The 1,124,497-nt window shown below is 43.0% G+C and overlaps 36 protein-coding genes, 3 long non-coding RNA genes and 1 other non-coding gene across 145 annotated transcripts; 20 read left to right on the top strand and 20 right to left on the bottom strand.

The window, feature by feature from the left end:
• Window positions 1-8,039: 8,039 nt before the first annotated feature.
• LOC100876533 (band 7 protein AGAP004871) lies at window positions 8,040-69,631 on the bottom strand. 6 transcript variants are annotated; one of them, XR_013040142.1, is made up of 7 exons: window positions 16,387-16,775; window positions 15,317-15,625; window positions 14,126-14,306; window positions 12,179-12,340; window positions 9,885-10,030; window positions 9,554-9,773; window positions 8,040-9,167 (listed from the first exon to the last, which is right to left on the bottom strand). XR_013040142.1 is itself a non-coding variant. In XM_076538209.1 (7 exons), the coding sequence occupies exons 2-6, from the start codon at window positions 15,501-15,503 to the stop codon at window positions 9,558-9,560; spliced, it is 912 nt and encodes a 303-aa protein (XP_076394324.1). In that variant the 5' UTR covers window positions 15,504-15,526; window positions 69,542-69,631; the 3' UTR covers window positions 8,040-9,167; window positions 9,554-9,557. The 6 variants fall into 6 exon arrangements, 5 of the variants coding, with proteins under 5 accessions (XP_076394324.1, XP_076394320.1, XP_076394321.1 ...); XM_076538209.1 differs by lacking the exon at window positions 16,387-16,775 and adding an exon at window positions 69,542-69,631 and having other exon boundaries at window positions 9,885-10,050; window positions 15,317-15,526; XM_076538205.1 differs by having other exon boundaries at window positions 9,885-10,050; window positions 16,387-16,771.
• LOC100875262 (LHFPL tetraspan subfamily member 6 protein) lies at window positions 46,646-65,935 on the top strand. 2 transcript variants are annotated; one of them, XM_012281273.2, is made up of 5 exons: window positions 46,646-47,638; window positions 53,609-53,727; window positions 55,745-55,920; window positions 58,714-58,809; window positions 59,407-65,935. In XM_012281273.2, exons 1-5 carry the CDS (start codon window positions 47,549-47,551, stop codon window positions 59,538-59,540), a joined length of 615 nt encoding a protein of 204 aa, XP_012136663.1. In that variant the 5' UTR covers window positions 46,646-47,548; the 3' UTR covers window positions 59,541-65,935. The 2 variants fall into 2 exon arrangements, with proteins under 2 accessions (XP_012136663.1, XP_012136662.1); XM_012281272.2 differs by having other exon boundaries at window positions 46,647-47,638; window positions 58,711-58,809.
• Window positions 69,632-157,749: 88,118 nt separating the features above from the next.
• LOC105662004 (uncharacterized) lies at window positions 157,750-160,170 on the top strand. 3 transcript variants are annotated; one of them, XM_076538025.1, is made up of 4 exons: window positions 157,754-158,295; window positions 158,943-159,326; window positions 159,404-159,643; window positions 159,705-160,170. In XM_076538025.1, the coding sequence occupies exons 1-2, from the start codon at window positions 158,088-158,090 to the stop codon at window positions 159,200-159,202; spliced, it is 468 nt and encodes a 155-aa protein (XP_076394140.1). In that variant the 5' UTR covers window positions 157,754-158,087; the 3' UTR covers window positions 159,203-159,326; window positions 159,404-159,643; window positions 159,705-160,170. The 3 variants fall into 3 exon arrangements, with proteins under 3 accessions (XP_076394139.1, XP_076394140.1, XP_012136787.1); XM_076538024.1 differs by lacking the exon at window positions 159,705-160,170 and having other exon boundaries at window positions 157,750-158,295; window positions 158,943-159,331; window positions 159,404-159,683; XM_012281397.2 differs by lacking the exon at window positions 159,705-160,170 and having other exon boundaries at window positions 159,404-159,683.
• Window positions 160,171-164,675: 4,505 nt separating this feature from the next.
• Ras85D (ras-like protein 1) lies at window positions 164,676-172,130 on the top strand. Of its 2 annotated transcripts, none has more exons than XM_076538427.1 (5): window positions 164,676-164,808; window positions 165,494-165,688; window positions 165,767-165,906; window positions 165,992-166,204; window positions 166,274-172,130. In XM_076538427.1, the coding sequence occupies exons 2-5, from the start codon at window positions 165,556-165,558 to the stop codon at window positions 166,376-166,378; spliced, it is 591 nt and encodes a 196-aa protein (XP_076394542.1). In that variant the 5' UTR covers window positions 164,676-164,808; window positions 165,494-165,555; the 3' UTR covers window positions 166,379-172,130. The 2 variants fall into 2 exon arrangements, with proteins under 2 accessions (XP_076394542.1, XP_076394541.1); XM_076538426.1 differs by having other exon boundaries at window positions 164,691-165,237.
• vap (RAS p21 protein activator vap) lies at window positions 168,882-174,087 on the bottom strand. 3 transcript variants are annotated; one of them, XM_076538424.1, is made up of 16 exons: window positions 173,659-174,084; window positions 173,365-173,436; window positions 172,995-173,176; window positions 172,695-172,876; window positions 172,214-172,611; window positions 171,984-172,129; window positions 171,583-171,916; window positions 171,050-171,393; window positions 170,791-170,982; window positions 170,560-170,709; window positions 170,437-170,485; window positions 170,136-170,354; window positions 169,838-170,070; window positions 169,616-169,757; window positions 169,392-169,532; window positions 168,882-169,313 (listed from the first exon to the last, which is right to left on the bottom strand). In XM_076538424.1, the coding sequence occupies exons 2-16, from the start codon at window positions 173,383-173,385 to the stop codon at window positions 169,236-169,238; spliced, it is 2,811 nt and encodes a 936-aa protein (XP_076394539.1). In that variant the 5' UTR covers window positions 173,386-173,436; window positions 173,659-174,084; the 3' UTR covers window positions 168,882-169,235. The 3 variants fall into 3 exon arrangements, with proteins under 3 accessions (XP_076394539.1, XP_003701494.1, XP_012136671.1); XM_003701446.3 differs by lacking the exon at window positions 173,365-173,436 and having other exon boundaries at window positions 173,659-174,083; XM_012281281.2 differs by lacking the exons at window positions 168,882-169,313; window positions 169,392-169,532; window positions 173,365-173,436 and having other exon boundaries at window positions 169,618-169,757; window positions 169,833-170,070; window positions 173,659-174,087.
• A 293-nt stretch (window positions 174,088-174,380) lies between these two features.
• Window positions 174,381-175,401, top strand: ksh (transmembrane protein 167A-like protein ksh). The gene is made up of 3 exons (XM_003701447.3): window positions 174,381-174,821; window positions 174,972-175,087; window positions 175,175-175,401. Exons 1-3 carry the CDS (start codon window positions 174,819-174,821, stop codon window positions 175,278-175,280), a joined length of 225 nt encoding a protein of 74 aa, XP_003701495.1. The 5' UTR covers window positions 174,381-174,818; the 3' UTR covers window positions 175,281-175,401.
• Window positions 175,402-175,456: 55 nt separating this feature from the next.
• LOC100876754 (lachesin) lies at window positions 175,457-211,645 on the bottom strand. Of its 2 annotated transcripts, none has more exons than XM_012281282.2 (9): window positions 211,432-211,645; window positions 207,437-207,564; window positions 191,842-191,939; window positions 182,785-183,031; window positions 180,882-181,055; window positions 179,449-179,577; window positions 178,886-179,021; window positions 178,580-178,737; window positions 175,457-178,100 (listed from the first exon to the last, which is right to left on the bottom strand). In XM_012281282.2, the coding sequence occupies exons 2-9, from the start codon at window positions 207,561-207,563 to the stop codon at window positions 177,775-177,777; spliced, it is 1,395 nt and encodes a 464-aa protein (XP_012136672.1). In that variant the 5' UTR covers window position 207,564; window positions 211,432-211,645; the 3' UTR covers window positions 175,457-177,774. The 2 variants fall into 2 exon arrangements, with proteins under 2 accessions (XP_012136672.1, XP_076394540.1); XM_076538425.1 differs by lacking the exon at window positions 211,432-211,645 and adding an exon at window positions 208,539-209,565.
• Window positions 211,646-229,947: 18,302 nt separating this feature from the next.
• CSP2 (chemosensory protein 2) lies at window positions 229,948-236,055 on the bottom strand. The gene is made up of 3 exons (XM_003701448.3): window positions 235,720-236,055; window positions 231,377-231,566; window positions 229,948-230,565 (listed from the first exon to the last, which is right to left on the bottom strand). Exons 1-3 carry the CDS (start codon window positions 235,735-235,737, stop codon window positions 230,420-230,422), a joined length of 354 nt encoding a protein of 117 aa, XP_003701496.1. The 5' UTR covers window positions 235,738-236,055; the 3' UTR covers window positions 229,948-230,419.
• Window positions 236,056-240,660: 4,605 nt separating this feature from the next.
• On the top strand, window positions 240,661-247,442 carry pygo (pygopus family PHD finger). Of its 2 annotated transcripts, none has more exons than XM_012281285.2 (5): window positions 240,661-240,980; window positions 241,589-241,886; window positions 241,943-242,962; window positions 243,039-243,184; window positions 245,895-247,442. In XM_012281285.2, the coding sequence occupies exons 2-5, from the start codon at window positions 241,671-241,673 to the stop codon at window positions 245,905-245,907; spliced, it is 1,395 nt and encodes a 464-aa protein (XP_012136675.1). In that variant the 5' UTR covers window positions 240,661-240,980; window positions 241,589-241,670; the 3' UTR covers window positions 245,908-247,442. The 2 variants fall into 2 exon arrangements, with proteins under 2 accessions (XP_012136675.1, XP_012136674.1); XM_012281284.2 differs by having other exon boundaries at window positions 240,662-240,980; window positions 243,275-247,442.
• LOC100876864 (tubulin polyglutamylase TTLL13-like) lies at window positions 247,433-251,330 on the bottom strand. 4 transcript variants are annotated; one of them, XM_076538346.1, is made up of 12 exons: window positions 250,731-251,330; window positions 250,537-250,624; window positions 250,181-250,471; window positions 249,951-250,107; window positions 249,779-249,879; window positions 249,593-249,733; window positions 249,292-249,517; window positions 249,030-249,211; window positions 248,731-248,965; window positions 248,509-248,664; window positions 248,103-248,448; window positions 247,433-247,986 (listed from the first exon to the last, which is right to left on the bottom strand). In XM_076538346.1, exons 1-12 carry the CDS (start codon window positions 251,008-251,010, stop codon window positions 247,787-247,789), a joined length of 2,403 nt encoding a protein of 800 aa, XP_076394461.1. In that variant the 5' UTR covers window positions 251,011-251,330; the 3' UTR covers window positions 247,433-247,786. The 4 variants fall into 4 exon arrangements, with proteins under 4 accessions (XP_076394461.1, XP_012136679.2, XP_076394463.1 ...); XM_012281289.2 differs by having other exon boundaries at window positions 249,593-249,721; XM_076538348.1 differs by having other exon boundaries at window positions 250,181-250,490; window positions 250,731-250,872.
• Window positions 251,331-251,376: 46 nt separating this feature from the next.
• Window positions 251,377-254,446, bottom strand: LOC105661996 (D-amino acid oxidase 2). The gene is made up of 7 exons (XM_012281288.2): window positions 252,898-254,446; window positions 252,404-252,616; window positions 252,076-252,301; window positions 251,947-252,014; window positions 251,764-251,881; window positions 251,594-251,695; window positions 251,377-251,530 (listed from the first exon to the last, which is right to left on the bottom strand). Exons 1-7 carry the CDS (start codon window positions 253,197-253,199, stop codon window positions 251,420-251,422), a joined length of 1,140 nt encoding a protein of 379 aa, XP_012136678.1. The 5' UTR covers window positions 253,200-254,446; the 3' UTR covers window positions 251,377-251,419.
• A 152-nt stretch (window positions 254,447-254,598) lies between these two features.
• Window positions 254,599-258,777, bottom strand: Ero1L (endoplasmic reticulum oxidoreductin-1-like protein). Of its 5 annotated transcripts, none has more exons than XM_012281295.2 (8): window positions 258,483-258,777; window positions 257,504-257,758; window positions 257,018-257,221; window positions 256,604-256,947; window positions 256,475-256,521; window positions 256,035-256,383; window positions 255,663-255,956; window positions 254,599-255,590 (listed from the first exon to the last, which is right to left on the bottom strand). In XM_012281295.2, exons 2-8 carry the CDS (start codon window positions 257,627-257,629, stop codon window positions 255,539-255,541), a joined length of 1,416 nt encoding a protein of 471 aa, XP_012136685.1. In that variant the 5' UTR covers window positions 257,630-257,758; window positions 258,483-258,777; the 3' UTR covers window positions 254,599-255,538. The 5 variants fall into 5 exon arrangements, with proteins under 5 accessions (XP_012136685.1, XP_012136681.1, XP_012136683.1 ...); XM_012281291.2 differs by lacking the exon at window positions 258,483-258,777 and adding an exon at window positions 258,196-258,404 and having other exon boundaries at window positions 257,504-257,882; XM_012281293.2 differs by lacking the exon at window positions 258,483-258,777 and adding an exon at window positions 258,196-258,404.
• A 1,862-nt stretch (window positions 258,778-260,639) lies between these two features.
• LOC100876976 (limbic system-associated membrane protein) lies at window positions 260,640-267,249 on the bottom strand. The gene is made up of 10 exons (XM_012281296.2): window positions 267,088-267,249; window positions 265,844-265,945; window positions 264,505-264,723; window positions 263,604-263,725; window positions 263,346-263,487; window positions 262,587-262,684; window positions 261,571-261,870; window positions 261,142-261,334; window positions 260,999-261,052; window positions 260,640-260,923 (listed from the first exon to the last, which is right to left on the bottom strand). The coding sequence occupies exons 1-10, from the start codon at window positions 267,125-267,127 to the stop codon at window positions 260,790-260,792; spliced, it is 1,404 nt and encodes a 467-aa protein (XP_012136686.1). The 5' UTR covers window positions 267,128-267,249; the 3' UTR covers window positions 260,640-260,789.
• A 13,856-nt stretch (window positions 267,250-281,105) lies between these two features.
• On the top strand, window positions 281,106-293,075 carry dcma (decima). Its single transcript, XM_003701452.3, has 5 exons — window positions 281,106-282,252; window positions 283,010-283,176; window positions 286,549-286,682; window positions 287,200-287,376; window positions 290,761-293,075. Exons 1-5 carry the CDS (start codon window positions 282,127-282,129, stop codon window positions 290,931-290,933), a joined length of 777 nt encoding a protein of 258 aa, XP_003701500.1. The 5' UTR covers window positions 281,106-282,126; the 3' UTR covers window positions 290,934-293,075.
• Window positions 293,076-293,357: 282 nt separating this feature from the next.
• On the top strand, window positions 293,358-294,614 carry ATPsynO (ATP synthase subunit O, mitochondrial). Its single transcript, XM_003701542.3, has 4 exons — window positions 293,358-293,506; window positions 293,684-293,728; window positions 293,871-293,981; window positions 294,056-294,614. Exons 1-4 carry the CDS (start codon window positions 293,486-293,488, stop codon window positions 294,500-294,502), a joined length of 624 nt encoding a protein of 207 aa, XP_003701590.1. The 5' UTR covers window positions 293,358-293,485; the 3' UTR covers window positions 294,503-294,614.
• A 99-nt stretch (window positions 294,615-294,713) lies between these two features.
• LOC100876158 (WD repeat-containing protein CG11141) lies at window positions 294,714-299,072 on the bottom strand. The gene is made up of 9 exons (XM_012281299.2): window positions 298,663-299,072; window positions 298,352-298,534; window positions 297,884-298,120; window positions 297,523-297,810; window positions 297,283-297,443; window positions 296,769-297,208; window positions 296,540-296,699; window positions 295,648-296,456; window positions 294,714-295,582 (listed from the first exon to the last, which is right to left on the bottom strand). Exons 3-9 carry the CDS (start codon window positions 298,106-298,108, stop codon window positions 295,494-295,496), a joined length of 2,172 nt encoding a protein of 723 aa, XP_012136689.1. The 5' UTR covers window positions 298,109-298,120; window positions 298,352-298,534; window positions 298,663-299,072; the 3' UTR covers window positions 294,714-295,493.
• Window positions 299,073-299,216: 144 nt separating this feature from the next.
• LOC100876389 (cofilin/actin-depolymerizing factor homolog) lies at window positions 299,217-309,818 on the bottom strand. 8 transcript variants are annotated; one of them, XM_076538120.1, is made up of 12 exons: window positions 309,618-309,818; window positions 309,003-309,261; window positions 308,490-308,894; window positions 308,167-308,407; window positions 307,355-308,081; window positions 307,006-307,273; window positions 304,579-306,926; window positions 303,947-304,178; window positions 302,413-302,611; window positions 301,769-302,119; window positions 301,134-301,263; window positions 299,948-300,174 (listed from the first exon to the last, which is right to left on the bottom strand). In XM_076538120.1, exons 1-7 carry the CDS (start codon window positions 309,696-309,698, stop codon window positions 306,820-306,822), a joined length of 2,088 nt encoding a protein of 695 aa, XP_076394235.1. In that variant the 5' UTR covers window positions 309,699-309,818; the 3' UTR covers window positions 299,948-300,174; window positions 301,134-301,263; window positions 301,769-302,119; window positions 302,413-302,611; window positions 303,947-304,178; window positions 304,579-306,819. The 8 variants fall into 8 exon arrangements, with proteins under 8 accessions (XP_003701502.1, XP_076394235.1, XP_076394236.1 ...); XM_076538121.1 differs by having other exon boundaries at window positions 301,769-302,078; XM_076538119.1 differs by having other exon boundaries at window positions 301,769-302,066.
• A 222-nt stretch (window positions 309,819-310,040) lies between these two features.
• On the top strand, window positions 310,041-318,264 carry LOC100877313 (uncharacterized). Of its 3 annotated transcripts, XM_012281312.2 has the most exons (15): window positions 310,041-310,770; window positions 310,894-311,047; window positions 311,531-312,156; window positions 312,239-312,415; window positions 312,483-312,844; window positions 312,926-313,192; window positions 313,261-313,623; window positions 313,695-313,938; window positions 314,012-314,220; window positions 314,298-314,436; window positions 314,516-314,772; window positions 314,840-315,002; window positions 315,082-315,254; window positions 315,352-315,403; window positions 316,198-318,264. In XM_012281312.2, the coding sequence occupies exons 1-14, from the start codon at window positions 310,282-310,284 to the stop codon at window positions 315,368-315,370; spliced, it is 3,642 nt and encodes a 1,213-aa protein (XP_012136702.2). In that variant the 5' UTR covers window positions 310,041-310,281; the 3' UTR covers window positions 315,371-315,403; window positions 316,198-318,264. The 3 variants fall into 3 exon arrangements, with proteins under 3 accessions (XP_012136702.2, XP_012136701.2, XP_012136700.2); XM_012281311.2 differs by lacking the exon at window positions 315,352-315,403 and having other exon boundaries at window positions 310,042-310,770; window positions 312,489-312,844; XM_012281310.2 differs by lacking the exon at window positions 315,352-315,403 and having other exon boundaries at window positions 310,043-310,770.
• Window positions 318,265-318,415: 151 nt separating this feature from the next.
• On the top strand, window positions 318,416-323,081 carry Mat89Ba (nucleolar protein 6 Mat89Ba). 3 transcript variants are annotated; one of them, XM_012281308.2, is made up of 12 exons: window positions 318,416-318,615; window positions 318,712-319,212; window positions 319,280-319,745; window positions 319,810-320,094; window positions 320,176-320,449; window positions 320,529-320,823; window positions 320,894-321,118; window positions 321,199-321,630; window positions 321,700-321,863; window positions 321,936-322,189; window positions 322,258-322,667; window positions 322,745-323,081. In XM_012281308.2, exons 1-12 carry the CDS (start codon window positions 318,607-318,609, stop codon window positions 322,988-322,990), a joined length of 3,561 nt encoding a protein of 1,186 aa, XP_012136698.2. In that variant the 5' UTR covers window positions 318,416-318,606; the 3' UTR covers window positions 322,991-323,081. The 3 variants fall into 3 exon arrangements, with proteins under 3 accessions (XP_012136698.2, XP_076394228.1, XP_076394229.1); XM_076538113.1 differs by having other exon boundaries at window positions 318,418-318,615; window positions 318,800-319,212; XM_076538114.1 differs by lacking the exon at window positions 318,416-318,615 and having other exon boundaries at window positions 319,106-319,212; window positions 319,280-319,312; window positions 319,395-319,745.
• A 113-nt stretch (window positions 323,082-323,194) lies between these two features.
• On the bottom strand, window positions 323,195-327,213 carry rha. 4 transcript variants are annotated; one of them, XM_012281306.2, is made up of 11 exons: window positions 326,868-327,213; window positions 326,542-326,689; window positions 326,215-326,470; window positions 325,472-326,140; window positions 325,094-325,401; window positions 324,773-325,016; window positions 324,583-324,703; window positions 324,400-324,503; window positions 324,039-324,320; window positions 323,648-323,976; window positions 323,195-323,578 (listed from the first exon to the last, which is right to left on the bottom strand). In XM_012281306.2, exons 1-11 carry the CDS (start codon window positions 326,917-326,919, stop codon window positions 323,248-323,250), a joined length of 2,844 nt encoding a protein of 947 aa, XP_012136696.1. In that variant the 5' UTR covers window positions 326,920-327,213; the 3' UTR covers window positions 323,195-323,247. The 4 variants fall into 4 exon arrangements, with proteins under 4 accessions (XP_012136696.1, XP_076394231.1, XP_076394230.1 ...); XM_076538116.1 differs by having other exon boundaries at window positions 325,472-325,591; XM_076538115.1 differs by having other exon boundaries at window positions 326,550-326,689.
• A 263-nt stretch (window positions 327,214-327,476) lies between these two features.
• Window positions 327,477-365,791, top strand: gish (casein kinase I gish). 12 transcript variants are annotated; one of them, XM_076538136.1, is made up of 11 exons: window positions 327,478-328,811; window positions 357,042-357,082; window positions 357,294-357,363; window positions 357,453-357,601; window positions 357,719-357,953; window positions 358,508-358,827; window positions 359,695-359,769; window positions 360,746-360,820; window positions 361,704-361,829; window positions 362,839-362,945; window positions 363,804-365,791. In XM_076538136.1, the coding sequence occupies exons 1-11, from the start codon at window positions 328,583-328,585 to the stop codon at window positions 363,871-363,873; spliced, it is 1,497 nt and encodes a 498-aa protein (XP_076394251.1). In that variant the 5' UTR covers window positions 327,478-328,582; the 3' UTR covers window positions 363,874-365,791. The 12 variants fall into 12 exon arrangements, with proteins under 12 accessions (XP_076394244.1, XP_076394251.1, XP_076394243.1 ...); XM_076538128.1 differs by lacking the exons at window positions 359,695-359,769; window positions 363,804-365,791 and adding an exon at window positions 363,236-363,422 and having other exon boundaries at window positions 327,478-328,175; window positions 328,571-328,811; XM_076538127.1 differs by lacking the exons at window positions 359,695-359,769; window positions 363,804-365,791 and adding an exon at window positions 363,236-363,422 and having other exon boundaries at window positions 327,478-328,175; window positions 328,550-328,811.
• On the bottom strand, window positions 329,119-334,792 carry LOC143265513 (uncharacterized). The gene is made up of 3 exons (XM_076538137.1): window positions 330,715-334,792; window positions 330,499-330,636; window positions 329,119-330,370 (listed from the first exon to the last, which is right to left on the bottom strand). Exons 1-3 carry the CDS (start codon window positions 330,872-330,874, stop codon window positions 330,360-330,362), a joined length of 309 nt encoding a protein of 102 aa, XP_076394252.1. The 5' UTR covers window positions 330,875-334,792; the 3' UTR covers window positions 329,119-330,359.
• Window positions 365,792-371,074: 5,283 nt separating the features above from the next.
• Window positions 371,075-372,669, bottom strand: LOC100877647 (uncharacterized). Its single transcript, XM_003701546.3, has 4 exons — window positions 372,210-372,669; window positions 371,976-372,141; window positions 371,623-371,826; window positions 371,075-371,558 (listed from the first exon to the last, which is right to left on the bottom strand). Exons 1-4 carry the CDS (start codon window positions 372,391-372,393, stop codon window positions 371,348-371,350), a joined length of 765 nt encoding a protein of 254 aa, XP_003701594.1. The 5' UTR covers window positions 372,394-372,669; the 3' UTR covers window positions 371,075-371,347.
• Window positions 372,670-377,995: 5,326 nt separating this feature from the next.
• Window positions 377,996-490,482, top strand: LOC100877762 (cell adhesion molecule Dscam2). 10 transcript variants are annotated; one of them, XM_076538255.1, is made up of 29 exons: window positions 377,999-378,331; window positions 421,225-421,545; window positions 428,585-428,746; window positions 430,099-430,248; window positions 435,864-435,981; window positions 441,288-441,531; window positions 442,611-442,815; window positions 449,092-449,388; window positions 450,138-450,248; window positions 450,412-450,570; window positions 455,324-455,734; window positions 468,594-468,713; window positions 470,085-470,264; window positions 470,712-470,859; window positions 471,638-471,936; window positions 476,817-476,965; window positions 477,124-477,278; window positions 477,789-477,970; window positions 479,937-480,242; window positions 482,174-482,470; window positions 483,283-483,418; window positions 483,484-483,611; window positions 484,896-485,324; window positions 485,532-485,816; window positions 487,708-487,844; window positions 487,920-487,994; window positions 488,861-489,113; window positions 489,225-489,315; window positions 489,784-490,482. In XM_076538255.1, exons 1-29 carry the CDS (start codon window positions 378,202-378,204, stop codon window positions 490,199-490,201), a joined length of 6,096 nt encoding a protein of 2,031 aa, XP_076394370.1. In that variant the 5' UTR covers window positions 377,999-378,201; the 3' UTR covers window positions 490,202-490,482. The 10 variants fall into 10 exon arrangements, 6 of the variants coding, with proteins under 6 accessions (XP_076394373.1, XP_076394372.1, XP_076394370.1 ...); XR_013040154.1 differs by lacking the exon at window positions 489,784-490,482 and having other exon boundaries at window positions 377,996-378,331; window positions 488,850-489,117; XM_076538258.1 differs by having other exon boundaries at window positions 377,997-378,331; window positions 487,708-487,994; window positions 488,861-489,117; window positions 489,784-489,923.
• A 1,415-nt stretch (window positions 490,483-491,897) lies between these two features.
• LOC100876720 (putative receptor-type tyrosine-protein phosphatase mosPTP-1) lies at window positions 491,898-781,749 on the bottom strand. Of its 9 annotated transcripts, none has more exons than XR_013040155.1 (20): window positions 781,196-781,745; window positions 667,196-667,489; window positions 551,026-551,149; window positions 525,001-525,182; window positions 517,465-517,652; window positions 517,240-517,354; window positions 505,014-505,214; window positions 504,389-504,669; window positions 503,550-503,806; window positions 502,120-502,415; window positions 500,511-500,731; window positions 500,299-500,424; window positions 500,037-500,209; window positions 499,672-499,963; window positions 499,433-499,604; window positions 499,228-499,352; window positions 498,880-499,157; window positions 498,661-498,796; window positions 497,948-498,510; window positions 491,898-497,850 (listed from the first exon to the last, which is right to left on the bottom strand). XR_013040155.1 is itself a non-coding variant. In XM_076538261.1 (20 exons), the coding sequence occupies exons 1-20, from the start codon at window positions 781,278-781,280 to the stop codon at window positions 497,771-497,773; spliced, it is 4,050 nt and encodes a 1,349-aa protein (XP_076394376.1). In that variant the 5' UTR covers window positions 781,281-781,749; the 3' UTR covers window positions 491,898-497,770. The 9 variants fall into 9 exon arrangements, 8 of the variants coding, with proteins under 8 accessions (XP_076394376.1, XP_076394377.1, XP_076394375.1 ...); XM_076538261.1 differs by having other exon boundaries at window positions 498,078-498,510; window positions 500,037-500,200; window positions 781,196-781,749; XM_076538262.1 differs by having other exon boundaries at window positions 498,078-498,510; window positions 502,120-502,391; window positions 781,196-781,749.
• Window positions 781,750-801,626: 19,877 nt separating this feature from the next.
• RyR (Ryanodine receptor) lies at window positions 801,627-834,812 on the top strand. Of its 26 annotated transcripts, none has more exons than XM_076538318.1 (62): window positions 801,627-801,797; window positions 804,402-804,764; window positions 809,225-809,329; window positions 809,944-810,042; window positions 810,833-810,847; window positions 811,600-811,677; window positions 811,737-811,812; window positions 811,893-812,005; window positions 812,067-812,266; window positions 812,428-812,610; window positions 812,679-812,850; window positions 812,922-813,091; window positions 813,248-813,372; window positions 813,442-813,812; window positions 813,881-814,212; window positions 814,273-815,381; window positions 815,451-815,659; window positions 816,588-816,687; window positions 817,703-817,901; window positions 817,970-818,343; window positions 818,412-818,643; window positions 818,713-818,733; window positions 818,823-818,967; window positions 819,075-819,370; window positions 819,454-819,987; window positions 820,104-820,336; window positions 820,414-820,516; window positions 820,581-820,751; window positions 820,926-821,041; window positions 821,111-821,656; window positions 821,728-822,546; window positions 822,601-822,755; window positions 822,817-822,988; window positions 823,195-823,215; window positions 823,303-823,580; window positions 823,648-823,868; window positions 823,934-823,957; window positions 824,214-824,304; window positions 824,377-824,693; window positions 824,767-825,070; window positions 825,130-825,283; window positions 825,352-826,143; window positions 826,213-827,231; window positions 827,294-827,665; window positions 827,782-827,894; window positions 828,314-828,407; window positions 828,480-828,725; window positions 828,864-828,887; window positions 829,311-829,331; window positions 829,401-829,812; window positions 829,883-830,287; window positions 830,350-830,566; window positions 830,624-831,482; window positions 831,589-831,788; window positions 831,869-832,112; window positions 832,195-832,482; window positions 832,549-832,835; window positions 832,938-832,998; window positions 833,079-833,357; window positions 833,426-833,582; window positions 833,647-833,812; window positions 833,875-834,812. In XM_076538318.1, exons 2-62 carry the CDS (start codon window positions 804,711-804,713, stop codon window positions 834,035-834,037), a joined length of 15,456 nt encoding a protein of 5,151 aa, XP_076394433.1. In that variant the 5' UTR covers window positions 801,627-801,797; window positions 804,402-804,710; the 3' UTR covers window positions 834,038-834,812. The 26 variants fall into 26 exon arrangements, with proteins under 26 accessions (XP_076394433.1, XP_076394444.1, XP_076394437.1 ...); XM_076538329.1 differs by lacking the exon at window positions 816,588-816,687 and adding an exon at window positions 816,068-816,167 and having other exon boundaries at window positions 818,823-818,931; XM_076538322.1 differs by lacking the exon at window positions 816,588-816,687 and adding an exon at window positions 816,068-816,167 and having other exon boundaries at window positions 820,596-820,751.
• Window positions 805,348-806,975, bottom strand: LOC143265541 (uncharacterized). The gene is made up of 2 exons (XM_076538344.1): window positions 806,815-806,975; window positions 805,348-806,043 (listed from the first exon to the last, which is right to left on the bottom strand). Exons 1-2 carry the CDS (start codon window positions 806,853-806,855, stop codon window positions 805,653-805,655), a joined length of 432 nt encoding a protein of 143 aa, XP_076394459.1. The 5' UTR covers window positions 806,856-806,975; the 3' UTR covers window positions 805,348-805,652.
• Window positions 834,813-834,963: 151 nt separating the features above from the next.
• LOC100876939 (solute carrier family 35 member F2) lies at window positions 834,964-839,240 on the top strand. 2 transcript variants are annotated; one of them, XM_003701460.3, is made up of 8 exons: window positions 834,964-835,409; window positions 835,869-835,978; window positions 836,074-836,267; window positions 836,831-836,993; window positions 837,232-837,388; window positions 837,456-837,666; window positions 837,807-837,934; window positions 838,480-839,240. In XM_003701460.3, the coding sequence occupies exons 1-8, from the start codon at window positions 835,222-835,224 to the stop codon at window positions 838,670-838,672; spliced, it is 1,344 nt and encodes a 447-aa protein (XP_003701508.3). In that variant the 5' UTR covers window positions 834,964-835,221; the 3' UTR covers window positions 838,673-839,240. The 2 variants fall into 2 exon arrangements, with proteins under 2 accessions (XP_003701508.3, XP_012136709.2); XM_012281319.2 differs by having other exon boundaries at window positions 838,465-839,240.
• Window positions 839,241-839,330: 90 nt separating this feature from the next.
• Window positions 839,331-845,172, top strand: Ctr9 (RNA polymerase-associated protein Ctr9). The gene is made up of 14 exons (XM_003701461.3): window positions 839,331-839,435; window positions 839,927-840,025; window positions 840,099-840,338; window positions 840,419-840,991; window positions 841,064-841,183; window positions 841,264-841,574; window positions 841,647-842,172; window positions 842,242-842,436; window positions 842,508-842,624; window positions 842,685-842,995; window positions 843,064-843,401; window positions 843,473-843,650; window positions 843,760-844,428; window positions 844,504-845,172. Exons 1-14 carry the CDS (start codon window positions 839,355-839,357, stop codon window positions 844,598-844,600), a joined length of 3,855 nt encoding a protein of 1,284 aa, XP_003701509.2. The 5' UTR covers window positions 839,331-839,354; the 3' UTR covers window positions 844,601-845,172.
• Window positions 845,173-854,924: 9,752 nt separating this feature from the next.
• Window positions 854,925-881,828, top strand: LOC100877875 (uncharacterized). Of its 3 annotated transcripts, none has more exons than XM_076537703.1 (9): window positions 854,929-855,234; window positions 864,573-864,815; window positions 865,419-866,139; window positions 867,904-868,055; window positions 868,737-868,983; window positions 871,001-871,222; window positions 872,416-872,611; window positions 873,493-874,749; window positions 881,132-881,828. In XM_076537703.1, the coding sequence occupies exons 2-8, from the start codon at window positions 864,591-864,593 to the stop codon at window positions 873,500-873,502; spliced, it is 1,773 nt and encodes a 590-aa protein (XP_076393818.1). In that variant the 5' UTR covers window positions 854,929-855,234; window positions 864,573-864,590; the 3' UTR covers window positions 873,503-874,749; window positions 881,132-881,828. The 3 variants fall into 3 exon arrangements, with proteins under 3 accessions (XP_076393819.1, XP_076393818.1, XP_076393817.1); XM_076537702.1 differs by having other exon boundaries at window positions 876,312-881,828; XM_076537704.1 differs by lacking the exon at window positions 872,416-872,611 and having other exon boundaries at window positions 854,925-855,234; window positions 876,312-881,828.
• A 10,270-nt stretch (window positions 881,829-892,098) lies between these two features.
• Window positions 892,099-908,804, top strand: LOC143265509 (uncharacterized). The gene is made up of 2 exons (XR_013040135.1): window positions 892,099-892,763; window positions 908,386-908,804. It is a non-coding gene; the product is annotated as an uncharacterized LOC143265509 (long non-coding RNA).
• Window positions 908,805-910,306: 1,502 nt separating this feature from the next.
• TRNAP-UGG (transfer RNA proline (anticodon UGG)) lies at window positions 910,307-910,378 on the top strand. The gene has a single exon. It is a non-coding gene; the product is annotated as a tRNA-Pro (tRNA).
• A 5,368-nt stretch (window positions 910,379-915,746) lies between these two features.
• LOC100877159 (uncharacterized) lies at window positions 915,747-917,342 on the bottom strand. Its single transcript, XM_003701462.3, has 2 exons — window positions 916,835-917,342; window positions 915,747-916,636 (listed from the first exon to the last, which is right to left on the bottom strand). The coding sequence occupies exons 1-2, from the start codon at window positions 917,091-917,093 to the stop codon at window positions 915,870-915,872; spliced, it is 1,026 nt and encodes a 341-aa protein (XP_003701510.1). The 5' UTR covers window positions 917,094-917,342; the 3' UTR covers window positions 915,747-915,869.
• A 12,714-nt stretch (window positions 917,343-930,056) lies between these two features.
• LOC100878100 (Germ cell nuclear acidic peptidase) lies at window positions 930,057-934,165 on the top strand. 3 transcript variants are annotated; one of them, XM_076538043.1, is made up of 11 exons: window positions 930,057-930,202; window positions 930,340-930,488; window positions 930,563-932,045; window positions 932,116-932,177; window positions 932,263-932,455; window positions 932,528-932,700; window positions 932,759-933,111; window positions 933,180-933,292; window positions 933,362-933,469; window positions 933,552-933,702; window positions 933,773-934,165. In XM_076538043.1, the coding sequence occupies exons 2-11, from the start codon at window positions 930,476-930,478 to the stop codon at window positions 933,845-933,847; spliced, it is 2,724 nt and encodes a 907-aa protein (XP_076394158.1). In that variant the 5' UTR covers window positions 930,057-930,202; window positions 930,340-930,475; the 3' UTR covers window positions 933,848-934,165. The 3 variants fall into 3 exon arrangements, with proteins under 3 accessions (XP_076394158.1, XP_012136730.2, XP_012136732.2); XM_012281340.2 differs by having other exon boundaries at window positions 933,552-934,165; XM_012281342.2 differs by having other exon boundaries at window positions 930,067-930,214; window positions 933,552-934,165.
• Window positions 934,166-935,009: 844 nt separating this feature from the next.
• Window positions 935,010-943,301, top strand: yem (yemanuclein). Of its 3 annotated transcripts, XM_076538042.1 has the most exons (12): window positions 935,010-935,375; window positions 937,195-937,314; window positions 937,387-937,488; window positions 937,703-937,972; window positions 938,044-938,200; window positions 938,318-938,750; window positions 938,814-938,975; window positions 939,059-939,139; window positions 939,919-940,032; window positions 940,119-940,313; window positions 940,401-940,819; window positions 941,085-941,225. In XM_076538042.1, the coding sequence occupies exons 1-12, from the start codon at window positions 935,181-935,183 to the stop codon at window positions 941,126-941,128; spliced, it is 2,292 nt and encodes a 763-aa protein (XP_076394157.1). In that variant the 5' UTR covers window positions 935,010-935,180; the 3' UTR covers window positions 941,129-941,225. The 3 variants fall into 3 exon arrangements, with proteins under 3 accessions (XP_076394157.1, XP_012136728.1, XP_012136729.1); XM_012281338.2 differs by having other exon boundaries at window positions 940,401-943,301; XM_012281339.2 differs by having other exon boundaries at window positions 935,204-935,375; window positions 937,837-937,972; window positions 940,401-943,301.
• A 655-nt stretch (window positions 943,302-943,956) lies between these two features.
• On the bottom strand, window positions 943,957-944,496 carry LOC105662000 (uncharacterized). Its single transcript, XR_001095350.2, has 2 exons — window positions 944,282-944,496; window positions 943,957-944,181 (listed from the first exon to the last, which is right to left on the bottom strand). It is a non-coding gene; the product is annotated as an uncharacterized LOC105662000 (long non-coding RNA).
• A 155-nt stretch (window positions 944,497-944,651) lies between these two features.
• REPTOR-BP (REPTOR-binding partner) lies at window positions 944,652-957,188 on the top strand. Of its 2 annotated transcripts, XM_012281336.2 has the most exons (5): window positions 949,343-949,440; window positions 953,080-953,116; window positions 953,348-953,441; window positions 954,814-954,935; window positions 955,791-957,188. In XM_012281336.2, exons 1-5 carry the CDS (start codon window positions 949,358-949,360, stop codon window positions 955,893-955,895), a joined length of 441 nt encoding a protein of 146 aa, XP_012136726.2. In that variant the 5' UTR covers window positions 949,343-949,357; the 3' UTR covers window positions 955,896-957,188. The 2 variants fall into 2 exon arrangements, with proteins under 2 accessions (XP_003701600.1, XP_012136726.2); XM_003701552.3 differs by lacking the exons at window positions 949,343-949,440; window positions 953,080-953,116 and adding an exon at window positions 944,652-944,840.
• On the bottom strand, window positions 945,187-945,813 carry LOC105661999 (uncharacterized). Its single transcript, XR_013040128.1, has 2 exons — window positions 945,584-945,813; window positions 945,187-945,297 (listed from the first exon to the last, which is right to left on the bottom strand). It is a non-coding gene; the product is annotated as an uncharacterized LOC105661999 (long non-coding RNA).
• A 3,789-nt stretch (window positions 957,189-960,977) lies between the features above and the next one.
• On the bottom strand, window positions 960,978-1,023,061 carry LOC100877469 (dipeptidase 1). Of its 11 annotated transcripts, none has more exons than XM_076538045.1 (12): window positions 1,019,796-1,023,061; window positions 1,018,785-1,018,990; window positions 1,016,639-1,018,270; window positions 1,002,302-1,002,455; window positions 992,572-992,704; window positions 988,079-988,229; window positions 985,580-985,649; window positions 975,808-975,984; window positions 975,624-975,738; window positions 972,999-973,074; window positions 966,291-966,426; window positions 960,978-962,951 (listed from the first exon to the last, which is right to left on the bottom strand). In XM_076538045.1, exons 3-12 carry the CDS (start codon window positions 1,016,761-1,016,763, stop codon window positions 962,835-962,837), a joined length of 1,254 nt encoding a protein of 417 aa, XP_076394160.1. In that variant the 5' UTR covers window positions 1,016,764-1,018,270; window positions 1,018,785-1,018,990; window positions 1,019,796-1,023,061; the 3' UTR covers window positions 960,978-962,834. The 11 variants fall into 11 exon arrangements, with proteins under 11 accessions (XP_076394160.1, XP_076394163.1, XP_076394159.1 ...); XM_076538048.1 differs by having other exon boundaries at window positions 1,019,900-1,023,061; XM_076538044.1 differs by lacking the exon at window positions 1,018,785-1,018,990.
• Window positions 1,023,062-1,030,532: 7,471 nt separating this feature from the next.
• Window positions 1,030,533-1,036,479, bottom strand: LOC105662001 (uncharacterized). The gene has a single exon (XM_012281343.2). It carries the CDS (start codon window positions 1,032,679-1,032,681, stop codon window positions 1,030,804-1,030,806), a length of 1,878 nt encoding a protein of 625 aa, XP_012136733.2. The 5' UTR covers window positions 1,032,682-1,036,479; the 3' UTR covers window positions 1,030,533-1,030,803.
• Window positions 1,036,480-1,124,497: the final 88,018 nt, after the last annotated feature.

The following is a 1,124,497-nucleotide window of genomic DNA, read 5'->3' as shown; positions in this document are numbered from 1 at the left end:
TGAACGCGTCGTTTGATTCTAAAAGCTCGCATTTCATTAGCGAAATGGATAACGAGCATTAACTCGAATTATGGAACAACGTTATTATTAGTTATGATAAATAAATGTATGGAATTTAAATTAATAAGCCTTAACACTGTTGCAGCATACGTTACACGTATCTGGTTGCGTGTGACTGTTACTAAAAGTGGGAAGTACAGGGATGGGGTTGCAGGGAGACTATAAATACGGTGGCAGATGTTTTAGGAAAATAAATAGTTCAAGTTGTCAAAGGAGAGAGTTGAATTTAATAGTTTCAATTTTATACATAAGTTTATTTTAACAGTGAATTAATATTTCGATTAAATGTTACAATTTAATACGTACAAGGTTTTCTTCATAAACGAGTACTGTACGGATTTAATGGAAATTCTATTGAAGAATTTAATTTCTTTACAAACTCGAAGAATACGAGCTTACAATGAATGTTGTGCATAAACATAGAATTTTCCTCACAACGACACTAATTGTAATACCATTATTTTGTGATGCGCGATACTACGGGATGACGTATGAAACATTATTCGAGGCAGAAATAATGTAAACGTCAACCGAAACGTTATTAATTACTACGACAATGTTCGTTTTAATAAAGCACATGGGGAAGTGGACATAAATGGTGTTTCAATTAATGACACGTTCGTCAAAACGTAACAGCACTTTACAAAGTCTCATTTTAATTGGATATTGATTCCACTAACGAAATGTTAAACTTCAAACGATATAACGTTCGTGACAGGTCCGCATTTAGCTCGTGAAAGCCACAATTGTGAATATCAAGCTTTACATTGGAGTGTCTCGCTAAATGACGATAATTCTTCGATTCTTTTGTTCGAACCTCTCAAAACGTTAAATGTCTGCAAATTAATCAAATTTATGCTGTATAATTGAAGAATTATCCACCGTATAATTTTAATGGTAATTAAAAAGGACACGATGTCAAAGTACAGTAATTAATTTAATAAAGTATATCGTGTTAGTTTTATATTTATGACATACTTCTTTTAATTAACGCGCATTTAAAAAAATGGCGCCACTAGCGCCATCTAGCGGTGAGCGATGACATTCGCGGAACAGAAAATTGCGTTTTTTTGCAAAATAAATAAGTTTCAGGTCGCATTCGCGTTAGTGAAGCGTTCTACAATCATAGCGTAACCAAAGTAATTGCTTTATAGTGTGTAGAAAGCTTTAAAACAGATTTTGGAAAATATTGCGTTTTATGGACATAGAAACACTATAGCCATCTAGCGGTAGAATGTAGGTACTAATCGAACTAAATTTTTGGTGCATTTACTGTAGTATATGATTTTTTCTACTTTTCTGAGCTTATAAGTTTTGTATGCAAGACTGGAACGTGTATGGTTAAAAATTTAATGAGAAAAGGTTTTACAATATTATCATCTACAATGTTCTAAGAATATCATCTCAGCGCCTGTCAGCTGCAACCTGCTGAACTACGATGTACGGCGGGTTGCATTTCCCACAGGCGTTAATTGTACATTAAGCGAGCATGTACTGTATGACATAGATAATGTCATATTTCATCATTTTTGTACGTGAAATGCATTTATATGTCTTTATTTGAACCATATTTACAATAGAAAATGTTTTGCGAGCTTTAATAAACAGAGACGGTAAAGCATCGCAGTAAAAAAGGAACAAAATTTAGTTCCATTAGTTCGCCCATTTCACCGCTAGATGGCTAAGCTTTTTTGTGTCCATAAATCGACGTTTTTTCAATTATCGATTTGAAAGCTCGGAGCAAATTTTAAAGCCACTATTCCGATGCAATTGTTATCACAGAAGGTTATATCAACGCGAGAAGCTCGAAAGTTTTATATTTTAGGAGAAAAACGTAATTTTTGATTTGGTTAGTTCGACCTCTCACCGCTAGATGGCGTCACCTGTACCGTTTTCGGAGCGGGCGCTACTTTCACATTGAAACAAATGTAAAAGCAAAGTTTACTCGACATTTGCAACTTATTAAATTGTTTATACAGCTATCTAAATTAACGACACGCAATGTAGATCAAAATCTACGCTTCATATTATCAAATGAAATAGATATGAATGTCCAAAGTTGATTAATCAGCAAAAGTTTTCATGGTTGTACCGAAATAAAATTTTCCAACACCAACATTTATTGCATTTGATTCATACTCCTTTCGCAATCGTTGACAGAACAATCACCGAATTATCTGAAACAATCGATCTCCGGTCTGACGAAGAATCTGTAATCAGTTTGCACGCAATTTATCGTCTAGGCGTAACTATAAAGTTAACCGGAGTTGAAAATGATTTACATTAACGAGAGTGAACGAGAGGTGGAGGTTTGGTAATTAACCTATTACCGGGCAAGCCAGTTTGCATGATAATTTTCAAAATCGATACGCAACATTCCTGCAGGCTACTGTCATATTCACGGTTCGGGCTGCAAACCGTAATCCACCGGTGGCCACGTCGTCGACCACGTGGAACAAGTTCAAGCCACCGGATCTCCCCAAATATCAATAATTGGACTCCGTGCAGGGTACGCCGCATTAATTATCGATCGGATCACCTCTCCTCGCTGGATGTCCGGCCCACTCGACGCGTCCGCTCCTTTCTGCTGCTCATCGAACGTCCGTTTTTACGCTCGCGAAATATCGCTTTGCGATTAGCCCAATTTAAGGCTTTCGATGTTTGGGAACTTTTCCATTTACAGATATGGGATTAGAAGTTTAAAATTTTTGAGTTTTGCATCTTCAAAAGTCTCGATGTACTCTCTAAATATTTCCCAGACTTTATCCACGAATTTCGTCTTATAAAAATTCTAGAAAAGGGCCAGGAAGAGTGTATGGAGGTCCTGTTTAAACCTCGGTTCACATTGATAAAGTCGTGCAATAGCTACACCCGTGCTGGCGGGTATAGGAATTCGTTGTTATTGGTGCCACGCTTAAAACAAACTTCATAAAGCCCTTTAAAAGCTGCATTGGCAGAGTACGATATTCAATCGTAACAGCACGGCGGGTAAAGCGCTACCATAGAATCGCTAAAGGCATAAAAATACCCAGGTGAACGTACTTCGAATACCATCGCCCTTTTCAAAGTTCCCCGTTCGATTTTTCAATTGATTTTTGAGCTTTTGTGGCATCGATTCTTTGGACGTGCCCCTTTGTCAGCTTTATTAATCGATGAAATTGATGAAAGCGGCAAGGAGTAATTTGTTCATTGATTTTCGTCAATATTGTGCTGCGTATCATGCGAAAGCTTTCAGGTAATTTTAGTTTTTTTTTTTTTACGTTTATGGAGTTTAGTTAGCCTTCCGACCACTGTTTTTCGATATTTCGCTTGATATTAAATTTCCTGTTTCAGTATTGCTTTCCGCGACGTTCTTTGCTCTATTTGAGCCAGGCAATAACGACGTTCCATAATTTTCATGCGTTTTCTTTCGTACTCGCGAGAATAGCCTTTTTCCGACGATGCAATTCGAGTCTGGGCTATCGAGGAAAAAGCAGAGAGAAATCTAATTCGATAAAAGGAATAGAAAATTCACAAAGCAGCGGTATTACAGGACGAGTATAATGCCTTCATGGTTTTACGATCGTAAGTACCGGTATAACGATCGGAATTTTCATTTTTTATTCATTCGAAAGGAACGGTCGATAGAAAGCGTTCATCGAACGTTCGCTCGGGAAGGTATGGATCGATGCATGAAATTTCTTCTTTGTTCGACGTGTCAAGATTTTCGACTCGATTTCGGTATTTCGACGAGGTGTGAGACGCTGTGTATAATTTGGTGGGCAGAAAGGAACACGACGGTAGACGAACTATCGCGGCTCTCTTCTATCGACTTTTATTCTCTGCAAGAGGCACCAAAATTTAATTACGGTACACCTGGTGCCTCTGATAAAGTGGAAGAGAAAAAATGTACGTGGTGGAAAGGAAGAGCCGTTGGAACGGTCCATTTCAAACATCCCATCCAGGATGAAGTTTCCAGAGGAGAGATCAAGAAAATAGACAAGTCGTGGAGTGGGAGCGATCGCGACGGAGAGAACGTTTGGAGTGCGTTCAAATCGTTCCAGCCCCGTTTCACTTCGCCTCGCCACCATCCCGTTTAATTCCTGCCTCGTCACTGCTGAAGCTCGCCGCTGCCAGTGGTTGTTGGCCGGCCTGAAAAAGCCTGCTGCGCGAACGTTGACGGCCATTCTCGTTCATCGGATGATCCTGGCTCGGGATAAATAATCGTCGTGGCGCGGGGAAGTGAAAGGAGTTTTTCGTACGTGGATACGGTAAGGTACGCCAAAGCTATTTCGTCCAGTCGTAATTCATATTTACGAGCAACGGGAGTTACGCCAACTATAAGAGGCTGCATAATGAAAGCCAGCGTGGCAGTAACACCCTACCCATCGACTTTTCTCCCCTAGCTCCAATTTCATTTTTACGAAACGCCCCCACGTTTTTTGTTCCTCTTCATTTTATGCCATGCGATTCGACTCGCGACCATAATTCTTCTATTCGCCACCGGAGATATATCTACCTTTTTGCGAATATTATCGCCCATTCTTTCGCTTAATTCTGAACGTTTCTAAACATTACGGATCTCTTAAAGGGACGCGTCGATTATACTCGAAGTAGATTGCAGGTTCTAGAGCGAACGAACAAAATATTTCACGAAATTTGAAAGGCTGCTGACGAGTCGAAGTTTCAACTTTTGTTCAATTTTCCTATAGTCTTCGATATCGGCAAGCTTTTTGCGATCGATAGCACTAAATCAACGAGGAGAGGACTTTAAAGTCTCGCGCCGCGCAGAAGCTTCGGGTCCATTCTCACGCGTCTTAAAGTCGCAATATTTCGTTGTTAGACATTAGGTATTAAGGGAACTCGTAAAAAGTAAGATTTGCAAGGACCGTATCATAAATCTGGCATAAATTTTGACTCGCCTCGAAATATCCCGAAGGGCTATGCGTTACCTCTCGTCTGTCTGCCAATTTCTTTTCCTTTATTTATGGGGTAGCTTTCTCTGTTCTGGAAGAACCGCAATTTGCAATTTGCTCGCACCGACTGGCTACCTTCTTATCGATACCGGACCCGGTCCGTTCGATTCTTCTGTTTCCGGAGTTGCAGAAGGCGATGCCCCGTTCGTGCCGCGAATCCCAATGCCGCGGGGAAATACGTCGACCGAGAAGGAATCTCTGCTGCCTCTGAAAACTCTTGAGGGAACGCCGAGCCAAGCGTTCCTTCCAACGGCTTTATTTCGATGTTCCAGAAATTCTCGATTCTTCCTCCTCCTTCCGGTTGTTTGTTTGTACAAAGTGAACTGCTAGGGGACTTCTTTACCGGTACCTGAATTCGGAACACTGCCACGGGTTTTCTCCGATTCCGTGCTTTTAATGGAACTATACAGAGAAACCTCTCTACGTTTTTCACCAAATAACTAATGCTTCGTTCCGTTACACGAAACACGATTACGCAGCGGTCTTTCCGCGGCTCCGCCTCTTTCCCGTACATCGAATCATTCGCTGCGCTCGTGGATCTTGTTTAACTCTTTTAAATCGCTGTTGGGGATAACTTGACACTTCGATTGTCAGCTCCGATGCGGTATGAAAGAACGACGACGGAATAACTATGACGGGAAGAAGTCGAGGGTGTTTAGGGACGAACGTTTCCGCGAACTTTTAATTGGCTCCATCGTTGGGAAAAAAGGGAAGAAATGGACAAGGTTGAGCTATATGGGAAGTCCCGGTCACGTCTCTTTCTTGCTCGATGCCATCGTGGAAGTTCGAGAAACGGTAGAGCCGAGAGATGGTCGGAAACATAAAACTCCAGACAGCATAACTCACCCATTTCTAGACTATCCCTCCGAGAAATTATTTCGAAGGTGGAGGAACGTTTCACGGCACGTGGTGGGAACCGGGCGAGAAAAAGATTGTCCGCTATCGCGAGCGTGTCTATGGGGATGCGCGAAAGATCCCTGGGACAGCTAAGTCTCTGTCCGTTGAAACATTAATCGTCTCTTTCGACAAATAAAGAGACGACGTTCGTTTATTTGCAGCAACGTTTTCGCCGAGGTAGCTCGAAGGTAGCTGGATTTGTCGTTGATCGGTACCGTTAATGCACCCACTGTTCCTTCGTCCCGTGCTTCGCCGATAAAATCGTTTGTCGATTTCTCATCGTAAACGAAAGCGAGTTATACCCTCGTTTTGCTCGATTTCGACCGTGAACGCAACACACCGGGGAACAAATAATTTTGTTCGATTTTACAACGAGAATTCTAAATTCCCTTGACGATCGAAGTTAGACGATACGTCGAAAAAGTTGCGCGTGTAATCCCGGCGAGCAAAGTAGCAGTTTGATCGTGTCAAATAATCTGATTAACGATCGAATAAACGAGCCTGTTGCGCTGTAACCGGGCTAACAGCTACCTATTATTTAGCCAGTCACGTCTTCGTCGGGGGATAAGCGAGGATGAACGTGATCATCCCTTAATTTCGTGAGGCAAAATTATTCTCCGGTGTACGGTATCTCATTTCCGTGGGATACACATCGAAACGCGTAACGATACGGTTAGTTGTACGTGATAACTCATCCGTGTCGGTGAAACCCGTACCCTTTAGTTGCCAGGCGATTCAAACACGGGGCTTGTTTTGTCGGTGGTTGACTTTAACCATTATTTCGAGCTCCGTACAAATTGTACACGATGTATTCGCTACTCTCGAAGGACCATTCCCTTTCTACGATATTTTATTCCGTTTCGAAACGAAAGATCGTATCACGAATCGAAGGGCGTCAATTTCGGAATTTGAAGGTTGCAGGTGAAATTCGCGTGGTCGAAGCAGCATCGTGCGCGAAACCATTAGGGTCCAGTTGGACGAAACGGTTGAAAACGGCGTCGTATCTTCTCGCCTGGCCGTCACCTCCACGGTTAATTTTCTCCGTGAAAAATTAGTCGACAGCGGAGGAGGGCAAAGGGGTGTACCGGGGATGGAAAGTTCGCGTCGAGTTCAGGCGAAATAAGTACGGCCGAAGAACGGGGTGAAAAGTTGGCTGCGCCGGCTACGAAGAGGGGGGAGGTTTGTAAAACGTGTACGTTCGTAGCAGTTTCGCGAGACGTGGGCGAGAAAAAGCGAGCAAAGTACGAAGGGAAAAGCGGGGTTGTAGGTTGGTGGCCTTGGTGGAATGAAAAAATTTTTAATTGCAACCGTAAGCCGACCTCGTCGCCGTCCGAGACGCGAGCGGCTGCTAATTATCGTCCAAGAAATTACGGGGTATTAAAGAGGCGAGTCGCGAACCTCGTCCCCGGGACAATGCTCGGCTCTGGGCTGGCTTTATTGTTCCCTCGTTGAATCACCGGAGATTCCTGGTCGCCGGATGTAATGCAAAAAACAAGCAGCACCCGTTTTCCACCAGTCAGCGATAACCACGATGAAAGTTATCGAATTCGTTGAATGCATACCCCGTGGTTCTCGTTGAAAGCGGTACGCTTTGCTTGACCCTTGTCTCTTTCGGTTTTCTCTTTTCGCATTCAGTATCCCGTGGCCCCTTTTCAAAAGGTGCTTCCAGCTACGACGATTCTCTCTTTAACGTATGATAATATTGCCTTTTTGCTCGGCTGCCTCGTTAATTTCCTCTGTCGTTTTCAATGGGAACATCCCTTTCCATCTATCTTGTTCGTGCGTTATCGCGGTGAAACGATGCTCGCTAAAATACCGATCTCCCGTTTCTACGCAAATTTCAATTCATCGCCTCGCGCTAACGAGCACGTAAGCTTTCGCGTATTTTGTCGTTTCGTGTCGTAGCTCGCGTCGGATGCCAAAAATACACGAACGCATTTCAAACGCCACCGCGTACCTTTAATTCCTCCAAAATCAAAGAATCTAGGGGATGTCTAGATGGATGGTTATACAAAAGTTTGCTCGCTTTAAAAGCCAGCATTTCTGAATGATACCGTCGACACTAATTAATCGTGAATCACAACCTCATTATAACGACTATTTGTTAAACGCCGTAAAAGAAACGTGTAACTTTATACGAGTTTTTATTTGACGAACATTCGGAATATACATAAGATACATTATAGAAAATCCTTCGAAGGTACGTCGATCATCGAATATATTTTCAAACGTACATGCTTTTACTTTCGAGACAATTTATTCGGAAAATCGTGTTTCACGGTTACATTTATCCTCGTGCTCGGTTTTGTTAGCGGAGCACAAGGATGAGTTGCCGTTCAAGTTGAACGCGAATGATCGACGAAACGTCGCTCTCCCGGTTATAAACGTAATTGCTGTGTATCTCGATGGTTATCTCTTTGACTGGATTACGAGTGTCCGTGTGACATTTCGCTGTAGTGAGTACGAATTAATTTCGCAGGCAAATATTTGAGCCAAAGGAATTAATATCCTGCGGGCTACCGTGTTTATTAATTACGCTCTTCAATATTAGTTTCTGCTGACGGAAACCGCGGAAGTACTCAATTTCCGGCAATTGCATCGTCGTATACAGTCACGCGTTTCATCGAACGCGAACATTTTTCGACGAAACGCTCGTTTCTGTATTATAGTCGGTCGAACGACATCGATTTGTTAAAAGTTTTGATCGCAAAGAAAATTCTAATCGAGTCTATCGTTGGTCGTCAAAACTTTCGAAAGTTGCTCGGATATTTGCATCGGATATCCTCTGCAACGAGAAGAGTGCCAAGGCAACGACGTTTATTTATTCGATTTCGAGCCCGTCACCGTAATCTCCGTGTTCACAATGAATTATCCCCTTTTCCTTTTATTTCTAACAGGATACTTCCTCGGAGTTTTTTCACGCAACGGCGGAAGCTGTTTAATCCTGGCTATGCCCATGTGTCGTGGCACGGTTAACAAGCGCCATAACTCATACAAGAATTTCCCGCGTAAATAATAGTCCGGGTTAAAGCTCCTCCGTTGTTTATAAAACATTCTACATACATTACCCTCTGGATATTTCGTTCTGTTAAAAACGGAAGGGAAAGCGGTACAGCTCCGGCCGAATTTAATAAAAATTGAAATTTATTCTCTCTGTTCGTTGCTTGTTCGTTCATTCGGCGTTTTACCGGAGAAAACGAGTTCGATTATTTTTAATTAAACGATTTCCTTCCCGATCAACACTCGTTCGATAACCTGTAATTAAAGTAGTCGTCTTATCGTTTGATCGGTAATTTCAATTAGTATATTTTCTTTGTACAGCGCGAGAACGTCAGATAAAACGTAGAAAACCAAGCCGAACAAATATGACAAGCGTGCGATTTGCACGGATGAAACACGTGGATGGGATGGGATCGTGAAATTTACTTAAAGGGAGGCACGCTTTGACGACCAGTAAGCTCGTCGAGTTCTGCTTACCAACATATCGGTTTCCGATCAAGTATATCTGCTAATCGATCAATCAAAGAGCCTGTAATTAACTCGACGTGCCGACCGAAGATCACGAAATTCCTTTTCTTCGCTCTCCGTACCGATTCGTGGCTAACGCGCGGCGATACGTAATTACATACGTAATTCCTCACCTTCCTACTTCGTTGCTTTAAACTTGTTCTTATCAGCTTCCGAATGAACCTTCAACTGCTTCGAAGGCAGCAGCTCCGGTGACGTTTGAGGAGTGTCCTGTATTTCCTTGGCATGGAAATTACTCGTGAAGAACGAAGCCAGAAATTCGACGGGCAGCGGAAAAATGATGGTCGAATTCTTTTCCGCGGAAATGTTGCTCAACGTTTGCAAATACCGCAGCTGGTTAACAAAAAATGATATCGCTGAGAGACTAATCGATTCCGAATCAGGCGAGGCAAATGTTCGTTAGAAATTACGAAGCTATCGTCGATGTTCGAGACTGGAACGTACCTGAAGGGCAGCTGGACTTAGGGAAATGACGTCGCTGGCCTCTTTCAGAGCTCGGGAAGCCAACATCTCTCCCTCCGCCGCAATCACTTTGGCCCGAGCCTCCCTTGTGGCTTCTGCCTCCGTCGCCATTGCTCGTTGCAACTGCACTGGCAGGCGAACGTCCTTTCTGAATCGAATATACCTTATAGTTTACTAGAAATTACCTAACTCGAGACTTATACCGTGACCTTAGAAAATTCGGCAACTTCGTGATCGCTGCTATATCAGTATTTTAAATGTGGACAATTTTCTTTTTTCTTGGAACAATATTTTTTCTCGTGATCCTAGAAGTACTTACAGTAAACCCCTTGAAAGTTATTATTCATTTATATCGCTTCGTGAAAAGGAGCTCCGAAGATTACGCATGCATGTTAAGCTTCAAAGGTAGCGTAAGCTCTTAAGCCCCGAACCAGTTATATTCGAGTAAAATAAAAATGTTCTCGCTGTGCTTTTCAAGTTTCCTCGTTCGCTAGACGTTGGTCATTTTTAAAACAACAAGACGCACGAGGGAGACGATATTTTACGGCGACGCGTACGTTGCCAAAATGCACTCCACTCTTCGGTAGAGGTGACAGAGGCATAAATAGACGTCCAACGTTACTTTCTACTCCTCGATCATTTCGGGATGCCTAATGTTTCTTGCATCGTTTTTTACTTCTACAGAACTAAACTTCGACGAGATTTATCGCGCAAGTTTCCCTGCAGAGCATGTATCAAAACGGGGGAAAAAATTGACTAAATTCGATCGACTATGCGTAAAGTCGTGTCGGGTTTCGATAGCCCTTTGGAACACCGGCAAAGAGCCTCTTTGAAAGGTACTCGAGCTTTCTTCAGCAGCCCGCGACTCTAGTGTCTGGCTAGTGCAACGCCTGTTCTCGTGAACATCGAGACCAAAGGGTTCTTCCTTTTTGGGGAGCCATCGAGAGTTCGCGGCTGCTCTCTAGTGTGCGCGCTTATGCGCCCTCACGTATAACCTCGTGCGTGAAAACTTTATTCTCTTTAATACTCGTATTTTTTTCAGAAAATAAACTCTGTAAAAACACGATATTAATTGCGATACGCAGCGACGGAAGTTTAGAGGAAAAATTTAGGACGCTATGAAAGCTACGAGGGTGAACTCGTATTTTAAATTTCAAATGCGACCATTCGCAATTGGAAATGATACGCGATTTCTACGATCGTAACTTCGTTCAAACTTCGACCTTTTCTTTCGTTCATAATTTTATAAAGTGCTCGCAATCAACTCTTTCGAACTTCTTGGTACATTAAATTTTCTGGACACGAAGAAAGCACGATTCGCGATCAATAAATATTCAAAAGATTTGGCAAGAGAAAACTGCTCGAGACAAAATAATTTGCCATTGAATTACTCGGTCGGATAGGAAAATTCAGTTCAAAAGCGAGGGTGGTTAAATACAATGTAGAGAATCATTCGCCGCGAGGAACAGCCAATCGATCGATCATCGCAACGAATGCTTGATGTATAAAAGCACGATAAATATCATTCTGCGCGAGAAAGAGCTTATCCTCGGCACGGAAAGCGTATCGTGCTCCATTGAACTTACTGGAAAGAATCGACGGTGAAATATAGCAGCGATCGAGACACGGTATCGACAGCCACGATGAAATCGTTCGAGCTTCACAATAGACACGATATTGCGGCAACTTCAAAAATTCCTGATCGCTGTCGCTTCTCGATCTATCTCGGCTTCGCTAGTAATTGTCTCTTTCATCCTTGCTCAGGTTCGATTCAACGTCGACTACTATATCCTGTATCATGGAACCGAGAACTTGATCGTGTTCGATGCCTGTGAACCGGAATTAATTCGTTTGCGGTGTTCAGAAGTCGGATTTTATGCTCGATTATACTCCTCTTCTATCCTGTACTACCGATCAAATATAAGAACAGTCTCTGGATTTATAAGTGGAGTATTTCTCATAATAATTTACACCGCTAGAAAAACTGAGAGCACGACATGTACAATCGCTGCTCCTTTCATGGCAGATTCTGCTGGAGGGTAGTTAATCTCGGAGACTAGTTAGTATCAGTCTAATGGAGTGATGGGTCATGTTCTGCTAGTCCATGTACCAAGAGCCCAAGGGTTCACGCGAGGGTGGATTTTTCCTACTAATTTAACGGTACAACCTAGATGTAAGCCCCTAAGACTGTAATATACTGGATCTTGATCGCGAGAACCTCTCTATATTATAACTCGTAAGGCAACTTTGGCAATTTTTCTGCGGTCGATACTTACATTTCTACGCGTTCGACCTTGACACCCCAAGGATCCGTGGCTTCGTCAAGAGACGTTTGCATAGTGTGCGAGATTGTTTCGCGTTCGGATAGGATCTCGGCCAAGTTCCTCGTTCCAAGGACCGTCCTCAGCGTACTGGCGGCCAACAGTCGAGTGGAATGACTGAAACGAGCAACGAGTTTGTTTGCGCTAAATTACACGGAATCTCGCGAATATCAGTGAAGTGGTTTTGAGAGAACAGTTTTTCCACCGTGGACGGAGGGCTGGAAACAAGAACGTCACAAATCATTTTCCCTCGTGACATTTCGTATTCAACCGAAGCATGAATACGAGTGTAACTTTAATTATTTCCTCGGCTTTTTCGCAATTGAACGTTGAGTCAACGTGGCCACTCTCGTTGTACGCCGGGAAATTTTCAGGTAACGGTATAATCCTAATTACTCGGAATTCGTTCATTTTTTAGCGTAATATTACTTGAAAGCCTCCTCTAAATGTCGGATTTTTTGAAATCAAACGATGTTTCGGATTACGCTTCTCACGATTTCAGCAAGCTTTATTTGCTTCTCGATCGGCTAGGAACGCTGTGCTGTTCAAATAACAGAAGCTTTTGGTTGAAAAGTTACACAACCAGAGATAGGAAAATTAATTGGTATATACAAATAGAACGGTCAGAGTTATTAAGGTTTCCATACGCATTTAATCAGATTTTTCAAAGCAACTCGGGGAAAGCTATCTCGACGAGATGAACTCTCGAAACGATCGCTTGTTAACATTTCAATAAAGCTGTTTTCGTCATTGAACGATTAAAGTACTTCAACTTTTAACTTTATACTCGTATAACCAGGGAAATTTGCCTGGTAAAATTTATTTCTGCTTTCAAAAAATCGGCTGGTTGATAACACGAAAATATAGAGGAATGGCTGGCAGTTAATTCCCAGGAAGGTTTTGTAAATTTTGCACTCTCGTGATTGTCAAATAAACTTTCAATTTTACGTTACGAAAAAAATGATCGACAATACTGCAGTCACGTTACTTTCGTCCCTGAATCGAGAGCAAATCGTGAACAATAATTCCGTCTGTTTTTTTTATTTTTTTTGTCACGAATGGTGCACTATTCATAGGCTCTCTCTTTAGTCACTCGTTACAAGATTCCACGTGCTGCAACTGAATTACATGAACGTAAGTTCGGAGTGAACATTAATTTGTTAAAGATGTGGTTTACTTTGACACGAAACTGAAAACGAAAAGTTGCACGCTTCATAGCGAAGACAGGCGTAAATATACACATTGGTGGTGCTCAAACGGTTAAACGTGCGATGATCGCGTTTTCTCTGAATCCTTTAGCCACGAACGAAGCGTGAAAAGCAACGGAAACGAGTGGTATAAGTGTTAGGGAGTTTTTCAACGAGCGGTAGCCGGACGTTCGCGACCCATTTGCATTACGCGAACGAAATCTCTGTTACGATAGCGTGTGCATTCCCTCGGACATTTTCTACTCTGTCTCCCAGGCGACGCATTAGCACGCTTGCATTCATTCCGTCGGGTTAAAAGGGAAACACGGTTACGGTATTACGGTTATTAAAAATTCTGCACGGTCTACGGTCGTACACGGATAAAATATTAGGTCGTTGCATCAAGTTTTGTTCCTCATTTTTTATATATAACGAAGACTTTTGCTTCTATAAAATTGACTCTTGTAAGTCTTACAAGTGTCGCAGATATTAAAACACGAGTTGAGAGAGACACGATCTTGGAGAACGTCGATAAATCCTCGTTAATGTTCTGTTCTTTGTCTTCTAAGTACATAAAATATTATTGGAAATTCATTTTTCCTCTGTCTATCCCACTGATATTTTTATTCAAAAATAAATATCAACGCCGAGGGATATTCGTTTAATTAAAAGTTCTACATTTTCAGTATCACGGAATGCAAAATATGTCGCTCACCTGTAATTAGCTATTTTAATTACGGCATTGAGTGGTTCTTTTATGCGATAATACACGACCGCGTCGACGCTCACTGTCACGGAGTCCTTGGTGAGGACTTCCTGTGGCGGGACGTCGAAAGACACCGTCCTCAGATCAACTCGGACACAGTTGTCCACGCATGGCATCACGAAAAATGTTCCTGTAACATGCATCGATTTCATCGTAACTATACTGTTCCGATCAATAAATTCAAATTTTCATCGCGCTTCGCAAATACAACATTTTCGCGTTTTAGTCACTGGGTGATCGAGGCAAAAAATATCCATTTTAATGAAATATTCGTTTTAATTAAATATCTCCTTTTATTAAACATGTTTACATTCGAACGCGTCCAAACATTATATTAATTTATATGTTACGCTCGTGATATACAGGTTAACTCAAAATTTAGAAACACAGAAATATAATTTGGTACAAAATTTTTGCTATGTAGTCCATGATTTTTCTTAGGCTTAAATTTTTTCTATTTTATTTTTTACGAGAATTTGATGTAAGCTTTTTGTAACGGGTCCTGAGGGACTGTGCCTCGATTTGGAAGATCGTGAAATTCGATTAGTTTGGTAAACGAAGGAACGTTCTAAAACAAATATGAACGAAAACGAGTAAACTATGGGATTGAAAAATAACAGTATTCGGTTGGAATATTCTGGACACCCTCTATTAGCGGTATTTATATAGATTCAATATAAAAAACAAATTTCCTTTGTTGCTCGCTCTGTCGACAAGTTTCAGGCGGTTATTAAATTTGCCTGTGTTCGTTGATTGAACATTATTGAGCAAACAGTTTTCATAAAAAATTTCATTCAAGTTCCGAATATTTTTCTGTGTGCGTCGAGTAATTTCTATTTCATGTGTAGCAATTTACGAAAAAAAAAATTAATTATAAGTTGGATTTTACAATTGTTCGTACATTTTAATCGCGCTGTCGTCAACAGAATGTAGAATCGTAAAATTTTTGAAATTGGCAGGACAAAAGAAAAAATGAGCGGCGATAAAAAATTATAGAATAATTCAAAGGGGAGTACCGTTACCACTTATTAAATTCGATAAAAGTTCCATTAAAAGCGTAGAACGAAGACGGCGGCGTAAGAATTGTTCCAAGAAGCGTATCTCGGAAATGAACGCGAAATTGCCTGGTCGTGTTTTTACCTGGTCCGCAAGCTGCGCCCTTCAAGCGTCCCATTCTGAACACGACAGCCCTTTCGTACTCCTGCACAACCTTGAACGTGAAGCACAGCGAGAACGGGAGGGTAACGAGCACCAGCAGAAAGGATCCTATGGTCGCAAGAATCTCGACGAATCTCGTCATAGTGCCAACTTTGTTCTCTTCCGCCATTTGCGACCCAGTCACCGTAGATTCTTCCGAGATCCCAACAAACAGTGTCAAGGAAAAGAAAATGAAAATGAAAACGCGAAATGGAGTTTGGAGATTGCTTTGCTTCCTCGATGGGTGGAACTCTACGCGAAACGTTCTAATTAATGGACGCTATACGGGGTGATTTGTCATTGGTTTATACGCTTAACGATTTCTTGCCCTCGGTCCCTTTTTGAGGGCGGCGCGTTGCAAAAGCAATCATGCAAAGACCTTTCGCTCGGATCCTCCTCGGTAAATTGCGCGTGAAATGGAACACGGCTGCCAGAAAAGTAATTCGCCTATCCTGTCTCTCTCGCGGACAGGCTTTCTCGTTAATTTCATCCCGCCGTGTTTCGACGCTTTCCGCGGTGTCTTTTCAAGTTTTTCCTCCATCTCGTATCGGAACTACATTTTTAGACGACGCGCGTTGGGATCAAACGGAACAATACATAACTGTTTTTTCCTTTGCAGCTTGGCGTATATCGGTCACAGATCGACGTAGAAATTGTAAATCGAGAATGCATGCGAATTTCAATTTTTCAACAGCAATTTAATGCATTGACCACCGCGTTAATTGCTTTGTATTTGGTTCGTTTAATTTCCGCGGAAACAATTCAACGAGGAAGTTAGTGGCGGATAAACAAAACATAGAACACCGGGCTGCATAGAAAATTACCAATTTAACATTGTTTGTGTCCCGAAATACAACAATCGATGTTGGTCGGCTACCGAGAACGATCCGTGTTCAATGGTTTCTGTGCGGAACATCGGTAAAAAGGAGTTCTATTTTTTCCGTTGTTCCAGCTTTTATAGAAGCCTTAACAATAGCAACGAGAGAAGGATATCGAGCAACGTGGTGTCTCACTGAACTCAACGAAGCATTCGATTCCACCACTGTCAGTTTTCGTGCATCCGTAGTGCACCATACCGCAAGCCACCAAAAAATTCCTTTACTCCTCTTCGTCTCTTCGGCCGGTGCTTTGATCGAGAGTTTTTTTACCACGCACGACGGAAGAAAAAGAAGAAAGAAATACTATTATATCTATTCTGCGATGTATTCGATTGTTCTAACCGCCTGATCGAGGTTGTCAGTATTGTTCGAAAGTCCGTGGCGTTCGATTGGCGAGAATTCGCGGAGCCATCGGAGGTCGGAGGAAACCCGGAGGCGAAGGAACTCGAGAATCCGTTCACGGTGGAGGCGATCGGGCTACTAAGGAACCGCGTGAATCTAGCTCGCGATTCGCCTACCATAATAGCAAGCAAGATTCGATCGAGGGCTCGATCGCGAGCGAACAGCCAGCCACGACGAGAGACGCGTCCGGCCAGCTGGCTGGATGTTACCACACGCACGACCGCACCACCGCAAACCTCTACCAAATTAACCGTCGTCGGGCATACGTACACGCTCGCTGTTTATGTACATAATGAGTAATTGCTCGATGCGGTCCGACGAAAAGCAGCATTCTTCCGTGGCCGTCGCCCTCGCGCGATAAATCCACGCTTCTTACCGTCCGTCGCTGTTTGCTTTCGAACTTGGAGGAACCTTGGGAGGAGCTAGCGATAGCTCGAAGAGTTACCAGGATGGAAGGAAGTTAAAGTCTAGGAAGGACTTACGAATCCCATTTGCGGACCGAGGGAGCCTATGCGGAACAAGATTTTATGTAGGCTGGGTAGATCCCTAGGGATGACTGTCTCCGCTCGTTCGTAGTTGATAAATTTTCAGATTTACAAAATTTCGAGCTTATGTAGGATGAAGAGGACAAGAAGGCGTGGGTTAAAATATGATGCTAATCCTTAGCGCTCGTAATAATTCAGGATAACGTGCGTCGTCCCGAATACGACTGTTTCCGTTGTTCCTGTGAAACGTGCTAATAGCCTCGTAATTCTTGATCGCTGGAGAATCTGTAAGCACGCGTGTTATGCAAGATGCGTTTCATCAGCAGAACCATTCAGCCTGACTCATCTCCTAATTGTTATTCTTAGAGACGTTGGTTTATGAACGTTCCGGTTTTATATACCGCGGTCTGCCTAGCCGTGTTATTAACAACACGGCCGCGTACAAACAATTTGTTCCCCGTTTCGCGAGCAACGTCGAACAGACTTCTCTTCTCCGACTCCTCTCTTTTTTCCCTTTCGGCGCTGTTTACGCGTCCGACTTTCGACGAGATTCTCGATCGAGGGATTTAACGAGCGGAACGCCGTCGTCTATTTTTTATTTCTTCGGTGCGATTACGAGATCGGTGAATGGCGATCAACTGTAATTTATCGGTAGGTCGAGGATCCCGATGTCGGGCGTCGGTACTCTCGTCAGCGACATCATTGTCATAATTATCATTAACGACGGCGTACACGGGATCGCAATTTGCCGACCGTTCGCAAATAGCTCGAAATAAAGTTCGTCGGTGCATGCAAATTAGTACAATCGCCTCGCTTACTGATATTTTAACGAAATAATTGGCACTTTGATACGTGGACGCTTCATCTGGTCCGGAAATTCCATGGAATTCGCGTTAAAACGTATAAAATTAACGATTCGTTTGATCGAGAAGAATACGTGCCAATTAATATTGCCGATGGTACAATTATTTCGCGTTATTTCGACTGGTCGTAACAATTCATTCCTACGGCTGCTAACGCGTTAATTGTAACGTTGAAAGCGGTAATGTTCACCAAATTGCGTTATAGTAATAGTATAATTATCGGTGGAAGATATTTCTATCTTTAGCGACGATATAACGCGAGGCTACTGTATCAGAATTTCGTTTTCTTTTTACTTGCACGAAGCGTAATTTATGGAGTTCGGTCGTCGTTATTCAAATTTGTCGAAGCATTTTTACCCAGGTTCAGCGATAACTTTTTTATAACACGATACAGAATCATCAGGTGAAGCTTTTTTTTCTCAGTTAAAAACTGAAAATTAAAAACTCGTTAGTCGTGATGGAACGATATTGTCCTCCGCGAAAGAGAGTAACCAGTGAATCGATCGGCGCGTACTTTAGTCTTTCAGGCAATACGAAATAGGTATTCCTGCCAATCGATCCTGTTCAAATTTGTTCGTATTCATGCGTATCGGGATCGTTACACTAATTAGTGTAATCATATATTCGCATCGTTGCACGTCTCACCGTAGATTTCAATGGACGAATTAAAAACACCGAAAATTGAAATATGCGCATGCATTACTCGGTAAAGCTCATCAACTTTACTAATTCGTCGAAAATTACGCTTCTCTATCTCGTCTTTTCATTCGCTTTTTAAAACCCGGTTTGCTTCGAGCAGGATTTAACTTTGTTAATCTTTTTAGTTCTTCGGCGGTCTGCTAATATCTGGACGTATCGATATCGTGTTTTTCGTGTATTCTACAAGGGAGTTTTCTAAGGTTCTTTGAGGCATACATTAACGTCCGCGAATGCGTGGTTTGGCGTTTGTGGGAGGCCTCGTAAACGTCAACATCCGGTTCCCCCGTCGCCTTTACGTTCAGTCCATTAATAATAATCAGCTACCGGATACACCCGTAAGCCGACGCTGCTTCTAATGGCTAAGAAGCTGCACGCCTAGATTACACGCGAGATAATGTCGTATTCGCTCGATGATAACCTCCTCTTGGGATGCCGCGCGATCGCATATGCGAATATTAAACTTGTTCACGACAGTCGCGACATAAAATATGGCTACGTCTAAAGTGGAGACATCGCAGTCGAAACAATATCGCGGATTTCGCGAGAGGCTCGGATTTCTTCGGTTTCGCTATGAAAATGTCTATGTACCAGACGACAGTTATTAATCGTGCAATCGGTTCATTTTGAAATTGGTATCCTGCATTATTAGCGCGACGAGTCAGGCTTGTTAGCCCACATTGCGATTCTGTCGGTTTGAAAGCACAGGCCATTACCACGAAATGTGTCACGTCAGAAGTTAGCTCGAAACAGCCTTCGCGTCTCCGTGACACGATAGGCGCAGAAACGGCGAATTAACGTTATTCTGCATTAAGTGCATTGATCCATCGATTTCGCTCGCTGCGATCCCCTGACAAACGTCTCCGAGTCCTCGCTTTCACCGCTCGTTACCTTTATGAGTTAGCATCCAGGCTGCCAGCGAGTTCTCGGTGAGTTAATTAACTCCCTGTTCGGAGTCCCGTAATTGATTGTGCGCTTTGATTATCGGTTGCCAATCGCGTTGACCGCAGACTGCGCGTCTGCTTTGACGATCCGCGAATACGATTAATACCAACACTGTGGCAGTAAGTGTCATAATACGAAATCGCTTCTAGACAGAAAATGTGTCGTTTTGGGAATGTCACCAAAGCCCTCGAGGTTGTCTCGTCTTTATCGACAGATATGTCGTTTGTATGAAGAACGGTGAAACTTTGTAGTATAGACGTATCGATAACGTTCCAAGTCAATTATAATAAAGGAAGAATTTGTAAGTCAAGAGGGATTCGACGCGTGAGAATTCCACACATGGTCATTCGGTGTGGCGATTTGGCGCGTGAAGTTTCGATACGCGGAGAATTGATGCGTAAAAATTCGATCCGTGGTAATTCCACACATGGTGTTTCGGTATATGAGGACTCGACGCGTGTAAATTCGATACGTGTACAAATAGTGATTCGAGGGAATTCAACACGCGGGGGTTTGACGCGTGCATGATGTGTATGATGACTCGACGAAATGAAATTCGACACGTGGTGATTCGATTTGCGAGAATTCGACGCGTGAGAATTTGATGCGTGACTTTCGGAGCGTATTGATTGCAAGCCTCAATAATATAAAATTCATTGATTTCCCAAAAACTTAAAGAAACCCTAGGAATATGAACAAACCGTATTGTTGATCTACATCTGTTAAGTAAGGGAATTGTAATCTATAGCGACGGCGACCTAGATCGCAAAGAATCTGATAAATCGTGAGCTTCGGTATGTCCGGTATCCCCGGGCGCGATAAATAACACGTTGTATCGATCTGATAGACTATGGAGCAATCGCGTATTGCATTCAGCTCCATGAATTCCATGGCTGGGAAGTTGTAACGTTGTTCGTAGCCGCGGCGGCGATTGTCGACGTTTAATAGATGCTCTGTATACATCCTGAACACCCTCTACGTGGGATTAGGATGCGGGTGCAACAACGTGGAGGGAGCGCCACTTCGAGGCAACGCGTCGTTCCATCGAAACGCAATCGGCCGCATTCGAAATAGCCGCATCGTGAACTCCACCGCGAAATGAGAATTAATTGTGTGCCGATAATAACGTAATCGCGGGGACAGTAACGGCTGGCCAACCGGGGCGCAATGCTTCCGAGCAGCGTTAATGGAATCAAAAATGGTACACTCGTCCGCGGTGATTGCGTTCATACCTAACCGTCATACAGTTTTCATTTCAAATTTTGTTTCCAGCATTCTGTACACTAATTATAATTATACGTCTGCAGCGTGGTATAACGCGACGACGGATTATCAGAGTTAATGACGATTAATTAGACTACGATATAATTGGAGAGTGACTTCTTGCAGATTGTGTAGGGAAAATATTAAAATTGCTTAATCGGCATAATACGGTTTAGACAGGCAACTAGTTTCGTCCATTCGGTGCGAATTTCACCGAGATTGTTTCGCTACGTGCATAATACAACGTGCGAGCATAATGTCCGTGATTATTCTAGCACGTTAAAGTTGCGCCTTGACGACGTACCACATGGTTCACTCCACTTTCGCAAGCTATGCCGTTTCGTTCGCTTCAACGTTTCACAATGCAATCTAGAGGCCGCTTTGTCTGGATCTTATTATTCCCATGAAATTTCAGGTCCCTCGTTACGAAGCAATTTATTCGACGGCTCGCGGGGAAACATTTTGATTCGCCGCTAATAAAGGACAACGAAATTACTCTCGTTTGGAGGTATTGTAGAACGACGACGTCTAAGAGCTGAAACGGTAAGTGTCTCCGTATTTACTTGACAGGGGGCTTCATCTTTCGACGAGAAACACGATGCAGCTTCATCGGCGTCCTTTTCTTATTATACACTGCCGATCAAAAGTGTCGGTCCGTTTGAAACGGAGCTTCAAATACAACGTTGTTATCGTTCCTCGACAAATGCTGATCTCGTTGTTCGAACTTTTTAACGCAGTGCTCTAACGGCTCTTCTAACTTTAACGAGTGTTGGAAGACTTATTCTAAAGTCGTGCAGACGCGTCAGATTAGGAGAAGCTAGCACGTAGAGACGCTGCATCGATTGGAAAGGGCGAAAAGCCAAGAACAGTGTAAATCCTGCGAAGCAAAGTACCTCCTGCCGGTGTGCACCGGCTATCCAGGGATCGGTGATCGGTGATTGACGACACGGCTGACGTTGGCTACGGAATCAAGCCAGCAGCCTCCGTTATATCCGTCCTGGTGTTTGTAGCTCGTGTGTACGCTCGTTCCTGCTAGAGTAAATCCGGAGGATAACTAGGTGTTACGGGAGAAGGAAACGAGCAGGAAGTTAGGGTGGCTCGTACGACGGCGATTCTTTAACCCTCCCTTGCTTGACTGCGTAAACTTTGCGGGCTACTAAATCCGGTGTTATGTAACCAAGGATAAGGGGTGGGGCGAGATTTATGCGGTTACAAGGGTTCTTCGAGCTGCGGCTTGTTATTTGTATTACATGATGGCGGTCGTGTCTTATGGTAAGACGGAGAGATCCATGAAACGAATAGAAGGGAGATAAAGCGTGTTTCGTACGGAATCTGCTAAAGCCAACTGGCGGTCTTTATTTTACATGCAAGGATAGTCGATTTAAACGACCTACGTCGTCTATTCGGGTCCAAACTTTTAAGAATAGTTTAGGGGGAGTCTAAGGGAAGCTTACGGAGAGTTTATAGAATAATCTACGCGTGTTTCTTCCTGTTCCTGGTACGTTTTCCTGGTTTACCCGAGTCTATATCGATAAACCGTTAATTCTACTCGCGTCGTGTTCGTGTCGATTTCATCCTCGAATCGTAGCTTTCACAAATTCCAGGAAAATGGCCTTTTAAGTAAGCGGCAGCTGTCAAGAAGGTAACGGGTATCGAATATGTTTAACATCGTCGAAACGCGTCACGGCGAAACGTGCTTGAATAGTAGACGCAACAGGTAGGCTTAAAAGAAGCATCGGCAACTGTACGAGAGTAATGGAAATTAACGATTTATTAAACCCCTGGTTTATATTATACTTCAACGCGTAGTACGAGCAACACTTTTTTGAATTATTCACGGTTTCGATAGAGCCGCATTTCCGTCGTTCGAATTATTGCCTCCTTACTCGAACCGAACATGTGTCGCATGATTGTTGGTATTTGCTTGTTTGCGAATATCAGAGGATCGCCATCTTCGAGATACATTCGGGAACGGCAGTGTGCAATAGCGGGAAGGGGTGAGAAAGCGTGGGTTAGCCAATGCGGTGATCCTGTGGGAGTACTTGAACCGTGATCACGTTGTTAACCCTCCTGTATCCTATCTCCATCCCTTCATCCTTCTACCACGGCCGTACGTCTTTCACGTACAGGCGCACCAGCATCTAAATTGTCCACTGTCTAGTGTTATCTGTCTTCCTCTTGTTTTTTCTCCCTCGACAACGTCGCTTGCGAAACCGTCGAATAAAGAATCGACCATTTAAATTCTCCAGAAACCGAGATTCTAAGTTTTCATTCGCTTTTAATCCCTCTACTTACCGTTCGTACATCGTGTATCACGCGTACACGCGCAAAACCAACATGCCAGTCGGTATATTCAGATCGCATAGAGACATCGACGATTGAATCGCGCGATTTGGGAATCGCATAATCAGATCTGAGGTGTACTGGCCGAAACACGCGCGTATTTTGATCAGCACGTGAGCATCGTGCACACATCGCAATATGGTGCTTGTCCGTCGAGATAATCATCTCGGAACGTTTGATGAGCAAATCACGCGCATGAACGTGTTCGGAAATAGAACCTTTTGCTGCCATAAGAAACCACTTTTCGATTGTATGCGACTGTGAACATTTTGGGGTTTATACAGGTTGCTTCAAAAGCAGAATATAGAGAATTTGTTCTCGAAATTCCGAGGCTAATTGGAGGTATAATCGAAAGCAAGCTGGAAGCGAGGTTGATTCGAAACAAGCAAATACCTTGAAAGGTATGTGCACGAGGTGCGGGCGTACGCTCGATCGGGTTCGAAATATCGCGCATGGCGGTGGCACGTCGAAAGGGAACTGGTCTGATACCATTATCGGCCACGAGGACTCGCAGCTCGTTAAGGATGATTCAAGATAATATTGGCCGGCTGACCATTCTACTAAACGTTTACAGGTCGATCGTCGAGCATTCACTGTGCCTGCCGATCTCGTCTAATGGCTGGTACGTGCTGTTCGTCGAGGATCTTCCGGTCAGGACGTGCCCGATAGCCGCCTCCTGCGTACCCGCTTTACATACGCGCTCGAGTATATCGTGTATCTTGTATCGACGAGGCGAAATTAGCGGTTAAAGCATCGAAATCGGCGCATCGGCCTATCGAACGCTTTACAACGTTCGAGTGTCCTCCAGAATGCGATTTATTACGATCCATCGCTATGTTTCGCTTGACGTGACTGACAAAGGTATACCATAAGCCGCGATAGCGTTACGATTCAGAAATTGAACAGAATTATTAATTAACGAACGATTCTCGTACGTACGAGCATTTCATACCGGATCGAGCGTTTCTACGGTTGAAATGTATTATTTCGAATACTCAATTAGGTATTCGATTTATTCGTCAATAATAACAGGAAGCCGGGTATAATTAAGCAGACAGATAGCGCGCCCAGCCGCGCCATCGGCGTTCCAACGAATTATAATAAATGTTGCACATCAGCGTCCCGCGTCGAAAACTTCTGATACAAGAAAATCGTACCGATATATCGACATGAAAATTTGAATAATTTTTAATATACGGACGAACGGTACGAGAAGCGAATGAAATTGGAATTTATTTTAATTATACGTCTGATTTTCGTGAACGCGAACTCGTGTGCCTGTAATTGACACCGTCGTCAGAGTTGCGAAGGTGTTTCTAAACTCTCGTTAGACTCCGGCTAGATATTCGCTAAGCTGTTCTCCGAGCGAATGTAGGTGTGCACGTCGGCGCCCATAAGCTCCTCGGTGGGCAGTTGATCTGCCCATCAGCGATCTAAACAACGTACGCTCGAGGGATCTGGTCGCGTCAGCGCGTTTCGAAATCTGGTTGGTCCAGTCGCGGCGAGTCACGAGGCTCGTTGCTGTTTCTGTCGCTTAATAACAATGGTTGGGCCTCGGTGTGGTCGACGGGTTGTCCAACTAGGCCGCAGAACGCAAAATCAACGGGTCACGTTGCACCGCGAACGCGGCTGGAATGCGATTTATGCAGCTGCACATCGAATGTCGTGGATATCCGTGATCGATTCCCCATGGCAGCTCGCGATAATAGCGCAATATTCAGCCAACGTACGCTACTTCCGCTCGCATTGTATCGTTCGATGTTATTATTTTAGCGACGAGATTGTATCGTCGTCTGGTTAATGTTATACAGAACGTGGACTATCATGTGCGAAGGGTTGGGCGTGTTTGCCGAAAGAAATCGGTATCGATACCGAGCATGTGCTATGTTATTCTATGCAAAATACGTCAACGAGTGTAAATTCGTAGTCGAATTGGATAGCGATCGAGGCTTGTCGAAAACAAAACTGTTTAAAGTATGTCGGATAGACGGTTGCGCCGTTCAGGTTATGCTTCCTGGATCGGAAAGTACGTATTTGTCGCCCGGGACGAAGCACGATTGACAAACAAATTAGCCAAAGTTGTTAGTCATGAGCGGCAAAAGTAACGAAAATATTTCATGACAAGGCTCGCCGAACGAGATAATTAGCGCGAGCTCGTCGCTGGTAGGCTAATCCCGTCCGAGGGGCGAACCTTGGTGGCCGTGCTTTGACGGTAAGCCCTGCACGTATTGCCCCAACAATACCGTTTCCTCTGTGTCGCATGCGAGAGCAGTAAATCGGAGAAAACCGGATTAACCAACACGCGCACCGTTTCCTCTCTTTACCGCTCCCGAAACTATCGCCGCAACTAACATCGTATAAAGGAACACTTCTCTGCCGTCAGTTTCAAAATTGCTTTGACCGACTGCCTTCCTATCTATAACGTTATGAAATTAACCGAATAGAACAGTGGTAGGCTAACGAACAAGACCGTGGTTAGTCACGGTTACGGTTCGAAATCATTAACGAAATTTACCGTCGTTTTCTTTTTGAAAATCGTTAGGGTCGCCGCAACGATGCCTGTACGCTCGACGAAGATAATGAATGAAATTCTCTTTCATTACCGGTACCGGGTCTCGTTAAATACGCTGGGACACTGGGGTTCAAAATTATAACAGAATTCAACAACGGTTGCAAGCAAATGGTCGGAACGAAAAGCGGCTCGGATTTACCACGTACTAGCCGCAATGATCTCGCGGTTCGTTTACGAACGACCTGCATTCGGCTATGCCGTATTTTTGCGCTGAAAAGCTACCAATCGTGATGGAGTTTATTATTATTCTCTTCATTCGATTAAACTTTCATTTCCATTGGTCAAATGAAATGAACTGCTGCGTACTTAAACGAATTTAAATCGATGACGTGCAGTACGTTCCGAAAAATCAACTTTGAAAATCGGGGCTGCAAACTCTTCGTATCTGAAAGGATCGAGAACGTTTCGATCCGTGATAAGTGATTTCGCTTTGGAGATAAGAACATAACTTGGAGTTATATCGTAGATTTGGCACTCTCGTTATTCCAGGTGATTACCGGTAGACTCTTTAAAAGCGAACTTAACGGGCACAGTTTGCGCGTCGACCTAATATGAAGAGAAAGAATTAAATTAGTAAAATTACACCCAGGGGCAGCCAATTCCAGCTGGGGAATCTACAAGTCAAACGAACTGCACCCTCCTCGATCTTTCTTTCGTTGCTTATATTCCCCGGAGAGTGATTTCTTCCCCTTTCTTGCCCCGACGAGATTAAGATTCCCTCACCTTACATTAACCCTCTTGACCCCGGTTCCTCGACTTCGACCTGTCTGCCCGGGTTATTAGCCCGGCGATATTCTTAGTTTGGGACTATGATTAAATTTTCAAGCGAACGACTCTTTCCTTTTCACCTTAACGCGGGCTTAATTTCTCCGAGGTACGATGTACTGTGCAGCTAACGCGTTAAACATTCGAAGACAGTTACGAGTACCTCGAAAGAGAATTCTAGCCAACTTGACGACGGCTAATTAGATATGTTAATTATTCAATTTCTTCGATCGTTCGATCTTTAACTCGAGTTTTCCTCGATTCAGATCGATAAATTCTATTAAGTCCGTTCGATTTGCTGAGTCACTTGTTCTTTCTACGTTGATAATCTGAAACGACGATATATCGAAGAAATCGGAAAGCGTGTAGGTGGTAATACACGTCGAGACGAGTATATCGATATTTAACGTGTCATAGGTTACCGGGTTAGTTTCAGAAAATATGACCAAAGAGAATTTCGTGTAGCGGGTTCGGTGTACCGCCGGTGAATAACGCTGTTAATACTTTCGTAGAGTGCATACGTCGCACATTTTACCTCGGACCATTTTATGATCGTGGATTCTTTAATTTAAACTTTACGACGACAACTTTGAAATTCACTCGTGCTGTAACCGGGGAAATCGATATCTTCTTTCTTGGAATTTTTGAAGCCGAGAGAATCGTGGAGCGAGAGAGAAAACGAGCGAGAAATAATATTTCCTTGTTCGTTTTGGTCGTAGGACGAACCGTGGTCACGGAATATCACGAAACGAGTAAAAATTCCGAGCTTACGAATAATTTATGGGAAGATTCCCTTTTCTGTCGTCGAACGAGCTCGCAAACTTTCCAACGTAGTTTGTTCTTCTTCGTCGAACCAGCAGGACACCGGGATGACCTAGCAACTTTGTAGCAGTTATTCGAAGATCGATGAGCGTGCAGTGAAACGCGACGAGGCGTTAATGCGATCAAAAGTGGAGCCGGCCGGATGTTCGCTGGACGGTGGATTCGTTAAAAACATGCTATTAATACGATAAACAGCGACGAATTGGTTTGTGCATTTACAACGGAGAGAAAAATGATTCGTTCGACGATGACTGCATGTTCTGATGGCACACTTTGATGTTTAAACGTTATTTCAGCATATTCCATTGAAATCGTTCCATTGTGCAAGCCGCGCGGACAATGGTCGATCACTTTGGCTCGATGAAATTACAGGATGCAAGTTAACTATTCACGCCGTTGTTATCAAACTGTTTCGTGATTCGAAAAAGTAGATCCCCATTCAGTCGAAATATCCAATAACACTGGTGAAATTAATTGCTTTTCATGGGTTGCGAGTGCTTTTGTTTGATGAATCGTAGCTGTTTGTTCTGCGAGGAATATTGCGTTTATCGTTTTTGAAATTTAAACCGATGGATAAACACGAACATAAACGTTGAAAACACTTCCGAAAACATGGATCCGACGGCTTCAGTAGTACGAGTACGCCGCAGGTCAGACGAGATCTTTCAACGTCTCGCGATTCTAATTGGCCCGTTTGATTCCACGTAGCCTAAATATAGCGGGAGGTTATCTTAATTCGATGAACGCTTCCCTGGAGGTTTGTAGGGAACGAGGGTGACCGAGACGAAGACAATTAACCGAGGAAGAACGGATTAATAGAAAAGACCGATTAAGAGGTGAAAGATTAAGAGGCGGGGTGTCCCCGAGTCCCAGTGTGTTTTCATTTGCTCGAATCACTCGTCATTCCGTAGTTAATCTTGGCCAACGAGTGAACAAGGGATGAACCCGTTGGCGCAACGGGGTCGTTAGTTTTAATCGTTTCACTGCTATTAGTTCGAGCCTCTTTCTCCGTCGCTTTTTCCTTCCTCTTCCGCTCCTTTTTTCCACCAAATCTTTTCAGTTGCCGAACTTCGACTCGACCATTCTCGCCTCCTTCCTTCTTTAAGTGCGTACTCTCTGGTGGCCGGGCTCAGACGACCTTATCGATGGCGGACATTAAACGTCCTTCGTCCCCGAGCAACGCCCGAATCCAACTCCGCGACACGAATTTCTCGAACTACGGAGCTCGATGGCACCCTACGGTATCGTTTTTCCTCGAAACGCGGACAACCGTGGATTCGGATCACGACAAATGTTATCGCCGAGTGGCTGACAAGTTGATTCTTTGGATGATAATATGACCGATTCGACCCGATGGGATGTAAGTTAACGCGTTCGAGCTGCATCGAAACGACGACAGCATATACGCTGCGAGAAAACTTGTTTCACGAGACTGTTATCGCGCACTCGGGTGCAATACAGGATTCCCTCGGTTAACAGAAAATATAGGATCTCCCTTGACACCCTTTGCCTCTCCAATGGAATATTCTACTCCGTAATTAAATATTCATCGTTGAATCTGTAGCTCGAGTCTTCCCTCTAAAAAGCCGATTATAATTAAGCTCGAATAAAAGTCCGCGTTAAGTTCAGCGAATGTTCGCGATTTATATTTCATACGCGTCTACGCCGTTCGATTTAATCGCCGCGAAACCCTCTTTCCCCTAGCTTTCTTTTCCCATTAAGCGGTCGCTATTAATGTTCGGGATAAAATCAAAGTACTTGCGGTACGTAATTTCGATTCGAAGCGATCGCGGTTACAGTCGCTGGCAGCTATCAAAATATATTCTCCAATTTCCCTCCACTCGATCGTAGATAACAAACGGTTAAAGCCGGTCGTTAAGAATTGAATTTTCAGTTACCGCGATGGATTTTATCGAACGATTCAGACAGCCGCGCAATTCAGTCGCGAAATTCTGATCTTGCGGAGGGTTGTTCCCGCTCGCAGACGGTAACAGCGAAGGGGAGAGAACGGCCTTGTATTTTTCTCGATTTCCGTATACACTCTGAACGCAACTATTTCACCGTTGTCTGTCACCGCCCCGCTAGTCTAGCCGCGGTCAGAATTTTCAACGTGCTTCAGCGGAAGAATAAAGCGGGAACGGTGCGTGTCGAACAAAGAGCGAGCACGCACGTTTTATTACCATTGTTGCAGCCCGGTCACGGTCAATCGTTCATTGCAATGTATTGATAACGGTTTTCCATCAGCGACGTATTCATATCTAGGTTATTCCGCGCTATTTCACCGATACCGGGTGAAATTGACTTTTCAACCGGGAACGAGAACAAAAATAAAAAAAGGAGATCAATCGTGTATGCGTTATCGTGTTTCGAGCAGCGAATTTTGGTCGCCCGAAGAAATTCGTGTTAGGATACGTTGAAGAACGATCCCGTGTACTCGAGGTGCAACGTACGCTTCTTTTGCCCGAGAACAGGATGAGAAAATTTTCATAGGTTACTTTTAAAACAAGTCATTCGACGAAGTTACGAAGATAATCAATGCATGCGCCGTAAATGAAATATTCCGTATATTGCGTCCTACACGATTACACGCCTCTCCTTATTAATTCAACTACACGCTGGTAACTTTAAACTTTATTTTCGCGAAACGGTGTTTCGCACACAGGTTAAAGCGTTTATCCCCTTAACTTTGCTGCAGTATGAAACGATAAAAGTTATCCAGCGCGAAGCATCGCCGACACAAGACACTTCCGCTAAATACCGTTCTTTATTCCGGCAAAAACTAGTGGATTTTTTTTCGTAACGCGACCGAAATCCACTCCGGGAGCAGAGAAGAGAATCCGTGGCTCGGGCATTGAAAGAAGGTAGCCGCGGTTAGAAGCATTTTAATGCAAATGCATGAACATCTGGGATTCCCGTTGCGGCGCCGCGACTGAATCACGCGGAAACGGAAGATAACATTCTCAAGGTAAGTCCTTCCTGCGGCTACAGCTTCACGCAAATGCGACTCGCTGAAATTCCACGAGCAACCCAGCGCGCGACCAGTCCCGGACCAAGCGTTTAACAGGCTGCATGAAAAATTCATGCACCTTTATCTGCCGTGGATTATGCTGCTGACCACGAACCTCGTTTCTACCGAGCTTCCGTATGCAACGTTTTTAACCTCGTTGTCTCTCTAAATTGAAACGCTTTATTAAATACAGACAGCACGAAAGAACAGTTGAACCGCTGCTCCTGCAATGGCCTTATCTTCGGTTTAAAACTAAACAATGATTTCTAAGTAAATCTACCTCACCCTTAAATGCTTCTATAGAGAATTAACGAATCTATCTGTCCAATTACTTTTTTATTATTCGAGGTTCACAGCGTTTGCCACTTTATTAAATTCTTGAGAAAGCAATTCGAGTCGAAACAACTAGCTACTCTTTTATGCATAACCTGCTACCGATATCAGCGCGCATTGCCGAATAATAATATCCCGTTGCGACAATTCTTTCCACCTGTATTGTATCCGTGGTGTAGATTCTACACGAATCGTAGGGGGTCGCCTAGAATATTAAATTGCCTGCTGAACAGCTTCTCGGCTTATTGGCTACGTCGAGACGCTGGCTGTCTTATTAACACGGCGAGATTCGACAGTCAGCTGCACGTTCAAGTCTGCATTCACCTTCGGGGAAGCTTCTTATTTATGCATTAAAGGTTCAACTTTTTTGCCCTACCTTTATCTTAAGATCATAAGCCGAATTTTCTGTTAAGTCTTTTTTTAGTAATAATAAAAGGAGATAAGATATTTAACTTTGCTAGTGTTACAGTCAGTATGCATCGATAGACGATCGACGATTTAATTCGTCCGAGCTAATTAGAGAGACAAACAAACGTCACGAAGGGAATGAATCGTTTTGCAGGCTAGTTTCTCTTGGCTACACGGTCGCCGTTCCTATTTGCAGCGACGAAAGTAAGCAGAAGAGATAGCCGATCCATCAGAGCGAGGAACATCCTGACGGCACCGCTACAAATCATAGCTCGTCGCCTCGTTTTCCTGTCTTTCCTCTCCGTGTTTCTCGTCTTTTCCCACAGCGAACTGAGAATCGAGAATCCAGAACGAGGAAAAGAGTGAAAAATGAAGGAGGACCAGGCGACAGAAGGAGAGAGAGAAGGCAAGAGACAGGACAGGACAATACCCTTGAGTTCCATCGTGACCAGCATTTTCGATTCGTCGCATAATTCATTTTTTCCCCTTCCCCTTTTTCAGCCTCGTCTCTTCTCGCGACGCCACCGGCAACCCCTGCTCTCTTTTTGCTCGTCTTGCCACCGCGGTTGGATGGTTTTTTCTATTTCTCTTTTTTTTTTATCAAGAGTGGCCTCCAGGACACGGTCGGAACGTTTTTCGAGGTATCGATCATTTTCGCACACGGGAAACCGCCAGGGATATTACGTCGGTGAAAATTTTCTTCCACTGTCGATGCTGCTTCGAAAATAATCCATCAGATTCTTTCGCGAACAACGTTTGATAGGATTTCTTATTCTCGGGGAGGGAATAAGAAATATAAAACACGGATTCCGGTTGACTGTCGAACGTTGAGAATTAATTTATTCCATTTTAAAAGTTGGTATACCAATCGAATTCAAGGATCATCGAGCTCGCGATATTCGTCGCTTTCTGTTGGTACAACAAGCACCGGAAATGTTACATATGTCCGTTAAAAGAGATCCACGGAAGCGTCCAAGCCAAGAAACGAGATAATATTTAGATAAGAAAGAGATACAATAGCAGGGGAAAATTGGCTGGGAAGCTCGGCGGTTAGTTCGAAGTTTCACCCAATTTCTTCGCGGTGTTTCCTTCTTACCGGCAACTTCTCTTTCGTTTTACCAAGAGGATCAGCGAAGAGAGATACGAGTCGTTTCCAACCGAGTCGAAAACTTTTCGCATCGCGGAATTCACCGTATTAATTATCGAGTTTATTTTGGTTGCCCATTAACAAACCGAGTTTACTGAAGATGTCGTCGTTAAAACTTGCTGCAGCCGACACTTACGGCTCGGTGTCCGTATTTTCAACTCCGCGTCTCGTAAACCACTCGAAAAATGTAACGAACTCCGCGAGGAACGATGCACAACTCGAGAATCATCGTTGACGTACGTACAATGATTTGTTTAGACGCTTTCAAATTATGACACCGAATTGCTGTGAGCTTTCAACGACGCATAGATGCTTCCCATTAATTTAAATTACGCGTTTCGAGCAGATTTATTTTGCATTGCCGCGCGGAATCTTTTATGTCCGTACACTGTCGATTATCCGCCTCGCGAACCTCGACATATAATTAAAACGGGTGATTAGCACAATCGCTCGTTCATCGTTGAGCGTTAAATCGCTACGCGTTATATGATTTATCTCAGCTCGCCTGTTATACGCAGAAATATACGATCGATGCAGTGAATTAGTGCTTTCGTTAATTATTGCTCGATAGCGAGAGGGATTAGGTGGTCCGCAAAGTCTCACCAGAGAAGTTATGCAAAATTTCGAGCAGAAAGGATTCGGGTATTAATTGGGGATATATCGACGGGCATTCTGTTTTCTATACATATAGATTTTTCAAATACAATTTCCGCGGATTAGGAGATCACGAGATTCGGTCGGTGATAGGATTCGGCAGGTAGGATTTAGTTTCTAATAGGATTTGCAACGGCATAGGATTTGGCTTTACGATTGTACCGGGTTCGCGTTGTAACGTTGCTTGGCCTGGCTGCTATAAGTAAGCCGATATATTCGGTTGCCTAGTTTGCGCGTAAAGCTCCAAGTTGTTCATCGATTAGCCAAACTTCATCGTTTTCGTACCACGGCTAATTAATCGCATTTTATATTTTGTAGACGACGGGATTTTTGATATTGTCACTGAATATGAAATATTCGAACCCTTTAGTACTCGGGAGGTCGATACTTGTCACTTCTCGCGAGTCCAGTAACTGCATACTTTCGAAAGATTGATGCTTCGATCATAAAGTTCGGCGAGAGGGTTGTTTCAGTAGCAGCAGCGGCGGAATATAGTGTTCGTCGTGGATACGAGGTCTTAAAAACATGTCACGATTTTCGACCGCGCTCTCGAGGATGGCACGAAACGAACGCTCTTCGAAAGTCATTTGCCGACGACGCGACTCTGCGATTCGACGACGGACAACCAAAGTTTTATCGCGAAATAAGTATTGTCGAAAGCCGGCGACCACGAATATCACGATTTCATTAAACATTCATAAAGCTCTACGCGTTCAAGTTTTTGCGACCCAGCAGTTTTCTCTCAGTTTCGACGAATACCGCGATACAGCAAACGCTTCGAAGAGTTTATTTTTTTAACCGCGCGCGAATTTCTGCAGGCTCTAGAAAGTGTCAGAGGCGTTCCAACGATTTTTACGATGGTCCTCGGGAGGACAATTATTTTGATCGCGAAACGGTGTTTCGCGAATTCGCGTTTGATCCTTTGTGCGCTTTGTTCGGCTGCTGCGTTCGATCTCGTGGACGTTCACGGTATATCCGGTGTAAAAACGGACAGTCATATCCGCCATGTTGCACCGCCGTATATTTGACCGTGGCACGATATTAATGTATCCAGCAGGTCGGAAGTTTTCTCGTGAAATCAGCAATAGACGAAACCCGGCAGCCATTTCCCTACGAGTATCCGGTTTTTATTAAACATTCATAGCTCTTTAGCGTTTCCGAGGCATCGTGGGAAATTCGTGCAGTTTTCTCGTCCTCTTCGTCCACGGAGCGTGAATCTATACGCTGGTTATGAATTATTGGTGGCACTTTCTGCTGCGAGCAGCGCGCTTCCGTTGTCGCGGATGAAACGTTCACCGGAGAAGATTAATTCGAATCAAAATTCATTTTTCACAGTTATTATTATTCTTACGCCCGTTACCTTTTCGGTTAATGCATATTCATGCGACTAAAAGCGGTCGATGATACGAAAACGCCGCGAAGCTTTTCCGAAAATATCGAACAAACCTATCGGTCATCGTTCATCACGGTCGATAAGCTAGTTCGTTATCGGGAGTTCGTTAATTATCCGAAGTGACTTAATTTTCGGGTCGCAATGGCTGGCTGGTCAACGCGCGTTCGAAAATAAATCGTATTCCAAACAGACGAAAACTCGCCGAAGAGAAAAAGCGGCGAGATACCATGAATATGGATCCGGAGAATCGAGAAACACCGTTGCTGCCATTGCTTGCACGAATCTTGGATACATTATACGAAAAGCTTCTTTCATCTTAACGAAGCGGTCGCTTATGGCCGAGAAAACATGGCAGTCTCTGGTTTCTATGCAAATCGAAATGCTCGAATTATCATATTGCACGTCCGCCAGAATAATCTTCCCTGAAGCTGGTTAAATTATGCGCCGGCGAAATTACGCGGGCATTCTCTGCGATTCCTGGCCACCGCCTGCAACCGACGAAATTATTAACGTGGTTCTGCCAGGATTTCCTTCGATTTCGGCGTCGTAATTTCGTCTCGCGTTTCAAATATATCCTCGTTACGATTTCTACTAGATACCTGCGGATCACCATCGACGAACGAACCTCTGTTTCGGTGGTCCCTTTTACGTTTTATTCCCAACAGTCCTCGACGTCGTCGTTTCATCTCGTTTTACGCGAACCTAGTCGCGTTACATTTCGCGAGTTTGCTCCACGGACGATCCTCTCCGATCTTTTTTTCCCCACCCACTTTTCACGCATTTTTATTCGCGGGTAGCTGCCGGATGGAACAGGGACTCAGTTTTATTCGGTCGTAAACAATATTTTTATTCCCTGACTCATCTGCGAAGAATACGTCCCTCGAAAGAGCAATTCTTCGGTCGACGGTTATCCCTCGGGAATCGAGGCTAGCTCGTTTCTCTACGTGCATCGAAAACGCTGCAACTCGTTAATCTTGCAACTTGGAAATGGGCTGAAGGATAACCAATGGCTGTGCTCCTTATTTTTCACGATCTCTACGCGCGCAACATAACAGTATTCAAAATTACTATTGCAGGATCGAAACTTCCATATTCCACGGGATGGGAACGTGGAAGCAGGGAAAATCGTAATTAGCGAATACTTGCTGCCCCAAATTCCTGTTTCCCAGAGATCCTATACGCGTATACAACGTTCCAGCATCTAAAATTATAAGCGTAGGTTTGGAACCCTCATTCCTCGGAAGGTGGGGCATGAACGCGAAGATAATGGCAACGACGGTCTCGCGAGTGGTTGCTTCGTCTAAGCATTGTTTTCGACTCGTACGCGAGAACGAGTGTACCAACGCGTTTATGCAGAAAATTTGAAAGTTTGGCTCGCGAGAAAAATTGATTTGGCATCGGAAGCCGAAGGGAGGTATCGGTAATTCGCGCGAATAGTTTAATCGGAAACTCGGTATCCGATATTTATCGAGTACTTACTCGTCTCGCGTCAGCGCCGAAGTTTAATACAAGCCGGTTTTCGAATCCAGAGGATGCAGTTTATGGTGTTGCGCGAGGACAAGGACAACGACGAGGCGAAGGTAAAGCAGATGCAGTGGTAGACGGTAAAGCGTCAATCTCGGGGAAAGTTTCGCTCGTTGAATCGGGAAATTTCGGTCACGTGTCCCTGGCAAGTTCCAGCTAGTTATCGAGAATCGAACACAATCGACCCCTGGGATATGTATATGCGTGCTACGTGGCCCAGCTTGTTCTGACACTTTGCCGATTAGTTGGATATATTCAAATTGTCAAGGAAGTTCTTGGTCCTAGCGCTGATCCGCTGTTTCAACGGTCAACCATTTATCGTCAAAGACGGCTTCGTTTCGATGCGATTCAATTCGCAAGCTTTGCCGAGCTTTCTTCCCTCCATTACCCTGCCGATTCCCAACGGTCGTCCATTCGTTCCCAACTTTGAACGGACTTGTCTCGATCGATTAACGAACTTTGCGGTAATATCGCGGGGTCGTGTCTGGTTCTGGGGAACATGTTAGTTAAGAAGAGTGAACGGACATCGGACACGGATATTTTTTGTGGCGACGATTTGCATGAAACCTTTAAAATTTTCACAACAAAGATAGCTGCCACCCTCGAATCGAGTCGAGTGGTTCGTTTATACAACGTAACTGGTTTCAATGTAGTTTCGGCGCATAAATTGGTGCCAGAGACTAATTTAAACTATGCAGCGTCTCTTACCGCACTGGGTTCTTCTGCAACGCGAGTATTGCACTTTCAAATGATATGGTAATCGCGAGCCAGAGTTATAACAATAATATTTCAAGAAACAGCGCAATGGTAAAAAAATTGAAATTTCAGTTTACGTGTTATTCCAGTTGGAATATCGGGATGTTATCGATAATTTTCCAGCAGAGAGCGTTACACGAGCAAGATACAACGAATTGCGTCGAAGCAATTTCTTTGTTTAATTTTTTCGTTTACACGAGCCCTTTGTTTACGACAACACTTTGTGAACTTTGTTAAAAAACGAACAAAAAGGAAATATCGATTAAAAAATCACCCGCTTCGTTTTACACGGTCCGCGTTTCTTTCAATGTCAACAACGCGTCGACAACGCAATCGACATTTTATCAACTAGTAAAATTGCGTTACGGCTGCAAGCTTGTTTTCGAGAGAAATCGAGGAGCGAGACACGTTAAGGAGAGTAGGCTATCTCGCGGTAAAGTAGCTACGTTTATCACCACTCAAAATGGCTTTATGGTCGGGCTCGAAAAGATTCGATTTAGCGCAAAACAAGGTTTATTTTATCGAAGCCGAAGAAAAAGCAGAAGGATATTCTTCGACGGCGTAAGATCGATTCCTTGCTCCGTCGAGCGTACCACGACGACGACGACGATGACGAAGACGACCAGAGCTTTTTTAGAGGATAGTAAAAGGTCGAGTGTCACTTGAACGACTCGTGAAATTCTCGGCTATTCGCGACACTTCGCGCCGAGCCGGTGGAAGATTTTTCCCAAAGCATACTGCAACAAGAATGTTCGCGCTTTGCGAGCAAGCAAAAGTGCCTCTTTAAAACACGAACAATTCCGTAATAAATGAAATTTAGTCGGTCTCGTTTCGTGTTTTCTTCTTCGACGCGACTCCCGTAGGAGCGTTCTTCCGAGGGGAAACGGCTTTCTCGTTAAAACGACAACTCTCCGCAGTAAAATGTCACGTATAGCTCGAAATCTCGCTCGACCAGTGCTAAATACTTTGATAAAACTTTAAACGATGAGCTTGAGTTACTGACTCGACCGAAACTTTCACGCTCTAGCATCTTACTCGGGAAAGTTTTTCGGTCAAATTCAACGGCAAGAATTTTCTCGGCATTCCCGCTGGAAACGCCATCGAAAAATGTTTTATCGAGTCGTTTTAATTTAATTTCGAATTAACCTCCCGCTCGAATGCGGATAAAATATTAACGGAAACGAATGTACATCTCCTTCGATCGTTCTGACTCGATTAATTTCGCAAACAATCGAGAAGTTTCAATGAAGCTCCGTGTTGGAATTTGTCGCAGCGATAGGTTAAAAGTAGAAAGAAGAGTAAGAGATCCCAGTGGATTGGACGGTAGTTTTCCAACGACAATGACGATTCTCGCAAACGAGGTGGAAAACGACGAGGCAAATAAAAGTCAAAGGCGGGAGATAAACGCCGTTGCTCGTTCGTTCGGGCGGACAACGTACGCGCGAGGAATTGCAACAAATCCCCGGGATAATTGTAATTGCCGGTTGCTCTTTGATTAAAGCGCGTACGGTAAACTGCGTCGGTGAACGAGTTCATTAGCATGCCGGGTTCACCGTCTAGGTCTCGTAGGTCTGACGGCGACGTCGTTGTTCCACGACGCCCACCTAATCTTCGCCGTTCCCTGTCCTGAACCGTAACTCCCTCCCGTCTTTCCATCGATCTTCGATAATTGCCACCGACCAATCCTCTCGATTACTTCGGAACGATTCATTTTTCTTTCAATAGTTTTTACTTTGCCCTTACTTTTATTTTATTTTCGATTTTATCTTTAATCAAAATTACATCTGCGCCCAACAGCTCTTCGAACACCCTACCTTTAAATCGTTTATTACGATAGAACGACATTTCATTCGTGCGAAGAAAATATCGAGGTGTTTTGAAGTTCGTTAAAGAAGTGGAAGAACGGTCAAGTTCCGGTCTGAATGTTAATTAAAGAATTCTTGACTCTCGTTAAAGAATGTACTCGATTTTCAGCAGACACCTGTACCGTTGCCAGGGAATCCTCTCCTCTAATCCAGTTTTTTTCTTCCATCCTGTCCCAGTATCCCCCGGCGTCGTCCGCTGATTTTCCTCGTTTTCCCTTGTTTGTATCGTTCGCGACGATTTTCTTAGATACGATTGCCTCTCATCTGACAATTGTTCTCGTTTGCGATCTCTATCGCAAGAAACGCGTTCACCCAACGATCTCTCCTTTTCTCCTTCGACGTCTTATTATTTTTTTCTCTTTTCGCTCGATGCGCAATTTTAATTAACTCCTTACCGTGTCCGTTCTTTTTCCTTGCCTCGAAGCCGGATACTCGTCGCAATTAAGACACCCTCCGAGGATAGCCAACTCCCACGTCGATTCGTTGCAAAATTAAGAGCCCGTTTTCCTTCGAGTCACTGCTTCGAGTAGTTAGTTAGCCGTGACTAGGATCGTTTCCCGTTTATCGATCTACGAACGATCGCTCGTTAACCTATCGAAAACACGTGTTACCCTGGTGGCTCGCGTGGCTGTCGGGTCACGCGAGGAAAAAGTGGATAATTAAACGTCCGCCGAGAATAAATTTTTCCGTCTGGACCAATTAGTCCAAGTCCGCCAAGCCGATGTATTTTTATCGGGAACGTTGCTTGTTTTTTCCGCTCGTTTCATGCCGGAATATACTTTCAACGACAACTTCTGTCTTCGTCCAGACGGAAAAGGCAGAGGAATATTCCTTAGAAGTCTATTTTAATCCGAGTTATCGATCTCCGATTAATTATAGAACAGCTATATTTTATTGGATCGATCGAATTACAGACGAATAATTAATCACTCACGGCTTATTATCGGTTTTCGATCAATAACAGCTAGTACCGGTTAGTCTATTAGCAGGTTTCTGTCGCGTAAGGCGTGAAAATTTTCACGAATCTTGGAGCGCATTAGACTTTGTCGTCCGTCGAGGAGAAATAATGGTTCTGAATGCGGAAGAGTTTTTCGAAACAATCGACGCGTAATTCGGAGGAATTCCCTTTCGTGGAGGTAGCAGGTGCGCCGCCGGGAAAACGAAACACGAAGACGAAAAAGCGAGGATGGATTCGGGGAATCGTTCGATCGAGAAGGCAACCGAGTCGTTCGAGGGAGTATAACGTTTACAGGACTGCGAGAAAAAGGAAAGAAACATCGGGGAGAAATAGGGGGATGGTAGCGCGAGTTATAGTTGGGTTAAACGCGTGTCCCCTCGTTTTCTTCCGTCCAAGTTCGCCGTCCTCGTCGAGCTCACGGGACGCTCGAAGGAATCGGAAAGTTCAGCACTGCCAGCAACTTGGCGAAACTGTATTTATTCACCGGCTTCTCGTCCCGTGATAAGGGTCTTTTCCTGGTTCACCGAGCAGCCGGACGAGAACCGGCTATATCCTGGCTCTGCTTTCTCCCTTCTAATAAACCCCTTCTTATCTCGAGCAGTTCGGACCGCTAGTCTTGCCTCGAAGCCGTGAGAAAACGGCAATAAAACTAGACTTCCCTGACCGTCCTCCGTCTCGACGGTATCGTCTCGGCCGCGCTTCCAAGACGGATGCGTTTTCTTCGCTGTTTCGCTGCACCTACAATCTCGGAGTTTGCGCGTCTTTCGGGCTCGATCGCGACCACTGCAACTTTCCTCGAGTTCGTAAAAGCGTGATCGTTAAAAGTTGCACGCGTGCACTGAAACAGTCCGGAGGATCGAGCATGTACCTACAAAAGTTAGCTGGATGGCACGGTAAAAGCTGTACAAATATCCGGGAAACACAGGAAACGGTAGCAGCTTGTCATTTCCGGTCTCGTAACGTCTAACGGGAAACGGGCCGCGAGTGCCCCACAGCGACTCTACCGCCGCTTTGATATTTTTATTGCACAGATGTCGAAAAAAAACTATAAATACAAACACGAATCTCTAGCCAAATGCATTTTCGACCGAATAGAGTATCGTTCGCCTCGGGATATCGACGCGTATTTTTGATTCGCGTTAAATTCTTAACTTTTTTTTAAATTGCGCAACATTTTAAAGATGCTTTTACGCATCCACGTTTGTAAAGATAATTGATAATTCTTTATGTTATTTCGTACGTAGCTTATGATGTCGTATCCGTTTATTCGCGACTACTCCTTTTCGAAATTCGCTTTCAGGTGGTTACCCGGTATTATCTGTCGCCGCTTACTTACCTGGCACAAAGTGCTTCGACAAAATTGGAGGATCCACGCGCAAGATTTGTCGGATGAAACAGAATACGAAAGTGCCAGCAATGAAACAACCTAAGGAATAGGGGCACCGCCGTGCTGATGGTTGCATGGCAAACGCGGCTTTAAACCGTTGCAGTCGTGAACGGGCCCTCTGGGAGCATCCACCGTGTTCTTGGAGACTCCTCTGGGCAAAGGGACTGTACCCTTTACGAGTAGCCATTAAGATAAATCTTGGCATACAGCATTTAACGAAACTGGGCACCAAAGGAACGATCCGACGTAACTCGGACGGAAGAATTCACTTTTAGGAACGAAGATTCGTATGCTACTTTCGAACGAACAAAGTTCGATAAATCGATCCACCTGCCTAGAACGTTTAGATCGATATTTAAAGGCAGCCTCGTGCCATCGATCGCCGATAAAGTTATCCAGTTCGATAAAGTCGTATCGCCCAGGAAGAACGATCGAAAAACTGATATTCCCGGTAGACGTTTTGTTCGATCGTAACGAGCGTAGACGTTTACAGGCAGACGAGCAGATGTTGCCGATCGTGTAGACCTCGATTTAGCTCGATTCACCGGAACAGAAGCGGCCGCTACTTGTTGACGTCGCTTTTCCGGAATCCTCGTCGAATTATGAATAATGGATGCAGAAGCCAGGGGTTGCGCGCGATTCTGTACCGAGGAAACTTCTTATCGTGACTGCTCCGACCGACTTCTTATCTCGAACGATGCACTCTTACGTCTCGAGCGGCTGTGTCGCAGACGTACCGTCCGTTTTTGTGCTTCTGCATCCTACGAATGAACATGTAGGTCAGCCAGATGTACCTCTTTAACGCGTTCACCGTTGCGATACTTGTGTCTTGCACTGTCCGCTAAGATTAGCTGAGCGTTATTTTAATTCGCCGGTGACATACAATGCTGGACGAAAGAAGAATGCTGCACCAGTGCTTTTTGCAATAAACATTTTATATCATGTTGTCGGTACGATTTAATATTCCAGGAATTCTGTTCAGTTTGAATACGGATATTCGATCGTTGATACACAAGTTTTGTTGCGTGGTACACAATTAACTTATTTTATGTAACACCGCTAACGAGGGAAAATAAAAGTACTAAATGCGGTGTATGTGTGAATATTATCACGAAAACATAATTAATCTTATTTTTGTCGAGCTAGTTCTTTCACCTGTTGCAGTCTTTTGAAGAAAATACGTGCTTCCTTGCTTTTGTGCTTGCCTTTGTTGCTTTTTTTTAATCTCGCGTGGTATATATATCTATGAAAAATTCACTACATTTGTAAAATACCCCTCCATAATTCTATTCGATTCGAATGTGTTCTCGAAACGACATTTTAAGATCGAAATAGCCCGGAATACGAACTCGTTTGCTCCATCGGTGCTTTTTAAAGAACGTTTCGGTTTATGAAAGTAACGCTGAACGAAACGTTGCACGCGATTCACGATATTCAGAAGGCAGCCATTGGAAAGTGTGTTGGAAACGTTATCGTTCCGATTGGACATTCGCCGGCGAGTCCTCGATGTTTGACCGGTCGTAAAAGTAAATCCCTGGCCGTAATCTGTTTCGGAAGATGGCGATTTCTCGCGGCAGCGTGGCACGCGATAAAGCAGTCGACTTTGTAAGACTCTATTTCACCGGGCGAACGAAGAACGGTGAAATGGAAGGAAAGGAAAGGAGTTTCTCACCTACACGGGCTATTGGCGAGAAAAGTAGCAACCGCAGCGAACTTCGCAACGTTAACTAACGAGAAACCGCCTTCAAAAGTTACTGCTTCAATAATCTCCATGACCATTTTCTCATATTTATAGGAACGCGTGTATCGTTTCCATTAGCACTCAGCTAATTGCTAGTTTGTTTCGTTTTCGATTTAAAAGAGCTTCGTGCACTTGTAGTTCCAACGTTATCTAAATAATATGTTAATACGAATAAACTGTACGATGTTATTTAAGTTCGATATTTTATAATATTTTTTAATGGGAGAAGATGCTCCTCGAACTCTACGCTCAGCAGTCGAAGTTATTTACATCGTTCCTTCGTCCATGCTGCGAGTACATTTAATTAATAAAAGTTAAGACGAAATAAAATTCTTTCCCACGGGACTTCCTTTTTGAGAGCGTCAGTTTTAAAAATGCAACGAACGAGGAAGTCCACAGCTCGAAGATAAAATGTTGAAATTATTATTCGTCTGCTCGTTTCATCGTCTGAATTTCGAAATAATTTTCCTGCGGTTTTTCATATAGTCCTTTCTGCGGTATCTATATAGTTCCGCCGGGTATAACATTTTATAAAAATTGTCTGAATAAAGTGGTGGTCGAACCGAAGTTACTCTTGTCGAGGGTTCACTTACGAACCGACGAGAATTAAATAGACACTTTACAAAGGGGTCGTGGGACGTTCGAGTAAAAATATGCTTAGCCAAACGAGACGAGGACCCGCGCCATTTCGACCACGTACCACGGGACAATGAAACTCGATGGAATTTACAGCGAAATGAGAGTTTTCTTTCGCAGAGACGATGTGACCGCGTCGCTCGAAAGAAGTACGAGCAAGGGTCAAAGAGTGCTTACGGTTCTCGCCTACCAGTCCGTGGAATAGAAACTTTTATTCCGTGCTGCGAAATGGAACGTAGCGTCGCGCCATTGTTACTCCGCTGTATCTCTTTCTGTTCGTTCGTACGGGACCTTCTATTTCTGATTCTTCTTCTTCGACACCGAACTTTCGACACTCTTTCGCCCTTTTCTTGTTCGCTGAATCTTCCAGGAATCTCTTCTGCTCTCTTTCTTACCTCTTCGATACCGCCTTTCTCCACGTTCACCTTTCTTCCTTTTGCCGTTCCCATTTCGATCTCTTCTACTAGCCTCTTCTGTTCTCTCTTTGGTCTTTGATCTTTGCTTTCCTTCCATTTTCGCGTTAACCAGAGAAACTTTGCTAAGATTCATCCCTCGTTACTCGCAGTTGGACGAGTCACTCTTTTGCGCAAATTGATTTTAAAGCGAGAACTTCCGAATTGGAGTGGTACGGGGGATGTTCTTCCTGAAAAGGTATCTTTTCACGTGGGCTCTTTCGCTATCGTTGATCAGTAAACAAACTATTCTCTGACTACGCGATACTGTGATTATCTAGCCTCTAATTTGAGCATGGTCTTCGACTCTAAAGGAAAGAGAAGATAAGCTTTAAGAGATCAGACGTCTTTAGTATTCAACAGAACTCCAAAATTTTAAGATCTTAGGAATATTGTTTCCTGTTTTTGTTTGTGGCTAAAAAAATTAAACTTCAGGAACGCGATTTAATTGGTGTTAATGGAGCGGTGCAGGGTATAAAGGTAAAATCTTTTCATAAAAGGCTTCTTAAGCTCCTTTTTAGCGGGTTAGATGCGGTAGTCAACGATGACAGAAAAAGTAACGAAAGGGAGAGCCGTCGAGGAAGAAAAAATGGGGAGAAAAACCGTGTACAGGGATTTGCCGGAAAAATTCGACGCTTGTCAGCTTTTCAATCGGTCACGTTGCTCGGCACCGTGTTACAACGTCAAAATATTGTTTCGGACAAGTCGCTTTGTTGAAACATCGGTGGCGTGCCGCGACTCTGAAAATAATGCATCGTTCGGTGCGCCGTAACTCGTGTTCCCTTTTGTTTCGGAAGCGTTTAACACACCGCGAGCTGCGAACCATTGCTCGTAAATAATCCGTCGCCGAGTTTACTGGATTTTGCTAAAAACTTCTAAAAATTTGACGAAAACGCTGAATAATGGGAAAGTTCTGAACGCGTAACAGAAGAAACGACATTCGCGATCGAACTTTCGTTCCCCTGTTCCATTTTGAGTTCCTTTATACTCCGGACACGTACGCGCTTAGGCTAAAAGGAGACTGAAAGAAGTTTGCTGTCGTTTGCTTTCGATTTTCCAATGTAACGAAAGTTACGCGTAACGCGTGCACATAGAGTGTACCTTTTACCTTTGATTAAAACCATGATCGTGAAAAGACATTGCTGTAACGGTGTACCACGATCGAGATTCCACGAGTTTCGCGTTAAACAGTCGAGAGGTTAAATTTGTAGAGCTTCTCGAAGTTCAGATTGTCAATTTCTTCGTCGATAAATCATTTAGCGTGTTAGGAGAACGTTGAGGAGTGCGACCTACCCCACGCGTCGCTCTCCTGGAGGTTTCTAACAAGTAAGAAGTCCAAACTTGTAAGATGCAGTGGCAACGGTGGACGGGTATTCGTGAGGCATAGCGGAACGGCGAAATTGAATTTTCTTTGTCCGTGTCGTGTTGCGTCCCGACGAGACCGAACTCGACTTTGTCAGAAAAAGTGTGGGTCGCACGAAATAACCATCTTTCGAAACGGAATAGCATGCTGAAATCTATAATATATTATATGTATAATAATGCATACTTCATCGGTGAAAAGAGGAACTGATTCGGGGAAACAAATTATGGTCGGTGAAGAGCCTAAAAGGCTATCCTTTCGACTTGCGATAACCAAATATCGGTTGCAAACGTCTTGAAGAAGTTACAGACGAAAAATATGACGCGCCATAAATTTAACCGTGGAAGATTCGAACGAATCTCGTAGATATTCTAAACTTGCACGAAATGCTGATTTATTATAAAAGTTGAAAAAGCAGGAAGATAAGCGAGTAGCCTCGATTCGCGAGAACTAGGGACGCTCGATCGATTAATAGGGAACTCTCTTTCAACTTTTGTCCGTTGAACAAGAGCTTGCAGCTTTGACGATGATTAAAGAGCTGCGAGCCATTAGTAGACACGGTAATGACGAGTACAAAAAAAAATTCTGTATAATTCTATCACGGACGGTCGGGTTTCCATCTTCGAAAGCCTCATTTCCGTGCATTTGCCGCGATCACAAGGCACGCGAACGACGGTTCGCGTAGACAAAACGGTAACGCGAAACCTACAGCGTTCGCGCCACGTCCGATCTCTATTGGCAGTGTGTCGTGCAACCCCGTGACACACGCTACGCTCTGCGAGTCGAAATTGCGCGCGTGTGAACGTGTCTACCGCTTTTTTTTCTTGTTTCCCTTCCTCTTTTTTCCCCGGGAATACAGAGCTTCGAGTTCTGCGCGACCAGCGTCCACGAGCTTTTTCCCGTACCGATTGGAGTGTCGAAGTTCGACGGAAAAACGGTGTCCGCGTAATTGGTAGGGAGTCGACCGTATGGGCATTGATGAAATACCAAACAAAAGAACGAAAAACGGAGCGTCTCAAAAAACATGCACAGGAAATATGCGCTGAAAAATATGAAAACTAGATTTTCGTAAAAGGGTACAAGATTAATCGGATTAGGTGTTCGATGCATGTCGGATCTCTCTCTCTCTGTGGTTTCCTTCAGGTTTCCCCACAACGAGGGTTGCCAGAAACGGAGGCGTAAATATATAGCTCGTGCTCGTTTGTTCTTGTCGTCGTTTCGGAGTAGCCGATTTCAAGATCATTTATCGTTCGATAAAACGTAAGAAGTAAGCTTATCAGCGGTCCTGCCCGTTAGCCGTGGACGAAATAAGATCGGCGGTGGAAAGCGAGTCGCGACGATATCGCAAGAAAAGCATCAACAGGTAGCAACAAGGACGGTGACTAGACGGTTGGCCATCTTAATTAGAGTTTTTCGAAAGAGTGGTCCGTGGGCAGGAAAGGTAGAAGCGATAGAAAATCAGAGGGAAGGATAGGAAAGGAGCGAAGCTACGTAAGGGCGCGGCGGTGGCAAGCGGGTGGCGGTGGAGCCGCAGCGGCCACAGCACGCGCACACATGTTCGCCAGATGGCAGAGGGTGGGAGGATACCGCGACGCGGAGCGGAGCGGACCGGCGACTCGCCGCACTCGGCGTAGCAGCGCGCATCGCGAAAGACGGTGGAAGCCGAAACTCTGTCGAAACGGTACGGTTCAGTCACAGTTTCGAAGCGGCGCCGAGCGAGTGACGGTTCACTCGGTCGCCTCTCCGTCCGCCTCTTCTTTACCTTCTCCTTCTTCCTCCTCTTTTTCTTGTTTTCGCGTCTTCTCGCGCCTTTCGTCTATAATTAAACCGTGGAAAGAAACGTTTCCTTTCGTCCGCCTTGTTCTCGCCGCGAGCAAAATGAAGCGGCGCACCGAATTCTTCTTCTCGAGTCGACGAACCAGTCAGTACGAGATTCTATAATTAACGGGACACTCGTGGCCACGCTTCGACCAGCCGAAACGACCCCGTTGCTCCTCGGGGAACATGCCTCCCGAGGATCTCGCGTACACCGCGGCGTGAACTCGTCCCGATCGGAAGCGGATAAACGGAGGATCGACACTGGAACAAGGATGGGTCGTTGATCGCGCCGACGGCGAACCTTGACCGTGAGTCGGTCCGTTCCGACACGCGAAGACCGACCCATTAACCGGCTCTATTTTCGTCTTGGCCTACGTCGCGCACAGTGCAACAGTGAATCGGCCGGAAAAGGTTTTCCTCCCGTAACGACTCGTGCGACGAAGCTGTAACGAGACTAGCCTGGTTCCATCGCGGTGCTCGACCCAATTACCCTCGAATTTTGTGTTCGCGCAAAGAGAGCCTGGCTTCGTGCTCCGCTGGAATCGAAGAGGAAGAACGAGTATATAAAAGTGGGTACCCTCTTGTACGAGTGCATTCGCGTTCGAGGATCGGCTGTGTTCGAGCGTTCGTTCGTCATGATCGAGTAGCAGCGAGATAAGAGGGAGAGAGATCGCGGAGGAACGCTTTTAAACCGATGAGATGACAGTGCTGTGCGTGCTGTGGGCGACTCTGTCCACCGTGGCATCGATCCTCGCCTGTTCCGGATTTTACCTGCCTTATTGGATTCAGGTGAGCGATTCGTGTTCCCTTTGATCGACGCGAAAACCGATCTAGCGCCGCCACGCCACTTCGTAGATCAACGAACACGGCCGCGTTCTAATTGCGGATCGTGGTTTATAGTTCAGCTCTCAGACTACAAGCTCCTTCCACCGTGCTTCTCTAACGAATCGAGTACGCTCGGTGTTGATCCTTAGTCATCGAAGACTGAAACATTAATATTTTCACGTTCACCGCTCTTTCGAACCATTCTTTTGTGGTTGGTTCTCTTTGTGATTGGGTTAAAGGGAGATCTCGACTAATCACGTTTAGTGCAAAGAGAAAACGAATCGAATAAAGGTTCGATACGTCGTTCGTTTATAGCTATATACAACACTGTTTTCTGTTTGTTCTGATTTTGCGACGAAAACCCTGGAACACTCCGTGTAACCTTTGATCATACATCGAATGAATCATCTCGATATGACATCTCTCTTTTGGTATTTCGTCTTTTTGGTAAAAAAGTTTCGACATAGTTGCAATTCGCTGATGGACCAAACTCGCGTCAACATCTCGCACGTACTAACTCGCAATCAGTCTGTTCGAAACGTCGCGCCAGCGAAAACGAAACGCCTACGGCGCGACAATGTTTCCTGTCGCGATGACGAATCAATCGTTCTCTGAAAATCGCTTTTGCAATCAGACGAGATCGGTGGCGGCGTTTCGTCGCGTCGTAATACCGCTACGAATTACCGCACTGTTCGTAAAACGAAATCGTTCCTCTTTGCTCGTTGTCCGCCACGGGTTTAAAAGTCTTACCACCAGCAAGATATTCGCTTCGCGTTCGAACGTTAAACGCCAGATGCGCTCGTTAATTAACGAGACGAGTCTGAGAGGAAACGCAGTCACGGCTAAAAGCGAATGAAACCAGAGGGGAGCAATAGCGAGAGCTGGTCCCGATAAAATCAAATTTCCAATATCAATCGTACCATGCACTGTCGGTCGAATTTCGCTGGCAATGCGTTCTGTAATTTAAACACCGGTCATTTGGTCGGATTAATAAACAGAATCGGGTAAATTGCTCATCGAACCGTAGCGTGAAACGAACTGCGTCTCGATTACGAGTTATACAACTGGGTCATTGAACGGAGAATTTTATAATTAATAATTTTCGATATCGCGATCTTCTTAATAACGTTTGCAGGTATATATCATAAATTACTGCATATTATGCTTGATAACAACCCCGGGAGTTAGATAACGTTCGGTGGTTAAATATTTTGTATAAGCTAAGCGTAGTACGTGGCAACTGGCGAATATCACGGTCTTCCCTACATCGATGTTTTCTTTAGTCTACTCGCTCAGGAAAATCGTTGGATCAAAGTAAATTAGGAATATCGTTAAAATGACCGACAGCTATCGAGGTCGACGAGTGGCCGCGTTCTCGCCCTTGCCTTTCGAGAGAAACGAGAGGATGAGCGTTTCGAGAAATAGAAAGGACTGCTATTTAAAGCACCTGCTCATAGAGAGGGTGCGTTGCAACGAGAGGTTAAAAAGACGTCGATGGTTTCCGATGTTCTTTGATAGCATCGAGCTTTCATCGAGCCGTTAGTTTCGCTCCATTGTCGTAAAACCGTACGACGTCGTTTTTGTTCGCGAACGAACGCGTTTAGAGGGGAGAAGCGGAGAAGAAAAGGAAAGAAGGGTTGACTCGTCGAAGGAGGTTAACAGGGCGAGTTTGCGTGGCGCGATGTTTGGCGAGACTCGGCGATCACGCGGAAAGGAAAACTTTTGGAAGGACGAGGATCGTTGTTCGGCGCGAGCGGTAAATCGACGCGAGGAGCTTCGACAATTCCGAAGCGTTTCTGGGCCGCGTCGCGAAACCGACAAGGACCGGCTCGAAAGCGTCGAAGCAACTTGGAAACTCTATCGCGAAAACGGCAACCTATATTAATGTCTCCGGGGATCCGGAAACGTTGCTCCGAGTAACATAGATCCAAAGAAACGTTAATAGGTTTCGAAGTTCTCCGCTCCGTTTCGAACTGCGAAAGACGAGCGCGCGCGCTTTCATCGCGACCCTGTCAGCTCGCCTGTTCGCGAGTTAGCGTCTGCAGCTCGTCCGCTCGTTCGATTGCCTCCATGCTAATAAAATTTTATCGACTTTCGGAGATACGTTTTTATACCGTCGGGTTATCGACGTTCCAATGAAAATATTTTCGATTCGCTTGTCCAACAAATTCTGCTAAACACGCGATTTCTCGACGCGAATCACCGACACGTTCTCGTAAAATCCGAACAACTACGGTGTCAGGTGATTGATGCTTCGTTGTCGCGTCATTATTCTATGGTATATTTATCTGCACGGTGAACTTTACACGATTACGTCGTCGTTACATAGCAACGAAGTTTCCGCTTTCCGACTTCCAGTCCACCGAACAACGGGACGGAACTCGGGAGCACGGAGTCCAAGACATTCTTCGCTAATTCTCTCCATTAGCTGCTGATTTTCTCTAGGTAATCGAGTGCGATCCCATTACGCGACCGCCTGTATATTTCAACGAACTAACGCGATTCCGAGGAAAAACATGGACTCGAGGAAACTGTTTGGCACGCGATCGTCTCCGAAAGTAGAAACTTTTATCTTCGTTGTATCTGTAAGAGTCGTCTCGAAAAACATACTTTGAAAGATGCAAAATCGGTAACTTTATCAGGAAAACTGGCGTGGCTGGAACAACCGTGCACCTTCTTTTATTCAAACGAATACGGTTTCCTCGCTTTACCTCGTTTCCTATTCAAAAATTCTTGAATCGGGAGATATTTCCTGATTCGGGTCTGTCGGTGATCCGCGCTAGGCCAATAGCCGTAGAAACGGGTATTGCCGAGTCGCGTGCCAAAGCGCGACATTAGCATGCTAATGAGCTCTGAAATTGGCAGATTATAAATTTTGCATAAAGCTGTTTATACGCTTTAGTCGCGGTGGAGCGCGTTTTCGGCCGGCCTCGTTACGACGCTGCGTTTAACGAACCATTCGCAACGGGTCAAACGAGAAACGACATTCAACAAGTGCACGCGAAAATGTTTCGCGGATCGCGCGAGTGATCGACGAACCTTTAATGACGAATTCCTATTTTCATAGGAACCGTTCGATTCATAAAGCGAAATGAAATGTAAACGCGTTTCCTGTTAAACGTTCAGCTCACGGTACCTGTCGGCCGATAACGCAGATATTTACACGGTATAATCGGTTAACTCGATGCGCGGAATATCCTGTTAACGGAGTAACGAAGCTGCGAGAGATCCCGGCTGTTGGACGAGTATCTGCGATTCGAAACAATAGGAAATAACTAGCTTGTCTGGCAAACTTGTGGACAGCGACGCGATTCATGGAAGTTGGCAGATAAGGGTGCACGGTTCACGCTCGCGGTTCAATAACCTATTTTGCAAATTTTCGAACCATTCGATAAAACGTAGCTTTCCGAACTTTTGTCGTTCGCGGTGCAAAAGTGTTTGACATCACCCTGGACTTAACTCTTTGTTTATTCGCGTACTTTTACAGCTTTTCGACGCATAGAATAGCGTCTGTGATTTAAAGCGTACAGTTTATAAAGCGGTTGGTTATTGCGCTAATCAATGAGTCAACAACCATGATTTACTCATTAGCTCAGATCAATGAAACATAATAATCGGAACATATATAGATCCAGCGGTAATCGTGTTCGGTGAACCCTAAACTTGGAATTGGTATAAGCGATATTTCGTCGTTGAATTACCCAACACTTATTTTAACGATCGCTACCGATAATATTCTGGAGCAATTTCCATCTTCAGAAGCACGGCGCGACGGCGCAGTTTCATTACGAAACCCAGAAGCTTCTTCGAGGGACAGAAAGAATAAATGGTCGATTATCGAGGGTCGGAGATAAATACCGTTTTAATTCCCGCCTCGTTATTCGCTTGGCGATCCTTTAGTACACGCCCCGGACCGAAAGTTTTGACCCAGTGGCTGGAAAGTTTGCTCGTTCTTCTTTAAGCATTAGAACGCAAGAAAAATCAATTTACGACTTCTCTTTCAGTTTCGAGCGTTCTCGAGGGATTCGAAAAGTCACCGTGAAACTGGGAACTTTAAATTGCTCGTCGGTTCGTTCGGCAGAGAGCGGAATCAAACGCGTTTACCTGCGCTGGCGAGCTCGTTAATCCGACGCAGGTAACGGACGCGAAAACAGTCGATGAATAATTTGGACGCCTAGCGTCCCGTGCACGAGAGTATCCGTCCCTTCGAAACGTATATCCTTCTCGAGCAGTCGAGCATGGAGCAAGGCCTTTAAATGGCTTTGAAAATACTCGAGTAGAAGGGATGAATAAATGCATAAGCGAATTTACATTTGCCATCCTACGTCGTCGCTTCTTCGCCGGTGTCCTACTGTGCGTGCGGCTTAACTCGCTAGTCCGGGAAAGCCAGTTGCGTTCGTTTAAGGAGAAATTTCGTCGGATGAACGCTTTTAACGCGTTCCCTTACTCCACTTTCTACACCGAAAACGAACACTTTGGCGCCTTCGTCGCTACGAGTCGATTTAAATTATTATTATTGTCCATTGTGTTAAGCGTTCCTTCGTTCGTGACTCGTTGGCGAGCTAGGATGAACTTTTAGTCGCATCGGGATTCTATGAATTTTCTTGGCGATTACAATTTTTTACTTTTTCTATAATTCTTGAGGAATTTGAAACCGGAACGCAGGCTTGAAAAATTCAGACGAATATTATGACAGACAAGGTACTGAGTTTCAGAAATTTAATTTTAAACTTCTATCTACCGAGCAAAGTTCGTAAAGTTCTACCTTCGACAACAAGCTTCTACAGAATGTTTGCAGAAGCGTGATAAGCAAATGAAAATAATTTACGATATTTGGTTGTAAAGTTGCGTGATAATTAGTCAAGACGTTTACGTAGCGACGTTTACCTAGTTACGAGAAGAGTGATTTTGCGACGATAAGCAAGTTTAATCGCCGAAGCTGCTTGACAAAGGCATGTTTCGGACAGCGCAGAGTTATCGTACGGAAGTTGCGTATTTTGGAAGTTGCGCGAGATCTTGCGACAGAGTACCTGTCTGGGTTTCGCGTTCAAGTGTTCTGGTGGCAAGTACCGAGAGTACCGCTATCATTTTATAGCATCTGTGCTAAAGGACTTCATCAGCGAGGCGTTTGATAGACCTTTGATATGGGAGTGTTTAGAGTTGGATTAGAGCGTGTGTACGCGTGAATAGATAGGTAACTTAAGGAAGCGGATGCAGATTGCTTCGCCGTTAGCGAATGTGGAGACTGTCGTAGTAATTGCGCGGAGTAAGTTCGAGATGAAATCGTCGAGATAGAAGACGACTCGAACGATTGTTCGAAAGGCGCTGATTTGGTTAATTGGCAGCGAACGACGGAAAATAGAGTGGCATCGCGGGGTAAATTGGTTTTATTCGGCGAACGATCGAATCGGCGGCAGTTCCGAAGAAGAACAATTCGGCCGGAAATTCTGTCGGACTTTGGAGCGTTTATCCCAGTGGGAAGCGGGGGCGCGCTTTTAGCAGGCTCGCGTGCAAGAAAGGCGTCTCGCGCGAGCGTCGCGCAACGACCATGGCTGCAAAACTTAATCTCTCGAGGAAGAAACTGCTTGGCACGGGGTCAACGGTTTTCTTCGTGGATCGAGTTCAAACGCAAAACCGTCTCGAATCCGGCGTACGAAGAGTAACGATCCATCTGCTTCTGTTCTTTCGAACCGAGTACCATTAACCCGGACCAAAATCCTCTCGAAAATCAGCGCGCAAAAGCAACCTATTCGCGACGAGATTCCTCCTTGAAATTTCACCGAAACTCGTCGCTTTGCGCTCGATCGCGAACTTTAGCAATGTAGAGAGACAGGGCTCTCGCGTCGCAATTCATTCGATCGAATCATTAATACAGCGCGGAAAAAACTCTTCTTTTGTCTCTCGTTTTGAACGCGCGCGTGTTTTGAATTTCAGGGACGACTTTTGGGAAAAGCGGACGCGTACTTTAGTTCCTTTCGACGTTGCAACTATCCACGGATAAGGGCGCCGAACGCCGCTCCCGAAATAGTGTACGAGTGCGCCAGGTATTCCAGGTACGTACATCGCATTTTTCCTCTTCTTAGAATCGTGAACGTTCGATCGCGTTATTTTCGTCGAGCTATTCGACACATTATTCGTCCATTAACTTCGCTGTCAAAGTATAAACTACTCGCCGCTTTTGAAGGTGCACGATACAAACACGGGAGCGTTTGATATTACATACTTCAATTTAGGCGCTTTGATGACAGGGAATGTGCTAGTTGAAAATTTGTAATTGCCTTTAGGGGAGAATGGTGGGTTCTCATTCGCGAATAAGTAACTTTTTAACAGATCAACGAAACGCATCGAGGTTCGCGGAGAAACTCGTACGGATTATTCGAAGCCAGTCTGGCGGAAAAGTTCAATTTCTCGGCACCTCTCTTCGATATTGCTTCCGTTCGCAAACGCGATCGACGATCGCCGAGTTAATTTCGTTCGCCGGGAACGCAAAGTTCCGTAGATTTTTTAACCGCGAAATAAGAATAATTCTCGATAAGAAATGACCGTAATAACCTTGACAAAGTTTCCGCGGCCCCTTACGCGTTTTTCCGCGAACTCGTAAAATATTAGCGAACTTTTGCCGAAGAATTTTAATTACGTATATTTCTTCCGTGCGATGAAACAGCCCCGTTCTTCTTGATTCGTTTCCATCGTAACAGCGCGACGGCGAAACGAGGAAATTTCAAATATAATTTCCGAGTAAATAAAGGCGCGCGCGTAAAAACGTTGTTTCCGCTGTTTCGACTCGGTATCAGGAAAATTTGTTTCGAACATTCGCCGATATCGCGTCGATATCGTTTGCTGATACAGGTTTTTTCGAACCCGAAACAGTCATGTTCGCGAAACAAATCGCGAGACTTAGATTGATCGCGCGGTCGTAAAATGTTTGCTGCAATTTTTTCGACGCTTGATCCGGTCAGATATTACGTAATGATTACCGAATTGACGTACAGCATTCGGTTACATAACGCGGGGCTCTACAGCATTTGGTTACACCGTGCGAGACAGCGTTCACCACGAATCTAACCACCGCGCTGTATGAAAGCGAGCCGTGTTACGTATTTCAATTATGGATCAAAGATACGAAACGCGCGAGCACACCGATTCGGTTTAGTTTGTTATCAACGCATGTACGTTTGATCAAAGCAGGGAAATTGAATGGAAATCACGCGATGAAATTACGGACGTTTCTTCGAATCGATATTTTGGCGCAATCATGTTTACCGAAAAGCAAAAAGCGGAGCGAAAATTAAAACTGCAGGGGAGTGATTCGCGGATATCGAACGTGAAATCGTAGTCGAGCGAAACGCAGGAATCGCGCGATTTGCTCGAAAATCACGGTAAAGGTTCGTTAATTCTGACACGTTTTTTTCGCACGGTGTTTACATTTCATCGGAAAAGCCGAGTGTGCCAAGCGTTGCTCGAAACCGTTCGCCGCGATACGACATTAAATTCGCGATAGATTCTTTTCTCTCGACTACGTACTACGAACTCTTGAATATTAATCAGATCTTCGTTTATTTCGATCATCGGATGAACGTTTGTTTTAATAATCTATCGCGGCACCTGCTACAAAATGTCCGAAAAGGTATTTCAAGCGGTAGATGCGAATATGGATTAATTCGTAGTATCAATTTCGTTTAAATAGGCATCGATCGAGTGACATTGTCCACGGGACAAGCGACGCGTACCGGAATTCGATTCGCAAATCCCTCGCAAAAGCTATTCGACCAGTCAATTACCGCGAATACAGCGACGCGAAATAATTGAAAGTCTTTTAGCATCGATCTTCGATTCCGTAGTCATATTCTATCGGGCGACCACGATTACAGAGCGATAAATAAACTCGGCTTGAGCGGCACCAGCGACCGGCTACAAAATTTAGTTTAACTTTCAATCAAAGTTACGGTTCAGCCCGGAAAGAGTTAATTTACGAGTTGAAATTGAATTTCCATGAAATTTTGTCTACAATATAGTTTAACGAACACACTCGGCGGTCGATGCTGTAACTGCGAAAATATTTGATTGCAGCTTTTGGGACATACCGAGTGGCTGGTGGCAGGCGAGCACCGTCACCATGGGAATCGGCGTCGCGATCGCCGTGATCGGGGCTTTAACTTTGCTCGCGGCTGCGTCGAGCTTTCTGCCACACATACTCAAAACACCCAAACACACGAGAGTTTTGGGTGCCTTGCAACTGCTCGCTGGTGAGTATCGCCCTTATCAGCTTTTCTTACCTAATCCTCGGAGCTTAGAGGCAGGGATTAGACGAGGCGAGATGAAAAGAAGAGGAGAGAACAAAATAACGCTCGGATAACGAGAGTGAAAAATGACGACGAGTATCGATTGGCTGTGCCGAAAGTCGGAGAAGTAGGACGCTTCGCGTGATGCTACCCTTTCGAGTATTCGTAATGACATCCGCTCCAAATGACGGACATTATTATAAAATCAATGAACGGTTCGACTAATTAATTTAATCTCGTGCAACGGCGAATCGCGTTAGTGATTTAGACCTTGTTACGGATTAACGAAACTCTCCGTGTTCGCTGCAATTTCCTAGGCAATTCGAGATTTATTCTCTTCCCTGGAGCATCATCGTGTTTCCTCTCTATTTCTCTCTCGTTTCTCTTTGCTGTTCAACGAAGTATCGAGCGGTGTATCGTTCGAGGTCGAGGCTCGTTGCACCGGCCGATTACGTTCCGCGCGTTTGAACGGCAAATAAAGCGCGAGCGGGTCAGCCGTTTTCGCAAAAGAATAAAAAGCTCGAAAGTATGCACGGTGAATCGCTTTCAACGCTCGTCGTTCCATCGTAAGATGCGACTGCTCGTAATAGAGCTCGAACATCGATTGCCGTCGCTGGAAATTTCATCGAATAATCCAAGATAAAAGAACGAAGCGCTGATTTACGTATTTAAAGTAATATCGTGTCCGAATCGTCGGAACTAAATAAACTTTTGCTTCATCGATTGAGCGCGGGACGAGATGCTTTAATAACGTACGAGTAGAGACTTTAACCCTCTTTGGGTCATTTACCTTGTTTCCCGTGGATTGGCGAACGGTTGCAGGCAATAACCGCGATCCTGGTGCGTCGAACAATCGAGCCAAGAGGATTGGCAACCGGGAACTAATAATAATTTCAGCATAGGAATATACTCGTAAGATATACGTGAACCCTGAGATAAAAGGGCAGGCAAATTTAGATATTAGATCGATAGAAGATATTTTCTTGTCAAAGAAATTCTAAGTGCAAAGTACTCGGGGCTTAATAAGTACTTTGGTAATACTCTACCGATATACGGCAGGTGATGGATCGATTAATTTCTTGTCAGACTCGAGAAGAAAGTTACGGTTACGATAAGATTCGTAATCGATGTTGCCTGGTTAATAGGCTGCGGCCGTTATACTCGCGGTAAACTTTACACCTTTGGTGTCTCGTCGTCGATTCGACGACAATGAGCCGAGCAACGGGCTCTGTGGCAAGTTTCGCGATAACTTTGGCGGTGAGTTTCAGTTTAGCTCGCATAATAGACGATACAATAGATTTCCTGACTAGGTTCTATCTACGATAGATCTATCGTCGTAGAACATCGGTTGCCAAATCGAATCACGAATTCGCTACGAGTTTCGCGTCTACTTCCTGTACTCGAACATTTCGTCTCACTATATCGCGAAGTATAAAACGTCGAAGAAAATAATTTTTAAGGATAGCTGTTCGGCTAGCGAGGATTCGGATGATAATTGACATTATCGTTATTACGTATTGAATGTATTCGAATAAGTAAAAAACGATTTTCCTAAAAAGGATTGACGATAATTATTTTAAAAGTGGTATTTGAAGGAGCGGTATAACGCGGCTGGGTCGAGTTTCAAACTTTTCCTACTTTCAGAACGATTCAGGGTTTAATCCCACAGTGTTATTTCAGCGTGGAGCTTAGTATCGTTCGAAAGCACGATAAAATTTAACCGTTTGCAAAGTTTCTCGAAAAGCGATACGGCTCGGATCGATCGAGAGCTAGGAAACGAGCGAACCAACGGGAAACGTTAATAGGAACGTCTGGTTGTTTGCGAAGCAATGGGAAGACACGAGGTTTCACGAGGACGGCTAGAGAACCGACTGTCCACAAAGAAAACGGATATTACTCGAATATCATTCTTCTTTCAAACGTTGACGTGTTCCATTTTCTCGTTCGCGTCGCTTTTCTACTCCCGACTCGTTGTGTTTAAAATAGCTTTCCACCAGCTGTCACTGTACATTCGTTATTATCGTATTAGCAAACCGGCACAAAGGATTTATCATTTTCTTATTTCCGATTAATCTCGGCCATTTTGTAGAAGACTAGTTGAAAACGTGCTGCCAAGAAGAAAACGTGTGGAACGTAGTCCTCGATAATAACGCGGCCGAAGAAAATGAAAAAGGAAGGTGGCTTTGCAACGATGGCTCCCGTTGTTCGTCGAAGCGACGATAACGCAAAGCACAACGAAGGCAAAACAACCCGATGAACGTAATCGGTGACGGTTGATGCTCCCGGTTATCCGAGCTAACGCGTCGACCGTGCACGGAATGCCTGGTATTCCGATGGACCGTTTGTTCGACGATTAACCCTTCCGGTACTGGTTGGAGGAAAATCGGGTGTTCATGTACTGTGTTACAAACTTTTCTTTCAAATAACATTTAAATTCGCGAGATCGTAAATCGCGTTTTATCGCATTATGCCATTGTTTCCGAACGGTAATCGTATTCGAACGATTACCTTAAATTAATCAGTGTCGAAAGAGGAAGAGTTCGATCGCGGTACGCCGCGGATTTTGATCGGTCGAACACCGGACGATTCGTTAATCGAAACGAGGCTCGAATTATATCGGCTTGATTTTCCAGCGGGTGTCGGGAGCGCAAGGAATTTCTGGTATTTCGTTGATCAAAAGCATCAAACTGTCCGCGGACGAAGAAAAAAATTGAAATTTACCATTAACCCTGTACCGCCATTTTCTCGTTACAGCAGTGATGATATGCGGCGGTCTGGTGATGTATCCCATAGGATGGGACAACCGGGAGGTACGGGAGTCCTGTGGGAAGGGTGCTAATGTATACAATCTCGGTGAGTATAGCTGCGAGCGCCGATTTAACGACTCCGGCGCTCTCCGAGAATTCTTACGATAGACGAGGAACGATTCTCCGTTTCACGGTACTTTTCATTTCTTTCGGCTGAATATCGCGAGGCATTCTATCGTCTAAGGCAATCTTTATAAAGTAAACATTGAAACTAAACGGTGAATAAACGTCGACGGTTTACTTTGAGGATGGAAATTTTTATTCGATCTTATTATTTCGGGAAAGTAGGCGTTTCAGAATTATTACTTTTGCGTGTATAGAAGGAAACGAGAGATCACTGGTACACAGTCTCACATGGCACACAATCTCTCACAAGACAGAAAGTTCGTTTCGGTTAGACACGCGAGTAGAGAACCTCGCTAGACATCAATTCTGAATGTTATAATAATAATTTTCGAACGGGATATAATTTTTCCGCGATGACGGCGAGTCACTTAACAGCGGACTCGCACGCGAGGGATTTTCAGCGAACGCGACGACGGTGTAACCGCGTAGCGACAGTTACACCGTAGATAACCGGAAGCGAAGCCGTGGAGAAGGGACGTGTCAAGGCGTTGACAGACGTATCTCGCATCTGTTTCAGGAAAGTGTTCCGTGTCGTGGTCAAGCCACCTGCTGGTAGGCTCGGTGGCGCTGTTAATGTTGTGCTTCGGATTGAGCTTCTGCGCGGCACGACACAAGCCGTCCAACCCACACACCGACCCCCTGCGCATTTGACAATCGAGATATTCCCAATCGATTCATGCCTACGCATCGCCGAAGACGACCAGCCTCTCCTTCGTGACGGACTGTTGATCGCCGTTCTCGTCACGAGCATCGAATCCACGAGCCTCGCCTCGCCTCGCCACCTACGCTCACGTGGGTATACACACGAAACACACGCGCACACACACATGCGTACACCTGCCCGAGGGCGCGAGTGCGTGCAGCGTCACACCACCCTTCGTCTACTCGCAGACGAATCTTTAAGGTCAGTTCATATCTACGGACATTGACGATGTCGAACGAACGCAGCGACGAACGCGACGTTTTTATCGGCAATCGTGAATTTTAAACACCGTATAGGTAAATAATATGTATTTATTGTACAGACGCGATAAGTTAGCCGAGGAACGGACTCATCTTTTCGAACACGATCGTGTAGACAGATTTTTTATAAATTACCGAACGAGTTAAGGAATATTTGCCTCCGACGTGGTTAATGTCTGTACGCGTGAACGAACCTTTATGTTTAGAACGTAAGAATAATTCAACAGGGAATTTGTCGCGCTCCGTGACGAATTTCATGTGTTCCCGCAGCGTGACTATGTCGCTTCGAGACAGACTACATCCTTAGACGAGAGGTAAACGAAATATTAGGGTAATTGGTTCGTTAACCCTTTAGGTACCTGTGCGTTACGACGGTGGTTTCCTTTCGAGACACGTTTCGGATGGCTTTTTTATTTTTATACCTTTGTTACTCGATGTCTTACCGTTCCAACCGCGCTATCGATCGAAAGTCTCAGTTACTCGTAGCTAATGGGTTAAATCGCCGAATCGAAAACTTTCTTGTAACATGTAACTTAAGGAGGACGAAATTTCGATCGTTCCGCGAATAGAAACCGTCGCGGTCGAGTCTAGATCGTACCATAAAGTTAAATCGTTAGTTCGAATCCTGTTGTCTTCCAAACTCCCCGTCTGCTCTTCGACGATGTTTCGTCGTGATTGTTAGCGTAATTGTTAAAACGATAGATGTTATTCGTAGTGTTTCCAATTTACCTGCATTTTGTCGATACTGTACGTGTCCCTTTTTTAATAACTCCATCCTTTACCGAACGTACACGCGTTTCAGGAATACGAATTTCTGTGTTATAATAACGCTAACCTCGATTCGTCGGAGATACGTGTTCCCGTTTTCCGTGTGGTTTTACCTTTTCGAGGGCAGCGATGGTTCGCGGTTAGGAGGTTCGCGTTAACCACTCTTCGCGTGTTATAATCGCGTTCGATAACTCTAGCGTTCGAATTCTCATTACTTAGCGAGCTTTAAATGAAAAAGCTCCGCGGCTGAAATTCGTTGAATACTTTCGGAGGATTAGAGACTCTCGCGATCGATTCTTCCGTCCTTTTGTCTCTGCCGAGCATCATTCGAGCCACTTGTTCAAGATTTTGCTGGGACCGTTATTTCTCTCGACACTTTCGACCGTACTTCGTTTCGACGGTTGCTTCGCCACCGAAGGAACAATCGTACCCATCTTTTTCACGGTGTCTCTTTGTTTACGTCCGTGAAATGATCCTCCTGATCTGTCGCGAACAGTTGTTTCGAGAGGGAATGGATTTTTCAAGCTTCCGCGGCGTGGTTTCCCGTGTTTTTCATTCGCAAAATATAGCTTGTCACGAAGGTCATCGGTGATCGATGCCTCGATCAACAGCTACAGCGAAAGATAGTACGATTCCGTGTCCGCTATTCAAAGTTGAAAAGGAACGGTACGGTGGTTGACGTTTTCGAGCTAAAATTCGAACGAATTTTCTCGGTAAAAAAAACGTTGAAATTCAAGATCGAATTAGCGAAGTCTCTAGAGGCTCGTTAGTGTAAAAGCCTAAACAAAAGGCAGGTCCGACCATTGAAAAGCCGTTCGTGACCGATTCGCAGTTAAAATAATGAATCGCGACGCGTCATCGACCCGTTTTCTAATTCGTGCGGCAGTCTTCTCGACGACCGCTGCACGATCGTAATTAAAATTACAATGGCATCAAGGAAAAATTGGGAACGCGTCGGGCTTAATTTTCGAGCGAGAGTACGGAAAACCAGCATTCCGCGAAGGTACTCGCATTGTCCGCGGTAAATCCGCCTTGCTGAAATCAGCCAAAAGAGACTTCGCGCATCGCCGATTCCTCGCGAACGCATTCGGCTGATCCAATTTCTATGCGCGTTTCGAATCCACCGTATCTCGGCGTTGTTCGTTCGCAGGAAAATAAAAGTGGAATATATTTTTGAAAATCAGTATCGGAAAGCGAAGCCAACAACGGTTTTCAATTTGCGCGAGATTCTTTTTTCGCTTTCGTATACGACAGACCTTCGAATACGGCATTGCATGCGGTGTAGAATCGGAAAATTTTCGAGCCGATGCTCGGTTTTTTAACGGAAGTTGGGTGTTGTTTGAAAAAAATAATTTTAATTACCGTGGCGGTAGCGCATAGTTCATAAAACGGGGTACGTAATCTTGCGCTGTAAGCGTTCCGTGGAAAACGCGATGTAGTCAGCGATTCGATTGTGTACGCAACGAGTACATTTCGCTAGAAAGCTGTCGGAGCGAAATGGTTAATTTTTTATTTCGTTTTGCTCGCAATCTAAAGGTATTGTTCGAATTGACGACTTTCCAGCGCGACGAGCGTTGGTAACTCGCGAAAACTCGCGCGGTTTTTCACGTTTTTGACGAAACAACGAGGATAATTTTATAGAAAATGTCGCTTCGCAACCGTTTCCTCGTTAGGCGGTCACACGAGATAGAAACGCGTGCTGGGACGAGCCCCTAAATCGCGAAAAGGTAGACCACGAGCACAATTAGTCGACGCGTGGCGTTAACGAGGCCAAGAAAAGGAAAAGCGAGGGTAGGAGGCGAGCTAGAAAGGTAGCAAGAGTCGCTTTTATGTCGGTGGTTTCCGTCTCGCGTTGGTCCACTCGACTCGGTCGAAAATTCAGCTCGTGCAAAGTAACACAGAGGGAAACGAGAGTGGACAGTGGATGGGGCGAGAGCGAAAGAGAGGCGAAAAGAGAGGCGAAAAGAGAGCGAGGAGAATAGGGGCCGCGGCTTTTAGCGATTTCACGAGATTTTCAAAGGCGCCGTTGTTTTTGCCGCGGTTCAGAGAAATCGCGTAACGCGCTTCGTGTTTCCCACTCGCTTTTCTTTCCCCGACTTTTTCTTTTCTTCCCTCTACTTTGTTGACAATTTTTATCCCCCGATTTTGCGGTCACGATTCGATGACTCGATTCTTTTCGCGTCCGTTTGTCGCAAAATCGACGTCGCTTTTTGCGACCCTTGTTTCGTCATTTGTCCACCGGACTCTTGTTTAGTGGACCGGAAATTCGTACAGCGATCGTGGATCCGTTTCTTTCCCGAGAAACGACACGCGTGTGACGGTGTTCGTCCTGAAAATTCTTACGCTCGACTTCCCGTTTCTAACTTTCGCGTCCCACCATTCAGGGTCTTCTTTTCACGTTCGTAGAAATATTTTTCCGATGAAAAAGCAATTCCTTTGGAACGATAGAAAAGGTGAGGATTAAGAATCGATCTAACGTCGATGTTCTCGAGATGCCGGGAAGAAAATATTCTTGGAAATCTTGCTCTACTCGCGAACGTCTCTGCGACTTGTTATTTTTCTTTCGCGATCGCGCTCTTACCGACTTCCGCCAACGTTCTCCGAAAGCTCGTCGAGCCATTTCTCTCGCTGCGAACGGGACAACAGTCGAGTTTGTTCTTCGACTAACGGACCCGTCGACGAGCGAACTCTTTGCAGACAAAAATAGTGACGAAATAACAGAGGATTATATAAAGCTTCAAATAATTGTATCGACTCGCGAACAGAGACGATCGTTGGATTTTATGACTCCGTTCAGTCGGCAAAAATGTATACAAAGCGTCCCGAATGTTAAAGCTCGATCTTCGGTTCTCTCGCCGCGAAAACGGAGTTTCGGATCGTAAATCGATAGCCTCGCTTTTCGATTCCTTTTGTCCCGAAGAATGCGTGCTCGCTGCTTTCAGAGCGTGCAGCTTTATCGAAACGTTCCGTGTAGCTCCTCAGAGTTTCGTGTCCGTAATTGGAACGTTACCGAAAATTCTCTTTGATCCGCGACGAATCTGTCGGATAGAATTTTGTCTTGACGAGAGACACTTTGCAGAGTTCCTCGAACATCGTATTTTCTCGCGCTGTTTTACAGCAGTCTCGCGACAGAATATTCAACGAGGCTGCGAGCGAAATTCGCGTCGATATTTCGAATTCCTTCCTGATATCATTCGACCTCGTTTTTCCGCGCCACGTCACGCGATACGAGTTTCACGGCGAACGGAAACGAACCTCCTAGGAATACCGGTACGAAACGCAATTTCGTAATAGTTCCCCTCTCGGTATATGGATTAAATTTTCCTTTGTTCGCGTTACGGAGTAGCGTGGTTTCTCAGCGGAGACAAGAGGCGCTACTACCCTTGAACCGTGCCAATCCGGTTCGATTTTCTTGCTCGTCTCGCGGTCCCGTTCGCGTCGACGATTAAATCAACCGCCCGAGGCGTACGCTTTGATTCTTTGAACGCTGTTTGACGGCATAGTCGACGCGTAAACGACACCGTTCGCGATCACCGATGTAATTTGCTCGCTTACTACGAGCCTTCAGAATTCTTCCTTAAAAGCGTACTTCGTTTCTCGGATCGACGCGACGGAGTCGAGATTTCTTCGCCAACCCTTTCATCTGAAGGAAAAATAATTTTCCACTAGCTGGTAGCGAGGGTTCATCGAATAATTATAAAGCGCGAAAAGATCGAGAGAGATTAGGATTACCGGCTCGACGATTGGCGATCGTTATCGTAAATTCGTGAGCCGCTCTTTGATACTTTGGGAAATAGCGTTAAATCGATTGAAACGGATTTGTAACCGTTCCGCTCGGTCCTTTGCTCCTAATTTGCATGTAAATTGCTATCCTTTCGGGGACACGAAAAACCTGGTGCTTGAATACATCGTCGACGATGAAGAACCTTCGTGAATTAACCCTTTCGCGACGGGGCTCGAGTAACCGCACAATTTCCTTTGTTACGTCCTACGATTTGTCGTCTTTGTTCGAAAGTTGGTCGCCACGCGTACACGTACAATCGAATTACGGTGAAATTGCAGTTCGACGCTCGTAAAAGTATCGTAAAAGGCTCGTCGTTTCTAAGCGCGAACAGATAGGCGATCATGTTTTAATTAAACGGTACGATCTAGATCGATCGAGGGCGGATCCGATCGAACTCGAAAACGAACCGCGTGTCGATGAATCGACGTTGGAGAAACGCTATTAGATGTAAATAACGGTAGCACCACCGAGCGAGTTGATAAAGCAGAAATAAATTTCGTTTGACGTCTGGAACGAGGTTCGATCGTTTCGCGTTGACGAGGGTTAACGAAAGAACAATAAAAACAACCGTACGAGCGCACGAAATTTGGCGATATTTTTTTAGAGAAACACGTATGTACGTTTTGACGAGAAGCGTTCGTTAATTACGCGCGATTCGTTCGTTTCTCGGTTCGATCGATGATTTTGGTGTTTGCGCGGGATTTCGACGACGCGAAACGTGGAACCAAAGTTTGCGATGGCAAATTTCGAAACTCGGCGTGACCGAGAAGGGGATCATTGTATCTCCGTGTGGTGTGTGCACGCGCGAGTGCAGCCGAATTTTATTCGATTAACCTGTTAACTACGGAGGTCGGATCAATTTGCCAACAAGAAGCGCGATGAAACGTTTACGCCGTGAATTTTTGTCTTTGACCCCTCTACGCAATCGCTTGTCACGTCGGTGACCCGTTAACCGAGTCGGACGACGCGTGAAAATTAATCAAGGCGATGAAGGATTTTTATTTATCGTTCGATCTTTATTGCGTCTCTATCGAGAAATAATTGCGACGCGCCGATATAAATTACGTAACGAGTTAATTAATCGTTGGATGCTTCTAGGATCAACAACCTTTATCGGATCGAAGCAATTACTCGGTTAACAGGTTAATAGTCGAATTTTGTACGATAAGAAACCATTTAGTAAATTGTGGACGCGACGTGCAAAAACTTGTGTACCAGTTCGGTGAGGTTAATTGCATCGTTACGCTTTAATCGAGAGGAAAATACAGTGTATTAGCATACGTCTACGTGCAAGATGAATGAACTCTTCTTCGCCCAATTTTTGTTACGGGAGCAAGAGAGTCGAGTTTTTTTCTCGTTGAAAAATGAGTCAGTTAACAGGTTAACGACAGCCGTCGAGAGCGGCGTGAACTTTACGAGTACACTCCCTTGTACATATAACTACTATACATGTACGTATAGCGCGTAAATATTGGACACGACGTAAATGTTACGTATTATTATATTTTATAATAAAACTGGAATAAACGAATCTCTGTCTTTTATTTCCCTCCGGCAACGCCGCTATCCGTGATAAACGCTTTATTTCACTTGCCTCGCTGTCCATACGCGCGACGTAATAATGCGACGCGTGAAAATCGACCGGGCCTTATGCGATCGCGAAAACGAGAGTGATTTATAAATTACGACGTTATCGATTCGACTCCAATTGCTAAGTTAACGGTTTCATGGGCGAAACGGTCGAGCGAACTTGGCTAAACGAAACGAAACGAATTCGAATCGATACGCGACTAATCCGCGACAATGCGTCGTTTGTATCGGAAACAAAAGGTACGCGATCCGAGGCAGGTGAAATTAATTGGCTGTCGCATCGCCGTGACCGTCCAACTACACGCGCCCCAACGAAAATCCAATAGTTTTCCATTTTTATCCGATCCATTGTCTTCGAAATTCGTCGAGAAGGGGTTGCCGTTCAACGACTCGAATCGAGAACAACTATTATTTCGCTGAATCGTAGCCATCGTTCTCGATGCTTTCTTTCTGTCTCTCTTTTTATTTCGAATACACGTTGTTTAATTGGAATCCGTTGCCGACGCTCCACACAATGGAGCGGCGTAAATATCGCGTTGCAAACGAGCGCGTCTCACGCGAGCAAACTTTACAATGAAATAATCCCTGAACGATGCCGAATCGATTTTTTTTGCCGCTCTCCTAACGCGCCGAAACAAAAAGGCGCCGCGAGAATAGCAATCGAGCGTTTTTAACGCTTTTCGAGATTCGCGGACGCGACTTCGAGGCAAAGACAAGCTACTCGACCGCCTAGGAAAAAGAGTCTTTAAACTTGAGATTTTTCCTCGAGTTACCTTCGAATGGACTCTCGGTGGTTTCAAAGAAAATCTCTTTCCTTCCTAGCTTCCTTTGTGAATGTTCCAACACTCGCTGGGAGAGTATCCTTGAAGGGAAAGCCTTTGTCCTTGGCGATCTTTGAACGCTTTCGCTGCTCTTACTCCTAGACGATCCGTATTTTACCTACCGAGTGCTTCTTCCAATATTTTCATATTACGTCTTTCGTCCCGTTCGATGGCTCAGAATTTATATGTTCCGCGATTGTAAATCATCGGTATTCGATGTTTATGAGAAAGGAGAATAAGTTACGAAGAGGAGAATACGCCGTATCGGGAAAAATTGCATCGAGTTTCGCCGACGGTTGCTAGGGTGTCGGCTTCATTTTGGTCCGACCATCGATACGGGGTTACGGACGACCTCTAAAACCAGCCATCTAATTATCCAGCGCGGCGCACTTAATTGCTGACTAGGGCGGCTGCGGTGTTCGGGTTAACTCGACGCTCGGTTTTCGAGGTTACGGTTTACGTTGCCGTTCCAAACGGATAAAGTTTCTTTTACAATAATTCCTATTATTTCCGTTCGCAGATCACCCATTGGACCATCGTTGGCTACCAATTATTTCGAACACGATCGGGTTTTTTTTTTTTGTAATTCAAACTCTTCACCCCTATGTTAAATTCACAGTGTCGAGGGCTCCCTCGTACAATGTTTCAAACGAAATTGCACAGATCGGGATCTCCGATTTTAATAAAAAATGTAAAACACGTAAGAGGATTCGTGGTACCGCAGGACGTCGAGGGTAAACGCTCTTACCTTCGACGTGGCGAGATATCGGGACGTCGTTTCGAACTCTCCGCTTGGCCGACGATAAATTTCTTCCCTGGCAACCTATGGAAAAAGCACGTCGAACGACCAGCCAACGAAAGAATGGGCTGACGTACAGCGATACACCCGAAAAAAAATTGCTGCCGCGATAAGAAGCTGTAAGGACGGGGAAAAAGGATGACGAAGAAGAAGCCGGGGAAAACGTGGACAGACGTGGATTAGCGAGGGAACACTTCAGGAAAGATTACGTCGATGAAAAACTCGATTTTTTTGGAAGACGTTCCTTTTTATCGCGCAAAAATAATTTCACTTCCAAATAAATTCGTTTTACTACATTTTTGCCGAAAGAAGCGCGTTCTTCTTACTTTACGGTTCTATAAAAATAAACCTTCGCGTAGATAAGACTTACTAAACCATTTTAATAAACAGTTCAATATCCAAGAAATTCAATAAATCGTAATATCTAGTTCTTTAAAATAAAACGATTACGAGAAAATTTTCTTGATTCGCTTTTGTTTGAAAGAATTAAGAACGGTGGAAAAAGTTGGGATCCGAAAGGCGATGAGCCCGAGTCTAGCAATCGAGGACAATCTACTTAACGTGTTCTCCGAAAGTTGGTAGGTCGTCTGACGTCTACGCGTGCTATCTACTTAAAGATTGTTCCTTCGGCGACACGAGGAAACAGCAAGAAATAGAAAGGCGCGATGCAAGTTCGACAGTCACCCTTTCCGTTGAATTCGTCTCGGTCGGTTTACTTGACTCGTATCTTCTTCCACGCGCATCACTCTGCTGCCTCGACTCGCGTTTCTCTCCTATTCAAATCGAATCGACTGGGAACTGGGAATAGTTGCGCTACTTCCTCTTTGATCCGCTTTTCAAGACGGTTCGCTGTTAAACCTTTCCCACGACGTTCCTATTTATTTGCGATTCCGTCTATATAGATACGATCGAAACAGTTCCTAACCGAAGGATATAAAACCGAGAGAGGGTAATTGGGTGTAGCTGCGTCGAGAAAATATCGCCTGAAAGGAGGAGGATTTAGAAAGGGTCATCGGCTCATCGGGATAACGTTCTATGAGCTCTTTTTCCTCGGCGACATAAATTTCCCGACACCTTTTCTCTCCTACTTATTTGCGATTCCGCTATCGAACGCGACTATTTCCGCTGGAATATAACGACCGATCGAATCGCTTTCCACTCGAACTTTATAACGTTTCTGTTGCGGAGCAATCGGGTAATACGTTTCCACTTATATTACGAGTACGTTCGACGAATACACGCGAAGAATTAACGAAGGAACAAGATACTCTTGGAACGAATCGAGTTTCGCTCCGCCCTGTCGCTCTTCCCTTCCGCCATTTCCTCTCGCTATTAAATAAATCTCTGCCGGTCTTCCTGTTGATCTTGGTCACTTTCCAACACCGGATGAACTTTTATCGCATAACAAAATACTCCGAACACTTTGGGTTTCGGTCAATTTCCAACATCGCCATGGAAGCGCTCTTTCGTTCGCGAAAGCTGCGATTCAGAAAATTCTTAAACGCAACAGGGACAATTTTTCTTCGCGGGATGAAAGACGCCCGACTAAAGGAGATTCATGCAGACCATTCGCGCCAGATAGTTTACAGTCACGGTACTATTATCGTAGACATTTTTTACGAAATAAAACGACCCACGTCGAACCGATGGAATCGATAGGATTCATTTGTCATGTCACAGCGGCATCATCGTACATCCTGTTTGTACAGAAGGATTCGAGGAGTAACCGAGGAACGCAAAGCGGACAAGCTCATTGGTAAAACCGACCGATGCAAAGTGGAAGCTTGACAGTTTGCTCCTGAATCTAGTTATCGCATCGCTAAGGAGATTCAAAGCCGGAATCTACGTGCGAAGTAGCACTTGTAGTTCGACGAGAAGGTCCGTTTTCCTTTCTCGATACCCTTTCCCGTTTACGTTTCGTTCTTACCGTTCGTCTTTTAACTTTCTTCGAGACCCTCGTTCCGTTTCGCTACCGTTCAGATCCATCTTCCTCTTATCCACGAATTCCGTTTGTCGCCAGATATCTGTACAGAGCGAAGAAATTGGTAAACTTACCGGTGTTCATGCAGCAGAGGGAAGAATAGGGCAGCGATGTCACGCGAAACAAAACACCGGCGTAACTGTTTTTCGCTTTAAAATTTAAATTACGCGGATTTACGTCGGCCACCGTTGAAATATGATAACCAAGCTGGCAGGCAAGGAGAAAGTCGTTTTAAGCGTATTTTTTCTCATTCCCTTGGATATTGTTTCAGTTGCTTTTGTTCCTCTCCCTCGGCTGTCCCGCGTTCTCCCCTGTCGGGGCATTCCTTCGGCGCTGTAATTTGCAAAGTTATCGAGCCGCGTTTTGCGAGGAGAACCGACTTCCCGTCAAGATCCGCGAGATAGCGGTATCGCGGTTTTTATTTCGCTTCATTTTCGTTTGTCCTCGAATTTCAATTTCTCGCTCGACGTACGCTGCGCGGTCGTTTCCTTGAATCGCTATTAAGTACCGCGCCGAGAGTCCTGATATTTCATTTAGTTAATCGTTATCGTCGACGTTCTTGATAGAAGAAGCAATTCCTAGCGACGTTCCGAAAATGAAACTTTTTATTCTCCGAGTTAATATATAAGTCGATATCTCTCGCGACGATCGTCGCGTAAAGAGCACGAATCGTTAGAGGTCAAATATTAATTGCTACCGGGAATTCGAATCACGTACGTTCTTGCCTCGCTGTACCGTGATTTAGTCGAAAAAGATACAAGATAATGGCCGTAGCAGAGAAAATCGTTTCTGGTGGTCGTTCAATTTTACTTCTCCGTTTTACATGACGCAGCAGGAAGTTGTTCTTATCTGGTCGGCAAGATCGTTACAATGTGGCGTTACCGTTATCCGTTATCGCGATACTTTTGCAGACGCAACGCGAGCACGCGTAAAGCTCGTTCGAAAATTCGCGCGGCAGCGTACGATAGTTCCGGTACGTTTCACGACAACCAAATAAACTCGACGAAACTGCGCAATCCGAACGCTCCTGACTGAATAAAATTCAACTGTTTACGACGCTCCGTACCGCTTAACAACAAAGCTATTCGGAGGGACAGTCATTTATCGAAAATCGATAGTTATCGTTCTCGTGGCAATTTCGGACATCAACGTCACGTTTTAGTTCTCTCCTTTTACGAGCCGAATTTATCATCCTACTGTCCGTTTGCGATGTTCACTTTTCCTTTAGCTCACCGAGTTCGATAACGTAATAAATGCGTTAACTGTAACGAGGGTCATCGATAACTGGCGCCACCGGGAGTACACCGTGCACTCGATCTTTCATCGTCCATCGCGAAGCAGAATAATAATTAGAAATTGAGAAACGAGCAAATATTTTCTACCGGTTCAAGTATTTCGAAGTCCGCGTGCTTTTACAGCTACTTCGTTGTAACGCGTCTTCGAAATTCTCGCAAAGAACCCGTACAAGCCCCGGACATTTGGAGGAAAAGGAAACTTGTTCCGAGATTTTCAGTGATAAAAGTTTTCGTTACATTCGACTCCCTTGAACGATTCCATCCGCTACGGATCCAAAGGTACCTTCGACACCTTCGCAACTACAACCATCTATCGAAACTGCTCCAAACAGCCATAGAATGGACCAGTAGCGGAAACGATCGCGATTTCCCGTTACGAAGGTGTTGCTACGTGACTGGATGGACGAAAATAGACGCAAAGGCTGAAACGTAGCTTCGCCGTCGTTGTCGCCGTCGCGAAGAGTCAGCAAGCGGGGTGATCGTGTTTTGACTCTGGGGGATGAATATTTGTTCAACTCGCCCCCAGGGAACGCGGCGTACGCTGCTATATGCCGGCTATAAATACTGCTTTGTATGCATGCTGGCTGAGAGGACCGCCAAGCACAGATAATAGGAAGGAAACCCGGAGAAGCTACTTTGTCCTAGCTCCTTCTATTCCTTGTCCGTTCCCTCTTCTTGTCCCGTCTCTTCCATCTCGCTCTGAGCCCCTTGCCCCTTATCCGGGCCACGGTATAACGACGTAATAGCGGTGGACCGGTCTTCGGGCTCGCAACAGCTATCCGCGTTCCCAAGAATAATTACCGACGTAACGACGACAAAGTCGAATAACTCGGCTAACAGAAATTGTTTCGATGCTTGCGGAAACTCGGAAAGTTGGTTGGATGGACGCTGGGATAGACGGACGGCTGCTGGGAACGCTAAGTTAACGGAATGGGAGCAGCTCTCGGCCGGAGAAGCTGTTTTGCTTCGTCCGCCAATTTCCAGCTTTCGTGGAAGGGATTTGTTACGCGGTGGATCGCGTTGTCGAGAATTTTCCGACTACGTACCGGCACAAAATTCACCGCTTAGCTGCGCGGAACCTTGTGCACCTTGCGGTGTCATTTAGGATGACAAGCTGTAAATATGTCCAACATGCAGAGTTTCTCGCGCTGAAATTAATGCACTCCAGTCAGTTTGAAGTTCGAGAGAAGTTTGGATGATACTTGCGAGAAGTTGCTTCGGTTTCCGGAACTTTTCGAGGGTCCTCGTTGGTTAGCGCTACGTTGTTGCGTGTAGAGCGATCGGTTTATTCGAAACAACGAGTTCGAAAGTCGCCTGGAATTCGTAATGAGCGGAGTGGAAATTGAGAAACGAAATTGATTTTCCGTCGTCGACTGCTAATTCTGTAAAACCGGTGACTTATAACGTTTCTGTCGCGACTCGTTCACCGACACGGATACGAGAGAGGATAGCTTAGCCACAGGGATGACCATTTATCGGAGGTTTAAGCTAACTACGCCGGACCGTTGGACTTGACTAGACTTCCAGCAGTAATTAGTAACTACGCGAACAGCGGCGAAGGAACGCGAGTTCGCGAACAGAAACTGCGAACGGAGAGGAAGGGACGTGACCCCGAAATATCGAGGCAGCTGGCGTAGTTGGCAGCGTGTCACGCCGTCGCGTTTCGACTTGAATCAAATCGAATCGAGTCGAATAACGTAACTAGGCCGCTCGATCGCATCGTTTTCCATCGAACCGATAAAATTACCGCCTCGCCGTCGCGACGGAATTAAGTCCTTTCAGCGGAGTCGTTCGACTGCGAGTGGACACCGATGAACGCTTACCGATGCTTTCCTTTATCGCTTCGCAAACGAGATATCGCAGCCGCATCGACGAACCAACGCAAACTGTAAATTTTCCCGTTCCTGTTTGCGTTAATTCGTTTCACGAAAAATTCAATTTATTCCGAATTAACGGGAGAATCGCTTTGCGCGAAAGCGCAGTATCAGAAAACGGCGGTAATTGCAAAGGTCGTCGCTTTAACGAACCTAGAGATATTGGTTCCGATACGTGCCTGTTGGAAATTTGTCAAGTCGAAAGAAACACCGAGAAAAAGAGAGGAATTTTCAATTCGATCGTTAAAAGGATAAGAGAAGAATGCGATTGTCAGACTGTCCAGTCAAGACGTGCTATGATTAACGAGTCTTTAACGCGGGCACGATTAACGCTCAACGTTTAATACAGGGTGGCTCGCGTTTCCTTCGGAGTGAACTCGCGTCTAAGAATAAATCGAGAATGGAGTCTGCGAAAATATAAAGTTGCGACGTAACGGACGAGCACGTTTCTGAACGCTTTTCGCGAAATCAAATTCTGCTACAAAGAAATTTGATTCTACAAAGTTACCTTGTTCTCGGTTGTTTCTGTGATCGCAGAAAATACTTTATTAATACGATCTTCTGTCGACAGTCCATTCAATGTACGACAGTTTCCATTCTAAAGCGAACACAGAAAATATTTTCTAACGGCGAGCTGTGACTCGTATGCAAAATTTTTTAATAAAAGCACACCGAAAGACTCGCGAACCGTCTGGTAAGAAGACTCGCGCGACGCGCGTGACATTCGTACCATAAACGAATTCGTGAAGCGATCGTATGCCCGACAAATTCCATCGGCGAAATTTGAATTTTATGTTGCTACGCTCCAACAGGTAGAATTCCGTTTTCGCCTATTGGCATTGCCAACATTCTTTTGTGCCAACTTTGACGAGATTGTTGTTCGACGCCTTCTCGAGAGCCCCCTTCGATTCCGATTTCCTCGATTCGGAATATCGCTTCGTCCTTTGTCAATTTATCCGCGCATCGAACGACCACGGAATCCGCGTCGAGTTTGACGCGCGTATCACGCCGATCAACGCGCAAACAAGCCTTGGGTATCCTTTTTAAAGCACGGTCGAATCTGGAGCACGACGCGTGGCGATCTGCCACTCCGACGATACGTAATGTATTTGTCCCGTTGTATTTCCGCGTCGAACAACATTTCTCCGAGAAAGTGTGCCAAGTACGCCTTAAAATGAAGCTTGTTTTATTCGAGAAATCCACGGCATATCAAAAATTCCACGGAAACGTGTCTCGTAGCTATCGATTGTTTACCATCGCGTATCCGTGACTTCCGTCGTCCCTGCTCCATTATTTCCGTCTCTTTCTGCTGAAACGTCGACGATATTTGACGATTTATCGGAGAGAAAGGTTTTCAATTATCGACGAAACAAGCTCTCCCGTTCTTTCGATCGCGACTTCGATACACCCTTTCTTCTTGTCCTTGTTGCGTTAACGGTTACGCGAAAGGGGGCGGATTTATTTTCAAATTAAAATCAATAACCACGCGGCTCGAGTTTATTGAAAGTCCGTGGCTTTTGTGCAATTTCGCAGAGCTTTGCTTTAATCCCACAGGACATGCCTTTGCTTCTCTTCCCCACTTCGACTCGTTCGCCTCTCTTCTCTATCGCTCGGCCGCGAGCCCTTTTTCTCCCTCGAGCCAGCCGTCGACTCGACTCATTTCCATTCCATCATCGTGCGATCATGGTCGCGTTTTGGAAAATTCGCCGGCAAATTAGACGGTGGTCGCTTCGTGCTCTCTTAACGGGAGTACGACGCGATCACGGAATACAAAGTGTCCTCTCGTCGAGAATGAACTTTTGCGGGACGTATCGATCGCGAAAGGAACACCTACAGACTGTGCGCTACCAAAATTTGAAGAGCAGAGATTCGGTGCTGAAAATTACGAAGGGCCAATGATCCTCGAACGTTCGAAATTCGAGCAATCGCGGAAAGAAGTTAATTCGCTCGGTAATAATTACGGTACCGCAATTACGCGTAACAGCTACGGCGAAATAATTATGTTTCTCGTCGCGTAAAAGATTCTTGTCTTTTGCGCGCGGTTCGAAGTCGTCGAAAGCACGACATTGTCCTTTGAAGAAGGTTACGCGGCTGGAATTTCTCCTCCTGGCGAGTTTTTGCTTGGCTCGCGAAACGCCGCGACACGCTTTGCCAAGAAGTTTCCCGTAAACTTAGGCAAACTCGTTACGATTCCCTTTCTTCAAATAGTCCCCTTTGACACGTTCATTTTCCGCTCGCTTTGAATTCCTTTTTAACGGCTCTTCTTCTCTTCGCGTCGCCGGCAACGACGCTCCTCAACATTTTTTTAACTTTCGACCGTACACCAACTTCGCGGCCTGTTTGCCTTTTTAATGTCCACTGTCGCCACAATATTCCCACGGTTTGCACCACCCTTTTACCTCGTCGCGAATCATTTTTAACAAGCTGTCTTGATTGCTCGCGTCTCGCCCGAGAGAAGAGAAAGGAATTATGCTTCGCGTTTACAAAAATTATTTTTACGTCGTACATACAGAAAGTTGAAAATTTCTACCCTTCGAATAAGAGATATCTTACGAACACGAAAATTTGTAAAATACGAGGAGCAGCATCCTTCGTATTAAAATTAGCACGCGTTTGATAACATACGAACCGAGGTAAGTTGAGTTTTGATAGTCGAGTTATAATTTTGTTCGCGTACCACCGGATGAAGGGTTTCCCGTTCGTTATCAATTTTAAACATTACGAAGTTCGAGATTTCAATTCCACTTCTGTATGTTCTAGCAGTGTTGCGGTACTACCATCGTACGCTCCCTGAGCTGGAATTGCTTGAAATGAAATTTAATATTTCACAAACAAACCAGTTGCGGCAGCGAGCGGAAGCGCTCGATCGCTGTTTATTCTACCATGATTGCCAACAATTTAACATAGCGCTTGAATAGCTTTTGATACGCGAGGAAAATCTTGGGGCGCGTAGAATTCGTCCGCGCGAAAACGGTCGCATCGATTCGACGAAAAGCAGTCGATGTCTTGTTCGAGACGAACAAGAAGCTTTGAAAAAACTGCTATACGCGGAAACGACCATCGTATTATTTATCGTTCCACGGTCCGTTGGGTCGACAGATCTTTGTTTTACATCGATGTTCCCGGCGTCTTCCAGCGTTCCTCGCAGCTTCCGGTTTCCGTATCGGATCCTGACCGGCAAAATCCGCCAACTATTTGTAATTTTCCGCTCGGTATGCCCCAGGAACTCCAACGTTTTCTGCCTCGCGTTCCCCGCGGTTGCCGACGCGGAAAACGCGGACACGTCCAAGATAAATCGTGGACAGTCTGCCGTTTTCCGGCTAAAGAAACGTCGACCTCTTCCGCCCGCTTTTCCCCTCGCGGCAAAGTATCTTCGACTCGGCAACGTTCGACGTGGCGATAACTCATCCACCTCGATGACGGGCTATCGTACCGTCGAAAGAACTACGTGTCCAACTTGAAACTGCATTTTCCCACGAATTTCGTTCCATCATTTTTACACGGACTGCCTCGAGACCCTTTCAGAATTTCGAATCTAGTCCCTGCATCGAGCTTCTTTCGAAATCCGTGAAATTCCTCTAGGATTTCTCTCTGCTCGGATTCTTTCGGTACGTATTGAACGCTTACAAAGGGTCGTATAAAAATAGGTTAATTCGGACAACTAAAACAGAAATATTTTGGCTCGCAGTAGAACGATTGATAGCATCGCGTTCGACATGGCTGAAGTCTCATTTCCGACGGAGAAATGGCAAGAATATGCACGGATATAGTCGAGCAGCGAGGAAAGGGCGACGGAAGTGGAAAATTCGTGACGGAAGGGATTAATTCGGCGAAGGTGCTCACGCGATCGATGCTCACCGCGTCATTTCCGGCTTTTTCCAGCAGCAACGGCCGGATATTAAACTTTCAGTGGATCGAATTTATAATCGACGCGGCGTAATTGCACGAAAATAGAAGCGGAGCAAAGATCGAAGACGTCGACGCGGTGGTCGAGACTGACGTCGCCGCGGCGACGTTGTCACCGATTTTCACGATTCTCCCCCGTGTACTTGGCTGCTCGTTAATTATTCAGCGACACCGCAGAATCGCGTGACGTCCGTATAATGGAAACGACCGAGATTGAACACCGTTACCGTCTGCCAGATTCGACCAGATTCGGCAAATCAGCCAACTTCCCCTCCTCGATAGAATAACTAATTCGAGCTTCGATCTTTCCCTCTTTTGTCCTTTCGAACGTGCATCCATGCATCGAACGATCTCGTTTTGAAACGCTTGTATCGCCAATCCGCTTTATTACGAAATTGTTTTGCCATCGAACATAAAATAATAATTACGTTATTCCACTGCGACGTAAATAATTACGAATCGGTTAAACGATACGCCGTGCTTCAAATTAATCAGATATAGTGGTTTCGTTCGCTCATTCGGCAAATTTACAAAAGTAACGGTGAAGAGCAATGCGCGTGAAACGGGTGCAATCGTTAGTTGTCAAACTCTGTTTTAATTTGTAGACAGAGAGAGAAGAGCACGTAAACGACCAGCGGTTCTGTATTGTTTATTTAAACGCTTTCAATTTGAAATCACCCGGCAACAAATCGCTGTCTGCTACAAGTTTTCACAAAGAATAACAACGCCGTTTACGTTTTCGGCGATGAAAATCGCTGACAATTTATTCGACAACTACTTTTTTTTACGAAAAAAAGAAGTCTCGACGGTCGAGACAGAAAACGCGATAAATTCGAGTGAAAGGTACGTCAACACTACGTTTCAAGAAAAAAGGAAAGAAATAACGTTGACGCAATTTTTCTTGCGTCTAACCAGAATCGACGAGCTCAGTGTCGACGTTTTACGATCGTTTCTCGATTGTCAGGCCATATGCCATTCGATGCAATCGGTATTGCTGACTCCGCGCAAGGATTTCGAAAATAGTTCCCATCATTTTCCATATCGTAGCGCGCGAGATACCTTGACGAACGGCTCCTGCGAATAGCACCTAACAATCTACGATTCTTCTAAAACCTCGTTTAGCGGAGAAATAACGTTTCTCTCTGTTCAACGATCAACAGAGGAAAACAAGATTGTTCTTAATTTTTCTCCAATTATCTTAAGTCGTTTAATTATCCGCTTAAATTATTCGATGCACGCTCGTTCATAGTATTCAATCGCGTTTCATGCGAGCACGCGTAATCCGCTTTGCAGCCACCGAATGCTTGATATTTCCGTCGAGACTTTCGCGAACTTCCGGCTTTCGAAGCAACATCCAAAACGACTGGAAAGTTTCCTCGCCGCCAGATGCGACGGATCATTCCACGAGAACGATCAACCAGGTAGTCGTTAATCAGGTCGCCGTAGAACCCGATGGCTTTTCGAAAATCCCTCAGAAATTCCGTGTATGGTACTCGATGAAACACGTGCGAGAAGTATGCGGTTTCTGGACTATGGCGAGTGTACAATCACGCCAAGGGGCAACGAAATTAAACTAACTCTCGAGTGTTTCGAATTGGGTTCCACTTTGTGAAAAGTTTGAATTTACTTAACCGTAGACGAAGGCCGATGCACTCTGAGCCACAAAAATAAATACGAAATTCTGCGCGAACTTGCTGCAGTCGTAACGCTCGATACTTTCAAACGCTACATTTTTACCGGGCCAACTTGATTATTTTCACCGGAGGTATTAGATTGTCGCGAATTAAATAACGTGCTGCGTTTTTGAAAAGATCAAAAATGTTCTTTCTTTGTTAAAAACCACCCGTAATATTCTTTCGGCAACGCGATAATTAATCGGCCGATAATTGCGAAGCAAAACATAATATCGAATTCAATACGTTCCGCCAACAGCGATTTTTAGGCTATATTATAGACCAGCAATTTCTCCGAATAATTGATTTCGCAAATTAATTACTTTTAGCATTATGCGAAGAGTGGGGCGTGATTTGCTATAAAATCAAAAGTACCACCGGCATTGATGTTCTCGTAAATTAATGGTAGCTGCATTTGCAATTTCAATCAGAACCCAGCTACCCTGTCGGGGGTGAAAATGATTCGATTCGGGACGCGATCTTTTCATCAACGACGAAAACGTAGAAACTAACTTTCAACCCGAGCGCTAATTTCCGTGCAATTATTCCGCTCCGCGGAGACGTTAATCGCGAGAACCATCAACGATTCATGAACGGAAAAAGGAATCGGGAATTAACCCTTCCACGATGATAAAACCCGCGCGTGGATCCGCATGAGCTTACTATCGACTGAAAACTCGATTCTGGAGTGTTTCGTAACACGTGGAATCTGTTACAGCGGTGAACGGGTGAGAATAACGAGAAAAAAGGTTATATCCATTCTCGTTCCTGGCATAATCGCTTTTAAACGATCACCGATGGTTCAAGAATCTGCTGAATTTCCTCCGCGAGGAAATTAATAAATTCAAAACGTTAAAAGATTTATGTCGCTCGAGAGATCTCCGTCGTCCTCGATCGACCCTAAATCGTTCGAGATTCCCGTACGAGCCGGTACTTTGCCTAGCAGATGCGAACGAACCACTGATCGAGGAGTTTCGCGCAAAAGACGACGCGTCGTCTTACTGCTGGCAAGTTTCTCCGCGAGTTGTTCGGTCCAGGAGGCTCCCGATGGAATTAGAGGCAACCCCTAAGATGGAAAGTTCTCCAACATCTGTGGAAGATCTAATTTTCTCATTGGAAGGGTGCAAAACGTTAATGGGATATCTCCGCTCGTTCTCGTAGCGAGTTTCAACGACTCGTACGAGCCTTTCGAACCAATGAGCTTTTCCACGGATTTGATTATACCGTCGACTTCGTCGTGTAAATGATACGAAGCTTGATTTAGACAACTTATCCATCCCTCCCGTGATAAGCGGACAATTACGGAGCATCTACGAACCAGCGATGTTTTACGAAAACGTTCGCGAGTGAGAAACACGAACGATCGATTTTAGCACGCTACAAACAAGTTGCCGGAGATTTTCAATCTTGTTTCTATGATTGCAACTTTTATCGCAATCGATGCTAGTAGAATATTTTGTGACCGTCTTTCGAATATTTCCTTTCATGTATTTCGCTGCAACGTTTCGTATTTTAACAATGTTCGTCCATCTAACAAAGCTGGCCTCTTCCCTTTTCTAATTTCCTTCGAAAAATCTCCTCGAACCGACCGCGGCCTCTACCGCATCCTATCCCGTTTCTCGGTCTCCGATGTCGTCGAGATCAAGTGGCTCGGCTCCTTCTTAGAGGTATCTGTTCCTTCCTTCCCTCGGCATTGCCTCGTAATGGAGTGCCTCCTTTGATACGTCTTCATTTGATATTCCCTTATTGTATCGCCAGTGCACGTACTGTAAGTCGCCAGATTTTTCGTTCTTTCAATCTCGGCTTTCTCTTTAGAGTTTTCATTTCCTCGTTTCCCCTTTCCCTCGATGCGCTCCGGATACGACAGACAGTCGGATAGTCGAGGGAAAAGACAAGACAGTCGTTTCCCGATTCTTTGTGTGTCCTCCGAAAGAGAAAAGATTTGCTCCGCGTCTGCCGGTCACGAAACCGAGCACGCGAAACGAATAGTTAAATAAACGAGAATTCGAGTCGCGAATTACCCATCTAAATTATCGTCTTAAAGCTGTGCGGCCGCGTAACGAAAAAGGAGCATCGCGTTAAACGAGAACGAACGAGAAATCGTAGAACCGTTCCGCGAAAGATAGTTCAAGGTTTCCATCGCGGATGAAATCGCGATTTCAAGGTCAACGAGTCAGACCACTATCCATCGAGGAAGTTTCGAGCAGCCTAGACGCTGGAAGTTCCGGGGTGCGAACCGAGGCCTTACGTTTGATTACACACGGTTGATTGTGAGGGGCTGCTACCCCCGACGCCAGTCAGTCTGGGAGCTGATCTTTTGTGAGACCGTGAAATTGCCAATCAAATATTCACGGCCGGTTGTTTAACTGCCGCAATAAAGAACAGACGGCGGGCTTCCACCATTCGCACGCCCGCTTTACACAGCTTTTCAGAGCGCGGGGCTTCAGCGTTGAAAGCGCGTACGAAGCGCGAGTGTTTACACGAAACCGACACCGGATGTTACATTCTCCGTGTCAAGGGGAAGCTTCTTGTCTCTTGATCCCCAATCGAACTTCAACTTTTCTCTCCTAGTATCGCGAACATCGACAAACTTCTACAGCTCTTCATTTTACAAAATCTGCTTCGCCGCGACGCGGAAGATACCGCTACGATATTGTTCCAAGTATCGATCATTGTAATCTCATCCAAACTTGTTAAACTTTCGCGATCGTAATTTCGATACGCGCGAGTAGTTTCGTCGTATTGCGAAATATCGTATCGTATCTTTAAACAATGCTTCAAATTAAACGGAACTTTTCTTCGTCGACGATCTCGAAAGTTCCTTCGGCGAAGTTTCCGTAACGGAAGGTTGGAATAAGGGTTTTTGTCGAGAAATATTCCGGGTTACGAGACAAGCAACGTCAGTGTCTAATTAGAATGGCGGATCATGTTTAATTCAAGAAAATAATCTCCTCCGATGGCGAGCGAAAATAAACCACCGGCTACAGAGTAATTTGATTCTTTAATCCTCTCGAAGTTCAACTTTCTTCTTCAATTTCACCCTCCTTGTCTCTGTCGCCCTTTCGGCTTGTTTCTCTCTAATTTGCCAAGTTTCGCGGATCAAGAAATTAGTAACCCGCTTGTCTCGTTATGAACGCAAGCTCCGGCACGAAACCCGAGACGCTTCGAATTGCGCGCGCTCGTAGTTTCAGCATAGCCGGCAAACACGATCAACACTCGTGTCGCGCGAAATCCACACTGCGAATCTTGCTCGTTAATTTTCGTCAAACGAGATCATCCTTCGTTTCCACGGTCGACCGAATAGGTTCGTAGCTGCGGAACAGCGGAACAAGAGGGACGCCGCTACGAGGAGGCACACCTTTGATACTTTCTTTCGCGCTTCTGCTTCTTTTCATTTATTTCCTTCTCTATTTAACGTGTATCGAAAACTCCTTTTCCTTTGCGGAACGTAGTTTGCTTGTTAGATTCGGACGATATTGACGTTTTGCTCGGGATATCGATTACCGTCTACTCGCGAAAAGAATATTTTAACGAGGTCGCGGAGATTTCGGCACAATTTCGTTTTTAAAAGCTACGATCTCACAGAGATATTTTCTTGTAATTTATTTTCCGAGTCAAGAAGGCTTCGTTATTAAAAAGTACGACACGAACGTAAAGTTTAATATTATTCCGCAAACGCATTGCAAACAAGGAAAACGCGAGAAGATGGTAGGAAAAGTTGTGGTAACATTTTCAATTGCTGCTCCGTCAACGAGAGCGAGCAAATAAGTAAGTTATACGGTCTTTGATGTACGAAAACGAAGAAAAGGGAGAGAAACCGCAAGAGATTCGAAGCGCCTGGAGGCAAGCAAACATTTGTTATGTTAATTCGACGCCGAGAGTTAATTTAAAAAGCAATTATTCGCGGTGAGTATAAACAATAAGGATGCAAAGCAAGATGCTCCGCGTTGGAACGAGGAGAAACGAGCCAACCGCTATTTATGCCGTTCCTTTTCGATTGTCCTCGCGCTAAGGGCACGCGCGTATTTAGATCAAGTGTACCCAGCAGCATCCAATTCCTTTCCATCTTCCATCTGTCCTGACCTCTGTTTCAGTCAGCTCTTTTCTCTCTGTTTGTGCTCGCGACTTTCTCACCATTTGCATACCTTTCACCGACGAAGAACGAGTAACGCGGCTTGTTGATTCTCTGACGGTTCGTTTGCTTACATGTTTGCGCGAGTACCCTTAAAAAACATTTCGATTGTGTGCTCTCGTTATATAACGAATTCAACCGCCTTATTACCTTCGCAAATGTCTCCAGCCTTGATTAAGTCGCGACAGAGATCCCTAGCGAGCGTTCGAAAAACGTTCTCGAAATCCTCTGCGCGTAAAAAGCAGAGAAAACTCGATGCAAAAACATTTTCATTCCTTCTATGACGCTTTGTGGCCCGAGATGCAAATTCCTACGATTTAACGAATGGTCTTAGAATGTATAGAAATTAGTAAGAAATTACGAAAAGACGGTAGAGAAGATCCTGCTACGTTCATTTTCTTGCTCTCTTCGCTACTCATCTCGGTGGTTAATTTTGCAAGGAAAGTGCTTTTCCGGAGATGGAGAGGAATTTCCTTTTCCTCCGACGATTATAAGAATCATCGCCGAACGGGAGAGATCGGTGGAAAGTTTTATACGCTCGTAAATTGGTTTACATCTTTTATAGGTAGGCAGAGACTTGTAATTTGATTTGCTCGTAAATCAGAGCAGGCTTACTGCTCGTTTCACCGTTTTATCGCCTCGAGTGGCCTACGTTTAATCGGATATTACAGAGTTTCATTCGCTGTATCGGTCACGTTAATGATTATCGTCCTCCTCGTATTCACGACCCCCTTTATCTATATACACTTGTATCTGCAAATTGCTTAAGAACCTACGTATAATTATACGGACAATTCGAAGCGACGAATCGAAGGGAAACAATAAACGAGTAAAGATCCACGTTCTTTATAAAATTTTCTCGACGTTGTTGCAGTCATCGCGGAAGCTCGTGAATGCGCTAAATGATAACTGGATCGAAAGCTCAGGAGAGCCTCGAACTGATAACTGTCTCCGAGTACTCTCTTTCGGTTACACGAGCATCGAGTTAAAAAATAACACGGCATAACCGTTGAAATGAAAATTTTCCAGCAACTTTCCAGCCAGTTTGTTAACGCGCGGATTCTGTCGCGGCGAACCGTCAAAATTAGAAAGTCTACGGCTGCGACGATATTAAATTATTTCGAGCGAGCGTGGTCTACAGCAGAGATATTCGAATCTGTTCTCGCGAAAGGGACGGAAACACGGTGAACACGCAAGCCCTGGTCGATTCAATTTCTTTTTCTTTCGTGTCAAACCGAAATCTAATAAAGGTGGATGCGAGTCGATTCGCAGTCCAATTAGGATCGTGCGCTATTTTCGCACCGGAGGCTGCTAATCGAACGAACCGAGGGATTAACCCGATTCGTCGATAACAAGCCAGTTCATTATCGACAGATTTAAGACGTCGTGGACAGTCATTTGGCAAATTGTTCGCAACCTTTTGACGATTAGAGGCTACCGCCGAGCAATTGATCAGAGAGTAAAAACAGGATGACTCGGCTTTATATCGGAACGAAATTCGCGGACGTTAATTGAACTTGCGTTTAAGTTCTTATCGCCGGAATCGTTTAGATAAAAGTTCGAATGACTGCGAGAGAAAATGGAAGATAGTGTACGAGCACGGAAAACGAAGAAGTTCGAGAGTTAGATAATGATTACCAGATTCGAGTGTCTACAGCGAAGAGTAACGTAAAAGTTAAGAGGAAGGCAACGCGTCACCGGAAGAGAGGAACGGGGAAAGAACGTAAAAGCAAAAAAGCTCGCGCAATCCGTTAATTGCGCTCATTCCGCGTTCGAATCGACCTCTTACTTTCCTGGGTTCTTTCGAGCCGACAGTTTCGACAAGACTGCTCGACGTTCACGTTTTATTTGCCGTTTCTTGTTGCATACGCGCATTTGTAAATCCGTTATACATTTTGCATTTTAGTCGCACTACACGTTTCGTACCTTTTACAACCGTGTGTTTCGCCACAAAAAATTACGTTCAAATAATCTTCTGTTCGGACTAGCGTATACCGGTTTTAATTGAAACGGAATTAAAAGAGAAGTACAAGCTATCCATCCATCTATCCTTTGTCAGATATTTCTCGCGACGGAATACACATTTTCCAATATTCGTGTACCGTCAATAGAGAGATCCGAAAGCGAGGTTTGCAGAATTTTTCCAGCAATTCGATTTACCGCTGAATCGACAACTTCCCTTCAAATTCCTCGCAGATCGCTGTAGCGACGTTTTACAAAATGGCAGTAACCATAGGATGCAAAGTTTGGCCATATAACGCGTAATGATACAACGCTCGTGGATTTAACTCGGGACGATCCTTCGAGTGTAGATTTAACGCGCAGAGATTTAACTCGTGGAAATCCAACACGGGGTGGTTGTTTAAGATCCGACGCGCACGAAACTAACGCGTGTAATTTAAGCGCGTGGAGATTTAACGAGCGGAAATTTAACGCGAGGGGATCCGACGCGTGGAAATTGGTGTAAACGGCGATAACGTAGCGGGAGTCCAGAGTATTCGGAAGAGCATTCGTCCGACACGTCCGTCGCATTAAATCTGTGTCGTCCTGTAGAGATCGATCAGTCGTTCGGCAATAAACTCCTGGTTACCTGTACAATAATCCAAGATATTCATTTGCGTTCTATTCATTCGGTACCTATCGAACAGTAATTCGGTTTCGATAGCGGTGACCAGAAGGTCGATACAAGCTGGTCAACGATTCCGATGCTGATCGTTTGCGGTCTATTCGACGATATCTTGCAGAACGGTGTCTGGTCGGGTCGTTTCTTGGTTGGCAAGCGAAGCACGTCTCGCGCTGTATCCACGAGTTAACGAAGCAGTCCGCACTTTCCCCAGACCCGAAGGAGAGCTGCTTCTGTCGCTAATTCTATGTATACACGGGGATCCGAAGGTCGGCTAGAAAGTGATGGGCAAACGTAGTTCGAAGGGACAACCGTAAGCTCGGTTTGCATCTAACTCGATCAAGCAAGCCGCGCAATCAGCAAATACGCCAGCGTCCAGGCGCCCGCAGCTTCCTAGCGTTCTACGCGTCGCGTCGCTGCGGTTCTGCTCTTTCAATCTACTCGCCGAACTTTCAGTTTGCGCATACGATCAGACAAGGTGACTGCGTCGATTTAATAATTCGCGTTAGAGAGTTTGTGCTCGTCAACGGATCGCTGAATACGGTTAACCGTAGAAACACGCGGTTCTACCTTTGACTCTATCTGGTCGCCTCGTGAAAAACGACTCGATGTAACGTTTTGAAAGATGTCGGTAGCGATAGTCGGTGATCGATAATTCGCACGATTTGCACGTTTACGCCGTCATTTAGAATTCGAGTATAATTTGCGCTTCGACCCGGCATTCATCGGTTCATTAAATAATTCTACCTCGATTTATCAAACGCTTCGTTTTTCTGCCCGCAGCGTATTCAACGTTGCTATCAATATTGCTGTGGTTTAGAAAGGCTGCCTCCGATTCGAATATTAATTTCGTTTCGTCGTTTGGCGAAAATTATTACCATTGACCATTGGACACGCGTGTTCAACTAACGGACATTCGTTTATTCGTAGTCGAGCCTTGATTAAAATTAACGCAAGAGGAAATTCGTTCGTATGCATATATTGTGTATAGATTAATTACAGGATTCCTCAAAAACTGTACACATTGGACGAAACGCGAAGCATTCGAATCGAAAGCGATCGCGGAGCTGCACGTCGTTTCGCAAACTAATAACTCCAATTGTTTTCGACGCGAGAATCGATTAGATTCTATGGCGAACGTTTGTTTTGAACCATCCTGTGTATACCATTACCCAATTTAATCACTGTTCGTACGTTAATTATTTCGAAAATCGCGAGGATCGATACGGCCGTATTCCGACGAATCGCACGGCATAGGCAGAAATTACCTGTTTCGGACGGAACACGACGGCCAATCGAGCTATTTATCAAATCGAAGATCGACCGGCAGAATAGCCGAGTAAAACTCGCGGGTAAACGAGTCGGACTGCGAGCGAAATGTGAAACAACTATTTGTAATTACGTTTCTTTCCACTCCATCTGCCAACCAACTAAACTTTCTGTTCTATGGACTGAATCGCGCTCGAGCCAACCACATGTTCTTTCCGGCTTCTCTTCTTTCTTTTACTTTCGAGCTTTTCTTCGTTCCATTGACCGTATCGTTTCAACTACTGATTACTTCGTAACAATGTTATTTACTTTTCTGATTCATCGCTTGCCTCCGATCTCGGGAAGACTCTTTATACGCTCTCTCTCTATCGAAGAAAACCTAAGTCGTTCATAATTCGACTAATATCGAAACGAGCAAACTTGCTAAAAATTAATTACGCAAAGTTTCGGGGATTAAAACTGTTTCGACCGGTGTGTTCGTAATCGATAAAATTGATTAAAACTCCTGTTCTCGGCTAATTCGAAATTAGAATCGCGAGGAGAAAACCGCTTACGAGGATCGGGAGCTTCTAGTCCGGAGCAAAATAACGTCAACGAAGCAGCTCGAGTTTCCCGACGGATAATAAGTTGCGATAAGTTGGCATCGCGGATGACAATGCCGATGGTTCGAAAGTTAGCGCGTGCAAGACTCGCGAGTCGAAAAGTAGTTAGCGAGAGTTTGCGCGAAAGCAATTTCGCGTGGTACACAGAGCGAGCGATGCATCCCGCGCGCACGTTCGATGGCTGCGCGTGTTTGCCGAATCTGCTTAGCGAGAGTTTTCGAGATCGTGCTCACGTAGCGTCGTTTGAACGTTGCCGGTGCACGCTCGTCGCGAGCCAACGATGACCCGCGCCGTAGCGAAACTCCAATTATCAAGGCAGTTCCTACACTGTCCCGAAAGCAGATCCCTTTGCCGCGATAAACACCGTTCCGGATATTTTAGCGTTTCCGTAGGTGTCGCGATCTCTCGCTATCGCCCCTCTCATTATCGTACAATTCCAGTATCGTCCTCGAGCCACACGCTATTATAAGCCCCTCTGTGTTGCGGTTGTTCTCGCTTCTATAAACCCGCCCGTTGCGATAACTTCCTTTTCATAAATTCTCTTGGCACGGACTATATTCTCTCGGTTTAAATCCCGTTTACGTTCACGCTAACACCTTGCTAACCCGAGTCGCCCAATTACCGTAGCTGGCTCAGGGTTCGGCGCCCATTTTCCTGCACCCTGTCGTCGTCGAACTACTTTAACGTCGATGAAGCGTTGTTTCTAGCGCGTGACTCTCGGTCAACCGTGTCGTCGCGAGTCTCGATGATTACGCGAGTGTCGCGACGCCAAAGGCAACTTGGACGACGAATCTCTCGAATCGAAAGAAAGTTTCGTGGCTTATCGAAGAACGAACGTCAGAAGATGATGCAACGGAGAGAAATTCTTTGGAGTTTGTACGAGAGACGACAGTGGAGGATGAGGCCGAGCTCTTGATACCTGGCCCGCGATCTTGCCTGCAGAAACAGTGAAACTTTTCAAGAGGGAGTAGTCTAAGTCGAAAGTGAAATACAACGTGGAAGAAGAACCCGAGTCGTGGATCGTCATACAACATCTATCGGAGATTGCTTATAGTACAGAGATCGTATGTCCCGGCACGAAATTCCTCTGCATGATAACATTTATGTACTTGGATATTTCGAGAAGAACTTAAGTATTTCTTCCAGAATTTGTTCGCGTTTGCAAGGCACGAGAGAATGATGTTTAACGCGAAATAATAGCGCAGCGAGTTATCGTGTGTTACGTCGTTACATCGAAGGCTGCACAACCGTGGTCGTGTCAAAGCGTTCTATCAACGAACGCTCATAATCGACTGTTTACGAACAGCGAGACGAGTATACGACGCACCGTGCGGCAATCTGTCAAACCGCTGTTGGCAACGCGTTATCAGTCAGATCGGCTAATAAGAGGCTTCTCCATTAATTTCCTAATGGAAATTCGTGTTAACCGCGTTGTTCTGAAACGTGACACGGGTTGTCCCAATCTGGTAGAGAAAGCGTGTCGTTGTTCAGGAATTTTTCCCACGGGTCGCGTGTACGGGAAAGCTTCCGTCGTTGCGATCGAGATTCCTCGTCAAATAAATCGGCCCGATAAAAATCGCACCGCTATTGTTTCGCCGTTTTTCTCGCTTTTTTTATAGAGAAACGAGAGAGTGCGGATGGAAAATGTCACAAGGTGAAATACGAAACTTCCGTAGACTGGCTCGTTTTTTTATTTTTTTTATTTCTCTTTTTTCTCGTACACGGTCCGCCACACTTCCGATTGCTATCGCTATTTATACGCTACGTGTAAAAATTTCAAGCCGTTAAAGAGAAAGTAGAGTAGGTGTCGATCGTTACCGTACCCGCTTTGACTCCACAAAGAAACGATATTAATCTCTTCGAACGCGATCTACTTAAAAGTACCTACGTTCTCAAACGGGTACTCGAGCTTTTTTCAACTTTTAACGACATCCTCGTTGCGTTTTGCGACTCTACGTCCGGTAAAAACAATTTGTCAGGGCGATTCGTGTACCGTAATCATTACGGCTAACGCGACGAGCAAAACGTAACGAGGATTTATCGAGAGTTTCGAGTTACTTCCTCCACGAAAAAGCGCCGCTCTCGCTCTTCGCGGAAGATAAAGATCGTCGCGAGTCCGCGAATCTCGAGTGTGTCCCCCCGCCTCTCCCGAGGTCGATGATTTACGATCGCCGGCGAACAGGAAACGCGATTATAGCTTCCAAATGAAAGGAATGTCGTCAGGTGGAAAGACGAATGATCTTCCCCGATACGAATCTAGCCGCTCACCATCGTGGAACTAATTTTTACGCCAGCGAACACCCTCCTCGCGTTCAACTCGGAAAGACATCGAGTCGCGGTAACGAATGTTAGACGAAAGTAATTTGACGAGCTTACGGAACTTCGGAAATTAGTTTACGATCGATAGCCTTCGAATTTTGTTTTCCATCCTGCCCCAATTTGTAGCGCGCGCATGTAATCGCTCGTCGGATGAACTACTTTTTTCGGAAGCACAGAAATTACGCGTCACGCGACGCGGATCGAACAGCACTTTGGAAGTTTCGAGTCGAGTGCGTTGGAGCTCTCGTACGAGCGATCTTGAGTAATCGAAACGAGTTTCGACGAAAAACGCGTGCAAGTTTTCGTCCGAATATGGCATCCATAAATTCACCGATCGATAACGAGAGAATTTGCGCGACAAACTTTCCGTCTGCGGTTTTGCCGGCGCCGTGATCGCAACGCGCTTCGTCTATTTTTCAACCGATTTAATTCCTTTTTTTATCCCGTCGATCGAGTTTCGGTCGTTAACGAAGCGGCCATTTCGATAGCGTATGCTTTCGTTCGTTTCCATTCGGAACTTTTACCTTCCATCGAATTATGCCATCGAGGAATTTCTTTGAACCTCGTCAAATACGCGAACCAAAGTAGCTTATTTTTAAAGCGACTAATGAACGCGTCCAAAGAGCTCTCTACCCCCGACTGTTTTATTTTTATTTCTTCTAATTGAGACGACGGCAGAATTCGAGCTGCTATCGGTCGGACGAGCAGCGAAGAGAAAATCTATAAAGTTAAATTAGTTGGACAGAGCACGCTTTACTTTCTTTCGGACATACGTTCCCGGTAGCTCCTCAAACGTTTTTCCTGTCCTCGAAACGGCAGTTCGTACGGATCGAAATGTCCTTAAACGTCTCGCCAAGAAATCTGAGACAATTTTTAGTTGAACCATTTTACGATCGAATTCCGACGGATGATATTTCGCGTTATGAAGTCGTCGCTAATTTTGTCGCGATACAATGAAACTTGATTGGACCGAATAACACCTCGTTAGATTGAATAACGTTTGATTGCGTCGATCAGCCGATCTTCTGACCGTTTGTTTTTTCAATAGTCCAGTGTTTCGCTTTACCGTTATAAATCGAGTACGTAGCGACTCGCGTTCATTCTCGAAGTCGGTAAATCTGCCAGGAAGGGAAGAAACCACGCGAAATAAACAATCGATGGCGCGTCTGCGAGCGAACGGAAAGGATAGGCGATCCGAAGAAAAGGAGCAGACTGTTCGATGCTTTGATCATTGTATCGAGGAATTTGGAGTTGATTAACTTCGATCGTAAGACCGTAGCTGGAAGCTACGTCGGCAATGGCCACGGTAAGTCTTTTCTTCGGGCTTTAGAAAGGCGTTCGAACGAACGAGCGGGAGGACGAGAGGGTTAGACGTCGTTTCTTAGCGATGCTTGCTTCGACGCTCTAACAAACACGTTCGTTTCGCGTTTTAAAGCAAACGTTAAACGCCTTCGCGAAACCTACAAAAGACTCGCGACAATGGCTTCCGCAAACAAAGAAGTCTCGAATCTGCTCAGACCACGATTCTTTAGTTCGTTTCTCTTCGGCTCCTCCGGTGATCGACTCTACGCTTCGATCGAAACTCTAGACGCACGGTTTTCAAATTTCGTACCAACGAATGTAGTCATATTTGCAAAGCGTTTAAACAATGATACATAATAATTAAAGTGTTTCTCTCGCTCCTGCAATTGTGCACTCATGTTCAATTCGACGACAAAATTAACGATAAAGATATTAATACTAGACTTAACATCGTTTACCGCGTATTAGTTCGTAATCCGCGAGACAGAACGCGATTATAATCGTCGAAGCGTCGATATTAGCGCACCCATTCGATGATATGACATCGCGAAACTGCCATCAGTTTGTTAATCAACGTTGCATCGAACCGTTTGCCGTTCGTTTCGGAATCAGCGGAATCATTACGAAGATTAATGTTGCTGACCTATTTAGCTTCCCGCGAAATGAGGAACGAGAACGAAATTATTGTGCGGAGCAATTGGAAGCGATCGTAACGAAATCTGAGGGATCGCCAAGAACATCTGAGCCGTCTACCTTTCAAATGGTAGAAGCACCATCGCAAAGTTAATAGAATTCGCGGGCCGCTCGAAGCTCCGAGTTAGAACCGGAGAAAAATCTCCCGCGATAAAAGTCAATGTGTCGGAAAGTGTCTTACCAACGGCGGAGAAAAACAAAGAGGAAGCAGCGGCAGACGTTTGCCAGGAGAAGAACGAGCAGACTGACGAAACTTTATTTTACCGCTTAAACCTACGAATCCCTTACAAATGTCCCACCATTAAGAGGCTGTTAACATGGCCCCCGCTTCTACCTTTAAACCGACCACTTTATTTCAGCGAATCTTGGAAATCGCAGAAAAGTTCTGTCGTAAAAAAATTGTTCGAGCAAGAAGTTTTCACCTTTGCCACGATAGGATGTGTGGGAATCGTGCGGGGACTCGTGGAAATTCTATACGTAGCGGTTGAACGCATAGGAAATGAACGCGTTAGGATCCAATATGAGGATCTAATGCCTAGCATTTCGGTGCGCGAGGGTCTAACGTGTAGCAATTCGATACGTGTCATTCCAACGCACGAGTACCTGACACGCGGTAAACCGATATGACAGTTGAACGCGTGTGAAAATTGGGCGCAACGATGACCATGTGCAGAATTTCGAAATTTCGCGGTGCAAACTTCTTTCCGCGGATATATCCCGAGGCAGTTAAAGGAGCGCATTATTTAAGAGGAGAGTGTAACGGTCCATGGAACCGTAGGAAAAAGGCTGAAGCGTAGGAGCGTTTGCAAGGTTCATGATCCAGCATCTGCGATCTTCAGCCGGTCGTGGACAGGAGAATGTTTACGAGTATCCGTAAAGCGGCTCGAGTCCGTCGTAGCAAGCTGCGTTTACAATGAAAATCCTCGTGATCTCGGGGTGTGTACACTAGAACGTTGTCGAATGGCGAAGGGTCTCGGAGAAAAGGAGGACAGCGGCGATATTTGGAATAAAAATAAAAGTCACTTTGTCCGGATGTAAAACCATTCTCGTCGCGCCGTCAAGGACCCCTATATTTCGTTCCCCTCGGTAAAAGGCGGCGTCCAGGCGGGCTCGCGCCTGCTCGTACGAGCTGCGGGTGTCGCAAATGCTCGACATTTTTTCCCGGCGACCCTTCCGAGAAGCGGGACGCGAGCATCGAGGAAAAATGTGCTGTTTTAGTGAAAAAGGACGGCCGGTAGCCGAGCATTAAGGTGGTTTATTTCATCGCTTAAGGCGCGCCTAGCCCCTTAACGGCTCGCCATTAAACCGATGTTAACATGGCTGCACCCCACGCCGACGCGACAGCTAGCAAAGGATTTTCTTGGCGGATAGCAGCGGAGAAGAAGCGGGCCGACCGATCGTAGCGCCGGTTTGTACGAGGAGAAGGCTTACAGACTCTCGTGGAGGGCCCTGAAGCTCGAACGGTGGCTTCATCGATCTCGTTAAATCTCCCCGCGTTACTTTGACCGTTTCTTTTTCCCTCCCGTTCGTCCTTGCTCGCCACTTGTAGGAACTCGCTTTCGCTCGACCGAGTTTTCTTGTCAGCCGACGACCAACAGCTTTTTCAAGCTTATAGACACCGAATCCAGATTCCGCCGCTGGCGATTCAATGGATTACACCCGGTCCGAGGAAAGTCTCTGTTTCTGCTTGTTCCCTTTGAACACGGTGTGCTCGTACGCAAACGTGTTTGCTAACCGTCTACCAAAACGGACGTAGAAATCGTTCGTGCCGGTGTAATAAACTCGCTCTGCTACGGTAAAGAACTAACCGTCGCTTTTGGCGGTAATCGTCTGGCCAGGATCGATTCGTTCTTTTCTGTTTGTTTCGTTGAAAATATCCGTTTACCGCCCGTGGCAGATTGTGATTCTCTCCGCATACCTAACGTACGTTACGCGCGAACAGCGAAGGAGATTTAAACGGCAAGTTCGAAAATCGATACTCGGCAGGTAAAACAAAAAGCTCGAAGTTGTCGGGAGATGAATTTCCAGTCGGTAGCGCGTGCGAAGTCGAGCAATGAACGTCGTTACACGTCGACGGTGCATAATCGACAAACTGCCATCATTATGAATCGTTCCGCGGGCAGCCGATAACGCCGTTTGATTAATAGACCGGCGGATAGTTAAAACTTCATCCACCGTGCTGAATATTCATGTCACGATCCTTTTTTCGCTCGGATCTTTTATTTCGCGAGTTACGTAGTCTGCCTCGCGGTTCGCCGGAGAACGATATCCCTGAATTCGTCTGCCAGAATATTCTTTCTATACGCTTTAGAAGCGTTTGGTAACCGGAACAAATGATAATACTGCACGGTACCTCTTAAACGTCGTTATTTTGGAACGAGATATAATAGGATTTAACGCGCGAAGATTCACCGTATAGCGATTCGGTTAACTCATTTTTATAAAAAAAACAAATACGAATGCTAAAGGTTATACCGACGATATAACGCGTAGCCACGGAATACTTGTAATATCGCTTTTACTGGATCTTTGTAATACATATCAGAATACGGGCTTCTGCTCGATAGTTCGTATAGTAGTAACTTTGCAGAAGTAACTTTGCCCGAACGATCAAGCATGTAGGAGGACTTTTACGAGCGAACGTTTCGTTCGCTTTTCATCGCGGCGAGCGAAACAGTGGTAAGCTAAGCTTATTCGGAGGATCTAAGAGGCTTCTGAAACTCCCACATTTCCCTGTATTTCCCGTCAGTCAAGCTAGGTGGTACATTAGTCGCTTGTCATCGTAAAACATAATATCGGCGAAGCAAATGTGCAGGGACGGATAGGTCGACCACGCTAGGCAGGTAGCTGCGGAAGCCGATACGCGCTGTCAGGAGTGGCTCGAATCCGCTGAAAATACGATGTAATACCGCGGATGGTTAGAATTTTTAATGCTCCCGTGCCTGTCGTAAAAGCAGGACATTTCGCGAGCTCGGTAAAAGTAAGGATTTCTCCTCTTGGATTTGAACGTCGCGCACGCTTCAAACGAGCCGGAATGACGAGCGAAACTGGCACGAACCTGTCTTTAAACGGTCTTAAAACGATTTCCCCGGAACGCGACAGAAATAACGAGACACTCCGGTAACTAACACGGTTTCTAGTAACGTTGATACCTGCTCTTCTCCGCCGAAAATGACCGATTCGTTTTCGATTCGACTAACTCTCTTTTCTTACTTTCTTACGACCGATTTATCTCTGTCTTTGCACGCTCATTTTCTTCGTATTTTATGAACCAACAACCTCCGTAAAATTACAAAATTCGCGTTACCGAGATTTTCCATTTGCGTTGTCGGATATCAAACGTGCGGAGTAACGTAGCCTCTCGAAATGAAAACGCTCGGTAAAAACTACCGTTACTTTTCCACAAAGGACACTCTGTTCCTTTGCATTCTTCAACAACGATAATTTTATCTCGGATAGAATAAAGCGCGGAAACTCTTCGTTTCTTTTTTGAGCTAACAAGAATTTTAATAAACGGAACCGACCAGGAGAGGAAAGATATCCGGCTCGAGTCTGCCCCTCGAACCACGGAGCTATCCGAATCCTCGTAACTACATTTTCATCGTTTACGCATCTAAGAAACGAACGTAGTACGGTAACGGAAGTGTTTCCAATTTCATCTTTCCCGCTGGGAAAATTAATAAGTTCCGCGAGGGTTATCGATGGTCTAGGAAATATCGGAGATAAACAGGGCAAAAAGCAACGCCAAAGCGTAACGAGAGCAACGTAATTAAAGTTTTCCTATAATCGACCGTTAAGGTAGAACTTTTTTCTGATTGTACAAGATAATAAGGCAACAACTCGTTCCGTAGTGCCTCTAAGATAAAAAAGGATTTATCCGCTTAATTTAAAAGGAACGAAATTTGAATCACGGGTTAAACGATGCAGAAGCGAGCTTGTTTAGGGAGAGGAACAATTTTGAAGTTTGGAAAAGCCGTTTTTCGCGCCGGCTTTCACCTGCCTCCATTCCCTTCCGGCTCGTTTCGTCCGTTCGTCTTTCATTTCCTGCGAGAGTCCTTTCTTTTCTAGGCACGGCCTTTGCTCGGAAGAAGTTTCGTTTGCGGAAACGTCGATCCAACATTCCTGAAATTAACTTTGTTCCAAGAGTTCCGTGAACGTGGCAGTCCGTGAAGTAACGATCTCGATGCCTCTGGATCCAAGGTCGCTAGCTACTAGAACCCCGTTGAGCTTCTTCCATGGTAACGCGCTAGAAACCGTGTGATTGATGAAGCATTGGATGAAACGTTATTAAGAATCCCGAGAGACGTCGCTGTAAACCGTTCTTTTCCTGGAAACTTGTTACAGCGAAGAAATGCGGCACAAATGAGACTCTTACGTTAGAGGAACCGGGGTGGACTCCCCTCAACCTAACTAGTACTTTTGTTTGGAGTGGCCCATTTGGGATATGCTTTCTCGAGTATTCCAGCTTGGGAATTTTCTTAAATGTTACTCCGAAGGTTAGAGTATGTTAGGACTAATCCGAGTCCTAACCGGGTACAGCAATGGTCAGGTAAATAGACGGTATTAACCGTGGAGAGAATAAAAGTCAAACAAGCAACAATCGGCGGAAAGATAAAGGCACAAAAAGCAAGTGGAAGTATAAGGACTGCTATAAACTTCGGGAAAATATTCCCGAAGGATTCGAAGGAAACAAACGCGCGATCTTTCGCGAAGCGCACGGACAATATTTAAATTTCAAACAATATCAAAGGGATTATCCCCCGAGATGGCCGATAGAAGGATGGAAGCAGTTTGCGTAGATCGCGTGGCACGCACGCACCTGTTGCAACGCCCGCGTTAAAAATGAAAGCTCGACAGAGACGGGCGCCTCTTTTTTTTTGACGAAAGCAAACATTGTTTCGAATCGTTTTCTCGGACCGGGAAACCGAAGGAAAAAGAGGAGCATAGGAAAGTCGTAATCTTTTTTACCGGAACGTTGGCAAGAGATCGGGGTGCGATTCTATTGATTTACGAGGGAAGTTGCTCGCGCAACCTTCAACTTCCTTTCTCGACTAGGTCTGCACGAGATGGGTTTCGAAATCGTATTAGGATTCCGTCTAGCAGCCGGAGGAGCTAACCCAGACCAGTCAGGCCGTCGTATGGATATTCCGCGTACCTTTGAGCCGAGGATTCTCGAGGAAGCAACGAGGGTTGTAATTTTTCTGCCAGCGCGAGCCACGCTGCTAGCATTCAAAGGAATCCCTTATGCGATAGGAGAGTCGGCAGCGCCGATATCCGATGGAAATATCGCTTTTCTCGCGCCAGTCTCGACCTCTTTCCCCTCAAACTTACCCGACGAGCCTTCTTCTCGCGGGATCTTCCGCCAGAAGCTCGTTTCTCCCGACGAAACCGACGTCTACCTTGGAAAAAGATAACAAATAGATACCGCAATTTTCTTTCTGCTCCCGCTGCCGAGTTCGCCCGGAAGAGTTTCCAGCCTCTGTGACAGGCAATTAACGAGCAGCTTGTTGCGTTACATGCTTTTAATCTTTTCTGACTCGGAGCGATGCAACTTTCTTGCGCGCTAAATCCTATCTATCGGGTATACGGACGCAACTACTTTGCTCATAAATACTGGTTTAGAATTTTATCCGTTAGCTGCTTCTTTTCTTCGACTCGCGAGAATAGGAGGAAAGAGTAACAAGGGAGGCCCGTAAAAATTTAGTCCGTCGGGAATCGAGGACGAACCGTTGAATTTTTTATCGCCAACGTAAGCACAGACCGATGAAGAAGTTGCTTTTCGACGTAACAAAAGTGCAACTTTGCTCTCGAGGGACCTTGGAATTTTCTCAGTCCTTTCTTCTCGCGTTCCAGATGAATTTCTTTACAGACGAAACGAAATTTAGCCCCGTCTCGACGACGCTGTCGTCCCTGTAATTTTAATAACGAGCGAAACAAATCCTCTCGCTCCGTTCGCGTTCCGATTTATACTCTCGTCTTACCTTCTAATCCGTTCAACGAGTTTACTCTTAACCAACCATCGTAGGAAAAGTCTTCTATCTCGTTATTTATTTAAAATCGTACGACTTTGCTCTACGGAATATTTGACGACTGCTCTCACAAGATAATATTACTCTACAGTAGAGTCAACCTAAATTATTAAACTTAGTAAAAGCATCGAACTACGTTTATTAGCGATAGAATTATTTTTTAATAGAAATTAATAGGAGTTCTCCGGTCGTCTACCACCTACTTTGGGAAAAGAGCGAATAACGATAAAACTGTAATTTAATCGTCGAGAGTCGACTGACGAAAAATAATGAAGCGGGAGCTATCAAAAGGTAAACACGAACGAGCGGATTTCAAAGGTTTTCGTCTACGCTGGAGCGTGTGGAACGAAGAGAAATATCGCGTTTAATCGTTGGTATTTCGCATAGCCGGAGAGAAAAAAGCGATTCGAGTTCCTTCGCAAAGCAGTATTTCATCGCGAGCTTCCTAGAAACGACTGGACTTCGCGAACGCGTGGAACATTTCCCCGGAGGCTGGATTCAATTTCGCCGACCGAGACACAGAGTTTTGCAGCCGTGGCTCTTCGAGCAGTCCGTAAACTCGTGCGCGAACGGGCCTCGGCCAATAAGACTCTGACGCGTCTCTTCCGAGACGAGAAGGAAGACATTAAGGTAAGCAAGTAGATAAGTCGACGGACGGCCAGACAGGTCGGCACTTTGAGGGGCTTCCTAGTTATTGGAAACGCGATTGGAAAATCGAGAATCGATTCGGGAAATCCGTGAATTAAGAAATACCGTGGGTGGCCGAAAGGAAAAAAAAATGTTCGCATGATCGGAAAGAAAGTCGATTTAAGGTAAGGAGATTTGTGCTGCGAAAGGAAATCGCCGACGAGAAAATTGATGGTGCAGAGAAAATCGCTGATAAGGGAACCGATGGCGTAAGAGAAATTGCCGATCGAAGAATTCACGGTGCAACGAGAAATCACGGCAGGACGATTGCGGAATAATCGCACGTAAAATTGCTACGAGTTACACTATCGCCGGGTTCCCACGCGTTCAATTCCTACGGGTTGAATATCCACGCGTCATATTGCCGCGCGTTGCATCCCTACGCGTCAAAACATTCCGTGTTCGATTTCTACGGCTGAAATAGCCACGTGTTGGATCTCCACGCGTTGGATTCCCAGAGGTGAGACGGCCACGTGTTGGATCCCCACGCGTTGGATCCACATATTTCATATCTAACCTAATTTCCATTATATCGTTAAACTACGAAAGGAAAGAAAGTTTTCTCGTTTCAGGTAGAGCATCGACTGTTTGGTTAAAAAGGTTAAATACGGATCCGTGTGTCGGTATACTCGAGAATCGAATGCGAAACGGCAGCACAAAGAAAGAGACGCAATTGGTAACGGCCATCGAGCCAGCATTCTTTCCTGTCCTACTTTCCTTCCTCGGTTCCGTGTTCTATTCCTCGAGAATTTTCTTCCGACGACGGACAAAGAACCGAGCGCTACTTCGCGATGTCATCAAAGAACTCTCAAGGCGGAACTTAAAATTTAAGTTGACCCCGGAATAAAAACAGCGGGACCCAGGGCCAAATTGCCGAGCGAAAGAGTTCTTGGAACAGCGAGGTACCTTCCGTCCTCTTTTCTTTCCCCGAATCGAAGCTGCGATAAAACTCGCGATTCAAAGGAAACTCCGTCGACGCGCATTCATACTCGTGAAACAAAAATCTGCCTGCAAAATTCGTCACGATGAATTGATAGGCTTTCGCGAAAGGGCACCGATTCTCTGGCGTTCGTTTTTTCCGGAAACAAGGAGGAAAAATTGATCGAGTACCGATTACGAATTCCGTTGTAACCTGAACACCGCCCTCCAAGTCACGCGCGTCAGTTGCTCTAACGCAACTGTCGAAAAAGCTCGTTTCACGGTACAGTTATCTCGTTCGCGTAAACGAGAAAGTTACATTCTCTTCTCAGATCTGTCATGTCGGGAACAACGACGGAAAGGACGACGATGACTCTGGAAATGGCTCTTCCGTTCTTTGACTAAACGAAACACGCTGGCTATTTCTCGCGCTTGTCGCCAAAGGGACATCCGCGATACCTGCATTTCTCGCGTTCCTATCCGTTCGTGCCAAGTTAATATTCTTGACAAAATATTTTGCGAAATAAACCCCTCTTAAGCGGCTCGTACCGTTGTACGTTGGACGATTAACCGCAAATTCTGTGCTACGATAAGTGCGAAACGAAGCTCGAAAATGTCTTGTTTCGCGGAACGCGCTGGTCGATGAAAAGCAAGGATCGAACGGAAAAAGTGACGAGTGGTTCGGCCTGGATTAAGAACACGCGAACGGTTTTCAGCCGGCTTACGGGGACGAATATCCCGGGTGAAAATGACAAACCGGCACATTAGCTCCATGAATTTCTTGCACGAGCGCGTTCCAACCGACACCGGTTCTACGACCATCTCGCGAAAGCTGCATTTGCGCAACGAGTTGTCCGTTGCATTGTTCAGCGAATGATTAGCGATGGCTTTAAGCGAGCCTCGGAGTTCGGACGTTTCTTTTAATGCCCATTTAACACCCGTCCGACGAAGTTTCTAACGTTTCTTAAGAGTGCTGGATAATTTCGCAAGCATCGCGAAACGAATAAAAAGAAAAGAGAGTTTTCTAAACGCAGAAATCCTTTGGTCCATTTTGTAGACGCTGAAAACTCATCTACGACCTTACAGGATGGTTTGGGTTCCGCGTACGTAGAGAGGAATGTATTTGAATCGTCATAAACTTCTCGTTTCATACGTTTCCTATATGGAGACACCTAGACGACCGTAAAATATTAAGTGGACGTCATAACCCATGGGATATTCAGTCGGGGTTCGGTACTTCGAAAAATATACTCGAATCGGTAAAAGTCAACGACGCGGAAGGGGAGCTCGATTCATTGCTCGAATTCGTCGCACGACCGTGTTTTGTTGGCCAGAGTTTTACTCGTCCCGTCGCGATACCATCTTCGAGACTGCGGTTTCTGGATTAACAGCTCGAAATTAGGACCGATGAAACGCATGGTGCAATCGATGCAAGAGAAAAGGATCAACCGCTAATATATTAAATCTGAATTTTACAATGCAATAAAAAAAATTAATGTGCTCGTTGCGTGAACAGCTCGATGCGTACCTTTAATCACGGTAAAAGATTTATCGACGATCATATACTGTCGAGTCTGCGAAAGTTTTCACGAACCACAAGGTGACAGACTCCCGTGCCGAGTAAAAGCAGCAACGGATCGATTCTCGGATAACAGGATGTTCGACAAAGTCGACGGTATAAAGGAAGATTGAAAAAGTCGGAAGTAGGGTGCCGTGTCACGGTGATTCCAAAATTGCGAGCTTTTTCGTTGCAAAGCACGACGTAAAGTACCGCCGGCAGACGCTTATTGACTGCTTGACGACGGTAATTCTCGGCACAGAGAGTGTACCGCTCGGAAGCAACATAGGCTGCTCTTATCGGGAATCTCCGGTGTGTCGGTAGAAACGGACGATGGGGAGGGAGGCCCGGAAGAAGGAAAGAAAACGTCAATATCTTTTGATTCGCTTCGAATGTGCGAGCATTGTGCGGCCACCGCTCGTAAAACGTCGAGCGGTTGCTCCTATAACTGTGACTTCGGCAATAAAGTGGCGGCAACGCGAACGTTACGTTATTGCGTTCTACGCGCCTTCCTTTTTCTTTCTTCGATTCCACCTTCTCGCGAGCATACCTCGCTATTGCTTCAACGTTTCATCCGTCAAATTTGCCAAATTATAGTGACTCTAATTATCAAGCGCAAAATGTTTTCGCTGCGACGGCAGAAAAAAAAGGTTTCTAAAACGTGTCTTCGGTAGAAGCGAGCCGTGTTGTCGGAGAAAACATTCGTTTACAAAGAGTCGGAAGGGATACAGCAGGGAGAAACAACGTTACGACGTTGTTTTATTTCCAATTGTAATCCGTCTTCGATAAATAAAACGAGGCCAGAAAAATACGGACATCGGTGCTTTTGTCCGTTTTCGTACGCCGAGCACGAATCTTGTTTATGTCATGTACGCTTTCCATTCCGATATCAGCGATATTTGTCAGTGTACTGTCCAGAATGGAGAAGCGATGCACGTATTTCTACGTGCATCGTGTTTCATCGAACACGATCACTTGACGCAGCCGTTCGTTTCTCTATTTTCGTCCGCCTCGTTCAGGTCCCTCCTTTAAACGCCGCTATTATACCTTCTTCTTTCCCTCGGTCGTTCGACAAATCGTTCACGTTTCCGAGCGCATTCCAACTAATCGCTGAATATCGAGAAACCGTCTCTCGTTGCTCTAGCGAATTTTTTACGCTCCGACGAACGTCCGACGTGTACCGACATTCGGTGCATTGTACGCGCACACATGCACGCGCGTGGTTGCGCTTTTGTGCACGCGAAACGCGCTTTTGAACGTTCAATTAATGACGCCGAAGAATGCCCGTGGGTTATGTATGGATATCTGGAAATCAACGGACACTGACGCGATCAATGAAACTATAAATTCGCTGACGTAATTAACCCGGTCGCGTAGACAGCTAGCGTAAATCAAACTCCATTACTGATTGATACGAACCGAAAATTAGAACCGTACAGTCGAAAAAAAGGTAATATCTTCATAAATTTAACGAGAAAGAAACGTGTAGGAACGAACGATATAATTCGACGAATTGAAACGACTCGTCGTAGGCAAACCGGAGAGAGACAAGAGGGTTATTTGCAACGTCCGCCGAAGCAGCGTGCGTTAAATGCAACGGGTTGGCTGACAGATGCAATTCGGCACGCACCGTCCGATGGGACTGACAGTTTTGTACGAGCACTCTCGAAATTGGTCGCCTAGCGAGAATCAAGCAGTAGCAACGCTATGAAGCGTCGTCCGGTAAGGAAAATCTACCGTCGGAAAAACCTGGCAAACATTTATATCCTCGTGCGTGACGCGTATTAATTTCTTTCGATGCGTCTTCGCGTCCTCCGATAAACGATCGAGTTGGCAGCATCGCTCGAGTGCAGTCGAGATCGATCATTAAGAATAACTTTTTGCTTTGCATCTTCGCGAGTTCTAGAAACGGGCAATAAATTTGTTTCGATCGGAGAAAAAGAAAGCCGTCTCTTTTATTCGTTGTACTGCTCCAACGAGAAGAGTGAAAATAAGCAACGAGAAACATATAAAAAGAGAGAATGACCGCGGTATCTCTGTCGGAATAAAATCGATCCGTTCCGCGTCGCGTTTTTGCTCCGTTTTAATGAACCGAAAGTGTGTTCGTCCTGATCCCTAGAAGAAAACGCGGATAATCTCTAGCCACGATACACCGATTCTACGTTTCTATCGAATTCTAAGTTCACTAATGCTCGACCTTAGACTAAACAGTTTATTTTGCGCGGATTCTGATCTCCCAAGATAACACGCAAACGTTTTCGTAATGGAAGTAAGATACTCGGCAGTTTGGAGCTGAAACGATCGTCTCGAATTTAGTCGAAGATAAGAACATCGGCGTAGAACAGAACATTCGGTTAATATCCTGTTATTCGTTGCAACGAAACTAAATGAAAATTTGTCGACCGTGACTTATAGCGTCGACCGATTTTGTTTTATTTTCACTCCGCGTGAAATTTCACCGTAGCTTCGGTCCTTTCAATTTTTGCTCGCGCGATGAAATACCGGCGTTATTAAACGGGAAATAAACGAGAAGAGACAAAAACTGGCGGCAGCGGGAGCTGGAGCGCAACTTTACGAAATTCGTGACCGGAGCAATAAAAGCAAACGCTGAAAATATATTATACATCTGTATTTGCGCGTGGTAGAGCGTCAGGTCGGTCTAGTAACGCAACAGGGATTAGAGTCGGTTATTATGTAAATTTGAACGCAATACCAGCTCGATTTCACTCCATTCCCTCTAACCACCTTACATCCGCTATTCCACGAGCCGCTCCTCCTAAACACTTATAAAATTATGCTACTCACCCTCCTTCCTTCTTCCCATCCTTTCTTCCTCCTTCATTCTTTTCCTGCTCTTTTTTACGACCCTTCTTCTCGTTCCCCAGCTTCTTTTTTTCTCCTTACGATTCTGCCGTCATCGCCGTTAACCCGAAAGAATGACTGTCATTTTCTCAGCGTTCCTCATTGGATTCGATTAAACCTAAGACACGAAGTTAATTCGAAGTCGCGCTCTTTTGCCTCGAGACTCCATTTTCTAAACGAATTAGACGAAGTATTTTCGTACTCGTAGTCGAAGGATCCGTTCGCAATTTTCTTCGGAATATATTACGTAAACCACTCAGAAACTGCTACTGTTTCTTATCTTCTATCAGAGTCATACCAGAGCTGCATTATCACGATCTTATTTGTTCGATGGCGATCGCGATAGTAGTTATTTCCTAAAGGTATTATCGAAGTATTCGAGTCCGACTAAATATTCTGGATCCCTTTGTTTCTCCGCGGTTAAATCTCCGGATGGTGTAGAGCGAGGTAAAAAATTCTTTCGTTAAAACTTCCAACCAAAGAAACTTTCTAGTTTATGGTACTGGCTTCGGTTTGTTAGCGGACCAACTTTCGTTTTCTCGGTTGAACCAAAGATACCTTTGTCGCGGTTTTACACGCCTCGAAAAGGCCTCTCGTGTTCTTCTCCGTCATCGTTGAAGCCTCTTTGTTCGAATACCAGGAAGCAACTCCTGCTACGTCGATGATTTTAACGATCCTTCTCGTCGACGTCTCGCGACTCGCGGTACGTTTCGATAAAATGGTGGCCTATCCGGTTTCCTGCCTCGCAACTTTCCATTCCGTCACGTGAACCGAAGCCGCAATTTCGTTTCACCGGATACGACGTCGCAGGAATAACACGCGAGTATGCTGATATCTCGAAAGAATCTCCGGCGAACGTCTATGGAGAACATGAAACGTTACTCTGGAATGCCAAGAAAAATTTCAATATTTCCGAGGCAAGCACGGTGTCGCTTCGAGCGGTTGCGATATCGTCTCATTCCTCGAAAGAAAACACAATGAACGATCTTTAACGGAGCTTTACGCTTCTTCCTCGAGGTTCTTGATCATCGTCGATTCGATCGTTTTCGAGCAATAAAATGCTCGTAGAGTCTTCAATCGCCCGAGGAAATCTGTCGCGAAAACTTGGAAACAGTTCGCGCAAATACTCGAGGCTCTCTCGATATTTTCGGAACAACGCGGATACAGTCGCAACTTCTGTGTATACACTGCACACGTTTACGTATTATTGCTTGCCGGTATCGGGTCTTATGCTCCGTTAGAGGCTCGAATATCGATTGATTCTTTCGCGAGACGGGTCTCGATTCACCGAACGGTTGACTTTCCTCGTAAATTCCGCTCCGTTTCTTTACGATAGATATCGCGCCTCTATTTTACAAAGCCTACGTTCGAACGCGAATAACAATTGCTCCGAATTTAATTTAATCGAAGAACGAAAACGTTAAATACATATATCGCTTCCTGGGAACCGAACACGAACTCTCTCACCCTTATTCTCGATCGAAGTCTTACAATATGGAGGGAATACGAGTTTCGCATAAATCTCCCGAAGCATGATAATCGACGGATGAATCAAGGCCGATCGACGATGGAAATTGTCACCGGTATAATTCCTGAGTTACGTTTACCGTAACCGTTGACGCGAAATTAAGCCAGCAGCTTCGTGGGAATTCAATTTTCCTTAATCGAGCTGGCTTGTCGATGTATTAATGTATTACCTCGCATTAAATCACAGCTCCCGATACACCGCGTGAAATTGAACGATGCGGTTCCGTTGGAATTTCGCGTGCGTACACTCTGTTGCAACGTAGGCTTCCCGCGGCTACGGACACGCGTGTAAACTCGACCCCTAATTCCATCATTTCTAAACAAACAAATTTCCAAATTTTCTCGTCTCTAATTTTCTATGGTCCCAAATGTCAAAGCTTAGTCCCAATGTCTGCAGACTTATAAATCACCTCGGTATTCTCAAACTTCTGAATCTCCGCATCTTTACATTCGTAGATTTCTTCACCTCCAGCTCCTTAATTTCTTAAATCTACGTGTTCCTAATAATCTCCAGAAATCGAGTGATCACCGGTTGTAATGCCTACCCGAGAATTTGCTGTTGACTGTACACGCGAAACACCCTAGGTTTCCTGCGTCGAGTTGTCAACGCGTTCAATTATGGCTTCGGCACAGAGGCTAATAACAGCCAAGAAAAATGAGGGAAACCTATTTGGTTCGGTACTGTGGCGTCGATCGATACACGGGTTGAGCGTGCGCGGCAATCAATTAATGTTTGACTCGACTTCGAGCCGCGATTTCAAATTGCGCGCAGACAAAGTCCTGAAAGGCTTCCTGCGATCCTTGTTTCCCCTGTTACTACGAACGCGAACGTTCTAGTCGATCGTTGGGAAGCCTCGTCGATGTATCAAAGTTTTCGCTTAATTATTATTATTCGATGGTCTCGACGAATGATCCGTGTTCAATTCGAAACGGTGGAAGGGTTTGTGGCTATGTTTCCGGAGCTTCGAAACTCTGTTTTTCTTACTGAGAAATCTAATAATATTATCGTTCCAACTACGAGTCGAATTACGCAATTCAAACAGCGAAGTTCTAGTGTTCCTCGAGAGAAAAAGGTGTCGAAAGAACTGGCGCTTGTCAATGTCGGTAAAAGCATTGAATAATTCGCGTCAAATAATCGTGCACTTTATTATAAATACGTAAAAAGCGTGTTGTTTAACGGACTCTCGTAGCAGCGGAAATGGAAGGATTTTGTTTGTATTTTTCACGATATTTTTAATAACATTTTGCGGAGGTGCGCTCTCGTAACAGTATTTTTCCGAGCGAAAATGTTCGCAAACGTCCAGCTTGAAACGCGTGCAATTTTTCGCAGCCTGGACCGCCATGAATTACGAATCCGATAGAATGGCCAGCATAAAACATGCGACAGCCAGATTATCGAGATAGCGCGAAATTAAAACTGCATAGCACGCTGAGAGTTCGTTACAATCGAAGATCCCGATCAAACGGGTAGCGGCATCGTACGTGATAGAAATCAGAAAGTATCGAGGTCTGGGGCCTAAAAATCGTGTTTTCCAATAATACCAATAACCAACCGATTCATCGAAATTGCCCGTATGTTGTATAGAGTCTGCGGGAATTCCTGATAGCTTTCGACGATGTTCCATCGTTTCTAGCGCGACGATATTTTCTATGAAATCACGGGAACCGGAAAAAAGAAATTGCACGGCACAGCGTGGTGTTAACCGAGCGATGTTTTTTCAACCACTGTGCGTCGCGAGTAATCGAGTTCTCTATGAAAAGTAAACTATGGCGCACCCTGCGTCGATCCTCCGCTCCGCTATCGCGGCAAAGTTTATTCGAGACTCGTCTATCTTCGAAAATGGTAAAAACCGATCGACGAGGATGAACGGAGCAGTTCATCCTTGACGCGACAACAACGTTGCAAAGAATCTCGAGTGGCGGATTTGCGAGCGTTACGCAACGAAACGCGTACACGAGGCACGCGCGTTAATCACCGAAGCGACAACACCATCGATAGGTGATCGGCAGGATAGCCATGATTATCAGCGAAACGTCGGTACGATTATCTTGAAAAGGTGAGCCAGTAATCACGCAAGAACAACGGTAATTAATGTCGAGGTTGAATTTACCGGTCCCAGTTGTTCGCTCGCATAAACGCTCGGAGCAAGACTCGATCGTACGTAGAAACTTTGTTACCGTTCCAACTTTAATCGAATAGAAATATCATTGTCGTGTTAGTTTGACCGTGAACGAGCGTTATTCGAGGCTAAATGGACACGGAACTAGAGAAGTTCTCGCGGTAGACAGATGAATATACGTCACTGGGCAACGGGTCCGGGTGTCCTCGTCGATCTAAACGGTCACGGATCCTACCTGCGTGGACGTACATAGCTACATAGGAAAACGGACACGGCACGATACGAAATGGAACGGGAGGAACGGAACACGGAGGACGAAACTCAATTTATCAGAAATTGGTAAATAGGTCGGTGGCGAGAGAGCGCGAGCGAGCCAGGGCTGCGCGGGACAGGGCAGGGTAAGGGGAATCGAGTGGCTGGAAGGGATGGCCACCGGGGACGTGACGTTGACGACCGCAAAACGAAAATCAGAAACTCCAATTTATCGTGGGAACAGCTAATTTCCCAGTTCTACCTCCCCCTTCCGTGTCTACCTTCAGTCTCGTACATCCACCCCCTATCCGACCGTTCGCGGAGCAAAGAACCAGCCTGTCCTGTCCCAGACACCCCTGATACACTTCGACCGATCCACGTCGGGTCCTTCTCCGTCGGATTCTTGCGGTAATTGGCAGACAGACTGTCATTGGATTTAACGATCGAACTATGGAATGTTCGACGCTCCGACACCGAATCTAGTTTTACTCTTCGCAAAACTTATTAGATGGTTGGACAGCACATCCGACATGTCCAACTTTATAGAAATTACTCCGTAAATGTACAGTCGATGAATTGCTTTCTATATCTGTCGCTGTTACGACGTAAACGGTACTTATAGTGACAAATCGGAAACGAAAATTAACTCGTGCTGGATGACACGATGTTTTCGTCGGCGTGGTCGCCTCGGCCAAAATTCCTTGAACACGATGACTTGATTTACCGCGAAACTGGCTGAATGTTCTATGCTCGAAATCCCGGTGTTGCCGTAGTACTTGCACGTAAATGAATTCACCTCGGATTTCAACGCTCCAGAACAACCGGTACTTCCATTTTGTCACCATTCTGTACACAGGATGTTCGTTCCCTCCCCTCTAGCGTTCTTGTCAACGATATTTTCGCCTTTTATTTCGCGACTCGATCGAACAGAGAGAATCAACGTTCGTCGCGTATTGGGCCGGCGTTTTATTTAAATAGAAGTTATATTTGTTCTCGAGAAGAAAAATAGCCGGCGGGTAAGAAGGCGAAGATAACGGCAACAGAAACGGAGAAACGCGATTTCTCCGCGAACGTCGTTCTAATTTGGTCGTTGCTAAGTTGTTTTACTCGTTTTATCGGCGAGATCGTTAACTAGAGAATAATTTACCGCAGGTGCTGAAGATGTTCGTTGGTTTATTTCGACCGTGAGATTACCCGATACGAGTATCTGTTGTATCTCGAAACCATACGGACGAGCTTCCGCAAAGATTCGCGAATTTATACTCTCGCGAAAATGATGGTGACCACCGTGGTACAATTAATTTCATGAGCGTGCTCGCAAATTAGTTTTTACCCGCTGGTCCGAACGTTGTTTTTATCGGAGTGCGCGGATGCGAGTACACAATTAGCGGAGAATTCGAGGCAATTAAGGCGTTATCGGTAGAGACACGCTCTGTCGAGAGACGCGAACAGAATCAAGTATGTACGTACGTAGGTATGTACGGTACGGCCGTGAAACGCTTCTTGGATGTCAAGCTCGAGGTAGAAGCGCGCAAACGCTTATTTTATGCATGATTGCCGGGTGAAACGTGGTCGTTTCAAAAGCCGAGAAGACGTCGGTGGGAATGAAAGGGAGGAAGCGAGAGAGGGCTTGGTCGGACGAGCGGGCGGGCAGATAGGCAGCGGGCAACTGGCAATGCATGTTATACGAGTATGCGACTGACAGTGCTCTCGACCGTGCAAGCTGGATGAAAAGCTCCTTCTGTCGCGACAAGGCTTTCCTTTGACCGTTTCGAAAAACGCCTTCGTCTTCCCTTTTCTTATCCGCTCGAATTCAAGGATTTTCTACCGCTTCTCGCATTTTTTCGCGCTGATAACTCGTCACCGAAGGCGACTCGATCGATCGGTCGACGAAATTGCATTACGGTTTTTGTAACGAGGTAAAAGGCGCTACTCCATTTTATGTCGTTAAAAGTAATCGAGGCCATAGATGAAAAATTACAACGAGGCGTTAAAAGTTGAAGAGATAAAAGGCCGTGTCGAGCGTGTTTCTTTGAGAGACGTCGATGAACGATCGGCTATAGAACGTTACACGTTCCCGTTAGTCGCCGGATATTAGCTTCGGTTACTTGGCTGCTTCGCTCTTTCCCCGTTTCACCGATAGCCCTCTCGATTTCGATTTCCAATCGTGGATTTTGTCACCGGACAAAGAACCTCGCGACGAACCGTGGACGATAGAACACGAATACCACCGACTGCTAACAATACGGACCGTTGTCCAAATGTTTTTATGCCTAACCGAGCGGCTGGAAATTGATCAGAAAATGGTTACCGGACGTCCAAAAGCTTCGCAGTGACGTCTCGCTGCGATTCCTCCAGGCTAAAAACCATAAATCTGGCTTTTTTCGATTTTTACACACAACCTTCGCGCTATTCATCCACGGCAAAGGGAAGGTTAATCTCGAAAAGAAGTCTTTTTCGCGGAGCAAACACGAACCAGAGTGCTCTCGACGATTGCACGAGTCCCCTTTTCTCTCTTTTCGCCGCTTTTTTTTTCTGGCAGCCTCCAAAGTACAATTAACGTTCTGGTTCTCGTTCTCGTAAAAGTGGTCCGTGTTAACGTTACCCGGATCGACTGTCGCTGCGAGATTCTCCAATTAACGAGCTTAATCAGAATGCGGTATCGTGGATAGCGCTCGTAATCGTTATCGTCGAAAAATATAGCGGTAACTAGCGCAACTTCTTTTGCGCGTTCTATCCTTTACACCACCGGATTCGAGCAAAATACTGTAAAACCGAGTAAAAACAGCCAAAGTTTCGCCTTAAAAAGAGAACGATGCGTTTTTGTTTCGCTCTCCGAAAATAAAGGAGTTAATAACGGTTACGTAGAGTTTATTAAAAAGAAAGCTTTCGAGCGTTGGATCATCCGATCGAAAGTTTGAAACTTGGCTGCGCGTTTCGGTTTAAAACGAGCCAAACTGTTGCCTCGTTGTATCGATTCGGAATAATCAAAAGCTCTGAGAGAAAATTCCTGGCAAAACGTGGACGAAGAAGATAGGCTTAGGGATTAATTGGTCGCACGATGCGAATTTATAGAGGAAGCTTTTCAATCGTAACACGCTACGGCTGTGGGGTAATAGTTGGCTACCGCGGCGCGATCGGCTATTTCGCGAACACAGGCCAATTAACTTTTTCATTAGAACGAACGTGGCCGGCCCGCATTTTGTTCTTTCTCCGAGCTCTCCGTCGAGTACCGACACTCCGAATTAACGAGCTTTCCAGACCGAGCATCCGCTGGATTTTTCTGCGTCGAACACGGTCGTCCGATTTAACGGCTCCTCGATTTAAAGCCAATTTTATTATTCGCCTTCGAATATGACAAATATTAAATTCCTTTATTATTACGACCAACGTTTTTCTTTTTCTTCCTATACAAAACCGATCTGAAATGAAAGATTGCACGGATTTAACGATAATGATCTATTGAGCGGTTTAAAAATTGACGAGCTTGATTGCGATGCATAGATCTCGCAGAGTCGAAGAATACTCGATGCGCGAAGGGTTTCGATTCGAACATCGGCTCCTTCGTCGATGCTCTTTAAGCTTCTTTAGTTTTCGAAAGAAACGCGTCCGTGCTGGCAAACAAACTGCCGTGCAACGAGCAAATGAAACAGGCTTGTAAACGAGAAAACGAGACAGCACGAGAAGAAGGAAAGACGGGCAACACCGTGAGGGGTTAGGGAAGGAAGATAGGAGCGAACGAGACGTACGAGGAAACTTTATGAGTTTATGAGAGTTTGCTGGAAGCCGGGGATGGGCCAGGAAGGAAAATAAGAGGCTTCTCTAACTATCTCCAACTACCGTCTCGTATCTTTTTCATTTACGCGCTGTTTACAACGCGTTGGGCATTACTTTTATCGCGCCACGAACACCACCCTCTGAGTTATTCCAACCCCCTGGGCTACACCGTCTCGAGCATTTTGTTACGAGCCGAACGAAAATAGGCCAGGAGAGGAAAGACGGTAAGTAGCGTGTTCCTTCGTACCGTCTTCGTGTACTTAACGGAATAACGATTACTAAATATAGGCAAAAACTTTCGAACAAGTCTAACAACTTCGATGATCGGCTTGGTACACGAATAAAGGGGCTTCTGTTTCAATTGGCGAGATCGTAAATCGCGTAAAAATATTTGCGTTCGATCAAATAAGCGAGCTACTTTCGCGAATGAAATTCTCGTTTTCTAAAACCGTATTCGAGGATAATTAGTATCGGAGAATAGGTTGGCGAATATAGAATCGATCGAACGTCGAACGATCATGGAACAAACGTTTAACGAACGAGCGTGCACGAGCGTGGCCGTGCAAGAGTGAATAATACGTTCGAAGTGCCAGCACGCAACGTATCTGTCGATGCAATTTATCAGGCAATCCGATTACATCGTCGAAATATTTTCACCGGGGCACCGCGCATTAATGCGGAATGTATGTGTCGGCCGTGATTCAATATCCGTCGATAAATATTACTCCTCGACGAGAGCTGTATTGCTTGAAAATTGAACGACCGTCGATACACATTAGCCATCCGGGAACACGATTATTATATAACCGTCCTCGTGTATTATCGACGCGCGATTCAAATCGATAACGAGTACACGGAACTATTCTGTTAATTCGTCGCGACGAAGAAGAAAAAACAAGGAAGAAGCGACGAAAGCCATTCCTCCGAGATATTATCGGGAAAAGTAATCAAAGTTCGAAGAATCTCCGAGCGAAGAAAGTTTCCGTCGACGGCGCATAGCGTGGCAGAGTTTGTGCAGAGAAAATTTTTCGAGTGTTTCAAATATAAATAAGCGGCAATTTGATCAATGAAAGAAGAGTATATCCCGATTCGTGATAGCGTATAGATTCGGGATTCGAATTAAATTGCCCTACGAGAGGCAACCGAGGGGGAAAAGTAACCGTGGAAAATCCGATAATCTCTGCTATCCGCAGCTTGAAAGAGGATTAGTATTTCTTCTTTATTCGTCTATAGAGGGAAGCTTTTCACCGTAAATCACAAATACTCGAACCTAGGTACAAATACGTTTAGGAGTTTCGTATCCTCGCCAAGGGACGTAGCTTTCGATTTTATTATTTACAAAGATCGTCCTCTAATCCCACTTTTATCCACCAAATACGGGGAATTAGACGGATAAATCCCAACCCCTGTCAATTTGCCGTCTCCCTGATTGCCAAACGAATAGTTTCGCCGATAGAGTCTAATCCACTCGGGCGTTTCTCAATTAACGCCTAAAACAGACGTTGATGCGAGTCAACCGCGGTGCACAGGTACGGCAGGTTTAATTAAATTTTGCAATATATATTACGTGATCCTTCGGGAACGCGCCAGGTAGATTGGATACAAGATGCATATCCCGTTTCACTCGTTACCCGTTCAACTAACGACACCTATCGAATTTAATTAGCTTCGACCGGAACGTTTTCCGCAATTCGGCTACTTCCTTCAAATATTCCATCCATCCGAACAATTAACGCGATAAACGTTCAAATATATTTGACGAATCGACAAATTTCTTCTTCCTCGATTTTTCCCTACGACGATTAAACAATCGTCGCGTGTAAATTCAGTGGAAATTGCGACAATGTCGTATCCTTGTCAGTCGATCGACGAAGTAGACGGTCGAGGGGGTTGAAAACGACGGAAGTATGGTTTGGAGGAGGATTTCCAAGTTGGAAGAATCTAACAAGGTCCGGAGCAAACGGCTCGGTCTTCCTCTCTGGTCGCTTGATCAATTAATCGTGTTGACATCTAGACGCGGAGAAGGAATCGATAGAGGTACAGATTCGTTCGGTGCCGAATGGTCGTTGATTTTCAAGCACGCTGGGGAAAAAGAACGACCTTGTATATTCCCTTTGACGAAAAATAATTTTAAGAAAAAAAATACACCGACTTCGAAATGCACTAAAAAGTATAAAATAATTTCTATTTCATTCAATCATACAATTACGTCACAGATATGAATGAAACCTATTTACTCGTTAGGTAGTGTATTAAATACATTTCAACCTTTTCGGAGGCGGCGCAAAATTAAAAGATTTTCTTGAACATGTCAACCTTTGCACAGCCGAACATAGGCAAAGCTTGTATAGCTATTTTTTTTTCTATACATATAACTCGACAGCACGCCGCGAAGTAGGTGTTAATGCGTATAGAATGGAACTATGGTCTATCTAGATTCATAGAGTATGCGACGAAAAGACTCGATCGCCGCATATACTATAAAGATAGAGCCCATCTGCCGCAAATTTGGTAATTCCCGCGTTGTGGGCTCCGTTTATAGGTTCTTAGATCCATGGCTTCCACATGCGAACGAAGTCGATTCAATTTCATTTATATCAGAAACGTTGCGAAATGAAGATGCAGTCGTTACATTTATGTATATTACCAGATATATCTATAATGGTTCGTATTCTTTTTCAGGATTTATTAATTTCCAATACGCCATACCACAGTCAACTGGTTATTGGCAGCAACGTTTACTGAGGTATTTTTAATTTTGCGCCGCCTCCGAAAAGGTTGAAATGTATTTAATACACTACCTAACGAGTAAATAGGTTTCATTCATATCTGTGACGTAATTGTATGATTGAATGAAATAGAAATTATTTTATACTTTTTAGTGCATTTCGAAGTCGGTGTATTTTTTTTCTTAAAATTATTTTATTTCACGCTTTTTAGTGGAATGGGGAGAATTTTATAGGATACTGTGAGATAGTTCTTCCGGGCTTTTTTTTTGTCCGCGTAAATGCCATGAACATAATTAAGTAAAAGACAACATGGATATTCGTTTTTCAATTTTTTTTTTTTATTAATTGTAAAATTGGTAAATATAATCGGCGATTGCATGTTGACTCATACACCACCAAAGGCACGGAGGCATACGTAGAATTCAATATACAGTATTCACTCCATAAATGTTAAAAAGATCTCTACCGTAAATGTTAAAATTGTATCCCCACTACTGGGGGATCCCCCTCGAAATCAGTCAAGAATGAAACAGGATCGGTCGCCGAAACGACGAGGATTGAATATCGGTGAGACACATACTAATGCAAGCAAAGGAAAAGATTGTAACTTTCTTATTTCTTACTATTTTTTTTTTCATGAAACTTTTACTCTTGATACTTTACTCTTGATATTTTACAAACATGATATAATTACGTTAACAATTGTGTGTGTAACGAGTGATTAAAGTTTTTAACATAAAAGAGGACGGCGAATAGAAAAGAGAGAGAAGCAGAAAGTTGACGCGTTCGGCAAACATGAAACACTCGTGCGTCTTCTGTCTTTTAAATTCAAAAATCAAAATTCTTTATTTTTGGGGTTTATCAATGAAGCTTTGATTATCGTATTCGTCTCGTTTTTCTGATTAAAATGGTACCAAACACGGTATAATTAAAATCATAATTACTTGTATAGCAAGCCTTTAGAAGGAATTCGCACCTCTACCGTAAATGTTACATCCCAAACTTTTATGGCTTGTTACATAAGTAATTACGATCGTAATCATATCGTGTTTGGTGTCATTTTAATCAGAAAAACGAGACAAATACGATGGTAAAAGTTCCATTGACGAAAAACCAAAAATAAAGAATTTTAATTTTTAAATTTAAAAGACACAACACGCACGAGTCTTTCATGTTTGCCGAACGCTCGAAACTCTATCCCTCTTTGTCTTTTGTATGGCTGTCTCTTTCTACGTTCGGCACACTACAAAGAATGTAGGACCTCTACCGTAAATGTACAATCGAGGCCGGCAAAAGTAACATTTACGGAGTGAATACTGTATTAGTAACAATAGTTTTTCGCTAATAACTCGAAAACTAAAGCTTCCCCTTAATTGCGGATAAGGAAAAAGTTGTTCAGAATCGTGCACCTGATAACATATTAAAAGGACATTAAAATCGTCCAAAGTTGATTTCAAAACTTTTCAACAATTTTTCGCTAATATCCCGAAAACTAAAGCTTTCCGCGAAATTTTTATATGAACAAAATTGTTCAGAATCATGTCCGTGATAAGATATTAAAAGCGCACTAAAATCGAGAAAAGTTTATTTCAAAAGTTGCCGGTTTTTTTGCAATAACAACACTTTGCAATTGAAAAATGAAAAATTTTTTGATAATGGTACCAATGGGGAGTCAGAACCTACCAGATGCAAAAGGTTTCGTTCCGATCGGTGCATCCAGCTAGGCGTAATAGGCGGGCACACATAGAAAATAAAAATAATAAAAAAAAAAAAAAAAAAAAAAAAAAATATACTGATCGAATTGAGTAACCTCCTCCTTTTTCGAAGTCGGTTAAAAAATAATCGTGAATACGCGATCAATTTAGATTGCGAACTTTTGTTTTCGATGTGCACGAACATCGACGTTTGTTCTGTAACTCTCTGTACGTTCCACCTTCGACAACTAAACGCGAGCATTGTTCGTAGACAGCTTTCCGCCTCGAACGTTTAATGGAAATTTTTACTACGAACAGACTTACTCGGAAACAAAAATTGGAAAACAATTGAGCAGCGAACAATATTTGACGAACGCAATCAGCCGGAGGGATTTGAACGCGCGTTGCGGTCAAAACTCGCCAATCGGTAAACGTTTATCCGCAAAATAAACCGAGAACGAACTGCTCGCATTTTATTATTCGCAGACGTTTCTATGCGGGGTGAACGGCTTTTATGCGAAATGTCGTGGATAAAAAGAGCAAAACCGTTACACGAAGTGTGCAAACGACGGAAACAAAAAGTGATTCAACGATTCGCGTTTGATAAAATTTCAGCAGTAACGCGGTTAAATTACAATCTCGTAGGTTGTACACGTTCACGCGTGTTCGTATTAAAGAATATCTCGTCAGAGTTATCGAACGAGTACGAAAAGTGAACACGAACGCTAGACACGCATCGCGTCGGCCATGAAATGATTAACCGGTTGAATTTGCACACCGGTATTCGTTGATAAAAATTCGCCCGAAACGCAACACCGTCGCTCTTCAAACATCAAAGGTACGAAGCAAATTCGAAGCGAACCGTGTTCATTAGCCGACATATTCAACATACCGATTCGTGTTAAAACGAGCGACGCGTGCCGATCTAACCTTTGCGCGACGATATAACGCGTACACGGTATTCTGTCCGACACGCTTCTATTAAAACGTACGCGGCTCGAAATTAAAATAAAAACGGTGCTAGTACGGGATGGCACGGACATTTTCTCTAACCGTGAAACGCGAAGACGCGAGAGAGTTCTATTGGTATCGATTCCCATCGATCGAACGACGACAAACTTCCTTCTAAACGTAATTTTCTTCTATTGGTTATCAAAGGAAAGAACGCCAGAGCTCGAGAGCGAACACGGAAGCTCGACGGTGAACCTGGCGTCGCAACGGTGCTGTTCTGTTTCCCATTGTACGATGAAGTAGTCGTAACAAGGATAGGTTTGTTGTCGGCATCGTTGAGAAGAACAGTATACAATAAACACGACTCTCTGTTTCCTCGTAAAGGTTTATTCCGTGTTTTATAAGCCAACCGCGAACGCTGCTACGCGTGTTCCAATTGCATTCGAAATTGGACTCGTTTGACGCGCTTATGAATTATTGAAAACGTTAAGAAAGGATTTTTTCATTCCATATTTTGGCGAAACGCGTTCGGTTGATCCTTGACAAATAATTGGTGAGGCGACCGACTCAGCGATCGACCCGTTTACTTTGCCTGGATACTACGAGGGAAATAAAGAAATAAAGAGAAAAGACGGAATCGTATTTCTGCTCGACGCGTGGATAAAAGCGTCTTGAAGTTTAAAAATGATTCTGTCGATCCGGCGACCAAGCACCGCGGGGGAGAAATCAATCTGCTCGTGGCTGTGTTTCAACGTTCACGGATTCATTTGTCGGTTTGCTAAGCGAAATTGCTTGCCGTTCGATAACCGACATTCATCGATTCCGTTGAATAACGATTCTATTAAAGTAAAGACTGCTGGTCGAAGAATGGCGATCAATGCGAAATGAAAATCGAGCGCTAGCTCGCGGCGAAGCGACAACGTTTCGAAGCTGGTCAGGTCCGAAATCCGGAGCTGCTTAATTAAACCGCACGAATTAAGCTATTACAAGAGCGACAACGGCCGAGGGGATGACTTTGTTTGTTCCGCGGAGTTATTCGCCGCGTCTCTAACGAGAGAGTCCTTTATTAACGTTTCATCGAGCAGATTTCTATTATATTCCGGGTTCCATTCGTTGTCGCGGAAGGGGATGGGCTTTAAACTTCTCGAAAGTTCACCTTCGTAAGCCACTCGCGCATCGAGAAATTCAGTTTCGCGACGAATTAACAGGCTAAAACGCTTATAAACGTTTTAGCCAAGTATATCTCATAAACGCGCGTGATCCTGTTTCAAATATTAGGTTGGTATATATTAAATGAACGGTGTCGGATGAGCCAAAGACTCGCGCAATTTCGTCACACTGAAGCATCGTATAATTTATGCCGTATCAATTTCGAGCTCGAAATTTAATGAAATTAACTACGCCGTTTTCTCGATGTTCTTTCGGCTAATAAATTATGCTAAACCGGCTTAATATTATGGTTATTATGTCAGATTTTTCGCTTTTTTTATATCAGCCATTTAACACGATACATCTACGACATAAAGTAGACGGAGTCGACGATGAAAACGTCTGTCGTGTCTTTCTTCTGCGGGTGCAACTACCATAATCGTAGCGAAAATCGGAGCAGCTCGAAATTGGCAAAAAGCATCGACGACAGCAACGTGGACAAGGGGTTTCGTGAATTTCACCAGCCGCAAGAACTTCTACCACGGCTTCTCGCAATCTTATCAACACCGCTTCTGGCCGGTAACAACGTACAAGGGTGAAAAAGAAGAAAGTCGAGAGGCTAAAGTGAACGAAGATTTACAATGTTCGTGGATCTTTGTGGCCGCCTTTGCTGAAAATACGAGGGAAACTGCTTGTCGCTAACAGATTATATGATTTTGCGACGAAGTACAGAGCTTTTCCGGCTAGACACGAAATAAATTATAAAGCTGTATTTTTAAACGACAGACGGATTTTATGAAACTTTTATTCGTCTCTGTCGCCACGTAAAACGGTCGACGGTGTATCGAACTGTTGTTTCACCGATTCAGCAAATAAAGGAAATCGCCTTGTTCAGTGAAATAAATGTGTAGTCGGAAAACAGATTCGTGAGACACAGTGTGTGATCACAGGTAATATTGATCGTTACACGCGTTCAAAATTCTCGTCGTAAACGACGTTATGGAGACCCATCGAACGCCCAATGGACGTATTAAAACGAAAAAAAATGGGGGGACGATGATGGATATTCGCGTAAGGCATATAAATCTGTAGTTACTTCGATTTTTCACTGTGCTCCGATGAACACGCATAGAGTTCGGTACGCGCGGCTAGTCCATGGACACGCGTGATGAATCGATTCGATATCGAGCACAATCATGAAAGATATCTAATAGGTTATTCTTTGATACGGTACCTCCCGGCTTTTTAATCGTTTATTTTACGTCGCAAATATCGTTCCGTCGTAATCGACGACGCAAGTACGACCGAAGGGGTTAAATTAATCAAAACGGTTAAGTATACTTATTTTGCATTCTGCAGTATCCGTTATAACACTCGATGCATTTGATTGGCACAAATTGAATCCATTAGCAAATTGAATCTGATGTGTATCAGATATACACACCAGGAGAGAGATCTCGAATTAGCTAATTGTACAATGTTCATTCCTTCGTGATACCGAACCGACATTCAGCCTCTCTTATTAACCGGTATCGCTGCCTTTCCTACTTCGACGTTTCGTCGATTGTCTATGGTTACCGGCGGTACAACGCAAACATTCGAAACACGAATATCCAATCTCTGATTGCTGGTATCCCAAAAATCCCTTTGAAGTTCATTTGCTACGAAATATTTGCACTTTTCTCAACGCGCAACGGTTTTGGAACACTCTGTACGTACAGGTGTTCGTATTCCCAAAGTTATACGCGCTGATTATACGGAAGTTACACCGGTCTGCTGACAACGCTGCTGTTTCGTGTTGACAAAGCGTCGCGTTTAGAACTGGACAAGTTTCAAAACATTGTAATTGACGGAGAGTTGATGACGAAATGCACATCTACGTGGAGAAATGCGCGTTTAGAGCGTGGTCGCGAGTGCCGGTACTCTTGGTCGCGGCCAGATTAAGCGTCACTTGCACGCCACTGCACTCGTGCTGACTCTCGTCCGACGCGAAAGAAACGTAATTGGACGAACGATAATTTATAGGCTGTTTTGAGTATGTCAGCGGCACATGCGCGCTACAACCACCTGCGCGAATTTCTTGATTTAGTATACCATTTGCGTGATATACACGGGCGTAAAACTTTTGCGTTTGCAGTTTGATTTACCATCGGCTGCCGTCGAAAATCTTTCGGCAATTCGAACGAATACTCGATTTAGAAAAATTTCAGGAGGACCGATCAGCGATCGGATTGACCGATGTACGACCACGCGAAAGAAACGTCGATCGCTGGGGAGTTTTTTTATGTACGTTTACCGATCGACGGTAAATTAGCGTAGTTTGTAATTGGTGCGACGATATCGAGACGTTCCTAAATACAATTCGACCAAAGAATTAATGCGGACCGATATACCGCGAATACCAGCCGCGTTTCGTGCGCGCACAATGTAATCCGTCTCGCGGATTTATTTTACAACCTACATCACCGAGGCGTACCGTTGGGATTTAGAAACGACCGCAGGATCCATCCATCAATTTATTTAATCCGATTACCCGTATCCTGTGTTCGTCATCGATCGCGGCACCGCGTGTCGTCGCAAATCGCATCGATTCCATGCAAAAATTATTACCTCGCCCCCTCGAAATGACGTACTTACACCAACTTTTCTCTGTTGCTATACCCCTTTCGCGTTGTTGATACAGCGAAACAAATTGATATCCCGTTTTCAGGCCAGTTTTTTCCCGAGGACCCCGCGGAATTAGCAAAAATCCGATCCGATTCGAATCGGTTCGGGACGAGAGAAACGTCGATGAATGAATAATTACGGATCGAAGCGTTCGAGGAATTTACGTGGCCTTCCGCGGCGAACGGAATATAACGAGAAGAACAAACGAACAAACTGAAAAAGGGAGAAGTGGGCAGAGGGGGCGAAATAAAAGTAGCGGCATTACAGAGAACGAGACCGTTTGTAAAATTCGTTATCTTGAAGCCCGAGGGTGGAGGGTAGCAGCCGTAATGCTTGTTTCATATTTATGAGGCAAGTTTTAGCATATTCAAAACATAAATTACTTTCAACGGCGTAAGTCAACCAGCCAATAAAATACTGGACCGGAGTTTATCTGCCAGGCTGCAGAATCGCGGCGGAACGGGCGAGGTGGAGAGGGGTAGAAGGTCGGTCGAGGGACAGAAACCTGAATTATGCAGGATCAGAAGGCACGGTGCGCCTGTGAGGAAGGTCCTCTCGTCGAGAGTATAGGACGTTTTCACGGGGAATCGTCTGACCGCTTTCCTTTTACAATGCAAATGCGACGGTAAACAACCGCGTCCCGCTCGCCTGTTCCCGATCGCGGCCGTTGATGGCCCGTTTGACACGCGGCACGAATTTCCTAGCCCGGCGCGACGCGTCCAGATGGACGACCAACATGGTAGAGGCTAGATTGCAAAATTTTCGAATGCATACGCTGCCTTCGAACGAATTACGCCCGGTCCCGTTACGCGTACGTGTACGCGTTTTGCTCGGCTCTTCGATTCTGCTCGTAATTACTCCGACTAGGAAACAGTCCGGTTACAATTCGGGACCGCGTCGCACGTTCGAATAAAATGCCCCACAGAACTGACCGAATTATTACACGGCTTTTTTTATGATCCCTGACTGTACCGAAAAGGTTCGTTTAAACGGAACACCAAATATCGTGGTATAATAGGATCCGAACAATTTGACGTTCTGGACAATCGCGCTTAAACCCGATCTCCGGATATTAATTTACAATTACTCGTATATTTATTCGCGCAAGAATAATATCCACTGCGTGAAATGATTGCATTTTATCGATTAACGATGCCTGATACGGGCAGTAATTAATGCGCACGAAATGACATATAGTTAATCGGACATTCGTGTTAGAAAGTTTCGGAGCGAAATGAAACTTTTACGCTTCCTGTGTAACAACGAAGGCGGATTATAACGAAAGGCTGGTTGGTACGAGTTGTATAGGAGTGTAAAAGTATGGAACGATTGAACGATCAGCGAAAGAGTTGGATATTTTGCATTGATTATAAGTTTAGTTTCGATAGGTACCCGTCGTAATTCGAAGTAGTTCGAATGGTGAAAATATTCCTCGAAGTTCTTCCGTTGAAAGTTCGCTATGAAATGAAATATCTGTTGGCGAGCTTCGGCAAATAACTAAAAAGTAGTCCAAATCGTGCCAGGAAGCTTATGCTACATTGAGCGGAAAATTACAAATGGTCGAACCGTACTCCCTGCAACTGGCAATGCCGCCGATCCTTTTTCTGTAACCGAGACCCGAAATAAACTGCTTAAGCTTACGCCTCGCGAACGCACCGCAATCCCCCTCGCCAATGATTAATTCCCGCTACGTTTTCCATTCTCGCTATCGGATCCCGTTTTCTTCGGAAACTCGTTCTTTGCAGCGATATCCAGCACTTGCTACCGTTCTGGGTCGAGTCCGTATCTCTTCCGAGAGACAATCCGCACAGCAACGTCCAGGAACGATCCCGTTCGAGGGAAATCGAGGAATTTCCATAGTCTCGAATCAGAATCGAAGCGGTAGCGTGTCTTCGAGCGGAATTAAACTAAGCTTAAGACTTAACGCGTTTCGACCTCTAAATCCGGCTTGGTGGCTCGATAATTCAACCCTCGCGACGAACCCGGCGTCGCTGTTTCGCGCCGAATAAATCCACCGCGCAAAAACAACCGACTCTCTGTCCTCCCTTTCCGTTTCTCTCGAGCCCTCTTCCACGATCGTTCTTTACTTTCCGTTTCTCTGCTTCTCTACGAGCAGTCGCGTCAAATCTTGCCAGCGTTTTGCATAATTTCTAGCTTCCGCGTTTCCGTTGGACATAACTCCGGCAAAGTATCTTGCCTCGCTTCCACGATACTCGTTGGATCGATTTACTTCGGAATGGAAACGTTCCACGATCAACGCTGCATTTTGTCGAACAAGTTCGCGCGAACGCAGGGCCACCACGGTACTTGCAAGAGCGACGCGAAGACGAAACGAAACCGCGACGAAATCGTGCCGGCACACGGTTTACGATCCCGATATCAATTTCATTGGATGGCTAGCTATCGGGTTTAACGATGTTGGATAAATCACACGGCGGTCACGGTAACCAGTTTACCTCCACGCACGCTTCCAGTCGGGGTAATTTACCGGGTATAAAGCTCGCGTCCGGTGAAACAAAGCACCGCGATGCTTACGGGAAGGAAACTTCATTTTCTTACATCCGGCCCACAGACAAACGACCTCGTTTATCACCGACTGACCTTTCGACCGTGATACCCGGCAGCACCGGTGCCGCAACACACTCGCAATTCGTCCAACTGTCCGCGCCAGCTTCCTCCTCTGCGCATTGCCGCGGGCTCTGCGGTTTCCTTTTTCTCTTTCGACTGCCTTTTCACCTTCGTTATCGACCGATTGCCAATCTCTCCTATCTAAATATTACCTCGCGCACTTTGCAACCGCTGTAACAATCGCTAACACCATTTTTCCCTCGATCGTGCATCCGTTCGTTGCCAACATCGTGATCTCGACACGTTTCTACCGGTACGATCGGTTTTCAAAATTCTGAACAACTAGAATTTCGAAACCTCGAAGCTTCGAAATTCCAAAGTAATTTTCTCAGCTCCGTATCCTCGTCAACAGCTGAACCGGTATAAATATCTCTGCGACGAGAATTTCCACGATTTCAATTGTTCTCCAAACCACGATGTGACTATCAAAAACCGAGATTACAACGATAATAGCTCACGAGGCAAGGATGCGTTAATCTGCGAGACACGTTGGAAGGAAAAGCGTAATCACTCATTCGCTGTGACACACGATGTTTCTTCGTTCGCTGGACAAAGCTATTGTACCTCGAGCACCAACAATCCTTCGTCGCAAAGCCAACGCGACATTCTCTCTGACGCTCTACGTCCGAAGCGAAAGAGACACAATGTGCTGGCAACTATGTCAGTCAGCCGAATGACTACGAGAATGACTGGTTTCGGTTCGTATAACGTGTCGTTCGGTTTACAACCGAACGTTCCTGTGTAACGCGAGCTTATACCGGATCCGGTATAAATTTCGACCTAAATCGATTCAATTTAACAGGCTAAACGAGACCAGCACATTTTCCAACCGTAACTGCGCGTTAATTCCGTCCAATGATTTTAAAATGTCCCTACAGAAAAATTCCCTGACAATAAAGTGTGGAGAACTTGAACGTATTTTCTATGCAGGGTAAAAATGTACTACAGGAGAGGCATAAGCGATCGGCCGCGAGCGTATGATCCTAAGAGGTGTACGTGGTGCGCGTGGTACCGTCTATACCCCGGTATATTATGCATTCGACGTCCGCGTAATAAACCGACACTACGTGTACGTACTCGAGGTGATCGTTCGATCGTCCGACAATAGTCGTAGCGCTGCGAGAACCGGCTTCTACCGCAATTACAGCAACAATGGGCCCGTTAATGTAAGCAGATTTGATTCGAGCCATTCGTATTATTTACTTCTACGATTGTTCGGGCCGAAACGCCGCAGGATCGACCGATAAATCGATTCGCGCAGCAATTCCAGCTTGCTTGGCTAATGGCGAGCAGGTTGCGAACGGCCGATTTTATCGGAATCCTATAAAGTCCACAGGGAACCTGGAGAATACATCCGACGAAGCATTCTGACAGATCGGTCCCGACTGATATTTTATACATTAGCGGGACTCTCTGGCACGTTGTAAATCAATTTTTGAACTGTCTCCTGAATCGAATTTAACCGTCTCCCCGGGATAGGAATAGCGACCGCAGACAAGACACGGAAACGCTTTTGAATACGAAAAGGATTCTTGTCGTCGAACCAGCCACCGGTTTCCGAGCCGCAAATGAGCAAGCTTTGCCGAACTGGCCACGTCTCTTTCACATTTCTACGTTACGCACCTGTCTTCGTTAACAGCGTTCTCTCGTTACGTTTATCTATATCTCCTATTATCATTTCGGACCAATTGTTAACGTTTTTACCTAACGAAAGATTTTACGCGGTTGATAATCGATGGGATTCCTATAACGATGGTACAGACATGATATTACGGTGACCCTCGTAGTAATAAGCTTACGGTTGACTAAAGACAAACGACGAGCAACCTTTAACCGTAGTCGTAGCACCGTCTCACGTGCACCGAAAGCTTTCAACAGATGGTGCTGCAGAATAACTACTGTACGTGACATGAAACTTTCACTGTTACTTAGCTACAAAAAAGCTCTGGCTCCTTCCATCCATCTTGTAATAGGAGCTCCGCGTCTTAAAACGGTTAATTCGTTCTATACGTGCAGGCAATGTATCAGACTCAAATTACGGACGTAGGAGCACGCGAAAACTGTAACGAGAGCGATATCGAGAGCAGGAAACGTGTAATTCGAAATATCCGATCGACGTATCGGGCGAGGTTCGTTATAACTCCTCGACGAGGGGTAGCAATATTCTGGAGGAAAAGTTTACAACCTAAAAGACGTGTTTCGCGCGATCTCGCGCGTCGAAATCCGTGATATTGTACGTCTGGAACGAGATCCCAACTCGTGAACCAGCGACATAGGCTAAACCTCGTTTAAGCTTCCGCAACCGAGCAAATCCGGGGCCTAAATTCGAATTCCCGATTACGTATCTCGTCTTCGCGGTTGTTTACGCGAAGATCCTCGATCATCCTGTAACCAGAATTTCCCGCGACAAGCGTAGAAAGGTGGTTGCGGAGAATAATGCAATAACACCCATGTACCATTAACAGAGTCTGTCTCGTTTACGGCTTTAGATAATTACTCGGCGCGTTTACTGTCGCGATGAAAATGACCGGATATTCGCTTTATTAAGCGTTATCGTTATTACTCGGAGAGTTACGTAAGCAGCGAATGGCCTCGGGAAACTGTCCGAAGGGTTACATTCGTGATTTCGATTACCGGTGAAGGCACGTCTGGAAGTTGCGAGAATTTTATCTTCCGAAACGAGGAAAATTCTATGCAACCACGAAGAACGATAGCCGTTAAGAAGAATCGAAGAAAAAAGCATCGTGGTTTATCGCGAATAGCTTCCGGGCCAGCTGGAATTTAATCCAAGGAAAGGTACGATGGAAGACAGAGAAAAGGGAAGATGGTTTAAACGAGCGAGCGGAGCACCGGTTCTCCTTTGGAATCTTCGAAAATCCAGCCATTCGTTTTTGGCCCGACAACACAACGTCGGTAAGTGGGTGTATATATAGCCGCGGCTTTGTCGAAAGAGAAGAAACGAGCGGAAAGAAAATGCCGCCTTTCGACCCACTTTCAATCCTATTTTCCTCCAACTATTCGCCCCTTTTCCATTAGCCAATTGTATTTCGAGTCGAACGAGCCTCGCCTAGAAATCCTCGCTCGCGTTTCTAATCGAATATTCCTCTTCGAGGCACGAATCGCGTTCGGATAAACGTTCAAAACGCTAACGAGTTAATCGTTGACACCTTTCTTTCGTTCGACGAAGCTGCGCGTTCGTTGGAAAAATGAGAGCGGTAGCTGGAGGCGGCTTAGGCGGAATTTAGGTGCGCCCAGAGATTAAAAGTTGGAAAATATAAATAAAACAGCTGGGGAGAGTTAATTAAATTTTACGTAACGCGATCGATCATAACCTCGTAAGAGTTACATAAACTCCGCGAGCTTTGATTATTCACGGTGGACACGGTTGAAATTTAGCGGAATTTCGACGGTTCTCGGCTGGTAGACGGCCTTATTTGGCCTTATTAAACACCGCTGTCACTGTTTCAACACCCTGTACATAGACTCGAAACGAAACGTGTACCTTGCAAGATAAATAACGTTCTCGTTTCGTCGTGGGCTAGATAAATAGGTTTTAATTTGGAGCTGCTCTGCAAAAGTTAAATTAAGCTACGTCAAACAATATTCTTCCTTACTATCTTTTCCTTTTTTTCCGTGATACCATTTCTGTTTGCTCGAGGCAGCTTACCGGTTTTAATTTCAAGTCGCTCGGATATAAAATGACGGAGTGTGTCGACACTTGGCAGTTTCATTTTTGCCTCTATGTTAGAACACTAATAAATCGTCGTTAACCTCTTGGCCCTTTGTAACGTCTGCCTTGCTAATTAACTTTGGGTTTAATACCGTATCTAGCAAACGTTTCCGACAAATTGAGTTCGTCGTCCTGGGAACAACGATTTTCCCGGCAAGCGATTATGCGAAACGACGAGCAGTCAAGGTTCCCGAAACTAAACTTCTCCTTTCTTATGAACTCAACTTTCCTCGTCAAACGATACTTTCCAAATTTTATTCGATTATTCTTTGTCGTAAAGGCGATTCATCGGCAAAGCGATCCGTAGTATTAAACCGGTAGTAAATTTCAAATATTAACAATATTTTGCGATCATTGCACTTTTTCCTATTTTATACCTTATTTATTCGATAAAGGCAAACTTCATTTGCAGTTTACGCAACGTCATTTTTATGAAACTGTTTCAATTTATCAAGGCAAAAGAGTGTTTCCCCTATAAAATTGTACTACAACGTTCTGAATAAATGGAAATTTGTTGGTTCCATATCTGGCGTGTACAGGGAATGCAAAACGAATTCCCAGTGCACCTCGACTAATTCTCTTTGTCTGTACCACGCTCGGTCTTGCAGCATAATTTCGAGAAGGACATCCTTTCGATTGACAAAAGGAAATCTGTAATTTCTCTCTCGGTTGTTGATAAATACCAATCAACGTTGCCACGCAGACTACAAATTTATTCTGTTGAAATATTTCGAGAACAAAGAATGTTGTAATTTGGAATAACGAAACGAAAAATCCTTGAAAATTTGATGGGGAAATAAGTGACGAAGAGATATTCGTAAAGCAGAAAAAAAGGGTTACGATTCAATTAATATTCCATCCAGGAACGCTATTTGAATTAATATTAGTTCGATGTTCGCAGATGCGATCTTCGCCGCGGGCTTGTCACGTTCTCTTCATCGAATGGCTCTCCCTCGTTTTATTTGGCGAAATTGAGAGACGAGAGCTCGAACGAGAATGGGAAAAAAAATCGAAAACGATGAAGATTTTCACTCGCGTAACTCGAAAATTTGAACGGGACGCGAGATAACGGGGCATTGATCGAGTCCTAACGATCCATCGAACGTTAATTTCATCTCGGTTGTCGGTTCTATTATTTTTTTTTCCGAGTGCTTCGATCGCGTCGGTTGTTGCTCGAAGACAAAATTTTCGCGGAGAAGCGACAGGCTATAATTTTAATCGGCCACTACATCAATATTCCCCCGCGAAAGGGAGAACGAATTTTCCGATTCAATTAATATTCTGTTCCGCCGGGTGATTTGAATGAAATTTATTTCGACGCTCGTCGATATCCCGTCTTCGATCTCGAGTCGTCACGTTCACCGTGAATCGCTTCTCGTTTCGTCGCTCGACCGATGAAAAATTAGAATTGCAAAGGTTCATCCGTGTCGCGATTGCGGGCATTATGAGAGAATACACCATCAAAGTTATCGCATCGAGAGAAGGATTTTTGCCTGACAAACACCGATAAACGAACTGTTTTTTTTTCCACGAGAACTAAAACAATAATTTCCGAAGATTACCTTTTTCGCTCGCGTAATAATTTGAAATCCACAGAAGTGGCCCTATTGTACGCCAGGGATTTATAACTAAGTTTCATTTTAAACCGCGGTTATAAAAATTCGAGAGGCGAGGGAATTATTCTCGCAGCGTGGAAACGTGAATCTGTAAGAACGAACGAGGTGAACCGTGAATTTGCCCCCGGGGCGCGAACGCGATGCGAGTAACGCACAGGGACGGTCGCGCGAAGATAGCGGAAACGCAGTGTACACAGTTTTAATTTTGCAAAGATTACGATCCGCAAATACGCGTTTACCAGTGGGGAGGCTGCGGTGTCAACGCGACACGGCTTAAAATATTTCAAGCAATTCATTGTCCGCGTTAACACTCGCGACGTAATTGGTATTAAGGACGGTCGGGTGAACGAAGTGACGATTAAATGAATATTCGATCGTACGAGGCGAACAAAGGGTGAAATTTCATTGATTCGCGGATGCTCGCCGCGTTTTCGTGTCGTCACGTTCGCCAGGAACTCGTCTCGATGAAGGCAGAGCGAAGCTTGGAGCACGAAGCACGGATCGGTCATCCGTCGTCGGTTCACGACGTGTGAACTGTAAATTGCGGCGGCGGTAGCCGCTCGAGAACGGTATTCCGCTCGAGTTCCTAATGCAAACGTAATCTAACTAAGGTCAGCGCGTGCTGCTTTGTAAGCCACCGGTGGTTCGGAATTAATGCTGGCCCCGCAACTCTCCGCTATTTCGCCGCTGTGTTACGAACCCCTACCGCGTATTTCCATTTCACCCTCGCCCGAAAAAAGAAACTACGTTCTCTCGCGACACGCTCCAAGACTGTTCGCGATTTGTTTCTTTCGATTCGACGTCGAGCGAACCAATGGATCGCTAACGAGATTCAGCGAGTAGTACAGCATCGTTTTAAAGAATGTCTGCGAGACAAAAAGATTACAGGACTTTGCGAAGGCTTGGCATATATCGTGACGAACGTCGAAATCGTATGGAAATTGATGTTACTTCGAGAGACCTTTTTAGCGACGTACCGTTATAGATCCTTTTGAGTTCGTAGATCGCGGCATCGACGTCGTTTCCTGAAACGTCGAAGGTTTCCGCGTATTAGGTTCGAATCTGCATTCCGACGACGGCGAGATTGAATCGCGGTAACCGCATTTCGGTTTTCGATTTCGTTTACCCGACCAGTCGACTCTGCGCGAGATTGACTAGTACGTTATCGAGAATTCGTGGCATCGCTACTCTTTTCCCCTTTAATCCCTTCGCCGATCCGACCCCTGTATACGAAACCATCGAGATGGAACGTTCGGATTATTCGAGATTATTTTCGCGATGGTATGCACAAGGATTTTCTATTATGCATATTACTCCGCGATGATACTTTCTCGGCTCTATTCTCGGTCCGTTGTTAGACAGATAAATGTTCTGGTAAATGTTGCGTTAACCGTGTGGAAAGGGAACGATGCTTCGAGGGAAAAGAACTCTTCGTTACGGTTCAACCGGTGGTTGTAAACCACGAAAATAATTGTATCTGCTCTTTCGACGAAACACAGAATTATCACGAGTCAGCTTTGTCCTATTTTTCCCTCTTTATTCTCGATGTTTTCCCTTGTAAGCTTCCGCCGCATTTATCTCGACGTTGGCGAAACAAAAATCTTCTCTGACGATACACAACGCTCTTTACGAGATACCGCAAACCATCTTACTTTGTAGACAATTTCGCGTTCTAAATTACGTAATTGGAATCTTTCGATCGCTCGTTGCCTCACCAGCTATTTATTTTAAACTCTACAAAGAGTTTACCGAAATAAAGATAGAAATATTTTGCAGCAGATCGTCGCGCGTTAAATCACCGCATGTGCTGGATTATCACGCACTGGATCATTAAGTACCGAAATTATCGCGCGTTCGAACACTACGCATATCGTAGATCACTGCACGTGGCAATTACTATGCGTTGGATCACCACGCATTAAATTGCCACGCGTTTATACATAACTTGGAGCAACAGTGTCTGGTTCGCACAGAACCGACTCGATTGTTCGTTTTCTTGACGACGCACGATGACATCCCAGTGCGCTCGGTTTCATCAATTTCGCCGCGTTCTCGCGTTTCGTCGGCTTCGAATCGAAACCGATGATGATTCACGGCAGATTTCTCAACCGTGAAATTCCAGCTAGCATTAAAACGTTAACACGCCGAGAGAGTAGCACGCGGTAAGATGCCTCTCGACTTTGCGGTTTCCCGTTGCAGAGAAACGCGGCTACTCCCATTACACCCGGCACGGAATTACCGTAAGCTGGTCGGTGATGTTTATAACTGTTACGGATTTAAGCCGCCGTTATATTCCGCCGAGCCTGAAGGGTTTCGAAATTTCACGAGCGGAACGTATCCTTTGACCGTATCACGGATTTAATACCCGCGACGATGTTACGTCGTTGCGGAATACGGCTGGGATAGCGAAATGTGTTTTAACGCGGATTAAAGGGAAATTAGGAGGCATTTTTCCGCTCCATGCGGCACGAATTCGTTCGATCGAGCGCCGACGAACGTTCGTCGAAGATTCGTTAATATAATTTTCCTGGTCGACGGCGATTCATCCGGATGCTCTCGACCAAATGAGCCGACCTTTGTTCCGCCGATACGCGTGAAAAATTCTGTGTTATTCTGGAAACGAGCGGAATCGAGCTACGACGGTAACCGTTTCGACATTTGTCTCCGAATAAATTTGCTAGATTTACAATAGTCGAGAAAAATTGAAAAAGAAGCAACGAGACGATTAATGATCAGCCAAAGACGGACGAGATCGCTTCCGCGATCGTCGGTTAATCGAACGAAAGATTTCAACCTGACTTCGTAGCTTCTAAATCGAATCTTTAATCGGACGTGGAAATCTCGAGCTAGTTTCCTCAAATTCCCAGCTGCATTCGACTCTTCGACGAAACCTTCGTGTTTTTCTCTTTTCGTTCGCCCCTTTTCGACCTCGTTTCCACCGCCGCTACGATCAGTCATTATTCGCCAGAAAACGAGCAGAATCGATTCGAATTAACGTTATCCCTTGCACGAAGCGAACTCTCCAAAGAAGCTCGAGCGAGAAGCATTATCGGCGAAACAACGAACAAAATTAAATAAAATAATGCATTACAAGGTACGATGTAGCTGGTGTTCCGGTTAATCGAAGGCGAATCTCTCTCGGGGCTTTTATTCGTTACGCCTTTACGCCAGTTTCCGTTCGACGAACTTCGCTTAATTTCCAGAGACTCGAATATTCGCTTCTACCCTCTCGACCTGATAGTTATAATTGTTATAACATGACGGCTGGATGATTACTCGAAACAGGTCGACGAAAGTTTCCGCGTTACATCGTTTACGGCGTAATCGTTCGAAACGAACGATTCAAACTTCTGGATCGTACAACTGGCTGGATTATTCCTATCTAGCAGAGGAGTATCCGATTTCGTTGTACAGAGTAACTCTGAACGGCGTTCAAAAAGTTTTAACTTGGCGGTATGTCGCCAAGAGATATCTCCAGGATTTTTACCTTTCAATTCCCCTCGCGGTCTAAATCAACCGGACACGTTTCGTAATTAGCTGAACGGATTAAATTTGCAGCGATAAACAGAGACGACCGTCAGGACAGTCGAGTGGCCGTTTTTCAAAACGACCGAGCACTCGATCCGACGGGGTTGAAAAGTTGTCGTCGTCCGCGTCAACGTTTAGGTTTTCGGTTGAAAACGATTTGGGAGAAGGAACTTTGGCGCAAAGTCTCTCGGCGATGGTTATTCGCTTTGAAAGGCAATCTACTAATGGAAGCGTGGAAAGAACGCTAATTCCGGCGTTACGTTGAACCGCGCGTAAAAGAAGCGTTTCGAAAGGCTGAAACGTACTTCGTCTAACTCCCGTTCGCGTTTCGGTCTCGAATCTTTTGGAAGAGGCGGCCTCTTTCCCGTTTAAACGTGTACGCTTTCGCGAATTAAACGAGATACAAGTGCGTAAATACTTGGCGGATAAGTGGCAGTTTATCGAAGCGCAACGAATACCGTTCCAACTTTAAAAATATTCTCGAGGATCATCGCGGAAGCGACGTATCGATAACTTGATTTTCGCTAGGTATTTCCAGTAACGATATCGATCTCTCGAATCCATTCGAACCATCGAGTTTACCCATCACTTCCGCCAGGTAGCTCATTTACGAGATACACAGAGAAGCTATCACGAACATCGCTTCCTTTGTCGACCATTCGACATCGATTGACGGTTTGTGGCAAATATCTGCCAGTAACGAGTACGTTCTACCTTTTACTCGGTTTTCAGACGGTTTGTTCTATCGTTCCGGTGATACGATAGCTGTATAAACATCGAATTTCGTCCGATTTTCCAATTTAATATTGGAAAATATTAAATTGCTCGGACAGAGCTCTGCACCGATTATTTATTGTATCGATACGCCGAAAGCCTGTTATGAAATTTAACGCGTCGATCATGGCGGGTGAAAGATCATCGATGACCGCTGCTCAAAATTTGTATAATCCAACATAGCTGCCTGTGTCTAATTTGCATTCGGGGATCCATGGATCCCCAATGAGGAAATAGCATTCCTCAAAATTCGTTCATTTACTTGATCACTTTTGGTACCAAGATAAATAGGACGATCAAGCTGTAACTATAAATACTGCTGCGTAAAGAAGTCGAGCACAAATTCAAAGATTCGATCTTATCAGCAAAATTTAGGAAGAGCGAATTGTGTACCCTTCGCGGAGAAAAGTTAGTTACGTTGCAAAGTACCTTGGAATAAGCTTATTCGGCTCGAAAGACAATATTTGTTGTTCGTTAAACAATTTGGCCGAAGGAACCCGAGGAAAATTAACAGAGCGAATAATAGTGCGATGTTAACTCGTTCAAACGATCGGGAGTAATTGCGGGGAATTTGGCAAAGCCTCGAAGTCGATCTTACAATGCAACCGTTCGCTGACCACCGACCGGAGAATAACTCGAGTTCGCTTCAAAATCGTACAGTTCCATTCCAAGCAACCATAGATAACGGACAATAGATAAGGACAATCGGAAGAGATTGCTCTATCCTGCAATTAACCGATCCTTATTACGCGCAAGTTACTTCGCGATTAATAGCACAGCAGGCTCAGGATAACCGCCACCGGCTATGCCCACATCGATTTCATTCTCTCCTCGCTGGGGACCACTTTGACCGCCGATAATTACTCACTCGCGAGTAACGATGGGAAACCGGTTCGATAAAATTCTCCAACGTAACGAAACGAATGATTTCCAAAAGGGAATTGTAGAGAACGCGCATTAATTCTCTCCGTTTTCTAAATGGCTGTTTTTATCGAAGATAACGTACAACGTTACCGACGATTTCTTTTTTTAAATCCGTATAAAACTCGAATCGGTGTTAAGTAACAGAACGAAATTATCGTATACAACGACGGCAAAGAGAATTCGATATTAATATGAATTACCAATAACCGAGAGCGTATCGTTGGTATTTGATAAACGTTTAATAAAAGCATTGGACGAACGTTTAATAAAAGCGATCCATTGGCGGTTAACCGAGGCCTCGCGGTTGACGCTGACAGCCAAAGTGTTAATCAAAGTTTCAAGCCGCGCTCAAACGCGTTTTACGACGCGAGCGAGATGTTCCGTCGACGAATAAACGAAATTCGGAATTTCGAGGGCGGCAGAGACGCTTTGCGCGCGGTCGCAAAGTCGACGCCGGAGAGCAAAGGATTAAGCCCGTTTAATGCTCGACGGTGAACACGAGTAGGCTCGGCGAAACGTAAAAGCGTTCCCGTAAAGTCGTCTTCCGTCGAGTCACGAACGGAGCCGCGCTCCTTTACATAGCGTCGGAAACATTGAGAAAAAGTCCAAGGAAAGAGGCGAGGAGGCGGGCGAAGAAAAAGACGATGAAAATAGAGGAGCGAGCCGAGAGAGGATGGCTTTAGAAGGCCACTCGCAAGATTTGCCAAGATTTACGTGCTCGGAATTCCCCGCATGAATGCTTCGAATGTAAGACATTCTTCGTACCTTCGAGCTGCCACGCTCCTGAAAACCTACCCCGCTTTGCGTCTACGCGTTTCACCTCCGCGATTCTCTTTCCTCGCGCATCGTCAAACATTCTGTGACGCGTGCAACTATCTCCTCCGTGTGTGCCAACCGGTGGAACGTGGCCCAATCTGTTATTTAGTTATTTGCGTTCGACGTACGTGTCGATTCTTTCGGAATATCGATCGAGCGTGCGCGACGGACAGCAAACGGTGGATCGTTGACCCGAGGAGGGTAAGCTGAAATCGAGCAATAACGCCACGAGTAGAATTAAACGCGTAGCGGCTGAGGTTGCTTGTTGTTCGGTGTCCGGGATTACCGTGGTCGTTAGGCCGAGAACGCTGTCGTAACTCGATTAATTTATACAGCCTCGAATCAAGACGCCCTCGTTACCAACGAGATACATTGCTCCGCCAAAGGGTACAAATTATGCGATTCTCTTACTAACCGTCGACGTAAAACCGCGTGCTCCCTCTTCTTTTATTCCGTCGTTACCGGTAGCGACGTTTATTGTTCTCGACTATTAACGCTGTGAGCGGAGCTTTACGTAAAACTGGAACAAGTGCAATTAAAATGCTACGCATACGCAATTACCGACTCTAAGAGAGCGCTCTCATAGTAGATAATCGATGAGCTAGTGCTACTCTCGTTTCATCGTGCGCGCAAGAATCTCGCCGGTATAACGAGCGTACACCGTACGGTTAACTTCTGCGTTTCGCTTTTCCGATATCAACTCCTCGAATAGCGAATAAGTCAACGTACCTATCAATTATTTTCCATCGTTCGAATCGATGAAAGTTTATCTCGCCGTTGGGATAAGATTTTCTATACGACTACCAACGCTCGAGAACCGCAGAGAAACGGTCCGCTGAATAGTAGGTCGGTGTGCGGATAATGATACAAAGCGAATCGCTCCAGCATGCAAGATAGAATCCCGGAGATAAATCTGAAGTGCGCGAGAGAGTCCGTGCCGAAATTATTATCGATCACGGATGGTAGCCGGTGGCCAGGAGGATTCAGGAGCAGGTCCAAGTTATTATTTGATAATACCCGCGGCTGTTAATGAAACCAGCTAGCTAAGCGCAACTGCTCGTCATGCTCGGCTCCTCGTTCGTGCCGCTACGTTACGAGGAACGTTATCACGGCAGGACGGAGAATCCTCCGCCAAGTCATAAACTTACCTAACTTCGACATGGTATCTTAGCCCGTAAATTGACCAAGAAGCCCGGACTAATTTTCATGCCCGTGCGAACCCCTTCCAGCCCTTCGCACGCGAACAGCCCGTGTAATCTCAGGGTTTTCCGGTTTGCCCGTGTTATCGCCTCGTTCCCAGCGGCTTAACAAACCCAGTCACCGTTCATTATTAACGTCTATGCACCTGCGCATGCAACTAATTGCTTGGAAACGAATCGAAACCTGCCAAGGCATTGTCTACGCAACCCTCGAATCCGTCGCGACCCCTCGAGCTTTCGACCCGTCGCGACTACCGCGTCCCGGCACTCAGCCGGCGAGCACACGATTTTATTTACAATTTTATCCGAAATTTAATAAGTAAGCCATCGTATGATCGATGGATTTGTGTCGTCAATTTTGCACGATTAAAGCGCAAATTGGGGCGGTAGAAACGTCGGTACTGCAAACGATTATCAAGTATACCGGCTATCAATTTTGCAATTTTACGCTTCGGTAGACTACTTCGAATTTGAATCGGCAGCGCAATTACATCGACATCCACTCGTACGCGTTTATTTTTCAATCGGTATTGTCCACGTTAAATCCGTAACGCAGTTATTCGTACGAAAGGGAACGCGTCGACCGAACCGATCGAGCAAACGGATCTCCTATTTTAGCCGTGTTTAACGAGAGGCCGGCCCGGGGGAAAATTAAGCGCAAATATTTTAAGCGTTACACGGCCCGTGAAAAAAGAGAATGCGCTCGCCTCCGGTCGACGAGGTTCGTGAATGGAAAAAACGAAAAGAATGGACCGACGTTCGCTGCGAGAAGAATAGGGGCGCGTTGCGATTCAGCGGTGCAGAGGCCGGAGCAGAAACGACCAACGACGGATCAACGTGCCCACGAACCATGGAAACGCCGAGCTGGACGAAGAACGAAGGCGTGAAAAGGGTAACGCGCCAGATATCGAACGGTCGATCCATTTTTTTCCCTTTTTGCCCGTCTTGCTGGAACATCGTCGTCGTCCTCGCTGTCCTGCCCAAGGATCGAAGATTAAAGTCTGACCACGAGCCAAACGTAATTACTTCGGTTCTCTTTCATCTTCGCTCTATCTATCGCCTTGGGCAAACTAGTAAGACCCTGCCGGGTCAACCCCTTTCTCTGAAGGCTCTTAAGCGCGACAGTTTATTTGCTCGGCTGCGGTTCCACCTGGAAAGCGCCGGAAGACTCTCGGGAGTCTTTGAGCGGGCCATCGGACCTTCAACGGACGCACGCGTTAACCCTTTGTGCGCTCACCTAATTTTATGGTTATTCCATTTCTTATCGCGTACCCTTCCTAACCAACCGCATTTACTCCTATGTAACGCGAGTCGCAATTCGTGTGTTTTCGATCTTCGAAGAATGAGAACAACGCCTAACAATGGAGACTAGGATAACCTAGGAAAAAGTCCAAACTACGGAAGACCTAGAGTATTTCAATCCCGACTTACGATCGACGTCCCGTACACAATGGACGATTTTTGTGGTATTTTTCTCTTCTTATCTTTCTCGCACGGTCCGTCCACTCGCGTTTCAATATTTGCTTGCCAAACACAAAAATTCTTCCTTTGTCTATATTTTGCCTATGTATACGTATATAGAGTTACTTTCCGAATCTTGTGAAAAGCATCGAGGATTTGTACTTCAAACCCGATCGGAATATCTTTCTCGGATTCACAATTTCTAACGTCTTTCTGGATACTGAAATGTCGAGGTTTTGATCCTTTGCAAGGCTCACAACGAAATTCCTTATTTATTCGATATTACGGATGTTGAAACACGTTCACTTTGCTCGGATTTGCATCGATCATGTATCTTTACTTGCTGTAGTCGCTAAAAACACCATCGTTATTTTAATTTTTATTCCTAGCAAAAGTATCGATTGTCTTGGAAGTTCTCGATTAGGTACTCGAAGATTTGTCTCGCTTCCATCGACACTTATTTCCTCCTAAACTAGGAAGTTCTGTACACTTTTCCTCTCTAAAGTTACCGAACGCATTCAGGTAAGGTTGCTGGCAAGGATTCGTTGCTCGAAACCCTATCCCATCTTTTCGTGGCTCTTTCCATCCCTCTTGTTTGTTCAAGAATAATGACCGGCAATCACGTTGAAAGCGAATGGCGGATCGCGTGGCTAGCATTCTCCGGTCGATGTAACGGTAGCTTTGTTCGACAGATTTTCATGCTCTATGTGATCGTACCGAAATGGAACTTAACCGACATTGTGGCTTCGCCCGAAACCGATTCGACGAACGAGTCTTTTAAAGGCTTACTTGGTTGGACGCGATTCGGACCGCGAGACGAGATCAAACGACGAATCCCTTTCGCGGTTACAGCAACCATCAAACGCGAAATGCGTTTAAATTCTTGAATCAATTACTCCTCATTTCCCTTCTCTGTAATACACGATTCGTTTCACAAAAGCGAGTTCTTTTGAAACCTGCCGGAGCGTCGACCAATTTTCCAGGATGAAGTTTGCCTTTTCTCCATATAATTACCTAAACTTTTAAACTATCCTCCCGATAACGATATTCCAAAACCGTACTGAAGGAGTCTTTTTCGCGTGGACATTTAGCCGGGGAGATCGCGTGGAATTTCTGCCGGATTTTTTACGCCACCTGTGAGAAATTTCGAAAGTCGACACTAGCGAGAAGCAGGTCCTGACCGACGCAGTTACCCGAAAGAGATCCTGCCATAAATTAAGACTAGGACGCGTCGCCATGGCCCAGAACTTTTCACGATAGGACACTTTGCGAGAAAAAGTCAGTCTCGCGAAAACAAGCAGCCAGTATTAGTCCGGGCGATATTATGAATCAGCGTTATACTTGGAAACAGGACAACCATAAATCCGCTACGAAATCGACTTTCACGACCTTAGAGAGAATCGTTAAACTTCTTTTACGTTTTCAGCTTGATTCTCCGTATCTTTATCCCAGTGCTCGCGTCCCATAGGATCGGGTATCAGCAATCGGAGGCCCGTTTGCGATGCTCCGAATTGACGATTCGATCGTTTGAACGGAACTACAACGGCTAGATCCAATTTCAATAGCGCACGCGATATCGAGACCACAACCGTGCACGAGCTCGCCAATTGCTTCGGCTTCTGCTTCTACTTCCCCCTAACCGTACACGATCCCCTTTAAAGGAACCACGGCGTATCCTCCTCTATCGATAGAACGCTAACCGCGAATTGAGATATACGAACCCGTTTTTCTCGTGTCACCGCCTCCTACTATCCGATTTTTGTCCCTTTTATCGATACACTTGTCCGACCCTGTTAACGCGGCCAAACTTCAAGATTGTGTGAAGAACGTTTGCGACCGGTTATCTCGCTCTAATTTCACGGATTCATTTCATCGAGTCCGTAAAACACGGTGGTCATACGAGGCAAAGGCAACCCAGAGATAGCTATTTTGCGCGAAACTGCCGACAAGGCAGCTGAATCTTTCAAAGGAAACCCGTGATTATGTTTTTTTTTATTTGATACGAAAAAAGCGACTACCTCATAGCCGTGTTTAACCGACATCGACTATCAAAACTGACGGGATTCATCCTCGAAACCGAATCGTTTCTTTCCCTCGGGGTAAATGCAATTTTCAATCTGTTTGAAATCCGTCGACTATTTTGAACTCTGTCGAACATTTTTTTGTCGCCACGAATCGAACCAGCCTGTTTCGCGCGAAACGTCTGATCGGCAAACTGTTATTTCGTTCGATTCCGCGTCGTTGATAGAGCGAGCAAAGGAAGAATCGATCGCTAGCTACGGATATTCGTGGCTCTCCGTTGGTTAATCGAAAGAGCAGTTATCGCCGGCGAAGTTTAAACGCGTCATTCTCGCTGGCAAGCAGCTGACAGTTTGCGCGGTACGGTAGGAAACTTCGTTGAACGCGAGCTATAGACCGCTTCCTTGATCGAGTGTCCGCCCGCACTGACGTTGATACATCAACTTGGGTTATATCAATACAGAAATTCGACCCTCCCTCCGTCGATAATTTCAGCCCTGAAACTTCTTCGAAGTTTTTATTACCCTATCGAGTTACTGAACGATAATTAAGAGCAAAAGTTAAAGTGTTAATTTCGGCCGATCGGATTTAAACCCGTTTTAGCGAAGAAAGCGCACGGAGCGTGTATTTACCGAAACTTTGGTGAAACAACGTGGCAGCGGAGCCAGCGAAAACAAGCAGAGACGAAAGAAGAAGAACGAGTATCATCCATCACCCACGAAACACGAGGAATCGTTTCGTGGTGTTGTCGTTGCTCGAGCAAATACCTTTTTCGGCGTTTCGCTGCATACGCGAGACTGAAACGGATTACCGCGAGTCCGACGAGAGGGTTAAGGAACGAGAAACGAAAAGGGACGGAAGGTACGGCCTAAGAACGAAGTAGAAAGGGTGAAGCGGAAGCGTACCAGCCGAGCCCCTAGCTTTCGATGCATCCCATTATGGAAATGCGACCTCTCGCGGCTCTTGAAAATTATGTTGATGTTATGCGGCCCACCCGTTCCTCGCGCATCGCACTCGACCACTGCTTTCTAGACGGCCTCGACCCTTTCATTCGATCCTTAGTGCAACCACCCTTCTCCAAGTTCCAGTTGAAAGCAGTTTTTTGGCTTATCTCGAATTCATCAAACGCGATTATCCTCTTCCCTGCTCTTCCGTTTTCGAAACATACCCTGTAACGTATCTTATCGCTTCTCCCGCTTATCATCGAAGATGTTACACCTTATGCGATCTAACAGAAGGTGATCTCGGTGCATGGAAATTTCCACGAATGGAATTTCTGCGCGTGGTGACACTTATGCACTGATAATCTAAAGCGCAGTGATGTCTACATGCGGTGGTTGCTATGCGCGGTATTGCGATTCGTAGCGATTCAATGCCGGATGATATAACGCGTAATAATTTAACGCGTCGGGTTATGACGCGCAGCGATCTAACGTGTCAAGATTTAACGAAGTTAGTTGGCTGTTGGTACCGTCGTCATTTTCGTTGTCATTCTCGTCGTGTTTCCGTCGCAATGTTTGCCACTCGAGAGTCGGAATTATGCTCTTAAACGGAATTATGACCACGAGTGGTACTAGGACACGTTTACACACGGAGGTTGAGCCGGCGGAGGCCGAGGAATGAAATACGGGGCTAGAAAACGCGACGGTTCACCGAAGGGAAAACGGGGAAAGACGGGAATCGAGGCTGGAGGATAGTTTCACCTCGGGAATTCCGTGTCAGGACAGCAGCGAGGATCCGGCACGAGCGATGGTGGCCGTGCATCACTCTTACGAAAGGAGCGACGATGTTATTTGTCTGCGAGACATTTTCAAAGTGGTTTTGTCGAAACGCGTCAATGAAAATTAATAGCGACTCGCTGCTGCGTTCGTTCGATCTTCATCCGCTAAGATTCTCTTATTTTTCAGCCAGCAACAGTGTCAACGGCATCGGCGAAAAAACCGCTCGAGCTTGTACTCGATTACTTACCTCTCGAACACGGTAAAATTTGACAACTCGTGTTTTCGAATAATCGTTGCTAAGAGTACGATTTCACGAGTCGATAGAATCGTATTTACCATACGTCATCGCTCGGGTATAGGGAAGAATCATGAACTGAATCACAATTAACCGGTTCGAAACGTTAATGCAGCTACCGTGCAATCGGCGCGGTTTGGATTCGACCATAATCGCGGACTCGACGACTCGTCGATAATATATAGCCCCATTTGCGAAAAGCCGGTTGCACCGATTTATTAATGCATCTACGTCCGTTCATGCCGTATAATCGATAAGATATACCGTCCCGAAATCGAGAACGTACATAATCCATTCTTGACTTCACGACCGCGTTAAATATTCAACGACGGACGAAAAATTGCGGCTGCCGGAAACAAAAAATAACCATCCCGTGGAAAAGTTCTCACGTTGGATATTGTGTGCAAAGTTTTCGCGTTTATCATTGCCGTGCTTCGTCGGTTTTGAAAACGAACTGCAGCGAAGAAAGAACTGCGACTTTATTACCCTCGGCTAAATTATCCGTAATTGTCTCCGCCGAGCTCGCCACTTGAAACATTCGACTATAAAAAAGACAACGAATCTTCGTGCTATATATAAGGAGAATATTTATTTTTTATTAACGCTGCTAGCCGTGAACTCCGCTAGAGTCCATTGTACGTTTTGCCCGGGCACACTGCAGAAAAGTAATTCCCGAGCGAGTACAGGAGGTCTCGGAATACCGCGAAAATTGCGATGATGGATATCAAACGGCGCGTAAGAAGTCGAAGCGTGAAAAAATCGGACTCGTAGGAAATTGACGCGCGAAGATTCGACGCGTGAATACTCGGTACATAAATATTCGACACGCGAGTGACTCGAAGCGTAGAGAGTCGATGCGTGAGGAATCGATGCATGAAAATTTGATGCGTGACAATCCTCCACGTACGATATATAACACTCAACGTTCAACAGAGAATTTGCGAGCACCGGTAGAGTACGCGAAATCCCGCGTGAAGAGAAGCTCGCTTAACCGGCAATAAAAATAGTAGCGTTATAGCAAAAATCCCCTGTATAAATAGAATTCGAAAAAAGATTTCCCAATTCGAATAACCCGTTAATTTGTTGGAAAGCCATCAAACAGATGGACGGAACGCGCGATGCGCGGTACGTTCACCGTAAATTAATCTCCGTAAGCAGCGGGGAGAATCGATCTCCCTTGTTTGCGCTTTTTTATCGCAGTCAGCAATATTATGACTGTCGGTTGTTGTTCCATCGCGCGAGCATCGAATTCGGGAGAGTAATAATGTTCCCGGCGACAAATACGTTGAATTATTTGCATCGAATATATCGCTTACCAATCTCGCCGACGAAATTTACGCAGGCAAAAATCTACGACCAACTCGTCGCGCGGCCACGCTCGTTTTTGTCACGACGATTCCTACGTTTTTCCTTCGCGTCGTTTTTTTTATTTTTTCCCGACCGTGTCAAACTATCGACAGGAAGTTTATACGCGAACGGGCGTGAGCTGTACCGCGTTCAATAACGCGGTTCCACAGAAAATATTCATGAGCCCGGCTCATCTGAAAGTCAAAAAATGGTCGCCGGAGTGAAAAGGCCGTTCGCGGCCTGCTGAAAGTGTTATACGACCGGTCGAAGGTACACGAGAGGAAATTTATTAAAAGTATAATAAGCTGGGTGACAGGGCGCGCTCGTTATACGAGCTTTACGTCTATTCGCTTCATCTTAAACGTTTTCAAAGAGAAACATCGAATACGTGACGAGGAATTTAACCGGCGACGTATATTGTTCTCGCGAGTTTTCTTCGCCGACATGAGCGCACTTCTTTATTCTCGAGAATCTTGCGCGAAACTGTAATCTCGAGTACGACTTCCGCGTCGGGGAAAAAACCGATGGCACAGAAACCGCGCGAGAAAATGAAAAACGAGAAGAAGGCAAATTAATTGGAAGTCCGTTACGACAAATTGCTTTTTCGATAATTCTCGCTTATTAAAAGAGCCAAGGAGTTAGGCGATTTGCTTCGTAGTCAATTTTGTCGCTCCTTTCCACCCTTGTTCTCTGTCGTAATTTCTGCTGGTCGTGAACTCTTGAAACAATGTACCCTTTGATCGGCGCCGCGTTCAACGCGGAATATCGCCTGTTATTATCCGTTATATTCGCGCTTGTTCTTAAGAGTTTCGCGAGTAATAAAGCACTCCCGAGTAAGTTATATACGGGCTACGAGAATAGAACGGGGTCGACGTTTCCTAAGATTTCTCGCTGGAAGTTTTCCCGTTTATAGGGCCGAAGGAAAATTACACGGGCAGCGTGGCAAGCGCGCTAAACGTTCCGCGTCGCCCTGGATGTACGGCGCGACGCGTAGCGTTTCCCGTTGAAAACACGCGACTGAAAAGACGCGAAGGTTACGACGTCAGCCACAGGGAAAATGCGAGGATGAGCAACGAGTTACGACTATGTATACTTCGAGCAACAGAACCGTGTAATTTTTCCCTCGGCGATATTCAACCGGAAACGGTAACCGGAGCAGTCGTACGGATTGAACGGAAACGAAGGAAACAATCGGATGAATATCCAAGAAATTAATAGGGCAAACGAAATGGACAAATTTGGAAAATATAAAGCTTAAATTAGTTTCACATAATACCGTCATAATCAATTCTTGTTCGTAATAATCGCGACATCTACCGAAACGCGATATTAAATTCATGACGTTCCCGTAAAATGTATTTCAATTTTTCCCCGAAAAATGGCATCAAAGGGAACCGAAAACTGGCAGCCAGCAGGATACCTTTTACTAGTTCGACGCTCTGCAATTAAACCGGCCAACCTCTGTGTCCTGCTATAGCGAAAAAAGCTAACGCTTTATCGAACGTACGAGGAACGCTCTAAAGCGAACCATCTGTTCTACGCAACCTACGTTTCGCATAGTTTTTCGAATTTTCAAACTTTTGCCATTGCACGATGGTAATTATCGTGGCACGAACGAACGGGCGCGTAGCTCGTGCGATAGCGGTTATACAGTCAGGTCAAGAGTTGAAGACAGCAACGGTGACAAATTCGAAAACGATTAACACCGGCCGCGCGACATCCTGCGCACCGTGACGCGCAAGTGTATCAGTCAGGGATGCACGCCTTCCCATAACCGCATATAATTAAAACGCGTTTAACCCTGGTTACGCTTGCACGAGGAAACCAGTGCTGGGACAGTTGGTGTCACGCGTGTATGCGGAAAAGCAAGAGAAAAATGACCGAGTGAATTACGCCGCGACCCGTCGAGAACACCGCGTGAATAATTACGTTGCGTAAAGTTTCGAAAATACGTTAATTAACTGCTTCTCGGGACACTTGGAACGATATTTACCGCGATGCTCGACTTACCGAGTCGATCGGTCGCATGTAGATTTTTGATTCTTCGCGCAAATCACCTTATAGTCGTACGAGCGTACATTAGTCGAATAAATACCGACAGAGCCGGTATTTTAGTACGACGTGCGCGATAATATCTACGCTCTTTCGTGGTACTATGCGATTCGACGATTCAGCAACATTCCAATAAAGAACCTTTAAAGCGGAAATCATTGCTTATCGCATTTTGTGCAGCCACATGGCAGACAATAGCCCGGCGAGTTACCGTGCCGTATGCACGAGCGACGAGATTGTACGATAATTCGCGAAAACCCGTTTATCAAATACGCGACTCGGCGTATTCGCTGTCTTCGAGTAATCACCTAATTCCATGCCCGTATTTTTACGAACAAATATTAGGGTTCTCCGATAAACGCGTGCTCTTTAAAAAATTGTAAAAAATGGAACATCGGCGTCAGAATTTCACATAGGTGCTTCCCGAAGAATGTTTCGAACGAGATAAAAACATAAACGCTGCCGCTGGAAATTACGAGGGCGAATTTTCTGACAGACGCTCGAAGTCGTAACTTTCGATATCCGATTAAACGATCCATTAAACGACAAGTAGCGCGCTCGTGCAACTTGGCCGCAAACTTACCGATAACTTAAGAACGACTTCTCCAACTAATCGCTGCTTTAAAATTACTGGCTGCGGGTTCGCGGAGTACGCATGCGGAGCTCGATCGCGCGAGGGCAGAGCTCGGCGATTGTCCGGCAACGAGGATAAATCGCAATTACAAGAGAATAAATTCGCGTCGCAACGTTCCGTCGCGTTAATCGCACCCGCGCAAGCTTAATCGTCCGTTCAAAATTTACATTTTTACGAGCGCTTACGTTTGTCGCTAGGTGCCCGCTTAAAAATAGAACCAGAGATGTACTTGATTACGTTTCTTGTAACGCGTGAAAAACGAGCATCGGTGTAACTAGGATTCTTATTCTCGTATATCTACGCGTTAAATTGCCACTGAATACTCGCGTATTCAGCGCGCATCCTGAAAGGACACATTCTGTCTCTTTGTTAGCAAACCGAAAAGTGTACGCGAGTAAACAACCGCCACTGTTTCGAGCAATCCCTTTAGTTGGTAGAAGCAACGCGTCGGGAGATTTATCCTGAAGCGTATACGGTGGACGGCTTAAGAGGGTGCAGGAATTCGTCTGCTGTTTCGGCTCCATCGTACTGGACGAGTTTCGATCACGCGCAACGGTCCAAGCCGAGCTAAACTCGGTCAGCAAAGGAACACGGCGAGAAAGGACCCTTCACTGTTACCCTTAACCTCGCAAACCCTGCGGATACCTAGGTGCACGATAGCGTTAGAACCATCTTCCGCTTCTCTGGCCCGTCCTTTTGCGCTTTGCGGTCGCTTCTATTCAACCTATTGGCCCTATACATTCGTATTTACTTTGTGTATCCGTGAGGTTTGCCAACGTCGTCCCAAGATCAGGGAGGATTTCACCTGGCAAATCTGTTATTTCAACGAACGCAAAGAGAGATTTAAGAGAAACGACAGCCGCGAAACAGTCGTGATTTCTCCTGAATATTCAGCTTCCCCGAGCGATCGAGGTGAATTTTTATTTTGTAGATTCGCTCTTTCATGGATCTTGTCAAACAGAGTGCAACGGATGAACGAAACGAATAGGTCTTCGCGGAATATTGAACGCGCTGGGGCCAATAAAAAAACTTTTGTCGGAATTTTTGCCGTCCCGATATTCATCGACGAGTCGCTTTATAGCGACGTCGTTATACGGCTATTATCGTTCTTATATTTACGCGCGTCCATTCCCAAATTGACCATTTTGCCACTGTCCTTTACCGCCGTAAACGAAATGTCTTGGGAGTTCATAATATTCGCCGAGCGTTCATCCATCATCGATAAGAACTAGCTGACGCTATCTGTTCGTGAAAATAATCTAGCGATTGCCAGCTCGCACCCTCCAGTAACCGTTTCTTTTTTCGGGAACACGCGGAAAAGGGAGAAACCGAATCGTCTACCGCAAATAGTCGAATGTTCTTCCGGAAATAAATCTGTCTCTTCCTGTGGGACTAAATCGGATTTATTTCCGTGGCCGTAACTTTGGTTGCAAGCGTGGATTCATATAGGTCACGCCCGTAAGTCTCCATAGTTTGGACGTCGCTTAAATCGCCAGGCCGCTGCGAGACTCCCGACAAAAGCGTCGGTTTCGTTGCTCGCACTCGAACGACGTCGATTATCCGTCCCGCGATTCGAAAACGAGCAGGCCGAACAACTCCTCGACTCCGCCGTCTCGCTCGGTCAACGTTTTCTTTTCGAGGAACGGCAGAACCGAAGGGTTTTCTTAACGAGCTCGTTATCCTCGGCTCATAATTATTTCGCGTGCTCCTAAAACGGTGGTTTTTTCTTTGAAACTCGGACGCCGTCGTTCAGGTTTTCCGCGCCAAAGCGAAACCGAATCGAGGAAACGAGAGCTCTCGAGAACCCATAGCGAAAAGATTGTTCCGAGCGGAAGCATCCGTCTTGGAAAAGCAAGGATTATGTCCTCGAGTGATCCCGTGTAAGAGCGTCATAAATTGGAGCGGTCGGTGTTGAAAGGAGTTGCCAACGAATGGCCGTACGAAATGTCCGCAATTTAGGTAATGTCCCATTATAATGCGCCCACGGACAATCCATGGATTCGTGGCGTATAAATAAAGTTCAAAGATGCTGATGTCCAGGCACGCTCGGTACCTTGCTTCCTCCCCTAGAGGAGCAACCGGGCCGTCGTGTACTTCGATAAATCAATGAAATTGCTGAACCGCGTCTCGAATTTATACTTGAGATAATATTCTCGTTTTCGGAGATGAGTTACGGCCGCGGCACGCTACCGATAAGAAGCTTTTTTTCTTCCCCACCGACTTACGACGATCGCGCTGTTTAACGACCCTCCGCATTCATCGTCGTGAATGCGAAAGCTGTTTCGCAAGATTATGCCGTCGCGATACCGACCGAATGTAATTTTAAACATCGCCCCATTTAATGCTTACACACGGCTTTCACGATACGTACGGATCAAATTACGGGGATCGTTACGGAGTATGACAAGTTGCTTGGTAACGAGACTCGGTATGCCTATAATTGGTTATTAACGCTTTCGACCGAGGAACATTCGTCGCGCGAATAAAACAAACAGAAAGGTGATTCGGTGATACGAATGGCGAAATCCGAAGATCGCGTTTAAACCGAGCATCGGTTCATCGTCGTTTTGTTTCGCAGTTCCATAAAATTCGCAGTTCTGGCCGAAACGAACGTGTTTATTCGGGCAAAGGTCCGAGTTCCGAATCGTTGACCCGAATTTACGGGCCTATGTTATTTCGAACGAGTAAAAAAAAAATTGGCAACGCGTTGAAATAAAATTTAATCTCCGACCTGTCCCGACGACTGGTCGCGTCAACTGTCCAGAATAAACTAAAATATAATTCTGTTGGTGACACGATGCGACTTCTTTTTCACAAACGCCGTTTGATACACGGCTTAAAGAGTGACAATTAACTACGTCCCGTACGCTATCCCGTATTCTCCCGTACGGGTTTATCGTAGATTCGCGAATGTCTCGCTTGCTGCACAAAATGGACCTCGCGATAAAATTATTTACGCGTTAAGCATTAAAAACTCTGCGGATTATCGCGCGAACAAGTTACGAGCGTGTCTAGTCGTACGAGCATTCTTCGAAGCACGAGTTTTTGCTTTTAGAAAGAGCTCGTATTCGTAAAAATTCCACCGGCTAGGAATGACAAAATGCAACGCGAAAAAGGTTTCGCGTGTTCTTCGTTCGAACGAGGGGTTAACTACGGTTAACGAGTTGAAACAAGTTTTGCATCGATCATCCTGAGATGGGTCCTGTAGCGACTACGTCAAAGTAAAGCACCGTGCAGCGTTAATGTCGTATCGGAAGCCTTATTGATCTTAATTAAGTGTCTCTATTTAATGGTCGAATATCGATTAGTCTAGGCTTTGTGTGTCCCTTCGTGGTGGGTCAACGATCCCTTCTTGCGAATTGCTGCGAATGATCGATGGCGAACGTCATCGGGGACCGACTACCGAGTGATTTATTGGTTGCGATCGGACCATCATAATAGGATGTCCCCGACTCGTCCTTTAGAGCACGTACTGTCTTCGTGCTCGTACATATTGAACGCTGATATTTATGAATTTCGTTGCATTTCACGACCTTTGAACTTGAAGGAACAAACAGAGGATCGATCGTCGATCGCGAATCTCCCACCCCATGCGCGATGTTGCGGTTACGCTGCATTCGCGTCGCGTTCTCGACTCGAAGTGTAGAAAGGTCCGAAGAAGGAGTCTGTGGTATCGAAATATAAAAAATTCCATCGATTCTAAAGGGTTGACACGCGTGTCTTACTGACAGGGGAATAACGCGTTAAAATGTTGCGTGATCGAATGCGAATTCGTGGAGGAACATTGTCGAAGATTTACTTCTCGAAAGGATCAGGGGACTCTACCTTCCGTTCTCCTTTAAACGACGCATGAAAATCGTTGTTACTTCGAGGTTGGTAGCCGTCGCGAGTTTCCAACGTATCGAGCGGAATCTGTTTAAAAGGTAGGAGGAAAGAAGAATTCCATCCTCGTGGAACTTTTCTCGTCTTTCGATGTTCCAAGCAAGTATGTCGCGGCAGCACCTTTTCTTCCAATATTCACCATCTGCATATGCGGCTTCGGCTGAGATACCGCGATCCAATTTGCATATACCACCGTCTATGCTCGTGATACACGCAGCGGAGAATCTAATGAAAATCTCGGACGACGATAAAGAAACAAGGTATAAAAAAGATCAGAGTACCGTCTGTATTATTCGCTGGCTTTTGCCGAGCTCTGGAAGCGACGTAAAAACGTTACGAAGAGTCAGCATGGTAATAGAGACAAGAGTTAGGTGCAATATCGAGCAGCGGACGTTAGAACGTTGGCGAGAATTAAAGGAGAAAAAGAAAGATCGCGAAAAATCGAACGGGAAGGTTTGTGAACTCGAGATACGATGGCGATACACTTACTTAAAGTATCATAAGTCACGGATATCGTTATCACGGTTCATCTCCTTATCTGTCGGGGATGGGGGAGACAAAGGGACGCGGAGGTCGAGAAAAAGCAATCAAGTTACGATCTCGAATTTCCTTTTTGCCACTACCGTTACGATATCGCGCCATATGTTACGTCCCAGCCATTTTTATCCCTCGACAGTTATCGATTATAGCTTGTAGCGTTATCTTCCTAATTCCTTTCGTTTCCCTTCGACCGATTTACCCTATCCCTCGTCCTTTGTACTTCTCTTTGCTCGACGTTCGATCTTCTCGAATCCTCGCTCGCGGTTAATCGAAATAAACTTCCGCCTTTAGAATCGGAAAGCTCCTTTCGAATTCAAATTTTATTTATTCTCGATGCATCGTTGCGTATGTAACCAATGCAGTTCGACGTTAATTCTATCGATATCCATGATCCGCGTGTACATCGAACAACTCGACGCGTGTCTATAGTAACCCTCTTCGCGCGATAATACGTATTATCTATTTAATATCAGTGACGGTAATTTACATCGTAATTAATAGGGTGGTCGATGTACCATCGGGAAAACGATCATCCTGGCAATATTCGAAGAGCAACAAACAACCGTCCTTTGCAACGCGATCGGTAGTATAATAGAATAAGCGGTACAACGGGCAACGATTCGTCAAATCCTGTCGATATTGAATTTCGTTAAATTTTGACAAATGCGCATAGGTTCGAGATCCCTTGACCCGACGATAAAAGGAATCGCGAGAGTAGGGTGTGAACGAGGTAGCCGAAAGAGACCCGGACACGATTTCCCACGTTGGCGATCCCTATTTTTCAAAAATTTCGACAGCATATGTTTCGCGCGTAAAACATACAAATTGCATTTGCTAGAAAAATCAGAGAACACGCGCGCTTATACAGAAGATAGTGCGAAAGATATAGCGGAAGAATGGACTATCTCTTTGCGATAAATATCAATAACGGCGTGTAAAGCGATAGGTTAATAAATTTGAATTTACTTCCGATGGGTAGATAAACTGGGTCAATGATTTCGATGTATCTCGGATAAGATGGCGATACAATCGTAGAGACAATCGCAGCGGAGCGGTTTCGAATCGTAGTCCCAGCAATAAATAAAGCCCGCGTCGAGAAGATCGCGCTGCTGAATTTATTCGCGGATTATCGCGTCGTTTCATTCGATCCTCTTTTTCCAGCGACGCGACGGTTTCCTCGCGTTTCCCTGGATAAGCTCGGAGCCGTCCAGGGCGTATATTAAAATTTGTCGACAGGAGGGCCGCGCAAAAAGAGGATAAAATTTAAGGGTCGCCGGACGCCGAGTTGGACATCGCACGCCCATTCAATTTGCCAACAAATTATCGATCGTTCCTGACCCCACCGCGCATCTATCATTCACGAGATCGAATTCGACGGAGGAAGCTTCTCCTTTTTTGCGAGAACCAACAATTTTCGGAAATCTGCCGACGCTTTCCGATCTTTCCGCTCTCTCGTTCCTGCGTCGCGCTGTTAAACGTCTGTTTCCTCTGAATTTAATGTTAAAGGCATCGGCCGGGAAAATATTTGAGACGTTCGAGTCAATATTTTATCTGCCCTTAATGGAAACTCTGCTTAAAAGTTACATATTTACCTCGTTTCTACGAGTACCGAAGGTTGAGAACGTATAATTAAAAATTAACTCCTCAAACATTGCCGTTCCCTTCCTTCCTTCGTGTCTGCAACATAACGACGGAATAATAAACTTATGTTCTAAATATTTAGAAAGCGTGTAAGAAAAGTGGTTATATGTACGTGACTATTCATCGCGAGCACTTCATCTTAGGCGACAGGATAGGATTAATAAGAAAGTATTGAACCGAACGTTCCGAACTGATAGATGTCCGCATAATTCATGACAGAATAAATCGAGCTCTTCCTGCCATCGGGACATCACCGCAAACTTTGTCGATCGAAATAACGTTTCGATAGGGAAGATAATTTTTCAGAGACGATCGATCCGACAGTCTCGCCATCGAATTTCATGCGAATTAAAAGCAGTAAAAAAAACCGCGGAATAAAACGGTTACCCGGCGACAGGATTAAAGGAAGAATTAATAGACAGCGGGATGCGTCGTCAAACTGACAGCTCATTTAGCCGGATACCCTGAACATTTTACGCTTCCAACGAGAACCGGCGACGACGAACCTCCACGCCCGCTCGTCTCCAGATTCCGTTTATCGATAGGCTAATTAAGGGTCGCGATAGAGCGTCGACTAAGTCGCCACTTCGATCGGACAAGCTCATAATGGATAATTACCGGTGGATCTACCGATGAAGCAGCAGCTAATTAACCGAACCTCCACGAAGTCAGACGCGTTCTTGCCGATGTCGTTTTCGCGTGTTTCGACGACGCGTCGCGACGCCGGAAGCGCAACGATCCCTCCTAGGTAACATCACGGTCGTAGGCTAAAATTTCTTTTCCTACCGTCTCGTTGTCGCGGTTCCTAATTGCAAAACCGTCCGTGTCTCGTCGCTAATTACCGCGTCAATTAGATGCAACGACATACTCGAGAATTAGAGGCGGCTAGGCGTGTTTAAAGTACGCAATTTTCTCGGCTGGTCGAGCGGGGATGGTTAGGGAGGACGGAATAACGGAGAGGGATGCGACTCGAGAGTCAACGGGCAAAGAGGACCCACCAAGACCTCCGAGGAGGCTCGTTATCCGTGTGTACTAGGCTTCAGACAAACAGCCTCATTTGTCACGCGCTGACCTCACAGCCCGACCTTCCTCCTTGCCTTTCTCTACCATTCTCTTCTCGCCTAGCCACCCCCGACCGTTACTGACAACCCAGTCACCCGACAACGTCAACGGCAGCGAAATCCAACGGCTTAAGCTTCGGCTGCTGCAACGTCTCTCGCTCGGATTTGACAAAAATATTTTACCTTCCTTTGTTCAACTTTCAAATTATTCCAAGTCTCCTTTCGACTTTCCTTCTTTGGAATTGTAACGTTACGAAGCAAAATAGTACATTTGTTGCATCGTAACGTAAACGGCGACGTTAATTATTAGACTAGTTCCGGTGTCGCGAAAAAAGAAGTAACAGTTCGTTTAATAAAAGGACGCGAAAGAATATGCTCGTTTTCGTGTCTCGAATCCGAACGAGTAGACGCAAAAATGAAACAAACTCTCGCCAGTATGGAGGCAAATGAAATTAGCTGTTGTCTGGTGAATTGTGGGGTAATTCGTGCGATATTCGTGCAAAATGCTGGCTCCATGGAGGATGATTGCAGTCGCGATGAAACACGAAGAACGAGGATCGTTAAGGGTGGCGACGGTAAAAGTGGTTTTACCCGCCACGTGTCCAACAACCGCTCATTTCGTGCGCGTTCGCCATCCACCGTAGAAAATAGCTTTGTCTCGAAATTTCCATAAAATTTCAAACCGAGGACGCGACGAACAGACCGTTCAAATTTTTGCCCAACTACTCGAGACTTCGTTGTTAATTCGTAACGGAAACGATTAAGAAAAATGACGAACGATCGCTGGTAACGGAAGTATCGGCGATTCTTCTAGCTCTGTTTTATCGAACAGTTCGCGGCGAACAATTACGAGAAACTAATTTCTTAAGCGCCGTGGAATATTCCAATTAAGCCAAAGTTCGTGTAATTGCCCAATAACGATGTTACGTTAAATACCGTTGACGACTCTTCGGAAGTTTCTTTCCATTCGCGAAACGTCGTCTCTGGTATCGATTAAAACGCGAACAAACTCATTTGTAAACTTGTAAATTCATGAAAACTTTGACCAGACAGAAACGCGACCCGCCGATAATGTTATCGCGGACTCGCTTTTCCGAGACACCGACCAACCGGAAATTAAAATATCCGTCTACAGTTTATATTCTGTATCGCGCATGTGTACTGCTCATTGTATTATCTCTTTCTCCCTTCTAAGCTATTCACTCGGAGTAAAATATCTCGACGAATAAATCGCGAAATGGGCATTGTAAAGCCTTCTATAGTTATAAGAACAATACGTTTAAAATTTAAAGAACGCGGAGTCGAGTACGTTCGAATAGTGGAGCTTTTTATTCGACGGTGATCGTGGCGCAGATATTCACCCTTTTTGTCCCGAATTTTTACTACATCGACGATACCTTTCTCCGACGACAATACAACTATGTTCTATGTTCGACTCTTTAAAGTTTTCATATTTTTAATAGATTCGCTATGAAAAAATCATTAGCGCCATGTTTATTAATTCGTACGTGCTAAAAGGATTTTCCGACAAATACGAATTATGCATCCGTTAGCTATTAATATTATAAACCCGATCGGTCATGAGCAACGTAACCCAGAGCATCGCGATACCGTACAATTCTGTTACGATATCGTTCGGCATCGGTGCAAACAGAGGCGGAATGCATTCGATAGGTTGAAACGGCATTAAACGCGTTTAGACGGAAACGCGTATGCAAAGTATACGGTTGGAAATGAAACGGTTCATTCGACGTAACGGTGTTCGAACGCGATCGAGTGATCGATGACCTGAAATTCCTCTAAACGATGCCGCACCACGGAATCGACGCTATACCGCGATAATGTATTAGGTTCTTGATTAAATTGATTCGATTGATCGGCAAACATATTTCAAGCGCGGCCGCTGTTCGCGGTAGCCCCCGCGGTGCTTTCGATTCGTAAATAAACGACGAGGAATGACAAACGTTGGTAATAATCTTGAGACAAGTGCATTTTTCAACTTTTAACTCGGAACGAACGGTCTCGTTACGAAGCACCGTTACGGTACCAAGACGTTGTCGTTGGGCGACTCGATAAATAAAAAATGCAAAGAGCAATCCACGTTATCTCGTTTCGTATTTGAATCTTACGATTGATATTTCGATCGAGCAACCATTCGCAACGGGAATCCTATTAATTGGTTTTCGATCGATAACCACCGACATCGGAAAGGTCCGTTAATAGGTTACAGATTGGTTCGGTATTCAGCCACGATTCCCAAGTGCGTATGCGTGATCCCGTGTATCTGATATTTCAAATCGCCTTTTTCCCCTCGAACCTTTCAGCTACGACATTAATTTCCGGCCACGAGCATACACGCACCGATGTAGATAATTAGCGAAACAAAAGATCGCCGCAATTAAAGCGATCGAATCTATAATACGATTATAACGAGCCTCGGTTACGGCACGATCATGCCGCATAATTATCGTTCGTAAACAATCCTTGGCATTAAACTATATCAGGATTTATAATCGGTACACGAACGTATCCGCCAACGCGTTTACTGGTTATTATTTGCTTCCCGCTAATTTATTTATCTCGGCTATTAGGACATAATGGAATTAAAGTCTGACTGCCGCAATTTACAGTGAACGTTAACGTAACACTCTGTTACGGAATATTATCGACGAAACGTGTTTGTTTCGACCGACAATGCGATGTTTGCGAAAAATGAAGATTCCAGGATGTTCGCGGTATATTACATCGCGTTCCACCGACGTATTATTCGATGATTTCGGCGCACGGGTCATTCGATGCACGTTGGATATTGAACCGCTGTATAATTAGCTCGATACGGCTTTGATCAATCCGGCTAAACGGAAGCAACACCGATAGATTAGATCACCGGTGCACTAACGAGCCGCGTTGAAAGGCGTGACAATTGTCTCGCCAGTACAGACACGAGCAAATCTGGCTTTTGATGTTTTACTTTTTGAGGGTTTCTGAGATTAAGAAGTGTACAACCTGCGTCGAAGACGAGCAACTCTTATTTTCGATACGCGAAGAGAATCGATGGCGAGACAAGTTCTGCCGAGCTAAAGTTTACAAAAGTACGGCGGACAAACAATTATTCTTCCACGGACGTCGGAATAACGTTAATTGCTCGTGTCAGGAAAAAGTTGGCGCGAAATTAGCGAGATCCGACGAAATTAAAGTGGCAACTTTGTTCTCTTTCCGTATATCTCATTAAAAATGTTTTGTGCTCGCGCCAACTCGCGCAACGATATTACGGTCAGCTCGTTAGCCGTCAAAATGGATGGCTACGTCGACGTACAATGACATTATACCCCGGAGATCCGCGGCTCGGTTAAATAAAGCTCGCTTATGTTTCGGCAAACTCAAGTGTTCAAAACGGACGAGCAGCGCGAAACTAAAACGAATAACCTTTCGGCTTCGAGTCGACGGAAAAATATTTAACGCGTTCTCGGCACGGGAAACTAACAATCGTTCCGCGATCGTTATTTTTAATTAAAAGCGTTTCTTCCGCGAAATCTGTGGAAACGCTGCTTTCTCGACGATGCGCATCAAACGGTTAACCGATTTAACGTCTTTCACCCAGTCGAACTTCAAACAACGACGTTAAATCAACTTCTAACGAAGGATTTCCGCTTAAACTGTTATGAAACAGAGCGGTTTCATCCGCGATATTAACATGCGAAAACGTTATCCTCGGCGCATGGCCAGCTATACCGTTGACCTCTATTACTGCGGTGCTGACGGTAGCAGTGGCCCGCGGCATTCAACGCGTTAAAAATTCACCGTTACAGTCTGCTGTTTTACATTATTTAACTTTAATCATATTCAAAATTACCACGGTGCATTAATTTCTTAAGTGCTTAACGAATTAAATCCGTGCGTGGCGATGAACGCGCATGGTCGTAACCACCGCCATCAAATATTTCGAAACGGGAAATACGGTGACCTTACGAGAGTCAATACGTTAATCTCGATAAAAGGTCCTCGAAAAAAGTTCTGCGTTTCGAGAAATCCGGTCGAATTAAAAAGTTTATAATGCGTAGGCGTTGTTTGTCCAACGAAACGAAGATAAAAGGGCAGGCGGAAAAAAAGAAATCATATTGGCCGGTCGAACGTCAGGAATCTCTGTATTTTGTATATTTGCTGGTAAAATATGAATCCATGCACTCAACGGGATGACACGAGGTTTTCGCGATGGATCATGGAAGAAAAGGGCCGCGAATACGAAACAATGGAACCACCGACGTCCGACCAGCTTTCACGGCATAGCCGTCTCGTGTCCAGAAGAAATTTTCCGACGAAAACAACGATTCTGTCCCTCTGTCGACCCTCGTCTCGCCTTTGGTCCCGTCTCTGCATCGCCAAGAAAGACCCCATAACGGTTCTTTCTCATTTACATCGTTCCTTCTTCCGCTTTCTTTGTGCTTCTATCTGCGAGTCGCGTCTTGTGTTTTCAACGCGGTAAGGAATGAAAAATATTAAGCGAACCGTGTCGTTTGCTCGTCCACGAACACGACGCTGGCTGAATTTGTTTGGCACGCGTTAAAAAGAAAGAGAGACAGATTTTATCGACAACGAGCAGGAGGAAACTTTGAAATTTCATCTTTCGGCGAGACGCCTCGCGTCGGGAAGGCGCTTTGATAGGAAAAGGAAAAGAAATATAAAGCGAAGACGACCGGGCTGAAACGATTACACGCGCACTCGTTGTAACGACTTAAACGAACTCCAAGCAGACCGTTAAATTCATCGAATTAATCCACCAATTACGCGAGAAATTGCGTTAGCCTGAAAAGTTTCCGAGAAAACCGAGCAGAGCGTGGCGAAGAATTTCATTTAAAAACCGATAATTCGATTGTAGTCGGTGGCCTGAACTTTGATCGCGAGATAATGAAGACGGAGAGAGGCACGTAGACGGAGAGACAGGGAGAGCGAGAGAGAGAGGGAAAAAATAGAAGGCGTAACAAAGTTGACTTCGTTAACAGATATCGCTTTTCAAGTCGACGACAAAGTAGTGACACACCGTTGCAAAATTACTTCCATCGCGGCGTAAATTTTAATTAAATACGCTTTTTAATACGGAAAAGTCATTCAGAGATGGCGGCCAGTCAGGCTAATTTAATTAATATTTTACACGTTGCGTCTCCGGAAAGCCGCGAGAGCCGAATACGGGAAATTTTGTCGCGAAAGGGCACGCGAATGCAATGCCCGCGATTCATTTATATTCTAGAATCTAATTTCCTGCCGACGGAACGGATCGATAAAGCGTTCTTCTATTTATTTAATATTTATTTGCGTCAACATTTGTATATTCGTGTTTACGGGCACTTGGCTAATATTTATTCGTTTGTCGTGTCCGTAATAAACGCAAAATGCTTTATACGTGTCCTGTCGGTATTCGTTACTTGCAATTAAAACTATTTCTGTCCTACGCGCGGTTCAAAAACTCTATATCGATCCATTAAACCTCTTCGTCGAGAACGTGTCTGGCATTTCTATACGTTTGCGCGTGAAATTATTCGTTGTAACGTTCGAACGTACCATAAATAGAATTAATTTTATTTACAACACCGTGTTTCGCGTTCCCGTGTTTCAGCGGTTACCGTCGTTTGCAACGTAAACGCTAAAAACATCGATAAACATTGATGAAAAGTTCTCCGATATCGTTCGAGGCTGTCGCGTCAGCGATTAATTCCCAGCCAGCATCCTAAACTCCGAAGAGCGTAATCTTGTATCGTTAATGCTAATCGCTAATCGACTCCGGCGTTCGAGGCAGAAAATCTCCTTGCTTTCCTTTTTCCCTAATAACCGAGTCAAGAACTTGTTCGATGAAAAAGTTCAATTCACGGAATCCAACGAAGGGAACATGGTCGTTAAACGAGAAGACGCGCTCGATCGAGGTCCCTTCAAATGTTTCGACAAAATGGCAACCGTTAGACTAGCCCCCAAATTGTAGAAGGAAATCCTCCGGATAAAAGGTAAAGAAGAAATCTACGGTAACATGACAAATAACCGATGCGATTGTCCGAAATGTCTTCATCGATCGTGTCCGCCTCCGCACGCGGAACCACCGTACGACGAACTAACGCAACAAATCGACGACAACATTTTATCCGTGAAAATACCGAAGCATAAAGGACATTTCCAGTCGGACGACTCTCAGGAACAAGAAAAGCGGAGTTTCGACTTCAATTGCGCCGACGAACAAGGTACAATGCGCTTTTCGTCTCTAATCTTGTACAAAGGGTTAGATAATCCGATAACGTCGCGAAATCGAACAAGAATAGCGACGTAAATCTACGCTATATTAATTATTAACGGTAGCCTTTTTACAAATAATTTTTTACAATACCTACACAGCTTTTCCATTTTCCACCGGAGATTTTACACGTACAGCGTACGAAACAATAACGCAAAAAATAAACAATCAGAGATTTATAGTTTATACGGAAACTCGCGAAATCCTGTTTGTTCGGACAAAGAACTCGTTGTTTGCGCTTCAGTCGGTAATTAATTTTCTCTGTGAAACTGCTGAAGCATACAACAGAGAAAAAAATAAAAGAGATCCTGTCCGAACAGAATTAAACCTAAAGCATGAAATATTCCTAAGAGCGTAAATAAGTATAAACAGTTGTTGCGAGATGGCAACGAAACGTACGAGCTGTCGAAACGATGTACTATCTCGAGTCCGATTTATCCAGCGATGCAAAAAAATAACCCTTTTGCTACGTTAATATTTGATGAAATACCCGCGTATAAAAATAAATTTCTTTGCTCGAATCGAAGCGACTACGGTAACAAAAGGGTTGAAATAAGAGGTGCGCGATGTAGTTAAAATATCGCGTTTGCGGTGCAGGGGAAAAATGTAAACCGGGTTGCACGAAAGTCCACGTGGTACCGGATCAGCAGCCGCCACCGAAGCGTCCCGCAGAAGAGATGCTGTTTTTGAGGAGCATAAGGCACACTTTGCCCAACGACGATCTAATGAACACGCTCGAAATTGAATTTAAGGCACCACGAAATTACATTCCTCTGCCCGAACTCGGCCCAACTCCACCCATAATTGTACCGAAGCAGAATATCAGATCGAGAAGAAGGCGCAAAAGGAAAAAGTAAGATTTCCCTCGCCTCGTTATGGGAACGCAATTACGCGCAGGGACAAAGTACGACTCGCGAACTTACTCGGGAATGTAAAGAGAGAGAGAAAAATTGGAGCAAACGCAATCTTCGAAGGAAGAAGGTAAGGTAACGCAAGCTTCCACTTTATACTCGACGGTTCAGCAGGGACAACGTATTCCGAGACGTCTACGGTTTTAGGGAAACAACCCTCTTTAAGGATTTCATTGGCTGGTAGACAGCCAAGTGTTCGGCAGTTTGTCGTAAGCGCAAGGGCACCCAGGAGGCCGAATAATGGAACGATAAATCACCGGCATTATATTCTTGCGCATCTTGGAGAACGATAAATCACATCGAAGGCATACGGACGCGTCGGTATTAAACGTTTTCGTAGCCATTGTCTTCCCTGACGCTGGCCAGAGATATTTTTTAATCCTCGCTGTACGTTTTATCCGCTTCGATAAATCGCTGATACGAATTACGAATATAACCTTTTTCCTAGCATTCCGAGAAACAGAGTACGACGCACAAATTGGCATTCGATAATCGGCGATGGCCTACGCGATTCGTTGCCGCGTTTAAGACCTATTATAGCGTTGCCTTAACCGGTTCAACGTATGGACCAACATTTGCACGGCTGGTGAAATTGCAATTACATGGTCCCCGGTATAGACGTTAACGTGGCGGGCTCATATTCGATCTTACCGCAAAACTGGTGGACCTAATTATTTCAGATGGCTCCGCTATTCCATTGATCAACGCTGTGATCGTGGCCAATTATTGCCCCGCTATCGGTCGTGGTTATCGTTCGAAATTAAACCAATATCGCGTTTCGGTATACGACGATGCAACTCCGACGAGTTCATCGACCAGAACGAAGTCTCGCCGAAATATGAAATTTTGATCGAATTCGGTGGAACGCGAAATAATTGAAATACGCGTTTATAATAAATATAAATTACTGATAATTTCGAGTACGATAATTTGCAGCGTTCGGGAACAGGAATCGATCGAATAATAATATGAAACTGCTTCTCGTCGTTGGCCGAGCTCCCTCCCTTATAAATATTTATTATGCGCAAACAGAAACGACGAGTTCTGCCAGAAACCACGCGACGAATTCGATCGTGAAAGCATTTGCTTGTACTTTAAACGATCTTCCCCGATGCGCTGTATAATTCAATAAAATTTGAATTTATCGCCGGCGATGTGTGCGCGCGTTCGCGTACCGCACCGATCCGGGCATTCTCGCTTACTCGAGGTGGAACGTCGCTCAAGATACAAATTCGGGCGACGCGGGTTCCCGTGATTTCGGTTATTCGAATTCCTCCTCCGTTCCGGCGAACTGGCCGAAAAACGAAAACAGACGTACGGATAAACGGTTATCGGTAGCCGACTGCGAATCCCCGGGTACAACGAGGCGAAATTTCGAAAAAATAGACATTCCCTATAGGGGATGAATACGTGCTCGAATCTGTATGTATGGTCGGAAGCAAGAGATCTGTGGAGTTTCGAAAGTGGAGGTCGAAGGGAAACGAAACGGAAGGAAACTCGATCCTATTCGATCCGGCTCGTTGTATTCGCCGAGTCGCGCGATAACCAACTTTATCCGGACACGAGATTTCTCGCAGAAAATACAGGTTTTTCCCAGTGATTCCATCGCGTGCCGGGAATACACCGGGGCTGAATTGACGTTTGACCAGCCCGTAGGCGATACGAATATATACCGTAAATACCTGCCTCGCCCACCTGCCTTTTGCCCCCTTTATTTTATTTATTTCACTCTTTTTCTCTTACCCTCCCCTCGATACCGAGTTCCTGCTACGTGCCTGGCAGAAATATTGCCTCATTGCGTTCCGTCTAGAAACGTATTTATGTTTATGGGACAGCAATCTCTTGCTTACCTCCGACTATACGCGGATACCGTACAACTTTTAACGCGTTGATTGCCACGGTATATTCCCTCGTGCATAACGCGTCGAGCGATAATATGAATTTCCATTATCAATTTAATATCCACGTTTCCGCTCTTCCTCCTGCCACCTTTCAACATCCAGTCAAATTTTTCTTTCGCTCCCTCGAAAGTATTCGATTCGTCTTTCGATTAAACGGAACTAGATATAGTTATAGAGGCGATAATGCTATCTCCGGGCTTAATACGCGCATGATTCACCTTCGAGCCGGCAGCGACGACAAATTTTCCCGAACAAACGCACGACTATGTGACTGGTAGCAACGTTGGACTTCGGTAAACAGATTAAACGCGGCCGTTCTGCGAGTCACGTAGGTGAGCATCAATTGTGTTCGTTATTAACGTAATCAGGTGCAGCTGAGCCGCGACGTGCGAATACGTTTCAACTCGGCCAGTTTACGCAAACGGTCACGAAACGTATCAATGTCATTGTATGCGCATCCGATATCGAACGCGTGCTTTCCTCGCCGCTTTACACGGGCGACGCTGAAAAACTCGTTAATTTTTATTTTCCATTCGTTCCGCTCGCGTCTGCCTTATTATCGAGTCGGCAACGAGCAAATTAAATTTCTCGGAGATCATCGCGCGTTAAACGACCTGACACGAAGTTACCGCTCTATGTTCGATTCGATTCGAGTTATCGTAACGTTGTCGTAAAAGCGAAACGCGGTAAAAGCGATTTCCCGCAAAGTGGTCTACAAACAACGAGACGAGGATTCCAGCGACTCGTGGACAGGATCGAATTCCGTGGCAGTTTTCCTTCTCGCGAATGAGCCGAGAGTCAACAAGAAGCGAGAAAAACGTGAAAGCTCGTCCGCGAGAATTGTAAGAGGGTAAAGAGTTTAAGCAGGCGGAAGGTTGTTTCGTTGAACGAGGACGCGGCGTCGTGTCGGAATTTCGGTCGAAAACGCTCCGAATCTTATGTACGCGAGGCATCGTGCTAGAGAAACTGCTATTTTCCTCCCTTATCCGCCGCTCTTTGCGCGATCCTATCCGAGAAAAGAAGACGAGAATAGAGAGGAGGGAAAGTTCTAACGCACGAGGTTACATTTGCATTTCTCGACGCTTAAGTCCGAGAACCGAGCCGACGTTATGCAAATCTTAATTCGCCTCACTGAAAAACTCGTAAAATTACCGAGCTTTCCCCTAATAAAGCCTCAAATTACTTGCACACCTTTCAACCCTTCCTCCGGTTACCTCGTCACCTTACCGAAAAAACAATTTCGCTCGATTGCTTTGTCGTGGTAACGATTACCATTACGGCAAACGATCGTTCTACCGACTCCGTGATATTAAAACGAAATTAGACTGTTCAAGGCGGTGCTCTTGCTTGCTACTCGCTGAATCGCTTTACGATTCCGAGGAGGGAATTTAGAAGTCTCGATATACTCTTGCTTAATCCACCCGCGTTTCACTCAACGTCTACAATCTCGAATAGCACGATGAGCGAGGGCACGTGAACTTAACTTGCTCATGGAATGCAGAATAGTTTCGAGACTTAACATCAGGGAATATTAACGATCCTAATAACAAATTGTTTTTTATTTTAAAAATTGAATTTGCTCACGCTACAAATAGTGCAGTTTATGGACTAAAAAATTGGATTCCATCTAGCGGCGAAACGGGTGAACTAAACCTAAAAAGTGAGGGTCCGAACACGCATATACGGAAAATAAAAAAATGAATATTTCGGCACTTTGACGACGTAGTATGGTTCCTGAGGCATTTAGAAACAAATTTCTATTAGGGTTTAATGCGTTTTGATGCCTAATAAAGCCAGAAAATGAATTTTTGTCGAATTCGGTCCAAAACGGCACAGGTGGCGCCATCTAGCGGCGAGCGGCGGAACTACGAAACACTAAAATTTCGATTTTCTCAAAAACTAGGGACTTTTTTGAAATTCTGAGATATACAAATTCTTCCTTGTCGCCTACGGAATCGAACGAATCTAATTATAGCTTGCTAGGACCATTATTAAAGAAAATAGAAAAATAGCCCATTTCATGGACTAAAAAATTGGCGTCCATCTAGCGGTGAAAGTTGGAACTACAAAAATAGAAAATCTCGATTTTCTCGAAAACTAGGGACTTTTCCAAAATTCTGAGATATACAAATTGTTCCTTGTGGCCTAAGGAATCGAACGAATCTAATTATAGCCTGCTAGGACCATTATTAAAGAAAATTAAAAAATTGTCATTTTATGGAGAAAATTTGTGGCGCCATCTAGCGACGAAACCGCGAACTAAACTGAAAAACGTATGTCCGAACACGCAGTAAAGGGTCAAATAAAAATTGATTTTCTGGGCTTAATAGGCAAAAAAATGAATAACTTATTCAACAAAAATTACTTTAAAAAGTCTAAGGAAGCATACCACGTCGTCAAAGTTGCGAAATATTACTTTTTATATTTTTCCCTAACGCGTGTACGGACATACGTTTTTTCAGTTTAGTTCGCAGTTTCGCCGCTAGACGGCGCCACAAATTTTCTCCATAAAATGACATTTTTTTTATTTTCTTTAATAATGGTCCTAGCAAGCTATAATTAGATTCGTTCGATTCCTTAGGCTATAAGGAACAATTTGTATATCTCAGAATTTTGGAAAAGTCCCTAGTTTTCGAGAAAATCGGGATTTTCTATTTTTGTAGTTCCAACTTTCACCGCTAGATGGACGCCAATTTTTTAGTCCATGAAATGGGCTATTTTTCTCTTTTCTTTAATAATGGTCCTAGCAAGCTATAATTAGATTCGTTCGATTCCGTAGGCGACAAGGAAGAATTTGTATATCTCAGAATTTCGAAAAAGTCCCTAGTTTTTGAGAAAATCGAAATTTTAGTGTTTCGTAGTTCCGCCGCTCGCCGCTAGATGGCGCCACCTGTACCGTTTTGGACCGAATTCGACAAAAATTGATTTTCTGGCTTTATTAGGCGTCAAAACGCATTAAACCCTAATAGAAATTTGTTTCTAAATGCCTCAGGAACCATACTACGTCGTCAAAGTGCCGAAATATTGCACTTTGCATGCGCAGTAGAATTGACATACAGTAGGTAATAGTGGATGCCAGAAGTACCTCCATTTTCTGCTTTGTTAGTTCCGCCGCAAGGCGTTAGATAATGCCCCCTATACTGTTTTCGAACCACTTCATTTAGTATCGATTTTTTTCAAGTTATTAGACGAAAATTATTTTAGAAAGCAGCCTGATTAATTTCAGAATATTTTCAAATTGTTATCAATATAAAAATTGTATTCGAGATTACACGAACCAAGCAACGTTCTCAAAGCGACTAATACGAAACCGCGTACATACGCTAGGCAATAAAACTAGAATTTCTTTTATGATTGGTTGGAAACAGAACTCCACTTGCTTTTAATTCCTATCTATAATCAAGCTTCGAATCATTTTGTATTTGAAATCATAATACTTGTAAAGTACATGTTATACAAGTTAACTTAAAATATATAGTGTTTTCAATTTTTTTTAATTTACTCCTATGAGTAGTTAGTGATTCTTTGCATATTGGCAGTACTGTTGCTTCTTTCCAGATGGTTTCTCCAGTGACTAATTCATAGTGGTAAAAGTCGGAAAAGTGTGCTTTAAAGCCGGTGCATGTTCCTGAAATGAATTTTTAAACTTTGGTAAGGTCATGAACGAAAACGGAAAAGATTTTGTGCTTGGACATCGTTTACTTTCATGTCGATAACGTTAAATGGTCTGTTCGATGTTTACTCGAGAACACACCTCCCGTTGAACTGTCGGTAATTTGGACAATTTCAAACGTTAAGTTTGTCTAATGTTACTTTTTCTCGTCAAATTGGGCCCCAAAAGATGCACATTGTAGGTTGTTTTACAATTATCCGTAATCATCAGTTACACCTACCCACATGTTTCCACGGTAGTGTTACTGGGTGTGCTTGCTTACCACTATCGTTCTGTTTTTAAGTTGTTAAGTCACCGTACATTACGCCAAAACGTACGGCGTTCATCGACGAATTAAAAATATAAATGACTTAAGGATCGTTCGTGCTAAAATTTGTACGAACTTGGCGAAAATTGTTGCTAACAGAGTACGTATTGATAACGATCTAGTCACAGAATTAATTTATCAAAATGATTCTGATGAATGACTCAACAAAGAATCATCGCTCGAAATTGTTCAGAATATATGGATCTTTTTTTATATTTATTGGATAAAGTAATCAAAATACACGAAGAATTGTTGCTTGTTAACTGTACATTAACTATTTCCTTTATTGAAGTTAACTGAACAACTTGCTTTACATTTCTGCATGTTTAAACAAATAATCAATTTTTATTTTGTAGATAAGAAGCAATTGTGACTTTAAGTTAAAACTTTTAGTTTAAATTGAAATTCAAATTACATAATGACAGAATATAAGCTTGTTGTTGTGGGAGCTGGAGGTGTTGGCAAGTCTGCACTGACGATTCAATTAATACAAAACCATTTTGTAGACGAATATGATCCCACTATCGAAGACTCTTATAGAAAACAGGTAGGTTTAATATTATCCAATGATTCAGTAAAGGATAGCTTATGAAGTCCATGATTCTATCAAATATTTTAAATTTAGGTAGTCATAGATGGGGAGACATGTCTTTTAGATATATTAGACACAGCTGGTCAAGAGGAATATAGTGCAATGAGAGACCAGTACATGAGAACAGGAGAAGGATTTTTATTAGTGTTTGCTGTAAATTCGGCTAAAAGTTTTGAAGTATGTGAACCCTCTTACACTTTCGGTAACTGCTATGTTCTTCTTAAAATGTGCATCAGAAGTTTGTACATGTCTCATATTATAGGATATAGCAACATATAGGGAACAAATAAAAAGAGTAAAAGACGCGGAAGAATCCATGGTGCCAATGGTATTGGTAGGAAATAAATGTGATCTTCAGCAGTCTTGGGCAGTAAATATGACACAAGCAAGAGAAGTTGCTCGTCAGTATGGTGTGCCTTTTGTTGAAACTTCTGCTAAGACGAGAATGGGAGTAGACGATGCTTTTTATACTTTGGTAAGTAACGTGTGTACATTTGTCAGCTTACAATGCTTTTATGCTGGGATTTATATTAATAAATTATAGGTGAGAGAAATTCGGAAAGACAAAGAACTTAGCGGTAAAGAGAAAAAGAGAGGTAAGAGGACAAGTAACTCCGGCCGTAGGAGACATCGATGCTGTTTATTTTAAATCGCTAAGAAACATTACCTTTCTCATTCGATACATTAATGCAAAAATAGATTGTAAAAATCATTAGATTATGTTCACTTTACACACATTTTTGCAGCTTCCTCTATAGAATATTGTCATAATTTACAAGCACAAGTTTTTCTATACATTGGGAGGGAAAAAAAATATGTAATAGCATTGTATATTATCGCGTACATTTTTACTCTTGAAGTTAAATTTCATAAAATTCATTGTTCAACAATCTGCCATATAACTCTTAATATTCCATTAGCAAAAAATTTTAACCCTTGATTGCATAAAATGGTCGGTATCGAAATATTTTCTAAACCATCCGCTTACCTCACTATTATTGTATGCATGAAAAAGTATTATCCAATGGAGGAATTGCATAGTTTTAGGTGTTGTGGATGGAAAATATGATACGTAACTCATTAAATGTAACGATTTACATCGTGCATATTTTTTACGTGCTTTATTCAGTTAGTCTAATATAGTTTTAAACGTATGTTTAATTAAATATATTTTCAATCTTTACTTTCTATACTCTACTACGCACAATGAAAAATTCCATTTACCTAATCCAGAGGATAACAAGTCATAGGACTCAAAGAAGTAAAATGTGGATAACTCATTTTGTGCTGTGATTAAATAATCTTAAGCATGCCATGCTAGTTAGGTATTACTATGATTAAGTATGCAATTTTAACGTAAATGCCTATTTACAAGTCTTAGAATACATAGGTTCAATCGCGTTTCCTTTTTTAGTGCAATTACAAAATGTATACTCAATACTCCTTTACATGAGAAACGAAATAAGCTTTTGCTTATATTGAAAATAAGATGTCGTTCATTTCTTTGAGAAAGTTCGTATACAATTATATTAGGTAAATCGGTAGGTACGAACTTATTTTAATTATAGTACACGAACGTAAATATCATTTTATATTAATCTGTTTTATCGTAGAATTAAAAGACAACATAACAATTATGATTTAAGAATTGTATTATATAAAAGTGATGTTGCGATTTACGTTGATATTTGAATGCTTAATTATGTCTCTTTATAATAAAGAGATGTCCCATCACACTCGTGTACTGGGTATTTGTCTTGTCGTATTCGTGAAATTAGTACAATTTAATGGTGATTGTACGACGAGAAATATGTAATTTCCAAAAGTTACAGATATCAATTGTAAACTCGCAGATATATACTTTGATATTTGTTCAGACAATAATCTGAATCGATAATGTATACAAAATTAAGTTTTTCTAGAAAATGATGTTGTATAGGAGATTTAGTATTCCACATCTCGGATTTGACTGAATTTTTAACAGTCAAGGGTTAAATACTTTGCTAAATGATCTAAATAGTACAATTTGCAAATATTCTTATATATGTAAACGCGCAAATTTGTAATACTAGCTTTTTCAAATATTAAAATTGTGTATATATAAAATTGCACAGCATAGGTGTTATTATGTAGTTCAAATTCGTAATAAAACTTTGTACAAAAAGTGTTCTTTATATTCATTCTATCTTGAATGATTATCTTTAAATATTAATTATAGGCCATCTATGCTGTTTGGTTTTATAATATTAAACTAAAAAGCGATTAAAAGATCATTGATTAATCAATTTTATTCTTCGAACGTTTCATATGAAAAAAAATTACTTTATCCAAATCAAACGGTCCTAAAATATTGAACAAGTAAATTTTTTAAATCAAAGTTTATGTATTCGCACATCATACGCAATTGAATATAATGTAAACTCTATTATTTGAAAGGATTAAAAAAAAGTTGGACGTATTCCTGTTACGTCTACACTTTTTATTCTTTTATTCAGAGTACATTATCAACTGAAATAAATATCATACAGGCATAACACACTAAGTACAAATTTAAAGCAATGTTTTTTTTTATTTGATAAACTTATTAAATATGTTAACTCAATTACGAAACATACCAGTAAAAACACAAGTGTAAAATAGTTATGAATATTTCGCAATAATGAATTTTCATGTTGACGAGTTTGATATAGCACTAATTTCTAAAAGTGGGGTATGAAATAAATTTATAATAATTCGGTATGTTTTATGCATCATTGAAATCAACCTTACTCTAAATGATACATTGATGAAGGTTACAAGACATTTTTATGTGTCTAATATTATTATTATGCATATGTATATGCATCTTAATTTTTTAACATGATAATATATATATTTTTGTTAAATTTTCTAAGAGTTTTTGTATTGATTAAAATTTTTACTTTAACATGACATTTTTCATTTAATATCGCAACGATACAAATGTAATAATTAGTTTATAAAATAATTGGAATTAATAAAAAAAACTCATTTATACACGTGTGAAATATTTCTTTCAACCTATTCCAAACAAGTTCACAGTTTTATCAATGACTGGGAAAGTTAATTAACACAGGAATTGATCAATATTTTCGAGTATTGAGGAATCGGGAAACTACATATGTACATACTCATTTTTGGTTTAGTTTGCATTTATTTTCGAGCACCTAAGTAAATATAAAATCGTTATACGCCTATATGATTCTGTATGTAACTATATCACTGTCATGTTACTGTTTACTATACGTATAAGCTAATTTCTAATTACATACGAAATGGTAAATGGTAGGCTTGTGTGTATACAGTAATGTATATGTATATATATGTATGTATATATACATATATATATATATATGGCACGTCAGTCTGTACGTTTAATTACTTAAACCACTTACGAGTAATTTATTAAATACTACCGTGTATCTGTCGTTAAATTTTATAAATTGTTTTGTTACGTTTGGCATTGTTCATGGCGAATGGTTTTAGCACTACCGTATCATTTCCATGTACTTTTGTTTATGTTTGCTTAACATTTCAGTCACGGTCACTAATTGTTTTATCGTTGGCTAAAAAAGCAAACATTTATCAATGAATCATTCGTCCGATTATCGCACGATATATCGATATTAAACCTGTACACGTACCTGTGACTTTGATAATGCTTGAAGTTCTTTTAAATGGGAAACACAAATGTGATGTAGCGTTGCCAAGTCTCGCGCTGTATCTGAAACACAACTCCTGTTCCTTGGATCGGCACCTTCCGATTCTGGTTTCTCGGTTACGTTCTACGGTACAATGAATTCGAATTATTTGAAAGCGAAATTTCGTATTCCGTCTCGTATAATTTAAAATAATGACAAGTACGTACAGATAACTGATCGAGAAAGACAACCATTCTCTCTTTATTCTTGAGAATAAACGGATTGACTACTTCCATGTAAGGTTCTTTACCGCCAAATTCTACTAAATTGGCCAAATTTTGTAAACATTTTGCAACCATTACTAGTGATCTATAAAATAATTTTTTCATAATTAGAGGATAATTTATATAATTATGAAGTTTCTTACGTTTAATATAAACCTACCCTACCTTGCGGCAGCTGGAGGTGGCGGTTCAGCTATTAAATTAAATGACCTAGGATTTAATATGGCAGGGCACAGTAGACGTAAAAATATAAATCCACTGACTACTCGCGTTCTGACTAGTCTTTCATGCGGCCATTTCGCAACAACTGCTCTTTGCAAACATCCACAAATATATCGCAAAGTTCGTGGACACGCGTCGGGACTCGTAAAAATGCTCAATGTCACTTCATCTAGGACCTAAAGTAATCCTCGTTGTAATTCGTAATTATTAATAATACTTTAGTCTCAAATTATTTACTTACCTGTAGTAAAAATTCTGCATTGCTACATGCATCTTCCGGAGAATCCATTTTTGTTGGATTTAATTCACAGCTTTGTTTACTTTCAATTAATTTTACTATAGTGTCACGTAATGCAGCTTTCAAAAACGAAGTACAAACTGATTTCATATATAAATCCATTAAAGTAGTTGTAAGGCTAGCAGCTCTAAACAGTGTTGGTGTTTCGTCTTCTTTGTCCACCTATATAAAATATGAAGTAAATTTAACAGAACTAGTGATATAATCAGTATCTTCTTTTACAATAAAAATACGAGTAACATACTTCTGCTTGATTCAGTGATCTTAAAAGGTCTGCCTCTTTTCTTTCATGCCTAAACATACATATTTTATATTATAATCAAACGTTCAACAAGAGTGCCATTAATCGTGACATTATTGTTTATACCTAAATATTCTAAGTAAACTATTTGCCAGGGGTACTCTATCCAAATGACACACATCTGCTAGCGCTCTAACCACATGTAGATCTGGGTCCAACAACAGTTGTTGTAACGGACTATATTCTTCAGGAGGCATCGCTAGATCATGCCGATATCTGCAACATTATAAATGCATAAAATGTTTAATGGTACTTGGGCTGACGAATTGACTACATGTAGTAAAATAATTCAATTACCTTATCCGTATTCGCAACACACCCCATTCACCTATTGGTGTAACTCCTGATAATGGATACCATTCGTCCATTTCTTCTCCGTTCGTTAAACTTGCCAATTCGACGGTTAATTCTGCAACTTCTGTATCCTTACTGCGTTTCCCCTTATTGTACAGTGTTAAAGAAAATGACATAACATCCGGTGGTACATCCCTGTTAAGTAATTTATAGTATGCATTATTCAAAGGTAAATGTTTTGAACGGTTAATCATATACATACTCTAAAATGAATTCTTCATCCCAAATTGGATGCAATCCAGTCTTAACCTTTGTACGAGCAACTTTTACATTGTTTAGAGCCACTATGATGAATGGATTTGGTACTAACTTATATGGAAGTCTATGCGCGTCTAAAATATGCAGATGTAACGAACGCAATTCACGAAGACGAGCAACCTTTGGAGCACGAGTAAGTTGTGATACACATAATGGTTTCAAGGCATTAATCCAGTCTAAAGCATTTTCTGAATTTGGAGCGGCCAAATATGTTATCGTGGCTAAACATGGTAAAGCACGTTCAACTAATTGAAAGCAATGAGGTCTATCGAATACGCTTTCATGAACCTAAAAGAACTACATCTCAGGAAGGAATCTTCATAATTTGATTGTTATCGCTATTTTGCTTAATGAATATCGTTTTGTTAATGTTAGTACAGTTTACAGTACCAAATACACATTTTTGACAAATCACAATTTGTTAATTTTTACGACTGACATACACAAGAGAAATTTCTAGTAATTCTTTCAACTTACCTGATACAAGTATGCGCAGCTTAAATCGATGAGACCCTTAGGTTTGGTCCTTTTTGGATTGTCATATAAGTATAAATGGGTATCTGTTGCATCTACCAAGAGTACAAAGTATAATGCTTTCCACTTTTTGTTCTTCTCCGATTTTTTTTCTAAATATCCTTGCATTTTAATTCCTTTATTTTTCTTTGCCCCAGACTGTTCACGACATTCCCTCAGAGTAGCATATATCTTTTCCGCGTGCTGTACTTCTCTGTTCACTCTTACGCTACCATCGGGTTCAGTTACCATTGCTTGAACCAGAGTATGTCCTTCTACTATCTGTTCTTTCCGATATCTACGATCACCGTTTAGTTAGAACACAGAAGTTTGAGAGTAACTTCATATTCACGAAAGTACCGTACCTATTTATAACAGCATCGAGACATTCAAAAGTTCGGCCGCCCATAAGATAGCGTACACCCTTTTTTTCGATTCTAAATCTTTGAATCTGATTGTTTATATGAAAGAAAAGCGAATAATCTCCGGGACTATTGTCTGAAGGTCTGACCTAATGAATATTTATTTTTAATTAATAATTAAACTAACAATGAAAAGTACTAAAAGAAGCAGAATCCATATACAAATAAATTACCAAGAAACTACCAGGTCCTGCTTTTACTAACATATCAACAGCTTCACTTTTTGTGACATTAGGATGAAACCAAGAGAACACAGTGTTAGGATCAATAGAGTCATCCAAATCTTCAACTAATTCACGGAAAATTAAGCCCTGTTCACCAGTTCTATGAGCGGTAACCCATAACCAACCATCTCCCATATCATTGTGTACAAAAAATATGTCACCCTTCTGGAAGCTCAACTCATCTGTGTCAGGCATTTTTGTATATGGTAGTATCGCGACTATCCGTTTTTTGTCATTTACTGGTTCAGGAGGTGGAGTAGGATGTATAAGTCTTTCTCTCTTTAAAAGATCCGAGCAATGGGTATAATATGCAACTAAATCTGATAAGCTATTGAATTGTCTGCCACCTACAATAAACAGACTAATTTGACTTATTCTGTAAATATATTATGACTGAAGACATTTATGCCTGAAATAATTGTTGCTATACCTATATAATAATCTCCACACACAGCTGTGATTCTAAAATGATTAATGCCAGTTCTTCCTAAGTAAGACAGTACATAACTTCCAGGTTTTCTGTCACTTTCACGCACTAGATAGCTACCCATTTTACTTGCATCCCACAGTCTTTCTTCTGCAGTAAATCTATCTAATCTACCATGATACCACCTATAAAACATGTGTATTAATAACTGATATTAATGAAAAATTAAAGCTTTGTTATAAATTTAATTAAACGTAATTTTTTCATCAATAATTGAAAGATTTTATTGGTATCAAGTCTCACTGATTTTCCGGAGGGGCTGTTAATAACGTTGCATTAGCGCTATCAGGTTCCTCTGTGTCTTGAATATCATCTGGTATATTCTCCAAAAATGGATCAAATTCATTTTCTGCATTCATGGATTCATTCTGTCCACCATCTTCACTACCAGTGCTAGGTGAACCACCTTTACTGTTATGATCCATCTGTGAATATAATTACATTAAAATAAATATTACTTATTTCAATTGAAAATATCTGAGAAGATTCTCAAAATATAATAAAAATAACAATAAACGGTATAGTAAAAAAACAAGATAAGTGCTTATATTTTATAGCATATAAGTATGTATTTTAAATATAACATATATTTCTGTCAACAAAACATAAGTACCATGTGTAAATATCTGTTCATAATGCTCTTGTGCTTACAATCGTTCCTCAATGATCACTTATACTGTGTAAACTAATTAAAAAACATTATCCGTAAACGATATCGCAAGTTCTTTTCATCGAAATATTTAAAAAAAAATAATTTGAAATTATTAGATATCTTAAAAACTGTGAAAGTAGACGTATATTTTTAAATATACAGTCACAATTAACTTCTCTTTGTTCTACGATCTACATTTTTACTGAGTGCGCGATAACAGATGAATAATCTCAGATGAATAATACCCGTAAGTACCTTAGCACTGTTCGACACGCTCGGACCTCCGCGCACAAATTCTGCCATTTCTGATTCGCACGCACTCCTTCATACACACGTTTATAAGAAAAATCAAATGTTAATTAAACGGCATCCGTTTTATTGCAATCCTGTTTGCTACGATTATTTACAAAAGAAAACTGTTATTGATACAAAATGTATTGACGTTTCTCGGCAGCCATTTTACTACTGCACGCGGCGACCGCAGAATACGGACAGACGATGAATCTTAACGTGTAAAAATTATAAATTGTATTAGGTACATGTTTGCAGTATATATTTGTAGAATGAATCATTCGTTAACCAATTCGAAATCAATGTTTTTTATTAATGCATTGAACGCGGTATGATTTACTTTAAAGCACTTTTATAAATAATACACCATCGACATCGACAATGCTACATAGAGATAGCTGAATGTCCCGGCAGTAATGATTTAAGAACTTTAATAATCATTATCGATGGTATTTGTGCGGTATAATGTTTTAATACGATTTACGATGAAAACTAAATATAATTTTTAATGCAAGATACGCGAATTAATATTTTGACTCATATAATTGCGCGTAAGTGCTAGTTACATTTTAAATTTTTTCGCTCATTGAATGTTAACCTTTCGAAATGGCGGAATTTGGTTTCGGCATATACTCGTTCCACGACAGATTATATTCAACACGCGCATGTCGGCTAACTTCAGTAGATTCTCGATCCTGTTTAGTGCTGCCACAATACTATATCTACATAGTAGACAAAATATACAAATAACAGGAAAAATAAAACTGAGGGATAAAATCGAGTGGAATCAAGTAGAAAGATATTTCGAACACTCACCGAATTCGCCACAGATTTTTTCAAATCCACTTTAAAGCTCGAATATCTCATATATAAGAAATATATAGAACGAAAAAATATAAAAAATAAAAGATTACTAGGTATATACATTCGACATCACGCATTGCTCTTGATTACACGTGTATTCAAACCAATCAAAGCTGTCAAGCACAAAATAAATAAAAACTTGTCGTCTCATGAGTACTATCTTCCATGTAACAAATAATACGTCAAACTGAATGTCACTGGGATTTAAATTACTTTTCTTATAATAAATTGCTACCACAATTGACGAATATTAAAACGTAATGGTAAGATCATCATTTTTATTATTTCATAGTTAGCAGTTTCAGTAAGATTTTAAATCATCGATAACATTATTATAACCTCTTCGTAGTTTAGAAAACTACACTTAGAATTTAAATAATTTGTTCTAATAATTATGTCGGGGGGACGTGCAGTCTGCCCTATTCAACTTCCAGAGTTTGTTGACAGTAATTTTATTACTGATATGCACGTGTACTTACGTTAGATCCATTGTGCCCAGCTTGTTGGACAAGAGGTTAGGAAAGGTTGGGTATGTATAAATAAATGTCAACTTCTCATAAATGCTTTTATTTAATGTATTTTTGGTATAATAATTTTAATGATATTCGTTACTTAGGTTGCAGGGCACTTTTTGGAAGTGTGCAAGAATCGGTGAAAGGAAGAGTCCATACGTGGCAATCTGTTGTGTTTTCATGGCTTTTAGTCTATTGTTTTGGACGTAAAGTTTACGTTGAAGCACAGAATCCTAAGAACTATATACATCAGTGATGTGCAACTGTATTTTAATTGTAAACATTATGGGCCTACACATAAATAAAGCACGTGTTTATTTATAAGGTTTAATTATTTGTTATTACATGACAAGAGTCCAATTTCATTGAAAATCAAAAAAGAATGAAACAACAGTTGCTACTTGCATGGTATGTTTTATTTGTCAACACGTTGTTTTTTTTTTTTCAAAGCTATATAATTATCCAATTTGAGCACATTTTCTCACCGTATTCTCATAATATATTTTTTTTCTATAAACAACAACATTTTCTTTTAATATAGTTATTGTAGAATCGTTATATTGAGCAGTGTGTTACGATATACAATATTTGTTAAATAGGTATATTTAACATACATGTGTGTGTTTTTTCTTATCTCGCGGATATGCTACTATTCCAATGATGGTAGATCACGCACCATGACTAAAAACTTGTACTCTGTAATATAAGATATTTACGGGAACGATTATATTAGTAGAAAGTTCTGACATCGCTGGTATGAAAAATTGTATCCGTTAAGGAGAATCAAGCCTTTCTACTAGCACCGTTTTTTGCATACGAATCCTAATTACAGAGTAAGATATGATTAACGGTATTGCGAGGAACATTGAAAAAAGATACAAAGCACAATCTACTAGGAACGCTTATTGTCGATTCTTTGAAAAGAAAGGAATATTCTCTTCGCAATTGTATCGCAAAAATGATGTACATGTTAAGATAACGCCTCGTTCGTGTATCGTTCAATGATAGAAATAAGCGACGCACATTGAATAACTCGGTAATTAATCTCGATAAGAGCAGACAAACATTCGTTAAAGCGTGTAACACGAAAAGAAGCTCGACCGTTTACGCTATCGAATAACAGTAAATTCCTCGCAGTCAACCACACCGGGTACGCTTATAATTGTGGTCTCGTTGAATCGTTGGCAATACAAGGTACGTTATTTGTCTACGTTAATTAAAAAAATACGTGAAATCAGAAAAGTAAGGTCTAGTATTTTTTCTAAAATATATAATTAGTACGGTACTATACGCCCTATGGATATGAATCTGACTTAGATATGATGTGTTAACGTTTGTTAAGATGCCACTTAACGATCTCGGTTATCGCGCCGTTAAATAAACGTATTATCTTATTATCCCTTACGTACAAATTAGTATGCTAATTATTTGTCTGCGTTCGAGTACAATCGAATAGTTGATTAAGGAGGGGTCGATTCGCGATTAGCCGCGAATCATGCAGAAAATCACGCGCAATGAACGGTTCAAGTAAATAAGAATCGTCACGATGTGTTATAAGGGATGTTCGTTTTGTGATCGCTGAAAATAATTCCGTGTTCCGATCAATCAATCGAAAGAATCGTTGTTGCATTTGTATATTAGCAAACGATGATGTATCGTGAAAAATGACACTCTTGGTGGCCCACTCGAGAATAGACACCCTGCATGTGTAAGGCTTTCGACGCTAACATTTATAAAACTTACCTCGCCACTTCTAATAACTCGACAAATCGGAAATGATCGTTTGTATCAATGAAAAAACTCTAGTTCCTCTTTCGTTCCTCGTTGATTAAAAAAATATTCGACAACGTTACATTCAGTCCAACTAAAGAACACATTTCGCTCACGACAATTATACTCTTTTCCCCGCGTTTGATAAACGGATAAAAGGGTCATAAAAAATACATTCGTAAGCATTTATCTTCTTAAAATTCGCAACAGTTTCGCCCGCGGTCCACCCCCGCGGCCAGAGATCGATTATTCTCGCTGTATCGTCGTGAGAAGCTTATCGTTCAACCACAAGTACACGGTATTAGCAAACAATGAAAAGAATATTTATAACGTACGCGTTTCGATAATTGCATTCACATTCACCCGACCATACTCATCAACTTTCTTTCTGCTAACAACATCGAATTATCTGCCGTTCGATGTTAACATGTTCACTACTGTCAAAACCGTGATATAGTAACGCTTTTCAATGCACACGCTTCATTGTTTCATTGTTCATCACTCGTCGCTCATCATTCAATGCTCACGGTTCATTGTTACCCAACGTACACTCGAGTATTGCATAGATTTCATGTTGCTAAGGACAGGTACGGGAGGTGTCTTTCACTATTTGCTTTTTAGTTTTCGAAAAAACCAAGAAGAGCTCGCGGCCTAGAGGCTCGGAAGGGGCTAAAGGCTAGGGAGAACCTAGTCAAAGAAAAGCATCGTTGCACGCAATTGTACTTGTGGTCTTGCCCTTCATCGTGTCGTTGAATGATCGCAATAAGAACTTCTCGCCGTTTCATTAAAACTTTCTAGTCGAGGTTCTTACTCTTCGTCGTATGTCATCGATATCTTCGACACGATGTACATCGTTCGATATTTTATCACGTTCCTTCGCATTTGACTGCATCGTTCGAAACCTCGACACGTTTCTTCTAGCCGATACAATTTATCATAGCCCGAGACAAATGAGCAAGCTTAACGCATAGATTCTTGTACCGCTGGTTTTCGCGTTCGTACTGCTTCGCGTGCTTGGGCTATCGCGATTTTGAAACACGTTTTTGTCTTTGATGAAAGGTGCTCGAGGATCCGCCGTGGTCGAGGTCGTCATGTGCTTATTGTAAACGATCCTCGCGGTGCTCTTCTGCATCGCTGGCGTGCTCATCTGGTGGAAGATTCGATTGATCGTCGTGACTTGAGCAAACTTCGATTTTCCTTTGCTCAACTTTTTCCAGCTAGCAGACGTGGCTCGGGTGGGTGGCGTTGCTCGCTCGATCTCTGAAAACAATTTAACCGAAGTGGTTACCCGAAAGGGGAACACTGTCTCGGTGGTTTAGAGATTTGCACGAAATTTCCATGATCGAAAGGCTATCGAGCGTAGTCGCAGACGAATCGTCTTTCATCCTTTTGTGGCCGGAAGCTGAATTTCTCTTCTCTTCTATTCTATTCTATTAAATTAATGCCGCGCGATCTGGTCAAACTCGTTACGTTCGCGCCAAGTCTATTAAACGATCACCAATCGTTTCTGTTCGAGACTTCATTTAGATCGAATAAATACGATAAAATTTCATTTGACGTGCGTTAGTTAATTCTTGACCGAATCGCTGCCCGATCTCGAAAGTACAAGGATTTTAATCGGAGAGTTCGTGACACAGCAAACGCACGGTCACGCGAGAAACAGCTAGTCACCGATATCGAGGCGTCAGTCAAGTCGAGAACGCGATATAATCGATGATAATAATAACGCGTTTGCTTACCGTACACTCTAACAATCGCTTCCGCTTTGCCCATGCTCGAGGACGCTGAACACGTGTACTCCCCTAAATCCGATTTTTCCAAATGCTTTATCTTCAACTCGCTCGTTGTCTTCCATTCCTCCTCCGGATGTGCCCGTTCGTCGATTTCGTATCTGCCGCTGCATTGACAAATCGTCTGATTTTAACGTTCGGAATACGTATGACATCGATTTTCTTTAGTCACGTGAGAATGTCAGGTCCCGTACCGAACAGACAAAGGGATAGGATCTTTGGATATTCGGATCGGAACAAAAGAACACTACGTACCCGCTCATGATAACTTGCTCCTTTCTAGTCCACAAGTTAATCGTCTTTGGATAAGCTTCGATCAAACAGATTAACGACACATCCTTTTCCAGAGGCGAGCCTAACAGCTGGTTGGGAACTTTTGCGCTTGGTGGAACTAGAATTACGATAGACAGAAACTGTTTCTCTCGATCGATCGACTTTTTCTACGACCCCTTGGCTACCACGCGTTATTCGGTACATCCGATTTATCGAATCGATGCTGTTCAAGAATCCCTTAAGGCAGGGCTGACCGGTGCGACAACAGCGTATTAAGCTATTGTCGTAGCCAAAGGGTTAATGGAACGTAAAGCAAACACAAATATTGTGGATATCGATTTCGTTCGGGTTTAAATTGAATCTCGCGAAGACGATAAGGACCTCTAAACACGAGTTTCCGAACGAAATCGAGAGTTTGTATCGAAACAAGAACATTCATTTAAGTTAACGGAATAATTAAAGTGGTTATGCATCATCGTTTAGCAGACATTGGCAATAATTTTAGGTAAAGTGTTATATAATAGACTGCGCGGAAGGATACTCACAGTTTACCCTTAGATAGACTCTCTTGCTGACTGCCGGAGGCACTTCGTTTCTAGCTATGCAAAGATACGCTCCCATTTGCCTCCTGTCTACCCTGGTTAATTCCAGCTTCTCACCGGACTGGTTGTCCACTGTAAAATCGCGCCTCGTATGAATATCTCGTTGAAAGCTCTCGCATACATATCGCTGGCCTTGCGCCAGCTTTCGCGCGTACACCAAATTACGCGCGAAATACGTCGTTTGCTCGTTAAAACTACGAGACCGCTGCCTATTACAACCCTAAATCTCATCTTTGGAAATCCTTTACATGACCGGTTAACGATTGCCTCGAGATCGATTTAAAGAACAACGAACCTAATCGCGCTACGAAACGCTGTTCATGGCGTAAACTCGAAACTTCGACACGTTAGGGGATGAAATTCCAAGCAGAATATTTCGAAAGTTGGTAAACACGTATCTGTTACGTCGTTACACCGTGTATTAACGTTTAATTATGCGTGCGCGTACGCGACGCTTTTGAAATCATGAAACGCTACGAATTACATTATAATCGACCGATCGCACGGCATAAATCACCGAGACATTTCGCGAGTTCGACAGAACGTGTCACGAGCTTAATGAGATCCATCGAAAATGGAAGATTCATTATTTGCGTTGACAGCTCGCGACCTCTCTACCAGTGGACCAATATTTTTGTTACAATACCGATCGTGTTCAAAATATTGTGCGTCGATTTATCAATACCGTACGAAAAATTGTTCCATTAACGAAGCTGTCGCTCGTTCAACGCAAAACCAGTCTGCTAGCAACGTTTTCCAGGAGCATCGAAAATCGACAAATTGCACGATACAATGGAAGGATCGCGTACGTAATGCAGCGCGTCGTAGAAAGATATTGGAAGCCGTAGTACGAACAAACTAATCTCTGTTTGATGAGACGTATCTCCAAACGTAATTGCTTCCGATTCTATGCTTCGCGTAGTTCCGCGAATTTACGACGTCTTCATGGTTCCGCTAAGCGGATCCCGATGGCGAATCGCCTCGCCTACATGCCTTGGATAATTACTTCACGCAGCTGGTTGAACTTCATTCAATCGACGATTCGAATTTTAATTATGGCAATCGATCGTTACGCGAAACCTATTCTCCGTCGACGCTCGCGATAAACACGAGTTCGCGATCGGTAATCGGAATTAAAATCCATGCCGAAAGGATCGAATAACTAATGTGTCTTCATCGATACCGATAAAATCGATCGAGTCAAAGCTGACCTGGTTTCGGCGGTTCGCCGTCGAAGCGCGATATTGAACGCGAGCCCGGTAGAATTTTTGAACGGCGACGAATTAATATAAAAAGGAGGAGAATCGAACGTTATTTGTCACCGGCAATGACGGTCGCGAGAGTTCTCGAGACGAGATAAAAATGTAATATCTTACCTGGTATCAGCGGATCGTGAAGACCCCTCATAAGTATGAAACCACTTTTCTCGCGTCGCCAGAGCACGCGAGGTGGCGGTCTTCCAGAGGCATTACACGAGAGGGTGGCGTTCTCACCCTCCAGAACGGAAACCTCACCCTCCGAGGTACCGAAACTGAGTATATCTGGCGGGACTGAAAGAAAAGAAACCGGTCGATCTGCTTTGTAAGCGATTATCTGGACAACGGGAACGTTATCCACTCGGCTAAGTTCAAACACGAGTTCCAGTTGGAGATTTTGAAACACGATGAACAGTGTATTCGCTTAGGGACGCGTCTGGATTCGCTGGTAGCAGGGATTGAAATTACAGACCGCAATGGAAATCGATCATGATCTTAACGGGTGAATTAGGGGGTTAGCGGTTAGCGATAGGACTAATTCGATGACATACTCGTTAATACCGATACGTATCAATCTCGGTGTTGGTATTGGTAAGACACGTTTGTCAATCTTCGCCTCGATAGAGACCGCGTTACGTCGTCGCGCGTTATATGGTCAAGCGTTAGATCGTCACGCGTCGCTGAGTCTCCCGTACTTCTGTTATGCATTCGGATAGGTCGATTATGTCGTTCTGTCACCAAACCCGTAATTAAGCTGTTATCGAATTTTCTCTGGGATACGCTACCAGTCGCGCGTTCCGATTAGTCTCGAATCGTTCTCGTCCCAAAAGCGTGTATCGATTTCGAACGAAAACGTATCTACGATATCGAAACCGTGACTGGTTTCGAGCTGAAACCTGCATGAAAATCAGTCCGACTCGTCTACCGGCACGTCTATCCGGACCGAAATCAGGTTAAAACGCCTGGCTCCGTAGGCAAATTAAACACCGGCTAACCCCCGGCCTCTGGCAAGAAACATTTTCGCGATGAAATCTCGTTTCTTTTGAAGAAGGCCACGCGGCGCGGACCATTTCAATTACGCCCGCTCTGCTTGGACAATATTCCGTTAGGCATGAAGGGATCGAGGGCCGAGTTTCGGTGGGATGGAAGAAAAAGAAAAAAAAGTGAAAACGGGACCTTTCCTGTGTTTGCTTACAAAGGAATTTCATTCCATTCGGTCCGATCGCCCTTTCGAGTTGAATACCCAGGCGGGCGTACGCACTCTCGATGAGTCCTTTTTCTACCCTATGCTGGTGTCCACGCACGCACGATACAACGGTCCTTGTATACGATACACACAGGAGAACGTATACTCCTTGTATAGGGTGTTGAACAAGTCGTGGTCGTAACACCGCCATAACTAATAGTTACTTATACGTATAAGTTCTTTTCTTCATTCCGCATACTTGACTCGTTAGGAGAACTAGGAATATCGGAACCTAGAGATACGAGAATCTATGGATCCGCAGATGTGGGTTCGCAGACATTAAGATTCAAGGATGTAGGAATTCGGAGATATATGTACCCGAGGATAGGAGGAATTTGTAGATATAGGACCCGGAGATACGGAGATCTTCAGGGATATAGAAATATACGTCCTGATATAGCGTTTTATTGATACAGCATAGAATTTCGATATGTTAACGAATCTCGCAAAGGTCCATCGTTATTTTGCCAACACCCTGTACGCGGAGAGAAGCATTGGGAGGATAGCAGAGGGAAATCGAGGTGGGATGAGACGGTGGTGAGTCGAGGGTGGAACGAATAGAAAGCAGGCGAGCAACGTAACGGTTACGGTCCGTTCTGGTGGGTCCCATTGAAACGTATTCTAGCGGCGAGGCGCGCATATTTTCCATCCCTTCTCGAGGTAGACTAATCGAAACCTGTGCGTGCATGCGTGCGTGCGTGACGTCTGTACGAGCGACCGCAAACAGCCGACCGTAGCCGGCCGTAGGAATGCGGTATAACGCGCAATTAGGCATACCTAGGACATCTACGCATCCCAGCTGGCTCAACATGGGCTTCGTATTCAGTTGGCACATGTAGCAGCCTCGGTCAGCTTGCCGGAGCGGGCGAATATGGAGCCGCGAAGTGGCTTCTTCCTCGTCCCTCGACTCGCTCTGATTCTTCGCTTTCGCATTCTCAAACGTGACGAGAAACCGAGACGATTGGGTCACCGTTCGCTGACCCATCGACAATATCGTCTGGTCCTCCATTCGTAGCCATCCCACCTGAGACAACCAATACAGTCTTTAATTTTTCATGAAAAACCTCGACTCGCTCCACCCTTCATTTTTCTCATAAATCCTCTTTTCCGTTCGCTTCATCCACGATGTCCCGAGTCCTCGATGAATTTATTCGAATTTTAGCGAAATTTCTACCTTCCTAAGCGGGATAACTCGTTATCCTGGAAATTCTCTGAATTTACCCGACGCGACGATGTTGCGCGCCGAAACGAGTGGCTATCTTTTTAGTTGGCAAAAGAATCCGCACCAATTAAAGAGTCGACGCTCTACCTCGAGACGTAACATTATCCAAAATGTAATACGATAAAATTGTGCTATAGTTAGTCCGTAAAGGCGATAATACTCGGAGAACTCGGATTTCCGTAAGAATTCGAAACTGGTAGCTTCCTTCCTAAGTGGCAAGGTACGAAGCCGAGCTCTGTGCCACTTAGACAGGCAATACCGTGCATACTTCCTTTCGTAAAGAACGCTCCTCCGATTCTAGTACTCGCGGGTAAAAAACGGAATTCGCCGGAAAGAAGAGGGCTCGAGCAAAGTTTTCGCTAATTCGACGCCGGCAGCCGTCGGTGTACGCTTATTTTTTTGCACGACCGGTAACAAGCAACCGAACCCCCCAGGAAAATTTCAAAAGTTTGCTTAGCCCCGACGCGGCGCCAAGTCTAGCGGCAAAAACCGGAGGGGGAAACAACAACAGTTTTAGTTGAAACAACGATACCGCGATAGAATTAATGGCCAACGGTCGGCGGCGTCGACGGCGGCGGTGGTGGAAGGCGTCGTAAAAATTGCGAGCCGATTTACGGCAGGAAGTATGCGTTCCAGAGCGAATGATCGGAGAGAAAGAGAAGAAAATTGCCGCGAGTGAAACGCGAACCGAGCGCTTTGCTCGCAAACGTTTAAACGGAAAATTTCTCGGCGAGGTGTCAATTTTACTCGTCGCCCGAGGCTGCTTCGCGAACGAACGCAAAATAAGACACCGTTTCCCAAACGATACGAAAACACCTCGAGCTATTAATCGGACCGCGTTTACATCGATCCGATGAAAAATAATAGAAAACAAAATCGTGGCTCGATACAGGTCGAAAACATTCGTCCTGGTAATTCCGTTAACGCGTTGATTGCTACCCAGGACATTGCTGACCTCCCTCGACGCGCGCTGCAACTTTTCACCCGACGTTTCAATTTCCACGAGAATCTTTTTATTCGCCTAATTAGAAATGTATCGGTAAACACGCGGAGAAATTCTTGATGCTTCGTGGTTTGTAAAATTAGCTATCGATTTTATCGCGAATCCAGCTTTCATCGGCGAATTCTGAAAAGTTTCAACGTGTCCCGCGCGCAAGTAAGCGGCTATTAGAGAGGTGCAGGAATGTTTTCGCAGGATACCGAACTTTGTTCGGAGCCACTTTTTACGATTCGAGGTCGGTTGTCTTTGCCCTCTGTTCGTGATGAACGTCCGGCAAACGATCGACTAATTAGAAACTAGGAGTCGAGCAGTCTCGCGTTTTTGCATGCTCGAACGACTACGCTGAAATTTTCTTCCCTCTGCTCGCCGAGCAAACTTTCAAAGCGCAGTTGAACTCGTTAAAACTCGTTGACGGCACAGGTGACGTTATTTTATATTATTTTCGCGTTTTTTAACGCGCCCGTACCATCTACACTGTTTACGCGCGACTACGTGGACACGTACGACCATATACCAGTAACCGAACTGCTCTCGATAACCACAGATTTGTATTTGCGCGAAACCATTCCACGAAACTACCCCCATGGTACCATGGTCAAGCTACCGTGTGCCATTTCACCCTTAACCCGTTCCACGGGCGTCGATGCTGTCGCCAAGTAATATCGATTTCGCGCAACTTATTCGAGTTTATCCGTTTTTTAGTTTTACGCCACACGCCCGGTATCTCCCTTTCGACGTTCAACGACATTTTCAAACTAGAAATTGTGGTTAGAGTATGTTACGGTATTCGCGAACAAAATCACGAAACTCGGACCAACGCGTGTACCGAAGTCTTTTAAAACGGATCGTAAAACTTTGCGGGACAAAACGAACAGAAAGATTCTCCGAAATTTTATTATCCAAACTTTCCGCGTTCAGTTACCATCGATCGAGTTTCGGAGAGCCCCGTTATAAATCTGCTCGATCAGCTGATCTGTTTGTTAAATTTAATCGGAATAATCGCGAGCATCGTTTTTAAATATTTCGCGTACGCGACAACATCGTTGTTCGCTGGAAAAGGTTGACACTCGAAAGAGCTGCGTCAAATCGTGAATTTTATATAAATTTACGCGAGTCCGCTCTGTACGAATCCTCTTTGTTTCCGGCGCGTTTTTGCCGCGCGTTTCCTCCTCGTGCGGCTTCGTTTCGTTAACGACGCGAAACAAAATAATTAAAGGAATTCCGTTAATTGTAGCGCCGTAAATATAAAAATGTGACAGATAGAGAGTAACGGTGCTCGTGTCCGTTTCGTTTGTACATTGGAAATCAAAAATGCTAGTAAATAAACGCGCGAAACGAACGCGCGTTATTTCAGCGTTTTTTATTTCGAAGATTAAAAGAAGATCCCTCAAAATGAACGACGGCGAAGTTGAAGACATATTCGTTGGGAACGTACGCGCTATCAGTATTTGAATTTTAGTCGCGAAATTCCTCGTGGAAATTCAATTCGCTCGTTTACTCGCAACTTTGCAACGCGACGTTGCTGATCAAAACTTCGCACCTTCCTGTCGGTGTCACGTCGTTTTCTCGGCACCGCCTTTCTCGAGAAATTCCTTTGACCTATTGTTGTGCTAACACGCGCGAGTTTAAGACGCCTCTATTTTTCTTCGCGAACGCCCACCAATTTCTTTTCCCTCGCGAGCTTCCTTTCGCGCAGCTTCGGTTAAGCGTTCATGAATACGTAACGTGGATTTTCCGCGTTTAAAAAAAAAGGAATTTCGAAAGAAAAGTTCTCGAACCGAGTTAAACCGAGAACAAATGTCTCGGTTCGTTGGGCCGGATCGTTCGATTCGGCGACGACTATTGTTCGCGTCTAGCTCTTTCGTCGAAAATTTAAATTATCACCAAGGAGATAAGAAATCGCTCGAGAAAATATGTTTGCCTACGATCGCGAGCAGAATGATGGAAGAATTATTCGTTCCGATCGGTTGACAAACTTATGTTCCTTGCTTATTTTCCCGGAGAGACGCTTCTCGTGTCCTCCTATTTCTGTTATACGGGTCCCAAACGATTTTTCTAAAGCTCCGGTCCATCCGTAAGAAGGAAAGAAGAAGGGACCTGAGAAAAGCCCCGAAGCTTTTAGCGTGTAGTCACCGTTTCATCCTGATAGAACCAGGCAAATCGGCAACGCTAAATCCCTCGTTCTTTATTCCGACTTTCTGGAAAAAATGAGAAAGGACGTTTCTCTGAAAAGCTACGTCGCGAGGATGCTGATCGACGAACGCGGTCATTTGCGCTAGCAGCGACTTCAAAGCGATCCTCTTCTCGTGCTCCGGCCTGGAAAAGACTTCTGGCGAGAGTCGAAAGATTTATGGCTTCCGAAACTTCATCGGACGTATTTTGATAGAGGTTTCTCGTGTGCCGAATGCCTAAAGAGTTATTACGTCAAAGAGAATATTGCGCCTGGCGTGGAAACATAAACGAAGACGTTTGAAGACCACGGTCGCTTTATTTCGAACGCGTACGAATCAAGATCGAGAGAATAGTTACTCGATTTCTCGCGCGACTCCCGGCGAGGGTGAGATGAGAAAGGAATAATAAAAGATCGAAGACGAGCGTTTCGACGGCACGATTGTAATCGTGGAATCGTGTTCTTATTCCCTTATTTATGACCGACAAAATCCTGCCCCCTCGCCACCCCACCCCTCTCCTGTCTACGATCGCGCATAAAAAGCTCGTAAAAGGCGAAAAAATACGAGACAACGATCGACCTTCTCGAGGGAAATAGTTTGCTGCGAGAATGAGAGAGGAGTGACCGTCGAAACGAAAATCGTCGAGTCCCATCAAGAAATGATCGTTTCGCGTCGCGAGATTTGCGATTCCTTTCTCGATTTTATCGAACGTTAGATACGCTCGTCACGTCGCATCGACGAGGTATTTTTCAAATTAACGAGCCGAGTTTCGAGAGAACGTGCGCGTTAAACGCAAGAACGTTAAACAGTGATCGTCGAAACTTTCAGCGTAATTTACAAAATATTTCGATGCCCTCGATCGTGGTATTTAAACGGTAAATAGATGGTTCTAAAGCACTCGGTCGTTAAAAAAGAATCGCAAGGAAACGTCGCGAAAGAGAGCGCTTTCAACGATTCCGCGGCACGTCGTTAACTGGTTTTAACGCCGATTCAATTTCCGCATCGAAATGACGAGTTCGATGACGATCAATCTTCCGGAAGACTGACGCGATGTTTGTAGGTTAAATAAAATAAATTAGCAGAGAAAACGTCACGTTTTATATCCGCGGATCAAATCATATTTCAAACGAGAATTTTAATTTTCCAAAATTATTCGAAATAATGGAGTGGAAACTGGTAAGAATGGAATTCGAGCTACGGGAAAAATGAACGAAAGATTTAATGGACTCGTCGAACGCCTGGAACGATTCGATCGCGAACTTTTCGTCACGCGACACGCGAGAGGACACGACACGGTGGATCGAAGTCCGACGATCGTTCATCTTGTCCTTTCGCGTGGATTCGCTTATGCCTTTCCATTCATGGCGTTCCATTTCTGATTAACGCCCGAGTCTCGTCGACGACGCCACGACTTTGGCAACTCCGTTCCATCGTTCGCTCTCCCGTCCCTACAGCCACTTCCTCGAGCTTCCCATCAAGCATCGATGAACCAGAGTATTTTCGGGTATATGGAGTCGCTGCCAGGCCGATCGAGGGAATGGGAACCAGAATGTACAGAGACAGAGAGAAGGAACTAGAGAGAGAGAGAGAGAGAATAGGAGGGGTTGATGTCGAGGAAACAGTGCCGAGACGAGGTTGGAGGGAAAGTCGGGAGGGGTTGGTAGCAGGAGAGACGATGGGTACGAGTTGGCCGGAGTGGTGTTTCCCCGGGGTAAGCATGAGCATATACTTGCCCGGGGCTTATTCAGACAAATCGGTGATTGCTGCGGAGGCGAGCGAAAGGGTAGCTCGCCACGCCATCGTTCCCTTTCCCTGTTACCACCGCCGCCACCGGAACCGCACGCCACCTTGTTGGAGTAACGAAGACTGAGGGGGTTTTAGCCTGAAATCCGCGATGGAGAGAACAAGAAAAGAGAACGACGAGAAAGATGGACGGATCGGGATAGAGGGGTAGCGAGTTTTGGGCGACGAGAGACGAGGAAAGTACCGAGAGTTGAAGAGGGACGAGAGGAAGTACCGCTGGATACAGAGACGAAGCGAGATCATCGGGGTTAGAAGGAAGAACCGCAGGATAGAAGGAGAGAGAAGAATGATTGTTTCCATGATTACAATAGAACGGAAGAGGAAAAGGGACGGGAGGCCTGGGTTAGTGGAAGGGTATGGGGAGCAATCTCTTAGCGCTAACGTAGATTCGTGGCCCAGGGTCTCTCGAAATATTACACCGGTGGGGTACAAGGGAGAGGGAGAGAGAGAAAGATAGACAGAGTCCGAACCTGGCCGATGCCCACCAGAGAATTTCGTAACTTTTGGGGATAATGTGTGTCAGCGGTCGACGCTGTTCCGGAATTTTAGCCAGAAGAAATTCTCGCGGTTCGTTATCCGCCGCGAGCTCGGGAACGCGCAAAGAGTACCAGCAGACCCGTACACCGGCGCCGATTCAATTTGCCAGCTTGCACGCGGCACGCGGCCCGTCAGACGTCCTCCGAGAACTGCTTCTAAAACCGTTCTAAGGCATCGACGATCATCCCTCGTTACGATCTCGTCTATTTTACGAAAACGCTAGACGATCTTCTTAATACGGTGAATAAACGAACGACGATCTCGAAAAGAGCCTGAATCCGCTAGAATCATTGGAATTACAGATGCTCGAACGGTTTGCCGACGGTAATAACCGAATAGAATAAAACGTTCGGAGGGAACGAATAGCGAGCGTTATGCTTTCTTAAAAGTTTCCGGTTCTTGGGACATTCTCACGGTGAACGGTGAACCGATCGAGAACGCGCGTAGAGATCTCGTGTAATCGTATGCAGCTCGAAATTATGCAAAATACATGGATCGGGAAACTTTTTATCGGATAAGAGGTTCGTTTCTTCGGGGATAGGTCGATCGTTATCCGAGGACTAGCGTTCGAACGAACCGTTATCTTTGTCGCCGAGGTAACGACTCTGCTGGCGACGTAATAGTTTCCGTTCTCGCTCTGCACAGAACAAACTGTTGTTCCTTCGTGACAAAGTGCTTGAGACATTATCGACGGTTCCCCAGAGAACGAAAGGATTCAAACGCGACCGATGATCCTTTCCGCTTTTCTTCCGCCTACGAGCTCTTCTTTGTCTTTCTTTCCCGTTCAAAAGTATTTTTTTTTTTTCTCCAGAAACTTTTCATCGGAATCTATTAAGAAACCCTTCGCCCTCGTCAATAGTTATCCCCGCGTTCGATCGTCCTTATCCAACGGAAAACGATCTTTCAAATTACTTTTTTATACAAATTCAGATCCATCGGATAACTCTCGAGCAAACAGAACACCCCCACGATTCGTCTGTTTCGTTGAAATTCAGACTTCGTCGCTTCGGAGCAGACGTTCCACGGGACTGTTCGGCATAATTGCTAGAGCCGTGATTTTTTCCACTCTTAGGTTTCCTTCGAATCGAACGCATGGAGATAGTTGGGACGATTCGAGCGCAAAGGAAATTGCTCGCATTATCGAAGCTGGAGACGCGCGCGCGTACGAATGATCGGTGTCGCATGACATCGTGTAACCCGATGCATGCGAGCATACAGGCAGACATACGGGATGCGCACGACGATCACTTCGGATTAATTACCAAGTGCAGCGTTATAGATAACGCGTAGGAGATGCGGGAATGGGCCGCGGGGCGCGGGGAAGCGCGATACGACGTTAAATTGAACCTTTCGTCGGGTTGATTCCTGCGGTGCCAATGGCACACCGGTTCAAGCTTGGCTAAAAGCAATTACCGGTGTCGGCCGTACGCGCGAGCACGTATCGCTCGTAGATACACGTCGGTGCACGTAAACACGCGGCAAGACACGAGGCTGCTACGCGCGATATAATATTGACTCGAGGGCCATCCTTCGGTCCACAAACGGCTTCGATCTCGACGATCTCGTAGGAAGGAGCTTACCTTGTGCTAATACCCAAGTCGATCGCTTTTTAACCCTGACTAAATTGCGCGAAACCGGCTTCTCCTGTCTATACATTTTTGTACTTTTCTGTAGAACGATCGCGGAAATATAGCACCAACGATCGATGATCCCGCTAAGCCGCGAAAAACATTCGAAACGATCAAAAGGAGAAAGCTATTAAGATAGCGTGACGTTTACGGACCGTCGAAGCTTACAGCTACGTGTATTCGTGCTGTTAGTGTACGCGTGATTATGTACTTTGACCGATGTAGACGGGTCATAGCGCTAGGCGGTGGCAGAGCTTAGACGCCGGCATAATTAGGGTCAACTCGATAGCGTACATATTCGGCTAGATATTTAGAGGAGCAACGTGAAAGCAGATATCACGGATCATCTTCCTAGTGGCAAGTCCGGGAAGTACCGTCACAACACAATTAGGTTAAGTGAGGCGCGGTAGAGTATTAGAGTATTATCCCTGTAAATGACACGGGCTTGGGTGCACGCGTTACTATTTACAGAGGGAAGTACTCGTTTCAAGATTTCACGCTGTTATCTGTCTTCTAGTCACCCGCTTTGCGTTTCCCGTGTACGGGAACGCTAAAGCGAAACAAATGCTGCCACTTTCCATCGGCGTAACTAGAATTTTTCTCCGGGCTTGATCCCCTAGCTCTACATCGTGCATTAACGAAATTTCAACATGTTTATTTCGAAACGTTTAAAGCACTCGATCAAAGCTCAGCTTTTTTGATATTGGTTTTCGCTCGTATTGGGTTCGAAAACACATAAAATTAATGAATATTTGAAAAATTATTCTCTGTGATTTCATAAATCGTCGCGATCTGTTTCGAAATGTTTAGCGATAAATATTTATTCGTAATTATCTGTTTGCGCCGGCGGAAATAATATATAGTATCGAAATTGGAAGTTGTCGGTAAAAGATGCTCGTAGATAAATAGACGACTCGACGCGTGTCCTCCACGCGAGGAGTTAATCACTCGCGGTGGAACGCCGCTTAATTTCGTCTCGTTACCCACCGCGAAGCTTTAATGAATTGTGTACCTGGCGGGAAGTTCCGCGAACCTCCACCACCTCCATCGAATTCTCCCCGGGCGTACAAAGTTTCGCTTTATTTCCAGCCGACGAACGAGAAGCGACTGGGAAGCTTTTGGACCGAGGACCCGTTCGAAAGTTATTCTGGAAGAAGGAGTTGAAGGGGACAGGAGAGTAGCGGACGAGGGAAGAGCGGGAAAAGAGAGGATCGAGGAAGAACGCGCAAAAAGACGCGAGTCAGTGACATCTGCCATGAGCACCCACGCGACCCATTTGTTTCCACGAGATTACCGAAATCTCGAATTCTCTTATCGCCCGGTGACCCGTGAACCCCCGAGCCCGTGAATTCGTGAAGCGGTCTCGCGGAGTATTCGTTTGCACGTACAACGCCGGTAAGCCAGCCTGGCTAATTAACGCGTTCCACGGCTCTTCCCGCTCTTCTTTCCTCGCGGAAAATTTAAATCCCTTACCTTGTAATTTCCTAGTTTCCGGATGGTGCACGGTAGAACGGCTTCCTTGCCGATGGCTGCGGTCACATTACCGATCGGTGCGGCGAAACTTGGCAAATCTGCAAAAAGAACCGACCACCATTTTTAACCGACTTCGAAAAAGGAGGAGGTTACTCAATTCGATCAGTATATTTTTTTTTTTTTTTTTTTTTTTTTTTATTATTTTTATTTTCTATGTGTGCCCGCCTATTACGCCTAGCTGAATGCACCGATCGGAACGAAACCTTTTGCATCTGGTAGGTTCTGACTCCCCATTGGTACCATTATCAAAAAATTTTTCATTTTTCAATTGCAAAGTGTTGTTATTGCAAAAAAACCGGCAACTTTTGAAATAAACTTTTCTCGATTTTAGTGCGCTTTTAATATCTTATCACGGACATGATTCTGAACAATTTTGTTCATATAAAAATTTCGCGGAAAGCTTTAGTTTTCGAGATATTAGCGAAAAATTGTTGAAAAGTTTTGAAATCAACTTTGGACGATTTTAATGTCCTTTTAATATGTTATCAGGGGCACGATTCGGAACAACTTTTTCCTTATCCGCAATTAAGGGGAAGCTTTAGTTTTTGAGTTATTAGCGAAAAACTATTGTTACTAATACAGTATTCACTCCGTAAATGTTACTTTTGCCGGTCTCGATTGTACATTTACGGTAGAGGTCCTACATTCTTTGTAGTGTGCCGAACGTAGAAAGAGACAGCCATACAAAAGACAAAGAGGGATAGAGTTTCGAGCGTTCGGCAAACATGAAAGACTGCGTGTTGTGTCTTTTAAATTTAAAAATTAAAATTCTTTATTTTTGGTTTTTTGTCAATGGAACTTTTACCATCGTATTTGTCTCGTTTTTCTGATTAAAATGACACCAAACACGATATGATTACGATCGTAATTACTTATGTAACAAGCCATAAAAGTTTGGGATGTAACATTTACGGTAGAGGTGCGAATTTCTTCTAAAGGCTTGCTATACAAGTAATTATGATTTTAATTATACCGTGTTTGGTACCATTTTAATCTTAATCAGAAAAACAAGACGAATACGATAATCAAAGCTTCATTGATGAAACCCCAAAAATAAAGAATTTTTATTTTTTAATTTAAAAGACAGAAGACGCACGAGTGTTTCACGTTTGCCGAACGCGTCAACCTTCTGCTTCTCTTTCTTTCCTATTCGCCGTCCTCTTTTATGTTAAAAACTTTAATCACTCGTTACACACACAATTGTTAACGTAATTATATCATGTTTGGTGTCATTTTAATCAGGAAATCTAGACAAATACAACAGTAAAAGTTTCATGAAAAAATAGTAAGAAATAAGAAAGTTACAATCTTTTCCTTTGCTTGCATTAGTTGTGTCTCACCGATATTCGATCCTCATCGTTTCGGCGACCGATCGTGTTTCATTCTTGACTGATTTCGAGGGGGATCCCCCAGTAGTGGGGATACAATTTTAACATTTACGGTAGAGATCTTTTTAACATTTACGGAGTGAATACTGTATATTGAATTCTACGTATGCCTCCGTGCCTCTGGTAGTGTATGAGTCAACATGCAATCGCCGATTTTATTTACCAATTTTACAACAATTAATAAAAAAAAAAAAATTGAAAAACGAATATCCATGTTGTCTTTTACTTAATTATGTTCATGGCATTTACGCGGACAAAAAAAAAGCCCGGAAGAACTGTCTCACAGTATCCTATAAAATTCTCCCCATTCCACTAAAAAGCGTGAAATAAAATAATTTTAAGAAAAAAAATACACCGACTTCGAAATGCACTAAAAAGTATAAAATAATTTCTATTTCATTCAATCATACAATTACGTCACAGATATGAATGAAACCTATTTACTCGTTAGGTAGTGTATTAAATACATTTCAACCTTTTCGGAGGCGGCGCAAAATTAAAAATACCTCAGTAAACGTTGCTGCCAATAATCAGTTGATTGTGGTATGGCGTATTGGAAATTAATAAATCCTGAGAAAGAATATGATTCATTATAGATATATCTGGGACTATACGTAAATGTAACGACTGCATCTTCATTTCGTAACGTTTCTGATATAAATGAAATTGAATCTACTTCTTTCGCGTGTGGAAGCCATGGATCTAAGAACCTATGAACGGAGCCCACGACGCGGGAATTACCAAATTTGCGGCAGATCGGCTCTATCTTTATAGAATATGCGGCGATCGAGTCTTTCCGTCGCATACTCTATGAATCTAGATAGACCATAGTTCCATTCTATACGCACTAACACCTACTTCGCGGCGTGCTGTCGAGTTATATATATAGAAAAAAAATAGCTATACAAGCTTTGCCTATGTTCGGCTGTCTAAAGGTTGACATGTTCAAGAAAATCTTTTAATTTTGCGCCGCCTCCGAAAAGGTTGAAATGTATTTAATACACTACCTAACGAGTAAATAGGTTTCATTCATATCTGTGACGTAATTGTATGATTGAATGAAATAGAAATTATTTTATACTTTTTAGTGCATTTCGAAGTCGGTGTATTTTTTTTCTTAAAATTATTTTATTGTGAATTGATTCTCGATTCTGTTAGCCGATCGTTCGACAACGATCGGGACGTGCTTAGCGTTGAAAATCGGGCGCATTATTCGCAGCCAGTGCGCCTCGAGATTTATGGCGCAAGTATATCATCTTGTTTGGCCGTTGAAAAATATCTCGCATCGTTTACAAAACGAACGAACGAACGGGAGCGTAGATTCGATAGCAGTGATTCGTTGCTCTCGTTAAAGCGTACGTGACGGCGCAATGACAGCGATTAACAGCTCGTTGCCGCGTATAATATCGAACACGGTCGCGAATGAAGCATAGTTTCAATTTCCCGTCAACGGATGCACTGTCACTGGCTAATGGCCAAAGATGATACGCCGTGGCGAGCATTATGTTAACCCGATAGATCGAGAACGCCGACAGAGAGAGGGAGAATTTTCCCGGTAAATACCCTTCGAAGACGCGATTCATCAACGAGGAAGAAGAAAGCGAGGATCGACCGATTCAATAGCACGCAATGCCTTCCTCTCTTTGTTCGTCGGTGAAGATAGCGCGGTTGTATCTCGGCTCCTATACTTTAATACGGGTTACCCGAATTCGAATACATGAGGGTGCTATTCAATAGAATGCACGCCGAAAGACGAGTATTCATCCTTCCTATATCGAGTCAAGGTTTCCGGTATGACTTTTGGCAAAAAGTAATTAAATGGAACGAGTATCGTTACAAACGGTAACCGTTGACGATCCCCACGAGCGATCAAGTTTCCAATACCCGTAGCCAATTATCCTCTCATTAATGATCCCATCGTTCCGTTTTTCAACCAAGCGACCCAAATATTTACAGAGTGTGTGATTTATCTGGGAACGTGTAAGTACCTTGACAAATGCGAACGACACGGTCAAACAATTCCTGAAAGAGCTGTAAGGTTGACCTTGCGATTATCTCGAACTTCAAAGGGCTTCGAGTGTTCATATTTTAAAACGGGGAAGATTTATTTTTTCGTGTCGCATCTGGCTTGCAGAATTCGATCTGCAGGAATCGCTCGGTCCTTCGACGATGACTCTGCCCGAGGACGCGTGTGCAGTCTCGCGGTTCAGCCGCGAACGTAATAAAAGAAAACTCGTGTCGTACAAGTTGTACCTGCCCTTTCTCTTCACGACAAAGACAGCTACGACGATAAGAATCTTTTTGCGTCTGCATAATATCATAATAACTATGTAAATCGGAACAGCGTACCAGCCCACAAACACAATCGGGCATTCGTATGCTAACTCTCTGTCCCTCCCTGTTTCCTACCACCCATGCCTCCATTTCACTTTGCCCGCCACTATATATACCTAACTGGTTACCTAACTCCGATAACGAGTTCAGTCCTCCGCGAGAGAGAGAGGAAGATAGTAGAAAAAAAGGACCATTCCACCACCTACTTTTCAAGCATTATCCATGCGAGCTACGCCGACGTCTAACAAATCTTCCGTTGCAAAAAGCATCCCTGCGAGTGTTAGCCTTCCCTTGGCACTGCCAGCAGGTATTTCGAGATCGAGGGTAGTTAAAAAAAAAGACAGAAAAGGACCATAAAAAAGGGAGCAAATTAAACGTATCCTGGACGAAACGGTGGTTATTATAAAAAAATAGGCGGTTTGGTTCGAGGACCGAAATGGGCGCTGCTCGAGTGTACCAGCGTCGAGCGTTCCTTCCGTGTGCCGACGTAAACGGGCCGGTGTTTTCGACGATTCGCGGGTATCGTGTTCGTGGCAACGCTCGCGTTTCGGCGAATGCGATTTTAATGAATTTAATAAGCGCCGTAAAATCCATTCGCAGTGACCGATAACGAGATCGGCGAAGCTATAAACGTTGCTCGCGAATACCTCCTCGTCCCTACGTCCGTTTTCGCGGAACCGATTCGATGCCGCGTTTATTAATCGTTAACGGTTATATAATTGCGCCTTCTGTGTCCATCGCGGCGGTAACTGGCTCTTGTTGTTCGTTGGCCGGTCTCGTTGACCCATTTTACACGCCGATTCCTACTTTTTGCGAATATTAACGCTCTCCGCGTATTATCTATCGGCTTGGCACGCTGAATTTATATTGTACCGTGGGGAAATGTAATTAAATTGATCGAATTACGCACGGCGAATTGCGATAAAAGTCGGTGTTATTATGAACGCGACCGATATATACGGCTGATACGAGATTAATTAAAACGACGGTCGCGTGCACGAGGATTGCTTTTCTACGGATGTAACCTGGTAATCTTTTATTCGACCGGAATACATTAGCGGTCCTCTTGTGTCGGTTTCGTCGGGCTCGTTCCACTTATTCCCGTAACTTTTGCAAACATTAATATCGTTCCTTCAATAAAAGAATGAAGTACTCTCTTCCCTGGATATCCCGTTCTTTTCTTTTTGTCTCGTCCCACCCCCTCCCTTCTGTCCCTTCGTTTTTCGTCGTTTTGGACTTTCGTCGTTTTGTCGAGGAGACGACACTGACAGGACAATTCTCGGATTTGCTCGTCAAACATGCCGGAGGATTTAATAAATGCAGCGTCTCGCTAAAGTTTCCCGATGAAACTTAAATATCCCTGAAACGCGAGCTACGGCTGAAGGAGGTCGCGAACGTGCCACAAAATCTCTATACTGTTCTTTCCGTCTACGTTCTCTCATTTTTTTTTGCCTTTTTCCCGTTTTTTCTTTTTTCATAAATTAATGTTCATTCATAGGGATAAAAATTTGCCGAGCTACGCCGCGCCGTGAGCAAAGGGAGGAGAAAAACGTTTGCTCTTTCGAAAGACAAAGTTGCCTTCCCTTGAAAGTCAAGCTACCTTCTGTACTCTCTTTCCACCACCCCTTATCTTCGAAGTTCGCTATTCTATTGTAATAACATGGAACTTTGTTAAACTCTCGTTCGAGGAAAATCTCAGTTGCCGTGGCTCTTCAACGTTAATGGCCGATTCAAGATACTCTTCCTGAGTTAACGCGAAACACATTGACCTACAGTTTTCCATTATCATTAGCTATTCTCGTTTCTCTGTTAAGTATCGTCACGGTTATCAATGAGAAATCGATCGAATTTAAAACATTTCAAACTTTCTAATCCGCCGTTAAATATCGATTGCCTTACGAAGGCTTCTTTATCGTTTGCCAATCTTACCGATTTTGAAATCTAGTCCTTACAATTACTGTCACGAAACTAACTTGGCAATATAACTTCTGATAACGTAACTGCGGAGATCTTCGTGGGTTTCTGAACCGTAGAACGATTAAAGAATGCAAAAATCTGTAGTATTATAACAAAAGTTTGCCTATCTCGAAAATGGAATAAACGATTCTTTCGACTTCTCTTCTGACGGCCAACTTAAAATTTCAATTTGCAGGACGTCTACATACGTTATCGTTCGCCGAAGAACATTTTCTTATTCCTTAATAAAGAATGTTTGCGATTCGAACGAATACGTGCTCAGTTTCTTTTCATGCAAAACGAAAAACACGAATTCTTCTTGCTCTCTCAAGAACGGTTCTTCATATTTTTATTCCGCCGCTACTAGCCGTTTCTCAGGCTGTCTTTCCACCGGAAAACGATTACGGTGTATCTTCCGGTGGAAATGGTGGCTACGCCGCGAAGTAAGAGAGTAATTTGTCGAAGGTATCTCTGCTGTAACGTACCGTAGTCCGCTGATATGTAGTTCGAAGAAAGACGAGCGTTTCATGGTAAAAATAGGGAGGAACGGAAGGATTCTTTATTCGCGTAAAGCGGCAGGACGCGCGGACATCACCGACAGGTAAAAACATTCTTTCTGTCGATTCGTCGTGACGCTCAGCGTCCGACAATGTCCATGAGATCGTTGAAATACGCGAAACGATATTTTAACACGTCGCCGAGGACGCGTCCCTGCTTTCATTGGACGATCCGATTCGATCTTAGGCTCATTTTTTCTATTTCCGTGACCGATCGTTTCCTTTGCAAAAATATCGTGGAAAAATTGACGAATTTACGAACAACGAGGTATATCCTTGGCGGTTCCACCCCTTGCTTCTCTTTCGGCGTTCGGTTTATTTTTGATCGTATTTACGAATATTCGTGTATCGATCGTATCGTATTTGTTCGCGATAAAAAAATGTATGAAAATATACAGGTACGCTTGTATTAACGTTAAAATCGAGGCAAGTGCTTCGTCTCTTCGCGTTCGTTTTATTCCGTTCATCCGATTCCGCGATACGCCAGATTGAAAGCGCTCGAACGTATTTCGTCGCGTCGAACAGCGTACCTATTATTAAGCGAGCGAAATGGAAAAACATTTTTGACGTTGAAATCGACGCTCGGTCTCGCCAAGGAAGAAACGTGAAATTCATCGAATTTCCGTTCCATTGTCAGGCGTTAAGAAGGACCTATCGACCACCCCAAACTACCGGTCACTTTCAGATATACACCTCGTTCTATTCGTGACCAGAAGCTCCCCTTACATCCTGCGACGATTCTAGCAAGTGATAAGCCAGCCACTCTAGACAGTCAGCTAAAAAGGCTAGAGGTATGTCCAAAAATTGGAGAAGGATCAGCGTCTGTCGGTGCAAGCAGCTACGCCAAATCTTAATATCGCCGGGATCCTAATTATGGTCGTTCGAGGCGCATCGTGGATAGCGAAATTCGTTTGGTAGTCTCTAGTCGCTAAGACGGCAGAGTGGAGATTGAATTATATTTCCGTTGGAATAATTTCGCCATAAAATAAAAGCGGCAGCTACGGAACCGGCGGGGCTAGTGCAATAGGCGCACCCACGCCTCCGAAACGATCCAGAGTTCGTCTCCTCCAGTTCTATTCCGTTTCCTCTTCCCTTCCTTTTCCTTTCTCGACTCTCGTTCGTTGGTCTCGGTTCGCACGGGCATTCAAGCCCGCTGCTTCCACTATTTTCCTCAGCGTTTCCTTATATTACATCCTAGATACGGCCGCGAGGACGATGCTGCCAGTTGAAAATTCCTTTCCTCTCCTGTTTCTGTCAGTGAATATCTTATCATAATAGCAGCGGCGCTGTTTTCTCGGGTCCGCCATGTCCAAAACTCTCGATCTTCCTTTCTCTCTGTTCTTCTCTGTTCCCGCTCTATTCTGCCCTTCTTTTTTACTTCAACCCTTTCTCTTCGAACGGCGGAAAAAACTGCCGAACCACCGTTCGCTCCGTTCAGCTTCGAAAATAAGCAGTTGCGACTCGATATCTTCGAGTATTGCCGTTCGCCGACGCAGCTGCAGCTCCGCGTTTTTCCATTCGATGCACACGATGCACCGTTGCCTCGCTCGATGGAACGTCGAAGCGTCTTCCGGTCGCGTCCCAGCGTCCATCGCTCGACTTTACGCTCGCGCTATTTCCAAACTTTCGTTGTCTAGATACGTATATATGCGATATCGCGCCATGTGGCTATCCACCGATATCGGTAGCGACTTCATTTTCGCCGAAACCGTTCGCTCTCGCCCCCTCAAATCCTATCGAAGGATCCTCCGCTTGATCCTTTTTGCAGGCGACGATTCCCTCCAAATATTTTCCGTTCCACGTACCTACGTACGCAGAGCGCTTAAATTGAATCGAGTTACGTTGTACTGGAATACGATATTCTGGGTAACGTTCCGTTAACAACGGTGTAGAATATCGTAAATTGTAGCCAAGTTTTTGGCTTATACCTTAAAAGCTAACGTCGAGCGACGATCGCGAGCAGAGTTATTCGACGTATTTCAATGTCACCGGAATTAAGCGTGTTATTTCTGTATAATTACCGTGTATCTGCCGAGGATGGAATAGGTCGGACGAAAATTCAAAGGGAACAGAAATTGGTTCCAAACGTAATATCGATGTTAATTTGAGATTTCAGGTGTCGTTTGGCTCGCGGTTTAACTTTAATCACGTTGTAAATTTCTTTCGTGTATCTTTCTTGATCGTCGTTATTTCTCCCGTCCTTTGTACTCGGCGTTATAATCTCCTTGATTCACGGCTTTTCGTTTAATCTGGCACTCACACTAACACGAACGATTACACCGTTCGCGTAGAAGATCGTTACGTGTTGTGTGCTTTAGGAAATATGTGAACAGATTAACCAGTACCTCACTTTACATTTGGTCTTAACATCGCGAATGATTTGAACAGCCGCCGCTCGGACGCGTTTCTGTAGGTTAAGGGTAAGCGTAAAGGGCTCTTGGTCGTGTGCTTTCAATTTTCAGAGAATCTAGGAAAGTTCGGAAAACTTTCCGTCGTTTGGATATGAAAAGTATAGAGAAACACGTTCGATATGCGATGTTGGAGATTACGAAGTCGAGTGAAAGCTTGCGGTAATTCTCCTGGTTACTACTGGGAAAATTACCGTCTCGAGTGATTTTACGCGTGATCCACGGTAGCGAACGCGTTCAAGAGTAAACGGCGAGCATGCGAGAAACGTTTATCGTGCAGGTAAAAGGGGCGTTAGGTCGTCGACTTTGAGAAAGTCAGCAGAACGTAAAGTCATTCTGACCGATCTGATAAATATTTTATTAATCCTGGTGGACCGTTCTTGCGGCTCGGTAAACGCTCGCTGCAACGGTCGAGCGTATTCCTGGTGGACCCAACGGGAGGATACCAAAGCGGATTATCGAAACGTCGCTCGAAGTCGAAGGAAAAGTTGCTCGCTCTTATCCAGATTCGTGGGACTTTAAATTCTCACGGCTCGAATCCCTGCCGAAACTTTTCTCCGCGACGAAGAACCGTAAATATATAACCCCGCACGCTCGTCCTCTCCTCTCCGCTCCTCGACTCTCGCCCCGACGCGTTCAAAGTCGCAAGCTGTTACACCGCGCGGCGCCCAGCGGCACCCAGCTGTCTCTTTCCCTCTCTGGGACCGCCACCCTCTTGGCGAGCGTGCTCCGGGGGTTGCCGGCGAGAGAGACGGGGCGAGTCGGAAAGCTCTCATCCGCGTAGAAACGTCGATGGTGCGGACTACGCCGCGATAATTCCATTTCCACGAATTCGAACTTTAATTAATCGAATTCGCGCCCATGTCTCCGGGATCTGTCCACCTCCCGACGCCGTGCACCTCCACCTTTCGCTCACCCACACCGTTGCGTCGCGACCAGGAGCTCCCGATCCCGGAAATTAGTAAGATCGCACATGCGGAACACGGAGGTTTCCTAACTGCACGATCACCCATTTAGCTAAGCGTATACGTACGGCTATTTGAACGCTGCGCCGAGCCGCGCCGCTCCGTGTGTACTCACGATTCGTGTCACGCTTCCTCGTCCCCTTAATACGTCGCAGCTAGCCGAGCACTCTTCGCGCAGAAGAGGATGAAAGAAGAAAAAAAGGTTTATTAAAGCCGAACCGGCGAATTTGCAACTAAATGCTCCTCGTTGGAACCGTTGCCTGCTGTCCCGACGCGCTGCTCCGACTTCAACGGATTGAAATCGGGATTAGTTTGCGGAGGCACGGAAATATTAGCGCGTTCCGACCCGTTGATTCGTTTCGAACGAAACGAAAATAGGAAACACCGAAGAACGGAGCTTCGAAGGAATAGACTTCGAACAAGGACTTCTGTACGATCAATCTCTCATTTGCTAACCTAATTTTTGTATATTTTTCTTAATCGAAAAACATTTTATCAGTGTTCCTTCCTGAGCTTTTAAAGCGTAGACAAATAATAGAAACAGGTTAGATTCGACGCAAAGGACAAAGTGGTCGAATAAGATCCGTATTTTCGTAGAATTCGTTGATCGACAACTCGAGGAAAAGATCTTGTTCGAGGACAAAAGAAATCGAGGGAGTAAGCGCGCGTACGTAGGTTGGGATCCGTTAAAGGAACTTTCGAAACTATTTGATAAAGGAGCAGCTCGGTACACCGAGCCGAAGCGAGATCAGCTGCAGCGCGTGAGCGGGAACACGAAATTGCGTTTAAAACTTTGGCCGTAGCCGCGCACAAGAGTGGCCGAGGCTCGCTGTAAGCTCGTCCCGATGTTCGAAAATGTTCGAGAGCTCGCGTCACTCGTGTTACACGCAACCCCCGATTCCACTCACGCCTCCTTTCCTACCTTCGACTTCTAATAACGTCGCTGTACACGTAAGGCCGCAGTGGAGCGTGTCCTTAAGACGTAAGAAAATTACAACCGGTACGCGAGTACGACATTGTAACTGCCTTCGCAACTACCCTCTCCTGCAGGCGCGCGTGCACGCTTCTCTACGCATTCCAGGTACGCGTGCTGCCACGTATCTGCGCATTGTTCGCTACTAATTAACATCAATCTCGTCGTCTTGTAACGCACGCTTTCTGCTCCTCCTTCTCCACCTCCAGCTGCTCTTGTCGTGCGGATGTTTGCGATATTAGCGTCGTCAGGTATGCGGGTACGAGCATGGTTTTGATACTTTGACGGTTTAATTGTGAGTTCCGGGCGAGGTAAACCGATCTGGCTCGATACGATATATCGAAGATCGGATATCCGCTTGGCAAACTATCCGTTTAATTCGAACGAGCTCTTTCGGAGTATTTTTAATAACGAACGTGCCGTGTTTGTTACTCGCGATATTCGAGAACACCGGGCGCAGAGTTTGTTAACTCTGCCGTTTAAAATCGTACGCTTCGACCAGAACACCCACACACGCGTGACGATTTAGCCTTCAAGTATCGAGGTGCCGAGCATTATAATAAAATAGTTCAAAATATACGCGAAACTATTTTATTTTTCAACGAAATTATCGTGGAAAGTGTTAAGAAAAACATAGATCAGGTTCTGTACGTAGTCTTCGAGATCACGTCGGTTAGGTTAACGCGTGACGATGCGACGATAGAGAAAATTTGATCGAATTCGCGTTCCTGAATAGAACGCTCGGCCGTAGAGAGGTCAGGACGTTTGCTCCAGCGAGTATGCAATAGGTACGCAATGCTCGGGAGTTGAACTATCAACCCACGGCCATTACGTAACTAAATTGCCCATCCGTTGTAAACGTTAACAGCAACACGCTGGATTTTTCTATGGCCTGTTGCTGGAATCCATATTCGCAGTCAACATATACCGGCACAGGCACGAGCCTGGGAACAACAGAGCTGGGAGTTTCGCGTTCGATAAAGCCGAATAAGACGATAATTGTTGGTCGTATAACACGCGGCTGAAACTATTGGAAACTCTAACCTCCTGATAAGACTAACAATATCCGAGTACTTTGTGAACCTGTATCGTCTCCTGGATAATCTTATGATGGATGAATTGTCCAAAGATTGAAAGTTTCACCCTTACGCCGGTAAATGAAGTTGTCCCCTTCGAGGAACGCAATTCCGTCGAGTCACCGTGACAATATTTATTTATTGGAACGAGAGTTCAACATCTATCAACGCGGTTAACGCTAACGCCTTAAAGTTAGCCGGAGCCAATATCCAAGGAGATAGACGCTTTCCCGGTAGTTTCTCCGTGACCAGAACTGAAATTCAAATGGGTCCTGGGTGGAAGATAAATCATCAAGGGGTGAACTGATTAATAAAGCTTCCCGCTAATCCATCGAATCGCGGCTCTCTTGGTTATAACGACTTTCCTTCGACTGGTCTCAACTTTGCGAATCTCTTGGATCCTCGAAGGTCGGCTCACAGTTTCCGCGTCTTTCTTGGAATCCACGACTTTTGTAATTTTACATTCCATTTCATATCGGGCAGAAAATTCAATTCGACAGCTTCGTCCCCAACGTATGCCGCTAAATTACTCGTTCTCGAAACGGAACCGGTATAAAAATGTCGATGATTTGAAAATGTCCGCGAAGAAAGGAAACGAGCTGGTTGCTCGATAAATCGACGCGAAATTAATGCGTTGCTTACGGAATGAAATTTTCACAAAAGGGTAAGGCAATCGATCGCGGGTGGCTAGCGTGTGGTGGCATTCGATCTCGGCGAAGGAGGCAGTCTGACAAAACGCTGCGGCGATTCGTTCGCCTGATATCCCATTTTCTTTCGTTCGACGGCGGAGAAGCGACCGAAAGGGTAAAGGTGGACGGGTGGTACGTTAGGGAAACGAACGCGTTAGTCGCGCATCGCACGCTGCTCTCCAGGGGTCACTTCGCATTCATAACCGGCTCCGTGCTGCTATGCTTACGGGATAAGATCGGCGTCGAGCTGGCGTGCACGCGAGCAAACCGCTTAAGCGGTAAACTTGTAAGTGGCGAAATAAAGTTAGAGGCTCCCTGCTACCGTGTCTGTGACAGTTTAATTAATATCTTTCATCCTCAAAGGAAAAACTTGCTGAAGTAACCGGCACGGGCCCTACCGAGAGCCCGGGGAGTTCAGCAACCGGGGCTGAGAGTCGAGGGTAGAGAAGCAAGTAGAACTACTTCAACTTCAGGGACATTCACCACCGTTCGTCGCCGTAGTCGTCGTTCGGTGGCCCCTCTCCTTTTCTTCTGCGTCTTTCTTCCATGGTTTGGTCGCGCTTTCCACGGAACTTGCTCGCTTTCCGTTTATTTTCAATGGTTTCCCGCGTCAACGAGTACGACACGAAACGCTTCGCGATGCCAGACTCGAATAATTTCACTCGAACGAAAGGGAACTCGTTGACTAATCTCGAACGGGTCTTTTCTGCGAAATTGTCCCGTTCTGGCAAGTTACGTCGCGAGTTTGTTCGAATCGTACGAGAGATCGAGTCAGCAGAGACCGCGATCATTCGATCAAAAGGTTCAAATGTTTTGCTGCGACTTCTTCGCGTTCGCTTCTTCGTTTTTAGTTCAACTTCGATGCGAGTTCGCGAGGTGGCGATGCTTTTAGATTTCTTTTCCATTTAAAACGTGTTATCGGTACAGAAATAAATAACAGGAGATGCAGTAGCTTTTCTCGTAAATTGTACACGCGCTATTTGTAGCAATTGTCGCGTTATTTGTTTCTTGAAACTCTTGTAACTTGACACGTTGGAAATAAACGTACACTAGAGACGGTGTTACTTATTCCCCTTGCTCCTCTCTTAGCAGAAAACACGAACAAAAGGTGTAGAAATTTTTACCGGTTGATCGTTTACGTACGGTTGTTGCGGCGATTAACGCGGTAAAATCTAAAAATTCGCCAGGGTAATTCGATATAATTATCGAGGAACGAGTTAAGTCGGCAAAAAAGTAATCATTTACGCGCGAAATTTACTCGAGCATTTAAATGTTACGGTTCCTCGACTACCATAATCACCGGTTCTTAACAAAAGGGTTGAACGGTCTCCATTCGTCTCTTGTTCTACCATTCCACGCTACTCATTTCTTATAACCGCGTTTCTGACCCCCGTTATCAGTCGTGTCTCACCCAGCCTTTATCTAGCAGCTCGGTCGACATACCATTGCCAACTTAGCACCTCTCGGAGGACATTATGTTCCCGTTACACAGCACCATCCTACTACGCTAAGATGCTACCTAGTTCCATTATGGCTGTGTACAATCGCTAACCGCTGCGGTAACCCCTTATCTGATCTCGTACCGTTACGCTTTCTACTTCCTCTCTAACGAGTAATCAACGAAACATCGTATTACGCTCGTAAATAGACCAGCGATACTTCGTGAAACGCGAACGTAATGGATTCCGTTTTTCTGGGGAAAACTTCCAGAAGAATGTATCCCTAATGATTTTCGGGATATAACAGGATACAATGCTCGTAATGTTGTTAAAGTTGATGAAGAAGGTGATGGAAAATTGGAAGGGCGTAAAATGAAGGTTCTCAACGACCACGAAAAACCTGGAAATTCTTCTCGAAATCGCTCAAACTTTGTTTCAAACGCAACATCTAGCTCGCGAAACTTTAAATTAAACTTAAGGTGTTTGCTGCGTTGCGGGGTATCGAAAGTTCCCGAAGAGATGAATCGATTGTTGCGCGTAATTAGAAACCATTGAACCGTGCAAGGAAAAGTGTCATGACAACGATCGAGGCCATCGTGTTTTCTTAATTGATTTAAAGCGTCCCCCGTCAAGCGTTCTATGAGCGGTCCAAGAACGAACGATAAACTCTTTGAAGCGACAATGCGAGAAATCTGCAAAGCAATCAGCAATTTTCTCTGAAACTCGCAAACGAATCATTTTGCTCGAAACGACGACAACACGGTTCGATTTCTCTGCTCCGTAGCACGTGATATTGCAGTTCACAGTGTTGGAACGCTTATTAAATTGTACATGTATCTGAGGAAAAAGAGCGAAACGTCAGAAACTGATTTCTCGTCGATAATATTTCTAATATGGAAACTAGAGTTTTATATCGCTTTCGAGATCGATTTTCAACGAGAAAGGTCATAATAATTTTCTACGCAAATCTTTTGATTTCAACTATTGACCATGTAAAATACAAAGCGAACAGAAACGGAACAAAAACCACGACTTTTGCGTTGTTCCACAAAAAACGTTTGGTGTACGAAATGTACGAAGCATGGATCTCGAAACGGGCTGAAGCCGAATGAAACCGCGATTAGGTAATTCGACCGATGCCCTGCGTCCGCGCGAAATCGCCCTGGTAATTAAACTCTTTGACGTGTGTACTTCGACGAGTTCGAGCGCCTGTGTGCCACCGTTCTCTCTTCCGCGGAAAAAGAAAAAATAAAGAGCGAGAGGGAGAGAAGAAAAAAGAACGGGACAAAGAGAAGAAAGGGGACAGAAAACGAGCAGAGAGAAAGAAGAGTGGAAAACGAAAAAAAAAAAAAAGAAAAACATGAAAATCGAACGAACGATAGAGGCGTCGTGGAAACGAAGAGTCCCTCGGGAATAATACGCGACTGGGCAACAGAGTCATCGGCTTCCGAAGTTTGGTCAAAGTTAGTTATCACCGATGCACACGCGAACTGCAGCCACGAAATCGTTTGCACGGTTACGTCTATTGTTGCTTACGGGGGAAAATTGTCGATTCGATTTAATGTAGTCTCGCGCGCGAAATTAATTTCCTTTTTCTTTTTCGGTAAGACAGGAATCGTGCGGAAAATAGTTCGCCCGGAGTTAGGATCATTTAGCGGTTGACCGAGTCCCGTTTCCTTTCGAGGCAGAAAACAATGCGTTTCGATCCGCGTACGCACGAAAACAAGTAGATGTGTAGTGGAAGGTGTACCTGGTAGCGTGGGATTCGTCGCAGAGGCGTCCTGGCGCACGGCGTTGCTGGTAATTGCAGCCCCGCCGAGATTGGTACTGTAGTCTTCGAGAAGTACGTAGCACAGTAATAGCCGTGCCACCCTCATTCTGCAAGAGGAAGAAAAAGAAACCTGAACAATAATAATGACTCCCACTCTTTCTCTATCTATTTCACCCCTTCCCTATTCTCCCTCTCCTTTAGCCATCACTCGCGCTACCCTCTTCGAAACTCCTCTAGCTGTTTGTTTCTTTCTCCCTGTACCGGCCGCCGCGCCGCGTCGATTCTTTTTTATCCCTTTTTTTCTTTTATTCCTGTTATTATTTGTTTCGGTGCTCTCCGTTTCTCGATCGATACATTTGTCAAGCGACGTACAAGCGGCTCCAAGTTCGCGCAATTTCACGTAATGTACGTGGCTACTCGGAAAGAGAGAGATCGGAACTTGCGGCTATCGGGACTTTGCTCGTACGTTTCTCGACTGTTCCTCTGGCCAAGGAAACGTGGAACAATGATCCTTTACGCCATTCTCGTAAATAACTATGCCGGCCGTTTAGAAAACCGTACACTTCAATCGCCCTGCCAGAACTTAGCGTCGATTAAACGCAAACTTTGTACAACACGATTCAGGGCACATCGAAAAATTCTTTAGAAATTCTCCTTGAAAATAAAAAGCCACGAGTCTTTCATCGTGCTCGGATCCGAAAAAATTGTAACGTACGCTTTAATTGTTTAATCGGTTTAGAAATTAGCGGTTCTTCATCGCTAACTACCAACGAAAGAGATTTTAAGTATAGAAGTTTTCGATTATGTTTATCATAGATGATTTACCGACACAATTTTCACGGGCTACATCCGTTTTGAAACGTTCTATATGCATGTACGCGTGTACGTATATGCGAAGGAGCAACTGTTCCCTCTTATTTACGACAGGACTAAATGAAAAGTCTTTCCTTCTTTGCCCCGTCTGCTCCAGCTTGCACCTAGTCCTCTGTTAAACGCGCCTTGTTTCTTTCCACCATAAGCACAGTCTTTCGCATGCTCGCACACCCTCCCACATACCATTATACGCTCACGAAAACCTTACCCTTCAAGCTTTTTCCTCCAGGCCAATGTCAGATTATAAGCTCTTTGTCTTATCTCGCTGACGACGAACGTGATAGATGGTTCCGCCGAGCTAAGGATCTAACGAATGATCCTTCGGCAAAAATCGGTCAAGACCTCCGTTGATTTTACGAGACAGTTGCACAAAGAACGATTCGAACCCACGGTATTCGTTACGCGGACAAACTCCATAGTACTCGAAACGTTTATATAAAGATATATGGACGTGCGCGAGAGCGGGCCGAGCACTTTTTTTGTCCGCGTCTCCAGAGCAGAAAAGGAGCAGAAATTCAACGTGCGGTAAAAGAGTTGACTGATCAATGCGTATTCCGATTGATTGCCGAGGAACACCTAATTCGTGACTCTACACCTGGTCCGGGCATCCCGATCGAATTTTATGAGATAGATCCGAAGGAAATCCGATTTTCATGCTGATTCGAAAGCTTTCCGTTCGGGCGATATAAGGATCGAAACGATGGAGATTTCACTTTTCGAGACGAAATTCCATTTCCGTGGCTCTTCCGTGTGTTTACCGCGACGAACTGTTTACCCGCAAACATTGTCTGTTCCGAAAAGAATCGCGCAAACGTTATGACCGATTTAAAAGGTTCGGAAATGCCTTGGCTGGCGGTTGCTTCCGCGTCAAATGCCAGAAAGAATGAACGTAATGACTTAGCCGTCGGCATTGTAGTGGAAATAAGTTGATTCGTGGATAGATTCTCTCGATTTCTTCCCTTAGAAATTGTCGTTCTTTAATAATTCGGTAATCCCGGGGAAAAAGGCGAAAAACTCCGGTTCCTCGTTAGGCTGGTGCGGCTTAAATTCCCCGTAGAACCGGTGATACGTTTGCCGACCGACAGAAGAAGGATAATCAGAGCGAAAATGCAAACTCGTAATTTTTCCGAGCATTCTTCGGGAACGAGAATCGTGGCGAGCATTAATTACAACGGCGTATTAGCGGGACCAAACGGTTCCTGGTTGATCGACGTCCGATCGATCGTTCCTTAATCGCGATGAATCGGATCACGTTCGATCGTTCTCTCTTCGCGATATCCTGCGCGAAATTCTTCTCGGATAGCGAACGATTTTATTCCGCGACGACAGAGATACTTCCTCTTATTTTTTTCTTTTACGAGAGACGTATTTCGTCGAATGTCGCGAAGATTTAATTTCTTTCTCTCGTTGAACCAATAGAAGAAACCGGTGCAGAGCCTCCTCGAGACGTGTACGCGATTATACGCTTTCGGAAAGATTTATTCGAACGATCGTTCCATTCGCTGAATCGTTTAGTCCTCCCCGTCTCTCCTGCTCTCTTTCATAATCCGAAGAATAATTTTGGAACACGGCGCTACGAAGGAGGCATGTATCATTTGCATACGTGTAGCTATGCAAATACGTGGCTATTCTCCGGAGAAACAGATTAATTATCTGGGATGTTCTTGAAAGGCAGTATCCGCTCTCGCGAAACAACCGCATCTGACTTTCTTCGTTTCTGATATTAAGTTGTTGCGGTGATGACCACCGAAAGTCTCGCACGATTTCGTGACATAAAAGTATCGCGAAGTACCGTTCGCGTTATACCGGTTAAAACTTTAATCTTCGACGAAAATGACTACGTAAACGTTTCATGAATATTCTCGACGCTTTCCCTGTCCAGATCGACTATAAACCAAACTGCACGGTTGTACATCGAAACATGCAATGGAAATATAAAAACGATTGATTCCCTAGATAGATCTTTGAATATCTGTTCGTCGTTTCTCGTTAGTTAAAGTAATTATTTTCTTCGAATTAACATGCAATGAAATACAAATAGTTCAGCAAGACCGACGATAGCGTGGAGCATCGACCGAATCGATTAATTTTCTTCCCGGAGTAGTTCAAAATTTAAAGTAAATATTGAAATGAGATTCCGGTATAAATTTCTCGAATACTTCGAATAAACAGCAAACCTAAGGCGCAACGTTTCAAGCGATATTAAAATTCATTCGGTATTGCCTGATAACGAATCCCTTTTCAGAGACGGATCTGTCAAAGACGACGACAAAGTCATTAGCTGCGAGCGCCAACGATGATCGGACTTCCGTGAAAATTACCTGTCTATCTTATTGTGGCTTCGTGATCACGTTTTCTCTCGTTCGAACGAAAAGAGATGCTCGAAAAGTGGTCGAAAACACGACGCCATTTCATTTGCGAATTTGCTCTTCGATAGGAATGGAAGGGAAACAAGGGCGGCCAATATTTTCGCGAATATCGAAAATTGAATTCACCTGCACGGATTATCGTCTATTCAATTTTCAAATTGTTATCGCAAAATCAATCTACGTCCGGTCATCACTGGCCGGTTGCGAAGCCCTTTCACGCGTACCTATGATCTTTATAATTCACTTGGAAATCTGCAGGTAATTCTTTTTAAAAACGTCACTGTGATATGTTACAAAATTGCTTAATTGCTAGAAATTATTAAAGCGAGCACGAAATTTTTCCATCTTTTTTTTTTTAATTTTATCCTTGCACGATGCTGTACTTGACTGGAAAATATACAGGGAGCGCCGATAAAATTTGTACATATTTCATAATCAACGTCAAACGTACGATTTTAATAAAAATATGACATCGAAGTCGGAGATCGTTTTGAGCTCGTGTATCAACGTAAAAGTAATATACACATTTTATTGGAATATTAATCAAGATACGACACTGAATCTCTAATAAAAATTTCATTGATTTTAGAATAGAGTTTCACGAACGATGATCTAAGGATCGATGGACACTCGCGTCACGTATCCATCGTTCGACATCGATCGCGAGATCGTTCGATCCCGTAGTTTTTCTCGAGCGAAACTTTTCTCAAAGCTCTCGTCCTAAGACATTACCTCGTGAGAAAAGTGTAGCATTATACTCGCGAACGAGCACGCCGTGTCATTCGTATATACCGTATTTTCCCTTTATATCGAAACGGCACTCCTCGTCGATAAAAAACAGCGAAAGTAAAAACTCGTTCGATTACGATCAGTTAGCAATGCTCGAAACGAGCGACGCGTTATGCTTCCGGCAACGGACGCATCCCCGGGCGTCGAGACGCGTGTACTGACGGCGTCGAGCTAGACGTCGAGCGTTGGACGCTTCGTGACGGGACGCTCGCCTCGCATGGCGCAGGTCCAGGACCTCCTGTCCCTTCTTCTTTCCTCTTTCCACCTTCTCTTCTTCTTCTCCTGTTCCTTCTTTTATCCTCTTTCTACCTTTTCCTCCCGTGGGTCTGTTCGTCGTGTTCGCGGATATAATATTCAATTTATTATGTAGCTTTGATGCACGCGGATCGTCGCCGACGAGGAAAAAGTAGAAGACGAACCACGAATGTATGAGATCCTTGGTTCGTCAGAAAATACTGGAAGGAAAAGAAGCAGCACGTGATCCTTCTTACGGCGAATCATTTCGTTGAAAACGATGTTGTTGATCGAGGGCGCGTTTGACCGTTCGTTGAAAAGCGTTTGATCTAGTTTTTTCAGTGGGCGACAGCTTGAAAGCTGATCGCGATGTCAAAAAGGAAAACACGGAGAAACCAGAGATAGAGATGTCTCGTGGGTTATGTATCAGACATGGCACGAGCACGCGACAACCGTTACCGCAGCTCGTTGAAACCGATCAGGTGGATTTAGATCGCAGATAATCTGGACAAATTGTCTCGTGTAGATAAATCGTTCTAACCACAAAAGTGTCTTTTCCTCAAAAAAAAAAATAATACCCCGCTGACGTTCTTTATTTTCCTACAAAACGTACCGGTAATTCTCGCGGTTGTTACTATAGGGATCATTCGCGCTATGTATCTTCTCGCGAGTCCTCCTCCACCTATCCATCCGAATATACACACATTCCGAGGAGAGTTTAACTATCCCCACGTCTGAGCCACGAATCTGCTAGCTAGCTTTACTGATGAACCTATTAGCAGACCCTGGACGAACGTACATCCATTCTCTTCTCCTATCAATTTACGAGTAGCTCAAGATTTATGAAGCTACTTATTGGTATTGTTACGGCAGCATTAAAGCCCTTTAGAGATCGTTTATTATTGGTTGCCCGAGTCGAGAATCGAATTTTTCTTTTATAATAGTCATGGTTCGATGACGTAATAAATTCCTATCTATTCCCGCGTTTAAGGCAGTGATTAACTAGACAGCATTAATAAACCAGTCTCCTCGGAAATCCTGGATAAAACATGGTTCTATCCCCTTTCGCCTTCTATTTGCCTCTCCTTTCGTACACGAGTATGAACTTGCAAAAAAATCAGAAGCATTTGACGAGCATTGTCAAACGATTCGGGACGTTCACCGATGGTTAATATTCTTCCTAGACTTAGGTTTAGAATCTAGTATCGAGCCTTCTTGCGTACGTTTACATAACCAATGAGATTGTTTTCGAAAGATCGCGACAATGTCAGCTAAGCGAGCACGGCACAGGACCACAGTATTTTCGAAGAAGAATTTGACCAATGGAAAGTTGATTTTTCGTGGTCGAGATGTCAGAGGAGAATGTTTGTTTTCTATATATGGGACTAATGGCGAGCAAACATTGACGGAAAGGATAACCGTTTTCGGGCCGGTCTGATCGTTTCGTTTGCAACGCGCGTTCACCTTGCGCTTTCCAACATTTTCGGTGCACCGCGCGGAAAAGCGTTAACGTCGTATTTGCCAATCATCGAATGTTTTACACGAAGGTAAACACTCGAGCGTTTCGCTCGAATTGCGCGCAAATTTTCGCTTTCAACGAGAGGCAAAACAGCCAGACAACCGCGCTGCTCCGACACTCGGACATCGAGTGAAAACGCCCTTGGAAAACTTGCGCGAAAGCAAACTCCCGGAAAAAAGGCGGTAAACGATCGTCGCTTCCCGCGTTTCGCCACTTTTCCACCTGCGAGTCGTGTCGAAAATTTCTGAGAAAAAAGCAACGGTCCTTGGAAACGTTGCACCTTCGGACGGCTCTTCAATTATGACAGTGAGAAAAAGTATACATTAAGGGGATTGCTCGGAGCTGCTGGAACAAGCGCATGCAGAACGCGCTGTAAAATTGCTGCTTAAGCTGCAGTAGGCGAAGATAAATGAAAAAGGTTTAGAAGCCGTGGCGAGAACGAAAAAAATCGCCTCGACGTTGGCATACCCGTGAAAAATTCCTGGCTGTGTCAAGACTGCATCGAGTTTGCGTAGCTCTTACGCGATCCAGGAAACGAACGCGCTAGAGTATAGCTTAAAATTTCGAAATTAATCGAGTACGAGCGCAGTAGTCTTCTTCCCTGACATAATCCGAGAGTCTACTGTCGCTCGAAAGTTAATACGCGTATTTCTTCCGATTTCAGTTTGCCGATTGTATACGACAACGTTCGCGATCCTGTGCAGTAACGCGGTAGTGGGCAGTGCTGCAGCCGTTAAAAAAAGATACGCGAATAACCGATACGAACAGCGACGACAAACTTTCAAACCGATATATAATAAAGTTAACTTTCAACGAATATTGGGAGAACATGTTACGTTTTGCAACACCAGTTACTAGCTGTGAAATTTGATTACTCCCAACTTTAACATTGTTTCCCGAATAAATTAATTTATATTATGTCGATAATTGAAGTCGCGAATTTCACAGTTGTCCGCGGTGTTTTTTTATCGAAGTTTATATAATTTTCTACACAAATAGTTATCACTAGTAGTTTCCTAACTCGCCATCGGATACGTCATCCGCAGTTATCCTTCAACGCGAATCCTGAACTAAATATTCTCCTAAATTCATAGTATAACATCGAAATAAACTAGCGAACTTTGGTAGCGTACACTGCTCTTCTTGCAGACGGAAAAAGGTCATATAAATATAACATCGCGAACTCGCACGGAGAAATAAAGTTGTAGAGAAAATCGTCGTGACATTAAACACGCTGTACATTCTAGTCGATCATAAATTTTATCGAATGCGGAGCCTTCCAAACCTCTGTGTAAATGCGAGTCTGCTCGTCGATACGCGTTTCTGTATCCGTAAAATTATTCTAGAATATGCATGTTTCCATCCGTGGCAGCGGGTAAAAATATTCCATCAACGATTAAAAAGCATGTACACAGGAGTTTCGAGAGAGGAGCACGGAACCTTCCGATTCTTTCTCCTTACTAAAAAGTGGCATTGTCCTTTGGACGCGAAACGGTCGATGCAGCTCGCGAGGCAAACCGACGCCAGAATCTACGGTATACAAACGCTTAAACGGTTTTGTTTTCCGTACGCGTTCGTATCGTGTGCCAGTGTGCGAGTTAAATGCCGCAGCGGATTATGACGGGACGCTTTTTGGACGCTAATCGCATTAACCGTTCAACGTTTACACGCTTACGCGGTGACGAATCGAACGCGGCTCTATATTCCGGCCTCGATACGAAAGTACGTTTCACGCGAAAAAAGCGAGAGAAAAATAGAGAAAATTCGTATTATCGGTCGAACGTTCTTAGCTTCGAAGCGGCGAAACGCATCAATGAAGCGAAGCAAAGTTCTTGGATAGCTGGCATAACGTGAAACGATATCTATTACACCACAAACAGTTTCTGCGACTAAGTTTTAACTAGCTCTATACTTTGCAGTATATACTATTACTTTACCACTGTTCGAACATTTCTATCGACCATTATTTCCCAAGTTCTGCCGGCGCTGGTGCTCCGATATAATTCCAGCTCGGATATAATGCAGACTCCAATATATTATCGACGATTACGTTATTAAACCTCGAATCTTTTCGATTCGATCGATTTTCCGAATCATTTGCACTTTGCCGATAACGAGAATAAAAAACGCGCCGGCAAGATTATTTACTTATTTCCCTGGGAATTCAACCTGGGAACGAGAACTAATCCCTTCAAAAAACATTACACCGACGACAATTCGTGAACGTGGCCCCCGACGGCTAAAACGAATCGTGTCGGCATGTAAATTCTCCCTGATGCATTGCGCCAAAGCATAATTCGATTTAGTCGAAATCCAAAATGGCTGTTGCGTTTCTGAAATCCGTGTAGTCGCGCGAATCACCGATGGAACGCGTGTCATTTTGCTAATTGTACATAGTGGCTACGATAAATTATTTAATCGGTTAAATCCTATTTTACACGTTGAATCTCGTGCCCGTTCGAAATCCCCTTGATTCCTGCCCCATTTTTCCATCGGTTGATAACAATCGAACGTATATCCTGCTACTAACGAGGCATGCACTTAATAATGCATTCTTCTTCCTACCAAAAAAAGAACGAACGAAAGCGATATTTCATTTTTTAACGATATCGCGTGCTTCTCTCCTACAAACTTTACCCAATTTGCAGCGCGTATCGCTTATCTCGTTTACGCCTCTCGATACATGCACGGTAGCCTCTCGTTATATTGTCACGGACGAGGTCGTTGGAACGAAAAATCGAAATTAACGATATATTGGATAGGCCTTTTACGTTGCAATTTAACGTACCCTACGAAGATTTATGAACCAACAAATTCTACTTGTTCGAATAATTCTTTGACAAAGTTCTCGTAGTCGAACCCTTCTGTACCTTAACCCAAAGATATCGCTATATGACAGCATTCTTCTCCTAAATTAATCCGAACGCGACATTGTCTTTTCGAGACTGTCGCCTCCGCCCTGAGCGAAGAGGCGGTTATCGCGGGAAGCGCAGGTGTCTCGAGTCTTGGTAGCGTTCCCTTCGCGAAAGGATCGTTCATCCGTTTCTTCGGTGTATCTCCCTGGAAAATTCGTTTATCGTACGCACGACGCACTAATGCCGTTGAAACTCGAAGCAGCCAATCTGTCGAGCTCGGTTGTACCGGCATCCATGCATACGCACACGGCGCATAGGAGGCAAACGTTTACGTATATTTCATAAAATACGTGACTCCGCGTATTTTCGCCGGCTTATCTTTGCCACCACACGTGTTACTCTGTCCACTACGGGTTCGAGCGTCCGTACGTGCGGCTACGTCGAAACGCGAGCGTGTGCTCATCCACGTATACACAGGGTGGCTTGTTAAATGACGCGTCCCATCCTTCGCGCCTTGACTTTGCGAATCGCCGCATTTCGAAAAGAGATCGTGAACTCGAGGTGTCTAGTAAATAACGAGAGAACTAGGAACCGTATTACGAGGCACGGCACGCGGTTGTAAAGGATAACGTTGTCGTTAGACAAACGGAAAGTACCTTCGCGAGTTTCAAAGATTTAGCATTATTTCGTCGCTGCTTCTAGCTACTTTGTTCCTCCGCTGCGCAACGAAAATGAAGGATTCAAAAATCGAGGAGTCGCTTTGAAGTTTCTGCCTACGGTGTATTCAAAATTAGACATTTGTACACGGAGTTGGTAGCATTTTCTGATTACAAGATCCAGTTACAAACGGAGTTGAAAATTTTCGAGCGAAACGGAGCATCTCGTTGGCGACAATGCGATACACGAAGAATCCTCCTTTGGACGATAGCACCGTTTTCGATTCAGGTTGTACATATGTGAAGGCGGCACGTGCTCGCTCCATCGACTTCCGTCGATCTCGATACACATCATACCTCCAGTCGCGTTCGAGATTAAACGCGGAGCTAAAACCCGATAGAAAGGCGATCCTATGTGTTTATGGGCATCGCCGAATGAATCCTCGAGGAGCGTAAAACCTACGAGCATTCTCGTCTTCCCCGGCAGCACATTTTACGAGTAATTTCCCGCGAGTCTCGAGTTTCCTCAGACACGACAGACACGAGACTTGCCCCCTTGTCCCGTTTTAAAAGACCGACACTCGGGGAAACTCGACGCCGGAAAACACCTTCCACGACTGAATACTAATTAGTATTTCAATTTCGTCTGCATTAATATTAAACCGAACCTCTGAAGGTGTTTCCCTCCGGTTGAAGTGGCATTAAAAAACTGGTCGAACGACAAATAGACCTTTTCCATTATTTTTTAATGAGCGCTCGGCGATTCATTTCAAAGCGTGCTCCGCGCCGTGCCACTTTATCCTCGTTGTTTCTTACGAGCGAATCGGTCGATTCAGCGGCAATTAAAACCTTTTGTCGCGTGTCCAGCGATATAATCACGTGTTAATCTCGCGACTGTAATTATCGCCCACGGACGAATCCGTTTCCCTTTGAAACGGAGAACGCGAGAATTGTCATGGACAAATTTTGTAAAGCTACGAGCACGTCGAGCGACCAGAAAAACGTTATAAAAATATTTTTAACAAATGCGGACAGGTGGTAGTTAACGCTCGATACCAGAAGACCCATAAGGTCCTTTTTATCGCGCGACCCTTAGCCTTATTCAACCGTGGTAGGATTCTCTCAGGCCAGAGAACGTAAGTGCCTACCGAAGGAAAATATCTGAGAAATTGTGCAGAAAGGATCAAGCTCGAAAAAACCAATAAAATGTTCTCGTCATAATATACGATCTTGCCTATTACAGAAACAAAACACGTGTGCACGCGTAGACGCTATATTTCTAATTGTCTATGTCTGCTCTCATTGCACCTACCTAGATCTGTACGTTCACGGATTTCTAAATCCGCGGGTTATACCTGTGAGCAAATTAAAATGTAAATTTCGCATGCGCGATTAAAATGTATGGTCAGCCTTGGCATAACGGTTTTCGCGATTTTTCAATTAGTGCGTAGTGCATTAACGAACGTTGAAGCGAGTCAATTAGAATCAATTAGATTAGAGGGAAAAATCAATGTAACTCGTGTACGCGGCGGATAGTCTAGGCTAATTAATGTAAATACGCGTGACGAGACGCGTTTGAACACGCGTGCAAGCAAACCGACAGGTCCGTGGCTACATGAGCGTTCATTTCCGGAAGTACTACATACGTGCTGGTGGTAATCCCGGGGCGAGATCGATGGTTTTAATCAAGAAAATGTCTCTCCGCATCATAGCTGGTGAGCAAATCTCTGGCGGTCATGTTTATTACGAATAAAAATAAAACACGCACAACATGGGATCCACCGGAAAAAGAGAATAATACGTTCCAACGGTACTGGATTAATATTCGAAGGCCCCGTTAGCCTGGTCTTCTGGTTTCCAGCCGCTGTTGCTACCGTTCGATCGAAGCCTACCAGCGGCAGGTTCGGGAGTGGTTCTACCGTTTTTTCACCGATACCTATCAAGGTTATTGGTACACGAAAATTTCTTTCGATACCACTACGCCAGACGGGCAAATCCTTCGTGAGATCATTTCAAGCCGTTCCAGCAGGGATTCAGCGCGTTGTTTCTCGCCACGCGAGACATCCTCCTACGTTCGTCGAGTGAAATCCTCGAGTCGCGTTTCACCGCGAAACAATGCTCGGCCTTGTTAATTAAAAATTTCAATCACACATATTAACAGCACGAGTTCTCAGCTTTCTCGCTTTCCACGATGCACGGTTACGCTCCTTCGTTCGCTCGCGACCTCGTACTTTCACATTTTCCATCGAGTAATAACAAAATTATCGTTGCTCGACGATCGCTTTAATAACCAAGCATGACCGTTGCAATTTTAACCTCGTTTTTATAACCGATTACCGATGTAACTGTTATCGTTGCTACTCCGCGAAAGTACAGCTTTTTAAATTGTACCCGTAGCATCGCCGCGCGTCGTGATTTAATCACAGTCGAGTGAAACGATAAACAATCGAAACAACGCGTTACAAGAGTAACTGGTGCGGCAACCGTGGCTGACTACGATCTACGAAATTCACTTGGCCAAAGCTTCGTATATTAACGTTGCCTACAGTCGAGAGGCGGTGCAAACGACTACGTTGACACCGACGCCGACGTCGACGAGCACGACGACGCCCCGTGCAATGACTTTGCAAGTATAACTTCGAAACGTCACGGTTGGAGAGAGAATACAAGAGGATATTTCGAGGTAGCATCCAAGGATGGTCGTGTCACCGTGGAAAATGGAAAATCGGACCTTTCAGACCACCTAATGGAATGCCTTGGCTTTTTACAGGAACCAGCGGTACACTTCAACCCTTTGATTTTCATTAAGACTCCTTTATTAAAATCTTTTGTACGTTCTACACAAATTATCGACATTCTCGTAAACGAAAGGAGGGTCTGCGGACGCTTTCGGAGGACCCGTTTAATTTGTCGCAAATGCATCGAGATTTTGGTCCGACTGTACATTGTATAAAAATGAAATAACGTTGAACTGTACCATCACGCAAATGCATTACGTAACGCGCAAATTACGAAAAACGGAATAAAACGTTGTTAAATGGCCGTTGTTGAATAGAAGATAGCAGGAAATAAGCACGAGCTTCTGAAACGAGACAAAAACTCAGCGAAACCGTGCATACAGGAACATATAGATATACACGGCGCTAAAGGTAGCACTTAATGATATTTGCGGGGACTATTGCCGACTGCTCGCTTTAAATGGCATTCAATGGTCGTCTGAAGAAAGCGTCAGCTCGTATGAACGCGCCGTTACCACGACAGAGGTAAAAAAATTAAAGAAGAGAGCCACTTAAGATCGAAATTGGTCAACTCACCAACCTTCCCGTGTCTTTTCTTCGAGATTGTTGCAACATCGTTTCGCAAATTGCACGCTCGTTTGCATCGTGGAAAATTCTTGAAATTGACCGTATAGAAGGATTTTCGTGCCCCACGATAGTAGAGAAACTTTCACGCAGGAACGCAAAAGTTGGTACGAAGAGAGACTTGCTCAGCCGGCAATATATCAAATGCTTCCCGTATAAATCAACGGAAACAAACATCGTTCGAAAGTCGGATCGATCGACGCAGACTGTCGCGAAAGGTGTTTTGACGCGTTTTAACCTACAACAATTTGAATACCCGTGAATTTCCATGTCTGGTCGGCCGATCGTTACGGGCGAACATATGTATGCTGACACGCTCGCTTCACGGGCAACGAGGAAGGGTACAATTACACCGATTGGAGCGCATAAAAATGCATGAAGTCACCGTGCGTGTAGTTTCTTGAAATTTTGCGGTGCAATGACATTGCACGTGGGCGACGCAGAGGATTCTGGTTGGTAAGCAACTGCGAACTACCGGTTATTTCGAGACACGATGGCTTCTTCCCCTAGATTCGATCGGAAGAAACGTTTCTTGGGTCGATCGTTTACGCTTATACCGGCGTACTTATGGAGAACACGATGCGACATTCTCGCGACGACTCGACAGTTTCATACACACACACACGTAGTCACGGATAGACGAAATAATACAGTTCTCCTCGTAGCCTGAATTCTCATCAGGTTATAACGCTTAGATCTTTTAAACCGCCCACTGGAAATGATGTCTATTACTCGAAAACTACTTTCTCAAACTGTATATAAAAATTTATCCTGAAGTAACTTGGAACTCGGGGAAGATAACAATTCTGAACTCGTAATCTCTTCTCGAGAAAAATAAAAATCAAGGCGTTTTATAACAACTACACCACGTATATTTGTAGTTTTACGACGTACCGAAATCTACGAAATAGACATAAATCATATAATCTATAAAATCTCATCGATCACGTCGACGAGTCAAAGTAAAAACGATCACGTCGCGAGCCATCCGATTTTTAAATCACGCGTTCAGCCCACGATACTAATTTTCTCAATATCTGTTTACATGTTTACCTCGTACTCCGTAGCATCTGACGCGCGTTCGGGAACATCTTAGGTTGTATGCGCATAGAATACCGAGCTAACACGGAGTATTTGGGAATTTGGCAGTGGCACCGAGGTATCACCCCTGTCTTCCCTCCCCTCCCCCTCCCGCCCCGCGTATGTATGAAGATCTAACAATGGGATTGCCACGACGATTATTAGCCGTGAATACCAAGAACGGGGAAATTGCACGGTAGGAGATCCCTCGGCGTGTCGCGTCGAGTAATATGATCCTTTCGACAGGAGCAAGGAAGGAACCTCCGACCTCCCTTACTTCCTCCTACCTCTCGATCCTTGTAACCTCGTTACGAGCAACTCTCGGAAGATGGGGAACGAATGTTCCCAGACACGATGCGTCGCCACTGATACGTGACGACATGTACCTCGTTCTCTCGATAATTACACCTCTGTAACGATTCCCCACTGTGTTTGGCGGATTTGATTATATAGCAAACGAAGATCGCCGGATTGGCAATTATCGAGAAGGATACCATAGGTAGTCAACCCTAGGTTATAATTTTCACCGAAAAAGCAAGCGATTGAATACGCGAATAACGACGTTAGACGTTGACAAAGTAACACGATGAAACACGGGAAAATAAAGGAAAGCTTGGCAGCGGAGTTATGGTGTAATAATCGTAGCTCGGAGATGCAGCGCGTGACGTTGTAGCAACTCGGAACAAGGACAAAGGAGAATGAATAAAAGAGAGCTTCTTATACGAGTGCTCGGTTTCGTTCAGATTGTAAATTCAATCAAGGATTCTAGACACCTCTGTGAATTTGTCGGCAGAGGAACAAGGGGTCAGTACAACCTAAATGCTGATAGAATCCGTTCGTAACAATGTACGCGTTGTTTCTCCGATCCAGTCGTGCGACTCAGGTGTAGTCGACCAGGTTCGCTGTGTTATCTATGCTCCTTGTAATTACATTTTGACGTTTCGAAAGGCTACCCCCTATGGCATAATCTAATATACGGTATAATGCAATTAGAGAGGCGCGCGTCTTGCAGGGAAATCTTGCCAGAAGGGAAGCGATAACGGCGGCACTCGTTCCATGGTTCGAAATTTTCGCCGTTCACGAACAGACGCCTTCGTGTCTGTCGGCTAAATTAAAAGATACGAGACTCGACAGAGCATAAGAGTGTCCGTTTTCCGCCGGAGGAAAAACTGCACTGTGAAATTTGAAACTATGGGTTACTTAAAAGCGGGAGAAGCACATCGCGTTAGAATTACTGCCGACGCCGCAAAGCCAGCCGAATTCCGCGGCACTTTCGTGGTTCGCAATTAACGAGATGGCTCTATTTCGTGGGCACAATACTACGGATCAAGCATAGGGTACGCAACTCCTGTCCGAAAGAGCGACACGTCCCACCCTTTCGGTGTTCGTTCTCTTCTTAACGTCGGACGTTTAACATTTGTTACACTTTGTCGCTTTCCCGCTGCTCGTGGCTGCTGCCGTTGCAGATCTGGTTAGCACACGGTAGCTCGTGGCGATAAAATAACTGCTCGATGGAGCGTCGAGGTGTCCGTGTCTGGTATACAGCCATAAGTGGCCACGCAATAAAGGGACCTCGCCTGGAAGAAATATGTGCCGTTATCGCTGATCTAGAGAAAACAGTGGTGTGTATCGATGCTGACTGGTCGTGAGTGTAAACAAGAGTTTGGAGGAAAAATCGATACGCGCGTTCCGAGAAGAATGATCGGTAACCGATCAGGAAGGCTTAAACGGTAGCAGACACGAGTCGAAGCGAGCGTCTCTAAATTTTGATCACGAGCACCGGATCCTTATCCTTCTTCCGGTTTCCGGGTTCCCATCCCGATCCATATCCTTCGATGCGATTGGATCGTCGATCTCGCGAAATCAAGTCTGTCCCGAAGTAATTTCGTGGCTGGATACCGAAGGAGCCGAGGGACCGAGAAAGAAGCTCGGCGTACGTTCGTCGAACGCGTAATGTATGCCGGATAATGTTCGTACCTTTACCGTTGCTCGGGTCGAGACGCGTAGCCACCTTCTTGGCCATTTCTAGCCCCTTTCTATCCTCTCTGGCATCCTCTTACCAGTCTCGCATTAATGCAAAGCGAGGACATGCAGCGAAGGCACGACGTAGGCTAGCCGAGGATGCTTCTTGCAAGAATAAGAGAACAGGATCGCTGGGGATGTCCCGGGATTCTGTCCTCTATCGATCTCTCGCGTATATAGACACTAACTTGTGCCCTCCGCAAGCCGTGCTATGTATCTGCCATATACATACACAGATCTCTCCGTCTCTCTTCGTTCTTCTCCTTTCCGTCTCTTTTTCCTCCCCACTACCCTCTTTCTCTTCTACCTTGTCTTCTTCTCTCCTCCTTCTCGCTCCCGTACACAATCGTCCGTCGTTCTCTTCGCGTCTCTTTTCATCCGGATCGCGCGTCTCTCTTGCTCCTCTCCTCTTCAACCCTCGACATCCCTGTCGGTTCAGCTGCCCCTCATTCATTTCCTCCCTCGCCGCTGTTCGCCTTCCTTTTCCCTCTCGCGACGGATTCCTAGCCCACACACACGCCCGCTGGCCCGCCCGCACGCTCGCGCGCGCCTGCACACGAAATTTGAACGCGTGTCTCCGCACGTTCGAGTTCGGAATCGGGGTAGGACGGGTGCAATTGGTCCACCCGAACATAACCACGCTTTCACCGCGAAAGAATGCGTTATGTGTACATAAACGGTTGTCGTAGAACGGACAGGAATGTCTTTGTGTTTAGCGCATTATTGAGAGGATGTGACACGCTTCCGGAAGTCCATCATATCCGTCGCGTCCGTCGTTATCGAAAATCAGCGGGCGGGAAAGATTCGGTGCACGTCACAACCGGCTGAGGGAGGATTCGGTTTCCCATGCTTAATCCTCTTCGACCGCGTCCATTAGCGTGACTTTAACGTAGCGATTCGATGGAAAAGTTGCCGGAGAGACGCGAACGTGAGTTTCCTATCCCGAACTATTTTGCAACCGTTAATCGCTTCGTCCCTTTACATTTTCTATCGAAGCAACCGTCGATCGCTTCGATCTCCGCCATATTAAAGAACGAATTCGCCTGCATATCGAACGCTTTGTTTGTTCGATTTCGTCAAAAGATTCAAAGCTTGAAAACGACTCGAAAATTAATGGAAAATAAAGTAACGAGGCTCTTCGACGGTTTCCGATTGCCGATAATCCCTCGTGACTGGATTGCCGTCGAACCGTTCGGTGACGAAGATGAATATTGACTTTACGAAGAAGTCCTGTTCGAAACGCGCACAAAGGCGCTTCACAATTATCGCGTTATTGAGAGATAGTCCCATTTTCCGCGAGTCCACGAGCTCCATTCTCGACTGTCTCCGACGGAAACTTGTAGCAAAGCTGGCATGTTCACCGGGGACCAGCTTATGGCACAGTCACGTTACCGGTAATACGGCGCAAAGTCGGCCCAAGGCTGAAAGCTTGCCGTTGAAGAATATCAACCAGTCCCACGGAGAGCGTAATCCTCCGCAAGATTTAACGTCCATCCGTTTATTTCTTTCGGAGCCCCCGTATAATTTGATTTCGCTACGTTTTTCGCGAGAAATGCATCTTGACCGATGATGATAAATATCCTCGAAAATATTCCACCGTAAATAGTTCTCGTCGCGCTCACCATCTCTACGAGGTATATCGTTTCGTCGTCAAACATTGAACCGCCATAAGTAAGTGATCGAGTACGATTCGTCGAACTATCCGTTGCTTGGCGTTAATGGAAACGGCTTTGAGAATTCACCGCAACGAAAATACCTGGTAATTAGGAGAGGTCGCGTTCGCCGAGCGAGTAGTATGGGACGGAATTGATCCGGCGTTACGAGCGGCTATCACGTGAAAGGCCACTCGTTCCCTATAGGACGGGGCAAAGAGTGGGGAATGGAGATTTTCTCCGTTGACACGACGATTTGTACGAGCAACAGGCAACTTTCATTAAGCCTTTTCGAGCCGGTACCCTCCTGCCGTCTCTCTCTTCCTTCCTGGACAAAGGCTGCGACCGGTAACCTTTCTCTATTCCTCTCGTTCTCTTTTCTCTTTACTTCTATCGCGCAGTCCCCTCGCCGCGTGTCGAAACGAGCCACATAATCGAGGCTCGTTATACAGGTTCATTCAAAACAGCCTCAACTTGATCCGAACGACCATTTTGTTTATTCCTTCGAAAAATGTACGTGCAAGTTTCTAACTTTCCTCGTCGATATAATCTATTCGACTACAGCTAATTTTGACAATCTTATTAATTAATTCTGACTCTTCTCCAGCATTCTTTTTTGTCCAGGACTGCTCGAAACGCATTCACGGATCTTATTTTATCGTAGACTATAGTCTTCGAATATTTTTCCTCGATTCGTATCAACTCTTAACAAGATTGCGTTACATTTTCTTTAGGTAATGAAATTTCTTCTTCAGTTGTGACGGTCGCTATAGCAGAGTGAGAGTCTCGGAATGAGAAATTTGTAAAAACTACGTTGAAAATGTGTTCATTTTTGAACCATTCTCTACGCAACGAAGAATCGCATTCGTGTCCGTATCAACGACAAAATGCATTTACGTGTGTTGGGGTCATTGGCGAGCGACGCGTCCCTATTCAAGCATTGCGAGCAACAAGAGCCAGCAGTAGCGTGTTGGAAACTACGCGAGGATACCTCGTTTATTCGAACCTCGTTAACATCGCGCCTTTAATTCTGTCCCCTGTTTTCGCTCCGACCGCTCTTCTCCTCTCGGAATTGTTCGAACGCAATTGCGACCGACGTCGAAATGCCCTGATCTTTATCGAACCACGTACCATTTAATTGTTCAACATTTTTCTCTAGTTCCGTTACTTCTAGCTTCTTCAATTTCATGCACCGTTCTTGAAAAGTCTGATCCAACAACGACGTTACGTCGTTGTTTTCTCGTTAACAAACCTGTATTCATTAACGTGAATCACGTTTACTCGTGAAACCAAGTAGAATCTTGATAAGAGGTTTACGTATGCGTAACACGGTTGACACTGACACTAATTACGAGATTGATTCGCGGTTACCAACTGTTTGATGCTGAAACGATGAGTAGCTACAATCCACGGAAATTGTTTTCCATTTTAAAGACCGTATGTATAGAAGTTCGACTTTCCATCTCCGAGCAGATATCGAATCGGTGATTTTATTCGTACACGAATCCAATTACTCCAGATCGTTTTGCGCCAACGAATAAAGCACAGAAATGAAAGTTTTATCGCGAAGAGGTTCTTTCTGGCGGTAGCATCAAGAAACGATTCGGAAACTTGTTTCTCTCCGTGTGTACATAAATATCGAGTAAAGCGCAGTCGTGTATGCCGTGACCGTTCGGTACGTGTGAAGACGCCAACTCCGTGCCAACCAAAGAAATCACTTGCGCCAGACTCCCTGTCCCATAACGTCTCCCTCTTGTCGGAAACTTCCTTTCGAAACTTCTTTTTCCGCGACTGCCCACCGTTCTTTGTTCCGTCTGCCATTTCCCCGTTATCGCTTGATTCTATGTACCAGCTGTCTTAAAGAAGACCAACTGGATAGAAGGACTAGTCTTTCGTTAGGTGTTATGCCGGTGCGCGGTAGATTAGACCACGTATTAGATCGCCGTATGCTGGTTCACCACGCATTTGATCATTACGCCTTAGATTACTATGTATGGGACCATCACGTATTAGATTATCACGTATTAGATTACCACGCGCGTGTTCACCACGTGTCGGATCATCGCGCGTTAAATTACTACGTCTTGAACTACCCGCTAGATTACCGCGCGCTGGATCGCTGCGCATCAGATTACCACGCGTTCCATCATCGCGCATTTCGTTATCACGCATTAGACAACGATACGTTCCATCATCGCGCGCTTCATCACCACGCACTGGATCATGCGAATCGTCATTTCCGTCATCGTATGTTCCATTACCGCGCGGCAGATCTCTCCGATCCCCTTCTAAACTGTTCGTAAACTCTTAGACTCCCAGTGAGCCCTCTCGGAGCAAACGTAGAAAAGTTTCTGCCCCGTACAGTTATCTGTACTCGAAACAGATTTAGGTCTCGCCCGCGTGTACATAATAACTGAAAGTTTAGGTCTATTCTCCATCGGTTAAAACGAGTTCCGCGGCACGATAGTCGATGGAATAGTAAAACGATGATCTCGGAAGATGAGGCGCGCATCGGGGAAAGTCAAGGAGCGGGTTCGTGATCTCTGCAACATTTTAACGACCTCGTGGATCCGGCGGAAAGAACGGGGACAGGCTAAGAATCGGTCGTTTCAGCTGGATCGTATAACGAGTTATAGGAGATGGGTCGCGATTCGAACGACCATAGGCAGCTACGCGACCCTATCAACTTTGTATCAACGACATTCGAGGCGGTTTTATTGTTACTTCGAAAAGGTGAACGTTTACACGCTGCGTACAAATATTCCGCGATGTGACGGTAGCAAACGGTGTAAAATTATACTAAGAACCAGCCTTTTATCGCTTTATTATGGTAACGTTCGATTCCGTTTCGGACTCCAAAGTAGTCGAACGTGAAAAGTCGTTTCGAGCTGATAGCTCTATTGTTACCTCTTCGATTCTTATAAACAACGATTTTATACGTCGCCTTTTCGAATCTCGTTTGGTGGGACAATAAATTCATTCTTCTTTAAGGCCGACTACGGCTCGCTTAAACTGTTATTTATTTACCTAACCTTCGCTTCTCCGGCGAGTTGTTTGCGAGTAGAGTCAAGCGGCGAACGAGCAATAAATTCAAAGAGGAACGCGCAAATATTATATGATCTATATGCTGGGTGTCATCTATGAGGTACCGAGAAAACAAACATTGATTCTCGACTCCCTCCGACGTGATTCAATATTTGTACTTGCCCGATGAAAGTGTATCAGCGCGTATCAATCAAGAAGAACAAACGCTCGTCGAAATGTACATGGCCGGATCTCGAAGGCATGGATCATCGTGACACCGTGTTCGATCTCTTTTGCTTGCCAATTATTCTCATTAATTACCGTAATCTTGTTAAATCACGCGAGTCTCTTTGAAACATACTTTACATACGTTCGTGTACATATACGTCTCTATTCTCGAAACCGAGGTTTTAACGCGAACAAAAATTCTGTTCCAAATTCTCCGCTTTCTAATTGAGTTTCTTTATAAATGATCCTCTCCCGGTAAAAACGCGCCAAGCCGGGCGTTTCAATTTCACTTTATTAAAAATGAAACTTCGCGTTGTCCTTATCAAATTAGCCGGACAATGATTCTTTTGTGCGCGCGTCAAAGTAACGATAACTTCTACCGTAATTACTTTCTACTTGTAACGAAAAGAAACGTTTTAAGTGCGGCTGGCCTACATATTTCTCGATCGAATCGATTTGGTAAATTGATTTTGCTTTAAATCGATCGAGCTACGTCATCAAGGATAACGAAATGACGGAATGGCAGAAAAAAATTCCTGACGCTCTATGTCCATTTGAATTCAATCAGTTCGAAACGCGGGTTATTCGATTCCGATCGAATCCTTGCGACAGGTTCGTAATATCGTCAACATCGAAATTAAATATAAACGAAGCGGAATAACGATGAATGGAGAAACGGGGCAGGAATTTCCATCGACGGTGGCACGATCCGACGTTGGAATTATAGTGCGGCTACAGATTCCTATAAATTTGCCAGCCTCTGCATACCTATATCGTTAATTAGCTGTTAAATAATTGGCAACTTGTTGATTGTCGTTAATTCTGGATGAAATTGAATAAATGGCACCGATACGCCACATTAACACTTTCACGCTCGCGAACTTCCGGTAACAAGTGATCGCGTGTTAAATATGGAATTGCTCGTTCCTTGGAAAATTGCATGACGACATCCTTTTGCTTCCAGAAACAGCCAGCGCTACTCCGTCATTGTCGTATCTAACATGTAGTCTGTTCTACCGATGTAACCCAGAAACATATATCCTTCGTACTCGACTACCACGGGATCCCGAAATTTTCATACTCTTGAAAATCCTTATAAATCAACGAGCGAGACAGCTGTGCTTGATTGGCATATTTTTTCTAAGGAAGCCAAATTCGCTGGTGACGCGAGCAAATTACGCTGGCACACGCCACCGTTTACTCTACTAATGCAAACCACGTAACGAAGAATGCAATTGCGTTGCGTAACAAGCCGGTGGTCTACTCTCGAAGAAAGTGAAACCGTGTGTGGCGTTTGACACGTAACGCGTCGCGTCGGTTAAAATGGAGAACGAACGACGGGAAACGTGCATTTACATACGAATGTATATGTATATCCACGGAAGCGGGAATTCAGACGTTATAAAACACTGGCTGTAGAAAGTTCCCCGTGCAGTTTACGGGTATAAAGCTATCTATTGTAATACACCGAAATTGAAAGCAGCCGAGACGCGGGAATAAAATATAAAATATGAATCCGGCTTATTACTTTGCCGCTACTTGCATCTACCGTTATTACTGTCTCCGCTTCTGACGTCACAGTCGTACAAGATTTTCTCTTTACTCTTTTCACAGTTCCGTGTTCAATTTTATTCGTCACTGTCGGTTTGTAGCTGCTTGTTCCGCGAATAACTGTCGATCATCACCGCGAATTCAATCGCCGTCGGTTTATCCGATCGCAGATTTAAAGAAAGATTTATATTATTCGTCCGGGCGCGTGGCATTTTCGTAACAGATTCCTTTATACGTACATGGTGGATCTTACAGTGTGTTAAATGATTTTGCGCCTTGTATACGGGAGAATAAACTTTATTGTATTGCGAGTATACCATCCTGTCAGGATGCATAAAATATTGCTTACAACGATCTTACAACGCGAATATGGATATTTAACCACGCGCGTAAAACAACGCGCGTCGTAAAAAATATTGACTCTACGATTCCTTCGGGAATGTGTAAAGGAAAACATAAGCGTACATCGGTTCTTAAGAAATAACGCCGATGCTGGATGCATCGATACGTTGGTAAATCGGAAAGCGATTCTATCGACGAATTTACCTAGTTCGAAAAACAGGTCGCACGATCCTAAAAGAAAGTGTCAACAATTTTGGTGAGAGTCCATAGTATATGCGAATGGTCGCGACTGCGTTAAACGACTATTCTAAACAGGTTTGCGTTTCCCTTCTCTCGGCCGCTTCTCTTTTTATCGAAGTATCTAGCATCGTCGTTTTCCTCGCAGCTGCTCCCATTATCCTTCGTCTTACGAAACTCCGGCATACTGCTGCACTATCTTCGACCACTCCTTTGGATAGGTTCGTTGAATGTGTGAAAGGACCTTCTTGATCTGTCGCGTTTCCTCAGGACTACATTGCGGGCAGGAGCCTCTCAAAACCAGCGGCGCTAAACCTGGATAACAACGATCGGGATGGTTAAATCGAATTCTGCCGGTAACTTTATAGAAATTTATCGGCAAAGTCTTCGAGGAAACACGCGGCCCTCGAAATACGGGTATAAATCCGATCTAAGCAATTCGATGACTCGCCGTCCCGAACAGAGTCTGCTAGAGTTCGCCACAAAATGGGGTTATTCCTCGACGAAGATCAATTTATCCCTCGAATCGAAGACAATAGCGATTCACGCGCGCAAGCTCTTATTTCTCGTCGTGCCCTTTGATTAAACCGACTCAAAAATCTGCAAACAATGGAAAGTTCGACGAGTTCCATGGCAACGCGAAACAAGATAGCGAAACTCTGAATCGATTCTGGTGACGCTGTTTGATTACACGAGTCGTCTCGAAAAGGAGGTGCGCGCTGTCGGAATTGCAACTGCAAATTTTACGCGGTGAAATAAATCGAAAAATTTTTTACCGCCTCATATTCCGAGTCTTTCAAAATGTGAACAATTTATAATTCAGTACGCGACTTCTGAGTCGACCTGTACAAACCTTGGACGATCCACTAATTATTCAGGTTGTACGTCGAGCAAAGAAAAACGCGATCTCTCACGGAGCAAACCTAAAGCGTGAAATAGATTCTTGCAACCTGCGCCATCGGCACTCGAATCTCGACGCACCGGGTTAATAGCGACCCGTTGACGTTCGCATCGTAAAGAAGATTTACGTCGCGACGTACATAGAAGGATGCAGTGTTTTTAATCTCGCACGCAGTCGAAAGGTTGTCCTCCCGATGGATTTACGCGACATCGTGTATGTACGTACTTTTTAAACGTCTCCCGACCGGGTCACAGGGAGCTTCTCCCAAAGCACATTTAAGCTGTCTCCTCAAGTAACGCTGATCGCTTAGGGCCATATTTACTTGCTCGTCGGAGACCCGTGATCTTCCTGTCTGTCCCACTTCCGATTCCGCCGTTACACTGCAGACAAGCAAAGCGCAGACGACCAATAGGAGCTGGAACATTGTTCGAGATAGTTAAATGCACGCTTTAAGTAAATAAAGGAGATGTCACGCTGAATATTCTCCGGAGAGGTGAAATGCTTTCTACGCGAGAGCATGCGAAAGCCTTAACAAAATACGCCAAAAAGTTTCGACGATGTCGAAAATGGCGCGATTCCCTTCGGGCCGACAATTTACTCACACTTTACGTGTTACACTATCGAGTATTAAATCGCCACGAGTTATCGCTCGCTAAATTTCCACGTGTTGAATCGTTACAAAGCGTTAAATTACCATACATTGAACCGCCAGAAACGCGATAACTTTTCCTCCCTTCGTTCTCTCTGAACAAAGGTAGTCTACATCGCTAAGAAGGCGAGGAGAACGACGTTCGACTGCACATAAAGGCAGCGACATCGTTGAAGGAAGTCGTTGACGATGTGGCGAACGCGAAAGAAACAATTTAAAAGTAAGCTCGTTAGGTGGTCGACGTGTAACTGCAACGAAACACCGGAAGCGTGTCGAAACGGACCAAGGGAGGCAAACAAACACGAAGTTGTCGAAAGTACGCGCACACGCCGTCGTTACTCACAGTGGTCGGTGCTTGTTTAGCCATGTTAGCTTTGGCGTGCTTCGCCAGGGTTGCGTTTAGCCGCTGTCTACGGCTAACCTTTCCTTATCCCTTGCCCCTTTCCCATCCAACATTCCTACATTTCGACCTTTGGACGCGTTACATCCCCCAATTTGCTTCTCCCATTTCCGTATACGCGATGTCTATTCTGTTATTATATCCGCTACCCCGTTTAACTTCCTTCTGTGGACTATCCTCCGCTGCATATAATTATCGCTTTCCCCTTTCTCGGGATACGCAAAATTTTGTGTCGGTTTAGAGGTAGAGTTGATCAATTAGTGACCAAATAGTACGATTCGAATAAATCAATCATTAGGAACTTTGCACGTGTATTCGTTTATGAACGCCCTGTAGATAAAACGGAACGAAAGCTGAAAAATTACGCGAACGAAAAGGCAAATGAAATCGTCGCAACGGATGAATCTATCGCTCGGTGTTCGAGCGTGTCACGCGTCGCCGATCACAAAACATCGTTCCTACGATCTGAACTTTCTTTTCGAAGCAATCGTAGAAACAATGCGGAGTAAAATGGGAAATAGTTCCAATCGAACGGCAGCTACTTGATAGTCGAACGTACCGTGTTTGAAAAGATCGTGCCCCGAGCGCAAACCCTCCTTTTTTTCATACTTTTGACACGCGGCTGTGGTCGATATTTCGAAAGTTCAATTTTATTTTCATCCCTCCGCGCTCCTCGAGTCCCTCTGCCCCTCTAACAATCGCATTCTGCTCGAAATTTCGCGTGCCGCAATCCGGAACACCTGCTCTTTCCCTTTTTTCTCCTCTCCATTATCGCTTCGATTCTTTCATTCGCCTCTGGCTCCGCTTCCGTCGAACCAAACGTCAAATTTCACTGGCGAGACCCGAGGGTACTTCGTACTCGACTCGAAAGAGACGTTTATACGTCTCTTCGACGCGTATGAGTTTCGAATAATTGATTCTGTCTCAAGAGAGAATTCGATTTGCTCGAACTCTTCTGGATGCGAGGCTACCCTTCTCCTCGCTAATCCCGACAACGTGTACTTTTAACGGGACAATCACCTCTAATCGTCTCGGCTCTACCTCGCTGATTTTCGAGTTTCGATTTGCCTGGCAGCGGGACACTAATAATCGTGGCGGTTCGGTAAATCACTAGGGTGCTGTATGTATTCACGCGCCAGGGATGATTTGTGGATCGAACGCGACCTACGATGTACGCACGCAAACCGCTTACTTCCGCAAACCGACGTGGATTAGAAGAATTATTGGCCGCTCTGAATGGCAAATCGGTGTGATGTAGATTTTATTGCCGTCTCGTTCGTTGTTACGAAAATAATTGTAAATGTTCTCGGCGCGATGATGAAATCCGCGAGAAACCGTATGCGGTACAAAGACGATTAATATTAGTTCATACGTCCGTCGTTTATACGTATTGCCTGTTCAGACTTTATCGCTCGTTCTCTTACGCGCGCCGGCTGAAGCACCATTTCCAAAAAGCTTATCAATAATTCATCACCTGCACTTTGACTGACAATTGGCCATATTCAGCTTCGTATAGTATTCGGCAAACTGTAATCTTCAAATTGATACAACGTTCCGTCGTGCACGTAATCTTCTAATCATAAATGTATTATCGAGTACTAACGTTTCATGCCCGTTCATACGAAGTTGAACGAAGCGAATTAACTTTGTTGTCGATATTTAAAGCTTACTGCAAAAACTGTTGGACCTCGTGTACGTTTAGTGCGTTAATTGTCGTCATAGTGAACGAATGATAATTCACCGCTTAAACGGGATGCGTGGAAAACTCGTATCGTTTGCAACCGTAATATTCCGTTATAGTTATCGGCAACTCGATCCCTCGCTCAGTAAACGATAAACAATAATTTACCGTTCGTATACGACCGATCGGAACGTTGCGCTATTTGCAGTTATTAAATTAATTTACAATCGTTTAGTTATCGACTCGTAATCGATGGATAACGATTACACGGTTCGTTGAATAAGCGTGCCGTATCGATGACCTCGACGTACTAACAAGAACCGGAGCTGGTCGACTCGAATAAGGAATAGTGTAAAATTGAATTATTCAACTGCCGCACTTGTTCTGCAATTTTAAATAAAACATCATTCAGCACGATATTGGCTCGCGTTGGACCACGCGTTGAAGGTCCACGTGTTCGATCACCATAAGTCGTACTATATCTTAATATAAAAAATGATCGAAGGCAGAAGCGAAGATCCCAAGTTCGAAGTAACGTGGATTGAGTCATAAGCCGAAGAAATCGTTTCGATCGGTTTGGTATTCTCTGCAGCCACTGTTTCAAAACCGTACGTACATACGTAATGGTACAATTGCGGCACACATGAGTTATAAACGGAGCCGATGTCGCCGATAAAAGTTCCGTTTCGATCGTTCCAAGGAAGCCGAGCTACGTGCCAGAATTTAATCGTTTCTTTTCGCTATCGACAAGGAGAAAATGACGGGACCGATTCTGTTCTTCGTAGAAAATAAACACGCTGAAACAGCTTCGTGATTTCATGGAATCTCACGGAAACGATCGAATTGCACCGATATTCCACTTCACGATGAAATAACTACGAATTCGTTGCCTCTTCGCGTTTATTAGCTTTTTAATATCGCAGGGATTTTTCTGCCGGTTCCGTGACCGATTTTTTCTTAAGAACCCTTGTCGTTTCACGAAACGTTCGTTCGAACGGTGAACAGTTAAGCTCCATAAAACTTGTCCCCGTATTACAATGCAGTGACGCTTTTCGCTCGTGTTTTTAAGAAACTTTCGTGAATGCAGCTGCATCCATCGCTTTAACGAGAATATTTTAGATCGAAGGTTATCGATGGAAATCCATTTATCTTCTTTTACGAGACATAATGTACATCGATAGAATAGAACAGACTTAACACGAAGCTGCAGCAATAATTTATCGAATCCTCGTAGGTTAGCAACCACGTGTCGAAGCAAGATAAACTGTAGTGTCGAACGTTTGCGAGAAAGTAGAAAAGGAAGTGAGCAGACTTCCTATTCCACTTAGCGCTTCGACCGTCGCGTAAACTCCGATATTATAGCGAGTGAAGTCTATTTCCCCTACACCGCCATTTTCTCCAAAGAAACCATACTCTGTAGTGTACCATTCTGAACATATACACTTCTTTCCCTAGAGAAAATTGCCCCACCGTTCTCTTCGATACCCGAAAAGTAATTCATGATGCGCTAAATTAATTTGTTCGATGAGCGAAAGTGTGTGGTTTAAAAATGAATCGGAGGACCATTCTAGTAAGCCCGGGTTATCCATCCTCGGCTTTCCAGGGTTAATTCGCATATCGACGGAAACCGCATGCACAAAAGCCGGTATTCAAAGTAGAGGGAGTCACGACAGAGGGTATCGAATTCGAGCGGGTCTCGTGACTCTGTCAACACGAAGTGAAGAAGGGTGGCAGACAAAAGAGAACCCCTCCGGATACAGCGAAACTTTAAATCACCGCGCGTACGTGTACACAGGGTGCGCTCGTATCTACCTGTTGCACGTTCGTCACTCACTCACCTTGATTGCCGAAGCCATGTCGAGAATGGTTGGTGTTCCTCCCGTTAACTCTTCGAGCAGCCACAAGGAAGAGAAGTAAAAAGAGAAAGAAGAAACGTGTCACGATCGAGGATGAATCGAACGAAACAGAGTTTACGGAGTGAAGGGACAGGAGTTGATTGTATGGTCGTGTGTCCTCTCGGCGCGAAATCTCGGAACACACTGGGCCCGAAAGTACGTTCGTGGCCTTTCCTCCCCTTCTTCACCCGATAAATACGAAAGTGTGTGTACACCGGCCGACGACTCGATGATATATACCTAACGGCGATTCACCGTCTTCGGGCAGCTCTCCGTGCACCGGCTGCTTACGAAGTAGGGGAAGCTTCGAAGCATGCATGAGTGTGCGCCGTTTTCTTCTTGCCCCTCGCTCTTACTCTCGTTAAACTTCCACCACGCGGTTACCACTTTCTTTGGCACTCCGCTCCGCTCCCTTCGAGTGGATCCACGCTCGAGCGTTCGCGCTTTTCAAACTCTTTCTTGACTTTAGAAGGCTTAAGAGCGCCGTCGAGAAACAAGAGATAAGAGGAAAAAAGGGAAAACGGAGGGAAAAAGAAAGTCAAACTTGAGGATTTATTTTTCTAATCTGATGCTCCATTTGCTTCTTTGAATTCGTATCGCGGAACCTTTAGTTTTTCGGTTAATCCGTTGACCCGACAATTTCGTTGCGCAAACGAGTTCGCAGTGATCATTGCAAAAACTGTGCGCGCTTAAAAACGTAAATCGACGTAAGAGGAACAGGAATTCGAAGCTTCCGAAGCGATTTATTCCCGCAAGAACATGAAAAAATTGTTGAGAGGTACAGAAAAGATCAACCTTAAACTCGATACTGGTTCAACGCGCCCCCTTCAATCTCCTCGACAAAACAGCAGTTCCGTCGTTCTTTTTTCTCCAGATTCTTCCTCATTTCCTCCCTATACATTCGATACACCTCCGACGATTCGAGGATCGTCTGTGCTCGACGGCGATCCTTTTTGCGGATCCGTGAACGGCGTTCAATTAACTTTTACGAGCGACAGCCTGCGTAATGACCTGTTTTCCCTCGTCCGTCGTTTTTATTCTTCTCCATGCTATTAATCATTGCAGGGCATCGTCCGCATCATCCTGGAGTAGAGGACGTATCGATCACGTCGCTCGTTAAAACGAGTTATATCCCGCGTTCTGTAACTAAATGCTTGTTCCGTTTCTCGATTCGTTTATTTTTCTTGCCTATGCCATCGGGAAATCTTGTACCGCCTACAATAATTTCCGCTGGAAATTGAAACGTGTTTGCTTCTGATCGAAAATGTACAATCGTAAACGAGACTCTGGAAAGATCGTGGGCCATCGGCGATCCCACCGTTGTCTCGCTTATAACTTTCTCAAAGTTATTCGATGGTAAACTGATAATTTCCAGGCTGTCATTAGGTTGTTCCTAGATCCTAGATTCTCTTCTGGTACTCCCATAACACGAATCGAACTGATCGTTTCTAAGAATCGAAAGAACAGTCGCTTACGGCTTGGAGAAAAGAGAAATCCCAACAAAGCCGTGGATTTAATGGACGATTGACTCGGTTACACTTTCGCGATCGAACGCGTATGTCCACCACGATATCCTCGCTGAATTGGTGTGAAACAAAATAAAAAATAGGAAACGATCAAGCAAAAAGAACGGCTAGGTGATCTGTCGTGAAATACGATTAAACTGTTCACCGAAGTGTGGAAGGGCAGAGCGAGAAGGAAAGAGTAACTAGGGGGGAAAAGTTGGACGCGATATCGGCACGAACGATAGGAAACTAAGGGGAAAATCATGCCTTGTATCGATAAAGATTACACGGTCCGGACTAGTCGATCTACTTTCGATCTGGCAGCTCGAAGCTTTCGCGGTGTCAAGGGGATTCCTCTGTCGATGCATCGAACGATCCACGTCCCCGTTTTTTTTTCTTCCCTATTTTTATTTCTTCCATTTCCTTCGTTTTTTATAGAGCCAGCTCTATTTCTTCTTTTTCACGTTCGCAGGGATCCGTTGTCCGGTGCCATTCGAATAGTCGTCCGTTTTGAAGGTGATCCGAGCGATCGGACGAAACGAATTCAACCGCGATGAGGACGAAGGAGAAATAAAGGATTGATATGGCTCATTGTCCTGTTGGTCACGTCGAACGATCCCTCGCGGACTGATTTCACCCCGCGGGCGGTTTATCCGATCATTTCGCGGCGAACCGTTTAAAATCATAATGGACCCTCTTTACCGTTTCCGCTCTCGTTTCTCTCATCGATAAGACGAATGATCGTTCGCGTCGCTCTTCGAACACGGGAATTTTACCTGGTGTATGAAGCTCGAAAACGATTCAACGATCTGGAACGGTTCTACGTTGCGCCACGAAAGTCACGGACGACCAAAAGCTGACCAAAATTTACACCAAAATTCGAGCGACCGTTTCGAAAGGGTGCTGGTTAGTCGGTAATTTCCCTACACGGTGAATCCTTAACTACCAGATAAACCTACCAGCTTGTGGGACGGACCAACCAAACCGAGCGGACTAAACGCGGAAAGGGACGGAGAGAACCAACCCCTTCTAACAAGGTTAATCTTCTTTTGAAAATATTTATGGTGGATGTGCCCTAAGTTTCTGCCAATAAACTGCTCTAACAATCGCTTTAGTCTTACGAAAACAAATATTACTTTTTTCTTGCTCAAAACAGTCTACGAAATTAGAAGCAATGTTTGTCGCTAAGCTTTTTCGACGATTTCCTACACGATCATAAACATGGGCAAACTAGAAATTCCAAGGCGAAAGTTCACGAGCACCCGTTCCGCTCGTTGAACCGTGCGCGTGTACATCGGTCGCTGGTTCCACGAGAGAAAGTGGGAAAAGTCGGAATCTCCGTCGTCGAATGTACATGAAGGAACATCGATTTCCTGGAAACGATTCGCTTGATCGTTCACCTCGAACATAAAGAACAAAGACCAGTCAAAGATCGTACGATTATCGTGCGAATACCCCGAAGGCTCGAATATCCTCGATTTCTCGCGACTTTTAGCATTCGGATCGAGAACGAGTACTTTACGCTATTCTATCGTTTTATTTGTATCAAATTGGATCCGTTCTCGAACTATCGTTCTAAATATTAAATCGTTACGCAACGCGTGTGAGACTTTTATCTCCGATCATGAACATGCAACGTAAATTTTCTACGCATGACGATAGAAAACGCGGCGAATGCTTAAGCATCGGGTCAAGGACGGTTTCTCTCGAGTCGTTTTCGTTTGCCATGCAACACGTAGCACCGCTTACGCCCTTAGTATTTGATGAGAAAATGACGAGAAACGCTCGACGGAGATTCGAAGCGTTTATGCGATTTACAGCTTGCGAAGATCGTGGACGAAATATAAGAAAGTACCCAATGATACAATTTGTTCCCGCTTATGGTCCATTAGATCGCTATGAAATATCAACACTTATTTGGTCCGATCATATCATTTTGTGTTGTACAGAGGGTCGTTGGCCTCCGAACTAACGTCCTGACATCCAGATTTATTATATCTCGCCAGACTATTCGATTCTTCCGAGAAAATGTTTGCCAGTGACACAGACTCCTTGTAATTCGCAAAAATCGCTCTTTCTTATTCGAGTCACGAATACACTCGACAGATTGATTGACATGCCGTATTTGCTTGGGATTGCTGCTATTTATGTCGTTCTCCGATTATCATGCTGTAAAAGCTTCCAATCCTTCGTCCTTTCTCCTTTTCTTTTTCTCTTGCGGGAGGCTGGTATTTGTTAAATGGGCACCTAAGGAAAGCGAGAATACAAAAACAGTGCAAGAAGGAACATTGATCATTGATTTTTCTCGAAGAGGATTTACTATTTTCCGTACGTTCGGACATTTGGACAAAAGAGTGGTGTCCTTTTGTTCGCGGGGTACACTTATCGAAATAAAAGTCGGCAAAGATAAGATACCTTAATCGCAGTTTCGCGAACTGTATTACGAGTAACTGCGAGCCAACTGTCCGCAGTAGATATGCGCGAAATCCATTTTCCAGTTGTTAAACCTTGCTAACTTGCTAATGTAACTCAAATAATTAAAGTGACGTGTACAGGCGCTACTCTGAGGTTACAGGGACAACTTCTGGATCCTAATGTGGATGGAAGATATAACGTGCGAAACTGGCTTGTAAAGTGGCGAGAGGGGAAGGGAGAAAGAGAGGGGGATGAGAATTTCAAGAGCGCGTAATAGCGCCGTCTAAGTAACGTATGTTCTAAAGTAAACTGCTCTATCTTGTACGAACTTCCATCTTGGAAGTCGCATCTCGAATTTAGAATTTTCTCTTTAAAAATGAATTCACTCGAAATTACTTGATCGTGTTTAATAGATCCGTTGCTTTAGCGTGGACTGCAATTATAGAGATAGGTTCATTAATATGCTTTCTTATTACTCTACGATCGTAACATACGTTTGTATGTTTAAATCATTATGTTACTTTTGAATATTTAAAAAACCTATTTCACTGCTGGAAGACTATGTTGGCGCGTGTACGCGCACGATTCAAGTACGATTCTCGCCGAAGTATGGCTGGAGAATCAGGGACTTTGAGGCTTTGAAATCTTTTAACTTTGGAACTGCAGAATTTTACATCTTCGAACCTCTGGAATTTTTAAAGTTTAGAACTTGGAGATTGTAAAACTCTCGAACTTTAGAATTTCGGAACTTTAAACTTTGGGGCTTCAGAACTTTGGAAATGTGGAAAATAACGTAAACGGTTGGATCGTGGCAAATTGTTGAAAGTGGACATCGATTTGTAAAAGTTTGGGAATTCCTGCCATAAAGAAAAATAGGTAAAGGACTATTATACAAGTTTCTGGTCCCGAAGGTGCAAGAATGCAATTGGTAACGCCATCTGCACGATGCATCGTGCAATATTCTCACGCGAACAATACAACTACAGGGACACGCGTAACGCGACAATGGCGACCTGAAAAGCTGGCGTGCGCTTCTTTGCTCTATATATTTTTGACATCTCACTAGTGTTTACCGTGCCCTTTTCGTATATTCGTGAATGTGAAAAACATTTGTGCCACCGTAAAATATGTGACTGATGAAGTGTAAAGATTAGAAACAAGAAATCGCATCGATCCAACCACTGAAGCTAGTTAGGTGCACGACACAATTCAATGGTGTTGGTCCCTGCCGAAAAAACGGGAAAGCCATGTACATGTCGATGCCTTGCCAACTATAATGCGCTGGTAAGCGTGCGAATTTTTCATATCTTGTGTGGCTTACACAGATTTTCAACCGTACACCCTTTATATATCGCTGAATCTAATAAATAGTTTAGAAAATCGTGTAGGTTAGGTTGGCCTGAGAAACGCATCGGCGGATTTTATTTTGCTCTCTTTCCAAGGGGTTGGCTATTTTTTTTACGTTACTTTTATCGTTTCGATCGTACCGTTGTTCAAGATCATGCATTATTTTTACGTAAACGATAATTATTCGAACAGGACAGACTGAAATATTTCTTATTTATATTAGCATACACAGTATAGTAACTTACAATCATGTATGTTTGTAAGCATGTATTTGTATTCATGTTGTTGTGAATGTAACATTATAAATATATTGTTGAAAGTAATAGCAACGAAATATATTAATAATAGAATTATCAAATGCTTTTGTTCAGTGTATTTGTATTCATTGATTTGTTTATATTTTCCCTCTTCTTCATTATCAATTTTTTAATTTGTTCAATGAAATAACATATTTTATCTGATCTAAATGTAATTAAAACGCCTAAAATAAAAGCTGTTATGACACAAATAATGAAACATAATATTTCCTTACTTGAAATTATCAGTGGGACACCAGTGGAAACTTATCGCCAAAATCTAGCGTGGTGCTGATACGGCATGGTAAAATAAGGGAAGCGAACGAAGGAGATGAGCCACAATATTGCAGGCATGCCACCCTTTGCAAGGATGCCTTTAGGGGGTATGGGTATGGGTGTGAACATGGGTCCTAGTGCCCCGCATCCTGAATCTTCTGGACACCCCCATCCTCCACCACCGCCACCTACTGGTGCCAATCCTAAAAAGAAGCGACGTACAAATGCTAATGTTGCTCAACCACCCCCTCAGCAACCTCCAACAGTGCAGGTAATTCTGATGATTAGTAATAAATGTTATGTTACTTACAAGATACACGTTTGCAGGATTTATTACCACCCCCTTTAACGGGTTATGGAGATACAATAGTAGCAAGCAACCCTTTTGACGACACACCGCCGCAAACAACGCAAACTCCTATGATGCATGGCGGACCACCCCACATGCACCCTCATCACCCGCATCATATGAGTGGCCCACCTATGAGAGGCATGAGTCCTCTAACTTCTATAGGTGGAATGAGCCCTATGATGCCTCATAGTATGGGTAGTATGAGCCCTATGGGAAATTCACCCATGACAAATCATATGAATCATATGGGAGCAATGTCTCCTATGAATCACGCGCCAATAGGTGGTATGAGCCCAATGAATAATATGGGCCCAAGTATGCCACCTGGCCCAATGAATACTATGAATAATCATATGAATATGAGTCACATGGGTAACTCTCAACTTAGTGGTCCACCTATGGGTAGTCCAATGAACAATATGAACAGTGGACCGATGGGTAGTCCTATGAATAACATGGGGCATAGCATGGGAAGTCCTATGGGTGGTCCATTAGGTTCCCCTATGAACACCATGGGTGGATCAAATCACATGCCCAATGGACCAATGAACATGAACAATATCAATAACCACATACCACCCAATAGCCCGTTAAACGGCCCATCCATGAACAGTGTAAACAGTCCATTAGGACATAATGGATCTCAACCGCATCCGAATCATATGGGAAATAATCTTAATAACTTAGGTAGGCCCATGAACGGACCTATGACAACCATGAGTTCCATGGTATCCAATAATATGAATATGAGTGGTCCAAACCAAATAAATAATATGAATATGGGTGGGCCACCAATGAACAATATGTCCAATATGAGTATTAATCATCACAATCAAATGAGTCACATGGGTGGTCCAATGGGCACAATGTCCAGTAATATGGGTGGTGGTCCACCAATGAGTCATCCCATAAATATGGGAGGTTCTATGCCACCTCATGGTTTCCAAGGTCCACCAGGAATGGGACCAAAACCAATGCCAGTTTCTGCGGGAAAGGTAAACCGATAACGTACGTTGTTAGCACAGTTCTAACATTAATATTAACTAACTTGAAATTTCTTGGCTGTTACAGATATATCCTCCAGATCAGCCTATGGTGTTTAACCCACAAAATCCTAATGCTCCGCCTATTTATCCTTGCGGAGTGTGTCACAAAGAAGTACACGACAACGACCAAGCGATTCTTTGCGAATCGGGTTGTAACTTCTGGTTTCACAGGTACGAAGAAGTTTGCTTTATTCCACACGTTCGATAGAAACAGATCTCTTCTGTTAACTTTTAACGTATACGATGGTAATTCTATTCTAGGGGATGCACAGGATTATCGGAAACTGCTTATCAATTATTAACGGCAGAAGTTTACGCGGAATGGGTGTGTGATAAGTGCTTGCAGTCAAAAAATATACCTTTGGTTAAATTCAAACCATAACAGTTCTTGACTCGTCGTATATGCGACGCACGAGTGACTCTTTGTTAGCGTTTACACCTTGTACACGCACACATGCGCGTGCGATTGCACACACATAAAAGTACATACGGCATACACTGATGCAAAATCGTGCGCGAAATCGTGCATATAATATAAACATGCGCTGTTTGTTAATATCTTAGCTTTAACTTGTTGAAATATTAGGATATCACTATGAGTCGTATCGATGAAGGAGGTGGCAAGAACAACATATGTTCGAAAGTTACGTTACTTTTTGACTCTGTTTGCGACAAGTGGATTCGCCTGTTTTAAAGGAGAAAATTATTTATAATTTGACTTTACGATTTATAAAGCCGGTGGTCTGTTTTTAATTACCGTGGTGACGATAAACGTGTTAAAAGTAAGCTCAAGACGTTTTTTAGCGAGAATTACGGAAAAAGTAGCAAAAAGCACACGCGTTAAAAAATATACAATGGTCGATGAACCTTATTCAATTTCTTACTATTAATTGCATTTAATTCGAAATTAAAAAAATAAACGTATTCGTAAAAAAGGGGATAATATATATAAATATATATATACAAATGGACGATACAAGCTGTTGGAACTGCATATTGATAGAAGATAAACCAACTACGTGCATTCTTTTTCTTTAGATTTGGTTAAACGTTCCTGATAATGTGTAGTTGATATAAAAAAAAAGAAGAAATTAACAATTGTATATTATTTTATAATATGTCTAATTATGTCGTTGTCATTTTATCATCGGGCTCGCCGCATTAAGTAAATCCAAAGGATCTATTGTAAATGCGCATGTAAGTATGTGCAAATCTAAACATGAACTTGAAACAATGTAAATTCTTCTCATAACGCTATTTGTATTTATCAAATGTTCATGTCTACCATCGAGTATCGGAATATGGGAAAGTTTCTAAATCTACTTCCTCGTATAATTCAATTATCATCGAAGTATTTTGGGTTTCCAAAAAGAAAAAGCGCTTTTGAGTGAGTCATGTATACACTCGTCGCATTGAACGCAGTACTTTTGTTCTGAAACGTTACATAAAAGTGTTGTGATTATTTTTTATAAACCATGGTCAGTTGAGTACTTTAAAAGTGTGTTAGCGTTACGATATATTCAAATTGTAAATAGAAATTCGAATACCGTATGTATAAAAATATTTCTCTCGTCGCGAGGATCAACCTAACGTTCGTGTGATAAGAAACGACACGAGAAAGAGAAAGAATTTATTTTCTTTTACCCACGCTCATATCTTGTTTCTTGCCATGGTTTATGCTGTTAATTAATTCAGTGCGAGCATGCGTAACTAACTTTGGAAAGAAAACAGTTGGAATTTATTTGACTGATCACTCGCAGGGTTCTTTGTACCTAAAGTCTCGCGACAAGCACGCAAAGAAACAAATTGGGTACAAACGTAATATAACGAAGTGTCAACGGAAAGATAAGTCGTGAAAACGCACGAAGTATTTCTATGTTTTGCAAATTGATAAAAACGTAAATTAAACTCAAGATACTTCGCGAAATGTATTAAACGGAGTCACGTGTTTAGTTGCAGTATCGAAATTTCTGCACTCGACACAGGTACACCTGCGAGTACATACATTTACATTCACGTTTTTTTTCGTCGAATTAAGATTCATCATCGTATCTGCCAGACTATTTTGGTGTCAGTTAACGTGTAACAGTATATTACGAAACAACAGAGAAGTATTATCGAAGTTAATTGATTAACGCAATTAAAGAAACAGAATAATTGAAATTCCGTCGGCAGCTAACGCAAAATTAACGAGTCCACGGATTGTATAGTTTTATATGCATATACATATATAATTATATAAAATATATGCAGTTATCATTTTACTATTTGACGCCTGTATGAAACGAACGACTGATTTCGAAAACTGAGTTCACAGTACTTTTCGGGATAACTAGTGATCTGCGAACAGAAGACCAAACTCAAATCTTTCCACGAGTAAAACCTGTCGTGTAGGGACAAGAAATTCTCTCTTCTATTCGAACTATGAATTTCTCAAAATTTGTTCTTCTCAAAAGTAAAAACATATCATTTCTTCAAATTTTATCGAAATGAGAATTCTGTAGATGTACCTAGAGTGTCCGCATATGTTATGGGAACAAAATTAAAATGGAGATACTCTTGGAAATATTTGATCCAACTAGTTATTGCACTCGTGATCTGTTTATTACGCGAAGCTTCGCATCTCTTTTACTGTAATCGTTTTTAATGAATATTATACATACACACACACACATACACACATGATCCTATAGCTACATAATGCTCATACTAGTATTACAACGAATAGAAATACCATTTTCACATATCTTCATTCTATATTTTGTCATTGTCATAGGATGGTCGAGGGGGAGGGGGGTTATTACACTCGGAGATCGTTAACCTTGCTTTATTTTTCTTTTTGTTTTTTCTCTCACTCTCACTCTCTTTCTCTCTATTACAGAAAATTCTATTAACGGGAATGCAGGGGATTAAGCGAATAACGAAATGAAAGATGTATGCTCTGCTCAACGGGATGGAAAAAGGATGCGCAACTATAGACGATTGCTAAGAGACTCGGATGGTTAAGGATAATCGTTTTTCTAGTACAAACGAACGAATCGTAATTTTAAGTAAACTACTAGTAGCGTCTATTTTTCAGAGATAACTTATATAAGTTGTATCGTTTACGAACAAAAACTGTTATGCGATCAGCGAAATCATGACGCACGCCTAAAATGATAAGTTAGAATATCTCTTGTTCTTTTATTCAAGTGACAAGTTTCTTCGATTACGTTTTTATTTCTTTTCACCGACAGCTTAATCCCTGTACAATTTTTTCGAAGCAAATGCATTTCATGGTTTTTTTTCTCACAAATTTTGTCGCTCATTTTCTATTCTTTCCATTCGTCATCGAGGAACGAAACGTTCTCTTGGAATTATCCAAAGCGATCTGTAAATCGAACGTTTTCTTTTATTTTACATCTTGACGTTTTGACTACCATGACATGTAAAATGTCTACATGGAAATGTAACTAATGGAATATTGATTGATAAAATTTTAATATGGTAGTCAAACTGTTGAAACGATCGTAGAATCTTGTGTTTATCGACTTTACTGTGTATATAAGTTATTTGAGAAACGATGCAACGCGTAGATAATTTGTTTTAGACGATCTGTAAATATAATCTCTGTATCGCCTTATCGAGTTGAGAACGCGTCGCGGTTATTAGCTTCTCTTCGTTTTCTTCTGCCTTAACCAACGCAACAGCAAAGAGGAATTTTGCAAGTCAATAGTACAGTTAGTTTTCCTTTTTCCTCCCTGGACAACCATTGTACCGAAATCAGGGGACTCGGTTACGACCCGAGGTTCATAGAAAACTTGAGAGCGTATCGACACTCGATTTGAAAGCATTATTACTTGATTATTACCATCATCATTACTATTATATTATGTTAGTTACTATTATTCTCATTACTGTATTATTACTTTGTACGAGATCAATATTTGTTATTGGTAACTGAATTCATTATTATATTCTAATATTATATACGATATACACGATTAATTTTAATGCTTATATGTATCGAATAAGCTGATTTTCAACGTGTTACGTTTCCTTTTCTCTTCGAAGGGAACACCGATTTGGTTAATCAGAAAATTGAGAAGAAAAGATTGAAATTATTTCGCGTACTAATACAAAAAAGAAGAAAGTTTGAACGTATTATGTGAGAAGTATACACGACGAATTGTTTATAGATTATTTTTTGTCATGTAAATACTGACATACATACATACGTACATACACATTATACTTATAGGTGTGTATGATCAAGGATAAAAAATTGTTATACATATATTAGAAATCAACGTACGTATGTCATTATTTCGATACACGATACAAATTGCGTGCGAAGATATCCTCGTTTTTCTGCAACGTGTACGTGTTCACTCATTGTACATATTTATATGGCACTTGAAATAACAAATCCATACCATGTTGATTTTTATATCGTTCTTGTATCCATTTATTAGGATTTTAGTGAGCTCTCCTTGTATGATATAACAATAAGTACGTCTATGCTGTACAATTGCGTGCAATCGCGTCACTCGGCGAACTTCTTATCTTAAAATCTTAGATCATTTAATAGGTAATAGTTTATTAATGACAATTTAACGTATCAAAAAAAGCTTCAACTTAATATTTATAAAAACGAATGATTAATTGATATCTAAAAACTATTGTTTCGATGAACAGTGACTTATATACGTTACAACAATTTGCAAATTACTTTCATCGTTGATTTAAATTCTCGTTACAATTGGTTTTTCTTTTTTTTTTAATTCGTTCATTTTAATCGTACGATTTGAACGAGTTAAGTTCTTCTCGTTTCTCAAGCGTGTGAAGTCGTACAATGTTCGACAAAGTACGAGCCACGTGTGCCTTCGTAATTCGAGCGCTTCTATCGTTCGAATTCAGATCCTGTACCCAAAATTTCTGCGGTATTTTTGGCCTGACGTAAACAGGTGCCTCGTTGCATGTCACTTGGAAATCTGTAAAAGATGAAAACCTTTTTTCGTGCTGGCAATCAACACCTTTCTCTTTATCTTCTCCCGGTAATCGAGAGAAGTCTACGTTGCACTCGAGTGTACTACGATAACCACTTTACTTGCATTCAGGCAAAACTGCGACGTATGATTCGACCATGGTTCGTATTTCGAATCTAGTTCGGGGTGCTGGTGAAAATGACACCTGTGCCTGCAGAAGTTCACGCCCTTGTTCTCGTCGTCCATGTAACCGAGTCTCCCGTACAATCCGTACTTCTTTTCGTCCACTGCGCGCAGTGTTCCATTCTTTTTCATTGCCATGTAAATTTGCTCCAGCATGCCGTAGCTCTTGATCAGGAAATCACGTTGAGCCAACGAAGTGACTCGCTCCCTTTCCTCCGACTCGCAAATGATCTCCGGCTCGAACGAATGGGAGGTGTTCGTGGCTGAATTAGTTTGCTTCTTCACCTAAATGGTTTCAAAACGTTACGATGTCAAAATCTACGTTGCTGTTTTAAGGAAACTAACGTTCGATAGATTTCTTTTTGCCACAATCGCAGATTTGCTCCTCTCTTGATTATTCGGAACGGCCGATTTCTTTTGGGCTTCCGAAGTGATTGCGGGCAATTTCGAATCGCTCCATTTTCCGCAAATCTTTTTACTCTCTTGTTCCTTTACTTTGTTCTGTAAATACAGTCGTATATCTCTCTCGTTCTAATTATTAAAGTTTACTTTGGTAACGCAACACACATCATTTTCTTCCTTTTGAGTTCGTGCCGCCTCTTCTCGGGCCCTGGACGCAATAGTATCTTGATACGCGGAGATGCCTGTCTGCTTAAAGAATGGCTGATACTTGTCACTGTCGGAACACGGATAGATCCTACGGAAATTACCCATATGATCGTCTTCCCACTTCAATTGCTTCTGCAGATGATCCTCTTCTAGTTTATCTGGTTTCGTCGGGCCGATCGTCGAATCGTTCAGGCTATATAGAACAAACGTTTTAAATCAACCTATCGTGAAAAAAACAGATCGTAGTCTGCAGATACCTGCTATCCTTGGAGGTTATTCCTTGTAGCAGTCTGTCTCTAACTCGTTTCCTATCTTCCTCGATGATTTTCTTCTTATCGCATTGTTGCAAGTTCAACATCTCGAAGGTGTCCGTCAGCAGACCCTCCTTTATGTCTTTGTCGATTTGCGCGTCCGTGTGAAAACTCGGCGAATGATTAACCTGACGTATTTCTCTTTTTATTTAAATTTTGTCTTTGCTTAAATTAACTACGCTGGTCTTATTGCTTTCAAGATCTTTACCTCCAAAAGATACGGCTTCAGTTTCCAATCGAGTAACACGTCGAAGCCCAACAGTTCGAAACACGCATACGTTTTATCGTGTGTCGGGAAGCACGTATGATAACTGTGCTTGAGAATAGGATACGCGGCTAGAATCGTTTTAATTATAATCTCGTCGATCTTGCGCCACAAATCATCCACGTTTATTTCTTTCAATTTCAACCACTTGTTCAAAGTCGATATTTTTCTATGTTATGAAATAAGAATTTCAAAGGACTTTTATTGAATTACGATGAAAGCAAGGACGATGGTAAATACCGACCTTTTGCTACCAATTTCATCGTCGATTACGTACATTCGACTGTGCTTGTTCACAGCATAGTTCGTCAAGTGCATGAACACGTTGGATGTATTGTGACCAGTCGGTTCTTTGTATCTGCTCGTGGCAAATCTGCAAACAATTCTTGAAATTGGATATGTAGGAAGAGTAAGAAATAAGGGAAACTACCTGGCGAGACCGTCGTTGTACACGTAAACTCTAAGGGGATCGCAGGAGGTAATCAGCGTATAGATACGAAGATCGAATTTGTAGCCGTCCACCAGAAAAGGCTACAGACACGAATGATCTTCACCAAAAAGGAGTACAAACGAATTGTTTAACGTTAAAATTGCTCGCGTACCCTAGCCACGTAAACCTGGCAAATCATACGTTCGGATGGTTTCACGTCTTTCAGATTTCTCGTCAAATAAATCCCACGACCTTGGCATCCCGTGTCTGGCTTGATGATAAAGGTTTTCGATCGTCTCAGCTTGGCGTAGGCCATCGCTTCTCCGTGACTGAAAACGTTTACCGTTACTCGTTTCAAAACGAGTTATCTCTCTCGAATTAATCCTCGAGTATTTTTCTTACTCTGCGGGAAAACACCAAGTTTTTGGGAAGAAGTTGTAGTCTTTGGGAAACAGCTTCAGCATACGATTCAAGTTTCTGGCAAGTAGGTCCTTCCTACAGATTTCCGTCATTCCAGGGAAATGATTCACCTTCTGATATCTCTTCATGTCTTTCGCTCGCTCTACACTCACGCTCAAGTCCGTCCAATACAGGTTCCAACTGCTGTCCTCGGTGACCTCCTTCATCCCGAAACGAGCCGCTACTCGTCTCACCACGTCGTACTTGCAGTTGCTCGTGCATATCGTCAGACATCTTTGCAATCGAAGAAAGTCTGTGTTATGCTCGTAATTTTCAGTGTCGCTGTAAACAAACTGTACCTTCGCTTTCTTTTCCGTTTCGTTTTACTCGCAATTCCGTCTGCTGTATCCTTTCGCGAATCTGCGTCTGTATCTCCGAAGGACAAATCTAGCAATCGGAAGAAAATATTACAACGATACGCGAATAAAGTACACATTCAATTTACATGTTCGCTCGATAGAATTTCAATAAGGCATTAGGTTAGAAACGGTACCTTTGTCATCTTTTTTATTCGCAAGATTTTTAGAAGCGCCAACGATTTCACGATGGCTTTTTGTAAAGTCGGTAAATGGAAGACTATTAGACGAGGTGTCGGAGACTACGAGCTTCTTGCATCGATTTCTGTACACGGTTTGACATGACCGTACTTCCGTGCTGGAATCGGACTCGCTGCTAGTCTCGCCGTTCGTCGGATGACTCTCCTTCGTGTCACTGGCTTCGAATTCGCGTACGACCATCAAAACACGTTTGTCATTGCGTTCGACGACGTTCATGACCGGTGTATTTCATTATTTTGAACGATCTGCCCTTGCATGGCGTCAATTTTGATCGTACGTCAAGCTAGACGCATCGTATTACCAATTTGACCGTAACCACAAAACGCGAAGCGAAGAGAAGAAGGAAGTGAAGTAAAATCAACGATGTTCAAGGTAAAAGAGTGATTGGACTGTGATCAATTTATTGGCAGAGGAAAAACCAAAACGCGATGGTATTTTACTTTCTGCCTCTCCCGAAATGGTTGGTCGCGTTTCACGCATCGCTCCTCTCCTCAATTGTTTTTTCAATTTCACGAGGGAACGGAACACAGAGGCGAAATAAATTCGAAAACGTGTGCGCACGATTTTAATTTACAATTCGAGTAAAAACCAATATTCAAATTTTATTACTTTCTGTTCTCAAATTTTACAAATTCGATTTTAATCCCGTCAAGTTTCGTAGGATCTTTACGACGTCTACGGCGCAACCCCAGCTCAAAGTTACTCCGCTTCCTCCGTGTCCATAGTTATGTATTACCTGAGAACATCGTGAAAATTGATCTAACAGCTCATCATTGAAACTTATCAAAGATATCCTTACCGTGATTTCTTTTCCTGTAGACGATTTATAAATTTCTGGTTCGAGGCGAACCTCCGGTCTTCCTGGTCGAAGACCGGCCCACTGCTTTATCACGGTAGCTTTCTGTAAAAGAACATATTAATTAATAACAATGTAAATAAACTAATACGTAGGAATAAATGAAATGCCACCTGCAGAGAGGGCATAATTTGGCAACATCCATCTCGAATAAACTTGAAGTCCTCCTCCCGTGGAGTGCAATCGTAATCATCTTCTTGATGCGTTCCACCAATTACAGTGCTATCAAAACTTTAGAAACAAAAAGAATATTATGTATCAATAAAAGGAAAATGCGGAAGAAAGTTTTATCATACTTTGGTATTATGTAGTTTCCGTCGTTGTCATGCACCAAGATCCCGTGCATTACCCAGGAAGCAGTCACCTGAAGCGAAGAGAAAGATGAAAAATGTTCCGATCGCGTTTCACCTACAAAGGCTACCAACCCTGGCAACTTGACCTCTGATAGGTATAACCGTGTTATCGCCAACGAGTTCACGTGCACCGAGACCGCTGCAATTTATTATCAAGTCATATCCTTGATCGATCAACTCGTCGAACGTATGAATGTTACTTTTTTTAAGCTTTCCACCAACTTTCTCAAACTGTTCCTTCAACCATGGCAGCAGAATGACGGGCTCGCAGGTGTAAGTGAGGAACAACCAACCGTCTCTAAAATAATAAAAAAATTGACATTATCATTCTTTCTATTTCATTGATCATAAAATAGCAAGAATAGGCATTCAAAGCTCCCTATCTTTACCAATACTGTACTTGTAATTCGACTTGTGTTCCTCGTTCAATCTCTCCAACTCTTTGACGGTCAGTCTGTGTGCGCCGTATGTCAACTTTATCCAATTGAGATCGGGAAATCCCTGGGAGTCGCTAATGACATGGTATACAGGTACCAAAGCAACTCCAGTTTCCCGGGACAAGCCTTCTTTCCATAATTTTTCCATCCACCGATGCGTGACTCCTCCCCAGCGTCTGTCAATGCATTAATGACATGTACACTCGAGTGCAACGCAAATTTTCTTTGGCTAAGTTTTGAGTGAGCCAAAGGGAAAGAGTCTAGAATCTAGGAAAAGTCTAAGAGGAATCAGGAAGAGTTCAAAGCACTTGAAATATGTGCTAAATACGGAGTCTGGTCAACTCGAAATAAACATTTGAAATTCATGATAAGGAAGGAAAGATAACAGCATGTTGCAGAGCGATAAAGACTGCTTTTAATTACGAGTCATTCGTACCTCAACTTTGAAAATACTTACAGTACTTTGTCAGGAGAAGTGGTACCGAGGAGGTAAGGACTCCAAAGTCCCGCACTCCCATCGCCAGTGGTGTCAGGTGAAAACTCATTCGCGAACACGTGTACGTCGAACATCGGAAAAGAATTTTTCACCGCTAAAGCGCTCGTCATCCCAATTACACCGGCACCAATTATCGCCACACGCATTTTGACAACGATTTTTATTGCTTCGGAAAGAGAATTTAATAAATCTGCCGTAAGCAACCGGAGGCAACTGCTCGTTAACTTCTCGCTTGGTGTCGCGATATCGTTGTGCGAGAACATAAAAAGAAACTGGATCGCTTGAATGATAACCCCATGTTCGATCAAGTTCTACAGATGGTCTAAGCAGAGACGCGAGTCCGCGAAGCTTTTATGAATCTCGTTTAAATTCGAACAAGGACGAATCGAGGATCATGTTGAACTCACGATACCACATATTTTTAGCATAATGCCCGTTCAAATCTCGGCAATAATTATGCTAAAATATGGGAATCGTGAAAATCATTGATCCTTCGAAGGAATTAACGTATCGAGGTCCAAACGATGATGGTCTCGTGTCGCACCGACGATAAACGGAGCATAATTCTTTAAATAACGTGTCTCAAAGGTCTTATACTCTGCTTACCGATGGCGCAACGCGTGATTTCATGCAGATCCCAACGATTATATTATGCAGATTTTATTCGATGCACCTTAAACGATCTATAGTACAAAGCAACGTGAACAAATTTTTTTTTAAACGATCTTTTCAAAGCGCGATCAGTCGACTGAGGACTGCACGAGTATCTGACTCTCAAGACGGCTGACCAAACTGCCTGATGACAGTTCATGATACAGAGTATTTGTTTACATCGCATACGAGTACCCTAGACATAATATAGCCCGGAAGTGCGATAAAGGGTGTAGGTGACAGAATAAAAAGCAAGAGATTGCATTCGTTTCTTCGAACTCGTTTTTCATTTATACACCTATATCAACCCCAGTAGATCGTCACTGTCAATTTAAATTTCGACTATTTCTATACATATGAAAGTCTTTCATTTGAAAATATACAGAAGCAATATTATCATCGAAATTATAGGAATAAATCAGTGTCTGGCCAAATGTTAGAATCTATACTGGTCGATGAATCATCCCCGAAACATCCTCAATGAGTCAACTTTAAATGAGTTTGAGGAACTTGTAAAGACTGAAAACATTCGTAGTATGCAATATATATTAACACATTACCTGACTTTGTAGTCGCCGATAAACGCTGCAAATTGAATATTATTAAAAGATTTAAAAAGTTATTTCAAAAAGTTAATCTGACAGAGATGTGTTAAGCATGATATCTTGAGAACGCGGTTCACCCTGAGAAGTCGCTTCGTCCCGCGATCTTCATCAACTCAAACCGTGTCAATTATTATAATTTGTAAAACTGAGAATGGAACTGATTTGAAATATCGAAGTACTCAGCTGTTTGAATATTACTGTCTGACAAAACACCAAAGCTTGACCACTGGAATGGCTGAGAATCTTTCTTTGTTACGCTGCAAAGCGTTCGATAGGTTCAGATAGCAGACACCTGAATGTCCGTTATCCGAGATTACTATTGAGGCGATGCATTGTTATTACATTCTACTTCACGTGCCAATGCCCCATTGAAAGGTGAAATATTACCAAAAATAAAAGAGACGAGTTTATTTCGTATTCCATAAATATAATTTGGCGGCAATAAATAGGGTTTACATGTATATACAATAATATTAGATATTTTATAAACTATAATTACTAGTATGGAAATTTAGTACATTGGTATTTTTTATTTTTTGTATATAAATTTATCGGAAAATAATGTAAAACTTTATGCTACCTATTTTCGTTATCGCAATAATATAAAATACTTGAAATAGAAGATCCTTACAAAACATACGTATTGTTATACAAAACTGGTTCACCCTGGACGATTTTTATAATTTACTTTATAGTTAATGGTCTGAACATAACTACTCCGATTCGACGTCTTGCGATATTCTTGATTAATCTGTTATGCTCAGAATAACATATTAGCAGTTACATCGAGTAATAATATTCCTTTTAAATTAAGGTTAATTTGGTTATTTTAAGTACGATGTTCTAAAGTTGCCATACTTAAGAAAGTAGCACGGATACAAATCGAAGCATTTTACTAATTCGATAAATGACAATAAAGTATAATTGAAACTGAAACTATTGTACATGTACTACTTTCAGGACTGGTATGAAAAGTTTTTCCCATAGACAAAATATTTATCACAGATGGAGTTGAAGTTACAGTTAAAATCGCAATAAAACTTTGACACAAAACAATTCATAAACGTAACAAATTTTACGTAATTATATGAATAACAAATTATATGTTACCGAGTATTAAATTGCTAGAGAGAATGCATAAACCCATTTAGGCATAGATCTTAGCAATTTTTATTGCGACTTTATATCGTATTTTTAATAACCGATGTAACATCTGTAAATGATTAATAGCTTGTATAAATCAGTGTCCCGATAAACTTCCTATATGTATAATTAATATACAAATTAATTTGTGTGATGTATTTTATTGTGTTATTTTAATTATCGCATTCCTAGCCATTACTTTACTATCTTATCATTTGCCTAAATTTATCCAGCTCGAAGATACTCTCCGACAACCTGTAAAATTAAATTGTAATTCACTCTTATATTTAAAGTATATAATAAAAAATTAGGGATCAGTCGACGTACCTTCCGAAAGCATTAATAAGAGCGACGATTTCGCTTCTTTCTAAGAAAAATTGTTTCTTGCTAAAGTGGTTTAACGTAGATTCCCATTTATCAAACTTTCCCGAGAATAAAATTTTCAATGCTGTACCCAAACCGTGCGTTTGAAGCTTTCCCCAAAGTTTACATTTATCGCATCCTACGCAATCCATTATACGAGATATATTCCTAAAATGTTGTCTAAATTGTTCTTTTAATAATTGAGCTTCATCTCCGCCAGTGAATAGAGCACTTTCATTAAAGTGTTCTGGAAATGATCTAAAAAAAGATTAGAATAACATATAAGCTGAACATAATTCTATCCAAATTATCATTTACAGATTTAATTAAACTTACTTAACAACAGATAGAATATCATTTATTGCTAAACGAGTATCCGCATCTTGTGCTTTATTACCGGTATAATATTCTTCCCTTTCTAAATACGGCGCCGCTTTAGCTAAAGCTCTTAATTCGAGCAAATAAGTAAAATACAAATTTTTTAACCAGTTTGGACCTTCACCTCCAGTTGTATCTGGAGCAAATCTCTTTTGAAATTCGTCTAAATTAGGACCCCATAGGCCACCAGGTACTATTTCTAAACTATCTTTAGAGGATAATAAATACTTTGCACATAAATGGATATTAATACTGGCATGAAGACCTGATATAACACGGTAGAATACTCTTTTCTCCAAACACATACCTAAAATTGTAATGATATATTGCATTCCTATATGCAAGCACATGTAGAGTAACATATATTATGAAGACAACACTACATAAAAGGATCTTACCATTTATTTTTGATGACTTGATGAAATTATGTGGTGAATTTTCAGGTCTGAAATTAAGCATAACATTTATCACTTATATTGCATTTCATAGAATTGCAAAAGAAAATATCAAACTCTAATTATACAAACCTAAAACAGTTTTCCATATAAATACTGCGCCATATCCTGTGAGCACTAGGTCCTTTATAGCCTGTATATCTTTCAGGATTTAGCAAAAGGTTCACGTATTCTCCAGGACTTGATTCTTTTACACAGAAATTATCTTGGGCATCATCATGCTGTTGCCACAATTCAAAATCTTTGTAATTTTCTAAACTAATGGTAGTGTTCAAGTAGCCAAGTTCTTTATTATGATCTTTAGCACTGTATAGACAATCGTCAAACTGAGAATAGGATTTATATTTATCTGCAGGACTTTCATTAAAGTGTATATTCCTCAAGACATCTCCTTTTAATCCATCTGGAATATCTTCCTGCAACAAGTGCTTTATGTTGTCATTCAAATATCTTAGAATACTATACATTAATATATTAATCACTTACATCTTGACAAGGCTGCACATGACAATACCGCATAGCACATTTGCTATCATCTGTCCAAAAAGGGCATTCTTGTTTTAAATTTACTTTATAAAAACGAAAATAATCTCTGACTAGAAGACTCTGAAGTCTTGGATAGATTTTCATGTTATTAAAGTAATCTACTGTATCTACATTGCAACTGCAGTCATCGATCGATCCTTTCAACTGAAAGTTTTATAAAGTAAAATATAAACTATTTCTTTATAAAAAAGAATACAAATATTATAAATACTAATTGCTATGATAAAAAGAAAGTGTGCGTAAGTTTATAACAAACACATACACAGTGTATTAAATAGCCTTAACAGACATATAATAATATACTATTTGCACAAGCATATAAGAAATACTACAATATGTCACTATGACAGTTCTGACATATCCTTGTAGGTTATGTTTATTTTTTCTAAAGAAACTTGAATAGCAAGAAAACAACAGAAACAATACCTTACAGAAGCACTGGTCGTGTTTTTCATTGTTCGTCCCAAAATAATTACAATACGCGATAGAAGGTAAAAATATAGTAAGCAATATTAATAGTCGAGACATGTTTTCACTGGGTTCAGTTCTCATGATAAAATTCACTGGTACACCTCAGTCACAGTTAGAAGTGATAATATACCACTGCGGTAAAATACGTTTCCCACTTTCGATAACATCAACCATCGACCGGACTACGTGCCACCAGGAACGTAAATCTTCCTGTTGAAAGCAAGTTCCATCGACACTTTCATTATATCTATCGATCAATGTTATACTATTTGTTGCAAGCAAATGTGTATGTACATATAGATTATTTATGTAAAAATGATGCTCTCTCCTTCGTCTAACAACAAATAAGTAAATCGGTATTACAAAGTATAATACACGTGTAACTATTGATGATACTTTCGACGACGTGACAGATATCACATTATCGCGAACCTAGTTCCGCTTATATTTTACAGTACAGTTATCTCAATATACGTCAATTTTGAAATGCAACATCGTGCGATAACTTGTGAAATAAGATATAAAATGATTCGAAAATCTCAGATATTAGCGGCGTATGACAAACTTTATAGACATACTTGATCAATTTCAAATTTGTTGCTATAGTTTTAATCTTGGTTTTTGGATGTAAAACATATTGCACTTACACAAAATTTCTGGGAACCTATCAAAATATATACGGTGTATTACCCTCTTATCAGCACTTCACATGAGATACAAATTTTGTTCCACGTGTACTTACAACATTCGATAATAGGACATAAATTATTTACATAATACGTATTTAAAAAATAGTGTTTAGCGGATGCTGTATATGACTACATAATAAATGGTAAAGTGTATGTTGGTAATTCTATTAAACTACTATATTAATTGTATATGTATTTGATTCGGAACATTATTTTAATAAATAAATAATAATCAAGTTAATTACAGTGTAATTAATATTTATATCCTGCTGCACCAACTAGAATAAGTCGATATTCCAATATGTGGGAAACTAACAAAAAACTGTTTGATTGTTTGCAAAACAGACGCATGATTCTTTTATTTTTCTTATTGAGCGAGCGAGTCGAAGGCGAGCGACGCTCTTATACTTGACTTTGCAACTTCTTTGTCCGTGTTTTTCTTTTGCACCACTCAACCAATTCTCATCAAATTTTGCACGCGCATGCGTATGTACATCCAGAGAGCCATAGAAAAAAAAATTTTAAATCGGACTTGCCACGGAGGAATAATCACCGGAAAAACTGATCCTCATAGACTTCAGCATTGCGATGCGTACATGAGCCGCCCCTGTCAATTCTACTGCACATGCAAGGTGCAATATTTCGGCACTTTGAGGACGTAGTATGGTTCCTGAGGCATTTAGAAACAAATTTCTATTAGGTTTTAATGCGTTTTGATGCCTAATAAAGCCAGAAAAGCAATTTTTGTCGAATTCGGTCGAAAACGGTACAGGTGGCGCCATCTAGCGGCGATCGGTGGAACTACGAAACACTAAAATTTCGATTTTCTCGAAAACTAGGGACTTTTCCGAAATTCTGAGATATACAAATTCTTCCTTGTCGCCTACGGAATCGGACGAATCTAATTATAGCTGGCTAGGACCATTATTAAAGAAAATAGAAAAATAGCCCATTTCATGGACTAAAAAATTGCCGTCCATCTAGCGGTGAAAGTTGGAACTACAAAAATAGAAAATCTCGATTTTCTCGAAAACTAGGGACTTTTTCGAAATTCTGAGATATACAAATTGTTCCTTGTGGCCTAAGGAATCGAACGAATCTAATTATAGTCTGCTAGGACCATTATTAAAGAAAATAAAAAAATTGTCATTTTATGGAGAAAATTTGTGGCGCCATCTAGCGGCGAAACTGCGAACTAAACTGAAAAAACGTATGTCCGAACACGCGTTAAGGAAAAATATAAAAAGTAATATTTCGCAACTTTGACGCCATAGTGTGCTTCCTTAGACATTTTAAAGCAATTTTTGTTAAATAAGTTAATCATTTTTTTGCCTATTAAGGCCAGAAAATCAATTTTTATTTGACCCTTTACTGCGTGTTGGGACATACGTTTTTGCAGTTTAGTTCGCAGTTTCGCCGCTAGATGGCGCCACAAATTTTCTCCATAAAATGACATTTTTTTTATTTTCTTTAATAAAGGTCCTAGCAGGCTATAATTAGATTCGTTCGATTCCTTAGGCCACAAGGAACAATTTGTATATCTCAGAATTTCGAAAAAGTCCCTAGTTTTCGAGAAAATCGAGATTTTCTATTTTTGTAGTTCCAACTTTCACCGCTAGATGGACGGCAATTTTTTAGTCCATGAAATGGGCTATTTTTCTATTTTCTTTAATAATGGTCCTAGCCAGCTATAATTAGATTCGTTCGATTCCGTAGGCGACAAGGAAGAATTTGTATATCTCAGAATTTCGGAAAAGTTCCTAGTTTTCGAGAAAATCGAAATTTTAGTGTTTCGTAGTTCCGCCGCTCGCCGCTAGATGGCGCCACCTGTACCGTTTTCGACCGAATTCGACAAAAATTGATTTTCTGGCTTTATTAGGCATCAAAACGCATTAAACCCTAATAAAAATTTGTTTCTAAATGCCTCAGGAACCATACTACGTCGTCAAAGTGCCGAAATATTGCACTTTGCATGCGTAGAATTGACATAGGTTGGTACGAGTGTATTGTTTTAAAACAGGAAAGAGATACGTGGCGCCATCTAGTGGGCGCCCGCCCGAACTAATGAAGCCGCAGTTTCAAATGTGTGTAGTTCACCCTGTTCGCCGGAGAGATGGCGCCACGGGTTCTATATATTTTTTTAATTTAATTAATATCGATTTTATTGGCTTAATTAACGTGAATATGCATCAAATTACATCAGAGAGTAAGAGTAATTAATTTCCGTGTCCTGGCGAAAAAAAATTTTCGACAGAAACCTTTTTATCTTTTTCATATCATCCCCTACTTTGCCAACCTGTGCATGTATATGCACATGTGTATATATATATGTTTTTTTTAATTAGAAACACTGCCTAAATAGATTTAGTATAGTTCGACATCGTCACTTAAAATAATGTATCTTAATATGTATGTTCAAATTTATTTACACTCTTAAAGCTTAACATTAAATGTTACGTTAGGAAAAATCCTAATATAGGATACACGCGATGTTCGCCTATCTGTTTATCCTTATTTCCTAAGACTACTTCAATCTATACGTATTAGATATTTTAGATATTTGTATTAAATACATATGATACAATCGTAAATGCTAACAGTATCATTATGTTTGCTTCTATGGTTGATGATCCACTTTCATCCGAGCCTAGGGGCGAATGTTGCGACATTGATGCCAGTTGCACGACTATAAAAATATTGTTTAACACACGTGTATAATCATATTTATGTATTGCTATAAATTGGACATTAAACGGCTTACCTGGTACAGTTTTATCCTCCTGTATCGCGTTCGTAATATAACTGTCTTGGTCCACTGCAACAAATTATATAGGTCACGAAAACGTGGAGAACGGGATAGTACCGTTTTCGAGACGTGGACGGTCACTTGTCTTTATTACTTACGAGCACCTTCCGTGGCGAATCGTATTATATCCGACGGTTTACTCCATCCGTAACGATTTTTCGACAAAACGAGCACCTCGTAATGCGTTGCTTCTTCCAGTCCCGTCAAGTTGAAAGAGTACGTGTGTATGAAACTGTTTCCATCACTGCCACTGGGTATGTACAAATTGTGCCATTGACCGGGAACTCCATTCTAAAGGGGAGTATTACGCGTGAAATGGATAGATGATAAACGTCCCAAATGTTACTCGATATTCGGATGATAAACGCTCACGACTATTCACTTAAAGAGTTTCACACGTTAGAGGAGATTCGATAGCACGATATGTTTCAAGTACTATCTCCTTTCGTTCAATACCAGATAATCGTTAAATCACGAAGAAGCTCGAACTGATTACGTTCGGCTGCAGCTTGGTATTAGAGTCTTACCATGTATTTACGAAACCTGAACTCGTATTGGACGATGGGGCTGTAACTGTAGACCTCCCAGACGAAATTGTACGAGGTCTTCGAGAGACTGTGCTTCTTCTTGAAGACGGCCGGATTCGCTATACCTGATAATTCGACCGCCGCCTCGGTGATTCCTAAGGAATTAGAAGCCCTGCATAGGTAGAATCCATAATCCGTCGTTCTGACGTTCCTTATCACTAAACTGTGATCACTTCCCGAGTTGTGCTTCACTATCCTCGACGAATACTTCACGCTTTTGTTGTTGAAATACCATTCCACCTACGGACAGTTTCTTAGCTTCACAATAATCCGACGACTTTTATATTTTCAGGTTTAAATCGGCTGTCTAGAGGGGGATCGTCGACGACACGACAACGAGACTCATATTTACTCTTCAACTATTCACGACTCTATAAATATTTCTTGATCATGAAATGTTTAGAAGAAAGCCGTATCAGCAACGAGGGTAGCAGGTACTTTTCGCGGAGAGAAGTATCGTCATGTACCTCGTGAATCAATTTGTCACGCGTTACCGGCTCTAACGGGATAACGCTGAGAAATTGTTCTGCGGAGAGGGTTAGCAAGGCTTTACCTAGTCCTTCGAAATTACGATGTCTCGTGTAAACTGATTTTCTAATTTATGGTGAACGATTAAGGTACTTAAGTGTCGATTCCCGAGTGGTTCGATATCTTCGATAGAGAAATAAGGTAATACGTTAACCGATGTGCCATCGCTTCCAGTACATTCAAACTCGATAAATCTGACTTGTTAGCCTTGCAATTTTTTTTCTATCGCATATACTTTCATTCAGCGAAATTGTAAATGCAACAGTGTTCATTTAAGAATGTTCTTTAAAACGAAATTGCCTGAGCAATAAATAATTACGACCCGAACAACGAAGATACCCTCGACTGTAGTGAAAACTTCATTCTGCGCGAACTACGTTCATTGTTGTTCGAACTGTTAATTACTAGCGTCTTGCAAAATTGCTCACCGTTGCCTCTGGCCAGGCAGTTACAGCGCAGTGTAACTGCACTCGTATCCCAGGGGGTGCATGCATCCAAGTCTTCGCCATCTCGATCCTGGGCTTAACTGAGCAATTCCCAATCGATCAATCGGCAAGATTGCGGAAACAGAAACGAGAATATATGTAGATCATGACGATTTTTTATTCTAGTCATCAATTAGTCAGGCAATTCTCTGGCAACGCACCGAAAACCTACTTCAATCGCCAAGCAAATAACTACGGACGTTTGTTCTCAGAGTCGAAGCATCCGACATTACTAACGATTAATACCTCGACAGTGTTAATTAAGAAATTATTTAAGACGATGAATCAGCTAATTACAGTCTGAACCTCGGCGAAATGAGCTGATGTCACTCGGTCAAAGCTCTCGACATGTCGCGCTGTTTCGTGATTTTCAATAGAAATACTAATCGGCTCGAGGAATAATTACCGTGCACAAACGATTTAAGTTACTCGAACATCGCGTAGTTACTATTAGATCGTACAGACATCTGCTCGGAATACTAAAGAGGCAGCTTCCTAATTTAATTAGAACCGTTTAAGCAGGATAGTGTAGGTTATTACTTCCGCACGCATGGGCAGGCATGCATAAAGTCGATTAAGTAGAACGTCAATGCATCAACAAGATGCTGCTGCACCTTTGCATAGTCGTAAGAAAATCAATGTTGTGCTAGTAACTCCTTGATCATCCAGAAGCTCCGAGAGCTTCGGTGTAAGTATACTTACATCTAACGAACAAATCTATGGTGGCCACAGCGGATTCGCCAACGTCGTTGTTCGCCACGCAAGTGTAGCGACCAGCATCGTTGGGGCTCTCGGCGTGAAATCGCAGACGTGATCTATCATACAAAAACGGTATTTCTCCATCCTGTGAACGAACGAACGTTTTCACTGTTTACGGTGCTCGATATTCCATGTGGAACTGAATCAACGCTACGTGACACGTGTCATCGCTTACAGGTTTGATGTTTCGACATCGTTTACCTTGTTCTTCCATGATATGATAGGGGTTGGCACACCTTTTGCCACACAAGCCATATCCACTTCCTCTCCCAAGTTCACTTCCAGTTTGCCGGACTCTGGCACCGGGTGGACACTGGGTGGATCTGCGAATAACGTTATCTCGAACATCGACTCTTTTATGTAATAACAATCGTGAAGTAGCATCGCAATTTAGCTTCTAATAATTCATTTGTGACACCACGTTTTCGTCCTCTTTGATAAATAACAGGAATAAAAGCGCAGAAACTGTGCGATATTCTAATGAAGAACTTCCCGACAAAAGCGCTTTGATAATTTTTCGAAATTAGATTTTTAATTATAAAGTACCGGAGGATTCTCGGCACAAAGTCCGACGGTGTTAATTAAACTCAAATCAAATACTCGTAAGGATAATACGATCTCGCGCGAACGTGTGTGTTACTTGACGGGAAAAGAGTTGGAATCCCACGAGGCACGAAAAACACCGCAAAATTCGATTCCACGTAGAGGTGGTCGTACCGGTGACTCTTTTTCTTATTTTTACGCGCAATGCCTGTGCGTTCACGAAATGGAACCGAAATCCTGGCGGCTGGAAAAACTCCGTGGAGGATTCCCGGACAGAGGAAACTTTCTTGAATTTGTTTGCGGAATGACGTACAGCTCGAAGGTATTCTCGAGTTATCCATAAATTCGCGGCGACAAAGACAATCAATAATCGTATTTAACTTGGCTCAAAAAACTTTCCCTTCTTTTTCTAGCGAGTGATTATTAATTAAACGTTTCTACTTAATTGATCCGTGTCTCGGTTTCGTGTCTCTAATCAATTCTGTTGGAATAAGTAATCGTACGGCTTGAGCACACAGGTCGAATTTGCAAGCATTATACGTAATTCTGACGTACTCACACATTACTTCGATCTCGTGTACTTGGGTTGCATATCCCCAGGGAGCTGGTCGAGACGCCTGGCACACATACTCCCCGGTATCGTTCCGTTTCACATGAGAAACCTCCAAGCTTCTGTTTGAGTACATTCTAACTCTTTCAGGTGGTACGTGTTGTGGTTCACCGCTGTCAGCCAAAAGGATGCCGTCTCTCCACCATCTCACCGTGGTTTGCACGTTGTCTGTGTACACGGATACGCAAAAATTTCGACTCTATTCGATACGAAAAAGTCTACGTTTATTCGCGAGCGAATTTATCAGGATTTATTCGGTTGACAGTGCTTTTGCAACCATTACAGTAAAATGATTTTTTGTCATCTCGTTTCTAATTTATTAAACGAAATTTTTTAAAACGAGCGTGGGAAGGTTCAGGAAATTTGAACTGCGACATTGTATCAGAGTAAGATTTAATGAACCTTAAACCGATAAGTAGCTGAACGTGTAACCGAGTATCTTTTGCCTGACCCAATTTAATGGTAATCCTAACTGGGATAGAACACCGAGGTCATAGTTCATCGAGGTAGGTTCGTGGTTCTAGAGAAATCCGAAAGGGTGAAGTGCTTAATCCCAAACAAGTCTTTAATCCGTGGAGATTCTACGATCGTCTTAGAGCGTGTACTTCGCCTGTCGTAGTTGCGACAAGGCAAAGTGAATAAATGACAGGCAATCCCGTTAGGCGAAATCACCGATGACAGCTCGATCGATTCTACAACATATTGTTTGCGTTCCGAGCTGACACACCTCGAGCCTAAACGAATGGACGTGTTCCTGTTTAGGAAATTAGCATCGATCGCTGTCCAAATTTGCCGCGTCCTTCTCGTTTCCCTCCGTCGCATAAATATTTAACGCTATCCCCGAGAATTATTCAGTAGCAAAATATTAGAAAAAGGCGCATAACGAAATCGATATCGATTCGAAGCATAAAAGTTATAAATGGATATCGTTTTCATTCGTTGTATCTCGTTTTCTTTCGCAAGCACAGAATTGTGTATCGCAATCCTGATGCAGGTGGTACAGTGAAACGGAAGGATCACTTTTACCTTATTACAAGTGAAAACGATCACGGCACAAGGTATCTAATGTTACACCATTGTTGCGGTTTACGAGATGCAACAGGTGATATTTGTTTGTAATAGATCTAAAGAGAGAATTAAGCTTTCTGCTGGTTTTTATACACCATCTATTTTCTGCCTGTCTATTTCCACTTAACTGGTTCAATCTTTATTAGCGATAATTGATCATACTCGACTGGATTCTTTTGTCGCAAACTTAATTTAAAAAATTTAGAAGTTGAAATCTTACCAAGATCCTCGACATAGCACGGAAGCAGAACCGTGTCGTTTTCAAAAGTCTTCACGGTTGTCGGGTAGCTTTTGAATCCACTGTTCACCGCTGCCCGACTTCCTGCAACAACGTACGAGTAATGCTTTTTAGATGATTTGCCAAGGGAGAGCTTAAGGGAAACCTGGGATTTCGGAAGAGTTAGTAAAGTTGAAGACAGTCTAGGAAATAAGCAGAGACACGGAATCGAGAGAACATGAAATTGTTTTGGCTAATTCAGGAAGGAGATTTTTTCTTTGACTAAAGCAGCTTTATTATTTCTCGATTACGAGAAACCTACAAACGTTGAACACGCTGGAGTTGCCGTTGAGAGAAGCAAGCGGAAGGAAATTCATTCGCTCCAATATTTCAGAGTTACTTAGTTTACATGTTCTGTCCGGCCACTGCATGTTGATTCTAACTCCGAGTGTAGGGTTACACGATGGTATTCGCTTTCTATTTTCTCGGGAATAGTGTAACTGCGCTTCCGTGTGCGGCATTCGCGAAAAGTCACATGCAGATCTCTTATGCATTATGTATATGCAATTTTCGCGCGGTGAAACGCCGACAGGTAAGCAAACGTTGTTACGATTTTCCTTGCCGCTCGGTCACCTTTGAAATTTCCCTTGCCGCGAGAAGTTGTCTCGTTCGAAGAAAACGCGGCAAACGGTTGGGGAAGCGACGATTACGATATACATCGCGATTTCTAACTTTTATCTGCTTATTTCTTTTCCTGGTTTTTAGAAAAATAGACGGAATTGAAAGTAAATTTCAATGGATTTAATAGGGAAAGTAGGGAATTGCAAAAGTTTACTGAGCACTTAAATTACAATCATTTTGTTACCGAGACAACGCGAATAATAAAAAAAAAGTGTATAGTTTGACCTGTTTCGAAAGTAACGCGAGCATGTGCATTCCGCTGTGTAAAAATTCTGTGACAAATAGGAATCCACAGGATCATGTCACAAAGAGTACACGTGTCAAGGATTTTATCAGACAGACGTTTGTTCAATTTCGATTATTGGCGTCAGCGAAAACACGTTTCTCTTTCTTTTGATAAAAAATGCAATTTCATCGAACCGGTAAGATGTATCGCGTCATCAAAAATAGACAAGTTTTCCTGTTTTTGGAGTCTTTTAAGTTCACGTCGGAGGTTGTATTTGGTCTCACGAAGAAACAGTATTTGGAATGAAGAACACGAATAGGATGCATCGACTTGTACTCACCTATGATAAAAATGCAAAGCATCCAACCGAAGAGCACCATTTTACAAAAACATAGATACGTTCCACCACCCTCGAATCACGAAATAAACGGAGAAGAGGAAACGATTCGGAATGATGTCGCGAAGCGCGCGAACTCTTCGACTTTTCACGAGACACTGATCTTGGGTTAAGATGGTGATCGTGTTCCTGCGATCTTAGCACGCACACGTGTGCACACGTACACGACGGTGCGCCCCCTCACGCACACTTGTCGTCATGAGTAATTATGTCCAGTTGTCCATTGTATGAATCAGGGATGCTCATACTGTGACCCACGGACACTGGCACATCCGTGGATATTTTTAGATGTTTTAAAAATTCATGTTGACAATATTTAGATCATCGATCGAGGAATTTTAATTAACTCGTAATGCAGTCTTAATTCGGTTACTTTAATATTTTCTAAAGATGCTTAACTTCACCAATTATTTTCGCATTACGATAGCGTTTCGAACGTTTCATATTTTTCAAGGAGGTAAACGTATGTAGATATTTGAGAATGGAACGTATACGGATATTTTAAGTAAGACGAAAACGAGGAAGAATTCTGTTGCAATTGAGAACCATCGTACCCTATTGCAATGCTACCACTATGTATACGTGCATAGGGTGTCCATCTACCAACACGAAAGGCATTCTTCTATAATTTGTTCAATTTACGCACCGACACGTACCATACATAGAGTCATTCATCGAGTTATCCATTAAATCGTTAATCTAATATGTGAATCGACGACCCGTTTTAAAAGCAGTCGACAAACCGTGCGTACCCTCATTCACGATTGTAAACAAATGAAAATGTCACTGTCAGTAGTTTATATGCATCTGACGGACAATGCACTCTAATGAAATAACTGTTATTGTTAGAGACCTCGAAATATATGTAACCAGCATTAAATATTGCAACTGATTTGAAGCGTTCTCGATAAAAAGTACGTGAAAATGGAAGAGATTGACGAAGGTGAAGCGAACGATAAAAAGGCAACCGCTTGGAGGTACTTTGAAGCAGAACCATGGGAAATTAACGAAACTTCTACATCGTGATTACGCGTAATCGCATTTTAATTTCCCTCTTCCCTGCGCTTTTCGAGTTATTGCTTCGGCGAGACTCCACGATAGGACGCTCTTAATCATTTAACGTAGTTTCGCGCCACAAAGTCCGCATCGCGTAACGAATAAAAAAATTTTATTTCTACTCAACGATAGCTGTCTGAGCTTTCTTCGTTCTTCGAGACGGGAACAACGAAATCACTCCGAGGAACGTTCGTTTTCAGAATCAGCCATGAGTGGCAGCTTGACCCCATCCGCCAACAATCCCAGGGATTTTATACTTCTGTTCCAGTAATAGCTTGAAACACAATTTCAACGAAAATTGTATTAAACGCTTCATTGTTCCGTCGAACTTTTCTTCCCTCTTACTGCTGAAAAATTCAACCTCTTTTATGATTGCCCCTTCTTACGTCTGTCAATGATAGATGTTTCCTAATTCCTTCGAAGGTCGCTTTAACAACGATCTCGTTTTCCTTCGCCCTTAAAAGAGTAAAGCGCCTCGTTGCAAAATAAGAAGATTCGTTTCTTGTTCGACAGTTCGATCAAGTTGCGCTTTTTGTATCGCAGATTAAATATTTAACGGTCCAGCGAACAGGAAGCTATTAATAGACCTTCCGTTGTTAGCGATTATGAAACGAAAACTAATTATCGAAGCCTTGATCGATAATTATTTGAACGGGAAAATTGAAATAAATCGAAGTTGTTGAGATAGACGCTCGTTAAGCGATAAGTGCATTCGGAAAGATGAGAGTCGAGAAATAAAGGCACAAAAGTAGCATTTGAAAGGACATATTGTGGTCTACTTAACTATCATTGTTGACCCATAGTGCGCTGTTGAAGCGCGTAACGAGCTGACTACTGTTTAGCTCGACGCTATATCAGCTAGAGTGAATTTCATTCGGATTTCAACGCGACTATCGAATCCATTCAATGTCTGAAAATAACGCGAAATTTACAGATGGTTTTGATAAACGTCGTTCAATGCTCACGATTCGTACGGACTGACAGATCTAAATTAGTTGTATATTTAAATCGTTTCGTGCAGAGTCGGATTCTACACGAAGAACTTTTATCATAATACAGCGTTTTATAGCGGGAAAAAATCTTTTAAAGTTCCTTGATCTTTCGGTGCTAAAGATAACCTTCCTAAAAAAGCATATCCTATTAAGGCTATTTAAATTTCTAATAGGCAACTCAAATTTCTATGAGTTTCTTTTTCGTTCGAAACACGCGATCGTTATACACACGTGAACCCACGAATACTGTGCCTTGACACAACACGCGAGTACGATAAAAAATGTCCAACAATAACCCACATTTTCTCAAAGCCAGGAGCTCGTCAACCGTCCATCTTAATTTACAATTCAAAGCTTTACTACCCCCCGATATTTTATGCAACGACATGAAAGTTTTCTGCGTGAGCGTGCACCGAAACCTTTTACGGTCATCCGCTTGGCCGTGTCCCGTCTGCTCCGAGACCTTTTTTCTATGTAAATGCGATAAAACAAGAAAACCACCACCGACCAAAGTATCACCCATTCGAAACTGCTTCGTGCTCCCTCGAAATCGGTTAGAATATTCCGATCCGCCGTCGTCGCGCGAAGGAATCGCTTTTCTACGATCCTTTCTTTCCTTGTTTTCGCGCGGTATTAATTTTCTCGCGAAACACTCGATTTAAAACGCAATTTTCTCCGCTACCGTTTTCCAGCCGATGGCTCGTCTTCGAAAGATCGTAAATATTCATGAACGCAATGAAATTCGTTCTTACAAAGTCTAGCCGCGTGAATATCGTTCCTCTTTCTCCTCTTTCGCGTGCCATTCACCAGCCGCTGACAAATTGTGCAAACCGCCCACGGCGACACGAGCTCTAGCTTTTTTTCTACTTCTCGCCCCCGAAAACAGAAGGAGGCGCTTGTCTCGCGCGAGCGATTCAACGAAGCGCTGTCCTGGAACCATGTTTGCGCACGGCTTTTCCAGCGAGTGCTCGCTTTTCGAACAGTTCGAGGATTCAGAGCGTGTCGTGATTTGTAAGCAGGGTACTTTTTCGGTCGTACCGAGTGTTTTCAGCAACCGGTGCTTATTTTCAGGATGCCATTGCAAAGGTCAGACTCAATTTATTAGACAGCTAACGAAATAAATATCTCTGCAGAAAATTTTAACAATACCGAGAATCAGCATTGCAAATAACTTCTTCAGAAGGCTAATAAAGAATAATCAAAATTCAAGGATCACTTTTTTGTTACTTATTTGGGTTACAATATTACGAATGTTCCATATAACTTGGAGGTTTTCCGTGTCTGAGATCTACAGCGTTTCTGAGAAGGAAGGTAATGCGTCGAAGATCGGGATTGGAATAAAAGTGACCGACAGTGCGTGAATACGAATAAAAGTGGTTGGAACCTCGAGAAAGAACGTAGGCGAGGATCAACAGGAAGCAGTTAAAAACTTGCGAAAGAATCGAACAAATAAAACTCTGAAACTGTTTTTAAATTGAAAATACTTGAAGAGTTTGAAAAGCTGTGCAACTACGGTATAACTGTTATGAAAGTAAGCGGCTACCTATCGAGTAACGCGTGCGAATTATTCCAAAGATATCGCAAGAGCTGAAATATACGGTAAAAGAGATACAAGGTATTGTAAATTCCTACAAAGCGACATTGCTTTCCGTCGATGTACGTGCGCCATTTAAAACGGAAGGGTTAAAGAACGTAAGGAGATATCCTGTGGCACGGACTTAAGCTTCTGAAGTGGCGAACGGGAAAGAGAAAACGAGCGAAAGAAGGAGCCAAAACGTAGGGGCGAGAATAATCTCTTCGAATCGTTTGCACTCGTGGTCGTGTCTGTGTGAATATGCTTAATCCAACGCGAAGAAGACACTTTGAGAGCGGTTCTCAATTATCTGATACACCCGACGAAGTAGCATAGAAGGCCTGTTAAGCTGATTGCAAAATCTGTTTACCGAGAGGTCAACGAATCCCAAATGTTTGTACGTTTCCCTGAGCTATTGAACGGCTTTTATGAAATTAATAAGCTCCGTGTACCGAGCGTTTCTGCTCGATACTCGATAAATTTTCCCCAAAACGTAAAGGAGCTGCTCTGTCATTAGCGTCCAAAGCAGCTTTAAGTCGACGCTGCTACGCGTCGTTTATCGTTCCGTTAACGCTTGCACTGAAAATTGTACGTTGTCATCTGGTATTCGTGCCAGACAGTGCAGACAGTGGCTAAAAACTCATGCTTTAATTAACGTTAATTTACTGAAGCGGTAACCCCAAGTGTACCATCGTCGGCTGTAGCATGTTTACGGAGGGCTCAAAGGAATATCTGCTAGTTAGGGTCGGAAATGGGATTAATTGCACAGGTCATGCTGGTATACCGGAAACTTTTTACACGCCGATTCGTAAGCGAACACGTTTAATTGTCACAAGTTGGATTAAAAGCACGATGCAACAAAACTCGCTTAATACCGTTAGACTAGCTGCTATTACTCTTGCAAGTTTATGTAACTCGTTTACCGCGAGTAACGTTGTCGGAAATTCGAAAGACAAAAGGAAAGGCAAAGGGATTTAAAAAAGAGTTCTCCGATTCGAGAACGATCGTTATTTTGCGAATCACCGTTGATTGCTCAAAGTTACGAGGGTGTTCGTGTGCGTGCAACGTCTCTCGAAATGTCGAGCTCGTTTATTCGATACGCAGTTTTATCTACGTGTTTGCGTGTGCTTTTGGAATTGCGGTCGACGAAATAAACGATACATCGTGTACGTAGTACGTGTAATGCGACTCGAAATATTGGTGTTACCACCTTGTACCGGGCAGAACGTTTAACCCGGAGCACTGATAAAATCTAGCTCTGCTGTTGGGTCGCGTTAATTCACGAGGACCAATTAATCCGTTACTTTTCTCCAAATATTTCACGCGTGGCTGAACTAACAGCCTCTCGTACCTCTAATTAATTCAATTTTTTGAATTCTAAGTACTTCGTCCTGGATCTCTTAGAGGACTCATTAGTAAGGATATACATGTAGGATGTACTAGCTTTAGACGTTGGAAAGTTTAAGTGGAAAGGAAGGAAGTTGGAGGTGAATGTAGGAGAAAGTTCAGGCAGGAAGCCATCTAGAGGCAAAGGAAGGTATTATACTAAAATTATGTGCTAATACTGTATTAATTAAAAATGTCCCATTCGTACTTGCACTTTTTACATCATATCGCGTATCATATAAAATAATCGATACACTTCCAGGAAAACGTTCACACAATTTTCTACGTAGTTTTTTATTAACAACGATGTTAACCGAAATATTTTCTACTTTACCGAGCTTTGAACACTCCTGTATATCAAGTATCGATTCGTATAGTTGAATGCTTTTTCGGGAAATAGACTTTCGATAGCAATTTTAACGATATTAGAGTGTGCGATAAAAAAAGTAAAATATGATCGACCTTTCTAGCTCGACTGCAGCTGATGATCAACGAATTCAATTAGTTCGTTTCTCGAAAGTTCCCGAAGCGTAAAAATTGCATATACGATCGGTAGCGCGGTTCTACGTACGTCTGTTATTGAATTCCTAATAATTCACCTAATAGTTCCGATAGTGGAATACGATACGAGACCGACATATTAATCAACGATAGCATTGTTTACGAGTAGGCTGCGTGGTCTCGAAATTCCGAGCGTATTTATTAATATTATTTATAGCGAATGTCCCGGGGGGATCATTAACGTTGCACTGCATTATACAGTACAACATTTGGAAAATGTTAACGAATACGTCGATAATTCATTATATTCAAAGTTCTTTTTATTAATTAAACTTCCTAAAGTTTTGCCGAGGTGAAAATCTCCTTACATACCCGGTCATTAAATGTCCAAAAGTATTCTAAAGTCCCATTTTTGGAAGGGCAATTTTCCAGCGATGAGAACTTCTTATCTTCATTGTTCATTCTAGCGAACTTCGGCACTCTCACCGCGAAGAAACTTTGAGTACCTTCGGTTCTTTTTGGCTTAGACAAGAAAGGGTTAATCTAGTTCTCCGAGAAGATCATAGACTTCTTTTTCGTTTATCTAGAGACGTTTCGTTCTGTGAGAGAATCGTAAGCTAATTAACTAATGAAAAGCGATATGTCAAAATCGAAATTTTAAGTACTCCAATGGTCGACGAGCAGGAATTAACGGTTGGACTGTTTGTAAAGCCACGAAACTACTTGTCCGAGTAAGTCAATGGTCCATTGAAGTCATGATGGCCGGATGATTAATCCGACGCTTTGCGATGGCCACGTTTGTCAGAGCAAGAGAGGCTTACGACATAATAAAGGCCAGATTACTATGGCAAATACAGTCCACTGTGCTGTAATCGTCAAAGAACAGTGTAAACGCGATATCTCTCTGCGTCCTTTGTGTTATAAAAGATACAATGGTGACGATAGAGATAAACATACTATTGTATCGTCAAGTCGTTGCGATTAAAATTTATTCAGAAAATTTTGTACGCGTTTGACTTCGTTATAAATAACACGGATTAATTAAGACACGCCTCGAACCTATAGGTGCTTTCATAAGCTGTGCAAACTGTTTAAAATCGTGCGTTTTAATTGCCGCTGAAAAATCATGGAGCATTCTTCACTTTCCACGGACTTATCATCGTCAGATCGTTGACTTTTATCACGACAAATTGAATCTTCGATGATTGTTCCAGGTTAAGTGGTGGTGCCGGGAAGTAACTCGAAAAGGTGCTATCGATCGTGAAAGGGAGGACAAGGCTGAACCATCGTGAAAATCCTCTGGAGAGACGCGTCCTTTTAGTCTTCAAAGTGTCCTTTTTTTACGAAATTCCAAAGAGCCTTCGGTTACTCCTGAATTTTTCCTGAATTGTTCAGGGAATCGAGCATCTTGTTCTAATATTCATACGTACGACAGTTCCAGCTGTGGCTTTTGAATTGGAAACGTTATCGCGTATAATTTATTACGGAATAACAGATTGTCGCAATTTGTATGGCCACATATTGAACCATCGCGCATTAAATTTCCACGCGTTGGCCCGTATGCATTAGATTTCGACGACCCACGACGACCACCGCAATATTAAACTCGTTGACCAACCTAATATATTAAATTCAGGAATGCTTTGACTTATAGGGATGTAACGAGAGTCTGAGATAAATTTAATTAAACTTGGTACAAAAGGAAAGACGATTCCAGGGCGAAAGGTGTACTAGAAATAACGAAGTCTTATACTTCCGGTGCGTGAATCGGTAATTGCAACGGTACAACGAATCGCTGAACAAAGTTAACGCGTAGCAGACCGACAGGCGTGAAGTCTCTTTGTACAATTAATCCGTTAACTAGAGAGATCTCTCAAACAAATTTGTCTCGGCTCGTCGAGGAAGATGGAAACGAAGTTGTCACGCTAACGCGGCACGAATATAACGACAAGACCGTCCCGTGCTCGCATCTTGAACCGGAAGCAGTCTCGTTTCGAGCACGGTTGCATAACTCTGATATGATTTTGTACGCGAGTTCCCAGCTGCTAATTAGCCACTCGTTTTCCTCGATTTCAGAAACAACGTGAACGTCGATTTAACTCGAACCCACGAGAAAACTAATTACGTATACGTGTTTCCGAACGATGAATATTGTCCAGGCACACTGGAAAGTGTCGGACACGGTTAATGTCACCGCGAAGGTCCTTCGAAATAATTTAATGTCGCACTGAGACGGTTCTTGCTACAATTATGCAGCATTTGTCCCCAGGAGAGCCACCGTGTAGCTGAAATAGCACGAGGTTTCCTTCGAGGATATCCTTCGACGTGCTTCTTCCTTGATTATTTATTCGCCCGTGATTATTACCTCGATCTTCGATTCTATTTTTCTCCTGATTTTCCTTCGTGCTTTTATGTACATCGAGGACGTAAACGCAAGATAAACAAGAGAAAATAATACTTTATGCATGCAACTTTTAAACTTTGCTTGTATGCTTACATCGAAGCGAAGGAACAGGATAAGCGAATGAAAATGTTCGGCGAAGATGGAAGTGGGAATCTGACAAGATTCGGAATTGTTGATAGGGTTAGGAAAGATCTAAGAAACAGAGTTTCTCGAACGCTGCAGGGCAGAGCTCAAAATGAAAACGGGAACGGACAAAGACGCGAATTGTACCAAGTTTACAACTTTAGTTTATTGGATTACAAGCTTACTCGCGTTGATGCCATTCGATAGTAGTATCATTATTCTTTTATGGTACACTTTTTTCCAAGCACTCCGTATCGAGGATATCTAACGCTTCTCGTCTTGATCCATTCCATTAGCGATCTTCCTTCGTGACCCTCCCTTTTCCGCTATTTCTTCGTGTTTCCATTTTATCTTAGATGCCTTCGTCGAAAGGTAAAACGTTGAATCGCGACGATGACCTTCCTTCTTACTCTCGATTGACCCACTGACACACAAATTTAAACCTGTTCCTTCGAGACGTGCGGATTGCGCCCTCTCCGTTCCACGGAAACTGAATTTCATAATTAAACATGTTTACTGAAGATTTGATGAATTTAATTTAATCTCGTAATTAAAGAGTAATTATATTCTCGGTATCAGTCGGTAACTTTTTATTTTCCACAACACGCTTTTGCTTTCTTTCTGCATATCTACGCTATAACTTGACTATTAACCTCCTCACGCTATCGTTTGTACCCGCGAACCTCGCACGCGTTAACCAAGTTCTTTCTTTCCTCGCACTTCTGCTTCGATCAATTTCAGTTTTTATTATTCGACGTAAAATTCATCGTTACAGTGCGACAGCTTTCCGGTATAGGCAATTCTCACGGCATCTGGAGCAGACAGAGACTTTCGCGAAACTTTCGACAAAGTATCGTCATCCATGCCACGTCATGCTTCCCTGCTTATTCTTCGTTGCCCTGTTTAACTCTTTCAGGCTCGAATAACGATCCGTCGTCATCCTCGCAAAGTGAAACTGTTGCATTTTGAGTAATTGCAATTTTGCGTTCGTCGCGTTGAAAAATCGATTAGATTGTGATAAAAGAATTAATACGTGTTAGTAAATTCTTAAACATCGACAATGCAGAAGTCTGAATCGCGAAAGGGGTCGATGATAAGATATGCAAATGTAATAAGTGGGACGAAATATGAAAAACTCGAGGAATTCCATTCGTATGGTATAATTAATTCTTTAGGACGAAATCAAGCCAATGCTCGTCGGTGGTGCTAAACGATAAGAGGATGACAGAGGTATCCTTTAATATATTCACGGAAAATTCACTGTGAAAACGTGTCCGCTCGTGGCTTATTCGATGCATATTAAATACGAGCAGATTCGTTCTTCTATTTGAGATTCGTGAATGTAAATTAAAAACGATAAAAGTAACGTGTGTTCCGCTTCCCATGGATTAATTATAGATCCTCCTACGTTCATCCCACTTTTACGTTGGAATTTAAACACGAATATTCTTTAATCTGCTCTGCGCCTCTGACGCTTTATAAAATCTTGCTAATAAAAAGTTCAAAGTATCGGGTTATTAGAATCCCTGTGAAAGCGCAACGATCCCCGAAAGTCTTCCGTGATCTCCTACAGCCCTCGGCGCAGGGAATCAACGAACTTTCATCGCGGATCCAAAGGTAAAGGAACTGGAGCAGTCAAAGTGGTCTACCAGAGCATTTTCAGATTTACATTTCCATTGTATGGCCCGTGAATCTCGATTATCGTTGACCGCTGTCCTGATTTTTAATGGATGCAAAACGAATGCATACATGCATAGCTGCATGCAAATCGTAAAACACGGCGTCGTCGCGTTTCGCTGAACGTTTGTGCGTCAGACTGGAAATCTAGATAATAATTTATTATTTGGTATGTCACTGTTCGCATTTGCAAAAGTCACGAGTCTGTTTATCGTGCTTGGTCCAAGTTCATCGCTCTTAAGATGCCGTCGATACCGTCCGATGTAAATGTAAATTGACATCTGGCAACGATGGATCGTACGTCAACGGTACGCCAGCACCGAAAATTAGGGCTGATATTAATAGACCCTGAGTGAATTATTACTGTTCCATCGTATACTGGTTGCGTGTATTACGCAAGGACATTGTGCGCTCATTCGAAGCCACCCAAAATTTCATCCATCCGAATCGTCGCGAAAAGCTTCCCGCTCGCGTTCATCAAATATTGTGCGATTAAACCGTTTCGAATTGTCCTCGGAGATACACGTGTTTATTAAAGATCGCGCGAATTTCAAATTTTCATCATATTCGTCACCGTGAAATATCTTGTTTTTTCACTTATGTCTGAATTTTACTTTTTCGTCACGGAGATCTTTCAATTTAATCTTCAAACCGTGCGTCGGTTTATCGAAAAAACAACTCTCACGAGAGGCCTAGCTTACGAAACGCAAACTCGGCCTTGCTACAACGACTGGAATTAATATTTGAGAGAGATATATGCTGTACCACAACTGGTACTCCGAAGGTTGAGTGTCTCTGTTCTGTGTCGGACGTTTATGACACGAAATTTGCTGCAGATATCCGTTTCCCCGAAAGAATAGAATCGCGGTATTTGCTTCTAAACTTGCCTCTCTGTTACGGTTGCCGTAGAATCCCCTTGATAGGATAATAAAACTCTGACACGTTTGTAAGTGGAAAACACGATGATAGCTTGTTCGAACTGTAATTAAACTTTGAAATATAAGCATACGCGGTTTTGTTAGTTAAAGCAAGATACATTGTGCAGCGCGCGATCGATTATAATCTACAGCCGTCGCTTTTGAGTTCTGAAATCAAGTAGTGTAGCCGAGAAAAGGTCAGACATTTAGCTCCTTGATACGAGAGTTTCATCTCAGAAATTGATTCCAGCCACGGTACCAAAGAATTTTTATTTTGGTGCTTTCAAGGATTGAAGATCACCAGCAGAAAGTAAGTAAATAGAAACATTTCGAGGAAGAGAAGATGAAACAAGCAGTTTCGCTTCGACGCAACTCTGCTTTTACGTATTCAGTGGATGCACGAGACCGTGTCTTTTCGTTAATTTGTTAAAATTACTCGCTTTTCACGAATAGAAGTAAATAATTAACCAATTATGTACACTGCTGCTCTCACAATGTTTAAACGTTCCAATTTATTCGAACAACGATCAATAACTCTGCTAGCGTAGTTAGACTCTTGTTATATGGTCATGAATGGGGCTGTAAATCCAACGCGTGACAATACAACGCGGAACAATTTATCGAGCAGTGTAACCTAAATGCAGTTCTTGAAAGAAATTCCTGAGTAAAAGAAAGCCACGGATCTTGCGCATGAACCTGATACAAGTATAAATTCGAAACTTCCTTTTATCTTATGTGACCAAAGATATATTTCCTGTCTTAACCCGGGGCTAAAAGAATCCCGATAATTCGGATAAAATGTGAAACCTGTCTGAACGTCGGTGAAAGAGGTGATTTTTTTGATCGAGGCAAAGTGAAGAATCGCGTCGGGTACTGTCGTAGAAAAGGATTCTTCTCCTCACATTTGACTTTTGCAAGCGCAGCTTGGCGATGATCGATGTCAAGAGTTCTTGTAGATTCTAAAATCGTGTTACGAATTTCGCTCGTTATGGAGACGGCGGCAAATCGAGAGAACGGTTTACCGTGTCGCGGACAAATGAAAGAAAATTGTGCAAATAGAGGTACAGGAGGCGAAAAGGATCGTAGCTAGCCAAGGACGAGCCACGAAAAATATTAATTATCGTTCCAATTAAAACTTCGACAAGATCGTTCCCGTTCCGCAATTAATCGTTACACCTCGCTAAATTAATTAAACGCTTTCGAAATAATCACAGCGAGTACCTCGTTCGGGGAAGTAATAGTTTTATCGACAAACGATCGATATTATACTAGGTGTTTTAAAACGAGAGAAAGTTTGGCCCCTCGAAATTTTCGCGATTATAAAAATTCTACGGAAACGATAACGATGATTCGAATCACGCTAAATTTACCTGTTGGTTAGGGGCATAGTGGTAAAACCAATTTCCGTGCTCTATTCACGCAGCATGCGGTGCGATTGGTTCATCGTGGTGCATTTAACTGGCGGCTATATTTAGCCCTCTGCTGATCGACCAATCCTTCGCGCAACAGTTCCATCGAAATTAACATTCACGCAACGAGCTACAACGCACTCGCATTTAAATGGACGATCTGCTTAAGCATAAACCTCAAATTTACCTTACAATACTCTCCCGATAACAAGATCTATATTTTTAACGTCTGATTTTTATCCCTCGGTCAGTTGATTGCGCCTGTTGCTACGTCCTCTGTTCTGTACATAGGTATACCTGTTACTCGTAAGATCAACCGTTTAGTTACTTTCAGTATCTTGAATCGGACCCGTATCGAGGACACGATCGCGAGTGATTACTCGCGGTTATTACATACACCATCTACCCTTTGATCGCGCGTTGATCGATCAAAGATTGTCATTTGCACTTTGATTCGAACCGCTATCATACGAAGCACGTACACCTTACAAAATCAGCACAGAGAGGTCATCGTTTAATCATGAATGTTTCATTTACCATTTACAACTTACTTCCTCAATCTCTAAAGTCGCAGTAGAACAAGTCGAACATCGAACACGAAACGTTACTGTTGTCGCGTGACAATTTGGTGAAGTTAAGCTCTATTCCCGTGTTATCACTCCACATTGTCGTTTTCATTACAGTGTACCATAATTAAAAGATCTTAACACCTTGATTGACGTAGCAAAGATTACCCTACGTGGTACTTTATGATCGCAATTATCCAAAATACGATCGTAGGCGTGTTGACCGGGCAGTAGTATGATCTCGAACTAGTCAGACAGTGGCATAAGAATGATAGACGAGATAATTATCTCTGTAAGCACGATTCAACTGCAACGTGTCACGATTCGAATGTTCCACATAATCGTTACATATTTTATTCGCAAATTCCTTGTTCGTGCATAAACTTCTGTGTATTTATTTCTGTGCTTTCCCGTTGTGACTTCCATGCAACGCTGAAGCATCTTTCATTAATGATACGAAATTCTCTGGATAATTGCTTCCTACGCGGAGTACGGAATTAACAATCCGGGGTTCATTTTAATCTAAAATTGGTTCATCAGGCTGAATAGTAATAACAGTAGAAGCACGATACTCGTCTCGAAATCGTTTAAATTTCTATCGTTTTCAAACGAGCATACGTCCGAGAGGCTGGAACTTTATCACTGGTTTCCAATTAGGTTTTATGACTGTGTTCGATCACGACGAACGCGTTCTGTTTGTCCAGAGACTCGGTGTTTCTTCGTGAAACAAACTCGCGGATCTTTTCTTCTTCGCACAAAAAGGTTCACGGTCATTTTCACCGCGTACACGATACGGCCGCGAAAGGAAAGGGGACAAAGTTTAAAGAGAGAAACAGATATCTGTTCGAATATTTTAAAGTTAATACACTAGCATACGAAGAATTAATTTTCCGATTCGATGCCTCAATTTGATAGCTCGAAATTGTTTATCGCGACTCAACAGGTAACTTTTAATTAAATTAAGCGCCGTTCGGATCAATATTTTTTTATTGTGTTTGCGTTCATTTTTATGAATAGGTCACGAATTTAATTTTATCGTTCGATTGTTCCACTAAATTAAGTTGGCGCGTAAACGCCTCGGAGGTGGGTGATAATCTACAAATTTCGTGTACTTAAATTAGTTCGAAAACAACGAAGGTAAACCGTGACGTTATAATAACAATCTAAATAGGTGCTCGACATCCTACGTGCTCCACGCTACGTGCAGAGGAGCACGCTGGTCCTTAGCAGGTTCCGTCTTACTACGTGTGTCCATTTCCAGTGTGTCGCAATTAACGTGTTAATAGCGAAGTACTCGATAAAGTCGAACGTCTGCCCACGCGTTCGCGAACAAGAGAGGGACGGTGGGTTAGAGAGACGAGACAGTAGTATAGTGGCAGAGCAAGTCAGACATGCGCTCTTAAGAAGAGAATCGCGGCAGTGAAAGAGCTCGAGAGCAAAACCCACGTTTCAGTTAGTCGCGTGTGCTGGCACCGCGCGCACATCGTTCGAAGGAAAGTCGGTGAACACAATGGCCACCGAAATCCTCGAGTTCGCGAACAATACCTTTTTTCCGACTATACTGTCCCACATAACGTGAACGCGTATTGTTTCCCCGTGAATCCGAGCGAGAAAAGATGAAGTCAGTGTCGAGAATCGGAAGGGACACATCGAACTCGAGTTACGATACCGGTAGGAATTCACGAAAGTGTTCTACCAGCCTGACTTTTACGAGATTCGTGCTGAGAATACTACGGTCTATTCATTGGCACATTTTACCCCGTCCCCGTAGCCAGAAGGAGTAACGCGACAATCGTTTTAATTGTCGTCGCTCGAACGTCTCGTAAATCTGTCGCTAATCTACTTTTAATGTTCGTGTAATGGTTGAACGAAGACGAACGGTGTTTTCGACAGTTTTCGGACTCACCGCTTAACGAAGAACAACGATCGTTCCGATTAAGGAGAAGCATTGTGTTCGTGCCACTTCAGTTCGTGCAATTGTATCTCAATTATATAGATCTTCTCGACCCACTAGCGAAATACACGTTTTTCTTTCTTTCCTTTAATGATTACCAATCTCTTTTGTTCCGAGAAGAGAAGTCTCGTAGAAGACTGCCGGTGTCGTAAAGTACAATTTTCATGCATAATCGAGTGCCATTTGCGCGAAGTATGCACGAAAATTCGTTGGCGGATCGTCGCGTTTATTCTAGCCATGATCCGAAGAAACGAATAACCTGTGTCGATACCGATGTTTAAAGTTCGTGTTCGTACTCGGTGCAATTCGGTGTTTCCTCGATCGCGTAATCAACGGCAAAGCAACATTTGCAAATATTGCCGGGCGATATTGTTAATTGCCTCGTGGCAATTAGCAATCAAAGGATACCCGCTCAAGCAAAATAATGACGGAATCGCCAATACCATCGGTCAGCAACACTCAGATCCAGACGCAAACCAATAACCAATCTCATACACAAATCCTAACTCAAGATGACAAGAGCGAGAAGACGGAAAAGGCTATTCTTCTGGTAAATTAGCGTTCACTTCGTAACTTTATTATTTTTACCAATTATGCGTAGCAGATTAATATAGTTCTATTTGCTTTCTTTCTATGAAATATACGAACGCTCGAAATATCCTTTAAAAAGTTTTTATTTCAGTCAAAGATGAATTGCTTGCTCGAAAGCAGCACGAAAGAGTTATCTTATCACATTTGTACTTTATTGTTTGCAAATGGTATTCTCTCTTCACGCTTCGCAACCAAAGGTTATCGTACTATCGTACATCTATCGGGAATATTAATCATTTGCCTTTGCAGTCGGTGATTAGGCATCTGTTCAGTGATTATTCAGTTTGAACGGTATTCGGTGAATACTGTCAGTTTACTACCTTAATCAAACAATCGAAGTCGGTAACGTATACGAATTATTAAAATAGCTGCACGTATAAATCTGCCTGTATTTCTTGATTCGCATTTTATTCGAATCTCTGATTACAACTTGCGCAGTCAATTTAGTAAGTTTTCTTTTCTTTCGTTAGCGAATGACTCTTATTAAATTAGCATAGAACAACGTGCATTCTATGCTCGAGGAAACAATCATTCGAATAAGCGGTTGTACCGTTTCACTCGGTTTATCGTTGGTATAATCATCGGTCACGTAACAAATTGCTCGGTTTATGATCACGGCGATGTTTAATCTCCGGTTTTGCGAATATCGCGGTACGGTTACACTCCGAAATCGAAGGAAAACGGGGTTAATTGCGCGTTTTGCTTTTATTTCGTAGCAAATTCAGGAGATCAACAACCAAGTGGCGCAATATCGTGATCTGCTGATAAACATCGGCCAGCCACGAGACTGTCCAGAACTACGGGAGAAAATTCGAAGATTACGACGAAATTGTGTGGACGCGTGTAAAAACGCGTCTCAGCTCATACTGCCACAAGTGCGAAGGTTTGTCCACTTTATTCCTCCGTTTAATACATTTCCAAGAACAACGAAACGATTAAGCTTGCTAATCGGTTACGAAAAACAGTAAGACACCGCAACACGGAACGGGAAAGAAGAAGAAAGGCGATACCGAACGATTGATTAACCAGTTTATGTCAATTACTCGGAATCGAGCGTCAGACGTAGGAACACATCAAACTCGAATTGCTTCCGGTTAATGAGATTCCAGTTAACGCGATAAATAGATTCCAATGATAAACGCCAGACCACCGTCGTGCACGCGTTTCTTCCCTGCCTGATGCCAGTTAACGACGAAGATTCATCTCGATGATACTCGAAAACCCGTTATCTTAGCTCGGAAATCCCTAAATAAAAGCTACTACCCCGCCTCCATTGTGCCAGAGGATTTATCAGACTTATTATGATCCCGTTTTTGTTCGGTAAATTACATCTTTTCAGCCGGGACACGAATCGATTCCTCGCGGACAAATTGTTGTCTTATTTTTTGTTATCGTCATCGTAAGGATAATGTTACGTCGGAAAATTACTTTTTGAGACTCTATTTTTGCTGACTAATAAAGATATAATGCATACGTGAAGGAATGTAACAACTGAAAAGTGAACACGCGAAGATGCAACGCATAGAAACTGCGTTGTATTTCTTATCGTAATTGAATTCTGTGCGAAGCACAGAAGAAGTAAACTAGAATCGGCCAAAGAAGAGAATAATAGTATCAAAAAAGTTGTATTGCTTGGAGACGTGTGCGGCAAAGAATGTTATCGATTCCGAGGTATCGGTTTCGTAGAGAAGCAAAAGTGAGCAAGGCTTGGTCTCCAAAGATTGTCATCGCGTTTTAAAACGAAAATTTTCTTACGGGAGTTTGCCCGTTCTGATGAAAAGCTAAATGTTTCATGAGCTCCTTTGCACGTTCTCGTTAATTCTTCTCTCCGGTGATTTACAACGAGAAAGTTGCTAGAGCCAGTTCGGATTCCCGGCTTGTTCGATGCAAATGCGCGTCGCACAATTTTCCACGAACTTCTTTGATAAGAAATCAAAGAAACCTCCCTGTGAATCGTATCCGATGGAATCACGAACGGATTCTCGTAATCTCAAGTCGTATCATGGAATGCCACGTATACGTTGGTTACATGATTAGTTACATAATTTTGCTTAATTGTAAAGGACCACCGCTTATACGCAAGACTCGCATCCCTCTCTATTCACGTAACATTGCCGCGTAAATTCTACTACGTTCCAAATGTCAAACACACGCTTATTGCGATTTAAACGTTGTTCGAACAATAATTCTACGCAAATCGAATCGTTTGGTTGTCGTGCCGTATAAACTTGTAAAAAGAGAAAAGGGGAAAAGTAATTATTCGAAGCGGAGGTCGAATTTCAAAGCGATTATCAACGATTTCCTGAAAACGCGTCGTTGAAACACGTAACGCTTTCAAATCTGTTTGATTTATCCCGTGTGCAATTTTTACCAATACTCTCGTGCGATATTACAGGCATATCATGCGCAACGTGCCTTACGAAATCACGCAACTTTTATATCGATTACACGGGCACGCGACACGAAACCGTCGTCTTGTTTCATGTTTTCGTAAAAAAAAAAAAGAAATCGGAGTATGTGGAGTAAGCTGTATTCCTTTTACGACGCCTCGAAATGGTTCCAACGATATCGCGCACGATTTTGCAGAAACGTTTATGCGAAAGTTACCTTCGAGCTTGCAATCAAAACCAGTCGCGCTTTTTCCATAAATTACAGGTTTCAACTTGCAGGACAGGGGTTGCTATTACGCGACAATCTATGGCTAGTTATTCCTGCTAACAGATAACGTGGAAATGAAATTTGACCAAGTTTTCTCGATAACAATCGGAGACTACGATAGAGTAGAAAATTAAACGGTAAACGCGAGCTGTCTCCGACACCTGCCATTAAACATGCTGGAAATCGATGTCTTCCACTTTCTAGCGTTTTATTAGATTTTTACGATACTAAATAATGCTTCTCGACTACGGACGATCAAACGCCAGGATAACGTCTTCCGTTTCGCTAATAAGTTTAATCTTTACTCGAAAACAAATATACGGTTTAATCAATTTCAATTTATTTCTTTTGTCCAGGGCTGTTTTTCAGTTAAAATGCACGAGCTGCTTTAACGATCTAACATTTTTTGTATATTTTACATCGTGGAAATTTTTATTGAAAGCTGAAATTCTTATTGAAAGCTGATAGAAGCCTTGCGATAAGGCGGATAAATGTTATTCGACGTCCCTTTGTCTCCGTCCACTTTCTGCACTTCTCCGTGCTCTGTTAAATTAATAGAACATTTTAATAATACGACGTTCAAACACTGCAGACTTTGTTACAACTCGGGAGGAAAAAATATCGTCGTCGGACTCGAACGGTGTCTTCCATAGATTCGACACTAGATTGTAAAAAAATTGAGAAAAAAAGTAAGAAAGAAAATTTTCCAGCCTCATAAGCTTCCAGAGACGAACGTTTGTTCCGCGATCATGACGTTATAATTCCGCGATCTTATGCTCGGTTTCTCCTTTCCGTACAAAAATAAAGGAAAATAAATGCCACAACCGCAAAGTAACACGAAACAGCCTCGTGACTAAATGAATCGGACTTCGTGTCGAGTTTACTGGAACGACATTAAATATTTCTCGTTCAACGAACGAAAGGATTAAAAGCGCCCCTTTAATACGTAAATCTTCTTTGTTCGTCGCAGAACAGTTACGATACGGTTGTTCGGGTTACTCCGTCGTTCGCGTGTTTACTCTAACCGTCGAACGACGAACGACCGGGTCAATTATGGGCCCAGACGTAGGAAACTTATACAAGAATGCCACGACCAAAATTAAGCTCTCAAATTTTTCAACGAGAAACGTTCGTGCATCGGAAAAGTAAGGAAATAGTAAAGATAAGGAAAAAGAAGTTAAGATCAAATTGAAACGCGAGCGTGATTTCCATACAAATTTATCGGCCGTATCGTTAGAAATTGCTTACCTAATTACTTGAAAGCGTGGATGACAGAGATGTATGGGTGACGACTGAATTTCCATGGGAATTCATCAGCCAGCTCGTTAGAACTTCTTTTGCTTACCTAATTAGAAAGCACCGTCTAATGAAACTTTCAAAGACTTCGACCTAGCAATTAACGTGTTGCATAAACTTTTGAGGATTCTGTCGAATTTTCTTAAATTATTGATAGCCAGGTTCAATTAGCTGAATAAACTACGAAATCGAGAGTTATCGACTGCGAAACGAAAATCTAACCGGATAAATAGCGAGGGAAATCTTTAACGAGAAAACTTGGTAGGCAAAAACTCGACGCGTGAACGATTTCTGATTTCAGAACTACGGATATCGGTATACCTGTGGACTGTCCCAATTTGATGCTGCTCTTTTACGTTGCTCAGTTATTTCTACGCGAACTGGGCAAAAGTAAAAAGCTCATTCGTAACGTACCCATGGACATGACCGAATACGGTAAGTTCAACGATTCTCTTTCGTTTTATTCGCGAAAGATATATCGAACGGTTACGTCCGGAGCGTTTCAATTAACCGAATTCTGCGGCTCTTTGCCTAACGAGGAATCTCCTATAAACCAATAAATTCACTTTTACCGAAAATCCGGTTACACGAGACATGTTACGCGTGACAATCGGATACGAGCTTGAAAAGGTTATACGAGGATTTTTCGATCGAAAGATCATTTTCGTCTTGCGTGATATGACTCGTGGAAATCCAATATATCGAGATCTAAAACGTCGAGATGCAACGGGTGGAAATTTGACGCACCAGATTCTACAAGTAGAGTTCGATCGCGCGAAATTTTTGCAAGTTCCAATGAAAATTCGACTTGGAAAAACATCAACGGATCGAACGCGTAACCAAATCGTAGAGATTTTATTGGATTGGATTTTCACCACGCATGAAAACTCGTAAAAATTCACCGCGTGACAATATAACGTTTGAGGTGAATTTTTGTGTACTCCCATTTCAGAAACCCGAACCGGCCCATCAAACATCGGCAACGTGATCTCGCAGATACTTCTGTGCAAACAGATCACGCCAAACTTCTACGAGGAGGAGCTGTGCAGCATCAAAAAAGATTCCGAGGAAATTCGAGGTTTGATCAACGAGCTGCAAGAGTTTATGCCCCAATCGGACGGCGATATAGGTACTGTCGTATTTCCGATGTCAGCGTTCATCGTCCTAGCAGGAATTTTATTTGGTGACAACTCGCTTGTCTCTCGTTCCGACCAATCCCGATCGAATTTAGTCCGATTACTCGCCTCGGGGATGATATTACAAACGCCATCGGTTATCGGGGCACAAAATACACGCTATCGTTCAACAAAATTTTCCCATCTATATCCTTTCGTATTTGCGAGATACGTATCTGACTTTTCTTTAGAAAGTTTACGACGAAGCTTCGGACAAGTATAAATCATGGCGCAGTTTTATGAAAATCGGTACGGGAAGATGAAAGTTTCATCTTTTACAGTGTGCATATATACGAAACGTTGAACAATTTGCCAGCGTTTTCACAACAGGATATATAGGTAACATCGAACAATTATCTTTTGAAGAGATAAAAGCCTTCGCTCGAACGGCCATTCTCTCAGAGAAATTAACTGTTTTGCAAGCGACAGAACGGAACAACGTTCGCGATACGTTTTCCAGTTGATTTTCCTCGAACGTAAACACCGCCGTTAATTCGATTAGCCGTTTCCGCGAACTCGCCGCTCTATTCAAACCCTAATGTCTCCTCCTCCCCCGATTTTTCTTTCGATTCTTCCCTTTTCCTATTCCTGTGTCTCCTCTGCCTCTTCTTCTCTATTCAACTGTCTCTAATCGGGTTACTCCAGAGGCCAAGGTCTGGATTTCAAAGGAGAACAGCTTCTCCGTCTTCGTCTATTTCACCCTCGTCCTGTCATACTTCGTCGCTCTTAAGTTCCCATTGATTCTACGGAACAAACGTATTACCTTCCGGCAGGATGAAGCTCGCTATAGGGTTACCCGATTCGACTCTCGGTCGGATAGTACACGGTGACCTTAATTATCTGTCGATATAACGAGCGAATTCGGATGCGTCCCCGTGGCCCCTTAAACGAACCATCGATATCGCCATGTATCTGCAACCTTGGATCCCGTAACCGGTAAATTCGAAACTTTGCACGCTTATCAAGGGAATAACAACAGAGAGAAAGAGAGAGAGGGTGGGAGGACGTGGAAGGAGAGAAATTCGAGCGACAGGATAGAAGAGAGAAAGATAGAGAGCAACGTTTGACATTGAACGCGAAACGGGTCAAGGTCGAGCGGAAACACGGACTTCCTTTTCCCTGTGTGTTACGAACGAGAAATTCACGCTTCAGAGAGAACGTACGCGCGCCACAGAGGAAAATAAAGGAATATAAAAAAGCAAGAAGAATCGTCCAACTTGTAGATAAAATTCCGAAAAGGACCGAGTCGAATGTTGTGTACGCGCTCGTCGAGAGAATTTGCTCGGGGAAAACGCGACGCTGAACCGGCGGAAGCGAACCGCGAATAAAAAGGAACACGCGCGGTTTATTTCGGATCGAATTCGAAGGGAACCAGTTTATCGGACGTGGTCTCGCGTGCAGCTTTTAAGGAATTCTTGAAAGGCGTTCGTGATAAGTTAGATATACAATGGGATAGCTTGAAACGAGCGTCATTGGTTCTGGAGTCTTGTTCGTTATAACGTACCTACTTCCAAACTCCCTGTCTGGGACGAAGTTACTTTTCCAATACAACGATTTAAACGATCTTATCGTTTCTACTAATATTCTCGACTGTCGCTATCTTTTCGATCGTGTAACCGAATTAAATTTGTGTCGACCAATGATCGATAGATTCGAATGATCGATTCGCCGAAGTAGAAAAATCAACGAAGAGCCAGACGTAGTCCAACCCGTGTTTACGTTTTTGTTCCCTGTAGATTATTTTGCCGAGCAAAATTGTTCGTTATAGAATTGATTCGTTATGGTGTACCCCACTATGTAACATCGTACACATACGAGTATAACGCATGCGTAACGCACACAAAACCGACAGGGAAATAAATATGTACAGGACGAAACGCGAGAGCATTATTTAACGTTAAACAGAGGCCGGGTCAAGGATAGATGGAAACGTGGAAAGCGGTTCCTGCGTTCCCTCCGTTCTTCACAGAAACGAGAATTCACCGGACACGGAAAAAGGGTGGGAAATCCAAAGGGGTGGAGAGGGAAATATGCTCGACCGTGGACCGATAAAGCGATTCGAGCCGCGATTCGCGAAACAATCTAGACGGACAAGGCCGAGCAAACCTTTTGCACCAGGTAAACCCACCGATGGTTCCACCTTTGTACTTCAAACGCGGTGCACCGGCTAGCCTGTATTCGTTCTTGTCCCGAATCCTCTGTTTGTCGCGACGAAATTAATATGTATGCAATAACGGCCACGTATCATCGACGTTCCGCGTGATATCGAGGTCAAGGACGAGAAGAATTCATTTTTGCGCTAATATCCAGCGATTTCTGTGATACGCGAAATGGTAACTCGTTCGAGACTATTAATCCCTCGGACGAAACCTCTATCTTGAACGACCGTGTTGCACTTAGAGCCGAATCGATCGTAATTCTGACGCGGTTAACGCGTTGATCGATATCAAAACAACGGTTCACGATCTTTTTACTCGATCCTCTTTGAAATTCATAGAACGTACTACTTTATCGCCAAGATTCTCGGCGTCGATGAAACCTCTCGTGATTTTATGACGATGCAAAAGTCGAACACGAAAGGGGCTCAACGAGGAGACGTCTCAATTTATTGCGGTCGCCGCATCGCAGGAGTTAAGTCGTCCTTTCATCGTGCTATGTCGCGGCTCGCATGATTTTTCCGTATTGCCGCACTTCTCCTGAAACGGTAACCACTTCCGCCAGCTGATAGACTAATTCGAAGTATATTGCACGCACGAGAAGGTTCAGGGTCGGGTTTCGTTACGATTTACCACGATATCTACTTCGCGATCGAGCTAGTAGTTACGCTCTTTTCGGTGTAATATCGTGACTCTCCTTCAGATCCTCCTCCTAGCAAATTCGCGTGGAACAGATAGAACGAATCTGGTCCGAGACAATCTGGGTCGCAAAAGGTTTAAGAATCACGCATTATCAGAGATGATCGATACGATCCAGCAATTAGAAAAGAATTCGATAAGATCGTAAAGAATAATATGCCCTGACCTCGTCTCGTTAAGCTAGGCCGTTATCAATTACGACATTATTTGATTTTTAATTTCGAGGGGAACATTAAAGAGAATCGCTCCAAACAGAGGCGTATTTGCTCGAGCTTCCGCTGAACGGAATTGCCATCCATTAAATAATTACGCAGCGAGGAGCAGCCAACTTAGCCTATCAACGTTCAGCAATGTCACCGTATCTTGTTCCATTAACTGAATTTTACCAAACGAAGTACAACCATCGAACTTATTAAAATGACGATATTCGATAAATGTTTCGTCGACGTGGTCAAAGCTAAGATTGTTTCTGTGCGTTTGCAGAAAAGTACACAGCCCTTCAAAGCGCCGGAACCAGAGGCAATCGTTTCAACGGAAGACGGACACATCGGTGGAATCAAAGCAACGACAGACCCAGTAGATCGGCTGGACAATCGTCCTACTTTCACGACGCTCTGAATCTTTTCTGTTGCACCGCGAGGGCCAACTACGTTTAACTTGCGTGTACATTTGTTTAAGTTCATTAGTATTCTAAGAAGCGTTCGACTTTCAAGTAAGTCTGAGTTCATCACGATTAATGAGCATCCGATTTCTACAACGGGAGCATTTTAACCCGTAGACTGGCACATTTTTTAAACGCAGTAAGTCCTCGATATTTTCTTGTTAGTTAACGCGATTTCGGTTGACGTGATTCGATTTGACGCCATTCGATAACGTGCTTCGGCCTCTCGGGCCTCTAGCGTAGGGAAATATTGAGTTTCTATCGTAAACGCTACCTTCTCGAATAAATTCGATTCTTGCCACGGGTTGGCGAGATCAAAGATTTCGTGAAAATGAAACCTAATAATAAATGATATAGAATATTATTTAGTTGGTATAATCGACACCGAGATATTTGAATAATAGTTGCCGTTGCAATAGTCTGTTTGAATAATAGAAACTCGTGATCGTACAAATGGTTCGAAATTTGGAGCACGAAATTCAACTATTATGTTCCTCGTTATACACGTATATTCGTATAATTAAACACTCCGCGATAGTTTTGATAACGAAAACTCGGTAGGAAGTTCAACTAATCAGATATTTAATAAAACTTCAACGGGTCGAGAAAAATATTCGCCGGTCTATGGATTAAATATCAATTGCGTTTCGTGATCACGGAGGATCTTGCATTCGACTAGTCGATTAGACGATAAGAACCTGATACAAGCTTTATTTAGTTAATAAGATACAGATCTATAAATATAGGTATATACATATTGTGCGGAGAATATTTTTTTAAACGACTTTCATTTACAGACAAATCGTTTAGAATTGAAGATGATCCAAATTAGTGATGCGATTACGTTCGCGTCAGTGATCGACCAATCAGAAAAAAACGAAGAAACTTTTAATTCTTCGATAAAATTGTTACGTGTATACCGGTCTCTCGTATCCATCGATTATCGACTATGTTTTAAAAGATGTCAATGCAAAAATAATTGTTTCTTAATTACTGGCAATAATATTCATGTTTTGTCCCTCGAAATTTGAATACCATGAATCTTTCTGAGAAATTGGGAGACACAAATGAATATAAATCTTTCACTGACGGTGTACATCGTGCAAGAAACTAAAGGAACGCATCACCTCGGAAAGTAGAAAGATAAACGATTGAATTAGAGATAAATTCAATAGAGGACCAAATTGATCTAGTGTCACTCGCTTGCAATAAAAGTGATGCGAGCGAATTGTTTTAACAGTGAAATTTCAATGATAATCAAACCTCGAGAATAATATTCTTTTACGTGTTGTAAATTATAATTGTATCATCCTTCATGATTTATTATGAAAATCTCTTGAGCTACATTACTCTTATGGTAAACGAGTGATGCGCGTATATACACGGTTTGTTTTAATGTTAAGTATATTGTTGTATGAATATTTGAGGAAAAAGAAATACATGTTCACACGAATGTATATCGTGTTAATTTTATGACCATGTATCGATAAGAGAATACTAATTCTGTTACTAATATATCGTTCATGATACGTTCATGATATGTTCATTTGCGCGTAGACGTATGTGGCGGGAATTAACACACTTACATATGCGCGGGTGCACGTATTCGCAGCACACAACTATTAACTTTTTAAAATATGTAGCATCGTTATTAACATTATATTAATGTTAACTAGAATGAAACAAGTAAATAATTATAAAGTAAATAACGACCAAGAACCTGGGAAAATCTTTAACATTATGAAATTTCTTTGTGATGAAAGTTTTGTATTTGTTGCGTTTGATTTATGTGTCATATCGAATAGACTATCAAATGTAATAAACAAATAAATAAATAATAGTAAATAAATCCATCAAATTGTCACGTATATCGTATCGAACAAGGACGGATAAAAGGAAACAACACATATCGGTTAATACTCTAATTGATGTTGCACAAAATAGCATGAAAGGTAATATATACACATAAATACTAACGATGTGTATAATTCTAAGCATACTGTCCACTTAACAAATGTTTCTACGTTTAATTAATTTAGAAATACGGAAGTACTACACAGCTTCTTTTTCGATAAAAGATATCATTGTACATTTCACCACGTTCGCAATATAATAAATGAATCGTTACATATTAAAATCTTATGTTTATTGACATACCTCGACAGTGGTATCTGCAAAATATTCCTTTTTCGTAATAGTTAACTTGAGACGCGGTATTTTCGGGTTAGCTGGTATCAACTGATGTTCAATATTATGGTAACACTTGAAATAAGAAACAAATGTGATTAAAATTATGCAGCAAATAAAAATTAATTAGCTATTAACAAACAAATCACTTTGTAATTTTACCCATTACTATGCAAATATAATTTTCCGCACTTTCAACTTGCTCCCTCTAGAGATGTCGCTTTTCAAATAACATATATATGTTTACCACCACAACTACACGAATCGTATGAAACAAGTCCATCTTACATAATGGTGAATGTGTAGAACCACATTTGTCGTTCTCGTATTTGATTAAAGTGCTGTTTGAAGTATAGAATCATGTCTTTTAGCAGAGTAATTGTAAGTAATATAAAATTCACTGGTTGTTACTTTGTTAATCTACAAGTAACGCGTGAATCAATCGTTTCAATTCTTTAGTAACAAAATAAAGTATTCTGACAATCCACTTATCGAATCTATAGATCGAAAATTCGGAAAACAACCTATAAAATTGATAAAATATATTTGATTTTTTAGGTAAGATCGTTCAGTAGCAGTCTTGCTACTCAACAAATGGTTAAGGTATATGAATTAACTTTATATTGCATGTAAAATTACATAACTTAAAATAACATCATTGATTTATGTTCTGGTTATCACGAATTTGATTGCTTAACGAAACTTGTTGGAAATACACTAACTTAATATTTCTGTACAATGTTAGCCTCCAATTCAAGTATTTGGAGTAGATGGAAGATATGCTACTGCGCTTTATTCAGCAGCTTCGAAACAAAAATCATTGAATGCTGTTGAAAAGGACCTGCTAAAATTTGAAGTATGTATAATATATATTGTATTTTATGTAGAAAGTGTTAAAGTTGTGTATTTAAAAATGTTATGTTATAATAGGGTCTTCTAAAAACTGATCAGAAATTGAATGAATTTGTGAAAGACCCAGCAATAAAAAGGAAAGATAAAGCAGAATCGCTTAAGGCAATTGGTTCCAAAATTAGTTTAAGTAAGGAAACTACAAATCTCTTGGCTTTACTTGCAGAAAATGGAAGACTTGGATATCTGAATAGTATAATTAATACGTTTAAATTATTAATGGCTGCTAACAGAGGTGAGGTTCCCTGTGAAGTAACTACTGCAAAACCACTTGATGCTGATATGAAAGCTAAGCTTGAGAAAGCTTTGAAAGGATTTTTAAGCAAAAATCAAAATATTTTGCTAACCACAAAGGTTGATCCTACCATTCTTGGGGGTATGATTATATCAGTGGGTGATAAATATGTAGATATGAGTGTTGCTACTAAAATTAAGAAATACAGTGACATTATTGCCACCACAGCGTGAACATCTTTTATAAAATTCAGTGAGAAAAAAAATAACCTATACATAGAGAGGTTAATATAGGTGATCATTAAATAACATGTACATCATTGAACAATAAATTATTTCAAACCCACTTGTTGTTAATAGAAGATTGTTTTTCATTTCTTGAAATTGTTTCATACATAAAATACCTTTATTTCATTTTACACGTGTAAGTAATAAAAATTAAGAATAAAGTATTGCTTTCTTTATTATCTAAGAATGTAATTTTTACCATTTTTTTCATATTTCAAATTAATACATAAATGTATCTGCATATAACAGTCAAATTTTTATAACATTAGCAAAAGCTGAAATATTGCAAAAGTATTCTTACTTAAAATATTAATTACAATTGTATTTGAAATTCGTGCCTGCATTTACAATGAAATTTACAATCTTTGGAGTGTTCGAAAAAATGTCTATTTTTGAGTACCATTCATGTGATAATAGAACGATTATACATATATCATTTTTACTTTCAAACGTGTATTTGCCACAAAAATGCAAATTGGAATGTTGCTTACTAATAATATAAACACAAAGTACATACATATTATTTAAAATGCGTAACAATACACAAATAATACTTGACATGGATAGATCTTATAAAAAATTTATCACAATTTCCCATTGAGGAAATAAAAAAAATTGATTAATTCAAAAAAGAGAACATTACAATAAAATTATGATTGCAATATTTTGCAATACACAATTAAAATAAATACTATTCATTGAACATGATTTTTTATGTTACTTTTAAAACATATTATGCTACAACAAGACTAGAAAATTCATTAAAATCTTAATTTTGTATATAGAAATGTATACATAATTATGCTTTGATTTCAGTGAAGATTCTATTATAAGATGTGCAAAAAAACTGAAGACACATCTATTTAAACTGTGTTATCCTTTTTAAATATTCATAAAAATTAAAGTAATTTTATCTAAGATAATTTGTTATTTTATCTTACATCGTAACGGAAAACATATCATTCTTGACTACAACCCAATCATCATCTTCAAGTGTAGTTGACAATATAGATTCTTTTGATAGAACTGAAAATATAAATATTCGTTTTTAAGTGGAAAGGTATATCGGCAGCTAATTTTTGTATACTTACTACGAAACTTAATTTCCAATTCGCGTCTATCCATATGTTGATTATTCGAATGTAACGAAGAATCATTTAATTTATCTTGCAGTAGCTTCTTCCTACATTCGCCTAAATCTTCTAACCTTTTTAACTCAGTTCGATAACTAACATCTTCGTCCCCAGACTCAGTTTCGGTATGATCACTATGTTCATTATATTCATTTTGCTCATTTTTGTCCTCTATTAAAGAATCATTGGAATGTGTTTTGCAATCAGCATTCGTAATTGTATCGGCAGACTGAGATACGTTTGAATTAGTAGTAGCAATTTGACTGCTTGTCTTATATTTCGATAAATCAAAATCCAAAACATCAGCTAAAAGTTTTTCTTTGTCTTCTACGTCACGTTGAATTGATTCAAGATTTCTATCGGTTCTTAGTATAAAATCATCGTCGATGCTGAGCGTAAGTAAATCAGAATGCGTTGTCTTTGCATCATTAGCATTTATCTTATCCTTATTAAAAACGGACGAATCATCGACGTCAGATAACGATGAACAATTCCCATTTCCATTCATCATTTTATTGCGTGATTTCTTAATTTTCCTCTCTGGAGTAAAAACAACGTCTTCAAATTCTTGTTGACTAATCTTTTCAAATATTTGTCTTCTATCATTGTATTTTCCATTCTGTTCGACATTTCTTCTTTCTGGAGTATCATTGTTATCTGTTGCATTTCTACGATCCGTCATGGATATAGTTGGAGGTATTTCTACAGCTTCTTCCGCATTTGCAACTGAAGTTGCATCAGTATCAGCAGTAACAACTGGTACAATACTATAAACAATTTTAAATAAAAAAAATATTTCCATATATAAAAGTACAGTTAAGAAAAACAAAACTTCATTCTGATACTTTACCCTACAGACTGAATAATATTGGTGGGTTTGATTTTATGAAAAGGAATAGCTGGCACTATTGTGCTTTCTTTCAACTTAGAAGTCAATTCCAATATACCATTAGTAACCGGTTTGCTAATTTCAGCGAACGATGAAAGTGGATCTAACGTAGTTTTCGCTTCTGTAAGTTAACATTTTCTTGAACTTAAACGGAAGATAGTTCGAGAAAATATTAAAATAAAAATCGTACCTGATGAGAAAATATTACTTTCAGGACAGTATGCAATACGTATAATATTTCTTTCACCTTCTAAAACAAATATTTCATCTTTCGTGCAAGCAACGTCGGTAACACGACGTAAATCCGTTACAACAGACGTTATAGCAATAGTCTGTGGATTTACTACATATATTACATCATCGCTATATGTAATTAGTAAATCGTCACAAAAAGCCAAAATAACACCGAATGTCGGTTCCCCGCGATTTCTTTTAGAACTTTCTGGTGCAGGATTCAAAAGTTCCACTTGTGTATGACCTGACCGAATGGCATCCTTAAAGATCAGTGTTTTCAAAACAGTTCCAGTTTTATCGGCTTGCCATAAACGTAATCCAGGTCTACTGGCATATATTACTAAATCTTGGCTATAATTTTGTCGGCAACCAAATACAGCACCTAATCTTCCTAATCTAAAGTATGTATATATTACATTATTATGTATCATCTTCCAAAAAATTTAATATTAATTTATTTTAATACTAACGTTTTCCGTTCTTTTTGACCAACTTGAGTCACTTTTCCATTCTCATTTCTATTAACTAATATTGTACGTAATGTTGTTGAAACCAATAATAAACCTTGTTGATAACTCAATTGTACTACTGCATACTTTTCATTTAATAATTCTGATGACTTTGACAAATGCTATTAAAAAATACAATAAAGAAAGATAATAAATTTGTAAACAATGTGTATTGGAATACTGTTTAATATTTATATATACCATGTAAAAATCAATTTCAGTAAGTACTACTAAACCATCCTGATCTCCACTAAATAATTTCATACCATTTTTAGACCATTCAACTGTAGTTACTGCACTATTATGCAAACCACTTATACTATATCTTTCTACCTGTTTTTTCTGTTTTGGTTTTAAGCTATCTGGTAATGAATCTGGTGGACTTTTAGGTATTTGAAATACAGTTACTACACCATGTTCACTACCAGCAGCAACCATATAATCTACAGTTGATATTACTTGAATACATGTGATTTTTGAATTAACATTCTGAAAAAATAAACATTATTTTATATCAACAGTATATATCATTGATTTAATAAAAATTTTGTTTCGATAATACCTCACACCTAAGCCTCTGGAGATCTTGTTTTTCTCTATCAAACCAATAAACTAATCCATGATTAGTTCCAATAGCTATAAATTCAGGCACTGCATCGATACAAGTAAAATTAATGTTATAGGTGAAAAGTCCAGTTTGAAGTTTTGCAGGTATTTGCTCAAGAAGCATAGCAAGAGGGGCCCATTCTCGCAAAGGACCTCCATCTTCACGCATAGGAGTTGTCATTATAAATATCACCTATACAATGATGTAGCTTCTTAATATATATGAGTACATAACATCTTATTAACTTATGAACTAAATATAATTTAAGGAATTTATAATTCTTTAAAATACTTCTTTTTCTTCAATAACATATACTGTCACATTACTAGCAGTGATAAACTATGTTATAATACGATTACAGGAAAAATATTAGATACTGTTCTGTTCAATAATTCATCGTTATAATAAAATGTATTGAATTACCTTTTTATTAAATGGTGTTTGTGAAAAAAGTTATAATACTATTGAATTATGTTTTCTCCATTATACTGTATACAATTATAATCTTTCATCGTGTATTATATTTCGAGCAATGTCATCTCACAATACTGTAATTTATAGCAAGATTGTATGTTACACGCCTTCATGTATCATAAACCACGTCACCTATAGAAAAGCACACATATGATTTCAACGAAAATCGTTAATTATAACATAAATAATACTCAAGACCATTTTGAATTATTAGTTGATATGTTATCAGAAAATAACTTTAAAAAAAAAAAACAAATTACCACAGATAAGCTGTAATAGACGTTACATTGGCAGTTTTAGACATTGCAATTTCCAGAAATCGTATACTAACGCGAGCCAATCGCATGCAAGCTTTTCTCATATATCGTATATTCATTGGCTCAATATAAACGATAGGCGTTCTCATCGTGCATTAAACGAACGTACACAGTATAATATTAAATCCCTTATCGTACTAATATCCCTTATACTGAAATACCGATTGTGAAAAAAAATCAGAATGTTTGTTATACCCATTATGGTTGAAAATAGATGGCGCTAGAAATCATATTTTTGGTTGAAATAAAAGTCTTGTCCATAAGAAAAAAGCAATGTATCTATTCAACATTAAATGTTTTAAAACGGAAGATGTTTAAAACCAAATTCAATATAAAGAATTATACAAAATAACCGAAGCAAAATTTATTTCATATATAAAACGATTACTTGACTTATGATATACAAACGACATTACTAATCACTTTTCTTCTATTACAAACCAAACAATTTCACGCAACGATAGGAAATATGGGACTTACTGGGATCTCACAAGAAGTCATTATGAAATGAATTTAATTTAAACATTATACAGCCGATGACAAAAATGTAATGCTTCCATTCTTACTGCCTGACTGGTTGTAAATTGTTATTCTTTTACAAGTATCTTATAATTATAATAATAGTATAATATTAATATTATATCAGACAGATTCACACAACGTTCGCAGTATGAAAAGTGTTTTTCCTTATATATTTTGTGTTTCTTTTACATTCCTTTCTGCTAATGTTTACGTTCCCCAATGACTAATACATGTAGCGCAAATACTTAGTAGTCTTTTTCGTTTAAACGTGAAAAATGTGTAAAAACGCGAACCTTCGACGCGATGGCGGTATAGAGCATTGTTTTGGGGAAGGGAATTTGCGTACTGTTTTTCACTTGATTTCTCTCATTAATATTAATAATTTTGGATTTGCTGAAATACTCCTAATTCCTGTCAGTGGCTCGGAGCTTCTCTTCAACAGCTTCTTCAGAAGCCTCTGAAAGGTCTGTTGCCTGTATATATTTTTGCACGCCGACTAAAGATTTTTTCAAAGCGTCGAAAGAACTGGAGTACAACATCTTCTTCTTAACTTTAGCCGTGTCAGGACACCACGACATTAAGAACAGTTTTTGCTTCTTTGATGCCTGAAAGATAGTAAATGACAATTTAATATTCCATGTATTGATCGATCATTATTTAATATGCATTATATGATAATCAAAATGTTACCTCGGAAGTACCCTGACACTGATGAGTATATTCGAAATCGTAAAGGCCATAGCGACATTCTCCACTACCACCCTTTTGCAAGTCTTCGAGGAAAGCGTCGTAAGCTGCGTCGCGAGGTCCGATGACTTCAACATCGATTTGCTTCTCGTCTTTAATGTAAAAGATTACATATCGATGCTTTTTGTCTTTTTTAATCTCCTCGTATGTTGTCTTACAAACATCGGCTACTGTTACACCGGATGCCTAAACAAAGAAAGAAACAGCAATTATTTTTCAATTCATTTACTATCAATTTCTTCAATCGAATATTCTCGTCATAAACGTCTGTGACAATGTCTTGTACAAGAAAAAATATTGTCTTTGCACGACTAGAAATACAAAATTTCAAGTGACATGCAATCAATACCATAAAGACGAAACAGATGTAATACTGAGTCATGAAATTGCATAATAACTCGATAAAAAGCTTGTTTATAAATAATCATACCTGTTGAAACTGATATCGACTCCACGTTATGGCAACTCTTTATACGATTTTATGAGACGTAATTGTGGTACATGAATAAAAACATAAAATTTCATTTAAATTTATCGCTTTTTGAATCTTATCGCCGTGATCATCACAATATCGATCCAAATATATATGCAATAGAGTTTTACGATATGATCCATGACAGGAATGTAAGATCAAAAATTGTGGAAAAGGAACGTATAATGATATAATGCGTGGCATTATAAGATGTGACGATACAACTTGACTATACATTATGCGACAATTTAACGCGTGGAGAGATGATGCACGGCGGTTTAGCGCGCGGAGATCCAACACGTAACGATCGAACCCTTAGTCGGTGAAACTTTACCATCACTCTTTCAAGATTTCATAATATATGATACAATGACATTATGTGCAAAAAGCTTGGTAAAGGATACAATGGTAAAATTTAACCCTTTGATCGTAGCAATTATCGCTTATCCTCCTATCTCAACTTCATTTCTTCGAATAAACAATATTTGTTTTCTTTTTTAATATCGGGAGAACATAGGTTAAGAACGTCGGACATGTTTCTCTGTATATTACGATATAACGACCGCTGGATACTAAAGAGGAGGCCGTGCCAGTATCAACACTATCAGTATTACGCGCGTCGTGTTAGTCTGGCCGTTTAAGCTTATTTCGCGGGCAAACGTAGGGGACGTACCGAAATAAAGTCTTCCCACGCACGAATCCGACGCTAAAAGAAATCCGACGTCCATTTCTAAAGTTATCTCTTGCTCTCGGGCACGTGCCACACGGTACGGAGGTCCGTTCGACTGCGTGTTTCTTCCACTCTGTGGAAATTTGTAAAATACGACCATGACACGACGCTCGGTTGAAGATCCTGCCCAGAGGGGGGTAGAAATGGAAGAGATATACTAACACACCATAGACGCGCGACTTGCACGCACGGTGAAAAGTTCGAAGTAGGATAGTTATTTTTGAAACGGCTTGCGTCTAAGATCAACGCTTTCGAATCGAAACTATTCAGATTGTAAAAAGGGCGTCCTTGTATTCCCAAGGAACACGAAGTTTTATCATTGTAAACAAGTTGCAAAATCGCTAAAATTAGTCGCATAAAATGTAATTCGATATTTCAAGTCAAAACGGATAGTTTGCCAGCGTGTGTCACTGTATAATTGTAAACTGTTATTCACAGCAATAAAAGGTCGGAGCACGATAGGCTTCCTTAGGAAAAATAATATAAAGGAAGAAGGCTATACATAGTAAATTTTGAAATTTTTAACACATGTATTTTACTTTTTATTAGCAGTATAAATATCGCTTATTTCTACTGACCGATGATTGTACACTATTTCCAAGCGAGTATTTCAGCGAGCAGTTTTGTCCACTCTGGTATAATGAACGTAAAGGTCGATTGGGGTGCAAAAGGGTCGACGAAAAGTGTAACGTGGTTGGAGGACAGCCAGTGGATGGAGGATGCAATTCCTCGGTCGATATTCTGACACGACGAGGGATGCCGGTTAGAGCCAGACTTGGCTCCCTCTAGGGCGTTGTTGTAAACGTCTCTTGTGTGTGGCACAAGGTCAAACGGAAGATGATTCACCGACGAAGAGCGATATGCTCGATTGTTTGACTGCCGAGAAAACTGGTCATTTACACGTACAATTTTATACGACACCTTTCGGTCTGCTCGTAAAAACAAAAATGCAAAAAAATAGTAAATATTTGGCACATGTCGCGAAAAAATAAGATGTACATGTTTACTAGACCTTGAGAAAAAACTACCGGAGAATACTGATTTCAGTTTTTAATTACCCAGATTTCTTTAATTCTTCCATATTTATTACGAAGACTTCGATCACGCAATTAGAGAGCGCGTTAACTGTCAATACGAACGAGGAAAAGCGATACGATGACGAATAAAAAAAACATCCAGCAAAATTAATCATCGTAATGTCGAAGATAATCAGCTTATTCACCATATTCGCAAAGGCGTCAGTGAACTTTGAGAGTCACTGGCCTGCAAGAACCGACCTCCTTACGGGCTCATTGAATTTTTCCCTCTCTACCAGAACTCTTGTAGTTCACTGTCATCCACAAAGCTAGAGAGGGGAGGGAGGGTTAGTTTCTCAAGGAAACCCAACTCTTCATTACCAAGGATACAGCGTCTATCGGCAACTAGCATAAATATTTAAAATGTATTCGGGGAATGGTAGTTACTACTTGTGCCAGTTTCGGGTGGCTAATTTTCTGTCGCCAATTTGCCGGAAACGGAACGCGACTACTACTTAATGAATTCTTCCGGAACTCTGATAAGTCTATCGCGTATAGGATTAATACGAATTCTAAAGAAAAAGATTGAACAATAACAATGCATCTGTCATCGTTCGTAACTATTAAATTATCTATGTACATGAAACAAAAGATAATCGTCTAATAGCACCCTTTCATACAAGAATTGTACAGTGCAATAGGTTTACTAATTTTGTAAATACTCTTATCTAAGTTCACAAACATATTTGATAATGATACTGTTTGCAATTATATACTAACTGGAAGGAATACGAAACACATATGCTTAAAAAGAAGAAATATGTACTGATGCAGTCGAACCGTAGTAACCGATCGATAATAAAATTCGATATTTCGACACCTTTTAAGATTGGAAGGAAATTTCAATCTGGCATAACGTACGTTTGTTATATAAATTTTTGGCAATTACGACGCAAATTCGAGAAATGTTCGAGCTGAAGACGAAATTGTATGACGATAATAGTACTTAAATATACTTTATACACTCCAATGTAATCGGTACTTAACAGATAGAACGGAAGCAAATAATCTTTACTCTGAAATTGTATTTAAAAATTGCACTATATACGCTATTACTTTTATTGAATATTTTGAAAAATTTGAACTGCATCAGTTAATAATCGAATCAGAACACGTGATATGAAACCTGAAAAAATAAATGAAGTAAGAATGTCCTAAGGAGCAAGCAGATTTTCTATTTTGTTATAATTAATTACTACGAATAACTAAAAGGAATTTATCGAATGAATTACCATACGGCGATATGTTACAACATAACTGCAAAATTCTACTTTTCCACGACGTACAATTTTCTCCCGTCACCAATCACAATTGCTGTTTGAAGTATTTGACTGTCGTATCGCGAAACTGGAAATGAATCATTCGTTTCCTGGAAGCAAGGAATCGCGATTGGCACGTAAAAATGCACCCTACACGAGAAGTGTTAATTTCCTTCTTTCGTTACTGCAAGTACGAAAATCAGTTGCATCGACAATTCCAAAGGAGAAGTCGAAGGCAACAAAATTGGTCGATTGGCGTGGCCAAAAGAAGAAAGCCGTCGTTCTCGCGGCGTATTGCCGGGATAGAAATGGCGACCGGCGCGTCTGCTTCGGCCATAACCACAAAGTAAGCCGTTTACCGGTTCCTGTAGGATTGCCGACATTTTTTCGTAGGTAGATACATGCACGATATGATATTTACCATTTTGCGATGTCGTAGCCAGTAAGAAGAATCACGTAAACAAGCACTTTAACCTACACTTTCACGAGAGGCTCGGTCTGGTGGAACTGGATAGGCGCAGTGTCCAGTCGCGGGGGTCGCGGCTCATAAACGAACGGGAAGGGAGGCTCCTCTCTCAGCCAGCTATCCGCGAATCCTGTATCCCTACGCCTGCGCGCGCGCACTCTGATTAACTCCGTCTTGATTGGCCGATCTATGATTAAGAAAAAGTCATGATCGTATATACAAGTACTTTTCTGGAGAAAATTCACTGATAAATCGTGTATTCCAGGGATGATATTCTTTTCGCGATAAATTAACGAATTACATTCGCATGGGTATGAATTTCGTTTTTGAGCCGGTAAGATTGTTCCAGTGCGCACGCGTCGTGCGATGCGGTCATGCCGATCGTTCATACACTGTTTAATTTCAATTGGAATATGCTTTTTCTTTAGGTTATCTTAAAAATAAGATTGTTCGGTAAGTTCCTCGATGCCCTAACATGGAAGTAAGATTGATTCTAGTAACAATAACGTGTTATTTATGTGAATTAATCATTGATGCGACCTGCCGGTCTTATTGACCAATCGTTGTGAGGGACATGGGGAAATTACCTTATATGGGCAGCGGCATGCAAGCGACCGCATACAGACGTCGCGCGTCGTTTCGTGCGCATGCTGCATGCTTTGCGTGCGCACGACGCGCAATACACTTGACAGTTTCAAAATACTCCGAACCGTGACAGCACGATATCGAATGGACAATAATCTTAACTCTATCGGTAAAAATTGAGGAATCATGAGTTCGAAATCACTGATAATTCCTGATATCGCAGATATTTAATCTTTACATGGACTAAAATAATATATAAAGATACGTTTGGTTGAACTAGAGTAAAATAAAAGTAGATTTATGCCCATATTGTATGTATATTATATTATTATAATACTGTTGTCAATTACACAGTTTGAAAGCATACTTGATACATTTAAAGAGTATTTTTAGCGTAATTAGTCTTAGATTATTGCTCTAATATTTAATGTACAATGTAATTAAATATTATTTTATAAGTAGAGTAATTTGTAAATTAAAATGTGTTGAACCATATATTTCACGTTGAAGCATAGTTGTTGTAATATTAATATATACTAGGAATAGTAAAAATATATTAGAACATATTTTGTAATTTATTTTGTTTAATATAAAAATCGAGTGTTATAAGTAATGTTTCTCAGTTCAGTTCCTACAAATAGTTTTACATAAAAAAATTGAAGTCTTAATTAGATCTTTGGAAAAAATCTAATTTATATGCTTAGAAGTTTTTAAACATATAAAATTTTGGTCACGCAAATAAAAATATGAATTCCTCTACAGTTTTTTTTTAATAATATACTGTTTAGATACATATATATACAATTTTGGCAAATGTATGAGTAACTGCAAATACATGTTTCACTTCAATAATTGGACAATCACTTCTACTTAGCATTGTATGAGTTATAGTTCACCAATTTACACAAGCATTTATGATTTTTACGGATAAGCTACTATATCTTGGATAAATAAAATCTCATATTAAAATGATATATTTTTATAGACAAATATTTATTTAATTTTATGAGCAGTTACTTTACTTATTAAAAGAATTATTTTTGTACTATTAATTTCAATGAAATCAATTTTACATCAGTATAAAAAATGCATACTTCTTAATAAAAAATATAGAATTTTATTTATTCAAGATATGATTATGTATTATAAGAAATATAACATTGTGAACAAATAGAAGATCCTGATAATATCTAACTTTTTTAGATATTAACAAAAATGATATTACTATGATAGAGTTTTTAAGTATTTACTCTACTTACGAGATTAAAAATAACAATAATTATTGATTACTAAACTGAAAAAATGTATGTATCTAAAAATATTTTTGTCGTTTTTCAATATATCTTATACATATATATAATCAGTTGAAAAGATGTATATATACATATAAGAGCGTATCAAGTTAGATTACTTGAACTGTATAGAGAATATGTACAACTTTTTATAGTAAAACATGTTTTGAAGCTTCTGAAGCCAAATTATATTGGCAGCAATATGCAACATGAATAACATTATCAGAACACTGCAAAAAATTGAAAAATACCTAGAAATATCATAATCTTCATGATGTTCTCATATAAAGCAATTAACTATAGTAAATATAACTTAGAAAAACACATTTTTATCCTTAATTTAAATTCGTATAGCTTTCATGTCTCTTTTGTCATGAGGTGGTCGCTTGTTAATGTTTATTTTAACGTACAGAACACAGAAAAATATTATAATAATATATGTAAATCATGATTAATATATTTATAACCGATATTGATTTTCATGATTAAAATTTCTAATTCAGTATTAATAAATCAGTAGTTTCGTATTTATACTTTTCCTTCAAAGATACAAGGAATAAGTATATTTTTAAAAAAGATAAAAAATTACGTTACTGAAATAGAACAAATGCAGTTACGAAGCTCTTAAATAATCCAAATTGTAATACTTTCTCTGCTTAAGTACTGTTTAATAGCGTTTCTCAAAAACATAAATGTTTTTATAAACGTTGTAATTGTATTCTTCCGTAAAGAATACAATAATTATGATGTTTTAACTAGAATTACATGGTAGGAACCACCTATATCCTTTCTAAAAGAAAGAGTCATTATTTATAATAACAAAAAAATAACGATATACGAGAACTATACATAAGCTAGTTTCTCAGTCAACTGTTACAAGATTTCATTTTTATCTTTACAATTAATCAGATCACCAAGAACTGATTTCCTTTTTCTAAAGTTAAAGAAACGTTAGATGAGCCCTCGCTTCTTTTTATAATCTTCTAAATTTAAAGATCGTCGAGGTCCTGTATCTTTAATATTACTAATAGGTTTTGGCAATACGCTAACAGGGTTGTCTGAAAAAGAAAAAATGCATATATGTAATATATGCTTTTTACATGTATGAAAATAAAAAATATTTCTTGTGTAACTTACTTGGAATTGGTACTTCCAAATCTATTGTAATATCAAAATCATGAGCATTAAATAAATCTTCGGTACTTTGTTTCTTCTTCGTCTCTTGTCCATTTTCTTTCTCGTTATTTGCTGTTATTGTTTCTGTTTGTTGAGGACTAGATTTATCGTTTACTGGAACGGTAGACGATACCTCTTCATCTTCAGGTTTAAAAACCATTCTTGGTTTTGTGCTTCTCCTAGTAAATGGATCATCTACTTTTTTACCCTTATTAGCTTTAACTTCCTCCTGTTATATGAAAAATGGATTAATTTCGTAAAATGAATATGTTTCAATTTTCATATAATTTAGTGTATACAACTTAATTACCATGATTGCTTTTTCTGCTTCTTCGACATTTTTCTTTCTATTACGATCGTTGATATAAGATATACTAGATATTGTTGCAGTACGCATTTTATCAAGTTCAGAAGCGCGTTCTTCGAGTTCACTTAATTCTTGATTAAGTCGACTGGCAGTTTCATCGTCCCCTCTACAGTTAGCTGCATCCCTTTCACGCATAAGCTGTGCTTTTTTCATCGCATAGTTATACGGAGTTTGTTTGAACCTTTCCTTTTCTCTTACTATTTTCTCGATATCTTCCTCTTTGAATTCATATACTAGAGCTTCTTTAATGTCTTTTAATTTTTGTTCAACTTCCTCAAACGTAGGCATCGATATTCCTTGCAAAGCACAAGTTTCTTTCCATTTGAAAAATTCAGATTCAGTAAATTCTTGATTGGATACAAACTCTAATCTAAATACACGTTCCTGTGCCCCATGTCTCAGTTTCAGTCCTTTGTTTGTTCTAGTACCACCTAGTTGGTAAATTTTCCCAGTTTCACAGACACCACTAATTTCAGCTACTCTATATACTGGTTTTCCATTGTTGTTTCCAATACCAATTCTAACGAAACAACCTTGCACTACTCTATCAAAGAATGGTAAGTGTACAAATCTTTCCATTTTATGACGAGATAATCTAATTTTATTAAGATCTTCCTTGGTACTGACATATACTGGTTTCTTCGGTTTTGCTCTGGTACTAGAGATAGATCTGCAAAATAATTTATTTGATTGTATTGAAATACAGCTGCTGACATTAAATTAATATTCTGAATAAGCAGGAAATAAATACTGACTTTTTGTCATTGTCAGAATCAGAATCCCTACTATCGCTTGAAGATGATCTACGGTGGGATGATGGCTTAGCCGTTTCTTCGTCTTCACCGCTGTCCGATGAACCACTATCGTCAGAATAAATATCTGACGCTTTAAGTTTTGTTTTATTTGCACCTCCTTTATGATCATCCTCCAACTCTTCTTCCTCCATATCCTTTGATTGTTGCTGCTGTTGCTCTATCCTCTGTTTTTCTTTCTCTTCTACAGAAGAAAAGATATCATATTCATATAAACACATCCTTTTTTAAAATAAATGTTATATTCATCTTCTTTGCCAAATTACCTCTTTCTTTCTTCTCCTCTCGCCTTGCTTTTAGAAGAGACATTGCATGGAATTTTTTATCCTGTTTTTCTTCTATTGTTTTTTTACGATCTTTACTTCGTTCTTTAGGATCTGGAGCTCTGTCAAGTTTTTTCTCTTCTACACCTTTTTCTTTCTTTCTTGACTCCTTCTGCTTTTTCAATTCCTGCTTTTTAGCCATCCTCAATTTCTTTTCAATTTCAAATCTTGTCTTCATAATTTCACGTTGTTCAATCCGTTTAAAAATTTCTTGTTCACGTTCTTTTTCAGTCATTTGAGCAAGTCTGGCCTGATCTTCTGCATCTCCCATTAATTTATCATCATAGCCATCATTAAATTCTTCTTGGCTAGAATCAGAAACACTAGCATCTGAATCTGATACCTCACCTGCAAATATAAAATAACTTTTTATCTTCATAAAGTTCTAAATATTAATACAATTATTAATTACTTATTTAAGTAATGAATGGAGTGACTGTGCATTTAAATAATTACCTTCTTCTGGTTCAGAGACCTTCTCAGGTTCCTTTTCACTAGCACTTTCTTCGCTACTAGATCTTGTCATCTTACGTTTATTTCTCTTGGTTGGTACTTTCTTCTTTTTATTTTTACCAGCTTTTGTACCCCAATCATCATCAGAATCTGATGTATCTGAATCATGTTTATTATCTTTTTTAGTGGGTCCAGTCTCTTCATTAGATTGAGAATCATCTTGAGCTTTGCCTTTCTTCTTTTTAGCAAGTGATAATAAATCCTAATTCAAGTTCACAGATTTGTAATTAAATTTCACATATTTTATATACATATATTAAATAAACTTACAACTACTAAAGTACAACTACTAAAATCATAAATTCCCAGTAATTGATCAGATGTTTCAAGTAAAAAACTGAGCGTCTATTATTTGAAACTTAACAGGTTATGTGAAATAATGTTCATTTCTATATTTTTTATAACATGAATGGGGGGTATTAGACTTATATCGACTTGAATAGTAATACTATGGAAACATGTCTATTTGACTTATGAGGCATACAAAATTAATAAAAAGTATAAAATGGAAATAATGTAAAATAACATGAGATTTTTATGTAAGGTTAGATCATTTACATTATCCAAATCTGAGCCACTTTCTGAAGCACTGCCACTACTATCAGAATCTATGAGAGCCTGATTCTTTCTCTTTGGCATCGTCACGAAAGTTTACAAACGGAGATCGTGAAAATTGCACGCCCTCCTAACAAAGATAAACCTAACGTCATGCAAGATACAATAAACTAGGAAGACCGCGTAGAACCGAAAACGTTAAGCATTAACACCAACAGTAGCATATAATACACCACCCATTTTAGTTACATGGCTCTGCAGTTGAACAAACAATTGACCATGTACTATTTATATACACATTTATTTGTACATATATGTGTGAAGAGAGTACTTGCTTTCCCTCGATAATTAGCAGCTATTTTATCATTATAATACATAATCATCTGAAACATTTAATTTTATTACATGTAGTAATATTGTATTTTGCACATTGGTAGTTGTGAATGTTGACACTTTTTGCCGTCAATGGCGTTTGATAGACGCACCTGTGTCGATGTGTCAGAAAATTTGATACTATATTGGCTTGTATATGACGTTACCTTCAAACAGTGAGATGTAATTATAGGAGTGGCATTTACGAATTAATTGTAATAGATAGTAGTGTTGTAGACAGCGTGACCATTCTAATTACGGATGTTTAAAATTGGAATATTCAGTAGCTGTGAATATGGAAGTAGAAAAGAATACCTCAAAACAGGTTGACACTCAACTCTCGACAAGTAATTCGGCGGAATTTAATAACAGCATTCAAAAAGATAACGAAAACATTGAAAATGTTGAGAATTCATTATCATCTTTAAAAAATGTAATGATTGAAACCGAAAAACATGAGGATACTACTATATATGCTCAACTGGATGATCCTGAAATTTATGTAAAAGATGTAGAAGATAATCGGATATTAACAAACGAAGAAGGCAAAGAATGTACTGAAAGCGAGGAGAAAGAATTCTCAGAAAATGCAACAGTTTCTAGGAACAATTGTAAGACTGAACAGTTAAACACAATGCCAGAAAATTCTACTGATGGACATGTATCCCAACCTCCATTAGCCTTTACAATTGATTTTGGCAATAAAGAAGTTGATACAACCAAGTATCAAAATTTATTTGAGAGATACAATGCTAGACATAAAAGAAATTTATCCACATCCAAGGTTGGTTTCATTGCTTCTTGAGAAAGCATTAAATAAAGTTATTAAAATATAAACACAGTGAAGTGATGAGAATGTAAAAAGTGATTTAATGTGCTGTAACTACAATCATAATTAAATTTTCAGGTAGAAATAAATACAAAAAAACCTGGTACTTTGGGCTCTTCAAATTTAATGCAAAAACAAAAAGTTTCTAGTACACATTCTGAGGGTTATTTTAGCAGCGAAGATGATACTAAGCGTAAAACAGATCAGTTGTCAGAGAAACTGAAGCAGCTAGGTAAATTTATTAACTTTTAATTTTTAGTTTCATGTATTGTGTTTTTAGTTGTTGTTATTAAGATACATTTTATCTCTCAGTAACACTTAAAACTACTTATTATCAGTAGTACAGTTCAGAGTTGTTTGTAATGAATACATTTAATATATAATTTTTTAAATAGTATTTGATCTTTTTACAATTATTAAAGACCAATTCCTTTTGAAGAAAAAATGATGTATAGTGGAAGACTATATATGTATTGTATGAGTCATGATGAAGTCATCTTCACTATGCTTTTTAATATTCTCCTCAAGTATTTCCAATATGTTCACAGTATGTAGGCCGCTAACTTTAATAATTTTTATATCATTTGTGAATTGGTAATAAAACTTCAGTTTGAATTAAAAGAAAAAGTATTGTTTTCTACTTATTTTATTTAAATATTTTTAGTTTATTATTAATTATTGTATTTTGTATAATCATATAAAATTTATGTTTCAGGTTCAAAATCATTTTTAAAATCATCTAATGCTTCAAAAAAATTTGAATTTACTGTAAAAGCATCAAATTTTCAAAATAAACAAGATACGATGACCAGATCTTTTGAGCAATCAAAGCAAAATAAATTTTCTCACAAAAATCTGTCCTTAGAACTTGGTAACACAGAAAAGACGAATACAGCATCTTACTGGGTTCCACAAAAATCAGCTACAATAAATGATTTAAGTCGAATTCAACTAAATAACTATGATGATGATACTGAAAAGATGTATACAAAGAATATTGACACAGCGGATGATTATGAACATATGTCTGATGTCTCAGAAAAAGTTTCCAATGTTAATTACGGACAACGTAAAAACGTTAACATAAAAGAACATAATTTATCCAGTGTAAGCTACACAATGGAAGTAAATCCAGATGATCCAACTGAGACGGATATAGATGTTTTTAATGTTAGTAATATTGATGGAGGATCAGATGGTGCAGTTAGTGAAGCAGGAACATATACAATCCATAAAGATTACACTGATGAAGAAAAAGCAAGAATGGATATTGATAAAGTATTCAGTGTAGGCGTTTTAACTGCAGATGAAAAAAGTGAAGCATGTATTCATAGTTTTAAGGTGAACTAATATTGTATTGATTATTTATTATTATTGGATGGAAGTTTTTATTATCATTAGTTAAAGCATTTTTCTTTTAAAGATGTGTGTCTCAAGAGATAATAATACATGGATATCAGAATGGGCCACGCAAGTTGCGGAACACAATTCTCTTCCATCTGGAATTGATGGATCAACTAGTTATACTCCACCGCTAAGTCCTTCCAAAATACCATCCCCTATTCATAGTAGATCTCAAAGACTGGCTCGTAGTCGCTATGTACGAATAATTTTTTATCTGTGACACTATTATAGTATCACATGTACATAATGACAAATACTTTTAGGAACAGAAAGATGGTAATTTAAATACAGAATCATACCTCAGAATAAGGGAAAGAATTGGTTTAATTTCGAACCAAAATGTAATGATTGATTCTGGGGGAGAATCAGATGATGATACCAGTAACAGTTACAATACACCTCCACAAAGTTCACAACAAACACCAGTGCATGGTTCTTTAGCAAGAAGAGGAAGCTTGTCTGAATCTCTTTTTAGAAGGATTAATACCAATGAAGCTCGAAAAAGTATTCGCAAATACTTAAACTTGAACAAATCAAAGACTGAGGATGCAGGTGCAGAATTAAGTAGTCCGTCCAAAGATTTTGCTTCCCTTCACATAGGAAGACGAAGTAGTTCCTTGGACAGGTAAAATACTACTTTTATACAATATATATTATGCATATATATTAATCATAAACCAAAAATGAATATTATTTTTTAACATAGGAGAGGATGTACATCTAATGTAACAGAATGTAATACGTCCAAAAAAAGTGGTGCAAAGTATTACCAAGATGATGAAATTAAATATCCAAATAGTCCTGTTTTAAGTCATTTAAGACCGTCTACACCAAAATTAACTAACAGTCCAATTGTAGCGCGTAAAACAGTTACGAAAATAGTTAATTCGCCAGTATTAGAAAGAACTAAACATTTAGCAAAATCTTCTCCTCAAGCTAAAAATATTGGGTATTTTACTTGTGTTGAAAATAGGTATGTATATAGAATAAAAATCATAAATACTTATATTTATTATAATACTAAACATTTTTTTTTTGAAGTCCATACATGTTAAGGAAATCTAATAGTACCGCAAGTTACCATGAAGGAAACGTTGGCTTTAATAATAAGGAAATGTTAATAAAAACTGACAGTGTTCTTCAAAATAGTCCAATTCTTCAACGTAACTTAAGTATCCAAAGATCATGTAGTAATGCAAATATTAGAAACATAAAATCACAAAGCCAATCATCTCGTCGTAGTAGTTTCAATAGTAGCGATATTGATAAAACATCTTCAGGAGGAAGATATCTCGCTGCTTCTGATAGCAGTAGCGAGGCCGGTGAACAACAAGCAAAGTCTTCGTTAGTTTCAGTATCTTCTGGAATTAAATTAAACCGAGCTTTTAGTATCAGAAGAGCTAGGTATTTAAATAATATGGCACCTGTACTAAGTGAAATATCAAACATTTCAAATTACGTTTTATAATGTACAGATTAAACTGTGAATCTGATACTACACCAAATACTACACCGGAAGAAAGGCGTAGAAGAGCACAAAGTGAAATAAAATCAACAACTACAACAAAACAACAAGGCTATCATAGAAGCCGTGCAAGTAATGTGAATACACATAATAAAGAGTCTGTCAAAAAATCAGAACTTCCAAAACCTAGAGCTGTATCAATATCAAGAACTGATAGTACTAGACTGAGTATGAGAGTGCCAAAATCAACTCATGTAAATAGTTTTATTCGGTTCCTGTATTACTTAAACGTATTTTACAGCTTCAGTAACTTCCAATATTTTATAGCATGCTTCCGTTGTACAACGTCCTAATCAAAAAACAACTAAAGATCAGAAATCTGGTAGAAGTAATTCAACATTAACTTCAAAAGAAGTGGAATTTCAAAATTGGAAAAGAAGAAAGAGTTACGATCCAATGAAAGCAGCTGCCGAAGGTAGAAAAAAATTAATAGATAATACAAAAAAGCATCACAGTACAGAAGATAGTTCAGGAAAGTAAGTATAATTTTAGAATACACTATTTTAAATCCTTGTTATTTACGAAAAAGTATTTCCAATTTGATTGTTTATAGTCATGATAATTCCGTATTACGATCGGCAAGTTTTCATGGAACTGGCGGTGCTCTTTCATTAACCAGTGAATGGTCTGACAACGAATTAAATATTGCTCAAAATGACCGTCACGTACCGCCACCATGCAGTCCACAGTTGGTAGGTATTCATATATGTGTATTTTTTAAATAAAATTCATGATGTTATAAATAATCGTTACTGATTTTTTAATGCACAGGAAAGCGATAGTGATTTAGAAACATCATATTACCTACAAACAACGCAAAATGTAGTATCAGCCATGTCAGCTCGTATAACTGTCTGTCATTCGCCTTTAATAGATTCAGATAATGAAAGCGATGAGGATACTAGTCATAGCCTACATAAAAGTGTACCAAAAACATTACATGAGCATACTGATACAGAAAGTAGTGACGATCGTCAGCCTAATGTACAGAGTACTGTTCCAAATACTAAATACAATAAAACACTTAGGTAAGAATTTACATATAATCAGTTAATATTATTAGTTAATACAGGCATTCTAAGAATTTATTTGTAGTTTGCGCAGAGCGCGGGTAGAATTACAACCTTCGAAATTGTCCACAAATGTAAATAAAAATAGATCAGTCGTGTACGATACCCGAGATAAATCTGAACCTACAACAGGTATTAGTAGAACTGATTCTGGGCGTTTTAGTATACGGTCAAGTAGAACCAATCCAGTATGTATTTCGATTTATACAGACCTACTTACATATAGAGTATAATATTTTTATTGTTTGTATACATTTCTTGTTTAAGGGATCTAAAGTAAAACCAAAAGATGCAAAAAAGTCTACAACGCCTAATGCAAGGGAGGTCGAAATGCAAAATTGGAAACGTCGTAAAAGTTATGATCCTATGAAAGCAGCAATGGAAGGGAGAAGAAAAGCAGGCTTAGCAAAAAAAAATGCGAATGCTAATCTTTCCCCAAGGTAAGCACATGTTCTTAAGCATTAATTTATAAAAGATTATATAACAAAATCTTTTATTCGGTTAATATAAAAAGTAATTATTTCAATATGTTGGTAGGACCGATAGCGATCGATAATCTAATGATACAGACCATCGATACAAGCAAGTGGTAGGAAAAAGACTTGTTTGACTTTGTGATATAGATTTTTTTAAGAGGTGGCATTGTAAAATGTAACTTTTGTTATCTTTTGTAGCCTCTTAAGGAAATCATATTGCAATAATACTGCTTTTTGATTTTAGTTTTTATATTAATCCATGCTAATGCACTATTAATCTATGAATACTATGGATGTTCGATTTGGAACAGAAAGTTAAATGAGAAGTACATTACTCTTCCAAGCATACAGTCTACAGTCCATATTATTCAATGTTTGTTTTCTAGTAAAATATACATATAATTATGCTTTAGTGAAGCAAATTATAAAAATAATGATTTATTTTTATTAAAATGATGTTATAAATTAAATGATTAGAAATTAAGTCAACTATAAACATTTTTTTTAAAAAATCTGAGTGTATCAATTACAGATTTCAGGTTAGTTTGTTGTGGCTTATTAATGTGGTACAGCTAGATTAATTTCTTATTTGTTCATTCGTTTGATTTGCATGATCTGAGAAAGAACCAAGCATACTGAAACATTTTTATCTGCACAGTTTTTGAGTATTTATTTCAGAAATTATAGTTGCTAAAATATTTAAATAAAGTGATATAAAATTCATGAAGCTATGTACACAGATACTATTATAAAAATTGAAAAATTAATTGAATTTTTTGCAGAATCTTCTGTTATACAGGAATAAAGCACCAGCATGTTAACATGTTATACATAATAATATGTTTAACTGGTTCTTTCTTCACAGATATTTGTAGTTTAAGAAAAATATTATTTACTTTGTTTTTAGTAATGTTGCAAGATCTCGCAGCTTCCATGGCTCTTCAGGATTCAGAGTCAGTGATTGGAGTGAAGAAGAATTGGCTATATCTGCAGATGAAACCACAGTTTGTTAAAGGGTCAAGTTATTGGTAATACTGTATAAATGAATCTAGTTATGAGAATTTTGATTACAACAATTAATGTATATAAAGGATAAGAAAATAATTCTTACAGAATTGCTCCATAAATAGTTCTATACACTTAGAATTAAATTAAATGCAGACGAATGTTAACAAAAAATCTTTTCTATATTAAAAGATTCTATTTTTTGCAACTTTTAATAGTAAGAAGCTATAGATTTATATGACTGTCAATGTTGTTCTAAGTTAAAATACCACTGTTTATGATTGAATATTCTTATATTTTAGCTTTTTTGTGACAATGTAAATTATCATTATGTATATTGGAATATGTTGTTTAGCATCAAATATTATAAGAATAGAAAAAGAGAAATACTAAAATCTTTTGGAAGTTGTGGTAAGAGGAAAGTAACTGCTATACATATATTTAGGGCCTAAAAATATTGAATACTAATAATTATACAAAATTATGTACGTAATTGGTTTGATTATAATTGGACCAATTATATAATAATGTAGGAATATAAATGTTTCTGCATCGTAGTTTTTATTATACAATCATTTTTCACTGTATCATTTGTTATAGAAATTTCTAAAGCTGATTTTTGGCTGTATCATATGCTCTCTAGTTCAATTAAAATTTTTTATTTCTTTATACACTATTATACACTATGTATCGTTGATAACGTTGCTAAATTATTAGTTTGTAATAAATACAGAATTATTGCTCGAGTATAGAGTAAAACAAATTTCCATGTATTAATATATAATATGTAAGAACTATTTGTGTTTTAATGTAAGTACATATTAACATATACGAAGAAAGAATGCTATTTGCTCTTGCAATGTGCAATAAATTAACATTTAATTATTTTTTATGTTCAGTAAATTAATAATCAATGTGATCATAAGATGCTTTAAGATGTTAGTCTGTATCAAAGTAATATTTTATTATCCAACATAATTATATGTCTTTCCATTAATTATGTAAATATTAGGAAACCATTTAAATTGATTATTAAAACAGATCTGTCTTGTATACTCGTTTAACGAGATTAATGCAGCTAATGCACTAATCACTGATCTGTACAATAATAGTAAAATAATATTAAACTCATTAGTATGTAATGATAATATTACCTAAGAGAAACATTTTAATGCACAGTGCGCAGTTTGTTTCTTTATTATAAATTTATCAATCATTTCAAATTCTGTAACATTTCGAATATTTGTTCTGACAATAGTTACTTGGATTTTTTACTGCATGATTTTTAAAATAAGTTATACTTGTAAGTGTAATAAATTAAAAAATCATGTTTGTTAATGCTTTAAAAAATATCAGATCTTCTGAAATATATAATTGCATATCACTGACAAAAGTTATGCAGTGAAAAGTATTATAAATACAACCCATAAAGGAAAGAAAAGTATTTAATAAAATGTAATATTGATCAATATTATTAAAAGTTCAGTTTTAAGAAAATTTTATTATTAACAATTGTACGTATCACACTTCATTATTATTGTTATTAGTACTATCACCGTCAAAATGTACTTGTAAATATCTCGTTTTAATAACTTGAGGTGCTGATTGTATAATTTGTTTATTTTAGTTTTTACAAACCCCACCAATCTATTCTATTGTTAAATATTTCATTACGAATAGAAATATTAACAACGAAGCGATATAATTTAGTTTTATGTGATTTGTATTTTTATTCTTAGATTGAAAATATAAAAATCCTTTTCGATATAAATATTTCTTCCAGATATGGTGCAAAACGAGTTACATAATAAGGCAGTATGTTTGTAAAACAGTTTCTAATGTCATACTACAAATATCTTTGGCGATAAATATTATGTATCACAGCTTGTTTAAGCATGAATATTTATTTCATGTTCTTCCTTTAAATAAAAAGTGGGCTTCCATTGTGAAGATCATTGTAATTTCAAAATAGTTATTTCCTATGTTAAGTTAATAACCCATTCTTTTTATTCTGTCATTGTTAATTAGAATAATTCGTCATAGTTGTAATTATTTTGAAAAAGGAAAGTGACGCAACAATAGTTCAAAAGAAAAGCGTGCGCACTAAAGCAAGTATTAATTGCTGAAAATTCCATTATGGCGCTACTATTGAAAATATGAAATCAGGTGGGTTCCAGGATGCACAGTGCACGTGGGTATACAATTTCAAAAAGTTATCATACGAAAGATTGACACGTGCTTTGATGTAAATATGTTATAAATTAATTTTGACGGATATTATATCAACAGTTTGAATAATTAAAGCTCCAACATGTATAAGGTACATTTAGTGTTTGTCAAAAATATAAGTATTATAATATTAATATAACCTTCAAATGCAATACAGCGTAACTTGTGTAAACGTCGGATATTTCAGGCAAATATAGATGATTTTTTAAGTCACTCTGACGATTCTGTATCTGAAAGTGCTCATAGTACTAATGATGAAATTCATCAAAATACAGATCAAGAAGACGAAGAAGATCTAGAAGATCTAGAAGATGAAGAAGATGAAGAAGATCAAGATGATCAATATGACCAAGAAGATGAAGAAAGAGCACAAATGGAAGAAATGGATGTACAAAATTATCATATGACATTGGATAAAAAGAAAAGAAAAGTTACAGATGATGATACAAATACTATATTAAAAAAAAAGCAAAAATTCAATAAAGATTTATATAAACCACCAACTGCAGAGGAATTAAATCAGCTCAGAGAGACAGAGAATTTATTCCATTCTAATTTATTCAGGTTACAGATAGAAGAAGTGTTAAATGAAGTTAAAGTTAAAGACAAGTACAAACATTTATTTAATGTGTGGTTTGAAGATTTTGAGAAAAATATAAAATTGATAAAAGAATCAAAGGAATATCAAGTATGTATTTTAGTATCATTGAAGGTTTATAAATTAAAATAGAATATATTATAATTTATGAGTTTAGTTTTCAGATCCAAAATTAAAGAAGAAATTAGATGTACGTATTCCTATGCCTAATGTTCCAGAAGATACAAAAGCAACATTTAAATTTCTGCAACCATCTAATATTGCTGTTATAGGATCTTATGCTATTGATACTACTATAAATTCAAATGTTACTGTAGATTTAACAATTGAGATGCCTTCTAAAATGTTTCACAAGCAAGATTATCAAAATTATAGATATCTAAAAAAGAAAGCAATATATTTGGCATATATAACATCTCATATCAGGGATAATATTGCTGAACACAAAAAATTTGTAGGAGATAATTTAAGGCCACTTTTGAAAATAGTTCCAACTGGAAAATTAGGTACAAAAGTCAATGTACTGATACATATATCAGTTCAAGAAGAAAGCTTCAAATTAAATAGATTCTTACCAGAGAAAAATAGTATTAGACCTGGGTGGTTTTTCAACACAGAGAGTGGTATGTTTTGAATATGTTATTGGTCTTTATATGATATATAACTTTCATAAATATCTTGTTGTAGGAACAGAGGATTTACCTCCAACACCATATTATAATTCCATAGTGCTTCACGATTTAACAGTGAAAATAAATTCAGAAAATATGAAAATAATAAAAGAATATCCTAATTTAAGGGATGGTATCATTTTGTTGAAAATATGGTTAGCTCAACGTGGACTAGGAAAAGGTTTTGAAGGTTTCAATGGATATATTGTAACAATGCTTGTTTTATACTTATTATCAATTAAAAAATTAAATACTTTTATGAGCAGTTATCAAGTAATCAGAAATGTGTGGAATTATTTAGGTATTGTACCTTTTAAACAAGTACAGTGGATAAACATTGATATGAGTATTATTATTAATAATTAACATTTTATATTACTAGCACAAGTTAATCTATATGAAACTGGAATAACAATGAATCAAGATGAAGATTGTAAAACAAGAATTTTAAATTATCACCAATATTATGAATGTGTATTTTTAGATAGTACTGGTTACTATAATATCACAGCTCACACACCTACAACTACTTATAAGTGGATACAGAGGGAGGCTGCACTTTGTTTAAATCATTTAGATACTGCACATGCTGATAGTTTTCAAGCACTTTTTATGAGAAAAGTACCATTTCATAGGGCATTTGATCATCTTATATGGTAATTAATTTTAAATGTTATAATTAAAGTATAGTGTTAAACTAACTTCTAAAAGAATAATAATAAAAAAAATATGTAGGTTTAAAGATACTCAAGTACTGAAAAACATAGTAGATATTAATTCAAGTCAAAATGATAAATTAAATTATGGGTCTAATTATCGAGCTCAAGCAATAAAAATTGTTTATAACATGCTAAAAGAAGGATTAAAAAATAGAGTATATCGGATTTGTGTGTTACCGAATGAAATTTCAGAATGGGACTGTACAGAAAAAAATGACAATGATATTGGGCAAATTTTTATGGGATTAGAATTGAACCCTGAATTTTGTTATAATATAGTTGAGAAGGGACCTGAAGCAAATTTACCAGAAGTAAGTGAATTATTTAAACACGAGCAAACAAAATCAAATTTTTTTCTATATATTGAATATTATATTCCAGGCAAATGAATTTAGAAAATTTTGGGGTAAGAAATCAGAATTACGTCGATTTCAAGATGGATCTATTCGTGAAGCAGTAGTTTGGTCAAAAGGAAAAACATTATCAGGGAAAAGACTAATTTGCAAAAAAATTGTAACTTATCTACTGACTAAAAAATTAAATTTTCTTAAAGACCAATTTATTTATATAGCAGACGAAATGGAAGAATTATTAAGATTGCCAAAGGTAACAATAGTAACTTCTGTCAACTCTTTCACTTGTGTAAATAAAAAAGAACATTGTATAAATTATAGTGTGATATTTAGGTCAAAATAACACATTTTGCATATGGCACAGGAGAAGAAGCTACATTAAGAGTGATAAATGTATTTAATGATCTTGAAAAAGAATTGATGTCTCTTAAAGATATTCCATTAGCTATACATGGAGTTCAGGGATGTAGTGCAGTTTTTCGATATACGGATACCTTTCCACCGCTAGCAACAGTTTATCGACCTGATCATCAATGTATTCAGAAAAATGAAAATTGTTTGATATTGAAATACGTATATAAAGCTCCTAAATACGTTTGCCCACTTGAAGTAAATCTGCAGCTATCAACTAGTGGAAAATGGCCTGATGATATCGAAGCTTTCAGGAAAACAAAAGCTGCTTTTCATATACAAATTGCAGAATGCCTTAGAAACCAATATAACTTAGTGTCAAGTGCAAATTTATCACACGTCGATGTATATAAGGTTAGTACAAGAAGGAGAATTTGTCATAATAAAGGTAATCAATTTGTAAAAAAGGGAATATTATTTTAGGAAGGATTTGTATTTCGATTGAGAGTAGCACACCAGAAAGAAATTGGTTGTCTAAAACAACAAATAACTGAGGATGGAGTAACAAAGTACAAAGACAATGAAGAATCAATCGAACTGGAAAATAATTTATTCGAACTGCCAAAACTAACTAGTGCTTTACATGGGTACGAATAATTTTTATAAATAATTTCTGTTTATATATATCTATAATCAAAATTATATTTTTCACATAATAGATTACATGTTCAGCAACCATCTTTTGGCGGAACCTGTTGTTTAGCGAAACGTTGGCTCTCTGCCCAATTATTGGATCATTCCCATATACCAGATGTAGTAGTTGATCTTCTTGTTGCTTCTATGTACTTAACTCCTGCACCATATGTGCCTACTCAAATGCCACAAGTAGCATTTTTGAGACTGTTAGAAATTTTTGCAAGGGGTCATTGGAATACAGATCCGGTTATTATTAATTTCAATAACGAAATGACAAGTGAGTATTTAAATAATAATATCATTGATTATTGTTTGTACTATTTATAACGTGACGTTTCATTGTAGGAGAAGAAATATTAGCTGTGGAAACGTTTTTCGGTTCATCTCGTAACTCTCTACCACCACTATTTATATCTACTCCTTATGACCAGCAAAGATCATTATGGACTAGAAAAGCACCAACTACTTTAATCTTAAATCGTATTACAGCACTAGCGAGGCAGTCTTTAAAATTATTTGAGGATCAGATTTTTTCAAAAGTTATATTGGATTGCAAACCTTTATTTAGGCCACCGCTCACAGAATATGATTGTCTAATAAATTTGAGACCAACTATGGTGCCAAGGAGGATGCAGGCAGTTGATCTTGACGACGAATATCCACTCCTTGATTGGCATCCGTACAGAAAGCACTCACAACAAAAGATACCAGTTGTGGATTTTGATCCTGTACAGTATTTCTTACGAGATCTTAGGGTAAATTACAACATCTTTGCATACATCCTATTGTTCTATAATTCTGATCGATCATTAAATGTATGTATTTTTTTCAGAATGGGTACGATGAATTTGCTTTATTTTTCTATGACACTTACGGTGGTACTACAATAGGAGTACTGTTGAAACCTTCAGCATTAGAAATTAAAGAATTTAAGGTATCAAACATTAATGGTCGAAAATGTAATGACGATGATCAATTAATTCTAAATGTTTCGGCAATGATTCAAGACTTTTACATTCTCGGAAAGGATCTGATTCAAACGATTGATATTCGATCAGACAAGTTTTCTTTAACTTGAACAATTTTGAAGTCATAAATATACAAAAATTAAATTTTGTATAATATAAAAAGCATGTTTACAACATAAAATAAATTTTTTTATCAATTAATTCACAATTTACTTACCATTTCTTCAATAAAATGGATCAGACAATTGATACTACTCGAACTTTTACGGAACACGACGATACCGTCCACAACAATATTAAAGAATTTTAACAAATTAGTTAATAAAGATATATTTCGTAATATATTACATATAAAAAAAATATGTAATTACTTCATCATTAAAGACCTTATCTCTGCATTTAATTTCATAATAACTGTATCATCGATTGTATAACTTCCTGTTTTTAGAAGAGAATTACGTTCTTCTAGTAACGCTTGAAGTCGTTTATCATATTCCTCCGATTTCTTTAATGTACTTTTATTACTGTTCGGCATAATTTTCGAATCTACCGAAGTTGGTGTAAATACTTGACAATACACGCCTTTGTCAGTAAAGGATGATTTGGGTTTAATAACGTCAATTTCTTTTTGAATTTCGCTCAATAAAACTTGGTCATTAGTCAAGGCATTAGAATCTGCAGACAATATCTCCTCTAAACTATATAAAATGTATCTCATTGTATTAATACATTTTATAATGTATTGAATATAAAAATTATATACTTACTCCAAGTTTTGCAATTGTTCCTTACTGCTTTTTATTTGAACTTGTCTAGCTTCTTGAAATTCTCTTCTCATGCAGTGCATTTCACGAACTGCCTTGGCCCATTGTTCTTTGAAAAAAGATTTATTTTCTTGTGCATTTTGTAATTTTTCTTCAAGAATTTTTAATTCTAGTAATAAGTTTGTAGTTTGATCTTGTGTTAAAGAACCTTTCTGATAACTTTCTAATTCTTCAGACTGCTTCATTACAGTCAGTTGTAATCTTTCATTTTCATTACTTAGTTGATCAATTTGTGCTTCTAGAGTTGTTTTTTTCTTCTCAAGAATGTCGATCTATAAACCATCAAAAGCATGTAATTCCTTAATCGGTATATAAATCAAATTCCTTTACAAACCTTTGTTGTAAGTTCTTCTTGCATTGAATGAAATGATTCTTTAAGTTTTTTTATGGTTGATTCATATCTACACTGTAAATCTTCGTTTGCTTTCACCAATTTAGTTTCCTTTTCAAGACTTTTTAATCTTCGTGTTTTTAAATCTTCTGTAGCATTACTTAAACTATTTGCAAGCATTTTACATTGATTAACACTACAAGCAAGTTTTGCTTCCAAATTTTCTTTATGTTTTTGCCATTCTTGACTCAGTAAATTTAAATGACGATCTTCCTTTCTTTTTAACTAAATTATTCAGAAAAATTATAAATGGTGAAAATCTTATACACAATCAAATTTTCATTTACTATACACATTTGTATACCTCAACTTTAAATATTTCCATTTGTCTTTCTTTCCACGTTTCTAACTCATCAACTATTTTATAAGCTAAACTATCATCTAAAATAGGAGGTCCTAAATATTCACCTAATGTATAAATATAAATTATACACATTAGAAAAGTCAAAAGTAAATAATATAAAAGTTTTTAGCATGAACTCCTTACTTTGTGCATTTTTTCCAATTCTATAATATGGACCACAATCCTCTAAATTTAGTAGAACGTCTAAATTGCCAACAATATTTTGTTCCATATCATATAATGGTACATCACATAAGTATTCAGCCTAAAATACATTGACTGAATTCTAATAAGAACATACAAATATATAATATTATTCTTTATGTCACATTACCTTATTTTGATAGAATAATTGTTTAATATCAACTATACTTTGGCATATACATATTTTCGAATTTCCTTCTTCTTTATGTATAGTGATTTTTGGTGGAAAAGATAGCAATAACTGTTTAATTTCATCTATTGCTGATATAAAATGTAATTTACATCCTATATCTTGTAACTTTATTTTCTCTCCCAAAGAAAATGGTATGTTGGGATAAAATGTTGATACAATTTCAGTTTTTGGGTGGTGAAGTCTGAGTTCAAAAAGAGGTATGTATTTAGATCAAATATATTCCCACAGATATACATAAGAAGCTGAATTGAATAATACCGAATTTCTGCAGCTTTTGTCACTAGCACAGGAGATCTTAATTTGATTGCTATAAATCGAATATTTAAACAATAACAGTGGTATGCTTCTACACTATTAGAGTAGTCATTAATATTAGAGGGCAGTACATCAGTTGATTGTGAACATGCAGTCTCAATGAACTGTTTTTTGTTAAATTCACAATTTAGAGATGGTTTATTTATATTGTTATATTTATTTGTAAAATTAACCAATGGAGCATCTGTGGAATATTTTCCAAAATCACCTGCAGGATTTCTGTGGCAATCTATTTCACTTGCATGCGATTTCTAAAATGACAGCAAAAAGAAATTGTTGTTCTTTATTTGCGAGATTATAATTTATTAACAAAAAACTTACTATTTGATTTAAATTAGTTTTCAGTTCTTTCATGGAATTAGGAACAAGAGAATCACTGATCATAGTATTAGCAGTCTCTGTTACTACATCTGTATTACCTCCTGCATATTGCAATTTTAGCTGCAAATCAAGATATGAATTTCTAGCTTTTGCATCATCAATTTCATTTTTTTTGCGCAAGTAACATCGTTGTTGTAAAATACTGCTACTACTTTCTGTGTTTTTGAGAAATTCTTCAATACTATCAGTAGGAACTAGCGGTTGTAAATTTACTTCTGATTCACCCAAAATATCTTCTTTATATTTCAGATATATAAACAAAAAAGGTTTTAACTCTAAATAATCTTTCAGGACTCTTAATGAACTTCTGATCCTTATTACAATTTTCTCATTAAGCACCCAAAGGTCTCCACAATCTTTTTTAGGTCGATTAAAGTACATATCATTTTCTAATAGTTTACACCAAAAATACAAATCATTGTTTATATCTGTGCAATTTGTTGGTAACAATGAATGTAAATTCATTGCAGATATAGCTTTGATACTCAATAAAAATAATTCATAACAAGTATTTATAGGACCCAATTGTATAAGACGTTCATCATGAAGCAAAACTGGAACTATTTTAGAAGATTCAGTTGTTTGTTGGTATAATTCTCTATCTTTTAACTGTAATTTTATATTTTTAATGAAGCATTTATAAATATTTGTGATATTATATATATTAATAACTAAGCATTTACCTCCAACTTGGAATTTAATGTTGCAGGTTCTCTATAACAAACACTTAAAGCCAAAAGTAATTCAGGTTTATGCATTTTAAAATGACCTCTGGACCCTACTAATTTATGCCAATTAGCTGATACAACAGAATCAGTATTTTTAGAAATAACTTGTGCAGATCGTAAATTAAGTAGGAGGTACCCTAATTTTTCTTTGCATTCTACACTTTTAACAGCAAAATACTCTATCTTTAACGGAACTTGCCCAGATCTCATTCTATAAAATAAAAACTATGCTTTAGAAATAACTATTTGCGCGCAATAACTATTTCATCATATTCAACATACTTTCGTACTTTCTTTTCATCAAGTTCCCATACCAAATCATAATTGTATTGAGGATTAGGGTCTGGTTCTATAATTTCAGTTTCTAAAGAATGTCCATTGAGTGTTGCAATGATTAACATGGGCAGTGAAATTTCTTCAAAACCCTTACCTAAAAAGTTAACAGAAAACATCATTTTATACCCAAATATATGTTATTAATATCCAAGAATATATTGGATTAATTTAATAGTTTTACTAAACATAGTAGAACGTGCAATTGATGTACAGTAGATAAACATGTTAAATTAATATTGTTATTACAATGTCAACTATGATATAAAATTTACCTTCTTTTATATTTAATATAATTCGAGTATCAAAATTTACGGATGACTGCATCGTATCGTAATATAATACACAAAAATACTACAAATAAATTCCATAAACATTTAACGAATATCAAAGAGGTCAGTAAAATTCAAACTGGTTGCTATGGAAACACAGGACTTAATGCGCCATTTAGAAATACAATGGATTAATTTAAGAAACGGTACAATCTCGGTCATAAATTATAAAAAAATGAAGTAGTTTTAAAATCGACGTATAGAAAAAATGTTGTAAATGCAATTATCATAGTATTTTCTTCCAACCCTTTTGAAATTTCAAATGAGCGCCAATGGTACGTCATTCAACATAGACGACGAATTAGTTACGCATAATTGCTCGATAATAATTAACAGATACTCGTGAAGGATCAATACATAAATCATTTCCATAACGTCATAGGCTTGTATGCTTTCTGCAAATAGTTTCAATATATTGAAAAAAGTAGACTTTTAAAATATTAAATAAATATGATTGTTCACAAGGGAGGGCGTTGTCGTCAACACGAAATTGAGAACGTGCCTTTAATTTCGTTTCGAGTTGGCAGCACTGTCGGCCTCGTAACAAATCTCACCCATGTCGAGTTGAGCGCGAGAGACAGAAGCGTGAGCTTGTACGTGATCGTTTGTCCGCGTTCGACGGATCTTTCAAATAGCGTGCGTGCGATCGGTAGACGGTAGACGATCAGAAAAAAGTACGTTCGTAAAATCAGTTAGGCAAGGGGCGGTCGGTAAAATCTCGGGAAGATAGACCGCGAGGGACAGCATTAATCCCCGGCCTTGTGTACGTACTGGCACACGATAGCCGATCGGGCATACTGGTGACACGACTGCGGATTTTCCTTAGTCAAGAGAGAACATACGAAGCTCGTAAAGCGCGTGTGCTCGTGTGCGTGTCACTGGGAAGAGTTCAGAGCCGCTTCGGCGGCGCTCCCAAATCTAACCGCAGAATCGAGTCTGCGGTGGTGAGTGGTGGTTTTATCGGAGCACGTCTCAAGTACGATCGCGATCGCACGCGGCGGGGTCGTTTGTAATGGAGGAGGTTTCGGAGTGTATTCCCGTACGACGGAACAGTGTCGGCGATGCACGCCGTATCGACTGAAACGCGATATTTATCTTTAACCATTCCTCCCGGCCGGCCGGGCGAAAGAGGCAGGTCGAAATTGGTATGGAATCGTCCAGGGTCCTCGACACTCGGAACACTCGCTCCCGTCTGTGATAAACCACTAGCCGTTTAGAAGGAGACAGAAGAAGGGAAAAGAAGAGATAGCTGTGCGTGTGTTTCGCGCGTGTTCTCGTCTGCCCTCTTCATCTCGTATTAAGTGTAAACATTTCCTGAAATCCGCTGCGAGGTTAGGATAGCATGGGGATTGATCCCCTGAAGGCATCGACCGACTCGCCGTGACACCTGCGACTCGCCGTACGGTGTTTGTGCGTGCGTGTATGTGCGTGCTTGTGTATGTATCCTCCCAGGAAGCCGTTGGAGTATTATTTCCACCGGTTACCGTCCAAGGGAAGACCAAAGAAGAAAATATGTCAAGAATGGGGATCGATCCCCGAGATAACGTACATTGTCGCTGTTAATCGACCGGGCACACGTCGGGAATTTTCATCGTTCATTCGAACCTTTCTGTCACGTTAAACAGACTATCTCTGCCGCGACACAGGACACTCGCAACATGCAGAAAAGAGACGGTAGGGATACTCGCGAGAAGGAGCACGCTCGTAGCTCCGAGCGTGAACAGGAAGCCACGAAGAGAACCTCTCGCGGTAGCGGTAATGCTGCCAGATCCAACGTGCATTCCTCAAGGCATAGTGACTCCTCCGCCCCCACTGTACTCATGGTCGGCCCCAATTTTCGTGTCGGCAAGAAAATTGGCTCTGGCAATTTCGGAGAACTTCGGCTAGGTGAGTCTTTCTTCTATTTCTTTTATCTATTTTTTTTTAATCTAACGTTTAACGTTCCTGCTCGATCGTGCACGTTTCGCGTTACGTGTAACGACACGCGTTGGGTCAACGGTTAATATCCGCGCGTGAAAGTGGCTTCTTTGACGGTAGATCGAACAAAATGGAGTGGCTCGAAATTTCTTTCTAACCTTTCGGAACTGTCGCGCTGCGGTAACGAACGGAACCTTAAAGCGAAATTTCCTTCCGATCGATCTCGATGGAATTCGTTTCAGCTGATCTCGCGACCGAGATCGTTCGTTTCGTTTCCTATGTTATCCGCGCATTCTTCCCTAGTTTTCTGTTTATCGCCGTTTCACGAATTGCGAAATATTTTTCGAATCGCTTCTGACGAATCTGTCTCGGTGTAAATTCGTAGATGCTTTTCGTACATGCTTCGAATGCATCGTTTATCATTAAATTTCGTGTCTTACGCGAGTGACGTAATTCTACGATAATTTTATATCGTTTATCTGTGTCGAGAGAGAGAGTATATCGAGTATACAGATGTTTATGTTGGCCGATTACGACTTTATTGCCCTGTATGTTTACGGTACCTTTAAATGGATGAATCATTTAACCCTTTTCACTTCGTCGGTTGTCACTCGACTGTTATTATTTTTTTTAACTAAATTGCGGCAATATTTTTCTACAAAAGAAAACAAGACCGAATTCTGCCAACTTGAAACGTTTTATATATAAAACATTTATGTCGCTATGCATCAACCTTTTAGTCTTGCACTAAACACTGTTTATGGTTGGATAGGAAAGCTATAGCTACGTAATGTGTAAGTTACATTACGACAGATAAATATTATCTATATAGGCAACTCGTATTTCTATGACGGAAACTCTTAACGGATTCTTTACTGTTACGGTGCAAATATCAATGTTTAGCACGGCATATTATTAGGAGAATGTTAAGTTTTCAATTTGCTATCTTGGATGTCGCTTTAGGATGTTAGCAGAAAAATTCTTAGAATTATAAAAATTCTTAGTTACAATGTAACTCGAAATGTAACGAAAGGAACGAATTTTTAAGCTACTCTAATTTTCTAATTTGGAACACGTCAATTAAGTATTCTGACCTATCTAACGGTTATACAACTAATGTAGAAACTACAAAGGTTTGTGTTCTCAAAGGAATCAAGTACTTAGGTGAGCCTTGCTCCTCAAGAAACTTGTATAACTATCGAAGTTTGGAAACCTTCCTCGATTTCGGTGTGTGGATTAAGCTCGAAGTTTCAGTGTTTCCGTATAGAGAAATAATGAAAAACCTTAATAAAGAAACTTGCACTTTCGCACGTTTATTTTCAAGAAATTTTTTGTGGTTCAGCTTCGAATCCGTAGTCAATATAAAAACTCAGTTCTTTTTTTAAAGAAACATAGTTTGCACGCAGCAGGTATAGACAGTATTTACCGTGTAAATATTACAGAAGAATCGAGTCTATGTCATCAAGGTATGCACTTTACTTTGAACTTCGAGTATAACATGTGTTGTCTCGTAAAGTGTTAGAATCCGTCTGAAATTGAAGAAGTATTAAAAGCTATTTAAAGGTGGTAATTCGCTGAGCGACAGTTATTAGCTCATTATCTTTCTGGTCTCTCAATTTCAGAACGTTTTCACTGTTATATAAAAGTATCAAAGTACCTGTTGACGATTTCACGATTTGTCTCGCAGGAAGCTTAATAAGCCACAGCTGCGAAGGAAAACTTTTGAACGATAGTATACGTCTGAGCAAAACATGAATTAAAGTTGTTCTTGTCGGGTCTCTTTTCCGTTGTCTTTCTAAAATCGTACACGATGCTATGGTAAATATAGCTTGCATCGCGGAACGTGTTTACACGTTATCGGTTGAATTATTACCCAACTGCAAGTGGTCTCTCGCGTTGTCCTTATCACTGTATCGCGCACAGTTGGCTGATATTTCAGAATTAAGACTGCTGTTCAACTTTCGCAAGCTGTCTATTCTACTCGAGCTCGTTTGAACGTCGAGACTACAAAATTTTAGCCTCTTGTGATTCATCCTCGAATGATCAGCCACGTGTGAATCCCCATTTAGTTCTTCTGCTTCGTCGGTTTAAAATCCCTCCGACAAATTCAGACCGCGCTCTGCCTTCTGTTCGAACGCTTTGCCATTCGACTAATGTCCCTTCTTTGTATACGCTTCTTATTACTGTTCCAGGATTTCGGTTTTCAAGCTCGTTTCTTTGTACAATTTTTACTTACAAACTCAGTCCTTTTCCAGTATCGATACCAATGTACAGCGTGGAGAAAATCAATTGGCGAAATTCCGAATTTCCAAAGGTTTTACTATGTTGCAATTTGTAGTGAAGTTTCTTTGATCTACAGAGTAGAGGACGTCTCGATAAAACTGATAACAGCAATTGCTCGGAAACGGGTAATCTATGTTTCGTGGTATTAGTAACAGGAAGCGCGATCGTTCGATTTTGATCGTTTTAACTACGGAAATACAGGGGAATCATGGACAATGCTTATCCAGGAAAATAGAAATTAACGGGGTGTCGTACGCGTTTAGTTAACGGTATTTACTCGGAGAAAAAGCTGTGGTTGTTAATAATAGTTGGTCCGGATACGCACGTGCTCGTATGCAATTACCAGCGGCGATTTTAATTTACGAGCGACAATAACTGCGGTACTAACGATTTAGCGACATTATCTCTCGATAAGTTAGCGCTACGAGAGGTCGGTTGCGTTTCGTAGCTCGGTTGTCGATGATATGACTCATTCTTAATATTGAAACGTTGTCGTACGATTGCACAGGCCTTTTTGTCGTTCGCGCTTACTACATAAGATCAGACTACACGACAACATCGTTTTCATTCCATTCGCTGAAACTCTGTATCGATTTGTGCACGGGCCAACTGGTCGGTATAAATAAAATCCATGATGTAGGACTTCCATAATTTATGATCCTGCATGAATTCGAACCACGTTCGTAATAATACCCCGAAGAAAGTGTCGTTTCCCGCTCGATCCTTGCGAAAATCGAAAAGTATACGATATTGCACTTAATGGCTGCTTCTTTTATTCTGTTCGCTTAGGCCTTTGTTATATCGAAACAGGTGTTATTCGGGAGAGCCAGAAAGATCAGGGGAGAGTCGAAATCCAGAGAAAGCCTGGAGCCCTAAAAGAGGTCAGGTTTTAAACTCGGATGATATCGGAACCAAGATGCGTCGATATCGTCGAATCGATGATTGCATCGATTGGGTTAGTGCCTGAGTCGCAGTTGCTTTACATTCGAACGATTTCATGGGTAGCAATAAAGGTGTATTAATACCGGTTGTTCTTGTTCGTGGACGTTTGTCGTTCGACTAAATCACTGAAGTGTGAAGCGTACGAATGCTTCTATCGATACTCTCGATACTACTTTTGTCCCCGGTGCAATTATTCGATTCTCGTAAGTTATAAACCGTGTTTCGATCGAGCCGTTTTGTGTAATACTTTATTCAACTTTCTTCTGCAACATACGTGTAACAAATAAGCTTCGTTATAATAGCACGTCAAGGTCGTATTTTTATAGATTTTAACCGATTGCACGTGGAATCTTGCTGAGTATCTTGTCGAGATTTCGCATTGTTTCATTGTGTTCACATTATGGATGATTAACGAGCAATTAACCGTTCATTATCTTAATGCAACGATTATAAAGAGAGACACGCTACCGATTCGTCCGCTATTCCATTAATACTAAGTGCAGTCTGGTACTTTGAATTCAGCGTTGCTACCTTTCATCGATGCATCGAATCAGCAATCGAACGGTCATTTCAACGCGTACAAAGTCTCACACCTTGCAGTGCAAAATTTCTTCCTTATCAATTCGAAAAATAAAGATTAATTTGTGTCATGGGAAAATACAAACTCGAAACGCGTATTATGCTAGGTAATTGGATTCTTATTCCTATAATATTCCTACAATTATAAAGACGCTTATCACTCAGCGTTGATCGATCAGACAATAACGACAACGACGAGGAGACGGTCATCGAAGTCGTGACTCGTTCGGCACGGAATGCAAAACCGATCGTCTTTGCGGGTCTCTCGAGCCACGTGGTGCCATTAACGTGTATCGCACACACTCGTGTTATCAGTTTATCACCTTCCTCGTTGCTTTGGACGACCGTAAATGCACTTAGCCGACTCCGATCCAAGACGTGGTCAATTGTTGCGTTTACCTGCAGCTCCTCGAATCGCTGTATTATCGGTCGGTGTACATCAAATTGCTCTCCGAACCAAATTCACCAACGTTTTCCACGGTGTCCGTTATAAAAACAATTTTACGAAACGCGTACACGCCTCGGCAATCTTTCGCGATACACGTACATATATTTTGCATCGGCCTCGATCGCGTGAACGCTTAGCGAAGTGTGTTCGCGTGGAATAACTCGAGGACGCGTTTATTGATTCAAGAGCGATGCACGACAGAGAAATCTCTGCTCTGTTAACGATCAGCCGATGCTGGCCACTGATTTTAGCTTTGGACGTTTTCAGTGTCGAGTAGTTCCAAGAATCTAACGTTACATCGAATGGAAACGGTGACGCGCGGCGATTTAACGCACGGAGACTCTCGACAGGCGTGGAGAATCGTTTGCAAAAGATTTTCTATACGTTCTACGGATCGAAAGGATTAATTCGATATTCCTGGTTGAGCCGCGCTGTTTTAATTGCATTTCGCAGTAATCTGTTTCATAGTCATTCGCGTAAAACCGGTCAAACGAAAATGGTAAAACGATTTTAATATCGATGTTCGTTAGCTGAGCTAGCTGTCGTTTATTTGGAACCTTGAGGAGCTCGTACGGAAACAGGAAGTACGAAATTCCAAACCGTAAGCCACAGAGTGGCGTACGTAAAACCGATCTTCCGGTCGTACCTGAGGGGGTCGATCCCGTCTGTTATTAGGTTCCCACGGTTACGTTCTAGGGAAATTGATCGAATCTTTTCGAGAAGAACTCGTTTCGAATTTATTTCTCTTCTGCACATACATTAATATTGCCGGTTGTAACGACCGAATCGAGGTTTCCTGTTTTCACGGTTTAATTGCTCCGTTCGAATAGACATTCTGTCGATTAATTCTGCTTTAATTTATTCACTGTCTATAATTGCGTAACTTTCCGAAGCTTCCCGTTCCGAACAGCGAAAGCGTTTATCTGGACTGGTAAACAGAAGCCAAGGAAATCGCGTCGATTTTCTCGAACTTATTTTGTTTTATGGCTTGTTCGTGTGTTTGCTTTCTGATTCGAGACAAGCAAACAGCTGCGAGCGTGTTAATCTTACGCGAACGGTTGTCAAATTACTCACGGTCTCAAATTTTCACTGTTTCAATCGAAGTACATCTTCAAAATTTATGTCGATGGGCGTTGATTCAACGTTATCACTTCTTTACAAGTATTCCAGCATTTCGAGTCGTAAGAAATTTACATAAAGGTCGATAATCGACTCTCCTTTTTCGACCCCGACGACGAACAACGTTAACCGTCGAACAGTCCTCCGCGATCCACTTTCCGAATACGGTAACGTTCCAAGTTCTCGGTCAGCTGATTCACTCCGGTTGGCCAGCTGACTCTCTTAATTTCCCCCATGGCGAACGAACGAGTGGTTGTCGCAGCAATTTTCCAGCGTGTTCGGTCGTCGCACCGTGACCGGTCCAATCCTTCAGGCATCGGTGTGAATTCGTAGCCGTGCACGGGAAACGTGGCTTCAACACAGAGCCGCGTTGCACGCACACCGTGTCGCGACGAGCTGTTCGAGGGCAGGTAGCAAGTACCTGTCTGCTCGCTCGACTCGTTGGCTCGAGTGACTCAGGAGAGAACCTGATGACTGCAAAGTGAAATGAACTCGGCCCCGGATCCGGCTAGACTAGCCGTACACCGTATAACGTCCTTTTAACGCCGCCTCGTTGCTGCCTGCCTGCCTGCTTGCTCGCTTTGCTCGTTTGCCTCTCACTCTCCTTATGTTTCTCCCTCTCTTTGTACCTGGCTTGTACGCCAGCTCGGCAACGGAAACGCGATATATTTTTAGACAGCCACTTCTTCGGCTACTCGGACTTGACCCACGCGGTATTAACGGTGTCAGGCGCGTGTTTGTACGCCAGTCCACTTGTTTGGTGGTCTTGCCCGCTGCTAATTACTTCTCGATCGCCTTCGGACGCTCGAGGTCGACCTTGCGTTACGAAAAACGCGCTGCATCCGGAGAGGATCGTTGGCAGATCATTGAGGAACCGGAGTTCTGAACGCATGGAGATCCTACACGCGCAGATCTAACGTATGAAGATCAAATGCGTGGAAATTCAGCGGGCGGAGATGTAATGGATGGAGATCTAGGGTATGAGGTTCAAACGCGTGAAAATTCAACGTTTGGAGGACCAAACGCGGAAATGCAACATGTGGAGATCTAACGTGTAGAGATTCGACGTATGAAGATCAAATGCGTGAAAATTCAGCATGCGGAGATCTGAAGGGTCGAAGGTCAAACATCGAAGATCTAGTATGCGATACATGACCCTCATGGACTATTTCTATATAGCCGAAACTGACCGATGAGAGAGTGTAGTACCTGTTATGCAACGGAGAGGGTGGAAAGAGATAAATCTAACTATCATCGAGCAATAAATTGAATTGATCGTTTACCAATCTATTCGTACTTCGTTCGAAGGTTCAACGACTGTATGATTGCGCGTTCCATGCGTATTTCCCGATGTTTTTGCAGCGCACGTCCGTGCGAAACCAGAAGGATGAGTGCACCGTCGAACACGCCTGTTTTGCAGTACACACATGATTTTGCAGGTAACGATGCGTCCCCTTACCGCCCAAATTTTTCGACCACGCTTCTGTTTATCGACTATTGTGATTGGATTTGTTATTTGCAACGGGGTTTCAAAGCGTGATGTAACGAACAAACTTTCGCTAATTAATTGCCTGTGTTCGAAAACAACTCGAGTGTTGTAACGTTAGCTGTTTATATCCAGAACCAGCGTGTTCAGGATACGCATCAAGCACGATCGTTCAATAAACGAATTTTTAATGAAAAAGCAGGGTGTACCTTTATTATTTACTGCGAAAGATCCAGTTAAAGTTCGTTGCATGAGCAATATATTCCGTAACATAAATTGTGGTAGTCTTCTTATTCTTTTTAAAGTAATCTAATCTTGACGTAATGAGTACAGGAGTAATTATAGGTTTTCTCTGGTGCATTTCAATTGGTTCGTGACATCTAAGACGCATTCATCTCGCAAGGCTTGCAGTAGCCGGAAAGTGCAAAGGGATTGCGTTGGAAACAGCTGTTGCAGAGGAGTGAAATTAAAGCGGACGAAGTTGCTACAGATCGTGGGATTTGTACGGGATAATTAGTTGCTATTTCTTGCGCATAATCTCTATTTTGTCAAGATCATCATGTATAATACAGTACTACCTCTTAAAAGCGTTCAACGAGGTCATCTTGGATAGTAATTAAAGATAGGGCGACATGCAATTTGTAATATAGAAATCTTTTAATTTTAATCTACTTTCGTATTAACTTATAAACATACTACAACTAAAAGCAACGCAAGAAAATATTTGTAAAATTAATTGTACGAGGGTGAGTCAGTCACGCAACGGGGAGACAAAAGCACCTCGTATGTAGAGGAGCACATACACGTTTGGAAGAGCACCTGGTAACAGAGCGAACAATTTCCAAGTTCTCATGGCAAACAGAATCGAAAGTCTAAGTCACTGAAGGAACAGGAATTCGAAAGTCCAAGTCATTGAGGAACAGGGAGCTGAAGGTCCGTATAGATCAGTTTCGCAAACAAGCAAACTGTATTATTGAAGTTTTGTCGGTGACTATCGTCGGTCCTCCATTTTCTGCGAATCCTGATTGCGCATTATCGTGCACGTGTAAAACGAAAGGCGTCAGCAAACAGCTTATGGCGTCAGAAGCGACGCAGAGAGCGTGGCGAACGGTTCTCTTTTGCTTTTCGCGCAGTTCCATCGGTTAACTTGTCCTTCTATCAGACCCGATGCTGCTGACAATGATTTATGCCTGGCCACGCGTATTGGCAGAGATTCCGCGGTTTTGTCGAGGCAGGTCGTTTCCACAGGAAAGTTGCTCTCGACCTTTGCGATTCGTCCTTTAATCCTCTCGACATTGAATATGAATTCAGTTCATCATTTTTCATATATATACATAGTCTACATCTTATAAGTCTTGTACCATCTCACTAGATTTTTTGCAAGATGTGATCTGTTTGGAAATACGAGTGTTTAGTCTCTTAACTAAAGAAAAGACTCGTAATTTATAGAAGGTTCTTTTAGCTTGAAGCGTAGATCATGATCGAATCGCTTGTAGGTGAGTCGTCCGATCGTTTGGAGCAATATAGACACTAACAGGAAGGCATAAATTTTTCTGAGGCTAGCCATTCAAGCTGAGTAGTGTCGTCTAATACATTCCAAGAAGCTTTGCTATTACCGCAGACTACTTGGCACGTTGGTGTCTCCTCTTCTTTATGACATAATCGGGGGAGAGAACGCGAGACGTCGGTGGATTTATCGTGCAGAGGTCGTTGCAAATACATAACGTTACGTTACAGAAACGATTACGCTTGTAATAATCTCGAGAAGCAAAGTGGCGGAACGTGATGGGAATGTACTGTGCAGAAGGTGTGCATTAGAAACAAAACGAAGAAGCTGTAGGGAGAACTTTATCGGTCAGAAGAATTTTATCCTCGAGCATTGATCGAATGTAAAATTGTCTAATTGAAAAAAGAGCTTTCGTACGAAGGTGATCAACGGAATCGAGATTCATAATGAAGTTTTAGGAGTGGAATTCGGAATAGGGTTTGAAGTAGAAGAATTCGACTACGAGAGAATGTGAATAGGTAATGTCGGGATTCGCTAAAATAAAACGGATGTCATCGGGATTTGAACCCGGGCTTTCGGAGTGTCAGCCAGTGCCATATTATCCACTTACGCCAACGCTGTCGACCTATATCGCCTCCTTTCACGATCCTTTTTAGACGGCAGAACCTCGATATTTTCCGGCTAGATAAAATCTAGGCAATTCACTCGGCTTGGCATTACATCATCTAAGTTTTTGAATACAAATTTTTGTAACAGGCGATTTTGACATTATAGTTGGAAGTTTTGCCTAGGTACCAAGTTTAATCTCGAAGAAAAAAGTAGGTCTTTCGTGCGTTGAGCTCTGATTAACGGGACTATCGTGCTCCGAACGAAAAAAGAATTAACGTTCCTCCCTCTGTGGTCGTTACTCTATTCTGCTGATATTTGTTGATTCGATCGATCGTTTCCGTTTTGTTTTCTATACGACTCGTGTATCGTTGCACTCGCATAGAATAATTCATAGGACAATACTTGGAAGTTATTCTGCACAGTTCATGACATCGGTTTTCCTTATCGAGAAAAATCTTTGAGCGAGATTCGAAGAGTGAACGAACAAAGAGGACCGACGTTCCGATATTTTCTTGTTCGCGCTTTTGAAACGTATGTTGTAACTTTGGTGGTAAATTTGAAAAGAATTTATGCATGCCGTTTGATCGAGTGATATACGGTCAATTGACATTCTTCACAATGTTGTAATATGTTGCAGTGACTCGGAACTCCGTTATCTACGTTTAAATTGACCAGTTACCGAAACGACCTTTGTTGCTTTACTCGCAAACATATATGAAAGATAATTTACTTCTACGAATATCTGTACTGACGGTACAAAGTTAAACAACTTCTTTATCTCTGTAGATCGATAAAAAATTGTTGTTCAATAGACTCTAGTTATATTGCCATAGTCGGTTATAACAGATTTTGGGGTAAATGTCTTCTTCTTTGAGAAGGTGGGTAGCAACAACGTGAAAAGATTTTCTAATTTTGAATACCTGCACGATAATTTCAATTTTATCTCTCGTTCCGCAAATATTTAACAGATGAACCTTTACAAAGAATGCGCGTTGATTTCTGTTATAAGGCAAGAGTTATAAGGCTGTTAGGTTATAAGCAATGAAATTAAATGTCTTATATGGTAACCTGTTCGTTTCTGTCGGATTGTAAAACGACCCTGGGAATCGCAAGCAAAAATGACGATATTTTGAACGTCCTTGTGAGTCATGCGAAACGATATCTGAATTTTTGTTGCAAGGCTTGTACCTGCGCGTATGCAGACGCTTAGCCGAAACGCGGTCCAAAAATACGACTCGATTTGAAATATTTTAGTATCCCGAGTCGCGAAATCTACCACGCTACTATTATTAGGCCGTAATAATAGAGGCTTCCTTGTATCCGTCTCTATTTTTCGGCCGTTCCTTCTCGTGGGAAGGTACGCCTTTCATTATCGCTCGGTTACGATAACGAGCGGTCGATACGAGCTCCTGTAAATTCGACAAGCGAGCAAATACTCGTAGCCGAGTTCGAATGAACGATTTCGAGGGAAAGGAAGCGAACAAAAGCGGCTGTTTTCGTTCGCTCATCGTCAAAGCTGTTGTTCGCGTTGTCAACAGGCGAATCGCTTTTTGCACACGCACATACACGCCTCGGAGAGCACATAATAGCGAGGTCTTCAACGATGGCCTCTTTAGCTGAAGTCGACCTCGACTTCTAAACGTGCACGCATAGAATTCTGGCTTACGAAGTCGTCAACCACCGCATTAATTTCTTTAATAGTACATTGATACCGGCGGAGCATTATTCGACGAAAGCATTCGCGGAAGAAGAGAAAGAAAATTAAGGCGGTCAGTGAAACACATGGATGTACGAGTAGTTAATCAGCTGATGTTTAATGCTCGAGGAGGACATGTAAACCCGGTGTACGCGATGTAAACTTTACCATTCGTTAATTCAAGCCTGTTTCTCGCATCTCCCGACCTTCGAATAATGTCATGGAAATGGAATCCTTCGAGGATTCCGAGGAAGCCGTCGATAAAGGCAACGATGAAGCAACCCTCTTCGGTTTTACTTTCTATTCTCGGTGTTTCGATAAATTGAAATGTTAATAAATAAAATCGATCCTTGGTGTTTCCAGTTCGTTGTCAGATCGAGTCTCATTTTCCCTTTGTCAAATACGACGCGAGATTTACTCGTATCGATCCTGAAGATACACCGAGGTCAAGAACTTCATTAGAAAGGCGCGATGACGTTATAACGTAAGGTCAAGCGCACCATTGTATTTGCAATCTTACCGTTGAAGTACTAATTTTCACGACTTCGACAGGTTTCTGTTGCATCTCGGATTTTCATGCTGTTTACGGACACCGATGTTGCACTCTATTTTCCTTCTAGCTCGTGACGTTTTCGCTCCGATGCTTTGCATACTATTTCCTTACACTCCGTCTCTTTTGTTCGTAGAAATTTTCTTTCCGTAAACGATGAATTATATAGCACGTCATTTAATTGTACTCCATTTATCTTTTATCTTTGAAAACGTAGATATCAACTTTCGCTTGTCATACTGCATGCGTCATAGGATGATTTTCTGATATCCTCTGTTTAAAAAGGAAAATAGAAAAGAGCGAATTTCATTCGAAAATTTTACGTAATACGTATAGTCCAGATAAGAGTTAGTCACCTCGGGCAGAAGTTGTTTCTTCTGAGATTCACATGTAATTAAATCGTTGGACTGCTCCCTAATTAGATCTCATCCCGCTATTCGAACACCCATCGTCTTATCAATCTGCATTTAATTAGCGTCACTGTCGCCCCATTACAAACATAATTAAGGGGGTTCGAGAAAACCAACGTTTAAAATCGATGGTTAACGAGAAAGGAGGGCTTGTTAACGCAATTTTGACGGTCAGTGTATTACAGTTCCTGATTTGTTCTTGCAACGAAAAACAAGGAACCGAAAGAATCACATATGGATAATTTCGAATAATCTCCGTATACCTCGTTACTTTATTCAACGCAATATCATTTACCGAACGATCTGATAACACGCGATGTTATCATACAGATTTCATGGCACAAATCATTAGATTGCCAATTTGATTTTCATTAATACTTAGAGATACTCTTGTATTAATATTTCATTCCGTTCTTTTCGAACTCGTGTATCAATTATGCAAACGAACGATTCATTGTACATACTTATGTCATGTTTCGATGTTAATTTCAAACGATTCCTATGCGTGCATAAATAACCAAGGCTAATGGTTCGTTTCGTGTATTATTAATTTGAAAATTCGTAACCGGTTAAACGTTTGGTAATCTATAATACTGCTCTATCTTGTCCGTAAAATCCGAAGCGTTCGCGGAAAAACTTGTACGAGAACTTGGCTCCGGGAAGATTGCGAATTACGAGGTTCGAGGTATCTTAAATTACCCTTGATTGCAGATTACACGGGGAAAGAGTTGTCGAAAGTAGGTAGATTACTCGTTAAAAAGATTTAGCCGGTAATTTTATTTAATAATGGCATCTGAAATTTAGACGTTACATGACCTTTTTTTGCGATATCCTTTTAATATTTTGCAGTGTCTGATCAAACATCTTTAATTCACTTGTCAACCGCCGTTATGATACACCGAAAATTTATAAATGCAAGATCGTTAATCGATAACGTATTCATAGTCGTTTCTCAATTATTCGCAAACGATTAGATTTGCCCAAAGCTTGCAATTTCTCTTAATGGCTTTTCCTCGACAGGATCCTCCTACGCTATTTCAGTGCCATTTCTCCGAGCATACCAGGCATAAATTATTTAGCGGTTTGATAATCCTAAACGTTGCCGAATACGCGTCGATATTAATCGAGCACGGCATAGAGCCAGATGGACAGCTTTTCGAATAGAGTCGAACACGTGCACTCGCTTAGAAGTCCCTAGTGTATTGAAACTCCAATTGAAATGTACACTTAGGTGTAACGTAGGTTTCCTCTGGCTAAGAATAAGTATAAAGGGAAGGCCACCTTCAGTTTTGAAAGGACTTTAGGACTGATAAAATTATTATCGATTTGTTATATCAGCGTCCCAAACCTACTAGAATCACGAGGTTTTTTTCGAGTGTCAACTGCGTTTGGAACGTAAAATTCCGAATGAAGGCCCGTTCTTAGAAGCGGCCTCCAGATTTCGCGAAGGTTTCGAGACGAGCAAATTCAGTGGCGTGAAAATTGGAGGAGCAGAAAAACACTCGAAAGCAAAGAGTGGGTGGTTAGAAAAAGATTCACGGTAGCTGTCGAAAAGTGGTTCTCGCGAACTTCCCGTTCGCGACGTATTCTTTTCGTACGACCCGGGGCTCCTGGCTGCACGTGCTGGTACCCTGACCTACATTTACACCTACGTCTAAGCCTGTGTCTACGACGGTCGATCGTTTGACCGTCCGGCGCCGATTGCCTGGCAACTGGGCGGTCTGATTTAATATTTTTGAAATTACCTCCCCGCTCTGGCCTACATTCTTCGCGGGTTTGCTCGTACGCTCGCGTGGCGCCACATTGAAAAAGTGTATTTCTGTCGTTCGCGCAGTTTAACGTCGCAAAGTCTGCATCGAACCTGTTGCTTCCGTTGTATCGACCGCCGCACGAACAAAAATGAGAAAGAATTATCGAACTAACGTTTGATCGACGTTCGTTGCGATCCGACGATATTCTTTCGGAGATTCTCGCTTTAAAAGAGCGATCGCTTATGGAGGGACACGATAATTTCCGTTGTCTTCGCGCTAAGTAACGACGAGTGCCGTTAAGTCGTGCCTGCACGTGCTATCCTTTTTAATTAATCGTTTCATTATACATTTATAGGACGAGTATCTTTCACACTCGAGCCTCCATCCAGGTCGTCGGCTCACGTTTTTATTTTTTGTTTTCTTTTCATTCATAGTAGCTGCTTCCTTTGATTTTTACGGAATATTGGCCAGGTAGTTCACGATCATTTACGTAACTAGGATTTTTACCGAGGTGTTCGCAATTTTACGTAACGAGAAGAATCTCGGTCCAAATAGTTTTTTATCACCGACTGTCCTTTTCGGTTTCGCAATTCTCTCTGGGCATGTCACGTCTGGACTGTTTCTCGGGAAAAGCGTTCTCCGTAATTACGAATTGTTATTCACACGGGATGCGAAAACATCCTTGCACCTTCTTTCGTCAAGATTATTTTCATTAATTACGTGACGCGAAGGAAACGTAGCTTCGAAGCGGATCGAAGCTCCGCGCGATAAACAGTGACTGCAAAGAAACTGGCGGAGAACGTGAATCGATAACTTCTTTCCCGTTTGTTGGCTTTTATACTCGCCACGCGAAACAATAACAGACCATTATTAAAATACACGTCCCAGTTAATGAAGTTACCGATGCAAACCATGAATTTCTGCTCCGTGTTTCCCAGTTCCTTGTAGAAGCCGTAAATACTTTCCTGCTGTTGCGGGGAGAAATGAAAACTGAAGGCAAAATTTTACCGATGCGGTAAAGAAACTCGGAAACTTTTCTTTTCAACTCGCTCCCAGTATTGTGCTTCCGTAGAAATATCAGGTATCCGTGCAGAGAGTCGGCGATGCACGGGACTTAGGCTTACCACTTTTGATTCGTCTCGAGACGATTCGATTCAACCGGCGCGAGTCAGATATGCTTTTGTTTATCGACCTAGTTAGAGTCCGGAAAGTTCCCAGATAAGCAACGTTTCGTCGTCTCGGTAACGTCACATCGCGACATTGAAATTGACTTTCGAGGAACATTAAAAGAGGCCACGGAAGATCGATAAATCGAACCTCGAGAAGCCCTCGGGTATCGTGTTCAACCGGGTTACAGACTCTGTTGATAGAAGGAATAATTACGGTAATGCGAAGTAATACGGATTAACGAAGACGACCCTCCGAGGATGTGTCTTCTATTTCGATATATTCTTTTGGCTCTATTTGGATCATCCATTATCGTTCTGGTAACATTCGATCTCACTTTCTCCCGGCTGCTCGATCCAGACGAACACGATATCGCCAACAGTAACTCGTGTCTCGAAGCTCTCGTTCGATCGTGTTGCAGATCGTAAACACCTGTTTCCTTTGTCCGTAAAAAGTTGCATTCACCTATCAGAAGCCGTGCTCCAAATTTGGAACGCGGCGTAATTTAACTTTGTAATACGAGGTGTTGCAAGCGGTTCGCGTGTTTTAGTTCGTAAGAATGCGAAGGACCTTATCTTAATTGGGACGTGAAATTATGAATGAAAAGTATGTTAGAATCGAGTCACCACAGATAGCTTTTGGTAAAGATCTAATCCTAATTATGTAAATAAGTTGACACCACATGTGGACATAATATGCGTTATGTTCTTTGTTCGCATACGGTGCATCGACCCACTGGGATTCCCACTGATTACCTGTCAGACGCACATCGATGGTTAACGCTTCGACAAGTTCTGCTAGAAAGTTTTGTCGGTCGAGTATTTCGCTTCGCTAGATCCTTAACTGTTCCAGACCAAATGACAAACTTTGCCATCTAATGGATCTAACAGATTGGTTACCCGATTTTGATACCGATTAACGTCACCGAGATATCTCATCTTCTTTCCCGCGAATCTAACTCGAGAGTAATTTCGTCGGGGTATTTATCGCGAACGCCTTTGAATCCGTCGAGTTTGATAACGCGATATCAACGGCTAATTGCTTTGGTATAAACGAGTTACCACTGTTACTAATTGGATCGTTTTAATTAACCGAGCATGCGTTTCGCGAATCTGTTCTATCGTGGAACGTTTCACAATACGCGCTTTGTATTTTGATCTTTGTAACGACTTCGTAAGCTGCGATATATCCGTTCCCGTACCTCATGATGTATGCGTAAGTTGTATCGAGACGCTCCGATCGTGTACATACGCGTCGATATCCGTTTAACGAGCAGAGTCTCACAATTTTCCTTTACAGCTACTTGTTCGAACGTTTCGCGTGTTTTCTTTTCGAATCGCACTCCGAGTACGCTTTATCGTCGGATTTGTACGTAGGGTAACATTGATTTGATAGGCCTTGGATGTCGTGCAGTGACCTGCTCGAGAATCTGAACAATTATCAAATACGTATGAATACACTCGTGACGACGGCACTCTAGCAGGTGCTTCGTCATCAATGAGATTACATCGATGTGAACAAAAAGTCTTTGCTCGGCTCTCTAAATCCTGTTTACCGGTAGGATGAAAAACACGATTTACACGGTGAATGACGTTAAACAAATTTTTTAAGTTCGTTACAACATTAGTCTTCCTTGGTCATCCAATTAATTCCGATATCGTGATTTGCTGCGATGAAATTTGAATCCCCGAAGCAGTATGCTAACATGTAGGTACACCGTGTGAGCGCAGTGTAGGTTTCATTTGGATAACGGTCAATTTTGGGAGAGGACCTTCGGTGGATGAAAAGTTCGAATATTCACCAACAATGGACGCAGAGCTTCTTTTCATCTACGTCGCTGCGTGTGGTTGCTACGTTGGATTTCATTTGTTGAAGCGAAACGAAAGAAAAGTAACGATTCAATTTAAGCTTTGTTGACGTTTCCTTTGCACAATTTCTGTATTTGTCGAAATCAAACTGGGAAAAACAATTTCCGTCATCCGTCTCGAACGTCCGTCATTTTTCGCTCGAATCGAATGGGAATCGCGAAAAATTGTGTTTGTTCCGCAACGGGCATCGATCAGCCACGGTCGAGCAACTATTTTCACGCGTCCAGCGTATCCCAGAAGCGCATTGAACCACATGATCCTAAGGATTCGGTTCGAAGATGTTCTGGGGCTTCGCCAACACGTGTTCTGGCAACTCTCAATATTCCTGAGAGACCGTTCAATGTCCTATCATCGAACAGTTCCTATTTTCCTTCATAAACTCGTAGCGTTTCCTGTCTCCAGTAAATCGAGCTACAAGTTTACCCGGATTCCCTCTGAATTGCACCTTCGTTCTTCTCGCGTATTTTCAAACACCGTGAAGCAATCACTTCGACGCCCTCTCAAATTTTCCCGATATATAAATTTCAATTTCAAAATCATACAAAATTGTATCCGTAGCGTAAACAGGTTAGATATAAAAGTGGATGCTCGAGTGGCCAATTACTCGTACAGGGGTGAAAATCACGGGTAAGCGTTCGAGTTGGGATGGCAAAAAAACGTTCTTTTTATCCCTGACACGGTGCCAGTGATGGCCAGAAAAGCCTGAAGAGGTCGGGTAGCGTGTGAACGGGGCTTCATGTGCCGCAGGAAGAAGCGCTAGAATAAGAGGCAGGGAAGGACGATATAGGAGAATACGTAGAGGAAGAGAGACGAACGCGGACGCGTAAGAGCGAAATGGGAAGTGCAACGCACAAAGTGCAACTCGGGCTACAACATGCACCGAAGACTCGTCTCGATCGTGACACCTGCGTGTCTATTTCTTTCTCTTTTCCCTTCGTGTTCAGTTCTTTCTTTCTTCGTTTTTCCTTTTTTCTTCTTCATCGTCAGCCACACTTTATGTTGGTTTGCGGCATTGCTCGCAGACAGCTGTCCCTGGTAACGGTCGGAGGGATCCTCGACGAGGGACTCTCAAGGTCCAACATCGGCTGCCACACTTTCCAAATTCTTTCTTTCCTTTCGTTCTCGCCCCAATCGCAAACTTCCAACGACTCAATCTTTCCAAGAACAATTCATTCTCCTTCCGCTTTAGTGATTTTCCAGGATAACGAGATTCTGCCACGTAAACTGTTTCGATTGTTCGCATGTCTAAATTTAAATTGACATGTTAACGCGGTTATTCGTTACAATTATGTCTAACTTGAAATAAGGGTTAAAGTCTCCTCTGTCTGAACAGTAAGGGGCTCGTTGCAAAAGGATACTTATGTAATTCGTAATCGATTTATGCCCGTGAAAGGGATCAATCGACCAGCGATCGATTCCCATAGAATCATTGCATACCTTCGCTCTTGCTAGACAACGGATACATTCGCAGTTGGCGCATTTAGACCTCATAGTGTCGCGTGAAACAATGTCACGATCGATCATATTCCCTCTTTACTAATGGAGATAGCCATTAGGTAACCGTTCGCTTTCGAATACTATCGATATTTGTTACAAATATCGGATACAATATAGTTCGATCGGTCTTAACCGTACCGTTCCAAGAAACTGTACCGTGGTCAAAAGGATTCTTACCGTCAAAGGAAGTTTAGAGCACAACGAATTTCAGTTGCAGCTGCGACAAAGCCTTGGTCGAGCGGAGGAACGGTCAAACGTTTCAACGAAATATATCCCTAATCAGGGATCCGATTAAATTGATACCCGTTAATGGTCTAAGCGGGATCGCTCGTTAAAATTAGTCGGATTTGTATCAGCTGGTTTGCTTGCTCGCGAACGCTTTATTTTGTGAAGTTTGTTTCGAGTTTTTCGAACGTTGAATGGAATTGCTAGTGACGTTTGTTTTTCTGGATTTAACGGAGCATCGATCGCACAATGAACGATCGCAAAAATCCAATTGTACTGAAAATTTACCGTCCAACTTTTTACAATGCCTAGCCCCTAGGACGATTCAGTTTATACGGCGACCCTTACATTTCCAGCCCGAGCTACCCCATTCTTCGCGACTCGATTCGCAACCTTGTTTCCTCGATGTTTTCCGAAAAACAAGATTCCATAAACTCGTGTTGACAACGTTTCGTCCAACAATGTGTCTTGCGGATTATATTTTTCTTTGTTTGGATCCTCTTTTCATCCGAACAATACCGCGCCAGGAATTCTCGAACGTTGCTGGATCGTAACGAGATCTCGTTAATTCTTATACTTATTTTAGAAGAACCCGTCGAAGGCGAGGAAGGAATCGAGTTACTTTCTTACGGAACGCAGTGTCACTCCCTCGTCGACAGAACTTGTTCGTACTTCGAAACGAGTTACGCATTGTTGCGTACCGGTAACTCTCTCAGCTCCGATTACCCTCGAAAAGTACATATAGCTGATAACGTCCCTTTCGTATCTCGGTTCTTCCCGTTACGAAATTTTCCAAAGCGTTCATCGAGTCGTCGCGTTATTAATTTCTGTCGAAATTTAAAAATTTGTCGAAGCACGAAAATACTTCGAGCGATATCCTTTGAAGTTTAACGAAGATAGAATCGGTAATTTGGGACGCGTTTCGAACGGCATCGAAATAAATGACACGTGCATGGTTGGGCGTAGGAAAAAGCGCAAGAGGGCGATAGCCGAGCAGGGTAGAAGGGGTAGAGAGGATCGAGGAGAGGATCGGTGAAACAGAGACAACGGGCCGAAGTGTGACCAACGTCCGATATGGAGTGGCACGCGTGCGTCGTTATTGCGGGTACAGGCCGACGATAGAGAGCCGACTCGAAACAGAAGAGGGGCCATCGATGAAGAGCGCGCGAAACAGCCTGAAAAGAGAGGCAAAAACAAAGGGACACGTCGATCGTGGGGAAGGGTTGGAGAAAGAGACAGACAGAGCCGAGCACACGCGTAGAAGGAACAACGAGGTACAAGGGTTGCACGAGCAAAAAGATGAGATTAAAAGAAGGGAGGGTGAAAAGAGGGTAAGGATCGAGAAAGAGGGTGAAAAAGAGAAAGACGAGGGTGGAATAGGCTCTGGTAGGCCGATCGATGGCAGCGATGTTGCCTCGCTCTCTCGTATAACGTTCTGCTTCGATTTTCTAGTCGCCGGAAGGCCGGGTCGACTCGGTTGCTCGGTCGTCCAGTCGGTTCGTGCTGGTTGCTTGATGGCTTTTGTAAGGCAGCTCGCCACGACTAGGTTAGAGGGTTAAAAGTGTCCGTTGCACGACTTCTCAACACGTGGTGCACCCTCAGACGCTTTGCCTTTGTATACGTTTTCGCTCGACGGTAAACGACGCGATTTTATCGTCACGAAAATTATCCTGGAAGTCACGTTCTCGTCGTCATTGTATTATTTAATATCGAATTCTTGGTGTTTCGTTGTCACGACATGGCTACCAATTTGATCATCGCGAAGTCATGCTGTCGACGCGTTGAATTTCTCGACATTAATTTCACGAAATTCCCTTTTTCACGGTGAACCAAACGTCGCGCGTCGCGGCCCACTTTTTCTTATTTTCTGCCACCGGCTCCCTATTCTACCTACTGCCTACCTACCTACCCACCAACCTACCTACCTACCTATCTTTGGCTCCGCTATGCACTGTTCTCGTCGTCCACTTCCTCGAGGTTATCGCTTGCCTGGAAAGTCGAATGCGTTCGTAGTAACACGTGCATCTCTGCTCTGGCCGTCTCGAGTCACGCTAGAACATAATTTTCCCTTTCACCGCCCACTTCTTTGTTATACCTTTTACGTCACGAGATCCCGTGTAGAGGTGGAGAAATATCGACAGTCGCGATCATTGATAATTGCCAATAGTTCGATGCCTAACTATCAATTATCCTCGATTACATTCAACAGTTATATCACCTTGTACCACGCGTCGCGTTGTCGTATACTTTTCGATCGTTTAAACTATCGATACGCTATTAATATACATCCGTTTGTATTCCCGTAAAGCGTTTCTTGTTTCTGGTCATTTGGTTTCTTCGATATCATCATTTGTCTTTTCTCCGTTATTCAGCGCTGGACTTGCATAATGTCGAAGCGGCGCTCGTTATTATTACGCTTTCGTGTCGTGCTTTAAAATAGCATTATCGTCGACGAGGGCTGAGAATATCGATTTTCTGAAACACGGTCAGGTTGAAGTTCGAAATCAAGCCGTGATTCGTACTCGAGAGTATTGTTTCGCTTTCGGAACAAACACTTATGAATCTTCGGAATTTAGTCAGTCGACGTTAGAATCGACGCTTCCGAAATACTTGGAGCTGTCGCTGGGTCTAACCTCCCGTTCAACGAGGACGTTTGCGCACCTTCGAAAATGGGAATCGTAGACGTCGTCTCCGTTAAGCTCCACAGTGACCTACTTTTACCGGTATCCTTTTCTTTTACATAATCTCGATACTCGATACCCGTTGTCCACGTCACATTGTTATGCATCGTGATTGTGTTTTTCAACGAAGCAAGCACAAATAAATGAAATTCCATTCTGAATATTTAAATACGAACGATCGAACGTTGCACTTTTTTTAGCCGTTTAGAAACAGCCTGTGCTGCAACGTCGGCTCGATTCTCTCGGCAGTCTGTCGTCGCCGTGATTTTTGTCTACCTGGAGTCTCGTTTGCACCGGTAAGACAGGTTATATCCAGCCAGACCGACGTCTCGATAAAATCCTTGCAGTAGCTTTCTGCGGGCCGATTCGATCGGTCATTTCTTCCATGCGAGTCGAATCACGCTTGCACGGGATTCGTCACGCTCGTAACCCCGTTTATACTGCGACTTTCTCGATCGTTTTCCTCCTCCTACGATTAATTGTTCGGTTTCTTTCTTCTTGCCAATTCCGAACCGATGTTGTTACACCGTCGTCCATTGCTAGTTCCTTCGAACTCTGTTCGAGATTATTTACCGAACAATTTTTCCTTCGAATTACTTCGAACGATCGATGCAACGCTTGAATATGTTTTCCTCGTGTGGCCAACAGGATCGACAAGAATATGTAAAGACCTTTTAAACGTCGTACCATCTTTTAAGGCGTCGAGCGACGTCAAGGGAGAGGCGTCTTTATCAGAAATCATTGTCCCGTCACAAATTGGATGGGACACGAAGCGTCGTTGCATTAATTACGCGAAAACCAGTGATTAATTGGACACACGGGTCGTCGACCTTAGCGTTCCGTAGGATGGTCCGAGTCATCGATGAATCTGGTTCTGGCATGCTGAACGTTGCGTCTTTCGCGTCACTGTGTACACGCGAAAACACGGGAATGTCCGCTCGGGTCGTCGAGTGCTCGACGATGATACTTTCCGCGAATTAATGCCTCAGCTTTGCGTAATCACAGCCCGCTAATACGCGCCACATTCGTCGCTCTAAAAACCTCGTCCATTCTTTGCAGTAGAACGATTTGTCGATGCGAGCGTAGAAGCTGACTGAAAAAAGTACTTTGTCGCCACGGGAAAATGTAACTTTCATGACTGTGAACTTTTCAAAAGAATCAAATTTGTCACGGTTCACGAATAGAAACGGTTGTCGGAAGAGTGTCTCTTCAAAGCTTGCAAATTCTCTGGGGAAAAGCGAATGACGATAAAAGGTCATTGCGAGCTTCCGTTTTGTATTTTTTCTTTGAGGCGGACGGACGTTCAACGATTCGAGTGCCATGGTAAAGTCGTAGCAAGCTCTTCGCGTTGCTGTACAATTTTACTTCCAGTCGAATATGACGCGAAGTTGAGTGACTGTCGGTCGACGGCGTGTTTGACAAATTTTTTGAAAAGTAATAGAGGATTGCCGAAGGAAAAATTTCGACCCAACACGATTTTCCAATAACGTCACGAACGAAAACGGAATATTGGTAATCGTCACGAGGAAATTACACGAAATTACATGCATACACACACAGGCGCTCGCGTACGATTTCAGTGCACGGCAATCGCGTGAGAGAACCGTAGGATATTTCGCTGATGGAGATCTATACGAACGGAAGAGTTACGATCGATACAATCTTTCGGGGCAAAATATAACGTTAACTCGCGATTGTATTTTCCGCGCGATGCAGCACGCGTCCTACCACCCTCTCTAAGAGAACACCTCTGCTTGTCCGGTTTATAGTCTTCCCAATATCCTGAATTATCTTCTTCTATGGTGCATCTCGTTGACCTCGCTATGACCTTCCATTGTGAATGCGGAATTACGAAACGAAAGTTTGCCTTGGATGTACCGTATGTAATGCAGCTGTTCCAGATATTCCTGTGCAAAGAAGCTCCTGGACTAATCTGTCTTCGTTAGCGCCAATTCATTTAGACGAGCCGCTTTCCATAAACCTTGCTTCCTGAGAAAAATATACGGTCTGCTCGGGGATGACAGACTTACTTCGATTAAGGGAAACGAAGGATCTGTACGCGTAATCTTTTAAGGAATTGAAATTGAGTTGCGCATTCGGAAATCGTGAAAACTGCCGAGTTCACGCGAGTCTGATTCCTGTCATTTTTGACTTTAATATCCGCCGTGCTCCGACGATCCTTTGTTTATTGTCCAGCATGGAATACCGCTTTTTTTTTTTCATTTCAAACGGTCGCTGAATAATGACTTCGATCGTAGAAAATATCTTATTCAAAAGCTTTGGCCGGTTGCCAGGATTTCTTTCGAACTTCCGGTGACGCGTTCACTTTCTATCGTTCGCCTTATCGTTGCATCGAAGTAACGATACATGGTATTAAGCGAACAAGTTTATTTTGAATTTCAGGATCATAGTTGCTGGCAATCTAGAGGTCCTGCGGAGCCCCGATCTGCTGGAAATAATTCTTGTCCATTAATCGAGTGAAATTTGCGAACCACAATCGTATTTCGATTCGTCGAACTGTTATATCGGCTCGATTTTTTTTGCGGTTTCTTTAAACCATTTATTCTGCGGCAAGTTCAACAGGCTTGCTTCGTTTTTGAGTATTTCATCCGACGATTTATTAGATTTTCCTACGCGCGTCTGCGAAACCTTTTTGCAACCGAATCGAACACGCGGCTTTTGTATGTTAGCCGGCTTCTGTGTTATTCGGTGGTCCATTTTGTGTCATGCATTTCGTCACGACTCACGTGTCCGGTATATCAAGAATGTTGCGAGTTGAAAAAAGTTTATTTATTTTCCGACGAGGTTTCAGAGAGGAAATCTTGGCATTACGACTACCGAGACATTTTGCGTCAAGATTTGTTGCTAGAAAAATACTCTATTGCGGAGGAAGATTACCGGTATCGATGTCTCGACATTCATTCGGTTATTTACGAGGAAAGCTCGATCGATCGGCTTTTCGCACGAGCAGTTCAAGCAGAATGGGGCGCAAGGAATTTTTCTCGCCCCGAGCATTTATCCATCGCTTCACTGGCCCTTTTATCAGTCAGTTTGAGCGAGGAACTCCAACCTGACTACGGAATAACTATCTACCTGTCGAACAAAATTACTCGCTTTTCATATTCGAGGATGATTTTCAATCCGTACGAGCCCATACATCCTTCGCGTGCTAGTTGAAAAATTGCGAGCTACAAAAAAGATCAGTCCGATATCCGATACGTGTCGCGTATCGACTCCTCTCGCAAATCTGAATACGATTTTCCACTAATCGGATCGAAAGATCCCTTATTAGCTACATTTTGCCTCGAGAAAGTAGATTATTCTTGGGGGAAAAAAAACATCGTTGAAAACAGGATTAAGGTAAAAATGTTTGTCATGTCAGTCAATTACAAATTTAATTTAGCCTCTCGCAAAGAGTATCTGGCACACGATGTTGATACTCGCGGTATAATCGATAAAGGGATACGTTTAATTCGAAAGCACCTCCGTTCGTTACGAGGCTTGTCGTCGTTGTCGAGTTGATATCTCGTGACGAGATATCGCGCGTCTTTACCTCGAAATCAATTTCCAAGCGTACGTACCTACGGCTGCAAACGCATCGTCTAATGGGCTTACTTCGAATCTAATTATCAAGCGCGTACACTTTACTCCGGGTCTAATTATCGGCGTGTTGCCGCGTCACAAAGGGTTGTGTACACGCTTTACGTGGACTGGGTCAAAGACGTCATGCGCCATAGGGAACGAACGAATCCGCGGTAAGTGGCAATTCCGATATACAGAGGTAACGGGTCTTTTGTCGAGCATCAAACTCCGACTCTGTACAGGGTGTTCGCCGATGAAAATTCTTGTTTTGTCGTGGGAACAATGGCTCTTTCAGTATTATTATACTTGACCTCGATCTCTTCCGTGAGCGCGTATTAATTTCAAATGCTCGCAACTCTGATACGGATTGGTTATTTCGTTCTTATTTATTGACACAAGCCGTTTCTACAAAACGGATAATCGCGATATTTCTCTTGCTTTTCGACCCGTTAACGCGCCGATGATCGTATAACGGTGCGAGCAGATAATCGGAGTTAAATCGTTTCCACTTGTTCATTGTCGATGCACCAGTCAAAACGTACAAATTGAAACTGTAAACCGTGCGGGTCTCTAAACAGCAAACACGCTAGATAACTCGCTTTCTCCAGCTTTCGTTTCGAGCTTCCACGATCGACATTACGTAAACCAGAAATTACGAAACGATCCAGGTCCAGTTTATTTTTCGTACGATTCGTAGAGCAATCTGCTTTCAAATTCGATCGACGATCGGTTCATTTACACGCCGGCAATTAATGCCCGTCCATCGTGCCCACCCACGCCATAACAGCGCTTCCCTGCTAATTGTGAATTAATGCTCGCATATTATCGACGAGCTTGTATTTTACAGCGCATCTTCTTGCCCGCTTGCTATTACGTGTAATTCGATTTAGCCGTTTACTCGAGCGAAAAGTTGTCAACCCGAGACCAAATTCGATTAACGATAACAGCGAAATGCCACGGATGGGGCAACAGACATTTTCTTCAGGATGTAAGTCTTTTGCCTCGCGAAAAAACTTGGGTCATCGATCAATTTTTAATTTATAACATTTCTGTTGTATCAGAGATAATCTTACTTTGGAGGTGAAAATATGTATGTTCTTCATACCACCAAATTAATTTTAAAAGAATCAATTTATCGCCTATTCAAGATTCGGAATTCACGGCCTATCGATAGGAAAATGGATAACCGCAATTTCCAAACGGGACTAATACAACGTTCATTTAGGCATCATTGTGTGTATAAACACGTTTGGTGCAGCTACGCATCCGGAATATTTCAGAGGATTTATCGTCCCGCCGTCTCTGGGAGTCGGCCTATTTTCGAGGACAAATCAATTTTTCCACGGTATTCGGAGTCGCCGTAATTTCCGCAGATCTTGCGGTTTCCTGTTGACATATTTTCCGTTGTCAGATATCTTCTTCGTGGAAGCGGATCGACGCTAAACTGTTTATGCAGAAAAAAGGATTGCCGGGAACAAGCATATGCGCTTTTGGGCGAATTCGGTTTTTACCTTTAGCCTCGTCATGACCCAGGTTACTCCTCTTTCTGACTTTGACTACACTTTATACGTATAAATTTCTACTTCGTGTTCTTTATTCATTGATCGTATAGAGGTACAGGAAATCATGAATAAGTGGACTTAATTTAAGGAAGTAAAAATCAACACGATATAAAAAACTGAATTATGCGGCGTTCGATCCACGATCGGTGACATAATTTTTCGTTCAAGACGCAGTTTCGCACGCGTGTACGACAGCGTCACGAGTGTGTCTCGTTCGTCCGTGTACATGCATTACGCTCGTCTCATGCAGCACGTGAGATCCGGCACTGATTCATCGTTGTGGCACACTCGTCAATTACATTCCGCTTAATCCATTCGCGATCCGCGCTGCTGCGATTCGAGATCTCTGTTCCAATTGTCGTCCGTTCTTAATCGCGCGAGTTCGCGTGAGCCCGATGACTTTATAGCGCGGTTAGCCCCTCCTGCTTCCTCGTCAATGTTTAACTGCTTTGGCTCCGACGATGTTCGCTAATCGCTAAGAGAGTCCAAACTTTGCACGATCGTGGAGGACATTAAAAGTAACGTTACCGCGGAATTGTCTGCACCGTTTTGAGGGAAAAATTTATTAATTACCTCCTCTTAGCTGTAGTCGGAATCACTAATTCGTTTATCTTGATGAAGCAGTAGAACTTTTTATGAATCAACACGTGTAGGTTTTCTTTTTAAGTAAGGATATTTTTATGACTCGAAAAGAGTTGCACTTGTTTCGGAGACTCATGCGAAATAAAAGTTAAACACGTGCGATAACTCTTTTATGAGAAATCAGCAGTCGTGAGATTATTCCTTTCTGCCTAAGCGATAACAGTTCTTACTAATCGCGTATCAAAAATTCTTAACCCGCTTGCATCGGACAGTGTCATAATGCGGTAAATTTGCCCGTATCGTACCACACGGATGACGACATACTCTGTCAAACTATGTAAAGTATTATTACGAACGATCTTCTCCAATTTCGTTTCAGGCGAGTGCGGTAATATTTCTGTTTAAAATTAATCCTGTAACGTTTACCAAATTTAACAAAGTTTCGCCGGTGAACCGAAATTCGATACCCTCCCTAAAACGAGATTCAATCGATGAAGAGCATCACGTGCAATTATTCAGTGGCGCTTTACGAAACTGGGAAATCACCCTGAATGCTTAGCAACGTGTTAACTTACTTCAGACATGAACGCTGTTTACATAGGCACCCGAGAAATTTGTACGCTATCGCAATTAGTAGTTGAAAGTGTAAACCCGAAGTTGCAGTTTCTTGGCTGCTTAATCGTTCGACCGTGGCAGTTAATATCGTCGAATAATTGGAAAGCTCGCGAGCAAGCTTTCAGTCGCGTCGACAAAGCAGTGTGTCCGTTTTTTGTACGTGATTATTTAATCGACGACAAGTTTCGGATATTTAAAAGTGGCTAAGTACTTTCGTTTTCGAGCGTTGGCTCTCCTCTCTGTTCTTTCTTCGTAGCCAAGAAACGGTGAGAGGTAGCGAGGTTTCGTGACGACACCGCAATTCTTGTCACGAAGCTGACGTTTATAAGCAGGGTATCTTTGTTCTCGCTGAAGTAACACGCATACGAATTCGGCCGATGACGAGTTTCCACGTAGCCTCGGTTATCTCGAAGCTTTGAACCCTGTAAATAGGCCTGTTACGGAAATCGTGCGTTAACTCTAGTTAAAATGTCGTTTCGCCAATATTGATAAACTAAAAATTGACGGGCACGGCTTTGTGCACGCTAATAATCAGCGACCATAATACCGCAACAACCGCACACGTAGTTAGCCCACAAATCTGGCCAATCCAATTTCTCACGGTGAAGTACAATCAACGGGGTTGCCCGATACGGAATTATCGCACGGTCACACGATTCCGTCAAAATGAAAGCGAACATAAAGAGATTAACGCGAAATTAACATCTTCTTTAACGGGTGAGTTATTTGGAAACGTGTAAACACTCTGAGCAATGTTAAAAAGAACTTGTTGACCAACCCAACATATTGCCAATACGAAATTTTCCGTCGTCGCAGCTCCGTCTGACGCGGTATCATAAGTCTATCGTATTAATAACACGAGACATCGGTCTCGGAGCTTAAATATGAATCCTCGTCTTCGCTAATTAGCGTTTTATGATGTCACGGTGTTAATGGGTTAAACATCGGGTGCTCGCGTACAAGCCAAACAAAGTATCGATTAAATAATGCAATCTGCATCGTGGAACACACATAGACGTTTTACCTTTTGTTCTGTTACAGGGAAGAACCTCTACAATAACGAGCATGTAGCAATTAAAATGGTGAGTTCATTAAAATTTGAAAGCAGTTACTTTCAACGATAAAAGTAAAAAAACGGGACACGCGGAAATCGTTTAATTGCCATTAACAATTTGACTTCGAGTTAAAGTTACTCAGGTCCCGAGAGAAACCTCGTTACGTGTCATTAACGCGACATAATCTTTCTGCCAGAGTACTGCTCTAACATTTTCTTTTGTTTGGTCACTTTCGCAGGAACCAATGAGGACGAAGGCGCCGCAGCTACACTTAGAATATGGATTTTACAAATTATTAGGTACACACGGTGAGTAACGAATTTATAACTTAACGAGCAATTCGATTCGTACGAAATGATATCTAATGTCTGGTTAACTTTTCTGTGGAATCGTGCAGAAGGTATACCGGAGGTATACTACTTTGGTCCATGTGGGAAATACAACGCTATCGTGATGGAACTTCTCGGACCTAGCCTGGAGGACCTGTTCGACCTCTGCGGTAGGAGGTTTACCCTGAAGACCGTTCTCAACATCGCCATACAACTTGTAAGTGGAATCGATCGATCACTTTCGACGAATATCCGCTCGTACAGGGATAGACTTTCGCGGTATACCAAAAATTTGCTCCCTTCTCGTACATTAATACCTTCCTTCTTTGCACAGCTTCATAGGATAGAATACGTTCATAGTCGACATTTGATCTACCGTGATATCAAGCCGGAAAACTTCCTAATAGGACGAAGCACAACCAAACGTGAGAAGATTATTCACATCATAGATTTTGGACTGGCCAAACAGTACATAGACTTGCAAACGAATAAACACATACCGTATCGGGAACACAAAAGCCTTACGGGCACGGCGCGTTACATGAGCATCAACACGCATTTTGGAAAAGGTAACTTTTACTTTATACGCTTAAGGCATTAACTTTGATCATAATTTTGGATAGGAACATAGATATCGCGAACAATGGGACGATCAACCGGTGTCGGACCATCTTGAAACTTAACCGCGTACAATAGGTCTACGTCCGGAGAAAGTTATAAGCGCGCATACGTTGACACGCTGTGTTTAATCCGCGATTTAGGCTCGTTTCGATTTTGCTCTAACCGTTGTCTAGCAAATATCTCTGATTGTTAGTTAACTCTCGGGGCGCTGAAACAGTGCCAATTAAAATTTAATTTTAGATTTTGACTCTTGATATATTCCGTTCGATTAAAAATTTCGACGTTGCATAGTCTCGTAAGTTTTGATCACGATTGGTCGAACGTTGTGAATTGCAAAGTATATATTTACGAAAGTTTAAGTACGGTTGCATCGCATGACGGAGGTTTAAATCGTAATTGAATTATCGAATTAGCAAAGTCTATTTCGCTCGTTGAACGATGATTTTAACGAAAAAGGATGGCAGACGATGCAAATGTGTTTTCTTTTTCTCTTTGCAATCAGAGCAGAGCAGAAGGGACGACTTGGAGGCGTTAGGACACATGTTCATGTACTTCCTGCGCGGTAGCCTTCCCTGGCAAGGACTGAAAGCGGACACGTTGAAAGAACGATATCAGAAAATCGGCGATACGAAGCGGAACACTCCGATCGAGGTACTCTGCGAAGGTCATCCCGAAGAAATGGCTACGTACTTGCGATACGTCCGTAGACTGGACTTCTTCGAGACGCCCGACTACGAGTACCTGAGGAACCTCTTCCATGACTTGTACGAGAAACGAGGCTTCGTCAACGACGGCGAATTCGATTGGACTGGCAAGACGATGGTGCGTGATCCATTGCTCAAATGACGGAGTATACATTCCTTTTTCTTTTTCTTCGTATCTTTTTGCAATGCATGCAAGAAAGGAAGACAGACTAATAGGAGAGTTCACGATGGTCAGATATGTCCTGGGACGAAACGTATCGTAAGAGTCGATATCGAGCCGACATCGGAGTTCTTTTTTTTTTCTTCTCTTAAATATCACAACGATTTCACTTCCATTATTAAAACGATGTACCATAATGTCGAGACTATTCTTAGCTTACGTAAATTAAAAGATTTTTACCAATATACACGAATATGGTTTCAATGAAGCGCTTCGAATATAAACAGACGGAGAAAGTTTCGAATCCTACAGATCTTGAAAGGTCTGAAACTCTTGAAATATTAATACTTGTCGAGAACGAAAAGCACGAAACATCCTACGCGTAATTGCTGACGGATAAAACGCGAAATTTTATGCAAACGCGCGTTCTTACATGGTTCTGAATGATTTATTTCGTTTACTCGTACGTACGTCTTTGCATCGTCTAGTATACTTATCGCGAACGCGTAAACTTTCGAGTCAAGAGTTTCTGGACTATCAAAAACTTTCAAGACTTTGGAGGTTCGGAAAAAATTCGGACCTCGAGGATGCTCGAATCGCTCGAGAGCTCGCAACAGGGAATTTCGAATATCCGACACTAGTTACACACGTAGCGTGCGCGATATGGTTTGCATCTGCCATAAAAAACTCCGAGATATCGTCTCTTCGGGGTAAGTAAGTCGTCCTGTGTATTCCTTCGGCGTCGTCTTCTCCGTCGTTTTGGTAAAAATCATATTTCACTTGACGATGTTTAACGTTTGCATGCTGCCCCCAATGTACCTCTAGCCATCCAACTTCGATCAACTTAGAGCTCTCAGGATGGCTCCTCCCTCTCACCTTGGCAAGACTAAATCCGATAAGGTGGGTGATACGTTACGCGAGCCTCCCATTTTATATTTTACCTTGTACGCGTGTTCAGACAGCTACTTTAATGAGAAACAAACTTTTCGTTAATGACAAAAGGATGCGGCTGCACCGATCTAGTTTTGTCTGAGAAGCGTATTCGTGCTCGAAAGAGTTCCTCGTAAAATTCACGGAACGATACTGGGAGCTTAAATAGAACCCTGTTTCGTGAAAAAAAAACGTGGAAAATGTTGTTTCATCCTCTGAAAATACGATGTCACATCTTGCTTCGACCGAGATTCGCATCAACTACATCCACCAGTACTGCACGAAATATTTGTGATCAGTACTTAGCACGTATATTTTTAACCTGCCACGCGTGTTACGTTCGATTGTTTTCATTTACACTCGCAGTAAGATTTTATCAGGATATTTATACGTTAGTATAGCCAGTGCATGCGGATCAATAATCCTTTACTCCGTTCTTGCTAAGTATTTTTCTAACCCTTTTCTAAAAAAAGAAAATTGAACGCTTTAACTATTATGATATGGATTTCTGATTACGTAGTTCGTACTTATATACTTGATTAAATTTACACCTACAGTTAACTAGATTGCTTTCTTCTTACAGCCTTAATACAGTAGACTTTCGTTATATTGCCACCTTCGCCAACGATGATCCATAGACGTAATATCGAAGAAGATCAGTTTATAGTTAATTCCGAGTACATTTCGTTGCTGTTATAACGAGAGTTTACTGTATACGTACATATTTGTATATGATTTTAATCCCTTTATTTCGATAAGAATATATGTTCTACCTCCCTGCAGTGTTGAAGAGCAGTGTTCGAAATAATAACGTTGAACTACCTTCAATTACCATTTTATTCCTGGTTCCAAGTATGTTATACAGAAATTCGTCTATTTGTGTATATATACGTATGTAGTAACGAAATTCACTTCTATAATGGAATATTTACGTTTCGTTTTTCAGTCAACGCCTGTCGGATCCATGCAGACTGGACAAGAAATTATCGTATCGCCGAATCGTGATCGGCATCCTTACAAGGTACGCCTATAAATATTTATAACCCTTTCTTTTTTTTCTTTTCGAAGAAAACGAGCATGAATGTGTGAAGCTTAGCTATTTCAAATAACAGCATGAGTATATACACCTCATTGGGTATACGGAATAGATTTATATTTTTTTAATATTTCTTTTAATCGGTCACGCGAGAAAGCTTGTCAAAATGAATCGAAACAATAATCGGGGAACAATTTATGATTCTAAAAAGTTACATTCCATAGTTTTTGTCCTTCTGAAAGATTCTGTTATATACACGATTTTGTTTCTTTGCGAAACATGGAAATCGTCGATGTGTAGGAATGCGATGATTTTGAGGAGGATATAGTCCTCACGGTGGATGAGGTTAACATCGAAATGCAAGGCAACTATGTAAGCCAACCAAATTTTTTAACGCGTTTTTCGTCTTTACTTCTTCATGCATGTCTTTTTATTTTATCGAAAGTCAACCGACGGTGTTCACGCGAATAAACCGATTTTTCTATTAAAACGTCGAGGTTGAATGCATGTATGAAGAAGTGACTTAGAACACACCGTATTTAAACATCCCCTTTTTGGCAATCCTCTAGTATCGTTTTTGTCATTGACGATCAATTTTAATGTAGCTAGTTGCGTATGTAGTTTACGAGTATGTATCATGGTAAATTGTAAGCGAAATTAGTCGGGAATATTTATTGCTATTCATTCACGTGTATATTGTGCACATCAACGTTAAACGATTCATCGTAAAGATGTATTCGCAAGGAAACTCGTTTTAGTATGATATGCGACAAGCGTGCATTAGGTGATATCTGACGAAATCTATTTGATAATTTTTGTTGATGTTTGGCGCATTGAAACTTGGACAATTTAGTGCTTGTTCCTTTAGGATGTGACAGGTCCAGGGGTGGGAGGCGGGAATGGTAAAGGGGTGGGAACCACGTGGCCAGATACTGTGAAGCAATCAGGAGCCGGTGGTACGTTGACGCCTGCTGATAGGCACGGTTCTGTGCAGGTGAGTCGACCTAGCGATCCTTGTGTCGTCCATTATCTGTCTATCTCTTATCTGTCCAATAAATCATTTTTCTTCTTTTCGAGTTCTGTCTGCGAAGTCCGTTTGGTTCGATCAAAAACTCCACGCGTTATCAATTATTTTCTTACGATATCAATTTATTTAAAACGATACTTTGGTGCTGTTTGTGAGAAGTTGATTATCGAGGGAGTTGTTCAAGATCTCTGTATTTCTTTGTGACTGACACGAGCACTTTGCATAAAAGTAAACGTCGATATCTGTTAAAATAAATCGTCGAGCGATATTACCTTTATGGTCGGGTATTTTGCTCGTTTTATAAAATCTCCGATTATGTTTCTGTTCGAAAAATAAAAAACAACGCATCCTTGTCCACTTCACCTATTCTCTCCCATTATTTTCCACTTTCATAGCCCAGATGATGTCCAGACGCGTCTGCAAGTAAACAGTTCGCTCTATTTCTAGACAAAGCATCAACGGATTATGGTCAGTTCGAAGTCGATGCGAATTGGTTTGTCGTGGCATGCGGACGTTTGTTTCGTTGATCGATTTACCTCTGATTCTGTTACTCTTCACTAATCCATCGTACCGCCATAATCGCGATCTGTTTTTCGGTTGACCGCGCTTTTCGAGCCTCGTAAATCATAACTCATACGTTGCGTTTTATCCAAGTGTAACATGTTAACCGAGTTGATTAGCCATGTTTTAGAGTTTTACTTCGTTTTGTATTAACAGTACCTCATGAATACAAAGTGCCGCTTGTCTCACGTAAATTTATGGTTTTAGCCCTTTCAGAGTAGAAACTTCTACGCGTGTATATACGTATATATGTTTATCACGTGTAGTTTTGTAGAACGTTGTATGTATATGTACATATTTTAAGTTCACGGTATACAAAATTCCATTGTTCGTTACATTTTTCTTCCGCTACTTTCAACTTTTATCATTTGTTTGTACGATTGAACGCATTAGTAACGATGTTTCGTGTATTTAGGTGGTGTCCTCGACGAACGGTGAATTAGCCAACGACGATCCTACTGCAGGACACTCGAATACACCGATTACAGCACCTCAAGAAGTGGACATGGTGGACGAAACCAAGTTAGTATTACAATTGCTTCATTAATTTCTTTCACCGATAGAGCACAGTCTTCCTACGTTGACATTAAAAAGATTAAGAATGTAGAGTAAAAGCGAACTTAACACTTTTGTAAATAGTGCATGCACTTAGAGATCTGCATCCGTAAATCATCGTGAATGACTTTCGCTAATGCGATAGGAGACGAATAGTACCTCATTGATCAAGTTATTGTTTCACTACCTCGATAGGACTTTATTATTTCTGCGTTATGCATGAATGTACGTTAAATATCCTGTCTATCCTCTTTCAGAAACAAGTGTTTGCCGACAAAAAAGCGTTGTCGTGGCTGTGGAAAGATCCTACGTCGAAGTTTATATCCTTCTACGTCCAACGTCGATCCTAGACAGATCCCTAAACCTGGTTTATTACTCAAACACGAGTGGTCATTGTAGAACTTCCTTCTATGCAATATAAAAAAAAATAATTTTCGATAACTATTCGATTGTACACGTATCATTTAATATCCTCTTCTTTCTTCTTCCATACCCTATGCACACGATATCGCATGAACTAGTATTCTGAAACTACTTAAAAATTATTTAGCTGACAGGGGTTGTATGATTTTTGGAATATACTACACTGAAACTGTACATTTATAAGGGATATATCGAATCATTGTTCCAAAAATAATACATTCCTCTTGGAAAGATCATCTGTTTTTCATGTTTGTTGATCCTGAATAATAAATATTATGTAGCAGATTGGTTCGAGAAAGCAAGCTCTCGACTTTGCCGCCGCTTTGGAATGTTTTGTCGTGGTTGCATGTTGGTGTCATAGCGTAAGGCGGTCAAAAAGAAGACGACTCTAAGTCCTATTAGTGTTTGCTTTATTTGCAGATGCTGTTGCTTCTTCAAACGGAAGAAGAAGAAAAGTGGAAGACAAAAGTGACTGTCTGTTATCGTCGATCTTAGGGGGGCAATACAGTGTGCGTGTAATAGTACAGGTGATGTTGGGAAACGTGTCGCGGCAGTGCGACTCTATAGAAGACGAGATGGTACCGTGGACAGAGAAGCTGCAGGCGATACGGAAAGTGAGGCCGTTACTTTGCTACGTGCCGGAAGTCGATCTGCTTCTCAGGATTCGGTGGTGAACGCCATCGTCACGATGTCATGCCGTCGACGTTATCAAATTAAACCACCATACAGCCATCGTTACTACTGCTACTACTATTGCTATTATTCTCATTATTATTATTATTATTATGATTATTATTATCATCACGATTAACTTTTGCTCTTCTTCTTTTTCCTCTTATTATTATTATTATTACGATTAATCTATTATTATTATTTTCATTATTTTATTATTATTATTATTACTACAATTATCATTGTCATTATCTGTACGATTATCGTTCAATGGTCCAACATCGTTGTCAATGTCGATGTTACCGATTATAATGCTGTAAACCTGTCACTGCTGATTGAGAAAAAAGAACAGTTGGATTGTTCAGTGCCGGCAAATCAGTCCACCTACGTGTGCATGCGGTAAAAGAAGGAATTGACGTGCCGATGGTGAAAGAACGTGTTTGTGCCTACGACTCTCTCTCGTCTTGTACCACACGGTGGCGCTCTCGAAACAACGCCGTTCATTGCTACGTGTATTACGATACACGTACTAAATCGTAAACGAATTGAGGCTGAGATTTCATTTTATTCGAAAAGAAAAGAAAATCTGTCCTGGATTAACGAGCGTAGCGTACTCCTGCTTCTATCGAAATTTCAACGTACAAAAACACGATTTGTCGAGATAGGGGCGACTGGAAAGGCATGAAACTGAAATGATAACACGTTTACGTATGCTTACTGGTAACATCGCGAGTACGAGAACGCATCGAGTGAGGCAAGGTATTTAAATTCCTAATCATGTTACATTTCGAATATTTCTTTCGTATATTGTTCGTTGAATAATCGAGTCTTAGATGGGCTTTCTTACGTACTCGAAGGTTCCGAATTTTTCTTTGTCTTTATCGAATGAAAAATCGATCAATGACACGTGTGTATTATTCTTTTTATGAATTTATAACAGTATTAAAGCTTTATCAGTAGGTAGCTACGAAGATCGTGCTGAAATCGCATTCATTATATTTTAGTTAATGTTCTTTCTTTTTTAACTATATTATTTTTCATTACGATTTTTTTACGCCTACACTGCCTATCGTTGTTCTACGTAAGTACACGATTATACGTGAAGTTAATCTACATTTGACTGTACATAAAATATATTCGAGAACTATTTTGCTACGAAGCCATACCGTACTTTATATTTCTTAGTATTTCCGTCAATCGTATATCATTTAACGAGCTTCGTGATACTTCGAGGTGGTTGTTCAAGCGTTTTGATCGATACACGAAGGGGAGGAACAAAGACGATTGTAATTTTGCACGCGGATCGATTTTTCGGTTTCATGCCTTCCGTGTAATTACCTTGTAAGAAAATGTTATACGTCGCAGAAGCAATTCAAATCACATTTTATATAACATATCGAATCAAAGAAAATGAAAAAAAGCATAAGGATTATTGTCTGTAGATTGTATTATCTACTCGAACATAGATCAACGAACGTATATGGTACGTGTCGATACAGTTGATCGTTGTTCTACAAAACGCGATGATTCAAAACAGTGTCTTGAATCAACACTTATCGTGTACGAGAGGACCCGTTTATTTCAGCGAAATTTTTTTATCCTTGGAACACGCGTGTAACACATAGATTAAACTATTTAGAAATGTAACGAAAAGAGAACCAAAGTATGCCTGTAATTGAATATATATTTACGTCAATATAGGTTTCATTTTAAAGCAATCGAATACTTTTATCGTCTGTGTTTAAACACTACGAACGAGAACAGAATTTTCCTTCGAACTACAGAAGTCAAGAAAAAGGGAAGAAAAATGTATAAAGAAAGTGATATCTAGCGTACAATACCGCGAACTTTCGTGGAAAATTTCGATGACTTACTACAATCCGCTCTCGTTATATAGCTACGGATCAGCTACGACAGAAAATTATTCAAATTCATAATATTTTAGATTGATCTAACGTTCAGCGTTTGACGGAAAATTGTCCAATTTATAGTGTATCAATATGCGTGAATGTAGCAATATATCGAGGGTCTACTGTAGTACATCCCACGAAGTAGCGAAATGTTATATACAAATTTCTATGGATGTTCTCGAAAAGACATTCGAGCAATCAACAGATACTTAACGCGAAACATACATGTGAAATAGAAGAAGAAGAAGAAGAAGACGAAGAAGATGTAGAAGAAAGAGAAGAAGAAAAGGATCTTTGTCAGCCCTGCCGATTAAACGAACAAGTAAAAAAGTATATCGATATTACGAAGTTTTGTTACAAATTTGGAACGATCGTTCGCCTCCGTCGAAGCAAAACTTTTAGATCAATCTTTTTATTCGGTTAACTCGAGAATTTTTCGATGATAATCACGCTGTACGACACGCGAATACGTACGAAATCTGTCGCACATTCAAGGACTTGTATTGTTCGTTTATTTGCAGACTGATAAATAATAAAGTGATTTAAGTACACGTTAATCTGAAATTCTTTACATTTCGAAGTTAGGTAGAACTCCCTGATGATACATGTTTAGAAGATACACGATATAGATTTTAAGATAACGAAAATGTTCTCGCCAACTATGACACGTCACAAAACGTCCTTTTATTCTTTGCTAATCGTTTATATCGAGAACAGAAATATACAGAGAGATAGATTTTCTAAAAAAATACAAAGAAAAAAACAAAACATGTTCATATCTATAAATATTACCGATAACGTTATACTACACATAGATGTACAAAAAAGTAAAAAGATTATTATTCGAAAGTAAACACATGTATCGCCATAAGTTATATCAGTAGATGCAATCGTAAATATACTGTCGTTAACTGATAAAGGCAATAATGATAATGAAAGATGAAACTGTTGCGCTAATGTCTTTGCGTCTCGTTAGATCGTCGTTGATTGATAAAAGAGGCAAAAGAAGAGCGAAAATGAAACTGGTTAGAGTAACAATCGATGTGTACAGTTCTTTCGTCATTGAATAAAATATCGTCCACTCGAAGAGAGAGTGACCACAAATTTGTAACAAAACGAACTCGCTAATCAACTAAATTTAAAAAAATCTGTTTAATCGGCTAGTCAGCACAGATTTTTTTCTTCTTTGCAATCGGAAAAGTTGAATCGTCTATCAATGCGATACCACTTTGATCAACCATATTACTTTGAAGTTAGGTCGACGATTACATTCATAGTTTTGTTTATTATGGTACCGAATTTTTAGACGAATAAATTTTATGTACTTTTTATAGTAAAATTTCAGTGAGCACGCATTAGACCTTCGACCAAATCATTTCTAATCTCAAACAGGTTAACGCATTGATTACCACAGTAGAAATAGTCATGTTTAATAATAGTAATATAACGAGAGTCTACTGTATTCCAAGTTTTTTCATTATTTTATCGAAATAAATTGGTAGGGAATCTCCATGGTAATCAGTGAGTTACAGAAAAAGCGGCGTAAGCAAGAACATGTCATTCGTCTCCGCGTGAAGTCGGCGAGCGTTAAGTTTACGGTGTTCGAAGATCCGAACTCGTACTAATTAGTCTGGCCAACGATTTCGTACGACTATCAAGTCGTATCAATGCACACCGTGTTAGCGTACCCGTACACATTGTATTCGATGACCAGAACAATGAAAAATGAAAACGATCGATGTACTTAGAGAGAGCGTATCACGAAGCGCTGCGCCATCCTTCTTCACACCTGATATCACGCTGTCATTACCCATCGGATGTCTTGAAGTAATACGCTTAAAATGGAAATACGAGCTAAACCATTAAACTCTGTGGATTTCCTCTCTCTCGTTGTATCAGTATCTTCCCACTGAATGCTAAAACCGGGAGCATTGTTCCTTTTTGTAAGCTTGCCAGAGCAAGTGATCGTCGAACAATCGTCGGACGTTACGTTTCTTGTACAGTGGCGGGAGAAAGAGCGAATGCAACCGACATAAAGAAGAGAGAATGATCGTAGGAGAATGCGAATCGAGAGAAAGCGGAAGAAAGAAGAACCGAATGGTGGAGTGAAAGAACCGTGAGAAAGAAGAGAACAAAAGCCACAAGGAAGGACGTTTGTCCCTTGCTGCGGATGTTTTCACGCGTAGAAACAGAATGAACCTCGGTGTTATTCGAATACTTAAGCCAATGTTTCAAGCGTTTCTTTGCGTTTATAAACGGTGCCGTCTGTAAGCATGATCTCTTAATCAAATCCAAATTTCGTGATTAGTATGCTCTGGGTGCGGCGAAACACGTGGTATAAGTAGACGTAGATTTATTTTTTGTTTGGATACAAATTAAAATTGTAGCGCCATTATTCTATCCTTACAAGATTGCCACACGTTACATCGTCACTCATTATATGACCATATGTTAGATTTCCACACAATTTTCTCTATGCTCCGGATTGCTATCGCTACGCGTTCTATTATCACGCGTTAGAACATCACATGCGAGCGTTAGATGCCACGCATTATATTGCTATGCATTATGCAACCACCCGTTGTACTGCCACACGATATATCGTCACGCGTTACAAGTCTAGGTTTCCCGCGATTCATTCTACAATTTAATCTTTTAACGACTAATTGTCCTGCACTACTTGTACCACATTTTCGTCATATCCTGTATAATAATTTATGAATTTCGAACTTTAGAAATCCGCGCGAAAAGAATCAGGTGTGAAAGTATGAGCGAAAGAAAGAGCGAAAGAGAGAGAGAGTGGGTCTCGTGAAAACGAAAGACTCCGTATTTATAAAGTCACCCTGCCACAAATCGTTGGCTCGGTTATGCTGCAACTATGTTGCAATTTAGCTTGTAGTTTTTTTAGTCGACTTTTCATGCGTCACCAGTTTTTAAATACAACACGACTGACTGCTGGTTAAGTATGGTTGTGAACGAACAAGGAAGAAATGTTTTCCTATCCGACTCAGGATGGTATCTTCTTTTTTGTGTCCTTTTACTTTATTTCTCTTTGTTCTAGTACTCGTTGTACGGGAAGGCTGTTATCCTCGTCCGAACGACGAAACAATCCCATTATTAATGATGAGACGACGAGTTCGAAAGCGATTATTTGTATATTTGTAAATTGGTGCGAATAGGTCGGACCAAGATCATCGTGTGTATGTGTCTTTCATTTCCTCGCTTGTAATAAGTTGCAATTATTATTCGCGAACGAAGGACATGAATACGTCGTGTCGAGACTTGAATTGGTCGCAAAACAATGCATAGGAAATACGCGAATTTTTCTTACGCTTTCATTTTTAATTCACTTACGTTTAACTAGATATTTTTCTACGTATCTGTCGTGATATTTGGTTTTTTAATCGTATCTTTTGTCGTCCGTGTCGTGTCCTATGCATAATGTTTTGGGATCTTTTTCAAGTTATCCCATTGTATCTTTAACTCGCTTTCGTTGCAAAGCGACAGACAACTATCTTCGAATGATAATTTTTACTTTTGTTTTCCTAAATGTTCGTTTCGAAATGTTAGCGACGTTTAATTAAAAAATTGCATTGAACCGTGTAACCAATGTGTCGTGCTTTCATTAGTGATGTTTTTATTCGCGACACCGCAAACGTGATTTAGATAATATTGCCTTTTAGCGTCTTAACTATTATCGTTTTTCTAGCGTGTATCCGTTGCTAATGGATTATGTAGCTTGTGTTCAATGATTATTTGCCACTTGTACGGAATTGGCAGCTCATGCGCGTTACACGATTAGTGTGCCCATGTATAATGAATGTGTGATTGATGCTGTTATAGAAATTTTGAAATGTTTATCGATATAGTGGGGAGACCGCTGTGCTATGAGAAACAGAAACAAATCGAGCGCCGATTTAATTTTGTAAATAGAAATTTATTGGAATGGATAGGGCGTACGCGAACGAAGGACACGAGAAGTTAATGAAAATGTGAAATGTTGGGTATCAGAGGAGATGTATCAGCTTCAAATTATATAAACATTATATATAATTATATATATTTATATAATTATATGATTATATATAAATATATAATTATATACATATACATATATATACATGAACTATATCAGTAATGGCGATTAATGACATTAATAAGCTGTATTATTATGGTAATTATAACTGTCACGCGATGGACAGCGACCGACTAATTTTATTACCACGTAATCTTAATAATGTCAGTGAAACGTGGATGTGTTCTTTGCGACGAAATCGGACGAAGAAGCATGAAATCATAATTATTCCATTTGCTAATTTATAGAGACAATTTAAAGATATCAAATATGCTTCGAAGTGTTTTGTCCATTTCGTACATGTCTGTAAACACACACATACACATATACATACATACATACATGCATACATACTACTTCCATACACGAGAAAAGAAAAGCGATGTCCGAAGTTTTTGCGAGGATATTCAACATTAATGAAATGAAATTGTTCACTTTTAACGTGCTTTTGTTATAATATTAGTGGATTCGTTTTCTTTCCACTTATAAAACCAACAACCTATTAAAGACAAACAAAAAAAAAAAGAAATTAATGTACATAAAAATTAAATTGTTTGAATACTATTTCGATGGATTCTGTATTTATACGTCAGTAGGCGTAAAAATAAGAAGGCGGAGAGTGGTTTACATCTTAATAGTGAAAAATACGAGACTGAAAGACGTACTGGACCATTAAAAATTTCAAGTGTTACATTCGCGTAATATGTATAAACGATATAATTTATGATACGGAAATAAGTATTCGTTAGTCTTGTTGAACGAATGTGCACCTCTCTCCCCTACATTAATACATTTTTATCGTACTTGTAAGCTGTGATCGAAATCCTATCTTTCAACTCATAATCATTGGCTTATAAACTGTTATTTATCAAGTAATATACATATAAAACCGTCTGATAAAGTCGCTTTAATAGAATTGAAAAAGACATTGAGATTGCGCGAAATTTTTCCTTGTAAATATGTGTTGTGTCTGCACACTTAGAAAAAGGAGAAAAAAAAGAAGAGTTCTTATTGAATATCTTGGATGTTTTCTTTTTTCATTTATGTATTTCAACTATATATTTCGTTATACAATTCAGACTTGTTCTTCCCTCTTTTATACTTATTGCAAAAAACAATTGTATTAAAAACTTTGAGTTACATAATATTAACATAGTACATTGGTCGAATACAAAATATTAAATTTATAAATTACATATTTCATTTCAAGAGATTATTTCGCATATATTTTCTATAGGGAATAATTATATATAAATAATTAATAATTCATTAATAGTTTAATAATGATTTTAAGCCTGTGCTTCTGCTCTTTCTTGATCTGTATCCCCTTGAGACATTTTCAAAATGGTCTCAATATTAATTGTTTCTCTATGTTTTTCTAACATTTCTATTAAATGTGGATTTTCCATTAACATAAAATGGGAAGCAGAAATAAGATTTACAATTAGCTTCTTCATAATATTTATATTTCTTAGAGATTTATTTGTTTTCTCTTTATTTCTGAAAAATGAAAAGAGAAATAAGTTGAAAATATTGATATACAGTTCCGTGCACAAGTACTTACAATGCTATCTCAGGATTTGTTTCTTGTAATTTTTTGCTGCATATTTCTTCCTGCTCCTTTAAAAACTTTTTGTAATCAAATAATGCATTTTGGCATTGGATTTTTAACTTCACCTGCTTCTTCACAGCATTTTCTATGTCCTTTTGTAATGACAAAATAGTATCATTAAGAGTAAATAACTTACGCATATAAGCATAAATCTTTCTAAAACAAAGTATCGAAATTATAATGCATTAACTCTTTGAATTTTACAATTGCCACTAAGGCAACATTTAAAATGCAGAAACAAAATTTTCAAATGCAAAAAATGAATTCTAATACTAAAATACATAGTTTCTATTATAATTTCTTACTCTTGCATATTAGCATCTCCCTGTCTTCCTGCTAAAATTTCTTGAATAGTATAGGAGTGGGACATCAATTTAAATGCCCTGTCATTTTGAAGTAATCGGACTGTTTCCGTCTGTAAGTCTTCTATCGTACGTTCTATCTCATCTTCAGGTTCTTCATTTTCCATTACTGAAACGATAACAAATAATTTCATACGATCAAATTAGCTTTTCCGCTTAAACATTAATACAACATACCGTATCTAGTTTTTGCTTTAAGCCATAATAATCTGGCAGTTAATCGTTTCAGCAACTTTCGTGTGTCGCTAATTTTTTCCTCGATAGGTTTAAAATCATCTAACGACACCGCACCGATAGGAAAGTTTGAAACACTTTTATTTAAACTTAGAACAGCATTTTCTAAATTATTATATGCCAACATTTTGTAAAAATTTTATTTTAAAATATTCACACTGAAAACAAGAGAGGTTATACTCTGACCGGGTACGTTTATAATAGAATTCTAGCTAAATTAAACAATTTCGTAATCTTATATGAATAGAGTCTTTAAAACAGATCGTTACATCGTAGAGAATCATTTTAATAAATCGAAAAAATTAGTTAAAATATATTTGTATATCTTTTTAACGTTTACATCACTACAAGTTTTCAGACGCTTCGCGCTAGCTCTATCTGGCGAAGGGTGTAGTATTAACTGAACATCCTATAGGTAAAGGGTAACATGGATAGTAACATGGTAATTTATTTACGGCGTTACTATAATATGCGTGAAATAACATCGAACTGCAGTATTAATTAATTTTGGGATGTCTTGACTTTATCAATTTTTAACCATTCTTAGTCTAATTCTAATCAGACGTACATGAGCCGCCTATGTCAATTCTACTGCGCATGCAAAGTGTAATATTTCGACACTTTGACGACGTAGTATGGTTCCTGAGGCATTTACAAACAAATTTCTATTAGGGTTTGATGCGTTTTGATACCTCATAAAGCCAGAAAAGCAATTTTTGTCGAATTCGGTCGAAAACGGTACAGGTGGCGCCATCTAGCGGCGAGCGGCGGAACTACGAAACACTAAAATTTTGATTTTCTCGAAAACTAGGGACTTTTACGAAATTCTGAGATATACAAATTGTTCCTTGTCGCCTACGGAATCGAACGAATCTAATTATAGCTTGCTAGGACCATTATTAAAGAAAATAGAAAAATAGCCCATTTCATGGACTAAAAAATTGCCGTCCATCTAGCGGTGAAAGTTGGAACTACAAAAATAGAAAATCTCGATTTTCTCGAAAACTAGGAACTTTTCCGAAATTCTGAGATATACAAATTGTTCCTTGTGGCCTAAGGAATCGAACGAATCTAATTATAGCCTGCTAGAACCATTATTAAAGAAAATAAAAAAAATGTCATTTTATGGAGAAAATTTGTGGCGCCATCTAGCGGTGAAACTGCGAACTAAACTGAAAAAACGTATGCCCGAACACGCAGTATAAAGTCAAATAAAAATTGATTTTCTGGCCTTAATAGGCAAAAAAATGATTAACTTATTCAACAAAAATTGCTTTAAATTGTCTAAAGAAGCATACTATGTCGTAAAAGTTGCGAAATATTACTTTTTATATTTTTCCTTAACGCGTGTACGGGCATACGTTTTTTCAGTTTAGTTCGCAGTTTCGCCGCTAGATGGCGCCACAAATTTTCTCCATAAAATGACATTTTTTTTATTTTCTTTAATAATGGACCTAGCAGGCTATAATTAGATTCGTTCGATTCCTTAGGCCACAAGGAACAATTTGTATATCTCGGAATTTTGGAAAAGTCCCTAGTTTTCGAGAAAATCGAGATTTTCTATTTTTGTAGTTCCAACTTTCACCGCTAGATGGACGGCAATTTTTTAGTCCATGAAATGGGCTATTTTTCTATTTTCATTAATAATGGTCCTAGCAAGCTATAATTAGATTCGTTCGATTCCGTAGGCGACAAGGAAGAATTTGTATATCTCAGAATTTCGGAAAAGTCCCTAGTTTTCGAGAAAATCAAAATTTTAGTGTTTCGTAGTTCCGCCGCTCGCCGCTAGATGGCGCCACCTGTACCGTTTTCGACCGAATTCGACAAAAATTGCTTTTCTGGCTTTATGAAGCATCAAAACACATCAAACCCTAATAGAAATTTGTTTCTAAATGCCTCAGGAACCATACTACGTCGTCAAAGTGCCGAAATATTAATTTTTTTATTTTCCTTATATGCGTGTCCGGACCCTCGTTCTTTATGTTTAGTTCACCCGTTTCGCCGCTAGATGGAAGCCAATTTTTTAGTCCATAAACTGCACTATTTGTAAAAGTTTGCTACTGTGCATGGGGTCAAAGTTCAAAATTGACCATTAATTTCCAGGAGTGTATTTCAGCCCAGAGTGAAATTTTTTCACCTCTTAAACCTGAACGGCTCAATTGTTCTCGATATGTCCAAGAATATTTTTTGGATGAATATATATGTGTAAAACTGTATATTAAGGCAAATAGTTTCATAAAAATAAAACAGCATGGTACCGAATAATGTTATTGAAAATTATAAAATATTAGTCGCCGTTAATTTCCTATCCCTTTTATCAAAATTTTTAGATATTTATTTCTAGCTCACTTTTGACTCTTGGCTTATAATATAATCATATTATATCGATAGTTTGGCGAGTGATCATATTCCGTGTTACTCGTTGCTATAATAACCCGTTCGATGACAACAAAAGTTCGCTTTAACTCGCGTCCGCCATGAAACTAAATCCTTTGAATTGATTCAAAAGCTTGATTAGCATGTTGATTGCTGCTGGTAGATGTACATATGTGTGCGCGTGTCTCATAGCATACAGGAGATGTATGCTCCTTTCACCATTCAAGACGTAACGTGTCCATATCTGTTCGACAAATTGCTCTCGTTGTGAATCGACAGTTCTATCGATTTGGTTATGAATTTCAAATATTGCCGCAATTAGCGGCATTCATGGAGAACATTTTTAGTATACCGAGACAGATTGCTTTATTTAGAGGAACAGTTAAAAGAGAAAAAGAATTAAATTATCCACTACCCTTGTAAAAAGTTTCAACGCGACGACGTCCAAATTTTTCTTCAGAATTTCTCTGAAGTACCCGGGCTAAAACGTAGCGAACGTCGTATTTTTATTTTCAATTAAAAGAAATGGAAACTTAGGTACTTGGGTCTCGTTCGCTACGAAGTTTATCGAAGAAATTAAGTTGATTATTTATAATTAACGGAAGGCGAGGAAATAGTAATGTTGATCAACGATAATTGAATGACCAAACGAATAAATATGAACAGATTAAAGCGGAGATCTCGCAGCGCGCGGCGATATAAATCGTTCGTCATTATTCTACTCTCAGGTTTAGTTCGGAGTAATCGTCGGTAAGCAGAGTACGATACATCAGTGGGCAAATCGATTAATCACTTCCGCTCCTCGACATTAATTTGCCATAAAACATTGGTTTACGATCCTGGGTCCGGCCACGTCAGCAGTTACGCGTGCTCCTTTGCTCGCAACAAATAATAGTAAGAGGAGATGGCGGTAGCATGCTAACCGCAAATGATCCTCGGATACGCGTGTTCTTGTTACGCGTGCAGTTCCAAACAATTTGCATGGCTGGGCGCATCTCGAGTCGTGCCAGCAGATTTTGTTGCGGCAAAAAGCCGTATCAGTTTCTAATTAAACCACTTGCCAATCTATTCGTATAATAACCCAAGCTGGCGTTGCTTCGCGATTAAAACGATCGTTGGTAAAATTGTTCTCGAGATGTTTTCAGGTTCGTTGCGGAAGCGTCCCGAAAAGCGAAGAGAGGAAGCACCAAGATGAAAATAGTTTCGCCGTTGTTTCGACGTTGTAGTACTTGCTCGAGCCTGTTAAAACGACTCTATCAAACGTTGTTGCGGCCTATTTGAACGTTGACGATAATCCGTGCTTTGCGAGAATTATTTTTTTCGAGGAGATACGCTTTTTCTTCTTATCGAAACTTGATTGCGACTGCACGAGAGTTTGCGAAAAGTCAAGTGCACGTAAGTTAATCAAGGGAACTAGGAAGCCGCAAACGTCAAAGGATTTACGGAAGCGGAACGTCACAGAGACGAGTTAATCTGTCGCGTATGTTACGGCTACTTAATCGCGACGCTGTGTCAGGCGATGTCAGTCATCGTGAACCGATTCGACGGAGTTATTTTTTGATTCCTCGGACTTTGAGGGGGTGCGTTACCGGCGAAAGGGAACGAGAGATCGTCGATAACTTTTTCTGCGCGCGTTTTGTTTCATAAATTGTATTTTTCATTGCCTTTATTTATCGCGCAATCGTTTCGCTAACATTTATTGATTTCAGGTTTTTATCAATAAAGCGAGTAAAATAAACGAAACACAAAACGCTGCTGCTGACCGTGCTGCGAGAGCAATCATTTTTGAATTAGTTGGTATGTATTGCGATACTGGCTTTATCTGTGTTTTTCTCACTTGTTATCAGGTATGCACGTGGAACGTACGCGCAGATTATAATACTGAAACAACGCGCGTTCTGTATTGCACGGCAATTTTATCGATGGAAAAAAAACATTGTGATATTCGAAACACTCATTATGTTCGATAAAATCGGAAGCGCGAAGGAACTGACAATACGCGTACAGGATCGAAACAATTCGGACCAGGATTAATAACAAATATTTGGTCAATGAAAACGACCGATATTATTTAACCATCTGGTAATGCACGATTTTATAAGTCGACGAAGAATATTTCGAGCTATTTGATTCGGTTTATAATGGAGCTTCTATGCTTCAAATTCCGATTACCACTCAAACCGATATAAATTGTTTGTCCGTCCGTGAATTTTCGTTTACTGGAGAACAGTTAATTTCTATTATTAATAAACGCGATTTTGTTTGGTTCTATCGATGTATGGAAGAAGAATGGGCATGCCAATTCGCACCGCTAGGCAACCACCATGTAGTGCGAGGTGATAAATTCGCGTATCTCGCCGGTCTGGTCATCGTTCAGCGTATTTCAATGGAAAGGGAAAATTATTGTTACTTTCAATTACCTAAGATTCCGCTCGTTCGTAAATTTGACGGCGAAAAGGGCGATAAACGCGAATAATTTCGCCGCTGACGTCGCGAAAGCGCGTGTCTTCCAATTTCGTCTGGTTCCATTAAATCGTCGCACGATCCCAGCGCGGTTACTCGAACCTCTCGTTTTAATCTCCCTCGACGATGTTATCGTCCGCTCGATTTGCTTTACACGCGGCAGCGTGCAATCACCGACCAAAAAGCGTAACATCAAACCGGCCGTTGTACGACGGGACCGCGTGCAAACGCGCGACTCGCGAACGCTCGCGGTACCAGAACCGGACAGCCTGTCTTTAACAAGCTCTCCGCCGTTTTGCAAAGGTAATTGGTAAAAAGGTATAATAATTTGAGGACGGTCCGCATCCTGCGAGAGAGGAGTCGTCGAAAGGGTGGCTAATCGGCGGCGTAAGCTGCGCTCTATTTAATTTGCGTGGACGGCGACGGCATAAGGTTACACACCGGGTCCCTCGCTCTTTGAGGTCGGCCGTTGGACGGCGGTCGGTGGTCGTGGGCGTAGACGGCATACACGAACGCGTGTATGCAACGGGAACTGCAACAGAACATGGACCGCTGGTTCAGCCCGAGGGTGCATGCTGGACAAGGATGCGCGGGGGGAGAAGTAGCAGGTGGAAGAGCGTGGAAGGGAAGACAGGATAGTCGGTCAGAGGTGGTGGGTTCCCTGGTGCGCGGCTCGAGCTGCGGTCGGAGCTTCTCGTAACCCCACGGACAACCATCCTTAGGCGTGTCGCGTACGTACACGCGTACACGACGCCGATCGGTTCACGAAAGCACGAAAGCACGAGATGTCTGAGTGAGCTTCGGCTCGAAGAGAGCCGAGGGTGGTCGAGGACGACCGGCTGCGCACGAACCGTGAATCGCCGCGGGAACCTGTCGCGCGCTACCCGAAGTCGAACAGTCTCTCACTGGCGCTCGGCGCGGTAAGTGGCCGAGAGACTAGATTAGTTTCCGCGTTCGTTCTTCGACTTGTCCGCGAGGGTAAATAGCGAAAATACGTAGAGAATAATCACGGTAAACGGCCTCCCTTGCGAGGGGGCTCGAGTGGCCGCCGGTAAACGTTCCGTCGCACCAGTTTCCATCGCTTCTTCGGGGCTCGATGGAACGCGACCAACTGGACGGTTGGCGTAGCGTCAGGATGGGACACTGGCTGATCGTCGATGCCGCACACCACGTGGCTGGGAGTATCCTGATCTTCTGGATCCTCGTCCTCCTGTTCTCCGTGAACGGTGAGTGAAACGTTTACGAACCTTCTCAAAAGCCTTTTGGTACGGTTTCTCGGGGTGCAAAAAGGAAATTCGAACGAGAGCTCGAAATGGAACAAAGTCGTAAATAAGAGGGTAGGGAATGGGATTTACCGCGAGTATTTACGTGACCGGTTCCAACTGTTTGTCGAAGCGCAACGCGTTCCAAGTGGAGGGTGGGTTGGGGTGTCGAGGGGGAGAAAGATCTTGCTGCGAAGGCAGAAGCGTGACGAGCAAGAACGATCGGTCGAAGGGACTTGGAAGACACCTTCGTTTCGATTCGCTGACTCCGTCGAGTCCCGGTATCCATTCTGAATTAGCACAATTGCGACGAAGGCTCTTTAGAGACGGTCCAATTGTCGGATTCTTTAGTCACGGAAGTTCCATCGGTTTTACCGGGGACGCTGAAACGCGGGGGAAAAAGATCTCGATATTGGTCTCGATCGTTAGCCAACGTTTTCCTTTTTGCGCCGACCGTGCAATCTGCGCTTTTTCGCGAGCGGATTTCGCTTCGCTCGAAAGCAATCCTGAACACCGACGAATCGGACTTGATTCTTTCCTTCGAATCACGAATCGCGCTGCTCTTTTCGCGTTATATATGGATTGGAAGAAAGAGTAGTTTTTGCAAGACTTTGGACCAGGCAAACGAATCGGGTTTCGCTTTTCAGAGAGGGAAAAGTAGAAGCCAGAAAAAAGTTAACGAACTCGCGAAGGAAGTTCGTGACTCGAGTTCGAACAGATTTTAGTAACTTTATAGGAACGACAAAGGGTGCTTTCAGCGTAGATCGTCGATAGCTGTGCCGGTTTTATCGGCGATTGAAAGAGCTCGGTTTAAACGAGGGACACAAATATTAGTTTGGCAATTAGATTAACCACTTTCGTACCGTCTTTCCCGTACAAGTATTTATTAAACGAAAGTCTTTCATTTTTGGAAATCGCGAATTTAGCGTGCAATTTAATGACACATCGTTCGAATACGTCTCCGAGTTCGATCCAATCTTGTTTGTCGAGTTGCTGATAAAACGCAGTCTATGCGAACCTTTCAATATTTCCACAATGGCGGTTTGAATTATTTCATTGGTTTCCTGATAGGACAACGTGATGTATGCACGTATTGTTTTATTCGAATATTGTCGCTGGTGATTGTTGAAAAAATAATTATTTACCCGGTTGCTGACAACGGTAGATTTCACGGGAGTCGTTAAAAAATACCCATTACATTTGTTGTATTTTCCTTTGAAACTCGAACGTTGCGTACGAATGTTTGGTAATAATCGATGATCGGTGAAAGCTCGTCGATCCATTGAGACATTTCAGTTTTCGTCGATACATATTGTTTCCTTTGTTTCCGATTCGTGTAAGGTTGCTCTCGAGATTCGACTTGTACCGCTCCGAGCAAAGTGCAAATAATTCACAGAAATTTTCGTAGAACTCGAATGGAGCCACCTCTGAAACATAGAGTACGGGGATAAATATTGAATTGGTCAGGAGGTTTTTCAATCTCCATCGACAGGTTTCGTGTTTATTTCAAACTTGCCAGACGTTGTTTGATCAACGTATATTTTGTAAACATTAAACGATACAGGTGAAATGTTATTCCCTTCGCAAGCTCGATCGTTGTATAATACGATGGATCGTATTGAACAGTTTTTTCTATCAATTATCTCCTGCGAGTTAAAATATACCGGTGCAAACTGAACCGGAAAACACATATTTGTACATTTCTCGTTAAATATAGATCGACGAGATAGATATACAATTAACTTGATTTAATATGTACGAAGCGGAAAAGGAAAGAGATGTTTGTGTATTATTGATATTTTATTAGTAAACTGGGATATTAAATTAATCGGATACATTGCGAAATTATATTCACGTATCTTCGGTAACAGTTTAGTAAGGATTCTTGTTAAAACATGTTATTAACTTGATTTAATCCCGTGTTTACACTCAGTCCGTTGAACCTCTTTCGTTGCCCAAAACATAGATTACTACGTCCAGTTTCGCGAACCCCTTTTCCTCGAGTACCCGAAGAATGCTTATAAGCTCGTCCGTTATCAAAAACAGCAGATTAATTATCGTAATGTCGAGTCGAAGCAATAGCGAAACACGACCTGAATGGAGGCAGAAACGTCGTCGATCTCCTCCCCAATGAAATCCATTTCCCTTCTGCCGGAACGATAGGATCGCTGTAGGACGTTTGATCGATAACTCGGCGCAGCGTCTATTCGATCAACGTCGAATCGAAACGCGAATTTTCGCAAATTCATCGATTCCGAACGATAACATTTTGCCGGTCATATAATCGTGCGATAAAACCCACGAGGCGTCACGGCGAGGAAGTCGTGAACCTTCAAGTTTGGTGGAACAAATTCCGTCCGATTCCGTCGACACCGCCTCTAGCGTCCAAAACTTTACTGCGCGCGAATCGCGAGACGTATACGCGTATTATTACGTCCTGGAAATTAGTCCGACAGACTCCGAGTGTGAAGTTAACTTCCGGATTTAAGTTCTGAATAGCGACTAACCCAGGCACGAGCCTGGTTCCGTTGACAACTGGCAAAGATCAAGCGCGGGAACACTCAGAAAGTTCCAACGAGAAGAAATCGGGGAGATCGAAAGGTCAACGTTATGCTTCTGACTCTTATGGTATCCAAAATACTAATTCTGCTTACAAGATTTTTCCTTGGGATGTAAACTCCAAGGTTCCAAAAATTATCCTGTTCAATGTTGCTCCATGTTAGTTATTCTAATAATTGGAAACGACGCGAAAGTTGGAAGAAAGGTGTTGCGTCGCTGAATCTTCTTTCGGTCAATCAGTCGTCGAATCGATTTCTATTTGGCGTTGAAAACGAGCCGGAGGACTAGCCTGTAATTTATCTTGTTATTTGCATTAGCGAATCGGGGTCAGCGAAATATTTGCGAATACGGAAATCATCAGATTTTTTTACAGTCGGGTGGTGAACAAACAATTTGCTTGCCGTTTAAAATAATTAAACGATCAATTAATTGAAACCTCTGTTTATAGTGTAGGAAAATTTGTTATATTATTAGGGGTAATTGAACATCATTTTAACGAGTAGTTTTGGTCGCAGTTCTTTTATAATTCAGTCATTTCGCGTTGTAACATTATTTCACAGATTTTGTTTATGCTACCTTCTAGGAGATATATTTGTCTCTTTGCGATATTCGATTATAGATTTGTGGTGCGAGTTATCAACGACAACTAACTGTTTATTCAGCTTCCTTCGTTTCACGGTTAGGGAAATTAAATCGTGCTTGAAAATTGCCTCCTTCCAACAGTATCGAGTTGAATTAAATTTCCGAGAATCGATGCACCTCGATACTCGTAGCAATGCTAGTTCGTAGATTACGTTTTGCTAGCGTGGTAGCACCGGCGATATTAAAATCTCTGCACAATTTTTGAAAATAATTGAAACAAATGTAGTGGAGATCAAAAACACAGCTGCTACAATATTCTTGGCTATTAAATTTTTTACAAAGGTGGGTTTATTCTGTAAATTACAACGAGAATTCCCGGTACGAACAGCAATAATAACACATCGTGTTCGCTTAATTAGTTTGGTTACGCGACGACGAATCGATTAAGGGAACGATGTCACTTGGCATCGTGTCTCTCGTCTTGAAAAGGAAACGTATCTGTTGCGACAATTCGCGTTACAAATTCTCAGACTCGCTGATCATGCGACGAGTTAATACCTCGAGAATTGCTTTCACTGTCACGAGCAAAATAATCGACTGCACGTTCTAAGATTTAGCGCGTCGTACTTTTTATGTCACTCCATTTAATCGTTCAGAAATTAAACGTAGCATTCTGAAAAAGATAATGAAAGCGCAATTTTGAAACTTTTCAATCCGCGTACATCTTTTCTCAAAAAAAGAAGTGTACACAGAGCTCTGTACAATACCGTAGAGGTGTCTGAATTTGTCATGATCCTGGAAAGACTTCTTCGAGTGGATCGAAATACACCGAGCCATCGACTTTCAAAGGAACCAAGATGACTTCATAATTCCTCGTACATCCGGAGGTTAATCCTTTAATCCAATAACTATGAAAGCGAGGTTCGATGTTCGAACGCACTTGAATTGAAATCAGAAAAGGCGTCTCGAGATCCTTCGGAATCGAGAGCGATAAGGAGCTTCTCAAAGGAATCGGGAGGAAAAAGCGGTTGCTCCGTTTCAGCAGCCGCTCAAAGAAGAATATAAATGCTAAGTGTCCACTCTCTTCGTGAGACCTTCTTTCGAACGTACACTCTATCTCGCCCTGCTATGAACCAGCAAGAAAACCTTTCGACAAAAGAATATTGTTGTCGTGCAAATAAACGGTCCGTGTCACTCAGAAAATTTTTATAAAATTCCGCTTTGAAATTCGGAGACACACTCCCTGTGGATTTTCTCGTAAACTCTGTATCCGAGAATCTCGAAAGCAAAGCTGATGGAGCGTCGAAAAATTATTTTGCGTAGAACATAATTAATTACAAGCTGACGATGTCAAGATCCAGGAGACACGATGTACGTGGTTGTGATATTATGAGCCTAGTATTAGTTTAATACATGTCTCCCTTATCGTGTACATTATTTTCGAGGTGGGTTGTAAATCGTTTCAATTTGGTTTTAGTGACACTTCATGTAAAAATTTGAAGTTTCTATTTAATTATCGGTAAGAGATAGATAACGAATTAAGATTGGTTTGAATACACTGGAAATGTTCATAACTGAGTATAGAATACAGCGGCATGTTTTTATAAGTTCGATGCGATGCGATTTCACGCAACACGACAAATATTTGGACAATGCACGAATTGGAAGACAACGATGATTCGAATCGACGAGCAAACAATATCGGAATGATGCAATTATAACCGATGCATTTCGTTGTTGTTCGTATGAACAGTATTCTCTATGATCTTTTTGTTTGATCAAAATCTGGCGCGTATGAGGTTGGCGTTTAACATGACATTATGGGTGTTGTTTTTAAAACAGTCGCCTCGCGATTCGGGACATCGCAGATTTATCGGAACAAGGTTAACTGGTTGTGGAGGCTCGATGCAATTTATGTCAGCAACGCGTGCGCGTTAACTGACAATTGATTTATTAACACGTTAACTCGCATCGTTGATGTACTCGCGTTTGGTGAACGATCGAAATTTTTTTCAATCCGGTATCTAGCAATTACCGGTGAACTTTAGAGGCGCGTAACAACTTTTCCTTTCTCTTGATCATTATCGTTATCGCTATTGTACTTTCACTGACGTAAAATTATTGTACTTTGCCGATATCGAGGCTGATCATAATACCGGGACTCGTTAAACGAAAGTTACAGTGGCACGAACTCTTGAGACACCACTTAACGGATCGGGCAAAATGAAACTGGTAGACGCAATAAAAATGCGATCAATCACGAGGAAACGATCCCTTGCGAAGACTGCTCCAAACAGGAAGTAGATAAGCTCTACTTAGGTCAGACATACAGCCGCGCAGTAGATAAGGTCGACTCGAGTCGGACGGCCGTCAGACTAATAACGGCTTCAACTACTTAACTCCAGGCGGTGGAGTTAACGTCTAGCATTATGCGTATTAATGTTAAAGCAGGCATTAAGAAAAAGAGGGCGTTGAACTCGCGCAAATGACCCGTTTAACTCGCTAAACGCTATAAGAGACATTAACGGCCTGCCATACCGTGTTTGCCTTATTTTAACTTATAATTTGATTAGGCTGTCAACTGCTCGTTATCCTTTGCTGGAAATCTGCACAGTGATTTACCTACACTTTAAAATTATTTTCAAAGTATGAATGATGCTTTCGCAAAAATTGTAAAGGACGATAAGACGTATCGAAGAGGCACACGATATATCGAATTTCGTGACGCGACGCGTATTGGAAGGTCCATTTTTGTGTAGCGTTCTGGAGGGAGTCTCGCGAAAAATTTGAATATTCATTATCGGAGCCGTAGCCAGTGGTTACCGGACAGGTAGAATGGAAAAATGCAATACAACGGGGATGAAAGACGGGGAAAACAAAAAAGTGACCAATACCGGGCCGGAAGGTAGAAGGTGTGCCAGAAATAATAAAAAGGAAGCGAGTGTACGAAGAAACACATGGATACATTAATCAATATAGGAGATAGCGGATAACAAAAAAGGAAGGTAATGCGGCATGATGAAAATTCAATATCGACGGAACGATGGGAGAACGTACGGGAATGCGAAAAAGAAAAACAGAGGTGCAGCCAGGACGAGGAATAAAGTATCGAAAGAATAACTTTTGAACGCGAAAGATGCTGTCAGCGTCAAACAATCAAATATCTTTTCTGCTATAATTGTCGACTAATATTATTAGGCGTGTAATTTCGCAGCGCGAAGCGTTAACGTTTGATACGTTACTTTGGCCCGGGAAATTGAAAGAGTGAAACGCGCACGAAATGGTAAACGTAACGGTAGTTCGCTTTGGACGGAATATATTTGCAAGCGAAATTTTATGCACCGAGAATTTCACCTTCGCGAATCAACGATCACGGGCGATACAACCGTGCGAAAACGGTCCGACGAGCAACGCGAACTTGCTTTTCGGTTGCTGGCTTCGCGAAAGTCGTTAAACACCGTCAGCTAGTGCCATTTATGGACTCCTGTTTCCCGACAGACAGAAACAGCCTGGTCTAGAGCAGCTCGCTGTTCGCGCGCGTACCATTTCGGTCCGACGAAACCGCGTCGTAATCGTGTTTATGAGCTACGATATATCAAGAAATGTTGTTGCGCGTTGAGCGCGAAGACATTTCTAATTCCTATCTGGGGATCTATTTAGAATTTTTCTATTCTCGAGGGGAAGTTAAAGGGAACATGGGAGGGTTAACCTAGAGGGAAATTAGAGAGGAAGCTGTAAAAGATATTAGGAAAGATCTCGAATACACTTATGATAAATTGTACGGATCAGCAGCGATCCGTAACACGCTCCAAGGAACGCGTGGAACGCGGTACAAGCCGAGAGTCGATGTCTCTACCACTGTTTTCTGGCGAAGCGCGATGGGTATCCGTTGTCTGGATGCACGAGCGTGCCGTTGTAACGGAATCGTGTAATAACCACGTACACGAGCCACGATATACCATTGAGAGACGAGGAGAAGTGGATAGACAGAGAGGGTGGAGAATTCAGCGGTGAAATACAGGGTGCACACAGAGTAGGGTTGCACATTGGCCAGAGTCGGGACAGAGAAGGAGAGGCAAAGAATGGGATAAACACGGATAGACGAAGACAAAGAGACGGAACAAGATACGCGGAGTTGAAGCAGGATGCAGAGGGAGGAGGAAGTAAAATTTACAGGAGAACCTATGAGGGTTTGGAAGGGAACAGTTGCCGGATTGTATGCGTTGAGTGGAACGATGCAACCTCGTCCGATCCCTTTCCCCCGCGATCGTTGATGCTACTCCTGCGGGGGTCGGTTTATCCTTATCGGGGTACAGTGGCACATAAATCAAAGTGTTTACTCAGCAACCAGCGTCGGAGAAACGGCGCAAGCTCACGGCTAATAATGAGTGCCGACGCTTCTCTTCGACCCGTTCCAGGAGCCATCCATTCAGGCAAAGCAGCTTCCCTAGCCCCTCGGCCCCTTCCGGATTCATTCAGCGAAGTCGATGTAGAACGGGCGGCTGACCACATCCTTCCTCATCGTTAGATACGTCGTTTTTCTTTGATGCTTGCCCCGGACCGAATTAGTTCGGGGCTTTCGCACTTTCAAAAGCTCCGACCATCCGGAGAAGTTTGTTTTCGAACGCGTGTATCGACTGAACGATAACTTGTTCGCTAATCCTTGTCGTTGGGATGCTAGTTACCGCTCGTCGGGAGTTTCATATACTTTTACGCGTGAAACTTTCTATGCTTCAAAGTCGGCTATTCGATACGCGCCAACTGATTCTTTGCCAGACCATTCATAAGCTCTCTCTGCGAGCACGTATGCGAGTACCGTTGGTAAACCGAGCTTCTAGATAGCCGGTTTTAATTGTTACTACGATACAAATTGAAGTCGTTTAAAAAGCGGTACCGAATATGTAGATACCTCGTACACCCTTTACAATATGGAATTTTATTGTTCGAAAGTTCCGATAGCATTCCAACCATAAAAAGATTATTACCGCAACGTCGCAACTTTTGTGAGCAGTATTTCTTCGTATCTGCAGAAATAACGGGTCTACTTTAGGCGGACAAAGTTACTTCCTCGCTCGGTATATCCTTCTTGAAACTGTGTTAAATTGATACACCGCAATGAGCCCCCTGCTTCCGCCTGTTTTACGAACAAAGTTTAAGCTCCGCGGCGAATGCGAGGGAGCAACGAGTGTTTGCGTTGTTTGTCGAATAGACTTCCGGCATTGACGAGCATTAAACGAGTTTCTTGGCAGCGAGATAGAAGGCTCCGTTAACTTTTAATCGGTATGACAGCGGAAACGTCTCTCTTCTGTTATTGGAACGAAAGATCACCGACCACCGGGTGTTTAATTACCGTTCCCCAGTTAATACCGAGCACAACTACCGCAGACTGGATCGACCATGCGTCCATTGAACCACTCGGTAATCCTTCGAGCCACAATGGATCTACGACACGGAATGCACTAAACCATCGCCTACACGACTCTATCTATCGCTCCTTCTCGGTTGGACGGGCAGAACACGCCTTTCGAGATGCCGTTTCCACGTATTCGCAATGCCTGACATTCTCACTGCCTATGGACAGTCGAAAGGTACACAGAAAGTGGGATTAATCCTTCCAACCCGACATTTCACACGGCCAATACAAATTTCGGTAAGCGTAAATTGACACAGCCTCGTGATACAACGCTGAATCGTGCTTTCGGTTTTAATCGGAACAGTTCGTTATTATAGTCGGACTTTCGATTAAAAGTTCCACAGTTTCAATGTCCCCATTTTACAGCGTTTCGAAATTCCCAGCGAACGCTACAACGGCATCTCCTGCATTTCATGGAATTTATGTCATTTCGATAGCGATTACAATACCGAACGAAGAAACGTTGACGATTATTCGCTTCCGTCGATAACTCGATAGGTTGTATTGAAGCTAATTGTATCGTTTGAAATGGATTGAATTGGAGCAGCCAATATAATGCCGGCTACGTTCGGTGGTACAACGGTAACGCATTAATTAGTAAATTAACAGCAACGTTGTGCGAACGGTGTAAATACCGGGGATAAACTCTGTTCCGAAGACATCGTGATTCATTTCTATTAATCAATTGCACTATCGAAATGAACGTTTAAAGATGTCTATAGTCGAACGCGAGCGCCGATAACAACGCAACGATACAGCGGTATCGATTATCAACGTAAACAGCGATCCCAAATTATTACAATTTACAGTAGGTAGTTGCTTTGAATGCGATCATTTTTTTGCCGATCGTTATTGTTGGACGCATGGCTGAACGTTGTTCACGCTCGAATGGAAATCGCGAGGAACAAAGTGTTGTTAAGGGCAAATAACGTGTATGATAACTCGGCTCGGATAATGAGAGCCGGCAATCTGAACGGCGCTCATTTGCCTCTTGATCAGAGCCACCCCTTCTCCCTTCTATCCTTTCCTTCGGGTTACTTCCGCCTCATCCACCCTTTCTCCATTCACCAGCCGTTCCACGGTCCAGCCATTACGGAAGTATGATGTAAAATGCGCCCAAGCTGTCTTTTTCCTGGCCGAGCTATGGCGCCCGTTGTCCGCTCGTCCCCCGGGAAAGGCGTCCTTTCAAATGCTGTTTCCAAGTATCACGTCTGTTCCTTAAATTCGCGGTTAATGGCTTCGTGGCGCGACACCCCGTGAAAGCTTAAGGGGAAAAAGGTGTAGCTACGGTTTCCACGGGCGTCGGTATAATCTTATTTAAGGATTTTAAGATGCCTCCGTTGCTCCGGACGCTATTGTGCAAGGCCAGGCGAGGCGGAGGTTGCCCAATTCCATTGACGTCCGCTTTTTCAAATTTTCCTACGTTTCAATCCCTCTGGCGAGCCTCTTTGCCGGAAGGCAATCGAATGAAAGGAAAGAAGTTTGAAAATATCGCGCACGATGGAAATTCTCTTAAGTAGCTTTGGATAAATGGGTTGGAAAGGTTTGAAACTTCGTCGGCAGCAAGTTTCTTTGATAAGTCGATTACCTTACGATTTCTGCGTAGAATTTCGAATGTTGGTGACACGTAGAAACTTAAAACGTAAGACTTTACGAACAAATTGTCAAGCGTTGCTTTTCTAATTGTAAAGATATCTCTACCGTTAAATTGTCTCGTATTAAATCAGGACCTTGACCGGAGGATTACCCCGTTTCAGAATTTTGTTGAGACGGTTGAATATGTAGTCCAGTTTCGATCTCGGCAACAGCAACGTTGCAAGTTATTATTAAACCGGCCGTCGCTCCAGATTCTTTCATTCGACCTCGGTTTTTCGAAGTCCACGGGTGCATTTTTAAACGGTCGTTTAATAAGAAGAATAACGGCTTCGTTCGGCCTCGACCGATCCATCTTTTCTCTCGGCCAGTTGCCCACTCGACTGCAATGGAGCTGCATTAAACTCCCGGATCCATCTATCGGTTTTTCTTACTTTAACCGTACCTTGGCAAATATCAGCAGCTCGAATCGGGCTGCGAGTGCAGGATTTCCTTCGTTAATTTCATAATGACTAGCTAGTCGAGTTATAATAATCTCTCTTTTAACGCGATTCCTCTGAAAAGACTTTACAGCCTGGAATCAATTGATCGGATCGCGTCAATTAAAGCGTTCGGTTGGTCAATCGAAACGGAAGGGATATCGTTAACGATTTTAAAAATTCTACAAAAAATCTGCAGACTTGATTCTAACTGATAGCGGACAAAAATCCTATATCGGCAATAGAAACTGGGTGCGATACAGGCACAGAAATAGAGACAAAACATCGTGGAACGAATCTTCTGTTATTGATTGCCCGATGGGAATTTATGGCTCCATTATATTCCATCGAAGCAATATATTGTCGCGTATATTGGATGTTAATGAAAATTGACGGTATAATAATTCAGTAAATTAGATGGGGGCAGTCGCTCGTGGGACAACATCCACGTGCATTGCAGGTAGTTTGTTCGTTTACGAATCGCAGTATGAACATTAGAAGGAAAAGGGTACGCCGGATCGAACGAACGAACGAACCAGGACATCCGGCTCGATTAAAATTCCATGGTGCGCACACGTGAACAGGCTATCTTTGTTTCGGAGCCATAAATTTCACGCGAACAAGGCGATTTTACGAGGGATGGGAGGTAGAACATCCATTCCGTCAGCCATCGATTCATGATTCGAGCTAAATCACGATTGATTGCTATTACATCGGCGTGCATTACGGACCCGTTAATGGGACGAAATTGGACTAGTCGGTTAACCGAACTCGGTGGCTAACTTTTGCGAATTAATTGCATCTACCGATACACTGCTATCTTTATCTTGTTCAGAGGTGGTAGAGAAAATACTGTACTCCATAAATCAGACAAATGCATTACTACTGGGGTTTCTAGGAACTTGAAAAATTTGCTCTGGGGCCGTAACAGACGTTCGCGTAAATTTATTATTCCTACCTATTATCGTTTTCGAGTTTCGTCGAACGTGTAGCTCTGTTACGTGACGACCTCCGTTAGGATTGCTTTGCACATCCCAGCAGTCAGTTACAGAACGTATACATCAATCAGATCGAAAATAAAGGGAGGTAGACCTCTTGAATCTCTAGAATTCTTGTGGTGAACGCATGTTACGTTGTCGGTAATCAGTTTTAAGTAGAAGAAGTCAATGCTTTAGCAAACGAAATAGTGGCGGTTGAAAATGAACTGAAACGCGAGAAGAGGGTATCGTGCAGGGTGAAACGAGCCGGTGGGTCAAGGCTTGTCGATATTAAATAAAACGTGAGCGTGGAAGTGTGGCCGCGCAGTGTCCAATGCCCGTCGCGCCGTTCCATTCGCGCGTCTATTAATCCGAAAAACATGCAGAAGAGCGGCGCGTGCGGCCGCCTGTTGATTTTCTTGCGATATATCTGTCGACACACGCGGCAATGCCGGTTCCCGCGTTCCCGAAATCGATCGAACAGCCACGGTATCTAATCGGGAAGCAATTATGAGCGTGACTGGCGTCGCGTCACCCTCGTCGTTGACCAGCCTCGAAATACGCGGTTGATTTTACTTCTTGTCACTGTGTTATTGTTGCCAGCCAATCAGGTGTCTTCGCGTGGAAACCATTCGTCTGTGGAAGCTGACGTTGCAGCTGTGGAAAAGCTTAACAGCTTCGATAGATAACGAGGGAGCTCATTTTTATGACATAATTTTCTATTTCGATGTCTTGACGAATTAAATCCGTGCGGGTAAAAACGCGGAGGCTCTCGAAATGACGAGACGAATCGTTTTTACAAATACCGTTGCCTTCGCTTTTAATCGTAACGATCCATCTCCCGTTTGACATTCATGTTCGTTCACGTCGTTCGGCGTTACAATATCTGGCAATTTTCAAAATCATCTCGGGCGTTCCGCGATTTATGGTGGGCATAAATTTCCACGTACACGTGTACCCTATAGTCTGACGCGTAATACGACAAGAGTCATGAGCAGTGCGAGCAACCTTGAGTGGCCTGTTTAGAAAGTTACCAGAGAGAATGGTTTTCCCTGTGGGAAAAGGACGCCGTGGACCACAACAATGCTATTCACGCCACTTCCGGGGAATAGTTTCGTAGCCGGTCTGCCACGTATTGTTTCAGGTTTTTTCCGTTTTTTTTTCAACCTCGTCTCGCGAGTTCGAGTCGGCGAGACTCGTGCTCATGGAAACGTAACCTCGACCGGATATTCCGTTCACGCGCGTCCGACGTAATTTTAAAGCGAAAAGCTCTGTCTTCTGCACCGTGAACTTGTTCTGTGTTACGTTATTTCGGTCATTTTGCTCTTAATAACTAGTTCCTGTCGAGAATACAAATGTTCCGGTGGAACGGTATTACTACGGGCAGGAAGCAACGTAGCGATACAATCGGAAACACGACGTGTTCGCTTAACCCCCCGTAACGTAAATAAGAAGAAAAATGAGGCAAATCGGTCGAAGTAAATCTCGATGAAGTATAATTCCAATTTTCGGCCTTGCTGGACTCGACATTGGAATTTAAGCGTCCTCTAAGATCTCTTTAATGGCGCAGAAGATTCAATTTGCTTCGAGAAAGAATCGTGGGTAGCGAGAGCATGGGTGTAACGACGTTCTCGGTTAAGTTCTACCCAGCTGGATGTTATTCCATATATTTCCTACGTGAAGCAGAAGTGGCTCCCCTTCGGAGCGTACAGTATATTCTGGACAAATGTATTTCCATTACTGTGGGAAAGAAGCTCACCTCTCCATGGACAGGCCATCGACCTGAAATCTTGAAGCAATTCTATCAGCATCGATCTCTCCGGATGGTAACTTTCGGAGGAAACACGTTAGGGAATTGGAAAATATATACTAGTGCAAGAACGTATGTAAGGGTGACCCGAACTCGGTCCCTTGGAACTTGTTCCTTTCAACGATACGTTCGAGAAACAAGTCTCAAACACAATTTCGAGCGTTTCTGGCCATCGAGAAGATCACTCCTTCTCTTGAAATTTCTTGGAACGCGATTAACTTGTCGAACCCATTAACGAATCCTCTTCGTAGACCAACGTCGAGTTCGCGATCGATAACGTGTACGTGTACATTCGAGTTTGCGAAATTTTCTCTTATTTCAAAGATAAAGAGACACGATGACGCACCGATGAAAATTAATTAAACCAGCTCCTAAACTTTCTGTTTCTGCCGCTTCTTGAAACAGCGATAAGCCGCGACAGCATCCGACGTACAATGCCTGGTGCAGGTGGAAGAACAGTCTTTTGATGACTGGTAGGAAAGAAACGGCATGGGGTAGAAGTCTGGACGGGGTTGGTGGAGGAAAGAGCAAGGAAATGCCTTGATACGGTGCCCGGGGGTTAAAGTTCTTGGTTCTGTTCGTGCCGGCTTCGTTGTGCTGGCACGGGATAGCTTGTGGGCGGGTCCAAGGAAAAATAAGAGTTAATGGAACAACTGAAAAAGCAGCGCCGGCTGGAATGGTCCAAGATGAATGGACCCCTACAGCACGAAACGTTATATCCATTGTACCATGTATTTTCACTGATCCGGTGAATGGAATTGATCGGCGGGAGTCGCGTTTCCAAATCGATGTTAATCGCCCGACACGCCGGGAAAATATAGCGGAAAAGATGGAGGAAAGCGTCCGGACCATCCACCTCGCGAAAGAAATAACGTCTCGGCCTGGAATTTATTGCGATCCGTGTTTTATCCGAGTAATAAATTCTTATATGACTGGAGCATGATCTGATCCGAAATTCTACGCTGCTTTTACTCGAGTGGCCCGCTTTTACCTCGTCAACTGCCGATTTCTCTTTCAACCCTCGAGTATCGTTTAGCCGTTTGCCGGTACATCTATGCTTTTTATTATACATGGAAACGCGTGCACGCGTTAACTGACGCGTTTATGGTTATCAAGCTGCATACGAAATCCCAAAATACTCGTTAACGCGAGTAACAGCCGTATCGGTGTCCCGTTCGACGAAAAGTTAATTAATGCGAAAGTGACGCGGGTCGAAACGTTACTGGAATTTAATAAATACGACCGTTTTCATTATACTCCACTGTTTCGTTGCTAATTATGAGTTATGTCTGTTTTTAACAACAAATGGACGATTGCCGAACTCGTCTCGTCGAAGTAATAATTGCGCTCCCAACGAACCTGAAGTTTTTCATGCGCATAATTACGTAACGTAAGTGTAGGTCGATGTCTGACTAAATTCGATGCTGTACTACTGCGCGCCAGTAGTCTTAAATACGATAAGCGCGGTTTTATTCTTAGGTTCGCTTTTATTATGCTTTCCCCAGAGTTCTGTTGAAATTAATTGCCTCGGAGGTTTATAAGATACGATGATTCCAAGGTAAAAAAGATTCGATCGCCTTTTTCGTTCGTTCAAAGCGATTCTAATGACGATGATAGAGCTCGTCATCGTATTCGGCAGGTATCGGCCAGACTTTTGACAACCGGAAGATCATAACGGTTCGAAATACAGGCGGGTTTAATTAATTCAGCCTCGATTCACGAACGAACGAGTGGCTCGTAACGTGACACGACGCTGACGTTGAATGACTGACGTCTCTTTTCTTCTTTCCCCGACATTATCCTCGAGTAGCCTCTCTGAAGAATCCTTCTCTCGTTACGCTCATGTTCGTGCTCGTCGACGAAACGATACGGAAAAACGAGGTTACTTTTTAATCGACTCGGCTGATCGAAATTCTATAACGCGTTCGGTAACGCGATTTAACGAGTTTCGATAAATTGAAGAGCGATTGAAACCCCGGAATAATTGCGCGATTTTCCAACTGCCTTATCTCGGTTATAATTAATTTCATTTCGTCGATGGCGAACGAGATCAGAGGTGCTCGAAGCGCAGCAACGTTCCGAAGCGAAAGCGGCTTTTGTTACATCGAAACCATATTAAAAATAATGGAACGTATAGTTCGATGGAACTACGAAAGAAAGGTTGGACGTCATTTTTATACGTTCGGTACAAAATTTTAGACCATTATTCTCTCATACCTTACATTATATTTTTATCAAATTTATTCGCTGGCGTTCATAATTATATTTAATTATGCGATGGCGGATAGTTTTAAGTTCGGCTAATTTTCCTTCCTAACCTAAAGACACGGAACTAAAAGATCGTATGGTTCCGGAACATTGTCGCACGGAGATTAGGAAGAACGTGATCGTTTAATAAGACATCGATCGATTAGTCTTTAACCAATTATTCGTATTCGTGTTCGTTAGCACGGTAATTACGGATCCTGGAGAAAAAAATCAATTTGCAGATTTGCTCGGTCGAACGATCAAAGATCCCACCGTAATTACGTTCACTACTATCGGGAACCAATACTCTCCGCTGCAATATCGTTTCCTCTCTCTCTTTCCCATGATCGTTCATGGTGCACCGTTTCGCACGACGGTGCGATATTACGAAGAGAGTCGCTTACTTTGTCCGCGAACGATAAAACCGAGTGCATGCCAGTGACAGCATTTAGTTAAAGCGACGGGAGACTTCGCGGAGACGTCTTCTTCGGTGGAGAGCTACGAAAGAAAAGCGACTGATGGAAAAAAAATCGTAAAGAAGAGACGCGAGGATAAAGTAGAGAGGTAAATGGTAAAAAAGAAGATGAACCAGTGGAAAACAATTCACCTTGCGAAAATGTCGCATGGACTAACCTCTACAGGATGTCGCTAAAATAATTGGAAATCTTGAGTATTTTTGGTAATAAAGAGTCAAAAGATTTAATTTGACACTGCTCGAGATGTTACATTGTTATTAAAAACGAGTGAAAAAGAGCACGATATTTTATGAAAAAAAAAAAGAAAAACTGTTTGCAGTTTGCTAACGAGCAGAGATTAATTTTTGTGTGAAATTGAAAGTGTTTGTTCGTGGTCTGTAGAATGTCGATGTTCGCAGCCGTAGAATTACGAGGTCGGATATCAGGAAATTAGCAAAGTTCATTAGATAAGTAATTAAAAAGCAGCTAAGACGTCTCCGTAAAAGAGTTCATCGTTTATTGGCAGCTGATCGAACGAACCGGACGGAACGAAGAGGCGTAGACAGGTCTGGAGGAGTTTTCCGGCCGGAAGCGAATTTGTAAGGCCCCGTTGAACGGACAATCGACAAACTCTCGCAGCAATTACGGGAATCGGTCCAGCGTGGTATTGTCGAGTCCGTTGGCTGGCAATCTTTATGCAATCACGGTCTATCGGTGACGCGGTTCTCCCCGATTCGTACAATATCGGGAAGATCCTCGTTTATTCTTCCGCGGACGATAGAGGCGGCCAGCTGTCGGTGGCAGCGTTTAGTTAAAGGAACGAGGATTCTCCGGAGACTTTGAAACGGAGCGAGACACGAAACAGGTAGAGGAGAAGTAAAAGAGACGGAGGAAAAAAGAGCGACGTTACCGGGATGATGGTAGAGCAATAGGGGTTGCTGGTGGGGCTAGAGGGGCGAAAAAGACGAGAGTAGAAAGGAAAAGGAACGCGAGCTTACAGGAGCTTGCAAACGCTCCACGGGTCACCGCCGTCGCACAACAATACAACCCCATCACCCTTAGCTGCAACCCGCTACCCTCTCCGCGCCGTAGACATTCTTCCTGCTACCCACGCCTTCGCCACTGCTCGTTTCCACGCTCGTTTCCACCAAGCTTCCCGTTCCACCATCTTTTCTCTGGCTGCACGGCCTACAACTCACCGGGAACCCTATCCAAGGTGAAACTCGTTCCTTTTTTTCCTCTCTCTTCGTCTCTTCTCGGGTTTCTCCGGTGCTAAGGAGCACCGGAGTCGTTGATCCTCTCTCTCTCTCTCTCTCTCCCCCTCTTTCTTTTTCCCCTGGCTTTTCTGTTTTTATTTCTCGTTTTCCGTCTTCATCTTCCTCCGTCGTTTTCTTACCACCCCTCGCGCTATTCGTTCCTCGTCATCGTCGACGTTCCCGCACCCCGTTGGAAGGCACACCGGCGTATATAAATGAGAAGCACACGTCAAAGTGAAAAAAAAAGGAAACCTCTTTTTCTCTATTCGCGGAGTCTCCTTCTTGGCGGTGTGACTCGATGAAAAAAACTCGAATACGCTCGCGCGACGAAGAGGGTAGCTCGGTAGCAACGTTTGTGTGCGTTCTTTTCGTCGTTCGATCCGATAATACTCGGGGACGAAGGTAGACGTTGAAGAGTGGCGCGAGGTTCACAGACCACCACGCACCGCGTCGACGATCGCGTTAAATTCGCGGAACCTGGAAAATTCTGGCGTTCTTTGTGATTGTCTAGGGCTCTCCGGACCGGAATCATTACTGCCGGCTTGTCGGCTGCGCGCGTCTTGAGCGGGAATTCGCGCAGTCGGTTGATACGCCCGCGATTATTTTCGCGTTGTACCTTTTTTTTTCTTTTCTTACCTTTCGTTGGCGCCGCTAATGATTGCCGAGATTCGCTCTCGAGGCTGCAACCGTTTGTCGAGCAGTTGGCACATGCCTAAACACGCTACTTCCCTTGAATTTTTTATCTCGAAAGTTAACGAGTCACAAAACCATCGTCGTTCCTAAATTTCTGCCTGTTTTTTCTAGCCCTTGATCTTATTTCTGTGTTATCGCGTTTAATCTACAGGGCCGTTCAAAAATAGGGTTAACGATTTAAAGCGGAGGATTTTCTTTTTAAACTTGTATCCACAGACGTTGTTCGAACGGAGATTTCTATGCAAAATTTAATCCGTCGTTTGCTGAAAATTAGACAATTTTGTGTTTAGAACTATATCAAGCTGTGGTTAGTGCGTCGTTCCAAATGGCGGCCATTTTCGAAAGAAATTTTAATTTATCGATAACATTGTTTACGCTGCAAGGAAGATAGATGGCGAGGTAAACGTACGTTGCGGCAGTACGATACAAAGTTCGTAGTTGTCAAGATAATGTATGCGGATAATATACATACGATGAAAATGTATGAACTAATTTTATTCTTGGAGGAGCGCATAATACATTACTGTTTATCTTGTCTGAATTAATCACTGATTTATCGCATAATAATTATGATCGAAGAATATTAAACGAGAATAAACATTTGAAATATTCGTACGATGGAGAATTTTGCAAAATTCCGTCGGTTCGCGAAACTGGAAATTTAGCGACGACAGTAGTTAGTCATAAAATTATTCGATCTCTTGGCAGGCGTACGTGCCTTACCGTAGATTGCAGATTCACGTGTGTTCTTTCAGTAGTGCGAACCGATAATATGGCCAGACGTGGTGCTGATTCAGCATCGAAATCGCAGTGCTCGCGGCGACATTAAAGTTATCGTTCGCTTTATCGGCCAAGGAACGGTTTAATGTGCACGTTCTCTGACTGCTGACTATGAAAACGCGAGAAATATATATATATTATATTATATATGAAATTTTAACGCGAGTTCAATTTACCGTGGCACGCGTGTTCCGACTACGCAAGCTTATTTCTTCCGTTCGACCGCGTCTGTCATCCAGGAATTGTTACAAATTACTGTCTCGTTCTGTTGCGACCAATTAAAATCGAATAACGTTAAATTATAACGGCAGAGTCGGAAGAAATAGAACGTCGCGACGGAGAATTAACTTGCCATTCGATAGATCCTAGGAATTCAATCAGTTGATTGGCACGGTAGAAATAACCGCATTTACCAGAGATATAGTTTATGAAGAATATTAAAAATTAATTACGCTGCAGTTTCGCATTGATTTAAAATCTTCTCCCGACTCTTCGATTTGTTAACGCAGTGAAACTCTTGGCATTTAACGCCTAGATGTTCCATGGTGCGTGGCGTTATAAAATTACTAAAAGGTGTAGTTCCTTAATCGCGTCGTTACGCTTTAATTAAGAAGAGAACATACCGTATTAGCATATGTCGCGCGGAAGATAAATGAACTGTTCTCGCCGAGGAGAGAAAGCAGTTGTCCGATTGAAAAATGACTGGGTTCACAGGTTAAGCGAAATTTACAAGCTTGCTCCCGCGGCAGATCGATAGACCCGCGATTGCGTTAAGCTCCGTTAAATGAAGTTACTTTAATCCACTCTCTCCAAGGATAGGATTACTCGAATAGAACGAGGGGATACGGCGAATAGAAAACGAAAGGCCGAGATTCAAAGGCTATCGATCCGACGACGATTTACTCGGTGCCATGCCGCCTCACTAATCACGTCCGTTTCATTCTCTCGCTTCCACCTATTCGACGACGTTCTCCGGATTCTTAAAGTAACCACAGTTGCGACGCGTAATGCATAGCGCATTCAAGAGGATAAATAAATTCTGTTCGTGTGCGGGGTAATTCGCGTGTGGGACGACCGAGTCTAAATCACTATGAAAAGCGTGTCGGATAGGAGCGGAGGTTAGGTAGTAAACTGCAGTGGAAACGGAGACACGGATGAGCGAGATCCGAGCCCGGGAACGGTTTAATTCAGACACGGGATACATGCTCAAACGGTGCCGAACAATACTTTGCGAAACGTTTGCCAAGCAAATGCTCGGCAGCAGGTGCCGCGACAAAATCGACAGATACGAAAGCTGTATTCTCTCTAATAGCGCGTTAACTAATTCGTTTCCTTTTTCTCTGTCGTTTCTTCTTTTTAATCCGTATCGATCTAGTCGTATCGTCGCGTACGCTAGACGACGTTCACGAGTATCCTCGTTCAAAGGGAGATCGAAGACGCGAACCCTCGTTAATTCTCTGTTCCGCGGATATTTGATCCTCGTAAGCCCGGAAAAAAAGCAGCGCTGCTTTGTGTAACGACGGCAAACTGCGGGTAAATGAGTTCCGGTCATAAGCGCAACGAGTAAATCGTCTCGAAGGTAGGGCGAGGCGCGCACGGAAAGGGGCGAGTTCGAAGGGAAGGCAACCTCGGTTGGCGCGTACACCGCAGGAGAAGGAACGACGGCGTGCAGCATCGAGCAGCGGTAACAGAGACAGAGGATGAAGAGCAGCGTTGTCGAACAATAAGGACCCCGAAGGTAGCGGCGGGGTGTTTGCCAAGTAAAACTCAGCAGAGCAGGGCGAAAAATAGGAAGGCTGAAGGCCGCCGTACCGTATCCACAGCGTCAGCCCCTTAATCTCTGGCGGCGTGATAACGTCGACGCAGCATTTTGCATGCTAGACTGCCGGTCTGCTACATCCATTTCTGTCCTCTTCTCCTCCTCTTTCTTCGTATACCGACCTCATCGTTGTGTCCCTCTCTGCTCTCTCCCCCTTAGGCATCCATCCGCCGATTCCGTTCCCCATTTACTCGTCCTTGTCGTCGTCGACGTCCTTGCTATCCCGTGGTGTACCAGCACGCTTCGACTACGAACGACGTGCCAGCCACCTAATCTACCTGCTCCACCCTCCCGACTAACGTCTTACCCCCGTCTACCTATCACTGACTTCCGTTACCCCCTGCAGGCGATGGAAGCCTCATCAATTTACCGAACTCCAGCGTCAGGAATACGTCCCTTCTCCGTGAAATAGGTCTATCTCCGTTGCTTCGAGTTTCGACCTGTGCCAGACTCGTAATCGGTTATCGAAGTACTTGTACGGACCGCTGTCGAAGGGAAAGGGCGGATGGGAAGAGGTCATGAATTCCATTAGGATCGAGTGGACTCCGGCTGTTCGATTGGCTTCGGATAACGCGCGGCTCTTTAACGCGTTTAACGGGTCACCGGGACAATGCCCAACAGACGGAAGTCGGCTGCAACCCGCTCAATAGAGTTTGCTTGTGGTGCTTTTGTGCGATGTTTGAAAAAAGTACTCGAGATTCGTAGGGTGGATATAGTATGCGACATACGCGGCCGTAAATAATTAGGGCAGCTACCGGAGGGTTGTAAGTGATATTTGAAATTAGGAAGGGTGCTCCAAGGGAGGTCAAGGTGGTAACTGTATCCCTGTTGGCATCGACGTAACCGGAGTCTTTGGTCGAAGCGGTTCAGGTTTCCTCGTGCGACCCAAGTTTCACTTGAAATATCGTTTTAATACCTCTTATAGCGACCGATCATATTATCGAGGTCATTTACTGCTCGCCCCAAAAAATCTGAAAAAGATGATAAAGTTGAAAATCTGTGATAATTACAGGGAATTATTTCGCGATTCGTCGAAGCGAACGGTTAGACTCTTAACGGTTTAACGGACGCTAGCGGCTTTTAATTGGCCCACGGCCATTACAATAAGAATGGGAGATTAAGATGGCCTAGTACGCAGCCCGGAACGTTAATTTATAGTCGGACGTTTATACGTCTTCTCCAGCGGTGGTCGTGTTCTTGACTCTTATAATCCTCCGGTCCACGTATTTCATTGCGCTCTTTTCCTTCGAAGTTTCTTTCGCGGCCGTTCTCTACGAGGACATAAAAAGAACTCTTACGCTGTGCGGCAAAGGATGTCAGGTCGGGAAGGGAGAGCCGTTGCAAAAATAATGACGCTTTTCGCCAAGAGATTACACATAAATCATTTTTGAAACTTATTACGAAAGAGCGTGTTCCACTTTCCAGTTTGTTGAAGCTCTTAAATTTGCTATTAAATCGATTCTAAATAAATATTAATAAAACACATATTTTTTACTTATGGCACATAACTTCGATGTACTTTAAGGTCCGGTACGTTCTTAACGGATAGAAGGTGCTTTTGCCGGGAAAGACAGTAATGCCTTACGCCTAAGTAGATACGTAGGCGGCGTTAGAATAATGACCCTCTGCGTCGAAATGAAATTCGAAAATGGACAATTCCTGGCAGTAATGCAGCCGTGGAAAGCGCGTTAACGGTCTACGGATGTGGTTGGTGCGAGGGTCCATAGTCACGCATTAGGAAGTTGGTCTCTGTTCCGTAGCCCCTCTAGGCTCGTACGTTTCAATTTGTCGCCGGTCTCTGATGTAACCGCACGGTCTCATTAGTCGAGGGGGCGAAGGAACGACAACCCTTCCTCTATTCCAACATCACCAGCACCACCACCGCCGCCTCTACCACCACCATCGTTACCTTGCTCGTCTCTGTCTCTCTTTACAATCAACCTTACTACCGCTCCACTACCCTCAACGTAACCACCAGCCGTTTCGTCGACACTCTTACCACCACCGACACAAGATCCTACGATGTAACCAAGAACTCTCCTCGGGTATCCGTCTATCGTGGCGCAAGGTACGAACAAACAATTACGGGTTCTCCACCCTGGCGATTGGTATGCCGGGAATGAAGCTTCCATCCACCTGTCGGCCACTTTCCCGAGACTTTTGCGGAGAAACTTTAGCTGGAAGGCAGAGCCAGAGAAAAGAGTCGTCCCGGTTCGACCAGCTTCCACGGGGAATCGAAATTACGCTCACCACCTCGATCTTTTTTCTTCGTCTCTTTTTCTCGCTTCCTTCCTTTTGCTCTTGTTCGTCAATTTTTCTTGGAGCTCGAACGTGGCGCGCGTTGGCCCGGCCACGGAGGAGGGCGGAATGAAGTCGTATCGAAGGAAATAGGAAATCTCGCGTCGAGTTTGATCGTGATCAAATCGCGGTATTCCATTAACCATTGTGCCTGAGCGTGGCGCGCGAAGAGTCTCATCCTGGATTTTCCTCGAGCAAAAGCGTCGTACCGGCGTTTAAGAATCGACGGAAATTTAATCGAAGCTGCAGGAAAATCTCGATTCAAAATTTAAATTCCTGATCGAATCGCAAACCAACCGTTGGTAGTTAAAAACGAAGAGTACTTACCGGGATAACTCAAATTTTAGATTAGACAAGAGTTTACGTTTAGATTGTTGTTCGCGATTTTCCAGATCAGTCCGAAAATTCATGGGAACATTCGGTTGTTTCACGGTGTATAATTATAAGGCAGGAGAATAGATTATTGTAGAACAATTACGTCGACTGGTACGGTTGTTATTCGCGACGTTGAAACGTGAATGTTGATGGGGAATACAGAAGGAGGAGGACGAAGCGGGAAGTTAATTGAATGGAGGACGGTTGATGGATATCAGCGAATAGAGCTCGAAAGCTTCTGTTACCTTTCGTTTGCGAGGTGATCTCGTGAAATTTATCATTCCACCGATCCGATCCTATCATCGTAAAATCAGCATTCGCGTTTCCGTTACTCCCTTACAAAATCTACCGGGTGTCATCGACGAGAAATCGATCGGATCTTTTCACTCTTGAAAATAATCGAAAAGCGAATTCAATCTTGACGAATCGAAGCTCGAGAAAAACAATCGATTTACTTTTGAGAGAGATCTAAGCCACTTGCATCCATAATTCGGTACACGACTTTTACTGTAAAAGTGAAAAATAAATGACTTCGTCTTCCAGGTGGCAGAACTTTATCGTATCTCACTTTCTTTCGTTTAGATAGTTTCGTTTGTTCGTGCTCGAAAGAGGCTCATTGTTCTCGCTGAAAGGATATAGGAACACGATTCCTGTTTGTAGAATTCTCCCTGCAGGAACTCGAGCTCGAGTAACTCGCTCTTGGATGCTTAGGGCTATATATGATAGCGATGTAATAAGCAATTATACGTCTTATACGATAGTGTACGACATCTCGGTGCTCTGATTACAACGCCTCGTGTTTCATTGTAGAAAGAGAATGTCAGACTACCTCTATGCTTATCCGAACAAGCATTCTAATTATGTATGCGTTGTCGTCCATTAATATTCTGGGTATTCGAAAATGGCTATCGATCGTATCGCGAAATATTATATAGTAGCGATTCGGGTCAAACTCATCGAAGTAGGAATCGTAGAATGGCAACGATCTGTGCAGCGATTTCCTCCATTCCGCGCAACTTGCGAGTACTTGTTTCCTGCTCGATGCGGAACAGATGTTGTTCGGATTAAATTGTCGGTGCAACCCAAGTCTTTTCTATCGATAAGACAGTGCGCAAAGACATCCGGAACTTATACTATAAGTATAGATAGTGCTCGTTTAGAGCGAAATATTTTTCCTGATTCTTTGATCGTTATTTTATCAACGATTCGAATAACTAAATGGAGGTTACAATACAAAAATTCGAGTGCTTTGTTTTCTGCAAATAGCATGTGTGTTTCTTTTTCGCGTCGCACTTTGAAATAAACGATTGCAAACGTTACACCGTGTAGCGCAACGCGAAAAACAATCGTTACTAATCGGACAAGTGCTCGCAGAAATGTGGTTGAATTCCCGTTGTAAAATAAAACGTTTCTGTTGTTATCAATGGTCGATGGTCGTGCGATGTTGGGCGCGCGTAATGAATTGCTGGGAATTTGCTAGATATTCGATGCATCGGTGTATATCCATAACAGGGCGATAATTTTCGACAATTTCATCGGCCTGATATAATTCCACCGCATTTTTCCTGAATCACGTTTCCCGTACGGTGGTATTTTTGACTGATGGTTCGGTTCAACGAAACCGATTTGGCTGTATTTTATTATCGTCGATTTTGCGCAGCCTGGCCGACAGTGCATATTAAAATTTTTCAATAACGCGCTCGTCGTTTGACGACGCGAGCGAGCCGGCCGTTTGTTAACCGACGTATTCGTAACTTTATTAGCTGTCAACTGAAATACCAGCCTCTCGTTTCTATCTTCCGTGCAAATATTCGTGTCGATCCGTGCTACGTAATGATTTCGTTCCGGTTTAATGAGTTTTTAATTAAACGTCGTGAAAGAAATGTACCCATTTGTTCTCCGCGCGAATCCACGGTCCCGATGGACGAGAACACTTTTTTTCATCGATAAATAGAGAGATTTAAATCCGTGGAACCGTGCGTAATTCGTTTAAGGCACGAGCATTTTTATTCGTTTTTCGAAGCACATCGAATTGCACGAAATTAGCTGCTTATAAAATCCGTCCGTCGCGCGATTATTGATCGATGTTAATTTTTAATTTTCTCCGGTAAGCATCGTTGATACCGCAATGAGGGTTACTGACGTCACAAATTTTAGATAATCGATAGTACAATAAATTCTCTACTACCAACTTTGCACGACGCCCTTCGTTCACTACTGTCATTCTCTCTTCACGAGAATCCATGCGTTACATTTTATTACGCTTTAAATATTTCGAATTACAAGCGTAATTTTAGTGGAATTCGTTGTTAATAAACTCGGCTTATTTCCCCTTTGACACGACATTAGATCAGTTTAACGATTAATTTTGACGGAAGAACATTAAATACTCCTTTGTCGTATTTAACGCGCGAAATGTTGAAAATTTGACTCGTTCAGCCTGTTTCGGGAGGAGTAAGTAACACGTAAACAGCAGGATAAACAGATCACGGTAAAATGGAAACATGGGTCAGCGAAAGAGGCTAATCAGAGATGACGGTTCCGTCGTCATCGGCTCCTCGCAATAGAAGCAATTAAGTGCGTAATTATACGAAACCGCACGCGACTACTGGCCACGGTGCCACAAATTCATTTGACGTAGACCGCAAAGCAAATCACTGTCGTGAATTGCGTCCAGCCGTGTCGCCGGCTTGTCAACCGTCATTGAAAACTACGCCGTTCAGGTGATAGCCAGCACAACGGTTCGAGAGCTGTGCCCGATGTTTGCCGTTGTGAAATTTCGCCGCAAAACGAAGCGAACGGCAGTAGAGTCCCGTTTATTCGTTCGTTGGTTTTGCGTCCGAAAACGACAGCGGTCCGTTGGTTACAGCGTTAAATGGATAACACAATTTGATATTTTCTTGATACTTCGCGGCATTTGATCGAATTTCATACACGGTAATTGACGGACAGTCCCGCGAAAAAAATCCTACCCTCGAATTCCATGCATATTCAGCGCGATGTGATTTATAAAATAAATAGGCGATATTGCAGAACCGAGCTGTGTTTAACAACGGTGGAAAACGCTGGAAAATGTTCAAGAAAATATTCGTTCCAGGAAACTTATTTTAATATGGATTTTAATATTGTTATGATACAGGAATAGGTACACATGGCCTTAATTTTTGTACAGGATATTTATTAATGCTATAAAGCGTAAGAAAGGATAAGACTCTTTTTTGAATATCATAAGCATGCTACATTATTGTCATCGGTAATGCTGCATCATTTCGTTGATAAGATGAACGACTTGAATTTTGAAGTCGAGAATGCAGCAATTTTTCGCTGGCGATAGATTGCATCGATAAATTTTTGTTGACTAGCTCTCTCGTAGGTGATAGAGCCGAGTGGACGAGAATCGGCTGCAATTTCATCACCGCAAAAGAACCGGCCAAACCGCGGTCGCTTTGGTCGCGAGCGGACGCGATACGCGCAATTTATTCTGATGTACTCTCGAGCGAGAATCGAAACAACCACGAAACGCCGCGTGGTCGTGTGTTTTTTTTTCCTCCCATGACGATATCGTCGTTTGTCCAGGCGTTTTCACGCAAAAGAGCACCACGTTTTCTCGTTTCGCGACGAAAACGCGTATATTCCGCTTTCGAATCTACCCCCCCCTGTCCGACTATGAATTTTCTTGAAAAAATAACCGCTTCTTGTCTCGTAAACGTTATGCAAACCTGTGCGAAGGAAAAATCATTCTTTTTGATTTTTTGTTTTTGGCCCTTGAATCGAAAAAATATTTCAAAGGCCAAACGAGAGAAGAGTTTTGGAGTATATAATGTAAATAAAAAATTTCGTGTTCAGGGAAAAATTCGGATGAAACAGAATCCAGCTAGAACGATTGGGCGATGTTTGCGGTGATCGAACGAAGTCGAAAAAGAAAAAGTACGCGAAGAGTGAATTTGTTTGCTCGAACCGAAGCAAAAGACGGGAACGTAATTTTCCAACGTGTGCACAAACGTTTGGTATTCCTTGTCCCTTTCGTTCGTATTTTCACGGGGTGTTTGTGTGTTCAGGCGGATATGTGCGCTCGCGGTAAACTGATTTCTGTGTCAAGCATCGCGCACAGATAAACTGCTTTGAAAAATTAAACGAATCGCGTGTTTACGCGGCTACAACGCGGCCGAGCTTTTCAAACGGCAGTACGATGGTACTCGAACGTGGAATTTCCATTTGCCGGGAATTTTTGGTATTTACCAAGCTCGAAAGAAGCTGTGGAGAGAGAGAAAACGAGAGGGACGGTGGTGTGTAAACGCGGTTGAAACCTGTTTTCGAAATACTCGTTTCGCCGCGAATGGCTGTTCCTCTTTCGAACACGCATTAATTTCATATTCGCGCAAGGTCTGTTCATTTTTCCTCCTTTTAGTGTTTCTGCTCTCCACGTTACACGCACGATCTCATTTTCATCGCTTCGTTACAATTGCACGAGCAGCGCGGTTAATTTTCTTCTTGATAAAATGCCTGCGTTAAACGCATTCGCGAGAATAAATTGTATCGGTAGAATTACTTAACGCGATACGATTTAACGCGTGCAAATTGAACGCGTGACGCGCTTAATACAACACGCGATCTAACGTTTCGAGGCCCGTCGCGCAATGATATAGTCATAGAAAATTTTGGCCGGATGAAAAATTTACATTTAATTATAGACTGTCATTTTCGCGACAATGTGTATCATGATCGATTAAGTATCCTCTCGTATATCTCATGAATTATTCATCGTATACCCCTACACAGCGTGCCGTATCGGGCCAACGGCAGCCACGGCTATCGATATTGTTGTCATAACGTATTTTATAACGTGGCTAGAGTTTTCCGGAAGAGAAATTTCAGTTACAAATACGCGTTTGAAATTTGGCCAGCCTCGAGCAACGACTCATCTTGTAATTTCGCTGTTCTTCGTGGAACGGGAGTAACGTTTTGATAGCAAACACTTGCATAACGATCCACCTATGCCGGAGGGGTTTATAATTGAATAAGAAAGCACGGAAAAATACGCTAGAAGAGCTGGGCGGAATAGAATCGAGGAAGTACATTAGCAATGTACAATTTCATGAAGAAGCAGTTTCGAGCAAATTGACCTTTCTGCTCTCTCTCCTTCTTTCTCGCAGAGAGAGAATGGGAGTTTTACAAACGATCCGGCTTCTTCGGTGGAAGAATAAGGTAAACGTTGCGAGCAAAATATTTCAAAAGAATCGAGTTACGACCGATGCGACGTACGATTTCCGCGACTGCTTTTGTTACCTTATTCTTTTGCCGACGATTAATCGAGCGATTACAATCGACCCCGAGACACGCGGATCGCTGTAGCGTCGAGAGAGAGTTAATTATTCGCCAATTACGCGAAAGGAATCCAAACAATCGAAATAGCTGGAATAACCGCGAAAAAAGAGGGAAAGGAGAAAGGACGGCAACGGAGAATACGGGAGCGTGTATATTTAAATGCGTCGAGTGTTTCGTTGACGTTCAATTACTCTTTCAAGTTTGTCAGGCGAAAGCGGAGGGAGCGGCAGAATAAGGGAGAAAAGGACGTGGCGAGCGGCCGCGAGCTGGCATCGTATTCGTAGCGCGCCTTTTGTAAGCTTCTATCTCGTTTACGCATCTGCTACTAGGGCTGACTACACTGAAGCGTCGCCATAACGACGCCATTCTTGTCTATCACTGACAAACACGCTACTCTAGCAAACAGAAATGTCTATTTACCGTCGAGCAGCCTTCTGAAACTCTGTTTTTCGTGTACCACTCGCGGACGAGGGCGGCCGCGAACTTTTCCCCTTTATCCGACTCCGTTCTCGTAATCGTAAATATGAAAAATTCCTCGTAAATTAGAAATCCGCGATCGCGCTGTCTCGAATTACTAACGAGCCACGGTCCACGCTTCGTTTCAATTTCCATTCTGCTTTTCCACGATTATTCTTTTATTCTTCGCGATGTTTCTTAATTGCGAAACGAATAATAAACCACTCATTATGAATTTACATCTGTTCCTGGACATAATGTCGTACCGCCACTCTGAATATTTATTACTTCGAGTCAATGCTCCACGGGGAATACAATGTAAATGACGGTCGTTACATCGCCTTATTGGTTGTATCATTATACTCGGAGCTTTATTCGTCGAATTTAACTGTATCGACGCAACCTAACAACGCGTCGATGCTGCTCGCACCAAAAGCACTCGTTCCTGACCTTTGCGCCGAGCAAAAATGGTTCGAACCTGTCCGTTGTTCAAACTTTAGCCGGATCAAAGGTTAGATAGAGGCTGGTAGGTCGGTGAATTGGACGCTGCAGCCAGTGTGGTTTCGTGTGCGAACCTTGGTCTCTAAAATATACGTACAGAGACAAGTAAAGGGTAGAGAGGGAGATAGAGAGAGAACGAAGAGAGGAAAGCGGTGGCACGGTTGAGGGTCGATTTTACACGGACAACGTACAATCTCTATGCATGAGGCTCACTGGCGCTACAGCTTCCTAAGTACACAGAATACGTATTTGCATTTCGGTCTTTGTACCTGTGTGTCTCTGTTAGTGTTCCACCTGTGTCTTCGTCCTCTGTTTCTCTCTTAATACCTTCGTCTCGGTTCCACGTTTCTCCGTTTCGATCGCGCGATCCTCTTCTCTTTCAACCTGTTTGGTGTTTCCATATTCCTGTACAGCAGCAGCACCACCAACTTTCTCTCTCTCTCTCTCGTCGGAGTTTCAACATTGACCCGACTCTCTACTATATGGACGGGCCAGAGGATCTACTTGCATCCTGTTAACCGCACTGCGGTCTCTCCCTCTAAGTCCCCGAACTATCCTGCAAGTTAGTATTTATAAACTTCGGATTAAATCATCGTTAAGGTATCCGGAACTCACGGGGCTCCGAAATCTCCAGGAGTTCCGCCCATGCATCGCAGTACACAGCGGTATTTTACAGGGAACGGCAGTACTTTGGGAAATAATAGGACCAATTATAACGATGATGATTTGTACGGAACTCGAATACGAAGCATCATCCGATAGCTGGGATCGCTGTTCGCACAATGGGGAGGTCTTCCCGCTTGTCGTTAATGACGAATTAATATTTTCAAGTAATTCGAGGAATTTCGAAACACCTAGATATTAATTTTCAGCTAGGAATTTTGGAGATTCCTGAAGAGGCTGAGAAATTTAATGAACGCCGCAGTTTGATAGTCTCGCAAGATTCCGAAGTCTCGAAACTTTGAACGTCCTCAAACGTTATTGGTTCTTGAGGATGATTAATTGAACGAAACTCTTCGACGAATACGTTAGAGCCTTCTTAAAAAATGCAACGCCGAATATTCTTGTAATGCTCGTAACCGAAATGGTTACTATTTATAACCTGATACAGCTCGAAAGTACTTTTCTTCTCGACAAGCTTAAATATATCAGGCGAGCGAGCGTTTCGCGCGATAGTTACGGTTATGCTCGCATTCTGGAAACCGCAGCTCGGTTCGAGCCTTGGACTGGCTCGCTTCGGAGACGCGTCGGATTAACATCAAGCTTAAAGCTCGCAGCAACTGCTCGCGTATTCTTGGGGAAGCTCCTGGTTTAAACGCGAATCGTTAAAGTTTTCATATAACTTTGGCACGACCGTTTCGGACCACGGAGTAAGATCTCGAGCCGCAAAAGTCGTCTCTTCGAGAATGTACGTAGAAGAAACCGTCGTCGATCATGGACGTTCGGTAATCGACGAATCTGACACGCATAGCGTCGACGCTCGAGCGATAATCAAAAGTTTCTGCCCGCTATTCGTTTCGTCGGACAGGTACTGAATTTCAAGGGAATTAAACTCTTTGAGCCACGGAGCGTCTTCGATGATTGAAGAAAACTTGGTCGGACTTTGGCGAAACTCGAAGAACTCCATCGAAGAGTTTGCTGTCACTTCCTACGAAGAATCCGTCGAAATCACTCGCAAGTTCTCGCCTCAACTGCTGCGATATATTTCAAAAGTATTCCGGTGTTCTTTGTAACAAGTCATCTCGGATATTAAGCTGCTTTTTTTTCTTCGATATCCACATCGGGATATCGAACGCTTCCGTGGACGTAGCGATATAACAGGCACGATAGATTTTGAATTCGCGATAGATTTTCTGTTCCATTAGCGCGAAGCACGAGACGCATCCTGCGGCATCTCGAATCTTCGTCGTCCTACCTCGTTTCCTTTTTCCTCTGCAACGCGGCTGAAACTCAACCTGGCGTTGCTCTCGGTACTTCGTGACTACCCTCTAAATCATCGTTAAAGCACTCGAGTTCACGACTTACGACGTTCCTAGCAGTTTTCCGCGGCGGCCGTTTGCTAAATTAATCACCAAACTGGCGCCGAAATGCTCGCGAGGATTCCCAAGGTACTCGGCACCGCGCTAAACTTTTTGATTGTACGGCTTTTATATCTATTCCTCCTTTCACCTCTTATGAAATGACCCGGTAATTTCCACGAGGTTTTTCATTCTTGGTAACTTGGGATAACGGTTTCTCTGCAACTATGTTCTAAACTATTCAACGCGAGGACTATCTTTGGTTATTCGCGCTTTATTCCGAGCACGATTGTTCGTATTATATGGCCAAGATAACCGCGTATTTTAACGTCGAAATCTTGACCAACGGTTTTAATATAAATCCAGAAAGTTGTTCGTTCGATGCTCAATTATGTGGCAGCTTAATTGTCGTTGAGGTCGAAATTAGTCTGGAAAGAGTCGAGGTTGTGGAACGTTTCAGCAAAAACGTTTGAAAACGAGCACGGTCGTGGTTCAAGAGCGCAATTCTTCCTGGACGGGTTATTCTTGAATTAATAAGAGAAACGGCTGGAATTTTAAAGGGACCTCTTTCCCGTGACAAAGGAAAACGCGCACGCGGGTCAGCTTTCAAAGAAACAGTTCACTTTTTTGTTTTTTTTTTGCTCTCTCTTTCTCTTTTTGCTGGTCGATCAGGTGGCTCGAATTTTCACGAGATAATTTCTCAGCGAGAAACGAGAGCGGCTTTAAAGCGAGACTCGTGAAACAACCGCTCATTTCGTGGCCACGGTTTTCCCCTTGAAACCGTCCTTCGTGATTTTTTCAGCAGCCACCGCGAAACGTGTTCCCTCTCGCATTTTAAATCGTTACAGCTGTCTGCCGCGCAGTCACGAAGCTCTCGGAACGACGCGAACCTACGCTTCCCAGAAACGTCGCATTTATGGTTTTCATACATAATAAAAACACGCGAATTTTACAATGGCTCGCGATTATTCGTAGCACGACGGGGAATGCTCGTTGGTAAATAAAACAGATGTTGAAAAATATTCATTAAACGGGGCAGATGATGGCACAATGGCGAGATAAAACGAGCACGAATCGTACCACTTATTTATCGAAAACGTTCGATATGATGGTACGGTCTGATCAAAGGGTTCGAATCAAACGAGTCGAGTCGAACTAGCGGAAAAATCGTCGGTCTGGCGATTCGGTGAGAAAAATCAAGGGGTTTCGCGGTGATACGAGAGAGGTCGAAAAGGTGAAAAAAGAGTAGCAAAAATGAAGGGAAAAAGATAAGTGCGGCGTTCGCGGTCGGATAGACGAATTAGTTTCAGCGGGTTTTCCGCGAGCACGTTTGAACGTAGCGGCGTAACGAGTGGATTTAAGCCGACCCGGGGAAAGTTCGTGGTACTCCTGCTTGACGAGGAGTTTCGAAAGGTCCTCGGCAGGGATATCGGCCTCTGACCTCTAGTTTCGTGTTATCGTGCCCGTACACACCCCCACACATGCTCATTGTTTTAATATTCGAGCGGTGGCTATCCGTGCTTTTTTCCAGCCGGGTCAAAACGGCGTTTAACTGCGATGCAAGTGTTCGTGGCGGCTGGAAAATTGGCTTCGCCTGGGGTTTGATCTATGCTGCGTATGAAAACCAAATACGAAAAAATTTGAAAAGGGGATAACGTTCGAAGCGTACTTGCTAAATCTCCGTTGTTACGAATCGACGTGTCATCCCCGCGGGACAAATATTTTTCGTTATAAACTTACCACTAGTCAGCGTGTCATATCGGGATACGGTATGACGATCTACCGCGAGGTGATCCAACGCGTTGTAATTTAACCCGTAACCATAGAACGCTTTCGTCCTTGCATGAAACCATCAGTCAATTCGGTCCAATTAAAAACGTACGGTGCAATTTCGCGTTGGTCGTTTTGGTCATGAATTTCTGGCTCTTTTATTATTTTGTTTATGTTGGCTATTTGCAGCAACACGTGATCGTGGACAATGGCGAAGCGAACTGGCACGTGGCTCTCGCGTGCGAGAACAATGACGATGCTTACACTGCTTCGTTACGCTCCCACCTTCTTTTTCATAGCATATTTTTTCGTTTCGATGGAAATATTTGTTGGGCGGACAGGAATATTTGATAAATTGGACCGCTAACTTTCCCCGTTCGGTCGATCAATTTGATCATTAGAGTACAATGTATTTTTACGTATAATTATTGTCTACTACTACGGTTTAATCATTGTCTCGTGCATTATTTTCTCTGAATCCTTTACAATTGTTATCTGTAATATGGTTCGAAACTTTTCTTCCGAGAGATTGCCCCAACTCGGGTTGAACAAAAACAACGCGATCTCGTACGCTTAATTTGCGCTGCAAGAGATTCAAAGCTTTCGCGTTCAACGAATTCCTGGAAAAATACTCGTTCGAATAAATTTTCGACTCGGAAGCCGCAGGATTAAGGATTAAAAGTTTCTCGAATTTTTCTGCATTTAGAATCGTATCCTCTTTCTTTTCATTTTGCCCCCATCGCGATTTAATCTTCAAACCGACAGTTTGCGGTACTCGTTTCGAATGTTTAACTCGTCATTTCGGCACATGACGTAGATGTCGTAAATACCGCTTATTCCTGAGTCCCGTCGATCGTGAATGGCTGCGGTATCGTCCTTTCTAATCAGGCTAATATCGTAAACAGATTTGGCCGCGATCACGTGAAAGCAACACGATAAGCCGGTGGGCTAGAAATCATGCTGATCGCGGAGACAAGATAATAAACGGCTAATACGTACAGGCCACTTCGTGATACGAAATAATTAGTGGTGAATCGCGACCAACTCTGTTTCCACCTAATCGATGCGAATTGCTGACGCTGGTTATGCAGTGGCGCTCGAGTTTACACCTTGAGCCGCTTTAACGCGTGGCTTCGCGTTCATTATTATCCCGCGTTTTCCAATTTTGTATTCTCGGTATCGTTCGGTGCACCGTTGCAGTAAAGACCTTTAATTTTCAACAACCCGATCGAGAGAAATTTAAAAGGCTGTCTCTATTCGACTGCATCTTTTCAGCCGACGATCGTTGCATTGTATGGAGAACGTTTTCAGGAATAGATCGTTCGGATTAACAGCGAAGCATGTTCTACCCGATCTGCTGTACCATTTGAAAGCTTCTCGTATTCAAAAAAGCGTGGTGCTAAACGCGAAAGCGCCGGCAAACGCTTGCTTGTGAAACAGCGTTACACGGAATCGATGATTTCGCTTTTCAATTACTCTGCTCTTGCCTCGTCAATATTTTCACGAACGAGCACGTTCCTCGGCTTGGAAAGTTACGCGCTTACACCGCGAAACTGCCGTGGAAAAAATTTTTAATCCGCGTGTTTGTTACGCTTGTTTGAAGATATTGTCTAAACGCACCGCTTACGATCGTTTAAATAAATTCGTATACTCGAAGGAGAAAATCATCGCAATAGTTCGATCACGAGCGTCAGCATTGAAAAGTATAAGCATTATAAAGAGAGTTTAAGAGCCTAGAGAAATATCGATCAGGGTAAAGCGTGGGGAGAATCCGGGGATAAAGGAAAAAATAGAGTTATTGCAAATAACGAATGGCAAAATTCTCTTTTGATTGTAGCAGTTTGTAGAACGATACGTTTCTCTTTAAATCCTATTGAAATTTTTAGATGGGTTGGGGAGGATTGTCTGCGCGATTCGAATGCTCGGTGAATTACCAGTGAACTAAACGGATTTAAAACGGGAAACGTAGGGTAACCGGTCAGATTTCTTCTTTTTTAAATTCTTTCGGAATCGTTCCGCATCGTTGAAACTGCTTATCGCGTCGCTCGATGCGCACAGTATTTTTCGCCGCAACATTCGAACAATGAACGTTTCCCGTCTTTCTCTGCTCGTCCCCCAACCCGCATTGTTTCGTTGAAGGATAAATAACGTGTTCCGCTGATACCACTGGGTGGCGCGGTTTTAATTCAATTCTGGACAAAAGCGGAAGATACTCGCTGGCTCGGTCTCCGACGTCGAGAGGTCAGTTGCGAAGAAAGGAGTCCAAATAATCGATGATTAACAGGCGTGTTATTTTCAAATTTCTACAATCTCGAGTGATTATACCATTTTCGAACAAGAAACTCAGGGTCTTTATCGAGTCGCGCATTCTTTCGTTAGAGCGTTCATAAGCAAAAGCCAGTTAGAAACGTTGATCGAAGAGTATTACGGCAATTTGTGGACCAACGAGGAACTTGGTACTTATTGCGGCAATAGTGCACTAGCGTAGATCGCAAGTTCATCAGCCTCGTAGAGAGGATCGATAGATGACTAACCGAGGACGAGAGCTTTCGGCCGGTTAATAATTCAGCATCCAAAGCAAAATCAGATTTAGCGATTGTTGGCGGAGAGGATAGGAGGATAGCTGTATAAGCGAAGTTTCGCGTTGCAATCGAGTCGATGAACCGTGCAATTCGCAATCATTCTCGATGATAATCGGCCACTACAGCACGATATTTCAGGCCATCACATTTTTGTCGACGACACGCGAATAGCAGCGCTAATGCTTCTTGCCGAGAAGGTAATCGAAACCTACAACCACCCTCGCAAAACAATGCGACCACAAATACCTCCGCTCGCAATATGCGTTTCCGTGTTTCGTCGTTCAATGAGCAGCGCGATGTCACGAGCCCCCATGCTTCGGGGACGAATTCCCGACCTATACGTTCCTGTAATTTCATTAGCAATTGAAATTCCTTCGCGACTACGAGTGGCGAATTGCGTGCGACCGATTTCTATTCGCCATGCAATCCTGTTGTTTTACGAATATCTGAATATTTGTCGTTAAACCTACTTTCATTAAGATGCTAATGCGGTTATCGTCGAATCGACGAACAAATTCGTGGTACTTTTAGGGGCCACGGCTAGCACGGTATCGGTACACGTTGGCTGAAACATGGTAACCTCGTAACCGCCAGTTTCCTGAATATTAATGCCGCGGAACTTGACGTTAGTTATCGTTTACGTTATCACTGTATCAGCGTACAACTTGCCTCGGTTTGCTTGCGGAATACCCGCCGTGTATCTTTAACTAGCACTATTAATTTTCAATCTAAACCTTCCTGTTTGCCCCGATATTGCGGACCACTGTTACGTCGCTGCGGCGATTTTATGCGCGACAATCTACGCGTGGCAATTTAACGTATGGCGATCTCCACGCACGGAGACCTAACGTATGAGAATGTAGCACGTGACGTTCCAACGCGTAGCGATCTAATAGAGAGTCCTCTCGTCAAATTTTAACGTAGGTCTAGTCGTCGTCCTCGGACGGGCAATCGCGACGGAATTAATTCGTGCAGCCAGAGGGTCATTCGGGAGTAGGCGTAAGCTGGACGGTCATTAAACGAGCGCGTTTCGAGCGAGTTACGCGAAAGAGCGAAAGCGCAATCGGCGAAACGTTGCAGCATCGGTATGCCTACTACGGTCGTTCATCCTCGTCATGGAATCCGTTGTTAATGGAATGACTACTAATTAGCGGGAGGTCGCGTGGCGCGTGATTTTGCGTCACGTGACAAATCCCTGGATTCCCCTTTGCTGCTATGACCCACCAAGAAGTCCTGCTGCCATAATTAGAGTAATGTAGTCGTTGACGTTAATAGGATCGGGCATTAAACAGCCGCGACACAACGTGATGCTCTTATCACGTGCGATGCACGCGCGCTGATTAAGTACAGGTATCAGGGTAGCTACGAGAAGGCGTTTTGTTCGCGGTAGAAGAGAAAACAGGGAAAAGGGAGGTTGAGCAATAAGACGCAGGTGTTTAATCCCAGGAATGTTTTTCCTCGTTTGGTTTCGTTGCCTCTTTGAGAATGCGCGTGCACGAGGGAGAGTCCTTTCAACGATGCTGGCTCAGAAAAGTTCTGTCTCGTCGGTGAAAGCGTTTTCCTCGATCCTTTAAACTCGAAATTTGGCTGCCTTCGCAAAGAGAACGTCTAGCAGGTTTTCGCGAGAGATGAAAGAATAATAGAGTCGTGTAAGACAAAAGAGCATCGAGCGAATGATACGGTAGAAAGAATATGCTTCCCTTTCGCGAGCGGATTATACGAGCTTCTTTCGTAAAATAATATGCAGGGCGTTTATCGGTGTGGTCCTTTGTACCGATCGATGTACGATCGATCGCTTACAAAGTACTCGTTAGCCCTTTGACGAGTGTACCGTGATACTGGAATATCCGGTCCCGAAATTATTCGTAATCTTGGAAGAGACGACCAGAGGGTAGTAGCGAGGGGCGGAGATTCGCGTGTCGGAGAGGCGGGAGGAGAAAGTTTCACGATGACGATCGGTGCTTAGAAAGGAGGAGACCCTGCATTGCCAACCTCACCCCTTACGCTGGCAGCACCACCGGCAACAACCCTCGCAGCCTGCACTCCCGAACAATGGAAACAATACATTGAAATGAGAAAGTTGGTTTGCATTGTCGGACAACCGCGGCGTGCAGGGGACGCCGGCCGTCTATCTGTCTTCCACTCGCGCGTTCTCCTCTGTCTCCCTCTTTTTTCCACGCTCGTTTTTCCCTTCGCCTTTTTACCTTTTATGCCTGTGGGCTACGTAACGTGTGCCCGATTCTCTCTTCGTCCCGTGCTCCGTGGCAGCCTCCTCTCTTTATTTTTTTCCCTCTGCGAGAAGACAGCCCCGCCTGGTTTCCCATCGCCCCGGCTGAAAGAAAGGATTGTAAACCGCCGGATGAGCCGCAGATTCCGGAATGGAGACTGCTCCATTCGTCGGTTTTCTCCGGTGTCGCGAGCTCTAGCTAGGCTCTGGCCCGCTCGAACAAGCGCATCAGCAATTAGTCGAAGAGATATTTTTCCCTCCCTTTCTCGGCCGCATTTTAATAAGTTAATCTTGCTCCTTGTGCGCCCTTGTTCCCCGCGTTGTTCGCATACCAGCCGCCGTTCCGATCGTCGAGCACCGGGGACCGACGAGTGGATGGAATTTTTAAACATGTTTTGCTATCGTCGGTATTCGAGCGGAGACACTTTCTAGACAATACCACCGTTCCACGGGACAATAACGACGGTACAATAACCTTCCGTATCGTCCGTGAGTTTTTTAAGTATCCCATTCACGGTAATTCGTTCGTTGTTTCTCGCGAACACGCGCGTCCGTTTCGAGGATCGAGCTCCTGATCGTTCGGGATCATCTTTCACCGGGATATCGAGAAAATTGTAGCAATTTCACTTCCGCTCTGCGCTCACCAGATAAAAAGTTGCTGCACGGTATATCTTGCGGTGAGTTACGGGCCTCGTGGCTGGTCACGTTTCGAGAATCAATCGACGCGTATGTACGTTGTTCAAAATTTATTATTAATGATAGAAGATGTACGAGCCAAATTAATGTCGAGCTTATAAATGAATAATAAATAAATTGTTCGTCTAGTTTTAACGATTAACCGTTAGCGTGGGAGAAAATAAGCTGCTCGATGTCGATAAGTCTTATTAACCGACGAGAATCGTTCATCAACCCGACTCGCTGCAAAATTTACGAATTTTCGCGAATTCATTTCGCCGGTGAAGGATGCGCGCGCGTGATGTCGACGCGTCTCGCGATTACAGAAATTTACGCGACGCGATAGCGATTTCAAAAAAAAAAAAACCTCGCACATTCCCGACGATCGTTCATATTTTACCAGGTCCCGTCAGCCGGCCGTTTCATTTTTCAGCACGCACGGATTAATGTTTAATTTTAATTCGTCGCCGGTTGTCTCTGATTCGCTCGCGAGAGAAAGACAAAACTAACGAACAGCGAAAACAGAGAGGAAAAAATGATATGTCCGAGAAAGAAGCGGCAGGAGGGACTTTGATCGCGAGCCATTAATAACGCGTCGGTAAGGCGAATCGCAGCCAGACCTAAAAGGTTGGAAACCGAGTGGTCGTTCGAGTACGCTTAAAGAAGAATCGCGAAGAAGCGGTTGGTTCGGTAGCGCGCGGACGGAGAGGGCGCAAGAGGGTGGTTTCCACGGGATGTTGACTCAAAGCATTACCCAGATGGTCGATGGACGGTTGTGTCTCGAACAGCAAGCGGAGAAACAGAAGAGTACAGCTTCAGAGGCTCTCCCGATGACGTCGAGGGTTGACTAAGGTTAGGCCACTCAACGTATCGCGTACAAGCCTGGAGGAAGGGGGTGGTGAACGCACAAACATTCACATGCGTGCCTGAGAGCGTAGAACGGACGCTCGTCTGCACAGGCACGACCCTTTTCCACTGTTACAACCGCATCGCCGAGCGTATCCGAAGAGGGTAGGTTCTCGAGTAGCTGCTGGAAGGGACGGTAAGCGTATACGGGACGAGGGGAGGCTCTCGCCTCTGCCGGTTCATTCTATCCTTCAGCCGACGGCGTCTATTGTTTAGTTATTCTGATGAGCCAGTGCATTTCAAACACACTCGAGCGGGCCATTATATCGGAGAACGCATCGCTTCCTTTCGCGAGCCGGCCACGTGCGCGTGTCCTCGTCTTTCGTCGTCGCGTCGCTTGTCGTTGTTCGCTGTTTCCAACGACAGACAGCTACTTCGAGGCTCTCGGACATTTTGATACCGTTAATTGGACGGAGATAAGCGTGCGTGCCAGGATCCGAAGGGTGGCCGCACCCCCTATCATCCACTCGCCGTCGAAGAACCTCGTTGATTCTTTGTCGTAAACGATTTCAGGAAACGGTGAAAGGGAAAGGGTGATCGTACAAAGAAAGAGGGGAATTCGATGGTCTTGTTCGCTTTGTTCCCAGCGGTTTATTATAACGGATTTGTACGTTTACCGCTTATATAGGGTGTCACCTAAATCTGACCCTTCGAACAGCGATACTTTGGGCAAATTCACGAAGTGCGCGAAAAAATAATTTTTTGCCGGATAAGTGAAATTTTTAACGAGCTCGCGCAATCACTTTTATCGAACTTTTAATACATTCGCGTTATCGAATTTTCGTTAAACTTTCAGAATTGGTCATTAAAATTGGCCGTTGCAACAATACATGCGAAGGTCCATAATCTTTTTACCCTCTTACCCTTCCCCTTCTCTTGTGCGGCGGTAGAATCGAAATTCTCCACTTCATTTATGCTCCTCTTTTTATTCCGGTAAAAAGCTGAAACGGTGAATAGGAACAGAGAAGACGCTTTTTATTCGATCGAAAGCGTGTTTTCACTTGTTAGCGTGCGATTATCCCGCTATTATTCGAAATTAAAAATACCACTTCGATATGTATGGAGCCCCTCCGATCTCTTTTTTTTCCCCCTGAACCTGGGAAAATGGAATTATCGCGATACTCGATTTTCTCGATGTTAATCCGGATTATGAGCCTTGCGTAGGACGAGAAAGGTGTAGCGCTGCTAAAGGATATAAAAACAAAAGCGTACCCGGAGAATATGGAAATTTCTCGTAAACTTTAATTTCCATTCATCTTTTTCCCATGAAATCTCTAGTCGCTTTCGTCGTGTATCTAGTTTATGCATTCGTGCTTGTAAAGAACGATTTCTCTCTCCGTTCTTTGTGCTTTGCAGCAGAGAAAATGAAAGGCGGTTAGGTTTGATTTCTCGTTTCCAATTATTTCGATATCGCGATGTTCTTGCCGGAATTCGTTCCATCGAACGTCGAATTAAGGGAGAAGCAAAATGGCGAGGGTGGATAAAGATAGGAGAGGGTCGGCCCGTCTGACGTTATAGAAAATTGAATTACCTTTATAATACGAAATGGACTTCCAGCAACGGGAAATATAAAATTACGCTCATGGTGTGGCGCGTTTTGCTTTGTTCCTTCGGAGAAAAATTCCTGCGGGAGTATGGGGATGTGGGTCATGAGGCATTACGAACAGATTCCGGGAAAAAGAATCTGTAGGAGATAGAGAAATCACGGAGCAGAATACGGCCGGAGGTAAGTTTTCCTTGAAATAATACAATTCTCGTGGAAGACTATGATTTCCTTTTCGGTGGGGTAGTCGAGCGAGTAGCATGATCAACGATTGGTTTCGAGAGCGCGGCTCCTTGCGGTTCTTTTTGCCCATTTGGAAACGGTCCGCACAGAAACAAGAAAATTCGTTGCATCGCTGACGAAATCCTTCGTTTTTCGCAAAGTCTGCTCACGTCGGTCTCGTCCACGAGGATTGCCGGAAACGCGAGCTATGTTTGGAATTTCTTTGTCAACAGGGGAAGTTAATTAACGTTGACTTCGTTACCGATCGTTGGCTAGCTTTTTGTTCTATTTCAGGCACAAATTCTGTCTCATTTGGAACACGAATGTGTTCGATCAATTTTTTTTATTTAAAAGCAAGTACATCGTGCGCCGTTACTTCTGGCGTTAAAATCAATTTAGATAACAACTGTGCTTGTTTCCTGTAGCACCCAGAAACTGTGTTCGTTAATCAGACGTCATTAACTAAAATGTTACGGTAGGGCAAAACGGAGACGCCATATTCGTTGCACGTTTCTCCGGCTATTCGGTGTACTTTGTTGGGCCAGCTTCCAGATGGGCAATGTTGGACAGAATGCGGAATACATCCAGGCATTCCTACTTAAATCAACATAACTCGGGTGATGAATGGTTAACAGGCTTCGCGGGGGACGCAATGTGCTCCATTTATGGAAGCTATTATGGCCGAATTTCAGCGTTAAATGTGTGATTTATGACCAGCCGTATTATCTTCGTTCATGTCCCGCCGACGATACAGTGCACCCTCTACGCGCCTCCTGCCGTCCGTCCAGCCACCGCCTCGCTCCATCCCACTATCCCTGAAAATTACTTTGAACTCGGCAAACCGAGCGAAAAATTCATCAACCGGTACGCAAGCGTCGTGGCTATGATTAATGCCGTTCTGACTGTCGATTAGCGCTGTTAAGAAAATTTATTAAACTTCATTTCCCGTTATTTAATCGAAAACATTTTAGATATTAAAATAACGAAACGACGTAGGTAGGGTAAAAATACGATGTTCCGTAAAAGGAACGGAAACGTTAAGGAATCCACGGGGAACGAAACTCCCCGCATATTTGTGATATACAAGATCCTCTCAGCCGCAATGTCCTTTCTTCCAGAATTACTCTACAGAGAATAGAGAATAGTAGAGGAATAATAGAGTTGTAAGTAGAAAATATTGCCAAGTTAACCGGAGCTTTTAGGAGCACTGTTTCCTCGCCTCGTAGTATATTAGGTTTGAATTAGCGAAAGGAATTCGTGGGTTGATTGTAAGCATGTATTCGTCGTTTGTTGCAGGTTGCGATGCCTCGTACGAGATGCAGGGTCCGAGTTTCGTGTCGGAGCCACCGTCGCGGGTGGAATTCACGAACGTGAACGGCGGCAGGGTGGACTGCATAGTCAGAGGAAATCCGGCTCCCACCGTCGACTGGCTGGCAGCGGACGGGGGCAGTATAACGAGTATCTCTGGCATCAGGCACGTCCTTGGCAACGGGACGATCCACTTTCCTGGCTTCGAGGCCGAGGTCTTCCGGCAGGATGTCCACTGGGCCATTTATAAGTGTTCCGCCGTCAACAGCGTCGGTGCCATCGTTAGCAGAGACGTCACTGTCAGAGCAGGCACGCGAAACTTCTTGCTCGTTATCTGTATTATGTTCTCCACCCTCCACATCGTCCCGTTTTGCTCGCTTTCTATCCCACCGGCGACCATCTCGTGAATTCTTTATTCGCATCGACTACCCGTTTCAATGTACAGGAATGGAAAGCTTCTTCCTCGCGGAATAATGCGTCGATCTTGATTGATTGTACCCGTCCATCGATACGGAAATATTTGTCATTTCTTTCGTCGGTGAATGCTTGCGTTGGGGGAAAGAACGTTGATGGTTTGTTAACGGGAGTACGGATGCTCTTCTTCGGGGTTCGACGTTCGCGTAACATTCAACATCTTTGCCACGGTCCATGCTGCCGAGTTTACGCGACCACGAATTTTCTTCCGACCGGAATAATTCGACTTCCCGATCGCGGAAAATGGTACAATATGAAATATTTATTCGAATCGAATCCGTGATTTTCTTCGCCTCCTCGTTGGCTCCTGGTGCCGTCGTTCCATTGTATTTATCGCGTGACGCGTATCCAGAATGCGATTCCCGACGAAACACGAGTGTTGATCGAATTCATCGTCGGTTCTAAAATCTCAGAAATTCCGTCCTCTTTCTCGAGTAATTGTACCGCGAGACCGAACGTCGAATCGATGGAATTATTCGAATTCCGTCCGATGAACCGTAACCACAGAAGAGACTTCATTTCCGATGCCGCGCTCCCCTCGGGGATAAGAATATATTCGGTGCAGCGTTGTTTTCGCGTTACGTTTTATCGGATGCTGCTCAAAAACCAGGCTTCTACAAGATTCGGGTGAGTGTAAGGGGTGATAGATAGGGAGGTCGGGAGGATGGATGGAACGAAAGCTCTCGGTGGTTCCGCGAGGCGTCTTAAAAATAGAGCTTCCTCCGGTTCAACGAACCGGAAGATATCTTATCGACCTAATATGCCCGTAAATCATCGTCGCGTGAACGTAGCCCATACCTTTTCAGATTCATACCCGCTACCTCTGCCGCGTCAGCTTCTGGCCTCTGCTCCCACTGTTTCAGTCCTCGCTGTCGTTTTTGCTCGACCCTCTTTTCCCTTTTTTTCTTGGCCGGCCAAGAAACTTCGCTGACTTTGTCCTACCTCGGCGAGAAAAATCTCTCCTCGAACGGATACGTGTATTTCTTGGTGCAAAACGGATGTGATTAGAGTTCCAGTTCCCGTAGGCTTACGTATGCATTCGTCGAACGGGAACCGCCTGGTTGCTGACTTTGCTGAAATCGCGAATCGAATAACAACAATGGGGAAGTCCCGTTTCCGCTTTCCCGGTCTCCTTCGCCTAACTGCATCGGCAATCTCGATTGTCGATCGAAAACACGTACGGTTCGTCCGTTCGTTGGACGTGTCGCGCGCCTCTCCAGGAAATTTTATGCGATCGGACGAGCTCGTTCGACCGTAGTTTCCGGTCTTTCCGAGGAGATACGCGTCTCGGTGAATCTCGCAGGAAATAAGGGCGAGGGTGACTAAGCTGATAAAAGGGGAACGCGGGTGGCAAGCAACGATTGCCCTTTGCGAGTGTCTCGAGTCGATCGAGGGTGAGATCGCGCGGGGTTGGTCTGTTTAATTTCAATGAGTTTGCTCTACAAAAGAGCAATCTTTTGCGGCTTTCGGGCAACTGGACATTTTGGGAATCGTTTGCCGTGGTAAATGGTTCGTGCCAGTGTCGAACAGATTGTTTTCGTAAGCTTCACGATAATGTACTGTTAGCTTAGATTTCATGAACACGATAAACTTTCGTGTACACGCTCGTTTGAACGCTATTATACAGAATAACGGATGCGAAAAAGTTAGTTTCGACGAGGATAAAGATAATTAACGCGATAATTAAATGTTTCGTGACGCTTTAACGGTGATTTTGGTTCTACTTCCAAAGGATTTATCGATCCGAATTAACTGAAATTAATTGCAAAATTTAATCGCGCGCTTTTCCCACGTAATACATTCGATGTTAAGCTTAATTACATAGTAATATGTTCGCGAAGCGCGATAAGATTTCCTCGGACTTTTTCAACGCATTACCTCCTCCAGAGTAAAATGAAGCTCGTGTTTGAACTCGCTCGCCTTGTTCATTTCGATATAATATCGTTTACGTTTTGCGAGCTTTACGGTGTACGAGAATCGGGCTTCTTTGTCTGGATTTAACCAGCAGTAGTTTTGGTCTCGTTCTCATTTAACGAACTATTTTAAGGCACGCTGGTCGGTCGGCGACCAAAGAAGTTAATTAAGGTCTTCGAAGAGGAGGGAAATTACGTTCGGGCAAGAAAAGCTGGCCCGTCCTCGGTAATAAAGTAAAAATTACTTTTCCGAGTCCATTATGTCGTTCTCGAGCCGACGTTGTTAATCCTCCAGGACCGCGAACAAGCAAACGTAAAGAACAATGATACCGTTCCGAAGAAGAGACTTAAGGAGGTAGACGAAGAAATACAGCGGGCCAAGAAAACATTGAATAGGAGTCGCGAATATCGGTGACAGTAAAAACTAGTCTTCGAACGAGAGGTCGAATGGTTGTTGACGAGACTTTGCCTAATACCGGTTTTCCATGAAACTGGTCGCGAAAATGCTGGTCTTGGAACAAACGAAGGAAAGCTTAACGACGTTTGTACAAAAACAACGTCACGCCCTATTGTCTGATGTCGCGATTGCGACGTACAATGTCTTCCACTTCCGTCGCGAGACGCATTCCGGCCCGATTTCCCTAAGACATTTGTTTCCTTCCGTTTACTCGGCACAATACATTCCGCGGTTATTCTTCTCGCAAATTTCGTTGTTCCAGTTTAATTTCGCGCCGGCTAACCTGACGGAGTTAACGAGAAGTCTTAACGATCATCGGGACCGTGTACGAATAATCGGTATTACCGTCTGAGAACGTTTTCGGTCAAAGACTGGGGTGTTGGATTATCGAAAGTTTTAATGCACCTTTGTTATTGTTTTCCCTTCGCACCGTGAATTTTTATCGACTACGTAACAACTCTGTCCTGATTGGCAATTGAAACGACTACTCTCCGAGGCACGATTCGTGGCTGAAATCGAAACGTTTGAATATACATGTGCCTCTTGTCGGTGAATTCATAAAATGGGTGGGACGAGGAAGATGCGAACGCGTTTTATACTTTCGCGAATAGTTCCTTCGTCGGATGAAAAGCATCCGCGGAATTTCCGTCCCACGGTCGTACGGGATCTTCCAGCCATATTTGACATGCTCGAAACAAGACACTCCGAGCAATCTTATTATCATAACCGTGCAATGTATTCCCATGTGTCGGATAGACGGGAGGAACTTTCGCGAAAAAACGAATTTCCGAGTTATAGGAATATGTTGGAAAATGATCAATGTTCCCTTCGGTGAACAAACATGTAAAAAATTTATATTGTATATCTTTCGATACGAGTACGGAATCGATATATAAAACTGTTAATTAAAATTCTATATATGATAGGAATAAAAAATTTAATAATTCTCCATCGTTCTTCCTTCTCGTTCGAGTTCAACTACGTATGATCTTCGTTCTCTTTGCAGTGCTACGTAGCAGGAAAAAAAGACAATTATTTTTAATACGAAGCAAGCCTGTGTTTTCGTTGCGAACGGCTGTATAGAGGCTGAATTTCCTTCGAGCACCGTTGTCGCGTGTTACACGTGTGAACCACTTTTTTTCGCCGCTTTGACGGCGCTGAAGCACGTTCTTCGCAATTTTATTCGGCGAGAACGGAATCGTGGAAATTTTATACGGAAATAATTATCCAACGTCGTGTCGGCCGAGTCGGATCGCAAATTTTATTTTATCCCGTTAAAACGAGCGCTAAACTTTGTTACAGAAATTTCAACCCTGGTTTGGCTTTTCATTTTTATCCTACGCTCTTGAACACGGTTCTTTCATGCTTTTAATATCAAAAGCAAGCTATGTTTTCTAGCTTCGGTTCTATTTTCATCACGAATTTCCCTTTCTCTTCGATCGTTCATTTTCGTTTTTTACTCGACACGATATAGCACATACAAGTTTTGAATACGTTTACTATCACGAAGGTTAAATCGATTAATTTTCTCATCTCGAACGATGTTCCGTGACTCGTCGATCCGTCGCAGCATCAAGTATAACGAAGGTATAATTACAACGTAGCGGCGTGTCTGTAAAAGGGCTCTCGGTTCGTCTCCGTGGAAAATTCGAGCTGCCGAAAAAAGGAGCGTGGATTTCGCGCACCGTAGGGCATCTCTCTCTTTTCTGGCAGGTGGCTGAGGGGGATAGGAAGGATGGAGTTAGGCTAGGACGGACGTCGTTTCCTCCTCTTCCCGTAGGTTTCATGGTTTGTAAATATTACCTGCCACGATACGTCTGCCGAGTTTATGCTTGGCTTGGTTGCCGCGTAACCGAGAGCCGTGTGATACGGGGTTGGTAGCAAGGCTGTGGAAACGGCTGGGGGCAGAGAAAGAGAGAAAGAGAGAGGGGCAGGGGGTGGCAGCAGAGGGAGAACTCACCGAGTTTTTACCCCATTCTGGAGTCTGAGTGCCTCGCTCCGCTGACTCTCGAAACGGGTTGCAGAGCCGGGTCCTACTACACACCACCGCATTTTCCTTTACCCAACCCACCGCCACCCCTTTCGACTATCCGCACGATCCACCGTCTCTTTTTTCCCACCACGATTTCTCGTTCTGCGTCCTTGCCTCTTCCACCCCCCTTCCAGGCCTTGCTTTCTCGCCAACCTTTCAGCCAGAGACCATCAACTTACGCAGAATGCTGGCTCATGGTCGGATTGGGACAGCCTCGAGATTTTGGATAAGATACCGCGACCCTTTTAAGGGTTTCAATCCTGTTCCCTTCGTCGTAGGCTGTTTTCTATCGGACTCCGAGGAGGCTCCTCTTGCCTCGATTAACGAGAGATCCGGTGCCCCATGCGGGCGTGACGAGAAAAAATGTCGGTACTCTATAGAACGGGGAGTTCACCGTCATGGGGGTAGTTTTGTTGCGGATCGATGATACTCGTGCGCTATTCGTGGAAGAAACCTGGGGTACGAGAGCATTGTTCTGCGTTTCGAACACGATCACTGCTAAACCGTACATATGTGAATTTACACTGACGCGTGTACTATCATCGTGTATTACATCGTCGCTCATATTTTCGACCACTACGGTCGGATTCCTATGAGTCGTATCCCTGCGAATTATATTCTTGACTCCTTAAGCGTTGACTCGTACTCCTTGAGCGTCGGATTTTCGCGAGCTGGATTCCCCACTTGTTGGATCCTCATGCGTTGGACTCGCATACGTAGAATCCATACGTGTAGAAGTTCCACATATTGAATCGCCTCGCGTTTAATTTCCACGCTTTCTATTCCATATCCGCGCTTGTCGTTTCGAAAAACACTCCTAAATTTTTTATATTCTTAGGCTTCGAACAAAATTTAATCCGATTCGAGACTCAAGCTGCACGAATAGTTTCGAAATTTTCCAAGGGTTGTTTCGAATCTAAAATTTTGTTATTTTTTTGCGTGGATTAATTCCATCGAGATAACGAGCGTCCAGGGTAGCTTTTTAGTCGGATCGATGTTGGTTGTTCGCTACACGCGAAATGGAACCAGGAAACGGGCGCGTTGTGTTTCGTTTTTAAAAATGTTTCGCGAGAAACAGGCAGTAGAAAGCTCTTTCTCGGGATCTCTTTTTGTCTGGTGACTGTTGTGCGTGTACGAAGAGTAGCAGTCGGGTTTGTGTTGGGTAATTATCGTGGGCCTGGAGAACCGTTCTTTCTTCGCGGATACATTATTTCCACTTTGTCTCTCTTCGCCTTCAATTTTCATTAGAATTTCTTTTTTCATACCGCGGACCTTTATCGCGACCTCGGCCTCATCGCTATCGAGACTTTTTTAATTAAGGGCTCGGCTTCGCTTCATTTGGAGCCGGATCCGCTCTTTTTTATCCCGCTTTCGCCGTATACCGTGTAAAGTTGATTCCGTGACGACGGGTATCAACATCTTGTAGTTACAGTCGTGCACAAAGCCGGCTGGATTTAATCCGAGGTATCGCGCCCTCCATTTTACCTTACACCCTTGCCTCGCCACTTAACGACCTTTTTTTTCGTCTTCGCCACCGCGTCCTCTAGCACAGAGACAATTAAGTCGCGCAGACTGCCGTCAGAAACGAATTCGAGGAACGTGAGAACCGTTGGTCGATACGATTTTAGCAAATATTTCTGTGGAAACCGACCAAGATATTCTATTCCAAAAATATTTGCTTCGATCGACCAGCCAATTAAATTTAACTCCATTAAATTGTATCACGCTGCCACGAGGGTATAACATTTTTAACCACGAAATTCAGACGTGTTCCGAAATGTTATACACTCGGTTGCGATAATTGTTTTGCATAAGTTAACAATTTGCACGAAGGAAACTACCGAAAAACTTTTATGTCCGAGGTCAACATTCTTAGGAGGTTTCCTGCGTGTCCCCGGTATATCTCTGGTAAGAGAACCAGGTCCGTATCGATTCGTCGAAATAATTTAGTCTTCGCCGCTAAAACCGCGCTAAGTGAGCTAGCTGCGCGGACCAACGAGACCCGTGGCACGTTCCGCGTTGCTATTAATCCTTTGTGGTCCATTTATTCGGTAGATGAAATCGGACTTGCCGACTCGTCGACTATTACAGCGAGAGCCCCGGGAGAGGAGAGGTTAAGATTAGAAGCTTTTTGCGCAATATCAAAGCTCGAAAAACTCGGAAATTCCGGAAAGCACATATTTATTTTAGAATTTCGCATACCTTCATACCGGCACGTTAAAAACGATTCATTACTCCAGTTTCATTTTGAAAATAGTTTCTACCGAGCTATCGGATGATGGACGAATTTTTCGCGAGTTTTCGATATTTAGCCGTAACGAAGTAACGAAAATACGAGAAATTCCCGGGCATAGTTTGACGAATTTTTCACGTTGACGATAAACCGACGGTTTTTTGAGCAAGTAGATCCGGATCTCGTAGCACCGGTACTTTAGCCTCGCTTTAAAGCGGCCTGTTGTTTGCGTGTTTCAGTGGTGAACCAGCGTTACGATCCGGAAGTGCAGTGTCCCGGCGGTTTCCTCGGCAACAACGTACTTATGCGATGCAACGTACCCAGTTTCGTTCGCGACCACGTCACGATCACGTCTTGGCTTCAGGAGCCGTCCTTCAATATCTACCCGTCGACGATGGGAGGTAAGTGTCGTTGCGTAATTCTACCGAGCTCCTACAACCCTTTGTATTATACTGTTGCACATCGTCGACCGATTTCGTAACGTCGAAAGTTTTTCAAAACCTTATATCTTGGCTGTGTTTGTTAATAAGATAGGCCAAAATGTAAGTTTAAAAGCTCCGTACCAGAAAGAGAAAATGTCAATACAGATCTGTCGATAATAGCATATTTTCACTGCAGAGTTTTAATAGAAAATTGGACTGCGATTTACGTCGTCGAATTTAAGGTAGAATCCGTGACACGGTCGTTATAAGGCAAGGGGTTAATGACGACCTCTGGTAGGCAAATAAAAACGGGCGTAGAAAATCTGAGGCAATTTTCCCGCCTCAGAAGGCGTATTTCTTTTGCGATGCGAAGCGTTATTCTCGTCGTTGCGAATTCATTCAGCTACGCCGGCTAAAGATCTCGCGAGAATGAACTCGAGGATTGCGCTCCGGGAGAATTTTCCACGGTAAATATCGAGACCGGTTTTCAGAAAATCGTGGCTCGTGGAAATAATTGAATGGATCCGAACGAGGTCAAGTTACGTCTTGCGCACGAAGTATGGTGTCTCTTTCTCGGTTTCCACGACGTACCTCTATTTCGCCAGATAGAGTTCCACCATTTACGATCAGGGGTTGTTCGGAAGGAGTCGCGTGATCGAAGCGTTTTAGCTTCCGATTGCACTCGACACGCGATCTTCTGGGGATTGTTTTTCGTCAAATTCGGAACGATGAGCCGTGGCTTAGATTTATGCCGTAAGCTTATTCCGACGCGAAAATAAGAAAATCAACTTCTTTTTCGGTATTCGTGAAACGTGTTCTTTCTTTAGAACAATCTCTATCGACGTCCGGACTTACCGAACTTTAATCGATGCTCTCGGAAAGCCTCTCAAGGAATATGGAAAGTTTCGTGAAGGCAGCGAACATGACCGGCACGTTTCAAGTTCGAAAAAAGCGTATCCTTCGAGTTTCCGGTTTGAAAACGCGTAGATGGTCGGTCGCCGGATGCATTGTGCCGCAAAGTTTTCGCTCCGCGAGAGCCGTGAAGCCGTTAACGAGGAAAACTTCATTAATTATGGAGGAGTTCGATTAAGGTATGCCCCGTAAAGTCGGTTCTGAATGTGCTCTCTAATAATCCAGACGGATTTGTTAATACGTTCATCAATTGCCGCAAGACGATCGATAGCTGGCCAGACTTCCGTCGAAGGTTCAAAGTTGAACGAACTCGAACCAAGAGGAAAAAAAGCAGAATGGTCGTAAACGAAATCGACCACGCGATCGAACATTCGCTGCTATTCTATTCTGCGCGATTGAAACGCGATTTCTGTTCGCAGATGGCAAGTATCACATGCTTTCGAGCGGAGAGCTGATGATACTGAACATCACGAGGGAGGACGCGGAACAAACTTATCGGTGCAGGACGCATCATCGTCTGACGCAGGAAACGGTCGTCAGTAGCAACGTTGGCAGGCTTCAATTGACTGGTAAGTGCATTAAAATCCGCTTTACCCTGTCACGGATAAGATAACGCGTTTCCAGCTAACGATTCGCGTTACTCCGCTGCGATCGAAAATTCGTAACGCCACTAGACTGCGTTTATTCCACTCGACGAAATAATTAACACACCTTGTTGCTTGCTACGTGCCGCGTTACGTAATTTCGGAGAACCCACGTTGTTTCACCGTTATCGCGAATAATTCCGTCTCAGAACGATTCGAAGATACTTTAATCGACGTGAAACAATACGTTAGCCGATGTAAGGGATGTTCTTTCATCGACCAAGTATCAAAAGTCTTGTACGTTTCATCGGATTATCGAAGATTAGCGCGCTCGAACTTGCTCTACGATTCGTTGTTAATATTCGCTCGTTCGTCGAGATTAACAGTTTCAGGGAAATACTGTTTTGGCTAAGTAAATGTATTTCTCCTTAAAAGCTTGTACACGTTCGAACTCGGGCACATTTCCTCGCTGCACCTCCGTTAACTCGGCTAATAAAGTTTTAATACAAAACAGAGGAGATTTTAGCATAAAGCGACGGAGAACGTTAACGAGGGTATCAAAGGAACGACGTTAATCCTTGCCGTGTATCTTGAGTCGCGTATCGAGTAGAAAATTAGGGAGAGCCCGACGCGATATTTGCACATTTTTTTTTTACGAAGATTGTCTCCATCGTCGACGCGCGCGTGTCTCGTCGAACGCGAATATCCGCGAACGAGTTAATGAGCCATCGTGTGATTGGCGTTCGATCAAAGTAAAAAAAATTCCCTTAGCTCGGTGTAATTACCAGGCTCCGGTGACGAGATCCCCCGATCAAGAGGTCGTCTGAAAAGCTTTTCCTCGGGTCGTTTTAAACCAACTGGCATCGCGCTTGTTACCTTGGCGAGGTTCGCCGCGTAACTTCTGCTTTGGGGTTAGTTGCACGTGGTTGGAAGCGGAACAGCAAGAAAGGGAAAAAATATACACGGTTGAAAAGACGAAGAAGACGTGGAAGAAGAAGCGGAAAAGGGGAGAAATCTCCACTCGAGCCGGGCTAACTAATGATGCTTCTCTTCACATGCCACACCCCTACCCTTCAGATTCACTGGTTCAAGCTTCAGACGTGCCCGGTGCGATGCGTGCAAACGGAAGGAAAAAAAAAGAACCCGGAAGTTGAAGACATTCTGCACGTTCCTCGCCACCGCGTTGTAATTTTCGATGCTAGAAAGGGTCATAATTCATCGCCTCGTTTCTTCTTCGCCCCTATTCGTATTTTATTTCGCTCTCTTTTTTTTTCGTTTGTTCGATCGTTTCGGAGCATTGGCCTGTCATCTAGTCGATAAGTCCGCGCAAGCTGCTGGAGTGTAATTAATATACCGGTGGATGCAACCTCTCGCGATCGCGACGAAAGTAAACGAAAGTGCGCTGAAAATTGGATTCGCTCTACGATGGTGTATGACATCGTTGGAATCAGAAACGACTCGGTTAGCGGTTACATTTTTAATCGCGGCAACGTAACACGCTCGAAATTATTATTCCAGCTTAATTAACATTATTACACGTGGTCGGTAATTATTGCGCGAGAAGGACACGCGAAACGCGCGGAGGTACGATAAAATACCGGAATTTAACGCTCACAGCCCACGGTAGAAATATCTTTGTATAGCGCGATGCGTAGTATTTTGTAATCGCGAAACTTGTAGGAATTTGTTTTTGAAAATGCACCTTTTGTTATTACGATATAGCGTGCTACAATATTTGTGAACTTTTTTATTTCCCTTTGTCGATGTATCGATCAGCCACGTACATGTACATTGCGACGTATTTTGAATCGTGTTTAAATGTAGAAATGTAGTTTTGGAAATTGATGTACAATATCGTACAACGTTGAACCATTTCAAAGTATTAGTAATTATTTAGTGTCACCAGTATATTGTTTGTCCACGTTAAAATTGTCTACAGTTTCATATATACATTATAAATACGTTCGTGTTAATATTGTAAACTGTGGGCGGTACAAATGTACACGTATGCAGGCATACCGGTTTGCATTACATTTGTAACGTCGAATCAAAAACATAGCAGCAAAATTAGTTTCCGTTTGCAGTATCTGCCGAGTAGGATACTTTGTAAATTGACGGCAATCTGGATTCTAACGAAGGTCCGTTTTAATAGTGTCCTCGTAAAATATAAACGGGCCACTTTCGAACTATCTTTAGACTGTCTAAACAACGTGGTCGTAGGTAAATCCTAAACGGGAGTATTATAGAGTACACAGGGAACAGCATGTTCTAAATCACCTGGCACAAATATTTAACCGTGCTGGAAAATTCGAGCGTATATCGAACATGGGAAATTGTGTTTGCAATTCGTGCATCAGTTCGATCGTGGATTTCGGTTTAATGGAATAGAGGCTTGTAAGCGGTTGTTTATCGCGAAGTAGCCGAAAACTGGGTGATATTTGCTCATCACGATCGAAATGGAAGTATGCATCCGTGAAGATTCACGCTGCTAGGAATTGTTTAGTGTCCTATAGATAAACGCTCGTGTTGTGGAAACATTGTGCACCCTTGTTATCTAAACAGAGATTACCTCTAACGAGATTGCAAATTATTATTAGCTCCTGCATGCTACGTGATTTTGGAAACGATGCCTCGAGTGCAAGCGCTGCGTAATTGTTCATTTCGTGCGGACTCGTTCTGCGATTGTTTATAATAACTATTCCTTCGGTTAACGAGCAACGCGTTTGCGTTACCAACGCGCTATATTCTGCTAATAACGGGCTTCCACGAGGACCGGTGCAATTCCAAGAATTTCCCAGTCTTACGTACTGGTCGATGGTAGCATAACGAGAATTTAATACCGAACGTCGAATAAATTTCGATAAAGACAGTTTGGAATGTCATCCGAAGTGTAATATTTGGAAAGAAAGCTGTTTGCTCGACATGATCCGATTCTTCCAAGCACTCGTCTCGGTGTAGCCTTAATAAAGTCAGGCCGTTTTCAAGCGGGCTATAAATTTATGCTAAGCGCACTTACAGACTTATGAACTTAATAATGAAGTTCTCCGGTGTGTTCGATCGTTTGCATATTTCGAGGCCCTAGTATCTGCTTGCTTACCTCTCTCGTCGCTCATGGTTAGAATACACGAAATTAACATCTAAAACGCGATACACAATGACTTGTACCAGCAACGCGGAAACTTTTCGAAATTATCTGTTTGCGTCGGAACGAAATTTTCAAATTGCAACGAAGTTCGAGTTTATCGCGTGAGAATCAGTATGCAGTTAACACGTTTGTACGTTGGGAAACAGTTTTTCAGCGTATCGCGAACTCGTAAAATAATTCTATTGAAACGGGTGTCGCATTGTTCGTTTCCCCGTTCACGGTATTTGAACTTTTGATCCGTGTAAAAATATCGTAACCGTGCGCGATTCGATCAACGCCTTCGAAATATCTAGACACGAATTTAGGAATTCGAAAATTTATTTCGTCCATTCGACGAACATCAGCGTAACGAACACGTTCTCCCTACGTCGCCAATTTCCGCAGGGAAGCGAACCGTGCTTGCCAATGTGCAGGACCCTCGGTAACAAGGAAATAGGGATACCGATGTATCGACGGTGACATAACGGGTTACAAAATGGACGGCTGGCTTCCCATTTTTCATGGTCGTCCAAAGATATACGTCAAAGCGAGTTCGCCGAGGAAATTCCTAAATCACTCGATGGGAAGACACCGACGAGCGGATTCGAATTCTTGAAGGCGTGCTTCGTTTCGCGTGAAATACTTGGCATATTCTCCCCGATGAGGGTAAATCTGCGCTCGACACGAACTGCTCGTCGCTTTGCATCCTTTCGATTGGCCACGTTCATCGACGATTAAAAGCCGTACTTGGCGCGTCACGAATATCTTCTTTCGAGCTCGGGGATAGCGTGACGTTGAAACGGCAATGCAACGAGCAGTATTGAATTTCCTCGTCGAACGAAACAGCACGCGTATTGTGTAACGGCTCGCGTGTCACTCGGTCCTGCGAGCATGTTTCCAACCATCGATAGAATAATCGATGGATATTCGTGATTTGGTGGGAAGGGGAGCGACGAAGAAGACGATAACGGCCAGTTAATAACGAAGCGCTACGCGTCGAGCCGCGAAAAACGATGCGCTTTAATCGAATCGATTGTCGTTTCCATAGCAAACACGCGGGACCACCTTTGTTGTAATATTCATTAACGCTTTATTACGATATCCTGTGGTGTTCGTAACACCTGTCTGCCTCGTACCGTTTTATTTCGAGCATCGCTAATTACCAGAGTATCTGTTAATGAAATCTTAATGAAACGAATGGCTTAATTGCCCTACTATTGACAGTTTGCGATCGTTCTTTGGGGAATAGCCCTTTATTGAAAATGCAGACTTTCTCTCCGTGACTGCGATCGTTTCACGTTCTCGCGACAAAGGTTCGATACGATAATAGCTTGTTCGAAATGTCTTTACCGAGGATCGAGGAATTTAGGAATAACGGATGGCAAATTTTGCCCAAATAGCTCCAAGTTATCAGATATTTTTATGGCACGGCACATTTTGCGAGGAGTCACTATCTCGCGACCATAATTCCCCATTAAAGGTCTTGTCTGATGCGTGCGCCGTTGCAACCCCCGTTACTCTCCTGCTTCCTTTCCACCCGATCCTTCTTCTGCTTCGTCTTTTTCTTCTGCTCCTTCCTGTTTCTTCGCCACGGTGAACCGTTGTTCCCGTGTTCCTTTTTCAGCCGGCGGCTATTTATGACACGCCGTGGAAGACATTTCCCGTATATCATGGAACAAAGTTACATGAACTCGTCATGAGGGAGCAAGAGGGTGCGTCGGTGCCGCAAAGTAACCCCTGTTGTTCGTGTACGTGTAACACTCTGGCTCGTGTATCTGTTTTGCCAGGAAAAGGAAGATCTCCCGAGAATCTTGAAGAAAGTATTTCCCTCTCTCGTTTCCTTTTTCGCTTGTTTCTTTTTACTTCCTTAAATCTCCCGCGATATTGTCACTATCAATTTTCCAAACAATATAATTCAATACTCTTTCCTGCCGTATTTCGTGTATCGTTTATGTTATCGATTCGAGAACCCATGGTTTTTCCTAGGGTTTCCCCAAACTTCTCTTTAGGATATCAATAAGCTCGCGTACACCGCAATATCTTTGCTCGGTAATTTACAACGATCTGTTTTTAATACCGCTCTTTTCTTATTAAACGCCCTCCCGACTTTCAACGGCGCCCCGTTCGTCGGTGTATTTCGCCATGAATATATATCGCGTACGTCGCGAGGAAAAATTTACGCGAACTCATCTGGGCAGGAATGGGGTGTCTCGTCGAAGGAAGCTGTTCTTCCGGCAGCCAAGATATTAAAAGGAAATTTCTCTTCCTTTTCCGCTATTGTCCAAAATCTCCGTAAAGTTTTTTTTCTATTTTCTTTCCCGCTGGCAAGCAAGCAAGCAAGTTCGCCAGGGGCGGAGATATTTCTTGATTGTTTCACGCGTCGGAGAGTTCACCCGCGTTCCTTTGTTCGGGACACTTCGACGGCCTGTCGTTGAAGGATTTATGCTTGATCGTTTTTGGCTTTCTCTGCTTGCAGAGATACGGAGCACCATGCCGCCGATGATAAACGAGAAGGTGGTTTATATGTCTGCTCGCCTGAAAGACACCATTGTGATACCTTGCGTCGCGTACGGCAATCCAACACCTACCAACAGGTAAGAATATCAAAGATATCTTGAGATAACTCGTAGTCACAATAGTGTTTTTTCCTCGCGTTGGTTCGGTGTACTCGATGGCGTCGGAGTTAAATAATGCTCACGGATAAATGGAAACGCTCCCACGCGCGATCTTTAATTAACTATATTTTTACGTCGAGACGTTTGCGTCAACTATTTCGTTCGTTCTTGATTACGCGAAGTGTTTCCTCTGCTTTTACCGTCTACTTTTCTGTCTCTTTTAGAAGAAACGCGAAACTTCTTCTCTTCGGAATCAACCGAGAAAGTATGTCACTCTGCTCGGCAAAAGATATTTCAAAGTTTCAAAGAGAAACGAGAGGATAATACACCGAGTGCGTTATTTCCGTAGCGTTGAAAGCAACGTCTCTCGAAAAGTAATACTCGATTAAAAGTCGAATGTTAGTAACGACATCGTAATTACTGACAAATGCCTGGAAACCGAAAGCGAGGAAAAAAATAGTCTTTGTATCGCTGTAGTACGCCGTTTGACTTCTCGTGCAGTTGCGCGATAGAAAAGAAATATACAATATTTCGAGAATCGGCTGTTCCTTAATTGCCGACTTTCGATGCTCGAGTACGGTTCGCTTACTTGGCAAACAGTTTCCCCGATACAACGTCGAGGGCAATATGCATTCGGGAAGTTTAATTGGCTCGATTTTGCGGGGATCACGGCTCCCTCTGGCATGAAAAATATTTTGATCGGTGCTCGACGAGGAAAACAAAAGTTTTATTAGATTTTCGCGCGTATTCTCGTATTAACTCGCTTCGAAGTAGTTCTCTTCTTTGCGAACGCTGAATTTTCATTTTATTTATAGCTACGCTTGATCGCGCGAGCTACACTTTATTTCCTACTTCGTTCAAATAAGTTAATTTAGTTCTTGGACATAATTTTTTGCGAATCCGACTATATACGCGGCATGCATTTGCAAGCGTTAATTAATGCCGGATAAAGTTAAAGACCGAGAAGCTCACAGCATCTTGCATTAATATCTCGACTTTATTCTCCTTCATTTTCCGTTATGCAATTAAACAAGCAGCCATTTACTTCTCCTCGTGGACCGAGTTGCCGTCGTACAAACTAATCACTGGACGTCGCGAAAGTAGAAAGTAACGGTCGTCGGGGCGAATTAAAAGGAGCTCTTCAGATTAATAAGACACCCCGAGTTATCCTCGAATCTCCGGCCGGAACTTCCGTTAAATCATCGACGATAATCCGTGGCAGCGATGCGGCGCCGTGGACGAGGATTATAACGTTATTGAAATGTAAAAATTTCAATTTTGCTCGTAGTCTCTCTCTCGGTCGTATTCCAGAATATGGAACACCGTCGAGGAATAACGTTATTTCGAGGCGAATCTCCTCCCGCTGCCAATTCCGGCGCTGGTCTGCTCGTGATTCTGCTCGAAATAAGCCGGATGCGAGCATTCTTTTCTCGCTGCAACTTTTCTCCGCTAGAGAAATCTCGCGATTCGCGGTGCGATTTCGTTCGAAAATGACCAGGGAGTTAGGCGAGCGACGGTAATGACCCAAGATACGAGACCCTCGCGATTGTTCGCGGTAATCGAATAAGTTAGGACGACTCGAGGAGAGACTCTGTTTCTCCTGTTTCAACGGCGGTGCCAGTCACGACGACAAAGTCCGGTTATTTTAGGTATTTTCGCGACTAACGGACGAAACATACAAGACTCGTCGATGCGCGAGGCTGTATTATGCGACGAGAAGCGAAGAACGAAGAGGGTGAAAAGACTCGGTCGTCTTTGACGATCGAGAATTCTCTTGCATAGGTTACCCCCCGCGAACTTTCGTCGAGTTGCTTTGATAAAGATCGCCCGTTCGTTCGGTCGATATTAATGGAGTTTCTTTGGCGCTCGGTCTCGAAACTTGGACTCCTTTGCCAGCTTCATGAATCGAATAAAGTCGAGCAAGAAACAAAACGACCGAACGTAATCGAGTCCAGGAATCAAGAGGATAGAAGAGTTTGCGAGCAAAAGCGCGTGGAGCTGAAATCGTAATAAACGTGCCGGTTGGACGACTCGCGTTTCGCGGTGTACTCGCGAAAATAAACGGGATAGAACGACGAGCGGTCAAAGAGATTCGCGCATTAGAATTTTAATAGGTCCGTTATTCGATCGCGCGTGATCGAAATGACAACGACGACGAGTTCATTAAACGACGAGCGTATTAACGTTGTCTTTTTTTACGTGGCAACGATCGTCGAGAAGGTCCTGCAGCGACTGTCGGTTGGCTCGTATACAAGATTATCCTGTCGGGACGAGAACTGATTTAGTTTCGCCTTGGACGCAGTGTTATCGAAACTGTTGCGTCGAGCCGTGTAACTCGTAAACCCGTTAAAATCGTCGGACGTTAACCGGCGTAGATGTCCCTATTCGTAAACGGATATCACCGTGTCAGAGAGGTATCAAAATTTTAACGAGTTTCGACGCGAGCCGTGAATAATTCGATACGAGCGCCGCTTTATTAACAATTCCCTGTCGCCTATGTTTGACAGCCGTAATTAATTTCGCGGATCGAGGCTGAGTTCGACGCCAGTTTCGTCGATCGATAACCGCGATACGCCGCCCGCGATATCGACGTTCTTCGAGATACGTCTGTTGTACGATCGATTAGATAAAAATCACGGGATATAGGAGACGCGATAAACGCGCACGCAGTTTCTCGCGGGCAGGATGGCAGAGCGGGTGCACGCGCGTAGGCAGAAGGCGTGTACATAGACGCATGGGTGTATGGGTAGCGCAAACAAACCGACCGCTGATTACAGAGACTGCTTCTGACAGCCCATCAAATATTCCGCATTTACGTGTACGCCGACGTCACTGACGTGGCTGTTCACCGTATTCCCTGCCTCTCCTTCTTCGCCTCTCTCTCTGCCTCTTTCGCGGCTTCTCCTCTCTTCGAGCCGACGAAGAGAGCGCGCTGTCTACCGAACGGAGAAAGAGAGCGGGCCAAAGGATAAGCAAGAACGAGGAGAGAGACGAAAAGTCGGAGAGTTTGCCAGTGTGGCCCAGCTTCTATCTCCGTCTCTCTTTTATCTCTATCTCGTTTCCTCGCCAATTTCCCTCCGTAAATTCGATTATCTATAGGTATACTCCTCGTCGTCGACCCCTCCGTCCTCCTCTTCCACCGTCCCTGGTTTCGTACCGTACGACTCTTCAACCTCATCCGGAGTCCTTCCACACCTCCTACCTTATCCCGGCTCTCGCGAGTCGACCAACCTTCGAGAGCTTGTGACGCCGCTTTTCGAAACTATCGTGGACGAAGTCGATGACCCCGACGGAGATAGACCGCAGCGTCAAAGGAGGACGAGCATTTTTGGCCAAAGTTGGAGCACCTCGGATAGGTTCCTTAGCTTTCGGATTACCGTACGGCAAAATATTAGTTTTTCTTTTGAAAAAGTGCCGTTAACGGTGCATATCGTTAGCGCTATAACAGAATATTTCCATCTGAAATTCCGACGAGAGACTAAAACGAGTGGTAACAGTTGGCGTTTGAATATTTCGCGAAAAAAGGCGAGAATACTTTTTGGACAAGCCGGTATTCGACGATGGAGATTCGGACCCTGCGGAAAGAACGCGGCCTAGATATTCGTCGACCGTGGAACTTAGCATTTTCTCGGCAATTTTTGCGCGGACCGCGTCCGACGATATTCGATTTTGCGAGGTCACGTATGCGTTGGTAAAAGGGAGACGGAGTGCACCGTCAACGAGCACGATTTCATCTTCGTTTTCCTTTATCGCGTCGATTATCCCGAGTTACCTGGAGCTCTGTGCTAGTTGAGAGAGCGGACAGGTGAAAAGGAGGTTTCCAGGAATAATATTTGTCGACGGACAGAGCGAACGGACGACTCGCGCGCTTAGAAGACCAGAATCAATAGCGTCAGCCCAACGAAAATTTTATTTTCCAAGCTTCTTCTGAATAAATGTTGACTCTGATCGTCGCGTTTCCGTGCAACGCGAACATTTCTTCGAACCTTGTTCGACGAGCGTTCGGTGCACGACAAGATCAGAGATATTTGAAAAAATAAAGTAAACGTTAATGGGCGTTTAAAGGTCGATGCGGTGTTCCACGATTTCGAGACCGAATTGGTTCAGATTTTGCGCGGTGGTTCGGTCGGACGAGGTCAAAGGTCGGAGGTGGTCGCGAAAGATCGATTCGATTATCCCGTCTGCGGAGACGCTTGAAATTCGCGGAGATGGAAACGTTTCGGGGACGTATAGCGCAAAAATTTCCATGCTCGCCGATGAACGAACGAGCGTATCCCGTATCCAATATAGCTTCTTTATTTAAAGATCCGTCGGTATTAACGATTTTCGCGTGTGTTTCCGGTGCACGGTGAAGCTACGGTTTATCCGACTGCTTGTTCAAGCGGCAGTGTTTTGAAAACGTGCCAGTACATCTCGACGCTACACGAGCACCGTGCGCAGTCAGGGCCCTCGTCAACAAAAAAGGAACAGAGAGGAAAGAAAAACGTAGAACGTATGAGTAGCGTAGCACAATTCATGGTCGTGCCGTATGTGTATTCAGTCTTTCCGATGAAACAGTTGTTATTTTGTGGTTGCCACGAGTGCGCCGGGTAGATACACCGTCGGAATGGAATGGTTCAGGCGGATAGCAAAGCGGAGCGGAGCAGGCCAATATCGCTCTCTGTCCAATGCCACTGGTATGAGCACGTTTTTGCCCTGCCACGCTTGAATCTTGAGCAACGATCGAACGTAACGTGTAACGTTTGCATCGCAACGAGACTGCAGGTTGTAAGGGAGATGCACAGTTCCGATTCATCGAGCCGACCAGTCACTGGAGCGGAGTAGCGGTGCGCTCGAGTTGACAGTAGTATACACCGTCACTGGTCAGACGGCCGTACGAGAAATCTTCCTGCGCCACGGTTATTGTTGTTTCGCGTCTTTCATACTTCGTTCGACTATTTGCTCTCGTTGTCGTGAATATTGTGCGATCGTATAGTTAAACGGCAGAAAAATGCTTCTTATTAAATCAGCATCCGTAAAAGTGACGTATTAAATTAATGGCGTGGATTTAAGCCGAACAATAGCACGGCTATTTCTAGAGATTCGCCTTAGCCTCCGGTATCGACGTCGTCTAAAATAGAATTTCCAATTGTGCCGGTTCGTAGTAACGCCAGCAGTTTACGAGCAACGACAAAGCTTGCGCGCTGTTCCGCTTTTTACGATTTCAAGACGAAAGCCGGTCAAGCCGACCGATCTACCAAGAAACGTTACTTTATCGTTTTTTTTCTGCGTGCGTTCTGTCGTAGGTGGTATTACAACAGGAATCAGAGAGAAGAGCCGATCGAGGACACGTCCGGGCATTACATGGTGAGAGACGGTTCGCTGATCATACAAGGCGTTCAGGAGAACGATGCTGGCTCGTACATGTGCACCGCCAGTAATTCGGAGGGCAGCGAATCCATGGAAGTGAGGTTAACGGTGTCTGCGCCATTGAGCGTTCATGTTCAGCCGTCGATTCAAACCGTCGATCTTGGAAAAGCCGCTCATTTGGTAATTGACGATTTCCGTGTGGATTTATACCAGCCGATTCCGGTAATCCGTGGTGCGAATCAATGCGACCCAACGGGGAAGCTTGGACAAAGGTTCTCACTACCTTTTATGCCCAACCGTTTTGACGATAATATCGCGTACAGTTGAAAACATCGGTCGCGTTAAAATCCGAGCTGAGCTCTAATACCAAAGATTTTTATTTTTCATAATATTTTTTTAATTCTATTTAAAATTCGACGAAACGCGTTCGCAAAAATTGAAATTGCCAATGGCATTTTATTCGCGTTCCGCATTGTTCAAAGATTACTATACGCACTGTTTCACGATTTAATAACGGCTTTCCAATATGCGCCGCTGTTGTTGGTTATCAGTGTTTCGTCACGGAACATATTTAATATAATGTTTCATTTACATTGTTGAATTCAATGATATTGCCACATTTTGTTTACGAACGCGTTGTAATAACCTTAATAACTTTGTACATAATATACGGCGTCCGCGGTCGATAAAGGGCCGTTAGATTGACCTATAATTTCATTTCAATTGCAAAGGCCGCGCATCGCGTCATCGTAACAGCGTTTAACGTTGCTTACATTCGTGCGGCGCATAACTTTTTCACGCTTAATGGTAAATCGCCGGAACGCGATTGCAAATTAATCGTGTCGGTTTCATAACATACAAGTTGTTCATTTCGGTACAGCGATTAAATTGCCGTAACGATTATGCCGTTCCGATAAATCTTTGTTTCTGAAAACTGCGCGTCGACGGACAAAATCGTCGGTCGTAAAGCAACTAGATTCCAATTTTCGCGGTGAATTGTTAGCTCGTATCCGGACCATTTACCACGGTCCACGTTTGTAGCGTAACCCGATTTTTACGAGAGTAGCAGGATAAGGCGGCGGTACACGTTCGGTGTTAATGTTTGTTTTCTCGCAACGTATCCGCTGGACCAACTATGTCGGCAATCTTGTTTTCGAAGGGGGAAAAGACTGAGAAGATTCGAGGGCATTCTCGTGTCGGCTGGGCACGGTTATACCGGCCGACTCTCATCAGTACCCTTTCTCTGAACTGCTTTTCAGACGTGCAGCGCAAGTGGATTTCCGCAGGCTGCGCTCTACTGGTTGAAGGACGGTCAGCCATTGAGAACGGGTGCTCGCATAAGGGCGGTATCCAGGGAACGTATTTCCGTGATGTCGGTTGCACGGGAGGATCGCGGCATGTACCAATGCTTTGTGAGGAACGAGTATGAAATGGCTCAAGGAATTGCGGAATTGCGGCTGGGTGGTGAGTTTTCTTTGTTTGCTTAACGTTTGATTCTATTCTGTGCCACTGGTGCAACCTGCATGTGGGGGTGAAGGCTGGAAAATTCGAGTAAACAGAGACCCGACGTTAATTGAAGTTGGAAGTCTAATTTATACCTTTTACACTTTGAACGATCATCGCGGACTATTCGTAATAAAATATAATACTTGAAATACCGATGAAAACATGCCCGAGGAAGCTCCACGAGAAAGAAGAATTCGCTTAACGATAAACAGTAGTCGAATAGAAACGCAAAGTATTGTTACTGCAAAGAAAACCGTGGTAGACAATATCGGATTATAAATATACCGATTCATGCACGCTGATTAACAGAAATACCGTTTCACCGGTAACCTCGTGATACGAGAATCGCTTTATTAAATTGTCGTTAAAGCATATTCAAGATTGCCCGTTTAATTCCTCATCCTCTCTACATAATAATCTTTTTCTCCCGGCGGATGAAGCTCGAGCTACCCTGCTGACTCTCGCGTAATATCCATTATATCGTTTAAACGATTTTAAACAACCATTTCTCGTCTCGTTTCCCCTTCTCCGAGGATAGCTCGCGAAAACAGCTTAACGAACGTTCCGCGAAATGAAACGTTTAAGACAGTCCAACGTGGCGTCTAATGACATCACGGAAACAGCCACAGCTCTCAATTACGTCCGATTTCTCCGTCGTCTTTCGAATCATTCCTCGTTAAATTTTTCCCAACTTCGACCAAAAAGAGTCGTAGCAGTCGACGCGGCGATAAGAGCCGAGGACGTTATCTTTCGATTTTGCTCTATTTTTTGAAGCGGAGATTTCCCTGGCTCGGCGATGGGAACGAGGTTGAACCGATGTTTGGAAGACAGACTTCTAGTAGACTCCGGGACGACGAAAGAGGCGAAAGGGTTGGGGTGAACTTGTTTGTCGAGCGAATGGTTCCGCGGTGATAGGTTGCCGGTGGTTAATGCAGTGGAACTCCTCCCCATACGATCCATTCCAGGTTTGCGTGGCACTCCATCGTAACGCGTTTTCCATCACGGAGCCGCACTGCTTTCCTCCAGGGAAGTACGTGCCATTTTTGCGCGAAAATGGCCACATCTCTCTCCCGATCGTGCCTCCAGCTGGAAATCGCTGTTTGCCACCCGTTAATCGCGCTCGCTTCGAATCCAATGCTTTTAATTATAGAATCTCACCAGCCGTCGTTCGTGCTCGTCGCGTTCTTTTCCTTGTTGATTTTAGCTGCTTTTAGATCGAGGAAAATTCAATTCCCCATCGATGGAGAATTTTTTTGACCGCGATATCTTCTTATACATATACAGTATTGTATGACGTTAATAGACCTGGAGTGTTTTGTCCAACGAGATTTAATTCGATCTCCGAAATCGAGGAAATGGTTGTCGCGGATAATGGAGAAGGTAGATTGAATCGAAGCAGTGATTTGATTTGTAAATTCGTAAAATAGGGAGCGTTTTAATTAAGGCAGAATATTTAATTAGCTTCCTATTGTGGGAGCGGTAAAAGCACTTTAGACACGATTTAAATAGTTTTAAACGGGCAACGTTTTAAAGCTTAATCTTAGTATAAAATGACAAGATGTTTCGTTACAGAAAACCTAGATACTTAATTTAGAACGAGTTAATTCTTTCGTTTTTGGCTAAACGGATTTTAAAATTAGAGGCCTACAAACGCTTTCTTCGACCCTCTTTTTCATCTGACAATAAAGTGTGTCAGCGATTACGATCGACCGTGTGTCCCAGTGTCGCTTTCCAGCATGTTATTTCGATGTAAAACAGCCGTTAGTTCGATATACGGCAACGGATCGACTTGTTTTTTCGAGTTTTACGTTGGCGAGTTTTCGTATTTGTTGCCAGTTACGCTATCCCGTTCCGTTTCGAGAAATGGACTTGTATGTTTTTTCCATTAACCGTATCTAGCCGGTACGCTGATCGATACTACGAAGTTTATGGTTCCGAAGATTTCAATTAAAACACTTTTACCAAGGCAGATTGCGATCGGCTAGAACTCGGTTACAGAGAACAGAGCTGTCTATCTGTCGATTTCGCGGAACACCAGCCTCCAACGAACGAGAAGATTTCGCGTCGACCGAGTATCGTTCGTCGTTCCAAAACTCTGGGAAAAGGTATTTTCCATCATGGAGTCGTTGTGCCTCGGGCTACGCGGTATTTTTGTAGGAAAATGGCCTCGTTTGCCCTCCGTCGTTCGGTCGCGTGCACGCGGGACCGATGTTGCGTATTAATATGGTCTATCGAGAGCAACGGCTACGCGATACGCGAATTTTCCCCCCTGGAAATATAATAAAACCAATTTATCGACACTATATTTTCTCTCTTTTTTCCGCGAATCTATGGAATGACGTCGTTCCTCGAACAGCGCAACAAACAGAAGACTTTTTCCAAATATTAGAGTCGTATTAATTCGCTAGATTTAGAACTCGCTGCGCGTTTTATTGCCAACTGTGGTCTACATATCTGAAAGATTAATTGGAAATATCGAACAGGCGGGGAATGCACTCGAGGCAAGAATTCTCGATATTTTTCAAGGAATAATGCGATTTTGTTCGATCCGAAATTCAATTAAAACTCGATTTACGAACGGAATTAATTATTCTCTTTTCTTACGATTGCGCGGAAAGTTCCTTACGTACTTTCTTAGTCGTTAAACGCGGCCCGCGATATAGCGGGCTTCCGGTAAGTTTGATAGTCGTTGAAACTTCAACTTCTCTTTCGTTCGCTGTTGGCCTCCATTTCACTGACCACGATTCAAAGATACAATTGTTGCCGTGTTCTGAAAGCTTGTACGGTTTGTTTTCTCTTTCCGTCGATTCGAGTCCTGTCGAGCGTCAGAGGTGAAACTATTTCCTCTCTCGCCACGCCCGCCGCCATCCCATTCTACGCAAGGGGTAATTGAAGGGGCGAAGGAGAATAGCTTCTTAGTGGCCAGACGCTGCGATAGAAACAAGAACAGCGGCAAAGAACGGTAATGGATTCAACCTTTGAACGTTTCACCTGCAATCGGCCCACGATAACCTGCCGGGACTGCGAATTAACCGCGGCAAGCGATTTTTCATTTGGTTTAAAAGGGACGGTGATTGCGCGGTTATTTCCTTCCTTTTCGGCTTACCTCGAGAACACGTATTTCGCATGTTTATGTGTACTTCCACGCTCATTAAATATTATTAACACTTTGCATTCACACAAAGATCCTTTTTTGTTCCCTTGTATTAATATTATTTTTCCGCGTTTCACTGCTCTTTGATTCTTTTTATCGAGCTCTGTATACAAATACTTGTAATTTCTTTCTCCGAGTTTATTACCGATATTATATTTCTTCTTGACGATGTGGCTTCCATTGTTGAGATCGCAGGAAGTCAGTTTCTCTTGAATTCCATTATTTGCGAGTACGGCCTCGTTCAATTTATTCCTCTTTTTTGTATCTGCAGTAACGATCTCTTCCTTCTACATCAATAGTACCGGATAATATCAGTTTGGATAGGCAAAATAATGTCGGAACCGGCGTGAATATATCGATCGGCGATTCATCGATGGGTCGTGCAAATCTATATTGAAAATGGGAAAGTTGACCCATCATTAAAATTCTTCTTGGTCGCATGATTTCAAAGCTGCCGGGCATACAGTGTACATTAGGTGGGGATTGCCTGCAGCACGATGAGATAGTTAGTACCGGTACCCAGGATTTGCATACGCTAACGAGATTCCTGCGGTTTTGCCGATGCTTAGCATGCTGGCCGAGCACGATCTCGCTCCAGCCCGAAGCTCTAGCTACGTCTATTTATTATGCGTCATAGATACGTCAGGGAAGAAGGCACGCCAGAGGGAAGGAGCAGTAAACAAGAGGGACTCCAAAGAGTTACGACACGTTCATGATTGTCGCAAGTACATATACCAGTTCGCGTATTCGACTACCGAATATCGTGCCATGTACTTTGTTTAACTTCACCGTTCAATTCCTCTCGAATACTAAATTAGGAACGGTGTTAGAATCCCTCTGGGCTCTGTCTAAACTCTGCCCGAGCTTTTTCAACGCTTCCCTAGAGTTGTCCCGCGGCTCTTTCCACTTTGTAAGGTTCCCCTTAGGATTCGCCGGTTTCTCAAGATTTTCTCACGCGATCTGTGTACAATATACGTATTTGACGAGTGTAATTTGATTCCGCCATTACGAGTAATCGGGTTACGAGTCCGCTCGAAGGGCGAGCAATTAAAAGGCACAGAAATGTAATTCGGTTAACGACCGACTAAAGGCACGTTTCGCCCTAAAGATCGATGGCGACGCAATTATAATATACGAGCGATTTCGAACCCGGAAACGTTATACCGGTTAAACGAAAGGCATCGTTTAGAGAGGGTCTAGAATCTCAAACGAACCGGAAACGAAAAATTCGTTCCCTTACCCCTTAATACGCTAAATTAAGTTTGTAGACGAGTTGCGCTCGCGGTCGTTGCATCCGTTTCCGTGGGATTTTTAATTTACATTGCTACCAAGCAACGGACGGACTACGTTCACGAGTACTGGTTATATTTAACGACAGGCTCGGCTATTATTTACACGGTCCTCCTTTTCTTTTCTGGGCAAACTATAAACAAGAGGTGCTTTCTGTTCGCGTTTCATTAACATCGAGCCAGCTCGTTGAACCAAACTCTCGTGCCTCGTAAAATTATCGAGCGCGAAACAGGCTCGTAGATACATACATACTCGCAAACGTGTATCGAAGGATCGGTTAAATTCCTAATCGAGGATGAAATTTCAAACATACCATCGCGTTACTGGTCGCACGGGACCCGGGAAAAACGCAGGAGAGCGAACGATAACCGTACGGTCGCTATCTCTTTCATCTGCATAATTTTACAATAAATACGAAACTCCGACAAAAAGAAGTGGAAAAAGAGATATGATACATTGCCAGAGGAGAAATAGCAGGGAACTCCGAGAGCTTAGTTATGATAAATATTTTGTCTTGCCCTTCGTTTTAAACCGTTTCGGTAAACACGGTCACAAAGGCTCTCGTGTATCTTCAAAGATTATTCCACGTACCTACTGAAGGATCTTAGGGCTCAAACTAACCCGTAGCCGGCTACCAAGACGGAGTAACAAGCCCGGATAATTGGACAGACGTAATTGTTAATTTATTAATAGCTTCTTTAGACGGCCCGTCTTTTAATTATACGCGCGGTGCCGACGTGACGGTGAATTTTTATGAACGAGCACACGAGCGAACCCTCACGATGACGAACTTTGCAGGACAAGATAATTAAAAATTATTTCGCGTCATATTTATTACGTATCGCCACGCGTGCTGCCGGCGCGAGTAGTACAAGTCAAGCTTTAGGCAGACGGAGCCCCGCTGCAGTCCTGTGGCGGTAAAGCAAAAACTTACCAGACAACTGGCGATTGAACTACGTAGAAAAGGGACGAAGTTTCATCAACGAATAAAGGGCGGAATCGTAAGAATCACAGTATGCATGCGAAAAGTTTGAAGGAAGTCGTCGTTGTTATTTCATAGCCGACGTGCTCGCGCTTATGAACTTCATGAATTCATTACCGGGCATGGTCGTTACGCGGAACGGCACGTTCATTTAGAGCCCTTCTAGAACTGGAACGCATATCTGCGAACATCGTACCGTGGTTATGCTCGATGTTTTTTCATCGAGAGTCTCGGGAAACCTCTTTATGTCCCGCGAAACCATTAATCTCTCGGCCAATTATTTAACACAAAATCATGTTAGCGAGGAGCACACTGCGATTCGATAGGGAATCGTATCGAGCTCATTACGCGTGTAATCGCGGATGCTTCGAAACCGCCTTTGTCAGTCGACGAGGGCGAAACATTAGGTCGCGTCGAAGCTCGTTAACGCTTTGGGAGCCGGGCAATTTAAGCGTCCCAATATCGTGTTTCTCGCGATGTCGTTAAAGTGGAAGCTTTCATTAGCACCGCTAAGAAGCGCCGTTAATAGCGGCGTATATTCGTGAATCGAATATTTGGATACCCGAGGTTCATCGGATGAAATTAAACGACGCTTGAAGCTATTTTTTTCGAGTCAAAAGAGAAATTGATCGCGTTGACCGCTCGCGAAGGCTCGATCGAAAGGGAAAACCGACGCTACTGTCGGAACGCGTTCCACGGAAAGAGAGAAAAGAGGTCGAAGGACGAAAGGCGAGAAGGCTCGACAAAGCCGCTCAGGTATTTCGATTCTTTCAGGTATGTGTAATCCGAGCATAACGTCTGTTAACAGAGATCGCGCCGCAGCTGGTCTACAGGTTTATCGAACAGACAATGCAGACTGGTCCATCGGTTTCCCTGAAATGCAGCGCCGCGGGTAATCCCACTCCTCAAATTTCCTGGCTGCTGGATGGATTTCCGCTTCCACAAAACGACAGGCTCCTGATTGGCCAGTACGTGACCGTGTATGGGGACGTAATATCGCACGTTAACATTTCGTCGGTGAAGTCCGAAGATGGCGGGGAGTACGAGTGCATCGCGAGCAGTCGAGCTGGCGAGGCAAGCCACTCGGCGAGGCTCAATATTTACGGTGAGTCCTCTATAGAGAAGATAGAAGGATTGTTAAGGAGAAGAATTGGCTGACGGTGTTGATTGAAATTGACTGGAAACCCGGGGGAATATTACGTTTCTCTTTCTGTGCTCGCATCGACCGGCGTCAATATCGCGGCTCGATGGGATCCTTTGTTATTAACCGGCACCCGTTAGCCAGAGGGGTGGTTTTCGTTAATTAAAAACCGCCTCTTGCAGCTTTTTTTGTTTTATCGGCAGATTTAACGGGCCGCGATCGTTCTGGCCTGGCGCACACAGATGAAAATCGGGAAATTTGAAAAGCTTTGATACTGACACAGAGAGAACGATTTAACGTTGGAGGAGTTATCTCGAACGTTTCCTTCGTGCTAGAAGGGAAATTGATTTTTGATAGTCTGTCTCTTTTGTCGATCACGAGCAAGCACGGAGAAACGTTATTGCAGAAATAGTTTGACGGAACAAGAAGTTGGTAATCTGAATTTCCATAGTTGAAAGTTCGAGTCCCGTGCATCGCCGACTCTTTGGAATTATTCTCGGTATCTATAGGGAAACGTTGTACGCGAGACGAGTCGACGAAGAGAAAAACATCCAAGTTTCTGTTTCGTCAGGGAGCGAAACCCTTAAAGTCTGGGAAGCCTCCTACGAAAATTAATTGAAATATTTACTTTTTGCGGGAAAGAAATTTTTGATAACTTTCGCGGTGGCAATCATCGCAACGCGCGTGTACGTTTTGTTGCTTGTCAATCACAGGTTTGCCGTACGTCAGACCCATGTCGACGGTTTCGGCGGTTGCTGGGAAACGGTTTCACATCAAATGCCCAGTCGCCGGCTATCCTATCGAGTCGATCGTTTGGGAAAAAGGTAAGCAACTCTCTGTTACTTCCATTAATTATCTTAAGGAATCGCGTTAACAACGATTGTAACGATCAATCTTAACGATTAGTGTCTTGCGATTGCTCTTGATAGTAATTTTGATTTTCAATACAGTATCTGTTTACGAATTGTTTGGTTACCGTGTTGGCAGACGGTGTAAGATTGCCTACTAATATGAGGCAAAGGGTCGCAAATGGCAGTCTGTTCATCGATACGGTCCAACGGGCTGCCGATCAAGGCACCTACACATGCACTGCCAGAAACAAGCATAACTTCACTTCTCAACGTTCGGTTGAGGTTCGCGTTCTAGGTGAGTGAGCGAAAAGCAAATATTTCCCGATACAGATCTCTTTTACAGGCTTCACCGGGAGCAGAGCGATTTAATTTGCCGAGTTATTCGAACTCTATTGGTCACGTACGTCCACTGTTGGAAATTCACTTTTATTCGTATCCCGTAGTTCGATGTTCCGAGGTCGATAACGTACAAATTAATACATCGATGGATGCTTTCGAACGTCAACCTATCTCGAATACCTCTTTTTTCGTTCATAGGGAAAGATTGGAATTCTTCGTATATTTCCATGAAATTTTTCTAACCAATTTGGGATATATATTTGCACGGGACACTTGCTTCGAATCAGTCGATAATATAAGTTTACACCGTTCTCTTTTTCGATTCTGATTCTGATAAAACCGGTATCTCTCCCAGCTAAAAACTCGCGAATCTACGAGAGGCGACAATCTTTCCCCTATGATGTTCCGAACGATTTTGATAGAAAATTGTTCATTCGCTGTCGATATCGAAACAGTGTACCCTGTACGTGATCATTCGAGGCATAAAAGAACGATTATCAAGCGATAATCACGGCACTAAAATCCCTTTGTTCGATACGCTTCCCTATTTCCCGTCCGTAATTTTCCATCCCCACGGCAATAGCGTATTAATTACAATTCGTGTATGCATAACATCGAGGCGTGTTTGATGCTCGCCGCGAAATTTACCTTCACACAAAATGTTTCTATATTAGGTTTACGGAGTGAATTCCGTGTACTCCATTGTTCGTCGTTGGCCAGGATTAGTTAACGCCTGGCAGCATTGCTTTGTATTCCCCCTACTGTCATGATTTTGTACGCTAAATTTTCGAAACGACCGCGCCGCGAGTCGCGAGCAACGAGCTTCGAAACCTATCGTCGTCGTCTTGTAATTGTCGCGTTATTTGTCTTTGCCCCTCTGCGCGTTCTATTTTTCTTTCGAGAAAGAGTTCATTCGATAATGACGACTCGTAAGTATCGTCAAGACTAATTCAATTTCGAGCAAACGGAAGTACGTGCAGTTTAATCGACGTTGCCTCGCGAGGGACGACTTGAAATACTGCTGTAACTGTGATCCGAAAGCTGGGGAAGTGCGGTAGAAGTTCTGAAAAAAAAAAGAAATTCGAGAAACTTGCCCGTAAGTTACCCTTAAAGGATTCTCTGGCAGACGTTCCAGTGGTGCAGGAATATTTTACCCTCTAACCCGGCTATCTTTTGTACACTTTGAGAAGTCCTCGAAACCGATTTCTCCGAGTGATCGATTCGTCTCGCGAAGAAGCAGAGAAAACATCGTTCGCGAGAAGAATCGTGCTCGAAGATCGAAAGGGATTCGAAATTTTACAGTCGAAACTAATTAACTGTACTTCCGAGTACTATTACTCGCGTCTGTTTACTCGTCTGCAACAGGACCGCGCCGATTATCGTGATTACGTTGCCTTCCTGCTCCACTGGAACCGTCTCGCGTGTTGCGGCAAAGGAGGCGATCAAAGGGAAGCGTGTACACGATGCACACTATTCGCGTGTACCGAATGCTTCTGTGAAACGTAATCGTTCGGTTAACGAAGTTGTAATTCGTTGCAAGCTTTCTGAAAAGATTCTCGAGACGCAGGAGTTTTATCTCGGATTACTATCGTGCACGGTCTGTCCAAGTTCCGATGAGAAATCTTCAAAGTCGCGAGCAGTCGTAAAGAGATTCATAAATCAGGAAATTTTCGCGAGATACCTTCGAAATTCCTTGGACAAACTGTGTACGCGAAGTACAATTACGATGCAATTATGTGTACATAGATGTGCGTTAGGGTCCGTGTACGTGTGCGTGTATGCGTCCACCCCCTCTGTCTGTCATTCTATCTTTCTTTGTCTCTTCTGTCTATGTGCGTCAACGGATATCCGTGCGTTTGACAACACTCGCGAACGAACCCACGCACCAGAGCACAGCACTTCACTGCATCGCTCAAGCATCTGTCCTTGCACGCGCTCGCCTAACTGCTCTGTATATTATTATTCCGTACGTGTACCGTTTGTACATAAAAATTCATAACGCGGCGATGCCTGCGTATCCACTATCTTGCGAAGAAGGATACGAGGACGCTACGTCTGTACGTGCCCGCATGGATACACGGAACGCTTACCGTCGCACGATCCGCTCCGACTTAATCGGCTCGTACATCAAGCAGAGAAACGATCGTGACTGGTTAAAGAAATTTTACGAGGGGACGTAACACGATAGCGAAGTGAAAAATATCGCTGACCGGGTTAATATCGTCACGACGACGGATGTCATTGATATTCGCGTTTTATACGCGATATTATGCCCCGGAGCGCGACCTATGAAAAATTGATCGTTTCTGGTCGCTTAGCTCGGGCAAAAGATGTTCCTTTTAACCGAATAACTTTATGAATTAAAGCGCTTGACGAGAGTATCAGTCAATGACGTGTCAGAGACGCTTTTATCGATGGATTCTGTGCGATGTACGGATAAAGGATATCGGATTTGCAGGGCGGATAGTAACTGTTAAGCTCAGGGAAAAATATTTGGTGAACGAGTGTTACAGGATCAATTGTTTTAGAGCCCTATGAAATTGTTGGTTTTGTTTGTAAATTTAACAGCCGATCGCGAAATCGTTCGTAATTCCATTAAGCCGCGTCGCTCCGAACACGGTTATTTCGATCGGAACAGTTAACGCGTTGATCGCTGCGAGGGTCACCAGCATCGTAATTTAATAATTATTCGTTCGAATAATCGAAAGAATTATTATCCACTATCTTCTCTGCAAATCGTGAATCGTTTCTAAAAGGATTTCAATCCTAAACATTGTCGTATCTTGCCGTCTCGCAACATCTTAACGCGATATTCCAGCGACATTGATTTCGAACGCTCCCATTTTTGCATATCAATCACTTGTATAAATCGCAGCCAGTGTTCGACGAAGCGTTCCGTCTATTCTATCCCGTGTGCACGCACTTGTACATAAATATGCTGTTGTCGAAGCATCGATATTCTATTACCGTGAGTCGATCATCGTTTCTTTAGCGCGTTGTGCACTTTACTGCTCTGTTCCGCATAACCATGATACTGAACAAGTACGATTTTATCGACAATTTTTATAATCGAAGGAAGAGAAACTAATGATGACCGAATCGTGAAAATTCGCGAAGGAATCCTGTTTATCGTTGAACGGGTGAATTTCGAATTGACTGCAAAAGCTGGCTAATTCGCATGCAGAATCGAGGGGATCGCTCGACGAACGAGTTCATTAATACGATTCGAAGGGAGGGTGAATTTTTCGCGAATTTTTCATGCCACTCTAGAGGAGACGCAGCGATGAAATCGCCCAACCCCGTCACACGAGAAAAGTGAAAACCGATCAACGAAAAATTTTACGCCGCGCCGGTCACGATTAAATATCGATTATCCGGCTTGTTCCTATAACTCGTCGGTTTATCGTCGAACCGTTCAAAGTAAAGAAGCGTATTGCGTGATGTTACAATTACCGCTAGCTGGAGCGTCAGTGTGCGATATTGACAAATAAAAATAATAAAAAAAGGGAAGTACGGAAGAGGTAAAACATGAGCGTAAAGCGAGCGGAAGAGATATAATTACGCGAGCAAAGCACGTTTGAAAATTGCGTTTCGGCGAAACTGAATCGGACGGATGTAATTCGAACATTCGATTCCCCGATTAACTTAATCGATTTAGCAACAAAAATGGGAAAAGCTTGTATCCCTACGATCAATCTGGTATCTGAATGGGGGTATACAGAAATTTGTTTCGCTGGCGACGATTTTTAGCGAGTTACGCGCGATGATTGCCTATTAACTCTTAATTGGAAAGATTAAATACGCGCCGCGTAATCGTTCAAAACGTTATCAATCGGATTTTCACGAAAAAACTACAGCTTCGAGTGCGTTATTCGATTAATTGCGCGACTGTATCGTTACCTAATCTTCTTGCAGTAATACGACCGTGAAGTTGATGCGAAAGTAGGAATTGTCGATAAAATAAAGTGTTCGGTAAGCTGATTACGAAATATAGGAACGTTAGCGGTGAAATTCGCAACGCGTCGTCTCTCTGTCTGTCTGATAAGCTATCTATTTTTCTAGACAACCGCAACAACAAACGATATCCTTTGTACGCCGTGCGTTAGGACACTCCGAGCGACCCGACTAACTTCTAAACAAAACTTTAACCAACGAACAAAAATATTCTTTGAAGTTTCTTCAAAGACCTCGCTTTAAGGCTTTAATTTAGTCACACGCGGGCCTGGCCATGGAAATTTAATTAACGCCGCTGTAATTACAAGCAGCACAATATGTACAGCCTTTGACCCGGTGGCGCTTTCATTAAAGCAACCTGGGATTCTATTCGACCTATCGAGATTGTTGGACTGTCCATTGTTTTCGTATTATTTTGGTCAATGCTCGCACGGCGTGTTCTACGAACTAGCTTTTCTTTTAACGATGCTTTCAGATAAACGTTGCTCTCTTAAAAAACGTTGCTACGATGTAGCGAAATATCGGAAAATGAAAATTCGAGCATCATCCGACAGCATCGATGGACGATTACGACCGTCTGCGACCGTTCAACGTTGCGTCCTGATTCTCTGTCCCATCCGAATCTCCTCGTGTTTCATCCCCGCCCCCAAAAAAAAGACCACTCTGTCCCCATAAGACACCGCGACTTGTCTATAGCGTTCGTGAATCGCTTTTTTGACTGGAATGCCACCTTTGTCTTTGTATTGTTCTTTCAGTGCCACCTAAAATCACGCCTTTCAGTTTTGCTCGCGATTTAAACGTAGGGGACCGTACTAGCGTACAGTGCGTGGTCGTGACTGGCGATCTGCCACTGACGTTCACGTGGCTCAAAGATAACGTCCCAATAGAGACGATCAGGACGTCGCAGGATGCTACGTCGTCCAGCCATAGCCGTGTTCAGGCACCGGCCAGTCATGGAGACGCGATTAAAGGTCCCAAAAGGGGCCCGAAGGCCGACGGCCAGGGCGAACAGTCCCCGAGAAAGGCGATTACCATCCGCCAATATGACGCTTTTACCAGCGCCCTGAGCATTAGCACGATCGCACCCGCGCACAATGGCACGTACACCTGTCGCGTGGCCAATGGCGCTGCCACCGTCGCTCATTCTGCACTCCTTCACGTCAACGGTAAACGCACACCGTTGGTGTACTTCTTCTTCGGTTCACGCTCCGCGACAACAGAGGTGTCAATTTCCCGCTACTGATTCTTCTCAGTCTTTGCTCTACGTCCGGGTCGTCCACGAGCTTTTCCGATTCGCAAAAGTACAAAAACAGAATAGCTCTCGTTTGACTCGGGAACGCGAGATATTCTTGACCAGTTCGTGGACGGTCTCGATCCTAGATCTCGTCTCTGATCTCGACGTGTCTGCATGCTACGACGCGTCGCCAGATCGTAAAATTTATTTGCGAATGCTTCGATCGATCACGGGTCTAACGGCAAAATAAGCGGAATGACTGAAATTATACGAACTCGTGCTTCGATCGATGCGCTGATTTTGCTCGTTCGAGGGAAGCCTCGAAAGCGACGGATAATCACGAGTTACAAAGTCACGGTTAACGCGTTGGCCTCTTTGACGGTCACCGGTGATCGACGTAGCGCCAACTTAATTAGGTCAGATACCACGGTGCTCTGCCACTGCATCCTCGATTTTAAACGTTTGCTTTCCGATCGGAATATCGAGATTACTAGTTTAACGGATACAAGTTCCGTACTCGGAATATTGCTAATGATACGAAATGCGTTACACCCTAATACATTCAAGAAGTTTAGTTCGATGCACGGTTCAGTAAAGCAAGATATAGTTTTCGATAGGTCTAGTAATCCATATCATTTTTATCGCGACGGTCAACGCGTTAGAAACCGCGACTCGCGGTTCAGCGAAACATAATAAAGACAGACTGGCAATTTTCCAACTGGCTGGATTATGTGCTCGCGCTGGAAAGTAACTGATTGATCGGTCGGTAAGAAAACATAGGAACGCGGTCTCTGTAACCGGTGGTAGGAATGATCGATCAATCAGCGTGTTCGAGACCGGTGCGTCGCGACGCGATCAATTTTCCGTTTTAAAAAAGAACTTCTGATTCAACGGATGACTGCAACCTTTTTTATACGAGTCTCATCGATCGACGATGATTTATCAATTATGGGACACCTCTGTCGTCGCTCGCCGGTCGAGTTTCTTATGCACCACGTACACCAAAGATCGTCGAGGATGATCTCGGTCATTCGACGCGATTCGTTTTTGCTACATGCTAGTCCAACATGCACGTCCAAGGCTGCGATTACGATCGAATCGTTTTTCAACGAACTAACGTTCGGATAAATGCGTTCGAACAATTAAATACGATGGAACTCGGCTTATCTGGACTCGATAAACATGGATAATCTAGTAACTAATGCCCTGGAACGTTTGTTCGCGTTGAGAACAAATTATGTGGGTGTCGAGGAAGGAACAATTAAAGCCCTCATCGTTAACGCATATTTCAGTCATTCTATATCGAAATTATGTACAAATGTCGGGCGTTTTGAAACCTTCGTGGAGAGTTTAATTAAACTAAATGTTAAATGAGATCATCGAGTATTCAGACAAGCTGTAGTTCCATTGTAAACATATTCGAGTGATTGCACTGCATGCGTTCGAAAAGACATTTTGGAGCCATTTGTCGGAACATTAAGTCGTTAAAAAACGCTCGCACGGTAACCGTAGCCTAACGTGGCACGGCCAACGGGTACAACTGTGTCCGCGTCTCGATTCGCCTCCAGTTTCGTAGTAATTTTTCATGGTAATCTTTCCCAGCGTGGTCGGTGTCGCGCGACGATATCGAGACTGACGAAACGTGCGAGGTGACGCCTCGACGCGGATTATTAGATTTCAATTTAGATCGGAGGTGGAAAGAGTCGAGACGGGGCAAGACGAATCGCTCGGAAAGCTGTCCCCGTGGACGACGTGCCACGAGTTTTCAATCTCTTACTTCCGGATTTTTGAAAGCTCCGTATTCTCTCTGTCTTTACACACTCTGTGACTCCTGCACGCTGTTCTCTTATGCACGCCTAATTGCACGCTTTTACCTAAAGGAATACTCTTGATACGTATATATATATGTATCTATATATGTGTATCTATTATGTATATGTACAGTATCATCTTGCCAATGTTTCATAACTCTCGTTTACGAACGGCTCGTTTACTATTTTATTTAGCGTGTGCTATCGAGTCGACCAAACAAGTATCATCGTAGATCGTGAAAGGGTGCGTTTAGATCGCGCGAGCGAATGTCCGAAATCCGTTACGAGCGAAATCGAGGCAACTCCATGCGGTGTGATTCGACGAAACGCGATGCAATTCGACGCGTTTCGACTTAGCGCGATTCAACTCGACGCGGTTCGGTTCGATACGATCCGAGTCGGCTCGAGCCAATTCGACGCGACCCATCTCGACGCGATTCAATTCAGGCTAGTGAATATTCGAACGGTCGATTCAAATTTCACGAACATTCGCTCGCACTCAGCTGTTTGGAACGATCGAACAGCTACCTGCCCCGTCGTTCGGCTCGTTGCCCGAGCCCCGGAGCACCAGAGAGCTCAATTTACTACTTACAACCCGTGGCTGGTCTGAACGCACCGCAAGATGATCCGTGACATCGAAACGCTCGTCGAAATTTCGCTTCGGGTGCTAGTTTTCATTCGTTGACCCGGTCTGTTTCGTTGGAACGCGCGCACGAATTGGCCGCCACGAAATTAAACGGAAATTCAACGTCGGATCAGAATTTTTCGTTTAATTTTGCGCTCGATGGAGCCTGTATCGAGTTCGATGTCACAGCGCGAGATCGCTTCCACTTTTTCAAAGTTACCGTATCCTGGTTGATTTTCATCTTTGCACACACAGAAACAGTCACGCGTGTATGCATCGTTCAGCATTAATATGTTTCGGCGAGACACACGTAATGTTACTTTTTGATTGAGTATATATATATTACATTTTATATATATCCATCTGTATGGTACTCTTTCCACGACGGATCGTTGCGAACGACGCTCGAACCACGATCTAGTAGGAGTCGTGCTCTTTTTGGACCGTTCCGAATGAATCATTAACACCTTTGTTGCTCTCGATGTTTGTGTTGTATCTGGTATATCGATTCACGTATTGAACTCGGATCTCTGATCGAGTTTATTATCACTGTATTATCACTTTGTAGAACAGTATCTTTTTTATGAAGACTATGCTATGTTTCGCTCGAGATATTCTCTATGATTTCTGTACTTGTCATCTCATTATCATTATCATGGTCGTTCAAGTTATATACTGTGAAACTTCGATATTTTCCTGCCTGACTAATCCCCTATCGGGAACTCGTGCTGGTACACGATCTAGGTACGTAATCGCAGACGCCGACCTTTCGTCATTTCACGACCCGGGTGTTCAACTCTTGACGCAGGAAAATATCGAACTTCTACTGTATCATTGAGTAGTAAATCGTACGACGAAATCGACGCGAGCGATCCTTGGATAATTTAAAGTAATCGATTCGAAGCAACAGAACTGTCTGATCATGTATGAATTTCTCGAAGGGTCTCTCGCGTTCTTTCGTCCTAGTTTTCACGCTCGTTTCGATAATTAAACTGTTCATCGTCCGTCTATAGGGCCTGGTAAGTAATTCAACGGGATCGAATGAGAAAAGAAAGCCAAATTTCGCGTTGAATTCGACCCCTCCCCCGAGACTGATAAGTTTACGCGTCAAGGATTACGAACAGCAGGGATCTGGTTCCATGCTCCTCTCCAACAATTTTCCTCTCGTCTGTAGCGTCGTTTACTTGCAACTTCATCGAGCAACAGCCTTGGAAAAACACATTAGTAGTTGCCTCGGGTCATAAATGTTCATTTTCTGGGCTGCGGGATACGCGTGGGAGGCCATCGCCGAATATTTATGACCCTGTCGCAGTTTTTCACGGAGTCTGATTTTTGTGGGGGAGCTTTGTACCTGTTCCCTGTCGAGAGGTCACGTACAACGATACGCATCGATAAGTTCGATAATACTTGTCGAACTGGTCGAAAGTTTAGACGAAGTAGTATAGCCCCGTGTTTGGTCAGACAGCAAGGTAATGGCCTCGCGCGGGAACTACAGGGTGTACCGAACAGATGACTTTCTTATTATTATACTTATCATATTTATTCTTATCTACTGCATTCAAGTTTGCAATTGTCATTATCGATTTTAATAACGATACGATTAACACGCTATTTTCTTTTCTTTATCACCGTTCGTAACTGGTTGCACTGTTCACTAACATAATGTTCGAGTCGAGATTTAATTGAATGTTCGTGTACCAGCTATCAAAATTATTTGTTGCAAAGATGAGAAACGTACGAAGATTAATGTTTGCCGTCGAAACCGGTACATTTTTCTATCGTATCATCGATCTAGGTCACCCTGTATACTCGTAAAATCTACGCAGATTCGATGGACGAACAATGTTTCGAATTTCATGCTTCGTGGCCTGCCGTTCTCCTGTTTCGCGACGAGACTTCGCTAAACTAACCGAACCAAAAAAAAAAGAAGAATCGAAGCGAAACATTCGAAATAATTCGATCGGACAAGCACGCGAGAGTTGTACGCGGCATCAAGGACGCAGTTGAAATTACAGAAGGACTCGTTTCGTCCTTTTTGTAGTTCGTTTCGGGATTGTCGTTGCCGCCGAGAGGAACATTAATTACACCGGCTTCGTTCTCTGGAATGGATTAAACTCCGAGCAGTCTGTATCCCCGAGCTGTATTTTAATGTTAATTTCAGACGTTTCGGAAGAAGATTTATTAACTTCCCGTTGTTTTCGACGAATAGCCACGCTATTAATTCCGCTTCACTGCCAAGTTTTGCTGGAGTTTTTCGATTTCGATGTAATTATCTCGATGCGCTGTCCAATTTCGCTTAGATTCGATGATCCCCGTCGACTTAACGAATTGTCCACGCGGACTGAGTTATTTCTCGTACATTCACTCGGAGTCTCGTCATCGAAAGGGGGTTGTACGTGTCCCCTCGAGTCGCGTTCAAAGGAAGTCCTACTCACCTTCTTACGATTCGTGATCGGACCGGTACCGGTATCGATACTCGTGAAAATTACCGGTGTCACCTGGATATTATCGGTATTCTCCAAGGAAATAATCGTTACTTTCGTTGATTCGGTATCGTTCCAATCACCGTTTCAATCATTCTCCCTCCGCCAAACCCACTCCATGTCCCAAAAAAAGAGGAAACGAAGACGGGAGCGTGGTCTCTGTTCGAGATCCGCGTATAGGAGAGCCGTTAAGGACGGCATGCAGGTACATACTATTATCACACGTCACGTTTATAGTTCCACCGCGGATCTCGCCGTTTTATTTCGAGAACGGTGTGACGGAGGGGATGAGGACACAGCTAATGTGTACCACGAGCCAGGGTGACCAGCCGTTCAACATCACGTGGTTGATGGACGACAAACCGATTCAGTTCAGATCGGGTGACGGCGTTGTGTCGGCGTCGGCATCATCGTCGTCGTCGTCGTCCTCGTCCTCGAGCGGATCCACCGCGGCCGTGCTCGGGACAGGCAACAACATACAGATAAGCGACTATCCGCCGTTTTCCAGCATCCTGACGATAAATAACGTCAGCGCTAAGCACAGCGGGAACTACACGTGCCAGATCAGCAACGTCGCTGGCCTGGCCGAATACTCGACCAGCCTCTCCGTTGCTGGTTGGTGTCTCAAACGAGCAACAACAAAAAACGACATGGTAGCTGTAAGAACCTGTGTACATAAACCGTGTGTGACCACGACACACACCTGTCTGTCTCTCTCTCTTTCTCTTTCTCTTTCTCACTCTCTTTCTATGTGTGTACGTGTGTATATACAAGGATGCCTTCGAAAATATGTACACCGCAACAGCGGTATGTCCTTTGCGCTAAAACAAACTGAACAGATCTTTGGGATTTCACATTCTTTGTGTTTGACATGCTCGGAAAATGATCAAACGTTTCGAGAGTTAATTAAATGGAAGTTATCGTAATCCCTTTTGCAGTCTGGGAATTCGAACGAAAAAGAGCTAAAGGAACAATTGGGAGTAAGCTTTGTGACTTCGTATTAATTATTAATTCGAGGATTCGTCATCCAAGTGAACAGACAATATTTCGGAAACGAAGCTTCGAGGTACAAATTGATAAAGGACTTTTCATTTCGCTTTGACGCGAAGAATATACGGTTTTTACCGTGTACATTTTTCCTAAAAGGCATCCTGTATTCACGCACCTATATATATACACGCGTGTATATACATATCACGGCACAGAAACCGAGCAGTCACTATGGAGGATTGGAGTACCTACCGGTATATTTCTATGAAATCGATTTCGTAGACAACGTTTCCGGTGACCTCGTTGAACACTTTCTACCTCTTATCTCGATGCGGTCCTATTTTGTTTCGTGATCCTTCGGTGCGATGACGTTTCGCGAATGGATTAAGTCAAACGACGTAGCCAGCTTAGAAAGGACTCGGAATTCATGGACAGCCCGCGATGTATCAGTAAAAATGGAGAGAGGGTACAGCTTTTGAAAAAAGGTTTTCGTCAAAGAACACGTAGCATAGTCTGCTTTGATAACACACATCTTCGATAAAAGCGGCGAGAGAGACCGGTTGTTTGATGTAGGTTACGCGAGTTTGCGCAGTACGGCTGAACAGTGCTTTCCCAACAATTTCATGCGAGAGCAGAACAGAAAGATTGGGATATTAAATTACGGGAAACGTATTTTCTCTTATTTGAGGTAGGTAACGGTTTCACGGTCCCAAATGTGCTCCCCAAAGAAAATAGCGAAGAACCGCGAAACAGATGTCCCTCGTTTCTCCAAGGACCTCGGCGGTCGGCGTGCAATTACATTTCTCCAACTACACTCTTTTCGCGGTAAAACGTACAACGAACGACCCGTTCTTTTTTTTCTTCCGTATTTTTTTTCGTCGCAAGCACGTTCTGGCTGTGTGCTCGTTCTCTGCAACGACATTTCCCCGTGCTCCTCGAAACGGCATTACAAGCCTAGTTTCCTCGGGGGTTAAAGTTCCCTGTGACAGTCGGATCGAGGCTCTCATGAGGATACGGTCGTAGGCAAATTAGTTTCGAGTTCCCGAGGTGGTGCATACGGTAATGCGACTTTTCAAGAAGTTCCAGGAGCCGCTCGACGATTTTCGAAAGTCGCCACCCGTTCCTTAGACACGATCGAATGTAAATCAGCCCCTGTCTGCGCGCGAATGGAACTATCCGAACGCTTTCTTCTTCGACGAGCACCGAGTTCCGTGTCGTAAGAAGACCACTGCTTTCGCTTGATCCTCTGAAATTTAAATACGGTACTTTCGGAACGTAACGATCGCGAAGAAAGAACGGTACTTCTAAGAGGAAGGAACACTTCTGATACTTTGCGGTGTACGCGAATCGAGGACACGAAGAGCGTGACACGTCGTGCCACTGTGTAATGTTCTTCTCGCCATTCATATTCACTAAGAGTGGCCTCTCTTCGCCGGTGAAACACGTGCGTAAAAACTGCCGTAAATTCGGGTTATCCCTGTTATAACAGGGAATCAATGGGTCCATGAAACGTACGCTCGTCCCTCGTGATTTCGATATCGTTTTTTTCTCGCTCGTTCCCTAGTTCCTGCACGAGCTTTCCCATCCGTTGAAATAACACCGGCTATGTTTTGTGCAACTAACGAACTATTTTTACACTCGTCCGTCCAATCTGATCGCGAAAAACACGGTACATCGTCGAAACAATACCTCGAATATAGCTCATTAGCTTCCGAAATAAACATCGAACAATAAACAACGTGAACTCTGTTCGAAACAGTTGGGTGCATTGTTTAATCTTTCGGGAAACGACCGTGTAAATATATTGTCTCTTGGATGTAGTATATCGGCTCTTACGAGCGGGGCTTCTTCCGGACGATCAGAAGCTATCGATCGCGAATGTACTGCTCGTAAGAACGTGGATTCGACGGTACACCGTTCAAATGGCAATGTAAGGAGCCATCAACGTGGACTTAATCGGAATCGCTTGGGACCCGATAGCGCAGAATTCGCGGAAGTCGTTCCGGGGTCGAAGTTTTCGCGTCAGCCAAACTTAATGGGCTCAGGGAATGCGGTGGTAGCCGTTCGAAACAGTGGTCGATCGAGTGGAAAATAGGGTACGCGATTTCCGACGATCAGCGAAAGCTTCGGGATGATAAGAGCTACAATGACCATCGTCGCGATACCGGAAAGAAACGCTCGCGATATCGCGTAGACGATAAGAAACAGTCGACTTTCCATTTATTCGCCGTTATTATAGCGTTACTGACCCGTGCTTCGAACGTATCCCGGTATCAAGATGTCCCGAACGATGATACGGGCCGGACGCGAGTAACGTCTGGCCAGTTGGACAACGACCGAAACGTTCTGATAAACGCGAACGTTAGCTTCGTTATCGGTAGCACGTATCCTAATGCGTACGAAACGAGCACTGTACACGTTGCTCGTCACTCGAAAACCATTTTCGACGAAAATGTCTGCCTCGAAGAGGGAGTACGAACGCTTCGAGTGTCTCCGGAGAGATCATGGCGAGAATCAAGGATCCACGAGTAATTTAAAGTTGCCCTGTGATGGACTCGGGTAGTCGCTTGAACTTCTCGCTGGAATGCACGGTTACCTCGTTACGGTACGGATTCTCTGATAAATTATGCTCCGCTGCAGCTCTTTCGAGCTACTTTGAAGATTCTCTTTCGGTTAACGGATTCTCTGGTGGCTTCTTTTTAACATGCAACGTCCATGCGATAAACAGAAGTCGTTGAAAGGCTCATTTGCCTTCGTCAACATTAGCGCCGGCGGCCGTAATCGCTTTAATACGTTTATCATTTTTCGAAAAATTAGATAAACGACGACGGAAACTTTATTTTACTTGACTATAAATGGTCATTGCTCGCGGCGAAATAGTTAAAAGCGTTTGCTCTGCACTTGGAAATTCGTGTAACTGGTGATATAAAACGGAGCGGAAAAAAATAAGTGGAAAATATGGAGATAAATTTTTTTCTACCAGAAGAATTCTTTTCCGAGAAAATCGGTTTTGAAAGCGCGCGCGGTACTCGCGTTTCCCTGACCATGATTACTTTTAACGATTTTTGCTGTAACACACTCGAAGCGAAAACCTTTTACGAGAAAACTTCGCCGTCCATTTTCCACTTAGAATCTCGCGAAAAATTGTCGCGTTTTCTCTCGTACCGCTAATCATAAGAATCTTTGTACATCGAGAAGCAATTAAGCGTTGATTTTCGTCGATCGTGTCGAATCGAATCGTATCGATTCAAAGTTTCACGCTTTGGTCAACAATTCGAGATCGGAATTTCCCACTGGTTTTCCGTGAAAATGGGTCCTGTGAAAATAGTCCGGCATGGTCGAGATTCCAACGATGTTTGTCCTTCGTGCCAGAAGAGTGGAAGTAAATGCGCTTTTAGGTTCGTCCGACGTTCATCAGCGAGCGCCGTCTTCCTCGCAACAGGTTTACGATGATGGTCGTGCAACTCTTATCGGGAATTTTGTGTTTGCCATGTCGCTCGACGGTCTTTTGTCGCCTGCGTCTTTCAACCCGGAGAAAGAATGAAAGTCGAATAATAGCGGGAACACACAATATCCTTGAAGTTGGCGAAAATGTTATCGCAACGACTTGAGCAGTGCCGTTGGAAGGATAATGTTCCATGAAAAGGGTGTATACCGAGTTTGACCGTAATGGCTGAAATCGTGGAATAATCTTTTTTTCTCGTGAAGCTTTGTCGCGGAGAAAATTAGTTTTAACTCTACTCGTTTTCAATTTAACGATCGAAATGACTACAGCCAAATATTGAATTTTAAGTCACCGCATCAAAGAATTTTCTACTGTTCCGCCACTTTCGATTATCTTAGACAAATTTGAAGTCGTAAGTGTGACCCATATAAAAAGACAGTCGCAATCGGTTTCGATGGCATTGTTCCGGTCAGTCGAGCTATTTCAACTATTCCAGTTATCCGGATCACTGTAAGACTCGATAGCAAGTATCCGAATCCAGGTTACTAGGTTCAACGAAGGCTATTTCCCGAAATGCCGGGAAATCCGCATAGCGATCTGCATAGCGATTTCGTAGAATCGAGGGGAGACGTCCGATCGGAAGTGTCCGTTCTTAGAGAGAGTCTCTGTTCGAGAAAGCTTGGATTTCGTTGAGGCCGTTCGGAGAAACGTAATGGGAATACTCCAATCCTCTTGGAGGTGACAACACTCTCGCGAGAAAGGGTTTAACGACAGAGAGGAAAAAAAGACACCACTCGACAGGGTGTAGACACAACCGGAAGCTCCAGGATCCCCTATATCTGTCTTTCTACTTACGCAGCACAAGAGAAATAAAACGAATACTTGTAAGGACGCAGACTAACGCGATTCACTTCATCTTTTCGTTTCGTCTTCGTTTTTTTAATGCATGCTAACTCGACGAACCGGTTAACCGCAACGAACACGAATTTCGAGGACAGGGATATTTCTTTCGTTCGTGTTAACTTGACCGGAAGGGCACGGTGGAAGTTAAAGGTTACGACGCCGAGTTAATTCGTCCACGCAGCCGGTAAGGCGAGAAAAGAACAAGACAGAGAAGGAGGAAAGGATATAAGATAAAAGAAAAACGAGATGAACGAAAGTTCCTTCATCGTTGTTATTACTTTCTTTTCTCTGTTCATCGTTAACAGTAATTGTACATCATCACGATCATCAGCATTTGTAAAATGTTCGATGTAGATCTCGACAGTTGAACGAGTTCTTTGATTTTAGAATTAGACACGTTCCTTTCTTTTATTCAGAAGTTATTTTCCTTCTTTTTCTTTATCTTTTTCTTTGTTCCGACGCGTGTTTCGTATATTATAGTTAGAGTATCTCATTTAACATCTTTTTTTTTTCAATTGTTTTTCTTACTTGTAGCGATTTCGTCTACCGAGAAATTTAATTATTGTGCTCGTGTAATGCAACGAAATGTCTGTGACGGATGTAAAGCATGCGTTCGCGTAGTTAACGTTTCTGGTTCGTGCGTTCCTTTTTTTATTTATTTTTTATTTCGTTTTCTGTTGTTTCAGTTTATTTTGGACTTACAATTGTGTCTCTTCTCTATTATTATACGAATACGAGCAACTTGGAATGACGATGGAAGAATGTTGGAAGTAACGTTTACATTATTATACTTGTGTGCCTCGAGTTTTTCTTGCGTGTTTTCTCTTCGTATATTCAGTGACAAGTAACGTGTTTTTGAGAATATAGGTACCGTTTGCGTTGTTCGTACGTTGTTCTTTGAGCCGTTATTACATTTATATATATTATATATTTATATCTCTCTTTTACTTGGAATGATGCCTGCCGTGTTTTTATATTTTAACGAATAACGATTTTTTGCATGCGACACTTTAACTCCCCTTCGCCATACTTTTTCTCGCGCGATATTTTTCGATAATCGATTTTTGTTCATACATTAGCACCATCTACAACTCTATCGTTTTCTCCCTGTTTATTTCGTTACATTTCACCCGCGTTTTATTTTTACATACGTTTAGTTGATTTATGCAAGCACGTTTCTTTTTTCTTTTCCCGTTACAAATGCACGTTTTTCTTGTTTCTTTTCAGACCGATTACATTCAGACTGGTTCTTTCGTTCGTTTAAACGCTGCTCGAAGTATTTCCTGGTAATTAGTTCCTTTGATTGAGATAAACGAATGAGTAAACATTTCTCTACCTCCCCCATTTTAAATGCGACATCGTCAATTCAAGTAGTCTAACCACACAGACAGCATCGGTTTGTTGAGACACGTTGTTGTTTACACTCTTAGCGATGCGTAAGTATACAGTACATCGAACTCGTTTCGAATGCATGCGAATTCACAACACGAATACGCGAATACAACAGCAACACGCGATCACGAAGACAGTGTAGTAAACGTAGAGGCACAGAAGACCGATTTTCGTCGACGAAAAGCGTCGTTCGATCATCACCGTTCCCCGGGAACAATGGCTAATTAGACTGACAAAGAACACGCTTTTATTGTTCCTCTCTTACCTGTCAATGCCGAACGAATTAGCTTCACAGAAAACAGAGATAAATGTTATTCACTCACTGCCAGTATTATTCACTCGCTATTCAATTCTGATTAATAATTTTTCATTTTGTTTTTATTTCATTTTGAATTAACTTATGTACGTAATATTTAAACAGCTGTGCGAGCATTTCATAGTTCCCTGTTACATAAATTTATTACCTCTATAATGTATCATCGTAACAACTCTGCAATGAAATTAATTGAACTATTCATGGCTCTACGGAACTCAAATATTACAAGTTTCATCGGTGTTGCGAGTTTAACTCAATTAACCAATTCCAAACGTTAAATTAGTTTAACCTCTTTTCTTTCAATCTTTATATAATAACGTAATTTTTAATCACTTCGATACCGGCAATTTTAAAATATCTCGTCAAAGAAATATTTGAAAGGAACGAAAGCTCTTTGGTGTATTAATATCCAGTTCTAAGACCAATGCTTTCAAACGGAAATCTCTTACATAATAAACTGTGACGTAATTTAGAACTTTATTTTATCGAATACCCAAGGAATTGAATAGTGTTACGTCTGTAGAAAATACGTTCTATCTTCGGAATCGGTAACAATGCGGTCGTCTTACGAACCGATAGAATCTGTCTCGATTTTTTCGTCGAAAATTTCACACCTTCTTCACGTATCGGATGAAAGCGATCAAACGAAACGAAGTATTGTCGACGATCGAGAAACTGGGATCATCGATACGACGAAGAATTCCTCTTGAATACCTGTGGGAACAGAATCGACGACGAGGATCGGTCTTAGGTTCACGATGGAACGCCGGTTTCGAAACGAGCCGGCGAGTTGAAAGATTTTAATCCAATCGGATCGTATTTTTAGTGCCACCACGATGGACGGTAGAACCTATGGACCAAAACGCCGTTGTAGGTCACGGCGTCTCCATTGCCTGTCAGGCTGAAGGATTCCCTATTCCAACTGTGACTTGGAAGCAATCGATTGGTAAGTCACGATTCCTCTAAGCCGGCATACTACGTCGATCGAGTTCTCCCTCTTGGTCACGTTTTGAAAAACGTCCTCCATCTGGTCGGGTAAACGCGACGTGTTACGTACTGCATCGACTTCGAAGGATGATACAATCAGTCTTCCGACGGTTCTATCCTTCTCCTTTTCATCGTTCCTTTCTTTTCTTTCGAATACCGTTGATTTTCATTCACGCGGTGTCGCCGGAGTCATTTTTAGTTGGATAGTTTGCCACCAAGCACGGAAAAGAGACGTTCCTTTCCAATGGCGATAAAAAACGTGAACTAAATTCTATTTTACTACCCTAATATTTTCAACAATTTATTTCTCTTGCAATTTTAAATTCCATTACTGCTTTAGAGCACGAGTAGAATTCGAGCAATTCGATCGCAAATTTTGTAATATTCGGTTTGAATATCAGATTACTATTTGAGCTACCTCTATGTCGACACGTTCGCCGATAATCCTTCTAATTTTCCCTGGTAATAACTTTGATTTTTTTTATTTCGCGGGGATTCGAGAGATGATCGCTTTCATTAAGTTACACTTGTCGGGTGTATTTAACCCAAGGGATGACAGGGACTGACGAACTGATCCATCGGAAAGCTGATCGAGCGTTTTCAGCGGTTTCATTCAATCTGAAATAAGCCTCTCGCTCGACGGAGCTTCGGTGTAATTAGTTTCGTTGATTCGATCCTCCCCACGGTTTCCGGTTCCCTCGATCGTAATCGATATAGTCTGTTTATATCGACTTCATAAAGTTCCTTGATCACCCAAAAATAAACAATATCTTCTACCAATAAATTATGACATTTGAACTTGGTATCTAAATATAATTCGCAAAGTACTTTTCGGTCCCTGTATCCTTTTACATTAGAGCGAACTTCCTTTGGGCATTTACATGTCTCACCGGTGCTCATTGTATCGGAAAGAATGTCGAGTGACGTTGATCTGTGACAACGTCGAGAGAATACTAGCGCACTGCGTGAATTTCGACAGATATTTTGATACATAAATGCTCGCTCGCACGCGAACAATTTTCCTATCAATTCCTGCTCCTTACACCTCGTTCATCGATAGCGATCTCAATTAAAGTTCGTTCCTATCATGAGATTATATTACGCACAAATGGTGCATGGCATAAATTAATCAGGACATTTTAAAACTGACAAGTAATTTTTTGCCAGTCTGCAAACAAAAAGATTTTCGCCCGACTTCTCTATTTCCGTTCGCGTTTAAATGACAGTCGCGACAGATCGTTTATCACGATTTTAACCTGCCGTAACGCAGACACGAATTAACATAGCGAGTCACTTTAGAGAAATAATGGCTGTCCCACGGAACATTCAGGTGATACTCCAGGCGACTACAGGGAGTTGGGTTACAGCGGAACGGAGGGTGCAGGGGTTGCCGGGAACGGGTCTTTGGTGATCCCACGGGTATCCAGAGATCACGCTGGCTTCTATCTGTGCCAGGCGAGCAACGGTATTGGGCCAGGCCTCAGCAAGCTCATTCGGCTAACAGTTCACGGTAAAATATTCACGCAACACAGAGTCGACTGGATTCGTGTCAGCCAATGTGCACGCGAACTTGGAATTCCAGCCACGGGCCAGATACTCTGGAATTCTTCGTTCCGTGGTTGAATTTCCGTTGGCAATCTCGATATGCTTCGATGTCGAGGGTAACGCTCGCCGGAGGCAGCTATGTCGCAATCTGTTTTTCCATATAACTTGAATTTTTCTAAAGCACACAATTCGACAATCGATCTTTCTGTTCTGGTAGCATTCGTTCGTTTGATCGAAATATGAACCATTATTCTTTTCATCTGCATCTTTATCGATATCGTTTTGCCTTATAAAGAGCTTGAAAAGCATAAACAATGGTTTCGTAAAACGAACGCGGTAATTTATTCCCCGGTGGGTGTTCTCTCGCACGGGAGACAAGTAGCAGGAAATTAATGCTCGATGGGTGAAACAGCGGGTCCTCAGGTATCGGTGAAAACGCGACAGGAATCAGTGCGACGAGGGGAGAGTGTAACGCTACGCTGCGAAGCCGAAGGAGACGCTCCTCTTGATCTCAGCTGGCGTGCGCGTGACAGCAGAGTCGATCCCAAGTACGATGTTAGGTTTGTATCGAAATTAATCAAAACCCCTTCCCTTCCTAGCAGCGAACCCTACCGGGCTTGTACGACGATCCTGCTCGATCGATGAGTGACACTTCGATCTTCTATCGACTACCGGGATTACAGGTTAATTGCAGTGCGTGTAACGCATTGACAGACAGTCGATTAACGTCGTGTCACCGTTTTAAGGTAGTTCGGGGAACATCTGCGTATCGTTGCCCTAATTCCACAGAGTTATTTCTGTACTTTTTTTTTCGTATCAACTGGACATAATATTCAGACATTCGTAACTCTACTAAAATGAAAAATTTGTGCAAACTCGCGACCCGTAAGACACATGTTACGCGAAAGGAATGCAATTAAAAAGTTCGGTGTGAAAAACTTTGTACAAATACGGTCTCGTCAGTTTCGATAGAAGCCATAACACAATACAAACTTCGCTGTCAGTTGCACACCGTTGCACTTTGCGTTCCATATTCGTTATCTTCCAAAGCGTGTGACGAAACGCCATAGTTGGAGAGTTTCCCGAAACATTTTCCCCAACATCCTGCGCGCGTGGTGTCTCCTTCATTATGGTATTATTCGCCTCGTCCCACGTTGCGTGGCAGCTAACTTCCGTGCGCGCAAAATTGCTCGAACGACGCTGTAGCGGCCTTGTTCGTCGATAATCCCCGTCCTCGTCGAATATCTGTTAAATCCGTCGAATTTAATACGGGTTTATCGACGGAGATGAAAGGAAAAACGCGACTGGAACAGAATTCGCTCGGTTTTCTTTAACCAGGTACACGATAGATAACCAGAAGGTATCCGGTCGAATGATCTCCGAGCTGCGGATCATCCAGGCGAACCACATAGACCGTGGGGACTACACGTGCGTGGCGACGAACGCGTACGGCCATGCCAGGGCGACCATTAACTTGCTGGTTCAAGAGCCGCCGAATTTTCCCCGGAATTTGCACATAGCCGAGCAAGGGAGCCGATCGTTGCTGTTGGCTTGGTCGTCGCCGTCCAGCGAACAGGATCCAGCTCACGCCAGCTCGCCCATAACCAACTACATCGTGCAGTACAAGGAAGCACAGGGTACGTTCCCTGATTCGCTTTGTTCGTCCCCTCGCTTCGCTTCGATATATCGGCTGACGCGCTCGATTATCGATCGTGGAACGCGACTGTCCATCAGATGTCACTCCGCTTGTCGCGCGGAAGCTTCAGAAAGCTCGTGCCGGGATCCTTTGTGCGTCCACTTCGTACCGAATCGTTTTTCATCCAGCTTTCTGCGAGCTGACTCGAGACAGAGAGGCGTGTCTCGAAAGCGTGTACCCGTATCGCGAGTACGATTGATCGCGGCACAAGTACACGAGTTGTACGCGACGAGTTTGTTCGACGTTGCAGGGATCGATTACGCGGATCGCTGTATTCTTGACTCGAAAACGCACCAGCCAGATAACGTCATTCTCACTAGTTACGCACGTTCATTCTACGCTAAAAGTTCCTAAGCGCGTTCACACCGATAACGCGTTCTTCTATCGATTTCTGTTAATTAATTCGGCGAGTACCCGGGGCATTTGGCGAATTTAACATAATCGAACCGAGAGAGAAATAATTAAGAAAATGCTAATACGCGAGATTAATTAATACTTATTGCTGGAAGATGATTATTTCCTCTAAAGTCTCGGCAGAGGAAGAAATAAAGCGTCATTTGTTGTTTCGTTAACGAGCTCGAATGGCTTCTTTGTAAGGATAATTTTAAGTAGCGCTCCTTAAAATCTCTGATACTCGATCCACGAAACTTCCCGACCGACTTATTCTTTTGTCCTCGTGTACAATAGCAGGATTAACTTCTGTTTCGATAACTTTGTTTTCGAAGTAGGCCTACTGTGAAGCGTCCATTTTGGTAATGAAGCCAGCTACGCGATACCCTTGGTAATATTGGATAGCCCTGTCAGATGTTCAGATGGTCGTTTCAACCCCTTAAGGGGGAAACTATCCTGGAGTTCTCAGAATGATATGGGTTACATTACGACTAGAATTTCGTTTCAAACGACAATTGCAATTTTTATGACTTGCCATGCACGAAGAGCAGGGCTGTATCAATCTAGCTCGTGCGCTATCATTTTAAAGAAATTTTAAATCGAAATGCAAATATGTGCTGCATTTTACTTGCTCCGTATTCTATACGCATATGTTAGCTATTTCGTAGAAAACCGACGTACGAGTACAGAGTATATTTTTCTTGTAAAAATATTTCGTCTCGTTGAAGTTGAAGAGTTAATGGTAAGCACTTAAAAATTGCAGGAACTTGACGCATCGACGTAAGGTTATTTCGAAGATGCGATACGGTAGAAGGTAAAGAAGCTGCCAGAAGCAGAGACGCTTCTAGAATGTTCTTTTTGGAGATACTCCTCGCTCGTTTTCACGCGGCTTTTGGCGCTAGTACGTGCCTCGCGACGAGATGAAAGCTGATACGTTAAAGGAAACAGATATGCTAGCTCGGTTATAAGCGTGTTGCCTAACTTTGGCAACGTTAAACCGGCAGCAAGGATCCCTTTCACGTACTGCAGAGTTCCTCGAATCAGTTCGAGTATCATCCAACATTTTCGGATGCTAAAGGGATTGCGAAGTCTCGATACCTTCAGATATCCTATCGCAATACGTATTTGTCGATACACACTTAATCAGATTTCCAGTATATTTGGTCGAACGTTTTATTAAATTATCGTTCATATTGCCAGTTGTACAAATCTTTTCGCAAACTTTTCCGTAGCTTTTTCTTTCGATCTCCTCGAGATAACTGAATCTTTCTGCGGACTAGTGATTTATTGCTTAGAAAAAGAGTACTCTGAAAGCTTCTTTGGAATTCAAATGGCGACCTCTTCGCGCTCGTAAGGGTGTTATTCGTGTCACTAAGATCTATGTTGGAGTTCCTCCACTCCACCGACCTTCTGTGACCCATTCGTTTGGGTTTCTCTATGAAACGTCTTAAGCACTATTAATACATCACGAAAATGCTTTGGAAAAACTTTATTACTTTCTCACGTTATACCCTCTTCTCGACGTAGACTTCTCTCGGCTACTTTCTTCTTTGCTTTCTCTGTAGGTTCTTCTCCTCGAGTTCTCTCAGAACCAGGCACAAGGAAGATTCCTCTCTCTATATTTATATCGAAGAAGTTACACTCGAATGTGCGTAAATACGAAAAATTCTCGACCGATTCGAAATAGCAGGGATTCGTGAAATTTGAGAAACACTGCATCTTCTTTTCACACGTATCAAGGAAGAGATCCTTATAGATTTTTGGATATTTAGGGCAATATCGCGGAGTGGTAAAGCCGAGCGGTTCCCAGAGCTCGGTAGAAGGTTGACTCCGTTCGTCATAGATTTTGCACGAACGTAGTCATCGTTGACGTTTCCGTGACAGGTTGAACGCTCCGAGAAGGAAAAGTGTCGTAGATTTGGCCGTCGATATTGGCGACATTGTTGGTTCGATAATCAGCTCTTTTTGTTTACGCGGACTTTTTTCCCGAGACTGTGTTTTAATTGCTTTCCGTTCCGGACGCAATCGTCGTTTCATTACGTGGCCGCCGTCGGAAGGAGTTTGATTTGTAATATCTCGACAGTGCCACATTAAGACTCCATTATTGGACTGTCAGGATGGATCTCGAGTTTAATCAATACTCCGTGCTGGTTGCTGAGGCAATCGGGAGGGGAACGAAGTTATAGCTCCGTATGGCAAACAATATATAATCAATCCAACAGCGATCGTACAGTAATCATTGTTTTTCAACGTTTTTATCGAATGGACGTTTGATTGATCGCTGATTGGGCGTTGCTCTAGCTTCTCCGAGCTTGAAAACAGTCGCGCCGAATGCAGTTTCTCCGCCCATAAACTGCCGAACATCGAAACGATAACACGTCGAGGGTGGCGTGACTCACCGGCGGGTTAGATATTTCCGGGAACGCGATAGATTTATAAAACACCGATCACCTCTTATACCTTTCCTCTTCGTTCTAATAAGACAATTGATAGCTGTATACGAATTTTTCGAACGAACGCAAATCTCGGGCAATTACATCCTTGCACTTTCGCGAAGAAGATGAATTTTTCTTATCCTTCGTGAGCGAACCAGCCGCCTTTAGGTCCCGGTATCTCGGCGAAAGTTTTTCAATTTTCGTGAAAGCCTCCCCGGATATCGACCACGTTCAATCGAACATTGTTGTCCGTGGTTGACTCACAAAGGTCCAAAGGGAAAGTAACCTGATTACGTGGACGATATTCGGTGATATTTAATTACGCCCCCATCGAGTGACCTGATTTTTCGAGCGGAGCAGATACCGGGAGCACGGCGAGGGTGTTATATCGAGCGGTGCGAGAAGGTTCGGGTCGGTTTCCATAAAAGCGTCGTACAGCAAGGAAGTCGAAGTTTGTCGCCAAGTCGATGCTCGGACTTCTCCTTCTACTCCGTCTCCGCTTTATTTTCTCCGCTGGAAAGTTCTCTTTGAAAAGGGGCGCCCGACAACCCCCCTCGTCCCTGGATCCGGTCCCTCGTTAACTTCGGATGTCCTCATTTACGCCTAATCGACTCGAATCGCTTGGCCGCCGCTAAATTATCGAAGTTAACACACGGAGGGACACGGTTCGGTCGTGTCGTGGTGTGAACGCGCTTCAAACACGTTTTCAGGGCAAGCACCGGGTCGGGAATTCGTTATTTTTCTTTGAGAATAACGCTGCTTCGAGATGTCGATCGTACGAGTTCGATTACTGACCAATTTTCTTTCTTTTTCCAACTGAACTTTGCAATTATTTTCTTGAATTTCGATCCTTTACGAATAAAGCGCTTTTAAATGCTTTCTTAATTTGATATTCGTCATCGATTGTTAGCTATTTCGTTCGCCGATCGTTTTGCAATGTTTATTTGTAATCGTCCGGAAAAGGTTAAGGAAATGAATTTAGAAATTGAAGCGACTTAAAAATATATCGTCGCGTGGTTAAAGTTTGTAAGTATATATTTGATTAAACTTTCGTTTTCGACTAGTCGTCGCAACTCTTCGGTAAAGTTAACTCTTTGAACTTTGCTCTTTCTTCGAACGATCGCGTTCCCATCCGGACCAGAGATTTAGCCAGTCGCGTTTTTCGTTGACCACGAACCGCTCGTTCGTACGTTCGATTTTTCGATTACTTCGAGGCAGATTACCGCTACTCTGTTCATTCGCGATAGTAGAAAGCTAATCCCACTGATTGAAATAATCTGGTTCCGAAGGCCGATTTGAACATTATCGTCTGTACAAGAATACGCAATTACTCGTTTTCAAAGGTACAAATTTCAGGGTATTATGCAACGTTCAAAAATTCAAGTTGAAAAAGCAGAGAATTGTCCTTTTATAATTGTAAAAAATCGATACGTTACGATTATTAAATTACATATTTATTTTTCAACGAATAAGCTACTATTTCTCTGAATTTACCGTTCTGGGTTTAATTTCGAAACGAAATATCATCCCTGAACAACTACTTTTTTACGTAGATAATGAATCAATTTTTTTCCAATTTTGTACCAATATCGAACATATCGATAATCATATAAATGATCGGTGATTGGTTACGCAAATAGTATCCGCAGCAATAAATCGAATAACGCCATTATAACAAATTCCACGGGAAAATTACGATCAGATTTGAAGGAATATCCCAGGCATCATTGGAGGACAATATCGATTATGCTATTATTCTTGGCAGCCATCGAAAAAGGGTTGGTTCGTGCACTCCCTTCTTCGAAATAATAAAACGAAACCGTGACTATATAAAATCGCGTGCGAAAGTGGCGGTAACCGGCATCGGATCGAAGCGAAAAATCACGTAACACCGTGTCACTCGTGTAAAGCCGTGCGTCGTAAATCCGTCGACTATACCATCGGCCAACGATGCACAAAACCCATCTAAGCGTTGTCGTTGCCTTTTGCTGGAAAGACGTGTGGCATGAGCACAACACGCAGAAGATGGTGGCAGGGGACAACACGGTCGCTCTGGTGTCGCCCCTAAAACCGGCGACCTCCTACCACTTTCGGGTGCTTGCGGAAAATCATCTTGGAACATCAGCGCCAAGCGACATCCTTCATGTCAGTATCAAACGTTTCAGCATGCCTCAAAAACAAACAAAAGTTTATCATTGTATCATGTATTCATCTATTCAACGATTCGAACCCGAGATCTCTGACATTAACTTTTTATTCTTGTGTTGCTCTGGGTTCTGGTTTCGCGACAACGACAACAACAGGCTCAAACCGATGGAGAAATTCCCAGTGGACCACCCAGACATGTTATCGCCGAGCCCTTAGGACCACAGCAAGTGAAGGTCACCTGGCAACCACCAGATCGATCCCTCTGGAATGGCGAACTCCTCGGATACACCATCAGCTACGCCAATCTCGGGTATCGTTATCCGCTTACGGCTGTTTAGAATAGTTTCCAGCACACTTTAGGATCGTAGAATTCAACGTTGAAGCTCGCCGAGGATCTCGAATTTCCGCCGATTATCGCGGTGATTCTCGACAATGGGCGATCGGTTCGCTTTCGTTTCTCGGGGTAATCGTTTTGTTCGCGACCGTCTCACCGTGTTTCTTCTCATCGATTTCCAGATACGACGCGAGTCGATTCGAGATATCAAATTTTTAAAGCTGCGTACGAAGTTACGAGTAGTTTCCGGCAAACTTTCCGAAACGTTTAACTGTCTGGAAATGGAATTAAGCATTTTTTTGGTCGTCGGGAATGGAAAAGTTTCATGTCGATGGGACAGAAGTATCGGGGGAATTTGAAGGAATCAGGAGATCATTTTTCGCTCCAGTTTCCACGGAACTGCTTTAAGTATCGTCGAGTTCCGCGCGTTCCTTCTCGCGCTTTATCTTTCCGCCTCGAGGAACATCGACCGTGGCTTTATTTCAGAGGGAATGATCAATCGGTGAACATCACCAGAGTGGGAATCACGGGAAACGGGGACGGTTCGTACGATTATAGGCTAACCGGCCTCCGGAAGTACACCCAGTACAGCATCGTAGTGAAGGCGTTCAATAATAAAGGAGACGGACCAGGATCTGACCCAGTCACCGTGCAAACTCTCGAAGACGGTAAGTCTTATGACAATCACTCTTCCTTTTTCGTCTTTACTTTCTTTTTTCTGCCTTTCCTCTATTGCGATCGATCGAGGTTTCTTCACAGTTTCCGAACCGCGTTTCTCGTTTTCTGTCCCAATAATGAATCGTTTCTTTCTTATATTTTCTTTTCAAAAATATACCACGAAAACTGTTAACATATTCGTGGAAGTTCCGACATCGAGACAAACTTTGTAGGTTTCGAAATGCACAGTTTGATATACGCGTAGTTTAGAATATCACGGAATTGGTTACGCAAGTTGGAAATTTAATATCTTGCATACGCGAGAAAATAAGAGAAGAAATTTGCTTGTTCTGTGTAAATGTTCCTTTTCCAGGAAGTCGACGTTGAAAACTCGCGCAACGGACGTACATTTAATTACAATATCGTTCAACGAATCATGTTACGATATAATACAATTCTGTATTTCGATAATAATCATGTAACGCAGAAGTATGCATTGTTTAAAGGTTTCGTTCCGCAATTAAAAATATCGAACATAATAAAAGAGTATCGTTAATGGAAAACATTAATCGGAATTCACAACCCGAGGAGTTTTTAGATTGTATTTCCTGAAGATGGAACGTTTTCTCCGAAAAAATCTCGCGTTCGCGTGAAATGCACGGCCCTTTTGCGCGTTTCGAGTGAATTAAAACAACTTTAATTTAATAAAGCTGTAACATGGACGGCTAACGTTTTACGTTTAGCTCGACATATTAATTTCGCGGAAACGTAAGGTACACGATATCAGTAGAAAAGGTAGAAAGTTACAAAGAGTTCGCTGAAATATAATGTTCTTATTTGTTTTATTTCGCGCACCGCTCACAGAGAATAAATTAAAATGTTTCTGTCGTTTTGAGTCGCGTAAAAGCTTCTTACACGGCACGAAGGTCTCGGGCTAATAGAGGTCAGAGACGAAAATTCACGATCCCTTTTTAAATGGACCGCCATAGCTTCTCCGCTTCAACAAGCTGTAATAAAAGATAATTGGAGGCCAGCAGTTTCCGGATTAATATATAGCGCGGCGTTACACGTCCTCGGGCGCTGATGAGACCAGCTACAATGCCGCGAAACGGTGAAATTAATTTCCGTGGCGGCAGTTTACACCGGGAAAACCGTAATAACACGGAAGGATGCGGAAAAATTTGCATATACCGTACGACTCGTAAGGCGAGGCTCATTAACTTACGATTCCTCTTTTTTTTTCACTCGAATGACCTGTTGTTCTAACTTGTTGAGTTCGCTCCGACGAACTACCTCGTTGCCAGGATAAAAACGCGAAATCCCATTTAAAACGATTAAGTTCGCCGTAGTCGACAGTGCCCTGTGGAAGCTACTATGGTGCCTCCTCTGGCATGAAACGTTTATATGGATTATTTTACTGTGCTTTTTTCGAATGACGGAACATTGTAAATATAGCCTAATTGTTTAAGATTTTGCGACGGACAGGAAACGAGAACGCGTTGAAGTTTATTCAGTTCTTAACACGGGCAATGCAGTGCTTGACACGACAGATTACTCGATTACGAAATTCTTCAAGGTGTAATAGACTCTCGTTACATTAATGCGTTATAGTGACGCATTAGATTGTATACTTCTGCGCTTAGTATCACCGCGTTAGATCATCGCACCTCCGCGTTTAATGTCAGCTCACATTAGATCGCTAACGTAGAATAACGAGTTACATCACACGTGGTATTGCAACGTGTTAAATTCTAACGCGCAGTATCACGTTCGATTGGCTATTCCAAACCACTCGTCCTCCGTAGCGATGTAACGAGAGTCTACCATTATCGATTCAACCTTGTAGAAATAATCTGGAAATACAACCTCACGGTTTCTTACGCCCCAGACACTTCTGAAATTTGTAAACGCATGAAGACGCGAGTATTCGCGCAAGTTAAATGTCTTGTAATAAACTGACGATACAATTTGACACAGTTCCAAGCGCTCCGCCGCAGAACGTGGCCTGTGCCGCACTAACCGGCCAGAACATCCAGGTGACCTGGAAACCGCCGCCTTCCGACAAAGTTCACGGGGTCGTGCAGGGCTACAAGTTGCTGTACGAGGCGGCCAGCGCCGTTTTGGAACAGCACGAGGGCAGGGAGACGAAAATCAGCCATGCACTAAGCACCGTGCTGCACGGGCTTAGTCCGTACACCAATTACACGGTACAGGTGCTCGCGTACACCAGAGCCGGCGAGGGTGTCACCAGCAGCCCGGTATCCTGCACCACCGAAGAAACTGGTAAACGACCGATGTTGTAGTTTCGTCTGCGACAGACACGGAAGCGTATGCACACGCGAGCATGGAAGCGTATTTGTTGGATTTCGCGGAATACGGTCCTGGTGGAGTTGGTCAGTCGGTGCTTTACTGCTAGTCGTGTTGTTGATGTTTCGATAGGTCAATACGCTGCCGAGATTCTCTCGCGTAGTTTTGGTGCATCGATAGAACTGGATCGTTTCGCGGACGGGAATTTGGCAAGGTCTGAGCATGTACTTTAGCGAAACGGGGCGAGAAGGTGGCGTTATAAGGAGAATATTAAACGGATTAAATGGTTTGAAGAGTCGTTCCTCCGTGAAGCTCGGTCTAAGATGAAAAGCAGTGGACTTCGTTGATATAATTACTTAGCAATTCATATAATCATCTGTCAAGTTTTAGACTGTAATAAAATATAGGAACGTAAAACGAATTAATGCCAGGAAAGTATTTTGAGAATAGTTAAAATATTTGAAACGTTGCTTCGATCACGTCGAAGGAAATTACGGGTGAAGTAATTCGGGCATCTTCAAACGGTCGAAATATACCCGAGAAATCGAACAGCTAGTATTAACACCGTATTTGCATTCTGCTCGTCAAAGAGGTTCCGTTGGCACGTACGTAGGAGCGGGCACGGTGCCGTTTTAAACTAAAACTAGAGAAGGCCACTTCCAGGCTGAATTCCAGAGAATCGGCCGGTACTGTTTAACGAGTAGAACGGGACTAAAAGAGTCAATGACAGAAACTTTAACGCGCCTTTGAAGTAACGATATACCAGCGGGCTTGAAGCTCTCGTTTCGTGCTCTAGCTCCGGGGAAACTCGACGGCAGGAGGGCTGGTTTTCCATTAAATGCAGCTGCACCGTGCTCGTATCCACGGAAAACGATAGTCGAGTCCGCCGAAATTTCGCGAAACGGGTCACGAGTAATTGTTCCGTTATCGCGAAATTCATAATAACGCGCCGAGTCGTTTCGTTTCGCAACGTAATCGAAATTTCGCGTATCACAAAGAAAACACGCAGTTGATAATCCAGCCAGTTTGTCAACGACAGAATCTCGCGGATTATTTGCTTATTCTTTGGAGAAACAACTCGATGTATTCAGAGCGGCAACTTGTCCGGAATACACGGTCGCAGACAATTCTGAACATGTCGCATAGAAGTTCAACGAAAGTCAAGCTTTCCAATTTAATATAATTGAATATTAACGTTGATTAAAATTGACCGTGGACATTAGATTTTTATTTATCGCGTATCGACTCGTTTTTGAACTCTCTTCGGGTGAAAATAGGTACTCGGTTATTTATGCTACAAAATCGATAGTTCAAGAGATATTTCAACACGTTCGATCTGCGATACTATATGCAGATATGTCCATCTCTTTGAAACGTGAGATATCGAGGGGATGTTGGGTGTTAAAAGTGGTTGGAGCAATTTAATTTCCGTGTAGAACACGATCAGAAATGAATATCGCATTACCGATACACATTCCAATATTTAGAACATCTCCTAAAGCAACAGCATCCTATCTTAAGCAACTGTTCGATAAGAAAACTTGAACTGTGCTAATCCGAAGAATGACCTTGTTCTTGCAAGGTTATAGCAAGTTTCCCAAACAAAAATTCGATTTCTACATACAACCATCGCAATATTTTCCCGATAACGTCTGACTGTTAGCGAAAAGCGAACGCTCGATAGAATCCTCCCCCTGTATATCACTATCTAGCCTCAATTTTCTCAAAACTCGCGAACAATAGAGGACCTCCCACGAAGACGTAACCGCCATTGCTCGGAGGTTCGAAAGGCGGCTCTCCTTGAATCCCCGATCGATTATATCGGCGAGGGCATCGTTTCCGGTTCGTCTATTCTGTTTTTCCTGGAGGTTCTTGGACCGCCGTCAGCCTGGTTCTTTTGCTCGTAGTTCCGGACGCGCCGGAGCGTGTAAAGGCTGTGACCAGCAACGAGGACGCTGTGGTGATATCGTGGCTACCGCCGCGTCGTCCGAACGGCATCCTGACAAAATACACCGTTTATATCCGCGTGTTGGACCAGGGCCAGGAGGTGAAGATCACTAAAAGCTCGCTGCCTGCGCAGAGCTTGCACCATGAAGCGACCGGCCTGAAACTGCGCGAGTCCTACGAGGCCTGGGTTACGGCCTCGACCAAAGTGGGGCAAGGATCTAGCACTCCGGTCATCAAACTTCAGCTGAGCAATACCGGTGAGCCGTGTCACGTTTACTAAACTTTTGTCCGCGAGAAACTTTCTTGTCTCTGCGTTGCTCCCGGTGGGATCGATAAAGTCCGAACGGCGTTGCTCGATTCGTGCGTGATCGGGATCTGGCTACAACGACCAAATTGGACCAACAAACTGCGTGGAAGTTTTATGAAAAATTTCTCAAACTTATCTCCGGAGAAATCGCGTGATCACTATTCTCGTTATTTTCTTCGAACCTCCTCTTCTCTTTATCGGGTCAGAAACACGGTTCGAGGCTCTAGAGTTCCCTCGAATCTCCCCTGGCTTTTCTTAAGATCTTGGCCTTTCTTTAAACTCTCCCTAATCGATTCTCCGGTTCTGTACTGCTGGATCTTTTGACAGAAGAGTTTGTACTCGAAAACGAGTTCGCTCGAATTTCCATTATTCGGTATGAATGGTACGTTTAATTGATCCGCCGTGCACGATTCTTAGCGTTCAAGTTCGACAAAGTTCGAACGTTGGTCCACGAAGAAGTAGTACGAAACGACGCAGTCGCAAGGCTAGTACATACAGCCAGCCTTAAGTTATGCATTTTAATCGTTGGTTCCGTTTGCGTTTCCATTTCCATCCGCGAGTATCGTTCGCAATTAAAATGATCCCGTAGAATTGGTAGACTCGTGCCGGTACCACGGGATTGCCTGTTAAAAATTGCTCGAGGAGATGTGGGAGAAAAAGAGAGGGGGGACGGACGAGCGAACTTTCGAAACAGAACTCAAACACGGATCATAGCTGCAGGAAGTTTAACAAAGAGCAAGTATAACCGGGACTTTTAATTAGTTCGAGCAGCCATAATATCGTTCGGTGTGCCGCTCGTGGTGCCGTGGAGGGTGGACGTCAATATGGCTTGTCTCGCCGTTGGTAATCCGCGGCCGACGGTGGAGTGGCGTCGAGGCGACGTGAAACTGCAACAAAAGTAAGTGCAAACGACAAAAATAACGGACAACGCGATGACTCGTGATTGTGGATTTTTCTCGACAGATCCGACATCGGACCGGACAACGCGCTCACGCTGAGGAACGTGCAGAGAACCCACGAGGGCAACTATTCCTGCCACGTGAAGAATTCTCTCGGCTCGGACGAAATCGTGTACACTCTGCAAGTACAAGGTACACAGAACTATTGGAACAGTGAAATAATGCTGGAAATAGAGTTTGTACTCCTTGTAAGACACGGTTATTGGCTTGTCCATTTAAATTATATTTCTAGATATTTTCGCGATACCGTGTAAAATTGTAAAAGGAAAATGTAGACACGGGTATTCGGTCACCTAGAGAGAATAGACACGACCAAATATTTGTCTTCTGCTGCTCCATCAATGTCACATCTGACTTCTGTGAACACCGTTGCACTGTACTTCGCAGATCGCTTTTCTTTTTCGCTTTTGTCGTTCAATACGAGATACCTCTTTCGACTGACAAGTACCGTGGTCGCGTTTCCTAGTCGCAAAAGGTTTACTGCTCGTACCATTATTTCGCGAAAGACGAACGACGATGACGAGGAGCGGGAATAGTGCGAGACGAATCGGGTCAACGACCTACATTTTTCTACCACGGCTTGAAAAAAGCGCCGGTATCGACGCGGTCCGTTATCATGGAAACTTTCGTCGCGTCGTGCATATTATCTCGACAATGGCAACGGAACGGGTCAGCTCGACGGAAAATGCTTGTCACCCGTGGGGTTCGTTAAAAGTTACGTTCAACTATTTTCCGTCCCGATGCCCGTTCCGTTATTCTCTCCCTCGTGGAATAATTCGAATGTACGTAAAGGAACGTGGCTCTGAATACATTTGCAGGCTACATTTCGTTACCTGTAACGTCATGCGCGTTCGTTCCGCGGCGACCGCAGAGACTGCGATACAAGTTCACCGTGGTACGAACGCACACGGTTGCAGGAGACCCGCTCGAAATACGGGAAAAATTCGAGGAGCACGTAGAGTGTCCCATTTTAATGTGTACCCGGTAAGTCGCTGCGAAGGTTCGTGTACCGACGAGGTACACTTCTCCGAGGAAAATCTAATACTTGACGATACGAAACTTGCCCAGGGAAACCCAACTCGTCGATGTACCACCAAAATCGAAGCAACCCTAAATCGTATAGAAACGAAAACCAGTACTCTAAAGCCTTATAAAGGCCTTTCCTAAGCCCAGAACTCCTTCGACCGATAAGATTACGATCTTCTTAATTACTGGCAATCGAACTAAAGTTTCGCCATGTTTTCAACGCTTCACGAACGATTTACTCTGCTTCATTAACTCGAAGAGGGACACCGGTAATCTCCTCCCGTATTCTCCGTTTACACTCGCGCTGCCCGTTGTTCTACGCGATTAATCAGTCCAGCAAACGTTTTAGAGCGATCAACCCGGCTATTCTAATTGATAAACTTTGCGTAGTGCCACCAACGCCACCGACCCTACTGGCCACAGGCACCACAACCGACGCTGTTCAGTTGCAATGGAAACAGGGCGACAACGGAGGAGCCCCCATAAAAGGATTCCTGCTGGCTTATCGTCGGGAATTCTCCGAATGGGAGGAGGTGATGCTCGATCGGAAAGCAAATACTCACCTGCTGGAAGGTTTACAGTGCGGCACCAGGTATCAGTTCACGCTGGCAGCGTTTAACAGGATCGGTAGCGGAAGCGCGAGCAAAATCGAGACGGCCAAAACCAACGGGACTAAACCTGTCCCTCCTACGAAGCATCAGTTGATCAAAGTGAATCAAACGTTCGTCACATTGGAGTTGACGTCTTGGCAGGATGGCGGCTGTCCGTTGCTGTACTTCGTCGTCGAGTACAGAAGGCTTCCTGGAGACTGGTTGCTCGGTACGATAATTTATTTCCTTTACACGAAAGCAGATTTATATTCGAGAACCTGAAGAATTGTAGCCAAATGAAAGACGAAGGTGGAAAATTTTCATATAGTTTCTCTTGGAAAAAATTGGTCCCTAGTATTAATTATTGTAGTCGCGAAACTACGGTGTAGTATGATTGGTACTAAGATTTAATGGCAGACGTTTAAATTTCTCACAGTGTCAAACAACGTGCCACCACAGTCGAGGTTCACGATTGTGGACCTAGAAGCTGGAACCAAGTACGAGCTGCGCGTGACAGCTTACAACAACGCTGGTTCAACGCAAGCCGAATACTTGTTCAGTACTATGTCACCGAACGGCAATAATCGAATACACGAGGAACATCCACCGGAAACCGAGGAGACCTCGCTGTTTTTCGACGCTCACGTGTTGGCTCCTAGCGTGATCTCGTTATTGGCTGTGTTCCTGGCGGTGGCTGGTGTTTGCTTTTGCCTAAAAACTCGTAAGTTTTTACTTTTATAATCGCTCTCGACGAGCAACGTTTTCGTACCTCCGTCGCGGTGAATTTTATATATATATGTTTAGTTAGATATAAAACGTAGCCGGTGTTAAAATATGTTTGCTCGTGACGTTATTGAGCATTTTGCGACGCGTGACAGTCGGAAGAATTCGTTGAGCGTACTTCGTCGATAATAATTGAAAACTCGAATTCATTTCTGTGCATTTCTCGTCACCCACACACGGATGTGTATTTAAATAACCATGCATATAATTAAAATCTGAAATTCTACAGGTATTTTGTCGCGTTTAAACATCATACACGCAAGCTCGTTCGCGTGTCGATGTCAAACAAAGGAACATTCAATCGATGCGCAATTAACTATCTCAGTTACGCAAACCTACAAGCTTCCCGTGTGTGCAAAACAAAAAGCGCCATCACCGAGTATCGTGACGTTCGATCTATGAAGCGTTAAATTCGATACCGGTAAAACACGCCTCTTGTTTCGTACATGAGATACGTTTCGACACGCAGTTTCGTTTTACGTACTCGGTTTGTGATTAATACTTACTTTGCTCAACACATCGTAATAACAAATTTCGCTTTAATCGGATATTATTCTAGTAACGAAGCTTCCAAATGCAGAATGTTAATTACCTAAAATGTGTATTATCGCCCAATCAGCTTCTCGCCATATTCGACGCTTAAATTAACGTTCAGGTTGGTTGCTAATTTATTAGGATCAAAGTAGACGTTCCCAGACACGCAACAGTTTCGTTAACTAATCAGCTGATCTATAGTGGAACGTTTTGAAACTTGTAACGAAGAGCAATGTTGACGAAAACTTGTCCTTTTGGACGGGGTTCGAAACTAAAAGCTTCCGATAGCTAACCATGAATCGATCGAGCTCGACAATAGTAAATCGTTCAAAGTTAGTAAATCGGAAGATCGATTCTGGAGACGCGAGCCAGGTTCACGGACGATCAACCGCGTACGAAACACCGGGAGTGTAGGTGGAGTCGATCGAACAGCAGGAATCGGCATTCGAAGCGTGTGGATAGGATTTCAGCGGTACCGGCAATTTGCATTAAGCCAGAAGGGCGTGCTGGCGCCGCACTCGTGCCACTCGTCGTTATTGAGTAGCTAAACGTCGCAGGATTGTACTCCAATTACTATCGCCATCGTGAGAGTAGCTTTGAGGGGAAGCGAGCCACGAGATATCGCCGCTTAACGGGCGAAAATTGATTCCTGATTTTCCTTCTCTTCTCCCTGCTTCCCGTTCACCCCCTTCTCTCGTCTTCTTCGCCGTCCCTTCGAGTTCAGATCGCGTACGATTTTATTCCGACGATCGCTTATCGGTGAAACGTAAACATCGAGCCCTCCACTGTATCCGCTGGGAGCGATTCGATTAATTAAAAAGAACGAGGTGAACGGGCTTCCTGCAATTATACTTTCCGTTGTTGACGTTCGCGCGGCTCGAGCGTGTTCTGTTTGACGTACAAGCGACGAAACGACCGGTAAATATGTATTTATGGTTTTAACGCGAACAACGACTCGACTATTCGAATGCTGTTGCTGGTTTCTCGACTCGACTCTTAAATCAAGATACCGTGCTCGTGTACCTTGAAAACTCAATCTTCGTCCGAGCAATAAATTCAAGTCGAGCTTCCACCGCCGCCAAGTTTAATCGATCGAGCTAAACGTTCGTTCGTTAAAAATGGGATCGAAAGTCGGCCTCGATCGGTCACCGGGCTCCCTTAATTTTATTCTAACGATCCGCGATGCAACGCGTTGCGGTGCAATGGTACTTTGAAATAAAAACACGATAAAGAGCTCTCTAATTTCGAAGGCGAGTATCGGTCTTCGTTTCCATGCGTGATGGGAATGATTGCAGACGCGGAGCGATCCGGTCGAGCGAACGATCCGAATTCGCAAACGCAGGCTGCCCTGGAGAACAAACACAACATGGAGCAAAGGGAACAATACTACGCGACCGTGAGGAAACCTGGCCAGCAGTCGCCCTGTCGCGAGGTGAGCGCGCTGGAAAGAATTCCCGAATATTCCGAAGACATTTATCCGTACGCCACCTTCAATCTGCCCGAGCAGGAAAACCTGTCGGCGAACCCGATGCGACAGGCATTCTACTACGAACGCAGCGAAACGATGCTGCAAGGCAATCAGGTACGACAAAAAGAAGCGTCGAGTGAATGATTGTCGCGCACGAGGTTCGATCAATTATAAACGAGACAGTTGTACTTCGATCGATAATTTTAGTAATTAACGGTTATTTTCTTTTAACAGTCTCGCTTACGTTTGATCCACTCTTGTACATAGATCGAGGGATTGATAAGGGTCGAGAGGGTTTAACGGGACGACGACGTTTTGAACGATATCCTCTTCGCTTTACTCGCACGAAGTAATTTCGTCGATTGAAACGTACGTCTTCGTCGTTCGCGCGTTGGTCAGAATAAATGTATTTCCATTTGGAAACCGTTTCGATCTATCTATACGCGAGAGATCGAGCCTACGATATATTGCTTGTATACACGTAGATACGTTCGAGAGATCAAAGCTTAGCTACGTTCGATATCAGAAGTAGATGTCGTGCTCGAGTTTACGGATTCGAGCGCGATCTTACTCGAGACTTCGCTTGTAAGCGAATGTCTTTCCCTCTGTGACCGGAAAACTTGTTACGAACCGAACGAACTTTGACGGGAAATCAGTTTTCGATCGCGTATACCGACTTCCGAGTACTTTCAGATTAAACGATCCAGATACGGAAAAGCTTCGTTCGAAAGTTATGAGTGAAATATTCGTTTCCTAGCTGCGGGTAGGTCTTCCGAAAAAACAGAAAATTATCGTAAACGTTGATTATCTAGGCGACGGAGCGTGGTTATAGATCGGTCATTATATGCAATGAAACTTGCGACAGTTTACGGATAATTGGTAGCGACGCACTGACATTGTAAATCGCTCGATATCTGATAAGAGTGTAATGGCTCGCGATTATCGTGAACATCTTCCACGCTAATTTAGAAACGTTGCAGTGCGACATGGACCAATACACGAAGGTCCGTGGCAGAGCACGTCGCAAGTCGAAGTCGTTCAAGTCGGAATCCGAAGAGTACGACACGTTGGGGTCGGACAGCGACACGGAGGTCGGTACCAGCAGTCGCACCGAGTCCTCGAATCATCTGGACGACTCTGGGCCAGCGTCCATAATGACTCGATCACCGGGGCCAAATTCGATCGGGCAGAGGGAGCAACGACTAGCCCTGGTCCCGAGGCCGGTTCATCATAGTAAGTTAGTATTCGATTTTCTGTGTCGACGCCGCCAACAGCCTTAAACAGCATCCGGTCGCCACTAACGACTCACCTTTCTCGCATCAACGTCTCGCGTGCACCTTCCAGATGTGCTGTACCACACGCACGAATCAAGTACATCAACCGAGCCGTCACCAATTTCTGAGAGGAAGACCTTCCCGAGGCTCGAGAAGCAAAGGTACGATTACACGGAAACGCGAAGCTTCGTTGATCGATTGGATCTCGAATAGAAACAGGCTTCTCTCCCTTTGATCTGGGCAACAGCTTATTTTCAAGACGATTCGATCAAGAATGAACTTCCTTTATGTTCCTTATAGTCTCGCGAACGTCTTGAAAATAAGTATTCGATCCTCTCTCTTCTTTCCTGCTATCTACGTCTTGGATGGAAAATCCTCCTCTGCTCATAATGTACCGCGAAGTAAAAAACGATGAGTCATCAACGATGCGCTTTGAAAGATCTCCATGTTTCGAAAAATACCGTGCAATGAAATTTTTACGCGATGCGCGCTCGTAGATTTTCAACGTTACGCGCGAATGTTTATTTTAACGTTCGAGGTCTCTCGGCAATTCGGAAAAGAGTTGAATTATTTAAAAGTTTCGTCGAAAAAGGGTGGAAAGTTTAATAGAAGGTGTCGCGAATTTTCAGGAATCAAGGAGCAACGTCCGATATTGGGATGGACGGTCGCGTGCCGGGGATCCTGCGTCCTGTGATGAAGCTGTCGGAATCCGGGATGCATTCGTACTCGAGGGGAGCGTCGCCGAGCAGGCCGTCGAGGCCGGGTTCCTGCGACCGGCTGACGAAGCAGCCGAGCCCGAGGAAATCCGTGGAGTCGTTGTGCCTGCTGGAGGAGCCTGGATCGTCCAGGATGGCAAGGAGAGAGGAGGATTGGGGCAGCGAGCTGTCTACGTTGGAGCTGAAACCACCTACTGGTTTCACGGACGCGCACGAGACTAGCGAGGCCGAGTGCGATATCGACATGAAGCTCAAACTCCATAGGAAAAGGGCGGCTTTTCCTTCTAACTCGCTCTCGAAATCACCTAAAGACTTCACTATCACTGTCTAAGTGTCTAATCAAATATTCGCGAAATTGCTGCCAACACGAAAGGTATATAAGAATATACGTACGTATACAAGATGCCAAGCATGATGAGTGTTAATTCAAAAAAAAAGCAAAACAGAATAAAAAAAAGAAACTGAAACTACGAAGAAAATTTCCTCGCCGTTGAGATCGTCGGGATCCCCCCAACGCTTCTCTGTGGATGGATGACTGTCTTTCCGTGTAACTATCGTCGACGATCCATTTACAATAAAGAGGTATTTTTGTAAGAAAAAGAAGGAAAGCAACCGACTGTGTCTCAATAATTTTTATTCGATTCCCCGTCCTTTGAATTCGCTTACAAGCCGTATTATTTTAATTCCGCCTCTCCTCTGTAGAAAATTTCGTGTTGGAAATTGTGGCGATACAAGAACGAACAGAAGATTTTTCATTTCCTTCAAAGATTCGTTAAAATTGGTCACTGTAGACGTGGTACTAGACGTCAATCAGTTTAATTGCTGTCGCTTATCAGTTACGTGTCAGCCGCATTTCCGCAGGACAGAAATCCGATTCTGAACAGATCTGAAGACTGATTTGTTACGTTCGTGCTAATTAAACGAATCGTTCGATCATTCGACATTCGCTTCGATAACATCGCAAGGTGGTAAAAATTTTCTTACGTTACCGCAAGATCTAAATTTCAAAATTTTTTTAATTTTCCTGCTTCAAAAGTTTCTTGCAGATACTCACCTGCAGAGTACAGGGAAATGAACGAATAAATTACTTTTTATCTGTTTGAATATCAATAGCCCGAATAGCGGAACATCAAACGCCACCTGTACCGCTGGAGGCTCACCAACTGCATCTTCATCGATGCAGCTGTACATTTACCTGTAGGGATTGTATTGCTATAGCTGGATTTCGGTATTACCTAGCGAGTATGATTCCTATCGCGACCAATTATCGAAACAAGATCGCACATCAACTTCAGTTTCTAACAATGCAGTTTTTTCCAGAAAAAGAATAATTACCAACTGAAAGATTTCTTAACATTTCTAGTTGTAAGAGTGAAAAGTTATTGGCGAATAAAGCTATATCTGATTCCCATTAAAGACACCTACCTTTTATCTCCACACGATCGAAACGAAATTGAACTCCAAGAGCCAAGAAAGAAAAAGAGCAGCACGGTACAGAATCGATGCAAATAAAAACTCACGTAATTTTTTTCGATAGTAAGAAGTGTATATTACTACAACATATTTGTGGGATATCGATTGCAACAATGATCGCATTCGAGAGAAAAAGGTGAGGGGTTTTGGATCGGTGGTTCGCTACTCTTCTACACGGCGGATACGTATACAATAAAGAAAAAACACACACATATTAGCTGTGACAATAATTTGTTCGCAATATCAGTATGTGTCATGTAGTCGCATTCACCAGGATAGATTACAAGGACTCGTGTTTAAGAAAAAAAACGGAAAATGAAAATCGAAAACTACGCTCCATCGAAACGTGGTAAATCGTTATCGAACGCGGGGAGATCCAATTTTCGGAGGACACCCCGTTTTCTCGTCTATAAAATTATTATAAAATATGTATACATATGTATATATATAATATATATATAATATATGGCAGTTAAACAATGTTTCGTTTTGTTGATCGTCTAAAAAAGAACAAAGGGAATGGAATGTCTCTTAATAATGTTTCTTCTTTACTCTTGTTTTCTTTTTTTTTTTTTTGATTTTCGTTTGTTCCACTTCGTTCGATTTTTTTTCTTTTGTTTTTCGTTAAAAAATCCGCATAAACAATTGGCAGACAGTCGTTGGCAATGTTCCGTTCGCTTAAAATGGAAGAAAGAAAATCGTGAGGTTCGCACTAGGCAAGAACAATCGTCGAGTAACCTGAACGAGCGTCAGTTCGACACTTAACATTGAGTATTACGCAGGTAACTGGTTAACATTTATCTCAGTGTGTATACATCCATGCTAGCTTAGTATTTAATTGGTCAAGATACTGTTTACGCTGAAAGAACATACGTGTTACGTTTCTTCGGCTATATTTTTCTTTTCGATTCTCGCTGTTCGTTTAGTAATTCGTCAACGACATTGTTTCATTGCAAAGTTTCAACTTTCTTGTACTATTTCGAATGAGAACGAGCGTGCTGATCGCGATGCAACTGCAGTGTTGTGGAATAAAAAGTTGGACATACTGACACGCGAAAAGTACGCGTAAGAGAAGCCTTTATTTGTCTTAGACTTGGGAAGAACCGATGAGAAGAAATTTTAAGGAGAATATTCTGTGTAGACAGAACCTAGAGAAATGTTCGAGGGAGTTTAATTTTCTCGCGATTATCTACGATTGTTTTTTCACTGCAGTTCCATGACGACATCGTCACGCTAGCAGAAGTACGGTGTCGTTCGAAGTCCCGAGGTTGTGTAGAATGAAGCTCTGCAGCGTAGAATTGATCGATTAGGCCAATTAAAGTAGCGAATCGCGGAAAGTCGTTCAGGGTGAAAGCTTCACGGATTTGTCTCTGCGACAACAGATATTTTTTTCTTCTAGAGCAGTTATCTCTGGCTGTTCTCGTTAATGCGTTAATGTACACGTGAAATACATGATCGACAGATATATAAACAGTTCTCTTATCGTAGGCCTGTGCGAATACTTGCGTAGCATTCAATGATCAAGAAATGAACGCCGAAAGGATGGGTTCGTTAGTATAATTGTAAAAAACACCGTATTGACGTTGCGATTTTTTCATTCTTTTTCATTCGTTCTGTTCTTTTTTTTTGTTCTCTCGCAGTCTTACGGTTTCTTCACGCTTTGTTTCTCTTTTTATCGAATAATCTACATCTCGCTAATGCTATACAACCGATTCCCCGATGACATTTTCGTCCCGTTAATTCTCTAATTTGGTCGACTGTACGATCAAGCGTTCGACTATTCTCTCCTCGTTCTCGAACGGTTCACAAAGGATGGATACCGAACCTCTCGCGAATTTCGTGCTCGTGCGATGTCGATTCGATCGTGTCACAGATCACGATAATGCGTTATGGGTCGTTCGTTGAATCCACGGTTCGTGTAGGCCTTCAATTATTCGCTTTTATCGAACACGCGTCTTCGATCAGACTCTCGATGGCTGCGTCTGCAGTTCGTTCATCGCGCGATCCGACTAATTTCATCGACGATTTCACCCACGATCATCATCGAATGCCAAACTGTCCGTCGAAATAAAAGCACGCAACGGAAGACCGTGAAACGTTTTTAATCTGGCGACTTTGTGGCGAGCCATTGAAAGAACGTACTTTTATAGTATAAATGAAATTCTCTCATTAGATGTAAAAAAATGGAACAATTTCTCATTGATATTGTATTAGGAAATTATACATATAAAATTGAATGGTATCTTCAGTAAATGATCAAGACATTCGCATCGGTCGTCTTACATTTTCCCGCCACGCAGTTTCCGAATTAAATGAAAAGCGATCTGTTTAACCCCTTGTCTATTTGCTCAACGTTCTGTAATACATGAAGAGAAGGGGTTAAAAATGAAACATAACTTGCAGTCACAGTCACAGCGTATATATGCGAGTTCACACGACCAAAGAACAAAATGAGAAGAGATGGACAATAAAAGAGAAAAGTTGAAAGGATAAGAAAGACGGGCCAAAATCGTTATCCTTCCAGAACCAACGCACCCCTTTCCCTCCCGAGCAAACGAACAGCCGTAAACGCAGCCACGTTCGTCCCCACGGTGAAAAACTCGAACGCATAGAGTACAGAGAAACAACGATGGGAACGATAAGAATAAAACGATGATTATCCCGGAAACAAAATGAAGAAGAAAAAGAAAAGAAACGTGTGCGTTGTCGATTACGATTGTGTTATGCTGACTAGAGTCTAAATTATCCTTCTATACACACCTATCTCGTTATCCTCCTCGAATTAATTATGTATAATATTTATATATGTATAAACGATGCCGACGATCGCTGCACATCGATCGATTCACACGCATCCCCACACCTTGCACTCTTATATTTATTCTCTTTTATCATTCTCTCCCTCGCACGCTTTCCCCGTTTGTCCTCTTTTCATCCGTAATAGGTACATCCAGAGTTTACGGTGCCTTATCGTAAAATACAGTACAGATTCGTGTTCAACGCCGTTCGAAGAGGTACCGATGGTATACGATTCAACGAAAACGAAAGTTTCCCCTAATTCTTCGAATTCAAGTATGGCTGCTTTTTTTATTCGTCAATTTTTAAATTCTGGAGGAGGGACTGGAGCCACGGACAAAGCCAGAGAAATGGATTCCCTAAAATAAAGCTTTTATCCTACTCTTCGGGAGCAGTATTTTATCTAGTCCGATCTTTATAGAAAAAAGTGTTAAGGATATCGACTATCGTTTAGTAAAGATTTAACGTCTAACCTGGCTACGTCCATGAGCAGATCGACGGTGTTCGCGAGAATTGTCCAGCTAAACTATCACACGGCTGAAATCTCGAGAACACCCTCAATGGAAATATTATGAAAACGTGTACGCGTGGTCCATAACGATACCTCGAATGGCGAGTCGAAACACGGTTTACATTTTTAATCGTCCTTCATATCATAAATATCTGAATATAATATATATATTTATATTTATATTTGCATTTTATATTTATATATTTATATTTATATACTTTTTCTCTGTTTATGTATACGATGGGATTTATCGCGTGTGATCCTTGATCTCTTCCGTTCGTCTAAGCATTAATAACAGTCAGTTCGTTCGTAGTAGAATTATCACGCTAAAGCCTAGCCGTTCGTCGTCGATTTTGTTGTTGAAAACCTACGGTTGGTACGCTTGTGTTTTTACATGAACGTGTGTGTAAGTGTGTGGGTGTGCGCTCGCGTCCAGACACGTCTTTGCACGGGTTCAACAATTCGCGCTCTAATTATTCTTAATTACACGCCTAAGATATTGTACATGATACAGACATCTTTTAGTTCGTTTCCTTCGTCTCGTAGGGAGGGATTCGCTGGCTCAAATCGGTCCAGAGGAATACAACTACTTTCGCGATGCCTTTTTCTCTGGCAATTACGAGAAGGAAGACATCGTTTTGTTTCGATCCAGTGCGAGTTTCTCGCGTACCGTTCGCGATCCGTGTCCTTCGATGAATCTCGCTGATCGTAAGTCCAATGATAAAAATGCTATTCGAGTACGTTCGAAAATGGTGAAAGAAAAACGGGTCATAGTGGTCGTTGATCGCGATGGACGCTGAACTCGACGCTGGACGTCGGCTCGGTTTCTCTGATTCGCCGAGAGCCTGCGATCAGACTCCAGGCGGTTATGTTCGCTTCGTTATCGAATCGACTGACGTTTGCCCGTCAGCCGGAACAATTAATACGTAACTGGCGACCATATCGATGGCAAAAGTGAAAACGTATGTCTTCGATCGAATTCGTGTAACGAAAGTGTTACTCCGGGCAAGAGAGCATCGAAGACCGAGGAATCGAATCTACTAATTTAAAAGAACGTGCTCTGATACATTTTTCTATTTTCCCTACGCTTTTCTTCTCTCTTTTTCGCCTCGTTTATTATGTTCCTTAACCTCATCGACGTGTCCAAAAGTTAACAAGAAATACATCCATCCTCTTTCGCGTTATCCTCGATTTCGAATAATTTTTGCTTTCCGTCAATGTATTTGCTTTCTACCTTCCCGACACGCGAACTACATCTATCCTCTAAATTTTAATACGGTTGTTCCTTCAGAATTCTTCTTGGGAAACGATGCTCTTAAATAACTTGATTTCAGTCTCGAATCGAGTAGCTCGAAGGAAACAGTATGGTTTCTTCTTTTACTTTAGATACGTTACATCGACATCGAAGTTAAAACCGATAACGAGTTAAGATCGTCTTGTCGCGAATTACGGTTACATACGTTTTTTATTAACACGGACACGGTTACATACATGCACACACACACAGATATATTTTTTTCAGATTTTTCAGATTTTTTAACAACATTGTCTAATTTTCGTTCGTCGTCGTCGTCGTCGATCGTAATTGGCAGTAGAGATTAAAACGAAGGCCGTTACGGTAGAAAACACGATGTAGCTCGAAAAAATCGCGGTTCACAGGCAGTTATCGTTTCCGTATCACTTTATCGGCGTTATAATGTACATGTAAGTATACTATAAGAACCTTATTAGATGGGAACAGTCTTCGAGAGTGTCGATAAGAAAATGATCGCGACGAAGGAACTCGTGGTCAGAAAAAACGATGACGATCGTACATTCTTTTTTTTATTTTTTCTCATTTTTTTCGTCCTTATATATCACAATAAAAATTCCGTTGAATCACATGGTTTCAAACAGCGTTGTTCGATCGTCGTTGATAATATGTCGATCGAGGCCCACCGGAATCATCGAGCACGCGGTTTTGCGATTGGAAAATGGTGAATTATCGAACGATTCGGATTGTCGTCGCTGTACTTTGTGCCCGGATTCGTTGGGCCAACGTCTCCAGTATTGCTTGAGTTTCTTAATTAAAACTTACAATCGAGGCTCCGATTATTTAGTCAAAGTATTACTCTCTCCGTTCGCAAACGGATCGTTACACTTGTATCGATTACGATCCCATCGAGTTACGATTTACCAATTACGATTACGATCGTTGAGTTCCGCGTTTGTATGATTATAATCGTTTCGTGAATGGCACGCTAGGCTTCCTTGGGAAAATAGCAGCGTAGTGACGTCTTACCAATCGCGTGTAAACGTTTACTCGAGAAAATTGTATAATACCTAGTAACTCTGTCACTTCCATCGCCGTTACTCCCGAGGAAACACACGCGCCGGTATACACTTGGGTGCAATATAGATTTATTTCGACTAAGAATAAGCGTAGAGGCTTGTATTCGCTTCATCAAACGGAACAGAATTTCTTACACTGCACCGAAGATGTACACGTTTGTTCGAGCGCCATTAAAAGAAATTTGACCGCGAATCGAACAGACACACAGAAACAGCGTTTTTTCTCAATTCCCTGTGACATCGCATATTCTTGTCGGCGAAAAGAGAAAAGAAGGCGTCGGTTTTCGATTCTGTTATCCAATGACGTTGAAAGCGCGAATTCGATCAACCGGTCTTCGTTCGAACGATAAAATCAAAAGTGGAAAGACTTAAATCGAACCGGAGCGAATATAAACGATTCTTTGGTAAAGAAGTTGTCGAATGATCCAACTTACGCGACAGTATTACGCGTACATGTATACATATACATACATGTGTGGTATGTGTGGCTCGTGTATGCGTTTGAGATTATGTAAGTGTGCACGTAGGCGCGCGTGCATGTCGACGTGTATATACAAAAACGAGGAAGTGTACACTTACACGATGAACAGCGTGAACGAAGGTCCAGAAATGGTGTGCGTTTGCGAATGGTTTTTTTGGCACCCAGCAACACCGGAAACGGGACCTCCATTATTTCCTTTTTTCCTACAACACGTGTACTCGTACTCTCTCGCAGCGGAGCGTACGCGTACACATCTGCGCAAACTAACGTGACTAATTATTTACACTAAGGGTGCTCGAAAGCCATTTTCAGGCCGTTCCTAGGTTCGAGTCGCCGTCCTTCCGTTTGTGCGAAGACGTGTCCAATGTGGAACTCCTTGCGCTATGGCCTGTGCGAAAGGAAAATTTGATCAGTAATCCGCGACGATTCTACGCACGGCGATCGAATGAAGGACTTGCGAGCACAAAGGAGAAGCGGGAACTCACAGAATCAGGATTACACTTCGGGCAGTGAGGAGCTCGATCGGTTACAGCGGCTCGGACCGGCTCGAGGTAACACTGCAACCGAAGATCGGCAGGCATCATTGTGGCAACATCTTGCAGCTCGTCTCCATACCTTCTGGTGGCACACGCATGCTGCCGTTCGTTACGTAGCCGTTCGCATCGACGATCACGGAAACGCTGCCCGGATGATTGTGGTAGCTGACGTTCCGATGGGTCAGTACGATATTTTTCTCGTGTTCGTTCGCGGTGTGGCTGAACAAACAGTTCTCGCTGCTTCTGCTACTGCATGGCTCCATCGAGTGATCCACCCGGATCGGAATGGAATAGTCGGATATGGAGTTCACCTCCACGGTCGCGTACTCCCTGATCATCGTGGGTTTCGGAGAATAATCCACCTGCATGTGTTGCATCGACGAGGTCGGCACGTCCGTCGGATCCGTTATCGTGGACACGTGACCGTTGGCCATCGAGTATAGATCCGGTTCGTCGTGACCTTTCGACGACAGCGTGGTCTCCAGACATTGATATAGCAACGCGTAATCCTCCTGCGAAAAAGAAGGATAAATATCGAAACACTTCGATAATCAAAAGCGTATTAATTTTGGAGCTGAGTCAAAGGTTAATATGATTCTTAAAGGAGTCTGCACCACTCTGATTCGTTCGTCACTCTGCAGTTTAAAAGGAAAAGAACGTACCTTTGATCGGAAGACTCCGGGCCGTTTCATGTACAGCAGTTTCGCGAACATATAAATATCAGCAGTCTTCTCGAATTCTAATTGTTTGTTCAGCGTCGTAAGAAGGACGAAAATAGCTGCCTCGACACCACCGTACCTAGAAATTATGCGGAATTACAACTGACACCTCGTCGATCATCGCAGAAGCTTTACATTAGGAGGATGTCAACGGAGAATTACCTGTCCATCACTACGATAGGACCATTTTGGTAGTCCCGATGCAAATCATGGATCAAAGTGACAAATGGTCGGGGATTGGTGTTGTGTGGCCAGAAGCCGGGCTGAGATCGCGGTCCTTGGACGATTTTGGCACTCAATTCGTAATCGTCTTGTAGAGATCGGACCGCGACTTCGCGCAAGATCATCCCGCTAACTGTTTCTTTGATCCCGCAGGATCGTACGCGGAAGGTTTCCGACTCCAAGTCCTTACCCTCGGTGGGCCAAAATTCAGGATACTCCTAAAAATAGACACACGCTCTTGAAGCGCTCGTCCTGCTTCAATTTCAAATATAAAGACGCTTCGCTTACATCGTCGCATTCCGTCAGCATGACGACAGTCTGAGCATTGTAATCCCACATCATCTGCCAGAATTCCATGATGGTGTTTTCCATGGGGTGTTGAGTGATGATGAATTCGCGATTGCGATGGAAGCCTGGGAGTTCGTTTAGAATTAATTCGGTTTTGGTTTCAACATCGAACATTGTCCTTTGTTCCTTTTCATAAAAGACTTACCAGCAATCCATGTAGCGTTGATGTAGTCGCTTCCATCGATCCCGGGCTTCGGTGTTAGGTGAACACGAGCAGTCTCGATGGAAATTACGTCTTGATTGCGATTCTTGTGCACGTTGCATGGTTTGATCGCGGACACCAGATTGAACTCCTTCGGTTTCCACGAAGTCACCAACTATAATCCAATCATATCTTTGTGTCTCCTGTGAACCACTTTGTCTACACTGTAGACCGGTCCTTACCTTGTATTGTGCTTCAAGATTGTTCCACGCGTCGGTATTGCTGTTGTTAGGATTTAGCATGTCTTGTACGTACTCTAGCAAGCGATTAGCGTCAATATTGGTTTCACCGCTCTCGATGGCCTCTTGTAAAGCATGGTGGATGAACACGTACTGTTCTTCGGTTTGTACCAAAAAGTTTCGCTGCGTGCGAATGTGTTTTAAAAAGCCAAACACATTCACTTCGTTTTTGCACTTGGCTTGTTTCAACATTGCGTCGATGACGATGTAGGTACCGGTGCGTCCGACACCAGCGCTGAAACAGGATGAAATCTCGATTAGTATCTTCGAGTCTTCCATAAGTATCTTGAATTTTTCAGGCCCTGTACCTGCAATGGACAACGATCGGTCCAGCATCGGGTGGGTTGGCGTTGGAAGATTTTCGAATGAAACTCAAAACTGGTAACGGATGTTCTGGCACCCCATGATCTGGCCATCCGGTGTAATGGTATTGCCATATAATACGTTCTCCCATGTTGACTCCGTTCTTCCGCTTTTTGACCTATGAATATCAGTTAGGCCTCGAATCACGGAATCAGTCGATTAAGATGAACTTAATGAATATCAGGACTTTTAATGGTTCCGACTAACCTTTAAGTGGCGAATCTGTAGAGTGCGAATGGTGTAGGTTGCCATCACGTCTTCTCTCAGCAGTGTCACCTGAATGTATCCATAAGTCTCGGATCCCTTTTTAGGCCAGTACATATCACACTTTTTCTGCAACGGAGAAAAAAAGTATGAAGGAATTTGTTCCAACCAACTGGTTTGCAAGAAGAATAAAGATGTGCTCCCATAATACTTACACGACCACGTTCCACCAGGTTGGTAATCATCACGACAATCGAGACTCGCTGCTCCCAAACCATGCGCCAAAATCCGTCGAAAGTGGGCGGTAATGGACCCTGTGTACCGATATACGCGCGTGTACGTTGCCAACCATCGATGTAATTCGCGTTCACGTAATCATGACCCTTTTTGGGTGGCCCTCCACCGCACGATAACAGCTGTACCCGAGTATGATCGTCTGCGGACAGAGATTTCTTTTTCAATGGCGTACATTCTTTGCAATTCGAAATTCATTCGTTTGCGCGCGAAAAAAGGATGCAGCTGCACATTTGTTGTCTATCTATACGTTGAGGAAAGAATGCGAAGCGTTCCTAACAGAACATTATCGAGCGATGATGCATGAAATTTGCGACGCGTTACGGCAATCAGTGCATTAATTATATTCTAATCTCGTCCATCTCGCCGTAGACGTTCAATTAAACTCTGAAATCCGTGGATCGACACGTTACAGATTCCGATCGATCAGGTGATCGCGTGTCTCTCCTTCTTTCATCCTCTGCTCCGTTGATGGGCATTAACGAGCAGTGCCGCGAAGCATCTGTGACCTCGTTGGCGAGCGTTGCCGGTCACTCACATTAAAAGCGAACGAGAGCAGCTCGTTAATCCGATAACATTGCGAATGTCCGAGGCGACTGTACGTAGCGTAGCGAATATCAAAGTCTCTTCCGACTCTCGTCTAATTCGCGGCCACCATTATCCTTATCTGGATGACTTTCGATACGTTATCGGCAGAAACTCATAAAAGGATTCTCTTCGCTGCTCGTCGAACCCGATCGGGTATCATAGATCGCATCGAGAAAGATTCAAAAAATATTAACTCGTTCGATATTCGATTCGAATCTTTTCGCAAGAGCTTTGTTCGAGAGATCGTTGAAAATAAAATCCTTCGCGTCGGACAATGACGATGGAACGATAACCGGTCACACCTTTGGTTCATCGATCGGCCCATCAGCAAAACTAAGGAGGCGCGACGTTATTTAAATCGATTGAACAGACGCGTCGAAAACACCTACACGACGTAATCGCCGACAGACATAGCGAGGTTGTAGCTTCAAATTTTCAAGAACATTAAACGACGCGGGGAGTATGCGTAATGCAACGACCGATTGTGTCAACGCGTGTTTCACGAATCAAACGAAAGTCGAGCGTAATTTCAGCTCTATTGGAGACCGTTTCCGACGCAGTCACGACCGGCGCAGCGACGATTGCAGACTTCCGATACGCGCGATTACAATTGTCATCGCATTGTGTCGCCCCATCGCAGTCGCGAAACCTTCGTCGACTTACGGGCTCGATAACGAACGGACTAACCGGAAACCGCGCGTCGAGTCAATCGATTTTGTCAACGGTGTGATCGATCGAAAGATAACGAAGGTGCTCGCGATTCTTCACCGAAATGCAGTCCGAACTGGAAGATGAAAAGAAGTATCGTTTAAAAATAGGAACCGGTGGGCCACGGTAAAATAAAGAGGGCACGCGTTGGACCTGTCGAAAGCAACCTGTCGAAGACTCGAAAGAAGAACGATCTTTCGATGTCGTTTCGATTAACGAGCGTTAATTACTCACAGGCCAATATGTTCAGATATCGATTCTTCGCTTTGTTCTCGACGTATTGTGAATTCTCCGCGGTGAATTTGCCACTCTCCGACTGAATGAACTCGTACTCCTTGCTGAATCCGATGTCCCCGTCAGCGTGCAAGCTGGCGACATGTTGCACGAACTTTTGAATAGCGACCGCCGTCCGTTCTCCATCCTGTTCGCTGTTCTCCCATTCCTGAAGAGTCGGCACGCTGCGCGGCGGATAGTCGAGGAAGTAGTACGCCGTGTGGAAGCATTTCCTGAAAATTGGCCTCAGGCAAGGCCTTATGAGTTTCTCCATAAGCATGCATTCGAACGTAAAAATGAAAGGGGAACGGCACGGGAACAAATAAGATAGGACGGCGTTTGCCGAACGTGTTCGATCAAGGAAACGCCACGCCGTCTCGGAAATGCAATTTAATCGAACGTTATCGTTGAACGGATAAGAAATGGTAGAAATAAATTAATTAAACGCCTCATAGAGAGTTAACTAAATAAATCATTTGCGTTCTCCAAGATCGGCGATTTTCGAACCGGTTGCCTACAATTTTCCGAAACTCACAGTTCAAGGAACTTGTTCATCCCGTCAACGCTTTTCTCTCGCTATCCATCCTACGCGTACAAGAAAGTTTCCACGATCGGTACCAAGAATGGAATGGAACGTTCCTCGGAATAGATCGCCAGCAGGCTGAACTACCGTCCGTGACCCAGAAATATTCCTTCACGAATCGTTTGGTCTCGCGACGAACGGTATCACGGTTGAATCGGCGGCCTTGAGCATCTTCGTCGACGTCGATCGAGGCGAAAATACGCGATTGCACGAAACGACGCACACGTGCTTTGGCACACGATTCGAACGCAGTCCGAGCGAAACGCGGCGATCCGCTTCAAGAAACGTCTCTGTACGACTGGGAAGCCTTACTTCGTCGTCGTTACTAGCCGTTATCGCGAACGATAAGGGGTCAGCCGTACGACAGAGAAGGAGAAAGATTGCGGGAAGCGAAGAAAAGGAAGGGAAAGCGGGGCGAGGCAAGGGAAGAGAAGGAGTAGCGAGGCAACGGTGGAGACGCGAAGCACCTACGAGTGTTTGCCGTTCGCGTTATTGTTTTCCCGTCCCATTAGCGATGATCGACAGGCTAAATATCGTGGAACCCGTCAGCGGACAAGTGGATTCTCCGCTCGATGTACAGACCCGCTATCGAACTAATCCGAGCTGCTTAAAACGATACCGTTGCAGTAGTTACGACCGTGCGTAGCAAGACGCGCGATAACGAATTCGCGGCGTACGAATTATTTTCGGTTCTTCCTATCGTTATTTTCGGAAGATCCGTTGACGCTTCGTCGACGATATACGAGGAAACGGAGAGACAACGCTATGCGAAAAAACGAAAAATAATGGGCAGATGTTTGATCCTCACTTCCATAAGATGAAGGATGTGATCATCAGCATCACCGCCACACAGGCGCAGATCATTCCAGCGATTACGCCGCTGCTAAGCTCTCTGGTGCTGTGTGGTAACAACGGCGGAGTCCTGTCGCAATCCTGAATGACCCGCACTTTCCGTGGAAGAGAACCTTCTCCGTGTATGATCACTCGATTGTCGATTGCGCTCCGCGTGCCTCCACGAACCACGATCTCGTACACGCTGTTCATCGTTAGGTTCGGTATGATCGTCTGCAAAGAAGGTTATTTTCTTTTTCTTGGAAGAGGGTTCAGGAAAGAAAAAGAATTTATTAAGAATCAGCGTTATTAATCTCGGAACAGCGCTTCTGTGCCGTTTGTTTCGTTTTATCTCCGTCGGTCTGCGAGTATTTCCATGTTCTCCGTTGCAACGAATTCTCTATGAGTCATCTCGAAATCTTAACGTGGAACACAACGAGATAAGGAAACTTGCACGTTTCACGAGCTTCTGCTATGTCCACAGTCAATAGCCGACAAAACGCTCGCTAGTCCAAGGATATCTCGCGTCGGTCGAGCGTGTACGCTCGACAGACTTAACGTTCCCGATCCGCTATCAACGTTCATCCGTAATAATCTTATCTACGAGTTATCGCATTGTTTCGAGTGAAAGATCGGGGTAAAAGACTCGACCTACGCTTCGCGCGGTAACGTAAGATCGAAATATTTCGAACGGCCGAGTTCCAGTCTACTAATCTTCCGCGAAAAAGCGGAGAACGGAGAAAGTGGAAATTACTGAAACATCCAGTTGGGAGTAATCTCGCGAGGGAGCCGAACGAAGAAAGGAAGAAAACGTACGGCGCTCTCCAGATGATTTTTCTCCGCGACTACTTCTATTTCCTCGTAACGTTTCCCGCTCTCGATTCGATAGTTGATGAAATAGTAGTCGATGGAGCCCCAGAAGGCATTCGGCCTGGCCCATTGGATGTACACGGAGTCGTGGGTCGGGCACGTCACGTTCAAAATCAATGGAGCGCTGGGTCCTGCGATGTCTGTCCGACGAATTATGTGATCCGATGGTTCGCCCTCGTTTTTCCACGTGTACGCCTTCACCCATATCTTGTATTCGGTATACGGTTCTAAAAGATGGTCCCCATCATTGACAACTCGTTAGCGTGTCCCGAATAACTCGATTGTTAAACGTTACGAAAGAATGTGTTTCGAAAAAACGAATTAGAGTTACATTAGTAATAATGCCGATATCGGCTCATTATCTAACTGTGCATTCATCTGCAGTCATCGAGCTGGAACATGTAACTCGGTCTGTTGATAAGACTTCCAGCTTATCGGCGAATACGCTGACGTATCTAATTCTTTTTACTTGGGCGATAATTCTCGAAACAGATATTACAAGAATCGTTTGTTTGATCTCGATTTTATTTCTAGCTAAAAAACGGGCGATGCATCGAAGGTGTGTACTTACCCAGGTTCTTTAAAACGAATTTGATGACCGGTCCATCGTACTCGTCGGTTTTGTACATTTGGACGTCGGTGTAGTTGGAACGTATGTAGTAAATACGATAACCCAAAATGATTCCATTAGCGCTATCCGGCTCGGCCCATGACAGTTCGATGGTGGTGGAAGTGATGTCATGAGACGAGAGATTTAATGGTTTCGTTGGCACTGCGAAAAATATAATGATAATTAACTGTAATGATCGCTAATTATTTATGCGCCGCAATATCGGCGAACGGCGCGTTGTATAACCTGCTTATAATTAATCACTTTCAACGTAGGTTATTATTAAAATACCCTGCTTTTAAAGAAGATTCCTTCCGAGAAGGGAGCTTCGAACATTAATTCCTGATACAATGAATGTAAACTGCACCAGGACAGGATGTAATAATTAAATTATTAAAATAGCTGCTTCCGACGGATCAGCGAAGTTAATTAGCCTTTTCGGTTATTTAGAAAATACATACTCGCAGTGGACGAGGTTTCTCTTTGACAAAACCGCCTGAAACGCGGATTCCAGTACTCGAAGTACAAGAGCACCGCTCAAAAACGCGCGATTCCGTAAATGATTTTTCGGTCGACGTACTCGGCACCTCTTTACTCTCTTTTTCGTCGACCGCTCATCATCTTCCAAGGAGGTGGCTTTCCAATTTCCCACGTACAAAGACGAGAGCGAGCTTGGGACGACCAAAGTCTGAATAATTAATTTCGCCTCGAGTGTCTTCTCAGACCCCTTCGCGCCGCGACGAGTAACTCTATAGACACCATTCACTTTTCGTACGAGCGACCGTAGGCACCGAGAACATCGGGTCCGTGTTGCATCACGAACATCTAAACACCGAGACTAACAGGAACCGCCGTGCAATCGGACGGGTATCAAATTTGATCGCGACTCGTCTTCGCGGGGCTTTCTTTTCCACGAGACGACTACCTTCGAGGGAAGAAACAAAAGTGCTACAAGTACGAAACAATCTATCGTTTGTACGGCTTCGAGATCGAATTTCGTGAAATTTTAGCAAATCGTGCAAAGGTTTCCGCTGTCTTCGAATGAAATCGAATCGAGAGTTCGCATTCGGATTCGGTGCTCGAGTAAGCAATTTTGTCGATTCCGAGAGTCGAGAAGAAAATCTGAGGAGTGTCGAGGAGAAAGAAAATGTAGCGTTCGAAGGATTGCGTTAACGCACCTTCATTGTGAAATCGCTTCACGCTCGTGTGAATCAGCTTTTAAGCGACACCAAGCATGCGCGTCCATCAACAATTAATCGCGAAAATTGCCAGGCGTTCGTAAAAGATCAGATAAAATTTCTGGCGATCGAATTACGAAGATATCGATACTCGAGAATTACGAGTCTAGTAGCTCGGCTAATCGAACGTAACCATCGACGCAATTACTTTCTTAAGGTTAATTTAATTAGCCAGCGCTTCAATTTCATTTTCAGCTGGAATTCCTCAATTAACGCGCATGCTATCGTAACACGGTTATTCGCGATTTAATTTGCGGAATAACCCGACGTACGATTCAGAGACGAGATTTAATTTCAGATTCTTTCCGTTATCGATTTTTTGATCCTATCCTACCTTAGATATTAATCTTCTGTTTCGTAATTCGCGTTCTCTCGACAATTTTTCCATGCCGTTTCATCGTAAAAGCGTTTCGCGACAATCAGCCGGGTTTTCTTCTTTCGCGACTCTTCCTCGAGCTACGGCTTTTCTTTATCATGAAAAAACCTTGCTCGAGGGACGAGCTAGACCGTATTCGTGTTCACGGTGCATTTGGAAGGACACGGCGAGAGACGGGGAAACAACAGTCGGATAGAACCTTTAGAGAATTCGCAGTCGGATGACGTTGTATCGAGTGCGAGACACGCTCCGGTTGAAAAATGAATAAGCAAGGTCGAGACTCGCGTAAATTGATCTGTCTCTCGTGGACTAACTGACGGAAGAAAACAACCGGGCAACGATTACATCGATGACTCGTGCGATTTCTCGTTCAGAATTTTCCGGGTCGAGCTCGCGACTGCGGGAAATCGAAACCGTATTTCTTCCCTCGCTCTCGTCGTTGCTCGAGTACCTTTATTTGGCGGGATCTCGTGGAAAGACTTTCTTAGAAGTTCTGTAATCACTTTCCACTTTTGGAGCACGGTTGTTCCTCCAGTTATCTCGTTACGAGCTTGAAAAGCTTCCCAATCCATTAAATTGAACAACGAAATTTCCAACGTTATAGAATTTCAAATGACTAGTTATTATCGTCATTAGTAAAGACACAGTGTACTTAGTGCACCGATTAGATTAATCTTGAATCGGGTTAAATAGATTCTTAATATTCAACACGATGTAAACGTTCGATCTACTTTCCTTTAAAATAGTAGCTACTTTCTTTCGTAGCCCGATACGCGATCGGACGTTCGTGTTAGCGCTAGAATAATGTGCACCAACCGGAAAATTTAAATATAATACACACGCGAAATGGCTAGCTGTCATGTAACGATTCGGTTAACCGCTAACTCTGAATTGTCTCGGCGCGAAAGAAAATGCCACGGTGAAACCCGAAGATGCTATCGAGATTGTCACGAAACGATCTATTATACAAACAACTCGCTTTTATTACCAGTCGACCGTAAATAGAGCTACTTTTCGCCGACTCAGAATCGAATTTTACGCGCTTCACGACACAGCTTGGTCAGAAAGTGTACTTGCAATTATCGACATAATTGTACGGACGGTTCTGCGGTGGTGCACGAGAAATAGGCGAAAGTCGCTTTATTAGGATCGGTTCGCGATGAATAACGGTACCGAAGTGAAAGGAGTAGTTGATAAGAAAACCAGTAATCATCGACTACCTGTTTCGAGTGTTGCACCGATCGCGTTTCCTGGACGGCAAGTTTATGAACTTGAAATATACGAGGGCGTGTTTTTTGATCGACCACTGGTTCACGGTGTCTACGTTATTCGAGCTCGCCATGCACCATTGCGATTTCGTCCTCGAGTCGGTGTCGAAACAAAAACGTTGGTAATTTAACGTGTTTCGAGTAGCTTGACTCACCCGTGACTCACTTTGTAGTTGAGAATTTTGTTCGAAGGATATTCGGGTTCTAAGAAGTCTGGAATAACGTAGAAAGCGAAGTTTCAATGTTATCTCCTCGTTATCGCGAAAGGTCGTTCGATGTTATTTCACGTTACCGATAAAATGACTATTACCTGATGCAACGAATGGAACCGATTCCTGAATTAGCATCTTTCCGATCACAAAAAAAGGAAAGGTGAGATAAATTTTCGTGGGCAAGCTCGTAGCTCATTAGTGCGCGTAGCTGCAGTTCAAGTGCAACAATAAACGAACTAAAAGTCGACGATCCATTTTGGAGCATGCAAATTAGGAACGCGACCTTGGCATCCTCCTCCATCCTTTCGTAAAAATAGAACGTGTCTGGATGCCACGAAAACGGACAACGCGTTCTGACTTCCAAAAATAAGCGAAAAAAGGAAAGACGAATCCAAATACGATACCGGCGAATTTCCATAATTTTATAGCCGACTGGCGCCACGAGATCGAGTCTAACGCTCGAACGAAGGAGTCGAGTCAATCGTGAGTCACGCGATTAGTCTCGGGTCACGATTGACTCGAGCAACGTCGTTCTGGGATTAAAATAAATTTGCGGAACGTTCGAAGAAAATCTGCAGTCAGAAATAATGGGCTTTTCGCGATTCGTTTCCTGGCGCGAGGTGCTGGATCGAGTAACGATTTCTCAAGAGCCGGTGGCGCTTCCTCTATCGGCGAAGAACTAGTTTCGTGGCCATGCTTTGGAACCTGATCGTTCGCAGGCCTAGAAGAAACGTAACGCGGTGTTTTCATGCCTTTATGACAACCTACACACCCGCGAATCCGTGCTCAACCACTTACGTAACTCGTGGTCTTGTACGGACGCAACGAGCTGCGTTTCAGGAGAACGAGACCGGCAACGCCAGCCAGCTCGAAGGTGCACGAGAGCAACAAGGAGAACGTTGATCGAGAGCGAGATAAAACGAACCTGTGCACCGCGTTAGGTGGACAAGCGAAGTGAATTCCGCGAGAGAAATGTAATACACGAGCTGCACCTTGTTCTTCGAATCGAGACGGAAAAGGAAACGAGTCTCAATCAGCTTGATCACACGCCACTGGAAAATCTTTTACCACACGCTGCGTAAACTATGATTTCTTTCGTCAAAAACCTAAATATCTTCTCTGCGATTTCGTCGATGCAAAATTCTCCAACGCATAAATAGATTCGTGTAAGTCCATTTTCAAAATTGCTTCGATGAGATTCCACGGAGACTTCGGGCAAACGGCAGATAATAGTCGATATGTGTAAGGCTGAATTTCAGACGTTTAATCAAAGTTTTATACTCGAAAGAACGTTCAACGAAGACTTCGCAAAATATGTTCGAATCAATCGTTCGAGTCCAAGTAGCGTATCGAATGATCGAAACTGTCCGGCAAGATCTACTCGTAATATAATTGACTCTCGTCTCTAGTAAATAGCTGCAACGCATCAAGGTAAGATGCTAATATCCATTCGATCGTCTTCGTTATTTATTACGCAGGAGAATCGTATCGCGAAGCATTCGATTCGCGGAACGATGATGCGTTCGCGCTGGACGATCGTTTTCCCTCTCTTTTCCTCGCGAATATTAAATTTACAGGTCTTGCTTCCTTCGTTGGTACCGGTATCGATAAATTCCCCGCCGTTAATCGTATCCATAAATTTCTCCCGCTCTAAGAGCCGACGGATGAGACGACGACCGATTGGTGGGGAGGAGTTCATTAAAAAGTCACCGATAATAAAGCATCCTACGGAGAGATTTTATTCGTCGAAGCATTACTTTGTCCCCGTTTATTTATCGCCACCAGGGACGCGCCGCAGGATCAGCAATGCTGGCAATTAATCCGATAAATCGCGACCACTTTTTATAATCTCTTTTTCCCCTGTTTTTCACGCGATGACCAATGTCTGCGACCTCGAAACCACTTTTCGTACTTCCTGCTCGATAAACCTCGCGAGTTGCCGATATTATGCCGATCAAATTCGTTGGAGAACCATGAAAATCTTACGGTGGCTGATCTCGAGACATTACCAACACGAGTAAGTGGGAGGCACCCAGGTGTAAACTCTGTTCAGACGGAAATTATTCTGAATGATACGCTGAAGTCCCCGAAGTCGTAATCAGAGATGGGTTATGGTGCGTCTCGAATCGTTTCCAATATAAATATATGCACGAAGGTTCGATTTACATAAAATTTTACTGGAAGCTCTGGAAACTACATATTTTGTAAAACGAGCAGCATGCAAAGAGTAAACTTTAAACTTAAATCGTTATACAACTCGCAGTGGAGAATTTCTACCAGCGGCTTCAGTGTCAGCGAAACTCCGAAGGGAACTTTCGTATGACAGCTCGATACGTAGCATCGAAAGCGAAGAAGATCCTTGGAAATGAATTACCGTCGCAGAAGAATCGATTTACCTCGACAAACGTCGCTGTCGTTCTCCGTGGAGGACATAGGCATCGTGTAGGTGGTCTGCTCGTAAGTCGGCTCGTCCGTTTGAGCGATCGAATCGGCGGACGCGAACAGAATCCTCAGCATGACAGCCACTGCGGCCGCCAGTTGAGCGGCACTGACTATCCTGGCCCACGACATTTTCGTTTTGCAGCTGCAGCTGTGAAGCTCGTCGTGGCCTGGCGTGGCTCGCTCGCTCGCTCGCTCGCCTCTTCACCGGGCTATTTCACGAATTCGTCCATCCTCGTTACTCTTCTCGGCGTTCTCATCGCGACGGTTTTACCCTGGAAACGACGCTACACGCGCGCACGCACGACGATACGCGACAGGACGATGGTCTCTCGAGTCTTCGGAAATGTCCATGTCCCCCTTGTCTCTCGAGTCCGTTACATCGTGGACCCGTGGTCCACGGGGAAGGAGTTCACTTTGCGTCGTCTCATGTCACCTTTACAGTTCGTTCGAGACCCCGGAACCGCCTCGACACCCGCACCATGCACCGCGACTGCTCTTGGCTAACCCGTTTCGCACCGAGATTTAGGCGATCATCCTCGATGCGCGAAGAACGATTGGACGGATCGGATTGGTTGTACCTTGAACTCCTGCAGGAACCAGCAGAAAAATTGTTGGAGGTGTATCGAGCGACGAGGATCGAAGCTAACGAAGCGGTGATTGCGTTCGCGCTGCATCCTCGTGGCCCGAGATACACCTCACGTCCACGCAACGTGATCGGAATATTAACGTGGCTCGAGATCGAACGGCTAGCCCAATTTGGTCTCCTCCCGACTGACCGCCTACCTCCCTCTTCGCCCGTTCTTCTCACCGCCAGAAACAAGAATGGCCAACGAGCGAGAGAAAAAAAAAGGCCTAAACTCGGATGTTAGACGGTCGATGTTCTCGCTCCCGTTGTCCTAATTGCCTCGTCGACCGCCTCAATTAGTTGGAATTATGACCTCGATTGTTTCTCGTCGGGCATATGTATATGCAAGCTGGCCAGCCAGAGAGCCGGTAGCAACAGCGGACGACGACTGGCGGCAGCAACGAGCGCATCAGGTTCGCTGCTCGCCCGGTCGCGCAGCAATAATTACACGGCCCCTCTGGAACGTTTTAAAACGGCTTCCCTTTATATTTTTAGTACGTCAAGACCAGGAGAGGGAGCTTACGCCTTCATGGAACTGTCGAGGATCTAGCGACGCGAGCTTCGTGCTGACGCAGAAAGGGTTGTCGAAATTTATGTCGTTTTCGTCGCTACAATGTTTTCCAGGAAGTTGTATCGTACTCGTAAAGTTGATGAATTTTAATTACCGTGTAACGATCGCGCAAACTCGTTGTAATTTGGGAAAATTAGGAAGCGTCTCTCCGCGTTCGCGAACACGTTCTTGCCCACTCCAATGGATATACTCGTAGCAAGAAGCACCCATCTTAGAGAGGCTCGCGCCGAGCTGCACCTGTTACCTCGGAATCGAAAGTGTCGATAGTTGACGGAATAAAAGAGTTAAACGGTGCGAACAGAGAAATGACTCAACCGATCGACGTAGAAGATCGAACGTTCATACTCCGGAAATAGAATGCAGTTTGAGACAAAGACGAATCGTTTGTCTCCGATTTGTTAGAGCGTGTGGCAAAACGAACGACTACTCGCAATTATGACTCACGACGATTGCGATATTAACCGCAAGTTAACCGAGAACCGGCCACAACGGCGCTGCACGCGTGCACGAGCAACACGAGCCTTGACATTTATACGTACGTCACGGAGAAACTCTATGCTCATCCTGATTGACCGGAAAGTTGGACCGGAGGAAACGCGCGCGTCCAACAGTTTCGACGGCTGTACGTGGAAAAACGTTTCCGCCGATCGCAGATGAAAATTCGAGTTCTCGCAATAAAGGATGACTCACTCGCGTGCCTAGCCTCGAAGTGTACACCTATGTACGTACGCTGGCTAGCATCGTTATGGTCACCGCTTCAAAGTACGCGGCAAATTCGTACTCGTAAAACGATCGAAAAATAGACGCAGCAACGAAAGTTGGAAAAATTTGCTAAAACGGTGACTCTGATCTTTCATCGGGAAATAAATGTTCCGATAAATTCGTTTCTAATCGAATACGCTGAAAGTGTTCGAAAGAGTTCGGAGAACGTTAAAACAAACATTATAGTGTAAATTTGTAACTCAATCGAATAAACCGTTGTTACGATTTCGAAGTAACTCATACGCCCTGTGTAAACCCGACAAGATTTATAGAACCTCCTAAAACAGTGTTTACACAACAGTCGACAAGGTTGTGCACGAGATACCACGAGTTTCTTCTGAAAGCTCCTAACTCGGCTAGGGCATACATAATTTTGAATTTTTTTGATCGTTTATATACTCGTTCTGGGAAAAGTTTCTTGGTATATCCGTAGGCTCGTTACCGTTTCAACGACGATGTCCTGGCCGCATCCGTTTCATCGGAAAGATGTCAGCTGGCCGGAAGAGCGAGAGACATGCTTCCGATTTCAATACCCTTCGCGACGAGAAACATTCGATTTGACGAGTGTTCGAAGAAAAACGCGCATATAACTGGGTCCTCCCAGAATCGAACTGCATTATGCAGCGTAGGTGTATTTGCATAGGTCGGTCGCACCGGTGACACCGTGTCGCGTGGGATCGTGCACAACGATCAACGGACAGACACGAATCGATTCGTTTTACGAGACGTCGTTCCGTAGGCAGACGGGAGATTGAACGGTGAAGGGTGTTGCCCTTTTGTCGACGACCGTACGGGTTCGTTTTAGCTGTCATCGTGGCCAAAATCGGACCGATCCTGCTCCGAAGGAAATTCTCGCGAAATAGATCGGCGCCTTTCTTCGGTGTGCAGCGAATAGAGTATATTTGAGAATAATTATCAAAGCGGATGACATTGACACGTATTTCGAGCGACGTCGACGAGCAGTTTCTCGCTTACGCAGTCAGGCTTCTGTCGATACTCGCAGAAGCGAAAGCAACGCGAATATTTTTCTAACGGTCGGTGTCAACGCACCACGAAGAAAACACGAAACGGCATCGTTCGAGAGAAATCGGAGAAATATTACAACGATGTCGGGACATAATGCGATCGTCGAGGGGAGAGCACACGTCCGTGTGGCCAATCGAATGCACCGTTTCAGCGTTATTTTGGCACCGCGCGGAGAACCCTTCACGCCATATCGACCCTTCAACCTCGAGCCACGATTCCGCCCACGTCGAACTCGCGCCGGGACTCGTGTACCGGCTCGATCGTTTCGCCACGAGATTCCTCGCTTCCCGTTTCGCGTCCCGATCCGAAAAAAGGATCGAACCGGTACAGCGAACGAATCACTGGAAACTTTCTCACACTCAAGCGTCACTGGCACAAGAGGAGCGTCGTTCGCGCGACGAATCAAACGCCATTTCGCACGCGAATTCGCCTGTACCGCGTAAAACGGTTTCCTCTTTCGAACGAGATTTTGTTCCCCGAACGTCGGAGCGAGTCGTCGCCTATGAAAACGTAGCGATCCTGCGAAAGCGACAAAACGCACTGCCCTCCGCGAGGAACACGAACACTGGCACGCACACGACTGGCTCCCACGACCACTACCGACGACGTACACACGCTTCTGCTCGCGTGGAAACCGTGGCTCCGTCAGCCTCTGTTCGCTCGCTTCTCCGACTTGCTTCCAGTCGGGAAGAGAACAGACGGACAAGCACAGAGAGAGGGAGAGAAACTCACGCTCCGACAGACACGGTTCTCTTTTGGCGTGTTCGCGGCACACGTACGTACACGCGGTTCGAGCGAGAGGGTAGAGACGCGCGCGCGCGACCGGCCGCACCGACGAGTGCACAAGCGAGCTTTGATAAACCGGCATACACGTGCGCTACGGACCGTGTGCGAGGGAAATAAAGACGGCCAAAGGGAGCGAGTACGAGCGAGAAAGAGACGGACGAGAGAAGGGATGTAGAGAAACGCGCTACACGCTCGCGAGCGAGAAGAAGGCGCGACTGTGTGCGCGTTATTGGCGTTGCGCTCGCTCCGTTTCCCTTCGGCTCTTCTCTCGCTTATCGCCTCTTCTTCACGCCCGTAGACGAGAGGAGACTTTGTCGTTTCGCGTTCGCCACGTACTACGACGACACTCTTGTTCCTCGAGAAGGCACCGCACGTCGGAGTGAAAAATCGTGGAAAATCGATCGTGGGACGAAGAGGCGCGCCGGTGGCGACGACCGAAACGGAGTGGCAACCCCCTCCTCGCATCCTTGCCTCTACGGGACGTTTCACGCAACTGGGACCATTCTTCGCAACCTTACGATCGACCAAATTCGAATACGTCCTGTGATTCGCCGAGCTTATGCGCTTCCGTGTATCGATGCAACTACAGCTCCACTTCAAACATTCGCTTTACAAAAACTCGTCGATTTGTTCTTACAAAGATCATCCAAAAAGAGAAAGCCACGTAACATAAATGAGAATGTATTTGGAGTACGGCGAAGTAGATGCATCGAAGTAATTTATAAAATAAATTGCAAACTGCAATAATCGTTAAACTTGCAGTTTTCGTATATAAAATCTACAACGATTGTAGACTGCGCGAAAACGCATAAACTTAATTCCGGTTGATGCATCGCTCGTCACCGCTTAATTCTGTCCGTCTCCGACCGTTTTGAAGTCACAGCTCGTCCCAGTTCCGTGAGACAGCCTGTATACCTCTCTCTTTCAGACCCTTCCCTTCTCTTCTCTCGATGCTGTCTCTCTCCGAGCTTCCACGTCGCTCTGTCTCTCTTCGTGCACGGTTTATCCACCAACGTTTCCGACCATCTCGCTCCGTCTTTCGCTCCCCTCTTTCTCTTTATTTTTCTGCCCCTTCCACCCTCGCGTTGCTTTTCTTTCTTTCGATCACGGACCATCGTTGTTCTCACTGTTTCTCGTCGCTCCGTCCTCGTTGCTCCACGTTTCTCCGCACGTTGCCCACGCTCGCCATGATCCCTGCCCTCTGTCAACGTATAGATTTTCAGGGAGGGAAAATTCGCGTCGACCGAGGTTAATTCGCGATCGAAATCGGACAGACGGCTAAGAGGCTTCAGGCACGATTCGCGCCACGCTCCGAAACGAAAGATCACTGGAAAACGTACGGACGGCCATGAAAATCCCGACCATGCCCTCTCTCGGATACGAAACGACGACACACAATGACCACCGCTCATGGACGAGGAGAAGAGCAGCTGGAAACCTGCTGCCTGCTGGCGACCGGGCCTTTCAGGGACGTAGAGTTCGATCTTCGTACCACGTGGTCGTAACTGTCATTGTCAGGAGCGTGACACGAATACCAATCGCATCATGATCTTTCGTCGGTTGATAAGAATCTCGTCCGACGATTTCGGAATCGCATCATTAGCATTCCGTTGTCGGTACGATTTTCTACACTTTGCTTACTTTTCGGGCGACTCGATAGCGAAATCAAGCGTTCGAAAAGTTTTACATCGAGTAATCGGTTTGATAGCACGAATTACCAGGGGACGAAAAGATGACGAGGTGGCGATAAAACGATCGATAGATCACGGCGGATAAGACGGTGTCTGATGCTGATAAGTCTCGTCGAAGTGATAGCCGATAGTATAATAATAGGCTTCGTATAGTCTAGCGGATCTATTAGCGAAAATTTAATAGTAAAGGGCCAGAGGTTGAAATTCGACGAATGTGACCCGTGACGGTCGAAGAAGTAGCGCGTGCACGTAGGGGGGCAAAGTTGAAGTTCGTACGGAAATCAGGGACGTAGTTAGAGACAGATGAACCATCAGAAATGGCGAAAAGAGAGTCGGTCGTGACCGGAATAGCAGCGATTTGCATACAATTTCTGAAGCGTCGCGTTCGCTTTTATTGTACTTCGCTACTGTCGCATCCTCGTTCACGTACGATGAATTTAAATGTCATCGTTTACCGCGTCGAACGATCGAAAGAATCGATTCCTCGCGAATATTATGTTAATTGGTATTGCGTTCGTATCTCGCATGACAGCGAACAATTAAGGAAAAACACGTTATCTCACGGCGTTTGATTGAATTATTCAGACGTCGGCGAAACGCCTCTTAAAGTGTCGTAAAACGCGCGTATCCTCCTCGTTTCGCGCGATACGGCTTCCTTTTTATGTGGCAAGAAAAAGATTTCAAAAAAGTTATGATCTTAATACGAGTTCCATAAAAACACCCGCCGCGGGTTGATCAATTCTTATCACTGGGTCGTAAAGTAAAAACTGAATGACATCTAGCGAAAGTTCAATCAAATTTAACGACGTTCCCATTTGCATGCCACTTCAGAATTTTTACCTCTTACAGATAATTTTTTTTTACGGGGCTCTGTATCTTTATACAGTTTTTGCAAACGATCTCGCCAAGACGAGTTTACGTTCTAACATTTTTCATTCAATTTTTAATGACCAATGGTAATATTCTATTCTCGAAGAAATCTTCCTTTTTAAATTCGGTTAAAGCAGGAATCTTCAAAGTTCCGTTTATCGACCGACGGTACGTACGAAATAAGCAAAATTCTGTTTTATCGATAGATAAACGGCGGGAAACTACAAATACATTTCTGTTACCGTTTTCTGTTATCGATCCAATTGCACGAACCGAAGTAAATGGTTTAATAGTAAAAAATGTGCAAATCAGAGACTCACCCCCTTCGTCGGTCATTACAGAAACCGTCGTTGCAGGACCATGTCCAGCCGGATTGAACACAGCCAACGAGACCAAATACTGCGTGTACGTTTCCAAATGATGGATCTTGTGATTCTGCAACAAGAAAATGTGCGCGCAAAGTTTACCACAGACGTACAGAGCTCGCGCAAAGTCAATATGATAGGGATGAAGATGGCATTGAAACGCTTTCTTATGTAACTTACGTCAACGGCCTGATTGCGTATGTATATGTGCTTTTCTTCCATGTGCGGTTTGTCTCGTGGCCTATAACGGATCTGATAGCCAAGAAATTCGCCTTGAATGGTGTCTAGACTGGGCGCCTTCCATGCCAAATAAATGGACGAAGACGAGGTGTTGTAAGCGCTAGTAATTATAGGCTTCCCCTTCGGCGCTAAAATAAAAAGCAAAATTCGTTAGAATATTTTGGAACAGTTACATCGATTGCATGCTCGAGTAAGCAGAAATTTTGAAATTCCGAATTTAACGAATGTAATTGTTATCAACATGTGTTCCTCTTTTCAATCTTTCTGGCGATGGGATGACAAAAATTACCATTCCGAATTGATCGATGCGTAGTAAACAAAATATAATACGTTTGCAAAAAAATGACGACACGAACAGATTAATGACCAGGTGTTATCGAAGTTTCATTTCTACCGGGAAAAAAACATATTTCCGATGATTGTTTGACAATCCGTTCGCAATAAATATCGCTACGATCGCATTTATGCCCCACTCCTTTCGTTCGTTCTCGCTGAATAAAACTCGAACCAGTATGCTTAATCGCATTTCCCATTATTTCCTCGATCCAGGTACACGCGTTTCAATAGACTCCACGGTAATATTTTCGACAATTGATAGCTTTCGATCCGTTCAAATACGTGCTCGCTTAATTTCATATTTTTCCTGCGATCGAATTTGATTCGGTCGACCGACGCGTAAATAATCCCGCCGTAATTCGGCTTCTTCCGATCGGATTAATTTCCTAAACAATACTCGTTGCTTCTGCCGCGCATTCTAATATGATATTCGAAGCACACGACGTCTCTGTCATGAGCATCAGCCGAAACAATTAGCGTCCGCGTCGCTCGCGAAACTTTACCGTTATATAGAGGCACTAATATTCGTGCTCGTGGAAACTTCGCAAAGTCGCCACGAAGGAAGGTGAAATTGTCGCAGAAATAATTTGCAAGACCCTTAATGCGCGTCACGCGTCAGTCGACGAGAAACTAGTAGACGCAAAGTTCCGGTGGCTCGTTAACGTCCGCCAGTAAGCGTTCATCGCGGAAACCGAGATGACCGCCGCGTCGCGTCGACCCGCGAAAATAAAGCGTTCGAGCGCGAGAGAACGCTGTCCTGACCGAAAGTCGACGGGGAAATTAATGTACGGAATATCGTGGCTGAAACTACGAACAAACGTTTCGTCGAATAATTGCCACTGACGATTAACCATTTAATTCATCGGCAAACGAGCCAATTGTTTCTACGAGTCACCGTAGAAATGTTTTGTCCATTAAACGACTGCCACGAGAAATCTTTAGAAATGAACCTCGTAAATATGATTCCTGTGATCGATGCCAAACGCTTCGAAGAGTATAAAAGCTTCGCGGAAACATTAGCTGCGAGCGTTCAAAGAAGCCGTGAATGAGATTCGGTGGAACACAAGAGAATTCACGATTATTTCCCAGCACTTAATTTAGACCAACGCGCAAACTTTTTAAAACGTAGTTGCCTTACTTTCTATTTACGCGCAAACTGCACGGAAAGTCCGAGTAATTGTTTCGGTTAGACCGGCCGCCATTGTCTGTTTTTATTTCGATGTCCCTCGGTCGTACAATTATTCATAAGTCTCTGGACAATGTTTCGTTTCACCGTCTCGCGCGAATATTAATTACGAGACCATGAACTCGAGCTTGCGATGTTATTTTTTTAGCGGATCTCCCTGTTGCCATTCTGGCTTTGTTATTTCCGTCTTGAGCATTCATAACCGAGGAAGATCCTAGATGACTAACAGGTACAGCCACTTGACTTAAAAATCCTTTGATACTGAAAAAATAACGACACGAAATATATAGTATTTTTTACTAGTATGCACTTGAACCATTGTCCTTGGTCCTTATTTCCCTATCTCCTTTTATTTCCGAGTTTCCACGAGTACGTATTTCATTTTTATTAACTTCGAGAGATTACTACCTTTTATCAGTCGACGTTAGTTTTATTTTCGCGCGACCTTTGGAGTCATTGTTCCCTTTGCAACAGTGGCCAATTAACGAAACAAGCAGAGTTATTAACGGGTAGGTGGAGACATTGCGGCGGGTCAGACATTACGGGGAAACGCGGGACGCGATAAGTCTTTCACGCGGTTCCGGCCACCTACTCTGTCGGCTAATTCAGCGCCGTAATAAATGCGAGCAGAGCGCGTTTTTACTGCCCGCTAAATTTGCGTTAAGTTATTACGATCCTGCGTCGTGAGCGTTTATGTTCAGCTGCGTTTGCTTTTACGCCACCCTGATAAAATTACTTTGTCCCGATTTTGCACGCGTTTCAACCATTTAATCGATCGAACCGATCGTTCATTAATTATTACCCCCGGTCTTATTTAAGCGGAAGCTTAAATTGTCACTTTAAGCCCCGTTTTATCAGCGAGAATTATACGAAGAAAATTCGTGGAACGTCTCGAGAGGTGCATCGGTGCGATAAAAATGCCACCGCTTTACGAATCATCTCTTCTCGCCGCTCCATCGCCGATGAAACGACGAAGAAGAAGAAGAAACGATGGCAGAAAAATTTCCACGATCCCTTATCGACTCTAAAGGGAAATAAAAGCGACGTTTCGCGGTAACGTGCCCTCCGTTCACTCTCCCGGCTCAACTTCATAATTCAGAAAGTTCGATTACGAACCGGTAGGTCAGGGTGTTACCAAAATTAGCCCTTGAATCCTCCAATTTTCAAGCCCGAACCGACGAAACAAACTTACACCGTCGCGTATACGCCGACACGACTGTCCCGATGGCTAATTGGTGGCTCTGTTACGCCATATATTTATGGGGGACAGGCGAACGACCTCCGGAAACAGGAACGAGTCTCGTTGGTACGTATTGGTCCGAGGTTAAAGGGGTAGGAGAAGTTTCGTTGGTGCCCTATTGATCTGGGACAGTCAGAGAGGAAAGGGAAGTGGCAGGGAGCGAGGAATAGAAACGTGAAGGGAGATAGAAAGGGCCAACGTTTCATTTGATCCACCTAGGATTCCCGTACACTGCCAGGAACGTATCGCAACATCCTCTCTACAGATATGCACGAATTAGTATGGCGAATTTGAATACGGCGACGATAAACTGTGCCAACGAACGCGTATGAAACGTACATTCGTGTTTGCTACCGGTATTAACGTATTATCGGGTCATCGGTTATGCACAAAAGGAACAATATTCTCCTCGAGTATATAGTTCTTTCTCTAGAAACTTGGAACTCTTCGCAACACCTATGGATAGTTATACGCTAGAGGGATCGTAACTTTTCACCTAAAATTTCAAACTTTCCTCGCCTTTTAAAGCTAAAGCGTTTTACAAGTTGTTTATCTGCTTATAAAGCTGTCGATAATAACCTCTCGTGTCGAATATAATTTAAGCATACTGCGCCATCGAAGAACGCGTTGTTCGATATAAAAATCGTATAAAATAATTACGTTGAAAAAATTTCTGATCCGTCGAGTACAAGTAGACGCGAAGCTAATTAGAGTCGGGAATTTCTCGTAATTTTGATTCGCGTGTTTGTCCTTTTTTAAATGTTCGACCTCGGTACTTTCATTCATCGTTAGGCGTCTGATTCGTTAACGATATGCAGATCCCGATATTCGAAAGTACTTGGAACATAGTTACGAGCGAAGACTCGGACGATGGAAAAGAAAGAAAAACGAGGAAGACAGAGACTCTTACAGCGTCTCATTAACGACTGCAAAGGGGCGGAACCTTTACCAGTTGCAAAATTAATTATTCTCTGAAGAAGCATCTAAATGCCCGGGGAGATTGAAGCTCGTTTGGCTGACAGAGATCAAAGAAGCTACGAGCAAACTTTTGGAAAGGTTATTAAAAAACGAAATGTATACATACAAATACGGTTATCGCGGCTCAACGAAGGAAAAATGGGGTTAAACATCTTGCCTCTCGATATCGTCGTTTTATCGTATTTGATGTTTCCATCCAGTTATATCGTCTCTCTTTGCCTCTGTATTTACGTTTAATCGATCGTCGATGAACGCATCACTCGTATTGACGATATTAAACACACGCTTCTATTGCTCGATTATTAGCTTCATAGCTGTAATAATCTTGTTATTGCCTCAGGAACACAGTCATTTATTCATTAAAAGATTTCTCTGCCCTTTGTTTCATTGTATTTGATTCGTCGTTGTTTGGAAAACGCGAAGTAATCGTGTATCGACGAGGCACGATATGGCGTATTATACTCTTCATTAATACTCCTCTTTGGTCCGCTTCGATTAATTAACTGGCCGAAATTAATTTTATTCCTTTCTGAACATGTGTAGCCGGCAGTTATTGTCAAATAACGTTCGAGTAAAGAAACACGCGGTAATTCGAACTGTCTGTTCGAACGCACAATAATTTTTTATTTTTATTTCGGGCAATGGTAATTGTCAAAGAAAAAATGCTCATTAGATTTTAATTTATTACAGAATAGCCTTGCTAATTTGATTTTAGGAATACAATATTTTACTTTGTAATACGCGTATTACCGTTCTTTTTTATGAACAACCATGACCGAAATGAAATATAACTCAGAATTTGGAATTTGAAATTTAATTTGAATACCAATTGTAATTTACAAAATTGGGAACAAAGGAAAGTTATGCGAAATATCCACTATTTATTTGCCCGTTTCAAGCATCGTATTTTGACGTATTCGATCGAAGATAAAATCGTGACGCGGATGCCAAACGTGTACAGCACTCAAATTTTGAAATAAAAAATATTCGTACACCGAAAATATAAAGTTTAAATTGCAGAAAATCCAAGCGACAAAAATACAAGCAATAAAATTTAAATTTACAAAAAAAATATGATGGAAAAATCGTAACATCTCTATCGATTTTTGGATAGATATCGAATGGAGTTCATTGCGTGGCATTATTCACGTGCTTCGCGTCGATGAACGCGACATGGTTCATTTTTAAAAAGTTCATTCGTCGCGAAGAGAGCGCGCTGTCACGGCTGACGTATTACTCGTTTGCTATCGAGCAAAGGTTTGTCATCTCGCTTCGAATTCCAGAACAGCTTCATCGATCTTCAGGTACGATGTCACATCGAACGTCGCAGTTCAATTATACGAAACGAGGAATCGAATTATTGACTTTAACTACTGAAACGCGGTAGGATCGCCCGAACACTGCGCGCAAGTAGAAGTAATCTATCGTTAGTCAGACAAGTCGAGCGTTCGGTGAGGCAGCATCGGAATCTAACACTCTGAACCGCTATAGGGATCATTAGCGATCGATATTGTAAAGTACTACCACAGAATTGCTACTGTTTTTACGACCCATAGTATTTTCTCGTCGTTTAAAACATAAAAGTGCCTTTTGCGATAGTCAAAAATTGTCTTCTTCAAATTAGATCTCCACTTTTTCTTTGTCAGCATCGAGAACGCGTTTATTGTTTTCATTTACCCAACATAGAGACAAACAGCTCCATCGGACCGTATATTTTCAGTCGCGGTACAATTTCAAACCCTTCTGTCGGTTTTTTTGCGGTAGAATTTTTAGCGAGCAAATATTTTGCTTGATCACGTGACGTTATTGTTGACGATTACCGTAAAAACGACGTTTAAACGCCGTTTCCGATTCGGAATATCGGAAAACACAACAAGGGAAATATAGAGAAAAACAACAGAGAATCAGAGGCAAGTCATATTGCAAAGCGGATATAATTGCATTGGGTGCAACAATTCATAACGTTTTCAGCATATCCCTCCCGTGTTGTTGTTTCGAATCGATTCTGCAGTAAAATATGTCGAAATTCTAGCTCAAAGCTTAAAGAGATGTTCTCTGTCAACCGTGAAGTCGATGTTGCATACTATTTAGATTAGTTATTGACACGAGTCGCGGTGGTCACGCAATCGTCGATGCGACCGAGTCTTGATAACTGGATAATTATTCCTATCTCACGTGCTATTGCCATAATGAACTGGCCACTAACTCGTGTGCACGCGAATTTACGTATTTAACAGCACCGATTCACCGTGGATCCCTTCGGCTACGATCGTCCTCTGATTATGGTCTAATTCGTGCAACGAAAACACAGGATCAAATATCGAATCGATGTTCATTTTCGCCCGCATTTACTCACCCGATAAACACCGGGTAATTTTTTCGCGTAACACTTGTGCTTGTTTTCAATTAACTCCATACGATAGCGAATGCAACCTAGTTTTTCTTCTCATATTTCGAATATTTCCAAATAGCTAGATTTCAAAATATCTCTCCAACTTCCTCGTCTCTAAATCCCTAAATTCCACAAATACCTCGGTGCCAAATTTCTATAACCCTAAATACGTAGATTCCCGTATTCGTGAATTCCTAAATCCTAAGATTTCCATATTCAACGCGTGGAAAGCCTCTTCGCTACTGGCCATATTTTCCCTCAACAAGCTAGATTTGCTCTTGGCTACTGTGGAGATACAGACTCGCATTAGATCACCACGGATTATACCTCGTTAGCGAATCTAAAACTTGGCCAGTGTCACACTTAAGATAGGAATTCAGCATACAATTGTGATAGCCATTGAGCGAACAAAATTTGGTTAACCGGATTTAGGGGCTAAAGGAGGTCTAGTAAATTCTGTATGTATACATATAGTAAACTCTAAGCACAGCCTCTTAGCCGTCCATCAAATATTCAGTTTGTGAAATGTGGCATGGTTGATTCCGTCGGAGGAGTGGGTCGTAGCTAACACGCTAATTGCCAGGAGGATACGCATGGGAATCGAGAAGGTTGGAAACGACCATCGGCGTCTTTGTCGGCGTCGTCGTCGTTGTTTCGACGCAAAGTTTGCCGTGGCGTCGTGGGTATATAGCACGGCCAATCCCGGCAGCGTTGACAGAATTTATAGGGCTCAGCTTGCACACGGCCTGCTCAACCTATTTTCCAAGCTGGACGAGCAAGCAAGACAAACGAACCGGCCAAGAACAGGCGAAACAGAGGGTCGGGAGGAAGGGAAGCTAAGCTGGACCGCTCGAGTTAAGCGTTGCATGTACATTGCTCCTTCCGGTGCTGCAATTAGCGCCTCTTTAGTTGGCTGCACCTTCTCGCGACGATACCAGGCCACGGCAACCCCGACCCTGCTAAACCATTCTTCTCGCTTTTCTCTTACGGGTTTTCTCTCCTCCGGATTCCAAACGTTTGCTTTCGCGGCCGCGAAGATTGCCCCGAAGGGACTCGTTCGAACCCTTTTCCTGAATTTTATGTCTATTATTCGTTCCCCCTAGTGTTTTCAAACATTGCCGCTCGATATCTCTTAAGGAATTATAGTCTCCCGCTGAGCCGCTCTCGATCTTTCGCTTTGATCCGAAAAAGTGCCCATGAATCAATCCGACCGTGGAATTCCCTTGTCGAGCGATTAACATAACAAGAGTGGAAATTTCGGAGGAGCGAAGAGTTATTCGCGAGATGGAAATATTTTCTTTCGAACGAGGAATGTTTAAATGAATTTTATGGATGAAAACGTACGTTCGCGTAGAGTAACTATGTAGTAAGACTCCATGCTGGGTTTGCTTCGTCCCATGGCGTTCACTGCTGACACACGGAAACTGTAAACGGTGAATGGATGCAGGTTCTCTATGGTGTAGTACGTATCGTTGGTTGGAGTTACGATTTCCTCTGTTGCGTTCCATGGTCCCTCTTCTTTGATCCTGAAAATAATTACCGGGTCATTAGCTCACAAACACGAACGTTGATTAAAGGGAGTTGATTATCATCGTCATTTATTGCCTTAACTATCCGATCGTGAGCAAACCTAATTAACATTTACGTCAGTAACATTATATCGCTTGTATTATATCGACGACTTTTCGTTGACCAAATTAATAATCGCGACGCGATTTGCATTTTACGAAAATTCATATCAAATTGACAAGACACGTTGTACCGTTATTCCCAAAATGTTAAATTTTGCTAAGAGTTGGTTTTGTTACAAACTGATTGTACTATGCGAAACGCGATTATCGACGAAGCAATGCAATTGTATGACAGGTTTCACGCTTCACCGTTAACAATGGTTCGCCAATAAGCGACTGACGACAACATTTAGACGTTAATGATACCGATGCATGACCAATCGATTCCGTCGCGCTACGATCGGATACAGATTAATTAACGTTCGACGTCCCGTCGTTTCGACAAACAATGGCGTTTTACAGCGATCGTAGCCTCGACTAAGTTCCGTCGACGGAAACGTCGTTCGACGTAGAGTAATGAGCGGTCGAAGACGCAACATGCTCGCCCTGCCGCGAGATTTTACCCTGCTGCAAATTATCCCGAGCCCCTTTACCCCTAATTAATACAGGTTATTAATCGTGCGAGCCACGGGATTCGGAAACTTCTACCTACAGCTGTGCTTCGAGTAATTGCCGCAGTTTGCGGTCGGTTGATACACTTTTTGACCCAAGTTTAGAACGTTCGATCAGTCGAACGTACACCGACGATCTTCGGATATTTGCCGATTAACTAGATTCGTTGTTTTCGAAAGATCTAAATCATAGAATATGAAAATTAGCAGATTCTGCAATACGAGTTTCGTAGCTGACCATAAATTCATTTTCTAATAAAATAATTTCGAGGTTAATTAATATGATCCATACGGTATAGAAGCACGATCGACGAGCTACCATATAGGTATCTCTACGAGCGAGAATGTATAATCATTCTGATGAAAATTCATGGCGCGGAACGTAGTTATTATTCTCCGTATTTGAATCCCTTTTCGAATAGCGTTGCGCAAAATTTTTTGTAACAATATTTTCCTTTCTCGTCTCCCTTCTCGTCGAAACTTCCTCCGACCAACGAGCACGATGAAATTACAGAATTTTTAAAGCAATCCACCGTTACGTCCGTTTTCGGTTTCCCGTTTCGAGCTTGAAACGTTAACGAGAATTTCCAACCGCCGAGAACGCTTCGTTCTATCTCGTGTTGTCAAAATGAATCGAAAATTACATTTTACCGCTGTTTAACGTGTAACAAGATACATCGCTCTAACTTAGAACGTGCTGCAACGGAAATTGATATCGCGGTTGTTTCAGAAACATGATCGTTGAGCATCTATTGGTTCAACGTGGTATTTACGTTTCCAACGGTTCGAATGGTCCATCAAATATTTTCAACGGATTCGTCTACGATGTAAATTAATCTATTAATTTGGATTAACAAATATTGGATTATCGATCGCTAATGTTTCTAATTTATTAGAAACAGAGGTGAAGCGAATTTTAAGTAACATCTAGATGTAGTTTAGGATAGGTATTCAGATTACGATCGCACAATTTCCCAAGTTAAACTTTATGTACGATCAAATACCATTACTGATGTTTGACCTGCAAAAATATCTAGTACCTTCATGGTAAGAGTGGTTTGAACAAACCCAAAAAAACCAGCAGCTTTTACAGCAGATTTATCAACAAAAACCATTACGTTAGAAAATTATTTCTGAACACAGAAGTACGTCAGAGCAGAATTATATGCAAACAATTTTCGAAATTTCTCTCCGTTTTTTCCCAGTTCTGTATAATTGAAAGCGTTGAATTAACGGAGGAAAAATTGCTCATAAAAATTATTTTCATCGCGTCGCGTTGCGCGCGTTTCACTCCCAGCGGGCTAAATAAAACCGATAACTTGTTTCCAATTAACGTCGTTTGCTGGCCGTTTATTTGACTCCTCGATTTGCTTATCGCCCGTACAAGCGGATCATTTCAATTTTAGTCACGCCCGAACACGACACGCTCATTCGCAAGGGTTCTTTTCCGATTCGTTGGTAATCGATAGCGTTGTTCGTATCGTTTTAAATTCGCTTCGAATGTACGGTTTTCGTGAATTGTCCTACTCGTTATTAGACTCGTGTTACCGTATCGATTTCAAATCTATCGTTGTCTGAATAGAAGAAAATGGATGGAGCGGTTGAGGACGTTTTGATACATCTTTCGTTTCGTTCAACTGCGCGAGACTAAGGCGAAACGCATCATTTATCGTCGCTCGTGTCAATCAGTTTAATACACAGGAGAAAGGAAAATGGTCTGAAAATAACAAAATGCTGTAGGGTGGCTTTAAAAGCATTTTAAAAACGTTGAATCCCGTAGTGATAAGGAATGCGCATAGAACGATATACCGTGATAATTATGATTCCACAAGATCGTCGAATACGCGTCGCGCTTATGTGTTCGGTGTAGCGCGGATCGACATATTTTGGAGATATTTATCATTGTTCGAAGTTTATCTGTAAAATCTCCAATTTCGTATTCCACGGGGAGCGAGGAAAAAATGTCGTCTCAAAAACGACAGTTGACGTTCAGTTTCGCGTTATGAAACTCCGAGGAAAAGTTTCGCCCTCGATGGGACAGGAGGTTCCCAGTCATCGTATCAGAAATTTTGATTCGTCTCGTTCCCACAGCGTGACCCCGTTCAAATAAATCGTCCTCTCTAACTTTTCGATCAACGAGCCTCGCTGGAAAGGGAACTGTCGCCGAAAGAAACAGAGGGCATTCGTCTTCGGGAAGGAGATTCACGTTCGTGCAGGGACGTGACAACTTATTTTCAGCCCAACCGTGACCGGACGAATTAAATCGATTCCTCCGGATCGAGCAGAACGACGTTACCGCGAAGCTGTACCAAACGTTCGTTATTTCCAGATTAAAAAGCATGGCCGACAGTCTCGCGATTGAACCCGCGAGCTATTCTTATTGGTCGAGATTCTTCATCGATAGTGTAACGAGTGAGGTAAAGGAAAATTTTGTTCGATATCACCGTCTTCTATAATTATGGTCGTATATAAAAGTTCGATTATAGGCAGACGATTAATGATGCAAATATTAATGGTGATTACTTAATGACGTTCTAACTATCGAAAATTCAATTAGTCTGTCGAACACGAAAATGTAATAATATGTAGCCGGTAGAAACGAGGCAATGAATAATTAACGTCTTCAATCCGACGGATATAATGGTATTTTGATAGCCCGCCATTACCCTAGATATGATTAAAAGTTGGACCATTCATAATATCGTAGATTCAGTTGAACGTCCACATGCCTTTCACTAATTCAGATCTTACATATAAATTATCTCTTTATATTAACTTTCGTGCTCATCTAAAATTACATAATTTAATTTAAAACCCACCAAGCGATCTTACATTCACCTTTCAACGACCAGTATTTTTTCTTTTTTGAACATCGTGGCTTCGTCTTTTGCAACTCGCATCGCGTGTACAGAAAGGCACCCTCGCGGCGATGGAACCAGCACCGTGTTTCGAGCTTCATTATCAAAACGACCAAACCAATGAAAGTAGCTTCTGCAACCTGTTTGATTCCATCGCGTGGAAAGCTTTTTTTCGGATTCTCGCAGCTCGACGATATTGCACCGGTATCGGTTCGACGATACAGAAATCTTTCGGCGAACGATGTCGATATTAAAACTGACCGATATGTGGCTCGTTCTAATACCCCGACTGAACGTGCTCCAAACATGAATTATTGTTGCGGATTCCAAGCGTACATTCGAAATACCGTGTCGCATGATACGCTCGCGATGAAATGAATTTCGATCCTGTGAATCGGCAAGATATCGTGATTTATCTCCGTAACCGAGATCCGTAGTAACATCGAGGTTTCTTCGAATTCCAGAGAATCGCTCGGCCGTGCAGATTCTGTTGTTGTCTCGATACATCCGTCTGCTTTTTAATTTTCCTCCACGACATCGTAAACGCTGGGAAGAACGCGACGCCATTGTACGCCAACAACAAATATCAAATTTTGTCACGCAGGATTTATTCTGATAGATCGAACGTTTCGATAAAAGCGATGGAAAATTACTCAGTACGAATAATTCGTGGTAGTACGGTCACCGTTAACTGTTAGGTCAGAAGTCTTTCTCTCTAAAATGAAACATTTTAATGAAAAAAAAAAGGATTAGCAGATTGCGTTCGATGGGACTGAACGCTTCTACAATGATTCGTGAAAGGTTTAAATCCTCTGGCACTCTGATTCACGGCGCGAATCTCCGGTAATTTCATTGAATTACGATGAGAACAAAAGGATCGAAATGCATAAAAAGTAACGAGAAAATGATCACCGTGGACGACGTGTTTGTCTCTCTACCATTGAAACAGTCGTCCAGTTGCAGGCGTTATAACGATATCATCGATCCGTTCACCCCTACTATTTTTGTCTGCTCGTTCCCGGGGCAGAGCTTAATATTCGCCGTTATTAAATCATTCCATGAACGAAACGATCCATAAAAATAAAACTCGATATATCGAGATACAGCGGGCGTGGTTACGAGCACTACATCATCATTGACAACCGTCTTGCAAAAATAAACTGCCACACGAACGTTGTCGCGTTATTCACCCGGACGACGAGTTGACGCCATCTGTCTGTTCCCTTGTCGTTCTCGTGCTAAAGTTCACTACCGAACTACAGACCCTGCCATCATTTTTCTATCTATTATCCCTGCAATTTAAGCGAAATCCGTTGTTAAATTTTCTCCTTTAGGAAAAAACACGAAGGAGTGACGTGACCCTGATAAGATCCTCCGTGTAGTAAACATATTTCACTTACCGAAGTTAGGTTAACGAGCAAATCACGTTACACGTGATATCGCGTTCTGAGAACACTATCTACGGAGGTTAGCCATGTTACATTAGTTCAGGCTGTGTAATTAATTAAGTTACAGGCGGTTTAATGGTGGATCTAGTTATCTCTTTGATTGGCTCGTGCTTTCGTCGTCCATCGAATTTCTCTACCGCGTTCGCTTCCAATTTTTGCTTCTCGGATCTCTCCGTAACATCGATCGACTCTTTCCGCGAAACAAAGAAATCGCATCGAGAAACTGGGTCGTTCGCGAGATAGAGTTCCATAAATGATCCGAACTATATTTTTGGATAACCTAAGAAACGGATCTCCGAGCCATCGTTTCTTCCAGCAATTTTCAAGATTTCGGTACAGAAGCGCTACCTATAAGTTCGCCATAAGTCTCTTTCCTCGTATCTTATACTCTTCGCTATTTGTAGCGACGAAATCTAGCCGGTTGAAAACGTGTTCGGCACGATGCGGCGCGAAGGGTGGGTCTCGATAAATAACGCTTTATTAAATCGTTCGTATAAGCGTTGTTTTTTACCGCGCGCATCCGTTCTTGCATTTTACGCGAACCGGCTGGCCCAACGACGTAGAATAATTATTTCGACTAAACGGACGGTGTCGAGGCACACAAGGGAATCGTTTAAAAACATGGCATCTCGTTAATTACGCCGTACGCGTTGTATTAAAATCGCTACACGCCTACGCTAACAGCGGAGAAATATCATGGTCGAACGTTGGCCCGCACGCTAGGCACTGCCAAGCTTTTTCCTTTCGTACGTCAAAGAGACGACCTTATTGACGCTTTCTCGTTTCCCGTGCACGCGTTTCTATGCGTTAATTATTAGCTCGTCAACCGAACGAGCAACTTTTCCCGTATATTATTCCAATATAATACAAGTTGTATAATTATAAGTTGCATAAAAAGTTCGGCAGTTAGTCGTTCGTAGAATAGCGGGATTGCAGCACCTGTAAGGTTCATTAACACCATAGAACTTGGAATTATTCATGGTAGAAGTAATCAGGCTGACGGTAAACGTGCAAAAACGGTGAGAGGCGAACTGCCTCGTCGTCGACGAGCGAAATTGTTTCCGCGGAGGAACAACAGCTGTCGAAACAACTTTGCGAAAGGGTGATACATAGCCTCGGGCGCGAAGATGATGAACAAAACGAAGGCCTCGGTTATCCGCAACGATTCTCGTTAACGCGTTACACTCGGCATTCGATAACGAAACACATAGTTTGCTTAACGCGGAACGCCACCACCGGCTCGATTCACGTTGCAGACGATTTTTCACCGCGGTTTTTTCTATTTTTGTGGAATAGTTTTAAACGGACCGGATAACAGGCAGAAACGAAATATTTGGTTTAACAGACCGACGCGTTCATGGACAGCGACTGGTATCGCGTTCGCGACGGCGCGTGAAAATGAACAATCGACGACGAATATAATCGACAGGGGTCTTTGCATCGATCGAGGCCTCGTTCTAAGTCGAGATTCGAGGGGGACAAAATGTTTCGCGCGCGAACCAACCAGGCGTCTAATGAATTTTTACTTGCCAAAGCGAGCATACAAAAAAGGGGATTGTATCTTTGTCACGACGTTCAATGGCGGTTAGCGTGGGTCAACGATTCTGGGTCGAGGATAGCAGGAAACGCCTAACATTATTTTCCAGCGGAGGCTCAACCTCTCTTTCTGCGGAGAAAAACAGGGCTCGTTCGGCGTAAAAATAATTGCTCGGATCAACGGCGAATTTATCCTACCGCCATGCTGCACCAACGTTTCCACCCTTTTTCGCTAAATTTTGTTACGCTGGAAAATATCTGCCCCCAGAGGGCTACGAGGCGAACCACGGACTCCGACAACGTGGCAAATACTTAGAAATATTTAAAGTGCTTCGAGAATTCGCAGTTAAAATATCGTGCGCTGCAATCGCCACGACGCTAATGCCTGTGGTGTCCTCCATGAATTATATAGAATAACTTATGCATCGTATTTACATAATTGAAGTAATCTTTACAATTTCTTTTTATGCAAATAGTGCAACTACGGAAATAAAGCATGCTTAATAATCGATATTGACGTAAACGTGGGATTAAAATTAGCCAACGTTCGATGACTTCTCGACGACAATGTACGTGTCGTTGAAACGTGTTACGAAGAGGAAATTGTTCGAAACCAATTGTAAACCGATCGTAACGGATTCGCTCTCCGAGACAGGGACAAACATGTCGCGTTCATCACTCGAAATTAGAACGTACCGCAGGATTATCGTTGACGTTCCGCCGATTCGTTCGAACAGTAGGAACACGATATGCGGGCGGTGGCAGATAATACGCTCCAATTTACTATTCCCGACCTAGCATAAACAGTGTCCGTGCTGTGCCGCACTGGATACAGGTAGAGAGGAGCAGACCGTTGGTGCTATCTCTCTGTACGTTTACCACGTACCGCCGACAAGATCCACAAATCCCTGACAGGCATCGTGACGACCCGGATTGAACTCGTGCGGAGATCCCGTTCTGCTGCCTCCACTTCGAACGCGGATAATTCTTGCGTCAACAATGAAGCTGTCGAGGTCGTGTCGGCCTTAAACTGCCACGGAAAAACGACCCTTGTTACCGCGGTATTAACGCGAAACGTATTTATTAGGCTGGCAATTACATTCCAGCAAACTTTCTATCCTTCCTCCACATGTGTGGTGCAACATGAGGCGATATGACGCATTAGCGTACAATATTTTGGCGTACGACGTCCTTTATTGCTCAAACTCAAAGCACAACGAGCTTCTGGCTAGCGAAAACTTGGAACAGAGAGAAAACAACCGTTACTCGGTCCACGTTATGAGCGCCCCGACGCGTTGTTTCCAGTAGACCCGAAAGCTAACACAACGTCGCATCAAGCCCCGGACCAAAGTACGTGCCATAACTGGTCCGCGCAGGAGATCTCGACAAGCTCTATCGCGATCTCTGTTCCGCGTCTGCTCTAATCACGTATGGTAACCCGTGGCCATCCAGAAACGAGCATACGAGCCCGCACACGTTCGCAAACTGGCTGTTCGCGCGAGTTACACGCGCGATCGGGTGATTTACGCTGGTCGGTCGACGATATGTCAACGAACGACAGCGACGATACGGAGCACACGTTTTTCCTGTCCTATCGAGTCAAGCGACGCTGAAAAACGTTGCACGCTGGACGAGCGAGCGTGCAACGTCCGGTCAGTGACGCGTTTCGTTTCCGGTCCCGTTCGACTTCTTCGTTTCGAGCATGGATTAACATCGAATTCGTTTGTTCGCGGAATAAAGGATTTTTAAAACCGATACTTCGTTAACGTTGCTAAAAATTTGCGCTGCTCGTTTAACGCGAAAATTGCCGCGAGCGTGGTTCGCGACGAAAGTTTGTCCTTTTGCCTGGCGGGGTGTTTGTAACTTGTCACTAGGAGCGAAATAATGAAACGAAAATGGAAAGCAAGGTATGTTGGAAAATACTCTTTCCGACGTGTACGGTAACACCGCGTTCGAGGTAGAAATAATTATTTAATATTTAACGCGCATCTGTGGTGAACACACGTGTTTCTCATTTACAATATGGCGTCCGCATTTTTAATACATCGTAATAGGTTGCTGCATTATGGATGTATTCGCGTTTAACATAATTTTAAAATGCAAAGGAATAATTGTTATTCTCCTCGATTTTTCTCCTCGAAATAAATAATAATGTAGAAAATATTAACATTTTGATTCCCGCAAGAATTAGCGGGATTCGGCATAATGAATGTCGCGTAACGAGATAATTAAGGGGACAATTAGAGTCCGTTGCACTCTTACTTAAAATCCAGTTTTCTTCGTAGTTCTTCGAAGTAAATCTCTCGACAGTGTTTCGTTATAGAGCGACTCTTATTCCACGTTGTTTCGTCTAGTTTGGAAAACAGCGTCTAACAGTGTCACAGAGAAATAGTAGGCGATTACAGGTTGCGAAGGAAAGCATCCCAATTCCCCCATGGAATCACCTGGAGTGGATAAGAGAGGTGTCAGGTGTGTCTCGTCGGACAATTTGGTCACGAACCTATCATTCGGCTCTTATTCAATCTCATGGCTCGTGCCTGAATAAATCGACGTCATTTTCTCGCGAATCGTCCGCTCTGCGTCTACGTCCTCTCTTTCTTCCCATTTCAAGGGCTTTGCCCTTTTCCACCCTTCTTTCTACCCCCTTTCCACCTACTGTTCTTTCCAGTTCTACCTGGAAGAATGCAGTCGATTCGATCCGAGGTGGCTTTCGAGAGTGGAAGTAGCTCTCTCGAAGATATATTAAGGACCTTCGATGGAAATTGCTCCAACTCCTTCTTTCAATTGCTTGAAATGATCTGCCCGAACATCAAAGCTGATAGCGAGCGCAACTAGCTCGAGAACGGGATCAAAGGAGCGAAGTAGCTGATACGCGATGCGTTTTAAGAGCAAGCATAATCGTCCATGTAGATTGTACAAAGTATCCGTGAATTAAGATTGTTGAATTCGAAAGTTTCGATCGAATCTTCTTAATCGGGTCAGAGACTTAAATCGTTGCAGATGTTATTCGATTACGTAAAGATATCGCGAGGTCGCGTATCAAATTACGGCTTAAGATTTAATATAAATGAATCCTCTTTGTACTATTTTTCCTTCGGGATACCGAAACGACATCCAAAGTGCAGCGAAACAACGACGAGAAGTAATAGAATTATAAAGGTGGCGAGCGGCTACGAAGGGTCCGGTGTTACGCTGCAATTTCACGTTTGCACCGGACCATGAAAGTTAATTGGCAGAACTGCTGTCGCACAGCCGCCGCGATTTTGACGCTTTATGGTTGGGAGGGTGAAAAATATTGGCGTTTCGACAGAATGGCCGGATCGGCGGAAAATAAACACTCTCGCCGGCCGCAATACCTCGTTATTTAATTGTTTCGCATCAAGCTGTTAGTTGCCGACCAGTTATTGTTCGTTGCGCCCGCTCCGTACTCGCTTATCTTACCTAGAAAACCATTATTTCATTAAACGAAAAAAATATTTATACGATCCGGTGATTTAACAAAAAATATCTCTTCGATTTTTACGGCGATTACGACGATTTGGATAAGAATGCAAATTCAGATAAAAAGTGCATATTAAAGGAAAATTGTCTGACGTTCGATTCGAATGGTATTTTCATGTGCGGGACAGGTTAATCTCCGAATAGGTGGAAGGCGCAGAATAAACGAGATCGATCATTCGGAAGATCGGTTCGATCACGGCACTGGAGCGTTTGACAGAGCCTCTGCGGCGTTATTTAACAAGCAAGGGAGCAGGGGATGCTCGGTACAATTACTCCCTGATGACTCGCAGCTGAGAATGCAGCTGCCAGTTCATCCGGAAGTCGTTCTTCGGGATTTCGCGCCTTCGAAGGTGTAACTCCGGGGCAAATGGAGCGGCAAAGCCGTTGGGAGAAAAGAGAGAATGGACGCGACGATGCTTCCAAGTGGTGCCAACAAAAAGCACCATGATAATCGAACGGTAATTTATTACTGGCACCTCGATATCGAAAATTCACAACTGCGGTTAAACGTTGATTGGGAAAGATAACCGTCGTAAAAATAGAGCCTTCTATAGCTACTACTTAAAAAGAGAAAAGACGAGGAAGAAATTCGTATTGGAAATGGTTTTAGGTTTGACGCACGAGTGTGACGCAAGTGGGTGACGAACAAAATCGAACGCATGTCAACATTTATGTAAATAGCTTATCCACGACTTGTTAGATACATAATACCCTCCGGGCAAAATCTCCATGTGAATATTGTGCATTAATGCAGGCCTGTTCATATGTTAATATGCTTTTCCAACGAGCCGCGACGCGCAAATTAACGTCGAAACTAAAAAATTTTCTATTTACATGGAGCCAACACGCGTGTCCCCATGATATTTCCGCCGCGGCTCTCGTAATTAACATTTGTCCAACGGGAATCGCGGTGTCAAGTAACGTTCATGCGTGATTGATTTGTGATGATGTCCATCGTTCGTCGCGATTTCGATTACGCGAAATGACCCGTTAATATTAAGGACAGTCGCGTGGATACCGTTTTAAAGAGATATCGATTCCGATACTATCAGCGATCGTAGGCGGTTCAACTGGCAATTTCGATATGGCTGTTTAAAATCTGAAATTTTCTCAAATTTTGATGAGCGGTGCACGACGTAGTCGATCAACTTCGAATTCATTTCATTAGGGGAATCATCGGGCGGGGATTCGCGTTCGGCGTAATCAAACAGGGTTCATCTAACTTTTCAGATCGCTAACCGTGGAAAAAGCTTGCCGAGAAGAGGTTAATTAAACTAATGCAAAAGTATACAAGAAATGAGCCGAAGAGAAATATTCAGAGCCCGCTTGATCTTGGTCTGCCTTCCAATTGAATTTTCTTCCAAGAAATACATTATCAAGGAATGGAAAAGATCTCGCGAAACGATCTTCTTCGATTGATCAGCGATTTTCAACGATCGAAATTATTCCAGGCGAATTTACGAGCAGCTGGTGTACACGACCTTTCGCATATTTATCGCATCGATGGATGGATTAATGACGATTAAACGGCTGTCAGCTAAACCGTTCGCCGGCAGTGAATAATTTCGCCAACGTAGCTTTGCCGGGAATTAAACACAGTCGCGAACGGTCTTGTATAATCCGACGCTGTTAAAATACAAGGTATTTCGATACACGAATCTCGTTTTACATTAAGCGAGCATAAGGCAGCGGGAATTCCAGCAAAATTTTGGTGTTTTGTTCGCTGAGTTTCTGTTATTAACGTACACAGTCGATCCATCGTTTCGATTTTCACGAGTATTTTAATTAATCGCTTCTCACGTATCGCTCGATGCTGATGATGAATCGGTAATTGTTTTGTGTCGTTTGCGATGAAATAAAAATCGCTAATTGCACCCGATACGTATTACTCGCTGAACGATTATTTAGCTAAATAATACGGCTTGTTAACCATACGCGTCGATTTATGCTTTTTGTATCTGTAACTTCATCGTTTTTCAGGTATCCGCTAAAAATGAACGTTAATTAATCGCGACGATAAATTCGCGTTAATTGATCGGAGTTCAATAAAAAAAACTACGTTAATTAAAAAAACTCCGTCAGCAATTCATAGGAATACAACTGGCATTCCTCCAAGCGGAAGAAACGTCGAAAGAGCCTCGGTTAATAAGTCCGGTCATAAGAGTGTTAACTCGTAAAAACAATGTCGGGGACAATGGCAGCCAAAGATGCTAGGCAATTGAATTATTTAACAGGACGATTCGTTATCGAAAAACACGGAGCTCACGGGTGTTAATTAAAATGACACAATTCCGTAAATTTATATTGTATGGCGAGAAAGCCCTTCCCAGAATTCGCGATGAGAATCTCGTTGTGCCATTGAAGTTGCACGATCTGGCGGGTTCCATTCTGGATCGCTGCAAATTCGATTGATCAGAGACGGTCGACGTCCCCGCTCGTCTGACCGGTCACTGTCCTATTCTACTTGCACGCTCGACCACCACCCTACTCTACTCGTCTGATTATAGACAATACGCTATTCTACTCTCGGCGCACCACGTGCCGACCTACTTCTCTTGCCTCGCCATACGTCGTTCTATTCTACTTGTTATTTCAGATAAGATCGAGCTAGCTTCTCAAGTTCTACTACTAACGCGGTATAACATTTGAAATCTATTCGTGCAGTTTTAATTAAATTCGCGGATCGTTCTCGTCTAGGTTATTTTTTGCATTTCGAACTCGTTAGAAATTGTCGCAGTAACCGGATTTAACGACTAAAATATATCAAAGTGCTTCGTAAAAACATTACTGCTATTCGTGGAAGTGTTGGAAACTCGTTGTTATCGGTAGAACGGATTCACCATCGTGAACGCCACAGCAAATTCAAAACAGCCATTACTTTACGACTTCTCTCTAGCCACTTGGTTCGTAGTCGCACCACCAGCACGATGAAAGTGCGTAATCTAGAGGGGTTAAGTGTGCTCGATAGACCGTTAGAAGCAACGACTGTGTTTGCGAGGCGTGCTGTGTCGCGGAAGTTACGCTTGAACTTCCATAATGCGAAATTCAAGCGAGGAAAAGGAAAAGGTATGATCCACGAACGGGTTACGCTCGATTCGACTAGCGTTCGCGTTTATGTATGCCAGTCATTTGTTGATAAGTCGATGCGTCGCGAGCAATCGACGAACGAATGAACCGTGATCGAATAAACGACCTACTTCGACGAGTGCCATCTTGTATTTTTGTCCCAGCGATTTTGGAATCGCGCATTCTTACCGATGAAACGTAGAAAACGGCCAAAGAGTATTTTCGTTCTAGTTTTGGAGGAAATTGAAGAGTACATAGCGGGAGTCTAAGGGCCTAGACTTTATGGCCATCGAGCGTTCGCGGTAATTTGATCGTGCATGTTTGCAGTTGTTCCGTAATTTTTGAACGACGTTCTTGAGAAAGCGAGTAAACACCGAGCGCCGGATGGAGCAAACAACTGCTCTTCGTAATTGAGAAGCGCTATGCGAGGTGTCTCGACGAGGTTTATAGGGAGATCGGCGTTAATTATTCCAGTGTGTACTAATTGCTGATTCGGTGGATTATCTGGTTATCTACTGGTACAGTGATCTCTCTCTTTCTCCATTTGCCTTCACCGCGTTCGCTTTTCGGTCTCTACCTTTCTCTGTGCCTGTGCTTAATGGCTTATGCGAATTGACCTGCTACGGCCTGAGGTTTCACGTAGATTTTCGAGGGATCGAATCCGAGTCGTCGGTGCTCGCTTTTGCCTTTAACGAACGTTTCAGTTTCTTGCTCGTATCGTTACGATATAACGAGAGAATCTTGGAAAGTTGTATCAAGTTGTTCCCCGTGTTTTGGTCCTTAACGAATCCAAGTTTTTTTAACACGAACTTATTCGTCGCGTAAATATTTCCGGAATATCGTGGACCGTACAAAGCAGCCATGGAAGATTGCATCGCGAAAAGTAGGGGATAATGGTGGTCGAAATTACCCGGCTAGCTGGCTCGGTTAGTTAGTAATAATTAGGGCGTTAGAAATAATTAATAAGAATGCGACCAAGCTAACTGAACGAAAGGGGATTCCTCTATTACGTAAAATCCTATTAACGTGGTTGGCCTGATTAAAAAATTAAACCGCCTCGATAACGTGCTATGCTACAGAATCCTCTTCGTTTACCTACGTTGGATGCTATTTTAACGAAAGAACGGTATTTACAACGAATTAATTGCTAATTAATTTCCAGCCCGTATTCACGTTTTGCGAACTCACTGACTGAACTCAGCTAGTGTATTTTAATTAACTTACGTGTCGGTTTTCGTGAGCTTGCTAGAACCGCGATCATGTTACAGAAACGAGAGAGGAGTAAGAAAGAAAAAAAGATTGAAGACGAGCAAAAGAAAGTAATTTGTTGGCCATTGAAAAAATAAAATTTAAATCGTCGCGGTTACAACGGCCACTGTTCTACTCACGGTTTAAAACCACATTAAGTATCCAAAGGCTTATAATATCGGTGGAGGGTGGCAGGGTCCAGGAAGATCCGCTGCGGACTAATCTTCTTGAATTTATGAACCTGCTCGATAATGTTCCCGCCTTCCTTTTACCTTAATTCTAACCCCAGCCTGCTCATTTCGCCGCCACGAATTCTACCAGCAGTTTCCCCATTTCCACTCACCCTATCTCACTTTGTTCCGCTTTCTTTTTTCCTCGGTTACTTCCCTTTTTCATTTCTTGGCCGATGAACAATAGAATTTAACGTGACCACCGCTACCGAGTCCGAGTAATAAATTCAAACAGAATTACGTGTCCACTCTGTGTACCGACTGCTCGCAAGTTTTTTCGCTTTTTATGTATGCCTTTTCCTTCTTTTCGTTCGTCTTTGTTCTCGGGGTGAACAAATCTTGCCGAGATTCGAACTGCGCCAAATCTTCGCTCTGATCAAATATCTCTCGTTTGTCAAGATTTTATCAAAGAGTCGAATTAGCAATTTCATGAATCAACAATCGTGTTACCCATTAATAACCAGTATTTTCTCTAAATTATATTATGTTATTAATAGTACACGTAGTGGAATGTTCCAAATAGAATTTGCAAATAATACATGAATTTCGCTCGGATCGAATTGTGTAACATAATTAATAGCCAATTAATTTATATTAAGAATATTAACGAATGGTTTGTGTAGATATTCCTAGGAGACTTCAAATAGAAAATCGATATTAGCGCTATTTCGTGTTAGCTTTTGACAGCGAAACTCAGATATCGCATGCTCTTTGTCTACCCCCTTGTAATTTTACATATTTCACGCGATTTCCTGCCTCTTTTTTATTATTCGATTCGAGATGCAGTAGACGAACCGTGGCCACGAATCGGACCACGACGATTGAATCGCGAGTTCACAATTGCGAATCGGTGAAACGAAAATTTTGCACGGGACGCCGGATCTTTTTGCGATCGATCAAAAATCGCTCCCTCTTCGCGGATCGCAGCAATTTCCCCGAACGATTCAGCATTCGATTTCCGGCCTTCTTTTTTTTCTCTCCCCGTCCTGGCCACGGATCGATCTGGAAAAGATCTTCCGGTAAAATCCGCGACCACGATCGCTGAAATCCCGGACAGCGGCCATTTATATTTATGGGAGACAGCAGGGTCACGGAGCTGTAACATTATTCGGCGCGATAGGAAGCGCTGATCGAACAACGCAGCTCGTTAAAAATTGAATCTATTTGTCCGTTCGAGCTTGAAATTCAAATTCGACGAGGAACAGCCTCCGCCTGCTGGATAGACCTTCCGAGTCTATAATCGATATACACGCGTCGATGTGTTTGATGGCAACCAACGAAGCGACTCTGTCGTGGGACGAAGGGAAAAAATGAAACCGGAAGAATTTCGCGCGGTTAAAGACGATATTTTGACGAGGACGCAAGTAGCGATGTGACACGGTGACTCTTAAAGGCAAAGAAACAGTCGGGGTGGGTTTCAAGGCCGAATAATAGGGTCGCAGCGACGAGACGATCGCGACATATTTGCCCGAGCGTTTTTCATTACTTTTAATTCCATCTTGCGCTGATTACACCGGGAATACTTAAGCACTGCACGGTATTTTTTAATTACGGCTGATGCACCCTCGTAGAGCAGCCAGCCAGCGTTTCATCGATCGTCTCTCGGGACTCTGCTACCTCCACGGATATTGCAAAGCCCGAAGAAGCCGCGAAAGTCTTCGTCGTGACCGCTATCTCGGATCTCCTCGACAGAAGAAAATTAATTTCTCTAGGATTTTGCGCGCGCTGTTAACCACCAGTAATTTAAATTATTACCGAGGCGTGTCGTATTAGGTACGATTGTTTTCATCGTGGCATGCAGTACGCGGACCGACGAGAATCTTCATTCTTTCTGCTCTTTCGCGGAACATCGTATCCGATTAAAAACTTCGTCGAAGCAAACGGAACTAATTCGAGATCGCCGAGCGTTACACCCGCTTGTACGAGTAGCAATTCATTTTCCTCGACGAAAAATATTACGAAAGCTCGAAGGAAGCTCTCGGAATTTCTTCGGAAGCCGTTTCCTCGATGCTACTCGAGACAGAGAGATAGATTAATTCGGAGACCAAGAGCTGTCCGGCACAGCGGAGATATACCCGGTGGGTGCATTCTGATCGGTCGACTCAATGGAGTGGTCGCGCGGTTTATCTTCGGTTTCGAAGGACAACCGCGACGTTGACAATTAATCGCACGGTCGAACAATGGAAAGTAACCCGACGGTTTAATCTGCGCCTCGAACGAATTAATCGCGAAGGACAGGCGGCGCAGGGGCCGCTTCCGGTTGCTAGGCAACAAGCTGTAGCGGTTCCGTGAACGCGAAAGCCCCGGCTTCGCCGTCTCTCTCTTGGCCCGGCTAAGAGCTGTCTAATTCTAAGCCGCCTAATCTGAACGCCACTTCTGACTTGTCCCCGGTGATTAAACGTTCCACGTGTTTCCTCGCGCCGCGTTTTTGCCGTGCCTGTAACCAGCCATCGATCACCTGGCCCGCGAGAAAAACTCGAAGAACGAACATCCGCCGAGGTGCACCGACGTCGTTGACGTATCGTTGAACGTCCACCGGAAACGCGGCTTTCGAACCCGTTGCGCGCTGCCCATCGTAAATCTGCGGCTACTTTTTCCCGCTGTCGGTCAAACGAGTCGAGCAACGTAGATTTTACGACCAGAAAATGCCTTCTCAGCTTCGTCCGACTACATGACAGTTCGCGATATGTGTACAACATCCTGTGGAATTGTTGTACAGAGTGCTGGACATCCTAGTCAACTATCGGTACACGATCAACGAGTGTCCACCGTGTTAAAGTTATGCACCGAAGGATTCGATAAGATCGAGCTATTTGTTTACGAACGGCGGTCCACGAGCGTCGATCAGCGACCAGATCAAAGGGGAAAATCAAGAGTCGGCGCCTCGTTAAAACCGTATAACTCTGCGAGAGGAAACCATGGAGCGTAAATTTCGTAGGTACTCTGGGGAAAGAGATAGCGAGTTGGTGTCAAGGAAACGGTGGGAAAGGGTAAAAAAGCACGTAGAAAAGGCAACGGAAGATGGGGACCGCGGAAAATGATTTGGACCGAAAATGAAGAGCATGCAAGGAAGGCAACGAGAAATGAGAGTAGGGAAAAGAGAATTCGGTCGTCCGCGTTTCCACAGATTACTTCCAGCACATATTTTCAGGTTAATGACAATTATTATCCGGGCCGGACATGCGACCGTGTCTGGTGGCCGTGGTTCTCCCAGATAGTTGCGTTATTTATACGTTACGAAGCCGGTGTGGACGAAATTAGGTCGGTATCTTATTTTGGAAAATGTTGGCTTTTTCGTCGCGGACGCGTTAGAGTTCCGCGAAAATATTCAGCAGCAGCGATCGACAATTTTTTTACCGATTTAATCTCTTTAGGAATAATTGCTTTTAAAATATAGTTTCGCTTCGCGGAATCCTTGAAAGCTTCGAGAAATTCAGATAAATCTAATAACGCGATATCCTTGAAACCGTTGAAGATCATTATTTTCCCTGTACCTTAATCGCGATGAAAGCTCCGAGGAATTAAAAATTGTAAAAACCGACGGAGTTACTTGAGCGTTAATGTACAAATAAAAGTTCGTAAAGCAATTAGTAATGTCCGACTACGAGCGTCTACTTAAACCGCTTTGGCCAACGCGTCGAAATTCGTGAATTTCGAGAATTTTTTGCAACTAACAATTATCCTCCTTTCGGGTCTGAAAGGTAGAAATTCGTGCAGAAAATATTCATCGCGCAGCCCTCGAAAGATCGTCGGTGCGACTTCAATTTTCGAGGTTGCAAATCCACCGAAATTCCCTGTCGGTCCGCGGATTCTAATCTCTCGACGGGCCAAAGAGGAAACGGAAACAGGGGCAAAAGGAAAAAGGCGCTGAACTCGGCTCATCGTGGACTCTCGGGGTGAGCGTCTGACGAATCTTTATTGCGGCCTCGTTGAAATTCGAGACGATCGCCGACGTCGATACCGTCTTACGTGGATATAGAGGTGCCTTACGGTGATTATCCCTGACTGGTTAAGCTCCGTGGCGGGAACCTCTCCAGGGGATTATCTCTCTGTCTCGACCTCTGTACACCCTTCAGCCGCTGTCGATATTTCAAAGGTCTTATCTTCTCCTTCGGGATATCCATTGGAATCGTGCGCGGCTCTGTGCAACTCGGTTATCTATTGTCGGCTTAATTAGGTTACATTACCCCGATGGACGATGTCGATACCTTTACATATCGGCCACAAAACGCTTCATGCGTCACCCACACGCGGGCGAAGCTTCGACCTAGAGTTAGGATATCGGACGACCTTGTCAAAGGGCGCTACCTCGCAAAACGACGTCGAGCGAATATCGATTCTCGCGAACGGAGTGGGAATCGAAACGGGCAAGTATCGCGCGCGCGGAAGAAGGACAGTAACCTAATCAGTTTGTATTTGCGCAAATGTCGGATAGTCGCGCGCGAAGCCGAATCGCGTGATCCTCTAATCAGTAGCGGCTTATCGACACTTTTCAATATGCGCACGGAGCAATCTGTGTCCAGTTAAAATAAAGATTTAATTCGATCGTCGATAATTAGTTATTTAGCATTCCAACGGGCCACTAATAACTGGATCTGGGCTAGAAAGCCGGCAAATTAGCGACTCGTCGAAAAGCCGTAATTACCGGCAGCAGTAATGCTCGCGGAAAGCAGGATTTCAAATACGCTCCGACTACAAATCTGTGAATTACGGGTTCGCGCGTGCACCTAGCTGCCCTTTCCGCGTTAAAATTTCCTCTGTCAGAAGGATGATCCTGCGCTGCACGCAACGTTTCCCATAACTTTCGGAATAGAATGATGTTTTAAAACGAAACCTTCGTTCCTCTTGTTCAACGGGGCAAAGATAATGGACGAAGAAGGGAGAGAGCGAAAGACAAGAAGAGAATTGGAAACCGGATTTAAAACGCGAAATCTGGGAAAGCGTCGTTAAGCCGAGGATTAATCTATCCATAAAGGCTCGCCGCGAGCAGACGCGTTACCGTTCCGTACTGCAGATATGCAAACGAGCTCGCGGCTACGCTTATCGCCAGTTTATCGATTTTTGCCACGTGTTTAGTGCCGATTGTTGGTAATAAAGTCACGAGATCGATATGTTGGGACGACCGACTTTCGTCGCGGACATCGATTCGTTTCGATAAACATCTGCTCCATTTTCAACCAGTTACCGACGAATATTGAAAATTCGTCTAGTTGCCGAAAGTGTATGTTTGATTTCCATCAAACTTCGTCAGATAACGACCGAAGTATGTGTGTCTTCAAACATGAAACAGCGTTGCTAATTTCGCTAGGGAAATTGAAGTTCAGCTTCTTTTCGATCAAGATCGCAAACAGATTAATCCGATCGAAGCGTTACGATTTAATCCTGCATCGATAAAATTTTACTTCGAATAGAGATCATTTTCTGTAGTCCACTGTATGCTCCCACTTCGCGTGCACGGCATACGTTATTTGTCAAGTAATAGAAATATTGACACATTCTCCGAATTCACAGAGTCCGCGATAAGATTTATATCGTCATCGATGCTTTCGACGCGATCTTTCGATTCTGTTCCTTCGACGGAACGCTATTTCTTCTTTTTTTTCGTAGCTCGAAACACGAATAAAAGTGGCCAACACACAATTCGAGGCGAGGCGCAACCGTGTCATATTTCATGGCGGTTCGATTCAGCCGACACCGGAGGTAGAGGAATTTATTAAATCGCCAAATTTATACCCTTTATACGACGAATTTTTCAAACGGCTGGTAAGATTACATTTTCACCGGGCGCGGAATTGATTTCGCGAGGGCCAGAAAATGGGGTTGTACGGTTTAAACAGAGTAGCCAGACCGGAGCGTCGATAAAGTAGGCATTTAAACGCGGCAAATAAATCGTGCCCGGCCCAATAAATCTTCCGGCGTGTCAGGCTGCTCGATCGCTTCGCATTTCGAGCGATCCGCGCGTCTACGCTTTCGCGCTCACCCTCCTCTTCCGGTCTCCGACCAAAGTAAGACCAGGTCGTTTCCTTTTTCCCACGTCCGCGAATATATTCCACATCCCTGTGGCTGCCTCTCATCGTCCTCCTTTTTTCTTTTATTTCCGTCGACCGTGAAATTGCTTGTCCTACGCGACGCCCGTTCCATCGTCGCTTCTTTTCCTCCATTCTTCTCGTTCGTCGGTCTTTTAAATCATCTCGAAAGGCGTCGAGACGCGTGCGAGAGGAGGGACAGCGTGCGTAATTAAAAGTTCTCGTTTACTCTACAGTCTAGAAGAAGACGGACGCGAGGGAGATTGCGCGTCGATGTCGGAATATAAATCTCCTATTAATAAATTTATGAGGCCTCGCGATGACTTGCGCGGTCCAACAAATTCTTCGAATAACGTGGCAGTTTCCGATTTAAATTTCTTCCCTTCGATGAACGAGGGTCTGCCGATAATTCGGTAGACTATTCAGCGCGGAGAGCGTGAAATCGTGTACCTCGCGTGTATGAAATTTTAGGAGGTGTCGTACGACTTTTGAGCGCGGGCTTGTCTTTCCTCTGGTAATGGGACACCGGAGGATCTAGCCAATCAGTATCTTTGTAATTAACTTTTCCGTGTAATCTTCGCGATGGCCGATTAACCGACACTGCTCGAACTCCTTGCCATAAACATAGCTATAGCACAATTTCTGGAATTAAGTCGGCTGACCCGGACCAGGTATCGTGTAAGCAATGGTTCGCTGATGGAAGTGGCAAATCTCCCAGGGATTTCCGACAAGGATCAGGACGTTCGCCTGTTTCCCTTTCTTCTTTTCTCCTCCCTTTTCTTTGCATTCGGCTTTATCCGCGTCTTCCGTCCTTTCTCCCCACCCCGATACGTCTTCCTCTTCCAAAGGAAATCCTCCGCTCGGAGCGCAGGGTATTTTCGATAATCGCGGTGTTTCTTCGTTCGTGCCAGATTGGTGTCGTCCTACGGAATTACTCGCGAAACGATGGTCGTTTTGAAATTTCTTTCGTGGAATTGAATAGAGTGTCTCCAGCTGATTATTTTATTCCGAGATTGTCAGAAACGCCAACTGGATTTCTTAACATCGCTCAACGATATAATAGGTGATCGTAGATCTGATCAAACGACATCCAACATTGCAACAACTATGCGAAACTCGAGGTGTTAAATACTTGGTTGCAAAAGCAACGGAATACTTGGCGGTATACGACATTTGAACAATGGATGGAGAATAACGAAGGGGAATTCGGAATGCGTTGAACAAGCTAGGAATACTCGACGGGATTTTTGTAGGTAGGTTGCATCGATGAAAATTGTCGATGTTACTTTCATAAGTGTCATCTGTGTTCCCATTGTTCCTCGTTACATTGATCCGACCGCAGTGAAACGGGTCAATGGTTTTTCGTACAATGCTCCACCGTTTCGTTTCAATGGGACAAAATTAATGAGACGCTTCCGATACAATTGATCGACGGGCCAGCTATTTAATAAGCGAGAAAGGAACTGAAATCGGCCCCTCTCGGTTGAGTCGTAAGTGACGTTAATTCGTTATTCGAACAAGGCCGTTGTGGATGAACGGGGTTACACGGATGCCACGACGGGGAAAATTATATTCGCCAAATTGAAGGAATTCTTGATGGGATCCGGTGTTTGAAGCAGCGTCAGCTGCGAAACCAGGTTAAACAGGGGCTAAAAGAAACGAGGAAAGTCGAGAAGGACGTAGTCGCGAGATTTACGATAATTCTAGCCTGACCAAACTCGTCACGTACCTCGAGTCGCGTTACAGAAAAATTTACGCGCTGAAAATTAAAAGGAACGGTCGTTGCACGTAATCGCGTCGAACTTTCTACGTTTCGAAATTAGTCACTCGATGAGAGAGAACTCGATAATGTAACGATATCGAGTAGGTTTATTGGGTGTTTTCCGAGTCATTGCGTTTAGCGAGGGGACTAAATATCGGCTTCTAAAACAATTATCGAACAAGTCGATAGCGACGCAAGTGGATTTCTTTTCTTCTCGAAGCAAGGTGTTTATCGTTCAAGGTACGTCTTTTTGCGGGGATCGGACAAAGCACTCTGATAACACGACCCTATTCCCGGAGACAAGTGAATCGAGCTTAAATGCCCTCTATAGCTAGCGAAAACAAACACGAGTTCTTCAATCACGGGCACAAAGGACGCTCCACGTGTACTCCTAATCGAATATCGCTAGCGGAGTTCGACTTCGAACGAGCTTAAGTGTAATCGATGTCTTCCATCGGGAACTGCTTCCTCTCGTTGGAACATTGACTTGTTTCGTGACTTCGTTAAGCTGCAACGCAAACTTCCTACGACGCAAACGAATTCGAGACAATACGAGCTGAAAGACCGACGAACGTGTTTTGGAAATACTCGCGAACAAATAAAAAACGGAGGCAAACTTTCCTAATTTATCGCTGGATCTTATAAATACTGCGGGTCGTTCATAAACGTTGTCGCAAGAAACGCTGCGATACGGTTTGTGGCCTCCGATCGAATTAATCAGAGATATTGTCGGGTGTATAAAAATTGGAAGAATAAAAGTTCTCGAATTTATCGTCCCGCGTTACAAATGTCGTTTACAGCTCGCGTAAGAAACGTCGCAATTCGCTCGATCAGCGAGATACTCCCCTGCCGTAGAACTCCGAGGAACTCGTTTCAGGCTGTAATCGGTGCGGCAGCTCCCGGAATAGCAGGACTTTCGCGAGCCATCCCCCGGGACATCGAATTTTTAATTCGACCCGCGAAACTTACGGGACGAGCCGTTTATCGTCGGCGAAAGTTTCGACGTCGCGGCCTCGTTCGTTGCTCGAGAATCGTCGGAACACGCCATTGTGAAGAGTTCCTCGTCAAAACGACTGCTTGATTTCCTCGAAGATTAATAATCCTCCGACGAAATGACTGTGCGGACCCGTCCGCACCGTTGGAAGCCTGGCTAAGATGGCGGCCTCGCTCAGACGGTGAGCAGAGAATGGAAGTTTGTTCGAACTTTATTATAAAACTAATATTTTCCAAGTTCTATGAGGTATTACGATAGTTTTCTGAAAGGGCCTGCCAGTAGAGCGGCAAGGCGAAATGGTTCGCGGGCGAAACTTCAATATTCGGCGACCATAACGACATCGGCTGATATATTATTTCCTATAACTTCTCCTCTTCCTCTCTCTTTTCCGCGGCTTTGTCTGGCCAACTCGCGAGACGAGAATAAGAAGATCGGGAAAGAAAGTTGATTAAGAATTCCGATTTTTCCAACGCACCTCTCCTTCGCCCTAACGCGTGGTCCTCGATCGATCGAGTCTAACGAGCCGTCTAATGTCCCAGAAATGCTACGTACGATGGACTCGCTTAATCTATGCTGGTGCATGCGACAAACGTTGATTATCGGATCACCGCGAGCAAATTGGCCGCATTAAACGCGATTGTTAATAAAGATGATTTCCGGATAATGACCGAGGAAAATGGAAAAAAGCTTCAATCAGGAAACGATAGCGACTGCAATTTCCGCGGAACGAGAGCATTTAAAACAGCACGGAAAGCGGATTTAAGGGGAATCTTATTAGAAGACTGATTTACGAGCCGGTGTAATTTAAAACTATTTATGAAGCGTTACCGCGATACCGCCGGGCATCACCGTGAAGCTGTAAGGGAAAGGAGAGTGAAAAAACGAGAGATAAAAATTGAAGATCTACTTTCCGCGCCACGGAGAAGCTTCCATTGTTTTCCTTCTTCAAAGACTCAAACTAATTTTCCTTCTCCCTCGACTCTTCCTGTAGTCATACCCTTTTCATCGTCTTCTTTTTGTTTCTCCCTTTGTCTCCTTATTTTTTCTCTTTACGCCTGAATTTCTTCGCTTCATTTGACGACGTCCAGTGAAACATGAAATACGACAGATTCAACCGTAATTCGCGCGAAACGAGCAAACGCCCATTTGTGCCGCGAAAATAGCTAACATAAACGAAGGTTTTAATAGTCGCGTGTTGTATTACCGCTGGATCGTCGTCTATCGCACTGTCAGGCGTTTTCGGTGTACGCGTTGCAACTCCGCGTACTTGTATCACCGTCTGTCCTAACTCCACGCGTTAAATCGCCGGAGGTTGCGGCACGCGCGTGTCCAGTCGAGAAACCGTAACGGTTCGTCATCTTCAGCGACGCAATCGTAATTGTGTCCACGTTCCGTACGAAATGAAAACCCGTGTAGAAAATTGAATTAAAGCGACGTTATTTACAATACGTTGCCAGCGTGATCGCGATTTACGAGCGGTTACTCGATAAAAGTTATGGTAACGACCAAGCACCCTTCTCGCAGTTGGCGCGACAAAAGCTATCGACAAACCGAATGAGTTACTAGCAAAAACGGTCGACGGAGACACGAGTACGGCTCGACAAAGAGAGCAAGAGGAAAGAAACGGGTAAACAGAGAAGGGCAAGAAAGAGAAGAAAAGGCGGAAAGGAATTTCTCTACCATTTCGACCGCCTTCTGCGCATTTTCCTGCATCTCCGCGCAACGTTCGCGAGTGGTCATTCGATATACGTGCCACTCGGAAATGTCGATAGCGAATTTCTCGGTGGGAAATCGGGAGGAACTCACGGAGCAACGAGCGAGTTCCAGGTCATCCGTACGTGGAACGAAAAGGGAAAGCTAAGGAGAAAGAAAGATGTGTAAGGGATAGACGGAAGAAATGGACAGAGCGAAAGAAAGGGGAGAAGATAACAGGTCTCTGGGGAAGCGAGGGAGAACAAAGGGTGCTTATCGACACCGCACTTCTTATCCCTAGTAACTCCTTTTATTTTATCCGTTTCCCGTTCCACCGGCTAAAGCCTCGAACTCGTAGCTTGTATCTGAAAGATAATCAGACCGGGCCGTACTCGAATGCAGCCGGCTATTTTGAAACGTGCCCCTTCTTTTGCACGTCGTCGTGACCCTACAACTAGCAACTTGTAATATACCTTTTACAGGTGCGACTAAGATTTTTATTTTAACCGGAGAATACTCCAGTGTCAATGAGGTACTAAGTAGATGAGATAATCAAGAATTTTCGCGATAAGCCCCCGAGCAACGCAATTACCGAGATTCGGCGGCGAAAAGTTAAACGAAATAGGAAAAAGGAAGATGGGACGGACAAACAACGAATTTAATGGAGAACGAGCTGTTTCGTGGTCCTCTGCTTTTGGCAGATTAATTTTCCTCGGGCCTCGATCCAAAGCACGGCGCCGAATTTTCATCACAATACGCGAAGTGTAATTGAAAACGGGCTTTACATCGAGCGGAAAAGGGTAAAATCAATATTTAAAGGACTTACCGAGTTTCGATGACGTAGTGCAAGATCGGATTGTTATGAGAATTTGCACTCGGTGCCCAGGATAAATTCACGGACCTCGATGTAAGGTTTGTTAAGAGAGGCCTTTCCGGTGGATCAGGAACATCTGAAAACAAATTTCCAAGTTTCAACCGTGGTTTAAACTGATTTAACGCTGTGCTTCGTTATCTTCGTTCAAGTCGCTCCGCGGTATGTCGAGATTGTTTCCGAGCAGCCTACCAGAGATTCAGCTTGTAATAATATTTAACAACTCTGTTACCGGGTGCTTAAAATTATCTAAGTATCTACGAAATGGCTAAGTAGATTTCGCTGGTATAACTTCTATTTAGGTTGTTTGGTAATTTTCCTCGACGAAAGGTTCGCTCAAAAACGCTGCTCCTTTCGCTTAATAATAAGGGCTTCCACAATTTTGCAAATATTACCAGGCACACGTTCAGGGCAAAAAATTCGCGGCGAGGTGTGAAAGTCACCAGAAGGCAAGTCACGCCTTAACTTTCATCTCGTACCTATATATTTCTCTCTAACAAGAAAATCACCTGGAGCGCTTTTGATTATAAAAACTTGAAGCTCTTAGCCGCGATTACGTTAAAGTTTCTGAAGATGTATAAAACCGTCTGAGGAGTTGTAAAAAACTTTCCACGAATAAAGCAGAAATGTTCGAAGTGTTGCAATTACATACTTCGTCATAATTATTTCTAAACCAGATCGAAATACGAACTACTTTTATGTCGAACTTTATCTAAATAAATTTTCTATCAAACTCTCTTATTAAACCTTCTGAAAAATAAAACCTCGATAAATGTAAAGTACACGCTGGAACCGCGCAATTTCTAAAATCCGTACCGATAGTCTATCGCGAAGAAAACAGCCCTTCGAAAGCATACGCGAACGAAATACCGATCACGCTCGACGCGGTGACTCCATCGGATAAGAGTGAACCGTTTAATATGCATCGCCACGCGACCACAGAGATATAATATTGCGCGCACGTTGCATAAGATCATAAATGAGTACAAGGAGCAGCAACCCTCCAGAATAGAGCCGTCATTCCGCCCTGACCTCTGCACTACCATCAGTTCTTCCATTTACATACACGTTTTGTCGGAGCTCTGACACTTTGTTCGAGCAACGAGGAGTTGTTCGCCGCCTGGATTCGAGCAATTAATCGCCTATTGTAAGCGTAGCCTGTTACGACCAGCCCCCGTGTGTCGATACCCGTGTATACTTCTGTAGCGTTCAATTTGGCCAAACCGTATTAAAACTTTCTCTAATTCACCTCTCTTTTTATCGGGGTTTATTATACCGAGTTCGTAGATAAATTTTAACATGGAATTATATCCGAAATCGTTAACAAGTACACTTTGGGTTTGGGGTCTTCGCTTGGGATTGAGAGTAGTAGAGAGGATTTAACCAATTATCCTTGTATCTGCTAAAGGGGTCAACACTTGGCATTTTTCACAAACGCACGTGTCACGAAGACGAAAGCGAAAAGTGGCGAACGAGGAAAATAAAGCGTATTGTCGTCGCTTAACGAACCCGACAAGCTGCCAAGAGGGAGAAAAATAATCGTTGGCCAACAGGGACGGGTCATCGGGTTCGTTTGTGCGGTCTTATCGAGCGGAACGTGGAAAACGCGAACGGGGCGTGATCGAATCCTCTCAGACTTATTGGCTGACCTCGCGAGCCTGTCAGGACCTTCTATATCCGCTTTTGTCCGCTCGAAACATCGAGCTGGCCAAACAGGCTGGCGCACGTTTAAACGAAACGATCGGAGAACGAGAATTTCGTAGCTTTCATTTGAATGATCGAGTTGTTGAAGGCGTAAAAATACTTCAAAGGCTTGAATTACGCCGTTCCTCTGATGCAATAATTTTCGTTTCGAGAAATCATTTTTGTATCATCGCGAATGCATATAAAGGGTTAATTGTTTCATTATGTAAAGCAGAGACGCGTCCGAGGTTTGTCAAAGTAAATTAATTTAGGCGGTGTTGTAAATTTCGCAAAGAATACAGTTTGGCACGAGCAAAGAAAACTTCGAAACTGTTTCGCAGCTTTTGTCCGAGCGACGTTGTAACAATTTTTCTCAATTAGAGCCGACCACGTTACTGAAACCCAGGACGAAATGCGTCTTCTGCACGGTAACGAGCATCCGTGGACGCTTGATACCGGAAGTTATATAGGTTACGCCGCATACCGACATAACTGCACACAGAGGGACACCGCTGCGCCTGTCCTTTGCTATACGTGGAATATAAATTCCAGCGAGGCCGTTTACCGAAATTTACGAGCGTCGTTTTAAGAACTGTTTTGCCATGCTCAACCATATGGCACCCACGTAAATATATCTCGTTTCGTTTTGTCGTTAGATCTCGACGTTTAACCATTAACTCTCTCCCTGTTTACTCCTTTTTGCATCTTTTCCTTCATTTCGATACCAATAGTCTATCAACGGCGATGAAGAGAACTTGGACTTATCCGCTAAAATTATTTCGATAAAAATTTTAGTTGATTCGGTTGGTCGATTTTGGTAAAGAGTTATAAAGCCATAGAGGTTGTAAACACATTGAATTTGTTGATCGAGGGGTATCTTACTCATCGTCAATATTGAATCTTACACGGATCAATCCAATCTTTAAACACTGATATTCTTCTCTTTGTACAGCATCTTTCCTCGAGCAAATACTTGATCGGATAAAGTAACATATACCTGCCACCGCGAGCCTTCAATCGAACTTTATTGAAACCTGTACCGTATCATTCGACTCTCCATTACATTCTCCGTTTCCGCATCGTATATACCTTAGATATTGTTTACCCGTATCGTTCCTGCATATCTTCGCTTTAACGTTAACGTTTATTCGACTAGATTACGATGCAATCTTCGTGTCTCGAATTTTACGTACACCGATCTGAATGCTAAATTTGAAAGTATAATAATTTAGAATATTTCTAATCGGTTACTAAAGCGTATCGTTTTCAAAGTGGTCCGATACAATGTTACAGGTTTCGATGAAAGCTTTAATGCTCACTCTGTTCAAAGTACGCCGAGCAAGCAGGCGATTTTGCGGTTAGCATCGGTACACGGTATTCCGAATCGATTTCCCGGCTCGTAAAGGAAGAAGCGAAGAAGAATCATTGTTTCTCGCTGGGAAACGAGCGCAGGATAAACTTTAAAGGATAAACTGTCTCCTACGGTTTCATCCACCGACGCCGCGTGGGGAAATATTGGAAATACAAACAGTTGCTTCGGATAAGACGATACTAGCCCGGAGCAACAAGGTGAAACAAAAGATTTAAAGAGATGCCCGTATTATCCGTAAATGTTGAGTTATCGATAGCTCTAAACGAGCATACAAGAGTCGTTTAGATAACCGTCGTATAAGAAAATATCCTTGAACATCTCTGCGGTATGTAACGTCGACAGCCTTCAGCGTATCGAGGAGGGTATCGAGGATTCGGGGAGAAAGGAGTCGATGCTGTCAGTCTCGAAAGAATTTATTCGTGCTTTATGATACATTAAAATGTATAAGTATTACGTTCCGCGATTGCGTAATGTCTACATTTCGCGGATTCTATTAAATTGCCAAGAGAAACGGTCTCGAGTAATACCGTTTTCATTAGCAAACTTTGAATATTCATTCTAAGAAAATCCGATAAACGCGCCGCGAATAAACGAAACAAACTTCGGGCAGAGAAGCAACGTTTCCCTTTGCTAGAACATCTTTATTCGATAAACAAAAACCAGACATCTGTGGTTCTTACATCGTTCACTTGCGCGACGTTATTTCCCTGCCGTCCGAATATACGCTGACGTTTTCCCCTTGGGCAGTCTCTAGATTATCGTTAGACGGGGGACGTGCAAAGTGAAAAATCGCAAACAGTCCCGAGGAAATTGGTCGGTGGTCCATACTTGGCCGTTGTATCCAACAGGATATCGATTCGATTCACCGGGATTTGCGTGGATCTCTCGTGGCCAGACGGCTTGGAACCCAGGTGTCGAGCGGCTAGCAGTAATACAAGCTAGTTTCCACGAAGTGCGTTCAGAAACGCTTCGAAGGCGAAAGGATTTCCTCTCTCGTCTTCCTGCGTCTATGCTGCGATTTTTTTCTGTCTGTGCACGCTCCATCTTTCGTGGAGCACTCTAAAATCTCTGAAAGAGCGATTTTGCCGAGAGGGAATTAGGGAGTTAAATTTCATGCATGGAAAGGTATTCCAATATTGCGCTAATGCATGAGCTTCCCAGAACCGAAATCATTGTTGAAAAAGCGTGTTTAATTGAACAGGAAGGTACATTGAAAAATATTTCGACCCTGTACCTAAACAATTTTTTATTCGAACAAAGAACCATGTTCTCCAAAGAACGATAAAGCAATTTTATCGTAGCATTGAAACATTGAAAAAAATTCGCACAATGGTAAACTCATTCGTGACTATATGTGTACAATCTGAGAACGAATTCTAGCAAAAATAAAACCTCGTAGAATAATGCTTTGTTTTGTGTTTCGTGTTCGCTTCGTCGAACCAAATCACTCTACGGTGTAGTTCGGATATCGAAAATACCAGAAATTCTTTCGAAAAACGAGCGAAAAAATGCCGGCAGAAAAATTCCGTCGATCGGTTTCCGCGAAAAACGAAACCGACATAAAGATAGTGGAACGCGCTAATTTCACGGTGCTGTTTTTGATGGGACGTGGCCGAGACGAGCACAGGCAAACCGGCCAGCTTTTCCGTTTTATCCGGTTGCACGAGTCGCGTCGAGGGAGTTGGAATGGCCGAGGCTGGCTAGTTAGAAGCAGCTACGGTAGAGGAACTCGTATTTCTGCGCTATTCGCAAAAATTCGAACTGAAAACCGGCCGTTCATTCTTCTCGCGACGACCCTCTTCAACGCTTCTTTGCGAGGGATTTCTGCCGTAAAATACCGGGGTCGAGGTCGAGTCCAAACGAAATTTCCAGTAATATCGCGGTCACTTCCGGTGTGCACTTTACGCCTTCATTCGAGGGAATTCGCGTCCGGTTAAAATATTAACTCTTCGCTGGCCCGATAGCCTTTTGCAACTGGAAGGTGAAAACTAGATGCAAATTTCTAAGAGGCAACCGAATGAACTTGGGGCTTTCGAGCACAGTAAATTTTGTTTAAACGCGTTCTTATAATGCTCGCTCTGACTTCCATTTAATCGAGACACGTGAAATATATGCAAAAGTCAGGATTGCGGAGAACAGCGTTAGGGAATAAACGAGAGAGCAAACGGAGGATGTTAGCTGGGACTCATGGGAGGAAAAGCAACGTTGAATGGTAGAAATTTCGCTGCTCGTTCGCGGTTTTTATCGCTGTTTCTGCGAATCGAGCTTTAGCATAAGCTTCATTTACGGGACGACGAAACGAATGGGCGCGTTTCTGTTTGCCGACCGGATCCGAAAATAAATAGCGCAACGGGCTCTCTTTCTTCCTTGGCTGAAAACTGGATAGAACGAGACAGCTACAAAGGACGTTTGAGCGACGTTGAATCTTTAATCACGCTACCATGGTGAAAAATGGCGCGTCGTTTGAACAAGAAACAGAGTAAATTTCGTTTTAGCCAAACACCGTTGCTTATTGCATCACGATACTTTCATTACCGTCGATCTTCCTTTTTATACGCTCTGAATTATTGATACTAATTTTAATTAAGGGAAACTTCAATCGTTGGACACCTATCCGACTCCTTTTGCTTTGCGATCTGAATTTTCAGCCCCTGAGGTGCAATCACGGAGAGCGCTGCTTAAATTTTTACCTCGTCGGAAAGATTTAAACCTATTCATTCTGATCTAAATTTGATCGATCTAAATTTCAATTTTATGTAAATGACGGCTCGTATTTTATTCAGTCAGCGAGATAATTTTGCAGTCCCATAAATTCAAATTTGTTCCGACGGCGCATCTTATTGTTAGTAAAGACATCCGAACGTAAGCCGCGTCCAATGGGATAAGCATTCCGACGTTTCTTCATCGAGGGGTCAAGACACGTCGAGATACTTATCCTGTTGCACCCGACTTATATCCCGAAGTTCCTTTTACCAATAAGCACGAGAAACTGGGTCATGAAAGTCTCGAGAATCTAATACGTTGTACTTCCTCTTATTTCAGACTTCCTCGAGCGAAGAAGCTTTGCTAAAAGTATTCTCGTATGCAAATCGTTGTTAAGAACAAAGATCCCTTAATCCGCCATCTTTTCTTGCGCAGACTAATGAACCAGCTCGAAACTTTTTCTTCGAATTACTACGACGATAGATTAGTATTATATCTATTTATAATTTTTTTGTCTTATCGAAGTTTTTTCTATCTCTTATGACTGCAGATTAATCGGAAAAACAGTTGTCAGAGTAAATGGCGAATCCAACGATAAAAACGTGGCCATTCAACAATGTATTCGATCGAAAACAAAGCAGATTCAACGCTCAAATAAGCTAGCTGCGTCTCACACTGAATTCGTTTCTTGTACGCTCAGGTTGTTTCTGGTTGAAGCAAGTTCTTCCGGCTCGTCGTTCGTTATCGTCACCGTGCACCACCATTATATTATTTCGTCCAGGGTTTTTTGCCCCGCGGTCGCAAGTATTACGTCGCTCTAAACAAATGGATTATTCGCGGCAACATTTGTCTCCGTACTTTAGCCCGCGTGCTTAAAGCATCCCAGAGACGCAAGTAAAATATTTGCCCGCAAGACCGTGCCCAAGCGACTTCTCATATTTTTGCAGGTCACCCTCGTACCTTTCCGACTCGTTTCTCGTCTTGTTTCAGCCACGACCCTTTTATAAAATCTGTCAACAGGTATTTTTACGAAGGATTACGGAATCTTATCTGTAATTTGCGACGACGTGGAGCTAATGAACAACTTTTTACCATCAAATCAGATGGTTGAAATGATCGAATTCGCACTCTAGAAATCGTAGGCGGTGATCCTTGATCGCTACCGCGAGAAACAAAGCAGCCCTCGATCTTTTCGAGACATCGGATATTGTACAGCGTGCACGCGAAAATGTAACATCAACGCAGACACGGGCGTGCAGCGCGCACACCATGAAGCGTTTGCGACATCGTAAATAGACCGACAAAATCATATACGCGCAAACAAGATGTGGGAACGAGACGTCGCAGCTACGACAAACAACGCTCACGGCCAGGTGAACAAATATTACGCGTATATGAGATCGTGCTTGTCAATACGAAGCTCGTCGAAGGGAATGTTGACGCGAGACAACGCCGAGGAACAACCTTCAAAGAACTTCGCGAGAACGCGTTTTAGAACTTGTTCGGGTTCTTCCGCAGTTTTCAATTCGTAATTTCACTTCAAACATTGGGAAGAAAATTTATTTCAAATCTGATAGAATCACTCTGTAAAACGAAATTCTCTAATAGATTTTCGAAATGTTTGTAAACTTTAACAATCGACATTCGAACGATCTCGGTCTTATATCACCTCGCGCCATCACTCCATCAATATTATATCTCTTTATATCTCTCTCCACGTAGACCGGATATTTGCCCACCGCTACGCAGATATTGCATTCTTCGCGAGAGCCTTGAACCTCCATTTCCTTCCTACTCGCTTCTCATCACCTTTCCCCGACGAGCACGTACACTGTTCCAAATGAAACGTAGAATGTTCGGTCGTGGTTGGAAACGCGTCTGATTCCCTCGAAAAGACAAAAATTTTTATTTCTGCAACGATTTATTCGCGCGTTTCGCAAATATCATGTTCAATATTTAAATTCCATTTCGTCGGACTATAAACTGATGGTAAAGAACGTGTACACCTCGTGTAAACGCGCGTTGAAAAGTGAAGTATAAACAGAAATTTGTATCGACGAGATTTTGAAACGTTGTCGAACGTTATATCGCTGCGCGTTAGATTGCCATCATCAGATTATCACGCGCTGTATTGTCACGTATTGGCTCGCTGTACGTTGGATTGGCACGTGTTGCATTACCACGCATCGGATTACCATTTATTAGATTAGTACTCGCTACATTATTACGCATTAAATTGCACTCCGTTAGCAGCACGAGGAAGTCGGCGTGGTAGCGGAAACCTTTCGATTCGCTGTATTGCCAGCTGTAACCATTTCCCGGCCCTGTATCTCCGTCAGGGGTAATATAACGGGAGTCTACCGTAATTTGAGCGAGTCGAAACGAACGGAAGTTTCACAGTAAATGTATAACAATTCTCTGCGACTCGTTTTTCGTTCGAGGATCACGGCAGACAAGCTGCCTTTAAATGAAATGCGATTCAACTAAAACAAAACATAAATTCACAAAGGGCGTACGGTATAAAAACGTCCTGGGGACAGGGTTTAATTAGGAACCGACGAGCTTGCCTCGTCGCGGTACCTGTGCGCAGATTTTAATCCCGACACAGTAATTGTTAACATTAGTGCAAAACATTTGTCACCGATACTGCACTTTGACTCGGAACACCCCCATTAACCTCCGTTTTTTTTTTTCATTTCTATCGTTTTTCGAGCGTCGGTGGTTTATCGAAATGTTTGGCATTCAGTTTTTCGTGGTTGTAAATGTTTTGCGTTAACGAGAAAAAAATCGATACCACCGTTATTGCGGTCTCGCGAAACCATGGCAATTATTTGCAATGACGTTCGACTAAATATAAATTGCGCACTTTGAACGAGTTATCAATTTTAACCAGATACCGATATTCCTGCTGAATTATTCATGACGAAGGATTTATGATCGATGTAATTTTTAACGCGTACAACCAGAGCGTTCTCGAACAGCAGCGTTCGGAAGAATTTGACGACGAATCAATGGCGGTAAAATAGACTGTTAAGCAAAGCGGCGGTAAGGAAGCGAATGGGCAGAGAAATTTGTTAGAAGATACGACTGGGCGAGATTCCCAGCTGGAAATACGAGCGGATACGAATTAGCATCTACAAGCGGGGACAGAGAGTTCCCAAAATTCGGTTGGGCGGAACTGGCTGACGTTTCATTACGACATAAATGTCCGCGTCCATATCTGAGATAGTCCTGCGCCGTGTTACCCGGTGTGCACCCGACGTCGTCGTCCTCCTCCTCGCTCTTTATCCTCTTCTTGCTCCACGACTTCGTGCCGGTAGTGGTAGTCGTCGTTGCCGCACTCCCGCCAGCGGGGAAACAATTACTCCGAGACAAAAGATAACGCGTAACTCGCCGTGGAAATTTGCCAAAAGTGTCAAGTCTACTCGTAGCTAGCGTGCTCCTTCGTGGCCTATCGGGCTGCCATTCGTCCCGCTCGTTCGCCTAACACGCTCGCGGGAACGCGAAGATTCCCCGCTTGCCGCTCAAACTTTGGCGTCGCGGTAAACTGTCCTGACGATCGTTATCGCGTGGATTTATTCGACGGAAGATTGAACACGACCGACGATAGGGGTCGAGCCTGATGAGGGCTTCAACGGTCCGATATAACACGAAATTTCAATGATCCTCCGTTTGTCTTTCCCTTTTTCGCCATTTCACCTGCGATTCGTGTAACTTACCTTTCGAGTATTTGATCTTGATTTTAATTACTATGTAACGTACACGGTCCAAATTTGAAATTTCATCGTGTTTGTAGAGGCGCACAAAGAGACTGGGAAGAAACGACAGCTCAATTTTCGTGTCATGAAAAACAATTAGCGAATAGTAACGATCGGTGCTTTTAGACATATTTTCCGGAAAATTCCCGTGTTCCCTCTGTGGCAATAAACGCGACATCTTTCTTCCTGCACAGAGAGTGGACACGTCGCGTACACGTAACAGCGATAACGGTGCAATCAATTTTGATTTGTAGGACGTAATATCATGTCGACGAAGTAATCTAACCGGCGTTTTCCACCGAAATGTCCGAAACGTATCTGTCGAGCCGCGAAAAGCTTCAATTTTAACTATCGGCCAACGCGTGGTAATGAAAAAAACAAGGAACAAAAAGTAAAAAAAAATTGATGGCTCGCGTGAAAGCAATAGCCATTCGCGATAACGTCAAGCATTACCCTTTAATTTTCTGCCGGTGTACGCGACAGTTCTATAATTTCCATTACGACGAAAAGTTGCCGTCATTAGCGATCCATAAACCCTTTCGCATCGTTCTAACGAACTAATAATTCCTCGTGGCTACCGACGGCGCTTTTAGAACACCGCTTATCCGGCTTAACCAACACCTATAGGCAATGGCTATTCACGAGTTGTTGATGTTCCACACCGGTGACGTCTACGTGGATCTTTAGGGAGCTTTTACAAAGCCGAACGTCCACCGCATACTTCTGCCCTGGGGTACATCGGTCCACAACTCGAGTCTATGTATCTGCGTCGCTGCTTTAAAGCGATACTTATGGGAATTGCTAGGTATCATTTATGGACCCAGAAGACTCTCCACGGAATCTATACGATGGCTCGACTCTTCTTGCCATATAATTCTTGAGTGAATGAAGGTACTACGCATAGTTACATTTTTACGTTAAATTTATTTTTGTAAAATTATGACTCGTATCGTTTGAAACATTTTTCCGTCCGCCATTGCACGTTCGAATCGTCTCTAATCGTATTTGACTGCTACCACCGACCAGATTTACGCGAGAAAGAAGCGGGTAAAGAGACTTTTTTCGACGCAAAATGGCAGAAAGTGCAATGAACCGGATGCGCCTGTACAAAAGCACTTTCTTCGAGGCGGACGTGGTCCAAGGAACGGAGCCAACGCGTTCGATTCAACGTTGTAACACTTCTTAAGTAATCCAAAGGAGGGAAGACGCGCGGAGAAACCGTGAGAAGATGTATAGAGCGGGCGGAAGTAGTCGTAAAATTTATACGAAAGATAATGTATATCAAGATGTTTCCAGGCGTTCTCGCCAAACGCAGACAGAAGTGGCTTATTTCTGGTGTCGGGGCCTCGACCGGCTAAAGAATGTCCCACGTTTGATTTATACCACGCCACGGAAGTTGCGGATGCACAAATATCTCCTGTGCTTCGCGCCGGATTGTTCCTGCGAGTTCCGCGCTGGTTACTTTCCGTTGGTAGGGAACGAACGGGCGAATCCTTCTTGACAGGTCACCTTGCCAACGATTTATGACGGAATTTCACTGTTCGCGAATACTTTTTCGCCGGACGAGAAGAACGAAGAAATTTCGAAGCGAGACGAGTCGAAGCGGAGAGCTTAAAGGCTGCTTATTCATAAATTATTGCCGAAAATCGGCGTGTCGACGGTCGTGATACATCGCGCGGTAACGATCGATTTTCGCGATGACACAAAAGGCTTCGACGTCATCGAGACGGAGGAAGGAGACTCAATATCCATGCTGCCAGAAAAATGTCGCTCCGCTATTTCACAAAAGAAACCCGATGCCAGGAAACCATTACTCTCGGACAATCCTTGCTACGTCCGACTCGCTTCCTCTCAAAATTGGATGTTCCTTCAGGACGAAGACTCCACGTGGACGTATCGGGGGATACGCCTTCGACCGGGCCACGTTTTATTATCGAATTTTCGAGACGGCAATCAGGGTGCCTTCGCGTGCACGCTACCATGGAAAATAATCGTGATTCGTCTCGTAACTATGTCGCGATATTGAATTTATCCCACTGTTTGTCGTATATTGGACGGTGGATACGAACCGTTTAACCGTATCCGGTGAAAATCGTGTCTATTGTACGAATAATTGCCGAAATTGAATGAGCTATTCGATTTCGTGTCGCTTCAAAACTGCTATTATTTAAGCGTTCGATATTTTCGTCACGACGCGACGTGTTTGTGTCGCGCGACAAATGCGACACGGATCGAAATCGGTGAACGAGTCGTCGCATTAGAGATTTAGTTTTCCGCCAGTTACACGCTCGCTTATTTTTGTTCGATTTGCGAAGGTAGTAGACGTTCCTTAGAATAAGGTAACAACGGAACGACGCGACGTTCGCATTCATAATTCAAATTTCAATTTTATATGTTTTTCCTTGGTTGTCCCGCGTCTCAAAAGCAACTGCCGTTTTCTCTTCGAAACAAGCCACCCATTTTCCCAGAAATTCAGAGGGAAACCGCTTTCCAGCGTCCCTCGTGTTCCAAGCCGGTTCACTCGTACACACGCATCTACATATGTAATGACGATGCAAGAGGTCTTACAATTCCGTAATATTAAATATGCTTACGAATTCTACTTTTGCGTAATATCGTGCAATGTTAACAACGCAAGAAGCCAGACACCTATTGCACGCGATGTTCTCTTATTCGAGGGACAACGAAAACATCGGAACCAGTCGCAACAACAACCCGTTTCAAGCCCTAGGTAATCAGACCCTACCAATAAACTGTTTCGACGCTCAAATACACCTACTTTGCCAATTACCTCGCGCAGCTACTTCGCCAATTACAACAACCAGCTAGCCGATTCCCTCTCTGCTGCAAAACGCCATCACGCGTGACCGTGTTACTCGCTAGCCAACTAATGAACGCTTCGAGTCCGCGCGTATCCGCGTTAAGCGAGTAACGAACCCCCTGCTGTCGCACAATTATCCGATATACGGTAAAGACCGACACTTGAAACGAATTGAAATTTTCTTGGTATACCGGTGCATGTCTAATTATGTTGTTAATTTGTAAAAAATATACTGGGAGACTAGATTCGAGTCTTCGTAACTGCATACTATAAAGCGTAAATAACACGGACAGAATTTGCACCGAATTGAAAATCGAGTTTCCCAACGCGTTGTAAAAAGACTGAGAATCGTTTGCGGAATCGTAAAATATCTGTATCGATCTCTCACACGTGCGCGTTCACCCGCGCGAAATGAAACTGCATTTCATTTTATCGACGAAGCAGCGCCGGCGATAAAGAGCAGATAAATGCTTTGCAAGCGTGGTGGCGCGATCAACAGTTCGCGATTAATCGTCTAAACGCGGTCATTGTGTTTGCGGATTAACGCGAGCCTCGGCTAAGAATTTAAGAGTACCACATTCTCAATTTGCTTGTACGCGCAATCGTTCGTCGGATCACTAGCCGTGAGCCACTCTGTGCGTTTCCGTTCGACAGTGATCCGGTTAACAGGATCAATCGAGTCTCTCGAGAAGGAAAAGATGAAAAAATAGTGCTCGAGATAGTTGATCGCGTAAAAATTTGTCAGGCAGAAGGTTCGTGTCCGTTAAGCCTGTTGGATATTGCTTGGCTGTTGTCAGCGGTGACAAAATGGTGTCACCGGGAGCAAATGAGCCGTTTTTTTTCGGATCGATGATAGTCCTCGGCCAGGATTACAGGCCGTAGAGAAAAGAGAACGACGTCGGAGAAGGTAAAGGGCTGGAATTTTCAGGCGTCAGGCTTCCCGGAGAAATTTATGGTCGGGTCACAGCTTGGATCGCCATGAACAGTGCTCACCCTCCTTTATCCGAGCTTGTTATCGTTCTGAACCTTTTGCCCTTGTAGGAATTGCATACGTGTGCCCCTCGGAGTACGTACACCTATACACCGTAGCTTAAGGTTCGCTCTAGGCACACGGATACTTGCTACGTGTGTTCTGCGACCACATACAGTAGCGCAAAATTTAATTTTGATAATAAGTGCCTCGTATCTTCGCGGAGAAACGCGCGTTCCACCTCGGGCAACGCTGAAACCGGCTCGTAATCGACCAAAGAAATCGTAGATCGTACGAGGACGTAATAATGGTCCTATAAGATAAAAAAGAAAATGTTTCAACGATATTGAGTTAGAGAAAAGATTGCCGAGATAGAAGAACTTCAGAGATTCGAGATCCACTTTAATGCTTGAAATGTGTCGGTAAAGTCACTAGAAATCTCGTTAATATAATAGCTGCTCGTTAATTAGGTCGAGCCTAACGAGAGCCTACAGAAAGGTTAGGAAGAACCATGCTCCGTGTATCGTAAAATAAAGCGATATCTAACCTGTTTAGACTTAAATTTACCCACAGGGACACTTAACTTGTTCGTTTTACGATTTCGTTTCGCTCGCGAAAGCGTGCTCGTGTATCGCGAAGTAAGATCGATGTTTGGAGAAGTGTATTGTTTGTCGAAAATCGAGCGGTCGTAAATCACGCCGTTTACACGCAACCAACTATCCGACTTTGATGGAACTTTCTGAACGTTAACTCTCGCCTTTTCTCGGAACTTTGACTACACTCGTAGAAACGTTGTTTTCAGCAAGGTGCTGCAAATACTTATGGCATTCGGGTATATGTAATAAATCTTCAACGATCTCGTATAGAATGCTTCACCGTTCTACTTCAAAGCGCGAGCCTCTCCTCTCGGTTGATGCAAAATTATTTAAGGAGGATTTATTTCTTAAACGATGCCGAGTACTTTGATACCGCCGTCGCGCATTCTGCTTACACGTTGACTCGTATAAACCGGTAAGATGGTTTACGCCTCTATCGATTTCAAAATTGCAGAAAATTCCCGCGTTGCTGGATACGTGATTCCGCTTTCGTTAAGTTTCTTATTCTCCTGGTACACACGAATTTGATATAACCACCTTGCGGTTCCTCGAGGCAGCCAGCAATCATACGGAAAACACGTGCACGCGGTTTTATCGTCGCAGAATTCTATCTATCCGTCAGATCCTCGCGTCCGTCTGGGGTTTTTTGATCGTGCTGGGTTGGCGCATCAAAGGCACGTCTTTTGAGGCGAGGCCAAATTGAGTTTTAACGCTACGGGGAACCCGCAAAAAGGAGGCGCAAAGGAAGGACGACCGGTCGGAGAAAAGGCAGGAGATTGAATAGAGAATGCACCGGATATCCTAGGCGCATACAGGCAAGGAACGCGATCCAGTCACCGATTTATTGGACTATCATTTATTCGGAACAGGCGCTTCGATGGCCACGGAACTTCTCGCGTACGCCTTTTTCAGATAACAGGCCCGAGTATACGCAATTCTGCGATCATCCAATTTCACGGTGGATGCAATCTTTTGTCCGTAGACCAAAAAGCTCTCGCAATTATGATACATGTTTCTACGCTTAATGCTGAACGTTCCGTTAATTTATCTGTTCGAATCTGGTTAATAAATAACACGCTCGCTAACGCGATTCCACTATTTCAAACTTTTTATCAGAGCTGGTACCGTTTCGACGCTGCGTTTCCTTACAATTTGTTGCCGTAATGCTACTTTTTAGTTTCAGCTCTTTTTCTTCGCGATCGCTCGATTTCACCTATGTGGCTATTTTCGAGATTTAATTGAAAAAGACCAGTTCTTTCTCTTTTTCGCGAACGTGTGTACAAACTCTCTGGAATATGCATAATCCTGGATGAAGCGTTCTGTAGAGAACCGAGTTGCAATCGAGTTTGCATTTTTTCACCGACTTCGTTGCAATATGAAATAATAATCAACCCTGTGGTAATTGGATCGATCAGTAATTAGTTGCTACGCGCGTTCGTTTCGATTACTGGTAATTGTACGCTTTTTCTCCTGATTTGTTACACAGTTCATCGTCGAACGATTCAATTTTGTGTCACGATGATTACCCGAAACAATCGTGGCACGTATCGCGTTGCATTCGGGGGAACAAAGAGGACCCGAAATCGCTGCTCATCGAATGGAAATATTACAACTTCATGGTGCGCAGAATTTTAATCCAGCCGAGTGTTTGAAACACTCGCGATTAAAATTGACTTGAGTCGCGAAAAATCACCCGGAAACTTTCCACCGATTGCACCGGTGACTGCGTTCAATTAAATTGGACGATAAAAAGTTAGCCGAGTTCAATGGATCAATCAAACTTTCGCAAGTATCCATCGCGTGTCCACTTTAGCTGTGGCTGACAACCCGTAAAAGAACTCGACGCCTCTTCGTTTCCGCAAAGTCAACGCGCATAATTCTGGAAAACGTTGATCGCGTTCAAAAACAGTACTTCCTGTTCTCCGATTCCGTTCATCTTCCGCGCGTGCCACGCTCGCAACATCCCTCGGCTCCATTAAAACCCCCAGGTTGCTTTAATTGTCCGTCATAAGTCAGAAGAATGTAATTTTTCCCACGGGAGAGAGAAAACGTCCGTAAGACGTACATACGTGAAAGGCACGCGGTAGATAGAGAGAAGAAGAATCGACGGAAGTGACGAGGGTATGAGAAACAGGGGTGGCGAAGAACGTGGAAGGAACGATGGTGAACGAAGATAAAGTAAAACGGGCGACGGAGAAGAAAGACGAGAGAAATATAGAGAACAAAGAGGGTAGGCAAGAAGGACAAAGTCGGAAGAAAGATGGAGAGGCAGCAGTTTAAGTTAGCGAGGGGGTGTTAGTGAAAAGGCGGACATTAAGGCGTCAGACCACGTCTTGTATGCATCCCCAGGGTTGCGGATGAGGTATCGTCAAAAAAGGAGGGCGCCACCTGTAAATCAGTGTAATCGGTGACCCGTCCTGGGAGTACATTAGAATAATTTATGGTCGCTAAGACGTAAAAAGGCATCGGTCTTATCCTCTACCGGTTCATTCTTTTCCTTCTCGGTTACGGAGAAAGATAAGGAACGATGGATATCGTTTCGTGAACGATTAAAAGGGCAACTAATTGCAGACAAAATGTTCTACGCTGCATCTAACAGCGATACAGAAATTTTAAATGTCGTATATTTTATTACGCTATCACAGGAGTTAAATATTGTTTCATACGATAAAATTAATTTTTTCCTCATTTAGATAACGTTCAAACATAAATTCCCTGTAATTACGTTTGCGTTTAATTACTGCAGCTATTTTTACTTTGCTACATTGCCTTTATTTATACAAACATGGAATTTATACACATTGAATTTATACCGGTACAACCTGCAAATAAATGTTTTCGAGTACGTAAATGAAGCAATGAGTCCCTGGCGTTACCTTGCGGCGAGATCTATTCCGGAAACTGTTCCCCGCTGAAATTAAAAACATTATAAAAATGTTTGTCGGTGTCGCTATTTGTTAGCTTTATCTCTAACGAGGTTCTTGCTCCGAATCTCTGCTCGTGACGCCATGACCGAGCATCGGTCGTTAGAATTCCGTGAACACCGACGGGGACTTAGAAAAGTACACGAAAGGTAGCAGAAAAGAACAGGATGTTCGCTGCTTAAGATCGTATAATATCGTATCCGTTTGTAACAACGTTCATTCATCGTCGAAGGTGCTGGGCCGTGCAAAGCGTCGATTCGCTCGATCGAAGTTTAAAGCCGTTAATGAACAGAGTTTCGAGGTTGTATCACCAAGAAACCGTAGAGAATGTAAGTGACACTCGAGCTCCATACATCGTAGTTGGTGGTCACCCAAGAGTCGATCACAACACATCAAAACCGGATAACTGAAACTTAGACGAAACTTAGTTCGCGTCTCTAGCAGCCTTTTCAAACGGAAACGGAGAACCTTGAATGCTCCTTTTGTTTCTGTTCGATCTTCTCCAAACAGTCTTCCGAAATTTGTCAACTTGCGTTAACTAAACTCTTGCTAGACATACTACCTTGTGTAACTATTAGTAATTTATGCGTTATGATTTCTGTTACTCAGCGATTTATTACAAATACATCTATTTACAAGAACCGAAAGCAAACATTACGTCCACGTTGACATAGTACAGTTCCAAAGCAGAACATTCTGATCTTCATACCCGTAATTTAACTTGAACAATTGTCGTTCAATTTCTACGTGGAAAATGCTAGCCTATATCCACGATTCGTTCTCAATCAAATCTCGTACCAATGACGGAAATACCGGGAAATAATTCCGAGCATATTTTCAGGAACGAATCGATCGATATTCGAATCGTTTGCGATCCTTTGGTATTTCGACGAAATTCCATTGGATCCGAATAATCTTCCATCAAGCGATATTAAAAGAGTTTACAGTTTATCTGGATGACATAAACTGGTGCCGCGAAGTACGTGTACAAACATGGAATGCCATAGGAATGAAATTCATGTAGGTGCTGCGAAACAACAGGCGTTCCCGCGAGGAATTTTCCAGCGTCCAAACACTCTATAGGTTACGTAGCTTCTCATAGGGGAGTTTCATACGTTTTCTCTCAACTCGTTCGCCAACCCGTCGTTCCAGAACATTTCCTGCAGAGATACGTTCTTTAATCGACGTTTCCTGCGGGAAGTCGAGAACCGCGCCTGCATATATCCGTGCGATTAATTATTTACGAGATGGAAATGAATTAAATTCGATATTGTAATCTTGTTTAGAAGACATACAGTTCTATTTGCTAGGAGCGAATTTACTCGTACTATATCTGGCAGTGTCGTATTGACACGTCGTAACTGGCGTGTTTCGTCAGCCGAAAGATCGCGTGTTTGCTCGCAGGACGAACATTTCTAGCGAGTCGACGATTCCGCGCCGCGTTCAGCGTCACGTGGCTCGAAACGAAGCGTCAGACATTCAGGGTTTCCGGAACTCGGAATTTATCCTGTCGAAAATAACCAGAATCAGATTACCTGTTGGACGACGAATCTCACCCGAAGCTCGACATCCGCGAAGATGGAAATTAAAGGGCGTTTCGTTCAACGGTAAATTATGCGAAACGCGAGGATAAATAAGATCGAGTATTGTGCGAAATGAAGTAACGTCTAATGAGAATCTAAAGTGGTCACTCGTTCGAACTGCGAGAAAGGTGTAACACGAGCGAAGAAGCTCGGAGATTACTGGGAACGACCATCAAGGAAGACTTTGTACAGCAATTTAAATTGCACCAGATGGGTACCTGCAGTACAGGATTTTATCGTCGAACCAAAGTCCTTTTTCTTTCTTACAATTGCCGCTGGAAATTGCGAACTAGTTAAAGCGGATTCGCTCGCGTGTATCTCTTTCCCTTTCTCTCTTTGTATTTTCTGTTTTCCGAGGAGCTAGCTGCGACTACTAATCGTGCATTAACAATGGAATCATTAACGAAGAGGATTGGAAAGTTGAGAAACAAAGTCCGCTCGAACGTAACGAATTTTTTTTCGTTCATTTTCGTTTGTCTGATCGAGAATGAACCATCATATCGATAAAGTCTGTAGGAATCAAAGAACGTCCGCACTACGAAGAACCGTGACATATGCTGCGAATTCCATCGGTTCAAATCCGATTAAACTCGATCCCTCAGTGTTGCCGAGAATCGTCGTTAAACTTGATTACATAGCAGTTCGGCGGGAACATAATTATCCGGTTCTAGAGAAGAGGGGTTTAATGCAAGTTTAAAATTTCCCTGCTCGCCTGGTGGCTCGCGGTTCATCGGAGGTCGGCGTAAGCTGACATGTCCGCTTCAAAACTTCGTTTCCCATCGTTGAAACTTTCTGTGACCCGGCCATTCGATAACGAGGTATCGAGTTTGCTGATGAACGTTGCTATCGCGTTACACGCTCGCATCCAGGGACAATCAGATTATCGCGCTAACGCTGTCCATCCACCGATGGGTCAGCCTGGACGATGCGCGGAACACGAAACTTGCACCTGTTGGTCGAACTTCGCAAGTTCCGACGTTTTATTCTTAACTGCGATCCGTGTCGAGTCTAAATTCTTATTCGCTTAGCACGATTCAACGTAAGATACTTGATACAGAGTTCCGAGACCGGATTTTCCTCTCGTCGGACGAGCGAGAGTCGAACTCATCAACTTCAGAAATCGAAGAAAATTCTGGTGTTTTTGGATGTTACAAGTAGACTGGGCAGAGAGTAGCTTCGAGTCTCTGCAATAATAAAACGCTTTTACCATTTCCGAGGTGCTCTTAAAAGTGTGGACCATCAAGCTTCAAGCTCAGAAAGGTCGGAAGCGTTAGAGGTTTGAAATATTCTATAGCCCGCACGTTCGGATGGTTGCACGCTCGTGCGGTTATAACAATAAACTTTCTTGCGTTTTATACTATGCTTTTCTCGGATGCTTTTGGGCTCCTTTCAAAAAACTACTGCTTAGCTATGTTTACGAGCAGTATGTATCATATACATCAGCGTACATTCTTTATTAATGCTGCGTTATACCTTGAAAGAATCGCAGGATTCGTTTTATCGCGAAACAATTGGGTGTGCTGATGCCGTTTTGATTCCTTGAAGTCATGGGATATAAAAAAGTGCTTTCGCGAGATATAAATATATCTCGATGGAAAATAAGAAAGAAATAAAATGTGTTTGAAAAGAACAAACAGGAAAGGCGAGTGTACGCGTATGAGCGTAGAAAATAGGGCTTCCGGTCGACGTCCTTAACCCGAGCGTGCAAGGGTCAGGAACTTTTCGAATGGCTCGATAAAACAGCCGGGCGAGTATCCAGCTACGTCGTAAATTGTAGGTTGTTCGATCCGAAATCTGCCGTTTAACCAAGTCCACTCGAAAAGCATCGAAACCACCGAGCAGCTACAAGTCCGTTGAAGAAGTGGGCAAATATCGCGCGAAACGCGAACCAGCTACGATATCGAGGGCATTGTCGAGGCTCGAAGGGTGCTTGCGTCGTGTCGCAAACACTGTATCAACAGGGCTTGGCGACGCTATAGAAACCGGCCCCGGAAAGAGTGGAAGCGTCTGAAGCCATTTGCAGAGTTCGCAATCTTGATTGATGCGTCTCCGGCCTTCCTCTACGAACGAACTCCGCTAAAGTGTTTTCGAGCGAGGAGGCGCCAGCGTCGCTTTCGGACCAACCCCTTTTGCTCGAGCACGGTCAACCGTACTTCAAAGCATTCGCCGTTCGAAAATCGCCGATAAAACCAGCGACGCGAACCGAGTAGGTGAGCGAGTCAAGTCGAGCAGCGTCGACCCACAATCCGATAAATATCGAACGTCTTCGCGATACCTTCGCGAAACGTTTCGTCGACCCGTGAACTTGATTAACCGTGCCACCAAACGGTGGTCAATTATCGGTTTACACTCGGCTACAATTAATTATCGCGACAGCGTGATGAATTGCTTCGCGATACGAACAGGAAGTATGGATGCAGAACAAGATAACGAAAACGCTAACTCCTCGATGTTCGCGTTTTTTAGAAATTTCAGATTCCAACGCGCGGCGATTTATCGCTCGACGGTTACGATGAAATTAAAAAGCACGTCGAGTAAAATTTGTGGGATGCAGTTAGGGTCGTTGCAGTGTCTTTGAAGTAACAATTAACGTCGGTCGAGGAAGTTACCGTAACAGTTTTATAAGTCGTTGTAGCGTTCAGAATAACGTAGTTGACTGGTTGATAGGTTAAAATCGATTCGGTCCGCTGGTCGTTTTATGGAACGCTCTTCACCGCGGCAGTGCATATTTCGCCTAAGAGCTTTCACATCTCGCGTGCCCCATCCATTTTGCTCTGCCTGCCTAGTCACGACTAAACTAGGTAGAGTTCAAGTTTCAGCTTCGATGCGAGACGCTTTCTTTCTCGGTTTTATAGAGACGAGGCACGCTCTCGATCAACTCTCTTGCACAGACTGTGCTTTTTCCTCGCTCGGTTTCCCTTTTGTTTTTAGCCTCGAATCGATCTTTCGCGAGAGAGTCGCAGGGCCAGCTGCGATACATTTATTACAGTTTTAGAACCAGAATTAGATAGATGCCTGGAGGAAACGTCAGGAATAATCGTATTAATCGGATGGAGTTCGGTCGTGAGTTAACGCGTTGAATGACACCGAGTAATAGGATGAGAATACATTATAATTATATAACCGAGACTAAATCTGAAGCAACATTAATACTGTTTCAATCGAGAAATAGAATAATCGATATATTATTTCGGTTATTTGAATAATTTTTAACTTATGCCATTTTTGTCATCGTCAATTTTCAGAAAGTTTTACGTTAACGTCGATCAAACGTCGATCAAGCTATAATTTATTATTTAATGACTCGAATCTACGAATATAGATGATTCGTTTTACACGTTTTCTTCGTATTACACGAAGAAAGAATTACATTTCTACGTCATTCTTTGCAAGTATATCAAAGGATTGCTATTTATTCGGCGCACACGCAGATGGGTTGAGAATCGAACCGAAGCAAAAGGAAGAAGCTCACTGACATAACCATTTGGCCAGCTCGAAATCCATTATCGGCAAAACTATGAAGTTATCGCACCGCTACTTGCCAAGTACAAGCCGCAACGGATGAAAATGTAGGCCGTTTCGGGTTCAAGGTGCTTCTCGCGAGCGCCGCTCTCCAGACGATCGTTATCGAAGCGGAAGAATCCGAGACACTCTTCGAAACTGTACCAAGAGGTAGCCATTACGATATTAGGATCGAAGAAGAACGATCCGTGAGCGCTCCGAACTCCTTCTTGCGTATCGAAAGAAAAGAGGCGCAGAGAACCTTCGTAGAAGTTCGACGAACGTCACGCAAATTTCCAAACCGTTTAGCGGTAACGAGTCGCTCGATCCATCTTGCTTCGACGTAGTTTTCTCGATCGCTTTGACTTTTCGATAATGGTCACATACGCGCGAATGATACACCGGAACGTAGCAAACTCTTCGAAAGCGATACGCCGAAGCGAATCCGTTGGGAAACTTCGAACCGCGCGTTACAATCCGTCATCAGCCCGTATCCTCTTGAAATATTCATCGTTCACGCACCGTTGAATTCCGAAACGCGAGCACGCTCTCGCGAACTCGCATCACTCGCACGACCACCGCTCCTTCCTTTTGCATTGCTATTGCACTCTCCAGAGAACGATCGGGCGCCACCCATTTGGAATTTCTTCGTCTACAGATTTAAATTCAACCCTTTCGGCCGAGTTGGATTTTCCTCTCTTCTGTGCTTCATTTTGTTTCAAGTTCCAACTTTCGAAATTTTTTAATTCGTGGACGCTCTTGAAAAGCACATATTTTGACGAACACTTTTCACAGAGTGTGAACAATGTATACAAATATCGGTTTTTAAATGATATCCAAAATTTGTTAATTTCTGAGGAATTTGAAACGTGAATATATATGTATACTTGAATGTAGTATAAATAAGATATATATCGGGTATTCATTCTTTACAGGCGCCGAACCTCTATTTTAATGCAAATCGATGCTCGAAAGCTGTGTGTCAAGTATCGATTTCCATACACGTTCTATCGGTCACTACGCCATTTTCGTTTTTACAACCATTGCTGCTTTCTATTTTAACCTCGGCTCGCAATTGTAGGTTCCAGTGTAATACGCCATTGCCGTTTTTCAACTGACGGACTCTAATTCGGAATTTTACGATCGATTATAACGAAGTTCAGGTAATTTGAAAATTTGCCCTCATGGTTGCAACGAATGCACTGTCGCATATACTGTATAATTTGTTCGCTGCTCGCATGCGCGTTCGACAAATCGCTTGTAGTAATCGATTCGTGGAACGACAAAATATTGGTATGTTTGTTATTAAAACCCAGCAATTTTCTGCTTGCAAATACGTCTAGTAAGCTATAATTTGTGCAGTCAAAATCAGGACGTTTGCCCTGGGAAAAATAATATTTCCCGGAATTTGGATACTGACAGAAAGCAAATTGCGACGATGATGCTCGGGTCACGAACTTTAGTAACGACTCGGAGCAGAAATATTTTTACGCAATTGGGAACAAAAGTTTGTGGCAGTTCGGAAATTTAAAAAATTCTCTCTTCGATGAATGTTCTACTTCTCGAAACGTTGCAACAAGTTTTTAATTCCCGTAACAGGAACATGAACTCTCGATAGGATTTATAACCGCTTTCTGTAATTGATTTCTTTTAATCGCGAGCTTTGTTCGACTTCGTACTTCAAACAGCGCGGAACGGAACGAGATACTCGATCAATTAGTTTCTCTTTCAATTTCGTATTTGAAATTAGGTTTCAATACGGTTGCCAGAATTTGAAGTTACGGTGGTATCAGTGCTGGTAACGAGCAAACGGAAACCGAATCGCTAAGAGTGATACTTAATTGAATCCTGTCGTGATGTTTATAGAGCGGAAGGCCGATATTGGGAATAGCCCTGGGGGAATAATAGGTAGCGAGTTTGACATATAATTGGGTTAATCGATAGCAATTGCCGACAAAGCCACGTACACCTTATAGACGCATCCGTTTTCCAAGTTCTCGCCCTGTGAAATTCCGTTTGGACGTTTGTTGTGACCCCAGGGCAGAGTCTCGAATTATTTCTCTTGTACGTGGTTGGATGTGGATGCTGATAACAGGACTATGATAACTACACCGATATTCGTGTTATGTGTGCACTTGTCACGTACGAAATAATAATCTCCTGTCGACTTTTTGTTTATTGCACGAACATGCATAAGTTTTTTTTGCAAAAATTATGAAAACTCAAAGATGCTTAAAAAAAGTTTCAGTCGTCGAATGTTCAGCAACGATGTTAGATCATCTTATTTATCGGTTAGTCTGTTGCGCACGATTCGAGCAGCTCATTCAGCTGCTAGGGACGTTTGGGGCTAGAGGGTCGGTTACCTATGCCATTTGGGAGCTGTTGTTGTAGCACCATGGTTGAAACAACTACGAAGTCGGTTTGGAACTTGGATCCCCCAAGTGTTTCGCGATCTACCTCGGTGAACCCATAAATCGCGGCCGGAGCGTGCATTACTGCGTTCTAGTTTGTCTATCCTCCACCCCTTTCTGTTCAACCCTTGTTCTTAGCTCGAGGGTTTTCTTGTAAACCGTGTTAATTTATTCAGGGTTGCTTTGTTTTAAATCTACGTGTAACGAGCGCCGCGTTGATTCCGAAATTTCTTCGAATAATCGATGGAAACGTCGACGTTGATATCGGCTAAAGAGAATAAACGATATTGAGAACTTCGATTACATTTTACTTTAGCGTAATTAACGTTAAAAATAACTCGACATAATTCGCGTATGTCGGCAGCGCGAATTCGTGTTAGGCTCCCACTTTTCGGAAATAATACGGTTGTTTGTCAAATCAGTGGCACTGCGAATCGAGCCGATTGGAAACGTAACTTCTCTATTTGATTTCCAATTATTCCACGCGACTACGCTTGTCCATGGGATACCGTATTTCACGATATCCTGCGGCACATAATTTCCGACTAGTGGATACGTTGACTCGCGGATTCGATTCTCGAACGTCGATATCGAGTTATAAATTTAATTACTTGAGAATCCCTGCAAGAGCGAAACAAAGTTTCGATAAACATCTTGCTCGAAATGAACCTCGAACGTGTAATCTACACCATGCATTACATGTGTAATTTCAATATATCTAAACACGATTCAGCGATATTTTTGAGAAGATCATATTTCGAAGAAAAGAATCGCAGAATGTATGCCCCTTTATGAGCCACGAAGCGTTAGAGCAATCGTTCCGCACAATTTACTCGTGCAAAGACCAGTTTTTCTCCAGAGACCCGCATTGACACGATAATGCATGCTGACGTGAATCGTGCCTGTCCGGCTGTCATTAACGCCGACAGAATCGAGCTAGCAAATTATTCACGCACGACACCTTTTGACAGCTCTAACCCTCTGCTTCCCTTCGTGCATACGCGCACAGTTCTCGCCACCCCTATCTTCGACGATCTTGAAGTTCAACATCGCGAAACCGCCACCGTTTACGATTGATCGTTCAGAAAAAAATACATTGTCACCAGTTATCAAAGCTTTGAAATAACATTTCTACGTTCCCTCTGGTTCGCACTCTCGTAAAAAGCATTGTCAGCGCGATTTGCTACGAACCGACGACTAGCTGACAACTCGGTACCGACGTTTCGACTCTAACGACTCAATTGTACTTTCGCACGGAACGGTACTTGTCTTTTCTAACGATCAAGGATCCTAAATTCTCCGAGAGGATGCAGTTTTTATTCTCGGTTCGAAGCGGATTAAATCCGAGCAGAACTCCCGCGCAGTTGTAGCTAATCCTTCGAATTTCTTTCCCAGGATCGCTATCAATCTTCGGCGGAGACGTAACGCGAGTCCAGCAGCGTCTGCAGTATTAACGACAAATTACCGACGTTTCGTGCACTGGTCCAGCCAGCTTCGACAAATGAAAAAGTTCCGAGAGAAACTGGTTTTTCGAGAACGAGCAAGATCTCCTTTTCCTTCTAATGCGAGTTCAAAGTTTCGCGGCTGTTGGCGAGCCGGCTAAAGTTTCCCGCGTATCCCCTGATGGCCCGGAAGTTGAGACCCGACAGAAGGACTCTATCAGACGGTCGGTCTGGGGCTCGATCCTGAAATTCTTATTAATGTTTCAGCCGACACGAAAGCCAGTCGCGTGTCGGCGATACATTAACGAATACGCGTCCTTTCCAACGTTTTCTTCGCCGGTGTCGTTAATCTTCCTTTTATAGAGTATCGGGTATCGAGTTTAGCCGAATTTTCCCCAACTTCCCGCTTAATACACCTCGCCCTGCACAGTTTAATCTATTTTCTCGAACGACGGGTTAGGTTGCCGGCGAAAAAGACGATTCGAACGGAAAGTCGAGCGAGAAAATTAATGCGATCCTATTTCGATTTTTCAACTTGCTTTATAGACGTTCTCTGTCTTCTTCTATGTTGCTCGAGTTCTTTAATTAAGAACAACGTCCTGTCTGTCCGAGACGTCAAGGATCTTTCAAAGATCTCGCTACAAGATCTTTGTGCCGGTATCGATCAATTATTTCAGCCGGGGTTTAGTAACGGAAAATTGTTCACGAACGCTAGTCCGCTTTGAAAATACATCTGTACTTTTATTAAAAAAAATATCTATCCTCTTTCTGTTTTTTGTCTGTCTGTGCCTGAAATAACGATTTTTTATAGAAGACCGCTGTCACGTGTTCGTAGTAGTGATAAATTTTCATTTGATGAACCATAAAAGTAAATAAAGAACGTGGTAGCTGTCATATATCGTAAAAAAGGATGTACTGTATAAATGCATTGTCGAACGTCGCACTATTTCATTTTGGATTTTATAAAAAAGTATCCGGACATTTTTCTAAATCAATAGATATCAACATTTGACTTTTTTCCATTTCGAATGGGTAGTTGTTCCATAAATATATCAATTCCTCCTTAAGGAAGACTCAATCGTTGATAAGTGATTTAATCTCGATCGATAGATGAACAACCACTCACAGAACATTGGTACCGGGACGTTAATTTTGATTATGGTAGGATGAAGAATATATCTTTGACAACTTGACAGGTTCGAAAATACTCGTATATTAACTTCCGAATCTCGTCCTAAAGTAGGTAATTTAATTTCTCGATCCGCACTCGCGATGTGGATCTCTCTTTTGGGACGGCAATTTTGGATCCCGATCTCCTTAGTCTACGAGCAAAGGTGAACCATCTAACCTCCATTCCTGAATGGTAATCGCGGATTCGCTTTTAATACCCCCTGCTCTCCCTCCGCCGCCCTATAAGAAAGGAAACTCGTATTCGCCCTCCAGTCTTTGCTCTTAACGACGAATCGTTTCCCTCCTCTTAACCTTCGACTATCTAAGCTCCCAGCAACTTAATTAAATAAGTCGTTGCGTTTGTTCCAGGGAATCCAGAAGCGTTGGCAAACGTAAAATCATTGGCCCTTTGTAAATTTGTATCTTTCAGCGAGCTTAAGAACTTCTAACTGGAATTAAAACGGTTTAGGATGAATCACGAAAGGTGGACCGAGGGTATTCGTATGATCCAGGATCAGCTATTTCTAGGTAATGCTACAATTTGCGCTCCGCTCTGTATATACATCCGATTCGGCGTGCATCGACGATCGTGATGGTTACAATAATCGCGTATAAATGAAATTATTGCCGCATCCTGACGTTAATTACGTAAATGGATGGAATTCCAGGTCGGTAACGCGTTTAACGGGCGGCAGACGCGGTTAAAACTGGCCGAGCGAATTTTGACCACGAAAGTTCGTAATTGCATCGAACAAGTTAATTACCGGTAATGAGCAGACGAAACGGTATCTTGCAATTACGACGAAATAAAGACGAGTAAATCGATACCGTTGTCAGGTTCGCGACCGATTTATCCCTGGCTCCGGAAACGGAAAAAAGAACAATTTAGCTATATTGCTAAAAGCAGCTAAATTTTGCTAGAGAACATCCGAATATCGATTCCTGGAAGAGAGAATTTGACGGCTGTCGAAATAATTAAATAGCCGGAGTCGTTCGACGAAGCGAAGGTTTAACTTGAAATTATGAGTCAGAATTCGAGTCGTATCGAGATGACGAATCGCTTTCACGACTGTCGTGAATCTCCCATCGCCATTAGCGTCGCTGTAAACGCCTCGTTTCCATTCGAATCGAGATTAAAGATACCAGCCACGTAGATAGATCGATGTTGGTTCGAGGCAATTTCTCCGAAGGTATCATTCTTACAAAATTACTCGTTCTGTGCAGTATTCAAAACACCGCTTGACAACGGACATTCGGCATCATTTATTCACTGTCGAATAATCGTCAGGAAACGTTCGACGACGTGCATTTAGATCGATCTACAATCGCGCGGTCTGCAATGAAATATCGCGTCGTTGAAAACGTATCTTTATACGCGTAAAGGGTGAGCAGTGAAAAATGTCGAAGAGAGCTACAACGCGGTGCCCTTTCCACGAAACGTATAAATTATTGAAGAAGCAAGTGACAGGAAATAAAGAGAGACGGTAATTAGGGATGATCAGATAAAAAATATGACGTTTGTTTGCTTCGAAATTCTCGGAAAGTTCGCAGGTGGTCTGTTCGATCGCACGAAGCGGTAGAAAGTCGATGGCAATCACGGTCTCCTTGTCGATTTACCGGATGGTCGAAATCGCAAATTAAATAACGGGATATCATCTTTTCTCTCCGCTTTGAAATTTTCTCCTTCAAATGGAATACTAACATAGCACAAATTTATGATTTCCACGCGACGAGAATATTTAATTTCGCACGTTTAATTTTAATTACCATCTCCTGTCCCATTTTTTATTATTCCACGAAACGTGGTAGTTGCTGATACCGTTTCTCGAAATTGTCGATATACCACTTTGAAATATTAATTTTTAAATATAACTGAATTGTTCCACTTTGCGACGTAATTGAACCAGCTGTAGAAAAAATTAATATCGTGTTCCGGGAAATTTCATTGAAATCAGAAACGATTCCACGAATCTTTGTTCGGAGAAAATATGTGCGACATTAAAAAAGAGCGGAAAGATAGAAAATTCAGATTGTAATTCCTCGAGGAATTGCATTGACCTATTTGTTTGATTCTTTATCGGGCAACGACTTTAGTCGCGATTAAATGCTAGCAGTACGGTTCGAGGTTTCACGAATTTAACGAAGATTAGGATTTTTCCAAAAACCCTGGTTCGCGGAAATAATCTGTGCAAAGAATGCTACTGAACGCGTTCGTTTCTTGCTCGCTTCACGTTCGAACATCAGCAATCCCAATGTTCCCGTATCCATTGTTGTTCCATAATGCTTATTGTCTGTTAGATTACGCGACAACAGGGATAATGAACTAGAGCTTGTATTTGTGCCCGTAACATGCTCGTGTACCGAACGTACGAACGTCTGCCTGTGCCGTCGGTACGTGAGCTCCGAAAGACAAGATAATTAACGTGGCCCAACTGCGCTCAACATCCACCTTATTCAAGGTAGAAGGATGTAACGAAGAGCGGAATCGTTGCTCCGATACCGGATGATAGTCTGCTGCATTTCTACCACGAAAGAGCCGGCTAGTTCAAACCACGATAATTTCTTTGTTATCGCGGAACCTAATTGTAGTTATTCTGATAATTCAACGTTGACGACCTTGCACTAATGATTCCACCCCCGTAACATTTTTCAAACCGACTACTAGTGAGAAAATGAAAAAATACCGCAGCTTCAACGAACGATCAGTTTGTCCTATGAAATGGCATTCGGATAGCTGTAGCTATCTGCTCGACCTCCGTAACGCACTTTAGGCACATAATCGCGCGATGAAAAGGCGTTCAATTCCAGCTCGCTGCGCGTCTCGGTCGCGATTCTAAGCTGCTACGAATTTCGCGATCATATAGAGGGTCTACTCGGCTCGTGACTCGCACGAAGGTGTTCGTTCGCGACTGCTTGAAAACAATCGAGCGAGGACTCTCGACGACTAGGCGAGCTCAGCGTACCGGAAATTTCTACCCTTCTAGCGGCGCGGCGCTGGCGGATCGTCGGCTTCGCTGCGCCGCGAGTATAATTCACCCCGTGAGCATTCGGATAAGCGGCCGAGGCCGGGAACCGTGGTTCGCGCTATTAAATCATCGTAAGACGTTCATGCGCGTCGAAACGAGATCGTAGGAATCGCGTGCAACGCTATACAGGGTCCCCCGCGTGAAACGATCGGTTGTCTCGTAACGCCGAAATTTATTTCCTGTCAGACGATATTCAGTTTACGCCTGGTCGGACACGACCCCATTTGTACCGAACGAACAAACAGTCCAAACGATACGAGACTGTCTTTCTTCAATTTCGGAATTATTCCAACGACTGCGTGAAAGAGTGTATCGTGAAAATTTGCTGATAAATCAGAGTTTCGTTCGATTTTCGATACGTCGTTCCGAGACGCCAAATTTGCGAAACGACGACGTTCAAATTATTCTCGCTATCGTTGTGCTTCCCTGGAGATGCCAAGAACCGTTCTAGAGAGTCGTCGACAGCTTTCAATTCTAAACATCGATTACGTTTTCGAATACGACGACGGCGCAACAAATGAGAATTTGTAACCGTGAGCAACGGTACACGTGTCATCGACAACGCGAAACTCTGCTAACATTCTCGGTTTCAGGTGTTCGATCGAAGATTAGGTACGAACCGAGTATTCCATTACCACCGACTGCTGGTGATAGCAATCTGGTTAGACATAATCGGGAATCCATGTTCTAATCTGGTCCCTGATGAAATCCTCATATGTATTCGGAATCAGAGAGAGAGAGAGAGGGATCGATAGGGAAAGGACGGTCGCTTCCAAATAAATCTTATGGTTTAGTCGTTTCAGAAACTCTTTTATCTCGTTGCTCAGCGTAAGAATCATCAAAGCGACGAACAGAAAGGTCGCCAAATTAACGAGCTTTGTTTGCCCTTCCCTACGTTTCGAATCGAACAAATGACCAAAGTTTCGGTTATCGACGACACGGAGAACCAATAAATGGTATCGAGTGAAACGACGGTACACCGTTGGTACATCAAAGGTATCTGCTGTTACACGGTCAGGCTACAAAGGGATCCTTTACGCCCGTTCAAATTCAGGAATGTAATCCGCCGTGTCTTTAAAAGCTTCGGCACAGCTTGCATACCTGAGGGCCAGAAACGAAGACAGTTACCGATGGCTAGTCGAATGTTTAGACATTGTATCCAGCAGTTTGTCCGTTCATCTGTGTCGTTGTATAGTAAATACAGTCGAGAGACGATCGCGATTCACCGACAACCGTTGTTGTTTCTCTCCTTTGACAGAGTGTCGCCTTCTCCCATGCAAATCGAAGCGACTGCATCTTCGATTCCAGGTTCATTCGATCCTCTCTCCGTCCCCGTTGCACTCTTAATCTTGTACGGTTTTGAGTTTCGGCGGGCGTGATTTGCATCGCCTCGCGAAATTACACGTCCCGGATTCAAACGCTCCACTGTCTTTGGGGCTTCGATATGCACCAGGACATTCTGTGTTAAACGAGCGCTTAGCGCTACGACAATCTCCTTGCTGTACAATACCTAACACGCTAGCCATCCCCAGAGAAAATACTGAAGGGGAAACACAGTCCCGTTGCTTCGCTACGCATTATGCCTAGGCACGATGCGCTAAAGGAAATAAATTTAGTCGACGTTGACGATGTTTTACCATAAATTTCGACGAAAGGCAAACCGTACCGATAACTCGACGCGTCGATATTCGAGGAAATCAACCAAAGGCACGCTCGATTTCTCGCGAAAACATTCGTTCTCAGCCAATAATCGGCCTATGTGTCATTCGAGTCTCCAAAGCCTAGACGAAAAGCAGAGAAATCAATTCAAGACACCAAGGGAAATAGAATATCCCTGCAACGTGTCGCGAGCGGCAGCTGCGACGAACACATGGAAGCCAAGACGCGAGGAGCGTATTGAAAGAGGATCCTTCTTTATTCCGATGCCTTGTCAGCGTCTGGCGAGAACAGAGACACAGCCGACGAAGGAACTGTTTCAAAGCGTGTGTACGCTTATCCCAAGAGAGGGTGGGAGCGAGCGGATCGATCGAACGCGCGAGGATCGGCTCTTACACGCGCCCCAAGACCGTGTATTTTGACACGGGGCCATAAATTCGCGTTGCATCTCGCGAACAGTATCTGCATCGACACACGGGAGCACGGCCGCACGTGGGCACACTTATGTATACGAGCGACCTCGTATACGCTAAATCTATGAATATATGCATGTGTACGGGATCCACGTGGTCGTATTGAACTCGACGGAATGGAACATTTCTGGCCCCGACATTTCAACTCGAATCTTCGATGCATTCCACCCGACGAACGTTTATTCTATTTTTATCGCCCCTCTCTTTTTGTTTCATAGCCCCCAAACAATTCCTTTGACAAATGGAATTCGAAGATGTCTTTGGAAATTCGAACAAGATCCCGAGTAATTCGTGACTGTTGTTCGACCGGTAAAAGACTAATTGCTTCGAAAGGTTAGTTGAAAAGTGGTTGATTGTTCTGTTCTCGATGGGGAACTTGTCGACCCGAGTTTCAATTCTTCGGGAGGCGTTGATCAAACAGACCCCCCTTGTGACGTCTGAGTGCTTTGAGGGATGTTTGATCAAGAACTTCGATTCGGTGAATATTTTCATGCTTTTACGAAATGGGTGCAAGAGATGCTGCCGCCTAAATGTCCGGAATATTTCCACGTAGTTTGTCGTCGAATAAGAGATTTAGGTTTCGAAGAATTTCTTAATAGAAAAACAGTCCTTTCAGAGCGGAATAATGCTCTCCGTGAGCGACACCACGGTAAAAGTATATGAAGGTATAACACGAACCCGCAGGACGATGCACCGGTTATTTATTCATTTGGCAGTTTAATGCGGGCGGAATTAAATGTAAATTTGACCCCGATGCGCGGGTATTTGATCGATCGTCGAAATTCAATAATGCTGCAAGGTCGTAGACACACGATTCCGGTTAACGAGCATTGCATTTTGCGTTTTTCGACGCGTTAACTTTACGGGAAGCAAAAAACACTTTGATGGAATTTCAACCTACTTACAGCCTAGAATGAAAAGCTTTCAGGAACATCTTTGATCTGCAAGAAAAAGACGCGATAATCTAATAGAGATGAGAATAAGAGCATTCGGTGGCAAGAGACTTCGTCCTTCTAAATACGCCATCGTCTGCGCAACGGTGTCCTTAAACGACCACGATGAAAAGTAATAGCGGCTGTTCGAGGAACGAGGAGAATCGTCACCGCTGAAAGATAATCTAAAGCTTTCAGACCTTTACCTAGCCGAAGAAGGGCATACGTTTTTACTCGACAGAAAGGATCTCGTACCGCGTGACACTTTCAGCCGGGAAACGCCACCTCTCTGTTTCAATTTTCCTCATAAACGGGGGAAGCGAATGAAATTGGTCGCAGACACGAAGAACGAGCACGATACGTATCTCGAATTTGATTCCCTCCCGTTTCGAAATAGATCTTGTTAAAGTATCAACGAAAAGAACGACGAGAACGTTCCTTTGCGAAACATCAAAAGACGTCAATGAATCGAATCAACCTTTTTTTACGGTGGTTATCGCGCGAAAATAGAGTAGAGCATCGGTATGGATCAGGATAATTTTAGATTTTTTGTAATTATCATTTTGGAAAGTGCTCGAGCGATAAAAGGTGAATGAAATCGTGACGGTAAAAGTTACGATTTCGTGTGACGGCTGAACGTATCGTAAGGGTTAAAGAACGAAACAGCGAAACGCAACATTGATCGCAACGGATTAACCGAGGACGGAAGGAGCTTCACCGTTCCACAGACTTTCGTAATCTGTTTCATATCGAATAATCTACTTACGCGATGCGGATTCCCCGGTCACGTCGTTCTAAACCACGATTTATGGTAGCAAAGCGTAGCCTGTGCTAACGGCGTCGCTCGTTCGACCGATTAATCGTCGTCGCCAGGTGAAACCCCAGCGACCATCAGCAACCGTTTCCCTTTTAACGAAATTAGCGCGATTTCTGTCGCGATTATTCGCGCTCACGACTTCCAACGCGATACCCATGCGCTATTTCAACGCCGCCGAGATTCATCGTGTTTAATTAATTTTCTGTTTTTAAAAGCGCGCATCCACGTTGAAGCGGATATCGATATAATCTTTTCGACGTTGTTACCATAAAATTGAACGAAAAGAGAATCGCGGACATCGAGTAGAGAAATTTCCATAAGCAAGTTTCCATAAGCCATGGGGAACGGTAACTTGACACGTCGCCGTTTAATGTGCCAGTTATCGACCTCGTGGTTCATGTACATTTCGATGCAGCCTGTGTGCTTGTAATGCGCTCTCAACACGGTCCGTTTCACGCTGACTACCATCGAAATGGAATATCCTGTTTGTCACGACTCTCAGCTGTTCGAGGACAGCGTTTCTCCGAGCTTCTCTACGTTCGAATGTGCCTTAATTTGTCTCAGAAAAAAGAACATTGATTCGATTCGGAAGCAACATATATTCCGATATTTCTCGTCATTAAAAGTTCGCTCGTGTTGAAAGCCACCCCCTCGTTTACATTTTAAAACCAACGAACGAAACGCGTATGTTTCTCGAGATACATGACCTAGCAGGCTTTTATTCTCTCCATTTTTTGCGACCAAATATTTGACAGTTCGCATTCGTTATAATTTTCCAATATATTTATCACTGATTCCTGCTAAATACAACCAGCGCGGTGTGTTTTCTGTGAAAAAATATTAACTTTCGTGAAACGTGATTGGTCGGTAAATCTGATTTGGCCAGACAATGTTTGGTTTCTGCTTTGTTTCCGAAATCTACTTCCACTCGACGCTGGCCACTCAAAAGTGATAACTCGACAATGACGATCCAACGTTGATAATTCCACTCTGACAACTTGAGTCCGACAATGAAAACTCAACGCAGACGATTCCACGCTAACCACTGTTCGGATTTCGATTCGATGAACATTTGAAACGCAATAATGTACACGGACGTGTTTCCTAGGTGTAAAGTAACAAACACGAGCAACGTACGTTGTGTATAGTTAACGCGTGTACACATTCTCGTATGAACAACTACCTAATTCGGCTATAGAAATGAATAATACGCAAATAACAACGTTAATGATCCATCGTGATATGATAACGAATACAAAGAGCCGGTATAACGTTATTGGCGATGCAATTATTTCTATATTGAGACATTACGCTCTCATTACGATTTGCAAATGGATTCCAAGACCCGCCCATTTAATTGTAATTATTTTCGCGTGTAATCCGAAATGATGGCGCGCAGCATTCGATGCAATCCGGGCGATTTGTCTGGTCGTGAAGAGGATGAACGAAACAGGAAGAAACGAAGAGGTATCACGAAGGAACAGGATCTTGGAGAACGAGGCGAATGCACGCAACGTCTTCGTTAGACGCGCACCAACGGATTATAATTAATGCAAATGAACGTCGGTGGCGGCTAAAAGGAACACCGGACGTTCCATACCGAATCGTGAATTATGAGGGCTCGACCAGACGCTCGTATTTTCGGTACTGTTCCTCGTTGCACCGAACGATAACTGAATGGCTACTCTGTTCATTAAACTTTCGCTCTGCTCGCCGGAAGAATGAATGGCGAGGCGTTTCCTTCGCCGTCCTAATAAACTTCGTTCGTTAATCCGTTCGCGAAAGCGCGTACGATGCTTGTTAAAGCACGCCTGCACGTTGTACAAACGCGGCGGATAAAAGTTGCATAGATGGCGCCTCTGTTACATCGTATAAATCATTTGGAATTTCATGTTTGAAATATCACGTTTGCACAACGGTAACTCATATGCAGTTCGGTCCGTCTCGACTCAGTATAACAAGGAAGTAGCGATGCCTTCCTGATTCGCTGTAGCTCGATAGTTCTTGATTCGATCTTCGGACTTAAGTTTCGGAGGTTGTTTCAGGATCTAACTAAGAGACTCCGTGAATTCGAGCTCCGGGTAAGTATCGGAGAAAGATTAACAAAATCCTCGTTCAAGATCCCGAAGAAATATAGAACCGTCTTATCTTCGGCCAACGTCGGAACCCGTTACCGGGTGGATTCGAATTTTCTTTGGAAAGAAACGATATCGATAAGATCCGCGACATTCAATTCCAAGAATGCGTGAGCTTACAGTTGGAAACAAAGATGAGTTTTCCAGCGTCAGCCAACCGAGGCGGACGTCGAAAAGTTGCCAAGTCTCGCGCGTCGAATCGTCCGGGATTTCCAACTTTTATCGAGCACCGATTGCTGTCCCGCAGACAATTTTGTCCTTACCCGCCCCTACCGCGATCTGTCTATTTTTCTACCGGACTTTAAGAAACTACTCACCGTCCTGAGATGCCGGGAAACGCGGGAGAAACGACTCGCGAACCCCCTAAATCGAATACCGTCCTGGAAATCGTTTACTCTTCGCACTCGAACATGTAAATATCGGCGGAAAAGAAATCACAAAATTCGATGCAGAAAGACTCTGACGTCTTTATTCGTCCTTTTTCGCCAGTTCCAACATTCGTTCGTCGTGTTGTGAAAATAGCGGGGCCATTAAATTTTTCATAGCAATGAAGCACGAGAATGACAGTATCCCCCGATTGCGAGGTTCGTAAAATAAAAATTTCCAGCGTTATTCGCAATTCGATTGCTACTCGATTAAGCTCTTTAATAGGATTACGTTTGTAACACGGATCAATTACGAGTCATTTCCGTTTCTCTGACAAGCAACGCGAAACGAGCGTAAGCTGATCGAGTTAATTATTGCTTTTCGAAAATTCTTTCCTCCAATTCGTTCCATAATGTTTCGTGCTTGATATCAAAGGCAGAAATGACGACGAGATGAAAAAAAATTATAAAGGCTTTTACGTTTCGACGAATTAAATCACATCGGATAATTGAAAATCGGGAAGAGAAAGTAAGCGATTGTCAGGAAATTTGATTAGTGATTCGTAGAAGCAAAAAATTGGTTACACGCGTTCTCGAGAGGTGAGCTGTCGCGGAGAACATCGATGGTCGGCTCGGTTAACAGATTAACACGTAATTTACAAGATGGAGCAGGATATTGGCGCGTCCTAGTGTCTGGCGCATCTCGCGCGGATCGCCACGAGGGTGGAACACGATACTGCACATCGATGTAGTCGACACGTCTGTCAAACAGGAATCTTGGAAGGCGTGGTAGTCGTTCACCTGTCTACCGTTTGGATACGAAATGAATCAAAGAGCTTTGACGCCCTTCGGAACCATGAATAATGCAACGCAGCGGTCCAATTTATAACTCGCGCCGCAGCGTAATATGTGTTACCCCATGTTACGTGAACGCGGCATAGGGGCGTGTGATATGTGGCTCGACAAAGAAGCCCGGAATATTTCAACGAACAACAGAGGTCTCTGAGTGCTCGTCTCGCATCTGCTTAATTGAATGGATGTCGGATTGCAACCGATCCCTGAAGTTTGCCCGTTTCTAGTAACTCGTCGCGTAACTTCGTATCGTCGTTTGCTATTACAAAAATATTCGGGCTTCCGCGGAGAAAAAATTTCTTCGCTACACAAGTTTCCCCAACGTTCTACCAACTTTGTACATTACTTTTGAAACGAGAATTTAATTAAATCTTATTCCAATGTTTGCATGAATTTTGACCGTATAACACCGTTATTTTATGCCAGAGTTTCGACACATTTATCGTTCGTGCGTCTATCTATAGACGCGATATCGACTGCCAAGGAAAGATAATTTCGATAGTTGATTCTATTTCTATCCGGTTTCTCGATCACAATTTAATTGCATCGTTAGCAAGCGTCTCGTGTTCAATTCTGGCCAATACTTATGAATTAATAATCGTGCCAGGTTGACACAGCTACATTATGCATACTACCCAAACGTCATGTATACCACGGAGAGAAGGTAACTGGCCGGACGGGTGATAACCAACCAGCATTCACGTTGGACTATGGGTTTTGATGTTTAGATTAGGAGGTCGCTAGATGCGTGTCAGGTAATTACTGAAACGTTATGCAGCCGAAATTGTTATCTCTCTGCCTATTTGATAAGTTAGAAAAGGACACCGTTTCTATTACGATTCTAAAATCAAAACGCAACGCTCTAAGTTTAAGGGTAGTTCGCGTCTAATAATGTGCGTTTAAAAAATAAATTATTTATCCGACAAACTATTTCGTGTTGGACTACGATTCGTGTACCACAACGTCTTGTAACAGTGCAACTGATAATTTCGCAACGACAAACTCCGGAGAGAGGAGTTTACGTGTAAAAGCTGCAACAGCAGGATCTTATAACTCCGTTACTAACGAAATCAGGATTAGAGCAGAAGCGAATGAAATCCGGGGAGTCATTCAACGAAACGAAACACGCGTACGCAAGATTATAACTCTAAATGGAATGGTTCGTGCGCGGACGGGTGTGAGAATAGGCGAAAACAAGCAAAGCTATCGCGGAAGACGAGATTAAAGCTGGCTACGCACGGTAGAAAGAGAAGCAGATAGGCAGTCGTGTACGAGCCGCGGTCGAACACATGTGAACTTATCAGCTGCGAGCAGGTGCTATCGCGGCGCAACATTAATGAGCTGCATTCTATCTGTTCTATTGCGTGCACCGCACCGGTGCATCTGGCCAATCGTTCACCTCCCTATCTGCGTGCCTACGATCGTCTGGTCTCGTCTCGTTTTACCTAGACCGCTCCCTTCTCGTGCTTTTGTCCGTCCGTTGACGCTCCGATTGTCCCCGCCTTTTAATTACGAAGCTTATCGACCAGCCGGTAACGAAATGAAACCATTAGCGTATTACAGGTGGCTAGGTCAAGCCTGGACAAAGTTGTCGTGCCAAGGATTTCCCAGGGAATTTCTACGAGGACTCGAGTTTCTTCGAGTTGCGGGACTAATTAGCGATACCCAGGATTTGCTGGTTCCGCGTCGAGCAATCGAGGACGATTAACGACCCGATCTCCGGAGAGAACAGAACTTTGTACGCTCTTATGTGGACGCTTCTTGATTGATAGCCCGTTTTCCCTTTTACGAAAAAGGCCACCTTCGAACTTTCTTGCGGTCCAGAATTATTTGATTTGATCGATGGAGGACAATCATTACAGCGGAGTTAATCAGAAAGGCCTTGATTGCCGATGCTATCGAAAACAATTAAACAACGCTGTTGGACGGAATTAGGTCTTTAACCGGTAATCTCGAAACAGCTGCATCCATCATTATCGAAACCCTGAGCGGCCTAGCGACACCAACACGTTGTTCGGTTTGCAACGACGTCTAAATTGTCCCTGGACGGTTTCCTGCCAAAACGCGTTCACCGAATCCATCTGGAACGTCGACGGCTGTCCAGCGCGCGTCGCTGCAGGTGTCGTCGCGTAATGCGCCGCGACGTCGATGCACACCGTCCACCACGTGCGGCATCGTCGTCGTGAATTCGTCAGAAGTTGTGCCTGGCCCGCAAGGACTGCAACGTTAATCGAGCCAACCCCTCGACGCCCCGTCACGTCCCCGAGGACAGCCGCTAACGCGGAAGTTACCGCTCGAAAGCGGTCATTTTCGTCGTGGTCGGAACCGGCCACTGGCGTAATAGATACGAAAAGGCAAACTTGCAAACGACGGGAATAAAGTTGCTGTCAGTCCCAACGGACCGACGGACTAACCGATAAATCCGAAACGCGAATATTAGTCCCACTAGAGGGAAACGCGTACATATTTCGAATGTTGCTCTAACTTTCTGATGCGAAGCACTTAAGCTAAACGATACGTTACGGGACGCGATGGTTAACTTCCAGCTCCCTTTCTGGGAATGAAATTGATTCGACAAATTTTTACTGATCAGGGTACTTTGCGATTAAGAAAGTCGAGATCTTTGTTAGATCGCTATTGATAAGATACATATATATGTGCTTCCTTTTCCCGAACTTATATCCGAGATAAAAGTTGTACGTCACTGGGTTCCTATTCATGTAGCTCGTTTTCCGTTGGTCATGAGTTTGAAGAAAGTTCCGATGTTTTCTGCGGTAGTACATAATGCAGTTTAAACAAATCGCCCGGGGATGCGTCGCGATGCATTATCCCATTTCGTTGAAACTTCTCGACATTTTTCATTTCATTTAAAACTTATTTCAAAACAACGAACGTGCGGATGCGACAACGTCAGTATGCCACTTTTTTCTTCCAGGGAGTAATGAAATATTTGTCGAACAAAAACATTTTATATTACGAACGAGGACAGCCTTCGGACAAAGTCATAGTTGGCGTTCGGATACCGATGTGTCGAATCGCTAAATCTTCAGGAATAGGCAAACGGTTGTTACGCGAGAGCAAACGGCCGCTTACGCGTCGTCAAACACCAATGTCGGATTTTCCTTGACTGCATTAGCAGAAACACGTCGTACACATGCGGCTGATCTTCACGGCACGAGAATCTATGCTAATTTCGTAGCATTTCGTGGATGCTAAGCTAGAGGGTTATTGGCTCGTTATTGGCCTATCCCCATTGCAATCGGTTATACTACTAGATTATAACGCTGCTCGCTGATATTGGATTTCGAACTATGATGCGGACATGTAGACGTTACAACTGCACGCTCACACGTACCGAATTTGCCGTACTCATAACGTAGCCTGATCCATCGCTATACACTTTACTCGTTCTGCCGATTTCAACGTGGTAGTTGACGAGATTCGCTACGAGAATGTATCGTTCACGAGAAATCAGAGACAAGAGATTAACTATTAATGCGTATCTTTATACCGTATCAGATTTTTAAACGCCAGGTTAAAACAGGAATATTTAAAATTTAGGCGACAGCGTGGAGTCGAGTAGAGTTTGAAAGAAGGGGAGGATTAAACGCACATCGGAGCAACGAAGATCGATATCTCGTATTCAAATTCCCTTCAGGAGTCGCGTTGTGCGTCAAAATTCGAAGATCGTACTCGATGCATGGTTCAATAGGAGCCCATCCTCTCGGCTCCGTCGTCGGATTTCGGCCGAGATACCGCCCTCGCTCGCCTTTCAAATATCGCCGAGAGACATTTTCTGCGCCGTCACGTATATCCCGCAGTATGCCGGATACTTGAAGAGCGGTCGCGAGCTCAAGCACGACGGCCATCCCGGAGGAAATATATTACACGTTTCCCACTTAAAAAGCAAATTTGATATTCCGGCCGGCTCGATCCGGGAATATCAATAACCGAGCTTGGCAAACACGATTCGCTTAAGAAGCTCCCCGGTGGCGGACGTTCTCCGAAGCTTCAACGCGCCAGTCTCCCGTGTAACTTCATTTCATCGACGTATCGATTCACCGCTTGTTTCGTCTATGCGTCCTCCTCGACGCGAGATCGGTAATTGGAAGAAGCTAGTTCAATTTTGAATCCTCTCAGGGCTGAGAAAACGTTCCAAAACTTTATTATTCCGTAGATTCCAACTGCAATTTATTACCATAACCGCGCTCGAAGCCCTGTAAGAGATTTTTATTCGAAATAGCGATAGATGGAAAGTAAAACTTTTAGCGATGTTTCATTTCACGCTTCGATTTTTACGAACCCCCCTTGATCGTTAATTGGAGTATTATTTTAAACGGTAACGCATTAAGTACGCTCGGGTACTCTGCCAATATCTGCCCTTAGTTTCCCTCTTCGTCAGGAACAGGGGAAGGTAATTGTACTATCGAAAGTCTAATTCAACGCGATTAAAGAATCGCATTGAAATTAATTAGATCCGGTGAAAAGCGTCGACGTGAAAAGGGCTCGAAATCGTGCTGAGCGTTGGTCGACTGTTATTCGTGATCAAGTTTCCTAACCGGTGGCAAGCTTCTGTCGTACAAGCTGCAGGATTGTTTCCCAGGGTGTAACGATCCCCTAAGAGTAATTTCCGAGTTGCCGGAGTCGACTCAGCAAGAGACGACAAGCAAGAGAAGAAGAGGCTCGAGCTGATCGAAAGAGAAGGAGGATCGAATAGCCAGCAGCTCTCGCAGTTGTCTGCGTACTCGAAGGGGGTGGTCGAATCGTAAATTTTCAAATATTTTCCTGGCCAAAGTAAATCAAGAGTACGCCGAGTGCGGCGTATGCAGAAACTCGGCATTCAATTTCCCTCGATTCCCGTTCCGCTATTTTTGTTCAGACCTACGGAATCGATAGTTTGCGCTCGTTAATTCCGACGCTCCGTTCGGGCCTCGAGCCGATGATTATTAAACGGCCAAATGGAAGAACAACAATCGGTCAGAAACTTCTCGACTCGATATCATCTCGTCGAATCTGAACCTGCCCGATCTTGAGTGGTCGTTCTCAGAATATCATCGCTGCCTTTCGATTCTCTAGAATGTTGCCAGTGTCGTACTTCTCTTATAGTTAGAAATAGACGATACTCGACCAATTGAATCGTCGGACAAGAATCGGAGATTCGATAGATGAATATTCTCTCTCGAAACTTTTAAACACACTCTCGCTCCGAAGATTCGCGTCCTTTGTTCTGAAAAACTCATCGGATGAAATTCGTCGATGGAGCGTAATTGGCGAATTGTGAATAATTCATAAGCCAACAGTCACGCGATAAAATAATATCGGATCTCGGCGAGGCGAGTCAACGGGGAAGATCAATCGGTCAGATTCACGCATTTTCTGCTGGCCAGACGGCTGGTCGAGCAATCACGGTTCGCCAAACCCAGTCGAACCGTTTACGGCCGCAAAACGCGGGGCTGTACGCAGCGGAGCGCACACGACACGCCATTGTCTGCTGCATTATATTCTCCGCGAACGATCCGGAACAGAATTTCTCGCGTCGCTCGTCATCGCTTTCGTGTCAACAAAATCGTAAATAAACCGGCTGACTCTTGCCTTTCGCCCGAGGAAAATTCAAGCGTCGAAGCGAACAGCTGAGATCTCTTGTCAAAAGCGAATTAGTCGTCGTTGACCCAAAATTACATTGTTTCGTTCCTCGTATCGTATCAAAGTATTCGTTACCTATCGACGCGAGTTTACGATTCGATGCGAACTTACGATAAAGCCGAAAGCAAGCTCCTCGATATTTTATTCGCGTATCGGACTTGGTTCCGCGATTCACGATGATCACGTTCGCGAACACAGGTCGAGTAAATATAAACGAGTACTGATACGACTTCTAGCTCAAATTGTCCCATCCCCTCAACCCCGGACAGGATATTTATTCGTCGTTCCGGAATAAGAGACGGGATGAACGAGCAACCGATAAGACGATGAATTAAAACGGTTCGTCGATTCTGAATCGAGCGAAGAAGCGACTGCCGAACGATATCGTGAAGCACAGAATAATCCAGGAAGGGTTGGGCGAGCGTGTTGGATAGCGGTGGGTGGTGGGTTGCAGTCGATACGATATCGATAGGCCGGCTTAACCAATCGCGAGCGACGCAACTCCACGGCGGAAAACTTTAACCCATCGCGACAGACACTTAGTTTGGCTTTAACTGCTAATTGATCAGAAAATCCAATTGCTGATCCTGATACATTATATTCCGCTCTCGTCGCGTACATCAAAGCGGTCGGGCGCCGTTTCCCGACACGAAGTTTCTCTATTAAGCCACCCACGGCTTTCAACTTGTTCCCGGCTCTAGGAAATTTGTCCACGTCCACCGACGGTCACCACGTACACCGTTCAAAAACTTCTCCGCGTGTCTCTCGTGCTTTCTGCCCGACCATCAGGCTCGATCGTTCGTTCCGAGGGATGAACGCTGCTCCGCCGCGCGTTAATTCGATATTCATTAACCCGTGGTCTTTTCGGCAATGGATAACGGCTCTGCGCTTACGACGGAATTTGCTTTTTCCTCTCCTTCTTCCATCCTCTTTGTCTTTGTTCATAGTACACTCGACACCGCTGATTCGTGTCTTCCAGTTTCTAATTTAAGAAACTATTAACTTTTTCTTTCGCGTTGTTAACTTTTAGAGTCTCACTCGCAGCTTAAACGAGAGTTCTTTCTCTCCGCAATCAGCCGCTGACAATACGTTAAATAACAGTTCTCGATGTAGACACGTGTCTCGTTTAGTTTCTTATTGTTCCCCACCCCTGTTCAACGCTGTCTCGTATAATTCCGTATTCATAACGCCACCCCCGTCCAATTTTCGAGGGGTTTAGCTTATTTTTCCCGCCCGTCTGTTCCCATTCGAAAGGATCGACCAGGAGAAGGTAGTCACACGAAATTCATCCCTACGAGAAAATACACCGTACCGTGTCAACCCTCGATTCACCCCAGCCGGTTCTTTCTATTCGACAATTTTCAACGTATTCTTCGCGTCGTGAACACGATGGACGTAACCTTGCCAGCAATTTATTGCCACACGGCGTTAGATTTAGATCTCAATCTCTAACGAAACTATTCACCTCGCTGATCACAGAAACTGTCGTGGTCTACACGACCTAGTAATTATTCATAATTTACATTCTGGTGCGTTACGCACGCGATATGGTCGCTCGTACATCTCTTTTACGGCCCGACTTCCAAGGCGTCGCGACGCCTTCCCGAAATAACGTTAAAAGTAGGATAAATCGCTGATAAATTACCAGGGGCGGTAAAGTGGCTGGTCGACGTCCACATCGACGCTTATCGACGCTCTGGGATCGGCTAATTACGAGCAATTAATCATTGGCAGCTGCTCATTGATGGGTCGAAACTACCCCCACCGTTCTGCTTCGATCGCCCCTTTTTCGGGAATGCCTTCACTATGTTCGATTCTATTGTTAAGTGATTTTTATACCCTCGGCACTTATCAATGGAGACACACGATTTGCTTTTATTCGTCGAAATATCATTCAAGATGCTTTTTGCGATCTCTCGGTAAAAAATGACCTTTCGAAAGAATAATAAATGTGCGAAAAATAAAAACGTGAATAATGGTCGAATGTTTCGAGGCGGTACGATTGAAATATAGATAAAAATAAATCGATAAGTCCATTATGAATAACCTCTCTAATTGAAAACACTCTCGGCCGAACTTCTCTCGTTATCGACACGATCCCAGGCAAACGGAAGTCGAAACCTAACAGAGACGAATAATCGTCCGTCCAACTTATCCAAAGTGAAATACCTCGAAAGAAGTCGAACGGAATCGTGTTTACAATCTGACGCTCTGTTCCGTTGCAAGAATTCGAAGGAAACCTTCGATAACGTTTCTCGACGTCCAACAAGAAAGAGCAGTTTTTGATGCAAGCAGGTACGCGAGCATCGAATATCAAAAGCAAAGAGACTCGATCTTCCCGTTCGTATTTCCGTTTCCGCGTATATAGTTGTCCGTTCTCGATGCTGAATCATTTCCTAAGCTACGCGTTCGATCGCCACGCGTTTTCATATACTCCAGTTAGGGTTCCTCGTTGAAAAATCGGCCATTTGGCAAGACAAACGTGCGTCTAAAGTTTCGTAGCGGAATCACCAAAACGAACAGTCAATTTCCTGCGCTCTCTCGGTTTCATGCACCCTTGTCAAAGACAAATGTCGAAATTAAAAGGGAGCAAGCCGTGCACAAAGCGAGTCTTGGGAGAATTTAGGACCGCGCTGCTCTCTTGAAGGTAAGTCGATATTGACGTCACTCGTTGCCTTCCGTGGCGTTCTCGCCCGTAACCTTTCTCTTGGGAAAATGATACGAGAGCAAAAAGCTTCCTTAGAAACGGAGAATACTTGCGCGGAAATGCCTAGTAAGCGACAGTCTGTTACCGTTCTTAATAAATAAATCGAGCGAAAGTGGATAAAGGAAGATCTCGTTTTGGATTTCAGTTTCGTCGCTTGTCACGATCTGTTCTCGTTTAACGATTCAGTCATTCGCCGAGCACGGTAAACGCGATATGTATATTTTCGAGTAAACTGCTCGTTTATGCGTTGACCGTGTTGAATCGCGGTTACGCGCGGTTCGCTATCGGACAATTTATATCGAACTGTCGTTAAAGGTTTCGTCGTATTGTTCTTGCCGTTTATACGTCAGCCACGAGTTTATTAGTTCCCGATAGAAGTTTTATTGGCTACCCTGTCCCGATTGTCCCCGTGACCGAACGAAGTAACCGGTTGAATTTCGATACTTCAGCTGGAAAGGTATCTTCCGTATTCGTCGCAATTAGTTCCGGATGCGTTATTCTCGAGGAAACGAAAGGAAAATTTATTTTGCCGTCCACGTCGGAAGTGTCGCGACAAGAAAAGCTCGTTTCTTCTTTCCTACATAATAAATTTCCGCGTGCACGATACCCGGGCGGTAAAGCTCCGGCAATATTTCACGATGTCGAGGACAACGCGTGAGCTCAAAGGGTTAGAAGAACAGAAACCGTCTCGTGGCTCGTTTCATTATGCCGGTAGAAGGGCCAAGCTCGCCAGCAAGATCTTGGCCGTGGATAAAACTGGCGGACACGGATTACCAGCCAGGACAAAAACGATGATTCGTCATATCCTCGCGGTGTGTCTAGCACCGCGTGCATTCGTCTTGGGTGACTCGTGCTGTCTCCCTCCGTTGTTGTTCGCATCCCTTTCGTCGAATAATGCATCCGGACGCAACAACGCGATATCTGATTTTGGCAACGGTCGCCATACTGCGGCTGGCAACGTGCCACCGTTCTATCAACGTAATTATTTTTATGCCGTACCCTCTGTCCCCGCTGCTCCATATCGCGCACAATCTTCGCACGCATTTCATTATTTCAATTTGACCACGGTCTTCTTGACCTACCCTCATACTTGAACGACCTCGTTCAACTTCCAAGACAATATAACTCGATTCTGCCGGAGGAGCCGGCGGAACTTTAACCCCTGCAGGCTCACATATTCTCGTCAGTGTTCGGAATTCGCTGGCCGTCGGCGCGTGCTCCAGATAATCCGATTACGCTCGTCCAGCCAATAATACGTGCGAAATCTTCAGCGTCGTCGCGACGACATTTAACGCTTCCTCGTGTCGCTGTTGGTACCTCGCTCTTTTGTGCTCGGAACTACGATATACGATACCGGGACAAATAATTTACCGTGTTTTACGATACTGTCTAGATCGCCCATAAAACTGTTCTAGACTCTCCCTGGTTTCCTCCGAATCCTTTCTACGTCCTGTATTAACACCCTAGGAAGCAAACAAGTTTATCCTCCAAACTCCAAGTTCTGAGACACACGACTTCATCGACGAGTCCTTTAGCAAACTTGGAACAACTCAATCGCCACGGAGTACGGGCAGATGATCGTTTTCGAATGATCTCTCTATCGTGAGTGTGATAAACCTGATTCGATCTTCGCCCTGCCATTCAGTCTTCAGATTAACACTGCTAAATTTCGGTATACGAAAACGATTATCGCGATCGTATTGGACTTTTCATGAAATAATCCTCTTCCCCGGTGATTATCGCGGAACGCAAACAAATTAATATGACGGCGGATGACCTCTCAAGTAAATCCTCGTCTGATCAGCACGGAATCAAGAGTATAACGCAACCAAGAACGGATCTTTGGTTTGAATGAGCTATTTCATCCATTAGGCGCAAGGCCTACAAATGCGAGGCTTTGAAACAAACGGGAGAGATAGATCGAACGTATCCGATTCGCGATCTCGGATACACGCGACAGCTTAGACCTGCATAATTACTCGGACTGTCGAGTTAATAGCGGCGATCCTTTGCGATATGATCTTCCGTTCACGAGATAACACGTGTCCTCCATGCCGTAATCAGTAATTCATGGAAGGTCGGGGCAGATGCACTAACAGGTGTTGCTGATCTTGGCTGATTATACGCGAGTGTCAGTTTCTTTGGAACAAAGTTCCATCGGGAAGAGAAATTCTCGATCTCGTCAAATTTAATCCCCGTCGAGGATCATTGTTTCTAGATGTAACGTATACGCGTGTGTAACAGATCTGTCTGTTCAATCACGATGACCAACACCGCTGATAGCTTTGTCTTGCGGCAACAGACACCTCTGTCCAGGATTATCGTCCTTCGTGATTGTTGCTTGTTCGTCGAAAACAAGATTTGTGCGTTGATAGGGCAATTTCGATTATACGATTACGAACTGGACGTTAAACATCTCTTTGATTAACGATTATTCGTTAAACTTTTGCCACGCTTCTTCAGACTCCTTTCATATATTACGAGAGCTACCATTAACACGTTTGCGCTTAAATGAAGAAACCAGAAGGGTAGCGTGTGACTCGCGTGTGTATATCATACTTAACGTTATACACCAGTCTCCGATAAAGTTCCTTCCGCTGAAAAATTACTGCCAAGGTTATCTGATCGCAGCTTTATCTCCATGTGTTACGTAAAAGGAAGCAACGAATAAATTTATCGGTTGTCCGGGCCAAGATTTCGGAAAACAGTGGTCACCCGATGTGTGCCAAAAAAGGACAAATATTCTTGCCGTTCAAAGGCATTCGTTTTCACGAGGAAATAGAACGCCGTCCGATAATGTTTCGTCTTTATCACAGACACGGTAATTCGAACAAATTCGCGCGACGTCGAACAGTCGTATCTGTTCTGAAATGATCGCCGTCGTCTAGACTACAATTAGGATCAATTTTTTAAAGACCTCGTTAATATACATATTACCGATTTCTTGAATCCCAAGCATAACTAAAGGGTCAGTGATAGAAGTTAATAATCAAGTGGCGGATAAAGAAAGCTCGATTAAAAGTTATCTCGACGGAACGAGCTATTATTAATACGTTGTTCGCGCTTCATTGGTATGTACTAAGTAAACTCGTTTCAGGGAAAACTCGATCCTTAATTAATGATCAATTTAGCAAGTCGACCGGCTGAGAAAGTTTGAGTAAATTAATGCTAGTTAACTTTGACGCTTTACTTCGCTTACACCGTAGGTAATCCGCGCAAGACCGCTTAGTTGTTTATGTTTGGTAGTGGATATTAACACCGAAGTGTTTAGCACTTTCTTTGACCGTGCCGATTTTATCGACTTCCGGAACTTGAAGACACTGTGCAGCATAATAACTCGTGAACGAAAAAGTTTTCTGACCATTACGAATTAATCGCTTTGCAGCTTTAAAATATCAAGACCACGAATTTATTTGGACCGCGAAGTAGTAACAATAGCAGCTAGGTGCATCCCGTTTCGGAGAGAGCTTGAAGGTTCTTTAGAGTAACGAAACTAGTTCTTGAGGCCGGGAGACAAAAAGATTCGGCAAAGGACCCCGAGTAGTAACTTGTCCGTATTTCTGACGTCCAAGAAACTGTTCCGGTTCGCTTTGCAAGAATTATGCAATTGAATCGGTCTGGCACCGTGGGAACTAAGTAAATTTCCCGCCATTTCTCTCGGCCGTTTATGCCGAGTAAATTTGCCATTTGTTTCTCTTCCATTCCCGGTATCCTCCGGAAGCGCGAGAATCGTAATAGAATCCAAGAAAAGGAGGAGAATGGTGGGCAGCCCCGTTACGGTGGTTATCGACTTCATGAGAAGATTTAACTCGTAGAAACGGAGTCGCAGCCGTTCTGAGTTATTAAGAGCATTCGCCGCGGTTAATTAATGTTACGCAAACCTGAGTCCGAAAACCGGCGGGCGAACTGCAATTAAGACCGTCAGGATTATTCCGAACGTTTTACCCGCTGGGGTTGCGACATAGCCTGGAGAAAATATCTCGGAACGGAACGCGGAAAAATATTACTGTAAAAACTTACTTTCCTCTTTGTCGGGGCTCGCTCGTTTTCTCTACGACCTTTCCGGAATTTACTCCTTTCAAAATTTCCCAAAGAAAAATGTTTGATCGATTATTGTACCCAAATTCGAAATCGAATATTTCGCTAGCGAATATAGACTTAATTTGAGCGTAACTCGTATTTGCACGATTAAACTTCTTAACACTCGTTCGCAATGTCCAGACAAAGTTTTCGGTAAAACTGAACCGTGTAATTACCCTCGCAGTTAGCGAATATTCTCTGTTTAAACTTCTTAATATTTCCGGACCCAAGTGCACAATATTAAGGGTTAATCTCTGCGCCCGTTGTGCCGGGCGTTCAAGCTATTGTTCACGTTTCGAATCTCCGGCGTACTAACGAGAGCGTTAATATCAGATGAAGCTTCTTCAGGTTCCCTCGTTCTTCTCAAGTTTCCCGACTAGCATGATGGACGCGTCAAAACACGAGACAACATCGTGGTATAACGAACGGTTGATCGCGAGACATCGGCCTGACCACGCTGTGTTTATCGGAGGGCTTTGATTAGCAGGGATGCATCGGTTCGATTTACGTCAGCGACGTTATTGAATTTATGCCTGTCAAAGGTGGACGGGGAGGAGGCTTGAAATGCGCATAGGCCCGTATACAGTATTCGAGCTTGAGCATGCACCGCACCGCATGACGGATTGCGCTGTCCCGTTCGTCGTTGAACTGGAACGAGATTTTTGACGGCTGTCGCGTCGCGTTTTCGACGACATCGTTTGCCTCGGTGAATCCGATGATCATCGTTCTCTAGTAGCTTCATCGTTGCTCACTGCATCGTTCGTGTAATTGATCCGTAAAAAATCGAACCAGAAGTCCGTCACCGTCCGCGCCAAGGGATTCATTAACGCGAAAGGCTAAATGATGTTTAAATCCAGCCATTCGAATCTCGTTTATCGAACCGTTCGAACGCCGATTTCGGTCATAATTCACGAACAGAATTATTCGAGCACGCGTATCTTTGCTCGCAACGGATAGTCAGAGACTCGAATAAAATTGTAAGAGTTAGGAGCGAATCGGTAGAAAACGTTTGAGGGAATAAACACAATTTCCAGTTAAAGTTAATTTCGAAAGCTGGATTCTAATAGCTGGTTGGAAAGTTAATATCCAACGGAACCGATAGACAGATAACCAGAGTAGCGTCGCTTCCTTTTGTTCGTTTCTCGTCCCTGGAAATAAGGCTTTACTCTCTCGAAGCGGAAGGTCAGTAAATTTATCGGTCGTGTTACTTTTGGATCCGTTTCGCAGTTCGCAGAAACAGTGCTCGCCACCGGCTATACAGTTGCTAGCCGTGTTAGAAGCTTTAGATCTATCGGCTGGTCCGCTCTGGGGATGCTAACCTGTCCAAGGGATACTCTTCCCTCGTATCAGGCTTCTACTACCGTTCCTCCTCGCTTCTGTTATCTTCCTTTTTCTCCTTCTGTAGTTACGTATCGGATTATATCTCTCCTTCGACGAACTGCACGTCTGCCAGCAGGGAAGATATAGTTAGATGGTGCTCGAACCCAGCTCCACGACCTTTGGGAATTCCAATAGTTTACCGGGCTCCGAATTAGACTAAATTTTTTACGTTCTTCCGATGCCTCGGAACAACTGGACACGCATTTTTTCTAATTCTCGTTCGATTAAACTGGCAGCCAGTTCCTCTTGCGTCTGATTCTGCTTGCACGTCTCCAGAGGGATCAAGATCGCGTCTTACCTCGCAAGGCTCGGCGGAAACACATCGGCGATAGTCGATAGCAGTTTAATCGTCTTCGGGGAATTTTACGAGCTCGCCAAGCGACAGGAATTGAAAGGAAAGGTTACGGCGGTTAAACTGCGGGTGGGAATTTTTAACCCTTAGATTAAGCTGTGTATAATATTGTCAATTTTTATTTTCGAGTCGAAAAGAATTCTTTCTTTCAACTTTGATCTCTTCTTTAACTTCGCGAGATTACTCGATCAGAAAAAATCAATCGCTACTTGTCTCCGCTGGTTACAACGCTCCACCTTCCAGCACGTTGCTCCTTCGACTAGCGGAAGTCCAGGTTCTGCATCGATACGCCACTAACCTACTTCTATTCGACAAAGCGGATATAATACAACAGTAGAAGGTTCAACCCTTCGCTAGAGTCCCATCCATTTCCGCAGCATTGACGTTTCTATCGGAACGTGGTTTCTTCTTAAGAACCTTCTCAGAGAATACGCGTATATATAGAGTTTTACTTAGACTCTCCTTTACATCCTGCCATTCCTGACCCTCCCTCTTGTCTTCTATATCTCGGTGTAACGATACCGCGCGTATTTTTCTATTTACCTTTCTCAATTTACGAGCGAACCGAGAATATTCACCGAACACTTTACTCGCTTTTTCCCTTCCATCTTCGACCTCTACTTTCTCTCGTCATTCAGCTATTTCGCGTCTTTCCAGCTCACGGTTGTCCCGTCTCCATCGGGATCCAAACCGGATTGCCGTCTCTGGGGCGTGTTTCCCTGGCTTCAACGCGATATTTCTCGACACCGTCAAATTTCTAGGCCGAATCTTTGACGATCGATTTAGCAACTGGAACTATCCCGAATGCAATAAACTCTCGTTGCGTTGCATCCGGAGGATTAACTGTCTTGACTCTATTGCTAGCGGTGCATAGCCTTCGGCAATCTTCGTAAACTAGATGACAGAGGAGCACCGTGATCGGCGATATAACCCATAGAATATCTATTGATCCTCGTTGCGACAAAAATTGCGAAAACCGCTCGACCAGCTGCCATTCGCAAAGATTCATGTTTACGTTGTTCGTACTCGGCTTTTGGCGCTGACGCGAAATATTCTTATTTCGACGACTTCCACGTCCCTTTCCCGTTGCATTTCATTTACTTTTGCTCCGAATTTTCCTCTTCATTCTCTGCGTCGCGTGCCATTGAAGGCTGTCGTCGAATATCGTTGGGGAACGTTCGACGCCAGAACGTTCGTAGGTGCGACGAGAAATAAGGGGAAAAAATATTTTCGTGACACCTTGTCGACTGTTCGCTCGCGAGAAATTCGACGTATCGCCATGGCATTGTGCTTATCTTCATTCAAAAACGCTCGAAAGTTTCTCTGATTAGCCAAAAAATTAGCGGAGAAATTCCAGCTTCCCTCGACTCGGTGCGTCGCACGAATCTATAAAACCGTCCCCCACCGAGAAAAATAGATCCTCCAGGCGTTAAAGCGAGAACGATGGAGGTAAGTGAAAAATTACATTGCAGTCTACCTTCCGCAAATATCTCTTTCACGAAGATACGTCAGTCTTCTAACAATCTCACACGGCAACGTATCGAGAAATGTGCCGGGAAATGCCTTACGCTCGTCAGGTACACGCGGTTACAGCTGGGACACATTTATGGTCGTGTCCTATCAGGCTCAGCTTGTTCCAGGAGTTTTATGTCCGGTAAGTGTCACTTGGGTTTCTCTTCGCTTTTCGTGGACAGTTCTCGAGTTGAAGACCGACATAAGCACTTACATGGGTATCCGAGATCCGGGTAATCCTAAAAACCTTCGTCTTCGGTTGATTCTGCGATCTGCCTGACATCTTATGAAGAAGACGGTGCAATAACGAGTAACGAACAAGCTGGTTTTCTCGAAGAAAGGAAAATGAGAGGGAAAGCAGTCAACAGAGTGGAGGATTTTGTCGAGAATCGTTGGCTATGGTTGGCTCGCGGATTTGCCAAGATCATGATCACGCTAAAGACTCGGAATTTCATTTCTATCGATCGTTACAGCGAAGAAGTACCTCGGTTGAAATAATATCATGATATGCCACGTATATCGTGACAGCAACAAGTTTAAATTGGTATCGAGCTAGTCGGTCAAATGCTGACTCTTGATCTCGTTGCTGAAGAATACTCGTCACTTCGAGAGGCAATCAACGATCAAGGGGCAAACGATAAAGTGACAGGCTTCTTCGGAACGAGTCTCGATTAACTGGATCGTGTTTTAAAGTTTAATACGCGACGAACGATCTTGTGTGTCAACAGAGTTAAAAAATTCCTGTCCGATAATTGCACGAATTTAACAAATTAACTGGCGAAATTTGCAGAAGCAACGAATGCTGAAAGTTCTAGCAAAGAAAAGATCCGTATCAAATTCCGACGTTTTCCGAAAACGTCTTGTCGATCGTCGGATATACGATTCCTTATCGAATCGCCGATAACAGCTCGTTTAACACCCGACATTTGTTATCCTTTCAATCGTTTCCTCGTTCGTCGCCGCCCGGTGGTGTCCAATTGCATTTCAGCTGATTGCAACTCGACGACGAAATAAAACGACGGTCCCGTGTGCACACGGGCTCCGAGGATATTCGTTGTTCGACAACCGATCAGCGCCGATTTCCCGTTGAACTTTCACACCGCAACTTTAAATATCTCCGAATGAAGGCACGCTAGAAAGCAATCAAACGATTGGACGGTTCCAATCGGTTCCTCGTGAGCTATAAGTGCCAAGCGGTTCGCCAACGTGCAGATATCAGGCCGTTTTTGCGGCTTGATCGAAGGCTGCTATCATAGTGGGAACGTGCGGATATCGAAGCGGTTTATTGTAGTGATTTAAACTCGCCTGACTGTCGAGTGCTCGGCCGAATTTCGACAAGTTCTGCTCGTTTGTGCTTCGATTTTACAATCAACGACACGGCACCTGTTAAAAGGCTGATTACAAAGAGTCCACGGAAAGCTCGGCAGAAGGCAAAAAACGCAGGCAAATTGAGAAAAAATGTCGGACATTGAATTCGTTCGATGAAGCGGAAGCGTACGCGTTTCGGATAAAGGACAGAACAAAAGGTGCATCCTCGCAGAGTTCATTGTCGCTTATTTTCTCATTGTTCTCGTAAATACCGTGGCTCCTGTTCAAAATTCGAATCATAACTCATTCCCGTATTCTGGTATTCCCTGTTGAACCCGTGGTACGTGCATCCAAGATATCGATAGTCACGAGCGTTACGCAGCAGTTGTTCAACTCGCGCGAAATGTCCCTTAAACGTACTTAATAATACACCTCATTACAGTCGGTGATATATAATGAGGTAGACGTTGGCCTCGCTTATCGCGATTCGTGCTCCGAGGACCAGCTTCGTCCTGTATATTTTTTCCCCCATAGCGCGATCTCTGCATCTAAACTGGTTACAAACTGTCGCGAACTAACGTTATCGTTATTTACTGGAGTAGCAACTTCCCTTTGGCTGCCACGTCGCCAGTTATGACTTTTCTCGTTACCCTGGTTACCAGTCCTGCTTTGTCCCTTAAGAGGTATGGCTCTAATAAACAACGGAACGAACGTTTCGTTTTAACGAACCTATCCTTCAATTAAATTTTGCGTTCACGTGTCGTTGCGTTCCGGTCCTCCACTGATCAAAGCGGAGGACCACTCTATCGGTTGCTCCCTTTTCTACATCCCGATAACTGACTCGAAATGGATTCGAATACACGAATCGAATAATCATTCACGATAGTTTCCTGTTGCGAAATGGCTGTATCGAAACGATTTAATTTGTCGATCGAGTCTCGTTTTGTAAGCTCGAGCTGATCAGGACGACGCTGCTCGTTCGTATTCGACTAGTGGGTCAAATACCGAATCAAGTAGCAACATGGACGATGATGCATTGAAAAGGTTATCGCGATGAATGTTGTCAGAGTCTGTGACACGAGTCTCTCGTGAAGCGAGGCGATCGATCTCGGCCTGGATCGCTCGTAGGATCGTTAACGTTCTCAACGAAAAGTGTGCTTAATTGTAGGGTCACCGCGTCGTTCTCGTCGGATAGGGCGTAATTAATTTGCGGTTACAACGCGTGCACACGTGTCCCCGCGACCGATGACCAATAACGGTAATTATACTAATTAAGTTCGTGCCTAAGCGCGGCATGTTGCCCGTCTCCGCCTACTAAACACACTCAATCCATCTGCAAATATTAATACAACCTAGACGTACATATTCGTCGTCTAATCTGTTACCTTGAGTCAAGATCAAAAATCGTTTAGTCGCGCAATGGTGTTGCCGTAGTCTTTCACTGACCTCGTCATTTTTTTCAGGGACCTCTTCGGGTCAAAATAGAATTCGTAAAATCGATAGAAACGTTTATCATTCACGTTTAATAAGATATACATAGCGTTTCAGCTGTTCTCCTGAAGTGTGCGCGAATAAGAGGTTATCGAATACCTCGCTAGACTTCGATCCAGTGTCGATTAATGAAGAACAATTACGCGAATTAGCGATAAGTAGCAACTCGAGCTACGAGATTATTATACATAGCCACGATGATTATTCGATAACATGCTCCACTACAAGATTGATTTATACCAGAAGTTGCATGACAAAGATGGAGTATATCAGTGTCTAGAATAATCGATGTTGGCTATTACCAAGTCAAATATTATGCGCCGAGAATTCGTTGTCAAATTCTCGTGATACCGAAGAAAATTCCATCGACGTTTCCGGTAGGAGATTCGAGTCGAGCGCATAAAAATTTCACGAAAATTTCTGACGGTGGAATACGCGTCGGTATTGTTGCTTCGCAACCGCATCAATGGAACATCGTTGAATAAGTTAAAGCGCATTGCTTAATACTTAATCGAAGAATTTGCATGGCACTTCATCGACAAACTATCCAAGGAATTCACGGAAACACAGATTAGACGAAAGCGGTGGCGGGAACATGCAAACCGCATAACTCAGCCAACATAAACGTGGTTCCCTGACTCACGAACTGAGGATAGTTTCGGATATGCGGATTAAACGTGGCCAGTGGTTAGCTCTTAAGTAAATTCCGCGATATCTTTGCGTTGTACACATCAATTTCATTTCGTATCAAGTGTCATCCTCTTCGGAGTTTCAACACCTTACACAGGTAGCCACGCGCTGAATCCTCTACCAAAGTTCTCTGCATTCTGTCCGCTTCGAACAAATTGGACGATCTCTTTAAAAACTTCTCTCTTTAACTCTTTAAATTCTTTACTCGAACGCCGTTAGAATCAATTTTCGTTTCAATTTCATACGTCGAATTATTACCGGGAAAAAAGCAGAGCGAATCGGGAGAAAAATTGAAATCGAAAGATGGCAGAGAGATAAGCCGGAGATAACGCGATTGGATAATTGATTCGGTGGCTAGCGAGTGCCGTTTCCCTTTGATTAAGCGGTTTCAATCCCGGTGGATATCCGTAAATTTGCAAGATTAAAGTTCGCCCGTGCTGCATCGTGAGCGGAGAACCGAAAGAGGACGAGTCGAACCGGTACATCGTTTGTCGAAACTTAAAATTTAAACGCGCTGACTGCACGATACGTGTTCCCTGCACCCATGAACGACGCAAGAAAGCTGACCGTTCAATTACGCCCTGCACGTGACTAACACCCTAATTATGTATTTAGTCTTAATTAGACAGGCGTTAGGTGGGGTCGGGCGGTTGGCTCGGCGCAAAAGTTCGAACTCCTCGTGCTCGGCTAGTTTGTCGCGCCAGCTGGCGCGTCTGGCGTGAAAATTTTGGTTCGCGGTAGAAAAATCGACGACAGGAGGGATTAGAATGTCATAATAATTCGCTGGCAACTTCTGTCGCGGCGGTAACTTTCAAGTTTTCGAAATTTCCCCGGAGATTTTCTCGCGCGCCGTTATCGTGGATTCAGTTTCTTGAATTTCCACGGCTTTCGAGATTTTAATACCCACGCAATTTGACCCAGTTGAACCGGATAATCTATCATAGACACGGTTGAAAATATTACTGGAAGATTAATGCTCTAACCGGTACGATAAAATGCAGTTTTCCCTCGGAATTTCGACGTCTTCGACTCGCTCGGAAAATCGACTCGCTCCGTCGAGCATCCAGATATAATCAAATGTTCTCGATCGTCGCGAATCAATGAACCCGCACCGAAATTGCGAGAGCTAAAAATGACGATCGCGCCGACAGAGAACGCTAGATACACGTAGCGCGGTTCAATCGATATCAATTAACCCGTTTCGAGCATCGAGAATGGAACTTACGCGCGAGCTGTTCAATCCACTTCGTGCACATAAGTGGTTCCACATCGGCTGACCGTGCGAATCAACCATTATTGATATCTCCACTTGCGTACGGTTCGAGGGGAAACCTTATTACTTTCGCTTTCGACGAAGAAAGCGGCGTGGACGCGGTTGAAAAATTGCCACGGAACTTTATCGAAGTCGCATCGATAAATTTCTCGGTGCTTAATAATCCTACGATTCGGCGATGTTTACGAACCTGGTGTTTTTGTTAGCGGGTAAAGTTGTACGTACATCGTTAAGCGTACCCGAGGGTAATGTACCTAATTTCCTCGAAAACTTCTCGGTCGAGTATTTCACTACTTTGCGGCAGCGAACTTGCGCAATTAGACGTTCAAGTTCGTAACTTGGCCAACTTTTCAAGCGGAAGCAACGATGGTAAGCCTACGTTCAACGATTCGGCTTTAAATCGCGTCGAGTGTGTTCTTCGATACTCGTTATCGGATTATCGACACGGGAAAATAAAATTTGCAAAACGTCCAAGTTCGAATAAGCACCTTTACAACGTTTGCTATTAAAAAAACACAAAGTTTTAAATAATTATTGTAGGAAAGATATTTATGGACGAAACTGTTTCCGTCGCCGAAGGGGGACAAGTATTTTTTGAACCGATTTCGGTAAAATTGCCCGGTCGTAAGAACGCGAAAATAGATTTATCGAATGAATTATTTTATTCGGTGTAAATAAAACGAGCGTGTAAACCCCGTTTAAAGCAGGAAGATCCAGTTATCCCGGCAGAAAAAGGAGTGATCCTTGGCCGATGGATTTTCGATGGGGAAGAGCGTTTCGCTCGAATGATTTTGTCGATTCGACGAAACTTTCCCTCGGGTACTTTTTCACGAAATTCCTTTTCCTTCTACTCTGTTCGTTCGTCAGGAGACAAGCACGGCTCACGGGTCTGATATATTGGTCCGATAGGATGGGCGCGGGGTGTGCTCAGACGTTATACCCATTAAACGTTGTGACCCCGACGCCGAGGAAAATTGCCAAGGTTATAGATAGCTTTTTAATGGGCGTTTCCGTGCGCCGCTCTTCCGTACAGCCGGTTGCACGCAAATATCGCGAGAGTCGGAGCGTCGACCGCAAATAATCGCGAACCGTTCGGCAATTGGACGAAACCGAACGCGACAGAATGGCAAACCGATAAAGAAACTCGGTAACAGAGGCAATAACCCGGTCCAAAGGACCAATGACGTTGACAGCTGTGATTTATTGGAGCCGCATGGCTTTGCGATTTCGCCTCCTATCGCGTAACTAGCTACGTTACATTGCCGGCTAACGTCAATATTAATAGCAGACGTTGGCAATGACAACACACGTGCCAGCTGCTTTTCGTTTCGTTCGTGTCCGGCCATAGGTTGACGGTTAGCGCTGGTTACACGCGTCGTTGTTTACGACACGCGGAGGCAAGATGGGACAAATATTTGCGTGTCCAGCTACGAGGCGATTTAACAATTACACGGACCAAAAGGTACGAGTTAGCTGGCCGTTTCAAAATGTCGTTGTTTCGTTCCCAGAACCGGAAATATTCGTATCCAATTGGCGACACTGGCACGTATTTTTCGCGAATATCATCGCTCGCAACAAACGAGTATTTGTCGTGTTTTTTTTTCTCTCTGTTCTTCCTTTTTCTTTGTTTGTTTGTTTGTTTGTTAACGAGAGTGCTGGTTACGTAGCGTGCATCGTGTCGGTGAAATACATTCACGGAAAATGGCTGCGCTCGACGGCAATGCAAGCAATTACCTTTCGAAATGAAAGTTACGCTGTCGAAAAAGCCGTTGTTGATGACGTATTCGTGAAATTAGTTCGTACGTCAAAGAAAACGTATTGCAGCCGCGATTTCGAATGTTCGACGAGGAATTGTCGGCGAAAATTATGTCGAATAAATTACTCGTTAATGCGAAACGTCGACTGCTTGCGCGAGAAATTATCGAAAGAGTCGATCGCGTTTTCGCTGCTCGAAAACGTCATTTCACGTTTTCTGCTACAAACTTTTCCTATTATCCGTTTCTGTGGCTTTCTCGTCGCTCGATCGAATCATTGATCTCGTAAGATCGAAATTCTATTACTCTAAATAAAATAACGTTCTACAAGAGAGTCGGGCAAATTTTTCCTAGTCCAATTGTGTCTGGAAAATCACACGAGATCTTTTCGACTCGTTTATACAATCCCGATGTACGTCCATTTAAAACGGCTTAAACGAAGGAAATCGGCTGAACGATTCCGAGCACGATCGAGTTTCGTTCGTGAACGAAGTAGCAGTTTCCGTGAAGTCAATACACCTGCGTCTTGTTAACCCAAGGAATCGAGAGCATCGAGTTCTGGACAAGAATCTCGGTAGGAAGCGTTCGGCCGTGCAAGCTCGCGTCGAAGCGAACGTCCATGGCAGAAATTCCTCTTTCATGGATGCTATTCCAGGAATTTCGTGTCGCCGCTCGACAAAGTGCTCCTCTCGGTTGATATTTCGATTAGATATCCTTCGTTCGTTTAATTTCCACGTTACGAGCGATAAACTTCAGGGTAGACGGAACTGTTCGCTCGCAAATGCGCTTTCGATGGACAAACGCTCGTTTGTTTGGGCAACGATTACAATAGTGACAAGTACAAGCGCGAAAGAAAAGAGTTTAGCAGCTGTGACCGGAGCTCGGGAATCCCTGCCTCGTCGAAGGAACGTTAAAGCGGACTTTCATGAGCCGGGAAGAAAATACGCCAGGCTGACGCGTAGTCAGCCAGGAAGAAAATCGTAGACGGTATAAAGTATACCTAACGACCGATCCATTGATTTTCAATTTTCGACGCGACACGAGCAGCGGCTCGACGCTGAATTAGCTCGGTCGAGCCGCGTCTCGATAGAGATTCGATTCTGGAAAACTTCTGAGAGCCGCCGATCCTGTCGTTATCGTTTTCGCCTCTTTTCCGAAGAATGCCCTTTCTTTGTGCCGCTCGTTCTTCTTCGTTTCGCCTTTGATAGAACTTTTCCGCGCAACAACCACGACTTACGGTACTTAGGAAGCGTACGAGTCGTGGTTTCGTTTGTTTTTGGACCGAAACTTTTGCGAACCGAAGCAGTTGCTATCGTTCGACCCATTTTCTTTGTAGTGGACCGACGATCCAGATGCGAACGCGTCAGTTTTTGTTTTAATCAAGGATCAATAGTACGTCACCGATGCATCTTGGCGGCAGGAAATGTTGAATTAAACGGATCGCGAACGAAATGCTCGGTAGTACCAGTCAGCCATATGTCCGACAACGCAGCACGTGGCTTTAAATGACAAATTTATGCAATGTATTTCAACAAAAGGTAAACAAACGTTGTAATAAACGGAATTCGCCATGGTTGTTCACCCCTGTGATTAATTTTCAGCCGGAAAATTCGTGTTTACACTTCCCCAATAAGTTTAATTAACGCAACAGCGTTATTCATAGCAGGGAAAGTGTAACGGAAACAAAGGGTAACGAAAGTTTCGTCCGTCGTTATAATTAAAACATCCAAACTCGTTTTCGCGTTTATCACGCGTTTTTCGCCGTGAAATATTGTACGTCAAGAGTCTGAGAACAAAGTGTCTTAAACGCGGGTAAAACTCGTCGAGTTCTAGCCTTTTAGCCAATCAGAATTCTCTTCCTTGGTTCAATATGTATATAATTATTCGACTAAATTGCCCTCTCATTAACGACCTTCGCGCTGTTCACCCGTTTTCCTTCGTTAATTGATTCTCAAACATTAAATGTACACACGCGCGTATCTCCGACGAGGTTAAATCAGAAGTTTAACGATCCAAACAAACCTCCGAGCGTGTTCGCTCGAGTCGAACCCCGATGTTCTCCAAAAAGCAACCGCAGTTTCATCCCGGACGAAACACCATAAATACTATCGATGGTTCTCCGCACGAATTCCGGGTAATTGGCTCGAAACGGAATCCCTGTCAGCGTTAAACCACCGGAACCCGATCAAAACCCTCGACAACGATCCCCGAAGAAAGCTCGTCGCGACGTCCAGCTGCGACGGCCACCCTCTTTCAGCGCAGTTCGAGACTAAGTCTCGGAGAGACAGGAACGATTCTGGCGAGGACAGCGGGCACGAAATTTCCGCAACGTATCGATTGTGGTCGGGCGTCTTGCATTATCTTCCGTGCAACATCGGGTGCGCTTTAGTCGCGCGCTATAGTCGCGAAACGTGTACACACGCGCACGCACACGTGCACACCTGTACACGTATCCAGCTCGTATTTCCCTTGCAATCTAGAACTGGCGCGTATTACATAAATTCATACACCGGGACCGAGGGAGAGCGGCCGGAAAGGGGTAAAACGGGAAGAGGGACGCGCATGGAACATGTTTCGCGCGATAGTGTACATTTGAGATACAGCGAGCGGACTACGCTTCTAATTCCGATGACGTATGAGCTTGCATAACCTAGTTTTCTGTTTGCCAGCACCGGTAATGAGTTGTCTAGTCCTCTCTCTGTCTATCCCGGCCCGCCTCGCCCCTTTCACCTGTAACCACCGAATCCCTCGTTCCTTTACGGTGCACCCCTCTGTTGCCCGTATCGCCCGCGTATCATAAATTACGCGACTGACAGATAATCGCGCGGTAAGTGAGTTCGAAACGCCGCCGAGGACGAGACGGAATAAGGAACTTTGGAAAAAGAAAGCTCTTTCGAATTTATGCATAGTCGGATCTTCTTCTTCGAGAAGGTGTTACGATGAATTTTCTATCCGATGCTCGTAAAAGTTCTCGAAGTGGAATTATTTTAAATGAAACGCGAATAAATAGGATTTGAATTATCTGTTCGGAAGGTCGATGGAATCAGGGAAGCCCTCGGGGGGGTTGAACACGGAAAGATTTCCGCGAGGAGCAACATTTTTCAAGGAACTACACGGAAAATGCTTTCCATCTTGGAAAGAAACTTTTCAAAGTGTATAACCACAGGGAAACTCGCCGTCCGACAGGGATAACTCGTGATAACTTTTTTATTCGTCTCTCTGTCGCGAAATTCGGTTAATTCGTGTATGTCTGCCTTTCCTTTTTTCTCGCTCGCGCAGCGGTGTGTTTGGATGGACGTTACACGGTCTCGCGAGTGTCCAGCTGCACCTGGCAGTGTTTCGTTCGATCATCCTCGAAATCGAATCCGTACTTCTATTCCTTCCATAAAAAACGACGGGAAAAAAGGAGGAGTAGCGAGATTTGCGAACTGAAAACGGATTTTCGAAAATACCTTTCACAGCAACCAGTGTTTACCTGACACGAGCCAGATCCTATTTCAAAGAATTCGAGAAAACATTGCAAATGTGTTTTCTAGAAAAGAGAATAATGTTTTAGCGTCCATTGTCACCAACATTCGCGCCAGAGAAATACACGTGCAAAAAAATGAAATACCGCGACCCCATTGCGTAAAAATATAAAGACACATCGTGTCGCGCGAAGATAATCCTAGGTCTTTTTAGACATTTTGTGGACTCTCTCCCGCTAACTGAGTTTCTAGGCTCCCCTTAGGCGAAGAATGGGCAAAAATTCTTTAATATCCCCTGCAGCGAGAAACAAGTGAAAAGGCTGTTAAATATCGATGAGAGTTATTATCGAAAGGGAAACGGATATCGAGCATGGACGGTCCTCGAGGAAATTTCGTGTTACTGGCAGAGTTTTAACGAGCATAACGATTTCGGTGTTTATTAAATCGATCATCTTCCGCGAGCTCGCGCCACGACGATTCCAGTCGGATAAACGGGTATCTCCTAGCACGTAAACCGACGATTTTTCATCGTAGTCGTTCGCGAAACTCCTTTCATCGCCGTTTGCCTTTCCACGTAGACTACCTGGTCAGACAACCATGATGAAGGAGGTGGTTTGACCGAGATTTCGCGCCGACAGATCTTTCCACGAACGCCCAGAAGCTTCTAACTTTGGACACGAACAAATTCGCCTTATTTTAAGATCGTTCCAATCTCGGATTCGACGATTTTTGCCGAACAGATTGTGGACAAGAAAGTTCCTTAAACCTCTGTCCCGTATTCGTCGCGGGAAGGTCCGCACACCTTGTTAAACGTAACGAATGTTCCGGAGAAAAAGGAGGAACGTAAACGAGCGAACCGAAAAAAGTCGCAGACTTAAAACAATTTAATCTGTTTTGTGGATCCCGTGGTTGCGTCTTCCGATACGCGGACAGAATCGTTGAAATTTGCACGATTGGCATTAACGAATTGAACGGGATTATGCATGGTGTACTTTACTAGACTAATCGAATCGTTCATTCCCTTCGGTATTTTCTCGAATACGCACAATTAAATATTGTACCAGGTATATTTGTACCGTACCGCAAAACAGGAAAGTCATTTCGAGCGGGCGCGCGAATGTTCGCGTGAAATCGAACTCGGTTCGTTTACGAATACCGTATAAAACACATAATTACCGTTAATTACACTTGCAACGGATTTCACCGCATTTGCAGCCGAGCAGCGAAAATATCACGAACAGAGATTGGCGCGCAAAGTAAAACCGATGCATGTCGAAAGGGTTTTTCGCGAAACGATGAATTCATCATGGTCGTGCGTTGAACAAGTTCGCGACGAAATGGTATTGTTTTTGATATGAAACGGCCGGTATTAAACGGGAAAAAACAGAAAATCTATTTTCCAAGAGAGATCGCCGAGCGCTCGTTTCGTTTCCCGCCGAAATATTTATTAAAGTTTTCGCGCGTTATCATGTCGTGATTTTTCGCAACAGACGGATACGAATTTAATCATTTTTCAACGAGATAAAATCCTGTACCACGCGTTTAAACTTTCAGCAGGCGCAGTTTGCATTGTACGACTGCTCTTTTGCGAGTATTTCTCATCGGTCTAGGCAGCCACTCGATTTCACGGGAAATAAAAAGTATCCTCTGACTGTGTTTCAATGGGAAACATGCTTGAATTCACCTCCGACCGAGGAGTTTCACCGCCCGGAGCTGGCACGCTGTGAAAATAAGATAAACGAACGAGATTCTTCTCAAACGAACTCTCTCCCGGCGTGCACGGTTACTCTACGTTTCTCAAGGTGTCGTCTCGCCGAACAACGACTGATTACAAAGAATTTCCACTCTCCGGGAGAGAAAATCGATATTTTTCTTACTCTTTACTTACTTACACGAACACATACATAAGCACAGACCGAACGTATAGTTTCGATGAAGAAATTTTTTAAAAATTTCGAACATGCCAATATTTAATGTCGAAAATATTTGCGAATACTTTTCGACGTTCGTCGACGACTTAAACGATCGTACCTTCCGATACGTTTTTTGCACAGTCGAGCGCAGGAAATTTAGCTCGGAGACGTGAGAAGCATCAGTGTTTCTTTCGCGGAGAACACGGCGTAGAGCCGCGACGGAAGACACCGGAAATATATTATCCGGGAGGGATGTTTCCACCCCCTTATTTCGCGTTTCAGCCGGAGGGCGAACACTCTCCGTTGCGAGAGCCAACCGTTGCTGACGACGAGGACACAAACGAGCCTCAACTTTACCACCGACACCCCGAGTGTCCAAATAAATAATGCTCCTTATTTGTTATAGGAATTGTGCCCGGCAAGGGATGAAATCTGCGGCTGCCGCACCGCTAACAGCCAAGCCAGAAATCCGTGTGATTAACTGCACCCTTCGCCGGACGATAATTGCTCTACAAATACGCGAAATTTATTGCGAATTTACCGCACGACGTTGGAACACGTCCCCTTCGAATCGGACTCGACTTTCTGGCGACAATTGCGTTAGACGGCCGAGTTAGATAAACGATTATCCTTTCCTCGTTGCGCTTCGCCGACAAACCTCTCTCTTTTACTTCGTACCGTATACGTTCTCGCTGATTTACAGAAAATCGTAGGGTTAATGATAGGGGTTAATTAGCGCGATTCGATTCGACTCGAGGTGTTTCGATTCGGCGTAATTGAATTCGTCGCGATTCGATTCACCGCGTTCCGATTCGACGCGTTCCGATTCGACTCGTTCCAGCCTGACGCGATCGAACTCAATGCGTATCAATTGGACAATGACCCATAGATTAGTCGCGAATGAAATTTCTGTCAATTAAAAATCGAACGTTCCAGGATACCGTACAACTGCTTTGAGACATTTCGGATATCGTATCGGGAACATTTGAAAATGTTCGCCGAATTCTCGAGATTTAGCGCATCCGTTACCCATAAAGCCGGAAATTGATCACGTTCCTGCTAATAGAATTTTTATTCGCGTGACGCTACCCCTTTCCACGAAAGCATGCAATCCTACCGCCGATTCTCTCCTCATACTCCGCACGAAGCTACATTTCCTCGTGAAAACGTTCCTACCGTCAGGTATAATAAATCGAGACGAGGTGCCTTAAAGTCCCGCCACGACGAGCCGGGCTTGCATCCACTTAACGGATTTTACGTTTAACAGACGAAGGGAAGCGTACAGAGAAAACAGTCCTCTAAATCTCGAATCTGTCCCCTCTATTGACGTTGCACACGCTCGAAATGGTCGCTAGAGCACGGTTTTCACTGGAAAGAGATCGTCGAGAGAACGTGCGGCGAGCAAATGGTCGAACAGCACGAGGGACCATGAAAGAGTCGCGTTCACCGCTGTTCGTAGGATAGGGACAAAGTGTTAAAACTCATCGGGCGTGATTCGACGGTTCTTGCTTCCCTGAAACATCGGAAAATGTAGCAGAAAGGTTCCACCCGTATTTTACAACAGTTTGTTAAAGGCTGTCGCGATTCAACGAAGACAGTTCAGATATTTTGCAAACTATTTTATGGCGATCGAAATTACGGAGGAAATTAATTTCAGGCGAGATTCGGCATAAAATCGATAACGTGGAACATAAGCTGAAGTAAAAGGAAGTAAATAACAGCAATGTATAGAACAATATCGGGCAATATTTAATACCATTATTATGCTACCATTGTTTACAATTGATCCGCTGAATTATTAATTGCAATTAACAATTTAGTGCAGGTGTGAACGCAATCGATATTTCATTGTCAACTAAATTCATAAATTAATATTAAATTAGTTTCCGATTAATAACGTTTGATAAAAATGACAATGTTATATTACAGGTGAATTTAATTAATCTATCGGATACGTGGAAGATCGATGTTGAATATCTACGTAACAAATAAAAAGAGAAGAATGATTTACATCGGATAAATCAGAAATGTAATACAGTTACGAAGTTCTAAAGATACGCTCAAGTTGAAGTACAAAAATCACACTTCATCGTAGTACATCCTTCGATAATTTCTTAAATCAGCAGGTTCGATAAGTATCAAAGAGAAAAGAACGCAGAGACAACCAAGTAAACGAACGTAGAAGGATCCGTGTAAATGTTTATTGTTCGACTGCAGTTTAAATATTTGATCGAACCAGATGGGGCGGATAAACCACCAAGGAAAATCCGCTAAACCGATCGTGTGCATTTTGCTGGCCACGAAAACCGCAATTACGTCAATATTTTGAACATTGGTAATCATCGCTGAAATTATGAAAAGAATTCGAAGTGTAAATCGGGCTTTCGAATATTCGCGTCGAATTGACTCGAATCGAATAGTAGCGCGTTGAATCGAAATGCCTCTAATTGTTACGCATCGAATTGTATCGCATCGACTTAAATCACGTTCAATTAGAACGCGTTGTACTGTAACGCGTTAGACTGGGACGCATCGAGCTGGAACGCGTTGAATTGCAACCTGTCGAATTGAATCGGGTCAAATTAGCAGCTGCCGAACGAAATCGCGCGGAATTGAACGGTATCGCAACGCGGCGAATTGCGAGCGAGCGTTCTTTTTGATGCATGCTCGAGAACAATGGCGTTGCAGCGAACGGTGCTCGTTCATGTTCGAACGTTTTCAGAAGGGGCTACGCGATAAGGTTCGCGCGGTGACAACGGGGGAAAATCAAGTTCAAAGTCGACGCGAGTTCGTTACGCGGAGGACACGAGTTCTTTTTTCTCGAGAAACGGTGTTAAAATTCAGCGCGTTCAGCTTGCCGCCCGAGGCAGTCCAACTGGGTCATTAAATATGAGAGATCTCGTTGCCGAGACTCTCGTGGAGCGAGCTCCTACACGTCGAGGAAAGGAAAGAAAAAAAGAAGAACAGAGGACGCGAAGGTGGGTGGGTGAGCAACAACCCGGAGAGGGTTGAAGAGAGGAGTAAGTCTCTTGCAGTTGTTTCTAGGCTGCCTGACGCGCTAGACGCGCCACTCTGGATGCACTTTTGTATAATTTTACTTTAATTGCTGTTGAGACCCGGGGTATTCAAGTTTCTCCTTTCCTTATCTTTCTCGTGCTTCTCTATTTCTCTAGCCACCTACCTGCCTTCGTCTTGATGCTCGTCACCTCCTCGTCACAATCACTCCTTTCCGTCTTTCCCTTTAATCTATTTCTCTCTAAAGCTTTCTGCCTTTATTCCTTCTCTCCTTGGCACGCTTCAAACTCCCTCCTCCTTCACCTTTCCGCTCGCTACTGGGCTATTTACCTGCTGGCTACGTGTAGCATCGGAGTAAAACTGTTTTGTGCACCCGTTTCTCTCGCCGTCGAAACAATAAACTGCGGAAGAACTGATTTTTATTCTACTTTCCTTAACATTTCGACGCTGTTACTTTTTGCGCGTAAAAGGACATTCGTTGCCTAACTCTTAGTCGTCGGTTCGATTCAATTCTCGGAATATGATCACGTTCGGGAGCGGATTTAACGCAAACTCAAATTTAGGGGAGGAAAGAGCATGTTCTCTAGGCGAGTACATTGCACGTCTCTGAGAAACGGACGCAGCCTGTAATCCGCCTGGTATTTCTAAGACGTTATAACGAGGCGCCGGCGTTATTGTTTTTATCGTGGAACAGGACACGCCTCAGGATTTCAATTTCCGCTCTTCATTAACGCTATTCCTCCACGAACAATACTGCCATCCGTGCGAAAGAGCAAACCCTCTGCACGACCACGTCGAGCGACGTATAATGGGATCTCGAGGTTGTGAGCCTCGTAATGGACTTCTCCTACAGGTGGATTTCAACGGAACAATGATTCGTCGCGTCCCGTGTGTCGTTGCACACCATGCATCGACGCCTTCCGCGTTTACGCTAAACAATTTCTACGAAATCCCGCTTTGACGTATACTTTTGCTATTTATGACAGGGAATAAACGAAAAACTCAATTAATTCAGAGGCTAAATTCCAGTGTACTACTAATAAAGCACCGTTGCTCGACAAAACGAATCAACGAGAATATTAATTCGCACGTAAAAATATTTCGTCCAGCACGGTACGTATTATAGAACGTAGTGTCGTTGTCCAGGACTTTGTTGCTCCGCTAAGGTGATCCTTTGTTATCGTCCTCTATCCAGAGCTTCCATAAGCACTCAAAAGAAGCGAAAGCCTCGAGCTCTTCTCGTAGCCTCGATGGCTTCAGATGTTATCAGCTCGCCTCGCAATGTTTATCCAACAGCGGACTAAGGACCAAGAGGTTCCTGCACTCTTTCACCAACTTTATCAGCCATTTACATCGAGCCCTTAACACGGACGTTTCCCTCTACGTAGAACACGTACGAGGCCATTGAAGCTGACTGATAGGTTTTCGCCTTTCCTTATCGCGCGATGCCGAGATCCGTAACTTTTTGTTCGACGGAACAGGATTCCCGAAGCGAAACGAGAGTTTCAATGACCAGCCGCGATCTTTCGGGGTTACTCGGTCTAGGATAGCGATTTCACGGGATCTCGTTTCGACTCGCGATTTTTCTGCTCGTTTAAACAATTCGAAGCGTTCAATATTCATCGAGATAGAAATTCGAATGAATATTCAAGCGAGGGCGTGGTGATTATACGTATAGAAGAGGGGCGGGACCAGCATTTAGGTCACGAAGGTACTAACTCGCGACTTAAAGATAAATCTCGACGGCGCTCGCCACGTGAACGCCGGTGGAACGCGTAAAACACACTCAGTCCTTCATTTTTTGTCCAAGCATATTTTTCTCCTCCGTAGCTCGCTGTTAAATGGCGCGTACACACGCTCCTCTTTTTCTCCCTTCTTCCTCTTTATCACGTGTTCTCGTCGCTTTTCATTCCAAAGTTATTTCGTTGCGCCCGGAAACGTATCCTAATGAAGAGGGAATAAAAGCTCGACGGACGCTGATTGCAGAGAAGAAAGTCCCGAGTTTGCCTAGGAACGAAGTTATCGCGAATTCAAATAAGAACTGGCTCGTTGCGATTTGAATAAGATCAACTGCCACGGGAAAGCGACGCGAATCGCGCCTCCGTTTCTTTCTTTCTTTCTTCTTCTCCTACTACTTCTTTCACTTTTTTCTTTAATTGAAATCAACGAAAACGTGTCAGTAGATAACGACACATATTCCATTTCGTATCTTTGCAAACGAGCTCGTTAGAGAAGGTCCGAGATGCTAAGTTGTCGCTGAAGAGTAACCAATGTTCCGAGAGAAACGTTCAAACACGGTGACATGCTTCCTTTAATAAATTACTCGACACACTACTGCGATACGAAGCAGATATTCGTCGTGCTGAAATTCTCCAACCTTCCTTATTACCAACTTCAGACCGTAACCGTGCTCTGACTTCGCCAAGCGTATCGCTGTTCAACCCTCTGTTCGTCTCGTTCTGCGCGAATTCTCCTTCTTCGACCGACTTCGTCTCGCGTTTCCGCGTTAACGCGTTAAGTACCAAGGAAGATTTTTCTTTTCCCGATTGCGCAAAGATCGATGGTCAACGTCCATCGCGTCAGAAGTAGAGAGAACAAGAGAAGTTTCTAATTTTTGTGAAAAAAGAAATTTAGAGGCTTGCACCTTGATTAACGGCAGATTAATTGCAATTTATTATGGAAACACGGGAGTACAAAGCATCGTGGCTGTTTGAAAAATACTTGGGTGGAAAAAAGTCGAGCTGCAAAGGTATCTACTGACAAGGTGTATAAGGTGAGAGTTTTTTGTTCTTATGAATGAAACAGCAACTGAAAGGGCGGTGTTTTGCTGCCGTTACAGAGGGTCAAAGGGAACCGGTGACAGCCTTTGACAGCATTCCAGATAAAGATTTTACACGGTGTTTTCAGAAATTAGACTCGTGCGAGAGTAGGCGTATCGAGTCACACAAGAAATTTCTTTATAAAGGCTGATTCGTTGACTTTGATCATCTTAATTATCTTCTCTGTTAGTCGTAGACATTAAAGAAAAGTTTATACGCGCGAGTTGCATAGCATAGAAAGGCAAGAATTAACGGGACACGATTTGTCGCGTTTCCCCGTAGGCTAAGCCGGAATTAATTACATCGCGTGATGATCGAAATCTCTAGCCAACCGTGTTATTATTTATTTCTCTTGATACCCGTACATAGCCGGCGCTTATCGGGCCGGACGAGCGTCGCGATACCGAAACGCTTGATAATTGCGAAACGTCCGGGGAGAAAGTTGGCTTTCTTGCGAGCCAGTCAAACAAATAAATGTTCCGACGGGTGAACATAAAACTCGTAATATACGAGACAGAAGGAATAGCGGCGATCTCTCGCGCGAATCCTCACGTACCAGTCCCATGCATCATATCTACCCGAGCGCCGTTCGAGCAGCCCCTTTCGACCCCCTCAAGCTCAACAACTTCTCCGACATCTTTTCCATTTACATGCGAGCACCCTACCGGCTTGTTCGATGCGCGTTGCATTTCGTATTCGTCCACGCGAATTTTTTTCCGTGCCAATGGCTCGCGAACACGTCTCCTCGCAGTCTCGTAATTCTTCGTTTTCCACGTTGACCCGAGAGAAAAAGCCTCGAAACGTTTCTTTTTCTTCCCTCTTATCGGAAGAAACGAGATACACGCGCTAACTTAAGAACACATAACTCTTAATTTATCCTTCGAACCCGGTAAGAAGCGGCGGTCGGTTGAAGGCGCGCAAATCCTGTGACCCTTGACCGAGAATAATTTAAATTCTTGGAACGAACGAAGATAGCGGCGGGAGGTCCCCTTAAATCTCGCAGGTTCACCGCGCTACCTTTCGGTGTTTTCGAGCGACCGATTTCCTGGAGATTCGCACTTAAACCCTCGTCTCCTTTGCAAATCTTCGTCGGATCGTCGACTGCTCCGGTCCCGTACACGGGAGAAAGCAATCTTGGCCACGACACGAACCCGATTATACGGGCGGACCCGATGCCAACGGTACTACCGACTCGTCGTATTTCATCGAGAGTTGCGTAAAAGTTTTTCCCGTGCAAGCAGCGTGCTCCTGATCATTAATTTTGAATCGGGCCAGTGCGCGGAATCAATCGTGTTCCATTTCCAGCCGACATCAAAGTGGAACCGCGTCAAAAGTCCAATATATCGCGTCGAACGGATGAATTTTTCATTCGTTTTAGGTATTAATATGCCGCGTGTCCTCGGCTCGGTTTTACCGAGTACGCGTTGCATAAAAACCTCGAATCGGTCGGGACGCTCGGGGCAAAAACTTCGACGGGATGATATCGGAACGGCCGCCACGAGGACCACAGCTCGACGACGAGCGTGCAAGGCATCCCGATACAACGCTGAGCTTTTACGATAGCGAGTAGAGTCACGACAGGCATTTGAAACGCGGCGAAAGATCATCGCGCGTTACCGTTCGGCTTATCTTTCCCATAAACCTCCACCAAGCGATGCGATCGAACGGCTTACGCTTTACGCTCGCGAAATAATTGGGAATTATCTTGTAATCCTTGCTTGCCTCGATCCAATTCGGATTGGAAAAAAGACTCTCCAGCTACGGGTGCTTAAACGGCGAGCTCTTATCGATCCGTTCGATAAAATTACACGGAATTATGAAATAGTTCTCTATCCGCGCGGAGAAAATCGAATAGAAGGATTTCTGGAAATACGATCGGGAAAACCGAGCTTTCCGTAATTTCCGCCCGAGATTGGAACAATTTTGGTATCAAGTTCGAGAGCATCGTGGCTGAACCGACACCGTTTTACGAAAATTAAAGAAACCGATCTCGTCGAAACGAATCGGCACGGAAACTCGAGCCGGTAGATATTTGTTTTCGCGATCGTTATCCAACGTGTCGAGATCACCGAGAGGCGTGTACCGAGCCGGAAACGAGTAACGTGACTTATAGCGGAATGCCTTGTCTTTCCGCATAAAAGGAACGCTCGTGAATTAACAATACCGCGATTCATCTTCGGATTTCATTGTGCGATCGTTTTAAGAACATCGAGTTGGACACACGCAGCGATCGGATCGAGAAGAAGTCGAAAGAGCAAAAGCGAATTCGGGAGAGAGCATGCATAATGGATTCGTGTTGCATGTCGATGCGATTTCCGATCCTCGATCGTATAAAAATGTCAGCAGCTTTACCGTATCCCGTCCTCCTTCTTATACCGAGTCAAAAACATTCTGCGCTGATACCGGACCAGAGCCAAGGTGTTTCCCGTTCCCGTTCTGAATAATTTTAAATCCCACCGACCGATAGCCCCAACTTGGGTCTACCTCCTTTCCGTGTCGCGACTATAACGTCCAACTTTAACAGCCCGAACACTCGATAGCCAGAGGACTTTGTTCCTCGAAAAATACCCTCGTAGCTCATTGGACAGAGACAGAGGGGGCGTTCAACTTCCGCGCAGATAATGTTCCGGTTTTGCAGTAAATCAGTTTATCGCGTTGACCCGGATACTTAGCCATTCCTTCGAGCTGTAATTCATACGAACGTTCGACCCGCTGCAACCCCGATCATCCTGAAATTTGAACGTTTCGATCTAGAATCGACGCTCGAATGAATCGCTAATTGGACGTTCCCGTTGGTTTACGACGGTACTAAATTGCCGATCCGATTGCTCCGTGCAGTCTAGAAATCTCGGGAATTCGTCGGTTTCTCCGATTCGAGGATATTACGGGAGCAGAAGCGTCGAATCAATTTTTTACGCCGAAGCATCCGACTCTGTCTGGCGGGTACGCTCCGTGTTTGCAAATAAGCCACGCGCTTTCTCGAGAGATTCGAGCGGTAAGCGAACGGGGATTAGGTGACAGGCGGCGTCTTTGTGATATCGAATAGGTATAGAGAATCGATCAAACGCACAGGACTTCAGACAATGAGGCAATTGTGACTCTGACGCCTTCGGATAATTCCGGTTGGTGAGGCGGTTGTACGCGTCAAGCAGGATTGGTAGACTCGATCGTGCTTCCTGATGGCCAGGACACTCGACCAGAATCCCATTCGTGTGTCAGGTCTCGCGTAACCAGCGGCGAGGTTAGCTCGTGTGCACGCGGCCGAATCAACGGCATCGTAATCGAGTAAACTATTGGAAATGGATACATCTACAAACCTAGCATTCTCTTCTCCGACATTGTCGTCCATCTTACCGATTCATGATTAATTCATCGACGACGTATTCGTGAAAAATAATCCGGTGAACCCTCGGTTTCGAGAAGGGAAGCGTTAGTTATTTTGGGGCAAGATTGAAAAGCGAAGTTTCGAAGTAAAATTCGTATCGTAGCGGAGATAAGGAAAAGCGAGCAAATAAGCAAAGTGTTCAGTTCGGTATCCTTGAAACGTCGTCCCCTCGCCGGAATCTCGTCGAACAGTTTTCAGAGGTCCGTTCAGCGGAACAGGTTGGCTTCGATTCGCGCAGACTGCACAGTTTTCAAACTCGAGACCACGAATATCGTCGAAATCCCGGCTTCCCTCTGTCTTCTCGGCACTTTCCAAACTGCTTTAAGAATTTTCTCTGTCGCGACCAATCCGACCAATTTCTTCCAAGCCTACACACATGAAACCGTTTACCTGGAACCCGCTGGAACGTGCACAAATTCTATATCTTTGTAATTCTTCGATCGCGAAGATTGAATCCTCCTCGGATTTCCGAAAGACACTTTTTACGACTTCGAGTCGAGGGAAGTTTCCGGATCGAATATGAATACAAATTGTAAGCTCGGCGTAGATTTCGACGAGCTGGCTTTTTTTTAACTGTATCCTATGCCCTACCGCGCGATGATGCGATCGATAGAACGAGTTCGATGACCGGTCATTCAAAGGCACTCAGCCTCGTTTCATCGTCAATTTATAATCAACGCAATGCGCGCCTTTGAAGTTACTTGTTTCAAACAATGTTGTCTGCGAGACACACGCGTCAAAGTCTCTGTCCTGACACGATTATGGACTTGCGAGGCAATTATCTCCTTGACGGTCTTCGTGGAAGACATCGTGTTTCGATGATATAAAAGTAATTTTTTACTCTAGCTTCTGAAAATATGCGTTTGTTTGAAAACGGATGGTGCGTGAATACAGTCATCAAGAAGATTTGGAGGGTTGCAGTCGAATACGCTAATCATCTCGATTTCTCGCTTCCTGGTGCACGACACGCGTCGGTCGTGTACCGTCGGGTGTTCTTTTGTGAGAGTTTCACAAAAGTGTCTGGTGGCTCTTTCCGTAACTAAGGGACGAACAGAGGCGAGAAAGGAAGAAGCTTCCAAGCTGAGGCGACACTCTCCTCGTCCTTTCTATCGTTATTGCGCTGGCACGGTGTGCCGGTATCTCGAGGGCAAACAATGCGTGTCTGCGAAGGTATACGTTCTTTCTCCTCCCTGTTTTTCAATGCACGCTTCCCTTCGTCACGACCATCCGGCTTCGTTCTTCAGCCACCGGAGCACAGGCTGTTTTGTAAATCAGAGAACTTGCTTAAAGTTGCTAGCTGCGTGTCCGGTCTTGTTGCCCGAGAAGAAAGAGACTGTCCATGGTTTACCGATTTACGAGCCAGAAACCGCAAACACGACTCGTACGATTCTCTTGGAAAACCGGCTAATTCGTTGATTGTTCGAAACAGCTGCTAGTTTACCGGAACTTATTCGTGTCGCGGTCGGAACTTCACGAGTATGTGCTTTCCTCTTGAATTCTGTTAGCCGAATAACGAATTTCGATCGAAACGGAGAACAGTATACTCTAATGGATTTAAACAGAAGAAAGAATCGGTTGGTGAGGGTTCGGTGATATTTTCCCTAACGTTCAGAAATTTATTCGGAGGCAAGAAAACGAGTGGGGCCATCGGCAGATAAGAAAGGCGTCGAATTTTGAATCGCCAGGACGCAATTTAGCGAGAGAAAGTCGGCAAAGAAACTTCCTTTGGTAAATAGCTCCGGATAAATAAGCCAACGGGGATCAAAGGCTTCGACAAAGAATTCATGCGACTATGGAGGGGTGGCGAGTGAACGCGATGGCAAGAATCGCGAGGATTTAAGTGGAATGTGCTGCGCCATATTGTGGCAAGACTTTTCTTATCGCGCCCTTTCGTCCACCGCCACATTGAAAGAACTCGGGGAGGCTAGATAAAAAGGGATGGCAATTCACTTGCCATTTCAAAGTTCGCTGCGAGCCCAAGTTATTCGGGAATGCTATACCGGTTTCGCTAACTTCGTACCCTGGAAACTCGCCACGAGTGTGTTCTCGATCTATCGGCATGATTTTTTTAACAACTTTGTGGAGAACTTTCGGCCGATGTATTTACGAGCCCATTTCGAGAGTGGTATCGCAACGAAATTTGTGCGCCGTTCGTGACGTATCCGTTTTTCGAACGGCTTCGTTTATTATTCGCGGCTTGTTATTCGTTTTTAAACGAGGATGACTCGCTTATCGTGTTTAAATTAAAGCCCGCATCGGCCGCGCAAATAAACATTATTACGCGAAATTAAGTTACAGAGCATAATTAATCATCCGACTACCGAATTAACGCGAAACATGATTTTCGCGATAGCTTTGATTGAATCGCGGCGGTAGAATAGTATCGGCAAGTAGTTACACGAGCGCGACACTGGTATTAGTTTATGATTCGTTTCGCGGTGTAATTGTAAAACAATAACGTTACACGAAGTGCCGGATTCGATGATTATCAAAACGAAATCTAGTTTCGACGCTGATGAGCTATTGTTTATTCGAGCTCCCGATCGAAACGGCTTCGTATCGGTTTCGGCTTGTTTATTCGCGCTAATTGAGCGGTTGCCTACGATGAACTTCTTCTGGTTCGCAACAATTGCCGATGGATGCGGTGTAACGATTATATTTCTCGGGGCTTCATCTCGAAGCGCGAACAAAATTACAATATCGGTTTACACTCGTTTCGGGTTCTCGTTAATCTTGACACCGATTCTCTTCTTGTTCGTTACGAATCAACTCGATCAATTAATTGGATGTTTTTGTTGTCAAAACCCTCTTACGCAATCATATCGACGAACCAGCAAATTGTACCTCGTTAACAAAATTGCTCGACAAATCTTTGTTGTTATACGCCTGCGAGGGTACGTCAGTGATCACTGAATTTCATGATCGAATCGCCTGATAAATATCCGTGTAAATGGAACAGGTTTTTAATTGTTTTGTCCAGCAACGAGTTTCTAAAATTGGAGAAAGAAGAGAAAGCAATTTCCCGCCACTTAACAGGCTGTTCCTTTTATCCCGCACAGTGTTTTCGGTCGTTCTGGAAATTGTCAGCTGCGCACAACTCGTGCATCGAATACGATCGCGCTAATGGCGGCGCGTACTAATGCAGGGTTACTATAAAAATACTCCGGGGACGCATTACGCATTTTTAACTAATAGATGGGATTGCGCAACGATAGAGAGGAATACCAGAAATGGCTCTGGCGACCCCGTGGAATCGGCAATTCAAATTTTACTCTTCCCTATTAGCGATTCCGCGTTAATTTATCGACTACATAAATAATACGAACGATAGAAAAGCCGAAACAGCGATTATCGGGAAACGTTATAATTTCAACGCTCCGCTATCCTTCTGTTCCGATTTCTTTTCTAGCTAACGGTTTAATTCGCAATGATTTTGATGCGCGCCAATCGCGTCCGATCCACGATCAATCATTGATGTAATCTCATTGATTAATAGCGCTTCCCGTTGCGTTCGAACCACTTTCCAGTGTAATTGAACGATTGGCCATTTTCGGATCGACTCGAAAGGCTTCTCAGAATAAGTGCCTATGTCGTAAATCAAGTTCCGCTCGAATTCAATCATTTCTTATATCGAATATGGTGTCAAGATGATATCTTTTAATGGCGACGCTCCAAAGGTGACAAGTTTGGAAAGGAATTTCAAGAAACTGTCATGAAAAGTTTCTACAGTCAACTAGCTTACTCCATTTTGTAGAATGATCGAATGTTATAAATGTTAAGTAAATTATTAAGTCTACTCGAACGAAGTCTATTACTTTTCTCGACATTGTACTCACTTCTTTGTCGATATTTCCCGACAATTTTGATAATTTTGATCTACCTCGAGCGGCGTTGAACACGGAATGGAGATGAATGGTGCTTCGGTTCACTGGCAGATAGGTATCGTAATACGCGTCGTGTCGGACGCGAATGAGAAATTATAGACTGTTCATCACGTCGCGATGCCTGTCATGCAATAAAATCGTTGTAATTGATGATCCGCGGCTTCGAAATCTTAGCGATCGAAAAAAATTCGAGGTACAGGCAAAGTCGCTCGTATTCGAGAAGCAAAAGGATCGAGTGCGTTCGACCATTAGCGCTATGGAGAACAATGGAAGAAGGGAAGATAGGTGGATACAGTGGGGAAAAACGAACAAGGCGTACGAAAACTAGGAGAGAAACAGCGAAAGACGAGAGACGAGAAGAAAGGGGACATTACGAGACTCGCGGCAAAAAGGCGAATCAAACAGGCCGTGATGATAGCTGGGTTGCTCTAATCGCATTAAACTCCAACGATTCTCGATCCGGGAGGAAGAGGAAAGTTCCTTTTTGCTATCCGTGCGCGTATCGTGCCCTCTTGAAATGTCTGTAAACGAGCGAAGCAACGCGCGAAATTGTGGGAAACACGACAGGTGCGTGGAAACTCGCTCCGTGTATCCGATGAACCCTCTGAGCGTTATCTTCGCCGGGGCATCGAGCCGGTAGTTAACGTTACAGGAAGTAATTTAACCTGGCTGGGCTTTCATAAACACGTTGGGGATGAAAAATTCAAAAATAATAAGGGCTAAACGAGATTGTCAAGAGGACTGTCACTTTCATTAAATTTCTCGTTTCTCCGAATAATGATTTCTAAATTACGCCCGAATATATATCCTCGTTAAAACGATCCCGCTATATATATTTTTTCATTCGGCGCAATTTCTCTTCGGGGAAATCAATACGTTTTTATTTATTTGCCAATTATTTGTAAATCGCTGCGCGGTATGAACGCGATTTATATGTCCGTAACGGGAGAATGCAATTTCATTATGTTTTCGATCCCATGTTACAAACGTTACAATTGGCGAGCATGCGAATTTAGCGAAACAGGAGGCCGCGACTATTAATTACACCGTAACACGGTTAATTACGTGCGATTCGAAGCTAACTCCACGGCAGTGTTGTAGAAATGCGCTAATGAACGCAATAACGGCGGGCCACGAACGGATCGAAACGGTCGGGGAATCGTGCCGAAGAAATACGAGCGAAACCTTACGTTAAAAAGTATAACTAAGATGCACGTGATGCAGCTTCGTCAAATTATTCGAGTAAAGTAATGCTTAGATAAATAAATCAAAGATGTGTACAGACAAGACGAAGCGACAGAGCGAGCAAGTAGAAGCGGTCGGTACGTGAACAGACAAGTAAACGTACGTCTGAATGGGTAAGCGTGTAAGCAGACAGTAGAGGTGGTCAACGCACGAGCAGACAAGTAGAATGTACACACCAGTGAATAGATTAAGACTGTGCGTGATAAGACAAGTAGAATATCTGTTTTTCCAGGTAGAATATCTATTGTTCCCAAGAAATTTACCTTTATAAGGGATGCTCGAACAATCTCTTTCTCGTGATTGTGCTGCATCTCCAAGTAAAATGTATTTAGCAGAAACTCATTTCGTTCGTGGACTGTTGTTCCGAGGGCAACGTTTCATTTTAAATGAAACGGTGGTGTTTTTCGCAAGAAAAATGTCAGCTCTCGGCGATTGTCGAGATCACGCGGAACGGAAGTATCAACGAGGCCCTAGTCGCTCGGGCGTATCCTCTTTGATCACGTCACGATTATTAATTGCCGACAGTTACCGATGGTTAATTATATCAGCGACAACGTGCAAACGCGTAATCAAACTGTAAATTCTCAGCGTAGGCCGAAGGTTGCTTCGCGATACCGTAGCGCCACCAGTTGCCCGAGCGGTCGATGTAATTAAAAGTAACGGAAGCTCTTAATTAAGGTGTATAATTAAGGCGGACACGAATGCCGTCACGGGAGACAGCCTTTGAAAGAGGAACGCCGAACGAATCCAGACCGCGTGCCTTCAGAGCACTTATTTCCGTTTTCCAGATTCCTTTAACACCGCCACCCTTTTGTTCGTTACTTTCTTTCAATTCGACCGACTCACGGTCAGCTTCGAATCATTAATAAAACTGAGTCGGGGAATTAAAACAGTGCTACCTCGAACAAAAGCCTCTGCAATCATTCTGAATATCCTGCCCACCATTTTAAGACGTTATAATCGACAGAATTCTATGACGGTTATTAAATTATATTAGTCGATATGTACGAAATATCGAATTTATCTCGACGTTAAAAATTACAGGAGATATTCGTAATCATCGATTAGAGAATCTTGCGACCCATTTTCGAGCCGACTGTCTTTCTCCGTCGCTTCGTTCCTCCGCCTCGAAAACGGACAGTAATGAAATTAGTTCGACGAGGCGACACTTCGGTACGAAATAATATGCGGTTCGTCTTTCTGATCATCGTAATTCCTTTCAACGCTCTAGGAAGGCTCGCGTAATGCGCTTGGCAAAGTGGCCCGGCGGATCGATCGGAATTAAACGGTGCACCGATCCGGCGAGACCGATAAATAAGCTCGAACAGCGGGGAATTAAGGGAAATTAAGCGAAGACCACCAACAACTAACCTAATTTCTCTTTCTCGTTCCATATTATCTTCTTAGACTTTGGTCGCGACTCAATCTAACGCTCGAATCTTTAAGTTTCCGTTTCGAACAGTATATCGCATCGTGTTCGGATTTCCCTGAGGAGAATTAGGTGATAGATGTATTAACGGGAGTAAATTGTTTGCTTAACAGAAATGTCTCTTCGCGCGATTCCGCTCTGTCCATTAGTTGACCCCCAGATCTCGTCATTTACTTGGTATACCTCGCAAACACACGAGTGTAACTTCGCGTATTAAGCCGTATGGAACGGTCACCAGAAATCCGTATCACTTTGTTGAATGATAATGTCCAACGAACAAAGCTGTAATTACATACATCAAGATCTGTTGTTTCAATTAAAATTGCCCCTTGAGTGTAGAACGTGCGCGAACGGTAACAAGGATATATTGGAAACTCAATCCAGTACAATTTGTTACTCGCAAACCTACGAAGCTCGTTCTCTGCTATCCTCAAGGTAGACATATAAGCTGCAAGGGGTATTAATGCATCGTAACTGCAGCAAACAGCGATACAGGAGGAAAGATGGAAGCTGTAACAACCTCGTTGCTCGTAAAACAAGTTCTCGACACGTGCGCGCGAAATAAACGATGATTTGCCATTGCAAGACTCAGCGAACATTCTTTCCCTTGTGCGCGGAATGAGCGCGATCCAATTTATCGGCTTGTATCGTGTTAAGATTTTAATATACGCATTCCACGGGCACAAAAGCTTCGTGGATAAAATGCGAACCGTCGACGAATAAAATAAAACGGAATAGAAGTGTCCGAATTCCGACTTTTTTCATAAAAGCGTTCTAATACTACCGGAAAATATTGCTTTGTCCTGGTACCTGGGTCATTCGCGAATAAAATCGCATCCCTTGCGTCTGAACAAAACGTGCGAAGACGAATACGAGCTTGAACGGTCTCTAATAATCTTTAATAATGCAAAAAGAACATCCTCGGCAACCGTTAATTGAACGTAAACGAATTTTCGTGGCACGTAAATTTTGTATCCATCCGGTGGAGAAGCAACGAGTCCAGATTTCCGGTGAGAGCTTTCGTAATTCCGACGCGATTAATTATGCCGTTTCGGTGATATTTCCGTGAAAACCCTTAACGCTCTCTAGCTATGCCACGGCAACACTCTGCGCGTTGTCACGCAGCGTAATTTCTTCGTGTGCTTTCCGACGATGCAACCGACGCGACGACACACAAAGCTGCAAACAGCTTTCAACGTTTCAAATTTCCCCCGCGAAGCTTTTAATTTATCAACCCTCGTAAAGCGAAGAAAACCGAGCTTCGATTCGACCGAAATCCACCATAATTAACGTATCTGTCCGACGAGCAAGTATTTCATTTGGCTTAACTAACGGCGCGGCTGCCATCAAGCCCTGTTTTTCGTGTACCAACGCGAATTCAATGGCGGTTTTCGTTCGTCGGTTCACTTTTTAATTCTGTTAGGCGGGACGAGCGGCAACTAGCCGCCTTAGAATATATCAAGAAAATCAAATTTCTGTTTCCGGCGAGATCGTGATGGAATTATACGAGCGTCAGCTTAAGCGGCGTGCTGCGTCGACCGTACGACGCTCGCGTTTTAACCGCGCGTCGCGGTTAACAAACCTTCCTTGCATTTAAAGTACGTGACACGGTGTCGTGAGAGGCTAACGTGTTCGCATTCTGCTGCTATCGTTAATAGAACCGACGATAAGGGAAACCTAATTCAAACGAGTAACCAATCTACACGGAGAGAACGAGTTTGCGTTTCGTTATCGCGACACGATACCCGTTTCTTGGATATCTGTTTGGATAACGATATTTAATGAACATTTATTGCTAACAGGTTTACTTCTATGGCGATAGTGTACTGTACGATAGTGACTCCCGCGAAAATTCCTCTCACCGTTTAGCACTCGATTCGGTATTGTTTTAAACGAGACAAATATTTGAGATCAGATTTTACTTCGAACGAGATTTAATCTCGTGTTATTTTCGAGTAATTTCCGAAACTATAAATTATCGGAGATATAAATTCGCTCGAATGAATTATTTAAAAATCATAAATATCGAAATTTGAGTTATGTTGTTTGAAATAATGCCAAAATTCTGTGTCTCCGAGAATTATTCTTCCAAAAATGTTCGTGGCTTGTTCGCTCGTTACAGATATGTCGAAAATCTAGATTTGTTACGTTAATATTAACGAAAGCTGAAATGTAGTTAAAAGTTGAACACAAAAGAAAATTCGGCCTCCATTCAGAGATATATCAAAATGCAGCTCTGAAACCACGCAGTATAACAATTTCGGAATTAATACCGAAAGAATATAATTAGCGTACTGTAGAAAAACAGACTCCGAGTTAGGTTCATTATTTTTTTCTATCAAACATGCACAATTTTTTCGGTAACAGAAAAGCAGGTAAATTCGAGGGTTTGTAAGAATGATGCAGCGCATGATTTAACAATTCGAATCTGCCGATAATTAAATTTCCAAACTCTTTGAATGATGTATGCATTGATCAGCCAATATCGGGATAATAGTAATACCTCCTCCGCACGAGCTACATAATTTTTCTTCCTCTCGGTAGATTGAAACGACGTTTTCATTGGTTACGGTAGGGCACGCCGAGATAAGTGATCCGAAGCGGTGGACAAAGAGGAGAACAACGCTTAAGGTATCTTTTTCAAACCCTCTACTTCATCAATTTCAGACTCGACCCGCCGTGTACGCTTCATATTTTCTTTCTTACGTGTGCTGCTCGTATTCCCGTCGCCGTCGTAACATACTTTTCCGAGGGAAAAAATTAACGTCGTGGCGCGAACACGTTCCAGACCGGCCGAAAGAAAACTCCCCGACGATGGACGCCACTTCCGTCCACCTGCTACACGCATCTGGGTCAACGGACTCCGGCGATTCTTCTCCGATGGCTGATTTTCCGTGCGTTACACGTTACGCCACGTATTATCGATAAGCATCCAAGCGTCACGCTGCCTGTTAATTTATTTAAATGCCGGCTCGTTAATCACCGGACTCGTCGTTTCTGACGAAGATCGAGAGACGTGTTCCTGACACGTTGCAAACTGCACGCGTTGCTTCTTCCGTTACGTCGCTACAACGGTTGTTCAGGTAACCAAGCGTAATCGAGCAAGTTTACTACGCTCGTTCTCTATTTTCATTCTGTTCGAAAAAATAAATCGGCTGACACAGATACTTTTGCTCGCTTCGGATGACAACTGAGGGACCATCGTTTTAAAGGAAATTCATACTCCAAGATTACGATGTCAGGTTGGATGTCAGGAGAATAGGTTCGTGAAGTTTGCAACGCGGCTAACGTGACGTTTCGGATGACAAGAATGAGTCTTTCGAAATGACGCGGCAAAAAGAAAAATGCGAAGAAAAAGCTGGATGGTCTTTGATCGATTCAGTGGTACGAGTCAACGATTAAAACCTTCCTTTCTAAACGTTACGGAAATCGAATAAGAATCGTTGTTTCTTCTAAAAAAATATTTGGTGCAGAAACACGAAGCAGAAAAAGAAACACAATTTCGTAAACGTAATAATATTTTCAGAGTGGGAAAAATATGTGAAAACTCGCCCCATTCCGGCGGACTTATCTCACTTGAAATATAATTAACGAACATCTGACACTGTTTTACGCTGACGAAATTTTACATAATCCTCAAAGCGAGACGTCGTCGAACAGAATACCAAGGACGTGCGCAACAATCCCAAGCGTATACTGTCAAAGGGTGAAGCTCACGCTAAACACGCACCACAGAATTAGAGCGTCAAAGTTGCATCCCTCTTCTGCCCCTGCTTCAGTTTCCGCTCGCTCGAAAAGCGAACGTATCGCACGACCGATGAACAAAAGGGCCGAGGAAAAAGAGATAGAGGGGACGAGGAAACGGAACGCAAACTCCTCTACAAAGTTTTGCACTCTCGAAATAGCCGCTCGGTGTGTCCCACAGGATACTTCCAGCCCCTGTTATTTTTCACGTTTTCGCGAAGGGGAACAATCCAGGTAAAGCAATATCGCTCTCCGAGCTGGGAGAAAGAAGAACCTTATCATCGAGAGGTAATAATAGCTCATTTCTACCGTGTTTTCGCTATAATTCCACCGTGATTCCATGTGAAAGGAATTTTATTCCCTTTTGAATCGTAACTTCGTTTTAGAACTTTCCAATGCTCTAACTGTTCCGGACTGAAACCCGTAGTATTCGATTATCCGAGTAGCCGAATTTTGAATACGATAAATATTCACCGGAACGCTCTGTCATTAATGGAGTATTCAGACCGCAATTTTAATTAACCGCGTCGTTAAAACTTTTCTCGCAGTTACGTTTTTCGGCCTTTTGTTCGAGCCGTTGTTTAGTTGCGATTTTCCCATGGTTTCGCTGTCGCTCCGAGACAATGGAAAAGTATGAAACGAGAAAGAAAAATAGGATTCGACGAAAAGCACAAACGAACACGACCCCCGAATACGCGGACAACCGGTGTGCAACCGCGTTGAAACTGCGGACTCGTGCCTAACGCGAAGATATTTGATTTTTGCGGGCACGCAAGAGACTTTTGACGCGATTCACTCGAACCGATAAACGAAGTTTTGCCGCCTCGATGGTGTCCTCTGTTCTATTGTCGCAGGATCGATGGGAAACATACCAGTTGAATGTAGAGATTACGAGATATTTGAAATGTTCCATAAAAATCCTGCGAGATATCGCGATTAGAAGGAACAGATTTTCTGTATCGCTTTTAGGAAAAAGAAACGAATTTGCTCGTCTTTTTTTAATGTTAACGAGGAAGGAATTGTTCCGAGTTCCGTGGATCGAATTAAACGTCGAGTTGGTGGCAAACTCTTTCGGCTTGTTCTTCTTTCTGCCTTCCCGCCTTTTAACTCGAAACCGGCGAGTTTCAATGAAAGCGGAATTGAAAAACTTACGGGAAGATGGAGGCAAGCTTGTGTGCAAACGAGGATATCACGGTGAAAGGTATTAAAGTTAAGTATCGGGTTAAGAATGGATATTTCGCTTGTTGTTTTCTCTTCGTTCTCGTTCCGCAACCATCTTGGATTTCTGGGAGACACGCAAACTTCGGCTGATGGAAAAACGATGACAAGCGTTTCTGAACTTTTCTAGGTTACCCGAAAAATATTACCTCGTACGTGGACAAATTGTACTTCTAATACGATCAAATTTCTTTGTAACGTTTATCGGTGAAAGGATCAAGTCGCTCGAAATAAACAACGAATCGCGAACATGTTTCATGTTTGACGATTATCCGAATTTAATATTTAATCGCTCGATCAATCGAACATCATCCGATCGAGTGGAACGCGACGATAATTTTTTAGTCATATTTCAGGATCAACGTACGCGCAGTATACAAAACAGGATTATTTATTTTCTAAAAAGCGAAATAAATCGTTTCGACGAAAGTTCGAGAACGAATAAAAAGCAGAATTTTAGTTATCGTTTAAATCATCGTTGTTTCGAAACTGAACAGTGTTCTCTCTGGTCCTTGTTTAGTTATCATTATATTGTTCACTTTTTATTTCGCCAATATTATGAAACTTTTCGTATCTACTCCCGCACGGTTTCGAATCGTACGCCGAATAATATTCGTTTTAATTACGAAGCAGGAACTTTCATCAAATTAATCGATCGTACGTGACGCTTAATTTCGCGTGTCCAAAACAGATGAATTTAAAATAAAAATACAAATTTCCTCGACTAATGTACTTAGACTTTAAAACAGCTATCACAGAATTCTTTCCGATGATTATTCCTTAACCGAGTTGCCAAGAGAAACGTACGGACGACCAACAGGTTTGTTCTCGAACCGTTAATCAAACCGATTAACGATTTCCCGTAAACTCGAGACTGTAAACTCGAGATTCAACTAAGCAGAAACGACTGGAATTGAGGACAGATCCTCGCTACGGAGTGGATATCGTGTTTAAACGCGACACTGCCACAGGCTGCGAGTTAACCTGGCTACGTTTCTGCAAAGCAAACTGCCTCGTTTTGCGTCTGAAGATAAACACTACCATCGACCGGCTCCGGCCGCTCAGTGTCACTTAATTATTACGCGCATGTATGCTCGTCGTTTTAGCTAATCGCACCTGTTTGCAACGACGAAATCGCTCGGTTCGAAACAACTCCAAGAACGCCGGGAGCCGCGTTAAAATTTAAATCGATCGCGACACCAGTTGGAAGATAATAAATTGAAAAAACGCATAAATCGCGAAACGATAACTGTGACACGCGATTATTTCTCAAATAAAGAAGCTGGAAGGATACAGATTACTCAGATATAAAAAGAACAAGGGTAAAAGTAGGTGGCTAGAGAGAAACAGTTGGGAGTAGTTGAGGGAAACAATAGAAAAACAGTAAAAAAAAAGCGGTGGATAGAAAGAAAAGACTTTAGAAGACTCGAGTTCAGTTCCTTCTCGTTTACTTTACTTTAGCCAGACCATAGCTGTCGGCATTCTCGGCGATTCTAAGTGTCTAGTAAATTGAGTGCTCGAAGAATTATGTTTATACTTGGCCCCGTCGGGAGGAAGAAGAAGCTAAAACCGAGATTTAGTGGGGACGAGAGAAACGAAAGAATGGAAGCAGTTAACACGCCCTCTAATCAATTCGATTTTCCATTCCCATTTTTTCGACAAGCCGTCCACCCTTTCCTCGTCTTGTCAGGGTTTTCGTAGGGCCACCGCGAGGGACGGGCAAACGTATTTCGGTAGATTGCGAACTGCCTGGGAATTCGATAAACGACAGAGAGCTGCTCCAAGATTGCTGGCTTTCGTGCTTCTTTCTTTATTGATATCGATTCGCGACACGGTTCGAAAACGAACTCACTGTTTTATAAATGAATTTCGTCGAAATTGTCTTACGAGTAATTCGTGTTAGCTCCTTTCGACGTTAAGGCTGATTAGAAGAGAATCGATAGGATTCGACAGAATTCGGTTTGATATTTTAACGAATCCAGAGAGGGATCGCGTTTAAGCTCGCTGTTGGATCGTAATGAGCTAGAAGTATAATTTTTTGGGGCGGCCGGAGAAGGTATGCAAATGCTCGACAGGCGGAAGGATTACGTTCAGTTTCAATAAGACGACGGGGAGCCGCGAGATCGCGAACGAGGAACGCGCTCGACGCGAAAGAATCGAGTCGTCGAGACGCGTTCCCGAAGACTCGGTTAAACGAACGACGTGGCTCGCCGATTGACTAAAAACTGATTTGCATTTAAATTATAGAATCGTCTCTACCTATACGGACCGCTTTTAATTTATCCGTAGCCTCAATCCGTTCCAAGCTCGGCGTCCCTTTTTCCTTTTGAATATAATCTTATCAGAAGAACGAGAACGAGAGAGACCGAGAATTCGCTACCGTTCCTTCCTTTAATATTCATGATTTATTGTCGCCGACTTTCCGGACGTACCCGAGGCTGAACGCTCTTCAGGAACGATTCGTGAAGTCGCTCGTCCTCTCCTCGTGCCCCGAAAAATCATCTTTTCGAATATCTTTTGACTAGAGAGAAATAGGTGAAGTAGAAAACGCGGAGTTTCTCTGACGCTCGACGAATCTGTCGACGACGTTTGCCCACCCGACGCGACGTTTTGTCGACGATTTTCCAGGAAATGGATCGTCTTGCTCGCGAATCGCGTTTCCCGAGGGCAGCCGTCCGATGACGCGCCGCGAAGTCCACGTTCGCGACAAATTCGGTTCGCGCAAATTGCCAAACACATCAAAGACCCGCCTAAACCAGCTACGGACCGTCGATGTTTCTCCATCGGAGCGTATTATTGCCGGCCACTTTGTGCTCTTTTCGATCTCTCGATTCCTCGCGGTTGGCTCCCAAGCCACAAAGAGACGTTCAATGGCTGCGAAAGATCCACAGGAAAACCTGTTCGCCACCGTCCGGGCGTTCGTGTGTGTGTGTCTTGTGTATAGCGCTTGCACGGTGCAAAAGCCGCAATATAAACCGAATGTAACGAAGTTAAAGAGAAGAGAACGTGCTCGGCTTCGTGCTATCCGGCTATGCCCACGATTGTTGACCACGTCGTGTGTGCGCCAAAAGGCGGAAATCTTCAGGAAAAATACGTGCTTCGAAATCAACAGCTCCGTTGTTTAGACGCGATAATACATTTGCATTCTACTGCGAGAAGAAACGACCAAGCTTGTAAAGTCAACGTTTCAATGAGGCCATTGTTACACTGTGTCTTTCGTGAATAGAATGCCGATTATTTAAACGCGAATAAACACCGAAACTCTCTCTTGTAACTCGTATAAATTTCTCCACCTCGGCTAACGAAATTACTCGATATTGATCGTAAATTAACCGAATGAAAGTCGCATCGTTTAACTCTGGGGAGAAAAAACAGCGTTCATCGATCTGCGTAATAACAGCGTTCAACTAGAACGCGTTTTAACGACGTCAGAAGAAAGCAAATTATTCGCACGTCGTTTGGCGGACCGATTAAGCAGCCCGTATCGATTCGCCGCGAAGTGTCCCGTGCGCCAGCCAATTAATTACCCGCAATTTAGCGGTGCGCGATTGATCACGGCAATTTACTGGAATTCCACGTCAAACCGTGGCTCTTATGTAGCACGAGAAACGTCTATCACTCTTGGACGCAACGCGTGCTTAGTTGCAACGATAAACGAAAAATGCGAACCGGCGTAACTTGTCGCGAGACCGCGTAAACTCTGCACCAGCCATTCCGCGACTAATTGCGATCACGAAGAAGTTAATGGCTGTTTTCGCCGTTGACGTATTAATCCTTTCACGCACCTTGTGATTTCGGAACATGCACGCGCAAAGACGTGCGCGTGCAAAATTACAGTTCTCACCGTGAACTGTAATTATCGAAAGAATCGGCGTATCGCGATCAGGATAACGTTTTTATACGGCTATTAATAATTGCTGCAACTTTAGGAAAGGATTCGAGTGATCCATAGCTTACATTGGCATAAAGATTAAGAATACGATCGAGTAGTATGTTCATCATTAATTAGCTGCTGTGCATACAAGCCGTCAGATATTCTGCGATAAGGCGGAAACTTAAAATTGATTTTGTAGATTAAAATGAGAAGAAAAACGAAGCATGACTGCGAACGCTTTATCACGAAGATTTTAAAAGCCTCGTGATTCTTGAGATTACTACACTTTCACGCCTTCGTAATTTTATGCAAAACGAAATATTTATGTAACTGATATAACGAATTAATTATACCGCGAAGCGTCAGTTAAATTATCAGGAACATTGCAATAAATCTTGCATTACATCGATCACTATCTTCCATTTACATACAAGGACCATATTTCAAATCGCGGACATAACGATATTACGTGATTGTTTTTTATATTAACTTCAATCATTAGCAGACAATAAACCCCACGCAGCCATCTAGACAAGATAAACACAGCGAGCTTCCGTGTACCGCGATGGAAAATCGATTGTAACCCATGTCATGCGTAAAATCTTTACTCGCAACTTTGTTACGAAACGTACGTAGTCCGCTATTACGTAAAATAATACGTTTACCTCGTATTTACTTATAGGACACAACACTTTGAAAACATCATCGAGCCCGTAACATCGAGTAAGATTTTGAGTGCTTTCGACATAATAGTTAACGGACTAAAAGCGCAGCGATATCAATTTCAACGACCGGTTACGATAAAACAATAAAAATTTTCTCGTACCGCAAAATGTAATAGCTTCGAAAGGTTATTAACTGGTCTGTAAAAGCAGGACCGACTCTCGAAGGAAATCCAAGAAGGACGATTAATTCTTACGTTTAAAGAGAACAAGTCGATTCATCGTTCACCGTGCGCGTCACCCCCGAGATTCATGTTTCTTTAAAAAATACCATTCCGGATCGGATCCCTTCCGCTTCGAGAACGATCCATTACTGAATTAAACGCAAACACGCGCGTCCAGTTTCTTTTTCTCCCGGTATCCGATTCGTCTTACCTCCCGGTTGCCCGGAGCGACGTTCGTCATTTGTAATTCGCGATTCCCTCTGCCAACTGACGGAATTAATTCGAGCAATCCAATTCTCGCGAGCAAGTTTAACGGATCGATTCGTAACGCTTCGAGGATGATTACTTTTCTCCGAGGATACGTACCGCCATTGGTCAAATTTCAACGATACTTCCGTCGTCGTAAGCCTCCTCGCCTTTGCTCTAACAAATCGTGATTTCGTTACCGAGCAATTTCTCCCGCTCGAGATGAAAACAGGCGGTGAGGAGATAATGTATTCGCACGAAAGGTGCGTGCGAACGAGCGAGCGGCAAAGCACACGCGACGACGCTTTCGTGTGCACGCCGGAACAATGGACGGAAAAGCTTCTGATATCCGTGCTTCGTGCACCGCCGGGACGATGACAATGAGGGGCTTTCTTGGCTATAAAGGACACCTCTGGCTAGGTCTCGGCAGGATCGCGACGTAAATCATCGTTATACCGAGCTAGCCTCTAAAACCTTCGCGAAGAGCTTGCAATTAGACGGCGAGTGCGTTGCATCTCGACGAGGTACGCTATTTCAATCCCGAATACTTTCCCTGCTACTGGAATTTCCTCTCCTAAACTCTCTATCGTATTTCATGCCATTTTTATCATTTATTTTCATTAACAAAGCTAGCTCATTGTTGCTGCAAATGAATCACTGCTACCATTAGAAAGACGCGAGTAAAGAATTCCTAGTAGGCAACTTTCGATCCGTACGAATTTCGATGATAATTGATATCGTTATTCGGGGACACTAAATTAACGACCGCGATTTTCTAGTCGACATTGGAACAGCTTAAGTTGGTTAGTGGCACCATAATTTAATATCATCCCGCGCCGGTGTCTGATTTTCACGTGCAATGTACGATCGAGGAATGTTTGCGGTCTCCCAAGGCGGAGCTCAGTTAATTGAACATTAAATTACGTGAATCGAAAATTGGTCGCGCTTAACCGGAGTTACGTTTGCATGTAATATTCCCTCCGCTTTTCGCCGATATCGTAGGAAATTTATTCGCACGATTCATTTTTCATCCATACTCCTTTTCTTTTATTTGGACGAAGACACATACAGTACATATAAGTTCCGTAAATCTTTGTACGATTTAAGAAGCCAGAAATTTTCGCTCGGACGTCAATAGAGGTTAAGGCACGGAATCTCAGAGCTATATTCAGAAAGGATAGAAAATCAATATTTGCGGAGATTTCCAGAAGATGGGACGCGAGTTGAGTTACACTGATATATCGAATCCGTCGCGGTTAATCGGGAAAATTTTCCAACCGTGCTGGATTTCACGCGATTTTAGAAATAAGTGCTATTACATTGAACGATATTAAACCGAACGAAGCGCGCTTAAGTCAGAAATATTTTACACTGACCTGATTCCATAATTGCGTTACACATCCTAATTGGAGGATAATGGCATCGATCGGATAGTGATTAATGCGAATGAAGCCACTCTTACGGGGCCGAAATCGAATCGCGGACTCCGAATATCGTTCCGCGCGCATACGTACCTGAAACAGAGAAGATAACATAACGGAGTTAGACATTGGATCCCGGAAAAGATTATTCTATGATGTCGAGCGTGACTGTGACGACATTTGTTAAGCAACTATTTGACATGACCGAGTCCCTGAGGCTCGAGAAACGAGCTGCCGGATAAATGTTGGAATATTTGAGAAACATAAAGCAGCTGGAATAATATTATAGAAATGAGAACATGGAATGTTTGAGAACATGGAAATAAGGGGGGAAACTCGGGATATTTCTACGGCTGCCGGAGTAACAGGACTATAAAATATATACGAAACACACCGGGAATGTTAGAAATATACCGACTCGTATACTCGCGTAACCGCGTCTTTTTACTTATTAAGTCGTTTCGTTAGTACCATGTTATTTCTTGGGAACCGATAAAACGGTTGTCGCCTTCTTATTTCGTACGGGCATACAGGAAGAGAGCGAGCGGGTTTTCGATTAATCAAATTAAGGTCTCGCGATAAAAACGTTTAATCAGAAAAGATTAAAGAACGTAAGAGCGTGAAGAACGTCGAACAGGGAGAAAAAAGTAAAACCGAGGAAAGACTGAAAGCTTAGCTTCGTTGAGATCTTTCGAGGGCGGTTACGAAACTTTAATCGTCGCTTCGTTTCTTGCGAGTGAAGCCGGAGAATGAGATGCAAGAAAGGGACGGAGGAAACCTTATGATTAATTCAGCGCATTATCGTCCGACTATTAGAAGAATTGATTTAAATAACGAAATAGTTCTGCTTACACAGTTCTCTACTTCGCCAGGCCTGTCCCTCGACTCACGGTTTAAAATACGATAGTAAATTGAGTTTGACAGTTACAGTCCGAGGGCCTAATGCAACTTCCCTCGGCAAAAGCGGAGCACTTTCTGCCTTGCAAATCGTACTTTTTAACGGACCCTCTATTTATCTATTTTGCCTCGTTCTTTGTGCAATTATTTGCCCGACTACTCCAGACGTTCCGCTCTTAAAGCGACTACGTCGCTCCGGGTCTCTCCGATAACGAAGTCAGCTGCTTCGACGCGTATTCGAGGTAAAATTTCAGTACGAAAAATTTTGCGAAAAATCCTCAAATTTACCTATTGCTTTCACCGCCGTATCGCGAATAAATTCTTCTCCGTGCTTCGTAAAAGTTAACCTTAAGCGACGGGTGAGCGGGTTTCAATTCCAGCATAAAACTAAGACCGTTGTGGTACTTTTCCGCAAGAGAGGAGCGTACAACGATCCGATGTAACGGAACTAGACATGTTCTCTTGTGCGAGTAGCCGGAAGAACCGGAAGACCGATCGAAAACTTTCGTGAGCTGGAAAGAGTCCGAGAAGACAATCAATGCTCGGGCGTTAGAACGATTATTTGGGCCGCGAGGGAAAGCAGAGGGGTATTTTTGAGGCGAGTGAACACAATCTGGAAGAAGCTCGAGTTTGGCCGGAATTTTCGATCGGACGGTCGTGGACGGCCGATACGCAAGGCAAAGAGAGGCTGCTGGAGAATTGCCAGGACCAACGGACGAGAATGGTCCAGATATTCGCACGCGATCGTTTCGCAACGGGCGAGCCAACGAAGGAGCGTAAAGGCTGCATGCAGTCCACCCTTCCCCTCGCGTTCGTCTCGCGTCGTTCGAAGTAGGATAAAGCTGGAGCTCGGAGTTCCCGTGTTCGCGAGGAACTCGACTTAAACTTTGGATCAATGTTCGGAGCAATTGCCCCCGAGTTTTAGTCGAGTGCTTGTCTTATCGGCGAGTGACTTTCGTTCCGAACGAACGATACGAACGCTAATCTCGCGATCGTGCCCCGATATTAGTTTACTCTCGTTTGATTTCACTCGAACGATAAAAGATTGAAAACGATAGTTTAAGAATCTCGTGTCAACTAACACTCGATAAAGCGTTTGTTCGCGTACTTTTAGACGAAAATTATGGACCCCTTCTAATTCCACCTAGATCGGCTGAATTTTGTTTACTTTGACGCCTGACTGATTTAACCCCTCTAGTCTGTGGTTTCCCAAACTCGAAGCCCTGGAGCATTATCCGAATGGTAGGTTTACCCTTTCTGATACCTTAAAGCTTCATCAGGGCTGAACGCGTTAATAGGATGAACGGCAGAAACAGCCATGCTTAGTATAGTACACGATAACGTAGATTATCAGGTATATTAAGATCTAACTTCTTAATCCGTCGCTTTAGTTATTAGTTTCCTAATGTAATTCCGATAGTGTCGAGAATTCTCCATTTATTTTCCCCGTGTAATTACCCGACTAAATTAAATTCGTAGCACCGATCCATACATCGATTACGGAATTTTCCATTTACCGATCTTGACGGTGGAATTTCAGACGTTTCCCTGCATTTAATCCCTCGTATGTGTTATTCATTTGCATCGACACGCGAAATATTCCGTGTGCACTATTTACATGGTATCATCGGATGAGGAAGAATTCCTGAATTTCAAGCAGCGATATCTCAGCAGCGAACATTTCAGAATGTCAATTAGCCAGCAAGCTATCGTTGTTGCTCAGGAAAATATGGAAGAAAAAAAGCGACTCGTATTGCTCCCTATTACGGCAGCGTTTAAATTTCTACCATAGCAAACGAATTAACGGAACGGATAATGTAAACCAGGAATTGTGGATTGATATTTTTTAATATGGTCGGCGGAATATTACAGGAAAGTATCTTTTTAGAATTCCTTTAACGAGATCTCGCACGATTCAACCTCTCGGTTACGAGCAGGTAATAATCGTTTTCAACGGAAAGTGCCCGATAAAGCAATTTAATTGTATATATAATATCTTTATAACCATTGCTGCAGCGTTCAAACGTACTGGACCGAATGTGACGTTCTCCGACGACCTCGTTTCCTAAGCTTTTTAATCGTTATAACGGTATTAACACGATTGCACAATAGTTAAGTACGATACTTAAAAATGTGCAATTTCGATGGAACTAGATTGCTTTGCATTAAACGGACTACAAGCCGAGCCAACTATCGGGATATTTGAACGCTTTAAATATGTAAGCAACGGCGTGCAAAGAGCTGACGAGTTTCGCACCCAATCTTCCCGGGCTTTTTTTCGCCGTGACGCTATTCTCGTATGAGAACGCGGAAAAAGAGCAATCTTCCAAAAATACTGGCCCCTGGTGGAATCTCCTATCGAGATACCGCGAAGAATAATTTCCTTCATATCTCAGCGTAACCCATTGATCGTAAATCGAGAGGAAAGTTCGCGGTGTGTGGAAGCAGAGCAGCTCTAAACTTTCGAATCGCCGAAAATGCCCGAAAAAGCATCTGCTCCCGTTCGACTGCATTACGCGCAACGTTTCCCCCGGAACGTCGACGGAAAATATCCTCTCGAAAGTTACCTCTCCCCTTTTATTTACGTCCTCGTGCTTGGCTCGCTCGTATCCCCTTTACGTTTTATCCAATTCGACGCATCCAGCCTCGACGAACGCGTGCAGCAGACGAAATGCAGCAGGAAAAATTTATAAAATCGTCCTATTTTACTCACTCGAGCACTCGGCAGGGCGCACCTTCGCACGATCGCACCAGCTGACGTTGTAACGTGAAAATGAGACACTCGATTGCATTATTGAACTTGTTGATCATTCATTAGGTTGTTGCTTTCGTAATGAAAGCTTACTGTTTGATGACATAAAAGTATCGAAAGTAACACTTATGAAATACGAGATGGATCGATGCCATTAAACTCGTCTCATTTAGGCGATTGACGTTTCAAAATCGACGACTGAAAGTATTAATGAATGGATTACATGACGTCGAATTTATTTTCATTTCAGCTACGTATTATACTAATTGACGTAGCGTAAGTGCTATCTTGTATTATCGATTCGCGTGAAATTTTCAGTGCTTCGAGATCGATTCAGCCATTTTCTATTGAAAATATTAATGAAAAATTTGCATAGTTATTTTCGTGCAAATGCATTATAAATGCTATTTCCGATGCTTTTACATAACCGAATGAGAGTTTAATACGACGATGTTGGTGTATCAACGAGAACTCCATTTATCCTTTTAATGACTTATTAAATACATGAGGCAACGTTGCTCAAGTTCGAACTATACCGTCACTGATTTTACCGTCGATCGTGCAAGAACACTGGAAAATTAACGAGCGTTCGTGCCAGGACGGAAGTGACGGAGCGACGAAAAAACGCCGATTATCGACGAGGCGTTCGCCGTCGCGTTTGATCGTGGAAATTCCGGTGACGGAATTTAAAACGCCGTCAAAATTCCGTTAATTCGTTGTCGAAGAACTCGCTAAAGACATCCATTCACGATGATCGAATTATCGCGTCGCGTCGCGGGAAAAGAAGTGGAGGGGAAGTCATGGAATTGAATAATTATCGAGAGGTTGGTAAAGATGTCACGTACCCAGGAACGGGCAGAGATTTATCGTGGTAACGTCCATTCTAATGCAAATTTCAATCGTCTTTCCTTTCAAATTACGTCCTTCGTGTTCGTGATTCTTACACGACTCTCAGCCTAAATTGGATGGAAATAAGAGCTATAACTGTCATCTAATGGATGTTTCTCGATGAATTTATTTTTGCACACCATTAATTGGCTATTAAATTTTGTATCGCGTCTTATTTTTGATCGGAACCGCTGAATTTTATCGTAGATAGTTTCAATAAAATCTCATTCGCATCAAGTATGAACGCGCTGTCTATTTTCGCATCGAAAGTTCTGAATTTAGTGGAAATGGAATTATTAAAATTCTATGATTCGTTTTGAGTGATCGTTGCGTATTATGGAGGATATTATCCGTTTCTGCTTAAGTAATAAAAATAGATCGTTCGTGCGAAGCTTTTCAAAAATAAGTTGCACGATTGCAGGGAAACTATTTTCTTATTAAAATTCATGTCTACGTCGAATAAAGGAAGCTCGCAGCAGCAAATTCCTTGCGTTTTTCGCTCGTTTCTCCAGCTCGCTGCAGGTCCATGGACACGAAAGAGGAATGCACGAAGCGGCAGGGTTTATTATGCTCGTCCGGGTGATTATTCGCCTGATGGATGTCAATTAAACACGAAAACGTGGCTAGCATTCCACGCACGATCAGCGGCGAACAATTTCCCCGCGTTTTTTTCATGCGACTCGCGTTCGCTGAATTATGTCGACGATCTCTACGCGCTAATGGTATTGTGTCCCTTTTATCGTGTATCATTAGCTCCCTTTCCCATTCCCGTTAAATAAATTACGAATGACACGTGCTCCGCGCGCGTATATCTTCCCACACCGTGTTTTTTGATTTGCCGGTGATGAATGATTTCAAATGTACGCCCCCGAGATCGATTCGTGCCGGACGAACGAAATTTGTTTCCATTTTTGTGCAGCTTTAAAAAGTGTCTACATTACCCCGTTGGTGCGCACGATGTGACGAAACAAAAGAGGAAATAAATTTTGCAGTAGTGTTTAAAATTTGTAAAGTCCGATCGAGATACGTGCTTCGAACGGGATGTTTCGAAGAATAGGTTCACCGATAATTCATCGCGACACAATGAAGTTCACCGCGGGTAAGGGAACGCGAAGAACGAGACCCAAAGACATTACAGGGGTCGTAAAAAATCCCAGGAAAGTCGTGCTCGGGGTTTTTTTTTATCTCCGGTCGTGTCGTGCCGGAGTCATTGGGCCACGAGGCGAAAGAAAGTACAGAGTCGGGAAAGGAAAGGTAGCCGGTAGACATCCGGTTAATCATACTCTTTTATTAGAGTAATTGAGGATCTAATTATTATATGGAAATTTCCTTTTTCCCCGCAGTGTGACCCTTCGTACAATTTTTCTTTTAGAAGTTCCAAACTACCCCCGGGCCAATCTACTTTTTCTTCCTCCCCTCTTTTCTGCCCGCGCAGCTTCGTCAAGAGTAAAGGACCGACCGTCGTCTCTCCTGTCTTTATGTCGAATGCTTTAAAAGTTCACCGTCGTTGAAACTTTTGTCTCCAGCCTCTGAAATTAACCCTCCCCTAACCCTGTTCCGGTTCCACCCCTCTGTGGTCTCTGTAAAACCTCACCCGTTCCAACATTAACGCGATGGTCATTCGCTACGTTATCGCGATAGAACCGACGATGGTTGCTGTAATTATATTTTTAAACTGTACAGTCGACCCTGCGAAACTTCACCGATATTTTCAACTTTCATACTTGGCACATTCGTTTCGGCTCGATTATATTTTTCTCGAGCTACGCGATTAACCCTTTGACTCGCTGTAGCATCTTTTTTATCCGTTTCAACATGAGAATATTTCCGTCCTTTTGCGACTTATCAGGGTTTATCATCTGCGCACAGGTTTATCTCTAACTTGGCGATTCCGAGAACGTTTTTTAATTTTCTACGATTTCTACTAACCGGAACGTCTTGCTTGAAAGTGATCAAACGAAACGATGAAAGTAGCTAAGATCGTAAAGGGTTAACAGAAGGACGAAAAGTCTACTTTTGCCCACTCTATCTGGCACATTACGGACCAACGAGGTAAGAAAATATGATTGCTCCTTAACGAATCAAAGACACGGGAAAGAAAGGAAGAAATGGTTAAGAAAACAGCCACGATTCAAATTACGTCACGAAGGGACCAGTTTGTACTTTCGCGGGGGATAGTAATTTGATAATGGAAAAGGTAGGTAGCTCCTTGCCCTTTTTTGTTCGTGGCTCGGCTCTTCTCGAAGTAAAACTCGCCTTCGGCTTTTTAAGAAATTATATGCTCTCTAGAGACACTCGATGAAACCGTGAGGGTTTCCTTTTTACTCGCTTCCGTTTCGGGTCCCCTCCGGTAGCTTTCATTCGTCGTGTCTCGAGTGCTCGCTTCACCGTGGAAACACGGCCAAACGCTTTGCGTCGAAAATGACGAAGTAACGGAAACGTCTTCTAGTAAAAAGTTGCTCTCCTTTTAAGGAGATGTTAATTTTTTCCTGGAAGCTCGATTATCACGTGCACGTCCTAACGCATTCGAAGAAGATCTTCGTCCAGTTTCTTCGCGGATTGAAAAGACGGACCGTCTTTTTGCCATCATTAAAAAGCCGTTGAAATACAATCTTTTTCGAGACCTCGTTGTACGTTGCATTTCTCTCTGCGTAAATGCATCGCAGTTCCAGGTGCGAAGTCTTCTTTCACGCGTTACTTTCAACATTCTTCATCGCGGACGTCTTTTCTTCCAAATGAAAGGCGTTCGCTAAATAGAAGCGTGCCAAGGAGAGTCGCTGATAATGACGCGTACAAACGTTGATAAAAGTACATGGAAATTTGTATAATCAGAAAATGGGGACTCCAAAACTCGAACAGGCAGAGTTCTTGGACAGGGAGGCAAAGAAGCGAGAAATTTCCTGCGTTTTGAGATACGCTTCTCATAGAGAAATATCAAAAGCTGAATTCGGTGTAACGGTGTGTACTATCCGTGTACGAAATGACGATAGGGTGAAAGGGGTAGGAAACTGCTAGCTTGTTCCATGCAACTCCTATTCAGCAATCCTCTTATCTATAACTTGCGTTACGGATAACTGTTGCCAACATTAATAAGCAACTTGTACTTTGATATTTCTTGTTACTTCCTGTCATAAATTAATATCGAGATTAGATACTCCATTACCGAAAAGTTTCATTTGAGTTTTCGAGGTAGCTAATATATTTCTAGCGTAATCCCAGAATCTCTAGATAACATTAAAAATAATAAGAATGGTATTAATAGAGCGTGATGCGAATACGCGGCGTCCGCAATGAACGCGTTAATCCCTCTTCGGATTACAGGGGCTGTAGGCAGCGCGCAAACTTTAAATTAAGCATGCCTTAATGCGCGCTGATATAATTATCTGAAAGATCGCGTAATCCTCTGTCGTTTTGTAAAATTTTTAAACGTTGAGAGGCAAATTAATTTATCGTTTGAATGGTCCTCGAAAGCCATCTATCCGAATGAAGATTAGAGACCGTGAACGTACGATAACGTAATGCGAGACAATCAACGCGTGTTCCATCAAATTTGTTGCTCAATCGAGAAAGTTTCGCGAGGTAGAACGTAACAAGCTCTGGCCATAGTCCAGGAGAATAATTAGATACGAAATCAGATGCGATGTCAGTCGGAGATGGGAAGCGATACGACGTGAAGCCGGCATTTCTCGTTTCTGTACAGTTAATCCGTGTATTGCGATGCCCGAGCAAACGCCTGGCTCCTGACGCGAGGCACAATTACGCAAATGGACTAATCGAACGAATAAATTCTGCATTATTTTTACGAAGCAAGTTCGCGGAGAAAATCAAGCGGGACCGTTCGAAGCGTCGAGTTTGTTAGCTTCGCAAACTTTAGTTTCACTCGAGACGTTTGTTTGTTTTAAGACAAACGGTAATCAACATATCTCGACGTGAGGAAGATTTATGATGAAAATTAGTATTCTCGGTTCTACGGGTAGAGAAATCGTGGACGATTCGCTGCAATATCGGATTGCTGATGCAGAATTCGAACGCGTTACACGCTGATTGCCGCGGTAGATATACCTGTTTCTAATACGAGTCGCGATAACACAGATTACGAGTTAATACTTTAATGATATTCAAAATCTTTTTCCCTCTTTTAATCCCTTCGTTGCCGAAGGTGTCTGTAATTTCGCTGTTGCGCGGGAAAAAATTATTAATGAATATGGAAGGAAACAATGGCATGAAACCTGCTAAATGGAGTAAATTTGAGTGTAAAATTTATGTCGAATTAACTCTGTGTGCTAAGTCCAAAGAATTTTATCGCATTTCTCCATAATGAATGCAATTTTTAAACTATTGCCGTTGTGAAAGGGCTAAATACTTGGCTCAATTAGCTCGTTAAATGTCACAGTAGAAATGACCGTGTATAGTGCGCCCCATTTTAAAAAGAATTATTAAAAGTATAATCGCCTTATTTTTCATTTAAGCTTCCCATTTTCTCTTTCTCTTTTCTTTTCTCTCCGCGATGCATCAAATTTTTAATTTACAATAACCTTTCAATGCAACGTTATCGTAAATTATTTGCCTCCTTAGTGAATTTCCAGTGCTTGTCATCCGCGACCGCCTCGGTCAACCAATTTGATTTCCGATAAATCAAATTTTTCTCGGAACGATTCGTGCTTCGATCGTTTCTCAAACACCGCTTCGTTATTCGATGCCGATTTCATTTCTCCGCCAGGTAGACGTCTAACGAGCCGCTCCTTAATAATCAGCCGATCGTAAACTAATTAACGAACCCCTCTAGGGGTACGGAATCAAGGGACAATTAGATAGAAAATGGAAACGAGCCAGAGAGAGAGAGAGAGTACGAGAAACGAAGACAACTTTCCTTGGAAAACGGTGAAAGCTAGACAAGAAAAAGGAGCAAGGCAAGAACGAGGTATGAATGGTACGAGTCGAAAGAAAGAAAGCTTGAAAGAAGATAATGCAAGAAGGTAAAAGAGCAGAGTGGCGGAAAGGAAATGAGAGGGCTTACGGAAACGGCAAGGGGACAAGAAAAGAAAGCGGGAAATGAGCAGATTCGGTGGAGCAGAGCAGAGGATAAGGTACGGTTCCAGGTTTGGTCCAGCCGGGCTGAGTCGTATCGCTCAGAGGATGAGATTTGCAGCAGTGTGCTACGGTTCGGTTGACGTGATGCGTTGCATTATTCATTTCTAGCTCGGTAACGTGCAACCACCCGAACCCTGTCTCACCCTCTGCAACCCCTTTCGCAGCCCTGGAATCAACCGTGAGAGGTTTTGGAGCCGATCGGTTCCGATACCGTGAAGCCATCCTGGTCAACGTCTAACCGTGTCCCCTGTTGGTCAGTTGTCAGCTGCAATTAGTCCGGCCTGAACAGCAACGGAAGTTATCGTGTTCCCTAGACAGGGACAGAAACGCGTTGCTTCCGAGATGGGATTATACGTTCTACCTCGTTGTAATGCAATCGAACGAAGACAATTTTGTGACCGAAGAGAGAAATAACGAAACAACTCTTCGTTGTGATAGGGACGAAGAGATTAATAGTCGGAAGCGAAAAATTTTCCTACACAAATTTTCCTATTAACTAAAAACATACTCCGTATTCGATGAAACGAATCGTGTCGTAGCGATGCCATCGTCGCAAATGACGTTGGTCTCGCGAGGATCGAGTATAACACAAAAGCTGATCGATGATGGTTCACAGGACGCACAGGGTTTGAACGAGGATAGGGAAGGGCGTGGCGATGATTTTCCACGCACAAAGGAAACGAGAGTCATCGAGTCTGTTTCGCGGTGATTCCGTCGCGTCGATGACAGTACATTTCGCAAAGAGGACATCGCGGCGAACCGATCCGTGTGTACGGCATCGCGCGCAACGCAATCTCGTGACTGAGGTGTCGAGGACACCTGAATTTTGCTGGCTGGTCGATCCCGTAACCGATCCTGCCATCGACAGGACACCGTAAAACGAATACGAATTCTCGATGGCGTTAGATCGATAGTCGATTCGCAATTAGCTCGCGCCAAAACAGAAGAGACGCGAGCGTGATCCTGGCTTGGCATAGCTCAACCAGGCTTGTGCGTGGGCGTGGTTGGCGTTCCACACACAAAGGAAATGAAAGTCCCCTTTGTCGAGAGGCGGTTTCATCGAAACATCGAGCACCGTTGAAAGAGATATCTGTGTATATTCGAGATATCACTCGGGATTTAGAATGGCCATGCCCGAACGTTCCCAGTGGAATGTCAAGTTGCGTGGCTGTGCGGCACATGTCATATCCTCTGTCTCCCACTGTCCTTTGCAATTTCGAACGGGAACTCACCCTCTTCGATACCACTTATTACGTGCATACATTATAATTCCAAAGCCTAATTACGCGCCATGCAATATTTCTTGCAAATTAACCCCGTAACCCGAGCAAACAGTACATACCTCCAGAGGTGCTTGTACTTTTAACGCCCTGATTCATCGCGCGTACACATCATGCATGTAAAGTACGAAACGTAAACGGTAATGTATACGCATAAGACACGATGATTTAAGAAAGTAGGTGTAGCTGGTATCGCGTACACGATAATTCGCGATTTTTAAAGCTTACTGCGAAGATGGCACGAAAGATGAACGCGAAAGGTCATTGAGCGAAGGGGTCCGTTAATTATGCCAGCGCAGACATCGCATGAGTCCCGGCAGTAATACGAGCCTTAATGTAGACTAATCGTTGTTCCGTTGAAAGCGAGGCGGTAATTACGGAAACGATGTAAAAATGCTTCCGGAGGTTTCGTGAGTGACGCATCCTGCGGTTCAAGGCACACGCCTCGAAAATCGTCTGGAGGACAAAGGGTCATCGACGATTAAAAACAATCAAGTATTCGTTCTAATATTAATTTCAAACCGGCTCTCTCTCGTATGCAAAGTATCTAAGTAGTTGGACGGAGAGTCAATATTTTATAAAGCAGTCCGTTTTACAACAATAGTCACGAGAGTTTCAAACCATGACATCGAACTAGCAACACGCGGAGTCAAAAGAGGGAGTTCATAAATTTTCAACGAGTTTCAGCGAAAATAATATTCCTTGTTCTTGTTACAAGCAATACAGTGAAGCATATATCATTCATTATCATCGCGTTTTATCTTTCCCTGCCACTGTTACGAAGGGAAAATACGAAGCAAGGTTTTTCCTTGGCTTCGCGTCTGGGAAATTCTCAATAGACACGCTCGCTTCTTTCCCGTGCTACGCATCCGGACCGATCGTTTCCGCACGAGAGTACCGGAATACGCGACGATCGTATTATCAAGAATGCTTCTTTCGTGTCGCTAGAATACAGGAGGAAAAATATGCGAGTATTCCGAGTCGCTTATGTGGCTGTTTTGCGCTACTCGCTACAGAAGTCGATCGACGACAAGCGTACTTTTCACGATTTAAAAAAGAAAAACATTCCGCAGAACGGCTGAATCGAAGGTAAGACTCGAGAATTGAATTCCAAATTCAAAAGTCGTATCACGTTTTTTGGAGAACACCGATAAAAAACAGATAAATCGAAAAAAGCGAAACATCCTAACAAGCAAGGGATACGCGTGCGATTCGGATCGAACCGCAATGACAGGTGTTTCTACTTGAAAACCATGTTGGTAAATTTCACATTCGCGTTCCAGCTGTTGGATCGAATAGTCGTAGCGTTCAACAACGTTCCTACTCGCCTCGAAACCGAACACGCGTGTCAATGAAGGGCATTCTACGCTCGTCGGCCATCATCCAATTCGAGCGGCTTTCTCGCTCGAGCGTTCAACAGGGAGCGTAAAGTTGCATCGGTTGCAAATAGATCGCGGCGCGGGTGAGTGCGAATCCCGAGCGAATTTGCATCGAAATTTACGGAGGGCCCCTCTTCCGTTTCGTCGTTCTTTGCAGCCAGCACCGTGTCGCGGTATTCGCCAAGATTTTTCACGCTGCGCGGATCGCGAGATTTCAAGGGAAACTCGTGGCCGGGCTAACTTTTGTTCCGCGGCGTAACTCAAACCGCCTCGACCACGAATACCGGACCACCCCAGGGAGCAACTTCGAAGCACATACAACGGGAAAAAAGTATATCCAATTAAAGAGACGCTGGAAAAGTTCCAGGACTGTTTGGTCTTCGAACGAGATGCAAACGAGATACCGAGGCTCGATTTACCTTTTCGACGGCTTCGAGTGGTCCTCGTGAACGGCGGCGGAATGTCGCACTCGCTGATAATAAAACCGGGGATAATTTCTCGATTGTTCGGCGAGAATGGCGACGAGTAGTACACGCTCGGTGAGTTTAAGAGGTCCCGAGCATTCGGAGAATTGAAACGAGGAGGAACCGTCCCTCGTTCTTTTCTCGCCGATTCAACAGAACTTTTAAACGCTTCAAACGAACATTACAAACAACGACTGAATATCATTTTGACGATAATAAAGACGACGGACATTGAACGTCAAGAGTGGACGCGTCTCGGGTTCCGTTTCTCGGTAGCTGAATGAAAATTAATTTATGAATGAGCAGTTCACGCCGGATTCGCGACTGAATAAGAAGGAAATCCAACTATGGAGTTTGCCGGAGTTGCCGTCGTCGCAGCTTGGTCAGAACGACGTCTTCGAAACAGTTTCATTTACTCCTTGATGAAAAGAGAATGACGACGGACGACGACGTTGATAATGTTTATTCACCGTTTTAATTTTCTCTCGTTTCGAAAGTTCCGTCGAGTTTCCGACGTATTATTAAGCGCGTCACGCGTTTGATACCGTTAAAAATATTTATTCGCCGACGTTGCATTAATATATTCGAGGAGAGGATATTAAAGTGGACTCGGAGAAAATTAAGCCCAATTTTCCTTCGGTTATTCGAAAATGGTCGAGCAATCGATAGCTCACTGCGAGAACGCGCAGTTCATAGACAGTCGAACGACGCTCACTGGTGCGAGCAAAATTATGCCAAGGAAGCATCAGGCAGTGAAACTTACGGAAGGCTCGTAAAATTTACGAACAGAAACGACCGTTCGGCCATTGAAGGGGAGTGAATCTTTAAAAGCACGATATCCGGACGAGTTTTATGGACGAATCTGCAACGGAAGCGAGCCGTTCATTTGCATGCGAACTCTCTGAGATTCGTGTGAAACTGCAAGCTCGACATGACGCAACAACACCGTGATTCTTCTACTTTCATTCGACGTTCTGTCCGCGCTATTCACCGATTCGTATTTTTAACGATCGGCTAAAGAAATTTGCGAAGAAAGTGAACCGAGAAAGAAACGAAAGTAATAGTGTGAAGATTGATATAATTACCAGTTATTTACCGTCGAAATTACTGCGATGGTTTTAAAGAAACAGGACACGAGCAATTCAAGATCAAAGACCTAACTGAAAACAAAGAAACTTCGAAGCGTAAAAGCGGTAACAATTCTCCGGCATTTAGTTCAGAACATAGTCGAGCAATCGTCGCGAAAAGCCAACATTCGCTCCATTTTCGAGGCAGAAGCGAGAGTTTTCGTTTGAATGTTGGATGCTCGTTGAAAGGCAGAACGGAAGCATTATATACGTACAACGCCGAAAATTTAACGAGGACCGCGAAGAAGCGTGCGGTTTTAGCGGCTTATTTGAGGAGGGTCGGTATTTTTCAACGGTCGATTCATTATCTTAGTAACCGGAGCACTTTCCGGCCCGTGCGCCGCATTTATATCGTAGCATGCTCGACGCTCACATGTTAAATCGCTCCTTTTATTCAACGTGCCGAGCACGTGAGTCGTCGTAGTTTGTCTCGCAAAATCGAGCGTCGGCCTACAGCCGACGTGCCGCACCGCGTCGGTTGAATCCAGGCCGACTTTCCCCGCTAAGACGATTACTCGACTAATCGCGCTTTACTTTCAACGATCGTGCTTCTGATACCATTTCGCTTCGTACCTGCCCAAACGCGCTTCCGCCGGCCAAAGAGATTCGTTTAAAATTCCTTTTCTACCAAACGAACGTATAGCTGGACTTTTCGTAATTTCCTACTATACAATTCTCCATGCGGGGAGAATTACTTCCCAAGTTTCGAATCCGGAACTTTGCTGCTCAAATAGCTACGCCTTGCTATTATACTCCTGGTATTATGTTTTTACTCTATGTCAGCAACAATGGTCTTTAAATGAACACTTCCGTTTATCAAAATGTAAGACGTAGCTCTTTGACATATACGTCGTTGTACGACTGCTGATCTAGGGGCAGGCAGTTATCGATAACCTACGGGCAGGCGGAGTACGTAAAGCGAATCGAAAGTCGATGATGCAGTGAAATAATCTGGGAGGTAGATTGAGCCGTATAAATGAAGTGAAAAGTTTGGAGATTCGGCGCGGGCAAATCGATGACTTATTAGAGGCAGGAATGGAAGTTGCGTGGGCGAACGAGAGTAACAGGTGAACGTCGATCAAACAGGTAATAACGCGGTGGTCGTTCGACAGGAGGAACAGGCGTGGGATGCTCGATTAGCGAGTTTGTTTGCAGCGTCACGTTGCGGCTCGTTCGAACGTAAAGTAAGGTAGCGGCGCGATCGTATTCGCCCGCCAGGCGAATTTGTACGGGGTGTCTCCGGCTCTTGCAACGCTGGTTAATTGCTGATCGATTGGAATAAATTGCCGTCGCCTGGTTAATGTCTCAATTAAATGGGTAGACCGATCGCAACCAGCGGCGAAAGAGGATAGACAGGAAAAAAGGAAGGGAAACCGTTTCTATCGACTTTCCAGCACACGCGAGACCGATCCTTGCAACTTCCCCTATCGTTTCTCCTGCACAACACACACTTCGATTAGTCGGAGAATCAACTTCCACCGGCATTTATTTCTTATCCGTACGGTCGCCCATTAATTCAACCCCCGTTCCATTTCGCTCCTACTTCGTTCATTTGCATGTAAAGGTTCCTTCCGGTCGCTAGCCAACGGCTGATCATCCGATTTCCTTGCTAACCATTCGGAGCTTCTCTCGTAACAGTTTTAATTTCGTGTCGCCGTAGCTATCGAACGAAATCGTACCCAAATACTCCCGTTGTTCTTACGCTTCTACTATTTTCTGCTCTTCCGCATTTTATGCGATCGGAAGAGTATGTCGCTAGGGCAACAACATCGTGTCCTATCTTTGGAAATGGAAATCCGAATCTTATATTATTAGAAACAATTGAAAACGTTCTACTTGTCAGATAAATTCGCTAATTTTAATCTTTCCGAGACATTCGTGTTACACATATTATAAATGACGAGATTCTAATTTGACGAAAACAAGAACAGCACCGTGTAACTATTCTTGATCCACGTTAAACGCGCAAGTCGAATGAGATGTGACACGTCGAGTCGAGAATAAACGCGTAACAGTTGAAAATAAGATCCTCTGTGGTGAAGCGGTAGAATTACCGGTCCCATTTTTGCCATTAAAGAACACGGAACCAGCAGTCAGTTTAGCGAACATAATAATACGAGAGCAGAGATACGAGAACAGGTCGGGTCTGGCCACGTTCCAGAAGACCAACTTGAAGTGACGGGTCCCGCGAATGTACCTTGCTGCGATATTAAAGTTGTGTAATGTTGTTTGCGTGTCTCCTGAATCCAGATGTTACAATGCGAGCACACTAGGAAACGGCCGACGAATGACGCGACGTTTCACGCGATTTCGTCGGTAGAATTCGCGGTTGAACGCACAACGTGATCATCTCGTGCCACTTAAAGAGAGGGAAAGTGGAATCGCGTTTATTATTCGCATCATCTGGATGAGCAAGATGAAAGCGACCCAAGTAGCTTCATTTTAACCGAGTCTGAACTTTATTCGGTCGCGAACGTGCAGACGACATTTATACAGTCGAAATGGGATTCTGGAGTAACGCTGATTTTACTTACCCTGAAATTTCATCCGACCCTTTCCTCCCTGCGTCTAGATGCGACTAGACGAATTTTGAATGCGCTTCGTGCTCGTGAAAAGACGAGCCGCCCGTCTGTTCGAATGTTTCGCTACCACTTGAGATTCGAATTCGGAGATCCTTGCGGGATTCAAATTCCAACTCTATCGTTCGGGTTTCAATTTCGAAGCTTCGTAGCACCTTACGATTCGAATTCGAATCTTTGTTATTATTCAAGATTCATATTCGAAGATCTTCCAGCACCTGCGACTCGCATTGGAAGCTGCGGTATTTTCCTTCGGAAACAGTTTCTAGGTGTTTTCGGTCAAAATATTCGGCTCCGAAATTGCGACAGTGGCGCCGTCAGTCGTTAGAAATTTACAAGTAACTCGGCCCATCTTTACGATCTGCGGCGAGAAATTCTCGCTCGAGTCGAATTACCGAAATTCGATAGCCGCAAGCTTGCGGTCGTGAAATTTGTTGCGATTGCTAGCAGCTGCACTGACGTGTACCGATTTACTGTTCTTTCTCTCCATTCAGTTAGCTACATGACGACTGTTTCGATATTCGATCAATTTTCGATCACGAAACACTCCGGTCTTTGAAGAATTGTTCTATAAAGTTTGAAAATGGACCTACTGCAAATAGCGTGGCCGTGTATGATCCGCGCGATGCGTGAACGTGTTAAAGTGCACTTAAACATCCAAACATTATTGCAAACCGGATGACGTATTGATTTTCACCGTGATCCGATTAAACCTGTTATATTTTCCGCGTACAGCCTGAATTTGTCACTTCAAAACAGTGACCTTTTAGATCAATCAAAAACAACGAAACCTACGTGAAATGATTTATCATTAGAACATGATAGCTCGAGCTCGCATAAATTGATCGATCGTTTTCAAAAACTGAGAAAAATGAATCATCGTTCTACTCGTTCCGTTACTACGACTAACACGACATTTATCACAATTATAATCAAGCTGAAAGTACTCTTCGAAATTTAACTTTGACATAAAGCCAGGGAAGGAATAACGAATACTCTTGCTACAAGCAGGTTTTTTATAATCAAGTATTACGATACAATTTTTGCGTTTGATCTCTAAACTTTTCCTATAAACAACAAATTTCGCGATGCGCGAAACTCGTTAACGGGTTAACTGTTGGAGTAAAAATGAACACGAGGAATCCTAAACACGAAGAGAATCTCTGATCATTGCTTTTGATACGACTCTAAAACTCTTCGGAATTGGCTTCCTCCGTTTTATTGCTAATCGTTCGATTATAATATAAAGTCAATTAACGCCTCGACGATCAACGGGTTAACAAGTCTTCTCGAAGGAGTCATCAAATATTAACACCGGTTTAATTCAGCTCGCTATCACCTTTCGAATCCAATTATATCCGTGGTGTAATCGCGGATCCGTTTTCCCGCCGTTCGATCACAGTCAAACTAATTTCGCACGCGCGGCAGTAGTCGAAGTCAACGATAAATCCGGCCGTAAACCGTTTACACGCACGACATACATGTCATTAACTCGATCGCTAAGTCGACTGCTTTGATTACAGACAGCTACCGTGCAATTTCCGCGTAAAAAGGGGCCAGAAATCGTGTCGAGTGCAACTCGATTTGTCGTTTGCGACTGCAAAGAACGACGACTACGACGAAAGGAAAGAAAGTTGAAAGGTAGAAGAGGGCGATGGGAAGGCTTTCCTGGCAAGATACAAAGAGACATTTTATTTGCCCTGTCGCGAAGGGACGAAATCCCTCTGGTTCGTCACTGTGTTCGTAGAATCGGCGTCTTTCGCAACTGCTTCCTCTTCTCCCACTTCGACCAGCTGTTCCACTTACTTCGCAACCAGCGAGGAGGATCGTTCTACTCTCTTTATTCCCCTGCTAACAGCCAGATACCTCTTCTATCGCTACAATCCCTCTGCCGAGTGATACATTCCTCCCAGACTTCTTCATTTTCTCTAATTATATACCGTCCGTATTGCTCTCACGACGTATAACAGGTTGCGCGGTGAAAAGGGAACGGTTACTTAAGCATTTCACAAATACCGTGAAATCTTCAAACTCGCCGTTTCGCGTTCTTACGACAACATCAAACTTTCTTTGCACCGCGAAGATCGAACGTAATACGAAGTTAAACATTCGAGATTAAAATTCGAGTCTTTGCCATTTCCTGAATTTTTTAAACCGAGATCTTGTTATCGCGGTACGCTTAAAGCGCGAATAGTTACGACATCAACGAACGAAGGATCCCGGCAAATATTTTTCTCGTCTGGCATGAAAATTTACATCCATGTTTTATCCATCGATTTCACGAAATCAAACGGTTCGTCGAATCGCGTGAACAGGAATAATACAGCTGACCTGGCGGAAAAGGAATTGATACAAACAATACCGTAGACACGCTCGGTATGCAAAGATGCAGCGCGTCTGCAGCCGGTCGTTATCCGAAGAATAATCGCGGCTCGTTAGGAGGTACCGGGATTTCGCGGTGTTTCTTTCCCTGTCCTCTTCCTTTCCTTCTCTCGTCCCTTGTCCCAGCTGACTGACTTCCTCATCCGTCTCTATTATTACTCTTTATTCTTCTGTGTCGCTATTCTCGCGCGTTCTCTGTCATGCATATGAATGACACGATTTCTTCCGTTGGTCGACAAAGAAAATACCGGTGTGCACAGTTAAACGACCGTCGTTTATTCATGTCGATTCTCGCTCGCCGAACGTTAGATTTCGATTCAGCGAACCAACAAAATGATAATGCCTCGACTGTCCGCGACAAGAGTGAAAAAATTTCACCTCTCGACTGGTTGCACTACAATGTGGAAAGTGCATACGATTCCACGTGACCGAACATATCGCGACGAGTCGATTCTGGCGAGTAGACGCAGTTGCGGCTTTCCCGAGAAAATTACAACGGCGGTTATTTTTATTTAGTCGCGTAGAAATTGAAGAATTTCCAATAGCTCCATAACTTCATCACGGTGACGTTTCAACCATCAAAATTCGATATCCCGACGATGCCTCGCTCCTTTATCGAACTCTCAATCACGAGCCCGCGCGATTTTCGAGCGGCCGGTGATTTACGAGCGACGCGCGTCGATATCGTTCCGGTTGATTTAATGGAATTCTCATCGTCGTGGCGAAAATAGAGCAACAGGAGAAAAAATAACGGAGAAAGCGGTGAAAAAACGACGCGCGAAACCGTAGCCAGAAGAGAAAGCGACGGAGATAGAGGGACGAGTCGAGTTTGAAACCACGATAGTACTCGGCCACGAGCAACAATACTCCTTGTATACCGCGAGCCACGTTTTTCTTCCATTGTCGCGCATCGTTGCTATTGGGAGCCGTAAATGTTCAGACAAAGCGTGCACAGAATCGGGTCGTACACACGTGGCGCCATAAAAGACGGCTAAATGGAAAGTATGGCCGTGTGTAGTTCGGTGATTTCGTTCGGACAAGCTTGTAATTAAGAGTTTGATCGATGCACTTGTTACTTCATATTCCATAGCCGCGGGAAAAGGGTTTATTCTTCGCGTTAAATAACTGTGGCGTTGGTAATTGGTAGAAAAATATCGATTCCATCGACGCACAAATTTTGACCTTCTTCCAAAGAAAGCCCGCAACCGCTATTCTCGGCTACAGCGAGTCCCGTGGGTATCGATGGAAAGCGAAAACGTTCATTCGATTCCGAAATAGCCCACGCGTGTACACGGCCCTTTGAAGATTAACGAGACCGATCCTGAAACCCCTTCCATATTCAATAGAACTCCTTTCTTTGGCTCTGTTCGCGCTTCGAGACCACATCCGACCGAATTCGAACCATTTCCCTGGAAAACGTAGTTATCTTCGCTGGGTCTCGCGCATCGACGGGGGTGCGCCATTCAGAGGGATAAAAGGGGGTGAAACGAGGAAAACAAAGGTATAGGCTCGTGTGAAGAGACGGAGTAACAAAAGCGGTGATCGTTATCGAGCAAGCAACCGCCTTTGTTCCGTCGTTTTCATCTCTCGTTCGCTCTTACGTTCATCTTTTTTCTTTTCCTTCGCTATCATTTTTCTAGAACAAGAGCACGGTGTACTCTACAATTCTGACTTTATTAACCATTCGAGATCCGAAAAGTTGACCCACATCTGCGAGTCCGAGTTCACGCGGAAAGTTTGCCTCTAATCGCGTTTTCGAGTTCACCGTACGAGTGGATGCATTAGATCAACCAACAAGTTCTTTTTCTTTGATGTTACAGCGATTTCCTGCGCATGCCTGTCTACTGTACAATTCCGCGTTTAGAAATGTACATCAAGGTGCAAGGTTCTCGTCGTTTCAAACGTGACCATGAAAAATGAGGCCAAGCGAAGGGCACATATTCATACCAACTATTTTTTCCGTTCCTTTTGTGCAGAAACTAGGCTTCTGACGGGTGCACTCGCTTTATAACGTACTCTTTATATTGGAGAGATCCATCTTCTTTATAAAATCACGAACACGCGGCACTGAGCCCGTGAAAAAGCCCGCTTTTGAGCCTGTTCGATTGAAACATATAAACCGGACATAATGAACAAGGTACCTAATTATGTTTGATAAAATAAGGTCTCCTTTAAAAAAGGAATTTAACAATCTACTCGGCGAACAGTAGTTAGAATTCCAAAATACTTTCCATGTTCGAAAACAGCAAATATCTTTGAACGATGAATGGTAAATAACAAGAGAAAAAAATAAAATTCCGCGAAGGTGAGGTTAAAAGGTGGGACAGCAGTGTCACCGGGACGTGTAACGCGGTGAATTTTCAAAGCTCGGAAATCGTTTCTGCCTGGCGCAAGCCCGCTTTGCTGAATTTGATTTAACTTCCAGAAAATCTGCTTGGAAAATCACAGGAATCGTAGCGTTCCCTTTTCGCGACGGTTTCCTACCGTTTCTTAAAGAGGTCGGGTCTTTGTCCGAGATCTGTTTAAATAATTGGCAAACTTTAATCGACGTACGGTACACTCGTCTATACGTTCTCTTTAAAACTCGAAAGAGAAACAAATCTGCTCGCAAAGGAAACGAGTTCTTGCGCGATTAAAAACTTTTGCCTGGATGATTGTTATTCGATCAAGCTCGATTCATTTTCGGTAAAGATTTGCAGGAATCTACGAAAGACGAGGTATCGATCCACGCGAGAGATCTCGGTAATAGAAAAGTCAAACTGAAATGAACGCAGCGCAAAAGTTGGAGAGGAAATCAAGGAGGACGGAAAAGTTTCTTGCTCGACGAACAGCCTCTCGGAGAACAACCACGTCCACCAGCAGCTCGAGGAATATTCATTTTAATGGTTGATATAACGTGGATATTGGTTACGGCTGAAACGCTACGTGTCCGGAATCTCGGATGCCGTCACGCGCCACATGGGATATACAATATAAGAGGTGAACCGAGTTTCGATATTCGAAATCAAGACTGTGTAAAAATGGAAGATCCTGCTTATATTTCGCGACAATCTTTTGAATTTCCCTTGCATATTACGAAAGTTTGACCATCTCCATTTAAGTTAGAATCTGTTACACAACCGAAACATGGGTGTACATTTATTTTCGAGTTCTTAAACATTTGTATAATATAGATTCACTAAATCCCTGTATTCGCAAAAAAAAAATATTCTACAAACCTCCTCCTAATTGACAAATCAATTTATAAGGAATAATTTGAGACAAGCGAGTATTATATTATGCATAAAACAGCGAAGCAAAATGGTATGAAAGAGTTATAAACGGTAAAAGTAATAAATTCGGAAGAAAGTCATAAATTTGGCAAGAAACACTGTTCTCGTATTCGGGTTCCTAATCGCCCACGAAAGCGTCGTTTGTTCCTGGCGTTCCAGCGGGGTAAAAGAACGAATCCCTGGTAAAATATTGAATTTATTTTTTTCAAAGCAGTTCGTTTCAGCCGCGAGAAGCTTCTTATTCAAATGGAGACGCGGATCGTGCATTGAATGCAAATGGCCGAGACGTAACGCGATAGGGGCTTTAGTTTCCCTTTTTCTCTCTTTCTCTCAAACCTGTACGCGCTCTCGAAACTTTCCGTCAAGTTATGCGAGAGAAGTTTTAACGAGAACTCCCATGATTCCGACGCCTATGGGACGCTCGGAAAAGTTCGTTTTTGACGAGACGAGAAGCACGTGACGAATTCAAATCAGCCGTAAATACTTTGAACAAACATTCCGCGCAGAAACTCCACCGCTAAAATACTGTAGTAGAACCGAAACAGGTAACGACGTTGTTAATTTACGGTTCCTGATTTGCTACATCGAACGATCAACACCTAGATAAATTACCTAAAACAAGGTATCAATTACCTTTGAAGAAGTAAATTCGGAAATTTTATCGCGCCGTTTATCGTCGACAATCGGCAAGTATCAGAGCGTCATAAACGGAGTCGATCGCATTCGTAAATTGCTCGTTTCAGACGAAATAGGCTCGGTTACTCTTTCGCAAGAATGCCAACAGAGTTGGTGTGAAGTCGGCAACTTTTGTTGCGAGTCGGTTCAATAAACACAAATTGCGGGACGGCACCGAACGAACAAAAGAATGGTCATTATGCAGCGGCTCGAAGAAAAGAAGACTAATATCCTTTCGGTTCGAAGCGCGAACGGAACTCCGTTGGTTTGCGCGAAATATTTCACCAACCTCGAAGGATTTTTAGTTTCCACAGTTGAAAGCGCGGGATGGTCGATCCGCGACTCATAGCGAATTCCCAGTGGTCCCGAGGCTTCTGTCTCACAGCTACCGGTTAAAAGCAACGTAAGTGCGCCCGCAAAGTTTTTCGTCATTTTTAACAACACGGAAAACAGCGAAACCGCGTTCGAAACTTCTGTCGCTTGATTCCTACCTGTTTGTAAAAACCGGATTGCAAAACTTGGTCCGTATGTGACGAACGATGAGAAACAAACACTATACACCGAAGATACCGAGTATTTATCGAGAGGATAACAAGACTGGTGAAACTACGCGAATATTCTGATTACGCAGACCATTCGTTACGTGGTTGTAGTTCTCGCTCCACGACGTATTTATTCGTCTTCGATTGTACGCCTCGTTAAGCGCTCGCCAGCGTGTGAATACACTCGACAAGGTTATTTTAAGTGTATGCGAAGAATTATGGATGGCCAAGGTTAAAAGGCAAATACAGATGACCCTATTGGCTCGTTGGAGCTCTGCCAAGCGGGAAAGTTAATTTTTAATTCTGACCGGAGAGAGACAATCCCGACGGGCTGGCGAGAAATTGCTGGGCTTGCCGAGATTCGCAGTGATTATTTTTACGATGCCCCCATTTCGACAATTATCGACAATTTCAATTCCCGTTGGTTTCATTTTTCTATTGGCCAAATAAGAGCGATTGATATTAAGCTGTTTCTACTTTCGATAATTTTCACTTTTAATCGAGTGTCGCAGTACCGATAAAGTCCCTTATAACTGTAAGAGCAGCGAGAAATTCAGGTAAAATTTCCAGTTGCGTTTCCTACCCTCTATACGTCAAGATGCTCTTTAACGATTTGGTTTTTAAAAACCTATCTTAAAGCGAGATACGATTGAACGAGTATTAAATCTCGTTGAACCGTAAATCTTTCAAACGTTCCTGTATCAACCGTATTTCTGTGCGGTATCGCGTTACCCAAAAACGCGAAAAATCAAAAAAGCTAGGATTTCGGTAGCCAAATCGCTTGGCCGGAATCCGTTTGTAACGCAACCTCGACGATACGCAACGTAATTCGGTAAAGGTAACTAAAAGGATTAAATCCTGTCGCACTCACCTTGAACCATCAGCTTGATGACAGCTTCCGGTGTGCTGCGGCTGTTCACCAAACAAGTGTACTCGGCGGTGTCCTGCGCGGTAACGGGATGAAATTGTAACGCGTAGTTTTTCGAATTTAACGACACTCTGTTCCGGTGATTCCACACGGTGGTCGTGTTGCTGCTGTACTCCAACAATTGCGTGCCGTCCGCCCGCCATTCCAGCATCAGTATCAACGAATCCTCCGTCACCCCCGGACAATTCAGCGTCACGTTCTTGCCAGCCTCGACGACCATCTCTCCCACCATGGAATCTGAAAATCCCAGAGATCACTTGTCGTTACATTCGTCACGTGTAGACCGTTATCGCGGGAATAAAAACCGACCGTGCAGGATCCGCCTGCGTCAGGACCATTTCACTAGGGGCCAGATAAAACGAGACCTTCGCGGACAATTCTACGCGCTTCGATCGCTTCTATTTTTGTCATAACCATCACGATTCCCGTAGAACCAAACGAATTGACGGGTTATTGATTAGAATTACTGTGCGAGGACACTGAACGTATCTTTCAAAAAATACATCTCTCGGAGGAATTACGATTCTAAGAGAGGCATCAGCATGTTTAAATTTATGAAAGAGATCGTCTCTGAAAGTATTGGACTCGTTAAAGTGTGTGTGTTTACTGCGAAGACACTAAACGTTGGGTAAAAGTAGACGCGATAAGCAGACTTGAACGGTATCAGCGTTTATCGCGTTAACACGACAACGATCGTCGCTGTGGCATCGATAGAAGTTCGAACAGTTTCGTTTCTCACGGACGACATAAAAGAGCACGAGTACTTTTATCGCGTCTACGATCGACCCAAAAAGCACCGTGTCGTACCGTTATCATTCCATTCTATCCGATCGCGCTTCAATTTTACCGCGCTTCAGGTAAATGATACTTCTACTCTTTTTTTTCGTTATTATCGATGATCGACGGAACAGATTCGATTATGATTATGGAATATGTTATTCGTTGGAGATGCGATAACGCGAATGTACTTGTTTAAATAATTAAAGGCTTATGCTGGTAACGTGAAATATTAATTTAAAGAATTCGATCGAAAAACTTGAGCGTAATGGCTGTAACAAATTGACATTTAACGCGTTAAACTCTGCACTGTCGAAGACACGTATCTTTCTTTTTACAGGATGAAAGAGTTCATTTGGAATGGGAAATTTCCATTTCATGAATCGTGAATTTCACTTTGATAAACTTCAAATATCTGCCGGCACAAAATTAACTTCATCTCTTTCATTATTCTCTTTTCAACGCTAATGAAACAGTAATGGGAAGAAAGATTTTTCAGTATCCAAAGGGCAGCAATGAAACCGGGTCTCTTTTAGATTTGTTTTCAATGAGCATTGTCTAAATTTCACGCTGCTTTTTCTACATTAAACAATGATATACATGTCTTCTGTCGCTTCTTAGCCCCTTTGATTAATCGTGGTCCTTTTAAAGGACCACGCTAAAGCAAATTTCAAAAAACCTCCAACTATCACCGGTATTCCAACAAGGGGTTACGTATTTTCGAAGTTTCGAAACGTCACCTGTTAATAACGGTGGGGGAGTAAATTGTTCCATTATTAAAATTCCTCCGTTCCAGCAGCGTCGGACTCGTCTTTCCGTCCACGGTTCCATTACCCCGAACCATTTTCCTACAATTCGGAGCCTGCCTCGTCCCACGAATAAAATTTCTCTGTCGTTTATATTTTTTTTGCCGGTGGTCATGAATTCGAGCGTGTCGGCTTCGTTGTATCGAGCAGCGGTTTCCCATGGAGAAAAAAAGAGAATCAACGTAATGGAACACGCGTTGGATCGACAGTGTGCGGCTGGATCGCGATTCCCGCTACCGAAAGGTCGTTGCGACGTGATTCACCAAGTGATTCCATCTCCAATCTCTGATAAACTCGTGTGCGCGCTACCGTGTCAGTATTCGGTTCACGCGCGCGTATTCATACGTGCATAAAGTCCAGTATCTTCCTCTCTCCGTTCACCCCAGAGCTCGTTTACCTCTCCTTGTTTCTCCGCCGGTTTCGATCCGTCGATCGGCGTCCGTTCGATTCTCTTTCGCGGTCCGATTTCGTGAACATAACGTCGATCGAGCCGCGTCCACGCTCCTGCGGCGTTGAACTTTGATCATCCGACATTCTGCATCAATTTCGTAGTCCCGGCCGGAAGTTACGATGGAAATTACTCCGAGACTTTGCCCATAATTTCATCGCCTGCATTATAACTTCGGTACACTCATCGGCTTCCTGGCTCCGCTAATCGTGAAACGAGCGAAATACACGCGGTGAGCGTGCCCCCGAGGATGTTATCGCTGACGGTGTCACGAACCATTTCAACGATCCGTGACACGCCGGAAAAAGAACTCGATCAATTCAACCTGTTTTTGATAAACAGTATTTCGGTTTACTCTTTTTATCGCTTCGATGCACGAAGAAAACTCCTTAATCGACGTTCTAGGGAAAGTTGTTCGTTGCGAAAGCTAACAAAAATCGAAAGAATTTTGTAGTTCGATGTGCAATATTTTAATAACGCTCGCACACTTTTTGGTCCTTTCGTGTAAACGAGAAATTCATAACTCGAACGTCGATCAGCGACGCGTTTCCAATATTTTTCTTCAAAAAATATACAGCACGTGAAAGAGGTAAAACGGGGAACAACCGGAAGAAAGTTGTAACCTAACGCAGATTTAAAAATGACCCTTGTGCTAGAATTTATAAGAGCAATTCGAGCTAGGTCCGGGTTAAATGGTCTAAACGCGTTCTCCGCTGCAACTCGCCTTCTATTTATAGTAGCCTTTCGTCTTCCGAGCGTTGTAGCTTTTCGTCGATTCGACGAGAGGCCAGGAGAAAAAGTGCATCGGAAAAATGATGCCAGTTCGCGTAGCCAGCAGCTGTTTGCAGTGCTGTCCGACGAAGCAACGGCGCGGAGCGAAAAGGACGAGCGGGGAAAAAGAGGATCGGGATAAACTGGTGCACGCAGCGAGCGATAAGGATATTGCTCGACGAACAGGACGAACGTTCGAGCACGCGAAAGAATCGTAAAAGCCGCGGGGAATTACTGTACAGAGAAATACTGCTCGGAGAACCGAATACGCGTATATTACTATCGAATCGACCAACGATTTTGTCGTGAAAACGTGGAAACTGAAATCGATCTTTCCCTTTCGTTCCGATTATCAAAGCATCTATGAGAAAAGCAAAGGAGGTTTAGGTCAGGGCTTTTCAAACTCTTCCCAGTCGAGAGACGCTTTGGAGAACAATCATTCTTCGCGACCTACTTGGTGCTTGTCATGTTTGAATTCTCTGAATTCCAAAGTTCCGTAGACTTATTTTTGGAAACGTTCATTTTTCATGATCCGCTCGCTTGGAACGTATATTTTGAAGAGGTGCATATTTTATCCGAATAAAAGCCGCCGTTTCACCGCATTAGAATATTATATATTTAAATATCTGACGTTGGGAATTAGTTAACAATTTAGTTTTAGAAATCTCTGGAATAGACATTGTTCGTTAATTCGTACAAAGTTAATAGATTAGTGAAACACGATGCTGAACATCGGAGGAGCGCTGTTAATAATTCGTAACGACGAATGAATTGCTATGTAAAAGTAAGCTTTCGATGGTAAATCTGATTACTTCTTTTTCTAACCGAAAAGATACATCGTTAACGAAACACGCGTATCGGAAAAATCCGACGGAACTCGAAAAGATATCGAAAGCCCGTTGTACATTTTGTTTGTCTATTTACTCGAAATGAAATTAGAACGCACAAAGGGATGTTTCTTTTACCTGTACGCGGATAGCGAACGAATTGCCTGAAATTCAAACGGCCGTGCCATAACGTTGCTTTAACCGGAAACTGTTCGAACCGATAGAGGCTCGGAGAGAACGGCGGGCCACAAGGAAAATATATTAAACGATTCGACTGGATGGAGACTGTGCTTCCATTATCAGAGGAAGTCGAGTACCTTATTCCGTGAGATATATTTTAGTCGCGACGAAAGGGGACGAGAAGGGGACGATCGAATCGGAGAGTATGGGAATAAACAAGGAGCAGGTTCTTTCGAAGGATCACGTTTTCCGAACAGGGTGGAGGGACTAAACTTTCCGTCACTCTGGTGCTCGTCTAACTCTACGGTCGATGGAAGGCCATTTCGCGCGCAAGTTAACATAATGTAAAAAGTTTCCTTCTCGGCAGTTGATAACGCGTGCCTTCATCGTAACGCGAGTCTTCGAGCCTCGATCAAAAAGTATACGCTCGTCCGTCCGCGTGATCGTCGATCGTTCCACGCGCAAATATGCGTCAAAGAAATATCGCCGCTTTATGAACTTGCTCCATAAACGGATCGAACGTTAACGCTGTTCTTTGCTCTTTGACCTCTGCCGGAAGTACACCGGAATCCTCTTGTCCGGCCGTTGCCGTGGCACCGAGCTCAATTTATCGGACGACGTCGTCTCGCTGATGGCGCTATCAAAAAATACCTCGTATCATCGAACATGCCAACTTCGATATTTGTGCACCGTTTATCATAAATCGTGCGGAAAATTCCTTAGGTATTCTCCTTTAGGAAATATTAGTTTATTTGTACCATTGCATTCCATTTTCCCACAATTTTGACTATAAACATCGAGTAACGAGCATTCCGATCGAAGTAGCAGTATCTAGCTTACGTAACGTTCATCGGAGGAAATACTCGAATCGGTCGAGGCCCAATCGGCTTTGCGGAGGTAAGAATTTCAAAGAGGAGCTCGAAGTCGCCGGAAACGACAACTCGTCTGTTTCGGTCGGTCCAGCAAGGAACGCGCCATTATCTGAAACGCACCACGATGAAGCATCGCGGTGGGATATCGGCGAAACGGTCGGGAATCACAGAGAGAAAAATTTTCGCGAAACAAAAGGACCGGTGAAAGCGACGGTGGCTTCTTCCCTTTTACAAGAACCGGTACACCGCACCGGTTGCGAGTCTGTTTCATTGTCCCGTCGCGATCTATACCGAATAATTAGACTGGCTCGGTAAAACGGGACGGGTCGTTCCACGGGACCGCTGGACCACGGTAATTCGCATAATCTCGCCGGGATACGGCATTATGTAAATGCTCGGCAAGGAAACGTCAGCCCCTTAGCAAGGTCGCCGGTTTAATTGAATAGTTGAAGCCGGCATTTTTGGTCCACCTCGCGCCTTGGATCGCAATGGCAACTCGAGGAGAAGGAGAAACGAGATCGGTCTTTCTGCTCGAGGCACAATTAAACGCGATTTAAAGCGTTATTTCGAATATCGTTTTTCGCGACGTTAGCCACTTGCTAAACGAAATTACACGTTCGATGCTGTATTCTTGATAAAAATAGGGGAAAAAAGCAAACGGAAGGTGTTCCATTTTCCGCGATCCAACTAACGAACTACCCGAGACCGTTCGTCGTCTTTTTTTCGTTCGTGGACCACGGCATTCTATTCCCAGACAGGATATAGATCACGGTATTTAACCGACTTCCTCCCTCGTGGTAAATGCAAATAAATAGAAGAGTACGCGGCATGCCCCGGCGAGAGAAGTATCGGTGAGATTCGCCGGGAGACGAGGGAGAAACGAGAAACAAAGAAAAAGCGCGATGGAGAAAAAGAGGCGCGAGGAAGATAGAAGAAAAGAAGAGGCGGTAGAGGTTCGTGTTTCCTTTCGCGCTGTCGTTACGATTAATCCGGTTTCTCCGTAATTACATCGACGAACGCGCCACTAGAACGTGCCCCGACGTTCAACTTTCCCGTCCATTCGCTCGGTTTCTAGCGGTATCCTGGCAGCCTCGAAAGATCGTTGAAACTCTCGACGGATTGGCCAACGTACAGACGATTTCCTCCTTTCTTCTTCTGCCTCCTCTTCTTCTTCTTCTTCGCTCAACTTCCTCTTTCGACGATCGCGGAAATTTCTCGGCCACGAATTAACTTACCGTCACGATACTTCTGGCTGTCTTCGACGTTCTCTCCCCGGAATCGCGACCAGTTCATCCTCATCTGGAAATTCAATTTCATCCTCTTTCGCTGTGTAGGCGAACCGGCTTGCCGGCGTAAATTAATTTACGCAAATCTTCCACGGGCATGAATTTTTCCGGCACTAATTTCCCCAGAAGCCAGCACGCTCCACGGGATACAGTCGCAGAACCGCGGCAAGCCGTTACTACGGTAATTACCTTCCTACCTTCGTTCTGCCCGACCTTTTTGTCTCATAACCAAGTAACTATCTTAATTGCTTTCGCTTTTCTGCCTCTGGATACGACTACGATTCCGCGTGCTCGTATCATCCCCTCGTCCCGCGTTTCGAATACTTCTCCGTTCCGTTTCTTCCCTTCCGTTCCTCCCGTGCTTTCTTACTTTTATTCGTTCGCATTCGCGGGTCGAGGTTTCGTTTAAACTCGTTCATCCGCGATCTTTCTCCCCCGGTACCTTCCTGCCATTCGCGTGTCCCTCGCCGTCTTCGTTCCTCCGGTTCGTTGGTACGCGGTATTCTCGTTCCCCAGCGTCACGGTTTCGCGCTCGTTGTCTCTGTTCACCGGCGATAATGCCGGCTCGTTCGTGCGACGCGGCTGCGTGACAATCCTCCCGAGGGATTTCGAACGGAAGCAACCGTTCCGCCAATTTTCACGCTGTTGCCCGCCGTTCGCGTTGCCCGGCTCCTCGTTATTCCGCTTAGAAAAATCCTCTGAATGGACCACCGCCACGGAACAGAGTTAACAAGCTCGGTAATTGTTGACCGCCTAAGCTGTTTCACAAGAACACCGTAACGACGCGTTCTCTATCGGCGGACAGGGCTCAGGCTGAATAGGATCGATCGCTACATCGATTTACTTTCGATTCGATTTCATTTTTGTTACATTTCAAATAGAGAATAGTTTTGGCTTTTATACAAAATATGGTTACAAGGAGGATTGCAATTCTGTTAAGTTAAAATAACATAATCGTATAAGTTTCTATCTGGTACGAAAGCTGTTTACGTCGCGGCATTTTAGCTCAGATGGGTTAATCCCTTAATTTTCACGCGTATTTAGCTTCGCTGAAGGTAATTTTCCATTACGGTGATCTTCTTTGGACGTTTCAATTTTATTTTCTACTCTGCCTTTCTACTTTAAGTCGTTTTACAAATATAACGCGGGCCCAGAGAGTTCCTGGAGAGACATCCTTCAGGATACGGGCTCCTTTAATCCTCGGCAGACATTTGAAGCTTCATTTTGAAGCATGAAAATCCATATGGACAAAAGGCTTAGCGAAAACAGATTTGGCTCTGCATATTGCATTAGTTTGCATAGAAATTTCACGGGAACCTTCACAATTTGAGATAATGTAAATTCTAAAATTGAACGCCGGGAATGGCAGATACATCGAAAGCTACTCTCTTAAATGAACATCGAGTTTACGTTTCATCTAAATAGCGCAAGAAAGAGTAGGGAAGTTTCATAGGTTTATACGCAAAGTTTGAAGGATAATCGGTGGCCATCGGGGGCAAGCACGGAACACGGACGAGCTCGGAGCGAACGTCGTAGCATAATTATGTAAACGAGGGCCGAGTCCGCAGGAAATATGCGTTCACGCCACGATGAAAGAAGCAACGAGAGCAAGATTTTCGTTTCTCATTTTCAGCGGCGCACTCGTTGGCCCGGCTGTGCCTAAAGCGATCTCGTGGCTTCAACCGAGTGTGCACCGTCGGTTCCCGGTTGGAATGTCATTATTTCAGCGAAAGCGTTTGTTACCAGTGGCTGGCGACACTCGACTTCTTCGCGACGAAGTGTTTACTCGAAACTCGCTCGGGAACGAGGCGGAGTATCGCCGTCCAAAGGAATGATTTTTTAAAAATTCCCCAACCGTGGCTGGAATTCGTTACAGTTGTCGCGAGCGTGGACCGTGATACTCGTATATAGAGACACCGGCTGCATTTTTTCCCTTGCATCTCGCTTTTCCTCGTTATACCGTCACCCTTGTCCCACCCCCTGCGCTATCTCCAACGGTGCGACCGCAAAATTGGACAAGGCCTTTTCCTATTCCCCTTCAGCTTCGTGTTTCTATTTCTATACTCCTCCCTTTTCCAGAATCTTGCCAATCTACCGTTTATCGCAGTCTGGCAAAACGAGACACGGCACATTGTCACGGGAATATTATTGTTCGGTTCCGATTTTGATCTAAATCGACCTTTTTCATCGCTTCTTTAATATATTCCGGTTGCGTCGTGTTATTTGATCAAATTCCGAATTACAAATAGAGCTGGAAAACCAGCGGTCGCAGCTGTACCGAAACGTTTTCGATTCTTTTTTCTTGTTAAGGCGGACCTTTGAAAAAAACCAATCTAGGATACTAGGATATCTGATCGAAACGTACGTGGAATTTCGGAATTGATTCGAAAGCTTGATTTTACACGGAAACGAGCGAAGACAGAAGACCGAGGAGCTGAGAGGTAAAATCAAACGGAGCGAACCAATTATTTTTAAGTACTTGCGGCGCTTTGAAGAGGGGTGCATGTTTCTACTCACAAACGTATTCTGTTTTCGTTGAAAAACGCGCGAATACCGTGTCGACACTTGACCGATACCCTCGTTTCATTGGCCCCTGTGTACCTAATTCTCGGCGGTTGCTTCGATCGATTCTTCGCTCCGCTGTAACAGGGACATTGTCTTCGCTCACCCGGAATGTTTACCCTATTTTACGAGGGTGCGAGCTGGTGGCTTGTAATCGAGTAATTAAATGGGGACGAAGAGTCGATTACGTACGAAAACAATCGCGCGAGCCCGCGACAAAGTGGGCTATGCTTTGTCTGCTGAGTGGAACGACAAGTAGCGGTATGCTTTTTTAGGACAGAGCCAAGTTACACGGACCAGTAAATAATAATAAGTTTATCCAGCCTTGTTAACGTACTTCCCAAAAAATCCCGCGCCACACATTTGGTTCGCGAAACAATTCTGCATTTTTATTTCATTCTGTGTACACGATTGAATCGTATCTGTTGTTTTATTAATTTGTATGACAAACGCGTGACGCGCTCGATTCGTTGGTTTGTTTCGACTAATGAAATTGCAAAGATTTGATTGCAGGTATATGTTTGTAACTCGATTCCGAATGCATGCATTGAAAATGAAAAACTCGTATCGAACAGGTGCAGTCTTTATACAATTGTTTCGAAGTTGTTTTACAAATTTAAATGACAAAATCCCGATCAAGAATATTTAAATATAATTACGCGCTGCTGAAGCGCTGTTGATTTTACGGAAAAATTTATAAACCTATTTATCGACAAATAATCGATTATTCGCGTCGAGTCAACGTAACGTTTTTTAACGTGAATTGCTCTTGGTGAAAATCGCGTGGCCGTTTTCCAAGATAAATCCACCAGATGCTTAGACACGAAGGCATTGCCCAGGCAGCCTCCATTTGTAGGAAACGAAAAGGGTAGTTCCATTTGTTTTGTCTGTATCGAATGAACCATTAACGGAATCGTCGACTATCGGAATCTCACGAACCACGCAATTCCAGTTTCGTTTTTCACAGGGAATAAAATGGAATCTCGGTGAAAATATATCCTGCGATTCGACGTTCGTTTAACGATGTTAACGCGGTTGAAAGTTTCTAATCATTGTCGATCTACGATGTCCATCGATCTTGCTACGGCACCGCCTTATTTCTCGTGCCTTTCCTTTCATATACTTTTTTAACGAATTAATTAACTTTACGCGATGTCAGTCACAGCACATGTCAGTCATAGTTAATTAATTTTTCGTGCTTGTTGGGACAACTTCGTTACCTCGACTTTGACAACAAAGAGTTAATGTTTCTCGTCGAACAATACCTTGGAAAGAACTTTATTCTACGCGCAATCGTACAACATCAAAGACAAGTTCGGAGTAATAAAACGACGAAGAGAAGGAAAGTCTTTCAAACAGTTTCTACGTAAAATATTCCGCAAATTGAATTCTCCGGTTTAAATGTATATACATATACAGCCTGTTGATCAAAACTTTGAAATATCGAGAAATTAAGAGAAATAACGTTTCCTGAGAAAAAGAATGCGCATCTCCGAAGCAACCGAGAAAGTCTGAATCGTTGCGCTTTATATTTTTAGATGTTCTTAAAATCTGACGTATCGATGGCGGATCGATGGGAGAAGATACGATTTCGGGATCAGCAAATTGGCTAATAGCGAAGCGAACGAAACAGCGCACTAATGGAGTCTTCGCAAAGTCTCGTACGACTCGTCGGCGAGAGTAGAGAACGGAAGCGTGTCGAATCACTGGAGCATCCAAAGCCAGTGATTTACATGGCGCGCGAGGGCGGCCGTTGCTGCGCTTCTAAGAGGGTAAACGTTAATTAAATGGAAGGTAATTAACGAGGCAGCGTTGCCGGGCAGCCAATTAAACCGGCAGAAGTTTACGTATTGGCCGGACGGGACGATTCGCAAATCGTTCATAGATCTAAGGAGTAGGAATCTCGCTTGATCGTCGAAATTCGTGGAACTTACGGAAAGACGTGACTACCTGAACTCTCAGCCAATGCAAATTTGTCGCTGATCGATTGTTCGTTCGAGAACTATCGTTTGTCTTCGAATACGATTTGCGTTCCGATCAGCGTCGTGCGCTCGACGAAACGCGCGGCGATGCAACGCGTAACGACGTATTACGTGGCCGGGTAAGCGACAACGGAACGGATAGACGGAGACAAAGACGATTCGAAGGGAACGCATTTCGTCACTTTATGAAGAAGAATCTGTGCGGCAAAGGAGACTGCCGCAGGGTAGTTAGGAAAAGGGAACGAGTGGAAGAGAAACAGAGGACAAACGAACGCAGACGCCACGGGGAGAAAGATGGGAGAAGAGGGCGGAAACTCAAAGCTTGTCCAGATGGGTGAACGTATGTACTGGCGGTAACTCTGTTACGTAAGTGATTGAGGTTAAACTTCGGCAAGGATTCGCAAACTTCTTACGGCTCGCAGCTGACAGACGCTGGATGCTTTCCCAGCGTGGCGCCATGACGTTGTCGGTTTCGCGTGATGGATCGTGACGTGCACGGCGACACGAATCGATATCGTGTCGATAACACGCTGCCGGATATTACGTGTCGGCCGAGAAAATTAACGGTTTTAATAAGGGTTTGCACGCGAGTTTTCCACGCGAAATTGAAACATCAAATGTCTTTATCCGATTCCGCTTCATCTCCGTCTACTAATTTCAACGTTCTCGTTTAATCGTGTACTTTCCATAAACATAACACTGTCGATTAGTATCGAGTATCTGTATCTATCAAATTTATAACTAGTGGATCATACGCGTGGAAACGAGAGATTTCGGTACTCTTTCTTTTCAGTCATTGCGAGTTGTATCGTCGAGGTATTAGAGGATTAATGACGTCGACGATGGACGATTCAGATAGGAGAAGGAAAGAATTGATCCACGTGCTGGATAACTTAATTGCTTAAATCAGTCGCCCGGCAAACGAGAGATTCCGGTTTGGATCTCGGTTCAGCAATTTCGTCAATCGCATCTTTTTCTCCGTAGATAACACGAGGTCTAATTACAGCTAATTCGAGGATTAAAACTGTCTCCTGTATAAGGCGATTATCACGAGTCGATGGTTCATTCGTTTATTTTCTTCGCGTTCTTTGAAAACGCTATTACTTCGCGATTTAAACGCGTATAGTAACAAAAAGATTATAGTTCCAGTTCGTTTAAATGAAATTGTTGTTTACACGAGTTTACTAGTATATAAGTAACGTAACGAAATATGCGACTTCTGAGAGCGAATACGATTCAGAAATTTATCGATACCATTAATTCGTTGATTCCGAAGTCGAATTTCCGTGTTTCGTCGCCGACTCGCCGTTTATCGATAGAAAATTAACCGTAGATTTGTAGCTCGGCTTCCCGCTACGCGAATATCGCTTACGGAGCAATTACAGCTTTGGGACGGCATTGATTGCGCGAGAGAGGCCACGCTGTGCCGATCGATTTTTCGAAAAATATGGGAGAGTATCGGGCCGCGATGCGGCCGTGAATTAATGCTTGGACTCGTTTCGCGAGCAACGGTCAAATAATTCAAGGAGCGTCGTCGAATCGCGCTAAAATGTTATTTGCAATCCTATTACCGCGAGCGTGCTTCATTCGGTTAGCGGGATTTATTGAATTATTAAGTTCGTGCGATTTCATTGAATCCGCCGCGATTTATGAAGAGGCCAAACTCGCGAACCGCATTCCTGGCTATTGCGACATCTGTGTAAGCGATTAAAAACCCGCGTTCGATCGATGTTAATAAATCCCGCGATCGTCCATTTCACGCGTATTAGCGCGAAAGTGGATTAACGCGTCTGACCCGGCGTGTCACGCCGATAGATCAACCGTACACTCGGTTGCGAAATAGGCTTCTTTCGAATAGATAGTAAAACGGGATAAACAATTTTGCATCGCTTGTCTTTGGTCTTAAAAGAATCCACTGAAAGTCTCTGGTCTAAAGAATCGAGAAGACTAAAGTGTTTGTACTGTTACGGGAACTGATGTTTCGTGAATGTTTCTTTACAGTTATATGTTGATATTCTGTACGTTAAGAAAACTACAACGGTGCTCGGTTACGTTACAAGCTTTAAACGCGTTTTCCTCGAAACGAGAGAAGTTTCGCTGTCGTTGCTAAACTTTTGATTGGCCATCTACACGAACATATTTTCCTACTCTTTATTGGTATTACGCTAAAGGTACCGCGATTCGCAAAACGGTAAAGGAATTATCGATCCGTTTTCGTACACGAATTTTTCGATTGTGTTGGACCACTTTGCACGTACCGAGAGTATTTTCCGAAGATATTCGTTCCGCGAGCGAACAAAAGTGGAACTCCACTGTGGCGATGGAGTACTCTAGCCCTTTGACGTTTGCTCGGAGCACACTGGTAGCCGGACGAATCCTAATTCGGTTGGGTCGAATTAATCAAATTACCACGGTTCTCTCGATCTCTATCGAACGCCTGAGCTTGTCTTGGAATAACCGGCGACGTTCGACGATGGGCGGCAAGTGGCCGAGCCAGTTAAGGGTCCCCAGGTAAACACGAATAATCCAATTTCTCTGCTGAGCACCGCGAGGTCAACAGAATTTCGGGCACGTCATTGTGGCTTCCTAATTCCGTTCACCTTAAAACACACAAACGGATGAGCGAACGTTCTACCCTGCTACGCGACCGTCGCTTAAACGGTCTCCCCTTTCGCCTCGATCACGTATCCTTAATTATCTCGTTACGCAGTGTCTCCGTATTTCGCGCGATCCCTTGCTAACGATTTATCGCCTTGATAAAGACAATGATCGAGGTGCCTAACTCGATTCCGTCGAACGCTACTATCTCCGCGTTCCGAGATTAGGCGTCTTCGAGTTCCTCTAACGTTTCGTTATAAAAGTAACCTTCTCGAATCGCCAAGGAATTTTTAATCGCGGATCTACGGAATTGTTAATTACCCCGGTGTTCGCGTGTTTCAACGACCCCTTACTAACTGTTCGTCGCTAATGAAAGCTAATGACCACGAATTGGCTAGCGCCCGCTGAACTCGTTTATTAACGTTAATCGCAAGAAGAGTTTTCTCGGGGTAAGCCCGGGCTTAATTCCGTAACGCGAACAAATTCAAGTTCAGAGAACTGCACGACCCGTGTTTGACCGAAATAATCGCCAAGAAGTGGAAGTTCCTTTATCAAAGGTGCAGTGAATCGCGGCGTTATCGCTACCTCCGATCGGGGGATCCGTTTCGTTGAAGATACCAGGAACTTTCCGAGCAATTAGCTATTATTAGATCGCGGTTAACGCGACGAAGTAGGCCTCGGGAAATCTTGATACAGACCATTCCGTTAATACCGTAGAATCTGTAACGGTGCATAGTCGCATGCACGACTCGACCAAATGCTTGTTTGCACGCGAAATCCTTGCCTCTCGAAATCTGCAATGTAGGCCGTGTTTCGACGTTTCATTATTTTGATACGCGTGCCAGTTATAGTCAACCGTTCCTATCGAACCACCATTTTTTCTCTAATTCCCTGTTCGCTGAAATCAAATATCGTGCAAGAACTCGCGGGCACGAACGGATAATTGAATTCGTACACTCTTAAGCTGGAATTATAATACGTCTGACTATGTACGTATATTTCTACTTGCTCCAACGCGAAAAGAACGAACATGATCTTCTATGATCTAGCTACCGAATTGAATTATGTCGCTAGTGACAGTTTCAAAGAATTAATCGTCCAATGCTTGTCTCGTAGGTACAAAGAACAGGATGGATTAACTTGCTTTCCAAGAGTCTGCAACTTCTTTGCGACCGTTCCTTTAATGACGATACACATCGTCTCCCGATCCATCTTTCATTCTCGCAATGTTTTTGCGTCGGAGTTCGTTAACGAAGCGACTCTTCTCGATTCATCGGGGAATTGCAGCCTCGATTGTCCGATCACTTTTCTATAGCGTTGCAGTGGCAAATCGTATGCGTCGTAAGTTGAACGATGGACAGCCTAATACCGTGTCGTAGGTCGCGAAGCGATATCGCTTTTAAATCCGTTAATTCGGGCTTGGGAAATGCAATTTGCATAGGTTTCGCGGTAACACGCTCGAACCCGGGCTATCATTGCTGCAACCTGAATTCGTATCCTGTTTAATCCTTTGGACTTTGAAGCAGACTTTTACCCGACGAAAGAACTGCATTTGAATAAGGTTCTTGATCGATGCACCCTTTGTCTACGTTTCTATGCATTTTCGCTCGCTTTCGCGTTCGTTCTCGCGGACATTCAATTACGATATTCTTTTCCGTGTTATCTTTATATCGTGAGCGTTATTTTCGCGTCGGAGCATTTGGCCGATTCTCATGTTTGAAATTGACAATAGAAAAGGGAACGTTACAAACGATCAAACTTGAACCTTCCGCAAACGTAACGGTCCAAAACTTCCATACGTTTTCTCTCTTGCGTATTGAAATTTTCATCGTTCTCATCGTTGTACTTTCATTCCAGCCGGCAATTTACCATTCTCGTTCCCGTAGAGGAACTTTAGTCATGACGAATCGATGACGGAACGTATTCCACCTGGATCGTGAAACTTTCCGAAAGGTTGGGCCGATTTCACCGCTCGGTCCACGAGTTTCGCCAAGATTTTTCGACCGCCGTTTCCTTCTTTTTTCTTCCTCTTCTCTCGACTCTCCTATTTCTCTCTTTGCACCTCGCGTCACGTGACGTTAAATCACACGAAAGGCTATAAATCCGGCGCATTTTCAGGACAGCTGATCCGGCAGGAAATATCAGTAAAGTGGAACAAACAAATCTCACGGCCGCTTCGAACGTTTCGAGACGAAGTGCTACCCTCAGACTATATCGTAAATGCATCTCGAGCGTATTCGTCCTGTCCCTTCGGATTCGCCGTTAAATCGAGCTCAGCCCGGAAAAGCATCAGCTGCGATTCACCGGCAGCATTTTCCGCTTTCTTTCACGGAACAACGCTGTTTCGAGCGTGCTGCATTAGTAAGCAAACTTTATCCACCGTAATCTATCGATCGCAGTCGGGAAAATTTAGTTGGCTACCAGTTTGCCGTGCAGATTTTCGTGATTGCCCGAAAGTAGCTTGAAAATACAACGCAAAATCGAAGAACCAATTCGGCTCTTTACTATACCGACATCGATCAATTAACCTTCGAGTGCGGAACTCTTCCGGCGCAACGTTTAATTCGCAGTTTGAATACTCGACGATCGGAGAACGTTTGCTGAAAAATTTTTGGTACGTATCCGAGCAGGGTACGACCTGTAGCGCCCGGATACCAGAATTCTAAAAAGTAATCTACCAAGTGTCAGCCGCGAGTTCATCCACTTAAATAACGAGAACTGATACGTGGAAGAAACCCTGTAGCAAAGATATCGAGTAGAAAGGATCGTCGAGAGAGTAAGAACCGTTTAATCAAAGATCGATGGAGAAAGGAAGAGCAGGGTTCGCGGAGAACAGGAAGAAAGCGAGGAAGTAGACGGGTGGAAAGAGGGGAAACAGGAATTGGAATAAAAATGAGGGTAGTTACCGATGGCGGTCGGATCTTTCATCTGATTCGAAGCTCGTGGAAAAATTGCATTTGTGTCCCCGGCAGCCTTTGGCTAGCCGAATAAGCCGCGGCGGTGAGCGAAAGGGCGTCCTCGAGGGGCCCTTAAGCGAGATCAGATATTATGTTAAACGTTTTTAGTTATTCACTCGACGCTCCCAGCAGGATCTCCCTGTGCCGTCGTAAATCCGCCTTTGGTAATCGAGAACGATTCACGGGGAACCGAATGCCGTTCGTTCTTCGTCTCCCTAACGAATTGATTGACCTTTGAGGGAAAACCCAAGAGGTTTATCGCCGTCTTCGTACCCGGAGGGGATGAATCGCCGAAAGGGCTGATACAGAGCATCGCTGGAACACGATGCGAAATCGAAAACGACGGGGTGCTCTATGGATAATGAAATATTTCGGAACGTTCTTTCTTTTTCTCCCTCCTCGCTGTCGAGGATAAAAGACGCGCTATCTCGAGCAACGATTTTAGAATTTGCCATGAGACAAATCGTCGTCGAGCCGACGGGGATTTTTGCCCGATGGTATCCCCGAAACGAATGATTTCGTAGAAAACAGGCTGTTCTTCTTCCTTTCAATTTCTTTTTTCCTTCGGGCTGACATCGATATAGCCTCTATAACTTATACGACGTATCAAAAAATCTGCCGAGGGCGTAAATTCGAAAAATGATCGAATATTCGCGACGACCACTCCCGTTATACGATGCATGTATATCTGAACCCGTCTTTGTCGACATTTTCATCGACGATAATCGTCGACGATGGAGAAAACTGAAGTTTTGACGGCGTTGAAAAAGCAACGGATCATTTGTCGGCTAGGAACAAAATGACGTCGTCCGGGAAAGCTCTTTGTGCGCTGGAAAACCGCAAATAATGCTCGGCATCGCACACAGGCCGGTTTAATGAATTTCTACCGGGGAACAAACGTTGCCATCGTAAATCGTCGTTCCCGAGCTCGCGACAAAATTATGGTAAACGTGTCAGAATGCTTCATAAACAGCGGGACCAATGGATACCGGACAGCTCGGCGAATACGTTTCGACGAAAAATCAATGATATTTCACTATCGACGCGCGACATCTCGTTTTTAACGCGTCGACATACAACCGTTCCGAAACATTTTCCCGGTGCACTTTCAAAGACGTGTCAATCTGGGCAGAAAGGAAAGCGTTTATGCCGCTTAATGCGCGTGTGTCACATTGGAAATTGATTTAGTTGCTCGTTAGTAAAAGTTCATTTGCTAGTCGTTTGGGACACGTTTGAAGCGCGACGCCCGTTACGCTTTGAACGACAGAAAACAGTAACAGCCCAGTGGTTTGCGTGAACTGCAAACTGTTCGAAACGAACGACTTTGTCGAAGGTCTGCCATTTTACTCGACGTTTTCACCTGTTTCCTATTTAAGCGCGATTTTTGCCCATTCTACTCTGTGGCTCTTTGTGTTATAGCCGTTCGCGAATTCGAGCGACTTGTCTCTGCCCCTGCCAACTCGATATCGCTCTCTTTTTGTGGAAAAAAAAGTTAATTGATTCGAGACTCGGTGATTTTTATTACTTTTAATAGATACGGCAATTGAACCAGTGAATATACCGAATAGCGCTAGCTAACGATCAAAATGCTTGTACGACGCGTGGCGATACAACGCGCGGAGACATATGGTGATTTAACGCGTGGTAATTCTACGCAGGGTACAACATGTGGTGATCTAACGTATGACGATTCTACGCGTAGTAATCCACCGCATTACGATCTGACGTATAGAGATTCTACGTGTGGTAATCCAGCACATTGCGATCTAATGCGTGACAATCCAACGGGTAGTAAATTAATGGTTGGTGATTCAGTGCGCGTTCATGTATTTGCGGTGCTTTTCGTGGATCTCTGTGGACAGCTACGACCAAAAAAATGAGCCTACGCAAAAATTCTTTAAGCGGCAATATACCGATGCGATACGAATCAAGTCATTCTTCTTTGGTTACAGAAGGGGAGTTTAAAAATCGCTTCTGTTCTAAATCGCGCGACGCGTATCGACTTAATCCCGCGTTACCAGCGACGTCAAAAGTTCTTCCATATCCCTGAGGCGAACTTTAAATCGATACCTTTGACGCGACAGATTCGTCAGGTTTATCCGAAGGAGAGGCCGCTTTACAATGGAGCACGAGTTGGAAATTGGTCCATGGAGTGATAATAACCGGAAGCATCCTTAGAGCGCCACTTGGGATTAATACCCTTCTCGGATCGTCTTGAGCTAACCACCCTCCGCGTGGAATGTGCGTGTAGTGCGTAACCCCGTACGAAGTGGATTCGGTAATCTCGGTGGACCAGTTGGCCCGCGGGCATCGCTTTCCAGAAGATACCTGGGGAGTATCTAAATAGAGCCATCAAATATAGATCACGAACGCGATACGTGAGAAAGCATTATCCATATGGCAATATCCTTGCGTAGCTCAGTCGACCTTCCCTTTCATATTGCGAGTTCCGCCAAATTATGGCTAGATCGGGCTGTTCGTGTTCCAGAATACTACTCTTAGTTTCGATGCCTCGAGCTTTCGAACGGGTATAATGTTTCTCCAGGTCAAGCAAACGGTTATGTCGACGATGATGCTTCGTACAATTACAAAGCGAACCATATTGATTTATAGCGAGTAAAATATGTTAACTTTTCTGAAAGAATTTCTTTCCAATTATTTCCAAGTAGCAACTTTCGCGAGCGACCTTCAATCAAGACCCGTAACGATCTCGTTCATTCTCTGCTCGAGGTCGAAGTTTCTCTTTTCCGAGGCAGTCGAACCGGCAAGGATCTACGTTACGTTTATCCTTTGGAAATCTCTCGGAATGCTACCGGCGATCCTTATTCCTTGAATCGTCTTCCACCCTCTCGAGGATCGACGATACGTGGGTTTGTTTCTTCGGGTAAATCCTGGCAATAACGGTGAGTCGAGAGTTCTGCATGGTCTTCTCTCCCCGTTAGATACGGAATGGATTTTTCGTGAAAATTTCCGTTCAAGGCCGCGACGATGAAAGAGGAGATTCTTTCGTTATATATTCGTGACGCGCTCGACTTTATGCCCGTTACGAAAGCGGCGCGATGAAACAACCACTTCATCGCGAATGAAATGGATTCTGCACGCGAAGAAGGCCGGATGTGTTTATAGAATTCATTCCTGCACAGTGAACACTCGAGACGTTAAGTGGTGTGCTTCAGATACGAGTCATTCGCAAACGTGGCATGTAATTTTTCATTTTCTTTCTGTTCCTCTTTTTTATTTCATTCGTTCACCCCTCGAGAACGCGTATCGCCACTTCTGTTTCTCTCCTTTCAGCCAGGCTCAAATAAATGTTGCACCAAACAAATACTATATTCTTCTTGTTGCATCTATCTCCTGCATCCCGTTTTCATTTGCTCTGCTAGATGTTTATTTTTCTTATTATAAACGTGTGCCATTTGGAAATTCGAACGTTTAACTGTGAACACGTTTGCCCGGTGCAAATTTGGAATTAATAGAACGTTTGCAGCTATCGGAGGAGGGAAATAGGCGCCTGTCGTACAGACTGTCGTTGGTGTACCTATATTTTAAACGCAGAAAGAGGAGCACACCCGCAACGGATAAATTCGTAGGACAACAGCGGTTCGATAGGGAACAATGAATGGCCGCTAGGCTCGAATAAACAACGACACACGCTGGTAGGGGACAGCAGGAGCTTATTTACATTCTATATGAGCTTCCGGATAATCGATATTCCTGGCCAAAGTGGCGCCGTGATAATTCAAACGGATGGTATTTCGATAATCTCGATGCTCTCGCTTAATTGACGTTTCAATCTTTTCGACTCGAACCTTGTCGACAATTATCTCGTATTCGGTATGTTTTCGTTTTTCATTTTTTGGCTCACGCGTATCAACGCGGTACTTAAAGAGGAAGCCATTCAATCGACCGAATTTTCGTGCTCGATTTCGAGAAAATTATACGCGTCGAGTTGGATCGCTTTCGTCGCGTCAGAATATTTCCCGATGGAAATTGACGGGGCCAGAAGTACCGAAGAGAAAATAGTAAAAGAGACCGACGAATTTTCATCGAAGGTACTAATCTTTTCAAAGGTCTGGAGGAGTTTGCAGGAAACGCAATTCTGCGGAGTCGGGTAACCGATAGGTCGAATCGACGGACTCGAGACGTAACTTTTCCAGCCGGTTCGTGCATCGCCTACCTTTGGCCTGGTTCGTTTCGTCGGAAGTTTAAAAATCAGACGGCGACGAGTTGGAAACACGAGGCTAAGGGACTCGGAAAGCGAAGAGCCCGCTTCGAGATGAAGTTGTTTAGCGTAGCTGCCAGTGAAACACCGGCACTGCGGTTAATAATTCGCCGAAGCACGAATGTACGGAAGCCGCAATAGTAAGTGTAACACCGCACCGGGTGATCTGGCACGTTCAGGCTTCGCGTGAGGCGCCTTACAAATGAATTAAGTTCCGAACTTTGCATATCTTCCGCTCCGCACCCCATTTTCGCTGCTCGTTTCCACTCTTTCCACCCTGTCTTCGTCTACTCTACTCCGCTTTTCTCTCGATTTTTATTTTTGCCCTTTCAGACTTCTTTTCCCTTTGTCTCTTACCCTGCCGCGCTTTCTTCCGATTGTTTCCCTTGCTACCCTGACTTTGTCTACTTTCTTTTTGTTTTTCTTCTCCCATCTACATTCACGCGTCTACTTGCAGCTTTTGTTACGACTCGGATTAACTCTCAAGGTGAAAAATGAACACGCTCGGTGAAACCAGTTGAATAACCGTAGAAAATCGTGAAAAAATGCCTTTCGTTTTCAAATTGTTCGACAACTGCGACAAGGGTGATGCTTTTGAAAATAACAGCATATCAGTCACGACCACGTGCACCTTTTTGCGAGTAAACGAGCCGGTCTGTAACGACCGGTCTAGTTCGAGCGATCTTATCTCTAAAATATTCCGACCACGAGCCTCGAACGAGCATTGTCCTCTGGCAGGCGTACAGCCAAAGAACGTCAACGCTCGTTACTGGCTGACACGTTATTAAAACGGACATTACGTCGGTAACGTCGCGGTAAAGCCAAGCTAGCAGAAGGCCAAAGGTTTCTCGACTCTTCGTCGTTCGAAGGACATCGTGTTCGAAGGGCTACGTACTCGACAGCCTTGAAACGTTACTTTTTGAAGCGGTTTATTTGAAACCGTCCATGGGACACGATGCTTTTACGAGATCCTTTTGCTCGCTGATTCCGCGTAGAGCTTTCAGACAAGTCGAATACCAAGAACAGACATGCCATAGATTCGAAGCAATTCTTTGGAAATATTTCTGGGCAAACGTTTCTATCGAAACGGGAAATTTGATGGACGTGCTTTCGCTGGCTGAAGAGGCCGATATTGAACCGTGTGGTTTCTTCCTCGAGAAATAGAAAAATTCGTGTACGTCGGGAAAAGGGAAGAGCTTGTATTAGCATTTCGCTTCGATTCGGCAGCACTGTATTAACCCGTTGAGAAGGATTGATTATTCACATGAATTCGATGTAGATGGACTACCGATTATTCTTAAAGAAACTTCGTTTAATCGAAGGGGATAATTCAATCAGTTAAAAAAATTCTGTCCTTACATTAGACGGAAATTATATATAAATCTGGAATAAAATTTAAATTGTGTCGCTTCATTACGACCGAAATAGACTTGCAATTAAATAATATAAATTAAACTGATTTGATGCCAGACATAGCCCGTCGGATTTTCGAACAAAAGACTGGCGAAAATAGTGTCTTAATCGAAGGGAGATGAAATTGAAAAGGTCACGAGAGGATCAAGGAACAAGCAATTTCGATCAACCCTCGATGTCGATCGTTGCGACGACGTCTGGTTAATGTCGATCCTGCGAGTCGTAATTGTCGCCGAGCGGAGTCGTTCTGCGCGATCAGCGGATTCATACGGACACGAAAAACAATTTAACCGAAAATTAAAAGCCTGTTTGGCATTATCCCTCTTTTCGGGATCGGCATCGAACCAGTAAACGCTCTTTCGCTGATCTTTCGATAAATCGCTCGCGATAATGTTCGAGTTTCATTGACAACGAACCTTTCGTTCTTCGTGAATTCCGAATGGATCGATCAGCTAAAACGATTTTCACCGCTTCTCGCTATTGCTACGAAAGCTATGGTAGCGCGGAGTTAACTGGAAGCTACTCTCCCGCCGACGTATCTGCAAATACAGGAAAACAACCGAGAGGAAACGCGGTTATACGGAGAAGAGAACAACGATAACGACTGTGAGAGGTGTATTAATGAAAACGAACGCTTAATTATTCACGACGTAATGAGTCGTGTTTACCATCCACGCGTTTCTCCGTATTTTCTTCTACATATTCGCGCGAAACTGCCTCGCCAATTAACGCCGTGCCGTCAGAATAAATCTATGATATTCTTTAGACCTTTAGGTTTGTCTGTCGCTATCATCTTTGAAAAATCTTTTCACGTATCTCAGCAGAATTGCAGAAAAATCGGTGTTTAAAATTAATCTGCGAACAACACGTGTCTCTACGTAGGATTTAAAGGTCTAATCTGAAGGAACACGTGTTCAGGAACGATTTTCGAAGACAAAACGCCCTCGGTGGCGTCGACGGATAACGGCACTCGCGTCTAAACGATCCGAGCGAAATGGCCTGGCTGATAAGCGAACCGCACAGGCGGAGTGTTAATTGTAATTGAAGTGGAAGAAACGCGTCAAAGGGCACGCTCGATGATACCGAAGCAGGTCAAGTCGCAAGGAAAACCGAACTTCAACCGACAATGGTCCCTGGCGACGCGTTCGCGAGGCTTTGTTCGACGTCGACCACAGAATGATCATTCGAGGAGAAAAAAGCCGGTTGGAAGTGTTGGCTGGTGAAAGGTACGAACGAGTAGTCAGAAAGTAATTACAGAGAAGATAGAGCCATGCTCGGCCGGGCTGAATCTTTCGAGGGTGGATCTCTGTGAGAAAGAGATTGCGAACGGGCGACTGGAAATGTTCTGCGAATGACAAGCGAGTCAGTGTCGCTCTTTCCTATGGCGAGAACACGCGAAAATTAATGGTATTGCTCTTCGACGGTATAGATTGCTAGATATTAAGTGTTGCCGATGAAACCGTAATTAATTTACTGCGCGCCGATGAATATCGTGATCGCTGGGTATTAAACGGACTATCGGCGAAATTGCCCTGCACTTTACCAGTAGTATAGCTTTGCTTCAGTCGGACAATCCGAGAATACCGAAAGAAACGCTATTACAATTACGGCGATAATCTTTTTAATAAAAAGTGTAGATTCAAAGGATGCTTGTCATGATTAAAAGTCCTGTTAAATTTGAATGGGCAATCTTGAAGGAAAAGTTTGATTTGTTTAATCTTGAATGGCAACATCTTTTGGAAAGTTTCACGAGGCACCGAATGTTTATTTCTCCGGACAGAAATCTAGCGAACAAATCTGCTCGAGTTTCAAAGTAAATGGTGTTCGAGGAGAAAGGATTCGGAGAGCGTGTCTAGTCGAGGCAGTGCAACGATTGCGTGGCTTGGCCGCGCGACTTAATACACCGTCGGGGTAAAAATAAATTGCCCTTCCACGGGAGAAAGATTTCCCCCGCGGCGAGAAGCGTTCCGCAGACTGCCGGCAGACAGCTAGGGGTGCGGTTTGAAGAGGGGTCGAAAGGATCGAGTCCCTTTCACCGTAAGGATCCCGGAGAAAGGGAAATTGTTTGCGCTTTTAAGAGGTCGCGATGTTTCAACGACCACCGGGTATCGTTCGCACGGAATTTCAGACAATGCATCCGTCCCTTCCTTCTTCCTATCGATCTTGCTTTTTCATTCCTGGTCCGATGCCGGGTTCTTTCGTGCGAAACGGAACGTCCGGTCATGCGGAGCTCCCGGACCGGGGAAGCTCAAATCGAGCGTGCAGCGAACGTTTCAACGTTCGAAAGGATCCTCACACGGTGAGTAAAAGAAAATTTTGAAAACGTTACGAGGCAGAAAAGTATACTTTGGTAGATAACTCGAATATCTGGCAATGTCATGGAAGACGTTCAAAATCAGTAGAATCGTAATGATCTCCTAACAGCTACAGTGTAAAAACCGAGAAAGAAGCACGTGTATAATTGTGGTGATCGTTTTCCATTACAGAAAGAAAGACATTTGCGAGACAAGTTAGCAAGAGTGGTTCCACGTGACGGAAAGCTTCGAAACGTTCGACACGAACGTTTTGAGAAACAGGGTAGAACGTGGGCCCGAAATGGCGACCACTTCGCCGAATAAAGCCAACGTTTTCGTGCGAGAGCTCGTTGCTTCGGCACTCGATGCAACGTCTACGGAAGAATGGGTCGAAGAAAGAGGAGGCAAGGGGAAGGGAATGAAACCGTGGCTAAGCGAACGGAATGGAGTTGGAAGATGGACGAGAGGGTTGCGACGGGGTGGAAAGAAAATGGCCGCGAAAAAGGTGAACTTAACGCGTGCCCGCCCAGAAAGGAAGACGAGATATGTCGACGTTTTATCTGTACGTTTCTCTGACCGCGCAAGAAATCGGCTCGATAATTCCTTCCCCTTGATCATGCATTTTCAGCTTTTAAGTTGATTCGGAGAAATTTTCTGATGGATTCGTACATCGATCAGCTCGAATCACAAGATATTAGATATATCATCCGTGTACCGTAAGCCAGCTAATAGGATTACTTTCACCCTCGTTTAAACCGAGTGTCTACAAAATACAGCCATGTTGTAAAGACAAGATTTAGGTACGAAGGTGTTTCGTAATCGTAGAGAAAGGTTGAAGCGTCTCGGAAACCCCAGATGACTGTAGTCGAATCAAAAGAAAATGTGCATCTTATAGAATCGTCGGATGTACGCGGTGCAATGACTAACAAGTTTGTTCCTCCATCCGAGACGATGCAAAGAGGACGTGATGACCGAGGGGAACATCGAAATTGGAGGAGGTATTGTTGAGAGGCCACCTTCGCGTGGCTCTGTTCCCGGGCTCGAGGGAGTCGACGCTCGCGAGCAACCGAAGTCTTCCGGCATTGGCGTCGTAAATCTTCCTGTTCCCTAGCGAGCTAACGTTCCCCTGAAAATTTCATGCCACGAAATAAGTTTAAATCGGATTCCCCGGGAACTCGATTACGCCAACTCGCGGAACTCCACGGTCAATCCCGTAGCCTGATTACGTTACGTTCGCGAGCTTCTTCTTCGGGTTCCAATTATCCTTCCGAAGGACGCTGAACGGTCAACGTCGGAGAACGGGACGTTCGTAAAGCCGAATCCCTTTCGATCGTTTCGAAGCGGCTTGGAAGACGAACAACGCTTTGACGGAGAGGATAAAAGCGCCAAGTATTAAAACTTAACGGCGCCGGGTTACATAATAAGCCGTCTCATCTGTGTTATTAAAGCGCGCTCTGTAGATATTTCTTCGCGAAAAAGTCGAGCGAATAAAAAGCTACCTTGCCTTTTGTTCGAAGGTGAATCGTCTTTGCGTTTCCTCGGTGTACACAGTTTATTACGTCGACGATCAAGCTTGATCAGCGAACGTGATTGTTCGCAAATTTGTAAAGATGCGCGGACTTTGTTTTTCAACGACGAACACCGTTATAATGAAGAGTTTCAGAATTTTTAAATTAAACTCACTCGATTTATGAAGATAGTTTCGTAAATATAAATTTAACTCCGCTTTAGGCGGCATAAAAAGATGCGAGTAGCCACGAGAAGTTTAGGTAGAAGAGTTTACGAAAGCTTGGAGAAGAGGGAAAGCAAGAAAAATCAGAGGAAACCGTGTACTCTTTCCGAAAGACTTGTCCCTTCAACTTTTCGAGATAGAGGTCCATTTTCGGATAGCTGCACGACTGTAACGCAGCGTGTACACGCCGTAAACAAGAGTACACAGAGAAGAAAAGACAGTACACGAAGAATAAAATTTTCGTGGCTGGTCGGAGAAAAGGTGGCCGATATTATTCGCGAATATTGTACGAGATCAAAGCTGCGGTAAAAGACGTTCTATTGCTCGAACGAATTCGTTAACGAGAAAGAATAGAGAGTTTCACCGGCGCAGGCATACTCGTATTTCTATAATGCATGTATCACGAATATTTCTTTCCCCTATTTTTCTTTTTTCCTCCTTTCTTTCTTCTTTTTGTTCGTTACTTATGCGGGAGTAACCTGCAGAGGTCCAGTTCTCGTTATCGCGTAATTTAAAAACCGTGGCGAACGGAAAAGAGCGAAATCTTGTTCAACGGCAATCCGTTTTCAGAAACGACTTTTCCGTTGTCGAGCTTTTTTGAGGAACGTGGAATCAATTACGACGGTGTACACCGGTCGGCGAAATTAGAGAGCAAAAAATTCTACGTTTCCAGTGCGTACCAATTTCCAAATGAAAATTACACCGACTTCCCGCAGAACCTTTTTTTACGCGTGCATATTTCCTTTTTTACCGACCGCAATTTCATCCGGACTCGCGGCATTTTACGCCCACGAAGCCGATGTTAATTTTCGAAGACAGCTTTCATCGTGGCGCGGTTTCGCCAGCGTTTTACGATAGCTGGCGTCCTTACGCTCGAACGCGAAGAGAAATAACGTCTTAATGAAGGGACAACCCGCCATAGAACGATCGATATTCCCCGTAATCGTTCATTCTGGCGCTTCAAAAGGAAATACGCTCTTCTCGTATACTCGCAATATTCGAAACTCGATTCCTAATAATAGTTCCTTCGGTTCAAAGTTGAATTTGCAAAATCGATTCGATCGTTTGTGCGTTACAACGTTGCAGCTATTTCCGCTTGTCCTCTTCAGTGTTTTATTAATTACTGTTCCATATTACTACACAGTATGAGGATAATATATGCACCTTCATGGCGCACCATGCTGTTCAATACTTGTCCCGCGCAATGGAGATACGATTTAATGCATCCCGTCAAAGAAGCGAGCAAAATACAAGCAGATTCTCTATGAAACTCGCATTATCCCGGACGAGCATACGCGGACTAATTAATTCTCTGTTAATTAAGCTACCTTCATAATCCGCCAACACAATTGCTTAGCCGGTAGAATGATAAATGAATTAATGCTCCGGCGGGTATCAGTTGTGCTACATTTATCGCTCCAATTTTCCGAAGAACTGGCCCGATCAAATTACTTTAGTTGTTTACGCGACTCACTCGTTATTGGAGTCAATTGTGAAAACGAGAAGTACGACCTCGACATAATATCGGAAAGGTACGGTGCGACCAGAAAGGATTTCGAACCGAATGCTGTTCCGTTGAAACAGGTGCTATTCAATCGGGGAACAATGTGCTAGCAAAAGGATATTATTGGAAACGGGATTCCTTCGCTTTTGAGGTGGCGAAGGTTTCATTGTAAGCGATACAACGTAATAATCGTTTTCTAACCGTTGCATTTCACTAACATTTTTTCTACCCATTTCTCTCCCATTAATCAAGGTTATGTAGTTTCTAAACGCGTTTATAAATTCGAATGTACGTTTCGCGATAATAGATTATAATCTGATTGCTTTTCCTTTCGTTTCCTTCTGTTTTTGTTCCCGTCCGGCGTTCTCGCACTCCAAGCTTTTCAGCGTTAATGACGCGTTAATGAGAAACGCCCGCGCGCGCCGGACACCCCTTTTTTCGGCAATAATTTTCGTGGCGCGATTTAACACGCCTTGCCGCGACTGTTGCTTCTTCGTTCGGCAACTTTTCCCATAGATCAGACGGCCGCTGAGCGTGACTTTCGCTGTAAATTAGCCAAACGTAATCCCTCCATTAGACTGGTAATTAATCAGCAAAGATTAAAATGCGTCGACCAGTTTTTATATTTAATGCCTTCGCCAACTTCTTTTGATTTATTATTCATTATCGATTGGACTTGCATCGTAAAGTTCTAAATGTTCCGATTAGTAGGCGAACTTCCATACTACTCGAAGAAACTTCCGTCTCGCAAAGAGAATCGTTGTTTCTGCTTTTGATGAGCTTATAATAGCGACCACTATATTACTTGTTGCTACTCTCGATAGTCTTCCGCAACGCGTGTTTCTCGATCAAATATCGTTTATGCTACCCGAAAGCAAATACGGCTTTCGAGCTCGTTCCGCTGAAACCATCTTTATAATCCCTAGAAAAGTGTCTTCTTCCATCGGTAGAATACGTCGATAAATTTCCCGGGAACTTCTTCGAATTGGTTTCGAATAAGGCGAATTCGAGTAGAAATTTCCAAAACAACATAGGTTCTCGTTCGATAAATCATCGGAGGAATTTATTCGTTTAAAAGATGGCCTCGTTACGATCGAATACCGGCCGACGATGCGGGATACGACTCCCAAGCCGGTCATTCGGAAGTAACTTAAGATTGTAACCCCATTCCCTGTACCTTGTCGGATCGCGAGCGAATAACTCGATCGGTTTCGAAGTTTTCGCGTGAAAAACCGGATACATCGGCAACCGCTTTTTCCTCCCTCTGCAACGCTTACTGTTCGTTCCACACCTTTGACTCCCTTCTTTTTATCCCGAAGTTCGCGATATCGTTCGATCGAGCAATTCCCCTCCATTCAAGTTCCCGCGAGAAAAACTTGAACCGTCGAGAAGCACTTTACCCGACCGGCACACTCTGTCTGATCGCGGATCTCTCGTGTCTCTCCGGGGACTCGAATCAGCATCGATTTACATAGCTTCGATTTCGAGCCCATTCTAGACCATCGGGAAAGCTTCGTTGTTTCCTCTGTGCGCCAGAGTACACGCGATATCCTGACCCTTCCTGTGTTTCTCGTAGAATATCGTAATACCGTCGATGATTAATCGAAATTCGCTGGTTATTCACTCGAGAAATTTGATTGTTGAACACGGCATGCGGAAAATGATACTTTGATTAACGTCGGAGCGACTAAAGTTGATACGCGAGCAGCGAAAGCATTGACCGCTTCTCATTAAACACGGAAGAACACTTCCCATTAATAAATGCAACTATTGTTCTGTCAGCGCATAGAAAGAGAAAGGAGAGAGGTGATAAATCCGCGTATCTCCCCGGTCCAATTATAGTCGCGAACGATACGAACGCGTGGCAATTGAAACGCGAAGAACGAATATGCCCCTGACATCGATGCACGTAAAATCTCGGGGTAAAAAAGTGGCCCCGGTTCCTATCGCGTTCCAATAGGCTCGTGATTGAATCTTCCAGCGAGCGTTTTAGCTTTCATCGCGCGTCCGGCTGAAGCTCGAAAAGACGCGCTGTTCAGCGGTATCGTCATCGACGTGCCTATTTTCCCGGGGCCGAAACTTTCAGCGGAATAATGCCGTTCAAAGGGATTCGTCTCATATCGCGAGCAATTTTTCGTGGCGTGACCTTTGAAGCCAGCCAGGCCCTTTGAAGCTTTTGTGACTGCCGTGGGTATTAATATTTGATGATATTGTAAACGAAGTCAGGTGACGGAGCTGATCGGGCCTCCCCTAAAGGAAAAATGAACCGTTCTGCTTGTGCCCCTTCGTAGTCTCTCCATCACTAATTGACCTGTCCTTTTCGTCGAGCCGGTGGTTCCATTTAATACCGACATTGGCGGCCGATTGCAAAGTCACGTCACTTACAAAGCTGCCTGTAGCCCTCGCTTTCATGCACACCCAAGGGGGCAGAAAGGAGGGAGAAGGACGAGAAGGCTGCAGAATGTTATTTCAATAAATTCCCGATCGCAGGGAAGGACGCGGGAGCGCGGCACACGCGACAGTTTCATTCTTTTCCATAGATAAAAATTGTCAATGGTAACAAAGAGTGTCATTACGCTGGCCTTTCGAAGGAAGACGGTTCGCTGCATCCGATAACGGCTCGACGCTCCGAACCTACACCATTGATTATCCACGTCGGTCACATTTTGTCTCGAATGTCGAACATTTTCAACGTTTCCTAGCGTGGAAAAAGTTGCGCACAATATGTGCATTGTTGTTCGAATTGGCTTCTACTTTCAGCGATAGTTCGCTATGAATTCATTCCTGAAGCTTATCAAGTTATTTCTCGTCTTTCGCTGTTACGAATTGTTATCGGTGCAACGCTATTTCAAGAAATCCGTATCTTAATAAAACGTTTCACGGTTCGATCGAACACCGATAAACTTTCATCGTCGTAATAAATCTCTGATCGATCGAGAGTCTCGCGACGAGATCATCCGAACGAGTGTTTCCAAAAGCAGTCATCGAGATATTACGTAATCGAATCAAGCGTTAATAAGTTCCCATCGTTATTGCGACGAACCGTAATTGCCCGATCGATCAAGAGTCACCTCGCAAGATTCGAATACCAGGGAACTCGACGCAATATTCCAATAATCTCGAACACGCCCTTCAAGTGGTCTTATCGGGGTGCGTCGGGGGTTACTACAGTTCTTTGAACTCGCGATTGTCGTCTGGTCGAACGGTAGAACAATTTAAAGGAAGATCGACCGACCGATCGTCGGACAAGAAGTACCTACTACGCTGTTCGCGTCCCGCTGGACGTGACTCGGCATTGCTAGCCTTTATTAATTGCAGAGTCTCGGCCTGTGCCGTTGTAATTAATCACAATTTGCAGCGTCTAGTTGTTCCGGTGCCTCCGGTAATTGGCCGGGGTGCCGTGAGTGTAGCAGACGCGAAACAAGAAAAGGAAAAAATCAAGATGATACGGAAAGGGGATCGTTGAGCAGATCCACTCCAGTACCAAGATCCGTGGTAATTTAAACGAGACCCTGAAACATTTCGCGTTTTTTATTTTCTACCTCGGTAATTTGTACCGTACGTGGCTGACCTCCGGGTTATATTTACCTACGGAGGATCGTAGAAAAGGGTTTCAACAATTCACGAGCTCGTACACTAATGCTAAACGACGCTGACGTTCATGATGGTCATTTTAAACATTGCTCATTGTACTTTACAAATCGTGTACACGTATCAAGGCACTCTGTACGCCATGAAATCAGAACACTCTGATGCAAAAGTTCTTTGAATGAAATGTTAGTCTCCCTCTTCGTTCGGCGAGGAAAATGCAAATTCTTTTTGGTACGGACGTCTCGAATAGATAGTCCCGACAAGTTTCTGTAATTACGCGTATCAGGAGTCTTCAGCCTGCGAAGCACCGAATAAACGTTCTGAAGACCGTCCTTCACCCTCTCCATCCCCTATTTTCCTTCCGTAGATGCGATCAGTCAAATTGAATCTACTTACCAACACTCGATCCCCCTCCCGTTCGTCGGTGGGGGTAATACGAATATAAAGAGGCCATTTCCTCCCTAATTTCTCGCGTGTATCGATAAAAGGCACTAAGTGCCGTCCTCGATTACGGAGCACACCACGGCAAATAGCTTTGAGAATATTTAATTTCGCTACGGGATGCCGAGAGAAAGCTCTCGCCCCAGGGAAAAAAGCTTTTCCCTGGCCACGATAAGGGTTGGCCTGATTGCCGACTAAAATTCGTGTCGAGCGTAACCTTATTGATTTTTCCGCGAAGCCGCTCGTTTTCGACGCCGTGGTACGGTCACCGGCACCGCAAACACTGAAAAATTCCTGATTTACCGATTTTAATCCCGTCGATCCAACGCGTGTCCATCGGCGCGCAATATTTCCCGAGCTGGCCAAACTTTTGGCTTATAAGATTGTATCGAAGCTTATCGCGCGAAATTGCACTGTTGCAACGAATCAGTGCGACTGGAAGTCGAAAGCAAATAATGTCGGATCAAAGGTATTAACCGAACTTTTGATCAAGAAAATCGACTTTACGTCAAGCCGAAAATCCGAATAACGATTTAGAGTTGAAAACTGTTGAAACTGTAAACCGTATTTTCGAGCAACGCGTTTCCATTCAGTCCGATAACAGATTTTTGAAGCAAGTTTTTTCGTGCTACGAAAGAGAAAACATCGAATAACGGGTCGCTAACGTTTTAAATCCCTTGCATAAAGATAGCGGATGAAATTTTTAAACGTCCCTGATAGAATGGGATTGACAGGATTTCGAATCTTTTGAAATATTCTGGCGCATTACGAACCGAAGCGTCGAATATGTGCCAGAAGATGAAATATCCTCTGCAATTGAGGTGCTTGAAATTTTCACGATGCTTCTTTTCATCGTGTTTGTATCCGATCGACGGTTCGATCGGTATTTCATCTAGTAGTGTCAGAAATCTCGAACAGCGTGCACCGGCAAAGAAATCGACTCGCGAATCGGGTACCGTAAGAAAGTAAAAAACTGTTTCTCGCTGCTAAGAGAATTTGCGTGCGGAGTAATCCGAAATTCATTGAAATATCCGTCGAACACTGTCGAAAAAAGGACGAGTCATGGCTCCACCCTCTTGATTTACTCGCTCCAAGAAAACGAGCTAGTAGCTCGCTGCGATATTTATGTGAACATATGTGCATAGAAACGTGGCTTGTTAGAATAAATTGGAATGGGATAGCCGTAAAGTTGCCGAAACATTCGTATTCCTTCGTCCTCGCGGCTCTAACGATACCCTCAAGTATTCCCCCGAGCTCGGAATAAAGAAAGACCGGGTCGAACAGGCGTCGTAATGAAATGTAACTACGGGGATACCTCGATGTTCTTACGTGATCCTTTTAAAATTCTAACAACAGACACGATGTTTTCTTTGTTCCGAATCGGTAAAACGTCTTCGTGCTCCGCTCGAGTGACACGTTTAAGCTCAAAACACTCGTTTCTTGACACGAGAAACGTGCATTTGCCCGCATTCTCTTCTCGACAAATTATTCCCAGTTGGTCAGCTTCCCTCTTGCAGCAATCGATTGCTTGCGCTACTTCTTCTGTTTCAAACTTTCGACGATGACATATTCTGACAATCTTTGATCTTTGATAGGAATGTGCAACGTAGAGTTGCATAAACTGAAGGCAAAGAGAAATGCATTCTTCAGTGTTTGAAGCTTACGGAGACAAAATCGTTATAATTTTAGATCGGCGAGATTCAAAACACGTTTCTCGATTTCTACCGGGTACCGAGTCGATCAATTATCCGATTCCATGCGCGGTTTTTACTTGGCGGTAATTTTCTACACGCCCGGTCCGCCTCGTTCTCCTTTTCAGAAGTTCGGATGATTTATGTAGAAATAAATTTGCGGTCGCGGTAGCGTTCGAAACGGCGCGGTGCTGCGCGGCGTCGAGGAGCGCGTTCACGCGAAATTTACGCAACTTCCTTGACATCGATTTACCCTCTCCGGTATATAGCTGCGATATTACCCATAAAAGGAGCAGAGGTATCCCTTCGCAGTTTGCTAAATCGCAGGGATGATTTCTCCTCGATCTCGAGGAACGAAGAAGGGTGGTCACCGGCGAGCGAACATGATGGATTATCATGACCCGTATAAATCATTCGACTGCTATCTCGCGTTCGTCTCGCTTCTGGTCCTCCTAACCCCGTGCACCCACGTTATTCCTCTTTTTCCGTTTCAATTCTCCCACTTTTGCAACGATAGTTGTCCAACGAGAATACACAGTGTCACGTGGTAACGAATCTAAAATGATCGATTTACTGCCGCATCGACTTCACTGAATTTAACCCGACGGCGCGGAAAATTCCTCTGCACTCGTTTCAAATTTGATATTCGCGACCTACTGTTATTTCCGTTCGAACACGGTTATTGCTAATAGATGAAATCTAGTAACTAAGATTGATTAAGCTGTTGAACTATTTAAGCTTCTATTTGAATAATTCATCCTCTCGCGAAATTCTATAACTTTACATTCCCATCAATATTTATACTACCGATATTATTATAATCGATTCGTATACGGAAAAGGTAACTAATTTGATAAACGTGATCAGTAATCGATAGCGTCGGTTGCAAGATCATTTTAAGTCCAGCGCTTCAGCGTCGACTTAATTTCGTAGTCGCCCACGGAAGAGGCAACAGATTGAGAGTACAAAAGGGTTAATTACGCGCGTAATTACTCCGTCACGGAATTCGCGCGTAAAGTAATTCTGCCTAAGGGGGGTGACCGTAACACGCCACGGTGGATAAACACAAACGGGTCGGCGTTTGATTCATAAAAATACATTTTTACGCGAAAGGGCGGGGAACGGCGAGCAAACGGGCGGCGGTTTCGCCCCGAGCTGAAAATATTTTCCGGTAGGTTGAAAGGCCGTGGCAGAGGGACGAGGGGAGGCGCATCGTGCTAGTTAAAATTCCTTTTTCACCCGCGGGACCGTTTCGCCGTGATGTTTATTCGTGCATAGCCAGCCGCTTGTTCGGAAAGGAAAGAATTAAAGAGGGTGGAGAGTCCCTTATTCCCTTATCGCCTCTTTGAACGGTCCCAGCACGGATCGCTGGCTGCGAAGCTCGTTGTTTTCCCGCGTGAAGTCGAAACCGATCGGGACCGGAGGTGGCCTATTCGTGAATTTATTCCTCGACACCATGAAAAATGTAGTGCATCAGCGAGGAATAAATTTCGCTGAATTTACGTTGTCTCGCACCCTACCTCCATCGCATCGGCTTCACCGAATACGCCCGGTTTCCTTTCGCGCCCACTTGTCAACGCGTAAATACTTCACCGTACAAAAGTCACCGCGAAGGAAGTCCGTTTATCGTGTCCGATGAAAAATGCTCGACTCGCCAATGCACTAACCCCTATCCAACCCTCTGCGCGTGACAAATGCGTACTCCCCGTGTACATCACGCAGCGTGTAATTCCTCGAGTTCCTTCGTCGAAGCGCGGATCATCGATACGGGAAAATTGCTGAAATATCGGCCAACTCTGGTGGAAAGTAAAAAGATTTGGAACAGTTCGATTTAAATGAATCGAACAGAACCATGGGGCAAGAACAAAAGAATTCGTACTCGTTCAGTGAAAACGACCATCAAATAAATTGATAGGCTCCTCGGAATCGAACGTATAGGAAATTTGATCCGTCTTCGAATTTTGTAAATTAAATTAAAAACGTGCCGCATCGAAAATGCGCTGAATTATAAACGTGTCCAGTTATTATTTCATATTATTGATCGCCACACCGTTACAATACGAAATTTCCAATATTCGGTAAAAAGAAGGGTAGGAAAAACACGGAGGGAGGTGGCACGGTATTCAATTTTCCAGTGGCAGCTTAAAAGCGTGTCCACCGTCCGGTAAATTGAAAATTATAAACCCGGCATCGTTTTAATTCCATGACCAAAGAAAGATCGGTCCTCGTAAATTTCGCGTGTAATGCGTGCGCTTGTGAATACGGTAGGTGTGTGTGTCCTTGTGTGTACACATATATTTCGGCTAGGAAGCGCGAGCCTCGAGTGGATTGCAGGCCAAACGTATTCGTTATACGTAATCTCATAATATTTCAGTTGACGTCCGCAGGCTACGTGTACACGTTCTCGTGACGTACGAAGTTCGCTGCTCTATCCGACGACATGAAATGCACGATGATTTGTGGGCCACCCTGCTGTATCCTGTGTGTCACCTGCGCTCACCGATCGCGAACGAGGAACCACGTACACTATCGCTCAAAAGTTTTCCTTGCAATATGTGTCGTCTGCATTTTCCGCGTTCACTGCCTTTGTCACCGCGCGGAACGTATCGGATATTTTCTTCCTCCGCTTTATGCATAAAACGCGCGCGTTTTTTAATTATATATTAATGGGAATCTATTTCGTAACATTGTTCGATAGCACGAGAGGAATTTAGAAGCAATTTGGTAATAATTCGAATTCATTTTATTCGAACGCGCATGTATTTTACAGCGTCGATGAAGGATAAAGAAAGGAATTTGAGGGCATTTCGACCGAAATTTATCGAGAGTTTCGTTGCAAAACCTGTATACGTATCGCTTATTGATCGAAATGGATTACCAATGCTCGCGAGCAGCGATACTTTTGCGAGCAAGTTTTTTTTTTATGAAAGTTTCCGTGATCCATTTACAAATATGCATCGCGCGTCATACGATGTTCTGAAAGGGATAACACCGTATGAATAAGTTTAAAGTGGTATAGTTATTTTATTTCTTTAGTCGAGTATATAATCAACCGTTTGAATCGAACAAGTACGTCTGTATGGAAGTTCGTGGGGAAATAACTGGTGTTGCTAGGAAAAGCTCCGATACCTGGTTAAACGGAAAGCTGAAACGAAAATTCGAATCGATAAAAACGTTCGATCCGCCTCGTCCTTTCGCGATCGACCACAAAGTGGACCCGGTTTGCTGCCTCGTTTCGATTTTACGACGAAGTCTGCTTCTCGCTGTATTACATTCGCTTCCTTTTACTTCTTGCCTTCCTCCTTTTCTTCCTCCTCTCTTTTAATATTCCTACAGCTTCCAGGAGCAATACCTACTCGAAAACTGTTGTTATATTCGAGTGGGAATGCACAGAAATATTGAAAAAGAAATATTCATTATATTACAGTCGAATAAGTTTAGCATTTCAATATTTAGAAATGTATAAAACATGTCGGGAAGAAAATGGAAATAATCTCGATTGAAAGTCGTCTTCTACACTTCCGTTTGCTGAATAACGATTGATAGTAATAATAATTTAAGATGACGAATTATGAGCAGACGTGATATATTAAACTCTCCGGATTTAATATTTAGTACATTCTCGTTCCTCCCCTTGCTGGATATCCTTGAGCATGCGAGCAGACAGATGAAGTTCGACAACGAAATCGATCAAATCGAAACGCGTACGAGTGCATCATCCTCGACGAGAAAAGAGACGAGGAAAAATGTTAAGATGCATCGTGGAAACTTGAAATCGCACGAACGATACGGGGGAGCAACGGAGACAGATCGAAAATATTGTAATGCACCCACCCACTGTCTCGATGCGAGCACGTAACGATCGTTAAAATCGTCGTTGCATCCCTCACGCCTAAGCGAACTCGCCGAAATTTCGCGACTGCGAAACTAATGACACCGGATAGCGACCGCGGAACAAAGGGCAGCCTCTGCACGGGGAAAATTGCGGAGAAAAGTTATCGCCGACATTTTCGTCCTTCGCGCCTGATATTCCCGGTGAACTTTCAATTTATTCCGTGTCCCTGCATCCCCTCGCCGCCCTATTTGCTCCCGAAGCTAGCCGACCGAATCTCTGGCAAATGTCGCGCGTTCTACCCTCGCCAGGATTCACCCTGTGATTCGTTAATTTCCTTTTATTTTCCGTTCACGGCAACAACGTTCTCTCCCCTCTTTGGAGTTGATACACAAGAACGACGACAGGAACGAGTTACGAAATAATGCGATACCGTATCGCGTTCGAGTGTCTCGCGACGTTCGGAAGATCGCGAAATAAAAGCGAGAAATACGTTTCGTCACAGGCTGACGCGAATCACCGAGAGCGTTTTTCTTCGAAATACAAGTCGACTTTTTCGCAGGCGACATCTACCGTTCGTGCGTACACAAACGTCTCGAGATTTCTGCCTTAAATTCCGGCTAAGTCGCTTTTAACTTGGTCCGTTTTTTGGATATAAATTCCGGTAATGTAAAAATAATGTTCCCGAACGAAACGTTCTTGTTCACGGAACAACGATACATTAAGGAGCGAGCGACTGGTGGAAAAACCAAACGAGGAATCGTTTATTCTCTTTTATCTTTCGCTGATACGCGTTATTTTTGGCCGAATTTGTTGCAGCAGGGTAAAGCGCGTACAGAGAATTATCGAAAGTAACGAGGAGCTAAAAGCGAATACTCGCGGGTTTTAAATCTGGCTTTCTAACGTTCGATACGATTAAATCGTGTCGAATTGGAAGCTTTCGGGTTGACTCGACGTCAAATTCGCTCGCTCCTAAACTCGCCCTAAAATTTCCGTTCCCGTTCTCGTTAGCGGGAATTTCCCTTTCATGGCGATTCCAAAGCGGAAAAAAATCGTTTCAACGGCGTTATTTTAATCGATGATCTCGCACGACCCACATTCTCGTTATCACCGATTCTTTCCGGATTTGCAACGATGGAAAACCGCGGTGTTATCTTGACACAGGGGTTGAAAGAACCGAAACGCGAACTCGCTCCAGGGACTATTAGTTTAGGTCACTTGGAACCTGTGGTCGGACGAGAATAAAGACCTCTGAAAAAATACGAGTAGACGATTGTTCCCTCGATTGTTTGCGAACGTACCTGGACAAAAATTATATTTTTGATTAAATTTCGTACGCGTTTCCAGCACCGTGTTTTCACAACGTTCGCGAAATGGGAAAAATACAAGATTTTTTCGGACTTGCAGATTCGAGTGACACGAGTTCCAATCTCGTCAGCGATTCGGTGCCACCCAATTTTCATATTTTCGAGAGCGACGCTGGCCTTCGATCTTTCGAATTTTTCGTTTTCAATAAAATTCCGTCGAACAAAAACTATCAGCAAGCTATTTTATATCGTAATAATATTTCATCGTTATCTCTTTGTCCCGTTCGATCGTAACAAAACGACAAATTTCGCGTTATCGCCGGGCCCTCGAAATAAATGAACGTCGAATTTCCCTGAATCGTTCCCTTCACCTGACAAGTGGATATTGAAATAATAGATAGCTCGCGTGTTTGCGTATCCGCGGGATCGAACAAAAAGTAAAAGAGGATTTATATCGGTGAGATGTCTCACGATTTTCCCGTTATCCGATCATGAAAAGATGTTCTTCGGTAGAGTAGCTTTGCGTGATATTCCGATAGATTGCCACGGCTCAACAGGAATTCGACGGCACTCTACTTGCTTCGTTCTGCCGTATGCAGCAGCTATTTCTTTTATTCATTCGATTCGCAGGCTACAACGTGGTAACGAAAACGCGGCGAACGGTTGTCGAGGAAATTTATAGGGCCGACGTCGTGTATCGGCCGCAGTAAATATCCTCGTCGAAACTGCGGCAACTTCGTTTCCATGAATTAGGGAAAGCCGGTTTAATTGAATTATGTCCAGCTGGGTGCCGAGGTTTAGCCGTTTCATTTGTTACCCTACCAATAAGTATATCTTCTACTGCAAACGGCTACAACGCCGGCGAAGGATTTGTGGAGCATCAGTTACGATAAAGCTAAGAATACCGGAAGACATTTTAAACAAGTCCACGATATGACATTCGTGATCCAAAATCAAGTCTTTTTACAGACAACTTATTTACTGCAAGGAGACCGCTTTTAAGTTCAGCAGTATTTTGTTGCGTAATAAATTGCATAACGCATTTATGTAGCGCGTTGTACGACGTCAGAGTCCATCAGCTGCGACAAAATATTCGACGGAAGGAATATTCGAAGTTGCATTTCCTTCGGATCTCGAATTTTTAATCGAGATACTTCTTCGACAATGTCGTAGCCAACGTAAAGCACGGTAACAGTGCGATTCGCGTTAAAAGACGTTGAATAGCCTTTTCAGCCGGTCGGAAAGTTAAAATCATTTATGAATTAATAAGTTCGTTCAGTTGACGAGGGATTCGAGTAAGTCTGCGCGCAAATGGTTCGTAAGACCCGATGCTCGATTCGCTTTTGCCCGCCTGCCGCTACAGGGACGACGTTATCGCCAACTTTCGCGTTAATTATCTATCTCGAGTGAAACATTCAACCCCGTCTATGCTCGAACAATGGAGCGAAAACTCGGGCACGAAGGTTGCGACGACAACGACGAGGCGCGCAATGCGTATCACGCTCGTTTCCATATTCAACGACGTTTTATTCGCCCGAGTTCTCTTCTCGGAGCCCTTCGAGACGGAAAAGTTGCTCTTCCACGCGTTCGGAACTTCGTACTGGATAACCATCGCTTTACTGTGCCGTTTTCCTAATCTACTCGATACTCTCCAATAGACAAATTCTATATGAATAAAACATTTAACCCGTTGGACGTTTTGCTTAATCAAGATGGACGTGTTTATAAAGAAACTAGAATTTCCTATAAATTATGCGTATACTTGTTAACGCGTCGAGTATCGAAACTCGTAATAAATTGTATCGTAGAAGTTGCCTGTTATTTGTCACATAAAATTCCATTAAATACACCGATAACAGTATCACTAATTCAGATCTGAATTTCAAACAGCTGACAAAATTATTTATATCGTGGCTCAGTAAATTGTTACCCGTTAAACGGTTACAGGATATTTGAATAATTCAAACGTTACACCGAGATGAGAAATGTGACACGGTCCAAATGCTTTTTATACCACGCTAAAAGCTTGCTTTACCGTACCAAATTTCCTGACATATTTTACTCGACTCGAATAAAATTTTACATACGTAGCGTTCGAGACCAATTGGTATCAAAACGCGAGCAGTTGTTCGATGCTCGAAATGAAAGAAATAAGAACACGCGAGGTAGAAAGGGAAAAGTTAGCAACGAACTGACGAGGAGTTCGACGGACTGCTTCGTAACTTCCCTCCTGTTCCTTCCAATAGAATTCCCTCTCGTTCCCGAGCTCGGAGGATGGTAAGTCTATCAGTAATATAACATTAACCCCCATCGACGTCCCGTGACTCGTTTCCAATAAACGTTCCCTTCCTACGGATTTCTCTTCGACCGAGCTAAGATGCCTAAAGTGTCCCTTCCGCTATCTCGCCAGTGTATTGAAATCTTTGAATCGAATCTTCTATCCCTACGTACGATCTCTTCGCAAGTTTTACCGTATTTTCCGCCAGTAATTTCGAACGTGATTTCGCGCTGACGGACCGGGGATAATAACGAAACGTTGCTTTTTTCGATACATTTCGATTTACGTTGTTGACGAAACCTGTAACGACGCGCAATCGTTTCGATCGTGTACACTCCGCAATTAATTGCCAGGAAACACGATATTCCCTATAAAATTTGCAACGTTTAATTTTCGCCAACCGTACGTTCGTAAAATCTCTTCGGACGCCAAATACAGAAAGATTCGCTAACAAACGTTTCAATGAATTCACGCCGTTTCGTTTGCCAGAATTTCAGGATTCCACGCTAACGTCCGCAACAATCTGGCCGTCGTAAATCCAAGGGAATCACAACGAAGTCGTGCGGATACGGCTTTCGTTTACGCCGCCTCGTTGAGCCAGCAACGTCGTTCGAATCGACGAAACTATTTACGCGCGATAACACCTCGCCGAGAATTCCTCGTTCGTTGGATCGATCCTACCAGTCGCCTATAATTTCATTAAATCCAACCGGCGCATCTCTCTAAGCCGCGTCGTAATCCTTCCGTTGCTTCGCGTACGAAAGAATTTCGCCACCACGTTTCGAATAATTGTTAATTAAACGCGTGTTAATCTATCGCAATTTTTTCAAGTCGGACTTAGGACAGTTAAGTAAGGATCGTAACTGCAGCTTGAACGTGATAAACCAGATTTTCACTGCAACTTTTGGATTCTGATTATAATTTGCATAATCAAGAATTGCTGAATGCATGTACCTGACATTTTAATTTTCTTCAGTTGTCTTCGCGTTGTGTGTCCAGAAAATTGTAGGCGAATGGTCCATTTTTATTAACAACGATACTTCGAGAATTCCTTTTAAAGACAACAGCATGCGTTCTTCACAGAGAAACTAGATCGAACTTTTCCTGAAGGAGGTGGGAGTGACCCGTCTGGCCGGAAAAGAGAATGAACGACGAGAGAAGATGGAAGTGGATCGAGGAGGTACGTGGACAGGGAACGGATTACGTAAATTGCGGAGGATTCAAAAGAAGAAACCAACTCGGTTGAACGTGTTGGCTACTCGACGCTGACGAAGATCACGACGGACGAAGAGCCAAAGGAAAAGGGTGAAAAAGGTGAAAAGCGAAGGTGCACCGCGTGTGTCACCGTGAAGGGTTTAATGAGAAGAATGTTTGCAATCACGTGGAAATCGAAAACCAGGAGTTCGTTTCCCTTTTTGCCATCTTCTTTCGGTCTCTTCGTCGAATTCGTCGCAGAACCTTCCCCGTTTCCTGATTCCTGGATCCATTAAAACTCACGCGGAGTGGACGACAGGGCATTCAATATTTTCTCCGATGCTTCGTCGGGAACTCGATTTAACAGGGACGAAGTAAGAAGCCCCTCTCGTCCTCCGTTTCCCGCAGTTTCGCATTATTTCAGCGGCTGGCTGCCTTTCTTGTCGTTAACGAGCTGTTTTTAGCCGGAATGATCTGTTAGGCAGAGTTCCTCTCCGTCGAACTTAATTTCCTCCTCTCCGTCCAATTCTTGCCGCTTTTAGACACTTCAACGAGGAACTCGATCTCTGATTCTGTCTATCTCCGATATTTTCGAGAATATATTGTTACGCCTGGTACAGGCGAAACAATGCGAGACATTTAGGTAAATTTCACGCGAACCGAAACTAAACACTGCAGCATTACTCTCAAGCTCGTTATTCGAGTATCGAATGTTTCGAGAACAGATTCGCGAATGAAATTGGAAGAAGCCCTTGAAATTTATTTCAAGTAGAACGAATGAAAAATAAGGTTGCTGCAGAGTTCGAAAGAAACGCACAAAGAAAAATTGAACCAATTTCTGATACCGAAGAATGTAGGTGTCAGGGAAAATGTATTTCTTTCAGCTCGTTCCAATAACAAGGTGGTTTTGTTTTGACAACGCTTCATAAAATATTCTTTCCGTTTAATTCCCAAATAACGATCTTGACCCACGTTGCTTCGACTAAAGTTAGATAATCAAACTTTTAACCAAACTTTCATACACGTATAAGATAACCTGAAATAAGGGTGAAAACGAGAAAGAATGTAAAATTAAATTGGAATTTTCGTTATCGTGGTGGCCCATAACGACTTCGCCGTGTTCGCGAGGATAGAAATTCTACTCCGAACGGTATCGCGGGCAAAGTATAGAACTCTGGTTAAAAAATAATAGAAAGTCACGCGAGTAAACAGACGTCGCTTGTAAACGCGTGTTCCCTGATAAGCCGAACGACGCTCGATGTCGGTCCCGAACGATATGCATTTTTAATTCGCCCCGTCGAGGGAAAAACGCTGCGGTGCGCCGTTGAAAAGCAACCGAGGGAATATACGACGGGAAGTTTCGGCGGCTCGTTCGTTTACCGTTATCTAACCAACTTCTTCCGCGTAATTGTTTCGAAAAGTTGCGTGTTAATCGTTAACCCTTGCCCAGACTAATATCGCGAGTACAAGATTCCGGGTAGTTCTTTGTGGGGTTACGGTGTATCCGCTTGGAAAGCCCCAAGGTGCATTTCTATGCTCGTAACTTGGACGATAACGCTCGAGACGCTGAAATCGGGTACGCGCACCAGGGTAATAGTTGTAAATGTTGCTCGCCGGAGGAAAATAAAGGCAATTACCGATCCGATCCTTCGATTAACAATATACGACGCGAACACGGAACGCTTGATCGTGGATTAATAATACTTTCACTAAAGCGGGATTGTTTTAAAAATTCAAACAACCTGGGCATAATTCATTTTTGCGACGAAATTTGCTTTTACCTCGTTTTCTCCTTTCACCCCCGTTTTACTCTCTGCGGGCCGCATTCTTACTACCTCGCCAGTTTCTCTTTTATACGATCTCGCGAAAACTTCTGCACTATCGCGTCTTGTATCTTGCCATTCCTCCAGAGAGCTTTCCTTCGTCATCTGTCTTCTGGTAGTCCTGTCTAACGGTGTACCAGGTTTGTGGTCTCGAACGAGCCCGCACGCGGCCAAACTTCGGTGATCTCGGTGGCAATAAAAGGGGATGGTAAACTTTTGCGCGAAAATATAACAACCTCGATTATTGAACGTTTAATTTTTCCGTATATTTTGTCCGGTTTCGATGCGGCGTCTCTTTCACGGATCGTTCCGTTCGAGTTTGTTCGGCGAACGAAAGCACTCGTTCGAAGAGGGGAAAAAAGAACGCGGGAAGAAAGCAACGCAGAAACAAAAGGCAACGATATCGAGGACAGAGGAGAACGATTTCGTTTACCGGAACCACACGACCAAACCTCTTCTTCGGTTCCATTTTACTCACAGCTTCCACGAGCTTTCTTGGCAAGCTTGTCATCCGCTCGTTACCCATCCACATCGTGTTATCAATAGCTGCGAGCGTTCTTGGCTTTCGTTAGTCGTATCTTTTTCTGCTTTTGTTGTTCCTTTCGTCGGCGTTGTGCGCTGCTCGCTGGCTAAACATTGCGAACGACATCGGTAACTATGTAACCATTCACTCGGCGGAAAATCGTTAATACTTCGATGCTCTCAATGGGGAAAGTGCTTTATAATGCGAGTGCAAAAGGCTGCGTATCGATAGTACCCGTAAATCGATTGTATATTTTATATTTGTACAGAACCTGGCGAATGCTGAAGTACTGGGTAAATAAGTCCGAGCAGATTGCGGGGAAATTGGTACCGATACATCTAGTAAAATATTTTTTCGTACCAAAAAGGGTATCTCCGTCAATAAAAGTGCAACGAAAGTTTCGATGACATATTTTGACACGCCGGAAGCGATACGCTGGCGGCAATAGGCAAGAAATCGTATGACAAGAGAAAGAATGTGAAACGTACTCGATACTCGGACGAACGACGAGATAACGGCGAGGACACGTCGCGAACGCATTCGACGAATTTCCGGAAATTTAATTGATTGTTATTCCGCGGGCCGAGTCGTGGAAACTTGCCAAGTAAGTTTCATTTCAACCGTCTGAGGAAACTCAACCAGTGGTCGTCCCCGAAGTACATTCCCCACCCAAACGAATCCCTGTTCCCCGATGTTTCCCCTTTCCTCCTCTTTCGCCATTCTTCCTTTCGTCCGGCAAACTTCGAATGCAGTCCTCGCCGTCTCAGCCAACTTCATCGAGATGCAGAATCAGTCACGATTGTTCGCCAAGTTATTGGCCGGCCTTCTCCGTGAGTTCCCCCAACGTAGACTAACAATTTCCGATTTTGGGTCAGACCACGCGTCACCCGTATCTACAAGCAACCCTCCTCTTCTGTTTATGCGAATCTCGCGTCCAATCGGACGTTTAGAACGTTTACCGATCGAACCTACCAATTTTATCCGTAAAAAGATCCGTGTTGTCGAAAAACCCTGAGTAAGGTTCAAACAATAATTCCTGCAGAAAATGTGTTTTACCGACGCGTGAAATATGGGAGTAATAATTTCTTAGAACTACGTAATCGGTTGTTTCCAAACTTACGCATCGTCAAACACCCAGAAGAAATTGAACCATCGTCTCAAGGTAGTCCACATTTACGAGCCACTTACCTGCAACAAAAACACGGTACATTCTTTACGACGCTCCTTTACGGTACATAAAAGGGCGGCATACAGTATAACGAGTATTTAAAAGAGTCTTAAGTAATCCAGGATAACTATAAAATAACTAGGGTGCAACATTTAGCCAGGTTCGTTTTATCGGTATTTTCATAACGGAAAGTACAAACCATTGTCGTTCCGATAGGACCATTAATGTTCGATGAGAAGGTTTTATTCATAAAGCTTTCAGAATTGTAGTAATAAAAGTTGTCGTTGTAATAAAAGATGTTTTTACTATACGTCTGACCATAGAGCGACTTGTTCTACCGAGTACTACGCGCTGCGTTAGCAAGTAGTTTAAGTCAACAATTTCGTCGCACCTCGATCATTCATATTTCAAAGTTAAAATCTCCGTAAAGCTTTTGATTCCTGAATTTTATTCCAAATGCGTTTGAAATATCGATCGATTAAATATCCATGTCCGCAAAGTCGTTAAAAATACTGTTTCGATCAGTCGCAGTGTTTAAACAGATGGACGTGTTTGTCGACGTGATTTTTCGAAAATCCATCGTCGACGTTAAACGAGATTTCAACAAAACTCCGTGCTACCGCAACGATGCAGTTTGTTTTCGGTTTGAATTACACGGTACGAGCGTGTGATCTATGTTGCTTTAGCGGCGGCCGTATAAACGGCTTGAGACCATTAAAGTTTCACGGTTGTACACGTAGCAGCGGCGCTAGCTCGTTCGCCACTTTTCCGACGGTCGCACTCGCGTGCGCTCGATGCACTCGCGAGCGATACACGTCGATTCCCGGAAGCTACGAAGGATTACAAACGCCGCTACGAAGCTATTGACCTCTCTCGGGTGACATGTGGGACACGGCTCGGTTTCAATATCAGAAATTATTCCTGGAACAATAGCCACGCGATGACCGTTCGCTTTCAGGGAACACGGTACTCGAGTTTCACTGGCATTTCGATTGTTCTTAACTAGACTCTCGCTGTTACGATTTCCGCGAAACGTAATCAAGTGCGAGTGACAGATTGAAGAGACTTTCAAAATTTGCTCTATCATTGAACTTGTTATATTTGACACGTTCGAGATCTACCGAGTCGCGGCAAACTTCTCTAAAGCGTCGTTGATACGAACAATTTGGCATGGAGAATTCGATTTGGTGTATTATTTAAATTCGAGTGGCTAGAGTTTACAGGACGCCTACATCGTAATAAATTAAAGAACGATTGTGATACCTGAATGGTTGTAACAGAAATTTAGTCTGTTTTCTATCGGTATTTATTAATTTCGATTACAGGGCGAACCGCATTTTATCGAAGCTAAAAATATTTATAATCGACTCCATTTATAACTCGATTCGGCAACATACTACACACTCGGAGAGACTAGATGTGTACGTAGCACTCGAGTTCTGTAATTGGAACACCGCCTAGCTGCCCAAAATGCTCTTTGATCTGCGACGCATTCGTTGAAAGGGTCTACTATATCCTCAATGACGATGACAAGCACCGCTCCATGGACCTTTTGACATCAAAGTTTCTCACAGATATGGTATCAAGAAAGCAGGTAAAACACGGAATGAAATGTCTACTGTAAAATTCACCGAATGCCTCTTCGGGAATGAATGCATATAAACCCGATTATTCCTGACACTCGTTTCGTTCTCAAGATCTTCCTCCATTTCTCGAATCGATACAATTCTACATTCTAAAAATTCGAGTCTAATTTTAGTCAAACTGATGCCGTGCGTACAGTTTGAATCTGGGTCACAAGCGAATTTGTTCGAGGGTTTAACGAAGTCGATCTTCGCGGCATCTTTCGCTCGCGATGTCAATGTCGTGGGTGTACGTTTGTTTATTTATTCAATACCTGAATCGTCCAGATATCTCAATTACCAGCGAGTTGAACCCGTAATCAAAAGCACGCGAGCAGTCGGCATTAGCCAGTGCCGACGAATAAATCGTTCCGTCGAGTTCACGACATCGTGCGCCGCTTCCTGGCCCTTTCCTCTGCGAGAATGCAATTGCGCCACTTTGCTCGCTCGCACGCATGCATTTCAATAAATAACGAGCCGGCCGGCTGGCCCCGCTTCGTTATCGGGAGAAGTGGCTTAACTGTCGGCGGTCGACTGCTCGTTGTCAACTTAAGCAAACGTGTGAGTGTCGCGGCCACGAACCTCTGCTCGTCGCCCGGGTAAGATGGGGCGAGAAATGGACGAACGCGGGTAAACGTGCACGGTGATTCTCGTTATCGCGTCGAGAGTACACTGCGAATGTTCCTATTTGCTGCGGCACACTGTAATTATTATTTCGGTTATCGCGAAAACGCTCCTGCAAGCTGCACCCACAGGTTTAATAACGAATTTAAGTTTCAACAATTATTCGGACAATTTCGACTGTTCGCGACAATTGACGTACATCTAATTTTTAGCGTTTTGCTTCGAACGACGTCAGCGGCGCTGATTTCGAATTCCGATAGCCTGGAATTTTATGTCGCTTTCTATGGAGCACCTTGCATGCGCGGAAATAGAACGAGGAAATAGCGGAGCTAGAGAGGAAGCGTGGAAAGAGCAACGAATTCGAGTCAGAAACTCCGCTGGTGGACTGTAGCCACCATTTCGTTCTATAACCAGATATGAGTGCAGCCCTTTATCCAGCCGCTGCATAATTGCTGTAGCGTAGCGAGGGTGCATCCGTGTGTCTGCAAACGTGGAAAGTGCGGCCAACATCGGACGGCAAGTTGCCGAAATGGTTGGCCACTGTGTGGATCGTCGCCGAATCACGTGAAAATGTGCGCTCGGCCCGACGATCTTTGTCCCTTATTAAACGGAACTTAGGCAAACCGACGAACGGAAATGCTGCTGAAAAGGTGGTAGAAAGCTGCCTGGAAATTCGGCATAACGAACGATGTTATGCACGGGTTTAACGAACTGACAAAAATCATTCGAGCACGTGTACGTAGGTGGTTTACGGACGGAGCTCAAAGATCATTTTAGTGTAATTTAGCAGAATGATCGCCTTTAATTCCTGCTGAATGTATCGTGTTTGAATGCGAACGAGGCTCCAGCGATTACTTTGATCGCTGCACCGTTTCAAATTGGAATTACACGATTCAGCGACTTACTTGATCAAGTATCCATTGTTTTGCCAATAAGAAGTTAAATATCAAAGACAAGTACGGTTCCATTACTAACCAAGTACGAACACTCACAAGATAGTTTCGAGTCTCATTGTATAAATTTCAAGTGACTGTTTTACGTCGTTTCCGCTACTCTCCTCGAACGATCATTACTATTCGTTAACACTGTACACCGTTATTTATTAGCTTCTTTCTTCGTACGCGTTTTCTCGTAAAATCTACCGCAACATTTTGTTCAAAAAACGCGAGCAACATCGTAAACCACTACCCTTTGACGATGCACGGTTTGCTCGATTCTTCCAACGAAATCGCCAAACTTTCCGCGAACTCGTAATCTTCTTGATACTAAATTCGAGTCTGCCTAATCGAAATTTGTTACTATGCGCTTAAATAGCCGACATCGAACTACGGGCAAAGTTATTCGTGTTTCGAGTGAAAATAAACCATCGTTAGAACTAATTGTCGGTAATCCATTTTCATTTCGGTCCAACGGCGCAACAAAATGAAAAAATAAAAGTCTAGATAGAGCAGGGGGTTGGAAGCTAAAGAGCCTAGGGAAAGTCCAAAGAGGAGATTAGGAAATTTCCATAGCGGAAAAGTGTGGTGGTTCTACTGTAATTCGACGGGAACAAAGTTGTACCGTCCCGTTATTCTTTGTCGTTTTATATCGGTGTCGTCGAGCGCCGCGACAGCCGAGTATGAATTCGGAATCAGACGTTATTATGCATATTAGGTAGCTAAGGTCGTAACTCTCTTCTCATAAGTTCTTCGGTTAGCCCGTGTCTCCGTATCCGTCGCTCATCTATGTCGACTCATTCCCCGCCTCGAAACCAGGATTCAGCGTCGTTCTCTCGCGATGCTCGTAAAACAGTCCTCCGCTTAAGGGAGACACCGCGACGGGAAAAACTTCGCCTCGACCCGAATTTGTAATTCGACTTCGAGTTTGATAAGGAATTTACATTCGTAAAAAGTCGTTCGAGATCGGATCCCCGGTACACCGGCAACATCCACCGCTGAAAAGAGATCTCAGAAAGACGTATCCTTCGAAACGGACTTATCCGTACTTTAGCCAATCAAGTTCGACGAGAGAGAACGAGATATGCTCGATTCGACTTGATCGATACCAAAGGAACTCGGAAAACGGAACAATTATAACGCAAACTGACTTCTGAGAAGATCCATTTCTGGAGATGCAAGGAGGTACGACATTTGTCACGATATATCCGTTTGAGCCTGTCGATATCCATCTCTAAATCAATCTCGTACGAACGATTCCGTAGTTCGCGTGGCCGCTTCATTCGTCTAACTTTCTGTACGTTGTTCGATCAAACCTTGGCTACTATCCAAACACGGTACTTGTTGAGAGTACCAGAAACCTGTATAACTTTGCGCATTCCTCTCAGCTGCGTTGCTCGGATCATGGTCTTCTCTGATCAGTCCAACTATTTAGATTAGGTGCTCGATCACGAAGAATGTACGCTGTCGTTCTACCGCTGATTAGATTTCTCTGTTTTCCGAGAAGTCGCGATCCTCGCAAGATGGCCAAGAAGAATTAAAAAAGGAAAACCGATTCGGAAAAGGTACACGTACAGCTCGTCACGCCCAGTGGAAAAGGCGACGCTGGAAGAAATCGTCAAAGTCTATTTCCAGTTGGCGTTCGTGCGAGAATCCTGAGGTCGAACCGAACGTACACCGGCGATTTGGTCAGTTTCGCGAGAATCCGTGGCGCGAATCGATTCGAATCGACGTTTCGGCTACCTGAGAAAACGTATGCTGAATTTCAATCGGCGCCGAAGAGGCCGGGGAATTCGAGGACGGTTCTTCGGTTTGATTCGAGCGAGGAATAGAGAAGCAGAGAGAAACTGGTCGGACAGCGACATGTTCCGCTGCCAAACAGAGACCGGTGGACGGAGAGATTTCTAAACAAGAGGCAACGAAGAAAACGAAAAGAAAAAGGGGGAGAAAAAGAAGCAGAGATGGTGGAAACGGCAGTGATTTACTCAATCAAGCGGACTTACTCACCGGCGAAAGCTTCCTAAAAAGAGCTTTGACAAATGGCCGACTTATTTCCGCGAGAATAGCTTGGAAAGCGGCGAACAATGGCAACCACGTAGTTGGGGGTGCATCGTGTGCAACCTAAAAGTGCACTCCAGTAACTATCGATAACCCCATTATTGTCTCGTCGCATGAACCAGTCGATACCAACATTTAGTAGTCGGAAAAATTCTACGGTTCTATCTGTTTGATTTTATTTCAACTACCGTTCTTATTTCTCTATAATTCCATACTTCGCGTTAACGTCGTCGCTTCGGAAAACAATATTTTAAATTTTGATGCTCGAAAGGAGCATAAAAGACCACAAAAAGGAACTAAACTACTTCCATAATGGTAGAAATAGATTCCGATATTTGACGAAAAAATAATATCGCAACCGTTCGTCTCGAGTACGATTAAAGCGGTTTAACGCGGAGAATTGTCTGGTGGCAGGAAATGAAACAATTACGCATGGAAAGACGATTGGACGTGATTTTCGTGCCTCCTATCTGATAACGGCCGTTAAAAGCTACAGGTGTGCTCGTTCGACGAAAGCGCGATTCCTCGCGATTCGATTCCGTCGAAAATTTCGACGAGGCCCGAACTATCACACGCTCGATGGCGCGTCTCTCGATACGAACTTATTGGCTGCGTTCCCCGGCTTTGTATTTACGCTTCGCGGAGAATTAAAGAACCTTTCAGTGAGCCCGAAAATGGCCGGATCCGCAGTAATTGCCGTTGAAACGCTCCATTCAATTTTCATCGCGTTCCATGCTCGCTTGCTAGAAAATGAAAAAAAGAGCGGGCGCAGGGACGTAGAACAAATCATCGGAGAGTTTACAATTTTTTGGGCCTTGGACAATTTTTTTCTGAACACAATTCCCTTTCATCGTTTGCTATTTTACCCCGTTACGTGTACGCGCTACGAAGATGAAAAACTTTATTAAACAAAGTTTTACAGAGACGTCGAAAACAATTGGGAGCGCGAGCAGTGATTCTAACGTAGATGCGACGAAGTTAAAAGAAAATCATTTCTTTGACAAAAGATAGGAGAGTCGAAAGAGCGGAAGCTGCAAGAAGCGAAATTAGAATTTACGTTTCGCTGAAGGTAATTACGGCTCAATTCCTCCCCGGCTCTCATGTTAATAAAAGAATACCGAGAAAATTTATGAAGCGTACTCCGAATAGGAATCGTCGTCTCGAAATTAGATCCGGATCCGTTCGTCCCCTTTCCCACGAGGGGTTGTTGGAAATGACGTCGATCGAGGACACAAGTGTCAGCCTTCCGCTTTCAATTTGCCAGAAGCCAAGGTATGAGTAACGACTAACTCGATTAGTTTCTAGCAGCGTTTGGGTCACGTAGCAAGCCGATCGTACGGGTGCGTCGACGATTACGTCGCCAAGAACCAATGAATCCTTGGTTGGATCCCTCCGGATGTCTTCTCCTCGACGTCGATCCCGTTACATCGAGCGAAAGAACGTGAACCGGTCGCAAGGAAACGATACAGGCCGAGTGGGAAGAGAAACGAACTAACCTCGAACGTGCGAACGACCAGACTTTTCGTTGACCCCTGCTCTCTTGTCCCGATATCCTGTTCGGCTTTATCCTCTGGAGTGCCGGCTCGTCAGGCTCGATGGTCCATTCGGACCTAACTGTTTCGCAAGTTCCACTTACGGTAGCACTCGCGAACCAAAACGCTCCTATTTCCTAGCTCGTCGTTCCACGCCATCGTCCACGAACAGACGACGATGACGATAACGACGAAGAAAACGAGGACGTTGAGTGCACGAAGAACCGAACTAGCGTATCCAGCTCGAAGGCGACGGGTCACGGACCACCAGGAATTCCAACGATGGCTTTTACATCAGTTGGGTAAACGTGGGATCTTATCGTAAAGATTACGATAGACCATCTGGCTTCGGGAGTCGTTACGAGGCGTCACCTCGTCAACTGATGGAGAGTATCGTAGTAAAAATAGCGCCGCTACGACTACAGTTTGATATCGCATCAATTTTTAGCCGGAAAACCAATTTCGTCCTGGAGAACCTTATCTTTGCGTCCACCTTTTAACGCGTTCAACACCGTCTGATCCGTCTCATGAATTTAATAAGAGTCGAGATATCGAAACAAGTTGAACGACTAGTGCAGAAAAATGAAACGATCGTAATTTCAATTACAACGTTTTGTATTACACGAAACTTACGCGGTTAAATTATGCTTCTGCTAATATCCTGTAGTTTCTTCGATAGTTATCGGTTTTGAGTTTCAAAGAGCCCACTGATATGATTGGCATAACATGGAGGAAGTTCTCCGAACTGTAACGATCGACTTCGCGAAGACGTTGACGAGGAACGATAGAGTTTTAACGTTAGGAAAATAGTTGCGAGAACGTATCTCCGATCGTCGCTACAAAGGATTAATCGCTTTCGATGCAGGTATATCGCTGTTTCGACCTGTCTTCCGCACGCGTGTCACTGTGGAAAACAATCGAACCAAGAATACGGGACTTCCGATTATCAAGATACGATCGATATTTCGTATACCTGTTAGCACTTCCTCTACGATGGTCATAAAGATTATAATCAAAGAAGTGACATAGATTGACAAATAGTCGAGACCATATGAAGGTTCCATCGATTACCGAGCAAAGAAACAATGGCCCGTAGAAATCGTTTCGGAGTCGTCGAGAATTTTCGCGTTATAACTCGGTCACCGCGGAAGCTGAAAAAAAAGCAAGCAACGCGAGAAGCGCGGGAACGTGGCACGAAATATGCCATTCGGTGGACTGTTAACGGTTCGCGGTTCACACGCGACACTAAATTCTTTTTAACGCCATTTACTGCGCGCCTGTATGCGTACACGCGGACGGACGCAACAGTCCGTTTGCTCCATTTCTCCGCGCCATTTGCACGTCCGTTTCGTTTCTTTGTCGCGCCCTCCCGTTCGTTCATTCATCAACGAGACGAAGAAGATGAAAGCAGAAACGAGCCGAGATAGCTAAGAGAGACGTCGAGGCTGACATAGGATATCGCTCTTAAACGAATCTCGACCCACGAGCTCGTACAAACGCGTTTTAATTTGCTCGAAGAAGCGTCGTCGTAAACTAGTTTCGCACCGTGTCCCTTTAAGCAACGCCATCGTGTCATTCGTCTACCGTAATTCGTCCGAGACTCATGAATAGAACAGAGAAGTCGAATTTCACAGTCGACGTAGCATGCTTCGACCAATCGATTCTTCTCCTTAAAATTCTCTCACGATTTAATTACGGATATAATTGTTATGACTCAATTTTATCGACTCCCTTCCTCTGGAAAATTCCATCATCGACAGGAATATTCGTCTAATACGGTCCCTTTCTCTTTAAAATTCTGACGAGGTCAAGTAGATACGACGCGACAGTTAAATGTGTCTGATCAATCGAATCCTTATCTCCTTAAAATGCTATTACGATCACGTAGACGCGGCGATTGTCACGGCGTTCGGTCTAAATTTATGTCCGATCAGAAGATTCCTTTCCTCCTTAAAATTCTGTTGCGATAAAAGTGCCTGCTCGGTTACTTCCTTCTCTCCTTAAATTTCTATTACGTTCGCATGGCACCCGCGCTTTTTGGATGCCAGCCATAAATACAGCGTGTCACTGATACGAACATTTATTACGTATTTAAACATAATTTCATCGTAATTATGTTCGAAAATGAATTTCGAAGTGTTCATTATCTTTGACAATTTCCACGTTTAATAACGTAGCTTCATTTTTACGCTCGAGCGACAGTCAAAGAAGAGGAAAATTACCGTTTCTACTCGTGGAGCGATACATCGATAATTCTGATATTCCACGATTTTCCTAAGTACCTTAAATTTCCGCAGCCGTACCTGGCAAGAAAGTATTCTTCCGATAGAACGTTTCCGAAATCGAATTTCTCGAGAATTGCGCGAAAATCGTACCGGAGGAAGTAGACGAAGAGAGAAAAGAGCAGGGGAAGCGTGTAGCGTGCTATTAGTTAAGACGGGTAATGCTCCGTTGACTGCTAAAGTTAATAAGTTTGAACGCTGTATGAAAATCAATTATCGCACAGTTCCCGGAGCTCGAGTATCGTTGGGAATTAGAAACTTACCGCGGGAATAACTTGAATAAACCGAAGGACTCGCGAAAGCGCAACATAGTAATGTACGCAAATAACGAGCGCCAAGTATATTCGACGTCGGACCCAATTTCGAGCGAAACGATTCGTTCCTTTAATTCCTTCGGAAATTACCGGTAAAATTTGTAAAACTATCTCGAGCACAAAGAATAATTCAGACGTTTGCTCTCGCTATTTATCGAGTTCAGCTTCATCAACGCGCCAAACAAAGTAATTACTCATCTCGCTGCACAACAAAGGGGAGAAGCATCTTTCGATTCAACTCGGAAGCAGCATTGTCATTATTAATCCAATGTAGAGTTCGGTCGATGAACTCTGAAGGCTTCGACAATCACGATCAAAGAAACCGCTCGCGAAAGGAACAAGAGCGAAGCGAACGATATATCTAATTACTATACTATTACGAATGAGGCGATGGGTTTTGCAAGCCCTCGAATGCCGACACTGTGAATCGAAAGGAATAATATAGCGGGCAGAATACCGAGAGAAGAAAAGAGGTTAACGAATAAAAAAATATAAAAGGTAACGTTTGGCGGGAGGAGTTAGCATTATCCTGGAAAAAAGGGGGCCACAGGCTTAAACTCCGTTTCCATGCTGAATTAATTAAAATCGTTTCACGGGTCCAAGAACAGGCTCGCCGGTGCCAGGGCAAGTTCGCGGCGAAGTCGAAAAAGTAAAGGAAGAAGCGAGTCCCTTTGTAAGCTTGCGTTTTGGTGCGCAAGAAGCTGGCTGGACGGGAAAGACGAAGCGGAAATCGGTGTCACAGAGACGTAGCTTACCGTGACGACCGAGCTTAAAGTCTGCCCGGTGCATCCGGTTGAGTAATTTGCTTATACGTTCCCGGAAATTCTTCCGACAGGCACATCCTTCTACTTTCGAGCTTGATCCCGTGGTTATCCTCTTTGATACTTGCCTCGCATTTTCCGCGTATTTTTACGTCTCTAACTGCTCCCTAATTAAATACGCCTTAAGAAAACAATTCCGAGAAGGAAATTACTCGAGTGGAAAAGTTAAACGTTATAAATGATTTCGTTATGAATATCAGTTTCGGTGATACTCAATAGAAAGCTGTTTTAAATTCTTGTATTATAGTATAGGACTATACTATATAATGTATATGACTCGTCGATCGATAGAGAGTAATATATTTCGAGTGTTCCGACGAAGGACCAACGACGCATCAAATTCCACATACAAGGGAATAAATTTGTATTTCTCGAACTTGCGAAAGCCGAAAATACGCGGAAGCCATGAAATATACTACGAGCCTTCGTCCATTCAGCCACGCTCGACGAATCAAACGCACCAAGTGCACGCTACGTTCCTTTCCTCGTTCGTTTCTCTATCACTGTCCTCGTTACTTCCGCTCATCTTGCTCGCATTCATACTACGGGGTATCTTCGACATCGGTACACCGAGCTCTCGAATACCAAACTTTACATTCGCATAAAATTCTCCGTACACAGAAGCGACGTTTCGTGGTGGATGGTGTGTCGAGGAGAAACACGAGGACTCATAAATCTATTTCGGATGCCTTCGAATTCCTTTGCCCCGGTCCAAGTAAATAAAAATGTCCAGTCCTTCGAGCGCATCGTCCCGCTACTTATCGATTCGCGGCGATGTTTCTGATACTGGCTCAGGAATGCTCGTAATGGAATTCTTGCTTCTTCCGATAGATACGACGTTGTTGCACGAGCGAGGATATCGAACTCTTTAGCGAATTCGATATATGGATCCGAAGTTATCTGATTAGATTGCTCGCTCCGAATCATAGGTATTTTCGCGTGAAACGGCGAGGAAGATTTCACGACTACCAGGAACCGACGCAATTAGCATTCGCCGTTTAGCGGACAAGCATACGAAGCTGTTGCGCTTTCGCACACCTGGAACCGATTAATCCTCTCGCGATCGTATTTACTCGAACCGGTTCACGAATGCTCCCTATGTTTCGATGGATGCTCAATTTCAGTCGAGAGATATTGCATTCAGCGCGGCAACCGGGAGCGTTTAACCGCACGGCGTTGCCTTCAGAATTAGGTTAGAACTTCTAATCAAGAAGTTCATTGCTATTGTCGAAGGCTAGAAAATTCTATCGATCATTTGTAACGCACTGATTCCAAACAAAATTATCATAATTACTAAATTCCTCACGGTATCAGGTTTCCACGCTACTACCTCTTCGTATCCGAACCCACAAGGTTGAAGAATTTACGCATCTTTCAAACTCTTGAAATGTAAAGTAACTAGTCGGACCGTGAATTATGAAGACGAGGGCTCATCAGAATGTCGAAATAAATCGGCCCTGATCGAATCTATTTGTCCAATCGCCGCGCTCTCGAACGGAACCGTTTGTCGAGTCCCTTAGCCATTTCTTTCCAGGGGGTCGTCGGTGGTCGATCTGGAATTCTCGTCACGAGCCGAACGTCGAAGAAATCAGTGCTCCGGAGAACGAAAAGCAAGACCGGATACGATACAGACAAAGGTTCGGGACACGAGGCTGGTCGTCGTTCTTTTTACGGACTAACCCTACAATTTCAAGCTTTCCCTCCTAATGTTCCTTTTGCACCGTCGTTCTCGCAACAAGGATTCTCTGTACGTACTCGGCGTTCTCGCAGTCCAATTCTTGCTTGCTTAATATTGAATTAACATCCCGGAACGAAAAGTCTAACCTGAGATTTTTCATTTTGCCGCCGGTTTAAAGTACCGAACGACCGACAGAAATTCATCCTGACTCGGCCGACAAGCTATTTTATGGTCGTCGTTATTTAAAGTAATAGACGCGCGCATATATTACAGAAAATTGCTCGCCTCCGGCCGTTGGACGTTTTTCAATGAGATACTTTCGGCTCGCCATTGTTTTCGCTTCTTCCGGTCTCCGACGATTCGGCTGCCTCGTGGATGTCGCGTTAGCGAACCTCCAAGATTTCGCGTTTTTGAAATATGAAAAAAGGAAAAGGTGTTCGGCTATGATCTCGTTAAGTCGCGAAGAAATCGATATTTCGCTGGGGAATCTTCTTGTCGCAGGGATGACTTTTCAAACCTCGTATATTTTCATCGGAAACACGCGGGAAAGCGATACATCACCGGCTCGCTCCTTCCTCGCGCGTTGTTTCGACGTCACGCCGGAGAAACTTAACGTCATTGAATGGGGAAAAAGATGAAGGGTTTTGTTTGCGAGATAGAAAGAACTTACGGTTTTTCTGACTCGCAATATGGACACTTGTATCGTTAATCTTTACACGCGTAGCATTTACAGCTGGACACAACAGTATAACGAATAAAGCTGGAATAATTGGTTTTAATAATTGGACGAGCGCAAATGGCCATGATTCGGAACGTCATAAAGTTAACAATGAAATACGGTTTTTAAATTTTAATTTAACGGGATTGAGTACCAAAATGGTTTCTGAGCTTCGTTAATAATTTAAGGGCAATGAACAAATGTACGTAAAAATTGAATATAATTACGTAATGTCATTTCACACGAGCTAAGTGGAAGTCGAAATGTACGAAAGATTTAAATATGAAAACCAAAAGGATTTTAACGAAGCCTTGCTTTTCAGCAAACTGAACTATTCAGTATGCTGTTACCAGCTAATTAAAATGGTTCATGCAAAAAAAGTATTCAATTCTATTTCCACCGGTGAAACTCCAAATGAATGCTGTTACTTTCAGAGCAAATTATTTCGGAAATATTTTATTTCGTTTGGTAATTTATTTTATGCTCGTACCGATAATTTGGTATATAAATAAATGTGCGTTGCTTCACGAAAGTGTGAGTTGCAGGATCGGCATTGAAAACACACAAAATTGAATCGCAATTAAAAGTTCGCAAACTGCCACGATACTCTTTGCTAAGAAAGAAACGCAGAAGAAAAATGTTCGAACGATGAAAAGCAGTCAAATCGTTTTATCTCTTGTTTCGTTTCAGTTTTGGGGCGCTGTTCGACTCTCATAACGCTGCTACATTTTCTCGTGGTAGCAGATTTCCGTATTGCTCGTAAACTTTCGTAATAAGCTTTTGTTCCGCCGTTAGTTCTCGGAAAAATCACTGACTCGATCTCATTACAACTTTTATCCCCGTGTTTAGCGGGCAGATTACCTTCGTCTAAGATGCTATTTCCGGGCGAATCCCGACTGCTACCGGTATTATTTTCCATAATAGAGTATACGCGACACTTTCTCTATCCCATTTATAGAGAGCAAGGTGGTAAAGCTAAACCGCTTTTACGACGGGTCTGACGATCCTTGGAAACGCAAACGAGAGGTAACGTCGTTCGAATATTCTTCTGGCACACCTACGCGGACGTCCAACGAAAATCTATTATTCATTGCCGACTCGGTTGAGCAACGGAGCGTCGTTATCGAGGGCCAATGACGCTTTCGAGTCTCGATAGCCCCATTACGTCGACAATTACATCCATAATTTCGTACCGCGCATAATTTGCAACGCGTTAAATGTTGCGGGCTCGATCGGTGACCAGCGCCACGAATTTGTGAGCCCAGCGTAAACTGGGCTGCGAGCGATTTATCGTTGCATAAGGAATAACCGAATGTTGTTAATTATCGAGAGAAAATGACTAACGTCATCCGTACGTTCTCGAACGTGTCCCTGCAACGACCAAAAGTCCCAGCTACTTGTTGGCGAAGGGACATCGAAAATCGAGTGTACGCGTGTCGGGTATTCTCGGAAGAATCGCGATCGATGTCCATCGATCTTAAGAATTGTTCCGATTCGTACGATTACATCCGTGCACCGTGAAAAGAGAAACTAGATTTCAATGCCGCGAGGGATTTCCGTAATACCGGCACGGACAAAGAACTAACCTAACCACGGCCTAGATAGACGTTCGTTCGTTTCTGGCCGTCTCTCAGGCTGTGGCCCATTCTCGTGCCACCCCACCTGCTTCGACCCTCCCTCATATTCCAACGTAAACGGTCGTGCTCGCCTCGCTGCACGCCATTACCGTGTCCCGAGGGCCAAAACTTCGTGAAAAATGCTTGAATTTATGTCCACCCCTTCCACCTACCACGCGGTGCTAACCTTCCTCCTACTCCGTTCATCCCCTTATCGTTTCTCGCCTCCTTCCCTTTCATCCGGCGCACGACAGAGGGAACTTAACCGAACCTGCCTGCTGCTCTTCTCAAGTTTGGAAATTATTTGCGGCCGCCCATTGTCCGGGCTCGTTCGTCCCGTACAATCACCTCCCCCCAAAGCTCTCCTCTAGCCGCTATTTATTATTATCTGTTATCGAGCATCTCGCCTGGAAACTATTAACCGAGCCACAACTTTGTGTTCTTTTGATTCAACCACGGACAACTTATCCGCGCTCTTCCCTCGATGTTTTTATGCACGTTTATCGAACACCTCGTTCCTTGCATCCCCACAATTTTTCGTTATCGTCAAATTCTTCGCTCCCAGCTCGAGATTTAAGGTTCTTGCTGCTCGCTTCAGAAAGATCGGTAGGAAAGTTACCGCGGTTACTGTTCGAGAGAGTAAATCCTAGCCAGGTTCGTTAGAATCCGCGTTAATGTTCGACTCGGCAAGCCAAATACCGCAGATGTTCCGGATTTTATAAACAGTTCATTCGCGGTGTTAACTCGCGCCTATTAGCGGCTGGGTTACGGCCGTAAACTCTGTCCATAAATTCAGGTCTCATGGAAATTTCGAGCTTAAACGAAACCCAAGCAACGAACTTCTATCTAGGTAAGGGTCCAGCGGAAGAGGATCGTTCACGGTCAGACCAGGACAGATAGGACGCATCCAACTCTCGGGCAAGCTGTACGACCGGACCAAGATAGATCAGAGGTTGCTCGTTTACCTGCAACTCCGTGGGCCCGTTTAAAGGATACCTCATAATCCGCATATTAATTGCCAGGACATGGCGCCGGGCTTTCTGCAACGACGATATCTACGCTCACGGAGTTCGTACCGAAGTTTCCACCGTTGGCTCCCTCTCGCTCTTACCCTCCTATCGTTGTCGTCGTCTTCGTCGACGTAGTTTGTTGGTACGGGTGAACACTAACGGAGCAACCATTCCGGTTATTACTCATTCGTTAATCCAGGCACGTCCCAAACGATATACTCGCCTAGTTGCGAGTCTAGGCCCTTCCGCGTCTACTCTTCGCACGAACACCACACAGTGGAATCGCACAGGTACACATCTACACGTACCGATCGACCTGTAAGCACACGTGTGCAACTCCAGACTATCTCGGGCTACGTCGAGTATGTACGAAAGCTGCGTGGTTACCTAGCCTACGTACACGTGCACCAACGTCATACCCTGTCATCGATGCACTTCACGTTGCATCTCAATGAGCTATCCGAACTCATTGGCTCGAGTACTCGGTTTGAAAAGCTTCGCCCGCTTTCAATCCGCCTCTTCCTGCTCCGTCTCTCTTTCTTTCGACCACTTTTTTTAGGAGTTCACGGATGAACGGAGTTCGTTCGCGAGGGAAAGAAGCCGATGTAGCGAAGGTTTATCCGCGAAATATCGAATGTTGTTCGCGGGATGCGATGTTACGATACGCGTATTGTGAGTTATACCGCTGTAGGATACTCGGTTTCGAAGCTAAAGCGATATTTGCAGAATGCCGGAACTAGATTGTTGCTGATTTGGAAGTTTGCAGAGAAGAGGAAATCTTTTTCGATTCGATATTGAAAGAAGTACACTCGTCGGAAATGTAAACCGAGCTAATTGCTGCCTTCGGAGGTAAAATTTGGTAATCCACTTCAGCGTACACGGTTTCCGTGTACCGCCAGGGAAATGTTGTAGTTACAGGAAATTCGATAAAACGAACCGCGTAAAGAAAGTATCGGGCCGGAAAAGTTGGCATTCGGTAAGAGATTGTTTCACAGAGACGTCTTTTATTCGGATTCTTTACGCTGGCCTCCTTTGCATTCGATTATCTCAGCGACGTCAGTCACGATGTTCAGTGAACTGGGTAATCAGTCCTATTGGATATCGATGCACTTATTATCGAATACTGTCGCAAACCGGCACGATTTCCAGCAGAACGAATTCACGAGTTTCACCCCGAAAGATTACATTTATCCGCGTTATTACCTTGTCGATACAACTTCCTTCGTTGCTACGAATATCGATGTACCTGACTGTTCGTTCAGCTGTGTTTAAAACCCGCGAGTAATTTCCATTCGCTCGAATCGATTCATTTGCGACGTAAGATACATTCCAGTTTTCTCGATTAATATGCGTTGTCTTGGATCCGTTCATTGAACTGAATAAAACTTTCGATACGACTCGAAACAATTACGACTTCCTGCCTGTCGAAGTAAGAACCATTAGAAACGTCTGATCGACAGGAAACGAGTCTATTTATTCTTTAAAGCGCAACGTATCGAAGAATCTCAGTGGATTTCTCGATTCGTACTTCGTTTAAAGCAAATTCCTTCGGTCGGAGGAAACAAAGATCAGATTCGAGCAGAGATTTCGATCAAAGTCGATTTAAAGCTGCAGAGTGTTGCGCGGTTGTCGTGAAACTACCGTAAAACAGCTACACCGTATACGGTGTTTTTGATTGGTGTAGCTCCACTGGGCATTGTAAAATTAACCACTAAAAGCTGACGCGACTAGTAAATCTTCCGATGAAATTTTTATCGAGAAAGTTTGCCGTGTAGCTCGTCGGCCAACGTCGATCCAACCCTTCTCTCTGTATCTCTCTCCCTCGATGGCGAGCGGGATGAAACGTGAGGAATTGTTTCGTTCGAAAATTTACATTGCATCGTTCGAGTAAAAAGTTACAAGAGAAATCCTTCTCGGGTAAACTCGCAGAAAGTTTACGAATAATTTGACTAAAAGGGTTAATCGATTTGATATCGGATCGCTACAAGCGTTAAAGCGTACGCGGATTCGTCCATAAAGCGTTGAAACGACGTATCAAAGTGTTTCGTTTCCGCTTTCAGCTCACGATTCGTTTCGACGATTTCAATAGCGCGAGATCGATCGCGCTGTAAACGCGTCGCTGAATTTTTAACGCGATTGGCCACCGATCGGTGCGATCCGTCCGAAATTCCGGGACATAAATTATTAGAGGTAGCACGGTGTCGGGTAGTTTGCGAGAGATCCATATCCATCAATCCGCTCGTTTGTTTATCTATCAGAAAAACGTTCATACACACGATGTTCGAATTCCGTTAAACGATACACGTGCCGCCGACAAAAGCGTGGTTACTATCGTTCAACGGGGTCATTAATTTTACATTCGCCTAATGACACCGGCCCCATTCGAGCACAACGAATTTAATTACCCGCCGAATGAAATATGCAACTACGATAACGGGAGCGAAAGGAAAGGATAACGAAAGGTCTCCGTCGAAAGCTTTCGAAGGGACATCGTAGTAGCTTCGTCTTTCCTTTCTTCCTCCTTTTTTTTTCTCTCCCTTCTTTCCTGCCGTTAATAACGGTAAAAAGTCCGGAGGAGCGCATTGTTCGTGCCATTTGGAGCGTGTTCGACGCTGAAAGAGCACGATTGGCCAGGAGAGGGACATTCCGGAGCGACAGGGGCGACCGCGAAAGAGGAAGCTGGAACATTCGGAAGAAAAATAAGAGAAAGCCAGAGCGATTCCTCGCAGCGGGCGCAGAGGGAAATCTCGTTTTCATTCTTCCATGAGACCCATATCTCGTATGCCCGCGGCTTCTCTGTGCATTTTGTCTTCTTTTATATCACCGGATACCCCAGAGACCTCGATTCTATACGTTTTCTCTTAGCCCTCCGGCTCGTCCATGTCCTCGGCCCTTCGACGCGTATCTCCGCCGGTTCCCAAGAATCTTCTTCGGACTCGGTTTGTTATGCCCTTTATCCGTTTCGCTAGCCGCCGTTTCCTTCTTAGGCGAATACGCGTCCCGTTTAATCGGATGTCCGCTCGCGACTTTTCAACCGAGGAAACGCGTCGGCGAAACTCGAAAATACGTGACATAGTTCCAGCGAAACTACGGGTCTCGTACACGCGCATTGTGCGCGGCTTCTTCGAGTTCGTCGAGTACTTTCACGGATTTCTTTCCGACCCGCTCGTTCCTCCCTTTTCGTCGAAATTAAAGCGTGTCCTAGCGAAAACCTCTGTACACAGGCGCGTTCATTCGTTAGGCGCTCTCTTTCGTTTCACGTTCAACTTTGCCAGAAACAAATGGAAAGACGGAGAGCGAGCGACCTCCTCTGTTTCTCGTCGGACGAGCATGGGTCTCTGAAACGAGAATATCTCGATCAGAGATAATCCCGTCGGTGGTACGCGTGTACGAACACGACGCGCCGTGTCCTCGAGCCTGAAACGTCGGAATATCCTCTTAGCGTGTGCCCGAAAGCTTTCCGAAGTAACAGCTTCTTTCCATCCTTTCAAGAAATCTTTCAACTCCCGATTCCAGCGATCCCGAGAAGGAGAGGCACGCGCGCGCCGGCTGTCTTCGCGCATAAAAGGAGCACGCGACGAACGAAGGGACGCGAGAGGCGGCAGCGACTCGAAGAAGAGGGTGCAACGAGGGTGCCCGGGAGAATCGAGTCTCTCCGCGATACCCTCTATTCGAAGAGGATACACTTCGCGCTGTGCCGCGCCGTGCCGCGTCGCGTCCCGAGCCGAGCCGGGAGGAAACCCTCTCAGTTTAAAGCGATCAGTCCCACCCACTTTGCGACACGTACAAAGCGTCGAAAGTGTACAAAGCCGAGACGGCTCGAAGCGAAGCCGAGCAACCATTCGGCCCCTTTTCTTTTGCCCTGCTCTCGTCCTACTCTCGCGGGCGCATTCTTCCTTGTCCCGCGCAGCCGGAGCACCTTTTGCCCGGGATGCGCCCTCCTCGTACCAACAACGAGACGACGCCGCCGCCGTACCGTTCCACCGGCTTTGTAATCCAACAAATTCAGCTTATTTATATTCAATGTGGCGGTGCTCCCGCTGCTCCAACGTGCAATGCACGTACGAATTCCACTAACGCGTGAGACGCCTCCTCCTGCGACTGCACCTCCGACCCAATTCCCCTTTCTCTCGCGTCTCGTTTCTATAAGCGAGACCCTCCTCCTGTTCCTACAAGAGAGATCCTGTCCTCGAGGATCCTTTTACCGGTGCGTACATGTTTTGTACGAGTTTATTGGTCGCGTGTTCGCTGCGCAGGTATGCGATCCTGTTCGTGTTGGGAATGGCGAGAGAAATGCTCGGATAAAACGGCGACGAAAGGGATTGGTCGGTATTGTTGCGAGCCGGTTCGCTTACGCGCATTGAAATGCGACACCGTAAAAGAACCGATCGCGAAAAGGAAAAAGAAACGAGCCGTTTCCGAACGAGGCGAACACGCGTCGCGCGACAGGGTACCGCGATCACGCATCGCCTCGATTAATCTCTTTTTTCAGGATCGTAGCTAACGAAGGTAAGAAGATCTGGCTGCGTCGCGAATTCTACGACGCCATTCTGCTCGATTCTCGGCGCAGGCGAACGCACAAGGGAGATCTCACAATGGAGTAGGCGAGCACGCGACTCTATTCGGGTTAAGAACACTGGAGGACGCGGCGGAACAGGGACAGACGGATGAAAGACGACGGTGTAGTGGAAACCACTTCGCTTTACCGTCGAGCCTACATTGAGATTGAGAAGCGGAGCTGCCACTCCGATCTCAACCAGCGTGAACCGCTCCTTTAAACACTGCGAACGTCGCGAAATTCGCGATCCCTGGCGTTTCAACGGTAAAGGATGAAGTAGCTCGTATCGAACGACGGACTTTTACCTGCTCGGACCACGGACCTCGTTCCAAAAACTCTTTATGAGTCTTTAGGAAAAACTTCAAAATTATAGCCTAAGGATAATTATATTTTTCTTTTCGTTCCTGTACTAATTTAGTGTCCAAAGTTTCTTACAGTAGAGACCTTGCACCGGAAAAAATTAAATATTTTCGAAACGATAGCAGTTACGAAACTTGTTCCTCGTGCAAATTTTCTCTTCCATCGGTAAGTTTCTGAAAATAAGAAGAGATTCTATTTCGAACTCGTTCGTCCAACGAACCGCGTTTAATCGAAGAACGGATCCTCGTTTTCCGGTCGTTTTTAAGGAACGAAAAGAGGCGAGAAACGGTTTCCTTCAGGAATCGGTGGATCTCGAAGCATTCCGAACGGAAAGCTCTACGGGGACTAGTCCAAGATGCTGCGTACGTGTTTCGTGTTGGTTCATCGCTACATGTATATGAGATCCTGTTTGGTTACCTTGTGTCCAGAATACCGCAGCGGATTGCAGTCGTCGCGACTCCGAATTTCGGTCTACAACTGGAATATGCTATTTAATCGTGTTTATCCGCATCCTACGTTTGCAGTTAATTTCCGTCAATTCGGACAAATATTGCATCGACATCGCAAATGTTCTATCTAATTCGTAATAGGTCAAATAATATTGTTTACCATGGACGATTGGTTTATCGTTATCGTGTTAGTTCGCGACTGCGAAATCGATCGAAGCGTTTTAATTCTCGGACGACCGACTTAACCGCCTCCTTCATGAAAATCGTCTTTCAAAACTGCACTTGTCCGTCACCGGGTTTACCTTCGCGTTTTTCGCGTTCCTCGAGCTGTTGCTTTTCTTTACGAGCCGACGACTCGTTACGACTAGGGTTTCTTCGCCGGGTTGCTGTTTCTTCTCGCTAAAAATCGCGCAAGTTCGCGAAACAGCAATTTACCACGATCCGATTAATTTCGAGCAACAATAAGGCGAAACTTTTCTCCGCTACCTAAGTAACTCCGTGAACTCAGTTAATTACGCGCGGTTGATAAACTCCTAGAGATGCGAGATGGTTCGTTCAATCTTCGCGACGCGACGCGCGATACGAACGAGAGGAACTTGAAACATCGATCGAATAGTACGTTCGCGTACCGAGCATCGTCTCGAAATTGCAATTACTTTACCGCGCGTTGCATCTTGCTCGAGTGTCGTTGCACGTCATCGAGACCCGTGGCAATTTACTTAATACGACCGGTAAACATGCTCTTAAAATCTCATCAAACTCGTGTAACCGATACGACAATACTTTCGACGCGATACGTGCGTCGATACACCGTAATTTATCGTGGGCCGTTATATTTAATCGCGAGCTGCCGCGCGCGGTCGGATATGCAAAACTGTTTGTTTTTAACTAAATGAATTACGCGTGCAAAAAGATCAGAGGAAAACAGCGATCGGTGTTCGGTGCAGGTGGACTTGGTTGTCGCGGCAATGGGGTGAAAATTAAACCCGAATAAACAACGGTGACAGAATGGAAAAACAGAAAGATAACGAATCGAGAGGCAACGCGCGTCGATGATCGACCGGGAATACGCGTCGAGAGGGACTGTACCGTGGGAATACACTCGACGAAAGTAGCTGCGATAGGAAAGTGCGCTTAAAAATTTACTTAACTACCTGACCTCGACTGCTCGACGAACTTTCGTTTTGAACAAGTTCGCGAAACTGCGGTATCCGTGGGAATTCTTTCGTTCGGAACGGATCGAAGCGGAAAGTTCGCGACGGTACGCATAATCGAGAGGACAAGTCCCCCCGACCCTCTCCTCCCTGACCAATCATCGATATCTCATAAGCATTTAATCGGCCTGGACCAAGTTTCTCGCTAAAAGTTTCGCGGCAAACGAAGCGAAACCGCAACGTTCTACGGCCAATCGAGCGTATCAGGACTTCCAATACGAAACTCGAAACGTAAACGCGGAACAGCGCGAGGTAAACGAACCGTTCCCAGTCCGACGAGAGAATTTCACTGGCGCCTGCATTCGTTGGCTCGAGCAACGGCCGTGTGCATGCAACCGGCCGGATGCAATTTAAATTAGACAGACCCTGTCTCCCTCTATCTCTGTATGGCATTAGCCGGCAGACCGGTCGTACATCTTGACCAAATGTCACCGGCAGACTGGGAATCCTCTTCTACTTCGCTAGCGTATAGAGATGCCCGTCGACCGGTACAAACGGCTTAAAAATCACGCGTCTCCTTAAATTGCGTTCGCTTATTGTTTTCGACCGTGAAGTTCAACGAATACTGCACCGCGGTCTCTGCCCTTTTGTTCGACTTTGCGGACCGTTTCCTTTGTTCGCCACTGGCAAAATGGATTCCAGTTCGACCGTGTCCGTGTGTGTGTGTGCGTATGTGCGCGTGTGTGTGCAGTTGCGGTACGCGAGCGAAGTGGAAAAGTTATTAACGGAGACCACGGGACGCGGACAGATGAATTCGCGATGGAACGCGGATGCTCGCGTTATCGCGCGGCCATGATATTGCCCCCTTCGAAGCGGTTGGATATCTGCCGGCTGTAATTTGGAGGACGAAACGAGGCCGCGTTATGTGCGGTTATGGTCAACGTTACTATCCCATAATACAGGTATAACCTGGAAATTGAAGGTTTTCTAAGGACGGAAGACCGTTCCGCGACAGTTGAACCGATATCGTCGCGTCGCGGCGTATCGTCGTGTAACGCGATTTCGCGACATAAAAGTGTCGCCAAGTAATAGCCGTGATACACCAATTTGAGGTAATGTCTCATCAAATCGACTAGACAAAAGTTTCGATATTCTTGACACGGATCGACCTGGCTCGCTGCGCGGTACGAGGTCTGACCAATTACGGTGAATACTACTGCGATCGACGCGCTCGAAACGAACGCCGTTGTATCGTTCAACAAACTGTGAAACGTTATAATTTACACAAGTGAACGGTACATTCGCTTGCACGTTATTGAATAGATATCTGAATTCGATAAAAATCTTTGATTTAACTGAACGGGAATACGAAAGTTGTAAAACGACCATGCGCCAATTCTGCAGAATTTTTACGGTTAGTGCTTACATGGTGGCCATATTTCGAATGTTCGTTGCTGCAGCCTCTGCGTTATAAAACCAAAAGCGATAAGAGTGTCCAAAAAGAACGACCGAACCTGATTCTCCGTAAAACGGAAGCACCGCGATATTTCACTTCGATAAATCAACAAACTAGCGAGACCTACGGAAAAAAACACTTTCCACTGATCGATAATGCGGTTTAGGTGTTTACACATATCCTCGTGTATCGATGAAATATTTAGGGCCACAGGATTAAACGCGTCGTTCGATCGTTTACACAGTCGGAACGCGATATTCCGTTTTCGAACGTGCGGATAACCGTTCGATATCAAAGTTCACCGCTCAAACGAATTCGTATTTCGATCAACGAGCTAACGCATCGGGCCGACGTATTGACGGCCGTTCATACCGACTAGTTCGTTCTGGAATAATTTGAGAAAGTCCCGAACCAACGACGGGTTGCCACCGGCATGTCCATCGCGTACACGTAAACACGTTCCAGGCGTGGGTCACGACACGTGAGTTGCGCAAAAGTCGGTAAATTTGCGGTCGCGTGCACTTGCCCTGTTAATATTTCAATCAAACGTACGGTTTTGTTCCGGGGAAATTACCGTCGCCCTGGAATAAGCAGGAATTACCATGATTTCTCTGCTCTTTAATGGCTGTTGTTCACAGTTTCCTGACCGTTCGCGAGCAAAAGCGTCGCTCAATCGAGCACCAGCGAATCGTAAACCTCGTTTCTCCGTCCGTTAACCTGGAAACGCATGAATCGTGTAACGCCGTCAACCCTAATGCTGATTCGCAGAAGGAACATTAACCCTCGGTCTTTTATTCGACGAGAGCTCGTCGCGAAATTTGACCAACGTTGGAAGGACAACGTATCGGTTCACGTTCCGATTTATCGTCCACCCGAAACGTCCTTCCGGTAAAACAAGCGCAAGTGCCAGCACCTTTGGCCAATAACTTTATCGGATTATCCAAGAGTTCGCTTCGACGGGAGTATGCTCGTCATTACGGCAAGATTTTAAAGGACGCCGAGCGAGACCAGGGAAATTAATTTAAAATTAATTAACAGCCGTTTCGTGTCGTCGCGTCGCGTCGTCGATCGATTTCGATTTCAATTTTCGCCCCAAGGAACGCGACGTATTCGCGATTCTTCGATCATAGCTTCACCCGTCATCCACGTTTTCTACATTCCCCATTTTCAAGATTATTTCCCTTTCTTCTTTCTATCCGCGAAATTTCATCTTGTTCGCAAAATTATTTAACGAAACTTCTATTTTAGACTAGCTTCGACTGGCTTAGAATCGTTGCTTTTAACGGAGATTATCACGATGCATTTATGTATAAAAATTGCATGAAAGTATAAAACTGAGCGCGTGTCGATCGAACGTCCTTTAGCGTTTAAGCCGAGTCTATCAAAGAAATATAGCAATTTTAATCGGACGTAGATATCGACTACAAATATTGCGACGATCAGCAACGGCGTCGGCGAATCGGAAAAATCGACTTTGCAATTTACTACGCGTCCAAGCAACCACGGACGGATATACTCGGCTCGTAGCATCGGTTCACGGAAAACGATATGCAAGCACGCCTGCCGATATTAAAGTGGCCCTGATGCGGCTGACTGCAACATCCTGATCTATTGAATAATGCACGTTGCTCAGGAGTAATAAGTTTGCGCGGCGCAGCGTTTTCTTGCCGGACATATTGCGAGTGTATCGAATCCGCGACTTTGGAGAATCGAATATCGAACAGAGTTTAGCGATCGAGCCGTTGGAACTGCTGCGAACAGCGAAATAATTGATCGATCGAGCAGCCGATAAAGTATCCATACAGTCAACAGATACTTTTCCCTACGGTTTTTTTAAATCCTCGACGATAAGAGCAAAAAAAATAAAGCTCGAGAAACATTCTGTAAACGCGAGCTACCGATTACGAGTATCGACAGGAAATTCTTGCGTTCGAAACCACTGTTTTATTCCGGTAATCAAAGAGACTGTGCTGCAGCGGATATACCATTACACGAGATACGTCGTTATCGATTTATCGGGCTAACTTGTCCCCCGCGTTTATCTGGATAATCAGCGTTCCACCTACAAAGGCTAAATTACAGACCGATTTCTGTGTTTATACGTCGCTACAACTACCCCCCGAATATAGGAAAATGCTTTTGACGGCGCACGTCACTAACAACGAACTAGTTAAGTTCTATCTTGACGTAATTCATTGGTCCATGAAAGCTGCCAATAATTTCATTACCGGCAAATTACGCTTACGAGATGAAATTTGTCGAGGCAAATCGCGGGCCAGCATCGAGCAAGAACATTAATGTCCATTGAGATGATACGGTTAAGTATCGTTGAAGCCTAACCGGTGAACAGGGTCACTGTACAGGTACGTTTAATCGAGTTATTCAAATATCCGTCAGAATTTTTCTACTCCAAATGCCGATACGTTTATGCGTCCTCTCAAAGGGAATTTACTCGTCTCGCGAGTTAAACTTGCTGTACCGTGTAACATCTTGAACACACTAATCGATATTTTGTAGAGCTCGATGGCTGACTCTTTCCTCGCCCTTTCACATTCGTTTCCCTCCTCTTTCAGTTTGTTACCTCGTGTATCTCTCTTCCCCTTCAATTTTTTTTATATATTTTCCATTCGGCAACATCTTCGTGAAAAGTCATCGATAATCGATAGCTGCCTCTCTATGGAACAACATTCGTATCACGATTATTACAAGCTCGCGACTCGAGTTACCTGATGGAGCGTTCGAAAACTAATGGTTTTTCGAAAGCTTGGAAATTCATTGAAATTCCGACTCGACGAGAGGACGTAACGAGCAACTCGTTCTTGTAAATAGAACAAACGCGAACTGTGATGCTCGCGAGATTCAGCGGATTCTGCTCTCGACTCTATCGGGAGAAAGAAGGAGCGAGATAAAGAAAGGAGATGTACGTTTTTCTGCAGAGATAATACGTTCGATAAACAAACTCCAGGAATTTCACTACGAAAGGGCCGTTTTATCTGAATTTAATCTCTGCACCGCTGCAACGGATTTCTCGTTGAAAATTCATTAAACTGCTATTCGTATTTTAAATCCGCAAGAATCGATGCAATTGTTCTCCACTTTATTGCTTGTATAAACTTTTCAATTTTTTTCACGATACGTGTATATTCCTAAAACAAATTTTGTCCCGCTTCCCGCGTTGCATTGGATCTGTTCTTTAATCTTCGATAACAGAAGTACACGGTTAGAACGGACAGCGAGCAATTAACAAAAATCTCTTAAATAAAGCACCGTTGACCTCGTTTTTGGATATCTCTTCCGACCATTTTTCAACGCGCTGCATTTTTCCGACGCAGAATAAAGCTCTTCGTCAGGAATAACTTGTTCGTCAAAATTCGAGCACCGTTCCAAATGAAATAACGCGAACTTGCCACTCGCCGCAGCGTACCAAATCGCCAAGCGTTAAATAAACACCACAATTTCATTTTTCAGCGCGTTAGTTTGCATTATTGATAAAAACTGGAAGGTATCGAGATTATTTGTTTCAACGGACCGAATTTATCAAGAACTCGCTGTTGCTACTCGGTAAGCTTTTCGACGAGTTTAAAGCGACGGTCAAAGTGTTAAAAGACAACGGAGTCGTGGGTTAAGCCGATCCTTGCCGTTCATTTTCATTCAGGCATCGTACCCTACGGATCAGTGGTCCGTGTATTTATAAAATCGTTCATTATCCGGGCTAATGAAATCCCGGGCAAACGTAGAGCCCGGTAATAATGGCTTTCCCGAAACTTTCCGTTAGCGCCAGGGCTGTCTAACTTTCGCGAACTTCTCAAATGAGAGACGTTTACGTTCCGCGACGTGTAATTTGAAAATTAAATAACGCTGGTACGCCGATAGAATTCTTTTCGTCGGAACGATACCGGACCGACGATCAAGTTTTCCGCGGTTCAGAGGATCGACACGATGGGAGCATACAATTGAATTAACTTTTAATTTGCGCGTATCGAAGAGAAAATCGAAAAAAGAAGAAGAAAAGAAATCAACGCAATAACGCGTTTCTAGAAAACGTGTAACAGTCAGGTATTTAACGCGAAATTAAAAACGTCCAACCTGTCGCACCAACGGCTTTTCCATCGCGAAAAAACTTCGTTAACAGTCGTTTAGCACCGCTAACGAGACAGTCGACATACTTTTACCGACAGAACATATCGTAACCGTGATTTTTTAATTAAATCACTTGGCCGGAAAAGCGTCGTCCAGCAGCGATCGTATCTCGGAAATTTACAAACAGACTCAGCCACGTTGGAACGAGGTGAGCACCGAATATAATTGCGAGCAAATATCGGCCAGGTATCTCGAACCGGCGCCACGATCGATTTCCGATCTTTGATTTAGAATTCGTTCGAGAGTATCTGCCTGGAGATTGCTCGACAGCAAACAGTCGATGCCCGAACCATACACGCGACCGTACGGTATATTGCCATCGGCTGATCGATTACGAATCATCGGGACAATTCATCGAGAAACGCGTGTTCGCGGATGCACGCGTACACGCTCGATTTCGTTGGATTATGCCGTCGATTGATTTTTGCATTTTGACACTTGTAGCGCGATTTGATCGACCGCGAGATATTTACGAGGCGAGATCAACAGATTTCGTTCTCTTCTTTTGTACGTGTTAAACGTTTTCATTCGATATTCGAGTTTATGTCGCTGAAACGAAGTCCGTAATTTTAGACGAGAAATTTAGAGTCTCTCATTTTTTTGATTACGTTCAGTTGAATCGTATTTGGCCTATCAAACGATAACCGGTAGCTACGAATTGATACAATTTGTCAGCACGCGTTGGTAATAAGTTCGATTTCCATTAGATGACCGATAACTAGCAAGACAGGCTGAAGAGTGTACACGAATCAGTGGAATTCATTCAAGAGGTAAAAAAATCTCGATATTGTCGCGTCTCGACGAGCGAGTCGTAAAACCAAAAAGAAACGCCGATGATATACGTTAATCGAGCGATCCTGTTAAAACTGAACGCATTCCATTACGTTAGAATCGAACGATATCCAGCAGCTGGAATTCGACGTGTTTTATCACGAAAGCTATACCGTCGTACAACTTATCTCTCCTTTTATTACACATTTGCTCGCAGTGAAAAAGAAGGATGAACAATGTTCTCGCTTGTTTCGCGTAAAAACAAGCGAACGAATCGTTTGTTAGCGGCGAACGTTCCACTTCTCGAAGCAAATACCGACTACAACGAGAAACAACGATGATGTTTGCCGGCAGTCAGAGAAATCCGCACACTGAGAAACACGAGCGGGAACACAAGGCTAAGCACGCTCCCCTGAAAAGCGAGAAAGTCTGGCCGCGAGGGCAATAGTGCGCGCGGTCGAAACGAACAAGAGGAAAAGGGAAACTTTGTGTTAATTAATGCACACTTTGCAAAACAAAAGCGAGCTTGTAATTGGACTCGTTAGAGTGTGCCGTTCATTGCCTGACTGTTTTTTAAACACACATGGCAAAGCATTTTTACCACGAATTGCTGGCGTTTTCCGGATTCGTTTGTTTATAATCTGTTGCTGGCTCGCTTGAACGGTCCAACGCTGCAATTTTTTACCGTACCTTTGAAATTGTTTCCCCGAGTTTACTATTTCTTCTAATTAGTATGAACCTTTCGTGTAAAAGTCTTACACCCCTGCTACCATGATTTAATCGTTTATTACAGTGTTACGAAGTATGCGAAACAAATTTGTTGATCCCTTTGACAAGACGCTTTGTTAACACTTTCATTTCTATAGGGCTACTTTGCATTTCAAGTCCCAACTTTTCCAAGTTCTCTGCGTCACAGATTCCTCATCTCCCAAATGTAACACGTTCCAATTTTCCCGCGTCTCAAATACATCATCCCCTAAATTTATCGCGTTTCATCTTCTCCTCATCCCAAATTTATCGTATCTCAATTTCCCCGCGTCTCAAATTCCCCGCCTCTCGATTTTCCTACGTCCCAAATTCCGCAAGTTCCAAGTTCTCCACGACCCAAATTCCTCCCATCCCAAGTTCTCCACGTCCCAAATTTCCACGTCCAAGTGGCTGGTCCAATTACCAAGTTCGAAACGAAATAATTCGACGAGCGAAAAATCAATTTTGCGCAGAATCTCTCGTACGCGTTCGATAAAGCGCATAGTTTGCCCTTTTGCCGGCGTGTCAAGAAAACACGACATTTTAATTCACCGGGAACGAAAATGTCGACGCGGAAAGAAGGAAAGGTAGGAGAACCGGGCTCACACGTTCGAACACGTTGTCGACGCGAAAACTATTAGAAGGTAATTTTCATACGTCGGTGCAACGTTTCTCGTTGAACATGGATCGCTGGCAAGCCACGACGGGGCGGTAGGCGAAATTAAAAAAGCTGTTTCAATAAGCAACGCTCTCGGCAACGTTCCACGCGGTGCAACGCAAGCGGTTTCACGCTGTTCGCGACATAATTACGTTCCACGGAAAATAGAAACGCGAAATCATCGACTACGACTTTCTCGAGTGCTTTACGCGTTACAATGTGCGCGGTTAAAGTGTGCGTTGTGCACCTGTGTCAGGGATTACGTCGAGATTGTACGCTATGTGTTTTCCGCACACGTCAAAAACTTAAAAATGTTTTGATGTGTACACGGTTACTTAAAAAAGATATTACGACTCTCTCGAAAATGTTTTCGAAATATCCATCGACTTACGAAAAATTGTGTATCGATACGAAACAACCCTTTCACCTAAAATTTCCTGGACAGTTGCGTCACATACAGCCAATTAATTATTCCTACAACGTGTAGACAACTGAAAATGTAGGGCAAGGGACGAAAATATCAAGTACACCGTTACGAGGCGATAATCGTTTCTCTGTAATATCGGTGTAAAGATGGCAATTGAAGAACGTAGTCATGTAGATAAACGAAAAGTGGATCGACCGCGAAGGAAATACGACTTGGAGGAATACGAGAGACGAGCGTTCGCACGACCCATGACCTATCGCGTGCACGCTAGAAAAAGCGAACAGGCGTGTAAGTGTTTTACAGCATCGGTGCAACTGTGGAGGCGAAATTTATTGCGCCGTTAAAACCGAAAGAACGCCGCAAAGATAGAGAATATGCAAATTGCGTAAGTGAACGTAACACGGAAAACATGTGTGCGAATGCAGCAATTCTGATCATCTCGGGATCGAACTATTCGGGGCACGTTCGATGGACGGCTTTCTTCGAATTCAAGCACGCGTAAATTTGACGTTCTATCGAATATCTATTTCGGCGCGATAGAGAACGGGACAACAACGCGATTGCCAACGATTCCGTTCTGTTGTTGTTAACTTGCAAAATTGAAATACCCGAACGAAATATTATAACCGTGAGTGGCCCGAACGATCGCAATCGCAATTTGGCTCGACGAACGAACAATGATCGTCGTTGAATTCCGTCCAAATAAAATTCTACGATCCCCCGAGCTCTTTTTCATCGTATCAAACGTGTCGATATATCATCGACGGCGGCCTCCGTCAAAATACGATTAAACTGCACGCACCGTTAATCCCCGTGTCGCATCCATTAGCATCGAACAGTCGCGAATTTGTTACACTTCCGATCGACGAAGAACCGATAAGCCGGAATTTACTCGCAACGCCGATCGACTAGTACAGATTACCGAGAATACTGTTTACACGTAGGCTCGAGCGCGAAATATAATTCACAACATTTGCGCAGCAGCTCGCGAAGAAAATACGCAAACACGTAGCGTAACGTATTGCATAAAGCGACAACGGAACAGCCATTCCATACAGATAATGAAACGTAACGCATAGCTGTGTACTTGTCCGCGCGTCTATACATTTCTGCGCAAACATCGCGCAAACGTATGGCCCAATGGATACGCCATCGACGGAAAGCTTCCAAACACGTTCATATTTTCGGATAAAGCGATTAAAGATTCGTGAAAGGTGTTACTTTTTACTTTTCAGCGTGGTACGTATAAAATATTAAGACGTTAAGTTCCAGAATGAATTGCGTTCTTAGCTTCGATACATCTTATTTCCCTTTTTCACCGTGGTAGGTGACGTGTTAATAATTTGCGTTGTCGCGTGTCGTGCCAGCCACGGATATTTCTACTGCGCCAGTATGAAACGAGTTTTACAGTTCACGCAATCGTTTAATTTTATTAGTTACATTTTACGAACGGTTGAAAGGACGACTGGGGCGTGATCGTGTCAGAGATACTTCTATCGAAAGTACTCAGCACCTCGAGGGTTCGAATATAAAGTTTCCCCGACAGAAATGGACGCCTTCGCGTTTTTCCACCGATTAATAACGAGACTCGGTAAAATGCAAATCCGTATTGTTATTATTCGAAGCTATTACGTAAAAACTTAATCACGAGCAGCCGGTGTTTCCGAATACGTCTAGTGTATTATTCATGAGTAGGGTGAAATTATTTTTGCAATTTTTATTATCCTTCGGGGTTAGTAATTAGGGTGTACGAACACGCTTCGCTCGCCGAACGTCTATACGTCTAGACTAGCTCGCGGTGCTGACCTCGTATGTAAATAGAAACGAGACGTTTACACGTTGCCGCGTAATCTTGTCAGAGTCTAATTGGCTAACTTATGACGCGAACAGCCATGAAACAGCGCGTTGATATGTTAACGTAGCACACGAGTTCAGTCTGCAATAATTACAGCGGAAAGTTGGTTCGTGTCGTCGCGGAGATAAGATCGATTAGGTAGTGAAATAACCGAAGAAGGATCGTACTTGGCCGAATTAAATTAGAGGCACCCTTTGTTCGCGGCAAACTTTGCCACCAACTTGTCACCGCGAATGGAAGAAATGACCATCTTCCGCGGTGTCGCTTGCGAACGCGAACAATGTCCCGTTGTACGGCATGACGTTGGAGAAGTGTTAATGACTCGCGTTACCTAAGCACAGTTATCGCGAGAATCTTCTAGCGCTTTCACGACGTTAATTCTCACCGGTCTCTCGTTTATTCGTTCCAGCGTCCTTGGAACGCCTCGTTAATGAAACTATTCCGGAACAATAAGCCTTTCACGAGTCCGCGGCGTCGAAGTTAAAACACGAACGCGAGTTCGCGAAAGATTCGAAGACAAATGGGATCGAAAGTGGTCGGTAAGCGAGGCCTCGTTTAAGGGTAGCAATTCGTGCGGAAGGTGGAAATTTCAGGTACAAGCGGGTAATTGGCCCATGCGCAACGGGGGTTAGCTACTTTAACGGAAATATTCCGGCCTGTTGTGCACGCGCAGCGTGTGTGCATCATGGCTCGATTAATATCCACGCCTATTTGATGCGTTTGCGGCATCTGCGGCTCTCGCGTGGTTATCCATCCATCTAGAAAGTTGTTTGTTGTCGATCGATGCCGCTAATTCTATTAGTTAAGGAATGGTATATCCGCGTGCCGCCACATCGATCCTGCAACTTCTCGCTTTGTCACGATTTTCCTCCGAGCGCACGCCGTGAATTCCGTGGGAGCGTTGAAATCGAATCGTCGCCGATCGTTGCCAGGATTCGACACGATCCTTATTTCTCGTGTTAGCGCTCGCTCCGGGCTCGATGGTAAACGTTCCGGAGAACGCGATGCAAACAACGATACGCCGCGATACGTGCCTCGCTTTTGTGTTTGATCACGCGACAAATCGTCGTTAAGTACGCCACGAGGTAAACGTTAGGCGGACATGCGAGTAAGTTATTTTCTCGGCTTTCTACCCACCGTCTATCGTTCGGAGATTGCACGGTGGTTGAGAAATTTGTATCGTGCCCGTTTCTTTATCGTTGGAATTTCAACACGCCATACGCGTTTGCCAATATCCTAATTGTACGGTAATTGGCATCGAGTATGACGAGAAGCTTGGTAAATCGCTGGTATTAATAACATCGTTAACCAGTGAAATTTCAGAAGGATAACCGTCGAACCGATTAGCCCAGCCGAGATTGATGCGCATCAATTTTCGCGTGACTTGCGTTCACCGCGATCGTTCGTTGGTTACAGCAACCTGAAAATAAATCTTACTCATCCAATGACAGGTAGAAACTTCATAGCGATAGAGTTACCGAGGACAAGCTTCGCTCTCGATCGAATAGGTAATTAGACAACTAGTCGATACGTTTTCGAGATACTGTCTACCGTACATGGAATCTCTTTAACGTTAACTGTCAATAAACCCGCGATAACGTTGCATGACCGCATTTGTGCTGGATATACTATCGCAGCTTGTTACAAAGAGAAAGGGAATCAGCGTTATACCTTTATTCTTCGTTCGTCATTTTTAACGAAGTTTCATTTTTCCGAGAATCAACGTTGTAATCAAAATGATGAAACCTCGAAATTACTCGTTAAAGCGAGGATTTCAAGTAGCACGGAGTTTGAGAAAATCAGTGCTATTGTCTGCTATTACAAAAATTTATCAACGGTCGGAAAGAGTTCATCTCGCGGATGAGAATGTTGCAGTCACGAGACAATTGTGCAATTCTACTTTCGGATGAAACGGATAAGATTTGATCTCGACATTTTTACGTAACGTCTAGTCGTATCTGGATTATGCGAAACGTTCTACCGTATCCGGTAACTGAAACAATTGTTCACGAAACAACGACGAGAAGCATGTGCTGAATTTGCGAGTACGAAATTCGGCGTTTACGGTAAACGGTGTAATGCAGTTTCGCGATACGTAACTATATGTAAACGATTATTCTACATTTATTGGATTTCGCGATACTTTGTTTTGAAGTTAATATCGGGTCATCGATAATCCAATGCTGTAAGCGCGAAATACCGATTGCAAGATCGTATTTTCGTTTTATCTCGAAACTTTCGACTTCGCTTCGCCGTGGAATTGACCAACCACGTAGGTGTTAATGATCCAATCTAATAAGTTGACAAACGACGCGTGTCTCCGGGTGAACGGATTCAACGGGAGTCTAGCCGGTCGAGGCGTGAGAAAATAATTACGCCGTTTCAACAATAACGTACACCTGAATGCATGGAATACCGGTCTCGAGAACTTTCCACCTTTGCTATTTAGTCGAGGTGAAACGCGATGCCGGCGTTCCATTCAGAATTCCTTATGCATGAACCATTTATACAGATGCCTACTAACGTTTGGCTTCGGTTACTCTGTTGGATAGCTACGAATTCTTGGTTCTGCGGAGTTCAACCAGCTCGTTGATTGTATTTTCCAACGGAGTGCATAATGAACTTATTGTTAAAAGGTTTGAGAACATCGACCGACAAAATATGGATTTCCAAAAGAAATTAACACAGCTATTCTTACATTTCTACCATTTTACATCGTCACGGATTACGGTGCAAAAAGAGAATCAGTTATTTTTACCGCGACGGAACTTCGACAATCCATTACCATTTCGAACATCCTACTTACTACCTTTGTAATCATCGAAGTCAAATACCTTCTACGGCACAACGGTTATTAATCTTCGCGGCGAGAGAAACTTTTCGATACAGTTTGCCCATTTATTTCCGTTCACTGGCACGTTATTCGTTAACGATCGATTGCCTCGCGACTCTTTTAATCGTGCTTCTCTCACAGAACTAACGAGACAATTTCATGTCGAAATGATACATTCAGGATTCTATCGAATAACTTCGTCCGATCGTTTATTACGAGAACGTTTGTGGCAAGGAAAAGTTGACATCCGCGCGGAATACTTACTCGACGACAATCATACTCGGAGATGAAGCTGCTTCGAGTGAAGCTTTTCAATGAACTTCCATAACGAAACTGGATAATCGGTGAAACGATAACCGCTCGAGGGTTCATTTACTGTAAAATTATTTTCGGAGAAACAGGATTACGGAGATACGCGAAGAGGTTTCTTATCTTCGGAGACTTCGATTCGACTTTCACCGATCTGTATTCAAGCAACGCAACTCGAATGTTTAAACGAACGCATACCATAATGTTTCTGTTCCATGCACATTCCGATATCGGAAAATATATCGATGATAAAACTATGTAATCGAAAAACTTTCGGATTCTCCGGTTTAGAGCAACGAGTTTCCTTAAACCTGAACCAATTAAAGATTTTCTCGACGATAGAGCAAGTACAAACGTAACAGTTTACAGTTACATCGTAATGCTCTGTCACGCTAAAACTTTATACGATCGTTCTAAACTCCCTTAATACCCTCCGAATTCGCCGAGCACTCGAAAGCCCGGGTACTTGCCGTACTCCGTAACCTCATTCTCTACGACGAAATGTCCAACCCCTTCCGTTACAATTTTTCTAACTCAACACGAGTTAGTCCCTTGAATAGCAAAAATAACGATAGAGCGACGATATGTTCGTCACGATATGATAACATATTACGATCGATAGAAAAGCACGCATTTACGATGTTCCGATGAAACAACGAGCAAAGTACCATTAATTTGCATTTGAAATTTATCGCGGAGCAGTATCGAGCTCGATTCAAAGCCTGGAAGAGAATAAAGTGTTTGCGGAATAATGATGAAAACAATTACTTGGTTAGTTTCATCGATAACGATCTCGCTTTGTTTTCGCAATCCAGCCGGATTCGCACGACTGTTCGTTAGAAAAGTATCGCCGGTAACTCGATTAATTAGCAACGGACAATTATCGAATTACTGCAACCGATACAGCCGGAAGGAACGCCAAGTTGATTGAAACGAGCGTCTACGCTATGGCTCGTTCCGAACCGACGAAACTTTGCGAATTCCTTTTCATTGGTATCATTTAATTGGCTGAACCGGCATTCATTGAAATCAATTCTACAATTACTAACCTGGCGCTTCGGTTCTGGTTAACTTTTTAATTTCTTTTTATCCTACTTTTCTGCTCCCAACTTCCTAACTTCTTCTCCCTTTAACGTTCCGATTTTTTTTCTTTGTTTCCCGTTTTCTGCTTTATTTTCAAAGTTTCGTCGATTGTAAAACTTCCTGCAGATTTTACGATTGTCCGAGGGATTCTTCGATTCTGATTAACTTTTTCATTTTGCCATGAGTTTTCGATTTTTTATCTTGTAAAATTTTCAGTTGCCAATTCGGCGGTTCTATTCTGTTCATTGAGTTCACTACATCGGCAGGATGAATCGTTAATTTCGTCTCGCAAAATCCAAATTCCTGAATCATTGAACGCAGAAAGTGGATGGCACGAGAGTAATCCGGTGAGGTTTTAAAAATTTCAATCCTTCACCGTCGCGCTCAGCCATTCAAACGAAACGACGGATGTTTGCGATCCGTAATTCATAAGATACCGATAATAATAGTTGGAAAATTCTGGGTTACAGCGTTGTCAAACGATTGGAACGGAAGACAATACCGTTTCGCGTGTTCCTAGGAGGCTACGAACGGAACTCAAAGGAACAGGAGCAAGGAAACGAGCGAATCGAAGCGATGTTGTGCCAATTGAATCACATATTTCTTTCCGTTTCAAAGAACGAATACCATCCCCGTTCGGTAGACGCGTTCGCACAGACAAAACTCCGAGCGTAACTGCAAAAGTGACCGTGAAGAGGAAGAGTCTCCGGTCGATTCTGTGCTTTGACGAAAAACAGCTCGATTTTCTATTTCCTTCGCGAAACAAACGGAAGATAGAAAGTCTGACGTTGTTCGCGCAATCGCGGCGATTCGATTTGCCGCTTTTAATTCGAATTCTTTACGCGGAATCTTATCCGACGAAGACGAGTCGATGGCTTAGACAGCGTCCGATTTCACGACGAATGAAAGATATTCTCGAAAACGATGTTCGAGTTCGCGCGACTTGACGAGTCTCCGGATAATTCGAGACCGGAATTTCGCGAACACCGTACGCTCGCGTTTCTACTATTTTCTCTCGTATTTTAGCGATATTTGCTCGAGCACACGGCACGATCTTCAAACAGCCGGAAGAGCTCACGTTTCGCGCTCGCATTATACGCTTCTGTCTAATAAATCAGCGACTCGACGTCGAGATGAACCGGAGACGATTTTTGAACTTTGAATCCGATGGAGGATCCGCTTTGTCATCGACCCGTTTTCATTTAATTCGTCGGCGATAACTTCCTATACCTCGTTCGTCGCTTCTAAAAATTATTTGCAATGCCATTTGCAAACTAGTCACAAAATGTAAACGAATTAACGACACTCAGGATCATCAAAGTTTTATGACCTTTATGCATTGCATAGAAAGATGTTGCGGACAACGGATTAACGCTAAAAGTCGATCGGTTTAATTCGATTCGCCTTGACGTTCTTCATTTTCTAGAACCACGATGGCGACCAAGTCGAGGCAATTATCCGCAGGATGACCGCTGGACTTTGCCAATCAGGAATTCGTATTTCCTCTGGGGCTACGCGGCGCAAGACACCGCGACGCCGACTTCGGTAATCACGAAAAGAAAGTTGAAGGATACTGGAAAACTTATGGCGAAGTATCAGAACTGAAAACACTCGTTAACGATATCGGAAATGGGAATCGGTAGAAATGTCGAAGGCTTTTTAGCAATTATCATCGATGGTACTTGTTTGAGCATTGTTAAAACCTCTCGTGGGCCAAGTCAAATTAATCTTAAATGAAGAAATATTGGAGAGCGAAGAGACATTGAGCGTTTGAGAAAAATCAAACTCGAATAACGAGGTTATATTGGTTTTCACATTTCGTGACTATGAATGTATTCGTTCTAAAAATGCTATCGAATGCTAGATCATTTCGCATACCCTTGAGAATGAAGTTACACGAAATGATTAAAAAAAAACATTGATCGGAAGTTTTAAACATTACAGAGTAATAAAACAACAGAGTTTATCCATTACACGTTAGATAAGGTGGTTAAGCTCGGTTTCCTCTTCATCGCTTGGCGAGACCGCTGGCGGCTACGTTTTGATTGATGCGGAATTAACTGGCGTTGCCAAGTTGCCGCGAACGAGCCGCAAACTTTTCTCGTACGATCGTCAAACATTACTCACTGCTAATAAAACCCGTATCAGGAGCGTTGGAGCGATCGTTTTTTGCTGGAGAGAGGCAGCGTATTCCTCGATACGTCCGAAACTAACGACACCACGGCCACCTGATTGCTTCGCGTTACAACGCGAGGTTATCGCGACGGGTCACGTCCCGCGATGATCGATAACTTCGTCATTTATCGCGTCATAAACCGTGCTCGTCTCTCGCGAGCCTAACCACGGTGTTCCCTTTATCCTCGCCGACGATTACCCTCCTCCTCCGGCCTCGATTGATCGATCGATCACGCAATACCGTAATTACGTATCGTTCGCTAACGATGGAAAAGAAAGTTTGGCCGTTCGGGAACGAATTCATCAGGGTGGTTCTGAAAGACAACGAGCGAGCAGGAAATTCTGTGTCCAACACGCAATTGAATCATTTAGGAAGATCGCGTTCGCTGATCCGACCCGGCCGAGAACTCGGCCGTTCGAGGGAATCGTTTCGAATCGTCGCATTTGCATGGGCAGGAGGTTCTCCACGATTCCTCGAACAATACCGACGTTATCGATAGCTGGCCATTCGAGGGTCTCGTTAAAAAAGAAACTCGGCCACATCCTCGTATTCGTGGACGATTATCGAAGCGCGAATTATTCCGCGCCTCGACGAGCAAATGATAAATAAGAAAAAAGAAGACATAGCCGCTCGTCTGGCCCGTTAAACGAAAACACGGAGCCACGATTCGCTCTCGCTACGTCGAAATATACAGGTCCTTCTGTTCTGTTTTGTTGTGTTCCGGGAGGAAATTTATGCGCATAAAATCTCCATTCGTAAACGCTGACTTCTCCGGCTAAAACCGGGTCGGTTATAAACAAAAGCGTCGTCGGGAAATGAAATGAAAAATAGAAGAAAACAGAAGGGGCGAGAAAAAAAAGAAAGGGAGATCACGCGATTTATCTGACCCGCGCGATTCCGAGTTGCACGGCAATTCCGGTGGCCAGAGTGGAATTAAGCGAGCGCATTAAGTGGCGATAACGACGAGCAGGGAATTTACGAACCGGTCGGGGCAAATTTTTCATCGGATCGGGGAAGAGGGTTGTGGGGCTGCGCGAAGCGCGAAATTAGCACGAAACGAGCTCCAGCGACGCATCGCTGCGCGCGTGTAACGCGAAACTCCTATCTCGACTCGGCATTTATCGTGATTGCAGAGAGAAGAAAGGTACTCCATGGAACTTGACGCGTACACGCAGTGTCCGATATTGAAATCTCGATCGGGTATACGCGACCAATTACACGCTTTCCCGGCGTCGAAATTTTACGCGTCCTTGACTATTTAATACTTTGCCGGACTATTCGACCGACTTAATCGCTTTGAGCGATCAACGAGCTTGGCTGCTTTCGTTCCGAGCGAACCCCATTTCGCTGAAAAGAATTCCAACGTTAATGAACCTTAATGAAATGAACACCTGCAGGATGTTTCAAGTAGAGCATTTATGTGTACCAAGGTAGAACTCGTTGGAAATGGCCACACAATCTGTCCGGATCGTAAAACTGTCATACAAATAAATAACGGAAGAGGAGTCTACGATAAGCAGCCAGTTCGTATTAAAATTTTTCCGAATAGTTTATGCATTCATTTTCGGCGAACTTTCAACTTCAAATTTATATGCAGTTAACGTTATTTCGCGATGTTTCTAGGTCATCAAACTGCATCGGACTTTTAAATAGCGGTTATAAAATCGTTTACCCGGTGTGGAACAACCTAACACGAGGAAGCAAAGCATTTTACGAGCAACATCAAAAATCCCTTATGAATAGCGTTCGAGTCCATTTAGCAAACGTTGAAATTCAGAATAGCAAATTCGCTATTTCTGAATCCTTTATTTTATACAAGCCCGCGCGTACATCTCGGAATCACCCCCGAAGCGAAACGAATCGGTTAGAGGAGCAGCAGAACTCTCGACCGTGACAAATCTCTGTGACGTTGTCGCGTGGCGGCAGAAGCGGAAGCGATCAACGAATCGAGGGATATTCCCTCGGTAAAGTAGAAGAAATCTCGGGAGTCGATGCGACCACACAAGCGTGATGAAATCCTGAATAAAAGGGAGCCCCGTTCTCGTGACGAATCGCAGCGAATTCCCTTCGGCTTCGAATTCATGAACGCTCGGATGTATGAAACGAAGGAAGAGAAACGCGTGGCTAACTGGGGCGTAATTAAATCGAATCGCGTGCCGTCAGCCATTAATGTTGCATCGAATTAACCGACCAGTAGGATGGCCGCGTTAATTCGTATCAATCGTGGATTAATACGGTGCGACACGACGCGAACGATGCATTTAGCCAACCACGATTCTGCCCGACGAAGCGTGCACCAACGTTAATAACGTTGCCGCGACCTGTTATCTTTATTCCGGGGAACGGCAGATTTCCATGAAACGTCGAAATCGTTCCCAGTTGACTAGGAATCAAGCTGAATTCGATCCTCGAACGTTTTTACCTTCGAGCTTGATTCGACAGTGACGATTCGCGGTCACGCATACGAAGAGACTGAGAAAAACGACACCTGCGATATTTGAATGGAAACAAGCGGCACTCGAACGAGATGCATCGCAGGGATAAAGGATCGAATTGAATCGGAATGACATTTGCACAGGGGGACGCTCGATCGATTCGTTTTTCGTGGTTGAAAGCAACGCGGAATTGTGCGGCTTCCCCTTACGGCATTATTGATCCTCTGTGATTGTTTTTATTTTCCGTTTTTTTCCCGTTTTAATGAGTCTTCAAACATTTTCCATTCGTTGCAACGTGCATAAAATAACGGGCGCATGATATCAAATTTGCAACCGTCAAAAATGTAACGTATCGCAAAATATTAATGCAAAATATTCTATCAAAATAATTTGATGGTTGCGCGTATACTATACATATATAATTCAGACCGGTTCATTAAATTTATTTCAATTACAAACAGTAATTTAATTCGTTCCTCCTGCTTCGATCATAATAATATTTCATACCAATATCCGAGAAAACATCATTCATATTTTACCGATTATGGTACGCGATGATTGAATTTCGAGTATGCGAAAATATTGCATCGCATTTCGGGAGCAGTAAAATATTTGCTACGAAGGCTATTCGACGGGAGTTGCGCGAAAAACTTCGTGACTCTTGAATGAGTTCAGGACACGGTTCCGTATCCTAGAAACGGAGGGTTACGCCGTTACACGGACGGTAAATAGGAGGGGAAAAAAAACTTTGACTTCGCCTCGTGCCAAGCGTTCCTGACCTTGCACAAGCGACGTCGTATTTTCGCGTTCCTGGCTTCGCCATTGGGGAGAACCGTGTGTGCCTCGTACGAGTCAGGACGAAACGAGGACGAAACTGGGGTGGAAACAGTGTCGGGAGCGAAACCGTTGATCTCGTAAGGAACGAGATCAAATCCGTGAAATAATCTGGGAGACGAGTTCTCCACTCTGAATAGTTTAACGCAGTCACGAAACTCTGCGCGTCGAAAAGTAGGGAAAATGATTGAACCGAATAGGGAATTATGCATAAAATAACTCGTATACGATCGCAAAGTGTTATTATTCGTTGAACATCGCGCTAACCTTGCTCGATCGTGTCTGAACAAATGTTTACTAGCACAGAACGTGTCCGTTCATGCGATCACCAGGACACACCGGGTGTTGCATATTTGACAGGCTGCATCGCGCTCGACAAAGCGGATAAACGTTGGGATGGGCAAAAGGTAGCGACAGAAAGAACGAAAAACGAACGGAAAAAGGAAAAAACTGGTAGCAGAATAAATGGGAGAAGTGTTGCTTTTATCTCGCGTTTGATTGAAATCGCATCGAACACCGTCGAGATAGCGGACCCTCGTCAAAAGGATTTCGCACAGACCGCGATAAAATTGAAAAACGCGACGGTTATCCAATTAAGGGAACTACGAACCCATCGGCGCCAAGATTGATGCAGATTGCGGTCTCTGATACGGGGACAGAGTGAACGACGCGGCGGTCAAACGACCGCGAATCATTGCAATTTCGAACAGACCGATACTACACAGAGCCTTCTACGATGGATGGAGGCGAAAGGAAGACGCGGCTGTCACGGTGTCAATCGCGTGGAACCGCACTTTCATATTTAGCCAGTCATTCATATATCGCGATAGTGGTTGTAACCGCTTTCGGTGCCGAGTGACTGAGTGATCATTTCATGGGTTAATAATCGTAGTACTACGTTTGAAAACTCGACTGCACTTTATGGGTATACTGTTGAATTCTTTAAAAGAATCGAATTGTAGCTTTTCTTAACTTCACTCGAGGGTAGTGAAGTTACGCGAGGACCTTGTGGATGGATGATTGGAAATTGTTTCTAAAAATCAGATCTGATAAAAATATGATGTTTGGATTGTTCGGACAATGTAACTCTGAGGATGATATAATTCTGAAGGGTAGTATCGAGCGGTAGTAATTGTTTAAGCGGTATCCAAATATTAATATGAGTCACTGTGAGCACAGAGGATCGTCGTGGTGACCTCTGATCTGGCGCTCGTTCGTATAACGCTGAATTATCGTAGACATAATAGGGCTGACACCGCATCGGCACCCTTCCTCGATGGGTATCGCCACAGCATCCCGTCCTGCGCATTTACGGCCGTGGTTATTGACACTGTATTTCGGTGCTGTCATATGCGCACACACATTGACGAACACTCTCGTGCATCTACCCACTCTCCGTGTGTACGAGGGATGTTACGTGGCCCACTGTGCTGGTAAACTCGTGTCGCTGAATCGACGGGGCAAACAAATCCATCAGTCAGAAACTAGAACCGCGGGTATCAACCTCGTCTCCGCTACCCCTCGCTCTTCTATTTGGCTAAAAGCCAGCTCGGTTATTATTTCTGTCCGGATTCGAAATATTCGTTGCGTGTTGTTCGAGTTGTTGGACGAACGTTAGACGAGTCGATGCGACCGCGAACACCTAACTCGGGATCGAGAGGAGAAAAAAGAACACGGCTCCGAAAGTTGCTACAATGAATCGTTCGCTGAAATCCGAGGGGTCGAGGTTCGCAAATTACCCCGTAAAAGTGCATTCCACGAACGGCGACGTCTCGCGTGTTCCACGGTTACGAGTTTATCGTGCCTCTATCTTTCTCTCGGTTATGCAAATCATATTTTCCGAGCACGTTCGATAGCCGCGCAATTTATCATGCTCCGATTCAATCGACGACTCTTTCCGACTACCGCGATCGGCTACGATAATCGATTTAATTAGCTCGACAACGAAAACAACGAGCGTTTCTGGTGGACGCGAGGCGTACAGCAGCGCGGGAGTTTCGGACTTCTCGCGAGCCTCGCGTCAAGAGCACTTTGTTGATTGCTTAATCGACTAATTGAGGGATCAGCCGTCGTGCTCCGTCTATGCGTGCACACGATCCGACGGAACTTTCGTATTCCGACAGAGACGAGTTACACGCAACGATGATACCCTCCTCCTCTGAAATCGCGCGCGTTTCCCGAAGTAGTCGTCCCGGATCGCGAACAAGATCGAGATTGCCGAGCCCCGACAATCGTTTCGTCGTCCATCTCCTCTCGATCTCTTCTCTTTCGTTTCGTCGCGCGACGCAGGGTCGCACAATTTCACTTAACTCGATTAAACCGCGAGGCAAGCGGTTTTTCCCCTCTTTTCCTCGTCGCTCGAAACCTCTGCGGTCTTCGTGATTTACTCCCGATATTGCTGTCGGAACGATATTTTATCCGAGATTGAAAAACCCGCGATGGCACGATCACGACATACGAAGAAACTCGCGCGCGCGAGAAAGACGGGACATCGATCCACATGATTTATAACGTATGACTCATCGATGAGAAACCCTCCATCGATCTGTCTATTCGCCAGACACATTTCCCGTAATTATTCGTGACATCGGGAGAATCCGGCAGACACGCGAAATTGAAAATTGACTTTTTGTTTTTGATCAACTGGAAAGAGATTGTCATTAAAAATTATCGAATGAAAGAACACTCATCCTGCCTTCAATTCTGACTATTTTCACATAATTTACGTGCCGTTAGAATTTAACGTATGGCGTATAACAAAATAAAAAAAACTGTGCTGCAATATTTAATTACAGAAAAATTCCAACTATACGGGAACACGCTTTGATTTCACCTTCCAACTGATTTAATTTAAAGTTGAAAAAGTAACTCTCGTTTAATTAAAACGTTTCCCATAAACGTCCTGGGCTATCGATGTATGATTGCGCCCGCGTGAGCAAGGCAAGAGTTAACTTTTGAGACATAAAAAGTTAATTCGAATTGTTTACCATAAATTATTCGAATCATAACGCAGCATTGTAATCGCAAACCTATTGGAAAATTCTCTTGAGAGATAACAGAAGCTTCGAAGCAGTCGTGTGGCTAATTATTGCAACTTCCGGGAACGCGTTTACCGGCACGCGAGTATGTTAACTCTTCGCGCTCCAGTTCGCATTTAATTACATCGTTAACCTGCCTGTTTTCTATCGTCGCCTTGGCGGTCTAAACTTCCGACATGATATCCAGCAAATACATACCCACATTTTGTTGTTGTTGTTGTCTCGAATGATTTACAATGTAAAGCGTTTAATAGCGTTACAAATTATTTTCGATGCTTTATGCGTTCTAACTAAATAACCTTTCATTCTGATTCCCATGAGCGGTAAAGGGTTTATCTTATTTCCTCATGAATTTTTCTTTTCCTATGGGCAACTGATTTATACGAAGGTTACGCAACATATTTTTCCCCTTCGGGCACTTTATCTTGCCTGTAATAATGTACTTCGTTAACCCGTTTTCATTCGTGATTTTCTTTCAAAGACAGTACGTAATTCGAAATCCTTTTTGTTCGACTAATTTATCTACGTTGAAGCTGGCACAACTTTAGCGACATTGCATGTACGTTCTATGCAACCTCCAGTTATCTTCGACTGTGCAAATTCAACAAAAACATAAACAGCTTCGTCGCTACAGGTGTCACAGTATCATAAAACAAATAATTAATTAAACAACTTTGTCAGGGATATTCTTAATAACTTTCCGAGTCTGGCAGGTACACTCGCAATCGAGTTACTTGAGAAATTTCTCTTTCCCGGCAAGGCACGCTCGAGGCGCAAAAGGTTAATGAGCTATTTACTATTATTTGCAAAATTGCCGTATTTCCCGTTTCACAGCGGAGAACAAAACTTCAAACAATCGTGACGTATCGTTTAACAATACACTCGTATGTGCCAGGCAGCGTTCAATAACACGTGCTTAATTGCAACACGTTCAGACCACGAAGGTGACTGCTCGGGAAGAGTACACTTTCCGCGAACAAGTCACTCGAGCGAACTCGCGGCGACGAGTGCAATCGTTCGTGTCATTCGATTTAGCCCCGCTCGATGAAGGAACGGCCGTAAATTGCATTAAATCTCGTGGACGAGCATTTCCTGCCGCCACGTCGCGCCACGCCGGAAAACGTCGCTATCTTTTGGAGCGATTAACGTGGGACGCTGCGCTGTACCGCTCCGCACAGCTCCGCTCCAAGTCGCGTCGTGCCGTTTCGCAAGCACCTCGCCATTAAGCGGCGCGAAATGTAGGCCATCCTTTAAACGTGTTGAAAATACCGGAGCAATACCGACCGTTTGGAACTCGGTTAACCTTTACGATACTCTGAACGAACGAGTACATTGCTGGACAAGAGTTTGCAATCACGACACGAGGGTTCGATTGCACGGCGAAACTTCGATTATCCAAACACGGTGGTTTCGATCTCTATGGTCTCCGACTACTTTTCAGATGCGACCATTTGGCCTCTTAAAATATCTAATATTTGCCTTTTCGAGGTTTGTCGAGCATTACTCTGGCGTACATTCGATTACAGAAACTGTGCGTTCCGCGAAAGAGAATCGTTGGAATTTCGCTCACCGGTGTCGTCGTCGACGTAATGAAGTCAAAACCGTTTTGCCAGTCTTTTCGACAACGCGTATTCGAGGAAAACTCGATAAAGTTATCGAAAACGTTACCGTTAACAAAGTTACCGTAATTACGGCGATACAGGCGATCGTTCGAAGTACAGTGAACGACACGGGGAAATATTTAGTAACCAGTTTAAGCGGCCGTTTGAAAATGCTGCGAACGTCGAATAAAAGCTTAGGTAGCTCGACGAGCCTTCTGTCGCCAGAACGCGTTCACTGGCCACGTCCGTTAATTAAATTAGGAAGTTCGATAGTAAAACGACTCTTGTTTCGAAGCTCGATGAAATTTCGAACACTGACGAATACGCGAATTATACGCGGTAAGGTAGAATTTTTTGCGTTATTTCCAACGGTGAAGTTGTTGGAAGCATCCGGCTACTCGACTCGATTCTTTCGTTCCAAGTAGCCAAGGCGCGTGAGAACGCAACCATGTGCCCTATTACTCTGCAAAATTACCTTCCGCGCGGCGAGCTTCTTACAACGGTGGCTTACTTTTCCGCGGCTTTACACCGTGGAAAATTGAGTCGACGGTTATTATCTGCCGGCTTGAAAGCAAAATGTACGCGCCTCTGCGCCCCGTTAATGTCGTTTCAACGCGACGCGACAAGTTGCATCCGTTTTCAGATGTCTCGCGAATTGGACGCGGGTTACGGGAAGATGGAGTTCGATCGATTAGGAAAATCGCAATTCGAGGAGGAAGATAACAACGTAATAAAATGGATAATCTTAAAATTACATTTTGAAAATATATTTTTTGGAAACGATACAAGACAAGATTGGAAGAGAAGAAACGAAGCGTTTCACCTTAGTTTTGAGATAATAACGATTCGTTTTTGTCGGTCAGAACGACAAGCGGAGCATCGCGAGGATAGATTGACGTGGAATTGCGAAGGAACGGAAACGAGACGTAGGTGGCGAGATAGATGTTGAAAGAAACAAAAAGAAGAAAGGAAGAAAGAGAGAGTAGAGAAGCCGAGGAAGCTTATCAAACGGGTTTTCAAATTACAGAAGTGATCCTCTTCGTAATAGACTCCCCTATTGCGACTTATAGGATCTCGCTCGGCTCGAGTTGGGAAAATTATAAAAGAGACGGGGTCTCTCGAAGCTGGAGCGGAGGAAATGAGAATGGAGTACGAGAGAAGATGAAAAGGAGTAAATGAGAAGGAAGAAGGGGACACGGAGCGTGAAGAAACGAGTTAAAGGTAGCCGGAGAAAATGGGTGGTTCTCGCGCAGGAGGGGTAAACGCGTTCGTTTCTCCGGCTCGTTGACCGATCGTCTCTGATTAGATCCAAATCAACCGATCGTTAAGGTTAATATTCAGAAACTGTAACAAATTTTTCCGAACTCTTCGACTAACGATAAACTGTACTCCCGATCCGAAATTGTGTTCGTAAACGGTATAAAAGGACTCGTGGTTCATCGAAATTCGCTGTTCCTCTCGCGCCAGCGGATATTTGCGGAAATCACTGCGGAAATTCGGCGTTGCGATCCAGCAGCGAAAGCACAAAACCCACAAGATCGGGTTCTTCTTGGAAATCAATTATTTAAATTTGCCTTCGAGGGCGTGATAAATTAAAGCATGCTCGTCGTTGGAACATCGCTCGTATCCTCCGGATTCGAACCGGAGATTCTCGCAACGCTTCGATCGAATGGCAGTTTACATCGTTCATGAACGTCTAATCTCGAATGGAAGCGGCTGTTCATTTCCCTGCAATTTCGATTTCACGATCGAGGCCCTTGAACGGTCATTTCCACCGGTTCCACCACACCTCTCGATCGCGTTCGTTTCTCGTTCTGTTTCGCGAAACAGACGCGAATAACATCGTACACGGGTCCTCCTCGTGTTTGTTCATCCCTGTATGTGCACCGACATGTCCGCTCGTCGAAAGAACGAAGTGAACTCGTTTCACGCTCGCGCGAACATTATTGAGAGAGCGGTTAAAAGACTTCGCTTCCGGGCTACAATCCCTTTTTTTTCGTTCCCTTTCGCTGTCCCATTCAGACGCGTGTGAAACGTTCGATTTTTCACTTTACGAAAGGATTAATTCGCCCAACTTTCACGCGGCATCCTGCGGAAACATCGCGTTGCATTTTTCATCCAGCTTGACGCTCTCGAGCGAGCGAGAATTGTTCTTTCCAGCGTTGCTCGGGTGATCCATTCGTTCTTTCGCTCGGTGTTTACCCGCTTGTCGTCGCTTCGCTGGAAGGAATTGCGACGCGTCGCTGACAAGAAACGAGCGCAATTGTGCCAAGAAAAAACGGAAATAATCTTTTCTTTTAGCTTTGAATGTCGCGCGTTGTTATTCGATTGTTTCGTGCACAACACGGAACGCGACATTGCTTATTTCCCTTACAAGACTTACTGTTTGACGTTTATTGGAATGCGTAGCAATTTCTGATACGGAATCTAATTGATCTAGCGTGAAAGTATGATATCGATGTGTTAAAATATCTCGGCACTTTTGTTCAAACATCGAAATACGAGTTGGTACGTCTTCGATCAACGACGTGTCAGGCAGGTTGACGTTAAGACGTAACCAAATTTCCGTCGAAATCTTCGCTGTCCCGAACAAATCTGACAGTCGACGTCAGATTTAAGGTAATCTCTCGGTCCCGTTCGTTAAACGACGTCTATTTATTCGTCGTCGCGAACGAGACGGAACGAGCCCCGTGAATCACTCTAATTAGCGCGTTCGGCGGCTACAATTCGAGAAGCAAAGCTGACGTGCCGTAACTAACGACTCGTTCGTCCCTTTCGTCGATTATCCGGGACTTAATTCGAGGCGGGAACTCCGCCTCTTCCGGAGGACCGATCAGAAATGAAAATTACCGAGCGTCGTCTCTCGGTGGTTGGTCGCGTTTGTAACGCGGAACTTTGCCGCACGGATTTGCCAGCGTTCCGCACCGTTTTCCGAATGCCGCTCGTCTCCGGAACCTGTCACGCCGATAAATCAAGGGACATCTGCGACTTCTCTGACACCTTGCTGGAAACGTCGTCGTCACGTACCAGAACTACCTCTTTCCTTTCCGTCTGCCATCTTCGTTCGCTTCCGCTCCGTTCGGTCAAACTCTTTCTTTCTTTTCGTCCCCTTTCCAATCCTTTTCCTTCCCTTTCCCGTGCATTTTTCTCTGCGCATCGCGTACCAAACGTTGAAACTAATATTATAGCTTCCCTCTGGCCAGAGCATACTTTCACGAGAGGCGAGCTCTTGGATACCGGCGTCGTTGAAAATGGACCTAGTGCTCCAGCGAAATGGCGGAAAAAAAAGAAATTTCGAGAGGCAAACTCGTCATATACTTTGACGATGCTATTCCTGGTATGGATACCGACTTAGAGCCACGATTCAAAGCAATTTCTCTTGATTTCGTCGTTTCTTGTACGCCCTCGAAAAGCGGTTACCTCGACTCTTGCGGTTTAATTTTAATCTTCAAAATTATAATAGTTGACAGTTAACGGTTGGAGTCGCAGCGAGTTTAGAGCGGTTGCACAGATGCGATTGTGTCTTTCGTTTCCAAAACAGTTTTTCGCCAAGTTTCGGTATAACGAGAATCGGGCCCGCGGATGTTTATAGACCCGACAAACTTCCGCACCAAGTTGCATTACGATTATGAATATTCCACGGAGCTTCGCGTAACAGCGCTCCGAGCAGATTGTTCCCAACGACTTTCTTCACGAGGGAGAACTCGTTGTTCCAGGCAACCATACGTTCGCATACGGCTGTTGAACGAGTTTAGATCGAGAAACCGGCTCCTGGGCCGATCCTCGCGTTTATCGATAAAACGTTGAACCGGTGCACTCGGCAATCTTGCCGGTAGCATATTTCCGTCGCTAATGATCAATTTACCTTACCAGCTTTCGACGAGAGACGAATTTGACTGAGAAACTCTCGACGAGCCGGGGGAAATTGAAATCGTTTAATCCGAAGTATATTCTCATCCGGCCACCCCCTTCAACGCCTTGCAACTATCTCCGCCCGTTGCCTCAACTTTCAACCGGCAAAGTTCGCCGTGCGCTCCCTTTCCTGTGACACGACGCTGATATTTTGCAGCTCCCGAAGAAATTTTGCATTGCACCGACGACCAAACTTCCAACACTTTTATTGGCCAACCGAATCAGCCAAGTAACTAAGAGAATCAGCCACCAGATCAGTTTGATTAAAGGACTTCCCGTTTCTCGCCAAAGAAAAATCGCTCGTTTTCGTCGATGCAATCAAACTTCTCGACGAATACGAAACGGGAAGATCGAACGTTAATTACGGATAGGTGACAACTCGAGAACTGGCAACTTTTCTGAGGATCGATCTCCTATTTCGAAGCTGACCAACATTTAGAAAGTCTCCATCGTACAGGTCAATGTTCGCGTTTGTCAATTTTATGTAACCTTGCATTGGAAACGAACGTGGAAGTATCCGATGTTATTGCCAGATAAAATTTAAAAATTCAGCGGTCTTTTCCGAGAACTTCCGCTGTAATTACAGCACGGTTTGGATTTGAAAAGAGCGACCGCTTACGAGCATCGAATGCCGGGCCAAGGAACGAGACTACGCGATCAAAGAACCGGCTTTTATAAAGTCGAACACCGCTCGAGTTTTACTATTTCAATAGACATCGAGCCAGTCAATTATCCGTAAAATTCTACCGCGGCAAAGGAGAGGAAAATAAAATAGAAAGGGGTGTAAACAGTAGGTTTCGTTTGAAGCGAATTTTGGCGACGCGACATACAGCAGCGCTTGTTTATTTCGACGGAGCAAGTTACGAGCGGCAGTTAACGAAACGCTTTGTAATGCGAATGTAAATGGCGTTGTATTCGACCGTAATGTCGCCGGAAATACACGTGACGTTTTTGCTTTCAATTTTACATCGGTTCGTTGACTCCTTTCGCTTTTGCGGCCAACCATAAACGAACGGATTCGCGGAATACGATGCAGTCACCTACCAGAGGTGCAGATTTTACGAGATAACAAAGCAAAACTGAAAATCCCGGTAAATCCTTGCTCGCGATCGAATCGATCTGACGGAATCAATTTTAACCAAGGCTCGCTTCCTGCACGGGACTGATTTATACGATTCGTCGGTTTCGTTACGAGGAGACATCACGAGACGTTCGGTTATAGCGAACTCCTTCGTTCCACCAGGAATTGAATCGCGATGGATGGAAAATACGATGCGTCACGATACAGACACCGACTATCGGAAATAAGATATCGATTAACGCGACGAAATTATGTATAGCGTGGCTAAGAAATATTTTATGACGTTGAAGTGCTGTCACCTAAGTTTCGGATCTTTATACAATATGGCCTCTTAGAAAAAATCTGATGGAATGAATTTATTTGGAAAAAGCCTACACGCCTCGGTAGAACGCAAGAATATTCCTGTACGTGAAGAACATGAACCATAAAGGAAATCGAGCATCAAAGCTGCTATACTCTTTGAGCAGAGTCTTGCGACCAATTCCGCTAAACTAATAGAACTTGTAACGACTTTGGAACAAGGTCAACCTTACAGGATGTACATAAGGAGGCAGCCGCCTGTACTTTCCTTCGTTACGTATCCATAAATGTAAGAATACTCCGATATTACCGATACTGGAAGAGAACAAACCTAAATTCTTGTGTACGGAGCGCGGAAATAGAACAGACGGATGCGTTTCAACTGCCATAAGTCAATTTCTCGAGTATCGGACGGAACTCGCAACAAATCGCTTCTATCGACGGAGTTGGTCGTTTCGGAAATGCCAAGAAGGATCGCCAGCAGCGGCGTTACACAGCATGGAAAATCAATTGTCGGCTTCCCAGAGGGTTCTGTACCGTGCTCCCTCGACGATTGGTTCCCCTCGATGCTTTCTGGACCTCTTGAATAAATATAACACTCGTTCGAGCGTTCTCCATAGGCGAACTCTTGTTATCTCTGCACCAGAAGCGGGCATAAACGAAATAACTTACGTATGTTGACGGTTCACGTTTCGACGCGCTCCTAAAACGAACGTTTCCGCATTTACGCGTATTCAAACGAGTTTCGCTCGTGAATTGGCCACGGCATTCTCGTACGCCTCGCTCTTTGTATTTTTATCGGCACGTTTTATTTGAGTAAATTTGGTTCGTTTCATTTGCGACGATACAACGAGTTGGAATAAAAAATACGCCAGTGTTACGCCGTTTTATCGACGGTATAAAATGTAGTGATAAAACGTGATGTAAACCCGTGGGTGGACCGTGACGAACAGACAAGAGAGTATCGGAAGGTTCGGGTAATGTACGCTGAAATATAATCGAATGCGATTATAATCGACGCAGGCTGTTAACGTAGGATAAATTTGTGATTAACCGTGTCATTTACCCAATGCCGACTATTGCTTCTCTCGCGACCATTTCAAACGCGGGATTAGCTATCAGTAATAAACGATATTCGGAGGAGCTAATGTTTTAATTAAAAATTCAGAATTACTTGTCCATGTCATCCGACTGTAAAACGAGAATTGTTAGTCTAACAATAGAACGGTGATTGACGGGCAGGTAGCTGGGTCAGATCAACGAAGGGAGTAGCAGAATTTCGATCGAAGAATGAAGGAGACAGATGATGAACAGAGAACATTACCACGAAGAAGTAGATAAATCGGCATTGACAAACGAGACAAGTAACTGACAACCGATAAAATGGGAGATAAAAAACGGAAAAGAATATGTAAACAGATCGGCTAAAACTTTCCTTTCGTTTTCGAGTACAAAACCTTCCCTAAATAACTGGTGTCTATTTTAAAGCGTGTCTGGTTAGACACGGCTATCGGAACCTCGATATTTAGCACGGCAATCAAAAATATGCTCTAAATATAGAAAATATGTAGCACTCGTCCGAACATGATTTGCATTTCTGTGGTCTGACAATTTTTCTATATATTTCCAAATAGCACGACGTCGGCCATTAGTGGCAGACATTCGCGCTCGGCTGTCGAACAAAAGTAATCCCTTAATGCCGTTCGCATTGTTCCCTTGAGCTTATGGCTTCCTTCGAACTCCAATGATTCCATGACTCTACCCATGGCCCGTTATTGCATCGGGATATTAAATTATTGTCCGCGTGGTTCGCCTACGGTAATATCGAACGCTTTCCGAATCGTATGAATATTAATGGCGGCGCTGTAAAACGGCGACGACGTCGGAGCGGGCTGATCCGCAGGATTACGCGATACATCGGCAAAAGCCCGAGAAAAGGGCTGCTTCTCTTTTCTCCATGCTTCTTCGTCATGTTGACGAGGGTACTTTCGCTCAGACTCGCGGATAAAAAGCTTGAATGCTCGATTTTAATACAATACTTCCATTTGCCATTTGGAATTCCGTTTCGTTATTTTTTTCCTATAGAATCCGCTTAAATTCAGGATTTATTTCGCGTCAAATATAATTAAAGCTCTAAAATAATATAAATTTTGAAACTTTTTTATAAATTACGGTATCGCGCCACGTGTTTGTATACTAAGACCCCGATTAAAATAAGAACCTTGAAGATGGATCTCGTAATAATCCTTCCTCGGAGAGAGAGCCGCAGAAGCCGAGGGAGAGAAACGAGAGGAAAGTAATAGGTAAGGAGAAGAGGTAGCGCGAAAACGAACGTTTCAATTTACTTAATGGACATTGAAAAACTGATTTCGCGGCCAACGATGCTTCTCCAACAGGGTGATAAGGTTCCAAAGGGGAGGAATTTTTGTCATCCTACCCTATCTACTTCTCGACCGGAAGAAATTACGTTTCCCACAAATTTATCGAAGTCGTACGAAGTCGAGTCGTTCTCATTCCCGTAGTCGCGTGTAATTTCGACCGCAAAACTGTCCAAAGTGCCTTATTCCAGTCGCTCCTCGTGACCAGAATCGCGACGACACACCACCATGAGAATCACGAGCCAAGGATCTATCTTAGTTGACATCTTCTTTGTCCATCTTCGAAGTTCCTTAACTTGAACTCGGCGAGCATATTATTAATTGGAAAAATATTATCTCTACTACTCGGCTAGAATGACGGCAATTCGATAATCGCTGCTTCTCCAATTTCGATAAATAACTCTAAAGAGGAGAAGCGATAATTGCAAAGCTGAAAATCAAAATAATTAATCAAAGGTTCGTCTACGGGACCACCGAGGGGTTGAAAAGACCAAATGGAAACGGGGAGACAGTAATACCCGTTTGTTCGAAGTTATATTGTTAATTGGTGAAACGAAGCAGCTATCATCTAGTTTATCGCGGGTGGAAATTCTTCGCGAGTCTGGTAATCGAGCTGACAATGTTCGAAATCGTAAATTCCAACGTTTCCATCACCCGGAAGCGTTAATTGTCCTCCTAGGCGGCGCTCGACAAGCGGACACGATCGATTGCAACGAAGAGCAGCTTTCGAGGAATTCTTCGAGTGCGAAGAAACGTTTGCCTCGAGCGTGAACAATCCTTTACCAAATATTGATCGTGCCGGAGAAGAAAAGATTCGGTCGAACGGACGCGATTAAGTCGAAAAATGAAAAAGCTCGCAGAGATCAGCTTATTAAGAATATTGCAAATTAATTTCTTTGTTACGAAGCTCTACTTTGTAGAATGTGTTCTCTTCGAAATTGTATTGTTTGTTAATTAAATTGAAAGTTCAAATCCCCGTAATGTGTAAAAACAATATACTGAAAGGGTCCGCGTCGTCAAAGAAATAGCTTTGTTGCATTTCCCAACGAATTCAAAGGATAAAAGATTTTCAACGCGGAGAAAGAGATAGAAATTGAGCACGCGTTCGCGTTTCATCGAGTTCCAGCCATATTCGAGCACCCTCGAGACCGCCACTCAAGAAGTTTGCGTCGTATCATCGTGAAATTTCGTCAAGTTTAAGCATCGCGTTTTTGATTACCCGTAAACTTTTTTCCGGTTTGTTTTCGTCTCGTAAAAAAACTATCGCGACGACGAAACGAGCCTCGCAAAGACGCGCGTAACGTCGAAACGTGGCGTTGAAAAATTAACTGGCCGTGTTGCTGATCCATTTCCATCCTCCCCTCAACTCTTCCGTATCGTTCCGTTGTTCATTTCCCGGAAAAAAATGGGAAAAGCACGGTTCACGGGATTTGTATTTTTCGAACAACGTGCCCCGCCAGGTTTCTTTTTTTTTATTTCCATCGTTCAATTTTACATGATGCGCAATGGAAACTAGGAAACTGAGCTGTACCGTATGAATAATGACCTCGATTTCATAGCCCTAGGTAACCGGTGGCTCGTATCCACATAAATTAACTATTCCATCGGGGTGAGTTTTTCTCGGTCGAATTGGTGTAGCGAGACAAATCATTCGTGTAATCGAATTATCGAGAAATCAATGGACTATGATAAATATGCATGCATTTACGAATCTGTTTAATCATTCTGATCGATCGTGTCGAGAAACTCTTTCGGTATAATTTCTATTGTAACCGTTGTTGCGAATCGCCTGATCGGGCAGGAAGCTTCAAACCGAATAAAACAGAAACGCGACGATCGGCCAATTTGTATTTTATACGGTGTAATCGTTTTTCGTGTACCGTTATGAAATTGCTGCGTTACCAACGTTACATTTGGCGAGGGAGCTTTTGCACCGCGTCGCAAGGTTCGTTAATTCCGTATTTTTCATCGAGGAAATGCTCGCCTCGTCAGAAAGTGCCGTGGCCGATTTACATCTTGCGCCGTAGAGATACAATTTTACCGCGAAAGATTTCTTTCTCTTTCTCGCGTCCGTTTTTTGGATGGAAAACGCTGTCAGCTCCGTTTTCCCGCGTGAAATATTTCCTTCGTCGTTCATGCAAATTACCACGGAGAACGGCCGACGGTGAGATATGAATCGTTATTAAAGCAAGAAGAAAAACACGGTCGGCGAACAAAACGAGAGAAAAAGAGGGACAGGGCCGGTGTTATCGGCTGTTCTATGACTCGCGAAACATCCCCGTCGATAGCGCGTTTTTCCTTAAGCGACGCGGAACCGCTCGGACGCGTTGTCTGCGCGAGAGGCTTTGTTGCGATTGTTCCGCGGTACAACGACCGTTTGATTAAAAAGAGATTCGTCGCGGTGAATCGTCGAACGCGTACGCGAACCCGCGGCTTTGTGCGCCTCGTATTCGTCAGGATTACAGTCATATGCGGCGCGAGAACTTGGCAAACACGTCTGTCAAAATGCTTTTTTTCTTCCTTTTTTTTATTGAACCATCCCCGAGCCGCATTGCAATTGGCGGGCACGACGATGCACCTCCAGCTATAACCTCGCCCCTCCCTCCCTTGCCGTCCTTTCAACCCGTTTCATACTACGCCATTCGACCGTGCTCGTAGCTAGCCTCAATCTCGGCCATTCCTGCTACCGATCCGACCGAAACATTCCGATTCCGTGGCGAGAGACAGGAAATCGCCGCTCTTGAAAATTTAACAGTCTCGTAAAACCCGGCTACTCTGCTTGTCGGAATTCACCAAACTCCGTCGAACGAGCCAATGCCACGCAGCGAGCATTATGCTATATCCGTGCTTATGCAGATTTTATTGTCGTATTCGTCATGATCAGATCCGGTCGACAGAGTTCGTAAACCTGTGATCTATTTATCCGATTTATCGTGGACCAGTTAGACAGCGGAACTTTAATTACCCTGATTTTAACGCGGTAATAAACGAATAAGGTTGTTTCGTCATCGATTCATTCGCGATTGTCTATTTATTTGTTTGAAATAACTAGTTTCGGTACTCGGACACTGTCGTGATGTACGATCGACATCGGTTGCGGATGTTTAATTAGGCCATGGGTTTGTAGCACATTTTCGCGTACCCTTCGATCAAATTCCAACTACGAAAGACCAATATGTGGCGAATTTTAATACTTCAACGAGGTCAAAATTCATTCTCGTCGTTCCACTTGCTTTTAACCGTAATCTAAATGAATGTCACGGGATTTGAAAGGAAGGCACTGTGTAATCAACTGTTCCGTATAATTGATCACGAGCGTGTTGACGCCAGCAGAGGCGAGAAAAATACGTATCGCGTGGACGCATCTATTTACGGTAAATATCGAGTTCGATCAGTGTCGCGATGCTCCCGGTGACGATGTAAAGAGTCGCGATAGATGCGAAAGATAAGGCTGATACGGAACAAGAAAACGCTTGTCCACTCGCTGGTCACGTGACATCGCGTGCTCCTGGTATAATAGTTGCATCGGGTTGTTGGTATCTTGGAAAATTTTATTACGTCTCCGCACGAGCTACCAACGTCTTCTGGTTGGCGCAGATATCACGCGACGGTAAACAACCCGAATAAAGACGATCGGCGTAGGTGGGTCGAGCGAGTTAACGTCGTAATGGAGAATAACATTGAGAAAGGCAAATTGCGAGAACGGCACGAACGAGATCTCGAAGCGAGCCAACTTCTAATGCGCTCAAGCTTTTCCCACGCGAATGGAAAGTGGTTCGAGCCGAGGGAATGCGGATCGCGCTAGCACGGGACTTGAAAGCAATTAGTGGTTGCGCCTTTACTTCCTGTCTCGAATAGCTTCCTTCTTGTCTATTCTATTCTCCTCTCTTCTCGTCAGCTCTCTTCTCTTCTCTTCGTTTCGTTTCGATGCCGCTAAAGAGAACACCGTCGAATATCGAATATTGCAAATGAAGCGGCAAAAACAGATGCATGAATCGGCCACCTGACGCGATCCGCAAATCGAATTAACCCGACAGAATGAATCGGGTAAACGGTAAGACGATTCGAAAAAATATTCTTCGTCGATACAACGATCTTGTTAAGTCACCCTTGTTATTACCTCTTGCACTTTCCAAATCAGAGGTATATGTGTAATAAAGTTACCTATCGAATTGGGAGATCTACAGTTTCAGCAAAAACATCAATTTGTTTATCGTATCGAATTTAACAAAATTCGAAGCTACTAGCGCGAAACGATCGTAGGAAAAATAAAACGCGAAAGGTTCATTATCGCAACGTTGCTTCGACTACAGTAATTAGCGTCGGGAAGTTTGATTACAATACCTTGCTCGTTGGAAATTGGGTAAATATTTTCGATCGTGCCAATCGAAATAACGATTCGATAAAATGTAATTCAGATGGTTGAAAAATATTGAAACCAATAGCAAAGTAAACAGAACAACCAGGTAGCACACGGTGAAGCACTTTATATTCGCGTAGCCGGAAATCACGAGAGAATGACGCATTTTGTAATTTAAATAACTCCAATAATTGCGATGCACACCCCGGTAAATCCTCGAATATTCCCGGGGTGTTCTAGGTGAACAAAGAACGGAATATAATACGGTCCACGACTAAATGAATCGTTACCTATCGTGATTAATTGCTATCCTTCAAATGTATATTCGTACCGGCAAAAAATCGGTCGGCGTTGATTAAAACCGCTCGCGCCAGCAAAAATAATCAAATCGGTTTAAAACGCTTCGTTAGTATTTTAAGTTTACTGTTTCTTCAACCATATGAATTAAAACAACGATCAACACATCCCAATCTGTTTTTATTCCATTTTATTTTATAACTCGTCGGAACAATTTAACTTACGAGTCGGTTCATAATTTTCGTTCGATTTCTCTTCCTCGAACGCGGGAAAGAAACAACGATTCTATACGCGCAATCGAGAGGAGAAAAAACAAGGAAATTAGTCAGCTTCCGGAACGGAAGATCACGATTTAAAAGATCGCGAAAGAAACGCGCGATTCATCTAGGGGATTTCGCTCGCGTGAAAATACTACTTGATAAGGGGTAACTAATAGCGTCTTCAGGACAGATTCTCGATAATGATGGTCATAAACACGGAAAAGCTTAACGTTCGTTAGCGACGAAGATCGTTTTCGACGATTTTTCTCCGAGAACTGAAAAATCGTACGACATTGACCGCAGAGTATAGGTCCATCCTGGCAAAAACGTTAATTAGAGTCACGTGAACAGAAACCTGGAGCAAAACGCGTCGAATTCGCTGAAACTCGTGATAAATTCATCGAATATCGATCGATTTCGTTTCGGTTAACGAGCAAACAACCGATATTAAAAACGGAGGATACAATTTATGACTTTTCTCCATCATATTTTTACAACGGTTTACGCAATTGTTTTAAAGCGTACGGAAATTATCTCGTAACCAGCGAATCCTGTATAGAATGTTTGTTATAACAGCTTCAGAGGGCATAAACGATACATTTAATTAACGAAGATTGTTAATTAAACGTGCCAGGCGCTGGTTTTGTTTGAAATTAATTGTTACGCGGCTATCTTTTCTCCATTTACCGTATTTCATTTCGTTGCCGATCATCAATGACACTTGCCAATTAATTCGTTCGTTGTTCCTTCAAACGTATCGAAAATCCGTTTATTCTTCGCTCGAAAAATGAAAACGTAAAGCCTTCGAGTGGCTCTGACTCTAAGCGCAACGGCAACAAAGAATACCGATTGTTCAGATGCGATTAAATTGCAGGGAAAACAGCGAACAATGCGAGTATTACGGATGAAAACACGGGTGGTGAACTAGTTCAATTACAGCTTTTGAAGAGAGACACGACGAAACGCGTGCTTTCGCCCCATGAATAACACGAACGTTATCATTGTTCCTAATCACGGATGTTTTTATGCTATAACGAGGCCTCCCAGCACCGATAATTACACGTTAATAAATTGCCCCATCGAGAGGGCGCGAAGGGAAACGATAGCTGACATCGGCGACATATAAAATACGTCCGATTAAATGTCCCGAGCGAGACAACGAATCGTCAAAAATCACTGCCGCGTAACGAGGACGACGTTTCAATAAACCTTGATAATCGATGAACAATCCATGATGAACGGAGAGAAAGAAGGGAAAAATGCACGTACACACGGGGGACAGAACAGGGCGAATGTAAATCAGAAAGTACGCGGCCTGATTTGCAACTGCAGAAAATGAATTGTGCGTTTCGTGCTCGTTGCCGCGAATAAAATGTTACAGAAACGACTGTCAACGGCGGAATACACATCAATTTCGCATCCCGTCCATTCTTCTTGCCCGTTCTGCCGAATGGAAATCCCGCGTAAATCGCCAGTGAAAACTCCTGAACGAATAACGGACAGAGGATTTTTGGATGGCGTCAAAATAAAAAAAAAAAATCGATCAAAGGAATGTCGAACGTTTCGGTCCGTGCACCGACGGTCGCGATCGTAAAGTTTATGCGACGCTGCCGTGATTGGTCGAATAAGGAATTTGAACCGTGCGAATCATCGAGAAGGGAGGAAGTTCTTGGCAAACACGGGAAAAGTAACGTGGACCGCGCGAAATGATATGGGACCGAATACAAATACGATAAATTCTCGGCGAACCAACGACTGATTCGAGCAATCGAGTGGATTGGATGCGCCAGAAAGTCCTGTTGTGCGTTCGAGGAGATACGGTTACAAAGCGGAGTTTGCAAATTCTACCGCGATTTACGAAAGTTCGAAGTCCTTATAAAAAAAATGTAGCGCGATACTAAGCTTCCATTCGTTGCGAAAAACAGGCTGATCAAAAGATCAGGGAACAACGATGCGTACTGTCGATACCACAGACGCCTTGTAAAACAATGCCGTAAACTATACGTCTATTGATCAAATGATCACAATGGGATCACAATAGGAACGTGGCCAGTGCCGATACTACGCGTAGCATCGATTCGATTTTCCCGCGTGTAAATGGGATCCTGTACAACCTCTCCAAAGGCGCGTTCGTTGCTCGTCAACGCGAACATATCCACGAACACGCGAAATCGAGCTCAAGCCTATTTAGCAAAAAAGTTCAATCCGAGGGTATCCTGCCACGGATCGATATTACGCGGATGCGATCATGCGAGCCCCGATACACTTCAACCTCATCGATTTCGCTTCTACCCACCCTTATTCGGCAACCACGTTATGTTGCTTTTTTTTCGCTTTTCAACTTCCACTCTCCAAGATTTTCCCTTCCATTCTTTAGGGTGATACATACATCTTCTGTCGGTGCTCTATATTCGCATTTTACCCTCCACACGCGGTCGCCTTTAATCGCTCAGGAGAAATTCAATTTCAACGATATCGATGACTGGCCCTCCCTTCTACGAGCCCTTCGTAGACGCAACGGCATCCGGTCCAGAAACTTACCCCCTTCTTCTGCGCCTCCTCCTTTCCATACCTCGGTTCCCAGGGATCCGCAGGATCGATGTATCCGCGTTCCGGAATGCTCCACACCTCGAACGCGACCAGCTTCCGAACAACTTCCGTCTGAATTCTTTCTCCGCGACCGGGACCAACTTATGGACGCACGATATATTTTCTGAGAACTTGACTGACTCGACGTGCAACGCGATCGAGATACGCCATTACGTTGGACAAATGTTTGACGACCGATGCGACGTTTCGAGTAATCGTTTCAGTTTCGTGGCGTTGGAACTTTGAAAGTGAAGTATAGTCCGTTCGAAGAATAGAATTGTCCCCTGATACACGTACGGAAAATCGAACCGTAAAGTGTGAGGAGTGACAAACAATTCCTTGCGACGACAAATTCAAACTTTCCGTAGCTACAGCAACTAATTTGTTAAATATGAACAAATATCAGAAATTCTCGCCGGTAAATTCCGATATCGAGTTTGTTTCTCGACTGTTCAGCTTCGTAGGACTAACTCGAAGACAGTTTCCAGGTCAACTTGAAAAGACCTTAACTAGAATAATAATTGGTTTCGCGAGATTTGGCTCGGATTCAGCGCGTCGCAGAGTCTCGAAACCGTGGCTCCTAGACAAGATCACAGTCATAGTATTTCGAGCTACCGATAATTGTGTTTGACGAGAACTCGAGCGGATCGTTTCGGTCCACATTGAACGCATTCTAACTGATACACGCGCTACGATTTACAATCTTTCTCGGGTTACGACCGCTTGCGTTACCATTAACTGCTTGCTCGGCAAGTACTTAGCAGTGTTAGGTACTTGCCAAGATCTGTTTGTTCGTATGAATCGTGCGAGGTATTAACGCGAGTATCGAATAGGCACGTACGCAATTGCACCTTCGTTGCCCGTTTCATCGCGTACAACCCTCGTTATCTAGGCGTGATTTCTAACATAAATCTGTGGGATACTCGATACAAATATTATATAGGATACAAAAACTCTGCAGGTGATTCGAGGTACGAAAAGCATAGACGCGACAACTTGGAACGTCCGGAATTTGGAACATGACGCTTTAAGACGTCTGGAACTTGGGACGCGGCAACTTGAGATGCGAGAAATTGGAACGTGACAACTTGGGATGCTCGGAATTCGGAACGTTTAGAGGTTGATACACTTAGAACTTGGGGTACAACTTGGAACACCAGAAGTTTGGACGATTAGAATTCGAAACGTATGGGACGCTTGGAATTTGAAACGCGTGGAACTTGGAGCGGTTGGAATTTGAGGTGCGAGAACTTGGCACGCAGGAATGTGGAATGCAAGATACCCTAATGCGGAAAAGTGATTGACAACCCCTTGTGTCGATGCATCGGTAACATTGACTGTTTCAACCCTTGTTAACGAAAAAAAGAACGGCGCGGAATATCAGCGTCGAGTATGCAAAGAATCGGAAAAAAAGAGTCGAGCGAAGTTCTGTGTACTTTTAATAATAGATAATGCACATTGCCAAAAGCAACCGCTGTAGCTTTTCACGCTCAGATTCTTGCGGTTGTCCCATCGTAGGTATACATATGTATCTCTGTGCACGGAGGTACATACGTACTCTTCGCGTATTAAGTCGGAGTCATCAAGTATACACACGTAAACGTAGCTCTCAATTGGAGCGCATTTACGCGGCTACAGCCAGCCAGGTGTGCGCATTCTTCGTGCACATAGCTCTTACACGGGTACCAACGAACCCACGTGCACGTACACACACATTTGTACGCGTTTATACGCGCATACCTTAGGTCTAATTCAGGGGGCGCGTACCGCTATCTCCGGAATGCGACCTTTCTTCCTGCACAGTTCATTTACCCCATTCGTATGTACCGAATCGCGAGGGCGTTACATTCAGCGCGATATTCGCTGCTAAATGTTCATTAAACCGAGCATTCTGCCTCTCTGCGAGTGTTAATAATAGCGACAAGAGTATATACGGGGGTCGAGGGTGGTCTAATGGTAACGAAGATGCCGAAAGGATGCAGGGAAGTCCACCCCGATGACGTTATTTTTCAAACGAGTCACATTTCTCGCGTTCGATTTGGGTCACGGATCGTCATCGACATTAAATTATTAGGTTATCCGGAAATTTCGTTCCACTCACGGTAGCCCGATTTTATTATCTTTCCACTAGATGACAAACGATTCGAGTGGGACTTTATTTTTATCTTTGAAAATGACGTTTCTAGATGACCTAATACTTGAACCAGATTTCGTAACGCGACAAATTTTCGAGTGGTTCGTGTGTGTCACACACGCCTCGATGCACACTTTTCAATCAGCCGGCCTACAACCCCTTTACGGTATTCTGTAAATCCAGCCATCCGACTCTCTCTTAATTGAAACGCCTTTGAACGTACTTCGAATTCAATGCCTAGTCGAATAAGAGTGATATTAAACGCGTGAGTCTACAGATCCAAAGGCTGTCCGTGAGAGAAGGAGCAGGTAACGAATAATTGAGGTGACAAATAATTAACGAGGTTCGAACGAGATCCATTACGATAATTGACGCGTCGAGTGGCTCAATAGTACGGCCTAGGGTAACACTATTAATTGCTAGCGAACAAAGCATTAGACATTTAACACGGTTACTTGTAATTAGCTAAGATCGTTATAAACGAGTTACATGGTATTTAACGATAGAGTTTTATGGCCTAGCTAGTGTTTCCTTTCGCGGAATAAAAAAATAGCGGACACTCTATCGCCATCGTGTAAAGACACAAGTGACTCTTCCAGAATCGTTTATACTTGTAATAATAGCGATAAACGACCGCTTCGTATTCAACTTCGTTTCACTTATTCGATACTACTAAAGTAGAATAAACTGTGTTGCCAGTAAGACCTAATGTCTCTGCAATCTCTTGCCAAGTCGTTTTCACAGTTACGGTAAAGTTTACTCGACGGTCTTACGGTTTCGACCGATACTTGGATGGCCGCTTAAACGTGCTTTCACAAAAAAATGACCTAATTCTGCGCAAACTTAGCAGGAAATATTAAAAAACGAATCGTTCTCAAAAGTGGTACCTCCAGTTCGAAGTACCTTGTACTACAATATATAAAACACGATCGTCCAGCACGAGACGGTATCGTTTCGAGTCCTCCTGTTCGACGACATAATCGATAACGATTAGCGTTCTCATCGATGGAGACAAGCTAATGTAGCCAAAGTATAACGAGCAATATCGAGTTCTATGAATTACTCGTTAATCTACGATAAATCACGGTCGCTGTCAATATTCGTGCTTCGAAATTCTTAAGGAGCCATAACTCCCGCGAAAGAATAGCTGGCTGTCGGCGGTGCACTGTCGGTCGAAAGATACAAATTGAAGAATGTGCACCAGCTACCCCTTATGGCGCTCGTGAACGCCATATGTATGTGAGAATAGAAGTTATATGGCGTGCAAAAATTTGTTGGTATACGGCATTCGAATATGCGAATGCGTGTATGATTTAGAACGTTCATTGAGGAAATTGATCTTCGGAAGAATACATCGAAATGTATCAAATATACATGAAATCGTATTAAATTTTTCTCCTACATTTTCGATAATAATGTAATTTGAATCTGTACGAGATTTATTAACGCAATTATTTTTATGATAAAATTCGAATTTTTAATTAACTTTATTTACTTGGAGGAATAAATGAAGCTACGTGTATTTACAAGAGACCGTCTACGTTTATACAAGTCGGAGAACGAAACGAACTGAAACTAGACCCTTCGAATAATGCTCGAATCGATTGTCGGATTTGAACGTATATGCTATCAGTCCCTCGAGTACATTTCCCATTCGGGGCTGCGTTCTTCGACAACGACGTAGACGTATTTACGGCACGCGAAGGTATTTTTTCCTCGTTTGTTGGAAACAACGTATCGTGAAAACGAGCTATCGAAAGTATTTTATTCAGGAACGGTGATCGATCGGAATTTATAAATTAACTGAAGGTTTCAGACGTGTGGTACGAGTGGAGGTCGATACCCTTGCCAACAATACCACCAAGTTACTTATATACCGAAGAATAGTCTATTTCAGATATATTTCGAACTTGAAAATGCTACCTTACATTGCACGTGCGGATAACAAAAGATAGGTTACTTCAAGAATGCTTTTCTTTAAAAATACACAAACACGAAATTGAAAAAGACTACATGAATAGAAAATTAAATGAAGACTTTCTAACTGCATTTCTCTTCACAAGCACAATGAACAGAATTAATTATAATAAATTGTCAATCAAATATCGTGTTAATGCAACAAATGGGTTTTACATCTAAATGCACCAGCAAACAACGACATACGAGTCGGATGTCACGAACTGGGTAATCGAATATGATCGAAGAACGGGTCTATGAATCGCGACGAACACTATTCATAGTCAACGATGCATCATGTCGCGGTAACGCAATAATGATTACGGTAGATTTACGAACATTACGTCGTCGACAGCTTCGATTGCCAATTGATCGCGACTCGTCTGAGCAAACGCGTCTTGTTCCGCAAAAAGTGATCGCATTTTAATAACCCGATCCACCTGACCGGATCAAGCGTATTCTACGAAGATTAATGAATCCGAGGAAGAGTTCACGATTATTGATTCAAGTGGAACGCGTGGGACTTCCTTCAACTTCGCGCGATCGTTTTACTATTCATACTTCGACTATCGTGTAAAAACGCGGCCACCATCTAAACCTTCGGAGAACGTACTTCCGTTTCACGGTAAATTGAAAATTTTTTATTCATGAAAATAGCGGAGAAAAATCGCGACGCAGCGGTAAAAGACCATCCTTTGAAGTTACGGTTCGCGTGCCCGGTGTTAAAACGTTTAATGAAGAATACGGGAGTGACTTATCCCCAAATTAGATGACGCTCGTGACATCGCATAAACGATGAAAATACTTTATTATTTCAACGCAGTTGACAGTTCCAAATGTAATTTAGGATTACAGAAGAAATTGAATTATAAAATTGAAGAATATCGATGACATTTGAATAGGAAACCTGTCAGCAAATTGAAGAATGTTAGAGATAAATTTTGAAGAGATACTCGATCTAATATTGCAAGCTTACTACTTTTGGAGGCAGCTATGATTATGCTAAATTTGGAGCAAATTGGTGTTCCAAACATTGTACAGTTGCCTTGTTAGACCGATCGATAATGAAGGAACGACGAAGAGAGCGTCATATCGCGTTCATTAATTGCAGATTCCTGTATACGTTGCTGCCGCATCTCTCGTTTAAATAAAATTTAGCACGCGCAAACGGCCGCTCCCGATGCTAATTTATGTTAATTCAATTTCCCGTCCCATGAATCCCCGCTTAATTGTATTTTAATCGAAGCATACTTTTAAATTTCTCGCTCGTGGAAACGAGACGACGCGGCGTTTACGCACCGTCACTGAAAATTTCATCGACTTACCGCAAAACCCTGTCTCGCCTTGTGCTCGTCTCGCGATTACATTGTAAACGAAATTATAAAATTAATCCTTGAGAGAGATTTATTTAGACCGGTACTTAAAATATTTTCTCGAGGAAAGCTATAGCGAACTCGTCGAGCAATTTCGTCGCGAAAAAATAATAAAGATTGGCAGCGATACTTTAAACGATGTCCTCGAGGGAAGTCGGAGCTTGTCATCGATGACAGATTGCAAATTGATTCATGGTATCTTGTGTGGTCTACACGGTGGATAACAAACTGTAGCAATATAACGGAAGTCTACAGCGTTTTAAGTAGATCTTTCTTGAAAGATCTTGACAGTTTAAGGGTGTGAGAAATTTTCTCGCCAGTCATTTATCGCGCAGCTATAATTCGCGGAAGAACTGTCCGTATTGCGGCGACTCGCTCCTCGAAACCGACAAGCATTTAGAAGCATACGAATCGCGGTTCACCGCGGTTACTAATTAATTTCGAGCGGTAGCTAGCGATTAACTCGACGGTTATATGATCTCGTAGGTCACGGACGCCTACGGATTGACAAACACGCGCAATCGAATAAACGCCGCGTCCTGAAAAGGTTCCCGATATTTTTAGCTCGCCTAATAGGCAATCAGCCGGGATATCGAGCGTTTCGATTAAAGAATTATAGGAATGATCGTGATCGAGTTTCGCTAACGCGACGGTGCCAAAGGTTTCTGCATATTTCAAAATCGTGTGAAAGTTTCACGAACGAGGTTAACTTCCGCAGATAAGACACTGCACCTTACTGTCATCCTTTATTCAGGATATGTATGCTCGTATAACGGCTCCCTGATCATCAATCACAATTAATATCAAAGCATTCTAATAACGACTGCAAGTTTGGCTGCCGCTTTAACCTTATCCGTGTTTGATTAACTTTCTGAATAGAAAGCGTGACGCGTCGGATAAATTAAACCGCAAGATGCTTAACACCGATGAATCTTAATAATCTCTAAGCAAAATTAATCCGCGTCGATTCGAGAGTAGAAAAGGACATTAAATTCGTGGCTGCAAACGCGACTCTGAACCGTTTAATCGACCGAATTCGAGGAATTTTCCGGAGTTTTGTAAAAGCACTTCGTTATAATCCGGAAAATGCGGAAAATATCACAAGATAGAAATAAATGCGAATACCGCGTCGTTCTCGAGTACGTTTTCACTATTCGACAAAAGGCTGCTTTGTTTACGTTCAACTTCGTTCCCTTATTTTCTGGTGGCGGCGCCTCGCCGCAGCTAACAGTGAATTGCACGCGCAATACGATGCCACTCTTTTGTGGCGCGAAGAATGTGCCGGAAGTAATCCATAAAAAATGCTACGCGTTCAATTTCACCGCGTGCTCGTGTACACATTGCTAGAGTCATTGACTAGCGGACGGGATCTCTTTTGTGTCCCGTGCCACGCCACTCGAAAAGGTTAAAGTAATTTTACGTCGCGTTTCATGCAACAACCTCGCCTTCTGTTTACGCTGTATCGTACGTTTTCTTGTTCAACCTTCGTTCGCGGGCCAACATTGTCGCGAGAAATTTCATTCCGGTTATCGAGAACGCCTTTGACACAAAATTCACGCTTAACGACGTACAACAATTTCTGCCCTGATTGCTCGTACCAAATTGACTACATGTTCTGTTAATTACCTGTTAGAAGGAAGTTCAAATATCGATCAAATGTAGCGAGAAACGCGCTAAAACACGGACCGAGTATTTTAACGCTGTTCGTAGTCGTCGATTATCGATCGAGCGTAAATTGTAAAAAATAAAAAATACATAAATTTGAAATTTCTCGGAAAATCGAACTGATATCGAAACACGAGACGGGACCGTGCTCGTTCCTGCTCGAGTCTGCTTCTCTCGAGCGTGAAGCGAAAGTGTAATTCGTAAAGGTTAATTAAAAAACCTGGTGAGCGAACCGTGTCACAAAAGGCTCGTAAAGCTTCTATGCAACGCTACAATCTTCTCAGCGAAACGGAAAAGCGCGATGTTGTATAATACGCGTCGGCGAATTCGACAAAGAACGAGATAATTCAAACATAACGTAATATCTCGACAGAGACAGATGGAGTAACCAAGCACATGGTTAAATCGTTTTTTATCCGTACGCGACATGCAAGAAAATCGAAGGAGATAAAAAACGGTACTTACCGAAAAACCCGCCGTTAGCTGCTGCCTTGAAGACGATCCATAACAAGTAGGTGTAGATAATCCGTCCCCGCAGCCACCAATCCATGGTGTTCACGACTTTGGCCCGGCCCGTTGCGGATGGCCCGTCGTCGATTGCAATCTAATTCGATCCACGTTGATAACGGATACAATATCGTCTCGATAATAGCGCGTTCGTCCCTTTTCCCTTGTCCCTCGCGAAATTCGATCTCACGATGGCGGTTCGTCTCTCTTCCCTTCGTCTGGCGGGAAACGATCCGAGGCAGATCATCGAAATCGTGATGATTCGCAACGACGAACAGCTAATATTCCCGTGGTTCACTCGCGACGTAGACCTCGAGGACGACTAGCATCGCGAACAAACGATACGAAGAGAATCGTCGACGATTTCGCGCGACACAACCAAGTTTCGTACCACTAGCGAACGCGATTACTTCCGAACACGATACGACGCGTTCGCGAACTGTCGGAGTCACAACAATCGGCGAACGGGCGAGACCGCGCGAGAGATAACTAACCGCGTCTCTCCGTGTTTACCGAATCGCGACCGATCAAATAGTAAGCCTGTACGCTGCGAGTCGACTTCTCCACCCCTCCCCCACCCCTCGCTCACCGCGCGACCACCGTTCACTACCCCTGTTGTGTTCTTCTTCGACCCTCGTGTCGCGAAACCCCGTTCGGTCACTCGTCGTCGACGTTCGCGTTTACGTCTCACTGGATAAACCTCTTTCCTTCCTTCTCGGATCTTCAACCTCGATGTCTTATCGGCACGGCGGAAGCAGATAAGGAGAATCAGCTCTTTTACAGGAAACGACGTTCGCCCTGCTATTTCTAGAGTGAACGGCGCAGCTCGAGCGATGCATGGTTAGCGTGCACCGGTCACCGAACTGCCACCGAGCGCAATTAATCAAGCTTTCAAGCGGTTTCTTGCGAGATCGCCTCCTTGCAACGATCCACGGAAACGAGCCTCTTCGCCAGAAGCTTCTTCCAACGTTGGAAATCCCTTTGGGTAGCCAGGGACTCCGAGATTCCCTTGCTGGAATCTCCGAGATCGACGACGAATTAACCGAACTATCGCCGAGAATCTGTCGGTTCACTGTTTTCCTACACTCTCGTTCGAATTACACACCGTACAGGAAACAGTTATCCGATCACACGCATCGTTGTACGTACGGCAAAAACGGTGCACGACATTCTAAGGTTGCCGAACGACGATCGCCGCGAGTCACGAGCGAACGGAACATTCGATGTTTGCCTCTTTTATCCGGTCGGAAACGAGGCGAGCGGATTTCACAGACGGTCCGAGAACACTGGCAAGAAGAAAGCTCGCTCGACTGTTAGCCGAGGTTTCACGCCATCCTTCTCCCGTAAACAGAAAAAGAATCTCCCAGGCTGGTTCGCGTTACGACCACTCACGACTCGTAGAAAAGTTTCTACGAAGCGAAGAAGTTTCCACCCGCGCGCAACCGCTTTTTCGTGGACCGACTTTTCGTTTCGCGTCAAAGGTGAAACACAATCGGAACCGTTGCGTTCATCCTGCCGTTTCTTCAGTGTACAACGAACTGATCCACCGGTTTCTTCGGTGATTCTCCCGACGTATCGACGGAATTTCTTCCGGATCCTCGATGCTCGAACTCGATGACAACGCGGCTCGTTACACCTGCCCAAGATTCGGAGCGTCGATGCTGCGAACAGGATGTTGCGCGCACTGGTCCTTCGATCGGCGCCGCCATACGTCCGCCGCGTAAACACTGAAATGCAACCAGACAGAGACTAGTAGCTGGTGCGAAGAAGCTGGCTCGCGAACGTTCGCCAAGGAGAAACGAGGAGAAGATAAGGGAGGCTCGAGCGGCAGACAAGGAAGGGAGAAACTCGCGACTGGAATCGCGAGGAAAGAGAAGAGGGGAAAAAGAGCAGGAGAGGGCAAAGTCGGAGCCGAGCCGGTCCGAGGACCGGTTTCCTCGCAACAGATCGCGACTGGCCAATTGGAAATACCACTGACAATGAGTCCCCTGGTCAGCCTCTCCTCGCGATCTCCCTACGCTCACCTGACGATCCCGAGACGCTGTCCAGGGACTCTAGCGGATCCAGTTCTACCACTGCTAACTACGCGATTCGAGAATTTTATCCATCCGGTCCCGAGCTACCTCGACGTAATCGCGGTTCGAGAGCGCCCAAGGTCGCGAAAGAACCGGTCGAATCGCGAGGTTTTATCCGACGTTTCTTCGTCGAAGCGTATCGTGGAAATTTCATCGGCAAAAGTCGATAAGAAACGGTGGAGCACGGTCGTGAACGGGAACGGACAAAGAGCCGGAGACACGGAGAGCGGAGGATCAAGGTCGGAGGCGATATCGAAACTGTCGACACGATTCGATAACTCCTTCGACTATCGAAGGCTTTTAACTTTTGACGAGCTCGCGCGGCAATTATAGTTTAATAGGAAATGTTCGGCCGTCGTGTTCCAAGGGACGCGCGCGAATCGACCAACGATGGCGTCGTTGTTTCAGCGCCGATCGTTCTCTCGATCGACAACGACAAACGCGAATACATTTTTTACAAGGTTCGCGAGACCGATATTCGGTGCGCCGTTTACATTTTTCCCGGGAGGAATCGCCGCGGGACGAACGAACGAAGCTACGCCATCGTTCTGCGCGAACTGTCCAATTTTCGCTCCGAAATGACACTGGTGACGCATAAATTTTGCATTTGCTTTTTCCTTCTTTTTTTATCTGCTTTTTTGAATCATCTACGTTTGACCGATCTCGCCGGGAAATATTGCATCGCGGTCACCTAGCGCGATTAACCACCACCGCGTGAACGGCGCGCGTATTATTATTGATGTTCCGGTGGCAAGTATTACCGGTTTGATTAATAAACATGGCCGACGACGCGATTAATAATTTCACTCGTGCCTCGGGGGATACGAGGAAAAGCTATCGAACGCGGGATCGAGACTTTTACGCGTCCGTCACGGGACACGAACTCGCGCGAGCTAAAAACTGATCGACCGATCGGATCGAGCAAAGCCGAGCTAAGTGGCACGGTTCGATTCCTGTTACCGAGCGTTTGTCGCGTTGAGTGAAACTCACCGAAGTCGAATCGAGTTCGCCGATCGGAAATGGCAAGCTGGAGGAGGTTGCCTGTCGCGCAACAGCTTCGACCGATTAAATCACGTCGCGCGGCGAAACGTTCGAATCGTTAATTTCGGGAACGAGAGGTCCCGTACGATTCACACTGCTGGCGAGAAAAGAATCGACGATACTTTCGATAAGAAAAAAAAAAGATGAAAAATGGGCAAAATTTTTATTTGACATGGTGCAAGCTTCTTCCAGCGCTTTCTCCGTTGATCCTCTTTCAAGAACATATGGAGAACATATTTAAGGAGGGAAGCAGTATTTTCCAGCGGAGCGTGCGCGAATAATGGCTCGTCCCGAAGGAAACACCAACGTTCTTTCGACGAGAGAGATTCTCTCTCGCTATTATCGTCCATGATCTCGTACCTTTCGGTCTCCGTGCAATTTCTGGCGCGAAGACGGCAAAGTTACGGGGGGAAGGATCGGACAGGCGTCGAAGATCGCGAAACACGCGCGAGATCCTCTGTCCTGCCGCCGTCCACCGAGCGGACGCAAATATCGCGACGTGGATGACCGGTCGCGATGACCCACCGCAACTTTTTAATCCCGATATCGTTTGATTCGTGTCCCCAACCGGTTACGATCCGATCAGACGCGTCACGCAACAAATCGTCCTGGGCATCGTGCGCGTGTCGTCGATCGGTTTCGTACGGAATAGACGGACAGAGAGACAAACAAGCAGAGCGTCGCGACGCTGCACGTCCCACAGAATCACGATCCGCACTGGTACGCCATCGAGCGTTAGGGAAACTTCAGCAACCCTCCGACATCCATCCCCCACCATTTCGGCCACCACCACCACCAACACCGTTCTCCGCTACCACCACTTCCACATCCACCACCACTCTCGACGGCTACGTCGCTCGATGTCCGTGATACCAACACACCGACCACCAGCCCGTACGAGACACGATACTCGTACCAGCAGCACCGCTTCGGTTCTCCAGCGACAGACTTTGCGCGCACGCTGCTATCAGCCCGTACGCTCCCGTTGTGCGCGAGCGCACCAGGTACCGCTCACCCCCCACCGACTTTCTCGATTTTAACCCCCCTTCTCTGATTTTTCCTCGCCCTTTTCCTTCCTCCCTTTCGCCTCTTTTTTTCGACCCTACGCTCTTCTCCACCTCCTCACCGCCCTTTTTCAAATTACACCGAGCTGCATCGCGATTTCGGACGAAAACATTGTCGAAACGCCTGAATCCCGCGAGCCGTTTCGTGGAAGACCACGCGGCGCAACCGGCCGCGCGCCAAACCGAGTAAAACGACCACCAGGATCAACCAAGGAAACGCGATACCGTTTCTTTACGAACATTTTTCCTACGGTAATACTGCCACGAAACGAAATTCTACCTGCCTTCCGAAATTTCGCTTCGCTTTTCGTTCGACCGAGGAATCGGAGAATAAATCGCCCTTTGGTAACGAATCAACCCCCCATTCTTTCGTGTATCGTTTCAACAATTAAATTCTTAATAATCGCGCAATTTCTTTGGATAAAATTTCGTTCGACGAAACTATCAGTATTAAAAAAGAACACTGCAATTAAAATGCGCCGGTCCCGATAAACGGCATTAACGTGTTCTCGACAATCTGCAGTTCCTTTTTAATTTCTTTCGCGCTACGTTACCGTGTTAAGCTCGAAAACATTTCTCTCTATAATTTAAGCGAATCTAAACAAAGGTAGGAACGTTCCACGATTAAATTGAACGCGAAACGTTTCCTCTTTGTTTGCCTCGCAAGAGACGCTCTTTCGCGAATCAATCCGACTATTATTTAATCGCGAGATTTTTCTCTTCTCTCGCAAAGTCGAGAGAATCGCGGATTACCTGTCAATTCAACTTGTTCACTTTCGTAATTTAATCAGCGCACAATCCTGCAGGATGTCCAATTAGTTCGCAATTAGTGTCGTTTCGTGATAATTATGCAACGGCGAGCGATTGTTTATTTCCTCGTTGCGTTTCACGCTTTTTTCCGCGAACGCGAAATTGATTTCGAAAGAAAACGAACGTGTTCGCCGATTGTTTGTAGATCGAAATTGAAATTGGAATTTTCCAAATACCAGCTACGATTTCGGTTCATGTCGGAGGATTGCGAATCGTTTCGCGAAAGCTCGGTTATCTTTCCGAACGCGTTGCGTTTTTTCCAGAGTTTCAAACGATAGGATAATTGTGCCGCATTGCCCTAAATTACAGCGAGTTATTGCCACGAAATGACCGATTTAATCGAAAAACTTCCACAGACCTTAACCACCTAATGTATAATTATTATACGCAGCTAATACTTTCTGGAGTCGTAAAACGCAACGTCGTAAACGTAATTAAACCGTGTCGGACGTTTCGTGTTTCGCAATCGATCGTCCGATACGCGACAATTTAATAACAACGTCGATGACGAAGCCGAAGGTTCGAGCTTTGCAAAAAAGTTTAACCAAGGGCTAATATTCGACGTTAAAAGATTACTTGACAATCTTTTTAGCTATACATGGTTAGCGTAGAGGGCACAAAGGAACGTATTCGATGGCTAGGCGCACGTCATCGTATCAAGCGGTTTTTCATTGTTGAGCGTCATTAAATTTTCACCAGACCCGACTAGAAGCGGTTGCGATCGAATTTTCGAGCGGGTCGTTTAAAACGAAGCACCGATAAATCTCTTTCCTGACAACGAGTTTCTTCGATTGATCTCGAAAAGTAAATCCGATCGTGCTCGGTCGTCATCCGTTCCGAATCGTCCTACAATAACGCGTTATTTTTACGAAAAATATCAGAGCTGCACTGAAAAATATTAAACGCAAACAGCACTCAACGCGCAATCGGACGATGCGCCGGTAACAAACACCTCGTCGTACTTTCCCAATATCGCCAAACAAAACCTGAGCGAACGGTAAACGAGCGTGTGTAATAAAATGGAATAATAACAACTGATAGCCTGTACTAACAGGCTAACTGCTATTGAAATGTTCGACGATAACATCCGCTGCTGATAGCTTTCTAAACTTCATATCTCATTCCAGTTCTTTCCAGAGATACTCGATTCTCGCAAATCTATTTAACAGTTTGTTCATAATTTCTCATCACTAACGACGTTAGCGCTGTACGAGCAAACAAACGTTTGAAATTTTACATTGAAAATCTGCAGAATAGTTTTGTGATATTTTTGCAACACGCTTCAGCAGTATATCTATTCATCTACGAGCACAAATAACACTTTCGTGAACGATAAATTGAATTTTGTTATTTTGCAAGCTAGTAAATATGGTAAAATTGTGTTAAGATTCGAGGAACGGCGGTGACGAGGTCTGTAATGTAGTGTTGTGCGAATTAATGAAAATTTCCATAGTCAGATTAGAGATATCACGATGGTTCTCGTACCATTCTTTGCTAACACAGTTACAGTGGAATTTCACTGTCCACGATAAAAGGAAATATTGGATTACTAGACTGCCGTAGAACACGTGCTGGCCGGTGTATGCGAATTCACGAAAAAGGCCAATGGGTACCGTGATCGCGTGGACGCGTGGATAGCAAAGTTATCGAGAAAATAAAAGAACGAATCGTACGCGATTGGGCAACGTATCGCGAGGCTGGAGGAGAGTCGTGGCTGGGAAAATTGGAAGCACTGTGGTCCAGCGAAGCCGGAGTAAGGTCGAGTTAGGCCACCTAATCCAATGTTTTACAGGTTTACTGATTGCGGTGGAGTACGTCGTCCCTCCACGCCAGGGTGAACCAACCCTCCTGATTCCCCAACCGTACCCCCTCTTGGAAGCTGGTCTCTTTCTTTTCTCATCACCCTCCCCCAACCCTGCACGGTCGTTACCGTCTTCGTCGTCGTTCTGTCTCGCTTGCTGCCCTAATTCTCCGGCAAATAAACGCATCATTGAGCAGCCGTAGATTTACCAATCAGGCCGATGCCTTCGTACAGGACGACAGAAGCCGTGCGGAAGCCCGCACGATTCGGAATAGCAATGAAAACAGACCGACCTTTAAATCTACCCCTATCTCTCGATTCCGTCGTACCTGGTCGCGTCCATCCCGCTATCCACGTTTCCAGCGTTCCTCTCTCTTTTGATTTCCGACCTACTGGCTACCACGGACCAACGGCAGTGCACCGTTCACGCAGGCTGTTGATATCCAGCCTCGTTTTCCATCGATCGTTTTCGTTTCGTTCGATACCTGCCGGCTACCGTGTCCACCTTGTCGTATCGTTTCTCCTTGGACCGGCTGAATCTCGGACGTTCGATAGTCGCAGCTTCGGATAACGTTGCGTTGTAACTTACAACTCGAACGTGCGCTAGATATTGGGCGTACACGATACGGAGATCGCGAATGAAAAGTTTAATCACCATGATGGTATGGTTTTCAATAAGAGTGTGTCGTTTACGTTAGCGACCATTTGAACGGATTTTATTTATTACGCCACCGCTTGTAGACCGTTCTTTCTCGCCGAGTCCACGGTAAAACGTGTTCCATCGTAAATGGAATCATTGGTATTCGGTAGTTTCAACATGTCTAATAGACTTTCGGAATTACTCTTGTTACGTAGATCACGCAGCACCATTTGTTTGCGATCAACTTTTTCGAAAATTCCGATTGCGCCTTTGTAGTCTTTCTTTCTCGAATTTGTATAAAAAACTGAGATTATACAGGTCAATGAGCGATCGTTAAGGATCGGATTCGACGAAGCGTGCACGAAACGCCTGACGAATAAGAGACGACGGAATTTCATTTGGACGAATCGAAGGTATCGAGAAAAAGTCGGTTAGCGTTAGCCGCAAAAAGCTGTACAATGATAATGGACGCTTCTTGCATCCCGGTGCACGCTGCGTTAGAATCGTGGTCGAACGGACGGATGGATGGGATGGATAGATGGATGAATAGATGGAAGGCTAGCTCGACGGATGTCCCTGCTATCGATTAGACGGAAGAGCCCTGCACCGGACACGGAGAAAGTTGTAAGCTGATGAAGACAAATGGTAATCTTCTTATTTTTAACCCCGTCATTCGATCATTATCTCTCGCAGCTCGCGAAAAACCGTCCGTCTCGACTTATTCAAAATTTCGTGTCTTTATGGAATACTCGCGTTGCTTTTATATCGCCCGAACGCGTACGTTCACGGGTCTGTTTTGTTTGCGACGAAAGAAAACGGCGCGGTAAGAAAGTCGTTTGGTTTGTGTCGAGAGATCTGGCAACGAACGCAGACACGGGACGGATAATTTTGCTCGTAAAAAGAAAAAGGTTTTTGTTACTCTGTTCGGTGGAAATGAGTTCTCTGGGAATTAGTACGGCGAACGTGACAAATAAACTGGAGTGCGAACGAGTGTTAATAAAAGATTTAGATGCGTGATAAACTGGTATAAAGGGTGTCGTGTATCTGATGGTACAAGCGAAAGGGAGCGATACGTGAGGGAATAAACCATGAAACAACATTTTTCAAATATACACCGGAACGAATTGAATTTTCAACAGCGTACAGAGCACCTACCGGTAATTAAATACACGCGTACCAGGCGAATTTGCAAAACTGATATCGCGGAAAACCAGTTACGGGATAACCCGCATAAAAGAAGAAACTCGAAATGTTTTTCTCACAGTCCGCGATGAAAACATTTTACAATTACGTGTAACGATATGCGATACATATTTTACGAAGGTTGTGGAGGAAAAACAGCGATCTTACGTATTATCGACGTTCGTATCCCCGGAACAGAAAATGATAGAATGCGGTACTGACCCACGAGGGAGATAGGGTTGGATAATACGCGAGGTGCTTTACAATGCCGACGTGTAAAGAAAGTCTGCGAGTTGAAAGAGATTTGCAGATTAATTATTCAAGCCTATAGGCCACTGAACCGATTTGACGTTTTCCGTTCGGACATTCTCTACGCATCGAACAGGCTTTCTCGTCATTCTCCGTGTGAATTTCACAAACTTCTCAACAAACTATCAGAGTGAGAATGTGCTAGCTCGAAACTGACACGGTCATCGTACTATGAGTAGCAGCGTTTCGCGCAGTGGCAAATAGACACACGAAGATACACGTAACCATGGGGAGCAAATTAAATCATGTTGCAGCCATCGTTCGCGATGCATCGCATTAAATGCCGTAATAGTAGTTTAACAACTCGTAATATTGTAGCTCGCGTTGAACGAAAATAGCACTCAACGAGTAGGCGAGGATACCTGTTATCCGTGGAAAACGCTTCAGAACGAAGTTGATACTTCGCCGAACCTACGAAATTTTTTACGACCGACCCACGCTCGGATGAGACCTCGTAATATCCCGAGACGAATCGTAAGCCTGTATCTCGTACATGGGTTAAGCGGCGGCTAAACTAAAGTTTGCCAAGCTCTGTTTCTGATTTATTCGCACGTTATTCGCGGAATTACGCGTGGTGATATATCGCTTGGTCGTACATTACGCGGTGATATAACGCGCGGATATTCGATGCGTGGAAATTTAAAACCTGAGATCTTGCGCGTTGACATCCAAAACGCTGAGATTTAACGCGTGAAATTTTAATGCGTGGAAACGCGACTCGGCGAGGTTCAACACGTGGAGCTAGAAAGCTTTGAGATTCATTGCGTGAAGATCCGACTTGCCGAGACCCAACACGCGAAGATCTAACGAATGAAGATCTGGCGCTTGATAATCTACCCCGTGGCGATGTAACGCGTGATAATGAAATGCAAGTCCTCTCTTCAGCATTTTGTCATAACCCGCGGCGATCGTCATGGATCTCGACGCTTTTTCGCGAATAAATTTAATAGGTGGCGCGTATCTGGTGCGTAAATAAAATATTTGATCGAGCGAACGTCGCTTCCGGCCCATAAAATCTCGATCGAGCGAATTTGTTCGATTTGCAGGCGCCACGTTGAGCATGCCTCAGGTTATTTTAACGCTACGAACGATGACGTCGAAATCGCGATAAAAATGATCCCACAAACAAAATCGAGAAATTTGTTTTCTTAGAATTAGCGTACAGGTATTCTAAGATATTAAAAGTTCCATTTGCTAATTTTTTCCCTATGCAAAGTACTTTCGTCTGAGCCATAGAAAAAGTATTGATGCCACGAGTAAGTTCTACTTCCTTCATGAAATTATTAGATCCAGGAGACGTGCATTAACGCCTCGCGGGAACCTCGGGATCTCGAGAACAAGTCCGTCGGAAACGGAGTACACGATGGTAAGACGATCGTCACCTACGCTTCCGCACCTACTTACGTTCTCCTGAATGCAAAATGAAGTTAATTTGCATTGAAACAACATGCTGGTTCGCACAAAATCTATAATGTTCTATATTTTACAAAGGATTAGGCATGCAAATTGAACAGTACTGTCAAATTATTTATCACATAACAGGTGTTGTATAACTTTAGTCAAAGGGCCTCGAGTATTAGCTCACTATCGAAGTTAAACGGAGACTAACGATCGCCTAATGCACACATTGAATTTCACTATAGACACCAATGTCAACGGGTTAACCCTTTGCGGGCCAGTGTCCACTCGCTACGTCACGAATCCTGTTTAGAATGGTGCTTTCTAATTGATACTCAACTAACGGCAGAACGTTGACCCCTTGCCTTATGATTTCTTTGTCAGGTCAGAACTAATTACAGCTACAATGTTGAAGCAGACAAATAAAGTTGAAATATGTCAACGTTATGTCATGGGTCAAACTAGAGCAACGGGTTAAAGCATTTAATGTAAAATAAAAAATTTCCCTCGCTATCTTGATAGCATTTTTCCCTGCAAGTCGCTTGCATATTCAACTTTATTCCCGTGGATTTGTACGTTAATTACACGAAACGCTGCTTGTAATTCCGCGTTCGACGAACGCGTAAATTAGTTCGCACGCGCGTTATTACCTCTCCTTCAATTAACAAGAGCATCAGCAGAACAACGCTGGTGAGTTCAGAATTACAGATGTCCCGGGTATGAACGTTAAAAAGGGAACGTGGTCCAAGCAAAAATGTTTCTGCACTTCCTCGTATCATTCCTTTTCTCTCAAAGACCATGTTTCGCTAATGCGTCGCAGCTTTCCTCCGCGACGTAAAGCACTCGCGCAGGATCACTTCGGTGCGTTTTAATCACGCACGAGAGCTTCATGATGACTATATCAGTTGGTCGTGTTCGCTCCGCCGTAAAAGCAACCGGATAATACGGTGCTTGGTTCCTTTTCAATATCCGCGGCTTCGGCTCGTAAATGAATTTACGATTTAACGTGCCGTAATACGTAAGTTTACACCGTCGTTAACGAGTAGACCTCTGGCCACAAAAAAGCCCTCCGCTTCGAGCGGAAAATACCTCCAAAAATTTTTAGACCAACCCCGAAATAACTTTCGTTCCATGAAAATAAATAGAACGAACTCGTTGACATCGCGTACTCCAATTTGATTACTTTTCGACATGAAAGATACAGAAATTGAAAATGGATATGTTTTCATGGAACGAGTTGTACATTTTTCGAATCGTCACTTTGATGCATCGAGCAACTTCGCTATGAGCAGCGTTAGATAGCCCCGCAATAAATCACGCATTCAGTTTTTATTCGGCGAAGCTTCATTGGATAACCACGCTTTAGATTTCTACGCTTTGAATCTCCTGCATTCACACGCTGGATCCCGCACTCATTCGATATCCACGTGTCAAATATCTGCGCGTTAGATCTCCCCGCATTTCGTCGCGTGTTGTATAGCCGCACTTTATTTATTTAAAAGGTAGTTATATAGAGGCACCGTTTGCTCGATTGAAATTTGAAAGATGTACCGTATCGAGCAAACACCGTCGTCTGAAATGTGGAACATCAGAGAATATATTCGCGGTGGTCGATCCGAAACTCGCGACTTTCGGAAACTTTGCTCGCATCCGAAAGCATACGTACATCTACGTTATTTCGCTGCTTGTGAAATTGAATTGTCGAGTAACTTTGAAAAATTTCATCCATCGACGATGTTCCGGGAAGATACACTATTGGATTATTTCATATCGCCTTCGCGGAATCTATTAACGATGAACAACTGAATTTTCGAACAGTGGAGAAAATGCCGTGAGACTGATTTGAACTTACTGTAATGTTGTTAACTAATTAACCCACTTTCAATACCACTGCACCGTGATGCACCGTTTTTGTTCTCGGTTTTTTCCTAACCGAATCGCAAGCTTCGAAATGGCATGTTACGTGTCAAATAAATTGATTTTGACATACGAAAATTCATCGAATGCTTGTTCTACTGTCTATCGTTCAATTCTGATCGAAATAATTTTGGAATAAAAGGTATTTTATTTTAACGATTCTTTTCCTCTATAAACAATTATTTATCAGAAATATGAAGCGCATAGCCTTTGAACGGTGTATTAGAATGTCGGTGATTGTGGTAAAGAGAGGAAGAAAAGTTTAGCAGGACGTTTTAATAAAAAAAATTTCAGTTGCAGTCGAGGCTGTCGACGCGTAGCGTCTGTGGAAAAAGCAAAAATTGGGGCAGGTCCGCGAGATTGTTCGTCGAAAAGGAGCATTGGAAACGGAGTACGAAGTATTCTGGCCGGGTTTCGTGGCATCAGCCTTGGCACACTGGAAACGGAGAAACTGGTGTCTGCACGAAAATTCCGCTTTGACTACAATGGCCCGAGGGTTAAGTACCGCGGGCACAACGGACATCGTCGTTCTAGAACTCGGCCAGTTAACCCACCGCTCGAAGCTTTCGCTTTGCAAACGGCCAAAGCAGAAAATCTACTTTCGCCAACTTTTCGATCTTTTCGCTATCCACTCTGTCCCCCTTTCCACCTTTTGCTTAAGTAAAGCGAACGATTTCATTTTTGAGACAACGCGAAATTCCGCTCGAATCCTCTTTCTCTTCTTCGGGGCAAGATTTCTTTGCCGTGGGAACAATCTGGGTCAAACTTTGCCGGCAAAGATTTCCCCCGGCCGGCGAGACGCGCCGCAACGGACGAAAAAACCACGAAATTTATTCGAATGTTCTAACGCGTGTTCTTTCGCCCCGGGCGTTGTTGTTGCCCTGCGAGAAAGAAGGAATGCCATATAGAATTTCGTTCGGTTTACGATACTCGAAGGATTAAAACCGTAGATTGCCGGCACGAAAAAGAACTACCTGTTACAACTTTTCGATTCCTTTTTTGTTCTTACCTATTCCCCTTTGCCACGAACGAACGTTTAACCGACCGAACGGAAGAAATTTTCGAATCAACTCGCTGCGAACACGAAACACCGTTTCGTTCGATCCCGAAAAAGAAAAAGGGCAAAGGGAACCACGAAATATTATTGAGGTGAATTAACTGCACGGAACCTCGTCCAGTTTGATCGACAGTTTCGATGTTGATTCATTAAACGACGATGTACGTTCAAATATTGTGCAGGTTCGCGCGAAATATTATTCACGGAAGTGATCCTCGATGAATCGATTGAAACGATTCGAGTTATAATTTCGAAAATTACGTTCGAACACGTTGGTCGCTGAATCGTTCGTGTTTTACGATGATATTAAAGATTAATTACGTGGAATTTATCGGATGAACGAATTCATCGTGTCTGCCGATGTAAAGCGGTATTTAAAAACCTGTTTGTGCTTCGCTGGAATATTGTTTAATTCGTTACCAAGTTTTACCGATTTTCGAATAATATCGTTGTTGCCAATCAAGTATAAATCCTTTAACAATTCAATTGTATGCTCACGATTGTTTGCTCGCTAATAAAATATGTATATATAAACACTCGACAAACGCGGAATATTCCCCGATAATCTATCTCGGTGTGAATTTCTTTACCGCGGTTTAATTATAAACTTTGATTACACAATTCGATTGTGAATTTTAGCGAAAATACGAAGCAAAAAGTCCGTAATCTGTTTATCGAACAGCTGCAATTTCTAGGCTTTCAGATAAATGATGTGTTTCACTAGTGTCGTATTTGTACATCTTGCATCCTTTCTTTCGTGCATTTCATTCGCACGGTAATACATTTTAATAATCACGAATAAAGAGAATACTGCGAATCGGGAGGCATCCTGCGAATATTATTATTCTCAACAACGTTGAATGAAAACAAAGCACGTTCTTACAATTCTCCATAATATAATTGAATCCTCTCATTGATTGTTAGTCCTTTGTCTATTAATACATTGGCCTAGTTTATGAAAGTAATTAATAATTTATTTTTTAATTTCGCGTTTCAATTCACTGTAACGAATTGCGTTTTCCGTTTTCAATCATCCGACTAAATTAAATGCACGGAAGCGTGAATTGCGGTTAAAATATTCGTCCGTTGGAACGCTCGATAATTAGCATTGTTCTCGATCGAAGATGTAACCAAGCCAAAAGTAGTTTGTACGTGGCATGCAGAGTACTCTTATTATTCAATCGAACGAGCAAGCCGGTGCCAAGATTCCCAGTCCACTCTCAGAAACCTTTCTAACCGTACTCTCTATTTCTTTCTGGTCGTACAATAAATTCCTACGGCCACTTTTAAGGCGTTCCACGGAAAAATTTTTCCCCGAATTATGAGTAAAATTCGGGCCGGACCACGCGCGAAATTAGATTTAAAGGCACCGGCGCGCTATGGAAACAAACAGGAAGGATCAAAGAACACTTAAACCCGAACACGCTTTAATTCGACATGATTGACGACGATTAATACGGGGAAGGAAAGAAGGATGAAACGGGTGCGGATGAAATTTAATTTCGCGGCGGGATTCTACGGATCGACGCGAACTGGCAACGAGGGAACGAAAGCGGAGAGATCTAAGAAGATAAAAGGCGTTTCGGGGAAAAGCGATGTTTAAATCGCGGTTAATAAAACCGCATGAATATTCAGTAACGGAGGTTGAATTGAAGTTACCGCGGAATCGAAACAAAAAGGTCAGACGGATTTGCCGTTTCAGGTGCAGGTCCCCTCTGGAAAATTGAACTTCCGAAATCCAGCCCAGATTATTCGTTTTTTCGCGTTCATTTTAACTCGAACGTCGATTTCGAAATGGAAGTTGCTCGATTAAAACTCCATCGTACGCGAAACTCCTTTCCATTTCCGCTCGTATTTTTCCGTGCTTACGAGGGCATTAGTCAATATGCACCACTCGGCAAATAAATTTCTAACAATTTAAAGAGAGCCCCGGTTTTACTTTTAACCGGCTCCTATTTACCGCGAACGAATAAATAAAATATCGCGGATTTATCAGGCACCGGCACTTGAGTAGCGCCAAAACAACGAGAACGAACGATTCATTCGGACGAATGCAGCGACAGCGATGCAAAACTGACGGCAATTTCCGTGCAAGTATTTACGAGGCTGTTTATCACGGAATTTTAAAAGCGTTCAAGCATTCGTTTAGCCCCCACTGTCTTGCAGTTTCCAGGAAAATTTACCGCGGGCCACGCAGACAATTTTCACGATTCCACGTTTAACATCGTGCCAGGACCCGTTTCTGTTTCGCTCGGCCGACGATTGGCCAGGAAGCTTTTAGCCCGAAAGCAAATGGATCAACATCGGCTAGACGAGTCACGGTCGAATCGAAAGAAGGATTCCTCGATATTTCAGACATCGTCAATGGCTATCGGCCATCGAAATGCATCACGGTGCTTGCTAAACAAATACCGGCCATTTACAGATACTTCGTGAATTTAAACAGATCCTGCGAGGAAACTTATCCCAGTCTTTTCAACGTTTTCCTCTCTTCTCTTGGCTCAACGCCCTAATCTTCCTTTTTGTTTCGTAAATTCAAAATTTGCTCTAGTAATTTATACCTTCTAGCTCTTTAAACTCTTATTTTAACTGTAATATTTTCTTCGATATCGCTATATAAAAAATAGCGGTCTCAACGTTAGACTTTCGATTGCATTCAGAAGGCAGCGGTGAGAAGTTCCTTGGCATGTGAAAGTTGTAAACGCGTTAATATAAAGTGTTTACATAATGAAGAATGAACAGTATCTAAAATCATGAAGTAATTTAAGGAGTGTACATAATGAAAAATTATGTACACAATGAAAAACGAACAGTATCTAAAATCACGAAGTAATTTAAGGAGTGGTACAATGGTAGTAAGATTGCGTCGGCATCATCGCGTACCGACGGAGTGTCGGAAACCTCTGTTGGCTCAGCCGGAAGTGACGGAAGCGAAGAGACGAATAACAATTTAATTGAAGTTGTAGCCGTCTGGCAGTTTCTAAACTCACCTCTATTCGTAATTAGGCTTGCGGCCGGCCGTGGGAACCGTAGTTAAATAATTCAATTCGCCGTGTCTGCGTGTGGCCTAAGGGCTTCAGGATGTCTGCCACCTGGTGTAACGAAATTCCCGGTATATTGGTAACGGGGTATTAGGCAGTTGTTACAACATAAGTACCAGCCGTGGTACGTAACACGGTGATAAATTATCGTGTCTACGTTCGTTGAATCGAATGCGTTGCGCGTCGACGGTAACGATAAAACTCGCGCACGAATCCCCCGAAGATAATGGTGTTTCCATTCCCACGTAACAAGATGATTAACATTTCATTCGAGAGAATACACGGTCGCGTTTGAGTCACGGTTCAATCCGTGCAATGTATTCGATGGTACGCATCCCCTGGACGTGCAGCTTGTTTTCGCGGTGCTTTATCGAGGAACGCGATAAATTAGTTATTACTGTGCTTATCTCTATTCATAGGTGAACTTTCCGCGTGCACCTGAAGTAACATGCAATTTTACGTATCTGTACGCCGACGAATGTAACTAACAAAGAGCAAATAATCGGAAGGGTCATTGCGACAACGCGATAAAACGTCGGTGATAACCGAGAGGGTAACACGGGTCTGTAGACAAAAGCATTTTGACAAATTTATATGCTAATCCCGTGTGGTTGACGAGTCCGAGATTAACTTTGTACTCCAGTTAGCAGTTGCCAGCCACGATTCTATTTTCTCCGACTGCTCAACGAAGTCGGTTGCCACTTCATTTACGGACATGCAGAAATGACGCGAACGTTATTCCGCCGGGTCAAAAGTTCATTGCGGATTGGACAAATTTGATTCGTGGTTTGCCGACCACCGTGCGTAGAATCACCAACAATGAGTCAAAGAAATTTTTTCCCGAAAAGTTTCCTTCGTTCCAGCAAGCCAGTATGCCATTTTGAAACCTCTCGAATTTCGCGATAACTTTTGGAAGATCGAATCCATTAAATCGACACAGTTAAATTACTATAGGAACAAAACCTCAATATGGTACTTTTCATGAATTTCACAATGTTTCTCTACACACTCGATGTACGAAACTCTTTCGTTCAGTTGATGAGTCTACCTATGGACACGCGCCTGAAGATGTCTATGTATTATCTTGAGAGGGTGAAAGTTGAAGACTCGAACTAGTTATAAAGTTTGAAAATACGTTTCTGAATACGAACAAAGGCTTAAGATTCAACGAAACGGAATCTTGCAAGAGAAATTTCGAGGGAGACCGATGTTGAGACTGCTACGTTAAATTCGTATCCAGCGAGAGTGTATCCTTATTTCTGCTAGCTTGCAGAAGAAGTTCTTAGACAGCGAAAATTAAGGTCAACGAGGAAAATGTCGTGGCCCCGTGTACACCATCGGTGTTTGAGAAGTTTTATTGTTATCTGAAAGTCTCTTGTTACCGAGTCGAAGGGAAAAGATTCCGTAGGTTCATCCGGTGAAAATCACTTTCCACCCTTATTCTGAAACCCAAATTTTTGTATTCTTCCGAAAATCCTAGTTGCTACTTGAATCGATTCGAACGATACCTATTCCAACCTCGTTTTATTTAATCGAAGAATATTTTGTTTTAAAACTTGAGCCGCAATTCCGATAACACGATACCGCAACGTTCAATTATTTTATAAACAATTCTACGCGCGTTTTAACCAGCTTGAAAACAATGATTCGTTCCGGGTGAATGAAATATCCGCGGAACGTATGGATCTCACACTGATGACTGTAAATTTAATTTTTTCCATAGCTATCTTTTTTACTTTTTTTTATTATTCGTTCTGCCGTGGATACCGCAGTTGGATTGTTAACAATAACGCGATGAAATATTAACTTTCACGACGGGTAAACACTTGGCGTGTTACTCGCGGAATATTAATTTGGTAAAAAAACACGGAAATACACAACGATAGCCTCCGTGCGGTCGCGTACATCACGGCAAAGTGAATTGTACAATTTATACGTTTCTCGTCTATTCATTTCCATTTTTATCGGGTCACGCCGAGCGTCCGGTTTCTTCGTCGGGTGCAATTAATGAATGCAGAGGGTGGTTACCGTAAGGCGCCTATAGGAATACTTTATTCATAAGCAGAAATCGGAGCGGTGTTTAAGCGACACTCGGACAAAATAGTGATAGTCACCCACCGATTAATTCATGGTACAGAGTGTACATAAAATCTAGCAAAACTAGTGACATTTTGCAAAGGTACCTATACTTCAAAATGTCAGAATTTCTAGGTACGAAAGTTCCGAAGTTACAAAGATCCCAAAGTTCACACATTTCTAAAATTTAATATTGTAAAGACCCAAAGTTCCACTGTTTGCCTCGTTCATTTGCGAAGGGTGTAAAATCTAGAGAGAACGTAGAACCTAGACTAACAAAAAAATACAGTGTAATGGAACTTTTCAACGATCGAGTATAAAAGAACCATAGGATGTTTTAATTTCAAATTTCCACCCTTAGTCCGTATATAAATGATGCAATTGCCTTCGGTGCAGACGGGTGAAAATAAATTACGTCCCTGGGTGGTATCCACGGTGTACAGGTTGAAACGATCTTGCAAATTTATTTGCACGAAGAAGCGGGAAAGAGTGAGTAGACATTCCCCAGTTTCGAAAAGGCCCGGCAATAAAGGGATCACTCGGGTCAGGTTAAGACGATTTATCGTCTACCAAAGTTTGCCATATTCGATAAAAAAGCCACCGTGTATCTGTCGCTACACACCACCAAGAAGGAAATGCGGACGGATCGGGAACAGATAAAGTCAATAATTCCTAGCGTCTGACGCGTGGATTATTGCTGGAGTCGCAGAAGAATCGCAAGACCCAGGACTCTAAGGCCATCCATTTGTCAACGATGGTTTACGATTGAACCGTGCCGTTTTGAGTCTTCGAAATTTCCTATTTATTTCGCTCCAAATTCGTCTTTATACTTTTCAAGCTTTTTGCGCTTCTTCATTGTTTATTCGTTGCTTACAGTTTAAATATAATGTACCGAATAAAATTTCACAAATAAAAATTTTGTACTGCAGTTCTTAATAAATTTTTATTAAAGAAAGTTGTCAAATTTATTTTCCTATCATAAGAAATATTTTCCATTGTTTTAATTTTAGAAAATTTTCAATATATCAATTTATACAAATTTTTGAAGATTTTTTTCAAGTTATGTTTTAGTCTGCCATCTATTGCACGCTCGTTTCAAAGAAATTCGTTCCACTTTATTCTTAGCAGGAGATACCAGCAGCCAAGAAAGACGATCGATATTTCAGGCTTACCCTCTGTCGGTGGTGTTCCATCGCGGAAAACTCCACAAGCGACCACTGTTGGCTCTTCTTGGACGTCGCTCAGATTTCTCCTCCGCTACAGTAGAATTTGGCAATCGTAGTAACGGCGGGCAAATGACGAAACTGTAACTCAAGCTCGATGAAATCTGAGAATGTAGCTGCAATTTGTGCCCATTTGTTGGATACGAAGGAATTAAATAAATAAATGAATCTCCAATTTTAACATCTACTATTTATTATTAATTACGTGTAAAACAGTTTTAAATCCAAATGTAGAATTCATATGCAGCGTTTCTATTTTAAAAAATCACCATCCGAATTTTGGAGCTGGAATGAAATAGAAAATGGTTCAGAGCTCGAGTATGCTTGAAATTGGTTGAAAACTTTCGAAAGGGTGTTTCGAATATCCAGCAGTACTCGTATCCTCGTTAGCCCCTCGTTTCAACTTTGACCCAATTGCCAAGGATATGTAATACCGTGACCACATTGAATAGCGAAGTAGCTTCCTCGGCAGGCCAGCAGAAATCTTATAAACCTACTCGATGCTATACGTTCTGATGGATAGTAGACTAAGCTACGTAATTAATTGTTCGCATTGTGTCTGTAAAAATTTAGTGAAATAAATAAAATGTCAGGTATCCTTGGAATAATCTCCTAACAAACTCTCTCGGGGACATTAACGACGCGTTTTACGTACATCGCGGAGAAAAAGCGACTCGTCGCGCGAGGATAGCCAACGCGGGCTCGGCTCGAGGCTGAAAATAGCCGGGTAGAGCGGCTCGCTCCATTCCGCTCAGAACCGCTCGAGCCTCGATACGACTATCGTCGGAGGGGCCCGACCATCGACGAAGAACAGGAGGATCCAGCCACCCCAAAAAACTGATACGACCCTCCTCGTTCGATCCAACTCGATCATCCAATCGAATTCGAAGCGGGTGTGCAGTGACAAGTTTCTCTTTCCATACGAGGTGAATCTCGAGTCCAATTTTCTTCCTCTTCGTACAGTGAAGTAAAAAAGTGACCGAAAGATCGCGAAGTTCGAAGGTAATGCGGTGTGTGTTACCGGTTGCATTGCGGACACCCGGGAGACCAATCGACCTCGATGCATTTGCATACGATACGTGCATACGCGAGAGTGTGTGTGCGTGTTCCAACGTACGGGCGCGATACGCTCTGCGAGCTTTCGAGAAAGTTTGTGCTTGTTTAACTGCCATACTTTAATTTAATCAAATGATTAGGAAGAGAAACGATCACTCTATCGCTAATTGGAATTGCAAAACGAATCCTTAATCCGGCTAGAAACCCCTCGTGTTATGATTTTATCAACAGTTGTGGACAGTTCACTCGTGCGATGTTCAAACTGATGATAATAATTAAAATGTGTATACTTTTTTACGTTCTCGAGTATAGAAATTATAATTAGAATAAGGTAAAGGGGTAAAGTTCATGGCGAACCCCGTTTAAAAATGATACTCTAATGCCTCTCATAAAAGCTACAGACGAGTAGATCGCGTTAACACGGTGTCAGTCATTTATACAATCAATTTTATGGAAAAGACTACATTTCCATTGGCAATGTAACGATGGAATTTTCAACTGTTGTAACGATGACAGAAGTTTGACCCAAAGTGCAACGTTATATGATCGTACAAATCGATCGAGCAAAGTACATCGTAGACGATTCTCCACGGTAGATTCTGGCAAGTTTGAAGAAATTGCGAAACTTTAGTTTCGAGACGAATACATTGACGCGATTTTGTCCCAATGACAAGATGTATTTTCTCGCTGCGGCCCGTGAGAGTTGTCGGAGGAAATATTTGATCGTTGATCCGTTGCCAGTGGTATATACGGCCAGTCGTCGATACGGCGAGGCTCGAAATCTCGCGGCTCGATCTCGATTCCTGAATCGCGTCGAATCGGGACGATCTTCCGCGATATCCTTAACCTTCGATTAACGCGTTACAGTTTCTAATTCGAGTAGAAGCACGGCCAAGCGCACACGACGACTCCGTCGAGTGGTAAATGCATCTATTTCTGCCCCGTTGCTGGAAATAGATACGAGAATGAAATAGGTCCAGCTCGGCGTGCGTTTGTTCGCGTTTGCGAGCGAGATTTTGTTGTCATCGACGTTATTTAAACGGTTCAGTCCCAGATATCGATCGAGATGAACTACTTATGTTCAGCAGTTTAATTGTTTCCTTACACCAGTTCTCGAACTTAAATTGCGATAAAGAAGTAACTGGTTCACTAACTCGCGCTTTAACGACTTGAATTATTCCGGAAGTAACGTGGGAGATGACCGGCTGCTCCGAACTATTTTTACTTGAACCCATCAAACGGTGGATTTACATCTAAATATACGGGTTTCCTCGGGGCTTAATTGACGCACGTTCACGCATCGCGACAATCGTTACGGAAATAGGAAAACCGATAAACGATTCACGGTATTGCAGTTAACGTTATCGTTCATTTTCTGCTTAATTAATTTGTTCGCCCGCATAGCGGATTTTTGTGCCGGATGAATCAGATGTATCAACGGCCCAACATTTTAAACTAAATATAATTGCGGAATGTTCGAATTGCCTTGAGAAAACTCGAAAGCACGCGTAGCTATTCTATTTTCATTACTATAGCGATGACCCGCTAATATTTCATTTCCTTCAATCTTTTATTCGAAAGTTGTTAAGTGCTTCAAAGTTCTGCAAGAATTAGTTCGAGTAACTTCGCGTGCTTCTACTTTCAAACGTAATAACAACGTAACAGCGATGTACACATCGTGCAGGCATATTTAATCGAACTAAAAATATACGATGAATCGAAAATCTTGACTGAGTCACATATGTTGTATCGTTTATGAAAACGTTCCCCCAATTTCGATGCTACTACTTCATTCTACAAAACCATTGATCTTGCAACTTCACCCTAACCCAGATTCTCCGAGATTCTGCCATTATTTCGTGCAATTCGAAGCGTCCAAACAATCGGGAGTATTTAATCTTCCAGCGTTGCGAAAAATAAAAGCAGCACGAAAAGCTCGCTAACAAATACGTTCCAATGTAACGCTGATACATTTCCTAACTTTTTCTGTCTCAAACCCATCGATTTCCTTGAGATTTCTCTCTACCCCAAAATTTCCAGAATCTCAATCCCGTAGAATACAATCCGCCACCGGAATCCCTTAATTGCTAACACCGCAAGAAAAACGATGCGAAGTTGTATGTTCCGCGTTAATCCGATCTAGAATTTGACATTGCTACCCCATTCTCCAACACTTTATTTCGCAAATCCATCAATTTGCGAGAGATACTGGTTCTTGTGTAAATACGCCCATCCAAAGTGTAACGTCGCTGCGAAATGACCATTCCCGAAATCCCTAGACTCCGGAACATTCCTGAAGTGCTCCAGAGCATTCATGTAGCTCGTTGGTCGCGCGAGGCAATCGTTTAATTGGCAGTATCGTAAGAAAACACGGTAAAACGAGATGGTTAGAGCAGGGTTAGAGCGTATCGCGTCCGTAACGACGGAATTTCGAGCATGCGGAATTTGATTGAAGTAAAGGAGCGCTTGCGCAGGTGCCGTCGAGGGCGGGAGGCAGCCAGCAGTCAGTAGTAGTGGTTGATCATTGCTGCACCACCGGAGGTTAGGACGTCGTCGGCACCGTGGTCGTCGTCGTCGTTGTTGTGGTCGTGGTCGAAACGTATACCGGGCCAACAGTGTCACCGGAGGGAGAAACATGTCGAACCGTGATCGTGTGTGACTATCGACCCCATTCACTACGAGGCTGGCTAACGCGATAACGAGAGCCGACATCGCGGAGGAAACATTGCAAGAGGGAGGCGGTGAACGGGCTCGTCCAGGTTACGTGAAAACGTACCGACGGGATGGCTGACAGCGAGGGTGGTTCCGAGCAGGATGACGTATCGTTCCTCCGCACGGTGAGTCCCGGTTAAAATCGATCATTTATCGGTGTTCGTTGCACAGTTGGATTCCCTATGATCCAGGGATTACGAGGATTCTTTGCGTACGTACCGGAAATCGCGAGTTCCGTCGTGCGCATACCTGGTCCGTCAAGGATCACGTGGGAGCGTCGAAAAGCGCGGGTCTTTATAAGAAGGAGCACTTTCATAATGAGATGGCCTGCGTTTAGTTCAAGTTTAACGTCATCGAGTAAATCGTTTTTGATCGATAACGAGCGTGTTTACGGTGGATGTAAGGCTCGTAGTCTTGCATAAAATCGCGATTTTCCGTAGCAAAGGACGAGCAACGAGGGGTAGAGGAATTCAATGAATCGTGGAAGCACTTAAAGTTCTCCCGCCGAATGACCTTGACCTCGTTCGCGGCCCGCAAGGATCAAGCGGGTAGCATAGTGACCGAGAGGGTAACTGCAGCCTTGAGCTTCCGTAAGCTGCACGCGCTCGATGCTCGACTCTTTAATACCTGCCCCCTAATAAAAATACATCTATGATGCACGCGGTCCTCTTATCGGAAACGTTTAAAGCCGACACGCGTGTGTCCATCGATTTTTTCCTTTCCTCTTTGCTCTGCCGACGACAGAGCGGCGTATATTTTGTTCCATCGAATACAATTTTCTTTGATGTAGATTTTTAAAAAGGATACAAATGGCACGAGAGCGAGGGACAAAGAATTTTAAGGTCTGATAAATCGATAACAAAAGTTGAGTTGGACGAATTACACGTGTTCGGTCGCGACCTTCGAATTTCTCCTCGTTTTTCTACAGTTTCCAGCTACGAACGGCCTTCTGGTCACGGTCTTTTTACTTTTCGAGAGTTCACGCTGATTACACTTTCGTTTTACTTTTCTTATCAACCGCGTCTCGCACGTCGTCGTTGTACTCTCCGAGCGAGTCTGATGTATTTCCTTTTGCGGTCCTTGGGTAGCGCGCACCATTTCCTGCCCGCCTCGCGGGCCACTTGCGTTACGCGTTTTCTTCCGGAGCTTCTGAACCACATTTCTAAATAGAATATGAGGAAAGGGTTGCTCGAACGGATCAATCTTCGCCTCCTGCGTTTGGGCTTGCAGATACACTTCGACTTGCGGCGACGTCTCCTCTTCGGGCGAGGTCCGCATCCCCTGATCTTTGATCTGCTCCTCTTCCTCCGGCGAGGCCCGCATCCCCTGATCTTTGATCTCTCGGTCACTTCACCGATCGCGCTGGGGTTAAATTCCTGTTGAGTGTCTTGTTGCTTCAGGTTTCTATAAATAGAACGATCAACGTTGCTACCTTTTCGAAATCCTCTTTGCCACCAGACATTTATATAAGATGTTTAAACTTCCTCGAAGACATTGGCGATTATATATTTTGCACAAACAATAGTATTGCTAATTTTGAACCAAAGAGGGTTTGGAACCTTTTTCTACGTTTGGGATCGTAAAAGTTTCAAGGCCTTCGAGGAAATAACAAACCGGTGAGTTTTTCGCAGGTGGGCGCGGTAAAAAACAGTTATTGCTTGTTACGTGTATAATCCATCACGAAGAGGAACGAGAGGAATTGTTCTCTAATAAAATTATACGATATCGCGTATCTCCGTTCCTCCTCTTGATTAAAAGATGTTAAACCGGCATAAACGACATTCGTGACTCGGAAACATGACGCGGTATCGATCCTCTCTCTAATTTCCTGTTGTTCGATGGAATGCAAAATTAATGGAAAACTGCAGAGAACAAATTTGACGAAACATGTTCGTCGGATATTCCAGCGGGACGATCAGCGTGCCACGAATCGATTATTAGATGGTAATATATCGACCAGTTAATCCGTTGACCCTGTGCACGTGAGGTTAAACTCGACCATACAGAACACGTATTCGATTCCATGTTCGTAAAGTTGTAGAAAAACGTGACTCGATAAACTTCGATCGAAAACAATCTATTAAAGGTAGAACGATCGCTCTCGTTCGCTGCGAGAACATTTCGTTTCCGAATTAGTTTTTAAGAGCTGCACTTATGGGATTACACGAGCCTCACCTGTCTTCCGCCGGATTTTCGTAATTGAACGTTTCTTCCATGTTCAGTGGTTGTGTTTTGATGTTGCGTTTCACTTGAGAATTTGATATTTGTGTAAAACCTAAATTGCTGTAATGGCTGAAAACATTTGAAGCGTTCGTCGACCAGTTCACACGTGAGGATTAATCGATTGGACGTCGATACGAATCTAGCGTCACTTCGGATATCTTTTATGAATTTATAATTTGTATTTATAATAGCATGCTATTGCTGCTCCTCTATGAAGAATCATCTAAAATAATTTCCCAATTTTAAATAGTTCTTGTCGATTTAAGAGTTCTCGCATTAAACGCACGAGCACGTGTAATTTTTGCCGTGAAGCGGCAAAGATGTTCGAGGGTAGAAACGTAGACACCTCGAGGCAGACTAGGAGAATTGTGTCGGTGGTTCGCTGCTCTGTAATGATCATTAATTAAGTCAACAACCGTTGGCATCGTACGGCGCCACTCAAAATTATCGTCCACTTTCGTGTAGCGCTTGCACTCGTTTCTTTCGAGCAGCGAGCATTACGACAGCGGTAATTAAAATTACAATTAATTGCTCGTTCAAATCATCCGTACCTTTTTTTACCGTACCGTGTTGCTTCCCGTCGTTCTTCTTTAATGAGCGTGATGGCGGTTAATTTTAGCGATCGACGTTGCATTGTCCCATATGATCAATACTAGTACATATAGGTACCGCTCTTCATTAAAGATTTCATATTGAAAAGCAGACGTTTGAGTGAACAACGTTCGAGTGTTCGAATGCAAAGAAAGCGCCATTAACGTTGCGAAACGATTGACAGGGATTTCATATAAAAGCCTGTAATTGTCAACGCGAGGTGCTTGAGAAGCGCTAAGCTTTCAGAATTAACGGTAGCGTATCGTTGCTAAAAGATTAACGTTACTAATGCATACGAGTACTTGTGTATTCCGAAATTCCGAGATTCCTGTATATCTAGAGCTTCAAATTCCATTATACAAGCTATTACAAATTGAGCTTTGGCAATCGGCGTCATTGAGACAGTCGATGGAATGCAATGCATGCGACAGTTGCGGCGAAAGTAAATGTATAGAATAGCAGCTTAGGGTTCGATTGATTAATCTGTTACAAGTGACGACAGAATGTCACTCAACAAAATCCATTTATAAAACCAAGCAACAAATAATCAACGATTGATACACAAGATATCATTTTATTTTACCCGAGCAAATATTGCGAGATATAAATAATGAAAAAATGTTTCGGGTCAAAGTTGTGCATCTCGTTCGTTTGACCTTGTGACGACCTTCATTGTTACAATATTTTAGTATTGTCAGCAAATATTGAGGACACTGAAATATTGACAGTGCAGCGAGGTCTCCGTGACACGAACAATATGGCGCATACAAATTTTAGTAACCGGAAATCGAGCTCGAACATTTCAAGGTTCGAAATAGTTGAAGCTTTTCTAGAAATTTTGGCGTGTCGAAAACGGCACACAGATGAGTTTCGCGTGCGTTTTGGTCTAACCCGGTAACATGTTATGCTAATTTGCCCTCGTACGGTGCGCTACTTATGCGTCACGCGTGTGGTCGAAAAGGAACGCATGCAACGTTTATCCACGCGAAAAGTATGCAAACGTAATAGAACGGAACGGTCGTTTCGCGGTGGCGGTGTGAATTGTAAATGATGAAAAATGACACGGAATTTTGAGCGATACGCAACACGACAGCTACCAACGATAGAAATAACCTTGTTACGCTACTCCGTTCACCATCGATTCTTATCACGTTCGTGATCGTGTAATCGCGTTAACCCCTTGTTAGTGATTATATCTGCGACGCGACGAAATAGACGCTTTTAGAATAATTCAGCTATAATTTACCGGATATCTCTATCTTCGAATATTTACTCTTCTCCTGTTCTTTGTGTAAAGATTGATCGAGCGATTAACTAGTAGCAAGGAATTAATCTTCTATGCAAAAGATATGCAGAGAATTTATAAAGCAATGTTGCCGATTAAATAAAAATGACCCTGTTAAAGATATTATTTTGAAAATCGCGTGATGCCTCGAGAGAAACGTGACTCATCCATGGCCAAAGTTTTAAACTGGTGTCTCTTAAGTAACATCCAAGATGTGCGTAGTAAAAACAATAGCGAAACGTTGAAAAGCGTTTCCCGGTATGTTTGCGGGAACATGGTTCATGCATTCCTGGTGCGGTCCAAATCGGTTCTGGCAGCGTGTGTAGCATCTGCTGTTTGGCACACGTACTTCAACGTTTCGCAAGGATCCTCGTACTTCCAACGTATCAATGAATCGTTTTTTCAACGAAACGCCCATCGACCTCTTTCCATCAGTCTTAATCCTTTAGCCAAGGATAATTATGCTTATTAAAATTGAAATTACAGGAGGACATGGTGTGTCTCTCCTGCACCGCAACTGGTGAAAGAGTTTGCCTCGCGGCTGAAGGTTTTGGTAATCGACACTGCTTTCTCGAAAACATCGCAGATAAGGTAATTCAAAGAAATATTAGCGATTTAATCCTTCGTGATATGGGTCACTGCTGGCACAAGTAATTGTAGTGCTAAATCTTTCTCGGCTTTTTTGAAATGTTTAACGGCTGACCCAGTTCGGAGGGTTAAGTGCCACTTTAAATCAATCCAAATTTCCACTGAAGTTAATTTTATGCAGGGGTAGACTCTCCTTATAGTTCAAATTTTCACGTACGTTTTTATACCGAATTATCATGGGTTCCAAGAATATTACAAGAGCTCTTATAACTGCATGGTAAATCGCCACGTGTTGAATATCTACATATTATATCAGCATAACTTCCACGAGTTCATCTGAGGCGCTTTGAATTTCATGCATTGAATTGTCACGCCTTGCAGTGCTTCCACCATCATGGAAATCCGCGAAAATCGATGTAATATCAATCTTGGTCAATTGTTAATTTGTACACACTCTGACACTGTAAAGAAAGTCTACTCTTTCTTCGTCATAAAATCCTTACAAAAATTTATGTGTCTCCTACGGACCTTGTGGCACTCTATAAAACTAACAAATAAGGTTACAAAGTTGACCAGAAGAAACGATTTTAATTCTGAACTTTTGCTCGCGGTTGCAGAATATTCCACCGGATCTGTCGCAATGCGTATTCGTAATAGAACAAGCTCTCTCGGTGAGAGCTTTACAAGAGTTGGTTACTGCTGCTGGTTCCGAGACGGTAACGTACCACCCCTTTATTAATTTACATCGTACAAAATATTTTCATCGAACTCCACATCGGTAAAGAAAAGCTTCGTGAAACATAATCATTTTAAAATCATTTTATCGAAACAATCGATGCTGCTTTTTTCCTGTGCAGACGTTCTCGTCTTTGTATTTTTCTCTCCGTTAACAAAAAAGACATGAACCACTTCCATTTTTTAACGCGTAATCAGACTCTCCTCCTCTGCATCGTGCGTGAATCGATCGTTCGACTGCATAGGAGTGGGCCATAAAATTTGTCTGTTTTCGTGTATCGAATGCAAAAGGCTGTCGTCTTTTTTTCTCTGTACATACAAACGTGTATCCACTAAAACCGAACGATGCACTTAGAAAGTAGACTCGCGGTTTTTGACCTGGTCTGCTCCTGACCAGATCACGTTTTTTTCTAGCAGAAAAGTCGAAAGAAAGGAAGAATTTTCTGAATGCATCCGCACGTACCCTTGTCCAAATAATTGTGGCATGCGTCCATGTAGTCGCGTAACAAAATCAGCGAATTGTCTTCTCGTTTATTCGTATTGTTTTCGTCCCCTTATGTTGTCCGATTTTTGTTCTCTTTTTGGTTGCGCATTGACGCGTCGCAATCGAAACATCGCAAACCGAAAAATCATCTAATCGAATCACACTTGACCTATCCTCGAAAGACATCGAAGTGTTTCGTCACTTTACTATCATTCTCTCTTGTCTCTCTACTCTACATTCGTGTTTCGCTAGAAGAAGATTTACAACTCTTATGTTTCTGTTTGCAGCAGCAAGAAACTGTAGTAAGTATACCTTGTTATCACTTCAGGACACTGTTTATATTCAAGCTTTTGAGGGTAACGTCGTTTGTTTTCCATTCTTTGCTTCTTTACCACGTTTCTGTTATGTTGCGCTTTTCACCCTAACTCATTTTGCATCGTTTGAAGTCGCGATTTCGAAACACTTTTCTTTGCGCAAATATTGCTCTAAGTAGTCTCGTCTCGGAAGGTAAATTGTTATAATTGCCTACGGTCTAAGTTTAGCTAGCCTTGACTACGAGGGGATACAGGCGCTTCCGTGATAATGACCTGGCAAAATAAATGGATAAATCCGCTTCTGATGCAAATGGGTTAACACTGACACACACACTTTCGCTTGTATTTGTATGACATCACGACTGCATTTACGGCTGCGTTTCTTTTACGTTCACATTCGATTAATCCTTCTGTGGGCAACTTGCAACTGAAACTGTGACGACTTTAATTTAACAAAGAGCTCTTCCTGGATTTTTCATTCAGGATTCTTCACAATTTTATCTACGAATCTAGTTGCCCACAAAAGGCTAACAAGTAACCGTTCGTTAATCTTTCTGAACATACAGGCATGTAATACACATTTATTGTTGCTATGTTGCAATCGTTGTTTATGGCCTCCTCTTATCAGTATGCTTGTTCACTTGTTCTTTTCTTTTCGTTTTTTCATTTATCTTTTAGAAGTACGTCAGGCGAAACATATTCCCCCCACAGTTTGTCTTTAATAGTTGTCGCAATTTTAGGGAAAAGGTACAGGATCCGGACACAGAACGTTACTTTACGGTAACGCTATTCTGTTGAGGCATCAGAACAGCGATATGGTAAGTCATCGAACGTCCACGTTTTTACATGCTTAAATAATGCTTGCACTTCCCCGCAGTATTTGGCGTGTTTATCGACCAGCTCATCCAACGACAAGTTGGCTTTCGACGTGGGTCTGCAACAGCATTCTCAAGGTTTGACGATGAGATACAATTTAATTAGAACTAATACCCGAATGGATATGATCATCTCACGTGTTCGATGAATGTGTTAGGGGAGGCTTGCTGGTGGACGGTTCATCCTGCATCGAAACAGAGATCAGAGGGTGAGAAGGTTCGAGTCGGTGACGATCTTATCTTGGTATCTGTAGCCACTGAAAGATACTTGGTAAGCAGGATCGATAAAAATAATAACGATAAAATACCTTGCGTAATCGATTCTCTTCCAGCACACCACGAAAGAAAACGACTTGTCGGTAGTGAACGCCTCGTTTCACGTAACACACTGGTCAGTGCAACCCTACGGTACTGGAATTAGTCGAATGAAATACGTCGGTTATGTATTCGGCGGTGATGTACTGCGATTTTTCCACGGTGGCGACGAATGCCTCACTATACCGTCCACGTGGAGCACGGCGCCAAGTCAAAAGTAAATTTCGTATTTTAATCTTCCCAAAATCTAGCTAACTTTTCGATGATACACCGCGTGGTTGTTTTCATTGCTCATCGAGATAATCGTTCTTACCGATAATTCGATTATGGGCTAGAGTAACTCGACAGGGCTTCAGGCATTTAATACGCTACTTACAGTATAGTGATCTACGAGGGTGGCAGCGTAATGAGTCAGGCGCGATCATTATGGAGACTGGAATTAGCTAGGACAAAATGGGCAGGCGGATTTATCAACTGGCTGCACCCGATGAGGATCAGACACTTGACCACGGGACGTTACCTTGGCGTGAAAGAGAACAATGAACTGTACCTGGTCGATAGGTAAGCACTGGTTAATAGAAAAGTTCAAAGGTCAAATCGTGACGTACAAATTCGTTTGCTGCCCGAAGGAACGAGGCAACGATCGAGACGTCAACGTTCTGGCTACGACAAGAGAAAGATGACCAGAAAATCGTTCTCGAAGACAAGGACCTCGAAGTTATCGGTATGCCAATTATCAAGTACGGTGACTCTACCGTCATCATGCAACATGCGACTACTTGTCTCTGGGTCTCGTACAAGGTAATCTTTTCATTTTGGAATATCTTCAAAGGTTGTCAAGTCGATATTAAATTTTAATAATCTTGATGCAGTCGTACGAAACGAAGAAGAAGGGCGTAGGTAAAGTAGAAGAGAAACAAGCGGTCCTGCACGAGGAAGGTAAAATGGACGACGGTTTGGACTTCTCCCGCTCGCAAGAGGAAGAATCCCGCACAGCTCGCGTGATTCGAAAGTGTAGCAGTTTGTTCACCCAATTCATCACGTGAGTGTCTATCGATCATTCCTGACGGATTCGTTCACATTAAAACATGAAATTAAAAATGGTAGAGGCTTGGATGGAACCGTACAGAGCCGTTACAAACCGAATGATAAATTAACGTGGACAAGCAGATCGTTAAAAGGACCGAATATGTTTTAGAGGCCTAGAGACGCTGCAAGTAGATAGAAGAGCGTCTATGTTCTTCCAAAATGTGAATCTGAACGAAATGGTGATGTGTCTGGAAGACTTGATTAATTATTTTGCTCAGCCTGAAGACGACATGGGTAAGTAGACATCTTAACGAATTTAATTACGATTTAAAGGAGGAATACTGAAGGGCTGATGCGTTACAGAACACGAGGAGAAACAAAATAGATTCCGAGCTCTGAGAAATCGTCAGGATCTGTTCCAAGAGGAAGGCATACTGAATCTGATCCTGGAGGCCATCGACAAGATTAACGTCATCACGTCGCAGGGATTTCTGGTGGCACTTTCGGGGGACGAGAGCGGCCAAGCGTGGGACCAAATTTCCGGATACTTGTATCAATTACTGGCAGCCATCATTAAAGGAAACCATACCAACTGCGCGCAATTCGCTAACAGCAATCGACTGAATTGGCTGTTCAGTCGATTGGGTTCGCAAGCTTCCAGCGAAGGCACCGGAATGTTGGATGTACTTCATTGCGTGCTCATCGATTCTCCCGAAGCTTTAAACATGATGAGAGTAAGTGCAAACTTGATCAAAATACCAGACTCTCGTGGAACCGTTATCGAGATGCTTTCTCTTTATAGGATGAACACATTAAAGTCATAATTTCGTTGCTGGAAAAACACGGGAGGGACCCGAAAGTGTTGGACGTTCTCTGCTCCCTCTGCGTGGGTAACGGCGTGGCGGTTCGTTCTTCCCAGAACAACATCTGCGACTTCCTGTTGCCTGGCAAGAACCTTCTACTTCAGACGCAACTGGTCGACCATGTTGCGAGTGTCAGGCCGAACATATTCGTCGGTAGAGTCGAAGGTTCCGCGCTTTATCAGAAGTGGTACTTCGAAGTCACCGTCGACCACATCGAGCAAACGACTCACATGATGCCTCACTTGAGGATCGGTTGGGCGAACACTGCAGGGTACGTTGATCTTCGATTCTCTTTCCGAACAAATAATTACAATTTACCTTTCTCGAATAGATATATGCCTTACCCTGGTGGTGGTGAGAAATGGGGAGGTAACGGTGTTGGCGACGACCTCTACTCGTTCGGTTTCGACGGTGCATTTTTGTGGACAGGTGGCAGGAAGACCCAAGTGGTCCACAATGCCACGGAACCGTACATCAGGAAGAGCGACGTGATCGGCTGCGCGTTGGACCTGACAGTACCCATCATAACGTTCACATTCAACGGTGCACCCATCATGGGATCCTTCAGGAACTTCAATCTGGACGGCATGTTTTTTCCCGCGATCAGCTGTTCTTCCAAACTGTCCTGCAGATTCCTCCTAGGCGGAGATCACGGTCGCCTCAAGTTCCAACCACCCGAAGAATTCTCTCCCTTGGTGGAGAGTTTGTTGCCTCATCAGATTCTGTCCCTGGATCCGTGCTTCTACTTCGGGAACATGAACAAAGTGGTCCTGGCGGGACCATGGCTGGTCGAAGACGACACCGCTTTCGTTCCTGCGCCAGTCGACACGTCCATGATCAATCTACCGTCCTACGTCGAGCAAATTCGAGACAAACTAGCCGAGAACATTCACGAGATGTGGGCAATGAACAAGATCGAGGCTGGCTGGATCTACGGCGAACACAGAGACGATCTGAGGAAGATCCACCCGTGTATTGTTCAGTTCGAGCGACTGCCAGCTGCGGAGAAACGTTACGACACGCAACTGGCTGTGCAGACATTGAAGACTATTTTGGCTCTCGGTTATTACATCACCATGGACAAACCACCGTCTAGGATCAAGACCTTGAGGTTGCCCAACGAACCGTTTCTACAGAGCAGCGGATACAAACCGGCGCCACTCGATCTCAGCGCCATCACGCTTACCCCGAAGATGGAGGAACTGGTAGACCAACTGGCGGAGAACACCCATAACTTGTGGGCCAAGGAGAGGATCAGCCAGGGTTGGACTTATGGATTGAACGAGGATTCCGAGATGAGACGCAGCCCACACTTGGTACCTTATCCGAAAGTCGACGAAGCCATCAAGAAAGCTAATCGCGACACGGCCAGTGAGACTGTGAGGACACTCTTGGTTTATGGATACATGCTGGAACCTCCTACAGGAGAACAACACGAGGGTAACTATTTGAGCATATTGCAAGAGTCTGCTTCGTGAAATTATTCTGATGCATCACTGAATCTTTTAGCTTTGCTTCTGGAGGCGAGCAGGCTACGACAGTTATCCTTCAGGACCTACCGCGTTGAGAAGCATTATGCAGTCAGCAGTGGAAAATGGTACTTCGAGTTCGAGGTGCTAACTGCAGGTCCCATGCGAGTTGGCTGGGCAAAAGCGGATTGCATGCCGGGCAGCATGCTGGGAAGCGACGAGAGCACTTGGGCCTTCGATGGTTACAATGTAAGTCACCGTCGATAAAACATTTTAATCTTTATACCGGAGTGTTTGCGTGAGAAACAAATTTCGTGCAACGAATCATTTATTTCAGACAAGTTATTGATCGACTGTGTCGACGGTAAGATTGAAAGGACATTGGTAGAGAATGTCCAATTTCAGAAAATTGATCCTTCTCTATCTTTTGTACATTCTTAATCAAAATGCTACATCTTCACGGTAGTAAAGGATCGAGTAAGTGTAAAGTAGTTGACCCAATTTAATTACTGTACAGTTACACGACGGTCTACTACGGTAAAGATGAAATCGATATGGCATTTTGATTAAGCGTGCAAGGTTGGTAAATTGATTTCTAATCGCGTCGTTGCCCAATGTGAAAGGTCAGAAATAATTGATACCCATCGTGAATGTCAGGTAACTAAAGTACACGCCGGTAGCCACGAGTCATTTGGTCACAGATATCAAGTGGGCGACATAGTTGGATGTTTCATTGACGTCGCAGACCGAACTATCAGTAAGAGTCCAGTTATCCAATAGCCGATCTATAGAGGTCCACTATACTTTCTTTGAGTTTTTCTCGCCACTACTGTTGTCTTTGTCTCTATATGTTCCTTTACGTGTTTTCTTTGTTGTTTCTTTTCTTTTCTCTGCGTTTCCTTGTCCCAAGGTCGAACGAAATCGATGGAAATTTCAAAAGGTGTGGCTTGACCTTGTTATCGATCGCGACGAGATCATTTCTCACGAACAATTGTACAGCGTAGAAAAAAAAAATACGAATGAAACGCGTAGCGATCTCCCGCTACGCCCGTTTCCCTTAGTTCTGGAACATCACCCACGCACGAATATCGATGTCGAATTTGTATCGTTAGGTAGTCACCACGGATCGCGTAGAATCACGAAGTATATGTTGAATTGGTGAAATTTTATTTTAAAGGAGGAAAAAGTATACTCGGGCACAGCCGAGACATTTGGCAAACAATGGCAGGTTGGAGACGTTGTCGGGGTTTTCCTGGATCTAATTGACCGAACGATTAGTAAGACGGAATCTTTAAGCGAACGCTTCAGCTGCCATTTGATTACAAGCTATTATGTACACATAGAATTTGATCCAAGAGATAGATTACTGGATACAGAAATTGCGAACGCGCACGGATCCAATGTCAGATTCATGATCGATACGGATACGCGAGAAATTCTTTCTTTCTCCTTTTTTTAGACGAATTAGATTACCCCCAAGAAATGTAATTTACGACATTTATCGTCGCGTCATAATTTGTACAGTCGATGCGAGTGTTGTTTTGCTTGATCATCCGAATTTTTGCAAGAGAAGAAAATCTACTGTGATAATCGCTTTTGCAAAACAAGCAAGTATTCGCTGTTATAAATTATTCTTTCTCTGTTACATCACCGCAGCAACGCTTTTATGTACATGTGTTGAAGTTTCGTCGCACAATCAACCTACATATATGGTGTCCTGTTAATAAAATCGCAGTGGTATCATCTCTGTCTATAGTACATTTTTCTTTTGTTTTTTTCGTATCCAGTATTCTACTCGGTGTTCTGCTGTCAGCGGCAACGATGCTTTCACTATTCATGTAATTCATATCTATTAATCATTAACCAAAAGTTTCGAAATTACTGCAAGACTGTTCAGAATTTCATTCGGAGTAACAACGAATGGTTTTGAGGAAACGCTCTCGATGCACTTTCCTACGAATCTTTTTTCTTACTTTTTTTTAATTCGAATTCTTAGAAGCAGAATCACTTTTATTTTTTAACGTTCTATACCACTCTGTCGCTATCGTATGCATGCACGTTTCACCGAAATAATTTTCGCACCTGCTTTTGCGTAGCTGTACATAATTGTATTTATATGTCTAACGTTGCTAGATAGTTGCAGTTAATTGTACATTGCTTCGGTATCTTGAATTTTTAAATTTTAACTAAAATAATCACCTGCCCTAAATTAATGTTTGCAATTTGAAAAGTATCTTTGTTTCTTAACTCGATCTCTTGCTAGTAATATTTACGAGAAATATCATTATCCAGGCTTTTCTCTGAACGGAGAACTGTTGATGGATGCACTCGGTGGTGAAACATCGTTCGCGGACGTGCAAGGGGACTGTTTTGTCCCAGCTTTTACGCTAGGGGTCGGGCAAAGGGCAAAACTAACGTTCGGTCAGGACGTGAACACCCTGAAATTCTTCACAACCTGCGGTTTGCAAGAAGGATACGAGCCCTTTTGCGTGTACGTAAAGGGATCTTTGGATCGATATTTCGACGCTATTAAGATATTAATAACAAATATTATCTCAGGAACATGAATCGACTGGTTACGTATTGGTACACGAAGGATCAACCCATCTTCGAGAACACCGACGACATGGCTGACACGAGGATCGATGTGGCCAGAATTCCAGCTGGTTCCGACACTCCACCCTGCCTGAAGATCTCCCACAACACCTTCGAAACCATGGAGAAAGCAAACTGGGAGTTTCTGCGACTATCTCTGCCAGTTATCTGTCAGTCCACCTTCGTTTCCGAGAGCGAGAAGCTGCGAAGATGGCAAGAAATCAAGATGCGACAAAGCAAGCTGTTGTCCGAACAAGTGGAGCAAGCTCAGCAAGCTGCGCCCTCTGCTCACATGGAGCAGATCATGAAGTCTGGTTTCAGCATGAGCGACATCAAAGGTACCTAAGTCAAACTTTGAACGGTGATGGCAAGAAAGATATTCCATATCGAATTCTATTAATTACAGGATTGCAGAGAAACTATTCAGAAGATGCTGTCGAGGCTGACGAAATGATGAAAGAATCGCCGCTTCCCATGCAAAGGAACAAGCCTGCGAGACCACCCAGAAAGGGATCTGTTTACGGATCTCGTGGAGGCAATATGGAGAACGCGATCAGCGAGGTAGATATGAACGGATATGGAGAGATGAACGGCGACGTCAAAGACGACAAGAAGAAGCGTGGGCGTTCGCCGTTCCGGTTAGTATAATTGCAAATTCATTTATATTCGAGATGAACAAACTCTGATATTTAATCTTGTTAACTTAGCAAGGAAACAGAGGATGTTCCGTAAGTTGCATCAACGAACCCTCTCAAATTTCCACCATAGTTAATCTTTGCGTCTGTTCGATAAATAAGTTTTCGAATAAATTTTGCAGGTTCTTCTCGCGAAAAGCGAAGTCTCCGGATGCGAAATCGAAAACGCCCGAACCGCCTGTGCGATCTGACGTGTCCGACAAGAGCACCAAGACTCTACCGATGAACAAAGCAAGTAGTCGGCCTCCCCAAGTTCGCATATCAAACGTAAAATCATTTATTTTATTTATTTATTTATGCATCGTTGTCCAACCGAGTTGCTTCGTTATTCTCACTCGTTTAACAGCATCGAGTGACTAAATATTTGTCCACAGACGGATTTGAAGGTGGTGCCACCGCAAATTCCGGAACGCAACGCGCCAAAGGCTATGTCGGTTCTCAGCGGATCCGGGGTTGAGTCGATTGGAAACGAGATATACGACACGGAGTGCTTGAAGCTGATGAACGAATACTTCTACGGAGTCAGGATATTCCCTGGACAGGATCCGACGCACGTTTATGTTGGCTGGGTCACTTCTCAATACCACTTGCACACCAAGGACTTTAATTTGTCTCGCGTAAGGAAGGCCTCTGTCGTCATTACCGACGATTACGAACGCCCAGTAGAACAGTACGTTTGGCCTTAGAAACCAATTCGAAAAGTTTAGAAAACGATCAAAATTGAAGAAATTTGAGTCAATGATTTGATTGCAGGGTCGATAGACAGAGCTGCTATATGGTGAGAGCGGACGAGCTATACAACGAGGTAACGCAGGATGCATCTGGTAAAGGTGCGTCTCAAGGAATGTTCGTCGGTTGTTTCGTAGACACGGCGACTGGCTGGGTCTCGTTCACCTGCGAGGGCAAGGAGACCAGCCACAAATTCAGGATGGAACCAGACACCAAACTATTCCCCGCCATCTTCGTGGAAGCCACCAGCAAAGAGATCCTTCAGATCGAACTCGGAAGAACCTCCACCACCTTACCGTTATCCGCTGCGGTCTTACAAAATTCAGAACGTCACGTTATTCCGCAATTTCCGCCTAGATTGAAGGTGCAATGTTTGAAGCCTCACCAGTGGGCTAGAGTGCCCAATCAGTCGCTGCAGGTGCATGCCTTGAAGCTGTCCGACATCAGAGGGTGGTCCATGTTGTGCGAGGACGCCATATCCATGCTGGCTTTGCACATTCCTGAAGAGGACAGGTGTATCGATATCTTGGAACTTATTGAAATGGACAAACTACTCAGGTGAGATATGTTAGCAATCTGAATTTAATCTGCCAGCGTCTGAATGGTCATCTCTGTATCGTATATAATTTAATTCGATTCAAAATTATTTCTCAAGATGAAAATTTGTTTCACAGCTTCCACGCGCACACTTTGACACTGTACGCAGCCCTGTGCTACCAGTCAAATTACAGAGCAGCGCACGCTCTGTGCCAGCACGTTGACCAGAAACAATTACTATATGCAATTCGAGCGGAATACATGTCCGGGCCCCTACGACAAGGATTCTACGACTTGCTAATAGCTTTGCATCTCGAGTCGCACGCGACCACGATGGAAGTATGCAAGAACGAATACATCATTCCTTTAGGTAAATATCTAGCACCTATATCTGGCACCCACGTTCAAATCGAAAAAGGTGTTACATAACGTGTATAATTTTTACAGGTCAAGAACTAAAGGACCTGTACGAAGACGAAGAAATGAGGCACAGCCTCAGGTACCTAGAAACCGAGTCCGTTCGTCCTCAAATGAAAATGACGGATATCAGGTAAGTAGTTATCACTCAAAACAGCACATGAACACGATAATCAAAACTAATGGTCGACATCAAGGGAAATTCCTTCTAGCGATCAGACGATCGAGAACATAAGGAGCCTCTACAGTCCCCACTTTCCTCTGGACGTGGTGAGGGATTACGTGATGATGGCTTTGAACGAAGCTGTCGAAGTCAATCAAGTTCACAATCGAGATCCGATCGGTGGCAGCAACGAGAATCTCTTCTTGTATGTAATATTATGAATGCACGTGCACGCCTGGGCTGCTCTGCGCTCTTTGTGTCTTCGTCAACGATAATGCGAAAGAAAGAAGAAGAATGCTAACAGGATACTTTGCATCGCTTGCTACTGCATCCTTCGATCCCTTTCTAAGTCATGTACTTAAACAATTGTTTATTGCAGGCCACTGTTGAAGCTGGTCGATAGACTACTCCTGGTGGGAATGCTGAGGAACGAGGATATCATGAAGCTTCTTATCATGATTCATCCGGAGACGTGGGATCCGACGTTTGACAAAGGTAGTTTGATTTTTTTATTAACATGTTCATCGTCAACGATCAAACGTATGACACAAATCCGACTTGCAGAAGGGAAAGACGAGCACAAGAAGGGATTACTTCATATGAAAATGGCGGAAGGAGCGAAACTACAGATGTGTTATCTTCTCCATCATCTGAACGACATCCAGCTTCGACATCGCGTGGAATCGATCATCGCCTTCAGCCACGACTTCGTCGGTGATTTGCAGTCCGATCAACTTCGTCGTTACATAGAAATCAAACAGTCTGACCTGCCATCGGCTGTGGCAGCGAAGAAGACCAGAGAGTTCAGGTGCCCACCTCGGGAGCAGATGAACGCGATTTTGAGCTTCAAGAACATGGAAGCCGCAGATGATCCAGAGAACATCCCTTGCGGAGAAGATCTGATAAACAGAATGAACGAGTTCCACAACAATCTTATGTCCTATGTGTCTTTGCACGCTCTTCAGGAAGCTGCCGATGCCGAGAACGAACCTGTGGAGGAAGTTCAGAAACCTGGTGCCATGAAGAGGCTGTTCAACTTCATCAACGCGGTGAAAGAATTGGAAGAGGAACCCAAACCAGAACCTGAACCACAGAGAAAGACTCCAGAAGGTGCAATTGCGTTCCAATGTGTCTAAGTATTTGCACATATTATCTAGATTAACAAAATTCTTTTTTCGCAGAGGTATTCCGCAAGGTCCTCATAAAAACCATCGTCAGCTGGGCCGAAGAGTCGCAGATCGAAACGCCAAAGTTGGTTCGAGAGATGTTCAGCCTTCTAGTTCGTCAGTACGACACCGTTGGCGAACTAATTCGAGCTCTGGAGAAGACTTACGTGATCAACAGCAAGACCAAGGACGACGTCGCCCTCATGTGGGTCGGACTCAGCCAGATCCGTGCCTTACTGCCTGTGCAGATGTCCCAAGAAGAGGAGGAACTGGTCAGAGAAAGACTCTGGAAGCTCGTGAACAATCACACGTTCTTCCAGCATCCGGACTTGATCAGAGTACTCAGGATCCACGAGAACGTGATGGCAATTATGATGAACACGCTAGGCAGACGGGCGCAGGCGCAATCCGACGCTCAAACTCAGCCCCAAACCACCGAAGGCGAACCAGCATCCAAAGAGAAGGACACCTCTCACGAGATGGTCGTAGCCTGTTGTAGATTCTTGTGTTACTTCTGTCGTACATCGAGACAGAATCAGAAGGCTATGTTCGATCACTTCGACTTCCTGCTGGAGAACAGTAACATCCTACTGTCGAGGCCATCTTTGAGAGGCTCGACGCCTCTGGACGTGGCTTATTCGTCTCTCATGGAGAACACGGAGCTAGCTCTGGCTCTCAGAGAACATTATCTCGAAAAGATTGCGATTTATCTCTCTCGTTGCGGTTTGCAGTCGAACTCCGAATTGGTGGAGAAAGGCTATCCTGACCTGGGATGGGACCCGGTGGAGGGTGAACGATACTTGGACTTCTTGAGATTCTGCGTTTGGGTGAACGGTAATTTCTTTTGTAAAAGTTTTTAGTTCGTGTTAATAATCAGTATAATTTCAGGCGAAAGCGTCGAGGAGAATGCTAACTTGGTGATAAGATTGCTGATCAGAAGACCGGAATGCTTGGGACCTGCGCTTCGAGGAGAGGGTGAAGGATTATTGAGAGCGATTATAGACGCCAACAAGATGTCCGAACGCATTGCTGACCGACGACAAGTATGATCCGAATATATAATTTTCCATTGTGAATTATATTCGAGTATTCATCATTCAATAGGTGCACGACGAAGCCGAGGGTACAGCGAGCGTGATGCAGTTCGAGCATCCCCTTCCGGAATCAGACGACGACGAGGACTACATAGACACTGGAGCTGCGATCTTGAACTTCTATTGCACCCTGGTAGATCTGCTAGGTCGTTGCGCTCCAGATTCTTCCGTCATCGAGCAAGGTAAGTGACATCACCATCGACCACGCGATTTCATTTCTTCTAAATATCTATCATCGCTCGATAAAAAACACACACTTTGTTGTTTGAACGAACAAAGCGAACACCCTCATCGTCAACTTCATACTTCACAGTAATACACAGTAAATTGTAGCACAGACAGAACAAGGTTTATCTAATAAGAGTGTTTATTTTTTGACGAGCAACAGAGGCTTCTACAGAATCCGTTGGTAATATATACGAAATGAAACTATACTTTCTTTGTGATACTCGAAATTTCGTCAACTCGTCGGGTTGAAACGGAATGGCTTTTTCAGGGAAGAACGAGTCTCTGCGAGCGAGGGCCATTCTACGATCCCTGGTACCATTGGATGATCTGCAGGGTGTGTTGTCCTTAAGATTCACTCTGTTGAATCCAGCAGCTGGAGAAGAGAAACCGAAGAGCGACATGCCATCCGGTTTGATCCCGGGACACAAACAGAGCGTCGTGCTGTTTCTGGAACGCGTTTATGGCATCGAAACGAGGGAGCTTTTCTTCAAGATACTCGAGGAAGCCTTCTTGCCTGATCTTAGAGCTGCCACGATGCTCGACAGAGTAAGCACACACTATATGGTTATACTGGAAATGGGAATCGTCTTTGCAATTTTTTTGCTTTAATCAGAACGATGGCTACGAGTCTGACATGGCACTGGCGATGAATCGCTACATCGGGAACAGTATCCTACCTCTACTGATCAAGCATTCCAAGTTCTACAACGAGGCAGACAACTATGCCAGTCTGCTCGACGCCACGCTGCACACTGTCTACAGATTGAGCAAGAATAGGATGCTGACGAAAGGTCAACGTGAAGCCGTGTCGGACTTCCTCGTGGCATTGACCAGGTAAGCACGACCGTCTACGACGTATCCATAAGATGATTAACGGAATCGTTTTGTTGCTTAACAAGAGACGTCCACGAGTTAAATGTCTCGTAAGTCCTTATTAACTACCTTAAACCGCTAATTCTCGCCTGTCGATAAATCGTAGTAATAATCGCTATTAATAACTACGCTTATTAATTATGTTGCCAACTGAATTCGCGATCTTCCTGTGTATTTTACTTTAAAAGTTATTGATCATCGAATACATGCAAGTACGAATGTCGCGAATTCAGTTGTCGATTCAATAGTACCGCCACCATCATCATTCCGATAAATAGTTTTCCTTTAATCTGATTTTCTGTCTAGCCAAATGCAACCCAGCATGCTGTTAAAACTGCTCCGCAAACTGACCGTAGACGTGTCCAAGCTGTCCGAATATACGACCGTCGCTCTCAGGGTAAGTAATTCGTTCGAAAATTGAACAGCAAGTTTCGCGGTGATCGAATTCATTCATGACTTTCTACAACAGCTGTTGACTCTGCACTACGACCGATGCGCGAAATATTACGGATCAACCGGTGGACAAGGCGCCTACGGAGCCTCAAGCGACGAAGAGAAACGTTTAACTATGGTGCTCTTCAGCAACATATTCGATTCTCTGTCCAAGATGGACTACGATCCAGAACTGTTCGGAAAAGCCTTGCCTTGCCTCACGGCCATTGGTTGCGCTTTACCACCTGATTATTCGTTGTCGAAGAACTACGACGACGAATGGTACGGTAGTAAATCTGCATCCACTCAGTCGCCGGACGGTCCTTACAACCCTCAACCGATCAACACCTCTAGGTATCGTAATCTACCTTCAGCAACTCCATAAAATAATCCGTAAGAATTAACGACCTTTCCATATTTTATGCAGCGTGGTACTGAACAACGATCTGAATCAGATAGTGCAAAAGTTCTCGGAACATTATCACGACGCTTGGGCCAGTCGCAAGCAAGAGAACGGTTGGACTTTTGGTGAACAGTGGTCCGAAGTGAACAAGACCCATCCCAGACTGAAACCTTATAATATGTTAAACGATTACGAGAGAGAACGCTACAAAGAGCCGGTCAGAGAGAGCTTGAAAGCTCTGTTAGCCATAGGCTGGAGCGTCGAGCACGCGGAAGTGGATGTGCCTTCTACGAATCGTAGTTCTATGAGAAGATCATCGAAAAGTCAGGTAAGCGAATAGAGAGAGACTAAGATAAACCTAGATCTACTGTTATGGTGATGTTCCAGGGTGATTCGGGAAATCCGTTCAACTACAATCCTCATCCGGTGGACATGACCAACCTGACGCTCAGCAGAGAAATGCAGAACATGGCTGAACGTCTGGCGGACAATGCACACGACATCTGGGCGAAGAAGAAGAAGGAAGAGCTGATTACTTGCGGTTTGTACCTCATAACACCGACTGAATTTGAAGTTAACAAGACAAGTTTAACTCAAATGCTTTAACAGGAGGCGGTATTCATCCACAATTGGTGCCATACGATTTGCTGACCGACAAGGAGAAACGGAAAGACCGCGAACGTTCCCAAGAATTCCTCAAGTATCTACAGTACCAGGGTTACAAGCTCCACAAGCCGAATCGAGGAGGAGAGTCCGAAGTTGCCACAGCTGGAGCCTCGGTGGAATTGCGGTTCGCCTACTCGTTGTTGGAGAAGCTGATAGCGTACTTGGACAAGGCTACCATCAACATGAAGCTGTTGAAGCCGTCCGACACGTTCAGCCGACGGAACAGCTTCAAGACGTCGACGCGGGACATCAAATTCTTCAGCAAGGTTGTGCTACCGTTAATGGAGAAGTACTTCAGCACGCACAGGAACTATTTCATCGCTGTGGCCACAGCCACGAACAACATTGGAGCTGCGTCGTTAAAGGAGAAGGAAATGGTGGCAGCTCTCTTCTGCAAGTTGGCTAGCCTCCTGAGATCCAGGTTGGCCGCTTTCGGACCAGACGTCAGGATCACCGTGCGTTGTCTTCAAGTGCTCGTTAAAGGCATAGACGCGAAGAGCTTAGTGAAGAATTGCCCCGAGTTCATCAGGACTTCCATGTTGACCTTCTTCAATAACACCGCGGACGATCTGGGTCATACGATTCTGAATCTTCAGGAGGGAAAGTATAGTCATCTGAGGGGCACACATTTGAAAACCTCGACGTCGTTGTCGTACATCAACAGCGTCGTTCTGCCGGTACTCACGGCCATGTTCGATCATCTGGCTGCGTGCGAGTATGGCAGCGACTTGTTACGTAAGTAAACAGTCAAACTAGATTTGTACACCATAATAAACGTAAGTTAACTTTATACTCTCTTTGCAGTGGATGAAATTCAAGTGGCATCCTACAAAATGCTGGCGTCTCTCTACACTCTCGGTGTGGATTCCACTTTGACACACGACAGGAAGTACTTGAAGACGGAGATAGAACGTCACAAACCTAACCTAGGCTCCTGTCTGGGTGCCTTCTCCAGTTGCTTCCCAGTAGCCTTCCTAGAGCCCCACCTGAACAAACACAATCAGTTTTCTCTCTTAAATCGAATCGCTGACCATTCCTTAGAAGCGCAGGACATCATGACGAAGATGGAGTCGAGCATGCCAACCCTGGAGACGATCCTAACAGAAGTCGATCAGTTCGTGGAATCCGAAAAGACCTACAACGATCTTCCTCACGTTGTCGATGTAATTCTTCCTCTGCTCTGCTCCTACTTGCCCTTCTGGTGGGCTCAAGGGCCGGACAACGTAAATCCAACGGAAGGAACGTACGTCAGCATGGTCACCAGCGATCACATGAACCAGCTCCTGAAAAACGTTCTGAAGTTAATCAAGAAGAACATCGGTAACGAAAATGCTCCCTGGATGACGCGCATCGCAGCCTACACCCAGCAGATCATTATCAACTCCTCGGAGGAATTACTGAAAGATCCCTTCTTGCCGCTGGCCGAGCGAGTTAGAAAGCGCACGGATAACATGTTCCACAAGGAGGAGTCTCTTCGTGGTTTCATCAAATCGTCCACCGACGACACGTCGCAAGTCGAGGCGCAGATACAAGAGGACTGGCAACTTCTGGTTCGCGATATCTACTCGTTTTACCCCCTGCTGATCAAGTACGTTGATCTGCAGAGGAATCACTGGCTACGAAACAACATTCCGGAAGCGGAGGATCTTTACAACCACGTGGCTGCGATATTCAACATCTGGTCCAAGTCACAGTACTTCCTGCGCGAGGAACAGAACTTCATATCGGCGAACGAGATCGATAATATGGTGCTGATCATGCCCACTGCGACCAGGAGACCTACCACGATTTCGGATGGAACGGCGCCTTCCGGAGGTGGCAAGGTTGGTACCGAAACTTAGCCCTTGATTATAAGAAACATTGTACGAAATATTATGGTTCACAGAAAAAGAAGAAACATCGCGACAAGAAGAGAGACAAGGACAAAGAAGTTCAGGCATCCTTGATGGTAGCCTGTCTGAAGAGATTGCTACCGGTCGGTCTGAACTTGTTCGCTGGTCGTGAACAGGAATTGGTGCAACATTGCAAGGACAGGTTCCTGAAGAAGATGCCGGAGTACGAGATCTCTGAATTTGCCAAAACCCAGTTAACCTTGCCAGACAAGATCGACCCAGCCGATGAAATGTCCTGGCAGCATTATCTGTACTCCAAGTTAGGTCAGAAGAAGGATTCGATGGAACCGGTGAAGGCGCAGCAGTTAGAGGACGTCGTTGCCAGGATCACCGACATGGCAAAAGTTCTTTACGGTTTACATATGGTAAGTAGAAGATTATCGTTGATTCATTTAACCTTCCCAATTTTATCATCCTTATCCGAATAGTTTGGTACTTTGAATTCTTTCGATTCATTTAGCGAATTTATTTTCTCGAGTAGATAGATCATCCGCAACAGCAGAGCAAGGGTCAATATCGATCAGTGGTGTCGATACAACGTAAACGAGCGGTGATCGCTTGTTTCCGTCAAACTTCCCTACATTCCCTGCCCAGGTATCCCTTTTTGGTTTGATTGGCCTTAACAGTTGAGTTTGTTCGTTTATTTGCTCCTCACACCTTTGCTGCGTTTATAATTACATTTATGCAAAGATAACAAAGTGATCGGTGATTTTGATGTTCACTATGAGAAAGCTTGCGTAAGAATGACACCGACTAACTATCGACGATGCTTCTGTAGTTATTTGTTAGTGATCTAACAACTATAGTTATGTGTGCATGCTGCTAAAAGGCAACGAAACCTCCACCATCTCGAGGTGGATGGAAGCGCGTGTTGTGTGCAGCGAGAAAAAGGGCAGCGATTGCATGTCTACGTAGCGAACCACTTTACAAATTACGAAGGTAAAGCGACCGTTTCATTGCATGATCGTAACCTACCATAAATGCTAAATTCTGATTATCAATCTTCGTTGCAGGCATCGGGCTATAAACATCTTTGCACGGACGTACTACGAGCTCTGGTTGCAGGATGAGAATGTCGGTCAGGAAGTGATGATTGAAGACCTTACGGTAAACATTTAACTCTATGCTCTCCATCATTATTTTATATCGCTGTTTCACTTACGTGTATTTGTTTCAAAGCAATCTTTCGAGGACGCGGAATTGAAGAAAATGGACAAAGACGAGGACGAGGGAAAACCAGATCCCCTAACGCAACTTGTAACAACGTTCTGTCGCGGTGCCATGACAGAACGATCTGGTGCTCTTCAAGAAGATCCGTTGTACATGAGCTACGCGCGAATTATATCGAAATCTTGTGGAGAAGAGGAGGAAGAAGGCGAGGACGAGGGCGGAGGCGGAGAGGAAGAAGGTGGTGCCTCGATCCACGTAAGTTCACTTTTGAGAAATTGAAGCTTCTGTTAAAGAAACTCTTCAATTGGACAATATAGCTCTTATGGAAAAATGGTGCAGCGTTTGAAACTTAATAACAATTTCGTGTCTTTTTCTCGCGTACTAACCCTGTAGAAGCGGGGCCATAAGCCACTTATGGTAAGAACAAGCAGCCGTTTGCGGAAATTCAATTGCTTCCATAATTGTACTTGCAACTTTATGTTGATGCCAAATGCAAAGTAAATCGACATACCTGGCATATCATCGTAGGACATAGTTGACCTGTATGAAAGTTTACCTTGCGTACACCGGTGAGCTAGACTCCCTGACGCAAATTGCAGTGTAGGGAAACAGGTAACTTTCAAGAACTATAATGGGACCTCCTTTCCCTACGACGCCATTTCATGTAGGAAAGCCAAATGCTCACCGGTGTACGTGTTTGTACATATGCTTGCATCAAAGGTGGCCGTATCCCTGATCACTTTTCGAGATTAATTGCAATTCCACCCGACCCATTACATATTCTAAGCAATACTAACTAACATCGCTAATCTTCGATGTCTCTTTAATGCTCACTCACAGCGACCGATGCACAAACTGATGGTAAGATCTCTAACCTTTGAACGTCCACGGTTCTAAGCTACATTTTCAATGATTCTGACACTCGTACAGGAACAAGAAATGGAAAAGCAAAAGCTCCTCTTCCACCAAGCTCGTCTCGCTAATCGAGGAGTGGCCGAGATGGTACTGCTTCATATATCAGCCTGTAAAGGTCTTCCGAGCGAAATGGTGATGAAAACCTTGGAGCTGGGTATCTCCATCCTGCGCGGTGGTAACATAGAGATACAACGCGGGATGCTGAACCACCTGAAGGAGAAGAAGGACGTGGGTTTCTTCACCTCGATCGCTGGTCTGATGAATTCTTGCAGCGTGCTGGACTTGGACGCGTTCGAGAGGAACACGAAAGCGGAAGGTCTCGGAGTGGGTTCCGAGGGTGCTGCCGGGGAGAAGAACATGCACGACGCCGAGTTTACCTGTGCACTCTTCCGATTCATACAACTGACTTGCGAGGGTCACAATCTCGGTAAGTTAATCTTGAATTTGTCTCACGAAGATGCATAGAACAAAATATGTAACGATTTTTTTGTTGGTAGACTGGCAAAATTATCTGAGAACTCAAGCTGGTAATACGACGACGGTGAACGTGGTCATCTGCACGGTCGATTACCTGTTGAGACTTCAAGAATCCATCATGGACTTCTACTGGCACTACTCCAGCAAAGAACTTATCGATCCAGCCGGAAAGGCGAATTTCTTCAAAGCGATCGGCGTTGCCAGTCAGGTGTTCAACACCTTGACTGAAGTAATTCAAGGTCCCTGCGCGCAGAATCAACAGGCGCTAGCTCATTCTCGATTGTGGGACGCGGTCGGTGGATTCCTCTTTTTGTTCTCTCACATGCAAGATAAGCTATCGAAACATTCGAGCCAAGTGGATCTCTTGAAGGAATTACTGAATCTGCAGAAAGACATGATCACCATGATGCTCTCCATGCTTGAAGGTATGAGTTCTCAATCAAACCAAACCATCCTGAACTTTGCTTCATGGTTTATGTTATTGCAGGAAACGTCGTGAACGGAACGATCGGAAAACAGATGGTGGACACGCTAGTAGAGTCTGCGAGCAACGTGGAGCTGATTCTGAAGTACTTCGATATGTTCTTGAAGCTGAAGGACCTCGTATCTTCGCCCAGTTTCCTGGAAGTGGATCTGAACAGCGATGGCTGGGTGTACCCGAAGGATTTCAAGGAAAAGATGGAACAACAGAAGAGTTACACCGAGTAAGTATCTCAGATTCCTTTTACATCTTCGAAAACTATAACGATGAATATTGTCAGCGAGGAGATCGAGTTCCTGCTGGCTTGTTGCGAGACGAACCACGACGGCAAGATCGACTACGTCGCGTTCATGGACCGTTTCCACGAGCCTGCGAAAGAAATCGGCTTCAATCTCGCTGTGTTGCTCACCAATCTGTCCGAGCACATGCCAAACGAACCCAGGCTGGCCAGGTTCCTCGAGACGGCTGGCTCCGTGTTGAACTACTTCGAGCCGTTCCTCGGCAGGATCGAGATCCTCGGCGGCAACAAGAAGATCGAGAGAGTGTACTTCGAGATCAAGGAGTCGAACATCGAGCAGTGGGAAAAGCCGCAGATCAAGGAGTCGAAGAGGACGTACTTCTACAACACCGTGGTCGAGGCAGGCGAGAAGGAGAAATTGGAGACGTTCATCAACTTCTGCGAGGACGCCATCTTTGAGATGCAGCACGCTAGCGCTTTGATGGCTGTCGAAGAAAGCGGTGGAATTGGAAAGGCGAGGGAGTCCTCTTACACGTACATGACGGAAGACGACGAAGAGAGGAACAAGGATCCTATCAGGAGAGGCATTCAGACCTTCAAGGACGGCATTTACTTCTTCTTCTCCATATTCTCGCCGAGCAACATCAAGAACAAGATCGCGGAGATGCAGCAGATGACCTTCTTGGAACTCTTCATCGGTTTCTTTAAGATGATATTCTACGCGTTCTATTATTCCGGATTCGGGGTTGGTTGCGTGATCAGGTACTTCATGAGATTGTTACTGGCGCTGATGAAGGGACCGCACGTGGAAGAGCCTGTTGTCGAAGTGAAGGAAGAGGAGGAGAAACCGTCGAGACATTTGCCTGCTTTGCCACCGACGCCGGATGAATCTAATCTACAGGTCAGCATTAACATAACTAGCTATTTTACACAATATGAAGTGTGACAAAATTGCAAAGCCATCAAATATTAGAACACAAAATGCAATGTTCTGATTTCTAAAATAGGTACAAGCCTTCGGAATGGATATAACAAAAGAAGAAGGTGGTCAGATAAAGATAGCGCCTCACGAGTCGGCAACTTCGACGCCTCAATCGAGCATCGAGGAAACCGGCGAGAGTACACCGGAAGAGGCTACTGGCGAGGACGGTGCAAGGGCTGAAGGCGGCGACTCGGAAACCCCAGTTTCCTTGGCTGACTTATTAGGGTATAACACTACATTTCAAAACGAAACGACGTTTCAAAAGGCACGTATACCAAGAATATCTAATGATCATTTTTTAACAGTGGTGAACAAGCAAGAGCTCAGGCAGCAGCCGCAGCGGAAGCAGCAGCCGCTCAACAGGCAGCTATGGCAGCGGTCGAAGCAGAAGCCAAACAGGAAACAACGGCAGAACCATCCGGCTCTTCCATCGATTTCTCCGAATACACTCACCGAGTTGTATCGTTCTTGGCAAGGAATTTCTACAACCTAAAATACGTGGCTCTGGTTCTCGCTTTCTGTATCAATTTCATGTTGCTGTTTTATAAGGCAAGCTTATACGTTTCAAGATAGATTATGCACGCTATGATGGATTATGTCATATCGCGTTACATCATGAGTTATTCGATAGGTTTCTTCTTTGGCCGGCGACGGGGACGAGGAGGGCAGTGGTCAAGTTATAGCAGATATTCTGGCAGACATGTCTGGCGAGGGTCCATCCGGTTCTGGAAGTGGTGGTGGAGTGGAATTGGGAAGCGGTAGCGGTGAAAACGAGTCCGAAGAAGAGGAAGACGAGTACGCGTTGGAATACGTCGAGGTTGCAGAGGATTTCTATTACATGGCACACGTTATGAGGCTCATGGCTGTTCTCCATTCGATCGTTTCTCTCGCTATGCTGGTTGCTTACTATCATTTGAAGGTATGAATGCGTACTGAGTGAAGACCGAGTATTACTACGAGACCTACGAGATTACTTATTTCATAGGTACCGTTGGCGATCTTCAAACGAGAAAAGGAAATCGCGAGGAGGGTGGAATTCGACGGGCTGTACATTGCCGAGACGCCGGAAGAAGACGACATCAAGGCTCACTGGGATAAGATGGTGATATCGGCGAAAACATTCCCCGTGAATTATTGGGACAAATTCGTCAAAAAGAAAGTGAGGCAGAAGTACAGCGAGACGTACGACTTCGATTATATCAGCAATTTGCTGGGCATGGAGAAGACTTCGTTCAGCCAGCAAGAGGAAGAGGGTTCTGGTTTGATACACTTGTAAGTATATCATTGAGAGCCCCAGAAGCGAGTAATTATCAAGCGTTGTATCAATTGTACTAACAATAAGAAGCTATCCTATAAAATTTTAACTCATTTCAGCATCGTAAACATCGACTGGAGGTACCAAGTTTGGAAAGCTGGAGTCACCATCACCGACAACGTGAGAAAATTCATTTTTATACCATTAAAAATTTTTAGATCTTCCATGTTTAATTCTGACTTATCCTGCTCTTTCTTCAGGCATTTTTGTACAGTTTATGGTACTTCATATTCTCGATCCTCGGCAACTACAACAACTTCTTCTTCGCCGCTCACTTGCTGGACGTCGCAGTTGGTTTCAAAACGCTTCGAACGATCTTGCAGTCCGTCACGCACAACGGCAAACAGCTGGTGTTGACGGTGATGCTGTTGACGATCGTGGTGTACATATATACGGTGATAGCCTTCAACTTCTTCAGGAAGTTTTACATTCAAGAAGAGGACGACGAGGTCGACAAAAAGTGTCATGACATGTTAACGGTACGAATTGAAACGATTATGTTAGACTTTCATGAACACAGAAGTTAAATTTTGATTGTTTGTTTCAGTGCTTCGTGTTTCATCTGTACAAAGGTGTCAGAGCTGGTGGAGGTATCGGTGACGAAATTGGTGAACCTGACGGTGACGATTACGAAGTTTATCGTATCATGTTCGACATCACATTCTTCTTCTTCGTCATTGTCATTCTGTTGGCTATTATTCAAGGTAAATTAAAAGAAATTCTACCCCAGGTTCAACTTTGAGTCAACTTTGATTTAATCCTCTTCAGGTTTGATCATCGATGCGTTCGGTGAACTTCGAGACCAGCTGGAGAACGTGAAGACGAATATGGAGAGCAATTGTTTCATCTGCGGTTTAGGAAAAGAATACTTCGACACGGTACCTCACGGATTCGATACTCACGTTCAGCAGGAACATAATCTTGCTAATTACATGTAAGTTATTTCAATGATTTGCGATAGTTTAAAGTATTAACTGTCATAACATCGATTCACAGGTTCTTCCTGATGCACTTAATCAACAAACCAGACACCGAATACACCGGTCAAGAAACGTACGTGTGGAACATGTACCAGCAAAGGTGTTGGGACTTCTTCCCAGTCGGTGACTGCTTCCGCAAGCAGAACGAGGCGGTAGAAGAAGAGGCCAAGAAGAAATAAAAATTTTTTCAATCGTTTTACATGTACCTAGATGACCAATCGATCATTACCAAGGAAACTCTTCCTTTCCTCGAACCTCTTCGATAATCGTAGTTTCCGATTTCTACGCGCAATGAGGAGTACATTAAGAACATTCGACAATTTTTGCAGATTAAATCGTTAGAAAATGAACGTTATCGCTCGTCCATCGATAGACACGAAACTAGAGAACGCGTGTGTGTATCTTTTACATTCGACGTTTATTATTACTGTCATTATTATTATTATTATTATTCCAAGTTTTAAGACGCGAGGTTTTTCACGACAAGGAATCGCGCTAATCGCGAGCTTTCCAGCGCGAGCAAACGAGCCGAGAGACTGGCGAGATATTTTTCCAACCTATTTTTCCAACTTTTTAAGGGTGGCTGGATATCGTGTAATCGATAGTTTCCTCCTTGTAATAGAATCTAATCGCAAAAGTGTTGTTAATCGTTGACAAAGGGAACCGACTGCACAAATCTACATTATCATAAACGTTACGATTGCCTTCTTTTCATACGTCGTGTGACCACATTTGCGCGTAAATTATTTAACTGATTAACGTAATGTTTGAGATATGCAAGATATTTAATAAGTTGATGATGTTTGAAGTTTATATGAATCATCGAGTTCTCGGCGAGAACTTTTTAAAGATCATTGACGACTGAAATCGCGATATAATCAAACATGTCAATACATTGTAAATAACGATTCTACGAGAAGATTACCTGAGAATAAAGAAAGACATACTTCTTTATTATTTTTTCGTCATTACAGTCCTTTTCATAGTTACTACTAATTATTTTTTTTTATGCTCTTTCAGATGTCACCTTCCCATTCACATCTCATTTAATCTTTATCGAGGATAAGTCTAATCGATAGAATAATCAATATTTTAAGAACGAATGACTCTCAGACTCTTCGTCGCTTACATATGAATAATCTTCGTATAAAAATGGGGAATAAACTTTTATTCGAATAAAATAAAAAATTCTTCACTATTATTGTTCGTTATCTACCGCATCTCCTTCCCAATCTGAGCGAGTGCGTACTCTATCGAGCATCGATTTTTCTTCTTCCGTTAGAACACCGGAAGAGCAACAAGACGATGTCGTGTACCTCGTTTTCCATCGTAAAAAGGAAAAACAGCGATCCCTGAAAGAGCGATGGAGGGAAAGAGGTCGCGCAAGCGCCCCTCTGGAAAGAGCCGGTGGTTGAAGAGCCTCGGGGTGAAAATGCACCATGGCATGGGAGTGTCAGCAGGCGATCGTCGTTGCGGCGAAAATCCCGCGATGCAGCCCAGGAACGGGGTCTGCGACAAGATCGAAAATTACATATCCGAGCTCGGACAATGGTACGTGAGTAAGGGGTGAATGGTGGGCCAAGGGGATCTTCGGAAGAAAAACCACCCTTGAGCCGGCTCGACTGGGCGGCTGAAGGGGGAGTCCGTGGACAAAAGTGGCGGGTGTTTACTATGATTTTTGTCGCGTTACTTTTGTGCGTGTGTAAACCACTTTGTTTTGCTCGTCGTGTTTATCCACCCTTTCGAGCAAAAATGACTTCATCGACAAATTCAGACAAAAATATTTATATTCCCATACACTTTTTGTAAATATGTACATATTTTTTTATGGATCTTGTGTACCAATCTACTTTTTACCTAATTATTTTTACTGTACTTTATTTAATTGAAGTGGAGATATAAAAAGAAAAGAGTGTGTTTGGATAATGTGGTGCCTTGAGAGGATGTTTATGATCCATAGAGTTATTAAAATGTTTACTCGTTCACACGTTTCGATTGAACTATTCACAGGTCGGTATGGAGAGCGATAATAATGGGACAATTCTTGTCCTTGGTATTGTGCTTCATGACCCTCGTAAATCATCACATCAACACCACGTATCAGCTCTTGCTTCCAACCGGTAAGCTATTCGTGATCGATCGTAATTGTAATCTATTGACAAATGGGCGATCGACCATTTTGATATCACGAGCCGATAATTTTTTATTTAATCAGGGCAAAATCTTCCGCATTACGTTATGATGTGCCTTGTATACACAACCTGGATGTCCTGCAGAGGGGTAGGGAACGGCCTAATTTCTGTCATAAGAGTCCGTGGATGGAGATACTTGCTGTTGGCACTCATTGACGTCGAAGCGTGCACACTCATAACATCCTCGCACCAATTCACCAGCCTGGCTAGTATACAGGTATGCGTTAATGATGTCGTACAAGATTTCAGCGTCTCTAAAGAGCATAAAGAAGTTCTGCATTTCTTTATGCGGTGCTGGCCTAGTAACTCGTCTTCCTTTTAAAACTTTATAAATTATTCAAGCTGAAAAAAATTCAACTCCTTTTTTCATTCTTTAATCTCTTTGCCACTTTCGATTTAGAAGGAAATTCGCTCGGTAACATTAACATTTAGAAAACCTTCATTGTCTTTGAAAACGGTTTATCGATGGTAGCACAAGTTTTGTTCGATGGATACAATAAGGTGCAAACGTTACACCTTACAATAGATTTCTGTGCTTACGACTTTTGCGGTTAAATCGTCAATTAAACGATTCGCGGTGGTTGTGAATGACACGGTGCAACCATTGTATCGAATATACAATAGGCCGTGGAAGGAGGACACAAGGTCTTCGACCCGCCTCGTTCACCCCTCGCTGGCTATTCTTAATCGAACGAGATGCAAGCGTTATAGAATTACTCCCTGTTGCGTCGAAGTTTTAACGATGCTGGTATTAATTTAATGCCGGAAATTTTGTTTCAGCTGCTCGATTGCGTGGCTATACCGGTTGCTCTGGGTCTCTCGTGTCTGGTTCTCGGCGTCAGATATCGAATGGTACACATAGTCGGCGTCTCCGTTTGTTTGATGGGTGTGGGTTGCTTGGTCTGGGCAGGCATCGATGACAATAAGGATCCTGCGTTCACAGGTGATTCTACTATAAAGTCTTTCGCATTTTTAACTCTTTGTGGACGTATTATTCTGATCGTGTCAAAGATAAAATCCTTGATAAGACTTTGTAAAAGTACTTTGGAAGAAACCACAATATAACTTTGAAAAATTGATCCAGTTAGCAGACTGAAATAAATATAATCGCAAAGGGTTAATCGTCGCTAAAAATAAAGCTTAACCGCCAAATTGGCTAAGTCGTAATTTCCTGTGCGAAGGAAAGAATCAACTGGTTGGAGATATGCTGTGTCTCGGTGGCGCGGTATTATTTTCGGTGACCACCGTGCTGCAGGAATTGATCGTTAAAACGGTCGATATCATAGAATATCTGGGTATGATCGGTTTCTTCGGTACTATACTGTGCTCCATGCAAACGTAAGTCTGTCACGAGGGTGCAACGACGGATTTAGTATTCCATACTTCCACGTTGATGTTGTTGCAGAGCCGTGCTCGAAAGCATGAAGGTGGAATCGTTCCAGTGGAACAACGCACCGGTGGTTACGTTCTTGGTGGTTTACTGTATCACACAGTTTGTATTCTTCTCGCTGGTGCCTGTCATACTGTTCGAGTCAGGGGCGACGGCGTTACATCTAGCACTGCTGACCGCCGACTCCTTCAACGTCTTATTTGGCATGCTGATTCATCAGTACAAGGTAAAGACATTTTTGCGAAAATGAAAAAAAGAATTCGACGCTATTGTCCTGATTCCATAATAGAAACCTGTTCCACGTGCTGCGCTGTCTGCATCGACAACGTGTACATATGCTAATAAGACTCCTTCCACCTGTTCCAGTTTCATGCATTGTATTTCGTCTCGTACACGCTCACAATGACTGGTATATACATCTACGCGATAAAGAGAACACCGCTGGGGTCGACCGCGCGAAGGCAACACGTTGAATCTTCTGCTCCGGATTACAGGTAACATTTGCATTTGCACAGACCACAGATTAATCCTTTCGCTTTACTTGTAATATAATGAAAATTGTGAAACGCACTGCGGGAAACTTCGATTCGAACCGACTACTTAAGCGAAAGGATTAAAAAGATCAGAATGTCAAGAAGAAAGATCAATGGGCAAATACGTCAACAACGTCCCACGGCGACCTGGTATATTTTTATCAAAAGATCAAAGAGACTAAACAAATGAGAAAACGCTGTTGACCCTGAGGTGTTCTTAACGTCTACACCTATTGATTTCTTTCTTCAAACAACTAACGCCTCTCTAATTCCGTTAAGAGCTCCATTCACTCCTTTCTGAGCGTTCGTAAATTCTTTTGTACATATTCGCGAAATAAATTTAGAGGATCGGAATTACCGTTCATATTTTTAAAGAAAATTTTCTCGCGACTATTGACTTTGAAGCCCGTAGTTGAAAAATAATTTTCCCTAATTAAATCACGTCCACGTCGTCGACAGAAAATTAATAAACGATCGATCATGAATTGAAGTGACGTCATTTTAAGACACATGTCACATCCCGACGTTGGTGAGGTGGAGATGGCGACCAGTTCAGGAATGTCAGGGGTGAGTGGGACCCTGGATGTAAGGGCGTCAACCCTTGGCAGTGAAAAGGAGACGGTGGATGCAACCAGTCTGCCACCGAGCGTTAGCTCCGACACGGCCTTCACCTCTTTTTACGGAAGTTATTACGATTAAATGGGATACCGCGATGGAAACGCATCGGAACGAGTAGGAAAAGTAATTTACTGCGAATATGCTCTTGTTAAGCGATTTATACACAATTTCCAATCGACAAATACGAAAATGTTTTTTTTTCGGTTTATACAATGTTATAGGGATAAGAATAACTAAAGAATGTCTTCGTCGAGCTAAGTTTGTAATAATCGGTCGTTTTTCTAAGAAATTCGCCGTTTTAATATCGATCAACGATGCATAAATGCATTCTGCGTTGTTCATTTAAATATTTATGGAACTATAAGTATTATAAATCCTTGTTGCTCAACATACTTTGTAAGTTAATGAAGTACAACTTACTGTTACTAGATTTAATTGTAAGCATTGGAGGAAGCTGATTTCCTTGTTATATGTATAATAACAAGTAAAAATTGGTGATAAATATTTTTATGATTCTTCTATTTAGTTTCGTCCGTGTGTTATATTGAATTTATATTGTATCGTCCATGTACATGTTGAAATATTGTTTTTAAGTCTTATGTATATTATTTTCGAAACACATAATAAACGAACGACAAATCAAATACAATTGTTGTTTCATTATTGATATTTACATTACCGTTTATTATTTAATTCCATATGGTTTAAAAGTAGCGCGTTCTGTAATGTGTTTACAGTTCCAAATAGTGCATCTGGTGGCTACATGTCGTATGGTGTCGCGAAAATCAGTGATGAAGCCGCAATGGCGGGTTCTATAGAGATTCCGCTGCGTGACACAGACGAGGTGAATATTTCTGTTTCTGACCTTCAGTTTTATTATTTTTAAGGCATCAGGAGTCAACTAAACGGTTCCTGTTCTACATCCATTAAACGCATCTTGAAAATCTTTAAAGAATCGTGATAAGGCGACCACTCTATGCACCTAACCTCTTAAACAGGATGCTTGTCGAATGCGTCGTACACGTTAGACACGGCCACACACGTCACACTATTACTTGAACACATCAGAATTTGTTTTGTAATGAAATATAATGATAGTTTTTGTTTCCCTTGCTTTAATCAAGCTATTTTCGTCGCATTTATCGGGTTTACTTGGTTCCTGCTGTTTTCACTATACCCTCTATTTGTATTTTGTATAGAAAATTGAATATTAGTTCATTGTTATTTGAAGTTTTTAATAAATTGAATTTTGTATGTACATTTTGTCTAATTAAATGCCTTTCCATGTCTATATCACAGAAACGTTATTTTAATCCTAAAATTACATTCTGTTAGGTAATAGAACTCTACCTAGATCAGTTACCAGAAGGTGATGAAGTTCTTGGAATTTTACGCCAAGAACATGCACAACTTAATATCTGGGTCAATTTGGCCGTATGTACCTTTAAATATTTAAATAGTTGAGATAGAGATGTGACATACGGTGAAACATTGCTTTTCATTGCAGCTTGAATATTACAAACAACATAAAATCGAAGATTTTATTAAGATACTTGAATCTTCTCGTATTGATGCTAATATCGATTATCGTGACTATGAGAAAGATCAAATGCGTGCATTGGACATGTTGGCCGCATATTATGTGCAAGAGGCCAACAGGGAAAAAAATAAAGATAAGAAAAGAGATCTGTTCACAAAAGCCACGCTACTGTATACGACTGCTGATAAGATCATTATGTATGACCAGGTATATGTTCATAATTTAGATAGTATTTACAGAGTCATAATTGTTTGAACATTTGTTAAATGATATATTTTATATTCAAGAATCATTTACTTGGCCGAGCTTACTTTTGCCTCTTGGAAGGCGACAAAATGGATCAAGCAGATGCCCAATTTAATTTTGTACTGAATCAATCTCCAAATAATATCCCATCTTTACTCGGTAAAGCGTGTATAGCATTCAATAAGAAAGATTATCGGGGTGCACTTGCCTTCTATAAAAAGGCATTGAGGACAAATCCAAACTGCCCAGCTGCTGTAAGATTAGGAATGGGACACTGTTTCATGAAGTTGAACAATCAGGAAAAAGCACGTTTAGCATTTGAAAGAGCTCTACAATTAGATGGCCAGTGTGTCGGAGCACTGGTTGGACTTTCAGTTTTAAAACTAAATCAACAACAACCAGATAGTATCAGAACCGGTGTACAAATGTTGTCTAAAGCTTACACGATCGATTCAACGAATCCTATGGTGTTGAATCATTTAGCAAATCATTTCTTCTTTAAGAAAGATTATAACAAAGTACAGCACTTGGCATTGCATGCATTTCACAATACCGAAAATGAAGCTATGCGTGCAGAGAGTTGCTATCAATTAGCTAGAGCATTCCATGTTCAAGTAAGCTTATTTTTATTACACATTGATTCCGTGTGTTTAATAAAGTTTTAACTAGTAATTTATTTATTTTAGGGCGACTATGATCAAGCATTTCAGTACTATTATCAAGCAACGCAATTTGCTCCTCCAGTTTTTGTATTGCCCCACTTTGGTTTAGGTCAAATGTACGTTTATCGTGGGGACGCAGAAAATGTAAGTACAACATAGTCTTCGATAGGAGATATATAATACGATAAATTTAATGAATCGCCCTTAATCATTTTTTATCACAGGCAGCACAGTGTTTTGAGAAAGTATTGAAAGCTCAACCTGGTAACTATGAAACGATGAAAATTCTCGGATCGTTATACGCGAATTCGAGTTCACAATCGAAACGCGATATCGCTAAAAATCATCTTCGCAAAGTAACAGAACAATTTCCGGACGATGTCGAAGCATGGATTGAATTAGCTCAAATATTGGAACAAAGTGACCTTAACGCAGCCTTAAATGCATACGGTACTGCAACTAGAATTTTGAAAGAAAAAGTTCAGGCGGACATACCGCCCGAAATTTTAAATAACGTTGGAGCTTTACATTATAGGTATTTACGATGTTTCATTTTGTAATTCCATTTTTTATACCACTTCTAAACTAGTAGTCTACTATGTTGCAGACTTGGGAATTTAGAAGAGGCTAGAAAAAATTTGGAAGAATCTTTAGCGCGTTCTAAAGCCGATGCCTTACATGATTCTGTGTACTATAACTCAATCGCGGTTACAACAACGTATAATTTAGCACGTCTGAACGAAGCTTTGTGCGTCTTCGATAAAGCGGAGAAACTGTACAAAGACATTTTGAAAGAACATCCGAATTATGTGGATTGTTATTTACGACTTGGTTGTATGGCTCGGGATAAAGGTCAAATTTATGAAGCGTCCGATTGGTTTAAGGACGCATTGAGAATAAACAATGAACATCCAGATGCATGGTCTCTTTTGGGTAACTTGCATTTAGCCAAAATGGAGTGGGGCCCCGGTCAGAAGAAATTCGAAAGAATTCTCAAAAATCCATCGACAAGTACCGATGCTTACTCTTTGATTGCTTTGGGTAACATCTGGTTACAAACATTGCATCAAAGCGGTAAGGATAAAGAACGGGAAAAACGTCATCAAGATAGAGCGCTGGCTATGTATAAACAGGTATTATAATAAGAATTACTATTTACAATATGTATATGTGTATAGATATATATGTATCGAAATTTTTAGGTTTTGCGAAATGATCCTAAAAATATTTGGGCGGCGAACGGAATCGGGGCTGTATTAGCGCATAAAGGCTGTGTGAATGAAGCCAGAGATATTTTCGCTCAAGTTCGAGAGGCAACAGCAGAATTTTGCGATGTTTGGTTAAACATTGCACACATTTATGTTGAACAAAAACAATTCGTTAGTGCTATTCAAATGGTAACTATTTCATATCGTACATTTGATATTATAACCCACACTGATACTAATTAATGAATATGATTTACTAGTATGAAAATTGTCTTCGTAAATTCTACAAATATCATCACGTCGAAGTTTTGCAATACCTCGGAAGAGCTTACTTCAAGGCTGGTAAATTGAAAGAAGCAAAGTTGACGTTGTTAAAGGTAAATATAAGATGTTTATTTGTTACAGTTATTAAATAAATAAATGAGTGAATATTATAGGCAAGAAGAGTAGCACCGCAGGACACGGTTTTGTTGTACAATATTGCGCTTGTACTTCAACGTTTGGCGACACAAATTTTGAAAGACGAAAAGTCAACGTTGACAACCGTATTGCAAGCAGTCCATGAACTGGGACTTTCGCATAAGTATTTCCAATACTTATCTACACACGGCGACAGAATGGAACAGCTGGCAGAAACGGAAGCAAGGAGATGTCAGGACTTGTTATCGCAAGCACAGTACCACGTTGCCCGGGCTAGGAGATTGGACGAGGAGGAAAAGATGCTTAGACGAAAACAGGAAGAAGAAAGGTAAATTGACACATGGAAATATTTGATATTCGTCGAACAGCGTAGCGATAACAATCTTACTTCGACAGACAAGCATTCAAAATGCGTCAGACGGAGGAACAAAGAAAACTTGAAGAAATGCGTCGTCAAAAGGAGGAAGAAATGTTACAGAAACGGCAAGAATATGTTGAAAAGACCAAGAACGCTTTAGTGTTTGGAGAAATGCCATCAGAGAAGCCTGGAAAGAAAGGAAAAAGAGTCCGTACTGATCAATACGTTAGCGACAGTGGTGGTTCTGGTAGAGACGAAGGAAGAGAAGAAGCTCCACGGGAAAGGAAACGCAAGAGGAAAGCTAGTGGTGAACGCAAAGAAAGGAAAGGCAAAGGTCAGAGAAGACGCAAGAAGGAAATGGCGAGTGGAGAAAGCGGTAAGCTTGTTATTCGTTATCTAAGAGGATAAGATAATTCAAGATACAACAAACATGTTTTCAATATACAGGTTCTGAAAGCGATCGACCCAAACCAAAACGTGGAAGGAAAGCTGGAGCTAATAAGAAAGACAAAGTATCTCGAAAGAGTACTACCGAGACTATGAAGGGCAAGATGCCATTGTCTAAAGAGACTATTTCGACAAGTGAATCCGACAGTGATTCAGGAGGTCTTAAAATTGCTAGCGGGTAAGTGTAGGCCCATGTTCTAACGCTGTGAACTGATTGAAGTTTGGATACCATTGTTGTACCAAATACAATGGAGTAGCCAATTGAACACCATTAATTTATTTTGCAGAGGGGAAAGCGGTAACGAAGGTGGCCGTGCTCGCGGCAGGAGAATCAGATCCGAATCCGAAGGTTCCCGTGCCTCAGGATCTAGATCTCGCTCTAGATCGAAATCCAGAAGTCGTTCCAGGAGTACTTCACGATCGCGTTCACGATCAGCTTCACGATCACGTTCTCGCTCGCGTTCCCAATCTCGATCTCAGTCGCGGTCCGTCTCGCGATCTCAGTCCCGCTCAGTGTCGCGATCTCGGTCCCGGTCCAGGTCCCGATCAGGCTCAAAATCGAGAAGTCAATCGCGATCGAGAAGTCCGTCGAGATCAAGATCAGGCTCAGCCAAGAGCGGATCTCGTTCAAGATCAGGTTCCAGGTCCAGATCTGGTTCAAGAAAGAGTCAATCTCGGTCAAGGTCGCGTAGTGGTTCAAGGAAAAGCGGATCTCATCCGCGATCGAGATCAGGATCGGCAGCTAGTGGATCGAGATCGAGATCGGGATCTCCCGCTGGTTCTGGGAAAGCTGGATCACGGTCGAGGTCAAGATCAAGGTCTAGAAGCGGTTCGCAGTCGGACGAACGAAAATCCAGAAGCAAAAGCCGATCGAAGTCCAAATCTGTGTCGAGATCCAGGTCACGTTCCAGGTCAAAGAGCGGTTCACGAAGTCGAAGTCCCAGTGGTTCAGCACGGTAAATAACGTTTGAATCATGCACTTGCCTCTGTGATGATACAACTTTTCATCATTTATGATCTTTTTGTTTCAGGTCTGCCACTCCAGAATCCAGGAAATCCGTTTCGGGAAGCGACGTTGGTTCACGTCACTCGAGTTCAGATCGAGGTGGCGGAAGCGAGAGCGAGTAAATCCAATGTTAGAATTGAAATAATTAGCATCATTCGCGAAAGGTTCACTTTAATTGTGCATTATACACTTTTGTATGGATAAAGTTTACCGATGGTAATTCTCGCGAAACATTTTACAACTCGTGCTATATTCGGAAAAAAAGGATGCTTCGGAGCGATCGCTAGAATGCGCGAAAACAGTTGAGGATTCTAGATTACGAATGGTTCGATCACTTTTCGAGATTATCAAAGTATACATGCGGAATGAACGATTTAATGTGAACGATGAATTTTTTGTCGTTGTAAGTCTATCGATTCACGACAGATTGTAATTTTATTAGAGGGATACGATGATTTCACGTGTAAGTTCAATTTATATAAACACTCGTTTTGCTTCATCATTAGTTTGTTGTTGATATTTTGTACAATAAACAGATAGTTTTAATTGAAAGTGCACATCTAAGTTGATTTAATATTAAACGAAAGACAAGTTGTAGAATATCATTTTTTTTTTATTACATTAACCAATTGTAATGTAAACAATATATAAGGTTGGTTAACAACGAATAAATTGTTTTATATAAAACCACAAATATTGAACCAGATCTCTTCGGATTGGTGATACCCATTTGGTACATATTTTCAGGTTAACTTGCACACATCTAACCTAATCTGATATTCCTAATATAATTACCATATGAAATGCAAAACCTGACGGAGTGAATTAATGTCGAGACTGTTGTAATTAGTCGTTAATAATTCGATCAATTCGTGCCGTTTAATGGTTTATCTAAAAGTTATTTTAGTTTGTTTTCAAAGCAATGGCTTATACAGTTAGAAATATATCCGAACACTGTACATCGATGGGACTATCATTCTATTGTAACGTTTAAACCTTTGGATAGACATAATCCTTAAAGTATACGTTGTACCGCAGACAGAAATTCCGAAGCAGTTTGCAGAGAAAGCAACAAAAAACTGGGATAGGATGAAAGAAAACACAATGAAAGCAAGGAAAGGATATCAGTTTTATCCAAGGTACGGAGATTCCGAGTGCTCGAAATGTTTACCCTTTCGATTCAACTCCCAAGAGTGTGGATTTATTTCTCTCCTCTTCGTACTCGACAGAAAGACCTTCATCTTCGTTTCTTTTTATCCTTAAACATCGTTTGCTATTGTCCGTTCTTATATAGACCCTTCTCGTTTAATTAACTCGATAATAATACCAAATAGCCTTGCCGATTTCGACGGTAATATATTATATTTCAACGACAAAAGTTTTAATTAGGCTTCAGATATTTCTCGTTATAACAACGCATGGCAGACATTGGAGAATTATTTGCTTCCTTGGCGAGTTCGAAACTTGCGGAAGAGAACCATTTACCATCTCTCGAGTACCTTGAAAGTGGCTAAATAGAATAGTCTCGCGACTGCGAGTTTTCATTGGTCATGAATTTGCATGTTTTATCTGCTTGACAAAGCGTTTACAAGAAATTTCTGCGAGTAGTAGATGCAATTGCTTTACTATCGCTGTGTTTTGCATAACGTATTTTTGAAATCCTTATTCACAGTCTCAGTTGTTTCAAAGTTGCCGAACGAAGACTACATTCGGGAATAGGTTTATTCTGTTACAATCGTGCCGTTGTAAATTGAACGATTCTTTTTATTTCTGTTCGTTAGAGGAAACGTTAAATAACGATTGATGTTTCTATCCACGATCACAGTTTTCATCGAAACTAACAAACGTGATCACGCTTTTGAAAGTTTCTGTGAACTTTTTTTCGAACGCACAGAAGCTTGACTAGCAAATACCGGAAATAACGAGCCAGTATTCATCGTTCGATTTCACTCGAAACGCGAATCAATTTAACGACGTCGATTTCGATTCAACTTTAAATTAACTTTATGCACACACTGGACACATGTGTCCGAAAGTAATACCGACAATATTTTATCTTACAACAATTTGGCTTTTAATCTGGACGTAAATCTTCCCCGTCAATTTTGCCTCGACAATTCATCAAACACCTGCACGAGGATTATCCCTGATCCCCGCCACGACGTTATCTTTTTTTTTTAATTAAAAATATAATCGAACACTGTACTTGACCGCTTCACGGGCGAGGATAATTGAAAAATGTTTATGGGACACAGATTCGTCCATTATTCATGAGACAGGATACTCCCATTACGTTCCCCTACGACAATAATGAGTTCACGAAATCCAAGGAGCTTGTGCAACTTGCAAGCCCGTGTTCGACCTCGTTTCGAAAAGATGCGGAATGCAATATTTCTTCTATGCGAAGGGGATCGAGCGGTGTTATGCAGACGCCAGTGACCCACTTATAAATCGAAGAGTCTTCAAAGATGTGTGTTCTATTCGATAACCTCTTCTCGCAGACTTTACTAAGCGTGTGGGTTCGATCATTTTTCGTTCGTTCAAAATTAGACGGAAGTTGACTGAACCTTCGCAGTGATGTAACTACAATTTTTGTCTGGGATGAACTCTTTATGACTAAGTGACTTTAGAAGTCATGACTAAGTGGAAATTAGAATATTTGGGAAACAGAATTTGAACAGACCCATATTTTAGTGGTGATAGGTGAACTAACGAACACGTGTAACGTTTCACGAAAAACAAAATACCTGGAAGGTATAATTCGTGAACGTTTAATTAATTATACAAACCTACATCGTGAAAGTTAGACGCTTTAAACTAGTTCGTTTACACGTTGTTTCAATTTCGAGAGCGTGTTTCAAATTTTCCACCTTCAACGTAATTTCAAAACGCGATTAATATCGTACCTCTGATGAAGGTTTCGAGTACAATTACTCGAGGAAAAATAAGAAGAGGAATGTTAGAAGGAAAGACGAGGGTCATAGAGAGAAGTGATTCCACGAAAAGATGTCCCGCGCAACAAGATTCCTTTAAATTCAACAAATCAGCGGGAGAACTTGAAGATTAAAAGCAGCTCGCGATATTGCCTCTTTGCCGGTTAAAGTCGAACCACCGTGGAATATGAATTTCGTTTGTGTCTGAATCAAGCTGGAAATGAAACCGCGATAGCAATAAAAGCTAACAACTAATGGTAACAACAATTGCGATTCTATTTGCCTCGAAGGACAAGGAGCTCCTTTTATGGCGACATTTCGCAACTTGTACTAACGCGAAGATTCTTCTGTCTGCGCAAACTTGAAATTAATTATTACATCCCTCTGGACGAGTTTAGACTTCCGCTAGATTATTCTTTTTGCACTCCAGAGCGCAATTGGATAAAGTACCGTTTGCTAGTTTGCAAGAGCATTTAATTTTTAATTTAAAAATGAGGACTTAGGTTATCATTGTCGATTGGAGTTCCTAGTTTCGAATAATTTGTGATACTTTTTTCAGTACCAAATTGCGAAATGTGTAGAAATGACCTGATACTTTAGGTCAGATTTATTTTTCGTACCCTAACCTAACCACGTTCATTCACGTAACTATGACATAATACGTTTTCAAAAGGACCAACGTAATCCAGTAGCAGAGTGCAGTTACGTATGCAAGAACGCTATCCTTGCAAGCTTGCAATCAGAAGTTTATGTACGAACGTTGATTCCTTCGCGTAATCCGTTATCACTGTCGTGGAAATGTATAGAAAGGCTTTACTCTCATTCAACTGAAAGCTGAATGTAATTAGACAAATAATTCATTAGATTTCACGTTTCATTCGTAGCGGTACAATGGCAGTAGTACAACTAGTCAGACGCCACCCTTATTAGTAGTACAAACCGTAACTAGTCAGACAACTCACGTTCCATAAGAAACGAACGTTGAAATATTATCGGCTTCCATATCGACGTTTATTGTTGATTACCCCATGAATACGCATCGAGCTTCTATGAATACTAATCTTACTTAAAATTGAATCAGTCATAGAGCAAATATTGACGTGGTAGTTTTAGCGTGTAAAACTGAATATTCATTAGGTTCCCAGTAAATATCGAACAAAAGTCAACTTCCACTCTGGTATATAGAATAATTCTTTATCTATCGCAACTAACTTTAAACGACCTGATCGCAGTTACAAATCGATTGACCCGTGTAATGACGATAGAAATTCAACAGAAAGGTCAGGAACCGGAAGCTGCAAGATAATGGCCGAGGGAAAGATTGACCCACAGCGTTCACTGCCCGATATGCACACAATGAAAGGTTTAAGGTTACGGGAAACATACACCTTCAATTTCGAGCTATCGTAGAAACTGGCCAGCGTTCCCTTGTGTCGAATGACCATCGTTTTGACCCGATACTCTCGTTTTCCGAGAAGGTAACAGATATTCCAGTCACAATATCCCTAAACGAAAACATTGATCATTTTCGGGGAAAACATCGGTGCTAAAAATGTTAAACACCGTTATTTTCTGTTCGTAGGATTATCGTAATGTCAATCTTGCGCATAAATTGATTTACACGAGATTTTCTTCGGCCAACTGCATCCACCGTGGAACTCGAATTTGCATTTCAAACTTTTCTTCGGGGAGTTTATGTGGAATATATTTTCGTAATCCATCCAAGTTCCCTGTGCCACGAATGAATTAAACAAAAACTTTTCATTTCCTCGCGAGCTGGAGAAAAGGAAATCGGATTATGCGATTTTGGAATTACGTATAATAAAATCAACAAAAATACCGTCGCACAGTCTTGTCCAGTGTAAGAAATGTGTAATTCGAGAAAACATCTCTGTTCCCAGCAGTCGCCATTTTGTCGTTCAATTTGGCTTACAGAAACAGTCGAGTAAACGTTCGCAGAGTTTTCTCTAACAATTCACGGTGTCTTGTATCCGTGAAAGAAGAAGCAACTGTCGTGCTACAATATACAAAAGAAGCGTCTAGATGCAGCTCAATAGGAAACACGATAAAGCGACAGTAAATGTAAGAAGTGTTTTATGAGGACCGTGAAAAGAACAATGCTTCCTCGAATCGATGAACGACAGACTTCGTGAGAAAATAACGTGCAATGATTCGATAGGCTATCGATTTTTTAACGAACTCGAAGCAGTTATTATGCATGAAAATTGATTTATCTCGTGATCGGCTGACAAAAATGACATTTATTCTTCGCGATACCAATTTATAACGAAAATAAGTGAATAGCTGACTCGTCGAATATCAACGAATTGATTCGCCTAAGAAGTTCATTAATAAGCTTCCTAAATTGATTGCCGGTTCGCGTCGAGCAAAATTTAATTTCCAAGCTCATTTTCATGGTAAATATCGCGTCGCCCGTGAAACGACTAGCGTGTTCTTTTGATTGAAATCGAAATTCGATTCCGAGCAAGAAAGAAAGTTCCTCGTCGACGTAACACAAGATTCATTCTTCTGTGTCATTCTTCGTCGAATTCCATTAACTGCAATGAATGATAATCCGAAAAGGTCCAAAGAGTTTCTTTCTTTATAAAAGGATACATTCTAACAGTGTCATATAAATCATTTCAAAAAAATAATCACTGTGTTAATTAAAGTCGTGTTAAATCAAATCTTCGTTGGAATTATTACGAAGACTGTAACATTTGTTCAGTACAACAGTTCAAAAAGGAACAGTTCCATTTACATGTTTTCAAAAGGAAAAAAAATAGCAGCCTTAAATTATCTCCGACACAAATGTAGCAGGATGAGGTACAGATCGTGAAAAGTCTTTGTCGTTTGCTGATTCCAATGGTATCCGTGCACCAGTTGCTTTCAACAAAAATTTATCACGCTGTTATTCTCCCGTTATGATGAGCAAACAGCACAATCGTTCGTGCTCGATAAAATCCAAATATTCGACACTCTTTTATGATGCCGATAAATTGCAGCTGCTCATTTGCATTCGGATGCTGTGAATATTCAGCGACCCTGTTTCGAGGTTAGGATGCTGACATTGAGTTGTAAGTTTCAGTGTAATCGTTTTATATTTAGTTTGAAGATATCAGTAATTGACACAAATGTATTATTCTGAGAAACTAGTACTAGTACTGAGAAACTAATGTTAAAATTAGTGCAACTTATAATTGCCTAAAGTGCTATCAGCTTAGGTCGAACTGTGTAAATGAAATTAAGAAGAGAAAAGTAGAGGCACTTCACGACTATTCGAAGACACTTTCTAATGAGAAAGAACGGCTTTATAAATCGAGCTGGAAAGTGTGGTCTCTGTTCTTCTTTCTGTAAGGAAACATTACTTCCCCCGCATTATCCTTAGAGCTTTCGAATTTCGTTTAAATCCAAGGACTAATTATTGGGGAATAAATAGAAATCGATGAACTACGGAGAAACACTCCTCGAGAGTGTCGGAACACTCTCCCTCGATAGAAAGAAAGGAACTTACGCTTTCACAAATTGGATTGCAAGACGCTCAATTCGGCAGAGGGAATTTTTCTTCCGACAAAAGACCCTTCCTGCGGGAAGATTACCCTAAAAATCTCACGATATTTAAACGCGGTTATAATAAAGTTCTCTGACACGAGGAAGACATACACAAGACTCAAAGGACCAATTATATTCGTACTAAAATTACTTCAAAATGCAAAGGGAAAAAGTTACAAGCCTCTGAAGTAAACATTCAAATATTACACTGGAAAACAGCGCTCAAATTTCGAGCGCTGAAGGGCTCTCGTTTTCACATGACTGCCCTAACTTTCGCAAAATCCAGCTTGTGAAATTGCAAATGTCACTAAATGAAACGAAACGAAGCAGCGATTCAACCAGTAATGAATATCGGTTATCCAACGTTTCAGGCAACCTGAGCAAAAGACTGAATGTAGCACGATTTACATTCAACAACCAGAAGTGTAAATTACATCCCAGTCTCCGATGCGAAATTCATAGCTGGCTGCAGTTGTAGATACAAGCACTGAACCTCTCATTGTAGAGTTCGTAGAAGGTAAATTCTCTTTGCTATTGTTTTTACTTAACGCCAAATAACTGCTAGATTTTTGTATCTGCGTAAAGTTTCAACGGAAGTTCATTATAATGCCAAGTTCCATACACAATTTCTGGGAAACGTATACCTATTCTGGTCCACGCAAACATTTTCATTATAAAAGACCACTATAATTGCCACCTACAAACCTATATTTACGAAAGGTCACTTGTGGCGTACGAAATTCGTTTAAAATGACATCTCTTTCAAGAGCGAGAAACAATTCAATTTTTTTACGACAAAGCAATTTCCTCGTTTATTCTTTTAACATGGGTCACTGTTTCTATTAGAATTTTGTGAAGTTCCGACAGTGATTTAATACGTAGCGATGTAAGGGGTTATTCGTTTTAGAAAACGTTCACAAGTATCTTTAGAATGTCAATAACACGCCACGATCGACTTGGTCGTCATGACACTTTCCAGCGCTCAACCGTCAGTAGTTTAACAGCTTTAAATTATAGCTGTCGGAGGTAAAATCGATACTGCTAAAAGCTCGTTCGATTAACTGGTTCATTACTGAGAATCATCGCTCGCAAAATTACAGAAGGATGCTCTTTTTATGCCCGCTAATCCTATATTGGTTTAGTTCGCCAAGTGCATTTATTTCATTCGATCATGGAACTGAAAATTGAAAATTCGATTTAAAAATTTGTACAAGACCGAACATTATAATTTCTCGTTCGTGTAATTCGTTTATCAAGTCTCCAGACAATCAACGTAGGATAATTGCGTTTACGTTCTTTCGCGGAACGTGAACGTTCGCTTTGTGGAAAGGAGTTCCGTAAAATCGAATAACAACGATGGAGTTCACAATAAACCATTGTTAGCATCCGGTCCAACTTCGAATTAAATTCATATCGAGAGTTCCACCGATGGTTTTATTCAACCTTGTAATCAAAATTCAGCCGCGTAATTCGCTGTTAATTGTACACGCTCGTCTTTTCACGGGTTTAAATGTTATCGACGCCGAAGAACCATTGTTACGATCAACGCTGCAACTTCAATTTCAACTTTCCTCGGGTCAAACCTGACTCCGTCGCGGTACTTAAGAATTTAGCGGCAACCAGCGAATTTCCAGGAATTCTTTTCTTCTCCGGAGAAAATACTGCGAAGAACTTCCTTATTACACGTCGGATAAAATAAAAGGCATTAAGCGACCGAAAGCGGATTTCAAATATTTTTTTAACAAGCATTAGAAATAATTTTAACTATTTGTAGATTTACGTTTTCTGAAACAAAGAACCCCCATGAAATACGGCACAGATTGAATGGCGTTTTAATGATACTGCAATTCAACCTGAAATGCAAAACCGTAACTGTTCCGAAGACGAACAGTTATAAAGATCCTTTTACCTTAGGAACCTTGCATTATGCACCCCGACGCCGCGAACACGGTAAATTCGTTTTAACGACGCGAACGTGCAAACAGGTGAAATTAAGAGAAACTCGTTAAAGCTTAAGGGCACGCCGCCAACAAAATGGCGAGAACTGCGTCTGATCGATTCAGTTAAAATGGATACAATGCATATTTATGTTTCTAGATACGATCGGGAGAATTTGAATTTCAGACGCTTCCATGAACAAATTGACATGCGTTTCTTTTTGCATTCTCGACGAGTGTTCTTGATTATCCGTATCTGTTTTATACAATACGAGAGCAGTCCCTTTCCCTCGAGTATTCTAAATGTCATGCGGATGCACATATTCCGTGAGATATTCAGCAAATGTGAAGTAAACGTTACATAAAAATATTCTGAGGATTATAAATGTTCGGAGCAAAATTTAAACCAGAATCATAGTTACAAGTTGATATAAAAGATCGAAGTAAATCCTTTGTCAATGCACATTTGCTCAGGAGTCGTGATAGGCATGCAAAATATGAGTGAGTGAGTACACAAGGTTTTTTCAAAGAGCCGTAGAGATTCGAGAAAAGGGAAATAAAAAATAGAATACCTTTCTGGTTGGTCAAAGAGCTGTAAAAGTACCGTGGGCAATGAGGCTTTTTGGCTCTGTTTATCGAGACCGAAAGATTTAATGAAAAAAGGGATTGTGTCGGGAATGTGGTCGATAAAGTGATTAAAGTGAAAGAATAATTAATTACGTTTGCTGATTAAACTTTCCTATTTGCTCTTTCATATTCCCGTGCATCCGGATAGAATAGCAGCGAGGGCGAGAAATAACCTCGTGTCTAATTTTATCGAGCCCCGAAGCGTATGGTTGCCAATAAAAATGCAGGAAGGTTGGACAGGTTGAAATTTCAGGGGATGATTTAAACCCTTCCGGACTAAGATTTTAACGATCGACCGGTTCACCGCTCTTTTTCTCCTAACCGCACGGTACAACCTCGCGGCAATTTTCCTTGTTTCTCCGTTTTACATATTTCACGGAAGAATATCGTCCGGTCTGCGTGTCTTTCGAGGTTAGAGTCGAGAGATGGCCAGTCATTTTTTCGCCGATGTTCGCTCTATTATGGAACTATATTCTCGCAGCGACGTCCCAGAATGAACAATAAATATTTCTATGTTTTCACGCGGAGCAATATTCGCCAGCGAGTATAGTAAGGCTTCGCAGGCTCGAATTTCTTCTATCGAAACATTCGATTCGGGGGACAAAATTATTCGCACGGAATTGTGCCAAGGCGTCGCTCGGGAATTCACGAGGAATGAAAAATTCGTGAAATACGAAAAAATCGTGCTCCTTCGGGAAGGACGGGTTTTAAACATTCCGAAACTCTGTTCGATCCGTGAAATTTTATCCTGGCAGCGGCCGAGTTCCCAACCGTGAGAAACTCTGGAAACAGAAGGATTGCGTGTCGGTCGAGAGAAGGGAGAATGAAAGTAAATCAATTAACCTACGACCTACTGGATTTGACCGTGCAGATTGCGGGGAATTCGTAAGCGGTGCGAATCCTTTGTTTAATACCAATGAACTTCCTTTGGGAACCCTTTTATTTAACTATGAAAACCAAGCTTCGATATATGACACGTTATTTACCCATAAATTAATGAATTTCGTATTTTAAAATATTTCAGTGTTACACGTTGAAATATAATGGAATAATTCGTTATCCAAATAATCCCTTAAAATAAGGTATCCAAAATTGTGGCGCAACAGATAATTCTACACGTTAAAGTAATGTTTTAAAACTTGTGTATATCGACAGAATAACCGCGCATTTGCGGAGCGATGTTTAAAAAAAGACTTCACCTTCCGTTTTGAAACCCAACAGAATTTATGAAATGTCGCACCATGGCGGATAAAAGGAAATTACACGGGAGATCGGTTAAAATCGAGGGAAAAATCGATCTAATATCCCGAGGATCGTGAGGGAATCGTGTCTAAGGTCAGACTCACAATCACAGGGCGTATCAGTGAGAGCGTCTCCGTTCTGCGCGTCACGCTATTCGCTGGCCGAAGCGGAGGGGTGCATTCAGTCTGCTTCGAGCCGCGACTGCGAGAACTTGCGCTACGAATTGTGCGTCCCATCAAAAACAAACTTGCTCCGGGTTAATCCCCGGGAACAAACGAACCGAAATCGTTGATTCGATCGAGATATCAGTTCGATAAACGGTACCGGGAAGAAGATCGTGCACCTCCGCTCGCGCCTCGACGATCAGCGAGCGGGGAATTGCTTTGACATATGATACCGACGGAAAAGCGGGAAACCTCTTGCTCCTTGGTCGACATGAATACACCACCTTTTCTTCGAGTCGAGGTAAGTCGATTTTCTTCCTCCGGTGGACATTTTACCCTCTTTTGACGCGCGCTTCCGGTGCAATTCACGCGCGAGACAGTCGTGATCTATTCGGTGAACTGCGCTTCGCGTTTTTTCCAACGATATTTCCGCGATTCTTTCAGCGAAATTCTTTGAGAAGCTTTCAAAACCCGTGTTCGCTCATTGACAGCGAAGCTTTCAGCCACGGTTCTTTTCAATCTACTTTCAAAAGCATTTTTCCAATTACCAGCTTCCCCTGCAGAATTTAGATTAATACGAATTGTTTTTACTACTTTCGGGAAATAGGTGGGCTGTTTCCAGATGTAATAGAACATCTCGGATTCTATTCTGAGTGGGTAGAGCTTATGGTACGAGATAAGAGTCCATTGTGGTAACCTGTTAGTACATTTGCGTCCTCAGTGAAAATGGCCAAGAATTATCAGACACTTCCGAGCATTAATTATAAAAATATAGTCATAGAAGATGTACATAATTTTCCTCTTAATCGACCCATTTAATTTTGATAAGCGGTCTATTGTCTACCGAATGATCAATCGAGCGATAACTCACTCTTCAGCAGACAGCGAATTAACAATACCCGAGATATTGGATTTATTTTTTGGTCCCTCTACACAAAACACCAATTCAGTCTCCCAGCCCCACGGTGGTTTCAACTTTTCTATGGGATTAAGCGCGATTTTTCGTCGTAATTAAACTATCTTTCTTCGGTAAAAAAAATATCAGTTAAGGCGGCTTAATGAAAAGAGATAAATGTCTTGCCTTGTAATTATACGTTGTGCGCAAGACGGTTCTTTTAAAGACGTTTGTAAACGGAGGGAAAGAACTTCTTGGGCGTTGACCCCATTCTTGATGCTCTTACAAAAGCCTTGCCCCAATTGCATTAATTTTCATTGGCGGAACATTTTCGTAGCTGAGCTTCAACGAAAAGTTGGGGCTTTTTCGTGACGAGACTGCAGGGTTTTGGGAATTAAACTGGGCCAAGAACGTGAAACGTTTCGTGCAATTTTTGAACCATCCGATTCTAAAATATCCCTTGCTTTCTGAGATTTTTCGTATATCGCCATGCATATTCAGAGAAATTTCGATTACCGGCGATAAATATAAGAAACGACTTAAACTCGCGCAATTTCGTCGACGGTAGACAATTCTTCGTTTACGACGAACAGCGGACGTATTTTCATCCCGTATCTTGTAATTTTCTCGCTGCAACGGGTAATTGAGTTTAATCGACCAGCGTGCAGGAAGAATGAAGAGGACTAATAAAATTCTGTTTAATGGAACAGAATGAAAAATATGGCTGCAACAGGGGTATTTAATTCTCTTGCTATGCAGCCAATTTATTGTATCGATACATTTTCAGGTACACTTTAGACGTTTATTGTTTCAATTACTCTTTTCGGGCAAAAATTTCGTGGTCGAATTTTCTTGTCATCGTTACGATACCCTAATTAATTTTTCCCCAACTAATCTTTGTGTATCGATTTTCATTTGTTTTCGAAAGAAGCTCCCAGATTACGAGAAAATCGGCCTCTGGATTCAATCCTTTCAGACCCGTTGAAATTGTACAGAAATTACTTAACTAGAAGTCGAGATAAAATTACGACGGAAGATACGAAAGGTATAATTTTCTGAAAAGGCTACCGGCTCTTTCGCGTGTTCGTTTTGCAGCAGCTTTCCAGAGGACTCGATTAATTCAATTTTTTTTCGTTTCGTCGGTGAAAACGGAAAACGCGAAATCTCAGCCATCACTATTCGCGTAACATCGTAAAACGTGCGCTCGTGACCCACGACAAATTATACTGAAAGGCTCCCGTGATATCCGTAGGTCTCATAACGAGCTATCCCTAACGTCGCCTTTACAATCTGCGTGTTGCGAGATCGTTTATCACTGAGCTTTTTAAAGGCGCTCCTTTGTGAACAAAATTTCGATTCCGTCTGTCAAGGATCTTTGACAAAGTCCCTTTCGTTAGCATTTCAATTAAAACGCTTCGTAATGAATTTATGAGAAAATTTATGAGTTACATTGATTACCGATACCGCCTACAAAGAGCTGTCTTAACACAAAGAGGATTAACGTAATTCTTTTAATTGTTCGGTACGTTAATTACTAAAGAGTTGATTAGCGAAATTTAATCAAACAAAAGATAGGAATAAACTTTCATTTACGTTACGACTTTTAACTCTGAAAGTAAAGAATCGATTCATGTAATTATTTGTCAATTAACGTCAGCTCTTATACCAACAATTTTCAAGTTATACGGAGTGAAATATAACTTCTTTTAGATTAAACGCGTTAGAAGGAAGATTCATAAAATGTAGATTCGAACGACAGCAAAGATCTTGTTTCATGAAAAATTTCTCCAGGGAGTGTTTTTTTCACAGCACTGAAGTAACATTTTTCACTTGGCAGTCAAAAGAGGAAATGTTCAGAAAGAGAAGAATAAAGAGGCTCTATTCACGAAATCTTAAATCCTTGCATTCGCGCCTTCGAATACGAGATGGCTGACACGTGAAACGCTTTAACTACTGCGGCAGTAGTGTTTCGTAGCGATTCGTCACAGCTGCTCGCGTCCGGTCTAGTCTGACATAAAATAAGTGTATTAAGTTCTATTTTTGTGTGCCACATCGATCGTGGAACACGATGTTGTACAGTGTCTGTCACCTATCGCATTTACGGGCTGAAAACCGTGATCGCCGAGCCGAGGAAATCAATTTTTCGAGTATTTTCTCGTTTTCAACTCAGGCGGATTGAAATTCGCGATTGAAACGCAACGTTGAACATTGTTTCGCTGGCAGTGAATTCAAAACTTTTGACACGACGCTAAAAACGAGGCTCGGTTAGGTGAACATGTGAAGTTTTGATTCGTAAAACTTTTAATTTATATAGGACGAAATTTCAATTCGTAAATCGAAGTTTTATAAGAATATTAATTTGCGATCTCCGTTGACATATGTAAGATGATATGCCAGTGACATACGTGATCCAATGCGAGGCTACGAAGCTAATTAAGACGGATCGTCGTAATTCTACTAATGGCACGATTGTTACCATACGGTGTTTCTCATATGTCGAAACTTGGAAACCCAGGTTTACCTTGAGCATTTTCTCAGACCCAAAATGCTTGCCGTATCCCGAGAATATTATGCAAACTCGGTAGAAGAAGGAGCCGTGACGAGTTTGCTGATACGATTATCCTGTCCGTTTAGTCGCGACGTTATTAACATAATTGTATTTGTCAGCACCTCGCAGAAAGTGCCCATCTTCTCTAGACCCGTTGTTACGGGTCTTTAAATTGAATGTTCCTAATGGAAGGTTATTTTTCCTTTGCAATCTTCTGGAGAAAGGAGACTGTTGCTGCTTCGTTGATATTGTTCTCGATATTCTATGCAATCCATCGTGGAGTACTTTGAAACTTTTCGTTCTAAATCACTCTGCCTTGAAGTTCACTTGATTTCTGTAAGGAAATTGCCTGACTTTCCAAGAATTTGTAGTTCGGAGCACAATATTCTTATTTTGTAGGGGCGCCGAAAAACTATATGGTTGTGAATTTCCGTATGAATGCACTGGAACCACTTTGGTATTGTCCTGGATTATAGTATAGTTATTTGTAACCGGTGTACGCAAGGGTAGGACAAGATTTACGTTGGATTAACGTTGTACTATCCGTCTGAGTTTCCAGCAATTCGAAACTGGATGGGACACATTGCACTTGACTTTGCTCGAGTATCATTTACTACAGGGATGTCTCAAGGATGTAGAACAATGAAAGGGAGATTTGCGTTTGAGAAAATTTATTATTAAATAGGAAGTTAATATTCAAAGAGATCCTGAATTCGATACTTTCCTGCGCCGGGGGCTCTTAGAACAGGAAAGCCTTAACCATCTCAACTGTCCAAAAAGTAATTCAAAAAGCATTCAATCCATCACTTCATACTTACTACCATAAAATAACCAGAAAACACTGGAATTTTCGATAGTACCTAAACAGAGTTTCCATCAGAATGATCCCTTTCATCCTTTCAGAGAATTAAAGCCATTGATATAAAATGAAATAAATGCTCGATTTTTTACGAGAAGCCTCGTTCGATTCTTTGTGAAAGCGAATAGCATTCGTACGTTTAAATAATGAAGCTGCAGTCGATTACCTGTGGTCTTTATCCGCTCGCAGGGTTTCTACTTTTTCTCGTAGCGAGTATACTACGAATAAATATCTAGCAATGTAGACACAGGTGGACGTTACAGTATCCCAACCCCCGAAAATTTTCGTTTAGCATCTGGACCAGATAGCCAATTGCTGCTGTGCGAATGGTCCAACTGTAAACGAAAATGGTGGACAATAGGAAACTCCATATTTGAACACATTTTTAATAAAACCTTTCAGTTTGATGGGCGCTATATGTTCTAGTTTGACATCAATTTTTTGAACGACGTTAAAGAGATAAGCATGAAATAGCGAAGATACGAGCCTTGTACTAACTTATTCCCTTTGGTCTTTCGATTCTTTGTAGACAGGGTAGAAGCGAATGGATCATTACTTCGATTTTAGTTTGAAAATTCTTTTGTCATGGCAAAAATACGGTGATACTCTTAATCATTTTCTGTTCTTTGATTCACTGAAAATTTCCACGAAGGATATATCGATGGCTGTATTGTTCTGAAAAGACTGGATTACGTAGCAGAAGACTGCACTTTTCAGCTGATAAATCTTGCAAAATTTCTCTTTATATCGAAGATTTCCGATACATGATTTTTAAGGTGAATCTCTTTATCCTTCAAAAACCCTATTCCCATAAGGTCATTGAGGTAAATTTCCCATTAGATGGAACTAGTCATCCTACATCTTTGCCCCCGGTAAGTATCCTCGTTTGTTCGAGTTCCATTTCGCGCGTAATTTCCTCGGAACGGACAGCGAAGGATATCCTTGACACAGTGCAATAACTAATCCCGTGGTAATGATCGTTTTATCTTCGAAAATCGATTCGTTTCATGATCGAAAATGTCCCATGAGTTTTCCCAATGGAATCTTCAAAATTTATAAATGACTATATTTATAGAAGGCTATGTGCTAGGGATCTCGATATGACACACGTTTCGCAGGTATAGATTTCAATTTGGATTCAATATGGTTGGGCTCGAGTTCACGCAATTTCTTCGTATTTATCTTCGTCTAGAATAACTGGGGAATCTGTCTTCCAAACGATCTGTCCGCAACGAGAATTGAGAAAAATCTCGCCGCACACCAGAGGTTGCTATTCTTCCCAAAATTGGCCCTAATTCCGTCCCGTTAAACCTCATCGCACCTCACCGATGGAAACAAATGGATGTCAGGGAAGAAAATTGGAGAAATTTGTGCGTTGAAAGGCTGAGGAGAGAATCAAGATGGAATTGTCACTGCTTTCACGAACTAATCAAAACGATATTGTTCGTGAGCTTCAACTTTATTTTCCGAATGTTATTCATCGGAGTCAAACATTGAAGTCACGAATATTATGCTGTTTAACAGGAAATCACTCTCGACACATTTCCATTACTACAATTTCGTGTTCCATAATATCCATCTTTATTTGTTCCTGTACAACGGCGCAAAATTCGAAGAAAACTCGTTATCGTTGATGGAATAAGCGCGAGGGTGATACTTGCTTCCAGGTAACACATACTCTCTGAAAAGGAATCCCTGTTTCGCAATTTCCTCGTTTTTTATTTCATATCGGGGAGAAAACATGGGGAAAGAAAACACATTATCGTGGTAGATATTAATCCGAATGTTTGCAACTGTGTCTTGAAAAAGAAAATGTAGGAAGCGAGTTATTAAAAGACTTAATATCCTGTTCACACGTGTTAAGTTTCCTGGACGGTGAACAAATGTATTGTATATCGAAATAACTGCAATGACGTAAGAACTTATCAAGACGATTAATACTCAACTCGGTTAATTAATTCCCCATCGCGAAGTCTCGTGCAAAAATAAAGCTACAAAGTGAAAAATTTCCTCCTATCGCAATTATCAGTTAATGGTTCATTCGAGAGGAGCACCTATTCGTGAATTCTTTATTTGCTATTCCTGTCATGCTTGACAATTATTGTATCAACTACTAAAGCATTCTATTTTTCCGCCACACATTTTTCATTTTACAGCCTTATAGGTCGACAGTCCATCTAGATATTGCGAATTAAACGACGGGGCAATCATCGTTATGTCCACGAGCAAAAAGGAATGATTTCGCTAATCGGGCACACACCATAATATATCATATCACCATAAGTTATACAATCGTCGAAGTAAGAACGCGCAATAGAATAATAAAAATGACCGAAACTTCGTAAAATACCAAACTGTTTCATATGACAGTACAATAGTTTGATTTATCGCGATGGTTATTTCCAAACCGAATCGCCTGTAGCTAAGCAATGAATCACGTCATCGATTCCATTGTGCCCGTCATTTGTCTCCGGCAAAATCTCATTAAGTTTCGATGGAAGAATGTTATCGATGAAATTCCATTCAGCGACGATATATGGAAGCGTATGACAAGTAGCACCTTGCTGTTTACTTATTAATGCGATTCTTCGGCAAGCCACGTTTATCCAAGGTGACGGCGGTATATATCATTCTTCAAGTTGGCAACAGCTTGTTCCTTCAACTTTTGACTTAAGATCGCAACAAAGTTTGTCTGAAGGTAATCAACAAGGTGGTACAAATCCGCGAACGCTTCAGTTCATTTCAGTGGCCGTTGCTTTAATCCCGCGTGCGTGCAACTTCGGCGTTAAAAGGATTAATTAACGCGATTCGAATCAATGGAAGCGATTTCCTGCGCCGCTAACGGCTCGAAAACCGCCGACAAACTCGTCCTGTTGACGATAAAACGTGACCAACTGATAACGACGATCGAAGCGAAAAGTATTCGATCGTCGAAAAACGTTTGCATCTCGTTTGCCAAAACCCCGCTCGAAATTTACCTTTCATTCCGTCATTTATTATTCGCGATCCGACGTGAGATTGCATGAATAATGGAAACAAGATTCCGTTTTTCCTTGCATTATTTTCGTCGCATTATATTTAGGCGGCGACGAAATAGAGGAGCTATATTTAGCAAATGTTATTCGAATTTCAGTGTTTTTCGCAGCACCATCTATCTTCGTTCAATTTTTTACTTGACCCGTGGGTGTCTGACGCACCGTTCGATCATCTCTGCACGAGAGTTATCCGAGGCTTTACACGCTCATGCAATTTGCACGAACTGATTTATACATACGCGTTTAGTTTGCACAATTTTTTAGTTCCTTTAATTTTCCGAGCTCCGGAATATATTATAGCTGTAGGTTAATACAGTTTTGTTGTAGTTTGTTGTAATTAATGCAGAACGGAACAAAAACGTAGGACGGTGCGAAAGTTAGCTGCTAGAAGAAACTACTCTCGTACGAATTTTGCTGAAAAAATTGCAAAGTGAATCCGATGATCTTCGCAACTTAGCACTAATTAAAAACACTGATTCTGGGACGAGCCGTTTAATAAGTTAGTAAGAAAAATTTGCTCGAGGTGTTCTTGTCAGACGCTGTTTTTCCTCAGTTAAGAGAAACTGCAGAAAAACCGAGTATCCAGATTAAGCTCTCTCCGAGTTCTCCGAAACTGAAGCTTTCAAACTTTTATGAGTTCGTTTGCAAAATAATAATTTCTCTCTGCCTATTTGTAATGCATGTGTTCGCATAAAAGCACCGAACTTTCGAAGCTACGAAGTGGTGCGGTTTTGATTCGAAAGTGGTGAAATTCTGAGGTGTCGAAGTGGCTAAAATGGCCTCGCATGGCCCTCGCGACAATTACCCTGTTAAGACTCGACAGACTGCACGCAATTTCCGTTCGATTAACACGAATCATGGATTCGATACGCGTACATTAATTACAATCGACCGTGCACCCTCTGCGAAGCTTGATTGCTGGCTGCGCTGAGTTATTAAAAATCCGATAGTCCAAGCGAAATGCAATTTCACGAGAAGCAAAGCTTCGGTATCGCGCGTTATCAGCTACCAGCCAGCAAACGATCGTGCCACAAGATTTGCTTTATCCGAGCTTGACTCTATCTCGACGGGAGAAGGTACGAGCGACGTTCGTTACCCTTCGCGCGGAAAATCCTTTCGAAATTTGTCGAAATTCCGAAGAACCGAGATTCCTACTCTCTTCTAATTACGCCGAGGAACTTCGTAAACCATTCATGATGTTCTGCGATTCTCTATTTAAACTCGTAAAATATCGATTAGATCTCTTACCTATGTTGTGAAAACGGTGCAAAATAAACAGAGAAGTTTCGTACCTATTTCATAGCGTGGTTTTTGATATGCGAATATTTGAAAGACTATCCAACCCCACGGTGTTTAAATCTTTTAGGAAGAGATAAAATGTCAAAAGACTTTGAAAGGACTTTCTTCTTAAAGGACGTTTTGCAGATGTTCTCTCGTGAAAAATCGGTGAGCACGAAGGGTTGAGAGGGGAGCGAATATTAAATTACGATCAGCTCGCTCATTAGACGTCAGGTTTTATTAATTAATGAATCGTTTTTGTTTCCCCGAACAGTCACGCTAACGATATTAATCACTTCGTGTGATACTCGCGTTTCCCGAGCTTTCTTCTCGCGTGATTGCATTAATCCTCTCGTTGTTTAACGACGCGTGCACGCGTCGAGCATCTTAAAACGAAGCTAAAATTCTAGATTCGAAAATGGCACGGACTGACGTGCACGTATCTGGGTCGTTTTAATGGAAGGCGGTTTATTACGTGCCTGGCGTGTCCTGTGCCCTGCGGGAAATTGAGTCGATACCGTTGATTATTTTTGCTAGACTAATCGTACGCCGATTGGGAGGATCGTGTTTCGTGCCTCTGGACATTTTGCATGCCCGAGTTAAAATATTCGGCGAAAAATAAGGCTCTACTGATTAGATTAACTTCGATAAAAGATCTGGGTATCGGCACTGTTTCCTGTTAGCGGTTCCAGCGTGTACCTGTCCCTTGAACGCGCCCTTAATCGACTGAAACTTTCGAAAGTTTGATCGAATGGAAATATAATTTTTCTATTTTATGCCATGGCAACGACGGAATATAAGAACGAAACATATCGAGTTTGTCATTATTGTTTGGAACGTGTCACCTACCACGTCAAGTTTCCAAATCATCAAAGCTCTAAACTAAATGTTCTGATTCCCGAGGAACGTCTGAATTTTTTCAAGCTGAAATTCTCAAAGTCCGAATTCCCTAATCTGTGATACGTCAGGAGTTGACTTATGAGATATTCGATCGAGTAATCTCCAATTTCCGTTTGTCTCGCAGGGATGAGAGAGCGACACAATGATGCTCCATCGAAGCACATCGTCGCGACGCTCCAGGGCATCGCGCAACATGACGAATCTCAGCTACACGTCGACGATGACTGGACCAAGAGGGCGACGTGCTAGCGTGGCGACCGACAGACCAGTTGATTTGCCGCAAACAAGTCCACGAGGAACCATGGAACGATCACCCAGAGGCAGTTTCGTACCCGATATCGCCCTCGACACCGAAAACGATTACGAGGTTGTTCATAATTAAACCTTTGATCCTTTGTAACACCTTTGTTTCGTTACTCGACTAACCGTGACAGTTTGAGCGACTAATAATCCCGTTTTACTCACATTTAACTCGTTGATGTACGGAACAACGTTGATGCGAAATCGAATTTCGCGACGGTCTTGTCACGCTATCGCGATTGACGCAGTGCCTGCGGTTGCAAAATACGTATTGATATAGTGACACGGGTCGATTAATACGTATTGACGTTTGGACACAGACTCCCTGTAACCACAATCGAAACACGCTGAAACTCCGGTAGTTACACAAGAGCGCTTGAAAACTCGTGGCGTTACATGTTGCTTCGGACTTGCAAACTTTCGAGACATACTCCTGAAATTGTCGTATATAAACGGCGAATTGTCCTAAGCAACCTACATCGAATACGTGGGTGTCAATAAAGTAGAAGTTTCGAATGTCTCTTGTCCGTCCGTATTCGTTCGTGTTATAAAATTTGAAGCGTAGAGACAACAGAAGGTCCACTTCTCTAAACTTTTCGGAGTGACTTTCTTACAGAAGTTTCCTTCAATTATTGTCCACATCGTTCTTTAACGCTACTTGACCTTCCAGGGCACCAACCACAGGACCCTGCTGGATCGAGACCACTACGGATCACGAAATATGCTGAACCAAAAAATAAGCCGCAGTCCACGCAACTCCTTGGTGCCGGACGATTATTACAGGAGTCCCCGAAACGGAGGACGCAGTCCTCGAAACAGTCTAGTCCCGGACCAGACTTTAGCGCCCGACATGTTGTACGGTTCGCGTCATTCTCTGGTCCCCGAGGCTCCGTTGAGTCCCAGGAACTCGCTCGTTCCCGATGTCACGCACAACAGGAGCCCCCGTAACAGCATCGCGCCCTTGACCGGTTCCCGAACGTCCCTGTTGTCCGAAAACGGAAATCCGATTCCTAGCCGCAGTCCTCGACACTCGTTGGTACCGAGCACGTCCAGAAGTCCTCGAGGTAGCATCACGAATATGGAACTGGTGGATCGCAGTCCTCAGAGAAGTCCACGAGGCTCGATAGCCTCGGAATGTTTGAATCAAAGCCCACGAAACTCGATCGCTCCGTACGAGCAAGTGAACAGGTCGTCGCGCGGAAGCATCGGCATGAACGACGCGCACAGAGGATCGATCGGTGCTAACGAGGACGAGACCAGGAGTCCACGCAGGAACATCAATCCCGATATTATCGATAGGACTCCCCGGGGCAGCTTTGATGGTTTGCCAGAGCGGAGAACCACGAAAGCACTAATGGCACAGGACCCTAGAAGGGCTTCGGCTGATCAAGGTGAGAATTCGAGTTGTCGAGAACGTTGTACGATGATAGCTAATACACGCGATTTTCATCCAGCGTTACATCGCCATCGCGATTACAGTGCCACGTTTCGAATTTACACGTGTTGAAGTTTTACGTACTGAATTCGTAAGCGTTGCTTCTTCGTGCCTTGAATCTGCACGCGTCATAATGCATGTAGCACGAAGAAACATGCATGTCGAAATAAAAACAAGAAAACTTATGGCTAGTATATTGCCCAATATACCAAGATTATAGCAACCATTCATTACAGCTAATTATCATTGTAGCCACCATCGCATTTTGTGTAGCAATCTTTTAATATTAGGGCAGTCTAAAAATATGAAAGATGATATTACCGTGCGTATTAAACATTGTGCAATTTGTACGGAGTAGTTAAATGTAACCATTTGGAGCGTACAGCTGTGGAGCGGGATTTTCTAATTTTCGAAATGGCGATAATACCATTATCGTGATGGTAGTATTTTTGAAAGCCGGCAACAAACAGAGAGGGGTTTTATACTTCCATCGTGAATATTAAAATCACTCGCACGTATATATCCGTTTGTGACAACGTTACCGGTCTTTGTTGAACGAAGTAATTAATCGCGTTGGCATAACGAGTTTCTGACTTAATAAGGATCAGTGTATCAGCTGGACACGATTTAATCATGTCCTTTCGTATCACGGGAAATCTTATGGCAATTTGATGCTCGTTATCGCTCGATCTAACCTGATACGTCGTCCCAGGAGGGTTGTAAATTTCATTCGTAACAGAGATCAGTTTCAAAGATCTTACGCGACGGTTTTACGAGCTATCCGAGGAAGGAAAGTTGAAAACGATAGTGTATGATTGATCGGTGCAGGTTGGTATCAGATTTTGATAACTCCTTTCGACATACTAATGCTTCGACGGTGTACTAAATCAATCCTAGAACGATGCGACACGATTCTTATGAAAATCGAGATTCGACATGTTAAGGATTCACTGGCCAGCTCTTGATAGCTTATTCGTATAATTTACACGAGTGTACTACGGAAGAGACGCAAATGAACGCTGTTGATTATCAACAGTACGACCCAATAAATCGAAAGGTTGCGGGGTAACGCGAGACAAAATTTCTGTACTCGAGGATACTCGGCGAAGTCGATAAAATTGTCGATGCGTTAAACATTGCTGCGCTGCGTTTGCCCCTCTTCCATTTCCGTGGTAATCGACTCTTCTCCGCGAGAGCGGAACCGGGATTCGTAAATTGAAAACGTGGAATTTATCGGTACGGAAGCGACGAGACATCAGAAAGCGAACTTACCTGAAGAAGGAAAATTAATAACCGGATTTCGTCGCGTGATTCGTGTCGTATCTTTCGGAACGATCCGCTCGAAAGAAATATACGTATTTCGCGTAGAATTGTTTCTGTTTCTCCCGTGTTTGGTCTCTTTTCTCCTGTTCCATGATACGAAAAACCCATTGGAGCTAATTAAAGAAGACCGTTTATTCAGCGCGGAAACCAGGATACCGATGAGAAAAAATATGGTTTCGATAAATCCAATTTAGTTTTCGTTCTCGAATCACTTTAGAAGTAGCTTGCAACAAATAAAAGTTTCTCTGCGTGATTGATATTTGGCTCTTTCGAATCGTAGGAAATATGATTTCACTATTGACCTTTGTAGTTGCTAAGGTTCTGTTTGGTAACACGCGAGAGTTCTACTAGTCGCAATTAAGAGATCTACTAACGAGTTCGTGAACTGTTTGCGCAGGCATGAACGGCAGTAAAAACTCCTCCCCTTACCGACAGAAAGAGATAAACTCTGGGAGCGTGAAGTCCGCCGGAAGCACGGTCCAGAACACCCTAGGATGTGGGCCAAGCGCTTTCGAGGATTCTAGACGAGCCAGTAGCTCTGTCTCGCAGGTACAAAACGTTTTGTCTGCACTTGGACAATGATCAAATTGCTTTAAAAATCGAGTGGATGTTCCTTGTTGCTCAAATGTACTGATGTTTATAATCAAAGTCTAAGTAAACATACAGATCTCATAGTTATGCAATTTTCTTGACATGTCACGAGTGTGTAAACGTATCTAGTTTAATGACTACACGTTTCAACACGCGTGTTGTAGTATAAGAGACAATTTTTCAAAGCTTACATCGATGAACGTTCATCGGTGGTCGTATATCTCCATGAGACATTCTGTGACCAGCCACTATTTACGAGCGCTTGAAAGCATTTTCTCTTTATCTCGCTTATGGAATCCCGTTGGCGTGCACCCTAGCGGGCTCGTAACGATACGTTCGGCAATTTCGCGATGAGATACACGCGAGTATCCTTCATCCTGTCGCGTATTCTATGAGCGTCGCGACCTTCCCATCCCTTTTCCCATTTCGTCCGAGAAAATTTACGAACTATGTAACGAACTAGCCCGGATACCGTGTATGGAGTTTACGAAAGAGTCCCTAAGAGCAAAAGGGTGGTCGTAAAAAAGCTGCTGATCACGATGATCCACGAAAGGTCTATAAGTAGGCGAGATTATGATTGAGGTCTTGCGAGCAAAATACCCTTCGCGTTATCAAAGTGGAAATTGTTTTTTTCTTCAGTTTTCGAACGACGAATCCCGTCGACTGTTCACCAACGGCCCCAACATACCGAAGAACACCAAGGAGAATGGAAACGTGAGGATGGTGACGTACGGATCGGTGGTATTTCAGTTGAAGGATGCGAATTTGGAAGCGGATAACATTTGCGATTTCGTGTTACGCGCGCTTAAAGTGGTCAGTAGAACCAAGGTGGCAACAGGATGTCTGGTATGCTTATCCGCGGTTCCGATCTCCATGCTGATTTACGGTGAGTCGAGAGAACTTCACGCGTTATCATTAATCCTAAATCATAAATCATTTTGAAAGCTCGATTACCTCGAGAGTACTCCGACTTCAACCGATTCGGCAGAACCTTGCGATCGAGAATACAATGGTAGCGATAAGTCGAACATTAGTAGCTAAATATGGAAAGTCACGTTCATATCGGGAATAATTATGTTCGGTGTAGTTAGCAATGCAGTGCAATTCTGATCATGAAACGGACATATGTATAAGAGCTTCGATTGAATCCGCTATTAGGGGAGTCGTTCGTAGACCCACGTTCATTAGTGTAATTATCAAAGCACGTTCTGTGAATTTCAGAAACCTCCTACGTGCAAGGCGACTTGCTGTTGTCGTAGAACTAGTTATCAATAATTAGTCGCGAAGCTGTGAACTGTCGTTACTCCCTATATTATCAGCTATCTCGACTTTAACCGTCAATGAACTCGATGATTAACGTGACGGTAATAGAGTAGAAACTGTTCCCTCGTTACGACGTAGTTCCGTGTACACTCGAATGTAGGCTTTGTAATCGTACTGCTTCAACTCTGTTAAATTTCCCAACTTATTCCGTATTTGTTCTATCTTTCAGCAAAGTGAGACATTATATCCTCACGAGTTAGATCTCCACACGTTGTATTACCACAGTAGATTGCTACGTGTTAAATTATCACGCTACATCTCCCGACATTGCATCTCCGTGTTATTCTATCCACTGACTCGATAGTCGTAAGAATTACAAGAATTAAAAATGACGGTAATTAAGACTTCTTTGTTAGCGTTCCCAAGATATTTGACCGTCCGGTTATCGTGTCCGAAGTCACATATCATAGCGTACAGCATTACTCGCAACAGTATCGTGGACTGCATTCACGTAACAAAGTATGAAGTGCATGCGACTACAATTTGCATACGCGGACGATAATCCGAGAATGCTCAGACGACGTTGGAACAGTTTATTAACCCTACTACGCGATATCATAATTAGTGTAATGCTTATCAGGACGATCGAATTAATCTGATCAAAGGCCGAGTGCTGCGGCCATGTGAAAATCATTGCAGTTTCGTCAAAAGTTCCCGGAACAAGATCCGCGTTTCTAAACTGATCGACTCCGTCAGGTTTATGGCTCACGAACGCTTGACGTGCGCTACTTACGATATGCAAGCCCGCTTAATTTTTCGCCCGATATAGATTGTCGGCGCGGCGAGGTAAGGCGAGTCGTTAGAACAGCGCATTCACCTGCTCTCCTACCCTTATAGAACGTTCTCCAAATCGATACATAGCGGCGTTGGTTCGTAGAAACTAGAATTACCTTCGGTGAACGTTCGCACGCGCTCTAAAAAATTTATCGTACCCAATTGCTTTGTTTGCATACGAACCGACAAGAAGTTATCTTTTAACCGACATCAAAAATCGCTTATGACATTTTCAGATCATCGATCGAAAGTTCTTTGTGAATTTATAAATGATTCTTTATTGAAGAATCATTACCTGCTGTAAGACTTTAATAGAAGATTACTTGCTGTAAGACTTTGATAGAATTACTTTTTTCGAATTTTCAACTCGCACGAACTTAAAAGCTAGCGAAGTTAAGAATCGATGCATTTTACCCGTGGGTTGCTAAAGCGATAAGGAGTTTACTCGGTTAAGCGAGCATTACCTAACTTCTACATCCCGAATCGTTGTTTTAATAGCCTGTACACGCTGGCGGGTTGTTTAAAGAATTACCCAACAATTGCGGGTAAATTATTGCGTGTCAGATAGGGGAAAGGGAAAGATTATCGGTGCAAGGGTTCGCATGCTACGTTACTTTTAGTTAAGTATCGAAATAGGACGCGACACAGTGAGTGGAAGTCAGGCGACGCCATTATCGTTACATTATTCAACGCGCGAAAACTTTTCGATCTCGATCCAGTTCGCTGGTTTCTTCGACGAAAAAAAAGAAAGAAAGCGATCGAAACGTGGACGAATATTCCGCAGGAGGGTTCTCGTTGTGTTTCAGGCTGGAAGTTCTTCAACGAGTGTCCCCGGGAGCCGAAGATACCGGTTTACTTGGTGATCGGCGGAACGTTCGGCACGATGTTCATAACTTTGTGCATTTACTCTCAGATACAATCACGCAGGCCAGAAGTAGTGATGGCACAACCTCAAGGACCTCAAATAACGTTCACGAAAGTGATTACCGTCGGCTTATCGTTCTTCCTACTAGTGTGGTTCGTGATGGGTAAGTTTAAGCAGAAATTTGAGAACACCGACCAAGAAATGTGTATAGTTACGCTTTATCCTGGTGCCCGGATAGCTTTTATCTTGCTCGAGTTTGTTTCTCGCGAGAAACGGATCGATCACGAGCACGCTCGGGGCGGTTGTTCTCCGTGTCCCGTGACCCAAGGGTGCTTCGTTTAACTGTCCTTTCATTTTAATCCTTTTATCGCGAACGTCGTCTTATATACGTGCTCGATACGGGCCGCATTTACGAGCACTGCTTGGCACGAAAGTGAATTACTGGATGATTCATGGCTGGTATAAAGTTGGAAGGAGCCGAGGATGAACCTCGGTTTCGGGATATAAAATCTACACGAGCATATGAAAGTCTGGAAATCTGGAATGCAGATTCTGCGTATTACAACCACGAGTTCGTAGTCAAATTACACGATGCAGCGTTGGCACAATTTTGTCACGGGACAAACCATGTGTACATATGCAGCACACTGCAGATATATGTTTCGGACAGAATTTAATTTAATAATTCGAGGTACACGAAATTGTTGATGATAGACCACCGGATGTTTAGAGATCCGTCTATTGATATACATAAATTGTCCCATCGGTTTTAACCTAATATTTAATAAAGAGGTTGTTTGCGAAGAAAACACGTTTTAGTAGGAACATGTAAAATGATTTGTGAAGTTTATTTGCAATATTGTTACTATCACAACAATTCTTCGAAAACGCAAACACGTTTTGTTTGAATTGTTTTAGGATAATTTGCGCGCACTAGAAAACTTGTTCGTTATTGAAAATAAACTTGGAGCGCGTATCTGTCGTCCAATATTTTGCTGTTCAAATAACTTTCGCGTAACGGTACACACATGTCGCATCTCGTAAAAGAAGCAAATAAAATCTAGCTGCTCGCTTCGAATACTCGTGTTTCGGTGAAAGCAAACGGGATCGATCGCGTTCTACTCGCGAGTAATTGGCCCGACACGGGTGATAAGTTACCTCGATGCAACCTAATTTTCGTTCGTGATAGCGGCTACTTTATGTAAGCCGCTCATTGCTACATTTACACGCGTAATTGCTCCGATTCGAATGCAACTTAAGCGTTGCTCTTATACTTTTCCTCGCTACATTGGAAATAAACGACACGTTACAGATATAATTTCTATAAACTAATCCGTTCTGATTGATCTGTCGCAGGAAATTTCTGGATACTGAGTATCGAGTGGCCAGACGACGAGTCCGATTATTATCAACGCAACAGTCACTGTAAAAATCGTTTGTACATATTCGCACTGGTGCACCTTATCGTAATATACATGGTATTCGTGATCATGTTTCTCGTAATAATCGTGCTGGCTTCGTTCAGAATCCTGGATTGCCCTCTGCCGGAAAGGTAAGCGATCGACGATCGTTTTTTAACCGAGAAATGATCGCTTTGCTCGAGCAGATACACGCGAATCACGAAACTCGACCGACAGGATTCGCAGTTAACAACGCGATAAACCATGTCCTACATTCGTCCAAGCGCAGTTTTCTGGCACATGTTCCCCTATGTCGAATTCCCGACAATAGTTGCTAAAAATACGTACAAACGGTTAACGTTCCGGCAATTTGATAAATAATTGATCGCAGTCTACTTGTCACTTTCGCGAAATGCCTGACGGGCAAACACTTTTCATGTATATTGTACGTGCAAAATAGTAGGTCAACGAATTTCGTCGCGTGTACGCGCCAGAGGCTCATAAATACCGAGGAGGTCACGCGCTCGCGATGAACCAAGCGTTTTCCGTTTCGCGTGTTCCCAGAGAACCATCGGTTTTTGCTCCTCTCGTTTCCTCTTATCTTCGCGTTAACCGCGGATTCGCGTGATCGGAGAAATCGAGAGAAAGAATTACCCGGCACGCGCGTCCAACTTTGCTCACCGACTGACCTGGCTCGCGATTACCATCGACCACGAGATCCCGACTCGCGCCACTTTTCTTTTCGCGATAATTGCCACGTCAGTTGCCGCGAGTCGAATCAGAATCATTTTTATGTTCGTGCGCTGCCGAACGAGGCAGGGAAATGGTATACAGAAACCAGAGTCACTGTGATTATCGCGTATTCTTATCGTTCGCTTAGCTTTTCATAATTATATATAATTTACAAATAACGACACAACATTGTACGTGAATAATATTCGTCGGTGCGATTAGGTGGATAACCTTAATAGACATTTCTCTCCGATTTATTCTCGTGGACCTCCAATTCTGTTAACCGTTCTGCTCCTTTCAGATATAAATAACCACGGAGGTCTACCCGGTTGAAAGAAACGGAAGCCGAAGAAACGTGGACGATCCTCGTGGAAGGTAAGGAAAAACGCATCGTCCAGAAACCCGTTCTGAAAACTGTCGTGGAGCAGAACGAGTGTAACTCGGACTCGAATTCTGGTAGTATGTCTAACGACAAAGTTGCGTCCGAGTCTATTCCAGCCGAACATGATTTCGCACCTTCGTGTGCTAACGAAGATACTGTACAGACCGAAATGAGAGACAACGAGTTAGAAAGATGGAAAGCTGAAGCGACGTGTGCTTCGGACGCGCACGAAGTCGCTCCACAATTTGTGACTTAGTTAAATCATGATACGTGATCCAAATATACGTCCCAAATGTTGACAAGCTATCCATACGGAATTTATGAAACGAAAATTTTTAAAATGTATACACAGGTGAAAAAGAATTGATCTGATAAAGCATGAAAGGTAAAAAATTTGTGTCGAGGATTAACGTTCTGTAAAACCGAAGGTGGTAGGAATGTTTAAAGCATGAATGTCCGTGGGCGTGCAACCACCGCTTCGAATATATCGGCGATATCGTAATCAGCATTGGTTTCGCGAAATTCGACAAAAACGCGTTACCAAAGAGGAAAATCCCGAACGAAACTCTGACCGTGTTACGTATAGTTCGAACCATCCAAAGCGAAACGAAGCGGGGAGAGAAGGCTCAATGCTGGAAAAAGGAAGGATTACGGAAAGAGAGTCCGATCGATTTCGGGAGAATGAACGGATGAGAAAGGTTATTGGTTCTTTATCGCAACGAGATGTGGGTGTATACGTATGTAACGACCCGCCACTCGGTCCAACGTTCGAATCCACCTGATCGAATCGAATTCGGCGATATAGCGTGGCTGCCAACGCGAATATGTACATATATACGATACATCGTTGGCAAAGTATCTAACGAAGCGGACGCAGCAGGAAATTTTTCACCGGATTGCTGCAGCTTTTCGTTTTCTATATTTCTTCGAGTGACGGGCGGATCAGATACTAAAGAGATCTAACTCCCTGCTGAGAATCAGAAGAATCGCCTGCAGGCTTGTACGCTTTCGGAAGGAGATCAAATATTTATGAACTGCCCGTCACTGTTTCAAGTATTTCGGATCTGACGTTGGAAGTATGAGTCTCCACGCATGGATTTAAAGCGACAGAATATTCAAGAGTTAAGGAAAGGGGTAAACGATCGACCCTTAATGAATTTGTCGGCGAACTTAAAGGTAAGCGACTTTCGTTGTTCCTTTGAATGCTTTCAGGATCTTTCGAAAGCTTGACTGAGCATCGGTTCGCGAAAAAGTTACGCTTTCTTGTCGAAATACCTTCCTAAATTCATTGTCGTGCTTTCCGTGCAAATCGACTGGCTGGTTTAATTGTTACGCGAAAATCTAACCAGATTTTGTTGTATGTACATACTACTTTTTATAAATGTTTTTATCGGCGGTTATGGGGTTCCATTCGTATCGTCATGCAACCGAGATGAACGCGATTTTTTCAACTGTTCATCGAATATCTTTTTTATCATTTTCTCTGTTCCGTGCTTTAAGTTGATGCATTTTCTGTGAAAATTGTTTAAAGTCATGTAGTGAGGTTAATTACACAATTTGACCATTTTGTACCATTTCTACTTGACATCCACATAAAATCAATATTCCTCGGTCTCTTTATTTTTGCAAACCCTCGGTGAACAGTTAAATCATCCATGTACAGCAGACACGATCGATGAGTAAAAGAAAGAAAATCAATCTGTGTGCATCATCTTGTACGAGGTATCAACTGGTGTCAACAAAAATGTATTCCTTTCGTGTCTGTCAAGCCGCCACTTATCCGCGACGATTCAATTACGGTAATCAACTCGATACGACTCTACAAAGCCTAACTAAATTGTCCATAAAATAAGGGAGAGATCGTTCCTTTCGTAGAGTAACGGGGTGCAATTGTCCGTTCGAGATGCCATCCCAAAACTTGATTCTCTGACTAACTAAACACGAAACGTGGGACAAGATCCCACTAAGACGAAAGAGATAAATTGTCAATTAAATCAACGCATCGGAGATTTCCATTTTCGTGGAACAACCGGTGACAATTTGATGTACACACATACATATATACATGTTCTATATACATATATATGTAAATATAAAATATGCAAGCTACATTAACTTAATTGTTATCGAAGAATCGACCAATCCAACATGATAGTGGCAATAGATATTAACGCGTTCGCTGTGGACACTACAGACACTTGAATAAATGATATAAGTGGAATATGAATTTGATCTCGGTGTAACTTAATGAGAGTTTAGACTTGATTATTAATTAAACTTAACGTCAGATCCCCTTCAAATTACACTGATCATCAAAGATCAGAATACCAAGAGATTTGAACTGAGTACAGAAGCTGAAATTTTAGTTACAGCGATTCGTGAGTGCACAGCGAACGCGTTAACTGCGTCAGGAAGCGTGAATCTCGTTTGTCGTCCAAATGACTATGCTTGAGAGTCATGTGGACACGTTCGACGTCCATGATCGCGAGACGATTCGAAAACGGGTCCATACTTAATCGTCCGTAGGTGTTACCGATCTGTGCTAATCTTTCAGTACAGATTATTAGTCTGTATCGATGTAAATGTGTGTGAATCGTCTCCTGTTAGACAACTTCGATAATAGTGATCGTTCTTCTGGTTCATGATCGAGATTCGGTTCAAAATTGAAGACTTTATTCGCTGCAATTGTATATAATCGCAAGGCTAAAAGGAGAATAATGAGCGCTTTTAATCTACAGGTTTTTCGACATTCGTATTTTGCGAGTGAAATTAGCTGGTCGTTTTATTTCGAGCACGTATCGTCGCGATTTGTGAATGAATAAAATCTGGTGAAATATCGTTCGGTAAATAACATTTGGTGAAATCCTCGGTAAACGAACGCGCAGAAGTTCCGAGAATCAATAATAAAATGTAAAACGATGAATCGAGGGAAACGAGAATCAATGAACGCTGCAGGTGGAAACGACATGTATTATATCGAAATATGGAAACAGAAGGAACGATCAGTTAATGAAACACGTCGAAACAAGAGGCAAGATTATTTCAGTCGACGCGGATACACACCCACACATACATACACTAATTGCGTACATGATGGGAGCAAAGAGAATTTGAGAGAAAAAAGGGACCTGAAATGCAGTTACGTCTGTAATTTATCGCATGGCACGTGGTCCAACGTTTCAAAAATACGAAACCACCTCTAAATGAATACGTAAAATTAATTAATGGACGCTTACAAAAAATAGTATATCGATAAAAAAATTCAATTTATAGAACTAACCATCCAAAAACCCTTTGGCGGTAGATTGTTATTCGATCGAAATAATTCCATTCTCTTGCTTTCTATCGTTATTTACTTAACAAAGAGCAATTGTTTGTGTAAATCATTTATAAAAACAATAACAGTGATATCCGCACAAATTGTCAAATTTTAACATCTACCTGAAGGTGGTCTCCAATCTTTTGACCAACAGTGTATAATAACCATTTCCCTAAAATTTCGCGAGACAACGTTTCATAAAATGTACGATATTTCGGTAAGCGAATAGGATAAGCGTATGTTAATCGTATTATAAGCGATTTCGATAAAGGTTCGTTCGCGTTAACTTACCCGGCGACTGCTCAATTTTCTTCTGTAATCTTCCTTCGTTTGAATCGTTCGTATCATGCGAATAAATCGCAGACGTAAGTGTGGCCATCGAACCTTTTCGAGTCAGTAGCCGCGTGTATTAGAGTCCTCGTTTATAGATAATCGTACCTAAGAATCAACGAAATTCTGATAGTCGCGAAGATTCATTTAGCTGGAGCGCATTCAACGATTATGTGGAATGATCTAGGTCCTTATCGTTCACTGTGTGCAGGGTGAACGTGACATTGACTAAAATTTCGATAGGCGATAGCCTGTCAATAGACGCCATCGAGAAATGAAAACGTAATTCTAAAAATTCACATTTTTATTTAAATTCTGCCTCGATGAATTTTGATGACCAGGTGAACATTTCTCGAGAAGGGTCAAATATTCTCAGGCAGTCTAAAGTTTCGATTTCCGTGCGACAAATATTAAATGAGAGCATTTGACGTTTTCACGAGTCTCGATGGTCGATAAAATGGATTAGCGTATAACTCTACGTACAGTAGAACCTCGATATTTTCCTTATCGATAACTTCCCGAAACGTCACTCGTTCACATACGTTACGTGAACCTGGGTTAAGGTAGGTTAAGTTAGATTAGGTATAGCTCCTAAGCGAACTATAGCCCTGAATTCTACAGCTTGTAGGAATACTATAGTTTCTCGTTAAAATTCGCTATCGGAAACTATGCTAGCACACATTATTCACAAAACGTGCGTCTGTAGAGTCCCTAACGTAGAAAAATATCGAGATTTTGCTGTACGCGACTCGAGTCGAGGGATACTCTGTTATTCCGTGAGCGACCAAACTAGAACTCCACGATAGGTTTCCATTTCATGACTTTTCTCGCTAGCTGGTAAGAATTAACAGTTGTGTTGATATATCTAACGTTAACGTGTCGTTGAATTTATATAGAATAGAGAGCTTATTTATTTTTATACTGTATGGTTTGATAGCGTCCAACATATTTGATTAAATAACGGCGCAACGAGCTAGTCGTTATCGCGTTTCTTCGTTTCTTCGTATTTGACCGTGTTCCGTGGCACCGATGGCCCACGGCTTTTATCGCAAACATCGCTTTAATTAAGCGGGGTACCTCTTCGGTTTAACTTTGAAAGTGGAACGCAAACGTAATAAAATTCTAGCTTTCTATAATTAAATACTATGATGTACTCCTTGGACAAACTTCATTTTCACGTGGCACGGAACACTCGATCGATTTCAACAATTAACCACCGTCATATAGGTATCTTACGTGTATGTACGATATACATAATAATACGTATTTATAATTATATGTCTTGTAGAATCGCGTCGTGTTTTTTCGTCCTTAGAGACGAACACGATGATCCCTCGATTTACCGAAGCCGCGTAAAACGAGGTACCAGCGCGTTCGAAACGCGTATTGTTTAGCTGTGTCGTAACTATTTGGTAGTGATTAGGATAATTTGCACGCACTTGTGTCGCGAATCGTGGTTCAGGCTTTAACGTAGAACTCATAAACACGTACGAGTGTTTCCTTCTTTCGCGGACGGAAATAGCGTCGGGAACCGTGGGACCCGCCATCTTTCAACTGTTTCTTCTCATCGTCCGCTGGAATGGTTCCCGTCGCTGCTTACGGTACCGACGAAACAACTATCGCAAACATCGATTACATTTTTCTATATCATTTGCACTGTTCCTACGAACGACCGTGAATCGTATCGTATCGATACATGTCTCACGATCGTTCCTGTATAGAAAGAAAATAAGCGATCGCGTCGTGCGCTAATACGACATCGGAAATGGTGTCTCTCTTTCAAGGAGCGTCGATAGTTCGCGGAGAAAGTATCTTTATTAAACATCGTCCTGATACAACTGTTAATTAGGCCGTCCGATTGATATCAATGTGAAACAACAATATGGATACTGATCAACAATGTACGTTGCGACGTGTACGCGAAATTACTCTGCGATTACTAGATAGCACCGTGCTGCTTTATTGATTTTCTTCGGTCGATGGAGAACGGCGGAACGCTTTATCCTCTTCCCTTTTATTAAGAATATAATAGCAATGAGTGTAAGGAATGACGACGCTTGATTCGAACGTATGAAATACTTATTTCGTACGAGAACGTTCAACAACGTTTCTAACTTCGTCTAAATTCTTGACCGATCTTTCGAAATCAGCAAAAATAGAACAGTTTGACAAATTAAAGAAGTAAATTTGTATCCAGAGTTCTTAATACCCATCGTTCGAAAATCATCACCTTATCGACAGTAAAAATACGTCCAATCTCATAGAAAACGCGACGATCTCGATTCGTCCGTGTTTGGAGACCTCGTGTAATACCGATTCTGTTGTACGTCAATAAATTTCAATATATTGTGTCCTAGTTAATTTCAGTCGCGTTAGAAATATAAATTTGTAGCTGGTCTCGGTGTTTGTAACTACATATCGATCCCGGCGACAAAGCGTTATTCGAGGGAGCACGACGCACGACTTGTTTCATCGGTTTCTCTCGTCGATTATTAACATCTTGACTGCCACGAATATTCAAACTTCAATTTCCTAATTTTCCATTAACTTCAAATACTTAGAACTAGTATAGAAATTTCCAATAGAAATTCTAGCGAGTTTCATGGCAGTCAACGTGTTAGATGTTCATCGAATCTTCATTTTCTCTAAATACGAGCGAGTCCGCGTATCGAGTCTCCCGAGGATGGTCTATTCGAGGAGCAACGAAGTTCAACCTCTTCTCGAAGAAAGATGGCTCTCTGAGCTGGGAATTAGCGTGCTCAGTGACCCAACGAAACATTCGGATCTTGCGAGGGAACATCGATCGCCGATTGCATCGAAGCTCGAACCGTGGACTCGTTGCAGCTGCATCTACGACGAAGAATTCCGAGGGTCCAATCGCTGCTTTCGAATTATTATCAAAACGTTCTTCTCGAATGCGAGAAACTTGAGCGTTCGAAAAATCGGCGAACGAGGATGTCGTCGCTTCGAGATCGACCTCATTACGCGACGGTAGAAAGAATGACCAACCTCCAGAATATATCGAGAATTATTTTTTTAAAAAATAACGAGGCGAAACGATTCCAAGTTCCAAGCGACTTTCTGTTAATCGAGAAGCGTCGATACATCCGGACGAACGAGAAAACTTGTGCTCGCAATTTTTCGAGGTCAGAGGGGAAAAGTTCGCTGATTGTTCGAACTGCGTTTAACACTTCGTGTGACGTAACATATCGCTTTTTAATGTTCTAAGCGTGTTATAAGTTTGTGGTAACGTACTTACCTCGAACGTTTCTTGGAACGTGTTCCAAGAAGTTGCGTGTATAAATGCACGCAATTCGACTTCTTCTTTCCTTTAAACGCTTCATCCGCGGGTCGCTTTTCGTAGTTTTAACAGCCAGGTTCTGTTAAACACTGGTGAAACAAAGCTAACGAAACCGGACGACTAGGTGCAATTTGTGGCTCATTATAAATCATTAGCGGTTGCGTATGGAAATTGCCCGGCGGTAAACTTAACACTTTACCGGATACTGGCGTGTTTGTAATTGCAGCGTAGAGGGACTCGGTTTCATGGGAGCCGTTTTTAACCCAATTTTCTCTGAATTTCCTGCTTCGAAATATTTTACTTTTTCATAACTCAAAGTTGGATTATTGTTGGAATAAATTAGATGCGTTAAATTAGTCGCAATGGATCAGAAATTTTTCATTTATTATATAGAAAACCATTAGCTCTTTGACGTATTGATTTGATAACACAAAGTAACATAGCACTCGATTGATATGAATTTTATTAACCTTTAAGCTTCTACTCGATATGCCGTAAGTGCTATTTCGCATCGTGTCATACTTTCTACACTACACTTGATACATATTAACGCTGTAACTCGTATGTGAAATGATTCAATAACAAAGAAACAATATCGTATTACGTAGGCTGTAATGCAACTATATATCGTATCAAACTCGACGTTGGACAGCAGAGAAAATGCAGAAACTTCATACAAGCTCGCCAATATACGTCCGTTTAAAATAAATTCGCCAGCAACCTGCAACGTATTATCTGCACAGAACAGGCGAGGATGAATTGAATGCAGCAGCGGCAGCTTATCACGCGACATGTTTCGTTAAATTACATTACCCTCGAACTGACGAATCCGACCCTTTAGAGTACACACAGAATTGCTCCACGGTTAATCAAACACGATTAGAATCTGTTCGTATTTCATTTACGCGACACAGCGTATACGATCCATAAAAATACCGAACAAAATGGAGCAATCGGGAAGAAGATTGGAATGCGTTCCAATCTGCCGTGCAAGAAAACGTAAATCGAACAAAGCATGTACACATTGGCGTAACTGCGGATTCCCTTGAAATACCTCTTATAAAATTTCTCGATAGAAATAAATATTTGGACTAATTTAACTAAGAAACGAAGATAACGTTTTTGCGGCACATTCTGGACAGAAAAGTTACGCCAATGGCAGAATTGGTTCATAATTGGCAGATGTACTCATTAATTTTACTACACTTCACCATTCCATTGTGAGCGATTGTAAGGTGAACTCATATTGTGACCCATTTATAACGTAACCGCCGAGTACTGAGAATAAAAAGTGTCTAAGTGGTACTGATGCTTATAGATTTCAGCCCCGAAACGATCCTGGATCTCCATTTTCGAGATACCCGACCCTTCCTGAGGCAATCATTCGATACTCCCTGATCATCCCCTGTTATTGTTCGACACAGAAATTTTGAGCGATGGAAACTCCTCGAAGGTAACAGAATATTTACGGTTATATCGGTTTATTGGAAATGTTTGTGGCAACAAACGCGTGTGTTTACAACATTCCACGAATTTTTCTTTGCTGAGATTCAATCAACATCGATACCGCGGAGTAGACTTTTGAACGAAACTTGCTTTTGAAATATTTTCGCGAATTCATCTCGATTTGCGAGGCATTTTTGATAACGAGATATAGGAAGTGTACGAATCAGGTCAGGAAGAGTTCGAGGTTGAGCAAGCCTTGAAATTTCCGTCATCAGCATCCCGCCTCGTTAATGAACGGAGCAACACCGTTGTTCCGTTGGAAAACACCTAATCGAGTAAACACAGTCTACCAACTTAAAGGAGCAATCAAGCACACTGCTCGAGGACGCATAATTAAGTCCCAGTGAAATTCATTTTGTTTAAACGGGAGTAAAGGTGTAATCAAGTAATTAAGCGAGCCATTATTTATTCAGACGTTTTTGGTAGGTGCAGGCTTCTGCATTTTGTAAAGGTTAATACCTAGAATATTTTTGACTAAAAAATGATCATACGATTTTTGGTAAATTTAGTCCGAAGGTTGACAAGTGTCCCGGAGCCACATTTCGTATAAGAAATAGCTTGGATAAGTAGACTCTTCCCGTCAGAAATCTGCGTCCAGTGGAGTTACGTAGTTGCTCAACAAATACGGAATTCAATCTAAATGTAAATACGCGTCTGGAAGGGAAGTATTCCAGAAGGGAAAGAGAAAATATCGAAACAACTAGGGACAAACTTCTCAGAGCTTTCCAACTTTTCCATGGACTTGCATCGATTTGGATACAGCTGTTTTCCTCTAATCTTTTTAGACGTTAAACGAACGGATGCATATCATCTCCATAGGAAAGAGATAAAGGATCAATAGTGTCAGGAAAATACGAAAGGTTTCGCGAAACAATTCGTCTGTTTCGCGAACGTTTGCGAAATCTCTATGGATCGTCAATTAAAATAGTTTCAACGGAATCACGTTTTCCTCAGGATTGACATGTTCCCAAAAAAATCTCGATTTACTCTGTATCCCAGTTTCAGCGTGTAGTTTGAATTTTTATTCGTTTGGACCGAGATCAAATCACCGCAGTTTCAACGTTTTCCTCATTTCCCCTGGGGTCACCGCGAGCTACAGAATTCGAGGACAGCTGAAATTCTGCAAATTCGTCCGCAAAAATCCTAGAGAAGTTTCAAAAATCCGGTGGTTCGGTAGTTTATGATAATCCGTGAAAAATAGGATTTAGAACATCCCAAAAATCGAATCTAAACTTTTTACGTTACCAAGCTTATCTACTGTACCACTCTGCTATAATCCCTTCGTCCATTTTTCTTATCAGAGGTTTCATAATTCTGAATGAAGGTCTACAGTACCTAGCGATCCTTACCGAATCTCTTTTCAGGGCATTCGATGCCAGGGGTAGCATCCTATTTTCGACGGCTGACAATGTTAGAGTTAAACGTCTGTTGTCCTCTGGATTCGTGTTTCCGAGTAACTCGAGTGGCTGTACTTTAGGGTTGACATCCGACGATTTCATTCGGGCCATGGCAATTCTCCCGGTCGCGTGACACATGACCTACCAGAAAAAAGGACTTCGTGACAAAGGATCCTGTCCGGAGGAGAATGCCTGAAAGAGGCCGGCATTAATAATTGTGCTCGACGTAGTACACGACTCTACACTTTCGTGAACGTGTTCGATCCTCCGCTGACAATCGCCTAATCGTTCCGCACTAACGTTATTGCGGTCGACCAATTAAAATCGTGGAAACCGTCCGAGTCAAGTAATTTCGAGGCATAATCGTCGCTGCTCGTGGTTATTGCTGAACGATGAGCGGTTTATGCGGATTATGTACAACGATTCGTTATCGTAAGTGCTTTGGGTAACATCAATTTCTCTCTGCGGTACAATTTTGATTCTATCGCCTGAATTATGGTCTACTATGTTTTTGCTGGAACTCATGCACGCATCGAGGGTTGATTTATCTGCAGAAGTTTCAAGGGAAACAGCAAGTTACACGGTTACTTCTGGTCTGTCGCGAACACGGGAAGACAAGCGGAACGATGGGACTTTAATGTTGCACGGAGGTGCCGAATCAACTCCATGGATTATGGAAATTTATTTCGCGTCGTTCGAAACCGGGTCAAGGTCGAGCAAAGTCACGGGGTCGTCCGAAGCATCGGTACTTTCGTTGCTCGCGTTTCTGAAATCAGATCGTGGTATTTATAAATGGGAATTTCTAAAGCAGCAATTAATAGTTTCCGAACCTCGTCAGACTTCGTTGACGAGGATTTCGATCGTGTTTCAAACAATCAATGATTAGAGCGCGGGTCTCATTGCTCGAGCAACATTTTAAATAATGGGAGTCTATTTTAAAGAGGAACAATCTGAAACAGAATGGTACACTAGGGGTGCGCGTCGCAGGGGTGTCGACAATGATTTTCATGAACGGTGGACAGAATCGACGTTGCGTAGACGGGAGATCTTATCGCGAAAAGTTAATATCCTCTTCGATACATGGCGTACATACGTTAAAGCTTATGATTAAAGAGGTAATACAGCCTGGTATCGCGTTACCACCATATTGGCCGATGTGCAGCAACCGGTGCAATCTCTCGACCCCAGCACCTTTAGATCAAGCTGTATTGTGTGGAAAGTTTTTCGATTACAGGTCACTTAGTGGACCATTAACTGGCTTTAAAAGCCGCTTTGTATCGAACGGAAACGGCTCTACCTCGTTAAAAGCAGTTGTTTTAATCGTTAATCGCTTAGACGATAACTTCTACCGAGGTACGATGATTGGAATTCCTCGAACTTTCATCCTTCAATAGGAATTTTGTTCGCCACGTACAAAATAACAAATAAGGGATAAAGACATTAGCGTTTGCAGCTTTAGATTAAAGGTACTGAAATACTATTACAAACGCAAAGTATAGAAATGTTAACGAAAGACGTGACATCTTTTCAGTAATCTTTCCGAATCTCTTATCATTTACCTCGAAAGCCTGGCAAATTGAAATGGGTTTGCCTCTCTCCGGAAAATTGAAAGTTTGCAGCATTCAGCAGTCACGTACCGACCGCCAAAGACGCCCACCAGAAAAGGAAAGTGTTCCATGAATGCTCGACGAATCGTGAATTAGATGTCTTTATTTATCGTGAATTGTTTTCTCGTGCAGAACGATAAGGCTTATCGAGAGATCTAGCATCTGTCAAAGTGCGCAACGTAGTAATTCGGTTACCGAATAGAGGACTGTCGCGAGACACGGAGGGTTAAACGACGACGTCAAAACGAATTAAGTTTCTCGGATGAACGTCGATCAGCAACGTTTGCGTTCGTAATCTGAAGTTCGAGGTTCCTGCAGATGGGCCATCGCGATTGCATTCGTGATCCACGGTGGATACATCGATAAAGGGAGGCCCAAAGAAACTGATGGATGGAGGTTTGAAAGGGCTTTGTCGAGAAACAGGTAAACCCCGGAGGCATCGACAACATGCACAATATTCTGATATCGTGGCTTGCGCTTGTTCCGTCGAATTTCTCATTGTTCCCCAAGATGACTAACCCGTTGCTGAATCGACGGCTTCGAAAATGGACCAGATCGGCTGGCTTCGATAGATTACTCGGTTCAGTGTTTGTCTAAAATGGATCGTGTTGTTATCGCTCGTTAGCCGGTAACTTGATTTCGTCGTGCTTTCTGTTTGTTTTACAATCGTGTACGAATTCGTTTGGGAATTGAACGCGATTTCAGTAGATCGTTCTATTGTCACGCGTTGTATTCGTTGCATCGCCACGCGGCATCTCTACGTGTTCTATCACCACGTGTATAACAGCGTTAAATTGAGCTACCGAAGTTTGTATTAGGTTTACGTTCCGACTTCTAAAGTTCCGGTACGCTGTGGGATTATGAAGAAAATGGTAAGTTTAGAGTTCAAGGGAAATACGCGATCACGGACCGATTCGCTGCGAATGACACTCGTAAACACGTGTCTGATGGTTGCTCTCGCCTTGAATGTTTGCTGTCAAGCTAGCTAGAAGTTTACTCACTGAACGTAGCTCTGCTCCAAGTTATTAGAAACGCGAGGTGAAACAGAAACGAACTTGGTAATTAATTCTGAAAACCTCGATGTTTCACGCCTTCGACTTTCTAACGTGTCGAATTAGCGCAAAGAAGAAGTGTTATCTCTGCACGATTTGGAAGACAAAAATCGAATAATTCGCATCATAAAATCCCCTTCACCCGGTACTAAATTATTACGTCTGCAACCGAATGAAGTCCATCTTCGAAACCCTAACCTGTCGCCAAGGTGATAAACCTCCAGCAGGGTTACACCCAACGTACGTTCGAAAGGAAATAAAAAACCATATTTATAGTTCCAACCCCTTGTTGCCTTCGCGCCCTCTCCGTCGGTGCTATTTCTTCTATTTGAAATCACTCAGGCATACATCGAAAGACGATTTGCCGAGCACGACACGCCCACCGTGCACAGCACACGCATCCGGAGCGTTTGCGACGTAACCGGAAAACCGGACCCCGACACAACCGAAACTTTTCATACGGGGTTTGCCTTAAGACCGCAACAATCCCCTCTATTGTCGCGCCCTATACTCAAGAGTTGCTAACACGGTTAATGCAACACCGTCCGGGTCAGCCATAGCTGTGAATAAATTTAACGCCAGGTAACTAGCTACTGTACTCTGCCATTGTGTAATGGAAAAGTTACGTAAACCAGGTAGTGGAAACGGTACATTTCTAATGTTATGGACTCCTTCGTTGCGGGCTGTATCGCCACGTTGAGTTGTGAGGCGTGGAATTATCAAGTGTTGATTCTTTATGTGTTGGTGTACGTATCGAATTACTGAAAGTTAATTCTCTATGCGTTGATGTACGTATCGAATTACCAAGCATTAATTCTTTATGTGTTGATGCACCACGTATCGAATTACCAGGCGTTAATTCTTTATGTGTTGATGTACCACGTATGGAATTACCAAGCGTTAATTCTTTATACGTTGATGTACCACGTATGGAATAACCAAGCTTTAATTCTCTATGCGTTGATGTACCACGTATCGAATTACCAAGCGTTAATTCTTTACACGTTGATGTACCACGTATCGAATTACCAAGCTTTAATTCTCTATGCGTTGATGTACCACGTATCAAATTACCAAGCGTTAATTCTTTACACGTTGATGTACCACGTATCGAATTACCAAGCTTTCATTTTCTATGCGTTGATGTACCACGTATCGAATTACCAGGCGTTAATTCTTTACACCTTGATGTACCAAGTATCGAATTACCAAGCATTAATTCTCTATGCGTTGATGTACCACGCGATAGATGTACGCGCTGATCACGTATCACCAAACGTCACGTGTTGTTATAATTTTGAATGGAACTTTTCCCAGCTCTGGAAAAATGTACACGAGATCGTGCTCTCACAACCAACGGACCGGTAGATTTAATCAATTAATTCCAGTATGTCGAAGCTGGCAATCGCGCGAACAATATAGAATTGCATGCGCATCGATGGCAATGCAATTTCGTTTTGTCGTACGCAATGTACCTTTCGAAGCGACGGAAGCGCGTTTAGACTCATGTGTGCCGCATCGATTTATCGTTGCTCGAACCAAGGCTCGCTTTAACGTTTAATTTAATTACAGAACAGTCGGCAATTTCGTCGAGTACCAGTGTGTAAGCCCATAAAACGTTTTCGCGTGATGAAATTTCCAGCTCATAGTGTCGTATCTTATTATCGTCATCGGTTTTGTCTCTCCCGGAACGATGGTCTCGGAAAACATGTATCGACGTGGAAAAACAACGTTGCTACGATTTCTCTCTGATAGCTACATTGTATCGTTTCATTTATCATTCTCTATAGCTTTGTTGCGTAGAAACGACCGAACTAAACAGACCAGTTTAAACGGAATTTTAAGCGGTAATTTTATACCGCTTTTACTTTCATGCACGATGAAACGAAGTTTCTGCGTTGATGAATTACCATCCTGTTCAGCAATATTCCAGCATCCATGCTGTCAGCGTGATGTATAAGTGAATATACAGCGGAGGGACACGTAAAGGGAATTTTCACGAGAAAATTCATGTTTCTCGAGCAAACACCGAAGAGTTAGGTTCGATTCACACTATTAACCCTTTAATCGATGAGACACAAAGGGGTTAATTCATTTCGAGTATTTCTTTCATTTTCGTTTTCAATTTTCAAGTTGTTTCAGCAGGTATTTTTCTGATTATCCGAGAGAATGGAATCAAGATATTTATACGACATTAATCATCCAACCTTCGCTCCATTTAATCCGCAATAAACCCCTTGCTACTCTTTGTCGAGGTAGTTCTATCGTTGCAGACCGCGAACGACACAAAGAGGTCTGCGAGCTGTGAATCGACCTTTAACGACAACTCGGTACACGCGGAAATTCAAGAGAACATCGACTACATGGTGTGCAGGGAAGGAAACACATTGAGTGTATAAAAGAGGCGGCGTAAGACTGGAGGAAGAGGAAACGAGTGATCGTAGAAGAGGAGTGGAAAGAAGGAGTGAAAGAACGGAGGGAAAACTTGCTCCGGCTTTATTGATTTCGTTCTCTGGCAGTAGGAGGGTGGCTATCATCGAGCATCGCTTCCCTTTCTTGCTTAGGCGCTCGTGAGAGCCGAATATTACAGGACCAGGGGCAACGAGACGAAGAGGAGCAACGATGATTGCCAGAAGGTCGCGGAGACTTCTGATATCTCAGCTAGATCCGCAATTTCTTACGCGTAGAAGCCATTTGAGTCTCGGCCCGAGGAAAAAACACCCACACCCTCTTTCCTGGGGATCTGCTTCGACTGTTTGCGTGCTTGTCACTCCCTCGTGACCACGTGGAACCAACGATCAGGACCTCCCAATCGCTGACAGTTATGGTCTCTCTTCGCAAGGACAATCGTAAAACGCAGCTTTCCGCTCAATTCGCTCGGCCCGAAACACCATCGTGCTAACCAAAATCCCGTGACACGACGCTTCACGACTTAAACGGACGCCGTTGGCGTAACCTAGATTTTTGTCTGGGATCAGAGTTATTTCGACAACGCTTAGTAAATAAATTTTAGAATCTGGAAATTGTGAAGTTTGCATAGCGCACTGTGGTAAATATCCCTTACATTGTACGTCCTTCATCGCTGTACACGAGGATCAGTCCACCTTGGAGGGTGGTGCCCACCTAGCTACCCACGTAATTACGGCAATGGAGAAACGCAGATAATTAAGCGGGGATATTTACGCTCGGATAAATTGAAAGCGATACCATGAATCGTAAAAGCAATTTTCAGCGGAAGAAACTGGTAAAGAAAATGGCGGTGCCTTTATAAATCGCTGATGTATACGCGAGAAAAAGGCATTTCGAAAACCACCCTTTATCTTCTTCCTCGTGCATTTGCATATTTTTCAGCGGGTTTCTTGAAAACGACGCGTTTCATTTTGACGATATCTGTAGGAGTTCTTTTTATGGCAAAGAAGGGTGCTTTTGAACAGCTTCCTGCCGTCGGGGAGAAATATATTTTCGGTCGATTGTTTGGCTATCGAAGGCACAAAGGACTTCTTTATCCGCTGTCGCTTTCAGAAGTGTCCTTCGATGGAATATGATTTTTCAGTTTTTAATTTACATCCGAAGGTCGCACCGTATCGTGTAACGTTTACTCGCCACCAAGGACGAACCTATTTTATCTGTTCTGTTCTCCCACATTCTGTTAGCCAGCACATAAATGTACATCTAAGCAAAAATTGCAATGAAAAGCTTTTACCTCGAGACAGACGCTTCGAGACAATGGAACGTCATTTCGAGTCAAGCACGCATGTTGCCCTAAACAAAGCAGATTACGGCGCAAGAAATCCTCGCCGTGGAAAGGAGATTTACTTCGGAGCATCCTCGAGCTAATCCTTCGGGGAAGAACACGAAATACGCGTAATAAGGATCAGACTTATTTGGCCAATTAACGTTGCCCGATGTGGAAGCCCCGTGGTGCGTTGCCAATGAATTCCGAGCTGTCCTGCAGTTGCCAGTCTTCCATCATTTGGAGGACAGTTGGACCAATTGTGGAAACCGTATCGCAACGTTCCGCTCGAACTAAAACCGTCTCCTCTCGTCATCGTGACTTACGAAGCATCGTAAATACCCTTTTGATGCATAGTTTTTACGCCGGACGAAAAGTGGTGGTTTTAATTGCGATCGCTGGTCCGGAAGGCCAACTTTCGAGCCATTGGATTAACTCTGACGAGTCGAAGGGCTCCGCGTAACACTTAATCAGCGGTTAATTAGTTTTCTCCGGCAAGCTCTACGAGCCCGTGTTCCGCGATGAATGGTACAAAAGGCGATTAGTTGGAACCTTAGAGTTAAAAGGAACAAGATGAGGGGTTGTTAAACTCTGTAAAATTCCTGATGAAATATCGAAGAGTTGATGGAGTCCCGGAAGTTCATTGCATTTTTAAACGACGATATATCGCACGCGCGAATTGCTTAAATCTGTTATGGGTTTTAAAATGTTTGGCCAGAGACAGAATATCCTGAGCGGTTTCCAATATCTCCGGCGACAATTCGCGTGAAAATTCGCGTCACGAAAGTTCAAACAGAAGGATAGAGAGGAACGAATGTTCACGACAGGAACGTGTCGTTTTAAGAAAAAAGGAACTACAAACAATTGGCTTTCTACGTCGAATATCGTCCCGGTGAGCCTGAGGGTCGATCGATCCGGCGCGACGTTGAAATACCGCAAAAGCTGCGAAACCGGGAGAGAAAACCGGAATATCGCAACGTGTTCATGAAATTCTACCTTCGTTCCGAATACACTCCCTTCAATACCAATGATCAAATCGGCGAAGGATTGGAAAATCCTGTGATTTCTAATTACCCTGACACGACTGCGGGGAGAATTTTTCACCTCGATTATAAATAGTCAGTGTCACTTTTCCTGGCCGTTTCGAAGAGCAGACATTACTCACCGAGTGTCAACGCGAGATAAGGAATCAATTTAATTGCAATTCAAAGGTTACCCGTGATTGTTGAAATGAAAGAAACTGCAAACATTGCATCACGTATTGGTAGTTCTCATTGTCCAGGGACATGTAACGAAGATATATTGACTTGGATGGCCCCATTGGCGTAGCTAAGAGCTAGGGTGATCTCCCCGTGTAAAGGATATATCATACATCTTCTATTTCTAAATCATTTGATGCCCATATTATTAAATTTCTAAATACTTCTAACTTTCTAAAAATCACTCGAAGCTCGGTGTGGGAGGACACTTAGTATCTGAATGATCTGACCCACTCCGGGCAAAAGGTCTAGTTGCGCCAATGTCCAACTCCCATAACCGTTTATCTTTGCGGAGGGCCGTTACCCGAGTCAAAAGCGTGAAACATCTTTCCAGTAGCACGGGGAAAAAGTTGGCACGGGCGTGGGTCATTAACGAGATCGAGCACGCGCCAATGGCTCTGTCGAATGGATCGAGGGTCTGACAGAAAGAAGGACACGGAGAAAAACTTCTCGGAAGCGTAAAGAAAATGTTCAAGTTCGCCGGCACAAAAGACTAACATATGTTTTGTGGAGCGTGGCAAGGGTCGAACGACCGCGATGCCAGGAAACGTTCGAACGCTGAAAGGTGGACTCTGCTCTCGCAAATAGGTGTTAAACTAACCCAACTACCGGTGACTTCTGCGAAGTTTCCCGTTGTAGAGAGCAAGTGTCCCGGAAAATTAGTCGATTACTTGCATTACAGACGAAGTAAGAAGCTCGAGGGACGTTCATGCTTCGATTTGACCTTCCTGTTCCTGAACTCCCCCGCGTTGACCTCCTTACTCGTCTCCGATGTCCTTTCGCTTCCTCTTTGGTCAAAGTCTCGACTATAAGGTGGCCCATTAACTTGCCAGACACGCGATCCAACTTGTCAGCTCTTTACAACGTCCGTACACGTGTGCGACTCGCTGTACGCTTTTGAATCGCATGTAGAAACTGATAGAAGATTTCGTTAAGGGATGGACTAAATTTGTTACTGAAAATTTGTGACGCAAACACGGTAATTAATAATAATAACAATTCCAACGGTATAAATAAATTTTGTAATTGAAAGGAAGTGAAACGGTACAGCTTTGTGTATCAAATAGTCAAAGGATTAATCCTATTCCACAACCGCGCTTACGCGGTTTCGCAACGAGCGATATTCGCGTTCTACGCCCATTCAGTCGTTTAATTCCTGAAATGACGTGCTTTGTATATCAATTGAATAACTAATTACGTTTTTTTTACGACGACAAAATCTAAAGCTGCCTCGAATCGGTCTGAACGGATTATTCGAGTACATCCGAAAACTAATTCCCGGCGCAGAAACGTTAATGAATCGGGAACTGACTCGGGCATTCACGGCTTCGAATCAGGAAGCACACGGTTCCCCTTTCCCACCAATAACCATCCGACCAGATAGGGCAGCGTGTCGAGCGAATCGATCAGCTATGTTCCACGAAACATTAAATCACACGGCTGAGCGAACGGCCATCAGCAATATGCTACTTGTTTACTAAATCACTTCTCATTGACTACTTCACCGGACAAATAACCGCTAACAATAATGAGGGACACTTGATTGTGCAGCAAAGCCGAAGACGCGTGCACCGATTGTGCGTCGTCCCTAACTCCACTCGAACGCGGGTGCGCGATAGCTGAGCTTACGTGTTTGCTTATCATCCCACGGGAAACAGTGGCCGAAAATCGTGCGTATTTGATGAGGTGCGTGATCAAAAGTCTGTGTCGCTAAATATTATAAACTGGCGAGATAACGAGTAGCAAACAGAAAATAGACGGGGGGCTATAAAGGGTTCTAATGTCGGAAAGGAATATAGGGTGTTTCTTCGGTTGTAAAGCTTCCTCCTTTGATCATGAGATGTGTACGAAAGGAATATTTAACGCAGATTCAACTAGATTCGAAAGCCCACAAATCATGAAGTGCATCTTCTGTTTTTCTACGTACAAATTGGATCTTTTACTTTTTTCCTGATCGTCCTTGACGGCCTCCCGTAATTAGCAGGCCGGTAAAGAGAAAGGTAATTATTTGAGCTCAAATACCGTCCACGGTCGGCGATATTTATTTTATCGACGCAAGAGGATGCAAATTTGCGTGGCTCTCTGTCGCTCCGACGCTGTCAGCACGCTCCATTCGGCGGTAAATTAATTACAGCGAGGCGAGTGTCGTGTCATCTACGAAATCTGCATGGCAGACGTTGAACGAGACTTCCAATCTTCTCCGACATCTGATCCCCGAGCAATTCGAAATCGACAATGAAAGAAACTCACGATCGAGTCGAATGCTACCAACTGTTACGTCACATATTGTGCCAGCGATGAGTATGCAAAAAACCGGTCGAAAAGGAAAGTTGCCTGGTCATTAATACGAATTTGTCGTGACGGTGGCCACTCCGATCTAAATCGATGACGATTCCATTTTCGACGTGTGTTGCTCTCGGAATCATTAATTTTTTTTACCGTATGCTACCCTCCGTAAACATATTTTTTTGAGTTGCATTCCATTGTCGAGCAAACATTACCCAAACCTTCGCTAACAAAATTTGTTAACTCGGTTTACGAGTCTGGTTAATTATAACAATTTGTGTACCAACGCGTTCACCGAATTAGCAATATGCGGACTATGATTCCATTATACGTCAATAAACTCATTAGCCTATCAGCCTGTTAAATAAATTTACGGTCATTACCATAATCTATATGTATACCCAAAGACGATAAATCCATAGTTCAACGAGTAATCTAACAAAATATAATAATAATATTTCTCGTGTATCTTCCTCGTAAGTAAAGCATTTTCTCTGCTACGTTCCCTTTGTTCACTGGCCCAGTTCCATTCGATTTCGAACAATATGCGTGCGTGACCTGGACTTCGACTCTTTTACAGGAACACCGTAGTTGGAAAAGTGCCAAACAACGTGATCGTTCCTTCTGTTTTATATCGAAGGCTATTTTGTTACTCCCACGATTTATCATTCTCTCGATTACCCAACATTTAACATTATAAATCATTCTGCGTGACATTAACAGAGTGTTAACGTAAGATCCCAGAGGAGTTGCGACAAACGTTCCGTTTTCCACGTGCAACCAAAGTACTTGAACAATTCATCTCGAGAATCTACGTGATAAATAACCGTGTTCTCAACGTGGACAGCAACATTCTCTAACTGGTATTCAATATAAACACTGAACGTATATATATAACGCGCATTAACGCACATTATCGCGGGTTATTACTAGACGCATTGGAAACCAGAACCATGACCAATTCTACGATCGCACACGTGCACAGCGGCGAGAGGGTGCGAGAACAACCCCACACTTTGGCGTTCCACTCGCAATGGCGTCGGTACCAGAACCCCGGCCTTTTCCGGAATGGTTGTTCTTGTTTCTCTCCGCACAATTTACGACAGTTTCGTGCAAACTTGCAGCGGCGATTCTGGCCGTCTTCGAGAATCCAAGTCTTGATTCAGTATCCTCTCTCGACGAAACTTCCGATTCGAATCAATTTAAAGCGTTTCGCTGTTGGACTTTCAAGTATTGGCACATTGATAATATATAGATAGATATATTTCTACGTCTGGAATTTTCATATCATGTACCGCATATGTGGATGTGCATTGTTCGTAAACATGTATTTTTTCGATAAGGAAGATTATGTTTTTATGAAGGATAAAGATAGGGTTTGAAATGCTACGCCAATGGATCGTTGAAGAGGTGTACATAGATCGAATACGTCGCCTCATCTTTTTTCAACTGGACGATTTAGGGTCGAGGACACATATTGCGTACGCATGGAGGAGTCTGTCCCGTTGACGCGTATTTGTTTTCGCTGGTAAAGCTCCGAATGTTGTACGGATTCCACGTGGCGTGTGGGTAAAATGGCGCAGACGTGCAGGTGCGTTTCTGGGGTCCGATGGCGCGCAACGAATCGAAGCTTCGTTTCGCAGTTTAATTAAGAATTAAATTCACCGGCGGGCGAGCTGTTTCACGGTGCCGTTAGCAGTGACGGGATCGCGTCATTCCGGCGTTCAATTTCTTCTGTGCGACCCCGTCGACGACGGAACGAATTCGATCGGAATGACCCCCCGGATGAATCTCGTGCGAATTCACGAACGATTACGGCGACAAATAATTGCATTCTTCGCGTGCCCTCTCCGCGAACATGAATTATAATAGCTCTCGATGAATAAAGGAACCTTAATAAATATTGGCGCTTGAGTTTTCATTAATATTCATCGGTGTTGGTACACATTTTCCTGTGATTCGTTACAGTTTCAATCATCGATTCATGCAATTGTAATCGCAACTACACCGATCGCATCTTAAATTAATCGGAACCTATTAAACTATTGATTGCATGTCAGGTCGACAATGACGGAACCTATTTGCACAGTTATTTTCATTGTATTAAAACTTTTACCATCAAGATTACCAAAGTTAATACCATTCAAAGTTTTCGAGTTTACGTCGCATTCGGAACGAATATTATTCCGACGTTTCGCTAACATTGCAACTTTATCCCAACGTTTTCGAACTTCTGATAAAGTTATCCAAGACGTGGGTAAAATGAAATAATTCTCGTAATCATACATAACTAGAACTATAGAATTACAGGTTCGTTTGCATTTCAATAAGGCTTTTCTTCGAGCGGAAGATAGTACTTGTTACAAAACTATGCCTTGGTTAAAAGCGTAAGTATCGTAATCGGAAGTTTCCTCAACCTTGAACGGTACATAGTTCGCGCAGAGAACACCATTGAATCTCGAAGAGTATCTCGTTATCGAGATATATCCGTGAAACGATTTCATCGCAGATCGAGAAACCGAATTACCCTCGTTCGCAAGACCATCAATAACGTTCAACGGATACTGAAACGACCTATAGGTGCCGACTCCACCCAGTTTCTCGCTTCACTGGGCCCATCTAACGAGGCAGGTTCAAGTGTGCATTGTCGAGTTATGAATACACGAAACATATTCAATTTTACCCCTGTTAGCTAGTAGCGACCCGTGCATCTCCCTGCCGGCTCTTCTTTTTTTTTCACAGTCCAGATACGAAATTATGATATATCGCTCGTCACGGGGACAGGCCGCAATACACCTACTTGAAAACGCGCGATTTCGTGGACGACCGATTGCCTTCAGCTGCTTGCGACTCCGAAATTGCAACTTCCCGTTTTTTCTTTCTTCTTGTTCTATTTACCCGGAAAAAACGCGGCCGCGTTAGATCGTTGACATTGAAGGATGATGGAACCTGGCGAAACACTCGGAACAATCGTACAGCGTCGAATTTCTCTTGGAAATTTCAAAGAATTTTTCAACGTGGACGGCTGTGTTAAAAGAGTTGAAAAATGTTTAGCCAGATTCGTTTATCTTCTCTCATCAGTTTCGTACATGATCTTGTCTCTCCAATAATTTGTTAAATATTATTAGATGGGATGAAATGTTGAAAATGGAAACAGTTGCCCTGGAAATGCATTCCAGTTAGTGGAAGCGGGTTCATAATTGCAACAGTGGGAATCATGCTGGTGTCAAGTTATTTCACGTAGCTATAACCGTTGAACGTAGCAGCAATGTGCTTCAGGATGGAAGTCTGACAATGGATCTGCCTCGTAACGTCGAAACTGTCGTATCACGGGTTATTAAGGCTGCAAACTTTTGCGGGAAGATTAATGCTGCCAGCAACTGGGTCTCTACTAGATCGCTGTCTAACGAACGTGAAATTATTAGTTTTCGAGACACGATGAATATGCAATGGGTCGGTGCCATCCGATGAGTCCGCATGTTCTTACCCTAATGAATCCACGATAATGCGATATTAATCCCTCGAAATGGCCGAGCTATCGTAGCCAATTTCGTCGTCATAATTCGTCGAACCGTTCCTAAATGACGCTTTAAACGGTTTAAGGTTCATTCGTCTCGAAATGTTATTTATAAACGTAGATAGGTTTGGCGAAAATGTTCTGCTTTGGACGATCGAGCGCTGTTGGAGACGTTTCGCGACAGAAATATTTTTAGCATCTACGAAGGTTTTGCGTATCGATCGATAGGGCGGGTACTTCTGCGACATGCTAAATTCCAAACGTACTCGTGAAAGCTTCGCTTTATCGAACGTTCGCGTGAAGATTCCTCGTCGCGTACTCCGCGTGCTTCAAACTCTAGTGTTCGGTCTGATTGTAGCGATCCTATTATTTCCTCCGCTTCTAATTTAATAACGACGAAGGAGCTTGGCTTTACGATTCGTGGGTGTACCGTTATATCGCCCACGTTGAGTTAATCTGCCACTCGTTACATCGTTAAGTGTTCTTAGCGCGTGAATACATGCAAGTATTTGGCGCGATGCGTTGTCGCAACTCGAGTCGCAATATTTGCAAACACCGACAGAATATCAAGCGTGTTTGGCCTTTAAAGTCGATGTTCCCGAACGCGAAGTTTTCTTCCACGTTTTCAACTTACTTCTGCATGAGAAATCGCCTTCTTTCCGTTTGAGAAACGAGAAACAATTCCCGCGTGGATGCTTGGCATTAGTCAGACTCGGTTCGTTGAAAAATTAGGGCCAAACAGCGGTTCCCTTTTGCTTCGGGAATTGAAAGAATCCCGTAGGAGGTAGATGTCGTAGGGTTTAAGGAAGTCTGACAAATAAAAATTTACGACCGTGAAAGCGTGCCGACGTTTATATTGCTTATAAAATTAGAACGTCGTAAAGCGTTCATTTCAAACTCGCGTTTAACGATCCGACAGTCAATAAACCGCGATTTTACTTCGTCTTCTTCTCGACGTGCAGTCGAATGCAGTGTTTTCCTTTACTTAAGGATAGGTAGCGGACCATTTTATCCGTTTTCTCTTCGGGAGCCCGCAACCGAATGGATCTCGAAGCTATATGTACAAACTGTTGGTATACAACAGGCTATATACGGGAACGCAAATGGTCATTGCTTGCTGGGCAGACTGGACACCGAAATTGGGATGGATCGAATAAAATTTCACCACGAACTATTCCATCGATGTTACCGCAAATGGGGTCACGTTGCGTCTCGTCCTATTCGAGGTATCTCAATCACGACCCGTTGACCTATAAAGTGCGAGAGCAAACTTAACGTTTGTCGAAGAAGCTTGCGGATCTGACGGCTCAATTTGCGTTTAATTCTGTTTACGATCAGACACCGTTTGTACGATAGGTTCGGTCAACAAGCGACGGATCCCGAGATCGTGTAATTCGACAGATAATTCGTCAACGCCTTTTTTTTAAATTACGAGTTGTCGCTCGGATTGAATACTTTCATAGGTGTAAAAAGTGTATTAACAAATATATGTATACTCGATGCAAAAGCTTTCTAAAAGAACGCGTATATAGCTGCAAAGCAAAAGTGTAAATGATTATACGTCGTTGTCTCTTCGTTTCTGTTTAAAGTTGTGAAAAATTCTTGAAAGGGAAACCCGTGACGTAGCCTCACACTCGAGTGACACAAAAGAAAATCGTTCTTTTTTCTGAAAGAAAACTCTCCGTGAAAGAGTGAATTCGTAGCTGCGACTATGTAGGTTATCGTTGAACGTTGCTTTTTTCCGCAATTTTCAGCGTTGAACTTGTCCTCCGTACGTTCTCGTGCTTTTTATTTGCTCCAAATCGTAGGAGGTGATTCGATCTTCCCGAGGATGTTAGAACGCGACTAACGTGTTTCTCTTCTCCTCGTCAATTTCCTTGGTTCATTTCCTTTACGTCAGGTTTTTCCCTTCGTGCCGTAGGATCGACCTTTCCAAGGAGGAGACTTATTAATTACTTTAAAATCCATTTTCCCCCTTGATTTCCTTCACCTGACGTCTCGCTGACGCAACGATCTACTCTCAGAAAATATAACGCAGCTTTTTACAAGGATAGCTCCATCGATTCCACAAGAAGACGAAGGGCGATCATCTTGAGTCTAATCGATGTAAATAAAAAACAAAGGCGCACGCTGCTAATTTTAAACTCGGTTAAAATTAAATTACAAATCTTAAGAGGGAAGAAAAATAATTTCTACGATCGAACTGCACAGTCGTGCCAATTAATTGGAGCGAAAGTTTCCCGGGAGAGATTTAATTTCCGCCAAGAGTTAATCGGAGAAGTTTTTAAAGTTCCGTCTCCCGTTCGGGATGTTCCACCCCTTCGGCGAAGAATCGACTTTTTCGGCAGTCACGAATGCACCCCGCCGGGCCTGCCACTTCACGAATGACATTACTCCCTCTAACGCCCACGAGCGAACCATTCGCTTTCCATTCATCGCCGCGACGCTGAATGAAGCTGCAAGAGGCACTTGGCTTTTGCGCGAGGATTGCCAGCAAGAAAACACCCTCGAAAGAGGCTTTTATCGCGTTCCTACTGAATGACTAGTGTAAGGTTATCCCTTCTCCGTGTCTATGCGTGCACCTTCTCTTACAATTCCTTCCTTCCTCTTATTTTCAGCCATTTTATCATTGTACCGCGTTTCTCAATGAGAATCTCGGTTTCTTTAGCGAGCGGCCCTCCTCCCGTGCAGGAAATTTGAATTTTACGTTTCCCCGGACGAGGACACGATCTCGAAGGTTCTTCTCTTCTAGGTTACAGGTACTCGAAGACGACAATGGACCGACTCGAGAAGCCAGCCTAGGATCTTGTGAATGAAATCCATACTAGGAGAAGAAGTCGAGAGGAGACTGTCCAGTCTTAACATCTGGTCAGGCCGACTTACTACGAGGATAATAATGGCCTCTCGGGGATCATTGAGCCTAGAAGACCACGGTCGAGCATCGTTCTCCTCTTCTTTGTGGTGGTTTATGGCACCCTGCGAAAGATCCTCGTATCGTTTGACCTGGGCTCGAGCTACCAGAAGGACACGTGTTCCGGACTTCAATGGAAAATCGCGTTTACCACTTCCACAGGATCGTGTGACGCTCTTTTCTCCTATTTCTTCTCATTTACTGCTCCTCCACCGAAACGGAGACTATCGATTTCGTATTAGCAGGTGAAAATTCCACGAGAACGCGGTCGCGTCATTCGACCATATCTCTCTTGCCTTATATTCTACTTCTGGACGCCATTATCGTAAGGTCGCGTCGATGGAGGACCTATCACCTTTTATCCCGGCTGAAATGAAGCTTTATCAGGACTCATGACTCTCTATCCAATGCTTTCATCCCGTTCTGTGCGTGGCATCTAGAAAGAGACCGAGCACGAGCACCATCGAGAGAATATTTTGATATACGCTGAAAAATCCCATACATCGCTCGTTCGTGAACAGACCACTCTTTTTCACTCTCCGCCCTCCATACGCCTACCTTCGATCGAATTCCAGCGTATCTCGAAACGATCGAGATACAAACGGCCAGTCGATTTTTCTTTCGATCGACAATATTTGTTTCAATTTCTCTCCAACTTCGAATTCGAACATGCGTTTCGAATGAAACACAGTTATTGTTCGGTACAATAATTTGACTTAAAATCAATTGGAACAAATTCTTTGAATTCCAAAGGTCGGAAATATTTAATAACCCGCGTGTCGTTATTCAAAGCGCTCCATTAATCCAGCATCGATGATGCATGCGACGATTTATACAGTCGATTAATGGGAGCATCGGGAATGGACGGAAATTTATCGAGACAGAAATATCGACTGGCGATCGATTAGGAGGGTGATTTACCCTCTGGTCAATCCGTACGCATGGACTCTAAAAATCGACGTCGGGAAGGAAATGAAAGTACACGAAATAATTCATTCCCGTATCGTTGGTAGTCACGTTTAACCGCATTGGCGTTCAAGAATCTCGTAATCGGATCGCGGACTTATTGGAAATTTAGAAACGTGAACAGGAATCGAGTTTCAGTCAGCTCCGTTGTAATTTATGGCAATTGCGATGCTTTTATCAACCATCCTATTTGCTTTTCTTTATCGGGGAAAAATTCCCAATGATTCGTCCATCCAAAAACTCTGTCGAATAAACATTAATATATCTTATTTATCGAATTTGTTTAAATTGAACGAAGAATCGTAACCGTTTTTCAGAATGAAACATTTCCACTATCTCCGGAACGATTATCGCGTTTAAAATGGTTCTGCTGCAACGAACGTCATGGCGACCTTCCAACTGTTTCAAAGTTTCGCGATAAACAACCAGGTTAAAGTGTCCAGAAATAACCAGAAACGAATTGGCAGACCTCGATCTGGAAGATGCTCGCGATCGAGTTGAAAATGTTTGATAGAAAATCGATGTTCGTGATCAATAGGACGAGAGTAACGCGACAAATAGGGAGAAGACGAGGCAGAAGTTGCATCTGCGGTTAGAACCATAAATTTTGCACGGTTTCACGCGTTCACCGCTAAACTGACATCGCAGGATCCTCGAGTGTATTCTCTCTCTTGATTCTACGTAGATGATCGAACGGAGAAGAGGAGGCAGTGTATTTCTCGAGAGGCGTGAAATCCTTGGATCTTTCACGCGGAATCTTTCCAAGATTCAGCGTATCAAATTGAAACTGGTACCCGGTACGCTCTCGACGAATCGTTACGGCCCTGACACGGGAAATCGGTGTGCAATGAGTCTCAAGATCTCGCAGCTGCCGTGAGTCTTTTCTGTCCTCGAAAGTTTTCTTTCACCCCGGGACAAAATAAGAATCTTTGGCACTTGAAACCATTTCCATTGCTCTGGCATTTTCTATAAAATCAAGATGGTAGAAAGACTTGTGTCACCACTAGATGATCCATGAGATCGCCACGAATTATATTAGAAGCAATCGTAGATCTATTGTTTCAATATCGAAGAAATTCTCTGTAATAAAATATGATACGAGGAAAATATGATCTGGTAAAGAGCAAGTGTTCAGCAATAGCGTCAAAACAGATCGAACGTGATTAATCGGCAGTAGAGCATTGCGTGTTTGAAGTGGCAAATTGGAAAGGCCATACGAGACGCGATCTATCAATGACCCTGCAAAGACAAATTTGTTTTCGCTCTGTTACAGGCTACCCTCGTCTCCCCCAATTTGTCAGGAGACGAACGAGGCACGATGCCACCGACAAAGCTAAACTGTTAGAAACGAACAGTCTTCGCGTTTAACACTGTGGCAAAACATCGTCCGGAACTCCGACGCAGAGAAAGAGAAGGGGCGCCGTGAAAGAGACACATTTTCCAGGGCCGAAAGAATTCGAATGGTTAATGGTTCTACTGGTAGGGATTGCTGACACCTGGAAGGTACCTGGACACTACGGGGTGTGACGTAATTTACCTGGTCACCAGTCGCAAAACCCTCGTACCTCTTTTCCATTAGAGTGGTCAATAACCATCGCCTTGAGTGAACAGCTGATTAGTATAACTCTGTCACTAGATCTAACTTCGAGAAATTTTACTGGACAATTATGTCGTGCACCCCTTTTTCAGAAACAGACTGCTAATCGATGTTTGGAATTTATATTTAAGAAGTATAAATCAACGAGGGGTGATCAAGCACGTTTTATATTTGCCGCATCACGCTCGGATTATGACTTCACAAGGGTGTACGAGTAATTATTTGGGTCAGGTCAGCTGCCATATCAGTTATGAAAGTCGTAAAACCGAAGAAACCGGGTGAACGTAATACCTGCTTTATGGATCTGCACAGGTGCACCGGTCGCTAAGATTAAATCTAATCAGATGCAGATTTATCAGCGGAATACTAATCATGTTTACGACTTATTGACCTTACTTTTTAGTTCAAAGATTCCGAAAGTGTTCGCAACAAAGCTTAAGGATGATAGAACTAGTCAAGATTATTATGCCGAATCGAGAATTTTGTTCAGGCAGGTATTGGTCTAGTAGCAATCCGTTTAGCGATCATTGGAATAATCGATAGTCGAAGTGACGTCTTAATATAGTCAATTATTGGATCAGGAATCGAGAACGGACATAGGGTAGCGTGGTCGTCGCTTATTAATTTACGTTCCCGTCGAAAGGAAATCTGGTTGGGACGGGGTGAGACGCCGGGCAAAGAACACGGGCCATCGAGTTCCCGATGGTATCTTTATAGTGCATTATTGCATTAAGCACTTCTGTACACAGCCAAGGGTAACATGGTGGATGGCAACAATAAGGGCACCCACGGGGGCCCATGGATTCGGCCCGTTCGACCGTCCTGCCACGTATTATCGAAACACAATAGACCGTGCCTCGATCAAACGCGCGTCGAGAAATTTTACCAACGATACGTACACGCGTAACCGAATCCACTCGGTTACTTTTCACGATCTCATCGTTTGCCATAGACCCTTTTATGGTATCATCCTTCTTATTTGTACGCTTATCGAGCAATGGATTTGTTAGAACCGGTGTACCCTCCGGCTACCAGCGAATATTAAATTTGACTGTAAAAGTTGTTAAGCGATATTTAAATAATTTTTTTAGTCAGAAACAAAAAAGTAAGCTCGAGAACTCGTGTTGGTAATTCGAATGCCACGGTTTCATGAAGATCATTTAAAGGGCAGATTTTAATATTCGCTGCCCTTAATATATGGAGTACACCTTTTTTTAAATAAATACGCTGCTCCGCTCAAATGATCTCGTTTTAATTTCGCATTCGGAACTTCTCGTAAAACGATGAACCTCTCTTTCGTCTCAGCCTGGGATACTTCAATTGCTCTCGAAATTGTACATCATGATTCTTTTATTTTAACGAATTTAAAAGCAGAATGTATAAAATGAATATTATTGAAATGTATCCTTTTAAATACTTAAATGAACACAAAAATATTAATTAAAAATTTGCCCCGAATATTCAATTAAACTGTCCATGTAGGGAAACTTTGATCGACTCTGGTTCTGCTTCTTCTTCACACACAATAAAATGCAACGGGCACTAACCTTTCAGTATAACGTTTCCATCGTTTACTTAGGCTCGTCGGGGGTACTTAGGATCATTTCGCTCCTTATGGACAAAAAAAAATTATAACCAACGACCTGGAGCTCGTCATAACTTTGATCTCTGTTTACCCAGCGAATGAGCCGTTCGCATAATGCCAGCACGTTTAACGAGCCATTAAACGATCGTTCCCTAGCTTCTCGAAAAGCACACAAACTTTCTCGAAGAATTGTTTGCATCGAACCATCGCAATATGTCGAAAGGCTCATCAATACGTCCACAACTTTTCAACAAATTTCTTTGACGTTTCAGTTTCCATGAAATTGAGGCACTCTCTGGCATCTTCGAATTAATTTTTAAAGGCTTTCAGTTACTTTGAGTCGAGCTCGATGTCTGTTGGAAGGACGAAATGGCGTTAAACTATTCGTGAAGCGAACGATTGCTTTCGTTCCACGTCCAATATCCGGAGTATTAAACAAATCCAGGTGACTTGCGTACGTTCTTCCTTGGAGAAGTCTCGGTGGCGGTGGAAATAAATCTGTACGAGATCAGGCCACGGGCGTGCAATTTTTCCAACTGCCAATCCCCATGTTCCTTTCCTCCGAGGGAAAAAGGCTTCGTGTTCCACTCGCATTTGGAAATTGACCAGTCGTTTCTCTCAGTCGCAGAATCGGATATCGAGCTCGTGTCACGCAACATGTAGGTCGCTCCAATAAATGCAAACTGTTTAATAAATAATTTTCGTACGTCTAAGTGCCGGAACACGAAAGAGACCGTCTCGACCTTTTTCTTCGGCAACTAACCCTAATTCCTCTCGTAAATCCCATTTATTCTTTCGTTCGCGGAGAAACGTTAACCTTCTCGAAAGGTTCATTTTAGCCCGAGGAAATGCGGTTAAACACGGCGACACGCAAAAGCTGCGGAACAGCATAATCGACGAGTCAAAACGCGAGGACGTTTGTCCTACGCCCTCTTCTAAATCCGTTTAACGCAGCCGATCAGACAACCCTCGTGCACACGAACAAATGTAAATACGAGAAAGAATCTTTGGAACCGATGTCAAACATCCACGGGGCGTGAACCTGAGGAAAATGTGTGGCTGGCCAAGGGAACAAAGATGTTGACCCTCTTCGCGTGGAATTTGTTGAGTTAGGTTCAACGTCACTGCATTCCGTCGATATTGATCGAAGAATCGTTTCATTAGATGCCTTTGTAGGCTAAAAACATTTTGGCAATCTCAGTCAGGTACACATCGTACGAGGCGACGTGAATAAATGAAGAGAAGCATGAAGTCAACGAACTAACAGAGTTCAGACATCATACTTATCGACGGGAATAACTCGATACGTTATCGTACACGTAACCAGTTCGTGTGTGGCTCCTCAAGAAACGTCTGGTAGAACGAAATGGAGAATACTCGGTTTACGGCACAAAGGCAGCATTCTCGCTGCTCGTTCGATCGTGCTGAATCCATATTATGAACACTTTGCATGACTTTAACGGTTCACTTGTTACGTCGTATCGTCGAATTGAGCACGAAACAATCGACACAGGCAGATTCGTAAACACATGTCGAGTAACAATGGTGTCAAATCCGAAGGGAGGCCATTAATTAAACGCACTCCTTTGCTCGAGTAGCAAATCGTGAAAAGAAAGCGGCCAAACGGGAAGCCCTCGTAGAAACGCGACTCACGGCAATTCATTTTGTCGACATTTACGATGATTTACGAGTACCACTCTCACGCGATGCGGAAGAACTTCACTCGTAGATTTTGCTATCGATGCATTGGATTCCAGCTGGAGCTATAGTGCTCACTTCTTGAACGGAATTCGATACGAATGCTATTGCATGATTGATAAGCGTTCTCGAATGTAAGTCGAATGGAATGATACATTACCAGCACTGACGGTACAAGTAACCTTTTGAGATTACATGTGTTAATAAAGTCGGATACGTGTTATTTCTGGATTAGTCGTGTTCAAATTATGTGGGCTACCAAGGAGATGTAGGGTTTGATCGAACGGTAGGCAGAGGGTTCTTCAAGTCCCAAGAAAGTCGAATATCGTAAGCGACGGCATCCTAACCTTTTGACCCTTGATCCAAGGAAAATAGGTCGACCGTGTGTCGTCTCGCCAATGGTCTTGCCTTATTCGCGCGATAAGCTATCAGAGGCAATGCAATCTACGTAAAGTATACGTGGTAGACAGTGGCGCTTCGGAAGAAACTTATACACGTTCTCTTATCGCTAATAGAAGCAGCAATTTCGAGAAGAATGAAAGATCTTTAGGAGAACGGTCGAGTTTTCTCGCCGTGAGATATCGGCTGCGAAGCGAAATTAAATGTTCGCGCGAAATGAAAGAGAGATTGATCAACGGCGGCCGATTAGAGATCGCAAAGTATTCTCATTTAAGAAACATTGGATATTTAAAAGTTTCTTTCGACAACTATTACGCGAACTATCGTAATTACGTGGGTCATTTTAATCGATAGCCGCGAGAACGTTTCTGCGGTATTAAAATGTCGAGTGCTCCGAAATTTAAACAATCTTCGCCGGTCAATCGTGAGCAAACTTTAATCGCGAAACGAGCCAATTATAACCTCTTGCCGCGAATTTTATACAACAATGTTTCAGCTAAAATTACACAGTCAAATTTTTCAAACGAAATACCGTCGAATATTGGAATAATAACGTTCGAGAAAAGAGGATAAAGGGAACGAAACCCAAAGTTTAAAATATGTGGGTTAACGGTGACCCGACTCCACGAGTTTCAAATTTAAATTTTAAAGCGACGTTCAAAGCGATAATGACTGTAGTAGTCATCTCTTGAACAAAACGATCGACATCTAATATTTCTCTCTTTGCAAATGATCGGTATTTCGCCGTACGATAAATGTCAACAGCGAAAGATGGTATCGTTTCAATCTGTCTCGACTCTACTCGTTTACGTGGAATCGAAAATCGATACGGTACAAATACTTTCATGACACGCTGTGCGTTTTGTCTTAGAATTTTGCTTCGAGGTATTAAACATGATTGAATTAACCTCGAGACATCGGTTACCGATATCTTTGCATTCCGGTACAGTGGCAAAGTAGGCTCGCATTAAGATTTACATTTTGATCTTTCTACATATCTATGTAATTTAAAATATTAAGACCTCCTAGCTATTTTAGGAATTTGAGATTCTGGACATGTCCACATTATGTGATCAATTTACTCCGAAGTCCCGTAATGCGATATTTCACGGAATTCTATGAACAAAACAGGAAGAGGACAGAGCAGTCCAAAAGGTGTTTTCGATCAAAAATTTAATTAAACTGCAGGCGGTCTCTGTCACTGACTTGATTTATAACTCATAAAATTCATGAAATTTCTCTTGTTCTCCGAATTCGTTGGAGTAAGTAATTGTGAAATTCGGAGAAGCTGTTTTGAAGCAGGGTAAAAATATCGAAAATATACAACAAATAAGAGAATCATTATCTGAAATTTATCAGCAATAAAAAAACGGAATAAAGCGAATACAGAGAGAATACCGTAATTGTGCGGCAGTCGTTCTACTAAAGGCTCCATTTTATTTTCCAGAAGATGAATTCAGGGGGAAATCCCAAGCTAATTAAATTGCTCTCTCTTCATTTTGAGAAAAAAATCGCCAACGAAATATACGAGAAGAAAAGAACGATTTCCGTGGATCAACTGAAAATAAAACGAAAAGCCCAATTGATGGTATCTTTTAAATAGAATTTCAAGTCAACGAATTAAGTTTTTACAGTGAATTAATGTCGCTCCGGCACTTTCGTTGTTCTCAGAATAGCGTTAATGGGAAAAAATGCAACTTTTATTGCTAACATTTGTACGTTGATTCGAGCGGGAAGGACCAATTAACTCTTGTTCCGCGTGTCTCGCATTTGTCGGTTTAATGGCACGATTGGTCTCGCCAGCAGATAAAATTAGCATAGACATAAGTGGGCACGATTTTTTATAGACGGTTAACGCATCATCCGCCGACCGGTGCTCATTGTCCCGCTATTATGTCGACGTGTCTGTGCAGGGACATTAATTCAACGTCGAAGGGTGGCTAATGTTATGCAAATTCCTCATTAACGGCTCGGCACTTGAAATGGCAACTTCAGTCGAGACACCGTGTATTTATTCGTTCACTCCTCGCTACCAGACTTATCCTAATTCCGTAAAAGTTAATTAATTTGCGAAAAAGTCAGATAAATAACCGGGTGTTCCGAAAGCATCAACGTGTACGCATTTGTGCAGTTGCGTGACACTGGTCGTTCGTTATCGAGTTAAACAGTAATTGATTAACGTGTCGCGACATGCTCAAGATATCTTCAGGCCGATATCCCGCTGATAACGATCATTATTATCGCATTGTCTAAGTACCGGCGGCTTGTCAAGCGTGTCACCACTAATTGTCGCTTTCGTAGCGCCGGTGTCCCTGTTAATTGCATTCCTTCACTCAATTTCCATTACAGAATAGCCACCGCTGACACGTATCTTCCCGGGACTGACAACTTTAGAGTCGATCGGGATGCCCGGCACAGATCAAGATACCGCCGGACGAAAGCGTACCCCATCGCTAAGTGGTGTCTTCTCGTGTGCCCCATTGTTATCCTACGGTTAACTTAATCCCGTCGTTCGATCCTGCCGATAGACTCCGGGTTAAATAAGGATTAGCGCGATGACTAAACGATGTTCGAAGGCGGTCGTCGAGAATGTTAGCGACGGCCCGTTTCCTCGATGGCCAATCGCTGACCGATCGGATTTCCACGGAGCGAATCGTCGTGGAAAGCCTGACCTCCGGTCGAAGGTAGATCGGTATCGGGATCCGTTAAAACGACGTTAAAAGGCGTCGAGTGTGATGTTTCAGAGAAATAAAAAAAATCAAACATTTTATATGGCCTTTTTAGTATTCTAATCTTTCCCTCCTGTACATCCAAATAGCAGGACTCCACCCTACAATCGATATCTTTATTTAGTTGCTTTCAAGTTCTAGTAGAAAATCAATAGTGGAAGAATATGAAGGAGAAACGGTCGTCCAGGCGGATTCGTGGTTCAGAAACATCGCAAAACATGGTTCGACCCTTGCGGGCGAACACGGGCGCTGTTGGTAAGGTCAGCCGAAGTTCGCGACCATCCCGAAACGTCGACCCTGTTCAGTTCGCTAGATTGGCCGCAGTCTTAGCAGAATCCAGAGTCTCGAGCGTATCGTAGATTAGATTTTGTCTCGCTCAGGCTGCTGTGTAATCCAGGCACGGCTACAAATCTCTCGACCCTTCGTGACCAGCTGATGACTTGGCCTGCACGTCGGGAAGCTCGTTCAAAGGGTAACACTGTGTTCTCGTGTCGCTTCATAAAGGTGACGCCGCACAATGAGCGGTTTTTTTGCGACGCCGCCACGAACATAGAAGCTTTTCTTATACACGAGGGGAGATCGAAATTAAGTGGCTATTTCATGCCACTAATTATGACAAATAGGACGGGGTTCCTTCGTATTTATTTGTTGTCGAGCATGTACAGAACTGTTTGACCCATTTCGTTCGAAAAATTACCAACGCCAGAGAGATTCGATGGTCTAATTAATCGTGGAACATCGCGTATCCTGTGATCGACGAAAGGTCAGAAATAACGAGCACACCTTGTAATCGAGTTATTTGATTGCATATTCCGAAACACGGTATCTTATTACATGGTTGACAATTTCAGTCGCGCTGTGAATTTTAATCGATATCGGAGTCATTTGCTTTCGTTTCCGCGAACGTGAAAGCGCTTTGAATTTTAAAGTCGATTTAGTCTCATCTTTACATTGACCCGGTGCCGACGGTCTAGATAACGGCACGAATATTTTTAATCGAAGGTTCGTTGTACTGCCTCGAACGTTTCGAAATATCTTCTTGAAGGTGAAGGTAAACGTTCTCGAGCATTGCTCGCTGAGAGGTGCGTCGATACTTTCGCTCCCACTTCTCTTATGTACAATCTTCACGAATAACGTTGCCGATATATTTTTTTAAAATCGACTTACAATCTTATAAATATTATCATAGAATTATTCTTCAAATTATGTTGCAAATCAGTACATAATTTCATGCATCAAGTGTTCTACATAATTTAATATTTACAAATGTACAGATGGACAAATCAATTCGTAATGATTAATTATACTAAATTATAGTTGTGTTACAACTACTTTGCTACAGAACCTTTGCTTTGATTTTCCCATTTTATTTCATAGCAAAAGTGTCGGATATCTTGTAATTTAAGTTCTTCTCTTGATAAACGTAATGGCTTATCAATTATACAAACAGCACTCGATATTTTAACCTTTGATCTATGAATAATCACAGAGCGAGATACATCGAGTCATGACTTTCACAATAAAGAAGAGTTTCTTCAACCGGCTCAGTGGTCTAGGGGTATGATTCTCGCTTTGGGTGCGAGAGGTCCCGGGTTCAAATCCCGGCTGAGCCCAATTTTTTTTTTTCTCGCTACTCAGCACATCCTGCTAATAACGTTCCATTTCACGTAACATATATAACACGAACCTTTCTAACGCTCAGAAATATAACATTTTAGGTCAAAGAACACATAAGTGTAGCACATACATTTTCGTTATCAAAGCTGATTTACATATTCTCATGTTTTAATCAAAACGGATAAAAAGGGTGAAAATGTAGCAAAAATTGTTGTACCATTACTTTCCAGAAACTGCTCCATTTTCCCGTTTGTAAATGAAAGAATGTCAAACACAGAGGATGAAACTTTTCCATACGGTTCTGTGCCTAGCAGAAACTGTGTACATCAAATATTCGAAATATGCAGTCGAGAGTTTGTTCGTGTCATCGTGCAACTACGCGTGCGGAACCACTGTGCGTCAAGCTCGTAAATCAATCTTCGCTGCGGATGCAGCAGATGCTCATTTGCATATGAACATTTTATTACGCGGCTGAGCAGGCTCTGGGTGCGTTGAGATAGTGATCGTATTGTAGTAACACTAGATACTTAGATTTACAAGGAGAAGCTTCTATACGTAACGAAGAAAATTAGACACGGAAAAGCAGGTGAAATTGTAACGTTCGATTAACCCTTCGAAGCCCCGTTGAACATTCGATCGTCACGGATGGCCAAGTTTTCGGTTAAAACAGAGCCGATGGACTGCACGTTAATTTCCTGAAAGTTACACGCAGATGCGTGGGACACGCGTGCTTCACGGTTTAATATGAAAATCAAACAGCATGCAGGTAACGCGATACGCACCTGCCTAACGTAACGATCGTCTAATGACTCGTCGGAACTGTCTTTACCACTCGGGAATAAACTCGGAAAAACCGGGTCACCACACGGAAGAAGCAGCCGTCACTTTTCATTCCGAAGCACTGTTCTTTAGAAAGTTTCTGTAATTTTTTCCGTTCCTGGTTAATTGACTTCCTCGGAACCATTACACTCCGCAGCGGTGAATATGTGCATGTTGGATTCTAAGGAAACTATTCTGTCATAAATTGCTTTCTCGTTCGCAAACTAGGTGCCACTGAAATATCCAAGGCACGGTCGTAAATTCTTTCGCCGATTGTGCGTTCTAAATCGAATTCAGGTAGCTTTCCGTGTTTGTGGGCGGCGGAATTATTATCGCGTCATTGGACCAGCACAGCGGCTAATGTCGAAATCGGTAATGCACGATTCAATCGTTTGCACAATACGAACGCCTACACAATAAGAAAATATTCGGATTTTGTGCGTCGTCATCGATAGGCGGCGAACGTCGTGGCCATAAAAGGAACGGCGAAGTGGAGCGAGCCGAGTTTGCCGACCCGTAATAATTCCACTCTTATAAAGAACGCTCTACGTGCGTGCACTACGAATTTTCTCCGAATTTTGGTCGCAATTTTTGATCGCGATTTTGAAATTACGAATTTTTATTCCAACTCTCGTCGCTGTAATTACGAGATTCCGATACTCGCAACGAAACTATAAATTGCAATTTGAACTTTCAATGGTAAAATCATGAATTTAAACTTCGATTCCGAAGTTCGAAATTACGAATCTAAATTGCAATTTTCACCGGTGAAATTGTGAATTTTAATCGAGATTTTCAATTCTGGAAATGATTGTACATTACCGTAAATCAGCATAAAATGGATCGCGTCTGCTCTTGACAATGAACGTTCACGACACGGAAATCGATATTCAGCTATGTAATAATTAGAACATGACAGCTTTCGTCGCAATAAATTACAAATTGCTGGTATATTACACCGTTTGGTATCGTTCGCGAGTCCATGAACTACTAAAATCAAATAGGACATAAAGATAAATATTTTAATCCTGACCCGGTTTCGGTGTTTCAAAGATTAAACGCGACAGTTTCCTGCTCGCACATCTAGCAAACATATTCGAAAATGATAAAACTGGCACGGTTTTGAAATGCCACGCAACGCATTCGAAAGCATGCTTCGCATATTGATATTTTAAAAGGTGGCGAAATAGCGATGAGTGGTTTTTTTTTAAAAATAAAATAAAAGCGATAGAGTTCACGCTTCTTTTATGAAACACGAAATAAGAGAAAAATAGAAGCCATAAGAGAACCGTAACGCAAATACTCGAGGACCACGGTTTATAATTTCAAATCGAGAAGGAGGAATACTGTGAGACCGTCTTTCACACTATGCATAATTCTCAGTGGCAAATCAAATTGTTGGATTCCATCGTACTCCACTCGAATAAATTCAACGACGCGACGTTAAACGACTCCCGGTTCCATCGGAATAAAGAAGCATCCCTTTTGTGAGAAGAAATTCGTTATGGTAGGTACTCGGTTAGCAATGTTCAAAGAGATCCTCGGCGTTGACGTCGAAACCGCGCGTCGCCATTGTCCTTCTCTCGTGCAAACACGAAAAACGGTTTCAACTTTCGAGTGCCCGCACCATCCTGTCGGTTCTCTATCGTCTTGTCACCGTGTTCCCCCTCGAACGGCGCAAAAGGCCGAATCAACCCCCGCCATTCTGCGTGCTCCTCGAGTGCTGTCGCGCTGACTCTTTTCAACTTTGATCGAGCGCCACTTCAGTGCGCATAAGATGAAACGAATTAACGCTCTGGAACCGGAAAGCTCGATTCTTTTCCTCTTTCTCCTTTGCTATTTCCCTCTTTCTCTGCTCCCCTTCCCGCTATTTAGTCCTTCGCTCTTTACTCCGTTTGTTTCCAGACGCAAGAACCGTTGCGGTTTCCACCCCAACGTTTTGCTACCACGCTTTTTCTCGAGTGCCGCGACTTGCTTCGACTCGCTAATACATGACAGCGTTATATATGAACAGTTTCACCTCGAGAAACAATTAGGATGTTTTCTGATAATCTGTCTTCGTTTCGGTCACTTTCTATCCTTTTTTTGATCTAACATGTTTCTGATCGTTGAAATATCTGAGCCGTTTAACTATTTGGTTAGCGGAGCTGGATTTATTGAATCATTTCCAACAGAGTGCTTCCATTCACCAGATATAACGGGGCAAATAGTAATCATCCCGGTGAAATTACAATTACGGTGGTAATTAGTGCGGCACAATCATCGATACAAGTGCACTTCTATCAATGGAACATCACAACCACCTCTGCTATTGTCAATGAAATTATATGAGCAACGCGATCGAATTTGCCAAGTTTCGAGCGATACGTATTAAGCCGCACTTTCGCGGAATAGTACGAAGGCGACGGATCTAATAATATTAGTATGCCACTAGCGTTACCTAGCTAGTCTGAGGGCTAGTTTAATTCATTTTACCGAAAGTTCCAGCGACACAAAGTCGAAACGTGCCTAATTAACTGACTCCTCGTTTGCTGTAATCCGGCTAATTCTCGGCAACCCTGGAAATATATCAAACCTACTCTCTGTTTAATTCGCCGGTTGTCTCGGACTGTCCGTCGACACGTTCAAATGTTAATAGATTCGTAAAGGAGCTGACCTCCTGTGTCTGCATATCGTTCGCGTTACTCGAAATCGGATTGAATTCGAGCCGTGACGAGGATGAGCACGCGAGGGTCCGGAAAATTGAATCGCAGCTCGTCCGACGGCTACGGTGCGGGTGCGAAATCATTTAGATCGATACAGAATTTACGAGCTGCAATTAGCTGATTGCGGAGCATCAGAGATTAGATGAAAGAAGAATTAGATCAGACTCTTAAAGCCTTCTTCAATACTTTAGCAATTATTGCATTTTACTAATATCGACATCGATATTTACTCATATCGATGTGGATGTTGATGTGAACATTTTAAGTCTAAATTAAATATATTGATGACTTATAATTTGCGCAAGGTAGTTATTGAATAATGTCATCTGGAGGCTTACGAATTGTTCTCTCTTAAACAAGAAACTTCAACAAATTCTCAGTCAAAGTGACACATTAAAGAGTATAAATTCGCATCAGCTACGATGCGAATACTTTCATGAATAAAGCTGGGTACAGACCGCCCTTCAACTCGAAACTTCTCTCAGGAAGAAAGAAAGAATGCCGACGCGAGGGTGACAATTTTTTGATTCGAAGTTTTTCCTGGAGCCGGTCATTCATCGAGCTCGGTCGATCTCTCTTGTCCGCTCTGTTTCTCTCCGTTGGATGCTCTCGAGTCAAGGATGAATGAGACCAGCACGAACTCGGGACTTGGCGAACGTGGTGAATGGGCCTCGACACAACTTTCGGGACCTAAGAAAAAAAAGGCAGCCGGTTTTCACGTTCGCTCACCCGCTGCGAGAACGAAGGCGACACAAGTGTTCCATTGTCGGTCCACGAGGATGCGAGAATGCCTCCGGGCATTGTCGCGACGCTCCTTAACACCATTAACTACGTTTTACCTTAAATTTAACCCAAAGTGGGGGCCTCTTGACAAATTTCCAGGATTTACGGCATCACGGCCGATTTCTCGCCAACAATGAATCCACTTTGTTGACCGCGACGACGACTCCGCGTTTCGGGATCCTTCTTCAACTTCCCTTTCGCTGTCCTTCGTTCTTTAATCCGTTTCATTGGAGTCCGGCATTTGGAAAATCGTTTCCTTGGAACTGTCCACAATGCGAGAACTCGTGCGAGTTAAACGGTGCCATTTTGTTTTTTCCTTCGTCAAGACCAGAAGAATCAACGATAAGCGGATTTCCTCTTCGCTAAAGAATCAATTATCGGAATTCTTCCGTGAATCGAAATCAAATTGACTCGATATTTTTGTATCAACGAACGATTTTCCTGAATCGCGACATTTTGCTGACATCTGCAGTGGATATTTTATTGCAAACGGTTCACAGGAAACTTATCCTCGAAAGATTTGTGCGAACGATAAATCCGTCAGAGAAATGAACAGTGTTATCTTCCGTAAATCTTCTACGGATAAACATAATCCGAAAGATGTAACGTTACCTCTGTACATGCTCCGGCAACTTCCGTGAAAATCAATAACTGAACTTTTGCGGTAATCTGCTCAAAAGCAATGTTCGAAGGCTTCGTATCCGATAAAATGTTTACCAATTATCGCTTGCTTCAGCTGCGAATTTCACGAACTTCGAGAATTAATGGAAACTTAACACGAGATTGTATTATTGAATTAGTGATACACGAACGTTCCAAATTGAATATAGTGACCAACATTTTACGCGAATTATAATGAAATCATTCATAAAAGAACAAACTAATTAAATTTCGAACATCACTGTTACTGCACGAGCAGTGCGAAATGTAAGGTAATAATTTTGGGGCTTCATTTTGTAAATCATTTATGCAACAACATCGAACTAAATATATTTCACGGAATTCGTAGAGCCAGGTAATTACAATGCCATCGATTTAAATAATTCATTTTATTCTCTTTAAACTCCTACTAAAATATACATCTTTTCCAAAATCGTATAAAAATACATATGTACAGTATTTACAATAGTATTTACAAGGTCTGAATATTTCGCAAACAAATCCAGCTACATTTTGTATTCTACGAATTGACGATTCTTTCCACGGTGTGCTTTGTGCATCCTATGCTCCTGAACACAGGAGGAACGACAGTATCCTGGATCGCATTCTGACAAAAGGACGACACGTCGATTCGTCTCTTCTTATCGTCCGTTTCCTCCAACGTTTCGATTGTACGTTTCGTTCCGTGGGACAAATTGTGCCGATCCCTGTCGTAACCAGGACGCTCGACCATCGTACTGCTGACCCTCGGCAGATTTAATTTATCCTCCGTTACCCGATGAAACTGCGATTTGTCGTTCGTCGGGAAAGGGATCGATCGTTCGAAACGATCCACCATCGAATTCGACGATTCCTCCTGGCTGATCGTATCAGCGGCCTTCTCAATCGCTTCCATTTTCTCGCTCTTCGTCGATCTCTCCTCTTCCTGATCGCATTTTCTACCCGTCGAATCGTCCGCGCAGCCATCCTTCTTCTTGCCGCACGTTCGCAGACAGCAACACTTCTGATTCTGTCCCGACGGTAAATCTTCCTTCTTGTACTTCACCCTGCGATTCTGGAACCAGATCTTCACCTGTTTCTCGGACAGTCGTAGATTCGTGGCGATCTCGATTCGCCTGAGTCGAGATAAGTACATGTTCGAGGCGAATTCCCGCTCCAGTTCCAGCAACTGGGTACTCGTGAACGCCGTTCGAATCCGCTTCGAACTGTTGCTGATGGAATTCGGCGATTTCGGGGGCGGTGTCGGGGTGCTGTTGCGAGACGGCGACTCGCTCGGTGCTGAAACATCTGAAGCGCAGAATGATGTTAGTCTAAAAATTTTCAGACTACAAAATAAAATACAAGACTTCCATATGTAGTGCATTATTTTCTAAACCGTTCTAAGTGTCCTAACTATTCAAAGTATATCCCTATGTCCCAGTTTCGAACTTCCTAAGTCTCAAACATCTAATCACGTTACCAACGAATTGTCGAGAAAATATTTACCCGAGAGTCTCGTGGAGGTGTTTAAAGGCGACGGAGGGCTCTGTCCAGGCACAGGTAAGCTTCCTAAAGTGGGTGGGCTAATTGAAACCGGAACAGGCATGGCCGGCGGTCTGGGCACCGGCCTGATTGGTTGATAGCCCAGTCCCAAATTGAAGAAGTTGAACATGTAGCTCGGTAATTGATTCCCATAATAGGGTAACGGGTACGCAGGTGGTGAATTATTGCCAATCAACGAGTCCACTAGGAAACTTCGCGACATATTGCCGTACGTGTTCCGACAAGGCTCCTCGATGAAAATCGAACACTCCGAAAAAACACTGCGCGTAGCCACTGAAATATTATCTTGCACACAATTCCATCGATTCACTGGATATCACCCGGGTTAAGCGACACGAACGTCAATTTGTAATGACGTTTTTGAACTGTCAAGAGGAAAATTTTACGGACGGAGATCTTCACGGCACAATGATATACCGTGTTCTGTAAGTCGAAGGATCGGTGCAGAGTATATATACGGGGTGCTAACTCCACCCAGGGGTTGGTTCCTTTCGGGGCCCCTTTTGTACGGGGCCCCGCCCTTTTCACGAGGGTGCCCCTTTTCGCTTCACCCCAACGCACGGGGACCAAACGCTTGTTCGCATCCCCTGGGATCGACACTGAGTAGGGCATTTTCTCGCAACGCTAATTCGACGGGTGGCTAATATGTCCGGAAACTTTATACGACGTACCCATCTTTCTACTATTATTGGCCTTTATAGGGTTACCCCTGCCACGGCTACTCATTATATTTTCCCTCGTTCTTTGCGATGATTTTGAAGTACGATTTTAAATTGACGAGAATGACACGACGGATACTATCGGTGTTCCGTATTTGTTTAACATTTCGTGACGTTGAATGCGTGACAATCGATTTGAAGAAGAAGTGCACTCGAGGACAATTATCCAAATTCCTGTAAAACGTGCTGAAGCAAATTCTGTAGAATGAAGTTAATCAAGATAAGTTTGCAGAAGCAGTCGAGCAAATTGGCGCAGGTTCGTTTAAAGAAAATATCATTAGCATAGCAAAGAAAGTTCAGCTCATTAACCGGCTTTATTAATTTAGAACGAAATGAAGTCACAATTTTTTATGTAACATCCTCGAGACACCGTTGAAAGCATTCCATTACAGTTGACGATTTCTTTCGTCATTCCCATAAAATCGAGATACCTTGAGAGATAACTTCGTTTCGCATCGATATTCAATAACTTCAAGATCCAAATCGAGTCTCAACAGGAGCCATAGTTTGTTTCCTTTTGTTCCACTTATCGAACCAGACGATTTGCATTTCCACTCAGAGATCGTGCACTCTTCCTATAAAACGTATTCATAGTCTTTGTAACACGGTTGAATAAGAACGTTTCAGATACTTCAAAGTTATCGAAAGTTCTAAAACGCAAGAATCAACCGCGTGTTTCAAACAAGTTTAATTTTACACGTCGTTATATTACCAAATATTTAATTACTTAAATATAAGCTTCATAGCTTAACAAAGTTCATCGAGCATCCCAAAGTGAAGGGTTGTTGCATTTCGCTCGAATAAAGCGAGTATTTGTAAATTGCCTATATATTCGAGTTTCATTGTCACGATTGGCAACTCGATACGTCTAATCGTCTCTTGATTAAGTCGAGCGGACCCTGTTGGAACGACGGCATTTTGGTAATGGACGCTTTCAACCGAGAGCCAAAATGCGGCTACGAATATATGCGGCTCTAAAGCCGCGAACTAATTTCTTGATTACGGGTAGGTGCTTTATCGAGCGTGTCGTACATGGCACACACGGTGTGCACGCGGCGGAAAATTAATATTAAACGTGAAACATCTCGGTTGAAACACCGTCGACGATATGGGGTGTCAGTTTACACTTGGCCATTCGTTTGCACCTGTTACGGTTCTGGGAAACAATAGTCGACTCTTTTCAAATTACTTCAAAATAAATTTCGTTGCAATTGTTTGAGAATCACTGGAAGTGCTACATGCATTTCCATCGTACACGTGTGTTGATGGAGAAAAATTAATGTGTAGTAACCTTTGAATTTAACGAATAAGTCTACACATCTTTCTTAAAGATTGAAATTATATGATATCGATCTGTCGACTATCTCTACACTATGATCCCTCAAATTGTAACACGTTCATAAAATATCAGCTTATCCGACTAAATTCCCACTGCATCGCACTTTGCACCAAGTCTTGCAACGTTTAAGATCCGAGAAAACATAGCCGTGATTTTAAACCCTTAATAACGCGACTAATCCCATTACAATGTTACCAAGGCAGCGCAGGCAGAAGCGTGGCCTAACCCTCGGAACTCGTATTAAAAATCAGGCTTGTGTTATCTCACGAATAGCTCGTGAATAATACAATGCGCATCTCTCTCTCTTTCAGCATATGTCCGGCGGATCTGGTTGATACGAAGGGTTGCCGCACCCTCCGCGAGGGGCTGGAAACGCGCCACCCTTCGTGCGTTCGCCGAATATCGCAAACAAAGTTACGACGGTTCGTACATACGTTCACGTGCGTCGTTACCAGCGTATCTGGAGTCATTACTAGACAAGGATATTTTAATTTCACCCCTCGAACCCTCCTCGGGCCGACCCTATTGGCTGATCTTTTTATTTGGGGCGTGTCTCGCGTCGAAGAAGCTCCTGCCGAGGGTTCGCATCGTCAAATACATTCGAAGTGAGGCTTGTTTTTTAAGTTAAAGTCTTGGAACTCGCTGAAAGAGGTGTACGGATATTACGTTAGATATCCATAGAGAAAATTGCGACGAAAAATATTTCAGAGATGGCAGGATCTATATAGGGTAATTGGATGACGTTTGAAAACCAAATATGAGATACCTTGTTATATCCTGTTTTCTCTTTGAAAACTAGTACTCCTTCAGTTTTCTCCGCTCTTACGTTGTCTCGCCTTTGAAACTCCGAGCGCGACGGTTTTCGAGCACCATAAAGGATTTCAATTTTTTCAACTTCATTCGCGTTCAGTCTGCGATACATAATATGCAATGTATAACGATGCACAGCGAACGATAACATTTCAGTACGTAATTTCTATTCGATGGAAACTACGCGCTGAATGATATTGCAGCTGAAGTTATGGCCAGCAATTTAGGGAATACGCGTGTTCCATACGTTGCATCTCTCTAATTACAAGTAATACATTCACGTTGTTTATTCGCTCTGCAAGTTACAAGATCAACTTTAATATTTGCTAAAAAACATCCAACTTGGAAAATTAACGAGTTGGTTGAAGCAAGTTTACTGGCACATAAACCGGAACGCTGTCGTGTCAACGACAGGTCAAATATGTATTTCACGGTGCGTTTCAAAAGATGAAAGTTGGGAACGAACTTGGAAACTAGGAGAAACGAAATCGAAGAAGATTGAAAGTAACTCCGTGATTGCTTTCCAAACTGAACAACATTCGGATCGAAGTAGAGTAATGAAAGTCTAGAACTTTTCTTTCCGTTCTTTCCCCGTCGTTCAATCTGGCTGCGCGATTTTTCGCGACCTCCATTTACATTACACGATCCTCCATAACGGTATCGTTCCAAACTAAGCGTATGTTTATTGGTACAAATGATCCCGATCAAATTTCAATGCCTTATATCCGTAGCCAAGCGATCAAGATACCTGCTGGAAGAATGCCAGGGTTTCGGCGCGGAAGATAAATTTGTTTTCAACTTCTCCGAGTTCGCGGTGGAACACATGATCGATACGATCGTTTGCCGCTTGTCGATCGGAGCAGAAAAATAAGGAAACCAATCGAACGAACTTTTGTCCGCAGTCACCTGTATCGCGAACAAGAGTGATCCTCTCGACCATACGTCGAACCAAAAAATTCTCCGAGATGGACGCGATAAAGCGTGACGAGGAGACAAGGAAACTCGAGAGCAAACGTTAATCGTGCTCGTCGAAGCTTTCGTTCAAACAGACACGAAGCAGAAGAGATACACGAAGATGCTGAATCAATCGAGTTTCCCGATTCTAGCCGGATAAAAGAGAATCGCAAGATCGATGTCGTCGTTGGGTAAACTTACTCCTTTCTCCCGTCTCCTCCCATTATTCGTTTCGTTCTTTCCAGTCCGCGTACGATCTCGAGGCAGATCCGAAAATTAGCTCGGCTCATTTCACCCGGCAGAAAAGTGCATTCTTACGGGTACAGAATGCACGGTCCCAAAGGAGCATCCCATTCAACCCACGCTATTGGTCATCCGCTATAAAAAGGGCCCGATGAAGAGGAAAAAAAATTCGGAAAGAAAAGAAGAGAAGGAAGGAAAGAAGAAAGAAACGGTGCCGGCAAATAATCATGGGAATAGCAAATACGATTTCGGGTAGCTCCGCTTTTACTGCCAGACGGAGCAAATAATTCGAGTATAGTCGAGAGAGCGAAAGTTTCGCGAAAATCCTTTATTCCTATTTTACCCTTTCCGTTGTTGGCCGTAGAATGATATCTGGACATCTCCGCAACAATTTCCTTTCTCTCCGATGTGTTCGAAAACCCTTTTTATCGAGAAGATCGATTTTAATGAGAACAATTCGCGTCAATCTCGATCGACCTTTCAAAGTTTAGTTTTGGAAAATGTTCAGAATTCGGTTCTGAACTTGGGTCGCGACGGACCCACCTCCTTCGTCAAAGTCGAAACACAGTTCGCGGAAGTTGCAGCCCATGAAAGAAAGAAGTTTGACATCCACTTAACTAACCGCTATATAGCCGCGATCTTCAACTTCCATCGAACTCGAGAGCAAACACGATAAGGTAGTTCAGGAGGCCACGATCGAGTAACTCCTTTCGAAGAAAAGGTAGCTTAATGTTCGAACTGGAGGACTCGCGATGCGTGAATCACTCTTCCAGTCGGGAAACTTTGTTCCCTCTGTCCAGGCAACTTCGGGAAAGAGGAAAATTTGTAACGCGAAGCGATCGACCGAGCGAGATGGATCGAGAGGAAAGAGTTCGGAGTCTTGCGGATTAACGCACACGCTGCTGGCACAGCGAAGCTGCAGAGCTCAAGGATTCAGAGTGAATTCAACGTAAGCGTGCAGCGATGGCCTTTTTGTTGGCGGATGCATTGTTTCGCGCACCATTGTCGGCAACAACGAGCGTTCCTGAATCAAGCCGATCATCCTAGCGTGAATTATTCGATAATTTCGCTAGGTTACGCGTACTCTGTCCCTGTCTGTTTGTTTCTCTCTTGATCTCTTGCTTTCGTATTGCTTTCGTGTTTTCTCTGTTGCCATTATTTTTACGGTTTCCGCCTTGGTACTTGTGTTTTGACACGCGCCAAGGAGCCTTCACGAATAACGCAGTCAGATTCGGATTTGTCGAAAGGTTCATGGATACCGCACGGTTTACTGCACAACGTGAATCGGCCATGATCTTCTTGTACGCTTCAGAATTTCTCAACGGCCGTGAAAATATCATGAGACCTAATGACCGGCTCCATCAGAGGTTAAAAGATTGTGCTTTAGTCTCGGATAAAGGATCGCTAAGCGCATTTTGCTGCGTTCAGAATTGATGAGAAAATCTGTTTACTCGAACTGCACACCGTGTGCCTCCATAAATTATTGCTTAGTACGATAAAAATAATAATACTATTATCTGATTATTTTGTTATGAAAGACACAATGTGCCGAAGAAGATTAATAATAAGATGGTTTAGTGTCCGCTGTGTTTTTTCATTTTGTACGATGTTAAAGGATTACGGACGCGAAAGAAATTTCTGTGAACAGAGGGGATTTTCCTCGAAATACGACATTAGCAGATAACGCGAATGCGCTTTATCGAACTTCGTTATTTCACTGCGTTTACGCTTTGCTGAATTACGGATTAAAGCATTTTCTGTTGGAACTTGACTTACGCTCGTTAATGAAAGTACGCTGAAATTCCTCGATAACACAAGAACGTGTAATTTCACCGTGGAACGAATTCAATTATTCCTGTTGGAAGTGATGTTACACGTTTACAATACTCAGAACCGGTATTATGTATTGTTAAAACGCTTTCCAGGAAAATGGTGACATAATCAGAATATTCAAACATCGTTGAATGCAAACTGATCAAACTATCAAAAATAGTTTCAATAAAAAGATGAGAACACAATTATTTTCGATGGATCATGCAACCGTAATATGATATAATCGACAGGCAACAATACGAATCAACGAGAAAAGTATAAGATGCGAGGAGAAAAGAAAACAGGATTATATTTCATTCTTTTCGGTCTACTTCCCCGATAGATTACTATTTTCCCTGCCTAAACAACAGCGCGAAAAATGAACTTTCGATGACACGGCGATACGGGAACTATTCTTCCTAGTCGAAATTTCGTGCCCCTCGACGTGAACCATTTTATAAATTCATCAAGGTGAATAAAGGGTGATCTACCCTCGTTATGCGCGAACTTCGCATACAGGATGCTACCTACTTATATCTATCTTGTATCGGATGACTCGTTAAACCCTGCCAAAACTTTATTCGCAATGAGGCACTCGATAAGTGCTTTCCGTCGTTTGCAACCGCAGCGAGGCATCGAGGTTTTGCGCGATTGTCCCCGGTATCGGAACGGGTAATCACGAATGGCTTTCTGCTTGGCACAATAAACGATAGATTGCGATGTAACTTTGTTTCGATGCGTGCGGGAACACGCTTCCGATCACGTGTCGCATAATAAACGCGTGGCAGGATAATAATTCCTGAAGACGGCGTTTGATGAAGCTACGTCGTCGTGTTAACGGGTGCATTGTCGCGTCAGTTCCGTGATTAATCCCATTATCCTGGTGAAGGCCCATAAGAGGAACGAAATCAGCCTCGGGGTTGAGACCCGAACGTGTCTCGAAATTATCGACTGTCCCTGTTGATCCTGCAAACTAGATTACTCCATCAATGGAAGGTGATGGTGTTGAATTAAAATTCGCAAATTTTTCAACCACCAAAGAGTTGATAAATCGATCGAAGATTTGAAACTCGTGTAAACGCAAGTACAAAATTATTGTTTTCGACAATGGATCCAGCCAGGTGCTTCTTCTCTCCCTCGTATTCCGTGTAAAGGGACAGACGACACGAGTCCATAAAATCCCATAAACATCCCTAAGAATCTACCCAACCTACGCGTTGGTAAATCGTGCCTCTGAAAGGAATAAAATATCGCTTTTTGCGGCAATTTTACGGCAATTTTCCGATCGGATGAAACCGCCTCGCGTACGGGCTTCGTGTTACCAGGTGTCGGGAAATATCTGTCCCTCTTTTCCTTCTACGACCGTGTTTTCCTTTTCTCCGACCAGAAGGGATACTGATTTTTCCTGCTCATGGTTAGTCGATCTAACTCGATTAACAGTCTGCGTCGGCCAATAGGTCTTTCTAGTGGTTTCCACAAAAACACACGCGACAATAAAAGAAACATGTATTCTATTGAATACCCAATGGCGCGTGATCGCATTCATCGAACAATTTTAGCCCCGTACGAAATATCTAATCGCAATTTATATGCTAAACAGTTTCGTGATTCATGTTCGTATCGTGATATTATGGTGGGGTGCATCCGGGAATCTTTGATGAAATAACCTTTTGCGTTTATTCGTAGTTCATTTATTAGATTAATGTGTAACAATATTGCTATGCTGACAAAATTTGATTTAGGAAGATCTTGTATTGAAATACGATTGTGACGAGCTTCAAAAACCTCTCTCGAAATGGAGATACACGTTGTAAAATTGATTCGAAGCAATTTTGGATGGTAAAACCTCGAGGACATTGTTAAACTGACGTACGATTTATTGGTCCAATTTCGCGACGAAGAAGAAACAGAGATATTGCTGAGAGGCGAGAAAGTCGATAACAATGAGACGGTCAATTTCCCGTTTCTGAAACGCAGACGGAAATTTAATTTAGCGAGTTAGCCGAAGCTGGGAACTTTGCAGCAGCTAATTTTGTTACTTCCTTTTTTCGTTATTCCCGTTTCGATGACTGTCTCTTAAAAATAAAACATTTCAACCGGAAACCCCTTGAAAGGATACGTTCGACATATCGTTTCACATTCACGCACTTTTAGAATCAAATAGTGTAATCCGAGACAATGAGCAATAACGATCATCGAATAGCTTAAAACAAAAATTCGAAACTAAATATCGTTTCACATTTCGTCAGCGCGTATTTCACAATGGACGACAAATTAACGCTCCACAAGCGTTGTTCAAATAGACAAAAAATTTCATTACCGGTAAATACACACGGATTGATATTTATTCTGTAACAAGATATTTATTCTGTAAAAGAAGAATTAAATCGCGAAAATTAAACACGAAGTAAAGAAAATAAAATTGTATGTACGAGAGTTTTTAACGCGTTATGGTCGCAGCTTTTAATTTCCTTCCATTTAGAAGACATCTACGGTGTGTACCGGTAAAAATAGCAAGCTATGAAACAGAAAGCACGACGCTACTTAATGTTTCTCCCCAGCGCCGTTAACGCGGATCGAATCGCTCGTAACGTTGACAGTGGCCGAGCCCCTTTTACCAACGTAAACTCGAATGACTGAGAGACACCATTTCAGCTAAAGCATCTCGATATTGTGTTCGAGTGGCGTCGAGTGTCGGCAGGGGATGACTTTAGTTACGCCATGTTAGTTACGCAATGCTTACTTCGCGATAAATTATATTCCTGGCTGAAGAGCACACGGCGTTAAACTAAACGTTAGATCGATTCAAATTTATTCTCACGATCTTATCTCGGTGCAGAGGTATCGCTAACAAGAATCTTGTCGTTCCGATTCGAGGAAGACATCTTGTTAGAACGAGTGCACTCTCAGAAGTATTCTATAGGGAACCACGAGGAAATTGACAGACTGAATCCCTATTTTATTATTATGGAAGTTTGCAAGTCCCATAATTCCAAAATTCCGAAGTACCTAAATTTCAAGTCCCGAAACTGAGAGCGTCGCCAACTTTCCGTCAGATCCTTGGCAACCACAGGGAATGTTCAACTGTCTGAAAAATCTTTGTGGACACAGTCGATGAATTTATCAAAGAGTGCCTAAAATAACACCTCGGTGGAAAAGCGAGGCGAAATATTGGATTTTTCTAGTCGGGAAAAAGTGTGGTTTGAAAGTGTATCGAATGTATTTCGCGTGCAATAGTGGCTGGCGTGCACACTTCGACGGCCGTTCACAACGAAATTTAGAGCGAAAAAATACAACTTATAACCGGATTAGGCGAGATAAGATCTCAGATTGGTGGAACTTAATTTAAATCGATTACAGTCACGCAAAGAACTACATCTTTGAATGTATGCACTTCCATGATCTTTTGCTTTTTAAGCTTTAATTGTGCGACACAAAAAGAATTTAGAATTTTTATTATACTTCCTAGTATATTAATAAAGTTTAGCGGTATAATTATTGATTTCTTCGAACTACTTCGATCAGTACAAATCTCTGGATGAAAGATAATATGGAATAATCAACAAGTATTTCTCTGTACTGCATCCTTCGCCGTCTTAATTACGACGTTTTAATTAAAAGTCTGAGCAGTATTAGTTTCCAGTTAATCACGGCACGTTGCATCGTTATCCAACTACACTCTCAGCAATTTATCAATCGCGAATTGCACAAAATGTTAGAAAAAGAATTGCACCACAGAATTTGGTCGATGATATTCATAAAAAAATAGTGGAATTTCTCATATTTTTTTATCGTGTTACGTTTGAAATTTTTAGATAGCATCGAAGCTGAGAATCACTTTTTCGAAAAATACGTTATTGAAACTTTGATGGCTCAACGCCAAACCAATCACAAGGCAATCTTTTTCAAAATGACATCCCGTAAATTATGCCACTGCCTTTCCAGGCATATGCTACCGTTTCTATACATCCACATGTAACAAACGCGGTACGTGGTTACGGTTGAAGTTGCCTTTATGGTCATGTTGTTCGCATCAAGTCTACCTATTACCATCCACCTTATTTGCTCAGGACTGCGGTTCTCCTTTCAATTCCACATCAAACGGGATATAATCCCGCAATATATGAGCCTCATTTGTAACTTGTAATCTCACGCGAAATGTTCGACATAATTCAGAATTAGGCTTCCGCTTTTAGAGTGTCATAGTTTGGACATTCGTAAAATATCCTTTGTGATCTTCATTCGAATAGAAAGTTCCGATAGTCATTATTTCGGTTAAGTACCATTTTACGGAAATAACGAGTTCGAACTGTGCAACGACAGAAATTAAATTTCATTTTACTAGTTTTATTTTATTAGAAATATTCTTTAAACAATGACCTCAGCGTGAAAGTATGGTGTCTTTACACCCCGTTTACCATGAACGGTCCCCTTGTCCCACGAATCAATTATCATTTCATTCCGACGAAATTACCGAACATTCAATGCGGCTCCCTGTCGGATTAGAGATCGATTTTCCAAAAAAGCGCAAAAATTTTCACGAGTTGACATAAGCGGCTTAGCGGCGTGTGTCTACAGCAGCTGCTCTATCGATCTATCGAAACCTATCTCTTTATATATTGTTCATAGCAGGAACATTAATCCTATAAATACCAAAATTATCCGATAAGGGCTGTTCATAGAAAAGAACGTAGACATCGCATCGTGTAATCATTCGCCTAGGCACAGATTTTTCTGCCCGAACAAAGGGATCAAACTTTGCAACCACCAAATAGTGTATGAAAATATCGTTGGGTCATACATCGTTTTTTTCACCCTTCAAATATTTCACATTTATAATCAGAATATGTTCTACGTCATACGAGTTTTATTTTTTTTTATTATTACGCGGTCTTAAGAATGATTCCACTGGCGCGATCTAGCGGTGCAGAAGGAAATTGACGAAACAAAGAGTTAAGATTCTTTTATAATATAGCCGATTTTTGTAGGTAATTGGTACTAGGTTTGTTTGATTGAGGCGCTCCGCGCCAAACCTGACAATGTTGAGCGAGCGATACGTACATGAGCCGCCTATTGTCAATTCAACTGCGCATGCAAAGTGCAATATTCCGGCACTTTGACGACGTACTATGGTTCCTGAGGCATTTAGAAACAAATTTCTATTAGGGTTTGATGCGTTTTGATGCCTAAAAAAGCCAGAAAATCAATTTTTGTCGAATTCGGTCGAAAACGGTACAGGTGGCGCCATCTAGCGGCGAGCGGCGGAACTACGAAAAACTAAAATTTCGATTTTCTCCGAAATTGAGCACTTTCACGTATTTCTGAGGGTCAGAAATTGTTCTGTGACTTCCCTACAACCTATATAATGCGTCAAAAACCTCCTCAGAGCGCTAGAAAAGAAAATAGAAAAATAGTCCAAAACATGGACTAAAAAATTGGCGTCCATCTAGCGGTGAAGGTTGGAACTATAAAAATAGAAAATCTCGATTTTCTCGAAAACTAGGGACTTTTCAAAAATTCCGAGATATACAAATTGTTCCTTGTGGTCTAAGGAATCGAACGAATCTAATTATAGCCTGCTAGGACCATTATTAAAGAAAATAGAAAAATAGCCCATTTCATGGACTAAAAAATTGGCGTCCATCTAGCGGTGAAAGTTGGAACTACAAAAATATAAAAATTCGATTTTCTCGAAAATTAGCGAACTTTGAGTACTTCTGAGGGTCAGAGAGTGTTATGTGATCGCATGAGAAGCAAAATAAAGCAATAAAAGTTTCCTGAAAGCTTTAATAAAGAAAATAAAAAAAATGTCATTTTATGGAGAAAATTTGTGGCGCCATCTAGCGGCGAAACTGCGAACTAAACTGAAAAAACGTATGTCCGAAAACGCGTTAAGGAAAAATATAAAAAATAATATTTCGCAACTTTGACGACGTAGTATGCTTCTTTAGACATTTTGAAGCATTTTTTGTTCGATAGGTTATTCATTTTTTTGCCTATTAAGCCCAGAAAATCAATTTTTATTTGACCCCTTAACGCGTGTTCGGACATACGTTTTTTCAGTTTAGTTCGCAGTTTCGCCGCTAGATGGCGCCACAAATTTTCTCCATAAAATGACATTTTTTTTATTTTCGTAATTAAAGCTTTCAGGAAACTTTGATTGCTTTATTTTGCTTCTAATGCGATCACATAACACTTTCTGACCCTCAGAAGTACTCAAAGTTCGCTAATTTTCGAGAAAATCGCATTTTTATATTTTTGTAGTTCCAACTTTCGCCGCTAGATGGACGCCAATTTTTTAGTCCATGAAATGGGCTATTTTTCTATTTTCTTTAATAATGGTCCTAGCATGCTATAATTAGATTCGTTCGATTCCTTAGGCCACAAGGAACAATTTGTATATCTCGGAATTTTGGAAAAGTCCCTAGTTTTCGAGAAAATCGAGATTTTCTATTTTTGTAGTTCCAACTTTCACCGCTAGATGGACGCCAATTTTTTAGTCCATGAAATGGGCTATTTTTCTATTTTCTTTAATAATGGTCCTAGCGAGCTATAATTAGATTCATTCGATTCCGTAGGCGACAAGGAAGAATTTGTATATCTCAGAATTTCGGAAGAGTCCCTAGTTTTCGAGAAAATCGAAATTTTAGTGTTTCGTAGTTCCGCCGCTCGCCGCTAGATGGCGCCACCTGTACCGTTTTCGACCGAATTCGACAAAAATTGATTTTCTAGCTTTATTAGGCATCAAAACGCATCGAACCCTAATAGAAATTTGTTTCTAAATGCCTCAGGAACCATAATACGTAGTCAATGTGCCGAAATATTGCACTTTGCAAGCGCAGTAGAATTGACATAGGCGGCTCATGTACGTATCGCAATGCTGAAGCTATGAGGATCAGTTTTTTCAAAAAATGCGGACAAAGAAGTTGCAAAATCAAGTATAAGAGCTTCGCTCGCCTTCGGCTCGCTCGCTCAATAAGTAAAACGTTGTATATCCACAATGCTGTAGGTGCAATGTCATTGCAATTTATTCAAAGCGATAAAATCGTACCAACGTACCTGCACCTTGTATTTATAAATGTCGATACTGTAGGAAACTGCATGAACATTACAAGGTTACCACCATAGACGAGTCACTTATATCGAGACTAATATTTTTAACTAATATATCTCTCATTTATATACGCATATATTTCTAATTTCAACACAGACAAAAAAAGCTGTCAACACTATATATAACTAATATCAATTTTCTACGTATGAGTTATTAATTATATATGTTATGCATGTTTCTATAGTTGGCTGCAATGACCCTAAATAACGGTTTGAACGTTCAAACTGCAGCAGCACCATAAATGAAAAATTAGAAATTTATTATTCATTGGACAGTAGTTTGTCAAAAAATAATAGGACTTCATTATTTTAGATTATCATGTAGGTATTAAGGTGATTGTTCTACTTTTCATTAAATGTATGTGATGATTGTGTTTTAAGTTACTTTGTGTTGTTTACATTTTTACCCTCCTTATTCTGTATTTACATTTTGTTTTTATAGTAAATATATATTTCAGAGAACTTATGAAAGAGGAAATAAGGAACTAATTATAGTCACTGTACAAGTATAATTTCATTAGAGTAATACAGTATTTGTATTATACATGATGTATATACACCATTGAGACTTTATTTTATAATTGTTGACAAGGGATGTCTGATAAAAGTAAGTAAATTTAATAAATCCTTCATTGTTTAAATTCTATATACTATTTATTTATTATATATACATTGTTATAGAAAATAAATCATACGTAAGGACAAAGTATAGAGTTCAAAAAAAGAATACTGAGCATGCAAATTTTAAAATGCCTTCAAATAAAAATGTAGATGAATATTTACATGGATCACAAAACTTTTGTTTGAGATGGTCCCCAGGTTCTACTGACAGCAATATACAAAATGTTGTAACTCCTAGTGAAAATGACATAATAGTTATAAGTGACTCTAGTTGTAAGTCTACTTCTCCTAGTCCAACTTGTAACTCTAAATCAAGTTCTACGTTAAAAACACAATCTAATAGAAGTAAGAATGTATATATTTTGGATTCTTCTGATTCTGATATTGAGGCTGAGAAGGATGACAAATTTTTTCAAGCATGGAGAAAAAATAAAAACATAAATTTTATTAATCATAATAGGGAAAGAAGAGATATTAAAAAAAGTACTGCACAATATACTTCTGACGAGTCTTCTCCCAATAGTCCCAAACATTGCAAAAGATTTGTTAGACATATTAATGAATCGAGTTCTTCAGACTCTGTTTCAGAACATACTGCTAAAAATATTTCAAAATCAAATGTTCAAATTCATAACAATGTAGCAAATAAAGTAACTTCATCGTCAGATTATACTAGTTGTAGAAGTAATCCAATAAATGTTGAATGTAAGATTCAACCAACTAAAAATTTATTAATTAAGAATAAGAAAAATGTTACACGAAGAGACTTCCAAAGTATAATTAAAAACATAAAATCTACAAAAATGGTGTATGAGTCACCAAAAACTATCAGAAGAGATAATGTCACATCAGATGAAGACATAAATGATATACATCCTGCTATTTCTACAGACAGGAAAGAAACAAATAATAAAATTATTGACGAAACTCCAGTAGATTCTGAGAGTGATATTGTTCAAAGTTCTCAAGTAAATTCAGCAAATGTTTATAAAACTCCAATAAACCGAATTTTGTGTAAACCACATGAAAATAAAGGTGAAGGAATGACATGTTCTGAATTATCAGAACGAAAGAAGAAGCAGATTTCACAGTGGCTTATGACAACTTCACCTAACTCACAAAGCGATACCTCGCTTAGTATGGTGCCTGCAACTAACAAAGATGACGTAAGTTCTGGGAATAGTAGTTTAGAAAGACTAGAAATGAATTATGAAACTCCAAATAATAGGGGAAAAATACATCGTACTCCTAAGAATGAAAATGGAATAACAAATTCAGATTCTACTAAACGAACTAATTCTGTAACATTAAGACAAACTACATTGAAGGAATGTATACAATCAAAAAATGATACTCCAAAACCCTGTACATTAAAAAATAATGCTGCAAACACACCACAAAATCTAGTCATTACAGATTGTCAGGACATATTAGATAAGTTGTATGGTAAATCTTGGCGTGATAAAGCTCATATCTTATTTACAAATTCTGAACAACGAAAGCCTGTAATACCTACAAGGAACAGAGCAGTTCAGACTGAAAGGTAAACTATAAATATTATTTTTTGCCTTACAGTTGTTAACTATATCAATATACAAATTTTTATATTGTAGGAAACCAAAAAATAAAGGAAGGTGTCATGTAACGGATTCAGAAGATGATGATTCTAACACATGTAAGCAATTACATTGCAGTTATATTATTTTTTTTGTACAGACGAATGAAAAGAGATAATAATGATTATTCGAAATATTATTCAGCCTTACAGGATCTGAAATTACAAAAACGATTGCCAAAAAAGAATGTGCGAAAAACTACTAAACAAGACAGTTTTATTAATGATCAATCATCATCAGGAAGTGAAAGTGAAAGTTTGTATTACACTGCATTGACAAATCCAAAATTATCAGTAAACAGTACACAAAAGAACAAAAATCTTAAAGGTCTACAAAAGTAAGGAATACATATGTAGAATGTTTAAATATGACAGAAATTCTTACATAATTGTTATAATTTATATTTTAGAGTTCTTAGAGTGTGTGATACGGATACCGAGGACGAAGATAAAGAAAGTGATAATAACGAATACGATGCAGCAAGAAAGAAACTATCATTTGACAATGATGAAATTGAGGATTCAAGTACTAGCGAATTCGATCCTGGTGATGAGATACCACCGAAATCTACAACTAAGAAAGGTAATACTTTTGTTTAATATATTCAAATATTTTTTTACATGAGATGTAACGTTTATAGAGCTTACTAAAATTCCACGGGAAATACCTAAAGCGACTAATAAAAATAAACCAACATCAAATAATCAAAAGTATAACAGTTTTCTATCATCTTTATCGGAAAATGTACCTATTACTTGTGCACATCCGGATGCTAGAAAGTATAGATTGAATTATAAAAATACTAAAGAAGATCTGTGTAACTATTTATATAAATTGTATAACGAAAAAGTATTTGATAAAAAACTACCAGAAGACATGACAATAGAATGGAATGTACGTATGAGAGGAACTGCTGGTTTCTGTTACAACAAGAAATCTATAAAGACACTTGGAGGTGTTGTAAAATCTTCAAGAATAGTTTTAGCAACAAAGGTTTGTTCCATATCATTCCTTAAAAATGAAATCTGACATACATATTAAATATATAATATGATTCATAGATTCTAGATACTCCAGACAGACTTAGAGACACTTTAATTCATGAAATGTGCCATGCAGCTGCTTGGTTAATAAATGATGTTTCTGATGGGCATGGACCATTTTGGACAGGATGGTATATAATAATAGTATTCCGTATCATTTTAATATTTATTACAGACTATTATAACTGGTAATATTCTAGGGCTAACAAAGCTATGAAAACATTTCCTGAATTGCCACCAATCAGGAGATGTCATGATTATAAAATTAAAACAAAATTTACATACAGATGTGTGAACTGTGGGTACAGGTAAGGTGACCTGATATATAGAAAATTCAATTATTTATATATCATAGAAAGCTTGTCTATGTTATTAAAAATTTGGTTGCAGCATTGGCAGACATTCTAAGTCTTTGGATACAGAAAAGAAACGGTGTGGTCACTGCTTTGGAAAGTTTGAATTATTAGTAAATAAAACAACAAAGTCAGGAACTGTACAAGTACAGACACCTTCAAGAGAGCCGTCAGGATTTGCGCTTTACGTAAAAGAAAATTACAATACTGTAAAGAAAGAACGTAACATAAGACATGCTGAAATTATGAAAATTTTAGGTCAGCAATTTTCAGCAATTAAAATTGCAACTAAACAGAAAAATTTTGAAAATGAAGAAGATAATTCTGTCCTGAATAAGCAATAGATACTATCTTTGTTTAAAGTGCCTTTTATTTATAGATAGATTATATATTTTTAATATAATATGACATTAATGTAACATCATTAGATTATTTTGATTTTAGAAAGACATTTTACGAGTCGCAGAACTGATACAATTTTACCATTGCAGGCATTGGAATATGAAATATGCAATGAATTTTTTATTATATCCTTAATAGGGTTATTATTTGTAGAGACGCATAGCTTTTATATAAGTGAACTGTACAGCTATAATTGTGACTTAAGGATTTTTATTAATTTTGCACAATAAATGACATGCGTTAACAAAATCACTATACCTTAATTACATAATGATAATTCATAAAATACTATTTACACAAAATCAAAAAAAATTGAACTGTATCATTCGTTCAACGAAAAATAATACTCGACTTGCGCAAGACGGTCGATTTCAGTGAGATCCCCACCAGGAAGTACAGTGCTACTTCTCTATGCTTTCCATTTTTATTGGTAGTACACACGGTGGACAAAAACATGTCAATAAAAAAACAGGCGATATATAGAGATGTACGGATTTTGAACTTTTGCCTTAAAGACGGCGCGAAGTACTTCGGGAAAGATCGGCGATGATCGCGCGAGATCTCGAAAAGTTTGGTACAACTTTGGATCTCAACTTTCAAATTTCGAAACTTTGAAAGTGGGGAATTTTGAAATTGTGAAACTTTACAACTCTGGGACTGTACCACTTTGGAATTTCTGAACTTGTACTGATTTTGAAAGTAAATCGGTTCATAAGCGTGTGAGACTTTTGTAATAAAAAATATACAAAATTTTGTCTCACTGAGTATACACGTTCAGTGTTACTAAAGTTATAAATACGTTTGCGCGTTGCCCCTGGTTACGAAGTATGTTTGGGCCAATCAAAAGTGATATGGGCAGGACAAATAAAATTCGTCCGATGATAAGGGTGGTCTTTTGTTGAGCGAATAATAAACATTTTGTGCATGGATGAACAGCACATATCATTTAACTGTTCCGCAGTGCACTGCTACATCGTATGATTATTTGTACAGTTTCAAATACAACGTTGCAGCGATTAAATCCCATTTCCATGTAAAGTTCTTCAATGAAAATGTTACCTAAGATTCTTTGCATGGGCAAAACGCATGCGTTGAATTCACGGTGTGGCGGCGGCATCAACAGCGCACTCTAAAAACAGTCGAGCCGAAGATGGCGACGTGCAAGTGGCGGTGTCGGTGCGGTGTTTGAGAGAAAGGATCATGTTGTTGCTGCAGTGTTCGCAGTGTTTCCGTGATCCGCGTTGAGTTCGGTGCAAATGTAGGAATGTCAGAGGCTAAACGGGTACCTTTACAGACCTTGGAGTTTCCGGAGTCCTTGGGCTACGCTGCGAAGAAGGAGAAAAAAGGGGAAAAGGGCAAACAGCTCGCGCCCTCCTTCCGCTTCACACTTACCCTGCCTGAGTCGAACGAGAAGGCATGTCCTGAGTTCAACTATGCACAGCTTCTCAAAGCAGCCGAGGTCAGTTCTACCTTTCACTCGTTAATGCACCAAAGGGAAATCAAAACCTACAATGTCCATCCATACGGTCACGTTTACCAAGACATTTGCCAAGACACCGGCTTAACAGTTTCGTTTCACACACGCACTTTGACAAGAAACTGTAAAAATGCCAATGGAATCGCCCATTTTCACGGTGCATAGGATGCAAAGAAGTTGTATCTGTTGCCCGAACCTATTGTCATATCATGGTTATAGCATGAGATCCGAACACCTCGCGACGTGCTAAGTTTTTGTATTTATTTAGATTTTTTCGATTACAATGCATCAATATTGTATCTAGATTATCAGGAAAAGGTGCGATTAACTTGAAGCCATCGAATAGAAACGTCACAACGCATTACCGGTGTACATCCGTGTCAACGTATGCTTCCACGAGACACCGTCTGTCGAAGTTTCGTTTCAAACCTAATTACGAACGAACGTTTAACGATCATTTTCGTGGCAATCGTTATCAAGCATATACGAAATATCCGTAGAACTATTAGAATACGATAGTGCTATCCGGTGTCGCTGATTCGCTAGAGCGACGCTCCTGTTACTTATATGTATGCGTTTGCACGTTTTCTCTAACGTCTATGCTTTTATTAACATTTTTTACTGGAACAGACTAGTAATATCGTAATCTGTTTTATCTTGATAATATTATATGGTTACGTACATCTCTTTACTAGTTTTGTGTTCGGTGGACGGAACACGACTCGTGACTGTCGACATACATGGAACATGTTGCACATTGCTTTTACGCTAAGCTAATGTTACGAATTTATAACATTGTTCAATTATATTACTTTTTTTATTATTTATTGTATTGTTATTAATAAATATTTATCTCTGTGTTTTCTTATTTACCTTGTAATAACATGATATCTTTATTTTAAGATTATTAAAGTGTTGGTTAGTTTTTCCTAACGAATTTTAACGGAACTACCGTTTATTCTTGTTTCTTTTTTAAATGTATAGTAGTTTTTTATAAGTCACGATGTTGCAATAAGATATAGCGTGTTTAAATAAGATAATTAGTGGTAAGTAGCTTTTAAATGAACGTTCAGATACAACGTATTTCTTTAAACGAAAATAACAATTAAATTTACACAATGAAATTGTTAAATAATTTTACATTCGTGTATTTTAATAAATTTAACATTATGTTGTATTTAATGTACTCGTTACTGAATTTGACTATTCTTTTATTTGCAACTATTTTTAGTTTAACAACAAAACATAAATTTATATTATGTATAAAATAAGCGGAACATATTGTAAATATTAGCGATAATATTTTTAAGGAGAATTAATATAACACAGTGTTTTGTAATGTTTTGCTTAATTAAAATAATTTGTTGCAACTTATATTAAACATTGTATATTTATCGTGCAAAGTATTATTGTTTGAGTTTGTTGACAACTATATTTTTGTTGGGATCAATCACTTATAGTAGCGTCTTCGGTATTAGGAGCGCAGAAGATAGCGAGAAGTCGCGTGTCTCGGTGGAAAGAGCAAGAATGACATTCTGTTTATAGCATAGGCTCCTGGTATGAATGAACAGCTTATGCCCTCTTTTGAATCGACTATCGTTCTGTTCCACACTCCGTACACGTTTGAATGAACATTATTGAAAATATCAAATATTGATACCTAAGTATTCTTTTTACGTTTTAATATTTATTAATAAATACATTAAAAATATACTTCAAAATATTTTGTTTCGCATATCTCAGATATACGCATTGAAATATTACGAACTGATAATTTTACATTGATACTTGTATTTTACAGAAGAAACGTAGAAAAGAATCAAAACGTGGAGATGACAATCCAAGCAATGGGCTATCGTTCGATGACGATGACGACGATGAAAAATATCGTGAGATGGCCAAACGGTTCGAAGCAAAATATGTACGTAAAAATATTTTGCTTATTTGAAAATTTATGTTATTTTTTTGTGATACATTTAATCGACTGTTACAGGGAACGTCTACCGTCGGAAGAAAGAGACACAAATATGATGAATATGTGGATCTGGGTGCTGGATACGATGAAAATGATTCTTTCATCGACAATACCGATGCGGTATATAAACTATTTATTTCAAGACATTCCAAACTTTTATGGGTCGAGACCCGCTTTCGAAAAATTTTTCGCGACCTACTTGCAATGCATTATTATTCAAATTTCTAATGTTCTAAATTCCTGAAGTTCGATACCCATATTCTGGGAATTTTTTTATTAAATTCGTATTTAAAATTCAATGATAAACTTTTGATATAGTAATGTACCGTTTTAGTATGATGAAATCGTACCAGAAGAGATGACTACGGCACACGGAGGTTTTTACATCAATTGTGGAGCTCTCGAATTTAGAACAGCAGATCGCCATTCACTTGTCCACAACAATAACAACAACAACAATAATCCTAGTAATGACGATGAAAGCAGCGAGAGCAGCGAAGAGGATACGGAGGATGTGGACAGTCCCAAAAGATCTGAGAAACGAAATATTAGTTCGTCGGATGAAGATGATACTGAAGACATTACCGGTGATCAACCAAGAAAAGTAACTGAGGTTATAGTACAATGTCATTTGGTTGATCGCTGTTCTATGTTAAATGTTTGTTTCTTTTACAGAAGCAAAAAGTGGATGAAAGTGAAGAAAAGAAATCCACCCACGAAAACATAATTAAAAAGAAAAAGAAACAAAATTCGCATGATCAGCAAAATTCTCAACAAGATGGAGAGACTTTGAACAGACGGAAAGAAAAAGGAGAAACTACAGATGCGGAAGGTAACATAATTGCATCAAATACTATAAATTCGTAATGTAATTATTATTGTTATTATAATAGTAATAATAATAATGACAACAATACGAAACAATTTTTAAGGGTTCCTTCCAAATTAGTTTCAGAAGATCAAGAAGAGAAGAAGAAATCTGACAAAACCGATACGCAAAAAAATAAAAATGCAACCGACAAAAAGTTCGATATAAAAAAATTCAAAAAGAAATCATCCAATAGTAATGGTCTTGATGGAAAGAAGCTAGAATTAAAAAAATTAGGTGATAAAGATAGTAACATTAATGACGCGATAGAAAGTGTAATTAATGCTGCAAGGGTCGATGATGAATCCAGTAGAGACACGACCGATTCTGGAAAGTCTCGATGTATAGGTACAGAATCTGAATGTGATGATGTTGATAAAGACGAAGCGCCATTGCCTGATTCCCTTCCAGAAAATGTTGTAGAAATAGTAAATAATCTAAAGGCGCGTGCCGAAAATAGTAAAGAAGGGAAGAGTAAATTTTTCAATAACGCAGTAAATACGTTATTGTTTAGGTAAGTGATTGTTACGTAATGTTTCAAAGTTTATAAAAATAAATATTAGCAATGCCATTTCAGTTTAGAGAAAAGGTTGAGAATGCTGTCTTCTCCGAGTCTAAGGTTAGAAACTTATGGACATTTAGCAAGATTTTTACCATGTAGTAAAATGGCACTTCAAAATAGAGCAAAGAAATTGTATGTGCAAGATCTTGATTACAAAATCAAAAACCTTATACAGAGGTAATAAATACCGAGCAACTGAATCTATGAACAAGTGTCATAAATTTGTTTATGCAATAAGTATAACTAATATGTTATTACAGGTTAAAAGAAGTAATCAATGAAATAATGCCACCTGCAATGTACAAATATTTTGATGAATGTCAAAAAGTTGCAGAAGAAAAGTAAGTTCCATTTTCTTTTTTTATTTTTCTGTTGTCGGTTACTAAATATCTAGTGTAGCGGAACATCGATGAATTGAGTTTGAACTATCGAATTAAACAATAAATACGAAAGTTTTTTTTGATCTTACAGTTAGTGAAGGAAACATAATATTTTTGAGATTTTTAATCATAATTATGTGTATGACATTGAATGGGAACTTACTATAACCTTCTATTTCTTAGTCCTCATTTATACTGGGATATATACCGGTACTGTTGGTAAGGTGCCCCTCGTAAGAGGAAACCTTTTCTATTTTCACCTTTCCTGTCATTCTTTATCTTCCTTTTCTTCTATCATTTCTAGTTCCCCTACTCTTCTCATGCTTATGTATTGCAGCTATCTCAATGTTTCACATGCTTCGAAAAAACGTTCATAGTGTTATATATGAAAAGTTCAAAAGAAATTTTATAAGTTTGTTATTGATTTTATTGAGATAGCAAAAAAATGCGGGGCTTTTTATCATCAGTATCAGTGTTTGGTTTATCATAAGCATCATCTTTTTTGTCGAGCAATAGAGCTTTGCATTACTAGAGATTGATTATTCGATGATCATATTACCATTTTAACATTTTTATTACAAAATTCATAACATACTTTTATTCAGAAATTTTCTCGATTAATAATTTTTAATTACGATAAATGCAAATCATTGTTTTTATCATCATCATTATATGTATAATTCTTCTTCTAATTAATTTATTTTTTTGTTAATGTTAATTTATAATTAATACTATTATAGGGAAGTAGACGGGTCGCCCGAAAACGCTGAAAGTTCTGATGATGAAGATAATTGTGAGGATTCAGAAAAGTCAAAAATTCCTAAAAAGCGATTTCCATGGACCGAAGAAGCAAAGTAAATTTTTTATATCTGATTCCACACGTATCGGATGAAACAAGTTTTGTTGAGATATTTAGTTTCGTTTTCTGTGTTTGTTACAGGAAACTTGTTTATGAAATTGCAAATGCAAAGAGGCAGTGTTACATTGTTTTAAGACCAAGAAAACTAAGCATGTATACTTTCGTAGGATCATTTTTACTTCGACAAGTTCTACCGTTATGGCCACGTGGATATATGACAGCGCGTACCTTATTCAAGTTTATCGATGATACTGAACCTGCAACAGTAACGACCAAGTATGTAATCAAGCAACATTAGTGATTTAATACGAAATTAATATTTTTGTGTTCATATTTTTATGAAACAAAATGATTTAATTTCAGTACAAAGAAGAAATCAAAGAAATTAAAAGAAATTGGTAATGGTAGTGCTGTTAATTCTGAGAATACAATACATAATTCTACTGCACGGACTGAAACATCAGCTGTAACTAATGCTTCGGTTCAAGAAAAAGAAAAACATTTAGGAAATGCATTTAAAGGTCACAACGTTACGGAAAGTTCTACGAACTGTGTAAAACAAGGAACGACAAAATCCAGTGATAACGTAGAAAAAAGGCAACATAGTTCAAAAAATAAAGACAAAAATAAAGATATTTGTAATTTGGGACAGCAGCACGAAAATTCGACGACAACATCTAACAATACTACCGTAGGAAAAATATCTGTCGTGCCTACGGCTCAGTTAATGGCCCAAAAACCAGTTAAAAGTCACGTGGAGAAGATTAATTTGATGGACTTAGGTAATAGTTCCCTTTCTATTACGCCGGTTAATGATTTTCATAAATCATCTACAAAGATGAATGAAAATAAAAAGGATGTAGTTTCTATTACCGCTTATTCTGAAACTCCAAATGTTCTTCCAAATACAAATGAAGTGCCTCAGAGTGGACATCATTCTGTACACAGACAGGAAGCTTCATATTTATGTACACAATCACAACATTCAAACTACTCTACATCTAATCAAACATCTACTCATTCAAAACCTGTGTCTTTAAAACATAGATTACTACACGAAAATCCAGAAGCTAAAACCGATAAAAGAATAGAAGATAAAGACGTTGAATTGGTTAATAAGACTGAGAAAAAGGATAAAAGGCGGGAACGATGCGTGGATGTTAAACACAAGTCGCACGACGTTAAAAAGAGGAAAAAGGATCAAAAAATATCGGACAAACATTTAAGTCATATTAATTCAGATATAGTGCCTATGCAGCAACAACAACCAGTGCTTACAAAAGAGGAACAAGAAAAAAGACAAAACGAGGAAACGATTGCTGCTACTACTTATTTGAGTCAAATCATCAATGATGATGTAGCTCCGAGAGAGAAGCGAAAAGATATTATTTCGGATGATCCGGTAGGTACCGTGGTGCCGCCAACTGCACAAGAAGAAGACGTTCAAATGGTGATGAGGTCTTTAAAAGAATTACAAGAGTTGCAAGAGATGAAGTATTCACCAAATCATTCACCGGTTAGCACCAATATACAAAAATCTAATAAGTCAAATACACAATGTGCTACTTATCAGGATGACTATTCACGCTTATATCTTAAAAAAGATGGTAAACTAAAATCTAAAGATGAACCACAGTGGTAATATTGTCACATAACGTGCACTAGTAACGTAAACAGTGTTGAAGAGAATGAAGAACGCCAGTGAACAGATAATAATTTCATAGAGAACTATAGGCGGATTTTTCAGTAAATCTACATTATTTTTTATGAAATCGCGTTTACGTAAAATTGATAAAAAAAAAAAACTTCTTCCATTATGAATCGCGTTGATATCGATAACCAAAATCGCACGCTACAGAGGAACAGCGTGCCGCGATCTTATTGAGTCGCATCAATTTTTAAATATTTTAACAAACCGCCAAATTATGTAAATATATATTAATTCATTCGTAATAATTTGAAAAAGCGCGTGTACAGACTAAGTATAAATTATGGAGAAGTATATTAATCGTATAGATATTTGTAAATAAGTTAGCGTCCATTCGCCGTGAATGGGGTGGTCTGTGAAACTTCATTTTATTTTTAATTTCATTACGTAGCGTTGATTGACAATTTTTAATACGAGTCTAGGAATAGTTGAAAGTTATTCGTCTGCCGTGAGTCGTGTACTGATGTTATTTCGTTTTATCAGGAAATCGGATTGCGGTGCGTTCCTTTTAATTTTCTATACTGCCAAGATTTAGGGAGCGGTGGGTTACTGTCGTTAGTAAATATATTTCACACAATATCCAGTAATTGCTGGCCACCCTGAATCATCGAGCGAAAAAGAACGTTTCAAATGGTGTTCCTTTTGCGCACGAACAGCAATTATGGTTTTGTGACGTAACGCAGAGAAACGTATTTATTTGTATCTATATTTTTTGACGTGTATTCGAAATTGAAATCTTTGCCTTCCAAATTATTTATTCACATCGGTCATATAAGCAAATTATCGAATTTGTTTATTGAATGCAAAACACGAATAGTTTTATGATTTGAAAATAAATTGCACATGTATATTTATGCTGTTTGTAAACGCAAGAAGAAATATAACTTGAAATGTGTTTAATAAGTTCCAGAATACGCTAAACGTTTTTAGGAAGTTCATTAAAAAAAAACGAAAAAATGAATGCTTAGTTTTGTTTACAAACTACAAAACTGTATACATAATTGGTATGCGACTTAATTATACGATCGATTTTAATAATCAGAATGCGAGGAACGAATGTGCGTGAAAGTATTGTTTAGAAAGAGCTACAATATTTTTGAAACACAAAGGTGACGATTAGTGATGTATTATATACTATAAACTTTCTTTTCCCCTCCCATCTTACCCTTATGATACTTAGAATACGATTAAGCGTCTTGTACAATTCTGCACCGAGAATTTCCACGAAGACGACTTAAAATATAAGTTTTGAATATTTTTTACAACATCTATATATTTCTTACCTTTACCTTTGCCCGTCATCTATATTGTAGAGGTGCCTCTAATGTCTGTAAGTTGTACATAACGCTACGATACATTTGTAGGAATAATTTATTTCAAACCTTTTCTTTGTATTATTTATAAGTTTTAACATATTAAAAGAAAAAAAAAGAATTTTAACATAATGAGTGTCTTAAATAGAATATAAAACTTCGATTAGGGGAAAAGAAAACCATGAAACGCAAGAGAGTTTTTGTTTTTATAAGTTCTCAATAAAAAGTATTAATTTTTTGCAATGTTGACTTTGTAGAATCCCAAGTACGTGCCTTGTATGTACTCTTATTTCACTTGATTGATTAGTTTATTTCTCGATCAATAATCTCGAAAGTTGTGCGCATCTTTGATAATTATATTAATGTCATGCTGGTCATGGCAGCCCGTTAAATCCATTATTTCATACAATTTTCACATACTCAATATTCCCATAATTCGAGAAAGAATAGAAAAAAGATGAACGAGAAGCATATAATTTACGACGACGAGCAACATGACCGGCAATTTCGTCTATAGTAAGGAACGACTTACACATATGGAATTTGATGAGTGCAACCAGGACGGAATAAGATGCGGGACACAAAGGAAGATATATTTTAGGAGAATTCGAAGTAGCCGATCAAGGGAGGAATTCTTTTGAACCGTACAGCTATGGATATTGCAAAAAAGAACATCGTAGGACCGGTTTCAGCAACAACGATCATAAAGATGAGTCGGGGAATAACTTAAGCTTTTATGGGACAATGATGACGGTAGGGCCAGAAGGTCATGGAAGAATGATGGCTGCTATAACGAATAAAAATCGAATGATTCATTCACAGATGGTATGTGTGGCAGTTACGTATTAAATGAAATAGAGTTCAATATATTACAATGAACAAAGATAACAATGGCCAATTTGCATTTTTCTGCGCAGAGAAGGATGTCATATATTTGAAAGTATATATAATACAATGATTGAATTAACAAATATAATGTAAATACATTTTAAATACGATGTGAATTTATACTCAGGGAGTGGGCAATTTTAACTTTGTAATGTTACTTGTTATCATTGTAATATTGAATATACCAAAAGGTCCACAGCTGCCATGAATAAGGAGTACGACAAAGCCTCTGCAACTTTATTACATTTATTACGAGATCGATACTTGAATAACTTTAAAATTTGATATCAGCAATTTGTTTTATACGCAATAAAGTTATTTATATTATTACTTACAAGTAGCATTTGGTTGCGTATTTATGGCATTATCATAAAAGGCAAAATGAAGCACGGTTAAATAAACGTTAAAAGCATTCGTACACGTTCGTACGATCCAGTTATACTCGGGGTCTAATTGACCGTTTTCGTTCATTGCACTAATTATTCTTTACCTAAACATCGATTAACTTAAGAAACGTTTATGTACAAGAAGAGTAAAGTTAAAGCGGGATTTAAATTTCATGGTTAAAATTTTTATTGCAAATTTTTGTCACTTATCAGCAGTCAATTTGAAAAGTCAACTCGATGGTGTTTCGTTGTTTCTCCGCCGATGTCACGACGATCGGTCGTGACGTAATACGAAATACTCGACAGTCAGAAAGGTCTGGGGGTCTGCTGTGTGACCTTGCAGTGTTTGTAAACAGACACACGTTGCCGTTTCAAAGTGTTGAAGAACAGGACGGAATCGCTATCGAACAAAGCGTGTGGCGAAGGATTCATTGAAGGGACACGTTAAGGAAGAAAACCAGTGCGAGTCATGGAAGTAGAGCCTATGTGTATCGCGGAAAACGAAACGGTGAGTCGACAATTTGTACAAACGATGAGGTGACAACGTGCTCGCGTGACGCAAACTGCCATGAAAATCAGGCAACAAGATTACGCGCTTTAAACAGATTACACCATGTTGTGCAAAGAGGGCGCGCGTATAAAGTCTTCATTTTTTTACAACATTAATCGTTTCTTAGAATTGCCAACAAAGGGCGTTGTTTCTTTCCTTCGACGTCCAGACCCGTGAGATCGTTGATTTGGCAAGGGGTTCGTGGGGTGGGAGGGGGAACATGCACAGCCAAAGGGTGGCTATTTGCTCGTGTGTGCTATTTCGTGGTAAGTTGACGTTTGATGTCGCTGCTTCGTTTTCTTTCGCATTCTTGTCGTCTGATCGCGCCACGTGTCGTTTCGTTTGGTTTCGTCTTCGCTCAGAAGATGTCGCTATCGTCTTCGGAAAGTCATATGATCATCAGGCGCGGAATATACTGGAGTCCATCACGGATAAAGTTAATGTTTAGTACTGTTTGTCTTGTGAAATTTTGTGTAATATAAAATAGAAGGAAACTATGAAGTTTATAACCACATTAAAACCTTAAATAATGTAAGTAGGAACAAGGTCAACTGAGTTCTAATTGTAAGTGGAAAAGAGAAGTGCTCCAGTTCCTTGCGACTATTTGAATCGATCACAAAAACGAGTCGGAAGTTCATGCCATACGTTCGTAATCGATCACGAAACTAGTGACAGTTGAAAGAAATCAAATTGCACGCTACCTTCATACAAATTGTAGATATTCCGGAAAAGTGAAGCGCACAGTATAAACAATTTTGATCTCGATTTGGATGTCACGAGATTCGGTAAATCGCCGTTTCGCGTCGCGACGGTCGTTCAACTATTACCGGTTGTACCGTTCGGGCACCGGTATCGAACACCACATCCCTGAACACAACGTTTTAGCCCGTCAACTGCGCAGTTGACACAGCTCACACGTCGCGTAGCACCGGTGAGTTTTCTTCAGATACATTTATTTCATTTCTTTCTCGATTCATAGCGGTCCACGTTAATTTAGTTAGCTATAAACTCTCGCGCATATTTATCACGGACCAGACCGTAGAATTACCTCTTGTTTTTCGAACACCTTATATACATACCATTTCCGAACGATACCCTGTTGATTCTCTCCCGGTTAAATCGAGAATTACGCACGCTCGCTTTTACGCCGGTGCATATCGTAATTTCTGATTCCCGCGCGACACAAGCATTTGAAATTGGTAGAGGCTAGTAAAATTCATATCGATGTTGTTGCGTTCGAAATGCCGGTCGATCGCTTTTACTGCTACCGTTATACTTGGTCGCCCACACGCGACGCTACTGCGCAATTCAACGGTGTGCATCTAATTCGGAGGGAAAACGGTGTCCTTAACCCTTCTGACTTGACACTGTACGGTCGGATGACTGACCCTTCGATCTTGAGGGATCAACTACTCGCAATTTTCAAATTTTAGAATTCATAAATTTTTAGGTTTAGATTTTCGAATTTGCAAATTGCTAAACTTGATGAACTAAAAAATTGATAGTAGAGTTTTTTATGGTGAATCAAATGTCAGGTTGGAAGGACCCTCTGTGAAGTATGCTGTTTCCCTTACAGAGTATACATTGTAAATTATTTGTTTATCCAAGATGTAAGAGTCTGTGATCACCGTAATGATTTTCTTAGAACCGTTATCCGCACGTGACGCTGCTGCACAGTTGTACGCATCTAATTAAGGTGGAGACAGGTGCCCTTAACCCTTTGCGGATTTTCGACCTGGATATTATGCATGCACGGCTATATTGTTCCTCTTCTAAAGTACTAATCTCGAATGTTTATTTGTGTCAAGATTCATAATTCATAAGAGCTTGCAAATCATAATAATAATTTCCGTTGCATTCATATATACGGGCTTATCGTTCTCAAAGGGTTGTTCGTAGAAACTTAACTGCGGGTGTACGAGTTTAAAGGGGCTGTTAGCCTCTTATCCGATTCGCAATTGGCGATAAACGGTTTTGCGTTTCAGCGATTTCGCGCCCCGTTTCACGTAACCCGTTCGAAATCGAAGCGGAGTTTCGTATTGTTCGAACGATGCGACACGTTCGGTAAAATTGAACGGGTCGCGATCCGGTCACGCTCGCGAGCTTCCAGAATGCCCGAGAATATTTTTGATTGGGTAATCAGAGCGAAACGGTCCGGCTGGAAAGGTTTAAGTGGCAAAATTTAAGCGGCGTTCGTTGCCCTTTCGTCACACCATGCAGCTTTTCACTGTAATACCGTTTTACTCCCGACACTTTACGGTAATGGTTCCGGAGAGTTCCCGTTCGATCGGAAGAAACCCAATGTACCTCGTTCCGTTCGAGTAATCGTTCTTTCTTCGATCCTACGATGTTCAAACTATGTCGTGGACTTCTTCCAATTACCTCGTCAAAATGCTCAAATTTCCTATTATATCTTTCAATATTGCACTACAGTCTGAAATATTTCCGTAGCTCGACTTCTGTCTGATCTGAGATTTCTTTGGGTTCGAACTGTTCTTGGACTCAGACAAGGCTGTTGAGAAATTTTTCACAATTCTAGGTTCTTTATAAGATCTTAAGTCTAGGTTCTCAAGTCTATCTTTTCTCTTATAAGCATATGTTTAAGGGTTTTCCAAATTTTCTGTATTATAACGATTATCTATAAGGTGTTAACTCAGGTCTGAAATAAATTGGGTCGGGAATGGAGTTTCTCGAAGACTGACACTAGACAGTCTTATATACGCTTAGCTCGATCGGAGCGAACTAGCTGCATTTCCAAGGAGTTTCATAGGCGGTGTTCCGATCACTGTCTCCTATCGAGATCTCGATACGTTTGCAAACCAATCGAAGCGTGGAGAACAGCGGCATCGCAACGACAGATGTTCCCCGTGTCGTAAATCTTTTACGACAGTTGCTTATCGGTACGAGTTCGCGTTCCTTCCATCAGACTTCCTCTTCTTCGCTTTCCTTCCATAAACTTTCCTCTCTCCATGGAAAGAATCGCTGAATGAGTGACTGCGTTTTACTAGCGCAGACTTATTGCTTTTAAATTACAATCTAACTTTCCCAAGGTCTAGGTTGCAATATATCTAAATTTCAATTTACATTATATCCCAAGTACGTTCACAAGTCTCTTCCAATCTGTGTCACTTCTAGCATAGGTCCACGTTTTCATTGGTCAAATATTTCCTTAGTTCTACGTCGCCCTTTAGATCTTAATTGTTCTAGACTTAGCTTCGAGTCCATGTTTCACTAGGTCCAGATTATCTTACAGTTTCACAGGCGAAGTCGATAAAGAAAAAGACAGAAAGTAGTGTCAAAGAAATACGTGACAACCGATCAAAACGTGAGGCCACAAGTAGCTACCGCTATCGGAGGACGTGCAGACTGGGAGTATATGATTTTCTTGTGTAAAACGAACGAATCACATGCTCGATCGCGCTAGATGTATATTAGACTGTAAATGGAAAGTTCGATCGACAGGGGGTCGCGAATTTCACGCGGGAATCGGTTATCGCAGGTAGATTTACGGGATTTTCGTGGCGGTGCTATGATTTCAGCGTGCAGCTCTGCCATTGTATTCGCGGGATCTCCCTCGTTCATTGTTACGTAGCGGCGTCGGTGGCACGGTTGGAAAATTACGAGGCTTCCTTCTCCTCTTCCTCTCTCGCCGTTTCTCTTCCGGTCGCGTTAGTCTCGCGGCGAACAATGACGTGGAAAAGCCCAAGGAGTCTTTAAAGCGCGTGTCCTCGTGTCCCGTCGCTTTTTTCTCACCTCCATTTTTCCTACCATATATTGTTATTCTTCAGCTGCAATGATTCGGTGATATGTACGATATACTGTTCCGACAACGTTCTTTTCAAAGATCCGATAAACAGCTCACAAATTTTAGTCCTATTTAAACCTTACGAATTCAGAACAGGTTGATTAAGGTGGGTAATGTTTCACACAGCTAAGTACAGATTGAATGCACTCTTGAAAAAAAGACACGTGTTGATACGCGACCGCGTATACCATTATCAAACAGTAAGAGGTTATTCGCATTAATCTTCGAGTCGTGCGAGGACCAAGAGCGTATGACCTCGCATTGTTCGATAGCGATAGTCGCGAATCGAAATGAAAATCGAAGAAATCTAAATGAAAGGTTGATTTAAGATGATAGGTTAACACTTGGCGATATCCACGTATCGATTGACGCAATTTAACGACGATTTCGATGGAGAAGTTCTCGTCCAAGTGGTCGTTCGCAGCCGCGAGAATCGCTTTGTAGGTCAGCGTCGAAAGAGCGGCGTAGGATCGTGCAACCTTCGACGAACGGAGGTAATAATAAGGTTGTATGCCCTCGGTGGATCCAGTAACTGTGCCGTGCATGCTCGATGCTTTACACAATGAGAGAGAAGACCGTCGTAACGTCGTGGCATCGTTCTTCGTGATATTATAGGATCGTAACGGCGAATTATAGAGTCGCCGCGTGCGGGACTACATTAATTTTATTTATGTTTTCCGAAGTGGCTCGAATAATCACTGAGAGACTTCAGGAGGAATATTTTGTGGAAACGATCCGAAGAGGAGGTAACAAGTAGGCGTTCAACGTGCTAACAAGTTTTAACCTGCAGAAATTTGTTGTAAGGGAAGAGGGTCAGAAAAAGTTAGCCAATTGCTCGAGTCGAAATTAAGATTGAAAGTATAAGAGGAAAGGGTGCGGGAAGATTTCGGTGTAATAGAGAGGGAATCAGGGGTTGGAAAAGATGGCTAACGCGTTTAAGAGAGTCTCGCTAAGGCAGTCCCGGAGTAATTCCGTTAATAATGAAAATTAATTGAACGACGAGTTCTTTCCGTGAAATTCGAGAGTAGCCCAAGCTCGCAGGAAAGAGATAGAACCCGTACCTTTGTAATTAAAGGCCCTCCACTAGAAAGCTGATCGTCTGAAAGTTGTTCCGCGAAGGCGGAGGAACGGAGCGGTCGTTAATGAATGGCATTTTCGTTGTTGGTTTCGAATTGACCGTAAGCTCGCTGGAAAACCTGCTGCTTCTTATCTCGAACCTCGTCGTTTCTTATTTAATGCTGTCACCCGATAATTTTGTTACTCGCACCACGCGAACACGCTCGGACATTATCGAGAAGGCGACGAAGATGGAGGGTGGTTTTATTGTCGTCTTACGACGAGCGAAATGAATCGAACAGGCAGCCGGACGCGGTGTGCAAATACTTCATTAGCGTCGAATTTAGATTCAACGGATACGTAAAGGAATTTTTATTCGCGGAAATTCGAACGCTTCATGGTTGGTCGGCTCGATCGATGCCGCGTTAGAATTGTTTATATTTCAGCTTTGTCTTTGAGGGAATTTCGCGTGAAACGAACGTCGCGAGATTTCGCCGGTGAAAATTTCCTTTGTGTCGAATAACTTTGTCGTGGAACAAGTCGTTCGTGTTATTCTTCTTCTGCTTTCCATATGAATTTCAGCCTACGGGACGAATAAACGTTGAAAAGTTCCTTGAGCATGAAATACGTTGCTTGGCAAATAAGAACGACCGTTGTTTGTATCGATAAAGAGGTTCGATTATCGGGAACGAGAGAGTATATCGGTTCAGCAATTCGGATTGCTTATCGAAGCGAAACTTGTATTCGGTGGTGAACTGTTTCGACCGAAACAAATTTTACAATTTTTAAATTTACAGAATTTCAAATCCTTGAATTTCTGTCCCTGTAAAAATTCTCTATATCCTAAATTTCTCAACCTATAAATTTCAACGTCCTCTCTGTAGCGACGATAGGTTTCACCTCCATCACGGTCGATGTCCACGCACACTATTTTTTTAACCCATTCTACCAGGTAGATCGCCTTTGACAGGATCGTAGGACATGCATCGTTCGTTCGTTCGTTGCGTAAATCGTGGCGCGTACACATGCTAACGTCGATTAGACGCGCGCGTTCACGCCGTTAGATTGAATCACGCTCGACGCGGAACGTAGAGCCTTGGCATCAAGCGAGCCGCGTAACCTGGCCTTTGCGCTCGAGAAATACGCGTAAGAGGGAATCGTCCGACGAGCCGCGAAGCTACAAAGCCACTGTACTCGATTGTGTACAATGTGGTTTACTAGCTTCCGGTTTCTCCGACCGCGATGTCTATCGAGCATCCGATTTGATCGTGTCGGAGAAATCTTCTCCGATCATTTCCCCATTGTTTGATCACCTTTGTTCAACTCGTGCGATGCTTTGACGAGAATATTTCAAAGTAAACTCGTAAAATTGTGGGAAGGTTCGACTTGGATTCACCCCCAGGCTCTTCTCAAAGTTCTTCCTAGGTATTTCGTAGAAGATTTCCTAAGAATCGGTTTCCCCAAAATCGAAGGCAAGCGTCTTCGCTTGCATTTATTTTTAGCCGAAGGAAGCATATTTCATCTCGGTCAAACGCGAGTACGTGCAACGTAGCAGACGTTCACCTGCCAAATCTGAAGTAGAAATATTTTTCCGACGAGTCACGTCGCTAAAAGGGTTGGAATAATAAGTGACAAGCAGATATTAACCGTTCCGTCGATAAAACGTGTCGAATACGTAAAATCGACGCTTTTAGACGATGTCGGGCAGACGAATCCCGGAAACGAGCAAGCGTTCGTTCGACGATCGCGGATACATGTCAGCGCATAGCGGGTGAAATTGTCAGGCGCAGGGACGATGATGCAGGTATCATGGCGTTCGCGATAGGGGCGGCCAGGAAATCGACGGAAGTGTCAGTGTCAGTGTCAGTGTCAGCAGGGTAGAGATTTGACGGGTATTCTAGCCGTTCGCGAAAGGGTACGCTCGACAAACTGCGCGACCCAAATAACTTGAAAAGGGTTACGAAATCGACGGTCCATCTTTCGATTATTAACCTTCTCACTTGCTATTTACTCTCCTTACACGCTTCGTTCGGGACTCTCCTTTCATTGATTATTCCGTTAAACTGAATTCGAGGCGTCGGTTTGAAGTTGCAACAGTGACCCCCACGGCAGTCGACGCGTTAATTATATTCTTGGCTTTAAAGCACGGTCTCGAGGCTAGCGGTAGAGGCGGCTCGCGTGCACGCTCGAAATCCTTACAGTTTACCATCTTCTGTCTCTCTTACATCCTTACTTCCTGTATCACTCTACTTATCACAGAACATCAATTCCATTTTCTACCCACAAAGCCTGGCGCGTCGAGAGCAAAAGAAGAAGGGTAGCCAGACACTCGAAAGGGTGAGAGCGAGAAAGAGGGTGGAGACGGGTAAAGGAGTCTGGGAAACGGTCGAGGAAAAGAAAGAGGATTCAAGGAGATTTAATACCAGATAGGATTGAGAGGAAAAGATAGGACCGAAGGTAAACAGCTCCCCTAAAAGGGGCAGAATTTGTATTTTGTCACCCGTGAGCACATGCATAGCTAAGCCTGCGGCTCTGCCTCTGCTCGTCGCAACAACTGTGCTCCAGGGACGTGTAAATTTTAACTGGTCGTGCGCGCCCGCTGGAGACACTCTTATCCTCTACGTGCGTTGTATTAACTTGTTCTTCGTTTTCCTGACTTTTTGCGGGGACATTAAAGCGTCTCCTCGGGTCAGCCCTGAAAGATGCTTTCCTTCTCTGAGCTGAAACCGTCAACCCTTTATCGCAAAATTCGCCCGGAAGGCGAATAAACAGCCTAAGCTGTTAAGTGTGACTCGATTTACAGATTTGCTATCTTGACTGCTGGAAATAAAACGAGTTTACGGTACTTCTTTTTCCCGTCGTTAAGATTATCTAAACTTTTATGGACGGAAAATTCACTTCCGAAAATGGTTAGTTTTCACGTCTTCGTAGAACATCGAAGTCAAGAAAGCAATGGTCCCGAGGGAGTCGTCGGTTTTTTTTCTGAGAGTCCTATGAACATTACTCGATGCACCGGTGAAAATTCGTTGACGTTGCTCAATAAACGGCAACGCGCTTAGGCAACCTCTCGCGATAAGGGTTTCACGTAGAGCTTTTAGCGGTCCTAGCCAAAGCTGCTCTCCGTGACTCAATAAGCTTTTGTTTCCATTGAAAACGTTGGACGTTGTTCCCCTGCTAGCTTCAACAAACTCGTTTGAGATATTAATCAGAGGTAGGAAGAAACAACGGATCAAGCGGTATTACGCCACCGTAGGGACTCGTATCATCCGCTTTCAGATCTCGATGCTACTCTGTTTCATCGTTGTTATATCCCGATTTTACGACTCGTGATTTCAGCTGGAAAAGGAAATGGTGCTGTGCACGATCTTTCGAGGTTCGTGTTGCTTGCTTTCAAAAAAAATATACGTCGTGCTTTATCCGTGCAAATTGATTTGAATGTTGCTGGACAATTTTTATGGGAATTTTTATCGCACCGAGTGCGATATTATGCAACTGCAATTGTTTGAGGGATTTTTTTTTATTTTGGGAAAATCATGACTGTACGGAAAGCTACGTTAAATTTCATGAAAATTTGATGTGTATTTTAATGACTCTTTTGTTGCAGGAGGGATCTCGCGGTGATCGGAAAGAGGGGGGAAAGAGGGGACGCAAGCCTGGAAGGAAGGCGTCCGAGAAGACGGATATGAAAGCCAAGCTCGGTAAGAAATTTCTCTTCTAAATGCATAAATATTTGGTATATTATATAAAAACAGTCCTGATAAAATATTCATCTCTTCATACAGTTTTATCCTGATCGAAGATTCGTTAAATTACTTTATCCGAGGCTGTTTCGTGTCGGACAAGGTGTATCCATTTCCACGCTTTTGGTCGTGTTTAGTCGCGAACAATCTCTTCTCGATAGAAATCCCTCCGGTTCTCAGACGTCTTTCGAGGATCTGGCGAAGCTTTCTTCGAAGGCTCTCTTTACGGACAGCTTCTAAAAAAGAACGTCCGCGTGGAGAAAGCGGCGGGAACGTTTATTGCCGCGTAAAAGCCGAGCTTAGTGAGCCGTAGACGCGATAATAGCCCGCGACCCTTGATCGTAAAGGGCTTTATCGCGTCGCGGTCCCCGTATCGACGAGAAATTTGCAATATCCTGGCAGCAGGCTATTACGATCGATTTTGTCCGTCGCCCTGTCTTCTCCATGAATCCGTGATCGGAAACGTTGCCACAGTGCTAAACGAATAGCATCGTTACCATTCTTCAGGGGCGATATATCTTCCGTCAAATTTTAACCCTCGCACCATCTATCTTGTCATAGTTAAATCTGTTGTTTCTGTTCTTCGAAATTGACAGTCAATTCGATCTTGTATTTCTAAACCGCGATACAGAAGGTGAACGTCCTCGGAAGTATTTGAACGAAATATCGACGCCGAGTACCCGAAGTTGTCTTTAGTTTGAAGGATCTCGTCTTACTGTTTAATGTAGGGGTTTACATTTCGCAATATAAATTTGCGGTAGACAAAGTATTAACTAGTCGCGCAGCCAAATATTTCTCCTGGCTACACTTTGTTGACTTTAACACGTTACCGGTATCGTGCATTTTTGCAGTCGTGACGTTGTACTCGTAGTATTTCTTGCGGCACGGTTCGACGTCGCGAATATTTCCCTTTCTCGCGGAACTCGTGTAAGAAAAGCAGAATTTCGAAAGTATCGTATGTTAGGATTTCGTTACGCTTATCTCGCAAGTACCAGACTTTGCGTCGCAAATCCCTATTTTGAATTATTAACGCAGCCTGCACACTGCACGCGTGCTGCACTTGATTTTCGCAGAAACGCGTGGCAAAAGGATCCAGCCTGCATAGCAGTGGCCTGCTTGTTTAATTTTTCTCTTAGTACCTTGTGTAGCAGTCTTTATGGAAGAATCATTTTTCTTACTGTTTATTTCAATAGGTTGTGTAAAATAAATTGAAAGATAGCAAAGTGGTGTACGTACCAGGTGTGTGCGTTTCTATACAGTTTTACGAAGCACTTCTATCGCGTCGATATCGAGGTCTCACGTTTTCGCATTTTCCCGTTTATTTTTACAGAACGAAGCCGACAGAGTGCGAGGGAGTGTCGTGCTCGAAAGAAGTTAAGGTATCAATACCTCGAAGAGTTGGTAGCCGACCGAGAAAAGGCTGTGCTTGCTTTGCGGAAGGAGTTGGAGATGGTAAGCTAACCTTTCTCCCGCATGATTAATTTTTCCTGTTACTAAAAAAACAAATGGAAGTTACAGATTTTTTCTCGCGGGTAATTTCGTTATGTAAGAAAACCCGTTGAGTATTTTATGCAAGTACATTGTTTTAATCGAAAAAGGAGTAGGTCGCATCACATTGTACATGTACATTCTGTTTCTCGTTGCATACCGAGACCGTATAAATCTTGCGCGTAGAAAAGTTTTCACGAATACCGTGGTTGAATTATGCGTCTATTATTCGGTACAACTTTTTACGCTGCGAACGTTTTTAAAGTCCTATGTAGCCTCGATTATGCAACCGTCTTTCCAGAAGAACTACGGTTTCTATAGAAATTTCGCGGGGTAACGTTTCTATTTCCCGCGCGTTAATATCGTAAATTCTTCGGCTAAGGCAGGAATATACAGAGCGCAAAGTTTTCTTGAGGAACCATAAACATGTCGTGCACTTTTATCTTTTTATCTGGTAAGACTTCAAGTTCACGGAATTAGTTTTACTGTTTGCGAAAGCAACCCCTAACTTCGAATACGTGTACGTGTTTCGAATCGTCTCATGAAAATAGCTCCGTCATAATACGACAGGTAAGATTAAAATTTATTGATCATACAAAAAACTACCACCGGGTCGTATCGAATAAATTATTTTGCAGGTTCTCGTTTGATCCAAAACGAATGAACTTAACGAAAGAAGAGGATCCTCTCCTGCACAGCCTCCATCCTTGAATCTTTCCAGATCCTTTTCAAAGATCCCCAGAATGTCGTGGTATAATAAATAACGTCCGATCGCGTGTCACCTGTATATCATGTAACAATTGTTCGTTCTTCTTTCAGTATCGGCAGTGGGGACAAGAATTGGACGCCGGACGAGTTCCCGAAGGGCTACAAGCGATGCTGGAGGAGTTTGGCTCCTTGAAACGGGAGAAAGTGGTCAACTAACCCTGAACAGAGAAACACACGAGTCACGAACATCGAGAGCTCCGCACATTCTTTATATGTCTCTCTTTTCTCTTTTTTTCTGCGATCGTTTTCTTCTTTCTGACAAACGAGCTTTGTTTCGGCGTTCAACCGGCGTTCTTCGAACCGAAGAATACCACTGGACAATTCACGTGACAAATTCGGATTCTTCTTCAACGACTCGTTCGAGGTCTTCTGTCTGCCGCGTTTTTTTTCCACTGAACAAACTCCCATTGGGACCATCCGTGGAAACAACAGTCCTTGTCCCGCCTCGTTTCTACGATTCTGTTCTGCTTACGTACAAAACTAGTCCTCGTCTATTCCCTTTTTTCCGTTGTCTTCTCCCTGTTTCCTTTTTTGTGATAGTAACTCGCGGTTCGACGTCGTTGTTTCGTCGTTTATGTACAGCGAAATTGTTCGTGTCCCCTCACCCCTTGCCCCTTGTTATTTTTCACCCCTTAAGTTAAACTATTTTTGTTATCTTTGAGACGCAACGATAAAGCTGATCAAGTTAGCGATTCCGTAGACAAGCGATGCCACGTACCTGTGATTTTGCACCGCTGATGCTGCGTTAACGAATTTGCCATCCCATCTGTTGGGATATTTACAAATCTCTTTTTGTAAACAACGCAGCGTTCAAACTCGCATCGGCGATAGGAAATATAGCAACGTTCGTTCCGTTGTGATTTCTTGTCGTCGTGCGTTAGTTGCTCGACTTGACGCGTATTGCGAAATTAAAAATATACGTCTCGTATAGCTCCATCGGCGCGGAATCCCAACGACAAAAATTTCTCTTCCACATCGAGTCAGTCATCGTTGCAGCGACATCACAAATAGGTATATACCTCTTTCATCGTGATTGTTAAGGAGAATATGAACAGACAAAAAAACGTTTATATATCCCTGTTACGCGATGAACGATCGTTGATCGCTGTGTATCATAGTCGGAGAGATAAAGGTAACGTAGTATTCCCTGTTCGGTGACTCTTGTCATTCTATAGGTGTATTCGTTGAACGATTTAGGCCTTGCTATTGTCACTTCTTTTCTCATCGAATTATCGCCAGGAGCGTTTTCCTTAATTTCGATTTTAATTTGGACTCGCTGACGCAAGCGAGGGACGTTTTTATGGAAGCGGTATTTTTATAAGACGGTGTAAAAGCTATCATTTTGTACAGATTATTGATATTTCGGAAATATATATATATTTATATATATATAGAAGATATATCTGGAGAAAGTCTAGTGAACGAATAAAATGAATATTTTTAAAGAAACTTATTCCGTTTTATATCCTGACCAAATTTTTGTTCTATTCTGTTAATGTAGTTTTCTTTTCGGTACGAGCGAACAATGCGTTAGAAATCGCTATGCAAGTGGAAAAGAGACGATTAGTCGGACAATGGTGTAGTGGAGCCAAAATTTTGAAAATGTATTTGTCTTCTGCGCCATTACAGGGATAGAAGTCGGGCAGTTTTGTATGCAAATGATATTTCGAACGTTACAATTTTCCGTTACATTCTGGGTGAAACGCAAATTTGCATATTTTGCCCGTGAAATATGTTCGACACGAAATCTCTTGTTCGATTTACGCAGATTGCAACGCAATCTCGTACTGATATTATCCGGCGCGTCGAAACAATGTCACTACCGTATGATAAAAGAATAAAAAACTAAAAAAGTGTGGAAAGGAAAAAGGGAGGAAAAAGCGATCAGTATCGCTGGCTCGTATATCTGCGAGCGTATGCAAAATGTAGCTATTGAAGTCTTCCTGACCGAACCAGGCCAGGTCAAACGGTAAAAGTGTCGGTAATAATAATAATTGAAAGATACCAGCTGACCCGTATACTAAGAATAAAGTATTATTTCAGTGGTCGAATGAAGTAGCGCGTGCGTTATTCAAACGAGAAGTTTGAAAAAGATACTGATCCCTCGATATTTAACTTCGCGACGAGCAAAAAACGTGAACGAATAAAATCGATCGCGTTCATATAAGGATCTCATCTTTTTTTCAGAGATACTGCAGCGAACCCGTCGGTATCCAATGAAAGGAAAATTGGTTTTTTAATTTATATCTTAATTTTAGCCGGTATTATTAGGAAAGCTATGACTACTGTCGCATAAATCCTGAACGTTTTCCATTTTTAAACCCCCGGATGCATTCATCTCGCAAAAAAGAAATTAATAAAAAGCCGACAGTAAGGACATGAAATTACGAATAAAAAGGGTGCAGTAATTCTATAATCTGGTACAATGCTCGAGAGCTTTTTTTCTGGTCGGCTTTTACGAGGTCTTAACTCGCCCGCGTTATGAATTTGAAAATGTATCAGCAGGCCGTAAAATTTCTGTTCATTTTCAGCGAAATTAAGACAGTTTAATACGCTCGAACGGACGTAATCGCGGCTGTTGGAACTTCAACCGTGAAAGTATCCAATAAAATACTATTTTATTATCTGTGCTTTTCCGCTTGTTCACGGTTACCGGGTATCGTTTCACGCGTGTTTTCTCATAAAGTTTACATTCTATTTCCTGGGATTTCGACGCGTGATACTGTCGCGCAGCACCGCTGGATATTCTGTCAGTGTATATACAAGAAAATATTGCCACGATCTAACGCACTGCTGCGACCAGTTGTTCGAAACGGTGCGTAAGTTTGGAGTTCGGTACGTTTTTATAACTTTCATGAAATAAAATGCTACTAGTTCATGGTGTCGTATTCTGGGCGATGTCGTGAAGAATATGTCCTGCACAATTCCTTGTGTAACCTCTTTGAATGTCTCGAATTATGTCGCAATGAAAAATAATACGAAAACTTTTGGATGTGGATTTTGTTCTTTTAGCAATCTATATTTGAAACACTAATGCAGCCCCGTTCGATCGTCTTCGTTTATAAATTTCTGAAAGTGCAGAATGCATGAGGTAATAACAATCTAGTTTCTCGTGAAAGAGCAAGAAGTGGCTGTTCTTTGTGGGATACAGATCAAACAAAATCTTAAGCGAGCCTAAAGCTCTCGAGGGACCTTCATTCTCAAAGGCCCCGGCTGAGTACATATTTTATACACCGTAGTCCATTTCTTGTATCCTCCCTTGTGACCGAAATATTCGACCCGCCAATAAATGAATTTTTTAACGATTTTATATTCTTTCGTCTCAGGAAAATAGACATTTTCGATTGTTTCGTTTGGCAATTTAATTTTGGAAAGCGGGTCGTTGCAAACTCATGCACCTCTTTTCTCAGATGACGTATTCGTAACTCTGCCACCTTTCTTTATAACTTTTCATACTTCATTCGCATAAGATAATCTGCACGAAGCAGAATTTCACAAAGTTTCAAATGTTACAATTGAATTTCATGAAAAGATTTTGAGTGCACACGTTTTACCAAGATATCGTTAAACATTTGCACCGTATGTAAAGAAACGGTTTTCCAATTTGACCGATTTACGATTGACCGAATCGTAAAGCCCTTACCTAGGCAGGATCACCCAGCCCGATATTTGATTCTCTATCGCGTTAGCCAAAAGCAAACCCGGACGACGCAGCAAATTGCGCGTAAACCTGACACTAATTTTCCGTTCGGTTTACGCCGTCTACCACTCGATACCTCATCTCGCCATATCTCGAAGGTTAAAATTCAGACGAACCGTTTGATGGTTACCATTCGATGCACGTGCCTGACTCGTTCGATCTCGGAGAACGTCACCTGGCTGATCATAACGTTATCTATTCCATTTCGTAATTTACGATTCAACGAAAGTTCCCGAGCCGTTTGGAACTTCTGTTCTTGCGAATCGTCGGCAGGAATCCGGCACAGGCGAGAAGTATCGCTACTGGAATTCCATAAGTCGGGCAAGAAGTATAACTCCGGTATTATTCGTAGCGGTATTAAAGGATAAAATTTATAGGTCGAGTTTCGGTTATAAACTTGGCAGATATTTCGCCGAAAACGAAACAATGGTCTCTTGCTGTTACTTTTTTAAAGCTCTTCGATATTCTTTCTTGCTCGGTGCTTTTTCGGTGTAATTGGTAAAGGGTAGGTTTAAGTAGAAGATTCGGGAGGACAGAAGAGAGAATTCGATAGTAACGAGGGAGTCGAAGAAATCCACTGCTCGTTCAACCATGGCCCGTCGACGGAAGAAGCTTAAATGGTTCTTGCAGCGACCAACCAGGGTCTAAATGTGTCAAAACTTTTTAACGAGCTCGTTAAGCAGCCACAAACGACGAAGAATTAATTATCACCGAAAGGACGACGCTGTCCCTTCGGCCTACCTTTCTCTTCCTTCTTCGCAAACTTTACGCGACACTTTCGATCAGTGGACACTTTCAAACGATCGGGGAACGAAAACTTATTATCTTCGCGGCAGTCGGATCGAAACTTTTGTTAACTTGTTTAAAAAATTCTTTAGCACTTTGCTTATTTGAAGAATTGTCGAGCAAATTAATTTCACCTATCAAACGATTAATACTTGCGCTAAGTAATAAAATCACCGGCTGAAAACGAACTCCGTTAGATAGGTAAATCGATTCGACCGCGATTTTGCGCAGGATTCGATTGATTAATTCGATTGATAGATAATCAAGCCATTATCAAATCTACCGTCCGACAATCTAATCAAGCCTCCGGGCGGGATTTACAGCACGTACGATTCCGAAATGCCAATAAACCAGGCCCGCGTTTACGATTTCAACGTGTACTTTGCACCTGATTGCTTCCCTGCGCGCTGTGTGAATCACCAACGAGCCTCTGCCCTTTGTTACTTGTAAATTGGCGAATCGATGCACTCGATTCACAACCAGCCCGTTTACTTGCTCGATGTGCTTGCACCGCAACGACTTCCGTTGATGTCGAAAATTATCGCGACGCGTTGACCGTTTCGTAATCGACGCAAGAAATTTACTTCGACCGAATGATTTCAATTTTAATTTCAATGTAGACCTTTTCTCTCGCGCGGTGTATACACGTGTTACGTTTGTATTACCACTGGAGTCTTCTATATTCTTCATCATTGTAGTCGATTCAGTATGAAAGGGAGTAAGGAACGATGGGAAAAGAATAAAGCAAATAATTTTAGTTTAACAACGACCATATTCGATTTGTCGTCAATTTATTTCCGGTTTCAGTAACGCTTGAAATGTTAGGATATATTCACGAAACTGACGCTTCGTTGATCTCGACTACTTGCACACGAATGGTCGTTCAGTCGATACGAAACAAGTTTTTCTTGATTTTCTTTTAATCGAAACATAAACGGCGAGTTTCGAACGACCCGCAGATTCTCGTACTTAAAATTAACGACCAAATGCATCGATGGCACGAGGGAAGTTGATCATTTTCTTTTTCTCCTTTATGCAGTCGTTAAAATTTTGACTATATTAAAAGTTTCTTTAGCGTAAAAACATCGTTAAGAAAGGATATTATCAGTGCGTTTAGTAGAATACACGAGTCTTAGAGTGTTTAGAATGAATGAGACGCCTTTCGAGAAAAAAAATGTCGTTCGTGAACGTGATTACACATCGACGCGCGTGTCGACGTCAACTTCGATCGTGCAAAATCGTAGGAAAGTTCTCGTTGACGGAGTCAACGATTGCGGCTCTCTCGAGTCTAATGTAACTAGATCTTCCTTCGATCAAATCGGCCGTTTCAATTTTTCCGCCGCGAGTAGGAATTCGATCGAACAATTTGGAATACACGACTGCTGTAGAATCTACGTCATCCAAGTGCAGAATTAGGGTTCTTGCTACTTCGATACTTTTATTTTCTTCAGGAATTATTTCTGTTAACCGAATAACTTTTTTAGCAATTAGGGTAATGGACCATTTCACCAATTTGTATGTTCGAGGTGTGAAGAGGGTTCTCCGTGTTCCAATAAACCTCAAATTTTACTTTTTATTATCGGAAATTTTTGAATGTTTACATTTCCTTAGTAATTCGGGTAATGGAAGTTCCATTCGTCCAATTTTGTATGCATACCGAAGTGCACACAGGTGGTTTTGACGCGTTCCAATTCCAATAAATCCAAAATTTTATTTTCTGTTTTTGCAAGATTTTCGAATACTTATATTTACCTAGCAATTTCGATAATGGAACTTCTCAGTTTCTTGCAGATATCTGCAATACATGATTTTTTTGATTATCTAAAAATTTCCGGAATACTTCTGTTCAGTAATTTGGATAATGCAGGTTCTATGTTTGCCGTTGTTCGATTTCATAACGATTACAATCGTGTCCCCGTTAAGGCCGATCTGTTCCGTAGGAGGATCAATATGTTCTTCGACTTCAGGTACCATATGTACAAACATTTTGCTCACTTGCACGCGGTCTCACTCACACGCAACACAGTTAAACATCCACGCATTCGTATCAGTGACAATAGGTCACGTTCTGTGTCAGTCGTTCGCGAGATCGATCGTTATGTGTACATATTTATACATAATATAATTAGCATATTGACTAGAACGGTTTTGGTTCCAGCATCGACGAGGAAATCGTTCGGATTGAATACGCTTTTATTCCTCGGACGTCCGTGTAAACGCGTTGGTCTTCGAATCGCAGGAAAAACGCACACGATTCCATCGTTCTCTTTTATTTTCGCAGAAACCTATCATTCCTCTGCGAAGGAACACACTCTTCCGCTAGACGACCTTTCACCGGTTCTCGCTTGTCAATGTCGCGCCTCTTCGAAGGAAATCGAGTTTGCCTATCTACTTACGTTCGTACACGGCCGAGGATCATGGCTGACGCGAAACGGAGAAAAGAATCGAAAGGGGACGCGTCGAGACACCCGAGCCGTCCTTCGCAGATGCTAGAATTCACGAGTCGAAGTGCTTTCGAAGAGAGTTTGGTTCGCCATGACCGTTTCCTCGATTCCCCTCTACCTTCATCCTCTTTTTCTTCGCTGTACTCGATCCTTTCGATATCCTCGCTACGGCGCCATCAGTCGTTTCACGTTGTAACGGCAGTAATCCCGACCTATTATGTCCTCGTGCGGAATTTCCTCCTCCAGTGGTTCTATACCCTCCGCTGCCATGTCGTCGCGAACCTGCGACCAACAAAAAAACCTTATTCGTTCTTTGGATTCATTAACCCATTTATTGCCATGAACTCGTTTGAGAATCTCCCCCATTTATCTCGCCGGAACCTCTTTTCTTTTGCTACCATTTACGTTTGTGCAATAGCAATAAATTTAACGCTTCAAAATATTTTGCTCGAGATCATTTTTATACTTTTTGTTTCTCATTCTAATTACACGAGGTTATGCCTTTAGAATTTTTCCAGTATATCTCTTTCTCTTTCTCGTTGAATTAAACGAGAGTTGACCGTCAACGAGCGAAGGAAGAAGGAATTTGTCGATAGGAGGGATTTTAAGGAAAAAGTCAATCAATTTTGACGGTGGTCCGGTGAAAGTTCCGGCTCGTGAGGTGCACATGGCGTCGCGAATATTCTGAGGAAAAATCACGCTCGACGAGAAAAAGGGAATGTTCGCGAGAGGTTGTATGGCGAAAGCCATGCTTGGCGTAGGGAAAAAAAGTTCGCGGTGCGCGTATTTCATGCGACCCTGCACAACCACCATCAATTTTCGGTAAGCCCATTAACCTTCCACGACCATTACGGTACGGCCGAAGCTTTCGTTGCTGTTCCGTAAACGCGTAACCGATGTTCACAACTTTTTTCCTGTGCCTACACCCGCTACCCTCTTAACCTCTGTCTTTTCTGTCTTTCCCGCGTGTTTTTGCCGTTTAATCGTTTAGCGGTAATGACTCGTAGACCCCGCGTTATCTCCGGAGCAGGGAAATTTTAAATACCATAATATTTCAGTAACAACGATGTCAATTTGCGAAATTAGAACATGACACCCTTAACGGTTCTTATCAAATTTTATCACCGTGCGACAGTCGTTTTCTCGGCTGCGAAAGGGTAGTACCTGGTTCACGACGTCGCGAAAAAAGAAAATGAGCTTGTAACAAATGCCGGTGGTTCTTGGGTTCCCTAATCAAATCCACTTTTATCGCTGCCTTCGCAGCTACCGTAACATCGCGATAAAGCATCCCCCGGCGACATTACAAACGTTTCGTCGCGTAATGCGTGCTCTTTTTTCCTCGTCCACGTACGTTTTACCTTCAAATTGAATTTTCTTCCCTTTCTGGTCCTCTCGCTCGACGCATTTACCATCGCGAAACACTGCGAGGAATCGTCAGGGAAATTAAAATGTTAATGGACGATTTCTTAGCGAGTAAAACAGACTGTTTTGCGAGATGAATATTGTCCATAAATTCCGAACGTTTTTAATCAAACGCACCATTATTTCTATCTTTCACCCGTCCTTGATGAATCATTACGAGTCCTTTCGCGAGTGCAGTAAAATGCATCGGCGATTATTTTGCTTCCAAACATCGCGATGAACGTAAACGGTTTTCCTTTCCGATCGCGTTTCTTTGTCAGACTCCGATGCAACTTTTTTCTGCGGTAGTAACGATTTTCGATGGCTATAATTCTTGCAATGTTTTATTTCGTACACAGAATATCGTACAACTGGTACACGAATTAACTATTACGATAAATAATTATTTGAACATAATTCTATGAACGCCATTGTAGCAGTTGCAATCAACAGATCTCGTTAATTAGAGCCGTGATTAGGTATACCTGTATCAAACGTATTAATTGAATCGAATTTATGGCAGATTAACGATAATGAAAATTATTTGCAATAGCTGTGTATATTTCTGTGGGTTACTGGTTATTGTATCATTTCCATTGCATCACTCAATGAGTCAATTTTGAAAGAGTTCTCTGAACCGTTAATTCGACTATAAAAAGTTATAGTTAATAATTATGTACCAGTAATTACTATGCATACACGGTGTTCCTTGATCGGTGTATTTTGTTACGCTATTCCCAGGGCGTTCACCCACAATTTTCCTGCATCCTTAATCCCAGAAAAATCCCGGAGCTTTCTGTTTCCAGAAACAACGGTGTCACCGTAGCCAGGATGCAATTAGCGCGAGACAATGCACCTCGTAAAGTAATTGTATCCAGGAACGAGGTTCAATTTTCCAAGAAATCTTCTTCACACGGTGTTCATTGGTCGCGCGAACAACGGTAGCTGAACGTCCATTACGTTTCTCATTAATTTTTATCGTGATCGTAAGAAGTATGATTAACGTAGTCTCGAATTTCAGCCTGTCTTGGCGAAACAGCACCGACGAAATTCAATTTCCCCGTTGGAATTTCGTCGCCGTCGTTTCACTCGGTACACGACAGAATGGTCTATTGTTTTAACAATTACTACGTTTCTCGCGTTCGGTGACGAACACCGGCACCATAGAGAATTCTGGATCCAGTCGTAGGAAGGGAATTAAAATCGTCGAGAGTTAAAGGTGTGCACCTGCTAAGATGTACTCGGGCTTTCCTTTCCTTTTACGAGCTACGAATTAACGTCCTAGCTGCGAAGAAGTCAGGTTCGCGCAACTTCTTCCGCGCACCGGCAATCATTCTGGAAACTGTTTCACTCTACCGGTAATTTGCTTTTCCCATTTTCCTTGCGCGAATTTCTCTGTTTCGAGACGTTTAATCGAATCGAACCGCTTATCTTTTTCTGGTCGACTATGAATCTTGACTCGAGTTTGCCATCAGCACTTTTGTAATTATGGGGTAATAAAAATATCTACTTTGATGGAACGGTGTCGTAACATAATATTCCAGTTCTAATTATTAGCAAAACATTATACCAGAACAGGCTCCTGGGTTAAATTGTCATTGTGATTTTAGTGACATCGTGGAGGGTCGTCAAATAATGGTACACGTAATTTCTCGGTTGTAATTCAATTAAACGTTAACACGTGGCACAGTTTCGCGTTAGAAAAGGTCAACTAATGGAACGTGCACGCCTGTCCCTGGTAGACTGGTACAAATCATAGAAGAGAGACGGTGGTTCGAGTAGGTGAAGGATCGAGCCAGCTGATTCTGGGATTGGCAGTAGTCCAAGGGAACAAAAATCGCCCAGCCGTCTTGCTCGACGATACACCGGCAAACGCGTGATTTGTGTGCTTTATTAAATTCGATATTGGTCGGCTTGGCTAACCCGATTTCTGGTCATCGGATATTTCGCTCCGCAGACCCTTCTGTGTTCTCTAGTATTGCGAATTCAATTTAGGATAGTGTAGAACGTGCAAGGATTTTAATTACCGCGAGGAACCACGTGTGGTGGCTACCGATTTAAATAAAACATCGGATCTAAACGCGTATCGTCAGATTGTCAAAACTCGAGTATTTTCTTTTGCGTTCAGAGAACTACAAATTTGTAGTTGACAGAGACTAATGTTTAACGAGGTGTATTTTTTACAAAAAAGATGTGGATTAGAAATAGGGAAACGTTCACCTTCTCCACTGCTTTGAACACGCGAATCAGATTGAGCCCAGCCAGCTTTCGGATGTCTTTCTCCGACCAACCGCGCGCCAACAACTCCGCAAAAAGCTCCGGGTATTTGCTGACGTCCTCCAGGCCCGTCGGTGTCCTGAAACAACCAGATCGTAAAACGGTTTCATTTAGAAATGCTTCGGGCGTCGTGAACGTCGAATTCGTCGATTAATCTCGCTGGTTCGTACACAGACGGGTAACAAGTTTCTTCTTTTCTGTTTTTGCGATTTGCCGACGTCCGATAAAAGGACTCCTTTCATCTCGAACGTCGCTGTTTACATGAATATTTCTTTACGACGGAACAGTATATTAATGAAGCCGCCGCATGGCGGGAGTTTAAATTAGAAAACTGCTCGAAACTTTTTACAAGAGCTTTTCGTATAGCCTCGCAACGTGTACACTCCATATTACTCGCATAATTTTCCTGCGCGTAATTCTTCGAAGAAAGTTTAATCTATTACGTTTTTCCGCGTTTCTTCGTTGCTTAACGCTCAGTAGGAGACCGTGGATGACCCCGTTAACGCGTATAAAAATTCGCCAGCGAAAAAATTTGCAACTTTCGTCTCTGCGGGAATTTCACCGGCCTCATTTGCATCGCTCTTTCAATAACGTATTCGCTCGATCTCTTTTCGTACGTTACACCGCTCTATACCGGGTTTATAGAACAAATTAACTTTGGATCAATTTCAAAGAACCAAAGAGGGAAGTTTACTCGAAAAAGTTTAAATTATCGAGTTCCCGAAGTACGAGGTAAGAAACTATGATTGGGACAAAGCTGTCCAATACAAATTCGCGGCTAGGATAACGAGCTTGTTGGAAGAGAGAAGCTGTCGCGAATAAATTACGATTCTCCTCGGGCGGTTTATTCCTCATTACTCTAATTACTATTAGAGCGAGTCGCTTGATGGCTCGAGCTGCGAGGTTCTTCGCAAGCTCTACTGCTTTACGAACCGAACGTTTGTGAAATTGTGCCACGAGGTCGAGCTTTTGCATTTTAACGACTTCGGTTAAGAGTCCGCGGATAAGTTGCCGGATAATGAAAATTGACGACTATACACGCGTATTTTCATTCCTGATTATTAATACGCTATCGAGGTCGACTTTGTTACTTCGAATATATCGATGCACTCCGTCTTAAATTGCACGATTGTTTTACAGATGTTTATTGTTGCATGACCCACTCATCACCAACAAGTTATTCTAACGTAAACACATCTTAGTCATAGTTCCAGCTCATCTAGCCTCCTGTACCCTGTTATTCATCCTGTCCCTTGTATCTTGACCATCCGTTGACCACCGATTACCCACTATTACCCTTATATATATTTGTAACGAAAAACTCTTCGTCAGATTTCTGTAGTCAGTACCAGCGTGCGTGTTGGTTTTAATTCCACAACCCGGAATTCAACATTATATTTCAGCACAGTCGTGCACTCTTACTTCTTGATTAAGTATGAAACGTTAACGTTGTTTAATAGATAAGAGCATGTTGATCGTACGAACAGTATGACAGTAATTTAATAGGCAAATCGTGGTCAGGACATTACAGGCAAATTGATATTCGTTCGAAATCATGCACACGAAGAGAAGATCGGTCAACTAATTTGTACGCGGTCGATGGCATAGGGATGTACGAACGAGCGGATATTCACGGCGAATTAGAGTCTGATCAGTCTGAATTTCGACGTTCTCATTACGCGCGTCATAACGAGCACCAGAGAAGGGCTAGCGTCGACAACGAGCGTTGCAGAACCGTTGAAAGCTACCTGCTGACAATGTCGGCCCAACAAGAGCGGTTAGAGACTTATTCATGGCGCGTCATATCGCGGCTGAAACTGGCAGTTATGCAGCTGTGTATTGTGTACAGACATCGACTGTCTGCGGTCACGAGCGTTGTTTCAATCTCGGAAATTTCCAAATCGAGTGCGATGCTTTTTACGAAACGACTGTAAACGATGGCCATCGGTCCGTTTCATCGTTGTTTCGAAGCTTCTCTCGTTTCTCGCTACTTTCTGCCGCTATCGTCGCACTATAACTTCAGCTATATTGCAAATATTATCTTTAACAGCATACTCGCTTGAAAAAGAGAAATCCAAGAGATTGCGTTTCTCCAAGCTTCAGATTTGATGATGTGAAGTTAGCTAACATCAAAATTGAAGTTTAATGAAAATATCTGTGTGAAGGGTTTATTAACCTTTCGAAAATATCTTTCTAAAATGGTTAATCGTCGCTTAAGTAATGATCGAAACATGTGAAGTCTGATTCAGTGACACAAAAGTAATACAAAATGGCAGTAACACAAACGTAACCGTGATACGTTAATAGGAAAATGTAGCGTAATTGAAGGCAGGTACCCGATGCGAAAGTTTGCAATCTGTGGATCGTTCTGGGAGCATTTTTTGCTCCCTAAGGAACGAATAACAATTACGTACGTCGGTAGCGATCGGAATTGAGGGTAGGTAGGAGGGAAAGAAAGATATAGAGCGCGATAAAATACTGGCCGTGGAAAATTGAGCCGAGACGAGATTTATCGGAGTCGTTTGAATGGCGCCTGGTCGAAGCTTGTCGCGTTGCTCGTTGCTCGTTGCTGGTTGCTCGTTGCCCGAACGGTATTCCGGTCCACGATATTTCCAATTCCCCGTGCTTTCCATCCAGTTCCACGAAGGGAATGGAAACGTGCACGCGCGAGTACGCGGCGTGTTCGCGCGATTTTGTCAGGGATCCATACAGTCGGTTCTACAGGAATCTGGTTACGAAAAAGGGGAACGAAACGCGACAAAGCTCTCCCATTCGCGTGGACACCAGAACTGCATCACGACCATCTTTCTCCGCCAGTCTTCCGTGCACGCGATCAACGCGAAACCAAAAATCCTATTCGAACGCGAAGATACATTTCGTCCCGCCGTTCTGACAGTGATTTATAGACGAGGAATGAAAAGGAGAGGAAAAACGACGATGCAGTGGAAGAAACGCTGAAGGGATCGATACCGAGACCAGCCACCAAGAAAAGAAAAATAGGATACGCTTTCTCTCGATCATCCCCGATATCGATGCTAATTGCGTCGATTACGAGATATAGCTATGATCGATGATTACTGAAAACGAGAGGAGTGAAATCCGTTTTAAAATAAAAACGAGAGGCTCTATTTTGGGCTACTTTCAAATTCGTTTGACGTCATTCGATGGTTTGCTTTTAATTTTTAAGCGAAATAGAAATATTTTTCTGTGTTCCATATCGTATGTCGAATTCGTGTTGTTTCCCCGTTGGTACTAATTTCTGTGTCGCCGAGATATCGACACAAGTAATTAACAAATTACAAGTTTAACGTACTCGAGTTAACGAAGAAGTAGCAAATTAAAGCGTTGTACCGGAAGTTACGAAGCAGTAATGAGAAATTTGAACGCGACGGTGCGGCAAATCGCGTCGATTGGAAAGACATTTAATTGAAAGGGACACGTAACGAGGAGGAAAAAGTAGATTCGAAACATTCCTGAATATTCGGCGACAAAACGAGCCGTATCGAGATATCGTATAACCATGGGCGAGATGATCGATCAATTAAAATAACTTGTCGGCTGCACACACATTTTTCTGGAGAAACAGCGCGGACCGTTAACTAGAACGGAAAACTGGGACATTGGCTAATAACGAACTGTACAAATTTAACAAAGTAATTATTGGAACAATTTCGTAGAAGAGACCCGATTTGCGAATCGTTGGAACGAGGATAAACGCCGATGGGTATCGTTCGCTTTTGCAGAATCGCTGCTCTGATCGAGTATCCTTAACGAGCACCGCGAAATAACGATACGAGAGGGTTAAGTAAACTCAAATAAGCGAGATCGACTAATCGCGAGAAAACTCGGTTCAACGGAAAGTCAACGGTTCAAAGTTTAACGAACTGATCTACTGCTTGTTTTGCCGCGAGAACTTCTGTTTCAACGTAAAACCATTTCGCGTCGTTGTTTAGAATATTTAAAAAAAAATAGTTCGTTGCACAAAGAATAATAGGAATAATAAAGAGTTTTGAAAAAAGCGGCGAACGCGAGGTAACATCGAATCGATAAAACCCAATATTCCCGTTAATTACGTAATTCGACAGGCTTTTAAGCGGTGTTAAAATTTACGTTAATGCAATATCAAACGGTCTTCCTGCGCTTTTAACTACATTACGATGTATTGAAGTATGTATTTAACAACATACTGTGTAACCATATTAATTATCCTGTAATAACGTCATTACATATTTATTATTTCATCAAAAGCACCAGGACTTGCACCATTTTCGACAGTATACGGTAAATGGTACGCGAAAGAAAAAGTAATGATCCCAAAATTGCTCTTAACGAGTTATGAATAAATTTCGAATGCGATTAAAATTTATCCAACGGCTAATTCCGTGGAGACCTAAGAGGTTTAGGGCTGCGGCGAGCCTCGAAACAACCCTTAATCTAATGGCGTAATTAACTGTAGCTGCGAGCAATTTGTGGCTTCTCACCGTAGAACGCCCACGACAATCGAAGGTGTACAATTAATCTTAAAACGATTTCCAAAATCGCATGTTACCACCTTTTAAAAAAAACTACTGTTTTATCCCATCTACTGTTTTAAAACCTGATTTACGAGGAGCGATCCGATTTTGAAAAGTAAATGAAGTAATCAAATAAAGGTGGACGGAAATAATGAAATTCGCGAAGCGATATGGTAATTCACTAGATCTTTTATCGGCGATTTGATTTATTTTTCAATCAACGTTTAACTCGTCAAGTTGCAGCAGCAGATTGCGAGCTATTCGATCGGTAACAGCGGCACATTCTTTTTCTTCTAACTCGCGTTTTCTTTTTTCCTACTGCTCCACGTGCAATTTGCGTCTCTCCCGTTGCCACGTTGTTTTTTATCCCTTCCAGCCGCACTTTGCCACGCCCATACGTGTTTTTCGCGCGGATTTCGAAAGCCCCGACAACTTTTTAGCAGCTGCTGTCCGCACCCTTTTTTTCCGTTTCCCCTATGCTGCTTCTCTATTTTTTTCTCCCCTTTTTTTGGCGCGGTTTAATGGCGAACGCTCTGATTTCAGCCTCGAGCGGGTATAACGCTTCGCAGTCTCGCAAACACGATCCACCGATATCGTGTTTTGCCCGTTTCTTTTGCACCTCCGTTTCTACCATAAATTCAGCGATCTCGGCTCGTTGAAAAACTCGAAAACTTCAAGTTTATAGCGTACGTCGCATAATTAGTTCTCGAATTAATATACGATAACACAGTTAACAAATTCTGTGAAAAAAATATTCCTGTATTTATACATTTGTATATCTCTAATAAAAGTGAACCGGAAGATGTAGATAAAATCGACCAGTCGACAGCAAGTTGTGCAACGAGACACCCCGTTCGAATGCAGCGTTGTATCGTGGTTTAGTGAACATGCAGTTTGAATGGTCTCGTATGTACCTGTATATTTGCTAGCAGAGAGCTTAATGCAAACAAAATGAGCCAACGCAATAATAGCACGCTATATTTTCAGTTGAAGCTGCTTTCAGCCCATCTCGAGTGTTCGCTCGGTTATTTCACCTACTATTATCTTCGGTATAAATAAAACGGAGTTACGCGAAATGGCTTGTAACGCAAGTCGATCGTACTAAATATTTCACCGCGTACTGTAACGATAAAATATCCATATCCTTCACTGTTATCCAGGGATACGCAGGTTTTTATAAAAGAATCTCGATGCAATTTCATCGCGAAACGGTCTTAAAACTATTTCGTCGGAAACGCTCGTAGAAAACAGAGGCGGTTAAGAACCAGCTGGAAGGTCGTCGATCGTACGTTTTACCTCGGTCGTGTTACGTTTTTACGGGGCACCGGTCAACGCTTCGTGCAAGCGTTAAAAACCACACGTGCTTTATGGCCGGGGTATCTCGTAAATCGCGGATGGTACAGGAGAAAACAAGAAGGGCGGTCAAGAAATTGTTGCGTTTCTCTTCCTTTTGGCTCACTGATTCTCCGTGCGTTCGTTAAAATTCGCTCATTTGTTGCGCCTCGCTCGCTTTCTGCCAGCCGCGTGATTTATTGCTGCCAGCCTCGTAAGCGCATTTTTACGAGCACCGCGAATAATGCCAGCAAAATTATGGAAATAACGATGTCGAGTATCGTGCTACATAAATTATTATTGTTTTAGGCGAACGAACGCTGTAAACAGCTTTATAGCTTCGTTACGAATTTAACTTATTACATCGAATATCGATTACGTTCATTACTCCTTTTAGACTCCTTAACTTCAAAAATTACAAGCTCATACGAACACATCGACAGCAAGGAATTTTTTAATGAACTAGTTATTCTATTATACTGTTATTTTTTATTCTGGAACCAGTACCACAAATTTAGGCTGTTTTTTTTTAATTTAACCCTATGCAGGCCCCTCTCAGGCACCATTCTACTAATTCTATAATAGTGCTCGTGTGATGTATGATCACAGTGAAACAGATAATGGTGGAAATTATTAATAACCTCAAAAGAACTCATTTAACATTTTAAAGTTGCTGTTTGCATACAATAAAATTATCTTCGAGTGCAAAGGGTTAAAGTATGCACAGGACTAGAAATTTAAAAAAATGTTGCATATCTGCTACCAACTGTATAAAAGTTTTATAAGGAAATATGAAAGAACTTACAGATTGATCCCATCATATCCAGCACCTATTCCGACGTGGTCAATTCCAGCGACAGTTCTCACGTGATCGATATGAGCTGCAACAGAAGAAAATAGGCAACTAAATTCGACATAGCCAAACTTAAGTCGGCGCTGAAATATCATTAGTATCTGGAATATTTTTTGCATTTCCGTTCCACGAGCATTTCATTCGATGAAATGGTCAGCCAGCGTGTTAAGCGGTCAGAATTGTTGCGTTGCAGCCATGCGACGAGCAGCGTGCAACGAGGAATCAATCATGATGGTAATATTGTCAATGGGCTAACACGAGCGAGCACACAGCCGAAATTATTACCACGAGTCAGTTTAACGCGACGCTTCCTGTTCGTGAGCATAATTCTCTCGTCGTTTCCTCCGCAATGCGAACGATTTAGCGCGAACGGAAATGGATCGTTTTCAACCTCTCAGAAGGGGTAATTGCCGATCAAAAATGTACACGCTTCGAAATTATTTCCACTGTTTCTTGAATTCAATTACCTTTCTCTTTTCGTTTCGTGATTGCCAAGTTGGTATTTGCGAACGGTCTTTACATCGTGACAAATCGAAATCTGTTCATTGTTCGAGCCATTGGCACCTCTGTGTCGTTTTTTCCTCCCTTGGCATTCTCTCGAAACAACGTTAAACGTCAAACACGTTTCTCTTCGAACTTCCTCTTTGAGAAGTTTAAAAGAAGTTGTTGACTGTCACACGCCAACGATTCGATCTAGTTTCGAAAACGAGTTACGTTCGACTTCCTGTACTACGGGTATCTTTTTAAATTTCTTCGTTCCATGGAATATCGACCAAACGGAAACGTATCAACGATGGCAAAAGGTTCCAACGCTGACAGATTCGATCGAATCTTCCTCTCATGACGTTCGTGCCTCATTATCTGTTCCGTCGGTCTCACGTATCTCCACGTCCAAGATTCCAAGTGAAACTTTTACGTCGGCCATTCGGATTTTGAAAGACTCGGGGATTTGAGAATTAATAAATTATACGGGATTTTATAAATTTGAAGATATGAGAATTTATAAATTTTAAGATCGTAGAATTTTCAATAATGAAGATGTAGAGTCCGAGTACTTGAAGATTTGCAAATTTTAGAACTAGTTCCAGGAGTAGAAAATGGAACGTAAATTTGATGATCCGACGTTTCATGACTCGAAATTTGGAAATGAAAATATACGAAGCTGTTCCGAAGCGTGTTGGCAGAAGTTTCGCAGGGAAAACATGTTCGCGACGAAGGGAAGCAAGATCAAACGGGCGTACCGCTGAAATCCGCAACACCTGGGGGAAAGCTTAGCGCTGCGGTAGTGTTCCCAACATTTTTGTTTTTTTACCGCACAGGGACCACGATATTTGCTTGCTGCTGGATGCATTTCGTTATTCCCAGCGCCGCGACACACCAAGTGCGAAGGTTAACACGGAACGCGCGAAACTGGTAATCCCCGTGCCGGTGTTTCACTTTGTGGCTTGAAAAAAAAATCACCGTGCAAACAAACCAGAAACCGGACGAAATTCACTGAGAGAATTCGAAATCACACACGGTTTTCAAATTTTCATCGACCGCCGGCTCGTAGACGGTAGGAACGCTGCTAAATGATACGTGTTCTCGCAAATAATCTCATAACTCGATAAAAGTAAACGGAATGGATAATACTCGGTAAACAACTAGCGGGGGATTTCTTTCTGTGCACTTACCCTTAATAGGGGGAGGAACGTGTTGCACAGGAACGTACGTCTCGTTTTCGCATTGGAAATAGCAGGAGTCGGTGGAAAAGTGTATTGCGGGAAAACGGAGGAGAAAATGCTAAGTTCCGTGCTGTTCGAGTTGAAATTCTAAAGTTACGGTTGCGTCTCATGAATCACAAAGGGTACGCGGATATGAAAGTGCAATTGCCCGTTGTCGACTTTTCTTTGCACTTGCGTTCGATGAAAAACACTTGTTCTTTTTTTCTTGTCGTAACAATAGCGTGGGTGGAAGATACGGTTGCACGGATTTACCTTCGATCTCGCGTGTCTTCGTGCAATAGCGATCTCTTTTGCGAATAAGCTGAATTCGAAATTAATCGCGATTCAACACATCGCAGTTCGAATTCGACCGGTCATGTACAATAATTCGAGTACTTTTCAGTCTGTAATCCATTTCGTTCGCTTTTTCACTTTTTCAACGATTCATTCGGTCTGAATGGAATCAAGTTCGAAATCAGTGTAAAAACATCATTTGTTCCGAAGCCGTCCCGTTGTGAAAATGTCGGGATGTTTGATCGCCGGATGATAGGTGTTGATCGCGGCTTAGGGAAGGAAAGCACATTAACGGAAAAAAGGAAAAAGAACAATCTAGACGCGATTGCGGAGTCCTCTTCGATTAGCTTTTATCCGAGAATGCGAGGAGCAGCAGGAATAACAGGTGAACTGTGACCGGAAGGGGAAGAATTAGCCGAGGAATTTTATCGAGCAAAAACCCGGAGTATCGAGAGAAATATTAAGTGTGCCGACCTGCATTCGGTTTGCGTACGAGTACACTTAAAATTGATAAACCGACATGATCCGATGATTGATATTACCGAAAATGGAGGAACTTCCTCAAAGTTCCGATACTCACCAGCCACGTCCTCCAACGTCGATTTCTCGCCGCAGCTGATAAAATGGGGGTAGAAGGACACCATAACTATACCGTCGGACTGCGCCTGCAAGCAGGAAAGCAAGAAAATAACTCGCTACGTTGTCGACGTTTACAATCGCTCTAAATTCCCGGCGACGAGCGGGGAATCGATGTTGTTACTCACCAAATGTCGTAGCGCATGGTCAGGCACGTTTCGCGAGGAATTGCAAAGGGCGTGGGCGCTACTGTGGCTGAAAATAACGGGTGCCCGCGACGTCTTCATCGCCACCAGCATCGTGGGCACGGAAACGTGCGACAGGTCCACCATCATTCCCAGCCGATTCATCTCGAGGACGATACTCTGCGAAAGTTTGTACAATAATTGAGAATTATTGTCTTTTCAATACGAGTAACTCGACGGATATTTTGGTGCGATCTACTTTCCAGCTTTCTGCGAACAGTTTTAAACCTGGCTATTTTCTGGATGCGGAGACTACTTTTGGAACTGAGTCTCGGATTAACTCAGTCTCGAAGTACCGAGAGATTATTGATGCAAGCGTTAAAATTAAACAGGGAGTCGACAGACCGAATTAGAGTTGATTAATATGGAGGAATTTAATGACTGTCGTTTTAAATACGAATGAAGGCTTTGAGGTTATTGCACTTTGAGTGCTGATCACTCCAGAAATAATACACCCTCACAATATCGAAATCACATTGTGCTATAAGAACGTGTCCAGATCACAAAGTGTTGAGGATCAAAGTCGATGTCACAGCACGCGTCTGACATGTGGCAATCGCACGCGTGGCGATGTAAGACGCGGTAATTCGAGTCGCGCCGAATTAACGGGTGGCGATCAAACTTTCCAAACATTCGAACGCATTTCAGTTTGATCGTTTCGTACGAGTTGGCAACGTGTTCACGCATATTCCGCGATGGTTATTACAAACGCTGTTCGATCGGATTGAAATTCACGACATGCCGGTTCCTTTGGACGCTTTGTTCGCGCGGAATTTCAATTCGGGAACGGGAAGACGAGAGATTCGTAGTTTGATGTTTGGCGAGTTTGGGAAATCGTATTACTTTCGGTATTCCACACGCGTTGCCCGCGCGCTGTTTGTTCCGGCACTTTGACAACTTCAGAAATTACGTTTCAAATTCTGTCTAATAACCACGTTCGTGTCTTCCACAGTTCAAGGAAAAAAAGCGAGTCGAGGGGAGGCAAGTTCCAGGAAGATGCAGTATTTCATCGAGATAAGAGATTTCCAATAGGTTCGATCGAGAAAACTGCTGTCACGACCGGAAATATCGTTCTTGGTATCTGACGTCACGCTTTCGAGATACCGTTGCTAATACAAAATTCGATTTCGTAGTTGACGCTTATCATTTGAAGGTGAAACGACCTCTCCTTTGACATTTCTTGTTCTGTCCATTTTTCTAAAGATTCCAATTAAGTCGACTGAAACCTATTCAAAAATTTAACGGGACGGATGTTCACGGTACACAGGGGTGTACCCTGTTTGTCACGCCGCTATACAGCAGTCGTATTTACCATATAACACGAGGTAAGAAAATAGAATAACCGATGTTTCCACGACGGAACGTATTCTTGACAAATATACAACCATCTCAGTGGAAAACGACGCCTCCGTAGCAAAATTTTATTCTATATTTTCGATTTAAATTTGCATATAGATTCAATACGGAGAAACAGTCTGACGCTTCGCATAGTTGTTCAAAAACCCGACAGCTTCATAAAGGTCGCGGAGTCCTGATTTTCTTCCATTAATCCTAACACGATTCATCATCCAGTTTCGCTGCACTCGTTGTCGGGTAATTGCTCGTACTATTTTTGTCCGCGGTGCTTCGTGTAGCAAATTTCTTGCCGCGAAATGAACCGAAATATCGTCTCTTTTAATTCTTCATCCGGAACCGAGGGTTGTCGCGTGAATGCGTAAAAAGATATTTAAAGGATGAAAAATGAGCGTTTCTTCGTGGAGAAAGTTAGGCGGAGGTCGGTGATTTCGCTTTTCACGATACGCTGGCTAGGCGATTCATTTCTTTCGGGGGCACAAGTCAGACGGCAGATATATTTTTTTCTGGACATTGAAAGAATTCACCCTCGTGAATCCCGGGGTTAAGGTGGCGTAACACCGTGTAGTCCGACAGGATGACGAATAGGGCTTCATTCTTCCGCGGATCCTTTCCAAAGGTACTCACCGTCACTGCCACGGCCACGCTTTTTTCTGTCGGCTGCTTCGTCACAGAAATTTCGATTTCCCCTGATAAAGACTCCCTAGACCACGTCGCAAAAATGGAACGGGTTTCGCTGATCAAAACTCCGTAAAACGGCAGCTGCACAAGTTGCCCATATCGTTTTTTATCGCGCAGTAAAACAGCGAAAATTCGTGCTCTTGATCGGGGAGAATTTCTCTCGGATGAACAGTTATCTCGTTCTAGACGGTCCTGCTCTTGATACTTCTGTTACCGGCTGCTACTGTTATCGTCCAGCAACTTCACCAGCGAAACTGTCGATGCTTGGCCGCCTATTTAGACGAAACTTCGGGAAACAAGCTGGCAGCTGGCCTCAAAAGGGCGGCTGGTCATTTCGTGGAACGCTTTCCAAAACTTATCGGTCAGATGTAGCCAAGTGTTGCAAACTTGACGGTACGTTGTTTCACGACGTACGGATCGCTGCTGCGATCACCGATGTCCTCGATAACGCGTCGGTAAACGTTTCTAATCGAACTGCGCAAACATTTGATCTGAAAATCGGACTAGTCCAAATAAAAACGGATCCAAAAATAAATATTTGTCGAGACCAAAGGGGAGAAGGAAAAGGGGTAGAAGTTAATAAAGGTGTTCGAAAGTTTAGCGGCGTTGATGAGATAGTCTATAGATTCTGGGAATTAAGATCAGGGCCGAGGGGAAATGATAATGCAGTTCGTAAAGACTCTTCAGGTGGTAAAGTAATGGCGGGCGCTTAACGCCAGAAACTTCATGAAATTAAAGGAAAGGAGGGGAAAAACGGGATCAGGAGAGCAATATTAATAACAAGTTCGCGAGCAAGAAATTCCTGATGTACGTTTCTGGCTCGTGTTTTTCGAACGAGTATCTCGAGCGGCTCGTAATTAATGTTTCGAACAGTCTGACAGAATGTTCTCGTTCGAGAAAAAATATCCGTCCATTCTTTAAACGTACACTTCCCTTTTCCTTGCAACGATATTACCCTATTGTCCCGCGAAAGTTTCCGTACTGGAGCACGATAAATCATGTTGCTTCTGTTCTCTTTCTTCTGTTCCATTTACCGGTACGCTGCCGTTCGATTCAGTCGAACTTCTAGCAAGTAATTAATCATTGAAATAAACGATCGATCAGCCTGCAAATATTCCGAGCTGGACCGTATTCATTTTTGTAAGCGTGCCATCTAATTTGCAAACTTGTCGTTTGTCATACAAACTTTAAGACGGTATTAACTCCGCTGACGCTTTTTCTTCTCGTGTAACGTCTTGTTCGGAATCAAAACCTCACCCGTAGTTTATCACCCATTTTTCCTTTCTTATATTCCTTATATTATTTTCTTTATAATCCACCGAGTAAAAGCCAATTTTAGTTTTAATTTTAAATTACTAGCATGGACCTCAAATGTTCTCAAATTGATCGCAAAAATTTTCGCGTTGTAATTCGACGAAAGAACATAATTTATTTAATTCCGTCGGCAAAATGAATCGTGTAAGTTTGCGGTGTACGGCGCATGTAAACGGGTTCACAGGAAGCGCAGAGAGCGTACTTGGGAAGGTCCCGAGTGCACTATACTGCCGTGGCATCTTTTCTAATTGTAAGTACCGAACAAGGAGTTTCCTCGGGTCACGGTGCACACATTTGGGAGGTCGGATTAAAGGGAACACAGTTTTCTGTCGTTGTTTGACCGACTGCAATAAGTCACGGCTGTTCCTGCCGAAAAGATCCAAATACCGGTTAAGACACCATCTTTCTCGTTTATTTAATAAAACAGAGATGCCATTTTTTACGAGGGAACAATTTCTTCCCGTGGAAACGTCTGGAACTTACCGGCGTGACTGACTTTTTCTTCATTTTCTGTTTATATAGAACGTGCGACCAATCAAGAAATATGTCCGGGCGCCCACATTTTATGATCTCATATACTTGAGGTCGCTTCATAGCACGGTAACAAACGATATTGTAAAAACCGTTCCTGGAAAATTACATGTTTTACAAAACCCTTTTCACAGTTTTATAGTGGTCACAAAAAATCACGAATTTAATCGAATATGTAGGTCATTCTTTTTCCTTCTATTCTTTCACGCGTTGATTAAAACCAGTAAAAACATCGAGCTTTAAACAATGATGCAGTAAACTTTTAATGATAGATGCTCAGATTTTCAACACATTTTGTTTCGAATCTATCATCCTCGTGTAGATACGAGAATACGTATGAAATTGAAAATATGGCACTGGAATTCGTGCCAAGTTACGATAGAGTGCTCTAGGTAGATAGTTACCACAGAAACCAGGAAATCTTCCCCTGATCGTGCTCTCAACAGCTCGCTAGATACATCTGACTCGGTGGTCTCGTTCTAATTGCTCTTCTCGAGTTATGTTTTCTTGAATTTGCCACGACTTCCGACCACCAGGCACCCTCATTGTTTGGGAAGCAACATCTCTCTGGAATTGCTTCCACAGCTTCGTTTGGGCACAGACGAGATGCACTAAATGTCCTCTTTGGAGAAATTCATGTTTGTTCTTACGGGGTGCGAATACTTCTGGGTGGGCCGTTTGCTTGATTAACTGGTAAACCGAGTCATTTTCAACCACAGGCGCTCGAAGTATGTTATAAACTGCTTGCCTTGAAGGATTAACCTTCTGACTTAAAATTCGCAGTTTGATCGAATCTTCTTGTCTTAACATTGCAGCAATAATTAGTTAGTTCTGACTGAGGAAAAGATAGGTTAAAATGAAGCATAAGAAACTATATGAAACAACGATTGCATAAGGGAAGCACATATCGGCAAAAGAAGGTTGTTTTCCTCACAGCCCGTACCATTCTTTCGGGGTTGAAGAAGCAGCGTCAGACTCGAATATGGGATTACTCCCACGCCCTTTGAGGGTAGGTAACGCGATAACTGTAAAGGGGAGAGAACAAAAGTACAAATTTTTCAGAATCATAGGGCAGCAGCTTTCTCGGGAATGTTTACCGTCTCCTTTTCCCGTATCCTTTCATGGATATCTTCCCAGTCTCCTTTATTTCCGTCCTTTCCACTTGCATCCTGTCGTTCTTGCTTCCGAAACGTTCACAGCTTCGTTCGCGAAAAAACAGATGGAAAAAGGTAATCGAAGTGGAAGCGTCTGAACACCTGTCCGAGCTCAAAGCTATCGAATCATTGAACGAAATACACTTTCGAAATTCCGCCAACGAGATAACTTGTATGATCGTCGTGGAGATAAGTCGGTATAGTATTGCTTAACAAATATTCTGCGAAATGTTTCAACAGCGGTGAAAAGAACTGAGACGGTTAACGAGGGGATGAGTCGTCAAAAGAAGTTCGCGAAAGGAACAAGTGACTTTTAAAACGATCCAAAATGACGGCTCCGTGGAACCGTTTCCGGCGGATACCGAAAAAGGAGCGAAATAACTGAAAAGTGTTAGGAAAGCCTAACAGAGAGGGATAAGCTCGCTGGAAGTTTTAGCAGGATTAGCTTTGTTCCATATCACCCCCTGGAACCCCTACGTTGTCATTGAAGATAAAAGTCGTTCGTATGAACGTATTAAGCACGCTTTGCATGAATTCCCTCGGTATATAACGTGTCTAGCCCCGAGAAGAATCAGCTCTTTTTCCGCTTAGTCTCATCTGCGCGCAGAGCCGCTTTATATATACGATCATCCACTTTACTTTTATATCTTCATTCGGTGGCTATATCATTTCTCAGCCACACCTGTGTGTAATAAACAGCTACCTCAAGTGGTCAATAAAAATTCCACCCAGTCCGTCGGAGGAGGTAGAGATATCATCTTATTACGTCCCTTTTCGTTTTTTCCCCTTTGCACAACGGGGAGGGTCGTTGGAAATCGTAATTATACGACAGGTTATACAACGAGCGATTCAACTTGTGGCACGACTTAAAAATAAATTTAGATCATCAAGGTGTTAAGAGAGGTTCTTGACCGATTATTAAGATTTTGAGGAAAAGAAGTTGAACTTCTAAGCGATTTTTCAAAATTCAAAGATCGCCTGAGTTACGAGTGTACTCGCTTAACGTGTCATATTTACCGAAGGCCGAAAAACGGCAGACAGCCCCTGGAGGGATGCTTTCCAAGGGAGGATGTATGAGAAACGACTTTGGGACTCTGACCGCGATATAAACCAGAATGCCCCATGGGTGAAAGACTAGGATAAAATATTACCGCCGTGTTAAGCGGTGTGTTCCGGTTTAACCTTAATCCCTCTACCGATCTCCTGTTCGGTCAATTTCCCAGCGATCTAATTATTTTAGCAGCGTGTTCCATGGCGCGAAAACACGGCCGCGTGAAAGAACGAATGCGCAAAATAATAACGAGCGATGGTCACGAGTTACGAAGGTGTATCGTGTCAGGTAGTTACAGCAATTTCTTTCTACGTAATTGCCGCGACAGAAGCTGACGTTCCTCCAGGGCGTCTCTCGGAGGAGAAAAAGATAAGGAGAAGGATGAAATAGAGCGGCGGTATGGAAAAAACGAAATGTATGAGAAACGAGTTGGAAGCTATAGTCCCTGGGCTCGGAGGAAAAGTTGCACGGTCGGAACGAAGAAAACAGAAGATAAAAGGAAAGAGCAACGTTTAAATATTCAACGAAGACCGTTTACGCTTTTCTTGCGATTGCTTTAGCTCGGTTGGAAATCAGCAACCTCGGAACGTTTGTTTCAGTTGCTTGGACGAATCGAAAGCTGCATGCTTCGCTCGATTGTTCCTTTCGAGAACTTCGACCAAGTATCTGGTCCATCTTCGTTGGCTGGTTGTTTAACGAGTTTCAAACCCTTTGCTAGAATTCCTGCAGAACGGTAGCAACTATGTGAATGTAATGATATACCTTTGTAAGACTACGTAACTCGATGTACAACGTATTTTTGTATATTCTGCACGGGTAACGAGACAAAAGAGTCTTTCTTGAGCCAAGAAAAAGTAATTAACGAACATTCGACAAACCCTGCGGACATCCTCGACTTTTTACCTTTCGCGTCGAGTCAAGAAAATGGTGGTACAAAACCCATTTTAAGTTTCCACGACAAAATTCTGAATGTTTCCCCTGCAATTGTCCTACGCCGTTTCCATTCTTTTCTCCCCGACTTCTCCTTCCGCAACTTTGCCGCATTATCCGTGAAACTTCCTGTCTATTTGCGGGAAGAAAAGAACGAGCCAGTCGAGGCTAACATCGAGTTCTGTATTCACCTGAGACACAACGAATCCCTGTATAGACACAACCCTTTCATGATTACGAACCCGCATATGGGTTCCGATAAAACATCTTCCGTGAACCAAGAAACTCATCCACATACGTGTCGAGATGAAAATGTACGTCGAGGATTATTGACCTACATGCGCGTTGGTCGCACGAATATTGCTATTTTCGAGAATTTTGCAGCTTTATCGGTGACAATACTCTATCTTACATTTAGGAATGTCACTCGAGACGGACGATAATTAACGTCACGTTACACAGCCAGATAATGAAATACAAAGCCGAATATCAAAGTCAGAAATACGTAAAACTTCACGTGATTCTTTTTTTTCCAGAACTTCTCTCGCGAATCTGTCTCTTTTGCAATGTTTCATAATCCAGTAGCGAGCTGCACGAAGAGTGACTTCTCGGACAGAAATTATATTCTTCATTTTCAAGTTACATCCTCGCGAGGGTTGACCTCGTTTTATCATAGCACTCCAATTGCTTTCTAGACTCTGTATATTGCGGGTGCGTTACAACGTTACTGTCAAAAAATTATTTTTCATGCATTTTCGAACGTGCACTACAATATGGAAAACGTACGTTCCTCTTCTATTTTTGAAGTGGTACGCACTTTCGGGAATATTGCGCGACTTCTACCACGCTCGGCAAATAAATTGGTTTCCACGTTTTCCCCGAAGCTTCGCGATGTTTGCGTGTTTTTCCTTTTTGATTCCTGATCGAACATGTCCCCGATCGTTGTAAGCTTCGTGTCATTTTAAAAGTGGCAGTTTATCATCTAAAGTATCCCACTTTAAATCGCGAACGATTGTTCTCGCGAGGCTGATCGATACGACCCATAATTTTCTCTCCGTACACGTGTAACGTTCGTGTAGAAATTTCCGAACACCGCGACTAGTAATTTGCACGAATTTATTTTACAACATAATTTTATGGACGATCGTATTTTAAACTTTATCGATACCATTGGAAGGTTTCTACGAGTTTATCGATTTACAGAATTTGTCAGAAAAAGATGCAAATGTTCTAATATTTTTTAGTGTCACTCAGAGTAAAAAAAATAATTTCCTGAGTTACGGGAAAGTGGGAAATGGGGGAGAAAGAGAAAATATCAGGAGTGGGAGAAAGGTAGGAAATGGGAAATTGAGAATACCGTTGAGTCTTGTATGGTAATATCTTTCTAATGAAGTACCAAGAATGGGGCGTCGGTGGGTGAGTGGGTAAGGAGTCGGATCCACGATCCAAGGGATCTCGGATCGAATCCGCCTGTGGGCGAAAAAATCTTTTCCGAAACCGTAATCGGCTTCCCTGGGAAGTAGCTGTAAACAAGTTCTCCTAAGTTGTGGGAAATGGGGGGAGAGGGGGAAGAAAGAAAGTAGGGTTGGGGGAGAAAGAGAAAATACCGGGAGAAAGATGGGAAATTGAGAATACCGTTGAGTCTGCATGGTAATATCGTTCTAATGAAGTACCAAGAATGGGGCGTCGGTGGGTGAGTCGGTAAGGTGTCGGATCGAGGATCCGAGGGATCCCGGATCGAATCCGCCTATGGGCGAAAAATCTTTTCCGAAATCGGCTTCCCTCTGACTTTGGGGTGTGGCGGGATTATAGGTTGTGGTCGATGAATCACTACGATGGCAAATTACTGTTAAGGGATGAAGGAAACGGGGTACTCAGTAACGTAGAAATATTCTTGTCTATTTCACAGCGTAAATGATATTCTGAGATACAACGGTATCTGACGTATATTTTTACAGCAACTGATTTCTCTCTAAAATTCCCATCGAGCATCCCGTATTTATGGCACATCGAACAGATAGGGGCTAAAAGCCACGATGGATTTACGATCTAGTTCGGTTGGAAACGAATGACCGGGAAGGTAGTGTTCATTTTGCCAAACGTAACCATTCGGACAGACAGCTACAGGATGTTTTAATCCACCGTGTAAAACATCGAATTTCCTCGTCACTTCGGAAAATCCTCGTGGTTAGAGAGAACCACGGGTCTTCCGCTTTCGGTCGGACAAAAACCGAGGTAACTTATCTACCTGGAGAGCTGGTAGGAAGTTGTAGTTGCTCGTTTCTTCCTCGGAGCGAGGTAATTCGCGTCAATTAGCGAGAAAGCGGCAGGACTATCGGCTTACGAGCAACCAACTAAATTATCGGGTTAACACTCGCACCTACCATTTAAATGCAGTTTACTTATTAACTTCTGTACGAGGATTTAGGCTATTATACGTAGAGTTCTCTATATCCTTAAATTTCTACGCCTTCAAATTGCTACATTCTGGGACTTCTATAGCCATAAATTTCTACCCTTCAAGAGAGCTTTCTAGACTCTTGTCGCTAAGTCCTCGCATGTGTAGCCTATTATGAAGCAGTGCACGTATGAAAATAATTTCGTAGCACGAGCTGCTCTTCTCAGTGGGATTTGTCGTCGCTGGGATAGCACTGATTGGAGGTATTTGAAGCGTTTTGAAAAGAAAGACAAACGTACTCACCTTGCCGAAATTGGAGAGGCCACCGATGCGAGCCACTTGACCGGGTTCATCCGCTGTGCTGCATTCTGCCCTAACGAACCAATAGGTCAGTAACTCAATGGCAACAATTCTCAGCATTACTGTCGTACAATGCCCTTTAATCATAGAGTTTCATGTCCGTAATACTAAGCAACGCGAGCGGAATTTCTTTGTCGGACTAATGACTGCGGTGATTGCGGTACACCGTGTACAAACGTCTTGATTCGAGCCAGGAACCCCTTTTCATCGTCCACTGTACGTGGACCATTCAAAAAATCCCCGGGAATTGTTTGTTGCTCGTTCAGGTCCACATACGGTGAATGTACAATTGTTTAAGGCCCTTCTAAAATGCGGGAAAACGGTTCTTTCGTTCTCTAACATGGTGCACGATTGTTTAAGAGCTCAGCGTTTACATTTTCATTCGGTTAATACAACTAGCTAACGAATTCCTGGGATTTCTTGAACGCTCCGTTTATCTTTGAACGACCTCGTGGGGAATTCGACGATGGAAATGCACGCAGATCATTAGTACGAATGTTAATTCCAGCACCGCAGGATATTCCACTATCTCGACGAATTTGCCGTCAACGATAACGTTGGCGAGGCAGATTCGTAAACATCTCTCACGTTGATAGGATTACGGAGAGGAGACGCGGTAGCCAGTGGACTAGCAACGAGCCTCGAGGAGTCGGACCAATTTCAGGGGTGATAATCGTCCGTATTAGCGCGTGATGGTCTCTAAGCTGGCAAACGGAACGCTAATTCGAAATCAGTACCGATAACTACCAGATAATAATAAATCATTCGAAAGGTCAAACAAACCGTAAATCCACGTATTTTGCTGGTCAACATCGGTATTTAACCCCTTAAGAAAATATTGCTATATCGATCTGCAAGTTATGACAACCCATTGACCGAATAGGAATGCAATTTTGATCCGCTTGAACTGTACGAGGTATAATAATTATTCTACACTACCGATATCGATAGCAACGTGTACCAATTTCGCGGAAGTATGTCGCGCATGTAACATACGAAAAACATGATTCATATCGTAAACCGAACTTCACGAAGTTAACTGGGGCATTGTCCGATCGAGCTACTTCATAGCATAGATATTTATCGGCGTATCGATGTATCTGTCTCAGGGTCGTAAAACGCGCGACCGATACCGGAAATTCCGAAACGCAGATAATATTGTTACGGTTCCATTAATCCGCGCGTAACTCATCGACTTTTGTTTGTTATAAATAAACGACATACGTTTTACCGGAAGTATAAATTTCACAAACTAAAGGGTAACGTTCATCGATCATCGATCGCGATTTCAATTTCAGATCGTATCTCCCTCTGTCGCGAAGGTCTGCGTACAGTCTGTCGTAATTTTGTCACCTGCACTGGGATTTGTACTGATCGCTAATCAGGTTTCGAAACTGAATGTCGCAATTTTAACGCGTAGAGATTCAGCGTGTGATAATACAAGAGGGTACGGGTCACGGTATGTTAATTGACACGAGGTCAGTGCGACAAAAGAACTGAGGATAAAGTCCAAGATTTTGTATCGCCTCCCTATTTTTCTTTCAGCTGTAATGCCGTAAACGATGTCGTATAAAAGGGAATTGTCCTAGAACAAGATTTTGGTCATCCACTAGCTCGCAACCCCTCTTACGTAATCCTAAATTTCTCCCCCGCGATTTCCAGTCTCGCGAAAAAATATCGATGCGTCCTCGATACACCAGTCTACGAATTTACTCGGTATCGAGGTTCGGCACAGATACGATTTCCTGTTCGTCAGAAATTTCGAAGACCCGCAACTGGGTCGTACGTTTATTCGCAAGTTGCACGGGAGCGAAGAAATTGAATCATTTCTGTGTATGAATAAAAATTAAATTTATCTGGCGGTGGATGTAGTTTCAAAAATGAATTTTCTTCAATTTTTCCAAGGAATGACAGGTGAAATGTTCGTTGCGGAAATTTCACGGCCATATCTCGCTTTTCCCTTCAGCTGCATCATTTATAGTACACTTTTATTATGCAACGATAAAGCTGAGCCGGTGTTATACACTGCGCGATATACTGGCTATCCGTCGTATCTTTATTTCTTCGCTTCCGGTAATGTGTTCTCCTTGTGCATAAAACGTCTTACGATATTTCTTTTGCCAAATCATCGCGAACGAACATGACGATAGCGCATTATGATAAACTGCCAGGCCATTGTTCATGGACGTCTGAATACTCTTCGAATGAATTTCTTAATCTAGGTGAGAGATGAATTGTAAGAAAGATAACATTTTAAAGGAGAGAATTGATTATCCAAATTGTCGAATGATATTCTTATTCGAGTATTTTTTAACGATAAGTAATATAGAGGTAATATGGATAGATTGTAGAAGTGGAAATACAATGGTATTTTCGGATTAGGTTTTCAGAATACGGTAGGAAGCTAGCATAATTAGCCATTATCTCGATTGGTAAACTCACCAAGGTGTATTGCATGTGTGCGTAAGGGTGAGGTATCTGGCACCCAACTCGTACAACATCCTCAGAACTGCCAGACTAGCTCCAACCGCGTGGCCCCCTTCGACCCCTATCAGGCTCGCCAATCTACCCTCCTTGTGCGCTCTCTCTATACCTGAAATCACACGTTAAATCTCCCTTGAACGTTCTCGATTGTCATTATTGTTATTATCCTAATCATACGTACGATATCGAGCGATCTTCCCGACTACCCTTCTTATCTGAAATTTCCTCAGGTGTCGATCGTTAAACAGACTAGATCTAACGAGCAGCGGTACAACGCGTGGCTACATAAAAGAAACGGTGTATCTCTATCGTTCTTGTGGAAAATTAATTAAAGTTATCTGTCACCATCGATCTTTCGTTTAATAGAATCATTTAAAGCAGCCATTGCCAGCGTTTCGAGGAGGGTGAGAAGCGTTATCACGCGGATCATTAATTACGGACCGTAAACGAGGCTCGATTAATCCGGCCACGAAATAATGGAACGCTAGGCTTTCGAAGAACGTTCGGGAAATCCTCCTTGTGGCCGATATTTTGCCAGTATTTAGCCAGCGTGCCGCGAATTCGATTGGCGAGCGTCCGGTTTAATCGTTTTAATCGAACCCAGGTCCGTGTAAAGGTGGTGGCCTTTATCGAGCTCCGTGAAATCGGATTCGCGGGCTCGGTGTCGTTCGGATTCGATTAAAACACCGCGTACAAATTGCGTTAGGTGGCCGTTTCCGGGATACCGATATACGATCGGCGATGCGTGTCGCGCGTATCGAGAGGGTTCAGGCTGGATGTTCGTCGCCGAAACGCCATTTGTCGCGGCAACTTGAACTTTTCCGCTTTCGACCGCACGCGATCGAAGCGCATCGTGCCGGGCTCGCGTTAATGGACGGACGATCCTGCGGCTGCGAGAATTTACTCGCCGGAGCGGCCTTCGAGCGTGTACCGGAGAATTGACCGAGGCCCCTTTACTTCCGCGCGATCTATTAAAACTTTGCCGCGTCTCGTTTCGACGTAATTCGATTTCGATACACGCCAGCCACTTTGCACGGCTCGTGAAATTGTCGTGACACCACCGACTTCGAACACCTGCTACCTCCTGCGACTTCAACCGACATCGGATCGCGATCGATGAAGGATTTATTTATACGCGGCTTCGCGAAGATCAATCGAGTTCTCCCCTGTCGAAGGTATTATCGAAACGAAAAATCGACTTTATCTTCTTCGAAGTTTTCCTTCGAATTCGGAAGTTCAATTTTCTTTGACACTTCTGTTCCGATAGTTTATCGAATCGCAGTTTATATAAAGCTTTGAAAGGACCGTAATTTAAAGCATCTAACCCGAAATCAATTTCGCGGGATTAGACGCAGACGAACTGCAGATGCTCTCGTTTACAATGTTCTCGCACGATTGAATCCGCCGGTGGAAGACCTTCACAGGCTTGTAACGTCAAGCGAACGCGACGGGAAATGGAGGATCTATAAAAGCGATCGGTTCAACGAGATATAAAATGAACCGATACATCGCGTCTGGAATAAAGGGCGCAGCGCGAACAAGATAGATCAGAAATTTCGAGAGAAATGGAAAAACGTTTCGAAACGGTAACGTGCGCGCCGTGGATCGACCGATACCCTCGAAATTCCGAATGTAATCGCCGGCACACGTATCTCGAATACAGCCACACGGATGTTAAGAGGTGTGCACTTGTGGGTGAGCACGAAGGTGGATATAAATCAAGGATCGCAGTAAATCGCGCTCAATCGACAGCGCACGGCTTGCTGGCCGCGTTTCTTTTTCGGTTGTTCTTCCATTTCGGGTTTAATGCAGCGTAATCGGCGACCGGCACGAGAAATTAAAGCCACGGAGAGAAATGGCGCTGGATTTACCAGGGTGCTCGTGCTCCACCGAACAAGAGTATTGTTGCAGCACTGCCTTTTTGCCCTCTGAAAAAATTCTAAAGTTCCTCGAAAATCACTGGGCGAAAGGATTCGATGGTACTCTAAATTTTTACCCGGGACTACTCCCTTTATTTTCTATAATCCCGAATGTTCAAATTAGGGATGTCTGTTTCCGTGTAAATTCGGGTTTTCGGGGGCTGAAAATAGCTTCTTAGGTGGACTTCTTTCGAGTATTCACGGTGACGATGATAATAACGAGTGGTTGGTCCGATTTTTCTAGGAAAGACGGATCAGAGATGTTCGACGGCTGGCGTTCATCCAAGGAAGCTCGTGACGGGCGACGCTGAATGGCCGACCGGAAGCAAACACAAGACGGTAAGTTCGGGACGTTCGTCGACCTCGTTCGTTTCATATCGTACGCGCGTAAATCTCGAGGAACGCGAGGTGGAAAAAGGACGGACGGGTTGTTTTCCGGGCACGTTTTAAGGGAGAAAGAAAGAACGAACTGCTGCAAGTAGGGTGCCATTTATTATCCCCGACGACAACTCGGCAACTACTTGATCGCCCGACGGGACCAGGAATTAATTAAACTCGAACAAGTCGAGCACGAAGAAGATTTCGATACGTTGGATTTTCTTAAAGCAGAAAACTCGAGAAAATTCTTTTCCGCCGGCGCGCTATGCCAACCAGCCTCACCCTGACATTGGCGCTCGGCCAGAAATTCTGCCGGTGTATAACGTCGGACGGCCCATTCTGGGAACAAATAGCGAATGGTAATTCTCGACGTTCGTCGACCTCCAAGCTCGATTTCATATTCTTCGCGTGTGAAACTCGTGCCGTCGGGGCGTCTTCGACATCCTCCTTCGAGCTTTCGTTTTCGGGAACTCGCTGACTATGTATCGTCTGTCGCGAATTCGATGAACCGAACGCGAACGTTTATGCAACCTCTATCGATCAAAACGAGATTTCAAATATTTTTCCACCAGTTAATTCCTCGATGTTGAATTATCTTAACCAAATTAAATTTCCTCCCTGCAATTTCCGCGTACACAGAACTTCAGTTTTTTAAAAATTGATTGAATACGAAATGAAGTCGAACTTCGTCGAACGAAAACAACGAATAAATCTACAATAAAAACTGCATTTTAAAGTTAACGGAATTTTATAGGATCTGCATTTCATCGATCATAAAATCGTTTCTCGTTTGTATCGTGCCCGTCGCGGTTCATTGTCCTCGAAGAACCGAATAACGATCACGAAACCTATAAGACTTTCGACCATGATAATTTGCTTCCTTTGATGGCTCACGAACGCGAACGTAATACGAATCCGATGAGAAAATGTCAGATAACTAGGAAGAGGTTGGTTGTAAATTCCAACCGAAATGGAAAAATGTCAAGCCATACCGACCGTTCTACCACGCGTTCGATAAGCCGAACCTCGGCTACTGCATGTCGGCATGCACATGCATAAGTAAATAGACATGCAATACATAGCCGGTGTATACTTCGCTCAAACGTAACAAAACGATTGTTCCAAATTTACAAGCTTTTTTCTGTCGCCGAAAAAAGCTACCATGTGCCTGTTAACTGATTCCCGAAACTGTCGATGTAAAAGTAATGTTCAATCGGTTTGGACAACGATCGATGAACCATTCAAAGAGTAAAATATTTGTTTAATTTGAAATATTGTTTATCTTCACTGGATTACAAAGCTTTTTTAAATAGAAGACATGAATGTTTTAATAATTGGTCACGTGTGATAGGAAGTATAAATGAAGGAGTATAGTTTGTAAAATAGTTTGAAACTCTAAAGACTAATATAATTTCTGTTGGAATGAAGGGGTCTTTAAGGCTGGACGTAGAATCGTGTTTGCGTAGTACAAAGGGTACTTAATTACCGGTTAGCCGTTAACAATTTCTGGTTTAACTTCGAAAGCAGTTTGGCGAATCTATTAAAGAGTGACACGGTTAACTGGAACAACAGAATGTTTCGCCATTGGATTCGCGCGACGGTCAGTTTGCTTAACCTGATAATTTAATGCGAGCTTTCAACCAGTTATCTAATTGTCCGAGCACGGTGTAATGACTGTTTGGTTAGTTGGTACACGAAATTTGTTTACCAACAACCGTGTCGCCGAATCGATACCGTTGTTCGTTCGATCGTACGCAATCTAGCGTTAATCGTTCGCTAACCGATCCGTATCTTTTCACGAGAGAGAGTCGAAAAAAATGGGTCAACCGTTGATGAAAATTCTTTGACGAACGAGACTCGTTCGCTCGAGGCTGAAATCGAATCGCTTTGGCGCGGTGCCGAGAGAGTTTCTAACGCGATTGAAAATTGATCGCAACGAGTCGCGCGTAATGTTTAACCTTATGCGTCGCTCATTTTACCTTTGACCCCGTCAGTTTCGTCGACAAACGTCAGCCGATTCGGTTTCTGTCGCTTCGCAGCTACCGGTTGTTGTGTAAACCGTCGCTCTCTATCGATACAACAACAACGGGGTAGCGAAGCGGAATTCGGAGGGTGACAAAGGGTTCGAATAGAATTGCAAGGGAAATGGCCCACCTTCCGCCGTAGTTACGAGGACCATGCTTTCGGGATGCTTGTTGACCAGTCGACGAATCAGGTCGATTTGCTCCAAAGCCAGCTGCACCGAGTCCAGATGCTGAGACGAGCAAGGCACGTAAGCTGACCAAAACTGCAACACACAAAATTGCCTTTCACTCACTCTTATAAATACCATCTAATCATGCTCTAATTAAAGTACCAGAACAAATCATGAAACTATGACTTGTAACGATACGAACGTTAACGTTATCTCGTAGAAAGTCATACTCCCCATATCGTTGCAAATAAAAAGCAACGTGTAAAGTAGAAATCGCATTAAGGGAGAATTAGTTAAGCTCGCCGCGAAGCACGCATACTTCGCGTGACCAGGTTCGAAGTAACGAATCGAATCGCGATCATGTAAATTTCGATCGTTAATCGATCTAGGAATTATTCAAGGGTGAACAGGAAATAGTGTTTGGAACGCGTATCGCGATGCACTACGTTGTAATAGAGTGGCGTAAACGTTTATTTCCCGGTTTCAATTCGCGATCGGATAATACTTTGGAAATAATTAAACGCTGCATTACGAGTCCGAGCGGGAAACTCGCGCCGCTTTGAATTTTAAATGCGGAGGATATCGGTGGCCGTAAATAATGTGGTAGTTTATCCCCACCTACGGCCACGCTGAGCAACGGATAAGAATATATTCGGTTACTTGGAGTAAATTAAACCGATGTATCAGATCCCGGGATTAAACAGGAACCGCGCTATATTTCATTCGGTTTGATAAAGGACCGCGGGAGGGGTTGAACGTGAGCTAGCATAAGAATCCTTCTAAAACGTCCTTTTATCGTTGTTGAGCGTGAAACGGGAAGCACGTCGTTCGATATGATTATCATCGTGACTTCGTGAGACCCGGAAATAAGACCCTTCGATTCTTTATGATAGCGAGACCGTGGACGATAGTGTACGAGAATATGCATATCGGATAGCTTCGAAAGTTCCTAGCTCGAGATAGGTTATTGATTCGATGATACCCTGCGAATGAAACGCTATCCCGACGTCGTGCTAGATTATTTATTTATACACGGGTTAAATTCTTTGAGTCTGAGCATAGAAGCTGCGGAATTTGAACCATGTTCAATATAGAATTCGATTCGCTGTTCGTGCTATTAACGGGAAGGAAATATTTGCGAAATTTTGCCTACAAATCGTCGGACTCTGCGGGAGGCAATTGCAACGTCGGTAAAGCGTTTGGAATATTTTCCTTATGGATACGGTTCACCTAAATCCTCCATTAATTTTAATAAACCGACCCGTGGAAGCTTTAGAATTCTCATTTTAATACGTATTTCAGTATCAATGCGTCTACAGATTTCCCGATAGAGCATCGCGCTAAGCGGGATAGGATATTCGTCCTTCGGAATACTTAAACTCGAATGTCTCTAATAATTCTAGGATACCTCGCAAAACTCGTTTTCCCGGCCGATATTAACATTTTAAATGCCTCCATGGAGATGAAAGTATACACTGCACGCTACGATGATTATCATTCCGAATATCGTTTTGCAATTTAAACTTTCCTCTTGATACCTTATCAAATTAATACAGCGGTAATATTAGGCAAAAGTTGCGTTCAGTTATTTGATCGTATCGTGTTTGCAGTTCCGCTATACGATTATATTCGGTGCGTTGACGTATAACGTGTAGATATCTAACGCGTAACCGTACGGTACCGATAGCACTCAACGTATTAACAAACTCCATTCTCATTCGAAACACGCCAGGACGCGAACAAACATTCGCGAATAAAATGCATTCCAGGTGCACGACAATGTCATCGGAGTGTTATAAATCAGCGTGATTCCGCATTTTATTTTATTTTCTTCTTTCGTGCCATTAAACCCGACAGTTTCACCCTGTGATTCGCACTTCTCTTCGTTACGCTTCTACGACTGCATCAGATTTCCCGACAGGATCTTTACGACCGCGATTTGCTTCTCTCGTTGCGGTGATTAACAGCAGTTGAATAGCTTGCTTTTTGCCCGTGGCTAATTGCAACACGGCAATAATTTAATCGTCTGACGGTGAAACTTTCAACGCAAACGACCTCATCCAGCAACTTTTGATTCCCCGTTAACGCGATCGTTTCCCTGTTTCGTCACGGTTATTACGACAAGCAATTACAACCCCGAGAAGAATTTATTCTTAATTTAACTCTCGGCTTCGCTAAAGACGGCCGGAGAAGACAAAGGGAGATGTACGAACATCGTTTTAAAACGCGTGTTTTCAATTATTTACATCGCTTTTGATCGTTCCTCGCGACGATTTAACGTACGAATTTACATACAAACCGTTCGCCGGAAGGTTCATTCAAATGTCGCTGGTCTTGTTTAAAATTCAACACAGTCGGAATTTTAGGTCAGACGTTTAATAAAAACCCTCTCTTCCATGGTAAAAGCTTTCCTTTTCCTTTCGGCCTCTTTCTTTTTCTGTCTTTCCGTCCTTTTACCGTGGGTGTTTCGCGCAAAATCGAGCAACAGTCAGGGTCGAGTTTCAGGTCAGACGTTCGCACAAGTATTCACCACCGTCTACCAAGTGTAATCGCGTTGAGTCGTCCCACTTTGCACTCGTTAGAATTTTAACCTTGTATAACGAAACTGTTACGTTTACTTTCCGGACAGAAATAAGCTTTTTCCTTTACAAACTTCTACTAATCTTCCCAGAAACATTTAAACGAAATATGTTACACTATTTATCAATTATGTTAACCTCCAACATCACCCGACAAAAGTTTCACGAAACGCAGAAAAATGTTAACACGATTCTTTCTGCGTTGCCAAGAATCGTCTTTCAAAACGTCGTGTCAATTTTCACCACTTTTCGCTATTAAATTATGAAGCGACAAGTCGTTCAGACACCGCGCTATCCATAATCTTCTGTTCTCGCCCGACACGTGCATTCTCCTCGCCGTACGCTTTTATCGCGGAAGATACACAATTCCCCAAAGATCGAACGTTCCGAATGGTACACACTCGAGTTATTTCGAACCGCTTGGAATTCACTTTTGGAATGCAGTCGCTGGGAAGCACGACCGATTGCTTGGGGAGGGGTAGATGTATGTAGCCTCCCCCTCGGCTACTACGATCGAAAATGCATGCACGTTGCTCTACATTTTCGATGCATTAGTGTACGCACCCATTCTGCTCGACTGCGCTTAATCCCACGTGCATCTCCGCCAAAAATCATCACGAAAATGTATTCCAAAAGTTATCGTATTACAGTGCACCTAGAAACTCTCATTTAATTTTAACCCGTAGTGTAAACTTCGCGAACTTCTACTCGTTTACTTCCAAATAGACTGAAGCTAATGTACATGTAGGTATAAAAATGCATATGTACATGTTAATGTACATGTATGTGTAAAAATGTATATGTATATGTTAATGTACATGTATGTATAAAAATGTATATGTACATGTTAATGTACATGTATGTATAAAAACGTATATGTACATGTTAACGTACATGTAGGTACAAAAATGTATATGCATATGTTAATGTACATGTATGTATAAAAACGTATATGTACATGTTAACGTACATGTAGGTACAAAAATGTATATGCATATGTTAATGTACATGTATGTATAAAAACGTATATGTATATGTTAATGTACATGCATGTATAAAAATGCATATGCATATGTTAACGTACATGTATGTATAAAAATGTATATGCATATGTGAATGTACATGTATGTATAAAAACGTATATGTATATGTTAATGTACATGCATGTATAAAAATGCATATGCATATGTTAACGTACATGTATGTATAAAAATGTATATGTACATGTTAACGTACATGTAGGTACAAAAATGTATATGCATATGTTAATGTACATGTATGTATAAAAACGTATATGTATATGTTAATGTACATGCATGTATAAAAATGCATATGCATATGTTAACGTACATGTATGTATAAAAATGTATATGCATATGTGAATGTACATGTATGTATAAAAACGTATATGTATATGTTAATGTACATGTATGTATAAAAACGTATATGTATATGTTAATGTACATGCATGTATAAAAATGCATATGCATATGTTAACGTACATGTATGTATAAAAATGTATATGTACATGTTAACGTACATGTATGTATAAAAATGTATATGCATATGTTAATGTACATGTACGTACAAAAATGTGTACATATATGTTAATGTACATGCATGTATAAAAATGTACATGTACATGTTACTGTATATGTATAAAAAAGTATATGCATATGTTAATGTACACACATAAAGAATGTGTCTCAAAAAAAATGTCTAAAAACAAGCTTTACAAGCAGTGTAAATGAACGTAACAATTTTATTAATAATAATTGAATGTCTCAAGAAAAATGTATGGATCAGTGGATGTTCAGACGAGTTTCTTTCTGTAACGGAGTAAATAAAGTATAAATAGTAGGGTAGGAAAGTGTAGACGTGAAAGGGTGGATTGGATCTTTTAAATCTACCGAGATGGTTGGCACGAGATCAATGCTGGGTAACCTTTTCGCGACGGATGTCTTCTCTCCGTTTGAATTAACCAGGACAGTGATGGATCGAGTCCCGGACCAGTTTACCCGGATACTGTATACACTTGCTGTTTGTATATTATGCATACATGCATACACGTGGCGTTCGTCTCGGTGGACACAACGGCGAGGCTAGTCACCCCTTTCGTCTCTGCGAGCAAACTGAATACCACGAGGAACACGCTGACGTTGAGAAATGACCCATAAAATTAGACGAATGTCCCGCGTTTGTTCGCGTTTTAAACAAACGCTTGACGTTCGATAATAAGTCCGATCGTTCTGCTCGATCGAGCTGACGTTCGCGATGTACACTTGTCTCTATTTTATTTGCAAATGCGTTGTTTATTTGTACATATCGAGTTGTTTGATTAATGCAGAGAATTACTACATCAACAATGTTGCAACAATAAAATTACAATATTTATGAGTCGAAGTTTATACTCGCCAGAGTTTGCCAAACATTTCGCCGGTATTTAAATGAACTTTTATAAACTGATAAATTTTGATATCCCAAAGTTCGTGGTAGGTTTCGGGAGTTTCGATCAATTATTTAAAATCACGGTCCATATATTAAATTTCATCAAATGCCGATAGAAACTTTTCAATTTATAATGAAAATTATTGCTCGAATACTTAGTTTGCCTTCGTCAAGAGTGTTTACAGCAAAGTGGCTAAAGTTCCTCCCAAGTTCGATTACTCCAACTAATTCAAATTTATGCAAATTTCAGAGGTCTATTATCGAGTGAAAGTTTGTTTAAATATCGGTGGAGTACTTAGAGAACGAACAGGTGTAAACAAAAAGAAAATTCATCGATAAATGCGGGTAAAGAATCCTTTATTCATGGAGCCGTGTAATTGCTCCAAGACCGTGCGTGTTTCTTGTTTCCCGAAACGCTGCCCGTGGATTTCCCTGGTAATTCATGGTGACGGTGGTTGCAGGCATTTCACGTAATTAGTATTCCCTCTTAATTATGGTATTAATTAAATTGGACCGCTCGTGGCCGTGGTGCTAGCGCGTATGCGGCCCCGTAAGAACCTTATTTGAATTTTACCCTTGGCACGGTGACACCTTGGCATTATCACGGGGGAGAGAGTAGTAACGAAGTTGCTAGCCTCCTCGAGCGGAACAAGCTCGCTTCAACGTTCGCCTCGCTAGGCTGACTTTTCGAACTCGTCTACTATAACCCCCTTTATCATGTGCCGTCTGTTAGGCCATAATCGCATCTAGAGCTTCTAATAAATGGGATCAACGACGGAGGGAATGTTTTACTAACAAGCGAGATGCAGCTACCTTCCGAGGTCTCCGAGGGTGAATTTCTTCGGGACACGATCCCCGTGGATTTCGTCAGTATATTCACTTGTACTCGTCGCCTAGAGAAAGCACACAGATGTTACTCCATCCGATGGAATTCCATTTCTGACGTCTTAAAGTTAAACCCCCTTTAGATAAAACGGAACTACCACCGGCTTCTGTGGATCGTGTGGGGAATAGAGATGACAAGCGGCCGCGCCACCTCTCTGTTTCCCTTTCGAAGCGATCATATTTGATGCTCATCCGAAGGGACGTTCAATTTCGATCGATAGAAATTTGCTGGATGGGGATTTCAACTTCATTTCAACTTACTTTCTTTCCCGATTCAATTTCTGGTAATCGGAATTTTTTATCACCGTGTTTCTATATTCTCCGCAGATTTCTCTAGTTAACCCCTAGCATTTTGACGAGTCAGACGCACTCGTACTTAGGCCGTGATCAATTCTACTCGAATTTTTAGTACGCTTCAATTTGAAGTCCAAATATAATTTGCATAGTCAACGTTTGCATAATAACATATTGACATTCCACATTTTTTTGTCCGTATTAATATTGTAGCTCTAATTAGTTCTGACTGACGCACCTGACAAATAAACCATAGCAAGGGGTTAAATTTTCATCAGTCTATTATTGTTACTACGTCATATACAGCAAGAATTCGAACTCATCTAAATAAGTAGATCAAAGTTAAAAGTATAGAGAACAAATGAATGTTGTTCGTTTCGAAGATTTGTAGCTTTAATGACCCCATATTTCCTCTTAATCGGACAAGCTTGCACACAGTACTTCACGATCACTGCACCGCCGCGCGATAACCACGAATTTCGCCCCGAAAGCAATTTCACAGGTAGCAAGTTTCATTGTAACGTATGCGTGACGCAACAAGACGAGACACGTTTGCCCAAGAAAGCCACGGACCAGCTTTTAATACCGACACCAAGGAGAATTATAATGTACGTTTATACGCGATATTGCTTAGCAGCACGCTTCTTTCGACCTTGTTTCTTTGAATATGATTATACAGAAACGGTGTCAGCTTAAAACGTTGTCGTAGGAAACGTATATTCATGAAAATTAAGCTTTTAGTATGCGCGAAATTCTTTTAGGTGTTGGCTCTTTCAGTGCAAGATGCGGTCTGCAAACCGCGTTGAAAAGAGTTCTCGTAAAATTTCTCCGGTGGAAAAAACTGGACTAAAATTATACTAGTTTGGACGTTCGAATGAGAAAATCAATATCTGGCTGATGTAACTAGCCTATGTATGCTCAAGAATCACCGAGGTAAGATAAATCGCGATCGCGATGGATGTTAATCCTGATAATGAGTTTGCTCGAGTTTTAGCGTGAAATTGTTGGATTAAAGTTCGACTTACTTTGGATAGTTGCTGTCGGGGGTAAGGAATCGTTTGTCGCTAGATTTACTCGATTAGTTGGTTGCTCATTTTCCAAAGTTGTTACGATCAAGAGATTTCTGGGTCAATTGTAACGCTATCTATATTCAGCGGCTCTATTTGATTAATCGCATTGAGAGGACGATCAGGAAATTACTCGTACTCGAAATTCAATTATATTGGAACACTCGAGTATTCTTGGAGTAGCGTTGACTTATTTCATTTTCAAATTTCAAAATTGATAAGTATTTTTATATTTTCAAATTTCTAAATCCCAAGATTTCTGAATTCCTAGATCCCCAAATTCATGGCCCAAATCTTCAGACCTCCGATCTCGTATTTCCATATCATAGACGAAGAGTTCGAAAGCCAGATTTTCTCTTGACTCGCGCAAAATATTCAGAGTTCATAGTTTCGTATCAGGCGGAATAAAATGAAATCGTTTAACTTCGACGGTCACCAGTCTCTTCCTATCTCCATTTTCCCGACACATTCACGAAGGAGGAAAAGTCCCAATCGTGATTTTTCGAGTAGCTCCCGAGCCAAAGCTACGGAAGAAAGGATTTATTCGATTGCCGAACGGGAAATGTAGTAGCTAGTCTTTTGGTTCACGAGGGCACGTTCGTCCCGGTGGTACGTGAACTTTTTGGTGCAAGCTTTTCATCGGCTCTGCCCGCGAAGCGTTCTTTCTTGCCACGCTGAATGGCGGTCGATCGGAAACATCGAGAGTTCCGCGCAAGTTTTTCCCCATCGCGGAAGTTGCGCGGAAACGGAAGTCTGAGATTAATCGGGAGGATATCGAGGTGAACGACCAGCGCACGGAAGAGTCTACGGGAAATTTTCGAGGGAAAAATCGTGAGAAATTAACACTCGTTGCCGTGTCTTCTTCACTCGGCAATCGGTTTTCTCCTTCATTTTCTCCGTTAACTTTTGCACGCAATTAAAGACTTACTTCTCTATACATTTCCTGCGCAACCGGAAAAAAGTTTTAATTACAAAATACAAAGGCAAGCTCGTTAACCATAAAATACGCTATTCATTCGTGTTTCGCAAAATGCAAACTTTCTTAGCGTATTATTTTGTACAATATATTTACAACAACGGATTAAATGAAAGACGCAAAAGAATGAATTGAAAGTCTTGAAAAGAACGTATGGAACAATCAAGGTTTTATTTTTTAATGAGAAAATGTTATATTCGTAAGCTGTAGACGGGAAGACACGCGTGCAAGTGTCAATTACGGAAGCCGTTCGAGGGTTGATTGGTTCTTCTGTTAGTTAATTGAATCGATTCGCGTTCGCGTGCCTCGTCGAATTAATCATAACAGCAACGAGACGACGAGCAAAAAACGAACAGACTTTTTCTGTTTCTTCGCGTCGTTCTTAATTAATCGAGACCTCGGAAACCGCCGTGACGCCGAGGGTATATAATTGAAACACCATTATACAAAGAGTCGACCGTGGCACGCGATCCTCGCGTTTGCGCTCGCGTTTCGTCCAAGTAATTGCGCGAACTTTAAATACCGAAGAAAGCAATTTTTACGTTCGAATCACGGTTCGTAGACGACCGAAGACGACACGCGATTTCTTTTCGTTTAGCCGACTTGCATTTTCTTCGCTCGGAAATCGCGTGCTCAACCATCCTCTATTCGAGGCCTCCTTAAGCCGGATTTTCACGGTTCATTCCAGATTTCCCGGCTTATAGTCTGTCCGGTAAAGTAATCAACTGTTTGAAGTTTTATTAGGTTTGGTGTTATTAGCGATATTATTAAAATATTTCTAGTCTTGTTATTTCTTTGTGTTTTACAAGTTGAGAATAATTGTAAAACCTCTGCCTTAAATTTAATGATGTTGGGCTTTGCACTATTTATGAACAAGAAGCAACTTCTGAAAAATAGCACTGATTCACGGATGAACCTCGAGTTTCGAAATATGACTATTTTAACAGAGAGTCCAATACTGCAGCCAAACACTTTAGACGATTTATAATTATTTGGTGTCGAAAGCGTTATGTCGATGAAATTCATATCGGTAAAGGGGTTGTGACGCTCGAATTCGAGAGCAACTTACGAATCGATCAAAAATGTAAAAATACTTGAGCAAGTGGAGCTCGCCACTCGACTCGAAAAGGTTAAAACTCGATGCTCTCGAATCAACTATCGCCAATTGATTCGCGAATGTGAAACAAGAACGATACGAGAGCCTTCCCGAAGTCATTTGAATATGTATTGTTATTCGATTTCCTGAATTTAGGACTGTAATTTACATCACGAACTATTTTGAACTGTCAGAAAAATAAATGAACAATTATCAGTGTCCACGATAAGACGTTCAGAATTCGGCACTGAAGTCCTGTAAAATGTATCTTCCGTCTTGCAAGATTCTTTGAGATTAATGTGTTTCGTTGAAGTGCAGTGTTATTGCAGTTATTACTGAACTCACCTGAGCTGCAACCATGCCCTCTTTCAATCTTCTGAGATCCGTGTGGCTCCAGGCGCTCCGTGACCAAGGATGGGTGTCCCTGAGGTCATCAAACCTGAATTCCCTTAGCTGATTCTTCAGGAACTTGCGTATGTTCCACGGGAGATCGTTGTGCCTGAAGCAAAAGAAAGAACCATCTATAATTCAATCTTTCATACTGAATTTCGACGCGTTTTATTATACACGCTGCATCCCCTTGCTTCGTCACATGGTATTTCATACTTTAGATTTGTACGCATCTTGCGTTGGAACGCATTAGATCTCCACGCGTAGAATTTCCACGCACCAAATTTCCTCGCGTTATATCGCCACGCGTGGAATTTCTACGCGCCAGATTTCCACGCGTTATATCGCCACGCGTAGAGTTCCTACGCGCCAGATTTCCACGCATTAGATCTCCACGCGTAAAATTTCCACGCGCCAAATTTCCTCGCGTTATATCACCACGCTTGGAATTTCTACGCGCCAAATTTCCTCGCGTTATATCGCCACGCGTGGAATTTCTACGCGCCAAATTTGTACGCGTTATATCTCCACGCGCCAGATTTCGACGCATTAGATCTCCACGCGTAGAATTTTCACGCACCAAATTTCCTCGCGTTATATCGCCACGCGTGGAATTTCTACGCGCCAGATTTCCACGCGTTATATCGCCACGCGTAGAATTTCCACGCGCCAAATTTCCTCGCGTTATATCACCACGCGTAGAATTCGCACGCGCCGAATTTCCACGCGTTATATCGCCACGCGCTAGTTCCATACATCACAGATTTCCAAGCGTTAAATTTCCACGCGTTAAACCACCACGCGTTAGATCTCTACACCACAGCCTTCCACTCGCTAAATTCCTGCATTCCAAATGTCTATGCTTTGTATCGCCCCACACTAAATCTCCACACCCCGAATACCAAGCGATAGATTTCTACACCGCAAAGTCCTAGACATTGCACTTCTACTCATTACATCCGTACACCTAATTGTCACGCACCGCATTCTACATGTCAGAATTACACGCGTCGCACGCATTGTCGCCACGCGTCGTAACGGGAGAAAGGTGTATCACGAAATGTGTTTGAACATGTTGTAGAGAATCGCGTTTCACGAAACACGACACGATACTGCGAAATAGTCCAATTTCGAGTGGCAAGCAGTGGATCGTAGATGCAAGAAGCCATGTTCTGTCGAGCAAGCGGATAGAACGAGAGTTGTATATAGGAGCAGGGAGAAGCGAACAAAGTTTACCTCTTACAATAGCATTAGCCGACGTACAAGTTCTGCGGTGGGTTCGGTTACTTCGCCTCCGGCTACGTTCAACTTATTTCATCTGAAATCCTTGATTTATTTCGTGGGATTTGTAGGGGTGGAACGTTGGTCAAACACTGTCGGTTGCATCGAAATAGACGTCAACATCGCGAATGGAATTCGTAGGATGTGTAAATCGTACGTTGTTTGTCGCGTATCCCCAGGCAAAACCATTGGAAATATAAATATTAATCTTTTCGATGTTTTTGTTTGCTCTCTGCATGATTCACTAGATCTATTCCGTGTGCATCGAACCTTTCTTCGCTGGTTTCCAAAGGATTTATTCGAAACGATCCGGTTGGTTAGGTGCTAATTAATTTTAGATCCTCGATGAAAGTTCTGTACAATCGTGGAACAACTTACAGGCGTTTTAATATCTCAAACGCGCCCCTTGCGAACTCGTAATTTATTACATCTCATTTTCTTGTTTTCATAACTTCTGTCAACCACTCACTGAACCAGTCGTTTCATTAACCAGCTCCCGATGTTACAACACGCGATTCCCTGAACTTGTCTCGGAGAAAGGATCAACGAAAAGCACGGGACATCATGAAAACAATCTTATCCTAACCCGAGAGCTACCCTCGTTACAGCGACGAAGACAACGTCGACGAAACACGAGCAAACTTTACATCTTGGGGTTGTACGACATCTACCCGGCTTCGAATCCGTCCTGTTAACCTCCTCGTTTCGCGTTAATTCACTTAGTCGGATGTAGTTTCGTATAACCAGCTATCTGATCTCCGGTTACAATCGATGTAACGCGTCCGTTTCAACGTTTAAGACGCCGTTTAAAGCCGGCGAGGCTCGCGTGCGTTATCTCATAACAATTTAACGGAGGAACGTGTTCATTTAAAAGCGGAGCGTGGCCTTCTGGCGCGTTAAGCTTTAATTAAACGTCAAAGTAAACAAGAAAATTTCGAACGAACGAGCAGACGGAAAAAGAGAAGCTTTCGGTAAAAGAGGAGGGCAGGAAAGCCTGAAATGACTGTAATTACGGGGTGGAGGCGTGCCTCCTTCGGAAGCTATATTCCATTAAGGCGTCGTATTATGGCTAGGGTAATTCTAAGCACGCGTTGCATTCCTAAGCTGACGCGTGCGAATTAACTCTCGTTTCTTAATCGATGAGGAGTCTCTTCGAGATGAAACTATTTGAGTAATAGCGATGGTAATTGAATTTTGTGGCGATAAAAATATGATCAACTTGGTCCTCTTTTATTTTGGAAGCAAAAAGACTTTGTCGCACCCTAATATTTATTATCATACCTCAACGTAAAGTTTCGATAAATAAGTTTCAATTTTTTCCTTTTAAATAGAAATTTTGATTACACGAAGGAGTTATTTCCCGTGTTGTTATTTTTGCGATCGATCCAGAGGATATGTTGATACGGCGATTTGTTCCGTTCCGGCTGAACTCTGCGAATTCTTCGCTCGATAGTGGCGGGGTAATTGTCAAAATCCGTTGGGAAAATATCCGACGAATTTTAGGCGAGTTCGCAGAAAATAGAATGGCCATGACACAAAGGAATTTTGATGCATGACGGGGCCAGTGAATGGAGCTATGCGGAGAGAAAAGAGAAAGAGGGAGAGAGAGAGGGCGAATGCGTGCGTATTGTTACCCCCAACAAATCTGACCTGAATCAGAGATGGATCTCCGGACCGTTTGCCACCACGAACCGCACCACACGGTGGCTGAATGCACTTTGAACGTGCCACGAGAGGGGAATTTAACTTCGAACGGAATTAGGTAACCAAACGAGCAACACTATCCTCAAGCTTTCCTCCATACTTGCCGAGCGATAACACGAACGAAAGTTTGCAGGGATCAAAACTCAACCCCTAAACATTTTCACCGATTAAGGGCGTTAATCTCTTCGTCTACGTTAACTTTCTAACGCCTCCCACTTTGCGTTTTACGTTTGTTCATTTACACGGAGATTACTACCAAACTGTTTTAATAGCATCTTATATTTTAAAGCATCTGGGGCACAGGGTTCTTCAGAATTATGTCTTCGGGACAATCTTGGTATTCAAAGGGTAGGAATCTTCAAATATAGAGATGCGGAGGATGAAGAGAAAGTAGGGATCTGAGGATAGTAACATGAGAATCTGGAATATCAACACGTGGAAGTATCTGTAGAACTCGTGTATTTGGAAATCGGGGATGTAGAGATTTGGAGAACTGTAGAAAGATACTCCAATAATCAGAGAATGTAGAAACTTTGAAACCTAAAAATTTGAGAACGTAGAAATCTAAAGACCCAGAGATCTAACTTAACAATACACGAACCTAGAAAGTAGAAGTCTACGAATGTACAGATGAGCATCCCATCGGCTACTTTCATGGAAGATTTTGATCGCCCTAGGTTGCTATTTACCAGCCTTCTTTCCAGGCGGACAGGTCCGAATGATAATTGGATTTTCAGGCCGAGTTCCTTCGTGCAGGACGGTTGATCCTGTCGGCATTGATTCCGCTCGGGTTCTTTGACTTCTGGCCGGTCAGGAGGCGATAATATGAACGATTCAATTAACGATCGGAATAGGAAGCGGTAACAATTACCGGAATCAATAAGCGTTAGGGCTTTTGGACGTATGATAGCGTTCGTACGTGAGACCGCATGCGGAACTGAATTGGAACGATTCTCTTATCACGTTCGAGTCTTGCCTCTGGATACGTGCAAACTAAATAGTGCTAAAGTGTTCTCAGTTGGGAACTGCATGGTGGGAATTGCTCGAACATTGACACGTCGAGGCTAGTTACATGTGTTCCTATGTACATTGTTGTTCAAAAGTTCGGAACATCGTGTACTTTGAGTACGTTATTGGTATGCCTTGCCCATTAGTCGGTCACAGTAGGGAATATTACGGTGAAAATAATGGGAAATTTGATAGAAGCGACGCTTGTTTGCGAAATTGTGAACGCACAGTTTTTGATTGGTCAATTTAGTCGTTCAATTTCCGACCATTATTAATACAATATTTCTCGAAAAGCAATTTTCGAAAAATTCGCAATATGCGATTCACTCGTCTATCATTTTTCACCAAACGTCCAGTAATTAACCGTAGATGATGGTGTCCCAAAATTCCTTCGATATTTTTAACCGAAAAATCAATTATCGACTATCGATGTAATATCTCCATACTTCATAACCGATTGTCATTCGGTTTTAGTTTTTGATGGAACAAATTTTTCAGGAGACCATATAACTCTTCCCGGCAATAAAATTTGAATAACAGGGGAACGCGTATGTATACGTTCAGCAACACTGCCACAGTTTGTTCGCTGACATTTTCATCGTAAAATGACTATATTATCTGAAAAGTGATTCGATAATGCGTCAATGTATTTTATATCGAATTTTCATGAACTGCAAACAAAAATTGTGTTGGACATCGATGAAGCAGAATTATGTTACGTTTAATCGTGCATCGTGTTCGATAATCAAAAATACTAGCGAAAAAAGTAAATCGAACAAAGGCGTTTAATAAAAATCGTTTCCGAATTCCAACGAGGGTCATCCGTTTCCACCGGCAAAAATGATCTCTTAAAATGACCGTTAACGATACAGGGAAGTGTTCTGGCCGATTGGCTGACAGCCAGAGCCGTGTTTGCACCCATCGATAACGAAGTGCCGTAAAAATTCCACCGCTTATTGGTCATAGCCGAATTATTCTTCCTCTTCTTTTTCTCTCCGCTGCAAATTTCATCGATCGCCCCGTACACGTTGCGAAAGCCAAAAAAAAGAGCGGAACAGTTTCGGGCTGATCTCGTTTCTTCTCGTTTTACCGTTCCCCCATTTTCAAACGGCTTTTCCGGCACGATCGTCCTAATTACAGCGCGATACACGCGAAGGTCCAAAAATGTTCGTCTCGTCGATCCTCGCCGGTGTCGTCGAATATCGGCCACGATACTCGACGATTTTATCAAACGCTCTTGCAAGGTAATTGGCCTAATTACCGCGACGTCTCGGCCAACGGAACTGCCGAGATAACCGGAGAATCTCGAAGAAGGGTGCCCTCGAAACGGAAAAATCCTGGCGGTTGGAAGAAACGCGTCGCGATTTCGACGAACGTCGTCCTCCACGGAGTGTCTTTTGAAGCATTCTCGCGTCAACCGTTCATGCATATTCAACACGGGGATGCAACGTGTGTCTAAGAGGCGAGATATCTCCGGCGTCGATTTCGCGAAAGTAGCGGTGAATTTTCATCGTTTGGAGAAGTCAGAGGCAGAGGAAAGGGAGGGGTCAGGTACGTTTCGGCTGTAGAGAGTTAATTGGCAAAGCGCGATAAGGTGGCTAGCCCCTGATATGCATATGAATGTTGAATATATTCCGTTTGCTGGCTCCAGTGACGTCGCTGGCCATGCAAATACGACTTCCGGTTTCGCTCGGACCATTCGGGCCTATCGCTTGACCGAAACGTACACCGTGACGGCCTCTTCCGATGGCTTTGATCGTTTACGAAATTTAACCGGCTGTTTGTTGCGCAAACGTGACCGCTTAAAATAATTCACGCGACTCGCTGATGCTTGTAACGCGGTGAACGAACACGGTCAATTAAGCTGTTAAGGATCAGGTTTCGTTTAACTGCCATTTTCGAACGGATCGATAACTCCTGATTGGTTTACCGAGCTTCCAGCAAAATTTACACAGACTGTCCGAGGATTTGATCAAGAAATTTCTGATAATTATGGAAAAATATTTTACGTTCAGACTTCGTTCGATTAACTACTTCGAACATCTTCGCCTTCCGAATCATTGAATCTAATTCAGCGGAAAATCCACTATCCTGCGAAGTTTGTTGCCGCCTCTTTAAACTTAGCCTTCGGTAAGAAGCAGCCCGCGCACTTCCGAGGGTTAATACGCGTCGCGCCACGACAATTTATTTTGTAACCTCCCCTTGGCAACACTATGACCTCACCCCCTCGCGTAGTTATCTGCGAGCACTGACTCAATGAAGTTATTAAAGTTCGCACGAATAGCGAAACCAGCCGTGTACCGCATCCGTTACCGTTACATCTGCGTTACATTGCGAGGGTTATCTCACCTGGCAGAGCTTGCCAAATGAATTGCTCGAGACATTAACGTTCCCGACGTTGCATAAATAATTCAGTAATTACGCGACTTCCATTAAGTCTGCGCCCAGAGGTTAACGTTCCAGTTTTGATACTCGTGTGCTTTCTCTTCTCGTGTACAGCTACTGTTTTAATCTTTTCAAGGACATTATACGGACACAATTAGTATTTTTCTGTAAAGTCGCACAGGTAGCCTTTTATTCTGGACGTTTATACGGTTATGATATGTCAATGTTTGCAAAGTAAACAGGAATTTAATTCATGGATAAATTTACATTTATCAGATGTCGATATGTCATGAATCCACAGTTCAGTTATGCTTTATTTAATTGTCATCAGTTTGATACAAAATATAATTTATTTAATCAGTGTCTGAACTAGAAGAGGTTTATAGCAAATTGTCTCAACTTTCAGCACAAACGGGTTACTCGATATATCAGCACGTCACCAAAGCGTTTAGAGTTGGGCGATTTACGAATGTTTTCTGCACTCGGTGTTTCGCCCGTAGTTCCCAACTCCCTTGTCTCCTAATTTCGTCGGCAGATCGTCCACGAGTTCGAGCTACGTTCCCGTGCTTTAAAGTCACGTTTCAGCATCCAAGATCCATGATCCGATTTCGAAGTCGTAGTCCCCGGAGGTGGACTCGCTAAGACAGCATCGACGCCTTCCCGTAACTCGGCTAAATCAAGTTACGCCGTTGCAGCTACATTAACTCTGTCGGAAGTTAGTGTCTGTTGGTGGCTGCTTTTACGGTGTACGTGTTGCACACGTTCTGGGATAGACGTACAGGGATGTCTTAGGTGTGCATACGTATCCGTGGAACCGCTTATAACCGAAAATTAACCTCTTGCTCGTAGCGTTATTTACCTCGGGCTAGTCGAACTCTTAACTTTTCGCCGGATGTCGATCTCGCATTCCTTTCTTCTCGGTGGAATTCAACGTCTGCGTTATTCATTAAAAATTACCGGGGCGCAAACGTTGGTGAAAGAAGGTATTCATTCTCGAAAGATAATTTGAAGAACACGGAGGTATGCACACTGGCAATACGGTTTCTCTAGGGAAAATGTCGACTCGAAGAAAAGACTTTTGGCTGGTAAAGATTTAGAAAGTTTCTTTAGAAACATTAATTTCAAGTCTCCGTATTCTGCGAAATTGGAGACAAGCGGTGCTCGAGCGTGCATACATCACGGAGACGTTCGATAACGAGGGTCACTATAACGTAACAAACTGATCTCGGCGTGATCGATTCTTTAGAATCTCCGTTTTCCTTACAAATGGATTCGCTGGACGGTGCTAATAATTCGTCTCCTCGTCCTTGTTCTTCCCCCCGTTCTTTTTCTCGTGTATACCCGTACAATGGCAAGCTCTTAAAGCGCAGACTTGCAGGGAACTTCGATCGTTATCGCGGCTCTTCTTTTCCATTCGTTCGCCTCGCGAGCCGTTAACGAACGTCCGTTGGCGGCCACGAAAGTTCCGCGTGGCCGATGGTTTTAGCGCTCGTTAATAAAATTAATTAGAACGACGTGAAAAGAAAGACTGACAATACCGTGTGCCGAGAGCTTTTGTAGGGACTTTACGTCGCAAAGTTGCCGGGGTTTGGACCCCTTTGCGCTCGATACAATACCGCTTCCACTGTCTGCCCCAAGATAATGGCTAAGATTATTATAATTCAACCCCCTAACCGTTTCGGTGTCATAAGCGCCTATTGAGGTTCAACTAATTTTCGTCATAAGCTACCGACGCCTTCGTGTTCTGATCGATCGTCGAAACAACGCCAGCTTAATCTCCTCGGGGACGATTATTTAAGCTTAGAAATAAATTTATCTTTTCAACTTGTATCATATAAATAAAAGAGTATAATGTACCAATGCTAGTATCCTTGTGTAAGTGGTTAAACCGTGAAATTTAATCGATTTATTCGAGAGCAGCTTCGAACGACCGTTATACCAGTGATATAACATCGTAACTGTGAAATTGATACGTCGTATTTTTAATCTTAATAATCCGTTTTATTACGTGTCAACGTGTTAATTATCCGGCTGGGTGATTTTATAGCGTATCAACGGCCGTTCGTCGCGCGCTCGCAGAAATTCATAGGTGGGGAAGAAAAACGACATCGCGTATTAAAGTTTAAACTTCATCGGACTTTATTAGACAGGTGGAATTAACGACGCGACGTTCCAAAGGCATACGCTTGTATTTCCACGATAACCGTTATCGTGGAAACGGGTTTGGTCTGGTGGTTGTACGATCTTTAACCCGGAGCCTGCCAGACGGCCTGGCAAACTGGCAGACACGCCCGCCAGCTAACTGAACGAAATTAAACGAGAGCTCGTTGTATGTCGATACGGAACAACCGACAGTTTTCATTTTGAAGGAACGAAAGCGACTGGTGTCCTCTTCCACATAATGCGACCGGAATCGTACAAGCTATCTTCCAGCGATTTTAAATCAAACTCTGATCGAACTTGTCATTCCTTAATGACACTGCTTCTTAACGATACTGAAAAGCTTTTGAAATCACGTGTCTCTTTTCAGAGAGACGTCGGTACAGGAGTTATTCGTTAAAATTTAGCTTCTACATCGACCGCATGACATTTCGGCCAGATATTTGCTTGAAAGTAGAATGGATGAGCTGTTCGCAACATTCTTGCGATTAATCAATCAAGATATTAAAGGAACGAACATCTATCGAGGAGTATTCTTGCGGATCTCTTTGGTATAGAATGGTGAGGGAGTTTTCAGGAAAAAGGAAGTCATTGTTTCGAATCGAAGAAGACAGGGAGGGTGGCTGGAAATAGCTTTGTCGATAGACTTGGCAGGCTTTCGCCGGTCGTAAAAACAATCCCCAACACTGTCTCATCATTCCCCAGACAGTGCTTTTTACCGCTTCAACTTCTTCAAGGTTGTTTCCCCTTTTTCGATATCCATTTTAATTTTTCCTTTTCCGCCCTTCGAGAAAGAACTTCTCGCCCCTTTCCACGGTAGAAATAACAGTATCGGGTCAGACGTACGATAACATGGGTTGTCAAAGATATCAGAAATGATTTGGTTCATCTTTCTGTAGCTTATTTTCTATCATTGTCTTCCGACTGTATTCTTAACTATTCTACCGGCGTGCTATCTTGATACGATTAAGTCCTCGAGGTTGATAATTAGTTTTCAAAGTACCAGAAAAGAAAATCATTTCGAATCAACGCACGAATGATCCGAAGTGCATCGAAAGTATCCGGAAGTAAATTCAGCTTCCAACGTTCTCGCGGAAAATGGCAGAAAACGAAATCGTTTCTCGCGCGGGTCACGTACGCACGAGAGTTCAGCTGTTAAAATAGAACGACTGCATTTAACGAATAATTTTCCGCTTTTGTGAAACACGCGTGAAATTAGGGATATGCACGGTTCTCTCTGGAAAATTGTTCGAACAGCGAGATTTCTGCGTTCATACAAGAATTTATAACCGACGTCCGTAGTTTTATTCTTGTCAAAATCGACTATCGAAATTGTCGACTTTAACTGGCACTCTTTTTAACGAAGCTGAAATTGGAGAAGATCGTACTGGCTTTCTATGGCGAAGCTAGCAATAATCGTACGTCGAGCAATTTCGCTCGCCGCGGTTTCCATAATCCTTCTCTACGGCTACTGCGATCGTTATCATTCTATCGGAGACCGCATTCTTTTACGATCTCCTTCGAACACAGTCGAACATATCGAAAGGCGCAATCGTTACCGTGCAAAGGGGTAATGAGCTCTGTTTTCTATTTCACCCCGGTTTTGACCTCGTAGGGTCAGACTTGTGAGGTCGCGTAACAGATTTCACAGGACTAAATTGATGCACGATGCGAAGTAAAATTACGGTCTCCAAGTTGGTCAATAATTAAGGAGGAGAAGACGGATCATAATAGATGGTCGAAGAGCGCAACATAGACGCGTATCTTTATCCACCTTTTCTATCCACTTTGCTCGGTTCTGCGTTCACTTGGCGTACTCAGCGACGGCCTAAATCTCCTTTTCTGCTTTTAAGCCTGAAGCATCATCGTGGACGCTACTTGCACGCTGTTCTACGCGAACGTTGCCCGCGTGCTTATATATTTATGCGCCGCCAAGCGGATACGACCGTGCACGCCGACACGACGCGTTAGTAACTTTGAACTCGTTCCTGTATTCTAAGCCCTGGAAGAATGATAATATCCTAGGAAAAGCCTTCGCGGCGCAGACTGCATTATCCATCGTCGCTAGTTCCCTTTCGCCACTCGCTTCGCCATCTTGTTTCACGCTCGCGTCGAACTCGTCCGATGATTCGAGCTTGGGGACTTGTTGCGCCGAGGGTTGTCGAACCGTCCGACATTTCGGTGCCCATTAGAATTCCGATTTATAGAAAGAAACGAGCTCGAGAGGGTGGTCGCTGATGGGGAAACGAGGGAAAGAGCTTTCAGCGATGTTAAACAGGGAAAAAAGACTTTTATCAAGGGGTCGAATCTTTTTCATCGTGTCATGTTTTTTGGGGGTAATTACGACGTACACTATTCACCTCGAGTTCCTAATTTTGCACTGGAAAAATTTGTTTTGCTCTGGCGGCAATTAATTTGGATGAATTTAAATCCCGTACGTCGGCCTGCCACGATATCAAAATCTCCGAACCTTCAAAGTCGACAGATTTTCGCACGAATTTCGCCAGAATTTTGGTCAAGTTGCTTATTCGTTCTTTATCTCTGGAGGAAAACGTTTGAAAAGAATCGCGTCGAGCGGAAAGGAATTCCTCTTAGACCGTTAAGGATACCCTTTGCGATCCCTGTAGCTCGAAACGATTCAGGTAATTAAATATTTCCGCGCGGCAATCAACGCTATAAATAGAGTCGTTGAACAGTGGTAATTACAAGGTCGGTGTCCGACGCGGGTTATCACGGTTTTGCGGAAGAACGTTCTCGTGAATTTCACGCGTTTTATGTAAAAAGCTTTCTCGCGTGGTCGAAAACGTTGTAGGTTCACGGTAATTTAACGACGAAACAAATAAACAACGATAATTGCAGAGCGGAGTTTCGTTCGGAATTTTTCCCCTTTCAACCGAATATTTGCAACGGCGGCTACAATAATAACGCGTTGATGAAAACAACGTTTTGTTATTTTTTGTTCGGTGTCGAACAGTCACTACGCTATCTCTCTGTACACATTCTCTCTTTTTTTTTTTAAATAAAGCACATTCTCGCGACCGATTGGTTTTTGTGTTCCTCGCGAATACACTTCTCGGCCACAATGGACGAATTGGCCAGTCTCGAAATTCCGACGAGCGAGTTTCAGCCATTTTTATGGTCTCGCGAACAACACGGCGACGTTCATCGCACGATTGTTACGTAAGCTCTTCAACCCCTCGAACCATCACCATCATCCCCCCGTAACGGTTGTCGAGGGGGAAAAATGCAAACTATTATACGGTGCACAATAGGCTCGACGAGGCTTTCACTCGTTATCGGTAACGAATCGCCTTCGGCTGGTCGACAATCGGCGAAATCGCTCGCGCTCCTCTTTCGCCTTTGCTCTACCCTTTGGGATACCTTCGAGGACTTCTGGAAAAAGGGTGAAGAGAGGCCAGTACAGACTGTAATTTGCAATAACAATAGGGTCATTCTCCTCTCTATTGACAACCAATGAGAACTTATTTTTTACATGTAGATTAGGGAAGGAACTTCATTTAAGTTCCCTTTGCATTTTTCTTATTTTTAATACGAAGGACGATGCATCGGATTTCGAGTAAAAATTAGAAGGCACTGCGCTCTCGTATACGATTCGTTAAATACAAACCGAGGTAAAGGACGACTACCCGACACAGACGGTCAGAGCGTTCAAACGAAATATCACGTATCCCGTTTACAAAGGATTCGTTACACTTGTAGATTCGCTGCAGCTCACAGAAGTATTCAAACAACGATATTAAGTTTAACGAGGAACGCAATTAATTCGTCATTAATACGAAGTCTAGTTGCCGGCTAAATTACAGCGCTAAGGCGATTTTGCGCGAAGTAGTTTCGCCTTAAAGTCGGTCCCAATGGACCCAGCGGCGTGTGCATGTTTAACGCGAGCATATAATCGCCGTAAAATACACACTGTTTTATGGGAGTAATTACTATAGCTGTGGATTTAGCGTACGTTTGAACACCGTTCGAATATTTTCTCCTGTTTTTACCGGGGCGTAAAAAGATTGATCAACCGGGTCGTTTCTGGAGGGATGACACGCGTTTAAATGGCCCCTATTTAGATGCAAAATGTCTCGAGGGAATTTTTATCCCGTTGTAATTGCCGGAGGCACGCGTTTGCCATGCAACGAGCCCTCGAACGAAAGAAGACTTAACCAGATCTCGACCTTTTCCCGTCCCGAGGGAGGAACGAGGTTCCCTAACGACAAGGACCATTGTTGCCATTCGATCCGACAGGTTATTTGGCCAAACATCGATACGCTCGTACACCGACGATGCACACGATCGCATCCCACCGGATGTATCGTGGAACGTGTACAAACGGAAGTAGCCAAAAGAGACACACGGGTTTGTTCCGCGAACAGGGTGGCACAGGGGGAGGTTCCGGAAATTCGAATCCACCCTGCAGTAACCCGAGAAAGCCGTGGACCGATAGCCACCAGCTATCCTCGAGCTAAATTCTATCCTGCCTCTATTTCTTTCCTTAGTCTTCTATTCCTTCGTCTCCTTCTTTTTCCTCCGCTTAATTCTCCCTCCTCCATTAACGTCTTTTCTTTCCCGCGCTCCTGAAACTTTCTCATTATCTCCGAGAAAATGCGCGACTCTCGAGTTTCGTCCAATTGAGTCGCGTCCTTCTTTATTCGCGATGAAGGATAAAGCAACGATTCCCAATGGACGGTCATACCAGTTTCATCGATTAAATGTAATGCAAAATTTCACCTGGATTTACTCTAAGCGAGTGACAATTTTTCATTAAAATTGGTAACGGTAGAGTTTCATTTCAGAAACTTTTGACGAATTTATTGGCCTGCGTTTCCGATTATTACGCGCGAAAGATTCGATTTTGCGAGCCGCGTTGATGAACGTTACAAAGTGGAATCGTTTGTACGAAGGGGTGGAAAGTTTGTTGCTAGTTGGCGAGAGGTGGGCGTCGAAAAACCCGGGTTCTCGAATCGTTGGGCGCTCGATCGTGAGTCGGACACGAGGGACATTCCTTTCAGGTTTAATTCCGGTGTAATTAGAGGCACGCTTCGCTATAGAACGCCGTCCATGTTCGTCGTTACGACGACATTGTTCGTTCTGGCTATAAATTCGTGCCTTGCGGTTCTACAGCTTCAACGGCACTCCAGTTAACGATTACACTGGAGTTTTCAGTTATTCATTAAAATTTCAACAATTTTACGGACGCTCACCAAAAATTCAAGAACTCAGGTGGGAGGAAGGAGAAGGAAGTTTCTCTAAATTATACAAAGACTATTGTGCCTCTGCTCGATTCCGCTCGTTTGTTCCCGGCAACGAAACGTTGTTAAACAACTGCTAACGTTTGTTCTTTATTCGACCTCGAAGAACGTGCAAGGAGTATTTGATCTATTGTGTGTATTGTTCGTTCAAAATTCGTTTAAGAAAAAAGAGCAGAAAAAAAAACATTGTTAACGCTTTCCAGCTGCGTATTACATATTTCATACAGGCTGTAATCTCTGCACCTGTTACCCTAGATCGAACGTGTTAATAGGACGTATACAAATTTCACAAAATAAGGATAAAATAAAATTGAAGTTCTATTAAAAAAAAATAGAGATAACCTGAGAGGAATCTCCAGCTACACAAGATTCGCAGCAAGCGCCACGAAGTGCAAGCTTGAATAATTCAGAGCATAATCGAATAAACAGAAACCCGATGGAATCGATCGGTGGTAAACGATCGATGCAAAGATTGAATTTCGCTTTCACTTACCCGTCTATCAGTGGCACATCCCTGAGTATTCTGCGAGCTGCCGCGAGTCGATCTCCAGCATGGGCAGCGAGCAGAATCCTCGTCAGTAGCTGACCAAGGACCATCACGCCCACCACCATCCTCATCCTCCTCCTCGCTGGACCCGCAGCTCCTCCTTACTAATGTCCTCATGCCATCACCGTCGTCCGACCGATTCACCCGCAGGACGTAACCCTTCCAACGAAATTCTACAATTTCCCGTTGTCTGTCCCGATCTCGTTCTCTTGCTTTTCCCTTGATCGTCACTCCCTCCCTCTCACTTGTCACGCTTCCCCGTCATTCTCGCGCACCCTTTGACCGTAAAATATCGTTCAGCGAACCGGCGAGATTTTCAATCGTTCGCCAGAACCAGCAGAGAGTCCCTTATCGCTACGCTAACTAGCTTCCGGTAGAAACACCGTTCAGAGATCACATGTCCTTCTCTGATCTCACCTTGTTCAACGTACGTTCTCACTCATTTCCAGCGAGTTTGTACTTTGAACCCTTTGCTGTCGCCATCGTCAACTTCACCCTTCCGCTTTTCCATTAAGAAACTTTGCACGTTCGTTTATTCCGCACGCCTTTTTGTTAATGCCGCCCACATCCCCGCGGCCCGTTATTTATATTTTTATCTTTTCACAAACGTTGCACTCGACTCGTCCTTATCTTCGCGTTTTGTACGTCGACTGTTTATAATTTCTCCGTCGGGACACCGTCGAGATAGCGATGCACTTTTTTCAGCGGGAACTTTCAGCTCGCTTCGAAAAGCTTCGTTCGCGAGCCGCGTTCGTCGAATTCCCTTCTGTTCTCGAGCGACACCCTCATTCCAGCGTGTTACGCCGATAAAAATCTGGGAAATTCGCCGGCTGGATAGGTTTCTGGGTTGTTCAGAAATACCGGGTTAACAAGTTGGTCCTCATCGATCGGCCGTTTCGAGGATGTGTCGCGAGTCGATGTAGCTTCTAAGAGATGGTTACAAAGAGCCAGCGGAGGTTGGCTCGGGTCTTTTCGCAGTTGCTACAATTTGCACAACGGCTAGCCACGCGATTAAACTGGCCTTTGATCAGAGCTTCTTTGACGAGTAGGTCTGAGGAAATCGAACCGTTCCCGTGGAAACACTTGGCCAACTGTTTGCTAATTACGCGCACCCTCTCTCTCTCTGTCCGTCCGAATTGCCTTGCGAATAAACCAGCTCGTTATCTCGTCCCGCGATCTTGTCTTTTCGCGATTTTATCTCGAGTGGCTCGCAAACAGATATTAGTCGCGAGGAAGCGTGAAAAGCTCAATTTACTCGATTCCTTTCAGACCGCTTCTCGATGCACGCTCCCTTTAACGTCCTCGAATCGAACCACGCTGTTCCCGTGCGGTTTTTCTCGTTTGCGAAGGTCGCGTGGTCAGCTGCCCGTGATACTTCATGATCCTGAACGGGGTATCGTGACCCACTGTTACGAACCGCTCGTAAATCTGTCCCAATTAATTCGCCACTCGATTAAGTCGCGCGATTAATTACGCAATCCGTTTGTAGAACCTCTGATCTGGCTACCACAGATCATGAATGTCCGATCGAGGTTCTCGATGTTTGATGGACTTTGTAATCGATCGTTTCGAGTGTTACTGCAATTTACGAAAAAGAGGTTTGCTATTTATTTTAACACCTCACCGGTAGACCAATAGTTTCATTTTCTGCTCTTGATACATGGTTCTAGGTATTCCTAGCGGTAAGTCAAATAATTTGAATCAAAGTTTAGATAGAAATGAAAGCAACGTATGTTGGTTCTCTGGAGAAGCACTCGGAACTGTTTCAGAAATTATTAGTGTATATGAATTGCTCGACTACCGATGAACTTTTCGATGTATAGTTGTTGGCTGAAGAACCAATTAATTAACTCTTGATTGTTAACCGCGGTGGTCATTAACGACAGACATTACGAATGTGATCAAATAAGGGAGAAGGAAACACTATTTGCGTAAAGTACGCGTGTTAAATTAGAAAGAAATAGTTGTATCTCGAGAGGTCGTAATTAAAGCGTCTGACTACGCATGACCCTTTTCACTGTGGCGGTCAACTTCTTTTCTATTATGATTATAATTACTTTTCTAACCAAATTTCCATACGAAATACATCGACTTGCAATCGGCTCTAATTTGTAGAAACGTATTAAACTTGCAGAGGATATTGATGGCTCTTCGCAGTATTCGACTAAGATGCAAAGCGATATTCCTCATCCATTTCGTCTACGGTAAGGTGTTACGAATAGCGAGCTCGAGCCAATTTACTTTCGTCGAGATATTACACGAAGGGAATCCGTGTTCTTTCGTTTACGCCGCGTGAATCTGATTAACAATTGAACGGCTAGGAACGCGATCACAACGAGGCCGTTAACGTCGACTGCGACTAATGAGTTGGCCTGTTCATAATTATCGGCAGACACGGCCACACGCTCGCGCCACCGGTTATCAGCCTGATACACGGATATTTATCTCTCTGTCGATGATTAATTAGCGCTAACGACATTCACGATCACGCCCTTTGATCCTCCTTAACGGGACGACCGAAGAATGTCAGGATTGGTTAAATTTCTGTCGCGGTAACCTGCTTTATTTACGTATTTTGGATTTGCGTGGAATTTATTCGAGGTGCTAATAGTAAGATGTGAGGCTTATATCCTCATGATACAAAATAATTTTTATAAATTTCTTCAGTTGTTGGTTATGTTATATATATGCAATGTGAATAATTTCTGATGAAGTTAATGAAAGTTTGGGTATCGATGTATTTCGTGGAATAGTTAGTACATGCACAGTGATCAAAAGACTAATCACGTTAAAGAAACGAGGCGATAGTAACAGGAGTGTTTTATTGACAGTACGTCATAAATCGACAAAGTTTCTTTTGCTGTAAAGCAACGTAGAGTAAATAGGTAAACTATTTTCATGCGTTCTAGTGGCCTATTTCCTCGACAAAAAAGACCAGTGTTGCGGACGTGAATGAAATAAGATATTACAGTGACCCAAATGGTTTCTGTTTTTATTGCATCCAACACTTCGACCCGAGCACATACGTGCTAATTAATCATCGCATAGCACCTAAAATCGCGGTAATAAAATCCGTGAGTGTCCCGGTAACGCAGCTGCGTACCTCGCAAAGTTGCACGACGTAAAAATCCCGGTAACGCGTGCGGCCAAAGTTTCGCGAAAGTTTCAAACTCGTGCGTAAAAAATGACGCGTAAAGAGAAACGTACGCTCTAGAAGGAGCGCGGAGGAAAGTTTCACTGTGAAAAAGTTTGGTCTGTTCGTCGATCGTATAGCGGATACGTTTATCGAGAGGGTGTTTCCGCGAATTTGAAATCACGCGGTCCGATCGCCGGTTGTTCGCGGCCCGGAGTTGAAGACCCGACTGACGGAAACGTACGCAGAAACTCGGTATAGCCGAGGGCGCAGGCGCTCCCGTTCCCTTCCGCGATCTTTCTCTCCTCCAGCGGGATCTGCTGCTCGCCTCTGTCACTCGATCGTTCGCTTATCTCTGCCTTCTCTTCCGGTACCGCTATTCCCTTCGACACTTCGTATTCCGATCTCACCGTTGCGTTGGTCCGCGTTCGCTCGCTGCAACTCGCCCAAGGAAACAGACGCTGCGGCGACACGGTTACACGGATTTAGATATTCCCTCTATGATTCCATCAACAACGAACAGGCAACCGCTGTTTTATGACCAGTAAAAAAGATCCCGCCGCACCGGTGCTTGTTTTTTCTTTTTATGGGAGCTAACCCGAGACCCCTGGGAGATCGTTTCCAACGTCTTCTACGCTGTGATCTTATTCCGACTTCTCCAGGTTTTCGTGCTTCCGACAATCGCTCTTCGTGTTTGTCCATTCCATTTAGCAATTATTAACGCGTGGAATCGTATAAGTTATCTACCGTATTTATGTCGCGTTGGGTATTAACTTTCACGGTAATCGAATACGTACGAAGCCATAGTTTATTCTGATTTTAATTGCTTTTGATTCGATTATAAAAATATTCGCCAACCTGTGGTACATCTCGTGTTACCTCGTACCAGCAAGCTACTGTGAATCTGTTGCTTCTACAGATCGTTTATCGTACGACCATGCTCGTTTAATTCGCTTGAAATTGAACACCAATACGAAGCTGATTAATTCTGGTTCTAACGAACGAGCTATTTTGTGTTAATAATGAAACGTTTATACGGGGATTTTTATTAAACTTCGAGTTTCGATCCAACAAGTTTCAACATGTCATAAGTGGTACTTCGCATGCTTTTATATCGTGAAATCGCATCTTCATACGTTCTCAAATTTGTCACTGCCCAGTTGAAACCATTTCGCATTAAAAACATTAACGAAACGTTTGCACGATGGTACTCGTCAAAGCTTAAGCTTCAAATTGATATTCTACGAGTGGCATTTCGCCATGCGTTTATCTCACGTAATTGTATCGGCCTTTTTACATTTCGAAATCAGTTATTCGAAATGTAATAACCTAATAATTCGATCGTTATTTAAAGCGCGTGTCTGAACGAATTGATGGACAATCATTTTGATGAGAGAAACGAGTGGAAATCGGTAGCCGTGACTGAAAAATTTCAGTTGCAAGCGTTTTTTGGGGTCGACTCGTACTGATTGCAGCAATTACCGGCGTACAGTGGAATAATTATCGTGTCGTATTAACGAGCGTACGCGTTCTCGTGAAAATACCAGCTGAACGTGTACCCGAAACGTGCGCGCACCGCGAGTTTCGTTTCGTCTTTTCCGAGTTGGTCGAGCCGGAAACGAACGATTTTTCAGACTTCCACGAATCGCTGTTTTTTTTCTACCCTTTGGTTCTTGGTCAATTTGGCGCGGTCGAGCGGACGCAATTTGCGCGGCACAGCCTCGAGGAGACTGGCCTCGATCCAATAAAACGGCGCGACCGACGACACTCGATTATTGTTGAGAAGTATAAAAGCACCGTGACCAGTGTAAAACGTCGCGAAGGGAACCAAACGTCGAGTTACGAATAGCCTGCTACCGGATGTCACGTGGACTTCGATCGCGAAGTCGATCAGCGAGGTCTGTCACTCCCGAGAAGATACACATTTCCTACTAGAAATTACACTGATGGAGAAAATCGAATTTTCTATCTCAAGATAGGTCATCGTAGAGATGTCTATGGGTCATCAAGAATAGATTGTTTGAAAGTAGTCATTTTTGACCTACCTACACAATTCCATAAAATAATTCAATGTCTATCAACCAGTTTGCAGATATAATAATGCGTACAACAAAAGTTTTAAATAGGTTATAAATGTTTGTGTAAAGTAGTAATTAATTTGTGATTACAAAACAGGCATTCGGGGAATCCATTTCTGATTCCGTGATCGCGCCACGTTTCGGGAGCAGATCTCTTTTGTGCTGACGTATCAAGTGGTGGATTCGCTTGATCAAACGATTCAAACACGGTTACAAGGTTCGTTTTGAGCCAGTCACAGATACTACTCGGTGTATCGATTGAACGCGTCGCTTTGAAGACGCGGATCCAGGACACGAAGGTGGTAAAAGAAGACCTCGTGTGCAAATGTTGATCCTGCCTGGCTTTCCTTTCGAAATTGCTATCATATTTGCGCTGTGCAAAGTAGTACACTATTTGGAGGAGAAACAGTCGCAAAATCATGCTGTCCCCCATGCACTACTTAACGTCGGTAAATGTATCGATATGTCGGAATATTATATATCTGGTAAAAAGATGTTTCAACGTGTCATACTGTAACGATACAAGTTAAATGTACCGTACTTAATGTTGGAGATGTAGTACTTTGAAGCGTGATTAATTCTTCAGCGTTCGACGTTTAGATATTCATTAGAGTTTCGATGTTGCAGCGAAACGAAGCGAGAAATACGACTAAAGCTAGCGCGCTGGCTAATTCGCAGGATGTTTTAGTCGTAAGTGCGCTTTGCCCGGCGTGACATAATGCAAACTGAGAGCTCGTGGTCGTAATTAGAATTTAGCGAACGTATCGACGCGTGTTTGTCAAGCCAATTTTTCGAGCAAATGACTCCATTATGAATTTGTTCAACTCGACCGTAAACAGTGATTTCACTTGGAAATTTACTCGATATCGCGTTATTTAACTTGCGATATTTTACGCTTTTTAAACACGCTTTAAATTCGACTGTTTTTAATTTCATTAATACACACCTGTGTTTGTTCCCGTATTATTTAAATTATTTATTACTGTATTATTTGCAGTACCGATTTTGGACTATTGCATGTAGATTGTAAGATGAAAAAGAGAGGTGTAACTATATAACCGTTTTATTTACAGTACCGATTTTGTTGCATGTAGATTGTAAGATGAAAAAGAGTTGCAACTACGTAACCGTTTTAATACTGTGGGAAAAACGGAGATTTAGCGAGTAAGGGAGAAGGAATAATTTTCAATTTATGTACGGCAGATTAGAGAGAACGTTGTCACGCGAACCGACGTTTCCTCAAAACTGTAAACCACCGCCGTCTAGCCGGTAATTTCTTCCGGTGAAATTGCATGCCTAAAGCGAGCAATCTGGACGACTAAGTTTTTTATCGCGTTAACGCGGCTGATGCTGTCGTTATTACGTCGCTGCCCCCGTCGTTCTTCCATGGACACGACCTCCAGGGAACAGTCACGTTCTCTCCAGAGTTCGTAGTGACTCTTCGATTCGAGGGTGTTGGCAGTCACACTGATCAAATTAGTCTGCTTAAGGTTAATTAGGACCATTTCGTCATTTTTTGACATCTTTAGTTTAGGTGATTCATTCAGAAAATGTCACTTGCGAACATATAACATTTTTTCAATTTATACTTACTCAGTGGTAACTCGGTGGTAATCAGGCAACTCATTAATGACAAAAATTAAGATAAGCACAGACCTACTCTGACCACGTGCATCTAAGTGATCAAGTTATCCACGCGTCGAATTCCTATGCCTCGAATTTCCACGTGTCGAATCTCCACGCGTCGAATTACTACGCGTCGAATTTTTACGCGTCGAATAACTACGCATTGAATCTCCACGCATTGAATCTCCAAGCGTCGAATCGCCACGCGTCGAATATCTACACATTGAATCTCCACGCGTTGAATCTCCAAGCGTCGAATCCCTACGCGTCGAATATCTACGCATTGAATTTCCACGCGTTGAATCTCCAAGCGTCGAATCGCCACGCGTCGAATTCCTACGCGTCGAATCCCTACGCACCGAATTCCCATGTGTCGAATCGCCACGCGTCGAATATCTGCGCATTGAATCTCCACGCGTTGAATCTCCAAGCGTCGAATCCCTACGCGTCGAATATCTACGCATTGAATTTCCACGCGTTGAATCTCCAAGCGTCGAATCGCCACGCGTCGAATCCCTACGCTCCGAATTCCCATGTGTCGAATCACCACGCGTCGAATTTCTACGCGTGGAATTCCTACGCACCGAATTTCCATGTGTCGAATCTCCATGCGCCGAATTTCAACGCGTGGAATCCCTATGCGTCGAATTTCTACGCTTGGAATCCCTACGCACCGAATTCCCATGTGTATGTGTGCACATACGGCGACTTTCAATTAAATCCAAATGTGTAAAAGAAGGGAAAAACTTAGTAAAATAGGTAACTAAGGTCTGAAGAATAAAACGCAGTGCGATAGAGCCATTTATCCAGTGTTGGATCATGAAACGAGAAGACAGGAGGCGTGGCCGGTGTTTCTACACGCGAGCACACGCGAATACACGCGCGCGTATGTCGTTACAGGTGCCAGATTGCGTCGCTGGCGAGGTCGACGTGGCGCACCTGTGAGAAATTACCCTAGGACACGCAGCCTGAACCTCGAGTACCTGTCTAAGGTTGGTGCACACGTGATCTTATGTACGACACAAGGCTCCTCATCGTCGAATGCTATGCAAACCTTGAAACCGGATCCTTGGAATGTTCCTTGAAGTGGTACGTCTTGTGAACGAGCCTTTATCGTACCGTGGCTACGAGTACCCTCGGTGAACGTTTAACAATGGCCAAAATGTTCTCAAAACATTTCTGTGTACCGTGACACTTAGAGTGTATGTCAAATGTTTGAAAGCAGGTGCAGAAATTCTATCTTAACGTTTAGTGCCGGGAAAATTGCGAATATGCTGCGTTCACTGCGTCTCGCTTTTAGTCGAATTTCCTCTTCTTTTTTGCATTTCGTTGGGTCAACGAAGCTTTAAATTGGCTTCTTTGTCTGTTGCAAAGGCAACGCTGCAACGATAGGATTTTACAAAGGGCTAGATACGCCCCGTACTCTTAACAGTATATTAACGATATTACTGTGTCATGTTCGCATTCAAAATGACTATCGCAAAACAATTTTATACAACATAAAATATATAAAATATTCATATTATATTTTCAAAGAGAATATTTCAATTAATATTTAAAATAATGATGAAGGTGCCTTTTTAGGAAGAACATAATCGTCAGACAGTCGATCGTTAGTGCACGGGATGGATTCATAAAATGTTACGACTTCATTTTTCTTTTAATTAAGTGGAACATAAGTACTAAACTGTTAGGAGTTATAACTCCTGTGTAGAATATAAAGGATACTTCGATTAAACGAGAGCTAGCCAAATAAAAGAAGATTAATATGTCATTTCATAAAATAAACGAGCATCCCTTTGTCCCCCATAACAGTAGCAGCAGAAAAATTAATAGCACACAAAATGATCAGTCACTCTGCTCCATTTAATTAACCCCTGTACATCGTTCACGTTTTTATTACGCTCGTACCATTTAGTTTATGTATGTAATGAGACTAAGGATCAAGCAATATTTTACCACACCTTCGCTTATAAAATATCGAGTTTTTATTTCGGATCAGTTAAAGCCTGTTGCTCGAAAAAAGATCTCTATGTTCCAACTATTTAATTAGTCTACAAATAATTTATGAGAAGATAAAGTAGACGAAAGAGTGAAAAATTACCCAATCCCAGAATGTTCAATTAAAATCGATCCCTGGGTCGCAGCACCGCCCGAAGGGAATTCACCAAATATTCCCTTGCCACGGGGATAGTTCGATAAAATCGATATCGGACCAGCGAGGCTAATGGTAGGTATCGCGTAACGTAGCTGATATCGTTATTACGTTGAGATCGCTACTTTGGGCGTGGACGCAGCTTTAAACGGTGCAACCGGTCAATCCCTCTTCGAACTGACCAATTTCCATAAACGTGCTCTCGTCGTTCAATCTGCAACGCTTTTCCGCCCTGTATTTTCACGCCTCGCTTCTTTCTTTCCCGCTATCAATCTCTTGATCACTAAGATAACTTAGTTTACCACGCGTAGGGATTCCACGCGTAGAAATTCGACGCGTGGTGATTCGACACATGGAAATTCGGTGCGTAGGAATTCGACGCGTAGGAATTCGACGCGTAGGGATTCCACGCGTAGAAATTCGACACATGGAAATTCGGTGCGTAGGGATTCCACGCGTGGAGATTCAGCGCGTAGGGATTCCACGCGTAGAAATTCGACGCGTGGAGATTCGGCGCGTAGAGATTCCACGCGTAGAAATTCGACGCGTGGAGATTCGATATATGGAAATTCGGTGCGTAGGGATTCGACGCGTAGGAATTCGATGCGTGGAGATTCGACGCGTAGAAATTCGACGCGTAGAAATTCGACGCGTGGAGATTCGGCGCGTAGAAATTCGACGCGTGGAGATTCGGCGCGTAGAGATTCCACGCGTAGAAATTCGACGCGTGGAGATTCGATACATGGAAATTCGGTGCGTAGGGATTCGACGCGTGGAGATTCGACGCGTAGAGATTCGACGCCTAGAAATTCGACGTGTAGATATTCGACGCGTAATAATTCGTCGCGTACAAATTCCAAGCGCAGAAATTCGACATATGGAGACCCACCGCGCGGAAATATAGAACGCAGCGATTCCACACGTCGAAATCCATCACGCAGAAATTCGATGCAAGAAATTTCAACGCCTAGGGATTCACTGCGTGAAATTCGGCGCGTACGGTTACAGTGCATAGAAACGCACCGCACAGAGACCTGACAGAAACTCAAAATTTGAAAAGGGACGCGTGTATTCACGTGTGAATGCAGAGTACAGAGACCCAATTCTTCATAGTGACTATGCTTCATATACGTAGAGTATAACCAAAATTGCTTGTAGAGAAATGTTTTCGTACTTTATGCGAGTGAAAAGTTTAGTTAGAAATTGGTTGTCGTTAGTGAAGCTGTATCCTTATTGACACTCGTGAAAAATAAAGTTTCTATCCGAGTTTATGATTACCTGGTCGTTCCATTAAACCCTTTCTTGTTGGAAAGCTGGAGGAACAACGAAGTGTTCGGTCTGGGAGTGCGATAGTGTTTAAAGTTTCGTCTCAAGATGTTCGAGTCTCGGCACAAAACGGATATCTCTTTCGTCCAGCGCGAAATCGCGGGGGAAATAAAGCAGGAAATCGACGCAGCGAATACGGGAGCTTCGTTTAATGAAACGTTCGAGACCGGAGGTCCGACCAATGCGATTTCTGCTCGTGTACAGAAGTAATTGCTGAAAGAGGAGAGATTCCGCTAGAGACATTCGACAACAAACGATATTAAATATATTTCCGTGAAACTACGGGCAAATTTACTCGGTCGTGGTAATATCGTATTACCGCCAGACGATTCCATCATTCGTTGTTACGGATAACTTACAGGAGGAATCATAATCCCTCCGCTAAGCTGATAATATCGATTGAAACCACGGTCGATGAATTGCAAAGAGGTATTCTAAAGAATAAAATAGCATTAAGCGTATCTCCGAACGTAAAACGTTGGAAGATATAAAAGAAATACGGATGAGATCGTCGAGCGAAAAGAAGGTGAATTAAACGAAACAAAGATGTCGACTCGTCTTCGTAAGAATCTGTGCGGTCGATTCTGAGACAAACTTGACACGATAACAATGCTGTAACAACGTTATTACATCAGCTCTATCACGCGAAAAGACTTCTGCATTATTCGACGTCATCGATTCCTCGCCTAATAATACCGAATCGCAATCGCAACGTGCCAGGACCTCGATCAGATAAGTAATTCCTTTGTTTTCCAACCTCGTGCCACGGTATACGTTAATGAGGCAAAGAAACGGGAGCGAACCGATTTTCCAGGGAAATTCGCAAAAAATTGAAACGTCGACCGGTCGAAATAGGTTAAGATAAATCGTTCGGTGCGATAGATCTCGGGCAACTTACCGTGGAAAAACGAGAGGCGGAGAGAAAGGAAGGGAAACGGGGAGAAGACCGCAGACGCCATCTTGGGATTTAAATTGGTCCGGTAGGTTTATCAGCATGCATTGGCCGCCTCTTGGAAAGAGTATTCTCCCGATGCAACGCTCTTTCCAGTTCCACTTTTCTCGCCGGTTAAAGACGCGCGAGATAAACTGGTCGGAGAAAAACCGTTCGATGGAGGAAAATTTCATGGCGCCGAGAGGATCGCTGGTCCAAGTGAAAAGTTGAGGAGCGTTCGAGAGTGTCGTCACGTTACGTCCGATCAATTTACCGCGTCGAACCTTTCGTTTCGCTGATTTTTTTTCCCACGATCTCTCGAGGCTCTTGTCCTCGAAACTTCATCAGGCATCCGTTCAATATTTATCGACGATTCAAGCGACCATATCGAGAAATCTCGGCGAACCGCTGCTCATCAGCGTTGCAATTTCTGCTTCCCGCAACGGGCCTCGTTAAAAATCCGATCGACGATTTGCGCGCGATGCGATCTCCATTACGCTTACGCCCGCATGCTCCGAACATTTAATAGCCCGTGTCCTCGTAACGCGGCGAAAAATACGCCTCTGGTGTTCGCTACACCTGCCCCGACGCGTTTGTTAACCTCTTTACAAAGCAGTTTATTAAGCTCGATAAAAGATTAGCCTTTTATGTCGTCCTTCTCTAGGAAATCTAGGGTCTCACCAGTCGTTTCAATACGACAGTCACTACAACAGTCACTATAATAGTCTGCTTTAGGTCAAGTCAAATATTTAACGAATCCGGCGCTGAATTCTGGAGCATTAATTTAGAAACGAACGTGATCATTAATGAATCGAACAGTTCACCCAAAATGGATAACTTGGAACATTCAGACTCTCTGGAGTGCACTCGAAAGGAGAAGAACGCGATTTCGGATGCAATTAACGCTTCTTATGAGCCGTGTATATAAATCGAACTTACACGTGTGTTCGTCACCGGAGAGCGCGTTAATCACGCGGGCCAGTGAAATCGAGGAGCGTAAAAAATGTGACAAGAAGAGGAATCGGAAAAAGTGGGCGACGCGAAAAAAAGGAAAAGAAAGAGTGGAGAATCGAGGGGAAAAAGAGGAGTAGAGATGACTGCTGATAACATCCAATCTAATTTCAGAGGGTTACCTTCGACGCGATGCACCGCCAGAGAATTCTTACCGCCGAGTGAAACCGGGAAAAATCGGAAAAGTAGACAGAGAAAAGAGAAAGAGGGAAGAAGCGCAGGGAAGAAATCCGAATTGTGTCATAGAAAGGAACTTACCGGAAGTTCCTACGCTTCTGTGTTCCTCTCCGCGTTCGGTGTCTGCAGAAGACTATCTCGAGGGCAAATTCACTTGCATGGCAACTTAAATTTCAAGCACTGTGTTAAATTACAATCTGTGCTATCTTTATGAGACTTTTCTTTAATTTACATTTTTTACGAATAAAACATTGAAGATATGCTTTTTCAATTTTTAACTTGAAATTGAACGTACACTCGACAGACGGTTATCGAAGCATTACTTTTTAAAGAGCATTTCGATTGATAACGAGAGCTCTCGTTTATGAATGTAAAAGGAGATCAAACGTTTTTCAGAGGAAAATTGCGAATAGTTGAACTTTTCTGGACGCTAACAGCAACGGAATACTCAAAAGTCATTAAACGGATAACGATCGTTCTCCTAGTTTGAAAAATTCTTTCTCAGTTCCACGAACACGATCCTGCGACCACTTTTTTCCCCACACAGCCTTCCGTAAGTCGGCGTCAGACGCCGCTTGATGTAGCTGCGCGATCGAGCCGAGAGCCGGCCAAGTTAGAGTTGCAAAATTAATTTGAGGCAAAGTTTGCTAGAAAGTGAAGGAAGGCCGGAAGAAAGTTCCGTCGAAGGGATGAGTCGCTTGTCCCGATACTTGCATAAGGAGTGCGCAAACCTGCCGATGGTCAAGTTTCAAGTACTCCCTCTCTTTCACCTTTCTCGGTTCATAAACGATTCATCTAACGAATGATTTAATTACGAGCATGTTGCACTGAAATAATATACACATCTTTTATAGGAGATCTCTCCTTAAATTCAGATATCGGAAGAATGGAGGTATTCACAACCCCATTTTTCTTGAATTAAATTAAAAACAACGGCGAAAGATCTGCGCGAAGTACAGTTTCTTCGACTGACTTTACGAGAAATATATATTTAATCTCGTGGCTATTAAGGGTGTCGGAAAGTCCTAGTTCTACGGTTCCTTTTTTCCACCAAGTTCATTATTATAAGTGGCTCGTCGGTGGGTCAACGACGGACTCGAATGGCGTCTCGGTGGCTCTCCGCTCCTCTCTTTTTCTGTTTAATGGTCGCGTCGGTCGTTAGTTCAATAACGACGGCGATAAAAAAGGAGCTCGAGGAGAGAGTATTTGTAAATGCATGCAGATTGCCGTGATTTATCGAGCGCCGTGACGTATCCCGCATAACTCGCCGGTAGAAATGTCTCTACGGATTAAAAGTTTCAAATAAAACTGTTGCTCGTAACAAAGGACGGAATGATTCGTACATAGCTCGTTAGCAAACTTCAGTTTTCGCTTTACGAAACAGTTTCTAAATAAATACATCCTTCGAATTCTTTGGAATTTTATTCGATTTTACATTCTGCAATTCGCTAGCCTCATTTCAAATTATATTTTATGATACATCAGTCTCTATCGGTAATTCGAATAAACTCTCGGTATATTGCCTGTTTTACGGGCTTTCTCACTAAGACCCCTCGCACATTACCATGTTTTATTACCACTTGACCAATCCAATCTTAAATATTTCATCTTACCGACAGAGCCAACAGTACCATAATACAGCAAGAAAACTTCTCGAATACATTTAGCTAAATGTTAAGCTTGCTCCGCTACTGCCTCAGCTTTCTTAACTTCCGGTTGCTTGACGATTTTGAGAATTTCGACCACGGGCGGTGTCTCAGCAACAGCCTCGCTCTCTTCAGGAAACACGTACTCTTCGTGTTTTTGAGAAGCATCGTAGAAATGTCCGAGTCCTTTATAGTGTTCGTGACCATGGTTCTCGAAGGCCGCATGATGATGTTCCTCGTGATGCTTGTGTAGACCATCGTGATGATGCTTGTGATGATGATCGTCGTGATGCTTGTGTTCCTCCTCGTGCGAGTGCGCGTGTTTATGTTCATGGGATTCGTGGTGTTTGTGGTGTTCGTGGTGATGATGGCCTTCATGGTGATCGTGGTGATGCTTGTGATCGTGACCGTGCTTGTGTTCCTCCTTGTGCTCATGACCGTGTTTGTGTTCCTCGTGATGATGGTGTTTGTGGTCCTGGTGATGGGAGTGGTGATGATCTTCGTGGTGTCCATGATGATGCTCCTCTTTGTGACCGTGCTTGTGTTCGTGGCCGTGTTTGTGGTGATGGTCCTCGTGATGGTCGTGTTTATGATGTTCATGGTGTCCGTGGTGATGGTCCTCCTTGTGACTATGTTTGTGCTCGTGTCCGTGTTTGTGATGGTGGTCCGCGTGGTGCCCGTGTTTGTGTTCATGACCATGTTTGTGATGGTGGTCTTGATGATGGCTGTGATGATGATCCTCGTGATGTCCATGTTTATGCTCGTGTCCATGATGGTGCTTGTGTTCCTGCTTGTGACCATGTTTGTGGTGTTCGTGGTGCTCGTGTCCGTGATGGTGATGATGGTTCTCGGTCTCCTTATGAGAGTGATGGTGATGGTGCTCGTTGACGTGATGATGTTCATGATGGTGGTGATGCTCGTTGTGATGATGGTGTTTGTGATGATGATGATGCTCGGCATGATGTTTGTGCTCCTCGTGATGCTCGTGTTTCGAGTGATGTTGGTGTCCATGGTGATGCTGGTGCTCTCCGTGATGCTTGTGATCATGACCATGCTTATGCTCATGTTTGTGACCGTGTTCGTGTTTGTGTTCGTGACCGTGGTGATGCTTGTGATCCTCGTGATGCTTGTGACCGTGATGATGATGGTGTCCGTGATGGTGATGATGATCGGAGTGATGTTTGTGTTCCTCGTGATGCTTGTGTTCGGCGTGGTGTTCGTGTCCGTGTTTATGCTCGTGCTCTTGATGATGTTTGTGACCGTGTTCGTGTTTGTGCTTCGCGTGATGATCGTGATGATGTCCGTGATGATGTCCATGGTGGTGGAAAGAATGCTCGAAACCATGACTTCTTCGTTGAGGAGGAATTACATGTGGCGTGACGAACGTGATGTGGGTTGGAGCGGCCGAGATTCGTGGCTCGATCACGTGCTTCTGAGTTTTGACATTGGCGTTAAAAGTTTGATGCAGCGGCGGTGATTGGCCACTTAAAGGAAACGCCAGCGGTTGGAAATTGTTTCCAAGACCAGTTAATTGTCGTTTTCGAGGATGCCTCTGAGGACTCAGGGTCGTTAAGACGGGAAGAGGAGTCGACGATTGGAATAGCCGCGGTGGTCTAATGGCGTCGACCAATTTCAGACTGTTCGTCGATATTTGAATTGGATTTTCTCGCGATGATCTTGAATCTTGGCCAGCCGCCGCTGTCGATAGCAGAGCGACGGCTAAAAGCCACGCCTGAAACAGAGGAAACGTAAAATTAGGAAATTCGATCGATCGGTGCAGCGTCCGTTTAGCAACTAGGAATTTTTGCATTTTGTACATTTTAATATTCAACGTGTCACATACAAGATCAGTTACCGATCTACTGATGGGCTGCATGTTTCGGAAATTTTTGACGTAAACAGCCATGTATCGGTCGAGAGAGGCATGACTTGACCCGAACGTTGTCGAAATGTTGATTTCGGTGACGAGTAATTCTCGAAACGCGGTCAAAGGTGGATGAATCTTTTAACGAACGCATGGTTCGTGTTTGGAATTCGCGTTTGGCGGGGGTAGGAAATAAAACTCCTGATTGCGTTTCGTCCCGACGAATTCATTCCCGTCGCGTCGGTCCGCGCTCAACGCGGAATAAAGCTAGACCTAAAACGGAAGGCTAATTTAAAATTCTCTGCCGCGTAACAGGCAGCTTCAATTTTTTCGCGTCGACGGCGGCGAGGATCGGGCATAAATCATTGGCCGGAACTCCGTCGGGATCCATTCGTTTTCGGGTTAAAAACGCACCGTTTCTCCGGTTCCGTCGAGACAGCTGACCTCGCTGATTCCACGCCGCGGGATCGAGATTCGATTTCGATTGCCTTACTGTACCATCTCCGCGGCGAGAAATTCCGCGGCAAAAGGGGAAACGCGCAGATAAAACCGAGCCAGACGACGATTTACTGGATATTATCTCCAGTTCTTCCGCTCGAGCGTGCTCGTTTCGCAGGTGCGCGGAAAACGCGCCGGGTAAAATGGCTCGCGAACCTGGACGTTGTTTTATCGTTTTGGTTAGCCGAGTTAATGTCCGCCGCATGCGAGCTGCGCGTCATAATGAATTCGCTGGTGGTTACGCGATTTTCCAAAATTACTATCATCGCTGCCAACACGCTACGCTTTTGTGCTCGTCATCGAATTATCGAGCTCGATTAACGCGATTCGGATAAGGGTGCGTTTAGACCGACGCCACCGAATTTTCCTTCCTCCCTTATTTCCACGAAATTCGAACGTTCGACGCTAACGAATGCTCTGACGATTAGAACGCGCGTTTATCGAATCAATTTAATTCGGCTCGATTCAGTTTGACGCAGTTATCGCTGTCCTAATTTCATTATTTTGCGCGACGCGTATTTCACGTATCTCCATGTACAAAATATTTGAAAAAAAAAGTGAACGAATTTCTATGTCTTTTGTCATTTTTAAAATAACGATAACACTGAGCCGTCTGAAAATTATTTTATCTCCGCTTCGACGGAAAGAGCTTTTGACAGTGCTTGTTAAAAATGTATTGAAAAATGATACGTGCGACAGAAATGTATTGTGCAGCAAGAGAATGAACCTATCACATTTTCATTTGATAATGTGACTCTAATTAGGAAATAGCAAGCAGTTTAAATTTTACGACGCGAAGAGGTGAACTTACCAACGTCGCCATGTCACCGTTATTTCGGGTAGTAGCCCGAGAACAAAACTGAATACCTTAGTACCGCGACAAGGTACTTTTATACAGATCTGTTCACCGATACTTTCTTCCGTGCTAAGCACCAACGTCGTTTACGACAGAGGCCTAATATTTTAATCGTCGTCATAATACGCGCCGAACCGCGACCAGGTTCGATCACCGTCACCCTGTTGCCGAACCTCGAATTGCATTCGTAATAACTCGGAATCGATGTTTCCGGTATGACAAAAAGTTGAGGAAACAACGATCCTTCCGTCTCTCAGATGAGTCGAAATCGATTCCTGAGAGTACGAGTCTCGTTGTGTTTTACGAGCGGACGAAATTGCGCGGAGAACTTGATAATAACTGTGCTTCGATGATTTCTACCTTTGGATTTATTGTCTTTCGCGTTATTCTGGACCTGCAAGGTATATACGGGGTGGCTGCGGAATTTGGGATTCGTTGGGGCTTCGCGTATTCGATTTCTGAGAGTCGGATTTCTGCGTACTTGAATCTTCACGTATCGAATTTCTACGTTGGATCTTCACGTATTGGATTTCCAGTCGTTGAATATCGACGAGTTGGATCTTCACGTATCGAATTCCTACGCGTTACTTCTTTGTGTATCAAATTTCGACGAGTTGGATCTTCACGTATCGAATTTCAAGGCGTTGGATCTCCACGTATCAAATTTCAACGCGGTGGATCTTCACGTATCGAATTTTAACGCGTTGGATCTCCACGTATCAAATTTCAACGCGTTGGATCTTCACATATCGAATTTCTACCCATTGGATCTCCACGTATTAGATTTCCACCCGTCGAATTTCAACGCGTTGGATCGCCACATATCAAATTTCAACGCGTTGGATCTTCACATATCGAATTTCAACGCGTTGGATCTCCACGTATCAAATTTCAACGCGTTGGATCTTCACATATCGAATTTCTACCCATTGGATCTTCACGTATTAGATTTCCACCCGTCGAATTTCTACACATTGGATCTTCACATATCAAATTTCTACGCGTTGCATCCTCCCATATTTAATTTCTACGCGTCAGATCTCCACACACTGGACTTCTACCCATTGAATTTTTACGCATTGGATCTCCACACGTTCAATTTCCACGCGTCGGACATCTATGCGCTGGATCTCCACATATCGTAGCTTCACTCGCTGGATCTCCACACGTCGGATCCCCACATATCAAATTTCCACCCATTGGACTTTCGCGCGTATAATTTCCTGCCATTGGATTTACACGATTTGAATCTCCATCCATAGTACTGCTCCATATCGTATATGCACGCGTTATATTGCCTTGCCCTCTATCCCAGGGATTTACTTTATACGTATCGTTTCATATGGAAACGAGAGCGTCGCCGACAGCAAAAACTGGCAGTTTTACACTGTTTGGAATCTATTGAGTAACGAGAGAAGCCTCAGAGATTATTTTCATATTATATTTCACGTTACTTCGGTTCTCTTCCATCAGCAACTGTTTCATTATTTTCTGCTTTTGACGCCATCGTTTCGACAGACGTTCTCTATTTCATTCCATGCAGAGTACATTGTTTATACGCTGTTACTGCGTGCCGTTATTCCGTTTAGTTAGATCTTCAATATTTTCAATTAAATACTGATTCGTCTTTAAAATATACAGAGTCCTTCTCTCGCGCGATATTCCCTTTGCGGTTCCCCGTTTAACGATGCAGTAAAGTTACAGCAATAATAATAACAAACAAGGTTTTCGCTTTCGAACGCATATGCACTTGCCCGAGCAGAAACGAAGCAATCGATGCATGCAGCTTAATTTATATCTCATTATTTAACCGGATAAATGGCTCGTCTTCCTCGATCGTTTCCCCCATGAATATTTAACGAGGCTCATTCGTTTCCTCCGCTCTTTTCCATTTCATAACGTCGCTGCGATCGATGGCACAATTTGCTGATTAATTTCCTGCAAATATTTCTATACTCGGCCGAATACTCTCGATGTAGAACGATAAAAAGAAGATGTAATATCGTCGGTATCGGTGATAAAAAGAAGACTCATATTAGAATTTTGCCGATGAAACGACGGTAAAAATAAATGGCGTCGATACTTTCGATTCTTCGTTGCGACACTATTCGCGTCCGCTCGTAAAATGCTTATCCCGGTTCCGCGGAACGTCTTACTTATTCATACTTTCTTATCCACTGTTCCCACCGCAAAAAATCAGTCGATTTAGTCGATATTTACGTCTGTAACGCGGTGTTGCAAAATCGAAGGTTTCAACCCTCTTCGGCACACTTCTAAAAATATAATTAACTGTAACTCCACTGTCATTAATATTTATCATGACTCATGACTGGTACGACAAAAAATGCTTATTAAAAAGAGAACCTAAGAAAACTGTGCAAGACAGAATCAGACTCTTCAGCAGACTTTTAAAAATACCACAATTAATTACAACATCACGATCATTAATATTTATCGTAAAATTTCATATCTGATTCAATGAAGCTTATTAAAAAGAGGATCTAAGAAAACTGTGCAAGACAGAATCAGACTCTTCAGCACACTTTTAAAAATACCACAATTAATTACAACATCACGATCATTAATATTTATCGTAAAATTTCATATCTGATTAAGTAAGGCTGATTAAAAAGAGAATCTAAGAAAACTGTGCAAGACAGAATCAGACTCTTCAGCACACTTTTAAAAATACCACAATTAATTACAACATCACGATCATTAATATTTATCGTAAAATTTCATATCTGATTCAATGAAGCTTATTAAAAAGAGGATCTAAGAAAATTGCAAGACAGAATCAGACTCTTCAGCACACTTTTAAAAATACCACAATTAATTACAACATCACGATCATTAATATTTATCGTAAAATTTCATCATATTTGTTTCGGTAAAGCTTATTAAAAAGAGAATCTAAGAAAATTGCAAGACAGAATCAGCTTTACTTGAAAGCTCCTCCGAAATTAAAAGACAGCAAATAAAATTGAGTACACAGGAGTAAAAAATGATATGAAGCTGGGATCTTACGGACGCGTTGGTGCGTCAGAGGCTTTGGGCGCGTTTCCACGGAACCGTTCCGCGTCAAAGTGTGAGCCAGTCGATTCTCGACGAGAGGGAATCGTTCCGTTCGATGTAATTCAATTTCATAAAAGGGCGACGGCAGCGCAAAGGGTAACGGTCCGAATGTAAAGAACGAAAGAAGTCTGGAACACGTTCGGAAAGTGACTTTATTGGACGGAATCGTAAACGTCGTTGCTGGCCGAAGAACTTTTTCATTTTTACGAGAAGCAACGCCGGATAAAGGAAATAGAGTCGAGACCCCGTTACCGCTTTCTTTTTTTTGACCCGAACGACTCGACACCCCCGGTCGCTCGTTCGTGATTAAAGGGATAGCACCCTCCATTAAGAGAGCACCGGTCGTCTTTTATCGCGCGTTTATGCGCCTTTCGCGGGAATTTATGCTCTCACGTTCCTATGTACACCTATTTCTACGTTACGATCTCAAGTCCGTGGAAATACCAAGCAAAGTTCTCTCTTTAACGTAGTCGTTAACTCTTTCGCTGAATGTACTGGATATCTACACCCGATATCGTAAAGAAAACATATGAAACGCGCCCCATCTCTTTGCATGCTGTATATTATGGATATCGCATTTTCACACGCATACGTTTGTGAAATATTGCTAATCAGCTGTCGAAGCATAAGGTTACTCAGCTGCGAAAGTGAGAAAAATTAAATCTTGCTCGGAACAGAGGGGTTAAATAATGATCAGTCATCGTTATTTAAATCACGTATCGTTGATATTTGGTTGCGAGACATGCCAACTGGAAAAATTGAAAAAAAAGAATGTTCACGCGATCGACGGGAAAGTTTACCGTAAAATATATCGCGCCGTGATAGAGCGGGAAATGAAATGAACGGTGATTTATAAAATCGTCGGCCGAGGATGAAATAGCCTTTCCATCTCCGCGTCAGGCCTGATAAAGCATGCTCAATGAAGTGACAGAATAATCGTATTGTGTACGTACACGTGGCAACGATAAAATCCTGCTGTCGGTAGCGAACGCGACACGTGGCATTTTATTATTGCGCATCGAAAGTAACGGCGAACATCGTTTCGTTGTTCGTTTAACGAATATTTGAATCAATCATCGATCACCATATTTGTCCGTCCCGTATTTCCGTCGAGCTTTTAAATCGAGGCTGCAACATCAATTACAATGATACGAGAAAAATGACACGGAATAAATCACGGTCGAATGTAAATATTCGGTCGATACGAGAGGTTTATCGTGTATCCAACTGCAAAAATAACGAACACCGTGTTGTACCTTTTGAAAATACCGAAAAAATTGTTATATAAGATAGCAAATGAAAAAAAGTAATCTACGCACGTCCGTTTCCGGGGACGTTGTCAAAACATCAGGGTTTTTTTCACCGTGGTCCAAAATACCAGACACGTAATCTAAAAACTAAAAGTGTGCAGACACCTGCCAACCTTCAACGCCTGCGCTGTAATATTTCACGTTGACGATGTCCAGAATATCCAACGTTCCAGCAAATAAAAATCGGCGAGGAACCTTGAAAAACCTTTCTCCCTTTCACTTCATTCTTTATCCTTTTTAATTACACCCCGTAGGTTCGGTTAAATAAAAGCAAGCGTCGTTCGCCACGACGCGGAGCCCTTAAGGTGAACATAAATTACCCTTCTCCGTGAAGAACAATTCCCAGCAAAATTAATTCAACCGCAATATATTTGCGGCTTAAATACGCTGCCGGTACAGCCGTGCCATGGGAAAATGGGGGTGGTATGGGGGTCGGCACGAGCTTACGTAATATCTAGCTCCGTTTGTTTAACTTCTCGTCGATCGATTTCAAGTTTCTTATTGTCCACGCGGAATTACACGAAGAAAATCGCGCGGAAATAATTACGCGACCGCCATTAATGTTAGAGAGCCCTGAATACGGGTTCCAGAGACAGGAGGAAGTCGCGGCAGGGGTTGAAACGGAGAAAGTAGGAAAACTCCGCGTCCATCTCTTTCTCGCGGCTCCGCTATAATGTTCTCATCCTCCAGCATCGAACCCACTGTCTGGCTGCACATTAAACAAATATTACGACCACTAATCGCGGGACTTCGCTACTAAAAGCCTTCGCCAAGTTTCTCGTAACTTCTGCTGGCTGGGTAAGTGGTTCGCGGCACGCAAAACTGTGTGAATACCTTAAAACGAACTTTACGTTAATTAATATTTCGTTACGTGTTCATGCAACCGCTGTATCACGTGTTCAGACGACGCATGTTCAATCGTTACGAGTTTCATCTGCATTCTATCGCCACGTGTATCGTGTCTGCGTATCATTACGCAACGCATAAACAGTGTCATTTACCATGCGTTGCTATTGCATAGGTATTTCCACACATGGTACCAATGCGTGGATGTTTCTGCGAGTTGGTATCGGTACTCGTAGATATTTCTACTCTTATCACTATGCGTACTTATTTCTACGTGAATATTTTCACCCCTTGGTATCGCCATACGTAGACATTTCCACGCGTTACCACCATGCGTGGATGTTTCTGCGAATTGTATTTCGACGCGTTGGTATCGACACTCGTAGATATTTCTACGCGTTGGTATCACTATGCGTACTTATTTCTACGAGAATACTTTCATCCCTTGGAATCGCTATGTATAGATACTTCCACGCGTTACTACCATGCGTGGATGTTTCTGCGAATTGTATTTCGACGCGTTGGTATCGACACTCGTAGATATTTCTACGCGTTGGTATCACTATGCGTACTTATTTCTACGCGAATACTTTCACCCCTTGGTATCGCCATACGTAGACATTTCCACGCGTTACCACCTTGAGTAGATATTTCTACAAATTGCATTTCGACGCGTTGGTATCGACACTCCTAGATATTTCTACGCGTTGGTATCACTATGCATACTTACTTCTACGCGAATACTTTCACCCCTTGGTATCACCATACGTAGACATTTCCACGCATTACCATCATGCGTAGATATTTCTACAACTCCTATTTCAACTTATTGGTATCCCTATGCGTACTTATCACATGGCGTACTTTCTCCCAAGATATACATCTTCCAACATACAGAGAACGAGAAAACAAGAACCGAAAACGAAATATTTTTCATACTTTCCATGACCGAACTGACCGGTAACCTCGGTCCTCAAATATTTGGCAACTTAAGGAAGTTAGCAGAAGGTTCAGTATCGTAGAAATGCGAAACGTGAACGCATCGCACGGACCGAAACATTCCTCGGGTCTTGGCAATTTCAGAAACTCCAGCAACAAATTTCTCAGCCGTTTCCCACTTTACATAACTAAGGCGAGGACTCTTGCTCGAGTCCCGGTAAATCGCGATACCCGTCAAAGAGCAACGAACGAATTGTTCGCGGTTCAACCGCGAATCCTCCTTTTGCTTTGGAATGTAAATCTGTCTTCAGGGACGGGTCAAAGGATCTTCGGTTCTTCTTTAAACCCTTGCTTCGGAATCTCTTTTCGTGGTTGCATTTTATGTCGGATATGACTCCGTGTTTACGTCGTTTCATGGATTTTTATGACAGTGTATAATTTTCTACGATCGAGAATTTCAGTTTTATGATAGCATCTGAGGAATCTGGGATTTACATGATGAGAGTGGTAGATATTACAGAAAAATTATTATTAATATTACAAAATATTTGTACTTGTAAATATTATCATCTCTGGTATTCCACAAATGTTCCGAGGTATTTCTGTTTTCTTGTGCACTGGTTCGATATCTTTTTAAACCGTTCCCGAGATAAAACCATATAATGCAGCTGGCGCGTACAAAATCACGCCGTATTTATCGACGTAATCAGCGAAAAGCTATTCGAGGAAGCAGCTAACAGAGAAATTCTTCCGTAGCCCGGAATCGCTTTCTTATCTCGGTGTTGGTGACGCTTTCGGAAGCTTCTCGGAGAAAAGAAACAGTCGAAATAAAGCAAACAACGAACGCTGATATGTCTTAATATCTTTATTCAACGGCGAGAAAAATATCGGGGCCGGACGATAAGCTACGATCAGTCATCCTCTAATGCAAACGCTACTTTTTGATGGCGTCGATATAATAAATTGTCCTCGGATCTTTTGCTTCTCGTTGCGTATACGAATATTCTAAATTATCGGAGAGATAGTAATTAAATTTTGGGGACGCATTTGGAAATATTAGTTGCTATTTATTAAATTTTCGTTTGATTTTCCCTCGACCATAAAGTAGCAAATATGACAGTTTCCATAAAATAGGCGACTGTCAAAGGATTAACGTACTTTGGCAGGCAATGATTAATCCATACCTCCGGACGGATTAATGAAATTTAGTATCAGTGCTCGTCAAATACCGCTATACCAGCGTTCCTGAATATCGGTTGATCGATGAAAATCCACTTCAGGTTTCACAGTGAATAATTAGTATCCCGATGGATCGACCACGGGAGACGTAAAAACCTGCTAAACGAAGGGCCATCAGTATTCGAGAACGACCATAATTATCATCAGACCGGTAGAACCGCGTTTATTACCAGCCAGCTAACTAACGAGCACTTTTTTTTCGCTAGGTGCGAATCGTCCAAGGAGCTTCAGCCCCTCGGATAAATCGTCCGCGAAAGGGATGACGAATTATGGGGAATTAATTCTCCAGGTCCAGCGATGCGTCACCAGGAGCATGGCCTGGATCGAAAGCGTGGGTCGGGAAAAATACGACGAAACCTTGTTTAATGGCTCGCGTACCTCCATCGCTATTCGGATAACCCGTGTACACGTACGGGGCGAAAAAGTGCTAATTCACTGGGACAGAGAAGAATTCGCGGTGAAGCTGAAAATATTGCCGGGTCAAATCATTTTCTAAATGATACTTTTGGCTGTGCAGAAAAATTCGCCAAATTCCAATTTCTGCAAATTTCAAGTTGATTAAATTCCAAGTTTCCTAAATTGCCACTTTCCCAAATTTCCAATTTCCCAAATTCCAAGTTTCTCAAATTCCAAGTTTCCCAAATTCCAAGTTCCCCAAATTTCAAGTTTCTCAAATTTCCACTTCCCCAAATTCCAAGCTCCCCAAATTCCAAGTTCCCTAAATTCCAAGCTTCCCAAATTCCCACTGGGCCAAGTTCCCACTTCCCCAAATTCCAAGCTTCCCAAATTCCCACTTCCCCAAATTCCAAGCTCCCCCAATTCCCACTTCCCCAAATTCCAAGCTCCCCAAATTCCAAGCTTCCCAAATTCCCACTGGGCCAAGTTCCCACTTCCCCAAATTCCAAGCTCCCCCAATTCCCACTTCCCCAAATTCCAAGCTCCCCAAATTCCCACTGGGCCAAGTCCCCACTCCCCCAAATTCCAAGCTCCCCAAATTCCCACTGGGCCAAGTCCCCACTTCCCCAAATTCCAAGCTCCCCCAATTCCCACTTCCCCAAATTCCCCCTTCCCCAAATTCTCACTTCCCCGAATTCCCACTTCCCCAAATTTCAAGCTTCCCAAATTCCCACTTTCCCAAATTTCAAGCTTCCCAAATTCCCACTTCCCCAAATTTCAAGCTCCCCAAATTCCCACTGGGCCAAGTCCCCACTTCCCCAAATTCTCACTTCCCCAAATTTTCATTTCCCCGAATTCCCACTTCTCCAAATTCCCCCTTCCCTAAATTCCAAGCTCCCCAAATTCCCACTGGGCCAAGTCCCCACTTCCCCAAATTCCAAGCTCCCCCAATTCCCACTTCCCCAAATTCCCCCTTCCCCAAATTCTCACTTCCCCGAATTCCCACTTCCCCAAATTTCAAGCTTCCCAAATTCCCACTTCCCCAAATTTCAAGCTTCCCAAATTCCCACTTCCCCAAATTTCAAGCTCCCCAAATTCCCACTGGGCCAAGTCCCCACTTCCCCAAATTCTCACTTCCCCAAATTTTCATTTCCCCGAATTCCCACTTCTCCAAATTTCCCCTTCCCTAAATTCCAAGCTCCCCAAATTCCCACTGGGCCAAGTCCCCACTTCCCCACATTCCCACTTGACCAAATTCCCACTTCCCCAAACTTCCCCTTACACAAACTCCCACTTCCCCAAATTCCCATCCTCCCAATTTATGTCGAGACAACTATATTAACCCCTTGCACTATTTTGATGAGTCGGTCTCGTGACGCAATTTTTAGTACGCTTCAATTAGCAGTTCAAGTCCAATTACAATTTGCATCCTCAACGATTGCATAATAACATGCTGACATAACATTTCTAATTCTTTTGTCTATGTTAATATTGTAGCTGTAATTAGTCAGTTCTGACTGACGCAAGGGGTTAACTGCAGGATAAAAGAAACTCGAATAAAAGAAACTTGATAGGAACAAAAATGGAAGACAGAAAATAGGCCACTTTGGATTCTTCGCACGATAGCGTCACTGACCCCGTAAAACAAGCGAAATCCCATGAGCAGCCTACAAGATCTATGGCTCCGATTTCGCGATGAACGGGAGCACTTCGTAGGACGTTCGCCATGGGGCTCGCCAGTGTCGTCTTAATTCAGCCACGATCCGCGTTAGGCTATCGTTACCCTTGGCGTCGGAATTCTCTGGCCACTCGTTGATTTACGCGAATGCCAAAGTTTTATCGGTTCGTCCATCAGCGTGGTGGAATCCCCCAGGAAGCCGGCATCCCTCTAGCATTCCTGATTACCTACGATTCCGCGAGGCAACGCGTCCAAGAATCCGAGTCGCGCTTAATCCCTTCGCCGAGACAAATTTATGTTCCATTCGATCGGGAGAGTCGTGCTATATTTTCACTCGGTTTTTCCTTCTCCGAAGTGCAGCGAAGTTAAAAGTTCTTCGTTCATGAAGAATTAAACTGGTTAAGTTAGATAGCTTCTTCATAATTATTTAATTAAACCGAATGTATGGTCGATACCGTAGCGGATATGCTAATTACCCGTTACAAAGTTAATTACATCATGCGGCACAATATAAATTTAATATCGTTCTATAATATTAACACGTTTACTGCTACGTCGATGATCGGAGGTACTAAATTGACAACAATAATTTCATCAAATATCGTAATTACGGATCGAAGCACGCGCGTGTAAGAAGATTAATTTTCGATACGACCCGCAAGGGTCAAAAGTTCAGCGCAAATCCCATTCTACAGCGATAAAACACGATTTCTCGGTTTATGAGCAACCGTAGACCGCCCACAAACTAAAGTATTCGCGACAGAAAGGAACGTTTCGACGTCGAGCAAATAAGAGTTCATTTCTGGCGGTGCTTCGAGCGGAAGCGAGCGCTCGCTGCTTTCACGTGGTATTGACACAAGAACGAAATAAAGGGAACGGCAAAAATACGTTTCACGCGTTTATTTCGCGCCGATGTATTTACATCAGGTTGCATCGGCAGTCTGTCAACGATATGAATTAATATTGATGGCCGGCAGCTGAAAGAGTTGCGGTTACCGTTCAAAATAATCCCTTCGCGCGTGTACGTGGCTGTGCGGTGAAAATTCGGTGGCTGCGCACCTCAGCTGCTAGCCGCGAGCTCGCAAATAAAATCGTGGATCCGTTACAGCGATATATCAATCAGGCCGCGTTGCCAACGCCGATCGAAGAGACTGTAAATACGAAACACGTGCTGGAGCCATGAAATTCCCTCTAATATTTAATTGCTACAGGAATTTCATTGTGGACGTTTTCAACGATATCACAGGTTGCGGTTAGATGTGGGATCGTAGGCAGCCTTTGGGTGACTAGGGGTGTAACGTCATTTAACTATTTTGAGGAAATATGGAAACTGGAAGGGAACAGATACTCTTGATTGTCTTCTACAGCTCTTAGTGCAGGAAAATATCGAGGTCCTATTCCATAGAGGAAGCAAGATAAAGTAGAGTCATTCAATATGTAAAAGTAATTATTACATTTATAATCTAACAGTGGGAGTTTGGGGAAGTGGGAATTTGGAAAGATGGGAATTTAGGAAAGTGAGAGTTTGGAGAAGTGGAAATTTGGAAAGATGGGGATTTAGGGAAGTGGAAATTTGGGAAAGTGGGAATTTGGGGAGATTGGAATTTGGGGAGCTTGGAATTTGGAGAACTTGGAATTTGGGGAGCTTGGAATTTGGAGAACTTGGAATTTGGGGAGCTTGGAATTTGGAGAACTGGAATTTGGGGAGCTTGGAATTTGGAGAACTTGGAATTTGGGGAGCTTGGAATTTGGAGAACTGGATTTTAGGGAGCTTGGAATTTGGAGAACTTGAAATTTAGGGAGCTTGGAATTTGGGGAAGTGAGAGTATGGAGAAGTGGAAATTTGGAAAGATCTGAATTTAGGAAAGTGGGAATTTGGTGAAGTGGGTTGTATTTTTTATGAAGTCGAGATAAAACTTCAAACAGCACATTGTCTGCTAAAGCTAATGTGGTTAAATTTTCAGGAAAAGCATAGGAACTTTTAAGAGCTCTTAATATGAACCACTAACGGATTAAAGGATGAAATTGAAAGATTAAGTACCCTCGTTCTAAATGAACTGTGTTATAGTGTGAGTATATGTCAGTATACGTCAGTTTTCACAGTGGTAGACGTGTTAATTTGTAATAAATGAAAATCAGTTGTGGTAGCAGAGGAGCAATAGTTTAGCTGTATTCATAGTGTATATTCCTTAGGACAAATTGATGGCCTCCGTCTCTCTAGAGATATGCACCGTCTTACGAATAATTAGCGTCGCACAGTAGGTGTTCTCCTCACCCGCGGTGACTTTAATAAGACAAGTAATGGAGTATGAACGCGCATCGCTAATAAAACGATAGACCATTCGCAATAATTGCTTTCAACCGTATTATCCTCGCCAAGAGATCGAGATTAATTTAATGCTTCCGTAGATGACAGTTATTAACTCTAGCAAATCTATCCAGCTGAAGCGGTAATTGAGAGGGTGACAGTAAGCTTGTAAGCGTTTTAATTGACCCGATATGGAAATGTTCTGATAATGATGGGAAACGATAACAATTTTTATATTCACGAATTCTTCAAATTCCTAGTTTTTCAAATTTCAAGTTTTCCAAATTCCAAGTTCAACAAATTCCAAGCTCTCCCAAACTCTCACTTCCCTAAATTCCCATCTTTCCAAATTTCCACTTCCCCAACTTTCCACTTTCCCAAATTCCAAGTTCCCCAAATTCCAAGTTTCTCAAATTTCCACTTCCCCAAATTCCAAGCTCCCCTCAAGTCCCATCTTTCCAAATTTCCATTTCTCCAAATTCTCACTTCCCCAAATTCCCACTTCCTCAAACTCCCAAATCGCCATGTCCCCAAATCTCACATCCCAGCAAATAGAATTCGCGTAGGAGAGAAACGACGTTTTTCAAGTAACCAAATAATATCGATATTCGAAGGGGATGGCTGAAGAGTGGCAAGCGTATAATTCACGAAAGGGGTTGGTGTTTACGCCGTCTCGGCTCGCTCGTCGACGCTAACGATGTTCACACCAGCTTCAGCAAGCCGACGAATAATTCAGTGCTTTAATTACGACGTGGACCCGGAGGGTAGCTCAATATTGCAGCCAGTGCGGCTTACTTGTCGGTAATGCTTCTTCGCTGTCGGTTAGAAACGCGTTCCTGTATGATCCTGTCTAGAAAATAGAGCGAAACTGGCACGTACATAGGCCCGCACTGTTGACGTAGTCTACCGGGACGTTCTTGTTTGTTCCTATGAGTCTTTTGATCGGCGGGGATTAATTTCCTTTCGATTTCAACGAGACACCGCAAAAGTGTCTGAAGTTGATTTTAACGTCCCAGAAGAACGCTTACCATTAATTGCGGAAGATTGTAATATCATAAATTAAAAGAAAGCAGGTGCAAAATATTCCCACGAGCCGGCACGTTATGAGGTTCCCTAACAAAATGGTCGATGACAAACTGCTCCGTAAGATCCTCGAATTATTCACAATCTCATCACGCCACTGCGAAAGCTTATTCCTGCTCTTCTTCTTATTTTTCTGTTTTTCTTGCACCTGCCTTTCGTTTCGAGAACACCGTCGTTCATTTATGCATAATCAACGTTATATTCGTTCCGCGAGTAATCCCGAGGGGCCACAGGAATTAATCTAAAGCACTTCTTTTCTTCCCCTTTGAATAATCTCGCTGAAGAATGTACGCCGCTGTCTGGGTGTCGGTTAAAAAAACGAGCCCCGCGAAATTAACCCGTCGAAAACGAGAGGCGAGTTTGTACGTCGGATCTCGGGAACTTCGGAAGTATCGCGGGAGACGAACGAGGATAGGCCGCGAAGATAAATCGGGGGTAGAAGTAAAAATGAATTTAAGAGCCGTGAAAAATTGTTTCTCGACGCTTGAACGAGCCACTTCGGAAACTAGCGGACTCTATAATTTCATCGAGCGATAAAGTAAAATTTCCCGGGACACGTCGTAATTCTCTCGCTCGGACCGGAAACCCTTTCTAAATTCGGCTGCCCCGGTCTACCTTGGCGTAGCCTGTTATTTACAGAAGCCCTAATAAGAGTTAGTAGCCTCTGTGAAATCACAATGAACCGTTATTCACAGTCAACCGTTATTCGAAGCCGGTTGCGATTCACCATCGATCCTGCGGTCTGAGAATTTATTTTTGTGTTACGGATTTACTTAGAAAGTGTGGACAACTAAGTCCTTAATTGTTGAGTTCACAGACTGTAGTCATAGATGTGATTAATAACGCAAAGGGAAAGCATTGATATTTATTACAACGAATCTGAAGAGACGGCCAGACTGTCCAGGTCCTTAATCCTCAAGTTCACAAAGTCCTATTTTGTAGACGTCGCTCATGATTAAAAATGCAACAAGATAGCATCGACATTTATAACAACGAATCTGAAGATACTACCAGACTATCTAGGTCCTTAGTCCTCAAGTTCACAGAGTCCTATGTCGTAGATGTCGCTCATGATTAAAAATGCAACAAGGTAGCATCGACATTTATAACAACGAATCTGAAGAGACAGCCAGACTGTCCAGGTCCTTAATCCTCAAGTTCGCAGAGTCCTATGTCGTAGATGTCGCTCATGATTAAAAATGCAACAAGATAGCATCGACATTTATAACAACGAATCTGAAGACATGTCCAGACTGTCTGGGTCCTTAATCCTCAAGCTCGGAGTTCTAGGTCCTAGATGTATTGATTAACAACGAATCTGAAGACACTACCAGACTATCTAGGTCCTTAGTCCTCAAGTTCGCAGAGTCCTATGTCGTAGATGTCGCTCATGATTAAAAATGCAACAAGGTAGCATCGATATTTGTAACAACGAATCTGAAGACATGTCCAGATTGTCTGGGTCCTTAATCCTCAAGCTCAGAGTTCTAGGTCCTAGATGTATTGATTAACAACGAATCTGAAGACACTACCAGACTATCTAGGTCCTTAGTCCTCGAGTTCACAGAGTCCTATGTCGTAGATGTCGCTCATGATTAAAAATGCAACAAGGTAGCATCGATATTTGTAACAACGAATCTGAAGACATGTCCAGATTGTCTGGGTCCTTAATCCTCAAGCTCAGAGTTCTAGGTCCTAGATGTATTGATTAACAACGAATCTGAAGACACTACCAGACTATCTAGGTCCTTAGTCCTCGAGTTCACAGAGTCCTATGTCGTAGATGTCGCTCATGATTAAAAATGCAACAAGGTAGCATCGATATTTGTAACAACGAATCTGAAGACATGTCCAGATTGTCTGGGTCCTTAATCCTCAAGCTCGGAGTTCTAGATCCTAGATGTCTGATTAACAACGAATCTGAAGGCACTCCCAGACTATCTAGATCCTTAATCCTCAACTAAGAGTCCTAGGTCCTAGATGTGATCAACAACGAAACCAGAAAGCATCGAAATTTATAACAACGAATTGAAGTCATGTCCAGACTGTTTGGGTCCTTACTCAAGCTTGGAGTCCTAGGTCCTAAATGTCTTGACTAACAACGAATCTGAAGGCACTACCAGACTATCAGGTCCCTAATCCTCAAGTTAAAGTCCTAGGTCCTAAATGTGATCAACAACGAAACCAGAAAGCATGGACATTTATAACAACGAATCTGAAGACACGTCCAGACAGATTCGATGACACCTGAATCGGCAAAAAACAAACTAGATCGATGGTTTGTACAAGTTCTATCGGAACGTAGTGCTCTTGAGCGGCATCGATACTCGATACATCGAAGCGGAAACACGAGAAAAACGTCGATTCGTAACCCAGGGTGGAAACTCTAGACAGGAGAGCATGAAAATTGGAAAAAAGATTATCCTACGCGTCAACCGTCGAAACGGATATCGTTTGGTTCTCGAATTACAGAGTCGTGTCACCGCTACCGGATAAATCATCGTCAAACGGTTACCCTCTTTTCCGTGTCCAGTTGCTTCGCGCAAAAAAGCTTTATGTTCTTGACAAAAGTTCGTAAAAAGGTAGAATCGAAATATTTTTGTGGTAATAATCGATCGTTAATTACAGGGTGAATGTATCCGATCCTCGATCAACGTTAGGTGCAGCTCGAATAATATATAAGGAAACGTTACGAGGCAGCCCTGATTTGAATCCACACGGTCTGTAAAGTTCATTAGATTTAAATATTTATGAGTTCGGGGTGAAGAGGCAGGTCCCGGGTCAATTTGATGCCGGAAGAGAACGACTTTGCTTCTTTATTCCCGTAGGACTGGTGCACGGTCCGGGAACGAGAGGACTCGCAAAGCATTCGGCCTCGAGTGGAAACCCTGGGAAAGTTTCACGACCGCGGATTACCAAAGAAAACGACTGCGGAAGACAAATGGCGGATTTAATTGGCCAAACCATTGCTCGAATTCGATGTCGAGCTCTCGCTGCGAAACGTCAGACCATCTTGTTTCCCCGTTTTGCTAATGTTTCACTTTTTCGCCGTCGCAACAATCGACGCTTTATTGAACAGTCTCCATTTAAATGGGCAGCAAAGAGAAGAAAAACAATGCCTCTCGAATCTGTTTGAAAGAAGTTGTATAACTGAAGGAATCTGTACGTCTTTTACCCAATGAGAAATGTTCAGAATAATTCATGATTGGAGTTGTGTGAAATAAAGTAGACGCGTAGAGTATATCAGAGAAATAATTATATTTATAAAGGAAAAATTAAACGGTGAAGAAACTGTTAAAGAATTCGGTGCTTACAAGTCGGGCGCACAGTTAGAGCAACTAAAAACTGCTACGACATGCATCTATATCTGAAGTACTCACAGGCCCTAATTAAACAATAACTTCTAAGTATGTGGGGTTTTCTAAAAACGGTATAAACATGGTCAATGCTTTAACTTCAACAATGATCAAGTAAATGGCGCGATTATTATAATTTATTAATGCAGAACCTTTTAAGTAGTGTTATAATCGTGGCGAGTCACGAGCGGTATTTAACGCGTTAAATTGTTTAGAACAGACACGTTTTAGCCGCGAAACGCGTGGAAGGCGGTCAAGCTAGTCGCATCGCGTCTAAATCATGCTCGTTCTCCGTGTCCGGCTTCGCTTCGCGCCTGGATATCGAAGGGACGACCATAAATTGTTCGCAAATTCGGGTGGAGCCACGTTTATCATCGGCCCGCCCCGTGTTCGGGTAAATTCTAATTCTCGTCACGCGATCTGCTGGAAAATCGTTCTTCTCGGGCAAGAAACCGAGAATAAAACGCGAGCCCAGCAAAAATTTTGTCGGTCGCCTCTTTGACCGCAATGTTTGAAAATCATTACGGGACAGTCAAAGGTTTATGAAGTGCAGGCCGCGATAACGTCGAATAATTAATCAGAAAATTCGGGGTAATCGTTATCGGCGAGTCGCTTTAATCCCCGTTTGCATATTTTCCATACTGCGAATTAGCTGGGCGTTACGTGTTCGACCGCATTAGGTGCGCAGCGTCCACCCTGCTCGGGCAATTTATCGATATCCCGATCGATATCGCCGTGCCCAGATTCCGGCGAATCAACAGCTAACGAGAAAATCAGTGCAAAGCGTCAAAGACTTTCACCGCCATTTTGATGAGAGTCGAACAAAAATACCGTGGAATATTATGTGGAATTAAAGGGATTTAAAAGTTATCAATTTCCCGAATACCTCGTCTCGATATTTCAGCGAATTATTGAGCCTTCGTAGCTGGGTCAATCGTGGCTGTCGAGAAATAATGTAGGAAGGAACAGGCTAAACTCCGGAAAATGAAGATGAAAGAGTCCAAAATTAAATTTAAATTTCTAAGAGGACGTAATTTAAATTTCTTGCAAGAATATCGTTGACCCCCGTCTTCTATTTTGCAGGACGAACATCCCACGGGAGACCTGTATCTTATACGACCCAGTTCCCGCCGCGTTATAGCTAAGTGGAATTAATTAGATCGATAATCACATTCTGAGAACCACGAGAGCTCGTCGCGTTCTTCAAATTAAATCCCGTTTTATTCCGCCACAATGGGAAAAGATTTTCCTATTTTCACGCGATCGCCATTAGGGGCTTATTTACAGGAGTTTACTCAGGTACCAGGTGGAAAACTTGTTTAATGGCGGCGCAACAACATTGAATATTAATGTACCCATGATTTTTTTTTAACGTACACACGTAGTTCTCTCGCGAGGGTGCTAATGAAGCGGAGAGGGTGAAATAAGAGCATTGTGCACGGGCTACACAATACACCCTCGATGCTTTCTCGCCGGTGGCTCGTGAAAAGAAGCCGAAACTCTTTTATTCGCGTCGCGAATAAAAAGTGCTACACCGTGAATCGTTTTCTTTAAAATAAGTAGCCGTAAATTCGATGTAGACACAACAGCTGGAAAGATTGATACATTTAAGTTTAAGAACTTGAATATTATTCTTGCTGGCGACGGGATGAAAGTATTTATTCTGAAGCTGGAAATGCTTAATTAAGGTTAATTAACGGTAGCACCAGGTTCATTAAGGTTATCAGCATATTTTTCCGTGGCATAGTGTATCCCCGTTGTTTTAACATAATATTCAGCTAACGAGACACAATTTGCCATGCGTAAGTTTTAGCATACAAACAACTGTTTTAATAAAACGTTAACTTCATATGGCAAAAAATGATTAATCGGTATATTCGTGACAGTTCATCGATAACGAAATTTAAAAACGTAAAGGATCTTTTATCCGATTTTTTCCTCTTCCGTGTAATATTAAGATTCAATCGCGTTCGTTAGCCGGATAGTTATTCAGAATTATTCAGAGCCGATGGCGGAAAGAGAAATTCGCGTTGAAAATTCAGCACTCTAACCAGTGAATATCGTAACATTTATTTGCCAGGCACAAATATGGATTCCCATCAAAGCGTTTGCGGTGAAATCCGCTCGACTCTAATTACCGTCCTCTCACGATCTACCATGGTTCCCGTTAAAATTAGAATCGAGGAGAGGCCGAGCTGTGCAGGACAGATTACACGTGTCCGATATTGAACCAATCGCCGCTCGTGGACACCGATTAATTTGCTTAATCCGAAACAGATTAGTCGAGGAAGGTACACCTAACAACCAGTTTAGCGGCGCGATAATGCCCGCCTAATAACAATCTTAATCGAACCTCGTTGTTCTACTTACTCTCTAAACAAGTAATTGGATTCAGCGTCAACTCGCTGATTGCAATTTTAGCACTTTCGGTAGAATAGACTCTCAGTACAATGGACTCTGTATCACCGTGAGGGATGAAAATTCTTGAAATTGGCTATTTAAGCATAATCTGTTCAATACTTGATCATACCATGCGCTTACAGTGCGTGGCAACACACGGTGCAATAGCGAAAATTTAAGTTTAATTTTGAATGAAGACCTGACTGCAATTTCGGTGCGTCTGAAAAATTGACGGACTTTCTAAATGAAGTTCGCCGTTTGATGTTCGGTGGATTCGTGGATCGGCCCGGCGCGAACATTAATTTAGATTAATCCGGGGGCAAGAGTTGGTACGGCAAAACTGTCGACGAAACTAGTTTAGTTGTTGTAATCTCAGGAGAGCTTTGAAAACTAAACGTCGGTTGCCTTCTGCCGCAACCGTGTCACGCACGTGACGAGTTTCCCCCTGTTTCCCGAATCATTCATTTATATTTTGTGACAATTCATGTGTGATCTTAAGGGTCTTAGGATACTAAAAGATGCATTACTTCATAAAGGAAGATACACAACTACTGTTGAAAACTCTGAGGTTGCCAGATAATCGAAACAGTATCTCATGAATGATACTGTGTCCAGTAATAAAGATGATACTTCTACGAAAGTATCAATATTGGGTGTTAGCGAAATGTCCGTGTAGAGAATTTTATAAGGTATCCAAGAAATATAAGGTAGCTTTTGATCGGTAATGTACATGTGGTCATTTCTGAGGGGAAAAAGATGTTGCGCGACGAGATATGAAATCCTGGTGGATTTACAGTCGCGTGCTTTATTTGCCGAGGATGTTCCGTGAATCCTTCGAGTCAGCGAGCCGAATGGTTCCACGGTTACGCTCGCGAGACGGAACGGGAAAACGGTCTGATTGCACCCGGTTAAATTTGGTCGAGCTAGGGAAAGCGGCGAAACGAGTGTCGCTTCCCAAAATTGAATGCTACGAGGCTGCGACCTCGTTTCCACTTAACTATAATCTTGCATGATATTGCTGCATCCGAGTGTGGAAAGACAAATAAACGAGAATACACCGACAGACGTTATTTCGACTGCACCGGGCGGATTGCGAGCCCTTCTTTGGTCCAAGGAAAGCTTCAACTCCGAAGGAGGCTTCTTTATTGTGGACGTAGTAACTCTTAATCCGTAGATTTATTTTTGCTGAACTTGTGTCGAATATATTGAAATTTGTAGTAGTTCTTTTAAAGGATATTATTTCTACGGTAAGCATGGGAAATATCAGAATGATAGTTTATTATTATTGAAAATGTGCGGAGGTTTGTAGGTTAAGCTTTGGAAAACGTTCGCAAAGCCGACTGCAATTTAGCGACACTTCCGACGTTGTTTACGTAGTTGTCGAGGAGAATAAGACTGCCTAGCCTTGATACCCTCCTCACGTCGTTGATCTCGCATCGAACCCGGTCACGGATTTGCGAAGAAAGAAAATCGTTCGAGAGGGAACGATTACGTATTCCGTCCTGACATCCTCGCTTTTCCATAGACCCCCGATTCGCTCAATTCTGCGCCCAGATCTCCTTCATTTCGTTCCCGTCGCGTACCCTCTTCTCGTCTATCGTCGCCTTTGTTTTATCCCTGCAAGTCGAATCCTGGATAAATTTTAGTCTCCTTATGTAAACATCGTTACATCGTTCAAACACGTAATTCATTCTGTATATTTATAATCAGCGTTCTACCGTAATTGACTCTCGACTTAATTCGAGCGTGAGAAATTGCGCCATGGTTAAAACAAACGACTTAATCCCAGAGTCAAGACTGGTCGGACGGACGTAGAATGTTCAGAAACGTAGAAATAAGTGTGAAAAATGGTGGAGCGAGGGCGCAAAATATTCGAGCCTTCCAACTTTTAAACTGCTTGCCCTTTTACCGCGAGGAGATAAGATTTCGCGGGGAATGTTGTATCATTACTCCCGCGAACAATCTTGTTACCTTGTTCACATTTTTAACAGAGCCGCGTTAACGACGTAGATCGAGTCGACTCCTCCGGATCTCATTAAAGCTCTCTGGCGACCCATATTCCCTTTCCCTTTCTAAGGGACCACTTTCCCCCCATGAGTGCTCGCTTCAACTTGCCACGCCGCTGAATTTACATAATCCACCTTTTTTTCTCTCTCCCTTACTCACTAAATTCCGCAACCCTCTCCACCCTTCCATTTCGATGGAATTTCCTTCTGACGAACGGTTCCTATCCGCTCTTATCACCCTTTCCTTTTTTTCCTTTCAACTTTCTCCCAATGATAACCAAAGTTTTTCCGATTTTCCTTACTTCCTCCTGGTTATTCTTCCACCGATGAGAGTTTTACCTTTTCGTCTCTTCGCAATTTTCCTTTGTTCCCCTATCACTTTCCCATTGTTCGTTTGCCGGTATCCTTGCTTTAATCACTCCGACGATGCTACTTCCGACCTTTTAATTACAACGATCTACTTGTTAATTTACTCGGTCAAACGATTACTTTCTAACAAGTGATAAATGGACTTGAAGGACAAAGAATCGTAAGGTCAGCTAACACCTGGTTCCCTCACGACGTTCAAGATCAGAAACCTAACCAGATCAAGACCTAACCTAACCATACCCATCACTATAGAATAAAAGACCTAAATCTGTCACTTGTTTCCTTATCAAACCAGAACTAGCACTTGACAGTACGAAAATTAATTAGTTAGAACCTGTTTCAGCCAAAAGAGATCAACGTATAGATCGAATTAAACTTTCATTCGGATCTTTCCTAAGCTGCGGTCACCCGCACGTTGGCTGTAGAAGCTTTAACGAATTCGAGGCTCCAAGGCTCCTAAAACAAGCTGCAAAAGCTCAGCTTTATTCCACCGTACCGTTCCCTTTGTCCGTCACATCGTTTCCACGATTCTCTAGTCGACGGAACCAAAACGGTCCGGCTTCGTCTCGTTCGTGTTGAACGAGTCACGATTCAAACGTTGCCCGTCGACCGTGTATATTGTTCACGACGATTGTCAGGCTACGAGGGCAAGAATGATTAAACAGGAGCCAGGGCTGTTTACTCGAAGCAAACGCTGTTGTATCTCGTTGGCGAGAAGCGTGCTCATCGAGCGGATTCACGGAATTGTTATAACGTTTCTTTAAAGCTTTGGTCACGAAATATGTGAGGTGCGATTTTAATATCGGAGAATTTATAAAAAATAAAATAATTTGTAACCCTTGGAGGTCTGCAAAATTATATCAGAAAAGTATCTGGAAAGTTTGTAAACTTCAGATATCGGGTTTCATTTTCTTGAAAATCTGCCAAAAGGGAATCGAACGTAAAGGTTGCTTTCGGCAAAACGTTTACGAAACTGTTGTAATCGAGGTCTCGTTCTTGCCGCGTGTCTTCATCGTGCAAGATCGACGGATATCCTGTATTCGATCGTGGCACGCGCAAGTATCGGTTAGAAGCGCAAGAGTTTCCTTCCGAATCGACGAGCACGACGTTCCTCGAATTCCCAAACTTTTGATCGAGTAAGTCGCGTCTGGATCGCGTAATACGTAATAGAAGGGAATAGGTCGAGCAGGAGGAGGGGTTGCTGGTTTGATTTCTCGGGATAGCGAACGAAAACAGCGCCGTTTCAAGCTGGCTTCGTTTTCAATTATCGTCGCTCGGCAAAAAGTCTCTTTGGACAACTGGAAACGCTGATTCGCTCGGTTTTAAATGACGGTCCTGCGTACGGTCTCGCCGAGAGAATAATGGAACGTGGTCGACCTCGAAGACGGGGGACGCTTAATATCGAGCTATCGCGAGATCCTCGAGGACGATTAATACGAACGGGTCCGAGAGTACTTTTGGCTATCGCCGAAATCTCGATGGAAACGCGATTATCTATCGTCGACTGGTTTTGCCGACCAAGATATCGCTCTCGGTAATCGAGTGCGCTTCGTCGCTTGATCGTTCATCGACGAGATAATCTCCGTGGACGATTCGGACATTCTCGATCCGATAATCCTGCGGGTGACTCGAAACAAGTCTCCGTAATTCTTGTAGCGTGTCGCGAGGTTCAATTTAGAGCAGCGCGTGATCTCGTTAAACCTCCCGTTTTTCGCCCCAGGACGCGAACTCGTCAAAAGAATCGTAAAGACAAACGTGTCGCGTAGGTGACTTCACGAGTAATTCGCGGGCATGCTTTTACGCGAACCACAAAAAACTTTGTTCCACTCGTACGTGTACGTCGTTAAAAACAACGGTAAATGCTGAAGTTGCGCAGGTATAACTCCACCGAAATATCCCTGATGTTTGCCATAAACGTGTTACAAAAAGTCGCTTCCAAATTTGCTATCCAATCTTCTTTTAAAGGGAATTCGGTCGCATTTAGCGATAGGTGCAATTTCAGGAAATAGGAAAACCGTAAGGTCTGCGCGTGTACGCGTCGAATTCAAGATGGCGGTTCGGGAACACGATCCTCCGGGTTGTTGCTTATTGTCTGTAGCCGGAAAGTACTTGCTCGTTCTGCCGTTTTCTTTATTAGGCCGTGTACGTGCGGCGCACTGCGATTACCGTATTACGGGTACAAGATCCAGGCTATGTTTGCCTGTTCACGGCAAATAACCGTCGATGCGAGCCACCTTGCTGCCGGCGCAATGAAACATTGATGAGGCGTAGCTACCTAGCTGTATTTCTCGCGAGATATCGCACTTTCGAGCGGTCACCGACGTTTCACGAATCGTTGCCTCCTACAAATTACTCTGAACGGAGTAGACTCTGTATAAACGCCGAGTAGCGCCCGGCAACTGTTGACTGAGGGTAAATCGGGTCAGTAGACACGTAAAAAGGGTCGGTAGACACATAAAAGGGGTCGGTAGACAGGTCTAAAGGTCCGATAGCTACGTATCAAGGGCTGGTAGAAATCCGAATTACAATTGACTACAAAATGTGAATAGCACGTGGTTGCACAACGCGTTGGCTACATGCCTGACATGTTCGCCAGCTGAGTGGCATCTTTGCAACATAGTGAAGGAATAGCGATTGATTGACAAAGTGTATTTTTCTCTTCACACGAGCTTTCAAAGTAATCACATTTACAGATAAACAAATGTACCTTGCATCCTAAATTACTCGCCTTGCGCAGATCATAAAAGCGTCAGTAAGACAGTTGTGTCGTATTAATGAAGATAGGGGAACAGTTTGATCGGTCCGCAAAATTTACAAACAAATAAAAAAGGAGGAAGAATAGCGGCGATACTAGGAGAACGACAGTAATCGGGACTTGATTGGACGGCGTCGATTTCGAGATTAAACCCGGCACGTTGAATCTCATCGGTTCGAATAAGAGAGGGCTCGACATTGTTCTCGGTGACGCGAATTGATTGCTTTGAGTGCAAGCGAGTTTGACTGTTACGCCGTCGAGTTCTACCAGCACCGAGTTTCCCGGTTAACGGCTAAACCTTGTTTCCTTTACACGAAAGTTTCGATCGAACGGTAAATAACGTTGATTTGATAAACCTTTGTATACCCACATCGATCGAAAGTGATGCGGGCAATAATTCTTGTTCCTTACTAAACGGAGGAAAACTTTCGTTCGACATTCGTTACGGTGATCGACACATTTAAATTGTCTTCTAAAATTATTTTAGGTCGATGTAGTTTGGCATGTCGTTCCCGTCATTCTTTTCAGAAGACATCTGACAATTTATCCGAAAGATCGTGTTAGAACTGCTCTATGAAAAAGACAATTGCAGGAACTATTTAAGGAATCGGCTTCTTGCCTCAGCAGCCAAGACTTCGTAATCGTTCCCGAATCGAAAACCGACTGGTGAATTTGGATTTTCGAAGCAATTAGCAAACCTGATTAAACTCGTTTCTTGATCGCGGACTCTTCACTCTCGATATCGGCCAGAAGCGATTTTCTGGTAGACGAGCAAGCCAGGAAACGAGCTCGACCCACAGATAGTTGTAGATCTATCGAGGTTTCTTCGGAGATCGTTCGCGGCAAGAGAAATAAGTTCTCTGGAGACGAGGCGCAAATTAAACTTTGATGAACCTCGTCGGGACGAGTGGAGCGAGTGTCTTGTCGATCTTCGTTGAATACTTTCCGTGTCGAACGTTTCGTGGAAGCTGTAGATCGTAAAACTTTTGTAACGACGTGAAGTAAAACGGTGTCGTAACACTGTTCAATTATACTTTGTTACAATTCCTTATTGGGTCATCGACTCTCAAGTGACGAGTTTATAAATGGGATCGTTTTTAAATCTGTGAAGTTACAAAGCTTGGAAAGTAAGTAACAAAGTTTCAAGGCTTCAAAAATCAAGCCTTCTAAATGTCTAAGATTTCCAGCGACCTAAAAATCCTCAAATCCCAAAGTACCAAGGTTCTTAACCTAAATATGTGCTCCGGCTTAGAACGCATCCTTGACGTCCTCAACATGGCGGACCTAAAAGAAGAGGGCCGTCCGAAACTGTCGATGGCTCCCCGTAGGCTTCGAAGATAAAACAAGAGGAGTGGGGCTAAAGCGCGAAAATAGCGGAAGTGTGCCGGTTAGCAGGTTCGTGATACTCCGTAAAAGTGAAATAGTACAGTGGCCGGCGAGCAATCTCGGCCTGGCTGGTGACAATTTTTTATCTTTACGAGCCAGCCAGGCGCAGCCGGTGTTCCTATTGCATAAGTGGAAAGAAGAAGAATTATGCATTTACGTAAATTATAACAGAGCCAGGAGGAAATGGGGTTCTCTTCTTTGCTTGAGAAAAGTCCGAACAGAGCCAAACGGGACCATCGGAATAAGGTGGCGAGACTAACAGCTTTCCGGTCGCGCCTTCAAACGACGTGTACGAAGTTTGCAGCGTCTTCCTGCCTCGATCAAAAGGGTTCAGTTCGGGTCAAGATGCGCGTCGGCACCGTTGTCTCAAACAAATACTAAGAGCACCGGTTGCAACAAGAGGATTTTTAAAGGCTGGAACGACGCGGAGAACAAGGGACATAAATAGCCCGGGTGTCAGCACCAAAAGCGACTGCATGGAAGGAGACTGACCAATTGCAGTTGATACTCGAAGTATCGGTTCGCTCGATTTTCTGCTGCCTCTCTTTGGATTTATGTAGTCTTTCGGATATCGTTTTATCTGCTTTGAACAAATAGAGAGATTAAGCTACGGAATTAAAATTTAATCAGGAAGGCACTTTGTCTGCAAGACAAAGTAAAAATAAAGGTTTGTTCGAAGGTGATTTAAAGTGGAACGTAAGGTATCAAAGAATCAAGTTAGAGGGTGTCTTAAGGCACTCTTGCTTTTAATTAAAAATAAAGAAGTAAGTAGTGGAACAACTAACATGTGCCTTTCATATTTATCTGTTATAACACATACTATATGAACTACTACTAAGGTTTTTAACCTCAATAACATTTGATGATGTTCAGATCAGACAAACATTTCAACCTGTCTATTAATTAATTTTAACCAGTCACACTATAATACAGATTAAAAACAGTACTTAATCTTCAACTTCCATCTTTTAATATATGAGCGTATCATCGTAAGAGCCCTTAAAAAGTTCCTTCCGTTTCTTTTTCGTAATAATTCATTTAAGTGAATCTGCAGCGGTCAAATATGACAACCGTGATGAACGTGTTAAAAAGAGAATGCCAGAGCTATCGTCGAATCGACGGAGACAGAGCTATATCGTTAGTAGCGGTAGAGAGAACGATCCACCATTTACTGTACGGTTTCGTGAGGGCAAAACTGGTCCGTAGACAGTCCTCACCGGATGTTGTGCATCCAGAGGAGGATGTGAATGGGTCTCGACGAGTTGGTCGTTCCGGGAACGACGACTCGGGAGTACAGGAACGGCGTAAATTCCACGTGGCCGAGGAAAGTGCTTCTCTCTTGCAGCTGCAATTGCATACTCTCTCTCGACGATGCAGACGACGCGCGACCGCGAAAGCACCCTGCGGCTTCCGGTGGACGTCTACCGAGTGCACGAGGGTATTTGCTTCAGAACGTTTCGTCACGAAAGTGTTTTTGCTCGTTGCCTTCGAATTTTTCCAATTTTATCTATCGACGCTTTTAATTAAGGATCTGGCAAAAATAATGAAATAAATAATTCAACATCCTTTTAACTAACTTAGAAATTATTTAAACTGATGGAACTTGTATTTCAAGGTCTTAAAGCAATGTTTTCTTCGAATAATTTATAATAATATTTTTGATGTTAAGGGAAAGTACAAGCAACTTTTGTTTATGTTAGGTATTTTTAATAATTCATGAAAGTATGGACGACGTGATTGGTGTAATGTCTTTCTTAACCGCTATTTAAATTAATAATTAAAACTCGTGGAAAGGACTCTTGCACATTCGATGTACATTTTCAATAATTCGTGAAGTACGATAAGCCGAGGTGAAGTCTGCAGAGCAACGTAATCGTCGTAATCTCTTTGGATCGTTTAGAATTTCCAGAGAGTTTCATTCTGCCTCGTAACCCGACTGACCAGGAGATTTTCTATGAATTTTGAATGGACCACGTACGTGTTCCGCCTATCACGATTCTGGATTGTGTGTCTTACAACATGGATGTACGAATTTCTGATTACAATTGTAAATCGATACCCGCGCGATCAATCGTGAATTATTAATCGAAAGAAATCGGGAGATTAGGTCTTTTATCGAGGCAGTATTTTTTCCGAATTAGAAAATTTATATTTGAAGAATTAGAAGCAATGACCCGTGCAAAAGTTACGAGGTAGTTGCACAGTGGCTGAACGATTAACTAGTAGGTTATTCGATGCGTTAACAACAACGATAATTAGGGTATAATAGATCGTGTTCGACGTTAATTATTCAGTACACCATTAAATACATGCGGTGGAAACATTTTAATCGAATCCCGTGTCTATCTGCATGATAAACCTGTTAATTATACGCGAGGCGCGTTCTGATCCGCAACGCGAAATATTAGACGATATAGAGAGCATGTAAATTGTTAAACCAACGCTATCATAATCATGTGACACACGTGCGATCCAGCACGTTCCCCTCAGATACGATCTCGACTGTTTTATCTAATTAAGAATATCCATTTGCATCCACCCTTTCATTTACCCGCATACATTCTGCTCTTATAAATAGATAAATTGTTGAATAGCGCAACTCGGAATATTTAAGAGCAGCTAGAAGCAAGATAAGAACAAAAGCAACACGGTATCTGCTCCAGTTACTAAGTTTTGCATTACCTAACGCATCGTTTCCACGCTTTTAAAATTATCAAGGAAAGAGCATAGGGGAGAGATTCGCATGCAGATCTTCGCGTGACCGAGGTAAACAAAGTCGTGTACTATAGTCCAATGGAACCGGAGTTCTTTCGGACATCCAGAAAATTGGAACAAGTCTTTCGAATTTTGCCATAACACTGAAACTACTTTCTACAAACTTGTTTGCTTGATATTTCCTCTTATGTGATTCTGAGATTGTCGGAAACTTTTCCATTGTACCCTTCTATCGGGTCGTTTCTTCTAATCCTCTCAATGCTATTAGTCTGCTTTTGGATTTTTATGGACGAGTTTTTTGAATTTCGCGCGTAGAACTCATGGGCTGATGAATCTCCATGTTGTGATTGCCACGTGTCAAGTTTCAACGCATTGCGATCTCCACGTGTCGAATTTCAACGCACTGCAATTTCCATGCATCAAATTTCTATGTGTTGAAACTCTATGCACTGTAGTTTCTACGCACCGAGATTCTATATACTCTGACCTCCACGCGTGGAAATATTATACGCTGTGATTTCCACGCGTCGAAATTCTATGCACTGCGATTTCCACGCGTCGAAATTCTATGCACTGTGATTTCCACGCGTGGAAATTTCATACGCTGTGATTTCCACGCATCGAACCTCTACGCGTCAAAATTCTATGCATTGCAATTTCCACGCGTCGAAATTTTACACGCAGTGATTTCCACGCGTCGAACCTCTACGCGTCAAAATTCTATGCACTGTAATTTCCACGCGTGGAAATTTCATACGCTGTGATTTCCACGCATCGAAACTCTACGCGTCAAAATTCTATGCATTGCAATTTCCACGCGTCGAAATTCTATGCACTGTGATTTCCACGCGTCGAACCTCTACGCGTCAAAATTCTATGCATTGCAATTTCCACGCGTGGAAATTTCATACGCTGTGATTTCCACGCGTCGAAACTCTACGCGTCAAAATTCTATGCATTGCAATTTCCACGCGTCGAAATTCTATGCACTGTGATTTCCACGCGTCGAACCTCTACGCGTCAAAATTCTATGCATTGCAATTTCCACGCGTCGAATTTCTATGCGTCAATATTCCATGCACTGTGATTTCCATGCATTGAAATTTTACACGCCATAATTTCCACGCATCGAATCTCTGCGCGCTGTGATTCACACGTGCCGAAACTCCACGCGTCATCTTCCACACACTCAGTACTCCCACGCGTCATAACTCCACGCACCGTATCTTCCCGCGCCATATCTCCTCGCGCCGTAACTTCGCGTATCATACTTCCCCACGCGCCATCAATCGCAAGAACTTCCCACCCCACCCACTATAAACTATCATCGTTTTCGCGTTTTCGACAGACATCGTTTGATATATGCCGTCGATATTTGTCCATTAGTAAACCAAACAGGCGCGCGTCGAAAGAAAAAGTGGATGGTATACGCGGTAAAATTGTTCGAAGAGAAAACGTGGGATAATCGACGATAAGAAGGGCCACGGATTGAGGGAAGACGAGGGGTTAGGGAGACGAGCAAGTGGCGCAGAGTTTCTGCTTTTAACGCAAACAATCGAGGGAGAAGTGGCTCGTGGAATTTCACGTTCGCGTAAATGTACGCGCTGTTCAGACCGTGGGGCTTGAATGACGGGAAAACGTTTAGGGGGTTGGGGTGCTGTTAGGGGATAGGACGCAGCCGCGTCATTGAAGCTCGGGAAACGATCGAAGTTATTCGAGAGATTGTTTCTTGAGACGATATATGCTCGGGGAATTCGGAGTCCTACGAGCACAGCCCGGAACCACCGATCTAAATTCATTTCCAACCCCTTTGCGTATAAATAGATTTACGTGTGATTACTAAATTAATTAAATTCGGTACAATTACAGCCAACGAACAATATTACTTGTGTACGCGTTGATTTGATTGCTACTGTAACCGTTGCATTGTGTAGCAAATACGCTGCGTACGATAATTGACTCGCTATTATTCTACACTAATACAACGTTCTTAATATTGGGGGTACCGAAAAGTAATCAAAATTTCGTCGATGACTTCAAAGTTTTTTAACGAAAAATTGAAGGACTTTTTTAGAAAGGAAATCGAGCAATCGCCTTTATGCTAACAAAAAGCGTTAGAAAATAATGGAAATGATTTTGTTGATTAGCATTTAAGATGTCTTTAATAAATAAATGTTTTTCGAAGGCAAACGAAATTTCGGTAGCCCTAATACAAAAATCTACAGATTTATAAAATTGAAAAAGTCGAGTAAAGTGATAAACTTGACTGCTTGCAAATGTCTACAAAATTTTGTCAGCAAAGTTTCGAAACCTGATCAACAACTTCCCAGGCTCGTTTGTCCGAGTTTAACCGCGTCGGCTAGCATCGGGTTAGGGCATGTTTGGACGTCTGAAAGCGTGAACCGCAAGTTACACGGGGAGTGTTGCTTTGTTGGGACGTTGCAGGGATGATCCGCGACAACGATGGCGAACGATAATCCCTTGAAACGGGAACTTTCGGACCAGTTGGAAATTTCGATGCTGCTCGTGATTCTTGAATCGCGAATACGCAAAACGCTCAATCTCCCTCTGCGAAATTCTCAGCTGAATCGTGATCATACTTTGGATTCCCGAAGGAGCCCGTAAAGGGAAGTTTAGTTCGAGGATTGCTTCGTCGCAAACTTTCCGCACAACTTTTCCATTCTCGACTCGTATTAACGCGTGTACTGCACTGTCGGCGAAAATGGACTTGTTTCAAGCAATTAGAAGGTTGTCCCGATGGAATAACTTGTAAGATTCTCATTTTTTATTTATTTGAAGTAATTACTCGATCGCATATTATTTTAGAAGTACTTTAGCACAAATCACTTCGTTAATATTTCAAATAGCGTCAATGTTGTTACATAATTATTACAGTATTTAAATACTGAAAATATCTCTCTGCCAGGACTTTGAGAGGAGCAATATAAATTGCGGGTTATAAACGCCATCGGTATTTATCGACGAACCGTGTTCCGTGCATATAATATTTATTGTTAATACGAAATTAATGTCAATTTGTTGGTACTGCAAATATTTAGATTTTCATGAAACCACACTATCAACATTTGAAACAATACGTCCGTTCTCACGCGTATTATTCAAGAGTCAGTTAACCCCTTCCCGTGCTTTGACGAGTCTCACTCGTGACGCACTCACAACTCAAGTGTGATAAACCTTACTCAAATTTTGAATACTCTTCAACTTGAAGTTTAGATCCAACTATAATTTGCGTTGCCAAGGATCCCTAAATATAAGAACATTTTAATTTTCTTTGTCCGTTTTAATGTTATAGTCCTGAATGGTTAGTCTTGACTGACGCATCTCATAAATAAATGGCACGGGAAGGGGTTAAACAATACTGTCAGACTCTGGTCACTAGCTACGGCATTCGGTTAACTGAAAAACGTGAACAGCTGTCGAGGACCAGTTGACGTTCAATTAAAAAAGGCGGGGTTTCAATCGCGATCGAGCATTTCCGAGACCTAATTATCCTCGTTGACCGCGATGCGTGTGCACTCGAAAAGTTCGGATTATGTTGAAGAACCGGATCGAATCGCACTCGATATTTCTGCTCCCTTTCGGCCCGCCAATCGACGCGTTTCACCTCTCCTTTTAATCTTCTCCCTTTCATAAATATAAGGAAACGCGCAACATTTCGAGGACTTTATGTAACGAGATGCATCGGATTTTTATGTAAAGAACCATCGATGCAGTTTAATCATGTACCCAAACAGGTGCAAATTGTAGACATAAAAATTGGTAAAATCGATCGAAAGATCGATTCTCATACGACTACGATGTTTTACGGCATCGCAGCGTGTTTCAAACTGTTCGAGTTTATGGAATGGAAGTAAACGGGGGGCAAATAAATGTTACCTTTGAGCGCAACGACAATTGCCCGCTAAATCACCGTAATGAATTAATTACGCGATAAAGCTCGGTAGATTACGGTGGTCCGCGCTGGGCGTAGAAAATGGCGGTCAAAGCGGATCGCTGGATCGATGTCGGACGTAAGTTTCGTTCTTTATTTCGGCTGGAACGGGCTGTTGCTTATTTCTCGTGGAAGTCTTAAGTTTGTTCACCAGTCGGGAAAGCCGTATTTTACAAAGTCACGCGGGTGATAAAATATTTATCGGCCGACAGGAACGAGTAAGGCCTGCTGAGGGATGACCACGGATTTGGGAAATGGGGATATACACTCTCGTTGATTTTCTTGATCCCCTGTGTGGCCGTGTCCTCGTAAATCTTGGAATCGCGACGATTTCATCCGATACCTCTGTCTTCGACAAAAACAGTGCTGTGTCTAAATTTAAACGCTGTACAAAAAAAAGTTATAAATTTGATCTCTTGTTGAAACGTTTAAATCGAAAGAGAAATACTAGAATACAGAAATAAAGGGCTGCTGCGGAAATTAGTGAAATCTTATCATTAAGAGTAAACGAGCGGGTCATCCATTGTGTTTCGAATACAATGCGAGCAATTATACCATCAAGATTACCTGCAACGATTCATCGATCTTCCATTCTTATCCGTAACAATCAAGATTTTTCTTAAGGACAACCTCTACAAACGGGAAAGAAACGTCGGGAAAATTCAAAAGCAGCTAAAGTCTATTTCTACTTATTAACGAAACGAGTCTCGATATTTCAAGCGAGAAAAGCTAATTGACGAAAGTCCGTTCGGAATTTCCGGGCGACGACTTAATTACTTCCGGCCAGATCAGAAGGAAGTTAACGACGGAAACGGGGGAACAGTCGCTCGATACGTTCTTCCATTCAGTTTGCAGGCAATTTAAATCGTAGTTTTCCGCGCGATTTCATCTTGCCGGACGATAGGAAACGTCGCTCGTGCAGCCAGCGAACGTTTCGAAAACTTTCTTCCTCCTCTGCATATCTCTCGATTCTCTTCCGTGGATCCACTTCCGGCTATAGGATCCAATCGCGCGTACACCGGACACAAACTGTTCCACTCTTCGATGAAACGCCATCCCGCAACGAACTTTCCGCGAGTTTTCCGCTCCAACTTTCCAGCGGTGACGCTTCTCTGGCGATCTTCGTTTACATGCTGTTTCCCAAAACCTTTGAGTGTTTTCTACTTCGATGCGTTTCCTGCTTTTTCCTTGTTTTTCGCCTACTCTTGCAATCTGCTTTCCAATGTGCACGTTTGTGTGCACATTTTTATTTCACTGCTAGCTTTGCGTCCATGTACTGCAAGTACTTTTAAATTTACCTACTTATCAAGTTCTGACGAACTTTCTATATATCCACCATTTGTAAGCAGTCCGCCATTTTATATTAAGAACAGCAACATTTACTCAGGAGCCATTTTGTGATACTTTCATGTCAGACTGTATCTTTAAATATTTCATTATTTGCTGTAACAGGTACTGCGATATTTTAGGTTAGAATCAAGAAACTCTTTCGTACATTTTCTTTAACACTAAAACTACCAAACCGGTCAAATGACCGCTCCATAAATTTCTTATTGTAAGGAACACATTTTGTTAAAGTACATTCCTTAAAATCAGCATTGATTTCCATCAAGATAAAGAATAAATGTGTATACTAATCTATGTTTGGTTGTTTGTTTATTTATTTTTTAACTTTATTTTTAATTTTAAATTATACGTCGGTAGGTTTAGTGTTAAATTAATGTGTTTTACAAAATTCCCCAGCCCTTTTAATATGTGAAAGTGGATCTTGCTAAAGTGTGATTAATTTTCGCGGAATGCGTCTGTTGTATGATTTGACGTCAGGAGGAAATTGTCAATACCGTCCAATCCAATTTCTCGCGAACGTCTTAGATTTATGCTCGAAGGTAGCTAGTAACGGGCTTGGTTGCGCGTGCCTCGAAACTGTAGTAAGTCAATTACGGCCGCGATAATTATAACCTGACAGTTGCAATCATCGTTACCGTGAAATTGCCAGACTAATGTAGTCGGTCAACGCCGGTCTCGTGGCGCAACGCCTTCGGTCGTGCCTGCACTAATTAGCACCGAGATGGCTACCCCCTAACGAGTGACCCAAGGCAGCCAGCCTCCGCTAATGCGGCAACTTGCAAATGAAACCGTTCATTTCTGTCACCGCTTTAACCCTTTGTTGCTTCCCACCGTGAAACACGGACTACCGCATTCGTCGCCATCGATTCTGTTTTGATCAGATGGAATTTAATTAAATTATATCGAATTTGATGGACGATAAATAAATGTGGCGATTGTAGCAATTGTTTGCGATGCAAAAGCGGAACGGTAAATGCAACGAAGATTAATAGCTATTATGTTCAAAGTTCTGATGATTAAAGATTCGATGATTTAAGAGATGAAAGTATAACCTTATTTTCAATGATCAGCGATAACGAAGGATCATGTACGTTGCAACTTCAGATGACGAAGCGATTCTGTTACACGTGAAAAGAACAAGGTAGAAGAAAAAAATTGCGATCACGTAGAACTTGTACCGAAGCATGTTCCCGGAGGAGATCGATCTCTGAACAACGTGCAAGCAGCGGGTAATATCGAGGTTTTAATATCGCCGGTAAGCGAACAAGAATGGGAATCGATCGGTTAAATTGAACGGAGAAATACAAAGTTGTTGACCCGCGAAATACCTAAATTCAGATTCTGTGATTTTGATTTATCGTAAAATGGTATTCTTTTAGCGTGCATTCATACAGTCATTGTTTGTAATCGAGGGTAAATAGGAAGGGAAGAAAATACATGGTTGTTTCAGAATATCCAAACAGCATCGATCTGCGATTTAAAAAAAGTTCCAAGGATGAACCGTATCGCCTTCGGTCTGTATCGTTTCTAGTCACGGAATACGATAGAGCGTTGCCTTTCCGTTTTCCTTGTTCAACTGGTACCGAGGAGACATCGCCGGGTCGGTAATATTTCATGGTACATCGGTTCCTGTTGGTACATTAATGCTCGAGACAATGCTACTTCCTTTCGTTTCGACGTTCTTCGCTCGCTTTATAAATGTCGTATTGTGATTTCGAAACAACGGACAAGAGTTACGTTCGTTATTGAAAAAGTTCCGCTGAAAAAAGTGGCAGATGCGCAACAATTTGATAACGAATGATTAATATCGCGAGAGCGTTAACAGCGTTAATTTATACGTAAGGCTAGTAAAGTGTCCCATGAGTTATGGGCGGAATCGTAATAGAGGTTGCCCTGCCGGAAATCGTCGAAGGGGAAAAAAGAAGCGAAAAACGTCGCGAAGGGTTGTTCGCGATGGAGGGTAAAACACACGAAGGTATTCGTCACGCGAGCTGAAAATATATCATGCGTCTGGGCGCGGTTCTCTAATGTAATCTGCTGAAATGCACACGACGCTCGGTTGTCGTGCAACTTTCCTCCGCAATTATTTCGATTAATCCTGAATTTCATCTAGCCAACTTGTTCCTTTGTGCTGGCGATAAACGACGAACCCTTTCGCTGATAGCGTTACGCGAAATCGTTCATTTCGCCCTTTTCACGTCGCGGTCACCGATCGTTCGTTATAGGTGAGCTTAATTTAGCTCGCGCGAGGGCTTCGAGCAACAGGCACGAATGTTGCCAGAGGGGACGACGAAATCTCTATTACGATCTTATCGCTTCGTCGTTTAGCGAGATTTCGTTAACGAACCGATGTACGAACACCTGAATATCAACTACCAACATTTGCATTTTTTGTGTATACATTGTTGCAGCTTATGGGGAGGTTCATTCGTGAAAGTTAATTACGTAGACAGGATAAAACTGTAAGATAGATATCATCGATTTGAAACGGTGCTTGAAAGTTTCTGTGTTTATTAACTGTTCTGGTAACTCGTTTGGAAACCGTTTTCGAGGGTGTAAAACCGTCTGCAACGATGTTTTCAGATACTCGAGCCCCTAAAGACTCGCAACAGTATAAAACTGACAAGTTCTTCGACGGAAACGTTTCGTCGAATAAAAAATAGCACTCTTAAAGTTGGTTTTACCGGCGATCGCTGAGAAAAGAGCTCTCCAAACTTTCCCTTCTGGTATAAATCAGAATAATAACCGTATTCGTTACTCCTTTTTTGTATCACAAATTTCCTCCGCGAAACTCTCAAAGGATGTTTTATAGGGGAAGCGGTCTGGCGGCACGGAACATTGTTCAAAAATAAATTCAGGCCGGGAGAAAAGTAGACGAAGTCTTTCTTAAGCGATCAAAAGGGAGCTCTTATCGTCGGCCGACATGTAAATCGACCTTTTCGATTCGTCAGCACTCTCTCGACCAAGAATTTAATATCGACCGACTAAGAATTGCCTCTATCCAATCGATGAAACGAAGTCGCGGAAAAGGGGAAAATGTCGGGAGATAATAGAGCGAGAGTAAAGGGAAGGCGAAATAAAATGTCGTCGCTGTTAATGGGCCTTGCGGCGTTTCCTCGAAAGAGGACTGAAACTACGAGCAGACATGTTCGAATTCTTTTCACCGACGACCAAGAATTTCCTTCGATCGTTTCAATTTACTTGTCATTCGCCGCGTTTTCCATAAGATTTGCGCGCAAATACGTTTCTCGATCAAGGCGGGTTGTTCCGCCGCAATCACGGTCTCCAATTACATCGCCATTCGAGCGTGCGAAAAATACCGCAGTCGTACGATAAATAGAGATGTAATTGCAGTCACTGTCGGCGACAGTTGCTCGAGAGTCTGAATGAAAAAATGTGACGGAAATATTTGATCGAGGAGTCATATATTAGACAAAATAGCGCGAAGAAACGGGGTCTTGAAAACTTCGCCACCATCGGCTCCACATATTTTCTTCGTCCTTTTCCCTTAATCCTCGCGTCCTGACAAACGCGAAAGGGGACATGGACCGAACACGTCGTAAATTTCGAGTAATCGTAAGTTTTATGGTAGAGGCCGAGCAGGGAAGTCTGGACACACGAAAACGAGAAGAGACAAAGAAGAAGGAGGGAGGACCTAGCTTAGCTGCTTGTTGTTTATCAGCCGCAACGTTGCAGCAAGCCTTCGTAAGCCCTACCGGACTTTGTCTGGTGTCCTTATGAGGTCCTCGAGAACACCCACCCCCTGGAGAAAACAGGGATTCTCGTTGTTGTCCCGTTTTATTTTCGCCCTCGACGGCTGTCGAGCGGGCGGCTCGTTAATCCCTCGCGTTTGACTTCGTTCTTATTGTTCGAATCTCTTAGAACAAGGACCAGAAGTGTCCTCTCTTAACGCGATTCGAGTGCACGCCGGGGGGGAGAAACGCGATAATCCTGACTGTACGAACAATCTTTTGCCTTCTGTTTCCTTTCTCTGCGCCGCGTATCTTGTTCGCTGGAAAAATCCGCCGTTTAACGAACCAGAGGAATGGAATTACTAAAAAAGAACTACCAGCACGTGGGGCGAAAGCGAAATGAGATGAACGAGGAGAATAATACGGGCGAAAGAGTCGGGCTGGATAACGAAACAAGAAGGATCAGACAGGAAATAAGAGAAAGCACTGAGAGACACGGATGCCGCGCTGCCGAGGGAAAATGAAGAGAAAGGCAGGAAAAGGAGATCGGATAGAAAGAGAGGGTGCAGGGACACGGTTATAATGAAGTCATTTGCGTGTTCTTCGGGGTGAATCAGCAAAGGGTGGAACTGCGTGCTCGTAGGCTCGCGAGGCTTCATAGAACGAACGTTGCAACAACCGCGGAAGGAAAGTGAAGAGGATCACGGAGACAGAGACCAAGGTTGAAAAGAAGAGAGACACAGAGGGCGGTTGGTGGTGACGGAACGACGACTAATTTCGCTCGCTGCTTCTCGACAAACAACCGAGGCTGCGTTGCCCTCGCGGAACATCCTCTCGAGAACGAGCCCGAGAAACGACACCCAGGAATCCTGAATGGATCAGGAAGTCTGGAGAATCCTGCTGGAGACACTTGCAAACACCCCTTATTACTTGCCTGTTTCCAACACTAATTCGCTGGAGCCGAGCAATCCGACTTACTTTCGATTCGATAACTTTCAAATAATTTACTGAGGTAGTCATTTTAGATTGAAGATAAATTCCTGCGATCAGAAATTCTGACAAAATTCAAGTACGTGTTTAGCCAAATTGATTGTCTTTCCGGTGAAAAAGTGTGAGATTCTAGTGGACCAGTGGAGAGTCGCTTAAATGGTCCTGGAATATTTTGTCTCCGTTTTTATTCCTACGTTCTGTCCGTTTTTTATATGAAACACACTCTCAACCGAGAGACATCAACGGAGAACATTAAGCGGGCAAGAATCATTTGAAATTCAAACACGAACCAATCCCAGGCCGCGTAAAACCTAGAAATAAAAGTCTCGGTAAAAATAATGCGAACGACTCCCATGAGTGGCGAGTTCTCGCTTTTCATGGGACTACTGTATCCTCTGGCGAGTACTACGGTGAGCCGTAAATGGTTTATTTTTTTGTACCCGCCACCGTTATTGGCTGTAGGTATCGGTTCCGTGGTTCTCATGCGTTTAGTTCAAACTTTGGCAATCGGATTAGCTCGTCATCGAAGACGTTCGAAATTGCACTACGTTCGTTGCAGATTGCCCATCTTTTTTCTGTGCCAATATTCGATTCAACAAGTGTTTCTTGATACACTGACACGAGCGGTAATATAATATATGAACCAGGAAATTTTGCCACTTGGCTAGAAACAAGAATTCCAAATGAACGAGTTATCGAGCATCCGATCAAACGAGAAAATGATCCTCCAACCGATGAAAATCAATTGAACGTGTTCGCTTTGCGGTATTAGCCAGAACTCGGTGGATTCATTAACGTTCACCATCGCGTTATCAACATTCCTATCAATTAACGTTGAGCCGATATTGGCCACAGGGTTAAGCGTAATACCGCCTATGCCTCGCTTGGACCTACCGCGAAAATTACAGATGCAGGTAATTATGTTATAACGAATTAATTCGTATCGGCTCGGTCGGTGAACAGCATTATGGACGTTCATGAAATCACGTTGGCCCGTTTTCCCCCTTTGCCAGCCCCTCGTCGTCAAATTATGCGCACGATATCGTTCACGGTGCCAGACAAGAGATTCCACCCCCTTCCGCCCCTTCTGCGGTGCGTTGACGCGGCATTCACGATCCTCCAGGCTGCCTAGAGACGCATCTACCCTCTATTTCGGGACTACTCCAGCCAGGATTCGGCATTCATCCCTTTGTTCGGCTCCTTGGCATTGTCTACGGGTCTGGCTTGGTCCTCCGAGGCTCCCGAATCCCCTATCCATGCTTTCGCGTGTTCCCCGGAGAGCAAGTGGTGTACGCGTTAATATGGCTACCTGTTTACCGAGATCGTTAAATATTTACGGTTGTGCGCGTTGTCAGGCTCGACGACTCGCGGGACATAATTTACTCCCACTCGTCAACAAAGTGATCCTGCAGGACTGCCTCGAAAACGGTGATTTACTCGCTGGCGAACTTCGGAGAGCGTTTATAACAATACTATAACTGGCTGTGACGTTTCCACCTCTTCAACCGGTCCGTGTTGTTTTTTCAATTTATTTCTTTCTCGACTCTTTTTCATGACCTCAACAGTGTGTTTCGAATTTTTCAATAAATTCGTCCATTAGGAAGGTTAAGAGGTTGGAGACACTCTGCGATATTGCGAGAGGAAGACGTTCCCCGGAGGGAAAAGAGGTTTTGTCGCGGAAAAAAAAGGAAATTCTTCTCTTGCGACAAGCCAGTGAATCTTAGCAGGAACCCTCGAGCCTGACGAATCGTCGGACGTTCAGCTTATGGACCTCTCGATTCCAGTTCGGGGCAAAATGAAATATGCAGCCGAATCGCTCGCCATGGATATCTGAGACGATCGTCGGCCCATTTATGTCCGTCGACCGGAAGCCACCGGTGCATTATTAATGCGCGGGCTCGATAGTTCTCAGCCGAGGAAGCTGCACGTGACACGTACAAATGTCCGTAGTCACGTCATTAGTCCGAAGTACACCGGATGTGCTGCAAGACTTTTCTCCGGGAACGATCATCCCTCGAATTGCCTGCTTCGTGAGACGTCATACGCATTACGGTGATCTAACGCGAGAAATTATTTATTATTCCACATTTTAATTCGCGATATCACGTTAGTCAATGTTTAAGGATTCGATTATTTATGTAGATGAATCTTTTTTGCAAGACTTGAAAGTGGTCACTCTCGATTTCCACTTTCATTGTTTTTTTTTTTCATAGATATTCTGTCATGGTTTCTGCAAGAAATGTGTCTCTGTATACGGAGGGCATGGCAGAAACAGTGGAAGATGAAAGTAAAATCTCCAGTAGCAACGACGAACAAGCAGCTTCGATTTTACCGAATCGAGCAAGAAGGGATATCATGTAGATGGCCACTAGGACTTTAATCTTCCCCATTCAATCGACTTCCGAAAGAGATTCGACATTACAAGCGGTTAGCCTGGAACTTTCCTCCGAAGAAATCCTCGACGCGCACTTTGGAAAACTTGTTCTTTCGTATTTATGACAGCTGCGGGTAGAATTCTGCCGAGCGATCGAGGGTGGAAAAGCCTGGGAGGAAGTGAAAAACTACCCTTCTAGTCTTTCCCCGGATTTTCCTTCGCTTCCATAAAAACTTACGGTTACTTCTGCCTTGCGGAACCTTTCAGTTCTTAGCGGGAATATCTCGCATCTTTCGTTTATCAACTTTCAACAAATTTCAAATTTTTCTATATTTTATATCAGTGTATATTATATTCTCGCGCGTTGGAGCTCCACGAGTACCGCTTTTATAAATCAATTTTGAATCTATAAAAGCACAGTCATTTGTTATCCACACGTGAACTTGGAGCTTGTGTTAAATCGCGTTGAAGAATGATTTTCCAGATCTGGATCGCTTTAATTGCCCCCTCGCGTTCCGGTTTAAAAATTGTTCGGCGTTCGAAGACGAAACGGGATCACGGACGGACACTCGGGATTTCCGGTAGCGTCGTTCGTCTTCGTTACATTAATTCAAAGCCTTCGGTCCCGGCTCCTGCCAGCTCAGGTTCTTTCTTTCTACCAAGGACCGCACCCTTTCGTCAGGATCTCAGCTAGGATCATTCGTTATTTTACACGTTGCTGCTTCGAGAGGATCCTCTCGAAGGAAGAAAGTGCAGAAGATCCTTTCGTTTCTCCTTGATTAAGCTGCTACCCCGGCATCTCCTTCGCTTCTCTCTGCTTCTCGTTTATTTCCTCGATACAGATTTTATATCGTCGCTGAGAAAAATTCGAGCGCGGAAAGGAACTCATAAATATTTTTCTTTTTACGAGAATCGTTTTACCCTTTTTCTTCCCCTTGATGGCGGTATGTTTATGCAAGGAATATGCAAAGAAAATTCGAGACGTGGTATTCGAGGAGGGATACGATTACGGGAAATACAGTGGGAATAGACTTTAACGATTAACTTATTTTCGGGTCCAGAAATACACCTTAATCCGCTTCGTTCCCTTTCGCTTTCACGGCTCAATCGACACAACTTTACCCCATTTTCCCCTACCAAGAAGTCTTTTATTGCAAGAGACTTTCTTCCCTGAAATGACAAATCTACCCCTTTCGATCGGCTCGGAGTTCTTTAGGAAAGTTCGACGTTTTCGGGTCGATCGATGGCTCTTTCGCAGAGAATATCGAGATCAACGGGGCCGTGAGGATGCTTCGTTTCGAGATTAATATTTCGGAAGCCTGCTCGATGAGAGAGGATGCGAGAAGCAAGAGACGATGCTCGACTCTACGTCGGTGCATTCATTCTCATCCTGGCAGAAGTTCGCTCGCGTTTTTTACAATCACACCCTTTCCATCCGACCCTCCTTCATCCTTCACAATTTTCGTCGGTCGTTCGTTCCGTGTCTCTCGACAGAACGATTTTTTTCACCCGCTTTCCGGGTCCGAGCATTCGACGGAATGAAACGCCTTTGCGACACTTGAATTTTTCCCTCTCGACTCCGTTCCATTTCCTTCTGTTCGCTTGCGAAACGTACGGACAGAGTCCTAAACTTGAATGCGCCGCGATTTTACTGAACGGTCTCAGTCAATTTTTGTTGGCAAAACGTTGACACTCGCTTACGAAATCTTTTTACGAGCCCCCCTCCACTCGCTCCATTTCCACGATCTTTGCAAACGCGAGCGTGAAACCGCGAACCGATTCCTTTTAAATGTTCTCGCTCGATAAACCTTACCGAATTACCACTTTTCTCCAACGATATCGAACCGTGTTCCGACAGTTTTGTTTTCGCGACGTTCTAACACAAAGTCGGAAATTGCCTCGCGACATATTTTGCAAATAGTTTCAGGTTATCCACGGTAAACTGCACCTCGCAAACTTTTCATGAAATTTCCTTGTTACCACAGTAGAAATGATAATGAGAAAGTACGAATACATTGGCGAAAGAATGAAACCGTTTGTCAGAACAATATTGGTTCTTCGAAAGTAGACTCCATTGTGATTCTCGAGCGAGTAGCGTTTCTCGTCCAGATATTTGCGGTGCTCCCATCTAATTTCGAATGTTACCGTGTTCACCCTGTCGACGGAGCCGAGTGGACAAGGCTCGCGATGAATCAGCTGGACGTGCTTCACCGGTAATTTTGGATGAAGTACGACCGCCACGGGAAATCTGGCGACGAGTGACGCCTCGAGTCCCAACGGAACGATCGAAATATCTTTTCTGCGCTCCGCATCGAGCTCTGCTCCACCGATCATCCTCTTTCGATCATTCCACTCGCCTGACGTTCTTCCATTTCGAAAATGTGCCTGGATTTACTATAACATTTTGCACTTTGAATTTTCTCTGAAGTTCGCGATTCTGGAGGAGTTTCAAAAGTGTAGAAAATTTATAATACAAAAGTTTGACAGTGTATACTTCATGTTTTCAGTCGTGACGTTACTAAGCTTTTAGTACAAGGTTTATGGTAAAATACGAAGAATTTTTGAAAGCGTCATAAAACGGAGACAGTGAGATATGTCTGGATTATCGATATTCAAAATAAAATTCTATGACTCTTTAAAGGTTGTCGCAATAAATCTCCATAAGCTCCGCACAGAGTTCAATTTGAAAAAGTTATGCGTTTTTGTCACTATTGTTACTTCGTATTAAACTCTGTATAAAGCCATAACGATGTTCCAGAATTGCGACTGTAAATCGCACCCGATCGTCCTAACGACTCAACATTGCTTTCATCAGAGGTCCAAAATCTGTGTTAAAATCATAACACGGTATTCATTTCTGCAAAATTGCAAAGCTGCAAAATTTATAGTAACCGAGTAGGAAGATTGGTAAATTTGCAACCTGGCTATCGAAGAGAAAAGAGTCTGGAAACCGTGGAAAATCCTTCCGCTTAATACTCGAACAATGCTGTTTACCAGTCAAATATATCCGACAATAGGAACTTTATCCGAGCAGCGGTGGCTACGCGACTCGAGTTTCTTCGCTTCTTCCGTGGAACCCTCCGCAGTCTTTGGAGCACCGTGCGTTGAAATTCCATTCGCTGCACTCCGCATACCTTTCTGTATTATCCCATATTACACCCCCCATTACTCCGCTATCATATACGCGGGTCTAAATTGAAGCTCGCGTTCCTGCAACGTTTGCTCTACACCCGCCGTTGTTTTTCACGTTCCTCTTCTTGTCTACCTGTGCACAAACACGAAAGGAAGCTCAGGCAGTTAGGCACCTGGAATTTATCTCCATGTGATAAACACACTTATGTGGGCACTTTACTCTCGGGAATAAAAATTCCTAATTTTTGTACATGCATATACTGTTTTACTCGAAGAGAGAATGTTGAAGCTAGATAACTCAGGAGGTATAAGGAAGGGAGACCTGTAAGTCTTAACCCTTTGCACCCCTGTGTCGAATTACATGTGACATTACATTTCTCTGGGATCTTATAAATAATTCAGATAAATGGATTACTCAAATATATATATTTTCATTCGTTTACTATTTATAACAAAGAACAAATATATTTGTCACACACCCCACTCTGTTGCAATTTGATTCAGAACCCCTTTGATCTACTTTGTGAATGAAGTAATGTTGGCTGGTAATAGAAATTAAGTAGTGCAGAGGGTTGACACTTGTAAGTCTTGTAAGACCAGGAAGTATAACACCTAAGAACTCAGAACCTTGAACGAACCTTCATAATTAAATAATTTAAGCAATGATATATTAATGAAAATCCTTAAGATTAAAGTGCAGAAACGGTAACGAAGGTATGTAGAAAGGATAAGTTAGGGTATGGTGGATTAATGGTAGGATTCTTCCCGGCCACGAGTGAATGGAAACGCGCGAGGAATTCGTGTGATTCGTGCCGGGGATATGTTTGCGACGCATCGTGAAACGACGCTGCCCTCGTTTCCTTTTTCAGCCCTCGCATGGTGTAGGGAAAAAAGAAACTGACTGGGTCCTTTATTGTTACGCGCAGTGTTCGTTACTGAAATACTCGCCGGCGATTGTTCGCGACGACGAGCGAGTCTGCGAACTGTAAAACGGTATCGCGCGAATGCTCTAGCGAGATGCCTTTTTCTTCCTGGACGCTTAATAACCGGCTGTAAATGCGCCGAATGTAATGAATCCGCTAAATATGAATCGGTGATTCTTGCATTCTGTTCCCTTTGTCTCCGCGATTTCCTCTAAGGTATGTAATTAAAATTCTTTTGACGATGTATTTCTATACGACGCATTGATATTTCAACGCTGTCACACTGCCGGAGAGAAATTAATTAATTCGGACCACGAAGGTACAAAACGAATTTTAATTATCACTTGCGATGATTCGAAGTAATGAATAATTTTAAGTTGAAATTCGTCCGCGATGTATCTTTAATTTAATGAATTAACTGAAAAGCGAAGATAGCTTTCAACGTGTATTAAAATTTCACCGGCTACTGAAAATATGGAAACGAACGTCTGTTATAACGGAAATAATTTATGTTTCTAAAATGAAGGAATTTCGAAAACGAAATTGTATCGCGTTGCAGGAATAGCGTCCGTAAACGCCGAACTACATTTTCCCTGTTTTAAATTTGAAATTCTATATTCCGTAACTATTGAAAATTTCAGCTGACGAAGAAACACGCGGAGCTTTTATGCATCGTTTTACGGATACGCGAGCGAAATCCAGTTAAGCGATTAACGTTTCAGAAAGTAAAAAAAAAAAAAGTAGTAACGCGATTATCCGGGGTCGAACGGAAAATAGAATCGAGTATTTTCGACTTGGCATCGGGCGAAATCATTTGTTAACCGGGGGAAAACGGAGAAAGAAATTGAAGGATCACGAGACGTCGAAATTAACGAAGTTACTTATACGAGAAAGTTCTGTTCTCCAATCGGATTTCGAGTGTTCCTTTGAACCGATACTCTGCGCTGCTCAGATTTCCACTATTCCACGGAAAACGTGCAGTTTTCCGATACGATAAACGTGCCATGCATTTCAATCCAAACTCTTTAGTTGTAGTGTTCTCCCAGTCTTTTGTTTTCGTTACTTTTTTGTTATCGAAAACTGTGTGGGATTTTTTATCCGCTTTCCTTTTTTGTTTTTTTGCAAACAGTATTGAGCAAATTTTCAGACGTTCGATTTAGAAAAATTACGCTTTTGACGTCTGACCAAAGACATGTTATACTACTTGATGTTACATATGATAGGATTCCATATAAATTCACTGTAATACTAGACAGTTACATTTTCTACTAATTTGCACAAGCGGTTCTTTTCCACAAACAAAATTCTGCAGATTGTAATCAACATGTATCTCATTTATTCCTGAAACGCAAGTGCTCGATTCAATTAACCAAAGAATTTAGTCCCATTTGGTCGGCGCGATATCAATTAAAAGGATTTCCAAAAGACTCGGCAAGAATTTACGCAGAATTACATTATCCCCCCTTTGTCCGGGCAAATTATGAAGGGTTGCGAATAAACGCGGGATGTTCCTCGGAATACGTGTGTTCTCTTCCGTGTACGCCGGGGCGAGTAACCTCGGTTTTTCAGCAGCTTCCGTGGAAAACAATTTATTCAGGAACAACGCGACGGGGTTAATTGCGTTTGGGACTGTCAGTCCGATTCGAGGAAACGTTTCCTGTACCACTTTTTTATCACAGTAGCGTGAGTTTCGATCAAGTAACAAACCGAAACAAGCGGAGGGTAGCGGAATTTTCTGCAACCGCTCGAATTTCACGCGAAACAGGAATTACGACCTCGTCAATGCGAATTAACGAGCGCGCCCGTGTAAAAGGGTGGAATCAATGAAGAAATTCGAACAAAACCCCTCGGGTTACCCTTTTGTTTCGCACCGCAAAGCCGATACTTCTTCCAAAATTCCTCATCGAAATCCTGTTACATTTCCCTGCTGGAATTCCTGTTCCATCGGAACGTATCGAAGTTCTTTTATACCGTGAGTTGGAAGTTAAGTCCAAAACTGTTGGTAGTTTCCCTCGTTTAAATTTGGCGAAACGACGACACTAATGGAACCATAATCTGGAAGCCATAAGACGGCTTGAATCAAGGTTGTCTAAGGTGGAAATCAAAGGTAACGAGAAATCGATGGTTGAACAGAAGGTCTTGCCTGGGCCAAGGGAGCTCCTTCGAGATATACGAGGCCACAGGTTGGGCAGAAACTCGTGTTGGGACGAAGCTGATGAAACAACGGCAAGCTTCGACGAGAATCCTCCTCCAACCCCTTCAAGTCCTGTACTGCAACTACCCTGAACATCGTCGAGGAAGAAGCACTCGGAGAGGGTGAGTCGACCGCTGATAGAATCAAAACCGCTGTTGCAAGGGTTGTTCGTGCTTTGAAAGTAATCGTAGATAGGGAGTGTGTTCGGTTTGCTTGATTGGTCCTTGCTGAATTTACACTCTTGCGGTAAAATGTCCCCCCCCGGCGAATATAAAGATCCGAACTTTGACTACGGAATTTCGGAGAATTTTTCATTTTTCGAACGAGTATTCTGCGGTATAAATATTCGCACGAATTTAAAAAAAGAAATATTTCACTGGAGAAAATTTAAACTGACAACTTCTATTTTTATACCGAACCTGTCTTGTACCGTTGCGGTTGATATTAATTACTGTTTTGCGTCCTTTTATTGCGATACCGATAGCGGGATCATGAATATTTTTAATTTATCGTGTTTGCTCTGTAATCTACCCTGTACAGTTTCGATCGTTCATTCTGTTTCTGGGAAAAATTTCTATGAAGTTGTTCGTGTGTTTTATTGTGCATTTATAGCACTGCAAGTCTAAGAACCCTCCACTAAAATATAAGCCAGTGATAATCCCAGTTCAAAACGTAAAGGTATCGAGCTACTCTTTGGCGGTGTTTCACGACTTAATGAAACCAGGCAGCTGAAATAGAATCTCGTTTGGAAACCTAATCTCCGATGTTACCAGAGGTGAACACGACATAACTAAAGCGGTAGAGTTCGTTTCACTAAAACTTTGCCATTTTGAACGAACGATTTTTAAATTAATATGACGGTCTCGAACGTGTTACTGATTTCATCCATTGTATACATAAAATTAAAATTCGTCATTTCCCGCTATACCACAGACTGTATCGCAGGAATTCAATATTTTTTACTACAGTTAAAACGAAACGGGGTAATACATTTAACGCTGAACAATTTTAAATCAACGGAAGCGAATGAAAGCGGAGAGCATTAAAAGTCGCGCCATTGTCACGCGATTCCTCATTTTCTCGCAATTCGGTTTCGTCAACCTTTTCATTCGTCGCAGCTAGCGAGCACAGGAAATTAGAAATCGCCGTGAAAAGTATGGGGAAGGGAATATCAGAGGCAAAGGGACAATTGAATGAACGTCATTGCAGGAAAACGGACTTCCGTTGTGTCGCGTTTCGAGCATTCTCGCGCGGAACGCGATTACAAATTTGATTCCGTCGAAAAGAAGGAGAGCATCATCGTCTAAATGCACCTCCCCTCCTTCCATTCTTTCTTAACCAGAATTTATGTCCCTGTCTTCTCGTCGCGCCTTGTCTCTTATTCGTTTTTCCGCCTTGGACCCATTGTTGCTCGTCTCTTTCCACTTACGTTCCGTGTCTGACTACTTATTCTACTTCAACGTGTTTGCGCTTAACGAGTAGCTCGTTCTGACTGCTCTCGTCATAAATCTTTCCCAAACGAATTCGGACGTTAATAATATTTAATTGACGCTTTCGAGACGGGAAAACTGTTAATAGACCTTTTCGTGTTAAGTGGTTATCGAGTGAAAATCGATCGCGGAGTTCGTTCGCTATTAATGGACCTCGTTTCGAGCTCCGATCGAAGTATTAACACGTTGATTGACGCTGCGAAAATTGACGTATGGAATACAAAATAATTTATCAAGAATTCTAGCGATTTGCAAACAAAATGTCGGGAAATTCGTTCGAGAATCTAACGTCGATCTTTCCAAACAAGTTCATCGACGGATTAATTAAAATTTTCATCGTCCGTTTATTACACGTCGTACGGGTCATAACGCATTGAAAGTCATTTGACGGTATGCACGGAATAGAATATCTCGTGAAAGTGCTCGTAACGTGCCTTTTCATCTTCGCTTAATACCGTCATTATTTATAGCCGCGTAAAAAGCGATCCGCGTAAAAGCGGCCACGTTTTCGCATCAATTCCTTTGCGCGGCAATAAGAGAAAACCGGATTTGCGGTTGCCACGCAAAATCAGCCGACGACGCAGAGAGAATGGGAAATCGTTCGACAAACGAACAACGACGACAAAGAAAAGGAATCGTCAGTCGTATCTCATAGGGACGTTCTTTCTGCCTCGAATTTCACCACGCGATCGCTCACCGATCGATCCTCGTACGATCGAACAAAATGTACCTCTGTTTTCCGAGCGATTTTCGGTGAAAGAAGGATTTACAAACGACCTTTTCAACGGAATCACAGCCTTTTCGTCGACATTAACCGATTCCTCGTGACGTTGTCGACCGATTTCGATATTTTATATCATCCGACCGAACATCCCTGCAGAAATTTCGTGTAAATGTTTGCCTCGTATTTTCAACGAACGTTCTTGACCTGTTATTCCTTGCCCTTTTAAATTATCGGAAATTTCTACAGTGTGAAGTATTGTTTCAAGCGCTCCATCTTCCAACTGGAATCATGACATGTTTGTTACTGAAATTGCGAATAAATGTAGGATTTCTTTTGTCAATGTTTCTACCGCGATATTCGATTCATCGAATTTGCAAAGTTCTCTCATGCAGATGGTCGTAAATGGCTCATACGATATTCCAGCAACGTTGGTCAAGTTCGCGCGTTAAACGCGAGTTAATCGCTCGAGTTGTTCGCAAGAGCCGCGCGAAGAGTAACGTACGACAATTTGGATGTAAGAGGCTATCACGTTGCACGACGCTTCCTATCATGGCCGTGTCTTCCACGGCATTAGATACTTGCCTCCATTCGCATTAATGATCCCGAGCTCGACGACCCTTGTGTGAAGGAAGTTCGACAACTTCGAAGAACGAGGATTGGACGCCGGAAACATCCATTATTTACGCGTTGTTTGCTTCTGTTAGAGGAAACGTTGAATTAACGTTTGATATTCAGGGTATCCGTTCGGTCTCCGATGGATTTCGCTGTTGAATTTAACCCCTTAGCTTACAAATAAAACAAGACGTGGATATGCACTTAATACGACACAAAGTTATGGTAGCCGTGCAAGAAACAGGATATTTACTTTGCTAAATCCACAGCGAAATAAATTACTTAAGTTCTGAATTATTCGGACGCGTTAAATCCACGGGACACCGGTGACCTCGGCAGCAGCCAACGCGTTAGCTGCAAATTTTGTTTTCGATATCTAGATCGATAATTCATTAACGATTCACGCGACCAGGATACCGAGGTAGCCTGAAACTAATGCATTCGTTGGAAACAACTTAGGCGTTATATCGGCGATTAAGCAAACTATCGGGTCGAAAACAGCCGTTACGGTGACCAGCGTAACTCCGCTAGATCGTAGATGCAAATTCCTTAATCGTTTTCGAGAAGTTTGCGGACATCACGCGACAAGAGGAACCTGACACCTTTGCGGCTCCGTGAAATCGCGTCCCGAGACACTTTTGCAATCTTCTTCCAATTATACAACCGGGTGATTTAAGAGCTGCTACATCCCGACTGTCAAACAGTAAATTCCCGGACAGTTAACTAACTTTTCTCGTGCCTGACGTCGCAATTACCGCGGGTCCTCCTTTTAGCCAATGGATTGCGGTGCAAACCTTTTTTGTTTCAACCTTTGATGATTAAACAAATTGCACGATTTAAAAGAGGACATTTTATCCGTGCAATAAAATTTAATTAGCCTTCGTCAAGACCCGTAAACGGTTTATTTCACCAAGAAGTTCCGAAAACACCAGAAATCCTGCAACGAGGATTCCGTATTAAACGCCGCACTGTTAATTAAACGATAAATAAATACTTCCTGAAATCCGACAGAGGCGTTCAAACTTCCAAGAGCTGATCGATTCTTGTACTCTGATTACCGTTCCCCAACTCCGTTTGCGGAATGAATCAATCTTGATTTTTACTCGTTTCATCCGGCAATTTGAAAAACTTCTTGTTCGGCCGGGGCTCGCAATGATCCCGGACACACAGTTAAATTAGTCGGGGATCAATCGATCGGTTTCTTTCTCTGGGAATTAATTATCAAGTGAAATCGATTCGGCAAACTTGTCCCAACTTTCTCCTCCTGCGTTATCACCGGTCCACCTTTTCACTCCACTAATTCACCCGGAAATGAATGGCTAAGCGAATTGATATTGGAAATTGAGGCTCGATAATTACGATCATGACACTGATAAATTTATATCGTTCGGGAGGGCGTGCGATAATTCAAGCAGACATTTTGACATCGCTTTCTGCTGTGTTCGCGAGGGACAGGGTCCTCGACCTCCAGCGTGCATGTGGATTTGTCCTTTGAAGACGAAGAAAAATTTTGTAGAAAACTTTGCATATTTTTCGAGTCATGCAGAGTTAAAGTGGGGAGCTATTTTGGACGAGCAGTTGCAAATCGATTATCATTTTTCAAAGTTCAGGAGTTGCAAACATGGCGCAATCCCCTGAGAAAGGATGCACCAGAAAATTCATATCCAGAGTTAGTTATTTTAAAATCAGATGAAGTTTGAAATTTTGAAACGATATCGATGATGTGAACTTTCGCAGCACTCGAACCACATTAACCACAACATTCCTATATGGCGGAGAGTAATTTCGAATCTGGCAACAATGTTGTCGAACGTTACAAACTGTGGTACTTTGAAGTCTAACAACATCTGAACCACAACGTTTCACAGGGATTTTGTACGGTATTACTAACCCTGAGCTGTCTAATTGCAGGAAAATTCTGTGGACGTTGTTAGGTCGGTTTGGCCATTAATCACGATTTCGTACGAGTTTGACTGTTTTCGATGACACAACGTCGAGATCATGGATTAGAATGAAACTGTGGTTCGGTGGCACCAAGTGTCGCAAGATCGTGTTACGAATGGCGAAATTGCGGCATCAAGCGGTGTATTGTCCATCCCATCGTGGAATCAGGCTTTGACGTTGGTTCTGGCGCAAACGTTAACACCAACGCGGATTTCGAGTGGCTATTACACGTCGCTGGCCCTTACAAATTCCCAGCCAGCGCATCCCCCGGTTCGCAACTTGTAATCAAAATTACCGGAGATGCGGCAGAACCATGTAGGCCGTAAATGTACGCACGTTGCTCGCAGGTTTACACGCGTGCAAACCTGATCGGCATTTGCATCGAGTCAACCAGGAAACGGCATCAGACGGCCTCGAGAGATCTCGCGTTCCAATTTGTAGTCTGGCTTCTTGTATCTCTTTTTCCCCGGTCGTCATTCTGTCTGCAATTTTACCCTTGTAATTAGTCGCGTTAGAAACGAACCTGTTGGTTGGCCAGGGATCGTGCGATTTTTAATTGGTAACCAAGTCTGCTGGCCACTCTGGATGCACGCTGGCGAAACTTGTTAAAACGTTAGCAACGCGTGCACGTTCTTTTGACGGTGCCTTTCTTTCTCTGTTTTTCTACACACGGCTGGGTTAGTTCGTTTCAACAGTTGTTTATTAAACGGCGCATGGAGGATATTGTTTCTTTGTGACCGGTTGTTAGTCACGCTTCAAGTATATTCGTTTGACGATTGCGCGCTTTGCGAAAGTGTCGCGGCCCATTTGTACTCTCATTGTGTATTTTTCTATTTGTCGAATGTGACGTTAGGCAACTGTAGAAGGTTATAAAAAACATCGCTATGCTTTAATACTCTCTGAGGTTAATTCGATTGTTCGAAACGTTAAAAAATATAGTGTCGAGTAGTCGAACAATTTCGACGATCGATAAACGTTAATAATATGTCGCACAAAGCGAACGTTGTAACAATTGCACGTTAGAGCATGACGTAACTAGAGGGAGAAGCGACACGGTGAATTTCTAAATTGAAACAATGAAGCACGTGCATTCCGCGAACTGTCCGCTCAAACAATTTAATGGAAATCGCAACAAATGAAGAGGAAAATGGAAATGACGCACAACGTAACGAGAAGCACACGCACGTGCACGCGCAGGGAGATAATCGACAGGCAAATTCTACAATATCGTTCGCTTCTAGTAAATTACTGCAAGTCGATGCGTGCAGCTAGACGTCCATCGAAATTGCATTTTCCACGATTGCCATTATACGGAAAACAAATGAAACCCTTCAGTGTATCGATTACAACGGGCGACTCGGGGTCTGAATCGAACAATTAACTCGCGCTTATTATCAAACGCTTTCAAACGATGGCGCCATTTCGACTCGTTTTAACCATTTGAACTGGTCGTAAAAGGTTGATTCGTACTGGAGGTTTAAGCTGCAAGAGTTTTAATTCGTATACTTTTTCTCGTATTTATATGCATTGCGTGATATGTAATGTTACACGTGTTAAAAGTTATGACATGTGTTATAATAAATCATGCAAATATGTGAAGATACGTGGAAGGCGTGGAAATAATACACGTGGCGATGTCAATGCATAAAATTATAATATGTAGAAGTACTTTGTGGAGGAATATCAAGAGGTGTAAATGTAACGCGTGGAGATACGATGCGTGGAAATACCAGGAGTAGCGATACCATCGCGTAGAAATGTAATGGGTAGTAATCTAATGAGTGTTAATCTAGAAGGCAGTAATGCAACGCGTATTAATTTAATGGGTAGATATGCAACACGCAGAAATCTAACGAGTGCTAATTTAGAGGGTAGTAATGCAACGCGTAGAAGTCTAATGAGTAGTAATGCAGCGCGTAGAAATCTAATGGGTAGTAATCTAACGAGTGCTACTTCAGTGTGTAGCAATACAACGCGTATTAATTTAGTGAGTAGTAATGCAACGCGTAGAAATCTAGTGGGTAGTAATCTAACGAGTGCTACTCCAGTGTGTAGCAATGCAACGCGTAGAAATCTAATGAGTAGTAATGCAGCGCGTAGAAATCTAATGGGTAGTAATCTAACGAGTGCTACTCCAGTGTGTAGCAATGCAACGCGTAGAAATCTAATGAGTAGTAATGCAACGCGTAGAAATCTAGTGGGTAGTAATCTAACGAGTGCTACTCCAGTGTGTAGCAATGCAACGCGTAGAAATCTAATGAGTAGTAATGCAGCGCGTAGAAATCTAATGGGAAGTAATCTAACGAGTGCTACTCCAGTGTGTAGCAAAGCAACGCGTAGAAATCTAATGAGTAGTAATGCAACGCGTAGAAATCTAATGGGTAGTAATCTAACGAGTGCTACTCCAGTGTGTAGCAATGCAACGCGTAGAAATCTAATGACTAGTAATGCAACGCGTAGAAATCTAATGGGTAGTAATGCAGCGCGTAGAAATCTAATGACTAGTAATGCAACGCGTAGAAATCTATTGGGTAGTAATGCAGCGCGTAGAAATCTAATGGGTAGTAATCTAACGAGTACTACTCCAGTGTGTAGTAATGCAACGCGTATTAATTTAATGAGTAGTAATGCAACGCGTAGAAATCTAATGGGTAGCAATGCAGCGCGTAGAAATCTAATGGGTAGTAATCCAACGAGTGCTAATCTAGAGGGCAGTAATGCAACGCGTATAAATCTAATGAGTAGTAACGCAATGTGTAGAAACCTAATGGACATTAATCTACGTGTAGAAATCTAATGGTTGGTAATCTACGTGTAGAAATCTATCGGGTATTAATTTACCGCGCTGAAATTTAATACGTCAACGCGAGAAAATCAATCAAATACAGCGCATACAAATCACATAGCGATAACGACGCGTAATCTAACGTATAATTATTAAACATCTAGCAACCATTTTAGTGCACCATCAAATCGAATAAAACATAAAAATTGTTGATAGAACGAAGTTTAGTATAATCTGAGATAACGGAGAAATAATAACATCTTTCATGACATTAATCCAACTGTTAACTCCTGAAAAGTATTCATCTCTGGGTGAATCCTTCTTCTCGACTAATTAAACTAGCCGTTCGCGCCTCTCGCGTTTCTCATTCAGCCGGCCAGATTAATCTTCGAACGAGGGCAAACTTTAAAACTGCCACGATTAACCGAGCGACGGGGCATCGGTCTTTCACGTTTCGAGGCTCTCGCCGCTCCATTAAAATGCGAATTCCTCGTGGTCCCGCGTGGAATCTCGTCGCTTCCGAACGCTCTCCAACGTTCGTTGGAAACTTCTGCCCGAGGAGAAGTACTTTTTCTTTTTCACCCTTTTTTTGTCTAGTTACCGCATAACGAACGAGACGCTTCGACTTCCGTGAAAATTACGGAAAACCGACTCTTTACGGAACTAACAATCACGTTTCAACCGATGTACCACGTTGTAACTATGTAATTCGGACTGCGTAAACTTTTTCTTCGCGACAGAACATTGTGAAGTGACACTCGTGAAATAGCCACGTACTTTAAAGCGATTAAACTGACTTACCTTTCAAACGATTCATCAAATTTCAGAACAGTGTATTTCATTATCAGGTAATTTGATCGAGTAATCTTCGTCGCGTTTTGAACACGAGATTGATACGGCATAAATGTGATTTTGCTCTATCGTCGAACGAAGACAGATTCCACGTATCGAGATCGGTCATTCGGTATGCAGCAACCTGATAACTTAATCAAAATCACCGCAATTTGCATCGGACGCGGTAAGATATTCAATGGATCATATTGTTTGACTAAATAATTAGACAGGTTGATTAATTAATTCAATTATAATGCATGATTTTCGTTTACCGCATCAAACCATTCAAACAGTCGATGAAACTTTCCTTTCGCTCTGTATGCAAATATTATGACGTGTACAGGTTCTTCTATCGAGTGAATTTTCTGCTTAATTCACGAGGTACACGCGAATCTGTCCATAATATCGAGGCAACGGAAAAAGCAAGAAATACGAAGTTTGGTGTCGGCTACAGAATTGCAAAGATTGATTACTCGAAGCTTCATAATTAGCCACTGTTCTGTGAAAGCGTTTGCAACGTTGCGGCCCATAAATTGCGTTTAAATAATACAGAATACAAACGCGCGCGTACCAACACGCGCATACATCGGAGGGTGGGTTTCGAACGGAGCCAATTACCGCGAAAATTCGCATCTACCAATCTCGTTTTCCCGCGATAACGGATTCGATAGTACTGTCACGATTTCCTGCCTGTTTCTGCTGTTGGATCGTGTCTAAATTAAACTGTCGGAAATAACGGAATAAGTTGGAAATTAATATCGACATTCTTGACACGTCCTCGAACTTCGATCTCCATCTTTCATAATTAATTCCCCGCGACCACACTGATTGAAGCATCGAAAACTTTCGAAAATTACTTTCGAACATTCACCGAGCTTATTAAAATGCTTCCGACCTTATCGAACGAAATCGATACTCTTTCGAGTCGACTCGAAGAAGGGTGGCTACGAGCGCGAATTCAGGTTACACCTTCGAAATTGTATTCTTCTCTACGTGTACATGGTTTTCATCGAGCTTGTCCCTCGACTTTTCAATTTCCACGACTTCGCAACCCTCCAAAGAGGTCACCGTAAATTCCAATTTCCCTCATCGTACAAATCCAACTTGTTATTTGATTTAATTTTTAACTCGGACAACTTTCCTTACTATTCCTGACGGACAAAACATTCGATTTAAGATATCTCTGTAAAATTCTATTACAAATATTAAATTTAACCCCGTTACGGCAGTCGGGAGTTAAACATACGGTCACCGATGACTCCCAGAGGCAATAGACGTTTTAAAAAGCTGCTCGTTTCTTTGCGACGAGTAATTGAATTCCCGAATCGAAAGCGTGGCGTCGAAGTGGCCTCGAGAAATCCAAGGGGGTGGTTCGAAAAAAGAAAACAAGAAAGAAGAACGATAGGACAGGCTGAACATTGTTTACCGATAAAGAACAAGGAAAGTTACAGAGGACTGGTAACGCCCACCGCCCTTCTGTCTTCGAACGATATCGGGAAACTTGAAGACACCCCTTGTCTCTTTTATTATTTCCAAATAGCTAAAGGCATCGGTACCTTCCACGACAGACGTTGCAAGTAGCGAGAAAAAGGGGCAAACCGCTGAAGTTTCCCTTTATCGAGGCATTAAGAAGCTCGGTCGAAGAAACGAGAGTGCACCGCAATTTCATCCCCTTGCTTGAATGTCACATGAAATAATGAAACGAGAGTTGTTAAACTTTTCCGGCTAGATGGGATCATCTGTTCGGGCAATATTCTGTAATTGTTTCGGAGAGCTACTACTCCTGAAATATTTTCGCACATTTACTGGTCTCGGAATTAGAACCGTGAATGGCGATTCTAGTCTCAGAATTTATTACAGCAAATAGAGCAAGTTGAATGTGATCTAGCGACCGTTAAAAATTAATTATAATTCGCTTTATCGCTCAATAAATTTTCGCGTTAGTTTCACGTGGAAGCAACGAGGCAAAATCGAGTCACGAACTTGTCCAGCGAAGCGAGTCGATCGAATTACAAATTCCACGGTATCTCAGCGGAAAATCGAACATCGTCTCGATCGATCTTATCCTTCGGCACGTGACAAGATCGATGAACGTGATAATTCGTCAGCCTTGGTATAATACGAGCGAAGATATCCGTCGATCAAGAGGCGAATAAAGTAAATCATCGATGAAAACATAGCAGCGAGCCATTTCGGGAAACTGTTGAATAAACGAGAGAGAGACCGATAAAATGTAAGGAGAGGGAGAAGGTTAGGTAACGTTGTATTCAATCCAATCTCGTCGTATCGATTCCTTTAAGAACGACCGAGTATTTACGAGACCATCCAGGATCGTAACCTCGTAAAACATGGTGGACCGTGTTTGCAGGGGGTTCGCGAACCGCAACAAAAGGGGGTTGCGAGAAACAGAGATAATGCAAGTGGAAAGGGGCGGAATAAGCTCGGTTGCATCGAGAACGGGTTATGATCCGATGTTCTATCGAATATACATTATTCACCGATACTACCCCCTTTGTGATCGCTACGTGTGGAGAGTAAATATTTTTCTGCGCTTTCGAACCATTACCTGGCTATTCAAACGTTTCGTGGAAACGATCCTTGAACCTGACCGCTGGCTTCGTGGAATAATGTTTGCTAGAGGAAGCGAATTTTTCGATGGTTAATGGAGAGATGTACGGAAGTATGAACAGAAAGAAAAATGTTCGACGTCTTGATAGAATTCGAAGGATCCTTGCTGATAAACTTCCGAGGTATAATACACTTAGGCTACTGGGAAAATATTTGATACAAGGATACTTGACAGAATTTTACAGTACTCGTATCGGTAGATTATCGATAGCGGTTCTCGATGACGGATCGCAAGAACTCGATTAAAATCCTGCGAACCGTGACTCGCCTACGTAACACTGGAACACTGAAATTCACTAAACCGCAAGGTTGCTATATCGGTTCGCCACAAAATTGCTCTCGATTCATCGATCGCCGCGAACGTTTTAATCGTCTTAAAAGGCAGCGGCGGGGAGTAATAGGATCAAATAATTTTTGGTTTCGTATTGTAGGGCACGTAATAGGATACGGGAGCAGCTCGAGTTATAAGTTCTGTCGATCGTTGGCCGAGACGAAACGATAACGCGCAAGCGGTTTATCGTGGTAATTTAGAAACTGACGCTCGCACCTGCTTCCGACATCGGAAACGGAATTAAAACGGTCAAACGTGAAGAAAGAGATACGCCAATGTTCGAGCTCCAACAAAATTATCGTTCAGCAATTCCCATAATTTTGGGAATTTTTGCACTTGAGATTTTCGGAACTTAAAAACCTTCTTTGAGGACTTGAGATCTGAGGGATATTGATCTTTTCTGAATGCAATTTCTGTTCGTAGAAGTTTCGCCAAACTATTTGTATAAATAAATGCTCTGACTGTAGGGAATCAGTTGTACAAAGGGGTGAAACTTGTTAGACAAACAAATAAATAAATATTCGATTCCGGTTGCGTATGCCAGAGTGGTACGTGGCAGAATTTACTTAAGGAGCAAACGAATCTTCCTAAGGGATGAGAAACACGTCGGCTGACCTGGCTGGCTTGGATAGGGCTGTTTACACGTGTCACAACCCTTCTCCCGGGATTCTGGTATTGGTACACGTGAATCGGGCGTTGAATTTCCGGTGAGAATGCCAACTCGAGTTTCGTAGGACGCGTTTACTTGCATCGCTTGCGAAATTGCGTATCGGGAAGCGTGTTCTTGTCGGCTAGATACGTCGCAAGGTAAATATGAAAGAATCGAATAAAACTCGAACCGAAGAAATCTGCTTTGCGGTATGGAAAACGTTTTCCCTTTGAATAATATATCGTCTCCGCGAGATTTTTCATCCCCCAGACATTTAAAATATCGAGTGGGGTTTAACGTTTTAAAGAAACGTTTCATATCGAACTTGTAATATGAACTGGAAATATAACATTTTTGCTTGTTCGAAATAACATTTAATTACAATTTTGTGACGGACTGAAATCATGCAGGGAGGCCAAATTGATTTTAATACGTTAATATGTTATTAAAGTTTGCAGTGCATGTTTGCAATACAAAGCGGCGTTTTGCATTTTAAACGCGAATTAACTACATCATGTATACGGCTATTTCGCCAATTTCACCTGCTACAAATTTCATTCCATGCTAATTAAAAATTACTTTCGTAAATAGCAATTTATTCGGAAATTCGATCAAATAGATATTTTAAGGAACTTTAAAATTATGCATATTTTTATTTAAATTCAGCTGACAATTCCACGCCGTTAATTGATTCTGAAACATATAGAAGGAGCGTTGTCTGATCTGTATAGGTTGACGATTCTTTTTCCGATGCCCATTGCAGAGGCTCGCAGCCACCGGAATTTATCAGGATAAATCTGTCCGCCAGAAACTGGCCATCGTGATTTATTTCTCGACCCGGTGTGCTTCATCTTGCCGCTTCGCCGGAATCGGAGAATCTGCATATCGACTCGCGTCCCGATTATTGAAAAGTCAAAATCACGATTCGTCAAGAATTCCCCGGCTGCTCGTAGGATTGAAAGTGCTCCTATGGAAATATTCGATCGAATTCCCTGGCCAAATATTTAAAAAATTCCACGATTCGCGTCTACTCTGCAAGCGACAGGCTTTTTCAACAGTTCAAGAAAGCTGTTAGCATGAATATCTTCGCTCTCGAAACTCTCACGACACTTACTAAATTTTATTTCGGAAAAGTCTTTTGACCTCTACGATATTCTACAATATTGTCCATGCATGTCGCTTTTTGATGGACTTAAAAAAAGAATAAGGGATCGTGCAGGTTTAAGAGGTTAAATGTAAAAAGTAGTAGTAAAGGTCAATGATAAACGCGCCTGAAGCATGAATCTCCTTTGAGAACTAAATGTACTCTAAATATTTTTTGATATTGTCCATGCATGTCACTTTTTGGTGAATTGAAAAAAAGAATAAGGGATCGTGCAGGTTTAAGAGGTTAAATGTATAAAGTAGTAGCAAAGGTCAATGATAAACGCGCCTGAAGCATGAATCTCCTTTGAGAACTAAATGTACTGTACATATTTTTTAGTATTGCCCATGAATGTCATTTTTTGGTGAATTGAAAAAAAGAATAAGGGATCGTGCAAGTTTTAGAGGTTGAATGTATAAACTAGTAGTAAAGGTCAATGATAAACGCGCCTAAAGCATGAATCTCCTTTGTGAACTAAATGTACTGTAAATATTTTTTGATTAGGATTATTAGTGATTAAACAAGTGATTAACAATAATGCATCGCTTCTGGTGAAGCAAAGTGTATTGATAATTAGAACAATTGGACAAGCAAGCGGAGTCTAGCAGCTCAACAGCGTAATCTGGTAGAAATTCTCCGATGCAATTTCACGAATGGCAGCGTTCAAATTGCATAATATCTTGGAGACGCAATCGTGGGCCATTATTCGTTCGTCTAATACACGAGATCCGGTGCAATATTCCTAATAAGGAGGAGCACAATGAGCGTGTTCGAAGTGGGATGATTCCCTTTTCTCCACCCCGAAATCGGAACGTTCCAGCGCCTCGTTCCCAGGGGAGTGCTCACTTTTATCATGCTCATTATCACCCCATTCAACTTCTTTCTCGGCGGTGTTCACGAGCCGATGAGTTTGCGGTACACCGAGACCGGAAACCATCCAGCCGGATGCACTTTGGTGGCAAACTTTAGGGTCAATTAATAAATAAGCTGCAGACGGAGGAATAATTTGGTCGGTGGCTAGGCCAGATATCAAGACAATTACGAGCAGCTGCAGCCACCGACCAGCCCACTTAAACTTCGCTTAAATAAGCATACACTCCTTTCGTATAAAGCTCACTGGCGAATTATGTTTGCACGCCTGGCCGTCTTTCGAGAACGAACACCTGTGTCGAAATGCTCCAATCTCGATGGTTCTGTATCGTTGCTGAATGCGTTTTGAACACTTTCCCAGGCACGGTTATGCAAAATCGATCGAGAACGAGTTACTTGCGTTGTGTTCAGAAAGTGTTCACACGTTGGTAAACAGGTAAGCAAACCTGCTATTAAGTTTATCCTAAGTTTGCCTCTTACGTTGGATCTCAATATCCGCCATTTTCTCTACGTTTACACGTATCAGATTTTCTGAAGATTTTTGTATCGTTCATAGACATGCATAGGAAAATTTTAACGGGTTAATCGGTATAAATACGCAAATTTGATTATCGAGGCAAGGGAATAATCTTGAAGAGACGTTAATGGGTATTCAAGCTCCCACAATGTACACGCAAAGCGTGACAAGGATTGACGAAGAAACCCGTTACACGGAGAACACCGTGGTGTATTAACTGTCGAAGTTGTCAAAGGCGACGTGAACTTTCGTGGCTTCGTGGCTATTGTTTTCGACCGGCGTTGCTCTGAACTTCCGTCGTGATGGCGGCTTCCGGTTATCGACTCGTCGAGATTGAAATTCTCGGCCGCCCCATCGTTCTTCAACGGCTGACGCGTGGATATCTTCTTTCCACTAGGATCCTAAGAAACTTTCCGCTGGACTCTTCTGATTCGATCTCGTCCCTGACTTTCAAATTCAATCCTTTTTTTAATATTATCAGAGGGTTCGTATCGGGGTATTTCGCTACGTAAATCTTCCACTCGAAGTTTCTCCTCAGAAACATTTCTTGAGAATTATAAATCGAAGAAGTGTCAAACTCTTAAAAAAAACGTTTTCTCCTAACTGCAAATCACACCTTCGTTCCGACAGAGATGTAAGAGGTTAAGAAGTACAGAGGTTTCTGGCAGACAATATACCTGACAGTAATTATCCACGAAGCGAGGGAAGATTCTCCATGAACCAAGCGAAGTAGAAGCTGTTCCCGATGGAGGCTCCCGAAAAATTCTGGAGAAACGCCAGCAGAAAAAGCAACGGAAGGGACGAGGTAGTTTTGCGGCTTGCCGTTGGTCCGACTGCTAATGGAAACGTTCCACCTTCCTACGAGGGAATCTTGCACATTATCCGACGCTTTTTAATATTCCAGAATGTACGCTAATTTTAATAGAAAACGCCGCAGAGTGGCCAAAGCCGTGGCTCGATTATCACGTTCGTTGTAGATTAAAGACTTATGAATATTCGGGGAGTAAATGATAATGTGTACTACAAGCACGTGTGCAGGAACGTATGTTACACCCAAATTGCATTTTAATATTTCATTCCTTTGTCTCTAGATTCTTGCGTCTCTACGTCTCAGAATTCTTGTGGCTTTAGATTGTCATATTCTTGCATCTTTACATTCTATGATTTTTATGTAATTAGATATCAGGGAGTTTGAATGCATACATGTTCTTAGATACTGATGTTAGATAAGGACAAGGTTTTTAAATATTTGTATGTTCAGATTCTTGCATTGTCACATATCGACAACTCCCGAAAAGGGGTGGTAGAGGACGTAATTCTGAATAAGATTTTCCTTTGCAAAAATGGGGTGTGACGCTTCGTTTTTGAATTATTAAGCAAAAACACGAACCAATCAGAGCGTGAGGATTACGCCCAGTCGGCCATTATGCTCGAAGGCGTCGCTCTCGCGACTGCGCGCCGTGATTGGCGCCGAATCCTCGCGCTCTGATTGGTCCGTGTTTTTCTTTAATAACTCAAAAATGAAGCTTCAAACCCCATTTTTGCAAAGGAAAATCTTACTTAGAATCGCGTCCTCTATCACCCCTTTCCAGGAGCTACACGAGTTGTGAGACACCCTGTATATCTACATCGTCACATACCTATATGGTCAAATACCTACATCAGCTGATACTAAAACTCCAGATACCTACATCCCCACATACATCTTCACATCTCCACATATCCATCTACATATGCTTAGCTACCTACATTCCCAAATACCTACATACTTATATGTCTACATCCTCACATACATATATGGTCAAATACCTACATACTTATATGTCTACATCCTCACATACATATATGGTCAAATACCTACATCAGCTGATACCAACAACTCCAGCTACCTACATCCCCACATACATCGTCACATCTCCACATATCCACCTACATGTACTTAGCAACCTATATTCCCAAATACCTACATACTTACATATCTACATCCTCACATACATATATGGTCAAATACCTACATCAGCTGATACCAACAACTCCAGCTACCTACATCCCCACATACTACATCTTCACATCTCCACATATCCACCTACATATGCTTAGCTATCTACATCAGCTGATACCAACTCCAGATACTTATGTACGTCCTCACATACATACAATGTCACATACGTACATAATATTCTTACATCTCCACATCCTCGATACCCAACATCTCTATTAAATTCCTATTTCAAAATGTTCACTTCCCTAAATGTCTCACTGCTCCAAACCTCCTATCCTTCGTGTAATGTTAATAATAATGCATATCGCATTTACGACGTTTAGCCAGCGACATTCGGTGAGCAATTTTCTGGGCGTTTCAACGCTTGTTCGTCTCGCGGTTTTCTTCGTGAAAACAGCGACACGGTGTCTGAATCGGGAAATTCAGCGTGGAACAACCGTGTCGTCTCGCGGCCCGCGTTTAATACAATTAACCGGCATGTTTCAACCGCGGCATGTCTTCAACCCGTGCTGCCCACGGAATATAATTACTCTAATGCGTTCTCCAAAGCGGGAACCCGCCACGCAGTCACGAGATACCCCATCGACCGCGGAAAACGTTCCGGTTTCACGGCAGCATGAAAACACTTTCTCGATTTCGAGTTCCTCTTGCCAATGATGTTCGCGAAAGCTTTTAGAGAGCCGGATAGTTACTCGTTCTTTTATGCATCGTAGGCTCCGTTGAAAACAGTAAATCTGTTCTTAGCTCTTTACACGCGTCTATTAAATTACTTGAAAGTTTTTTCGAAGATCAAAGTACCTCTGTTAATGGAAAACTGTTCTATTTATATCCACTTCGATTATTCTTAGTTTACCTAACACTAAACCTACGTGTACCTAATTTGAAATTAAAAAATAAATACACAAACGGCAAAACATAAATTAGTACACACGTTTATGCTTTAACTTGATGAAAGTCAGTGCTGATTTCAAGGAATGTACTTCAACAAAATATGTATTTTATAATAAGAAACTTGTGGAGCATTTGACTGGTTTGGTAGTTTCAGTGTTAAGTTACGAGTTCATCAGAGTATAAAGACGTGCATCGAACGATAACAGACTGACCCCAAAGTGCTCTCGTCACAAAGACTGGAAGAAATGGATCGCGAAAAGAGCACAAGATCGTAACTCCGAAGTGTTCGAAAGTAAAAAACGTAGTCTTCGAACCGTGTCCCATCTTCGTAGTTTTGTTTTACGGGAGGGGATGGAACGCAGGGTCACTTAATGGAAGTTCCGGATACGATCCATTACAGATATTCAACACGCTCGCGGTTGTACCAGTGGATCTGGGTTACGATCGCGAAGCAACTGCGATAAATCTAGAGATCTCGCTTGTCACATTCTTGAACGACTATTAAAAGAATCGTTCATTTAAGGAAACTACAAAACTCTCAAACATTTCATTTCCTTAAGTTACCTCTCAAGCAATAAACATCTTATACACTTTTGTAAAAAAAACTATGAGATATTTTTTAAATATCAAGAATAGTTTCTGATGAGAAACTACCAGATAGAAAGAAACGAAGAAGGAAGAGGAGCGTAGAGACAGTGACGCAAAAATGGAACGAAGCTTTAAAAAAGTTGCCTGACTCTCAAGAGAAATTTGGAATTTAGGGTCGACCGTAGTTCACCCGTGAAATTTTTCTCGCGAGATGCGCCGCCATTCGACTCTGTAAACAGATAAATCAATGAAGATGGCGCCCGGTCGGTGTACGCTGATTTTGCAGTTTCCGTCTCGCGTTGCGATCTCGTCTTGTTGTTCCGCGAGAGTCGTCGAGAAGTCCGGCGTAATTTCTTTCCCACGAATTATTAATTTCTCGACTTCCCTCTTCTCCGCAATCTGGATCGTTGATTCACGGGGTACGTGGTCGCGGGATGAGAAACGGGGAAAAAGTTTACGAGAGGATCGACGCGAAGAGGAAAATCTGAATTTGGTACGGTGGAAAGTGTAGAGAAGATCAAAAGCGGAATTCGAAAGTTTGTTGGGGAAACTGGGAAACGTAAAGGAACGCGCAATCGTCTTAACTTCTTTTAGTTTGTACCGACAAGAAACTGTGTTCCTTTTTCAGGCATCTCTGGAACACGATTGCGCTTAACCCTTTTGTTTCCATTATAGCCACGGACTTTAACTTGCGAAATAAAACGCTAATCTTTTTATACCACGCTGTGACTTGTACACAAACTTTAACCCTTAAAAAATTTCGATATTTAAGATACTCGGACTTAAAGTTGTCGTACATTAACGTAAATATTTAATCGCTTAGGAAACAGAAAAAACTTTTGACGTTAAACTGAAAGAAACGACTATGTCCGCCACGTTCGAACTCTATATGCTACACTGACCCATATCAAGGTTTCCTTTTTCTCGTCGAAGATGTCTTCCAGCAACCAGCAGACAAAAACCTAGGACCGATGATTGATCGTCGAGTAGCGAACACTCTCGTTTCTAACCTCGTAACGATGTCAACAGCCTCGATCGACCAGGAACAACCGAGTGGAAAAGAATTCCTTTATGATTTAGCAATGACACGCGTTTTTCCATTATCGCTTTTTGTCACTTTGTTCGGCTGTTCACTTTGAGTGCCTTATCTACGTGATTATTCGTTTCTGTAATAATTTGCGAGAAATATTGCCATTTCTGTATTTGGGACGGCAGATGTAATTTATCATGAGATATGATCTAATCACGCATTTAGATCTTGCTCTGCAATATCGTGTCTCGTTCCTGACTACAGTTCGAATATGAATGAACTTTCTTCTTAACTTTCTTTAGCTGTATTCACGTTGTAAGAGCCAGTTGTAAATAACGCAGCTGTCCAGAAAATTGTAGGTTCAGGACTTAATGATGAAAAAAGATCAAAGAATTTCGCACCTCAGAGACTAACCCTCATTTTCGTCCCCTTTCTTATTTATTCGAGGAAACAAAAACGATCGTCTAGAGACAAATACCGTAACAAATTTCCCCAAGAAATTTTCGAACCGCGATATAAATTTTTCCACGGCACTTCCCGCAGCGGAAGGGTTAATGTATCTCCAACGAATTCCGTTTTACGTGGCATTTCGGCGAAATAAAACATTCGCGTGCTCTCTGAAATCTGGGAACCGATTTCTAGACACGCCGTACATAGGATCGTGCGCCTCTATGAAGCGGCAAAAATGTGACTCCCTCGAGTCCACTGTGTGTTCTCCCTTTAAGACTTCCCTCTCCTTTTCTCCGCCATCCTTTCTCGTCACCGGCTGGCTTAGCGAAAAAGTACTGGCCGAATAAATCCGTAGGATTATCCAGGACGAGCGTGTCCCGGTTCTGCCCTGGCTTCGTTTTCTTTCCTTACTCGTAGCACGGTGCAGTAAAGGGACCGTGCACACCCAGTAGAAACGATCCGCACTGGTCAGACAGTAGTAAAGGTAGCCGAAACGAACGGCGAGCCAGCGAACCGGCTGCGAGCAGAACCGCAGGAAACAGCCAACGACTTCGAATCCTATTAGAACACTTTTCCCCGTCTTGTTTCTCCTTTTGCATCTTTTCTTCCGCCGCAAACACCGACGCGTGGCGTTTATCGCCGGCTACAGACGTCTCCTTTGTTTCATTGTTTCCGTCGGATTAACCCGACGACCTGCTTTACCGTCACGTTTTCTCCGGTAAAAAGGATCGCTTTTAATCGATGCCATGCGAGGCTAATTGTCCAACTGCTTTTTTACGAATCGACCTAACGGGGGTTAAGAAAGCATCGGAAACATACGGAATTTGGCTCGTCGGCCCAGGCTTTTGGAAATCCTGGCACGAAGCCAGCCGGGAATAAAATCGCGGTTGGCTAATCGGAGGAGAAATTTTCTTCGGAGGAGAAACATTTTTACCTCGGTCGGCCTAATAAATTTTCCAAGCCGAAGTCTGTGAGCTCTCTATTAATTACCTCTGTGCCGTTTTTATCGCTCACCGCGGGACCATAATACGGACAGCGCTCGAAAATTTAAGAACTCACACTTCTGAGAACAGAAAATCTACTGCCGGCTTTTCAATCTGCTCTGCAATATATTTTTAAATATTTCTTATAATATACATCAGTACATTCTTTATAATACCTTACACCAGACTTGTCTAAATTAAAATAACTATATAGTTTCTCTTAGATAAATCGATTCTCTGAAATATTCTGAATAAATAAGTATTAAGGTCTAATGGTAAAAAAGGACGATAATTTCTAAGATATTTTACGTTTCTTTTTTAACATATATGCCATCTTTAACATCAACTTCTTCATCACTGATAGTGGATATCAAAAAAATAACACAAACTTTTCTACGCGTGGAATATCGACGCGTTAGAATTCCACGCGTGGAATATCGACGCGTGGAGTATCGACGCGTTAGAATTCCACGCGTGGAATATCGACGCGTTAGAATTCCACGCGTGGAATATCGACGCGTGGAGTATCGACGCGTTAGAATTCCACGCGTGGAGTATCGACTCGTTAGAATTCCATGCGTGGAGTATCGACTCGTTAGAATTCCATGCGTGGAGTATCGACGCGTTAGAATTCCACGCGTGGAATATCGACGCGTTAGAATTCCACGCGTGGAATATCGACGCGTGGAGTATCGACGCGTTAGAATTCCACGCGTGGAATATCGACGCGTGGAGTATCGACGCGTTAGAATTCCACGCGTGGAGTATCGACGCGTTAGAATTCCACGCGTGGAGTATCGACGCGTTAGAATTCCACGCGTGGAGTATCGACGCGTTAGAATTCCACGCGTGGAATATCGACGCGTTAGAATTCCACGCGTGGAATATCGACGCCTGGAGTATCGACGCGTTAGAATTCCACGCGTGGAGTATCGACGCGTTAGAATTCCACGCGTGGAATATCGACGCGTTAGAATTCCACGCGTGGAATATCGACGCGTGGAGTATCGACGCGTTAGAATTCCACGCGTGGAGTATCGACGCGTTAGAATTCCACGCGTGGAGTATCGACGCGTTAGAATTCCACGCGTGGAGTATCGACGCGTTAGAATTCCACGCGTGGAGTATCGACGCGTTAGAATTCCACGCGTGGAATATCGACGCGTTAGAATTCCACGCGTGGAATATCGACGCCTGGAGTATCGACGCGTTAGAATTCCACGCGTGGAGTATCGACGCGTTAGAATTCCTCGCGTGGCGTATCGACGCGTTAGAATTCCACGCGTTTAATATCGACGCGTTAGAATTCCACGCGTTGGATATCTACGCGTGGGATATCTATGCGTTGGAATTCCACACTTTGAATATCCACGCGTGGTTATACTTCATAGAAATATATGAGACATGGACAAGACACGCGAATAAAAGTGTTCTCAGGAAAATTCGCATTGTCCCAATGAATTTTGGGTATTCAATGAACGCGGTTAATTGACCCAATTAAGATCGAGATCACGAGCGGAATGGAACTTGCAGTATGCTTCGCGATGCGTGCTTCGAGCATATGTTCCGCGGGCGCACGAAACACGTACGAAGTTGGAGATTTACGAGAACGTTACAGCGAATTTTCGCGACAGTTTTCGCGGGCAATTTGACATACTGCCAACGTGAAAGGTTGCTTCGGGGAGGAAATCTCGTGAACCGAGTTTGTAAAAATTTCCGACCAACGCATCACGCTGGATCTTCCCGGCGAATATGGATCTCGCGTCATTCTATATCTCTGTGTTTACTCCTGGGACGATAACGGTTCGCGTTTCTGTTAGAAACTATTTGCCTGCCATCGTTCTCGAACGCTTCACGGATTTTTCGCGAATTTCCCGAAAGCTCGAGGTTTACTCCGCGAAATCGCATTACTTTCCTCTGAAATATTTTAAATCAGAGACGATATTTTAAGCGGAGGTATAATTGTTCGCTGGTATTGGTTTTCTGAGAGCTATTTGATATCTAAGAGTGATCAACGATTATGGAAGAGAAACTGTACGGTCGAATTAAAACGGAAAGTCACTAGACCCGTCTTTCGCACAAACGCTCCTTGGCAAAATGCAGCTCTCCATTGTTTCCAACGTGACGAATATTCTTCGTTCTCTATTGTCTAGTTTCCAGCTCGAAAATGTCGACGTCGGATCCGACGGTGTAAACTTGAATAGCGCAACTTTTTTCCCGAGCACTTCGAACGCAACGTCGCTCTTTTTCTCTAGGTATACGTACGCATTCATCGTCAAGTTTCGCTACGGTGCTTCGTATCGAGAAACTTCGAGATCCGTAGAACACGTCGATTCTTCCATAAAAACCTCCTCATTAAATACCACAGGAAATTGAGCCAACTTCCGTAACCGGAAGATTCGATGGTTGAAAGATTTCGCGCTCGAAAAGACGCTCGATTCACTGGTTATTGGCTGTAATATAAGAAAACGGTTGCGCACGCGCGTCTCATGTAGATTCTTTTAATATCTCCGACTATTTTACGGGGCACAATGGTCGGAATATCGCGTAGCACGAAAAGTAACCTACTTCGAGCTAAATCGAGCTGGCTAGGCTTCTTGGCCAAGAAGATAAGGACGAGCACGCAGGGTCAGACATGGTCTTTGGTACCAGCCTCCAAACGAGCGCTCCTGCTTCCGGCTAAACACGTACCGACTCGTATGCTGTTTGGAATATTCCCTTGTTTTACGACTGCACTATTTATACTGCTTCTACGTGATCCAATCTGGAGTTACGTTGTTACGTCCTTATAATAGAATAATCGGCGGGAACTGGTCATAAAAAGATTATTGAATAACCTTGATTTACCGTGTGGACAGCACGTGTTACGATATGATCTCCGGTGATTTAAGGTATGGTAATCGTGTGGTGGGACACGGGGTGATCTATGATGGTAGGAATGATCTAATGCGAGCATAGAAACTCGTGTGGATTCCCTGCATATAGAAGTCGAATGCATACATTGATATCGTACCAGCCTCGGTATCCAGCGTGTCGATAACGAACGTGCCGATACTCGACGCACCTATATCCAATGCGTCGATATTTCATAGGTAAATACCTGATACGTGAGGATCTAACCGATATCCAATATGTCGATACTTCACGCATAAATATATACTTGCGCTGATATTCGACGCGGGGGGATTCTATGGACTGATATCCAAGGGGATATCTCGCGTGTAGGTATCCAACGTGTGGAAATCTGGCGCTGATATTCCACGCGTGGATATCCGACAAGTGGAGATCTAACGTACTGATGCTCCACGCGTAGATATCCAACGCTTGGAAATCTAACGCGTCGATATTCCACGCGTGGATATCCAACGTGTGGAATTCTAACGCGTCGATATTCCACGCGTGGATATCCAACGCGTGGAATTCTAACGCACCGATACTCCACGCGTAGATATGCAACGTGTGGAAATCTGACGCGTCGATATTCCACGCGTGGAATTCTAACGCATCGATATCCCACGCGTAGATATTCCACGTGTGGAATTCTAACGCGTCGATATCCCACGCGTGGATTTCTAACGCGTCGATATTCCACGCGTGGATTTCTAACGCGTCGATATCCCACGCGTAGATATTCCACGCGTGGAATTCTAACGCGTCGATATTCCACGCGTGGAATTCTAACGCATCGATATCCCACGCGTAGATATTCCACGCGTGGAATTCTAACGCGTCGATATTCCACGCGTGGATTTCTAACGCGTCGATATCCCACGCGTAGATATTCCACGCGTGGAATTCTAACGCGTCGATACTCCACGCGTCGATATTCCACGCGTGGAATTCTAACGCGTCGATATTCCACGCGTAGAATTCTAATGCGTAGTTATTCCACGCGTGGAATTCTAACGCGTTGATACTCCACGCGTGGAATTCTAACGCATCGATACTCCACGCGTCGATATTCCACGCATGGAATTCTAACGCGTCGATATTCCACGCGTAGAATTCTAATGCGTAGTTATTCCACGCGTGGAATTCTAATGCGTTGATACTCCACGCGTGGAATTCTAACGCGTCGATACTCCACGCGTGGAATTTTAACGCGTCGATACTCCACGCGTGGAATTCTAACGCGTCGATATTCCACGCGTAGAAAATCCAACGTATGGAAATCCAACGCGTCCATACTCCACGCGTAAATATCCCACGCGTAGCAATCTAACGCGCCGCTATCCAGCGTGCCAATATGTACCATGTCCCTATCCAACTTTGTGATCAATCACAAATAATAAATTTAAAATTGATTTATTCTTCGGCTAAATTACCGATAGATTTATGGTCTAAACGAAAAGCGATCCAATCGAAGCAACAGCACGTCTTCCGTTCATTTTATTTTTCGTGCAGATTGCAATTTGACCCATAGCTGGCCAGGAATGGATTTATGATACGCGGCTATAACGAATCTGGTGAGCTTGTCACAATCACGACGTTCCGTAACGATCAAATGAAACGTGCACGGTTATCTGTTTTATTTCATGTATTTGCGTTCGCTTTTTGTTTCATATTAGTAATGGAAACGATAATACGTTTTAATACCGTCGACGGAAATGAAGGTTATTTCACGGAAAAGAGAAAAATCAGTGAAATTTTCATAGAACCGATAAGAACGACAGGTGATCGACGATTAATGAAAATTCCGACCATCGTTTAAATTCACTTACGACTCGAAATGGTAGCTTAAATCGCAAAATTGAATTATCATCCGCTGGCTGAAATAACTCGCGTTTAATTCCGATACGAGATTCGTTCGACGAAGTTTCATGAAAATGAGACTGAAACTGAAAAAGGACGATATCGATGATTTATACGTTTGATTTCGCGTTATCTTGACCAGCCAGGTTTTTGCGATTTTTGTTTTGTTGACCATTATTATCCGTCAATTTATTATCTACTCAAATTTTTCGCTTGTTTCGTTGTATAAAACTTGTGGCTGTCGTCGTTAATCTTCGTAACAATCGATACGTTAAATTTACAGTTATATTAACAGCGCGAAAATTGCAAAAATACACGGTAAAGTTTATATCGGAAAACGAACAAAATTAGCTGCGGACTGTCTGATCAAACGCGCAGGATTAAAACTGAAAAAATCCCGATGACTAATTGAAATCATCGCGAAACTTTCGATACCAGTTTCGTGTTTTATAGGTCAGCGTTTCGTTCATCTCCGTATCGCAATTGCCGTTTTATAATTTTAATTAATATCGAACCGCGTAGTCGGCGTAAATTTCTCGTTACGCGAACGGTTTCGGTAAACAGTGTCGCGTGCATCGGCATTCAGAGACGATCCAACGTGAATGTAATTAATAAAAACCGCCGGCAGATTCTCGTTCGATTCCACGAACATTGAATTAATGTAACCAACCTACGACAAATCGTGCTCGTCGTTAGAATACATTTTACGATTACTGCGCTTGATAATGATAATTATGAATGTACTCTTTCCGCTTGTTGGCTGAGCATTTACTTACAATACCGCCGGATTTAAGCGGCGAGCTATTGAACTTCCCTAACGAGCGGTTCTTTACGATTACACGAAAAATGACTGCATTTTACGAGATATGTTTTATCGTTACAAAAAATAAACGTGTTTTATATGCATTTTATGAACGTAAATCTCTGTCGAGTTTTTCCACAGCAACGATTTAATCTCTTCGGATGTTTTAAGGTTGAGATGATTTAATTTGTCGGTGTAATTACATGTTCGTTTTAAGAGGAAATCCTATGTGAATTTATATCACACAAAAATGGTGGTAACTGTTTAAAAACGGACTAAACACATGTATGCACGGAGATACGTGTGATCATGTATGCACACATGTATAAACTCTTTGCTGAACGAATTTCAGATCGAAATATGGCATCTGGCAATTAATTGGCGCATTCAGGGGTGAAAGCGCACATCCAGGTGGAGCTGAGGGGTTCACTGGCACAGAAAGTTGGCCGGTTGCATTCTAGGGGTAAGAGGCAAAGCAGGTGGTGCTAGTTGGTACCTAAGCGGGAAAGATTTCCAACGGTCGACGACGCCAGCCAACCGCGAAATGAAAATTTTATCGGCGTATCGGACCGGCAGGTGAAATCTTCCGATATTACTTAATAACGAGCCGATGGGAGACGATTGCAGTTGCATGGAAAAATGAAAGGGATGAACCGTGAATTAGGAGCCTCTATTTTCTTCTTACATCCCTTAAACATTTTATCCAACACTTTTGAGAAGTCACATTAACAACATGGACAACGAGTCGCACATTGGTTAAATTTTTAGGTTCTCATATTTTTTAATTTTTAAATTGTCACATTTTTATTCAGCACTTTTGACAAGGCACGTTAAAACAACACAGACAATGAATTGCAATATTGGTTAAATTTTTAAGTTCTCATATTTTTAAATTCCTAAATTGTAATATTTTTATTCAGCACTTTGGACAAGGCACATTAAAACAACATAGACAATGAATTGCAACATTGGTTAAATTTTTAAGTCCTCACATTTTTAAATTCTTAAATTGTCACATTTTTATTCACCACTTTGGACAAGACACGTTAAAACAACACAGACAATGAATTGCAATATTGGTTAAATTTTTAAGTTCTCATATTTTTAAATTCCTAAATTGTCACATTTTTATTCAGCACTTTGGACAAGACACATTAAAACAACACAGACAATGAATTGCAACATTGTTTCAATTTTTAAATTCCTAAATTGTCACATTTTATCCACCACTTTTAGCAAGACACATTAAAACAACACAGACAATGAATTGCAACATTGTTTCAATTTTTAAATTCCTAAATTGTCACATTTTATCCACCTCTTTTAGCAAGACACATTAGAACAACACAGACAATGAATTGCAACATCGGTTCAATTTTTAAATTCCTAAATTGTCACATTTTATCCACCTCTTTTAACAAGACACATTAAAACAACACAGACAATGAATTGCAACATTGGTTCAATTTTTAAATTCCTAAATTGTCACATTGAAAATAAATGTATTTAAGTTCAGCAATTTCTACAATTCATAAATCATTCAGATTATCGAGTCCCTAAATCCAGAAATTTGCAATAGCCGAAATTTGGATAAGAAGTTGAAGAGGTCGATGAGTAAAGCCCATTACGACAGTTTCACCGGAAATAAGGCCGGTGAAAGTTGTAGGTGAGAATTTCACGATCGCGGAGACTCGCGAGCAGAAGTTTCCGCGTTTGGAGCGCGTCGAGAGCTTATAAAGCTTTCAGCTTCGCTCGGAAGTTTCCTGCTAAGCCATGAACCAGCCCTCGGGAGCAACACGTTTTTCCAGCGGGATCCTATCCGCCACGTCTGCGTTCGTCGAGCAAATTTGATTGATAAGGATTACAAGCGAAGCCTGTTTGAAATTCTGAACAGGTTAGCCTGGTCGTCGACAACGAATTGGGAAGCTTAACTCGATTACGCGACCGCGAATCCTCTCTCTTCAACTTCTATCGTCATGCGGGTGTCCTTTTACATCGATGGAGTAAACTTTTGTTATTTCTCGTTCGGTGGATACATTGTCACTAGATCGCTACACGTGTCTGTGCCGGGAATAACGACTTCAATTTTTATTTAAAATTACACTCTTAAAGTATGACTTTCTCACTTGCAGTTATAGATATAATTATTACTGCAATGTTAAGATAAATGAATGAGTAATTGAACAAGTTACTTGTTAAGATAAATGTACAAGTAATTAGAGAAGCTACTTGTTAAGATAAGTGAACAAGTAGTTAAATACATCACTTGTTAAGATAAATGAACAAGTAGTTAAATACATCACTTGTTAAGATAAATGAACAAGTAGTTAAATACATCACTTGTTAAGATAAATGAAGAAATAATTAAACAAGTTGCTTGTTGAAATAAATGAACAAGTAATTGAGCAAGTTACTTGTTAAGATAAATATACAAGTAATTAAAGAAGCTACTTGTTAAGATAAATGAACAAGTAGTTAAATACATCACTTGTTAAGATAAATGAACAAGTAGTTAAATACATCACTTGTTAAGAAAATGAAGAAATAATTGAACAAGTTGCTTGTTAAAATAAATGAACAAGTAATTGAATAAGTTACTTGTTAAGATAAATATACAAGTAATTAAAGAAGCTACTTGTTAAGATAAATGAACAAGTAATTAAATACATCACTTGTTAAGATAAATGAAGAAATAATTAAACAAGCTGCTTGTTAAGATAAATGAACAAGTAATTGAACAAGTTACTTGTTAAGATAAATGTACAAGTAATTAAAGAAGCTTCTTGTTAAGATAAATGAACAAATAATTAAATACATCACTTAAATGAAGAAATAATTAAACAAGTTGCTTGTTAAGATAAATGAACAAGTAATTGAACAAGTTACTTGTTAAGATAAATGTACAAGTAATTAAAGAAGCTACTTCTTAAGATAAATTCACAAGTAATAGAACAAGTAACTTGTTAAAATAAATGAACAAGTAAGTTTAAGTACATCTTGCATGTAGCAACCTTTACAGCTCGTAACCCATAGCGAGCTAAAAATTTAATCTTCGTGCAAACGTTCGTCATCTAAACCCAACTGTAAATCTAAACTGTAATATATCTCACAAGTTATAAAGGGTTATCAGGAATGTAAACTTCCCTTGAATTCGATCACCATACAAAGGTTGAGCCAAAGTTCAACGATTGATAGAGTTTGCAATCCGCTGAATCACGGCTTTATTATTATTGGCCCCATAGGTCTTTTTGGTCGGCCATTCTAGCGCTGGTTCCTATGTTTTGCCTCTATTCAAGGCTTGTTCTCGGAAATTTTGGTTGGTTCAAAGAAATCTGGCCACTCCATTAAGGAAATAAAGGCGACTGGATGAAAGGGTCGGTTAATGCATGGGACGATTATTTGGAAGCAAGGAGGAACGACAAACAGCTGACCAAACAAACTCGTTGTGACACGAGTCTTATGGTAATTTTATAGGAAATCGATATGACCGTTCGACCTATACTTTTCTTTGGATGATTTGAATTACCTGAGGTGACCACCTGAAACGTGTTACGCTGATGGAGTGTGCATGTTTATTCATTTATAAGGTAAATCGTGTAATCCGCGAGATTCAGTTCATAAATTGTACAATTTATTTTGTACACTTCGATATATTAAAATGTATAAACGCAGTCGAGGAATGAATAATGGATATTGTGACAACACTTCTGTAATTTTCATGTAACTTTTAATTTTAAATCGATGTGGCTCGTATCTTTATTTTATCGGATAGCAATGGATGTTCGAACATATCCGATGTACAGAAACCTAATACTACGACAATCAACGTTAATAGAAGTTTCTGTATTTTATTCGCATGTTGAAATACTTTTCTGCGTATATCCAGTGAATCGAATATTTGAAAACATTCGTGGTACATTCAGCACGTTGTTCTGCCGAAAAATACTGTGGCCGTCTCTCTGGCCGACGAAAAATATTTCAGCCTCTTGTTTTCGTTCGCCGAACAAACCACGAGGGCATATAGCCGTGAAAAAAATCTGTTTCCAAAAAACCGATCTGACTCCCGATTCTCACAACACTTCGCTCTCTTTTTTCCTACAAAATGAACAAAAATAGAGAGACCACGATTCTAAATCGCTGGGCCACCCTCCGCTGCGTTTATCGTTTAAAGACACGCGAAATACCTTCTTATTAAGCCAAGCGTATCCTTAAAAGCAACTGAAACTATCTTAAGTAACGGCTGCTAGATTAAAGAAAAGTCTAACCCGGGTGCAGAGTTAAATTAAGACTTAAGAGTAAAGTTAAGAACACTCGGAGCCGAAGTTAGTTGTACCGGATAGTTCCAACACGTTAGATTTCTCCCGTAGTTTCAACTTTCAAAACATCCTGAAACCTGTATGAACTACCGATTCTCTGCATTCGCTAAGAAAACAATTCATGAACCGGTGAATATTCCGCTAGCGCAAAGTTAGCTTAACTTATTCAGCATCGAATAAAACGAGGAAAGAACCTCCGCTTCTATTACGCCAATTCCGTAAACGAAATTGGAGAGCAATTATTAGCCGATTAAATCGAGCAACGAGAAATCCAACTACAATTTCCTGATCGCAGACTTAATTGCGCCAACCCCGATGTTTTCAAGCGTGCACGTCCAACACGCGTGTATAGCTGATCGATGTCGGTGGCTAGGCACGTTCAATTTAATGGCACCCTAATAACCCAATTAAAAGGAGATTGCCTGATTCGAACACCCTGAAAAACCGATGAATACCGTGAAAACGAACGGGCTTTCTATTCTTTCAAATTGTACCGATTGGTCTTACTTGCCATTTGCAAACTGAAAATTACTGATACACTTCTGTGACGCAACAGATATCGGTGCGTTGGCTATCGGCAGGTTAGATATCCACGCGTTGGATATCGACGCGTTGGATATCGGTGCGCTGGATATCGGTGCATAGAATATCGACGCGTTAGAATACCAGACGTGGGATATCGACGCGTTAGAATACCACACGTGGGATATTGACGCGTTAGAATTCCACGCGTGGAATATCGACGCGTTAGAATTCCACGCGTGGGATATTGGTGCGTTAGAATTCCACGCGTGGAATATCGACGCGTTAGAATTCTACGCGTGGAGTATCGGTGCGTTAGAATTCCACGCGTGGAGTATCGACGCGTTAGAATTTCACGCGTGGAGTATCAATGCGTTGGAGTTCCACGCGTGGAGTATCGACGCGTTAGAATTCCACGCGTGGAATATCGACGCGTTAGAATTCCACGCGTGGAGTATCGACGCGTTAGAATTCCACGCGTGGAGTATCGGTGCGTTAGAATTCCACGCGTAGAATATCGACGCGTTAGAATTCCACGCGTGGAATATCAACGCGTTAGAATTCCACGCGTGGAATATCGACGCGTGGAGTATCGACGCGTTAGAATTCCACGCGTGGAGTATCGGTGCGTTAGAATTCCACGCGTGGAGTATCGGTGCGTTAGAATTCCACGCGTTGGATATCTACGCGTGGGATATCGGTGCGTGGGATATCGGCGCGTGGGATATCGGTGCGTGGAATATCGGTGCGTGGGATATCGGTGCGTGGAATATCGGTGCGTGGGATATCTACCCGTTAAATACGGACACATTAGATATCAGCGTATTAGATATCCACGAACTGGATACCAACGCGCTAGACACCAGTACGTAGAATATCAATGCGTACAGATCGACGATACATATCAACGGGTTAAGTCCCCCTGCATTATATATCAAAGCATAATGTACCGATACATAGTACATTGATGTGTGTAATCCCTACGTTGAATATTAATGAGGTAGAATGACGCACTGGATATCGACATGTTGGACATCGTCACGTCCTATATCGGCACATAAGTTATTCGCCTGAGTAAACCGTCTTCGCCATAAATTAAAATCAAGACACGCAAATCGATATCCGTCAAAATAAGTATATCTTCCACAATGTCCATATTGTGGTAAAACATTGCTGTCACGGTTCGAAAGGAATAAATTTATGGGCAATTTATCTTGAAATCCTAGAAATCCTTCGATCGGATAGTTTTTCATGGAAAATAAAATGAAAGAACGGTCGAGATTAGCAGCACGTGGTCCATCGAGCTGTTTTGCTCCTTTTGTTTCCATGTCCTCGCTACACGATGTCCTGCTTCCTCCCTGTTCGACACGGAAATACTCGAAAACGGAAATAGTCGTGGAAGGGTGGTTTGGTCGGAGGTCGGACGCGAAAACATTCCACGGGTCGTTCACGGCCGACCAATTACGGCCCGTGGAAACTGCCATCCATTAAACTCTCCCTCATACTGTCCCTATTAGTTTCCTCGTTTTTCCTGACCTTTTTCCCCCTATATCTCTTCCCGCCTACACGTTCTGCCTCGCTATCGTTTCACCCGATCGGACGGATTAATTGCAAACTGATAGTTCGGAAACGACACGAGCCACGCTTCGTTTGATGCACGTGCATTGTGTAAGAGCGAGATTTTTTCGCGAGGAGTTACGTCAGGAACAAGAACCAGACGAATTTGTCTCGTATCGCCGATTCGTAGACGTATTCGACGCGGAATAATTGAATGTCACTCGTTAGCGGATAGAGTGCTGTATAAATTTTTCACGGCAATTCAAAAATGATCAGGTCATAGTGACACCCGTGAAAATAGAAGAACGAAATACTCGACCCCCGGCGGAAGTGTCGATTCAATTGGATACCATCGAAACAGGTCGATTTCGATAAAACCGTTCGAGACTCGAGTGGGAACTCGATCTGCCGACGCGTTTGTCAAGTAAAGAATTGAATGCGATAACAGCGAACGTTTGTAGATAGTTAGAACCATTGTGCTAAAGTTTGACAACTGATCGAATTATGTGTAGTATAAAATTTTATCAAGTGACAAACAAACAAATATATTTTGTCGTTGTAACTGATTTATTTTTGTGTAATAATTTAATACTCGATGAATTTCGGTACTTGTAGAAACCTAACATGTATCCATTTATTTCATCGTATTTGAATGACACGAGCACAAACAGAATAAAATTTCTGCTTGCTTATCACAATATAAATCATCGAGTTTTTAAAATCGTACACGCCAACTACAAATGTCCGTGATTATACGCAATATTGCAAACTCGATGGCAAACGACGACGAATTTAAGGAAAAAGGATTAAAAAAGGATTACCGATGGCCGTTAATTTGTCGTGTCACCGATCGCACCGCCGTTCCTGGATATTTTCCGCTTAATTGAAACGCGTCGATTCGACTATCGAACGTGCCTTTAATTAAAATGTGTCCATCTCTCTCGCAGCATTTTTGCGAAGCACCGGACATTCTGTTCGCGTTCCCTTCATTGTTATCATCCTTGCTGTTGTTATTGCGCGTGCACATTCTCGAATGTTGCCGCAATGCCGATCCTTCTACGAATTTCACACTGTTGCAGCGCACTGGGTTGTTTCAAAGAACCGTTCTAATTTGTTAACCGAAATGTCGAATATTTGTACCGTCGAATCTGGGTCGAATTGGTCCGAAAATTTATTAGGGATTGTCGAATTTACTGGACCGAGAAATTTTTGTGTGATGGATTTTCACGCACGATTTTTACATATGGGAGTTTCACATATGGGAGTTCCACATATGGGATTTAAGCTTGTGAGATTTCCACAGGTTGCATTTCTACGTGTGAAATTTTTACACGTAAGAATTCCACACATAAGATCTCTGCATGCAAGATTTCCACATATGAGATTTCCACATGTGAGATTTCTACACATGAGATGTCCACACGTTGAATTTTTAGGCGTTGGATTTCCATGCATGAGATTTCTACGCGTTGTATTTCCACGCATCAAATTTCCACATATGGGAGTTCCACATATGGGAGTTTCACATATGGGATTTCCACTCGTGAGGTTTCCTTAGGTTGCATTTCTACGCATGGAATTTTTACATGTGAGAATTCCACACATAAGATCTCTGCATGCAAGATTTCTACATATGAGATTTCCACATGTGGGATTTCTACACATGAGATGTCCACACGTTGAATTTTTACGCGTTGGATTTCCATACATGAGATTTCTATGCGTTGAATTTCCACGCATCAAATTTCCACATATGAAATTTCCACATATGGGAGTTCCACATATGGGAGTTTCACATATGGGATTTGCACTCGTGAGATTTCCATAGCTTCCATTTCTACGCATGGAATTTTTACATGCGAGAATTCAACACATATGATCTCTGCATGCAAGATTTCCACATATGAGATTTCTACATATGGGATTTCCACATATGTAACTCCCACTCGTGAGGCTTCCACAGGTTGCATTTCTACGCATGAAATTTTTACATATAAGAATTCCACAATAAGATCTCTTCATGCAAGATTTCCACATATGAGATGTCCACACATGGAATTTCTATGAGCCAGCTGTCACCACAGACTTCTACACGTTACTTGTAGTACGATTGTTACTTGTAGGACTTCAGGACTGAATTTCCATAAAATCAGGTAGTCAATGTATCAATCACGAGCGGAATAAACGAAGAAATTGATGTTAATCGCAGCGGTAGTACGAGACGGTGGTCAGACGCGCACCGATCTCAATCACTGGTAATTTCCTGCGGACATCCACGGGAATGGCGGTGAAAAGCTCGCAAAAGCACGTCGAGTGGAGAGTAAATAACACGTGAAAGAATGTCATTAGCGGGCACACGGAAGCAGAAAGTTGGAAGTCCATGTGCGATTGCGGGGTTTCTGCGATATATTTCGTCTCATTCCATGAAATCGATACGAAACAGACGGGGAAAAAAGGTTGGAAGGCGAGTGGATCAGCGAAGAGGAACGAAAAGATCTTCAGGATAATGGCACTTAACGATGGAAGATGGAGGATAGAGTGACGAGTAGTCCATTATTGTTGGAGCGCCATTATGCGAACGCACCGGGTAATCCCTTGAAGAAGCAAGCAGTCATGGTGCTTCGATGCTGGTGTTCTAATACGACGAAAAACGAACTTGGCTTGCTGATTGAACTCTTTCGACGGAGATCCGATTACTTTTTCGCAGGCTAATTCTGGAACGTCATTTCGTTTGAAGTCCAAAGATTCCAGACACATGTAGCTAAGTAGATTGACTTCAACGTACCTTCTTAACTCTTTGAGTCGATTTTAGAGAAAATAGAAACTCAAGTTAGACAGAATATTTTTATTCATTAAGAGCTCATGTAACCCTTATTTCGCACAGTAAGTCTTATGTGGTAAGTTCCTGTTGATGACAGAAATACAAAGGCAACAAGGGTCGACGATGTTTTGATTCGACGCGATTGATTCCCAAAGCCGGTGCATAAATTATGAACACCTTTGTTCGTGACGACACGGTACGTGGTCGCAGTCACGCCGTGCGATTCTGTGATTGGAAGTCGATACTCGACCGATATTATCGATTATCCCGCTGTCTTCGATGAGAATTAATGGGAGTTGGCCGAGAGTCTCGTACACGATCTTCCTGCCCTGGCGTAACTTGGTCCTCGATGAACAGCATGCATGGTAATGTTCGTAGATGGGCCGAGAACTCTTTTTTCGGTCTTCTTGTTGCTTGTAATCATCCGTTTCATCATGGAACATTACGTTACGATGAAATTTCGATCGTACAATGAAAAGGAAGTCCTTTTAATCGACTATCACCAGCGCCGTTGGATTTCATGAATATTAAGCGAATCATGAATATTTATCGTGGTTCTGTAATTATGTTGACGAGATCGTTGCAAGTAAATACTGCGAACAATTTCTCCCTGAACGACCGCTTTTAATGCATACCCGCCGCATTAAATGCACTTGATGCTACCTTAGATCAGCCCTTCGAACGTCTCGCGAAATGTAAACTGTAATGGTTGAAACGTTCGGGGGAAGAAATTGGAATGCGAGAGAAACATGATCGCTCAAAGAGATTTATTGGAAAACGTTGCCCTGACGGTGGGGAAAACTCCAGGAAAGCTTCAAGCTTTTGTAATAAAATATGAACTGAAAAATTGTTCGAGGAGATGTCGATACCTTATGGTGGTTACAGCAGACTCTTCTTATAACGCCACGTGCATTGTCGCGCGCCTCGCGTTAAGTTTTATGAATATCGGTGGGTTGCAGAAGGTTGAATTTCGATGCGGTGAATTTTCAGGATTTGGACTTTCATGCGTTAGATTGCACGTGGAATTTTCACATGTTAGATTTATGTACGTTGGACTTTTACATATGAGGTTTGAATGCATTGGATTTCCACATATGAGGCTTACATGCGTTAGATTTCCACATATGAGGTTTACATGCATTGGATTTCTACGTATGAGAGTTGCATGCATTGGATTTCCACATATGAGGTCTCCACGCGTTGGATTTTCACATATGAGATCTTCACACGTTGGATTTCCACATATGAGGTCTCCATACGTTGGATTTCCACACGTTAGATTTCCACACGTTAGGCTTCCACATATGAGGTATCCACGCATTGGACTTCCACATATGAGGTCTCCACCCGTTGGACTTCCACATACGAGATCTCTACGCGTTGGACTTCCACATATGAAGTCTCCATGCGTTGGACTTCCACATATGAGGTCTCCACCCGTTGGACTTCCACATACGAGATCTCTACGCGTTGAACTTCCACATATGAAGTCTCCATGCGTTGGACTTCCACATATGAGGTCTCCACGCATTGGACTTCCACGCATGAGGTCTCCACGCATTGGACTTCCACATATTACATCTTCACAAGTTGGAATTCCACATATGATGTCTTCAAACATTGGATGTTCACATGTCAGATCTCCACACATGGAATTTCTACACATTAGATCGCAGTTCGTTAGATCTCCACATGTTGAACTTCCACGCGTCCAACTCCCACATATCACATCTCCACACATGAATTTCTACGCGTTAGATTTCCACGCATTGAATTTCCACGCGTTGGATTTCCATGCATTGAATTTCTACGCGTCCGATTGCAACATATTAGATTCCCACACGTAATGCATTTCCACGCGTTTAATTTTGCACGCATGAAATTGCACCGCGTTAGATCCCTAAGCTGAAACTCCACAAATCAAATTTCCAATTAGATTCGAACGCTTGCAAGAAATCCCACACGTCACCGGATAAAAATATACGGAACATATCGCGAAAAGTTTCGAACCGCAATTCTGGAAGCAGATTCTCAGAATTATAAGATGGCTTCTAAATCACGGTACAGTCTCGTAAATTTCTGTTGGTCGGTCTTTTTCCGCGCAATATCCATCATATTCGATTTCTCGGTGTGCAACAGACGCGAATTCGATGAATCTTGCGTCCCGTGTGCTTGTAATCGACGTTCGGGTAATTTTTCTATTTCCAGCTCGATAAATAGCCGGACATTTTCACTGACCGTTCGCCGACGAAATGTAAAGAATGTTATTCGATGTTAAATACATTTCGAGCGTAAATTCGCGTCGCGTTTTAGTGATAATCATCTGAATTTAAAAGGATTTACGGTGCGTTTTAATTCGGTTCTGTTACGTTGCCTCGACTAATTGGAAACGAAAACGAAAACATACAAATATCACGAATATGCGATCGTTATTGTTACCGAATGATCGACGAAATGGGACATTTACGGTACAATGTTCAATTTGTATTAATATAAAACATTAACACGTAACAAAGGCGGAAATGATTACACTGATAGCCTATTATTGGAGGTTCGTTTCGACGGATGTTGAATTATACAAATTTCAAGCTCAAATGTATTGTTGATTTATACGTGTCTCGAAAATTTTCACGGAAACCGTAATGTACGAGGACGATGTATGAACAGCTTTTGTATAGCTTAAATTATACGTGAATCTTTATGACTAATTACCTATTCACAGCAGTAAAAAAAATAACAATGCGACAGGGTGTCAATGTTAACCCTTTGCTCAGGTGTTTCAAACTCACCACGTGGTTCAACTAGACAATAAGAAATAGAGTTTCAATCTAGTACTAATAATACAAAAATGACTTCAAAAGAATTCATCAAATCTCCCAAAAAATAGTATCACTATACGATAATGTATTAACAAGTGGAAATAGAATCCCCTGCACGAAGAGCAAAACAGGAACGCGAAAAACGAAACACAAAATGAAGGCAAGTATAGCGCGGAGCTGTGCGTGGAAGAGAACGTGCGCAACACCGGGTGCATATAAATCAGCATAAATTGTGATGCAGAATTTCGTAGTCGGTATGCGTCGTCCGTGCGTTGGGCCGCTTAGCCGTTGCCCGCAGCGCGGCAGCGTGTGCAGCCCGTCCGCACGAACGAGCCTCCGCCGGTGTTGACGGGCTTCGGCTGAAATTCGCTTTGTCAGGCTGCTTTTTCACCACGAAGGCGGTAAACACTTTGCACGGCTCGAAAACGAAATTGTTGCTTATGACGAAGAGGAGCACGGTTGCGAGAGGAATGCAATTGTCTCTTCTGCCTTCCTTCTTTTTCAGGGAGAGAAAAAAAAAACCAGCAGCTTTGAGCCGCGCTTGAACTTTATCTCCTACGGCGTCTGTAATGTGTGGCTGCACAATTTATTTAAATTCGGGAATTCTTTGAAAAGATTTCCTTTATGAGTTTTTCTATGCTCGTTCATTTTGATGCTGTCAGGTGGTGAAACATTACAATTGTACATTTTTAGTAGGAATTTTTAATAGGGAGTTTTTTATGGGGGTGTTTAATTGTAACTCTGTATGTTAACAGATAAAGAAGTCGTCACTTTTGTTATAGTTTTTTATGATGATCTTTAAATGTAACTCTGTATGCTAAATTAAACAAGTTTTCATTTTTGTACTAATTTTTTATGAGGACCTTTAATTGTAGCTCTGTATACTAAGATAAAGAAGTCTTCACTTTTGTCATAATTTTTTATGATGATCTTTAATTGTAACTTTGTATACTAAGATAAACAAGTCTTGACTTTTGTCTTAATTTTTTATGATAATTTTTAATTATAACTCTGTATGCAAATATAAACAAGTCTTCACTTTTGTTCTAATTTTTTATGAGGACCTTTAATTGTATCTCTGTATGTTAAGATAAGTAAATCTTCACTCTTGTGCTGACGTTGTGACGCACTCGTGACGCACACTACAGTTGTGACATCACAAACCAGACTCGTATTTTTACCAGACTTAAATTCTCCTATTGAATTTGAGGTTCAGTTCTAATTATAATCTGTATAATCAAGGATTACTGAAGGCAAAGTATGTTTAACATTTGACTTTTTTTCTTCTTAACATTGCAGCAATAATTAACTAGCTGTGTGTCATGCAACTGTTTAGAGAATTTTAGGTTAACCCCTTGCATTATGATTTATTTGCCAGCTGTCAGAATTAATCACCACATTAAAACAGCAAAGAAACTCATACATTGAAACTTGAAAATTAAATAAAATTTTAATATTGAAAATAAAAGTTGAAATTCGACCTCAGCTGTGAATGACGCACCAGGTGCGTCGGCCCTAAAAATGATTAACCAGAAAGAAGAATAAAAATTGAATCCTTATTAGTCTAGTACAGTAGTAGCTAATATTAAAAATAAAAATTGAAAATCGACCTCAACTGTGAATGACGCACCAGGTGCGTCAGCCCTAAAATTGATTAACCAAAAAGAAGAATAAAAATTGGATCCCTATTAGTCTGAAATAGTTGTAGCAAATATTGAAAATAAAAGTTGAAATTCGACTTCAGCTGTGAATGACGCACAATGTGCGTCAGCTCTAAAATTAATTAACCAGAGAAAAAAAATAAAAATTAGATCCCTATTAGCCTGATACAGTAGTAGCTAATATTGAAAATAAAAATTGAAAATCGACCTCAGCTGTGAATGACGCACCAGATGCGTCAGCCCTAAAATTGACTAACCCGAAAAAAAAATAAAAATCCCTATTAGTCTAGTACAGTAGTAGCAAATGATTGCAATATAAAAACGAAGCTGCCAACATAATTTGCATCGCCATAAGCAAAAAGTGCAACGAACCCTTAGCTAGTTCTTCAGGTGTGTGGATTATAGTGAAGAATACAGCGTGGCTCTCTTCCAGCCGTGTATCTATTTGCACACCGTCTTTTTCCTAACCCAGTTCTCGCGTTCCCTCTGGACGACGAAGTTCAGCAGTTATCCGGGTTGGCACGACCTGCGATTCTAAGCCCAACTGTCGGTTCAACAAAGAACAAGTTTCCTCTGTGAATGCTAATCGCCGTCGGATTAAAGCACCTCCCATGGACTCGGATGTCTTTTTATCGCGCTTCAACGTCCGTGCACTTATGGGGACGAGACGTGACCCACGGGCAAATGATGAACTCTTTCTCGTTTTACGACCGCCGTGAAACAAGTTTTACGTTTTCTAATCAACCCTCTTGAGTTGTGATGTACCCGAACAAATTGGGAAATCATGGTGTTTAGAAATTTTTTAAACGTTATACACCTGTGCTAATATTTTATTCTTTGAGGGAATAGAATTTAGAACTCGGATTCTTTATGTATGCCGTTTCTAGGGAAGCTGGGCTTGAAAGGCAACGATCGTGAGGAGCTGCAGAATTTATGAAGCACTCGTGAGTAAGACTGTTCTACGCGAGAGTCATCGAGTTCAGAAATTCCGGTTCTGCTTGTTTATACTTCGAGGTTAGAAGAATATCCAAAGAAACGGTACAAAGAATAATAGCGTAGACTTTCAGCATCGATATAAATTTGTAACCATTTTACAAAACAGGGGTAACATTATCTTCATCGCGGGCCGTATTCATTAACGTGAATAAAGTCATAATAACACGCCAACTAGTACGGCTCATAATTCACTAAAATACATAACAATACGTCGGCGAATATGTTAATTCGAGAGGCACAAATTATCGGTGACAGATACGAAAGATAAGCGACGAAAGGTCACAGGCGTCGGTTTATAGGTCGAAAGGGCTAATCCGATTTACCGAATGCTAACAAGGACCTACGTCTTCTCTAATTATCCCCTTTCAACACGAGCACCAAGGGCTGCGTGTCGCGAACAATTAAGACGCGTCTGGTCCTGTTCAACTCGCACGGAATAATTCCGCGAGTTCCACCGCTTGCTGAGCGCACTTCCGCGATCCGACCCCCATTTTCCTCCCTGTGGTTCCTGTTCGCAATAAATCAGCTTTCCTTGCACGCTGGAAACTTCTTTATCTATGATCGATTCCCCGTGTTCGCTTCTCTGCTCCATGAAACCACTGTTCTCCTTTGTCAACCCCTTTCTTCTTACCTTGCTGGTTATATATTTACGTTGCGACGAAAGTTTCTCGGAAAACTACCTCCATGTACTTTCAGACTTCGTCAAAAACTTCCAATTCACTTCGATGCTGAACGTGAATCCTCTTCTTATACTCATCGTTCTTCCAAGAATATGCTAGTGGAATGTTCAATGATTTCTTGGGAAAGCGCTCGGGAAGATACTTGCAAGGGGTGGAAAACGATACGTAGATTTGATGCGTAGCAATTCGATACGAGACGTAGAAATTTGGGGCGAATTTCATACGTAACAATTTGGAGAGTAGATATTCGGGGCGGAGATACTCAACGCGCAGAAATTAGGGGCGTAAGAATTTAGGCCGTAGGAATTTGGGGTGTAGGAATTCAATGCTTAGGAATTTGGGACGTAGGAATTCGACGCGTAGGAGTTTGGGGCATAGGAATTTGGGGCGTAGAAATTTGAGGTGTAGGAATTCGACGCGTAGAAATTCGGGGCATAGGAGTTCGACGCGTAGTAATGCAACGGGTGGAAATCCAGCGCGTAGTAATGCAACGGGTGGAAGTCCAACGCATGGTAATGCAACGGGTGGAAGTCCAACGCGTGGTAATGCAATGGGTGGAAGTCGAGCGCGTAGTAATGCAATGGGTGGAAGTCCAGCACGTGGTAATGCAATGGGTGGAAGTCCAACGTGTGGAAGTCCAACGCGTGGTAATGCAACGGGTGGAAATCCAGCGCGTGGTAATGCAACGGGTGGATATCCAGCGCGTAGTAAAGCAACAGATGGAAGTCCAGCGCGTGGTAATGCAATGGGTGGAAGTCGAGCGCGTAGTAATGCAATGGGTGGAAGTCCAGCACGTGGTAATGCAATGGGTGGAAGTCCAACGCGTGGAAGTCCAACGCGTGGTAATGCAACGGGTGGAAATCCAGCGCGTGGTAATGCAATGGGTGGAAGTCCAACGCCTGGTAATGCAACGGGTGGAAGTCCAATGGGTGGAAGTCCAACGCGTGGTAATGCACCGGGTGGAAATCCAGCGCGTGGTAATGCAATGGGTGGAAGTCCAGCGCGTGGTAATGCAACGGGTGGATATCCAGCGCGTAGTAAAGCAACAGATGGAAGTCCAGCGCGTGGAAATGCAATGGGTGGAAATCTAGCGCGTAGTAATGCAACGGGTGGAAGTCCAGCGCGTGGTAATGCAACGGGTGGATATCCAGCGCGTAGTAATGCAATAAATTCATTTAGTGTTTTAAAAGTTATTGTGCTTTTGTGTTATTTCAAATATAATAATCTCCTATATTCCATCATATTATTCCTATTATATTATATAATTCACGATATATACATATATGTATATTAATAAATAATCATTTTGCAACATATCTGCAAGATTAAGTTAAAAAAAATTAATAAATTTAAATAATTACAACAATAAATTTGTTAATAAACTACCAAAAAATATAAAATTATAAAAAATATGACGTTAGAATAATTATACAGCAACCAATGAAAGTGGCTGCACGCTATTGGTGGATTACATGATGTCTGATTGGCTACTGTACACTAGCAATCACTCTTGCACTTCGATTTGATCTATTGGTCGATTACGTGATGTCTAATTGGCTACTGTAAACTACCAATCGCACTTACACTTGAAGAGGTCGCCGCTTCTCAGTTTTGTTTTGGAAGTCGAGGAGGTCGGATCGGTCCTGTCAACACTTACCGGTACGAGTCAAGGGTTTACTTTACCGATATTGTGCTTGTCCCTGTATTACCTACTGTGCTTTAACAAGTGTTTAGTGTGTTTTAATAAATATTTTTTAATAAATATGTGGGTGTATTAATAAAATTTATGGTGTGATTCTACAAGTGTCAGTGACTTTACCAGTGTGTTACCTGCATGCATATACGGATATATTAGTGTACCTAGTGTGTTATTACTAGTGTTTAATGTGCTTTAATAATTATTTTTTATTAATTATGGGGGTGTATTAATAAATTTTATGGTGTGGTTCTACAAGTGTCAGTGACTTTACTAGTGTGTTTCCTTAAGTGATTGTGCATGTGTATACGGATTTATTAATGTGTTTTATGGTGCGGTTATTTGAATGTTTTATTAATTTTTTACTGTTTTAATGTATTTTGTGGAGTGATTATTTAAGTGCTTTTACAAACTGTTATTGGGTGTTGGTGCACTTTATGCAATGATTATTTAAGTGTTTTGGCATAGTGTTACTGGTGCTTTAGTGTACTTTATGCAATGATTATTTAAGTGTTTTGACATATTGTTACTAGTGCTTTAGTGTACTTTACGCAATAATTATTTAAGTGTTTTGACATATTGTTACTGGTGCTTTAGTGTATTTTATGCAATGATTATTTAAATTATTTGACATATTGTTACTGGTGCTGTAGTATATTTAATGGAGTGGTTATTTAAATATTTTAACAAATTGTTATTAGTGTTTTAATGTGTATTATGGAATGATTATTTAAATGTTTTGGCATACTTGTACTGGTGTTTTAATGTGTTTTACAATGTAGTTATCTATTTATTTTAGTATAAATTTGCAAACGTTTTATCATGTGGCATACAATAATTATTCAAGTGCATTGACATACTTTTTCGAATATTTTATAATGTTTTACTGAGTGACTTTTGATACACGTTTGCAAATTTATTACCAGTTTTTGCAATGTACTTGTA

Source organism: Megachile rotundata, chromosome 12 (genome assembly GCF_050947335.1).
Source record: "Megachile rotundata isolate GNS110a chromosome 12, iyMegRotu1, whole genome shotgun sequence".
NCBI lineage: Eukaryota > Metazoa > Arthropoda > Insecta > Hymenoptera > Megachilidae > Megachile > Megachile rotundata.
Note: the sequence above shows the minus strand (reverse complement) of the source record. Positions and strands in the feature narration are given on the sequence as shown.

What these genes read in the sequence shown, in the direction of transcription:
- LOC100876533 (XM_076538205.1), bottom strand. Translation starts at nt 16,447, where the DNA reads ATGGTGCACTACGGATGCACGAAAACTGACAGTGGTGGAATCGAATGC. An exon ending in CGAATGCTTCGTTGAGTTCA is followed by an intron (nt 15,626 to 16,386) that starts GTGAGACACCAC and finishes CGTTTCGCGTAG; the next exon opens with AGTTCCACCCATCGAGGAAG. An exon ending in AAGGTCGAACGCGTAGAAAT is followed by an intron (nt 10,051 to 12,178) that starts GTAAGTATCGAC and finishes TATTCGATTCAG; the next exon opens with AAAGGACGTTCGCCTGCCAG.
- LOC100875262 (XM_012281272.2), top strand. Translation starts at nt 47,549, where the DNA reads ATGACAGTGCTGTGCGTGCTGTGGGCGACTCTGTCCACCGTGGCATCG. An exon ending in GAGTGCGCCAGGTATTCCAG is followed by an intron (nt 53,728 to 55,744) that starts GTACGTACATCG and finishes ATTTGATTGCAG; the next exon opens with CTTTTGGGACATACCGAGTG. An exon ending in TGCTAATGTATACAATCTCG is followed by an intron (nt 58,810 to 59,406) that starts GTGAGTATAGCT and finishes CATCTGTTTCAG; the next exon opens with GAAAGTGTTCCGTGTCGTGG.
- LOC105662004 (XM_076538025.1), top strand. Translation starts at nt 158,088, where the DNA reads ATGACAAATAACCGATGCGATTGTCCGAAATGTCTTCATCGATCGTGT. An exon ending in CAATTGCGCCGACGAACAAG is followed by an intron (nt 158,296 to 158,942) that starts GTACAATGCGCT and finishes TTTGCGGTGCAG; the next exon opens with GGGAAAAATGTAAACCGGGT.
- Ras85D (XM_076538427.1), top strand. Translation starts at nt 165,556, where the DNA reads ATGACAGAATATAAGCTTGTTGTTGTGGGAGCTGGAGGTGTTGGCAAG. An exon ending in CTCTTATAGAAAACAGGTAG is followed by an intron (nt 165,689 to 165,766) that starts GTTTAATATTAT and finishes AAATTTAGGTAG; the next exon opens with TCATAGATGGGGAGACATGT. An exon ending in ACGATGCTTTTTATACTTTG is followed by an intron (nt 166,205 to 166,273) that starts GTAAGTAACGTG and finishes AATAAATTATAG; the next exon opens with GTGAGAGAAATTCGGAAAGA.
- vap (XM_003701446.3), bottom strand. Translation starts at nt 173,706, where the DNA reads ATGGCAGAATTTGTGCGCGGAGGTCCGAGCGTGTCGAACAGTGCTAAG. An exon ending in GCTGCGCATACTTGTATCAG is followed by an intron (nt 171,394 to 171,582) that starts GTAAGTTGAAAG and finishes TAGTTCTTTTAG; the next exon opens with GTTCATGAAAGCGTATTCGA. An exon ending in GATGAAGAATTCATTTTAGA is followed by an intron (nt 170,983 to 171,049) that starts GTATGTATATGA and finishes ATTACTTAACAG; the next exon opens with GGATGTACCACCGGATGTTA.
- ksh (XM_003701447.3), top strand. An exon ending in AAGAGGTTAGGAAAGGTTGG is followed by an intron (nt 175,088 to 175,174) that starts GTATGTATAAAT and finishes TTCGTTACTTAG; the next exon opens with GTTGCAGGGCACTTTTTGGA.
- LOC100876754 (XM_012281282.2), bottom strand. Translation starts at nt 207,563, where the DNA reads ATGAGGGTGGCACGGCTATTACTGTGCTACGTACTTCTCGAAGACTAC. An exon ending in TCACGATCCGCTGATACCAG is followed by an intron (nt 179,578 to 180,881) that starts GTAAGATATTAC and finishes GCGATTTTACAG; the next exon opens with TGGACAACCAGTCCGGTGAG. An exon ending in GAGCAAGTTATCATGAGCGG is followed by an intron (nt 178,738 to 178,885) that starts GTACGTAGTGTT and finishes TTGTCAATGCAG; the next exon opens with CGGCAGATACGAAATCGACG.
- CSP2 (XM_003701448.3), bottom strand. An exon ending in GGTCGGGAGACGTTTAAAAA is followed by an intron (nt 230,566 to 231,376) that starts GTACGTACATAC and finishes GTTGTTATCCAG; the next exon opens with GTTTAGCGCCGCTGGTTTTG.
- pygo (XM_012281284.2), top strand. Translation starts at nt 241,671, where the DNA reads ATGAGCCACAATATTGCAGGCATGCCACCCTTTGCAAGGATGCCTTTA. An exon ending in TGCCAGTTTCTGCGGGAAAG is followed by an intron (nt 242,963 to 243,038) that starts GTAAACCGATAA and finishes TGGCTGTTACAG; the next exon opens with ATATATCCTCCAGATCAGCC. An exon ending in TGTAACTTCTGGTTTCACAG is followed by an intron (nt 243,185 to 243,274) that starts GTACGAAGAAGT and finishes ATTCTATTCTAG; the next exon opens with GGGATGCACAGGATTATCGG.
- LOC100876864 (XM_076538346.1), bottom strand. Translation starts at nt 251,010, where the DNA reads ATGAACGTCGTCGAACGCAATGACAAACGTGTTTTGATGGTCGTACGC. An exon ending in AAACGGAAAAGAAAGCGAAG is followed by an intron (nt 250,472 to 250,536) that starts GTACAGTTTGTT and finishes TCGATTGCAAAG; the next exon opens with ATGTCTGACGATATGCACGA. An exon ending in GATGAAATTGGTAGCAAAAG is followed by an intron (nt 249,518 to 249,592) that starts GTCGGTATTTAC and finishes TTCATAACATAG; the next exon opens with AAAAATATCGACTTTGAACA.
- LOC105661996 (XM_012281288.2), bottom strand. Translation starts at nt 253,199, where the DNA reads ATGTTCTCGCACAACGATATCGCGACACCAAGCGAGAAGTTAACGAGC. An exon ending in ACTTCTCCTGACAAAGTACT is followed by an intron (nt 252,617 to 252,897) that starts GTAAGTATTTTC and finishes ATGCATTGACAG; the next exon opens with ACGCTGGGGAGGAGTCACGC. An exon ending in GGAAACTACATAATACCAAA is followed by an intron (nt 251,882 to 251,946) that starts GTATGATAAAAC and finishes TTGTTTCTAAAG; the next exon opens with TTTTGATAGCACTGTAATTG.
- Ero1L (XM_012281295.2), bottom strand. Translation starts at nt 257,629, where the DNA reads ATGAGAACTGAACCCAGTGAAAACATGTCTCGACTATTAATATTGCTT. An exon ending in TATATGGAAAACTGTTTTAG is followed by an intron (nt 256,522 to 256,603) that starts GTTTGTATAATT and finishes GCTTAATTTCAG; the next exon opens with ACCTGAAAATTCACCACATA. An exon ending in CTTATTAATGCTTTCGGAAG is followed by an intron (nt 255,591 to 255,662) that starts GTACGTCGACTG and finishes TTAATTTTACAG; the next exon opens with GTTGTCGGAGAGTATCTTCG.
- LOC100876976 (XM_012281296.2), bottom strand. Translation starts at nt 267,127, where the DNA reads ATGGTGCTCTTCGGTTGGATGCTTTGCATTTTTATCATAG. An exon ending in GCTTTGCATTTTTATCATAG is followed by an intron (nt 265,946 to 267,087) that starts GTGAGTACAAGT and finishes ACGTTGTTGCAG; the next exon opens with GAAGTCGGGCAGCGGTGAAC. An exon ending in TCATATCATGGAAGAACAAG is followed by an intron (nt 263,488 to 263,603) that starts GTAAACGATGTC and finishes GTTCGTTCACAG; the next exon opens with GATGGAGAAATACCGTTTTT.
- dcma (XM_003701452.3), top strand. Translation starts at nt 282,127, where the DNA reads ATGACGGAATCGCCAATACCATCGGTCAGCAACACTCAGATCCAGACG. An exon ending in CGGAAAAGGCTATTCTTCTG is followed by an intron (nt 282,253 to 283,009) that starts GTAAATTAGCGT and finishes TTTATTTCGTAG; the next exon opens with CAAATTCAGGAGATCAACAA. An exon ending in CCAATCGGACGGCGATATAG is followed by an intron (nt 287,377 to 290,760) that starts GTACTGTCGTAT and finishes GTGCGTTTGCAG; the next exon opens with AAAAGTACACAGCCCTTCAA.
- ATPsynO (XM_003701542.3), top strand. Translation starts at nt 293,486, where the DNA reads ATGTCTTTTAGCAGAGTAATT. An exon ending in CTACTCAACAAATGGTTAAG is followed by an intron (nt 293,729 to 293,870) that starts GTATATGAATTA and finishes GTACAATGTTAG; the next exon opens with CCTCCAATTCAAGTATTTGG. An exon ending in AGGACCTGCTAAAATTTGAA is followed by an intron (nt 293,982 to 294,055) that starts GTATGTATAATA and finishes ATGTTATAATAG; the next exon opens with GGTCTTCTAAAAACTGATCA.
- LOC100876158 (XM_012281299.2), bottom strand. Translation starts at nt 298,108, where the DNA reads ATGACAACTCCTATGCGTGAAGATGGAGGTCCTTTGCGAGAATGGGCC. An exon ending in CTGAAATTGATTTTTACATG is followed by an intron (nt 297,444 to 297,522) that starts GTATATATAAAT and finishes ATTTTTTAATAG; the next exon opens with CATTTGTCAAAGTCATCAGA. An exon ending in AAGTAATATTTTCTCATCAG is followed by an intron (nt 296,700 to 296,768) that starts GTACGATTTTTA and finishes GTTAACTTACAG; the next exon opens with AAGCGAAAACTACGTTAGAT.
- LOC100876389 (XM_076538120.1), bottom strand. Translation starts at nt 309,698, where the DNA reads ATGCCAAAGAGAAAGAATCAGGCTCTCATAGATTCTGATAGTAGTGGC. An exon ending in GGTCTCTGAACCAGAAGAAG is followed by an intron (nt 308,895 to 309,002) that starts GTAATTATTTAA and finishes TTATATTTGCAG; the next exon opens with GTGAGGTATCAGATTCAGAT. An exon ending in AGAGGAGAAGAAAGAAAGAG is followed by an intron (nt 308,408 to 308,489) that starts GTAATTTGGCAA and finishes TTTCTTCTGTAG; the next exon opens with AAGAGAAAGAAAAACAGAGG.
- LOC100877313 (XM_012281310.2), top strand. Translation starts at nt 310,282, where the DNA reads ATGGAAGTAGAAAAGAATACCTCAAAACAGGTTGACACTCAACTCTCG. An exon ending in GGTCAAGTAGAACCAATCCA is followed by an intron (nt 315,003 to 315,081) that starts GTATGTATTTCG and finishes TTCTTGTTTAAG; the next exon opens with GGATCTAAAGTAAAACCAAA. An exon ending in AATGCTAATCTTTCCCCAAG is followed by an intron (nt 315,255 to 316,197) that starts GTAAGCACATGT and finishes CTTTGTTTTTAG; the next exon opens with TAATGTTGCAAGATCTCGCA.
- Mat89Ba (XM_012281308.2), top strand. An exon ending in AAGAATCAAAGGAATATCAA is followed by an intron (nt 319,213 to 319,279) that starts GTATGTATTTTA and finishes TTATGAGTTTAG; the next exon opens with TTTTCAGATCCAAAATTAAA. An exon ending in TTTCAATAACGAAATGACAA is followed by an intron (nt 322,190 to 322,257) that starts GTGAGTATTTAA and finishes GTTTCATTGTAG; the next exon opens with GAGAAGAAATATTAGCTGTG.
- rha (XM_012281306.2), bottom strand. Translation starts at nt 326,919, where the DNA reads ATGCAGTCATCCGTAAATTTTGATACTCGAATTATATTAAATATAAAA. An exon ending in ACAAAAGCTGCAGAAATTCG is followed by an intron (nt 325,017 to 325,093) that starts GTATTATTCAAT and finishes TTTTGAACTCAG; the next exon opens with ACTTCACCACCCAAAAACTG. An exon ending in TGGAAATATTTAAAGTTGAG is followed by an intron (nt 324,321 to 324,399) that starts GTATACAAATGT and finishes TGAATAATTTAG; the next exon opens with TTAAAAAGAAAGGAAGATCG.
- gish (XM_076538136.1), top strand. Translation starts at nt 328,583, where the DNA reads ATGCAGAAAAGAGACGGTAGGGATACTCGCGAGAAGGAGCACGCTCGT. An exon ending in CAAATTATTAGGTACACACG is followed by an intron (nt 357,364 to 357,452) that starts GTGAGTAACGAA and finishes GGAATCGTGCAG; the next exon opens with AAGGTATACCGGAGGTATAC. An exon ending in CAACACGCATTTTGGAAAAG is followed by an intron (nt 357,954 to 358,507) that starts GTAACTTTTACT and finishes CTTTGCAATCAG; the next exon opens with AGCAGAGCAGAAGGGACGAC.
- LOC143265513 (XM_076538137.1), bottom strand. Translation starts at nt 330,874, where the DNA reads ATGAATCACAAGAGGCTAAAATTTTGTAGTCTCGACGTTCAAACGAGC. An exon ending in GAGAGACCACTTGCAGTTGG is followed by an intron (nt 330,637 to 330,714) that starts GTAATAATTCAA and finishes GTACGATTTTAG; the next exon opens with AAAGACAACGGAAAAGAGAC.
- LOC100877647 (XM_003701546.3), bottom strand. Translation starts at nt 372,393, where the DNA reads ATGTTGGCATATAATAATTTAGAAAATGCTGTTCTAAGTTTAAATAAA. An exon ending in TAAAGCAAAAACTAGATACG is followed by an intron (nt 372,142 to 372,209) that starts GTATGTTGTATT and finishes TTATCGTTTCAG; the next exon opens with TAATGGAAAATGAAGAACCT. An exon ending in ACAAATCCTGAGATAGCATT is followed by an intron (nt 371,559 to 371,622) that starts GTAAGTACTTGT and finishes TTCATTTTTCAG; the next exon opens with AAATAAAGAGAAAACAAATA.
- LOC100877762 (XM_076538253.1), top strand. Translation starts at nt 378,202, where the DNA reads ATGGAACGCGACCAACTGGACGGTTGGCGTAGCGTCAGGATGGGACAC. An exon ending in ATCAGCTACGCCAATCTCGG is followed by an intron (nt 477,279 to 477,788) that starts GTATCGTTATCC and finishes GCTTTATTTCAG; the next exon opens with AGGGAATGATCAATCGGTGA. An exon ending in CCCGAGGCCGGTTCATCATA is followed by an intron (nt 489,114 to 489,224) that starts GTAAGTTAGTAT and finishes TGCACCTTCCAG; the next exon opens with ATGTGCTGTACCACACGCAC.
- LOC100876720 (XM_076538260.1), bottom strand. Translation starts at nt 781,280, where the DNA reads ATGGATTGGTGGCTGCGGGGACGGATTATCTACACCTACTTGTTATGG. An exon ending in CACTACGTCATCGAAACTCG is followed by an intron (nt 525,183 to 551,025) that starts GTAAGTCCTTTA and finishes AATTATTTTCAG; the next exon opens with GATCAAAGAAGAGGGACCAT. An exon ending in ACCTGGTGGAACGTGGTCGT is followed by an intron (nt 500,425 to 500,510) that starts GTAAGTATTATG and finishes TCTCCGTTGCAG; the next exon opens with AAAAAGTGTGATATGTACTG.
- RyR (XM_076538318.1), top strand. Translation starts at nt 804,711, where the DNA reads ATGGCTGACAGCGAGGGTGGTTCCGAGCAGGATGACGTATCGTTCCTC. An exon ending in TCTGCAACAGCATTCTCAAG is followed by an intron (nt 811,813 to 811,892) that starts GTTTGACGATGA and finishes TGAATGTGTTAG; the next exon opens with GGGAGGCTTGCTGGTGGACG. An exon ending in TTCCTCGTGGCATTGACCAG is followed by an intron (nt 823,869 to 823,933) that starts GTAAGCACGACC and finishes TTGCTTAACAAG; the next exon opens with AGACGTCCACGAGTTAAATG.
- LOC143265541 (XM_076538344.1), bottom strand. Translation starts at nt 806,855, where the DNA reads ATGGAAGAAACGTTCAATTACGAAAATCCGGCGGAAGACAG. An exon ending in GAAAATCCGGCGGAAGACAG is followed by an intron (nt 806,044 to 806,814) that starts GTGAGGCTCGTG and finishes TTCTATTTATAG; the next exon opens with AAACCTGAAGCAACAAGACA.
- LOC100876939 (XM_012281319.2), top strand. Translation starts at nt 835,222, where the DNA reads ATGGAGGGAAAGAGGTCGCGCAAGCGCCCCTCTGGAAAGAGCCGGTGG. An exon ending in ATATCCGAGCTCGGACAATG is followed by an intron (nt 835,410 to 835,868) that starts GTACGTGAGTAA and finishes AACTATTCACAG; the next exon opens with GTCGGTATGGAGAGCGATAA. An exon ending in TCTTCTGCTCCGGATTACAG is followed by an intron (nt 837,935 to 838,464) that starts GTAACATTTGCA and finishes CATGAATTGAAG; the next exon opens with TGACGTCATTTTAAGACACA.
- Ctr9 (XM_003701461.3), top strand. Translation starts at nt 839,355, where the DNA reads ATGTCGTATGGTGTCGCGAAAATCAGTGATGAAGCCGCAATGGCGGGT. An exon ending in ATATCTGGGTCAATTTGGCC is followed by an intron (nt 840,026 to 840,098) that starts GTATGTACCTTT and finishes TTTTCATTGCAG; the next exon opens with CTTGAATATTACAAACAACA. An exon ending in AATGGCGAGTGGAGAAAGCG is followed by an intron (nt 843,402 to 843,472) that starts GTAAGCTTGTTA and finishes TTCAATATACAG; the next exon opens with GTTCTGAAAGCGATCGACCC.
- LOC100877875 (XM_076537703.1), top strand. Translation starts at nt 864,591, where the DNA reads ATGATGCTCCATCGAAGCACATCGTCGCGACGCTCCAGGGCATCGCGC. An exon ending in CCAGTAGCTCTGTCTCGCAG is followed by an intron (nt 868,056 to 868,736) that starts GTACAAAACGTT and finishes TTTTTTCTTCAG; the next exon opens with TTTTCGAACGACGAATCCCG. An exon ending in GATCTCCATGCTGATTTACG is followed by an intron (nt 868,984 to 871,000) that starts GTGAGTCGAGAG and finishes GTTGTGTTTCAG; the next exon opens with GCTGGAAGTTCTTCAACGAG.
- LOC100877159 (XM_003701462.3), bottom strand. Translation starts at nt 917,093, where the DNA reads ATGTCGCGAAGTTTCCTAGTGGACTCGTTGATTGGCAATAATTCACCA. An exon ending in CACCTCCACGAGACTCTCGG is followed by an intron (nt 916,637 to 916,834) that starts GTAAATATTTTC and finishes TCTGCGCTTCAG; the next exon opens with ATGTTTCAGCACCGAGCGAG.
- LOC100878100 (XM_012281340.2), top strand. An exon ending in AATCTTAAAGGTCTACAAAA is followed by an intron (nt 932,456 to 932,527) that starts GTAAGGAATACA and finishes TTTATATTTTAG; the next exon opens with AGTTCTTAGAGTGTGTGATA. An exon ending in GGACCATTTTGGACAGGATG is followed by an intron (nt 933,293 to 933,361) that starts GTATATAATAAT and finishes GTAATATTCTAG; the next exon opens with GGCTAACAAAGCTATGAAAA.
- yem (XM_012281338.2), top strand. Translation starts at nt 935,181, where the DNA reads ATGTCAGAGGCTAAACGGGTACCTTTACAGACCTTGGAGTTTCCGGAG. An exon ending in AGAAACTACAGATGCGGAAG is followed by an intron (nt 938,201 to 938,317) that starts GTAACATAATTG and finishes CTTCCAAATTAG; the next exon opens with TTTCAGAAGATCAAGAAGAG. An exon ending in CCTGCAACAGTAACGACCAA is followed by an intron (nt 940,314 to 940,400) that starts GTATGTAATCAA and finishes ATTTAATTTCAG; the next exon opens with TACAAAGAAGAAATCAAAGA.
- REPTOR-BP (XM_012281336.2), top strand. Translation starts at nt 949,358, where the DNA reads ATGTTTTCCGAAGTGGCTCGAATAATCACTGAGAGACTTCAGGAGGAA. An exon ending in GCTGTGCACGATCTTTCGAG is followed by an intron (nt 953,117 to 953,347) that starts GTTCGTGTTGCT and finishes CTTTTGTTGCAG; the next exon opens with GAGGGATCTCGCGGTGATCG. An exon ending in TGCGGAAGGAGTTGGAGATG is followed by an intron (nt 954,936 to 955,790) that starts GTAAGCTAACCT and finishes TTCTTCTTTCAG; the next exon opens with TATCGGCAGTGGGGACAAGA.
- LOC100877469 (XM_076538045.1), bottom strand. Translation starts at nt 1,016,763, where the DNA reads ATGAGGATGGTGGTGGGCGTGATGGTCCTTGGTCAGCTACTGACGAGG. An exon ending in AGGGCATGGTTGCAGCTCAG is followed by an intron (nt 992,705 to 1,002,301) that starts GTGAGTTCAGTA and finishes TGTGTGTTGCAG; the next exon opens with TTTTGGTCAGCTTACGTGCC. An exon ending in CCTCGTAACTACGGCGGAAG is followed by an intron (nt 988,230 to 992,571) that starts GTGGGCCATTTC and finishes GTGTGATTTCAG; the next exon opens with GTATAGAGAGAGCGCACAAG.
- LOC105662001 (XM_012281343.2), bottom strand. Translation starts at nt 1,032,681, where the DNA reads ATGGCTGTTTACGTCAAAAATTTCCGAAACATGCAGCCCATCAGTAGA.